The sequence below is a fragment of the Manis pentadactyla genome, chromosome 2 (genome assembly GCF_030020395.1).
Source record: "Manis pentadactyla isolate mManPen7 chromosome 2, mManPen7.hap1, whole genome shotgun sequence".
In the NCBI taxonomy this organism is placed as follows: Eukaryota; Metazoa; Chordata; class Mammalia; order Pholidota; family Manidae; genus Manis; species Manis pentadactyla.
Genome location: NC_080020.1, coordinates 6,045,397 through 7,198,829, shown reverse-complemented (window position 1 = coordinate 7,198,829; position 1,153,433 = coordinate 6,045,397). Strand labels below are relative to the sequence as shown.

Genomic DNA, 1,153,433 nt, shown 5'->3' with positions numbered 1-1,153,433 from the left:
ATCAAGTCGCCACCCATACCCCAATGCAGTCACTGTCCATCAGTGTAGTAAGATGCCACAGATTCACTATTTGCCTTCTCTGTGCTACTGTTTTCCCCGTGACCCCCCACACCATGTGTACTAAACATAATACCCAGCAATCCCCATCTCCCTCCCCACCCGCCCTCCCTCAGCCCTTCCCTTTGGTAACCACTAGTCCCTTCTTGGAGTCTGTGAGTCGCTGTCATTTTGTTCCTTCAGATTTGCTTCGTTGTTATACTCCACAAATGAGGGGAATCATTTGGCACTTGTCTTTCTCCGCCTGGCTTATTTCACTGAGCGTAATATCCTCCAGCTCCATCCATGTTGTTGAAAATGGTAGGATTTGTTTCTTTCTTATGGCTGAATAGTATTCCATTGTGTATATGTACCACTTCTTCTTTATCCTTTCATCTACTGATGGACACTTAGGTTGTTTCCATATCTTGGCTATTGTAAATAGTGCTGCAATAAACATAGGGGTGCATATGTCTTTTTGAGTCAGAGAAGTTGTATTCAATAATTCCTTTTTTTAAGCTAAATTTTGACAGAGACAAATGGGGAGGAAAATCTTAAATATGGCAGCTGTAAGTCCCAGCATTCTAATCTCCTATTAGCCAATCATGACTTTTCACTTGGAAAAAATAGTCACTTTTTCCATAACCCTCCAGAACAGTACATCAAACTACAGTAGAAACAAATTTCTGAGACAGTGCTTCACTATAATCAACGTCATGCTGATATGAAAATTTTAAAATTAAGGGTAAAATTATTCTTTTACTCTATCAGGTAAAAATATTTTGGGTGGCAAGTGAATAAGTAGGATGACAGAGATACCTTATGATTTATCACTGACAATAGCTTAATAATGAGAACATCCCTGGAATCTCCACTTTAAAAGATGCTGAAAGACCCTGGTTAGTTCTGAAGGCAAAGCCAGATTTAGAGCTCAAGTTTTGTTTTGTTATGTAAATGTAGTCTTTGACTTCCCTAGCATTGTAATGAAATATGAAAAGAGGAATATAAAATGAATTGAATGTTAAGGTAGAATCCAGAAAATCTGGAAGCCTATAGTAAGTATCAACTTTGTGTGAGATTTTGAGGTACTAACAATTTATTAGAAGAAAACACATATACATATGGGCAGCAGATAGTAATATGGGGGAGTAGATAATGAGAATCAAGAGATTAAGAGATATGTACTCCATAAGAGATCAGAAAAACGGGAAATCACTTCTGAGTTGTGATGGAAGATTACAAGGACTAATTGGGATATAATCCCGTCCCCTGATACTTTGTTTGGAATGAATTAAAAACAAAGGATAGAGAGTGTTCATCATTAACAAAGGCATAAATACTTTATAACTGGAAAATAAACTAGAGATGTGAATGAAATGTGTTGGTTTATTTCTGGGTGTTAGTTTAATCAGGGGAATTGAATACAGCCATTCTGGGTCCAAGGAATCTGTGAGCTCCATGAGCTCCCAAATGAGGGCCAGGCTGCTGTGCATTGGGCCCACAGGCAACTCCCTGGCCCTCATCCTGCCTGCGACACTCACTGACTTGCTGTAGCTTCATTTGTTTTCCTTATTTATAAAAATAGCCACTTACAGTATTGAAACCAAAGCATCCCTTCAAGTTCTCAAATTCTGTGATAATTCCTGGAACCACAGAACCATCTGTGATGTCACTCCCCAAGCATGCTAACCAGTTTGTCCTTTTGGTCATTGTTCTTTTTAAAAAATATACATTCCTCGAATGGCCAGTTCACACTGTGGACTGTTACATGGTGTGTCATTTTTGCTACTATTTCCAAAACTTGAGGGTAGATGTTATAGTCCTTAAGATTGACATGCAGGTGGTTCTCCACCGTGGCTGCTCATTGCAGTCTTCAGGGGACCTTCAGAACTGCTGGTGTCTCGCTCAGGGTTTCTGATTTAGCTGGTTTGGGTGAGGCAGGGCAGGAACATGGGATAAGGGTCATGCCATTGTAGAATCTGTTTAGCTGGCAAAAAAGGCCTAATTTATTCTTTAACTTAATCTATATGCTGTTCTACCTCTTCTTCCAGCCTCTTAATCAATTAAGTAACTTTGTAACTAGGACAGGAGATAGACCTGTGACGTGTAAATGACCCTATGTGGATAAAGAATGCCAGGATCCGGACCAACACACTCACCTAAATAACCCTATTCTTAAGTCAAAACTTCAAAGGACTTATGAGTCACCTGTATACATCATGCCTTATGCTGACCCTTACCCAAAAGGCCCTATAAAATCCCAAACCCTAAACCCGTAAGTGCACCTCCTCTTTGAATTCACCTGCACTCCTGAGTGTGTACTTTCTTATATCAGACAAACTTTCCTGTTGCATAAGCTGACTGCACCTGTCTCTGAACTCGTCTCTGTGATAAAGACAGGAACTCACTGACTTCCACCTCTGGAGGTAAATGTCTTTGTCACTCTGCTATTTCATTCAGCTTTCTAGTCTTAACACAGTGCTTTCTCTCTCCCTGTTTTATTTCAGACCAGTGGGGAAGAGGAAGTTCTTAGAATGTAATCTCACTCCAAGCAGTGCTCTGCAGCTCCCCCAAATCCTGGGGTGGTAGGGGCTTAGTTCCATGCCATGCACATTCAAGTGGACACTGGGTTCCAGTGACCCTGGCTTTAGGAGTTGGCAAGGGATTTGGCCTACACTGAGCAGGAGTTCAGTGAGCTTCCCTTTCCTCCCTCTGTTCTTCCTTGCACTGTGCTGCCTTTGCAGCTGCTGCCATTCACTACTACTCTTGCTTTAATGAATTCCTTCCTTACCTACACTTGTCTGACCTGTTTGAGAATTCTTTCCCACTCAGAGTCAAGAACTTCCCCTGTCCAGGTTGACGTTTCACCTAGTGTGCAGGGAGAGACGTCCCTGGATGCAGCTGCCCGAAAACATTGTGTGTAGCCTTGGGTATAAAGATCCTTAACATCCCCTCAAGCAGTTTTCCTGTGCAACTTGTGCTGCCAACTACTGCATTAAAGGCATTTTCAGATACTCATTAACAGTACTAATTTTACACATCATATCCTGCTGTCTCACAAGACTCAATTCAGTTTCCTATTTTGCCTGTGTTATTCTGAAGGAAGTGAAGCACCAGGTCAGTCCTGTGTGGCTGGCGAGAGGGCGCTCGTAACAAGCCTGTCCTTACTCCTAATCTTACCCTCCCCAACCAGAACTCATGTCAAGCCCTAGTAGAAATGTAGGGGTGGGAGTGAGCCTGCTCCTTCTTCTCCAGGCTTGTTCTGGAACACCTGTATGTGCATCACCAGCAAAACTTCCTACAAAAGCTGGGTATTCAGTATATGTGGGAAAAGCCTAGGAATCTATTCATATGTATTTAATGCTTTTAATGACAGATGAAACATAAAAATATAATAACAAAATTTCAAAGGAAAGCCACTATTCATAATTTGATGATAATATGTAAAGTTAAAGGCTTTAATAAACACCAGGAAGCCGATATTTAAATTGAGTTAAAGAGCTTCATGAGCCACTAAAGATACCTTCTGCAGTTTTTAGCATGTTGTCATTCAGGAAAGACTACTTAGGAAAAACAGGGAAAATAGAAATCTCAGAATTGATTACTACAAAATGAAAAGCGTATGGTGTGCAGGTGCACAAATTTGGCACATTTGTCCAAAGTAAATGCTTTCTAAATATTTCATGTCACACCCAGCAACAGTGATTCCATAGGAAAAAATGGCTTTGACCACAGGGCCAATTAAAACAGCCTTCTTTGGAGTGAAGTCACTCTTTTTATACAATGCATTCTTGTCTTTTAAATGTAAAACACTGTTTTACCATAATATGCCTTCAATCAAGCAGCCAAGTTAAATTCTTTAGCTTTTGGGATAAAAATAGTGTGGCAAGCATTGTAGAAGTTGGGAGAGAATATTGAATTCCAGGGATCCACCTAGGGTCTTCCTTCTGTGGTTTGTGCTTATTGCTGAAGGTATTAAATCATTCCCTGAGGAGAGAATTAAGAAGTCCAGATGGCAGAATCTCTTTCCTTGTGGGTCTGGGAGGGCCATAAAGTGGAAGTTAGTAAAAAAATAGAACAAATGCAAATCATTTGGGGTATCTATTGTTGCAACAAAAATCGCTCTCAAAACTACTGGCTTAAAACAATAACTTTTAGGCAGAAAACAGACATGAGAGGAGTGGAGAGAGAAGAAAGCCAGTAAAGCCCACTAAAAGGGACTCAAAGAGTTAACCAGATAAAACCAGAGAGCCAGAAAAGACTCACTGAGCTAATGAATTAATTAGTTGAAATTTCAAAGGCCAGGAGTGACTTGGAATGTCCGGATATTCCCCCAGATGAAAAACAATTCCCTACATAAAGAAAAACATCAAAGCACAGCCCATGTCTTCATTGTACCAGTTAGATTAGGCCTTCATGGCCAAAGATTGTCAATCAAGGACATCTTTGCCAGGGCATAGAAATGGGACAAGGGTCATGCCATTGTAAAATCTACTTAGTCTGTGAAAAAGGCCCAGTTCATTCTTTAACCTCCTCTATATGCTGTTCTAGCCCCTTAATTGATTAAGTAATTTTGTAACCAGGACAGGAGATAGACCCCTAAAGTATACATAAACCCAAGTGGATAAAGAATGCTGAGATCCAGACCAACACAGTCACCTGAACAACCCTATTCTTAAGACAAAACTTCAAAGGAATTATGAATCACCTGTATACATCATGCCTTATGCTGAACCCTACCTAACAGGCCTTATAAAACCCCAAACCCTAAACCCTTAAGCATACCTCCTCTCTGAGGTTGCCCACACTCCCCTTTCTTTGAGTGTGCACTTTTTGCCTTTAATAAAGACTTCTTATTGCTCAACTTACTATGTTTTGTTTCTGCACTCTTACAGTGGTAAGCTTCTTTGTCACTTTCATATTTCATTCTATTCTCCAAACTTAAGTAAAAGTCTTCACTCTGTCTCTTTTCTACTCCAGATAAGTAGGGAGGGGCTACTGAGAGCTCTGATTTGGGCTTGAAAGTTCCTGTCGCCTGGGTGACCCAGATAAGACTGCAGCTGTGCAGTCATGCTCTTTAAGTAACCTGCTTGAAAATCCCCTTTCCTTGCTTTTGGAAAGTTCTCAGAACATAATCTCACTCCATCCAGTGCTGTGCGTCTCCTCCAAATCCTGGGGTGCTAGGGACTTAGTTCCCATGCTGTGCAGATTCAAGCAGACACTGGACGCCTGGTGACCCTGACTTTAGGAGTTGGCAAGGGATTTTCCCTATGCTGAGCAGGAGTTCAGTGAGCTTCCCTTTCTTCCCTCTGTTCTTCCTTGCTCTCTGAAGCCTGCAAGGCAGCTGCCACTCCCTGCTATTCTCCGTTGAATGAATTCCTTCCTTACCTATCACACTGACTTCCCTGCATTTCCAAACCAAATGCTTTCCCAGTAGTTATAAAGGAGGAAGCAGGAGGTATGTAGCAATTGCTGACTCATGTCACTAGTTCCCTGATTAGGCTCTAGTCCTATTTCCTTGGAATAGTTATCCTCTATTCTTGTGTCATCAGTTATCTATTGGTAGGTAACAAATAATCCCAGACCTTAATGGTTTTGGACAAGCTGTTACTGTTGGTTAACTGGACCCAAAATGAGCAGTTCTCACTTACTGAGATGTGGTTACAGTTAGTCTTGACTGGGAACGCAGTCCTCTGAAGGATCATCTGGAGTTCTAGCTTGCGAGACTGGGATGATTAAATATCCGTGCACTCTGAGCTACACAGCCTCTCTGTGACCGTTGGGATTGGGACTCTGAAAAATTGTATTTCCCAAATGACCCTGTTAGCTGGCTTCCTAACAGGTGCCACTAAGAGGGACTTCGGGAAGCCTGGAAGGCAAGAAGAGAGGAAGTTTCCTTTCTATATTTTCCAGTTTCTGTCAGTTTCACTCCAGTCAAAACAGATACATGGTTCTATCCCCAGCTTTTTTTTTCTTTTCATTGGGATATAAATGATATAGCATTATGTTGGCTTCAGTTATATAATGTAATCAAATACTTTTATATATTGTAAAATGATCATGACAATAAATCCAGTTAATATTTGTCACCATAGGTAATTACAAATATTTTTTCTTGTGATGACTTTCAAGGCCTACATTCCTAGCTAGTTCCAAATATGCAATACAGTGTTATTAACTATATTCACCATTATATCCCCATGATGCTGATTTGTAATTGGAAGTTTGTACCTTTTGACCCCCGTTCACCCATTTTGCCCCCCTCCACCCCCAACCTCAGGGAGTTACCCATCTGTTCTCTATATCCGTGAGAACGCCAGTTTGGGCACCAGTCACAGAGGAGCCCTTCTCTCACTCTGAGTGATCTTAACCTTTTGTGCGAATGTTACCCCTGCAGGTCTGAGCAGTCCTGGAGAGCCCCATCTCGAACTCTAGGTCTGGGGACCCCAGCTCTTCTTTTGGGTTCCCTCAGCTAACATTGGAACTGACTTCTTCAGTTATTAATCTCTGAGTGGCCTCAGCATACCTTTTTGTTCTTCCAACCCCACAATATTTATACAACGAATTCCCTGCATTAGATCCCCTTTGTGTGATATGGTAGGGTTTCTATTTGTCTGACTAGACCTGGATGGATACAGAGAATAAACCAAGGTGCTTTCTCTCTTATGTCTCTTGCCTGTTTTTTTCCCCCAGTCTGTTTTGGGAAGGTTATTTCAGACTATGTTCTGAGCTCATTTCCTTGGCATGTTTAATATACTTTTCCTCTGCTTCAGAAAGGCTCAGCCCTTTCAGCAACTAGTTGACACAGGGATATGAAGAAACCTTTCTTAATCTGAGGAGCACATGCTACAAGTCTACCACCATCTTTCCTGTCTGAAACATAATTATTAAAAGTCATGTGGGGTCAAGCAGGCTTTGCCCTTAGATCCATGCCTAAGCCCCAAGCGATCTGTATAAATCCACCCATATGAAACAGCTCCCTAGAATGCTATTCCAGGTTCCCCTTTTATGTTCCTCGGCCAAATCTGGGGTCAAAGTTGTGCACCTCAGTGACAGCCGTATTTGTGCTGTTGAGCAACCTCCTCACCTTGGAAAGCTCCGTGGCCTCTGAAGCACATTTTATAGGCACCTTCTAACTTTGGAGAGAAATTCCATCTCACAGGCAAAAGCTAGTACCTTAGGATTTGACAAAGAGGTACCTGGTTTACTTGTTCTCAGAATCTCAATTCAGAGAGCTACACATTTCATATTCTATTCAAACTCCTCCATGACTAGGTACAGCCTCACTTTCCTAGGCAGGTGTTCTATCAGGAACAAGCATCAAATACTGTCTTGTTATATTATCTTTGGAAACTCCCAAATGGTAGTATTTCTGCCCTTCTTTTTATTCTTTACCATAGGGGAATACTGGAGATAGAGTTCCATAGCTGGGTTTAGATATGGAACCTGCTATTTAAGTGTTGTCCCTTGGGCCTTGTCTAAACTATCTATTCCAGAGACCTGCCGATCTTTCTATGCTATGTCTAGCATTGTTAGCCTGGGCCCATAGTCTATAGAATCTGAGATTATCCTCTGGTCTGTAGCTGATCGTATAACTATGACCCAACACTTCTGCTGTCACAGGGAAGGGGATATTTTTCTGGGAAGCATGTCTGTGACTCTCAGACTTGAGTTCAGGGGTTTATTAGAGAGTATTCTTGGAAACAAGACTGGTGGAGGAACACAGGAAAGGAAGGTGAGCAGCGGAATTTGAAGTGTAACAGTCGCAACAGCACCTTCAGACAGTACAAAACCAAGGCAGAGGGGTCTGGCCATTGGTCACTCCCCAGTCATTGGGTGTCACCTACCTCTAGGAACAGGGAATAATGTTGGATGAAGCAGCTACATTCATCCACGAAGAATTTCCAGGGAGTACTGCAGCTGGATCTGGGTGATGCATCAGAATACTTCCCACAGTCAACCTCCTGCACTGCTTGGATCCACTTCATATAAGTTCAGTGCATTTGGAAATGTTGTCCCATTTATAGGGCACAGGCAGAGTAGATTTAGTGTAATTCTTAAGGACCCAAGGATTTTCCTAATAGCAAAGAAACACTGGCTTCAATTAAAAGTTACCACTTGCATTAGCCCCTAGCAAGACAGTCTGCCTGTCCTTTGAAACTTTGAAGGCAGGTATTGACTTCTCCTTTCTAGTTATGAAAGTCTGTCTTTCAATAGAAGGCCGTTTTATCTACATTGAAAGTATGTTGTGTTGCGTAGCCATGTTCATGAACTATCTTAGCCAGATGTTCTGGATGAATTGCTGCAGCTTCTCCATCAGCACTTGCTTCACCTGTACTTTGATGAGAATGGAGATAGCTTCTTTCCTTCTATCTCAGGAACCAACCTTTGCTAGCTTCCAACTTTTATTCTGTTGCTTCTTCACCTTCTTAGCCTTCATAAAATTGGAGAGAGTTAGAGCCTTGATCCAGATTAGGCTTTGACTTAAGGGAATCGTAGTGGCTGGTCTGATCTTTCATCAAGACTGCTCAAACTTTCTCCATGGCAGCAATAAGGCTGTTTTGCTTTCTTATCATTTGTGTGTTCACTGGAGTAGCACTTTTAATTTCCAAGGCAGATTGATGACAATGTAATTCTAATAGTTTGGCTTCTGATTGATAAATTCTGAAAGTCCCTAAGTAGAGAAAATGTGAATAAATTCCCTGTTATTTGAAAAATGGATAGGTATTTCTCTTGTGTTAAGTAGACATAGAGTGAAGTATAGATTCCATGCCAGCACTAGTCTAAGCTATAAAATGTAATTGCTCCCAAATTGAGATACATGATCAATTACCAGTGTAATAGTGATTCAGAATTAAAAGTCATTAATCAGCATGTTTGGCACAAGCAGAAATATGGAGCAATAGTAACAGTTCTTTCAAAGTGGAGAATCTAAACATTGATTATCATTTTTAATTACCCACTGTGGGACAGGTCTTGTACGAGGCACTTTACTTACCTTTCCTTTATACAGTAGTCCTGCCAAGTAGATGTGGGCCCTAAAACATTAATAGAGAAAAGTTGTAGAAGGAAATAGGCACATGAGGAATAGAGACCCAGAAAATTTCCAGGGCTTTTCACTGCCTTGAACCGTAAGTGACACCTCATTTCTACTTCCTTGTCAATGAGTGGAACAAGTAACATGGCCCTACCTCACAGCAAGGTAGCTGGGAAATAAAGTCTGTTCTATGTGCAAGAAGTAAATAAGAACTAGGCTGAGTTGAGCTCTAGTAAGGCCCACCACGAATTGCTTCTTCTAAGTGCATGAGTATATATATATCCTTGGGGATACATTGTTAAGATGATTTGATTACATGTTATTAATGAGTAAGGGAAAATAGCCTTAATAATTACCCAGGCTCTTTTTATTGATCACCTTTAATGAGTGTTTATTTTTTGTATTAATATTATTATTACAGCCAACCTTTAGGTATTATGATAATATACTAAAATCTTGAGATAATAATAACAATAACATTTATAGGCACTTACTTTATCCAGGCATTGAGGCTTTAAATTGATTAAATAATCTCAATCTCACAACTCTGATGTATATGTATTTTTGTAATTCTCATTTCACAGCTTAAGAATAAAAATAACAAATATTAGGTTAACTAATTCAATATTTAATTAGTATATGGCAGAGTCAGATTTTAAATATGTCTGACCTCAAAGCTCATGTTCATAAACAAGTCATACTATGTTTTATTAAAAAGGAAACTTAGGTTCAGAGAAGCTTGTGTTCTGATTAGTGTCATTTATCCTGAAGGCTGTAAAGCTAGAACTCATGTAACTTTTGGGGTTGAAATATTTATTCATTTCTTCTATGCCTGAGTCACGTAAGATGAAATGGGATGATGCTGAGAGTAGCCTCTAAAGCAGAAGTCCATCTGTCACATCCACTTACTTCTGGCTGCTGACACCTTGGCCATGACTGTTGGATGTGAGAACTTTCCAAGATTTCTTTGGGTTTTTCTTTTACCGTGCCTGTTGTGTTAAAGCACACACAGAGTCCATTCAAGGGCACATTCTTTTGACTACAGCAAAGGCATTTTAGAGTACAAATCTGTTTTTAAAACTATAGAATCTGTTTGCTTGGTCAAGTTGTTTCTTCTTAAGGAGCAGCTGTATCACAAATCAGTAAATGTTGAGTTACATTAATTTGAATTATTAACTTAGAATTCAGTTGAATGCGTTAATAAAGAACTTCTTTTGTGTCAGATGTTAAAAAGTTAGTCTATGTATCTATTCTTCAATTATTCAAGAACAGGTGGAGTTGAGAGAGAGGGTGAGAGACTTAAATTGCTATTTATGAGACTATCATAGGACTGGTACTCTAATAAGAGGCATCCCTTTCCTTTCTGTCCTTCAGAACACCTTTTCTCTCAAGAAAAGTCTCAGGTTACCCTCTGTTTACCCCAGGAAACTAAAGCTATTCCTAGGATCTCTTGAATACAGTACCAGAGTAAGATTCATAAAAAAACTTAATTATATCCTAAAATAGCTTTATTTAGTATTCATAACAGCCCAAATCAGGAAATAATTAAAATGTCCATCAGCTGATGAATGAACAAAATATAGTTTATATCCATATAGTGGAATCTTTGCAGTAAAAAGGAATCAACTACCAGTGCTTGCTACAACATAAATTAACAAAAACATGGTAGTGAAAGACACCTGATGAAAAAGATTATGAATTGTACAATTCCATTATGTGAAATGTATATACGATGCAGATCTTTGAGACAGACTGTAGATTACTTGTGTGGGAATGAGGATGAAAGCAGGGCTTGACTAAAAACGGACACAAGGGATATATTTGGAGTGATGCAGTGTTCTAAAACTCAGTGGCGGTGGTTATATAACTCCATAAATTTGATCAAAATCACTGAATTTTATACTTAAACTGGGTAAATTTTTCCATATATAAATTGTACCCCAATAAGGTTGTTTAAAGGAAGAATATATCCCATTCATTCAACAAGAACAGGACACTATGAGATAGAAACAATAAGAACATGAAAGAACTCTTATAAACATAATTTTTAAAATAATTTGTTTAATATAATAGAAGTTTGAAATTAAAGTCAAGGCAATTTCGTAGAATATGATACTGAAAGATAGGAATAAAAGATAAAGTAACTTAATTCAGGAACCATAACATCTGACCAATAGGAGTTCCAGATGAAGAGAGGAAAAAAATAGGGTAAATTTTAAAATAAATAAGAGCAGAAGTTTTCCTATGACTAGAAAGAAGCATGAGTTCTGCAGAGACTCAAGAAGGAATGAAAAAGCAAACAACTCCCTAGACAAATTGCAATGAAATTTCAAAACACTAAGGGAAAGACCTTGACATTTTCACAATACAAAATGCAGGAAATGAGAATCATATAGGCATTGGCTATCTCATGACAATGGAGTAATGGCGTTTAGGTTCTGAGAGAAAATTATTTTGAACCTAGACTACTATGCCTACCTAAATTTTCAACAAGGTTAAGACAAACAAAAGCATTTTTTGCTATTAAAGAGCTCAGAACATTACCTCCCATATAGCCTTTCTGAGAAAAACAAGGGTAAAGAGACAGTCATATAGGCATTGGCTATCTCATGACAGTGGAGTAATGGCATTTAAGTTCTGACAGAAAATTATTTTAAACATTGCACCCATAGAGAATGAAATATAATCCAAGTGCTCTATTTTGCACACAGTTACACTTTTGTAAATATTTTTTCAATTTAAAGAGAGAATGTACTGAATCAAATGTAGTTACAAAACAGAATGGAAACATTATTTAACCTTAACTATATAAAAGGAAAGGAATTCAGAAAAGTAGGAAGAAAGTGGGTACTAATATCCTCATCTAACACAGTGGGAAATTGAGATATGGTATCTCAAGTCAGTGAAGCAAGAAATAGAAGTTTAAATATGGCATTTAAAGTTACAAAGGCATACAACAGAACTAAAATATTAACTATCAAAAATGGTATGTAAGAAATAATGAACCTTACTCAGGAGCTCAGTGAAAATGATAATAAGCAACTGGTTCCAGTTAGAGTAGGAAGCTAGTGGATTGTAAGAGGAAAGGGGAATAGGATGGATTCCAAGCAATATACGATGACTGCAGAACTCCTTTATATTAGCAAAAAATGGTAAAAATAAAAACAAACAAAAATGGTCTCTACTTTCAACAAGAGGGAGGTCAAGTAATTAAAACAGCTAAGACAGTTATAAAACCAAGAAAAAACATTCCCAAATACAATGCAAAGTTAAACTACGGCATGATTTTGAACAATAGAAGTACAAGGAAATCCACTTAGCTTGGATGCTTTGAATTGTCTCCTTCAAGTGACACAGCAGTCAGGACATTGCACCCATAGAGGATGAAATATAATCCAAGCGCTCTATTTTGCACACAGTTACACTTTTGTAAATCTTTTTTTCAACTTTAAGAGATAATTTACTGAATCAAATGTAGTTACAAAACAGAATAGAAACATCATTATTTAACCTTAACCATATAAAAGGAAAGGAATTCAGAAAAGTAGGAAGAAAGTGGGTACTATTATCCTCATCTAACGCAGTGGGAAATTGAGATATGGTATCTCAAGTAGGTGAAGCAAGAAATAGAAGTTTAAATATGGCATTTAAAGTTACAAAGGCATACAACAGAACTAAAATATTAACTATCAAAAATTAGGACAAGGAGATAGAAACTTAGACAACTTAGGAGGTAAATTCTCATCTTTTAACAATGAGGAGTTATGTGTTAAATGTAAAATTAAGAAATAGTAATATAAGCATATTATGTAGAAAATAGGGGGATAACAACCTTAACAAAAACTGTTAGTCTTGAAATTTTTATTTTTGTCTTGATTCAATGCAAAATGTGTTTGTCTTGATTTGGTGCAATCCCAATCATACCAGCAAGCAATTTTGTGGATATTGACAAACTATTTTTAAAGTTTATATGGAAAGGCAAAAGACCCAGGCTAGTCAACGCAATACAGAATAAGAACAAAATTGGAGAACTAACATCACCCAACACAAGACTTACTGTAAAGCGACAGTAATCAAGAGGGCATGATATTGGCAAAAGAATAGTCAAATAGATCAATGGTACACCATAGAGAGCCCAGAAATAAACTCCCGTAAGTATATTCAATTGATCTTTGACCTCACAGGCAACACAATGGAGCAAATAAATGTCAACAGGTAACACAATGGAGCAAATAAATGGTGCTGCAGCAACTGGACATCCAAACGCAAAAAGTAGATCTAGACATAGACCTTACACCCTTCACAACAGTCAACTCAAACTGGATCATAAACATAAATGCAGAACACAAAGCTGTAAGACCCATAGAGGATAATATAGGAGAAAACCTAGATGATTGTGAATATGGCAATGACTTTTTAGTTTTTATAACACCAAAGGCATGATCCATGAAGAAGTAACTGATTTCATGCAAATTTAAAACTTCTGCTCTGCAAAAGACATCAAGAGAATGAGAACAAGCCACAGACTGGCAGAAAATATTTGCAAAAGACATACCTGATAAAGAACTTATCCAAAAAAAATGCAAAGAAACTTAAACTCAACAATAAGAAAACAAGCAGCCTAATTTTAAAATGGGCCAAAAATCTTCAGATACTTTGCCAAAGTAGATATACCTATGGCAAGTAATCACATAAAAAGATGCTCCTCATCATATGTCATCAGGAAAACGCAAACCAAAACACCAGTGAGATATCACTATACATCTGTTAGAATGACCAAATCCAGAGCATTGACACCATCAAATGCTGGTGAGGATGTGGAGCAAGAGGAACTCTTCACTCATTGCCAGTGGGAAGACAGTTTGATGGTTTCCTGCAGAACTAATACTACTACCATAGAATCCAGCAGTCATGCTCCTTGGAATGTACCCAAAGGAGCTGTACACTATGTCTACACAAAGACCTGCACATGGATGTTTATAGCACCTTCATTCTTAATTGTCAAAACTTGGAAGCAACCAGGCTGTCCTTCAGAAAGTGAATGGATCCAGACAATTAAATATTAGCACTAAAAGAAATGAGCTACCAAGCTATGACAAGACATGAGAGAACCTTAAAGGCATATTACTAAGTGAAAGAAGCCAATCTGAAAAGGCTGCATACTATATGATTCCAACTATATGACAGTGTGGAAAAAGCAAAACTACAGAGACAGTAAAAGGATCAGTGGTTGCCAGGGTTTAGGATATGGAGAGTGGAAAGAGTGAGGGATGAATAGGCAGAACAGAGAGGGTTTTAGGGCAGTGAAAATATTCTGTATGATACCATTATAATGGACACATGTCATTATACATTTGTCCAAAGCCATAGAATGTACAACACCAAGAGGAAACTGTAATATAAATTGTGAATTTTGAGTGACTATGACATGTCAGTGTAGTTTTTTCAGTTGTAATAAATGTACCACTTTAATGGGGAGGCTATGCATGGGTGGGAGCAGGAGTATTATGAGAAATCTCTGTACCTTATCCATTTTGCTGTGAACCTAAAACTCCTCCTAAAATATTAAGTCTTATAAGTAGTGACCCTATAGCATCTTGCTATGCTGATGGACAGTGACTGTATGGGGTATGTGGTGGGGACTTGATAATAGGGGGAAATGTAGTAACCAAAATGTGGCTCATGTGAAACCTGAGCATAAGATTGTATATCAATGACACCTTAATTTAAAAAAATTAAGTCTTAAAAAAGAAAAATATATTTTTGCTAAGTGCTTGTTTTTGAGAACTGAAACTAGGGCCAGGGCTGAGGAAGGGCTTAAAATTCTTTAATCCAAACTAGGATTAAAGATGGCAGCTTGAGAGATGAGACAGAGAACTCCTCCCAAAACCACATATAATATGAAAATATAGTTAATACAACTAACCCTAAAAAAGCAACAGGAAAGAAGGCTGTGCCAGACTTGCATACACCTGGAGAACAGAGAAGACCTCATGAAAAAGGAGTGTATATCGATGATACCTTAATAAAAAAAAAATTCTTTAATCCATGCATTCCTTTAACAGAACCTTATTGAGTACCAACTATGTGCTAAACCTCATTTATTATTTTAACATTGTGCATATATTGCATTAGGAAACATAAAAAACTGGGTAAGCCAAATAAAAATGGGAACAAATGAGAAATATAATTTAGTATTTGCTATATGAAAACCTCTTGTATGATTGGAAATGTTTTAAAAATTCGTATTTATGTAGTTCCATAATGAATAACTTTGATTCTAGATGAAGTGCTACTTAAATTGCTTTTGTGCCTGACTGAACCAGAAAGATTCAAATTAAAGCATTCATTTTTACCCATACTCCTCGCTACTTCTCACTTTCATTTTTCATTTAGCACTAGCAACTATTGAAGTATGTCTGAAACTCAGAGCCAAAATCAAGAGTGAAAAGTCTTACGGCATAGACTGAATTGGATATTTATAGATTATTTATACAGTTACTTCCAAAAATAACTCAAAGAATTTTACAACTTTAAAATGAGATTGTTAAAAGAGAAAAAGAGGGAGCAGAAATCATTATCTAGAAGAGGCAGTTTTTTGAACACCAATAGAGTCGAGTCCTACCATGGCCTGCTTGTTATAGTGCAGATTCTGGTGGGCTGCAGGTCAAATTAAGCTTTTTGAGCGATTGCTACTTGCAGAATGCTTTAAGTATATGCCAGGAAATAAATGCACAGCCAAAAAAACATTTTCACTGGTCTGCAGTGAGAAAGAAGTTTGGGGAATCCCTTCCATAATGAAGAAGATGGGTCAGATACTCCCACAAGATCTTGTTGTGCCCCATCCTTCTCAATTCATTCCATTTTTATATAGAGAGGTTCCAAACGGGGCATAAGAGACCATGACAATAAACATTTCTGCACAACAGAATTCTTCCCCTGTAGCAGTTAATAAGATGAAATCTATCCCTGTATAATCTCTTCATGCCATTTTTCAGCTGTTCCCTGAACTGTGGCTTAGCCTTCCATAACTTTTGCTCTGCTGTAAAAATTATCTCTGACCCACACTCCTCTGTACCTCTACTCTGTAAACCACCATTCATTAAACACCAAACATTTGAGGAGGGATCGGAAAATGGCGGCGTGAGTAGAGCAGCGGAAATCTCCTCCCCAAACCACATATATCTATGAAAATATAACAAAGACGACCCTTCCTAGAATAAAGACCAGAGGACACAGGACAATATCCAGACCACATCCGCACCTGAGAGAACCCAGCGCCTCGCGAAGGGGGTAAGATACAAGCCCCGGCCCCGCGGGAGCCGAGCGCCCCTCCCCCCAGCTCCCAGCGGGAGAAGAGCAGGCAGAGCGGGAGGGAGACGGAGCCCAGGACTGCCGAACACCCAGCCCCAGCCATCCGGGCCAGAGTGCAGACACAGTGTGTGTGCAGGGGACCCTGGATACTAGGGAAACAGGGCAGCAAGAACAGTGAGCGGACACCAGAGGCCGGGTGCCGGAGGACACCAGAAAAGAGAGTGACCATTTTTTTTTTTTTTTTTTTTTTGGCCAGTGCTTTTTGGAAGTCTTAAAGGGATAGGGACCCCAATACTAGGGAAACAGGGCAGCAAGACCGGTGAGCAGATGCCTGAGGCTGGTGCCGGAGAATAAAGAAAAACGAGCGGCCACCTTTTTTTTTTTTTTTTTTTTTGTGGTCGTTATTTTGTTTTGGCGGGTGCTTTATGGAAGTATTAAAGGGGCAGGGCGGGTCACTTAATCCAGAGGTAGGGAATCCGGGGATCTCTGGGCACCCTAATCCCTGGGCTGCAGGGAGCAGGGAGGCCCCTTACGGAGATAAATCGCCTCCCAGCAGCTCCTGCTCCAACGCGACTCCACCACTTTGGAGTAGCTGCCCGAGCCAGGCCACGCCCACAGCAACAGCGGACATAAACTCCGTAGCAGCCGGGCAGGAAGCAGAAGCCCTGTCTGCGCGCAGCTGCCCAGCACAAGCCACTAGAGGCCGCTGTTCTCCCAGGAGAGGAGGGCCACAAACCAACAAGACAGGAAGTCCTTCCAGCCGTCACTCGTCCCAGTTCTGCAGACTATTCCTATCACCATGAAAAGGCAAAGCTACAGGCAGACAAAGATCACAGAGACCACACCAGAGAAGGAGACAGACCTAACCAGTCTTCCTGACAAAGAATTCAAAATAAGAATCATAAACATGCTGACAGAGATGCAGAGAAATACGCAAGAGAAATGGGATGAAGTCCGGAGGGAGAACACACATGCCAGAAAGGAGATCACAGAAATGAAACAAACTCTGGAAGGGTTTACAAGCAGAACGGATAGGATGCAAGAGGCCATTGATGGAAACCAGAGAACAGGAACGCATAGAAGCTGACATAGAGAGAGATAAAAGGATCTCCAGGAATGAAACAATATTAAAAGAAATGTGTGACCAATTCAAAAGGAACAATATCAGTATTATAGGGGTTCCAGAAGAAGAAGAGAGAGGAAAAGAGATGGAAAGTATCTTAGAAGAAATAATTGCTGAAAAAAAACTTCCCCAAACTGGGGGAGGAAATAATTGAACAGACCACGGAAATACACAGAACCCCCAACAGAAAGGATCCAAGGAGGACAACACCAAGACACATAATAATTAAAATGGCAAAGATCAAGGACAAGGAAAGAGTTTTAAAGGCAGCTAGAGAGAAAAAGGTCACCTATAAAGGAAAACCCATCAGGCTAACATCAGACTTCTCGACAGAAACCCTACAGGCCAGAAGAGAATGGCATGATATATTTAATACAATGAAACAGAAGGGCCTTGAACCAAGGATACTGTATCCAGCACGACTATCATTCAGATATGACAGTGGGATTAAACAATTCCCAGACAAACAAAAGCTGAGGGAATTTGCTTCCCACAAACCACCTCTACAGGACATCTTACAGGGACTGCTCTAGATGGGAGCACTCCTAGAAAGAGCACAGCACAAAACACCCAACATATGAAGAATCGAGGAGGAGGAATAACAAGGGAGAGAAGAAAAGAATCTCCAGACAGTGTATATAACAGCTCAATAAGCGAGCTAATTTAGGCAGTAAGATACTAAAGAGGCTAACCTTGAACCTTTGGTAACCACGAATTTAAAGCCTGCAATGGCAATAAGTACATATCTTTCAATAGTCCCCCTAAATGTTAATGGGCTGAATGCACCAATCAAAAGACACAGAGTAATAGAATGGATAAAAAGCAAGACCCATCTATATGCTGCTTACAAGAAACTCACCTCAAACCCAAAGACATGTACAGACTAAAAGTCAAGGGATGGAAAAACATATTTCAAGCCAACAACAGCGAGAAGAAAGCAGGGGTTGCAGTACTAATATCAGACAAAATAGACTTCAAAACAAAGAAAGTAACAAGAGATCAAGAAGGACACTACATAATGATAAAGGGCTCAGTCCAACAAGAGGATATAACCATTCTAAATATATATGCACTCAACACAGTAGCACCAGCATATGTGAAACAAATACTAACAGAACTAAAGGGGGAAATAGACTGCAATGCATTCATTCTAGGAGACTTCAACACACCACTCACCCCAAAGGATAGATCCACCGGGCAGTAAATAAGTAAGGACACGGAAGCACTGAACAACACAGTAGAGCAGATGGACCTAATAGACATCTATAGAACTCTACATCCAAAAGCAACAGGATATACATTCTTCTCAAGTGCACATGGAACATTCTCCAGAAGAGACCACATACTAGGCCACAAAAAGAGCCTCAGAAAATTCCAAAAGATTGAAATCCTACCAACCAACTTTTCAGACCACAAAGGCATAAAACTAGAAATAAACTGTACAAAGAAAGCAAAGAGGCTCACAAACACATGGAGGCTTAACAACACGCTCCTAAATAATCAGTGGATCAATGAGCAAATCAAAATGGAGATCCAGCAATGTATGGAAACAAATGACAACAACAACACTAAGCCCCAACTTCTGTGGGACACAGCAAAAGCAGTCTTAAGAGGAAAGTATATAGCAATCCAAGCATATTTAAAAAAGGAAGAACAATCCCAAATGAGTGGTCTAATGTCACAATTATCGAAATTGGAAAAAGAAGAACAGATGAGGCCTAAGGTCATCAGAAGGAGGGATATAATAAAGATCAGAGAAGAAATAAATAAAATTGAGAAGAATAAAACAATAGCAAAAATCAATGAAACCAAGAGCTGGTTCTTCGAGAAAATAAACAAAATAGACAAGCCTCTAGCCAGACTTATTAAGAGGAAAAGAGAGTCAACACAAATCAACAGTATCAGAAACGAGGAGGGAAAAATCACGACGGACCCCACAAAAATACAAAGAATTATTAGAGAATTCTATGAAAACCTATATGCTAACAAGCTGGGAAACCTAGGAGAAATGGACAACTTCCTAGAAAAATACAACCTTCCAAGACTGACCCAGGAAGAAACAGAAAATCTAAACAGACCAATTACCAGCAGCGAAATTGAATCGGTAATCAAAAAAACTACCAAAGAACAAAACCCCCGGGCCAGATGCATTTACCTCGGAATTTTCTCAGACATACAGGGAAGACATAATACCCATTCTCCTTAAAGTTTTCCAAAAAATAGAGGAGGAGGGGATACTCCCAAACTCATTCTATGAAGCTAACATCACCCTAATACCAAATCAGGCAAAGATCCCACCAAAAAAGAAAACTACAGACCAATATCCCTGAAGAACATAGATGCAAAAATACTCAACAAAATATTCGCAAACCGAATTCAAAAATACATCAAAACCATCGTACACCATGACCAAGTGGGATTCATCCCAGGGATGCAAGGATGGCACAACATTCGAAAGTCCATCAATATCATCCACCACATCAACAAAAAGAAAGACAAAAACCACATGATCATCTCCATAGATGCTGAAAAAGCATTTGACAAAGTTCAACATCTATTCATGATAAAAACTCTCAGCAAAATGGGAATAGAGGGCAAGTACCTCAACATAATAAAGGCCATCTATGACAAACCCACAGCCAACATTATATTGAACAGCGAGAAGCTGAAAGCATTTCCTCTGAGATCGGGAACTAGACAGGGATGCCCACTCTCCCCACTGTTATTCAACATAGTACTGGAGGTCCTAGCCACGGCAATCAGACAAAACAAAAAAATACAAGGAATCCAGATTGGTAAAGAAGAAGTTAAACTGTCACTATTTGCAGATGACATGATACTGTACATAAAAAACCCTAAAGACTCCACCCCAAAACTACTATAACTGATATCGGAATACAGCAAAGTTGCAGGATACAAAATCAATACACAGAAATCTTTGGCTTTCCTATACACTGACAATGTACCAACAGAAAGAGAAATCAGGAAAACAACTCCATTCACAATTGCATCAAAAAAAGTAAAATACCTAGGAATAAACCTAACCAAAGAAGTGAAAGACTTATACTCTGAAAACTACAAGTCACTCTTAAGAGAAATTACAGGGGACACTAACAGATGGAAACTCATCCCATGCTCGTGGCTAGGAAGAATTAATATCGTCAAAATGGCCATCCTGCCCAAAGCAATATACAGATTTGATGAAATCCCTATGAAACTACCAGCAACATTCTTCAGTGAACTGGAACAAATAATTCAAAAATTCATATGGAAACACCAAAGACCCCGAATAGCCAAAGCAATCCTGAGAAAGAAGAATAAAGTAGGGGGGATCTCACTCCCCAACGTCAAGCTCTACTATAAAGCTATAGTAATCAAGACAATTTGGTACTGGCACAAGAGCAGAGCCACAGACCAATGGAACAGACTAGAGAAACCAGACATTAATCCATACATATATGGTCAATTAATATTTGATAAAGGAGCCATGGACATACAATGGCGAAATGACAGTCTCTTCAGCAGATGGTGCTGGCAAAACTGGACAGCTACATGTAGGAGAATGAAACTGAACCATTGTCTAACCCCATATACAAAAGAAAACTCAAAATGGATCAAAGACCTGAATGTAAGTCATGAAACCATTAAACTCTTGGAAGAAAACATAGGCAAAAACCTCTTAGACATAAACATGAGTGACCTCTTCTTGAACATATCTCCCTGGGCAAGGAAAACAACAGCAAAAATGAATACGTAGGACTATATTAAGCTGAAAAGCTTCTGTACAGCAAAAGACACCATCAATAGAACAAAAAGGAACCCTACAGTATGGGAGAATATATTTGAAAATGACACATCCGATAAAGGCTTGACGTCCAGAATATATAAAGAGCTCACACGCCTCAACAAACAAAAAACAAATAACCCAGTTGAAAAATGGGCAGAGGAAATGAACAGACAGTTCTCCAAAAAAGAAATACAGATGGCCAACAGACACATGAAAAGATGCTCCACATCGCTAATTATCAGAGAAATGCAAATTAAAACTACAATGAGGTATCACCTCACACCAGTAAGGATGGCTGCCATCCAAAAGACAAACAACAACAAATGTTGGCGAGGCTGTGGAGAAAGGGGAACCCTCCTACACTGCTGGTGGGAATGTAAGTTAGTTCAACCATTGTGGAAAGCAGTATGGAGGTACATCAAAATGCTCAAAACAGACTTACCATTTGACCCAGGAATTGCACTCCTAGGAATTTACCCTAAGAATGCAGCAATCAAGTATGAGAAAGATCAGTGCACCCCTATGTTTATCGCAGCACTATTTACAATAGCCAAGAACTGGAAGCAACCTAAATGTCCATCGATAGATGAATGGATAAAGAAGATGTGGTACATGTACACAATGGAATACTACTCAGCCATAAGAAAAGGGCAAATCCTACCATTTGCAGCAACATGGATGGAGCTGGAGGGTATTATGCTCAGTGAAACAAGCCAAGCGGAAAAGAGAAATACCAAATGATTTCACTTATCTGTGGAATATAAGAACAAAGGAAAAAATGAAGGAACAAAACAGCAGCAGAATCACAGAACTCAAGAATGGACTCACAGGTACCAAAGGGAAAGGGACTGGGGAGGATGGGTGGGTAGGGAGGGATAAGGGTGGGGGAGAAGTAGGGGGGTATTAAGATTAGCATGCATGGGGGGTGGGAGAAAAGGGAGGGCTGTACAACACAGAGAAGGCAAGTAGGGATTCTACAACATTTTGCTATGCTGATGGACAGTGACTGTAAAGGGGTTTATAGGGGGGACCTGGTATAGGGGAGAGCCTAGTAAACATAATATTCGTCATGTAAGTGTAGATTAGTGATACAAAAAAAAAAATGGCAGTTCCTGTGTGGTAACCTCCAATGAGTTCTACACAAGGGTATAAAGGTCATAGAAAAGTGTAGGCAAAGGGTCTGTTTGTGTTTATACAGAGGATCAAAGTCTAATTGGGCTACCCCGAAAATGAACTAAGATACGATATGGAAAAGAACTTCCAACATCAGCACTCTCTGGAAGACTCATGCCAGAAGATGATCATCAAAAAACCCCAACAAAGATCCACGCACTGCTACAGCTGTAGATGCACTCATCCCACCAGTTCCTGTACCATGGGAATGAAGAAGGAGATATCTAAGCTGGCCTGTGCATACAGTAAAACAACAAATTTGACTGGATCTATACTGTTGGAACTCAACCAAGAATTAGGAGAAGTGCAAATTGTAGCGCTCCAAAATCTTACAACTACAGACTATTTACTGTTAAAAGAACATAAGGGATGTGAACATTCCCCAGGAATGGGTTGTTTTAATTTGTCTGATTTCTCTCAGACTGTTCAAGTTCAGTTGGACAATATCCACCATATCATCACAAATGCCTAAGGTGCCTAACTGGTTTTCTTGGTTTCACTGGAGATGGCTGGTAATTACAGGTATGCTTTGGTTATGTAACTATACTCCTATTATGTTAATGTGTGTGCGCAATTTAAGTAGTAGCTTAAAACCTATACATGCTGAAGTTACTCTACAAGAAGGTATGTCAAAGAAATAATCAATCTTCCCATGTTTTCTGCCGCCTGCTACTTCTATAGCTTTCCTTCTTCCTTCGTAATTACAACCCTTAAATAGAATTTGTGCCTCATATCAAATTTACCGAGTATCATAATTCTTCCAAGTGGTAAAGATACCTCAAGACAAATGTTGGGCATAGAAGCCACAGGGCATAAATATGCAAAGAAGTAAAAAGCCAACCATTTCAAACAATAAGGCTTCTCTCTCACTTACCAACTTTACATTTCCCTGTATGGCCCCGGAAGATGACTGGTTAGCCAGAGACGGGTTAAGATTCCTCAAGGGAGGAACAACGTAAGACAGGCACAGTCGCAGGGGGTTCATCAGGTGAGACATTGGGGATCAACAGAGGTGAGGCTTAGAACCTCACACCCCCTGTTCTGAGAGAAATCTTCTGCATCCGTGGATGTTTTATTGCCCTTGTCTAGCTTGGTTTAACACATAGTCTACAGGCACACACCTGATTATCTACATTTGCTCTTACAACACTAAACTATGTTTTCTACCTTTATCTTGTATCTACCTACCACTTCAGCATTTTATTAAAAATAATAATAATAAAGAGAGAAATGTGCTATCCACATATAAATCAAGTATAAAAATCAAAAGAGTATTCATATTTGAACTGACTGTTTATAGTTCATAATGCATGAGCAAAACCGAAAGTTTCTGTGATGACTGCCCTTGTACTGTTCACCATGTAACTTACTCACTAGGTAAGAATTTGTTCTCCATGTAAGAACTTGTTTGTTATGCCTCAGAAGATTGGAGACTGATGAAAATTAGGCTTGGGGTGGATTAATGATTGTGCATTGAGCATTGACTCCCCTATACAGAATTTTATTGTCGTTAACAACCATTTGATCAATAAATATGAGAGATGCCCTCACAAAAAAAAAAAAAAAAAAAGTACACACTTCCAATTGTAAAATAAATAAGTAACCGGGATGTAATGTACAGCATAAGGAATATAGTCAAAATATTGTGATAGCTGGTACCTAGAATTATCATGTATATAAATGTTGAATCACTATGTTGTACACCTGAAACTAATGTAATGTAATACTGTGTGTCAACTACCCTTCAATAAAAAATAATTATCTACAAAAAAAAAACACAAAAAAACCACAAAAAAACCAAACATTTCTCCCAAATCTCCACCATGATCCTCCTTCCCAATCTGCTGAGCACTTAATGTTTACTTTATTCTTCTCTTGATCTTGTTTTAGCTAAGGGAGAAAAAAATGTTAAGTTCTATATGTAGGAAATTCAGAATAATAGGAATACCAAAGGCCAAGTAAGGAAATTTTGTTTAGGACCAGAGACAGAGGCTTTCTAGGGTTAGTAAAGAGCAAAAAGAGTTCATCTTATGCAATAGGTTTATATCATATCATTTATTCCTACAGTTTTGGAGAAAACACTCTACCCTAATACACAGCCAGTGCAGGGGAATCTGCAATTAGCCATATGGAAAAAACAGTCTAAACTAAGATTAGATCATGAGGTTTCTGAGCCATTAATAGAAACCAAAGAGCTTCCTCTTTTAATTGGCAGAATTTTTTAAGAAGGCTTCCTGCTGTAAAGCTAAGGGTAGAAATGGAACATAACCACATAAATGCAACTAGCTATTCCCATTGGTAGAACAGGTTTAAGACACTGAAGAAACCAATTGATATCAGTGCTATGATGAAGGTAGTTCACAGGGAAATAAGAGCTACTAACCTTTGGTGGTAAAGAGCCCTGGCTGACACCAAGTTGTCTAGGATTGCATTCCCATTCTCTTCGCCTACAGTGCACTTGGACTTCAGTTTCCTGTTGTATGATTGACATGGGACATAAAAATTACTGCCCACACAAGGTGATGGTGAGGAATAGGTAGATTAATTAATACGCATGGAGTGCCTGGCACATCATAAACATTCATTAAACATCAGCTATAATAACTTGTACTTCTCTTTTCTGCATTTCACTTAGGATGCAAAATAATTAGCTAAGAAGAGATGGCTGCAGTCACTAAGTTCTAGTTGGGTGGCCAGAGTAAATCTTATTTTGTTGGCTCTTGCAACATAGAAAGATAAGCAAGTATTTTTTTTTAAAATCAATGTTTATTTTTATTGAAATATAACTGACGTACAATATCCTACAAGTTTCAGGTGTATATCACAGTGACTTGATGTTTTTATACATTACAAAATGATCCCTGTATGTCTAGTTACCATCTGTCACCATGCAAAGTTATTACAATGTTATTGATTATATCCCCTATGATATACATTACATCTCCCTGACTTGTTTATTTTATAACTGGAAGTTTGTACCATTTAATCACTGTCAACAACTCACCTTCACCTCAACCACCCCCGCTACTGGTGACTAGCAGTTTGTTTCCTGTATCTATAAGTCTGTTTCTATTTTGTTGTTGTTGCTTGTTCATTTCATTTGTTGTTTTTTAGATTCCATGTGAAAGTGAAATTATATGCTATTTGTCTTTCTCTGACTTACTTTACTTAGCGTAACACCCACAAGGTCCATCCATGTCATCACAAATGGCAAAGTTTCATTCTTTCTGTGGCTGAGTAGTACAGCATTTCTATCTATCTGTTTATATATAGATATATAGCACATCTTTTTCCACTTATCAGTGGACACTTAGGTTGCTTTCAAATCTTGGCTCTTGTCAATAATGCTGAAGTGAACATAGGGGTGCATATATCTCTTCAAATTAGTGTTTCATTTTCCTTGGATAAATACCCAGATGTGGAATTTCTGGATTATAGGGCAGTTCTATTTTTAATTTTTCAAGGAACCTCCGTACTGTTTTCCATAGAGTGGCTATACCAGTTTATGTTCCCACCAGCAGTGTACAGGGGTTCCCTTTCCTCCACATCCTCACCAAAACGTGTTATGTTTTGTCTTTCTGATAATAGCCAATCTGACTGCTTTAGGTGTTATCTCATTGTGGTTTTAACTTACATTTCTTTGATGATTAGTGATGATGAGCAGGTTTTCATGTGCCTATTGGCCATCAGTACGTCTCTTTTGGAAAAATGTTCAAGCCCCTCTACCCATTTTTAAATCAGGGTGTTTGTTTTTTTTTTTCATATTAAGTCATGTAAGTTCTTTATATATTTTGGATATTAGCCCCTTAGTGAGTGTAGGATTTACAAATATTTTCTCCCTCTCAGTATGTTGCCTTTTTGTTTTGTTGATAGTTTCCTTTGTTGTGTAGAGCTTTTTAGTTGGATATAACCCCATTTGTTTATTTTCGCTTTTGTTGCCCTTACCTGAGGTGACTGATACAAAAGTATTGCTAAGGCTGATGTGAAAGAGCTTGCTTCCTATCTTTTCTTCTAGGAGTTTTATGGTTTCAAGCCTTACAAGTCTTAAATCTATTCTGAATTTCTCTTTGTATATGGTGTAACACTGTGGTCCAATTGCCTTCCTTTGCATTTAGTATATACATTTCCCAACACTATATATTGAGTCTCACTTTTCCCCATGTATGTCCTTGCCTCCTTTGTCATAGATTAATTGACCTCATATAATTGGGTTTATTTCTGGGCTCTGTATTCTCTGCCCATTGATCTATGTGTCTGTTTTTGTGCCAGTGCCATGGTGTTTTGATTACTATAGCTCTGTAGTGTAGTTTTAAATCAGGTCTCAAACTTCCAGCTTTGTTCTTCTTAATATCACTTTGGCTATTCAGGGTATTTTGTAGTTCTATACAAATTTTAGGATTATTTGTTCTAATTCTGTGACAAATGCCATTGGTATTTTGATAGGTTTTGCATTTAATCTGTAGATTTCTTTGGGTAGTATGAAAATTTTAACAATACTAATTCTTCCAATCCAAGAGTGCAGTATGTCTTTCCCTTTATTTCTGTCTTCAGTTTCTTTCACCAACACAGTTCTTTCATCTCCTTAGTTAAATTTATTCTAAGCATCTTATTCTTTTTAATGCAATTATAAATGAAATTGTTTTCTAAATTCCTCTTTCTGATAGCTCGTTATTAGTGTGTAGAAATGCAACTGTTTTCTATATATTAATTTTGTAGCCTATGACTTACTAAATTTATTAGTTCTAATAGATTTTTTAAAATTTTTTATTAAGGTTTGATTGATATACACTCTTATGAAGGTTTCACATGAAAAAACAATGTGGTTACTACATTTACCCATATTATTAAGTCCCCACCCATACCCCAATGCAGTCACTGTCCATCAGTGCAGCAAGTTGCCAGAGATCCACTATGTCCCTTCTCTGTGATAGACTGTTCTCCCCGTGATCCCCCACACCATGTGTACTAAACATAATACCCCTCTGTCCCCTTCTCCCTCCCCACCCACCCTCACACACCCCTCCCCTGTAGTAACCACTAGTTCATTCTTGGAGTCTCTGAATCTGCTGCCATTTTGTTCCTTCAGTTTTGCTTCATTGTTATACTCCACAAATGAGGGAAATCATTTGGCATTTGTCTTTCTCCACCTGGCTTATTTCACTGAGCATAATGTCCTCCAGCTCCATCCATGTGGTTGGAAATGGTAGGATTTGTTTCTTTCTTATGGCCGAATAGTATTCCACTTCTTCATCCATTCATCTACTGATGGACACTTAGGTTGCTTCCATATCTTGGCTATTGTAAAAAGTGCTGTGATAAACATAGGGGTGCATATATGTCTTTTTGAATCTGAGAAGTTGCATTCTTTGGGTAAATTCCAAGGAATGGGATTCCTGGGTCAAATGGTATTTCTATTTTTAGTTTTTTGAGGAACCTCCATATTGCTTTCCTCAATGGTTGAACTAGCTTACATTCCCACCAGCAGTGTAGGAGGGTTCCCCTTTCTCCACATCCTCGCCAGCGTTTGTTGTTTTTAGTCTTTTTGATGCTGGCCATCTTTATTGGTGTGAGGTGATATCTCATTGTGGTTTTAATTTGCATTTCTCTGATGATTAGCGATGTGGAGCATCTTTTTATGTGCCTGTTGGCCATCTGAATTTCTTCTCTGGAGAAGTGTCTATTCATATCCTCTGCCCATTTTTTAATTGGCTTATTTGCTTTTTCTTTGTTGAGGTGCATGAGCTCTTTATATATTTTGGATGTCAATCCTTTATTGGACATGTCATTTATGAATATATTCTCCCATACTGTAGGGTGTCTTTTTGTTCTATTGATCATGTTCTTTGCTGTACAGAAACTTTTCAGCTTGATATAGTCCACTTGTTTATCTTTGCTTTTGTTTCCCTTTCCCGGGGAGATATGTTCATGAAGAAGTCGCTCATGTTTATGTCCAAGAGATTTTGCCTATGTTTTTTCCTAAGAGTTTTATGGTTTCATGACTTGCATTCAGGTCTTTGATCCATTTTGAATTTACTCTTGTGTATGGGGTTAGACAATGATCCAGTTTCATTCTCTTACATGTAGCTGTCCCGTTTTGCCAACACCAGCTGTTGAAGAGACTGTCATTTCGCCATTGTATGTCCATGGCTCCCTTATCGTATGTTAATTGACCATATATGTTTGGGTTAATGTTTGGAGTCTCTATTCTGTTCCACTGGTCTGTGGCTCTGTTCTTGTGCCAGTACCAAATTGTCTTGATTCCTGTGGCTTTGTAGTAGAGCTTGAAGTTGGGGAGCGAGATCCCCCCCACTTTATTCTTCCTTCTCAGGATTGCTTTGGCTATTCGGGGTCTTTGGTGTTTCCATATGAATTTTAGAACTATATGTTCCAGTTCATTGAAGAATGCTGTTGGTAATTTGGTAGGGATTGCATTCAGTCTGTAGATTGCTTTGGGCAGGATGGCCATTTTGACAATATTAATTCTGCCATTTTGACAATATTAATTCTTCCATTTTGACAATACTAATTCTTCCTAACCAAGAGCATGGGATGAGTTTCCATTTGTTAGTGTCCTCTTTAATTTCTCTTAAGGGTGTCTTGTAGTTTTCAGGGTATAGGATTTTTCACTTCCTTGGTTAGGTTTATTCTAGGTATTTTATTCTTTTTGATGCAATTGTGAATGGAATTATTTTCCTGATTTCTCTTTCTGCTAGTTCATCGTTAGTGTATAGTAATGCAACAGATTTCGGTGTATTTTGTATCCTGCAACTTTGCTGAATTCAGATTCTAGTAGTTTTGGAGTGGAGTCTTTAGGGTATTTTATGTATATTATCATGTCATCTGCAAATAGTGACAGTTTGACCTCTGCTTTACCTATCTGGAAGCCTTATATTTCTTTGTTTTGTGTGATTGCCGTGGTTAGGACCTACAGAACTATGTCGAATAACCTTGGGGAAGGTGGGAATCCCTGTCTTGTTCCGGGGGCTACTAGCCCCCGACTGACGGTCCACGCGGCCAATGAGCGCGGGGCGCTGCGGAGCAGACAGCTATTGGGCGCGCGCGCAGACACGTAAGACCGGCGGCTGCGTAGTAGCTGCAGGCGCTGCCGCCGCCGTATTCATCAGTCAGTAGCATCCCGAGCGCCGCCGAGAGAAGCAGTTCTCAGCGTCCCCTTCGTGCTTCGGTCCGCCGGCCCGGGGAAGAGCGGCCTGAGCCGTCCCGTCCGCGCAGTGGGCCCTCGGAGACCAGATGTCGATGGACGCGCTCCGTGCTCGGCGGCGCCATCCTCCCGCCTCGCATGCGCTGGCTGTACTGACCTCGCCCCCAGCCTCGGATCGCCTCGCGCCCGCTGGGCTCTCGGCGCGCCTCGGCTCTCCCGCGGTGTGCGGCGTGCGGCAGTCACTGTGGCCGAAGCGCCCCACGTGGTGGAGATCGACCCGGATTTCGAGCCGCTGTCCCAGCCGGACTTCAGCCAGTCCAGCTCTGCCTCCTCCAGCCTGGCGCCGTCGGGCGGCTCGACCAGGAACCGCGACGCCGCTGCGCGCCTGCCTTCGGAGCCGCTTGTCCCGCCGCAGCGCGTGGGGCAGCCTATCCCCTGCCGACCGCATCGCCAAGGCCATCGAGAGCTCGGCTGAGAAGCGGCTCCCGCTGCCGCGGAGCGTCCACAGTGGGCCACGCTTCAGGGGTGAAGCCGACGGCGACGGCTCGGCGGGCTGGAAGGTATGTGGCCTCGGGGCGCGTCGGGACCCGGATGGAGCGCAGGGACCCCTGCCTCCGCCTGAGGTCTCGGTGGAGCCCGTGAAGGGGCGGCCGTGCAAGTGGCTCGGCGGGCAGCGCGTGACCCTCGGGGCCGTGAAGCGGCCGGCGCGGGTGGGGGTCTCGCTGGGCCCCGCCGGGGTCCGCGAGTCGGCGCGCTCCGCCGGAGGGGCCGCCCGTGAAGGGAGGGAGCGGAGCGGGTCCGCCCGGGGCAGACGTCCGAGCGGCCGGCGGAGTTCACCGTGGCGAGGGGAGAGGGGCCCGCCACAGCCGCTGCTCCTCCCTCCGGGGCCGGGCGGTGAGGGCGGCTGCTCTCCGCCCCGTGGCGCGCGTCCGCCCGGCCCGGGGCCGCGCCGCCGACCTGCTCCCATCGCCCGGGCCGGGGCCGCAGGCGGAGGGGCCGGGCCGCGCCGACGGGGAGGCCGGTGGGCGTTGTGCCGTGTGTGGATTTTCTCGGCGGGGGCCTCGAGGGCGAGGGCCTGCCGAGCTGAAGTCCAAGTGTGACTCGCGGCGGGGCGGCGGGCGAGAGGCCGCCCGGAGGCAGCGCCTTTAGAATTAAAACGTTTTTCATGACGCACCTCCCGTATTTTTTATTTGGGAATGAAGTTTCTTTACTTTTGTCTGGGAGTGACAGTGCATTTTCTTGTATTTAGAAATTCATATCTTTCTGTCCTTTCGGTTTGTAATCTGCAGCTGAGTAATTTGTGACCAGCCACAGAGATTCTGAGACAGTGACCGTGGGTAGTCAGAGTAGGGTGGGGGCACCTGGAAAAAGACCCCCGCGGGAACTCCGTATTAAACAATTAAGCAAAGTCAGAGTCACTGCTGCCAAGTAGAATATTAAAGTGGGAGTATAAGCATTCTTCAGTGAAGATTAGTTAAAACTAAAAAGCCAGGAGTAACCTGACCTGGAATGTTTGAACGGATATCCCCCAGATAAGAAAATACCTCCGCACAGCCCATTGTCTTCATTGTGTCAATTAAAGGAGGCTATTGTGATATTTACTTTAGCCTGCTAAAAGGCCGGGTTTCTGTTTAACTTTGCCCAGATGCTGCTTTTCCTCCTCCAGCGCCTCATCAAGTAATGTACAACCTGGGCAATTAGTATGGCAAGTGAGCCCAGCCACGAACAATATAGTAAAAGGCAGGAAGGATCCCAACTTAAAGGTAAGATTGCATTTTAACACCCAGGTCGTTAACAAGTAAGATTCTTAACTTACTCTTAGCAAACAGACAAGACCTCAGCCCACCTTTGGAGAACTGTCCGGAGGGGTGGAGGAGGGGGAGAGGGGTGGGGTGGGGGCTGAGCAGCGTTCAGAGGGGTCGTGGGATCAGGGTTTGGAAGGCCCGGTGCTGTGTTTACAGGTGCCTCCTGCTAGGGCAAGCCGCGTGTGTGCCAGTCCCTCAGTCCCAGGACTGAGTCACCTCCTGTGTGCAAAACCATTGTTCATACTAGAGTCTTTATTTTGTAAAAGAATCCCCTCCAGGATCCCTGAGAATGGCGAGCTCCTCCCACCCCATTCCCCTCAGTAAGGGTAAAATAAGGTTGACAGGTTACACTTTCAAACACCCCGACTTAGAGCACCCACTGTGCGCCCGTGAGAAGCCCCAGGAGGGCGAAGTGTGCAGCTATGTAAGGCATTGGGGGCATGGGGGCAGTGTACGTGTGCGTGTCTGCCCTCACGTGTCTGAGCCCTGCTGGGTTCCTGACAGGCTGTGTGGCCTTCGCTCAGTCCCTTTTCTTTGGGCTAGTGACTAAGTTGGACTAGATGTTCTCTGCAGCCCCTGCCCGCCCCGACTCTTTCAGAAGTGTGTTTGATAGGAGTTTCACAGAAGTGGTGAGGGCTTGCAGAAATTGGAATTGACATGAGGAAAGAGTTCAGCATTCCTCGGGGACCGTGGTCTAGAAAAGGCCTAGACGTCTCAAAGGGCATGTGTCTGTAAAGAAATGGGAGGCAGAATCTAAGGCTGGAGATCAGCGCCCACCTCTGAGAGCCAGACAGATACCAGGTGTGAATGTACTTGTGAGTGGTTGAGTGCTGTGCCAACATTACTGAAACATTGTTGCTGTTGTGAAAGTCCCTCCCCGTCCCTACAATAATTTTACACCTTTCTTCCATCTGCCTCTCAGCTGTGCTGAGGCCCCCAGGAAGGAAACACGCACGGACTGGGGACGTGGAAGCTACAGGAGGGCTGGTGGCAGGGATGAGCACATGAGCAGGTTTTGGCATAAGCTCCCCTCACTCCTAGTACAGGCAAAGCCAGGCGGAAGGAGTTCTGTAGGGAACCCCTGGCTTCCAGTCCAATATGAAGGAGACAACGTCTCCACCCACCCCATCCCAACAAAACACTGCAGACACCTCCTCCTCTCAGGGCCTGGAAGGGCAGGCAGGAAATGGACAGGGCTTCTGGTTGGCTCCTCGGGCACTAAGACTGTGATCTGTAGAGCAGTTCTCACCTGTTAACTGACTCCTGGTCAAGTCTGCAAAGTGCATACACGCTCACTAGGGAAGAAAAACAGGAAGAGGAAGGAGGCACCTCTAATGCCCCTCAGGCCTACGTTCCCACCTCCCACATCATACATCTAAGGCAAAGAGCACTGCCCGCAAGTCCATCACCTCCCTGAAAGTTGCCAAATATCACCCTGTCTGGTCCCCAGTATAAAAATCCATACCTAGCCTTCCCAGACTTGTGGAAACAATGTCCTCCTTAGACAAACCAAGGGTGACAACTGAACTTTAAAAGCGTGGTAACTGACACCTCACTTCAGGAGGCTGCCTCCAGAGCATTCTTCTTAGGAATCTGGACTTCCCAGGAATCTGTTGGTATTCAGAATGTTCTAGGGCTCTTACCATCTCCCTTGCTGCTGCAGGCTTTTCTAGCATATTTCCTTCACAGCTCTTGTCATGATGTGCCATAACTCTTAACGGTTAGTTATTGGACTGTGTGTTTGGTGCCTACCTGCCTGCCTGCCTGCCTGCAAGCTTCTGGAAGGCTGGGAATGGATCTGTGTGGTAGCTCTGCTGGCCACATAGTAGAAGCTCACTAGCAGTGGTTGGTTCAGTTAGTTAATTAGTACTATGAAAGACACTTTATGGTGCGCCCCAAATTAATTAATTGCAATGTTTTTTTGAGAGGGCATCTCTCATACTTATTGATCAAATGGTTGTTAACAACAATAAAATTCTGTATAGGGGACTTAATGCACAATCACTAATCAACCCCAAGCCTAATTCTCAACAGTCTCCAATCTTCTGAAGCATAATGAACAAGTTCTTACATGGTGAACAAGTTCTTACATGGTGAACAGTGCAAGGGCAGTCATATCACAGAAACTTTCGGTTTTGATCACGCATCATGAACTATGAACAATCAAGTCAGATATGATTATCCATTTGATTTTTATACTTGATTTATATGTGAATCCCACATTTCTCCCGTATTTTTTTTTAATAAAATGCTAAAGTGGTAGGTAGATGTAAGATAAAGGTAGAAAACATAATTTAGTGCTGTAAGAGGGCAAATGTAGATCATCAGGCCTGTGCCTATAGACTAAGTATTAATCCAAGCTAGACAAGGGAAACAAAACATCCACGGATGCAGATTTCTCTCAGAACGGGGGGTGAGGTTCTAAGCCCCCAATTTCTCACCTGATGGCCCCCCTGCGACTGTGCCTGTCTTAGGTTGTTCCTCCCTTGAGGAATCTTACCCGTCTTTGGCTAACCAGCCATCTACCAGGGCCATACAGGGAAATGTAAAGTTGGTAAGTGAGAGAGAAGCAATATTGTTTGAAAAGGTTAGCTTTTTACTTCTTTGCAGATTTATGCCCTGTGGCTTCTATGCCCAGCATTTGTCTTGAGGTATCTTTACCACTTGAAAGAATTATGATACTCAGTAATTTTCGATATGAGGCACGATTCTACTAAAGGGTTGTAATTAGGAAGGAAGAAGAAAAGGTATAGAAGTAGCAGACGGAAGAAAACATGGGAAGATTGATTATTTCTTTGACATATCTTCTTGTAGAGTAACATAAGCATGTGTAGGTTTTAAACTACTAATTAAATTGTGTACACACATTAACATAATAGGAATACAGCTACATAACAAAAGCAGACCAACAATTACCAGCCATATCCAGTGAAACCAAGAAAACCAGTTAGGTACCCTAGGCATTTGTGAAAACTTATCAGTAATATGATGGATATTGTCTAACTGAATTTAAATAGTTTGAGAAAAATCCGACAAATTAAAACAACACATTCCTGGAAACTGTTCACATCCCATATGTTCTTTTAACAATAGATAGTCTACAGTCACACGATTTTGGAGCACTGCAACTTGCACTTCTCCTAATTCTTGGTTGAGTTCTGACAATACAGATCCAGTCAAATTTGTTGTTTTACTGTATGCACAGGCCAGCTTAGATATTTCCTTCTTCATTCCAATGGCAAGTCCAGGAACTGGTGGGATGAGTGCAGCTACAACTGCAACAGCGCCAGGATCTTTGCTGAAGTTTTTTGATGATCATCTGGAATGACTCTTCCAGAGGATGTTGATGTTGGTTGTTCTTCATGCAATGTTTGTTTCTTTTTTGACTTACATCAACACAAATTTATTATCTTACAGTTCTATAGGTCAGAAGTCCAACACAAGTCTTACTCAGAAAAAATTAAGGTGTCAACAGACTGTCCTTCTTTCTGGAAACTTTAAGAGAAAATCCATTTTCTTAGCTTTTCCAGCTTCTAGAGGCTGCCTGCATTCCCTAGCTTATGGCCCTTTCCCAACACCACTAAAGAAGGCTGCACAAGTTCTCCTCAAGTCACAGAGCTCCCTGACCTCCTCTTCTGCCTCCCTTTTACACTTTGTAAAAATTTTGTTGTCATTAATCTACAATTACATGAAAAAACATTATGTTTACCAGGCATCCCCCTTCACCAAGGCCCCCCTCCACCCCATTACAGTCACTGTCCATCAGCATAGTAAGATGGTGTAGAATCACTACTTGTTTTACATGTTTTGCACAGCCCTCCCCATGCCGCCCCCCCCCCACAGTATACATGCTAATCGTAATGCCCCCTTTCTTTTTCCCCACCCTTATCCCTCCCTTCCCACCCATCCTCCCCAGTCCCTTTCCCTTTGGTAACTGTTAGTCCATTCTTGGGTTCTGTGATTCTGCTACTGTTTTGTTCCTTCAGTTTTTCTTTGTTGTTATACTCCACATATGAGTGAAATCATTTGATACTTGTCTTTCTCCGCCTGGCTTATTTCACCGAGCATAATACCCTCTAGCTCCATCCATGTTTTTGCAAATGGTAGGATATGTTTTCTTACAGCTGAATGATTCTCCATTGTGTAGATGTACCACCTCTTCTTTATCCATTCATCTACTGATGGACACTTAGGTTGCTTCCATTTCTTGGCTATTGTAAATAGTGCAGCGATAAACATAGGGGTGCATCTGTCTTTTTCAAACTGGGCTCATGCATTCTTAGGGTAAATTCCTAGAAGTGGAATTCCTGGGTCAAATGGTGTTTCTATTTTGAGCTTGTTGAGGAACCTCCATACTGCTTTCCACAATGATTGAACTAATTTACATTCCCACCAGCAGTGTAGGAGGGTTCTCCTTTCTCCACATCCTTGCCAACATTGGTGGTTGTTTGTCTTTTGAATGGCTGCGATCCTTAGTGGTGTGAGGTGGTATCTCATTGTGGTTTTAATTTGCATTTCTCTGATGACTGGCGATGTGGAGCATCTTTTCATGTGTCCATTGGCCATCTGAATTTCTTCTTTGGAGAACTGTCTGTTCAGCTCCTCTGCCCATTTTTTAATTGGATTATTTGCTTTTTGTTTGTTGAGGTGTGTGAGCTCTTTATATACTTTGGATGTCAATCCTTTGTCAGATCTGTCATTTATGAATATATTCTCCCATACTGTAGGGTACCTTTTTGCTCTATTGATGGTGTCCTTTGCTGTACAGAAGCTTTTCAGCTTGATATAGTCCCACTTGTTCATTTTTGCTTTTGTTTCCCTTGTCTGGGGAGATATGTTCATGAAGAAGTAGCTCATGTTTATGTTGAAGAGATTTTTACCTATGTTTTCTTCTAAGAGTTCTCTGGTTTCATGACTTACGTTCAGGTCTTTGATCCATTTCAAATTTACTTTCGTGTATGGGGTTAGACAGTGATCCAGTTTCATTCTCTTACACGTAGCTGTCCAGTTTTGCCAGCACCATCTGTTGAAGAGACTGTCCTTTCCCCATTGTATGTCCATGGCTCCTTTATTATATATTAATTGACCATGTATGTTTGGGTTAATGTCATCTCTATTCTGTTCCACTGGTCTGTGGCTCTGTTCTTGTGCCAGTACCAAATTGTCTTGATTACTGTGGCTTTGTAGTAGAGCTTGAAGTTGGGGAGCGAGATTCCCCACCCCCACCCCTTATTCTTCCTTCTCAGGATTGCTTTGGCTATTTGGGGTCTTTGGTGTTTCCATATGAATTTTTGAACTAGTTGTTCCAGTTCGTTGAAGAATGTTGTTTGTAATTTGATAGGGATTGCATTAAATCTGTATATAGCTTTGGGCAGGATGGCCATTTTGATGATATTAATTCTTCCTAGCCAAGAGCATGGGATGAATTTCCATTTGTTAGTGTCCTCTTTAATTTCTCTTAAGAGTGTTCTGTAGTTTTTCAGGGTATAGGTCTTTCACTTCCTTGGTTAGGTTTATTCCTAGGTATTTTATTTTTTTTGATGCTAGTGTGAATGGAATTGTTTTCCTGATTTCTCTTTCTCTTAGTTTATTGTCAGTGTATAGGAAAGCTACAGATTTCTGTGTGTTAATTTTTTATCTTGCAACTTCGCTGAATTCCGATATTAGTTCTAATAGTTTTGCAGTGGCGTCTTTAGGGTTTTTTATGTACAATATCATGTCATCTGCAAATAGTGACAGTTTGACTTCTTTACCAATCTGGATTCCTTGCATTTCTTCTTGTTTTGTCTGATTGCTGTGGCTAAGACCTCCAGTACTATGTTCAATAACAGGGAGGTGAGTGGGCATCCGTCTTGTTCCCGATCTCGGAGGAAAAGCTATCAGCCTCTCGCTGTTCAGTATGATGTTAGGTGTGGGTTTATCATATATGGCCTTTATTATGTTGAGGTACTTGCCCTCTATGCCCATTTTGTTGAGAGTTTTTATCATGAATGGATGTTGAATTTCATCGAATGGTTTTTCAGCATCTATGGAGATGATCATGTGGCTTTTGCCCTTCTTTTTGTTGATGTGGTGCATGATGTTGATGGATTTTCAAATGTTGTACCATCCTTGCATCCCTGAGATGAATCCCACTTGGTCATGGTGTATGACCCTCTTGATGTATTTTTTAATTCGGTTTGCTAATATTTTGTTGAGTATTTTTGCATCTACGTTCATCAGGGATATTGGTCTGTAGTTTTCTTTTTCGGTGGGGTCTTTGCTATTAGGTTTTGCTATTAGGGTGATGTTGGCTTCATAGAATGAGCTTGGGAGTATTCTCTCCTCTTCTAGTTTTTGGAAAACTTTTAAGAACAATGGGTATTATGTCTTCTCTGTATGTCTGATAAAATTCTGAGGGAAATCCATCTGGCCCGGGGGTTTTGTTCTTGGGTAGTTTTTTGATTACCGATTCAATTTCGTTGCTGGTAATCGGTCTGTTTAGATTTTCTATTTCTTTCTGGGTCAGTCTTGGGAGGTTGTATTTTTCTAGGAAGTTGTCCATTTCTCCTAGGTTTTCCAGTTTGTTAGCATATAGATTTTCATAGTATTCTCTAATAATTCTTTGTATTTCTGTGGAGTCCGTCGTGATTTTTCCTTTCTGGTTTCTGATTCTGTTGATGTGTGTTGACTCTCTTTTTCTCTTAATAAGTCTGGCTAGAGGCTTATCTATTTTGTTTATTTTCTTGAAGAACCAGCTCTTGGTTTCATTGATTTTTTTCTCAATTTTATTTATTTCTTCTCTGATCTTTATTAGGTCCCTCCGTCTGCAGACCTTAGGCCTCATTTGTTCTTCTTTTTCCAATTTCGATAATTGTGATGTTAGATTATTCATTTGGGATTGTTCTTCCTTCTTTAAATATGCCTGGATTGCTATGTACTTTCCTCTTAAGACTGCCTTTGCTGCGTCCCACAGAAGTTGGGGCTTTGTCACTTAGCTACAGCAGAGAAAACATAGTGATGAATAATGAAATATGTATGAGAAGAAAAATTTTTTTAAGTTTTCTTAAGTGACTCTGAAATCACAATGTGTGAAAATACTTTTTCTTTCATGATTCTAAGTCTCAAATTCATGAGTGCAGAGGAGTGGATTTCTTGCTCAGCTCTGTCATGTGGCAGGACAATGGTAAATGGGAGTTGGCCATACCTTATCCTCCCCTTGTGCCAAGAACGAAGTCTGGTTTAGTGAAACACCTATTAAGGCCACACCTACTGGGCAGAAACTGCCCGATTCCACTGGACCCTAGAATGCCACTGCCACTCAGTGTGGGAATAAAGCCACGCATGCAATGCTGTTCTTTGAGATGGTGGGGGGTGTTTCCATTTAGGGTGCCAGGTGAAAACTCCATGACTTGTATTGTCAGACGATGCATATTTGCATATTACTCTAGTAACTGCCAGGAGAAGAGGATTTTGTTTTCTCTGAGGCCTGGGGTTAAGAAAGAATTTACTCATTCTAGGCAATTTACCAGATTAAGAAAGTTGCTTAATTTTTTTTTCCATTTGGTTACTTCTGTTTGTAATATTTATCTGTGGTACAAGATGCCTTTAAGCCTTTCTTTAAAGGATGACTTTGCTGACACATGATCAGCTGATTAGGGGGCAGGGATAGGCAATTGACCTCGGCCAACACAGATTCTTTGGTCTTTCCGGCTGTAGCTATTGGAAAAGACTGATTGTACTGAAGTTGCTAATCTGGTAGTATAAGATTTAGGTTATTGGCAGAATACTGCCACTTAAAGGAGCAATGCCCATTCAGAGAAAGGGGGAGAGATGAAGCCCTGAGGACGCTGGTGAAACTTCTGGATTCAGCCATGCCTGAAACCTCAGATTTTTAGTTCCATAAGGCTATATCTTTTTTTAAATTTTGCTGTAATTTGTAAGTGAGCTTAAGTTAAGGTCACTTGCTACTACAGAGTTCTAATTATCACTAGAGAGCCATCTGCATTGCAGAGATCCAGTCTCTTACAGTTTTAAGATTAACTAGGAGTATTGGGAGACTCTAACTTTGCTTAGCATCTATGACATTATTCTGAAAATGATCTTCTTTGTTGACTATTTCATACTATTTAGCTTATCCTGTAGCCGCTGAAATCTATTGACAGAGCTGTTTACTGGGCAAGGTTGATCTTGGAAAGACAACATGGGAGGAAAGGTAATCAGTAGGCAAACCTCAAGGGAAAAACTGGAGAAAACATCTTCCCTCTACAAGTTCCACCATCGCCTAGTGTACTCAGTCAAGTACCACTTGCCTTCTTTTCCCAAGGATGTTTTTTGGAAATTAGTGGGGCAACAAGTCCTCAGTCCGAAGTGTGAGAGATGCAGAGAGGAAGCTCCTTAGCCTCCACAGGGTGCTCCTGTTCAGTATCTTGGGTAGTATGTCGATTAGGAGATCTGGATTTATAAAGCTTATGTGGAAAAACAAGTAGCCCAGCAGTGTGATGAAAAATAGGGTGATGAAAAAGAGAACCTGAAAAATCCTGAAAAGAGAAAGCCAAGAAACTTTTAGCCAGATATTAGAAAACCAGGAACAAAATAGAAGTCATACCTAAATGCACACCTGGCTCCTTCTTGATATTCAAATGTCTCCCACTAAATCTTGTCTCCGCTCCCAGCAACCCCTTGTAAATGTGGTCCTTCCTTTGTGCTGGCTTGCTAGTTACTGTCTTCCATCGCTGTGTTTTATTTTCTTTTAGTATTTATCATTATCTGAAATTATCTTGTGATGTAGTCACACCAATTTATACCCCACTAGCAGAGTGTGCATTTCTATGGATCTACACCCTCTCCAACACTTACCGTCAGATTTTTAAAGTTTCACAAATCAAATGGGTGTAAAGTAATATCTCATTATGGTCTTGATTTGTATTTCCCAGATGAACAGTGATGCTGAATATCTGTGCATAGGTTTATTGGTCTGATGTGTTCCTTTTGCCCATTTATCTGCTGGGTTGAGCTTTTCTTACTAAATGGTAAAAGTTCTTTATATGTTCTTGATATGAATCCTTTTCCATGTGTACTTTGAATAACTTCCCTCTACTTTCTAACTTTCACTTGCTCTAAGTGTTGAAGAGCAAAAGTTAGTAATTTTGAATAAAGTCTAGTTTATCAACCTTTCCTTTAATTACAATCAATCCTTTTATGTCGTGTTAAAAATCCATGCCCATTACCACGGCCTGAGAGATACTTCTATCGTCATTGAGAGTTCGTAGCATTTTAGGAATATGTTCACAAATTCTTTGATGCTCCCCTCACTCTGAGATTTCCCTGCACTGGGGTGTGGACTGGGCGTAAGGGCTCGATTCTAAAGAGTGCAGCGTCGTGGACGTGCCCGGGTGTGACTTCCCGGACCGGGTGCTAAAGACACCGCAGCTTCTTCCTTCCTCCCAGGAGCAAACCTGCTGTCGTATTGGGAGGACACCCAGGCGGCCGTGTGGAGATGCGCACGTGCTGAGGGACTGAGACCTCCGGCCAAAATCCAGCAGAAAAGCGCGTGTGGAAATAGATCCTGTAGCCCCAGCCCAGCCTTCTCATGGCTGTAACTTTGGCCAGCATCTTGTCGGTAGCCTCATACCAGGCCTTGGGCTGGAACTACCAGGCTGAGGGACTCAAAGATTCCTGACTCACAGAAACTATGGCATGATAAGTGTTTATTATTTGAAACTAGTAAGTTTGGGGGTAATTTGTTCAGTGGTAATAGATTAACTCATGCTGCATTTTAAAGATCCCTTTCTTTCTTTTTGTGGACATTTACGTCTTTAACACCTTGGGCTTGCTTTTTATATATGCTGAATGTTAGTGATCTGATACCATTTTTTGTGTTATTTGGGTAACGTTTTTCCCTACCATATTTTTGAACAATTCTTCCTTTCCCCTAAGACATATAATTAGTGTTACATATCAAAGGTCTAAATGTGTGCACTGTTTCTAAGCTCTTTTTTTGTTCTGTTTCATTGTTCAGTTTTCCTAGTCTGGTCCCAATAGCACACTATCATAATTATTGCAGCTTCATAGTAAGTTCTGATGTCTGAAACGGCATGTTCCCCACCTCTTGCTTTTCTTTAGAATTTCCAGGTTATGTCTGACCCTTTACTCCTCCAAATATAGTATATTTTAGAATCATTTCATTCAATTCCCTGAAAAATCTTTTGGGGAGTTTGCTTGGAATTGAATTGACTATCAACTGGAGACAACTGATGTATTTCTGATATTAAGGCTTCCTATCCATGATCATGGTATTTCTCTTCTTTCATTCATGATACTTTTAATATTTCTTAATACATTTCTCTAAATTTCCCTATAGTGGTCTTGATTTCTTCTTTAAATGATGAATTTTTTTTCCCTTGCTCTTTTACTATGACTTGCATGGGCAAACTGCCACTGTTTCCTTCCTATGTTAACCTTATCCGGCTGTTCTGGGCTGCCTCCAGCCCCAGGACAAATTCATTACCACCTGCCCTCACTAGTCAGAGAGAACCCCTTCCCCACCAGTTCTCTGACGTCTCTCTCTAGAGTTGATCGATCTTAGAGCCAGGATCCAGGATCCCTTCTGGTGAAGTGTCTTAGAATTAGAATCAGAGGCCCTTTACAAACCTCCTTCCTCCTTCCTGCAAATCTCCTTGAAGCTGGATACAATATTCATAAGGAGGTTCTGGGTGACATTCCCAGGGAAAATCTTAGGAATAACCAACTTTCTAATCTCTTGAGTTAACGACCAGCACACCAGTGCCCCACAGAATGGTCGAGTAAAACAAGAGGGAAGGTATTTGTAGTTTACTGAACTAAACTTGTACATTCTCCTCCAGATTACCAACTCTCATTAACGCAGACAGTCCTGGGGAGTCACATGGGCGATTCCATGCTGGGCACGGGTGTTAGAAGTATAGGTGAAGGCAGTCCTAGGAGTTCTAGGAAGAATTCTACTAGTTGTTCCAGGAACACTGTATGTAGGAATATCAAAATATGTAGTACTTCATTTTCCTTGTATGAAGGGACATCCCCCTTAAGCCAATATTCTAGACATTTGGAAATTACCTTTAAACACCAATAATTTTATGTTAATCATTTTGATGGAACTCTTTCTAAATCATATTTTATACCACTTTGAATCTGTTTCTGTATGCCTTCTTAAACAGATTATATTGAACATAATTTGACCTTTTCTTGAAAATACAAGGGCTACATGAATAGAAGTTTTTGCTGTCCCAGTGATTCCTTCAGAACTAATATGCACTCTGTTGTTTGAATCTTGAGTTTTTATTCAGGTTAACAAATATTTTTGAGCAATTATGATGTGCTGGATACTGTTAGGTGCTTTACCTCTTTTTCACAATCATTTCCTCTTTTATCTGTTATTAGGCATCAGTATACTTGCATTTAGAAGTTCTCTCCCTATGTATGTATATATTTTTCATGTCAGGGGTAAAGAGCTAACATTGTAACAAGGTTTGAGGGAGACGTGTCTCATACAGTAGTGTGAAAACCCAATCACTATGCCTATGAACCCCATTTCTAATCTACAGACTCTACTGGGGATCCAGATACATCAAATTATTTCAGACTGTTAAGGGAAGAGGGAGTAAATATGAGATTTGCCACATCTCTTTTAGGTGATAAGATTCCCGTTTCTGATTACTACTGGGCTGTTGGCTGCTAATACTGGAAAATGAGATTAGTAATTGCCTTTCGGCAAGAAGTCATAGCATTAAAACTGAGAAATGTGGTCACTGATGACACTAGTTTGTTGACTCTGTGTGTGTGTGAGAGAGAGAGAGTGAGAGTGTGTGTGTGTGTGTGTGTGTGTCTGTGTATACAAGCTTCTCCTTGTCGTCTTCAGGATGGCTAGTAGATCTTCCAGTTTTCAGGAAGTCCGCTCAAAGATATTTACTTGCCTTTTACAGAGCCATATTCCTTTCTTTTGGAGAGACTTGTCCTGGGAGAAGAAGAAAGGACATTGATAAATAAGCAATTTTTCGAAGCTGTCATCACTGTCAAGTAATATTCAGTGAGCCATTAGTTATATGTTACAGTTAGATACCATACAAACTTTTTTCATAAGCATAAACAGATGAAAATTTCAAAGCCAATGCATATACATATATATGCATATATGTGTGTGTGCAGTATTTATATATACATATGCAGAGATATATATATATATACACACTTACATATTTATATATAATTTTGTTTCACCTTCTTATATACTGATGGGAGTAGAGGAAGGCACAGAAACGTACAGTATGTCGCCCCAGGTTATACAGCTAGTGAGTGGCAGGGCCAGGCGGGGCCTCTGGGAATCCCCATTCTGGGCCCTCATAACTCTCTGCTCACCTTCAGCTCAGCCAGCAACCCTTAGGGGAATGAACAAGCTATGGAAACCACGCAGATATATTCTGAGATAAGTTTTAAAAGTATAAAAATGTAAAGATGAAGATATATCCTGGATTTTTGTGGCATTTCTTTTACAAAATATTTTCTTTGTTATTTCATTTTCCTTTTAACTTCCTTGGGAGATAAAAAGAGGAATTAAGACTTTAAAATTGTGTAAATAAGGCTCATAGAACTGGAATCATGAGAAACTTTATGTTTTACAAATTTGGTTCTATAACTTGAGCCAGATGAGGTGAAGTGCCCTCTAATCGGTGCTCAGGGAGCGTCTCTGTAAAGACGGCTCAAACTCAGGGCACGGGACCGTCATGGGACTCTCATAATCTTGTATGAAGACACTCTGTTTTTCCTCTGATGGGTAGTCAGATGAATACTTTGATGAACCATTGGGGATAGATGTCGGGACATATCAGAAAGTATGCTAAGCCTCGTCCTAGAGAGGGGGAGTCCAGTTAATTTCAGGGTCCAGTTAATTTTTTTTGCTGAGTAGAATATGCAAGAGAGGGGCCAGAATAACTTGCTCAGGACAATCGGAGTCATGGTCACTGTGGGCATGTCTGACACATACCCAAACATCTGGATGACCCCAGGGACAATGGTGGATTATTGATGTTTGCTTTTTAGGAAAAGAAGACTTTTTTTTTCTGAGATTATCAAGACCATATATTTCATGCCAATAAATTTCTCGTGAATGTCAACCTTGCCTCTAAAACCAATATTCATTCCAAAAATAAAGTTAAATAAAAGTTTATCTTTTAGCCCTGTGAACTTGCTGCCACAAAATGCCAAACAGGCAAAGAGCCGTGATGCTCTGCATCCCATTCTATGTCCTTCTGACCTTTGCATATGTACTGGTGACATCACGATGTTAAACATGAACAGATTTGGAGCTGTGTCATAAAGAAGTGATGACTTACTATGTTAACTCATGGGGCGACTGTGATCAGATAGTGACAGATAACCCTGGTGGTGTGTGTCTTGAAAGATTCGGGACCATGCTGGGATCATCTGGAAAGAGTTCTGTGATTGCAGGAGGAGGGTGGTGTGGTGTATGTGTCATATATTAGCCTCTTCTCTATAGGGCATGCCCTCAGTTAATGTTCCTTCTTGCTTGCATTCTGAACCTTCTTAGGTCTTAGACTAGTTTCTACGAGGACATGTCTCGTATTTACATGGCTGTAAGAGAGGGAAGACAGTTGTCTTCTTTGTTTTAGGTTGGAATGCTTTAAAATTATATCTAGTACTGTTCTTGGAAAATGCACATGGGAAGCTTTGTGTATGTTTCCTGGCTTATAGTGTTTTGGAAACTCTGACAGGCAGTGGCCCTGAGAGGACACAGGGTGGAAGGCTCACCTTAGTATTTTGGCTGTTATGTTCTTTTCTTGCCGAGTTCATGCTCAAGACTTTTGATCTAGGGGGAAATGAACCAAGATAGGGATTGAATAAAGTACACTCAGATACTCATACTACATAGTGATTATTTAAAAAGTTTCATATTCTAAAGCTGTGCTGTCCACTATGGAAGCCAGTGGCTGCATGTAGCTATAAACAATAAGTTAATAAAAATAAAAATCAGTTCCTCAGTTACACTAACCATGTTTCAGGTACTCAGTAGGTGGCCCTTGGCTCCTTATTGGATGGCACAAGGTTTTACTGGGCAGCTCTGTTCTAGAAACTTATCTTTGCAGTGAAGCCATACTTAATGTTCAAGAAGGCTCTCGGGAAACTTGAAGGTATCCTTCAGAATTCCAAGTCCTGGTGCCCTGTGGCCCTCCCAGGCCACAATGCACACCAGGGCTATTTAGAGGTGGTATGAAGTTTGGGTCTCTTTACCTTGATCCCAAGATTCTAAAATATTTAATAAATGTAAGTACCTCTTGACTAAGTTAAGATTTAACTTCTAAAAAGGGGCCAAGAAATGGGAGTGAGATTTTTGACTTTGTTTTCTCAACATGTCAGGTCTAGACAAACTCAGAAAGGAGGGGCTTTTGTCTTGCCATGTCTAACCTTTAATGGTCCTAGTTTAGTAGTTAATATAGTGTACAGTTTGGGTTTGGTAATATGATAGCCTTCGTGTGTCTAGACGTTAGTTTCATGCCTATCTTACATGGCTGAGTCTCTGTGTTTTTGGGGAAATGAGGGTGGTATTAGTTTAAAGGGCTTTTCTGTGAAAGTAGGAATGTCCTACTCGTCAGAGGGCCTGACTACCAGCCCTTTGAAAATCAGATGTTCCTGCCCTTAATATAAACCTGAATAATTGAAAATGTGATAAAAGTATGAAGGAAGATGTGTTTCTGTGGTTTTTTAAGAAGGATGGAAGAAGGACCTGCATTTTAAAGTTGGTGCGGTTTAGTGGGAGTCAAGCAATCCCTAACAGAAGGGAGAGAGAGGTGGGGTTGGGGCTCACTCAGTCCCGAGTAGGAACTGGTCAGAGGAATGTTTGCTCTGACCCAGGCTGAGATGGAGTTAACGACTAAAACCAAGAAGTTCCTTTTTTGCCAGAACTCACACTTCTCTCTCAAGGAGCCGCGTCTCTACCTCTTCTTCAATGTTCTTTGAAGTTTCCTGGTACTTCTTCCCAGAGAAATAAAAGAAACCACAGTTACTAATTAATTAGGAGCCTTACACTTTTTCTAATCATAAGAAGCATGTATTATTACGTGGTAACATGAATGCTTGGTGTCCTTTTCCAGCCCCGACACCCCCCACCACTCCTGATCACTCGCTACACTTCCTCCCTTCCCAGGCAGGTCCCTGGGTAATTGGCGTCATGAAAGGAAAAGTGCTCGTTATGAATTTAAGAGCACAGAGGTCAGGAGACCAGGGCTGTAACAGAATGATATTGGTGGTGGGTTGTCAGGGACCCAAAGACCCTTTGTCATGCCACTTTGAAGAGTTAATATTGTTGTAGAAAGTGTTATTTGAAAAGCCTGGTTTCATATTATCCTGTACCTTACAAACCCTTCTCTGTCCCATTACCGAGAAACTGTACCTTAATGCAGAAGACCTGATCTTTGCAGAGCTGGGCCACCAATGCGTAGTCTTCCATTACCTGGGAACCCAAAATTCAGTCTTAAATTTCTTTCAGGAAATTTCTCTAAGAACCAGAGTATACTTGTTTCCTCCTAAATCCCAGACCCTAAATGTAGTTTTCTAATTGTTCTAAATGTGTTTTTGCTGTATGTATGAACTCATTTCTTTTCTGAGGCTAGATAAGCTTTATTTTGTGGGGAATTTTATTTTGGGACAGTTGAGAGAAGAATAGATACTAATTTGTTGAAGATTCAGATATGGAACATATCCTGTAAAAATTATTGAAGAGAAGGAAACCTAGGAGACTGCATTTACCTTCCTTTCCTTCATCCCCTCCTCAACCCCATAATGGTTCTGCATCTGGAACCTTATTATATATAAGTCAATCATTTGCAGAATGTATTGCATCGTCTAACTGAACATCAACTTTTCCTTCCTCTGGGAGAAGAAATACTGAAATTACTACCATCACCTTAGCCAGTTCCTTCTCTCGGTCAGCACAGGAAGCTTCCAGCTGTTGTAACTTAACCTATAGAAAGGGAAGGAGATGGGTAACTCAAGGTGCAAGCAGGCTTCCATTCTGAAATGCTGTCTCAAAGGTTATCTTCCAGTGGTTGGCATTCATCAGGTATGATGTCAGATGTCTTTTTAATGGAGGAGAGTCAAACCATGCAGCGTCCTTCTGGTGACCCTGCCCTTCTACACTCCCAAGCCCTTAGCATTCATCAGGGCTCCACTCACACTTAAACTACAATTCTTAGCTTCCTTCCTTCTTAGCTATTCCTCTTAGGAAAAACATCAATCTTGAAAAACCTCACTCTTTCTTTTCCTTTTATATACTTAACCGCTCACTCCTTTTTTGCTCCCCGTAGTCCTTCTTCCTTCTTTCCTTCCCTGTTTGATGGAAGCCTATTCTATATTGGTCGCTATGTTGTAGCGATGGGCAGAGGGCCATGAGAGCAGAAAGGATACAGTGGTGAACAGGATTGACAGGCAGAGTCTCTGCCTCACAGAGCTGACATTCTAGTTGGGGACATTAACAGATAAGTCAGCATGAGAATGATAAATGCTATGAAAGAAATACAAACAGAGAAATGTAGTGATAGCGATGACATGAGAGCTATCATGGGTGAAGTCCTGTCTGATGGGATGATACTGGGTTGAAATCTAAATGGTAAATAGTAGCCAAATGGAGGTCTGGAAGAAATATGCCCCATGCAGGGTTGCAGCAAGAGCTAAGACTGTGAAAGAGCACATATGTAGTGTGTATGTGGGAGTTATGTGGCTGGAGCGTGGGGAAACACCTGGTGAGGAGGAGATGAGGTGGGGAAAGGTTGACAAGGATGAGATTATGTGTAAGGCCTTGTAGCTTCTAGAGTTTGGTTCTTTATTTTAATTTCAGTGAGAATCCAGGTGTGAACTCGAAGTAGTAAGGACATAATCTGATTTGTGGGGTTTTTTTTTTTTTCATTAAATGAAACTGACATTTACTAACTTTCTTCCATGTTTATTCAATCAATTTTGTATGAAGTAAATAAAACATTAAGGACAAAGTTGAAGTTACTTTTACTCCCTATATACAGTTTTCATCCCCCTCCACACTCACTATATACAACCAATATTACACTTTTCATAAAGATTGTTCTAATCTATTTTAAGAATATTTTATACATCCACAAATATTCATATATATACAATAACATAATATTGTTTTATGTGATATTTTTATTAACATGATTTTTATATTCTCTGTATTTTTTTTCTTTGAATTAAACCTTTATCACTATTTTGAATATTTGATACAGAAACATTGATGTAGAGTCAATATCCACAGCATCACAAGAAATTTCAACATACCATTTGTCAAGGAAGAAAGCTGCTCAGTTCTGTACATATAATGCCAAATGTTAATTTTTTTTTTTTTTTGAGAGGGCATGTCTTACATTTATTGATCAAATGGTTGTTAACAACAATAAAATTCTGTATAGGGGACTCAATGCACAATCATTAATCAACCCCAAGTCTAATTCTCAACAGTCTCCAATCTTCTAAAGTATAATGAACAAGTTCTTACATGGTGAACAAATTCTTACATAGTGAATAAGTTCTTACATGGTAAACAGTGCAAGGGCAGTCATCACAGAAACTTTTGGTTTTGATCACGCATTATGAACCATAAACAATCAGGTCAAATATGAATATTCATTTGATTTTTATACTTGATTTATATGTGGATCCCACATTTCTCCCTTTATTATTATTATTATTATTATTATTATTATTTTTAATAAAATGCTGAAGTGGTAGGTAGATGTAAGATAGAGGTACAAAGCTTAGTTTAGTGTTGTAAGAGAGCAAATGTAGATGATCAGGTGTGTGCCTGTAGACTATGTGTTAATCCAAGCTAGACAAGGGCAATAAAACATCCACGGATGCAGAAGATTTCTCTCAAAACAGAGGGGGAGAGGTTCTAAGCCTCACCTCTGTTGATCCCCAATTTCTCACCTGATGGCCCCCCTGCGACTGTGCCTGTCTTAGGTTGTTCCTCCCTTGAGGAATCTTACCCGTCTCTGGCTAACCAGTCATCTTCCGGGGCCATACAGGGAGATGTAAAGTTGGTAAGTGAGAGAGAAGCCATATTGTTTGAAAAGGTTAGCTTTTTACTTCTTTGCAGATTTATGCCCTGTGGCTTCTATGCCCAGCATTCGTCTTGAGGTATCTTTAGCACTTGGAGGAATTATGATACTCGGTAAATTCGATATGAGGCATGAATTCTATTTAAGGGTTGTAATTAGGAAGGAAGAAGAAAAGCTATAGAGGTAGCAGATGGAAGAAAACATGGGAAGATTGATTATTTCTTTGACATATCTTCTTGTAATTTAGCATGTATAGGTTTTAAACTACTAATTAAATTGCACACACACATTAACATAATAGGAATACAGTTACATAACCAAAGCAGATCAGTAATTACCAGCCATCTCCAGTGAGGCCAAAAAAACCAGTTAGGCACCCTAGGTATTTGTGAAAATTTGTCTATGATATGATGGATATTGTCCAACTGTACTTGAACAGTCTGAGAGAAATCAGACAAATTAAGACAGCCCATTCCTGGGGACTGTCCTGGGTTCTCGCAGGTGTGGATGTGGTCTGGATGTTGTCCTGTGTCCTCTGGTCTTTATTCTAGGAAGAGTTGTCTTTGTTATATGTTCATAGATATATGTGGTTTTGGGAGGAGATTTCCGCTGCTCTACTCACGCCACCATCTTGGCTCCACCCTGATTTGTGTTTTTAAAGAATAAGTCTTTTCTATGTGTGAAAGGTAGATTAACGGTAAGAGCAGAAGCAGGAAGACTAAGGGGCTAATTTGGCGTCCAGGCAAGGGCTTATGGTGGCTCGCAGAGGGTAATAGTAGCAGAGGAATAGATGTGCTCGGGCTCTATTCCCTAGTTAGAGCAGACAAGCCTGCGTTCTTCCTTCCTTCCACCTTTAGCTCTACTGTTCCCACTTTGATCTAGGCACCATTGTTTCACGTCTGAAGACTTCAAACAGTTCCTTTCCTCTCCAGTCAATTCTATCCAGGGCCAGAGAGCCAAGTGTGCTAAGGGCTGTATTTTCAGGACGGTGGTCTGAGACCCAGAGAGGCGCAGCAGGCGTACCATTAAACTGATGAGCTGATTGCCAGGATGTAAGAACAACAGAAGCAAGAGATGCTATGGATTTCATAGAATTAGAGAAGTCACTTGAGAATTCTACAACACATGTAGGCACATGGGTGTAATTTAAAGGGTCAGTGATGCTTTAGAGTTCTTTGGAGGTGGGCTAATAGCTTCCAGGAAAATAATGGCCATTGTTCTGACAATACCTGGAACTACCTATAGTCTTTCGGCTCAGCTGAGGTGACACAGCATCACCAGACTTAAAGCCTCACCATGGTCTCTGGAGGGCTACTGTCAAGAAAAGTTGTTTTGAGCAGAAGGAAGCAAATGCAGTTATATGGCAAGGCTAGTCAAGGGGCTTCCTAAGCCTTTCTAACCTGAGCCCCAAGTTTATCCTGAAGCACATGCAGGCTCCACATTTCTTCCTTCCAGATACATTTCCTGGACAGGCGTGGCCAAGGAAGCTTTGGACTTCCTGTTTTGTTTTTTTTGTGTGTGTGTGTGGCCATCAGTACTAATTTGGCTGACAGGAAATAGGGAAGTAATTCTCTGTTTTTCACTTTCTATTTTCAGTGTGTCCATCTCTGCAGGGGCCCCACAGATGCAGTATGGGCTTAAGTGTGAGCTTAAGAAGCTAAAGAGAAATAAGGCAAGGGCAAGATGGAATTCTACAGAAAGTATCAAGTAAGAATTGTACCTGCTTTCTGAATAAAAGAATAAGTCCACCTTTTTTCATCTTTGATCAGATGGATTGTGCTTGTGCCCAGGTTTTTATGTTTGGAACACAATTAGAGAAATGCTAAGCAACGTATGATACACTCAGCAGGTAGAGGTCACTAAATATTTGAGTGATAAATTGAATGAATCCTTTTCTGGATGGGAGAAAGTGATAGAGTGTGTACATTACCTAGCACACCGTAGATTGACAAGTCCTAGCTCTGCTCTGTGAATGCATACATTTGCCTCAGCTAGACTTTTAAATAATCATGTTAAATACGTGACGTTTCATGGTTTTACTCTGAAGAGTATTTTAAAAATACACCATTTCATTCCGTTTTCATCCTGAGGCTGAAAGGGGCTGATTAAATTGCCCAACTTCATACACCTCACTAAGTGCTGGGACCAGGATAGGAACCGGGGACTTCAGTGGTATATATGCATTGTGCAGTTGTGTTCTGCTCTTCCTGAAGGAAGAGAAACAAAATGCATGGCTTCAGAGTGAAATTCCTTACCAAGGGCAGAAAAGAATTCAGTACTCAGTAGCCTAGGCTTAAGTCTGACATGGGCTAAAACTACAAAGAATTTATCCCAGTTTTGACAGTTGTTTCCACTTAAAAGCTTGCTTCCTGGTCACGTAACCCAAACCCACTCAAGATTGCTTTTCCATTTACCTTTGACCCTTCCAGTGCTCCCTATAGATGGCCTTGTTCACACTTGGTTGCCTTTTGCAATTTCGTTGTAAGCTGTGATTTTAAATAAATACGTATTTCAAATAAAAATACATCAAATAAAAAATTCTAGAAGACAAACACACTGTTTGGTGTGTAGAGCCAATAACATGGCCTTGATAAAGCTGCCAGGAGATTGTCCCTTAATGGATACTTGGTGCCGTTGGAAGCATCTTTATTCTACCTCCGACTTCTCACTAGTCTTGGCCAGCAGAGCTAGAGTGTGCCCAAGCAGGAGTACTTCCCTGAACCCTGTGCCATTCCGGGCTACAGAGGCCTGCAGGCGGGGGTCAGAAAGTAGGGCGATCATAGGAAACCCACTGTATTTTGAGCAGGAGTTGAGGTGGAGTAAATGCCTCGATAAGGAAAGGGGAAGACCGTGGGATTTAAGTATTTTTAAAAGTCTCTGTTGAAAATAAAATTAAACTTTCACCTTCCGACAAAGTGTTAGTGGATTCCATTTTCTTGCGATAGAATGAAAAAAAACCCACGGGATCACCAAATAGCCCAAATGTCGACCCCACTCCCTTCACCTCATGCCTGCAGGGGAAGTCCATGGCATTCAGGGACGAAGCTCACCCTCAGGAGAGGGGGGCAGGGGTGGAACCCACCCCCTGCACAGACTTTTCTGACATGTGGGATCCTCTATGATCATTTTCCCTCCCTTGTCCCTTTGACAACTGGAGCCGCTGCGGGGAACCTGGGGAAAACTAGAGCCTCATCCCACCTTTTTCTGAGGTTCTGTTGTATCGTGGACCAGAGCCTCACTTTTCCTTTCCTGTTGAGAGAAAGCAGCAGCGCATAGGTGCGGAGCTCCCTGCTACCACCCATCTTTATTCAGCTGCTTGTTCTCACTTTCACCGGGTGCTATTTCCCTGCAGTGACTCTACGTCACTGCGTATTGTCAGGTAAAGGACCTGTGGTTTGATTTCCACATACGTATCTGCACCAACTCACCAGGATAGACATGCCCACATGCAGGGCTTCCCAGTATGAAATATTACCAAAGAAACTGTGCCCTCAACACGTATTTTACCATGGCTTTTGACTATTCTTTGCATGTGAAAAAGAGGAGACTAGCTTATCTGATGACTGACGAGAGACAAGCTGAGGAGTAACACCTATCAGATGGCTCTTCCCAGCTTTTTGCCTACAAGTCTGGCTGTGTCTTCCTTGAGGTCATGCAGCGTTCTTTCCCTTCCCACGGTGGAGCTATTCTGCTGCTCCCACTCCTCATCATCTGTCAGGTCTTGGGGATGAGACCTCACTTTCCAGCCTGAATGTCACAAGCACATGGTGTGAGGAACAGACCGCTTCAGAACTGAGGAAAACACATCTGTCAGTTTTAAGGGTACTTCAGTGTCAATAAATATGGCTCTCAAGTCGGAAGCCCATCTTTCCTGGGTCCTTGTCATCATAATCCCTTCAAAGGCAGGAAGAAAAAACACTTCAAAATTTGACCTGATTCCCAAGTCAAACACCCTAGTGTTCTTTCAGCTCAGGTGAATTATCACCCAATCTTTTAAGAATCTCTTTGAATCTTGCTATAATTCAGGGTTTGAGCCACAGAAATTGCCAAAGAATGAAGAAGAAACTGTTACATAAGATAGAGGTCTCTAGAGCAGGTAGGAAAATTGAGGTTTGTCTCTCCTCCTCTATCCCATCGCTTGGATTGGGAACTTCCCTCAAGAAACCCCAGCACTCATCTCTGTATTTCATCTTCTTTCTCGTGGATTTGAGAAGAAGTTCCCGATTTGCTTCATCTATTCTTTGCAGATCTCCTTCAAGTTCTGTGTTCAAACTGTCAATGTTCCTGTTTGACTGGGCCAGTCTTAAGATCTCCACCTCCTCTGACCTACAGATTCAGCCCCCGAAAAGCCAGTTATCTCAGGGTCAGGGATCTTTGGGCCAGAAGGGGTATCTAGGAGACGTGTCATTCAGCAACCTGGCTGTCTCTGGGCGCACACCTTTCCTTTTTCATAGTCTGGTGTTGGTGGGTCTCTGAAAGACAACCTACTCTGTAGGTCAAGCCCTGAGAGGCTTGTGGAGACCATACGCGGAAGGACCCTGTGCCCTATTACCCACGGCAATCCAGACAATTGGCAATACTCCAAAACATAGATGCGTAAAGGGAGTGTCCAGAAATATGGAGCCTTAGATGGCCTCCAAAAACTTCCTTTATAGCTGCATATCTGAAGCTGGTTGGTTGTTCCACATTTGGGGCATGGTGTATCAGTGGAACCGGAAGGGGGCCAGAAAAGGGACTGCGGAACATCCCTGCAGCACCCTCTGTGTGGCCTGTTGTTCTCTTTGGGGCATGGTGTATCAGTGGAACCGGAAGGGGGCCAGAAATGGGACTGTGAAACATCCCTGAAGCACCCTCTGTGGGCCAACAGCTGTGGGTCCAATACAGTAGTGGACAGCAGAGAGGTGACAGAGAGGACTGGTGGCCCTTCTGATCCTTTTGTAAAGTGCCTGGAACTTAGCCACGATCCTGAGCCAAAAGCATGAGAATCCTTGATTTGACTGGGATGATTTTCAAATAGCCCAATCAGACTGACAGCTACAAAGACTTAATTCTGACGTGTGTAGCCATTTAGACACACACATCCTAAATGTATAGAAAGTAGTGTCTAACCATTGAGCCTGGGTTATCACTGCCGAAGACATCTCTTCAAGTGAAGGATTTGTAAGCCAGTAGAAAAGAAGTGAAGTTTGTTGAGGGTTGGTTATTCTGAGAGCTCATCCCACGTTGGTGTGGTTCTGCGCAGAGAGTGGAGAAGGGGGAGGAGCCACAGCAATTGCCAAGCTGCAGAACCTCACAGGGCACCCACCATGGGTTGCACAGAAAGTCAAGTAAACGCTCCCAGATCTTGGAGCAGATTTTGGCATTCTGAGAGGAAGAGTGGGCTAGAGGGGGCCTGAGGTCTGGAAGAGAAAGTTACAGAGGAAAATGGGTCAGGACTTTGGTCGTCAGCAGAGGCTGGAGACCCATGCCCGGATGGATCCCAGCCTCAGAACCTGATGCCCAGGTGAGGGTAAAATTTCAGTATTTGCACCTGGCCTTAACCATCTCCATATCAATAGGTGTTTACATGGGGTGGAGAAAAGTAGTCTGTCTCCATATCAATAGGTGCTTACAAGGGACTGGGGAAGAGGGGAGCAGACATTGCACCAGAGAGTTAGTTTTTGTTTCTTCCCAGCCAGGATGGGGAGAGACACAAGCAAGCGGGAGTAGACAAATGGAGCCAGGGTTCTTGTAAGCAATAAATGGCCTTCTCCCAATTTATTTTTCCCTCTGATTGGTTTCTGCTTCCCAGGTTTCCCTGGTTTATTTTCCCCGGGCTGGAGCACACATTCCCCCCAGAGTCACAGCAGGTCACTGAACCACGCTCAGCAGAATCCTGCAGGGACAGGCAGCCATGCCCACTGGAGATAAAATACCCCTTTCCAATGCCGGAAACTACTTTAACCGCCTTCCCTCAGGACCTTGATACTACCTCCAAAAAGAAGGCAGGTGAAGGTGGAGAGAAAAAAATCCTGGGTAACAGTACATTTACCCCACAGTGATCCAGTTTGAACTTGACAGTGATTGAGAAGATAACATTTGAGTGCAGCTGAAAAAAAATCCCTGGATTAGACTGAACATGCCAAAATGGGAATGAATGAGCTCTGTGTTCTCAAGAGCGAAGTTGAGTTCAGTATTCAAAATAGTGTCATGTTTGCTCGCATTCAAATTCATCGGGTCTGATGTGGACGTGCAAGGCATGCCAAGGGAAGTAGAAGAGAAGAATTACTAGAAGGGTACTCTTGCAAGTGGGAAAGCAGCAGGCGATTGTAGTCATGGGAGGATATGTGGTCATGCAGGCAAGGTTTATAGCAGGGAAACATTGCCCTTCACTAGAAAGCCACTTTTCACAGAAGCAGCATTAAAAATAGTGCAGAGCATGTGATATTAGAGGTAGGCATCCAGAAAGGAGGCTGACTTTTATCCAGCCCAGGAGGTTGAGAAGAAGGGATAGATTTCAGAGAGGTTTAGGGCGTAAAAGCAAAAGAACTCCCTGTTTCATACTTGACTAAGTAGAGGGCAAAGGAAGGTGAAGGATGCAGGGTAACTTGTAGCCAGCATCTACAGACAACTGAATGCATGGGAGTGACGTTCAGTAGTTTGAGCAGAAAAGGCAGGGGCTGAGGGGGCTGCCTTCTGGGTGATGAGAGGAAGCGAGATGCTGCATGGGAAGCGCCTGTGGAAGTGCCGTTGGGTGGTTCTGCGGCCCCGGGATTCAGAACAGAGATCTCGGAGGGAACAGATACTTGGGAGTTAACATAGAGATGGTAGCTGAAGTCATGCTCTGTGTGAGATTGTCCAGGAGCCAAGCATAGAGGGAAAAGAGGAAAAGGGCCTGGGGACAGAGACGTAGGGAGGATGGACGCTGTGCAGAGTACGGAGAGAGCCCATGTCGGTGAGAAGCAGCCAGAGGGGTGGAGAGGGACTAAAACATGACCGTTTCAGGTTCGGCAGAATGACAGAGGGTTTCAGGAGGGAGTGGGCAGTGGGACCAGGCTCTCAGAGGAGCCTGATAAGCCTACCGCTTCGGAGTCATAGGCCCTGCCTTACAACATGTCAGAATTTCTCCTCTTTTCCATGGTTGCTTGAGTCTAGATGGCCTCAAGGGTGCTGTGGACTGCCTGCCTGAACCACTGTATGTTTTTTCTTCCTCTGCTTCATTGAGTTTAGCTAATGACAGATAAATTAGCCTGATGGCGGCTGCAGAATGGCCAGAATGATGTGAGGGGCCCCAGCGCCCCTATCCCTGTGAGACTTTCACCTTGTCGTTGTCGCCCCTGAACTGCGGGTGCTGACTTCTCCAAGAGTCTGAGACACTCTAGGGGAATACGGGCAACACAGGGGCTCTCTGAGTGCCCTGGGAGTTATGCCCAGGCTGAGGGCCCTTTCCGTATGGTGTGCCCACCCCCACCCCCCGGACAGGGTACATCATGCTCTGAATTGTCTTCAAACACCTTCCGTGGCTGTTTGTCTCCTTAGGAGTCAGATAGCATTCAGTACTAACTTTATTTTGTTTTCTAAACTTGGGTAAATTTCTGTCCCCTTTCTTTCCCACTATACATTTCCCACTGAAAGGATGCCCAGTTGCTTAGTTTTCCAGTCACAAATGGAAACAAAATGAGTCAATCAAACTCTCCTTTGTGCAGTTTTCCTAGGGGATGTGTGTCTGGAGAGGCCTCCGAGACTCCTGTCCTCACTGCTGGTCTCCTCCAGCGCCCCAGATGCAAACACTGAAGGCCCCCAAGCTGTGAGCCCGGCTCCATGCCATTCCCGATCCCTCCATCCCCCTTAGCATGGTACTTGATGTCTGTTGGGCACTCTGAGATGCCCAGTGGCCCGCCGAATCTTTCTTTCATCTCTGCATGGTACTAGTCAGTGCTCCTTCGCCACACCAGGCTGGGGACTCTCATCAACCAGACTCATCCCCACCTTGTCCCACAGCCTTGCCCGCTCATGGCCTCCTCCTTTTTTGTTCTCAGGAGACCCGCTAGAGGCGCTGAACCCACATGGCTCTCCTACATGGAATCTAATGGTTTATCCATTCAACAAATATTTTCATGCCAGATACTGGGATCTAATTAGAGTCATAAAACACAGTCCTTGCCCCCTCGGGACTTGCACCCTTGCACGTACATATAACAGCGGGCTACAGTATAGCAGACAATGTGTATGACCTCGCCCTGGAAGTCAAGGAAGGATTCCTGAAGGACGTCTAAGTTGTATAGTGAAAAATAAGTGGTGGAAGGGAGTGAGGATTATCATGTGCATGACTACCTCTTGAAGTGTTTTTGAATCAAATAGGTTTTAATTATGCTAAGGATAATGAAAACTCATGTCTTTTGATATTTCTGGGAAACAAGTAATAACCCAAGAGCCAGGAATCTTCATAATCCCCAGATCTTGATGAGTGGTTGAGTTCATGGCTTATTTTTTCTTTGGAAAAACTTGTATTTCTCAGCAAACTGAACTTACCCTAACTAGGACAGTTTTTTTTTTTTTGTTTGTTTGTTTTGTCCTATCTTGAAAGATTGAGGAGTGCCAGGAAAGAACATGAGTAAAGGTTACTCCAGTACAATGTTGATGATTTTTTAGAATTTTGTGGCTTGGGATTAAAGGTTTTCTTCGGTCAAGAAAAGTACAGCATTCATTTCAATTTAAGGGCAAACACTACATGTTTATATTCTGATGTACACTACTACCTATATTATGTAAAAATTTATATGTTCTGGGAATAGTTGGTAAGAATGGCCTCAAATGCTATCAGTAGCTTCCTTAAATTGTTTAAAAATCACTGGGCTTTCAATTCTTCAATTACCCATTATCCTTCTCATCTCTTACTCCTGAGGGAAACCACGGGAGAGAAAACTCTAGATTTTTTTCAAGGAGGTAGGTGAACTAAGACTTCTAAGACATAGTTTGTCACTTAAAAGACATCCAGAAACAAAAAAGGTGAGTTTGAACTATGTCCTTTGTCAACCTTCTCAAAAACTACATTTTGAACTTTAAATAATATCATTTATCTGAAAGACTAACAACTAGACTAGAGTCTAAGTCTTGACTGCATTCTCTATAGGCATAGCTTCAGGCCACTCATGTTTTTCTTTTATGACATTGTAGTCTAACCTCTGTGGGACAGATTGTCATCCTGAAAACAGTGTTCAGGAGATCTTGCTCTCCTTAGTATATGCCTGGAAACCTGGCTTCATTTGTCTCTTGCCTACGAGTTGAACGTGCATCAGCCCGTTGACTTGTCCCTGAAGGCAGTGAAGGCAGTGGGAAAGTGCTTGGTCAAGAGATGAATGTGGCAGGTTTAGAATCTAAGAGTGGCACATCACCAAAGGGGTGGTTGGTATGTTTTATTTTCCTATATTTTACTTCAGCGTTTATTGAACAGCTACACGTTTGTACTGTATTGTACCAGCACCATGAGACGTATAAAAGAAATGTTAAGAACTGTCCCTATTGCCCTAAAACTTTGAGCAGTTGGGAAGATGAGACACATTTCAAAGTTAAATGAGAATGAACGGAGTAGGATTTGGGGAGCCTGGAGCAGGGAGGACAGGTGCCTTTCGAGGAGGAGAGAGGTCGGAGGGGTAACAAGGGAATGCTGCCAAACCTATGGTGGTGGTGTACTTTACAGGCAGAGGAGAGAGGGGGAATGGCGACGTTAGCAGAACCACTGAGGCATGGGAGTACCTAGCATGTTCAAGGACCTCTGAAGGAGCCCGGGAAACTAGGAGTGGGAGAGCGTGACAGAGATTATGCGGGAAAGCAGGGCTTGGGCCAGACTGCGAAGAGTTGGCAATTCCATGCCAAGGAGTTTACCGTGTTGAAAATGGGGCATCATCTCAGGTTTTAAGTGGGAGAGTGCCATTCAGCCTCTTAAAATATACACTTCTGAATTGAAAACACGTTTTCATTTAACAATAAAAATGACCAAGAGAGACATGTCAAAGTGAGGCCAGGCTGCTCTTGCCTCAGACTGGAATGCCTTCCCAACACCAGGGAAGACTTCTCCTTACTACTGTTGTAGTAAGTAGTGCTGGCGGACACGGCAGTAGAGGAAACGAATACGAAGAGGTGCCCTTCCCTCGGCAAAGCAAAGGAGGCCCGTCTTTAGGGATGCTGAGAGCACTGGAAGCAGGCAGCCTGATGAGCTACACACGTCAGAACATACAAGGAAAAGTCAGCGTCAAGAGCCTGCTCAGGCCGCACAAAGGCAGCAGGTATCGCGGGGCCGTGCACGGACCGGAGGCCCTCGGCCTGAGCCACCTCAGCACCGCCTGCTGGGCTCTCTAGCACCCACGCCCGCCCTGCCAGGGTCCCCAGACCCACAACATTCCCAGGGATTACCCTCCCCAGCTTTTCCCCATCCTCCCTCAAATCTGCATTAAAAAACCAAGGTGAGAGAGTCACTGACCTGCCCACATGCACCGAGCCATCTGGGAGAATGGGCACCAGAAGCTGGGTGCTTTCCTGACACCCCAGGACTTTTACCAGAGGAATGGGCTTCCCCCCTACCCTGCAGCGCCGGAAACCTGACTTTCCAAACTCTAGACGTGTCTATACAGACTTGGGGTGTCTACTTTTCCCTCTCAACTTCAACTGCCTTCTGGAGTTCTACATCGTGACCGCACCTTTTCAGAGGTGAAGTCACTTTTTCCTTTGAAGACCTTTTCCTGTGAAGACAGACTCCTTTTATCTGGGTGCTGCAGGCTCTGTGAGGGGGACCCCAGAGAAAGTCTAGACCGGGTAAGAAACCTGGTTAACGACAGGTCAGCTATCAGGGTTCTGGGTGGCAAGTTAAGAAACAGGAACAAAGTGACCGGAGATGGGCAACGACGTCTGAGGACCAGTTCTGTGAAGGTCTGCATTAGCCACGGGAGCAAAATTGGCAAAATGTACTTGCCCCGGCTACTCCGGCAAAGGGACGGCATGGAGGCTAGAGAGAGGCTTGCTGCCTATGGCTGCACAAAGAATGGATTGGTGCCCCTGTTTTGGACGCGTGCGGGAAACCGTACACCTCAAATTTCAAGCAGGAACTGAACTTGAATATTAAGATTTCAACCCCATCCGCATGTTTTATCCAACGGGGATCCTTGTGAGCTGATATTCAACTGCCGAGCTGGATTTCTGATTCTCATAACATGGATCAGAAGCTGGATCCAAAAGAGGATGAAATTGCCAAAAAGAACAAAGAAACAGGCTCAGCAGGCCTGGGCTGGAGAGGGTGGGCAGCCCCCTGCGGCCACCCTGAAGTGCACAGCACCGACTACAGGGAGGCGGGTCTGCCGTCCTAAGGGGGAACGGCACCCGACTTAGAGGCACTTCTGCAAGCAGCTGCCTAAACAAAGTCCAGGTCTCAGCGAGGTGCACCAAAAAGAACAGCAGTCAGTGAGAAGAACTCCAGATTCATACCATCACCCACATACACGCTTTCAGTCGGCAGCCAGTTCCATTTCCCACTGAGTACCGACTCTCCCCGTTTGTAGTGACCCTGCTGTTACCCCTGCTTTAGCTTCCCACTTTTTTTGGGAGGGCAGGTCTTTCTATTTTCCCCTCTTCACGGTGGCTCTTCCAAAATGTTCCTCAGGATTTCTAAGTGTGCTTTCATTGGTAATCTGAATATACCCTTACTTGTAGGAGGGTAGGTTCACCTCTCTCTTTTCCGAGTGCCTAAAAGGACACATGGGACGTACCCCATAAAAGCAGAGCCCACGTGCTCTACAACCCCTCCGCCCCGCATCCACGCCCTGCCCCCCTCGCACCCAGGCCACTCCCCGCCTGCCGCCTCTCTCCTCTGGATCACCACTCCGCTGGCTCTGAAGGGCTAAGGCAGGTCTCTTGGCCTGCACCCCCTCCTTTCCGGAGCACACTCATCACCTGGGGAAGGGGAGGATATAGGGGCAGGTGGGTAGAAAAGCCGGCCCAGGGAAACACAGGGCGTCTCTGCATTTTGTCAGAGTGCATCGTCCTGCTCCATTAGGTCCAACTGGCTAAACTTCTTCATTCATAGGATTTCCTCTCAGGGCTCCTATACTTCTTCCCTTTCAAGCCTAGTTGCCTTTGGGGACATAGTCTAGCAGAAATATGTACATATACGTTGATTTCAAATGTCCCTACAGAGTTTCTGCTCTGCCGGGTGCATCAAGAGTTATGCCTGGACACGGCTGTCAGTGACAGTTAAGAACGTTCCCAATGTTCTATGACAGTTGAGAGGCAGGTCTATCTGGGTGGGGCATTGCAACTGACCTCCAGGCCAGAGGTACTGAGGGTCCTTGCCTCTGGCCTGGATAAAAATGCCTTTTTACATGCAAATAACAGCCTTTGTATAGCTCTCATTTCAAAAGATATGTTCAGCCATATTTAGTATATCATTCTGCTATTTTCACATAAAATCCTAAGCTAAAGGATTCCACGTATTTTTCTATGCCCGTGCTTGAACTGGGTGGACGTCAAGGCTAGGCTCCCAGACTTTAGGAGCCCAAGTGGGCAGCACTCTTGGGTTAATGAGGCTCACTTCGGTCAGGGGATGAAGTGCTGGCCCAGGTCCAGGTGGGAAAGGTCATGAGCAAAGAGAGAAGTCGACTGTCAGGAAGCAGGGACCGAGGCAAAGACTTGGGTCATGAAATGGTCACAGTTCTCTCATAATCTGCTAACAGATAATGGACAAGAAAAGGATGTAATTAAGAAAACTAAAAGTTAACCATTTTCTTCACCATAGAAATGTTTTTTCTTAACCTTTTTTTTGGAGATACAATGTAGAAGGATCCAAAAACTTATAAAGCAAACACCAAAGGAACCTAAATAGGTGCTTTCTATACAGGCAGCATCTGGGCCTTGAGCTGGACTGTGGAGCTGGTAGGGCTCCAGCGGACAGTGGCAAAGGGTTTACAATAGGCAAATGTGCAGCGGTGAGGGTCCGGGGTTGGCAGGAGGAGGTGGGGACGAAGGCTTTGGGGCACATACCTTCCAAGGTCTGAAAGCCATTCAGCAGTGAGCCACGCAGCCAAGAGCAGCGGGTCTGTGCTCCTGTGCTGCCATCTTATGAGCAATGGGCCTGAGCAGGGCACTGAACCCACTGAGCGGCCCTTTCATCACCTGTAAGCCAGGGTAACCATACCGCCTCTTTCTGTTTCAGGATGGCTGTCAAAATAAATTACAGAATTTGCTTAAGCCCTCTGAAAACTGAAATAGTATTAAACTTAAATTCTATTGCCTATTCTTATTTTCTCCTTAAGTAATATATCCTGTTGTTTAACATTGTACAAGGATGACTTTTAGAATCTGATGATAGTTCTTAATTGTTTGGGGGAATTGGGATAGATTTGGGGGGATTTTGTCAACCTCTCAAAACATCTGGTGAGTATTAGCTGAGTAGCAGCCCTGGCGACAGTTTGAGAGAATCAGAACAGCTCTCAGGGTGGATGTCCGGCTTTGAAGTGTTCAACCGACTACAAACCCAGCTCTAGCCTAGCCTAGAAAGAGCCCTTCTTGCTCTTTGACATTACAGCGTTTTGATTGTTTTAAAAACACCATCATGGGACACTTCTGGTTGGTTTTTCCACTGAAGGGCTGTTTGCTCTTTTTCCATCAGGGGCACTGGATTTGAGTTCCCACAGTCTCTGATCCCAGCTCGCCACTTGGGCCGTCATTTTGTTAGATTTAACATGACCCTTAGTCACAGTCCCAATGTTACAATTAAATAGGGTGTATCCGTATAGGAAAAAGAAAGCACTGAGACTCAAACTTGTTTTAATATTCCAGGAATAAGTTAGTGAAACATGTACAGTTTTAGCATGGCTTTCTGGACTAAGATTTAGAGGAGTTTCCATGGGCTTCCATCCCAGTCTAGCTGAGAGCAGCCGTGTCAGACAGGTTTAGAGTCAAGCAGAACAGACTAGGGGTAAAATGTTGCTATATATCTTTTGATTATTTTTCAGAGTGCAAACCCGGAGGCAAAATAAGTACATTCTCTTCTTTTCAGAAAAGTGGGACCATATTTTATAATGTGCTTAGTAATCCACAGTTTTCACTCAACTTATAATGAATATTTCTATATTACTAAATATTAATCTGCACTTATAATGTCTGCATAGTATTTTATTGCCTACATGTAGCCAGACCCATTTATTTAGATTGTTTTAAACTATTTTCTTTTATAAATTCTGCAATTAATGAGCTTGTAGACACTGTTAGTGCTTATTTCTGAATATCTCCCTAGCATTACAGACATAGGAATGTTTACAAAAAATATGAATATTTTAAAAAGTTTTTCATAATACTGCAAAATAACTTCCAGAAAGATTGTCAAGGAAGGAGAGAGAACACTATTTTTGTACTGATGAAAGTGACCTAGGTGGGAGAAAACATGGTAGAGAATCTGGCAGAAAGGGAAGACTGTCCTTGAGGAGATGGGAGGGAACGGGATTTGGGCACAGATAGGTGGGGAGTGGGGAGGGTGGTGGGGTGAGTGTGACTTAAGTAGGAACAGGAAGAATTCATCTCTGGTAGGAAGCAAGAACGTACTCTGCTTGGATATTTAAAATGTTCTTTATTGAATCCTCAAAGCTTCTGAAATGAAACTCCAACAGTTAATTTCCATAGAATCCCCAGGCCGCAGTGTCCTCACATTAGAGACCATAAGAAACAGTAGGAGGAATATTGGCTCTAAAGCAAGACAGACTGGAGTGTGACTTAAGTAGGAACAGGAATAATTTATCTCTGGTCGGAAGGAAGAAGGTAGAGTATGTGGGAGAAGATGCTAGAAGGTTGACAATGTGGTGGTGGGAGCCAAGAATTTCTGATTGCTTCAAATTTCGTGGACAAGTAGGAAAAATGGTCATGAGTTTGAGGGTAGAGGAGGTATTGAAGGATCGAGATGAGAAGAGAAAGATGTAAAATACAGTTGATTCTCATTATTTGTGGATTTCATATCTGTAAATGCACCTATATGCTAAAATTAATTTGTAACTCCCAAACCAAATCAGTGCTTTCTTGGTCATTTGCAGACATGTACATGCTTACAGCTGCAAAAAATCTAACTCGCCGATGTGCATGTTCCCAGCTGAGACTGAGCAAGATGATACTCTGACTTTTTGTTTCCATTCTTAATGGAAACAAAGTCTTTTTCATGGTCTATTTAATGCCACATCTTTTTAGTATTTTTGTGCCTTTCATTGGTGATTTTGCATTTAAAATACGCCCCCCCCCCATCCAAGCATAGTGCTAAAGTGTGTTGTATGTTGTTCCTCAGTGCAAGAAGGCTGTGACATGCCCTATGGAGAAAATGTGTGTTAGAGAAGCTCCATTCAGGCATGAGTTGCAGTGTTGTTGCCTGGTGAGTTCAATGCTAATGAATCAATAATATATGTTAAATAAAATTTCTTTAAACAGAAACACACACATAAAACTAGACTGTATATTAATTTGTATTCAAAAATGTGGCCAGAAGCTCAAAGGAAACTAACTCTGTTTCCCCTAGAGCACTGGTTTAGTATTCACCAACTCACTGTGTGTGATCACTTCACAGAACACGACTGCAGCAAATAAGAATCAACTGTACTTGCCTAGAAGAACAGGAGAGTGAATGAACAAGGAAAATACAATGCAATTGTTGGGCAATCATAATAATGGTCCACCTGACTTTTAAGATCATAAATTTAAAGTAGAATTGACTAGTGTGATTGTGGGTTTTCCTCCAGCTACATTAGATGAGCAGATATCGGTATGAAGTACGTAAAAAGTTGGGTTTGTCTTGTTTAAGACAGATTCCCTTACTTCAATGTTGTAAAAATACTCTTATCTAGAAGTTTTAAGTTTTACTTCACATAGTTCAGTTTTTTAAACACCTAGAAACAACTTCATGTATGGTGTGAGACAGGGTCCATGATGGTCTGCCTTTGCCTACAGATGAGTAATGCCACCTCTATCACTTGAGTTTCTATACAGGTGTGAGTCTTTTCATGAGCTCTCCTTGGTCCCACTGAGCAATGTTTCTGTAGTTATATCCAACTAAAGAGTCTTTTAATTACTACAGACTTGTAATATTATAAGTTTTGAGATCTGGTAGGTCAAGTCATATTTCTTCTAGTTAGATATATTTCTGTTTTTTTGTTTTCCACATACATTTTGGAATAAATTATCAAATCCTTCTAAAAAAAATACCATCTTGGATTTTGACAAGCATTACAAATAATGTATAGGTAAATTGGTTGAGATTGATATGTTTAAAATATTTACAAATCTAAAATATAATAATACTGATATCTTTACAACACTATTATATGTTTCCATTTATTTAACTCATCTTTAATGTCTTTGACATTTTCAAATGCACTCTTGAGGTCTTGTAGTTTGTAAAATTATTACTTTTTTGAATTGACTTTAAATTGGTTTCATTTAAAAGTACAACTTCTACCTTGTGTTATAGAAATTACATTTAGAAATGAAATTGATTCTTGCATATTAATTTTGTATCTCAAACTTGGTAACGTGTATTGTTGACTATCTTACTTTAAAGAAAACCCAAAATAATCTATAAAGACAGTCTGGCACCACAGCTTTATAATCCCAATTCCAAACCCTGGAGTTCAAAGATTATCTGTGCTTTAACTTGAAAATTCTCCCTCTGCTCCCAGATGTAGACACCTTCGCAACTGACTAGAGGGAACCTTTTTGTCGTCTCCCTGTTAGTATCGCACTAAGTGCTCTCACCCTCCATGCGGCCCTTTGCTTGTCATTTTAATGGCTCACTGGGCAGCTGTTGTAAAGGGAGTCTTTCCAAAAACACCAAGATCAGAGCTTGAATTCAAGAAAAGCTCAAAGAAAAATGAATAATGTGAGGCTTTTAGCTCTTACTGAATGTCACCCTTTTTAAGGTTGAAAGTCAAAGCTTTGAAAAGTAGGCACCTTGTAAAAATGACAAAGTTCTATCAACTCTACTTTGGTTTCTTTGGAGGGGTAAAGGGTCCAGTTTCATTCGATCTGTTTATTAGAGGAACTGATAGCTAGATATGTAAAGCCACTAGGCTACTTTCAATCTTAAAAATCTATATCTAATGGTCTAAAATTAAAATGGCAGAAATATTTTTATGCACTTCCCTTTCTGCCATAGATTTTCATGGATGGCTCAGGCTGGCCAACCATGTACATGTGTCTCACATCTTCACTTTGAAGAGATCTGCCGCAGTGATAGGAGAGGAGATCCGAGCACTCGTAGAGGCTGTTATGCCACCAGGGGTCTCCGGGGTAGAAAGAACGAGAATGCCTTCCCGCGCCTCTGCACAGTGAGGGAGTAGAGAGAGGGAGAGTACCCGTGATTTGGAGACAGCAGTGCCTTTCTGGCCTCAAGCCTTTTCTGGACACAGTAGGGACTGACCCTTTTTTTGACTCTCTGATTTTCCACTGAGCTTTTCCGGATTTTCCCTTTTCTTCACACAGAGACCATCTCCTTTGATTCCTAGGAAGCGAGCTGTTTGGTGGAAGAAAACTGAGTAACGACCTCTTTAAAGTGCATTTTAAGTAAGTAATGTTTTTAGTGCTGTCATTTTATTCATTAAAAATGGACTTTGTCTAAGTCAATATTAGGAAAAAGAATTCTAATGATTTTCAAATATTCCCTTTAATTATCTGATAAATACATTATCTAATTTCCAGTAACTCATCCATTAGCATTAGGTGAGATTTCATAGATAGATAAACCAGTGCTCACAGAAGGCCAGGATCCTTTCTCTGAACTGCTAAAGCACTGGGTTGTCAGGTCCCTTTACCAGCCCTGATCCGACCTGCATCATTTCCAGACTCTCAACTGTGGTTCCTCTTTCCTGCATCATGATCTTGTAACTCTCTCAAGGAATTAAAAAGGGCAATTACAGGGCTTGCCTCTTTTGTGTCTGATCTCTCCATGGATTGCTGTCCTTCATGGCTTGATATCAGAGTCTTGAAAACCATTGCTGCATATAACTTGTCCCTTTATTTGGTTGCTTCAAAGGGATGGTGAAACTGGTCTCTGTTACTCCAACTTGACTGGAACTGTGTAAATCCTGCTTCCCGTAGGATTTTAACCAGACCCAGAAACTCCTAACAGTATATTCAAAATGTCTACGATGTAATTTAAACTTACCTAATATACAAAGAACAGGGAAAATCTGAACAACTCATAAGGAAAAAGATACTCAACAGCTTTCTCCCTTATTCTGAATATTGGTAATCTAAATCCAACAAAACTTTAGCAGCTATAATAACTATGTTCCATGAAGTGTAGGACTGAATGCGCTTGAAACAAATGGAAAGACAGTAGTTCTCAGAAAATAAAGAGAAGCTGTAAAAATTAACAAGTTGGACATTTTACAATGAAAAATAAAGTAACTAATGATGACAAAGGAAAGAATCTATGAACTTGAGCAAAGCAATGCAAATTAACCAATCTGAGCAACAGAGAAAAAAAATATCAAAACAGAGTCTCAGAGACCTGTAGAATAGAATAAAAAGGGAAAACATTAATGCCATTTGAGACCTAGGACAGGAGACTCTATGATTGGTGCAGAATAAATATTTGAAGAAATAATGGCTGAAAACTCCCCAAATTTGGTAAAAGACAAATTTACAGACTCAAGAAGCTCAGAGAACCCCTGACTGGATAAACTCAGAGAAAACCATGCTGAGATGTATCTTAATCAAACTACTGAAGACAAGTATTTTTTTTTTAATCTTGAAAGCTACCAGAGGAAAAAAAATGATATATAACGTTTGAATGACTGTGGACTTCTCATGAGGCCAGAAGGCAGTGGCACATTTTAAAAGTAGTATAAGAAAAAAAAATGTAAAAAAAATGTCAACCCAGAGTTACTCAGTAAGAATACCTTTGACGAATGAAGAAATAATAACAGTCTCAGATGAAAGAAAACTAAGAGAATTAGTCAGAAGCAGACCTTTTATAAAAGAAATGTTCAAGGAAGTAATGTAGGAAAGTAAGGAAAATACATCACAGGGAATTTGATAATTCAGTCATGAAGGAAGAGCAACATAAATGGTAAATAGGGAAATATGACATTATTTTCTCCTCTAAAGTTCTTTGAAATATAACGATAGCCAAAATTATAAAATTGGTAGAGTTTTTAATGTATGCAGATGTGTAATATATATGACAACTACTAATACAACATAAAAGGGGCAAGATGAAGATTCTACATTTCCCTTGAAGAGGTACAATAGTAATTTTAATAGATTAAAACATGACATATGTATTTGGTAATGCCTAGAACAACCATCAAATACTACACAAAGACCAAAAGCAAACAGAGACATTAAAATGGAATATGAATATATTTTTAAATATTTCAAAAGAATACGCAAAAGTGGAAAAGAGAAATACAAAATGGAGGGGACAAAAAGAAAACAAAATAATGACTGATGAAAATAACACCTCATCAATAATTATATTAAATATAAATGTTCTAAGCACACCAAGTAAAAGTCAGTGATCATTAAATTGGACAAAAAAAATAAGACCTAAATATATGCTGTCTAGAAACCCACTTCAAATATCCTGATATAGATAGGTTAAAAGTAAAAAGGAAGGAAAAATACACACCATGTGAACACTTGTCAAAGAAAGCTGACTGTCTCCATTAATATTAGACCAAGTAGACTTTAGAACAAGGAAAATTACCAAGGACAAAGAGGCTCATTATGTAATGATATGAGGGCCAATACACTAAGACATACAATGTTTAACGTATACATACACAGGAACAAAAAATAAAAGTGGTATTAGAATATAACTGGAGAACTGCAAGGAGAAATCAATCCACAATTATAGTTGGAGGTTTTCAGTTTCCTCTTTCAATAATAAAATGAGTAGACAAAAAAAATCAAGACCATAGTAGTCCTGAACAATACCTCTCCATCCGACAAAGAACAGAAGAACACATATTCCTTCTGAGGGCACGTAGATCACTTACCAAGACAGACCATATATACTGGTCATAAAAGAAACTTACCACATTTAAAAGTATTGAAATCATGTAAAGTATATCCTCTGACCATAATGAAATTAGAAATCAGTAACAGAAAAATATTCTTAGAAATTAGATTAAAAACTGCTAAATAATCCAAAGGCTAAAGAGCAAGTTTCAAACAGAATTAGAAAACATTTTGAACTGAGTGAAAATGAAAAAAATATGTATCAAAATTGGTGGGATAAATCTAAAGCAATGTTGAGATGGAAATATGTCATTAAATGGATGTATTAGAAGAGAGGCCTCAAATTAATACTATGATTCTACCTTAGGGAACTAGAAGAAAGAAGAGCAAAAGAAGCCAAAGGTATCAGAAGGAAGTAAATAATGAAGAGCAGAAATCCATAAAACTGAAAACAGAGAAACAATACAGAAGACAATAAAACAAGAAATTGGCTCTTTGAAAAGGTCAATAAAATTGATAAAACTCTATACAAACTGACCAAGAAAATAAGAAAGTAGAAACAAATTACAACATCAGGAATAAAAAAGACATGATTACAGACCCAACAGTGAAGAACTCTAGGCATATACATTTGATGACTTAGATGGAATGGAATAATTCCTCCTTATACCTAAACTACAAAAACTCCCTGAAGAAGAAATAGATAGAAATTGAATTTATAGTTAATTGAACAGGTCCATACGGACAGAGAAAAATAGGTAAGACTAACTTACTGATATAGGGCTCCTTACTTTGTGCCTCTGCTGAGGAATAGACTGGTCCCCAAAGCTGAGATCTTCATTTTATTTGATAAAGGGTGTTGAGTGGTGGGTTGAGAGCAAATGTCTTGAAGTAGGAGAATTAAATGATAAATGGTTCTTAAGGTCTTAATCTCTTCCAGTAAGGAGATTTCGGCAAATATGTTTTGGAAGAGATATCTACTTAACAACGGACAACCTCGCTAGACAGGAATACTAATACCTAGTAAGAGGTGGACTAAAATGTAGTGTTAAAGATTTCATCTAGGCAGGCAGTTTTCAAAAAATGAACATAAGGGATAAATCTAAGAGTTGGTATAGTTTACATAGAACCACGTGTTTATTATTTTTTCCAGGTAAGGCATTTTTCTACATAAGACACATAATATATAGCTATGCTTTTTACATAAAAAGCAATGCATATTACACATTGCTAAAACATTTTTAAAAAGCTGCCTAGTTCAATACCCTGTCCCCAATCTGTCCTGGACAAACATGCCTTTGACAAATTGCATTTTCCACGGTAGTTTTTTTGGACATTAAAATGAATGAATTATCTAAACAGAAAATGAAAACCCTGAACAAGTATTACTTCTGTTCAATCAAGTACAATATTTAAGTATACAATTGAGCTGATTCTCTTTATGTGCTTTGTTTTGACAGGCAAATGTTCTTGCCCCATACAATAATTCAAATTACCCCGAAGAAAATAACTAATTTGAGACTGAATAAAATGAGCCTGGTGGTATCAGAAACAAGCAGATTTGGTCAAGCAGTCTTGGTAAAATCCATCTCTATGTGTTATTTTGAGACTAAGCTGTTAGGTCAGCACTGAATTTATGCTTGTGCTGAGAGTTGAAACAGTTGGCCAATGAGGACAGTCCTGCCATGATCTCACTTTTCCTAACTGTAGCCCCATCTGTTTGAAAACTTCTGCAGAGGTGTCCAGAACAGCTTGTTGGTAACACTGAGGCAGTTTCAAGGGGCAACTTTTTCCAAGGACCAAATAATCTTCAAAATATTCAAAAGAAAAACAGAATGGTCTAAGCTCTTGCTATTCTGTGTGTGGTCTGCGGATCATTAGCACTGCCAGCTCCTCTGAGTGTGCTGGAAATGCAGAACCTCAGGCCGCCCCCCTGACCAACTCCATCCGAATTTCATGTCAGTTTATCAACACCTCCAGGGCATTGGTATTTAAATTTGAGACACTGTGTTTCAAGCTCTTTGAATAGGTTTTCATCAGAGGTGAGTCGTGGGATGAAAGGGTTACATATTTTCAGGGGTAAGTGTTGATTCTTTAGACAGAGATTTTGGCACTGCAGTTATATATAGAATTGAATATCACATGGGGAAAACACAGAAAAGAAAAGGCCTCTGAGAAGTCAGCCTCTGCCAGTAGTGTTGCTCAGAGAACTAACCTCTACTGTGGCACAGCAGAGTTCCTGGAGGCCTGTGCGATGCTTATCAAGTTCAAAGGCAAAGGTTTTGGTATTAGGCAGGTGGTGTTAATGCTTTCTTCATATACACAAATCCACCTGTTGTTAAAAGTAAGCATTTATGAATTAATAACCATCTTTAAGGGGACACTCTTCAGCACTTTATCAGACCAATATCTGTGAACACTGGCTTTTTAATCACACAAAAACATCTCCTTCGTACAGGAAGGACACAGAATGAAAAGGTTCACTTTGTAATCCATGACCTTAAGAGACTCTAGCTGAGTGGCACACCATGACCCAAATTCTGTCATTTTCCAAAGTCTAAAGTGCAATCTCGGTCCAAACCCCTGGACACACACAGAACCCTGCAGGGGTCACTCTGCAAGATGAGATCACCCTTCCCAAGGCAGGCTCTGGCAGTCAGAAAACCTCTAACTTCACTTCAAGATTAATTTTCCAGCTAAATCTTCCTACTTTTTGTTCTCAAAGATCTTTGTGGGGAGAACAGTCAGGTCTGGATGACCTAGATGAGGCTGGCCAAGGGGCTTCACATGCCGATGCAGCACCAGCCTGGCTTGGAGAGCGGAGGGAGCCCCTTCCCTCGCTTCTCCTCTGGGTCTCTGGGTCTCCTCTCTGGAACGGCTACTTGCATGACCTTTAGCTGATTCATCACTGTGATTCAACTTAGAAATGACTAAAGAGATATTCAAATGTCAAAACAATAATGGTGGTTCAACCATTTGCTTTTATTGATCACACACCCTGTCATTTTAGGACTCCTGTCACGCTCTGCTTGGATATTTAAAATGTTCTTTATTGAATCCTCAAAGCTTCTGAAATGAAACTCCAGCAATTAATTACCATAGAATCCCCAGACCCCTGTGTCCTCACATTAGAGACTGTAAGAAACAGTAGGAGGAATATTGGCTCTAAAGCAAGACAGACCGGAGTGACTCTTCACTGAGCCATCTGGGTAAGTTACTTGAGCCTCAGTTCCTCACTGCAAGAGGGGGAAAAGAGCACCAATTGTTTAGTTTTCTGGAGTTAACTCGAGATATCACGGACTTTTCCCAGTTAAAAATCTCTTATGGGTATTTTCTCAGTATTTTGGACAGATTCTCCCTCTCCAGAGTTCTCTTTTTTCCCAGAATAGTGGCAGCTGCAGGAAAAGCTACGTGTCCTCAAAGCATCAAAGGAGGAGCTTTGCATCCTCGTGCCCTCAGCTCCTCGTGCCCTCTGCTGGTGCCCTGGGTCCGCTGGCCCTTCGGAGCTCTGTTTCCTCTCTTCCGTTGCACAGCTCAATCCTTAAGCATTATTTCCAGCCCCCATCTTGCCACAGAAACCTTTGTGGTCAGGACAACAATCACAGACCTCCATGACCTTGCTTTCTTATTCCTTTTCTCCTGGACTGACTTCTAGGCACCATCTGACGCTGACGGTCACTGCCTTCAACTGAAAAATCTCTTCTTAGTTTCCTGATTTCTCTCTCAGTTCTCTTTCTGTTGCTAGAACTTTTTTTTTTCAGTGTCTTGCACTGTCTCTTGTTGCCGTTACAGGTACTGGCTGCTGGGGCCTCCTGCCGGCTCAGCGGGGCGACCATATTCAGCCTGTGGCTTAAGCACCATCTCTGTGCTGAGGCAGCAGGTACAGTGATGTGGTTGAGCATGGACTTTGATGTCATATGACAAGCCAACTCTGCACATCAGGCCTTCAAACTCGACCTTTCTCCCGAGCTTTAATCACAGGGGCACTAAAAATAAATTTGGACAGGTCATAACTGTTGTAAGCCAATTTTTTGTCCCTCCACATTCATAAACTGTTGAAAGCCCAGATCCTAGTCTTGTAATACCAGACCCAGTCGATGCATTTCTCAGATCTGCTTGGCCATGGTTTTCTGCCTAGTGCTACAGATGGTCCTCTAGGAAGATCACTTGGCACCAGTGGCATTTCTGTTGTTACAGAGAGGAGATGTCCATCTTTACTGGAAAGACACACACTGCGCTCTGACCCTTTCCTCATGAGGGAGGCTGATTTGTCTCTGCACCGGGCTGCTCAGCAGTTGGCCCTGCTGCAGGAAGCAGCTGGTAATAGCTCACCATGTGCTGGAAGGACCAAACCATGCCTCATCTCACACCTCTGACCTCTCACTGCAAGCCTCTCTCTTCCCACCCTTGTGCTTTCCTGTTTCTGCTAAAGTACAGGTGCCAGGCGCTTAAGCCCCCCATGCAACCCACTGACTTCCCAGAGTGAGTTTTCAAGGCTGCAGGTTGCAGGGAGGCCAGCATCAAATGTCACTGGCTTGTGCCCTTCACTAGCCCCATGCCTCTGCTCTTGGGGCAAAATAACCCAGTACCATGGGGGAGTTAGACCTCAGGGTGGGGAAGGAGGGAGATTGGCCAGTGAGCAACAGGGGACACAAAGGAGCCCCCAGATTATTTCCGTTCTTTTTCCCTGAGAGACTGTTCTTGGGCCCCATATTTGCATACGCCCTCTTGGGGTGTGTCCTCTGTGGCTGAGCAACCAGTGTGTTTCCTGGTGCCCCCAGGACAGCGTGGAATGCGCTCCTTTCTCTCTCCCCCTGCCCCTCCATCACTCACCTGGTTCTCTCCGTTTTGTTTCCCTGGATTGCACCCCTTCAGCAAAGCTTTAGCCACATAAGTTGTGACTTAGGCTCATTGTTCTAGGGAAACCATGCTAAAATACTCAACCACAAAAGGAAAAATAATCTTAATGATTCTCTACGTAGTGCTTATGTTTTTGCTGAGTGATTTGTAATCTCTTCTAATCTTCACAGAAAACTATACAGTAGATGCTCTTTCCCCCTCTTGCAGTGAGGAACTGAGGCTCAAGTAACGTACCCCGACGGCTCAGTGAAGAGTCACTCCGGTCTGTCTTGCTTTAGAGCCAATATTCCTCCTACTGTTTCTTATGGTCTCTAATGTGAGGACACTGCGGCCTGGGGATTCTATGGAAATTAACTGTTGGAGTTTCATTTCAGAAGCTTTGAGGATTCAATAAAGAACATTTTAAATATCCAAGCAGAGTACGTTCTTGCTTCCTACCAGAGATGAATTCTTCCTGTTCCTACTTAAGTCACACTCACCCCACCACCCTCCCCACTCCCCACCTATCTGTGCCCAAATCCCGTTCCCTCCCATCTCCTCAAGGACAGTCTTCCCTTTCTGCCAGATTCTCTACCATGTTTTCTCCCACCTAGGTCACTTTCATCAGTACAAAAATAGTGTTCTCTCTCCTTCCTTGACAATCTTTCTGGAAGTTATTTTGCAGTATTATGAAAAACTTTTTAAAATATTCATATTTTTTGTAAACATTCCTATGTCTGTAATGCTAGGGAGATATTCAGAAATAAGCACTAACAGTGTCTACAAGCTCATTAATTGCAGAATTTATAAAAGAAAATAGTTTAAAACAATCTAAATAAATGGGTCTGGCTACATGTAGGCAATAAAATACTATGCAGACATTATAAGTGCAGATTAATATTTAGTAATATAGAAATATTCATTATAAGTTGAGTGAAAACTGTGGATTACTAAGCACATTATAAAATATGGTCCCACTTTTCTGAAAAGAAGAGAATGTACTTATTTTGCCTCCGGGTTTGCACTCTGAAAAATAATCAAAAGATATATAGCAACATTTTACCCCTAGTCTGTTCTGCTTGACTCTAAACCTGTCTGACACGGCTGCTCTCAGCTAGACTGGGATGGAAGCCCATGGAAACTCCTCTAAATCTTAGTCCAGAAAGCCATGCTAAAACTGTACATGTTTCACTAACTTATTCCTGGAATATTAAAACAAGTTTGAGTCTCAGTGCTTTCTTTTTCCTATACGGATACACCCTATTTAATTGTAACATTGGGACTGTGACTAAGGGTCATGTTAAATCTAACAAAATGACGGCCCAAGTGGCGAGCTGGGATCAGAGACTGTGGGAACTCAAATCCAGTGCCCCTGATGGAAAAAGAGCAAACAGCCCTTCAGTGGAAAAACCAACCAGAAGTGTCCCATGATGGTGTTTTTAAAACAATCAAAACGCTGTAATGTCAAAGAGCAAGAAGGGCTCTTTCTAGGCTAGGCTAGAGCTGGGTTTGTAGTCGGTTGAACACTTCAAAGCCGGACATCCACCCTGAGAGCTGTTCTGATTCTCTCAAACTGTCGCCAGGGCTGCTACTCAGCTAATACTCACCAGATGTTTTGAGAGGTTGACAAAATCCCCCCAAATCTATCCCAATTCCCCCAAACAATTAAGAACTATCATCAGATTCTAAAAGTCATCCTTGTACAATGTTAAACAACAGGATATATTACTTAAGGAGAAAATAAGAATAGGCAATAGAATTTAAGTTTAATACTATTTCAGTTTTCAGAGGGCTTAAGCAAATTCTGTAATTTATTTTGACAGCCATCCTGAAACAGAAAGAGGCGGTATGGTTACCCTGGCTTACAGGTGATGAAAGGGCCGCTCAGTGGGTTCAGTGCCCTGCTCAGGCCCATTGCTCATAAGATGGCAGCACAGGAGCACAGACCCGCTGCTCTTGGCTGCGTGGCTCACTGCTGAATGGCTTTCAGACCTTGGAAGGTATGTGCCCCAAAGCCTTCGTCCCCACCTCCTCCTGCCAACCCCGGACCCTCACCGCTGCACATTTGCCTATTGTAAACCCTTTGCCACTGTCCGCTGGAGCCCTACCAGCTCCACAGTCCAGCTCAAGGCCCAGATGCTGCCTGTATAGAAAGCACCTATTTAGGTTCCTTTGGTGTTTGCTTTATAAGTTTTTGGATCCTTCTACATTGTATCTCCAAAAAAAAGGTTAAGAAAAAACATTTCTATGGTGAAGAAAATGGTTAACTTTTAGTTTTCTTAATTACATCCTTTTCTTGTCCATTATCTGTTAGCAGATTATGAGAGAACTGTGACCATTTCATGACCCAAGTCTTTGCCTCGGTCCCTGCTTCCTGACAGTCGACTTCTCTCTTTGCTCATGACCTTTCCCACCTGGACCTGGGCCAGCACTTCATCCCCTGACCGAAGTGAGCCTCATTAACCCAAGAGTGCTGCCCACTTGGGCTCCTAAAGTCTGGGAGCCTAGCCTTGACGTCCACCCAGTTCAAGCACGGGCATAGAAAAATACGTGGAATCCTTTAGCTTAGGATTTTATGTGAAAATAGCAGAATGATATACTAAATATGGCTGAACATATCTTTTGAAATGAGAGCTATACAAAGGCTGTTATTTGCATGTAAAAAGGCATTTTTATCCAGGCCAGAGGCAAGGACCCTCAGTACCTCTGGCCTGGAGGTCAGTTGCAATGCCCCACCCAGATAGACCTGCCTCTCAACTGTCATAGAACATTGGGAACGTTCTTAACTGTCACTGACAGCCGTGTCCAGGCATAACTCTTGATGCACCCGGCAGAGCAGAAACTCTGTAGGGACATTTGAAATCAACGTATATGTACATATTTCTGCTAGACTATGTCCCCAAAGGCAACTAGGCTTGAAAGGGAAGAAGTATAGGAGCCCTGAGAGGAAATCCTATGAATGAAGAAGTTTAGCCAGTTGGACCTAATGGAGCAGGACGATGCACTCTGACAAAATGCAGAGACGCCCTGTGTTTCCCTGGGCCGGCTTTTCTACCCACCTGCCCCTATATCCTCCCCTTCCCCAGGTGATGAGTGTGCTCCGGAAAGGAGGGGGTGCAGGCCAAGAGACCTGCCTTAGCCCTTCAGAGCCAGCGGAGTGGTGATCCAGAGGGGAGAGGCGGCAGGCGGGGAGTGGCCTGGGTGCGAGGGGGGCAGGGCGTGGATGCGGGGCGGAGGGGTTGTAGAGCACGTGGGCTCTGCTTTTATGGGGTACGTCCCATGTGTCCTTTTAGGCACTCGGAAAAGAGAGAGGTGAACCTACCCTCCTACAAGTAAGGGTATATTCAGATTACCAATGAAAGCACACTTAGAAATCCTGAGGAACATTTTGGAAGAGCCACCGTGAAGAGGGGAAAATAGAAAGACCTGCCCTCCCAAAAAAAGTGGGAAGCTAAAGCAGGGGTAACAGCAGGGTCACTACAAACGGGGAGAGTCGGTACTCAGTGGGAAATGGAACTGGCTGCCGACTGAAAGCGTGTATGTGGGTGATGGTATGAATCTGGAGTTCTTCCGCACTGAGGGATCGATGCCGACCCTTCTCCAGGCCAATGTGGATCTTCTTCCTCGTGTCGTGGGCGTCCATCTTGCACAGATGGGATCGTCACTGACTGCTGTTCTTTTTGGTGCACCTCGCTGAGACCTGGACTTTGTTTAGGCAGCTGCTTGCAGAAGTGCCTCTAAGTCGGGTGCCGTTCCCCCTTAGGACGGCAGACCCGCCTCCCTGTAGTCGGTGCTGTGCACTTCAGGGTGGCCGCAGGGGGCTGCCCACCCTCTCCAGCCCAGGCCTGCTGAGCCTGTTTCTTTGTTCTTTTTGGCAATTTCATCCTCTTTTGGATCCAGCTTCTGATCCATGTTATGAGAATCAGAAATCCAGCTCGGCAGTTGAATATCAGCTCACAAGGATCCCCGTTGGATAAAACATGCGGATGGGGTTGAAATCTTAATATTCAAGTTCAGTTCCTGCTTGAAATTTGAGGTGTACGGTTTCCCGCACGCGTCCAAAACAGGGGCACCAATCCATTCTTTGTGCAGCCATAGGCAGCAAGCCTCTCTCTAGCCTCCATGCCGTCCCTTTGCCGGAGTAGCCGGGGCAAGTACATTTTGCCAATTTTGCTCCCGTGGCTAATGCAGACCTTCACAGAACTGGTCCTCAGACGTCGTTGCCCATCTCCGGTCACTTTGTTCCTGTTTCTTAACTTGCCACCCAGAACCCTGATAGCTGACCTGTCGTTAACCAGGTTTCTTACCCGGTCTAGACTTTCTCTGGGGTCCCCCTCACAGAGCCTGCAGCACCCAGATAAAAGGAGTCTGTCTTCACAGGAAAAGGTCTTCAAAGGAAAAAGTGACTTCACCTCTGAAAAGGTGCGGTCACGATGTAGAACTCCAGAAGGCAGTTGAAGTTGAGAGGGAAAAGTAGACACCCCAAGTCTGTATAGACACGTCTAGAGTTTGGAAAGTCAGGTTTCCGGCGCTGCAGGGTAGGGGGGAAGCCCATTCCTCTGGTAAAAGTCCTGGGGTGTCAGGAAAGCACCCAGCTTCTGGTGCCCATTCTCCCAGATGGCTCGGTGCATGTGGGCAGGTCAGTGACTCTCTCACCTTGGTTTTTTAATGCAGATTTGAGGGAGGATGGGGAAAAGCTGGGGAGGGTAATCCCTGGGAATGTTGTGGGTCTGGGGACCCTGGCAGGGCGGGCGTGGGTGCTAGAGAGCCCAGCAGGCGGTGCTGAGGTGGCTCAGGCCGAGGGCCTCCGGTCCGTGCACGGCCCCGCGATACCTGCTGCCTTTGTGCGGCCTGAGCAGGCTCTTGACGCTGACTTTTCCTTGTATGTTCTGACGTGTGTAGCTCATCAGGCTGCCTGCTTCCAGTGCTCTCAGCATCCCTAAAGACGGGCCTCCTTTGCTTTGCCGAGGGAAGGGCACCTCTTCGTATTCGTTTCCTCTACTGCCGTGTCCGCCAGCACTACTTACTACAACAGTAGTAAGGAGAAGTCTTCCCTGGTGTTGGGAAGGCATTCCAGTCTGAGGCAAGAGCAGCCTGGCCTCACTTTGACATGTCTCTCTTGGTCATTTTTATTGTTAAATGAAAACGTGTTTTCAATTCAGAAGTGTATATTTTAAGAGGCTGAATGGCACTCTCCCACTTAAAACCTGAGATGATGCCCCATTTTCAACACGGTAAACTCCTTGGCATGGAATTGCCAACTCTTCGCAGTCTGGCCCAAGCCCTGCTTTCCCGCATAATCTCTGTCACGCTCTCCCACTCCTAGTTTCCCGGGCTCCTTCAGAGGTCCTTGAACATGCTAGGTACTCCCATGCCTCAGTGGTTCTGCTAACGTCGCCATTCCCCCTCTCTCCTCTGCCTGTAAAGTACACCACCACCATAGGTTTGGCAGCATTCCCTTGTTACCCCTCCGACCTCTCTCCTCCTCGAAAGGCACCTGTCCTCCCTGCTCCAGGCTCCCCAAATCCTACTCCGTTCATTCTCATTTAACTTTGAAATGTGTCTCATCTTCCCAACTGCTCAAAGTTTTAGGGCAATAGGGACAGTTCTTAACATTTCTTTTATACGTCTCATGGTGCTGGTACAATACAGTACAAACGTGTAGCTGTTCAATAAACGCTGAAGTAAAATATAGGAAAATAAAACATACCAACCACCCCTTTGGTGATGTGCCACTCTTAGATTCTAAACCTGCCACATTCATCTCTTGACCAAGCACTTTCCCACTGCCTTCACTGCCTTCAGGGACAAGTCAACGGGCTGATGCACGTTCAACTCGTAGGCAAGAGACAAATGAAGCCAGGTTTCCAGGCATATACTAAGGAGAGCAAGATCTCCTGAACACTGTTTTCAGGATGACAATCTGTCCCACAGAGGTTAGACTACAATGTCATAAAAGAAAAACATGAGTGGCCTGAAGCTATGCCTATAGAGAATGCAGTCAAGACTTAGACTCTAGTCTAGTTGTTAGTCTTTCAGATAAATGATATTATTTAAAGTTCAAAATGTAGTTTTTGAGAAGGTTGACAAAGGACATAGTTCAAACTCACCTTTTTTGTTTCTGGATGTCTTTTAAGTGACAAACTATGTCTTAGAAGTCTTAGTTCACCTACCTCCTTGAAAAAAATCTAGAGTTTTCTCTCCCGTGGTTTCCCTCAGGAGTAAGAGATGAGAAGGATAATGGGTAATTGAAGAATTGAAAGCCCAGTGATTTTTAAACAATTTAAGGAAGCTACTGATAGCATTTGAGGCCATTCTTACCAACTATTCCCAGAACATATAAATTTTTACATAATATAGGTAGTAGTGTACATCAGAATATAAACATGTAGTGTTTGCCCTTAAATTGAAATGAATGCTGTACTTTTCTTGACCGAAGAAAACCTTTAATCCCAAGCCACAAAATTCTAAAAAATCATCAACATTGTACTGGAGTAACCTTTACTCATGTTCTTTCCTGGCACTCCTCAATCTTTCAAGATAGGACAAAACAAACAAACAAAAAAAAAAAAACTGTCCTAGTTAGGGTAAGTTCAGTTTGCTGAGAAATACAAGTTTTTCCAAAGAAAAAATAAGCCATGAACTCAACCACTCATCAAGATCTGGGGATTATGAAGATTCCTGGCTCTTGGGTTATTACTTGTTTCCCAGAAATATCAAAAGACATGAGTTTTCATTATCCTTAGCATAATTAAAACCTATTTGATTCAAAAACACTTCAAGAGGTAGTCATGCACATGATAATCCTCACTCCCTTCCACCACTTATTTTTCACTATACAACTTAGACGTCCTTCAGGAATCCTTCCTTGACTTCCAGGGCGAGGTCATACACATTGTCTGCTATACTGTAGCCCGCTGTTATATGTACGTGCAAGGGTGCAAGTCCCGAGGGGGCAAGGACTGTGTTTTATGACTCTAATTAGATCCCAGTATCTGGCATGAAAATATTTGTTGAATGGATAAACCATTAGATTCCATGTAGGAGAGCCATGTGGGTTCAGCGCCTCTAGCGGGTCTCCTGAGAACAAAAAAGGAGGAGGCCATGAGCGGGCAAGGCTGTGGGACAAGGTGGGGATGAGTCTGGTTGATGAGAGTCCCCAGCCTGGTGTGGCGAAGGAGCACTGACTAGTACCATGCAGAGATGAAAGAAAGATTCGGCGGGCCACTGGGCATCTCAGAGTGCCCAACAGACATCAAGTACCATGCTAAGGGGGATGGAGGGATCGGGAATGGCATGGAGCCGGGCTCACAGCTTGGGGGCCTTCAGTGTTTGCATCTGGGGCGCTGGAGGAGACCAGCAGTGAGGACAGGAGTCTCGGAGGCCTCTCCAGACACACATCCCCTAGGAAAACTGCACAAAGGAGAGTTTGATTGACTCATTTTGTTTCCATTTGTGACTGGAAAACTAAGCAACTGGGCATCCTTTCAGTGGGAAATGTATAGTGGGAAAGAAAGGGGACAGAAATTTACCCAAGTTTAGAAAACAAAATAAAGTTAGTACTGAATGCTATCTGACTCCTAAGGAGACAAACAGCCACGGAAGGTGTTTGAAGACAATTCAGAGCATGATGTACCCTGTCCGGGGGGTGGGGGTGGGCACACCATACGGAAAGGGCCCTCAGCCTGGGCATAACTCCCAGGGCACTCAGAGAGCCCCTGTGTTGCCCGTATTCCCCTAGAGTGTCTCAGACTCTTGGAGAAGTCAGCACCCGCAGTTCAGGGGCGACAACGACAAGGTGAAAGTCTCACAGGGATAGGGGCGCTGGGGCCCCTCACATCATTCTGGCCATTCTGCAGCCGCCATCAGGCTAATTTATCTGTCATTAGCTAAACTCAATGAAGCAGAGGAAGAAAAAACATACAGTGGTTCAGGCAGGCAGTCCACAGCACCCTTGAGGCCATCTAGACTCAAGCAACCATGGAAAAGAGGAGAAATTCTGACATGTTGTAAGGCAGGGCCTATGACTCCGAAGCGGTAGGCTTATCAGGCTCCTCTGAGAGCCTGGTCCCACTGCCCACTCCCTCCTGAAACCCTCTGTCATTCTGCCGAACCTGAAACGGTCATGTTTTAGTCCCTCTCCACCCCTCTGGCTGCTTCTCACCGACATGGGCTCTCTCCGTACTCTGCACAGCGTCCATCCTCCCTACGTCTCTGTCCCCAGGCCCTTTTCCTCTTTTCCCTCTATGCTTGGCTCCTGGACAATCTCACACAGAGCATGACTTCAGCTACCATCTCTATGTTAACTCCCAAGTATCTGTTCCCTCCGAGATCTCTGTTCTGAATCCCGGGGCCGCAGAACCACCCAACGGCACTTCCACAGGCGCTTCCCATGCAGCATCTCGCTTCCTCTCATCACCCAGAAGGCAGCCCCCTCAGCCCCTGCCTTTTCTGCTCAAACTACTGAACGTCACTCCCATGCATTCAGTTGTCTGTAGATGCTGGCTACAAGTTACCCTGCATCCTTCACCTTCCTTTGCCCTCTACTTAGTCAAGTATGAAACAGGGAGTTCTTTTGCTTTTACGCCCTAAACCTCTCTGAAATCTATCCCTTCTTCTCAACCTCCTGGGCTGGATAAAAGTCAGCCTCCTTTCTGGATGCCTACCTCTAATATCACATGCTCTGCACTATTTTTAATGCTGCTTCTGTGAAAAGTGGCTTTCTAGTGAAGGGCAATGTTTCCCTGCTATAAACCTTGCCTGCATGACCACATATCCTCCCATGACTACAATCGCCTGCTGCTTTCCCACTTGCAAGAGTACCCTTCTAGTAATTCTTCTCTTCTACTTCCCTTGGCATGCCTTGCACGTCCACATCAGACCCGATGAATTTGAATGCGAGCAAACATGACACTATTTTGAATACTGAACTCAACTTCGCTCTTGAGAACACAGAGCTCATTCATTCCCATTTTGGCATGTTCAGTCTAATCCAGGGATTTTTTTTCAGCTGCACTCAAATGTTATCTTCTCAATCACTGTCAAGTTCAAACTGGATCACTGTGGGGTAAATGTACTGTTACCCAGGATTTTTTTCTCTCCACCTTCACCTGCCTTCTTTTTGGAGGTAGTATCAAGGTCCTGAGGGAAGGCGGTTAAAGTAGTTTCCGGCATTGGAAAGGGGTATTTTATCTCCAGTGGGCATGGCTGCCTGTCCCTGCAGGATTCTGCTGAGCGTGGTTCAGTGACCTGCTGTGACTCTGGGGGGAATGTGTGCTCCAGCCCGGGGAAAATAAACCAGGGAAACCTGGGAAGCAGAAACCAATCAGAGGGAAAAATAAATTGGGAGAAGGCCATTTATTGCTTACAAGAACCCTGGCTCCATTTGTCTACTCCCGCTTGCTTGTGTCTCTCCCCATCCTGGCTGGGAAGAAACAAAAACTAACTCTCTGGTGCAATGTCTGCTCCCCTCTTCCCCAGTCCCTTGTAAGCACCTATTGATATGGAGACAGACTACTTTTCTCCACCCCATGTAAACACCTATTGATATGGAGATGGTTAAGGCCAGGTGCAAATACTGAAATTTTACCCTCACCTGGGCATCAGGTTCTGAGGCTGGGATCCATCCGGGCATGGGTCTCCAGCCTCTGCTGACGACCAAAGTCCTGACCCATTTTCCTCTGTAACTTTCTCTTCCAGACCTCAGGCCCCCTCTAGCCCACTCTTCCTCTCAGAATGCCAAAATCTGCTCCAAGATCTGGGAGCGTTTACTTGACTTTCTGTGCAACCCATGGTGGGTGCCCTGTGAGGTTCTGCAGCTTGGCAATTGCTGTGGCTCCTCCCCCTTCTCCACTCTCTGCGCAGAACCACACCAACGTGGGATGAGCTCTCAGAATAACCAACCCTCAACAAACTTCACTTCTTTTCTACTGGCTTACAAATCCTTCACTTGAAGAGATGTCTTCGGCAGTGATAACCCAGGCTCAATGGTTAGACACTACTTTCTATACATTTAGGATGTGTGTGTCTAAATGGCTACACACGTCAGAATTAAGTCTTTGTAGCTGTCAGTCTGATTGGGCTATTTGAAAATCATCCCAGTCAAATCAAGGATTCTCATGCTTTTGGCTCAGGATCGTGGCTAAGTTCCAGGCACTTTACAAAAGGATCAGAAGGGCCACCAGTCCTCTCTGTCACCTCTCTGCTGTCCACTACTGTATTGGACCCACAGCTGTTGGCCCACAGAGGGTGCTTCAGGGATGTTTCACAGTCCCATTTCTGGCCCCCTTTCGGTTCCACTGATACACCATGCCCCAAGTGGAGAAGAAGTGATCACACAGAGGGTGCTGCAGGGATGTATCACAGTCCCATTTCTGGCCCCCTTCCGGTTCCACTGATACACCATGCCCCAAAGAGAACAACAGGCCACACAGAGGGTGCTGCAGGGATGTTCCGCAGTCCCTTTTCTGGCCCCCTTCCGGTTCCACTGATACACCATGCCCCAAATGTGGAACAACCAACCAGCTTCAGATATGCAGCTATAAAGGAAGTTTTTGGAGGCCATCTAAGGCTCCATATTTCTGGACACTCCCTTTACGCATCTATGTTTTGGAGTATTGCCAATTGTCTGGATTGCCGTGGGTAATAGGGCACAGGGTCCTTCCGCGTATGGTCTCCACAAGCCTCTCAGGGCTTGACCTACAGAGTAGGTTGTCTTTCAGAGACCCACCAACACCAGACTATGAAAAAGGAAAGGTGTGCGCCCAGAGACAGCCAGGTTGCTGAATGACACGTCTCCTAGATACCCCTTCTGGCCCAAAGATCCCTGACCCTGAGATAACTGGCTTTTCGGGGGCTGAATCTGTAGGTCAGAGGAGGTGGAGATCTTAAGACTGGCCCAGTCAAACAGGAACATTGACAGTTTGAACACAGAACTTGAAGGAGATCTGCAAAGAATAGATGAAGCAAATCGGGAACTTCTTCTCAAATCCACGAGAAAGAAGATGAAATACAGAGATGAGTGCTGGGGTTTCTTGAGGGAAGTTCCCAATCCAAGCGATGGGATAGAGGAGGAGAGACAAACCTCAATTTTCCTACCTGCTCTAGAGACCTCTATCTTATGTAACAGTTTCTTCTTCATTCTTTGGCAATTTCTGTGGCTCAAACCCTGAATTATAGCAAGATTCAAAGAGATTCTTAAAAGATTGGGTGATAATTCACCTGAGCTGAAAGAACACTAGGGTGTTTGACTTGGGAATCAGGTCAAATTTTGAAGTGTTTTTTCTTCCTGCCTTTGAAGGGATTATGATGACAAGGACCCAGGAAAGATGGGCTTCCGACTTGAGAGCCATATTTATTGACACTGAAGTACCCTTAAAACTGACAGATGTGTTTTCCTCAGTTCTGAAGCGGTCTGTTCCTCACACCATGTGCTTGTGACATTCAGGCTGGAAAGTGAGGTCTCATCCCCAAGACCTGACAGATGATGAGGAGTGGGAGCAGCAGAATAGCTCCACCGTGGGAAGGGAAAGAACGCTGCATGACCTCAAGGAAGACACAGCCAGACTTGTAGGCAAAAAGCTGGGAAGAGCCATCTGATAGGTGTTACTCCTCAGCTTGTCTCTCGTCAGTCATCAGATAAGCTAGTCTCCTCTTTTTCACATGCAAAGAATAGTCAAAAGCCATGGTAAAATACGTGTTGAGGGCACAGTTTCTTTGGTAATATTTCATACTGGGAAGCCCTGCATGTGGGCATGTCTATCCTGGTGAGTTGGTGCAGATACGTATGTGGAAATCAAACCACAGGTCCTTTACCTGACAATACGCAGTGACGTAGAGTCACTGCAGGGAAATAGCACCCGGTGAAAGTGAGAACAAGCAGCTGAATAAAGATGGGTGGTAGCAGGGAGCTCCGCACCTATGCGCTGCTGCTTTCTCTCAACAGGAAAGGAAAAGTGAGGCTCTGGTCCACGATACAACAGAACCTCAGAAAAAGGTGGGATGAGGCTCTAGTTTTCCCCAGGTTCCCCGCAGCGGCTCCAGTTGTCAAAGGGACAAGGGAGGGAAAATGATCATAGAGGATCCCACATGTCAGAAAAGTCTGTGCAGGGGGTGGGTTCCACCCCTGCCCCCCTCTCCTGAGGGTGAGCTTCGTCCCTGAATGCCATGGACTTCCCCTGCAGGCATGAGGTGAAGGGAGTGGGGTCGACATTTGGGCTATTTGGTGATCCCGTGGGTTTTTTTTCATTCTATCGCAAGAAAATGGAATCCACTAACACTTTGTCGGAAGGTGAAAGTTTAATTTTATTTTCAACAGAGACTTTTAAAAATACTTAAATCCCACGGTCTTCCCCTTTCCTTATCGAGGCATTTACTCCACCTCAACTCCTGCTCAAAATACAGTGGGTTTCCTATGATCGCCCTACTTTCTGACCCCCGCCTGCAGGCCTCTGTAGCCCGGAATGGCACAGGGTTCAGGGAAGTACTCCTGCTTGGGCACACTCTAGCTCTGCTGGCCAAGACTAGTGAGAAGTCGGAGGTAGAATAAAGATGCTTCCAACGGCACCAAGTATCCATTAAGGGACAATCTCCTGGCAGCTTTATCAAGGCCATGTTATTGGCTCTACACACCAAACAGTGTGTTTGTCTTCTAGAATTTTTTATTTGATGTATTTTTATTTGAAATACGTATTTATTTAAAATCACAGCTTACAACGAAATTGCAAAAGGCAACCAAGTGTGAACAAGGCCATCTATAGGGAGCACTGGAAGGGTCAAAGGTAAATGGAAAAGCAATCTTGAGTGGGTTTGGGTTACGTGACCAGGAAGCAAGCTTTTAAGTGGAAACAACTGTCAAAACTGGGATAAATTCTTTGTAGTTTTAGCCCATGTCAGACTTAAGCCTAGGCTACTGAGTACTGAATTCTTTTCTGCCCTTGGTAAGGAATTTCACTCTGAAGCCATGCATTTTGTTTCTCTTCCTTCAGGAAGAGCAGAACACAACTGCACAATGCATATATACCACTGAAGTCCCCGGTTCCTATCCTGGTCCCAGCACTTAGTGAGGTGTATGAAGTTGGGCAATTTAATCAGCCCCTTTCAGCCTCAGGATGAAAACGGAATGAAATGGTGTATTTTTAAAATACTCTTCAGAGTAAAACCATGAAACGTCACGTATTTAACATGATTATTTAAAAGTCTAGCTGAGGCAAATGTATGCATTCACAGAGCAGAGCTAGGACTTGTCAATCTACGGTGTGCTAGGTAATGTACACACTCTATCACTTTCTCCCATCCAGAAAAGGATTCATTCAATTTATCACTCAAATATTTAGTGACCTCTACCTGCTGAGTGTATCATACGTTGCTTAGCATTTCTCTAATTGTGTTCCAAACATAAAAACCTGGGCACAAGCACAATCCATCTGATCAAAGATGAAAAAAGGTGGACTTATTCTTTTATTCAGAAAGCAGGTACAATTCTTACTTGATACTTTCTGTAGAATTCCATCTTGCCCTTGCCTTATTTCTCTTTAGCTTCTTAAGCTCACACTTAAGCCCATACTGCATCTGTGGGGCCCCTGCAGAGATGGACACACTGAAAATAGAAAGTGAAAAACAGAGAATTACTTCCCTATTTCCTGTCAGCCAAATTAGTACTGATGGCCACACACACACACAAAAAAAACAAAACAGGAAGTCCAAAGCTTCCTTGGCCACGCCTGTCCAGGAAATGTATCTGGAAGGAAGAAATGTGGAGCCTGCATGTGCTTCAGGATAAACTTGGGGCTCAGGTTAGAAAGGCTTAGGAAGCCCCTTGACTAGCCTTGCCATATAACTGCATTTGCTTCCTTCTGCTCAAAACAACTTTTCTTGACAGTAGCCCTCCAGAGACCATGGTGAGGCTTTAAGTCTGGTGATGCTGTGTCACCTCAGCTGAGCCGAAAGACTATAGGTAGTTCCAGGTATTGTCAGAACAATGGCCATTATTTTCCTGGAAGCTATTAGCCCACCTCCAAAGAACTCTAAAGCATCACTGACCCTTTAAATTACACCCATGTGCCTACATGTGTTGTAGAATTCTCAAGTGACTTCTCTAATTCTATGAAATCCATAGCATCTCTTGCTTCTGTTGTTCTTACATCCTGGCAATCAGCTCATCAGTTTAATGGTACGCCTGCTGCGCCTCTCTGGGTCTCAGACCACCGTCCTGAAAATACAGCCCTTAGCACACTTGGCTCTCTGGCCCTGGATAGAATTGACTGGAGAGGAAAGGAACTGTTTGAAGTCTTCAGACGTGAAACAATGGTGCCTAGATCAAAGTGGGAACAGTAGAGCTAAAGGTGGAAGGAAGGAAGAACGCAGGCTTGTCTGCTCTAACTAGGGAATAGAGCCCGAGCACATCTATTCCTCTGCTACTATTACCCTCTGCGAGCCACCATAAGCCCTTGCCTGGACGCCAAATTAGCCCCTTAGTCTTCCTGCTTCTGCTCTTACCGTTAATCTACCTTTCACACATAGAAAAGACTTATTCTTTAAAAACACAAATCAGGGTGGAGCCAAGATGGTGGCGTGAGTAGAGCAGCGGAAATCTCCTCCCAAAACCACATATATCTATGAACATATAACAAAGACAACTCTTCCTAGAATAAAGACCAGAGGACACAGGACAACATCCAGACCACATCCACACCTGCGAGAACCCAGGACAGTCCCCAGGAATGGGCTGTCTTAATTTGTCTGATTTCTCTCAGACTGTTCAAGTACAGTTGGACAATATCCATCATATCATAGACAAATTTTCACAAATACCTAGGGTGCCTAACTGGTTTTTTTGGCCTCACTGGAGATGGCTGGTAATTACTGATCTGCTTTGGTTATGTAACTGTATTCCTATTATGTTAATGTGTGTGTGCAATTTAATTAGTAGTTTAAAACCTATACATGCTAAATTACAAGAAGATATGTCAAAGAAATAATCAATCTTCCCATGTTTTCTTCCATCTGCTACCTCTATAGCTTTTCTTCTTCCTTCCTAATTACAACCCTTAAATAGAATTCATGCCTCATATCGAATTTACCGAGTATCATAATTCCTCCAAGTGCTAAAGATACCTCAAGACGAATGCTGGGCATAGAAGCCACAGGGCATAAATCTGCAAAGAAGTAAAAAGCTAACCTTTTCAAACAATATGGCTTCTCTCTCACTTACCAACTTTACATCTCCCTGTATGGCCCCGGAAGATGACTGGTTAGCCAGAGACGGGTAAGATTCCTCAAGGGAGGAACAACCTAAGACAGGCACAGTCGCAGGGGGGCCATCAGGTGAGAAATTGGGGATCAACAGAGGTGAGGCTTAGAACCTCTCCCCCTCTGTTTTGAGAGAAATCTTCTGCATCCGTGGATGTTTTATTGCCCTTGTCTAGCTTGGATTAACACATAGTCTACAGGCACACACCTGATCATCTACATTTGCTCTCTTACAACACTAAACTAAGCTTTGTACCTCTATCTTACATCTACCTACCACTTCAGCATTTTATTAAAAATAATAATAATAATAATAATAATAATAATAAAGGGAGAAATGTGGGATCCACATATAAATCAAGTATAAAAATCAAATGAATATTCATATTTGACCTGATTGTTTATGGTTCATAATGCGTGATCAAAACCAAAAGTTTCTGTGATGACTGCCCTTGCACTGTTTACCATGTAAGAACTTATTCACTATGTAAGAATTTGTTCACCATGTAAGAACTTGTTCATTATACTTTAGAAGATTGGAGACTGTTGAGAATTAGACTTGGGGTTGATTAATGATTGTGCATTGAGTCCCCTATACAGAATTTTATTGTTGTTAACAACCATTTGATCAATAAATGTAAGACATGCCCTCTCAAAAAAAAAAAAAAATTAACATTTGGCATTATATGTACAGAACTGAGCAGCTTTCTTCCTTGACAAATGGTATGTTGAAATTTCTTGTGATGCTGTGGATATTGACTCTACATCAATGTTTCTGTATCAAATATTCAAAATAGTGATAAAGGTTTAATTCAAAGAAAAAAAATACAGAGAATATAAAAATCATGTTAATAAAAATATCACATAAAACAATATTATGTTATTGTATATATATGAATATTTGTGGATGTATAAAATATTCTTAAAATAGATTAGAACAATCTTTATGAAAAGTGTAATATTGGTTGTATATAGTGAGTGTGGAGGGGGATGAAAACTGTATATAGGGAGTAAAAGTAACTTCAACTTTGTCCTTAATGTTTTATTTACTTCATACAAAATTGATTGAATAAACATGGAAGAAAGTTAGTAAATGTCAGTTTCATTTAATGAAAAAAAAAAAAACCCCACAAATCAGATTATGTCCTTACTACTTCGAGTTCACACCTGGATTCTCACTGAAATTAAAATAAAGAACCAAACTCTAGAAGCTACAAGGCCTTACACATAATCTCATCCTTGTCAACCTTTCCCCACCTCATCTCCTCCTCACCAGGTGTTTCCCCACGCTCCAGCCACATAACTCCCACATACACACTACATATGTGCTCTTTCACAGTCTTAGCTCTTGCTGCAACCCTGCATGGGGCATATTTCTTCCAGACCTCCATTTGGCTACTATTTACCATTTAGATTTCAACCCAGTATCATCCCATCAGACAGGACTTCACCCATGATAGCTCTCATGTCATCGCTATCACTACATTTCTCTGTTTGTATTTCTTTCATAGCATTTATCATTCTCATGCTGACTTATCTGTTAATGTCCCCAACTAGAATGTCAGCTCTGTGAGGCAGAGACTCTGCCTGTCAATCCTGTTCACCACTGTATCCTTTCTGCTCTCATGGCCCTCTGCCCATCGCTACAACATAGCGACCAATATAGAATAGGCTTCCATCAAACAGGGAAGGAAAGAAGGAAGAAGGACTACGGGGAGCAAAAAAGGAGTGAGCGGTTAAGTATATAAAAGGAAAAGAAAGAGTGAGGTTTTTCAAGATTGATGTTTTTCCTAAGAGGAATAGCTAAGAAGGAAGGAAGCTAAGAATTGTAGTTTAAGTGTGAGTGGAGCCCTGATGAATGCTAAGGGCTTGGGAGTGTAGAAGGGCAGGGTCACCAGAAGGACGCTGCATGGTTTGACTCTCCTCCATTAAAAAGACATCTGACATCATACCTGATGAATGCCAACCACTGGAAGATAACCTTTGAGACAGCATTTCAGAATGGAAGCCTGCTTGCACCTTGAGTTACCCATCTCCTTCCCTTTCTATAGGTTAAGTTACAACAGCTGGAAGCTTCCTGTGCTGACCGAGAGAAGGAACTGGCTAAGGTGATGGTAGTAATTTCAGTATTTCTTCTCCCAGAGGAAGGAAAAGTTGATGTTCAGTTAGACGATGCAATACATTCTGCAAATGATTGACTTATATATAATAAGGTTCCAGATGCAGAACCATTATGGGGTTGAGGAGGGGATGAAGGAAAGGAAGGTAAATGCAGTCTCCTAGGTTTCCTTCTCTTCAATAATTTTTACAGGATATGTTCCATATCTGAATCTTCAACAAATTAGTATCTATTCTTCTCTCAACTGTCCCAAAATAAAATTCCCCACAAAATAAAGCTTATCTAGCCTCAGAAAAGAAATGAGTTCATACATACAGCAAAAACACATTTAGAACAATTAGAAAACTACATTTAGGGTCTGGGATTTAGGAGGAAACAAGTATACTCTGGTTCTTAGAGAAATTTCCTGAAAGAAATTTAAGACTGAATTTTGGGTTCCCAGGTAATGGAAGACTACGCATTGGTGGCCCAGCTCTGCAAAGATCAGGTCTTCTGCATTAAGGTACAGTTTCTCGGTAATGGGACAGAGAAGGGTTTGTAAGGTACAGGATAATATGAAACCAGGCTTTTCAAATAACACTTTCTACAACAATATTAACTCTTCAAAGTGGCATGACAAAGGGTCTTTGGGTCCCTGACAACCCACCACCAATATCATTCTGTTACAGCCCTGGTCTCCTGACCTCTGTGCTCTTAAATTCATAACGAGCACTTTTCCTTTCATGACGCCAATTACCCAGGGACCTGCCTGGGAAGGGAGGAAGTGTAGCGAGTGATCAGGAGTGGTGGGGGGTGTCGGGGCTGGAAAAGGACACCAAGCATTCATGTTACCACGTAATAATACATGCTTCTTATGATTAGAAAAAGTGTAAGGCTCCTAATTAATTAGTAACTGTGGTTTCTTTTATTTCTCTGGGAAGAAGTACCAGGAAACTTCAAAGAACATTGAAGAAGAGGTAGAGACGCGGCTCCTTGAGAGAGAAGTGTGAGTTCTGGCAAAAAAGGAACTTCTTGGTTTTAGTCGTTAACTCCATCTCAGCCTGGGTCAGAGCAAACATTCCTCTGACCAGTTCCTACTCGGGACTGAGTGAGCCCCAACCCCACCTCTCTCTCCCTTCTGTTAGGGATTGCTTGACTCCCACTAAACCGCACCAACTTTAAAATGCAGGTCCTTCTTCCATCCTTCTTAAAAAACCACAGAAACACATCTTCCTTCATACTTTTATCACATTTTCAATTATTCAGGTTTATATTAAGGGCAGGAACATCTGATTTTCAAAGGGCTGGTAGTCAGGCCCTCTGACGAGTAGGACATTCCTACTTTCACAGAAAAGCCCTTTAAACTAATACCACCCTCATTTCCCCAAAAACACAGAGACTCAGCCATGTAAGATAGGCATGAAACTAACGTCTAGACACACGAAGGCTATCATATTACCAAACCCAAACTGTACACTATATTAACTACTAAACTAGGACCATTAAAGGTTAGACATGGCAAGACAAAAGCCCCTCCTTTCTGAGTTTGTCTAGACCTGACATGTTGAGAAAACAAAGTCAAAAATCTCACTCCCATTTCTTGGCCCCTTTTTAGAAGTTAAATCTTAACTTAGTCAAGAGGTACTTACATTTATTAAATATTTTAGAATCTTGGGATCAAGGTAAAGAGACCCAAACTTCATACCACCTCTAAATAGCCCTGGTGTGCATTGTGGCCTGGGAGGGCCACAGGGCACCAGGACTTGGAATTCTGAAGGATACCTTCAAGTTTCCCGAGAGCCTTCTTGAACATTAAGTATGGCTTCACTGCAAAGATAAGTTTCTAGAACAGAGCTGCCCAGTAAAACCTTGTGCCATCCAATAAGGAGCCAAGGGCCACCTACTGAGTACCTGAAACATGGTTAGTGTAACTGAGGAACTGATTTTTATTTTTATTAACTTATTGTTTATAGCTACATGCAGCCACTGGCTTCCATAGTGGACAGCACAGCTTTAGAATATGAAACTTTTTAAATAATCACTATGTAGTATGAGTATCTGAGTGTACTTTATTCAATCCCTATCTTGGTTCATTTCCCCCTAGATCAAAAGTCTTGAGCATGAACTCGGCAAGAAAAGAACATAACAGCCAAAATACTAAGGTGAGCCTTCCACCCTGTGTCCTCTCAGGGCCACTGCCTGTCAGAGTTTCCAAAACACTATAAGCCAGGAAACATACACAAAGCTTCCCATGTGCATTTTCCAAGAACAGTACTAGATATAATTTTAAAGCATTCCAACCTAAAACAAAGAAGACAACTGTCTTCCCTCTCTTACAGCCATGTAAATACGAGACATGTCCTCGTAGAAACTAGTCTAAGACCTAAGAAGGTTCAGAATGCAAGCAAGAAGGAACATTAACTGAGGGCATGCCCTATAGAGAAGAGGCTAATATATGACACATACACCACACCACCCTCCTCCTGCAATCACAGAACTCTTTCCAGATGATCCCAGCATGGTCCCGAATCTTTCAAGACACACACCACCAGGGTTATCTGTCACTATCTGATCACAGTCGCCCCATGAGTTAACATAGTAAGTCATCACTTCTTTATGACACAGCTCCAAATCTGTTCATGTTTAACATCGTGATGTCACCAGTACATATGCAAAGGTCAGAAGGACATAGAATGGGATGCAGAGCATCACGGCTCTTTGCCTGTTTGGCATTTTGTGGCAGCAAGTTCACAGGGCTAAAAGATAAACTTTTATTTAACTTTATTTTTGGAATGAATATTGGTTTTAGAGGCAAGGTTGACATTCACGAGAAATTTATTGGCATGAAATATATGGTCTTGATAATCTCAGAAAAAAAAAGTCTTCTTTTCCTAAAAAGCAAACATCAATAATCCACCATTGTCCCTGGGGTCATCCAGATGTTTGGGTATGTGTCAGACATGCCCACAGTGACCATGACTCCGATTGTCCTGAGCAAGTTATTCTGGCCCCTCTCTTGCATATTCTACTCAGCAAAAAAAATTAACTGGACCCTGAAATTAACTGGACTCCCCCTCTCTAGGACGAGGCTTAGCATACTTTCTGATATGTCCCGACATCTATCCCCAATGGTTCATCAAAGTATTCATCTGACTACCCATCAGAGGAAAAACAGAGTGTCTTCATACAAGATTATGAGAGTCCCATGACGGTCCCGTGCCCTGAGTTTGAGCCGTCTTTACAGAGACGCTCCCTGAGCACCGATTAGAGGGCACTTCACCTCATCTGGCTCAAGTTATAGAACCAAATTTGTAAAACATAAAGTTTCTCATGATTCCAGTTCTATGAGCCTTATTTACACAATTTTAAAGTCTTAATTCCTCTTTTTATCTCCCAAGGAAGTTAAAAGGAAAATGAAATAACAAAGAAAATATTTTGTAAAAGAAATGCCACAAAAATCCAGGATATATCTTCATCTTTACATTTTTATACTTTTAAAACTTATCTCAGAATATATCTGCGTGGTTTCCATAGCTTGTTCATTCCCCTAAGGGTTGCTGGCTGAGCTGAAGGTGAGCAGAGAGTTATGAGGGCCCAGAATGGGGATTCCCAGAGGCCCCGCCTGGCCCTGCCACTCACTAGCTGTATAACCTGGGGCGACATACTGTACGTTTCTGTGCCTTCCTCTACTCCCATCAGTATATAAGAAGGTGAAACAAAATTATATATAAATATGTAAGTGTGTATATATATATATATCTCTGCATATGTATATATAAATACTGCACACACACATATATGCATATATATGTATATGCATTGGCTTTGAAATTTTCATCTGTTTATGCTTATGAAAAAAGTTTGTATGGTATCTAACTGTAACATATAACTAATGGCTCACTGAATATTACTTGACAGTGATGACAGCTTCGAAAAATTGCTTATTTATCAATGTCCTTTCTTCTTCTCCCAGGACAAGTCTCTCCAAAAGAAAGGAATATGGCTCTGTAAAAGGCAAGTAAATATCTTTGAGCGGACTTCCTGAAAACTGGAAGATCTACTAGCCATCCTGAAGACGACAAGGAGAAGCTTGTATACACAGACACACACACACACACACACACACTCTCACTCTCTCTCTCTCACACACACACAGAGTCAACAAACTAGTGTCATCAGTGACCACATTTCTCAGTTTTAATGCTATGACTTCTTGCCGAAAGGCAATTACTAATCTCATTTTCCAGTATTAGCAGCCAACAGCCCAGTAGTAATCAGAAACGGGAATCTTATCACCTAAAAGAGATGTGGCAAATCTCATATTTACTCCCTCTTCCCTTAACAGTCTGAAATAATTTGATGTATCTGGATCCCCAGTAGAGTCTGTAGATTAGAAATGGGGTTCATAGGCATAGTGATTGGGTTTTCACACTACTGTATGAGACACGTCTCCCTCAAACCTTGTTACAATGTTAGCTCTTTACCCCTGACATGAAAAATATATACATACATAGGGAGAGAACTTCTAAATGCAAGTATACTGATGCCTAATAACAGATAAAAGAGGAAATGATTGTGAAAAAGAGGTAAAGCACCTAACAGTATCCAGCACATCATAATTGCTCAAAAATATTTGTTAACCTGAATAAAAACTCAAGATTCAAACAACAGAGTGCATATTAGTTCTGAAGGAATCACTGGGACAGCAAAAACTTCTATTCATGTAGCCCTTGTATTTTCAAGAAAAGGTCAAATTATGTTCAATATAATCTGTTTAAGAAGGCATACAGAAACAGATTCAAAGTGGTATAAAATATGATTTAGAAAGAGTTCCATCAAAATGATTAACATAAAATTATTGGTGTTTAAAGGTAATTTCCAAATGTCTAGAATATTGGCTTAAGGGGGATGTCCCTTCATACAAGGAAAATGAAGTACTACATATTTTGATATTCCTACATACAGTGTTCCTGGAACAACTAGTAGAATTCTTCCTAGAACTCCTAGGACTGCCTTCACCTATACTTCTAACACCCGTGCCCAGCATGGAATCGCCCATGTGACTCCCCAGGACTGTCTGCGTTAATGAGAGTTGGTAATCTGGAGGAGAATGTACAAGTTTAGTTCAGTAAACTACAAATACCTTCCCTCTTGTTTTACTCGACCATTCTGTGGGGCACTGGTGTGCTGGTCGTTAACTCAAGAGATTAGAAAGTTGGTTATTCCTAAGATTTTCCCTGGGAATGTCACCCAGAACCTCCTTATGAATATTGTATCCAGCTTCAAGGAGATTTGCAGGAAGGAGGAAGGAGGTTTGTAAAGGGCCTCTGATTCTAATTCTAAGACACTTCACCAGAAGGGATCCTGGATCCTGGCTCTAAGATCGATCAACTCTAGAGAGAGACGTCAGAGAACTGGTGGGGAAGGGGTTCTCTCTGACTAGTGAGGGCAGGTGGTAATGAATTTGTCCTGGGGCTGGAGGCAGCCCAGAACAGCCGGATAAGGTTAACATAGGAAGGAAACAGTGGCAGTTTGCCCATGCAAGTCATAGTAAAAGAGCAAGGGAAAAAAAATTCATCATTTAAAGAAGAAATCAAGACCACTATAGGGAAATTTAGAGAAATGTATTAAGAAATATTAAAAGTATCATGAATGAAAGAAGAGAAATACCATGATCATGGATAGGAAGCCTTAATATCAGAAATACATCAGTTGTCTCCAGTTGATAGTCAATTCAATTCCAAGCAAACTCCCCAAAAGATTTTTCAGGGAATTGAATGAAATGATTCTAAAATATACTATATTTGGAGGAGTAAAGGGTCAGACATAACCTGGAAATTCTAAAGAAAAGCAAGAGGTGGGGAACATGCCGTTTCAGACATCAGAACTTACTATGAAGCTGCAATAATTATGATAGTGTGCTATTGGGACCAGACTAGGAAAACTGAACAATGAAACAGAACAAAAAAAGAGCTTAGAAACAGTGCACACATTTAGACCTTTGATATGTAACACTAATTATATGTCTTAGGGGAAAGGAAGAATTGTTCAAAAATATGGTAGGGAAAAACGTTACCCAAATAACACAAAAAATGGTATCAGATCACTAACATTCAGCATATATAAAAAGCAAGCCCAAGGTGTTAAAGACGTAAATGTCCACAAAAAGAAAGAAAGGGATCTTTAAAATGCAGCATGAGTTAATCTATTACCACTGAACAAATTACCCCCAAACTTACTAGTTTCAAATAATAAACACTTATCATGCCATAGTTTCTGTGAGTCAGGAATCTTTGAGTCCCTCAGCCTGGTAGTTCCAGCCCAAGGCCTGGTATGAGGCTACCGACAAGATGCTGGCCAAAGTTACAGCCATGAGAAGGCTGGGCTGGGGCTACAGGATCTATTTCCACACGCGCTTTTCTGCTGGATTTTGGCCGGAGGTCTCAGTCCCTCAGCACGTGCGCATCTCCACACGGCCGCCTGGGTGTCCTCCCAATACGACAGCAGGTTTGCTCCTGGGAGGAAGGAAGAAGCTGCGGTGTCTTTAGCACCCGGTCCGGGAAGTCACACCCGGGCACGTCCACGACGCTGCACTCTTTAGAATCGAGCCCTTACGCCCAGTCCACACCCCAGTGCAGGGAAATCTCAGAGTGAGGGGAGCATCAAAGAATTTGTGAACATATTCCTAAAATGCTACGAACTCTCAATGACGATAGAAGTATCTCTCAGGCCGTGGTAATGGGCATGGATTTTTAACACGACATAAAAGGATTGATTGTAATTAAAGGAAAGGTTGATAAACTAGACTTTATTCAAAATTACTAACTTTTGCTCTTCAACACTTAGAGCAAGTGAAAGTTAGAAAGTAGAGGGAAGTTATTCAAAGTACACATGGAAAAGGATTCATATCAAGAACATATAAAGAACTTTTACCATTTAGTAAGAAAAGCTCAACCCAGCAGATAAATGGGCAAAAGGAACACATCAGACCAATAAACCTATGCACAGATATTCAGCATCACTGTTCATCTGGGAAATACAAATCAAGACCATAATGAGATATTACTTTACACCCATTTGATTTGTGAAACTTTAAAAATCTGACGGTAAGTGTTGGAGAGGGTGTAGATCCATAGAAATGCACACTCTGCTAGTGGGGTATAAATTGGTGTGACTACATCACAAGATAATTTCAGATAATGATAAATACTAAAAGAAAATAAAACACAGCGATGGAAGACAGTAACTAGCAAGCCAGCACAAAGGAAGGACCACATTTACAAGGGGTTGCTGGGAGCGGAGACAAGATTTAGTGGGAGACATTTGAATATCAAGAAGGAGCCAGGTGTGCATTTAGGTATGACTTCTATTTTGTTCCTGGTTTTCTAATATCTGGCTAAAAGTTTCTTGGCTTTCTCTTTTCAGGATTTTTCAGGTTCTCTTTTTCATCACCCTATTTTTCATCACACTGCTGGGCTACTTGTTTTTCCACATAAGCTTTATAAATCCAGATCTCCTAATCGACATACTACCCAAGATACTGAACAGGAGCACCCTGTGGAGGCTAAGGAGCTTCCTCTCTGCATCTCTCACACTTCGGACTGAGGACTTGTTGCCCCACTAATTTCCAAAAAACATCCTTGGGAAAAGAAGGCAAGTGGTACTTGACTGAGTACACTAGGCGATGGTGGAACTTGTAGAGGGAAGATGTTTTCTCCAGTTTTTCCCTTGAGGTTTGCCTACTGATTACCTTTCCTCCCATGTTGTCTTTCCAAGATCAACCTTGCCCAGTAAACAGCTCTGTCAATAGATTTCAGCGGCTACAGGATAAGCTAAATAGTATGAAATAGTCAACAAAGAAGATCATTTTCAGAATAATGTCATAGATGCTAAGCAAAGTTAGAGTCTCCCAATACTCCTAGTTAATCTTAAAACTGTAAGAGACTGGATCTCTGCAATGCAGATGGCTCTCTAGTGATAATTAGAACTCTGTAGTAGCAAGTGACCTTAACTTAAGCTCACTTACAAATTACAGCAAAATTTAAAAAAAGATATAGCCTTATGGAACTAAAAATCTGAGGTTTCAGGCATGGCTGAATCCAGAAGTTTCACCAGCGTCCTCAGGGCTTCATCTCTCCCCCTTTCTCTGAATGGGCATTGCTCCTTTAAGTGGCAGTATTCTGCCAATAACCTAAATCTTATACTACCAGATTAGCAACTTCAGTACAATCAGTCTTTTCCAATAGCTACAGCCGGAAAGACCAAAGAATCTGTGTTGGCCGAGGTCAATTGCCTATCCCTGCCCCCTAATCAGCTGATCATGTGTCAGCAAAGTCATCCTTTAAAGAAAGGCTTAAAGGCATCTTGTACCACAGATAAATATTACAAACAGAAGTAACCAAATGGAAAAAAAAATTAAGCAACTTTCTTAATCTGGTAAATTGCCTAGAATGAGTAAATTCTTTCTTAACCCCAGGCCTCAGAGAAAACAAAATCCTCTTCTCCTGGCAGTTACTAGAGTAATATGCAAATATGCATCGTCTGACAATACAAGTCATGGAGTTTTCACCTGGCACCCTAAATGGAAACACCCCCCACCATCTCAAAGAACAGCATTGCATGCGTGGCTTTATTCCCACACTGAGTGGCAGTGGCATTCTAGGGTCCAGTGGAATCGGGCAGTTTCTGCCCAGTAGGTGTGGCCTTAATAGGTGTTTCACTAAACCAGACTTCGTTCTTGGCACAAGGGGAGGATAAGGTATGGCCAACTCCCATTTACCATTGTCCTGCCACATGACAGAGCTGAGCAAGAAATCCACTCCTCTGCACTCATGAATTTGAGACTTAGAATCATGAAAGAAAAAGTATTTTCACACATTGTGATTTCAGAGTCACTTAAGAAAACTTAAAAAAATTTTTCTTCTCATACATATTTCATTATTCATCACTATGTTTTCTCTGCTGTAGCTAAGTGACAAAGCCCCAACTTCTGTGGGACGCAGCAAAGGCAGTCTTAAGAGGAAAGTACATAGCAATCCAGGCATATTTAAAGAAGGAAGAACAATCCCAAATGAATAATCTAACATCACAATTATCGAAATTGGAAAAAGAAGAACAAATGAGGCCTAAGGTCTGCAGACGGAGGGACCTAATAAAGATCAGAGAAGAAATAAATAAAATTGAGAAAAAAATCAATGAAACCAAGAGCTGGTTCTTCAAGAAAATAAACAAAATAGATAAGCCTCTAGCCAGACTTATTAAGAGAAAAAGAGAGTCAACACACATCAACAGAATCAGAAACCAGAAAGGAAAAATCACGACGGACTCCACAGAAATACAAAGAATTATTAGAGAATACTATGAAAATCTATATGCTAACAAACTGGAAAACCTAGGAGAAATGGACAACTTCCTAGAAAAATACAACCTCCCAAGACTGACCCAGAAAGAAATAGAAAATCTAAACAGACCGATTACCAGCAACGAAATTGAATCGGTAATCAAAAAACTACCCAAGAACAAAACCCCCGGGCCAGATGGATTTCCCTCAGAATTTTATCAGACATACAGAGAAGACATAATACCCATTGTTCTTAAAAGTTTTCCAAAAACTAGAAGAGGAGAGAATACTCCCAAGCTCATTCTATGAAGCCAACATCACCCTAATAGCAAAACCTAATAGCAAAGACCCCACCGAAAAAGAAAACTACAGACCAATATCCCTGATGAACGTAGATGCAAAAATACTCAACAAAATATTAGCAAACCGAATTAAAAAATACATCAAGAGGGTCATACACCATGACCAAGTGGGATTCATCTCAGGGATGCAAGGATGGTACAACATTTGAAAATCCATCAACATCATGCACCACATCAACAAAAAGAAGGGCAAAAGCCACATGATCATCTCCATAGATGCTGAAAAACCATTCGATGAAATTCAACATCCATTCATGATAAAAACTCTCAACAAAATGGGCATAGAGGGCAAGTACCTCAACATAATAAAGGCCATATATGATAAACCCACACCTAACATCATACTGAACAGCGAGAGGCTGATAGCTTTTCCTCCGAGATCGGGAACAAGACGGATGCCCACTCACCTCCCTGTTATTGAACATAGTACTGGAGGTCTTAGCCACAGCAATCAGACAAAACAAGAAGAAATGCAAGGAATCCAGATTGGTAAAGAAGTCAAACTGTCACTATTTGCAGATGACATGATATTGTACATAAAAAACCCTAAAGACGCCACTGCAAAACTATTAGAACTAATATCGGAATTCAGCGAAGTTGCAAGATAAAAAATTAACACACAGAAATCTGTAGCTTTCCTATACACTGACAATAAACTAAGAGAAAGAGAAATCAGGAAAACAATTCCATTCACACTAGCATCAAAAAAAATAAAATACCTAGGAATAAACCTAACCAAGGAAGTGAAAGACCTATACCCTGAAAAACTACAGAACACTCTTAAGAGAAATTAAAGAGGACACTAACAAATGGAAATTCATCCCATGCTCTTGGCTAGGAAGAATTAATATCATCAAAATGGCCATCCTGCCCAAAGCTATATACAGATTTAATGCAATCCCTATCAAATTACAAACAACATTCTTCAACGAACTGGAACAACTAGTTCAAAAATTCATATGGAAACACCAAAGACCCCAAATAGCCAAAGCAATCCTGAGAAGGAAGAATAAGGGGTGGGGGTGGGGAATCTCGCTCCCCAACTTCAAGCTCTACTACAAAGCCACAGTAATCAAGACAATTTGGTACTGGCACAAGAACAGAGCCACAGACCAGTGGAACAGAATAGAGATGACATTAACCCAAACATACATGGTCAATTAATATATAATAAAGGAGCCATGGACATACAATGGGGAAAGGACAGTCTCTTCAACAGATGGTGCTGGCAAAACTGGACAGCTACGTGTAAGAGAATGAAACTGGATCACTGTCTAACCCCATACACGAAAGTAAATTTGAAATGGATCAAAGACCTGAACGTAAGTCATGAAACCAGAGAACTCTTAGAAGAAAACATAGGTAAAAATCTCTTCAACATAAACATGAGCTACTTCTTCATGAACATATCTCCCCAGACAAGGGAAACAAAAGCAAAAATGAACAAGTGGGACTATATCAAGCTGAAAAGCTTCTGTACAGCAAAGGACACCATCAATAGAGCAAAAAGGTACCCTACAGTATGGGAGAATATATTCATAAATGACAGATCTGACAAAGGATTGACATCCAAAGTATATAAAGAGCTCACACACCTCAACAAACAAAAAGCAAATAATCCAATTAAAAAATGGGCAGAGGAGCTGAACAGACAGTTCTCCAAAGAAGAAATTCAGATGGCCAATGGACACATGAAAAGATGCTCCACATCGCCAGTCATCAGAGAAATGCAAATTAAAACCACAATGAGATACCACCTCACACCACTAAGGATCGCAGCCATTCAAAAGACAAACAACCACCAATGTTGGCAAGGATGTGGAGAAAGGAGAACCCTCCTACACTGCTGGTGGGAATGTAAATTAGTTCAATCATTGTGGAAAGCAGTATGGAGGTTCCTCAACAAGCTCAAAATAGAAACACCATTTGACCCAGGAATTCCACTTCTAGGAATTTACCCTAAGAATGCATGAGCCCAGTTTGAAAAAGACAGATGCACCCCTATGTTTATCGCTGCACTATTTACAATAGCCAAGAAATGGAAGCAACCTAAGTGTCCATCAGTAGATGAATGGATAAAGAAGAGGTGGTACATCTACACAATGGAGAATCATTCAGCTGTAAGAAAACATATCCTACCATTTGCAAAAACATGGATGGAGCTAGAGGGTATTATGCTCGGTGAAATAAGCCAGGCGGAGAAAGACAAGTATCAAATGATTTCACTCATATGTGGAGTATAACAACAAAGAAAAACTGAAGGAACAAAACAGTAGCAGAATCACAGAACCCAAGAATGGACTAACAGTTACCAAAGGGAAAGGGACTGGGGAGGATGGGTGGGAAGGGAGGGATAAGGGTGGGGAAAAAGAAAGGGGGCATTACGATTAGCATGTATACTGTGGGGGGGGGGCGGCATGGGGAGGGCTGTGCAAAACATGTAAAACAAGTAGTGATTCTACACCATCTTACTATGCTGATGGACAGTGACTGTAATGGGGTGGAGGGGGGCCTTGGTGAAGGGGGATGCCTGGTAAACATAATGTTTTTTCATGTAATTGTAGATTAATGACAACAAAATTTTTACAAAGTGTAAAAGGGAGGCAGAAGAGGAGGTCAGGGAGCTCTGTGACTTGAGGAGAACTTGTGCAGCCTTCTTTAGTGGTGTTGGGAAAGGGCCATAAGCTAGGGAATGCAGGCAGCCTCTAGAAGCTGGAAAAGCTAAGAAAATGGATTTTCTCTTAAAGTTTCCAGAAAGAAGGACAGTCTGTTGACACCTTAATTTTTTCTGAGTAAGACTTGTGTTGGACTTCTGACCTATAGAACTGTAAGATAATAAATTTGTGTTGATGTAAGTCAAAAAAGAAACAAACATTGCATGAAGAACAACCAACATCAACATCCTCTGGAAGAGTCATTCCAGATGATCATCAAAAAACTTCAGCAAAGATCCTGGCGCTGTTGCAGTTGTAGCTGCACTCATCCCACCAGTTCCTGGACTTGCCATTGGAATGAAGAAGGAAATATCTAAGCTGGCCTGTGCATACAGTAAAACAACAAATTTGACTGGATCTGTATTGTCAGAACTCAACCAAGAATTAGGAGAAGTGCAAGTTGCAGTGCTCCAAAATCGTGTGACTGTAGACTATCTATTGTTAAAAGAACATATGGGATGTGAACAGTTTCCAGGAATGTGTTGTTTTAATTTGTCGGATTTTTCTCAAACTATTTAAATTCAGTTAGACAATATCCATCATATTACTGATAAGTTTTCACAAATGCCTAGGGTACCTAACTGGTTTTCTTGGTTTCACTGGATATGGCTGGTAATTGTTGGTCTGCTTTTGTTATGTAGCTGTATTCCTATTATGTTAATGTGTGTACACAATTTAATTAGTAGTTTAAAACCTACACATGCTTATGTTACTCTACAAGAAGATATGTCAAAGAAATAATCAATCTTCCCATGTTTTCTTCCGTCTGCTACTTCTATACCTTTTCTTCTTCCTTCCTAATTACAACCCTTTAGTAGAATCGTGCCTCATATCGAAAATTACTGAGTATCATAATTCTTTCAAGTGGTAAAGATACCTCAAGACAAATGCTGGGCATAGAAGCCACAGGGCATAAATCTGCAAAGAAGTAAAAAGCTAACCTTTTCAAACAATATTGCTTCTCTCTCACTTACCAACTTTACATTTCCCTGTATGGCCCTGGTAGATGGCTGGTTAGCCAAAGACGGGTAAGATTCCTCAAGGGAGGAACAACCTAAGACAGGCACAGTCGCAGGGGGGCCATCAGGTGAGAAATTGGGGGCTTAGAACCTCACCCCCCGTTCTGAGAGAAATCTGCATCCGTGGATGTTTTGTTTCCCTTGTCTAGCTTGGATTAATACTTAGTCTATAGGCACAGGCCTGATGATCTACATTTGCCCTCTTACAGCACTAAATTATGTTTTCTACCTTTATCTTACATCTACCTACCACTTTAGCATTTTATTAAAAAAAAATACGGGAGAAATGTGGGATTCACATATAAATCAAGTATAAAAATCAAATGGATAATCATATCTGACTTGATTGTTCATAGTTCATGATGCGTGATCAAAACCGAAAGTTTCTGTGATATGACTGCCCTTGCACTGTTCACCATGTAAGAACTTGTTCACCATGTAAGAACTTGTTCATTATGCTTCAGAAGATTGGAGACTGTTGAGAATTAGGCTTGGGGTTGATTAGTGATTGTGCATTAAGTCCCCTATACAGAATTTTATTGTTGTTAACAACCATTTGATCAATAAGTATGAGAGATGCCCTCTCAAAAAAACATTGCAATTAATTAATTTGGGGCGCACCATAAAGTGTCTTTCATAGTACTAATTAACTAACTGAACCAACCACTGCTAGTGAGCTTCTACTATGTGGCCAGCAGAGCTACCACACAGATCCATTCCCAGCCTTCCAGAAGCTTGCAGGCAGGCAGGCAGGCAGGTAGGCACCAAACACACAGTCCAATAACTAACCGTTAAGAGTTATGGCACATCATGACAAGAGCTGTGAAGGAAATATGCTAGAAAAGCCTGCAGCAGCAAGGGAGATGGTAAGAGCCCTAGAACATTCTGAATACCAACAGATTCCTGGGAAGTCCAGATTCCTAAGAAGAATGCTCTGGAGGCAGCCTCCTGAAGTGAGGTGTCAGTTACCACGCTTTTAAAGTTCAGTTGTCACCCTTGGTTTGTCTAAGGAGGACATTGTTTCCACAAGTCTGGGAAGGCTAGGTATGGATTTTTATACTGGGGACCAGACAGGGTGATATTTGGCAACTTTCAGGGAGGTGATGGACTTGCGGGCAGTGCTCTTTGCCTTAGATGTATGATGTGGGAGGTGGGAACGTAGGCCTGAGGGGCATTAGAGGTGCCTCCTTCCTCTTCCTGTTTTTCTTCCCTAGTGAGCGTGTATGCACTTTGCAGACTTGACCAGGAGTCAGTTAACAGGTGAGAACTGCTCTACAGATCACAGTCTTAGTGCCCGAGGAGCCAACCAGAAGCCCTGTCCATTTCCTGCCTGCCCTTCCAGGCCCTGAGAGGAGGAGGTGTCTGCAGTGTTTTGTTGGGATGGGGTGGGTGGAGACGTTGTCTCCTTCATATTGGACTGGAAGCCAGGGGTTCCCTACAGAACTCCTTCCGCCTGGCTTTGCCTGTACTAGGAGTGAGGGGAGCTTATGCCAAAACCTGCTCATGTGCTCATCCCTGCCACCAGCCCTCCTGTAGCTTCCACGTCCCCAGTCCGTGCGTGTTTCCTTCCTGGGGGCCTCAGCACAGCTGAGAGGCAGATGGAAGAAAGGTGTAAAATTATTGTAGGGACGGGGAGGGACTTTCACAACAGCAACAATGTTTCAGTAATGTTGGCACAGCACTCAACCACTCACAAGTACATTCACACCTGGTATCTGTCTGGCTCTCAGAGGTGGGCGCTGATCTCCAGCCTTAGATTCTGCCTCCCATTTCTTTACAGACACATGCCCTTTGAGACGTCTAGGCCTTTTCTAGACCACGGTCCCCGAGGAATGCTGAACTCTTTCCTCATGTCAATTCCAATTTCTGCAAGCCCTCACCACTTCTGTGAAACTCCTATCAAACACACTTCTGAAAGAGTCGGGGCGGGCAGGGGCTGCAGAGAACATCTAGTCCAACTTAGTCACTAGCCCAAAGAAAAGGGACTGAGCGAAGGCCACACAGCCTGTCAGGAACCCAGCAGGGCTCAGACACGTGAGGGCAGACACGCACACGTACACTGCCCCCATGCCCCCAATGCCTTACATAGCTGCACACTTCGCCCTCCTGGGGCTTCTCACGGGCGCACAGTGGGTGCTCTAAGTCGGGGTGTTTGAAAGTGTAACCTGTCAACCTTATTTTACCCTTACTGAGGGGAATGGGGTGGGAGGAGCTCGCCATTCTCAGGGATCCTGGAGGGGATTCTTTTACAAAATAAAGACTCTAGTATGAACAATGGTTTTGCACACAGGAGGTGACTCAGTCCTGGGACTGAGGGACTGGCACACACGCGGCTTGCCCTAGCAGGAGGCACCTGTAAACACAGCACCGGGCCTTCCAAACCCTGATCCCACGACCCCTCTGAACGCTGCTCAGCCCCCACCCCACCCCTCTCCCCCTCCTCCACCCCTCCGGACAGTTCTCCAAAGGTGGGCTGAGGTCTTGTCTGTTTGCTAAGAGTAAGTTAAGAATCTTACTTGTTAACGACCTGGGTGTTAAAATGCAATCTTACCTTTAAGTTGGGATCCTTCCTGCCTTTTACTATATTGTTCGTGGCTGGGCTCACTTGCCATACTAATTGCCCAGGTTGTACATTACTTGATGAGGCGCTGGAGGAGGAAAAGCAGCATCTGGGCAAAGTTAAACAGAAACCCGGCCTTTTAGCAGGCTAAAGTAAATATCACAATAGCCTCCTTTAATTGACACAATGAAGACAATGGGCTGTGCGGAGGTATTTTCTTATCTGGGGGATATCCGTTCAAACATTCCAGGTCAGGTTACTCCTGGCTTTTTAGTTTTAACTAATCTTCACTGAAGAATGCTTATACTCCCACTTTAATATTCTACTTGGCAGCAGTGACTCTGACTTTGCTTAATTGTTTAATACGGAGTTCCCGCGGGGGTCTTTTTCCAGGTGCCCCCACCCTACTCTGACTACCCACGGTCACTGTCTCAGAATCTCTGTGGCTGGTCACAAATTACTCAGCTGCAGATTACAAACCGAAAGGACAGAAAGATATGAATTTCTAAATACAAGAAAATGCACTGTCACTCCCAGACAAAAGTAAAGAAACTTCATTCCCAAATAAAAAATACGGGAGGTGCGTCATGAAAAACGTTTTAATTCTAAAGGCGCTGCCTCCGGGCGGCCTCTCGCCCGCCGCCCCGCCGCGAGTCACACTTGGACTTCAGCTCGGCAGGCCCTCGCCCTCGAGGCCCCCGCCGAGAAAATCCACACACGGCACAACGCCCACCGGCCTCCCCGTCGGCGCGGCCCGGCCCCTCCGCCTGCGGCCCCGGCCCGGGCGATGGGAGCAGGTCGGCGGCGCGGCCCCGGGCCGGGCGGACGCGCGCCACGGGGCGGAGAGCAGCCGCCCTCACCGCCCGGCCCCGGAGGGAGGAGCAGCGGCTGTGGCGGGCCCCTCTCCCCTCGCCACGGTGAACTCCGCCGGCCGCTCGGACGTCTGCCCCGGGCGGACCCGCTCCGCTCCCTCCCTTCACGGGCGGCCCCTCCGGCGGAGCGCGCCGACTCGCGGACCCCGGCGGGGCCCAGCGAGACCCCCACCCGCGCCGGCCGCTTCACGGCCCCGAGGGTCACGCGCTGCCCGCCGAGCCACTTGCACGGCCGCCCCTTCACGGGCTCCACCGAGACCTCAGGCGGAGGCAGGGGTCCCTGCGCTCCATCCGGGTCCCGACGCGCCCCGAGGCCACATACCTTCCAGCCCGCCGAGCCGTCGCCGTCGGCTTCACCCCTGAAGCGTGGCCCACTGTGGACGCTCCGCGGCAGCGGGAGCCGCTTCTCAGCCGAGCTCTCGATGGCCTTGGCGATGCGGTCGGCAGGGGATAGGCTGCCCCACGCGCTGCGGCGGGACAAGCGGCTCCGAAGGCAGGCGCGCAGCGGCGTCGCGGTTCCTGGTCGAGCCGCCCGACGGCGCCAGGCTGGAGGAGGCAGAGCTGGACTGGCTGAAGTCCGGCTGGGACAGCGGCTCGAAATCCGGGTCGATCTCCACCACGTGGGGCGCTTCGGCCACAGTGACTGCCGCACGCCGCACACCGCGGGAGAGCCGAGGCGCGCCGAGAGCCCAGCGGGCGCGAGGCGATCCGAGGCTGGGGGCGAGGTCAGTACAGCCAGCGCATGCGAGGCGGGAGGATGGCGCCGCCGAGCACGGAGCGCGTCCATCGACATCTGGTCTCCGAGGGCCCACTGCGCGGACGGGACGGCTCAGGCCGCTCTTCCCCGGGCCGGCGGACCGAAGCACGAAGGGGACGCTGAGAACTGCTTCTCTCGGCGGCGCTCGGGATGCTACTGACTGATGAATACGGTGGCGGCAGCGCCTGCAGCTACTACGCAGCCGCCGGTCTTACGTGTCTGCGCGCGCGCCCAATAGCTGTCTGCTCCGCAGCGCCCCGCGCTCATTGGCCGCGTGGACCGTCAGTCGGGGGCTAGTAGCCCCCGGAACAAGACAGGGATTCCCACCTTCCCCAAGGTTATTCGACATAGTTCTGTAGGTCCTAACCACGGCAATCACACAAAACAAAGAAATATAAGGCTTCCAGATAGGTAAAGCAGAGGTCAAACTGTCACTATTTGCAGATGACATGATAATATACATAAAATACCCTAAAGACTCCACTCCAAAACTACTAGAATCTGAATTCAGCAAAGTTGCAGGATACAAAATACACCGAAATCTGTTGCATTACTATACACTAACGATGAACTAGCAGAAAGAGAAATCAGGAAAATAATTCCATTCACAATTGCATCAAAAAGAATAAAATACCTAGAATAAACCTAACCAAGGAAGTGAAAAATCCTATACCCTGAAAACTACAAGACACCCTTAAGAGAAATTAAAGAGGACACTAACAAATGGAAACTCATCCCATGCTCTTGGTTAGGAAGAATTAGTATTGTCAAAATGGAAGAATTAATATTGTCAAAATGGCAGAATTAATATTGTCAAAATGGCCATCCTGCCCAAAGCAATCTACAGACTGAATGCAATCCCTACCAAATTACCAACAGCATTCTTCAATGAACTGGAACATATAGTTCTAAAATTCATATGGAAACACCAAAGACCCCGAATAGCCAAAGCAATCCTGAGAAGGAAGAATAAAGTGGGGGGGATCTCGCTCCCCAACTTCAAGCTCTACTACAAAGCCACAGGAATCAAGACAATTTGGTACTGGCACAAGAACAGAGCCACAGACCAGTGGAACAGAATAGAGACTCCAAACATTAACCCAAACATATATGGTCAATTAACATACGATAAGGGAGCCATGGACATACAATGGCGAAATGACAGTCTCTTCAACAGCTGGTGTTGGCAAAACGGGACAGCTACATGTAAGAGAATGAAACTGGATCATTGTCTAACCCCATACACAAGAGTAAATTCAAAATGGATCAAAGACCTGAATGCAAGTCATGAAACCATAAAACTCTTAGGAAAAAACATAGGCAAAATCTCTTGGACATAAACATGAGCGACTTCTTCATGAACATATCTCCCCGGGAAAGGGAAACAAAAGCAAAGATAAACAAGTGGACTATATCAAGCTGAAAAGTTTCTGTACAGCAAAGAACATGATCAATAGAACAAAAAGACACCCTACAGTATGGGAGAATATATTCATAAATGACATGTCCAATAAAGGATTGACATCCAAAATATATAAAGAGCTCATGCACCTCAACAAAGAAAAAGCAAATAAGCCAATTAAAAAATGGGCAGAGGATATGAATAGACACTTCTCCAGAGAAGAAATTCAGATGGCCAACAGGCACATAAAAAGATGCTCCACATCGCTAATCATCAGAGAAATGCAAATTAAAACCACAATGAGATATCACCTCACACCAATAAAGATGGCCAGCATCAAAAAGACTAAAAACAACAAACGCTGGCGAGGATGTGGAGAAAGGGGAACCCTCCTACACTGCTGGTGGGAATGTAAGCTAGTTCAACCATTGAGGAAAGCAATATGGAGGTTCCTCAAAAAACTAAAAATAGAAATACCATTTGACCCAGGAATCCCATTCCTTGGAATTTACCCAAAGAATGCAACTTCTCAGATTCAAAAAGACATATATGCACCCCTATGTTTATCACAGCACTTTTTACAATAGCCAAGATATGGAAGCAACCTAAGTGTCCATCAGTAGATGAATGGATGAAGAAGTGGAATACTATTCGGCCATAAGAAAGAAACAAATCCTACCATTTCCAACCACATGGATGGAGCTGGAGGACATTATGCTCAGTGAAATAAGCCAGGTGGAGAAAGACAAATGCCAAATGATTTCCCTCATTTGTGGAGTATAACAATGAAGCAAAACTGAAGGAACAAAATGGCAGCAGATTCAGAGACTCCAAGAATGAACTAGTGGTTACTACAGGGGAGGGGTGTGTGAGGGTGGGTGGGGAGGGAGAAGGGGACAGAGGGGTATTATGTTTAGTACACATGGTGTGGGGGATCACGGGGAGAACAGTCTATCACAGAGAAGGGACATAGTGGATCTCTGGCAACTTGCTGCACTGATGGACAGTGACTGCATTGGGGTATGGGTGGGGACTTAATAATATGGGTAAATGTAGTAACCACATTGTTTTTTCATGTGAAACCTTCATAAGAGTGTATATCAATCAAACCTTAATAAAAAATTTTAAAAAATCTATTAGAACTAATAAATTTAGTAAGTCATAGGCTACAAAATTAATATATAGAAAACAGTTGCATTTCTACACACTAATAACGAGCTATCAGAAAGAGGAATTTAGAAAACAATTTCATTTATAATTGCATTAAAAAGAATAAGATGCTTAGAATAAATTTAACTAAGGAGATGAAAGAACTGTGTTGGTGAAAGAAACTGAAGACAGAAATAAAGGGAAAGACATACTGCACTCTTGGATTGGAAGAATTAGTATTGTTAAAATTTTCATACTACCCAAAGAAATCTACAGATTAAATGCAAAACCTATCAAAATACCAATGGCATTTGTCACAGAATTAGAACAAATAATCCTAAAATTTGTATAGAACTACAAAATACCCTGAATAGCCAAAGTGATATTAAGAAGAACAAAGCTGGAAGTTTGAGACCTGATTTAAAACTACACTACAGAGCTATAGTAATCAAAACACCATGGCACTGGCACAAAAACAGACACATAGATCAATGGGCAGAGAATACAGAGCCCAGAAATAAACCCAATTATATGAGGTCAATTAATCTATGACAAAGGAGGCAAGGACATACATGGGGAAAAGTGAGACTCAATATATAGTGTTGGGAAATGTATATACTAAATGCAAAGGAAGGCAATTGGACCACAGTGTTACACCATATACAAAGAGAAATTCAGAATAGATTTAAGACTTGTAAGGCTTGAAACCATAAAACTCCTAGAAGAAAAGATAGGAAGCAAGCTCTTTCACATCAGCCTTAGCAATACTTTTGTATCAGTCACCTCAGGTAAGGGCAACAAAAGCGAAAATAAACAAATGGGGTTATATCCAACTAAAAAGCTCTACACAACAAAGGAAACTATCAACAAAACAAAAAGGCAACATACTGAGAGGGAGAAAATATTTGTAAATCCTACACTCACTAAGGGGCTAATATCCAAAATATATAAAGAACTTACATGACTTAATATGAAAAAAAAAACAAACACCCTGATTTAAAAATGGGTAGAGGGGCTTGAACATTTTTCCAAAAGAGACGTACTGATGGCCAATAGGCACATGAAAACCTGCTCATCATCACTAATCATCAAAGAAATGTAAGTTAAAACCACAATGAGATAACACCTAAAGCAGTCAGATTGGCTATTATCAGAAAGACAAAACATAACACGTTTTGGTGAGGATGTGGAGGAAAGGGAACCCCTGTACACTGCTGGTGGGAACATAAACTGGTATAGCCACTCTATGGAAAACAGTACGGAGGTTCCTTGAAAAATTAAAAATAGAACTGCCCTATAATCCAGAAATTCCACATCTGGGTATTTATCCAAGGAAAATGAAACACTAATTTGAAGAGATATATGCACCCCTATGTTCACTTCAGCATTATTGACAAGAGCCAAGATTTGAAAGCAACCTAAGTGTCCACTGATAAGTGGAAAAAGATGTGCTATATATCTATATATAAACAGATAGATAGAAATGCTGTACTACTCAGCCACAGAAAGAATGAAACTTTGCCATTTGTGATGACATGGATGGACCTTGTGGGTGTTACGCTAAGTAAAGTAAGTCAGAGAAAGACAAATAGCATATAATTTCACTTTCACATGGAATCTAAAAAACAACAAATGAAATGAACAAGCAACAACAACAAAATAGAAACAGACTTATAGATACAGGAAACAAACTGCTAGTCACCAGTAGCGGGGGTGGTTGAGGTGAAGGTGAGTTGTTGACAGTGATTAAATGGTACAAACTTCCAGTTATAAAATAAACAAGTCAGGGAGATGTAATGTATATCATAGGGGATATAATCAATAACATTGTAATAACTTTGCATGGTGACAGATGGTAACTAGACATACAGGGATCATTTTGTAATGTATAAAAACATCAAGTCACTGTGATATACACCTGAAACTTGTAGGATATTGTACGTCAGTTATATTTCAATAAAAATAAACATTGATTTTAAAAAAAAATACTTGCTTATCTTTCTATGTTGCAAGAGCCAACAAAATAAGATTTACTCTGGCCACCCAACTAGAACTTAGTGACTGCAGCCATCTCTTCTTAGCTAATTATTTTGCATCCTAAGTGAAATGCAGAAAAGAGAAGTACAAGTTATTATAGCTGATGTTTAATGAATGTTTATGATGTGCCAGGCACTCCATGCGTATTAATTAATCTACCTATTCCTCACCATCACCTTGTGTGGGCAGTAATTTTTATGTCCCATGTCAATCATACAACAGGAAACTGAAGTCCAAGTGCACTGTAGGCGAAGAGAATGGGAATGCAATCCTAGACAACTTGGTGTCAGCCAGGGCTCTTTACCACCAAAGGTTAGTAGCTCTTATTTCCCTGTGAACTACCTTCATCATAGCACTGATATCAATTGGTTTCTTCAGTGTCTTAAACCTGTTCTACCAATGGGAATAGCTAGTTGCATTTATGTGGTTATGTTCCATTTCTACCCTTAGCTTTACAGCAGGAAGCCTTCTTAAAAAATTCTGCCAATTAAAAGAGGAAGCTCTTTGGTTTCTATTAATGGCTCAGAAACCTCATGATCTAATCTTAGTTTAGACTGTTTTTTCCATATGGCTAATTGCAGATTCCCCTGCACTGGCTGTGTATTAGGGTAGAGTGTTTTCTCCAAAACTGTAGGAATAAATGATATGATATAAACCTATTGCATAAGATGAACTCTTTTTGCTCTTTACTAACCCTAGAAAGCCTCTGTCTCTGGTCCTAAACAAAATTTCCTTACTTGGCCTTTGGTATTCCTATTATTCTGAATTTCCTACATATAGAACTTAACATTTTTTTCTCCCTTAGCTAAAACAAGATCAAGAGAAGAATAAAGTAAACATTAAGTGCTCAGCAGATTGGGAAGGAGGATCATGGTGGAGATTTGGGAGAAATGTTTGGTTTTTTTGTGGTTTTTTTGTGTGTTTTTTTTGTAGATAATTATTTTTTATTGAAGGGTAGTTGACACACAGTATTACATTACATTAGTTTCAGGTGTACAACATAGTGATTCAACATTTATATACATGATAATTCTAGGTACCAGCTATCACAATATTTTGACTATATTCCTTATGCTGTACATTACATCCCGGTTACTTATTTATTTTACAATTGGAAGTGTGTACTTTTTTTTTTTTTTTTTTTGTGAGGGCATCTCTCATATTTATTGATCAAATGGTTGTTAACGACAATAAAATTCTGTATAGGGGAGTCAATGCTCAATGCACAATCATTAATCCACCCCAAGCCTAATTTTCATCAGTCTCCAATCTTCTGAGGCATAACAAACAAGTTCTTACATGGAGAACAAATTCTTACCTAGTGAGTAAGTTACATGGTGAACAGTACAAGGGCAGTCATCACAGAAACTTTCGGTTTTGCTCATGCATTATGAACTATAAACAGTCAGTTCAAATATGAATACTCTTTTGATTTTTATACTTGATTTATATGTGGATAGCACATTTCTCTCTTTATTATTATTATTTTTAATAAAATGCTGAAGTGGTAGGTAGATACAAGATAAAGGTAGAAAACATAGTTTAGTGTTGTAAGAGCAAATGTAGATAATCAGGTGTGTGCCTGTAGACTATGTGTTAAACCAAGCTAGACAAGGGCAATAAAACATCCACGGATGCAGAAGATTTCTCTCAGAACAGGGGGTGTGAGGTTCTAAGCCTCACCTCTGTTGATCCCCAATGTCTCACCTGATGAACCCCCTGCGACTGTGCCTGTCTTACGTTGTTCCTCCCTTGAGGAATCTTAACCCGTCTCTGGCTAACCAGTCATCTTCCGGGGCCATACAGGGAAATGTAAAGTTGGTAAGTGAGAGAGAAGCCTTATTGTTTGAAATGGTTGGCTTTTTACTTCTTTGCATATTTATGCCCTGTGGCTTCTATGCCCAACATTTGTCTTGAGGTATCTTTACCACTTGGAAGAATTATGATACTCGGTAAATTTGATATGAGGCACAAATTCTATTTAAGGGTTGTAATTACGAAGGAAGAAGGAAAGCTATAGAAGTAGCAGGCGGCAGAAAACATGGGAAGATTGATTATTTCTTTGACATACCTTCTTGTAGAGTAACTTCAGCATGTATAGGTTTTAAGCTACTACTTAAATTGCGCACACACATTAACATAATAGGAGTATAGTTACATAACCAAAGCATACCTGTAATTACCAGCCATCTCCAGTGAAACCAAGAAAACCAGTTAGGCACCTTAGGCATTTGTGATGATATGGTGGATATTGTCCAACTGAACTTGAACAGTCTGAGAGAAATCAGACAAATTAAAACAACCCATTCCTGGGGAATGTTCACATCCCTTATGTTCTTTTAACAGTAAATAGTCTGTAGTTGTAAGATTTTGGAGCGCTACAATTTGCACTTCTCCTAATTCTTGGTTGAGTTCCAACAGTATAGATCCAGTCAAATTTGTTGTTTTACTGTATGCACAGGCCAGCTTAGATATCTCCTTCTTCATTCCCATGGTACAGGAACTGGTGGGATGAGTGCATCTACAGCTGTAGCAGTGCGTGGATCTTTGTTGGGGTTTTTTGATGATCATCTTCTGGCATGAGTCTTCCAGAGAGTGCTGATGTTGGAAGTTCTTTTCCATATCGTATCTTAGTTCATTTTCGGGGTAGCCCAATTAGACTTTGATCCTCTGTATAAACACAAACAGACCCTTTGCCTACACTTTTCTATGACCTTTATACCCTTGTGTAGAACTCATTGGAGGTTACCACACAGGAACTGCCATTTTTTTTTTTGTATCACTAATCTACACTTACATGACGAATATTATGTTTACTAGGCTCTCCCCTATACCAGGTCCCCCCTATAAACCCCTTTACAGTCACTGTCCATCAGCATAGCAAAATGTTGTAGAATCCCTACTTGCCTTCTCTGTGTTGTACAGCCCTCCCTTTTCTCCCACCCCCCATGCATGCTAATCTTAATACCCCCCTACTTCTCCCCCACCCTTATCCCTCCCTACCCACCCATCCTCCCCAGTCCCTTTCCCTTTGGTACCTGTGAGTCCATTCTTGAGTTCTGTGATTCTGCTGCTGTTTTGTTCCTTCATTTTTTCCTTTGTTCTTATATTCCACAGATAAGTGAAATCATTTGGTATTTCTCTTTTCCGCTTGGCTTGTTTCACTGAGCATAATACCCTCCAGCTCCATCCATGTTGCTGCAAATGGTAGGATTTGCCCTTTTCTTATGGCTGAGTAGTATTCCATTGTGTACATGTACCACATCTTCTTTATCCATTCATCTATCGATGGACATTTAGGTTGCTTCCAGTTCTTGGCTATTGTAAATAGTGCTGCGATAAACATAGGGGTGCACTGATCTTTCTCATACTTGATTGCTGCATTCTTAGGGTAAATTCCTAGGAGTGCAATTCCTGGGTCAAATGGTAAGTCTGTTTTGAGCATTTTGATGTACCTCCATACTGCTTTCCACAATGGTTGAACTAACTTACATTCCCACCAGCAGTGTAGGAGGGTTCCCCTTTCTCCACAGCCTCGCCAACATTTGTTGTTGTTTGTCTTTTGGATGGCAGCCATCCTTACTGGTGTGAGGTGATACCTCATTGTAGTTTTAATTTGCATTTCTCTGATAATTAGCGATGTGGAGCATCTTTTCATGTGTCTGTTGGCCATCTGTATTTCTTTTTTGGAGAACTGTCTGTTCATTTCCTCTGCCCATTTTTCAACTGGGTTATTTGTTTTTTGTTTGTTGAGGCGTGTGAGCTCTTTATATATTCTGGACGTCAAGCCTTTATCGGATGTGTCATTTTCAAATATATTCTCCCATACTGTAGGGTTCCTTTTTGTTCTATTGATGGTGTCTTTTGCTGTACAGAAGCTTTTCAGCTTAATATAGTCCTACGTATTCATTTTTGCTGTTGTTTTCCTTGCCCAGGGAGATATGTTCAAGAAGAGGTCACTCATGTTTATGTCTAAGAGGTTTTTGCCTATGTTTTCTTCCAAGAGTTTAATGGTTTCATGACTTACATTCAGGTCTTTGATCCATTTTGAGTTTTCTTTTGTATATGGGGTTAGACAATGGTTCAGTTTCATTCTCCTACATGTAGCTGTCCAGTTTTGCCAGCACCATCTGCTGAAGAGACTGTCATTTCGCCATTGTATGTCCATGGCTCCTTTATCAAATATTAATTGACCATATATGTATGGATTAATGTCTGGTTTCTCTAGTCTGTTCCATTGGTCTGTGGCTCTGCTCTTGTGCCAGTACCAAATTGTCTTGATTACTATAGCTTTATAGTAGAGCTTGACGTTGGGGAGTGAGATCCCCCCTACTTTATTCTTCTTTCTCAGGATTGCTTTGGCTATTCGGGGTCTTTGGTGTTTCCATATGAATTTTTGAATTATTTGTTCCAGTTCACTGAAGAATGTTGCTGGTAGTTTCATAGGGATTTCATCAAATCTGTATATTGCTTTGGGCAGGATGGCCATTTTGACGATATTAATTCTTCCTAGCCACGAGCATGGGATGAGTTTCCATCTGTTAGTGTCCCCTGTAATTTCTCTTAAGAGTGACTTGTAGTTTTCAGAGTATAAGTCTTTCACTTCTTTGGTTAGGTTTATTCCTAGGTATTTTACTTTTTTTGATGCAATTGTGAATGGAGTTGTTTTCCTGATTTCTCTTTCTGTTGGTACATTGTCAGTGTATAGGAAAGCCAAAGATTTCTGTGTATTGATTTTGTATCCTGCAACTTTGCTGTATTCCGATATCAGTTATAGTAGTTTTGGGGTGGAGTCTTTAGGGTTTTTTATGTACAGTATCATGTCATCTGCAAATAGTGACAGTTTAACTTCTTCTTTACCAATCTGGATTCCTTGTATTTTTTTGTTTTGTCTGATTGCCGTGGCTAGGACCTCCAGTACTATGTTGAATAACAGTGGGGAGAGTGGGCATCCCTGTCTAGTTCCCGATCTCAGAGGAAATGCTTTCAGCTTCTCGCTGTTCAATATAATGTTGGCTGTGGGTTTGTCATAGATGGCCTTTATTATGTTGAGGTACTTGCCCTCTATTCCCATTTTGCTGAGAGTTTTTATCATGAATAGATGTTGAACTTTGTCAAATGCTTTTTCAGCATCTATGGAGATGATCATGTGGTTTTTGTCTTTCTTTTTGTTGATGTGGTGGATGATATTGATGGACTTTCGAATGTTGTGCCATCCTTGCATCCCTGGGATGAATCCCACTTGGTCATGGTGTACGATGGTTTTGATGTATTTTTGAATTCGGTTTGCGAATATTTTGTTGAGTATTTTTGCATCTATGTTCTTCAGGGATATTGGTCTGTAGTTTTCTTTTTTGGTGGGATCTTTGCCTGATTTGGTATTAGGGTGATGTTAGCTTCATAGAATGAGTTTGGGAGTATCCCCTCCTCCTCTATTTTTTGGAAAACTTTAAGGAGAATGGGTATTATGTCTTCCCTGTATGTCTGAGAAAATTCCGAGGTAAATGCATCTGGCCCGGGGGTTTTGTTCTTTGGTAGTTTTTTTGATTACCGATTCAATTTCGCTGCTGGTAATTGGTCTGTTTAGATTTTCTGTTTCTTCCTGGGTCAGTCTTGGAAGGTTGTATTTTTCTAGGAAGTTGTCCATTTCTCCTAGGTTTCCCAGCTTGTTAGCATATAGGTTTTCATAGAATTCTCTAATAATTCTTTGTATTTTTGTGGGGTCCGTCGTGATTTTTCCCTCCTCGTTTCTGATACTGTTGATTTGTGTTGACTCTCTTTTCCTCTTAATAAGTCTGGCTAGAGGCTTGTCTATTTTGTTTATTTTCTCGAAGAACCAGCTCTTGGTTTCATTGATTTTTGCTATTGTTTTATTCTTCTCAATTTTATTTATTTCTTCTCTGATCTTTATTATATCCCTCCTTCTGATGACCTTAGGCCTCATCTGTTCTTCTTTTTCCAATTTCGATAATTGTGACATTAGACCACTCATTTGGGATTGTTCTTCCTTTTTTAAATATGCTTGGATTGCTATATACTTTCCTCTTAAGACTGCTTTTGCTGTGTCCCACAGAAGTTGGGGCTTAGTGTTGTTGTTGTCATTTGTTTCCATACATTGCTGGATCTCCATTTTGATTTGCTCATTGATCCACTGATTATTTAGGAGCGTGTTGTTAAGCCTCCATGTGTTTGTGAGCCTCTTTGCTTTATTTGTACAGTTTATTTCTAGTTTTATGCCTTTGTGGTCTGAAAAGTTGGTTGGTAGGATTTCAATCTTTTGGAATTTTCTGAGGCTCTTTTTGTGGCCTAGTATGTGGTCTCTTCTGGAGAATGTTCCATGTGCACTTGAGAAGAATGTATATCCTGTTGCTTTTGGATGTAGAGTTCTATAGATGTCTATTAGGTCCATCTGCTCTACTGTGTTGTTCAGTGCTTCCGTGTCCTTACTTATTTACTGCCCGGTGGATCTATCCTTTGGGGTGAGTGGTGTGTTGAAGTCTCCTAGAATGAATGCATTGCAGTCTATTTCCCCCTTTAGTTCTGTTAGTATTTGTTTCACATATGCTGGTGCTACTGTGTTGAGTGCATATATATTTAGAATGGTTATATCCTCTTGTTGGACTGATCCCTTTATCATTATGTAGTGTCCTTCTTGATCTCTTGTTACTTTCTTTGTTTTGAAGTCTATTTTGTCTGATATTAGTACTGCAACCCCTGCTTTCTTCTCGCTGTTGTTGGCTTGAAATATGTTTTTCCATCCCTTGACTTTTAGTCTGTACATGTCTTTGGGTTTGAGGTGAGTTTCTTGTAAGCAGCATATAGATGGGTCTTGCTTTTTATCCATTCTATTACTCTGTGTCTTTTGATTGGTGCATTCAGCCCATTAACATTTAGGGGGACTATTGAAAGATATGTACTTATTGCCATTGCAGGCTTTAAATTCGTGGTTACCAAAGGTTCAAGGTTAGCCTCTTTAGTATCTTACTGCCTAAATTAGCTCGCTTATTGAGCTGTTATATACACTGTCTGGAGATTCTTTTCTTCTCTCCCTTGTTATTCCTCCTCCTCGATTCTTCATATGTTGGGTGTTTTGTGCTGTGCTCTTTCTAGGAGTGCTCCCATCTAGAGCAGTCCCTGTAAGATGTCCTGTAGAGGTGGTTTGTGGGAAGCAAATTCCCTCAGCTTTTGTTTGTCTGGGAATTGTTTAATCCCACTGTCATATCTGAATGATAGTCGTGCTGGATACAGTATCCTTGGTTCAAGGCCCTTCTGTTTCATTGTATTAAATATATCATGCCATTCTCTTCTGGCCTGTAGGGTTTCTGTCGAGAAGTCTGATGTTAGCCTGATGGGTTTTCCTTTATAGGTGACCTTTTTCTCTCTAGCTGCCTTTAAAACTCTTTCCTTGTCCTTGATCTTTGCCATTTTAATTATTATGTGTCTTGGTGTTGTCCTCCTTGGATCCTTTCTGTTGGGGGTTCTGTGTATTTCCGTGGTCTGTTCAATTATTTCCTCCCCCAGTTTGGGGAAGTTTTTTTTCAGCAATTATTTCTTCTAAGATACTTTCCATCTCTTTTCCTCTCTCTTCTTCTTCTGGAACCCCTATAATACTGATATTGTTCCTTTTGAATTGGTCACACATTTCTTTTAATATTGTTTCATTCCTGGAGATCCTTTTATCTCTCTCTATGTCAGCTTCTATGCGTTCCTGTTCTCTGGTTTCCATCAATGGCCTCTTGCATCCTATCCGTTCTGCTTGTAAACCCTTCCAGAGTTTGTTTCATTTCTGTGATCTCCTTTCTGGCATGTGTGTTCTCCCTCCGGACTTCATCCCATTTCTCTTGCGTATTTCTCTGCATCTCTGTCAGCATGTTTATGATTCTTATTTTGAATTCTTTGTCAGGAAGACTGGTTAGGTCTGTCTCCTTCTCTGGTGTGGTCTCTGTGATCTTTGTCTGCCTGTAGCTTTGCCTTTTCATGGTGATAGGAATAGTCTGCAGAACTGGGACGAGTGACGGCTGGAAGGACTTCCTGTCTTGTTGGTTTGTGGCCCTCCTCTCCTGGGAGAACAGCGGCCTCTAGTGGCTTGTGCTGGGCAGCTGCGCGCAGACAGGGCTTCTGCTTCCTGCCCGGCTGCTACGGAGTTTATGTCCGCTGTTGCTGTGGGCGTGGCCTGGCTCGGGCTGCTCCTCCAAAATGGTGGAGTCGCGTTGGAGGGGGGAGCGGCCTGGAGGCGATTTATCTCCGTAAGGGGCCTCCCTGCTCCCTGCAGCCCAGGGATTAGGGTGCCCAGAGATCCCCGGATTCCCTACCTCTGGATTAAGTGACCCGCCCTGCCCCTTTAATACTTCCATAAAGCACCCGCCAAAACAAAATAACGACCACAAAAAAAAAAAAAAAAAAAAAAGGTGGCCGCTCGTTTTTCTTTATTCTCCGGCACCAGCCTCAGGCATCTGCTCACCGGTCTTGCTGCCCTGTTTCCCTAGTATTGGGGTCCCTATCCCTTTAAGACTTCCAAAAAGCACTGGCCAAAAAAAAAAAAAAAAAAAAATGGTCACTCTCTTTTCTGGTGTCCTCCGGCACCCGGCCTCTGGTGTCCGCTCACTGTTCTTGCTGCCCTGTTTCCCTAGTATCCAGGGTCCCCTGCACACACACTGTGTCTGCACTCTGGCCCGGATGGCTGGGGCTGGGTGTTCGGCAGTCCTGGGCTCCGTCTCCCTCCCGCTCTGCCTGCTCTTCTCCCGCTGGGAGCTGGGGGGAGGGGCGCTCGGCTCCCGCGGGGCCGGGGCTTGTATCTTACCCCCTTCGCGAGGCGCTGGGTTCTCTCAGGTGCGGATGTGGTCTGGATATTGTCCTGTGTCCTCTGGTCTTTATTCTAGGAAGGGTCGTCTTTGTTATATTTTCATAGATATATGTGGTTTGGGGAGGAGATTTCCGCTGCTCTACTCACGCCGCCATTTTCCAATCCCTCCTCAAATGTTTGGTGTTTAATGAATGGTGGTTTACAGAGTAGAGGTACAGAGGAGTGTGGGTCAGAGATAATTTTTACAGCAGAGCAAAAGTTATGGAAGGCTAAGCCACAGTTCAGGGAACAGCTGAAAAATGGCATGAAGAGATTATACAGGGATAGATTTCATCTTATTAACTGCTACAGGGGAAGAATTCTGTTGTGCAGAAATGTTTATTGTCATGGTCTCTTATGCCCCGTTTGGAACCTCTCTATATAAAAATGGAATGAATTGAGAAGGATGGGGCACAACAAGATCTTGTGGGAGTATCTGACCCATCTTCTTCATTATGGAAGGGATTCCCCAAACTTCTTTCTCACTGCAGACCAGTGAAAATGTTTTTTTGGCTGTGCATTTATTTCCTGGCATATACTTAAAGCATTCTGCAAGTAGCAATCGCTCAAAAAGCTTAATTTGACCTGCAGCCCACCAGAATCTGCACTATAACAAGCAGGCCATGGTAGGACTCGACTCTATTGGTGTTCAAAAAACTGCCTCTTCTAGATAATGATTTCTGCTCCCTCTTTTTCTCTTTTAACAATCTCATTTTAAAGTTGTAAAATTCTTTGAGTTATTTTTGGAAGTAACTGTATAAATAATCTATAAATATCCAATTCAGTCTATGCCGTAAGACTTTTCACTCTTGATTTTGGCTCTGAGTTTCAGACATACTTCAATAGTTGCTAGTGCTAAATGAAAAATGAAAGTGAGAAGTAGCGAGGAGTATGGGTAAAAATGAATGCTTTAATTTGAATCTTTCTGGTTCAGTCAGGCACAAAAGCAATTTAAGTAGCACTTCATCTAGAATCAAAGTTATTCATTATGGAACTACATAAATACGAATTTTTAAAACATTTCCAATCATACAAGAGGTTTTCATATAGCAAATACTAAATTATATTTCTCATTTGTTCCCATTTTTATTTGGCTTACCCAGTTTTTTATGTTTCCTAATGCAATATATGCACAATGTTAAAATAATAAATGAGGTTTAGCACATAGTTGGTACTCAATAAGGTTCTGTTAAAGGAATGCATGGATTAAAGAATTTTTTTTTTATTAAGGTATCATCGATATACACTCCTTTTTCATGAGGTCTTCTCTGTTCTCCAGGTGTATGCAAGTCTGGCACAGCCTTCTTTCCTGTTGCTTTTTTAGGGTTAGTTGTATTAACTATATTTTCATATTATATGTGGTTTTGGGAGGAGTTCTCTGTCTCATCTCTCAAGCTGCCATCTTTAATCCTAGTTTGGATTAAAGAATTTTAAGCCCTTCCTCAGCCCTGGCCCTAGTTTCAGTTCTCAAAAACAAGCACTTAGCAAAAATATATTTTTCTTTTTTAAGACTTAATTTTTTTAAATTAAGGTGTCATTGATATACAATCTTATGCTCAGGTTTCACATGAGCCACATTTTGGTTACTACATTTCCCCCTATTATCAAGTCCCCACCACATACCCCATACAGTCACTGTCCATCAGCATAGCAAGATGCTATAGGGTCACTACTTATAAGACTTAATATTTTAGGAGGAGTTTTAGGTTCACAGCAAAATGGATAAGGTACAGAGATTTCTCATAATACTCCTGCTCCCACCCATGCATAGCCTCCCCATTAAAGTGGTACATTTATTACAACTGAAAAAACTACACTGACATGTCATAGTCACTCAAAATTCACAATTTATATTACAGTTTCCTCTTGGTGTTGTACATTCTATGGCTTTGGACAAATGTATAATGACATGTGTCCATTATAATGGTATCATACAGAATATTTTCACTGCCCTAAAACCCTCTCTGTTCTGCCTATTCATCCCTCACTCTTTCCACTCTCCATATCCTAAACCCTGGCAACCACTGATCCTTTTACTGTCTCTGTAGTTTTGCTTTTTCCACACTGTCATATAGTTGGAATCATATAGTATGCAGCCTTTTCAGATTGGCTTCTTTCACTTAGTAATATGCCTTTAAGGTTCTCTCATGTCTTGTCATAGCTTGGTAGCTCATTTCTTTTAGTGCTAATATTTAATTGTCTGGATCCATTCACTTTCTGAAGGACAGCCTGGTTGCTTCCAAGTTTTGACAATTAAGAATGAAGGTGCTATAAACATCCATGTGCAGGTCTTTGTGTAGACATAGTGTACAGCTCCTTTGGGTACATTCCAAGGAGCATGACTGCTGGATTCTATGGTAGTAGTATTAGTTCTGCAGGAAACCATCAAACTGTCTTCCCACTGGCAATGAGTGAAGAGTTCCTCTTGCTCCACATCCTCACCAGCATTTGATGGTGTCAATGCTCTGGATTTGGTCATTCTAACAGATGTATAGTGATATCTCACTGGTGTTTTGGTTTGCGTTTTCCTGATGACATATGATGAGGAGCATCTTTTTATGTGATTACTTGCCATAGGTATATCTACTTTGGCAAAGTATCTGAAGATTTTTGGCCCATTTTAAAATTAGGCTGCTTGTTTTCTTATTGTTGAGTTTAAGTTTCTTTGCATTTTTTTTGGATAAGTTCTTTATCAGGTATGTCTTTTGCAAATATTTTCTGCCAGTCTGTGGCTTGTTCTCATTCTCTTGATGTCTTTTGCAGAGCAGAAGTTTTAAATTTGCATGAAATCAGTTACTTCTTCATGGATCATGCCTTTGGTGTTATAAAAACTAAAAAGTCATTGCCATATTCACAATCATCTAGGTTTTCTCCTATATTATCCTCTATGGGTCTTACAGCTTTGTGTTCTGCATTTATGTTTATGATCCAGTTTGAGTTGACTGTTGTGAAGGGTGTAAGGTCTATGTCTAGATCTACTTTTTGCGTTTGGATGTCCAGTTGCTGCAGCACCATTTATTTGCTCCATTGTGTTACCTGTTGACATTTATTTGCTCCATTGTGTTGCCTGTGAGGTCAAAGATCAATTGAATATACTTACGGGAGTTTATTTCTGGGCTCTCTATGGTGTACCATTGATCTATTTGACTATTCTTTTGCCAATATCATGCCCTCTTGATTACTGTCGCTTTACAGTAAGTCTTGTGTTGGGTGATGTTAGTCCTCCAATTTTGTTCTTATTCTGTATTGCGTTGACTAGCCTGGGTCTTTTGCCTTTCCATATAAACTTTAAAAATAGTTTGTCAATATCCACAAAATTGCTTGCTGGTATGATTGGGATTGCACCAAATCAAGACAAACACATTTTGCATTGAATCAAGACAAAAATAAAAATTTCAAGACTAACAGTTTTTGTTAAGGTTGTTATCCCCCTATTTTCTACATAATATGCTTATATTACTATTTCTTAATTTTACATTTAACACATAACTCCTCATTGTTAAAAGATGAGAATTTACCTCCTAAGTTGTCTAAGTTTCTATCTCCTTGTCCTAATTTTTGATAGTTAATATTTTAGTTCTGTTGTATGCCTTTGTAACTTTAAATGCCATATTTAAACTTCTATTTCTTGCTTCACCTACTTGAGATACCATATCTCAATTTCCCACTGCGTTAGATGAGGATAATAGTACCCACTTTCTTCCTACTTTTCTGAATTCCTTTCCTTTTATATGGTTAAGGTTAAATAATGATGTTTCTATTCTGTTTTGTAACTACATTTGATTCAGTAAATTATCTCTTAAAGTTGAAAAAAAGATTTACAAAAGTGTAACTGTGTGCAAAATAGAGCGCTTGGATTATATTTCATCCTCTATGGGTGCAATGTCCTGACTGCTGTGTCACTTGAAGGAGACAATTCAAAGCATCCAAGCTAAGTGGATTTCCTTGTACTTCTATTGTTCAAAATCATGCCGTAGTTTAACTTTGCATTGTATTTGGGAATGTTTTTTCTTGGTTTTATAACTGTCTTAGCTGTTTTAATTACTTGACCTCCCTCTTGTTGAAAGTAGAGACCATTTTTGTTTGTTTTTATTTTTACCATTTTTTGCTAATATAAAGGAGTTCTGCAGTCATCGTATATTGCTTGGAATCCATCCTATTCCCCTTTCCTCTTACAATCCACTAGCTTCCTACTCTAACTGGAACCAGTTGCTTATTATCATTTTCACTGAGCTCCTGAGTAAGGTTCATTATTTCTTACATACCATTTTTGATAGTTAATATTTTAGTTCTGTTGTATGCCTTTGTAACTTTAAATGCCATATTTAAACTTCTATTTCTTGCTTCACTGACTTGAGATACCATATCTCAATTTCCCACTGTGTTAGATGAGGATATTAGTACCCACTTTCTTCCTACTTTTCTGAATTCCTTTCCTTTTATATAGTTAAGGTTAAATAATGTTTCCATTCTGTTTTGTAACTACATTTGATTCAGTACATTCTCTCTTTAAATTGAAAAAATATTTACAAAAGTGTAACTGTGTGCAAAATAGAGCACTTGGATTATATTTCATTCTCTATGGGTGCAATGTTTAAAATAATTTTCTGTCAGAACTTAAATGCCATTACTCCACTGTCATGAGATAGCCAATGCCTATATGACTGTCTCTTTACCCTTGTTTTTCTCAGAAAGGCTATATGGGAGGTAATGTTCTGAGCTCTTTAATAGCAAAAAATGCTTTTGTTTGTCTTAACCTTGTTGAAAATTTAGGTAGGCATAGTAGTCTAGGTTCAAAATAATTTTCTCTCAGAACCTAAACGCCATTACTCCATTGTCATGAGATAGCCAATGCCTATATGATTCTCATTTCCTGCATTTTGTATTGTGAAAATGTCAAGGTCTTTCCCTTAGTGTTTTGAAATTTCATTGCAATTTGTCTAGGGAGTTGTTTGCTTTTTCATTCCTTCTTGAGTCTCTGCAGAACTCATGCTTCTTTCTAGTCATAGGAAAACTTCTGCTCTTATTTATTTTAAAATTTACCCTATTTTTTTCCTCTCTTCATCTGGAACTCCTATTGGTCAGATGTTATGGTTCCTGAATTAAGTTACTTTATCTTTTATTCCTATCTTTCAGTATCATATTCTACGAAATTGCCTTGACTTTAATTTCAAACTTCTATTATATTAAACAAATTATTTTAAAAATTATGTTTATAAGAGTTCTTTCATGTTCTTATTGTTTCTATCTCATAGTGTCCTGTTCTTGTTGAATGAATGGGATATATTCTTCCTTTAAACAACCTTATTGGGGTACAATTTATATATGGAAAAATTTACCCAGTTTAAGTATAAAATTCAGTGATTTTGATCAAATTTATGGAGTTATATAACCACCGCCACTGAGTTTTAGAACACTGCATCACTCCAAATATATCCCTTGTGTCCGTTTTTAGTCAAGCCCTGCTTTCATCCTCATTCCCACACAAGTAATCTACAGTCTGTCTCAAAGATCTGCATCGTATATACATTTCACATAATGGAATTGTACAATTCATAATCTTTTTCATCAGGTGTCTTTCACTACCATGTTTTTGTTAATTTATGTTGTAGCAAGCACTGGTAGTTGATTCCTTTTTACTGCAAAGATTCCACTATATGGATATAAACTATATTTTGTTCATTCATCAGCTGATGGACATTTTAATTATTTCCTGATTTGGGCTGTTATGAATACTAAATAAAGCTATTTTAGGATATAATTAAGTTTTTTTATGAATCTTACTCTGGTACTGTATTCAAGAGATCCTAGGAATAGCTTTAGTTTCCTGGGGTAAACAGAGGGTAACCTGAGACTTTTCTTGAGAGAAAAGGTGTTCTGAAGGACAGAAAGGAAAGGGATGCCTCTTATTAGAGTACCAGTCCTATGATAGTCTCATAAATAGCAATTTAAGTCTCTCACCCTCTCTCTCAACTCCACCTGTTCTTGAATAATTGAAGAATAGATACATAGACTAACTTTTTAACATCTGACACAAAAGAAGTTCTTTATTAACGCATTCAACTGAATTCTAAGTTAATAATTCAAATTAATGTAACTCAACATTTACTGATTTGTGATACAGCTGCTCCTTAAGAAGAAACAACTTGACCAAGCAAACAGATTCTATAGTTTTAAAAACAGATTTGTACTCTAAAATGCCTTTGCTGTAGTCAAAAGAATGTGCCCTTGAATGGACTCTGTGTGTGCTTTAACACAACAGGCACGGTAAAAGAAAAACCCAAAGAAATCTTGGAAAGTTCTCACATCCAACAGTCATGGCCAAGGTGTCAGCAGCCAGAAGTAAGTGGATGTGACAGATGGACTTCTGCTTTAGAGGCTACTCTCAGCATCATCCCATTTCATCTTACGTGACTCAGGCATAGAAGAAATGAATAAATATTTCAACCCCAAAAGTTACATGAGTTCTAGCTTTACAGCCTTCAGGATAAATGACACTAATCAGAACACAAGCTTCTCTGAACCTAAGTTTCCTTTTTAATAAAACATAGTATGACTTGTTTATGAACATGAGCTTTGAGGTCAGACATATTTAAAATCTGACTCTGCCATATACTAATTAAATATTGAATTAGTTAACCTAATATTTGTTATTTTTATTCTTAAGCTGTGAAATGAGAATTACAAAAATACATATACATCAGAGTTGTGAGATTGAGATTATTTAATCAATTTAAAGCCTCAATGCCTGGATAAAGTAAGTGCCTATAAATGTTATTGTTATTATTATCTCAAGATTTTAGTATATTATCATAATACCTAAAGGTTGGCTGTAATAATAATATTAATACAAAAAATAAACACTCATTAAAGGTGATCAATAAAAAGAGCCTGGGTAATTATTAAGGCTATTTTCCCTTACTCATTAATAACATGTAATCAAATCATCTTAACAATGTATCCCCAAGGATATATATATACTCATGCACTTAGAAGAAGCAATTCGTGGTGGGCCTTACTAGAGCTCAACTCAGCCTAGTTCTTATTTACTTCTTGCACATAGAACAGACTTTATTTCCCAGCTACCTTGCTGTGAGGTAGGGCCATGTTACTTGTTCCACTCATTGACAAGGAAGTAGAAATGAGGTGTCACTTACGGTTCAAGGCAGTGAAAAGCCCTGGAAATTTTCTGGGTCTCTATTCCTCATGTGCCTATTTCCTTCTACAACTTTTCTCTATTAATGTTTTAGGGCCCACATCTACTTGGCAGGACTACTGTATAAAGGAAAGGTAAGTAAAGTGCCTCGTACAAGACCTGTCCCACAGTGGGTAATTAAAAATGATAATCAATGTTTAGATTCTCCACTTTGAAAGAACTGTTACTATTGCTCCATATTTCTGCTTGTGCCAAACATGCTGATTAATGACTTTTAATTCTGAATCACTATTACACTGGTAATTGATCATGTATCTCAATTTGGGAGCAATTACATTTTATAGCTTAGACTAGTGCTGGCATGGAATCTATACTTCACTCTATGTCTACTTAACACAAGAGAAATACCTATCCATTTTTCAAATAACAGGGAATTTATTCACATTTTCTCTACTTAGGGACTTTCAGAATTTATCAATCAGAAGCCAAACTATTAGAATTACATTGTCATCAATCTGCCTTGGAAATTAAAAGTGCTACTCCAGTGAACACACAAATGATAAGAAAGCAAAACAGCCTTATTGCTGCCATGGAGAAAGTTTGAGCAGTCTTGATGAAAGATCAGACCAGCCACTACGATTCCCTTAAGTCAAAGCCTAATCTGGATCAAGGCTCTAACTCTCTCCAATTTTATGAAGGCTAAGAAGGTGAAGAAGCAACAGAATAAAAGTTGGAAGCTAGCAAAGGTTGGTTCCTGAGATAGAAGGAAAGAAGCTATCTCCATTCTCATCAAAGTACAGGTGAAGCAAGTGCTGATGGAGAAGCTGCAGCAATTCATCCAGAACATCTGGCTAAGATAGTTCATGAACATGGCTACGCAACACAACATACTTTCAATGTAGATAAAACGGCCTTCTATTGAAAGACAGACTTTCATAACTAGAAAGGAGAAGTCAATACCTGCCTTCAAAGTTTCAAAGGACAGGCAGACTGTCTTGCTAGGGGCTAATGCAAGTGGTAACTTTTAATTGAAGCCAGTGTTTCTTTGCTATTAGGAAAATCCTTGGGTCCTTAAGAATTACACTAAATCTACTCTGCCTGTGCCCTATAAATGGGACAACATTTCCAAATGCACTGAACTTATATGAAGTGGATCCAAGCAGTGCAGGAGGTTGACTGTGGGAAGTATTCTGATGCATCACCCAGATCCAGCTGCAGTACTCCCTGGAAATTCTTCGTGGATGAATGTAGCGGCTTCATCCAACATTATTCCCTGTTCCTAGAGGTAGGTGACACCCAATGACTGGGGAGTGACCAATGGCCAGACCCCTCTGCCTTGGTTTTGTACTGTCTGAAGGTGCTGTTGCGACTGTTACACTTCAAATTCCGCTGCTCACCTTCCTTTCCTGTGTTCCTCCACCAGTCTTGTTTCCAAGAATACTCTCTAATAAACCCCTGAACTCAAGTCTGAGAGTCACAGACATGCTTCCCAGAAAAATATCCCCTTCCCTGTGACAGCAGAAGTGTTGGGTCATAGTTATACGATCAGCTACAGACCAGAGGATAATCTCAGATTCTATAGACTATGGGCCCAGGCTAACAATGCTAGACATAGCATAGAAAGATCGGCAGGTCTCTGGAATAGATAGTTTAGACAAGGCCCAAGGGACAACACTTAAATAGCAGGTTCCATATCTAAACCCAGCTATGGAACTCTATCTCCAGTATTCCCCTATGGTAAAGAATAAAAAGAAGGGCAGAAATACTACCATTTGGGAGTTTCCAAAGATAATATAACAAGACAGTATTTGATGCTTGTTCCTGATAGAACACCTGCCTAGGAAAGTGAGGCTGTACCTAGTCATGGAGGAGTTTGAATAGAATATGAAATGTGTAGCTCTCTGAATTGAGATTCTGAGAACAAGTAAACCAGGTACCTCTTTGTCAAATCCTAAGGTACTAGCTTTTGCCTGTGAGATGGAATTTCTCTCCAAAGTTAGAAGGTGCCTATAAAATGTGCTTCAGAGGCCACGGAGCTTTCCAAGGTGAGGAGGTTGCTCAACAGCACAAATACGGCTGTCACTGAGGTGCACAACTTTGACCCCAGATTTGGCCGAGGAACATAAAAGGGGAACCTGGAATAGCATTCTAGGGAGCTGTTTCATATGGGTGGATTTATACAGATCGCTTGGGGCTTAGGCATGGATCTAAGGGCAAAGCCTGCTTGACCCCACATGACTTTTAATAATTATGTTTCAGACAGGAAAGATGGTGGTAGACTTGTAGCATGTGCTCCTCAGATTAAGAAAGGTTTCTTCATATCCCTGTGTCAACTAGTTGCTGAAAGGGCTGAGCCTTTCTGAAGCAGAGGAAAAGTATATTAAACATGCCAAGGAAATGAGCTCAGAACATAGTCTGAAATAACCTTCCCAAAACAGACTGGGGGAAAAAAACAGGCAAGAGACATAAGAGAGAAAGCACCTTGGTTTATTCTCTGTATCCATCCAGGTCTAGTCAGACAAATAGAAACCCTACCATATCACACAAAGGGGATCTAATGCAGGGAATTCGTTGTATAAATATTGTGGGGTTGGAAGAACAAAAAGGTATGCTGAGGCCACTCAGAGATTAATAACTGAAGAAGTCAGTTCCAATGTTAGCTGAGGGAACCCAAAAGAAGAGCTGGGGTCCCCAGACCTAGAGTTCGAGATGGGGCTCTCCAGGACTGCTCAGACCTGCAGGGGTAACATTCGCACAAAAGGTTAAGATCACTCAGAGTGAGAGAAGGGCTCCTCTGTGACTGGTGCCCAAACTGGCGTTCTCACGGATATAGAGAACAGACGGGTAACTCCCTGAGGTTGGGGGTGGAGGGGGGCAAAATGGGTGAACGGGGGTCAAAAGGTACAAACTTCCAATTACAAATCAGCATCATGGGGATATAATGGTGAATATAGTTAATAACACTGTATTGCATATTTGGAACTAGCTAGGAATGTAGGCCTTGAAAGTCATCACAAGAAAAAATATTTGTAATTACCTATGGTGACAAATATTAACTGGATTTATTGTCATGATCATTTTACAATATATAAAAGTATTTGATTACATTATATAACTGAAGCCAACATAATGCTATATCATTTATATCCCAATGAAAAGAAAAAAAAAGCTGGGGATAGAACCATGTATCTGTTTTGACTGGAGTGAAGCTGACAGAAACTGGAAAATATAGAAAGGAAACTTCCTCTCTTCTTGCCTTCCAGGCTTCCCGAAGTCCCTCTTAGTGGCACCTGTTAGGAAGCCAGCTAACAGGGTCATTTGGGAAATACAATTTTTCAGAGTCCCAATCCCAACGGTCACAGAGAGGCTGTGTAGCTCAGAGTGCACGGATATTTAATCATCCCAGTCTCGCAAGCTAGAACTCCAGATGATCCTTCAGAGGACTGCGTTCCCAGTCAAGACTAACTGTAACCACATCTCAGTAAGTGAGAACTGCTCATTTTGGGTCCAGTTAACCAACAGTAACAGCTTGTCCAAAACCATTAAGGTCTGGGATTATTTGTTACCTACCAATAGATAACTGATGACACAAGAATAGAGGATAACTATTCCAAGGAAATAGGACTAGAGCCTAATCAGGGAACTAGTGACATGAGTCAGCAATTGCTACATACCTCCTGCTTCCTCCTTTATAACTACTGGGAAAGCATTTGGTTTGGAAATGCAGGGAAGTCAGTGTGATAGGTAAGGAAGGAATTCATTCAACGGAGAATAGCAGGGAGTGGCAGCTGCCTTGCAGGCTTCAGAGAGCAAGGAAGAACAGAGGGAAGAAAGGGAAGCTCACTGAACTCCTGCTCAGCATAGGGAAAATCCCTTGCCAACTCCTAAAGTCAGGGTCACCAGGCGTCCAGTGTCTGCTTGAATCTGCACAGCATGGGAACTAAGTCCCTAGCACCCCAGGATTTGGGGGAGACGCACAGCACTGGATGGAGTGAGATTATGTTCTGAGAACTTTCCAAAAGCAAGGAAAGGGGATTTTCAAGCAGGTTACTTAAAGAGCATGACTGCACAGCTGCAGTCTTATCTGGGTCACCCAGGCGACAGGAACTTTCAAGCCCAAATCAGAGCTCTCAGTAGCCCCTCCCTACTTATCTGGAGTAGAAAAGAGACAGAGTGAAGACTTTTACTTAAGTTTGGAGAATAGAATGAAATATGAAAGTGACAAAGAAGCTTACCACTGTAAGAGTGCAGAAACAAAACATAGTAAGTTGAGCAATAAGAAGTCTTTATTAAAGGCAAAAAGTGCACACTCAAAGAAAGGGGAGTGTGGGCAACCTCAGAGAGGAGGTATGCTTAAGGGTTTAGGGTTTGGGGTTTTATAAGGCCTGTTAGGTAGGGTTCAGCATAAGGCATGATGTATACAGGTGATTCATAATTCCTTTGAAGTTTTGTCTTAAGAATAGGGTTGTTCAGGTGACTGTGTTGGTCTGGATCTCAGCATTCTTTATCCACTTGGGTTTATGTATACTTTAGGGGTCTATCTCCTGTCCTGGTTACAAAATTACTTAATCAATTAAGGGGCTAGAACAGCATATAGAGGAGGTTAAAGAATGAACTGGGCCTTTTTCACAGACTAAGTAGATTTTACAATGGCATGACCCTTGTCCCATTTCTATGCCCTGGCAAAGATGTCCTTGATTGACAATCTTTGGCCATGAAGGCCTAATCTAACTGGTACAATGAAGACATGGGCTGTGCTTTGATGTTTTTCTTTATGTAGGGAATTGTTTTTCATCTGGGGGAATATCCGGACATTCCAAGTCACTCCTGGCCTTTGAAATTTCAACTAATTAATTCATTAGCTCAGTGAGTCTTTTCTGGCTCTCTGGTTTTATCTGGTTAACTCTTTGAGTCCCTTTTAGTGGGCTTTACTGGCTTTCTTCTCTCTCCACTCCTCTCATGTCTGTTTTCTGCCTAAAAGTTATTGTTTTAAGCCAGTAGTTTTGAGAGCGATTTTTGTTGCAACAATAGATACCCCAAATGATTTGCATTTGTTCTATTTTTTTACTAACTTCCACTTTATGGCCCTCCCAGACCCACAAGGAAAGAGATTCTGCCATCTGGACTTCTTAATTCTCTCCTCAGGGAATGATTTAATACCTTCAGCAATAAGCACAAACCACAGAAGGAAGACCCTAGGTGGATCCCTGGAATTCAATATTCTCTCCCAACTTCTACAATGCTTGCCACACTATTTTTATCCCAAAAGCTAAAGAATTTAACTTGGCTGCTTGATTGAAGGCATATTATGGTAAAACAGTGTTTTACATTTAAAAGACAAGAATGCATTGTATAAAAAGAGTGACTTCACTCCAAAGAAGGCTGTTTTAATTGGCCCTGTGGTCAAAGCCATTTTTTCCTATGGAATCACTGTTGCTGGGTGTGACATGAAATATTTAGAAAGCATTTACTTTGGACAAATGTGCCAAATTTGTGCACCTGCACACCATACGCTTTTCATTTTGTAGTAATCAATTCTGAGATTTCTATTTTCCCTGTTTTTCCTAAGTAGTCTTTCCTGAATGACAACATGCTAAAAACTGCAGAAGGTATCTTTAGTGGCTCATGAAGCTCTTTAACTCAATTTAAATATCGGCTTCCTGGTGTTTATTAAAGCCTTTAACTTTACATATTATCATCAAATTATGAATAGTGGCTTTCCTTTGAAATTTTGTTATTATATTTTTATGTTTCATCTGTCATTAAAAGCATTAAATACATATGAATAGATTCCTAGGCTTTTCCCACATATACTGAATACCCAGCTTTTGTAGGAAGTTTTGCTGGTGATGCACATACAGGTGTTCCAGAACAAGCCTGGAGAAGAAGGAGCAGGCTCACTCCCACCCCTACATTTCTACTAGGGCTTGACATGAGTTCTGGTTGGGGAGGGTAAGATTAGGAGTAAGGACAGGCTTGTTACGAGCGCCCTCTCGCCAGCCACACAGGACTGACCTGGTGCTTCACTTCCTTCAGAATAACACAGGCAAAATAGGAAACTGAATTGAGTCTTGTGAGACAGCAGGATATGATGTGTAAAATTAGTACTGTTAATGAGTATCTGAAAATGCCTTTAATGCAGTAGTTGGCAGCACAAGTTGCACAGGAAAACTGCTTGAGGGGATGTTAAGGATCTTTATACCCAAGGCTACACACAATGTTTTCGGGCAGCTGCATCCAGGGACGTCTCTCCCTGCACACTAGGTGAAACGTCAACCTGGACAGGGGAAGTTCTTGACTCTGAGTGGGAAAGAATTCTCAAACAGGTCAGACAAGTGTAGGTAAGGAAGGAATTCATTAAAGCAAGAGTAGTAGTGAATGGCAGCAGCTGCAAAGGCAGCACAGTGCAAGGAAGAACAGAGGGAGGAAAGGGAAGCTCACTGAACTCCTGCTCAGTGTAGGCCAAATCCCTTGCCAACTCCTAAAGCCAGGGTCACTGGAACCCAGTGTCCACTTGAATGTGCATGGCATGGAACTAAGCCCCTACCACCCCAGGATTTGGGGGAGCTGCAGAGCACTGCTTGGAGTGAGATTACATTCTAAGAACTTCCTCTTCCCCACTGGTCTGAAATAAAACAGGGAGAGAGAAAGCACTGTGTTAAGACTAGAAAGCTGAATGAAATAGCAGAGTGACAAAGACATTTACCTCCAGAGGTGGAAGTCAGTGAGTTCCTGTCTTTATCACAGAGACGAGTTCAGAGACAGGTGCAGTCAGCTTATGCAACAGGAAAGTTTGTCTGATATAAGAAAGTACACACTCAGGAGTGCAGGTGAATTCAAAGAGGAGGTGCACTTACGGGTTTAGGGTTTGGGATTTTATAGGGCCTTTTGGGTAAGGGTCAGCATAAGGCATGATGTATACAGGTGACTCATAAGTCCTTTGAAGTTTTGACTTAAGAATAGGGTTATTTAGGTGAGTGTGTTGGTCCGGATCCTGGCATTCTTTATCCACATAGGGTCATTTACACGTCACAGGTCTATCTCCTGTCCTAGTTACAAAGTTACTTAATTGATTAAGAGGCTGGAAGAAGAGGTAGAACAGCATATAGATTAAGTTAAAGAATAAATTAGGCCTTTTTTGCCAGCTAAACAGATTCTACAATGGCATGACCCTTATCCCATGTTCCTGCCCTGCCTCACCCAAACCAGCTAAATCAGAAACCCTGAGCGAGACACCAGCAGTTCTGAAGGTCCCCTGAAGACTGCAATGAGCAGCCACGGTGGAGAACCACCTGCATGTCAATCTTAAGGACTATAACATCTACCCTCAAGTTTTGGAAATAGTAGCAAAAATGACACACCATGTAACAGTCCACAGTGTGAACTGGCCATTCGAGGAATGTATATTTTTTAAAAAGAACAATGACCAAAAGGACAAACTGGTTAGCATGCTTGGGGAGTGACATCACAGATGGTTCTGTGGTTCCAGGAATTATCACAGAATTTGAGAACTTGAAGGGATGCTTTGGTTTCAATACTGTAAGTGGCTATTTTTATAAATAAGGAAAACAAATGAAGCTACAGCAAGTCAGTGAGTGTCGCAGGCAGGATGAGGGCCAGGGAGTTGCCTGTGGGCCCAATGCACAGCAGCCTGGCCCTCATTTGGGAGCTCATGGAGCTCACAGATTCCTTGGACCCAGAATGGCTGTATTCAATTCCCCTGATTAAACTAACACCCAGAAATAAACCAACACATTTCATTCACATCTCTAGTTTATTTTCCAGTTATAAAGTATTTATGCCTTTGTTAATGATGAACACTCTCTATCCTTTGTTTTTAATTCATTCCAAACAAAGTATCAGGGGACGGGATTATATCCCAATTAGTCCTTGTAATCTTCCATCACAACTCAGAAGTGATTTCCCGTTTTTCTGATCTCTTATGGAGTACATATCTCTTAATCTCTTGATTCTCATTATCTACTCCCCCATATTACTATCTGCTGCCCATATGTATATGTGTTTTCTTCTAATAAATTGTTAGTACCTCAAAATCTCACACAAAGTTGATACTTACTATAGGCTTCCAGATTTTCTGGATTCTACCTTAACATTCAATTCATTTTATATTCCTCTTTTCATATTTCATTACAATGCTAGGGAAGTCAAAGACTACATTTACATAACAAAACAAAACTTGAGCTCTAAATCTGGCTTTGCCTTCAGAACTAACCAGGGTCTTTCAGCATCTTTTAAAGTGGAGATTCCAGGGATGTTCTCATTATTAAGCTATTGTCAGTGATAAATCATAAGGTATCTCTGTCATCCTACTTATTCACTTGCCACCCAAAATATTTTTACCTGATAGAGTAAAAGAATAATTTTACCCTTAATTTTAAAATTTTCATATCAGCATGACGTTGATTATAGTGAAGCACTGTCTCAGAAATTTGTTTCTACTGTAGTTTGATGTACTGTTCTGGAGGGTTATGGAAAAAGTGACTATTTTTTCCAAGTGAAAAGTCATGATTGGCTAATAGGAGATTAGAATGCTGGGACTTACAGCTGCCATATTTAAGATTTTCCTCCCCATTTGTCTCTGTCAAAATTTAGCTTAAAAAAAGGAATTATTGAATACAACTTCTCTGACTCAAAAAGACATATGCACCCCTATGTTTATTGCAGCACTATTTACAATAGCCAAGATATGGAAACAACCTAAGTGTCCATCAGTAGATGAAAGGATAAAGAAGAAGTGGTACATATACACAATGGAATACTATTCAGCCATAAGAAAGAAACAAATCCTACCATTTTCAACAACATGGATGGAGCTGGAGGATATTACGCTCAGTGAAATAAGCCAGGCGGAGAAAGACAAGTGCCAAATGATTCCCCTCATTTGTGGAGTATAACAACGAAGCAAATCTGAAGGAACAAAATGACAGCGACTCACAGACTCCAAGAAGGGACTAGTGGTTACCAAAGGGAAGGGCTGAGGGAGGGCGGGTGGGGAGGGAGATGGGGATTGCTGGGTATTATGTTTAGTACACATGGTGTGGGGGGTCACGGGGAAAACAGTAGCACAGAGAAGGCAAATAGTGAATCTGTGGCATCTTACTACACTGATGGACAGTGACTGCATTGGGGTATGGGTGGCGACTTGATAATATGGGTAAATGCAGTAACCACATTGTTTTTCATGTGAAGCCTTCATAAGAGTGTATATCAATAATACCTTAATAAAAAATAAGAAAAAAGAATTACAGAGCTAAGAATAAATCAATAAATATCTGAAAATATTTTCTAAATAAAAAGGAATTATATCCTTAATTTTAGATTTCAAACATAATCCCAGTAAGTTTAGAGTTCTAATTAAATCTTCAATTTCATAACTCCAAATTATCTGAGTGGAAATGAGTTCTTTTGAAAAAATATTAAGTCATATTAATATATGTATTACATACTATTTTATGTATATACTAACTGTGAAAAGTAAAAATGAGCTACCATGTTCATTTACATGCAAGCAGTGGAGTGCTGTTAAAGCTTTAACAACTAGCTTTCCAAATGAAAGTCCTGATTTGTAGAATCTGCCAATTTCTGTGATATAAATAATCCTATTATGTCTTATTTCAAACTACCAAATGGCATCACTATACTTGAGTTGGGAAGAGATGTGCACAATTGTTTCATCTTCACTGTATCACAGCACATTTCCATCTAAAAAATTTCCCAGCACATTTCCACCTAAAAAATTTCCCCATATCTTACTTAGAAGAGACATTTTTCATTATGTGATTATCACATCACTAACATTTGAGAGATTCTTTTGGTTATCTGGGGTCATTTTTATTTTTATATGATTTTTGGAATTGCCTTTTCTGTTTACATAAAAAATGCCATTGGGATTTTGATAGGGATTGCAATGAATCTGCAGATTGCTTTTGGAAGAATTGACATTTTAACAATAGTAAGTCTTTCAATTCATGAACATGGATGTCTTTCCATTTGCATCTTTTTCCATTTCCTTCTTCAGTGTTTTGTAGCTTTCAGGGTATAAGTCTTTCACCTCATTAGTTAAGTTTATTCCTAGGTATTTTATTCTTTTTAATGCCATTATAAGTCGGATTTTTTCCTAATTTTCTTTTTAGACAATTTACTATTAGTGTACAGAAACATGACTAATATTTGTTGATTTCATATGCTGCAACTTTACTGAGGTTATTAGTTCTAACAGTTTTCTGAGTTTTCTACCGATGTCATCTGCAAACAAGGATAATTTTACTTCTTCATTCCAATTTTGATGACATTTCTTTATCTTAACTAATTACTCTGCTAGGATTTCCAGTACTGCTTGAATAAAAGTGGTGAGAGTGGGCATCCTTTCCTCATTCTTGATCTAAGAGGAAAATATTTCATGTGGAACCACAAAGGATTCCAAATAGCCATAACAATCTTAAGAAAGAACAAAGTTGGAGGCATCATATTTCCTGATTTCAAAACATATTACAAAGCTACAATAATTAAAACAGTATAATACTAACATAAACATAGACAGACCAAAAGAACAGAAAACACATCCAGAAATATATCCACATATATATGGTCAACAGATATTCAACAGGGGTGCCAAGAATACATAATGGGGAAGGGATAGTCTTTTCAAAAACTGGTACTGGGAAAACTGGATATCAACGTGCAAAAGAATGAAACTGGACCTTTATCTTACACCATCTACAACCAACTTGAACTGGATTAAAGATTTAAACATAAGACCTGAAATTATAAACCTTCTAGAAATAACCATAGATTAAAATCTTTGGTCTTGGCAATGATTTCATGGATTTGACAGCAAAAGCACAGGCAACAAAAACACAAATACACAAGTGGAACTACACCAAAGGAAACAATAGAGTAAAAAGGCAGCCTATGAAATGGGAAGAAATATTTGCAAGCCACGTATCTGATAAAGGGTTAATTTCCAAACTATATAAGAAACTCTTTCAACCCAGTAGCAAAAGGACCAATAACCCAATTAAAATGGGCTAAGGACTTGAGTAGATATTTCTCTAAAGGTGTACAAATGGCCAAAAGGTATATGCAAAGATGCTCCACATCACTAATCATCAGGGAAATGCACATGAAACCGCCATGAGTTATAACCTCATACCTCTTAGGATGACAATCAAGAAAACAAAAGACAACAAATGTCGGTAAGAATGTGGGAACTCCTCTATACTGTTGCGGGAATACAAAATGATGCAGTTGCTATGGAAAACAATACAGATATTCCTCAAAAAATGAAAAATAGAACTATCATATGATCCTGAAAACTCACTTCTGGGTGTTTATCCAAAAGAATTAAATTCAGAATCTCAAAGAACTATTAGCATTCTCATGTTCACTGCAGCACTATTCACAACAGCCAAGATACGGTAACAACCTACGTCCATTGACAGATGAATGATAAAGAATATGATACACACACACACACACACACACACACACACACACTCACAATGGAATATTATTCAGCCTCAAACAAAAAGGAAATACTTCAATATGCAACAACATGGATGAACCTTTAGGTGATTATGGTAGGTGAAATAAGCCACTCACAGAAGGACAAAATACTGCATGATTCCATTTACACACAGTGCATCTAAAATAGTCAAATTCATAGGAACAGAGACTAACACAGTGGTTGCCAGGCTGTAGGGGGAGGGGGAGAAAGGGAGTTGCTAATCAGTGGGTATAAAGTTTCAGTTATGCAAAATGAGGAAGTTCTAGAGATCTGCTGTACAACACTGTATCTGTTGTTAACAATACCGTATTACAAAATTTAGAAGTCTGTTAAGGGCGTAGATCTCATGTTAAATGTTCTGACCACACAGTAATAATCAAATAGAAAGAAAAGAGATTTTAAAGTCACATCTCCTTGGTCTGGCTCCATATTTAACAAATCATGGAAACTTATTTCTTAGTCTCTTAAAGACTGTCTTTCCCTTTCTTTCTAAGAGGATATTGTGAAGATTAAATAAAATTCATTCATCCTTTAAAAGTACTGTAAGCAATTGGTCAAGAATGATAACAGGCTCAGGAATGGACTGGTAGAAGTCCAAATCCGGTTAAAACAAATACTATTCTTTTAACCTCACTCGTAGGACTACAGATGGATATTTGGACTGGGGGACCCACCTAATTCTCCTCTGGTGACAAGAATGGAGCCCTTTAGGGAAATCAGACATCACAAAGGTTATTTCAAGTATTCCTTCTTTACTTCCCCTTGCCCAGTCACGTATTTAAAAACCCATTTCCTTAATTTGTTTAAAAAATGAAATATACGTAGAATGATATGGGTTTGAATATGATTTGATGCCCAAGAAATGAGGAAAATATTCCTCTTTTGCTCTGCCGAAAATACCAGTATCTCAGATTCAAAAGGACCATAACATTTTCTCTCTTGGGTACAACTTTCCTCATTGCCAAGAGACAGAAACAATCCAAAACAGCTTAAATCAAAAATAGTATTTACTGCCTCACACCACTGGGAAATACATTTTGTAACTTCAGGTACAGCTTGATGAAGGTGTTCGAAAGATGCCATCAAGTCCTTCTCTCCCTCTCTTTTAAACTCGTTCCTCTCTCCATTTCTCAGCTCAATTTGCCTCTGCTACTCTTCACCTAAGTGGAAGCAGGCTCTCTGACTGTAAAATGATGGTCAGGGCAGCCTGATAGCCCTTTTCCACAATAATCTCAGAAAAGGAGTCATCTTCTCTCCCCTTTTCCGCTCCCAGCATGTGAATCGGTCCCAGAATTAGCCCTGTTGGGTCAGACACCCCCCCACCCCCACTGTGGGAAATCACTGTATCCACAGTCTGAGTCATGTGTCCACACTGACCTGACAATAGGAGAGTAAGAACCTACTAGAGTCACACAGGATAGGGAAGAGGCAGCTTCCCCTATGAAACAAGAGCAAGGATAACAAAACAGCAAGGCCTGATGTGCAGCAGTCACCTAGCCCAGGTACCAAACAGCACCCCAGGGGGCCATCTAGTCCACTCCTAAACACAGCCAGAGCTAGGGAACTCTTGTTATGTGCCGCTGATACTACTACTATACTACTATCAATATCGGTCATTTATTGAGTCCGTGGGAGCTGACGGGCACTGGGTGAAAACAGCCCTATACCAGGAACTATGCCTGGCACCCTCAAGCTATCTTGCCCAAAGCCAGCAGCTCCCACTACCACATGCTTCAGCAAGATGGGACCTCTGGGCACAGCCTGTTTCTCACACAGCTTACTTCCAAAAGGAGTATCTACACAAAACAACGGGATGTCAGACCCAACTTCGATATTCACATCCTAGTGGCAAGGGAGGCTGAGATCCAGAATTTCAATTTGTGCATTAGTTAGGCAGACAGAATAAAGATGGACACCAGAAATGACAACCACTTGTCTTTCTAACATCTATATACAGTCTTCTTAAGCACTTAAACTTTCAAACATCAACACATAGTTCCTCTTAAAATAATGCAACTGAAGAAATCAAAACTCAGTCACCCTATTGCCAAAAGGAAATAATCCAAGAGTCTCTCGTCGCATCCAGCTCCAAATTCAGGAATACCGGGCCAAATCCATTTCTCACCCAGTTTTTTCATGATCCTATTTGGTATTCTGAAGTCTCTGGACTAAATTTGTAATGTTCACCACCTCGACACATCCTGTGTATATAAGAGGAATGGAACAAATAAAAGTAAATTGCAGATATTATCATTATCAAGATACAAGATCCGAGGAAATACATGATACAAGAAGGAAATATGCTATACACCGTCATCCTCATTTTGGCAACTGGTTGCTAACAACCAGGTGTATCACTCTTCTGTACTAACTCATTCCCGTTGCCTTTGCCACTAGCCAGGCCTCAACTTATCTGAGTTCTCTGCCTAGAAAATGGCTCCAAACTTTATTCTTGAGTCATCTACATCCTTGGCAGTTCTTTCTGTATGAGGTGCTGTAGTTTTCTTTGCAAAAAACTGGGGTTTTTCTCTATGTCTGTTACCTAACTAGATAAACCCATAATCCAAACTCCCTATAGATACGGAGTAACAAAGTGGAACAGAATCCAAATTATTCTACATCCAGTCTACATCATATAGAATGAGAACATCTGATTCAAGGCAAATGTTCAAGTCATGGAAGGAAGATATTCTACCAGTGGTTATCAGGGCCTGTTTCTGGTTTTGCATTCATCTGGTTTCTGTGAAGTTCTTCAGTCATCTCTCTACCTTGGGTAAGTTATGAACAAACTATTTATCTACTAAGGCATCTCTTTACCTATTGTGAGACAAAGAAGTCAGTTGTTTTTTTGTAGATTGCCTTTCTGATTATGTAAATTAGTGAAAAACCATGCATATCACAAAACAAAACAGAACACTCTTTTGGTCACTTTCCTACCCTTATTATGCACTTAAACTAAATTTTCCAAAAATCTGGGAAGGGACAAATTACTGTCTGGGAATTTCTTGAAGTCTGGGTCTATTCTACCTTTATCGGTGTTTAAAATGTCAATCAGGAACAATTTGGCCACAGTATACTTCCTTTCATCAATAAATTGATAAAAGTATCAATTATGTATCACCAAACATATCATTAAATGTCATCAAATATACATCAAAAATATAAATTATATATGTGCTGGGAGGGACCTTGGAATAAGAAGGAATGGAAATATAAGTGATACTTTAACCACACTTATTTCTTAATCATTAAAACTCTTTTACTAATTTTACTAAGCACAATGAATTTCAAGAGAACACAAAATAAGAGGAATATGGCACTAGTTCTAATTTAAAGTTTGACTCTATTTAGAACTCTATTATCAGGGAAGGCTGTATATCTCATCAATTATTTTTCAGAGAAGGGAATATTAGAAAGTAATATATTAGAAATGAAAATGGAAAGGAATGTAGGTTTAAAATCCCTCTTCGGAAACCCTTGGAGTCATAGGTGCTTCAGAATTCAGATTTTTCAGCAGTGTTCCAAGACAGCATCAGTAATTAACACATTAATATCTCTGCATAGAAATTTATGAATATTTACATAAATTGGGATGAATACAGACCAACAACAGCCTTACGTGAGGTAAGGTCAAGTTTTTTGGTCAAATGAGTTCAGGTCAGATCAGGTTTTGTAGCCAAATGAGTTACAAAAAGATTTTCAATTTTCAGGGCTTTTTTACATTCTGGCAATGCAGATAAGAGATTGAGGCTCTACAATGAAAGGAGGAACTTTGTTTAAAGAACTTTACATCGTTGTTGAGTGATTTTCTGTGGGGCTTTCATACAGAATCTAGAAGGATTATAAAGTGCTATAATTAACTTTCATTACCAAAAACAAAAACCAAAAAACTCTGTTTAAGACCATCTATCCTGTACAAATAATAATGTATAGAAAACTAGAAAATTATAAATTATGTCTATTTCCAGCATGTCAAAATCGGTAAAACACCAATGTGGTTTAAGATTTTGACCATTTACAAAGCCGAAGGGAGTTATGACTGCAAAAAAGTTTGAAGTTATGTGTGTTTTGGGAATTGGCAAGAGGGGACAGCTGTTAAGTAAATCTTTCCCTCTCTTTAATTCTATCGCACAAATTAAAAAAGAAATTTTTATCAGTTGCAGAAAAATCAAAAGATTCTAGCAATTCACTGCTTATATTTAAATTTCTTTTACTTATTTCCTTTGCTTCTCCCCCTACTCCAGAGGATTATATACTTACCACCTATTCATAGCCCCTTTTGTTTTGAAATAACTAAGTAAATCTCCTACCTTTTGCTCCAGTTTGAAGCAATAAGCATGACTATCAGAAAAGTTCCACACAGGAAGTTAAACATCAGTCAATTTCATAAATAACAACAAAAAAGATCTAGATAAAATCCCTCACTTAACAATGCTTTCCTTTCAGCATAACTCGATTCTTCCACTGGGGAACTTTATAAAATATAAAAGCAAAATTACACTGCTCAGCAGTGAAACTTTGGCAACTGATTCTAAGCTATCTTGTTGAAGTGATGTGGGGTCACTTTGGGCATTTTTCTGAACCTTCCATATGTTGCCAATGCTCAGCATGACACTAAGCTAGAAGTGGGGTCTAGGGAAGCTGTCTATTTTCTTTGAAAGAAAAATGTTTAAATCCCCAAATTGAAAATGTGGAACATGATTTTTGGAAAGCACATTTGTCAGTGTATGAGAACTTTAAAATATTTAAACCCCTCAGTGGAAATGAGAAGTGGAATAAAACAGACAAAGGTAAGGAGACAAACAGATGCTCCTCCTAGCATTATTTATAGTAGCAAATATGAGTAAATAGCTAAAGCACAAAAAATAAGGAGAGAGCTTCTAAAGTCTTTATATTCATCCCGTGGAATGTAATACAGCCATGAAAGCCATCTACAAAAATTAAAATAACATGAAAAAATGCTCATCATGTTAAGCCAGAAACAATGGGATCCAAATCTATAACAAAGTATTGTTTTAGTCAACAAGTTTTCCCTTAGTACTGGACCATTTCCATGAGCAAACACCTATTATTAACCAGCTTGAAAAAAATTCTGTTAACCCAAACATCCACCTCAAAGTCCTAAATCATTTCTGTTTCCCTTTATAAAATTTTCTTGAAAAATCTGTCTATACTTGCTTTCTCTCCTGAACCTTTTCTAGTCAGGATTGTGCCCTCACCATTCCACCAAAATCCATGACCTCAATGTTGTCAAAGCCACGAATCAATTTTCACTCCACATGTAATGCAACCCACCCACAGTAACTGAAACAAGGGATCCGAATATTATCTCCACCTGACCTGCCTTTTTTCTTGACTTCTAGAACACTTGTCTCAATCCTCCTATTTTACTGGCCAACCCATCTCACTCTCCTTTTGTGTATCCTCCACTTTCTTGCCATCTAAATATTACCCAGAAAGAAAAGCTCTGTATGCAGAAAGCTGTAAAATAAACTCAACAAATGAATTTTTTTTCAATAAACTCAGTAAGAGATTTTTTTCAAATGACCTAGAAATAGTTTCACTGGCAAAAAGGGCGATCTTTCAGCTTCAAAAAAAACTGTCAACATAAGTTTATTTTATAATTTTTCCATTAATATTGATTTGGCAATATCCCTTATGGACACAGATGCAAAAATTCTAAACAAAATGTTGGCAAACCAAATTCAACATATTTAAAGGATAACACATAACCAAGCAATGTTTATCCTAGGAATATAGGGTTGTATTTGAGGATAACAACTCCTTGAGAGAAATGATGAAGATTTAGGTCAGCCACGGAGGAGCGTAAGATAGAGAGATAGCTGATGTAGTAAAATGAGGGGTGGGCAGAATCAAGGGCCTGCGTGACCTGGGAACCCAGGTATTGTCGTGGCACTGATCTCCATGGCGTTGTGATAACCTCCAGAATGCGGGGCTGTTCATAACGTGGCAGGGTGAACGGCAGATTTTAAAGCCAGGCCTAGATCTTGTCCAGTGAATGCAGGAAAGGAAGGTGGCGAAGGGAACTGAGGACGCTCATGAGAAAGTAAATAGGACAAATGATGTACCTGAGAAAGAACCCTAGCGGATAAGAGAAAGGAGGACATGGGACTGATCGGCTGGAGGAAAAGGAGGGGAATCAAGGAATTGTCACCACCATGGAAGAGCAAGAGTGGTGGCAAAGAGAGAAATCCAAGAGATGGAAAGGGGAGGCTGTGCTTCCAGTGGGGCAGAAATTCCCTTGCCTGACAACATCTATCTCCTCTCCAGTGAGGACCCCATTTTTTAGCCTAACATACCATTAGTCACATGAAGTCTACATTTCCCAAACTCCAACTTAGGCCAAGTTCTGGCCAGTGAGGTAAAAGCAGAAGGATTGTGTGGAACTTCTGGAAAGTCTCCTGGATGAGGATGAAGTGATCCCTTCCCCTCTTCCACTGTTTACCTCCTTCCTTCCATATGCAATGCAAACATCGTGGCCACAGCACAAGAGCCCGTCTTGGATCATGAGATAGCTTGCTACACATGGATGAATAAGAAGACAGAAGGCCCTACCTTGTCTCCTGCTTCTGGAATTTTTTATTTTAATTTGGTTTTTATGTTACAGAGATAAAAAGCCCTATGTGGTTTAACTTACTGTTACTTTGGGATTTCTTATTACTCCCAGTTTAAACCTAATGCATACATACAATAAGGTTCCAAGTTTCAGTATTTCTGAAATGAATCACTGTAAAGATGTTCAGGCTATGGCTGTAAAAATTTCAACAAGTATTAAGTCTAAGTTTGACTATTGAAATGCTTTTTAAATTACATTAAAATCTATGCCCCTGAAGCTTTCATCAATTGTCTTAATCCTTCCCTAATAGAGCATGCCAAATAAAATTGGTTTAATTGTTTTCCCTCATGACATCTGAAGGCAGCAGTTGTGGCTCCAAGTCATCTTCTCTATAGGCTGCACATCCCCCGGGTCATCAAACTGTGCAACAAAGCTTTGCATTTCTGAACCGTTGTGGACACTTTCCTCTGAACATTATCCAATACTTCCATTTCTTTAAGTGTGAGGTCTGGACCGGAACATGGGGCACAGGTTTGGGTCGGACCAGGTTATCACCTTCACTCATACCTGCTTCTATTACTATGTTACCTTTTTCCGAGACATCACATTTTCCATGCATGTCAAACTGCTTTGATTAAAATGTGCTTTTCCACTCCAGTTGCTGTTAAAGCCACGTCTTCCCCAATCTCTACTTGTGTACTCTTGTTATTTTTCAAATGCAGGTATACAGCCTTACATAGCTAGCACTATTAAATTTCATCTTGTTAACACTTGACTCACTGCTTCAGCCCATGGAGACTTCTGGGAATCTAATTCTGGCCCCCCCCTGAATTCCCACTTTAAGCCTTGCGTTATTTACAGTTTGGTAAGCCTGCTCTCTGGTTCTTCATCTAAATCTCTGATCAAGAGGCTGAATGAGGTATCTTTTTCTAGGACAAGGGCATCCCCCAAGCTCCCACTCATCCATCTATTCATCAGGATTGGAGAGTGTAATGTGCAGTAAATTATTGTTCTCATAATTGTATTCAGGATTTCTTAGCCCAAGAAAAGGAAAGCTTGAGAAACATTCCTTAACTAAATACAATTTGGCCACTCGAGTCTATTTGGAGTTGGTAGGTATTATAAAATAAATGTTTGAGTCTCCCCAAAATTAGGGTTGAAGTCCTAACCCCCAATGTGATGGTACGAGGACAAAGGGCCTTCAGAAAGTAATCAAGTTTTGATGAGATCATGAGGGTCAAGCCTCCATGATGGCATTTAGTGTCTGTCTTTACAGAAGAGAAGTGACATCAGAGCTTCCTCTCTTCACCTTGTGAGAATATAGCAAGAAGGCAGCTGTCTGCAAGCCAGGAAGAGAGTCCTCACCAAGAATCAAATCTCCTGGCACCTTGATCGTGGACTTCCCAGCCTCCAGAACTGTGACAAATACATGTGTTATTTAAGCCATCCAGTCCCTGGTATTTTTTACAGCAGCCTGTGCTAACACTGGATTTCCAGCCAGTGTCCTTCTCAAGGTGATACAGTTCATTACTGTCAAAGCTATGATGTGTGAAGCTCAAGATGGGTCACTTTTCCCTATGGCAACGATGTGTATGTTAAATCAGGATACTGAATCACAAGGCTGAATGCTGACGGAAGTCACTGGAACATGCGCCTGTGTGGAGGAGGTAGTCACAAATGCCTACCCTATCTTAAGGCCTTACTTGGGAACTATGCTGGTGATCACATGAACGTGCCTGAAATTCTTGCCTCTTCATTTATGAGCCACATGGACTTGGATTCTAATTTCTACTTTGTGTTGCTGCCAAGCCAGAGAATCCAACTTAGCCATGTTTTGAAGGGTGTGGAGTTTCCGTTTCATTAAGCTCTGTGAGGAACATGTTTGACATTTACACAGATCACCATAAGCTTTCAGAAGACTTTTCCCTCTTTCTGGTTGGAGAGAGCAGATGTCCATTTGTTCCCCAACTGACATCTTCTTAAAGAAAAACAGTTGCCTTTTCAAAGGCAATTATTCTACCCAAGCCTTGTCTTTAACATGCTAAGAAGACAGACTTACTTACTTCCCACATTGGTACAGCAGGGAAAAAATTTACTTTCCTACACTGAGGGCTTGAACCCAAGTACATTCCAAGTCGGCATACGTGATACTGACGGCAGGGTCATGACCTGACCCTCTTCACTGCTCTTTCCGGCATTCAGGCAGAAGGATGAATGGACTGAAACCTAGAAGTCTGACAAGAACACATACTGGTTCTGTGCCCTCAAGTAGTTGAGGTCCTCAGGCAGCCAGAAACCCATCCTCTGGCTGTATCCCTATCCTGAGGCCCTTAGGACAGGTGGAAAAGTGGCTCAGGGAGAGAAAAGGTGGGCAGGAAATTCTCCATTATGGGACTTCCTATGGAGAGAAAATCTGGTACCAACTACGATCCATGCCCAAGGCTATGCCGAGAGACTGAACTATTAGTTGAGGGCTTTCCTTCATGTAACTCCCATGTAATATCATATCCAGATCTTGACTCATGTGCATCCTATGGCCTCCCAACGAAGACAGGGTATGGCTGTGCCTCACACTGTGCTTCCCAAATCAGTCACAGTCATGTTTACAGTTTTTTTTTTGGTATCATTAATCTACAATTACGTGACCAACATTATGGTTACTAGACTCCCCCCATCACCAAGTCCCCCCCATATACCCCTTTACAGTCACTGTCCATCAGCACAGTAAGATGCTGTAGAATCACTGTCTTCTCTGTGTTGTACAGCCCTCCCCGTGCTCCCCCCACATTAATGTTTCTGTTTTTAATTCTTGTTAAACTGTTAATTATGTGTCAGGCACACCCATTTACAAATATGATCGCATTTAACAAAATTCCTCTGAGGTACCTATGATAGATGCTTCAGAGACAGGATGTGAAGGGAAGATTGATTAACCAATTAAGCATTTATTTTTCATTGTTAAAATCCATTTTAAATACCAACCAAAGTAACTGTGGATTCTCACACAACTGGCAGCAGATGAGCCAGGATCTGGACCCAGGCTGCCTGACCCCAAATCTTAGCTTATCTCACTGCCTAGGCCGCTTCCACTTGCTCTGAGCAGCAGGATCCTTCCATTTCGATTTTGCTCATGGAACCTGAGGGGTCAGAGCAACCTTGAGAAAGAGACAGGCAGCCTAGAGTATCTGTCTGGTCCTGCCTAGCACTTCTCTCTGACTCATGTATGCTTGATTCTGAATCTGCTCACAGAATTCAACTACTTCAAGGTCTGTAATTTCTAAGCTCTGTCCCCAACCTGATCTAGGGACTGAGCCTGCTAATGTGGAGACCACGTGCTCCATCTCAAGGGAAATACTATCAAATTCTTTCTGGTCTGTATGCCATTTGTAATGTGTGGCCACTGACTTTTGATTACCAACATGCTGGCCACAGGTAAGTGGCCCTACTCCCTTAAGGAATGTCAAAATCAAGGAAATTGGGATCGGTGTACAACATGGGTTGAATGTCCAAATAAAGGCATTGTATTAATACACATATTTTTTATGGCCTATCTTTATCTTGTTCTGAAGAACAAGGAGTTCCTTGAAACTGAACTATAAAGACAGGCTTTAATTACTGCAATTGGACTCCAGGAATAAAAACAGCAAAACCAAATGGCAAAAAAGTAGTAGTTTCAAGGACTCAGCTGAGCCCAAGGGTTCTACCCACCACGGCGACACATTCCCATCCAGTCTAAAAGAAGTCGTCCTGCTTTTCAGTGATTTTGCTGTTCCTGTCAAATTTCCTTTGGCCTAGAATTGCATTTATTTTCCATTGTTAAAATCCATTTTAAATACCAACCAAAGTAACTGTGGATTCTCAAGAACCTCCCTAATAAACGAATACCAAAAGTTTCATGAAAAGAAATGTTGTTATGGGTTATATTCAAGTGGTTTCAAAATACTAAGTGGGGAATGTGAACAAAAAGTTCAGATGAGTTTGAATTAGAATCCTACAAAGCAGATCTTGCATAATAAATCAGGTATTACAAAATAATTAGCCCACCTTTTCCATGTACTGATGCAAAATATGAACAAAACCAAATTTAAGAGCTTTATTAGTTTGCCAGAGCCGCCAAAGTACCACAAACTTAGTGACTTAAACATAGAACTTTGTCTCACGAGTCTGGAAGTTGAAGTCTGAATGAAGGCGTGGGCAGTCTGGTTCCTGCACATGGCTGTGAGGGAGGGGTCTGCTTCAAGCCTTTCTCCGAGGCTTGTGGACACCCCACTTCTCCCTAATCCTTCATACTGTCATTTCTCTTTGCATATCTTTGTATCCAAATTTCCCCTTTTTTAAGGACACTTGTCATACTGAATTAGAGTCTATCCTATTGACTTCACTTTTTAATATTTTTAATATTTACATAATTATTCATTAATATTTACAGTAAAATATTTAAAATATTTAAATTTTTATTTAACATTATTTCTGACTCACCTAACATTAGAGACATAATTCCTTTGTGCTTTTAATTTGCTTTACTTCCCTTTTCCATGACTAGATTTATAAGAAATTCGTATTTTTTTCTAAGAATTTTTAGATTAATCAATTCTGCTGTTTTCAAGATTATTTCCACATTCATCTTATTACCAATTTCTATATTCATTTTATTATTGATTTCTTCATGATTTTATCAACTTTTACTACTTAAATAATAAAAACTTTCAAAACTATTGTATAAAATTGCAGTATTTCCACAATCTCTCACCTGGCCTTAGTACATCTCCTGATCAATAGGTTTTTCCAAGGGGTGGAGAGAAGTAGCCCATCTCCACATCAATAGGTAATGACAAGGGCAAGCGAGGGCATGCCTGGACTGGAGAGGTTGTGAGAGACACAGGTGAGCAGAAGTGGACAACTGCTTGTAGGTAATAAACAAGTCTCCCCACTTTTTCTCCCTTTGACTGATTTTGGTTTCAAAGGTATTTTGTCCTGAGCTGGGAAAATATTTTCCCCCCCGAGTTACAACTATGAATTTACCTCTGATTATAATTTAAGCTATAAGTACAGGATTGAAACATGAGCTCAGGAATCAGCCTTCCTGGATTCAAATTTTAACTCTGCCACTAATCTCAAAGGGCTATTGTTAAAATTAAATAAGATATCTGAGCAGTTTCTGGCTCATGCTCAATATTAAGTAATTAGTTTCCTGGGTGTAGGAGGAGTGACAGTGATAGTAGTACTAGCTATATAACCTGAGGCATATTATTTAGCCTTCCTAAAGGCTAAGTTTTTATATGTAAAAGTTTTCTCATATGTAAAATCTAGGTAGTAACAGTACTTCATCTTAGAGGGTGTTCGTGAAGATGAAGTGAAATAACTCACATGGATTCATCCCACACGTATTTACCAAGTACCTCCTAGGTGTCAAGCACTAATCTATGTACTTGGGATACATTAAGAAAATAGGCAAAGATTGCTTCTCGCATCAAGCTTACATTCTAGCAGGAAAAGACAGAAATGAACAATAAAGATGATGGATGAAGAAATCGTACGGCATGTTAAAAAGTGATGTAGTCTATGTAAAAAAAATAGAGTAGGATAAGTGGCCTCAGCAGTGATGGGTGGGGAGAGGGGGTGGTGGTGTTAAGTAGGGCGGGCAGAGAAGGCCTCACGGAAGAGACGATGAAAGAGCAATGCTGGCAGGGCTCAGGGGCTGAAGGTGTAAGTAGTGTGCAGGACAAAATGTTCTGTCGACAACCCTCCTCCACCCTTTTTCGTTCTTGACAACCTCACACCTCCTTGGCAGCTTTAAGAAACATGCCAAACGATCTGGTTAAACCGCAGAGATTGGCAACCTACAGCATGCAAGCCCGTGCCTGCTTCTGCATGGCCCACGTGCTGAGCATGGTTTTCACAGATAAACATTTCCAATCAATTTAATGATGGGGAGCACTAACTTTGTGTCCTAAGTTAAATAGTATTCCAAGAAGAATAATTTTATTCCCCTTAGTAGCTTGTATTACACTTGAATTTCATCAATAAAAATTTTTGTGGAAATGTGTTTTCCTTCTTGTTTTTGGAGGATCTATGTGATATCTTTTATTTTGCCTCTTGGCTCACAAAGCCTAACATATTTATGATGTGGTCTTTTACAGAAAAAAATCGTTTGACCCCTCAGTTAAAGCAGTCGGCTGCCCCAACTGCTATAGCCATAGTGCAATTCATAGCACTCCTTATCACTGCAAGAACAATCCCGTGCAGGGACAGGACCAAGAGATGACGTGTAAGGAACGTGCCAGCACTGACTGATTCACGCTCGGCAGCAAACAGGCCTCTGGGAAGAACAAGCAGCAGCACTGCCCCGGCCGCTCCCCGCAGCGGACTTAACATGCATCCTGACACTTAGATCCTTGCTTTGACTCCCCCTGCGATCTTGCACTCACCGCCTTCTGGGCGGTCCATCAGCGGTCCGCTCAGCAGGGTGGTTTACTTCCAGGCCTTCAGAAGGTTTGCTTGGGCCCCTACTTGCATGACCATACGTGTAATACAGTTACTCTGGCAGCTGGGCAGTCAGTCTTTCCTTGACAGGACTAATACTAGTAAGTTTACATTGATGTCTGCAAATCAGATTAACTTGCTAAGACCCAAATTATACAAAAAGCCACATTACTGAGCTTCCCTGACATCTTACATATCAATTAGCATTAAAATGACCTCATGATTTTCACTGTACTATTTTTCTGAGATACTAATATACCTCTAGTTAATTTCCTCCTCAGTGATATGCTCCAACACATCTATGCTCATCATGGCACCTTGCATTGAAGTCCATATAAAAAGAATTTTAATAGCTGAAGACTAGAGGAATACAACTATTCCATGCAGACAGCGTCACATGCACAAATGAACAGAACTATGAGACCACGTGCCATGTGCCTGGAGTACAAGTCTATCATTTTCGATTTGTGACTGAAGCATCAGCTATGAACTGACAATGGCCTTAAGATAAGGCTGAAGATAATGAAGCTTCAGTATTATCCTAAGGAGTTTGGGTTTTCTTGTGATTGCTAGGGGAAAACGCTGAAAGATTTAATTGGGTTTATCTTTAAAAAATCACTTGACAACTGAATGGAAAATTGATTGCACAAGGGAACAGAGGTTAGAGCAGAGGCAAAGACACCAGTTAAAGTCCACAGTGTATTGAAGTGGTCCTGACTAGAAATAGAAATGCTGTAACCTATAGATGCAGTAGGGAAGGAGATGGATTAAAGATAAAACTCTGTGTATCAAAGAACATTAGTAATAAAGTAAAAAGGCAACCTATAGAAAGAAACAAAGTATTTGGAAATTTTACATTCGACAAAGTTAGAATATCCAGAATATATAAGGAACTCCTACAACTCAACCACGAAAAGATAAACAACCCAATTAAAAAATGGACAAATCTAAGTAGACATTTCTCCAAAGAAAATGTACAAATGGCAAACAAGCACATGAAAAGATGCTCAGTATCATTAATCACTAGGGAAATGCAAATCAAAACCACAATGTGATACCACTGCACATGTACCAAAATGTATGTAATCCTTTCTTAAAAAATCAGAAAACAACAAATGTTGGTGAGGATATGGAGAAATCGGAACCCTTACACATTGCTGGTGGGAATGTAAAATGGTGCAGCCACTATAGAAAATGTAGAGGTTCCGCAAGAAATTAAAAATAGGATTACCATATAACCCAGCATTTCAACTTCTACGTATATACCCCAAAGAACTGAAAACAGGGACTTAAAGTGATACCTGTGCACCAGTGTTATTGCAGCATTATTTGTTGAACCTCACGCAGAAACATCAGCATTGGGTGACTGAAATTTTTTCTCAGTACGAACATATCCACTTATGAGCACAAAAGAGCCGCAGGTATTGGTTTGGGGGTTATCACAAAAAATTTTAACAAGTAAGCAAATTCACAAACACAGAATCCATGAATAACAAGGATCACCTGTACATTCAATGGAGTATCATCCAGCCACGAAAAGGAATAAACTTCTGATACATGCTACAATGAAGATGACGCTTGGAAATATGATACAAAGTAAAATAACCAGATACAAAAGGACACATACTGAATGATTTCATTTATCTGGAATTTCTGTAATGGGCAAATTTATAAAGATGGAAAGCAGAATATAAGTTACTAGGATGTGGGTTGTGGGGAGATGGAGAATTATTGTTTAATAGGTACAGAGTGTCTATTTGGGCTGATGAAAAAGTTTTAGAAATAGTGGTTGCACATTTTAAACCTAATGCCGCTGAATGGTATGCTTAAAATAGTTAAAATGGCAAATTTGGAGTATATACATATTACCAACAAAACTTTAAAAGATACATTAAGGAAGACACAGTAATCAGTTACCTGGGGGCGGGAGCAGGTCAAAGAGGGGAGGGAATGCAAACATATCTTTAGCTCTCAATGGAAGTAAGTAATGATATTCAAATGGTACTCTTTTAGGACCAACATTATAATTATTACTCTCTTATCTGACTTCAGAGCTCATCACTCTAAAAGACTATGACGCTACAAAAAAAAGGCCCTCCTGAATATCATCGTGAGAGGCCCCAGCCATGTCTGAATCATGGAAAAGATGCAACAGTTGACAGTGAATGCTTTACACAAGGGAAGAGGGACGCAGATTAAGGTGGAAAACCTGAGGTATTTTATGGCCTGCCGAGTGAATTGTTAATAAAGCTGAGTAAGCAACTCACCTCTATTAACTAGTCCTGTGAGCTCCTGCTTTTCCACACGATTACCTCCACAAAATTCTCCTCACTTTTATTATTGATTCAGTCCCCTGCATGGTTTCTAACTCATTTCTGTTATTTTCTCAAGAGGAAAAAGAAAATCAATACAGAGTGGCTGGAAGACATCCAACTTTATTTAAAATTTATCAATGGCAATAAATTTCATCTTTGTTATTCTCCTTGTTCCAAGAGACTGAGTTTCCAAAAGCTTTGCAGAAAAGAAACAGATGGCGAAGAGAAACATAAGGTAACAGTTCCCTCAGGGGGAGAAGCTCTAGAGCTTTGTGGACCATTCAAGGGCATGCTTAGAATTCAACCAGGTCAAATAATCTCTGTGCAAGTAAGGATAAAGATGAACAAATAAGCAGAGGCAAGTAGACTTTTGACTATTGTTCATGTAACATGCATATTTAAAAACAGACTCAGGCAGGAGTCCTCAAAGAAAACAATCGTGTTTGCTAACTGAATGGCCTGCTAACAGCCTTATAATCTCAGATGGGTGTGCTGATTATTAATTTTACATTCCCAAAGGTAGACAGCGGATATCCTGGGGGAGAAGATCAGAAACATGATGTGTTTTGCATCTCATTGTTTTTCCTTCTTTCATATATGCCAGGAAATAAATACTTTGCCATTAGCTGATGAACCCTTTTAATACTATATCATATGATGGGAAAAGTGATTATATTTAGGTATTGAAATAGAAATCCTTAGTTTTCAACCCAAAGGGTAAAAAAAAACAAACAATCTAAGGAAAGTTAAATTGAGGATTCCTCATTAGATATCAGGTGTCAACTCCCATAGACGAGTCTCTCATGACACGCCTTCTCTCACAGGCAGGTTCTAACGGTGCACTGAATATCAGCGTAACTCAGTGGCTAGAGGTGAGATGGGTAACTCGTGCCAGGTTTGAGACCTCCCAGGTTCTCCCAGAGGAATCTCCTGGTGTGATCTTGTGATCTCCAAATCCATTTCAGCTCTAGAATCATTGAAATGAAGCTCAGTATGTACAATGGATGAAGGCGCAGAGTTCTGGTTGAGGTGGACTTCCACCCAGTGGCCCCCTTTCCCCTACCAGCCCCCTTCTTCGTCCTGTACCACTTCAGCAGCATTCCACAGGAGCTTCAGAGAAGCCAGCTTGAAACCACCATTCTCAAGCTTTCTTAAGATGCAGGTCAGGGCGCCACGACTGCTCTTCCGGTCCACGGCAGTGACCGCCGGAGCTGAGGTGGGCATGCAGCGCAGAGCAGGTAGTCTGAGGCTTTTCCTAACCAACTTATATAAAATTGTTCCACCCATCCCCGTCCTTGCCTCATTCTGTTTTCTCAGCCCACCTTTGTCTCCAGCCATTACTGTGGCCATTAGCTTCATGCAAATATAACTCCCCAGCTCTGCTGCACAGCTCTTGCTGTCCGTCTCTGGTCTTCTCTCCTGTTCTTACCTATAAGAGCCCACTCAGTCATCCTGGCATATGTCCAAACCTGGAACCAAGTGGCAGAACCCTTGACCTATGCAGAAGAGGAGCTATGAGTAAATACTGCCATCTGTGATCTGGTGGACAATTCTAATGCACATTCAGTAACGTTCCTCAGAGATCCCCATAGGGATTGGGTTCCGATGCCTGCAGGAGTAACAAACCCTAAGAAGGGATTCTCCTCCTTTATTGTTTCATTCTTCCCTGTTGCCTCAATCTTGTACCTTGGGATCTACCCAAGATAAACTACCTACATTTAAGCCCTTGTCTCAGGATTCAACCATGTTAAGATGCCTCCTTAGCTGCTTTTACTTCTTAGCATTTATCATCCCTGATGTATTTTACATTTATTTTTTTGTGTCCCTCATCTAAAACATGAACTGGACAAGAATTGGGACTTTATTTCAATAGTGTATTACCAATACTTTTAATAATCTTTGGTACAAAGTAGGCACTAGTAAATGTTTTTACAGTTAATCTGTTAAGTCTTCAGCTGTATTTCTGATTACCTGGTTCCCTGGATGCCTGTGTTCATCATTAGACACATAGACCTTGGCAGGGATGAGAGTTCAGTGTGGAACCAAAACAAGGATAGATGGACTCCCACTTTGTCACCAGGATACATGGTCTTGTGTGGACCAAGAGGCTTTCCTGACAGGAGGCAGCAGCATACAAAGTAACCTTCCACACGTGAGTTCAGACAACCGCCCTACCTCACATTATGCCCATTCAGCTGGTATCAAAAGAGACTGGATACCTGGGGTCAGCTGCACTGAAGCAAACAAGTCCCAGTGGAAGGGATCCCTTACAGCAGTAAGAGGCATGGCAGGGGCAAGTTGGGCCTCCAGCCTCTTGTTGAAAGAGGAGCAGAGCAGGGCTCACTGTGCACGGCCATAATGGAGTTGGCTTCCACAGGCATGCGGTGGAAAAAGGGATTTACCTCCCAACAGTGGGTTATTTTAGAATAATTGAGATGTTAGATCTGACTGCCTAGAAGAAATAGGAACAAGCACCAAATCAGGAAGTCCAAAGAGATAAGAACTAAAAGAAGGAAACCAAGTGAAAACACATCAGAATCAAAGGGGTGCTGGTAGAGATGGTGCATCTGAGCATTTGCGCTAAATGCTGGCTAATGTTGAGTCTTTGCCTTTATCTACATCAGAAGGGTAAAGTAAGTAGGGTAGCCTCCAAGGACAGGTGTGGATCAACTACTATCAGACTGCTTAAATACACAGTGAAGAAAATGATCAGGCTCATGGCCTAAGAGGTAAAGCAGATTTGGGGATAAACAGGGCAAATTATTTTTAACTGGAGAATGTGTAGTTACTATAATTGCATTAGGTCACTCTTGGTAAAAATGCTTTGAGGGCGTATTTCTGCTAATTGTATCTTAAATCCTCTATGTAGAGAGACTGTGCACTCTAATCACAATGCTGACTCTTCATGATTAGGGGCCTTATCACTTAAAGGGGTGTGTCTCAAAATCGCCTGGAAAACTTACTGGAAATGCAAACCCCAGGACCTTATCCAATGAACTTCAGAGTGACTAGGGACTCTGATACAGGCCAATTAAGAGAACACTGACTTAAAACTAGGACTTCCTGGTACTTGAGATTTTGAAATTATTTGGCATTTATGAAGGCGTACACTGGTAAATAACTCTATATTCCCATATCCCCAACTCAACCATCTTTATCATGCAGCTAGAGTAGCATGGTTTTATATTACACTCTCTTTTTGTTCAAAAATCTTACTTTTATTGTGGAACACATCATAGAAGAGGGACTTAATTTCATATTCAGTTTTATCAACTGAGAATGAAATACATGACACTCCAGCTGCCTCAAATATCTCTAGAAAAGATATGGAGAGTATACACACACATAAACACACCCACACATAAGATAAAAATACATTAAAAGATCTTTCTAGGTTTTTATACTTTTAACCCAAGAAATTCCAAAAAGACAGGGATTATTTCTGAGTCAAATTCATTCAACACGGGCAACTAGATGCAAAGATGTCAGTAGAGAATGCAAAATTGAGGAACTCTTTGCAGAAACCTGTCCTTGGGTGTGAAAGGAAAAGGAGCTGGAGCTGAAAGGAGAAGAGAGGGCTACATCACCGTTACACTGAGCAAGACCTGAGGCTCTTGTGCCACTTACAGTCAGCATTTCAAGATGAGGAACACAGGCTGGTTGCTTGGCAACTGCATGTTCTTCCTTCTATACACCCCTCAGGTGGCACATGTTCTTCTGTGAGCTCCTTCCCTATCTTTTCTCTGTCTGTCTACCAGACCAACCATCTGGAAGTTGGTACTCTGCAACAATCCTAATTATAGTATAGTAAGCAAAAGTACCTTCTATAGTGCTCCTTTAGTCCAGCAGAATAGAAATCTAAGTTCACATTATGTGAGGACACCTATAATAGAATCCATTCTGTAAATGAATCCTGTGTTCAGTTCTCGTCACAATAGTTTAAGAGGAATAGTGGCAAACTGAAAGAGGAAGGTTAGAAGTGCTTAAAAATATTTTAAATATGAGATATGTCTAAGAAAGCAAAGTGTATATATACATATATATGCATATACACATATTTAATTTTTTTAAATTTTGAAACACAGTAATTCAAGAGTTCTAAAATGTGTATATTTCCATATTTTAATATCTGAGATCAAAACTGAACATAATTCAGATTAATTCAGAAGCCTCATTTCTGGTGTTTCATATTAAATCTTGATTATGATGGGGCAAAGTTCCCCCAATTTATTATTTGAGAGAGCCTTGACTATTTTTGGACTTTGCTTTTTCATATATTTTAGCATCAACTTAAACAAATCATCAAAGAAATTTCAGTGGAATTTTCATTTGAACTGTTTTGAATCTGTAGATGTATTTGAATGAAAACTGTCTTATGTATTGAATCCTCAACATGAACATAGTATTTTTCTTAATTTAGATTTTTGCTCTCTCTCAAAAAAGTTATCTAAATATCTGCACAATGGTCCTGCACACTTTCCATGGGATTTATTTTAGATGAATATTTTTGGCTGGATTAAATTATATCTTTTTAAGAATGGTATTTTTGTTTCTGCCATATAGAAATAATTTTTTGCATATGATATATCTAAAAACCTTGCTAAAATCTCTTCTTAAATCTATTAATTTATTTGAAAATTATTATGGATTTTCTTTGTAGACAATCATAACTTCCACAAATAATGAGATTTTTCTTTCTCTCTTTTCAACCCTGATAACCTTATTTCTTTTTTCATATTAATGCAGTGGTTGGGACTATAAATTCAAAAGCTAAAAGAAAACAAAGAGCATGTTTGACTTCTTCCTAATTATAAATGAAAAGGTTTTAAAAATCTCAGCAGTTAACAATCATGTTACGAAATATGTTGAATTTTACTCAATGTTTTTATGCTTTATTGAGATGACTATATGATTTTAATATGCTGAATTACAAGGGAAGATTTTCTACTTACAAGTCAGCACTGCAATTCCTGAGATGAACCTGAAATGATGTGCTATTTTACAAATGTAGCTAAACTGAATTTGATTTACCAATTCATTTAAGATAACGATTGTTTTTTATTTTAATCACTGTGAGTGAGATTTATCTCCTATTTTCCTCATGTGGAATTTGTAAAAACTTTTCAGCTTCATAAAATATATCATGAGGAAGAATTGGTGCAATTGGGAGGCTTATTCCTTGAATGTGTGGTGTAACTTCACTGTAAAGCCATGTGACTTTGTGACATACCCTGTATTCTGTGCTTTAGTGACCACTCTTTTGATCCTCACAACATGAGGAAACAGAGAACCAAAGAGTTAATAAGCAACTAACTGGCCCAAGATCCCCCAGCTATGAAGGGAAATGTGGCCTTAGACCATCTGACCCCTAAAGACAATGCCCCTAACCATTAAATACAGAAGCATTTAAAAATGACCACAGTGGTGGCAATGTACACAACTATGAAGAGGTGACCCAAACGGACTACTGATTGGAAGGCTCCCATGTTGAGTGACTCACACATAATACAGAATGAGAAACAGACTTTTTATTAGTTAAACCTGGACCCTGGTTACTGAACTAAAACCTGTCAAATGAAATTTGGCTTGCATCAACATACCTTCTGATTTATATTAACATCTGTAGAGCACGGCTTTAGATGTCATAGCCAACAGCTGCAAGCGCCTTCAAAGGCATGATAGGCAGGGCTGTGTGAGCCTAAGAGGCATGTTTCATGCTGCATACGCTTCCAAGACATGGGACCTCCCTTAAAAAATAAATTGCCCCTTAGAGTTAATTAGATTTCAAAGTGCAGCTGAAGTGGTTTCATTGAAGATTCCCTTCAATATAAAAAGCAAACGTAGCTTCTCAGACTTCTTGGAATAGTTCAGCTATGATTGCTGTTGTTTTGACTAGGCATATAAATATTCCACTAATGGGAAACCAAACTAGAACATGCATCAGTCACTTAAGAGACTACAACAGACAGAGTTGTGTTTAGCGAAGGTAAGGACAGATCCATCCAGACCACAATCAGGTAGTATGGCCAAAGTTGCTCACATGGGGTCTTAGAGGTTGGGTGTTTAGATTATCTATGTAGTTCAACCCCTTGCACTGCTTCTGGAGCAGTATTAAAGAGCACAACATCTTAGGAGTGAAGGACTTTAGGATCATCTTCCTATTCTCCTCTTACAGATGTGCAAAAGCAAAGGGCAAGGAGTAAACTCATTTCCATTGTTATGTATACTCTTTTTGCCCTTTTATATATATATTACATCTCTGGCTCAAATGCTGCATAAGTTTATACAAACAAGGCAGAAATCTATGATGAAAACTAAAGTATCCACTGACAAACAACACAGCTATGACAATTATTTTTAATCCATCTGAACTGGCCACCATATCTCATCATTGCTAAAAGATAATAAAACCTTCTCACCCAGGCACTTGAATAAATACATACAACAAAAAACAGTGAAGGCAAAAACAACTCTTACTCCACCTATTCTTAGAGATACAGCAGTAATAAGTTCAATGCTCATGATCTAGCTTGGGAGATTAGCTGAAAACATGTTCTATTAAGGACATTATGTGAGAAAAATAGAGCAAATTGAATGGGAACTATGCATTTAAATGTATCTGGGAATTTTTCTTGAAGATCAAATTACATGCACTTGCCTTTTTTCACTAAACATTTAACATTTGGCAAAGTTCCTTTATACACTTTCCTACTTAGCTAGAATTCACTAAATACAGATCCTTTATTCAACTCTGGTTCATGTATCTGTGTCATCATATTGCTAGTAAAGGGCACCCTACTGTTATGGCACTTTGCATACAGTATTTGTGTTTATCCAAACTGACTGACTGATTAAAGTGGGGTTAGGATCAGTTGCTAAGGGTCTCAGTGATGCTGAGTTGCATCACTGGAACCTGAAAAATCTAAGGTCTTGATTCAGTTTTAAAAGCTAAAATAACTCAGAGATATATAGTTAAAATAAACATAGAGGGAGAGACTTCTAGGATGGACATGGCAGGTTAAGTCAGCATCTTTTCTCTTCTCCTTCTGGAAGTCCCATGAAGGCCAACCAGGAGAAAATGGGAAAAACAGTTTTTCAGTAAAACTAGGATATAGTTATTACCCATATACTTCAAAATATGTGTGAGGATGGCAAAAGGAGCTCAATCTGGATAAAATAAAGTAGAAGTTCAGAGAAAACCATAAAAATGGCTAGATATCTCAGAGCCCAGTAAAATATACTTGATGAAGAAAACAGGACGAATTCGGATGTACAAACCAATATAGATCATCTTTATTAATGGGAGTAGGAACTAGGGTTAGCAGGAATGCTTGAAGAAGTCTCTCTGGACAGAGTTTGACTAAGAAAAGCAAATTATAATAGACCAAACAAAAAGTAAGTATTTTAGAATGTGAAGCCTGGAAGGCTACACTACCCTTACACACACACACACACACACACACACACACACACACACACACACACACACGTGTTTGCCAATCTTCAGCAAAGACTAGAGCAACAAAAATACATTTGAATGAGTTATCACAAAAAAATCACGGGCAAAGAACTGAATCAGAATATAAAATAAAAATAATGGGGAAAAACAAAACTTAGGATAAAGAATACTCTAAAAAATATTGGCATGGGGCCAATAAAAATCATGACCAAATATTTCACTATGAATTTAAAAGAACTAATAAAATAGTAACTTCAGTGAAGAAATACAGGAATTCAAAGAAGAAAGAAGACAACAGTGAACAGTGTAAAGTGGAAATAGAGAGATAAGATTATACATATACAATGACGCCTAAAGATGACAGACACAGGTGATCCAAATCATACTTAATTAGAGTCCCTAAGAAAGAACTAAACCAGTAACTACAGGTATATATCAACAAAAATTCTTGAAATAAAAGGAAACTAAAAAAATACATAAAGAGTCTATGTATCGGAAAAATTGCCTTTCAACGTTCAACACTGAGACACAAAAGAAAAAAAACAGACCGTACAGAACAAAAGGCTCTTAAAACAAACTCTAAAAAATAAAATACACTGACAGAACTAATACAAAATAAAACTCTAATAGCAATAACTGACAGAGTTTAACTATACACAAGATATGGCTCTGAAAGGTGGAAAATAAAAGGGATATAGGGAATAAAGGAAAACTGGCAAATGCAAACACATAACTTAAAAGCAGGGATTAAAATCTGAATAGCAAATAAAGTGGAGTCCAAGTTTTAAAAAAGAATTAAGGCAAAGGAAAGAACTCTATAATGTTAATGAAGACATAAAATTATGACTATCTAAGTATCAAATAACAAAAGGGAAATAAAGACCAAAGCAGAAACAAATTAGAGAATAAGAAAATAGAAAAATTTTAGTGAAACCAAGAGCTGATTCTTCGAGAATATAAATGTAACAAACCCTTAGCCAGACTTATCAAGAAAGTAAAAAATGACACAAATAAACAAAAACAGAAGCGAAAAAGGAGTCATTACAACTGATGCCTCAGATATTCAAAAAATTGTAAGAGAATTCTATGAAAAATTATATGCCAGTAAATTGGACAACCTAGAAGAAATGAACAAATTCTTAGAAATGTATAATCTTCCAAGACTAACCCAGCAAGAAACAGAAAATCTGAACAGAACACTTACCAGGAACAAAACTGAACTGGTAATAAAAAACTCCCAGCAAACAAAAGTCCAAGGACAAGATGATTTCACAGGTGAATTCTACCATGCATTTAAATAAGAGTTAATACACCCATCCTTCTTAAAGTATTCCAAAAAGCAGGAGAGGAGGGAGTACTTCCAAACTCATTCTATGAGGCCAGCATCACTCTAATACCAAAACCAGACAAAGACAATACAAAAAAAGAAAACTACACACCAATATCCCTGAAGAACATAGATGCAAAAATCCTCAACAAAATACTGCAAACCCAATTCAAAAACATATCAAGAGGATCATCCATCATGACCAAGTGGAATTGATTTCAAGGATGCAAGTATGGTATAATGTTCATAAATAAATAAATATGACACACCACATTAACAAAAGGAAGGATCAAAACCATATGATCATCTCAATAGATGCTAAAAAAGCATCTGACAAAATTCAACATCCATTCATGATAAAAACTCTCAACAAAATGGGTATAGAGGGAACATACTTCCACATAAACACAGGCCATATACTACAAGCCCACAGGTACCATCATACTCAACAGCAAAAAGCTGAAAGCTTTTCCTCTAAGATGAAGAACAAGGATACCCAATCTCTCTACTTTTATTTAACATAGTACTGGAAGTCCTAGCCATAGCAGTCAAACAAGAAAAAGAGATAAAAGCCATCCAAATTGGTAAGGAAGAAGTAAAACTATCACTATTTATAGATGAAATAATACTATATATAGAAAACCCAAAGACTACCAAAATACTATTAGAATAACAAGATTCAGAAAAGTCACAGGATAGAAAATCAACATACAGAAATCGAATTCATTCCTATGTACTAACAATGAATTAGCAGACAGATAAATCAAGAAAATAATTCTATTTACAACTGCATCAAAAAGAATAAAATATGTGGTAATAAACCTAACCAAGAAGATGACAGACTTGAATTCTGAAAACTGTAGGACACTGATTAAAAAAATTGAAGAAGACACAAATAAATGGAAATCTATTCCATGTTCATGGATGGGAAGAATTAATATTGTCAAAATGGCCATCCGCCCAAAGCAACTTACAGATTCAGTGCAATCCCTATCAAAATACCAATGGCATTTTTTGAGCAAGTAATCCTAAAATACATATGGAACCACAAAAGACCCCAAGTAGCCAAAGCAATATTGAGAAAGAAGTACAAATCTGGGCACATCACACTCTTTAACTTCAAGCTATACTACAAAGCCACAGTAAGCAAAATCGTATGACACCAGCACAAGGAAAGACCCATGGATCAATGGAACAGAATAGAGCCCAGAAATAAGCTCACATACTTATGGCCAGTTAATATAAGTGGTGTTGGGAAAACTAGGCAGGTACATGAAAAAGAATGAAACTGGATGGATTACTGTCTAAACACCATACACAAAAATAAACTCAAAATGGATTAAAGACCTAAATATTAGATATGAACCATAAAACTCTTAGAAAAAAACATAAGCAAAAACCTCATCAACATAAACATGAGTAATTTTTTCTGGACATGTCTCCCCAGGCAAAGGAAACAAAAGCAAAAATGAACAAGTGGGACTACATCAAACTAAAAAATTTTGGTACCGCAAAGGAAACCAACAATAAAACAAAAAGGTAACCTGAACTATGGGGTAATATATTAATAGACGATTTATCCAATAAGGGGTTAACATCCAAAATATTTAAATAATTCATATGACTCAACACCAAAAGAATAACACAATTAAAAATTGGGCAGAGGATCTGAATAGACATTTTTACAAAGAAGACATACAGATGGTAGACACATGAAAAGATGCTCCACACTGCTAATCACCCAGGAAATGCAAATCAAAACCACAGTGAAATATCACCTTACGCCAGGCAGAATGGCCACTAAGAGACAAGAAATAACAACGGTTGTGAGGATGTGGGAAAAGGAAACCCTCCTACACTGTTGGTGAGAATGTAAATTGGTGCAGCCACTATGGAAAGCAGTATGGAGGTTCCTCAAAAAACTAAAACTAGAAATTATGTTTGACCAAGTAATTCCAGTTAGGAATTAACCCAAAGAAAACAAAATGTCCAATTCAAAAAGACATATGCACCCCTCTGTTTATTATCACATTATCTACAATAGCCAAGATATGGAAGCAACCTAAGTGTCCATCAATAGTCGAATGGATAAAGAAGATATAATACATATACACAATGGAATATTATTCGTCCATAATAAAGAAACAAAGCTTGCCATTTGCAACGACATGGATGGACTTAAAGGGTATTATGCTAAGTGAAATAAGCCAGGCAGAGAAAGACAAATACCACATAATTTCACTTATATGTGGAATCTAAAAACAAGACAAAACAAAATGAACAAAACAGCAATAAATTCCTAGACACTGAGAAGTGACTGGTGGTTACCCAGGGGGACTGATTGGGGCTCTGAGGGTGAAATAGTTGAAGGGAATAAAGTGGCACAAACTCTCAATCATAATATGTTAGTCAGGGGGATGAAAGTACAGCATGGAGAATATAGTCAAGACTTCTGAACATCTTTCTACATTGACAGTAAACTACACTAGTTGGGGTGAGGATTTAATAATGCATATAACTGTAAAATCACTGTTTTATGCTTGAAACCAATATGATATTGTATATCAACTATATTTCAATAAAAAAATATATCAAAATAAAAAGCAAACAAACCTATTTGGGAAAAAAACTACCTTTGCATTTATTCTCAGACCTAGCAATTGAGAACTTCAGGGAACTTGTCCTATAGATAAACTTGCATGAGTGTTAAACGATAAATATGCCAGGCTATTCACTGTAGCATTGTGTATAGCTGCAGAAAGTTACAAACAGTTCTATATGCATTAGAAGACTGGTTAAATAAATTAGTTTATTCCTACTTTAAATTCTATGCTACTATTAAGAAAGGATGAAAGAAAATGCTTCAATGTGCTGATACAGAAAAAAAAAAAGAAAAAACCTCAGGGATAGTACATTTATGTGAAAAGAGCAAGGGGCAGAGCAGTAAATATTATCTTTTGTTTAAAAGAGTTAGAGGGGTAAAAATAAAAAACTGTTACAGACATACACACACACACACACATATATATATACATGCACATAAACTACAAAAGTACTAAGAAATCAGTAACAGTAGTAGGTGGGGTGCAAGGAAACCATTTCCTTTTTCCTTTTTTATTTAATTAACTATGTGAATTTGTTACTTGTGTACAAATAAACTAAACTTACAATATGATAAAAATGAGAGGGAGATTGTTATAGTCCTTTTTACATTTTTCCAAGTAATGGCATTTAAAAAAACCTCCTACCATCTATTATAACTATTACATCATAAAAGAAAAGATATCTTGAAACAAACAAAAAAACCATAAAAATTTATCATTTTTAAAAAAGCTTTTTAAATTGATACAATATTACTGTCTTTTTCATACTTCCTTGCAGAACAGCAAACACATCATCACCACCTGGCCAAGAAGACGCAGATGGAAACACTAGCAGAGGCGGCAGGGAGAGGGGCTGCACGATTCTGGAAGAGATACAAGACCTCTTCTGGAAACTAATCAAAAAAACCCTTTTGTAATAATATTCCATAATGCTTTATGCATTAGTATATATTATATATTATATATTACATATACAGTATATACTTATACATTTATGTCCAAAAACATTTTAAATGATCAAAAAAGACAAAATCATCACAACAAAGGTAAAAAGATAAAGTAGCTATTGAAGTCGAAAAGCTAATCCCCTCAAAGCAAGGCTAAGGTGGTGGGTGACTAGGAAAGTGGGTCTTCCTAGGATACTGATGATCTTGTCTAGGGTAAGCATTCCTGGCTTCTGTCCAGCTGCAGGGAACCTTGCGGGCTCCAGCTTCTAGATCACTGCACGGGTTCCAGGTAACGGCCAGTGAGTGGCACTTTCCTTGATCTGTGTGCTATATCTGGACTCTCCTATCCTGTCTCCATAAGTGGTTCAGAGAATGAGAGGCCAACAGGTGTGGATTCACCTTCCCTCTGACCTGCAGTCAGACAGAAATGATTAGGGAGGCTGTATTAACATCTAGTTGGAGGAAAGAATCTCTCTCTTAGTGTTTAAATGGAACATTTGCACATTACTGGGCAACAGCCTTGCCTAATTTGCCATAACAGAAGTAAACTCAGACAGAAAAAGTGGAGTGGTAGCCAGTGATGATAATAATGACTAATAAGAGTCTGCATTTTCTGAGCCCTAACCATGTGCCACTCATAGGTTAAGCTCTCTGTGCATGCATCACATTACTGAATCTGTGTATCTCTGTAAGATAGGTACTATTACCACCCCGTTTACGTTGAAACAACAGAACATAAACTTGAGGCCATTTGTATTAGGTCACACAGCTAATACAGAACCCACTGTGTTTTGCATTCCATGAAAAGAGATCACAGTGCAGTAAAAAGAACTCTGGATTGGAAGTCAAGAGATCCATGTTCTGGGATACTAGCTCCCAGGTAAATAAAATTTATTTCTCTGTGTCTGTCTGTTCACCTATAAAACTAGAGCACAGAATCTCTAACAGCTAAGCTTTTTCAATTTTAAAATTTGACAGATCTAGGACAATTCTACATAATTTGCTGAACTCGAAATGAATGTGAAAAAATGCCTCTTAGTCCATAACCCAAATGATTTAATTCAAGGAAATATTTTTCCTGTAGTACATGGCAATGTAGCAGGATATCGAGAGTTATTTTTCCTGTTGATTTAGTATTTTGGCTCATGAGGTCTGAATCAAGCCAGGGAAAAACCCCCCACACACACACTTCCTCATTCTAATGGGGCTGCAAGCAGCAAGGCAGCCAACTCCCTACAGGGTCTGCTGGATCAGCCCTCCTCCTCTGGACTGGGAGTGCCCAAGAAGAGGTGCGTACGGAGCGGCACTACCCGAAGGCCCACTCTGATGCCTCCACCAGAGCACAGAATGAAGAGAGCTCAAGCACTCTAGAGCATGCCAAGTGATGTTGTCAACTGTCAACATCCTTTTCCCAGGAAGGGAGAGGTGAGGATGATGCTCAGAAAAATATTCCCTGTGGTTAGGGATACACTTAAGCAAAGACTGGTATCTATTTCTGGTCCAAATATTTCTAAACGTATGTCCCAGTTCAACAGACAGTGAAGTAGTAACCCTAGAAAGAAGATGGCTTCTGGCCTGCTATGTTCTCCAAGGCCCTCAGATGATGCAGAAGGTCTCCAGTGGTTCCTGCGGCTCCGTGGAAGGAGCACAGGGTTAAAGAGGGACATGCACTATGAGGTTGCCAGGTAGCTGCAGGGGAGTGGAGCATGGCTGGTAGTGTCCCACAGACGGGCCGAAGGAAAACACAGCTGCCTCCCCGATGGGGACGTCATTAATTGGAGGAGTCCAGGTAAAAGTAAACATCACCTCACAGAAAGTGCACAAACCCCAGAGACCACTTCATCAGTCACCAGCATCAGGCAAAACCAGAGCAGGGCCTGGGACAACTCCCCATGAGCACCATGGGGCAAGTGCATGGGAAGATGTCTAAGAAAACATCTGCAATGCTCTCCTCCTCTTGCTCGCAGAGGCAGAGCCCCTCCTTCCCTGCTCCAAGCAAAAAATAGGCAAGTTTTGGTTCATACTTAGTATAGATTTCAAAGAAAAACAAGACACTCGGTGTTATTTAGCAGAATAAGCCAGACAAAAAAGTTAAGTAAACTATTATTAGGGGGCAGCTCAAGGAGACTTAACACAGTACAGTTGAAAGCAATGAAGACAAAAAAAATCCACTTTACATTCATATCCCCAAGAAGCTAAAATTTCTCAACTTGTTACAAACATACATGATACAACAGTTAGGAATATGGTATAAAAGGATGCTGTCATCAGCTCCCCAAATTGTTGTATCCTTTTCCTACTCTTTCATTCTTCTTTTCTAAGAACAGTTATCATGAAGACTATCTACTCAAAAATCAAGATAATTTGTTGCAGGGCTGTTTTAAGCATTAGATAGTGTCTTGCCTGAGGCTTTCAGCCCAGGGCAAGTTCACTATGAATTCCGTGAGACTGAGAAATGACAACAGAATGTTCTTGGAGTAAAAGAGTTTACACCTGGCTTTACTCTCATGACAGTAGGTCAAGCACTAGAATCACGTCTGCATCCAGCAGTCTGCAGGTCCCTATTCACGTCATCCATCTCTGCCTCCACCAAGAGCACTGGGCAGAGCTTTTTATACAGTGACTCAGTCAATAAAAGCTCATTGCCTATGGGAATGGAAGCATTAGTCTAGCAGTAGGCCAATTACATCATCAAGTAGTTTAGGGTCAGGTGAGGATCCTGGCCATAGGAACTTCCATTTACCTCACAGAATATAAATGTTCAATAATGGAAGGTGTTATCAGTATTATCATCACCTTCCCATTGAAAATCATGCTTTCTATAGTGCCTTAGCTTTTTTTTTTATCTGCAACCATTTTAGGAAAATGCATGTATAATTTAAATGTGGATAACTAAATTCATGTTACTAAGTACCCTAGGACAGCGGTTTTTAAAATTATTTTAGCCTTGGAATGATTTGCAAAGCAGAAGTCTTATGTGGAAATCCCATAATAAAACAGATGAAAAGCAAATCAGCTCTGGAAATGGAGAGAACAGGAACCTTCAATATTCTAGTCAGAGCTTAAGGTGAATACATCTGCACTCAGGGGAGCCAAGCAGAAATTGGGGGGAAAGGGTATCTACTAGTGAGGAACAAAAAATTGTCTAGCAAAATTTTCACTTTGTCTTCATTTCACAATTATTTTTGTAGATCTCTTTGAAAGTAATAAAGGACCTCATACATACTCAAATAACAGTTCAAATACATTTACAAAGTTTTAAAATTTTGTAGAGCACAAGAATTATTTTATCTTGCCATCAAAATGCTCCATGAACTTCATAGAAAAATTATTTTTATTATTATTCATCCCATATTAAATATTAGGCAATACAGCAACAGCTGAGTTAGATATTTTCAGAAACATTTGCAAATAATTATCCAAACAGTAAATTGTGGTCATATTTGATTTCATAAAACTCTCTTCTTGGAATTTATTCAATAATAAATTATTGAATTTAGATTTAAAACAATTGAATAGAAGAGGGAAAATTATGATATTACTTGGATTATAAAAGATTTTTATAACTATTCCCTTTACCTACCCCTCAGCTGACTCTGTTTTGCAAAATTATTTGCTTTGCATTCAGAGCTTGTCTTAGGAAACTTGCCTAATATACCCTCAGGAGCTATTTAGTTCCCCTCTTCTGCAACATGTTTGGTGTTTAATTTTACTTTTGAATCAGATAAAACCAAAATCACCCTTGGGGCTGGACTTCCTCTTTCTTTGTGCCCCACAGGAAGCTTAGCTAAAGGGATGTGAGTGTTGATTAAGAAGTGTTGGTTAAAAATAAGGAGCTAATTATTTCTATGCAAAGTACTTAAAGTGATCTTGGTTAATGAAGGAGGATCACGAGAAGCTGAGACTTTCAAAATCTAGAGAATTTAAGAAATGTATTGTGTACAATTAACAGGAAAATGGGAGGGAAGTCATTGACCTTAAAAAGTAGTGACTTTAAAATAACTTATCTAGGGATCCAATCCTGCACTGCACAATTTCAAATGAGGCAATTTCTGCAGAGGCCAAGTGATGGGCTCTGTGGACCCACTCCTCAGCAAAACCACCTGAGCTGATAAAAACTGTAGAAAATAACTACTTGAGTCTCAGAAAATTCTCCCAAGGTCATACAGCAAATGAGGATCATTTATTGAAGAAAATCTATCACATCTAGCTAAGAGTCTGTGGCACCTGAATCATTTCTGTTCCTCCCACCCAAACATCTCAGTAAGATGAGAATTCCACACAGAGTGGGTCTGGCCAAGAAGTCAAGGGTCCCTTTCCCCCAAACCCTGGTTAAGAGGCTGTTATATCCCCAGAAGGAGCAGGCCCCCAGTATATGTCCTCACTCACTGGTTTCATGTTGCAGAGGCTAACTTCCAAGTGAATGCAGCTGAAAGATCAAGAGCTCCTTTTCCCCACCCAGCCCCTACTTGCAGAGTGGTGGTGCAACCCCAGGTATGTTAGATTGAAGACACCGGGGCCCCAACTTCCCTGTTCTAGCCTCTTCATAGGGTTTAGGTTCTGTGCTAGGCAAGGAAAGCTGAGAAACCTGGAGGTATGGCCCCTGCCCAGCATCCTTCTCCCAAAACAGGATTGTCACTACAAGGGATGCAACACACTGCCTTTGAGCCCAGCTGTAGAGAAGTGGCTCAGAGATTTCCCAGGAGGAAAGGCAGACCATAAGAACAGAGCCCCAAAGCTCTCTATAAAGAACTGTCTTTATTTGGAAAAAGTGTGGGGAAGTGCGAGCCTGAGGGTGTTTTCAAAACCAGTGGAGATTCTGGTGATAGCACTTAAGAGGACTGGTAAATCTCTGAGCACTAGGAGCTAAAACCTAGAAGCCTGTTTGTCTACCAAAGAGAATCACAAACAGTGATAGCTAAGAAAATCCCTCCTGGGATCAGAACAAACTTCAAACACTAGACTCAAAAACTATAGCAAAGCAGGTCAAATTAAATTGGTAAGATGCTGGAACAACTTATGTTGTAGGGCACTCCTGGAAACAACAGAACAATTATCTGGCAATTAGTGAAGCCTATCACCTTGTTGTGGTAACAGCAGATGCAGGCAGCCTCTAAGAAAGCCGCAAAGAAAGAACCAGTAAGAGAACTGCTAGGATCATTGTCAACGCAGGGTGACAGCTACATGCCCAAGCTGTGCTTTCTGAGGAATGACATTAGAGGCTTCATAAAATATTACCAAAATCAATAAAATAGTCCAGCCAAATCATTAAATACATTAAAAAGCAAACGACAACAATAAACCTGTTGGAAACACCAAAATAGACAAATAGAGAAGTATGGCCTGTGCACAATAAAGTATGACCTATTGCACAGGCAATAGAAACTTTCAGAGGACACAGATGTCAAATTTAATGAAGATTTCAAAGTAGCCATTATAAATGTTAAAAGAAATAAAATAAACAATGCTTAAAAAGAAAGATATGGGCCACCAAGATGGTGACACAGGTTGTTTTAAAAAGAAAAGTATGGGTCAAGGTGACACAGGTCATTTCTAACTCTGCTCTCTCTGTAAGAACTAACAGCTGATCAGGGAGAAGACACCACTGAGCGAATCCTAGAACATGGGGCTGCGACTGAAGCAACCCCCAGCACCACACCAGAGACCCAGACAGACTGCAGTAGAGGGGGAAGGAGGGGCACATGCTGGCAGCACTGCACCGCCCCCTCCCCAGCTGGCACAGCATCACACCAGGAGGTCTTCCCTGAGTCCCTTCAGTGGGAAAAGAGAACCTAGGGTGGACATCAACTGCCCCCAGTGTTGTGGGTAACATCCTGGGAGCCCCCACTCCTGTCTTACTCCACAGGGACTGCAAGGGAATATACAAGGCTTGACCCCTTGGAATTTGATTGTAACAGAGAAGGGGGAAGAGCTTACAGCAACCAGCCTTTGGATATTAGCAGACTGAGTTCCCACCTGTAGCACCCAGACAGTAATCCTACCAGCAGCTTTGCTCATCTACACAGCCAAGATGGTGGTACCTCTGACCAGGGAACTTGGCAGGATGCAGGCCTGCCTGACTTGGGTCTCCAAATGGAGAACCTTACCAGACCTGAAGCCTGTCCTGTACCTGCCCAAGCAGGGGTGCTGAGCGCACTGCTGCGTATAGCTCCCAGTTGCATCTGACCGGAACACCTGGAGGCTGCAGAGCCAGCAACACTTGAGCAGAGAGTGATGCAGGCAGAGCTGACAATCTGTAGAGTAAACCAGTGACACAGGGAACTTGGGGAGGAGCACAGCTGAAGACCACAAACAAAGCATCTCCAGGCTCGGAGTCAGTTCCCCCACTCTGCTCAGGCAGGGAAGCTAATTCATTGCTCTGGTCATTACTGTATATAGCTCCTAACCCCACCTGGCCAGAAAGCCTAGCCAGAGCCTGGAAGCTCCACAGCCCAAACACAGAATCTGGCAGGCAGAGGTGACTGTCTACAGAGAAAGCAAGTAGCACTCTTCCTCCAGGGAACTTAGGAAATAGGTTTGCTTTGGTCAAGATCACAAAAAAAGATGCTTGCCTGTTTTAAAGATAGTTTTCCTGCTCCACCTGAGCAGGAAACCAAAACCAGGGAACCAAACTAGAGCACATAGGAAGCTATGTAGCCCATCCAACAGCCCTGCACACAGTGGCACTTTAACAGAAAAAACAGTTCACGGCTTCTCCCATATGCAGAGCAAAACTGGTGCCCCACCTAGCCAGGGAATTTAATGCATACTCTTGCCTGATTCAGGACCCTAAAAATGAGCTGTGCAAGCCCTGGGGACCATTCTGCTGGCCTCTGCCCCAGGGCAGGGAAGCTAAAACATAGTCCCATTTACTACTGAGTACAGTACCCAGTCCTGACCATCTAGTAAGCCTGATCAGAGAACCCGGGCAGCTGCAGAGCCCATCCTATAGTCTCTTGGACGGGGAATCCTGGTAAATACACTTTAATCACAAAAACTAGACTTTAATCAAAAAGAAAAAAGGAAAAAGATTATATAATGAGAAAGAAGTCACTCCATCAAGATGTAGCAACTGTAAATATTTATGCACCCAAAACTAGACCACCTAAATAGATAAAGTAAAACTAACAGAGCTAAAAGGAGAAATCGTGACCAATACAACAATAGTTAAGGACTTTAACAATGCATTATCAACAATGAAAAGATCACCAAGACAGAGAATCGATAGGAAACTGAAGGTCTGAACAACTCTATTAACCAAGTGGACCTAATTAAACACACATACAACATTTTATCAAACAAGAGCAGAATACACACTTTTCTCAAGTGTACATGGAATATTTTATAGAACAAACCATTTGTTAGGATATAAACCAAGTCTCAGCACATCAAGAACACTGAAGTTATACCAAGTATCTTCTTTAACCACAATGGAATGAAATTAGGAATGAATAACAGGGAAAATCGGAAAACTTACAATACATGGAAACCAAACAACACTCTGCTGAATAGCCAATGTATCAAAGAAGAAAGTAAAGGGGGGAGAAAGTATTTTGCGACAAACAAAAATGGAAAGAAAAAATGCCAAAACTTATGGGATACAGCAAAAGCAGTTCTAAGAGGGAAGTTCATGGCAATAAACACATTAATATATAAGATCTCAAATAAGCATCTTAACTCTGCATGTCAAGGAACTAGAAAGAGAACAACAAACTGAGGCCAAAGTTAGCAGAGGGAATGAAATAACAATGATCAGAACAGAAATAAATGAAATAGAAAAGAGGAAAACAACAGAAAATGTTAACAAAAGTAAAACTTGCTTCTTTAAAAGGATAAACAAAATTGACAAACCCTTAGCTAGACTAACCAAGTCAAAAAAAAAAGAGAAGACTCAAATCAACAAAATTATAAATGAAAGAGACATAACAACTGATGCCACAGAAATACAAAGGATCATAACAGACTATTATGAACTACACTCCAATAAACTGAACTTAGGAGAAATGGAAAAAATTAGAAATATACCATCTACCAAGACTGAATCAGAAAGAAACAGAAAATCTGAACAGACCAATTACGTAAGGAGACTGGATCCGTAATTTAAAATCTCCCAATGAAGAAAATGCCAAACCCAGGCGGTGCTTGGTAGATTTAAAAATGCACTAATGTCAATCCTTCTCAAAGTCTTCCAAAAACATCAAAGAGAACGGAACACTCTAAACTCATTCTTTGAGGCCAGCCTTACCCTGACATCGAAGCCAGAAAAGGACACTGCAAGAAAACTACAAGTCAGTATTCATAAAGACGACAGATGCAGAACTACGCAATAAAATACTAGCAAAGCAAATTCAGCAGCACACTAGAAATATCATTAACCGGGAACAAGTGGGATTTATCCCTGGACTGCAAGGTTGTCCCAATATATCAAATCAATATATGTGGCACATCACTTTAATAGAATGAAAGAAAAAAAATCACACGATCATATCAATAGATACATTAAAATATATTTGACAGAACTCAGCATCCATTTATGATAAAAAAAACTCTTTAAAAATTAGGTATAGAAATGTATCTCAACATAATAAAAGTCAAAAGTTATATATGACAAGCCCACAACTAACATCATACTCAATAAGTTTTCCTATTTTTCTAATTGTAAAATACATATAACATAAAATTTACCATCTTAACCATTTTTTAATGTACAGTTCAGTGGTATAAAATAGATTCATAATATTATACCATCATCCATCTCCAGAATTCTTATCTTCCAAAACTGAAATTCAATTACCTATTGAACAAAAATATTCTATTCCCCGTTCCCTCAGGCCTGGCAACCACCATTCTACTTTATGTCTGTATGAATTTGACAGCTGTAGGGACCTCAAATTAGTGGGATCATATGGCACTTGGCTTGCTGTGACAGGCTTATTTAACTTAGCATAAAGTCCTCAAAGTTCATTTGTGCTGAAGCATGGGTCAGAATTTCTTTTTTCTTTAAGACTGGGTAATATTCCATTATAATTATATACCACATTTGGCTTCTCCCTTCTTCTGTAGATTGACACTTGAGTTGTTTACTTTTAGCTATTGTGAATAATGTTTCTATGAACACAGGCATACAAATACCTGTTCAATACTCTGCTTTCAATTTTGGAGGGTATATACTCAAAAGTGGAATTGCTAGATTTGCCTGAGATTTAGAAATATGAAGTAACTGCCTGATATCAGCTATGTCACATAGATCCATAATCTCAACCTAGATAATAATCTTGACAGCTGATGTTTTCACATTTGCCTTCTGTATATTTCTTTTCCCAAGAGAATCTACTGTATGACAGGCATTTTACAGTTTTTATATTATTTCTTAGTCCAAAGCTATTATGGGAGCTACTGGCATTCCCATTACAGTACATGATGATCTTGAGCTAAGTTAAGTAATCTGCTTAAAGTTCCTCAGATATTAGGGGGTAGCTGAGAGTCAAACCCAAGTCTGTCTAACCCAGAGTCTGTGACCTATTCCCTAAATCATATTTCCCTCTAAACTAGGAAGTTTGAAGTCAATTGCTTTATGTCCAGATATTGATGTCCAAATTGATTAGGAACCATGGGTTTTAAATGAAATGCAACTGATCCGTCTCACTTTCAGACAGAGAGAATGAAACAGGTGATCAAATGCACTCTAAGTGCACTCTAACTTCATCCATGGTTCAATCAACAAGGCACCCCAGAAGTGGAATTTGCTAAGAACCATGGACACTAGGCTAGCAATCCAGACTCCCTTGATTTGGAAGAGCATATGGTCTGTCAATCATTCTACAATCCAAATATGTAGGTGGGGATTTGCTGCCACAGAGAGTTCCCTAAGAGAGCCAGAGGTCGATTTAGCCTTCAGATACTACAGCTGGAAGAGATTTGAGGGATGGTTCAGTCATAAGAGTTGTTTGGACAGGGCCAAGAGGGATTCTGGCCCCTTAATTCCAAAACACTCCCACTCTGAGCTGTTTTTAATATTTACTCCTATAGCTAACATGCAGTCCCCAAAGCCACAGTCTTTTGTAAAATGCACACTCTTCAGAGGGCATTCATTTCCTGGTGTCTAAGAGAAATATTTATGTTCCCAAGGAGGCAGAAATAAATATAACCTCTGGAAACACTTTCACAAGAAATCAAACACTGGAAAAGACACAAATATCCACGAATAGGACTGTTACATTAATTAGTATATAGCCATTCTATGGAATGTTATTAGTTTAAAATATGAGGTACAACTCTACAGTTACATGAAAAGATCTCCAAAATGTATCACTAGGTAAAAATGTTACAAAAAATAGATGTATCATATGATCCCCTCTACACAAAGCAACTCAAAAATGAAGCCCACCTATAGACACACCTTAGAGATATTGCAGGTCTGGTTCCAGACCACCCCCAATAAAGCAAATATCCCACTAAAGTGAGTCAAATTAGTTTTTTGGGTCTCCAGTGCATATAAAAGTTCTTTTACAGTATACTGTAGTCTCTTTAAAGTGTTCAATAACATTATGTCTAAAAAACAATGTACAGACCTTAATTAAAAAATACCTTATTGCTAAACGTGCTATGCATCATCTGAGCTCTCAGGGAGCCCTCAAGTTTTGGCGGAGGGTCCGGACTCAAAGCTGCTGGCTGCTGGCTGACCACGGTGGTCGCTGAAGGCTGGAGTGGCTGTGGCAATTTCTTAAAAAAGGACAATAACGATTCTGCCTCATCGACTTTTCCTTTCAAGAAAAGGAAAATTTACCCACAGTAGGACTTCAATTAATTAGAGTCAATTCTCTCAAACCCTGCTGCTGCTTTATCAACTAAGTTTATGTAAGATTCTAAATCCTTTGTTATTATTTTAACAATCTTCATAGCATCTTCACCAGGAATAGATTCCATCTCAAGAAGTCACTGTCTTTACTAATCCGTAAGAATAACTCCTCATCCATTCAAGTTTGGATCATGAGTTTGCTGCAGCTCAGTCACATCTTCAGGCTCCACTTGTAATTCTAGTTCTCTTGCTGTTTCCACATATGCAGTAATTTCTCCCACTTAAGACCTGACCACTCAATGTATCACCCATAAGGGCTGGAATCAACTGCTCCCAAACTCCTGTTCATGTTGACATTTTGAACTCTTCCTATGAATCATAAATGTTCTTGATGGTGTCTAGAATGGAGAATATTTGCCAGTAGGTGTTTCAACTGACTTTCCCCAAATCCACCAGAAGAGTCACTACCTATGGCAACTACAGCCTTAAAAAATGTATTTCCTGATTAACAAGACTTGCAAATTGAAATCGCTCCTTGACCCATGGGCTGCAGAATGGATACTGTGTTAGCAATCATGAAAACAATACGCATCTCGTTGTACATCTCCATCAGAGCTTTAGAGTGACCAGGTGCACTGTCAATGAGCAGGAATATTTTTAAAAGAATCTTTTTTTTCTGAGCAACTAAGTTTATGTAATATTCTAAATCCTTTGCTGTCATTTTAACAATCTCAAAGCATCCTCACCAGGAATACCTTACCAAAATATTAACTTGGTTCAAAGAAATATGGATTTGTTGCATCAGATTGTATATCTCCTGATCAGAAAGTCTCCATGTCAGCAGTAAGGCTTTGTCATTGCTGTTTCCACCACGACATGTGCAGGCCTAGCATGAATCCTGAATTCCCCTGGCACTGCATTAGCAGTGTCTGCGTTAGGGAGTCATCAGGGCCATGTGGTATTCACGCATTTGGGTTGTTACTGTTGGGGGTTAATTTATGATGAGATGGTACAAGATGGGAATGGAGAAGGAAGAAACAGAACCCATGTTACTGAGAGGGCTGAGTCAGGCAGGGGTCTTAGGTAAAAACTGCATCTTGGCAGAATAGCAGTTAGAGTCACTGAGAAGGCTGAAGAATGAAACTTAGAAAATGAGTAAGAGAAAGGGATGCTAAACCATAGCCAGACTACAAGTAAAACCCTGCTACACAGTGAATCTGGGGAGGACACTCCTGTAGCCATCACCAAACACTGGCTGACAAAATATCCTTTCCTGCTGCTGCTGCATCCCACCTGGTACCCTGGATGGTGTCACCACACTTCCCCCACTGACAAGCTCGTAATTCAAGGTCTGCAGGAGGAGTTTCTGATCAGTGGGTACCAGGGCCATATGCCCCCTACCAGCTTCAAGAGAATCAGCGACATAAAGTACAGCCATAGAGGGAAGCAGGCTCTTCATCCAGGGCACAGGGCACTCTGGGTATTTCCCAAATGTGGGAAGGAAGTACAGATGCTGGACATCCAAAAAAAGGTGGATTCTAAATACCCATGTAGTACTCCCTTTGGACACCCAACATAATATGGAGATACATATTGAGAGGAAACAGGGAGAAATGCTTTTGTTTCAATCATGTAACTATCTTCTGTAGCACTAAGAAGAGTTTATCCTTATCTTCAAAAATAGGGCAACTTAAAGGATAATTAGTTAATAAATTTAGCTCCAAATCATGGAATGCTAGATGGTGTTCTTTTTTTCACTACTACTCTCATATTATCATCTCAGTATTTTATAACTTACAAACTAAACCCTAAAATTAAAATCAACACACCCTTTATAAGATAGGAGAAGGGGGTGGAAACAAAAGATAAGTAATTCAAATATGTGAATATGTATGTGCTTCAGCAAGAAAATTTATGCAGATGTCACAATCCTCATTTCTGCACTAGTCACAGGCCATATTTGTTTTAATGACTTCTTTATTTTACCAAGTGGATTGATGTTTTCACTTTTCATCAGGACCCAGATGAAATGGTACAGGACGTGCACTGAATCTCTCACGGCATCCAACCCTACTCTCCTAGTTCCAAAGCGTCATGTTTTCCTGGTAGCTGGTTGGCTGAAAGTATTTTGGAAATTTCTCTGAATGATAAAAATTACCTGGGCTGCCAGTGAATTAGAATTTCCAGGAAATCTGGATATTTTTAACTAGCACTCAGTAACTATGAATAGCAAATCTTAATCCAATGGACTTAAATATCCCAGACTCAAATAACCAGTTTCTCAGAGAATATGAAATATATTTCATGCATTTTGCTATTGGTATTGAAGTAAGAGAGCCCTGCATACGTTGACTTTGCCTTTCAGGGTATCATTACTCTTCAAAAAAGGTAACACAGCTTTAATAGATGGGGAAACTGGATTCTTGACTGATAAGGGATGAACAGCAGAGGTTGAAGTCATTCAAGTCTCATAACTCCTCCCTTATTTTCTATTCTAGTTCCTGAATCCTCACTCGCAATACTTGAACTCTTTCATAAGAGACCAAGAAAGGCCAAGAATTCAACAGCTTTGTAATTTTGTAGTCTCGATCACCTTACTAAAGAACATTCTTTATTCAGAAAAAAAGACATCAACTTCCTTATTTCACGTCTCTGATATTTCTAGTTCTTACTTTAGTACCATTAGACTTGCTCTTGCAACTATCTGTGTACACATCTGATTTTCTCATTATATATATATTTACCTGCATTTATATAATGCTCCACATTATCACAATTTCACAGATAAAGAAGCAGACATCCAACAAGATTAGCTTTCCCTAAACCTTGCAGACAGCCTGTGGTGGAATCAAGACTCTAACGCAGGTGTGCCTACCCCACACCCTGTGCTTCAAAAATAGGACAACTTAAAGGATAATTAGTTAATAAATTTAGCTCCAAATCATGGAACACTGGATGATGTTCACTTTTCCATTACTTCTGTCATATTATCATATCAATATTTCATAACCTACGAACAGGTTGGATGCCATGAGACATTCAGTGCACATCCTGAATCATTTCATCTGGGTCCTGAAGAAAAGTGAAAACATCATTCCACTGGCAAGATGATCTTTTCCTACAAGAGTGATAGTACCTGTCTTTGATAATTTTTAAACACTTCATAAAACTGGATGCTTTTCCCCCCATTTCATCTGTGTATGTATTCTACAGACATGGCCTAACCCATACAAAACTATTATGCTTCTAACACTATACTATGCACATAGTAGGGGTTGTTACTAGCAATCCTTAGCCTGCTTAGATGGTGGCTATAGCACCCAAATCTATCTCTTTCTCCACATGGCCTTCTCCTATGTGTGTCCAAATATCCCTCTTCTTATAAGGACACCTTATCTTAATTTGATTACATCTGTAAAGACTCTATTTCCAAATGTAAACATTAGAAGGAATTGGAATTAAAGATGGCAGAATAGGAAGGCAAGACAGAAACCTCCTCCCAAAAACACATAAAAGAGAAAAATAGCGCAAATACAGCTAGACCTGAAAACAACCCGAAGACTGCAGAACAGACTCCTGCACCTGAGGAGGAAGGAGGACCACACAGACAGAGGGGAGGCGGCAACGGCGAGATCAAGCGGGACCCAAGCCCTCCCCCCACCCCAGCCTGCAGGCGGGAGGAAGGGACGGAGTGGGGAGCAGGTAGGAGCCCAGGAGCACTACACACGTGGCCCTGGAGATCTGCTCTGGGAGCACAAGCCCACAGGACACGGGGTTCCGGTGATTACAGGGGCTGGACCCCAGCCAGTGTGGAGGGCAGGCACGCCCCACCCGTCCTGAGACCCAAAGCAGAGGCAGCAGCTTGAAAGACTTGCCAGCAGTTGGAGGGGTGCCAGAGGGGACGAGGACTGGACGGAGCTCTCTCCTCGGGGGAAAGGGCAGGTAGAGGACACATCCCCAGCCCTTTCTCGGCCCAACAGATTGGGAACCCTCAGGAGCTCCAGATGCTCCATGGCCCTAGCTGACAACACAGCCCCGAGGCACCTCCCTGCACGCTGCCAGGAACCAACCCACTTGGCCCAGCGGCAGCATCACACTTGGCTGCCCGGCAGGTGGAAGGAGATCCGCCCAGCTTCCTTGGCTCCCTTTCAGCCCAACCTGAGAGGTGCCTGGAGGAGCCAGCCAAGAGCTCCTTCCTCCCTGCGGGGGCCCAAACCCAGCGCTTGCTGCCTCCCCACTGCTGCAGGCCTGGCAGAAGGTGGCCCTGCCCACAGTGAGCTCAACAGAGATTCCTGAGCTCATCACAAAGGCAGCAAGCAGCTCAAGCAAACTGCCCACCCACACTCAGAGCACTTTAGAAGCCAGGCGGAAAGGTGCCCCCCACACAGCATGCCAACCACTGGGGCCTCCATAAAATAGAACCAGGCACTAGAGAATAAAGAATCTGAGGTTCTGGGCACCACAGCACATCTTCTTCATAAAGCTATTACTCTTTAGACCAGAAAGCATAGCAGAGACATCTAATACAAAGCAAGAAACACAGAATCCCTGACAAAACAAGCAGGCAGAGGTATTTGATCCAGTCAAAACTGTAAGACAGAACCCTAGAAAGAGGGCTAAATGAAACAGAGATCACCTTGATGGAGATTTCAAAACAAAAGTCATAAACATGCCCACAGATTTACAAATAAGGTCACATTCACAGGACCGTCATAGACATGAATTTGGGAAGTGGGGACACTATTCAACCCAGCAAAGGAGTTAAGTAATACCGGTTCAGAAAAGGAATAAAATATTACAACCTTGTGTTGTGGTCTGTGCCTAGAAGGAGACACAGGAAATTACTTTTTTGAATAATCTCTCCCTTGATCTTTGACTTACAAAGTGACAACATTTCATTCCAGAGAACGTAAGCATCTCTTTGCACTTAATTCTTTCATTTTGGCTTCACAGCATTATTGCTTTTCTGATTAAGTATTTCTATGACCTAGTAAACTAGATGCACACTTGGAGTTTCGACAATTTTCCCTACCCCACTCTTCATATGTCTACATCCCTTTGGCAACAGTGCATTTTTCCACATAGACTAGCTTTCCAGAAATCCACTAGGTCTTCTCAATTGCCAAAGATTGGTAGTGAATACAATTCCTGGGGTGCCCCTAACCAGGGCCATTGCTAGAATTCAACTTACAGGATGAATCCTCCATTACCTCCTTCCCCTGAAATGTTATTTATATGAAATATTTATACAAAACCTGCTTCAAAAGAGCTCACAGGCATTGTGAGGAAGAAAGACACATAATTGTCTAAAGAGGGGTATGTTGCTGTTTAGTTGATGAGAAACTGAGAGTGTGAGTGTGAGTGTGAGTGTGTGTGTGTGTGTGTGTGTGTGTGTGTGTGTGTTTTGTGTGTGTGTGTTTTGTGTGTGTGTGTAGAACCAATCTGAGGCCAGGTCATATTCCACTCCTGAGATTCAGGCATGTCTGGGCTTACCTGACAGGACAGGTGCGGGGTCCTCCACAAATGCTGTCGTCAGAGTGAGTAAGGATCCTCCTGAGAAAGGGGGCCAAGCCTGGTAGGTCTGGCCTTTACTTTCAGAGACAAAGGTGATTCAGAGTGCAAGATCTGACCCCTGCCACTGGGCTGACCTCCTCTCTGAATCACGTGATAGAGGCAGAGGGTGGTAAGAGGACCAGATATGAAAACATAAAGAATTGATTCCCTGTGGCTCTGTTTGGGCCACCATAACAAAATACCAGAGACTGGTATTACCAACAGCAGACATGCATTCCTCACAGCTCTAGGAAGCCTGAGACCAGGATCACAGCATGGTCAGGTTCTGGGGTGGACCCTCTCCTGGGCTGCCCTTCTGCAGCTGTTTCCTCACATGCTAGAGTGTTAAGAGAGCTCTCTGGGGTATCTTTTATAAGGACACTAACTCCATCCATGAGGGCTGCACCCTCATAACCTAATCACCTCCTGAAGGCCTCACCCCCAGATGCCACTGAATTGGGATTAGGCTTCAACATGTGACGGTAGGAGGGACACATTCAGTCCACAGCACCCTGTAAGACAAAAGAGCACATGCAGCACTAACAAAGCGGAAATGGTAAAGAGAGAGGAGCATTTGTCCCACCTCTCAGGCTGTGGTTTATGAGCAGCTATGAAAGGCCACAGCACCTGGTGGGTCCCGGGGAAGTTGGGCAGACATGGGGGGATCCAGCACGCCCAGCAACAGCAAGAATATCCAACGGCACCACATCACACAGGCCAGCACATTTGGGCTGCAAGCTTACGTAAGACATTTCTAGCAACCCCCAAATTATGTGTGTATGTGTGTTTGTATCACTTATTCATGTATTTACTTGTCTGTTACGTTACCAGTTAGAAAAGCATCTCGTTACAAGTTAAAAAAAAACCTAATTACCTGAATGTCTAGTACATGGTAGCTCTACCTGGCCATCCTTAAAGAGCGCTGACTAGTGAGTACTACTCAAAATACAGTATGTCAACCAGTGCCAATCTGTGGACGGTCCATTGTAAGTCCATAATAAAATAAACACAAATCAAGAGTGCTTAGATGCTTTGATTGCTAGGTAACAGTGCCACAACATCAAAGCACATGATCGATGGATTTGTCTCACTGAGTAGTATGGAGATGCAAAGTATTACTCCTCAAAGAATTAGGAAAAAACTGGTCGTCCACCACTCATAATAAGGAGAAGCACTGCTATCAACCACAGAACATTAATTATAGGCAGGGAGACTCAGGGTTCATTTTGCAGTTCAGAGCTCTTTCTAGCCTTCTCTGCCCCCAGATGCTGACTTGTCCTCCTGCTTATAACCCCTTAGAGTCACAAACTGACTTTTGCAGCCTGAGGTATCACATCCTCATACCAAAATCCCCACAAAAGAAGGAAAGGACAAAAGGCGTCTACTCTCTAAGACCCTCTCTACTTAGGAAGAATAAATTCCAGACTTTACCTGGAAGCCCCTGGAAAAGAAGCTACAGAGACTGGAATACTGAGTTTTTAGCTGGGAGAAATGGGGTTATCATGACTATCTTAGACTGATTATAATATAAACCCTGATGTTGACAGAGGATCTGCCTTCCCTGAGATCAAAGGATTTCCTCATGCTATCTGAACGAATAATGGTTCTGTAGAGAGAAGGAGAAAATGGTTGCTGAGTAGACAAGAAACAATTTTGGGGGGACCCTTAAGATATGGGCTCCATGAGGGTAAACGTTGCTACTTCAACACTCAATATATGCCTGATAGATACTGGGTTCTCATGACAACTAAATATGATAAACTGACATATTCAGCCCATTATATAAATGATTAGTCTTCACAATAGGAAGTACCCAAGTATTTAGGAGCATTTCTCCCTCCAGCTCACTTCATCTCCCTCATTTCTTCCCATTAGTTTGTCCCAAATAATAACTAATGTAGGCAACATATTCTCTGTGTCCTAGTCAAGGTTCTCGAATGCAATGACTGTAGACTCTGAGTCATGCCCAGAAAGTGCCTCCACTTCACCTCATTAAAACCAGTTCTCCCCAAATTCTAAAACCCTAAAAATGACTTTGTTCCAATTAACACTCATAAAAGTCCTAAGTCTTAAAAACTTTCAATTTCAGCTCTAACATGTAAAGGGCTTAGAAGTCATCAGTCCTGCCCTTAGAAGAAAGAGCTAAACAGACTGAAAACGAGTGACTTACCTTGGACCTACCAGAGAACTGATGCCACAGGGCAATCCACCACCCTAAAATCTGGAGTCAGGTGAATCCAGGCAGTGAAAGCCAAGAACTCCTTACCTGGTGGAGTCACACTAGTGGGAACACTTACATGGAAATTTTGATGAACTGCTGGAGGCTAGGTTTGCACTAGCATGAGAATAAGAATTTCCTTGGGACTGTGGTCTTAGAAGGTGGCACACATACATGTTTTGGCTTTATGTCCATGAATCCCACCAGGTTCTCCTGAAGAAGAGGTGAAAATTCAGATACCCTCCCAACTCTAGCACAGAAAATAAGAGGTAAATAAAGCTTGTGAAAGATGCCCAGGCCTTCTCCATAACAAAGGCCTTCTTTCCAGGGGGAAGGACTACCAGAGACACGTCCTGGAGCTGCGGAAGTAGGTCATTCCTGATTCCTACCTGTCCTGCCTGAGGGTTTCAGACTTGGGCAAGTTCACTATATGGGTTCAGTGAGACCGAGAAATGACAATGGAATGTTCTTGGGGTAAAGGGCTTTATTCCCGCCTTTATTCTCCCGGTGATAGGTCGAGCTCTAAAATCACGTCTGCATCCAGCAGTCTGCAGGTCCATCATCCACCTCTGTCTCTGCCTCCATCCAGAGCACTGAGCAGAGCCCTTTATACAGTGACTCAGTCATAACAGCTCATTGCCAAGGGTGTGGAAGCAGTAGCCTAGCAGTAGGCCAGTTACATCTTCAAGTAGTTTAGGGTCAGGGGAGGATTCCGGCCATAAGAATTTGCATTTTCCTCACACCTTCCCCTTCCAACCTTCCTGTCTTACCTAATGGGCATGCAGAGGGAAACTGTATATACAAGAAACACCTGTGGTCACAGGCTACAGACACAGGCCCAGCAAAATACTGAGATTTAATTGGAAGATTGTAGAATGCTCCTTCTCCCACATGCTTTACCACCACACTAATAAAGCTCCAGTAAATATGAGTGAGTTACAGCTGAGAAAGCTGCAGGCAATGGATGCTCCTGGAGAAGTACAGAAAGGTCCCAGAGTCAAGAAGGGAGACAGAAACAAGCACACTAAAAGAATCTGAAGCCTCAGACACACCTACAGTTATGGCGTATATCAAACACAGCCCAGCTACTGACCAGATTAACATAGAACCTCACACTAAAGGCCTATCAACTCAGTTCCTATCACCAATTCATCGTGCCCAGATTTCAACCAAAAATTACAACTCATGCCAAGAGCAAGAAAAAAGTTTGAAGGGACAAACAAGTATGAGAACCAAACTCAGAAATGACACAGACATTACAATTATCAGATCTTTTAAAGTAAGTCCCATAGGTTAAGGTCTGCAATTGAAAATTTACACAATATGCAAGAAGAGATGGGTAAATAGACAAATTCTAAGAAAAAAAAATCAAAAGAAAATCCTAATCATCCAAAACACTGAAACAGAAAATAAAGATTAGATGAACACAGTAGAGTGGATACAGCTGAGAAAAAACTCAATTAGCTTGATTATAGGTCCGATAAACTTCCCAAACTGAAAATCAGAAAGAACGTAGTAACAGAACAATTATAAAAGGAGCAACATACGCATAATGGGGATATCAAACGGAGAATAAAAAGAAAATAGAGCAAATATATATATGTGTATATATATATATATATATATATACATATATATATATATATAATAAAAGCTGAGAACTTTTCAGATTTATGACGACTGCCGAAGCACCCACAGAGGAAGCTCGGAGTAATCTCAGACACACACATACAAAACCTAAAACACAAAAATGAGAGCCCTACACCTGGATGTATATTCAAAGTGCACAAAGACAAGGACAAAAGCAAACCTTGCAAGGGACCCGGGAGGGCCACTCACCTGCGGAGGAGGGAGGAAGAATCCAGACTTGGCTGCGGAGACCCGGCGGGCATTTCGGGATCTTTCCCACGACGATGCCGGCGGCGAGATGGGCCTGCGTCGCGGGCGTGGAGCGCAGGTTTCCCGGGCAAACCGGGCACAGGGAAGCCCGCGGGGTGCTCTCTGCGGCCTCGGGAGCGCGCGGAGCAAGAGCGACAGGGGCGGCGGGGCCTGGAGACGATGGGCCGGGAACCTGCGAGCCCCAGGCGGCTAAGGGACGTGGGAGGGGAACCTGGCCTGAGGCGCGGCTGCCTGAGGCGCTCGCTCCGGAGGATGCCCTCGAGGGCTCTCGTGGGGGTCTCACGGAGGTCTCGCGGAGATCTCGCGGGGTCTCGCGGGGTCTCACGGGGGTCTCGCGGGATCTCAGGGGTTCTACAGGGATGAAGGGAGGTCGTAGGAAGACAGCCGTCGGCCTGCCATGGATGACGAAGGTCTCCTGTCCCAGACTCCTCTGCAAGGATTGTACTGCCCACACCATCCATCAAGCAAAGCACAGTCCTCACCGTTGCCTCCTACCCGCCTCCCCTTGCCATGTCTCACCCCAGGGGGCCAGACACAGGGGAGCACAGAGCCCCAAAGGCTGTGCAGGGGCGCTGCCGCCCAGCCAGAACCACAGGGAAGCCGACTGGTAGGCACACACAGGCAGCAAATCCAGACACCCGGGAGACAGAAGCCTGAAAGCAGCCACACGGGGCCTCTGCTGAGAAACCCCAGGGCCCAGCCCAATGCCTGCCCAGGTCCAAGGTTGCGGCGACCCAAACGCAGTGGTCCATTGTCCATGCTCGGACCGGTTGTTCGTTCCAGCAGCTGCGAAGGCCCAGAATTCACACCAGGAGAGACCGACAGCCAGTGTATTATCCTTCAAAAGGGAACGAAAAGCCATCCAGCGAGGGAATTCATTACCAGCAAACCTTCCCTGAAAGAAATCTAACAGAATCGAAGGAAGAAATAGCTAGTTCTATAATAATACTTGGAGACTTTGATGCCCCAATTTAAATAATGAATAAAACAACTAGATAGAAGATAAGTAAGGAAATAGAAGGCTTCAACAACATTACAAAAACAAGGAGAACTAACAGACATATACGCAGAGCTCTCTACCTCAGAACAACACAATAACCATTCTTAGGTGGAAAAAAAAACTGGAAAATTAACAAATGTGTGGAAATTAAACAACACAAACAATGGGTTAAAGAAGAAATCACAAGGGAAATTAGAAATACTTGAAGATAAATGAAAATGAAAATACAACATACCAGAAGTTATAGGATACCACAAAGGGTAAAGGTGAGTGATTTACAGCTATAGACATTACCTTTAAAAAGTTCAAGAAGCCAATCTAAAACAGCTGTGTAGTGGATGAATTCACCTGAAAAGCACACATTAAATGATATGTATATTCACAATTCTATCTTCCTGATGCAAATTAAAATATTTAGACAACCTTCAAAACATGGAAATTAAACAATTTCAGACATCCAAAATGTTTGAGTACCGCCCACCTAAAGCTCTGTCTACACAGCACTGAACCAATATGAATTTCTGGACTGGGTAAATCAACTCAGAGAAATTAGTCACCAATTCTCAACAAAGAGATAACCATAATGTAGTTCCATGTCATAGTTGCATCTTCCTAAATGACTGCAACAAGTGGTCTCTCAGATAAAATGTAAAATATACATTTTCTTGATCTGATAATTGAAAATTTCCAAGTCTCCATTTTATATTCCCCGGCAGTGCCTGAGGTTGCAATCTTTCTCATTTCTTCAAGATCAAAACCATACACTCAAAAGCGCTTTCAGAGATAATCTGACAAACTGATATATACTCTTTTACCTTGATTCATTGCAAAGACATTTTCATTGTAATGACACTTCTTGGAAACATTCCAGAGGAATGAGTCTAATGGCAGGAAGTCCATGAGGATTGTCTGGGGAGATGTTTTGGAGTAGGCTAATCTTCTAGAACCTTTCAAAGCTTCCACCTGATCCTGTGTAGATTTAGGGTTGACTTATATGGATATATAATCTTACTATCTTTCTTTCTTATGCATATTTTCATTGTCTTTAACTTTAACTGAATAGAGAAGATTAGTTTTTGTGATTACAGAGCCAGGGACAAATGGTCTTGATCAGCTCTATCCAATATAAATACAATATCAGCTACGTAGGAAATTAAAAATTGTCTAGGAGTCACATTTAAAAAATATAAAACAAGAGAGGTGAAATTAATTTTAATAATATATTTTACTTAGTTCAATACATCCAAAACATTATCATTCCAACATATGATAAATATTTTTAAATTGTCATCAAGCTATTTTAATTCTGTTTACACTGTCTTTTAATTTGGTGTATGTTTTATACATGCAGCACATCCTGATTTGGACTAGCCACATTTCGAGTGCTCAGTGATAACATACGTCTAGTGCCGACCGTCTTGGATAGAGAAGGTATAGATACACTGGTGATTAAGAGGAGGGAGCTGGGCTTCAGACAGTTTAAGAGTTGGAGCCAGCATGATATCATGGGGAAAATGTGGGTTTGGGTTACCAGTATTCAAATTCTTGCTTCCCTAGTAATATGAGAACCTTCAGAAGATTGATATATCAATTGATACCTAAAATGCGATCAGTAGTACTTTTTTGCATGAAAATGCTATAGAATTTCAGAAGAGAAGGAAACCATGAGACTCAGGGAAGGTCTTAAAGATTTTATGGAGATGGTAGGTCTTGGGTTGGCTTCACAGATGGCTAGAACTTAAATATGTAATGGAAGGTACATTGGTATTTATAGGTGATAGAAGAGAAATTAATATATATATACAATACATATACTCCTGGATTACACATTATACATTTACTCTTGGATTTAACAACTTTGACATTATATTATTTAATTTCATCCATTTCTAGTTAATTAATGGCAAAACCTGTTCAAAATGCTTTGTAAATGTAGTTTTATCTTACACATATCTTTTATGCTTTTGCTGTAACTTTCAGCCTACATCATCAGAAATCACACTAAATTCATCATCATTATACGACATGGAAAAAATATCAGACAAAACAGCCTTAGGAATATTGTTCAGCTGCATTATAAGAAATGACCAACAATAATTTCACAGAGTACTGCATTTTATGACTGTTTATTTTTGTTAAGTGAGTCCAATTATGACTCTCTTTCTTCTAGTAGCTTAGGGTTTTTTCTTTATGGTCTCTAGGCAAAGCCTCTATGTCTCATCTGCCTGGAGTGAAACTCCTTCAACCATCAAAGAAAACAGCTGAGTTATTAGTACATTTTTCACTTATCATTTGCTACCAGCCCTAGCGTATTAGCGTATCTTGATTTCTTTGTTCTCCACATGTTTGCCATCGCGAAGGGGGCGCATTAAGCATATTGTGGTATAATTAACATGGAGTGTTGTTCAGAAAGTAAAGAGGGTGGGATTTTTTTCTCTTTTAAACTCTGTATTTACAGCCCTTCCCACACTGTGCCACAATATCCAAAGATGGAAAAGCAAAGGCAACCAGCTGACATTTATCTCGTGATCATCCAGTTGTATCTGACGCTCCAGATGACCAGCACCCCATCATGTGACATTCAGGCATCGCCTTGACCTCCTGCTCCTCTTTGCTGTTGTCATGGGTAAACTCCACCTCACTCCCTCTCATTCACTGATGAATTTGTGGACTGAGCACATTCTTCATTCCCACCGCTCCTGTCATCATTCTCAACAACTTAAACATCCACACAGACAACTGATTCAGCATCTTCAACTCTCAAATCCTTCGGCTCTTGGCTTCCAGCGACCTATTACTTCCTCTCAATTCAATAACATTTCTGGAATCTTTAAAAAGCTCTCTCCCTGAAAGCCACATCTTTCCCATCCAGCTCACCTACCCTGAGTGTGACTCCAGAAATTTTCAGCCCTACCAAAACATTGACCCAACCTTTTGCTGTCATCAATCTTATCTTCCCCCTGTGCTTGTGACTCTTCCTGCTCAGCATAGATTCTGTAGATCATGACTAGAAACTTAACCTCCACTCCTGCCTCCTTCACTTCGCTGGACTTGAAAAGTTGAAACCCCACCATCCACCTGTTCCCCACCTGCCCACAAGCAGTGCAACAATGGTGCAACATATACACAATCAAGAAGACTCACTTCTGTTTAAGTTCACAGTGACCAGCTCACATGAACACATCTCTAATACATGTGCTTGTTCACTCTCCAAAAAGACAATTTCTTATCTTCTCCTTTCTGCTCGACTCTGCTCATCACAGACACACACACACACACACTGTCACCCCTCTACAATCTCTGCTTTCACCAATAACTTTGTTTCATTTGTTACTAAAAGAAATAGAGACAGTCAAGAAGGCACAGAATTAGTTCACTTTACTGGACTAACCAGAATTAAGAACTTTGCTACTGGGGGCAGTGATAGATCAAGATACAGAATATGTCTAATAAAAACATGATTACATTTCTTGTCTACCTGAGTTTGTGATTTGAGAATATTATATCTTCAGTCAAAACAGACTTTGTGACAATGAAAATCTTCATTAAGAAATATTTTTAAAGTATTGCTACATAATCATGTAGTTAATTGTGTTTTTGTCTGGTTGGATTAAGAATCCTGCATTCTTTGAAAGATCAGTGACAACTAAAATGATCTGTAGGGCCACAAAGCTCTGTTCTTGGGCCTGTCATTTTGTTATTTTTATGGATGAAGGTACTCAGATGCTAGAAAGTTAGAGAAAAAAATATAATATGTTGGATGAAAAAGATTTAACATGCTAAAGCAATAGACAAACAAATAAGGTAAAATTTCATAGGGATAAATATAAAATCCTTCATTGGGGTCTAAAAACAAATTTGTGATACTGCACAGGATGGACAACACGGAATTAACAGAAATAAATGTACAGAGTAGTTCTGTATTCACATAAGATTTATGTTCATCGCAAAGAAAGTAGTGGGCCACCATCTGACACAGGCCGGACCTCAGCTGAAGAACTGGGTTTTAATTTTGGGGATTTTATTTCAAGAGAGAAATGTAACATCTACAGCTCATCAAATAGAAGGGAGGCAGGAGAGTGAAGAACAGAGGGCTTGTGTGTGCAGCAGCTCTCTGAGAAGCTCCGGCACATCCTGTGGGGACTGAAGGCACATCAGGGCTGTCAGCATAGTTGAGTCTGGTGTGTTCAACAGGGGATTGAAATCCCAGCTCTACCAGTGATACACCTCGTAAATGTGGGAAAGTTACTCACCTCTGCAAGCCCCAGTAGCTTCATTTAGATAAAAGTTTTGAGATAATCTTATAAACATGAAAATCAAATTAAATAATCCATTTGAAGCAATTAGTCCATTCCTGGCACATAAAAATGGTAACTAAATAAACGTTTGTGTTTGGGCCAGGCAGGACTGGCAAAGGTGTAGGAGAAAACCAGATTGTAGTTTCTATAGAGTCAGAAGCCGGTCCTTTCAAAGCTCAGTGCTTTTCATATTCAGAAAATATTTCTGTGTTTTACTCAGTTAAGGTGAGAGTTACTATTTTTTTTTATTTTTAATCCAGACAGATTTCATCCTGCTTAGGAGAAAAAACTATGTTTGTCCACATGTAAGCCAGAGAGACACTTCTCAGAGAGAGAAGGGTCTGAACACAGCAGGTGTCATGGTAACAGCCGTGAAGGAGTGACAGATGCTAGGACACTGTCAGGAACTGCTTGGATTCTGTCGCCAGGAGTCTCTATTTGAAACCTCCCTTGTGGCATGGGTTTTGTTTATCCAAGGGTGGTGTTTCCTTATTTGCTGCATTCAGGGAGACTGGATACCAGGCTTGGGGACAGAAAGTGATTTCCTGCGGGAGGGACTCAGGGTAGCCATTTAAATGGCTTGAAGCAGCGCCACTGTGCTGCTCACCCCAGGCAGACAGCTGGGATGCTTTCCTATAATCTCCCAGGAATTGTGTTTGAGTGCCTTTCCACTCCAATGAACAGGGAGCTCTAACCTGCATCCCTCCCTCTGGTGTTAATCATTCTCTTCCTAGAGCTGCCCACGTAGGATAAAGAGTAGGATAGCGCTGTCAGTCCTCTATCGGGAAGTTCACACCCTGCAAAATTAGCCGGATGCCTTGTTTTGCATCTGGGGGATCTCTGGTGGGCACTGACGTCTGCTGGCATGTTTACACTCACCCCTGTACCTCCAGTCTCCCAATCTGTCTTGGTGAAAAGAAGTGCCTTTCTTGCTTCCTTCTCCCTCTAGCCCACATCATTCACTATATTCCGTCCTTTAGAATCAAGCTTTCTGACAGAGTGGTCCTCAGGGCCAGGTAGAGGCAACAGCATTGGCCATAATCTGGTCTTCTGTTGGGTGGCAGGCAGTGGTGTTCATTTCATCACTATGTTGCACGACTTACATATATGTTACATATGTGCTTTTGTAAGCATCAAGTAAGGCAAAAGAAGAAAAAGAGTAGCCCCATGGGTTCCCGGCACTTCACCGCCTCTTCATTCCTGAACCCACTGCAGCCTGGACCCCTCCCCCAGCAAGCCATTGAAACTTCCCTGCTAATGTGACCAATGGCCTTTTCATCACTAGGTGGCTGTCTTTATTCCACTGGAATTCTCTGAGACGTTTGATGGAATTAAGACTCCAAGCCTTCCGGAACATTTTCCTCTCGTTCACTGCACAGCCTCCTTTCCTAGTTTGCCTCTTCCCTCAGTCTTTTTCCTCAGATTCCTTTTTTGCCCCTACTTATCCACCGGTGGTAGACACTACTGGTTAGCTAATCAACCTCCACCCCATTCTCTGTCTCTCTAGCCATCGTCCAACCAAGGTAGGTCACTGAGAAAGTTCTAATCAACGAGATACACACACAAGTCAGCTGTGGGGTTCCCAGCAAAGTTCTGTTTTCTTGATAATTGGCACCTTTCTCCCTTGTTCCTCCTAGAATGCAGATGACATGACTGGAATTGCTCCCAGCAAACGTGTGAGTAGGAGCTAAAGGAAAACACAAATTAGAGAGATTTCTGCACCAGCTAAGTGCTGACTCAAGACTTCTTGTTCTACGAGAATAAAACCCCATCTGTTTAAGCCACACTTGAGATTTTCGGTTGCAGCCAAATGCTGTTGATTCTCAGTTCCTTCTTTTTCCCTTGATATACTCTCCCTGGGTGACAGAGTCAAGTCCGCTGACGCCCATATGCTGCTGAGGTATGTACACATCTATAGCTGTACCACTAGCTCCTCGCTCTGCTCCCCATAGATATAGCCAAGTGCCTAAATTCCATACGTCCAAACCGTCCCTCACCAGCCTCCTCCTCCTCTGCTCGCCCACGATTAATCTACTCGGTCTCTGCAGCAGAGAGAAATAACCATAAAATCCTCCCACTCACCCACCACTTCCCCCAACAACCAAGCAGCCAATAAAGCCTCTTCAGCTTCATTCTGCCTGCCGAGTTTTCTTCTCCTTCACTTGGAAGGAGAATTCAATGGGCACAAGGTACTGTTAGAGTCTTTCCCTTCAACACTTTAAATATTTTACTCCACTCCCTGACTGCTTGCATATTTCTCTTGAGGTCAAATCTTGTAGAAAGCAGAATACTCTGGGCATATTTGGAACAGTTACTTGCCCCTCTCTTCCTGCCAGAGAATGAAGGGATTTTCCCTGACCTTCAGAAAACCTGGGAGGGCTCCTGCAGGTGAAACTCATGAAGTATGCACCCCGCCCCAAAACTGGGCCCTCCTGAAGCTTTTAACTCTCAACCTGCCCACACTGAGTTTCAGTTAAAAATGCTTTCCTAGGTCACTACTGATTCCTGCAGAGTTTTCCGCTCCTGGGCTTCTGCTCGGAGAATTTGTGATTTTCTGTGGCTGCTTGTCTGTCCCTACAGTTTTGGAGGCAGTGGTTTGTCCAAGACCTCAGTTCTCACGGATCTAAGCAGAGTTGTTGATTTCCTATTGCAAAGCGTTTCATTGTTATGTCAACAGGGAGAGATGATTTCCAAGCTCCTTACATGGGAGACCAGAAGCCAGAAGTCTCCAATTCCTTCCAAACTATTTCTTCACCTCAACCCAGCAGCCAACCTGTCTTTGTTCAGGCCATCATCCTCTCTTTTGAAGATGGCTGCAACCACCTTTATACTGCCTCCCCGTCTCCACGATCACACCTCTTAAATTCACTTATTTATTCAAATAAAGCAGTTACTGAACACTTGTTTCAATAACACAGGCAGAGAACCAATTTCTAGAATGAAATCAATCACCTCACTTCCTTTCTCACAAATTCCCCATTGGCTCCCCATGAGCAGAAGATTTAAGTCCAAAGTTCAAGAACAGACCTACCCTGTATGACCGGGTCGTCTGTTTGAAGCCCACCACTCATAACCCACTCTGCAATTCCTAAACACTAACCATCATGAGACCCCATCTTCTGTACCAATGCCATTTATTCCCTTGCCTGGAATGCTCTTTCCCTTTCTTGCATAACCCATTCTGATGCTTCAAAGTTCAGCTTAAAAATTAGTGAGCCCTTGCTCAGGGGCACTTAAAGGGACCCATTTATGGGAAGAACCACCTGAGGCTACAATTGTAGCTCTCTGAACAGCTCAGGTTTCTATTTTAAATGAATGCTTAAAGTTTTTATAAAATATATGTTCATTACAGAAAACTGAAAGTAGACAGGAAAAGTGCAGCAAAGAAAATAAAGCTACCTAGTGAAAAGCGCTGTTGGCATGGGCTGCGTATCTGCCATCATTGTGCTGACATTGATGATGTAGTTTCAATCATCAATGTTTCTCAGCATATTAAAGACTCCTGGGACTTATGGTTTTCAATGGCAGCATAATATTTCTTGCATGGATGTACTACAATTTGTTTAATCCTTCCCATGCTATTGACTGTTTTGATTGCTATCAATTTTTGCTACTATGAATTATGTGCACAAAGTTTTCTCTGCATTTCTGCTTATTTCCAAGTGAAACATTCTTAGAAGTTGATTGACAGAAAAGACGGAAAGGTTTTTAAGACTCCTGATAATATTACCAAATTGCTTTTCACAAATAGATCAATTCTCCCACCTGTAGTGTATTAGAGTTCATATTTCACTGGCACCCTAACCAGAATTATCTTTAAATTTTTTTTACTTATTCATTAATATTTGGTGTCTTGTTTTTATATTTTAACATCTTTGTTTATTAGTTTAGTTGAACGTACTTTCAAATTTTCTGGCTGTTGGTTTATTTTTCCATGAGCTACGCTAGAATCACCTAGCCTCAAGGTACTGAACTGAGCATTAATGATTACAGTAAGAGGATTCACTCATTTTACTCATTCCTCAATTTGAGCTATTGTTTAAACTGTTATATAAGACTATTTATCAAATTAAGTTCATTTTTTAGAAAGTATATAAAATCACATAAGGAGGAACTTAATTCACTCAACAGTAATTGAGAGGCTATTATGCACCACTACTGTTTTAGAAACTGCATACAAAGAAAAATCAGACATATATTTTGCCTTCAAAATGCTTATGAATTTCATCATAATAGTACAAAATGGAGTGATATCTGCTAGAGAGCTAGAAACTCAGATTTCATTGTACACTCAGAGGAAAGCATCTAACTCCGTATGAAGCAGAAAAGTCGGGAAGGCAGGACATTTTTTGAGAGGAATAGTAAAGATGAGAAGGAGTTTAGCAGGCAGAAAGGGAACAGGCCTGTCAGATACAGAGTTACACTGTCCAACGGATCCCAGTGCCTCGGGGATCTGTCTTTGGTGGGATTAGAGAACAAGGTGTATTAGGAAATTGTAAGATTCAGGAATGGTTATGGTTAGTGTGAGGCCAAGCTATCAAGAAGCTTCTAAGTATTAACAAGGAACTTGAACTACTCCTATTTTGGGCACGGAGTCAACATTTTTAAAGCCAGGTACTATCATCCTCATTTTGAAGATGAAGAATTGGAGGGGTAGACAAGGTAAATGACCTGCCAGATGATGCTGTTAGGAAGTGAACGAATGCAAACTCATCTCATCTGTCTCCAGACAGGGCTTTTTCGTTCAATGCCGTATGCTTCCCTTTATTCCCCTGAGCCTCACCATGTCCACGGGAAGTACCTGCCGGACACTGCAGGGAGGAACGGGGCCTGTCCTGTCTGCCCCTTTTGCACACCGTGCCTGAGGCACACACACACAGCCCCTGTGTTACACACTCACCAAGCGAAGAATAGCTACTCATCTACCTGGCAAAGGACAGAGCTGTGGGGGACAGTGCAGTGGGTGTGGGGATGTCAACATAATTTGTTTCAGGCTCAGAACCAAAGAACATACTCATTACCAGTAAGAATGCTAAACACACCTCTATTTATCTTCCCACAGGCTAGTACGACCTCAGGAAGCACGGGTTACAAAAGCATTTTTCTTCTTTCCACCCACATTGATAAAAGAACGTTCTTAATCAGATAATTAGCCTTTGTAAGTTTGAATGAGAGAAAGAAAAATGCTTTTTTCCCCTGGTGTTCAGGGAAAGCATTCTGCCCCTTATTAAAGACCCACTGGTAAAAAAGAAAAAAACTCACCATTTGGAAAGTTTGGTCCATGTTCTAGAAACCAAAGTCTCCTCCCTGACAGAATCCATGTAAGCAAGTTTTCTCTTTGATCTCATTGGTCTCCTCACTTTCCAGGTCCTGGTCTTCAAAGTGAAAGAAAACCTAAAAATACCATCTGTGTTCTTAAGACCTACTGTTTCCTTCCCTGTACTTCAAAGTTACTGGAGATATTTTGCTGGTTTATTTAGTTTCTATGAATTATTTTTATATGAATCAGTAGAAACATGGGGCTGAAAACGTGATAAGAAAGAAGTTTGCTGTATTTTGATGGCTTTGCTGGATAACAGCTCATAAACCACAAAGCCCGCCTATGAGCCCTCTGTTTAGACACATCATGACTGCATGAGGTCATCTCTCCAGAGTGCTCTGGAACCATTAACCATCCGGAGATAGTGTTAAGGTTGCTACCATGATTCTGTATGTGTGAAGCCTCCTTATTTTTCTGCAGCCTGCTTATCTCTCAGCAAATGCACATCAGCCCTTTGACAGAAACTTTACATCAGTCATAGAGATTTAGTGACATAGAATTTCTTTACTTTGACCTTCAAGATCTTGACATGACAGCCCTTTATTTTTATTTGATTTAGTTTATGTATTTTTTAAGTACACTTAAATACTTATATTTATTTATTTTATTTTTAAATTTTGATTACCCATTGATTCTTTACAATCTGTCTTTGTGTGTCATTCTTGAATCACTGTTTTCTTTGAAGAGCTTTACCCCTGTCATCAAATGGCCACTACTGCGTATATATTGGGAAGGATTTGAGAAATACTGGTAAAAGTTCTGGGCATTTATTATTAATTTGTACCTGCTATATGGCCGCTCAGATTTTTAAAGAAAAGATTTAAGTACCCACCCTTGAATTGCATATTCTAAAAATCTATCTCTTTTCATCTGAGATATAACAACAAACAAGATAAGGTAACTTCCTCAAACACACAGCTAAGCATTTGAGTTTGGTAGAATAAGTTTCTAGAAGTAGATGATGCTCAAACTATTCAGAATAGGATTCAAAATTAAACAACATGTGTGTAACATTCAAAGCAAAAATGTTCGTTTTGTCTAGTAGATCTCAGAAATTGACTATCTATGGTATTTTCTCTGTGTAAAAATGTGGTATTGATTAGTAAGATAAGTCTGAGACACAGTTTTATATTTATATATAAATATAAAATTATATATATAGAAAATGAGATTTGAGTTTCTGTTTTGCCGCCTGAAGCCATTTATATAATAATCTTTTGAAAGATGTATTGATCCTTCTAGGAGAAAGTCATTTTCCCCAGTCATGAAGAAATAGTAACTTCTGTTTATTGTGGAGGGAACATCTGTTAATGATGATTTTTCTCTTAATTCAGGAATCTTTAAATGAACCAAAAGAGGATATTCACCAAGATGAGAAACACTAAGACATCAATCAAGGAAAGGGCAAAGAACCTGAAAAGAGGAAATATGGTGAGAGGAAGGGGGAGGAATAAATAATGGCTTGAAGTTATTGACAGAATTATTCAGGAAGAAAACTACATGAAGTTTAGCAAAACCCTAACGGGCCATTTCCAGTTGTGAAGGTTTGCCCTTGGACCTGGCCGGTTGGATGTGGGAGCCGGACTGCAGGCCTCCGAGAAGCAAGGGAGAGGAGACCAGGACTGGGGGCAAGGGGGAGTTGGACAAGGTGTGGTCTGGAAGAGACGGGCTGGCAAGATGGGAGGCTGGGACCTTTCCACTGGGAGAAGCTCCTAGGAGCAGGAAGGGCTGTGTGCCCTTTTATAAATAGAGATGTGCCACCTGTAACTTGAAGGTGGTTTGACATCCTAAGATGTTTTAGGTCTACTTACTGTCCATGGTCTGGAATATCGGAGGGACGTGAAGAAAAGGGGACAGCGTGATGGGAGTCACATGAGGTAAGACACAGGAGAGACTGAGAATTCCGTTGATTCAAAAAATTGGAAGAAGAAGCAACTAGAGGAAAAATAAGCCCCTCAAATCTCCAGATGTGCCATCACGGACAGTGGGTTCCTACTGTGCAAAATAAATGAAGCTATTCTGATTTAAATACAATGGAACAAGGTGACACTGGCAAGCAGGAGCCCTAGGCTAACCTCCCTGCCCCTGATGTGAGGGTAACACGTTCTTCCTCAAAAGAGTAAAAGACACACAAATGAAAATAAGCAGGAAGTGCTATTTTAGCTTCCAAATTAGGGAGGAAATATGTGAGTGACGAGTTAGAGTCTTGCCATTTCATATCTTCATGCATCATAAATTGGATCCACCCTTTAGAAAAGCAATTTAGCAATTATACATCAAAAGAGGTACATATGTCAATATGAATGGGGCAATAGTTGCACTGTGGGTCTAGATCCTAAGAATATTATCCCAATGTGAAAATAGCATCATTGTTATTTAAACAACTGGATAATTGCCAAAGACATATTTTTTTTTTCCTCTTTAATAATAATTATTTTTTTTATTGAAGGGTAGTTGACGCACAGTATTACATTACATTAGTTTCAAGTGTACAACACAGTGGTAGAACATTTATATACATAATTCGAGGTTCCAGCTATCACCCTACCAAGCTGTTACATTATCTTGACTATATTCCTTATGCTATACATTACATCCCGGTTACTTATTTATTTTACCATTGGAAGTCTGTCCTTTTTTTTTTTTTTTTTGTGAGGGCATCTCTCATATTTATTGATCAAATGATTGTTAACGACAATAAAATTCTGTATAGGGGAGTCAATGCTCAATGCACAATCATTAATCCACCCCAAGCCTAATTTTCGTCAGTCTCCAATCTTCTGAGGCATAACAAACAAGTTCTTACATGGAGAACAAATTCTTACATAATGAATAAGTTACATAGTGAACAGTACAAGGGCAGTCATCACAGAAACTTTCAGTTTTGCTCATGCATTATGAACTCTAAACAGTCAGTTCAAATATGAATACTCATTTGGTTTTTATACTTGATTTATGTGTGGATACTACATTTCTCTCTTTATTATTATTATTTTTAATAAAATGCTGAAGTGGTAGGTAGATACAAGATAAAGGTAGAAAACATAGTTTAGTGTTGTAAGAGAGCAAGTGTAGATGATCAGGTGTGTGCCTGTAGACTATGTGTTAATCCAAGCTAGACCAGGGCAATAAAACGTCCACGTATGCAGAAGATTTCTCTCAGAACAGGGGGGGTGAGGTTCTAAGCCTCACCTCTGTTGATCCCCAATTTCTCACCTGATGGCCCCCCTGCGACTGTGCCTGTGTTAGGTTGTTCCTCCCTTTAGGAATCTTACCCGTCTCTGGCTAACCAGTCATCTTCCGGAGCCATACAGGGAAATGTGAAGTTGGTAAGTGAGAGAGAAGCCTTATTGTTTGAAAAGGTTAGCTTTTTACATCTTTGCATATTTATGCCCTGTGGCTTCTATGCCCAGCATTTGTCTTGAGGTATCTTTACCACTTGGAAGAATTATGATACTCGGTAAATTTGATACGAGGCACGAATTCTATTTAAGGGTTGTAATTAGGAAGGAAGAAGAAAAGCTGTAGAAGTAGCAGGCGGAAGAGAACATGGGAAGATTGATTATTTCTTTGGCATATCTTCTTGTAGAGTAACTTCAGCATGAATAGGTTTTAAGCTACTACTTAAATTGCGCACACACATTAACATAATAGGAGTATAGTTACATAACCAAAGCATATCTGTAATTACCAGCCATCTCCAGTGAAACCAAGAAAACCAGTTAGGCACCTTAGGCATTTGTGAAAACTTATCTATGATATTGTGGATATTGTCCAACTGAACTTGAACAGTCTGAGAGAAATCAGACAAATTAAAACAACCCATTCCTGGGGAATGTTCACATGCCATATGTTCTTTTAACAGTAAATAGTCTGTAGTTGTAAGACTTTGGAGCGCTACAATTTGCACTTCTCCAAATTCTTGGTTGAGTTCCAACAGTATAGATCCAGTCAAATTTGTTGTTTTACTGTATGCACAGGCCAGCTTAGATATCTCCTTCCTCATTCCCATGGCAAGTCCAGGAACGGGTGGGATGAGTGCATCTACAGCTGTAGCAGTGTGTGGATCTTTGTTGGGGTTTTTTGATGATCATCTTCTGGCATGAGTCTTCCAGAGAGTGCTGATGTTGGAAGTTCTTTTTCATATCGTATCTTAGTTCATTTTTGGGGTAGCCCAATTAGGCTTTGATCCTCTGTATAAACACAAACAGACCCTTTGCCTACACTTTTATATGCCCTTTATACCCTTGTGTAGAACTCGTTGGAGGTTACCACACAAAATGTTGTAGAATCACTACTTGCCTTCTCTGTGTTGTACAGCCCTCCCTTTTCTCCTACCCCCCTTGCATGTTAATCTTAATACCCCCCTACTTCTCCCCCCCTTATCCCTCCCTACCCACCCATCCTCCCCAGTCCCTTTCCCTTTGGTACCTGTTAGTCCATTCTTGAGTTCTGTGATTCTGCTGCTGTTTTGTTCCTTCAGTTTTTCCTTTGTTCTTATATTCCACAGATAAGTGAAATCATTTGGTATTTCTCTTTCTCCGCTTGGCTTGTTTCACTCAGCATAATACCCTCCAGCTCCATCCATGTTGCTGCAAATGATTGGATTTGCCCTTTTCTTATGGCTGAGTAGTATTCCATTGTGTATATGTACCACATCTTCTTTATCCATTCATCTATTGATGGACATTTAGGTTGCTTCCAATTCTTGGCTATTGTAAATAGTGCTGCAATAAACATAGGGGTGCATCTGTCTTTCTCAAACTTGATTGCTGCGTTCTTAGGGTAAATTCCTAGGAGTGCAATTCCTGGGTCAAATGGTAAGTCTGTTTTGAGCATTTTGATGTACCTCCATACTGCTTTCCACAATGGTTGAACTAACTTACATTCCCACCAGCAGTGTAGGAGGGTTCCCCTTTCTCCACAGCCTCGCCAACATTTGTTGTTGTTTGTCTTTTGGATGGCAGCCATCCTTACTGGTGTGAGGTGATACCTCATTGTAGTTTTAATTTGCATTTCTCTGATAATTAGCGATGTGGAGCATCTTTTCATGTGTCTGTTGGCCATCTGTATTTCTTTTTTGGAGAACTGTGTGTTCAGTTCCTCTGCCCATTTTTTAATTGGGTTATTTGTTTTTTGTTTGTTGAGGCGTGTGAGCTCCTTGTATATTCTGGACGTCAAGCCTTTATCGGATGTGTCATTTTCAAATATATTCTCCCATACTGTAGGGATCCTTCTTGTTCTATTGATGGTGTCTTTTGCTGTACAGAAGCTTTTCAGCTTAATATAGTCCCACTTACTCATTTTTGCTGTTGTTTTCCTTGCCCGGGGAGATATGTTCAAGAAGAGGTCACTCATGTTTATGTCTAAGAGGTTTTCGCCTATGTTTTCTTCCAAGAGTTTAATGGTTTCATGGCTTACATTCAGGTCTGTGATCCATTTTGAGTTTACTTTTGTATATGGGGTTAGACAATGGTCCAGTTTCATTCTCCTACATGTAGCTGTCCAGTTTTGCCAGCACCACCTGTTGAAGAGACTGTCATTTCGCCATTGTATGTCCATGGCTCCTTTATCAAATATTAATTGACCATATATGTCTGGGTTAATGTCTGGATTCTCTAGTCTGTTCCATTGGTCTGTGGCTCTGCTCCAAAGACATATTTTTAAAAAACTATTTGATCCCACTGGTTTGCCTTGCTTTACTCCCAAATCCCATTGAAATTGCCAAAGGGGCATTTTTTTTAAAAAAAGAGGAAATCTGGTATCAGCTCTGAAAAATTAGGAACATTAATATAAACAGGAAAAAATGCTGCAAATCTGCCAGACTATGTGGTGTTCACCAGAGCACATTGCTAACATTTAAAATGAGCAAAGGCGAACCCCACTAGGAAAGAAGTAGATGGGATTCCCCAGAGGGATCCCTGAAAGGGCCCTGGAAACCTCAGCCAGCAGAAAAGAGCTGGTGGGCCATACATCAGCCTGTAGTGGGCTGGGGGGGCATCCCAGCTGGGGGCCAGGGGTGACAGAGGAGGAAGCAGTGTAGACACACCTAAGTGAAGGTTTCCCTCACTAGGCTCTGCCCCCCAATGGTGCCTGGGAACAACCTGACTGTCCAGAATTACCCTTCAGCCAGTGGGTTATGCCTTGACACACACCTTCCTGACCTTTCCACCTCCAGGCCTCACAGCCCAAGGGAACTGGGCTGCGGTAACACAGGACCTCAGAAAACATACATTTTCCTCTTTCACTAGTTGGTGAAAGGTTTAACACACAATCTCAAACACAAACAAAACAAAATGATGAAAAACCCTCTCCAAATCCTGACCCTGAACAAACACACATTGCCCCTTCTGTGAAGGTGAATCAAAGATAATCGAAGATAAATAAGATAAACAACAATATTCTGTTAAAGGCTAAAGAATGATAGTCTGTTAAAGAATAACTTCTTTAGAAAAGGTGAGCCACGGACACCCAATCCAAATATAAACTCAACATGCATCGAACATTTCCTTTATCTCATTTCACAGTAAGAAGTAAAAATGTCAGGGAGGCAAGGAAGAGTTCAAAAAGCAGATGCAGACATTAACCATCTGGAAGGCTGAGGCAAATCTGCTTTCAGATGCAAACTTTGCCTCTTGGACAGAGAAGCAATCACCAGCACTTTCAGCCTGTGAAGGCGCATGGTTAGTATAATCATTAGCCCACTAGAGTTACCTTCTATTGCTAAGGAGTCACCAAATTGTCAAGCCAATGGAAGATACAGATCCCCACAAAATTCAATAGCCTATCAGAATCCTCTAGACCAGGGGTCCGAGGATGATTTTCTAAAATATTTCCAGAGGTACCTTAGGGGTTGTAAGGTCTCTGTCACAACTACTCCACTCTTCTCAGGGCCAGCTTCCTGGTCCTATGACCCGGGCAGTCTCAAGCAGGGACCTTGCTCAGAAGAGCCCCTGCTGGGGGTTTAATCCTCTGTGACTCCTGTCTCAAAAGTCTTAATAATTTCATCTTTGAATGTGTGCTTTATAAATGAAGTCTAATGAGACAATGGAGGCTGTGCTGAAGGCTTAGAGTTGAGTTGACTTGACTCACTTCAGATTTACTTCCTGCCATCTCCCCACCTCCCCACAAAGGGGAGAGAACCTGCCATCCCCTCCCCTCCCCATGAAGCCCCAGGTCTTCTGTGTCCCTGCATTCACGGCCACCCTCCACCTGGGCATCACCCTGGCAGGGGCAGGCCAGCTTTCCATCACTGCCCTGGACATGAGGGTGAGGAAGGTGAGGGGCTGAATATGTGCCCCCAGTTGTGCCGCTCCAGGCAGGCAGCATGGCGGCATGTTCAGTGCACAATCTGGGGACCACTCACCCACCCCTGATCCAGCTATAGATGTGTCCCAGTGTGGATGGCAATCCATCTAGAGTCACCCATCTGCCCCAGGTTGGGGCTATGGATCCCTACAAGGGAAGATAGTTTGATAGGGAAGGCTTAGCAGCTTGTTGTTTTAATCCCATCTGCTTTCCTGCCCCTCCACCCCACCCCAATCCCTTCAGCAAAATAAGCCAAGAGCAGCTGATACTGAACAAGAAATTGACTCCCAGCATTTCTAGCCTCTTTCCTCCATTCTTTTTGCACTTATTTTCCATTCCCAGCTGCAGGCTGTAATTCTGATCCTAACCCCACTCCAGCACCCTGCCATATTTGCTGCAGGTTTTCTTGAGTGTTTTAGCCTTGATTTGTATGTGTGCTGAGTGTATATGTGTTTGTAACAACATAGACTTAAACTTTTAGAGGGTTACTTTTACAGATGTTTCCTGTGTCTTAGTTCATCACTTTTAACTAAGGAAATGACCCTGAGCTTTCCAGTCTATTCTCTCGTCTATCTGCCTGTTCTTCCGTCAGCAGCGCCTGGGTTTCATGTCTATAGTAGAGGGCTGACAAGATAAGCCACGGAGTCAGGCAGATTCCCCCACTGCACGGCTGTTTAGGTCTTGGATCTTGAACAGGTGATTTAACCACTTGAATTTCCTCTGTAAAATATGGATAATAACAGTGCCTGGTTCATAGCATTATAGTGAAGATTAGATAAAGTAATGCACAGAGTGGTTAGCATAATGCCTAACACATCATAAGTGCTCACCAAATGTTAGTTTATCATCATCGTAGTTGTCATACCACCATTAGCTTTCTTTAAAATGGATTTTGAAACCTGGTGGTTCATAATCCATCTTTTTGAAGTAATTTTTGCCTGTTTATGTCTTTCAATACTATGCAAGTTATTTGTGAAGTTCCAAAAATCTACCGGGATTCTGTTTCAGTTATGCTAACCCTGTAAGATAACAGTCATTATCTTTTTAAAAATCAGTATTTACACCTAAAAACATTGGAGATATTTCCATATGTTCCACTCCCACATCCATCAGGTCAGTTTGGTGGTTTTCTTCCTATTGGCAACTAGATACTAATGCAGGAGGGACATTAGCCAAGGAGAAGCCCGTTACCCATGTGAGTGGCAAGATTTAGCACCACGCCAGGGGAGGAAAACAGATGTGGGCAGGAGGACCCATCTGGAGGGCCTGGGGCGTGCAGACTCTGGGGAAAGGTCATAGCATGGGACTGCACGTTGTGTACCACTGCTATGCGAGGATGCAAGGAGCAGACGGCCACCTGCCACCCAGCAGGCATTCCCCAGACTCCCTGACCGTGCATCGCCCAGCCTGCAGAAATAAATGCTGTTGTTTAACCACACAGTCTGCAGTATTCTGTCGCAGCAGCCCCTGCAGGCTCAGTCAGTCATCTCGTTTCCATTTGATATTGCATCATTCTCCAAGTGTTCAGGGAGTTCCCACCAAGTGTTACCTGGGTCCTCAGCCGTGCTGGAGGCCATGCGGGGGGCAGAGCAGCAGAGCACAGCCTGGAGCCTCCCGCAGAGGGTGACAGTGGAGGCATGAGGGGGCAGAGGGGAGCAGGCCCTGGAGACAGGCCATAGAGTGAGTGACCATCAGGACGGGTTTCTGGAAACATGCAAGCCTCAATTCCTTTACCCTCCTGTCCTGCCTGCAATTCAGTGTCCCACCTCACAAGACAGGAGGAGAGGCCTCGGACAGGAAAGGCGGAGAGAGCCCGACACTGACACTTCACCTTTTGGAAGTTTTATTGCCCTGTGTTCCCGCCTCCCCTTGCTTCTCTCCCTGTTCCGACTGACTGGGGCCATGGACGGTCTCCCACCGCTTTTGCTCTGGAGATCCGAGGGGTTCAGCAGCACCCACAAGAAAGGAAGGATGAAAGCTGGCCGTTTACCTGCTCTGGGCGCCAGCAGGGAGCAGAAGGAAGGAAGGCGTCTTCTGCTTCTGTCCTATATTGTGCAGGTTATCTGGAGAGAAGGGTGAGGATTCCAATACCAGCCCTCGACTGACTTTTTAGTAAATTCAGACAAACAGTCATGTCGTGGTGTGGAAATGGCTGACCCCAGCCTGCTTCTGGGAGGAGAAGTCTGCTGTTGGGAGGCCCTCCCCTCAGGCCAGGACCACACGTTTGTTTCTGCTTGGCACTGAAGGATGGCGGGTGGATTAAATGAGAATACGAATTTGAAAGTGATTTGGAAACCGTAGCTATAAAAAGCTCTATTCAGATAGAGTGAATTGGTTTCCCAAACAGGCTTCACTGCTAGGAGGAAAAGATGTGTTGACATTCCTCGTCAAAGTGATCCTGTCAGTCATTTTCCTCATTAAAAATGAGTAAGTCGGCTTTCTGCGCCAACCTCTATGGCCATGGGTATGGGCGTGTGGCCCTGTTTCCCAGGGTGTAATGGCTCCAGGTTCATTCAGCCATGATGGAAGCTTTAGGTTTCATTTCAGCCAAGCTGACAGACCAAACAGAAGTCACGAGTGCCTACCCATTACAGTTGGGGAACAACGTACCTGTGAATCTCTACGCTGCAGCAAGTGGTGCAGAAAAGGAGTGGAGACACATGGCGGAGTTGATGTGACCCGAGCAAGCTGCTTAACCTCTTTCAGCCTTAATTTTGCACTCTTAAAAAAAAGTGCAGTGAATAATACTATACTAACTCTGCCTATTTCAGAGTTGTTCTGAAGATTAAAAGAGGCCTATAAAAACACTTTGCACACTATCAAGTGACCTGTGGAAGCAAAATTTTATCAGTTATGAAATATATTATGACATAACTGTGTTACTATTTAGAAAAGGAGTCAAGTTAAAACCTAATTAAAAAGGCAGGAGATATTTTACCTCCTAAAAGCCAATATTTGGAAAGTCATAAAATAACAATAACAGCAGACACAACCTATGGTTTAAAGGTGTTGTCTCATTAACTGCTCATAAGAACAAAGTTCCCAACATTAGGGAAGACAGCAATTTTTATTCTCTAACTTTTATTCATTGAGCAGCTTAGAACTTAGAAGAGGTGTGAGAACGTATATACCTAGAGGAACAAATAAAGTCACAAAGCTGTATAGGCAGTAATGAATTCTGTATTATAGACTAAAATTTGCCTCCAGAATTGAGAGGAGGGAGAAATCTCTGTGAGCTGGAAATCTGGAAAAGGGTGATGAGAAGGCAGCGGAACTTTGACCAGATCTTGAAGGACTGGTCGCATGTATTCGGACACACATAGATTCCTAAGCAACCAATGCAGGCAGGGAGAACAGTACGTGAGCAAAAGGTCATAGGTGAGAAATCATGGCTGTATTTGAAAAATATTAAGGTCGTCTGTTTGGCTGGAGGCAAGGAACCAGGGAGGAGCCAATGTGAAACTGGGTGAGAGAGGAAGACTTTGAAAGGTGCAATAAAAGCATCTGATTTCATTATGAAGGCAGTGGGGAATGATGAAATATGCAAATACAGAGGGGTAATCTGGAAGTGACACAGAATGCGTCAGACATGATGCAACTGAGTCAGGGGCCTTTTTGGATAGTGTATCACTCCATTACTAAATGTATGACTCTGTTAGTAAATGGAGCCCCTGCCAGGTCTCCCTACTGCCCTTCCAAGTCTCCACAGCAACTGTCCATCATGTCTTCCAGATCTTGACCTCTAATACCATCTTCCACCAGAAAGAACCAGAACTCCTTGGAGGAGTGGCTGATTCCTGGGCCAGGGCAGAGCAGGAATGTCTTTGTATGCCACACAACGTGCATAAGTGATAAAAACAATATGATGGGGTGTATGTCCAGGGGCACAGGAACCTGAAGGGGCACCCACTGGTCAAATCTGGGACAGTACACACTTACAGAAATGAATTTTATGAACAGGAAAGGCAGATGCCTATGTACTGTAGAATGCCTGTTGCAGACTGGTAACGCTAGGAGTGCTGGAATTGGAAAGTCAGCATTTTGTCACCATCATAGAAAGACTGAATCAGGCAGCAATCATCAGTGGATACTACTTTATGAAGAAATTTATTGTAAGGAATAAGATATGTAAATATTTTAAAGCAGTTCCCTACAGATCACTTACTGGTTGCCAGGGGGGAAATAATGTACTTACATTATAGCAAAGTCAAAAATACCTTGACCAGGCCATCAAGTTGACATCGTGAATGAGAGGTCAATGGAATTTGTGTGCCCCTAGATGGGACACTCTGAGAAGAACACATCCACTGTGCTGTGTTCTGGCTTGTAAAGCACAGCCCAAATCTAATCATAAGGAAACATCAGGCACACCCAGAGTGAAAACTGTTCTATTTTGTAAAGTGAGGATCAGGGTATGTGTTCTTCAAAAACAGCAGTGTCATAAAAGACAACAAAAGGTTATAGAAATGCTCCAGGTTACAGGAGCATGAAAAAGCATGAAATCCAAATGCAATACCTAACCCTAACCTAGATCTTGTCTGAAGAAGAGAAATGCTAAAAATATCATCATTTCATCAATTAACAGAACTGAAACATGGATGGAGGTTAAAGTGTTGCATCAATGTTAAATTTACTGTTGTTGAAAGTACACTGTGGTTTTGTAATTATAAGGAATAAAACACAAGTTTTCTATCAAGAATTTGTAATAAACAGAAAATCAATCAAGGTTTAAAAATACTACAAAACAGTAAATTCATCCATTTACTCGTGGATCACATGACCCCTTCAATTCTTTTTAGTAAAGAAATCCTAATTTTTTAGCAAACTAAAATCATTGGCATCTAAATCTCTTTGAGTTCCATGTTGTATTAATTTCAATGAGGGAACAGCAACAAAGAAAGGTAGTAAGAGATGGAGAAAAACACACAGAGTGAAAAGAAAGATGGATGAAGAAAACAGTCACAGCTTTACTCCATCATCAAATGTTTATTGGGGGGCTCCTGTGTGCCCGGAACAATATGCTAACAAGGAGGAAGCGGGTAGAAGGAAGGAGTGACAGACGGGAGAAGGCCTGCGGTTTCTGAACTAGAGGAAGCCCAGGTTAACTGTTCCTAAGGCTGCGCCGGTGGCGATGGTACAGCCTGGAAGCTGAATCTGCCGCCCTTCAATGCGATGCTGCGTTAAGGTCTGCAGTTCACAGTTCTCCTCGGTGCATCATTAAATTCGCACCGACTCCTCCCCAAATGGAATAATCCCAATAATACAATCACACTGGGGGCTGCAGAAGCTCTTGGCAGGCCCACACTCACCTAGGGAATATTAGCCAAGATTCAGTGAACTAGGCCGAGGGCCAAGTTTGGCCCACAGGCTGGAAGTTTGCCAAATGCAAAGTAATCCAATGTTATCTTAACAAATATTCTGTAGTTTGTGGTCATGTCCCGAGTTCAGAGTTTCATGTAGTGAGATACTGATCCTAATGAGGGATTACATTTTTATGGAATGCCAACCTATTTATATTCCTAAAAGATACATTAAAGGAAATGCATTCAATTATAGGTGAAATATGTAATTTTTCCCTGTTGTAAATTTCAACAAAGACTTAGTTCACTAAAATTAGTAATTAAGTGGTTTTTAAACTACAGAAGTAGTTCAATTTATGCTAGTTAAAGACATAAAATTCTCAGTATTTGTTTCAGGAAATGAGGTTTTGCTGATTTATTCAATGACTACAACTTTCTGGACTGTTGACATGATTTCCCTCTCTCTCTCAATCTCTCTCTCTCTCTGTCTGTCTCCCACATTACCTCCTTTCTTTATTTTTCTGTTAGCAGTGGCTTCCAAAAAGGGCCAGAAAACATGAAAACGCAAAGCACTAAAAGATGAAATACTGTATTGTGATGATGGGTCCCCTTTCCTTCCCATCCTCCTAAATCATGTGTATGTTAAATTTGGCTAAAAGAAAGGGAGATCCCTATTATGTTAATCTGTGTGCACAATTAGTAGTTTAAAACCTATACATGCTGAAGTCACTCTACAAGAAGATATGTCAAAGAAATAATCAATCTTCCCAGGTTTTCTTCCGCCTGCTACTTCTATAGCTTTTCTTCTTCCTTCCTAATTACAACCCTTAAATAGAATTCGTGCCACATATCCAATTTACCGAGTATCATAATTCTTCCAAGTGGTAAAGATACCTCAAGACAAATGCTGGGCATAGAAGCCACAGGGCATAAATCTGCAAAGAAGTAAAAAGCTAACCTTTTCAAACAATAAGGCTTCTCTCTCACTTACCAACTTTACATTTCCCTGTATGGCCCCGGAAGATGACTGGTTAGCCAGAGACGGGTAAGATTCCTCAAGGGAGGAACAACCTAACACAGGCACAGTCGCAGGGGGGCCATCAGGTGAGAAAATGGGGATCAACAGAGGTGAGGCTTAGAACCTCGCCCCCCCTGTTCTGACAGAAATCTTCTGCATACGTGGATGTTTTATTGCCCTTGTCTAGCTTGGATTAACACATAGTCTACGGGCACACACCTGATCATCTACATTTGCTCTCTTACAACACTAAACTATGTTTTCTACCTTTATCTTGTATCTACCTACCACTTCAGCATTTTATTAAAAATAATAATAATAAAGAGAGAAATGTGGTATCCACATATAAATCAAGTACAAAAATCAAATGAATATTCATATTTGAACTGACTGTTTATAGTTCATAATGCATGAGCAAAACCGAAAGCTTCTGTGATGACTGCCCTTGTAATGTTCACCATGTAACTTATTCACTATGTAAGAATTTGTTCTCCATGTAAGAACTTGTTCATTATGCTTCAGAAGATTGGAGACTGACAAAAATTAGGCTTGGGGTGGATTAATGATTGTGCATTGAGCATTGACCTCCCTATACAGAATTTTATTGTTGTTAACAACCATTTGATCAATAAATATGAGAGATGCCCTCAAAAAAAAATAAATAAAAATAAATAAATAAATAAATAAATAAAAAAGAAAAGAAAAGGAGATGTCTGCGCTTGCAGAAGCATGAGGGAAGGGAGGGCAGTACAGATTCTAGGCAGCCAGCTATGCTGGATGATGTACATAAGAACTCAGGTCAGAGTCTGCACCAGCCAGTGAGATCCTTCCTGTCTCTCCGTACCTCAACCACCATCCCAGGTGCCTTTCTGAGTCTCTCTGAGCAGCCTTGACCATCACTGGACCTCAGGGGCCTCCTAAATAAAACAAAGACTTAGAGGAGTCATCCATCCTTACATGCATCTGCCTCAGGGATGACTGATTTAATAGCCTTTCCTGGACCCTGTGCTTGGCTGTAACTATTGGGCTCATCAGCTTGATTCTGAAGTTAGCTGCTATGTCATAGCCCATGAATATACAACTTTTCAATATTTTCACAAAGTTTATCTCCATTCATTTGTTTGCTTTGTGTGTTTTCAATATCCATCATGAAACCCAGTAGCATTTACTGGCAGGACCTAGCCAATTTTCTGCATACAGCCTTAGAATATGTACATGTACCTAGTTACCTATATGCACATATAATTAGTTACCTAGCCTCATCTACTACCTGTGGTATTACAGCGTTCCTTTTCTTAGTTCTTTTATTTTGGTTTGCCCAAATGCAGCCAGTATATGCCGGTCAAACAAAGAATGCGCACTAGGTAGTAATCTGAAATCAGCTGAATGTAGCCCTAGAACTGTGAGCGCCAGAGCATGTTAATGACTTTTCAATAAAGCTTCTAAAGACTATCTTCTTATCTATAGCAACGAAATGATTTAAAATTTTTGACTGTGGATTTTCAATCCCTTTATTTTAAAGTCATTTAGGTAATTATTATGACAAAAGAGTCTCATTATTTGCCCCACCACACCTCTTTCTTGAATTCTGACATCAACTTCCAACTGCTAGCAAGACACTGCTATCTGCATGTTCCTCAGGCCCCTCAAATTCAGCACATGGAAATATTCCCTCAGCATTGCCCCTGATTTAGAAAAGCAAACTCCTCCTCCTAGGTCTATTATCCAGTGGCTCAATCTTTCTCTCTTCGTTCATCATATCCCTTCAATTCTACTTCCTGAATGTATCTCACATTTGCTTCATCTTCTCCATTCCCTCCGCCACAGTCCTGCTTCACGCCTTCCTGGACTAGGGCAGCAGACCTAACGGTCCTCCTTCTTCAAGTTCGGCCCTCTGCAACACCCTCCGTGGTGGCCATGCCAAGCTATTTGTCCCTTCCATTTGATTAAAGCAACTCTCACTTTCCTGCCACAAAAAGTCTATGTTTCTTCCTTCATAAATTACGCTTGTCCTATTCTGTGAATGTCCCTGGCTTCTGCCCACAGACCCATGCACTTCAGCCCTCTGCACAGGCCACATTCCCTCGCTCTTCAGCTCACGTGCAGTGTCTGTTAAAGAATAGATCAACAAATGAAATAAAAGTAGCCATCGTGAGTTGCCACAGCATGGCCCACAGAGGAACAGAGTTGACTCTGCATCCAGAGGTGATCTGACTTACTGATTGTTTGGGGAATGGCTTTTGCTCATTCTCCCACCTAAAGCCAAGAGCTGGGGCACTGCTCTGATACCTCATCCAGCCATCAGGATGTGAAGGGATACAAGGAAGAAGGAGCGGACAGGCCGGTGCTCACATTCAAGCAAAAGGCAAGATAAGGGAGGAGGGAGAAAACAATGGCTGTTGTGAGTCTTTGGGCTTGTGTGAGGCCTTCTGTGGGCTTTGCCAAGTTTGTGTTTTTATGATCCTATAAAATATAGGGCTGCATAATGAATTCAAAAAGAATTTAGATTAAAAAATCATTTATGGCTTTTCACTTTAAATCAAACAACATTACCCAGTAATAGACATAACTGTGCTTCATAAATAAAGGTACACTCATTCAGGGTAAACTCAGCACACTGACTCAAACATTGAAATAGGCACCAAATAGTGTCCTAGTTTATTTCATGTAACCTGAAGCTATAAATGCAGGCACTTAGAGACCATGAAACATACACACTGGAAAATAGCATCTACTCACTTAAGCATATACTGAAGTTTAGTCACACAGAATTTCAGAAAAACCAAAGGTCTTGTAAATATCTAGGAAACATTTTGTGAATAATGAAGGGAATGCCACCTCTGGGAGTGACCCCTGTATAATTTACTTTAAGAAACCTGGGAATAGAATAGAATATTGAAGATATTCCAAAAAATGAAAATTTCTCCAAGGAAAACTGGAGTTAGGATATTCATTTATTCAACATACATGGCACATGCCTCTAGGTCAATATTCTCAGTTTTGGTCCTGAAAAACCAAGGATTGAGAATCACAGGTTCAGGGGCTGACAGCAGGAACACGTATGCCTCAGTCACAGGTCTGTGCGTCATCGGTGGCTCTTCTGGGCTTGGCTGGACTCAGGCTCAAGCATGCTGCCTCTGGCTAAGGAGTGGGGGACACAAAAGGTCAAGCCACAACCCACAAACACACTGAAAGCCTCAGCTGGAACGTGGCGTGTGTCACATCTAGTCACGGACAATTGGTCAAAACCAGTCCGTGGGCAAGGGAGAAGTCAGTGGAGCAGATAATATCCACGGCCCTTAAGAGGTCCTGCCAAGTCACATGGCAAAAAGTGAGGGTGCAGCATCCTTCTACAGCAAGCAGAATACTTGGGAACAATCATCTAATGTACTACGGCATCTCTGATATACTTCCCAAGTATCTGTTGTGGATTTGGTGCAGCCATGCCTGACCAGACACGGTATTCTGACAAGAATCTGCTTTATTTCCTTCTCCCTTTAGCCTTTCTTGAGTGAGCCTAATACCTGACGCCACTGTGAGGAGAGTTGCCCTGACTTCTAATCTCTTAGACTGTTAGGTTGTTCAAGATGGACAGAGCTCAAGTTTCACCTAATGGGCTTTGCAACTCAACTGAAATGTTCCCTTCCCTCAAATGCCTTAGAACTTCCTGTCTGCATGGTTCATTTTGGTTCTTACTTCTTAATATATCTCATACATGACTTTATCCTATACTCTCTTTAAAAATGGTTTCCTGGGTACACAATTTTTAGTTGCCATTTATTTTCTCTCAGAACTTGGGATGCTATCTCACTTTGTCTGACTTCCATTGTTCCTGTTGAGAAGTGTACTGACTTTCCAATTTTCCTTTCATAGGTGGTCGGCCTTTCCTCTCGTTTCTTTTAAATCCTGCCCTGTGTATTTGTGTTTTTTTGGTATCATTAATCTACAATTACATGAGCAATATTATGGTTACTAGACTCCCCCCATTATCAAGTCCCCCCCACATACCCCATTACAGTCACTGTCCATCAGTGTAGTAAGATGCTGTAGAATCACTACTTGTCTTCTCTGTGTTGTACAGCCCTCCCCGTGCCCCCCGCCCCCACATTATGTGTGCTAATTGTAGTGCCCCCTTTCCCCCCTTGTCCCTCCCTTCCCACCTATCCTCCCCAGTCCCTTTCCCTTTGGTACCTGTTAGTCCATTTTTTGGGTTCTGTGAGTCTGCTGCTGTTTTGTACCTTCAGTTTTTGCTTTGTTCTTATACTCCACAGATGAGTGAAATCATTTGGTACTTGTCTTTCTCCACCTGGCTTATTTCACTGAGCATAATACCCTCTAGCTCCATCCGTGTTGTTGCAAATGGCAGGGTTTGTTTTCTTCTTATGGCTGAAAAATATTCCATAGTGTATATGTACCACATCTTCTTTATCCATTCATCTACTGATGGACACCTATGTTGCTTCCATTTCTTGGCTATTATAAATAGTGCTGTGATATACATAGGGAAGCATTTGTTGCCCTGTGTATTTGATATTATGCAATTTCAATACCCAAATGTCCAGTTGTTGATTTATTTTTATTTGTACTGCCTACTAGAAATTACTCTTCCTATTTCTGTAAATTTTATTTTTTATCACTTCTAGAATATTCTCAGTCATTAGCACCTCAGATACTGTCTCTTCTTCATTCCCTCTATTTTCTCCTTCTGGGACTCCAGCCATATTTTGAAACTTTTCCTGTTTTCCTCCAAATCTTTTAACTTCTTCAACTTTTTAAAATCTCTGTTTATTTGTACTACCTTCTGGATAATTGTCTCAACAATGATTTTACCCACCCACTGACTCCTTAAATTCTGCAAACCTGTTGCTCATTTCTAGAAATTCTCTTTGGCTTTTTAGAGTGATTTCTTATTCTTTACTCACTTTTGTGATTCCATGTGTTTCTGTCTTTAAACAGTTTGTATTCCATAGTTGATAACTTCAATATTGGAAGTTTTGGGGGCTCTAAATTTATTGCTTTTGTTTCTGTTGACTTTCACCCAAGTGTTCATGGTTGATCTTTGCTAATGAGCCAATATTTCATTGATGTTAATCTGGGTAAAACCTAAGGATCTGAATTGAGGATCATGTTTCTGTTGCACGGTGCTAGTGGCCTCCTTTGACAGCGCTCAGCTGAAGCCCCTGAGGAGGCTGAGATGGAGCCTCAGACCTTGCCACAGACCCAAGGCTTGGTCCAGAAGCTGCAGCGCCAATATCCACATTTGTTTGCATAAGGCATCTTGCCTTCTACATTTGTTTACTGTTCTCCATTGCTGTTTCAGCAATTCGGTTTGGTTTTGTCTTGTGATCTCCCTTTAGATTTAGTTCCCTTCATTTTGAGACTTCAGAAATACAATAAAATTGTTTTATGCAGGGGCTATTATTTTCAAGCAAGAAGGCCCTGCAGAGTATCTAATCTACAGTACTGCCAGCAGTGGGTGTCTTCGGTGATATTTTTTACTTTGGGTTTATAGCTCTGCTTCTAAAAGCTGAGCTTGCCCAGAGTTGAAATTCCCAGGTAAATGGAGCATGACTTAAATTATTTTAAACATAGAGCAGCAGAGTTATAACAGTCAACTTTGACTTTCTTGCTCAAAATGCCCCCAATATCAGGACTGGTTTGCTTAAATGACTGACTCACTATGATAAGGAGATCACGTGAGTCAGGTTTGCTCTGCCCGCAGGGTGCATATAAATCTGTCACCACTGCTGAAAAGGTTACTCAAAATACTGCTGATTGAATGATGAGTTAATAATATAATCTCAGAAAGGAACCTAAAGTAATTATCATCACAAATAACTTAGCTGGTATGGCTGCAATTCCAAGGCTTCACTACAACTGCACTGATGGTCAGGAGACGACTGGTGCGGACACGGCCACTGCGGGCCTGCTCTCTATCACGAGCTTCGAATTCTGATATTTTTCAGTCTGTAATTTATCTTTCTGAGGAAAAATATTAGTCATTAATATAATTCATTCATTGACGAATGCTGTCCTTTTCTCTCAAAAAAAGAAAGTGATACTAAACAGCTAAGAATCAGGACTTATGAATAAAAGATTAGATCGTCTGTAGAAGTGAGACGTGTTTACAAGCCTATCATGGCATTAAGCACAGTGGGTGTTAAATAAATACCTTGATTGAAAATATTCATTTGACAAGAATGTGAGTTACAACCTATATGAAAAGCAATCATGCAATTCTGAAAATGTGCTAAAATCAGGATTTTCTGACCATATTTAAATAAATTGTGTTCTGGATTCAGAACTTTATATGTAACAATGGCTTCTAAGAAGTGAAGGAAAGTTACAGTAGAAATTAAGAAATTCCCCTACTCCCACGCCTTTACACATGGAATAGGATAATTAGTACTTTCAGTAAAAAAAACCCTCTCGAATGAGCCAGAATTATATTGAATTGTACTATTTTGTAAATACTGTTTTGACATGAGCTTTTATGCTATTACTGCCAAAAGTATGCGTGCGTGCTTTGCACAGGCGATCAGCATGAAGGAGTGAGTTGATCCAGACAACAGTCAACAAAGTGCACTTGCACAAATTTGAAGTTACTATCCAAGGATGAATCAATTTATACAAGTTTCCCTCATCTCTGCCTGAAGCGCTCTCTAGAGTTTCCCTACCAATGACGTCTCTAAGGAAAGAGGAAATTCATTCACTCTCATTTAAACCCATACACAGTATCTTTGTGAACATTTCACCTACTTCAGTTTAGTTCAGAAGGTTGGATATTCACACTAGAAAAATCAAAGTTAAAACGTACTGAGGGAAACACATTTCAGTGTTTGCACTTTCTGCCTTTGGAAAACCCTATAATGAGCCAAAGATGTTTGTAAATATCATTTATCCTAACTGAGTTCTGAGTACTTTTGTATTAATATTTCAAAGATTAACTTTAAAAGCCTAACACAAAGGGATGATGATTGAAATTTTTAGCAATTTAAATCTAATTCTAAGGTTAATATTCAAGAAAAAATCTTTGTTTGAAGTTCTTTGAAATCTTGACATCTTTTTCTTTCTCCAAAAGTTGTATTTTCACAGAATATATATTTAAACTTCAAATAGACTTGTGATAGGCAATTCATGGTGTTTAACTGCACTTAAACATTCAGGCTTAAAGTTTCAGTACCAGAAACTAGCGTCCATGATGTTATTTGCAGAATACAAAACGTAAGAAAACATGTTTTTAAAGTGAAGTAAGGCAATTTTTATCTGAAAAGACCTTGAGGTTAATGAAGAAAAAGGTGCTTGAAATGTAAGAAAAGATCTTGAAATATTTCTTCTCATCTTTAACGTTATTCTCGTTGCTGCTCTTTCTTTCTTTTTTTGAAAAACTAGGAGAACGCATCTCAGTGTGTCTGGAAAGAGCCTTGGGGAATTTAGCTCACTTGTTAAGAGAGAAAGGAACTAACCACATTATATGATAATTAAAGTATTTTCTACTTTAAATTCCTTCTGAATCTTAATTCTATCAAAGGCTGGAATGAAAGAAAGCACGAACGAAACCCGTCTCTCCTGATGCGTGGTGACGACAGCCTGTTAACATGACGGGATGTTTTCTTAAAACACTGTTGTTGCGGCACCATTAATAACATAAGAGAATCCATGTCCTTCACTAACACAATCCTCTCTCCATATCAGGACTACAAACGGCTTTGTATGTCTGCATAGAAATTTCCGATAGTAAAATATATATTACTCTGACAGTGAAAATACAAAGAACTTTTGTAGAAATCTTTATGACCACACAAGGGTCAATGAAACAGTGCAACCAAAAATTGCTTTCTGTACTTTTAACCGGCACAAACTGCTGTTCAGAGGCTGCTTTTGGGATAAAAGAACTAAATTTTCATTAATGTTTTCTAACAGGCATGCAACACAAAATTGAAAACAAGAATAAAATTATCCACTTTAAAAAAGAGATATGATTATAGAGGAAGTAAACGAAGTTGCAAATATTGTGTAAATGCATTAACAAGTAAAACACAAGGCCATATATTTTTGTTATTAGTATATTTGTGTATGTTGTGTAAAAACATTTAAATGCATTTGAATAGGTGTTCGTGTATTTGCTAGTAAGTAGCTTTTTGTCGCTTGCTTATTGCATTAAAAATATGCTTGTAGAAAGTTTCATCACCTATTCAGTGTAAATCTATATCCCTTCATATCTAACAACTTCATATATATTTGTGTTTTAAATATAAGAGCACATTGTACTACATGCTTTGAGGGGAAATTTTTTAAGTGATTAAAAAATATATTTCTTATCTAATAATACCAAAGTCTTATTTATATCTCTTTGTACATATATGATGAATTAATGACCAATAGTGCAACTGTAATTTTAAAATAAAATGAAATCAACAAACAAACAAAACAACAAAAAAGATAGGCTACGTAGTGTCAGAAGATGGTTTCCCCTCATGCCAGTAAAGCTCTAGCTGTGAGCATGCTCAGACGCATGGGAGGTACCGAAGTTACTATGTCAGAACTCCTTCTGAGGTGTAAGGAGGATACATCTGATAACTCAATCGCTGCAAACCTATTGTTATTTTGCTGGTAGTAAACATCTCTGCAGCCTCAGATTGATTGCAATGTTCCTTCTACTTCATTTCGTCATTCTGATAGATATCAAAGGTAAGGCTGCTGCTTTCTCACATAAATGAATGCAGTTTCCAAAAGAATATAATATTTCTCTTTAGTTCTGTCACATTTATCATAGACTCCTTTCAGCGTTTGCTAAACAGACATCCAATCTGCATTTTCATTATCATTATCAGTCATTGTTTCTAGTCCCATCCTAGCAATTTCTAGATGGAACAAATTTTTCATGGGAAACTGCCTTTATATGTCATTAAAATTCTAGATGAAATATATTTAAAAAAGAATGTGGAGTATATCAGTTATGGAGAAAATTTTAGTATTTGTAAAAAATAATGATAACAAATTAATTAGAATTTTACCTTACAACGTTTCAACCTGTTGAAATCTGTTCATCAAATGTATGCAATTGCTAGTCACTGTGTTTCATTAATGTAGTTAAACTAGTTAAGCTGGGAACCGCAAAGCCACAGACAAATCTGAAAACCAGTGTCTCTCCCTAAGAGGAAACCTATCTATTATCAAATTGTTAAAAATGTACAAAAGTGTACCTATTTTGATAATTCTCTTTTCTGTTTTTGATATTTAAACATTTTTATTTCAGTCAAACTGCTAATTTTCAAGTTAGTGGCATTTTTATTGTAAAGCTGAGAAAAAAGATTTAATCTTCACCTGGTTTTAAAGAAAAATATGGACTTGTTTTGATGTGAGCTTGTACATTTGTAAGTATATAAATAAGTATATAAATAATCTATTTGTAAGTATATAAATAAGTATATAAATAATCTATTCATCATATCCAAGGCATTTTGGGTTTATTACTATTATTAAATAATATACCTATTTAAGTTCATAGTCTTTCTTAAAGACTTTGTAAACTCTCTGAGAATAAGTACAGTTTGAAGTTATTTTAATTTTCTGAGAAATTCATTTTAGGCTTTTAAAATAGTCACTTTTATTAAATGATCAACTGAATATTTTAAATCTTGAATTAGAATGCAGTGTTTATAAGCAGTTGTTTAAGAACTAATAAGTAGAAGATTTTTTAAACATTTAAAGTTTAGTTTGAATTTGAAGTGGTACTAAAACTATGCTTCAAATTATTTAAAAATATTCTGATGCACTTAGCAAAATTGATATTTTATGTTTTAATCTCTTAATGAAAAACTGTTATCTTAAGTTATCACTGTGTTATATGAAGTATTTCTTAAGAAGAAACAACATATGAGCTCATTTTGCATGACATATAGATGTTTAACAATTTGATGTTCTTTGATTTAAGGTCTCTCAGAAGGTCATATCTTATGCACATTTGCAATATTCAATTTCATGTGATTTTTAGAAGGACAGTTAAAAGTAGGTTCTTGGGTTCAACATACTTTATAGAGGTCATCTATACTCTTAAAAATTCTTTAATATACAGGAATATAAGGTTAACCAATTTTACTATAGTATTACTTTTACTTATAGTAATGCATTTCATTGATTTTGCTTAGAAAAAATATGAGATGAAAAACAGCTATTGCTAAAATAATGTTTTAAGTTTTTTCATAATGTAATGGTGTTCTTTAAACCAGAAAAAGAAGGAAAGAAGTTTTAAACACATGATTACTATTTGTTTTTTATTTCTAAGTAAATGCTATATTTAAGACCCAACGTAACAACTTGATAAGTATTTATTAATTGTGATTCTCTGGAAATTTTATTTTCTAATCTTACATTACTTTGGATTGCTAATGTAACCTGTTATATTTTATATCATTTATTTTCAAAGTTGGACGTGCTAATCAATACTTTGATATCTTCCTTGTATTTATTCAAGTAGTAATCATTTGCTACATAAATAACAAAACTTTTTTCTTTTTCGCAATAAAATTATAGACAGTTAAAGCTATAAAGATATAAAAAGCAAAGAAAAGTAATTTCGAATTATGTAAGAGCAAAGACTGCTTTTTAAAGTTTAATCAATATCTGTATTAGATTCGTAGGATCAAATCTAAACCAAACAGGAAAGGGTAGAAATTATATTTTGTGTTTTTTCTTCTGGCCAAGACCAACTTGAGAGTTTGGGGAATAAATGATACTATCTGAAGCTACAGACATTAATTTATAAGTAAATATAACATCTTATTATCACTTTCTACTGTATTTTATCATCCGTTTAATCACTGGGTATCCTTATTAACCAGCTTCAAACCACCTCATACCCTGAAAAAATACAGATTTTGTGGACTAATCATGGACAGTATTACAAACCCAAACATGGGCTTACACGAGAAATTTAAATCATGAAGTGTCAAGCATCTTACTTAGAAACTACCAATTACTACTTATCAAATAATTTGCTAACCTTGGAAAAATGCCGTCATCAACAGCAGGGACCCAGCAGCATTTTGAAGTGAGCAGTGTTTGACTGCCCCCTAGTGGACAAGCTCAGAGCTCAATTCCGACCACCCTTTTTCTGAGTTCAAATCAGTCTATAACTTGAGAAAAGGTTTTCCAATTAAATTCTAATTTCACACAATTACATCCAGGCTTCTGATAGCTGCGAAAATCAATTATACTGCAGGCTAGTCATACGAGAGGCTACAGCAACACCACTAATGAAAAAGAAACGCATCCGCCTAGGGGCTGAATGGAGCCCCGCTGTGAGGGAGGAGGGAAAATGTCAGAAACTCCGAAGTTAAAACCACTCAGGATGTGGGAACTCTAACAGCACTGCTAAATACATGTGGCAACAGATGTCTGTCATTCGTTCATCTCACGGTGAGTAAATATGACCAGATGTGTTAAGAGTTTTGAGGACTCTCACTTGAAGTGGCAAAATTGGATAAATTCTAGAGATGAAATTGGGATGCTGCTTTTAAGAAAATTGATATTGAAAAATGTTGTGTTTTTATCCTAGGAAATTGTGCCCTGAATGAGACTCAAGAATAGTTTTTGTGTACATAGTTATATAATAATAAATGCACATTTTTAGGAGAGCACATATATATATATAATATCGCATTATATATATTATATATGCATATATCTCAATGTATAATAGTGAGAACCCAAACTGCCTGGTTTACTTGTTTGGTAAATATATAACCGCATGTTCACCAGGCAAAATGAATGTGCTTGTTTTACATGAGAAGTAACAGTGGATTTATCTGAAAATGAAAAATACACCTCTTTTCCGTGCTTTATTCACATATACCAATTTCTCATCCCTCTACTTCCAGTTGTTGAGGACTAGAGAAAAAAATAAGTTTGCAATGAATTTCCACATGGATAAATGCCTCAGAGAAGTGCTTCTAAATCAAAATGAAATGACTGATGTGATAATTTTGCGACAGAGTTCTGAACATTTTAAGATTAGAAAGGAATTTGGATTGAAAAGTCAACTTTAATACGAAGTCAAAAGCCTTCGATTTTGAACATTTCATTCACAGAAATGGAATCATACAGTAAAAAAAAGAGCAAAAGCCTTTGAAATAGGCTCAGCCTGACTGACCCCATCGTTGACCTCTCCTCCTGCGCGCCCTCCTCTCCACTGTTCTGGCTTCTGCCCTGCCACTGTCTCTGCGCCCTCCCCCCGCTGCTGCCCCCTTCTTGGTTCGGCTTCCCACCACCTGGGTCCCCTTCTCCCGCCCACCTCTGCACACTTCTGTCTGGGATCCGCTCCCTGACCCTCTTCCCACCATCTCTGCACCTCACCTGCTCACTCTCACCTCTGTCTCCCAGGTTTCCTGGCCTCTGAAACCCTCCTGTCTTGTCTTCCTGTCTCATTTTCAACCCTCTTGCCCTCTGAGCTCCTATCTTCTCCCGCTCAGGCTTCATCCTTCCCGCATCCCGGGCTCTCAGATTTCCGCATCTGCTCCTCCCTGATGATTAGCATCGCCTTTACATTTCCACCTTGGAATCCGCGATCCCTCAGGTTGCTCCTCCTCACGTATTCCTCACCCCTGGTCACCCCTGCTTTTGTTGAGCTTCCTCTCCGGAGTCTTCAGCTGCTTTTCTTGCCTCCCCTTTGACCCTGCCTCCTTCCTGTTCTTCGTGTCCAGCCCCAGTGCCTCCAGGCCTGGTCAGCAGTCACCCTTTCTGCTGCTCAGATTGCTGGAACATGTGCCCAAATGGAACCAAACAAGTATTACATCGAATTACATCTTCAACACCAGTTTGCTCTTGCTTTTTACATCCATTGTGATTTATCTACGATTCGGAAATCCAGAAAGCTCTGAAAATGGAAAGTTTGAACACTTTTGCCTACAAATCTGGTCAGAATTGGCCAATAGATCATCTACCCAGAGGCTATTTAGAGCCTTTATTTATAAACTTATTGCAAAACGTCATACACTGTGATGCAGATAAATGTTGATGTGTTTAATTATGGGGTTTTTCCCCCAGAACTAGCAAGGAATGTTATGGAATTTATAGTGTGTACATCATATTAACTTTCTAAAATAAAACAAATTATAAATTCTGAAACACATCTCTCCAAAGGGTTCCTATGAAGGTATTATAGATCTGCACAAGCCATCGCCCTGTTTAGCTCACCCACTGTCTGGTGTCATATTATTCTCACTAGTAATATCTGATTGTCTTCTTTGCCCATGAAAGTTGTGTGTTAATAGAATAAATGTTTGATGAAGAAGAGATCATTTTAACCTATTCTCCATTTCTCTGACTCTAGTTTATTTTTTATTCAATCAAATTCTTAGAAAAATGTTAGTGACTATATTTTTTTTCTTTCTAATAATTCTAACTATATTTAATCTGTTCTGGTTTTATAATGATATTATTATATCATACTATTATATCTGGTTTTGTTCATGATATTATTCCTTCCATTATTTCTATGAGAATTTTAAATTGCGCAGATTTTTGACAGCTCTTTGAAGCACCATCATTTAGTTCCCCAGGTATACATTCTCCCCTTGTCAGATCCCTGGACATTTTCATGAACTTGGAGGGATATTTTCCTGCACGGTCTCCCTATGAATGGTCCCATAACTGCTTCAATATAGCCATTGGAGTGTTCAGATCTGGGCTGTAGTTTGTATCAGTATCTCAGGGATTTCACCTCGTGGGTGATCCAAACCCAAATCTCACGCCTAGTTTGCAAAGGTGTGACTGCTGATTTTCCCTGCCGGTCATGGGCAATGGGCAATATGCAAATCACAGCCTGGAGTGGTCAGGCAGAGCTATTTCAATCCTCATTCCTTCCCAGGGTCTCAGTCCCAGCATGTGGCTCCTATAGGTCCTGGAGTCACCTGGGCGGGTGGCATTCAGCCCCTTCTCAAGCAGTCAAGAACCCAGCTCTCATTGCTCATCAGCCCCAGCTCCTGTTGACCAAGTGGGTCAGTTCCTCTCCTGACAGTGGCTTTTCCTCTAGTCCTATGCTGTGTGGAGTTGTCTCTTCCACGAGCTAAGGGTTTTAATGAAAAAACATAACGTCAATGTTTTCTGTGTCTGTGGAAAGAGTATGTCATGGGGAGCATATCCAAGACTTGCTCACAATAGGTCATCTGGACCCAGAAGCTAAGAAAAGAAGGCGGTTTTTATCCTTGAGATTTTGCCTTCTTAGAGATTGGACCCGGGTAGGCATACACACCAGAGATGTGTTAATGAAGTAAAGGGTTACACAAGCATAAGGGACGGGCTAGGAGAGGCGGCACAGTGACAGGATGATGGATTCAGGGCTAGCAGACCTGTGCTCGTCACAGCGCCTGATCCTTACCTGCCTTTGACCTTCAGTCTCATACTGAGAAACCTCTCAGCCTCAGCCATAACACTGGTAGAATTGTTTAGTTTCTAAGAACCACTTATAATGGTATTAAACAGATTCTAGGACTCCAGCCCCCATAGATTCAATAGGTAGGGTGGGATGTGGGAGTCTGCCCATTCTAGAAGGGCCCCAGGGATCTGATCAACTTGTCCCATGGATCACACCTCCGGAAAATAGTATTAACAGGTAACATATCAAAATAGAAGTAGGCTTTTTAAATAATAAGAGACAAATTCCTTGTTATACTCTTTGTGTGTACCGGGATTGCTAATTGGGTTCGCCTGGATTATTAACTTGCTAATTCTACCTGAAAAGGTATTTTTTTTATTTTTGGGATTATGAGGACAAATTAAATAGTTGGCAGGGGGACAGCTGAACATGTACTGTCTAATGACCAATACACAGCCTCTTAAGGGATGGCATAGTTTTTAGAAGTATAATTAATGTGAAAGTTTATAAAGCAGTCTTGATGTTAATTACCACTCCCTTCTTTCGAGGAATTAGTAAACCCCTGACATATGTGGCCAGGGAAGAGTCCTGATTTGCAGAGAGATTCTCTTTCTCAATCACTACCTGGATTTCATTATCCACTTTTTTGTTTATGATCCAGCCAGTGGACCCTGGAATTAGTCATTTGCTGGACGAGAGTGCTAATGCAGGGGCCTCTCCTCTCTCCCCACTCCCCCCTCCATTCTGTCCCCCCCCAGCCCCATCTCTTACTCACACTTTGAGTGAGACTTTCTGTCTCATCCGCACAGGCTAAAAATAGTGCATCTGTTGTTGCAGATAGTCCTACTCTTAATTTCCTCTTATGTAAATTCATGAAATGTAAAAAATGCAAAAGATATTAATTCGCTTTCATTCTGCCTTTGAGGGCCACTGAAGAAGCATTCCCTCAAAAGCCTCAAATCCTATCTGAGGATGAGGTGAAAGAGTTGTAGGTAAACTTACCTACAGGCAGGAAAAATAATCTGTGCTGAGCGGTGCTGAAAAACTCCATTCCTTTGCTTAGAAGCCATTCCTTCATGGTTGTTTCCTGCTTCCCACTAAAAAATGCCACTCTTAACTACGGTGGATAAAATGAAAGCTCCTGTGGCCAGGATTCCCACCTGGCCCTGGTTGGCTAGCTCACTGCACACGTGTGAGCAATACATCATTATTGACTCTATATGGAGAGCCCTGCCCAGTGCTCTGGGTGACATGGTGGCATGGCTGCAAGGCTGCAGGAGAGCAGAGCAGAGGCTGGAGTGGTGGCAGCATCGAGGACAGAGGCCTAGAGGACGGCCGTGCTGGCAGAGGGCCCCAGAGACAGAGTCTGACTTGCTGTGTGCAGACTCGCTCTGAGTGGATGGGATTTTAGTGATTGACCTGCCACCATGTAAATAAAGTTGGATATAACCCTTTCACCCCAAGAATGTTCTACTATCATTTCTTTGGCCTCATTGAATCCATAGTGAACTTGCTTGGGGCTGAAACCCATTGGCAAGACGCTACTTAAGCTGGAACTACTAAAGCTAAAATTATCTACTTTGAAAAGAGGTTGCCCTCAGTGAGAGCACAGGGTTTTGTAGTGCTGTGTTATTTTCGTTCATTGTATGTATGAGTTGCAGGGGTTTTGCAAGGAGTAAAAGCATGGGGCAATTCCTTGTCCTATGACCTGATTTCTAGGTGTAGAGCATAGAGTGTAATAAGCCAGTGTGGGCCATAGAATTCACCTGGAAATTGCCCACCTCTCCTGGTCTGCTGCCTCTGCTGTGTATGGGAGATTCCTTCAAGCAAAAAGGCTGAAGTAAAAAAAGAAGCATTGATATAAGACAAATGAGAAAAGGGAAAATGGGCATAGAATTGTGTATGCACCTAACCTACACTGGCATATATCCAACACAAACTTAGCCTGTTTCTGACATGATCACTGAAGGACCTGTATGCTCCCCACTTCCACATACAGGGATTTAGGCATGTGTAGGCCAATTACAAAAAAAATTTTATTATCCTTGAAAATGTTAACTAAATTTAGATAACAATTTGGAGGCATATGGTATGTGCTAAAAACTGAGAACTTTTCTAGGCATCAGGAGATTCAAAATTAATAAAGTAAGTTCCTTTCCATTGGTGGGGCACAGTAAATTACAGGAAGAATGAAAATATCTCTAATTATAATAAAGGCCATAAATACAACAATAGATGTATGTGCAAGATGCTCTGCAAAGAGAAGAAGTTCATCCTCTGGAGTGGTCGTGGAGGGATCAGTAAAGTTTGCACAGAAATGATTTTTGAGATAAATATCAAAGAACGATGAAGTGCAAAACGAGAAAAATTGCATTTCAGACATACAGAACAGGGCAAACTAATGTCTCAGTGTCTTATTACTGTAAAACACATATTTCCCTGATGGAACACACGACAATTATAAGCAGTACAGGAGAACTGTCCACTGGCTATGCTTGATCTGAAATCACTTTGAATGATTTAGTTTCTTCATTTTCAATACCATATGTTACGCATCGATGAATATATCCATTTCTTAGCCATTTTATTTTGCAAGGACAGTTGGACTGTTTCCACTTTTGTCCTTTTCTGAGAACTGTTTCTGTGATATCCTTGTCTGAGTCTCTTGGAGCACCTGGGTGTGCATTTCTACGGCGATCTGTATCTAGAGGTAAAACTGCTGGTTCATAAGACTCCCAGAGCCTCAAGTGTGGTAGGTCACAAATGACAAACTGTTTTCTAAAGCAGTTGCTCTAATTAAGAGTCCCACCTGTGTGTGAGAGTTTGCATAGCTCCATATCCTTTTCAAATAGTGCATGACTGTGTTTTTTTTAAATTATAGCTGTGCTGGTAACCTGTGTGCTATCTCCTTGTAGTTTAAATTTGCATTTCCCTGATCACTAATTAGATTTTATACTTTTTCAGATATTTTTGGCCATTTGGATATCCTCTTATATTTAGAGTCTATTCAAGCTCTTGCTACTTTTTCTATTTACTGTTCATCTTTTCTTTATTAATAAGTAGGACCACTCTCTCTCTAATATATATGTTTGTGTATATATATATATATATATATATATAATATATATAGGGTAGATAGATAATATAAATATGTGCATAAATATAAATATAAAATACATATGTATTAGAGAGTATTAGGATGTATTTTAATTATAGACTTTGAAAGTTTTTGAAACATCTACTCTGCAGCTTACTTTCATACTTTCTTAATAGTGACATTTTCTTATCTTTTAACAGTTCCTAAGTTTAGTCTAGTTTGTCTCTCTTTTCTCTTATGAGTGATGCTTTTGTTTGCTGTTTTTGTATTTTCTTAAAATTTCTACCCGAAAGTCATAAGGACTCTCTCCTATATTATCTTCTGGAAATTTCCTTCATTTACCTTTAATATGTAGCATAATCTACCTCTAAGTGACTATACTCAACACTGCTCTGCAGTACCACCAGGTCATAAATCAAGTGTCCATACGTGTGTGTCTGTTTCTGAGCTATCTATTCTGTTCCACTGATCTAGGTTTCAGTTGCCCTGATATCGTACTGCTTAAAGTATTGCACCACTGTGAGTCTTGATACACAGATGAGTTCTCTCAATTTGTTCTCTTTCTTCAAAGCTGACTTGGCTGTCTCTTTCTCTCCTGCATTACCATATGCCTTTCAGAAGCAACTTACCCATTCTGCACACATATACATGCACACTCCTGGATTTTTGTTGTTTTGAAGCTATAGATGAATTTGATATAAATGTTAACATCTTTAAAATAGTAAGTCTCCATTCATTTAAGTCTCTAATGTCTCTCAATAATTTTATATACTTTGCATAAATGTCTTGCAGATTTTTGTTAGTTTTATTCCTAAATATATGAAACAGCTGATGTGATAGTAAAGGGTATTTTTTTAAACATTTCATTTTCTAACTGTTCGTTGCTGATAAATAGAAATTAAATTGATTTTATGGACACCTTGCTAAACTCATTAACACTAATAGTTTATTATTCTGGATTTTTTATGTTCACAATCATACCAGTCATGAATAATGACAGATTTATTTCTTCTCTTCTAATAATTATACCACTGATTTACTTGCCTTATTGAATTTGCTAAGCCCTTCCACACAATGTTGAAGAAATGTAGTAATAGGGGATATTGCTGTGCTGTTCCCAGTCTCAAAGGGAAAGCCATAAAAAATTCATCATTGAGTATACTATGTTACAGGTTTTTATAAATATCCTTAATTGAATCAAGTAAGTTACCTTCTGTTTTCAGTTTGCGTAGTTATTTTAAAGTCAGGATCTGATAGTTCTCTCTGGAGCCCCTGTCATGAGCAGAGTTAAAGACAAGTGACAAACCGGGAGAAAATACCTGTGAGTTATAGAACAGAGAGCTAACCTCCCCAGAGAATTCCAGTAACATTGCCAGATTCCATTTTCTCACACATATTAGAACACTGTTCCAGGCCACTGCTGTCAGGAATGTAAGTTCTACCAGTCCATGAGCATAAATAAATTAGGTTTTCACATAGCTAAACGCCTTCCTTTCAAAGGATTGTCTTTTCTTCTGTGGGTATGTTCTCTCTCATTTTAACAATAAAATACTATTTTTCTAACAAACCATTATTATAAAACACAGTCACTCAGGGGTTTTTAATGTTCTTATTTGCAAAACTAAAATATTAGTGACTTTTTGCAGGTCCCTCTAACTTCTTCAGTCAATCCGATTGGGGTCAGAAACCTCGGACTTCATCTGTGTATCAGTGACCCTCAGGGAATTGGCAAAGAAAAGGAAGCCAGAGCATTACAGAGAAAAGGGGTGGTGATAAGGGAACCTTTGGAGATTATGGAGAAAGAGGAATTAAACCAAGGCTGTGCGACACCACGAAGCCAGGGCAGAGAAGGATTTCTACTTGGTGACTGCGGTTGGCTGCATTAGCGCTGCAGAGAACTCTGAAATGCTTACTGTATTTAGTAACAAAGAGGATATTAGTGCTTCTGGTGTGAAGAATGATAGCAGAGCAGCAGGGCCAAGAGAGAATGCTTTTCAGAAGAAAAAAGGGTGGTGAGAAAGTGGAGACACTGACTTGTATGATTTTTCTGGGAAATTTACTTTCAAAAGGAGAAATGTGTGCCTCTGTCCTCATGTGGACAGAGTAGAATTTGAGTGGATTGGCTGCTTGCTTGCTTGAGTGGTTGGCTGGTTTAGTTGGTTGACTGGAGGAGATTGAATAAGATTAATGTTAACAGAGAAACCCTTAAGGGGAAAGACAGGGGTATTGAAAATGTAAGAGATAAAGGAAATAATTAACAGAGAGAGATTCTGAGAAGAGGCGGTTAGATGGAATGCAGAACACAGAGGAGAGGCTACACTAAGGGCAGGAAGGGAGACCTCTGTCCTTGGCTCACCAGAAAAGATGCTTCCAGAACTCCAGCCAAGACTGTGCAGTGTCTACATGGCTCAGCACTAGTCTATCAGTGTGAAGGGGTCCCATGCCCGTGCCAGGTCCACCGATGTCTGGGATGCACATAAATCTGTAATCCAATGAGACTCGAATTGGGGAGAATGACCACCAAGAGGAATAATAGCCAGTGGAAGTCCCTTGGGACGGGGCAGCCAACGAATCCGAGAGGGATCAAGGGAGAGGCAAAGAGCACAAGCTGTCCCCTCCTTTCCTCTCCACGTTTCTCATCAGGCTGCACCCTGTCCCCTGCACAGACACCCTCCCCACGTCCACCTAACCTTCACACACCACAGCGTTCATTCTCCGAGTTCATTGTGCTCAGGCAGCTTGTAGGAAGAACGTAGTGTCTCAGACTCAAGCAGAACAAGACAGGTGTTTGAAGACTAAAAGGCAAGCTTTCAGCGAAAAGAAAGCATCTCTCCAGGTGAAGTGTATACAGTTTCCTGGTCAGTAAAAGAGATTGTTTGGGGAGACAATTGTTCCTTGTGCCCTTATACACCTTATAACCCCACAAAGGCCTCGACATCCTGTGTGTGATCCACATAAATGCACCAGCCTAGGGGAGACATGGGGCTGAAATCTACCCCTTGTGAGAATGATATTGACAATTTGAAATTCACCTGTTTTCAACTATCAGTCAACATGTATCCAGCCCATACTTTATTCCACATAGGTATGTATCATTACCGTAAATCAGTTTGTCCAAACATCAGACAATATATGAAGAGGGAGATGGGATGACAGTTTTCTGAGAAAATCTGTGAGTAGAAGCCTGAGGAAAATACACAGGCATTTTGTTTGTCCTGAAAAACATGTCAGAAATGGGGCTAGTGAACCTCCGCAAAGGCAGGCATCTTTGAAATGGGAAGGAGGTGGGGTAAAAGTGTGCATGAAATGGGGTCTGAATCCTGTACTTACTGACTGATGTGGCCACGCAGTCCTGTCAGGGCAAACGGTAGCATAAACGCGTAAGATTTCTAAGCTGAGGAAACAACATGCAAGAGGCCAATTCCTCTCCACTCACCGTCACATAAAAGGTATCTTAGCAAGACTTTACTGGTTTCCTTCACACAAACAGTGAATCGTGTGCCCCACTGAGGAGGGCTTTCAGTGAGGCTCAGAACCGTCCCCGAAGTGGGGGGCCTGCAGTGGATGGACTAGAATGAGCTGGATCATCTTCGCTTCTCATGGGGGCTGCGCTGAATGGTGTGGCTGCCCCTCGTAGAGATCCTGAGCCCCAGGTAGGAATGGATGCGGTCTGACCCTTGACGTAGCACCTAGAGGGCATTCGGTTAACATTTTCTTAATGCTAAATGAGTGGTTTCCGCTGGTGCTGCTCTTTCAAGAGTGGCTGGCTCTCTGGCGTCCATGGCAGAGGCTTCATCTGCGTCTGAACAGGACTGACCTCCGCTACGAGTGGTGCACTCTGGGAAATGGCCTCCCTGGCCTGGACCCTCTGTGGTCCCCGCATCCCTGGGGCCACGGGGTCGTCGTCTCTGGCCTCACTGAGGAGAGAGACTCAGCCAGAACAGCAGGCTGAGGGGGAAAGGCTTTGGCCAGCTTTAAGCAGGACTAGCCCTGGCAGAGAATCAGAGAAAGCAAAGAAGGACACGTACATCTCCTTGGATTCTTAAACTGAGAACCTAAAAGGTAGTTCTCACCTGTTGTTTCCCAATCACACAAGGAAGATGTTGGTGGGCAGGAAAAAAAATGTCCTTGGGCAGAAGTCCAACAGGCTTCAAAAAGCTATCGAAGAGTCATTTTAAGTCCCTTTGCAGAGACATGTCCAGAATATTGACCATAAGTCAGAAGAAGAGAGACTATTCCTGAGCGATTTCCTCCGGTGCTCACACCTCCCCTCGGCTGTGTGTTCAGTGGGGGCCCCACAGAAATTGCTGCGGAAGCTCTCAGCATAGTTTTAATGCAGGCATACTCCATTTTTATAACCCCGAACTTTCCATAAAAGCTCGCTTTTTCCATTCCCACAGATGGCAGGAAGAATAGACTGCAGAATATACCCTCCACAGATGTCTATTCATTCTTTTTCATTATGTGCCAAATACAGCAGGGATTCTTAATTATTTTTTAAATTGTATGACAGAACAGAATGATAAATGGAATAAACAGAAGACTAGACAATATTTCGTCATCACAATAAAAACGTGAGCCTGAAACTTTGGGAGGTTTAAATCTTATAAGGGCCTCTTCCTTCAATTCCTCTTTTATTCCTAAAGTTCCCATTAATTCATTCATTAATTTAAAAAGTTATTGAGCACCACGTACCAGGCCCTAAGTTACAGGATAGGAATTTAGGATGCAGAGGGCAAGGGGTAGGGGACAGATTTCATTTATTTATTTTCAATTCATATAAAATTTATACCTTAAGATGTCTTCAGGAAGATGCCATTCTGGGGTGAAAATGGGGAGTTATGAGAAACACAATGGACAAACTCTGTTTGCACATGGCCGGTCTTTCACCTCCCTTCCCTCACCCATCCTTTCTAGATGTGACCCAGTTTTTTCCACAGAAACTATCTTGATAGAAGTCACAAAACATGGTGCAATGCTAAGGCACAGCAAGCCTCCCTCTGCACCAGACCTTCCTGAAGTCCTCTTTTCTTAGTTGTGCTGAAATGGCCTGTATGACAAGGCTACCTGAATGCCAGGCAGTCTCCAGCACTTCACAGGCCTTAGTGTGGCCAGCTCCTGAAACACACCCATAGGAAGATATTATCATTACTGTATTTTAAATATGAGAAAACAAAGTTTAGAGATCAAGTATCTTGCTCAAAGTCACACCACTAGTGAGTGGCAGAGCGAATTCTACTCCAGGCAGGTCTGATAATCTCCAGAGAACTTCACTGAGGTACATTTTTGAATAGAGGGTCACAGATCAACATAGTGGCTTATGAGTCCTTTTCAACTAAGTCAGAAGAGCAATGATCAGAGTACATCCCACATAGTAAAAGGCAAGGAGTATTTGAAGAAATTGTTTTCAGTGGTGTGCATGTGCGAGCTTGCTTATTTGTGATACAAAACTTATTTTTTACTGTAACTCTCTTTAAAAAATTCCAAAACTGTTGCACTGAGATGTATTGACTCTCATTCATTCATGTCCCAAACATAGAAGGACTACTAGTTTTTATGACTCTGCCCTCTACAGAAATCTTTACACAGAAGAAATTAAGAGATTTAAAAATCTAAGACTCAGTATGCTTCTTGCTGGGTGACTAGGCTTCACAAGCCAAACCCCACAGGCGTGCAGCTGAGGGTCCCTAAAATGGTCACACCTGACTGGTCTCCAGTGCCTAGTTGCTGGTAGTAAATCATTCATCTGTCACTGCCTTAGAAGCAGAGAAAATGTTTTTTGCTTTCATAAGAACAAAAATCCAGTGGATAGAAAGCATAGGACACATCCCTACTCAGGAAAGGCCTAGCAGATGCATCTGCCTCTGGGGGACAGTGTCACTGTCACATTGACTGTCCCCAGGAGAGGGCCACACTCCCCTTATTTGCATTTATGGGATTTTGAGGGTCATTATGACTCAAGGTCTAAAGCTCAAGTAATGAGATCACTACTCTTCCTCTCTAATGAAATCACTAAAAGCTTAACATGCACGTGTAGCTCAGACATGTCTTTAGTGCCTATATCAAACTCCTGCCTTGTGATAAAGGGCATTATTTGCTAGACAACAAGGGCCAGCAGGCTCCACTATCTTTAGGGAAGCCTGGTGGCCTGCCTGGTGGGGGAGCAGACCTCTCCAAGTCAGCATTTTCTTGAAGGACCCAGACGTAACAAGGGCATTTCCCCAAGAACCAGAGTCAGAAGTGCCGTCATGTTCTCAGGCTTCGTTTTGTCATCTTTCCATGGAAGTAGTAACACCAACCGCACAAAATTGCTATTAAGATTAAGTGAGATGATTAGGATACACCCAGTGCAAAGTAGATGGTGCTCCACGAAGGTTTGTTCTCTATCTTTCAGCTAAATTAACAAACATCTCACCATTGACAAAAGGAAATTTCTGGCCATGACTCAGGGGCATGGTTAGGAACACTTTGCCAACAGCCCTCTCTTCCTTCAATTACTCATAATGACCTGTAGCCATGCCTGAGTCTACAGCCTCTTTAAATCAGCTTCTGTGACATTTCATCTTGTCCCCCTTTTTTGAAACTACATGACTTCCACAATTTTACTTTTTACAAAGAATATACCTCTTTATTTTCTGGAAAGTCCTGTTACAAAATTGAAAGACTATCTCTTACATCTAAATGGCATGTTTTGGTCATCCCATCCACAGAGCAGGACATTTTCTCAGTGCTAGTTATATTTCCTTACCACATTCCTTCATTCAACCCAGCAGTTGTTCAACTCTTGTCTTCTCTTACGTTCTCCGCACAGAGACTGTTCCCAGTTTGTACTCATAGAGGACATGTGCTCCTTGAAATGTAGGTTCCTGACTCAGTTGATGTCCTCAGAGCAGAGTGGTTAAGAGTGGGTCTCTGGGACTGGGGACAGGGGTGATTTAAACCAGCTGTATGTCACTTTCCAGATGGGTGACGGCATTCAACCTCCTTACTCCTGAAACATAAAGGACAGTGTCACCCAGACATGGATGAAGGAATAGCTGAGATAACCATTGTGCAAAGGCCTGGCACACAGTAAACTCAACGAGTGTCAGATGTTATTACTATTCTCTCTCCTTATTCAGATGTGGTTCTGCACTCCTGATTCACGCTTCAGCCATCCTTTTGCCTATGCATCTTTTATTATACGTCACCTCAAATCCTTGTAAAGGACTAATGAGTAAGCAAATCCCTCTGTTGGATTCTGCTAGCTTTGACTTCATACAAAAGTAGCGCAGTAGCTTGGGTTTTGTTTACTATTACCTTCATGAAGTGAAGTCAAAATGGGCCTTAATTCCATTGCTGGTACGGCTGGTGTTGGGTTCATGATGGTGATTGGGTAGAACGTTCTAATTAAGAATTTCAAATAAATTGTGCACTAACGGGAGACAGACTCAACACGGAGGGTTTCCTGGGGAAGCGAAATGAATGGGGCACCATGACAGGAGCTCGGCCATATTAGCACTTTCTTGCTATTACATGAGATTTTGGTCCCCTTTCACTTAGATAATTGCACTGACTGAAGGTACAGTCACTCCTTTGTGCCCAAAAGGATATTTTCCCTGTGGGAATCTGACCAAGTGCCTGCCCCGGGCTTTCCACTGCGACGGCGTGAACGACTGCGGGAACGGGGCTGACGAGGGCAACTGCGGTGAGTCCGCCTGATACCTGCACACGGAACAGTAATGGTCACCCGGCAGCGGGGCGGATCTGCTCTTCTATAGGGAACACGAGTAATTGATCCCTGATTGATTTGTCGTGATGACCTGAATTTTCATAGAGGTTGCTTAAATCAGAAATACAGCATTATAAAATATATTATAAAGTACAGAATGACAACATGTATGAAATACAGTATTATAAAATTAAAAATATTTTATAAAAATTGAAGTTGTATTTTGAAATCTCCTTGGATCCCCAGATTTTGATTTTAAATGGCTCCCTGTGGCTACCTCCTTAAGGATTACTAATATGGTTCAGTTGCAAGAATATCCTAATCCTGCCCTGAGAATGAATTCATTGACCAGGTGTCCCCTCCTCAAGGAGAGGCTGGCTTGCTTGGCCATGTGCCCTGACCCGGAAGCTCCCCATCAGTCTAGGATGAGCACCCGGTCTGTGGCCACAGCATCCTAGTGTATCTGCTGTGATGTACTAAGGACCTTCTTGTCTTTTCTCATACTTATCTCACTAGACATGGAGTCCTCGAGAAGAGTTTATTTGTGGCTTATTTGTTTTGCTGTCCCAGAGCCTAAAACAAAGAAGTCCGTCGCAGGTGCTCAATCGGTGATGGGGGGCAGCCCTCCCGATGCCCGTGGGCAAGTCACTCAAGCTCCTGGCCTTTCCTCCTCACTGCACGGGGATCAGAGATTCTGCAGGCTTATCTGCCTCATGAGGATATTCTGAATGCAAATTAGATAATTCCTACAAAGGCATCAAATTGAATCATTTAAAAAACCATTGAAAGTATTATAAGACAGAAATTAATTAAAGATCGCAGGGCTCAAAGGCACCTGTGGACAACATTTTAAACTTACTGTTCTGTCTGTGTGGACTTCGCTATCATACATATGATGTATACCTTTTTAAGAGCATATGCTAAAGTAATGATACTGCAAATGATGCCTCCTTTTTAAAACGAATATGATTTTATTGCAAAAAAAGAAAAAGAACCTTGGCAAATAAGCAAAATCATATCTTCTGACAAATTAAGAAAATATTATTTCTTTCAACAGGAATTTCATTTTTGCTTTATTAAAAAGATCAGGAGACATGACTTTTATCAGAGCTCATTACATCTATCAATGTAATATGTAATGCATATGCATTTGACAAAACAGAATTCAGATTATATTGTATTATTCTGAGGACCTCAAAATTAAGATCAAGAATTTAAAATGTCAGCATAGAAATAGGTGACAGTTTCCAAGATGGATACAGGTATGTAAAATAATTACTAATTTCCATTATATATTTCAAGATAAATACATTTGAAATATTTGTAACTTCAAAAAAGCGGAAAACGCCAAATGTTTACCTAGCTCTTTGTTGCTTACCATTGATGTTATTAATACTTAAACAAAATTTTAATTGATTTCATTATCAAATTTTTATACCTTTGCTTTGTAGTTTGATATTTGTTTTATAGAATAACTGACACATATTCATAACCATTTCACAGGAGACACGAGTGGATGGGCAACTATATTTGGCACAGTCCATGGAAATGCTAATAATGTGACATTGACACAGGAGTGCTGTAAGTGGTATTGGTTCAAAGACTCAGTATCAGCTTTGCAAGCAACACGGTTTGTGGCTTATGGATTTATATGGGTAGTGTGAGAAATTCCCTTTAGAATTTCAATTTCAGTTCAGCGTATTTCAAGGGTCAACTGATCTGTTGTTTGCCCATAGGCTGAAAAGAAAGAAGAAAAAGACATTCTCAATTCATGATCATTTTATGTATTACCCTATCATTGCAAGAATATATAGGCATTGAATGATTGTGACAAATAACAAAGATCTTATTCCCTCTAATTATTTTCTTCAATAAAGATATTGAGCACCAACTGCTTTCCAGCCCCTACATCAGACACTGAGACTACCGTAAGATGTGGTCCCAGCCCACAAATACATAGTTCACATTGCAGTAAGAAAGACAAATCCTTACAGAGGCAGGAAGGATACACTATTAATGCTAAATTGGAAGAATGATGTTTGCACAGGCAATGTGGATGCCCACTACTAGAAATGATGGCCCTGCTGGGAGTGGGGAAAGATCCACAGAAAAGATGACAGTGAGATGGACTTTGAAATCCCTGGATGGAGGGGAGGGTAGGAGGTAACAGGATGAGCAGGAAAGCAAGGCCAGGAAAGTGCTGGAATGGGAAGGTAAAGAGCACGGTTCCTGATGCCTTTGGCAATGGTTCTGAGTGTACAAGGTGAAGGACATGAACCCAGAGAGGGGCCAGCCCCTTAGGGGTTCTGGGTACACACTTTGGAGATTGGCCTCAATGCTGGACATAGAAATATGTCTATGAATATGCATGTATTATATATGTATGCTGTGAATATAGACACAGTTATGTAGGTGCATATATGATTATATATACACATTAGTAAGTACATATATGTACATCATGTATATATTATTAAATACTGCATTGACAATATCTTACATACTTTATAATACCAGTTTATAATTACCACTTCTTATAGACTTATTCACAAGTATATCATGTATAAATTTAGAAATTAAGAAGATTAAAAACAGACAGAACTGAAAGTTCTAATATTCTCTTCCTGACACCTTACACATGTCCCATGTGGCTATCACTGCTGTACACAATGGGCAGCCTCCCAAGTTGTGTGCTTATTTTCTTTCAATGAAGAGGAGAAGCACATGATAAGAAATATATGTGAAAATGATCCCTCCACCAGAATTGTAGAGAATGGGTTAGGATGGTGGTTTTCTCCCTGGGACAATTTTGCCCCTAGAGAACATCTATTTATCAGTAAATAGAAGTCTGCGACCCCAGGGTTTTAATCTAATAACACTATTTTCAATGCCAATATATGTTGAAGTAAACATTTTGAACTTATCTTTAGGAAGCCGAGCTACCTAGCATAAACCTATAAACAACATTGACTATTTCCCAAAACTTTGTATGCTAAAATGCATCTTTTGAATTGAGCAGGTACTCAAAATAAGTGTGTTGAATTTACTAAAATTCAGTGAAGTTAATTTTTAAAATAAAGTTTAAAAGTGATCTAGAAGAAGCAGAGCAACTCGATTCAACAGATTTCAACAAATTAAAAAATCAGATTTCAACAAATTAAAAAAGTTAATTTTTTAATTTATAATCAGATTTCAACAAATTAAAAAAGTTAATTTTTTAATTTATAATCAGATTTCAACAAATTAAAAAAGTTAAAATTTGAAAATAATTCTCATTTTTCTTAGTGCCATCAAAGCAAATACCAATAGAATCAGAGACAAAATCAAATGCTCCATTAGTATACCCTGGTCATTCTCTCTGCCAAACACACACACATGCACACACACACAAACACATACACACAAAGGGACTGTCCCACAGAGTGACTTGGCCTGGTTTCTCCACAGATTCTTCACACCTTTATATGCCATTATTTCTATAATTATGTAAGTTTCTTCAGAGTAAATTCTGAAATCTTCTTTCTTCTGAATGCTTCAGATAGCTGGATCTAGGGTTTTCTCAACTTTACAGCTTCTCTACAACTTGTATGACCTACTTTAACTTCCTAGCCAGGAAAAACAAGAACCCAAATGACAGGGTATCTGACTTTTTATTTTAATAAAGTGCAATGGTGTCTATGGTAAAACCTGCGACTTCTCACAGCTCTGAGAGGTTTGAAAATGGTAAAAGAACTGAACTGAATTTAAATCAACAGTATTTATTGAGCAACCTCTTTGTGCCATTCAATTAAATCAAATTGCCTCAATTATACCCATTCAAGTTTAAAGATTATACCATAGAGATACACGCAATTATAGTAACATTTTTCATTGAGGAAAACTTAATCTTACTTTACTAGATGCTTTTCTGATATTTAAATTTTTCTGTGGCTTCTTTCTAATCACTTATTATATGCCTGTGAAATGACCCCTGGAAGCTACAACTGAGATGAACACCACATCAGTCTATATTTGACTAGGAAAGGATTCTGACTTGTTTTTATCATAGGGCTGAATTATTAGTCCTTTTAACAAGACATAAATGTTATATACATTCAATGCAAAGAGAACAACATCAGTTCTTAGAGACAAAGTCATAATTAAAGCAAAGTATATTTTCCCTAGTGAAATCTCACTGTTTTTGCCGCTAGTTCTAGACCAGTTTCCACAGCGTTGTGACTGCAAAGAAACTGAGCTGGAATGCGTGGATGCTGGCTTAAAGTTTGTGCCCGTGACTTCCAGCAATGCCACCTTGCTGTGAGTAGATGTCAAATCCTCATGCTATTTACCCCTAAAGTCATATGAAAGCCTTGTAACCCGATGCAACGTGTCTTTGTTGTTTTATGCTACTTGTATATTGGCAAAATAACAGCGCCTGCTTTTAAGACCACCAGCCATTAGAGAATTCCAGTCCTTCTCCAGGGAAAAAACATTTTCAACACTGTATGTTGAATTAGCCAGGTTATGCTTTAGTTCACAGATGTCCGGAGTTCTAATTTTTAATTGCTTTCTGATGTATGTATTAGGAAAATGCCAGATCTGTACAACTAAAAATAAAACTCAAAAAGAATACTCACATATTTGATCTCACTTTTAATGGTGGCCAAGACTGCAGAGATAAAAGAGCTATGAAACTAGCTATGTCATCATCCTGTGAGTTTTTCCATGCTGTGAAAAAACCTTTTGAGAGCCTCAGGAATTTCAGTCACGTCATAATTTGGGCATGCGTGAGTTGGTTAGGATTTGTGGACTTTTTGGTTTTGTAAAGTAGAGTAAAAAAGTTAAATCACTGTAGACATTCCAGACTATTAACTAGCTGACTAGACTTGTCAAGTGTTTGCCAACTGCTTTAATTGTGCTTCCTAAGCTTTTTCTTCTGCCATGATAAAGTTTTAAGTTACTTTGTTTTTTTTCAAGTGTGTGCTAAGGAGCTTGGAATATCACCAGATATTTTCTTCTCAAGCACAGTTTCTAAGGAAGAGTTTGGTTGGTCATAACAACCATAATGAAGTCTGCTTTACATGTTATTTTAGGTCTCTTAAGAAAAACAAATTCACAGTCTTCCAGATAAAGTTTTATCAAATACACAGAACTTATAAAGATGTAAGTAGCTATTAATAGTGTTTTTTAGGGGGAAATCCTTGTGATGTTTTGTTTAAGATGTTTTTGATCCGAAAGTAAAATGAAATATAATGTTGATTACCTTTATCATTAAATTAATTTTTCTAAATATAGTGAAGATTAGAAAAGAAAGCATTGAAAAGTAGTATCTTTCCATTTCATAACATAGCTGAGCTAATTTTGATTTAAACTATTTTTACAGAGTTAAGAGTTGAGAACAGGCATTTTAATAAGAAAACACATAGTTGAATGCTTTTCTCCAAGATATTTAGAAACAGACATTGCAGATTCAGAGACATTAGATGCACTTTTTAACTTCAAAGAAAAATGTTAGCCTAGGCAAGAATGATCAGATCATTTAAAACACATGACAGGCTACAGGCTGTCTCCCAGTAGGAGCAAAAACACAATCTGAGTGAAATCAGGGATAAGAGAATATCTGAGGAAATAAAACGTTAATAAATCGGGTGCAGTCAGCAGTGAAAAAATGGTCATCAGTAACGAACAAAGTGTCAAAATGTTGCCAATATCATCCTAGAAAGCAAGCCAGGGTCGGGGGTATATGAACGAGAGACAGCCTCTGTGGGGGGACAGGATGGACTGGGAATTGTCACAACTTACATAACTGTCTCTTGATAGAGTCCTTGCTTTGATTGCCAGCTCACCAAGCATCTTTATGACAACTACATTCACTTTCCAAATTACTCATACTAACATATTTGGGAAACATTCTTATTTGTGGAATAAGATAGTTCCCATTTGAGTAAAGAAAATGAGATCATTCAAACTTTTATGAGTTTGACTACTGTGTGTCAGTCCCTCTATGCCCAGTCACTCTGGGATAAAGGAGAGATCAAGTTTCTATACTTGCCAAGATGGTCATTAGAGTACATTTAAAAATTAGCAAAGTTACGCTGTAAGGCCCCTTGGCAGGGCCATCAGCTTGTTATTTTATCCATCAACATTCGGCACAGAGGAGGAGTTTTTAGAAATGTGGAATATGTCAAAACCAGGAATGAAAAAATTCTGATCCTTTGCTGATACCGGACAAACATGTTTGGTTTCAGATCCCACCGACAGCTCTGTGCTGTTCATGAATCCAGGTCCAGAATCCCTCGTACAAGAAAGGAAGTCATTGGCGTGGGTCCATTAGTGGGGTAGAATTTTATGTGAAAGTAGATAACCATGCCTGGGTTTGATTATAGCCTGTGTGAATTCCATCTGCAGCCAGGACCTTCTTCTCCATCCTGGAAATGTGGTCACACTGTCATTGTCACACAGGAGTAGCTGTGCATTAGCTCCGGGTTTCCAGATTCCTCTAGAGGACACACTGCTTCTAATCTTACTGGTAATTCTTAGGATCACAACATACTCATTCTGTGAATCAATATTGTCCTTGCACTGCCTGACTTATGCTCAAGGGAGGACAAACAAAAGAGCACTAGCAGAAAAAAGGAAAAAGATTCACAGTTTAGAGCACCAGTTTAAATTCTATTGCCTGGAGTCATAGAAGATTTATGAATCTCTAATTAAATCTTTTCATTATTCATGAGGTAATTGAAGTCTGCAATGGTTAAATGAGTGACCTAAGATCTACAACTAGTTAGTGGAAAAGCTAGAATTAGAGCCTGTCTTCGGATGCCTAATGCAGTGTTTATTTCACAATAACCAGAAACATACAGATGGAAAGAAATTGTTCTAGCATCGAATTGAATCTTCTACCAACACATACTGCTCTGCAACACACAGACCACCCCCACTTCTATACATTTTATTCCCTCTAATTTGGGGAGAACAATCTTCTGCGGAGGGCAGAAGGATCAATTGAAGATCAAGCAAAGGAGCATTAAAATTAGACTTCTCAGGCCAAGTGCTTTCCCAGACCACTGACCCAAAGCCTTGTGCTATGTCTGTATTTATCTCTCACAGTATCTGCTGTTCCACTCAATGGAAGAATATGGAATCACTAATTTCGCTAATTCAGGCCCCAGTTTTTCCTAGTTAAAAAGAGTAGGGATTAACCTTAACTGCCTGAATCAGCTGGAAACTTCTCCAAATAAATGCTTAATTCTGCTTTGAGAGAACTTAGGTGCCACATCATAACCTGAGTATCATCCAGCAAGGGTTCTCCTGATGCAAGGAGCTATTTGATGCTTTCTAGGCAATTTGATTCTCCTAGAGACTCAGAGAAAAGAGACTAGGAGACCGTCATCAATGAATATGCACTAAGTGTCTATGCCATGCAAGGTGCAATGCCTTATATTCATATGTCACATTTCAAAGTTTACAAAGGGTTCCAAGATTTGGAATTCTTATCTGATCCTCAAAATCTGCAAGGTGAGGCAGAAATCATGAAGGTCCCTTTCAGGATGAGGAAACCTACTCGGGAAAGAGAGGTTGTTTGCCCAGAGTCAGCCAGCTGATGGATAGCAGAGCTCGGCCTCGAAGCCAGACCTCCGATCGTGACCCTTTGGAAGCCTACCCACATGGTCCAGTCTCAGAATATTGTTAACCGTCAAGGAAAATGTCCAGGGACCAAACTCTGCTTTGAGAATGACTCAAGTTCTTCACAAGTGTTACTAGAACCTCGTAGAGCAGCTCATAAGCTTGGCAACCCTCCCTCACGGCCGCTGCCCTCGCGCCTCCCAGCAGCTCCTGCCGCTCTTCTCCAATCCCCGGCCTCAGCCCAGCCCTGGTCTCTCCTGTCCTTCAACACTACCTTTTCTTCCAAAGTCTGCATTACAACAGCTCAAGTAACCAAGGTAGCAAAACTCCACCTACTCACTATCCTCCCAGCACTCTGTCATCTGAAAATAAGATGACCCATCTTTACCCAAGATCTGACGTAAAATACGAGAGAGGATGTGGCCAAGTCACCTTTCCAGGGCCTGTGATCATCATCCTTCAGACAATAAGTATTGTCTTTTGTTTCGTTCATAAACACATCATGGAAACACATGATCGGTGTCTGGTAGACATTATACCGAGTATTTCTGTTGACCAGTCTTTCGGAGAAGAAGGCCAGGAGGGTCTGACGTGCCTGTTCTCTCCCTCTTCGAGGCGCTCACAGAGCGGTGTCCTATGAGCCTGCTCTACGATCTCTCCCTAAACAAATGTCAAGCTCATCCAGCCAGAGCTTGTGAAATCTACTTTTTCCATTTTTGCAAAATGAGAACTATCCTTCCCATCTTTAATTTTCCAGCTGCTCTTCTCCTTTCTAGATTCCTCAGTAATTGGTCATGATTCAGTGTTTTCATTTTTGGTGTTTCTCAATTTCTAGGAGAAATTGCCCAAGCCAGAGGGCTTTAACTCATTTTGATGAATGTATTCTACCATCTGGGCTTGAACTGCCCCGACCCTGTATTCTCTCTGTTCATTGCTGTCCTGAGATTATCTCTTGGACTGAGAAGACAGGAATAATGCAGGAGTTGAGAATTTATATTTATATATTATCATCATATCATAAAACAGTTCCCATACACTAGGCTTGATCATTTCCTTAACCTTTTCTTGTTTATAAAATATAACTAGAAATACATTTCCATTGCCCACGGTATTCTTTAGTCTCTGAATTTTGAACATGACTTAGATCATTCTTTGGACTACGATTCCATTTTTATGAACCCTTCCCATTCATCCTTGAATTTTGAAAAACCCCCCACTGACCACTTCCTTCTGAGTTGGATGGTCCTAGTTTTCTCCCACTACCATGTACCACCACCCCTCAATGTTGCATATGTCAAAACACACATGAGGATCAATGATTATTTGTTGAAGGAATGATGTGTACAACTAACCCACAGGACTAAAGCAAAGGTGGGGAACATCTTCAGCAGGGAGAATGAAAAACATAATCAGAAACCCTCAAAGGATATTGTGACAAGAGAGAAAAGGGCACTTTTCTAAGAGCAAAGGGTTCCCATAGGAAACAAAGAAACATTGTTCATAATCATTGAATCATAATTGTAGAACATTTAAATTCCTGGCTAAAAAATTTCAGTTTTATTCTGTTTGACCAAAGAAAAGGCCTACCCAAAGGTGTGGTTGACATTGTATTGAGCCAATAAACTTAATATGCATTTTTAAGTTGTATTGGGATAGATCCTAGGAGATCACCAAATTTAATATTTAATTCTAAGTGACTTTCTGGCCTGGAATGCTGTAAATATTCACAGTGGAATAGAGATCATTTAAGCATCCAGAAAAACAAATTCCTAAATCAAAATGAAATTTTAGTTGCCAGATGGATAACTCTTGTTCAACTTATCGGAATGCTTTTACTATTGATCAGTTTATTCATTTTAATAATCTTTTAGAATATCCAGCCTTTCTAACATTGCATGGAGGGGAGCAATTTAAGATGACCTTTCAGAGAAATAAAATATAATTCAGGAGATTGACTATAATAGTTTATCACTGCTACCATGGAAACCAACAGCAATTTTCCTCCTCATTGTAATATAAACCTTATATAAACCAGGAATTCCTTCTTAAACTGGGTACTTATTCAATGCAATTATTGGCAGCAAAAAGTAATTCAAGTCTGCCTGACTCATGAATACAAAATGTTGGATTAAAAAATAGCCTATAAACACGCATGTCATTAAAGCATTTATTTGCTCTAGTTTCAGGTACATAAATTCCTGGTGTTTCTGCTTGAAAATCCCTGACAGCTGAAACAGCAGGAATTCATGAACTAGTAAGTTATTCTTAGAAAAGCCGTTCAATGTAAAGTATATTAAATGGGCTTCTATCTCAGCTCTGAATACAAAGAGGACACCAATGCCAAATTGCCATGTTTCCGAATTTCCCCTTATATTCACCTAGCTACTATTCCGCAAAGAAAGCAGGTACTAGGGGATCAAGTGAAAATGCAGCAGCCTAAGTCTGAGATAAGATATCTGGGGCTCCAGTTCTCAACAGGGTGCCAGAAAGCTGACTGAATAGAAGACTGGAGGCTTTATTATTGTAGGCATTGGAATCTTAACTCACGGTCATGGAAGGCAGTTAGGCTGTACACGTCAGATGAGTCATGCAGATCAAACGCACAAGGTCAGATTCAGAACTCACGATTGCATGCATCCCTTCAGTACTGACAACATGTGGGTAAAATGTGCATGGTGGTTTTGAATTACTTACCCTGAATAAAATGTAAACAGCACTAGTTAGGTAGTACATTTTATATTTAGGAGGAACTTCAATATACCTTTCTTATAATATATGCTTTTCCTTTTTTCATGTGCTGTTGTAACATAATTTATCATATTAACTTTCATTACATCACTGCAAGGGCTTTGAAAATGCTGAAACGGATACTGATCTACATGGGCTTATTTTATTCATAGTAGAACTTTAAACCAAAGGCAGAATTTATGTTGCAATGGGAAGCGTCTTCTCACAGACACGGTCCAGGGGCTGTGGGTTTGGAATGAATGGCACAAGGTCTTCTGGGCTTCCGGTCTACTTTGTAGGATAGAAACTGATGCTTTCTGAACTGCTGTGGATGTAATGCAGGTGCTCAGTAGTACCGATCTCTCCACGTGGCAGTACACAGATAAAATGACAGTAATTGTTCAACATTTGGGGTAAAAAAAAATGGGTTTGCTGGTAACTGGAGCCTCGTCTCTGCTTTACCTAGCTGTCTATGGGGCTGAGGGCTTCAATGTCCTGGCATACCTGGTACAACATTCATGACTCAAAGGCTGGGAAGTTTTGCTAGGAAATAACTGTGGCATAACAAGATTCACAGGTGGCTGAATGAGCATATGTTTCAGCAATAGATTTGCAGTGAAGTAACGTAACAAGAAAATGTTACATATTATATATAGCAAGAGCCAAACCAAATCAAAAAAAGAGAAAGGAAAGCCATTCAAAGGACTATGTGCCATTAGTTACTATTATTAGTGATATTATTTCCTGTCCTGAAAGGTCTTTAGAAAATATGAATTAAGGCCTAACCTCCCATAATGAGCACAGGAAATGGAAATTATTTACTTAGATTGCTTCCAACAGTGCTATTATTGAATCAATAGTATATTGCTAAATTGCTTCAGAGGTTAAACAAGGCATGACCCTGTGTGTAGTAGCACCAGTTCAACTACTGATGCTACTTGGGACCTCGCTAGCTGACTTTGTGCTTCTCACTCTGCATCTCAAAATAGAAACGATTAAGACTTGTCCTCTCCCTTTTGGGGAGTTAATGAGGAGTTCAGGTTGGAACTCTGAGCAGAAAGGGGAAGACAGCTCAGCAGTGAGAGGCTGGCCAGTCTCATGTGGTGCGAGACTCCAGCAAGTCAGAACAAGAAGGCCCCCAGAGTTCCGGTTTGTGGCAACACGTCGCACCGGAGTTCCGTGGTCCAAATCACGCATGCCCGAGTCTCACCGGAGGGGCGCTAGGGGGACAGCGTGCATTGGCTGGGTTCAACATGAGAATAGGGTTTGGGAGTTTATAAACCAGTTTCACACATTGTCTTTAGTTAAAGAAAGTGCAGAGCCCACCCAACAGCCTACCAAGTACAAAAACCGTAATCACCTGGCACTTCTGTCTTATTCCCACCAGATTCCTTCAGCATAACTGTATTAGACACGTATCCAGGAAAGCATTTTTTGGATTACATAATCTGCAAATATTGTGAGTAACTTCTTTATAATTATATTATGAGTACAATTTTCAGTATAGATTAAAGGGTAGAATGGTATATTTAAAAGGGATGATTTGACTATAAAGAAACAGGAGGAACAGGTTATCGCAAAGTACTTAGATTCATTATTACACTGAAAGAATTATTAAAAGATTCCCAGTTTTACCATAAGGTGGATGCAAAGGTTCTCCTTAACTTTATCTTCTCAAATGAGGATTAGTTACACAATTTTTGAGCATTTTATTTTTTCTAACCCTTGCTAACTTACCTATGTACCTTCTTAAACTACTAGTCTTTTAAGGATGTGACCCAAAAGGACAAAAGCAAAAATTGCCCCACATATTTATTCCAGTCATATACTCTAATGTACTATAACATTCCAACACACTATTCTGGGGCACTTTCCAAGACTGGCACCGGGATTGCAAACACTAGGCTTGTGGATATCTGTATTTCTTGGCTGTGTTTTGATTTTTCCTCTTCTGCTCAGACGGTAGAGTGCCTTCAGAAACAGATGTCCATACTTCATAATCATCACGAGAAGCTCATATTCTAATTAAATGTGGATGACAGACAGTATTGAGTTTGCCTAATTAACTCACCCATGCTGTCTGTAGATATCTCAGCCACAACTGCATTACAGCTCTCAGACCTGGAGTATTCAAAGACTTGCATCAGCTAACTTGGCTGTAAGTATGCTAGCTCTTTCTTCCTCCACAAACGATCCTGGTCTTAATTCCATTTGTGCATCTTGTTTTTCTGATTGTCATACGATCTGGAGCACTTTACCCAAGCAATTCAGACAATGGCATGCTGAACGGAAGTTGTGTGTGAGGAAACTGGCAGCACACTTTTCCAGGGGCCCTTCTGAGCCCAGCAGTAGGCTTGCTAGGCCCATCCATCCTGTGTTTACCCACAGCAGGTTTTCTCAATCTCAACTCTATTCGCATTTGGGGCCAGATAATTCTTTGACTGGAGGGTGGGGAAAATATGTCCTGTGTATTTTAGGGTGGTCAGCAGCATCTGTGGCCTCTCTACCCCACCAGATGCCAGCAGCTCTGGCATCCAGAGTTGTGACAACCCACAGTATCTCCAGACATTTCCAGTGCCCCTGGGGGAACACCATCTGTTGAAAACCACTCACCAGGAAAGTAAGCCAGTTCAGGACTTTTGTGATTTCTGGAGCATTCATAGAAAAGTCTGAAAATATGATAGTTCCTGGCGTTTCACCACTTTCCAGCCTGAGTCCCCAGCTCCAGCCCAGGTACCTGTGTTTGTTTCCATCAGTTCCATGGACAGTGGGCTTAATATGGATTTAACTTATTCTAGTTTCCCTATTTTCTTTGGGTTATTTCATATATATGAGTGTGTGTGTTTGTGATAAATGAGTTTTCCATAGCTCCTTAAACTCAGGGATCATCATGTCTAATGGCTGGAGTATAGGTAATTCTCAATAAATGTTTGCTGAATGAATAAGTGACTGACTAAAATAATATGAATTATAATGGAACAAAGGAATGAAGACACTTATTGCCTCTAGAGTAGATGAAAAAAATACAAATATCCAGCATGAAGAGTAGCAGTAGGTTCACTGAAAAATATTCAGAGAGCTTGGGCAATTTTTTTCTGTCCAAATATATGTTGGTAGATCTGAGCCTTGTAAAAAGCATCTGGCCTGCTATTAATTCATTGCTACCAATGCAATTATGTATCACTGGAAGTTAAAATTAAGTCTGTTACATTACAAATCATAGCAATTAGGGCAGAGAAATCCTTCTCCTGATCTAAATCGTAAAAATGGAAAATAATTTCTAAATTAATCTCTCCCCCATTCTGTATGCCTTGTACTGACCTCCAGAAAGGGCTGGGAAAAAAATAACTCGGTAAGAGTAATTTGAAAACTAATCCCCAAATAATTAAGATAACTCAATCTAATCAGTAAGTATCATAAGTCAAATCCACAAATATTTAGGAGTACCTACTATGTGCAAGACGATGCATTAGAATTGAAAATGTTATCATGCGATGGCAAAAAATTACAGACAGCTCCCTCAGAAGAGCTCACTCAGTCCTTGCAGGGACATTTGTGAGCAGACCTGGGAGGATGGACACTTGAATTCGGGTTACACGGGTGGAGGGATTTCAAGACACCCCTCCCAGAGAGCAATAGGCACACTTAGTTGAGGCCGCTAAAGTCTGTTCCCCACGAAAGACTGTCCTTGATTTTCAACTTGACTTTTCAATGGACACTTCAACGTTTTCTAGGTACACAGACCATCATCCTCTTGCTCTGTTGGCGCGCTCTCTCTACCTGCATACCTGTGGCTCTCCTTCTGCACATGACCCAGGTGTGCTCCTCACATCTGGAGCATCAGATCAGAATTCCCAGAATTCCCAGGATGTCTCCACTGGGATGTCAAAGCAGCACCTCAGAAGTAATTTGCACCTGACCCTTACCCCACTGCCAGCTTTCTTCCCCCGGACTTGCTGCCCTAGTGCTGTCGGCGTCCTTCCTAGCAGCTGGCTGGAAGGTGGCTCCATCTCCCTCTGCCCGTCTCTACTCCTCACACCCTAGCCGACCACAAGCCCTGCCTGTGCTCCGTTGAAGCCCCAGCAGCTCCCCACTGGGCCAGGGCCAGAGCCTCTGGCCTGGTCTCTCTCCTTTACCTCTATGACTTCTTAGGCTTCTGAAAGAATCATCATCCCACAGTCAGAACATGGGACGTATGCCACCGTGCTGTTTAATACCCTCGCTCCTTGGTGCCTGCTATTGAGCAAAGTCTTTGACACAGTTCTTGAATGTTAATGTTCAAAAGAACCACAGGGGATACGGGCTTCACATTGCAAGTTACCAGGCTCCCTTCCAGAGATTCTCACCTAATGCTTCTGGAGTGGGCACCGTGAATATGCTCTTTGTCAGCCCCCTCCCTGATCCTGATGCCTGGACATACTACGGGAAACCCTGCTTCAGAACGTACCCCTGGCCTTCCCATTTGTCTCCGTATGTTCCCGTACATTTGCCCCTCTACCCACGTTGGACCATTTGCTGACTCCTGCAGATGTCCTGAATTACCAACGTCTGTTTCTCTGACCCTGCTTCACCCTCACCTGAATGATCCTCTTCTTTTATTCCACCCACAAAAACCACCAAGCTTTGACCAAACACTTCCTAATTTCCCAGGCCCACTTTGACGACTTCTTCCTTGGTGTTTATCTGTACTTCTGTAATAGCGCTTGGTTCCATCCCAGCTTTATAATCTAGCTGCTTACCCTAGTTGGAAGCTCCCTTTGGGAAAGACCTAAGTCCTAGTTATTTGTAACTCCCACATATCTATCAGCAGCTCCAAAAAACAGGATTTTTGTTCGACTCTTAGGCAACTTCACATCTGTTTCACTTTTAATATCTTCTCTGACTCAGAGGGATATTTTGGACTCCTAAAGATCCCTGATTCCTTCTGGGTCTTAAGCCATCTCTTTTCCACACTCTGTAGAAATACTTCCCTATGATTCTTTCCAGATTGGACAGTCCTATTATATTCAGTTCTAAATTCTCAGTTTCCTGTGAATAATAGTACCATATTAAAATAAGTTAAAAATGTGTGAGTTTATTCAGTCAAGGTTATCCGGGCAGATACTGTGTGGCCAATACTACCTTAGTTGGAATGCAAAATAAGTTGAAGATGAAGGTCTTGACTTCAGAAAGCTTACAGTATAGTTGGATAAACAAGATATCATCATACATGAACCATGTAGAAATCACAGAAACAATGGAGAAATCAAAGTGTACATAGGGTACATAAAACAGAGGAAATAAATCAAAGTAAATGTTGAAGCCAGTTTAGGAATGTGCTGGAGAAGGGCTGAGGGTAAATTCCAGGCAGGAACTGGATGAGCAAAGTGTCACATCTGAGAATGATGGAGAAGCACACCCATTTGGCTAGTTGGGCAACCAGTTATCAGGTTGGTTAAAGTGGAGCATATTTTCTGTTACGTCAAATGGAATGATGATAATTATGAGGAGTAATAGGTATGTCATTTATTTCCAATGTAATTGCCTCTGACTTTCACTGTCACCCACAGGGACCTGTCTAGCAATATGATAATGGAGCTACCACTGCACATTTTTGAAAACCTGAGGCTTCTACAAAAATTGTAAGTTTTTCCTACTCTCATCAGATTGAAATGGCAACGTCTTGATTTTTGAAATAATAATGTTCTCATGCTTCTTTCTTCCTCCTTCTAATTCCAAAAGGAATCTGTCATCCAATCCTCTTTTGTGTCTCCATAAAAACCAGTTTGAAAACCTTGAACAACTCCAGTCTCTGTAAGTGAAATTTAACAGGATGTTGATTATCATTTGGGTGGATGTACTTAGACCCAAATTTATGTTTAAATGGGTATATTTAATATACATGAAGGCTTCTGACTTGAGCCTGCATCCTCAGACAGTTGCAAATACTACTGTTACCATAAAATATGTATTCAAAGACGTTACCATGGAGTATGTACTGAATCTTTTTTTTAACCATTCAAATTATGTGAAGACCCTTTCTGCATTTGAAGCTAGATATAATTCCTTCCTGAAAACTGGGTCATATGCAAGAGTCTCATGTTAAAATTGCCCAAAGAATTGAATTTTCAACAGTGTTGCTACCAAACAGTTGGTAAAGAACAAATTAAGATTTACCTGTGTTTTCCCTTTCCCTTTTGCTAAAACAGTCCACTTGATATTGATCTACAGAGTGTGCTTTTTACTCTTCTATCAGTAGAGAAAAAAATTATCCCCCAAATAGGAACATTCAGACAATTCATGTTGTGCAGTGTTTTAAAATTTCAAACATGTTTGGCTTCAGTGCCAGGAATTCTGCCCGTCATCATCCGAGCTCATGATTCCTTTCCCGCGAACAGCCCTTGTCAGCTGGGGCTTACCTGTGTGTTTCTGCACAGAGAGCAGCCTACACGACCCGACCTCAGCCTAATGTCTGTCTTCATTTCATTCCAAAGACCAATCTTTAATGCCATACTTTTATATTCTTGCTAAATCATTTTCTATTGGAAAATACTGCAAGATTTAGGTTCTCTCTCAAAGATATTAGGGAGCATCTGCTGATGGAAAAGACTTGGTTCCTGCTCTCAAGAAGTTAGAATACAAAAGAAGCAAAAAATATAAATGATACATTGTTTCTAAATATAAAAATAGACCTCAGGATGCAGGCTAAATGATTCTTCCCTTCACTCAGCACATACTGAATTCTGAAAGCCAAAATATCATGTCACCACATCATTGCCTTTCTAAACGTTGAAGTAGCAATGATTTACTCCGCACTTAAAAATTTTTTTCTCCTTTCTTTATTGTCTCATTTCTTTTTTCCTAAACACTCACACGTTTACTTCATAGACATTTATTGGCCACCAGCTTATTCACAGCACTCTTTAGCACCCAGGAGACAGTGGTCTCTGCACTTTTCGAAACTATGATCTTGTAATCACATAATCTCACCATCCATTGTAAAGCTAACAATGGTGACAAGTCTAGGAGAAAGCTGGGGAACAGAAGAGAGAAGGGGGGATCCTTTCAAAAGGACTGACCCTCTGATGATTCAGTGGTATAATTTCTCCCCTAAATTTCATCCCTGACTGCCAAAGAACAGGGCAGTTCCTCTCTGAAGGACACAGTAGGCAAAGGAAATCTCAGAACCATGCCAAGAAATCCTTACTTGGATTAGCCAAAAGAAAGTGATTGAGAATCAAACATCTTTCCAAATAAACCCTAAAGGGGAAAGGCTCTGCCTTTTTAGATTGTCCTCTCTCCACCTGTGTTTGCTGAGAACACGGCAGGCTCCCTTAATTCATGCCGTCCTAGGGTCTTCAAAGCATCCATATTGGAAGAAGCTTCTGGATAAGCGGGGAGCATAGGGTTCTCCTTACAGCCCTCTGAGAGCGACTGATGGGGCCTGCAGGAGTGAGAGGAATTACCCTTCCCACTGTTGTCTTCAGAACAATTCTCCTGAATTGAAGTTCCTCATACCGCTTCCCTGGTGTTCCCTCTAAAGACACACAGGCCTGTCATGAAATTATAATGTGATTAAATCCAGACTCTCACAAAACTTGCTTCAGTGATATTCTTAGGTTGGAAATATGAGCTCCTGTCTGAGACCCTAAATGCACACGGTTTATAAAATGAAACCACAGGACCAGTTTCATAATCACACAAATCACCTCTGCCATGTTTAAATTAAGTGAACCAGTCCGTTGTATTAGAATGTCATTCTGCACAGCAAGGGACACATCAGCTTCGACCTACAGGAGGCATAAAGAGAAATGGCAATTTTCTAAGAGACTACCTGTAAAATTTTTGAATCCCGATATGAATTGGTAACATGAGATTTTTAAGCATGGCATTTTGGATATGAGAAAGAATGTAATTGCTAAAAAGTTCAGCCCTAAAAACATGCAACCTATTGTGCATATTTTCCAGAGACCTGGAAAGGATAGAGATTCCAAATATAAATACACAAATGTTTCAGCCCATGAAGAATCTTTCTCACATGTATGTATGCATGAAAAAATGGAGAAGAAAGTATGATGCAATGTTACCTGTGTTTTAGTGTAAACTGTCTAATGTATCACTACAATGTGTTTTATGCAAGAAAAGTCTTTTTATTGAGAACTTTTAAATTTTGTCACCTTTAGACCCTGTTCAAATAGAGTTCAATATTATGATGTGCCGACACAAATGACACTTCTCTCTGGAAACACGCTTTTTATCCAATTGAGCCCCACTAAGAGATCAGGGTACCAGAGTGCCACATATTACACGAGATGAAGTCACTGGCTAAATGGTACTCAGGAGACCTGGAATCATTAATTCACCTCACATGAGTGAGCAGTCGGCTGCTCTATGGTTTGAGTCCCCAGGAAGAAAGGTGCTATAATAAATTCCAGGTGTTACTAAGTGCACTGCAAAATTGAGGTAATTAATCTTTATCGTAGTTTTTGATAAGTCACTTTACTAGATTTGGCTAAAGTGCACTATGGAAGTTGTGTTAATATATGTGCTTATGACATGATCATTTCTTTATCAACTGCGTAATCTATGTGTTCGTAATCTCAAAACTTAACCCTTGTTATCCACAACAATAGGGAGGATTCCGATCTAAGATTACAAGTTGGGTGCAGCCAGTGGATGAAATGGTTGGTGTGAAGGTGCTCTTTTGGGAGAACATTTTGTTTATATCTGTGCAGCAGGTGGATTGCTACAAGACAAGCATTTGATGTACACTACATGGTTTTCACCATATCTCTTTCTGTGGCACCAGCAGATAAATAGTTAATGAAGGTGTCATGTCCTTGTTGCACTCAGAATGTGAGGTCGTTTTAAAATAGAGAAATGCAGCCTCTTCAGAATTTGATGGAGAAGCTACTGCTTTAACATGTGAACTTGAGGCTGAGGTCAAGAAGGACCAATGATTGGCAGAAAATGTGTCAGTTGGTTACACCTGCCAACCAGCGCCATAGCCACAGTGGGAGGAGAGGTTGTGTCTCTGAGAGATGCTGGCTGGCTCTCTCTGAACATAGTGGACACAGTGGAACCCTGAAAGAACCAGGAGGCTCCAGGGAAGAGGAAAGCAAGAGAATTACATGTCAAATGCATTTAATTGCACAAATGATAACAGGACTCTAGACAGGAAGTTACTTAAGGTCAGGGATGTCTCCTGGTTCTCTACCTGACATGCCCAGAACCAAATTACCCATCATTCCTTTGTCCACCTAAGTATTTGCTGAGTACTAAGGACTTCCCAGGGGTCAGGCTCTCTGCTGGGTCTGAGAACACGGGGCTGAACAGGAGACACGAGTGGCTGCCCCACGGAGCTGCCATTCAGAGTAAAGAAGTCAGTGCTCAAAAAGTTCATAAATTCTGTGAGGAAAAGTAAAGCAAGATGAAGGGGTGTCAGAGAGACATGACATTGGAGCTGACCTGGAGGGAGGGAGGAGGCAGCCCTGCCCATATCTGGGGGAAAAACCTTCCAGGCAGAAGGAGCAGCCCAAGAGCTGCCCTGGGCAGGGGATGAGCCTGGCCTGCTTGAGAATTAGACGGTCAGCGTGTCTGGGTGGAGAGAGTGAGGAAGGGAGGCAGTGAGGCATCAGGGGCCAGTCCTGCCGGGGCCAGATAAAGCTTTGTCTAACTTGCTGGTCCAGAAACTGAATGGGGAGATGACAGAAAAAAAGGCTGAGAGAAATGAACTCGAAAACGTGGCGAAAACAAATTCATAGAATGAGTCTTATGGGAGAAAATCCTAAACACAGATATTTGGGGACTATCAATAAACCAAACGACCTCCCCAGTTCAGACACCTCGAGATTGCGCACACCTAGGTCATAAATACAGTGATCACACGTAAACCTGCCTTTCCTCTAGGCATTATTTTAAGTCCTTCCAGGCCCTGATCAGAAATCTGTGTTTAAGGCCGCTGCGTCTCCTCCCAGCTCCATGAGACTGAATTTTCCTAGTGGCAGAGACCCTCCCTTCCTGCCCATGTCAGGGAAAAGGAGGCCAGCTTAAGTGAGTCTATTTAAAACTAAGTGCAATGCAGGAATGCTCCTAATGAGTTACTCTGGGTCCCTTACACCCCAAACACAAGCGCCTGACTGTTGGTAAAGATCAATTTAGCAACGGCAATCTCCTTTTTATAAAACCCTAGAGAAGAGTCCAATATGATGTGGGGGAAAAAACAGGATCCCAGACACTTCCAATCTCATGTCCTCCCCTGACTCGTCTCCGACAAGACACAGAATTCATTTGTCTTTTTGGTTCTCCATCTTTAAAATGAGAACATTACCCAGGGTAGAGTAATATTGAATAAAGAGCTCTACAGTTACATTATCACTACTAAACAAACACAAACAGACCTAGTGAAGTCCTGGGATTGCAGCTGCTCATTGTGTCATTGCATGTAAAGTGACTCTTTTTTTTCCCTTTGACTTTAATTATTTTAAAAACTTTCAATACTGCTCCTATGCTCCCCATGTCCGAATATGTATGCCCTTGACTGACGGCATTTCTTCATTTGAAGACCTCTTGGCCAACAATATCCTCAGAATATTTGTCTGGGTTATAGCTTTCATAACCTGCCTCGGAAATCTTTTTGTCATTGGCATGAGATCTATCATTAAAGCCGAAAATACGACTCACGCTATGTCCATCAAAATCCTTTGCTGTAAGTATGTTTTCTATCTTCTGTGAGCTGTGACTAGACATATATTAGCCTTCAGCAATGGCATTTAATATGAATTACATATGCCGGGCCATTCATTTTTCTAAGTATGAAGGCACTGTTCCCTTTTGATCTGCTCTGTTCTAGATTGCATAGGTTTGCAGTGATCGAGCACGCACCCCTGGCAGTTATGTCTTAGAAATGGGGTCACGAGGAACTGAAGAGTCAAGGATAGATGTAGAGGACAGGTCGTGGGTCATAAAACTAAGCTTTGTTTAACCTTCAATTATAATAGCACCATGCTCCTCAAGCCCAGAAAATGTTTCCCTTGATTAACTGTGTAATACGTATTTAATTCTCCAGAGTCAAGTAGGTGAGCAAGAGCACGGAGACTTCGGTGGACAGCACGGCCAGGAACCCCATGAGGCGGCACTGAAAGCTCTCCTTTAAAAACTAACTCCCCTCACAAAATCACACCCCCGCCACCACCACTGTTCTTTTAAATGATCAAAGATCCGAGGTGGTACTTTAAAAACATTACAGCTTTTGGTACCTAGAATTATCATGTATATAAATGTTGAATCACTGTGTTGTACACCTGAAACTAATGTAATGTAATACTGTGTGTCAACTACCCTTCAATAAAAAATAATTATCTAAAAAAACAAAAACAAACAAAAAAAAACATTACAGCTTTTGAAGTCCGTTGCTTTCCAGGTAGTGTTGTAGGTGTTTATGTACGTCTATTTAATACAGGATGAAAGATGTAGATCTAGGTGGGAGCACCAGAGATGCGGAGCACCCACACACTCTGTACTGGTCCCCCAACAGGTGCGGACTGCCTGATGGGCGTCTATCTGTTCTTCATTGGCTTTTCCGATCTGAAATACCGCGGGCAGTATCAGAAGTACGCGCTGCTGTGGGTGGAGAGCTTGCAGTGCCGCCTCATGGGGTTCCTGGCCGTGCTGTCCACCGAAGTCTCCGTGCTCTTGCTCACCTACTTGACTCTGGAGAAGTTCCTGGCCGTTGTCTTTCCCTACAGTAACCTTCGTCCTGGAAAACGGCAGACCTCGGTCATCCTCTTGGGCATCTGGATCGTGGGGTTTTTAATAGCGGTGATTCCCTTTTGGAATGAGGATTATTTTGGAAAGTTTTATGGAAAAAATGGAGTCTGTTTCCCCCTTTATTATGACCAAACAGAAGACGTCGGAAGCAAAGGATATTCTCTGGGCATTTTCCTAGGTAAATTACATTTTTTCATTTCCTGGACAAATGTAACTGCGGTAGAAATGCCATCAAGTTCAGCAAAGGCGTGTTTGTCCATCTCAGGAAGTAAGTGAATATACCCAAGACTGTGTGCGTTCCTAAAGAAAAGTTCTTGCTGCATATCTATGGAAATGTTTATTAAACTTGCTATTATATAGATTCAGTAGGGGAAACAAAAACACTGTCAGGATCTCTGGCTGATCTTGCATTATCTCTAAGACCCTTTGCTTTTCACGTAGTGACTATGAGCTGAAGGAATTCTATTTCAGCGCCTTGTCCTATAACCCTACCAAGTTATTTGAACTCATATTTTGTTTTACAACCTAGAATGAATTAGATAAAAAATATAATAAAATTCTGGAAACTCATTAGCAGGGGATTATCTATATGAAATACCAAGGTTTATTATCTTGGTGAGTGTAGTTCTGAAATCAGCAATGTAAGGGTGACCAAGGTTCTTAATTTCTCCTAATTATTTAGAAAAGAAGCCCCCACCTTCTCTGTAACAGATGAATGAGAAGATCAAGCATTTAATGTTGAAAAAAAAACACATTTCTCATTTTCCAACAGGTATCTCTCCTGCTTCAAGTTAAGACCATTCTCATGTCCTCTGTTTCTTAGCATTTCAATTCCCCTCAGCTAAGTGGTCAATACGCTTTATAACCCTTTCTTTTTAATCAAATATTTTACATCAAAATATGCCTGTCTTCTATTTCTTCCAGTCTCTACCTACTGCTATTACCTTCCTTAAAAACCTGACTATCTCAGCCTGGAATTATTACATGAGCTCTTATTGGTCTTTTAGCCTCTGGGGGCCTTCTTTCTCTTTATCTGCTCACCACCTGGGTGCCAAAAAGACTGGGTGCCTCTGCTCAGAGACCTTCCATGACTCCCTGCTACTGCAAGATCAAGTTTAAACTAATCACAGAATGGTCCTAAGCACTGTCCCCATCTCTTCTCCGGTGATTCCTTCCCCTCCCTCTCTGAAAAATACACATTTTGGTGCCATTTTGATAATACTCTTCACATACCACCCCGTTTTGTAGTTATTTTTCAGAGATATGTTATGCCAGGATACGGTAAGCTGGTCCCAGCATTGGTGCACGCCAGACAGACATTCACAGACACACACGCACGCTCCTTTACATTCACTGATTCAACAAGGATTTAATGAGCACTTACTGTAGGCCAGGCACTCCCTTGAGGACTGGACATACAACAGATAGGCCCTCACAGACCTACAGCCGGAAAGGAGGATGAAGACAAGTCAACATCCTTCCGTCACAGGCTGACAAAGCCACGAAGGAGGAGAGTAGGACGTTCTAGGAGCCCCAGATCGCAGGGCCCGACAGGCTTCCCAAGAGAAATGAATCCCAAGTGAAGCCTGAAGGGTGAGGAGGCACTAGCCAAGTGACGTCCTTTCCAGGAAAAGGCACTGGATCTCAAGGCCCAAAGCCAAGGAGCAGGCCCAGATGAATGGCGAAGGAAGCTGGATGCAGCTGGATCTCAGGGGCAGGGAGGAGGCTAAGAGGTGATATGCTCCAGACAAAGAGCTACAGCACGCAAACACACACGTGCACACACACGTGCACACACGCGCCCATGCACCCCCGTGCACACACATCCTCATCTCTATACCCACGGCTCACCGGGATGATGACTCCTGGAGCCCTTTTTTCTGCTTGAAGAACATAAGAAAACACAGTTTTAAATTATTTGTTTGAGAATAGAATTAGATGTAGAGAAAAACTGCGAGGACAGTACAGTTTCCATACGCCCCACCCCCAGGCTCCTCGGCTGTTCCTACATTCCCGTGGGGTTTTCAGAACACACTTTTGAGCCTTTCTGTAAGTCTGTTTTCACAATTTGTCCCAGAGGGTTCTCGTTAACAGTTATTTTTATTTATTAATTAAAACTTCCTGACAAGAGGCCTAAGATACACCAATTTCATAAACTTCTATAGTGTGACTTTACTATGAGAGTCTGTGGAATATGAAGGTTTTGGATAAAAACAACAGACCACTGTGAATCTATAGAATTTTCCCTGAAATTTTGCTGGTCTTCCACAGAGTCTAGATTCAGATGAACATTTTTTTAAAACAACTTTGAAAGTATGTGCCAGTTCTATGCTCACAATGAAGAATTATATGACCCCTCCTGGGATTTTTTTATTATAGTAGGAATATAACAAAGAGACTAAGAGGTCAGCATAATAGGATAGTGATGTTAAGTGAGAGACTTCTGAACATATTTGACCCTGAAGAAGTCATATAGTTAAATTTAAAAGGTTTTTTTTCTTGTCTTTTTTTCTAAAACATGTCTAACAGGTTCTGATAGTTTAAGTTACAGTAAGCAATCTGAAGAAAAACAATAATGTATTTTTGTTTTATGTAGTACTTTTATTTAAGACCAAAAAACATAAATACTGTTTCTGGGCTATTATCTTCTTGATATTCCAAGATCATCTTATTCATATTTGTAAGATAAAGGAATGGGGTCATATTTATTATATATATATATATATATATATATATATATGATCACAGTAATCCCTTAAGGTTTGAATTTGCAGAGAGCTAAAAACATAAATAGCTTTTTCCTGTTTCAATAAAGTTAAAATTTACCTCATGATATACCTGGCTCTGAATCTCAGAGGTCTATATAATTCTTTGTAGAAGGTTTTTGTATTTGGGGTGTCTTTTTGATCCGGCAAGCTCAATTCCTTTTGCTTTCCCAGCACAGAGCCTTGGATTTAGGGTTTAAGCTGATTACCACTGGGCTTCTACAAAAGAATGCTCCTTGGAAATACAGCATAAGAGGCACCATATTGAACACCTAAGTAATACAGTGTTTTTCCTGTTGACTTATACACCTGAGATGTTAAAAGGTGTGAACTTTTCCCAACAGGTGTGAACTTGCTGGCTTTTCTCATCATCGTCTTTTCCTATACTATCATGTTCTGTTCCATTCAAAAAACTGCCTTGCAAACTTCGGAAGTGAAGAATCACATTGGAAGAGAGGTGGCCATTGCAAATCGCTTCTTTTTTATAGTGTTCTCTGATGCCATCTGCTGGATTCCGGTATTTGTCATTAAAGTTCTTTCCCTCTTCCGAGTGGAAATACCAGGTCAGTCCCTTCGGTTATTCCCCAGCACATTGTGCCTTCTTATGCTCTTTGTTTGGCAAGGTCAAAATACAATGACTTACCCATAGTAAATGCTCCATAAATACGTACAACTTCAGTACAAACAGTTATTTCCCTCAATGCTTTACAATCAGTATTCTAAGATACCAACTGGGTAGGGGTGCAATTCAGACAAGAATAACAAAAAACAGGAGCTAGAAAAAAACTAACTATTAGTGTCTTGCTCCTACCTGAGACATATAGTGGTTCTTGACCAACAGTACATGTAAAATATCAAAATAAACATGCGCAGGTTCTACCTGAGCTTCTTAGTTTAACCTCCAGGGACAAAGGGCTACACATGGGTGTTGCGGAAAACTTGCCTAGGTGACCCTGAGGCACACATACACCTCTGGGTAGGAACCACCAGTCTGCGTCTGGCCCTAGCCCTGTGGATGTCACACTGGGCTCCACTCTGTGGAGTGCTAGATGTTTGCAAACCCTCACACTAGTTAGAAATTTATCAGGTCCCCTTTTCTGGGAACTGGAAGTCATAGCCATCTAGGGGCCACCCAGAGCTCTTGGCTGCCTTCCTGTGAACCAGAGTTTGAGATCATCTTCAACTCATTGTTTCAGGCTATTGCAAATATCCTTGGAGAGTTCAACCAGAGCAGAAATTCTGTCTTATTTATCTCGCTACCCCAGCATCAAGCATGCAGTTGACATGTCGGAATCCCTTATAAAAGAATGGTGAACTTACAAGTAACAGCTGTGACAATTTATGCCCCTCTGGCTTGTACACAAAGTCATGAGAGGCCTTGTCAAACGCCTCACTGCAAAATGACACACAGCATCCCCTTAACCTATCAGCTCAGTCTCATAACAAGGCAGAGAAGGCCCTAGAGCCACGGACGACTTAGAAGTGGAGATCCAGCAGGTTGATCAGGGTCAGCTACCCCAAAGCCCTTGCTGGGTGGCGGGAGCAGAGGCCGTGAGAACGTGTGCGAGGTCCCTGATCCCTGAAGAGCAGAGCTAATTAAGTGTCCCTGTCGCAGATGGGGCACCTCGTGGACAGCCCCCAGTCTACTGCAGCTTCCCGGACACCTCAGCTTCTGCAGCCTACACTGCAAACTCAACAGGGCCAAGACGTCCTTTGGCCTCCATTCCTCATGCAGTGAAGTCCAAATGCTGGGATTGGCACTAAAATATTTCTCACCTCCCACCCCACCCTCGTATAGTCTATGATCCAGGCCCGTCAGAATGATTGGCCTTTTTCCATCTGCCTTTTCTTGATGTCCTGCCCTTGCTGAAGCTGTTGCCTCCAGCTGGATGGTACTTTCAACCAGTAAACAGCCTCCTAAACACCCCTTCTCACTCCTCAAGGTTCACCCCAAATACTCCCCCTTCCGGACCTCTCTCCACCCCTCTCCCATTCAGTCCTGTTGCTTAAATGTCAGCTGTATCCTGTTCGCATTTTACTTACTAGCTTCATTTGAACTGCCTCAGATCAGTAGCGCTTCCTAAGTGTATTCATTGCCCCCTTCAGACTATAAGCTTCGGGAGAGGAGGGACCACGTCTGGTTTGTCTTTCCACATAATGTTATTGAATATATGCTTTTTCAGGTAAAGATGCTGAGCTGGTCCGAGAGTGGTAGACAGGGGTAGTGGGGTGTCATCCTCCCTGGCTCCTCTTTCTACACCTTTCGGTGCCCTTCTCCACCCCAGAACTGGCTGTGGAGGAGGCAGCCCGTGTGGTGGGAGAAGGACCAGGGGAGGCAGGAGTCCTGGGTTCCTGTCCTGACCTTGCCACTGAGGGAAATTAGGGCCTCACCTCATCTCATCCAGGCTGTTCCCAGACGGTCTCTGAGATGCCTTCCAGTTTTAATGTTCTTTGAATCTGTTAACTCTGTAAAGGTTTTTCTCCCTGTGCTCATCTTCTGGGGCTGTCATAACAAACACCGTAGGCTTACATGGCAGAAATGCATTTCTCGCACCAGGATAAGGAGTCGGCAGATTCCTGTGGGGGCCTCTCTCCTTGGCTTCTCCTCAGTGTAGCTGCCTTCTCACGGGGTCCTCATGGGGTCCCCCCTCTGGTGCACATACTCATAGTGTCTCTGTGTGTATCCAAGACTTCCATTCTTATAGGGACACCCATCAGATTGGAGTGAGGCCCTTCCTAATGGACTCAACTTAAAATTTTGAAGGCCCAGCCTCCAAATATAATCACACTCTGAGGTGCTGGGAGGGTAGGATTTCAACTATGAACTTGGGGGAACGCTACTCAGCCCACAACATTCTCTGATTTAGAATCAGGAGATGACAGGTGATCAAGGGTATCTGATTGCAGCAAGAGCAGTCATCATCCTCAGGGAGACTAAGACATTTCAGATCATGGTGGGGAACTGGAATCAGAAAAAATGTCTTGTGAAAACATTATCGGACCACACTGCTGTTCCCTACGTTTATAGTGCGTACTTTGAGGTTTGTTTTGAACACCTCAGTGCACCTAGAAATCTTCATCACATCTGCCTGAGCCCCTTCTTCTTTGCCTGGCTTCCCACAGTGTTGCCAGAAATGCACCCACTGTCCTAAGCCCATCCTGGTCCCCACCAAGAACTCTGGTGGAGACTTCATGTCACTGACAGCAGTGTGGTCAGCCCAAAAAGATAAGCCAGCATTAACCCTGCCATCTCAGGGGAGTCCTGAGAGTGTCCCCCTGACACTGAGTGGGAAGTCTCTTTACGGAGCCAGCTCCTTGGAGTACCCAACAGGCAAATAGCAACTTACCCTGTTTTTTTTTCAGTCATGAACTGTGCCTAGTTTCTCCTTTTTTTAAATTAAAGTTAAATAATATAGTAATATGAAACTTTAATAAGTCTAAGATATGCCAAATGTAGATCTTTTTCTTCCCTATTTATTCCAGTTAAAAATAAATAAATAGGGACAATAAAGAGAAGATTGGTTGGGAAGAAAGGGGGGTAGACATAGAGAAAGAGACAGAGGACAGGTCAGGTGAACAGTCAGAGAAGAATCAGAAAAAAGGAGAAAACCAGAAAGGTTGGAAGGAAGGAAGAGGGCAAAGAGGAACAAGTCACAGTGTTTGCAGGGTAAGAAAATTACAGGGGGGCCGACAGAGAGTGAGAGGCATAGTACCTCTGGTCTCACCATCCAGCTTCTATCTGGAGCTCTTTGAAAAGGGGGAGGAGGCCTCCTACTGGGGGTGGGAGTGGAGACTCAGCCTCAGGCACTGATGCTGAAGAGGGACGTCAGCAGAGCTGACACTGGCCCAGGCCCCTGACATCCATCCAGTAAGTTACGGGGACCCCCTTTCACACAGAAGGCAGGGGAGGTCTAGGGAGCTGAGACACTTTGCCCACAGTGACATAGCTAAGAGGCGTCTTAGCTGCACGTAACAGGGAAATCCACTTCCTCCTAACCAAGCAAAGGATGTATTCGGAAGGTACGGCATCATCCCAGATTTTATCCTCACAAAGAACATTTTGTGGCATCTTTCCCTTAATATTCTTTTAGCATTTGTGAGGCTCTACACAAAAGGACTTCCTTGAGTTTGGAGATGTCTTCCTTTCTGCCCTTCAAACTGTCAGAGTCCTGTCTGCCCAGAACCCCTGGAATATGAGGGGGGCAAGAAGGCCTTCAGGGCTGCAGTTAAGATCAAGGTCAGATCTGACCTATCACAGCAGTTTCCTGAACACTGTTCCACTGGTAAAGAATGATTCCCTCATTTTCTTATTTTTTATAGGAAAGGCAATAAAAACAAAAATACCACTACATAAAAAATTAAAGTTTGTGAAATGCATTCACACACTTCCTTTCTGTTGGCCTCACAACACCCATGAAGTGGTTACTGACATTCAGAGATGTCAAATGGCAGGACCTTGAATTCATAGCTCCCATAAATATTCAACAAGGTGAGAGAAAACATAAAGGAACTGGGCAGCCTTCTGGAAAACACCCCTGACTACACAAGGTGGCGCGCACTTTGTGTCTCTTTAAAATGCCGCCTTCTGCTTTCCACGCTCTGCTTCCTTCTCCAGGCCCAGTCACTTCCTGGGTGGTGGTTTTCTTCCTGCCGGTCAGCAGTGCCTTGAACCCCATCCTCTACACACTCACAACCAGCTTCTTCCAGGACAAGTTTAAACAGCTGCTGCACAAACACCGAAGGGAATCGGTTTTCAAAACTAAAAACAAGAGTGTATCCACGTCCATTGTGTGGACAGATGATTCCTCTTCGCTTAAACTTGGGGTTCTGAACAAAATAGCCCTTGGCGATAGTATGGGGAAACCAATTTCCTAGTAACGGTTTTGGCTCCCTGGACATTGGGGGACCACCTATAAAGAAGTACAGCCCTTGGGCAGGGACATCTGCAAAGCCTTTCAGCTCTACCAACGGCCGAGCTTCCTGCAAGGAGGGCGCAACCGAATGCCCGCTGGCACTGCGTTCCCGCGGCAGCTTCACTACTTACAAGCTGTGCTAAGAACCGTGCCTGAGGGTTCTTCTCACCCTGCATCCTTGAAATGCACTAGCAAATCCACTAACAGGAGGCCGTTGTGCCGCTGGTCTCTAGCTAGTCAGCACTGCCAGCCTACCAGGGAATGCCCGCATGTGGGCACTGCTTGCTCTGCTTTTAAACTGAGGTGCACTGCCCATAAAATAAAGACATTCATGGCATGCAATTCCAGTGTGGCCGCAAGAACATGGCTTTCTTTTCTTTTTCCACAGCAAATTAAGTCAGCAGCTCCCTGCTGAAGAGCTAGCCCAGGATCTCTGAGATGTTCACCCACCGCAAGCCCAGCCCCACAGAGGCGGGGGAGCAGCCACTTTGAAAGCAGAACGTCATACGGGTGACCACACCTAGCATATGAGCAGAGAGGCACACGGACGGAGCCTAGTACCACGTGCCTTCTCGGCTTTTACTTAATGTCAGAAGAAGTGAGATCCCAAACAGGATATCGCTTTGCAGGCCCCAGAGGAAAAGTGGACAAAACTGTCAAGATTTGCATTTAAACGTTTTTATTAAAGTATTAATAAAATCTATATTCTTAAGTAATTTTAAGTGTAACTGTCATTGCTGGAAAGTTCTGCCTTCAGAGAACACACAGATAAGAGGTGTTAAAGAGGATTTAAGGATAGTGGTTTGATTGGGACCATTTGCTTACTCCGGTAAATTCCCATTGCTGTTAACAAAAAGCCTAGTAAGTTTGGATTCATTTTTTGAAAATGAGAAGTACTTGCGAAGGCCTCGCTATGGTTTATACTGAAAGTATATGTGAAAAAAAATCAGGTAAATAAAATTATATTTTGCATCTGTCCATATATTACTTTCAGTTTAACAGACCATGGATTTATTGACTGTTAGCCATGTTTCTCCTGACAGACAATATAGTAAGGAAACAACATCAGTTAGTAAGACACATCTTACCTTTATCTTTCTCTCCCCTTTTACCAAAGCAGGAGGCGGCAACCTCACTTCCTCACTGTGCACTCCATTCTGAGTTCCTTTAATGAAACAAAATGTAGGAAGCTGACTGAGAACACCAGGTTGTCTCGATTATTTGTTAATGGGACGACCTTTTATCCAGTAGCATCCAGGCAAGGAAGAATCTCAGTTTCTGCATCACAGCTGTTCTAGTAACTTACCTGTTGTTACTTAGTATTGACTAAAGCCATCACATATGGTCCTTCCTTTTAATCAAGTGAGATATTTCTTACATCAGTGAAATGTTTCCAGTAGGATTCTACAAATAATGTTCCTACACATCGCGTAGGCTGCCCTTTTTCCTTATGGTTTCGAACTTTTCTCCATCTTGTCTCTTCAGTATGATTAGTTGCTTCCCAGCTTTTAGCTTAGTTCCAAACAGTTGCTTTCTACATTCACTAACATTTTACTAAATGTCCTTTGCTAGTTCTTGATCACCATACAATTTATTTCCTAATACATTTCCCAACATCAGGAGCATAAGTAAGGAACAGACCCTGAGCCTAGGGTATTGCAATCTCAGCACGAATGTGTGTCTCCCCATCTTGAGAAATGTCAAGCATAGCCTATGAATCAAGCGTGGGGGAACCGAGTCTGCGAGGTCCGTGCTCCTACTGCTGAGCAGAGGACATGAGGAGAAGCAGAAGGTCAGGAGAGCCAAGGAAGGTCGGAGTATGTTGCACAGAGAAATGGAAGCAACGGACTGGTCAGCAGTATGCCAACAAACGGTATGGAATTGAATTCTGGTAACTGTGCGATTAACAATCTCATTCTGTACTGCTGTGTAAGAAGAAAGCCATCAGGAGTACGTTTGATTTTAGCAAATGATAGTCTTTTATCTGGATCGAGTGAGGTCTTTTGTATTAGGCCAGACTTGATTTTTAAACCCAGTTTTTCTGTGTGGTTATGAAAATACCACCTCTGAATCATTTTCCACAACAATATAAACATCAATTAAACATCACTCCAGAATTTAAGTGGCCATGGACTGTGCCATCTCTGAGTAAGAAATGATGAGGGTGAATTACCTGGTCTGTATTCTTTCTGTGTGTCTGTGTGTGACTGACATCTTGTCTTGACAAGAAAAAGATATTCGAAAAAATTGATGTAGCGCATCAGAGAAGTGTACAAAAAAAGGGTACATGGTTCATCTGTGTTACACATGGCTAAGCTTATTCACATCATTTTGTTTCATTCTTAATGTCTATCTCTAATTAAAATTAAAATAGTTGATGTCCACTGCAGTTGCTGAACTAGCTTCTTGACGGCCAGGGGCTTTAAACAAGACACACATATCTGAGCTTCTGTAGACAGGCAGCAGTATCAGAGTCCCCCATCCCTACCTTGCCCCACAATTTTGCATCTCCATCTACCTGTTCTCCATAGCATCATGGACTCTCATCGTGAGGCAAACCTACCCCCTCAACGTTTGTCTCTTCAGGCTGACTCGGGGGTCAGATCGAGTCAGTATTTGGTAATTTGTTACAAATCTGCTCATGTAACATTTTCCAGAATTTAATCTCACCCAAGGTGATCCTTCTCTGTGCTTTCCACCCTCAAGTTCATAAGCAATGCAGAGATCCAGAGAAGGCACAAGATAGAAATGAGAGATGGTAAAGTGTCACCAATGATATCCATGCTATTGCTTTATTAATGCTCCAAGGGCGTCTAAAGGAAATGCATCTTCCGATGTTTCTCTTTTAAGTTTTTGCAGGGTAGCATAAGTGGACATGTATTTGTATTAAATACATAGACTTAGACACCTTTACTCAAGAAACAAAGTATTGAAGATAAGCAATTGTGTTTTCTTATTCTCTTACTCTGGTGAATAAGAAAGAGTGATTCCAAAGATCTCTCTTTGTATATACCTATTTATAAATGTGGGTAAAATTGCAGTATTTCCAGACTCTCTCCCCTGGCCTTAGGGCATCTCCACATCAATAGGTGTTTCCAAAGCGTGGAGAGAAGAATCATCTACATATCAATAGGTGATTACAAGGGTGGGTGGAGCAATGGTGGATCTGGACTGGAGAGGGTTAGCAGGGCCCTTTTTGCAGCGGGATAGTGAGACAGGGGTGAGCAGAAGTGGATGACTGCCTCTAAGCAGTAAACAAGTTTCTCCCACTTTACTTCTCCCTTTGATGATTTTGGCTTCAAAGGTAATTTGCCCCAGGCTGGGAACATGTTTTCCACACAGTTACAGTATATTTATCTATTTTTATGTAAGCTGTCTGTTATACTGTTTATGAAAAATTGAAGATGAATATTTAATAATGTTTATTTCTGAACAAGGAAAATTAAGTTAGATCAGACTATTCTCCCTTTAAATATTTTTTCAGTAGGAGATCTCAGTCCTTGAGAAATTCTTCCTAAAGTCCTGATTGAAACCTATTCATTACTCGGTGCGCTTCATTAACATAGTCTTCAGGACATACCTTCACATGACATGTACAGGAGGGAGAAATTACAAAGGAAGAAATAGAAAGTAATAAGGCCAAGTGACAAAACTGCAGATCCAGAAACGGGGATCTGCTCTCTGAAAGCGCCCGGTCCCAGCCCTAGGTGACACCTCTTGCCTCTGGGACCTGAGCAAATTCCTAACTATTTTGAGTTATAGACTCCTAACTAGTTTAGATACAAGAAGAAATTATTTCTGGACTGTCTGGGAACCAATAAAACTGTCACCTGTGCACAGATTTTCTGAATTCATGGTGCTAGGGTGTTTGGTTCAGTAATGGTTTTGTAATGGAAGCTATCCACTTTCTTGCAACAGACAATATTCATTTAGGGCGAGGAAATGCAGGGTGAAATGTCAGTGGGCTGGGGTGATAGTTGCAGTTGTTCAGCCATCAACTGCTGTAAGACCTACCCAAACATCTTTCAATCTCCTCCATTCTCTGCACCCGAGTTCCTTAAGATCCTGACACATAAACCAATGTCTTGTCCCATTTCTGGGAAGATCTATAACTTGGATTAAACCACTTCCTGAAGGTCCGTGTGAAGTAAAAATCCAAAAGTTTACATGCAATTCAAGGATCATCCAATTCTCCGTTTCCCTGGGATGTCACACATTTCTCAGGCAGACTAAATGCACAGGAAATCCATGTCTCCAGGGAAGCCTTACAGGGCCCTGTTCTATTTGGGAAAGAAAACTGAGGCATAGCTTCAAACAATGAAGCTTTTCTAAGACACGGCAGATCACAACAGCAGGGCAGTCGGCACACCTTAAAAGTTAAGGGACTTATTGCCAGCAAAATCTGGGAATGCAGACAGCGTGGCAATCAACACGTGACCATTTTAACTGTAAACCTCAGACTCCTCTCTTCACGTGAGTGTATAAACAGGTCTCCTATCACCTACATTACCCTCTAAAACAGACACAGATGGACAAGGAAGTCCAGCGTGTATAACTGGGTATATTTCTGAGAAAAGTGTGATTCAGAGAAAGCAACAATGACATATCTAAATCCCTCATAGAACTAGGATAAAGCATGTATTTCTGGACCCGGGATTGATCTTTGTTTCATCCTTCGCACCATCAGCCGTGAGCTCTTGTAGCCTCCCCCGCTCCCTCTCTCTGTCAGCTCCTGCCCCTCAGCCCACAGTGCCCGGATGTCTCGCATCTAACAAGACAGCCGCACCAGCCTACACCCTCCTTTAGCATCTGTCTGATGCTCACCGTCTCTTTATAACTGAACATTTGAAAGCATCTCATCAGTGCTTTGACCTCTCAATCCCTGAAAGCCTCCACCCCCACCACGCCCCTGCGGCTGTCCCATTACTTGACCTCTCCGGAGGATTTATTCCTAATGACCACTTCCTCCTTTAAACTCTTTTCTTGGATTGGAGGGCGCCACTCTTTCCTGTTCTACACTCCCTCCCTGGCTTTTCTGACACCTTTATGAATTTCCTCTTCCTCCTCTTGTCCCCAAAAACTTATAGACCACTTCCTGACGTTTTCCTATTGGTTCCCTATTTCTGGCCCTCCCTATACCCCTCCCTGGCTTCAGTTTCTGGCTGTCATAGCTAAGTAAATCAATTTTTTAAAAACTCACTTTAAAAAATACAAATATGAGGAGCTATTTGCTGGTTCTCACTGAAGCTCAGCACTTATTTTTTAAACTCCTGCACCAATTATACTATAATTTTTATGGAAAGTTCTAACCTCCCTGAGGAGAATCAGCTATTCTCTCGAGGAGAATCAGCTGTTCTCTCAAAGTTACCCCAAAGTGATGTGTTTTTACACGTTTCACAATGGGCTCAAAACCCATCAGAATTATTTGTTGGGGAGTTTTTAAAATAGGATAGAAAACTCCATACACTTAAACTACATAAACAGCCCAGGCTAAAGAAGGGGAAATGAGGGTGCTGGGAACTCCGTATTTAAATTCTTCTCAGTTCCCTTATTTTTAGTCCAGGACCTAAGCTTACATAAACTTTATCTCTATTTTTGTTGGGCCGAATCAGAATGTGCAGACTTGACCACTGAAAGTATGAGATCCAGAAGGGATCTTAAGGAAATATTCCACACACATCCCTGGAGAGCCCCTGAATGGGGTGGGGTGGAAACCCCGGGTCACATGCTAGTTGCTTTAGAGGCTGAGACAGTGATTCTAATTGATTTATCTTTCCTGGTTCTGTGGGGCAGGCCTGGAGGTCAAGGGCTGAATTTTTCTGTTGCTTTTGAAACAGCAAACTAGTTTGTCTTAGTTTTCCACTTCCTCCGGTGACGGTTTTCCTTAAGAATGCTTGGTGCTTAAGTTGCTTTGAATTTTTCATTTGCTCTTTTATATTATTATCCAAACATCAAACCAAAAAGAACTTCAATGTTTTGTTCTCAGTAGGGGCTCACTCTACACCCGGCAGCACTGAGTTTGGTTTAGATTCACCACCGTCCATCCAGCAGGAGCCCAGCCCTTGGCCGCGCCCCCAGGGAACAAGGCTGTGCTTAGAGCTCGCCCTGCTGTTTGTCAGCCAACAAGAAAGCAGTTGGACATAAGGTATGACTCTAAAATAATAGTTAGTTAATTGATTGATTAATTAATTTATTTTTGTATCATTAATCTACAATTACCTGAGGAACATTATGTTTACTAGACTCCCCCCATCACCAAGTCCCCCCCACATACCCCATTACAGTCACTGTCCATCAGCGTAGTGAGATGCTGTAGGATCACTACTTGTCTTCTCTGTGTTGTTTAATAATAATTTATTTTTTAAAGAAAGTGAATCACTCCCAAAAGTATACATCTAACTTTCTGTCGCCATCCATTTATTCATTTATTCTGCCCACAAATAAGCCTTCCATAGCTTCCTGGAGCTGAATCCTGTGCTGTCTGACAAGTCACCGCAGGTCACGATCCAGTAAAACGGCCTCGGTAAGACAACCGGGGGCCTTGTTTAGAGTTGTCTTCAGAGATTAAGTCCCACATGTGTATCAGTCTTACTACTTTTATTCAAGAATATGTCTCTTAATTGCAATATCTTTTTCTTTCTACTTTTCTTCTTCCTATTTCAAACCTTCTGCTGACATTTCTTACCCCTTTTCTCTTGCTCTGTCACTACACACACACACACGCACACGCACGCACGCACGCACGCACGTACACGTACCTCTTTATCCCTCTTTAAATCTGCTTTTTACCTCTTCATTTCTGTCCTATCTCTATCCTTCTCTTCCTCTCTCTCTCTCTCTCTCTTTCCCTATGTAGGCAATATGTGGAGAGGGATGTAGGGCCAGAGTGAAACCAAAAGCAAGAAGCAGACTTCAGGAAGCAGACTGATTAAGTTCATTTTTATTGTCTCATCCAGTTGTAAGTGCCCCAAGTCTACGACACAGATCTGACCGACCATCATCATATAGCACAGAATAATAGTGGAAACATCTTCTCTCTGAACAGATAGATTGCCAAATGCTTTCACATAGCTTTTAATTTGATGGAGGTCAAACATTGTTTATTCTCAACTATACACGCTTGCAGACATGTACACACACATAAACAACTCACTATGTTGGAATTAATTTACTTAGCAATCTCACCTACGTGGGACATAACTAAGTCAAAAGAATAAACCTTTATGTTTTTAAAGACCTTGAAGGAACTACAGACAAAACGGTTGTTACAGATTCATCAATGAAAGCTCAGAACAGAATGTGCGCGGGAAAGAGCACAGAGCATTTCATTCATTCACAAGCATTCTGAGAGCCCATTATGCCAGGTCATATTCTAGGTGATGGAAATCAGTACTAAACACACTTCCTGCTTCCCTCACTGATCTAGGCTTGGCTTCCCAAAGTTTCAGCACCTAAGCCTCTGAATTTTTAGGGGAGCCAGGCTAAGACATCCTACACCCCAGCAGTTCAACTTGTAGATGTTCAGTCTAGAGAAATGCCTGCACATATGCACAAAGAGGTGGATACAAAGATGTTCAAGGCTGCACTGTTTGTAATAGCTCAGAAGTGGAAACAACCTAATTGTCCTACAATGAACGGCTGGGTTAAAAAACTGTGGCTTATTCAAGCAATCAATTATCATACAGCAGTTAAAATGATCTCATGTATCAAAAGAGAGAAATGTCAGAAACACAACATTGACTCAAAATTAAAGTTATGAAGAATTGTGTACTGTGTATCATTTATACAAAAATTTTAAAAGACACAAAATGATACATCCCATTCATATCCAACATGGGAATGATATTCTCCAATTTTACAAAAGGATTTACCTCTGGGAAAGTACAGAGAAAAAATGTTTAATGTCTCTTGAACAAATGTTACAAAAAACTAAAAAGACCTGAAGCAACTCTAACTAATGTGATTAATGTTTCCAGTGTGTGTATTTGATATATTAACTCACAAACTTTTCTGTGGTTCCACCATCTTTTAGACTTAAACTGTAAATGGCTCAAGCCTTCATTTTCATCCTACATTTCATAATGTAGACTGTCCAGAAGTCTCTTCATGGTTTGAATTTCTAGAGGTTTTCCAATTTGGCTAAGTCAGTTCCTGTTCTGCGAGTATCTTTCCTTCTCCATGATCCCCAGCTCTGGGCGTCCTCTGACCTTGACAGCCCACTCTGACCTCCTCTGACCTTGACGGCCAGGAGCACAGGCCTCATTCCTCCCTCAGTGTGTGCCACCATCACCATGTAGCACAGCAGAGGGATGCTGTGGGGGGATCTGCATTATCCCTCAACTCCCTGTATCATTACTAACACAATATAAGCATACAACTGTTTAGAGACTTGTACTGAGAGGTGAGGATAATGAGATAGATTATAGTTCAGTAAAAAATGTAAATAAGATTTGTTCTAGAAGCACATGCAGACACCTCCAACTCTACTTTTAAGCCTACATTATTTCCATCCTCTGGGGCTTTTCTCTTACACACACATGCACAGACACACACACACAGATTATCCTTAGTCTGCCAGCCTTCCTCCAAAATCCTGTTAACCCTTCTGCAGAATAGTGTCATTCTTCAGCTCTGCCCCAAACGAAGTTTCAAGTCTACCTTTGCTTGTCCAGAATATGAATCCACATTGCTAAACAAAGGGCCTTCTACTCAGGGTCTCTACCCTTTAGTTGCACAAAAGAAAAGGAAAAATTTTGCAATTCTAGTTTTTCCTTGAGCATCATCAAATTATATAAAAGATAGCTTCCCTCTACAAAGCTTCCCCCTGTAAGTCTTCCGGAAAACAGGGAAACCGTGTGAAAATTCATTTTACCTCTGTCCAGAATAACTCTGCAGGAGTGGTAAGACTGCCCAGGCCCACCCCCTCACCCTCACCACAATTTACCCAATTCTGCCCCCTACACATACATACGAATGCTAAGAGCCCAAAATCTGAGTCCATTTGGAATAGGGGCAAATAATTCTGTATACCTTAGTTGGTACTGAAGAAATGTCTGTATCATGACCCAATTATTAGAATAAATGTCCCTAAGGACGATGCCTTATGAGTATAGCCTTCCACAGTTTACAAGAAATTTTTACATAAAAAACAATGTGTAAAGAAGTAGTCAAGATCACACAAATTATTTTCAGCAGAACTGAAACTAAAATCCAGTTCTCTTGACTCCTAATGCAAGGCCTTTCCACTCTTCCAGGCTGTGTATAACCCTTTGTCACCAAGAAAAGATTAGACTAGTACCAGGGCACTGTAGAAAGGATAAAGTGAACAGAAATATCAACGGTTTTAGAAAGGGCCCGTTTTAAACTTTAGGCTTTGGTGGATAAATGGTTGTTTGGAACAGTGCCTAACACATGGTAGGTGATCAATAATTATATGTCGAATGAATGAAATATGTGTGGCCTTGGCTTCCTGAAATCACAGTCCAGTTATCCAGAAGGAGCCAGGGGTTTTAGATGGCTGAAGGGGTGTTACACAGGACGGAGGGCAATGTGTTTATGTGTGTGTGGATATATCTATCTTCAGAAATTCCCCACCCCCATCATTGTCTTCCTTGCCATGTAATTGGACACAGAGCCACTTAAGGAAGTAATGATTATCAATACATAAGAAAACCTACCCAGAGATAAGTCCTACCTAGAGGAAGACAGTGAGATTCATATAAGACTTTCCCAAAACTTTAATACCTACTAAGTAGAGCACCTTTCATGTAATAGTTGGTGAGACCAGACTGTCTTAAAAGGGAGGGCACATGTGACACCCTCCCTCCTGACGCTAGAGCGAACAAAGCCATACAGAGCACAGAGGTGGGGGAGGGGAAGTAAGACCCTTGACTTTGATTCCCAAGAGGGAGAAAATTTGCCCAGAGAGTGGGACACAGAGAACAGACCTCAGATCTAGGCTCCGGAGAGACTTTCTGGCGGCTGAGCAGAAAGCAGTTTTATTTGCAGAATTTGCTCAGGCAAAGAAGAGAAGGGATTCAAGAGAAAGAGTGTGGATCAAGCTCTAAACCCCTGAAACAAATACTGTTATCAGGTTGAAACACACTGGAGAATTCTGCACACTGGCCAAAACATATGCAATGTGTAGCAACGATGCTAGGCTCTTAGTAAGTCACCTGCAAAGCACATACAGGAGAGAAAAGGGTCTCTTTGCAGGGTCACAGCAGTCGTGAGGGGTTCTTGGTCTGTATCTGCCAACTACTGAATTAATATGATCTCATTGAATTTAAAACTGGCTGAAGGATTTAAACATTAACACCAAAGAAACAAAATTCCATTAACTCAATGTAGTTTTGAATTAGTAGATATTGAAGATTCGATGTAAGAGTTAAGGATTTTAGGATAGCCTTTAACAAAGGAGTCAACATCTTTCCTGGGGGTGGGCTGGGGAAGTAAAGGGTAAGTGTCCTGGGCATCCACACCGTTGGAAGCTCTCCGCTCCAGCTTCCCCGCCAACCCCAGTCACGTCTGGGGTACAGGAGGCTCACTCCTGCGCGGGTGTGGTGCAGAGAAAGCCACAAGTGGTGGTATGGTTCCTTTTTGTTTCAATGATGTAATTATTATTGCACAAACTAAATTATGGCAATATTAAAGTAAACATAAGTAAAAATAAAATTACCCATAACCCCACCATTTTAATGTAATGACTCTCTCATTTGTTTATTTTTTATCCTTTATATACGAATATATATGCTTTCTGTCATTGTAAACCCAGCATACATACCGTTGTGCTGTGCTGTTTTCCTTTTGCAAGACTGTAAAATATTTTCACGGTACACAATTTTCACAACTGTTATTTTTCTATATAGAGAGTGCATGATTTTCCATTGACTTAACTACTTCCCTGCTGTGAAATATTTTGGTTCTTTCCAACTTTGTTCATTCATTCAGGAAGCCCAAAGTGCTTTTTATGTGCACAGCACTCTACTAAACATTCGTTATCATTTCATTCATAAATGAAGGCAGCCTATGGTTCATTTACCAGACACAATGTTTTGGTTTGGTTTGCTTTCAGTGTTTTGGCCAGAATGAGAAAAATGAATAGTTGATTTTCTTCCTGACTCTAACATCAATATGCTGTAAAAAAACTCAACTTTTCCACCTACCAGTGGGGATGGCAAATACCCACAATTTATTGGATAATAACAGAGATAAAATATTGTGGAAAGAGGGCTATATGAGAGCTAGTAAATTAAACTTCGGTTCTTGCTTTCCCTCTAAATATTTGTATGACCTCTCGTGCCTTTCTGGAAATCAGGATGTTGGACTGCATGACATTCGAGGTTTCCCTACAGTTTTCCCTGCCTATGTTGTAAGATTATTATTGTAACAGAAGTGTGCTGAGCACTAGGAAAGAAAGGCACTATGCTGTTATGTATTACCAAATACACACTTTGGAAAGGCCCCCAAATCTTGGTTTGGGTTAGAATTTATACCTTAAGAAAACTGAAGAGTAACAATACAGAAGTCAGCTGCCAACTGTCTTCAGAGAGAGTTATTCTCTTTGAAAGATTCACCATAGTATAAAACTAATATAAAGAAAGAAAGCCTCCATAATTTTGCAAGCAATGGCTAAGTCACACAAAGTAAATGGAAGTGCTTGCCTAGCCGCATGTACAGGTTCTTTGTCATACCCATTCTACCTGACCACCGCAAAGGGCATGCCAACAGGAAAAACCACAGAGTGCAGTTAGCAAACATGGCAGATGCGAAGTGGTGGCGTGCAGGCAAATCACCCTCCATCAGCTTAGGTAAGGTAACCTTCCCTTGGTCTTTGAAGACAGGCTTGAAATTTCCACTCTGGACCTTGCTACCCAAAGTGTGGTCAGAGCACCAGTACCATTAGCAGAATCTGAGAATTAGTTAAAATTGCAGGATCTCGGACCCCACCTCAGACCTACTGAAGTGGAACCTGTATTTTCCAAGCTCCCCAGATGAGTAGCAAGTGCACGCACCCTGAGAAGTGCTGCTGAGGGCACGCCAATGGTGTGATAGGACTTGTGCTCCTGATGATGGACTGACATGGCACATATCAAGCCTTCTCTTTAACACTGGTGTAAGGCTTAGCTGAGATGATGATGTGAGATTTGCGGAATGTGGACTAGACTTTTCTATTACTATTTGGTCATAAGTAGCAAGCATTCCTTGAAGCTTCTAATTGCAGTTAAGGTCACCGGAGATTTTACTTTTTTGGAAGCTAAGCAGAATGAGTCATGACCCCACCTCCTGTTTGTTGTCCATGGTGGCTGCAGACAGATGTGCCTCCCACCCCATGGCCCACTAAGGAAGGACTTTTTGCCCCAGCTGCCGCCTTCAGCTATCAGCACCGTCAAGGGTCACTTCATCTCCAGAATCCCTTGTCCAATGTCACGCTCTCCATGCAGCTGCAACTGATGAGTGAGTGAGGTGGGGATCCAGCCATTGTGGCCCAGTGAGTTCAATGCATGACGGCTCTGCCGGGTCACATCCCATCCTCCCCAGGGTGTCAGCTGTGGCTGCTGGTCTGCAACCCCAGTCACTTCCTCTGCCTGATCTGCTTGCTCCTCTCCCTTCCACAGCGTTGATCCTGGGGTACTCCTTAATAAAGACCCCTGAGCACTATGTCTCAGAGTCTGCTTTTTAGAAATACCAGCCTGTGACACTCCATGAAGGACGTATGAGGTGGCCATGCTCTTGGGTTGAAATGATCTACACTGGGTATTAAAAGACGTAGTTCAAGTCCCAGCTAGCCACAGAGAGGCAGTGTGATCTTGAACAAGCTCTTAACTCTCTTTCAAAATGCAAACCGATGGCTCTTGATCTCAGGGCACCTGAAGCGTAAAAACCAGCATGAGCAAACTTTTTGTTTTGTTTTTAGGAACTGGCCAATAGAAGGTCCATACCACTGATGGTCCTGGAAAGTGCTGACTACCCAGAAAGACTGAAAACTGACGTGAGCAACAGTCATTCACTTATTCAGTGAAATGAATGAAGTGGAAAATGGGAGGATAGGGACTGAGACAGATTTCACCAACATCCACATATTCCAGAATGATCTTTATGTCTGCCTTCCACTTGAGTGTAGTTGGAAGAGATTTTTTTTTTCTTTCTCCTGTTTGTCTCTGCAGTTAGCTGTGCTCCACATGATTACTTTGTAGGCATGTGTTAAATCTGGCCAATTTTTGTTTTTTTCAAGTTTGTATCCTTTCACCAACCTTTCCCTATTTCTCCCATGCCCAGCCTTTGGCAACCACTTTTCTACTCTCTGTTTCTATGAGTTTGCCTTATTTTTTTTCTTTAGGTTTCATATATAAGTGATACCTACCATGCAGGATTTGTTTCTTTCTGGATTATTTCACTTAGCAAGGTCCCTCAAGGTCCATCCATGTTATAAATGGCAGGATTTTCTTCCTCTTCATGGTTGAATAATATTCCATTATATATATTTTTATATCACATCAACTTTATCCATTCATCTATTGATGGAAACCTAGGTTTCTAAGTCTTGACTATCATGAATAATGCTGCAGTGAACATGGATAGGTCACATCCCATCAGATATCTCTTTGATGTCCTGTTTTTATTTCCTTTGGATAAATACCCAAAAGTGGGATTGTTGGATCAAATGGTAATTCTATTTTTAACTTCTTGAGGAACCTACAAACCATTCTCCATAGAGGCTGAACCAATTTACATCCCACCACCAATGCACAGCGTTCCCTTTTCTCCAAATCCTTTCCAACACTTGTTATTTCTTGTCTTTTTGATAGCATCCATTCTAACAGGTGTAAGACAATAACTCCTTCTGGTCTTGACTTGAATTTCCTGATGATCAGTGATGTTCAGCACCTTTCCAAGTAACTACTGGCTATTTTCATGTCCTTTATTTTGTGTTCTGTCCAATCAGATTATTTTTTTTCTACTATTGAGTTGTATGAATTCTTTATGTATTTTGAATAATAACCCCTTACCAGATATGTGATTTGCAAATATTTTCTCCCATTCTGTAGATTGCCTTTTCATTTTGTTGATGGTTTCCTTGGCCATACAGAGATATTTTAGATTGACATGGCTCCCACTTGTTTAGATTTGCTTTTGGTTTCAAATCCAAAAGAGTCATTGCCAAGGAACTTACCTCCTGTTTTCTTCTAGGTCAATTTTGGTCAAATTTATTATCGTGAAACTTCACTCCTGAAGGACTTGTTCACTGAGTTGTTACTGTAGAAGGAAAACAACATTAAAATGCCAGACTTAGGAAAACAAAAGCTGTAACTTGAGTGTTTGCAAGAGCAGCATGCTACTCACTTTTGCTTAATATCAGATTGCCAAAATTAATAATCAACTCTAAAAAAGAAGTAATTCGATTTTTCATAGTCCTGAGTAAATACTCAATTTTAGAAAATAGAGAATAAATTATGTGATTTTTAATGATATTTTTACTTTTAGGGTCTAAGTATTCTTGTTCCAATTAAGAAGCAGCATTTTAAGGAAAAATTTGATTATATCAATGCACCTAATGGATATGATAAAATAAAGCCAGACTGCTGATTTGGTCTCTTTTTCTTAATAAATGACCCAGGAAAGAAAGGTTTCATTTCTTAGAATGTGAAGTAGAAATAGTTCCATGTATTTGTGTATTAATCAAATATCTTAAATCCAAATGTATAATATGCATATATATATATATATATATATATCTGATGTTGTTTTTAAAATGAAGTACATTATTTCTCTGATCCAACAGCTATTATTGAATACTACAGAGATGTCTGTTATTGTGTTTATAAACACAACTATAATGGTCTCTGAAATATGATTCAAGAATCAACATCTAAAAGTATTTTAAATGCATACTTGGGTATTGTTTATCCAGGAATCATGCACATCTCTAGAAAAATCAAAGGCATACTCTATCAAAATAAAAACTATATTTTCAATTCTGTCTGTATGATTTGACTATGCACTAATAATACTTAGATTTTACCTACTCTGAGGATGAACTAAATGCTGTCAGAATATTAAACTTGAGTAGCTTAGCCATTGATGTTCTATAGTAGATCACTAAGTCTAGGTAAATACATAACTACCAGAAATACTGACTAGCAAAGAAATAAATAAGGTAAAAGTTCACTCTAAGTTTCTTTTACCTTAAAGCTTATGAAAAAATAGAAAAAGGAGCAGTCATATTATTCATTAATTCAATATTATTATCCCCTAATTATATAAAACTTAATTCATTTTTCTAAGGTATGGTTGGAGCAATAGGTGGCTTAATATCATAAAGATTGAACCAATCAATAATAATCATTAAACAATAAAGCAGTATAATTTATAACATTATTTTTTGTTTTGTTTCAAAGTCCCTAAGCATTTTCAAATATGGTAGGGGTAAAGAGATACAAATACATTTTGCCTTAGATGAGATTTGCAAATTTTCTTTCCATGATTATTTTTAGGGAAATTAAGACTATTTTTTGGAAAAAAAATTAGTCTGTAATTATATATTATTTCAAGTTTTTAAAATTCATGCTCTGTGTCAAAAGATTATAATCACACTAATCAACATATTAGTCTTATTCATAACAAATCGGGCTACAGTTAATTTACCATTCATTATGGTCTTTAGTTTTTAGTTGAATTTGAAAATTGGTTTTCTGTCTGAACAAAGAGGTATTGATAATTTCATTTTACTTTTAATTGACAGTTCAACATTTCCAAATTTGTCAGGGTTATGTATTTTGTTGATTCTTTGGCACTTTAAAATATATACTTTAGGTATATTTTTCAGCACATGCCTGAAAATTATACATTTTTAACTTATGGTAGTTTTAGTAAACATTTCATTGTGACCTCAAATTGGAAACTTTCACTATAAAATACTTAGAGCCTCTTACAATGGAATGTGGTAGGTGTTGGTTTGAAAAAACAATTATAGAAACACATCACTTAGAAATACATAGCGTAGAGAAAAGAATTAATGAAATATGTAACTATATCACAAGAAATGCTCAAGGCTTCATCTCTACAGGCAAAACTGATGACACATTGCCAGACCACGCTGGGCAGGAAGGAGGGGCCTGGGCAAGAGAGAGGCTGAGAACAACTGCCAGGAGGTGCTGAGAATACCTGGGCTCACATACCTATAGACTTCCAACCCCTAAATCTCAACCCAGATGGGATTTCTCTTGCCCCTTGTCTAGTCACATCCCTCAGGCTGCATTTCACATTTTTGTCTTCAAGGCAGCTGTTGAGTTTATCCTGATTTCCCTTCAACAAATTGTTAAGGGAGAGAAGCGTGCCGTTGGCTCTTTTCTGACTGTGCACACAGTAGAAGCGGTGCTGCCCTGATTTTCGCCTCTCCAGGCCCTTGCTGCTGGTCAGTCTCACATGAGCACCCCTAGGCTGCACAGTCAACAAGTATCATCTGAGTTTATCAGCAGAGCTCCAGAGTTTGGTCTACCTACTTTTCAACATCCAGAGGATTCATTTCTGTCAGCTCTTGTAATTCAATGAGTCTAGTTCTGAATCAGGCAGAGGGTATGAAAACACAGGGCTTCAGGAACCTACCTAGAGCTGAAAAACCTGCAGCTGCTTTGCACAATATAACATATACATGGTTCTTGCAGGGGCCTCGTGTCTTTGAACCTGATAAAAGCAGAACAGCGCTAGATGGGAATGAGAACTGAATCTGCAAAACTAGCCAAGGTGATTCAGATCTGCCAGAAAAAAATGCTTCCTCTGACTCCAAACCCATCCTGGGACAGTACTGCCTGTCTTGCATTATTATTGTCAGAACTCCATTTCATATATATGTATGAGATTTGAGCCATGGCTTTTATATCCAGCAAAACTGGTTTTCAGGTAGGAAAAGCACAGAAAAACATTACCAATATTCAAGAGATCGAGGAACATAATTCTGTGAGCCCTTCTTAAAGAATCCTAGAGAATGAGGTTACGATAACCAAAATGACAAGAGAGACATTGCCATACAACTTACTGTGAATGTTAAATGTGTAGTAGTTTTTAAAAAAAATAGGACTAAAACTAATGGTGTCTAAAAAAAAAGAGACAGTATAGTATTTAGAGGTTATATACTCCATCAGTATAGACATACTACCTATAAACAATTAGCAGGAGAAAGATGGGGGAAAGCACATGGAAAACATTCTAGCTGTTACAGTAATCATGTTAGGGCAATGCTGTTAGTATTATTATTTTGTTGTGTGTTTATAAATAAAACAAATGAATAACTAAGGGATATTGTAATTGTACTATCCTCTGTATTGGTCCTGGAGAATCAGAATTTTCAGTATGTAAGAAAGAAGATGTAGTTGTAATACAGAAGAAGTTAAGTAAAAGTCCTGTAGTACTGTAGTCCAATTGTTAATACCAGTATGACACTCATAAGATGTTGATCTTTATTATGTATATAACATTCTATATATAATATGTAGAATATATATCCTGCTAACTCTGTCCACTGAAAATCCCTAGAAATAATAACCAACTCAATAGTGATGAGCATTCCTAGCATACAGACTTTGATCTTTTGTTCCAAAAGAAACTAGATGAGCCTGGAGCATGTTTTCATTGAAATTAGGAAGGAACCCATCCGAGATCACTGACTCTTCTCACTAGGACTCAGCAACCAAACTCAAAATGCTCTCTTTGGTCAAAGATGACACAATTTGAGCTTCAATAACAGTAATTACAATGGATTGAAACCTATTGTGTAGTAAAAAATTAACCTTACCTAAGAGAGACCTGGTCTTTGCCCTCATCTCCTGGAAAGTGATTTCTAGTCCCATGGAATGTCCTGCCTGATAAGAGTCTTTGTTTATTTGGGAGCCTTGGGCCACACAAGATAGACTAATAATGTGCCTTATGGTTGGGGCTTTGAGCCATGCAGTATCAGCTCAACCTCTGGGGGCCTGGAGGCTAAGGCTAGCTTTGCAAGTGGTCTGTGTGAACAAGTCCCAATAATAACTCCAGACACCAAAGCTCTGGTGCCCTTCCCTGATTGGCGTTACTTGGAGCAAATTACTGCTTATTTTTATTGAGAGAAGTTAGTGCTGTCCAGGACTCCACTGGGAGAGGACATACAGATCTACACGTGGAACTTTTCTGGATTCTGACCTATCTGATTCTTTCCTTGGCTGATTTAATCTGGATCCTTTCAAGGTAATACACCATAACTATGAGTATAACAACTTTCAGTGAGTTCAATTTAAATAAAGATATTCTTCCAGCTACAAATGCATATAATTGTCTTACATTTTTTTCTATTTGTGAAGAAGTACATTCTAAAAGACATAAGCAAATATCTTTTGAAGTTCATACACTGCATTAGTGAGAATACAACCTAAAATGCTATAATATGGACACTCAAAACAGTGGCTGAAACAAAATCAGAGTTTATTTCTCTTTAATGTACAATGTAGAGAGAGATGGGTGGCTTTTCTTCATGAGGCCACTGAAGGACTCACTATATTGTTCCACCTTCCCCTGAGTGTTGTTCTCACTATTTGGCTGAATTTCCTCCCCACTACCTGTCTGCAGAAAGGGAAGGAGGAAATAGCGGGAGGCCATCTAGAGGTGGCACACATTATTACTGCTCTGTATGCCGTTGCCCGGAACCTAGTCATTTGGCTACGTCCAGCCATGTGGAGTCTAACTAGGTCACTGTGCTTCCAACTATTACTCAGGGGTTATTTTAATGAAAATGAGATAAGGAGAATAGATATTGGAGATCAATTACCAGTCTCTGTCACCTGTACATTAACCTAATAATATCTGACCTATCTGTATAACCTGGGGGATCCCAGAGGGTTAATCTGACATGATTTATTCTTCAGTAATATCTGCTGGAATCTGGTGGTCATTACGTTCTCTTAGGTGCTCATACCAAGACTTTTAAAAACCTGGTCCAGACCCTTAGTCAGAATCCTGATCAAGTTCAGTCGTCTTACTTTGCGGAAATGACTTCTTTCTGTTTAGGAAAATTGGATTTGAATTGTTCCCTTTCCTGTCTTCCTGACATACTCTCACACCTTGGAGTTCTTCATAGATTAACACCTTGGTAACTTCCTTCTAAGCCACTCCCAGTGGTGTGAAATAAAATTCTTGCAAGGCAAGAGACAGAAAAAGAAAAAAAGGAAAGAGAAGTGGAACCATCTCAACAAGTCTAGAAAGCAGGCAAAAACAGAGTGAAGAAATAAAAAAGGAAAATTGAAGTTCATTTTTGAAAGAGGTTTAGCTACATCAAGAAAATGCTTCAAGTCATTTATTAAATGGATGGAAATGATGCTACTATCAGTGTCCTTTACTTATGCATCCTTGGGTTTTGCTTTCTTTTATTTTATTATCATTGAAGGTAACTAGAATTGCAAACATCAGCTTCTCTGAATAATCAGTACGAAGTCTCCCAGAAGAAAGGCAAGGGCTATAATCTTAAGTTTTTGGATGTTTTCCCAGTTAAATGCCAAAACAGTAGCTTCCCTTGTGATAAGTGTTCTTCTTCACTCTATTGAAAAGCCTCTTTAGTGCTTTATTCTGAATAATTATACATCATGCTTGACTTTCCTTTCACATAATATGAAAATTTTTGTTTTCTTTTCTCTATGGTAACAGCTGAGTTACTTCAAGTCTGTTCCTTTTCTCTCTTAAATATGCATCTATTTTCTGGACATGGGGGTAGGATATCTGCAAATACAAAAAGCCAAAGAAAGTATAAGCAGTTGAGATGAACAGAAACATGTATCCGCTCCATATTTCATCCACATCAAATCTGTTTGCCTTTTCCTGAAACCATATATATATTCACACCCTGGGACTTTCCAGGTGCGGTTCACCCCACACCTTGCTTCCCTCATTCTCAGGCTTCTGCTCCTCTTCCATCCTTCGCTGTCAGCCCAGTCCACCTCTATCTGCATGCGTTCTCTGATCAGCATCAGGTGTTCTGGTCTTTGCTAGGGGATGGTTCCCCACTATTAATTCTTTTAGAGTAGGCAATTATAGCCTTATCTTTGATTTTTTAAAAAAGTCCTTCATAATTTTCACATTGATGATACTTACAAAATTGTTCTTTTTCATCAGGTTACCTGCTTTTGTAGTCCTTATCTGCTGGGATCCTTCTTTTCCTGAAATTTCGCCATAAGGTAAGTTCATTTTCCTAGAAGAGCCAGGAACCCCAGGCCAGCTGATTGAAAACACAAGGGGCTGGTAGATAACTCAGCAGGGAAACATTTTGGTTGTTGCTCTAGTCCTATCTTTGGTTGCCTTTTTCCCCAAAAAGCAGGTCCCATAAGTACCCGAATGGGCAGTTGATCACTGTTCCAGTAACTCTCCACTGGAGAGTTACAGATTATTTTATTCTGAGTATATTTAGAAAACTGTCATGTTCATCTGCTTGGACTTTTTTTTTAAATTAAGGTATCCTTGATATACAGTCTTATGAAGATTTCACAGGAGCAACATTGTGGTTACTTCATTCCCCTCTATTATCAAGTCCCCCCCACATGCCCCATTGCAGTCACTGTCCATCAGTGGCGTAAGATGCTGTAGAGTCACTACTTGTCTTCTCTGTGCTGTACTCCCTTCCCCGTAGCCCTCCTGTATTATGTGTGCTAATCATTATCTGCTTTGACTTTTATCAGTAAAGAATACTTATTCAGGGATCTATGTGGCTGGTGTTGATGAGATTTGGTAACAGTCACAAAGTAGCTGGTTTATTTTCATTGTCTCATTTCTTCCAATCCGTAATAAGTCCTTGGGGAGGGACAACGTCTGTTCCAGCAAGAAGAACAGCCACAGGCTTCTTGTTGGTTTTCTCCAAGCTCCAGACTCCAGGGAGATCAGCAACCCCCCCCCCCCAATTTTTGGCTTCCCTAGATTTTTACACAAATTTTATGGAAAGGAGAATTGTAATGTTGAGGTGTTAATTAGGTATCAGAATACTGTGAAAAATAAATATGAGCCCCAAAGAAAGAACTGAAAAGGGAAAAGAAAAGAAATAAGGACAGTATAGAAAAGATTTCAAAGACCTTTAAAACCACTAGTAAATTATCTCCTCAGAGATTAAAAATTCTATAATTAATATCAAAATTATCCTGCTCTCAAGTACTGAGTTTATTTACTGTTAAAATATTCATATTCTGCCTTCCTAGGTTGAGAGTAACTTTTAAATTTCAGGCATTTAGATTTAGAGTTGAATTCACAGTTTATTAAAGTGTGGAATGTAATCCTCTAATGTTCTTGCGACTATTTCTCAAAGCTCTAGAGGGTACATACTATGTGGGTAAGCTAATATCCAAACTTTATAACGTATGTCAGCATTATAAACAATTAGCATGTAAAAAAATGATTCCCTTTTTGGTAATAAAACAACACTGAACATTTAACAAACATTCATTGAGGGGCTTGTGGGTCCCAGGTCTAAGGGTAGGAGGAGGGTGGGAAGGAGGTTAGGGTTAGGATGGATGGGAATGCAAGAAGGCTCTGGGGAGGTAAGGAAATCAACAAAGCACAGTACCTGCTTTCAAAAGGTGTTCACAGTCCCATGAGGGATGGCAGGGAAGGTGGAGGAAAATGAGAATGCCACTGGGGTGCTGGCAACTGTACTGGATACTGACAATGCAAATAGGGAGCCTCCAGTTTTCAAATTGCAGAGCCACTTTTATGTGTGTGTGTGTGTGTGTGTGTGTGTGTGTGTGTGTGGTGTGTGCATTCATATTCACCAAAAGGTAAGTTCATTTTCCTAGAACAGCCAGAATATATATATATATATATATATATATATATATATATATATATATATATATATATATATATATAAGCCAGATTCCAGGATTTTACTGCAATGACCCAATCTGAGCTGATCAGTGGCTATGTTTTTTTTTTTAACTTAGGGCCTATAATATCCCTACTTTCCAATCAAAAAGTAGTTCGATTCCACATATAAAAACATTTCATTTGCTGCTGCTTAGGAAGCTTTTTTAGCTCAAGAGTTCTTTGCAGTTCTGAGGAAGCTTCACAACTGGGAAGGCTGATAACGTCCAGAACATGCGACTCATAGCCAGGAAACGGAATTCCATTCCAGCTCCATCACTCAGCAACTAGGAGGCCTTGAGCACATTGCCTCCCTTCTCCAGCTTCAGAGGAGAGAATGCACAGAGCACTTTGTGTACTATAAGGGCAGAAACAAAGGTCCGTGCATGTCACCATTGTTCCCTTATGAAATGATGAAGGTGGGTTTATGTTAAGACTATTCACCAAAATCACGCACTCCACAGGGGTAGGAAAGACCCAGAGCAATTCAAGTTTTCACTTCCTGATTAGGCTGCCCATCCTGATTAGAACTGAACTCTAATCCAAGTGGTACTTTGCTGTGTGAGTAAACTGTCCAGCGTCCCTTCCCCGCACACCTCTCACACTCGGCCACATCAGCCTTCAGTAAGATACGACGCACTCTAGGTCTTCCTTGACTGTGCAAAGCTCCTTCCCTGCTCTGGACCCGAAATCTGGCACATTGCTAACCTCCGTAGAGTTAACACCTAACGTATCGCACTATAATGACTGCCCCCTCAATAGTCTGGGAACTCCTTGAAGATGGAGATCATACATTATTAATCTCTGTACCCCGGTCAGAGTACCTGGTAGAGATGGACGTGGTTTATTGCATGCATGGATGGGCGCGCGCATATAAGCCATCATTCCTGCCCACAAAGAATAGAACTGTGACGTACACCAACTGTGTGCTTTTGTGAGTTTCCCCAAAGTGCTATCAACATATTTAATAACAGCTTTATTGAGATACAGCTCACATTCTCTCACTTAAATTGTACAATTCAGAGGTTTTTAGTAGATTCAGAATTGTGCATCCGTCACCACTATCCAATTGCAGTGCATTCTCATTACCCTAAAATGCAGCCCCTACCCGTTAACAGCCACTCCCCATTTCCCTCTACCCCCTGGCAGCCACTGATTTTTCTGTCTCTACGGATTTTTAATTCATTTCTTCTTAGGCAATAGACATAGCATCAAATATTAGAACGCATCTCTTCGCATGATTGAAAAGAAAGAAAATCTGAAGCAGCTTTGACTTAGTAGAGTCAATCTCCTTCCTCTGTGACCTTGGGCTAGTTGAACTGGTTTTCGTTTCTTCCTACTACGAAGTTTAGACGGGGAATGAGGGCACCTTCAGGTTACAAAACAAACCAGCAAAAACACACAAGAAACCCCTCTGGCTGTAATTGCAACAGTTCACCCTAGGTAGCCTTTGCCGGGCTTCCTTAATCGATATCTTTAAATAATTAAGGTTTCTCAGCACCCTGCTGCAGCCTCTGCCCTCCCAGGGAGAGAAGGGCCCGAGAGAGGCTTCCATGTTCTGTTTTCCTCTGGGTCGTCTATTTATTTCTGGGCGGGCAAAGGAGAGAAACTGCAGAACCCAGGAACGCGCCGTGCCCCGCAGGAAGCCTCGCCCAGCCAGGAACCCCACCCTCCCGCCGCCCCGCGCGTCCCCGGCGCGGGAGGGCGGGGCTGGGGCGGGGCCAGCCGCTCCGGCAGCCAATCCCGGCGGCGGCGCGTCCCAGGGGTCCGCGGCTCGCCGGGCGCGCAGGGGGCGGGGCTGCGCTTGACAGTGGCGGTCGCCGGGCAGCGGAGCCCGGGCGCGGCGAGCTGAGGCGCAGCGCTGGGAGCGCGCGGTCCCCGCCGGATCCGGTCCTCGGCGCGGCGCGGTAGCTTCCCGCGGCGGCGGCGGCGACGGCGGAGTCCGGGCGATGCTGCGGCTCTCCGAGGGCGCCGGCGTCCCGGCCTCTTCCTGAAGGTACCCAGCCCCGCTCGTCCCCTCTCCCCGGGGCTCCGCGTACGGGGCTCGAGGCTCCTGGAGCGAGTGGCGGGCTGGTGAGCGGGGCGGGTGGGGCTGGGCGGGGCCGCGCCGTCGGGCCGGCGGTCCCGCGAGGCGAAGGGTGGCGGCGGAGGAAAGCGGGTGCGGGAGGAGGGCGGTCTCCGGGCGGCAGCGGGCGGCATCCCCATCCTCCATCCTCCTCCTGCTTCCCGTGGTTTGCAAGAGGCTTTGCTCCAGGAGAAAGTTTGATACTGAGACTCGAGGAGCCAGACTCGAGGGTCCCCGCGGCCCGCACATCCGCTGCCGGGGACGCCCGGGTCCCGAGGATGGGCATGCAGGAATCCTTAACCGCTTTGAGACCCGAGCAGCCTTCTTGCCACGAGCGCTTCCTTGAGGAAATGCCTCTGTGGGAATCCCCTTTGGGGAGGTGGCTTTCCGGAGACAGAGCCTCCAGAGCCCCCACTCTGTGGCTTTTGCTTGAAAACAGTGCAGCGGGTCTGTCCCATGTCCTCGCCCCCTAGAATGGGAGCTGCAATCCGTGCTCTAAGAGCTTCACATATTTCAGACGACCTTCTGATGAAAGATCCGGAAACACCAGTGTGTCCAAGGCGCCCGGGATTAATTCTGTCAAATCTTGGCTATTTTCTTACTGCCATGTGCTTCCAGTTTTCCCTGAGTGCTGGGCGGGTGCTGTGGGGTACAGGAAAGGGAGGAGAAGTTACGGCCCAGTTCTAAGGGGGAGAGGTGGGAACAATGAATACAGAGCACATGTACCCACTTGAAGATAGGAGAAAGTTTGAACCCTCAAAAACAAGATGGATTAGGTGGGACTTACTTGCTTTACAAAACTTACTCTAATGCAGAGAAATACAGTCAGAATTGAGCTTTACACAAGATTGTAGGACCACATCATCAGTTAGTAGCTCACAATAGAGGTAGTAACAAGTAGACATCACATGGGATTGAAATTAACAAATATATATTGATCCTGTTAATTCCAATGGATCTGATACTTTTCAGATCACACATATGGATTCTGACATTTGCTTTGTTCATTTCTTATCAAGACACATTCATACCATAAGAGAACTTTATACCAGCTTTTGTGCCTAGAAACACCCTCAGCTAAGGACGTGGGCATTTGGTTCTGGTTCCTGTTATATACGCTATAGCAGGTGGTAATGCCACATCTGTAGGAACATTTGCATCATAAAGAGAAGGAAATTTCCTTAGTAGTGACACACGTGGTACCGAGCACATACTGTGTGCCAGATACAATGATGGGGTGGGATTTTGACCTGGATCTCCTTGATCTGCTGATACTCTTTACCGCTGTCCTATGCTGTCTCTCATCCCCTCTTGAGAGAGCATTCCCTGTGTTACAGTAGGTAATCCAGATATGGCAATTTATACTATCTCTACTGGCTTCCTGGATCAGACCCCATTCTACAATATTCTCTCCCTCTGAGAACCTGACACTGCATGCCTGTGCCCAACAGATACTCTGTTCACCAAAGAGTGACGTCAGGATCTCCCCAGACTCCAGCATGTGAAATCAGATGGAAACATAAACTTGTCCTTTCAGATAAGTTGGTTCTGGAAGACAGGTAGCCAAGTGTTTCCTTCCTTGTCACTTCAGGAGCAGTCTCTACCCTCTCAGTCACCCAAGCCTGTTTTAGCTCTGTACACACAACACACACCACCAGTTGGCAGCAACGCAACCTGGCAGTGTTCACATTGTCACACTCATCTTCCTGTACCAACTGTCAGAGAATTCCTGACACAGGCCAGCCTACTTTAAAAGGAAAACCTGAAACAAAGTTGCTGGGGAAGGCAGTATTAAGTTCAGGGAATCCCTGGATTCTCCACTGGGGACCGAAAAGGAAATTACCAGAGGACCCTAGGAGCAGGAAGCAGACCTTTTCCATAGTGTGAAATGCCATGCATTTGATACAGTCTGTTGTCAATACTATTGAAGATATGTGTCCACCATATAGACACCCTTTTACCTCCTGTCCTGGTGATGCATGTGGCCACACACCTGTTTCTGATTTGATTACTTCCTTTTGCAGCCTTGCGGTTGTCACTTGGCTGAAGTATCAAGAACTGATGTCAGAGTTGTGACACAGTATGTTTTGAAGCTGGGCCTAAAAAAACCATGTCTGTACAATCTGCAGAGAAATCATATCATTTCTCCTCCTTAGGGGTGTGTGTTGTTCTCTCCCCCTGATATAGTTTTCAACTCTCTCTGGTTCCAAAATGATTTACAGTACCATGCCTAAAAAGAAATAGATGCATTTTTGAGCTGTGGCCATATGCTGCCTGGAAACATATCCCAGTAGCTGGCATTTTACTCATGTTACCCTAGTGCAGAGTCTCAAAGTCCTGTATGCATGCTTTGGGATTTCAAATGGACTTCCCTATCTAATGATTTCACTCCATGCCCTGTGGCAGTTGTCAGGTTTGAGTTTAGAATACAGCCCTGACACCTTCCCTCTAATATCTCTAAACTGCCAGAAACTGTAACAGCACTAATTAAAGCTGGGAAAAGAGAACATGAGATTTGCTCATAGTCACACTCTTGCACCAGAATGGAAGATGTACCAGAAACACTGTTGGGGATGAAGAGTGAAGCAGATGTCTTTAAAATGACTAGTTACCCAGAGAATTATACCAAACTATTGACATCACACAGTCTGCCTAAAGTTGGGTTCATGCAAATACCTCATTAACTTAAAATGGTCCAGTGTCAACAGATTTCCAGTCTGCATTCTATTCTGTTTATAAAACTTGTCATTAACTAACATGCCATCTTTATTTCCATATTTCCTCAAATCTAAAATACCATCAGTTGTAAGACACATTCCTTTTTTTGGTCACACAAAAAGAAAGAGAAGATACTGCCCGTTATATTATGACATGCCACTTTAACAATGGTTCTCCATGACACTGTGTGAGTTGGTCACACTTATCTTTTATTGCTTTCATATTTCCTTCATTGCTTCCTGGGGTTTTGATACTTTTTCCTGCTGGTCCTTTCAGTTTCCTTGCTAAGAGTGTGATTGGCAGTGGGTTTGCATATATCTTATTAACAGACCATAGCTCAGATTCATCTGTGTGTCTTTCTTTCTTCAGTCTGGTAAAGCACTTGAATCTGTCTTTGCAAGGTAACAGGAAAATGCCAAAAAATAGACAGATGTGTTGTTTAGTAATATAACACATGTACCCCACTGCTTTATTTCTGTGCCTTGGTGCATACAAAGTGACATCTTTCAGTTAAAATCACAGCCTAATCTTTTTGAAAACCATTTAAATGGCAATTAAACAGAATGTGTGCAGTGCCAACAATGCCCATAATTTAGCAGAAGTGGCAACAAAATAAATAGCTGTGACCAAGTTTGTTCATGTGGCAGAGCAATGACAATTGTGCTGTGACTACTGTCATTTTGTCAGCAGTTTTAAGATACTGCCAATATTAAGACTCACCCTGATTTCAGAGAAGTTAAAATGTGAAGAAAAAAGCCTTAGCTATGAGATCTGCTAGTCTGTGTCCTTAGTTTCCTGAACCCTAACCTGCCTACCTTCTTTCATGTGATCATTCATTCATTCATTCATTCATGTAGTCATTCATTTGGTTAGACTTCAAGCTCCTGGAGGGCAAGGACTTCTTCTCTTGTTCTCTACTATAGGCCAACCACTAGAAGAGTCTAGAACACATAGTTAATCTGCTCAGTGAATGTCCATAGAAAGTGAATGGAAGTCATTCTTCCATGGAGTGTCATAGGGACGCATCAAGGAGTCGACTGTTCTCCTGCTGGTCGGAAAACATTCTTATAATTATGAGATTGACAGAAATGCCAAACAGAAAAAGAGTGAGGCCAGCATTTAAGTCTTTGATTTTATTTACAGATCCCTATTCAAAGTATTTCATGCTGTTACAAAACTAGTGCAGGGTAGAAGAAATTCCATTGTAACTTTTATTAATCTTTGATTACTGAAGGAATCTGTAACAACTTTCATCTTGGCCCCTTTGTATGATCCAAAATAAAAAATTGCTCAAATTTTATGCTTAGTTCAATTGTTCAATTTCGCGTACTTGTCCCACTGTGTACTTAAACATAGCTGAGAATTCATAGGTACATACTGTTCCGCCGTAGGCTGTTCTGACACAGACACTCAGTGCTGGTGACTTTGGATGCGCATCTCCAAGAAGACTTATGTGTATATGTATTTCAAGGCCTTGCCTATTGTCCACTTTTTAACCCCAAAAAGGGCATCTTGACATTTTGACAAAGAAAAAGACAAGGGAAAAGCTTGAGAGGCGGTACAGACCTCCATCTATCAGTGCCTCTGCCTCCTTACTGCCCCCTAGTCAAGCCGGCTGTACTTCCAGGCCAAGGACAGGAAGCTGGATGAAGACGCAGCAGAAGGAACGGCAGGGAGGCTCAGCTTAGCAGAAGCTCTGCTGCAGTCCCGAGGAGCCGAGGTAATTAGCACGGCCCAGATAACCTCCAAGTCCGTGACTGTAAGACTGGATCTGCAAAGACACCCAGACTCCAGTCCAGTGACATGTGTGACCTCTGAAACAAGTGCATAACCAATGAAGGTCACTCGCGAGTTCCTAAGATACATTCAGTCCGCCCGCTCAGGGTGAGAACATGATGTGGGCAGAGGGTCACCACGGCCTCTCCCCATGTGCCAAGGTAGCAAGTGTCATGACCGGACCCAGCAGACAGACCAGAGTTGATTCTTTCATACAGTATAAAATAATCATTAATTAAGTCCTTTTGGTTATATGCCAAACAAACTTACATGTAATTACTTTTATGAAGAGGCAAGACAAGCAGGCTTAGGATTGGCTGGTTTGAATAATTTCAAAAGGCTTTGGGGCATAGGGCTGCCCTCGTTGTCTGACCCCTGACTCCAGAATGATTACAGCAGGTGGCTAGTGCCCTACATGTGAGGGCCAATAGAGGAGGTGGTTGGGAGCATGGACTCTGGATTGATTGGCTTGCTTAGGGAAGGCACTTTGGAAGACCAGTGGTTTGTCTGTAGGAATGGGCTCACCCTGGGAGAGGCAGCCCTGCCAGCATCATCAAGGTGCCGAGATGTCAAAACATCACAGTACAGAAAATAAAAGACAGCGAATACATGGAGATGAATGAATTCAGTCCATGTCCACATGGAGGATTCAGCCAAATGTGCCAAAATGCCTGGTGGTGGGCCTGACACATGGCCCTCTCATCCAGTAAACATTAATTAAATCTGATCGTGGTGCCAGATGGTCCAGCCATGCTCACAGTCAGTGTTTGCTGGGTACTGGGGTCAGGGGCTCAGAGTTCACCTCGAGAGAAAGAAAGCATGAGAAACTGCCCAGTACGTAAAGGATCCCCAGGTAAAAGATGAACCACCCAGGTGAAGAGGAGGCAAGCACTTAAATCTTTAACACATAAGTGAGCCTTAAGCAAATACATCTTTAGCTGTAAGATCTTAAAACCTGTAAGGTAATTATGTTCAGGGTAAATCCTCATTCACTGGGTTTGGAGTGTCAAGAAAGGCAGGAGGCATGAACATTAACAGGCAACTTTTAAAAAGGTCGTCTCTCAGAGTAACACTGGAGTTGCAAAATGAATTGTGTGCTGCAGATGTACTCTGGAGTAGACTTCTACATGTAAACTACTCAAAATAGCATGAAACATACTTTTTTTCTTGACTGCCTGTCAGTACGATCAGATGATCAGATGGTGCACATACACATAAAGGCCTGGTGCTGGAGGGAATCGTATGGATGCCATTGGCAGAATGCGGTGGTGCCAAGCCTAGGCACAGAATGTTTAAAATGTACCTTTATTTTCAGGATGCTGGTGGAGGGCGGCGATGTGTGGAGCGGACATGGGGTTAGACTCAAGACATTACTTTTAATGATGAATAGAAGGAATGAGTGATTGGAGAAGTGTTAGGACGGATGGCTAAGTAAGTTAAATGTGTTGCTGCTTTCGTGACTTTTCTGTATGTGGCTGGTTAATGATTACAATGTCTTTAAAGTTCTATGACTTTTTCTTGGAATCTTGACCATGCATGTGAAGAAGTAGTCATGAAAACATAAGCAGGAGGTCAGTCTCAAAAATCTCAGGAGGGTAATTTCTCCAGCGAGAAGTGAGATTGCTCTCTGCCTGTCATTCGTTTCACTGTGTGACTTTGCACACATCTCCTTTGCATTGCGTAGGAGCCTGTCTGTGTTGATGGAAATGGTAGGAATGTTTTCACTGGAGCACAGCTGCTCCCCCATCGTGTTTCCAAACTGACATCGTAACTCCCTAATTAAAGTAGCAATATTAGCTTAAACTGGCCAGTGAAAGCTTTTCTGCCTGGCTTATGTTGCTGACCTAGATTTGATGTTGGTCAGGACAGTCCTTGGGTTTATCCACACCACTGAAGTGTGTCTGCCTTAACCCAATATATTTTATAGTCCAGGATTTGTGGCCTTTTAACCTCTGGCTCCATACATCAATTAAACCCATATAAAAATGGAGTAGTTAGTCAAATGCAGTAATGTGCAGAAACATTTGAATTGTCCTAAAACTGTATTGAATAGTTGAATCTACATGAGTGCTGCATCTTGCTTTCAGATATTTCTCAAAATCATTGGCACTCAGGAGTCCTTTGCTTCTTGGAGCCCCTCCTTAGCTTTGATACTTGCACATGAGATCCAAAAATGGGAGGAAGAGCCTTCCTGGAGCTGTTCTAGGTATTTGCATTCTATTTTAGCTTTAACCTTTATGAATTTGGGAACGGAGGGGTAAGAGGCATACCTTTGCAAACCTTTTGAGCCCTAGAGACTAGGAAAGGGTCTGCAAATGGTAGGAGTTTAATAAATATGTACTGAATTAGAATATATTGTTTGCCTGATTGACACAGGAATTTCCATCCTTTTTGGCTCAAAGATTCTTATTAATTATGAATAAAAGTCTTTATATAATGCTTTATAATTTGATAGTTAAATCACCTAGAATGAAAAATCAAGAACATCAAAACTGAAATTTTAACAAAAAGAAGTCATGAAGATAAACATGCCTTCACAAATTTTTTTAAAAATCTGTTACAAATGACCATTATTAAAATTCTATGATACTGAATTTAAAATTAGAGTAAGAATAATAGTATATTCTAGATTTTGGTATAGATTATCTAATGAACTTAATTTGATACAAATAAGCAGTATAGCTTTGAGGAAATATCAGTTACTTAATGAAGCTTACTAAAGTATAGAATTAACAGTTTGAAGAAAAGAAAATAGAAAAACAGAAAAAGTAACACATTTTAGTCATAAACAAATACAGGTTTTCCTCACTGTGCAAAAGTACAGCATTTCTATGAAACCTTTTGTAAACAAGTATGGCATAAAGCAAAGAATAATTACCATTTTGTAAAAGCAAAAATCCCCTTCAGATTTCTGTCAGCTAGTGACAATAGGTACTAATGTAGGTCTTTTGTAAAATCAATTAATTTCAGATAAGCCATAATGTTACATGTTGGAAAGAAGATAAAGAAATATGATAATAATGGATACATGTCATTATACATTTGTCCAAATCCACAGAATGTACAATAAAATCCAGAGTGAACCATGAGGTAAAATGTGTACATCACAGGTGATGATATGTCACTAGTTCATCATTGTAACAAAGGCACCGCTGTAGTGGGGGAGGCTGATGATACGGGAGGCTGCGCATGTGTGGGGCAGGAGGCATATGGGAAATGTCTGTGCCTTCTCATCAATTTTGCTGTGAACCTTAAACTGCTTTTAAAAAAAAAAGTCTTAATAAAAAAGGAAAAGGAAGGGAGGGAGAAAGGGATGGGAAACAGGCAAAGTAATGCATGTATCCCAGGTCTGCAGGCAAAGAAGATTTTTCTGTATGTTTCTGTCATCGTACAAAAGACAGATGCACTCATATACAGAAAATGGAAAGCACTTAAGTAGTGAAATATACTGAAACAATTCTAAAAGGCAAAATGACAGAATGAGAAAGAACATGGCTAAGGAAAACCTATAGAAAATATGTAAGAAGTTGATATGGATATGAGGTTGATGGCAGGAGTAGTCAGATTCTAGTCTGTGGGGTTGAGGGAGATGAGCAGACATTTGGACACTGAAATAGAAATGTCAGATCATTACGTGATAGGTCCAGAACATAAAACATACACATTAATTGCCACCACTTCAAGGGGCAGTTTATGCTTTTTGTACAAATCAAAGCTGATCTGGAAAGTTGGAGTTCTGTGTCCAGTGACTTCTTTTTCATTTGTTGAACTAGTAAAACAAAAATAATGACAATAATCCTTCAATTGCCACTAGAGATGATAAATCCTTAGAGACTTTTTTCAGAAACCACTTGAGACACAATAGCATATCAGGATTCTCTTCCTTTACTTAGATGTTTTTCCAAGCAGTAGACACAAATTTGATAAGAGACCTCGGTTCAGACATTCACAGACCCTAGTAGCACTTGAGACCGGGTTTCCGCCTTAGTTGTATCTCTTAAAAACACACTTATCCAAAATACTGCTTATGGCTTTGAAATTTGGTCTCAATACAATCTTCCCTTCAGCATTATCCTCTTATTTCTGAGGGAACTGGAGTAGAGGTTCTGTGAGTATGGCATGGGAGTGGAGAGTGACTTTCCTGCCCGTGGAAATGACCAGGGCAGAGGTTGGGAGACCCCTTGAGCAGTGGCTACATTATATCAGGCGTGTTTTTGGGTGTGGAAAGAGCTCAGACTCAGGAAGTCTTGGACCCACCGCCCCCTCATCCACAGGATAAATGGACCAGTGCCCTTTGAAGGCTGTGCGGCTAGGGCTAAGCTACAAGCTTTACGTCCTCCCCTTATTTAATCCCCACAGCAGCCCCCTGCACAGGAGATCTGTTATTATCTCTATTTTACAGATTAGGAAACTGAAGAAAGAGGTTAGATGTTTTGCCCAATGTCACTTCGGTGGCAGGTGAAGAAGTTGAAGGAAGACACCTGCCTCAGTGTGGGACCCAGAACCATGCCTTTAAACCCCTGCATTGTACCCAATGGGGTTCACCTGACACCCCTGTCCTAGCTCCCTTGTTTGTAAAAGGGGTCCCTTCATTCTTCCGGGCAGTTTGCTGTGCATTTGCAGGAGAGCATTTGTAAAATATCTCATGTGCTGATGGCCTGGTGCGGAGCAGTTGCCTGTTGCTACTGTGGCTTTTGTTTTTTGGGAATGAGTGTGAGGTACTCATCTGGTGAAAGTCCCAGGTATTTTTTGCCTCTCGGGGTTAGCCCTGTCCTGTCCACTGCTATGGCAACCACTCTGTCAAGCTGTCCACCATTGCACATCTACAGGAACTTCCCTACTGGGCTCTGGAAGCCCAGCCTAGAGCCCTCTCTTCTCGCCGGAGCTGTCTGTCTTGCCCTACACAGAGTGTCAGCTGAATGGGAAGCAGCTCAAGTAGAAACAGAAGCACTTTCAAAGGGCGTGGAGGGCGCAGAGCAGCATTATTCTGTGCAGGAGTCTGCACCACTCAGCCAAGCAGTGGGACCAAACCCACCCACACCTAACACGCCGGTGCCGAGAACTGGGGAACTGTCATCTTCATTTGCTATCCTTTGAGTCCTAGATATGCTGTCTTCTTGAATAAGAATAAAACCATAGGCAACCTGTAGTTTACTCCAGAAGCAATAACTAGATAGAAAGAAGGCTTTTAATTAGAGGTTCCATAAGGTCTTAAGTAGTTCGCAGACCTGAAACATTCATGTCAATACATTGTAGCTAGTGAAACCTACATTGTATTCCCCCAATTCTTTGACAAGATCCTCAGGCATCCACTTAGGAGTTTTTAGAAATCGATTACAAAAGTGCTCTTATAATTTCACAGGTCCAGCACCATGGGCATGTGACACCTGATTAATACATTTTATAATATATTTAATGTACCTTAAATACATTATCATGCAAGTAATGTATTCAATATTGAAAAAATTTTAATTTAGTTGAGCCAGTAGAAGAAAATACAAACTATCCATGATTCTACGTCCTAAATATAATCACCGTTTGCATTTTGCATGTTTCCTCCCAGATTTTTTTCACATATAGATACCATGTTTGTAACAATTGAATCATTTACTCTGCTATTTTATAAGCTGCTTGTTCATATAGCACAATTTATCCCGAATGTCTTTCCATGAGAGCAAATCATTACATAGATTTTTAGACAAATTGAAAGTCATCAGACCTTGGTCCTTGTGTTTGGAGACACTAGGAGAGCCTCCACCCAGCCCTGGGCTGAGGACTTTTGTCCATCTGTTCAGGACACGCCCCTACCTGGTGGAGTTTCCAAGTAGCCTGAGCTTGAGTTGGTCTCACTTGTGAAGTAAGAGCTGTGCGCCTGACCTCCTACCTCTTCCCGGTACTGGGACTCGGCATCATGACCTTCCCAGTGTTGTCATGGTCTTCCCAGAGGTCTCAGAGTCATCCAGGGCTCTGACATGGAAGAGCAAGTGAGCTTTTCTGCCTTCATCCTCTGATAGAGGAACGTCAGGGGACACACAACCCTGCCAACTGGCCTCTTGAAACCAAGCCCGCCTGCTGTTCAAAAGCTGCCACTCGGCATGCGGACGCCGTCCCCGTCTTATAATTCTCATTTCTGCAGCTGGTTCTCAATCACGGCTCCCCGTGGGAGCCAGCACACCAGAGATAATGGAATCCCACAGATAATAACCAAACTATGATAGGGCAAATCTCCTCCCCCTCCATCTTGCAACTGAGCTGCTCATAAATGGACTGATTTGAGTTTCTCCTTCTTTTATTTCCCCTGATTAGCCCCTGATTCAAAGCCTAATGAGCAGTGAAGCAGCCAAAATTTGGTTGCCAGAGAGATAAGCAGAACCAGACTATCTTTAAGATCCTGCCATTTCATAGATCAGTCTCTGAAACCTCCTGCGACTTCACTGTGAAGAGTGCTAAGCAGTGTGTTTCATTCTAGTAGAATCAGACACTAGTCCTTGGTTCTTTATCCAAATGTTTTACCCAGGCACGTATAGATTGCTTTTGGCTACCTAGGTTCTCCAAAAGCCCATCAGAGCTCTTCAGACAAGTTCCCACTCATTTATGTTACTTTTTTAAACACTACCTTAATCTCTTCTTTATAGTCTTTTGCCTCCTGAAAAAAAAATATATGTGTGTATATGCATATTTAGAATACGCAGACACACATTTTAAAGAATGAATCAACAGTCCCCACTTTCTAGCCTCAAATACGCTTGTTCTTTCACCTTCCCACTGAAGAGCCTAAGCCTCCACCTTGCCAGCCGCCCAGGGTGCCCGCATACACGCCGCCCTTCCTCCCTGGCCCGTGTGGGCAGCTGTGCCCCCCGTTACCCTCTCTCCCCCACGTAAAGCCCTCGCTCAGCATTCCCATTTCTCTTCTCCCCTTTCTTTCCTTTTAGGCAATGCCTTTTTCTATTTCCCTGGCATTTTTGTCCTCTCAGCAAGGACATATGGTGTATTGGAAAGAACAGACTTTAAGACCGTGGTATTTTCTGTGACCACGGCAGCTGTTCAAGTTTCTGGAAACAGTACTACCTATTTTAGAATTCTTTTCTTCCTTAAGGGAAGCCACTCGGCACTTCGGCTTTCAAGACGCTCTTGCAGCAGTTGTGTTGCATAACTGCAAGGAAGGGCTACTGCCCTCTGATGACATAGTAATGCTGCAAAGGGCCATTTTGATTGCGGCATGCTAGAGCACTTATTTCTGAGCACATTTACCCCATCTTTACTTTGTAAGTGGCTTATTGCATAGCAGTGGTAGTGACTCAGGCCCTGTGGGATCACTCCAGCCTATTTGAATAAGCTATCAATAACATTAAAAGCTCTCCCAGACACTGATGTTTGCCAGCACTTACCGGCTAGTGCAAATTGGACGAGTGCCTTTGGGTGTTTTCACATTCTCCTCAGTGTTTGTTGAACAGTTGAGGTATTTGTCAGAAATGTCAGTTGGACACAAATGCATTGTAGTATGTGCTTTCAATCGTATCTTTACTAAAACCGTAGAACTTGATATCTTGTTGGGTCATGTCCTTAGCACTGAAAAGGAGTCGCTGCAAGTGTTGAAAAGGAATATGTGAATTACCCCCATTTAGAAGAAGACAGTCAAAGCTGGCAGAGCCGCGCCAGCCTTCCGCCAGGACCGGGTGTGAGGACTGTTGATTAGGAGGCAGAGAGCAGCCTGTGTTCCTGCTCTCAGCTCCCGCTCAGTACAGGGCCCCAGACCCACCGGTCCCGCAGACGGCCAGTGCCAGTGGAGGGCCACTAGATTAGAAAGCGCGAGGCACAGTTCAGAGCTAACAAAGCCCAGGGAAAATGGCTGCAGAGCTCCCGATTTCACCGGGATCCCGGGTGACATGCAGGACAGCAGTGATTTTTTTACTCCCTTGAAGTTTATGTGAAACACAGACAACATGTATGTATTCTTCCTCCCTCCCTCCCTTTTCTTTTCCTTTCAGAAGAGAATCTATAATAAACCTTTTAAAAGAAACCATGGCTGAAAAAGTGTTTCAGAGCCACAGTTCTAGTTTTTCTCCCCACTCTAAAATAGCCTCTGCTTTGCTGGCTGGACATTTTGTTCAAATTACCCTGAAAGGGAAGAAGTTTGAGGTGTCCTTAACCTCCAAGTTCAGCTACCAGGGTGTGGGGGTCCTTAACCCAAACCCTTACCTTCCTGAGTACCCAGTGAATCCAAGAAATCACAAAGTTGGAGGGAGTCTTCTCTGGGGAGGCTGAATGGTGTGGAGGGTGACACCGTCCATCCCCAACCTGGTCTGAAGGCTGCAAGAAGGTGCTGGACTGGGCAGCACAATGGCCAGACGAGGCCCTGTGAATGGCCCTTTATTATTTTGGCTCCAGTGGGCATAAATTCCCACAATTTTGGCTACAGCCCTGAACATTTAAAGGTCCAAATATGCCTTCAGAGTTCTAAATTCTAAAATGCACCCTACTAATTAAAAAATATATGATCTTTTGGATCATAAGCATACTAAGAATTGATTATATTTATCCTGTTTGTTACTCAGGATATTAGTTCTTTGACAGTATTGATATTGGTCTGTGGAAAGAACGGGTCCATGAGTGGTTTGAAGTAATATGAATCAAAATGAAATCAAGTCATAATCAAGGCCTTTTTGACAAGCAGGTAGGTTTGGAAAGCTTAAGAACTGTCCTTTACTGTGTCCCACACTGTGATGAAATGACCAAATATACACAAAGGGAAAGGAAACAAATGATGAAATTTTCATTTTTGGAAGTTTTCCATTAATATTTTGATATCGGTATTACTATCAATATTGTAGAGAACTGCCACCTTATTTTAAAAGGGAAATTCTAATTAACATTTATTTTGCACTAATTGGCTTAATTCCCTGTTGCAAACCTTTTGAACTATCAAGTCTGCTCATGAGTTTTATCTGTGAACTGGATTTTTGTGGATGAATTTTCTTTGCAACATCTTCCTAGGTGGTCTCTGTTTTACTTGAACACCCCTCCCATAAGAGGATATGCTTTACTGAAAGGAGCTCTTCATTGAGGATTAACTGACTAAAGTGGGAGAACAGTGATGACTGACCGATGTTAATCTCATTATCCCATAGTTGATCCTAAACCATTATTGCTTAAGTGCCAAAGAGATCCCTCTGTTTACGAATAGAGCGTTCCCTTTGGCGTCAGCAGCAGCTGAGTCTACTGTTTGGAAGCTTACGCGAAGTCTGTCACTTACCACTTCACAAGTACAATAAAACCACCTTTATATACTATTATAGGGGAACGTTCCAGGTGTGTTAGCGTTTCAGATGACATAAGTTCACTCTGTTGGGAGTCTTTCTAACATAGAGACATGCTCCTCTCTCTTCTGAAACGGAATCCTGAAGTTAGCTTTCCCTTTTCTGGATGGCCTGAGCCATCTGTGGGAGCATAGGGCTGGGCCTTCTGGGGCTGTAAACCTACAAACGTGGGACCATTTGTCCATTAAGCAAAGTGACTCAGACGTTACACTTAACTTGCTCTGGCTTTTATGGACCTTTTTTCTCCACAGATTGTCATGGTAACTTCCCATAGCTGCAGGAGTATTTAATATACACCCATTTCCTACAGTTTCCTGGATGGCCCGCATCTTGCTTATGCGATAAAGAGTGCTTTAAAAATGCTATTCTTTTAAGATTAGCACAGAGTTAGGATTGACAATGCTTCAGGTGATGATGCTTTTTGCTTTTAACCTCAGAATGGGATTATGTTAGGCAATAACTTCTAGTTCATTATAATAACATGGGCAAAAATTCTAAAATACATCTTACAGTTTTAAAATTTTGAAGTCAGTCTACTAATTGTACCTTGACCAACAATTTTGGTTTAATTTATGTTGTATATGGTATATTGTAAATAACACAACTAATTAAATAATATAAATAATAAGGGCCTAAAGGGAAATAAAATGGGAGTTTTGAAGATCTCACATCACTCTGCATGTAAACATAACTTTGCATTAAGTACAGAGAGATTTAATATGTTTAGAGTTGTGTGTCTCCCAGATTTAAGGTACTGGCCACCTGCTAAATAGCTTAATGACTTGGTTTCTATACATATATTCCTACAAAAATAATCTTTCCTAATACATGCTTAACAATCAAAAAATAATTTTTATTTATCTTCAATAATTAATTCTTTCATGGAATGAAGACAGTATCTCTGTATTTCATTACACCTCTTCCAATATTTATTTATTTTATAATACTTTTTTCATTAGAAGTAGATATATTTTAGCCTGTAAGAAATTAAACATCTGTGGGTTCCTTGCTTAAAACTTCTCTATAGTTGTATAGGCAGTGCCTGTGAATAGCATAATTAGATGCTATTTAATTAGATGCAAACATATTTCAATTATATAGAAAAGTCTGGCTACTACAGCAGCCTCTCCTTTGTCCTAGAGCAGCATTTGATATTATTTTCCTTTTCGTTTCCAGACTAGAGTTGTGAATAGTCTTTTTTCTTTACAAATTCCAGTCACCTGGAGATATGGCAGTTGATCGATAAAACCGATTATTCTGGAGGTGTAAACCAGATAATTTAAGTCCCCAAACCGTTCTGGACCAGAAATATTTAGTCACTTTTCTCCATTAGTGAAGTTCACGGGATGGTCATAAAATCATCCCTTTACATACTAGGTTTGTTTATGCAACACGATTTTTGTTTCCCTGTTAAACCAGCAGTCTTATTTTATTCCAACAGGAAAATGTATAGTCATCAGCAGTTTGTAAGCTCAGTTTCCCTGCTTTTAACCAAAATAATACTTTTACCATCCCCCTCCTTTCACCATGAAGCTACTGTGGGTTTACCATATGAAATCTGTGTCCCGGGGGTGAGGAGAGGCAGACCCTCCTGGAGTCAGCAGCACAAGCATTTGATTTTGGGGGGGGCGACTTTGAAGGCAGTTGAGCCATGTGGGTGTAGCACAGCAGACAAATCTAGATTTCTTCCTCATTGTCACCTTTCTCTAGAGTTTGGCCTTTGCATTTATAAAGTGTGGTGAACAGCAAAGAAGAGGTGGGAAATCATACTGCTATTCGGAGCCCTTCTACTGGGCAGTATAACCTGGTCAGAAGACTCCAGGCCGTTGCTCCTGCGCACGCTAACTAATCTCAGCGCCCCCGCCTAGACCAGACCTGGCACGTAGCAGGTGCTTAGTTTTCCCATCTGTAAAATGGAGATTATAATGCCTACTTCACAGGTGTGTTGTGAGGGGTTGGCAGGGGAGTATGTACAGGACTCAGAGCCGTGCTGAGCACGTAGTAAGCTGTTGTTATACAAAGGAAGTCAGAGCTCCTGATTTAGCTGTGTCTTATCTTACGAAGTTGGTCTCTCAGCCTGGGGTGGGGATGAAAAGTGGATAGTGGAAACCCTAGTTTTCATATTTTTTAATTGTCTCTGAACTATCATGAATGGTTTTAGTGTCTTGGATCTGAGAATTTTTAAAACAAATGTCATTCAGGAAAAGTTGGAAGCAATAACATGGATTCGAGTGTTGCAGGCAGCCTGTAGGAGAAGCTCCATCTACAAACCACCCCCACATCCAGGAAAGGTCATGTGAACATCGGGGTGACATCTCTCTAACATGTGGGAGCAGCTGACTGACCTTGTAGACCCACAGCCAGGCCACGGCTTCCCCTGGGAGGGCAGCCTGTCTTCCATTAGGGGGCTGAATGTAAAACCACGAGGCGCTAGGTCTGAAAAAGAGCCTCATCACAGTGCCATTCGGCTGGTCCAGGTGGGAGCGTGGGTAATCCAGGCAAGCCGCTTAGAGGAAGTGACAAATCAATAGGTCAGAGCAGGAACATGAGTGACGTGACTCCTCTCGTGTGGGTATTCCTGGACAGGGAGCGACACTGGGTCACCCAAGTCCACTTGATCTGCTCTGCTGTTGGTAGACAGTGGTTTCATCACATACGACCTGATTATAATGTCTTAATGAGATCTGCAGTAAGGAGGAAATGAATCTCAGAGCAAGATCTGGGGTCTGCGTATGTGTGCTTAAGTAGTACCCTAAATGATTCTGTAAATCATCTAACATAGGTGCTGTAACCAGGTATACCGTGCTGGCTTATCAACATCAGCCACATTTCTGCATTTCTAATTACCTGGAAACTTGTGTCATTAAACTGAAAAGCATCCACCTTTTATGTCTTGATAGAAAAAGAAGGATTAATGATACTTGAAGAAAGGGTCTGACTCTACCCAGGAAATAATCTCTTTTCACTAATTTTGCATTCCAGCCTAAAGCAGCCCTGTCCATGGCGCTAAAATTAGACATGTAATAGTCAAATCCAGGCACCAGGAAAAATGTCAGATTCATTTTCTCCACCTCCACATGTACTATATTTGTTTGGTTTATTATCTTCTGGTTCAGTGAAGAAAATGTATTTAAATATGTGTCAGAAAATATAAGAAAATGATTCACCAGATTTACCATTTGGGGTATGTTCTATTTTTATGCTAGCTACTCATGTTTTGGGACATAAGGCACAGGAAGGGCTTCCTTGTAATATTTACGTAGTAACGTTTCAGCCCGCAGAAGTGTGTCACATTTCGAATGCTTATGACAAACACTTCTACCCGAAGTTTCTGAATGGAAGATAACCAGTGAGATTTCCTGTGCATGAAAATTGTCTCAAGACATAAACATGAGGATTACAAGGCCTTAAACTGCTATAAAGTTGGTTTTCTTTTAGACCTACATCAAATCCTAAGGTATTTAGAAGTTAACTGGTGCAAAATAACATACTGTTCACTAGAAATAATTGAAAAGGCCTATAAGTTTTTAATCTTTTTCAAATAATCTTTATTAGGCACTTTCCCACAAGCATACTATGGCCTAGTACATGAACTTGATATTACAGTATTGCAGACAACTGCTTTTCTAGATTTTAGAATGAATCAGTGACAACTTTTATGCTGATATATTATTCTAGAATTGGATGAATTTCCCTGGAACTCAAGGGCCATACTCTCAGAACCAGTTCCCACCCCTGATTCCACTCAATTCTCCACTAGCACATACCCGGTAGGCCCAGAAATTGGCTGGGCAGACCATAGGTGACAGGTAGTGTCATTGCATAAGGGAGGCAGGAGATGCAACAAACAAAAAAATAAGACAAGACTCCAACCTTTGAATAGCTCAAAGGCCACTGCCAAGAGGAGATGCACATACGAGAAACAATGAACAGACTATATAAAATTAAGCACTCGATTGTGTGAGGTTCAAAGTTGTGTTGATGTTCTTAGAGAAACAACCAAGAGGAAATGGACGTAAGTGGGGCTGATTTTGTTAGACGTAAGGACTGTCAAGCTTCCCTGGTGGGTTAGATGCATTTTGATATGATGACAAGGCCAGAGCTTAGTACGTCTTAGTACTGGCTCATGGTTTTAATGGTTGCAGCACCTAATCCTAGTGTAGATGTCCCTGAACCACCCTAAATCATGTACTTGACCCTGTACGAGATAGAAAAGGCTGCTGGTGTTAGCCAAGAAGCTGTACATCATCTGAGGTGAAGCTGCATAACCTATTTCTGATGGGTGATCTCAGTACAAAAAGTTACGTGATAAGCAACAAGTTTGGTCTAATTCTGTTAGGGTGGTGTGAAGAAGAAGAGAGAGAGAGACGATCTCATTTGCATGTCACCTTTCCCAGAGAAAAAATTTTGCTAATAGCAGCTTTATTTTTTTTAATTATGTTGAGAGCACTTAACATGAGAACTACACTTGGAACAAAAGTTAAACTACGAAACACAGTATTGTTGACTATGGGCACAACATTGTACAAAGATCTCTAGAATTTATTTCTAGAATTTATTTATCTTTCTTAACTGAAACTTTATCCTGGTTGATTAGTAACGCCCCATTTCCTCCTCCCCCAGCCCCTTGCATCCACTCTTCCACTCTCTGATTCTATGAATTTGACGTTTTAGATACCTCAGATGAGAGGGATCGTGCAGTCGTGGTCCTTCTGTGACTGGAGTATTTCATTTAGCATAATGTCCTCAAGGTTCATCCATGTTGTCACATATTGCAGAATTTCCTTCTTTTCTAAAGATGAATAGTATTCCATTTAAAAAAATCTTTCAAAGGACGCTTGGAACATTTCCACATTTGTTATTGTTAAAGGAACACTACAGTGAACATGAGCTTGCTAATATCTCTTTAAGACCCTGAATTCAGTTCTTTTGTATAAATACACAGAAATGGAATTTCTGGATCTTATTATAGTTTTAATTTTGGGGGGAGGCCTCCATACTGTTTTCCATAACAGTTGCACCATTTTCCCTTCCCAGCAACAGAATGCAAAGGTTCCAGTTTACAGAAATTGTATATCCCTATCAACACTTGTTATCTCTTATTTTTTTGATAATAGCCATCCATCCTGACAGACTGTGGTTTTGATTTGCATTTCCCTGATTATTAGTGACATTGAATATTTTTTCATGTACTTATTGGCCATATGTATGTGTCCTTCCGAGAAATGTCTATTCCAGCACTTAGCCCATTTTCAAGAGTCATAGGAGTTCCTTATATATTTTGGAGATTAACCCTTTATCACAAGTATGACTTGTAAATATTTTCTTTCATTTTATAGATTGCCTTTTTATTCTGTTGTTTTATTTGCCATGAAGAAGCCTTTTAGTTTGATGTAGTCCCTGTTGTTTAGCTCTGTTCTTGTTGCCTGTGCTTTTGGTATAGTATTCGTAAAATCATTGCCAAGACAATTGTCATAATTTTCTCTTATGTGTTCTTGTAGGAGTTTTATAGTTTCAGGTTACATTGAAGGCTTTAGTCCATTGTGAATTGGTTTTTAAGTATGGGGTAAAGTAAGGGCCCAATTCCTTTCTTTTGCATGTGGCTAACCAGTTTTTCCAACACCTTTTGTTGAAGTGAGACTCCTTCCCCATTGTGTATTCCTGAAGTCCTTGTCAAAGATCAGTCAACTACATATGCATGCATTTATTCCTGGGATTTCTATTGTGTTCCATTGGTTTATATGTCTGTCTTTATGTCAGTACCATAGTGTTTTGATTATGGTGCCTTTGTAACATATTTCGAAATCAGAAAGTGTGGTGCCTCCAGCTTTGTTCTTCTTTCTCAAGATTGAGTTGGCTATTCTTGGCCTTTTGTAGTTCCATAGACTTTTAGAATTTTTTTCTAGTTCTGTAAAAAAAATGCCTTTGGGATTTTGATAAGGATTGCATTGAATCTGTAGGTCACTTTCAGTATAGTATGGACATTTTTAACATTATTAAGTCTTCCAATACATAAAGATGGGATGTATTTCCATTGATTTATGTCTTTTTTATTATCTTTCATCAATGTTTATAGTTTTCAAGTTTATTCCTAAGTGTTTTATTCCTTTTTGTAATATTTTAAATAGGGTTTTTCTCCTAATTGCCTTTTTAAATGTTTTGTTGTAAATACACAGAAATGCAACTGATTTTGGTATCCTACAACTTCATTAAATCTGGTTGTTAGTTTTAAGTTTGTTTTTGTTTTTATGGAGTCCTTAGGGTTTTCTGTCACGGTTTTAAGATCACGTCATCTACAAACACGGACAGTTTTACTTGTTCTTTTCTGATTTGGATGCCATTAAAATTTTTTCTTGTCTAATTCCTCTGGCTAGGATGTCCAGTACTTTGTTGATCTTAAAGGAAGGAAAAGCATTCAGTTTTTTCACCATTAATTATGATGTTAGCTATGGGCTTTTCATATATGATCTTTATTATGTTGAAATACTTTCCTTCTATTCCTGGTTTGTTGACAATTTTTATCTTGAAATAGTGTTGAATTTTGTCAGAAGCTTTTTCTACATTTATTGAGATCATGTAATTTTTATCTTTATTCTGTGAATGTGATGTATCATATTAATTTATCTTTTATGTTGAACCATCCTCACATCCCATGGATAAATCTTACTTGGTTGTGGTGTATGATCCTTCTAATGTGGTGTTGACTTCACTTTGCTAGTATCTTGTTGACGATTTTTACAATGATACTCATTGGGGATATTGGCTATAGTTTTCTTTTTCTGTGGTGTCTGTCTGGCTTTGGCATCATGGTTAATGCTGGCCTCATGAGATGATTTTGGAAATGTTCTCTCCTATTCTATTTTTTGGAAGAGTTTGAGAAAGATTGGCATTAATTCTTCCTTAAATGTTTGGTACAATTAACCAGGGAAGCCATCTGGTACTGGCATTTTCTTTCTTGGGAGATTTTGTTTACTGATTCAATCTCTAAACTAATTATAAGTCTTTTCAGACTTTCTATTTCTTCATGATTTAGTCTTGGTAGGTTGTATACTTCTAGGAATTTATTCATTTCTTTTAGTTACCCAGTTGGGTGGTGTGTATTTTTTCATAGTAATCTCTTATTATCCTTTTTATTTCTGGGTCACCTATTATAGTGACTCCTTTCATTTCTAGTTTTGAATCTTCTTTTTATCTTAGTGTAACTAAGAGTCTGTCAGTTTTTCCTATCTTTTCAAAAAGCTAACTGGAAAACTCACAAAATGTGAAAAGTAAACAACATACTCTTGAACAACCATTGGGTCAAAGAAGAAATCAAAAAGGACACTAGAAAATGCCTCACGACAAAGGAAAATGAAAACACAAAATACCAAAATACCAATACTTACGGGATGTGGTAAAAACAGAACTAAGAGGGAAGTTTATTGGGATAAATGCTTACATTAAAGAAAGATGAAAGATCTCAAAAAATTACCTAACTTTACAACTTAAGGAGCTAGAAAAAGGACGACAAACTACTCAAAAATAGCAGAAGGAAGGAAATAGTCAGATGGCTTCACCTTTTCTTAACTCTTAAATTAACAAAACAAATGTGCCTCTAGTAGCCAATTCAATTGAAGTAGGTTTCTTATATACACATGATTTGGGGCAGAAATATGAGTTACACAGTGTTATCAGTGTACTCACAAAAATGCTTTACCTCAACTCTTAGCTCAGGAATATGGAAAATGTTCACCTTGAAACTTCTGTAAAATATATCTCAAGTAACCAGTGGGCTGTTCTCTCAAGGACTGCCAGGAGAAAGCAGTACATACTAATCACACTCTGTTAAGCCTTTTGAACCATTTACTATGATTATTTGGTCAGTTAGCATCTGCAGCAGGCTCCTAGATTTCATCAACAGTCATATGGTGTTCATTAATTCTTTCCCAGAGTGCACCATGAAATGATGCTAGGAATATGGCTTCCCGCTTTGAATCACCTTTTTTTCTTGTCTGAAGTACTTTTCAGTGGGGACAATAATCTAACACACAGAGTTCAGTGTAAACAGGAAATCTGGCAGCAATAACTGGACCAAGGGCTAACTTTGCAAAGCCAAGTTTTAATGAGTTCTTTGCAGAGTATTTAATCAGGAGGCCACTGTCCCGAGAAAATGGGATAAGTGTACGCCACACAACTACATGCCTTTCTTAACTGCCTAAGGCAACAGGTTTTTGTGGGCCTACCCTCCTTATGACCAGGAAGCTTCTCTAAAGAACTTGCCATGACCAGAATCCAAAGGAGAAAGTGTGAACTCCAGAGCCTACTTTTTTAGTCATGAAAAACGGCAGATCATGAACCATTAATGACCCATTAGTGGATCAGAAAATCAATTTAGTGATTCATAACCACTTATTTTTTAAAATATTAAATAGAATAAACTGGAACTACCAAAGTGAGTCATGTATTATAAGGTTAAATGTTTTTCAAAAATTTTTATACACATTTAATTCAGTATGTGTATATCTACATTGGTACTGGATTGCAGATAATATGTATTTCTTACATGGATCTTAGAGAAGCTCAAGAGCCATTACTTTATTTAATACTTTTTGAAATATAGAAATACTGTATTTTCAATTACATTTTAGTTATAGTGATACAAAGGATAGTTTATTTCTTCATGCTTAGGAAAAATATCTTCTCTAGGGAACTAAAGAATCAATTTAAAGTTGCTGAATTCAGACAAAAGTAATGAATATGCTTATATGATCCTCCAAAAAATAGGACAGTAAATATAAACTGTTTATTTTATGAAATTTAAGCATATTGAAATATTTCAAGGCTACATTTATAACTCTATTTTTGTAGATACTGTTAAGGTGTATGCAAGTCAGTTTTGATAATGCAAAGAATTTAAATATTTAAACACTTTAAATAGCATTTCAAAGTTTAGAGTCCTGACAGTACGTAGAAAAAAACAAAATCTAATAAAAAAAAGCAGAAACAGAACAAGTCTACAGGTTCTTCCAAGTAATATAGAAAACACAGTTGGTCTATTTCAAGGCTGTTAACAATTTTTTCTTTGCATTATATTGTCATAGAAATGTTATAAAACTCTGTGACTTTTAGTATTTGAGTAGTTTTCTTCACTATCCACAATGGCACATTTATTTCCTTTTTTGGGGGGAGAATCATTTTGTTTTAAAGAATTATTATATTTCTTAAAAAATACACAAAATAGAGAAGCAACATAGGATACCAGACTCCTTGGGTTATATGACCTAGAGCTAGTTCTTTAACTTGTCTATGCTTCAGTTTCCTCATCCATGAAATGAAGGAAATAGCAGTTTCTGTGTTAAGGAGGATTAAATGAGTTCATGTTTGTAAATGTGGCAAGTTAGGAAGTGCTTGTCTGTGTCTGCTGTTATTTTGCCCTTCTCAACTTTCATTCATTCAACAAGCACTCACTGAGCACCTAGAAGATCAGATCCTGAACTAGGGATAAAAAAGGCAACCTCCAGTATCTAAAGAGTATGACTGGACTGAGTAAATTCCTAGAAAGGTGAATAGATGACAGTGATGGAGAAAAGCTAAGTGCCAGTTTGGTGATGGGACGCATTTGAGCTGGGGTGGGTGGTAATCATTTGCAATATAGACATACACCAAACCATTATGCTGTACACCTGAAACTTATACAATGTTTATATATCAATTGTATCTCAATAAAACTGGGGAAAATCAAGTTGCCTTGCATGTAGAATGTTGCTTGGTACTTTCAGCCATATCTATAAATATTGAATGAAAAGTATAAGGCACAAATTGTCTCATTTCCATTACAAGGTCATGTGCTTTTTTCCTTATTTAATGAAATTGGGCAGTAACACGCACAATAAGTCAAAGAAGAGACAAATCATTCCAGGGGCCAATTAACCATGGCATTGCACTGACTTTGTATCACTAGGGTGCTAATGCTACCCTAAGGAATCTGGGGTCCCTCTCTGTGTACATGTCCTGAAAGAATGGCAAGTTTTTAAAGAACGTTGTCAAGCCTTCCCCTGAAAATCCAACTTTGTTAAAGTCAAACAAGGAGCTCTGGGGCCAGAAGTGGCAAATCAGTGAGAGCGGAGTTAGAGAAAAATGCTAGAAGGCGAGTCAGACGACAAGGCTGAGCGGCACTGGGGGAAGGTCCTGCTAAGTTTGAGATGACAATCTTGGTCAAGTTACATTTGAATTGCCAATGAACTGTCACACAGAAGATGCTGCAGAGATAAGGGACAGTTAAGATGCCACAGCATGAAGAGATCTGGTTGGAGAGTCGGATTGGGGGCTGAAAAACATACGGCAGTTGGTAGAATTTGAGTGGAGGTAATCAATAAAAGGGTGGGCCGTCAAGTAATGGTGAAATCTGCTTTTTAAAATTTAACGTACACAAGAAGCCGCAGTCTTTAAGGCTATGTCTACACTAAACTTGCAAGTGAACCTGAAGGACCCACCACGTCTGCTAGTGTCTGTTGCCCTCCTGCAACCTGGAGTTCCCCAAGAAGTTTCTGGAACGGATAATCCTTCTGCATTCTAGGTAGGATGTTCTGTGGTGTATTTTAATTCCCTTAAAGGATGTCCACCGGAGTGAATTCTGGTTTTCCATTTCACCCTTAGACCATGGAGTTCCGTTGGGATCTGAAATACGAGCTTTCTAAGGAGTTTAAGCTTATACGTGACTATCTTGAAAATGCATTTGGGAAGATGATTGGGCAGTCCTGGGAAGGGCAGTGTGATTAAGAAAGTTACAGGAATGAGACTCAAGTTTGGGGAAGATCTTAGCTAGAAAAATCCACCCCTAGTTGGATAAGGATTAAGGTGAAACAGAGGGAGCATTATTTGTAAGAACCTAAATACTGGCTTTACTTAATATCAAAAATGATAAATTAAAGAAAAAAAATTATTTAAAATTCAGTAAAGTGCCAGGGAAGAAAATAATGATTATCACAGGGTTTGTCAAAGGCTTCTGTTAAAGAGGAGGGAAAATATCAGCATTAGGCAGGAATTACTTTTGTAAAAGGAGGGTCAAAGGAGGCTTTTATAAAAATTAGCTTGAGAAACTGACATTCATAGTTGACATGAAAGATAGTAAACCATTTCCTGCATATTCTTGTCCTTCTATTTAAGTACTCTGTGTCCTCTGAAATATGTCAGGGCATCAGTGATTTTGCAACGTTAATTATTTGCCCAACTTGAATATTATAGATGTACAAATATATGTGGTTCATTACATAACAGAGCAAGAATGTGGGTCTGTAAGAATCTCAAAACCGAACTAGATTCTTAGCCTGAGTTGCTTCTCGTTAGTAGAATTCATGATACATTAAATGACAAGCAACTGATTATGTTCTAATCTTTGGGACTCAATTGAGAATATGTTTTCTTTTTTTTCTCTAACTCCACAAATAAACTGTGTGTGAGTTTAAAAATTTTCTACTTTAATGGCATACTGGAAGAGTCCAGCATGTTGGCAGAATGAAGGCCCAGTTGAAATTTTGACTTTGAAACAGGCTCATTTTTCCCTTGCCAGTGTAGGGAATCTACAGGGACCTTTTGTTGCCAAACAAATGGAAAATTTCTATTTTGGGAATCCACTCTGCCTATTTTTAAATAGTTTTCAGTCATTTCTTAATCTAAGGCATAGCTTTTGATCCACTGCTCAAAGGATTAAACAAAACTCTGGGTTTCAAGTGAAAGGTCAACAAATGCCACATATGCCAATGTTGGAAAGACCAAGTCATGTGGCTTATATTGGTGCATATGAGAAGCATTTGTGTGGGACTAGCTATTTATTTCAAGTTTCTGTGTAAATGTTTTCTTTTTACCACCATGTTTTAGGAGTTGCTTGGTTTATTAAGATATTGTACGGGGTAGCCAAATTCAGTTTCATGGCTTGTCTTCATTGAGGTCTCTGTCTATGCTGAATAAAGTGGGTATTGCCAAGACACAGTTTTCCAAGCATAACATGTCAAATCATGACCAAGATTGATGCCTGGACTTATTTCCAAATACATCCATACCTTTCACCTAAGTGTAATTTAACTGACTGCAGACTGAATAACAAATGGAACTGAGACACAGTGGAAACTTGAAGCTAAGTCAGATAAGGAGCGACTCTCATTACCCTTGAATGTGGATCAGAATGGAAGAGGAATCTGGGATCCTGATGTTGTGATAGTTACCCCCGAAACCTGATGTTTTTCAGCCTATGAAAAGACCTCTTCATGTGCATGAATGATATTTAAATATATCTATTCAGAAAGGACTGTCTGTGGTCTATGTATGGATGTTATGCATATGTACACATTCATATATATCATAGATCATAAGTATCTCTACACAGACTTTTCGAATATATGTATATATAATATAGAGAGAGTAAGTGTGTGAGTGCATGTGTGTGTGTGTATTCTGTAGATGGATGTGCACATGCACATACATGAATGTATATTTATATGTAGCTATATCCCAGGTGGCTGGAAATCATTCTCAAATTGTTTCCCTGCTTTTCAAGTACATTCCTGAATAACATGGACATTGTAAATTGTTGCAAATGCCCCTATGTCCACGTAGCATATAGATAAGAGCCATAGAAAATGCCTCAGCTTATTGATCAAAAAGTGTTTTTGCTTTATCTATAACAGTTTTTCTTTTAAAAAAAAATAAAGGCAGTGGAGAGATTTTCTAGTTTTTTTTTTTTTGTATGTAAAACTAACTGTGGGCCTCAAGTCTAAGATTCTTATGGGATAGACATCATCCTAGAATCCCAGGACCAAACTGCTATCTGAATATTAGTTCTAACATTGAAATATAATTTCTGTAGGAGCCCATGGTTCAAATATGAGGTGTTCTGAATTAAATCTGGGATTTTTCAGGTTGTTGCAGAGTTGAAATTTATTTGGTGAGAAAAACCCCTGTGCTGAGTGGGAATATAAGCTCTGAGACTGATATTCAGGTAACATCAGTATTTATCTTTGTTACTTTGATGGCTATGTCTGATTCTGTACCTGTTCAGCAAGAAAGCCTAAAGATTGGCTTCCTAATTCAAGATACATATGGTATAATATCTGTAATATCTATTATATCATGGTAGGAGAGTAAAGATACATAGTTTGGATGGAATGAGTTATTTCCATATATTACCTTAAAACATGACTGTACATATACTAGAAGATAAAATACTAAACTTAAATATAGATATAATTAGCTTTTGGGTTATTACTATTATCAAGGCAGTGACAGGGACATCTCATTAATTAACACACAATCTGAAGTTGATTATTTTGGTGAAACCTTGGCATAAGTCTCCAATTTCTATGTTTATAATAAAAGTAGAAATAATAGTTGAACAAGATAGGCCTTTGAGGGGAGCACCATGAGCGCACTTAGTGCTAAGCACTGCATATGTGTTCCCTAACTTAACGTCACAGGTAGCCTCTGAAGTAGATAGTAGCATCTATATTTTCACCAGTGAGAAACCTGAGGCTTAGGGTTTTAATGATGAATGAAAGTTGTGTATCTGAAGAAGTGGACTGAGGGTTTGAACTAGGGTCCTGTGCTATTTCAAGTACCAAGCCTCTTTCTAAGTTCCTTAGAAACGTTCATTTGTTCATTCAGCAAATATTTCCTGAGCAACAGCTGGGGCTTTACAGCGTGTTAAGCATCATCCTTGAAAGGCAGTTTGCTTCATATGCCATTTACCAGTCATTCTTACCTGGGCACTGGAGTGGTTCTAGGACTTCAGTGTGCTGGCACTCTCCGAGGCTGGCAGAGACCCTGTGTGTACCTTTGAAATATGCATGTCCTGGTCATTTATCCTCTTCCAGACCTCGCACATAGCCCCAGCGAGTCTAATGAGGGCTCTTTTGCTCCACTTAATCGTGTGTGTCATGGAACTTCGTACTACTTAAAGTCAGGATTTGCTACAGGTAGAGATTTTTAAATAAAGTCCAGCCTTACTCAATAGTAACCATTTCCTGGGAGCATGATTGGTAAAGGCTCCAGACTTTGAGGACGTTGAGCTGACTTTGCCATAAATGAAACCAGCTAGAACTTGATAGTGGAAAACCTTAGACTCTTTTCTGAGTGTCAGGTAGAGGAGGAAAGCAGCCGGGAATATGTCTTATTTTAAAAACCAAGAGCAAAGGTTTTCTCGTGTTTGTGCAACCAGCTTCGGGTGTCAGAAAAGAGTTGGCTCTCCTCATAAAGAAATGTAATCCCTTCTCAGCTCCAAATTGAGTGGGCTTTAGGTTCTTAGAGGACTCTACAATATTTTTCTCTCCTATTTAGCAAGACATAAACATTACTCCCACTGAGATGCACAGGAAGGCCCATCATAGTCCCACGTAAGCACGGCAGTCTTGCTGTTTTCAGCAGTACTGTTACGTTAACTGTGATTTCTTGAAAGCCTCTCTTTAATCCATGAGATACACTGAATTCTAAGTTACCTGTAAAATGTCCGTGAATGGAATTAGGCAGGCAGTTAAGCAGAGACAGAAGGTGCACTGGCATGACCACACTTATAGCGAATGTATTTTAGAAAGAAAAAAAACAAACTCAAGAAGTGGAAAAGTTGAAGTATTTTTAAAGGTGTCCTGGGACTTGTTAAGGAAAAAAAAAACCACCAAACAACAACTTGAATGCCCTACCATTATTATTATAATACACTTTTATCTTGGAAGGAAGGTAGAGGTTTATGATCATGAAGATATCCCCAAGCTTATGATGGGCTAATGAGTGGTGTTTTGTCTTTCACCCCTGGCTGAGACTTCTAACCGTAGGCTCCATGGCTCTGTGCCATAATTTCATCTGTCCTCTTACCCAATTTATAAAGCACATCCTTTCCTGTCCTGAATGGAAACCACATCCCGAGGGCAGCGACGCGCTGGTGTACGCACTGAGGACCCACTATTTTGTCATGTACGTGTTTGAAAGTCAGACCTGTAAAGAGTGATCATTCAGTAGAAATAATTTATGGAGAGAAAGAAGGGAGAACAAAAAAGGAGACAAAAAAGATGGACTTCTATCGTGCTCCGTTGAAGGTGGGTACCACTCCCAGAAATTCCTTGAGTACTTGGTAGAGAAGAGTAGAATGGGGGCCAATGACCAGACAAGTTACATCAGCGTAATGTGCAAACCGGAAGGCGTGGTGCAAAACACAGTTTTACTTTGGAATTGTGTTTTCCTTTTTCAGTTGTCCCAGAATTGCTCCATAATTTCCTAATCCTTCACTTTCCTCTGTGTGCTGAGTGAATGTCACCTAGAAACATGTTTTTGGCTTAAATATCTGTATCCTACACATCTAAAATCGGAATCTTGCTCCATTTTAATACATCTTATTGTTAAGAAAAGAGTAGTGATTTAACTGGTTGTCTTTGCCAAAAAAAAAAGACCAATTAGAATGACTCTTTTGGTTTTGGCTGAGAGTCCCTTGTCCCACACCTGAGAAATTAATTTTAAGTCAGTCACTTATTTAATTGAACAAGAAGACTTTTAAAAAGTCATTTATCTAATAAAATCATAAACTAAAAAGCCTATGAAATACTAAGTATACTGGCAGTCTTTAATTCTTCTGCAAAAAGAATTGTACAAAGGGCTTCCATGAGTGGATTGGATTTCATTTTAAAGTGTTTTAAGTGACATAAACAAATATGAATAACTCACCTTGTACTTACTAAGTACCTTAGGTAAGTGAAAATAGTTAAATTTTGGAGTCATATTGAAGTCCCAGAGCAACAGTGAGGTATGTTATTTTAGCGCACACACTGGAGAAGAATAAATGTGTTTTTAAGTGATACAAGGCCCGTGATTTCTGATTTTTTACATGAGCTGCAATTGCTATAAATGATTAATTGCTTCCCCCTTGGGATTGTTTTCTTTCTTAATAAATGGAATACATGATTATGCATTATAAGAAGGAGTTGCTATGACACAATTCAAATGGTAATTTCCTATAGGGAGAAAAGTTCCAGAGATCCTCTATCCTGGAAGAGACCCTAGGACAGCACCGTCCTATAGAAATATAATGTGTGTTATATATTTCACTTTAAATTTCCAGTAGACACATTAGAACTAGTAAAAAGCAGGTGAATTAATTTTAATGAAACAATTTCTTTAACCCATACATCCAAAATAAGTGTCATTTCAAAATGTAATAATATAAAAGTATTAATGGGATATTTTCCATCTTTTTTCCCTACTGCGGTTGAAATCTGGTGGGTATTTCATGTTTGCCCACTTCTCAGTTCAGACTAGCTACATTTCTCAAGCTCAGTAGCCACATGTGGGCAGTGGCTACAGTACTGAATGGCCCAGCTCCAGACCAAAGGCTTCCAGAGGCCAAACAGTCAAGGTGGAGAAAGAGGCCACTCGGGGCCTGTGGCAGGCGGCGGCTTCTCTACAACGGGCAGAGCTGCTCTCGGCTCATTCAGTTCCTACCGTAGCCCTGTGCTATCAGGTTTGTGATTTTTCCAAGGAAGCCAGAAATTCAGAATCATGTGGGAAATTTCTTGATTCTAATTAATTCTAATTCTAATTCTGATTTTATTTCAAGCTTTTAAAACAGCATAGGGGCCTGGCCCTCAGGTGGCTAGTTTGTGACCTCTGTTTCTGGTGTTTCAAATTTTAAACAACGTGTGGCTCATGCAACATGCTGTATTAAATTTGGTTAAGGATAATAAAGGATCCCCATTTTTCATGAATACAAATGTGTTGAACACTTTTTTAAATGTATGGACTGTACCCCTGTTAGAATCTATTCAGGGGTCGCCCTTGCCACCTGAGGTAGTACCTTCAGGAAAGAAACTTTCATGTGTTCACAGAACTTAGAGCTGTGAAGTCTTTGGGATAAAGCGCTTCATTGCTGCAGCTGCCTGCACTCCTCTTTTGTTTTAATATTCATCCCGCCTGTCATTTGCTCAGAGTCCCTATTCCGTGGCAGATTGCAGGCTTCTCAAGGGCAGGCAGAATCCACCTTGTTCCTCACTGTATCCCCTGCCTCTGGTGTACGGTAAGCTTTGTATAGGTATTTACTGAAGGACTGAGTAAGTGAATAACTTAAAGCCCCAGGAGGACGTGTTGGGTAGGATGTGGAAGAGTTGGAATCCTTGTATGCTGCTGGTGGGGATGTGCAATGGTACGGCCACGTGGGAAAACAGTATTTGGGTTCTTCCAAAATTAAAAATAAAATTATGTGATCCAGCAATTTCATTTCTGGGTATGTACCCCAAACCACTGGAAGCAGGGACATGAAGAGATATTTGCACCCATGTTCATAGCAGCCTTATTCATGCTAGTGAAAAGGTGGAAGCAACCCAGTTATTCAGCAACTGATAAACACATAAGGAAAATGTGATACATACATACAGTGGACTACTATTCCGCCTTAAAAAGGAAGGACATTCTGGAATATCCTACAGCATGGATGAACTTAGAAGACATTATGTTAAGTGAAATAAACCAGACACAGAAAGGCAAATTCTATATGATTCCACTCACATAAGGTCTCCAGAGAAGTCAGACTCATAGAGACAGAAAGTAGGGTGATGGTCACCAGGGGCTGGGAGGAGAGGGAGTGGGCAGTTAGGGTTAAATGGGCAGAGTTACAGGTTTGCAGGATAGAAAGAGTTCTGTGGATGGATAGTGTGATGGTTGGGCAAAAATTAATCACCCATTGATATGGAGATGGACCGCTTCTCTCCACCCCTTGGAACACCTACTGATATGGAGATGCACTAAGGCCAGGTGAGAGATTCTGGAAATACTGTAATGCCACTGAACTGTACACTCAAAAGTGGGTAAAGTGGTAAATTTTATGTATATTTTAACACAATTAAAAATGCATCCTTTTGAAACACTCAAGAAGGTCTAATGACTTACCTAAAGTCATGATATTCTGCTCTGGAGCTTTTTAAACTATCCCAGACTAATGGTAGTATTTTGTGAAGGACTTAAAGCTTGGAACCAGTAGACCTAGATCTTAATAAGTCACTTGCTATCTTAGGATCTCACTTGCCACGCATGTGTAGTCCTGTCTCCCTCAAAAGAAGTTGCTGGTAAGAATTACTGACTGTGGTCCCTATGCTGTACTTTCATCCCTGTGACTTACTGATTTTATAACTGCCGGTTAGTACCTCTTAATCTCCTTCACTATTTCACTCATCTCAGCATCTGACTCTGGGACTTCAAGAGGAATCAAGGGCCACAAATCTTAACTTTAGTCAAGATAATATCAAGATGTGTGTTGAATTTAATACTGTATCAATAAGCCATAAGAATGAGAGTTTGCATATATCCCAAAGACCCTTCAGCATCTGCAGATTTATGGTCCTTCTTTGAGTATTTTTGAATTCCACGTCATGTGTCCTCGAGATATATTGGCTGAATTCGCACTCTGTAGTGTCCGCCTTGCAGAGTCAGGGTCGCTTCAAGTTGGGAGCTATCGTGGCAGTTGCCTTGCACTCTTTTGAACCTGTCACCTGGCTGAAGGCTCTAAGAACGTGATTCCAGGATGTGACAGGCTTTAGATTTTGAAACCCACTTGTTTGAAGCCTGTAGCTTTTTGGAGGGAGAGAGAGTGAGCCCTGCCGGGTCAGATTCCAGTGTAGTAAAGTCATCATGTCTAAGTGTAAAGGGGGTGCTGTGCAGGTGAGCACTTGTTTCCCATTTGAGCCCCAAGATCGAGCAGAGCATGTATCACAAATCTTACATTTTACATTATGAGAACTGGTTGACCCACCTATGTAGCCTCAGTGGGAATGTTCCTGAAGACTTGCATGCCTGTGTGCACAGAGGGTGGAATATGTTAAGGCTTTTCTGTTCACCCCCGCCCTCACCCTCACTCACACATGCGGGAGGAGCAAGCTACCATGAGGTCATGTGAGGTCATGCAGCACATCCATTCCAACCTTAACACCGCTTTGCATTAACAGAGCAGGAGAGGAGGGTGAGGGGAGGAAGGGGGAAGGGCAGTATCACCCCCTCAGCCTGTCCTGCCATGCTTCGTCCTAGCTTTCCCAGGCACAGCCCTGCCCCCATCCCCACAAATCAAAATCACCCTTAGCCTTTGAGGCCAAGCTCAACAAAGGCCTCTTTATTAACGGTAAAGCAGCTAACATTAATTGAGCAGCTTACCAGGTACAAGACACTGTTTTGTTGGGAAATCAGTGCATGCAGCTTTGGAGTGATACATTCATTGTTCTTTCTGCATTACCAACTGCAGAAACTGAGGTTCAGGGAAGTTGAGTGAATGGCCAGAGGTGGGGGAGCCGAGACTGAGATCCAAGCGATGTTACTCCAAAGCCCAGGCTTTTGGCCCTTGTGCTATACTTTCTTGGTGGCAAACTTGTGGCCTCCAAATTCTCCCTGCTTCCGCCTCCAGCTAGATACCATTTATGCTTCAAACAGACTCTCCCAGCGCTTTATCTGTGTTTCTTTTATGGGTCTGAAGAGTTTTAACATCCTATTATCGGTATTTACATAAAGTGTTCACTTTTCCTATTAAACTGTGGGCATGGAGGCAGAGTCCATTTCTTATTTCTTGACCTATTTTTCACAGCACCCAATGTACTATGTAGCGCCCACAGGCAAGAATGAGCAAGATTGTTTCTGGTCAGATCTGCCCCTTCTGGGCATCTGCCCCTTGATAGAACTTGGGAATCTATATAATCTACCTGTAGGAATTCTTCAGCTCAGATGTCCTCAAGAAAAGTGAAGATCTACCTGAGAAAGGTTGAATCATGGTTTTCTCAACAAAACACAGGCGAATGGTACACCACAGTCCACTGTACAGTGCCTCACCGGTACTCCCCCGCCCCTGCTGGCCTAGTGCTGTGCAGAAACCGTGAGCGGCCCAGGCTGCTCTCACCACTTCTCATTCATGGGCCCAATTCACTGGTCTTGCCCTGCACATCTCACTGGCTCAGTGGCAGACTCCAAGCTGCTCAGATCCAGAGACACCTCCGGTCTCACATTGTTTCAGCTTCACCCTGTAAAGGATCCAGTTGTCATTAACTGGGCTTTGAAGTTCTTCCATTACATAAACTTATCTACTTGGGTTTCAAAATATTCTGGGAAATTCCTGCTGCCGCTGTTTATTATGCCAGGAATGCCCACTCATCTCTCTTTCTCTCTCTGTCTCCCTTTCTCTCTGCAAAGCTGCCTCTTTCTAATCTTGCTTCTTGGGCTGTGACAAATGAGAAGGAGTTTAAGTTCATATCCTGAACCAGTTTTTCAGTAGAAGAGAGCTGTTTTGAGGATGAACCCCAGTCTGGAATACCTCCCAAGTTCCACCGTTAAGCACCTTTGTGGAGGCATTACTCAAGATTTTTATGTTTTCCTCTTTGACCATTTCATAATCACTAGTTTCTAAGCTATATCAGCACAGTCATTTGTTCATAATTATGCACACATATTTATCAATAAATGAATTGTTGGGAAAAAAAAGAAGGAAAGTAGTGTGTCCAGGTCACTAGTATAAACAATGCCTCCCTTTCTCCTCAAAGTACAGCCCCAGATAGGACATCCGGTCGTAATGCCACCACCATCACCTGTCCTTGGTGTTTTCAAGAAATCTCAGAGGTGCTTACGCATATCCTGAGGTCAGTCTTGATGTCTGTGCAAAATCCACAGCTGGCCCAGATATTGCGGTCATCCCCTACTCCCTGCATCAGCGCAGCGAAGGTTCCATCTAGCAAATCTGTGATGCTGTCCCCATGGCAGAGCCACCCGCCATTCCCCCCCAAGGGAAAAGGGCATGGTTCCCTCTGTGTTATACTTGTTGAAAATGCTGGAGAAAATCTCCAAAGCCAGGCTGCTTGAGCCCCTTGAGTGACAAATTCTTGTCCTTGCCACCATGACCCAAGGGAACTGAGAATCAGGCGCCATGGGGCTGAGTTTCTGGCAGAGCTAATCAACCCTGCCTGTCCTGGTGCTCCATTCACTGAAGACAGAAGTACAGTCTTCCTCTGGCTGAAGCTCAAGAAGACACAGAAAAGTGGCCCAATAGAGCCGGAGCTGACTTGCAGTGGCAGCTGACTGGCGTAGCCACCGGCCTGGGTCCTGCTGACGCACCCAAGCCACAGTGATCCTCAGGGGCAAGGGCAGATGCCCCTTCCCTCAGCGCTGCCCTGAACGCTCCAGTGGCTTGGCCCTTATTTGACCAACACAGCCTGAATGCATCATCCTGGTGGAGCCGCCTGCCACCGCCTCGCCTGCCCTGGGACAGGTTCTAGAATAAGTCACCTCGTGGATGTAGACCAGGGTCCCTTCAGTGTGCAACACTTGGTGTAGAGGCACTGGCTCCATCTCTGCTTCCCTCTGGAGGCCTCCTCCCTTGGGCGCCTCTGCCCTTCCATCTAGTTTGGTCGAGGTACCATCGTCAGGCAAATGTTGACAACTTTGCATCTGAAGGGGAAGGAGGCTGGGGTTCAGATCACTTTACTCCAAAAAGACCTCTCTGTTTCCAAGGAAACTAGTGCAGTGTGTACAACTAGATACATGGGAGGAAGTCTCCACTGGGCTCCAGCCAGGATGCCGAGCTCCACATCTAGGCAGGTTTTGGGGGGACTGAAGCACCTCCCAGACTTGAGGCCACCCAGAGTACAGTCCCGTGAAAGTTCTCGCATTGCCTGGCAACAGAGGGGGAAATCTCACAGTAATCAAGTAAACAGGTTTCCTCCAAGTAGGTTTCTTTTATTTCTATTCATTTCTTTTAATTTAGAAATGTACTTATTATTGATACAAATTTCATAAGTATTTGCAGAGAAATTTTGTTTTGATTTTCTGCCTATGGAGAAGGCTTCTAATGTGTAAAATTCTCTCTCTGAAGAATGAGCAATGCCATCATCTAACACTTAGCACCTGGAGTTAAATGAATAGAAATTTAGATGCCACTGAACACTTCTTTCTTCTCGGTGGATGTAACTCACAGGCAGGACCTCGACAGCATTTTTCATAACATAGGTATAATGGAGGAGAACAGAACAGACTAGAAAATGTGGGTGTCTTACACTCAGTAAGGCTAAGAACTGTTGCATGAAACTTCTGTTCAGCTATAAGTTTGCAGAAGTCTGTGTGTGTGTGTACAGATGCCCATCCGCATGTGTCCCAGGGCTGCAGGGGAAAAGCACATCTCATCCTGAGCGGCAGGCGGGCAGGGGTTGGCTGCCCCGGCTCGGGGGGCCCCTCACAGCCCCCAGGGGCCACCTCTGTCACCTGTCACTGCAGCTACAGCACTTTCTCCAGCTTCCAGGCGCTTTTTCTTTCCTCGAAGCCAAACCATACATTCTTGACTGGTTGAGCCATGTTTGAACGTTTTTTTAATTCTTGCAAGATGACTGAGAGGAAAGTCAGGAATAGTGATAAGCAGACTGTAGATAAGTGATATTTCATTGTTCCCACTTGAATAATCCCTGTTGCTATTTTAAAGCGTTGCGCAGTTTGGTGTAGTATTTTTGCCTTTCGAATTGCACGCCTGTGCCAGTGCATCGTGCACGCTTGTGCTTCGGTGCGTGGGCCCTCCCTGAGTGGGAGGTGCAGGGCCAATCTTGTACAGATAGCCATCTGCCTACATATTCATGGAGACAACTCAATAGGGAGAGCACTTGAAAATGCTTCAAAATGTCGCACAATGGCAGTTTTAGCTACTGAATTCCCTGCTTTCTGGACTCCCTCGTCTGTAGCGGTTTGGTGGCACCAGTGGACAGATCATCAAATGTTTGTAAAATGAGCAAGCAATTAAGCTCCCTCTAAGTGCCAGACACCCAGGCATCTGACTCTGCTGTCAGCTGCGGCCGAAGTGTGCAAATGACAGGCTGCTGAGGCCTCCTTAGAGGCCAGCTCTTGTTTCAGTGCCCAGAGCATTTGGAAGGCGCCACTCTCAGACACGGCAATTCGTGTCCTTAAGATGGAACTCCGGGTGGAAAGCAAGTTAATGAAAAGGAACACGGTGCATGTTTCCAGACCTTCCTGTTGTGCATGGATATTAACAGATACTTGGTGTGCAAGTTACATAGCTTTGTAGTCCCTCACGAGAGTGGCAGGGCTCCTGGTTGGATGCATGTTGTATTTCTCCACTCGCCTGTCTTTGGTTACTCTGCATATATCCCATCTTGGGTTGATGGCAGGACAAACCACCACAGTCCAACAGGTAGAACAGAGGTTAAGGTGAATCTCCTTGTGACCTGGATTTCTTGTCAAGTCTCCTGATCTGCTTAAAATATGAATGGAAGACAATACATTTTGTAAGACAATTTCCATACCTCTGCTCATAGAAGAGGACAGAACTCTATTTAGCTGGGGATGGGAGAAGGTGCAGGCTTTATGTCTTGAATGCATCAAAAAAGTACTGTTTGCTTATCTAACACCAAGGGTTGACCCGAAAACACCCCCCAGAGCATATTAGTGTAAGAGGGGCTTCTTTTACAGGGCAAGGTGAGGCAGAAGCCTGGGAGCTTGTGCTCTGGACCAGCCAAGGGACCTTAGCCCAGTCACTGACCTCTCAGAGACACACCTCTGCGTGTGTGAAGTGTGTATCACAAAGCAGCTGTGAGTACACAATGAGATACACACAGGAAAATGCTCTGAACCCAGAGCACCACTCTTTTTATTGCCTAGTTAATATATAAGCACATAATTTAACATAAAGCTATTCTGCTTTTTCACTCCCTGTAACATGCTTCTCTGTGATTAACAGTGTAGAACTGTGCGTGTGAAACGGCTGGTGTGTTGTCAGTTCCATCGCTGCTCATCAGAGACTTCTAGAACCTGTCACATAGGAACAGCCTGTAAATTAGCTTTTCTAATCTTAGGCACCTATCAATTATTTACCAGCCTGGCTCCTCTTGTACATTATCTTACAGAATTCACCATGGCAACGTTGCACCTCATTTCTAAATCTTACTCTGAAATTGATACATTAATATTGGGTTTCGGTGGCATTAGATGATTCTATATGTCAGCTGATTTTGAATATTCTTTTCCCTTTTTCTCCTTCCCTTACATATGAGAAACTTTATGTGAAGGTTAGGAAACTGAGAACTGGCTGTTATTTTCTATTTTTCCATATCAATTGTGAGGTCATACTTCTGATATATCAGTCATTAGCTTCTGAGAGGAAATATATAAGAATTTATGCTTATATTTTATGTACTATGTTGTTTGCAAATGAAATACTATGAAATGTGTTTACTGCTCTTTTCAAATGAGTATATTCAAAACTGTACACATTACAGTTATTACTTTTTGCATAAGGAGAGAATTGTGTATGATACCAAGTTTTAGAAAGTTTTATATGTAAAGTGTTAGCTATAATACTGTGTCCATAGTGGTCAGAAAAAAATGATATGGGCATAAAGAAATTCATCCTTTTTATCATGTGCTTATTTTCTTTTTTTAGCAGGGGTGCAAGCCAAGGAAACAGAACCATGTTCAGGCAGAGGACACATAATGCCATTAACTGAGTGTCTTGACAGGATAATTGCCCTCTTGGGCAGCTCAATAAAAGAACCGATGGCGCCTGGAGAGAGTCTAGCCAGCTCAGAAAAGATACAGATTACAATTATAATGTTAATAGCCTTAATAAGCATGTGTGCATTATCTTTGGGGTGGAATAGTGCCCCTTGGTTCACACTCAGCCGTCACTGTGTGCCGAATGACTTCCTCTTTGTAGTCATGAAAATTAGATGGTGGATGATTTCTCATGAGGAAAGTAACATTCTCAAAGAAATGTCAGAACAACACAATTAGACACGCTCCATATTTTTCGGTGTGTCTGAATGAGGCCTGAAAGTGCTGCCTGTCAGTAATATTGCTGCCAAGTCACAAAACAGGAGCGGGGAACTGAGGCAGCCCACTTTGGGGGACAGTGAATGAGCTGTAGTAAAGAGCTTTCACAGTCTGAATAATCAGGTATTAAAATTAGTGACATTTTAAGAAACACGTTAAAGTACAAGTGAATCAAGGAATCAAGGAAGCAATTTAGTAACACTGCAGTTAAATGTTGTGGAACATTTTGCCCATATTCTGACCTCTTGAGAATAGCACCTATATTCTAAAGCATATTCAGCACCCTGTTATGATATTCCAGGATATTTTCACTCCATTAAACTCATGAAAGATTAGGTTACATTAAGTAAAATAGTCTGAAACATTTCTACTTAATTTTATTAAGATTTCATTTTATAGGACAGTTGTAGGTTCACAGGAAAACTGAGAAAAAGGTCCAGAAATTTCCCATTTACCCCTCACCGCCCCCCTCACATAGCCTCCTCCATTATCAACATTCCCATTTTCTACTTATTTTCATGAATGACTGGATGTTATTTTTGACAGTATTAAGCTATCCAGATCTTTCCAATTTGGGGTAAGCTTTTCAGGTTAAGAAATGTTCATTGTCCAATAATTTTTTTAGCATCTTTTGTAAGCTAAGCACTGTGTTAAGGCTAAGGATATTGAGATCAGTATTCAGCATAGTGCTTGTTACATAGAAGACTCGTAAAACCTAGTGAACGATTGCATGTAAGATGAATAAAATGCATCCTTGAGAAGCTGCAGTAACTCATAATCTAATAGCTGTCTTAGGAGATGGAGGAGAAAGATGTAAGAATTTAAAAATCACAGTGAAGTGGAGTTAATAGTTATAATACACAGCGAAATACTATAAAAGTGAGTAGCAAATGAAAACATCTCCAGAAGATACTGAAGTTAAGAGATACCACATTTTATTTACATCTACAAAAGTTTGCCTCAAGGGGCACTCAAAGTTATAGCAAATATATTTGTAGGAAAACTTTAATGATTTAACCCCTAAGCTTGTATAACCTTTACATGTACAAAGTAAGCTTCTTACCATATGAAATTACATTTAATAGGACATGGTATTGTGCTTAAGTTCTCATCTTTATCATTCTTGTCATATTTTACTACAGCTATTCAAAAGGTCAGATAACTCATGGGGTGGTCGATTTGAGATTAAGTCATGATAGGCATCTTTAGGGGGTTTTTGGAAATTCTTAGGATCTCATGATGGCTTGTTTGAGAAATTCTCTGATACAGGTTGTATTTTTTGCCCTCATTCTCATTTCTAATTGCTCTGAAGCAGGCATACAGATTAGCACTTGAGTATTGGGGGAAGACACATACATTCCACACAAGGCATCTCATTACAGCAACTCTTTTACCTTGAGCTCCAACCAATGTGACTTCACGTGCCAATTTTATTCTTTGTGCTTTATTTGCAACAGCTTTACTTCATAGTGTTTTGCTGGTTTCGTTGCAAATATCCAGTATAGTAATTTAAACAGGCCTAGATTTGAGTTGGATCTCAGCTTACTGACCACGTAACTTTGCATAGTTTACCTCTCAAAACCCCAATGTCCTCATTTGTAAAATGAAAATAATAAGGCCTTTGTAAGGAATAAAGGAACAAGTTGATCCTCATGGTATGCATAGCACAGTGTCATGCACATGGCACACACTTAACAAGTGGTAGTGGCAGCACAGAGCCACTGCCCTGATATGGCCCAGAGCCAGCCTGCACTGCTGTCTGGAGGCCCTGCCAGGTGGGGTGGTTGTGCTTGTGGGAAAAAGTGGCCTGAGTTCAAAACACTAGACTTTACCTATGGACTTATATTATGACCTTGCTTAAAGTTGGAACTTTAAGTTAATGGAAAATTGGGAAGACAAATGTTAGAGATGTGCAGGGGTGGGAGAGATCTCTGTGAGCTGGAGCAGTCAGAAATGTTCGCAAAGATTGGGTGCTTGAAGAATGGGCAGGAGGAAGGGGTTTTCAGGTTAGGGAGTGTTCTATGCTGAGTAAATGTTTAAACGGGGTTCAGTGCCAGCTTGAAGAAGTACTTTCATCTAATTTTGACTGGAAGAAAATTGAAAGATAGCCTCTCACAATGACAAGTTACAGGCTTGTCACAAGGGAAGCCTGGGGGCCTTTGCTTCTGAAGGTTTTTTTATTGAGAGGGGACACATCTGAAATGACACTGTCAACTGAGGGACGTCCTCCCCGACACCTGCAGCCCCTAGTCCTCAACTGCAGCCCCCCAATGTCTGTAGAGCTCCCTTGGGTGACTCTGACAATAGTGGGTAGGAGCAGTGCCCCCGGCACCGGGGGAGGCCAGCTGTCTGGTGGTCCACCGAGTAGCCCGGAAGTAAGCTGCTGTCTCACCCTCAAAACAGGACTCCACCCTCAGAATACAGCCCACTTCAGAGCTGCCTAACTAAGTAGCCCCATGGGGTTTCTGGGAGCCAGAAACCACAGCAGAGCTTTTCCCTCACTGGGCATGACTCTTAAGACAAGGAAAAGAGGTAATTTTAGACCACAAACTTTGACCTCGTGAATAGAAGGAGAATGGTATAAATAAAGCGGAGGAAGCTCATAACAACCAGAAACATGATTGGATTCAAACCACTGGATCCTGAGTTCAGACATCATTTTTTAAAAACCCAAAAAACGAATACTTAAGAGTTTAAATCTTAGCCCAGCTATCAGTACTTGTATTTATTTTGTGTGGAATATAAATGATTAGGGGCTGCTTCCTATTATATACTATTTGACATCTTTTGTTTGCGTGTATCTTGCTTAGATCAGGCAGCACAGAATGCCCTGCCTGCCCTGCTCTGAATGGACCAGTTTCCTAGGCTGCTGCAACAAATCACCACAAATTCAGGGGCTTGAAGCCACACAGCTCCGGGCTCCTGCATTTCCGGAGATCAGAAGTTTGAAATGGGTCAGCACGGTTGCATTCCTGCCGGAGATGCTCATTCCTTGCCTTCCGGCTCCTGGCAGCAGCCACACATCTTGGTTCACTTCTTGGCTGCTGGTCCTGCCCGCTGTGACCGTGCCTCCTTTGTCATATCCCCCTTGCTGGCTCAGACATTCCTGTCTCCCTTTTGTTAAGGACCCCTGTGATTGTACTTAGGGCCCACCCAGATGACCCAAGATAATCTCCCCAAATCAGGATCTGTAACTTAATCTCATCTGCAAAGCCCATTTTTTGCTGTGCAAGATAACATATTTCCAGGTTCCTGGGATAAGGATGTGGACATCTTTGGGGGGGACAATTATTCAGCCTGCCACCCTGAGGCTCTGGAATGTGGTGGTGGTCAGCAGCCTAGACTGAAATCAATCAATAGAAAAAATGCTGAAATGTTAGAAGTGAAAGGTCATGCAAGTCCAATCAGTTCCTGTACAGAATTCTATAGTCGAATGCATTTTATATGTGCAAAATGACAATGTGTTCAAGTATTATGTTCAGGAAGAGAGAGTTTCTCCCTTAACATTCTATAAATATTTTAATACGTGGCCCAGAGCATCTTTATTGCTGATTCTGCAGCATTTGCTCTATTATCCAGGGTAACAGAGCCCACTACACACTGGGTGCTGCCATAAACTCCAGGCAAACCACATTCTCTTCAGCTCATTTCCTCCAGGCTTCAGTGTGTCTTTGCCATATATTTAGCATATAAATTGGTTGTCATCCCTGTCCCAGAGCAGAAATATGAACTTGCAGTTTAGCACAGCACATCCTTTAAAGTACAGCAACATTTTTCTGGCTTCCTCTTGTGGCCCGTGGTAGCAAGATGGTATAGAGAGCAGCAGGAAGGGAGTGCCTGGTAGACAGCGCGCTGGGGTTGCGCCCGAGTGAGCAGGTGGTGCTCTTCTGCGGAGAAGGTCACTGGGGAGTTGACGGTGACAGTACTGCATGCTGACAGGGCCTGAGGGAGCTGCCTGCAGAGAGGAGACGGGGATTCGATTGCCAAGGCAGGGTCCCTGCGTGGAGGCAGATGGACGAACTCAGTGTAGAAGCTTTGCACTGGGGGTGTGGAGGGGAGCCGAGGGCTTCAAGTCGGGAAAACTGCAAGGCCTGGAAGCTGGAAGGCTGGGAATTGCTTAATGCCGCTCAGCACAGATCTTATCCACCAGAGCTCAGCGGCTGCTTGGGCCTTGCATTCCCCTCACACTGGAAGTGTGTGCCACGCCAGGCCCGCAGTGACTTCTTTCCGTCCCTCCCTCTGCGCAACCACGCAAGCAGTGGACGGAGCGGAGCTGCCGTGGCCTCCTCCCTAGTGGACGTGGGAAAGCCGCCCCAGTGTGCCATATACTCCCTAATGCTGTCCTGTGCTTGTGGCCCCTTCCTTTATCTTTAGGACCAAGCCAAGGCCTTCTTACTCTCATCTCTCTGACTCTCTTTCATAATCACATCTTCCTCTTCATTTCTCTTTTCATATCTGGATTCTGAAGTCTTGGGATTATGCCATCCTTTTCCGAAGTTACAAGGACGAGGAGGGAGAGTTGACAAGCCCATAGGCAGGGGATAGACAGGTAGGCAGGTGTGAACAGGATGGAAAGGAGAAGGCCGCAGGATGGCACACCACCAAGTGTGTCCCAGGCAGTCTGCGTTTTTTATGCTCGTGAAAATTGTGCTTCTCAAATAAATGAAGTTCCTTCGCTTGTAGAAAACATACTTCCTCAGAGGAAGGAATTCTTGACAACAATTACAAAGAAGTCGAACAGATATTTATTAACCTAGATAATGTTGACATAGTAGTGTTGCAAGGACTTTGCAGAAAAATATGAATTCTGCTTGACTTGTAGAAATTATAATCCCCCTATTTACTCAATATACTACACTCCACGTTACAACTCTGTGAAAGTGTTAAAACCTACCTGTACCAAACAACAACATGATTCCGGCAGCAGTGCAGGAGTCCATAAAAACCAAGCAAACTGGATGAAAAGAAAAGGTAGGGAGATTTTATTACATTTATTTTTGTCCATTTCCTCAGTTTTTCCTGATTTATTTTAAAACCCTGGTCACAGGGGTCCAGAATTTATATTTATTGTTAAATAAACAATAGGATTTAGCCCTAAATCCATGTAAGGAATATCATCTTGGTTCCAGTACTATTTTAAAATCTTAATACTCTGGATTGGTTTAGTAGCCTGAGGCTGTTTGGGTTTTTTCCCCCAGGGTTTGCACTCAGATATGATCTTTAGCTCTTCTTCATTTTTCTCACTTGGTATGTCTTGTTGAAGCTTGAAAGAGAGCATTGCCTTCCCAGACACCATGCTTTTCTTGCACTAAGTCCCTTCTTGCCTTTCTGCCATGGCCATATGTGAGTCTCATACTTCCTTGAAAGAGTAACTCCTTTCAGCTCAATGGATAAGAGAAGACAAGCAAAACTTCACCTTCGAAGGAAATTCCTGGCCTTATTTGTACACCAAGTCTTTTTAAATTCTGTAATTCCTTTTCAATCAAGCACATCATTTAAATTCTAAATATCAGCAAGTGGTGTCAAGACTCCCATGAGATGCTTTTCAAAATAAAGTATTGCTGTTGCCTGTAGTTTTGCACATTCTGGTAAAGAGTATTAGTATTTCCATTGTTTCTGCCTCAATCATAAAGTGGTATAATGTTAAAAAAATCATAGGCAGATGACTGGGACTTGGTTAGTAGTTAAAGAAGACCTGTCTGCTCAAGACCTCAAAGACCAACACAGTGGATGTTTGAGCTGTGCTTGTGTCTGGTAGGTTTCCACTCATGGACCAGTCTGGTGTGACCTGAGTACTGTGTGAGAATTCTAGGTCTGTGGCCAATTAATGTCTGCGTGTGCAGAATTTCAGAGTAGAAATAGATATGCCACCTTTTCCATCCTTGCTAAATCTAGATAAAGTCCATGTTACAGCTTTTCCCATTTCCTCTTTCTTTTTCTTAAGGCAGCATGACGTAGAAAGAACTGGAGCTCTGAAATCAGATGTATCTGAGTCCAGATCGCACTCTCCCTTTATCCAGCTGCGTGACCCTGGGGAGCTAGTTAACACTACTGTACTCTGTGAAGCAGGTGTAGTAACAGCGGCCTTACCCGGCTCGTGGAACTGAGCAGCTGGCGGCAGGGTCTCCATCAACAGGAGCTGGGGGTGTTTCCGGTGTTGTCTTTGCACACGCTCACCCACCCTTCTTCCCGGACAGGCATCGGTGGGTCACGTGCCCCTAGTGGGGGGGACGGGCATATCAGGCTGAACCTACTACCACATCTTACCCCGAGCCGCAGTCATTGGATTGATACTCCAGTCGGACCGAACCAGTCCTTCCTTGGGGAATCAGTGATCTTAGCTGGAAAGAGAGGTGCTTCCTCTCTGCGGGCCTGTGCTCTCCGAGCCGCAGGTTCTCCTGCATGTGGCAAAGCCTGTCTGCACCGGAGAGCATTCAGTCACCGTGCAGCACCTGAGGGTCTGGTTCTGGTGACTGCGGCCCTGGAGCAGCCCCCAAGCCGTCCTCCCTAAGCCCGGGGCCTTGGGCATCTCTTCCTTGACTCTTAAGCCCCATTCCCACCACACCCCATGCGTGCTCTGTAGGCCACAGACCTCCAACCCCCTTACACTTCAAACTAGATCACGACTCAAAGAGTTCTGCCTAATATAGTAATCATCATTATGCCAGTTTTTGAAGAAGTTTTATTTCTACAGTTCCATCACTTAATTCCATCATTGCTCTTCTTGATATGTTTCCTGTTTTCATAGTATTAGGAAGAGTCAAGACCCAAACAGAGTGCTTTCAAGGGCCTTTTTTATAAGCATGTCATATAAAATAGCTGCACTGCAAATTTTACTGATGATACCATATTGGGAAAATGTATTTGCCTGCAGTGGCCTAAGTAGGCAAATGTATTTCCTAAAATGGGCATTATGAGCGGTCTATTGGGGAAGTTTGATACTGCAGAGGGCAAATAAAGCCATAATCATTATTGTGGACCTGTTTGGGCAAGTTAGCACTTCCACAAAGAGAGCTGCACCCCAGCTTGCAGACCTCACCCGCCCTGCTCTGGTCCCCAGGGGGCTGGGTAACCGTGGGGGCCCCTCAACCCAGCATGCAGAATGCCTGCCATGCAAAGGCCGGGGTATTTTCTCTCTGCCACCCTCACCCCCAACCCCTAAGTCTGGTGTCTAGCCTTGCTTGGGCCTCCATAAATGTTTATCTGATTGATAAAAATCACAAATAAAGAGAAAACAGCACATTAAATGAATACCTCTTTTCTCTGAATCTCACCCCAAGAACTGTCCCTCTCCACCTTCAGGCTGTTTCTGTCTGAAAACACATTCCTTTCCACAAAAATGCTCTTCTAAGAACACACCTTACCTTGGTTATCGTTCTAAATTAAGGAGGATGATTTTTCCATAAGTTATATAAAGAAATCAGATCTGTAGCTTTCAACTTATTACACGCACACAAATGACCCTTGCCTTTAAGAGACTATGTATTATTTTAGAAACCGATACACATGAAATGGTTGGAAAGTCACAAATTCACAGACTTTCATAGTTAGGAAACTTGAAAAAGAGGCAGCCAAGGGGAGTCCTTTTTGTTTCCATTTTACCTCATCGTAGTGCTAAGCATGCATGGAACAAAACGTTTGTTCAGTCATTTGCATTCTTAGGTGTCTATATAGTCCTTCCGGTCTGTTCCACTGATTCAGCTTTTCACTGATTTCTAGTTGTTTCACCTTGGCTCTTCTTTTATATCTTATTCTTTATAAACTCTTCATGAACCAAATGTAAATTATGTTTTTATAATTGTCTGTTCCCTGGTGTACGTTATATACTTAGTTGATACTTGATAACTGAATAGGAAATAACAGAGAAAACAATGTCTTTCAGAAGCTGGTACTCTAGTGGGAAACAGGATAAACTCAAAGAGGTCTGTAATTTCTCGATGAGCATTTAGGTGAATAATTTAACAGGCTGTCACTGTAAAGCTGAACTAGACCGCATTCCCCAGTGTAATGAAAATGCTGTGCCCTGAACTGCGTGGAGAAATACCATGGGTAGCAAGCCGAGCAGGCAAATAGAGTATTCTGGTCAGTCACATGTTCTAGTTGATACAGTTTCAGAATGTGGGGAGCTGTAAGGGTCTTTAAGTCCTTCCTTTTGCAGTTGAGAGAACTGATGTACAGAGAGAAGTGGCCTTCCCGGGATCACACAGTTAACTAGCAGAGAGCTGAATCTGGAATCCTCAAACCCAACTGCTACTTCTTCGAACAAGCAGGATAAAATAAACCAATCACAAAACCTTTTGCAGAGTTTGTTTTCCTGATGCCGCAGAGCTAAGCCGTGGGGGAGAAAAATGGTGTCAGAGCGAAGAACTCTGGCATGGAGTCCCAGCTCTGTCTTAATGATTGTGGAAGTTCCCTGGGTCTCCACCTCTCTGAACCTCAGTTCTCTCTTCTGTGGGCTGAGGGGCAGCCGCCTCACCAAGTGGGCTTGAGTACCAGATGAGACAATGTGCATGAAAATAGTCTGTAAGTACAGCTCCGTGTAAATGGGAGGTATTATTATTTTGTGGTTGGAATCTTGCATCACCTCAAGGCCTTTGTTAGAAACATAGTTATGTGGACTTTCTGCTACTAGAGAATGGCAGTTGAGGAAGTGCAGATTCATCCTAACTTTACACGTACTATTTACCTGATGATGTGACCTGACAATATCATAAAAAGTAAAGGCTGATTTTAGAGTAAGCTTTCCAAAGGAATGTGCTTTAAGAAAAAAGAAGATTAGATAGCTCTCTCTCCACAGCAATAAAGAAAAACTTGGGAAAATGTTCTGATGTCTTAGCCAGGAGTCACATCTTTTATTATTTCTTCTAAGAACAGGTCTGTTAACTAACCTTCATTTTTCCCTCTCAAACTGAATTTTCATCTCATATTATGTTCCTGCTCAAATTGGGTGACTCTGCCTCAATGTCAATTAAGGTAAAAAGAAATTTTGTGCCCCTCTGTCCCCACTGAAAAATGTGAATAGCTGTATTAACTACTGTTCGCAGAGTACCAGCTTAGGCACTTGGAAATGTTGCTGCAGCGGGAAATTTAATTGCTGCACAAACAATAACTTTTCATGACTGAGATCAGACAAAAGCATGCTGGGTGGCCTGCATGTCTACTTTATTTTTCCCGCCTAAACGCTTTTTAGAATTGAGATATAATTTACATAGAATGAATTTCAAGCATACAATATGATTCCGTAGATGTATAGATTGTGAAATGATCACCACAGTAAGTCTAGTTCACATCCGTCACTACATCTCTTTTCAGATTTTCTCCCTTAGTAACTTTGCAATAGATTATACAGTGTTGCTAACTATAGCCACCACATGTACCTTCATCCCCAGGACTTAGTTATTTTATAACTGCAAGTTTGCACCTTTCGGCTCTCTTTACCCATTTCCCCAGAGGGTATTCTTGTGTTCAGAGAATGGAATGAGAGCCCCCACTAGCAAGTCAACTCAGTTTTTCCACGAATCCAATCCTTTCGCTTGGGTTGTGGGGATTGTTCAATGTCTAAATAAAAATTGGAAAGCGTGAGAATTGTTGGGTAGGACACACAAGTCTCCTTTGCATCACTAAGATTGAGTTGCAGTCTACATAAGGTAGACCTTGTTTTTCTGTAATAAAATGGGGATCATGTCTCATTTGAATCATTGAAACCCAGAGATAGTCACTAAGTTTTATTTTAGCCAATCATTTCAAATTTCTTTTCAGAAAAAAAAAGTTCTCTACTAAGGGTAGTCGTTAACTGATTTTAATTTTACCTCTTTTTTTGGCATTGAATACCCTTGATGTTGAACAAAGTAAGGTCAATTAGGAGAGAAAAAGAAAGGCAACAAATATTGATGAAGCCAGTTCTCAATGTATATATTACAACAGGTGTTTATAAGGCTAGAAATATTTAAGTACATATTTAGGTAGTTTGGTTATAGAAATAAGAAGTATGAGCTATAAGTAGTGAAAAGGTGCAAAATTTAGAAAAGAGAGATATTAAGCTTGTGGTAGGATATGCAAGGTGTGCGACTGTGATCTCCGCTGCTGTGTTCTCGGGGAGACACCCTCATCCACTCAGTCTTAGCGATGCTGCCAATCCCATCGGTCACCCTTCTCATCATATCTCAATAAGATACTTGGGAATCAAAAAGATTCTGCTGACCTCCCCACTTGCTTTCTCTGGACACCGTATTCTCCTGATTTTCTCGGGCTTCACTGTCTGCTGTCCTTCCATCTTCGTTGGGGGCTCCTCCTCCCTTCTTCAGCCACTAACGCTGGGGGTCCCAGGACACTGGGGGCCAAGCAGCCCCCTCTTCACTGCCCACACACGCTCTGAGGCCTCCTCCTCCAGTCCCCTCTGCTGAAAGTTCCCAGACTCTATCTCTGCTCCCGACATCTCCTCAGAATAGTCAGCTCGTATTTTAAACGCTTCCTCTTGGGGCTGTCGGAGGCATTTCAGACCTAACATGGCCAGAATAAAAATGGGTTTTCTACCGTATACCTGTTTCTCCCCCACTTCAACTATTTCAGTAGATTCACTATCATCTAACATCAAGACAAACATCCCAGGGCTCATCCTTGGTTATCTTCTCGCCTTCACCCTCCACGGTCCGACCTGCCAACCCCGTCCCCAAAACAGATCCCAGCCCATCGACATCCATGTTATCCACATGCCGGTGCTAATCGCCGTTGCCTCTGACCCTCACCTAGTGGAGCAGCCTCCCCTTGTCTCCCGTTCATGGCTCCCTGGAGTCCCTTCCCTGCCCAGCAGCCACGGTGATCTTTTAAAATCAGACATACTATTTATCACACCCGCCCTCCCCCGTGTATAACTCCCCGGCGGGAATCTGGCTGACCTGCAGTAAGATCCAGTCTCGGCCCTCGTTTCCGAAGCCCCTACCTCGTCTGGCCCTGCCTAGTTCTCCCGCATCATTTCGTGGTGCCCTTCCCTGTCTGCTCCGCCAGCTGTGCTGGTTGCCTTTTTGTTCTCTAGCCCACCAAATACGTTCCTCCCTTAGAGCATTTGCAGGTGCTGTTTCTGGGCCGGAAGCCCTTACGCTTTATCTCGGAGTGGCTGGACGCTTCTTTCCATCCTCACCAGCCTCGTTCACCTCCTCAGAGCTGCCTCGCGTGACTCTCAATCCACGGCGGCCGCTCTCTAGCATGTCACCGTGCCTTCATTCTCTCCCATTTATTTGTTACTATCTGACATTTTCTCCTTTATCTATATATTAGTTTGAGTCTGCAAGCGGACACACACCCACCTATCCTGCAAGCTCTGAGAGCAGGGCCCTTGATGGTTCCAGTTCCCCACGGTAACCTCAGTGCGTGGAATGGTGCACGTGGTAGATGCTCAAAAAACACGCTGAGCAAAGGAATGTAGAAATGTAAAGCAACAGGACAGTCACATTAAGTGGAAACTGACATTTTCTGTTTTATTTCATAGCAAGGTCCTGGCAGGTCTAGCTAAATTCCCAAGAATAAATCAATAAAGTAAAATAAAAACTGTCATCTGGCCAGGTCAGTTCACCGAAACCTCTTTCTTCTGCATTGGTGACCAAGGCTGCCATCAGCAAGGCCATGCTGACACTGTAAATATGACATACTTCTGATTTGATGCATGGAAGAATTTAACGTGACTTGGAGACAAAATCCTATGACCTATGACCTCTGGACTCATTCATTTGATGAAATTGTAGCCGTAAATTTCAAGGACTGTGGCAGAAATGGAAAGGTTGCAGTGCTGAGACCTACTCTAGTGGCCGTCTCGATTATTCCCCCATTCTTCCCTCCTTTTTGCTCACGCAAGGTGAAATGAAAAGCACACCAGACACGGCGCTGGGATGTTCGTGCAGAGTTAGCCATGTCACAGGCTCCCACCTGCGCAGCCAGAGCTCCCGTCTGAGCAGGTTTTCTGACTCTCAGCTAAGCCACACGCTTTTCCTAAGAGACTTCTAAGGTAAAGCCCACTGACCCATTTAGGGATTCAGGGGTAAGGAACTTTGTATTCACTTGTCATTTGGAGCACTGTTGAAGGCATTCCTATCACATGGTGCCCTTAAGACTGTAATTACAGAGGTCTCTATGAGGAGAATATGGGACCCTTCCTGTCTGAGCGATCCTTTGGGGATTTAGTATTGGAAATAGTTTCAAATCATATTGAAAATAATTTTCTCTGGCCTGTAGCCAGTTCCCCATTCTTCCTTCTCATTTCACAGTGGCAGAATGCTGGTCGGGCAGTGTCCCTCTGTTTTGAGCCCCACCCTTCCTGTTGCTAAGCAGATGACTGGGATCGCATAAACTGTCAGTCAGTTAGTTACTCAGCTGTGACAAGGACCAAGACAGGCCAGCAGTAGCCAGAAATGAGGGCAGCTCCTTCTAGCACTTGGGATTCAAGATTAGAGGGTGAAGGAAGAGTCAAAAGGCCATAGGGGAAGTTATCGTAAATAAAAGTTTGATTTATAGTTACAAACTGGGGGAATTTGGAAAGGGGACAAAATACCCCCTGTCTTTGCCCTAATTTCCTGTACATGTATTTTCAGAAAACCCTGAGCAAACACATTTCCTTCAAGAATTTTCCTTTATTGAGTGAGTTTTTTCACCACTATAAAAGTAATTTCCTACTATGACCGAAAGAAAAAAAAAAAAGAGGAAATTACAGAAGGGGAAAATGACTCCTACCCGTGCAATGCTGCTTCTTGCTCCCCAGAGAGAGATAAACAGGTGGATGGGCATGATTAGCACAGCATACGGTTGTAAGATCCAGGTACTTGGTTTTCTTTGCTGAGGCAGCCCCTCCAGAGACGTCAGTGATTATGCCCCCAAGAGCTCTTTTGCAAAAGGCCATAGAAATAGCAAATAATGAACTCAAGATGGCGTGCTGCGAATAGGACACCAGGGGGTGCTAGAGTGACACTGTAAGGTGCCCCTGCTCTTAGCTCTGCTGGTAAAAAATAAGTAAAGCTTGTAAGATAATGCACTGCCTTGTCTTGAACACGTTTTTTGGAAATTACACAACACAGCTTTATGATCTGAGTCAAACATTTGTTGGTCACTGTTTTTCCCAAGAGCGGTTCTCTTCTTCCCATGCTGAATATAAGGAAAGACTTTTTAGCAGTCTCTTCTTAGGTAGCCTTTTTAAAAAGGAAAGCACGTTCTTATCTTCCAAGACTGGCTTTGCCCTCAACCGAAAGACAGTCATGTGTGCTTAAGTGTACAGTAGTTCTAATCTGCTATATATTTAGGAAATGAATGAGTATTTTATGAGTAGTGTCTACTGTTGAATTTAAAATAAAACTTAGGAATGCATCGGGATAAAGTAGAAGTGTGGGAACAATTTAAGTATGGATAGTTAGAAAATTACACTGGTATTTATTCTTAAACAATCATTTTCATTTAACCAGAAGGTTTTATCTTTCAATGTTAAACTGTCTTAAAAACCTAAATATTTTTGTTTAAACAAATTTTTTAGAAGTATATATTTCGTGCCTAGTATTTACATGTCTCTCTCTGTGCCTAGAATTGTCTTTTAAACCTTCCCTGCCCCCAGTGACCTGACAGTCTATTTGAAGAAACAAAAGATTTTCTCTTCAAGAAGTTATCACATGACAAAAAGAATCCAAGGGATAAATAATACATACCAAACATACAAGATTTGCCAATGTGTATCAGATAAAATACTGTGTGTTTAAAGGGTGGAGGTACTCAGGATGGGAGGGGTTGGGGAGGCTTGTAGGATGCGAGGAACTAGTTGGGCGTAAAGGACAGTTAGGACTTGCTTAGGCAGAGGACAGGGGAGAGCAGACTCCTAGCCTGGCCAGGAGGGAGGGCAGGCAAAAATTGCATTTGCAGCAATATACCAAACACAGCTTCATCCTTCCACGGGGGGATCCCAACCCTAAATTATAAATGCCATTTTTTCATGCTAATTCCTTGTTCTGAAGGTTGTGGGTTGGTGTTTTGTTGTTTTTGTTTGTTCCGGTATGTTTATTGTCATGGTGGTTCTTTAATGGAAAAAAAACCCGAAGTGTCTTTAAGATAGCAAATGCTTCTCCATTCCCAGGAGCGCTGGTATTTTGCATGGCACTTACAGCTCTGACGCAGCCAGCTCAGTGCGTCCTGCTGCACGCCGGTCCTGCATTCCAGCTGGGCTGCCTGGGGGCAGGGAGCTGCTGAGTCCTGGGTGCTTTCGCAGAACTCCTTCCAAGTGGCACCGCATTGTCCTCTTGTCCTCGTACACTTGGGAACGCCCCGTGTCCCCTGAGGGACCAGAAGCCACAGGGGGAACCGTGGCCTGATTTCATCTTTGGTAGTCCTAACGCTCAGTGCATATTAGGAACTCAGTAGATATTTATTTTACAATTAAAAACATCCTTTTGTTAGTATAAGAGCAGTATACATGCATTGTGGAAAATTAGAAAATACAGAGAGCAAAAATATTTTTTGACAAACACTCTATTCTGACCCAGTTTGCTGTTAACACTGTGGTATCGATCCTTCCAGGCTTTCTCTGTACATACCTATTAGTCTTTCTCTCTGTCTACCTAGGTAGTTTTTAATGAAGTTATATTATAATACACATTACTTTATAGCCTTTGATTTTCATTTAGTTACTTCCACATAAATACGTGTTGATCTCTGTATGATGGTTCCTATCAACAAACTCACTGCATAAAAACCTGCCTGGGAAGGTTTGTTAGAGAGCAGAGTCCAAGGCCCGAGCTGGGGTCTGCGGATGCAGGATCTCCAGGGCCCTGGCTTGGAATCTGTATTTTAACAAGTGTCTAAATGCCCATCTTCCCAGTCACTGATCTATAGCATCATTCGGGGTGAGGGTGGGGGTGGCACATGATAGATTCCTGCTCTATAGATACGCTGCAACTGAGCCAAGGGTTCAATTTTTCGTTATCATGAGTCAAGTGATAAACATCAGTAAGTGTCATGAAATGGTGAGTCTGACAAGTTGAGATGATAAACATTCTAAATTTCTATAAATGTCAATGCAGGCATACTTATTAAGTGCTAGTATAAAAGAATTGAAACCTGTGCTCAATACTGATAGAAGGGAATCTTTGGTGTGATCCCCAAGTCACAGGACAAATCACCGTAAAGTGGACCTAATTAAAGGGACTGCAGGAGCCTTTCTTCCCTCCCTCTCTCCTCCCTCCCTCCCTCTGTCCCTCCCTCCCTCTGTCCCTCCCTGCCTCCCCACTGCCTTCCTTGCTTTTTTTCATGGGCCACCAGGACACAAATCTATGTGTGGCTGTTGGTGGCCGTGGGAGTAGCCAGACGCCTCGGGTCCCGTATTTAGTGTTCCCTCCACTGGGTTGTGTGGGCACGTGGACCAGTTTTGCGTCTCTAAATCTGTTTGATATCTGCTGACAGATTCTTTTTTAAAACCACTGATTAATTATAATGAAACAGCTCTGCCCAAACCATGTTATTTCATCCTAGTATGTGTTGATATAGTTGGTTCGATTCTCCAAGTTCTTGGCTGTCCCAGGGGAAGAAGTCTGCCCAGGATTTTTTCATATCTATTTTGTTTCCTATCAATTATTTTTTTGTGGTTCCCCTGGTTTCATGATGTAACATCGGTGGAATTAAACTTGACTATGAAGTAGTTAATTGCATGAAGCTTCAATTATAATTACAGATTGATCCCCACCTACCTGGGTGACACCTGGTAGCAGTGAGTGTCACAGTGCTCTGAAGGACAGATGGCCTGTCATGTATGAGATCCAGGTAGTTGAGTTAAAAAAATGTTTTTCGTTAGATGGGCCACCTTTGTTCAAAAGGCTGTGTTTGGGCACCTAGACACCATGAGGTTGATATTTTCTAATCTATTAGGCATAATATTCCTGATTCTGTTTCGACTTGATAAGCCTTATAAATACATTCATTTGTTCATTAAATATTTATTGAGCTCTTACTAAGTGACAGCATCAAGCTAGGCACTGAGATTCAGTGCTAAACAGACATAGTTCCTGCCTTCATGGAGTTTACAATCTGAGGTCAAAGACAAAAACAAAAAACAAACAAAAAAAAACCCAGGCAATTTCACCAAACACAGTAGGAGTAATTAACCCAGACTTGGAGTGACAGGAAACGCTTCTCCCACAAGTGATGTCCAAACAAATCAAAAGGATAAACTGCAGCTGATGCAGGAGGGGGCAGCAGATGTCTAGCAAAAGGACCAGCATCTACAAAAGTCCTTGAGACGCCACAGCACAGTCAAGGCATTGAAGGTCCACTGGCTGGAGCACAGAGCTGGGGTAGAGCTGGAGCCAGATAGGTAAGCCAGGCCTGTTCCCCAGGTCCTCGGAAGCCCTGCCTGGTACGGAGTCCGGACTTGCAAGAACAATGGGGAATCACTCAAGAAGAGGGTTGTGATCGGATTTGTGTTTCAAAGACATCCTTCTTGTGGAAGCAGGAGGCATGGGTTGAACAAGAGCAAGACCAGAGGCAAGGAGGCCTGAGCCTGGACAGTACCCTCCTGCTGTCACCCAGCCGAGAATGCTGCCCACCCGTGAAAGAAGGGAGTTAGTGATTTATATTCTTCAAGTATGAGTACTGAGTTATAATGTTACACTTTGCTGAAAACGTTGCACTCGGCTTACACTCTTCCTGCCAGAGGCCAGGCACTGTTCTATTTAAACAGCCTCTGCCTTTCTGGAGCTTCCATTCAAGGGAGGAGAGACAGACAATAAAGACATTCTAAAAAGTAACACAATAGCAACATTATTCACAAAGGCCAAAAGGAGAAAACAGCCCAAACCTCCAGTGAGAGATGAATGAATAAACCAAATGTATATACATATAATAAATTTTATTCAGACTTAAAAAGGAAGGAAATTCAAATACTTGCTACAACATGCATGAACCTTGAAAACATGCTAAGTGAAACAAGCCAAACATAAAAGGAGAAACATAGTATCATTGCACTTAGATGAGGTAACCTTAGAGACGTCAAATTTGTAGGACAAAAAGAGAGAGGTTACCGGGGGCTGGGTGGGGGCACATGAGTTACTGAGTTTAAGGGGTACAGAGTTTTTTAAAAGATGAAAAAAGAACAATTCTTAATACACATGATGGTGATGGTTGGACAACATTGTGAATGTTATTAATACCACAGGATCATACACTTATAAATGATTAGAGTGGTTTAATTTATGTTAGGAATGTTTCGTCACAATTAAAAACAAAACAAAAAAACTCCCTCCCCCTACAGACAAACATTCTGTGAGGTTGTGACATAAAGAAATATAAAACCAAAAGTAACCAAAATCTATGTTTCTGGAAGATGGTTTCTTTTCTGGGCAGGTGGTGGTAAATTCTGTGAAACAAGAAACCAGGTGATTCAGCGGAGGGCAACTTGAAGGGGCAGGCTGGGGGGCTGGGCTCTGTCTTGGGGTGAGGAGGTAAAGAAGGACTCTGAAGATGTGGCATTTGGGCTGAAACCTGAGAGACTCCACCATACACATATCTGGTGTAGGAACATTCTAGATGGGGAGAGGGGCAGGGCCAAAGGCCCTGAGGTTGTGATGAGCAGGGAAAGGCAGAATACAGAGCAGTGAGGCTGGAGGGAGACGCGTAGAGGAGGAGTAGGAAATAAAGACAGAACAGACGGGAGCCAGATTCCAAGGAATAAGGTCACAGAAAGGAGGTTTGTTTTATTCTAATTGCTGTGGGAAGCACTGCATTTTAAACACAACAGAGATATGATCAGGTTTTTGTGGCAAAACAGTGGCCTTGTTGTGAGAGAGACAGTAAGAGGCCGTGGTGGAAACGGGGCCACAGAGAGGCTGCAGCAATAATGGGGGTGCAGTGATGGCCGAGGGAGAGAGGGGGGCGTGGGTGTGAGAGCTCCGGACAGGCGGAGTCCGCAGGACCTGTGCTTCGGTGATGTTGCAGGGAAGCCGCCATCCCCAGGGTCTAGCCTGGGCCTCTGCACACACCTGGGCGGTCCAGTTGCTCAAGTCCAGTGTTTGCTCTGTGGAGGCCCGGGCTCAGCTCCTCACCAGAGAGGCAGAGTTTGGAAGGAATTGCGTAGTAAAGGGTAAGAGCCCTGACTTTGGGGTTGGGGAGGCTTGGACTTGAACGAGCACCACTTACTAACTTTGGGAAAGATGCTTAATCTCTGTAAGCCTCTGGAAATGAGAATAGTAATATGAAATCTGGGTGCAGTGGGACCCCTAAAATGATTGATGCCCTTCCCTTCTGGGAGCCCCACCTTCCCAGCCTCACCAGAGGAAAACTCTAGGCTCAGAGGTCAATAGTACAAGGCCTGGCCTGAAGGATCAGTGGGGCAGATCTCAGGAAACCCCCTGATTCCAGCACTTCCCTAAAGAAGCTGGAAAAGAACGTATTAACCTGCTGCCTGCAGCAAAGCCTAGGGGGAGCCGGGGCCCCAGACAAATGGGGTCGGCTGCAAACACCTGAAGCTTTCTGGCTTTAACAGCAAAGCATCATTTAGTAATTTTGGGGGGCAGGTGGTCGGGGGGAGGGGCTCTTGTTTACAATAACAGAAGCTAAAAGGTATTTAGGAATAAATCTAAAAGATATTCAAGTCCTTATGGAGACAATTTAAAACCATCACTGAAGAATGTAAAATAAGATGCAAATCAAAAGACAGGCCACATTTTTAGATGGTAAGATTCAGTATCAATGTCAGCATTGGCCAAACTGATTTTAAAACTCAGTAATATTCCAGACAAACTCCAGTAAGTTTTGTGTGAGTGTGTGGAATTTTACAAGCCGATCCTAAAATTCATATGAGAAGCACAAAAAAACAGAAATACCTGGAGTGTGTGTGAGAAAGACCTAATGTGTAGAAACTTGAACAATTGGATACCAAAACTTACTTTAAAACCATACTGATTTAGTCAAAGTGATGTTGGTGCAGGGATAGAAACATAGACAAAGCGGAGATCCCAGAAACAAATGTGTGCATATGTAGAAGCCTCGCATATGGCACTAGACTTTGGCATCACATAGGGAAAATGGTAGACATTTACCTCATAACATACAAAAATAAATTCCAGATGCATGAAAGACCCGAGTGTGAACAAAAATGTAAGAACAATAGCTTCAAAGTCTGATATTACAGAAGGATTTCTTAGGATACAGAAAACACCATCCCAATTGATAAATTAAATATATTAAAATTAATGTGGTCTGTTGAACAGAAAATACTGTAAACAAAATAGAATGGTGAGTTACATAACGGGAGAAGATACGTGCATGGGTATATCTCAGAAATCTGTAAGTGAAGTATTATGGAGTATTATAACTACTGTTTATTCAGATTGTTCAATTTTCAAAAGAATAAAAAAAAGATCAGATGAAGAAAAAAATTAGTATCCAGAATATGTTTTAAAACTGTAAATCAATAAGATAGAGAAGCACAGCCTGATATAAAATTGGGCAAAGGAAATGAACATAAAATACACAGAAGAAAATTAACTGGGCCTGAGAAGGAATTCAGCCTCCCTAATTCTTAGGATGTAATACGCAGGCCTTGCAGATACCCATGCAAGTGTTCAGAACCCTTGTGACATTTGGGGAAGGTCAAAGACCCACAAAGTTCACAGGGTGACACTGATTTGGAGCTAGATGCCAAGCTGATGCCTAATTCTTCCAACTTTGCCAAAGCTCAGAGAATCAATAGGGGAGGATGCGAAATTTGGATGAAGACTTGGTGAGACAGGGAGGCCCCATATAGGCATGAATAGCCTAGCAAATGGCCCAGCTGGTGGCGAGCAAGCATCACAGGAATCCACATCAGGAGCTGAAGTTTATGCCAGGCCAGTCCTCAAGCCCGCTGAGTTTTGGTTAGGTGAAGTCTGGCGCTCAAGTCAAGCTGAGCCCTAATGAGGAAGGCGGTGCCTCTGAAAATGATCTAGAACAAACCTCTGGCCATGGGGTCACCTCTAGCCACCTGGCTGCCTCTGTCCCTGTTGCAGACCTTTCTTAGTTTTAAGAAATCAGCCATATCTCTTGAGCAAGACTAATCACTCCAAGTCAGAATTGGTGTCCCCACCCACTTAGTGTGGGGTTTATGGGTAATGCCACTCTGCCATTCAACACACACGGATCCAGTGTGTTCCAGACACTGTTCTAGGTGTGCTCGCGACACATCAGTGAAGAAAATAAACAAAAGATTCCTGTCCTCCTGGGGTTTACATTCTAGTGGGAAGGGGAACATTATAGGTAATCAAAATAAATAAGTATTTATCTCAGGCTCCACCCCAGACCTACTGACAAAGGAAGCATCTGTGTTTTAACTGGTTCCTCTAGTGATTTACTTGCACATGAAGGCTGAGAAGTTCTGTGAGTTTAGGAATCCCTGACTTTTCCACTTGCAACTCCACAACCAATTAACCATGGTGTAACTAGCTTTCTGCCAGATTGCTGCTTAACAGGTTCTTAGCAACAGTTGTGACATTTCTTGGTGGGGCAGATGGGAAATGGTACTTGTGAGCAGATATTATAGGCAACCAAGTTGTTCTGAATTTGGGACTGCTTCCTTTGCTGTAAGTGTGTGTATTTCTTATACTGAGCAACTAGTGGGTATAATTAAGGCAACTTTAATGGCAGCAAGTGGTTTTGCTATTTTATGCACCTTGCTATTCTAGACAAACTTATTTTAGTTCTGGTACACCCAGTTATACCAAAAAAATATTGACTCCTTTGCTAAATAAAGACATTCTCACTAGTTTCTTCGTTTTAACCCAAAGAGGTCAGCAGGTAGAAAGAGTGGAAGGCAAGCAGTTGGAATTACCTGAAGTATTCTATGACCCTCACACCTCAGCTTCCACCATAGCCGCTTCTAGAAGGTTCTCTTTATGTCTCTTGGCCAACACAGAATATCCATTCTTTGATCTACAGATCCTAGTTAGTCTTTTCAATGAATATTTTCCTGCTCATCCCAACATGAAGAAACTGTCTTTTGCTTTTAACTCATATAGTATCTACTAATTCATTTTGAAGTGAATCCTGTACTGACTTATGACAATTTCTTTTAACTGTCATTTACATCCTGTGAACTGTCATTGAAATCTTGGATTATTGTTTGTATTCCCATTCTTTCTTATCACATTTTTCAGGATAGATTTCAGATTCCCTAAGGACAGGAGCTATGTCTTTGTGTATCTTGATGCACTTAATGCATTACCTGTACGAAACAGTCACTCAATAAATATGTGTTGGTTTTAGTATGTATTTGCTCTATGGGAAAATATTTTTCTTTTGAAAGGTTAAGAATTAGTACATAATTTATCAAATCTGGGGCTGAATCACATGGACATCTCCATTTGCTACTGGAGTACAGCATTTACGTAATATTTTAAGGGTTGGAGCTGAATCATATTTAGCTTGGAGTGCTGTTTCTCAGGCTGCTAAGTAGAAGTCTTTGCGTGCTTACTGGCTCGCTCCCAGCAAGTGAGATGACAGGAGCTGGGTATCTATTTGGGGAGGAAGGTAAGTGGCCTCTGACATTAGAAAACAAGCAGAAAAAAAATTTAGAATTCAGATCGAATGTCATTAATTTTTAGAATTATGTTCCTTGTATGTCACACCAACATTTGAAAGAAAGCTGTAATCCAAGTCTAAACAACATTGTCGTAAAAACAGAATATGAAAAGCATCTAGAGAATTGTTTTCTCATAGCATTGTGGAAAAGCAGTTCTATGCTGAAAATACTCAGTTCCCAAAGAAATGGTGTAGATCACTGCACTACCATGTTTAATCAGTTTTTCTTTTACCAAAAAGGGGAGATTAACAAGAACTCAGAAACTGAGAGATTATACTAGAGCTAAAATAAGATTATTTTCCCCATGCATTCTTTTTTCCTTCAAGATGCACATTCTCACTGTATACTTTTTCTTTTTCCAAAGACCTTTCCTATATATTGATGTAAAGGAAAAATGGGCTACTCCATTCTTCAATGCACTTTTAACAGTTTTAGAACATAATTCTATGCTATGTTCTGAGCCAAGTGGAATCTCAATAGAAACTGAACTGTCAACCTTCTAAGTGGGATGAGCTGAAGTTGCCTACAGAATTGAAATTTTGGAAGATGGGAAAAGCAAAACTGCAATTCTAAACACTGAAAGCTTACTTTGGAAAACACACAGCTTCCTTCTAGTCCATGTCTTTTTCTGGATTTTTGCAATCAAAGTTGATGTTTGCATATATTTGCTTATATTTGCATGTAACGTTTCATAGTCCGAAAAGAATATCCCCTGCTCATCAAACTCAGAGTAAACAGCAATGAGGGTTTTTGTGAATTTGAACTGTAGAAAGGGAGCCCCCATACTCAGATATTCAGAAATCTGGTTGATTCTATTTCTCAGACTCAGGTACATCTAAAGACAGAGAATAGGCCAGGAGCAAATGGCGAGTGTCCACAGGGGATGCTGTCACACCCAGACCAGGCTTGTGGTCTTACAGTTCCTTCTCAGAATCATTTTGTTCATCCTTTCATTTGTCTGTTTGGTTCTTCACACTGTAGGTGTCTGTACCCACATGTAAGTACTGGATGACAGGTAGAAAAGATGACTCTTGGCCCTTTCTTTGACCTTAACTCACTTTGACCTTAACGTGAGTAGAAACATTAATGGCCATATTAAAAATGGTTGAATATGGCTAGCATGAACTCTTATATGAGCCAACTTCTACAAAAAATCGAAATCCCTGCTTAGTTAACTTAGGCATTTAACTTAGTATCAGTTCTGTCTGAAATATCAAATCCATGGCTCACAGATTATTTGAGGGAGTTTTGCAAAAACAGAACTGAATTTAGATAAAATTGTCATTCAGCCACAACATATTCAGGCCCCTCGTTATATGGCAGAAGGTTTAAAAACAAACTTCCTGACAGAGGCCTCACAGTCTGCTTAGAAGAAAGAGGAACTTTAAAATACCTTCAGGGTTAATAATTTTTCCACATTAAATTAAATTTTTTTTTCCATTGTACTCCCAGCCCCCTGGGATTTAAAGCATCAGAGATTTTTACTTTCTTAGCAATGTGAGCAAATACTAACTGGCTGCTTTGAATCCCAGCCATTTGGGTAGAAGAACATCATTCCTCTGGACATAAATAACGTAGTAAAGCAGGATGAAAACGCAAGATGAGCAGGCATTATTAGAAAGACCACTTGAAACAGCAAGAATCAGTCTTCTCTCCACGATTATCTATTCCTAACTGCAGGGACCAAAGAAGGCAATCTTATTTCAGGCGTTTGACGTGAATTTCAGTCCAGGTTCGGGCATTATTCCAGGCCAGCTCACAGCACTGTCTTCGTTCACTAAACACTCCCTCAGGGCCTCTACAGTTCAGTGCTGTGCTGTCCCACACAGGGTAGGCAGACACGGTGCTGCTCCATGCCGCTGACGGCTGAGGGGAATGTCTCCCTGGTTGCCCTCTTAGTTCAAAGGTCAGGGTCACCCCGATGCACAGGGACTGAACATAGTATCTTACTTTACTTTTCTGACGCCTTGAAATCCCTGACCTTAAAAAGTTCCCTCTTGAATTCCCAGGTATCGTCTTCAGGCTTCTCTGATTTTAGTTACTGCTCCTTCTTTTACTTTGTAATATTGCTGTTATGTTTACGTTAGCCTCGCTGCCTATTGTATATGCTCCTCTCTTTTCTGTGGATTCAACTGTCGCGGGTTCCATACACTCCTAACCTCTAAGTCACCCCCAGTGCTGACTCTCCTGAGCTCCAAACTCCATTTTAGCAGTTCCTGAATATTTCTGTGTCCTTCCTCTCCGGTACCTCAAAGTCAGCATAGCCCAACTGAACTCACCCTGTATTTCCCAAAGTACTGCGTCCTCCTGTCGTTAACATACCTTAGTAGCATTACCACCTCTCAAGCCAGAGATCTTGGGGTCATCTTTGATCCCTCCCTTTCTCACAGTGAGGCTTCCCCCAAGCCTGCCGTTTAGTTCTAAGTACCTGAATTGTAAAATCCCTTTTTGTCTGCTCAGTTCTCTACACCTCTGTTGTCCTTGTCCCAGTCTCGGGTTAATGTCGCCTTGCACCTGGCCTCCTGCACCCGGTTTTTCTCTGATGTCCCCCCATTACCCCCGTGGTGTGATGGGAGGGCTGCAGGTGTGGAAGCGAGGGGGCGCTGAATTACAGCAGGATTCTAAGAACTCAATCCACAGCACAATGCCTGGCCCGGAAGCAGTTTTTCCTTCTCCTACCACTTATGTTTCTGAAATAATGATATAATAATTTCATTCTATTTTTGAAATTCTCCATTATCTTATGTCTTACACACTAATACGTATTGCATGCCCATGCACACATACTCACACACATCTTTTTTTTTAACTAAAACAGGATTATATAAAATGAAATATTATAGAAGCTATGTTTTAACAGATATTCTTGCACCCCTGCCTTGAGCTAGGATTGCTGAAATATCTCAGTACAGCACTCCTTGGGCCCCGCCCCACACCCGCATCAGCCCACCTCTGCGGACGGTCTGCGCACCGTGCACCGTAATGTCTCCAGCACGCACCAAGGGGTATCTCCACGTCCAACCTCAGGCTTTTCCTGATGCCCCAGAAGCTCACTTTGCTCATACTTCAGCACATCCCGGAAGCAAACCTTAGTGCCTGGAGACGGGAGCTGATGGAGGGAGCAGGTAAATGTCCCAGCCCTGTCAGCAGGACCGAGCAGCTGCCCCAGACAACTGCTCCACTGTCACCCTTTACTGGTTTTTCCTCCTTCTTGTCTCATGGCTCCCCTGTCTTTAGAACGTCTCCCAAATAAACCTCCTGCACCCAAGTCTTTGTCTCATGCTTTTAGAGGAACCCCAAATGGGACGCCAACAGTTACCATTATAATTAAATTGTGATGAGTGAGTGGGATGAATGCTAAATGGTGTAAGAGTATATAACCAAGGAAAGAGTTGGGGGAAAGGATATTTACGTTGAGAACTAATAGATAATTGTGAGTTGGCCAAGGGAATGAGGGAACATCTTTCCTATCAGTAAATACATATCTTTGTCATTATTAATGGGCGTAGTCTTCTACTGTATGTGTGCTTATTTTTGGCACCCTTCCCAACAATGAAAAATACCATTCTTTTTATTGGTAATTCAGTCAGTGAAAAATCTCATGGTTGTCTAATTTGCATTTATTTGATCATTATTAAGGTAGGATATTTTTCCATATATTTATTAGCTATTATTCATTCATGTCTGAAGAACTGTTTGTTGATGACCTTAGCTTACTTTTCTATGTGAGTTTATGCATATTTTTTTCAAGGTACAGTCAAAACTACCAATCTTTTTCTTTACAGTTCCTGTCCTTGTAGCCATACTTTGAAAAAATTTCTCTACACTAAGACTGACTTTCCCTACTAATTTGAGATTTCAACTTTATCATATTCTGAATTCTTACTAATACTTCCATCTGCTTCTGGACTTTCTAGTCTGTTTTATTACTCCATCTGAATACTTACACTACCACAATGTTTTAAAATATGTTTTCATTTCTAAGAGGATAAGCCACTCAATATATAATATACATATATATTATATGTAACATACATATATAGCAATATATGTAGTTGTAACTTTTTGTAATTATATGATTACAGTCTTACAGAAAAGTTGCAAGAACGTTAATAAGGAACTTTCCTATACCCTTTACCCAGAGTTACTCATTATCTACATTTTGTCTATTTGCCTTGTTATTCATATTATCCTTATCTGTTTCTTGCCTTCCCTCTGTTTCCCTGTGTACATACACCACGCACACACACACACACACACACACACACACACACACACACACACACAATTTTTTTTACCGTCAGTTGCAGATACAACTGCTGTGCAGATACCCTAAATACTTCAACGTATATTTCCTAAGGTCAAGGACATGCTTTTACATTTTTACAGCTCATTTATCTGAATTAGGAAAAACTGGGAATGTGACCTGTTTGCCATTACCACTTGGGAAACCCCTCTCAGATGGCCAGGACTCCAGTAGCTGGCTAAGGGCTTCAGAGCACCGTTCTCTCTGTCTCTGGGACAGAGGTTAGTTTGTGTTGACACAAGCTGAATAAATAAACCCTCAGTTGACTCAGGTAGGACGCAGAGCCTGTCAGGAGCGGCTTTGGAGTTAGAGTTTCAGACCAGCCAGTGGAGCTGTTCCTTCCTCTCACTGCCCAGCTCCATACTAGACCCCGGAGGCCAGAGCAGCACCTCCTTCCCACTGTGGCATGTGACCCACGCATCTCCACCAGTGCGCCATTGTGCTACTGTGACCTGATGGCACTTTCACCGCAGAGCCACGCTGGCGAAGGATCGCTGTCCCCTTGCCTTGGGTTGTGGGAGCAGAGCCAGTAAACTTAACTGGGGGTGGGGAGTGGAGAAGAACAAGCACAGTGAAAGCAGCTCTGTGAATGAACAGCCCAGCCGGCGTGCACTATGCCTTTCGCCTTTCTTGCCCTGACTTGTGTTAGTGAAACGGGGGGTGGAGGGTGGGATGGGGCAGAAAACAAAGGTGTAGACAGAGTCCAAAATGTGCTCTCCTTCCTTTGTACTGACAAAGGGTTATGAAACTTGAATATTTTCATTTAACACTGGATATTGATCTGTTGAGAATGAAGATATAAAAAGATGGATTTTCATGTTTGTACCTACCTGGGTACATATATGTATACATGTGCCTACGTTTACATGCACAGGAGAGTCTGAAACCCAAGGAATCTTGTAGTGGAGCATCTTTATGTAAACTGATGAAATGTTTTTATCATGAGAACGATTTTACCCCTCTAAGTGTTTGTTTTGTCTGGGTGTTTACATTTTATACAGAATAATGCTCAGTATATGCTTTATTTCTATTTCTTGCACTGAGTGAAGATAAGGGGAGTTTTCCTTATCTTGTTATCTGACCTCTCAAAGAATGCTTATGTAATGCTTCGATAAAAACAAAAATCAATGAAGTAAGCTGCAAACTCCAGTTTACCTGTAAAATTTAATGAGGCTCACAGAGATTTCAAAGCAACCCAGGTTTATTACCATCCAATTCCGTGCCAAGCCCTTTACCCAGAGGCTTTCACAGGAATTACCTTGTTTGCTCTCCTACAGCCTCTTCCTGTATAGTTGATGCTATTATTCTTGCTTCGGAGATCAACACACAGACGCTCAGAGAGATTAACTGATCTACCTTAGATCACACAGCGCAGAATAACAGAATCGAAAATCAAACCCACATCTTCTGATTTCAACTGTAATATTCTTTCATCTGCTTGCCAGACCAGCAATTTCTTACTACAGGACAAACACCTTACAGTCTAGAAGAAGGTCATGTTTACCTTCATACAATGCATTGTCTCCCCACAGATTAAGTGGTTTGCAGCCTATTATCTTTTATTGATTTTTTTTATTATCAAAGCATTACACAAGCTTTAAGAGGTCAGATAACAACACTGTAAGACCTTTAAAAACTAGCCATCCCCTGCCCTGCCTTACATAATGAGTTTTTTGTCCCAGAATTACTCCATTCAGTTTGATAGAGAATTCAGAAGGGGAGGAAATAAGAAATTGCTTTTCCTTAGTGAATACTATATCCCAGGCCGTGTGAGCTGTACTTCCCATAGCGTATCCTTTTTGATTCTCAGAAGGCCTCTAACATACCTGGTGCCATTTCTACCTCATCCAGCTACATCTCAGGGTCATAACAAATGCATTTATAATCAGTGTCAAGGACATGAACAAGATGTTTCATATCCCAGGTAAAATTGAAGCTGGTTTTCAGAAGTTCATTCTCTATCATAAACTGGTTACTAATAAATAAAAAATGAAACTCAAGCTATTTGTACCAGCAATTTTTTTGCACCAAATCTAGGTGATTTGGCTTTTTTAACCAAGTGATTTTTTTAACCAAATCATTCCTACTCTTCCTTCTGAAAACTGATGTATATCTTACAACTTTATTTGAATTTTTGTAGTTTTTTCAAAGCTCCACACATCAGCAGTAGTATGTAATTTTAAGTAAATGTTCCTAATTTGACCTCTGAAATATTGCATTGTTACTCTGCCCTAGAATGGCACATAGATGACCCTTTGAACTTGGGCACAGACAGCATGGTCTTCTGCACTTGTGAAATTCAGCACAAACACTGTGCTGTTGGTTGGCATAAGTTACTTACAAATTTTTTGCTTATAATCATTTTTCTCTCAATTCATACACATGTTGCACACTTCATCTCTCCTTCCTCCCCCACCCTTCTTATTCACGGGATACTCTGGCCTTTCTTTACACTCGCCAGGTAATCTGATCAAGTAGCATCATTCTCCATGGTTCGTTAGATTATAAATTCTCCCAGCGCAGGGACTCTGCCCAATTCTTATATTCCCCCCTCCCACCCCTGGACTTTTATTCTGATACATAAGAAAACTCAAAAAACATGTGTTCTATGGAATGGAATGGGATTGCAGCAACGGTTGGCCCGTGACGCATCCTGTCTGTACCTCCAGAAACCCCGCCGTGTGTTCAGAGGTAAGTGCTTCCAGAAGAGGATTAAGGTTCAGGAGACACACAATACTGTTCCCTGCTTCAGGCAGTGGGGCCATAGGTTCCGCAGTCCAATCCGCCTGCCCCTGCCTCTTCCCTCGGGGGCCTCCCTGATGGGCTGTCAGCAGTGCCCAAATCCACTGCGTATCATTTAGAATCAAGAAATGTCATTAACAGGGACAGCACTAGAATTCTCTTCTCTTCACCGTCTCTTTTTATATAACTAAAACAAAGTGGCTTTCTCGTTACTATTTTTTGCACTCACTAATCCTGAACTTAACCAAAGCAGCTGAGAGTCATGTCTGAGCCAAACGTGGGAATCAGGAAAATCCACCTTCTAAGGTTAGAGTCATGTGTTCAGGCTTTCTCCTTCCATATCAGCCTCTTACCTAAATATTTGTTTGTCTCGAACTCTTCTTATTTTTCTTTTTCTAACTTCCTTTCTCCTGCTGACGTCACTTAGCTAGGTGTTTGTGTTCTTCTAAGTGTTAAAAATGCCACTCTCACAGCCCCAAGTTGCCTTTAGAAGTTGCAAGTTCTCAGAAGACACACTTCTGGTGTCCACCTGGCTTCCCTGCCCCCAGCCCCAGAGCCCGGCCGGGTGTAGAGATGCATGTGTCCAGGACAAGGCAGAGGCGGCCCAGTAAGTCAGGAGGATGGGCGCCCAGTACACAGCCCAGCAAACATTTCCTGAGCACTTACTGTATGCCAGGCGCTGGGGATATAAAAGATGAGTAAGAAGTGAGATATATTCCAGCAAGGGAGACTGATAATAAGCAGATAATATTAAAACTATAGCAAAGGCAGTGGTAGATGGTTGTGCAGGGTCAGGTAGGAGCACAAAGGGGCAACTGACTCAGCTGTTGCAAGCCAGAAATGGTGTCCTCATGGAGCCTGGGGAATTGGGGCAGGGCTGGGGGCAGGGCCATGCAGAGAAGGAGGGGAGGGAGTCTTGGGGGAGGGGCGTGGGGAGGAGAGGGTGAAGGGCTCCAAGAGGAGGTGGCAACCTGGGCTCAGGCACAACCGAGAAATGGCTGCAGAGGGGCATGTTGAGTGTTGCTAAGCAGGCAGTGCAAAGAAGGTAATTGTGAGACGTGAGAGTGAAGATGCAAACCGGCACAGGCCACGGAGGAAACACTCGGTCTTGCTAAGGCGCTGAAGTGGAGCTGTCATTGCCTTTCTACCTGCAGGCTGTAGGGGGGCATGAAAACAATTTAAACTGAACGACGACCTCACAAGTGGCCCTTTAGACGGAGCCACTCGGCACCCCCACTTAGGATATGTTTGCGGAGCAGAGCAATAGTCAGAGAAAAAGCTACTGCGGAATCGAGGCAAGAGTTAATGGAGACCTGTGTTAGGACAAGGGTGGCAAGAATAGAGGAAGGGATGAGTTCAAGGGGAGCAAAAATTAGCAGCCCTTGGGGAGCAGTGCATGTTGTGGTGGTGAGAAGAGAGAATGCCTTCGTTCATTGATGCCCAAGTTAGAATCTGGAGCTGTCAGGAAAACGCAGGCTGGGTAGTGATTTAGAGATCATGGTGATTTGGGTTCTGGATGGGGTGAGTTTGGGTGTTCCTAATATCCAGGTGGAAATAGCCATCAGGTAGGTGGATATGTGAACCCAAATCTGAGGCGGTCACATAGATCTGAGAATTAAATGTATCTGAAGAACACACAGCCAATATTTGAAATGAGAATACAAAGCATGGCTTAAAGTTTTATCCCTCAATTAAAAGCACCTGTCCCCAAAACCCAGACATACCTTCAGACATACAAAAACATATGCACATGTGTGTACATCCTGTTCCCTTCCCTGGGAACAGATTAGTGAAATAATAATATTCAGTGAAACCCTGCATCAGAAGAGTAGTTTGCTAGGAATGTAGACAAAACAACATTATCCAAAAACCACACACCTCATCCAAAAAAAGAGCAGTGCATGAGAAAATGACAGCTTCGAATCCATGTCCAGGAAGAGTGTTTGACAGCTACAGGATATGGGAAGAAGATTCAAATAACTAACTTGTTTGGTTTGGGGAGAAAGAATGTTCACCAGAGCTTACAAGAGAACCTCTCACATCCTCAGCATTGAATAAAGTCACCATTAACACATTCTCACCCCACTCCCCCAAACAATACGTGTTTTAATGTGTTTGCTCAGCGCTTCTTTTCCCCCTAGTAAGTATGAAACTGTACAGAACACTGCTTATTTTTAGATCTGGGCATTCACTAAAGTCATTTTGATGTTTCAAAGTGGAAGTTGGATTGTAGATGTTTTCTAGGGAAAAGAAGCTTCAGATGTTTATCTGTATATGATACATATTACTTTCCAAAATGACAAATACAGGGAACTCTTCTATCAAGTGATTTAAATAATTTTATTTCTTACAATTCCTCTCCTGGAGTGGCAGGAGAGTACATATTTGTAACAATTGGTAAATATTTTATATTTTCAAGTCTGAATTACACTGAGAGTTCCATGCTAGGTTTTCCAAAATTCTAAGATTTTCTAGATTTCTTAAAGGTTTCTTTACTGTTAACTCCCTAAGAGATATCTCTCACTGTTGAAAAGTGGGATTAGAAAAACCCCAGTAAATACCTGGCCTTTCAGATCAATAGTAAGTAAAAAAATAAAGGCCTGACAAAAATAAGACATAGGAAGGCTCAAGCTGAGGTAATGGTCATCTTTTGAGGATTTCAGAAGAATTATTGTGGCAAAATGGAAAAACCACAAAATAACTTTTTTATGAAACGATACATCAAATTTCTACATCTCTGTGATGACCAAAACGAAAGCACAAGCAGTCATAGATGGGAAAAAATGGAGCTCCCTAATAGGATAGCATTTCATAAAGGTGGGGTGATAGCTGAGCCCTTGTGGAGAAACTTGTTCAGCAACCAGAAAAATACAGGTTTGCATATAACAGAGTAATTACCAATTTAATGAGCCCATGGTTGACTTTGTCAGTTTCTTTCCACTTTGAAGACCATCTGTAAGAAAATATAGGTTGTATTTTGACTTCACACCACAGTTGGTATGTGATAGAAGAGTCAAAACTCATTTCTTTAGTTGCCTGTATAACTTTTATAAAGACAATTCATTTGGTTTGTGTTGGAGTCTTGAACCTGATGCAAATTATTTGCATGTACTTTTTTTTGCAATTTTTTGCAGTCAATTGCAGGTAATTTGCAATTACTCTAGTCTGTCCTCTTCAGCACAGGTAAAAAGTAGTTGACTTTGTATTGATCACAAAGCACTGAAGCCTGTCCTGCTTGTGGAACTGGGAAGGCCACGTGCAGGACTTTAAGGCACATCATAAGCTTGGTCTGGGTTCCCCTATGGTGCATGCCCTGTCACAACACCCGAAGTTGCCATCAACAGGTGGCTTTGTGTTAATAAGCACTTCCAAAACTTTGTTCTGCAGAACATCAGGGCTCAAGGATCCTAATAGTTGTTACACAGAATAAAGGGGAGAGAAAGTTCTGTATTCAACTAAATTTGGAAAATATCGGTTAAGCAAAGTTAGGTAGGACTGGTTTGTTGCTGCAAGATTCAAGAGCCTTCAACAGGGTCCCTTGGGTGGTTAATCTCCAAGAGCGGGCAACTGTTTGCAGAATTTCCCGAAGTTTCTCACCTGGGCACACCCTTGTCACTAGGACTTTCACAGATCTGCTGTTTGAAAACGACGGGTTAACTGACACGAGTTCTGTGAAAACCCGACCCTGTGGCTCCGGAAAGAGAGTTAAACCAGAGGCCTCACAACTGGTGCATGATTTTGGCTTCTTTGTCCTATATGGTGTTTTTAAAAACCTGAAGCCAACATTTACTAATCAGGGTATTTCTGCATCAATATCGGGTTTCAAGCTTCTCTTGAAAAATGAGAGGATGAGGCACCCCTGGTTGTCCTCCACAAGCCATGCACTGCGTCTTGGGAAGTCACCACCTTTAGAAGAGAGATGTCTGCCCCGGATTTTCATAGGGTCCACCGCCACCCACTTTCTTACACCAGGAGAGCCTCACTCATTGATCTCCCTTAATGAAGCGGCTCCAGAAATACTCCACCAGCCCCCTCCCAGCCATATGGTACGTTCACTGGAGGAATTCATTCAGTGGGCTGGGGGAGGCTCTGAAAGGGAGCCTGGCTGGCTGGCTGGTAAACGGCAGGACAAAGCCTGGAACCTGCTCCAAATGTGCCCAGATGTTGCCAGTGGTTTCTTGATTGGTGAGGTTATTACATGTGTTCCGCTTCCTTTTGTTTATTTTTTGTGCTTTCCAAATATTCTGCAACAAACATGTATTTCCTTTGTAATCAAAAGAGAGAATTTTAAAAACAGTGAAAATAATCTATAAGGGAATTCTTTTTGTGATCTAACTACTATGAAAATAGCTGCCTCCCTTTAAATTATAATTACTAATAGGATTAATAAAACCAATAAGAACCATGAATTTGGTGCAACAAATCAAAAATCGATCTGCTTCTTAAGATCCTGTCTTTAAAATATCAATTTATGATGAATAAATTTATGGATTAACTTATGATGAATGATATTAATATGGATTTATAGTTATATTTTGAGGGGTAGAAGGATGTTGGCTTCATGTATATGAAGTTTAGTGTCTCGATACTTGGACTTTTCCCAGCTTCTAGAATATGATAAAAAATAAATCATCTTTTTACCTGAAAAATGACAAAAATAAAGAATAGATAGATCTTTCTGAGATAATAGGGGAACCCAGGAGAATTGAAAATTAAGTGGAATGTTAAGAACCGCCCCTTATAGGTGAAGATAGTTCCAAGCTTTGATAAAGTTCCCTTGAAGCTCACTAGGAGTCAACGGTGAATAAGCAAACATGGTGCATTCTAAAATTTGTTTAAAACATAGGCATTCAGAATCCTGAGCTAGAATTTAATTCCTGGGCGAAGGAAGGAAAATGATGGCTGCTTTCAACACCTGAGCATGGAAGTATTGGAAGGACTCCTTTTGAAATTCCTTATCTGACTCAGTTGCTTTTTACAGGTCATGGAAAATGGGCCAGCAATGAGAGTGGGCAGAGGAGATGGTGCATAGACAAGGATAAGGAACCAGGGAGACGGGAGGCAGAAACAAAAACAGCCTGGAAGTGTTTGGGAAGCCTGTATTTTATAGATTTGGGTGTTAAAGGAAGAACAGGCTTGATCATAATCAGTTCCTTGATGCGGTTTCTTGGCCCCCCTTAATGTGGCCTCCTCTGTACAATGGAGATAATGACAGGACCACAGTCATGAGGGGAACGAGACACTGCACAAGAAAAGCGCGCCAAGCGGGGAGATTCACAGCACATAAACTATGGTCGCATTAGATCAGGAGGAAGTGTTTTTGCTGTTATTTTATATTGATTTCCAGGGTTATTGGGTAGTGATAAGAGAATGTCTCAGCAATATGACAACAGGAGACAAATTCGTATTTTGAGATTCATTTCATGGCCTAGAACATGGCACATATTTTTAGATGTTCTAAATGAATTTCAGCAGACATTACTTTGGTGTACAGAACCCTCTGTTCATTAAATCAGTCTTTCAATGGTCATATTTAAATCTGTACTCTTATAGGTATTTTGTTTGCTAATATCACTTTCTGAGGAACTTTATTTTTACCCTCGTGCCCATTAGTAAGATATAAAAAAATGCTGATCACGTAAAGCTAGGTTGTAAAGTTTTTCCATTGACTACCCCTGCATCTGCACAGCACAGAGCCGGCTCAGTGTATAAAATGGCTAGAATATTTCAGATACTTGTCCTTAGATGTGTGCTGTCACCCCACATCAGTGCAGCATTAGATCCAGCTTCAAAGCCACTGAAGATATTCATGCTGCCACTCACATCTGGAAGGTTCAAAAAGGATAGTCTGAAGAACGGCGGTGTCAGAAACTGTAGGAAGAATCTTCAGACTCGCTGCATCTTGTCCAGTCCTTTGCTGTCAAGCAAGGCTGCACGTGCCCCACCCAAGGTCACCGATGTTTATCCTGACCTTGAGGTTCTTTGGCCTAAAAGATTTCACAATTTTTCTGAGTAGCTTGTGAGGAAACCTGCTCTTAAGAAATGCCTTCTTTATTTCATTGCAGCTTTTTACTAATTTACTCCCTCATTCATTCTGCAGTATTTCTCGCCCACTTTCCCTGGACATCTCACTGTGACAGTGAATGTGTTACCTGGGCATGTCAATGTAGACATTCTTGGAATTTTATAAGTTAAAAACTAAAGACAAAAATCAGAAGAAGGAAAGTCTTGTCTTAAGTGAAAAAGACTACCATAATCTTTGGGTGTATTTTTCACTCACTCTTGATGCAGACAGAATCAGAAGAATTGTTGTCCCTTGTATTTATTAATTTTATTAGCTAAAGTCCAGAACATTTCTGAATCCTGATCCGATGCAATGAAGAAAGGTGTAACATTGTCTTAAAAAAAAAGTTTTATTGAGTTTCAATTAACATATAATAAATTAGTCATATTTATTGTAAATGATTTGATTCATTTTGACATGTATATACCCGTGAATCCATCAACATGCACCATTTCATTGTGTTCCTTGGTAACTGCCCCATCCCTCCAACCCTATTACCAGGCAACCACCAATCTGCTCTCTGTCACTGTAGATTAGTTTAGATTTTCTAGAATTTTATATAAATGAAGTCATACAGTGTGCATGCTTTCTCATCTGGCTTCTTTCACTTGGCATAATTAGTTTGAGATTCACCCATGGTGTAGCATGCATCAATGATCATCTTCTAATTGATAAATAGTATTCTGTTGTATAGATGTACTACAGTTTATCCATCTACTTGTTGATCAACATTTTGTTTCTGGCATTTGCCTATGGTAAGTAAAACTGCTATGATCATGAATGTACACCTTCTTCTAGGAACATATGTCTTCACTGCTCATGGGTGAGGACCTAGGAGTGGAGTGGCTGGATCATATGACATGTTTATGTGTAGGTTTTTCATAAATTGCCAAACTTTTCCCAAAAGGATTTTACGATTTTACATTCCTACCAATGGTGTATGGAAATTCTTTCCAATACTTGGTATGGTGAATCTTTTCAAATGTTAGCCATTTTCATAGGTGGGCATTATTTCTTAATGTGTGTGTGTCAAACCATCAGACAGTAAGGACATATGGCTGCAATAAAAACTACAGTAATCTTGTGTTGCATTAATAGAAGTTGGTGTTTGTATCAAGGTCAGAACTCACCATATGAATCCCTGGTCAGGTCAGCATGACACAGTTTTTTAAATCCAATTCTCAATAGCATTTTGAAGAGGGAAATAGGCTAACCAGAGGTAATTTGCTAAGATATGAAGGGTCAGGATGCCATGTCAAAGGTGGAATGCTTGAGGAACCAAGACCAGAGGTGGCCAGACCTGTTGGGAGTCTAATGCAGTAGCTCCGGAGAGAGATAATGAATGTTACCAAGTGAAGCAGAGATGCAGAAGAGCACATGTGGAAAGATGTTAAGGGCACACACAACATCATCTGGACACAGTAAATCCAGGGTTGATTAGCTCGAGTCACTGGGTAAGTGGCGCTGCCATTTCAGTTGGATAAGAAATTCAGAAGCTCAGGAGCTGCAGGTTTGGAGGGGTGAGTTTTGTACATGCTGAGTTCTCACTAGGAAGTATTTGATATGCCCTTGAATAAACAGATCTAGAATCTACGGAGTAGTTTGGGGTGGGATTTGGGCTTCCATGTCATTGGCACGTTGATAAAAGTTGCAATCATGGGTGAGAATGACCGAACTGTGCCCCTCCCGCTCCTGCCAGCTCAGAGCAGTCATGTGCCAACCTGGTTTTAGCAACCACATTTCTGAGGTTACAGTGTCTAGCACTCAGACAACACATTTCAAAAGCTTCAGTTCTTTTATGAAAGTGAGTTTCAGTTCAATCCCTTAACCAGAAGAGGGAAGACTGTCAGCCCTTCCTCCCACAGACCATGCGGTTGTGTCCGGCAGTAGCACAGAGAGGGAAATCTGTTTTTGTTGTACCCTCTCACCATAGAGCTCCACAGCAAGCCCAGAAAAATGTGCCCCTAAGCCCTACCTTCATTTGAGAAGAGGCCAGGCAGTTACAAGGGCATTTTGCTGAGACTTGCAAAATTGAACTAAGAGGAATGCAAGTGTAAATGAAGTTGGATTTCAAGCCCGTAAGAACTGGTTCTAAAGCTTTTTTAAAAAAAGGTACAGTCTGCATGACCTTAAAAACTTGTGTAAGAGCCTGCTTCCGCAAATCCCTGTATCACAGATTCTGGAATAAATTAAGATGATTCAGAAGAAGGGTTACTTACTGGAGCCTAATTTCTCAAAATTTTGTTAGGAATTACCAAGTCGTCTGAAAAGGTTGGAGCCAGTTTTTAAGCCCAGATTTTTTTAAGTGGGTGGCTTTCATATGTCTCTTTTGAGGTGGTGTTTAAAAAATATTTGATGATGCCAACTTTCGGTTTTCCCTTCAGTCCCCTATTTTCTAGGATTGCCTGATCTTGTTTTCCAATGCATGTACTTCGTGTGCTGTGATGCCCTGCTGTGGGGATGGGACTGCGGTCCTTGCCCATTGGTGGGCATTTGGTGTTGCATCACATCTAGGTGCATCTGCTCAGGTTCCCCCCATCTGCCGTGCAAACTCACTGCTTCTCTGAGAGCCCTTCCCTCCGTGTCCCCCGTCCACTGAGAAGAGTTGCCCCAGTGGCTTCTTTGTGTTACGTCTGCACAGAGTGGTCACTCTGCGTTGCAGTGACTATTTTGTTACAGGTCTGCTCCCTTCCTAGGATAAGAGGTTCTCAAGAGCAGAAACCTTGGACTGCGCGTGGTCCCAGACACATGGCAGATACTCAATAGATGGGCCTGCCAAAGGGAAGGAGCGAGGGAAGGAGAGAGGAAAATAGATTTTTATTGATCCCCTGAGGAATCTGAGCAGAAAGGAGCTGAGACATAGGAGGAAAAACAAGAGCTCACAGTGTCATGGAAGGCAGGGGAACAGAGAATTTTAAGAGGGAGAGGCTGGTCATTAGCGGTAATTGCCATTGCGAGCCAACGAGGTAAGTACTGAACATCTTCACTGTATTTTTAGGAACCGAGAAAAGATGTCCTCGCCGTAATCACACCGTACCGATCACAGTGGCTGCCAACACCGCGCAAACACGTGTTGACAGTAGCGGTGGCTGGTGACCTCCTGGAGAGATGCCTCAATGGAGCTGTTTGCCTTCGTGATGTCCCTCATTCTGACATTCTGCACAGTTATTTTTTCTTGGGGTCAGACCTGCTAAATAATGCGTTCTTTCAGTTTAAACACTGAGTAAAGAGTTCGAAAGTAAAAATATTTGCGGGATATTAACAGTGCAGCAGATCCAGTTGAGATGTGAAACCTAATTTGGTGAATCCGAGAGGCCTTCAATCTTCGGGTTGGAACATTTCTTAGAAGGTAATAATGAGAAGGATGGTGACAGCTATAAAATTGTACAGTTCTAAACTTGCAGCTTTCTCACAAAAAGCAAAATAATTCCGTAATGTAATTTAAAAACTACTAAAATTCACAAGGAACCATGCCTTCCAAGTGAGGAAATGTCTTTCACGGAACATTTTAAAAGAATGAAAATAATGCTTTATTACCAGACAGAATAAATGTTCATGAGATGGTAACATCATTTAATATAAAATATACAAGTTCTTGAAGGATAAGAAATTAGAATAATTCAAAAGAGATGAATATATTGGATTTTTAGGAGAAGGGAGTCCTTTAAAATATAATGGTTATTAAAAAGTAGAGGAATAGAAAATGTCCAATTATATATTTAAAACTACCTAGTTATGCTCTAAGTTTTGAGATTCCTTTTAGCTCAAAGCCCAATATCATCATTCTTTTCACCACCTGGAAAGAAATGAAATTCCATTTTCAGCCAATACTATGAGGAGAGAAGGGTAGACTTAACATTATAATCTATGAATAGTCTCATTTAGACCAAACCAAGGTAAATTTTCTGTGGTGAATAATCATTCATGTGGTCAGCCAATTTAAATATTTTGAAAGGAAGGTTTAATTTTTTTCATGTTCACAGATTAATACTACTGCTTTTAAATAAATATTGCCCTTTGCTTTCATTGCCCTAAAACTTTAACAATATCAAATCAAGTCGTCCCCACTTTTCTCTATAAGGAAACACATTAAGTGAGCTAGATTCACATCTGTTTATATTCTTTATGAGGCGTGAATGATTTGGGCAGGAGAGGGATTGATTTGAGCATATCAGGAATATTTGAGTATCTTTATGTCATTTAATTGTTTGAGGATCAGGATATTAGGGGTATCTTTACAATAAGGTAGGTTTTTTTTTTCTAATTATAATTTAAACCTCAGGAAAACATTACCGTAAGTGCATTTTAATAGGAAAAGCTCCAACATGGATACTTTATTATTACCTGCTTTTCCTCACTTTCATTCCATGAACCTTAGAGATCTCCAGACACTCAGTTACATGCTGCAGGCCTGGTTATGTCCGCTGGGCCATTCCTCAGTCATACGGTTGATACAGTAGGAATCTGCATAAACCCAAGAATTGTTTTAGGCAAATAGAGTAAGACTTCTCAGTTCCTTTTAGATTTCATATAACCTTTAATAATGTAGCATGGTGGTGTAGTTTTCAGTTCAGTCACGAACTGAAACAGGAGATTTGAAGTCAGGTAAAACCTATGTTCAAATCTTCTCTCCCCCAATTCCTAGACATTTGACTCTGGGCTTCGGTGCACTCATGTGTCGGTGATTATGGTGATTAGGAAGAATCCATGAGACAATGCATGTCAAAGGCGTGGTTAGCAAAGAATCGGGCTGGGTATTAAGCATGAAATAAATGATGGCTATTATTGTAGTGCACTTTAGATTCATATGGACTTTGTGCTTCTAGCCAGCCTCTTAAAAGACAAGGGCAAAATTTATGTGCACGCTGTGTGTGATAATAACAGCTTTGCTCAGAGATTCCCATTTTATCTTAATACATTCTTATTTAGGCCCATGCTGACACTGTGAATTAGGAAATGGTCACTAAACAGCTTGATATTCTGCTTGTCTACAGCTGTATTTCTCCTTGTTAGCATTCAATATTTTGTGCCCTAGGGTTCTACCCTTCTATGATAGGAAACTTAAATATTATTCTAGTGATTTGGGTTATGGATTTTTTTTTTCTATTAGTAAATCATTATCCCAAACTTTAAAAAATTCTTGACTTTTTATTTCTTTACAAGACCAAAAAAAAAATGTATTTTCACTAAGCTAAGGGACATGCAAGCAGTCTCATGGGGCTTTAAACATAGTTTTGTACAAGCCACTCATTGTTTTGAAGTTTATGGCCCATTTCAACTTGACAAAGTAGTTCTAAGTCCTGTGAGGGGAATGCTGTAGGTGTTTCTCATAATTAGCAAAATAATACCTAAAATGTAAATAGGATTGCTTGAAAATAATCATATTTGCTTGACTACAAGAGCACCCCTGATCTGGATATACTTATTAAAAAAACGCTTTTCTCTTTAGAAAATCTGTTGTTGTTTGAAGACCTGTTGCTGAAAAGGCAAGAGGAGACTAAAAATGAAACTTTTGTTAGCGTGTAACTGTGTCCTTTGTTACACTTGAGTTCACTAAGGAGATGCAACTCCTGAATTTTCACAAATGATAAAACTTGCCTGGCTTCCAGGTAACTAAAATAAACAGGGATTTCTGCAATGACCCCAAATACTTTATGTTAGGTATCTACTGATTCCAGGCATTGGGAAGAAAAAAGGCAGGTCTGTTCTGATCTTCTGACCCATGCAGCACCCAGACAGAACAGAAGAGGGGCGTGAGTGTTTGTGGGTGGGGGCCCAGGGACCTCAGCGCTGGGCCATGCCTGGAGGGGATGAATGAGGGTTTTGATTTCTGCCAAGACGGTTAAAGAGCACAGAACATTTCCCCACAAACAGAGCAAGGGCGAAGGGGGCAAGGACACAAAAACGCAAACTCCGGAAGAGATAGAAAGAAAATATGTGGCAGGTCAGGCCGGATCCTAGTAAATGCCAGTGTTTCTCAGACCCCAAAAGCAGCTGCCCGTTTCAGGGGAAAGCAGGCGGACTCCCACGAGGATGACATTTACTCTGTATTTGTTGAGTGGAGGCCGTCATCCCTTGTGTAGCCAAAGCTTGTTTGCTAGACCTCTGACTTGGCCTCCAGGCAGCCGACCTGGCAGGCGAGCCATCTGCCAGGTAGAGCGCAGGAGGGAAGGGGTCGGCGGGGAGCAGGGCTGCATTCCCGGCGCTCCTGCCGACACGCCCCACCCCGGCTTCCTTCCTGATCACCACCAGCCGTCTCTCATCTCCTTCCAGCCAACTTCCAGCTGGCCGCCTGCCAAGTAAGGAATCTAATAAAGACGGATGTTTGTTCTATTATGTCGTTTGAAACCAAAGGGTATGAGGGAACATAAAAATGTTGCCCCAAAACTTTCTGAACTCTGTGAGAGTTGGGGAAATAGCAAGAAAAATTAGACTTGTAATTTGCACAGGTATTCGTTCTTAAGTATTAAGTTGTGTGTGCTAATTGGCATTGCACCGATGAACAGAAATGCACGCAGCAAGCATTGCACAGCTTTTATTACCGTCTGCACGAGCAGGGGGAGCTCCGGCCGCAGCTGCTCAGAGTCCCTGGCCTCGCGCACCTAATGATTTCTTGGGATCTCTCCTCCCCTGGTGCTATTAACTGTTGAAAGGAGGGGCTACTTAGTAATTCTACACCTGTTCGAGTCCACGCCTATCAACTCGCTAAGCTTCCCAAACAAGTGCAGGGTAAAGCATGAGAACATCTGAAGTGGGGTTGATAAGGCGGCGGCTGCCGCTGGGTTTGGCTTTTCAGATTTTTGTTTAATAAGAGTCTCTCATGTATCTCCTGCAATGGCAGTTGATGACAGCAATTTATATTCCAGAACGAAGAACAAACTAAATTCATCCCAAAATGACTATAAATCATCCAGACGGAGTAGTCTGCCGCCTGAACTACTCATAGGAAATGACATTAGAAGAAGACTTCAAAGAAACATTAAAAATCTGGAACCTATTCACCTGCGGCGCCCGAAAAAGAGACCATCCATATTTCCAGGTAGGAATGGTTTAAACTTGACGCCTGCCAGTTATAAAGCAGAAACAGGGACTGTATTTCATTTATGATCAGATGTGTTAGATTTAAAGTTAACTTTGGACATGTCTGGGAGTTTAAAGTCGTCAAATATACATGTTTGAATGTAAAAAATAGTGAGTGTTTGATCTGAAAGCACCCCCCCTTCCATCTTATTTCTTTTCTTTATTTATTGTAACATTTTTAAGGTCTGTAAATAGGCAGCTAGCTATTTTATTACTTGTCAGGAGCAGCAGGATCATGGAACTGCTTTGCTTGCAATCTGGAAGAATTCCATGCTGCCTTTCATTCTCTGGCATATTTTCTTTACTTTGCAAGATTATTGGCTTGTTGAGTGAAGCTGATGTTTGTGTGCACCAGAAATTAACACCCTTGAATTCTCCAATGCATGCTTCAAATTCCTGTCTTGCATCAGAGCCTAAAACCATTTGTAGTAAAGGGCTCAATTCAACAATGCGGACGGTGAAGTATCTGAGAGCATAGAAGGTTCATGGATTTCAGTCCTGATAAGGGGACTCTGATGGCTGCTTTAGATGTCCATGCCTGGATATTACAGCTGTGGAGATCGTATAAGATGCCTGTGGCCGTGGGCCCTACCTGAGGTCTCCTGGGGAGTAATCACTGGAAAGCATCAATTTAGTCAACTTGATTTCAATACTATTTGCATGGACCCAGTGCCACCCTCATCTGGAGAAACTAGGAGTGGCCTTTTTGGTTTGATTGATTGATTGATTGGAGCTTTTATGGAGGATAGATTAGACCCCACTGCTGAGGGCTAACTGCAATGATAGAAACAAAAGTTAATTCAGTCGATTTTACTTCGTAAAAGTAAACAGCTGAGTCTTTATACTGCTTCAGTAAATAGCCAGGAGATGATTTACAAATAAGGGACTCAAGGCCACAAGCTGAAAATGACATTCCTTAAGGAAGCTGTTGAGTTCCTGATTTTCTTCTTGGTTCACGGCTGCTGCCGGGTTGGCAAACTTCTCTGCAGAAGAAAAGCAAAGCCCGGACTAGAATGGTCAGAGGTGTAAGCATGTGTGCATGGGCTGGGTGAGAAGGAGGGGGTGGTATGGATGATGATCAAAGGAGGAGCATTTAAGTGTCTAAAGTACCTTTAAAAAAGCCACACATGCGCAGTCGCTGTCTGACTATTCCTCTTTGGCCTGAAGGTGCCGAGGAGCCCAGGCCCGCCTGTTTTCCTGAAGCTGCCCGGCACGCTGCTCTTTCTGCTGAGTGGGTTCCCTAGCCCCTCCCCCCAGACCTGTTCACCTCGTGCCCCTTCTTGTCTTCCTTTCTTGTCCGGTTTAGCGTGTTGGGATCCATGCATCCTGCTTTTCTCTACCATCACGGACCCAGTACCACCCCCCTCTGTCACGAAGGCTTCTCTTCCTCTCTTCCAAACAACCAGATCCCAGTACACCTCACCTCCTCCAGCCACGAGTCCCATTTTGCCCTCTCTTTCCATAAGGTCACCTTGTGCTGGGCTGTCAGCACAGCCACAGTTGTGAGAAGACCTGTTAGCTTGGACCCCACACAAGTTGTCCTTTCTAAGGTCTTGAATTGTCATCATTATTTTGGCCTAGCAGAGCTTTACAGAGAGCGATGAACTTAGGGGAGCTGAGGTCTCACGTAGACTGTGTCCCTAAATGGCTGTGTGTGTTCTCCAAACCACCTCACAGACCCCTGCGGCCTTCAAGTGTATTTGCTTCTGTCTATTTCTGTCCCCATCCCCCTTCCTGGGGACAGCAGCAGATGAGGGGTTCTTCCCATCCTCATTCCAACCCTTCTGCAGGTGCCCAACTGACACGTTAGAGAGTTACCTGCCCAAAGTTTGAACAGTACTGGCTACTGAGTTTCTCAATTTCCTCTCCCCTGAGGAACAAAAGGGTAATATGTCGTTACCCTTGGTTGTTTTGTTGTTGCACTAGCTTCTTTTTACAGTGGATGACTCAGAAGCACCACTGGGCAGCGTGTCCCACCACAGCTCCTAAACAGCATCTGCAAACAGACATGTACATAGATGGTGCTGGCCATTGCCATTTTATACTGCCGTGTGGGTGCACATAAAGAGCAGGTGTAATATAGGGTGAGCTGAGGGTCAGAGAAATTGAGGTGCATCTCCAAAGTGGAGATAACTGGCAAAACTAGGGCTCAGACCTGGGTATTTTGACCCCAGCATTGGAGCTGTTTCCACTCTGTCACACCGCCCTCCATTGTCAGCTATTATCATTTGTCTGGTGGGATTCAAGAGTTGTAGACAAGTCTCTGTTCCAATACACATTCACTCTGACCCTCACATGCACACAGACAACTTTATCCTCCACCTCAAGTCTCCTGTTTTTGATTCTGTGCTGACTGAGTGACTGACTGGTTAATCAATTCATTCATTCATTCATTCATGAAATATTCATTTAAATTGTTCACAATGTTAAGGGTAGACCTTTAGGAATCTAGCTACATATTACCCTTTTGTTCTTACTGCCCATTTCTCCTTAAGGGCTATCTCACACTGCAGACAGACACTATATGCAACATGCAGATTCGTTTATTTCGTTTCCTTGCTTAAAGTTCTTCATTGGTTACCACTGCTCTCAGGATAAAGCCCGAACTCCTTAATATGAAGTACAAGAGACAGCATAAACTGGCCACCACTTCCATCCCCAGCCTCCTCCCTGAACACACTTCCCTTGCCTTCCAGCAAACTCAGCCGACCCTACACCCCTGTGGCCCATCTCGCGTGCTCTTCCAGGGTAGGTGCGGCATACTCTGCCTGCAGAGTTTCACTTAACTAACTCCTACTTTGGCTTCAACTGTCAGCTTGACGTCCCTTCCTGACCCCGCATCTAGGTTGGGTCAGTTCTCTGTCCTTCTCCTAACACCTGGACTTCTCCCTATCACAGCTCCTATCACATTGTATTGTAATTGTCTGTTTACCTGCCTGTATCTCCCACTAGCCAGTGAGCCGGGGACCATATCAGTCTTGTTAGCTGTTGTATCCCTAGTACCTATCACAATGCCTGGCACATAGTATACACTCAATACATATTTATTCAATCAACTCAGGTTGTTCTGAACTGAATTAACTGTTAGTATACCTTCCCTTCTTCAAGACTTTATTCATACCATCCTCTCTCACCTCCCAGCACACACACACACACACACACACACACACACACACACACACAAACACATGCACGTGTGCACACATGCCCACATTCCTATCATGCCCATTCTGCCATTCTCCAACTGGCTCCAACATCTAACTCAAGGCTTCTATCTTCTGCAATCACCTAGTCTTCCCCCTCTGGCTTCTGAGATCTCCTTTATGCCTACCACCTCCTTGGCTCAGCACTGCATAAAGCTGTAAGAAAGAATATTTTCTGGGATTATGTTCTATTGTCTGAGGTTGTGAATTAGTTTAGTGATTACTTTGTCACTTTGTGGTGGATGTTAAGTTTTTGTTTGTATAGAAAATGTGAAAATAGGGATCTTATCTTATATATCCATGAGTGGCCAATTGTCTAGAGGAGGGAATTGTGCATAGTAGGTGTTCAGTCAACATCTGGTGGTTAATTAACTAATTTGCTGGGAAGCTGTGTCCATTGGATTCTAGTTCTAGGAAAGAACACGGATAGAGACTGTCGCAGGGAAGGCCTTGCCTTATACTGACTTTCAACTCTGTAAGAACTGTTAGAGCGAGAATGCAGGTATCCCTTGTCTCAGTGTGTAATTCCTTCTTTGAAAAACACATTCAATGCGTTGGGATTCTACTATATACCAGGAACTCTTCTAGACCCTCGGAAGGAAGCCGAAAATAAGTTTCTGACCTAGATGGATGAGAAATAATTTTCTTACCAGGTGCCTTGTGTATTGAGGAACTCCATAAATACTCGTGAATAAAGGAATGAGGGAGCGCCATACTCAGTATAGTGAATCTTTACAAAGCAAACCAATACATTTGAAAATCATATTTATACAAAAACTTTGATAACTAACCATTTTCTTCCCTTATGACAGTAGCCTCAACAATAGAAGACTAGTTTGGGTTCTTGGGATGAAGTTCTACGACTTCACAAGGCCCTTCCAGGCCAGGCACTAAGTGTGGATCCCTAGCAAGCAACCAGGCTGGCTTCCTCCTCTTCCAGAAGGAATCCAGGAGCGCGGTAGTCCTGGGCTCAGTGCAGTTAAAGACAGCGAAGGCCAGAGAGGGCAGGGGTCCTAACACACACCCGGAAGGCATGTCGGATTAAAGTGAGCACCTGGAGGGAAGTGGGGCTCAGGTGCCAGGTGTAATGGGCTGCTCATTCAGCACTCTGAAGCAAACCAGCTGGTCTGTTTAATCAGCTCGTTCTTAAAATACCTTCCTGGTTTACAGTCACCTGTTGTGAAAAGCAGGGATCCATCTGCTTGGAGGAAAAAGGCAGTTAGTTCCGCGGACTTCCTTGTTGCTTAGTCAGAGGACCTGCGGGGCGTGTACGGCTCACGGCAGACAGGGTGGGGAGCTCCTGGCAGGGCCCCTGTGGTAGATACCCCAGCACGTAGACTCACCTTGATTCGTTTTTTAACTCAGTTCAGTTTGAAAGGCATTTTCTTTTTCAAATCCACAATCTAAAAATCATTATTTAAAATCATGTTATTTTTGTATTCAAACAGAGTTTGAACATTTCTAGAGTAAAACTTTTTCCTTCTGGCCTCCTTAGGGCGGCCAGGAGGTCAGTGAGGGTAGCGAGGGGCAGGTGTGTGTTCTCTCCTGAGAGCCCACATGTCACAGGCGCAGGGAACAACGCTGTCACTACACATGCCTCCTCAAGGACCATGTTCTGTCATTCTGGAATCCTGCTGACTGGTGCCTTTGATGACGGGTCAGCAGGGCCCTCCAGGGACGCAGAGAACCTAGTCAAGGCCTTCTTAAAGACGTGCTGTAAAGACAGTGCTCCCTGGGGTTGCGGTCGGTTGCCATAGGTTGAGAGTGGGGTCAGTGGTTCCCTTTGTGATGACAGGACCCGTATTTCATACACCCTGGTATTCCCACCACCTACCACAGGCTTTGCATACAGAGGTGCTGAAGAGGTGCTGAAACGCTCAGACAAGGTGCAAGACGTGTGAGAAATGTGTCGTGCACGTTCATGGGCCACACCCTTGCCCATCTGGTCCTGGAACTTCCTTCAGTCTCTCCTTCTGGTGCAGACTGCACCCAGGGGCCAAAGCAAAGGGATCCTCAGTGGCAGGAGTTCGAACCTCTCCTCCCACGAAAGGGTTTCACCAAAAAAATTTCACAAAGTAAATATCTACCTCGCAACTGGGTTCAAGTCTGGTCCCTCGTCTTACTAGTTGAGTAATCTGGGACAAGTCACTTGATCTCTTAGAATCCACGTCTTCATCTGTGAAATGGGGTTGAAAACACCAGTTTCATGAGTTGCGTTAAGCTCAGATGAGATACTGCATGGCTATAAAATGATGTCACCTGGGATTGACTGTTCTCTTTTTCTTTGGTGGCACTGAAGCTTTTGTTTCTCAGAATTAGTACTTTTTCTTTTAATGCAGGTAGCGTAATTGTAACACTTCGGCAAATTGTAGTGTTTGGAGAGACATCCAAGCTGCTAATCAGACCCTCCACTAATGTAAATTCTGTATAATGAGATACCATTAAAAGACCCATTAATTTTAAGTTTCTCATAAAAGTGGTTGACATGGAAACTTTGTAATATAAATATCCACGTATTTTCTCAACACGAATCATTACCCCTGAGAGGACTGTCATGAGAAACCTCTGCACATTGTTCGATACTAAAACGTGAACTTGGAATAGGAAAGCCATTGATTTGTGATTATAAAAAACTTGTGATTATAAAAAACAGCTTATATAGAAGATAGTAAATGAATTCACTGCTTGAAATTAACCTTTTAGAATATTTGTAGTGTTTAGACTTCAAAAATGTTAGAAAGTCAGCATGTACCATTTTGTTTTAAAATATTTAAAATATTTGTTATTTCTTACTCAAAAATACAGATGCAACAAAAACTGAGATAGCCCGTTTACTTAAATAATCAAATTTATTTATTGGACAAGTTTATTCAAGGGGATGAAGTTTCGTTCTTGTTTTGCTTTGTTTTGTCTTCTAAGAAGAAAAAAAACTTAATGAGGATGTTAGTGGTACCCCTTTCCTGTTAAGGAAAACAAAAATGCTGATACTCTGGTATTTATATGCAATATTTATAAGCAAGGAGAAATACGTTTTACCTTTATGCAGGGATTGAACCCAGCATAAGCAGGAGGCATTAGATTTGTAGCTTGACTTCAGGCTTTTCTCCTTGTTATAAAAAAATAAAAATTAAAATATAGGCTGCTGAATTCAGGACTTACTATATAAGTATATTGAGAAGTGTGTTAAACATTTCTAGAAGCAGCTCATTTCCATTTGTTGATCTAGACAAATGTATAACTTTATAGGCTGAGAACTCTCATACACTTTTTTCTCATTTTTAAAGGCTCTAAATATGTGTTCACATTTAGACTATGGAAAGATTATATATGTTTCCATCTACATAACTTGATACTCAATACACTTCAGTGATGATTCTTAAGCATTTTTAATTGTTTGCCCAAATAACATACTCTAGACCAATACTTGGAGTGAGATGACCATCCAGTTACTCAGTTATCTAAGAAACAACCATATCCCAACGTTCTTTTGCTTCAAATACTTTGGAACTATCTAAAGAGAGTTTGCCTTCAAAATTTAATTAGAGGACCTCCAGCTTTTCTTTTAAAATAGAGAAAACTATAGCTTTGGGAGTAGAGGTGCACCAAATGAGATTAAGCAGGTAGTTGTTTTTCTGTGACATGGATGTAAAAACTCTCATCACAAGATGGTCAGAGTATTTTTCAGTCACAGCTTAAAATCTTTCCATCCTAGTGGGATGTGAGTTAATTATTTTGTCAGATGTACCTTGAACAACATGGGAATCAAGAGCATAGAGCTGGAAGAACCAAGGACAGTGTGTATTTTTGTCCTTAGATCAGATTTTCCGATGGAGCTCCGTCAGATGAAGGCACTTCTCTCCCATCAAGGTACATAAGAAAGGCTAAAGTCATCTCACTGGACGATCTATACCAGATGGCGTTTTCGAGGTTTTATGACCAAGAAAAATACAATTTAAAGAGACCTTCCTTGTTTTTAAGTATCGAGATAGGTGTCCAAGGGTAAATGGAAGATACACATGAGAAAGACTACAACATCTTATCCTACAGAGATCTAAACTATCTTGCTGATTGTCTATTAGGTCCACTGTGCAAGGACTGAACAATGGTTAAGACCACTGCTACATGGTGATTTACTCTCATATCTAAATTTTTACTAGGAGAGCAGGGTGCATTAATATGGGCATTCAAGCTTCTCTGGCAAGCAGTGCTGAAGTCTGTCTGTTGCATCAGCTCATGGCTATAGTCCCACTGTGTCGTGTGGCACAGAAGCCTTAATCTGGCCACGAAGCATCTCTTTACAGGAAAGTCCCTGGGGACCTTAATTATCCTCCTTATCAGGGTTTCATTGCTGGTGGCTTGCTACTTTTTATAATTTGTGCCTCTTTTTTGCACCTTCTGAAAAAGAGCTCAGTGGGAGTCATAAATCGAAGACCCTCCCCAACGCCCAGCTCAGGAAGAATTTCCAGTCTTTTGAGATTTTTGAACTCCTGTGTTAACTAGGGGAATATTAACTTACCAACTGAGGGCATTAGTTTTCAATCACCTGTGCAAATGTGAGTTATGGGAGGAAATTTTTCAGAATCTGCAGGCACTGACCCTGGAGATTTGATTTAGGCTGGAGGCAGGCTTTTAACTGCAATGTGAAATTTTTCACCACATACAGGTGACAAATATTTGTCCTATCCCCTGGTCAAGAACCACTGACTTTAAGGAAGTGGGAAAGATCCTCAAAGATCAAAGTTATTCTTAAACTATTCGACGTTTCACATGTAGGAAGCAGGAGGCGGCTATTCATGGCACGTCCCCATCCCTGCTCTTTGTCATCTGGTCCCCCCACCACATTCAAAAAAGCCACCACTACCCTCAAAGATCAGTATGTTCTCAGGCCAGGGTAGAACCTGTTTTGTCTCCTAATAGTTCCCAGCTTTGAGTTCTATTCTATACAGACTTTCTCCATGCTCCTGTTTATAATGTCACAAGGCAGAGTGCAGAGGTCCAGACTACCCATCTTGAGGTCTTTGTTCAACCCCTGCTCAGAGCCATAGGATGAAATACTAGGACTCTCTCTGTCACCCCTTGACCAATTTTTTAAATGGCAACAATGTATTAAGGACTGAATGTTTGCATCCCTCATAAATTCATAAGTTGAATCCCCAGTGGATGGTATTTGGAGATGACGGCCTTTTGAAAGGCTAGTATGCCATGAGGGTGGAGCCCTCATTAGTGGGATTAGTGCCCTTTTAAGAAGAGACATAAAAGAGATGATCTCTCTCTGCCATGAGAGGACACAACAAGAAGGGGATCCTCACCAGATATTGCATTTGCATCTGCCGACACCTGGAAGACTTCCCAGCCTCCAGAACTCTGAGAAATAAATGTTTATTGTCTAAGCAACCCAACCTATGGTAATTTGTTATAGCAGCCTGAACAGATGACACCAGTAAGCCTTGTTAGAGGCAACCAATGTTAGAGGTGAAGCCACAAGCCTTATTAGAGATGAATGAGAAACATTTTAGGCTCTGAAAAATAAAAGCTGTCAAACACTACAAGTAATGTTAAAAAATATAGAAATGGCCTGTCAATGGAGTTAGTGAGTATCATACATGATACTTAGTGCTGCACAGAATTTGCATTATTCAGAAATGAGCTAAACTATAACTACTTATTTTCTTTTGTTATTGAATCACATGCATCCAAAATAAATAGCAGTCGAGCAACCTCTCAAAAGAAATATTGCCAAAATTTAAATGCTTTTAATAAAGATACCACACACCAGTACATAATTCTTTAAACGTAAGGTAATGCAGTTTCAGAAGTTTGTAAATACCCCAGAGCTATGGCTTTGCCCTTTGTCTTCATTTCTGCTAAATTAGAAAGGGCTTTGCTCTTTCAGATACACCCTTGCTGTTCAGTCCTTCTTTCACAAAAAGCAGGGGACTAAAATCAGTGTGCTTAAGTAATACATATAATGATAGAAGCCGTTTTATTGCCTTTGTATAATGAATCAGCTTCTGATTTCCACACCAAACCCTCCCATATGCACAAACACATATGTGCAGGAAGAAAGGAAGTGGTCGAGATTGATATCCTTCATAGGCAACCTAAAATTAAAACAAAATCTGTATCAATGGGTTAATGACAGTGAGGTGACTGGGACACAGAAGAAACCCATCAGGAATTTGGCTAGCATGCTCAGCAGAGGAAACTTAAAAAAAAAAAAAAGAGTAAAAAGAAAGTAATGTGACACCCACATTCATAGTCACCTCCCATAGCAGGGGATAAGTGAGGTGGTTTTTATTTTAAATATTTTACTGCCATGGACAGGGTAAGACGATTTGCAGATATGAAACTGGGATTGGTGCTTGCATGGGGGGCGGGGGGCGGGGAAGGTCCCTAAATGTTATCTAGATGGCTAAGAGGGAGTGCAGCAGGAGTGCAGTCGTGTCTGGAATCTTTATCAAATCTTACAATTAAAGAAGCAATGGTTCCCCCTTTAAAAAAAGTTCTTTTAAAATTTCCAAACATTGAAAATAATGATGCATTAATACAAGATTGAATAAGGTGATATAGGAAGAGTGGACTTCCTCTGTTCATTTTCTCCCCAAACAACAACCACAGATTACATATCTCTATCCAGCCGTTGCCCCTGGGGGACTTACAGGAAAGCAGAGCAGAGGCAAGGGGACAAAAGGGGCGGGGACAGAGAAAGAAACCTCTGAGAGTCCACCTGCTTCTCCTCATTGTCACATTCCTCCTTGGAAGGCACCCTAGCTCAGTCTGCACGTTATTGCTTTAAACAGTATTAGGATCTAGCTCAATTGTATTTAGGCAGCGGAAGTAGAAATCACCGATACATGAAATGTGAGTGTTAAGACAGAAGTCCAGCTTTGCAGGTTGCTTTCACTGCATTTGAAAATACAGTGTGTAGAAGTATATGGAGGAGGTACTCAAAAATCCACTACACTCCCAGGAGCTGTAGCAGAGTGGTGTATTTGTGGTTTTGCTTCCTTAGAGTGTAGACATTTGAGATTAACAAACACTATAAAATAGGTTGGTGTGCAAAAGTTGTGCACAAAATACAGGTTGATCAGCCCTGGAGGGGAATTCTCCCATCCAGGAGTGTTTATAAGTCCCTAATCTCCATACTCCACAGTTAAGATCTTAAGGTACCACATGCTGCATGCTACTCATTGCTGAACACAGGGCACATAACACCTGTTTAAACGTGGCGTAATAAAGCATTGAATATTTTAGGACTTAAAATAAGGTATGTAAGTTGATGTGCCATGAATTTCATCTGAAATGGCAACATTTCTCCAACCAACTTTTATGGAATGTGATTAAGTGAGAAGTATTCCTCACTTTCAAAACATTTTCATTTCATTACTGGGTATACAGGGAGCAGTACGCACATGTGTAAGCCGCACAGACTCGCCGAGCGTGGCTCATGCCGATTCTGGGCATCAGTGAGCGACTGCAGCCGTCGTTATCGTTGCTGTGATAATGTGGCCTCAGAAAGCCTATGGCCTTCCCTCCGAGGTGTGATTCTCCCTCTGTCTTCACTAGCAGTCCTGCGGACGTGCCTCTGAGTCCTGGGGATTTGCTATTTTTTCAGAGCTCAGACAGCAGAAAGTGCTTGGCTGTTGCACTGTTCTAGAACCTAGACAAGAAAATAACTTGCTTGGCAGTGAGCACAGCGGAGAATGAGAGCATCATTGACTTACAGAGGTTTTGAAGCATTGAGATGTCAGCGGGTTTTATTTTTCCTTCTGCCCTTAAGACATTAAAAAGTCTGTTTCTTTGACGAAAGCAACTGAGAGAGGGAATTTCAGTGTAAGGTAACTTTAGTTCAAGGAAACACGATTTCTCCTTGGAGATACAATCCAGGGGAAAACCTGGACCCTGTACAAACATTTCCTTGTGGGCACAGAGGTCAAGGGATATGTTCCTTTTGAAAGGGAAAGGTCTACTAAATTTTCATTGTCCTCACAGATTGAGATTTGTTACTCTTTCCCTATCACAGTGAGGAAACTGAGGCATATGGGAAGTTCGTTCAATGTTAAGAGAGCAAATTTCAGACAAGATTTCATAGCTTATCAATTTCAAGTTCTCCATCACCAAATTCGTTCTCACGTTCAAAAACTTAAAGCCTGAAAAAGCTTTACAACCACATGTTTTACTAATTGTCCAAAGAAGTATATCTTTTCTTCCACATAGGTTATAACCAAATCCCTAATTAAAAATCAGTTAATAAGTCTCCTGATGAAAGGGGCAATGAGTGTAGATAGTAGATTTGGCCCAAATATGCTTGTGGAGCAGCTGTGTGCCTGCATCCGTCATTGAAAAGTGAATAATTTTCTCATTTTGGGGAAGTACATTCCTTTTTAAGGTTGTCAGGGCTCAATTTAGTCCCTGAAAAAATAGGTCACCCTGTTGGTTCATATGGTCCTCCGTTTGAAAAGTTGTCTGATGGGAAGTTCTATACCCCTAAAAGTATATGTGATAATCATTGCTTTGGGGAAAGGATTCTAGAAGAGCTCAAAATAAAGCAAAATTTTTTCAAAGAGCTAGGCACAAGAGTTTGAAAATATGGAAAGGGTTTTTGTTTTATTTTGTTTTAAAGTAGTAGAAGGAAAAGAAGGTGGCAGGACCTCATATAACCCAAGTGTCAGCTAGGAGCACTTTGCTCTTAAAATTTAAATAAAGGTTGAGCAAGCTTCCCTGCCAGTACCTGTAGAAAGTCCCTAGATTCCTACAGCTTTTCAGGAATCCATGTCCTTAAGTTCCTGCTTCTGCTACTGTTCTGTTTGGTTTGTTCCTTTTCTGTGGATTTTCTCATCATCTTCCTCTGTCTCTGCTCTATGCTGTGTGGGTGCAGAAGTGAAGTTCAGCCTTTTTTCCTTGGTTTTCACAAAACAAACTCAACCATACACGCCTTTGTGTGTCGAGCAGATTTTACTACTGGATGTTTGGACAGACAAGGCGAATCTAGGATTTAGATACTTGTTCAGCACAAACAATTTCGATTTAATATTACATGATCCTGTTCTTTAAAAGCCCATGTGAGCCACCCTATCGTTGGAGATGTTTCAGGGCTCACTCTGTCAGTATGCCAACCTCTAGGCTTCTTGGCTTACTTCTTCTCTTCTCCCCTCAATCCTTTCAAATTCCTTTCTACCACAACATTCCCAGAATTTCATTTTCTTCTCCCTCTATTGTGTAGAGCAAGTCTGATCTCCCCAACTCCCATTTCCTGTCAGGCCTGTCAATGCACATCCAAAACCAATCAAGATGCTCATCGAAATCCAAGGGCCGCCCACGACTACTTCCTTTAAGGCTATAGTCATCCCAAGGGTGCATGAGGACCATCGGCAAATCTTAATAAAATTGAAGTCAGATGCTGGTTCATCAGGTTTGGGATTGGCCTAAAAATATTTACTTTAAATAGTCATGATTTGATTCAGTTAGAGGGATCCTCAGCCATTGTTTGAGAATCTCTGTGGTCCCATAAGGTTCATCTTCTACAGGAGCAGTTGAGTCTAGAGAGAAGGATTTTTCCTCCTTTGCATAGAGAATATCCCTTATTTTATACAAAGTCCTGGAAAGTCCTCACTGATTGGAGTGACACATCCCTCCATCATCCCAGTGCTCAGATCATCTTGTGGTATAAGCCAGACGCTTCTCAGAAGCTCTGTCAGCTAAAACTTTGGTAGACACAAGTAGGGGATAAGACTCATATTTTCTATCTTAAGAAGATTTCTCTTGTAAAAACATGTTTGTATTCACTTGAACAGGCTCAGTGACCTGTGTAGCCAAATCACATAGAGGACGAAGCTTGTTCTGGGACAACCCAGGGAACTTTGCTTACCGTTTCCAGTGGTATATAACAGAAGGCTATGCATGGTGTACAAAGGACTGGGAAGTAAGACCATCTTGGGTTAGTGGAGTTCTACATTATTTTATATTTTTAAGACTCAGAGTAGTTTGTGATAAGTTCGCATTAATTTGGGATTAATTCAGCATTATCCAATGTATCTGTGTTTTCAGCTCAGTTTACAGTATAGTTATGTCCCTTTTAAAAGATAATTATAAAAATCAGAAACTGATCAGAGGGTCATTATAAAGTACATAAATTATTCATTTATAAATTATGAATTTATAAATTCTCTTACTCCATACATTGTAAATGATTTGTTTGACAAAAATGTGGCACTACCTTTTCAGGAAGGTATCAACTCCATTGTGTAAAGAAATATGTGACTGTATTATTCTTAAAAAGTTTCCTATCTTCCGCCACACTCAGTCATCTATCTACTTAATTCTTAGCTCTTTGAATAGAAGGCCTACATTTTCAGTTTTTTAAAATCTCCCTGAAGCATGTATCCACTGATCTCTGCCCACAGAGGGTTCTCAGGGCCCAGAGCCGGGTCCTACTCTCCCTTCTTCCGTTCGCACTGCGTGAATCTAGCCAAGTCACTGGCCACCCTGCATAGCGAAGAATATTCCCTGTAAAGCAGGATAAAAAGAGTAGCTGATGCCAAGCATCTGCGCTATCTTGAGGGCCTCTCAGGAGTCTAGAGCAGCATCTCTGACATAGTTGTCTCATCCACGGGTAGATATGCTTCTGTTAAACCCTGAGATATTCTGCAACACCCTGCGTTTTATTTGACAGCGTCTCACTCATGTTTAAGCCCCTTTTCGGAGTCAAGCCTACACTCTTGAGCACAGCGCTGAAGACCCAGGAGCCCCCCAAGTCTGGCAGTGGAAGGCCTCATTCCTGCCCTGGCCCTTCCCTGTGCTGCTGTACCCACACGAGCCCCTGCCTACTCGGTCCCCTGCTGCCCTGTCATTGCTGTGGGTCCTCACACAGGCTTCCTCATCTGCCCTCCGGGCTCTTCTCTGTCATATTCTGGTTCAAAGCCGAGCTTTTATGTCCCCTTATCTCTCAAACTTTCTCTTACACGCCCACCCCAAGTAACTTAGTTGTAGCCCACCTTTTTTTTTTGTAGGTCTCTGTACTTTGTTCTATTATGGAATGTAATTCTGCACATACCTCTTGTTACCATCACCGTCTCTGCCCACGCTCCCAGACTTTTGAAGGCAGAAATTGTATATCTCATGAGTTAATGAATGCTTTGCCTGTCTGTCATCTGTCTGTCTGAACTGCCCGGTCTGCTTAACCATCAGTAACATGCACAAAACTAAAGTATTTCCTAAGAAGCAGCAGTCTTCCTTAGTATTAGTTTTCTGATGAAAGTAGTTCCCTCTTCTCTCTCCTTTTTCCAAATCTATATTACCTGGAGTCCTGTTATTTTACTTTTGCCTTCATACTATATATCCCAGGATTCTTTTCCTTATATTATTAGCTACTTTAAATCTTTTTCAGACTTAATTAAGTGGTAAATAAGATGTCTTCTAAGCATCATCTGAGTTACATAAGATCTTTTTTATCAAAGGAGGCATCACTTTCTCCACTTACTGTGTCCCAGATAAAACTGATGTCAGCTCTTCATGTGTCCACCAGATTGTGCAGTGCTTTTGAATCAGTAGTCTTTATTAATGTATTTTGTTTCTGCATGCATGATTGGCTACCATTATTTGACAGATTGTTTTTGGCTAACATAGATTTACAAAGGCAAAACTTTCTAATGCAGTTCACTTTTGCTGGGATCGTTACCAGCAGGAAATATACTTGACTTTGTGCAACAATAGAGAAGAGTTAAGTAGAAAGAATGAAAAGAGTCTTAACCAAAAGAGATAACCATAAACTTGTCAGAGAGTAAAAGTGAATTCCCTAATGTTATTAACGTGTGGCAACTATCTGCAACCTTTGCATTAAATTATCAAGTGTAAAGTCTTATTCCTAAGAAAGCTCATTGAAAGGACAGTCCTTTCACGTATGGAATGGGATTGTTTACTTGGTGAAGCAACATAACAAAAGTCGCAGGAATAACCAGCTTTACAACTGGCAGCAAACTCCCTAGGGTGAGGACTTTATATGTTTGGCACAATTATACTTACTGTACATCAGCACTATATAAATATTTAATAACAGTTCCTCCCACACCTATTCCTGGCAGGTCTAGCCTTCCTGATTCGCCATGTCCATAATCAAATATGTATTTCCACATTAATCATCTGAGGTGTGGCGCCACTTTTAGGCTGGTTTCTATGAGAAGCTACCGTCTTCTCTAGGGTTGGGGTGTGCTTTGGGCGACTGGAATATAATTCACTCTGAATTTCAAACAGTACTCTATGTTTTTTTCTTTCGTTTAAAAATCACTTCAGTTTTGGAGATAGATGACTTACAGAGTGAGCTACATTCCCTCCCAAAGGTAAAGCAATCACTTCTTAAAAAATGTGCCCTAAGACCTGGGCTTCGTCCTCCGGGCTCTGTACCTAACAACTTGACTGTGGGCAGCTCTCTCTGTCTCTCTGGAGGTCAGTTTGTTTCTCTGAAAAAGATCCTTCTGGGTGAAGGACAAATGTTGTTTCTGGCCCCAAAGTTCTAGTGCACTGCCTATTTCCAGATACAGTCTTTAGGCTTTCTTACTCAGAAGAAATAAATCAATTTGTTTTTATGTTTTTCTAGTGAATGAGAAAAAGGTGCTACTATCTAAATACTTAATTTGTTGCCTAATTATTTTCTTTTTGAGGAATTTACCCCATATCCATTATATACAAGAAGAGAGTTGTGGCATCTGATTGGAATTCCAAAGTACATACACACAGAATAGTGAAACTACGTAATTCTGTGAATTTTAACAGAACACCAACAATTAAAGTAATTGGAAAGAACAAGATCTACTATCTCTAGCCGACAAAAGCCTACTAACTGTATGATTGTGTGAACTCTGTCCCTTGGTTTCTTTATCAGTAAAATGTTGGGAACCTTATCTTTCTGTTTACCAAAGAACAAGACAGGAGATAAAGACATAGAGATCCATTGCAGTTATGGGCGTTTCAGGTGGAAACTTCCTTGCATAAAGATACTGCTGCAGTCCGGTGCTCCAAGTGTTCTGGCAGTGGTGGTGCCTTTTCTTCTTCCATTCATTTTCTCTCCCAAGGACTCTCATGACTTTTGCCACAACATCCCTATGTCTGGCCACCTTGGCTACCATCTTTGCTCATGCAAAATATTTGTTGTTCTTGCAGCAACACTCATCAGCCCACAGAAGTAGTTAACCTGCTCTACATCTCCATCAATAGCTTCTTCCAAAGACCCAAATTTATCTGCCAAAAGGAAAGTAGTTAAGGACCCATAAAATCGCTGTGCAGATCTTTCAGTTGTACTCACCACATCGTCCTCGCCTATCTGGGAAGTCCCCGTCTGCCAAGGTTTGGTTTGAGCACACTGAGGTTTCCATGGGTGACTCAGGTAAACTGAGAGAAGTTCTTTATCCCAGGCCAACAGCAGGATCCCTTCTACCTGTAGTCTTTTACGCTTATATGAAATTAAGCAGTCATTCAGGGAAGTGAACCCCAGTTAGATTTTTCTGCTGGAATGCAGAGGGTTCTGGTTCCACTAAGTCTTCACAGGTAACCTTCAACACCTTACAGTAGCTATTGTGCTTCTCATTGTAATGATTTACACCTGTATTACTCTCATGTTTAAATAATCAATATTACATATTAATGCATGGATATACCCAGAAGCACATGTCATTGATAGTGTTTTTAAGTGCAATTATTTATCCCTCCGAACACCTTTAAAAATGTATATTCTAGTAACGAGTTCCCAGGTACTAATTTGGCCTTTCCATCATTGACTAGGATCGCCTTGCCTAATCCAGTCTTCATTTCTATATTAGTAAATCTTGAGATTTTTATTGTTATCATTTTTCTGCATTGATCTTTTCCCACCATGGCTATGATTCATAGAAAGATCATACACCAGGTCAGTCATTCATTCATTCTGCAAACACTCTTTGAGTACCTACTACCAGCCAAGTACTGGACTAGAACTTGCTAATAAGTATTAAAGTCTCCTACTATTATTTTAGAGCTATTTCTCCCTTCGATTCTGTCAATATTTGATTCACATTTTTGGGGGTGTTTTGATGTTTGGTGCATATGTAATTGTTATATTTTCTTGGTGAATTGACCTTTTTATCATTGTATAGTGCCCCCTTTGTCTCTCATACTAGTTTTTGACTTAAAGTTTATTTTGTTTAACGTTCCCCGTGGTCTCTTTTGGTTACTGTTTGGATGAAATAGCTTTTTTCATCCTTTCACTCTCAACCTGTTTATATTCTTAGATCTGAAGTAAGTCCCTTGTAGACAGCATACACTTGGATCCTGGGTTTTTTTTTTAATCTGTTATGCCAGTCTACATCTTCTGATTGTGGAGTTTAATCCATTTACAGTTAAAGCAATTACTGATAGAGGAGACTTACTATTGATATTTTGATATTCCTCCTTTGTAAGTTACGACTTTTTGTCCTTGCTTCCTTCCTTGTAGCCTTCCTTTGTGTTTACTTGATTTTTTTTAAAAATGTTTTGATTTCCTTCTCATTACCTCTTGAGTATATTCTATATTTTCTTTGTTGTTACTATGGGGATTACATAAAATATCCTAAAATTGTAACAACCTATTTTAAACTGATAACTTCAGTTGCATACAAAAGCCCTACCTGTTTCCATCTCTGCCTTACACCCCAGTTTACATTACTGATGTCACAAATTATATCTTTACATATTATGTACCTGCTAACATAGATGTATCATTATTTTTTATGTTTTTGTCTTTTAAATCCTGTAAAAGAATGAATGGTAGAATTACAAATTAGCAATAATTCAAGTTTTTATATTTGTCCATTTATTGAACTTTACCAGAGGACTTACATATTCATATGGTTTCAGATTACTGCCTAGTATCCTTTTGCTTCAACTTTAAGGACTTTAGAATTTCTTGTCAGGCAGGTCTAGTGTTAACTCCCTCAGCTTTTGGTTTTCTGGGAATGTCTTAATTTCTCTTTCATTTTTGAAAAACAGTTTTGCTGGACATCGTATTCTCAGTTGACAGTTTTTTCTTTCATATGCTTTACATATATCATCCCATTGCCTTCTAGCCTGCAAGATTTCTGCTGAGAAATTCACTTATAATGTTATTGAAGATCCCTTTACATAATGAGTCACTGTTCACTTGCTGCTTTCAACATCCTCTCTTTGTCCTTGATGTCCTATTTGGTTATACTATGTCTGATTTTGGGTCTCATTGGGTTTATTCTGCTTAGACTTTGTTAAGATTCTTGTATGTGTGTATCCATGTCTTTCCTGAAATTTGGGACATTTTCACCATTTTTTCTTCAGATAAATTCTCTGACCCTTCCTCTCTTCTCCTTCTGGGACTCCCTTTATACGTATATTGCTCTGTTTCTGGGGTATTTCATAAGTCCTGTAGGCTCCTTCACTTTTCTTCATTCATTTTTCTTTTTATTTCTCAGACTCAACAATTTCAAAGGATCCGTCTTCAAGTTCCCTGATTCTCTTTTCTGCCTGTTTGAATAGGTTGTTGAACTCCTCTAGTGAATTTTTCAATTCAGTTATTGTTGTATTCAGCTCCATACTGCTTGGTTCTTTTTTTATAATTTTGATCTCTTTATTGATAGTGTTGTTTTGTTCATGCATGGTTTTCCTGAATTTGTTTAGTTGTCTATACCTATTCTCCTTTATCTCACTGAGCATACTTAAGAAAATTGTTTTAAAGTCTTTACTAAGTAATTCTAAGGCCAGTGTTTTCTTAGGCTCAGTTTCTGGAGATTTATTTTGTTCCTTTGAATGGGCCGTGTTTACCGCTTTCACTGAAAGCCTTGTGATCTTTTGGTGAAAATTATGCATTTGAAAAAAACATATTTTCTCATTTAGTTTTTGTAGACTGGCTGTGCACAGAGAAAGACCTTCATTAATTAACCTGGCATGAAGACTCAAGTCCTCTCAGACTTTTCTAGGGTATGTCTTTCCTGGGCCTTTGCATATGCTTTTTCCCCTGTCCAATTCTCCTATATGTACAACTGCTTTTAAATCTCTTAGTTTTCTAAAGAGTCTCATTCTTGCTTATTTTCAGGATGTTAACTGTTCTGTAGTATTCCTCTGCCTGAAATCTCTTGTCCTCAGGTGCCCATGGGTCTGCAGTTCCCTGACGCTCTCACAGGCCGCTTCATCTATGGCTGCTTTGAGCCACCTCCAGCCTGATATCTCAAATATGCCACCATTCCCATCAGCGCTCTGAGTCAGGCCAGACACAAACCAGTTCTCAGACAAGCCAGAATGTTGCAAGCAAATTCCACTCTTTCCTCTGTCCTGAGGGAGGGACCAGGAATTGGGTGGCATCCTCCTGGCCACAGTGTGCTGCCCTGGGGAGCAAATAGGGTAAGGGCAAGCAAAAATGCCATGAAATGTCCTATTGTTTTGAGCGTGGCTTTTTTTTGGTTAGACATTAACTTGCTACAGTTTCTTAACTGGTTTCTAGAATTCTCACAAAGCCACTTTGGTGCATATATTGTTGTTCACTTGGTATTTCCGTGGGAGAACAAGGGCCTGGAGTCTGTCATCTTGCTGACATCACCCTTGCTCATAAGTAACTCATAATCTGGGGAGGAAGAGAGAGAGATAGCAAGAATGACACAAACAGTTTTGTGCTTTAGAAAAAATAACTCTTAAAAGTACATATCATTATACAAGAGAAAATAAGCTTCGGAGTGAGAGAAACAATTAGAAACCTGTTCATTGGACTAACTGAGAATGGTAAGGGTCTGAACTAAGACAGATGCATACATTTAAGAGAGATTTAGGAAGTACAATTCTAAGGCTTAGTAACCTATTGGAAGCATGGGCCAGGGATATGAAGGTGGAGGATATAGAGAATCAAGGAAGAGATGCAATAAAATTAAAGTAGATAACAATAACTGTGATTTCAGGTAATTTTCGTAGCCATTCTGAACTTCATTTTCTCATCTATAAAATAGGATGGTTGTGAAGATAAAAAGAGATAATACTTGTAAGTGGCTAGTATATAGTAGGCAACTAGTAAGACCTAGTTTTTTTTTCTCCCCCCTCTCCTTAATTCTAACTGACATTACTAGATTATGCAGCTTAGTGGAAGGTGATGCTAGTCACTGAAATACGGACTAGGAAGAATATAAGCCAATCTTTAAAATCTCTGAGTTAGTTTTCTTTTTAACTCCTACTCTTCAGTAATAACACGAATTATTCAGGTTCTATATAAAGAACTGTTTGCATTTATGCTTTTCTTTCTCAATCAAGCCGTCCTAAGTGTCCTAAAATTATCATCTGATTCCCAGAATATTCCCCTAAAATTAAGCAGGAAGCAAGGTCACTTTTAGCACACGGGTTGGTTCCAGGTTATTCAGTAAGTTTGGAGCAAAGTGGTAAAAATAATTTCTGTCTCCTGACTCTTGAGCCAACACTTTGTTATCAACTCTGAGGCTTTAGAAAAATTCTGTGAGAATTTTCTCCACATGGCTCTAATTTGACAGATTTATAGCCATGTAAATACATGTGTGCATTCATGATGACAGTTTCAATATTATGTTTAGAGATTATAAAAGGAAAATAGAAAAAGGAATTTCAGCTAGCCCTGTTTTCTCCTTAAGGCACAGATCTTTTTATAAAATTATGTTTCTATAGGCCAAGATTCAAATTGCTATCAATACTAGGGAATGTAGGTTTCCACATACTAGTATTTCATATGGACTATATCTAGCTTAACAAAACATAATGTAGTAGCTTGTGAAGGATGACAAAAAAAACAATTTGAAAACTATTCTTGAGAGATTTTAGAATAACCAGGATGCTGTATTTAACTCTTGATAAATAACACTATAGTTACGGTCTATGCATCAAATTTTAAATGATGATAATTATGTATCTAGATATTCTATTCTGATCAGAGAAAAATCTATTGGCTTGTAAAAGATGAAAGCTAAGCAGTTGGAAACATCCAGGCTTCTAGCTGGGGAGTGAAGGAAGCAGTTAGTGCAAAGGTAGCTATGTCCTTCCCTCCAAGTCACACCCGCCTTCCCACACCACCAAGCAATGGGGTTTTCCAGAGTCCTGAATTTGATTAATCGTATTATGTTTTGAATTATTTTCAAGAAAAACAAAATCTATAAAAATACCAAGTGGCGGCATCTAATTCTCTTCACATCCTGTTGCTGTGATACATTTCCTGCATCTCATTTCTTACCTCATGAAGTAGCCAGATAGGTCAGCAAAATGTTACTTCCAAAAGAGAGCGTAAAAACCACACATTTTTTTTGGTATTGAAAATGATGAAACACTGATGGAATTGTTAGTGTAATTCATTGTTAGACACATAGAGATGTTTTTGTTTAGCAAAGTCCTGTTAGCTAGAAAGACACAATTGTTCAGCAGGTGATGTCTGTATCTATTTTAATGTGTGATACTGTGTCATTCGAAGACTTGATTTAAGCAGATGATAGGGCTGCATTTCTCAGAGATGACACATGGATGGGCACAGGCACAAGTAATAGTTTTATCTCTGGAAAAGGTTGGCTCAGATGATAAAGTGGCCTCATAAAGCCCTGATGTAATTGGTGCAGGTTTCCATCTAGGTAACTGCTGGCTTTCTAGACTCATCTCTGTACTTCAGGAACACTGAATTGTAAGCAATTACTGTAACCAGCACACCATTTCTTCACTATCTGGTCCCCTTACTCCAGCATTCATGCACTTTCCCTACCTGCATGCTGTGCCCACCGGCTGGAATAGACTTCTCCCTCCCAGCTCCACCAGGGCCCTTCTTGCCCTGTCATTTCCAGCCTCCTTCAGAACTTGGCTGACACACGAGCCATGCTGGGAAGCTGCCTTGATGTTCATGCTGAGTGGGGTCCCTTTCTCAGCTCTCCCCAGAGCCTTCTGCAAAACTTGGTTGTCCTGTTCTAGTCACTCGCTTGTCTCCCCCACTGGCTAGTGAGCAGCTTGAGGATAAAAACTGCCTAATTTGTATTTTTCTTAAAAATACCTAGACACTGCCTGACACCTTGGCAGGAGTCAATAACATTATGGAATGAATTAGTGGACAAATGAATGAATGATTTCATCCTGGTCTGCAAATGGAACATTGACACATGCACACAAGAATGATAGCTGATTCTCACCAAGTTCCCCCCATGTGCCAGGGACAATGTCAAGCTCTTGAGAAGCATTCGCTCACCTAATCTTCTTAACAGCTCCTTGAGGTGGGTATCTTCATTTTCTCCATCCTGTGGGTGAGAAAATTGAGACACAGCAAGTTCAGATGACCAAGAGTGCCCCATGCAGACAGATTTCAATCTTAGGTTAGTTAAGCCCTTTGCACTCAGCCTACAGTTGAAGTTATATGGCTGCTCATCACCATAATGTGTCAGAATTGTCGGTGCTGAAGGAACAGGTACAAATCTGTCATTTACTGTACCGTAAAGGAAAGGAAACTCACCTGAAATCCTTCACACAAATTTGTAAGCATTTTGGTTCATTTTCTTCAATCTTTTTTTTTCATTTGAAATATATTGTGATCTCCTGGTATATGCAGGCGGACTTTGAACAACATGGGTTGAATATGGGTTCCGCTTGTACACAGACTTTTTCCATAATTCATTAGAAAATTTGGGAGGGATTTGTGTCAATTTGGAAGAACCTTTTCATTAGCTTACTTTATTGTAAGATTATAGTATAGAATGCATATAACATACCAAATATGTGTTAACTGACTGTTTATGTTATGGGTAAGGCTTTGGGTCAAGTTTTCAGGGAGTCAAAAGTTATATGTAGATTTTTGACTGTGCTGGGGTGTCAGCACCCATAACTTCCATGTTGCTTAGGGGTCAGCTGTGTGTGTGTGTGTGTACTTTTTATCCTAACACTATACTATATTTGCATGTGTTGGTTCCTTGTCTTCACAACCATAATAGTTAGTGATGTGGTAGTGCTCTACGTGAACTGATATGTTAGCCAGTCACCTGTTATTGTATATTTGTTTCTCTGTAACAATAGTATGATAAAAATATTTGTTTGTATTGGGAATTTACTTCTCCTTAGCTTTTCAGAAAGGGAATTTCAGCTTGGAAGCCACAGCAATTATTTAGCAGTAAAAGAATCAGGGGGCCCAGGCATTCAGCACTGTATTCGTGGTTTTGAGAGGCCCTGAATGCAGGAGAAAAGACAGGTTGTGATGGAGCCTTGGGTTTACCTCATTAACTGGGTCATCTGCCCTGTGGGGAGACGCCTCAGACCCAACTGCTCAGAGCACAGTCGGAGGCAGGACCTGTGGTCCGCACCGTATTACCATACAGAGCAAAACCTGTCACCCATCATGGCTGCAAATGAAGGTCAGAGGGAAATTGTCCAAAATGGGACATGGACATCACAAGAGGTCCGCAGAGGAGAGGGAGTAGCCTGCATTCTGGGTGGTCCTGGGGGCACGTAATGCTGAAAATCTCAGGAATTAAACAAATAAAACTGCCAGCTAGTGTCACTGATACCTGCTTCCTGACACAAGTGGCTCCAGAGCCATTTTAGGTCTAGACTTCTTGAAACATGTCGGAGACAAGACTGTTGCCTGTATGAGGATAAGGATCATTTCCACCTTTGTGCTTTACGTGTGGCACCTTATGTCAAGCACTTAGCATAGTATTTGGCACTTAACGACGTGCTGACTAAATATTTGACAAATGAAGGCATAGGTTGGGTAGAGAGCGTGTGCTTTAGAATCAGGAACATTTGGGCTTGACACTTGTACCTGTCACTTACTAATTATCTGGCATTGGACAAGTGACTTCACCTCTCAGAGCTTCAGTTTCCTTGTAAAATGAGGCCAGTAGGATTTACCTTGCCTGGTGATTTATACACTGCTTGGGTGTGTAATGATTCATAGGAGGTAATCATGTGGGAGAAAAATCCAAAGATTGCCTGTGGCAGAATAGTGTCTTGGGTAAGAGAAGTTAAATAGGTAAGAAGTATGGAGGAAACATAACTTTATCCAGGACTAAGAGAGCTGCAGGAAAATAGGAATAAGGCCGGCCGGAACTCGCCAGACACGTAATAGAAAGTGAAAGAACCAGCATTCTGAGTCCTTATAAAACTGAGTATTATTTCCCACTTGACATCCTAGTCCTTTCTATGGGTAATCTCATTTGTAATATTGGTTTCTTTTTTTACCTCTAGATATGTTATACTTACAACTCACATAAGTAAGAAACATATTTTAAAATGAAGGGCTTTTGAAATATTGTCTCTAAGCATATCCTGACATTTTTTTAGAGCATGTGAAATTTCTTTTGAAGCTCTCATTTGGCCTCCAAAGTGCTTCCTAAAAATCTCTGTAGGTTAGTTTGGCATTAAATAGAAATCACAATTTGGTAGGAATCCTAGAATCCTAATCTATCCCTTGTTGCAGGCTAGTTTATGCTCCATTTAGGCAGCTGTGTAGGCGTGCTTCAGTAAAATAGTGTCAATAGTGCACATGCTGGATGAGCACCCTTATAAAGTAAAAACAAAAAATGACAGTAACAATATTCAGCTCTTCCTGTACTGTTCTGCTTGAAGTCTCCTACTTGTTCTCTTGTTGTTCGTAGTCAAGGACTGCGGACAGCGCCAAGCCTCCTGTTGAGCATTTCTTTCTGATTTTCCAAGCACTATTCCGTCACTGAAACAGCTCCTCCAATCTTGTAAAGCCTGAACACCGATTAGGAAAACACCTGTCAACTTCCACCTAGACCCTCAAGCTCTTCCTCACCAGAGGAAGATGGAGTATCTCTCTTGATATTCCCAAGAGCGGGTCTGTCTTCCTCTTTAACCCAATGCATGTCTCCCCTTCGTTTCCTTTGTGGATTATATAGCTTTTGGGTTTTCTTCCTTTAAACTAAAAAAATGATTATGAAGCTCTTCTTTTAAACTAAAAAAATGATTATGAAGCTCTTCAGAAAGCAAAGAATAAAAATGCAATCACAGACGCCTCTGCGGCCACCCTCAACATCAAACAGACGCTAATAATCTAGGCAAGTGCCCTTCGCATACACGGTGGGATCTCAGTTTTCGTCCTTTCCTCTTCCTCCCAAAAGATAATCACTGAGTCCTGACATGGGTGTATGTACCTTCCTAGGAAATGTTTTAGTGGTTTTACTGCATGTCTGTATTCACAAAAATGTACCTGATTTCATGTCCCCCACATTGGCCTTAGAGTTCAAGCCCCTCAGATCCCAAGACCAGCCACTGCACCCCGACCTTTCTCCCAGGGCCACCATCATGTCCCCTCCTGTTCTCACAGGTGTTCAGTTTTGGGGAATTTTCAGGAACCCTGTGATTTCCCCTTCTTTCTTATAACCTTCTTATGCATATTGAAGGTTATGTGCTGTGTTTTCGCCAGCATATCTGAGTGTGTCTAACACAAATGTTTTTAGGTCATGTTCTCCACAACACTGCAGAAAACAGAAGTTCTAAATTCATTTTCATAGCCCGTTTTCCTGTGGTAAACCTTTTATGCCTTGTGTTCATGTTTTAATGGGACTATTCAGAATTCCGCGATTTGTGTCGGTGTCTGGAAAAGGGGGTCTTCCAGTTTCCTGAGTTACCTTCTAAGAATCTGTGATTGTTGATATCAAGTATTTAGGACCTGACAAAAGGTTTTACAATAATATTAACTAAATGTTAGCATGAAATATTTTAGAGCATTTTTATTATAAAACAACTTTCTTTTGTTAGAAATACTCCCCCAAAGTGACCATATTTTCTAAAATAGACACATATAATCATGAATAAAAGTTATTTGTTTAGGAAGTAAATATGGTGGTTTTAGCAAATCACCTCAGAAGTTTGCATTTTTTATTACTATTATTAATGATATAATATGAGTATTGTGCATTTCTTTTTTTTAATTAAAGTATCATTGATATACACTCTTATGAAGGTTTCACATGAAAAACAATGTGGTTACTACATTCCCCCATATTATCGAGTCCCCCCCACCCCATTGCAGTCACTGTCCATCAGTGTAGTAAGATGCCTCAGAGTCACTACTTGTCTTCTCTGTGCTGCACTGTCTTCCCCATGATCCCCGCCACACCATGTGTGCCAGTCATAATGCCCCTCAGTCCCCCTCTCCCTCCCCTTTCATAACCGCTAGTCCCTCCTTGGAGGCTGTGAGTCTGCTGCTGTTTTGTTCCTTCAGTTTTGCTTCATCGTTGAGTATTGTTTATTTCTTTCTTAACAAAGCCTCTGTTGCTGTTCCCACATCTTAGTCAAGAGCACTGCTGCTAAAATTTTAATTATAAGTAACTTACTTCATGGGTTGAGGGAGGCGAAATCCTGACTGATTATTGGATGGATAAAACTAGATTCCTATTAAATAACGTTTCATCCAAAACATTCTGTTCCCACAGTCATTTTTCCCTTTAGCGGATTTGGCATGAGACCCACCCCCTGGGCCAGGTCACACCTGTGTTTTCCAGTGTCTCTGGTGCTTTGCAGCCATCTAGATGGTGCTCATTCAAAGGCCAGTCAACTTCAGGTTTACAGTGGGCTTTTAGCCAAAATGAGGGATAACAATGTATAATTAAAAATTTTGCCTGGCTGTACATGGGTGGGGAAGAGGAGTGCTAAAAAGTAAATAAAAATTTTCCCAGGTTTAATGCAATTTGCAGAGACACACATCCACTGACCTCCCTGCCCAACACCTCACACCGATGCCCAGTGACACAAGAGTCTGGGTAAGTTTCCCCCTAGTAGCTGCATTAACGGACAGTTTACAAGGAGGGGGCCCAGACCCCGTGGCAGTTGGCAATGCCTCTCTCAGAAACTATCACTACCACGAAGGTTTGTACCCAGTTCCAAACCATGGCTCAAGCTTTTTTTAAATTAAAAATAAAATTTAACTGAATATTTACATTTCCCCATTATAAAATGCTTTGAAATACATTTTATATCATTGGGTGGGGGTGGGGGAATGATAAACATAAGCTTAGGACACTGCTAATGGTAGAAAATAAAGGGCCTGTTGAAAGGGCAGATGGTGGGGGTCCCCCTGGCAGATTCTGGAAGTTTCAAGGAAACCTTGATGAAAGTCTGTCAGTCTTGAGAGCGTGGGAGAGGGTGAGTCTTTAAGGTCCCCTGCCGAGCAGGAGTTTAATTGGGGTTCTTTTCTGGAGTCTGGGTAAAGCACTGAGGTGACATCCAGACCACAGAACAGGAAACCTGGACTCTAAACATGTTCTGCCTAAAAATGCCCCCCTGTGACAGGGCAAGGCCCAGACCCCATGATCACAGTTTTCTCGTCTAGAGGTCTGTGGACGTTGGCTCTGGTGACCAGTGAATTCTTTAATATCTCTGAAGAATAAGTTCACACAGACGCCTTCCCAAACAGAGCCCATTTCAACTCCATTTCCTTAGTATAGGGACCAAGGCTAGGGAAGCATAGGTACAAATATACTGGCACATATTTGCCTCCTTGATTTTTATAGACACACTGTTCCTGCCTCATTAACCTACACTGGGGATTGACTAACTGGCTCCTCTGTCCACTGGAAGCTGTTCCGTTTCCTTGAGCTTTGATTCTTCATGTCTTTGCGTTAGTTCAATGCTAACATTAACTTTTTAACCCCTCTGATCTAGTTTAACTACCAGGAGCATCTATTGCTGATGTTTCAAACATCCCATCATGCCATTGACCTGCTTCTAGGTCCATTTATTCATTCACTTATTCATTAAACAAACATTGAGACCCCCAAGGTTCTAAGCCCTAAGCAAGGCTGGGACAAGCCTGCAAAGTGGACAAGAGCCCAGTCCCCGTCCCACGTGAGCACCACACCAGGAGAGGTCCACAAGGCATCACGGGACCACGTGGGAGGCAGCTCTGTGCTGTCATATTCCCAAAACAGAAGGTCTCAAATCTCCTGACCCTTCAATCCACCATTAGCCAATGAGTCATATTCTGATCATAACTCTTTACTTATTTCCATGTTATTGAATAATTTCATCCTGCCTCAGATTCTAGTCAGGCACTGAAATAATAGTCACTTCCTTCTCTAGCCTCCATCTAGTTTCTTAAGAAAATGTTACTTATATTTATTTCTCTTTTCTCAAGTGGATATCATAAGGAAGATGTCAAGAAGTCAGCTACATTTGGGAACTATTCCACAAAGAAAAGTTGCTCTCTGAGGCATTGAACTTACTAGTAAGGACATAACAAAAATTACAAATAAAAATATAGTGGTCAACCAATTACATGCAGAGTTGGTTTACTCAAATATGTTTCTGTTCTTAATGGCCTATGGTAGAGCTGTTTGAATGCCTGGTTGTTGAGGGTAATCTGGAAATCTGAGATTTGTTTAGAGTGTAGATAGAAGTCAACAATGTGTGTTTATGAAGAGGAAAAGCAGAAAAAAAGATTTTATGGGTGTAATGTGCATGGTGGCAATAAATTACCATATTTTTCTGAAAAGAAGATAATCTCTTTACCTATACAGTTAAACTGTAAAATAGGGGAGAACTTAAATTTGAACAAACCAGCATCTATTAATGAAAGGGATGGTTAGACACAGCTTAGAATTAGTTAGATTCAAAGTATAAGAGGAAGAATTTTAATTTGGAAAACACATTGCCTGTAATGGAAATTATATGGAAATGAGAAGTATATAAACTGAAGACAATGACAGGATCATGCCTTAGAAGGGATAATGCAATAGAAAACATGCCTTAGAAGGAAGGTAGGTGGTGGCCTCAGCTGCTTTTAATTCCAACCGTAGAATGCCGTCCATAATAAGCCTGACGCATCTGCTGGATTGCTAAGTGGTTCTTTGACTTCTTCTGAAATTCTCAGTTGACAAGGAGCTTCCTGCTTTGCATATCGGTCCATTTTGTTAGTGGGCAACTCTAGTTGCTAGAACACTTTCCTCTGACTACAACCAAGTTCACCCACTGGTGCTACCTACCTAGTTCTAAGTTCTGACTACAAACAAACTAAGCCTAAACTTTCTGCGTTGTGACACCCCTTTGCAAATGCTCGAAGAAACTGGCTGTGGCCCTTCTGAGCTTCTCTTCTCAACCTAAATATCTGCCGATTTCAAATAATTTTTCATAGGAGTTTGTTTCTATGGTTTTCAATATCCTGGACCTCAGTTTGTCAAAATCAACCATATTCCAATTAAAAAAAAACGTGGGCCAACGTGTCCAGCTGTGGCCTGAGCACTGCCAGAATGACATATGGACTCTGTTCATCCAGCTGTTTGTATTTCCTTTTGAAGGGTAGTTCTATCACGTTAGTGTTTATAAAGGCAGTTTAGTACTTTCATTCCCAAAGTTCCTGAGCCTTGGATATACCTCTTCTGGGTTTGTTTGTTTTTTAATTCAGAAACATTTATGAACACGATGCTATTTCAGGCACAGTGTTGGGCCCTGGGGACAAAAGACGAATAGACTCTTGGCTGGAAAATTTTATGATATTCTGGTGGTAGTGACAAACACATAAAAAATAATTACAGTCTGATGTGTAATACATATGTGAACTCAGTGCTCTAAGAACAAAAGAAAGGGAGTGAGCTGTCTGAGGAAACTGGTAAAGGCTAATCATTCATCCATTCATCCAATAAATAAACATTTACCGAAAACCTTCTATGTGCAAGGCACATAAATAGACATTCATTTGCTTGATTTCGAATCCCCTTTAGTACCAGGTCTGTACTTTTTCCAGATTACCTGTGAGAGTTTAATGAACACTTCGTGAACTCCCTTGCTGCATTTCCTGACCTTTTAATCTTTCAGCGAGAAGAGGCTGATACAGCAAATACCTGTTGGTTCCTCATGACTACTGACTTCTTTTCAAAGCACTTAAAACCACTTGTTTGAATTTACTCTGGAATTCAGGACATAAAATAAAATCCACGATATAGTTTTGCATTTTCTAGAATATGCTCTTCCTCTTTCTTTGGAATTTGGCGCTTCTTGCCTTTGTTGTAATTTCTCTAAGACTAATACCAGCAGCTTTGCACCCCCATCTGTAGTTTTCTCAGGGTGCTAGGTCATTATTCATCTGGGTTTGAAGATTTGATCTCAGAGTGGCTGGGTTATTGTCTTTTACTTATACTAGACTTTTATTCCCTTGCACTCACGTTTGTCATAATTTAAAAATAAGACTCACTGAGAAGACAGAAAATACTCACGAGGAATTCAGTACTCTGACTGCTGTCATGAATCAGGCCTTCCCCCATTCCGGGAATATTTATGAGGACGAACCGCATTCCAGAGGCTGGCTAAGGGTGGATCTTAAACGGTTCCTCTGTAGCTCAGCAAACAGATTGTGCCTCTGTGCCCCTGACTTGGGTTCGTTCTGGGCTTCTGGCCTTCCTGACACAGTGCACAGATTTGTGCCACTTGGTGTTATTTCTTCAATCAGCTTTTGTATATCTGCTTCTGAAATTCTCCAGAGAGGCCACTTTGTGGCCGTATGAGTATCTTTCTACGTTTCTGTTTTTATTTCCCATTAGCATGATTTGGGACATGGGTTTAGAGTATTTTATTTTTAAGCTATATGCCCTTTAAACTTTCTGGGAAAAGAAATGGTGTTCATCTTTTCTTTAAAATAGTCGTGAAGGATAAGAAAGGAATTTAGAGACACATTAGGAAAACTTTTGAGGAAAAGCAACACAAGGCTAATGTGAAAAGATTAGGCAGTGGTCTGGGAACAACACTCGCTGAAGCCAGTCTACACATGACAAGGAGTTGTGAGGGACCTCACACCTGGGCGACTCCCTGTCTTCAATATGGCTTGATTGTTTCTCCCTTTAGTGCTTAACTTATTTTTTGGGATGTAAATTATGAATGTGAGGCATATCAGATGATATACAACACAAAACACACAAAAACTATGCAGTGAAAAGTCTCCCTCCCTTCTCTATATCCCATCCACCCAGTTCCCACCTCCTTTACCCCCTTGGGTCAGCACAGTTATTGCTTTACTCTTACATATACAAGTAAATAACAAATACAGATGATTAGTCCTCCCTTTACACAAATGGTCGCATATTCTTAAAATGGTTTTGCAATTCACCTTTTATACTTCATAGATCTTGGAGACTTTTCCACATCACTGTATAGAGAGGGCCTTTGCTACTCTTGAAGATATATGTATTCCACTGAGAAATGTACTGGTATTTACTTACCTACTACCCCACTGATGGACATTTACAGTCATACCTTGGAAGTATTGCAGGTTTGCCCCCAGATCACTGCAATAAAGCAAATAGCACGATAAAGCAAGTCAAATGAATTTTTTGGCTTCCCAGGGCAAATACAAATTATGTTTACACTATACTATTATTTGTTAAGTGTGCAATAGCACTATGTCTAAAAAGCAAAGTATGTGCCTTAACTAAAAATTACTTTATTGCTAAAAAATGGTAACATTATCTGAACTGTCTGCAAATCATAATCACTGATCACATATCATTGTAACAAAAATCATAAGAAAGTTTGAAATATTGTGAGAATTGCCAAAGCGTGACCCAGAGACTGAAACTGAGCGCATGCTGTTGGAATCATGGTGCCGACAGACTTGCCCGGTGCACGGTTGCCACAAGCCTGCAACTTGTAAAAAACAGTGTCTGCAAAGTGCAATAAAGCAAGGTCGGCCTCTGTGTTGTTGACATGTTGTTATGACAAACAGTGCTGCAGTGAATAACCTGGCATAGATATCATTCCAAATAGAGCCAGTATATCTGTAAAACTATCTAGAAGTGTAATTGTAATTTGGATAGAAGTTGCCATATTTAACCTCCATTTGTATCTGTATCAATATATACTTCTGCCGGTAACACACGAGAGTACACATTTTCCCATAATCTCACCACCAGAATGTACTGTCAACTTCATTAATTATAGCTTATTATAAACACTTTTTACAAAGCACCTCCCCCCCACCTTAAATTTCTCTGATGCTTAATGCTATGACATTTGTTCATATGCTTTGTGGGAAACGCACCACTGCTTACCTTATTTTCCCTAATTTCAGAGCACCCACTCCCCTCCCCGTGTCCTGGGTCCCCACCTCACCCCCAGAACTATCAGGGCTTTGCTCCCCAATCATTGTCTCACTCTTCTGAGCCTTCTGCATGTCACTTTCTAATCCCTCCTTTGTGCCCGTGAGAATATTCCCACTCCCGTTATTAAAAATAAATAAATGAGAAAACCTTCTGTGACCACAAGTGGCCCTGGCGCAGTGGTTTTCAGGGTGTGGTCTGTAGGGGACCCTGAGGGCTTTCTGGTGTGAAGGGATGTGATCCCAAGTGTCTGGAGAGAATTGTTTTCTGATATACAATAAGGTATGTGAAGTCTTACTCCTTTCTTATAAATAGTAAGCAAGTCCCATGTGATCCTGTCCTGTTGTTTGTTGTGAATGAACCTCAGCCTAGATCCCCAGCTCAGATGTCTTCACAATTCCATCCTGTTTTTCCAGTTACCTGCAAGATGCATGTTCCCTTGGTCCTGAGGTCTCAGAGCCAACACGCTCCAAAGTGCACGCTGCTTCCTGCCTACACAGTGTATCTCCTGACATGGTCTCTCAGCTGGCGCCATCTGTAGTCACCTAACACCCAAACTCAGAATCAGGTAGTCCTTGACCCATGTCTCTCCTTACCCCCAAATCTGATCACTGACTTTCAGTTACCCCCTAACTATGCACTGACTCTGTACCCCTACTATTAGTGACCCAGTCCAGGCCCTCATCATTTCTTACCTGAGATCCCTGACTCTGGCTTTGTCCCCCTTCATTCATCATTCCCCGCTGTGCTCCCTGGTGGGAAGATCTCACCTTCCTAGAGCCCTCACAGATCGCTGCCAGAGAGTGCAAAAAACCTCAGCTGACAGCTGCTGGTGAAGGGCTGCGAAGGGTCTGCCCTCCACCTCTCCATTTCCTCTTTTGCCATTTTTTACCTTGATTTTTATTCCACCGACTCCAGTTGCTTTCAGTGCCCTCCATTCTCCATGCCTTGTGTCCTTGCTGTGTCTGTGAGAGTCTTCACTCACTTAACCCAGAATGACATGCCAAGCCCTGAGCTGCGGGCGCAGCATGCGTTACCCCAGCGGGCATGCCTCCTCTGCCCTTGCTCCCTCCACAGGCTGGCGCCTGGTCACCCCTCTGGGGGAAGCTCATGTGTCACCCTCGCCAGGGAGGGCTTATTAAATCCAGCACAGAGGCTGAGATGGAATTCCTCCCTCTGCTCCCTACAGCTCCCTGTGACTTCCTCTGTCCCTGCACTTGCCATAGCACACAGGCCACGTATGTAATTTATGAATTTTAATAGCCACCATAGAAAAGAGAAACAGGCAAATTGATTTTAATGATATTTTCTGTCTACTCCCCTATGTCCAGTATATTGCCATTTTAACATGGAATCAATATAAAAATTTTTATTGAGATATTTTACATTCTTTTTTGTGCTCAGTCTTTGAAATCTGATGCATGTTTCACACAGCACATCTCAGGTGCTCAGTGGCCTCATGGGGCTAGCAGCTGCCATACTGGATAGCACAGGTCTAGTGTGTGACCCGGTGAGGACAGCAACCATGTCTTGTGTCCCTGACACAATGCCCAGTACCTGCCCTGCAGGAGGTGTGCAGTAAATGTGGAAGCAGAAGAGTGGAAAGGTGCAATGTGCACATCACCGTGCATGTAACAAGGATCGCCTTTATTAAGGTGTTTTTCTCTCCCGCGTTTCCGTATGTCCATCCTTTCCCTATCCTGCAAGGGGTGTGTTAATTTCTAGAGGGACAGTTTGTGGCAGTAGAAATGCAAAGTTGGAAGAAGGAATTGATACTTAGCTTTCTGATGTCCAAAGCTAGGCTTGCTTGTTCTTTTTTTTTTTTTAAGGAAGAAAAGGCAATTTTGAGATTGTTTTCAGTTCCCATTGACATATCAAAACTTAGACCTGACAGACTATCAGATACTAAAGTCTGTGCATAATTCAACATATCCAAGAAAGCCCTTACTACCTACCTATCCCCAGTGAAAATCAAAGGAATTTTGTACATAGCATACATAACTCTTCATATAATTTAGAATATAATAAGAAATTACCAAAAAAATATCATTGTGCAAGGTGAGCAAATGATTTTAATGAAACAGACCTGGTTATGTAGTGTTTAGATAAAAGATATGGTGCTGCAGAATAAAGAACACAGATCATAATTTTAAAAAATAATAAACTTAGGAGTAAAGGAATGCGTGAATCATATTCTGGGTTTTTGTCCATCTACACAAGAGGTTCTTTACCATGTGTATTCTTTCTCCACCTTTGACCTCATTCAAAACGTCCTAACACTCTGAAAAAATGTCCTAAGAGAACAAACACAGGAGAATGCTAGGGCGGAAGAGCAGGGTTCAGCAGGTACTGAGTGGAGACAAAGAACTGATTTGTTGGTCTTTAGTTACTAGAAAAGGTCACGGAGGCCAGGTGGGATGCACGTGGTCAGAGAGGGTACCTGAACAAACAGGTGTTGAATGCAGAGAACGCCTACAAATCTGGTCTAGGCTATGTTCCCAAGGCTGACTCAGAAGTTACCTGCCCTGCCAGGGACCCCCTAATCTATCTCCTTTGGAAGGGAACAGTTTCTCCACAACTGTATAAGGTGTCTTTGAAACCTCCAAGTCTGACTTTTTTTTTACATGCTTAATTGGTACAGTGCTAAGTTTTGAATATTCTACCAAGCAAGTAATTTGGTTTTTTACTGTTTTCAAACTTCATGGAAAGGACCCTATCAGGTGTTGTTAACCACAAACACTGCAGTAAAACTCCAGGGACTCAACCCTTGAATCACTGTCTGCCAGTTACAAAGTTATTATAATTGATGAGTCTAATATAATGTTGTATGTAAACTATATTTCAATAAAAAGGTTTTAAATCTCTGCAGATGTTTCAGCTGTACAGAAACATCCCATTTATTCATGTAAAACTATACCTTGCAGTAATTAAACCATTATTCCTTCAAATATAAAGCAGTTAAGTTTTAGAAGTGATTTACTTGCAGTGTTCTAATAAATAGAACAAATAATTCAAACAGTGATTATAACAAAAACAACAAAAGTTATTGTACAATAAAGCAGTTAAGTTTTAGAAGTGATTTACTTGCAGTGTTCTAATAAATAGAACAAATAATTCAAACAGTGATTATAACAAAAACAACAAAAGTTATTGTACAATAAAGCAGTTAAGTTTTAGAAGTGATTTACTTGCAGTGTTCTAATAAATAGAACAAATAGTTCAAACAGTGATTATAACAAAAACAACAAAAGTTATTGTACATCTACCTCCTGGACTTCTGTGTCAACCAGAGATCTAAAACTGAGAATCCCTTGGATTGTTCCAGAAGATGACATCATGAAGGTGACAGCTTTTCAAGGTCTTTGGACCAAGCAGCAGGCTGCTAGATTAAATGAGTAATTTTTTAGGGTAGAATAAATTTGGTATTCCCCCAAACTGTCCTAATGGTCCCCAGAAAGAGAGACCTCACAGGCATTTCGGTATACCTGCAACTAAGAAACTGATGACAGCTTTTAGATTCAGGCTGATGGTTCCTGGGGGAAAATGCAAACTCAAGGTGAATTAGATATAATATGAGATGCCATCTGTGAAAGAAGAAACTGAACTCCTTATTTAAATTCTTCGTTTTCTCTAAAGCTTCTTATCAGAAATGTATAAAGGGAGATGGCATGGCATTCTGGAATAAACTTCTGAGGCGCCTTTGCCTTTCCCTATAATCTTATTATTTTGGATTTATGGAATGTGCAAAATATGCTGAGTTCTACATCGTTCACTTTCCACCCCAGGCCCTTAACAGTACTTCAGCTGCTGATGTGCACAGACCTGCCCTTTGCACACGCTCAGTACCTACTGTGTGTTAAGTGGGGGACACCGTCTTCCCCGCCATGTACTCTTTCCTCTTATGAAGCTTCCATTATCTCACTTAAATGCTGATGTTCTTCATATTCTCTCCTGATCAAATGCACTCAATAAATGACCTGAAACTCTTACATAAAACTTGTAGAGCAAAACTTCATCAAAGGCTTGAACAGTTGAGGCTTCCATCCATGTATGTGTGTCTGTTTCTAATCCGACGATGAGTCTTGCTGTCTGTCCTTTTCATGGGATGAGGAGGATGAATTAACTCAGGAGGAAAGGTCAAGGATTATCAAGAACAATCGGCTTCTGTTTCTAAGAACTAAAAAGAGGGTGTTTTAGGAGGGGTGGGGGTCCTGAAGGCTGGACCATCTTCCTGATGAGTTGTCAAAAAGGAATAGAACTAATTCGGGGTTTGAGTAGAGGGTGGGGTGAGGATAAATGGAAAGTGGGCAGGAAAGGGACAAAGCTGCAGGTTCTGGGAAGGGTGGGTGCCCAGGTGTGCCTGAGTCCATCCGCTGAGGCAGGGCCCAGAGGGAATCGGGCCCCTGAGGGACAGGCTCTGGAGCTTTGACCTTGGGGGTCCGGACAAGGTGAATCCGATCAGGCAAAGGGGGTGGAGCTCCTGAAGGAACGTCTCTTCAGAGTCCCCACCATTCAAGGCAGACCTCACTTCTACGTGGAGGAGCCACGTCAGACAGCGAGGTGCCTCTGAGCCCCACAGTGGCGGGTCCGGCCGTGCTGGGAACGGAAGTGGGAATCGCTCGCTCCTAAAGGTTTATTTTATGTGTGCGAATTTCACTTCACTTAAAAAAAAAGAGTTCGTGGTGAGGACTTAATCTTTCCCAGGAACCGGAAGTCTGGCAAACCTCTTGCTGGGGCTGCCAAAGCCCCTGGAGTTTCTCGAATGTTCCAGGGGAAGAGGAGGGAACACCAGGGACCAGTAGGTGACAGTGGGAGCGAGAGCTGGGGCTGATTCCGGTTTAATTGGAGAAGATAAAGAAGTGTGACATTACCTGACCCTCAGGTGTTGTGGAACAATGCCGACCTGTTATCCCATAAACAGTATTGATGTCTGTCTACCACCCATAGAAATAAAAACTCTAAAACTGTTTTAGTGGCATCCTGGGCTCTCTGCATGAAGCTCCAGATCCCTCCTTGAGGTCTCATTTTTGCCATCTTCCAGCCACCCCCTGGTTCCGTTGGCATTCCCTGACCGGATTTCTGCTCGGATGTCTCTCTGCCTTTATTCCTGTGGTGCTAATGGGCAGATGCCAGTTTGGGATTTCTAATGGATTCCGCGAGTGGGGAAGAGCCCTTGAACAGCAGACCTATTGTCCACCTCCTTCCTATCTCCTCACCTCTCCTTTTCCCTCTACCTCCTGACCTAGTGTCTTCCTGCACCACATAAATATTTGATAGCTCAGTAAAAAAAAAAAAAATCTCATTTTGAATCTTACCAAACAACCACTTTGACGTTACTTGGCCTAATATGTTCATTTTCATTCATTAAACAAATATTCAATACATACACCAGGCCCTGTGCTTGGTCCTAGGAATCCAAAGTGATTATGTCACAGACCCAAAAAAGCTGTGCAATTTCCAAAGAAACTCAGAGCACCAGTGTCCCAAGGAGGAGCCTTCAACTGTAGAAGTGATTTGACTTTGTGTTTGTGTCTATACACCTGTTCCGAAGGGTTCCAAAGTACAAGTCACTTAAAGATGTGGAGGCTTATTTTTGTTTATCTCATTGACCCAATGTTTATTTGCTTAAAATGTTGAATAATTCAGAGTAATTCCTTGTCAGCCATTATGCCTTTTTAATAAATACAATAGCTGAAAGGCCACACATACTCTCAAGGAGTAATCACTCAAAGTCCCCTTTTCTAGTCCATTGCATCTTTGATCATGATGCCTGCAAAGCTTAAAAGAGTATGTCATGGGAGAGATGATTTGGCTAAAGAAGCACATTAACAGTATGTGGCTCAAAACTTGAGGAAAGCTGGACATAGGCATGTGAACATGATATGTTTTTTCCTCTTCCAACATAGGTGCCAAAGGAGGGAAAACAATACATTGGACTGTATTTCCCCCAAGAGATTAAGACTGAAAGGGCGAGGTAAGGGCATCCCAAGGACAGAGACATCACCTGAAGAGATGCTGAACATGTCTCAGTATCTCCTGTTATATATAAGTATTCTCTCTTGGCTGGAGTATTTCAGTACAATTTATTTTGAAAAACAGAGACATAGTGAAATGCATCAATTTAAATTCTATAATTTCTGTGATGTGTTCTTAATTCATTCCCACGGGTTTGCTCTTTTCTATAGCAATGTTTAATATGCTGGTCACAAGAAGGAAATACTTTCCTTTAGGTTCATTACCTGGACAATGGTAAACAGAGGATGTGGAAACTTACCTGACATGATAAAGTACATTCTGGAATGTAAATTACTCTCTCTCCATGGCATTCTGTTTGTGACCTAACTTTTGCCTATTTATACTGATTTTCCCAGCCTTTAGGGTCTATGGGGAAGAGTGTTTTAATTTCAGATTTAGCTCTTACAAAACAAAAAATTATACGTACTATAGTCTTTGGCTAAAAGTTTTTACCTTGACTTTTCTGCATCTGGGTTGCTTTATGCACTAATGGTTCTGCCATTACTTTTGGGATATGTGGAACATTATTGGTTATAATAAATAGGTCCATGCCTGTACTGGAACCTGCCTTACTTATAGACTATAACAGTCGGAATAACATCTTCTCTTTGCACAGCACACAGCTCATTCATATGTGTTGCCTTATTTAATTATCAGACTAAGCCTAGGAGTGAGATAATACTACTATTCCCCACTGACAAAGGAAAAAATGGAGACTCTTAGAGGTGATTAATTCACTAAGAAACATAAATGGCAGAGCTGAGTTCAAACCAAATTCTTTTGACTCCAAATGTAGCATTGATTGTTTTTCATTAAAAATTATTAGTTTTTCTGGTTTTGTGAAGCAGTATAGCTCTAGAGTCAGAAGACCTAAGCTTGAATACCAGCCCTACTACTTACTAAACATGTGGCCTGGATGAAGTACTTGGCCTCTCAAACCCTCCTGTCCTGAGGCTATAACATCCAGATGAGGACTGACCTACCTCCTGGGACTGTGAAGATTAAATCGGTTCCTGCTGGGATAGCTCAGGCATGCAGTCAGCATGCAGTAAATGTTAGTTATTTCTATTATTCTTCTCAGAATAATTCTTCAGGAAACTTTAAGAGTTGAGAGGATATTTCCACTTCTTTTACCTTTCTGTTTGCCCTATCTTCAACCTCTTTTCTTGTTTCTCTCACCACTAGTTCCTTTGGTAAAGGTGTCTAACTTTGTGTGGGCCCCCAAAATGCAGTATTTCCATTCGGTCTTTCTCTTACCACACCTAGAAATGATCTTTTAATTCCATTTATGCCACACAGAGAGTCAGTCCTCTTTTTCCATTTCTTTCACAGCATGAATTTCTCCTGCTTATAATTCAAGTTAATTGACACACACAGCTGTGGAAATTCTCAAGCAGTAAGTCAGAAATGTCAGTCCTATTCTTCTGGAACTGTAATTAAATGCATGTTAGAATTCCTTCTTCTAGTCCTCTTGTCCCTTCATCTCTTTCACATTTCCTGTCTCTTCTTCTCTCTGTGCTATATTCTGGAATATTTCTTCGGATACCCCTTCCAGTTTACCAATTCTTTCTTCCAACTATGTAAAATTTGTTGTTAAATCTGTCCAGGTCTAACTTCAATTACTCTATTCTTTATTTCTAGGAGTTTGTTTCTTTGCCTAATCTATTATTTGGATATCCTTTACTATTTCTGGTTCCCTGCACATATTTTCAAACTTGTCTTTTGTTTATTTAATCATAGTAAATATAGCTATTTATATTTATATTTTGGAGTTAGTATGTCCTAATTTCATCATCTGAAATCCTTGGTGGTCTATTTCTGCTGTCTGTTGTTTCTGCTAATTGTGCCTTACAAAGCCTTGTTTCCTTGTGTATTAAAGTTAGCTATTTTTTTACTGTGAACTACTTATTTTCTTTGGAATTTTATGTGTAGCAGTTCTTTGAACCCAAAACAAAGATGCTTTCCTTCAGAGAGGTGTGGCATTGTTTCTACCAGAACACTTCCTGGGGGCACTACCAGTCATTCAAAATCAAATGTTTGGCCTAAAGTACCACTTAGGTACTGTGAGTCTGAGCTCCAAACTAACATGCTTACCAAGTTGTGAGTCCAGATTTTCAGCAATGATTCTTTTCTTCTCTGCTTAGTACCTAGATTTGAAATTACACTTTCTTTTTTGGCATTCGCCTGTGAGTACGAGGAGCAGGTGTCATTTTCCATTCTCATACACTGAGCATGTAGCCCTCTGCAGTCCCCACTTTATGTCAGAGAGGAGCTCATATAAGACTACTCCATGTACGGAATGGCCTCTAGGCTCCTTACCTGAGCCCTGCATGGTCATGAAAATCAGAGCTGAAGTTCATGCACTTGAGCAAGTTCCCCCAGAGAGAAAGTTAGCTGTGGTGCTCCAGTGAACCCCAAGTTCCTCCACTTAGGTGTTAGGTCCAAGAATTTAACATTTTATCCAGAATGTTTACACTGTTTCCAGCAGGATGGTCAGTACCTATTCTCCATATTACCCAAAACAGAAGTCCTTCCCCATATTTTTACCAATTCCATTTTTTGTTTCAAATTTGATACAAATTTGATAAAATTGGAAACTTGTAGAAAAAAAGTTGATCCATAAAAATTAGGAAGATACAGTTAAATAATAAACCAAACTACCCCTTTTGAAGGATAAGGTGCCTGAACCGACCCTGAACTAACCCTGCCCTTGAACTAACCCTGCAATGACTGTACCATAACTGCCTGCCAGGGTGGCAGCCACACTGGCCCTCACCCCAAGGGCAGCCCCAGACTGATTCCAGGAAAGCCCACATTGTTCAAGCCCCTGTCGCCCCATTCGGTAGGTAGGGCTCTCGTCTCTGGCTTGGTAGCGTCCACAACTGCTGAGTGTCAGACTGAATGAACGTGTCTACACCAGAAAGGCAGGCAGACAGTGGGTAGGGGTGGTGGGGGAAGAGCGGTGTTGGGGTGGGTTACGCAGACTCTGGGATGCCAAGGAGCAGTATTTCAGAGAAGTTCAAAGATCAAAGGGTTAAATCTGCCAGCAGGTGTTCTCCTGAGACAGCAACAAGAAAGATAGATCCAGGTTAATTGAAAGCTTCTCTTCAACAGCCTGGGCTCTTCACCCCAACCTTACTGCCTCTAACCACAGCTGACCCCCTTCTGGATGCACGTTAGCCCCTCAGCCCTCTGCTCCTCCTCTGCCCTCCTTCTCTGGCCTGATACCATTTATCAAACAGAAAAATCTCTATAACCAGTCTTCCAAGACTTTCTCTGTGGAGCAGTTTTCAGTCTTTTGAGCTAAACTGAGACATTTGGAGCTGTAGGTGAAGCCAGTGATGCCAAGTTTTTCTCTAATTTCCTGGGCCAGTTAAATATTGAGATAGTAAAAAGTACTTATAAAAAGTTTATTCACATTTTAGTTTTGTAAGTGAGGATATATTTTTTTAAGTGGCTTCAAACTAGTTTCTGCTCTTGTATCAGTTTGCTGTGTACGTAACCCTCTCGGAGGAGGCGTTGCAAGGTCACATCTCAAAGGGTGGAACAAACAAGGAAGAATGGCCATTCAGGCTGCCCTCTACTCACAAGTATCATTTCACAGGAGAAGAGCATCTGACCAAAAATGTTAGGATAAAGGGTCCTCAAATATGAAATATTTAGGCTTATGAAAAAAACCCTCACCCCATCGTCCTTTTTTATCATTATTGTTGGTAGTACCAGGGACTGGTGAGAACTTCATTCCTATTAGCATTATTCTAGGGGGCAGTGTTTGGAACTATGATATTAGGAATCTGAATCGGGCAGCCTTACCCAGGATTAGAGAAAAGGGTGGAGAGACGAGAGGTGGAGAAGCCAGAGAAGAATCCAGATAAAGGACAATGAGAGAACTCGAAGGAGGTGAGTGGCCACTGAATAATGAAGCAGGACAAGTGGTGATAGCTCAGAGTAGGATTCAGCACCAGGATCGGATGGCGTGTGACTGTGTGTGAGAGAGAGAGAGAGAGAGAGAGAGAGAAAGGATGGAGTTCTAATTCTGAGGCTCCCACTTAAGGATAATCCAAAAATCTGATAAGCATCCATATTAGCCTTCTATTATTATGTGACAAATTGCTACTAACTTAGCAGTTTCAAGCATCACCCACTTGCTCTCTCAGTTTCTTTGGGTGTGGAGTCAAAGCTGGGTCTCTGCCCAAGGTCTTATAGGCCGAAATCAAGGTTTTGGCTGAGCTCTTACCTGGAGGCTGTAGGAAGCATCCATTTTCAGGCTCGTTCAGGTCGTGGGCAGAATCAGGTCCTCGCAGTTCCCCTTCCTGGTGGCAGTGAGCTGGGGCCGTCCTCGGCTCCGCATAGCTGCCGGCGTTCCTTCCCGGGTAGTTCCTTCCACCCTCAAACCGGCGGTGGCCCCCTGGAGCCCCCTGTGCTGCCGATGATCCGCTCTCTTCTACCACCAGCCTCGGAACCCTCTCTGCCCTACGGGGCTCTGGGACCAGCTCAGGCCCACCTGGATAATCTCTGTGTGTTAAGGGGACCTTCGCCCTATTGCATGACATTACGTATCATGATCCTGGGAGTAAGGTCCCATCGGATGGATGGGTTCCGAGGATTACAGCAGGACGCCTTTGGGGCTTGAGTTTAGGAAGTTTGCCTCCCACATCCTCTCCGACATAAGAAAGTGGCATAACTAAGGAGGTCTTCCATGAAAATATGATTTCATTGTGAAATCATCATGTCACAGGATTATTGCTAGACACATACCTGTGAAAATGCGCTGTAACTGTGAAGAGCTGGAGTGAGCGCAGGTTCACAGATTCAGCCTGTTAAATTCCTCCAGCCTCCCCAGCTGGGAGAGCTTCAGCCGCACCCTCCTCCGCGGGGTTTTATCCCCTGCTGCCACTAGGTGGCGCTCACACAGCTGGGGAGAAGATAAGCTCCCTGGGGCTGTTCTGGGTCCCCAGGGGCTGATTTGCGTGGAGCCCTGTGCAAGCCCTGTGCCCTGGGTTCTAGAATGCGGAGCTCCTCATCCCCTGGGGGATTCGCAAGCCTGGTGAGATCTGGAGGGATCCAGGTTTTCCACAAGGTGGGCCGCACATTTGCTTTGCGAAGGAGCTTAGCATGGGTGCAGCTGGGGGTCGGGGGCCGGGGGAGGAGAGGGGTCTGGAAGACCTTTGTCATGCTTGGCACCTCCCTCACCAAGATCCCGTGGCCCAGTTCACTGGGCAGGACAGTGAAGTGTTTTCTTGCCGGGCCAGCCTCGGCAGTGTGGTTTGGCACCATTGATACAGGAGCGGGGTTAAGGGCCAAAGGGAAAATCAAAATGCTGCCATTCAGGGCGCAGGTGTAATGGTGGACTTCCTTGTTGCAAAGGCCCATGTGAATTTGACTCTCAGGACCCAGACCACGTCCGCTGGGTCAAATAGATGAACTTCAGACACCTTGCAGCCCCCAGATTTCCGTCCAGACCTGGCACAAGGGGTCAGAGCCACTGCAGGAGATTTGAGTCCAGGCTAGTTGTAGGTGGCTGATAGACTATACCTGACCTGCTCTGAAGAGCTGTTTCCTGCAGGCTGTAGGATGCTGGCTTGGAAAGAGACGTATCTCTAAATGGATGCTTCTTATCTGTCATGGTGAAATGAGCTACACTGTGGGGGACTGTGTGTTCACATGGGCTTTTTTAGCACTAGACCCTAATTAGCAAACTTCTGTAGAAGTAACTACATATATCTTTATAAACCAAGGCCGCTAAGGAAAGTGCAGACTTCACAATTTAAAAAGTATATATTATTAATTCATATAATCTCTGTATAGAGATCACTGATGTTTGAAAAAAATTAATGATATATGGAATGTTTAGTGATTTTTTTAAAATACAGAAAAACATAAAAGGTGAATTATAAGTGAGGTGATTTCTGGTTTTCGTACCATTTATTATGAGAAAGTTAGTCTTGAGAATTATTCCCAGAAGCTGGACTGTACAACCTTTTATCAATTTCTCAAAAAGACTTCAGAATATGAAGAAATAACAGGAAAACCAATTCGTTTTGTGTTTTTAAAAACATTTACCCAAGCAGATAACGCAATAACTAAATCAAATAGTCAAGGGCTGCCAGAGATGTAAAGACGGTACAGGCTGGCCCCAGCCATCTAAAGGGGGGCCAGGACCCGGGGCCACCTCGTGGGCCCGAGGCCCTTCCCTTGGCTGACTCGTTCTCTGGTGGGGACCTGTTTCTCAGGCAAGGACCTATTTTTCTTTGCCCATGAGTCTCAGCTTCTGTCTGGAAGATAAAGTCATGAAGTGTATAAGACCCTGTGATCTGTACAGATGCCCAGACCTTTTTAAACATCATTTATAATCCTGTTACCTGTGTCAGCCTTGCTGTGACAGTCCTGATGTTTATTTTTTATATTGGAAGTACATTTGGTGATATGAGAGCTTTCCAGTGCGGGTTCCCCAACTCCGTGAAAGCAGAGTGTGCCTGTGAAACCTCCCGTGAGCTGAAATGGTGTAAAGTGAGGAAGCAATCACCGTTAGTTTACACGGAAATTGTTTTATGCTTTCTCAGACCCCGAAAATAACCCTTCTTGGCTTTTCTGGTACTTCAGGACACATCTTGGTAACAGATGCACAAAATAAATTGAGATAAAGCAGAGATGCTCACAGACACAGTGAAGAGCTCTGGGGGCCTAACACTGAGATGTTGACGGTGGTTCCCAGGGAGGGAGCTCGGTGTGGTCACTGTCCCTCCAGGAGGGTGGGGTGCATGCTGCCTCTGTACCAGCTGGCTGGAAAACAAGCACTGAATGTTATTTTTGCTTTAGCCACTTTTGGTAAAAGTGAAAATCCTTTTTGGATTTCTTTCAGTTGGCAAAAACAGGTACTAATGTAGGTCTTCTGGAAAAGTGAAGTGGGGTAACGCAAACTTTTGAAAAGTGGGGCATACCTGTATGTGCAAAAGGATAAATAGCGACATGTGGCATTTTGAGTTTGGACAGTGCATTAATTCAATCCTTGTAGTACCTCTTGGAGAAGATGCTCTTATTAGTATCTCACTATATAGAAAAACTGAGGCAACGGAGGACTTAGTAATTTTCCCAGTCACTTGGCTAGGATGTGACAAAGCACGATTCAAAACCATGCCTAGGTCTCCAGACCCTGTGCTCTGGGGCATCACACCACCGCCGTCAGGAAGCGTGTGCTCGTCTGAGACTGTGCCGGGAGCTTGTCATATCCCCATGGACAGTACGATGGGAGTATGTCACAGGCCAGCAGTGCTAAAGGGAAGGCGCCAGCCCTTCAAATATATGAAATGGCCCTTTCACCTTTGCATCTCTTTCTGCCCATTTCAGAGGGGGAGCTGGTTTTTCCAAGCCCGTTTCCTAATTTGCAGATGGATTTCATTTTTCTCTGCTTAAAACCTCTAGGGATATGAATCTCGAACATGATACTGTATAGTCATGTACTCATTAAACAGTAATGCAATATCTCATACCAGGTGTTATGGTAATTACCTCTTATAATTCAGCTTTAATAAATAGATGAGGCCTAAATTATATTTTTCCTTGAAATTTTCATGCCGTTTTCTGGTAATTACTTTTAGATTCTTCTGGACATGTCTAGATTGTATTTTGCTTCCTGACAGATATTTTGTGAGTGTTGCATCTCTCTGAAGGGACGGGGCAGTACTACATTGAAAAGCAATCCTAGAGACCTTCCTTGCTTGCCTCTAAGATAGCATTTAATTGAGAATTTCTACTCCCAAGACTGTGTTGACATCCTCATTCAAATATGGGAGTATTTTAAGATAAATTCTTTATCATGTAGAATACATTCTTTTAAGAGCAGAGGCCAAGGGAAAGTATGCTTCCTGGCCTTAATAATTACCTTATTTGTACATGACAAAAGCCCTCCCCTGTCTGTTGCTTTTGCTCCCAGAATATTCTAGAATGTGAGTTACATGGTTGAGTTGTAAGAACCCTGTAAGAACACAGTAAATTCAATCTCATGGCCTGAGCATGAACCAGTGTCACAGCAGGGCCAAGACGGAGTGGCCTAGTTGCATAGATTGAACTCGCTGAGTGACTCTGTCTGGCAGCAGCAGGAGGAGCCAAGTGTCACTTCAAAAATGGATGACACACACCAGGATGCCCTCAACCTTAGAAGAAGACCAGATCGTGCAGTAAAAAAGATTTTTAAAAAAGAAAGTCACCTTTCTTAAATGCAGTCAAGCCTTAAAAAATTTTTTTCTTAAAGGAAAAATAACAATTATTTATCTCTCAAAAAGAAGATATCTTCTACTCCAGAAATAGTCAGGATTAGACTTGTGTACAAACTGCATGTTTAGGTGGCAATGCACTAAAGAACCACTGTTGTGAATTAGCATTTTCCTTTTCTCCCAGTAAAGTGAACTTTTGAGCTGTGACTTTTGTCCAAATTCTTAATTTGTCAGATGTTGTAGCCTAACTTATACAATTTTATTTAGCCCTATTAGAAGTGCCATGAACTTCAGTGTGTTCCAATTCCTCTCAAACTTTCCTATGTTAATATCACATATTAACCTAAAATTTTAAAATCATGGACCTCAAAATAATCAACATGCCAGTTGCTTATTTAAAACAAAGAATTCCCTTCCTCAAGCACTTCGGATCTTATTTGTACTTACTATGAAACGACTTGTAAACTGCGGAACTGCCCAATATAAATTACATTATAGTTTTAACTGAATACATATAAATTGTGGAGGGCTGGGTGTGAGATTAGCGGAAGTGACAATACTGGAACCGGAAGTGAGAACACCGGATATAAGATCAACCAGAAGTGACTTCATTATGAGCCTGTGTATATAAGCTGTGCTCAGAAATAAAATTGTGTCACTGCTCGGTCACCAGCAGTCAGTGAACCTCCTGATCCCAACTTTGCTTTCTGTGTCTTTCTTGTATCTATCTCTGTGTTTTTCTTTATCTCCCACCCACTCCTCTCAGGTTCAGCTGGATTTTTGCGGAGCTGGTTTCCACAATAAATAAGACTTTAAGAGCCTTCATGTGAATATTCCCCATGTCGCCTTTCCTTCTCAATGAGTCAGTCCTTTTACTGTTGACTGCCTTGTTCTTTCTCTGTCCCCGTGTTTCAGTCTGCGTCACCTTTCTAGTCGAACCATCTGCCTGGTGGCCCACCAGCAGGTGTAGCCCTGGAAATCACATGAAACTTCTCTATCAGATTCAGTGTATCTGATGTCAGACTATTCCTAGTGTGCAAGAGACTGCATACAGTATTTGCATGCTTGATCATGCTGAAAGTATTTGAGGGCAAGCGTTTATTCTATACCACTTTGGGTTCCTATTTTTAAAATGTCCGGGTGGTGTAAATTATTATGTGTTCTTACTTTCTGATTCCTCTCTTGATTGAGCTTTTTCATTCCTCTCAGGCTGACTGCACCGTTTCCTAAGTTTTCTCTCTTCCCATGTCTGCCTTTCTTTGCTCTTCCCAAACCCAGATGTTTGTGCTTTCCAGTCACCTGAGCACTGTGATGCTCAGTATTTCTGTGCTGATGTGAAAGGCCTAAAATCGTGACGTGAGGACTCAGATTCTTCAGTGGAACAGAGGTAGCAGGTTACCCTGCCCCCCTTGCCCCCTTACTCTTTGGTATTCAAGGACAGGCTATCTTTTAAAACATCTGTAAGGTCTCTGGTGAGTTTTAAAAAATGGAATTGCTGTGATTGAAAGCATCAGGCTCATCTGCCTGAGCAGCCCCTGTGCCAGAAGAACCTTCAGAACAACAGGAAAACTTCATACGATTCTTGTGAGTTTCACTCTGTTCTTTGAATGTTGGCTTCTTGGAAAATCTCTGGGCGCCCACAGGCACAGCCAGAATTCACCATCTGCCACTGCTCCTGGGGGAATAAGAAGATGATAATTTTTAGTATTATTAATTATTCATCATTAAACACTTATTAAGATGACACAGTCTTCTGTTAAAGTTCATGCTTTCAGTTAAACAGATAAAAGAAATAGGAATGTCTATCTCCTTAAAAAAAATGAAAAGAGCTGGCTTTAAGAAAACAATGTATAGTAAACTATTTCTTCTCTTGCCTTAGGAGGTATATTGGGTAGGTAGTATATTCAGGTGAAAGAAATGCCAAATATAAGTGTACAGTCCTGAAACTTTGACTAGAATCTGTATATGAGGATAGATGTTTAAATGTGGACCTTTGCTATGATGAGCACCTGTATTTCAGTCAATAGTACAGATTAATAAACTCAGACTGAAAAAGGCCCCTGAAGTAGCCTACCCATGGGCCCTCTGCAAGAAGTTTCTCACTAATATTCTCATGGAGGGGGGGTCTGGCTTCTGCTCAGGTACTTCCAGGGACAGGAAACTCATTTCCAAAGGAAATGCATTGACTCAACATGTTTATTGGGCACCTGTTATGTGTCAGTCTTCGTGGAGCTTACCTCTAGCCAAAGGACTCAGCCAGTAAACAATACATTCACTAACTAAGTAAATCATATATTAAAGGACTCATTCATTCCATTGTCAGGTGTCTTTTTGTCAGAAAGTTTTCCTTCTATTTTCTTCTATATAATGATTGTTTGGTATCTGAAGAAAGTGCTCATTGCCCTCTCGGTTTCCCACTGCCTAATTACACATTTAGTTGGTTAAGCCATTACCTGTGTGTATTAGTTTGCTGGGCCGCCATAACAGAATGCCTCAGACTGGGCAAGGCAACAGCAGAAGTTAGCTCAGAGTTCTGGAGGGGGGAGTCCAAGAGGAAGGTGTCGGCCTTTAAGGCCTCTTTTCTGGGCTTGCATGTGGCTGTCTTCTCCCTGGGTCTTCACTTGACCTTTTTCTCTGTGTGTGTCTATACCTTAATCTCCTCTTCTTTTAAGAACACCAGTCGTATTTGATAGGGTGCTAGTGACCTCATTTTGCCTTAATTACCTCCTTAAAGACCTTACTTCCAATGCAGAGACATTCTGAGGTTTTGGGAGTTAGGACTTCAGCATAAGAATGGGGGTGCTGGGAGATATAAGTCAGCCCATTACAATGTCGTTCTCAAATTGGAACATTCAGAAGCAGGCAGGTTACTCCCCAGGAAGAATCAGGCAGGAGGGACACATCCCACGTTCTAGACATTCGGAACCTCTAGTTACCTTTGCGAGCTCCAGCATTACCGGCTGATGGGGACCTTGCAGTCCAGGACAAAAGCATTCGGGCTTAAGTTCACATCTGCCTCCATCCTTTGCATGGATTATCCACTCGTTCGGTTATTCATTCAGTAAACGTGTCCCAAGTACTCGCCAAACTGCAGGCACTGCACAGACACGGGCTGTGCGGCAGGGAACCACACGGACATTGTCATGGTCTTTGGAGTTCAAACTACATCAGTGAAGGCTTTCAACAAGTGAACAAAGAAATATAAAATTATAAATTTCTATGTCCTATGAAATGAGAGAGGCGCCTTACTTTTATTAATACATTTTATTAATACATTAATATTCTGGACTTGGACCGCTGCTGCTGGAGTTTGGCATTTATCCTGAAAGAAAATAGTATATTTTGGATTTGGTGCAAAATCCACCCTGCTCCAGTCATTGATAAGAGAGATCTTGGCTGTCATTTATTATGTACCGTGCAGGCTCCCTGCTCCCCAACCTTCATTTCTTTAATATGATACTTCTGGCTTCATCCAAATCATTCATCAAAACATCAACAGCCATTGGCTACACGCAGCTGAAGGTCTAGCCGTCACACATAAAGCAGGAATCTAATTAGAAATGTTAACAAGAATCACGCTGCCCACTGTTCAGTTTTCTGTATCACTGGTCTGAGCCTTAAATTTCCCTCTGGTTGTGCCACATTTGTCACAAAAGGCCTTTCAAGTTGTCTGTCTGGTGATTCTTTAAAGGTCAAGTCCATTTAAAGTGTTTCATTCACAATGAGAGGAAATGAAAGTTGTTTTCAGTCTAACCAGAAAGAACCCCTTTCCAAAACAAAGTGTTTTATAGTGCCAAAGCTCAGAGGTGATCGGCGGCAACTGCCTTTAAATGGGTCTGACCTGCCGGGCAGGCCCGCTCCAGAAGCCCGAGGCAGCAGGGGTCCAAGTCCAGAACTTGCCCTGTCCAGCCCGCTGGTGCTCTGTCTTCTTACCTTGGGCATCCTTGGCTTTCATAACCAGTTTTGCACTTGTTACCTGGGTTCAACCTGGTTTTCCCCACAGACAGTCCCTGTGTTTGTCCTTGGCTATCACACCCAATATTTGGGTATAAGGTACCCCAGATCTCTCAGGCAGTCCACTGAACTGACTCTCTTTCTGGTCAGGGTAGATAGAGTTCAAAATTCAGAGGACTGGGAACTGAGTAATTCATCCGGCAGGCGTATCAACCTAGACCTCCAAGCCGATGTCACCCCCATGTCCTCGGCAGCAGACTGGGAACAAGGAGAAAAGGAATTGCTTTCAGAAATACAACCTGGCCTTTACTTTAGCACAGACCATAACCTGTCAGGGTTCGTGAGCACAGAAGTACTGTTACAAGCGTTTGCTAATATCGGTATTTCTTGACCTTGGCTTGCTCGCTAGTTTTACACAGTATATTCATTCACTCATTCATTCATTCATTCATGGAGCACCTGTCTTGCACCAGCATTGTTCTGGGTGATAGAATTACAGCAGGATATAAAACAGACATAACCCCTGCCCCCACAGGTCTTATGTTCTAGTGGGGGTAGGAGACAGACTAGGAATACGTAAAAATGTATCACTCAGAAAATGAAACATGCTTTGAATAAAATTGAGCAAGGACAGGAGGACACAGTGACATGAGGGTGAATCTTACCTTATATGTGATGGTCAGGGCAGAGCTTGCTGATAGGAGGTGAGACCTGAAGAAAGAGGAGCAGCAAACCTTGTGAATGTCAGGCAAGCGGTGGTCAGGCCAAGGGGAGAGCCAGTGCAAAGGCCCTGGGCTTGCTCTGTTTGAGGAAAAGACAGGAGGCTCTGCGGGTAGAGTGGGGCTAGTGCTTATTCTTCATTGCTGGTGCTCCAGGAAGTACAGCAGGAAGTTGGGTTAATTCTCCACTAGGCTTGTCTTGTTTTGTGCTGTTGTTTTAGTTCTGAGCTAAAGTGCATGAGAGAAGAGGACTTTTGTTCTACTAAATCTGGGTTCTTAACTGGCTGAGGAGTTAACCCTAGGCCATGTGTGTGCATACATGTGTATGTGTGTATGGATGGATGTACACATGTATGGATGTTTAATGAAATTAGGAGAGCTGTAGGGGCACATTTATTAAGTGTGAGATGGTGAGAGCTGGTCATCTACCTGACTGAGAAAGCTTTTGTGGTCTATTGTGAACCTGTTATTAGCAATGGATCCTGCAGGTGCTATTATTTTCATCCTCCAGATAAAGCACAGGAGTTGGCTAAGGGCCAGAGTAGCCGGAAATTTGAGTAAGAAGCTCTGATCCTTTACTGGTTGCCCTGCACCTGTGTTTAAGTACCACAGGAGTGGTCCGCCGGTGGCAGACAGATAAGCAGAACCTGGGGTGAGGTTACTTCCTGAGGCCTGCCTTCTTGTCCAGCACTGCCGGCCTTCCCTGACCTCCTGGCGACCCACCTCGGGGCACTATGCATCCTGAGAAATTTTTTTGGTTACCAAGCAAACATGCTTCCAAGACTTTCCGTGAACCAGGTTCCAAGAGGTGATGTGTGTCGGGAGCAGAGTGTGTGAGTGATGCTGTGTGGCCGACCATGCTCAGTTCTCCAGCTAGAGGGGTTCCCATATCCCAGCGGGTCATGGCTGCCCACTGACACACCAGTGACCTCTGGGGCCCAGGAAGTGCAGATGAATAAACCTGAGACTTCTTCAAAAATTAGACTCTAAAGTGCCACCGACATAACTTCATTTGGTCCTGAGAGGAAAGTTAGCAAATCATAAGAACGGTGTTTGGACTCTCTTTGGTCATAACCGTGTTACTGAAATGCCTCAATTTCTCCATATGTGAAGTTCAGAGACATGGTGGACCTTCGCCGTGACATCAGGTATGTGAATTAACTGGTTGTGTCATGGTGGTTGTGCTGGTGGGGCTGCTTGTCTGGTGTCCCGGCACAGTGGAGTCTCATCACTGACAAGTGTAGGCTGGGTTTTGGAAGATTTCCTGGATCACATCCTGCATCCGCCTCATTGTTTTTAAGGGTTGAACATGTGACATTTAAGGAACTTTGCTGGTAATAGTAGAAGATTTCAAAACTCACCTCTAGAGTTTGTATCTGATGATTTTAACGAAAACAGGCTCTTCCATACTGTCATACGATTTTTAGGCTTTGGTTTTGTATGAAGCAAGTAATTATGTTCCTTTCTATTGTTTCTGTAGACATCTACAGAAAATTGTTTACCAGAAGCACAGAAAGAGAATACACTGAATGTACTGAGACTGTTATGATAATGCTGTCATATCCACTGCTCGTGGGTCACCCACAAAAAGAAGCGTCAACTGGCACCTTTTAGAATCTGTTACATTCCACATACCATGTGGATGTGGAATGTTAGATGCTGGTGATTCAGGGATGAAGAGCATGACCTTCTGCCTCTTTCAAGGAGCTCACAGTTCAGTGGGGAGGCAGACAATTAATAATTACAAGGCCAGGTAACTAGTGCTGCCGGAGCCCAGGTGAGGAACATTTCACCTGCCTGGGGAAGTCAGTCCGGGCTTCTCAGAAGAACGGGGCAGGGCTTGAGCTGGGAAACAGGGAAGAAAAGGCAGAATGAATGGCGCAGAGCCTCACAGTGAGTGGCAGCTGGGTGGTTCGGGGACTTGCAGGCAGTTTCCTGCTGCTGAAGCACAGGTTTGCGTGACATTAGTGGAGCGGGGAAGGGTCTAGAATGCCACCCAAAGGTTGAGTTTTATCCCCAAAGTGATAAGGGAACCATTAAATAATCTGGCAGTGGAATGCAGGACGGCAAGGCCATTAAGACGACTGTGGCGTTGGGCCAGGCAGGGAATGATGAGTACCTGCATTAAGACAATGGCGGTGGGAATGAGAAGACAGATGCAAGAAACATTCAAGAGATGGAAGGACAGGGCTTTGGATGAGGGGTTGACAAAGAAGGGGAGTCCTGGCTTTCTAGTTTGAATGACTTAGTAAATGGTGGAGCCAATCACACTGAAGGAAGTGGGGGACGTGGGGGAAGGGACATGGTGGGTTCAGATGGAGATGTGCTGAGTTTCAGGTACCTGAGGGTGTGTATCCAGGTGGACATGAACGATGGGATGTAAAGGTACATCCGGATGCAAACCTCCGCAGAAAGATCTCAGGTTCAGAAGTCAGGAAACATCACGCGGTAGTTGAAGCTGGTTTAGATGGAGAATCTTAGGCAGTATTTATATATGAGAAGAAAAGGGGCTCAATATGGAGCTCTGAGTTAGTCTTACGGCTTACAGGAGGCATCGGGGAGGGGCCCCAAGGCAGTAAGACCAAACAGTCATGCAGGTGGGAGAACAGGAGACCGACGTCACAGATGCCCAGTCAAAGAGTCCATAAAAGACCAACAGCACCAAAGTTGCCAAGAGGCAAGGTGAGGTCTGGAAAGTTCCATGGGTGTGGCCCAGTGGTCCCAGCACACTCGTTCCCAGCCAGCTGCAACGGCAGTAACCTGGAGAGTGAGTGGGATTAGGAAGGGGAGGTAGGAAGTGTGCTTGGCTTGTTTTTTCAGAAGAAACTTGCCTCTGATGAGGAGAGGGGCCTGTGTGTTATTTCCTCAGATGCGGCTGAATCCGTACCATTGACGTGACGTCTTCCTTCCAAACTGGGCACGTGCAGGAGGGACCTCTCTGTCCCTCTGTCATCATTCAAATCAGCAGGCTCTTCACAAAATTGTTTTAAAGGATAAGGGTCAAAATTTTTACATCAGACGTCAATCCCATTTAGACACTTGCTTGGAACTTTCTAAGACGTCCCATTACTCCTAAGAAGTCAAAGAGTTTGAGAGTCTAATTACAGCCTTGATGCGAGCAGTCTTCAGCGCAGGTAAAATCGTGCTTCAAATAGGACGGATGTGAAATAGCTCCGAGGAGAAATCGCTCCCTTCCCCTGCAGGAAGTAACAGGATCGGGGTCCTGGCCTCTACCTCAGTGGGCACTTGGTGTTATGCAAAAGGGTGCGGGACGTCAGTCCTTCCGGTTATCCAGTGGAGGACTTGGCTATGTCCCTTGGAGCTTAGCCTTGAGTTTCTTACCCACACAATGCGTGGGGTTGATTCAGTGACTTGTAAGATCCACCCTGGACTTGGATCCTGTGTTCAGAGCCTCATTTTGTGTTTCCTTCCCCACACCTGCCACGCTGGGCCTGGCCTGCCCATCCGGCTTCTGCAGCTCCAGGTCCGTGCCTGCCCCTGACGTGCCCGGGGATGGTTAGGGAAACAAGCAATCAGACACCGTGGAAACCGGGGCTATTTTCTTCCAGCTTCCTTTCCCCCTGGCTTCTCGCCTTCCTGTGCTGCCAGCGAACTCTCGCTCAGGCTTCTGTCAGCCTGAGAAAGCTGGGAGCTTGTTCAGACAGATATCCGAGAGCCTGAAAAATGATGAACAGCTTCTGTGTGGCGAAGGTGAAAGGCCTGAAGCAGCCAGGGTAGAGTCACTGACGGGCTCTGACTCGCTGCCATTGATTGGAATATTTGCTCATTCATTCATTTACCTGAATAGCGGTCCATTCAGCGATTATTTGGTGCCAACTGTGAGCTATGTGTGTTGTGCTCACCATGGTTCCTAGGGCACAAGGAATAAAACAGTGAACACAATAAACTAGGAATCTCCCCTGGGGAATCAATAGTCTGAAGAGGCAGAAATGCATATTGGAAAAATATACAAGAAATGCGTAACTACATGTGATGGGGTTCTTAAAGAGAAGTGAAAGTAGCCATGAGGATTTTTAACAGATTTAGACCAGATGTTGAGGGAAGGCTTCTCTGAGGATGTACAACCTGGACTGATGGAAGGACAAGCAGGATTTAGCCAAGGGAAGAGAGGCAAGAAGAGCCCACCAGGGGAGGGAGGGCCAGGGGAGCCCAGACAGGTAGGCAGGGCCAGCCGGGCCGGACCTGGCGCTCCAGGAAGCTACGAGGTCCCGGAAGCCGAGGGTTTCCAGAAGGGCCAGGCTCAGCAGCGGTGAAGGTGCCGAGATGCCCTTTGGGTTAAGGACTGAGAAGCACCTGCTGGCTCACTGGAGGCTGTTGTCACCTTGGTAGGAGTGTGGCCGCGGGGGCCAGACTGTAGTGGAGAGAAGGGAACTGCAGGATAGCAGGGCACAAGCTCTGCTGGGAAGTCAGGAAGGTTTTTGTTTTGTTTATTGTTTGCTTTTCAGATGAGAGGCACTGAATATGTTCTAACAAAGACAGGGGAGCTCTCCCAGGAGGAAAAAGGCTAAAATACAAGAGACCAAGGGAGGGTGGTCCCAGCAAGGAGGTGGGGAAGAGGGGGTTCCTCCATCCTAACAGGAGAGAGCAGGGAGGTGCCTTGGGGGACTTGGTGGTAGGAAGATGGGAGCATTCACACACCCTGCCATCTATGAGGCAGTCATATTATGACTGAGGAAGGGCTGGGTGTGGAGAGGAAGGGAAGCTGGGGGTGGGGGGCTGTGGAGAGAAAATGACTGCGGAAGGCCAAGCACGCTTGTCTGCAGACAACGGGTGGGGACCCGGCTGCCTATACTTGCTGGCAGGGTTTTCTTTTCTGCTCACCAGCTCCACTAGCGACCCTGTCAGCATTCTTAGAAGTTTATAAGAAGAATATGTTGATTTTGTTTCCTGTGGTTTTCTAACACCAAACTGCACCACTTTATACGATTTCCTACAGGTCCCAAACATTCTGACCTGGAAGCTGTGCATTTTGTTCTGATCATTTTTCCTCCCTATTTTATTTGTAATTAATTTGATGATCCTTCCCTCTGGGTTCTCGATTTCACCCTTTGAATTACGTGTACGCTTTGGCCCCATAATTTGGAAAGCACGTGATTATGTGTCTGCCTTTTCTGGTGGTTTTTGGGGCTACATCTCGCAGTTCAGTCTGCCTTCCCTCCCACTGTTTACAGAGCACAGTATGAAGTTGGAATCTTGTGCAAGCCCACTAGCAAAAAAAAAAAATATCCAGATACTTTCCCTTATGTGTTTTCTGGCCTGTCTCTGTCTCTCTGTTTCTTTCTCTCTCTCTGGAACCTTCTGCCAACATTTGTGGCCCTACTTAGAGCGTCTGATAGAACCTTCCTTTCCTTCTCTCTCCCCATTCCTGTCATGCCGCTGAGACTCACCAGGCCCATGGTGCTTTCACCTCTGGGCTTTGCATTATGTTTAGCTTCTGCTCTGGCCCCATACTTTTCCTCTCCAGGTCCCACCTCTGCCTCTTCCTCCCAATGACAGTCGGAAGCAGGGAGTCCCCTTCGAGGTGCATGTCATCTGGTCTGGGGTTTCTAAGTCCATCCTAAGTATCTTTAGGAATAAGGAAGGACGAGGACAGGAACTAACATTTGGTGAGCATCTCCCTGGGTTAGGTCGGGCTAGGCTATGCCTTATGTCATTTTGTTAACCCTGGCAGTAATCTTGCTGTAGGGAATGTGGGTCCCGGTTTGTAGACACAAACACCGATCCCAGGGAAATTGAGTGACTTCTTGAGAAATAGTTCAGGGTCAGGACTGGAAACCATTCTTCTTCCCTGCCTAGGTCTCAGGGGGGCTGAAAGTTTCACTGTGCATCATGTGGGCCCTCATGAAGTAGACAGCCCAGTGGGTGGGAGCCTCGACTTGCTGCAGATACCACACCACCTCTGATGTGACGGTGGCTCCCCTGGCAATCAGGCGTCCTTCGTCCCTGAGTCCAGACGGAAGGCTCCTCACCACTAGGTGGAGATGTAGCAGCATGCAGGCGACTGGATACACGTGGAGACGCAGCTGTGACCAGCTTCCAGGGCCAGGGCATTCAAACTTTGTTTCTCTTTAAATAATCTTGAGGTGGAATTCACGTAACATAAGCTAACCACTTTAAAGTGACAATTCAGTGGCACTTAGTACATCCAATTGTTGTGTAGCCACCACCTCTATCTAGTTCCAAAATCTTTCCATCACTCCTAAGTAAAACACTTAAGCCATTAAGCAGGTTCTCCTCATTCCCCTTCCCAGCACCCTCTGCCAATAGCCAGTCTGCATGCTGTCCCTATGGGTTTACCTATTCTGGATATTTCTTATAAATGGAATCATACAATATGTGACCTTTTATGTATGGCATCTTTCTCTTAGCGTAATGTTTTCAAGGTTCACCCATGTAGCATGTGTCAATTCTTTCTTCCCTTTTTATGGCTGCATAATATTCCATTGTGTGACTGTATCACAGTTTGTTTATCCATTCATCCATAGGTGGACATTGGGCTGTTTCAGCCTTTTGGCTATTGGAAGTAGTATGTCGATGGTCATGTCTGTACATGTATTTGTTTGAGTTCCTGTTTTCAGTTCTTTGGGGTGTATACCAAGAGTGGAATTATGGGGTTGTATGGTAATTCTATGCCTTTTTTGAGGACCCACCAAACATTTCCACAGTGGCTGAACCATTTTGCAATCCCACCAGTAATATATAAGATTTCCAAACTTTTTTGGTCCTGACTCATAATAAGATGTATTTTACATTGCCACCAAGCAGTGTAAATTCACATGTGTGTATATATTTATATTATATACATATATATACATCATACATATATAGGTATGTATAATGCAGAAGTTTCACAAAACACTATTCACCCTTCTTACTATATGACACACTCTAGTGTGTTCCTTCCTGTTCCATTTGATTAGAAAAATGTGCTGGTTTTGATCTACCAAATTAGTTCCACAACTCAAAGCAAAATGAAATCTTAAAATCAGATTAGCTGTGAAGATGGGAGCACTATTCTCAGTGTATAAAAAAATGTAACGTATCTCCTTTCCATTTGAACAAAGAGGTCAGGATATCATTTATCGATACATACAAGTTTTGGGGAAGCTTATTTAACTTGTAAGGATGACATTTTATATATTCTCAAATATGGACAATTTCGACCATACACAAATGTGAGTTGTCTTGCACGTGCTTGACGGAGTGTGAGGACTGCAATCACCTTCTCTTCTATAGTCAGGCAGCACGGTTTTTGGTGGCCATCGTCCCTGTGGTTTCTGGGAAAAGCTTTGCGATACATGTTACGGTCATTTATTGAACGGCTCCGTTCAGCAGGGTAAAATGCTGAAAACGACGGTGACAATGACAAACCGAGAAAGCAGTAGACGAGGGGCAAGAAGTAGAATCAAGAGAACTGGGGCCAGAGCATGAGAAGCTGCGATATGCATGAGATATGCAGCGATTATCTATGACCATCGTCAGAAACTACCTGAAACTGCGCCTTCCTGGAGGGAGGAAGGGAGTGGTGTGTGGGAGCAGTGGAGACCAGGCGGGTCCATGGGTGGGACTAGGGGGGTCCAGAGCTTGGGTGGGAAACAAATCACATTTCACTTCTTATTCACCTCTAGCTGAAATTCAGTATTTCCTTCAGTTATGAACAGAGACCCCCGAACACGGTATTAGTTGTACCTGTGACTCAACTACCTACTGAAACCACACACACTTGCATCATGTCACAGTTGTTTGAGGTAGATGTCAATATGTTAATGTTCATTATTTTATTTAAAAATAATTATTAGGCTCGTCTCTGGGTGATGTTAATTAATGTGTCGTTAAAGAATGTGTGTATATATATATAATACCATGATTTTGTGGTTTCTGAAATAATATGATGATTGTCTTTCAAAATAACTGGCTTCCTTTGTAAGCCCGTATATTTTGTCTTATTCATAGAAACTCATTCGGAAAAGAAGCCCATTCCTTGGCTCTGTCAGTTGGCCAAATGGGCTCATGGCACAGAAATAGTTAAGAAAGTCCTAAAGCCGCTCTGTCTGATACGGGAGCCACTGGCCACCAGCCTGCTGTTGAGCATGTGGAGTGTAGCTAGTCCAAACTGAAATGTGCGGTAAAATACGCACCAGATTTCGAATGTTTAGTGCAAAAAAACAATATTAAATGTCCCACTAATAATTTTATATTTATTACATGTTGAAATGATACTATCTGGAGTATATTGAGTTAAATCTGTTAAATTTAATTTCACCTGTTGATTTTTAGTCTATATCATCTATAAATGGAGGTATTAGAACTTTTTAAATTGCACCTGTGGCTTGCATTGCACTCCTGTTGGACATCACTGACCTAGAGACAAACCTGAGCTCCAATCTAAGTTCTCTCATATAACCAGCAATTATCTTAATTATTGGTATTATTGTTAATGTCCTAGCTGTTGGATCCCCATAAATTTCAGCTCCCTCAACTGTAAGAAAGCCAAGGGAGAGTATATTGCTCTATTCATTCCAGATTCAGCCTTCTGCCTAATACATTTCTTGCTATCAGAAGTGCCACCTTATCTTATCCCAAAGTGCCACGGAAGTCGCACATCCATGTCCCTTTTCCCTACTCTGCAGTTACCTGCTGTTTTGATGAACAGAAAATTTAAATGATACAAGTGAAAGTGATAGAAAAAGGGGGAAATTCACTTGGAGAGTAAAGAGAATGGAAATGAGCCTTGAGGTAGGGTGGAGTGGCAGTTGCCACCCATCCTGTATTTATCCAGAGAGGCCTGAGTGGCATTTGAATAAGACCCAAGCAAACTGCCAGCACATTCCCGGAGTCTGGAAATGGCCACTTAAATAGCAGGACAACCTTCATGTGATTCTAATCCAAAAACTGAAGTCCAGCGGGCTACATGCAATAGCTGGAAGGTGCTAGTGTGTTTAAGAGGGAAGAGCTGGGGAACCTTCTGTCCTTTTTTGGTCTGATCCTTATACTGCTGGAGCCCTGAGCATGCTAACACTAGCACCCTGGGAACACAAAGCCCATGCAGCTATAGGATCTCCTTTGAGATCATGAACAGCTTTCTGCAGACAGCAGAGTGTAGTATCACTAGCACCTTAAAAAGAGAAGGAAATAGCTCAAATGCAGAAGTAGATCACTGTGACCAGGACTGGCGGGGCTTGGGGTTCTCCATAGTGCCCCGTGAGGGGCAGAATCATGACCCTCCACCTTGGTTTCCCTGGGCTGGTCGGGGCCCCTCAGCCACCCTGACCGTCTGCAAAGATCATCACTGCTAAGCTGAGCCGCCCATTTGGAACCGCTCTGCCCACTAGCCTGCTACGCCACGCCCTCCCACCTTCAGTTCCTAACAGCCCTGCCCACCTACACAAAGCCTGCCTGTCTGGTCAAAATAGGGTGGTGATTTCCCTGCCCTTTCTAAAAATATGCCTTGCAAGACTTTATTCTCCAAAATACACTTGCCTTTGCAGTTACATTTTCTACTACGTTTCTGCTCTGCCTGTGGGTGAAGCAGGTGATGTACGTGTTTCTCTGCTTCACTGTTGTGGGCTCAGGCCACAACATTTTCTAAAGGCAGGAAACAGAGGGTCCGAACCATACAGCACCACAAACAGCTGGTCATTTTGAAGGTTTAATCAGTGCTGCTCAGGGAAGTAGACAGTCCTTCTTAAGGCATTAGTTGCAAATGAAGGGATGTTCTGTACATCTGTAATTCCTTAGTTCAACTCTTCCTGATCTCAGTGGCTAGACAGCAACCTGATTTTTGGCTCTGGTTTACCGCTGGTTATAGGACTTGGCCAGCCGTATGTTCCTATCAGGTTTCCTCTAAGCAGAACGACACGCTTTAATATCATCTTATCAATTTCGTAGGAGACAACTTGATCATTTTCATATTGATTTATCTCTAATTCCCGATTATTTTTTGGTCCTGTGTCAGCCCCTCCTGCTGGTCAGCCAGTGTGTGCTTTTATACTGGATACTTTTGATACTGGCTGTATCAAAACATAATTGAAAAGGTGGATCTGTTGCCAAAAAATTCAACTAATTGATGGCAAAGACTTAGAGCAAATAGTTTATTACACGGTGTTGTGCTTTCACCATGGCACAGTCCCTCCCAATGGTATGGAAAGTTGAAAGCTGGTTTTTGCCCTAAGAGGTGAGGCAGCCTGGTGATGAGAAGCAGCATTCTGCATTCGGTGGAGAAGTAATTTGTCCAAGGTCGTGGTATTGGGGTCCAAATAAGGATAAAGAATAAAGAGTTGCCTGATTCCCAACACTTCACCCTCCATTGGTATATAACTGTGGACATGTGATTATACCTAAAAGAAGAAATTTTTAGTATGTGTAGTATGTAATTTAAGAAGTGAGTGTATAAAAAAATTAATCAAGATTTCTAGTTGTTTCCCAGTTTCACTGACTTTTTTTAAATGATGGATTTAGACTTTAAAATTATATTTATGTAGTTCATCATATCTATATAGTTCAAAGGAAGGGACATTCTATACATATTTAATTCCTTAGTTCAACTTCTAACTCCTTAGTTCAATTCTCATGTGTATGTATGTATGCATACGTGTAGATGGTACCTTTGAGGAAAAGTTGATGTGCCCCTATGACTTAAAAAAATATAATGTTTATTTTTGTGTATGAAATTGGGAACATTAGTGAGAATATTAGTTCTAGTCCTTAAAGGTACTTAATTTTAATCACAAAATAATGGAAACATTGTCGTTCTCAAATTTTAATGCAGCTATGCGAATGTTCCTCTTTTGTGTTATATTATCATTCATATGGGGAAGAACCAACATTTTATCAGTTCTCCTTTAGATGGCAAATAGTATTTGGAGAAAAGTGATGATTAATATAAATATAATTTTTTTTATCCCAAGTGTTATCTCTCTGTCCACTTTTGGGAAATAATGATATGCAAAGCAAATGCCATTTGCCATGTTTAAGTTCTTCAGAAAGGAGTTAATATTTTATAATCATATATTGTTGGCTACTATTGTAGCCAGTTATATTGGGCCTGTTTGTATCGCAGTGTAAATAATTTCTCAGACTGCTGGTGGTGTTTGAACATAGGGCAGTGACGTTATCGGTTTTATCACACTGTTGTGTGCTTTCACGATAAAGGTCGGTGAAAGAAACCCTTCCATATTTTCTCTTTACATACATGTCTAGAAATACAATATTAAACATTACTTGTGCCTTGCATTTACTCTACAGAAATTGAGGTCAAATCTCTGTTTATCCATGCAGAATATGTACAAACCACAGCTCTTGGTTTGGCTCTCAGTTACTACCCAAATATGCAGGCCCTACCCTGACACGTTGAGGAGTAAATTAGGTAAATATTGAGCTGATGCTAATCTAATCAGAACCTCTACTCAGCTTTACCCTGTCACCAACAGTTAGAAGCACTCAAATATTAAATAATACTTTTCTGTATGTGCACATGGTTAGGCTTTCTTTACCTTTGCAAAACTTCAGCCTGGTAGCCAGCAGAGGTGGCTGGAGGTGGGGTGGGTGGGGGGAAGTCTCTGTGATGAGCAGCATCCCTCTCCTCCTTTCCTGAGACTGCAGTTAAGAGGGCATTTTGGAATGGGTATTCTGGGCTCATTGCTACCTATAGATCTGCCCCTTAACAGCTGTCATCTGCCTTCGTACTCATTTAATCTGCGTGATAGACTTGGGTGAGAAGCACTGTTTTACAGATGAGGAAACTGAAGTCTGAGATGTGCAGCAATGTGGCTTCAGCACGATAGAGCAGGGACTCGACTCAGTTATACTCCATTGCGTCCCTTCACATTTGACATCCTTGGAACCTTTGCATTGGAAGTCGCCATGCAGTTGTCCTGAGTAGTGTTGGCAAGAGGCCCGATTTATTTCCCCAGTTATGGAGAGGCTGGGGGTGGAGACATGAGCTTAGTGATACCCCAGTGCCTTCTAAGGGTGTCCCATTTGGAGAGAGGTGCCTAGCAGAGGTGCCCCTTTTATTCAGCTTTGTCCATGCAAGTCCTGTGAAGCACAGCCTTGCGCTATGTCTCCGCTTCCGGTGCTGAAGGTGAGGCCTCCTATGGACTCTAAACATTTACCACGCCTTGGGTGACAGTGGGCTTACGAAGGGGGCCTTCCCTCTACAGAGCAGGGAGAATGGATTTCAGGCTTTTCCTTGCTGCCTGCTGCCGCTTCTCACTGTCATCCACCGTCTCTTGCCCAGATCCTTCAAGGGCTTCCCAGTGCACTAGACTAACCGCTGGGTCCTTTGTCATGTCCCAGCATTCCTCATAAAACTCCTCTGTAGGGGAGGTGAGTGGGGAAGAAAATTGGGTTCTGCTGCTGATTTTTTTAATGAAAACAATTTTAGGAGACATGAGTTTCCTTGTTTATATCTGAATCTGGGCAACAAACAAGCTGTGCTTGAATGAAATTCTATTGCTTGAATATATTTCAATCCATTTGAAAAAACACGGTACTAGATAGTCATGGAGTAAATGTTTGCAGAACTTGCAGAATCTGTTTTCGTGAGGCTTTGTAAATATGGGTTGGAATTTTTTTAAAGGAATGATTATTGTGTTTTATGTTTATGAAATGAACATTGGTATCACTTCATATTTGTCGACAATATTTCTTCGTACAGGATCAGTTTAAATTATGGATCTCAAATGTATCAAAAGAGAAGTTTTTGATTTATCTCAACAGTGTTTTTTAGTTTATCTTTAAAAGGCCTCTTACTCTACTGATTAAAGACAAGCAAAACCCTTTCTCCATAATTGCCACATTGATCTCAGCTCCTGCCTTTCTAGCACAATCCAAGCGAAGCTTAATTTGACTTGGGAACAGTGCTTATTAAGAAACAATGTATAATCGTAGGAATATAATCTAGTTAATGCTTTTTTGGAATTTGAAATTGCTGATCCAAAATTGATAAAGCAGTTTTTTTCTTAAATAAATGATGTTCCTTTGTTTCCTCAGAATGCTAGTAAAACATTTCTCTTCCGCCTAATACATTGTGTGTGTGAATGTCCATGTCAGTCTGTGACAGTCATTCCACATGTGCACCCACGTGCAGCCGTCCACAGGGAAAGGGGGTGGATTCCAATCCTAACCCTATCAACTCAGTCAGACTTCTTAAAATCATTAGGTAATGGCTCTGGATGTTGGCAAGCATCCAGATGGCTTGCCTAGCTTTGCTCTCATTTTTTTTTTTTTAACACCACACATTTTAGTCTCAAAAAAAAAGTTGAAAATGCCAGGAAAGGAAAAATTAAATATGAATTAAGAGACAAACCGACTGTACTTGTGTTGCACATTTTTTTTCCCCAGGCAACAGCACCAGATCCACATGACACATCTATTCGTTCACTGACTCGCTTGATTGGTGTTTTTTTGCATGAGGACTCACTGTATGCTGCAAACCAAGGGGGATTCACAACTGAGTGACACGCAGCTCTTCTGCGGGGATATAGGACAGGCGGTCACACTAGGAATCCAGGCAGGACACGGCCAACGCCATAGATTATAAGATGTGATCCTTGCACTGTTTCCCACCCTTACCCCACTCGGCCACTCAGCAGCCTGGGACATAGGTGACCAGTTGTCCTCTGCCTTCTTGAAGCGATGTTTTTACCTGTACCAACACAGCTACTGCCAGCCCGTTAGATATCATGATCACAAATAGACACCCCTTCTTGTGGATTGAGTATTGGGCAGATGTGTCCCCGTGCTAAGGAGAACACAGCCCGTTAGCACCCCTTTACAGCTTGGAGAGTGGAGTTCAGACTAGATTGCCCCCTCACTCGCACCCCGCACCCGCCCCTGCCCACTCCAGCCCAGGCATCCTTGCGCAGACCACAGCCTGCATGAAGAATCAGATTAAAGTGAAAACCAATGGCATTCTTCTCTAGATTCCTTTGGAGTGGGGCTGTGGCCCCCAGGGCACAATTTCCCCCTCAGGCAAATGCTGGAATGCAAAGCGGTGAGTCCTCTGCCCAGCCAGTGAGGCCTGAAGCTCTCTCTCCATTAGTGATTTAGAGGGTCTTAGCATCTCTTCCTGAATTTTTGCTAAGGAAGTTAATAACCATGATTCTTGTCTTAAAAAAAAAGTTTGCTAGACCAAAATTTTACCAGTTATATAACTTTGGCCTTATTTTATGCCCCTTTAAGCCTCCATTGTCTCATCTATAAAATGGGCTGTTAGTCCATCAGTTTGGGATGTGGTTTGAATAGGTATTTTTAGCACAGTAAATGTAGACGGTGTCCTTAATCGTTATCACTTGTGTCAGGTCACTTTCTGGCTTTTTTCCACTCTGATACCGTTTCCTGAGGCCTCCCCCTTTTCCTGTACTACCGCTACTTTTCTCTGGGCTTCCAAAGTCTATGCCTAACCCTATTCTTAAAGATTCATTGTATGTTTTCCTAAGATTTTTAAAGGAAGAGTCAGTTGGTTTTTACAGATATGGAAAGTGAAATCGTTCTAGGTCATCTTAAATGACAACTTGAAGGCTCATGTAACAAGCCAGGGATAAATTCAGATTTTGGTTTGCATTTTAGGCACCTCTGTCCCAGTGCCTTTCTAACTACATTTTTTGTAAGCACCGTGCCCCACGCCCCCTGAGGGAGAGGGGACATGGAAGGGTAAATGTTTTATCTCAGCTTGTAGCAGGTGTCTCTCTATTTGATTTGCAGGCCTTTCAACAAAACAAAAGGCCTTTTCTGTTCTTTTACAATATATCCTCTCTTTAAAGGTACTCAAATGAGGAAAAAAAGCATACATTGGACAAGATTTCAGGTTCTAATGGACAGAACTGGGCCCTTAGTTGCTGAATCACTCTACACAGGGAAAATTAGATGCCAAGACATTCTTTTCTAAATAGTATTTAAAATTTTATGATATTTTCCTTTTGAAATATATATGAGTGGCATTCTCAGCAAATAATATGTTTATAATAGGGACTGAAAAACCTTCAAAAGCCAGTTAAGATCTCTTTTATAAAGTCAGCGGAGAATCTCTGTATGCTTGAGTAACAATATGTAGTACCAAGTTCACTTATGCAGCTGTTCTAAATGTCCCCAACTTGCTGTCCCCAAATACTTACCGTTTGTGTTCAAACATGACATACCTTCTGTGGCATACAAATTGCACAAAAACATATTTAACCTAAATTTAAAAGTTCTATTCTCGAGTCCCTAAGGTTTGTAATAAATATCAATACAGCTAAAACTGAATGACGTTTCCACCATGTGTAAAAAGGCACTGTGCTAAGCCCTTTCATTCATAATGTCATTTACAATGTCCAACAACAGAATGAGGTTGGTGCCACCACTATTATCCCCATTTTATAGATGAAGAAACTAAGGCTTAGTGAGGTTAATAGCTGGCCCGGGGCCTCTTAACTAGTAGCGTGTGGTGCCAGGTGGGAATCTGGGGCCTGTCCTAGGGCTTTGTGCTCAGTAACTCCAAGGCATGGGGCAGCCTCTCTGCTCACCCCACTGCCATCTGCCATGGGGGAGGCATCAGGAAGGTGGGTGTGGAGATTGGCTTTTGATTTCAGATAGAACAGCTGTGTTAAGATAGAACCTTTGGGCCCTGTTTCACCTGGAATGCATGTGTTCAAAATACAGGTGATCAAAGTAGCTCATGAACCCTAGTACGTGTGTCAGGGAAAAAGTCAGTCTGATGAGAGACTCTGTGAGAATAAAGTGCTGAGTGGAGGTGGCATTCTTGGGTGAGTGCTGGCCTTCTGCGTGAGGGTAAGGAGTTTGGAGAGCTCATCATATGGAGAGTGACTTGGGGCATTTCGGGGCACAGTCCTCAAAGTTCTCTTTAGTGTTGAATTTGAAAAATTCTTAGTCTTTAAAAATACCTGCATTGTACTCTTTCTCTTGCGTTTCTCCAGTGGACTGTTAGTCTAGGAAATCCTTGTGGAGTGGAGGGGAAGAGTGCCCAACATGTTTTATGTTAAATAATCATTAATATGGCTTATTCATTCCTATGGCAAACATAATCATAACTCTACTGGGAACGGGGAGGGATTCCGTGGTTTATGAGATGGCTGGCCAAGCCCCACCTATGCAAACATAGCCAGTCAAAATTAAAATACTCATTTAATCCCCTAGTCGAGCTAAATGATAAAATGAAACAAAGCTATCTGAAATCAGGACAGGTGAGAGCAAGATTTCGTGAAGTAAAAAGCCATTGTATGGCAAGAAATCTAATGCTGTTGCCTCTTATCCTTTGGGTGCAAATAAAATAAGCTTTATTAAGCTTCGTGATTCTTAGAAATGAAAGCTTTGAGAAACAGATTCATTGTGGAGCCCACGTTCGGTAAACAAGCGGTTAGTTTGTAGGTCCTCCTGGAAGCTCGCGTTAGGGCTGGGGCGCCACCCCTCCCCCAACCCCCGCCTCCCAAAAGAATGGCATTTCAGGACGGGAGCCGGGCAGGTGCAGCTGCCACTGTGCTGCTGAATATCCTGTTGTTATCTAGCTCTCCTACTGCAGCGAGGCTGACAGATGGGGCTTTTGAAAAACGTCACTGCAGCCAGATCCAGGGGTGCAGCTCTGCTTGTTGCAGCGCGGTGCAGTTGTGTGTGTTTCAGGGACAGACGCGAGGGGACGTGGCAGCCGGTGCACGCCCGGGGCCGCTCGCTGGAAGCCTTTCTGAGACGCGAGGCTGCAGAGAAGCCGGGCTGCTCCTCCTCCCGCTGAGCCGGGGCTGCGGGGCGGCGCAGGTTGAGGCTGTGCGCAGGGGCAGGGCGGCGCTCCCAGCCCATCCTCAGCCTGCGGCCGCCGTGGGAGCAACCGGGGGGGCCGGAGCCGCCTGCGCTGTCGGGGCGGCGGGCCCAGAAGCCCTCCCCCCACCCGGGGGAAAACGACCGCCGTTCAGGTGGGGACCTCCTCGGTCCCGTCCCGGGCTGCAGCAGGCGCTTCTGGGTTCGGCAGCGCAGCATGAAAGCAGCGGCCGCCGCCGCCTCCAGGGCTGCAGGCAGATCAGCCCCCAGCGAATAAGCAGCGAGTCCTGGACCCGGAGGAGGAGGAGCAGCGGCCGAGCATCTCTCTCGCCCGCCGCTCGGTGTCCTTTAAATGAAGACTCCCCGCGGGCGCCGGGGGTAGATCCGCAGAGCCTCGCCCCGCGCCGCCGACCCCGCTCCCATCACTCACCTGTGACCGGCACCGCTCAGCCCGCCCGGTCCCCGCTCCTCCAGCGGCCCTGGTCCGGGCGCCCCTTTGTATGCCGCCGACATGGCCAGCCAGCAGGATTCCGGCTTCTTTGAGATCAGTATCAAATATTTACTGAAATCCTGGAGTAATAGTGAGTAACAGAAAATAATCTTTTTTGTGTGTTTGTTCGCTGGCTGTAGCCTAAGGTTCGAGAAATAAAATCTCAACTGGGTGCATATATGATTGGGGGGCAAGGAAGTTTTCTTTGCTTCCATCTGCTATGGAAATCAAAATGTCAGAGACTGAACTGCTTTTCTTAAGTGCAAAGGCTGCAGTGGAATTACAGCAGATTTCGTTTGATGAATTTTTTTTTTTTCGTTTGATGAAATTTAAAAGTGAGATAGCCCTTCAGACTCGGCAGAGCACAGGCTGGGGGGCATTCCGGGCTGCACTTCCTGCCTCGATGTTTATTTGATCTGTTTAGGCTTAATCTTAATATTTTGTGAAGTGTGCTGTAGTCAGAGGGGTGTGGCAAGGTTTCAGAGGACTTCGTAATTTTTGTTGTAGCATTGTCTAAAGAAAAAAGTACTCAATAGTCCAAAACCTAAGACTCATCTTTTTTTTGAATAAATTTGCTTTTGTACATTTACTTGATCTCTCCCTTGTCTGTGTGGATGATGTTAGGAATGTTGTTTAAAATTTGAATTTTTACAAACCTCGATGTTGGTCATAGTCCAAATAGCATGCTTTTCTGAAATGTAAACAAGTGAGGTTCTGGCCCTAATCGTGTATTAGGATATCAGAATGTTACATAGCTTCTGAAGTTCCATTTCTGACCTACTTAAAGATTTTAGCCATAAGATATGAAAAGACAACCTCTAAGGCATTGTGGACCTGGAATCAAATTAAAATGAGGCCTTCAGGTGATCAGTGACGCCTTGTGTTTTTGGAACAGCTTAAAAACAAAAGTCTTCTCTAGCTCACCAACAGCCTTTATACTTTGGATAAAAGACCAGCAGGTACTACAGACAGAGACTTAATTGTTGGAAATTGAAAAAAATTTCCCAAGAAAGATTCTGTTGTATTACGTGCATGCTAATTAACCTACCTGTGCTCACAGAGCTGGCAATCAGTTATCTCCTACACGAATGACCTGTGGCCAAGATTGTTCGTATGTAAACAAAACCTGGGCCAGGGAACCTGGGCTGTAACTGCTTTGAGAAAAGAGACAAGTACCTTCAGCCTTAAGGTATTCGGGGATAGGTATCTCTACATGATATCCAGAGAAACCATTTTTTCCTTGTCATTTTGCACCACTGTATACACTATGGGGCTTGTCCGAAGCCGTCTTCCTACAAGTGGGAAGCCATTTAGGAGAAATACTGAAGCCCGAACAGCATTCCTTCATTTGCTGTAGTCATAATTCATTTATCCTGGACTCGTTATTTGTGCAGTACTTCACACTCGAGGATGAATCTTCCTTTGTCTATCCACCCTTTGATTAATGAAAAGAATTTGACACACGGGTTCTTTATGGAGCAGGTTTCCAATAACTGGAACTTACTGTGAGTTTGACATAAGTAGGTGGTTTTGAATCATCCTTTTGAGCCCCCCAAGGCCAGGTTATTTTCTTCCATCAATTTTGTCATTGCCTCATTAGACAGAAAATTATGTTATGACAATAGCGAGGTCAGTGGGATTTCTTTTAAAGTCTCTCACCCCTTGTCAGCTTTCAATGACTCTAGACAACGTAGATATTCTCTCCACTCTTCCTGAACCCTCCCCACTCCCCCATACTCACATCAGGAAATGGTCCAAAGGACTGTTCATTTCTACTTTGAGAGTATGTGGGAAACAATTTGGAATTCTTTCCCTTCATTCAGGAAATAGTCATTCAGTACCTACTATGGGCCAGGCTGTGGGGCTCTAAGGGTGAACAAGACACAGTACCTGCCCTCTATCTTAATTTCTTCATTGCCAAAGAGTGAACTTGGCAATTCTTTAGCATTCCTTTTGGGGTCAGAATGTATTTCAGTCCTTTCTTGAAAGAGGAAGAGGAAATACACTTATGCATAGTCCTCTTTGAGCTAACTGCAATACTAACCTGCTTACAACCTAGCATAGCTCTCAGCTTTACATATTTTCAGTAGGAAAGAGAAAGGAGTGTATCTGTGTGGAAGACAAAGTAGAAAATTAGAAGCCTCAGGGGTTTCAGCCTCTTCATTGTGACCTGCCTGAAGGATGCCCTGGGGCGAGCAGCTGATCGCCGGGTATAGGGTTTGAGAAGGGAGGGTGCCTGCCCAGTACCTGAATGGAGAACAAGCCCCTAGTTGTATAGTGGTGCTGATTTATAAAACTACAATTAAAAAGCTGTGAAACAAACTTTGTAACTGTGGCTGATTGCTTTGCAAAGTGGTAGTTAGAGGAAAGGTGATTCCATGAGCATTTCCAGGTGTTTTTTTTTTTTTTTAATGGCCCATTGTGGGGAAAATATAACTTTATAATGTATTTGTCTCCTCTGAAGAATGAACAAGTTGGTTAAATCAGTCCTTGCCTGGTGAGATGTATTAGCTTTTTATTCATGTTTATTTTGACACCCTTTCCTCCGTTGATGGGCCTCTCTGTCAGGCTGCCCTTTCTTTTTCATGGAGTTAGGAATTGAAATGGCCTTGGTGTCCAGAAGTGAAATGTCGTGAGTAGACATCACTGCTGAGGCCATCCTTATCTCCTGGGACCCCTGTCCTGTTTCTCCTTCCCTGACTCCTACCCAGACTTTCCCCGAACGATCCACGGTTCTCACAGCTGCCGCCCCCTAGTTTTACGGCCACCACGGGTCTTTCTCATTTCACCTGGAATACGCCTGTGGGTTCTGAATGGTCCACCTGACTTAGAGAAGCACGGAGCATTTCAAAGACTGCCAGCATTTCAAAGACGATGCCCCCGCTTCCTGTGGCCCCATGAGTCTATAACTGCCATTCAGGACCGTCTTGGAATTCCTCATTCATCCTCTCTCCTGTTTTTCTGTTCCAGCTTTAATGAATCTGCTCCCCTTCCTCTGCATTTTACTGACTTGTTCTCTAGTCCAAGCCTGCACACGTGTCAGCCCCCCAATCTGGCGTACACATGAGTTGCAGGACAGATAGACATGGTTTGGATCTCTAGCTCCTGCACTTGTGTGGCCTTGACAGTTAATTACTCTCTGCCTCAACGTTCTCATCTGTAAAATGGAGGCAAAAATAATGGGTCCTTTGAAGGAGTAAATTAGGTATAAAAAAATCAAGTCTTAGAAAAATATCTGGCCCATTGTAATGCTCAGTGAATGTTAATATATTTCAATGTTCCCCTCTCTTCTAAATCCACATAAAATCAGACTTAGACCATTTTTCCCCTTAGCATTGACACCCTCAGTGGATTAGTCTACGAATACTCAGTATTTGCTGCTCCCCTAGAGAAGGGAACTGTGAGAGTGTATGCCAAAATAAGTTGCTCGCTTTGAGCCATGTTTTTTTCTAGATTTACTTTTTGACTTTACCCTCTATTCCTCCTCAGCTACTAAGAACATTCCTACCTCCCCTGGGTACATACCTTCCAGCAGTGTGGGGGCGCCTTGAGAATATTCTCAGGGGCCGGAAGTCACCTTGTCCTTTCAGGTTTGCTGCGGAAGAAGTTTAGAGTAGATAGTTCCGAGCTCTTTCACAAGAAAGGAGGGCCTGCCTTACACTGGTATATGGAGCTGGGGTGCAGGCACTCCCCCAGTCTGAAGCCTCTGTCTGGCATTCCTTGTGTTTCCATCTACCCCGTGAATGAAGGTACATTCAAAATCCATTCCACATCTTGATCTTGCCAGGGCAGTTTTCATCTTTCTTACAACATTTGGCAGATCTTGCAACCCCAGAGAAGGAAACTTTTGAAGGCCAAGTAACTCTTCCAGGTAGTGAGACTTCCATTGACAAACTGCTCTGGGGGAGCCAGCAGGCTCTTTGCCTGTTTGGAAGTGGCCGGTCTGCACTGTACAATGTCTAAAGGTGCCATAGAAAAACTTGCTTCAATTGGGAGGACTGGATGGGGCATTTTTCAGATTTGTTGTAGTGAGTGGTGGTTGTAAGGACAACATTTCTGTCACACATGGAGATGCTGCTTAGGATAAGGTTAGCTCTGGGGACAAAGAGAAATGGTGCAAATGATGATTGAAAACACCTCTGATTCACTGCAGAGCAGAACTTACTAATCCCTACTTATATCAGCAATGATCCTCAAAGACATTATGAGGAAAGCTTGAGAGAAATCTCAAGGTGTTCATTTTAGCCTCTTTGTAGAGTTGATTTAAAGAAGTCAAAGAGTAGAGAGGTTATTCAAGCTCCTAAATCCAGCAGAGCGGGCCAGCTGGAGGGCAGGCGCACTTACCCAGTCCTCTCAGCAGGGGGAAGCCCCCAGCCCTGTGCAGGCACTTGGAAGGTCCAGCCCCCAGGGTGCCCGCAGCCCATTAAATGCTGGGCGGCCCACGGGCTGTGTCAGGCCCTGGTCACTTCTGCTAGAGTATCTATAGTAGTTTATAGTCCTAATGAGAAATCAAACTCCAAATCAACATCCACGCTGTCTCTGGGTTTAGGACGGAGACAAAGAAGGTTTTCTGGTTTGGTTTGGTTTGATTAAAAATGCATGAACAATAATCCTAGAATAACAATAGCTGCCACACTGACTAAGAGCTGACCCCATGGCACATGTTCTGCTTGGTGATTTATATGTAGGACAACGACATCATTTTTTGTCCAAACTGGGACGCTTTTGAGAGTAAAAGTTAATAATTATGCTGGGACACTAGGCATAAACTGGACCGTCCAGGGCAAAGGAGACGACGGTATGACCACTCTGTTTATCTTTGCCCTTTGCAATAACTCTGCAGCGTTATGTATTATCCGCATTTTATAGATGAAAATAATAAAAATGAGAATTTAGAAAGTGATTTGCTCACAGCCAGGAAGCTAGTAAGTGCCGCAAACTCTTTCCCCAATGCAGTTAATCACATTTTTTTTTGACCACCCATAGGATGATCAAAGGGTCAAGAAGACTTTGGGGAACTTAGTGCTTTAGAAGTATTTCGTTCTTGGCTGATGCCACCGCCAGTTCTTAGTCTTCTCCCTTCCTGTGCACCTCTGAAGCCTCTCTTGTTCTTTCTCTCTCAAGAACCAGGGCTGAAGAGAGCCAGCCGTAGCACAGGCCTGCTTTAAAGACCTAAGTATTGTCAAATCTTCCCCATCGTTATTACAAATACTATATAGGTAGTTCTAGGCTCTCTAGTCATTTGATTAAGCACACACACAGAAAAAGATTGCAATAAAGAGGTACATTTCTTCTGCTAGGAGTGTTTTATGTTGATTTTATCCTCTTTAATAAGTATATGTAATTATTAAATTTAAATGGCTCCAGTAAATAAAAATGTATTAATGGTCTTTGCTTCCTGTAGAAGGGTCATTTGCTTACATTGCTGAGGTTTCTCTGATATCTTGTATTTCTGTTTAGGAGCCAGTAGTGAAGTCCTAATTATCTTTAGCAATGAACACAAAGAGCATATTTCCAGGTATAATGGAAATCTGTCTATGATTCAAGTATCTCATTTTACCTGATACTCCAGTCTCAGCCTCCATAAAACCCTCTCTGAAAGACTAGCAGCATGAAATGATTCGATTTTAACTTTGTTACCTCCTTTTGCATGCTGCTTTGCAAAGTTGCCAGGAAGAACTGAAATAGACCAGCAAACAGCATTAGGCAAGGAGAGATGATCTGCATACTTTTACAATCTGGGAACAGCCCAAGATATTTGAGAAAGTTGCCAATATTTAGGTTTTTCGACTGATAACAGCATACAAATATTCTCTTTATTTAAAAGATATCTGTTTCAAAAAGTTTTAATGCCTATGACTCATTAGTTAATTTGGGGGTACAGTTCAAGGAATTGAATGGGTTGCATATGTCCTGGTCATCTTGTTAGTAACTTCTATATTTTTTGGCGTTACGTGATAACTCAGAATAAGCTGAGCTCAGATATGAATTCAGGCTACTGAGAAATGGCATTTTATGGTGTTAGGGCTGCAGATTGACAGCCTCTTATATAAGCTTTTTGTACAGGTTCTTTACTGGCACTACACCTTAAATTTATTTAGTGCCTTGTAGTTATCTCAACACATTCAAACACATGACTTCATTTGATGAATGACATGCATTGATTATGAGTAAATTAGCTTCTTTTCCTGGTTTGGGATGATAATTCTCCCAGAGTTCAGCTGCTGTGGTATAAGACACCCATATGGCATCATGTAAGTATGTTTGGTGATGTTTCACATCATATTTAAATCAACAAATAATGATCTTGGTCCATGGTCTTGACCTTCAAATGGGACTTGTGTGTGTGTGTGCGTGTGTGTGGAGTATAGCTTGGCATTTATCACTTAGTATACACAGAAGAGAGTTCACGAAAAAACATGTTAAGATTTTTCTGGATTTTTTTATACCTTAACATTTTTCTTAGTTCTCTTTTTTAAATGCTTAAACATTTCTGATTTTCTACAATGTGTTTCCTTCTGCGAATCACCCATTATTTGCACACCACCCCAATGCAGAAGGCGCTTCCTGCAAAGATGATGGCATTTGTGGAAAAGATAGTACACAGCTTTATCTCACTTCCTTCTCACTAATCTGTCTCATTCGATCCAGCCCATTCATCATATGCATTTCAGTATCGTACCTTTATTGAACTGTTGGCTACATGAATATAAGAGAATGTTCTCTCTTTGAGCTGAAAAGCTGTATCTCCCAGGCTTGGGGGAGCAATAGGAATAACCTTGTTCATAAAAACATCATTACTTATTCTTCAATGTTAGGTTCTACTAAAAATACTTAGTATTGTAGCATTGGATTTTCTTGGTTATGGCTCCAAAATGCTGTGCTACGCAACAGTGTCAGAGAAGCCAGGCCAAGATTATTCAGCACATACTTATTGAGCATCAACTGTGCACCAGACACACTGCTCTGAGAGCGTCATAGCTGAGTCAGACCTGGGTCCCACCATCAAGGATCTCAGAGCTTAGATCCTCCCCTGGGTTAGATTCAGAAGTCAGGACTGTTAATACAGAAGCTCCAGGACTTAGAGAATTCTAGGGAGAGGATCTGGTGATATTTCAAGAGACATTATATGTCCTAGTGAATTTTATTTGGGAGGATATGTTTGATAGATTCTGTTGATTTTAACTTTATGAATTTATAACTTACACTGCATCGGAGAACTATTGGAAGCCTGTTGTTTGCAGGTTAAGTCCCATAAGAACATTTTCAAATATTCCTTCTAGCTGAGTGGCTGCAGGGGAGGAGGAAAGTTGAGTTATTTGCACTGGGACATTTGAGTAGGTGTTAGTATTTGGGGCAGCTGGTCCAGATGGGCATTCTTCACATTAGAAAACTGGAGAAGCACTGCCCCGTTTATCAGAATTTTGACCTGGGACTAAGTTAGAGCCAGTTATCATCCTTCACTTCCAGTGGTTCTCTCACTCTTTGGATATTTGGGCGATTAAAGACAAGGGGTGTGTGTGTGTGTGTGTGTGTGTGTGAAGTATATATTTCTATGTTACATTTAATGATCATGCATTTCACCTATATTCTCACAAATACTTTACTTCTTTTTCAAAGAACATAAAAGCACACGTTTAAATATTGGGTCCCCAAAAGTCCAGATGCTAAGCAGTGGAAATTTATATTCTGCCAGCACATCAGACTCTCTAATGAGTCTGATTTTGCTTTAATTCCTTTCTCCTGTTTAGTCATCTGCTGAGCAGCAGATGGAAATTTAAGCCAAAGCCGTAACATTTCAGCTAATACTTTTTATGCTGCTGTAAGAATTTGTTGTCATGTCAATTTACGGGAGTTGAAATCTTTTTCGAGAAGGCATTCAAATCTACATTAAGTGCTTTTATCAACCCTAATTTGATATACAACTCTGACTGCCTCTGCTTTTCTTAATCAGTCGCGAAGTGCAAAGTAGTGTAGCAATGGAAGACAGCTTTGAAATTTCCAGGATTTCTCAGCTAATGCCAGAAGCACAGTATGACAGAAATATGCAATTAAATTAACATTAAAATTTTTTTTCCCAAGCCTAAGAAGAAACACTAGGCTGTCTTCTTTGAGTTAAAACTTAAACAGGTAAATATGTATTTTGGCAGCCGTGAAAAGGATAAGGTAGTAGATTAACTAGGGCAATACTTTGGTGAAATTCCATTTGAATGTTATATTTATGTAGGAGAGATGCAGCAAATCAATAAAATGGTTTATTACCTAAAAGTCAAATCAATAAAATGCTTCCATTGTGCAAATACAATGTTAGGTTCAGTGCCTCCTTCCCTCACTTCCTTATGGGAAGGGAACATACCTGACACTTTCTCTGGCTGTTTGATGTGTGGGAGTTTGAATACCTCCACCGAAAAATGAGGTTTATGTAAACATCATAACGTTGGTCCATTACTTCTCCTACACCATTAAAGCCAGGCTGAAGGAGTGGAGCTGTGCATTAGTGAACCTGACTGAGAAGTGGAGACTGGATCTCTGACTTTCTAATCTTGATCGGTTTCTTGGACTAGCTTTCTTTTAAGTACTCGGAATAAGACAAAGTTGTCACACTCCACAGCCCATTGGGTTCTTCCTACTGTTACTTTTTACAGTAAAGTGGCTGTGTGTCTAGCAGTGAGTTTGAACACTGTTGTCTCCCCTCTGAAGTGCTGGCATTGTTGATCTGGAGATGGCATTTCTGTCTGCAAGTGAGATACGGTGCTTATGGAAATTGCTAGCCTTCTGGAGGTTTTATAACCTATGAGAAGCCAGCCAAAGGATACTCTCCCAGATTTTGGTCGATACCATGTTTCACTTACGCCCTGTTAAAATAAAGAACTTCATAAGGATACAAGATGCTATTTAAAAAATCTGTTGAAATCTCGACTGGTTTATTACACCAATCACCTTTACTTAATGCCTGCAGGCAGGTAGAAAGCTCTGTGAATTTTAAAATTTAAAAAAAAAAAAGCCCTACATGAACAGATTGCCTGTGACTTAGCCAACTATAAGCAGTTAGTTTAAAATGTACAAGTTAAAGCACCAGGTAGAAAACAATTTGTTTTTCTTCAAAAAGAGAAAAAACTCTGCTTTTCAACTTTTTGTATTTCACATTTTTTAAATCACCCGCCCCTAAAAATGAGGCCTTGCAATTGAATGACAACATGGGCTTAACTGTAGTATCACTTGCATTATTTCAACACCCCCAAAATTAATCTTCTACTTTACTAGTGAGAATTGTAGCTTCCTATGGGAATTTAAAGAAAAGCTAACCTGGGTGTCGGACCACACCTGCTGTCTTGTTTCATTTCCCTTATGATATGTTGATGGACAATTTGATGTTCTAGTCTTTTCTTCTAGGTTGAGAGTACAAGACAACCTGTCCTTTCTATTTAACTTGACTGAACACAATTGCAAGAAAATAAGAGACATTTTACCCTTGCCTTCTGAATTTTCATTCCATTTACCAACAAACCCCCAGTCCTTATGGTTAGGGGAAAGTTAATCCCCCTTTATGCCAACTGCAGTATCAGTTTTGAAGGTGTTTGAAAACCGGACCCATTTTCAACTGAAAGAAACTCTTAGTTTTTAACTAACAATTTCAAATGCTTGAACTTAGCAAAGGTCAAAATTATAAATGAGAATGAATATTTCTCTACATTTGAAATATTCAAAAATCTGTAGCTTCTTCCTCTTGTTAATCATTTTCTTAGCCATTTCAGTGCTTATTACCGTTTTTGGGGCAAAGACCTTCAAATTATCTTTTGCAATTTGTCAACTGCTTAAAAAAGAAAAAGTAAATATAAATTAGAAGTGATTGAGTAGGATTTTGAAGATCAGTGACTTTTTCAAAATCCTAAATCCCTCTTGTCACTAATCGCAACACAGTAGCATACTTGTTGTTCACGGGTATAATGGTACAGTTAACTTATAGTACTAATCTTTGCTATCCATAATTTGAAACATGCATTTTAGGATGTTTTTCCTAAAATAATAACTTAGTAATTGCTGAAAAGTAAGGACTTTTAATTAGCTTGTTTTACCCACAGTCTGGATATAGGAGGTTCCAGGTGGGTTTAGAAGTTTGGGGACCCAGACCATCTAGTCCTTAGACCTTTCACTGCGTGATCACAAGATGGCACCTCGGTTCCAAACATTTGTGGTTCACTAACGAGTTGGGAAGGAAGGAAGCCCAGGTTAGGTCTTTCTTCTGGGAAGAAGGAGGAGTTTTTGCCAAAGACCCTAATAGACTTCCTCTTGTGTCCCTCTGATTGGAATTGGGCCCCAGGCCACTCCCTGGCAGAGTTGAATGAAATTTCCATGTTAGGTTAGATGAATCACAGTGGCACTGCAGAGGGTCCACCTTCTGTAAGACAAAAGATTTCTAACTGCTACCTAAATAAAATAGAGATTCTTTTACCAAAGCAGAAGCATAGGCAACCAATAGTAACTGCCGTAAAATGTAAACTGTACATGGTAGGTGACTATTAATAACTTACCACCTGTTGTACAATATTACGTTAAAAACAATAATAGTAGCTCATAGTGTGAGTCCTTATGAAGTGTCACGTACTATATTAAATGCTTTACCTGCATCATTTCCTCTCCTTTTCCCCATGACCCTCTTTTATACATACCATTTATAAGTGACGGAGCCAGGGATCAAACCTAGACTGTAGGATAAACACTAACTATGGCAGCCTCTTATCTTTATCCTCAAGATGAAGATATTTGTTAACAGTAAAGAAAATTGATGAGCCAGAGGTAGGAGCAGAAGTACATTGCATGTATCCCCTAGCAAGTTACCACAGTGGAATTTGTCAAAAGGCAGTGGCAAAGAGATTTGTAAGTACTCAAATAAAAATTCTGTGTCTCCTGATGGACAGTGACTGCAATGGGGTATGAGGGGGGAGGGACTCGATAATATGGGGGAATGTAGTAACCACATTGTTTTTCATGTGAAACCTTCATAAGAGTGTACATCAATAATACCTTAATAAACAAAATTCTGTATCTCTTTGCCTTCAGTTTTAGAGAAATGAGTATTTCCTGAAGGCTTCTTTCTTATGCCCATTCAATAAGAAATTGAGTCTGTTTTTTAATAAGCAATTTATAAGGAAGAATATGACTGGATCAGAAACTTGAGCCCATTAAGATTGTACCCAGTAAATGTAGTAACCACATTTTTTTCATGTGAATCCTTCATAAGAGTGTATATCAATAATACCTTAATAAAAAATATAAATAAATAAAAATAAAAAGATTGTACCCAGTTCTCAGTTGAAATAGAAAAAACACCAAGGAATACCAAAGGAAAAAATACCAAGGAAAAAAAAAACACCAAGAAAAAAATAAAGAAATTAGGTTTCTTTAAATCTGTTGTTAGATTTCAATGAGCAAATACAGCATCTACTCATTTGAATCCCACCTAACAGTGGTAGATGAAATGTCCTTGACTTTGTCATTACCCCAAAATGACAAAATGTGTTCTTCGAATCTTTCCATTTATAGGCAGACTTCATTTCATTGCATTTTGCTTTATTGAGCTTCACAGACACTGCATTTTTTTTTTTTAATAAGTTGAGGGTTTGTGGCAACCCTGCATCGAGCAAGTCTACTGGCCCATGTTTTCAACAGCATTTGCTTACTTTGTGCCTCTGTGTCACATTTTGGTAATGCCTGCGATATTCCAAACTTTTTCACTGTTGTATTTGCTATGGTGGTCAGTGATCTTTGGTGCTGTTGTGTTTGTTTTGGGGCGCCATGAATCATGCCCATGTAGGTGGGGAACTTAATTGATTAGTGTTTCATGTGTCTCAGTGCTCCATCGACCAGCCCTCTCCCCATCCTTCTCCCTTTCCTTGGGCCTCCCTATTCCCTGAGACACAACAATGGCCTCTAAATATTTAAGTAAAAGGAGGTCACATGTCTCTCACTTTAAATCAAAAGCTAGAAGTGGTTACGCTTCGTGTGAAAGGTATGGTGAGAGCTCAGAAAGACGGAAAGCCAGGCCTCTTGCACCAGTTCACCATGTTGTGAGTGCAAAGGAGAAGAAGTTCTTGAAGGAAATCCAAAGTGCTACTCAGTGAACACAGGAATGATACGAAAGCGGAACAGCCTTATTGTTGACATGGAGAAAGTCTTAGTGGCCTAGATAGAAGATCAAACCAGCCATAACATTCTCGAAGCCAAAGCCTAATCCGGAGCAAGACCCTAACTCTTCTCAATTTTATGAAGGCTGAGAGGGGTGAGAAAGCTGCAGAAAAATAGTCTGAAGCTAGCAGTGGTTTAAGGAAAGAAGCCATTTCTATAACAATACAAGGTGGAGCAGCAAGTTACCCCAATCCAGCTAAGGTCATTCATGAAGGGGGCTACACCAAACAACAGATTTGCAGTGTAAACATAAAAGCTTATTTTGGAAGAAGATGCCATCTGAGACTTTCATAGCTAAAGAGAAGTTCAAGCCCACTGTTGCATCCTACTGCTCAGAAAGAAAAAAAATGTCCTTTCAAAAAATTCCTGCTCCTTGGCAATGCACCTGGTCACCCAAGAGCTCTGATGGGGATGTCCAGTGAGATGGATGTTGTTTTCATACCTGCTAACACAACATTCATTCTCTAGCTCAGGGATCAAGGAGTAAGTTTGACTTTCAAGTCTTATTATTGAAGAAATACTTTTCCTAACGCTATAGCTGCCATAGATAGTGATTCCTCTGATGGATCTGGGCGATGTCAGTTAAAAACCGTCTGGTAAGGATTCATGGTTCCAGATGCCATTAAGAACATTTGTGATTCATGGGAAGATGTCAAAATGTCAACAACATGAACAGGAGTTTGGAAGAAGTTGATGCTAATCCTCACGATGACTGTGAGGGGTTCGAGACTTCGGTAGAGGAAGTACCTGCAGATGTGGTGGAAATGGCAAGAGAGTTGGAATCAGAAGTGAAGCCTGAAGATGTGGCTGAATGGCTGCATCTCATGATCAGACTTGCACAGATGAGTTGCTTCTTGCGGATGAGCAAAGAAAGTGGTCCCTTGAGATGGAAACTACTCCTGGTAATGATGCAGTGGATAGTGTTGGAATGACAACACAGGATTTAGACTATGACATAAACTTTGTGAAAACTTTGTGGATAAAGCAGTGGCAGGTTTGAGAGGACTGACTCCCAATTTTGAAAGAAGTTCTGTAGGTTATCAAACAGCATGACATGCCACAGAGAAATCATTTGCGAAAGGAAGAGTCCAATCAGTGCAGCAAATTTCATTATTGTCCCATTTTAAGAAATGGCCACAGCCACCCCAACCTTCAGCACCCACCACCCTGATCAGTGGGTCCACCCTGATCAGCAGACATACACTTCGAGGCAAGACCCTCCAGCAGCAAAAAGGTTACAACTTGCTGAAGGTTCAGAGGATTTTTTAGTTGTAAAGTATTTTTCAGTTACAGTATGTACATTGTCTTTTTAGACATACTGCTATTTATTGTACAGTTAATCAACTACAGTATCATGTAAACATAACTTTTATATGCACTAGGAAACCAAAAAGTTTGACTCACTTTATTGTGACATTTGCTTGATTGAGGTGGTCTGGAACCCAGCCTGCAGTATTTCTGAGGTGTGTCTGTGTGTAGAAATACCAGTATTTACCAATGAGGTGTAGATTTCAGTCTTGTTCAGAAACCTGATAACTCAGATTTAGTTATTAATCTGCAGGGTCTTTATCAATGACTCACTTTACCTCTACTCATAAGCCCCTTTAGCTAGGTCTTGCAATGGTCTAAGACGAAGAGTAGGTAGAATTTATGAAGGACTAGAATGTCGTGCTCAGCACGGTCTCATTTAAATGTCATCAAATCCTATTAATGCAAATACTACTGCATGGATGATAAACCTAAAATCATTGAACAAGTAGGGGGCTTCCCCACGGGGAGCGCATCAGTAAGTTCTGGTGCCCAGATTCAAATCCACCTCTGGCTCCAGAGCCCCTGTCCTGCTGGCGGCCCAGCAGGAGCCACTCCCTGTCCCCTGCCCCTGTGCTCTTTCCCACCAGGACCCTGAGAGAGGCCGGTCCTCGCTTTTCTCAGCCTCCAGTGCAGCCTTGCAACTGTGACTCAGTTGCCTGGAGATCTTCTGATTTTTCTTCCTGAAAATAGGAGAAATGCATCTTTTGCCACTTGGATTGACCTGCCACTTCCCGCCTTTGGACTCTGTGTGTGTGGACAGCAGAAAAGAATTCTCAATCCTAACACCTCAAGTTGACTTTACGCTAAGCATGAGCCAGGTTTCTGCTCTTAGGAGAGGATAGTCTAGTGGAAGAGAGCCATGTAAGTCAATAATTATAATAAAATATGACCAGAAATCAGCCCCATGAAAGATGAACTGTGTATGTGAGTAAGGGTGAGTATTGTTTGTACATAAATATCACTCACTGACCCTGAAGGCCAGATTTTGCCCATTATTTCCCTGTGTTCCTGATGGTCATTATCAAAGCTGCATCTTTTGTTACCAGCCTGGTGGAGCTGTGAGTTTATCTCTCTCCTCCGGGCCCCTTATTGTGCTCAGCTCCTCATCCTAAATGCTGAATTTCACTTCACCATCAGTCCGTCCCAGGCAAGAAAAATTGAAGTCCTTTTCAACAATGCTTTGTTCATTCAAAACATTGCTAAAACTTGTCATGCTTTCCTTCCCAAATCACGTCTCCCACATCTGGATCTCTGCCGCCTCTGCCAGGGCCCACTTCCAGGTCGTCATCACCTCCTATCTGGAGCATTCAGAACTCCCTCCTTGCTGGCCTTTCTGCCGCCAACACGTTCCCAGGACATCAGGCCCCTTGCCCCGGCTGTGAGCATTGATCTTTACCTCCTCTCTGCAGTCGGCAGTAAGAGTGATGTCTCCATACATGACAGGGATGACACGGCAAGTGCTTTTGATGCCAGTGGTCTCGAACACACTAATTAAAATGTCGTTATGGACTGAAAGTGACCCTCTGCATTCACTTTATGGGCCACATGTATCTAAAGCCTTTGTTTCGGTAGGTTTGCGAGTTCTGTGGTCTGCTGAGATGGACCCAGTCCCTGACCCACGGTCTGTAATCAGGGTCATGGGCCAGCGGTGTGGAGGGAGTATTGGTGTAGCACCAGAAACATACTCGCAGGGTAAAAGGAGTAACACATATGACTCATTTTTATGTTGGTGCAATTGAAAGAGTGTGGAATTGATGGGCATGATGCAGAAATTAAAGAGCTTGCCTCAAGTTATATAAAAGGAGGCTGAGGATGACAATCTGGCTACTATACTAAAAGAGCTCAGGCAGAGGATCTAACTACTCGTGAAGTACACACACTCCGTGACGGAGGCCCACTCAACAATTGTCAAGTGTCCCTTATACACAGACCAACAGCCATCGAATGGCCCCAGTGAGCTCATTAAATATCACATTGTTCTGCCAGACAAGGCCCTTGTTCTAGGGAGTGACTAGGAGACTGTCACTTCTTGGGCCAAGAGAATGAAAATGCTCTTCAGGCTCTGGGAAAAGGGTAGAGAGAATTTGTTGATCCTGTTGCTAGGACGTCCCTCCCTGTTTCAGTCTGCATCTGACTGGCATATACTTTACATTGAAAGATGACTGCTGAGCTAATTTTTTCAGCCCAGGGTTTTTATGAAGTTCCGGCTGTTGACCCACACAAGGGAGAGAAGGTTAGAATGTTCTTTATGGACAGTCTTAAACTGATGTGCAGGACCTAGCCATGCCGGCTGGGGCTGGGGCTTTCAGAGGCATGCGAGCTCAGAGCTTCAGTCCAAGTCTCCATCAACTCCACTTAAAGTGGAAAATTAACCAAGTCCAGAAGTGTCAGCCAGGAGTATCATCCCATTTATTTTTTCTTGTTGAAAACAGAAGTGAATCACACTCTTCACGGAGCCCGGCTGCAGAGAGAAATGAGGCAACACTGGTCACGGGGCCCGAAGAAGAAAGGTCCGTTATGCAAACCTAGTTCTTCATTGTGTTCCCGTGTGAGGGGAGGTCCGATACCCACCCAGGGAAGCGACACAGAGCCGTGGCTCTTAAACGTGGATCCTTCTCTGCGTGGAGGAGCCACGATGTTTTACTTTGTTTCTTGTCTCTTTTTGATTCCTCTTTTTGACCACTGGATTGATTCACTCCGATTATGGTGCAAAAATGGAGAGGCTGAATCTAATCCTGCTTGACAAACTTTGTGTGATTTGGGATAGTTGTGAACAAGTGCTTGGCCTCAGCTACTTACTTGCCATATGACCTTGGGCAAGTTGCTTCAACTCTGATTCTATAAGAACGTATTAGTATCTATTGTATGTCGTCATAAACACTATGTATATGTATATACACCTGCCCATAGAACTGTAACAATTAAATGGGTTCATGGGTTCATGGTTTCATGAACTGTTTAGGATATAGTCTCACTACGATGATTTCTCATAAGTGGTAGCCATTACTAATATTAATTTGCCTAATCCTTACTTATATAAATTCCTCTGAGTTAATGATTTTATCTCGTTTGCTCATTGCCAAGACAGTATGACCAGGAATTGAGTCCTAGAGTCTCTTGGCAACATCTTCTTGGCTTAGCAATCTGAACTTTACCACTTCTTATAGTGGACATTTTGGTAAAGAGGTACGTTTCTGGAACTTCAGAAAATATGCCATCTGAAGATGTCCAGACAAAATACCTTCCTTTCAAATTCTGAGTTGCGTAGAGACTGGTAACATAGCCAGGTATTAGTATATACTGTCACTGAAGCACTTTCTGCAAGTGTCATACAAACGGAACCTGAAGCATGTGTTTTTAGACCTGAGCCAAACCCCTGTCACAAGTATGAGTTCAAGTGTCAGCTTCAGGGTGAGGTCTGCTCTGACTACCCCCTTTCCATCCCCTTTCAGCATACTTCCATTGCAGCAATGGTAGCATTGTTGTGTAACCGTGCGTTGCCTGGCTAGGTCCCTCTTGGGCTAAGAATCAGCCATCTTCTTACTGTTACACTCTCTGGCACATTTCAGGACACTTGGACTGGCTTTTGTCAATAAGCTGTTAAATGCTGATGGAGTGAATAAAATTAGCTGAGTGGGTGGGAGAGGTCTATGACCAAGCTTAGCTAGCATTTAGTTCATCTATGGATCAATACCCCCCAACAAACACACAGAAATAACAACAAATTTTGGGGGTCCTTCTTTTATTCCAGACAGTAAATGCAACATCTCATCTTGGCTATAAAGTCCCTTTCCTTTTGCGATCCTTACCTGTTTTCTTTGAATGGATTCAACAAGTTAAATTGTCCCATTATGTTCACAGAACCCTGGGCAGATGTGTCCATGAAACTCAAAATGAAATAATTTTTTATTTATGTACTGATCAGCCAACTTGACCAAATGTTTCTGTAATGGATTTTCTGTATTTGTTTTCAATCAGTCAACATTATGAAAGATGGCTCTCTGTTAAAATATTAACTTATTCCTGTACTCATGTAGATGTCATTTGTTTGGAAGTTATAAGTGGACTTTTTATCCTTCCAGCCACTTCTGCCAAATTGTAAGGAAACCATCCTCAATGAAATCTGAGCTGATTTAATTCTTCACTGATAAAGGTCTTTTTCCATGTGAAGGATGCTGCTCTTTCATATTTATTTGGAGAAATGGATTGCCTTACTAGAAAAAAAAGTTCTGAACCCAAATATTTTCTCATGACAATTAATGGGGATGTTCTGAAAGTGTCAGCTCAAATTGAGCATGCCTGAGTGAGCTTCAGGAAGTCCCTGAGAGTGAATCAGCAGAGCCCCCCACTTCCCTTCTTGTATATTGTTAAATGCCTACTTGTGCAAGGCACTGTGGTAGATGGAGTACATAATAGTTCAGCATCCCCAGCTCCTGCCTTCTGTGGGCTTATAATCAAAGACAGCCTGCTTTGCTGAAAGGGGAGATGTAAGGAGGTTGCAGAGAAGAAAAATTCTGATTAAATAAATGTTCTACCTGTGCCAGGCACTGTGCCTGGGCTCAGGGATACTGACATAAAGAATAATCAAAAGGAGGAAGTGATCCATCATTTTAAGTGGGAGGAAACAGGCTGAGAAATAGCTCGAAGGGACTGTGACATTTGAACTTGAAGAGGGCTACAGAGAAGAGAGAAGAGGGCAGGGGAAGAGCACAAGTGCAGAGCGGTGTGAAAGTATCCAGTTCCCGGGAGCTGGGTCCCAGGGTCCCTGAAGGACAGCGCCAGAGGATACCTCTAGGCAAGGGCGGTCAGATCATAAGGAGCATTGGAGGACCTACTGGAGGGTCAGGGCTCCATCCTGAAATCACTGGGCAGCCCCCACAGATGTTTCAGCAGGGAGCAACATGGTTAGATCCCAGCTGATTCTGGGAGTCTTGGCTGAACATGGATGTCGGGAGAGTTACTGTAATGATAGCCCAGAAAGAGATGACAAGGACTCAGAGTAATGTAGTAATGGAGGTGTTGGAGAGGAGGGGACAGTTTTAAGTAATTTTTCTGAGGTTGAATTGCCAGGATCTCTGCAGATCCAGCCTGTGCTTTATTTTAATGCATGGCAAAAACACGTATGATTATGTAGCTCATGCAAGATGCCTTATAAAGAGATGGAAGCAGTTACCGGTCGAACAGTGTTTTGAAATTTTATGTTGAGTAGAAACTGTGTTCTTTAAATAGAATATTTATGTTGTGTTGCAGCTGAAAGGTGATGGTCGAGTTTTCTCTTGACAATACCCATTTGCTTTACTGCACCAAAATAATGCCGAGCCCTTTTGCAGCTGCTATATATAGTTCCTGTTGAGTTCATTTCACAGTTATTCCCAGATTATAGATTGAGAGAAGTTTTTTTTTATTATTATTTTTTAAGAAAATATAAAATTTAGATGACCAATTGACCTTGAGTCAGTTTCATGTACAAATAAGCTTCCAAAGAATGCTGCATAGCACCCTGCTCTACTTTGGGGTGGTTTGGAGACAGTTCATCTAAGTTGTCCAACCAATTTTTGTATATGGAAGTCTCCCAGGAAAACGTAGTATAATTTTCATAGGACCAGTGCATCGTGAAGAGTCCCAGAGGTGGCCCTTCTTAAGAAACAGAGTTCAAGATGGTCTCTGTTAGGTGCCTCTTACTGTTCTCCCAGCCATCCCTGCTTTGGTCCTGCTGTGGCCGATAGGAATTTCCAGTTGTTCACTCTCTAGGGAGAGCGGTGTGCTTTCTGGGGCCACGAATACTTGCATAAGTGCCTCTAGGAGATTTCTCCTAGCTTAGGCAACTTGATGGTGACTTACTTTTCTGGTTTTTTTTCCAATTCGAACTCCATCCCATGAGGCTAGTTGAATCAGATTCTCCCTGTGTCTCCTCCCTGCCCTTCCATGAGGAAACTTCTGGAAGTTGTATTAACTTTTATGGGCTGCCAGTGATGGCAGTGACTACTTGAGAATGCCAGAGAGTGCTCTGGTGATGATTAATAAGCAGTGGCACGTGACATGTCATCACACTGGAAAGTAAGGCAGTCATGCATTGAATGTGTCATAATGAAATCACAGGTTGTAAACCTTACATCTATACTGTCTTGTAAAGTTTTGATTCTGAGTGAGCATTGCAAAATAAAGGAACTTAAAATGAATGTACATATGCTGCATAGTGTGCTTCAGGAAGACAGGTCAGCATATCAAACATACTTAATGAGGATTATTGAAGTAGGTGAATTTACAGCAATACAGTCAAGAGCACAGATAAAAATTCAAGCTGTGAGGTTCTACAGTAATAAAATTCCATTCGTGTAGATAATGTATTTAAGTATTTCCATCCCTTTCCTATTTGAGAACTCAGAATTATTGCATCCCAGGATGTAGTTGGTTATGGTTTCCCTTTTTTTTGGTTAATGGAGGTTTTGTGGTACAAGTGGGATTTTTAAAACGTCTTTGAAAGAGAAGATGAGTTAGCAGGCTTCAGGGCAAAAGGCATGTCTAACAAAAAGTGGAGTTGGGAGAGGAAGAATCAAAGAAAGGGAGTGGACAGTTGGCCAGCAAGAGCACATGGAAGGAAATTCGAGAGCTTACTGGTTGGAATGCAAAAGAAGCCTAGCAAAAATTCACATGCACCTTGACCAGTTTAGCTTTCTGCTTAAATACTGAGCCTGTTTTCCTGGGCACTTAAATTACTCCTGAGTTTTCAGGTGGGTACTAACTCTCTGAGACCACTAGACTGTGTGTGCACAAGGAAAATCATTCTACAGTGGTAACGGCATGTTCGGAATAGTGGTGCACCTGTTTCACTAATGTAAGTCTGCATTGAGAATTGTTTCATAGTTTTACCAGCTTTTCTTTCCACATAAATGTGGGTTTCAAAAAAACTAAAGATATAAACAAATCTACAAATATTCATTGAGAACTCTCTGTGTTCAAACACTGCTGTAGAAACCAGGGTGAACTGCAAAGAATTATGACATACTCACCCCAAAGAGGAAATTGATGACATATTTAGTAAAAATGACAATGGCAATACAGGACCTGTCACACATCAATGGGTAACCAATTGTAATGTGGATGATATAGTTAGTGCGAAAGGTGTACTAAGGTGTTTAAAAATCTGTTCCCTAGCCAATTTTTGTATTTTTATGGATTTAGGTGCTATGTGGAAGCATTCAGTATCAGAGATATCTTTTATGGTGCTTTTGCTTCATAGCTCCTAGGAGGCAATCTGGTATAGCAGAAACAGTACAAACTTCTAAGCCAGAAAAGCTGTGTGAGTCCTTTTTTCTGGCATTTATTGGGTGTGTGATCTTAAATTTTCATTTTAATTGGACAAGTTTAATTTTCTCAGTTGTTGAGTAGGGACAACGGTAACCACCTCTTAGTCTCATCTAGCCTGGTACTTTATGAAGTGATTAGTAGATGTTTGCTTATTGAGTCAATAAATCAATATTTTTATCCCTTATTTGTGAATATGTATGTATGACTGCAGTTATTTACTAACTCATGACTATGCAACATTGTGGCTTTTCTTAATAGCTTTCTGTATTTATTTACAAGAAGTATTGCCTATATTTCTAAGTTCTATAAAGCAGTAATTGGTCTAGGGAACAACATACACAACAGAAACTAATGCAAGAGACTTATACAGTTTTGAATTTTCTAGTAGCTACATTAAACAGTTTCAAAACATCTGAAATTCATTTTAATATTTTATTTAATCTAGTATATCTAAAATATTTTCACAGATAATCAACATACAAATTATTAATGACATATTTTACATTCTGTTTTGGGGGAATAATTCTTCAAAATCCAGTTTGTATTTTACAACACCAGCACATCTAAATTTGGATATCAAATCGGTCCAAAATACTTGATCTCTATTTAGATTTCATAATATTTGCAATTAAGAAAGTAGTTTCCATCTGCAGATTGTTCCAAAGGTCCGTGAAATATTTTCCAGTAGTGAATCAAGCATCTGGTTTTCAATTTTAATTTAATTCAAGTTCAAATTCACTGACACAGTTGCCTAGTCACATTTTAAGTGCCACATGTGGCTAGCATTGAATGACAGAGGTTAAATTATCTTGATTCATTTTTCAGTAGATCCCCAGATTTTTAAGCAGAAGAAATATCTCTTAATATAAAATAACAAGCACCCTAAACCTCATTTTGAGAGTTGCCTTATACTGACTTTGCTTAGTCGTGACCCCTGACACTCTGCTGGTCGTTCTACCTGCCCGTGTGAGATCTCCTTTGAATGAAGCTGTTTAGATTCGCCTAAGGAGTGCTTAGTTACTGCTAAACTCCTGCAGAAGGACTACTGTTTTTTCACAGCATGCATCTGAATTGATCATCTTTGCAGGTGAACAGTCTGCATCTTAGGCTGCAGGGCTTGTCCAAGGCGCCCCGGCTAGTTGTGTGATAGAGACAGTCCTTAAGCATGGACGCATGGGTCCACATTCTGCCTCACATAGGACGTATGGGTCCCTGGTGCCCTGCTTTGTGTCCTTAATGTCACAGTTGAAGGGGGACCCTTTCTTAGGCCGTATTTTTTGATTATCACAAATATCATCAATCCATAATACAAGGTGGAATTGTAGCCTGGGTTGTCTTAAAGAATCCTTTCTGGGCAGAGCAGTAGAGATGAAGGTAGTGGGGTAAGAGATTTCCTGATTACCTGTGTGGCTCCTTCTGCTCCTTCACTGCACTGGTAAAAGGGCAAAATTTAACCTGACAGGACAGCAACGTGATGACCCTCACAATAGTGTGCTCTTCCTACCTACATCTCTATGTACAAATTTCTCTTTTGGAAATTCCTCTTTTGCTTCTAAATAAAACCAGTAAAGATGATTCATAAGCACTGGGTGGAAACGGATATGGGCTTTTAGCTGAACAGCTCCCTAACATTTAGTATAAACTGCTTCTTAGACACTGTGAGTTCTTATATGCTTTCTTAGTGAACCGTCAAAAAGGATATGAACTAATTCCTGAGCTCCTGGCATTAACCATTTCATCAGAATGTATACACTTCATAGGAAAGGTTAACTTCTGCAGTCAAAACTATGGAAATCTCGGCTTGAATGATGCTTGCTTGGGTGCAAATAGTTTACTCTCATTCTCAATTTACCCACCCGAACTCCAGTGAACAAGTCAGTCAGCACTGCACGCCCACTGTCGGCTTTGTTTCATTAAGTATTTAGATGTTGTGGGTGAAAATATGAAAGTCCTTCAGAAGTTTTCTGCCTTTACTGTTGATGGACTGTCCTCTCGGACACACCTCTTCTTTTATTCTGGGCAGCTACTCAAAAATGTCCTTAAGGACTGTTGAGGAGTTGCAGGAGGTTTACTCTGAACTGCATAGCATTGCCCTGCCTTTGCTGGCCTTGTCATTAATTGTGTGAAAGCTTTTTAGAATTTTTCATCTTGCCTTTTGGTTTTCTGCACCCAATTTGCTCAGGGTTTAAAAATGAAACAAGCCTGCTTGAATTGTATGTAAATAAAAGACTTGGAATGAGAACTTGCATTAGTCTAGGTATAAAGCGCTCGGATTTTGTGACCCCTATTGGGACAGAGAAGGGAACGTGTGTGGCTCTTTTAAGGTGAGCAGATTAAGGACACAATGAGCAAACCCCAAGAGTGTTTGGCTTACTTCCTGATTCTTCCTTATGTTTTGAGGTGTTAGGTGTGAGGTCACCAGCGTGATAGTTCTGCTCAGGATGGTACTATTTAAACCCTCCTATGCATTCTCCTGTCTGGGGAGACAGTTTACAGGATACTCAATTATCGTGTATTATTAAATATTCCCAGAGGCCATCAGGAGCTTTCAGACCTGGCTGCACATTAGAATCACTTACGGAGCCTTTAAGAAAGACTGACGCTGGCCTCACCATAGGCTCAGATTCTGTGGGTGTCCTGGAGGCCCTAGAATCTGTACTTGTTAGAAAGCTCCCCAGCTTTGAGTATTCTTCCGGCTTTTGTCGGGCGCTCCTCCCCCAAAATAAATGGGTTAATCTCAAGAAACAAGATCAATGCAATCGTCCTCCAAAATAGTGTAATTACAAGACTATAGGCAATGGAACAGTTCAGGTAGGATTTACAGGTAGGATTACTTAGAGTTGTAGAACTGGGGGAATATTTATAAGCTGATTAATGGAAATGGTCAGAGAAAACTTACTGGAGAAAAAGCATTTCGAGTATTTCTAACACATGTCAGTTCTTTCACTTCTTATTAATATGGAATCTCTTCTGATTGTCCTCTCCAAGGTCGAGTTTAATGCACCTGGTAATTTATAAGAGCCAGGGTGATACTTCGAGAGACTCCATGTCAGTTCAGACAGGGTGCACCTAGTAAGTGTCACACACCTGCTGGTAGAACACTGTTTTAACAGTGGCTTGCTTCCAGAGGCACCCTCCTGCCAAAACAAACCAGGACTTTCCTAGAGTTTTTCCTGGTAAACACTTTCAGGTTGCCTCTTTTGCACATGTCTTTAGGTAATGACACGCTTGTGCAACGAGAAGCCTGTCTGATGGCCGTGACTTTCAAGCACAATGACACATTGTCTTTTCTGGGTTCTGTGGTATGGTTTCCATAGGCAAGAGGCAAGGCTGCAGGTGGTGTATGTTGCACCTAATTTGGTTCCTACCTTAAGACAGCCTCAGAGGCTCTTTGTCTCTGAAAGATGGGTTAGTACAAGTGACTAAATATATCCTGTACTATGTTATGTCATGGAAATGTAATGACAAGGTAGGGTCCCTTTGGTACTGGCATCTATGTTAACTGCCATATTTCTGTGATAATATTTTAATACTTGCATTTACTACATTTCTGAAAAGACTAATATGTATGTGATTTGCAAATAAAATGTAGCCACTGTATCACTGAAATATTTCATTAAATATTATCCCAAACTAGTTTCTAAAGCCTCAGTGAGAAATGTTGGATTTATAAGACCAACAATGAAAAAAATAAGGATCATTAACTACTTCAGTTGCTTATCACTTTAGGGTTTGAATGATATAAGCCATGTTAAATATGATCATTATAAATGCTGACTTTTTCTTCAAGCAGAACAAACTTCTTGAGTTGGTGTCTAAAGGATATGTCTCACTTCTCATAGTAGAGTGGATTGACTGACTGTACAGTAAGGAAGGTGGATAGAATCCAGCAGGCTGTGTTTAATGAGAGTGCTCATATGATCTAGCCTGCACACTAATAGAGTAATTATCAATTGGCCGGGAACCTAAGAATAATCTTTTCTGAATCAGTAAGGTAACTAAACACAGGAACTTCTTTGCAACTTTTAAGCTCAGAAAGGTGGAAACATTGGGTTTAGACTTTTTGTTTGCCCTTAAAAATATTTGTAGTCATGCTACCAGGCCATACAGAAGCAGAATGAAAATTTTTATGAATACTGGTAATATTTTTATGAATTTTATCTCTTAGAGCAATAAAAAGCATCAACTTTAAAGCCATCATTCAGTTGATATTTGAGGATATTATGGAACTATCGATGAAACGTACCAACAATCCAGTTTATTTTATTAAATTTAAATTACACTAATAGAGTTTAAAATGTATGACATTTATTTAGTATCATCAGGGAACAAATGGTCTCTGAATTAGTTTCTCCCAATCATGAAGCTTAACCCTTAAAGTATCAAAACATACCGATTGAATTATTTCAAATAGAAATCTTTCTAAACTGTACTTTATTATTTGCTGTATTATATCTGTAGTGTAGGATGTTATCATAATTTAACTATGTCAAAATGAATTCAGATCATCAGCAAATATATGAATTATTAGGTTCTGTAATACAGGGCTACCTTCAGAGCTCTTGAGCTGTGAAGAGTTCTCTTTTTATACAAAAATATCTTTAGGCTGCTCTCCTTCAAGTCTTATGTCTGCTTTTTGTTGTTTCTTCTGATTTTTCTATCAATACCTGTCATCAGCAGACAGCTGTCAGTATGCCTGACTTTGGGAGCCTTTACCCACCCATGATTTCTTGCTTTGAATCTTTTAATCTAACAGGAATTGAGGGGATGTCGAGATTGCTAGAATGATGTCTGTTCTAGGAGAAATCATCTCTGAGTGGAGATGGGTGACAGGAGGAGGGAACTCTTCGTAACAGACTCCGAGCTGTCATAGAAGGACTCTGTGCCATCAGTTTTGACTATAACATCGCCTTCTATTGCTCATTAATTCAACTTTGACTCTGGCCTGGGCTCCAGAGGTGGGAACAATGTGGTTCATGTCCTTAGGGCGCTCCCCAAACCAGTAAGGGCCAGGCCTCCCAGAAGGATGAATAGGCCCAGGGGAGAATCAAAGGAGATGATACTCACTGGAATTCATATGCTGGGCTTGGGACATGTGACATGTCTGGGTGAAAAAATCGGTTATTGGGGAGCTGCTTTTAAATGCTCACAAAGACAAATACCCTCAGGTTACCCTTGTTCGGAAGTCCCAGTTCGTATGAAGGAAAAGTACTAGAATGAAAATTAATGAATGTAGTGACTCCAGAGTCTGACAAACCTGTATCTGACTGACCTTGAGCAATCTTATATTTATTCTTTTTTCTCTGATTCTAAAATGGGGATATGCAACCACCATATAAGGTTGCAGTGAGGGCTGAATGAAATGGCGCGTGAAAAGACCCCACCAGGACACCTGAATCCAGGTCAAGGCCCGTTAATGAGTCTCTTTTCTGCATTTTTGTTGGCACTTCCCTTAAATGTTGTTTGGTGATTGGTATCCATACAAAGTGTAAAAAAATAAAACAATAAGTACTTTTGTTCATATTTCTATGAGGCTGTTTGAAGTAATGTTCTTTGAAATGGAATGACAGTCACATGGCTTGAAAGGTTGGTCTAATAATAGCATCAGAGACCAAGCTGACCACGGGCAAGTTTTCTGGGGAGTGTTGATTCCAGGTTAGATATGGAAAAGAGGAGAATTGGAGAAGACTCCTTATTGCTTAAAGCACAGACACCTCCCTAGGCACACTTTTATAATTGTTTTGACCCCTTTTAGTAAAACATAAGCAAATACCACCTATGCACCTCAGTCAACTCTTTTAAAAAGGCGTGATCATCTCTGGGTCAGACACATCTTTGCTGGCATTTCGCTTACCTGAATCTCTTTAAGTGTTCATTTTGGTAATTTGTACATTTTTCTCCTTTCGGTGAAATGTCTCAGCTCATCAGTCAATTCTCCATACCGTGCTGTTTTGTAATTCCAACCTAGATTGCTAAAGAAAACCTTCAATTACCTTGAGTAAAGCAAGAATAGAAAATTGGTTGGGTTGTGCGCTCTTCACAGCTGTGTTAGTGAAGAAATAGATTTTCCTTGAGCCTCATACAGTTCTTCTGTCAAAAATAATGCCCGTTAAAAGATCCATTAGCTACACTTCTGTTTTAAGTAACTTTACATTCTCCTTCTTCAGCTCCTCCCCAGCCTAACCCTGCTTTCCTTTGAAGGTGGAGCCATTTAACATGCACCAGTATTAATTAACTCCTTCTTGACCTTGTAAATTAAGTTTTTTCACAAGTCAATTTTAGGCCACATTTTTGAAAATGATGTAAGTATACATTTAAACCCAATCTCTGTTCTTGACAAGTTTTATCAACAGATGTTCAGTGTCTCATTTTCCTTAAGGGTGTACGGTTGCTCACTGACTCTTGGCTTCAGATGGGGATTCTCTGCTGTTGGTTTCGTCTGGAGGAATTTAAGCTGTTTAAAGCTGTTTGTACTTGTGGCCAAGAGCTCCTAGTTCCCAGAGAAACAGTTTATCACCCACCCTGTGTTGTCTGTGCTCTCACATGTCATCAGTCCCAGGCACACAGTGGCGCGGGCAGCTTAGGTCCTGGTGTGGTGCAAACATCCAGGCCTGCATGGGCTGTTTACGACAAGCCGTGTGGGTCGGGCTCATGTTCCTGGAGTGCTTCGAGCCACTTTGCTAATCTGTCAGCATAGTATGTTCTCGGGGATAAATATAGACATACGGGCACTCTCCGAGTTGTAGGTCACTGTCTTGCTGTACAGCTAAAAATTGTCCCACTGGTATGAACAGTCAGCCCTGGTGGAAGGCCTGTTTTAGTCTGTCTTCTACTGTAGGTCTTTAGCACCTGACTAAAAATACACCTTGGACCCAAAATCTACCTTGTGGCTGAGACGCCTATGGTGCCAGTAAGCAATGGGATCATGCCGTCCATCATGTTCTCTTGCTTCGGAACATAGTCTGTGTAGCAGCTGAGACTGTGAGCTCAGGTTCCTTTTCAGTCTCATGGAGATTACAGCAGCCTGTTGGAGACGATCCTGTGTGATCAGCTTCATAAAAGGGCTCGGTAGGTGTGTGTGTGTGGAGTGGGTGATCGGTTTTGAAATGCCGAGTGTAGGGAGTATTCTCAGGAAGGTTTCAGTGGGTGTGGGGCGGGGGAGCAGCAGTTGCATCGACATGCAGGGATTTCTTACAGTGCCACTGTTGAGGCACTGACAATGCCTTTTTGATTTTCTGTTTGGCATTGCAATACTTCAGAGACAAGAGTTGGAAATTTTTGTACATAAGCCTGTGAACAAGCCGTGACGTAATGGAATTTTTCTGTGCACTGAAGTTTCACTAAAAGGTTCCATATGATTATCTGCTGTAAAATTGCTAATCTGTAAAAATAGCTAGTATGTATTTGGAAAAGAGTTAATACCATCACACTTAATAGTACAGCAGAGGTAAGATCTATCCTTGATTTCTTCGAAATAGTCATGTAAATTCTCTCATTTGTTTTGTTTTAAACATTAAAATGGGCCTAAAGCAGTTTTTCCTTTGCTTTTGGCATAGCCTTCTCCAACACTTACAAAAATGAAATGTTTTTCTTTTTTTGTTTATGAACTGAAAAACAGGATGCCATGTGTTAAGCATTAAATGGGTCCAAATTGCAGGCTACTACTTTTCCATTATCAGAGTAATAGCCTGATTACATTAGTTCTAGCGTAACCTCGTAAGCAATATTGTACAAGAGTTCAGAAAAATTAATGAGAGGAAACTTCCATGGCATAGAGTTAATTGCATGCATCTTGGATATTGACTGTTTAACTTTCTATTTAATGAAGGTAGGAAAAGTTAAATTGTAAGTGGTAAAGGCACAACATATTGCTCTAACAGAACAGAAGCATTTTGTTTATTAGTGATTTGGGAGATTTAATTGCTTGCTAATTATTCTGCACTATCTGTAATGACACTGTGAGATATTTACGTGATATCACTCTGTTTTGAGGAATAAAATATCTATTAGTCATTAATTTGCCCCTTACTTTGTGGTTTATACTGGGTGTGTTAGGGAATATTTTTTTCTTTCAAGAAAAGAGTTTTAATTAAATGATAAAACTTACAGTTTCATGGATTTGAAAAAATGCTGCATCATAATAGGACTTAATGTGGAATACTTAATATTTTTATTCTTTGCTATCTCTTGGAAATGTTATGTGACCCTAGTTGTGTTTCAACTGAATGGACCACGCCCTTCGTCTGGTAACCGCCTTGATTCCATTTTAATTCATTGCCTTTCTTATTTCCTGTATGTAAACTTATCAAAAGATAAGGAACCAATAACAGCATGTTTTTGTGAAGTGGTAGATTAATCACTGTCTTATATTACAAACTTCCAGTAGGCATGTATCAAGGGAATTTTACATGGTTATTGTACATTCCCATCATTATTAAAGAATTTAATAAAACCTAAAATGTTTTTTTATTAAATGAGCAGGGAGCTAAATACATGTCTGTGAACCAGGAAATTATATAAATAAATATATTGATGTGGACACAATCAAAAGCTAACTAGATGATAAAGGATTACATTTATTCAGTTAATTCATTTAATAGATGTTTACTGAGCTCCTACTGTATACCTGCACTGGAAGCCTTCCCTCATTATAGGTGTTGGAACTGTATCTTGTGTTATCATATGTATTATATAATATGTATGAGTGACATCTCTGTATACATATGTACATTATTGTATACACATGTATGAGTATACACATCATAGAAGGCATGTTGTATGTTGTGCCTGTGTTTATGTATATTCTTTCATAATCTAGTCTGTGTTACATTAGCAAAGGCATCTGTAGGACTCTACAGCATGTGAGCTCTGCAGGGATCCTCGAAGGCAATAGCTAAAACTTAAGTTTGTGACCCTTATTTGTGAAAATACAACAGCTTCTGGCACTGCTCTCTGGCGGCAGTCCCCACACATCCGCTCTGCCCTGTCCTCATCGTCCCTCGATTGGGTCCCTGTGTAATGTGCCCACTGATGTGGCTGCAAAACCTTCTGTTCAAAAACTGCTCTTCTCTGGCCACTGATGTCTGGCTTAAATATGGTCCTAATAAAATAGCTCAAGAAGCTGGAGTTGTTGTTTTTGTTAGACCAGAATCAAACATCCAGGTAATGGTCCACAAAAAAACAGCTGTTCCCACAGCCTTTTAGAGCCTCTTTGACCACAACCCTCAGGAAGAAACACATTTTGCATTATGAGCCACAGTGGACACACATCTGCAGACACAGGGACTGAAAACAAAAGTTTTGTGAAACAGAGCTCACCCTCACTAGGCAGGGTGCCACCACTCTGTTCTTCTCTTCTATGGTTTTCTCTGATATTGCACTGAAATCATGCTGCTTAGCGCCCACTAAATTGGTTTCAGGATCAAGTAATGGGTCACAACCTGCACTTTGACAAATTCTGCTGTAGAGATTTCATCAGCCGGGCATTCTCAACACACCTCTAGTCAAGTTCTCTTCTGAAGTGACGTGCTGCTGTTGTCCTTGATGTCATATTCTGCTCCTAGGCATAATGGTGCTTCATTTGTCAGTGTCCTGCTTGGCTGCAGAAATAGCTCTCTCAATAGACTTCATGTGAATCTTGAGTTGAATGTAGGGTTTCTAAGCTGGAGACATTTCATAACTTTTTTTTTTATGTCATTACTGTACAATTACTTGAACAACATTATGGTTACTAGACTCCCCCTATTATCAAGTCACCCCAACATACACCATTATAGTCACTGCCCATCAGCATAGTAAGATGCTGTAGAATCATTACTTCTCTTTGTATATACTGCCTTCCCATGCCCCCCACCCCCTACATTATGTGTGCTAATCGTAATGCCCCATTTTCCCCCTTATCCCTCCCTACCCACCCATTCCTCCCCTGTCTCTTTCCCTTTGGTAACTGTTAGTCCATTCTTGGGTTCTGTGATTCTACTGCTGTTTTGTTCCTTCAGTTTTCTTCTTTGTTCTTATGCTCCACAGATGAGTGAAGTCATTTGGTACTTGTCTTTCTCCGCCTGGCTTATTTCACTGAGTATAATACCCTCTAGCTCCATCCGTGTTGTTGCAAATAGTAGGATTTGTTTTCTTCTTATGGCTGAATAATATTCCATTGTGTGTATGTACCACATCTTCTTTATCCATTCATCTACTGATGGACACTTAGGTTGCTTCCATTTCTTGGCTATTGTAAACAGTGCAGCGATAAACACAGGGGTGCATTTGTCTTTTTCAAACTGGGCTGCTACATTGTTAGGCTAAATTCCTAGAAGTGGAATTCCTGGGTCAAATAGTATTTCTATTTGAGTTTTTTGAGGAACCTCCATACTACTTTCCACAATGGTTGAACTAGTTTATATTCCCACCAGCAGTGTAGGAGGGTTCCCCTTTCTCCACATCCTCGCCAACATTTGTTGTTGTTTGTCTTTTGGATGTTGGCCATCCTAACTTGTGTGAGGTGATATCTCATTGTGGTTTTAATTTGCATTTCCCTGATGATTAATGATGTGGAGCATCTTTTCATGTTCCTGTTGGCCATCTGAATTTCTTCTTTGGAGAGCTGTCTGTTCAGTTCCTCTGCCCATTTTTTAATTTGCTTATTTGCTTTTTGTTTGTTGAGGTGTGTAAGCTCTTTATATTATTTAGATGTCAACCCCTTATCAGATATGTCATTTATGAATATATTCTCCCATACTGTAGGATGTTTTTTTGTTCTACTGATGGTATCCTTTGCTGTACAGAAGGTTTTTAGTTTGTATAGTCCCACTTGTTCATTTTTGCTTTTGTTTCCCTTGCCTGGGTAGATATGTTCATGAAGAAGTTGCTCATGTTTATGTCCAAGAGATTTTGCCTATATTTTTTTCTAAGAGTTTTATGGTTTCATGACTTACATTCAGGTCTTTGATCCATTTTGAGTTTACTTTTATGTATGGGGTTAGACAATAATCCAGTTTCATTCTCTTACATGTAGCTGTCCAGTTTTGCCAACACCAGCTGTTGAAGAGGCTGTCATTTCCCCATTGTATATCCATGGCTCCTTTATCATATATTAATTGACCTTATATGCTTGGGTTTATATCTGGACTCTCTATTCTGTTCCACTGGTCTATGGGTCTGTTCTTGTGCCAGTACCAAATTGTCTTGATTACTGTGGCTTTGTAGTAGAGCTTGAAGTCAGGGAGCATAAATCTCTGTGCCTTATTCTTCCTTCTCAGGATTGCTTTGGCTATTCGGGGTCTTTTGTGGTTCCACGTGAATTTTAGAACTATTTGCTCTAGTTCTTTGAAGAATGCTGTAGGTATTTTGATAGGGATTGCATTGAATCTGTAGATTGCATTAGGCAGGATGGCCATTTTGACAATGTTAATTCTTCCTAGCCAACAGCATGGGATGAATTTCCATTTATTAGTGTCCTCTTTAATTTCTCTTAAGAGTGTCCTGTAGTTTTCAGGGTAAAGGTCTTTCACTTCCTTGGTTAGGTTTATTCCTAGGTATTTTATTCTTTTTGATGTAATTGTGAATGGAATTGTTTTCCTGATTTCTCTTTCTGCTAGTTCATCGTTATTGTATAGGAATGCAACAGATTTCTGTGTATTAATTTTGTATCCCACAACTTTGCTGAATTCAAATAGCAGATCTAGTTGTTTTGGAGTGGATTCTTTAGGGTTTTTTAATCTACAATATCATGTCATCTGCAAACAGGGACAGTTTGACTTCTTCTTTGCCAATCTGGATGCCTTTTATTTCTTTGTGTTGTCTGATTGCCGTGGCTCGGACCTCCAGTACTATGTGGAGTAAAAGTGGGTAGAGTGGATATCCTTGTTTTTTCCCGATCTTAAAGGAAAAGCTTTCAGCTTCTCGCTGTTCAATATAATGTTGACTGTGGGTTTATCATAGATGGCCTTTATTATGTTGAGGTACTTTCCCTCTATACCCATTTTGTTGAGAGTTTTTATGATGAATGGATGTTGAATTTTGTCAAATGCTTTTTCAGCATCTATGGAAATGATCATGTGGTTTTTGTTCTTCTTTTTGTTGATGTAGTGGATGATGTTGATGGATTTTCGAATGTTGTACCATCCTTGCATCCCTGGGATGAATCCCACTTGGTCATAATGGATGATCTTTTTGATGTATTTTTTAATTCGGTTTGCTAATGTTTTGTTGAGTATTTTTGCATCTATGTTCATCAGGCATATTTTCTTTGTTTGTGGTGTGTTTGCCTTGTTTTGGTATTAGAGTGATCCTGGCCTCATAGATTGAGTTTGGAAGTATTCCCTCCTCATCTACTTTTTGGAAAATTTTAAGGAGGATGAGTATTAGGTCTTCACTAAATGTTTGATTAAATTCAGCAGTGAAACCATCTGACCAGGGGTTTTGTTCTTAGGTAGTTTTTTGATTACCAGTTCAATTTCTTTGCTGGTTATTGGTCTATTCAGATTTTCTGTTTCTTCCTGGGTCAGCTTTGGAAGGTTGTATTTTTCTAGAAAGTTGTGCATTTCTTCTAGGTTATCCGGTTTGTCGCCATATAATTTTTCATAGTATTCTCTCATAATTCTTTGAATTTCTGTGGTGTCCATAGTGATTTTTCCTTTCTCATTTCTGATTCTGTTTATGTGTGTAGATTCTCTTTTTTTCTTGATAAGTCTGGCTAGGGGTTTATCTATTTTGTTTATTTTCTCAAAGAATCAGCTCCGGCTTTCATTGATTCTTTCTATTGTTTTATTCTTCTCAATTTTATTTATTTCTGCTTTAATTTTTATTATGTCTCTCCTTCTATTGCCTTTGGGCCTCATTTGTTCTTCCTTTTCTAGTTTTCATAACCTTTTATATCTTAATGCTTCCTTACTGCCTAATGCAACAAATATTTATTGAGTATTGGGTACTAAGCCAGAAGGTGAGGATGCAAGAGAAACAAAACAAATTCCTTATCCTAGTTGCCCTTAAAAGTAGTGGGGAAGACAGAAAACAAATATATAATATGTCATCATATATCAAGAGGCAGGCAGTACTCTTCAGGAGTAAACCTGGGTAAAAGGGATAGAAGTTACCAGCTGAGAGAGGTGCCAAGGAGTGGCTGGCCAGAAGAGCATCTGATAAAACTAGAAGGAAGTGAGCAAGTGAGCCGCGATCGAGCGTCCTTCCCCTCACCTTATGTACTTTCTACGGCCCCTGAGCTCCCATTCTCTTCTGCCTTGAAGTCTTCTCTGACTGTATCGATCATCAGTTACTTCTAGGTCTTCACTTCAGTGTCAATCACAGGGAATCCGGCCTGACCCCACAATTAAGGATATGTCTCCCCTGTTTCTCTTGGGGGCAGCTGTCCGAGCACTCCCCACCTTGTAATTATATTTCTGGGTGTATTTATTATATAATATCTGCTCCTGGCATACCATCAGCCATGTGAAGACAAGAGTGATGCCTGGCTTGTTTCCACAGTGGCTAGCATGGTGCTTGGCATAGAACGGGCCTTCGGTAAATATTTGATGACTGAGGAAGTGAGCAAATAAAATAAAGAAATAGATGAGATGAATGAACACTCTCCTAAATCTATTGCTCTTCCATTGGCTTTTCAACCTGACACTGCCTTGTGGACTCTTGTGGCTAAAAGTACTCAATTTTAAAAAGCTTTGAAATAAAAAGAAATTTTTAAAAAAACTTTGAAATTGTTTTTTTAGAATTTATCTTTGTATTCTCCACAGAACTTTGCAGAATACCTTATCTAAAGGCTTCCATGAAAATTTGTTATTTTGATGAATTGACTGACTGATCATATTCAAACTCTATTGTAATATAGTGAATGACACCCTTCCTGCCTTCATCCTTGCTGTGTATTGTAAGTGTAGTTGCTCTAAGAACCACACCATCCCATCCAACACATTTAGTTGAAGGGAAAGGATATGGTTGGCTTTGAAATTTTAATGAACATTCAAATGCATGTTATCAAACCTGCATTACAGATGGTGTTCAATTTTTTAATTCAATTTATTTTTTAATTGGGGTTCTAAGAGAGCATTCATCTACTACTGCCATTATGAGATGTTGGGGACTCGTTACAAGTGAGCCTTATCTTTTAAGAAAATGTTTTATTATGAAAATTTTCAAACACAAAAGGAGAAAGAATAGTGCCATATACAGTGTATTGCTGTCAGATTTGACAGTTACCAAGATTTAGTCATGTTTGCTTGACTTACACCTTTTTTGTCTCTGTTAAAGTATTTTGAATCAAATATAGGCACCACTCCATATAATCAGCATGTATTCTAGAAAACAGTGACATTTTCTTACCTGCAATGCTATTATCATACCTTACAAAACTGACCATTGTTCTTTGATATCACCTATTATGCAGTCCATATTCAAGTTGCTTTGATTGCCATTTCTGAAAATGTCTTAAAGCTGGCTCGCCCAAATCAAGATTCAAACAAGATCCACATGTTGCATTTGGTGGTTCAGTCTCCAAAGTCTCCCTTAATCATCCATTGATTTTTATCTCTTCCACTGACTTGCAGAAATTAGTGCAGTTTTCTTATAAAATGAACCTAATTCTGGAGTATTTCTTTTGCTTCCTTAGGATGACATTTAACTTGTTTGTATCCCCATTGTTTCTTGCCACTGAGCATTAGCTCTGATGCTTTGATAACTTGATGAACATGGACATAGGGCGCATTCCAATTCTCTCTCTGCCACGCTGTCGGAGTCATTTGTATCCTAGTGGTAGGAGACCGAGAACCACTCTGTGGTTCCCAGGAATACATAGCCAACAGTTCTCAGAGTTCGGGGTTTGGTATAGGAACTCTGACCAATATCTTCTCACAGGTTGGGAATTTTGAGGAAGCATATGTAGTCAGTGTTCTAAAAAAATCTTCTTAAAAACTGTAATCATTATAATGTCTCACCAAAAATATATCCTGCATGTTATCTTACTAAGGTTGACATGAGAGGATCGCAGGCCCATCTGTATAAGCTGTGGTTCCTTTCTGCTCCAGTAGGCCCCATCCAGTTCCCATCTTCATTCTTTTTCTAGGTACGGGCTGTCATCTTTAATTTGCATTGTCCCTCAAATAGCCCCATTTTATCCCATCATACACAAGATTATCAGCTCAACACTCTTTCCTGCCAGCTTGCAATTACCCTCCAAATAAAGTCCAAACTGAGTGGCTTGCCATTCAAGACCTTAATTCTAATAACAATTAAAAACCTACATTTTTATAGGACTTGAGTTTAAGTTTTTCATATGTATACTTGATTATTTCATTTAAACAAAGACTGTTTTGTGGAATCAGATGGGTTCAGTTCAACAAATATTAAGTAAGACAATTGTCTAATTATGCCAGGCACTGTGCTAAAAGGTGGGAATAAAGACAAGATGTGTTCCTGTTCTTGAGACCTTCCTAGTTCCTTGGTGAAGACAAAGTTGGAACCTCTGTGTGTGCTGATAGGGATGCGTAGTGAGAGGGAGAGACAAGGAGGGGGCAAGGAGAGACTTCGCAGATGCCTGTGTGCACCTGCCATGCTGGGCCCCCTGCCTGGGCTGCCCCTTTCTCACCTGTACCAATCAGAATCCTACCTGTCCTTTAAGAAGTGGGCCAAATGCCATCTATTCCACAAAATCTGACTAATCGATGGCCCAAAACAGAGAGGATGCCTCTGTCCGTCACTAGGCCTAGTCCAGGGTTTTGTGCTGGGCAAGCTGTCAGTACCTAATTTTTCTTTTTTTAATGTTAGCATGAGTCTTGAGTTTACAGCTAAGAAAAAAGACAGGCTTTCTCAGGTGTCCACCTTCTTCCTGTGTCATCTTCTCAGGAAGCAACACAAGAGAAGAAGTGGAGTCATAACTGGAAGGGTCAGGATTATTTGCAAAGCCTTCTTCTATGGCGAGGATAGACGATAGGATCTCACTAATTCATATTAATTCAATGGAAGGCAAATGTTACTTATTAAGTGTTGAATTGTGAAACTCTTAAAGAAGTGATGCTTTCATGCATTTTCAGTGTATATTAGAGCTAGAAAGGACAAGCTGGCTACCCTCTTTAAGAATAACAGGTAAGGAAACCGAAGCCCAGTTGGTAAAGTTTCTCCCCCGTGGGGCACATAGAGCCACACTAGGACTCAGACCTTTGACTCCCCATTTTCTGTTTTGCCTCCAGAGGATTTACTTGTTTAGAGTTACTGAGGCATACCAGTTTTTCTATAGGCAATGGAATTTTAAACATTTCATTCACTGGATGGATTGGTCCCCTTTGCTTTCCTGTTTATTCATGTCAGAGATGTCAGTGTGGTCCCCAGGCCAGCCACACTGTCCTAACCTGGTAGCTGGTTGGTTGGAAATGCAAATTACCAAGTTCTACTCCGGGCCCACCCAGCTCTCCAAGGGCATCTAATGTGCAGATTCTCAGCACCACTAATCACTCTGTAGTCAGCAATTCGTCTTCACAGTTAACATTTAAAAAAAAAACACAAACTAATTTATCACAAATTTTGAATTAATGGATTTCAAATGAATGAGGTGTTGTGGCATAAAATGATTCAGAAGAGGAAGAAATGGAAAGGGGCAGAAAATGAGAGGAGGAGCAAAGGACAGTCAGCAAGGGACACGTGAATAGGAGCAGGCTGCCAGTTCTGCGGAGGAGAAGGAAGTTGAAATTCAGGATTATCCAGCCTCTGGCAGTCATTCAATCTCCTTTTGGTGAGAAAGAACCTTGAGATGTCAATGTAACCCCATCTTCCTTTGCTCAAGATCTTGGCATGCATTCCCTCAGGCTGTGGTGAGGGGACCTACTTCGAAAATGGGGGGAAAGTCCATGTAATTGCATCTTAGCAGATGACCGACATTTATAAAGGAAATCACTGAAGTGTTACTGTCATTTCTCTAAGGTGAAATACTGGAAGGCAAAGAAGAGAGAAAAGAAAACAGGGCAGTGGCTTGATGCTTACTTTCCCATTACTGAACTCCTTCAGTCCTTCTCAGGTAATCAGGCTTTGAGAGACCAGACAAAAACGGTTTTGAGAGGCCACAGATGGAAGGAAACCCAGCGAACTGTGTCTGCAAGTTCACTCACTCCTCGGTGGAATAACAACTAGTGAGAGTTCATCTCATCGCCATGTCTAGGAAAGATTAGTCTCCAGACCCTTTTAAACTGTGTCAGTAGATAGACTTCATATTTTTAGTGGGTTCTTGGTTTTTGACTCTTTTTTGTACTCCTAGCCTTTCTCAAAGCCCCTCAAATGATTAAAAGATGCATTCGAGTTCAAAGGACAGAGAACCCGGCAGGAGGCACCTTATTAGTCTTTCTAGAAAATAACCATCTATACAAATCTATAGGAAGGCTCATTTTCCAAATCATAATATTTGTATTTTATTTTGTCATCCCCTGACATCTCAAAACTAGCTTATGCCAGGGTAAAACCTGTGGGTAAAGGGGCTCATTTTATTCAGGCTTCATCATAAGCAACTGGTTTGTTTTAAATGGCAGGGTCATATGGGAAGCTCGCAAGATATGTTATCAGATGGACATCGGTTAAGGTCCTGTTCTTGGACAAGTCAGTTAGCCTCTCCGGACCTACATGGTCTTACCTGTAAAAGGGAGATTGCTTAGCTTCTAGGATGTTTTGATAATTAAAGATATTAATTATCCTGGAGGTGTCTTGTGGAACCGGAAACTTGAAGAAACACAATTTGAAACTTGTCAGATTAAGAGAACTAATTAGTATAAGAGAAAGGAGGAATGTATTAGTCAAAAATAGGAGGAATATTTCACATCATCAGAATTTTGTAGAAATTAATTAAACTGAGCTTAACATGTTGAATACCTTTTTCTTCCAAGACAAAAAATTTCTGAGTATTTTTTACCAGGTACTCTCTTCTTGACCTACTTTGGAAATGTATAAAATTATTTAGGCTCCACATCGCTAATCATCAGGGAAATGCAAATTAAAACCACAATGAGGTATCACCTCACACCAGTTAGGAGGGCCAGCATCGAAAAGACTAAGAACAACAAATGCTGGTGAGGATGTGGAGAAAGGGGAACCCTCCTACACTGCTGGTGGGAAAGTAAGCTAGTTCAACCATTGAGGAAAGCAATATGGAGGTTCCTCAAGAAAGTAAAAACAGAAATACCATTTGACCTGGGAATCCCACCCCTTGGAATTTACCCAAAGAATGCAACTTCTCAGATTCAAAAAGACAGATGTACCCCTATGTTTATTGCAGCACTATTTACAATAGCCAAGATATGGAAGCAACCTAAGTGTCCATCAGTAGATGAATGGATAAAGAAGATGTGGTTCATATACACAATGGAATACTATTCAGCCATAAGAAAGAAACAAATCCTACCATTTACAACAACATGGATGGAGCTGGAGGATATTATGCTCAGTGAAATAAGCCAGATGGGGAAAGACAAGTTACCAAAGGGGAGGGGAGGGAGGGAGAAGGGGATTGAGGGGTATTATGTTTAGTACACATGGTGTGGGGGGTCATGGGGTGAACAGTGTAGCACAGAGAAGGCACATAGTGGATCTGTGGCATCTTCTACTCTGATGGACAGTGACTGCATTGGGGTATGGGTGGGGACTTGATAATATGGGTAAATGTAGTAACCACATAGTTTTTTTATGTTAAACCTTCATAAGAGTGTATATCAATCATACCTTAATGAAAAATTTTAAAAAATTATTTAGGAATCATCCATCTTTTAAGAAATGTTTTTTCTGCTGCTCAAATGAACTGTTTCTTCTTATCCCAACATTGTTCATTTCCTAATACTACTCTGTGGAAGAAAATAATTCTTCTTATCAAAGTTGGAGGCTCTCTTTCTTTTTATCCTAATTTATTTTGCTTGACTTTCAGGGTTTCTGGTCATTTTGAGTATTTGCAGTACCTTTCGAAATGCCATTTCTAAAGCACCCTCATAAATGCATTAGTGGCCTATTTATTATTGTTCTATACACAGGATGACATGTTCTCACAGTAGCTGCGTCATCCTTGGTTTGTTATGTTCTATGGAATGCTCCTATAATGCCAGCAATCAAAGTAAGTCTTACGGGAAAAGACGGATTGTGGGGGAAAAGCATCGTCCTAATGTAGGTTCCCAGCTCTCGGTCACTAACGGGGTTTGCCGTCAGAACGTACAAAATGAATGAGGCCCTGAGAACTGGCAGAAAGAATAACATGTCCATCTGTGAACAGAGAAGCATAATAAATTTACTCTTCTGTTGAACGATAAGGTTACATTGATCTCTAAAAAGTAAAGTAGTTTAAATGGACCTTTATTTCTAAGAGGAGTCCTAACTTCAAACAGTTACCACATGTAATCTCAGGGGTACTTCAACTAAAAGGAAACCACTTTTTATTTCAAATGCTCAGTCTGATTCCAGTAATGGGAACATCAGAAAAAAAAAAAAGGGAATTGAGTGTTTTGAGAAACGGGGTCTGTGCTTTTGTGTCTTTATAAGCCGGTGAAAAGCAGGCAAAGATGTTCCTTTTTCTGAGTCACGTATTTTGTGAGGGGAGGTGGAGAAGCTGTGTGTCTGCTGGGCATTTGGGTGCATGCCCTTCACAGGCCAGGTACATTCGCATTTCCACCAGCACCGACTGCTACGGCAGGCGCAAGGGATGGATGGGAAAGCAGATCCTGCTCAAGCCAAGTGTGTCTGGCTCTTCTCAGACACCAGGAAGGCATGCCGCTTTCAGTCCTCTCCACGGCACCTGGGCGCCTTTGGGCAGGTAAAGAAGAGCAGGTTCCTCTAGCCACTCACTCTGCTTAACTTCCCCTTTTTCTTTTAGAACCTATTGCAATCTGACATAGTGTGTGTGTGTGTGTGTGTGTGTGTGTGTGTGTGAGTGTGTGTGTACACACACAAAATTGCTGATTATGTGACCCTGCCTGGGTAAACTGTAAGCTCTTTGAGGGCAGGAACTATCTGTTCTGTTCACTGCTATCTTCCCAGTGCCTAGAACAGTGACTGAAACCCGGACACTGATTAAATAAATACTGGCTGAAATGAATGAGTGAACTGACAAATGATAGCCTGTAATGAGCAACGGTATAAACCCTCTAAAGATCCAACGGAGAAAACCACCTGCCTTCCTGTAACCACACGGCCACCTGCAGCCTCCGTGGCGCTTCCGAGACACGAGGAGACTCAGCCTAGCATTTCCTTTCCTTTCGGTCCCACGGTCACAGAGCTGAACTATGAGCTGTGGGGGTGTTTGCATTGGTGTTGCAGTTTGGAGGTAGGTCATTCCTGGAAATGTTGGTAACTTTGGGAAATTGTACCAAAGACCTTAGCCAGCCAAGAGCAGCCAGCCTAAAAATTAAAGTATTAGGCACTGAAATTGGGGGGAAAAATAGCCACGTTCAAAAGATCATCGCTTGCCGTCAGAAATCGATCTAATCAGGGGGTAATGAATCGGCTGCAAAAGCCTCTAACAGACTTCATGCAGATTAAGGACTGGGCTCTGCTTGGTTTAAGAAATAGAGACCCAGGAAAAGAGGGCAGAGCCGTCCAGAGGCCCCTACAGAACTGACCAGAAACAGAATTTAGAATAAACATAATAAAATAACACTCGCAAAATCCACTTAAGACAAAGAAGCTAATGGAGAAAAATGAGAACATGTTTAATCAAAGATTAAAATGTACATGGGAAGATATAAAGAGAAAGCCAATTTCAAAAAGACTTGATGATTAGAGGCCTAATTACCATGTGAAAGTGATGCCCTTCGTCCGCCCTACGCTCTCCACCCGCCCCAGAGCTGTCAGTTTGAGTGACTTTCTAGGGACATTGAGCTGTGGAATGGAAACACAAAGGTGAAGGAGAAAAGAAGACAGGATAAAGGCAGATGGAGCTGAAGCTTAAAAATGTTATCACATGCAAGAAATTTTAATCCAACGAATTAAATTGTTCCTTCAATATGAATTGAGGTGGGGAAAACAAGAAAGGAAAAACAATGACCTGTCCGGACCCTTTTGTCCTCGGGATCCATGTGTTCAGAGGTCAGACCACAAGAAGCATGAGGTGGGGAGAACAGGGCCCAGACCTGGCCAGGAGGAAGAGGAAATGTTGGCCTGGGCCCCCAGGGGGCGGGTGGACTTGCTTGCCCAGCTGGGTAGAGAGCTGGGGAGTAATGGAGAGACGTAGATTCACTGTAACTGCCTGTTTTTCAGAGCTGAACGATGTGGCCTGAGCATGGCTCTTCCTGAACTGCTGGCTTGTTTGTCTGTTTCAATCAAAAATAGCTGTCAGTTAAAAATCAGACCTAAGAAGAAACAGATTTAATTCCTGAGAGCCAAATTCTTAGGGACCATGTTGATCCCTTTATACACCAAAACCTTTCTTTAGTTTGATCCTTTTGAAATAGAAACCTTTTGGAAATTTATATCATTGTGTTCTCTGCCTTCTCAAATCCAGGACTAAATATCAAACTTATTTCAACCTTCCCATGGGATTCAGGGTCATCGTCATGAACAGTAAAATGGTGACAGCCTGCTGGAAGGAGGTATCGATCCCCAAGTGTGTGAGGATGTCAGATTCTGTGGCCCTGTCCTAAATGGCTTCAGGAAACTGCATTTTTAAGTTCTGGTGGCTTTTTAGAGTAATGCTATTTTTTTCCCCTTCTTTTTGCGGTTGGTGTTTCTATCTGTAGATGTTGCACCTTTCCCTTGTGATTTTCTGCATTCAGACTATTGTGAACTTGGAAACTAGAAAATCAGTTTTAATTATGTGTAGATTAAGAACAAGCAAGCGCTGAAGGAGAAGCAGCAACTTTTTTTCCAATTGGTAATGTTCTGATGTTTAGACAAGTGTAGACTCTGACTCAATTTTGATTACAAGGGGATATATGTTTCCTGGTTCTTAACTGTATATATTATCACTAAATAACCAAGTTACTGAAAGGTGCCATGTCCTATGTTTACTTTTGAAAACTATCCTGGCAAAAGAATAGTTTGAATTAGTTGTGAATTGTTATGTATTAGTCATGATAGTGTTTTGGGGCAGTCCGGAGAGACCCTCCCTGGGCGCATGGTGAGACCTCAGCCCGGGAGAGGGTTCTTAACTCTGATCGACAAAGAATTCACAAGCAGGTCAAGCAGGGACAAGCAAAGGATAGTTCAGTAAAGGAAAGTACACACTCAAGGACGGAGGGTGGGCGTGCCTCAGACGTGAGCAGCACGGTAGGGTTTGGGTTGGATGGAGCTTAAGCAGGGATGGAATATTCACTGGCTTAGGTGGGGGTTTCTGGGAATAGGGACGGGATTTCTGGGAAAGTAGATGACGCCCTCTTTTTGTCTTCAGATGATATTCCTCGGAACTGTCGTGGTACCAAGGGTGTGATCTTAATATGCCAATGAGCATATAATGTACTTTGAGATAAAGTGAGGGTCAACTTCTCCATGTTGGAGCTCGTCAGTTTTGGCAAGTTGTGTGTCTGTATCCTCCCTTCTTACATCCCTGAGAACAGTTTACATGGAATGTTTAGAATATAAACACTCATTTAACCAAATGTAAACACCAGCCAAAGTCCCCAGTCCCCTCCCCGCTCATGTCTGGCTATCCACCTACTCTAAGACTAGAATGAAGAGGGGTTATGAAAACATGGATTTAGTTCAAGGGCACTTAGCCCGTGAACCCCAACTGCATCTCCATCGGCCTAGCTGGTCTGCTTGAAACCAGAATGATGAGCGCCATCCCCCTGAATCACTTTCAGCCCTGGTCCAGGGCTCTGCTGGACTGGGATAGTTCCAGCCCACTAAAGCCATACACAGGACATCTGGCTTTGGGGTGCAGGTGGGTAATACTTTTTATGACAGCTGTGAATCAGCATTTTGGCCTTTCAAATAGAAGGTTTGTCTGAGAACATTCTGGCCTCTGGGCTTCAGCTGTCTGGTTCACACTGCACCTTTGCAAGGGGCCTGCCTGGGGTCACTCTTCGGAAAATTCTCTCACTATAGTTATGACATTTAGGCCCCAGAGTCTTGTAATTATAGATCTGATTTTGTAATTATGGGCTTCATCAACCCAATTGTCGCTGTCTTCTAGAAATGGATAAAATAATGTGGAAAACTAAAGATAATAAAAAGTTGTCCTACACTCAGACTCTTGGTTTATATTCCAGTCTCCAGTCCTATGGCACACGCCCTTGATACATTAGGAAGGTACTTCATGGAGATCTATAAGTTGGACTTGAGAGACTTGAGAAAGTAGGAGGTAAAGCAGAGGAAGGGCCAGGACTTGATTCGCATCATCTGAATTTGAATATGCCCCTTCAGAATCCATTGCACCTTTTAGTGAGCTGCTTGAAGTGCTATTTAACTGATGACTCTCCATTGCAAATTCAGCACCTTATTCCTTTAAAGACCCTACTGGCCTTCTCATAGTGCTCGCTTCCTAGGGACCACTTCAAGACGTACAGAAATAAAGTAAGGTGAGTTTAGTTAGTTATTTAAGGAGATTGATTATTATCTGTGTGAAGAACTCAGTATTAGATCTGGGAGGCTGCAGTCTTGTTGGGGACCTTGTAGAAGAATATGTATAGTTCCATTACAGGGCCAACCCTAGGCAAAACTGCGTGGCCAGTTGATCATTGCCTCACTAATCAACTATCTACCAAGCCTTTCTTAGGTGATGTAGGGTGTACAGTGCCAAAGAGCATAAGCTAAATGCTTTATCTTGTAATACAAACTCATCCGTGAGGACTGACTGGGAGGACGTAGGCTTTAGGGACATGGACATGAGACCGGAAGTGGTTCTGAAAGGACAGGAGGATTAGGTGAGCAGGGAAGAATGAGAAGGAGCATCAGGAGAGAGAAAGAAATGCTCACGGGCCAGCCAGCACAGCATCGAGGTAAACCATTAAAGGCTGTCAAAACCAGGCCATGTGTTTGAGGCTTAATGATGATAATTGAGAGCCACTGAAAATTCTGAGCAGAAAAATGTTATAATTAAAGCTTTGCTGAAGAAGATTAGTTTGGTGTTGTAAAATGAATGAAATAAAGTCAGCAGAGGGATGGTATAGTATAGTCAAGCCGTAAGTTTCCAGGGGCCTAGACTAGGATGGAGCTGATGAGAATGGAGAGGAAATGAAAAAATACATAGCATATTTTATTTCTATAACTTGAGAGCCTGCATTCTTTTTTTTTTTTTTTTTTTTTTTTTATTTTCTTTTAATAATTATTTTTTATTGAAGGGTAGTTGACACACAGTATTACATTACATGAGTTTCAAGTGTACAACACAGTGGTAGAACATTTATATACATAATTCTAGGTTCCAGCTATCACCCTACCAGGCTGTTACAATATCTTGACTATATTCCTTATGCTATACATTACATCCCGGTTACTAATTTATTTTACCATTGGAAGTCTGTCCTTTTTTTTTTTTTTTTTTGTGAGGGCATCTCTCATATTTATTGATCAAACGGTTGTTAACAACAATAAAATTCTGTATAGGGGAGTCAATGCTCAATGCACAATCATTAATCCACCCCAAGCCTAATTTTTGTCAGTCTCCAATCTTCTGAGGCATAACAAACAAGTTTTTACATGTAGAACAAATTCTTACATAGTGAATAAGTTACATAGTGAACAGTACAAGGGCAGTCATCACAGAAACTTTCGGTTTTGCTCATGCATTATGAACTATAAACAGTCAGTTCAAATATGAATACTCATTTGGTTTTTATACTTGATTTATATGTGGATACCACATTTCTCTCTTTATTATTATTATTTTTAATAAAATGCTGAAGTGGTAGGTAGATACAAGATAAAGGTAGAAAACATAGTTTAGTGTTGTAAGAGAGCACATGTAGATGATCAGGTGTGTGCCTGTAGACTATGTGTTAATCCAAGCTAGACCAGGGCAATAAAACATCCACGTATGCAGAAGATTTCTCTCAGAACGGGGGGGTGAGGTTCTAAGCCTCACCTCTGTTGATCCCCAATTTCTCACCTGATGGCCCCCCTGCGACTGTGCCTGTCTTAGGTTGTTCCTCCCTTGAGGAATCTTACCCGTCTCTGGCTAACCAGTCATCTTCCGGGGCCATACAGGGAAATGTGAAGTTGGTAAGTGAGAGAGAAGCCTTATTGTTTGAAAAAGTTAGCTTTTTACTTCTTTGCATATTTATGCCCTGTGGCTTCTATGCCCAGCATTTGTCTTGAGGTATCTTTACCACTTGGAAGAATTATGATACTCGGTAAATTTGATATGAGGCACGAATTCTATTTAAGGGTTGTAATTAGGAAGGAAGAAGAAAAGCTATAGAAGTAGCAGGCGGAAGAAAACATGGGAAGATTGATTATTTCTTTGACATATCTTCTTGTAGAGTAACTTCAGCATGTATAGGTTTTAAGCTACTACTTAAATTGCACACACACATTAACATAATAGGAGTATAGTTACATAACCAAAGCATATCTGTAATTACCAGCCATCTGCAGTGAAACCAAGAAAACCAGTTAGGCACCTTAGGCATTTGTGAAAACTTATCTATGATATGGTGGATATTGTCCAAATGAACTTGAACAGTCTGAGAGAAATCAGACAAATTAAAACAACCCATTCCTGGGGACTGTTCACATGCCATATGTTCTTTTAACAGTAAATAGTTTGTAGTTGTAAGACTTTGGAGCGCTACAATTTGCACTTCTCCAAATTCTTGGTTGAGTTCCAACAGTATAGATCCAGTCCAATTTTGTTGTTTTACTGTATGCACAGGCCAGCTTAGATATCTCCTTCCTCATTCCCATGGCAAGTCCAGGAACTGGTGGGATGAGTGCATCTACAGCTGTAGCAGTGCGTGGATCTTTGTTGGGGTTTTTTGATGATCATCTTCTGGCATGAGTCTTCCAGAGAGTGCTGATGTTGGAAGTTCTTTTTCATATCGAATTTTAGTTCATTTTCGGGGTAGCCCAACTAGGCTTTGATCTTCTGTATAAACGCATACAGACCCTTTGCCTACACTTTTATATGCCCTTTATACCCTTGTGAGGAACTCGTTGGAGGTTACCACACAGGAACTGCCCTTTTTTTTTTTTTTTTTTTTGTTTTTGGTATCACTAATCTACACTTACATGATGAATATTATGTTTACTAGGCTCTCCCCTATACCAGGTCTCCCCTATAAACCCCTTTACTGTCACTGTCCATCAGCGTAGCAAAATGTTGTAGAATCACTACTTGCCTTCTCTGTGTTGTACAGCCCTCCCTTTTCTCCTACCCCTCCATGCATGCTAATCTTAATACCCCCTACTTCTCCCCCCCTTATCCCTCCCTACCCACCCATCCTGCCCAGTCCCTTTCCCTTTGGTACCGGTTAGTCCATTCTTGAGTTCTGTGATTCTGCTGCTGTTTTGTTCCTTCAGTTTTTCCTTTGTTCTTATATTCCACAGATAAGTGAAATCATTTGGTATTTCTCTTTCTCCGCTTGGCTTGTTTCACTGAGCATAATACCCTCCAGCTCCATCCATGTTGCTGCAAATGATTGGATTTGCCCTTTTCTTATGGCTGAGTAGTATTCCATTGTGTATATGTACCACATCTTCTTTATCCATTCATCTATTGATGGACATTTAGGTTGCTTCCAATTCTTGGCTATTGTAAATAGTGCTGCAATAAACATAGGGGTGCATCTGTCTTTCTCAAACTTGATTGCTGCGTTCTTAGGGTAAATTCCTAGGAGTGGAATTCCTGGGTCAAATGGTAAGTCTGTTTTGAGCATTTTGATGTACCTCCATACTGCTTTCCACAATGGTTGAACAAGTTTACATTCCCACCAGCAGTGTAGGAGGGTTCCCCTTTCTCCACAGCCTCGCCAACATTTGTTGTTGTTTGTCTTTTGGATGGCAGCCATCCTTACTGGTGTGAGGTGATACCTCATTGTAGTTTTAATTTGCATTTCTCTGATAATTAGCGATGTGGAGCATCTTTTCATGTGTCTGTTGGCCATCTGTATTTCTTTTTTGGAGAACTGTCTGTTCAGTTCCTCTGCCCATTTTTTAATTGGGTTATTTGTTTTTTGTTTGTTGAGGCATGAGAGCTCCTTATATATTCTGGACGTCAAGCCTTTATCGGATGTGTCATTTTCAAATATATTCTCCCATACTGTAGGGATCCTTCTTGTTCTATTGATGGTGTCTTTTGCTGTACAGAAGCTTTTCAGCTTAATATAGTCCCACTTACTCATTTTTGCTGTTGTTTTCCTTGCCCGGGGAGATATGTTCAAGAAGAGGTCACTCATGTTTATGTCTAAGAGGTTTTTGCCTATGTTTTCTTCCAAGAGTTTGATGGTTTCATGGCTTACATTCAGGTCTTTGATCCATTTTGAGTTTACTTTTGTATATGGGGTTAGACAATGGTCCAGTTTCATTCTCCTACATGTAGCTGTCCAGTTTTTCCAGCACCACCTGTTGAAGAGACTGTCATTTCGCCATTGTATGTCCATGGCTCCTTTATCAAATATTAATTGACCATATATGTCTGGGTTAATGTCTGGATTCTCTAGTCTGTTCCATTGGTCTGTGGCTCTGCTCTTGTGCCAGTACCAAATTGTCTTGATTACTATGGCTTTATAGTAGAGCTTGAAGTTGGGGAGTGAGATCCCCCCTACTTTATTCTTCTTTCTCAGGATTGCTTTGGCTATTCGGGGTCTTTGGTGTTTCCATATGAATTTTTGAATTATTTGTTCCAGTTCATTGAAGAATGTTGCTGGTAGTTTCATAGGGATTGCATCAAATCTGTATATTGCTTTGGGCAGGATGGCCATTTTGACGATATTAATTCTTCCTAGCCACGAGCATGGGATGAGTTTCCATCTGTTAGTGTCCCCTTTAATTTCTCTTAAGAGTGACTTGTAGTTTTCAGAGTATAAGTCTTTCACTTCTTTGGTTAGGTTTATTCCTAGGTATTTTATTTTTTTTGATGCAATTGTGAATGGAGTTGTTTTCCTGATTTCTCTTTCTGTTGGTTCATTGTTAGTATATAGGAAAGCCACAGATTTCTGTGTGTTGATTTTGTATCCTGCAACTTTGCTGTATTCCGATATCAGTTCTAGTAGTTTTGGGGTGGAGTCTTTAGGGTTTTTTATGTACAGTATCATGTCATCTGCAAATAGTGACAGTTTAACTTCTTCTTTACCAATCTGGATTCCTTGTATTTCTTTGTTTTGTCTGATTGCCGTGGCTAGGACCTCCAGTACTATGTTAAATAACAGTGGCGAGAGTGGGCATCCCTGTCTAGTTCCCGATCTCAGAGGAAATGCTTTCAGCTTCTCGCTGTTCAATATAATGTTGGCTGTGGGTTTATCATAGATGGCCTTTATTATGTTGAGGTACTTGCCCTCTATTCCCATTTTGCTGAGAGTTTTTAACATGAATGGATGTTGAACTTTGTCAAATGCTTTTTCAGCATCTATGGAGATGATCATGTGGTTTTTGCTTTTCTTTTTGTTGATGTGGTGGATGATGTTGATGGACTTTCGAGTGTTGTACCATCCTTGCATCCCTGGAATGAATCCCACTTGGTCATAGTGTATGATCCTTTTGATGTATTTTTGAATTCGGTTTGCTAATATTTTGTTGAGTATTTTTGCATCTACGTTCATCAGGGATATTGGTCTGTAGTTTTCTTTTTTGGTGGTGTCTTTGCCTGGTTTTGGTATTAGGGTGATGTTAGCTTCATAGAATGAGTTTGGGAGTATCCCCTCCTCCTCTATTTTTTGGAAAACTTTAAAGAGAATGGGTATTATGTCTTCCCTGTATGTCTGATAAAATTCCGAGGTAAATCCATCTGGCCCGGGGGTTTTGTTCTTTGGTAGTTTTTTGATTACCTCTTCAATTTCGTTGCTGGTAATTGGTCTGTTTAGATTTTCTGTTTCTTCCTGGGTCAATCTTGGAAGGTTATATTTTTCTAGGAAGTTGTCCATTTCTCCTAGGTTTCCCAGCTTGTTAGCATATAGGTTTTCATAGTATTCTCCAATAATTCTTTGCATTTCCGTGGGGTCCGTCGTGATTTTTCCTTTCTCGTTTCTGATACTGTTGATTTGTGTTGACTCTCTTTTCTTCTTAATAAGTCTGGCTAGAGGCTTATCTATTTTGTTTATTTTCTCGAAGAACCAGCTCTTGGTTTCATTGATTTTTGCTATTGTTTTATTCTTCTCAATTTTATTTATTTCTTCTCTGATCTTTATTATGTCCCTCCTTCTGCTGACCTTAGGCCTCATCTGTTCTTCTTTTTCCAATTTCGATAATTGTGACATTAGACCATTCATTTGGGATTGCTCTTCCTTTTTTAAATATGCTTGGATTGCTATATACTTTCCTCTTAAGACTGCTTTTGCTGTGTCCCACAGAAGTTGGGGCTTAGTGTTGTTGTTGTCATTTGTTTCCATATATTGCTGGATCTCCATTTTGATTTGGTCATTGATCCATTGATTATTTAGGAGCGTGTTGTTAAGCCTCCATGTGTTTGTGAGCCTCTTTGCTTTCTTTGTACAGTTTATTTCTAGTTTTATGCCTTTGTGGTCTGAAAAGTTGGTTGGTAGGATTTCAATCTTTTGGAATTTTCTGAGGCTCTTTTTGTGGCCTAGTATGTGGTCTATTCTGGAGAATGTTCCATGTGCACTTGAGAAGAATGTATATTCTGTTGCTTTTGGATGTAAAGTTCTATAGATGTCTATTAGGTCCATCTGCTCTACTGTGTTGTTCAGTGCTTCCGTGTCCTTACTTAATTTCTGCCCAGTGGATCTATCCTTTGGGGTGAGTGGTGTGTTGAAGTCTCCTAGAATGAATGCATTGCAGTCTATATCCCCCTTTAGTTCTGTTAGTATTTGTTTCACATATGCTGGTGCTCCTGTGTTGGGTGCATATATATTTAGAATGGTTATATCCTCTTGTTTGACTGAGCCCTTTATCATTATGTAGTGTCCTTCTTTATCTCTTGTTACTTTCTTTGTTTTGAAGTCTATTTTGTCTGATATTAGTACTGCAACCCCTGCTTTCTTCTCACTGTTGTTTGCTTGAAATATGTTTTTCCATCCCTTGACTTTTAGTCTGTACATGTCTTTGGGTTTGAGGTGAGTTTCTTGTAAGCAGCATATAGATGGGTCTTGCTTTTTTATCCATTCTGTTACTCTGTGTCTTTTGATTGGTGCATTCAACCCATTAACATTTAGGGTGACTATTGAAAGATATGTACTTATTGCCATTGCAGGCTTTAAATTCGTGGTTACCAAAGGTTCAAGGTTAGCCTCTTTAGTATCTTACTGCCTAACTTACCTCGCTTATTGAGCTGTTATATACAGTGTCTGGAGATTCTTTTCTTCTCTCCCTTCTTGTTCCTCCTCCTCGATTCTTCATATGTTGGGTGTTTTGTGCTGTGCTCCTTCTAGGAGTGCTCCCATCTAGAGCAGTCCCTGTAAGATGTTCTGTAGAGGTGGTTTGTGGAAAGCAAATTCCCTCAGCTTTTGTTTGTCTGGGAATTGTTTAATCCCACCGTCATATTTGAATGATAGTCGTGCTGGATACAGTATCCTTGGTTCAAGGCCCTTCTGTTTCATTGTATTAAATATATCATGCCATTCTCTTCTGGCCTGTAGGGTTTCTGTTGAGAAATCTGACGTTAGCCTGATGGGTTTCCCTTTATAGGTGACCTTTTTCTCTCTAGCTGCCTTTAACACTCTTTCCTTGTCCTTGATCTTTGCCATTTTAATTATTATGTGTCTTGGTGTTGCCCTTCTTGGATCCTTTCTGTTGGGGGTTCTGTGTATTTCCGTGGTCTGTTTGATTACTTCCTCCCCCAGTGTGGGGAAGTTTTCAGCAATTATTTCTTTTAAGATACTTTCCATCTCTTTGCCTCTCTCTTCTTCTTCTGGGACCCCTATAATACGGATATTGTTCCTTCTGGATTGGTCACACAGTTCTCTTAATATTGTTTCATTCCTGGAGATCCTTTTGTCTCTCTCTATGTCAGCTTCTATGCGTTCCTGTTCTCTGATTTCAATTCCATCAATGGCCTCTTGCATTCTATCCATTCTGCTTATAAACCCTTCCAGAGTTTGTTTCATTTCTGTGATCTCCTTTCTGGCATCTGTGATCTCTTTCCGGACTTCATCCCATTTCTCTTGCGTATTTCTCTGCATCTCTGTCAGCATGTTTATGATTCTTATTTTGAATTCTTTGTCAGGAAGACTGGTTAGGTCTGTCTCCTTCTCTGGTGTTGTCTCTGTGATCTTTGTCTGCCTGTAGCTTTGCCTTTTCATGGTGATAGGAATAGTCTGCAGAACTGGGACGAGTGACGGCTGGAAGAACTTCCCTTCTTGTTGTTTGTGGCCCTCCTCTCCTGGGAGAACAGCGGCCTCTAGTGGCTTGTGCTGCGCAGCTGCGCGCAGACAGGGCTTCTGCTTCCTGCCCGGCTGCTGTGGAGTTTATCTCCGCTGTTGCTGTGGGCGTGGCCTGGCTCGGGCCGCTGCTCCAAAATGGTGGAGTCACGTTGGAGCAGGAGCTGCTGGGAGGCTATTTATCTCCGTAAGGGGCCTCCCTGCTCCCTGCAGCCCAGGGGTTAGGGTGCCCAGAGATCCCAGATTCCCTACCTCTGGATTAAGTGACCCGCCCTGCCCCTTTAAGACTTCCAAAAAGCACCCGCCAAAACAAAACAACGAGCACAAAAAAAAAAAAGAAAAAAAAAAATTTTTTTAATTAAAAAAAAAAAATTTTTTTTAATTAAAAAAAAAAGGTGGTCGTTCGTTTTTCTTTATTCTCCGGTGCCAGCCTCAGGCCTCTGCTCACCAGTCTTTCTGCCCTGTTTCCCTAGTATTGGGGTCCCTGTCCCTTTAAGACTTCCAAAAAGCGCTCGCCAAAACAAAGCAGCAAAAAAGCAAAAAAAAAAAAAAAAAATGGTCGCACGCTTTTCTTATGTCCTCTGTCGCCCAGCCTCCAGTGCCTGCTCACTGTTCTTGCTGCCCTGTTTTCCCAGTATCGAGGGCCCTGCGCTCTGGCCCGGATGGCGGGGGCTGGGTGTTTGGCAGCCCTGGGCTCCGTCTCCCTCCCGCTCTGCCTGCTCTTCTCCCACCGGGAGCTGGGGGGAGGGGCGCTCGGCTCCCGCGGGGCCGGGGCTTGTATCTTACCCCCTTCGCGAGGCGCTGGGTTCTCTCAGGTGCGGATGTGGTCTGGATATTGTCCTGTGTCCTCTGGTCTTTATTCTAGGAAGGGTTGTCTTTGTTATATTTTCATAGATATATGTTGTTTTGGGAGGAGATTTCCGCTGCTCTACTCACGCCGCCATCTTCCGCCCCTCCCTGCATTCTTTTTTAATTAGTGTTTTTTTAGGTACATAAAATGCACACATTTTAGTGTGTAGATTGAGGAATTTTGACATGTGTATGCATTCATATAACTATCACCCAGATAAGATAACAAACATTTTCCCCCTTCACCGGTTTCACCCCATCCCCAGCAACCACCAGTCTGTTCGCTGTGTTGATGAGACTATTTCACTTTTGTTTGTTTGTTCATTTGTTTTGTTTTTTAGATTCCAAAAATAAGAGAAATCATATGGCATTTGTCTTTCTCTGCCTGGCTTGTTTCACTTAGTGTAATACTTCTAGATCCACCCTGTTGCAATTAGCAAAATTTCATTCTTTTATGGCTGAGTAATATACCATTGTATGTATGTACCACATCTTCACCCATTCATCTATCAGTGGACACTCAGATTGCTTCCATATCTTAGAGGCCATATTTTTAAAGTTCACTGATAGTTGAGATATGAGAAGATCCTCCAGATGTAAGGAACTCCTTAACTGGCAGAGTAAGTGAGTTGGAGAGGAAAGGGCATTAGAAATCATCAGAAAAATGAGGGAGAATCTACAGCCTAACATGAGGGCATGTTTGTAATTCAATAAAATATAATGTTTGCATGGCTTCCTCAGAATTAGGCTTGGGATGGAAAGAAGGCAAGGGAAACCTTGAATTTATTTGTTATTTTGAAGAGTGTCCAGTTTATTTCTTTTGTTGTCTGTGACACACCACCATTCTCTTGATATCCACACCCGTGTCCACACTGGAAATCCACTTTCTTCTGCACTCGTTTCCTTACTCTCTGTATCTAGTCACCCCCAACTGCATACTTCTCCTTTTCCAAGTCTCCCTTCCCGTTATCCTGGCCTCAGCATCACTAGTGCCTGATCCTTCCTCTCACATTTCTTTGGTTGGATGTGGAGAGCTGACCGTCTGACAAATACTTAGGTGAGAGTGAGGACAGTGCATGTCAGAGTTTGACATATCCAAGTAGAGTAAAAAGTAGAGAGACATGAAATTTTCATTAATCAATAAACTTTTTTTTTTCCTGTAACTATCTGAAAAGAGGCCCCTCACCAGGGACTCTTAATAGCTGTCTCTGTTCAAGATCTAAGCCAAGTAGGAAATCCGCATGTTTTACAAATGATGAGGAGGCGTGTCCTGACACGACTAAAGTGGGGTGAGCGTGAAGAGTCCAACCCACGCCTTGAACGGCATAGACGGGGCACTGCCTGAGCTTTTTATCTTTCAAGGTGGGCGGGGGATCCCATCTCTTACAGGAGCAAGAGTCAGTTGGACTTTCTAAAACGTGACTCTTGGAAACTTCTGGAAGGGATGACCTCTGAGTTTTTTCCATAAATAAAAGGAAGCACAGAAGACAGAGAGCTTCTGGCCATTAGGAAAATCCAGGACAAGAAATCACTTTTCTCGTAACTGTCTTCTTAGTCCATTTTCCTGTAACATGAAAACAAAGCCAGAAACATTGTAAATATTGTAGGATTTATCAGTTGTGTCATGTACATGCAACATAATCTATCTAAAGCAATGTGTTAACCAGAAGTATTTGGGGATTATATATATGACATAACATAATCTTAATGTAATAAAAATAATAAAATCCTGATCCCTTAATGTAATAAAAATAATAAAATTCTGAAGCATAAGGCCAGGTTATGATACTAGGTATAGTATACTTAGTATGGTTCCTAGCCTCATACTAGGGTTTAGCACAGCCAAACTGGATACTTATGATGATGTTTCCAGACCCTAAGAACATCCATTATTTTTTTTCAGCTTCTCCAGTTGGCAACGGTTATATCAAGCCTCCAGTTCCACCTGTATCTGGCACACAAAGGGAGAAAGGCCCCCCAACCATGTTACCCATCAGTGTGGACCCAGACAGCAAACCAGGAGAATATGTTCTCAAGAGTTTATTTGTCAACTTCACCACCCAGGCTGAGCGCAAGATTCGCATCATCATGGCAGAACCCCTGGTGAGTAAGTGCCCTGAAACCGACTCCTTCGGGAATTCATCTCTACGCTGAATGTAACAGATGCTACAGCTTTAAGACAGGACAGATTGCTTTTCCCTTTTCTCTTAATTTCCCAAGGTTTTTTTTTTTTGATACCATAAATAATTTTTTTAAGATTATAAGAAAAAGGATTGAGGGTTGAGGACTCGAAAACAATCCTTAGCAAATAAACTTCAGTAACACGCTTCACTACTGCATTTAGGACCAACAAGCATAATTTAAAAAGAAGTGTGAATCTTAGAAAAAGTGTGTTCAGCATCTCTACTATATATGTATACTTCAATCAAAATCTTTTGTCCTATGTTTAAAGTAAATGACAAGAAATAAAAAATAAAAATTATCGTTCTCCAAGAGTCTGCCTGGAACTCCCAGTTTGAGAACATGTGGTGCAGGGATGTTGTCCCAGGAAGGTTTCGGTGAGCCATTCAGAAACATCACTTTGTTTTCTCAAAAGAGGACAGAAGATTCTTGACTCACCTTTAGGTCCCTTATTAGACAGATAATGTGGGTGGACGTCAGTATCTCTTTGCAGATGATTCGGCTACAAAATAAGGCAGGTGTTTGAGCCTCATGTTCATTGCTGTAACAAGGGCTCTGAAGACGGTGCTGAATCTCAAAAGGACAGGCAGGCAGGCAGGAAGTCCAATTGGTAGATCAGATTACTTTTTTTCTGACCGTGGTGGGCCACGCATAATAAGAGAAAAGGAAAGGACTTCAGAGTGACTGAGCTTTTTCTATGAAGCTTGGCTTTGTCCCTCCTGTGAGGATACTGGGGCTAGAGAAGGCAGTCTGAGGTTTGCCTTAATGGCATCATAGCTTAAAATAATTAAATGTGAATATTGTTGAGCCACAACACAAGCCTCTAAAAATACCTAACAGATGATGCTCAACATCACTTATTAAAAAATGACACAATTCAAGGTTTGGGAATCAAAATGAAAAAATATTTGTTAAGTGTGTGGTTACCTGATAACTACAAATGTAGAATTTTGAAGTTTTTATTAGATCACTGGAATGTATCTTTGTGAATTCTAACTTCTTATTGTGGAAAATGTTCTTTGGTTTTGCAGCTTAAGTTATTTAAATTGAACCTTAGTACAGTACCTTTTACCCATTCACTCATGTTTCCATGTTTCTACTAGTCTTACGACTACTACTAGCTAATATTTCTGCAGTACTTACTACGTGCCAGGCACTGTGTTTACCTTATCATTCCTTTAATTTTCACAGTGGCCTTCGGTACGTAGTATGTGTACATCCCCATTTACAGGTGGGAGAAGTTGGCGCAGAGTGGGTGAAGTAACTGCCCAAGGTCACACAGTGTTGATTTGAATTCCAGCTGGGGGAATTCAGAGCCCACCTCTGAGTCATTAAACGCTCAATTGCTAGTCTTTGCATGGTCCTCTTCATGTAAAGACATCTTCAACTTATTAAACCAACACAGGGCTGTCCTATAACTTCCGTCAGACAAAGATCACCCACGCAAATTCCCATCGCCCAAAACAGTGCAAGCTGAGGGATGTCGGGGCAGCCCAGACACCCTCCCCTGGTGGAGAGTGGAAGCTGCCTCAGCTCCAGAGGGTATGAGGGAGTTTAAGGCACAAAGAAGAGTCATTTCTCTCCCTAACAGAAGGGCAGTGCCAAAGGTGGGAGGTCACGGCTCTCTGACATTGTGTGTCATCGTGAATCTTCCAGAGGAACTGGGAAGTTGCATAAAAAATTGAAAAAGATGTTTAGAAGTCTAGGTCCTAACACCCTTTGAGCTAATCCTTGTTTCCAAAATGATAGTTTTAACACTGTTATTTAAGAATTTATGAAATAAATAGCCCAGGTTGAATGTCTTCATCTTAGCCACTACTCAGCTTGAAATTTGTTTGCATGGCATTTTTCTTCTTGGAGTAAATATTATGTCTGAAAAACAAATGTGTGCCACAGCATTTTTTAATTAGAGATAGGCAGTTTTGTTCCTTTCTATGAGGCAACTTGAGTGTCCCCAAACGAGAATAATGGAAAAGGAAAAGCATCAAGTCCTCTACATCAGCAATCGTCATTGTGTGCTTAGGGTAAGAGAGTTGACTAGATGCTGACAAGTAGATGGACATTATGGGTTTAGCTGAGGAAGTATATTCAATCAATTTTTAGTATTGTTGCTTTTTATAAAGAGAGGCTATTTATTCCCCTTAGAGTTTTTGGCAGAGATGTAATGTCATGCCATATCTTGTCTGCTGAAAAATGCTTAGTAATTTTTGTCTTTGTATTTGCTGTACCTATAGGACAATAAATGTGAGTAGATTCGGTGGTTTGTTACCTGATTCTAAAAATGTAAATGTCATTTGGCATTTTGTTCTGTAGCCACAGCAAGAGGTTTTATTTTTGATGAATATATGGTATATTTAAAGTGAGTTCCAATAAATGGCCCCTCCTATTTCTCTTGCTGATTAGCTTTATTTAGAAAGACATTAAATCCTTTTAAAGGCCTGGACTTACATGGATTATTTCAAATCACAAAATTATATTCTATTATCTTTAATACAACTAAAACTTGCATGGGAATGGTAAGGGTAATTTTCAAAAAAGTTAGAAATACAGATTTATTACTTATGGGGCTACTCAGCAATCTGTATTTTTTAGTTTTATTTTTAAAAGACTGAATCCTTCAGAATTTCACAACAGCTAGACTGTGTGGGACCAATTATACACAGATTAAATTAAATTTTTATTTATGAATTTCCAATATCCAAATAGGTAACTTTGATGAGATAAAAAAAAGATAGGAAACAAAAATGTTCTACCAAAATCAAATTTTAGATATTCTTTTTTTTTGTAAACATCTTATGTTGGTTCAGCAATATTGTTCTTTGTACCCAAAAGATGCTCAGGTCATATTCATTAATATTCATGGATATGTCAATAGTTTTTTTCTATTTTTGTTGCTTCATAGGGTCATTTGATAGCATTTGCTTTTGTTCAGTCTTATTATTTTACCTTTCCCAAGCAAATGTCTTAAGCAAGCTGAGTTGAATCATTTGTCTTTTTTATATTGTTATTTGAAAACAAAAATACAGAAAATAATATAACACATGCTTTTCCCTCTTGCCTCCTACTTCTTCCCTCTGGTTTAAATTTTCTTCTTTCCAAAGTACGTCTATCACTCAGTCTTGTTTATTTAATATGCCTTAATTTCTTCCTCAATCATCAGTGATAGTTCAGCTGGGAATAGAATTCTAGTTTGACATTTATTCTCCTTCTAAACTTTTGATGATATATTTCACTATGTCGCCTCTGTCATTGCTATTGAAGAGCCTGTGGTTGATTTGTTATTTGTTTGTGGATTATTTACATTTTTTCCCTGTTTGCTTTTATGGTTTTTTCCCTTTGTAGTGTTTTGCAGTTTCACTAACACTGTGTTTGGATGTGAATTTATTTTTTCTTAAACCCTCATTCTTCTTTGTATTGACGGTTTATATCTTTCATCAGTTCTGGAAAATTCTTAGCCATTAATTATTTGAGTATTACCATTTCTCCACTTTACATCTGCTGTTTAAGGACCTTCTTGGCTATATTCCGTATCTTTTTACTATTCTTTTACTAGCTCTTTGTCTCTTGCTACTGCATTCTAAGTAATGTTCTGAGATCTGTCTTCAATTCATTAATGCTCTCTTAGGCTATGTCTAATCTGTTGTTTACTTTCCCACTGAGAATTATAATTTTGGTGACTGTAGTTTTCACATCTAGAAGTGCTATTTGGTTCTGTTTTAAAGTCTGTTGAGGTGAGGATTGTTAGGTGCATTTTGTTCCTTTCTTCAGTTTACAATTTTTATTTTATATCTTTGATCACCTTAAGCATACATTTTGTTGTATGTCCTCTTTTAGATTAGCCCCAGAGTTATCACTGACTGGAGCCAAATATTGTGTTAATTTCTAGGAGTTCCTGTACCTAGAAGGTGATATAAATGTAAACTCCAAACTCATGTAAGACTTGAGACTGTGGTTTCAAATTCTCAGGGACGATTTTGTTGTTACTGTTATTTTTACCTGGAACTGAAGTAGGGATCATGGGAATATCTTTTCATCTTCCTGTGCCTGTGGATAGATTTTTCCCTAGTTCATTGTTTTATTGTTTAGGACCAGACTTTATGTAGGTGTCTTTATTTCCAAAATCCCATCTCTCAAAATCACAACTTTGTTTTCTGTCCCCAAGTAGACAAAAAAAAGAGCCTCCAGGATAATGAGACCAATAGTCTTATCCCTGTGCAGCCACTATGTCACCTCATATCTTCCTGCTTTTCACTTCCTTTTTCCTTTCCTGTGAACTATTTCTGCATTTAAAGAAAGTCTTATATTACATTCAATATTTCCAAGTGTTTATAACATACGAGATTTGGGGTCATCGTAGTCCATTATCCTGCCAACGTCGTCTGTGGAATTCTTGGTTTGCTTTTCGTGCAGATAAGGCCTCATGGGAACTTTTGCCCTGTGAACCTCATGTGCAGGCAGAAGGTCCCACGGCGAGGTGGAGTGTCCCCAGAATGAATAAAAGGAAGAGTGAGGGAACTGTCACCGATTTTCTCTCTTTTAATCCTCTGATGAATTGTCCATAAACACAACCCTGTCCCTTCCATCCCCTTATTCAAAACCTTCATTTCACACCCTTTGACTCCTCGATTTGGCTACAACCTATCCCACTCCCCCCGTGCACCTTTATGAATCCATGTTTCAAGTCTATGCTTGCCTCCCACCATACACCTATGCATGCTGCTCCCTCTTCCTGGAATGCCACTCATCTCTTCATCCTGCCTATCTTCCAGTGCCCAACTAGAGTAGCTCAACATCTGAAAAGCTTTACTTCATTTCTTCCCCGCTGACTCCACACAGTTATGCAAATGTGAATATACACACCTGTAAATCTCTGCATTATCTGAACTACCATGTCATTCTCCCAAGCAAACTATAGGTGCCTCATTTTATTGCACCCCACCTTATTGCTCCTCACAGATAATGTGTTATTTAAAAATTGAGAGTCTGTGGCAACCCCCGTATCTAGCAAATCTGTCAGTGCCATTTTTCCAACAGCATTTGTTCACTTCATGTCTCTGTGTCGCATCTTGGTAATCGTCACAATATTTCAAAATTCTCATTATTATATTTGTACTGGTGATCTATGATGATTGGCGGTTAACAACTTGCTGAAAACTTAGGTGGTGGTTAGCACACTGAATAGTATAGTATTTCTTCAACTTTAAAAGAATCTGTGCCTTATATCAGTCTGTAAATACTTACAGGTAATAATTGTGTCTGATTCATCACACACACACACACCATATCCCCCTGTCAAGGACTCTGCTTTATATACTGTAGACAGTAAACATTTTTTGAATAGGTGAGTATATGAATGAATGAATGAATACATGGATGACTGGATGAAAAAATATTAATCTAATAGCTTAAAAGGAACATCCTTGTATGAATCTGTGTGCTTCTGAGGGTCATCTTCCAACCTCTAAACTGATAATAAAGGATTTTCTTCTGTTCTTTTTACTCCTCAGCAGATGAATGAATGCCCCACAGTCTGCTGAGTGCAAAAATACTCTCAGCCTTCTGCCTTGGGGCACCTAAGATACCTCATTATTCATCGGTGTTACCACCTGCTCCCCACTTCACCCTAGCAATATGGGAAGAGGAGAGTCAGGCTGATCTTAGTAGTTGGACTAATAGATTATCTCTGAGTCTCTCCATTTATATAGCATCCGTCACTGTAGTCACAGACAGTTACCTTCTCAATAAACTATTTCAAAAACAAGACTCTGCAGCTTTTCAAAATGCAAGAGCTCCCATAATCTTGATTTTGTAGATTTAATGGACAAGGCAAGATAAAGCTAAAGACAAAACAAATTCTAATTCATCCTGATCTGCATTTGAATCCTGATTGATTACCTCTTTAGTGCTGTATGACTTTGGGTCAGTCATCTCCCTTTTTCTCATTTGCAAAATCAGAGTAACAGAACCTAGCTCTGAGAGTGGCTGAGAAGACGAGAGGTAGTATGTGGAGCTCCTGATGGAACCTCAGCCCCTCCCAAGGGCTCAGTCATCATCATTCCCATCACCACTGAGGAACTGGTACCAACCAGCCAAATCCTCCGGTGGACTTCTTGGGAAGGCAGCCTGGAGCTTCCTCTCTTTGTGTTTGTTAAAAAGGAGTGGCGGCTTCAGCAGGGTGGTTGGGTGCCTGTCGTGGCCAGTCACTGTTACTGTCAGATGGTGCCCTGCACCCTGACATGGCAATGAGAGAGGCACAGCCAAAGCTGGTTTAAGCAGGCCCGGTCTGGATCTTTTAGGGACTTGTGCCCTGGGCGGTAACAGAGGCAAACAAAGACACGTGAGAAGATAGCACCCCTCTATCTCACTGTTCCTCCAGCAAAGTACTTGAGGCTTACCTGGGTATGAATTGTGAGGACCTAAGAATGAAACCGGACATTTGAAGTGAGTCTACATAGAAAAGTTTTCATACGTTTCTAAGAGGAAATTTCAAAGATTCTTAAAGGCAGATGTATCAGAGACGAGGAGGAACATGGTCATGTCAGGTCACGCTGGGAAGCCAGTGGCTTCCAGAATGTGAAAGACTGGATTATTCAACTAAGTAAAGCAAGTCCAGAAAATTTCAAGAATTTTTTTTCCACTCGTATGTTTACATTTATTGAAAACCTCAGAGGGAGAAATATCTAAGCTTCTTAGTTAGTCATCAAATCAAAACTGATTTTTCCCCTGTTTTATTGAAATATAATTGATGTATAACATTCTCTTAGTTTTAGATGTACAACATCATGATTTGATATATGTATATGTGGCAAAATGATCACTACAGTAAGTCTAATTAAAATCCATCACCTCACATAGTTACCTATTTTTTTCTGGCAATGAGAACTTTTAAGATTTACTCTTAGCCACTTAAAAATACACAATACAATATTGCCATATTGTACATAGTCACCACACTGTACACCCCCAGGACTTATATTTGTTTTGTAACTGGAAATTTATACCTTAAAGAATGTTCAGCCACACCTCTCAAGCGGCCTCTTTTGTCCACTGTCCTTCCTGTAGTTTGACCAATACTCAAAAAACTTGGTTTTCCATCATAACCCAGCCACTAGCCTGTGCTCCTAATAGTCACTTAAATGTGATCCATCACTGTTTCTCTCCTATGAAATGATATGATAACAAGCCCAGTTTTAGCTCTATCATATATAACAAATGAAATATAAGCACGAACTCCCTGCATGTCTGGGTGTATAAGTCATGCCAGGGGGAATCCACCCTGGTTGAAGCCCCCATTGCCCTTCCAGAAGCTTCGGTAGAAGCTAAATGAGATATTGGGCCAAGGGTTTCTTCCGGATCTACAGTCTATCAGCATAAAATGTCCACAGGAAGAAGAAATTCTAACTTGCCTGACTAAGGCTTACTCAGAAAGCCAGTCATTTATTTTCCACTTTGGTTGAAATGTGAAAAAAAGGAAAAGATCTGTATAACTTGAAAAGGAGGGAGGGAGCACACCCAGCTCTCATCTTACCCTTTAGCAGAGCCAACACTGAGTAACAGAGCAGGCTTGCCTTCCTGCAGTGCTCTGGTAATTTAAAACACTTTTATGACGAAAGGAGATGTGAAAACGGGAAGGTTTTATTATTGGCGTTGCTTGAGCCTTGAAAACCTCTGCTTACAAAATAGTTCATAGACAAGATACAGGCAGAATCTTTCAGATATTACCCCTGTGTTGAGCTCAGAGCATAAGCATGATAAACACTTATTCATAATATTCATAAAGATGCTAACTGCGTTACGCCAGGATAGGGACTTAACAGTAACATAACGTGATCTAGCTGGTTTGCTAATATAAAAGAAACAGTTAAAGGAATTTCTGTTTCAATAGAAGACTGAAAATAAACCGTAGGTAACACAAAACATTTTCTTGGTGTGCAAGCCTTTGAAGAGCTGAGGCTCCCAGCCTTGCCCTGCACCATGAATCTGTAATGAAACAGGCCATGCCTTAAGACCAAGCCTATGTGCACATCAGTCGTGGCCAGCTAGTGCAAACACTGAGAAGGCCAGGCAATCAGCTAGTGACAGCATTCCTGCACACTAATGTTGTCGTAGGTTCAGGCAGTGATGTCTGTTGACAAACCCTTGTTCCTTGGCCCCGTGTCACAGACTTCCAGCTGCTCGTGGGTGCTGAGGCCAGTTAACCCAGGGATGGCAGTTAACCCAGAAGCTGAGCAGGGCACGGCGCTATGAAAATGACACCGTGCCCCCCCCCAACCCCAAACTATATCTGATGATTTGTTCTAGTACTTTGAATGGATTCGGTTGTGGCTGTAAGGAAGCAAGGCCTTTAGCAAGTGAAGTACAAACCCCAGCTGCCTCTTACGGTTTTTATTTTAGACCGGATGTAGTGAGAGGGAACAGATCAGGGTTAGGATACCGTCTATATGTGGTTTGTTTGTGGTGGGTTTTTGCTTTTTTGCCTCTGGTCCATCCAGAGATTGAACTTTCAATCATAGTTCCGTGTTTCACTTTTTTAGATATCCTGAATTGTCTACAGACTTCTAGGTATCAGAAACATCAGGTCCTCTAATCAGGAAACTTTTTAGTAGTTAGGGATTTTGTAAGTTAGGAAATCCTGCTCTTCTAAACAAGGGACAGAATTATTGTCTCTCATTAAATTTGGATCTTCCTGTAGTGGATCTTCATAAAACCTTTCCTAATTAGTCAAGCTTGTAGCCTAATAGCCATTCACTAACCTCAGCCATGCGGTGTTTCATAATAATAGTTGACGTGCCCATATTTGCCAGTTGGTGATTTTTCTGCACTGTTCTATATTCTGGTTTTCCTACACTAAATGCTAACTGAATATTACATGTCTGTTGAGTAAATGAATAGCAGAAACACCAGCTTTAATGTCTGTCTGCTCTGTGGGTTCAAGTCAGCTTCCCAGGACAACCAGCTAGGTGTTCTTAGGCAAACTCCTGTTTAAATGGAGGCTCTTCTTGGTTCAATCAACAAACCTAGTAAGGAAAATATAAAGAGAATAAAAATAACTTCTAGATTTAGCTCCCTATGAGTGTAGTGATAGATTTAAAGTAATGCTGTCCTGAAAAGAGAGTAAGAAAAAGTTCTGGTCAGATGGGGAATATTTATATGATACTTGACAAAATACTGGCTTATTTTCCAAACTATAAATAGATAAATAACTTTTAAAATAGCTATTCCTTAGCAAGGCAGCTCAGCTTGGCACCCCTTACTCAGTCTATAAAGGCATTCACCAGAAATCTGAAAACTCACCCTAACCCAAAAACAAAATAGAATTAATAGCTAAAACCGGAGATAATTGTTAAAAGGTTTCATTTAGCTGCAGAATGAGGTGGCCTTCCAGATGAGCTTACAGACTTACTTTTTTCTGTATACTTCAACTTGAAGGTTCTTTCCCTTATTTTAAATAGTCCTGGAATCATATAGATGAAAAGAATTTTCTTTGTGGCTGTTAAATGGGAATTTTTCAGCTCTAAAATGAAATTTAATGCACCATGATAGAAAAAGTTCAATTGAACCTTCTAGTAAATAACCATATGAAAAGTATCATGAAGTAATAAAAATAATTGAGGGGCTTTTTACTTCAAATTAATAGTATCCAATTCATCCATGGGTATGGCCATCATTTTTACGTCCAGTGACTTTAAGAGAAGATTATCGCAGTTTCTTCCTCTTGAGAATGTAAACCCAGAGCAGATTATTCCTCAAGTTATTTCTGTCTAGTTCTTTCTGATTAGATGTTTATTTTTACTATTTATAGAGGCATCATGTTTAACACAAATAAAAGATTGTTTGAAAACATATCATATTTTAAAGTGACAGAAAATGCAGTAACAGTAAGTTCAGTAATATGACATGGTAATAAGCATGGAAAGTCTATTCCTATGATCACTAGGATATAATATTGCTATGTTTCCACACACAGCATTTTGCATTTTCACATTCCTGAAAGTCACTGATGCAATTTTAGGCAGCAGCAGTCTACTGTAGCATCATAGTAAGTTTAACAGATTATGTTAACAATGATATGTTTTATTAAGTATTTTTGTTTATCATTTATACCTATAGCTATATGTATAGATATATAGATATCTGTTCTCTCTGACTTAAGTGTGTTTTTGAAAATACAGTATTCCACTTGATGGCATTTCCTAATGCCCTTGGGGATTTCTACTCAATTCATAAGTTGTAATCATGTAAGTTGGGGGGAGGTGGGGCTAGAATGTTCTAGAAGGATTTTCTAAGATGATTCAGTAACTATGTCCAAGAATCAAAGGCAACAAAAAGAAAGTTAGGTACTATAATCTACAAATATTTTTGATTGCCCTCAAGTGCATTGCTTTTTTATTGTGATACATTCACACACCATAAAATTCATCCTTATAAAGTGTGCAGTTTAAAGGGAATTCACAAAGTTGTGCAACTGTCACTGCGGTCTAATTCCAGAACATTGCCTTTTAACAACTCTTTAAAAGATAGAGTAGGTAAGTAAATTTGGATATACTTATTTTTCTGTTCTTTACCCCCTACAGTTTTCCTTTTATCTAGCTAGAAAAGCCAAACCTTTTTTTCTTAATTAAAATAATTGGATCATTTAAGTTTTAACTTAGAAGCTTTATTTGGCTGCGTGGATCTGGTATGTAATGAATGCTGCCTAATGGTGATTATGAAGAAGATGCTGCCTATGGAATTGTCTCTTCTATGTCATGTAGAAAACAAAAATTCAAGATATTTATGGACTGTAGAACTTCAGCAGAATAAAAATGTGTGCTAGCCAAATCCCAACTCAGGAATGGCAGCCTCCATCCCCTTCACCTGGGATTCTAGCTGCTGGTTCAGAGGATGGCGCCATGTGACCGAATCTCTCCTGCAAGGAGACCTCCCTGCAGCACTGAGTCACGTGGTCTTTACTCTCCAGAGTTAGCTTCTGACCTTCAGTAACCCCTGAGAAGCATTCGGCTGGAAGGGCTTGTAGAAAGTGTGTACCACCCATTCCTTCCCACCTAACTAATGCTCCATACACATCCAATTAGCCAGTACAGAAATTCCAATTCCAGAGATTCCTAGCAAGTCCGTTGGGATCAGTGTCTGACTCCACAGATTATCAGCTCTATGGCTTCATCCCTACCCACTTGCCCAAGAGCTTCTGGGATTCCCAGTGGAAGACAACATGCTGTGAGCTTCTCAAAGGCAAAAGCTGCCATGCTTATGCTCAGGATGGCCTGCCTGGGGCAATAGAGAATAGGAAGTAGGCAGCGACTCCCTGTCCCTAAAACTGGTCATTACTATCAGAATTGTCTCCCTTCCTCCCTGCGGTCTCCAAGAAAATAAAATGCCTTTCGAATAGATCAAGGAGTCTTCTCAGTCATTCAGTGAAAAGTTTTATCTTAAATCACATTATTAAAGGATAATTTATATTCAATGAACTGCAGGAATTTTAAATCTACATTTTGGTGAATTTTGACAAATTTGTACACGTGTGTCAGTACCACCACAGTCCATGAACAGAACATTGCCATCATCTCCAGGAGCCCCAGTGGCCCTGTGCAGATAGCCCTGCACCGCACACCCCCACAAGCATTGATCTATGTGTAGATTAATTCCCATGTTCTGGAATTTCATGTAAATGGAAGCCATACAATATGTGCTCTTTTGCATCTATAGTTGACACTTCAGCAATGCTGGTTTGAACTGTGTGTCCACTTACACAGATTTTTTTCAGTAAATATATTATTGAATATATTTTTGGAGACTTGTGACAATTTGAAAAAGCATTTTTTCTTTAGTGTACTTTAAGAATACATTTCTTTAAGAATACAGTGTATAATACATGTAACATACAAAATATATGTTAATCAACTATGTTATCAGTAAGGATTCTGGTCAGTGGTAGGCTATTAGTAGCTACATTCTGGGGTTGTCAGAAGTTACACATGGGTTTTCAACTATAAGGGGGTCAGTGTGCCTAATCCCCAGATTGTCGAAGAGTCAATTGTAGTTTGTTATTCATCAAAATGTATTTGAGGTATATCCATTTTTTATTGTTTGTCAGTAATTGATTCATCTTTATTGCTGAGTAGAATTCCATTCATGTATGTATGTACCACATTGTGTTTACTTAGTCACCTTTTGATGGACATTTGGGTTAATAAGTAGTTTTTGAGTATAGTTTTAACCAAAACAAGTCTGATTTCCACAGATCATACTAACAATTATAATAATGTACATTTTACAAGATATTTCTGACAGTAGCTTATAGATAGATAGGAGGTAGACAGAATTTTCCAACTTCCCAATGCAAGTAATTATACAGGAGGCTATGGCTTTATACAAAGAGGAATAAGACAGACTTGAACAGTAACTTTTTTTTTTGTTTACCTGTCACACACTAATTTTCACCTTAACCCAAGATGGTCGGTATAATAATAAAAGTTCAGTTTATATAGTGCCTACTGAGGGGCAGGCGCTCTTCTGAATAACTTGAGTAATATTAATTCACCTAATCTTCACATCAACATCCTGAGGTAGGTACTGTCACTACCCCCACTTCACGTCCAAGCAAACTAAGATGTAGAGGCTAAACAACTGAAAAGTCACACAGGAAGTGGTGAGCTGGCATTCAGGGTGGACCCTCTATCTCTGGGCTCTTTGCTCTGAACCCTAACCCTGTGGCCTCCTTAACTTTCAGTCAGAGAAGCTAAACGTGAGAGATTCAGTAAAATTTACAAAGGTGATACAATGCCCCCATGCAAATCCTGGTTTGACTGATTCCAAAGTCCAAGCTCCTGTCTACTTGGGAAATGATGTGTACCTGAAAAGCTAGGATGACAATGGTTAGGTACACAAGAACTAGAGAATACTGAAAGAACTAGAGAGGAGTGAACTAGCTGTCATTTTCTGTAGGCGTGATCAGAGAAAGCGTGATGGAGTAAATGACCCTGGAAGGACAAAGAAGATTTTTTGATGAAAGGTGGTTTGACTGCGTCTGAGAAGGGTGGAGTGTGTGTGCGTCTGTGTCTGTGTTATGCCAGAAAAATCAGAACATGATTAATTTCAAGTCCCCAGGGACAGTCCTGGGGAATATAAACATTTATATTATATACATATATAAAACGCCAGCATATATGTATGCTGTGAGGGTGTCAGGAGGAGAAAAGCTGGGGGAATGGGATGATTCCAGTGAGGATGCGAGTCATCAAGAGTGTCTTACTGCAGCTGGAAGATCCACAAAGAAGCATACTAAAAAATGGCCACCAGATCTGTCATTTGCAAAGTGTCTGGGGCTTTTATAACTTCTGTAACAGAAAAGGCCGATTTCAGGTGGTTGAAAGAATGGGGAGAAAGGGAAGACAGGGACTATAGTGTAGACCAATCTCTGAAGAACTGAAGATGAGAAGGAGGTAGGAAGACAACTAGCCCGAGGTGGGTGTGTGGGCCGGCAGGCACGGAGACGGAAAGGTCCAAGCGTATTGACAGCTGAGAGGAAGAGCCGGTGTGGGGCGGGACCTGAGGTTTGGGGCAGTGAGGAGCTGGTTGGAGGAGCGAGTTCCCTCGGGGTGGAGGGAACGGTCCCCCCACAAGTCCTGAGTGTCTGTGTGACGGGTGTGCACACACAGTTAGTGGAGTACACTGGGACGAAAAAAATCGAAAATACCAACAAAATAGAATGTAACCCAGAAACAGAGGAATGAATGCGGTTATCTTACATTTCTTGGTAACTGCTATCATTTCAAGAAAAAATGCCTGTGGGAGCTGCTCTTTTTGTTCAGTGAAAATGAAGATTAACTTGGTAGCTGAATTTAATTGAAGTTTCCCCTGCACTGTTCACATAATGGATTTGTCCTTAGGACTGTAGGGTTTAGCAGAGAAATGTGCAAAGCCAGCTACAAATAAGGACAGATTCTCCCAAGGGTGTTTAGATTTTGTTTTAAGAGTGCCAAAGCGTTCTTCCAGGTTTGAACCCGTCTTCGTATTTCAGGTCACAGGGTGCTGCATCACATCTTGCTTGCTTGCACCTTTCAGTGATTCGAGGTCTTCTCTGAATCATTCCCTGAATCTGGGAATTCTTTTTTCCCAGTGTTTTGGGGGAATATCAGCAAGTATTGTTTTGTCTAAATACGTTTATTTTAGTAACTGAATAGAACTAAAGGAAAACGCTTTCTGGCCGCTTCTGCAAGCACCGTCTCCCACAGGTGCCCAAGGGTGTCAGCCTGTGGTCCTTAGTCGTTACCAGAATCCACGTCAGGTGCCTGTCCTTGCCCCATGTGCGCGCAGCTCTGGGTGAGGGGCCGTGGTGGCATCTCAGGCAGGCCTGCAGCTCTGTGCCCTGAAGTGTGCTGTCCTCACGCGAGGGCGGCCGCTGCTCAGCCTCCTGGGGTCCTGGTGAAGGACACACCCCTGCTGTGGCCGCTCAGTTCTGACATTTTTCTGCTGGCTACTCGGACCACACAGGAGTATTATAAAATTTCACTGCTGATGGGATCAAAGCCCTGAATCATAAGCATGTCCTTATAATAAAAAACACACCGTGGTTTCAACTTCAGAAGTTTTGTGGTTTTTTTATTTTAAAGCTTGGTTGTTTTTATAGCATCCCACCATTAAATTAAAAGGTTTCCTCTAAATTACGTATTAAGAATTAAAGTCATTGTTTTTCTTTTTACAAGAGAAGCGTAATTACTCTTTATAATGTTTTTTTTTTTTTTTTTGCTATTTTCTGTAATACTGCTTTCTAGTCACATTTAACAGCCGAAATTAAAGCTTTAATTATTGTTAGGAGTGTGCCTTGCTTGCCTCAGGAAAATGGGTGGAACTTAGTTTTAGGTCTTGAACATTATGAAAGAGGTTACACATTTTAATCTTCCCTAATTCCAAAAATACTGGTGTTAAAAGGAATTTTAATAATAGCAATGACTATCAGTTATTGAGTATGCTATGCCATTCATCTTTCAGTTCTCTGAGGTAGGTTGGTATTATTTATCCTTTACCTTAGAGTTAACTGAAGCTTAGAGAGATTAAGTAAGATTCATTGTAAATAAGGGACCTAGGATTCAAACTCGAGTCTCTCAATTTCCAAAGCTCATGCACTGAACAACTATATCCAACTGTCATAATTGAAAGACAATAAAATAGCATCTTAAGCAAGGTTAGTGACATATTTAAGAGATTAAATCTCATATGAACTCTAGTGCCATTGCTGTGCATTGAAATATCACCGAGGGCAATAGTAATTTGGATCTTTCCAGATTAGTGGTGTCCTGCCTATGTGGGGCACACTGGGAATTCCTTGAGGCCACTAAAAGTTCAGAAGCAGACAATGATTTACTAAATAGGCCCCTTGTCATCTTGCTATGCTGATGGACAGTGACTGTGGTGGGGTGTGTATGGGGTGGACTCAATAATATGGGTGAAACCTTCATAAGATTGTATGTCAATGATACCTTAATAAAAAGAAATGAATAAATAGGTCCCTTGCATCACACAGATAAAACACCTTCAAGCCATAAGCCTCTCTAGGCTTGTCCAACTGCCTATGTCCTGGCGTGTGGGGCCATTTTTGCTTTTACAGGCTACAGAGAAGTCCAGTGTGAAATCAAGACTCTCAAGTGAAAATGTAGCTGGTATGTGCTGAGATTTATTTGAAAATTGAGGTAGAAGTCGGTGGCCTTCCTTTGCCCTCTTTAAGTATGGACAAAGAGCTTCTAGAGTTTATGTTTTCTTAAGGGAGGGTGGGAGAGGGCGGAAGCAGTGGGAAGGCACAAAGGGGGAGCTTTCTCTTTTGCCCTGGAAGTAGTTGGAAGCCCTGGGGGAGTCTTCCCTCAAGAAGCACCGTCTCGGATGGGTCGGGACAGCAGTGCTCTTGATTCAAGGGGGAGCAAACTCCGAGAGAAGCCCACAGCACAGACAGAGGCGGCTTCTCGCTCCCCATGCAGCGGGGGAGATGTTGGCTACCCACATCCTCTCTGTAATGGGCACACGTGGAGAGCGGGTCCCTGCCGCAGCTCCTCTAGGAGAAGACAGGAAGATGCCTGGGTGCTGCTAAAGTACGTTGTAAGTGGCTTGTACCATCTTGAAAGGTAGGACATTGGAAAAAGTATTTTAAATGATGACAGAATAATGCATCCTGTTCCCCTGTTTTTAGTTTTTGTGTTTGTGGAAAATTCCAAACATCTAGTGAAGTAGACAGATGGTAAAATGAACCCTATTTTCAACAGTTATCAACTTGTGGCAAACTTATTACCCACTCTCTGCATCTCTTCCCAGTGTTATTAGAAGCAAATTCTAGAAACATTTCATCTCGAAGCATGTCAGCGTGTATCTCTGAAAGGCAGATTCTCTTTTAAACAAAGCTGCAATACCATTACCACACCAAAAATCAACAGTAATCCTAGGACGTCATCAAATATCCAGTAAATGTTCAAATTGCCAATTGTCTCACGAAGGAACGACGTTTCTTTTAACAGATTGAGTCCATATCAGGAGAAGATCCCAACATTGTAACAATGGTTTTAAAAAATCAGTAGGATGCCCCTGCATTTCTCCCCCACGCCCCCTGCAGCTCATTCTTTGAAGAAACGTCTTCTTTCCTTCTAAGTCTCCTGTCTCGACTTGGCTGATTGCATCCCTGTGACACAGTGTAATTTATTTCTCTGACTCCTTTTGAACCCTGCATTCCCTAAGAATTAGGTATTACATCTAAAGGCTTGGTCAGATTCAGGATTTGATTTTTTTTTTCTCCTTTTGTCAAGACAACTTCATAGAGTGTGCTTTTATTGGAAGGGTTTTGATATCTTTATTGTGCTGTCAGCAGCCATTGATGTTCAAGGCCAAGGCCCCAGTGTTTTTAACTTCCATCTCTGCTCACTGACGCCCAGTGGGCGGGGCCTTCTGGAGGGCGCCAAGTCACAGACCACGAAGAATTTTCAGGGATCCATGACCTCAAAGTGATTTTTTTTTCATTTTTCATATGATTTTTAAAGAGGAAACATCATTCAACTCAGTTAATGGACCTTCAATAAATTAGTCTAATTGTATTGAGATAGAGAATAAGGACACATTTTCTTAAAAATAGAAAAGTGCACTGTTCTTACTGGTGAATGAGCCCATTATTTTCACCCTCCTCTGTTATTTCTATTTCTCCTTGGTCTTTAAATAACAATGGGCATTTGTTATTTGATGTATTGTTCATCAAACAATAGGTATTAATTTCACTTTACTACTTGTTTAATGTTCTTGGAGAGCCGGGAAGTCTTGAGTGTGCAGACCTTGGACTCACAGACATGGGGTTCCACACAGCTGGTCTCTTCCAGGAGCACCTCAAGCCGAGCCACACCTCTGCTGTCCTCTCTTCTCCAGCGGGGTGTGGGGGGCCTGACTGGTCTCTGCCCTGTGTTCAGCGGGCTCTCTTCCCGGCTGGAGCAAATGCACCTTCCTCCCCTCCTGCCCTCTCTCTCCTTCCTTCCAGCCTTCAGTCTTTTGTTTCATCTCTATTTTTCTGTTTTTCTCTTTGCTTTTTAGCCAGTGGGATAAAAAAGTAGATCTTCCCAGGTCTACTTTTAAACCATAGATAAAATCTATGTTGCTACAAAGACTATCTTGGCAGTGGTAAAATGTGAACTTGATTCTCTGTGCCCAAAGCTGCCTTTCCAAATGCATGGGGATCTAGTCAGGCATTTAACAAACCCTGGTAAGAAGTTCCGACTATGCGCTAGGGGTGTGGGGCGGCAGACACGTCACCACACAGTGGACATGCTGACAAGAATAGGTGCAGAGGTGTCTCTGCCAGGGAAAACTGGGGGAAGGCTTAGTCTTGCAAGTGACAATTAAACTAGGTCTTCAAAGAATAGGAAGTAAGACAGCATATTTGTAAAAATAGTTAAGAAAGGGTATGTAATTTTATCGAAGCACTGAATCCAAATTCTTGGCTGATAGTTGACGTTTGTGTATAGCGACAACTTGCCACATCAACTTCACCTGCTAAAGAATGGAAGACTTGTGACCCATTATTCCCTTCACATGTATACAAATATGTGTAAGCACAAAATATGTGTACCAGCATTCCCACCCACTTACTAGTGGGAAAATATAACTTTCAGGCATGGAAAGTTTCAGGGTATGGCTGGGGGAAGAGGTCACCTTCCTTCCTGCACCATAGCAGGATCCTGCCTTCTGGATGGTAGTCAAAGAAGGTTCCCCAAATCCTGAGTTATTTGAAAGGTCTACAGATTCATATGTGTGCCAAGTAGTATCTTTTTTGGATTAGCTTATTGTTTTTATTGAAGTACAGTTGATATATAATATTATATTGGTTTCAAGTATACAACATAATGTTGACACTTATCTACATTATTAAATGCTTGCCCAACCAGTGTAGTTACTACATGGAAAGGTGTTACAGTACTGTTAACTATATTCTCTGTGCTGTACTTTCATCCCCATAAGTAATTTAAATAATTGGAGTTTTTGTGCCCCTTTATCCCCTTCACCTATTTTACCCACCCTTCTCACCCCCTTCCTCATGGTAACCCCAGTCACTTCTCTGTCTGTGAGTCTACTGATGTTTTGTTCATTTTGTTTTGTTTTTAGATAACACATGTAAGTGAAACCATATGGTATTTGTCTTTCTCTGCCTGGCTTATTTCACTTAGCATAATACCTCTAGGTCTAACCATGTTTTCACAAATGGCAGGATTTCTTTTCTTTTTTTATGGCTGCTTAATATTCCATTATACCACATTTTCTTAATCTATTCATCTGTTGATGGACAACTTTGGTCACTTCCATATCTTGGCTATTGCAAATAATGCAGTGATAAAGATAGGGGTGCATGTATCTTCTTGGTGGGAATGTAAACCTCAGTATGGAGGTTTCTCAAAAAACTAAAAACAGAAATACCATACAACCCAGTAATTCCACTTCTAGGAATTTACCCAAAAAAAACAAAATCTCTGATTCAAAAAGATATATGCAAGCATTATCTTTTGGCTGAGTAAATTATGGTGACCCATATAGATGTACTCCTTTTCTTCTAATGTATATAAAATAAATATTGTTGCTGTCATAGTACAAAGCCATTTAAAGTATCATTGAAGTCACAGTATTAGCTCTCTGTCATTATGTATGTTTTAAACAACAGATACTAAAGTAGAGTTGCTGTCTTGAGTGGATGGGACAGGCAGTGTGTTTTGCAGTTGGGAATTCCTTGAAAACTTTTGACATTAAAAGGGGACTTCATAAAACAGGTAGTGGTGATGGTTAATCACCATTATGAATGTACCTAATACCACTGATTGTACACTTAAAAATGCCTAACATGTTTACAAAAATGGCTAACATTATGTATATTTTGCCACAAGTAAAAAAGAAATGTATTTAAAAATTTTTAACTTACAACAGAACACATAAACACATGGGCAAATAAGGGGCTTTCATTTTTGAAGAAACATGACATCGTTGGCCTAGAGCTTTTATTCGTTTGGCCAGTTTTTAGCCATTGCCAAGCAGTCTTCTGTGCTGTAACTGTGTGCTGGGAGGAACAGACATAGGGGCCTGCATTTCCGGAGCCTGGAGTCCGGGATGGGGAGAGGCCCTCAGCTCCTCGCTCATGAATGGCTAACTGTGTGGCCTGACGCTGCCCTGTGGGGGGACTTCACACTAGGGTTGGTGCTGTGAAAGCAAGAGCAGGGGGTGGACAGACCTGGTGTGGAGAGGACTCAGAGAAGGGGTCCCCTGGGGAAGTGACAGGGGGGCTGAAAGCTGAATGATGAGTGAGTATAAACGACACTCTTAAGAGGTCGCTGGTGACTTCTGCCATCTCAGAACCTTTAAGGGAAGAACCACGCATTCTCCAGCATTCCACCCATAGGTGGCATGTGACACGTTGTGAGCCCTCAGTGACTGCTGAGCGATGAGTAAATAAAACATGGGGCAGAGATGTTTATACTGGGTTTGTTCCAAGGATGTTTTGGGACCTGGCACCACCTGGTCTCACTTCTTCAGAGCTCATATTTATATTTTAATTGGATTTACAAAGAACCTTCACATATACAGGAAATGCTTTCCAATTTGAAGGCTGAATTTGTCGTCTTGTATAATCAACCGAATCTGTTGTTTGTTCCCACCCACATTTTTGTATCTACTCTCCCACCAGTATGTTCTAGATAGTATACTTTGAAGAGAAAATGTCTGTTAGCTCTTAAGAATGCAGTATTCTCTTTATTTTAGATAAATACACACTTTGAAGTGGTATCTTTTGCAAATGAGACAGAGCAAGTGATTCATATGGCTCTTGGTAAAACATCAGATACCCAAAATGAGTGCTGACCCCATCACCCCCCACCATGTGCATATCTTTAAGAACAAAGGTTATATGTGGTGGGGTGGGGCTCACATCCATCTTTTGAGTCTTTTGAAGTGGAGGAGAAGAATGGAGAAATGAGGCAGAGAAAGGCTCTATATGATTGGCAAATGTAAATGGAGTCTTTCTAGGACATCTACATTGGCTAAAGTAAAACTTACTGTCATTTGATATATAACTTACTTGATTTCTATTCCTAAACCAAATGTTGGATCAGTATTAGCTTCCATGCCAAAAAATAAAGAAAAAGGTACAGATAAGGATAATTGTAAAATGTCCTGTTGGAAAGTCAGTTAAGGCTTCCTAACGTAAACAAAGATGTGATGATCAGGAAATATTAGAACAGTAGTAGACCTTCGTCACCACCTGGATTATTTTTGCAGCGATTTGGATGTTTGAAATTCTCCAGTTCCACATAAGTAAAAGCATCATAGATTGTCCCTCAACACCAGTCTAATAATTAGACCTTATTTTGATTCTAAACCTAGGGACTTAGGATAGTGTATCCCTTTCAACTAAAATTTTCAAATGATTTCCGTAGTTTTCATTATAGGGTTTCCATTGAAAAGATAGAGCTACTTACATCATCAGAACTTTAATGTTTCGGTCAAAGAGGTATATGTTAAGATGGATAAGAAGAATCGTGGTGGTAACCTTCAAACACCATATGCTATGGTCAGAATAGCTAAGGAGGAGCTTCTCACTTATTTAAGAACTGGCACCTATTCATCCCATAAAGGGGGAAATAGATGAGAAAAATTCTAATGATAATGGCATAACTTGTATAATATTTAAGGATTTTCAATAATTATTTTTGTATATATTCTTTTTCTTTGTAGGAAAAGCCATTGACAAAATCTCTACAACGTGGAGAAGACCCCCAGTTCGATCAAGTATGTGATATGTTATATATGTTATATACTGGTTTTTATTTATTCCCAAATGTGCAAAAGGCAAGGGCTGGATACTCACTATTGCTGTGTTGGTGAACTTCCTTAAAGAAGATACAAGGATGTGATCTTAGAACTGAGTCTTGCAGCTTTCAGAGGTATGGTTTGAAGTAGCTGTTGATTTGGATTGGAAACAACTAGGAAGTGTGGGAATAATAGGAGTAGGCCCTTGATTATTTCCTAAATCTCTGTATACCAGAAATAAAGAAACTAAGAAAAGGTTACTTTCCATTTCCATTAAAAAATGTATTAAGATTCTTTGGATGACCATCACTATGTACACTAGAGTTTATTCATGTTTTCATCTTACATTTTTTTGAGTACCTACTACTTGCTTGACACATTGCTGCAAAATACAAAATCTAGGACAGGTTTTAGCCCTTCAAGAATCAACAATCCTATGAGAAAAACCCACCTAAGTCATAACTCTAAAGCAGTAACGTAGATTCTAACAGAAGATGTACTGCAGGAGCAAAACAATTTAAGACAGAATATATACAAAGAAAGTCCTTTGAAAATATATCAAGACTAGTAAAAGGACACCCAACTCCAAACAGCTGGTATTAAATGTAGGTCATCAGGGTCTGGTGGACCCTGGCTCAGGAATTTCAGGAAGGCCTTAAGTATGTTTAAGGATGATGGATAACAGGACATCAGGGGGAAGTCAGAAACAGGTTTGTGTTGTTTCCTTAACTTCTGCAGTTAATGACAAAGAGGACAGCCTGTTCTTTAAAAAAGTCTCTTGGTGCCACTGGCAGAGACAAAGTACTCTTGGATGCACCATGGCCTGACCTGTGTGGTGGGGTGTTTATGGACTTACGTAGAACGCACGGTGTATACACTTTCTGAGGGGCTTTGAAATCGCCTAATGTGGGATCAAGAGGAAAATTCTCTGGCTATTGAAGTCCAGACTTGCTCGATCCAAAAATGCAAGGACCTACTATAGGGACAACATCCTCATTTTCTGTCAGAAGCTGAGAAAGACCTCACAATTTCCTGCTCACGGCAGCTCGGGAGGCTGCTGGGGCTCTGGGTTCACACTCGGCTGCTGGAGAGCCGGCCGTGTTCTGGAATTCTCTTCCTCCTTCTGTGTCCTGAGCTGGCTTCTCCAGTCATACCATCCCTAGTTGTTGTCACCCAGTGGGTGCTTGGGTGGTCAGAGACCCTGGGATGAATGTTTGGAGTCATTATTTTGGAAATGTGGCAAGTTGTGGCTCCTTCTGTTCTCTTTAAGAATGTACATAGTTATCTGTCTTCCACAATTTTTTACTCTTATGTTATATTCTTTGTCTCTGTCCTATTAGATTGGTCACTGCCCTTTCCTCAAAGAAAAAACAGTGTTATTTTTCTCCGGTTTACTGTACCTCTTTCTTTGTTCTCTGGGAAGTACTTCAGAACTGTAACATTGCTGATAATAGTCACCTCCAATAATTTGGCTTGAACACAATTTCTTATGTTTTATTCAGCCCTCTATTTCTGCATTTCAGCACTCTGGAAAAGAGATAGCCTTTGGAATTAGACAGACCTGGTTTTAAATCCCAACTTTGCCACTTAATTAGCTATAATACTTTTAACTTTACTATTCAGTATGTTGAAATGCAGAATCTCTGACCTGCCCCAGATCTACTGAATCGGATTTTGCCACTTAACAAGATCCCCGTGTGACCTATAAAGCTTGAGGAGCGTGGCTCAGTGACACATCTCTATGTTTTAAAGACACTTTAGGAATGAATCATTAGTGAGATGGTCACTGAGAGCTTTCAAATAAGACACATAAGGTTATTCTCTGATCATTAAATCATAAATTTGCACATGAACCATGAGAGAAGACAGCCTACAAAATCTAACTCATTTTAAAGAGATAGTGAGACTCCCAGGCCATATGGAAACTTGAGTGAACTTGGTCCCCCTGGGCTCAATGAAAAAGTCAGCAGAGTCACCTTTGAAAGTGCCTGTCTACTGTTTCGACAGCAAATCATAGGAATTGTGGTTCCCTTGTCACTGTTACGAATGTATCAGGCTCTCTTAGTCCTTTGATATTAAATGTTCAAATCATGTAATTCCCCTTGTTCTGGTTCCAAGCAGTAGGATTCATGCAGAGGTCTGTCTGTGGGAAAAGAACACACTAGTGGTTTTCCCGTGAGCGATGTAAACTCCATTGCTGTACTCGTGGGAGCAGTAATAGCAGAAGTAACTTTTATTTGATACTTACAGTAGGAGAGGTGCTATGCTAAATACATCCTTGGAATAGCAAACAACTGGTCTCTGTTTAAAGAATATTTTTTTAATCAATTTCTTCCTTCTAAATGTGCCTGGAATGAATGATAGGCTGTAGGGAGCTTGCCTTCTACACTTTCAGTGCCTGATCCTGGGTGGCCTTGTTTATTTGTCCACTTAACAAGCCCTGGATTCATTTTTCTCCTGCTAGAAATAGAAGCAAAAAAAAAAAAAAATGTAATACTTCATAATTTACCAAGCCCCTTCTCACATATTGTATCAGCTGACATCACTCAATCCTCCCACCAATCCCAAGAAATGATCATCACCATCATCTCTACATTACATTTCATGGAAATGGGTCTCAGAGAGGTTGTCCAGCATTACATGACTAGATCCTGAAGGGGCCAAGCTTGAGACGCACATGTTCTGAGTATCCGGCTTATGCTCTTTTCTTTGTAACATGCTTATATTTCTAAAAACTAAGTTGGTAAGAATTCAGAGGGGATTTTTTAACCGGTAAAGGATCTAAGATCCCATATCAGTTAAGAATGGATTTGGCTGTAGATGACACATAAAAACAGTGGCTTGGGCAAGGTAGAACTTTATTTTGTGTGCACGTTCAGGACATATAAAGAAAATCAGTCCAGTATCTGTATATTATTTTTGTTTTCCTGTGATGGCTTACATTCCAAAGGTTATCTCATGATCTAGTTTGGCTTCAAGAGCTCAGCCATTCAATCTGTCTTCCAGGCAGCAGAAAGGAGAAATGGAGAAAGAATTATAGAAAAAAAACAAAAAACAAAAACCCCAGAGTGTCCCAACATTGCACATACCACTTATACTTATATCTGGTTAGCCAGATCTTCATCACACAGCCACATATAGCTGTAAGAAAGACTGGGAAATTTTATTTTGGGCAACCATGTGTCCATCTTAAACTGATATTTTTTTGTAACTAAGGAAGAAGAGTAGACATCGGGTATTACCTGTCTGTATTAGATATATAGCCTGTTTTGTTTTGTTCTGTTTTGTTTTTGCCAAAATGCCCAGTAAAGAATACTACTTAGAGTTCTCTGCCTCTCTTTTTCCATCATGGAATTCTTGTAGAATTTGTCAATTTTCCAGTTTGAATTTAAATATATATGTACATTATTTAAAGGTTGAAGCTTTGTGTTTCCTTCAATTTTCTTTTATATTTCTTTCATATTTAATTGACTATTAGTTGAATATCTCTTAATTTAACCTAATTATAATCTAACCCTGTATAGAATAGACCTGGAAAAGAAGCCCTATTATTTCGTAAATGACAGGATGTCTAAACAGGATTCATAACTTGAGCTCAGTATTACTTGGAGAAATATCATATTAGTAACTGCTTTACACCCTGGAGAGTTAGGAATTTGTGCCCTCATTCCCACTTGCTACCAATTTCATGAATATGAACCTGACCCATTTCTACATAGCACCTACTATGTGATAATCGTGTGCCAAGCATTATATACAGCTTGTGGAAATAACCAGGCCAGAAGCATGATGTATGCCCTGGGGTGGCCGGTGTGGGGGGGCCTTCAGTCCAGTGGGTGAGACAAAGAAGAAACATGTCTTCAGATGAATTATAACCTCAGGCTAGTAAGTAAGCTCGCAGTGGAAGGACTAAGCCTGGTGCAAGCCCCGGAGACCACGCTTTGCCAGTACTCGTGAGTCAAGGAGGGCTGCCGGTTCCTGCTAGTGAGAAAGTCATACCAGTCATGAGAATTAACACATGTAGAAAAGATTTCCAACATCATTTTGAAAATATACACTGCTGCTAATTTATTTTAAATGCCTTACTTTACCGTCAGTGCTTAGAAAATAAAAGGAATGAAAAATTATCCTGTAATAAAGTTCTTTATTTTGGCAAACATTTAGTGTGTGTGTATATACATTCTGTATGGGACAAAAAGATGTAAAGGATGCGGTCCCTGCATTCCAGAAGCTTCAGATGCAGAAAAGGATGATAAGGCAGAGCAGAGACAGCTGTGACATGTGCCCATGTGTGTAAGAAATGCTACGTGGTTCAGACAGTAACTGCTGTGAGACTTCAGGGAACTGAAGGCATGCACTTCAGGGCCAAGTGACTAAAAAAACCTTTCCAGGAGAGGACATAGTTTATCAAGTGCCTAAAACAATAGAAGCAATAGGACTTTGCTGCATGTTGATGGTGAGAAGGATAGGAAATTTCAGAAAAGGAATATTTTGTGCAAAGGACAGAAAACTGACAATAAAATATTATTTTGGGGGACTGATGAGTGGATCAATTTAGTTGGGGCAGAGGTAAATATCGTTAAAGAAAGATCTTAAAAAGAGGCAACATCGTGACTCTCATAAAAATATAAAGTGAACATGTGTTCAAGGCTTTATTCAAGTCATTATTAATGGGGTGGTACAACCAGTTCAGAAGAGAAACCAAACACACACCCACTTGTAAATCAGGAACGTGGAGATCGGTGCGCGATCAGAGGCAAAACTGGCTTCTGCCACAGTGGCGGGGGTCGGGGGGAAGGCAATCGGACTTCACTGGGTGGAGCTTTTCCTGTAGATAGACAAGAGTCATTTTGCATTGCTATCAGTTATCTACCACACAAATAGCTCAAAGGCATCAAAAGGTGCAGAGCCCCCATACTCTGAGAATCAGATAACCCCTAGAGAAGTGTGCTCTAAACAACTCAAAGTTTTGTACTGAAACACAAAGTTTTCCTGCAGTCTTGGAGTGTTAAGGAAGAGGTCAGAATATGGAAGATCTGAAGGGCAGTGGGTAGGGCCTTATCCTACACAGGCCAGAATGCAAGTGATCCAGGTGGTGACGGGTGTTAACCCCGAGAAAGCCATGTTCATGAATGGAGAGAAACTCCAGTGTTTTTTTCCCCCAAGAAGGGTCTCACCTCTGGATTTGGGGAGGGGTGGGTGAATCACAGGAACCTTAATTATGTACAACTGTGTTGGGTGCTTGCAGAACTGTCTGACATCAGGTTTGCCTACAGACCTTTGGTATATATGTTGTTTCAGTTTTTTGGGAGGGATGGGAAAGTATTTGGTTGGAGAAGGGTTGTTTGGGAATGTGAATGCCTGTTGTGCTCTAACAGTCAAAACTGAAGAGATGCTTGAAGTCTGGGGGCATTTGTGGAGTTTGGGTATTGATGAAGGTCTGAGGCTAAAAGGGTTCAAACTAAAACAAGAGACCGTGGGACTGGAGAGAAGGAATCATTGTCAGGCAGCTGCATCTGGAGAGGGCTTGCCTTGCACCCTCGGTGAGACCTCAGCCCAGATCGGGGAGGGTTCTTGACCCTGGTGGAGAAAGAATTCTGGACCAGGTCAGATGAGTGCAGGTACGGAAGGAATCCATTAAAGCGACAGCAGAAGCGAATGTCAGCAGGCGTCCAGGCAGTAGAAAGCAAGGAAGAACAAAGGGAGGAAAGGGAAGTTCATTGAACTCCTGCTCTGCACAGTCGAGTGTCCACTTGAATCTGCACAGCATGGGAACTGAGTCGCCACCAGCCCAGGAGCTGGGGGAGCCGCGGAGCACTGGATGGAGTGAGATTACGTTCTGAGAACTTCCCAAAGACAAAGAAAGGATATTTTCATGCAGGCTACTAAAGAGCGTGATCGTATAGCTGCAGCCCTGGCCGGGTCCCCCAGGTGATGGGAACTTGCAAGCCCAAATCAGAGCTCTCCGTAGCCCTTCCCTACTTGTCTGAAGTAGAACAGAGAGAGTGAAGACTTGTGCTTAAGTCTAGAAAATAGAATGAAACAGTGAAGTCGCAAAGATGCTTACCACTGGAAGAGCGCAGAGACAAAAAATGCGGTAAGTTGAGCAGTGAGAAGTCTTTATTTAAAGCAAAATGTGCACACTCAAAGGGGAGTGTGGGCACCCTCAAAGAGGAGGTGCGCTTAAGGGTTTAGGTTTTGGGGTTTTATAGGGCCTTTTGGGTAAGGGTCAACCTAAGGCATGATATGAACAGGTAATTCGTAATTCCTTTGAAGTTTTGTCTTATGAATAGGGTTATTTAGGGGATTGCATGGGTCCAGATTTCAGCATTCTTTATCCACACAGGTTCATTTATACTTCAGAGGTCTGTCTCCTGCCCTGGTTACAAAGTTATTTAATTGATTAAGGGGCTGGAAGAAAAGGAAAAACAGTACATAGATTAAGTTGAAGAATAAACTGGGCCTTTTTCGCAGAGTAATAAATACATTTTACAATGGCATGACCCTTGTCCCATGTTCCTGCCTCAGAATAATTATAAGCAAAGTTATGTAAGAAGAATCAATATGGGTTGAGAGAAGGAGAAATCAAATGTAACTATAATTTTCAACTGTGATTTGGAACCATTTCCATTCAGTGCAGCAAACATTGAGTGCCTGAAGCATACTAGGATTTGTGCAAGGTTGGTGGGGGGGAGGGGTACACCAACTGAAAGATAGAATTCCTGCCCTCAAGGATTTCTCAAATCCTAGGAGGAAGATGGATATCTAAACAAATAGTCTGCAGTATAAATAATCTGCAAGGTAAGCTACAATTGAGATATATTTCAAGTGCTGTGGGAGCCCAGGTAAGGGGGCAGTTAATGATGCTAGGACGGCAGGCAGGTGCATCACAGACAGCAATCAAGGGGGGTGGGCAGTGACATTTTAAAGATACCCGTTATCCAGATGAACAAGGCGGGCTCAGTCACGGCAGAGAGAAGGACAAAGACGTTGCAGACGAGGACAGCAGAGTTCTGGGGAGCAGCCTGGGAAGGAGCTGGAGGGGGGCCTGGAACCCATTTGCTCCAACGGCTACTGAAGTACACTCAGGAGTCTGCGGACTGTTTTCTGCGGGTAAGGAGTTCTCCAAGCAGAGGAACGCTGTGCCTGGGGAGAAGGTACAAAGCAGTTTTACACGCTCCGCATTCCGGTGAGGGTAGAACATCTCAGGAGAAATGCCTGGGCCTCATTCATTATGTTTCTGTTAAAGAAAAGACAAGAGCTTGGTTGTATCCATTCTTCACTTACATGTGGGCTCAACACTTTTTCCAGGATGGTTGAGGTTCCTGAGAGTCTGGCATGTAGAGAAGTTGGACTTAGAATAACTGGTTTCGTTCAGCTGATTGATTCTGGTTCCGGAATAGTTACTGTCTCGGGGTCCTTCCCGTTTGCTTTGGAGGGAGCTGCTGCCGGCAGCACACTCGGGGAGCCCCGCGTTCGCTACCTTCTCTTGCGGAGCTAATGTAGGGCACGCACTGCCCAGCAGCCCCTGCAAGAAGGTGTTTGTCGGGCATTGTGCTTACAACTGCTGGGGCCAGAAAAGCGTGGGAACACAAGCTAAGAAGAGGTCCTCATGGAGGCCCTGGTAGCTTATGCCTGGATAGGAGGGAGGGTGCTTTTTCTTTTCCACATTATACCTAAAAGCAACATTTATCAGCTCTGATAAATAAACTTCTGCCATTCATTCTAACTAAGTCATTAACTTAGCTGATGAGCTTTATCAAAGTCAACACTTTTTGTCGGTGCTTCCGTTTCAGTATTTGGACCTGGGAGAGTGAACAAAGAAGCAGACATTTCTGAAGGTCATTGTGTGCCCCACATTTTGTGATATCTCATTTAGTCCTCGTAAAACCCAGCAGGGTGAGTGTTCCCAAGTCCGGTCGTACCGCTGAAGACCCAGAGCGCCCGAGGAATGGCAGCACGTCCACGCTGATACCGCCAATAAAGGGCGGAGCTGGGCCTGGACGCAGGACTGTCTGATTCTCCCAGTTCACTGATGAAATTGTGAAAACCTGGTCTGGGAAGGCTGTGTCACCACACCAGGTGTTCTGACATGACTTAACACTGGCGCTGTTGGCAGTTCCATGTGACAGATTCTTTACTGGTTTCATTCCCGATAATCTGCTCCAGCATTCAAGTAACTCCTGTTGGGGTTTTCTTCTAGATGTTACATGTTTATGTACTTCTGTGGAACCTTAGTTTTTTCACTTGCTAAAAAGGCCATGTATAACCAGGAAACACGTTGTAAAATAAATCTATGTATCTGTAATAGAGCTAAGGTAGCTTTTTGCCATCTTGGGTGGTAATAATTTTCCTGGAAAAGAAGCAGATGAAATTCCAGTGTTTTAACGTTGATTCTAATACTGTAATTCATTGCAAATCTATTTAAAATGTATAAATGAAAAATACAAGCAATTAAGAGTAAAAACAAGTCAACTGGCATCGAATTCCTATCAACGTTTTCAGTCTTTCTGAAATTATTCCCTAATGGACAAATATATTAAAATCAAATATGAACATCTTTTCCTAATTTGCAGGAAAAAATATATTTTAACATATAGATTTTTGTCATTTAAAATTTTTATCATAAGTTCTTAACGCTTCTGTGTTTGTCATCACTTATCATAGCAACAGAATGTTATATAATGGAGTAAAAAAACTTACATCTGAATTACTTAAATAAGTCAGTGTTTTGTGCTATTCTGTGGGGAGTACCCTGACCCCCCAGTGCTCAGCCATCTGAACTAGTTGGAGAAATTAAACCATCAATGAAATTACTTGAAAATTGTTCATTAAATGTACTCCTCGCGACAAGTCAGCCTTATTACTGTAAAAGTGGAATGACTCCTGCAAATAATTATTCAAATATTTTTGTGTGAGGTTTCCTTCTTTGCATTCAGCAAGTATAATAAAACGCTTATGAAAAATTAATGTCTTAGCTACAGCATAAGGGACTGTCTCTTTTAGCCTATTTATACATAAAATGCCAAAATAAACATTAAGAAAACATTTGCAAAGTACATTTAGTATTCCTCTCTTTCCCCCTTGCAACGTAAAAGAAAACACCGGTATGAAATAGCTCTGTGATCCTGTGCACTTCTCCTCAAGCTGCAGAGCGCCCAACTCATGTAGGATGGAAGAATATGATCATTTAAATGCAACAAGAACATCTTTGTAAATGGGCCCGCCCCCTTCCAACAGCAGCACAGAGCTGGAATTCATGTCACCATCGGCTCTGCTTCCCATAAACGAAGGAGTTGAGGAACCAAGAAGCCAGCTAGGCCTTCTTCCCTTCCTCAGCTTTGAGAGCCAGGCTTTCGCAGAATCCACCCTTCCTTCCTGAAAGCCAGGACTCAAAGGGCAGGAACAGAGTGATGGAAAAAACACACAGACATTCCCATGCCGACCTTTCATCTCTTCTAAGACATGCTCAGGGTATTTGCCGTGGAAAGTATGCCCAGTAGATATAATACCGGGAATGGCTTCAGGATGACTTTACAATGGGTAGAAAAACATGATCATAGCTGAGGTTTGCAGAACACTTTTGGAGTTCTCTACAGAGAATGTGGGTGACCCCTGAGTGAGGTGGCTGAGCACCGTGTGCTCTGCCCAGAGATGGTTAGCAGTCAGACAGAGGTTTATATCACCTTTGAGGGTCTGTAGTAAATAATGCAGCACGTTAATGTCCCACATGAATATTTTTAAGGAATCTTTTTATTTTAGAATAGTGTGGGATTTTTAAAAATTTGCAAAGATGGCACAGACCGCTGTTTTCCCTGTTGACACATTACTGTGCTGTACTGGTCACAATTAAGAAGCCAACAGTGGCACCTTCTTATTAACTAAACTGTGTTTCATTTTACTTTCTCTAATATCTCTTCTCCATTCCAGGATACTGCCTAGGATCCCACATTACAGTCACTCATCCTGTCTCCTTAAGCCTTGTCCAGACTTACACAAGTATTTTTCAATGATTGAAATATAATAGTAAATGCGTTGAGATTTTATGACATATGCAATAGTTAAGACAGAATTAACCCATGGTTAGGGACTTTGAATTCTGATTCCTTTTTCCCCCGTGGAAGGAACCCCCTTCACTTCCCAATTCAAGATGGGTTAGATGGTGGTGGCTTAAGGAAATATCCTTTCTTGTGCCATGGTACCTTTAGAGAGAACTAGTAACTTACCCCCTGGACACATCATAATTCGCTTTCCTTCAAGAGTGCTGCTGTTATATCCACAGGAACAACAGGAAAATGTGTTGTGGCTGTGGATATTACAGTGTGGTGGGTGAAGCCCCTTAAAAAAATAGGTATTTTTCAATTTAAAAAACCTAATGGTAACTAGGTTCACAGGACAGGAGAATGCAATAGCTTATTTATTTTGAACTTATTAACCCATAACTAAAGATAATGTACAATTTTGTATATGTATGGACAACCATAATTATTAGGAGACAGAGCCTGAAATAAGGCTATCGAGAAATAGAATCTGAGGAAAAAGCAATAATTGTTATGCATAATCTTAGAGCTTCTTTTAAAGGTGAAGGTGGAAGGTACTATTGACGTGAAGCGCATCAGTTCTATTGTTCTCATTTCCTGCTTTCTGAAAAGGAGTTAAGGCTTGCCTGTTTAACTGCAGAAGTATTTCAAGTTGACTAAGGTTTTCCATTCTTATGCCACCACCCCAGCTCAGGCCGCGATCACTGCCTGCCCGCCTGGGGCTGTGGAAGGAACCTCACTTGAGTCAAGCTTATATGAGTACATTCTCAACATCACCTCTATGAGCAACCCCTGTGGTCCAGCCTTCGTGTACTGCTAGATTTCATCTCCCCAAACACCATTTCTGTGGGCTTGCTTTCCTATTCAGAAATTGGGGGGGACTTCCCATGTTTCTAGAGAAGAAAATTGGTGTGTTTTAGAACAAGTATTAAAAAGTACCTTCTATGATTTAGTTCCAACTTAAAATTTTCAGCATCGTTTCCTTCCACTCTCGTATACCGCAGTCCCTACACCAACTGGACATTTCTTCTTCAGTTCACTCAAAACCTTTGTTAAATTTATCATTATAATCATCATGGACAATCAACTATTTTGCACCTTTAATACTGAAGGCTTTCTTGTACCTTGGGTCTTTACTGTTTCTTTCTTGACTCTCATCTTAAATTTCTACCCTTCCTTAAAAAGGCCCAGGTAAAAATCTACCTTCATTTCTCTCTCCCTCTTAGTGACCTGTCTTTCCCAAGAACTCCTGGTTTCAATATGCATTCTTAATATGTTGGTATTAAGTCCTCCTGGTCTTATTTTCTGTATATGCATACTTTTATCGTGTCTATACCAAATTGGGAGCCTACCAATTAATTAGATGATTTTTCATTCTTTTTCCACCTAACATAGCATGAACATTTTCATGTCATGAGGTATTTTTGAAGTGTGATTTTTAATGGTTTCGTAGATAATCTCCATCAAATTCCACATTGCATTAAGGCATTTACATATAGTTGGACTCTAGGTTGTTTCTATTTTTCCTATAGTAAGTAATGCTGTCCTGAATATTGTTACTCTTCTCTAATTATGTATTTGAGATGAATTCCTAAGAGCAGGCTTATTGAGAATGGTTTTTATTAGGTTCTTGATAAGTGTTTCCAAATTACTATCCAGATATATTATGCCCCTTTTTTTCTTCTGTCAGCATTGTAGAAACGTGTCAGGTTTATCACTGTCTCATCAGCACTGGGTGTTCCAGTTTGCTTATACTGTTTGTGAACTGGGTAATTAAAACCTATCTTATTATAGTTTCACATATTCTAGTTATAAGGTCTTTATATCGGGTCTTTCTTTTACAAATAATGTTTCCCAGCCTGCGACCTGTCTTTTCATCACTTTCTTAACAGTACCTTTCTAAAGGCAACTTTTATTTTTGATGACTTTCATTGTATCCAGTGGCCATGGACTTTGCTTTTGATGTGATACCTAAAATCCTTGCCTAATCCAAAGTCACAGAGATTTTCCTCTTTGTTTTTTCAGAAGTTACAGCTTTAGGTTTTGGGCTTGGGCCTATGATCCATTTTGAGTTCATCTTTGCATTTGGTACAACATATGGAGGTCCATTTTTTGGTGACAGTTAATAAAAGATCACAAAACCTTTCCAGATTAAGGAAATTAGGGTAACTCATCTATCGAAGGCACATTTGTTGTTTAAAGAAGAGGGGAGAAGTTTGCCTTTAATGTAATAGAGAGTAAATCATTGCTGATTCGTATCTTGATCTAAGTTGTAGCATACCTCTGATTCGTGGATGAATGGTCATTGGCAGGAAACCATATAGTACCACTTAGCTTATTTGTTTGGGGGCTAGATTTGCTTATTTCACCTAACAATATAATTGTGATAATATATTTATTTATACAAGAAGCATTTTTTGAGGATATAAGAAGTATGAGGCACTGTACTTAGAAGGTGTGGGAAAATAATTTCCTTATGGTCCATGAATAAACTGTATGCAATTAACATCTGATTTCTAGAATGGAAAGGAGTCACGGTAATTGACTTCCCTGCACCAAAAAATTATTATTGTATGAGGCACATCTGTCAACATTAAAAGACTTGGGTTCTTGAGAGTATACTAATAGAAATTTTTAAAGGAAAGGCTATGATAAATAAGAAAAAAATTGTAATGACTACAGCCTGGTGTTTTTTGTGCAGTGAAAAGTTTCTCAGTAATTGGAAATGCCACCACGGTCTTTTAATCGCCTGTTGTTCTCTGTAGGTCATCAGCTCGATGAGCTCCCTTTCTGAATACTGCCTGCCTTCCATTCTGCGTACACTGTTTGACTGGTATAAAAGGCAAAATGGCATTGAGGATGAATCACATGAATACAGGCCAAGAACGAGCAATAAATCAAAAAGGTACATCTGTTTTCTGTAGGAATTATGAGGATTATGGTGCCTGCCTTCCATCTCTTCGTCCTTCCCTCCCTCCCTCCCTTCTTTCCTTCTTCCCTTTTAGATACGTAAATCAAAAAGGGAGTCAGGAGGCATCTAAGTCTAACCACCGATACCGAGTAGGGGCCGCAGGGGCGCCTTATCTAGCAGGGGGAGTGCTGGTCACTGCCGGCCACTGCCAGATTGAAGTCGTGCAGGCCTGGTTTCGACATGGGTGGGGGTGGGATGTATGGGGCTCCAGGTTACCCCCTTGCCTGCTTCTCTCCTGCTCCTCTCTTCTCCGGGCTACACCGAAAGGCAGAAGAGCTGCAGGCCCCACACGATGCTGCCCAGACCTGTTAGCCCTCCTCAGTAGCCTTGAGAAGCCAGTGCACTATAGGGCGGCTCTGGACGTCAGTGGTGGTCCTGGGGCTGTCGCCAAGTAGCTCTGTGACTTTAGGCAACCCACCAGCTTTCTGTAGCTCAGTCTCATGAGTGAAGCAGGGAAGTCAGATTACACCATCTCTAACTTCCCTTGCAGCTGAGGATTTTTGTTGTTGTTCTGTGGTCCTTTTCCTTTGTGGACTTGAAAAGTGCAACTTGCTGCTTACGTGAGCTTGTCAGCAGCCATGGAACTTAAGATTCTCATGCTGTTGCATGATTGTGGGTGCCCCCAAATCGAGGTAAATATGTGTAATTCATGCATTTGAAATCAACCTACTACAGCAAGGTAGTGAATATAAGAACATTTCATTCGTTTACCATTTTTTTAAGAAAAAGAGATTATTTTAAAAGCAGTTAGATTTCTCCACAGGAATTGATTACGTGTTTTTGTAGAGAGTAAACTGAAATGAATCACTCAAAAAATCTGATACAATCTGCTTTTTGTGAGTGACTTATCCTTCTCATTTTTCTTGACACTCCTAATATTTAAAAATAAAAAAAATCAACTTCTCTTGAAATTGAAGACCTGCAATTTTACTAGGTTACCTCTTGTTCAAACTTGTAATATGCTTGAATTTATACAAGATTCAGTCACATATTTATCATTTTGTTAGGGGGAGAAATGAATAACTTTTTCATATTGAATAACCTTTTTGGTTGAAGAAGGAATTTTTTTATTGAGCTATAACTCACATATGGTAAAATTCATCCTCTTAAAGTGTGTAATTCTGTGTTTTTAGTATATTCACAAGGTTGTGTAGCCATCACCACTAATTTCAGAGCATTTTCGTCAGCCCAAAAAGAAACCCCATACCAACTAGCAGCCTCTCATCATAAATACTTTTTTAATGTATCAAATTTTAAAGGTAGAATTTCAATCCTGTGTCTGAAAATGGCTCAGACTGTGTGATTAATGAATTGCAGGGTTATTTTATTATTCTTACCATATTGCATGTTAGCTGATGAGCAGATATTAACATTATCCTGGAGGTGGGGAGCAGAGAAGTTTTAATGAGTGGACTTAAATGAGTTTTATTTTTGTCTCTCTGTTTTGTTAGGATTTAGTTAGTAATATAAGATTTTTCATGAATTGATTTGTTTATGGATTGAAAATAACAGGTTTTTAAAAATCGTGATCCTGATTATTTTTGGGAGATGAAGTAATTGCCAAAACCAGTACAGAATCAGGACAGAGAAATCAACTCGGTAGCGTTTCAGTTAGCATGTGAAAGTTTAAAGTAAGAGAGAGAGAATGTGTTTTGGGAGAAAGCCATAAGAATGAGGGTCTCTAGAGCATGCTATAGGTAATAATGTCAGTTTTTGTTAATAGGAAAAAGAAAAGAGGAACTTTAAGGGGAAGCATATGCAACTAAAAACAGTCAAATGTGATGGATGCGTATTTGGGTTATGATTTCTAAGATTGGTATAATATCAACATCTTGACTGCCAAACAGATTTGTCAAATGCCTCTGGCCTCTGGCAGTTAGACCTCAAACCAGCAATAAAGTTGAGTTGTTACTGGAAAAGTATATGTCTTACTTTTATTTGAAAGCATAAGTTGGCTTATTAAATTAAATAGAATTAGAGTTTAAATGGGGTTTTTTGACCAAGAACTGCTACTTTCTCAAAGCTCCTGGCCCCTTTTGAAGAGCCTTATTCGTCATTAAACATAAGAATTTTCTCTCTTCCGCTGCTGACCATCTTTGAGAGTTCTCCTTCCTTTTGGTCTTCAAACTTTTTATTCTTTACTTTTGCAAGTTGAAGTACAGTTGATATACAATATTGGCTTCGTATGTACAACATAGTGATTCAACAATTACGCATATTACCAAATGTGCCTTCATAAGTGTAGTGGCCATCTGTCAACATAGAAACTCATTACAATACTATTGACTATATTCCCTGTGTTGTACTTCCATCCCCCCCATTCACTTATTTTATTTATTTATTTATTTATTTATTTTTAGATAATTATTTTTTATTGAACGGTAGTTGACGCACAGTATTACATTACATTAGTTTCAAGTGTACAACACAGTGGTAGAACATTTATATACATAATTCTAGGTTCCAGCTATCACCCTACCAAGCTGTTACAATATCTTGACTATATTCCTTATGCTATACATTACATCCCGGTTACTTATTTATTTTACCATTGGAAGTCTGTCCTTTTTTTTTTTTGTGAGGGCATCTCTCATATTTATTGATCAAATGGTTGTTAACAACCATAAAATTCTGTATAGGGGAGTCAATGCTCAATGCACAATCATTATTCCACCCCAAGCCTAATTTTCGTCAGTCTCCAATCTTCTGAGGCATAACAAACAAGTTCTTACATGGAGAACAAATTCTTACATAATGAATAAGTTACATAGTGAACAGTACAAGGGCAGTCATCACAGAAACTTTCAGTTTTGCTCATGCATTATGAACTATACACAGTCAGTTCAAATATGAATACTCATTTGATTTTTACACTTGATTTACATGTGGATACCACATTTCTCTCTTTATTATTATTATTTGTAATAAAATGCTGAAGTGGTAGGTATATACAAGATAAAGGTAGAAAACATAGTTTAGTGTTGTAAGAGAGCAAATGTAGATGATCAGGTGTGTGCCTGTAGACTATGTGTTAATCCAAGCTAGACAAGGGCAATAAAACATCCACGTATGCAGAAGATTTCTCTCAGAACAGGGGGGGTGAGGTTCTAAGCCTCACCTCTGTTGATCCCCAATTTCTCACCTGATGACCCCCCTGCGACTGTGCCTGTCTTAGGTTGTTCCTCCCTTGAGGAATCTTACCCGTCTCTGGCTATTCACTTATTTTATAATTGGAAGTTTTTACCTCTTTATCTCCTTCACCTATTTCGCCCATCCCCTCACCTCTCTCCCCTATGGTACCCACCCGTCTTTTCTCTGTGTTTATGAATCTATTTCTGTTTTATTCATTTGTTAATTTGTTTTGGTTTTCAGATTCTACATATAAGTGAAACCATATGGTATTTGCCCATCTTTTTTACTTATTTCACTTAGCATGATACTCTCTCAGTTTACCCTTGTCACAAGTGGCAAGATTTTATCCTTTTTTTATGGTTGATATTCCATTGTATGTTTGTACCACATCCTCTTTATCCATTCATCTGTCAGTGGACACTTAGGCTGCTACTATATCTTGGGTTTTGTAAATAATACTGCAGGGAACACAGGCGTGCATATCTTTTCAGATTGGTGATTTTGTTTGCAAACGTCTTGTTTTCTTATTCCATGATAAGATCTCTAGGTCGGTCTTGTGAACACCCTCTTTTTTAAGGTCGTTCCCTTTGTTTTCCTCTTCTCCGCTCGCAGTAGTGCTTTCTAGTTCTCGTGGGTCTTGAAGTACTTCAAATAGATGGTCCGGTCTCTACTGCTCTTCATTCCAGCAGGACTATTCACAGTGGTCCTGAATGAATGGCTTCCTACCCTGTCCATGCGTTTCTCTTTGAACATTAAAGCTGCAACTTCCTTTGCTAACCTATCCCTCATCCACCAGCCTGACTTCGACTTGCTCAAGGTTAGAGAGCTCCTCCAGAAGTTTTTTACTTTTTTTAAATCTTAAATGTCACCTTCCTTTCTTCTCGTTCCCTCTTAACTGAAGAGAAAAACATTTAAAATATCCTTGATGTATTTTGAAAATATCTCCTGGCAAGTCCAAATCCTGTTATCCTTTCTCATTGGTTTTATTTCGTGTCCAAGTATTGAGCAGTTATGTGTTTGGGAAAATATGTGGAATACTTTACAGGCTTTATCTTACTTAATACTCAAGCAAACCTTTCTGGAATTAAGATTATTATCCCCATTTTGTAATAGAGTAATGACTGGCATAATTTTAACCCAAACTGTTCCCCACCAAAGCCTAAGATTTAGCCACTATTCTGTGCTAAGGAATTTGGCAATCATTACATTTGTCTTTATTTGCTCAATTCCCAGTTAGCCTTCAGCCAGCATGTTAGATTTGCAGAAAATGGGGGATAGGGTGGCCTCACGTTTCTGTCCTGTCCATGCTAATTCTGTTTCCTCACTTTTGAATGAGTTCAAATGACGTCACTTCAACTTTGACCTCCTCTTCCTTCTGCTTTTCAATCTTTCTCTCTCCCACTACCCCTTCATGTCTTCCTCCTTGCATAACTCAAGTGGCAAAGGTCAAGAGGAAAGGGGCAGGGAAACCAAAGAAAAGCAATTCTGATCCTTCCTCCTCCCCCCGTAGTCCTGCTGCAGTTGACAATCACATTATTTCTTTGCTATTCCCTTTGAGCTCCTTTCACAAGATCCTTTCAGTGTGTACCTCCAGTACAGTAGTTCTGTCTCATGTTTGTGTCCATTTACAGATGATAGAATTCCTGGGTCGAAAGGTACCTTAGAAAAGTCCACAGATGGAGTGATAGACTCACAAGTAGCTCCTCAAGTTGACAGGGTTGAAAATCTTTAATTGGAAGTCAAATACTCTGTTTGTCCATGACGCCACACTGATAATAGGTATGGCTTTTGCACCTATTTACCACTGGATCTTGTAATAACAAAGTGGGTTTGCAGTCCTTTGGGAATGAGTCCTAAATCAATGGATTATATCACTTTGAGAATATCTTCAGTCCCATTTAATGTGACTATTTTTTAAACTTTACAGTGATGAACAGCAGCGAGATTACTTAATGGAAAGACGGGACCTCGCCATTGATTTTATTTTTTCTTTGGTTTTAATAGAAGTTTTAAAACAGGTAGGTCATTAATTTAATGTTACTTTCAGTTAAGACTTGTTTGTCTAAAAACTAAAGCTTTTGAAGTCTAAGTTAACTAAAATGTTCATGAATTCAAATACTGAGTCATATGGATTATGTTTATTAACTGCCAAAGTCTATATATAGGTACCAAAGTGTGGTTACTCATTTTATCTATAATATTCCCTCCCAAGTTAAGAGCTATTTTTTTTCTTTTTTTCAGATTCCACTTCATCCTGTGATAGACAGTTTAATACATGATGTTATTAACTTGGCTTTTAAGCACTTTAAATACAAAGAAGGGTAAAGTAATTTCTCGTCTTAGAATTTTGAAGTAGTTGCTTAAGAGTTAATCAAGTTCACTCTTTTCAGATGACCAGGGACCCCCTAACTTGGCTAATTATATCTTCTTTAGGTACCTCGGTCCTAACACTGGCAATATGCACATTGTGGCAGACCTGTATGCAGAAGTCACTGGAGTGCTCGCGCAAGCTAAGTAAGTGACCGTCAGAGCCCTTTACCAGGGAACACGAGGTCCTCCTCCATCCTGCCCCAGCCCAACCCTCAGGAAGCTGGTGAGAGCTTCTTAGGGGGCTGGGGTTCTTTCTTCCTGTGCGTCCTGTCCCTGAAACTGGCTAAAAGCTTCCCCAGGGAAGTACCCATGTCTTCCTCCAGTTTGTTTTCTCCATTATCTTCTTCATCTGGCAGGGTAGCCAGATCCTACCAAGAGTCTATGACTTTCAGACTATGGCCTCAAAGAAAGAAATGGACTTAACGAAACAACTTGTCTCTCTGCCCAGATATTCCAAAGAAGGTTATCCGTTTCAGCAATTTGGTTTCCTATATTCATGAGTGGGTGGTTACGATATACCCTCTGTGAGCGGGAAGATTCCGTTCTCCAGCGTCCCTTTGCTGTAGACCTTACTTAATTCAGCTGAGCTAAAAATGTCCCGGACTCTGTCATGGAAACAAGTCAGGGGAAAATTCTCATTGCTAAATTTATCTGGCCCCATAACACTTCTCAGCAGGCTAGAATAAAGTGGGGTTAGACTATTAGCAATAACATGCTTCTTCCAAAAGTGATGCTGCACCCTGTTCATGGGTCTGCATCCTAGTCACCCTGCGGCAGATCAGGCGAGGCCCTGAATGCCCAGGTTAGGCCCAAGGAGCCAGGCACACAATGCGAACCCAAGCCGAGAGGCCAACTTAAAGCAAAAGGGATGCCCTGGGATGGACAGTGACTGCATTGGGGTATGGGTGGGGATGTAGTAACCACATTGTTTTTTCATGTGAAACCTTTATAACAGTGTATATCAGTCATACCTTAATAAAAAATTTTTTAAAAAAGTGATGTCCTGATCCTTGTGAAATGTAATCCTCTCAAAGAGATTTTCATCATCAGGAGATGGCATTTCCTCACTTAATAGCATGGCAATGGACAGTTTATCAAAAAACAAAATTTTATAAAGTATCTACCCAGCACCTTTTCCGAGCCAAAACATAGGCAAGAACTCAGAAAACAGATGCAAAAATCCTCCTTGATGTAATTTATTTAACTCAGTTTATTCATCATGACTACCTATTTTTATTAAATAAAACATGAGTGTTAGAGGGAGGAGTGGTAGATACAGAGACACCAGTGAGAAACACCAGGCTCAAAGACCGACGGCACTAGAGAGGAAAGAAAACTGGCCAAAACATATGTAATTACGTAAGAGTAAAGTTATCTGGGCCCTTTTGCGTGAGACTGTCTGTACTGTACTTTCATTATAGCCCATTGTAATAATTACAGTTCATGATTCATGAAGAAAAAAATGCATAATGCATCTTAAAGAGATTTTCATTGCAAATGAATAATAAAAGTATTGGCGTTTTGAAAGAATAAGGTGCAATTATCTGGAAAATTAATTCACGTGTATCCACCTGATTTCTAGAAAAGATCACAAAAACGAGTCATTAATACATATTTTGGCCTATCTGTCAAGTCCTGAAAAATCTAACATATTCCTTTGTAACTATCCCAGCATAATTCTTTTTTTTTTTTTTTTTAAATAATTATTTTTTATTGAAGGGTAGTTGACGCACAGTATTACATTACATGAGTTTCAAGTGTACAACACAGTGGTAGAACATTTATATACATAATTCTAGGTTCCAGCTATCACCCTACCAGGCTGTTACAATATCTTGACTATATTCCTTATGCTATACATTACATCCCGGTTACTTATTTATTTTACCATTGGAAATCTGTCCTTTTTTTTTTTTTTTTTTTTTTTGTGAGGGCATCTCTCATATTTATTGATCAAATGGTTGTTAACGACAATAAAATTCTGTATAGGGGAGTCAATGCTCAATGCACAATCATTAATCCACCCCAAGCCTAATTTTCGTCAGTCTCCAATCTTCTGAGGCATAACAAACAAGTTCTTACATGTAGAACAAATTCTTACATAATGAATAAGTTACATAGTGAACAGTACAAGGGCAGTCATCACAGAAACTTTCAGTTTTGCTCATGCATTATGAACTATAAACAGTCAGTTCAAATATGAATACTCATTTGGTTTTAATACTTGATTTATATGTGGATACCACATTTCTCTCTTTATTATTATTATTTGTAATAAAATGCTGAAGTGGTAGGTATATACAAGATAAAGGTAGAAAACATAGTTTAGTGTTGTAAGAGAGCAAATGTAGATGATCAGGTGTGTGCCTGTAGACTAAGTGTTAATCCAAGCTAGACAAGGGCAATAAAACATCCACGGATGCAGAAGATTTCTCTCAGAACAGGGGGGGTGAGGTTCTAAGCCTCACTTCTGTTGATCCCCAATTTCTCACCTGATGGCCCCCCTGCGACTGTGCCTGTCTTAGGTTGTTCCTCCCTTGAGGAATCTTACCCGTCTCTGGCTAACCAGTCATCTTCCGGGGCCATACAGGGAAATGTGAAGTTGGTAAGTGAGAGGGAAGCCTTATTGTTTGAAAAGGGTTGCTTTTTACTTCTTTGCATATTTATGCCCTGTGGCTTCTATGCCCAGCATTTGTCTTGAGGTATCTTTACCACTTGGAAGAATTATGATAGTCGGTAAATTTGATATGAGGCACGAATTCTATTTAAGGGTTGTAATTAGGAAGGAAGAAGAAAAGCTATAGAAGTAGCAGGCGGAAGAAAACATGGGAAGATTGATTATTTCTTTGACATATCTTCTTGTAGAGTAACTTCAGCATGTATAGGTTTTAAACGACTAATTAAATTGTGCACACACATTAACATAATAGGAGTATAGTTACATAACCAAAGCATACCTGTAATTACCAGCCATCTCCAGTGAAACCAAGAAAACCAGTTAGGCACCTTAGGCATTTGTGAAAACTTATCTATGAGCATAATTCTTTTATAATCTCATTTAGAAAGGTCAATACACTGAAAATGACTTCTTGTGTTTTTGAGTTTTTGTGAATTATGCATAACAATATTGGTTACTTCCTTAGCTCTATCAGTTTTGAGTTGGTTGGGAATGAATTGAGAAACAGTATCATAAGCAGCATTCTACAGTTGTAGGAATTTCCGTATTAGGTCAGATTTATACTCCACCAAGCCAGTGTTTTCTTGCCAACAGTGACTTTTAAAAAATTTTCATGACGTCAGTATTTGTTCCAATTCTGCGATAGTAGAGCATAAGAAATGCCTCAACTTGGACAAGGTTCCGTTCCTTCCCAGTCACAAGAAAACCCTCAACCGGTGGTTTTAGCAGTAATCACTGTAGTAATATATACTAATTGTAATGATATGACTCAACCATCAATGTTTACTTCACCTTTATTGTAGATCCTACAATCTGAAACTGGTATCATACTATGAACGAACACATCCTTTTCTTCTTATAAGTATACTGAGACCATTATTTTATCACTGCCTTAGAAAAATAGTGCTTCTCTTGTCCTCAGAGGGAGGAGAAAAAAGAATGTATGCTTATATGGTACAGGGTGGTTATCTTTTATTTTTAAGTAAACTCGAGTAATGTAACAAATTCTACTATTAGATTTTATATCTACTTCACATGGTTTAGTCTTTAAGTTTTAACAAAATCACTGTTTTTAATCTCACTGATGTTAATATGATTAATTTCTGTCATTAAGTGGAAATATTTTTGTTCTTAAATTATATTCACACACAGTGTGTTGACTTTTTCAAAGTCAAATTAAAATGAGATTTTTTTAAGGAAAGATTTTTAAATTAAAATCTCATACTCATTTAAATAGTGATGATTGTCTCTAAGATTCATAAATTTCAAAACTTCTTTCTGTTTCTGTGATATAATCATAATGTATATTTTCTTATACTCTCACTATTATATACGTATATAATATGTCTATAAGATATCTAAAGCAGAAGTATTTTTATGGGAGTGTTATAGTACACCAAACATGAACTTGTCACTTGGTTTCTATATTTACTAAAAACAGCACTAAACAGTAAAGGGAAGGTCATTGAAAATAAATTGATTTTTCCCTAAAATTATTTTAAGTACAAATAGAATTTTGGATTATTTTTGTGCTAAAAAAAACATGTTTATGTCATTTGGGACTTTTTAAAGTAAAAGATAGCTATATTTATTTTTGAAGGAGGAATAAATAAACTTTTAGCCACCAACTCACGAGAATATAGAAATTGGGGGTTACACAAATAACCTGTCTTTCCCCTACCTTATTTTAGTCATGGATTAGAAATGCAAAACAAACTTTAAGTATCATGTGGTTTTTCAAACAATATAACTCTAACCTATAAGATTACTTTTCTCTTTTAAAATCCTCACATTTCAAATTAAAACCATAGTTGTTTTTTTTTTTTAGTGTTTGGAAATAACTTGAATTAAAATACAGTTTTAAAGAATTCAGTGTAGAATGACTGAATTTTTATAATCTTTGAAAGTGTTACTCCATTGCTTTACTATGCCATTTCTGCTTCCTACCTTTATCCATCTCTGCCTAAAGACCTCTGCTCCCCCTTCAGAACAACTCAAACCCCCTCTGAAGTCTCCTCCTCTTATCCAGGTGGAAGGAGCCTCTTCCTTCTCCATTGCCTGTAGCCCCTTTAAGTATATTATTCACATAAAAGACAATGTAAAGTATGAGAATGTTACCTGGTCTGGGCATTCAACAGGCATGAAGGATCAGAGATCCAGGCCAAGTGCCACGCCCGTGCTGACACACTTCATCACCACTACCGCTGTCATCATCATCATTATATTCCTGTGGCTCCTGGTCAATGCTGCATTGTTTATCTTCCCAGTTAAACTGTACCCTGTTCTAGATAGGGCAGGGACTACATCTCTTCATTTTTGATTGTCTAAGTCAGCTGGAGTATAGTGTCAATTCCTGGAATTTGTATCAGAGGATGTGGATTTCAGTCTCTTCTTTGCCACTGCGATCTTCCAAGCCTGCAACACATTCACTGCCATCACTGACTCAATGGATGGTTGTGAAGATAAAAATGTAAAAGATATAATGTGCATACTTACCTGGCTGGGGAATTACCATAATTATGAAGGTGGTTTTCCTAGAATGAGGCTCATCTGTTGCACTCTATTTTCGCCGACCCCTGCAATTTCCCCAAATGTGGGAAACCCAATTGCATAAATTGTGGTAGCAAGGGCCTGCATTTGGGCTATCCTCTGGGGAAAAAAAAAGATATAGTGTGCATAAAATATAAAACATCTTACAAATGTATCTTACTCCTAGTCTAGACCAGTGCTTCATAAACGTTAGCACATCAGAACCACCTACAGGATTTGTTAAGCAAAATTACTGGAACTCATCCCCACAGTTTCTTACTGCGTAGGTGTGGGGTGGGCCAGAAAATGTGTATTTCTCCCAAGTTCCCAAGTGATGCTGATGTTTCTGGTCTTGGGACTACACTTTGAGAACCACTGGTGTAGACATAACATAGCATGGAGGTTAAGAGGAGAGACTTGAGCCAGACACTTGGCTGAGAATTCTGGCCCCACCACTTACCAGCTGTGTGACCATATCACATTACAAAATCTTTGCCTAAAGTTCCTCTTCTGTAAAAGGGGTATAATGCTAGTACCCTACTTGAGCTGTTGGGAGGATTAAATGAGTCGCCATATGTAAAGTTCACTGAATTTTGCCTGGCATATTGTAAGTTCTGGATGTCTGCCTTGATTGATGTCATCACTTTTTTCTGTAAGAAGTAGGAAATAGTCTTGACATTGGAATTTGGAATTTATATTTTCTGCTTCATTGCCTTCTTAAAGCCTTTTTTATAGTGGAATACATGTAGTAAATATAAAGAAAAATCCGTGATTTGGTTTAGAAAAATAAAAACAATTTTACCAATTGCTACCAAATGAACACCATGCAACCTCTTCCACCCAAAAATGTAAAAGCTTCCAGCTGCCACAAAACTCCTTCCACCCAACTTGTCCATCATAAACCCCTTAGGCTGCCATTTGGTGAAATAGTATCTGCATGCTGACTGCTTACTTTTTTGTCCGAAAATTTCTACTTTGAGATATCAGTAGTTGTTGTTTCAAACTTCTGGGATTCTATGAGTTGGCCTTTAACTTTACAATCAGAATTATCCTCTCAAATCATGCCTTTCTCCTAAGTGAACCTTTTCACTTATGCAGAACCCCAGGCTGATAGTTTCTGGAAATGAAATGCAGTAAGTCTTAGTGTGCTTTCCATGTTTTTTATAATAGTCAAACCAGCCCTTTCAGAAATAGTATGAAGAACTTTTATGTGTATCTTCCTCTGCCTTCAGGTACTTTAAAGATCTATTATTCTTTTTCAATACTATATGATAATGTTGTTGTAATTAACATTATTAATACAATCTTACTTTGAAACAGTACAAATATCTGAAGTTCCGTGGGGACTGTGTTTTTAGTTGTAAAATCCCATATATGTAGTAGAGAGCTTATTCATCTTTAAGGCATGATTTGAATTTTCCCATTACTAGGTTTTCCTCCAACCTAAAAATATTTTTTTTCATGATCATGAACCTGAAACTATAAAAGAAATAACAACAGAAAACTTTGGAAATGGATGGAGGACTATTTCTTGGCATTATTTGCTGTCATTGTCAGAAACAGCTGGCCTAGGCTGTTGCTGCTCATAGGCCCACAACGGATGCCTGAGGTCCTTGGCGTCTACGAGTATGTTGAAAATTGCTAAGCCTGAGGAAATGGAGCTTTTCCATCATGCTCAATTTAAGAGCTAGACCATTTTGAGAAGGTCAGAGAACCTGGATCGTCACCCTAGCCCGCAAGAGATGTTGAGTATCTTATAGAATAAGAGAAGAAAGGAAAAGGTTGTGCTCTTGACCCAATCCCCAATATCAAGTCCTTGCAAAAAGACAGCCTTGGTGATTTAGCTGATTCAAAGGACCCTCATCTCTGTGCCCCGTCACGCCTGGACGCTGCACGCCTCCATCACAGTCACTATCCTACTGATTATTTGTTAAACCACTTGTGTTCTCTTCTTAGATTCCCTGCTGTAAAGAAGAAATTCATGGCAGAGCTGAAGGAATTACGGCACAAAGAACAGAGCCCATATGTTGTTCAGAGCGTTATCAGTTTGATAATGGGAATGAAATTCTTTCGAATTAAGATGTATCCGGTGGAAGACTTTGAGGCCTCTCTTCAGTTCATGCAGGTAATGTTTTGGGGGGAGAACTACAGGGCTATCAGCTTGGGCAACTCCCGGCATCAGAAAGGCTGACCTGAAATGTGAAAACTCACCCACTTGTCAATACGGAAATAATACTTTTCCCTCAGTAGTTCATGAAGTGTTTTGTAGCCAGATAATAGGGTTACAGGCACATAATTTCATTTTTAAACTTTCATATCATCTTTGGAGTAAGGTGTACAGTAGAATGTCCTATTTGTTGACTTTTCTGTCTTTTGTTTACCTATTGGCTACATATTGTTCTATGAACATGAGATTGGGTCGGAGCACAATCTTTTCCTTTCTTCAGAATTCTGGACAGGCACATTTTTCTAATACATGATTCCCGGGGCGAGCAAAAATGCCCTTCACTGGCAAAGATATCCTTGCTTGAAGTACTTGTCTGAGGTGGGAAAGCGAAACACTCCAGACATGCTTAGGAAACTATCCGGATAGGAAACACACCTCAGTGGTCAGGGCTCACAAGTAAACAGCTCTGTGCCCAGGGCCGTCAAGGCCTAAAATAAGCTTGATGTCTTCTGCTTCTCTTCCCATGTTTTCATTCTCTGGGAAATCTGTGAGTTCATCAAGGACTCAGGGTCCCCCCGCACAATAGGTAGTCAGTAGAAATTTGTTGGAAACGAGTGACTGAATGAATCAACCATTAAGTCAGTGGGTGACTGCTTGCTGGTGATAGATGCTTGGGCCTTTCAGCCGAGGGATGCGAGCTAGAGGTAGGAGAGAGAGAAAACCAGCCTTGCACAATGTCATTGGGTCCATTGTAAACTTAAATATAAATCCTTGAATCCAGTGATTTTTTTAATGATTATGATTATGGAATATGCAATGTTAGAATGTATGATTGAATGAAGAGCTATTTCCTTAAATTTTCTTAAATGCATTTTATGTGCACATTTCAATCTCTTCTTTCTCCTTTTACCCATTTACTCCTTCATAGGAATGTGCACATTATTTCCTCGAAGTCAAGGACAAAGATATCAAGCATGCCTTGGCTGGGCTTTTTGTTGAAATTCTTGTCCCTGTTGCTGCAGTGAGTTACGTTTCCATTCTTAAGACCTTCTTCAAGTTGGATTATAGAAACAGCAATTCCATTAATATAATATCAACATATTTCTCTATTTCAGGCTGTTAAAAATGAAGTAAATGTTCCCTGCCTTAGAAACTTTGTTGAAAGCCTGTATGATACTACGCTGGAACTCTCTTCTCGAAAGAAGCATTCCCTGGTTAGTAACTCTGAGAAAACCCAACACAAAACTGCAGAGACTAAAATTCCTAGGCTGAAATCTGAGAGTCGTAAGTTTCTACAGATGCAAGAATGACCTACAGCTCCCTCAAAAAGAGGCAGCATTTCAGAATTTGGAGCTTGTACTTAACGTTCACCATGACTGAAGCACGGTCATGGAGGGGGTTGGAGCATGTCACCTCGGATGACCTTCTAGTCCTAAGGGTTCCGTTGTTTATTTTCAAGATTGCCTTAGCTTGATTTTTGTCTTCATTTCTGGGTATTTTTTCCAATCTGAAGGCTAAAGTTCATAATAACAGTTTCTCTTCCTAATCCCCAGGAGTCCTCCCTGGCTAATTCCTGTCCTGATATTCAGAATCTGAATGGAAGCAGGCAGGAAAGGGAGCTGGGAGGCAGAGAGCTGCCCGTAGGAAAGATGATCTGAAGGCGGGGAAAGCAGTGTTTGGGGAAACTTTTGTACTGAAGAGCAGCATAGAAAAGTCTTACAGATTACCACCACCTTTTGCCCTCTGGATTCCGAATCACCATGTGGTGCACCAGCTGTGACTGTGATAGTGTGGAGGAGGCAAGTTGCTTAGGTAGGCAGTTGCTGGCACGGTTCATGCTCGTCTTCAAAGTGTGAACACCATCACCATTCACTGAGCAGGTGCTCTGGGGTGCTTTGCTGGCAATGGTGACGAATCGCTCACCTGTCTACATCCTGTTGTCACTGGGGCTACTGGTAAAGATTTTTTGTTTTTTGAATTACTGGCTGGAAATTAGAGTTGCACTCCATGGTAGCAGTAGTTCAGAGTCAGCTTAAAATTAAATTAATTCTTTTAAGCAAGTTAACGGATCGTTAAGCACTGAATCTCATTATGGCGATCATTTTTTGCTAATTCAAGTTCATGGATGAGCCAGTTATATTGTTGTTTAAATCTTCACTGGCCTTAATTTTGGGGGAGCCATCAAGGTGTATGCTATCTGGTTCAGCAAAACAGTGATGGGTTCTGCATAGGCGAATTTTGGGTGGCTGCCCATTAGCTCTCCTGTCTTCTCTGTTGCCGCAGGAAACCAGCCCAGTTAGGCAGGAAAAGGACAGTAGCACCTCTGTTTATTCAGTCGTAAGCAAATTCCTCCTGTGGCTAAATGTCCTGGTGGAGTTTACCAATGCAAGAACATTGCATTCAGCAATCTTCCTTAATTACAGTAAGATTGCGTGCAAAAGTAAATGTATACAGTTACCTCTAAGACAGGAACAAACTAGCCAATGTTTATGAGCAAAAAAGCCAGTAATGTTTTCAAAGTTAGTACGCCTCCCTGCATTTTTTTCTGAGGATTGAGAGTGATCTAAGTGAGTTCGTTTTTAAAATTCACAGCGGAAGTCTAAATCAGTGGATCCTCTTTCCTCTTGTTATACTCGAAAGTTACTATACACCACACATAACTAGATGATTCCTTCCCCATCGCTGTCAGAAAGCACTTGTGAAACGCCCACTTCTGCATGTGCCGGCTGGGCTTTGTTGTGTTGTAAAGCGTCCTGTTTATTCTGGGCCCACACAGCCCACAGGGGGAACTGGATGGGTAGTGATTCCAGAGGGCATGTGTTCCCTGGTTTGTTGAAATAGAAATCATCCAGTGACCTCCTCTGCTTTCTCTTCAGGCCTTGTACCCCCTGGTGACGTGTCTGCTCTGTGTCAGTCAGAAGCAGCTGTTCCTGAACAGGTGGCACATTTTCCTCAACAACTGCCTATCCAACCTTAAAGTTAGTATTTGTCAGCTCACAACGTCTTCTGTAAAAATACGTATGAGTCTTTAGCTGGTGTATGTGCTTCTGAGATTGATACTGATGTTTGCAGGGAATTATCCTGTACTATTGAGATGACAACAAAAATGGGAATTCACATTGTCCTTATTAAATACAGTCAATTTTAGAAGGTGACTAGGGAACAAGAAATCACTTCAAAGTTGGGGAAAAGATACTTTCTAATAAGAATCACTTTAAAGGTACAATTAAATGCCCCTATGTATGCATCTGTTGTCATATTTTATTTAAAGGATTTTTTTAAAGGGAGAACATACTCCCCTGCAAAAGCATGTGAATTGATTTAGAAGCTCACCTATACCTCTTCCATCCGTCCTCTACCTGCCCCCACCCCAATCTAGGATAACATTTGGGGGGAAAAGTTCCATTCTGTGGGAAGACTGAACTACTAATAGAGAACACTTATTTCCTGTCACTGTTTTCTGTGGTTGATCATTTGAAGGTATTCTAGTCAAGCCACATGACAGTTAATCTGTGAACAACCAGGTAGGCAGCATGAGTGCTGGGGGGTGTGAAGAAGAAAGTCATGGTCCCTGTAAACCGAGGAACATACAGTTTAACAGCTGTAATGATTAGCTTTAAAACTGGCTCTCTAATTTCAAAGTGGCAAACATATTTTAAGTTTTAGTGACCTATTAATAAAAGATAAATGAAAACCCTCTTTAACAGAAGTGCAAAAAGCATATTATTTTTCAGTTATTCTCGGTTGTGTCCAAAGATGTTTATTTCTTTTACAAATCTGATAGTTGCTTCTTTACAACTTCCAAAGTATACTTGGTCATAAAATCCTGTATGTGCTTATACACGTTGCCTGGTCTTTTTTGTTCTAAGATGCTTTAATTTGGTGAAGTGGTTAAGATTAATTATATTATGTTGGCATTCATCATAATTACACAGTAATCTGCATTAGAGCTGTCTTAAGCACCAACTGTGTGTCCTGGCTCTGAAAGCTGACTGCGAAATCCAAGATTAGAATCATTTATTTCCTTCAAATTGGCAGGGAAATATAATAGCAGTGGATATAGCATTAATCTTTTAAGTATTCTGAAAAAAAAAAATGCTTTTCAGGGTTGCCAAACTATTATGGCCACTTTCAGGTATTTTGTTTAAGGTTTTATCCATCTGTCACAAACCTCTAACACACACAGCCCAATGTCAGTTTCTTACTGTTAGTTGGTCCATTTTTATGTTATCTAGTTCTTAGTGCCAGTTAAACGTGCTTTTTTTTCTTTTACATCTTCACAGATAGAAAATGTTCATTTTGTTCAAAACAACAAAAAAGACTAACAAGGTTCACAGTGCGTCTTTCTGCATATGTAATGCTAACTGTGATGCCTTTTAGTTAGAATTAAAATAATATTTTGCATGGCAATTGATTGTTGTGGCCAAAAAGACCAAAATTTTTTGTCCAGCTTTGTTTTTGAAGTAGGGCAGCATAATCTTACTTCAGAACTGAATTGCTTCAGAAGTTAGATTATTGTTTGAAGCTCTAGTCAAAGCCCACAAAACAAGACTTAATAACGGCCTTCCATAGAAGCGGGGCTGCAATCTGGTGTTTTCCCAAGCAAACATTTCAAGCATTAGGATTTCTTAAAGAGAAAGCCAATAGGATCAGAAAGAGTAAATAGTAAATAATATGGAGAGTCTGCACCACACTCAGAATGCAATTCAGTTCACCATGTAGTTGTGAAATGCCTGCTGTGCATGGTCTACAGAAAGTGCTGGAAGTGCAGAGATAGGGGAAGTCAGCTATATAAAGACTAAATGTAGAATAGAGTCCCTGTCCTTGAGGAACTTAGGATTTCATTGGGGGGTTTGTAATGAAATTTCAAATGTGCGATACAGACAGTGAGGGACGTAGAAGTTGGAAGTAGGGAGAGATCTGTGCCATTTCGTAGGCCTGCTGCCCCATGAAGCCTGAAAGGAGGGAGTTAGGAGGCAGAGTAAAGGCAATGGTATTTTACGTTATGGGTAATAAATTGTGGGAATTCACCAGCCCCCAGGCTAAAAGATATAAAATGATCCTTGATGAGTTACAGTCTGAATAAAATTATATCACATCTATTTAGAACTAAACCCAGCAGGGATTAAATGACATCATTTAAAAATGTCATAAATATACAGGAAACATTCCAAACCTTCTTATGAGTCCTCAGTAAGGAAAGAACCCAAGGGAAAACTAACACAGCTTCAGAAGGTTACTTTGTCTTGAATAGCTACAGTATCCTGTGGGATTTAGAGCCAACCATGTATTTCCTAAAGGACCACCAAACCGACTCTTCCCCTATTTACCTTCCCCCCTTTTCCCCTCAGCACCCCTTGCTCCCCATCTCCTACACATGCTTAAGTATAATGAACCTAGTGTTTGAACGCTCCATGTTGGCCTGGGTGGCCATCTTTGATGTGTTCTGCAGAGGCGAGTCATCCAGGGGGCAGCATGATATCTGGCGGAATAGAAGTGTGTGGAGGCATGAAAAAATCAGCTTTCAAAGTACACAAGCTTTTGGATTCAGCCTTCATTTAATGCAGCGCCCTGGCTTATCATCAGCATCAATCTGTCAGAAGCAGGCTGCTTTGGTCACACAAACTTGAAATCTGTACTTACCCTTAGTTAACTCAGTCAACCACATGTTAGCAATATACCCATGAAAAGTGATGAGAAATTTATGGCATCTTTTCACCATGATGCTGACATCCTTCAGGAATTCTTGGTCAGTGGTGACCAATACTCTTTTCTTGTGTATATTTTATGTCAGAATCTGAACATATTGGGCTACAAAAAAATGATGCGTTTTTCCCTTCATGTCTGGTACAATAGACCTAACTCTGAAAAAAAGAAAATATGTTTTGAAAATTTGATTTAATAGCACTTCTATTTTGTGGTGTAAATCTCATTTATTAATAGTTCTTTTAAAATGTAGTCTTTTATTAAGTGTTCATAATAACTATGTACCAGTTTCTTATCCTTCAAAATGGATGTAATTGGGAGAATTTTTATATTTCTTTTCTTTTGAAAGTAATTAATATACCAGTGACATGTGGATTTTTAAAACAAAACCAAAGCAAGAAAGAGACCTCAAAAGTTAATAAATGTATTTACTGTATATTTAATAACAGTAGCTATTATGACGCAAGCCAGTGGTAGGACTTCATGTATATTGTCGTGGATCATAGTACTGATGATGTCATAGCCTCCAGTGACCTCTCCCTCTGCTTTCATGGATACTTTTTATGTTTCTTAAAATTTTTTCTCTGATAGCAAAACTTCATCTGAAGGTTAGATATTAGTCAGCTGAGTTTCATAGTCCTAGAACCCAAAATACAGTTAAAAATGTTTCTCCTTTCAACTCAGTCACTGCTGTGCTAGGACTTGACTGCATTCATTCAGCCAGTCAACTGGTCAACAATTCTTTATAAGACGTGTACCAGGCACTGTTCTAGGTGCTGGGAAGAAGTGACAGATAAGACAGTAACCCTCTCTGGTCTCTTAGACCTTGTAATTTAGTGGAGGAAGCAGACAGTAAATAAGTAAACAAATGCATGAGAAAAATAAGCCTTAGATAATGATAACTGCTATAAGAAGATCAAATAGGATATTGTGACAGAGAAGGATGCATCCAAGAGTGAAGGAAGGAGGTACAAGGAAGGCCTTTTGATTTCCATTAAGAATCTCAAAAAAAGTGTGGTTGCTATAAATGTATTTGATGAAACTTGTCTTCAGAACTTCATATATATTTTTGTAATAATCACAGTGAGGTTTAAGAAGTGCTTTTTAAAAACTCTTCATATAATAGTAAAGGTGTTAACGATAGTCTTTATTTTACAAGTGGAGACATTAATATATTAAGGATTCCACCGTCATTGCTGGAATGCATTAAAATGCATGGCACCATTTATTTTAAGACCACTACTGTTCTCTTTGTAAATATCAAATTTAAATGGCACAGTATTAGCTGTTTTAAATATTAATTTTAAAGAAGTCATTCTGCTTTAATATTAACCTCATTTCTATAAACGTGAGCAAGTCTCTTATCTATGGTTCGGATCTGTCAAAGGCACCATTCGAAGTGGCACTGACAAATGCTAATGGTGAACATACACTGTTCTAAAAGTTAGTGACCATGTGACAAGTCTTCTACGTTCTGTGAATGCCTCAGTCATTCAGCCATGGAATGAAAAAACAATCTCCATACATTGTTGGGATGGTAATGTTAGAGGTCATCCTAAACCATAGCACATATGTTATTCGGGCAATACAGTCATCAAAAAGAGTGAATGATGATCAAAGTAAATGATTCAGGTATCAAAAGGAAATGCCAAAAATAAGAAAGGTGTTGATTATGATGTGCAAGGAAATAAAACAAAAATAAATTTATTTACTTTAGTGTCTTTAATTAAAATGGAAGAGAAAACTAGAAGGTCTTTGATAAGATCAAAAGGTAATGCAAATTATTTAACAGTTGATGCCAATAGATCTTTACCTTAGCAAGCGTGAGAATCTTCAAGGAACCCATTACAAATGCAGTTTCTTGAAACCTACCTCCAGAGATTCTGGTTTGGAATGTCTGAAGTACAGCCAAGAATCTGCAGATTTGTAAGAAGCCCAGTGATTTGTTCCAAATGGTCAGCTGATGGAACTTGAAAAACATTGGTCTGTCCAATGACCCTATCATTAGCCAAGTTCTCAGTGAATTCAATTCTCCCAACTTGAATTGTTTCAACTAGATCTAAAGCAATATTTAAAGAAGGTGGGCATGGCGTTGGGCAGACTGATAAATCACATGAAGTGTGACCAGCACTGAGATGAGACACAGGGATCCAGGGAATATCCACCCTGAAGCCTATTATTTTCTTGAACAATTTTATCAATGTAACCTCAGACCCACAATAAATAAATAAATTGTCAGTTAATTAATTAATGCAGAAACAGATTCTAATGGAAGAATAGTTTTCTAATCTTGAAGTTCGAGATCTTTGACACAGAAATCAGTGGTTTGAGATACTAAGTTCCTCAGTGAAACTTACATGACGCTTGTCCTAGCCCATCATGACTCACACTGTAAGTCACGTGAGAGAATTTTAAACGATATGCCGTGCAAATATAAAATACATATACTAGTAAAGGGAAATTCATAAAGGGGGAGACATTTCCGTTAGAATGGAAGCTCCCCAAAGTCAGAGACTACATCTTTGCTGCTGCCTGATCCTGCCTGCTGCCTTGTGCACAGTAGTTACTCCGAGCAGGAACTGCGCTAAATACCCTAAATGCGTTAAGTCATTTAATTCTTGTAACACTCCTATAAGGGAGACAGGATTATCATCTGCCCTTCATAGACAAGGGAAATCAGGCCCCGAGAGGTTAAGGACCTTCCTTGAGATTGGCCATACCGCTAATAAATTGCAGAGCAAGAATGGATTCAAACCCAGGGAGTGTGTGTCTAGAGCCTGCTTGTAACCGCCATGTAAGCACATCACAGACCGTTGCTAATTTGGAGTGACTGTAGGAAGGATAGTTAGAATTTCCAAAATTTTTTAATGATGGAATATTTTAAATGCAACTTTACTGGTTTAGTCGTTTACCTAGAGTTCCTTTATGTAACAAGACATTTAATAAATTATAAGGTGTATCATACCTATTTTACTAACAGGCAAAAAAAGAAAATCTTTATAAATGTATGCTTCTAAAAAGTTGGGAACTTTTTCCTGGAGATAGAAAAGTAGTTACAAATTTTGTTTGGAAGAACAAACATGAAAAAAAAAATATCTGTAAAAATCCTAAAGGAAAAAGAACCCTGAATGGTAGAAGGTAGAACATACCAGACAGTAAAACACATTATAAAGCCTCAGAAATAAATAGACATAGGATTAGCACATGAATAGAGAGACGAATGGGACAAAACTGTAATCCAGAAACAGATCAAAATGCATATAGAAATGTAGAATTACTAATAAATATCATACTAAAAATTATTTTAAGACCACATAGATATAAGAAACCTAAATCTAAAAGACTACTCCTTATAGTCTTTTTCACAGAATTTATTTATAGGACTCAGCTTTATTTGGCAAATAATTTAAAGGTAAACTTTTCCTAGATAATCTCTAAACAGCTAAGAATTCTGCAAAAATCAGTACCCAAATTATCTACACTCAGAAAAAAACAGCTGAAATAGTTAAGTAAAAAAGTGAGTAAGGGAAGAGAAGTAACATAAAAGCAAAAGACCTGTACAAATGTTATGTGCATTTAAAGACTGTTTAGCAAACATTTGTCAGTCGTTGAGGAATGGCAGGAATTCTAATAACAAATTATGAGTGAATAATGCCCTTCCTTTCAGATGTCTAAACAAGACCATATGTAAGAAGTGGAAGGGGTGTGACACAGGTCTGTGTGACGGTCAGGGGACACTCAGGAGGGAATAGTTTTAATGGGATGGGATTCAGGACACTGGGGAGGCACAGAGAAGCCTCATGAAGGAGGGGACTTCCAAGTAAACTGTTCAGGATAGTTCACACTGCAGAGTCTTCTTATGCAGTGACCTTGATCTTAGTGGCTTTCTGTCACCGTTGTGAGAACCCCAGTCCCCTTAACACAGCCTGTAGGATCCCTTGTGTAACCCCTTTCTTCCTCTCAAGCCTCATCAGCTGCTGCTCCGGGTGGCCCTGTGCCCTGGCAGACAAACTTCCCAGGTTCCAAAGCACAAGCCCTCTTCACCAGCTCTCTTAGTTCCGGGTGCTGTTGCCCGTGCCTAAAGGGCTCTCCATCCTCATTCATTTTTTTATACCATCCACAGTTTCGAGTGCCAAACATGCTACCTGGCCCAGTGTAGCCATTCAAATTGTTGCATGAACAGATGAGTAAATGGGTGGGTTAAAGTTCATCTGAGTCTTCATCCGCCCGTGAGAACCTTCCCTGACCTCTTTCCTTGAGTTGGCCGTAGTTTGCCCTTCTTTCTGTCCTCTAGCTCCTGTCTCTACCCGTTTTTCATACCCTTAGAGTTGATTGTGTCTTATCAGCCTCCCATCTCCCATGGATTGTGAACATTTTAGGGAAAAGGGTACCTTGTACCTCTATATCCCAGGGTCTAGCACAGTGCCTACTACACATTAGTCTCAATAAATATTGGAGGATAAATAGGTGGAAGGTGGGGCCAGGAGTTTGGGGAATCGAACCCGTAGCAGTGTTTACAAGGGCATCAGCAGCAATAGAAGAGGTTGATTCCCCTCTTGGTGCTCAGGAGTATGGATGCCCTACAGCTGGAGAAAGCAGGCGATATCCAGTGCTCACCCTGGCGAAGGAGAGAGTGACGTGACCTCTCCCAGGACGACTCGGTCGCGCCCTCATGGCTGTTTGGATCCCTTTACCCAAGGGACCCCAGGTGGCAAATACCCCCTAAGTCCCCAATGCCGTGGTGTACCTCACAGGCACCCTGCTGTCCCCCTGGGACCCTCCATTTCACAACATGCAGAAAAGAATAAGCTCCATACGTCACCACTGAATCTGCAATCTCACGTCTTGGTTTCTGTTGTAGAATAAAGACCCCAAGATGGCTCGAGTTGCCCTGGAATCTCTGTACAGATTACTTTGGGTTTACATGATTCGAATTAAATGTGAGAGCAACACAGCCACTCAGAGGTAAGCAGCTGGCTTGGGTTACTGGTGATCGTATGATTGAGTCAATGCAACCACATCAAGTCAGCCAATGAAGAGGGTGTTTTGATTGCTACCTACACTAGTCAAACTAGAAGCTGTTGCAAGCTGACAGCCTCTAAAAGATTTAAGACCCAAGGACGTTTTCAGGCCGCCCTTCGGTGCTACCTCGGCGCTACCTCGGCAGCCACTGCAGAAACTCCAGCCTCTACTGGGGCTGCCCAGTTCCATGTCCAGGGCTGCATTTGCCACTTGAACGAAGGAAATGCCTATCATTTCCCAACTGCCCTTCGTTTTCCAGAAAAACTTTTCATAGGGTAATTATGCTAATGGAAAAGGGATGAAGAGGTTTGTTTTCTTTTCCTGAATTCTTGCTGATACTTAGATAAGCTGAAACTGCTGCCATTCCCCCCCCCCCACCTCAGGGAACTGGAGCTCGGCCAATCTTGCTTGTCTCTTCTTCCTCCTTATGTCTTTCAGCCGCCTTATAACCATCATCACCACACTTTTCCCCAAAGGGTCCCGTGGTGTGGTGCCGAGAGATATGCCTCTGAACATCTTTGTGAAAATCATCCAGTTCATTGCCCAGGTAATGGAGAAGGTTCTGGCCGCGGGCGTCTTCTAATTGCCCTTAGGTAGCCAGCCTCCTTCCTATGAAATACAACAGACGAGAATCTAAAATAGTATCTTACGTGTAAAGACTTTTCAGAAAGGTTGGGCAAGTATTTTCACACATAGCTTTTTTTTTTTTTTTTTTCTGCAAAACATATTGAGACGTGGGGATGTCAAGTATTTCCAGCATTTAACAAAGGAAGGCGCTAAGAGACTGGGTTTAAGTGACTCACCCAAGGCCACAGAGCCTGTTAGTGAAAAGGGTCTCTTGACTCTCGGTCCCTGTTTTTGATGCTCTGCTCTGGATTCAACAAGTCAGGGTGAAGCAGAAAGTCCGATGTTTGGAGAAAATCGAGAGCAGACAATTTCGTGAAATTTGAAGAGGAAATAATAGAAGAAAGTAACAGGGATATGAGTATTTATCAAGCATGTAACTCTTTGCCAAGAACTGTTCTAAGCACTTCCCACATACTGATTTACTTTAAAAATGGGTCCAGTAATATTAAGCATGGTTTTTAGTGCTTAGTTTTGTATTTATACCCAAGATATTTACTTTTTAAAATACTTTGTGAATAAATGGTTTTACCCTGACTTTGATGTACTCATAATTTACAGAGGAACATACATATAAAGATGATTAGTCCAGTTCAACCTCTGGCACAAGCCAGCGCTATACCCTTAAGTCAGAAAACATCTTTTTTTTTTTCCAGTTTCTTTACCTGTAAAATATGGGTGAAAATGCTTGCTCACTATACCTCAGAATGCTGTGTGTGGATAAAGGGAAATAAGAGGCATGAAAATACCTTTGACATACATTTGATATTGACATAAAGACATAGGCTCAATTGTTATGTCACAGACTATTGAATACATAACATCTCTCTCTGTGTTTGGTATAATGAAATGCCTCTATAATATTTGTACTGAGGTAAAGGAGCTTGTTTTACAGGCAGATGAATTAATGTAACTCTTTAATATATAGTTATTGCATAACTGAGAACATGCTTTGATGATTCTGGAATAAGTTCTATAAAGTGATCACGTCACATCTTTGTAGCCACTGTCTCAAATTATTAGAATCTAACTTAAACTTTCTCATTTAAATAAATGAATATGTCTTACATGTTGATTGTTCATTTCACTTACAGAATTGTCTACTATAATATGAATCAAAGGATTGGAAATGTTAGAGAACAGGACAAAATAGACATTTTAGAATAGCATTTTAAAAAATGCATTTTAAACTGAGTTTTAAGAAGCTATCAATATTTGCAGTACAAGCAGAAAGACTTGGGACTGTGTATAAGCCCAGACACTCCAAGCATTTTGGTTTTTCATTTTTAGTTTTTTTTTGTCATTAGTCATCCTGAGGGTTAGAGACTAATTACATATTATATAATGAAAGCATCTCTGCCCACCACCTGGAAACAGGAGCAGCTCCCCCAAGGTTCAGGGAGGGACTCTCTGTGACCCATGAAATTTAGCAGTGCCTCCCTTCTCTTAGCAGCCACCTGTTTGATGCAAACATTTGTTCAGGAAAATAGACATTTCGTGTGGAATTTATATTTTAACACTTTTGTTTTGCTTCCATTTTCTCACTACAGGAACGTTTAGATTTTGCAATGAAAGAAATCATTTTTGATTTTCTTTGTGTGGGAAAACCAGCGAAAGCATTCAGTCTCAATCCAGAGGTATGGATGACCCTTTTATGACCTCTAACAGAGTGTGTATTGAAAGAGCTGTACCTTTGCTTTGCGTCTTTGGGGAGGATGGGAAGGGCATCTTCTTTAAAAAGTCTTCTGTTTGTTCCTGTCCTTGTTATCTGACTAGAGAGTGGAGACGCTGGAATTTGCAATGTAGGATTTTGGATGAATCGACTTAGACTGATGAAAGATTGATGTGCTGTCATGTTCTGCTCTTGTCTAAGAGAGTACATCTTGCTCCAAAAATAACCTGTCACACCCAGTCAGGTTGTTTTATTTTAGAAAAGTCAGTACTTTTATTTATGACCATTTTGATGCAGATTAGCGAACTGAATATCGGGAAGTGATGAAACAGAGAAGAATAAATTCAGGTAATAATAAAACACTAGAATCTGGTGAAATTAGGTAAGTAATGGGTGGATATATGTTTCTGTGTCACATCACAACTCCAGGGCCAGATCGTGGAAATGAGCAAACCATGGGTATGATATGCAATGTGGAGTGGCAGGGCGATTGCCAAGGAAAAGGATGTTCGATTTTAAACTTAATGGCCTCCGCAGTATGGCTGACAAGCTGTCTCTTTGCCCTTTCCCTCTGGGATTGTGGAAAGAGCACCGAGCCAGAGGTCAGCAGAGCTGGATTTGCTGCTAGCCACAGGCTCTACCCCTTTCGGTAGCTATGTGCCATTTACCTCTCTGAACTTCAGCTTTTTCACCAGTACAATGGACAAAATACTTTTCTAGATCACCTTGCAGAATAACTGTGGTACTGTGATACTACGACCTCTTAAGCCAAAAAGAAAGAAATTGCACACCATACAATGACTTTTAAAAGATTGTTCCCATCGTCGCCATGGTACTGCGTGGCCACTTCATCCGTCAGCGAGGAAGGAGGCACAGAGCCCAGAGGTTCAGAATAAGCAGCCGGCTGTGAGCCAAGGGCGCCCGGGGCCCCCCGGGATGCTCACGCTTCGCTGCACCCCGCCCTGCATTCTCTTCTTGGTGCTAAGGTTGCCCCATGTCTAGGGACCTGGGAAAAGCCCCAGATGGGAGTTTCTGTCTGGTGTCTGATGACATCACAGTCTTCAGGAACAGCTACAGCCAAGACCACTGGGCCAGACGGAGGGGAGCAAAGCCAGTAAAAATTCAAGGCATTTTGGTTGGATGGAGGCCCAAGGCCCTACTCGTTAAAAGTCTTCGCTTGCTGGGAAGGTTCTCAAAATTTTTTGCATTTCTCAAGCGTCATGGCTTTACTATCTTTAACAATCATTCTCAGAATTACTGGGTTACTTGTCTAAAAAGAATATGTTGAAAGCTATTTACCATCATTATCACCATCTATAACATTTATCCTTGAGTACCATCTTCCATTTCTCTTGATATTCTAGGATTATGGAAGACTATATTCATCAGTAGCTGGTAATTAGAAGCTCAAAGGCATATCTATGACCCCACTCAACAGCACATACAAGGATGAGAATATGAAACATATGTCATATACTTGATGAAATATGTTATACGGCACAGTTTCTCAGGAAACAAATCCAGATTGTGTCTTAAATAATCTTCTAGAAGTAGCTTATGGAATAAGGCCCAGGAATATAAAGGGTTATTTTACTACAAAGTCTGTGTTGCAACACCACTCAACAGTTAGGTAATCTCTCACTTATTGCCTTCTTTTAGTTCAGACCTAGATGGCTTCCCATTTGCCCCCTTCATATCACAAGAACTCACTCATTGATGATAAGAGTTCCTAGGTCACCCATTTCTCTCATTTTTGTCTTGGCCTAAAATAATGTGGAACCAGAGGTCCTGATGAGAGGCAGAGGCAAGAAGAAATAAAAGGCATACAGATTAGAAAGGAAGAAGAAAACTGTATGTATTTACAGACCACAATTGCCTATATAGAAAATACCAAGGAATCTAAAGAAAACCTACTAAAACTAATAAATGATTTTAGAAAGTTTGCATCATACAAGATTAAAAATGTAAAAGTCAATGCATTTTTATATTCTAGTGATGAACAGTTAGAAATCAAACATTTTACAATAATAATGAAAGCAAAACACTTAACCGTAAAGCTAATAAAATATGTGCAAGGCCTGAAAGCTAAACACTGAGAAAAATTTTTTAAAGAAGAACAAATAAATGGCGATAAATACTGTCTGTGGATTAAAAGATTTAAAATTATAAATGTCAGTTGTCCCTAAATTGAGCCAATGGATTAAACTATAATCCCAATTAAAATCCCTAAAGCTTTTTCTATAGAAATCAACAGATTCTGAAATTTATATGGAAAGTATAAGGAACTAGAGTAATCACCATAGTTTTGAAAAAGAATAAAATTGGAGGACTAGCATGTCCTGATTTCAAAACTTACTATAAAGCTACAGTAACCTAGTACTGGCAGAAGGATGAATATAAAAGCCAATGCAACAGAGTAGGGAACCCAGAAATAGCCCCATATATATATGGTCAGTTGATTTTCAACAACAGTTTCAAGTTATTTCAATGCATAAAGGAGTCTTTCAAATAAATGGTGCTAAACAGTTGGACATCCACTTGAAAAATGATTACCCTTGACCCATAGTTTGCAGTGTATGCAAAAAATTAACTCAAAATGAATCATAAGCCTAAATGTGAAATCCAACATTATGAACCCTCCCGAAGAAAACATTGAGATAAAATCTTTGTGAGTTTCTTTGTGGGTAAACATTTCTTAGAACACAAAAAACATAAATTACAAAAGAAAAAGTTGTTAAATTGAACATCACCAAATTAAGAAAGTGTGTATTTTAAGAGACACTGTTAGTAAAATGTAGAGCCACAGACTGGGAGAAATATTTGCAGAACACATATTGATTAAGCCACTTCTATTCAGACTATGTAAAGAACTCTAGCAATTCAATAACAAAATTAACAACCCAGTTTTTTAAATAGGCAAAATGAATAGCCTCTTTACTGAAGAAGAGATACAAATGACTAATAAACCCAAGAAAAGATGTTTAGCATCTTTAGTCATTAGGGAAATACAAGTTAAAACCACATTGAGATGTACAAGAAGGATACAGAGCAAACGGAACTTGATGCTCTTTTAGTAAGAATACGAAAAGCTACAACTTCCCCAAGGTAGTTTCCAAAAGAAATTAAAATTTTTATCTACAAAGGCTTGTATGAATATTTACAGCAGCTTTATTCATAATCACTGAAATTAGGAAAACCACTTGTGTTCAACAGTGGACAAATTGCTAAACAAATTATGAGTCATCAATACATCAGGATAGTAGTCAGCAGTAAAAAGAAACAAAGTACTGATATTGCAACCTCTTAAAAACATTATGCGGAGTGAAAGAAGCCAGACACACAGGGCTGTGTCTGTTTGATTCATTTATGTCATGTTCTGGAAAAGGCAAAACTGTCAGGTTCTGGGCTTCGGGGAGAAGACTCAGTATAAAGAGGCATGATGGAACTTTTTGGGACGACGGAAATATTTTAAAACTTAACTATGATGGTGGTTATCTGACTATATTACAAAGACCTGTACAACTAAAAGGAGTGTATTATACTACATAGTATTATCTCTGTAAACTTGACCTAATTTTTTATTTAATTAACTGGAGATTCTAGCCTACAATACATATTTGCCAGCGGGAACTTTCCTCATAACATGACATAAATCCTCATCATAGTCCTCCTGTGATCAAAAGGCATTATTATCCTCATTTATAGTAAGGAAGCTGAAAGTTGGGCTTGGAAAAGCTCAGTAATTTCTCAAGACCAGACAGATAATAGAAGGGAGAAGTATGATGCAGAACTATATAAAATACAAAAAGAATTATTTTTGAAATTGAGTTGAAAATATGGGTCCCAAATGATCTCATCTTGTGCCCTTAGTATTATCCAGAGGGAAGAAAAACCAGGAGACCTAGCAAGGATGGTCTGCAAATTGCATAATATTTACAAATATTTGAGGCTTGACCATTTATGTCATTCCACAGTTATCCTCAGCATGATATTTCTTTGCTGAAAACATTGTCGTGTCTTGAGAAAAATACAGGAGACTAGAAACATTTCATTAAAGAACTACTAAAATAAATGAGGGAGTGAATAGACTTTAATATACAGTTAAAAATTTTTAATATTAATACTCTTTCTTCTAGAAAATGGAAAAAGAACACTTTTGAAGACCATAAAAGCATACATGTGCATTGAATTGGATATAAATGAACCAGACAAATGTTCACCAAATCCTGGTTGAAATATCATTACTAAAGCTTGAATAAGTACAGTTGACCCTTGAACAACATGGGTTTGAACTGCACAGGTCCACTTATATGCAGAATTTTTCAATAAATATATTGGAAAACTGGAGATTTACAACTATTTGAAAAAATGCAAAGCATATGTTAATCAACTGTTTATGTTATTGGTAAAGCTTCTAGTCAACAGTAGGCTATTGGTAGTTGTTTTGAGGGAATCAGAAGTTACATGGGGGATTTTAACTGTATGGGGTCAGCACCCTGTTTGTTGTTCAAGGGTCAGCTGTAGTTTTAAAATGAATAGAAGTCAATATTAATGTTATAAAATGTAGTCAAGTACCACAAGATAGGTGATTTAGACAAACCTGACAGGAAGAGCTTCCCACCTACTAGTTATGTGGCTTCGGTTTCCTCACCTGAAAGATGGGAATATCATAACTTCCTTGCATGGCTATTTTAAAGATGAGAGTTAATGAGCAGTTCTAGACACATTTTAGGGACTCAATAAATTATACCTAGATTATCATTGTCAATACTAGTAATATTATTTTCCACTGTAGATATTAACCTATTATGGGAACTTATTACTTCATGTGGTTTGAAAATATTAGTGTGCTTTACACTATAATGTAAATGGCTTTACACATGGCTGTTTAAGGACTTACAGGTGTCCAAGTACCTTCTGACCTTGTAAGACCGTCGCTACTGGGAGTAGCCGTCTTTCAGAGCCAGTGTTACGCCTTACCTGAGCCTGACGAAGATAACTGGCTCCAAATAGCGTTTCTTCTTACAAGCTTATATGTTTTTACCAATAACAGGTTCTCTGGCACCGAATTTTTTTAAATTTATTTTCAAACTTCCTAGCCTTTTTAAATAAAAAGTCAACAACCTGCAGTTCAGAGCAGACAATTTTTATTTTGTGATTTGCAACTCCTGTTTGTGTTCCTTCAGTCTTTGTGAATTAACACGTGGCATATCTCTTCCTCCAGGAGACCTAAGAGCCTTTTGTTTACCTCAGTTTACCTTAGTTGCAGCTGCTCCAGAGGATGACTGCCTGTCCTTTAGAGGTACACCCAGGATCCCCCAAACAGAATGTGTATGACCGTCTCAAACATACCCTCCAAGTTTGGTGAAAATCTTGCCAGTTGTTTTCTTGTGATGCAGCAATGAATAGTGACAAAGACTTAATTTTATTTTCATAGGTTTGGCCTAAACTCTTGTACATTTTAAATTACTTTCCCCTTGCTAATCTAGATGGCAGACCATGCTTAAAATGGTTTAATTCGACTACAAATAGCAGGCCTTTCTTTTCATCACAAACATACTGTTTCTTACAGAGAATGAACATTGGTTTGCGGGCCTTCTTGGTAATAGCCGATAGCTTGCAGCAGAAAGATGGTGAGCCTCCCATGCCGGTCACAGGAGCTGTTCTCCCGTCAGGAAACACATTGAGAGTGAAGAAAACATACTTGAGTAAAACACTAACGGAAGAGGAAGCCAAAATGATAGGTGGGTTTCAAAGATGCCTCGTTAAGCCTTTAAAATGACCGATACTTACCCTTAGTGAGAAACGCTTTTTAGAAATTTATAAAAGTTGCTGATGAGACATTCCAACATTAATTGTTTTGATTGATTCATGCTGGGCTTTGTTTTACTGCCCTTTAAACTTTTTGGAACTTCCTGGTAAACATTTTGCCATTTAAATGCTAGACTTTTATCTATGATCTTTTCAGACTTCTAGTATTGATTATCTACAGTTAACAGTAAGTGAAGTAAGACATCTGTGTCCTTTGGTAGGTAATCCTGTTTATAAGGCAACCATATATATAGTCATTCATTCATTGGTTCATTCATTTTTATATTTCTTTCCTTTTTTTTCAGTAAAATTAGTTAATCTGTGTTTTAAATATGCCAAGTCCCATACACACCAGGTTATATTGTGTATTTAGTCCACATGAGACTATTTTCTCTTTAATTTAGCTATTTGACTCCGAAGAGGTGATTTTTTTATTCTATTGTTTCTTTTTTATGGAATCTTGAAACCTGCTGCAAACTTTAAGATAGCTTGTGGATTCCAAAGACCTGAAGGAATTACACGAGCAACTTTTTGCTTTAAAATGCTTAGCTTTAGTTATGCAAAACTTGAATGAGTTCAGAAAGATTCAATGCATAAATAACCATTAATAATTATTCATTAAGGTACAAATTTTAAATGCAAAGCAATTTACTTTTCATTTGGATTATATACATAAATATATAAAGGTCATGTACATATATGAGGTATATATGCTATACATATTTGTATTCCACTGTAAGATATTGACACTGTACTTAATGAAAACAGTAAAAACAATATAGCTAAGGTAACTTTTCCTTCACTTAAAAATGTATGATGTGAGGTCACTTTATTTTACTAAAAAAAACCCCACGCATATATTTTCAGAGAATAATACAAAGTTGTTAAAATCCTAGCCCCAAATGAGAATTGTCCCTTATGACACTAATGATTATGATTTTTCTTGTACTAACCAGAAACATAAAAATTCTAAGGTTGAACTTTTTATTTCCTTGTTTACTTTATTCCTTTTGAAATATTAGAATTCCTCTCTATTGAATTTAAATGAATTTTAGTGAACATCCTCTAAGTGCATCCTCTAATCTAGAAAGAAATGCTAGACTTTAAGTATCAAAAAAAGAAATACTTGATTTTAAGAAAGCATTTTTAACCTAAGACCTGGATTTGTTTCAGATCCAGCAGGAGAAACTCATACACCTTGAATCTGCTAATTTTGACTAATTATGATAGGAACAAGGATTAGTTGAACGTCCTGCAGATCAAAGATTGAATTAGACTCTGTTCGAAGAAGTCAATGACCCATAGAAAGTCTTCAGTAAAAGCACAGCATAGAGGATGGATAAACTAGGATTTCATTCTTTGATAGATTTAATCAAAGATGTAACTCTAGCACATGTTTTTCAGGCATGTCATTATATTACTCTCAAGTACGAAAAGCCGTGGACAATATTTTAAGGCACCTTGATAAGGAAGTAGGAAGGTGTATGATGCTAACGAACGTCCAGATGTTAAACAAAGAACCCGAAGACATGATCACGTGAGTACAGTGAAGACTGTTTGCAGTGAAGAATTCATTAGCCGAAGGAGAACAGCAGAGATTCTTCCCATTTATTCTATATTTTCTCATCTTCTTAAAGTCAAAGATAGTGAAAACATACTTTGATAATATTTGACTAACTGAAGAACAGATCAAACTGAGATTGACCTACTTTGGTTATATCCCATGTATCATTAGGCCAGTAAGTTAACCAATAGGGCTTAGATACTTACTGGCCTGCATTTAGAAGCAGTAATGTTTTGCTCCCAAGCTCTGTCACAGCCCATGGGCTATATATAGTGATGTCACCAGTTTGCAGACCCTTCATCTTTGTAAATCTCACATTCACGGGTTTCTAGTGACTGTTCCTGAAATGTAAGAGTTGAACCTACTTAATAGTCTCCATACAACTGAGTCTCTATGAAATACTGGCTTTTAGAAAAAAATACTCGATTTTAAGTATCAAAAAAAGAAATACTGGATTTTAAGAAAGCATTTGTAACCTAAGACCTGGATTTGTAATTAGAGCTCAGCAGGAGAAACTCATACACCTTGAATTTGCTAATTTTGACTAATTACGGCAGAAACAAGGATTAGGTTATAACTTTACATTTTAAGAAAGTTTGGACTTTATTGTTGGACTGTGAGCTAAATTATATCTGGCACCTATAGCATAAATTTCCAAAAATATAATTAGAAAGATTTTCCTTGTCACTCTGCATATCCAGTTCCAAATACTACAATTAGTTGGAAGGTTGTTACCTGTCTAGGGAAGTTCATATTGTGGGTGTGTATTTTTATCACAATGGTAGCATGTCAAAAACACAGTGTGACAAAATGAAACAAGGTAAAGCCAAGCGAGAACTACAGATTTATTTTGAATACATACTTAACAGTATATGAAGTTAAAGTGAAAGCCTCCTTCTGAGCGTCTCCCTTGAAATCTGCAACCATTCCTTGGCCCAGTGTGATTCCTCCCGGACCTTCCCCTGCGTCAACACAAATACATGTATATACATTTTCTTTACAAAAATAGGATTATACAATGTGTATTATCCTGCAGAGTGTGGACTATTTGGTTTAAATGATTTGAAGATCATGATGTGTTGCTTTAGACTTTTCAATCAAAATGACAGCAGAACTGAAGTTGACCAAGGTTAATAAACATTAAATATATTTGTCTACAGCTCTAATCCTTACCTCACAGATTATCCAACTGTCAGTGAACCTTTAACGTCATTATTACATACTCTTTGAATATATTAAAGCATCTTTCAATTTATAATGTAGAAAATGTAAGAAATGCTTTTAAAACTTCTGCCCTATAGTGTTTCCTCGTAAAGAAATGAAAGACCTAGAAAGAAAAACTATATGTATAATCAAGAAATCGTAAGTTGGGTTCGGGACCAAAACAATATATTCAAAGTCATAAAAAGAAACAGGTTTAAACATAATGTAAACATTTCATTAGTATTTTAACCAATGCCTTAAACTTTTTCTAAGGCAGTTCTTTACTTTTTCCTCTTCAGCCATCTTCAGACCCCCACTCCCCCCATAGGGATAGGAATATTTTACATGCAAGGCTTTTAGACAGATCCCTGAGTGGAAAATAACTCATTGCTACATTTCTCAAAAACCAGGGAGAAACATTAGGGAATCATACAAACATTTAGGAGAGGAGAATTGAGGTCCACACCACAGCAAAGGAAGCGGTCAATGGAGTTGACAGACCAGATTGGCGCACCACTTCCCCAGGCCTTGCTCAGGGTATGAACTTGAACACGAGGCATTCTGTATTGCTTCATTTCCATTCATCATCTCTTTGGTGGTTCTTGCTGGCAAGGTTTAATAGTAATATCTGTTAGTAAAAGTTAGGTTATTTGGGGGTCTCACATGCTTCCTGTAACAGTCTGGAGAGTAAAAGGAAATCGCATCCCAACTAGAGTTCCTCATCTAGGCTTTATCAGCCTTCAGGTCCTGCAGAATTCACCTCACGCTTCAGGCCAGGAAGGTCATCTGTTCTGACAGATAGGAAAATAATCCCAGCTGTTTAAAACATCTGGTGAGCATGCTAGAACTGTTTGAATGGCTCACTGGGTTGCAGAGGAACAGATCACCTGGCTCTAACTCGGTTCAGCTACTGAGAATGTCACTTCAAGACTCCCCTTTCCTTGGGCTGATTGAAAACCACGCATAATGGCTTCTTCTCTGGAGTCCTTATACATCCCATGCAAAAGGATTATAGAAAAGGAGAAGAAATCATGTTACAGCTTTCCATGAAAGCACAGTATTACAGAAGTCAACATATATGTGTTTTATCTTTCACATCAAAAACTTTGTATTCATGCCTAACAAATTTACAAAAGCATGCTAAAATGTAATGTCACAGGGCAAACTTGCTGTCAGACAGGAAGGTGTCTGACCATCTTTAGATTCTAGAGGGAATGGATTCTTTTCATTGCATTTCAAATCTCCACAGTTACGGTTCCAAAAAGGAATTACTTCTGTGCTACTTTGCATTTTCATTATTGTGTTAGTGTCCTAGGATTGCATTAACTAGTGCCAATTTTATATTCTTAGAAAATTAAATCATCAGAATGGCAACATACTGTTATATTTGATCTCTTAGGTTATTTGAAAAATGATGGGTAGTTTAGTTTTTTCATAAAGGTTATTGATAAAATATGTGGTTATAATCAGTTACATAATCAAACAACTAAAAACTGAAATAATTTATCACAAAATGTATACTTTTCCTTCATATTATACAGTAGAATATAGGAGGCATTCATTACCTTTAAACACTCATATTCTCAAGAAAGTAAAAAGAGAGGCAGAACCTCCATAGAAGTCAGGCCCATCAGTATAGTTCTACAAAACCAGGAATGGGTGCACAAATAAATCATTTCAGGATTTTACTTGACATTATGAAAGACTTATTTTTGGAAGCACTTAATGTTTTTAAAAAAGGGTGGGAGCTCTAGAGAAGCATAACTCATCAGGGAGAGAAGCTTCCAGATACTGTGCTGTGAGAGGAAACCTTTGCTTATATACACTAAAATCCCATTTTTAAGTGCTAAATGTAGGAATGACTGCAGTGCATTCCTTACATGCTGATTCCTTTAGATGTTTCAGTGAATTCAGTGTTTTTCAGTGTTTTAAATGCAGGCCGCAGGGAACAAACCCCAAAGAATCCAACTGAATGGCAAGCAATCTGGTACAATGCTGTCGATATCAGCGTTTTTCTTTATAGATATATCCCTCGGTCTAACATTAAATCTTTACAAGTTCTCTTAGAAATGGCCAAACTAGAAAGGGTAGAAACATTTGAGAATAAAATGGAGCAAACACCAGGCAGTGATTCAAGAGGCACAGATTCTAGTCTTTGTTCACATATGTGATTGATTTTTTTGTTAAATTTTTATAACCTTTGACCTGTGTTTTATTGAAAAACTTTGTTTTCAAATTCTAGGGGTGAGAGAAAGCCAAAAATAGATCTTTTCAGGACTTGTGTTGCTGCTATTCCTCGACTGCTTCCTGATGGGATGTCCAAACTTGAACTTATTGACCTGCTGGCTAGGTAGGTGAGAATGACAGTGGGCATTATTTGATCAAAATTGATATTAATCCTTCAGTATGACTTTGAAAAAAATAGATGGATTATTAAAAACTGACCAATATTTACTAAATGAGGCATTATTCTAGGTAGTATGTGGATATTTTTTTGGTGTGTTTTCTCCATGTTGAGAGGGTTTAAAATCCATTATAGAAGTAAATACATAAGCACATAAGGTAACTCACAGTTTAAAGCCTGGAACTGCAAATTAATAGCACAAAAAGTGTGATATGTGAGTTCAGTGGGTAGAGGGATTGCTGTGGACTGTGGAAGTCAGCAAGGAACTCCTGGGAGATGGTGAAACTTCAGCGCCCTTTGAAGGAAAGATAGAATTCAGAAAGGTGAAGGGAGAGATGTGAGCAGAAAGGGGGAGGTGAGTCTGTCCTTAAGAGTTTATTCGGGGTCTGATTCCTAAGCTGAGGCCCCCAGACCCCAGGGGGCCAAGAAGGTGGGTAATGGGAATCCTCAGCTAATTTTACTTCTTCAGAAAGCTGCCAACCACCGTAGGTTTCTCAGCCTTCCCATCCTCCCTGAGAATGCACAACCCAACTGGAATCTAAAGTTAATTTGCCTGGAGTGAAATTATATCATTACAGTTAAGCAAGCATAATTTTTCTCATGCTAATCTGAAGTTCCGTGACAGTTACGCATGTCTTTCATTCAAAAATCAAATGTGACTTATTACCTAAATGCAATGTGGGATGCAGAATCATGGGAAGCACAGAGGACACGAATGAGGAAGAGCAACGTCACCCTTGATTTGAGAAAAAATAAAAGGAGTTTAGAAACCCAATGATAAACAGAAAAAAGACGAGAGGTGGATTTTCAGCTGATGTTTACTATAGCTGAGGCATTTGGACTAATGGAGTTTTTAAGCCGGAGGATTACATGATTAAAAAAGAAAAGTCATTTTAGGCTAGTTAATTTGATAATGATGGAATAGAGGAAAGCCCAGAGAAGAATAACAAATATTAGTGCCGACTGAATGAAAGATGCGTCATGTGTAACCTGGCTTACCTACGATCGCTGGCCCTTGGAGAGCGCCCTTCCCAGCAATATCCAAATGAAATAACCCCAAGCCCCGGCCCAGGTGGCTGCATGTCCCCACGGAGAACCGCGGGGATTGTGGCCGTGGGGCTCTCTGCTCCGGGCAGCCAGTTTGGACTCCAACGCTGATCCCTTCCTGCTGGCAACTGATAGCTTTCACAGCCTCCGGTCCTCGCCGGTTCCTCCTCAGTCCTGGTGCCGACACAGGCAGGCCTTGGCTGCCTCAGTCACCACCAGCATGAGGATGAGGCTGGATTGTGAGGTTGCCCGAGGGCACGTTTCTCTGGAAACCTCTGTGTCAAGCCTTGGTGCTCTCTGACCAAAGGCTGGGCCCTTCTGGCTGGCTTCAGTCGCCTGCTGTCACCTGCTCTGTGCTAAATCGGCAAAGTCTAGGTCACAGGTCCTTCCTTCCATTCCATGTTTAGGACATACTTTAAGGGGAATATAAAGTTTAAAAAAATGACAACCTAGGCTTTTGCTGAGCCCTAGCAACTGAACGTGAGCAGAGCACATTCATTGGAAGTAGGGAAACAGCGGGAAAAAGGAAAAAATAAGCCTGGGTTAGAAAGGAGCTTTCAGTTCTGGGTGAGACGATCTAAGGGATTCCCAGATAATGATGAGGTGGTTTGGGGGTGAGGGAAGCTGAGCAGTGAAGGAACCAAGATACTATGCAGGGTCACCCACACTAATACTGCGCCTCCCAGAATGACGGCACAGATTGAGAATAAAGAAAAGGCGCCATGATACTTATATTGATAACTTGTTATCATAGATCTCATTACACAAAATAAAAGGCAACCATAAAAAAAAAGTTACCATGTGCTGAATTACCCAGAGCAGCCCGTCCGTGTGCCATGGACGGAGGTTCGAGTAGCAGACAAGTATTTCCACATAGGTGCGGGATTGCCGAGTGACAAGGCTGGGTGTGATGGTGGGAACTGGGGAGCAGAAGACCCTTCTCCGTGGCCTGGGAGCCACCAGAGAAAGCGAAGCCACGTCTGAGAGATTTGGAGAAGGTACAAAAACCGCAAAGAAAACTGAATGGTTTGGAAATCCTGAATTTTGCATCCCTGCGTTGCCACTTTCCTAGCCCTGTGACCTGGACACATTATTTAACCCACTGCCTATCTGTTTCGCTTGGTAAAATGGAATAATAGCGCCTATCTTGTAAGACGGCTAGGCACTAAATGGTAAGGCATGCACTTCGGTTCTTCCAAGGGAAAATGTGCCAGCAGGTGAAAGACAGTTACTTTCCTTAAGGTGGAAAGATAGGTCCAATTATTTCAGTCAAGTTCTAACTGGTGATGGTTATGTACACTAAGGCCTTTGAAGTAGTAAGTTTTTTTTAAATGTCATGCAGTGTTCTGATAAAGTCTCTAAGGCTGCTTTGCTCCCAATCTGTGTGGGAGACTCTTACCTCTGGAATCACCTCGATGGCCTAATCCGGTGGCGCCTGAGTCTGCAGACCACGGGGCAGGCATGTCAGAGGGAATTCCACTAGACGTGGCTGGAATGTCACTGCTATTTATAGTGCATCGTGTTTATTATTATGTACATTCTTCAAAGCTCAAAGCAGTGGGTACTGTTTTTATGAGGGAAAAGAGCAAATAAATATTCTTGAGAGTTCAAGTCCTAGGGCAAAGTCAAGAAAATGTGACTGGACTTATATGGGAACCTGTGAAGAGGTTTGGAGAAGGTACAAAAACTGCAAAGAAAACTGAATCGTTTGGAAATGCTGAATTTTGCATCCCTGCATTGCCGTTTTCCTAGCCCTGTGCCTCCCAACTCTGTTCCCCGGAGAAGGCATTTCAAGGATCTGTCCCCCCTACTGCGCCAGACCCCTTCCCCAGCACCTCGGGTAACGGCTACATCACCGCATCTCAGACTGACACCAGTGCGCTCAGCACGACGGTGGTGGATGGAGGGAAACTGGCTCACCCCTTTCTCCAGCGACTGCGCTTCTGGTTTTAGGTGTATTGCTCAGCCCACTCATAATGGCTGAGTGTGAGGAATCTTTCCACCTAGGCCCCGTGGAAGCTTCTCAGGCCTTCCTGACATGATGGTAAGATCCCTGTGGGGCACTTCCTTCCCGCCCTCAGCAGAGCCTGCCTTCCCGGCTGCCTGGGTCCCCCAGGGATTCTCCATGGAGGAATGGCGCTGACTTCTCTCCTCGGCAGCCACCACGGTTTTTCTCTCGCTGCCATCCAGGTGTTTCCTGTCCTACCCCTCAAACATAGGAAGGACCTTTTCCCCAACGGTCTACCGACTCCTGTCCTCTGCTGCTTCCTGCAGCACTGTAAATGCACTGAAGGTTCAATATGCACCCTCCCCTTTCAACAGTTTGTCACAGGGTTGCAAGCATTAAATAGTGCATATTAAATCACTTAGCACAGTGCCTAGAACACAGTAAGCTTTCGGCAAATGTTAGTTATTATTTTTAGGCATCTTTACATTTGAATGCCATATTGTGCCTCGGTGTACAATGCATTTTCATACGCACTATGTGACGAAAGCTGGGCACATATTCATTCCTATTTTCAGACAAGGAGATTGAACTTAAGAAGAGTAAAGTCAGTTGCCCGAATTTATCAAACTTTCCTGAAGCCAAGTGGAAGTGACAGATGCCATTGGTTCTATGCAAAATGACAGACGAACACCTTTTACCTAGTGTTTCCTTAAAATTTGTGGACGTTTACCGGGTAATGCAGACACAACACCACAGCCTCCCCACGTGCTTCCCATCCCATGCCCGCCATCTCTGGCTCCCTGCAGACGGGGGCTTCCAGGACCGTTTGCACCAGCCGGTCCAGCCCGGGCAAGAGTCACGGTGGTCAGGCCGGCCGATCCGCGCTCCCCGTCAGCTGCCTCGGAGGGACAGCTGCACTGACGCTGGCAATACTGGTTTCTTTTGGCATGTTTTATTGTGGTTTGGTTTGTGTGTAACCATGCCTCTGACCCACTTTAGGCTCCTGGAAACCAGATGAGCTTCTTAGAAGTTTCACCTTGTTCCTGCAGCTAGTCAGACTGCGTTCTCTTCAAGTCTCTATTCCTTTCAACTAACTGCCACCAAGCACTCCCATAGAGAAGTTTTTTATTTAATTGCAGTTGGGTATTTCACAGGCAAGAACCTGTCCTTCCTTTCTCAGTCAGGCTTCTCTGTCTGATGGCCCGGCAGGGGCCTGGGGTCCCCTCACCTCCACCCTGTGCTCTCTAGGCAAGGACCTGCATATATGTTGGCCAGCACCACGCTGTTTTCCTGTACATACGCAGGTGGCTGGGTATCTTTCTCATTTAACTCCATCTTCTCTTCCTTTTTAGTAGCTACACTTTTTTCCTGTTTCTTATTTTATAATACCAAGTCTCGTGTGTTTCATAAGAAAATCTGTGAATATCTGGTTAAAATCTAATAGCAAAAATGAGAAAGATCTGGGTGGAAGAAATGGCAGCTATATCTGAGAGCTCCCCAGTCACATTCCTCAAGCAGCAAACATGGGGACAGACCCCTGCCTTTCCCCTGGCCTGGCCCCCTCCCCGGCTGCCGCACAGACCCACCTGGGCACCCTGTGCCTGCTCTCTCATTTCCCTGATGGTCTGGACCTCTTTCTTCCACAGACATTCCACCCCTACTGTCAGCTGGGCCTTCTAGTCCCAAAGCCCCTTCCCCTCTCTTTGTGCTGAGGTCCCAGGAATATTTTTGAGCCTTTTCACTGGCTAAACGTGATCACCACCATTTTCAGAGGAGGGGCCACCCGAAATGGCAAGCTCTGTGCCACCTGTGGACTCTTGGTGTCTTGACATGACCCTGTGTTGTGGGTTTAAAGTTAAAACAGTTTCTGGATCTCATATTGTGAAGGATAGCTATGTTCACTGAAGGGTAGAATTAATCTGACTTGGAAATCTACAAATATTGGCCCTTAAAAGTTTCATCTAAATGCATGAAACTCTTATTTTGACGTGGCTTTTATTTTGACTCTAAAAATAGGTGTTTGCCTCATTTTATGACTGTATTAACCTCCTAGGGCCACCAGAATAAACTGCCACAAACTGGGTGACTTCATAGAAATGTATTATCGCACAGTTCTGGCGGCTAGAAGTCCAAGATCAAAGTGTGAGCAAGGTTACTTCCTTCCGAGGGCCGTGAGCCTATCCCATGCCACTCTCCCAGCTTCTGGTGCTTTCTGGCAGTCTTTGATCTTATTTGGCTTGCAGAAACATGACCCTAATCTCTATCTCCATCTCCATGTGGGTTCTCCCTGTGTGCATGTCTCTCTCCAACTTTCTCCTTATAAGGACACCAGTCATATTGGATTTAGGGTCCACTCTTCTGGACCATGACCTCATGCTGACTTAGCTGATTACATCTGCAATGACCCTATTTCCAAATAATGTCACATTCTGAGGCCCTGGGCTTTGGATTTCAGTGTATGAATTTGGGGTGGACACAGTTCAGCCTGTAACAATGACCAGCATTGTTACCCTCGGTTAATGTTTATTGAGTGCCTGTCATTCCTGTCCTAGGAAGGTGGGTTGTCGTCTGCAGAAGCTCCCTCTCTGTGACATCCAGGACCATACACTGTTACCAATGTAGTAAATAGGAATAATACACTCAAGGCGGGAAAATGACTTCAAGAGCTTGTCGTAAACTAGCATTCTCACACTGGGCTGCATTCTCAAACCCCAAGCTGCTCGGAATGTAGGAATGTTTCTTCCCGAATAGGCAGACTTCAGGCCCTTGCCCCCAGCTTCACCCAGAGCCACTCAGGTTTTCTGTATCATCTATGAGGGCTCAACATAAATTTTTTTGAAAAAAAGGAGCTACTGATTGAAAGACAAAGAGAGTTTGTAAATTCCTGCCTCAGTCGTTAACCGGAAGCCCAGGTTAAAGGCCTCTACGTTTTCCTTCAGCAGCTGTGATTTTAAGAACTGTAAACTTAAGGAGGTCTCTTCCCTGAAGAATTAGCTTCAGTCTTACTTTTCAGCATCTTTGGAGAACTGTATTTGCTTTTAGAACAGGAAATACATCTTCCCTGACTTGGTATATGTCTACTTATTAATGAGCTTTTGCCTGGTTTATATAGTCAAATTTGGACCAGTTAGTGTACTTTATGCTTTAAAGAATAAGAAAGGCATTTGCTTATCAACTTCTTGAAATACAATCTATTCAAAACGTCTAATTATACCAGACTTGTTTTGTGGAGGAAACTTTGGCTTAAGGACCAGAAGTCCTGGGTTGGAATCCTGGACTTTGAAGTTCCTCAGCCATTCTGGGCCACAGTTTTTTCTTCTCTGAGTTGGAGATCATATCTGCCCTGTGTGGGGAGGCCCACATTGGCTCAGCCCCCTTACTTTGATCCTGAACACCGCCAGGCTGCTGAGTCCTGGGAGTTTTATCTCCTAAATGACTCTCCCTCCCATACTGGGTCAGGCCCCCATCTCTTGTCACCTGAGTCATTGCAGGCACCTCCTAGCTGGTCTCTGCCCTCAATCTTGATGCTCCTTCAAGGCATCTTCCGCTTCTTTGCCCTTTTTTTTCTTCTCAGATGTGAAAGTACTCATGTTACTTCCTCTATAACTTCCAGGATACAGCTCATTTTCCCTGATAACAATTGCTAACATTTACTGACTGCCTCCTGTGTGCCTGGTGCTAACACCATACAAGATCACCTCCATGAACCTCACGACGGGTTTATGAGATGCAGGGACAGTTATTACCCGCATTTTCCAAATGAGGCACTAAGGCTCAGAGATTAAGTAACTAGCACGAGGTCACACAGCTAGTAAGTGACAGAGGCAAGACCCGGAGGCAGGCATTCTGCCTCCCGAGCACACACCCCTCACCCCTTCCCTGCTGTGTCATCCCCTGGGTGGCCCACAGTCCTTACGGCTCCCACTCTGCCTCCAGCACCGTCTCCCCACTTGCTCTTGAAGCCTCCTGCCTGAGAGTCACAGCCACACTGAGCTCCGAATGCTCAGGGCTCTGTGCAGTGCGTGCAGCCACTGAGTCCTAGGAGGGTCTCAAAAATATTCGTTTATGAAATAAATGAAAGAATATAGAAAGTATTATGTTAAGCAACGCGCCATACCAGTGTCGAGATTTAATATCACTATGCTCATTCTGGGCTAAGCCACTAATACACTGATACTCTTCAGTTGGCTGACTGAATTTCTCAACCGAGGTACTACCGACATCAGGTGCCAGATAATTCTTTGTGGTCAGGAGTTGCCCTGTGCATTATGGGGTGGTGCTCAGCAGCCTCTTGGCCTCTGTCTGTGAGATAGATGCCACCGGTCTCCAAGTTGTGACAGTCAATAACATGTCTCTCTAGACCATACCGAGTATCTCCTGGTGGTGGTTGTAAAACCGATTGTGGACCACTGACCTAACTAATTGCTCATTTTCCTTGAACTTCTGGATGAGTCCCTTGGTTTCTCCAGGACTCAGGTTTCTCATCCTTAAAAGTGGTAGGGTTTGGTACTAATTTATTCTGTAGCCAATAATGTATTAAGAAGTATGCATGTACAACTAAATCCCATGAAACAGAAAAAAACACATTAGTGGAAAACTGGTGAAATCTGAATAAAATCTGCAGTTTAGTTAATAGCATTGTACCGACATTAATTTCTGTTTTGGTGAATGTATCATGGTTACATAAGATGTTAACATTAGGGAAGCTGAGTGGAGAATCTACAGGAGGATGGCCCACTTTTCAAACAGCAGCAAAAGCAGAGACCAAATATGTTCCTTGATGCATCTGGAAGAGTTCATGTAGTAAATGATCTTATTGTCTTTTATTCCTTTCACAGGCTCTCCATTCATATGGATGATGAACTGCGACATATTGCACAAAATTCTCTGCAGGGTTTGCTTGTCGACTTCTCGGACTGGAGGGAAGACGTGCTGTTTGGCTTCACCAACTTCCTACTCCGGGAAGTGAATGACATGCATCACACGCTCCTCGATTCATCCCTTAAGTTACTGCTCCAGCTCCTCACCCAGTGGAAACTGGTCATACAAACTCAAGGAAAAGTCTATGAACAAGTCAACAAAATCAGGAATTCAGAGGTGATTTCCTCACTCTTCCCACCAATTTATTTTCTTTCACATAGTACGTGTGTATGTAAGTCGCAGCCCGGGGAACCCCTGGAGTTCTTGCTTCCAGCCGTTGAGGAACTATCTCCCCAGGGGTGGCCCTTAATTCTTCCATCACATAAATTGTGACTAAGAAGCTCAGGGCATGGTATGCCACATCAGCTTAGATTTGTTAATATTTACAAGACCTTTGAGGGAGCAGAAATTGTTTTTTTCAGAGAATTATGATTATAAATCTGAAAGCACATGATTAAAGGCCAGAATGTGAATATAGATATACAAAAGTCAGCTGTCCACCAGTTTATTTCCCTAGTCAGCAACCTTGGTTGCTTTGTCCCCTATTCACAGAGAAGAATATACAGCCTCATGGTCCCTGTATTCTTTCATGCCCCAGGCCTGAATGGTAAAAACCAACGGTAACGGTTTTTGAAGAGCCAGTTGAGGCGGAGTGTTGTCAGAGGAGAACCAGGGGCTGTGGTGACTTGACATTGGCAGTGAGCAGGTGGAGGAAGGGGTCTGGCTAGAGAAGAGCGTAAGGGGGAGTCTGAGGAACGCGGAGGGTCAAGGGCAGGATGGCAGCACTTAGGCACAGCGCAGGTCCACGATGGGCTGATCTCAGCGATGAGGTTCAGGTCACGCCTCCTTCCCTGTGTTCTGTACATGTGGAAAGGTGAAAGCCAGGGAACCAGGGATTCCAGAAGCTTCTGAAAGGACAAGGGGCGTGCAGGTGGAATCCGCCCTCCCTGTCCTCTGGCTTCCTTTTGTTTTAGGCTCAGTGGTCGTGGTTTGGGAACTTTCAGAATGCAGCTCATGCAGAACCGACCTTAGATACGCAAAATCTAGATTAGAATCGAACACAAAAGCAAGTAAGCAAATGTGATCAGAAAGTAAATATTTGAAAATTCAATTTAGCAGTATCCAAAAGTCAACAGAGAATTCAAGTAGAAAACAATTAGGCCACTCTGAATATATAGCATACTCCCAAGTCTCTCAAATGGTATGGATGATTAATATTAATAGCCTTTGAAAAGCTATTGCTTATCAGAGGTAACAGATGTTGGATGGAAGTCCAAAGTAAGAACTGATCTGAAAACAGAAAGGGGATCTGTGATATTGCATGAATAATAGTGAATTCATAGACGCATCTCCATCTAAGCCATTGTGATTTATTTGAATATCACAAGGTCAAATATGCCGAAAGATGTGTGCATAGGAGTAGTCTCTTCTTCCACTGTTATTTTTCTGAATATAGAATGTTCTTATTGCACGACAGCTCATTCCAAATGGCTCCAGCCACAGAACTCCGTCGGAGCGAGGTCCCCACTGCAGTGTACTCCACGCCGTGGAAGGCTTTGCACTGGTGCTGCTGTGCAGTTTCCAGGTGGCTACACGCAAACTGTCTGTTTTAATTCTGAAGGAAATTCGAGCTTTATTTGTTGCCCTGGGTCAGCCTGAGGTACGGATTGCCCTCGGAATTTTCCCACTTCTTTCTATCAACGGTTTCGAAGTTTGGATTTAAAACTATAAATAATTCATTACTATTTTATGTGGTTTCACATCACACGTGATGTCAACAAATAATTTTTGATTCGTGATGAGTTTTTAATTATGAAATAGTACTCTTGACCCACAAGATATGTTATATATTCCAAGAACAATAGAAAAGACCATTTCTGATTCTCTAAGAGATGGTGCTTTGTTAAGAAGTGAAAGATTTTAAGACTAGGTTACAGATGATTTTCCTTCATAATGTTTGGCATACACTGAATTAAGAAGACATCACTACATTTATATTAGGGAATGAACTTGAGAAAATAATGCATCCCATTTCAAATGACAAGGTACCAAAGAGTCTGGCTAACTGAAAGTTGTTTAATTTTGATAATGGTGGAAAAATGGCATCACAAGAAAACCTATCCCCTTGAGACAGACGTGAGCCACGTGGAGCATTATTAAGCCAACTGACTCCAGCTAACCTCCCACACTTGGTCACGTGCTGCACACCCTTGTTCAAATGTTAAGACTCATTGCCTGCTGGGGGCCAAGCCCTGCGTGTGAATCGATGAAAGGCCAGCTTTTTATGTCACATACTTCTTCGGGAAAATACTACTTTTGATTTCTTGTTTTAAATCACTGATCTTGGTTTCATGATTCTCAAAATGGTCATTGTCTTTGCAAAGTACTGTCAAAGTCATCCCAGTCCTCTCTGTTCACATTTCTTCAGATAGCTCTCTGATGTATTTTAGGATATCCCTAGAATCTGTTAAATGGATCTCAAAGGCCTGCTCTATTTTGGTAAACCTCCATTAAGTCTCTGTGACTTACCATGGATTGTACCGGGCACTGTACTGTGCTCTATGCATATTATCTCATTGAACCCTCACAATAACCTAAGAATTAATGCTGTTATTACCCTCAGCATACAGATACTTAAATGGAGGCTTAAGGAGGTTAAATACCTCAGCCCAAATCAACAGCTAGGATGTGACAGAGCCAGAACTGAAAGCCAGATGTACATGCTCCTAAAGCTCCACAGGTTCCTCATGCTGTCCCAGCAGGCTGTGCTAAGGACATTTGCCATGTTGCTTTCTTTTGCAGCCACAATTTTTTTGGGTGGGTGGAGGTATATTTTCTATTAAGGCATAGTTGATGTACAACATCATATTAGTTTCAGGTGTACAATGTAATGACTAGATATTTGTATATTGCAAAATGATCGCCTCAATAAGTTAACATCTGTCACCGTGCGTAGTTAGATATTTTTTTCCTTGTAATGAGAACTTTTAAGATCTTATACTCTCTTAGCAACTTTCAAATAGGCCGCACGGTATTATTAATTATAGTCACCATGATGTTCATTACATCCCCAGGACTTATTTATTTTATAACTGGAGGCTTATACCTTGACTCCCTTCACCTATTTCACCTGCTCCCCACTTCTGTAGCCACCAGTCTGTTCTCTGTGTCTGTGAGCTACATGTTTTGTTTCCAGCCACAACGTTTTAAAAACCATTCTCATTCATCCATAAATAAAGACATTCTGAAGCTTCCCTGTAAGGTTTCTAAGTAAATAATTTCATATTTCTGAGCTTCTCTATAATAAAGGATGGCAAATATACACAGAATCATATATAAGCTCTATTCATGTAAAAAGAAGAATTCCCAATAAGATACTCTCTCACACTCTCCCCAGTTTGCTTTTACCAAACAGCTGTGTACAACATAGATACCACATTGGCCATTTAGAGTGAAGTTTCTTTGGGCCTAAAATTCAGTCACAGTCAACAATTTATCAGTTATTTTAGCAGATCAGTGACTTAAGTAAGTAGCAGCATAGTGGTCTGGCAAAGCATGTTCTTGGAGGGTTTCCGTTCTCTAAAATTCATGACAACACGAACACTTGAGTGAATCATGTTTGGTCCTGGTGTTTAGATTCTTGTGTATGTGTGTGAGTTTTTGAAATTCAGGTACATGTCTTTCCAGTTTTTGAAACTCAGATGCATGTGAAATTGGAATCTAATTATCTCCCACTGACCCTTGAAAGACTAAACCCGGAATGAGAGGAGTTTAGCCACTACCTCTCACCGTCTTGGCACTCACGTTCCTGTGAGAAAACCCTTATCTCAGTCTTGCAAGCTGTTCGACCTTGCGTGCTAGACAAAGGAGGTGACACGGGTGGGGAGGATTCATTTTCCCATGGAGAGTAATCGCCTCTCTTCATACAGGACGACGACAGGCCTATGATTGATGTCATGGATCAGCTAAGTTCTTCCATTCTCGAAAGTTTTATTCATGTAGCAGTTTCGGATTCAGTAAGTACACGTTTGATCCTGGTACTCATAGTTCTTAAGTGTAAGCTGTGGACCTATCTGAAAAGGGAGAGACAAAGAAAAATGATGTGGAAGAATTCTGGGGTTTTATGTCAGATTAATAAACTGACACGAAAGTACTTATGAAAACAAGACAAGCTTTTCCAAAATAGCTTAGACATTCAGATAAATTTCAAACAAAATTTGAGCCTTAGAATATACATATTTTGCATACTGCAATTTCAAGAATTGCTCAGGATTTTTTAAGAATATTATTTTGCCTTATTATACTTGACACTATATGTTACTTGTATTTACATGGTGCTTTACAGTTTATAAGGTGCTTTCACATTTACTATCTTTTTTGACCCTCATAGGTAGCCAAGCAAAAACATTAAGGGGCAAAGCCGTGGCCACGGAGAAGTGTTAGGGTCCAGACTTGATCCTATTTGGCTTCTGAATATAGAAGAACTTTACCTGCTGCACAAATACATCTTCTTTTTAAAAAGCACATTGGCAACTTTGAATTTTCTGAACAAGGGGAAATTGAAACTGATTTTAATTATCTGATTTTTTAAAAATCAGTAAGGACAATAAGGGGACCTGTATTAATTTCAGCTAAATAGCGGCAGAGAGGCAGGGCAGATTGGAGCTGCTCACAGAATCCTGCTGATGATGGCCCTTGTGTATTCTTGTCCAATAACCATGAATGACTGCAAACATATTAGACAAATAACTATAAATAAATACAAAATCTAAAGCATCTGTGAGCCTTTCGTGGCCTTTCTAACTAAGGTTGAACAGAGATCCCTATTTTAAGTAGCCTTGTTCTTATGGTTGTAATAATAATGATAATTACTATAACTATTAGCCAGGCCATGAAGACCTAAACAGTGATCCTAAATAGTCCTAGTTCTTCTTTCAGAAATTGAAATGGTTTTAACATGAGAAGAAAGAGCCGAGTGTAATTGTTTTATGTACGTATCTTATTTCCCTATACATTAGATTTTGTTCATGTGATTTTGTTGTGTGTTTATCAGAATGAAAACCTTGAGCCATAGTAACTAAGTCAGCCTTACTGCACTTAGGAAAATGCACAGAAAGGGGAGGAAATGCATGGGGAAAGCGGTGCCCACTCTGTGCCAGGTGTCTTTACATTCCTTGTCTCATGTACTTCACGTGGAGATTAGGTGAGGTCAGCATCATAATTCCCAAGTCATCAATTCAGCAGGCAGAGACTCTGGGATGCGCAGTCATTTTCCCAGGTCACAGTGTGCGCTCGTCTCACCGGCTCCGAAGCTCAAGCTGCGTCCTTATAGCCCATCGACTGTGGAGGCCCCTTGCTTAGCCCTCCTGCCCACAGGAACCCATAGACCCAACACATCACCTTGAATGCCTGACAAACATAAAAGTGATTTTCTCTCCTGGCACCACAGCTAGAGTATTTGAAACTTTGTCTTCCCTCAACTTTGATATTCTAGACTTAAAAGAAAATGAAATATAAGAACATATGAGTTACCTATCTATATTTATCTTTCAAAAGGTTTTAGAGTGTTTATTTGGTTTGATATCATAGGACAAAACTAAGTATTATCTCAGAAATCTTCAATAAAATGCTCTTCATGAAAAGGATTGCACTTAGCTATCTCTCTAAGTCAGAGGGAAGGTATTTCAGTCTAAGTAAAGGAGACAAGATCATGGCTTAAAAAAAATGTTTTTAAGACAAACCAAAAAAAAAAACCTAATTGCAAGGATGATAAAAACACATTTACGAATCTCAGACAGCAGTAACTTTTCAGAATTTAAAAATGGCAAGTCCACGGTCAAGTTCAAATTAACATGAGTTTAACATTACCTATAATGTCATGTATTTGCTCAACGAATTGAACAGGCAGCTCCTGTGTGCTAACGCACAGTGTGACGTGACATTCAATCTGTACGAAATACCACGCTTGCCCTTCAGCTCAGCGCTGGCGCTGCTGGTGGTCCAGCAGAAGAAGCGGCGGTTTCTAGAACCCCAGGTCCTATGTGACCGATGTCGGAGGGGGGCTCCAGATTCGGAGCCTGGCCCGTGGCAGAGACGGTCAGGAAGAGCACTGCAGAAGGAGGGACACGTAGGCTGAGCCAGAACGAGGGCAGGCAGCTTCCAGCTCAGTGCTGATCCGGTGCCTGCTTCTCGCACCGCAGACGACGCTACCGCTGAGCCACAGCGTGGACCTGCAGTGGTTGGTGGAGTGGAACGCAGTCCTGGTCAACAGCCATTACGATGTGAAGAGCCCCTCCCACGTCTGGATATTCGCTCAGTCCGTCAAGGACCCCTGGGTCCTCTGCCTCTTCAGCTTCCTGCGGCAGGAGCACCTGCCCAAGCACTGCCCCACGGCCCTCGGCTACGCCTGGCCCTACGCCTTCACTCGCCTCCAGTCGGTGATGCCCCTGGTGGACCCCAAGTAAGGACTCGGGCTTCCCTCCTGCTGAGCTGCTCGCACCGTTTGCCCTCTTGCACGAGCATTTCAGATTAGAGAGTGGAACATGGTAGCCCTCCCTCGTTTCTGAACTTCCTAATACAGAATTCTTAGCATTCCCTGAAAACGGGTCAAAGGTTCTCCTCTAGGGCTAGTTGGTTTGGATTTTTTTCCCTAATAATGAATACAGCTGAGTATAGAATCTGAGACCCTTACTGGTGAAAAGGACCTTAAACTTCTATCCATCTTCCCATCCAGTAGAGCCATTCCCTGTCCAGACAGTTCCTGACAGTGAAGACAAGCCTTGACCGATGGTTGTTCAACTCTATTTGAGCACTTCTAGGGCCTTTATGTAATAAGCGATCTTTAAAATCCGAAACTCGGTTTCACTCTTGTTTTTGACCTCGTGTTCCTAGTAGTCCAATTAATGCCAAGAAAACCAGCAGTGCCGGCAGTGGAGACAACTACGTTACCTTGTGGAGAAATTACCTTATTCTTTGTTTCGGGGTGGCGAAACCCAGTATTATGAGCCCGGGACACTTAAGAGCTTCCACTCCAGAGATAATGGCGACCACCCCTGATGGTACAGTGAGCTACGATAACAAGGTGACATGACATGCTTCAGAAGACTTATTCTGTAAGGTTTTTTTTTAGCTTGTTTGTCTAGAGTCCACAGTGCAAATTGCACTGTGCCTGCCATCTGGAGTATATGGGACCAGATTTTCATCCTACACATTTCTAAATTCCACTGAACGTTTGTGTGAATAATTTATTATTCCCCCCTGACAAGTGGGGAACTGCAGAAAAAGGGAAGTTAACCTTGCTTAAGACCACAGAGTGACTTGTATTTATTAGTATCCTGACCTTTGGTTCTTCCCCACATACCACATTTCTCTCACTCGTCACTAAGTATTTACCTTTAAAACCATACCTTGGTTAAATTAGCTTGTTAAAGATGGTTTTGTAGATTTAATTATGGTTTTTTTCCCAAAAAAAAAAATATATATATATACTATTATAATAGTAATGTTCTTTAGAATTTGTGTCCCATTTGAAAAATGTATTCATTGTGCTGTATTAAAATTTATGGGTTTTGTTTTCTTTTTCCTGAAGTGATGGCAGTGCATTGGGATGTGGTTCAGTATTTTGAAACTGTCATAAGGGATCATGATGTGATTAAAGGAAGCATAAGCTATCATGTTACCTCTTTTTCACTTTTAATCAACTTGTTTCAGGCCATAGGCACCCCATCCGTGGGAGTTCTGTTAAAGCAGTTGGTGCCTTTGATGAGACTAGAGAGCATTGAGATCACAGAGTCCTTAGTTTTAGGATTTGGAAGAACAAATTCCCTTGTTTTCAGGTACAGTAGTCTTCATGAGTTCTCAATTCATACGTGCTGCTGCTATCGTAGTTCCTGTTTTTAACTCGAGTTTGAGTTTGTGTTTTGGCGTGTTCCCCCAGTGTTTACAGGCTTTGCATGATTTCCTTTATGTCCACGTTGGTTGTCATGCATGTGACAAACGTTCCTTGCAACTGCCTCGCATCTCCCTTTTAGTCCCTGCAGCTTTGATTTTACCTCTGAGGTTTTATCTTTATTGCAAGCCCTGTTTTAGAGAACTATACGCAAAGAGAATTCAGTCTCAGTCCCTGGTTAGCCAGACTCTTCAGAGGCTTTAACACCAAAATGCGTGTTGATTCCTCAGCCATTTATGCAACAGGCTCTCCATGGTTAAGTCCTGACAGGACGCTTTCAGGGGTGTTCTGATAACACTCGCTGATCTTTCTATCAGGTGCTTTAGTGCCTTAATAGAACCATCATAACTCACTTTCTGAACTCATTTCACACCTTTAATCAAATAACCGTTCCATTTGGGGCAGTATCCAAGCCTTTTGAAAGAGTCGTCATAAAATGCTAGATGGGCAGCCTCTGATAACTTGAGCTGAAGCACTGAAAGTCTGTAAGAACAAATAAAATCTTAAAGTTTTCTGTGTAGATAGAAAATGGAAAGCTCCAAGTATCTGTGAGAAACCCTATTTGAAAAATAAAGATTAATGAGATGTTTTAGAGGCAACTAGAAAAGATCTGTTACATATTCATGTGTAGAGTCAGACTTTATCCTTAAAAATGTTGAGTTCTGACTACTTGAGTGCCAGTTAACCAGTGTCTTATTAGTTACTTAGTTGAGACAAAGCATAGGAATCTTGAAAGAAGATAATAGAAATAATTCCTAGAGTTACCTAATATTTATTTCCAAGGAGCCTAGGGCTCTTTTGCATACATACCTTATGCGTTCAGTACTCCGAGGGGTGGGTAGCATTACGCATTTACTTGTCATGTAGGTCTGGAGAACTTAATGTCTCTAGGCTCAACTCCCTCACCTGTAAAACTGTTATGATAAATAAAATAAAGAGTATCTCTCCAATAAAAAAAGGGAATTTGGCATCATTGTAAAATCTATCTCAGAGATTTATTGTGAGAATTAAATGTAAACATACACATAGTAAATATTCAGCACCTGATTGTTTCTTAGATGGAGGAAACCATTAATACTAGTTCCGTTTCCTTGGTAAAAAGTTCCAGCATCTGTACTGAAGGAATCTGGCCTGGAATGCAGGCTTTCGGTGTCTCAGCGCTGGATGCCGTAAAGTGTGCCTTCCGGTCCTTGCATCTCCCGGTAGGGTGATGTCTAATAGCACAAAACACCCTACCAGAATACACAAGGTTTCAGACATGAAGCGGACTATACGCAAAATACCTAGCAACAGGCTACATCTCATAACTTTGTCTGTTTTGACATAGCAGTTCAGAAGTTATTTCCTAAAAAAGACACCTAATTAGATTAGCAGATACCCAGCTGAGAACTGGATATAATGGAGACAAGTGAAGTACAGACATGTAATATGATATAAATATGATTGAACTTACTTTTACTACACAAGAGAAAAGGTTTTAACCAGAACCTCATCATTATAGTATTTACCCTAATTTTTAAAAATCGACTATTAGTGAGTCCTCTGAGCACAGACCCCAAAATTAGTACCATAGTAATTGCACCTGTCTCTCTGGCTCTAATCAGACTGAAATTTTCTTCTGTACAGGAATTTGAGTTTATTTTTCTTCAGCGCCACTGCCTATAGTAAAGCGCTGCGAAGTTAGTAAGCACTTGCAGAATATTGTTTCATTGTTCAGATAGGACTTTTTGCCACATTGGACTCCAGAACATTAAATCAAAATTGTGTCAACAAATATGTAAGGAGCTGGGATTAAGACCAATAATACAAAATATAGGCCAACACCTATTTGCAGTTCACCATAAGACTGGGAAATGGGAAGGCTGGGGGAGATTGTGGTGTCACAAATCCAGTGAAAAAAGCAGCTGATTTAGGATTGACTGAATATATTTGGTGACAAGCTTGGTGTCCATAAAGATGAATCCCAACTGATCTTTCTCCTCCCCAGAGAACTGGTAGAGGAACTTCATCCGTTAATGAAAGAAGCTCTAGAACGAAGACCAGAGGTAAGATTTTGAGTTTATATAAAGCCTTGATTCATTTGGACAGTGTGGTGAATTTCAGTCACACCCAGTGATTTTCCCTAAAGAATGCAAACACCCCAACATGCTTTTAACAATGAATCTTAATATTTTAATCTTTCTTATTTATTTGTCAGTATTTTGAGTATTTACTATACTATAGTTCCTACTTACAGAGATTTTATGTACTAAACTTAATGAAAGCAAAACAGACTAAATATTTAGCCACCTTTATATTAAGACATTACATTCTTCTGCAGGAGGTTTGAATGGACTGAGTTGTGGGTCTTAGTCTGTTTCCTTGATTTTTCACAAGGAAGTTGGATGGTCAAGAATAGTATTTGTTTCATCTGGCATGTGAAGCATTTTATCTTCCCCGAAGTGAACTCTGAGGTGGATAAACTTACAATGTAGCAGGATAAAAAAAATAAGATAAAAAAAGATTAAGACTAAAAAAAGAAGCTTCCTATATAGTAGCTCAGATACAAGAAGTAGCAGAAATTTAGCAGTGTAAGAACAGCGTTACCTCTGTGACCAGAGTCGGTGGGATTAGGAGTGTCCCCTCACCTTTCCACTTGTTTCAGACCCTGAAATCTTTCAGCAGATGCTGGGAGCATCTAGGATATGAGACACGTGGGATCCCAACATTTCTGCCTCAGAAGTATTTATTGACCCACTTACGATCTGTTCCTTTCCTAGCCTGTAACAGCAAGCATTTTCTCTAAGGATTAGGAAAAAAGAAAATTACATTTTGTCTCTTCTGTTTAGAAAATTGAAAGTAACTCCATTATGCTTTTCTTGAATAGAGTTGCCTAAAGCAAACTTAATAGTGTTTTGCCCATGTCTGTAAGTAGTGTTACCTCTTTCTACACAGAACAAAAAACGCCGAGAACGGCGAGACTTGTTAAGGCTACAACTCCTTCGGATATTTGAACTTCTGGCTGATGCTGGTGTCATAAGTGACAGGTAGGGGGACACTACTGAGGTGATCTCTCCTCACCAAACTATTTTTGTTGTCTGTTTTTTTATTTTTTAAAAATATAGATTACCTTTAACTTTTACTCAGAAATATCCAAAAAAGCTTATCAGTGTTTTTTGTCATAGTCTATTTACACTGCAGATTGGTTGGAACAGATTCAGCGTGTGAGTTCTGACAGTGACTCTTACTGTGCATGAGGCATAGACTTCTTTGACATAAAGACTAACCACCTAAATGTTCATTTTAATTTGTATCTTTTATTCTAGCACAAATGGAGCCTTGGAACGGGATACGTTAGCTCTTGGGGCTTTGTTCTTAGAATACGTGGACCTGACCCGCATGCTCCTAGAAGCCGAAAATGATAAAGAAGTTGAAATTCTTAAAGATATCCGGGCACATTTCAGTGCGATGGTCGCCAACTTGATTCAGTGCGTGCCAGGTACACTGACGCCCCGCTGCAGATTACCTGGGGAAACCATTTGCGTTCCCCAGTACTGGGCTTTCCTCGCCCAGCCTGCTCGCCTGTGTGCAGGTCTAGGATGGGATCATTTATTCGGAAATACCCATAAGAGCAGATTGTGGTAATGCAGCACAGAGTTGGAAAGGGAACGATAGGAATTACGTGTTTCTTTGTGCTTGTCATTATCTCTATTCTTTGTTTCCATTCCCACCTCAAAATGAACCTATGTGATTTCCATAGGAAGGAAGTAATTGAGAGGGAACATTGACAGAGGCTTTATTTTTTCATTCTTATTGTGCTAATCCTTGAGCACAAAAATCCCAGAAATATTCCTGCTCTTGAAGCTATCCAGTCAGTACATTATATAGAATTCTGTACAGCTTAATAAACTCTATTGTGAAGAGGGTATTTTTTTTTTACAAAGTAACTGCATATGAAACATTTTCATCCAGCAGCATAGAGAATAAAAATAGCTGGTCAGTGTAGTATAAAAATTAATTACTATAATTAAAGCTTTTTGACATAATTACAAAAAGCCACTACTCAGTTTTTCTACTTTTTATGTCGCATAACCTTCTTCTTACCAGTCCTCTTCATCTTTGATGACCCTAAATTAAGATTTGAGTTGAAATTTTTGGTCAAAATATGTTTGCTTAAAATAGACAGTCTATGCATACTATTTCATAGTTCTTCCTAAAGACAGGCAGCAGCAATGAGAAGAATATTTTATATGTAAGCAACAGCTTAGTGGAAGGTGTTGCAGTTTTTCTAGATATTGATTAGAAAACAATGTCTGTGAGTCCATTTTTTTATCTCATAACTTCCTGCTCTGAGACAAGGTGCTATTTGACTGCAACATGAGAAAGAATAACACTTGGAAAGAAAATTTAGCCTGGACTTTTTAAATACATGTTTCCTTACCTAAGGCAAATCAGAGCTAGGAAATGACATTACTCCCTTCCCCAAAACTTAAGCCGCACGTGTAATAGTGACCTAACCTGTCACTGTGTTCGCTAGGAGACGCTTAACTCTGTGTTTTTCTTCTAGTTCATCACCGAAGATTCCTTTTTCCCCAGCAAAGCCTGAGGCACCATCTTTTCATCCTGTTTAGCCAGTGGGCAGGACCTTTCAGCGTCATGTTCACGCCTCTGGATCGTTACAGTGATAGAAATCATCAAATTACCAGATACCAGTATTGTGCATTAAAGGTAGGTCACCTTTGCCTCAGTGACTGCCTAGTCACACCAGGAAAGGTCTCTTTCCTCAAACTACAGCCTGGCCTTAGATAAGATTAAAATAATTATGATACTCGAGAATAAAATGCAAGTGCACGTGCCAAAAAAAAAAAAAAGAAAGAAAGAAATTAAATAAACACACACACAAACATACATACATAAGCTGACTTTAAAAATTCCAAAAGGTACACACATAAACATAGGTAGCTATGTATAAACATATAAATATCCCAGTTGGGTTCACAATTCCCAAATGCAAAACTTTTCCAAGCTCCCACTTTTATGCAGTGTTTCTCCTCTGTGAGAACCACATATTTTTGCTTAGATACCCTGTAAGGGGCTGCCTTGCCAATTAACTGTACCTCAAGTTCAAAACCTACCAAGAGCCACATTCCCTTTTTAGTCCCCTCCTCTTCTAGAAGACTCCCGGAAATAAGTTTCCACACTAGTAGGAATGTTCAAAATTTTTAGAAGCATGATTCCTACAGCCTGATTTCCTTTAGAAAATCAGCTGTATAATCAGTTCTGTCATATATACCAGAGGTTGCTGGCTGTCAGGTTGACTTCTGCCTCAGTGGAGCTGATTTAAACCATAGTCATTTAGACCCACAGATTACAAAGCTAATCAAGATCTCCACTCCTCTTGCCTTCCCTTGCTGCTTCCCCACTCCCTTCAAAGGAACTGAAGTTCATATTCTTCCTTTTCTTTGTCTTTGATTAAGACACCATTACTTATTTCCATCTGTTTCACAGTCTGTCAGTTTAGCACCTTAGTTAGACATCTGTTGGCCTTATCAGTTCAGTACATGACTCAAACATTTTTCATCAAAGCAAAATTTGAAGAGCTGTATTTACCTTATAGGCTGAAGTCATTCCCTTGAAATCACTGAAAGTGTGTTTATTTTAAATATTCTAAATTGGGCATTTTGTTTTGAATATCTTACTTTTTCATCATAAAGATTTATTATAATCTTAAAATGACATGTCCACAAAGTTAAGCCTATGGATTTTAACTCTTATAAAAAAAGATTCAAAATTGGGAATCTGGTATTCTTATTGAATCGATTAAGGAATACTTTAAAATCTTGTGGAAATAATTGCTTTAAAAGACCCTCATCGTTTATAAATCTGGTAGCTGTGTTTTATAAGGTCAATTGGGTAACGTTAGATCATTCCATGTTTCATTCCCATGTTTTGTTGTCAGGCAATGTCAGCAGTGTTGTGCTGTGGCCCGGTGTTTGATAATGTGGGCCTTTCCCCAGATGGCTACCTGTATAAGTGGCTTGACAACATTCTGGCTTGTCAAGATTTACGAGTAAGTACTAGCCAAAAATATGTTATTTTAAATGTCTTGAGTTGCTGCCTCAGTTGGGTTACTGAGGTGGGTAAGCATCAGTCACAGCAGAGTAATCACACATCACCCACGGAAGTGTAGGTTTATGTGGCGTTCACATCGCACTATGAAGTGTCAGGATAAAAAACACAGTAACCACCGAAGCTGACCATAAACTGGACCGTAAAGCCAGTGTTCACGGTTCAGATGATTGAAATGGCATGAACTGTGTTCTCTAGTCACAGTGGCATTAAGCTAGTAATCAATAATAAAAGATAATTAAGAATTGTTTTTCCAGATAACCAGTGAGTCAAAGAATAAATGACAATAGAAATGGAGAAAATTTTTTTAAATTTTTTATTAAGGTATTATTGATATACACTCCTATGAAGGTTTCACACAAAAAAACACTGTGGTTACCACATTCACCCACATCATCAAGTCCCCACCCACACCCCAATGCAATCACCGTCCCTCAGGGCAGCAAGATGCCACAGATACACCACTTGCCTTCTCTGTGCTACACTGTTTGGGGAAAAAATATTTTGAACTGAAAAATAATGAAAATACTACATGCTAAACTTGTGGGCTTGCTTAAATAAAGCCTTGCTTGGAATGAAATGTATGGTCCAAAATGCATATATTAGAAAGAAAAAAGCTCAGTGACCTAAGCATCCATCTCAAGAAGACAGAAAAAGGTAACATACTAAACTCAAAAAAGTACAATGGAGGAAACAATAAAGATAAGAGCAGAAATTAGTGAAAGGAAAAAATTAACAGAAATGATCATTTAAGCCAAAAGTTTGGCTTCGTTAAAAGACTAATAAAATTAAGAAATCCATGGCAAGTTTGATCAAGAAAGAGAGAGAGAAGGTACATGTCACCAACATCAGAAATATAAAGGGACATCACTACAGATGCTACAGATATTAAAAATAGAATATATGAAAATGTTTTTGCCAAAAACTCTAAAATTTAGATAAAACAGACAAATTCCTCAAAAAACACAAGAAAAGAAAATGTGAGTAGTCACATAAGTAATAAAGAAATTTAATATGTAATTGAAAGTCTTCCCACAAAAAAACTTTAGGACCAGAATAAGGATTTAACAAGAAGGAAAATTAAATGACAATTTCATTCATGAGCATATTAAATAAAACTAAGGAAATATTAGAAAACTGTACTCAGTGATATATTAAAAAAATGATTCCTCATGATCAAGTTGAGAGTATTCAAGAACTACAAGATGGGTTTAATAGTTCAATTCATTAGTGTGTTGTTTAAAGAGTGTCAAGGAGGAAATATCACATGATCATCTCAATAGATACAGAAAAAGGACTTAATAAAATTCTACATTCATTCAAGAAAGAAGCTCCTAATAAAACTAAGAAAAAGGAACTTCCTTAGTTTGATAAAGAAGTCTTACAAAAACAAACCTATAGTAAATATATTTAATAGTGAATATTGAAAGTGTTCCCTGAGGTTAGGATGACCAAGAAAGCTCACTTTCACCACTTCTATCAACATACTAAAGATCCTTGCCAATGCATTAGGAAAGAAAAAAAAAGGTCCAGGAATGAAAAAGAAGAAATCAGACTATAGATGTAAATGTGAAAGTGAAAAGACAAGTTTCAGGAAATTATACAGGAGACTATCTTAATCCCCAGGATTAGGGAAAGATCTCTTACACAAAAATTACCATAAAGAAAGACTAATTAAAACACTTGATGAAAAGAGACCATTAAGAGTGTGAACAGGCTAGCCATAGAGTACAAGAAGATGTTTGCAACATAAAAATCAACAGAGTTCTTATCTAGAATATATAAAAGATCCCTAAAGATAAATAAGATAAAGACACTTTCAGAAAAATGAGCAGGAGACTTAAACAAGCAATGTATAAAAGAGGTTATCTAAATGGCTAATATACATAAGAAAAGTCTCAAGCTGATTAGTAATCAGAGAGATGCAAACTAAATCCACAGGTCATACTTCCTCAAAACCACCAGAATGGCTGAAATTAAAAAGATTGACATCATCAAACATTGATGAAGAAATGGAGCAACAGAAACTTTAATGCAATGCTATAAAAATTGGAATAACCACTTGGGAAAACTGATTGACATTATCTGCTAAAGTTGAACATATCATACCCTACAGCCCAGCAGTTTCACTCCAATGTGTACATCCAGTGTGTGCCACATAAGACACATACAAAAATATTGAAAGCAGTATTATGAAGTCAAAAGCTGGAAACAACCCAGATGTTCATCAACAGTAGAAAGTGATCTAAATTGGAATATTATACAACAATGAAAATGAATGTAAATGACTCTCAAAAATACATGAGTGAACGGAAACAGACACAAAATTATATACTATATAATCCCATTTACTATTATATATTACATAATACATCCAAAACAGCCCAAAGCAATCAATAGTGTTAGAAGTCAGGAGAGTAGTTTCTTCTTAAGAGGGAAGGAAGTCTGATAATTAGGAGAATGCACCAGGCATGCCTCAGTGGTGCTAGTCTGGTTTTATACTTTATGGTGTTCACATTAGTGTGTTCAGTTAAGATAACTTATCATTTAGTTGTGAATTATATACCATCTATCTATTTTATACTTCAGTATAAAGTCTCTAAAGTGTGATACAAATTAGCTGATTTTCTTTCAAGTTGAACTAACTTTTTAATGTTCTCTTTAAGTCCTTTGCAATAGTCTCATCAGCTTTTGTCTGCTGCTAATTCCTTAAGCCCACGGGGAACTAGGTTGATGAAGTTTGACTATCCAGTTAGAATATCACCCCCATCTTGGCCCACACTTCATAGTTAAGAAAACAAAACAAAACAAAAAAAACTGTCCAGATCAACAGAGGTGAGGCTTAGAACCTCACCCCCCCCCCTGTTCTGAGAGAAATCTTCTGCATACGTGGATGTTTTATTGCCCTTGTCTAGCTTGGATTAACACATAGTCTACAGGCACACACCTGATCATCTACATTTGCTCTCTTACAACACTAAACTATGTTTTCTACCTTTATCTTGTATCTACCTACCACTTCAGCATTTTATTAAAAATAATAATAATAATGAGAGAAATGTGGTATCCACATATAAATCAAGTATAAAAATCAAATGAGTATTCATATTTGAAGTGACTGTTTATAGTTCATAATGCATGAGCAAAACCGAAGGTTTCTGTGATGGCTGCCCTTGTACTGTTCACCATGTAACTTATTCATTATGTAAGAATTTGTTCTCCATGTAAGAACTTGTTTGTTATGCCTCAGAAGATTGGAGACTGACGAAAATTAGGCTTGGGGTGGATTAGTGATTGTGCATTGAGCATTGACTCCCCTATACAGAGTTTTATTGTTGTTAGCAACCATTTGATCGATAAATATGAGAGATGCCCTCACAAAAAAAAAAAAAAAAAAAAAGTATACACTTCCAATGGTAAAATAATAAGTAACCGGGATGTAATGAATATAGTCAAGATATTGTAACAGCTTGGTATGGTGATAGCTGGTACCTAGAATTGTCATGTACATAAATGTTGAATCACTATGTTGTACACCTGAAACTAATGTAATGTAATACTGTGTGTCAACTACCCTTCAATAAAAAATAATTATCTACCAAAAAAAAAAAAAAAAAAAAACTGTCCAGAATCTTTCCTTCTGCAACTCCTGCAACTGTCAAAGAGAGTGGACAACTTTGGGAGAGGGCTGGAAAATGTTACTTTCTGAGAGGCCTGTAACCTCCAGGGACCTGGCTTCTCCTGGACAAATGGGTGTTGACAGTGGCTTCAGGAATCATCAATTAAGGATCCTGTTAATTCTATCTAATATGAAGATCTTTTCATGTGAAAGTACTGTAGTTTTTGACACTGTATTTCTTTTTAGAAGATTTCCAGCCAGGTTTTATATATATGTATGTGTAGGTGTGTATTTATTTATATGTATATATAAATAAATATATTAAGCCAACTAAGTATATTTAGTAATCAAGCCTCATAAACATATTCCCTCTGATTTTTTTCCTTCAAACACTTTGCATGCATAAAGAAGTATCTTTTGAATATTTAGTTATTTTTAACCAAATACATCTATTTTTCAAAAGTATTTTAAGTGCAAAAAAGGAACACTGCCAATAAAGCCTTCACCACCTTTTCAGAGTTAAAAACCAAGAATGAGTGGATCCTATTTGACAGATTTACACAGAGTCAAATTTAGTTTTTACGTTTCAGTTTTTGGTTGCAGTATCGCATCCTCTTAAAGACGAATACTACATGGAATAAAAATTTATCAAGATGGTTGCTCAGTCTTTACTTTCATTATACATAGTTTATATTGACTAAGCTTGTGTCTTTTGTGTCTTTCCCTAGAATAATCTTTCATTAAACTTAAATAATTACTTTTCTCCATGTATTCAGGTTCATCAGCTCGGCTGTGAGGTGGTTGTCTTGCTGTTGGAACTTAATCCTGACCAAATAAATCTTTTTAATTGGGCAATCGACCGATGCTACACAGGGTCCTACCAACTGGCATCGGGCTGCTTCAAAGCCATAGCGACCGTGTGCGGCAGCAGGTGAGAATCCTTTTAAGTGGAAAGTATTGGTCAGCGGCAAGTACAATTAAGGTTGCCTGCCCTTCATGGTATCAGTAATTGAGAGCTGACTGTTTTGCAATGATTTGAGCAGAGTAAATTCTAAGGGAATACAAAATGGCCTGTATTTCCCCAGCTGATAGACGGCCTCTGTAAATTTGCAGCCAGCTTGATCGTCCTTATTCTGCCAGGAGAGTGCTTTGTAAGGACAGCCCCCTTCTTTTTAATTGCCTGGAAATTCATAGTGAAATAGTAGAGCAGGATTATAAAAATACACTATGTATCATCCAAGATACATTAGAGGATTAAAGGAATTTCTAGAAATGTTTCTGGCAGGGGTGAACTGTAAGCCCTTCAGCCATCTTAAGACCAAATAAATCCAGGAAGCAACATAAAAATGTTGAATCCCTTTTGTCTAAAACCTCAGAAAGGAAGAAAACAAAATGTAACACCGTGAGTCCCATAGATACACTTTTATAACCAATGCCCTGGTTATATCAGTTGGTCATTTAGTGAAGCCATTCTGCACTGTATAATTTATTGAGTGAAATAATTTCCTTACCAAGATGAAACAGTTAATAAAGACTCCTCAGATTGCATAAGCTATTCTCAAAAAAGAGTTTATGGATTAGCGATTGAGAGAAGGCAGCTCAAGTTTATTTTTGAAATAACTCTTATAGACTTAATTTTCCTTTTTAATTAAATGTTGCATTTTAAATAGCTACCATGAACTACCAGAGGAAGAAAATAAAAGTGAATTCATTTTAAATTGCAACCTATTACAGTTCTAAATTAACAAGGGCAGAATTTTAGAAGACATTTACTTTTCAATAAACCCAAAATGAACGTGTTGTTTAAAAAGATAAGCTTCTCTTTAATATTTTTATTTTTCTTTTATAAAGATAGTGGATAATATTTTATGTCCATGACTTTCCTTTCTCCATAATCTTAGTAGAATTCTCATTATATGCTTTAAAAGTTATAGCAGATGAACGGAGAAGACAAGTAATGACTCTATGGCAACTTACTATGCTGACGGACAGTGACTGCAATGGGGTGTGGGGGGTACTTGGTAATGGGTAAATGGTGTGACCACAATGTTGCTCATGTTAAACCTTCATAAGATTGTATATCAATGATACCTTACTAAAAAAAGTTATAGCAGATGAATATAATCTAAACTGCCTGATTTTCCATCACTTTATTTCTTGATTTTAACCTTACAAAATAATTTTTATACCTATAAGATATTACCAAAATAACATTTTTTACAAAAAAATCTCTTTCTCTGGAGTGTTCTTTTTTAGATATTTTGGCATTCTAAAAACAAATTTCTGCCACATGCTCTGATTTTTTTTAAATGTGTTTAGAATTTAATATTTGGACCCTGGATTCATTTGACAAAAAAAGAATAATCAAAGTTTTCTCTCTTTGCTGCCCTTCTCCCAGTGAACTTGGTTTGCACTATCCTAGTAATATTTATTTCACCACATGACCATCTCATCAAATATCACACTGCATCCCTCTGAATGAATCTAGGTATTTTTCCTTAGGGAGCATGAATAAGTGCTTTATGAATTTAGCAATATAGTTTCAACTGCAGTAATACCTCCAGCCGCAAAAAATATTGGGTCATAAAACCCTCTATGTTTAGAGTTCGGTTTTAAGATATCATCTTAAACTATTCTGGTTTCTTAGACAAATATTCCGTATCAATTTACATTCACAACACTCATCTATTCTGAAGGAAGCTCAGAGTACCAAGCCATGGCAGGGCTGCCGCCTGTCTGCCAAGACAGTAGCCAACATTTCTGTCATTTCTTAACCAGAGAGCATGTTGACAATTCACAGGTTTAGCTGTGGCCTGAATGGGCTCTCTTTTCCCATAACTTTTCCGTGAGTCTAGATGAGCCTGCAGGCTTGTCTGAGCCATCTTTGCACTGAGGTTTTCAGTAGTATTTTCAAAAGCAGGTCTGGTGTCTTCACTTCTGCTTTATTTGTTTTCTGCAAGATTTCTTCTAAGGAACACCTAAATATCTAATCTTATGAAATAATAAACAAACTGGATCATATCAAATTTTGAAACAAGTTACTGGCATAGCAACTCCTACAAGCACAGTGTCTTTCTTGTAAAGTAAATTATTCCCTCCTCCTTTGCAAATAGGAATGAACAAATGCTGGTTTTATTTGTATAGGAATATGACAGTTTATAAGCAGACTCATTTATTACGGAACCACTTAAAACTGACTCTAAAATTTTGAACATTTTTTAATGCTGTTGATTAAAATTTTCTGCCTTTAGCGTTAGAAAGGGCATTAGCCATTTTTGCATACTTAATACATCAATCCCTATATTCATTAGCTGGGATAATGGGGGGAAAATGATTCTCTACAATCTTTTGTTTGGTTTCTTTTTTTCTGTGAAGGACTCTGTGTGTGTGTGTGTGTGTGTGTGTGGTGAACTTGCTAATCTCCAATAAATCTAAGACTTATAACTATGATATGACTCTGGTGGTATTGAGAGATTTGGAGGTCAGAGTGGAACTTAAATAGGACCTGACAAAATGAGGATAAAACAAAGTAACAGTGGGTAACATTCATTTAAAGAATTTTTCATACAATGTTTTATAGTTGATTGAAAGCTAGTAAATGCAACTCACTACTATAATTTCACATGAAAGAACCTACCTCACCTGTCAAGCAGCACTAGTTCAAATAACTATGTGGCTTCTGGATATGTTCTTATTAACGTTCCCCTCAACTCCAAATTATGCCAGTACAGAGCAGATAAGAAAATTAAGAAAGAGATTAAGTGGCTTTCCAAGGTTATAAACCAAGGTAAATAGTATGCTGCATATTAAATATACAGTCCATTTCCAATCGCTAGCTTTACTAATCAGAATTATTTTCACACTTAAACACTTCAGAATTCCATTGTTTTCACTCTTACCCTCCACCCTACTACTAGTAGATGTTTGAGAATTCACATAAGATCAAATTTATCATTTTTAAAAAATTTTGTCGGGGGTGGTTTTTTATCGTCATGTTGTTTGTATGCCTCTATTGCTTCAAGTTAACTTCCTGAAAATCTTTCCTAATTTAAATCAGACCCAGCAAACTTGAATCCTTAAAAGCAAATGCCCCACATTTCTTAAGGGAACAGCATTGCTCCAGGGAGTCCAGGGGAAGCCCAGGATGCGTGAGTGCCAGTCACAGCCCCTAATGGTGACGAGGGCCCTCGTTTGGCTGCGTCAGCAGAGGTGTTGCAGGAGAGCACAGAGTGTAGGGATTCGGGCTCTGGAAATGTGCTCTCTTGAGTTTGAATTAATTCTAGCTCTGCCTCTAATGAAGCTGTGTGCTCCTGCGCAAATCACTTGCAAAATTTATTGCAAAGTTCCTGCAAATGCTTACGTACTATAAAAAGGGAGCAGTAATAGGGCTGGGGTGAGGGGTACATAAGACCAATCTCTCGACCTCAGACCTTGTACACAGCACCCTGTAAACACTATTATTATCCATTAGTATTTGGAGGCAAAGAGCTTTGATGTCATCCCTTCTACTAGTAAGATTCATCTCTTTTCAGAATACCTCAGTTATCCTGAGCGGTGTCATTTAGTTCTACATAAGCCAGTGCTAGTATTCCCCAAGTTCTTCAAAATCTCCTCTCTTCTTGATTGAAAAAAAAGAGTTTTATTGCTTGTTTACTTGCTGAATCATATGTGCCATTCATATTTACTTTGCCATCTGATTGTTATTCTTTATGATCACAGCTGTATTTATCTTTTACCCTCCCACCGCCTATGTCAAAAAATTAAATACTAGAAAGTGTCAGATTCAGTCCTAAGCCTATTTTAAACATCTAAGTACAGATGTTTTATTTGTACCATTTCACTCATTGGCGAACCTCCTGATTTTTTTCCTTCTCTGGGTTTTCTTTCATTTTCTGTATTTGTGTTACTTCTTTCAATGTTCCCATGAATTCCAAAGCAGCTAATTGCATGTCCTAATTACATGGCCAAGTGCATGGCCCCGCATGAGAGGGAGGCCTTGTCTATGCTTTTCCTGCCTTTAACCCCCCCAGTCAACCAGCAATATTTCCCAGTGTTCTTTAATATGTGTGCATTAAATCCAGTGTCAGAGACAGCAAGGTAGGTAAGACATCTCTGCCCCTGTGGGGCCCGGAAGAGTTTCATTTCTACTTTCATAGTCAGAGAGGTCTACTTCCAGATACTGTAGTTTGTAAGAATTCCAAGTTAGATGGGCTGTGAGAGGCGCTGCTGTGGGCTGTCCAGGAAGCTGACAGCACTGCAGGTAAGGCCTGGGAGGCTTTGGAGTCAGACATACTGAGCATGGAGTCTAGGTTCCCCAACTTCCACATGACCTTGGGCAAACATTTAACTTCTCTAAGTCTCAAAGATTAAATAGCAGATCTAGGTAAAGCCTCGGCTCAGTACCTAGCACAGAGTAAGCACGTCGTAACCCAAATGTTACCAGCGTTCATCACCATCCTCACCACGGGCACCTGGGGGGCTTTCCCCAATTTCCCATCTGACACATTAACCTCATGCTTTTTTGTTCATTCAAAAATAAAAACTCTAGAAAGGTAATGATTTTTTAGTGCAAATTTAAATTAATAAAACCATTTGGAGGGCACATATTTTATATATGTACACAGACACACACACTTAGAAGAGGGTGGTTGCCACAGTGTGGCAGAGGGAGATGGGGGCTTCTACTCTTCGCCCGCCTGCTCAGCCAGCACCAACTTGGCAGCCACGTGCGTGGACCATCTCAGAAGTGATCCTCCGGCCCTACGTGTTCCTTGAATCTGTTGAAAGAAAACTATACTCATGTATTACTAGTATCATAAAACATTCAATGTGATTAATAGTAAAAAGAAGTGACAAACCATTCTTTGTCATGTATTTAACCAGTTCTCTCTATCATCTCTCACTGAAGTTGCTGTACGATGGGCATGTATTCATAGTAGTCCCTTGCCTTTCTAGGAGGATAAAATGTTTCTAAAATAGGTCTTCATAGACAATATAATTATACAGAGTCAAAAAAGGGATGCATAAGTAAAATAATTAGTAAGTTTTTCATACTGCAAGCTATCTTCTGCTTTCTGAAAGTTTCCTCAAAATAAATATCAGTCACTTACCTTTTACATTTAGATCATCCACTATTTGTATCACCAGTTGTCTATTTATGACCTCTTTTACATTAGAGACTAAGAGAATACATACAGTGAAAGTCATCTTAAATAGTACTACATACCAAGAAAAAAGTCATTATCTCCATTTTCCATTTGATTACACCACTAATCTCCACACTGCCTATTCCCTGTGTTCCTACTCTCTCCAGCAACCATTCCACACATGCAGTTTTGAAATCCTGCTCATTTATCTCCTTAGCGTTTTTCAGATCTAACCCCTCCTTGCTGCCTCCACCATTCCTGCCCTAACTCAACCCCCTGCAATTACTGAAACAGCTTCCAACACGGACCCCTCCGCAAGCCGTCCTCCACACAGAGTGTTTCATCAACGACTGATGTCATTGCCTCCCTCCCCAGCTGCAAACCCCATAGGATCCCCATAATTTTTAGGCTGAGGTCCACAGGCTGGTCATCTCCTGAACCCCACTCCCATGCTAGCCCAATCTCCCTGTGCCCCTCTCCTATGCCTTTCGCACAGTCTAGTACACAGATGCGTTCATTGTACAGAGGTTATCTTGCTGTTTCATTCTTAACCTTTCAAAATGCTGTTCTGCCTGGTAAGTGCCCCATACTGCTCTTGGCTTGCTTGGCTGATGTCTCCTGGTGCCTCAAGGCCCAGTACACTTGTTTCTGCCTTGGGAAAACCTTCCCTAGCCAACGCCTGATGTAGGTGTCCCTCATCAGGATTCTGCAGCATGCCTCAGGGACTCCTGTCATAGCTGTCACCTAACAGTATACTTTGTCTCCCTGACTAACCTGATTTACTTAGTATCATCAGTTCTTTGGAGTTGTTCCTGGTATGTGTTCAGTGCATAATAAACGTAGATGGATTGAATGAAAATATTAAGTGAGTGAGCTACTAAGAAACTTAGACGTATCATCTTTGGCCCCTTCCACTTACATTTGGTTTTCATTAAGATCTCTTTCATCAAAATGCATAAAATCCACTTGCGTTCAGCTTCTTGTGTTTGTTTATCCTGGTGCAAACAATATTCAGTTTTAAACAAAGACAGAGCTATTTCCCTTCATCTACTAATAAACAGCAAAAGTGGGGGGGAAACAATGGTTAAATGGGCATGGGAAACTCATAAGTAAGTGATTGAGGTCAGTGTGCCATCTAGAACTTTGAGGGTAATGATTTAGCAAGATTACTAGCCAAGCTATCTTGTAAACTCTGCTGTGTTTTTTTTTAGGAACTATCCCTTCGATATAGTGACATTGTTAAACCTTGTTCTATTCAAGGCCTCTGACACCAACAGAGAGATTTATGAAATCTCCATGCAGCTCATGCAGGCACGTATCACTTACTTACATGGAAACTTCCATTCTTGAGCACGAAAATCAGAATGGTGGTTGGTCACTGGATTGCTGTTTATTGCTATGCATTTATGTGTATCTGCAGATCACTGGTGGATATGAAGAGTGAGAAAACAATTGCATAATCCTCTATAAACATAGAAACTAACTGATTCCTTACCTTTAATATATATTAAAATATGCATCCATTGGTTTTGTTACTATGAAACTTTATTAGATATAAATACTCCTGGGATAGCCAAGCAATCTTTATTCATACTGTTTTCTTACTTTCCTACCTCTTTGTAGATCCTTGAAGCAAAGCTTTTTGTATACTCGAAGAAAGTAACTGAACAAAGACCTGGCAGTATTCTCTGTGGGACCCACGGCCCATTGCCACCTCTCTACAGTGTGTCATTAGGCCTCTTATCATGTGAACTGGCCAGGATGTACCCTGAGCTCACTCTCCCACTCTTCTCAGGTACCACGCAATAGCTAATGATGACGTGTGTGTGATCATTGCTGCTCCAAGCAATCTTCCTTTTTAAATTCTAGTATAATTTTAGAGTCAAAATTATGGCTGCTAAATTTGCAGATCAAAATTGCTTTGGGCTAAATCCCATTACCTCTAAAAGAAATTCTAGGATATCTTTAAATATTCTTTTCAAAAGTGCTTATCTTGTGCTCGCTCCGGCAGCACATATACTAAAATTGGAAAGATACAAAGAAGATTAGCATGGCCCCTGTGCAAGGATGACATGCAAATTCATGAAGCGTTCCATATAAAAAAAAAGAGTGCTTATCTAAAACAGTAGAAGTACAAATAAATGTAAGACAAATGCTGGGATGCTTCGATTAATTATACATTTCTACATTCATTATATTTGTAAAATTTCCCAAAGAAATTAAGCATGGGTGGTTTTAATTTAATACATCTAATTGTTGCAAGTTGCTCTGGGTAGTGCTGATGACAGTGGTGTTTTGTGACTTGTGTATTGCTACACACCACAGAGGTTGTTGAGAGTGATTTGGAGCTAATCTTTCCAAGTAATCTGTGAGAGTAATTTTTGTGAAAATCCATTCTTAAAGAATTGCATATGTCAACTAACTTCCTGTCTCAGTGCACGTGGCACCTTGCTGAGTGACCGACCCCAATCTCTTAATTCATCCTCTTCCATCTACATCACCAGCACCTCAGTGCAGATGCCCATCAGTTCCCCCACCTCTCCCTGCTCTCATAAAACCAAATATGTACAGCACTTCTCGACTCAGACTTCTCTGCCCAGTTGTCCAAAAAATAATTGCTGGTAGAAACAGCTTTCATCTGCTGAGTGGTTATTATATTCCAGGCTCTATGCAGGCACTTTAGATACATTGCACTTATTTAATCTTTGCAGTTTGAAATGGGGTTCTGGAGCCAGACAACCTGGCCTCATCGCTCGCCTGCCATTCACTAGCTGTTTGACCTTGGGCAAGTCACCCAACCTCTAAACTCCATTTCTTTGTCTGCGATAATAACTACCTCATAGGGTGTGAGGATTAAAATGAGCTAATGAAAATCAAGCAGGTAGCCCGGTCTTGGCATGGACTTGCTACTGCTACTACCATAATCAGCATTCCTGTTTTACAGATGAGGAACTAAGGCTTAGAGATGTTAAATGATTTTTTTCAAGACCAAATAGCTAGGAAGCAGCCCAGTCAATATTCAATCTAGGTCTTTTCCTCCAAAGCCAGTGCTGTACATGTGGAACTCCTTTGCCTATTACAAAAAACCCCTCCATCTCTAGATTTGCTTTCCCCCTTTCCACCCAAGAGCCCCTTACTCCGGTCTCACTTAATCCTTTATCAGCATGCCCGGACCTTTTGTAAACCCTTGCTTCGTTCATGCTGTTTCCTCTGCTGGGAACGGCCCTTCATCCCATCTCCCTAACTCCCTATCTCCCTTAAGATCTGATTTTAAAATCTACTTCTACTGTGAAAACCTCTCCATCTCTCTGAGACAGAGTTAGTCACATCCTTGCATGTGCCTAAAACAGTGGAGGAACTCAAGAAAAGCCTTTTGAATGAATTAATTCTCTTCTTGGAAAACTAAGCTTTATCTTTATTCACTTCAAGGAAGATTTGAGTGCCACCTGTATTGCCAGGCACTGTGCTCAGGTCCTACAAATACGAAGGGGAATAAAACAATCTCTCCCATCAAAGGCTCATAGTCTAGTGATAACGAAAAACCTGCAATCCTGTGGTTATGGCAACGCAGCAAATTCTGCTGGGAAAGCACGTGCTGTGTATGAGATGGAAGATGAGGGTGTGTTCAGTTAGTGGGCCAGAAGCACTAGTAAGGACTTCCTAGAGAAGACGGCTGAGCTGCAGTTTTGAAAAAAAAAAAAAAGTAGGAATTTACAAAGCAGACAAGTAGTTGACGTTACAGTCGGTAAACAGGCAGGCATTACAGGCCAAGGAAGTGACATGTGAGATGGCTTGCCTTCCACCTGTGAAAGAGCAGGACGCACTTGAGAGATTTCAGCAGGCTGATTAGCTGAGAGGGAGAAGCCAGTGGAAGGGACAGGCTGACAGCTGGGAGGAGGAGATAAATAGCACGTTTAACAAGAAAAGAAGCTCACAGAATGAGTTGCAAGCATTTTCCACCTAGATTTTCTTCAACCTTTGAGCTGTTTTGATTTATGAGGAATAACTTTTTTTAAAAATAATATGGAAAACTAAGGAAAACATCATAGATTCCTAGTCCTTACTTTTACTGCCTTTACTATTAAGAATCTCAGGGTGAGATTTTTATCGCCTGTAATTTCAGATGACTTAATTCTTGGTAAGTAGCCAGGGAACTGGTTCAGGGCCTCCCAGAGGAGTGGGAAATGTATGCGGAATTCCACTGACATTGTCTCACACTTCATTTAATTTGTTTCTGGAGACATGAATTGGGGTTTGTTTGCATGTCTGTGGCATTATTTTTTTCTCTTTTCCCCTCAAAAACATCTCTACAATCCAGGCTGTGATCTAGATGCCTGGGGCATCTTGGACAGACATCCCTACCCTCTCAGACCTTATGTCTGACAGACAAGATGCAATAAGCATCAAAAATAAGCAAATGATGCAATATATTAGAAGGCAATCATTACTACAGAAAGTCTGTAGATTTTTACACCACTATTGAAAGACAGGTAGTTTTAATAGTGGTTATCCCTCTGATTGGGAAGGTTTATTCCTCTCCAAAGTTCCCATCCTTCCTAGCAGAGTTTAGATAATTCTTTTGCCGTAGAAGTACCCCAAGTCTTTGTAACCAGAAGTCCTTTTCCTCTACCAAACCCCCAGAAAACCTTGTGCCTCTCTTCTGTCATCTGTCACTTTCTGCTCTTCCCAGAGTCACCTGTCAACATCAATTGTCTCAGAACCTCCTTCTCGGGGAAAGGAATCAAATCTTTAGTCGGTATGCCTGGCACAGTGCTTGTACCTAGAAAATGCCCAGAATGCTGGAATAAATGAATGTCCTGATTTTATAAGGATCTGAATATGTGTCACAAAAGTCCATAATATCATCCGTCCTTTTTATAAAGTTTAGAAATTAAGTGAATTTTGAAATTGTGACCTCTGTGAACCAGGACAGCTCAACACTGACAATCATGGCACAGCATTAAATATATTCTTATTCTTCAAAATAAAAAATTACAATTGTAATTTTAGGAAAAGGGCCAAATCAATTAAAGTGGCCATTTTGGGGATTATCTTGGTGTAATTCCTGCATCTGTGTTGTTCTACCGTTTAGCAGCCAGGAGCTCTCTGAATGAGATGACATGCCATGCTGGCTAAGGAGTGCCTCAGATCCTGCTTTCTAATTTCCCTTAACGATAAAACACTTCCTTCTCTAGATAGTAGAGAAATTACTTCTGAGTTTGCAGCATATATGTAAAGCTATGCTTTTATTTCTATAGAAAGCTTATTCAGATTATAAAATTAAATGCTGCTGGCAATGAAACACAGCAGAAACACTAGTAGAGAACGGAATGTTGAAATGACAGGGCTGGACATACAGTTTTACCCTTTCGGTGCATTTCTTTCATAAAGTGCAGCATTGAGCACACACCATCCACCTAGTTGGTGGTTGTCAAGACTCTAAGGAGACCGTGCACTGGGTTTGTTCTTCCTGGAGGTCCACCTCTCACTTTTTAACAGCTAATTGTTCATGGAAGACACTCTGTAAAATGTTGGTTTAGTCATTGTAATAATCCTAACCACCATCAGTTAAGTCTGTTGGTTGACAAGCCCTGGGCTGAGCATATTATGTCCGTCCTCATTATATCTTTTAGTCCTCACAATAGCCCAGTGTGGGTCCCTATTGGCCCCGATTGACACGTGAGAAAACTGAGGAACAGAGAGATTAAAGAGCTAGCCCAGAGGTTCATGCAGGTGCTGTGTGGAAGAACTGGGGTCTGATCACATGTCCTGATTCCAAGTCCTCTGTGTGTCCCCACCGAATGCTCCTCTTTGCTAGCAGAGGATTTGAAGTCATGAGGCCTTCCGCCTCCTTCCTCTGTTACCGAGCCGATGCTTTCCCGCTGTGCCGTCTCCTCTCCCGAGCACAGATGCGAAGGGAGGTGTGAGAACAAGCCTTGGCTTTAAGATGTTGTGGCCTTGGGGTGCTGCTGTGTGAGAAGACGCTCTGCAAACTGAAGGCACTGTTCAGTCTGTCACTTGGCATTAATAGGTTAGTTTATTTGGGCGAACTAACACATAGCTCTCCGTCACTGCCGTTCTGCTCAGAGGTAAGCCAGCGATTCCCCACGACCCACCCGAACGGGCGGCAGACCATGCTCACCTATCTGCTGCCCTGGCTGCACAACATCGAGCTGGTGGACAGCAGGCTCCTCCTCCCGGGGTCAAGCCCCAACAGCCCGGAGGACGACATCAAGGACCGGGAAGGGGAAGTGAATGCCTCCCACGGGCTGAAAGGGAACGGCTGGGGCTCCCCCGAAGCCACGTCGCTCGTCCTGAACAACCTCATGTACATGACGGCCAAGGTAAACTCAGAGGAAGCGTGCCTCAGTGGCACACTCCAGCACCTGAGAGCCGGGGTTAATCAAACTCCGTGCTGCAGACCTAGGGAAAATGGCATTTATCATTAAAAATCACATGCAGAGGGCTTGGGCCGTGGGGACAGCTGTGCCACAATGTGAACGTACTTCATGCCACTCAACTGTACACTCAGAAATGGCTAAGATGATAAACTTTTGTGTGTATATTTTGCCACCATTTTTTAAATAACAAAAATAAAAAGAAACCTACCATTTTAAAAACCATGTGAATAAGTATGTAACTTACTGATTTATGCATTATAAATTGCTGAAAAATGACCTCTTTCTGATGAATGGCCATGTTAACCCCCTTTTTAAGATTTTGAGATGGCCATGACCCTTAAAACAACTTTACTTCAAACATTTAGCATCCTTACATTTTCCTGCGTGTCTCCTGGGCCATTTTTTTATGTTGTTTGTTACAGTATGGAGATGAAGTTCCTGGACCAGAAATGGAAAATGCTTGGAATGCGTTAGCCAACAATGAAAAATGGAGCAACAACCTCAGGATCGCCTTGCAGTTCCTGATCAGCCTGTGTGGGGTCAGCAGTGACACGCTTCTCCTGCCCTACGTAAGTAGGTCTGGGACTTCCGGGAATCATTCCTTATGCCTCCTGGTGGTTCCAGTTGCAGTCTGGAACTCAGAGCGTGCCCTTGGCACCAAGCAAAATAGAGAAATCCCATTTTGTCTGTCATGTTAACCTCCTATGAGCTTGTCTAGATACTACAGGAAAATTTCGTTCTGTTGCCTGAGAATCAGACTGCAATCTCTTAGTGACACCTCTCTGTCAATTCCTTTCTAAGCCTTGACCCAGAAACCTATCAATTAAGGAGGGGACTAATAGTTGGGAACTAACTCTACGGTTCCTAAAAGCTGCCTTCTGTAAACATTAGACGGGCGATGCCAGAGAAACTAGGTCAAACGCTCTGTTACCCCTAATAAGAATGCTTTAGGTTTATGTCTGGATGCAGAGCACCCCGGTTTTTCTCTTCAAAGACTTAGATGGTAGAAGAGAGAAATAAGCAGGGAGAAATCCTTCTGAGTTTAGTGTTTGTATTTAAAGATGATATGATCAGACAAATGGCAGCAGTTTTAAAACCCCACCTCAACTGGCATTTGTGTGCTGGTGGTTTTTCTGAGAGATTGCGCGCCTGCCTGCTGGTAGGAGCCACATAAGCCTTAAAGCAGCGACCATGCCTCAGGTTTGACTATGAGGGTTACAGTAATGTGGAGCTTTAATCCAGAGGGTTTTTTTTTTATTTAAAAGCATACAAACAGCTAGAACGCATTTGTCTGTAGGGGAGAAGAGAACAGCAGGGGACTAGATTCCTTTTTAAACAAAAACAGCTAGCAGCTTTTCCCCATGGTTTGTAAAAATAAAATCCTTGCTCAAGATTAAGACTATAGATGGCAAGTTTTTAGGTTAGATAGAATTTCATGTGCCCCAAAAGTCACTTCCATGAACTCAGCTGTTCAGAAAGGCGAGGCCTTCCTTTGATAACACACCCTCCTACCAGACCTGCACACGAAGAGAAAGAATCACAATCCCACTGCTCGGTCCGTCCGAGGAGAGCATAAAGGTGAGCGAGCAGGGTCACAGGCGGTGCGTTCACTGAATCGCGTGGGCCACCATCTTTGCTGTTGGCAGCCCCGCATTCTTGCAGATGGGGTTCTGGAAAACATCCCTTGCGCCCTGTTTTTCTTCTCAGATTAAAAAGGTGGCTATATATTTGTGCCGCAACAACACCATTCAGACCATGGAGGAGCTGCTCTTTGAGCTGCAGCAGACGGAGCCGGTGAACCCGATCGTGCAGCACTGCGACAACCCGCCCTTCTACCGCTTCGCCGCCAGCAGCAAGGCGTCCGCAGCGGCCTCGGGTAGGGGCCTCTCCATGCCTCTCCTGTAGAGCGCTGAGAGGCTAGGAGTATGTGTTGGGTACTTTTTCTTTCTCCTGCGTATAACTTCATTTTAAAAATGGCTTAAGAACAGCCGAGACTCTTAAAGGCATTGTCGGTTTAGTGGAGTGATTTTGCAGGGATGACCACCAGCCCGTGGCCCACTACTCGTATGCCACAGAGCTTTTTACTTTAGGCTGATCCCGGGCAGGACACCGCAGTCACCTGGGAGCCTCATTTCTGGACCCTCCTGTATCTCTGGGATGCCCTTGGCTAATATTCTCCTAAGGCTGACCAAATTACCCTCCTCCCCTGTCACTGTATTATCACTTCCACCAAATTGGCCTGTCAGCATCATTTGATGAAATGTATAGCATCCCCCTTAAATTCCTGAAAGCCTTTTATTTAGCTGCCCTTAGTATTGTAACTGCCTCCAGCTTTCTCTGCTCCCCGAGTCTCTGATGCCTTCCGTTTGCCCCCATCCTGCTACCACAGAAGTGCTCTTGCAGAGAAGCCATAGACCAGGCCTCAGAGACCCTAGGTACCCGGACTGCGTCACTAACCTTGGTTTAGTAACTCCCGGACCCAGGAATGTTGAAGCAGCTAAGAGCAGGGCCGGCCACTATAAATAAGGTCATTACCAAAGTGGCCAGGAAGAAAAGGTTTCAGGAATGTAGCCTCACATTGCAAGAGAGTTAAGGAATTCATTTTGACTCTAACAAATATCTGGGATTCTCCCATTTTGGCGATGTGGGCTTGGCAGGTGGTTTAGAATGTCTGAGATCGTGCAGAAAATGTATGAATCTTTCAAACATGAGATTTTACGGGAAACCCTTTCCTGGAAATACTTGAGACTTGGGCTTGACCCCTCCTCACACATCTTATTCTAAGCATCTTCTCATCCACCTGCAGGTACCACCTCCAGCAGTAACACGGTGGTTGCCGGCCAGGACAGTTTTCCAGACGCTGAGGACAAGATATTGAAAGAATCTGATGAGAGGTGGGTGCACAGATGTGGCCTAACTTTCGGCAATAGTCTAACAAAGGCACCAGTAAAGGTTTGTGGGGTTTCATACGTTACACACACACACACACATATTCTTCTTTGTTTTTCAAAATACAAATTGACTTTCCGACTCTGTCCCTGTACATCCCTAAAGATAATGATTTCTTCCTGAGCAGAGCCAGAGAAGAAAAAGATTGAAAGGGATATCACTCTGGTGACTAGATCCCACCTACCCCAGGAGTTAATAAAAGCCACTATTTGTTTTGCTAGTGGGAGTTAGAGGGCATTTCCATGTGCCATTTTCAAATCTGATTGCTGAGTCATTTCTTAGAGGTAGAGTAGTTGTGTTGAGGTGTTTCTATGAAACATCATCTTTATTTCTTCCTGACAAAGGAAGTCTCTGTGGCCTTCATATTAGCTCTTTAATGATAACATTTCTCTTGCTCACCCCTCTGCCTTCACATTGCTTAGGAACTACTCATCAGTAAATGAAATCTGGATTTTATTTCCCACAGTCAATTGTGAAGAGCAGAGACACACACACACAAAGAGATAGCAGGACTCAAATTTTAAAATAAAAATGAGGATGATTCTCCTGGTGTTGAAGACACCTAGGCTGAGCATTTCCTGGTGAAAGTAATGGGGAGCCCTTGAGAAATTCATAACAAGGATGAGATACAAATTCTTCTTGGAGAAAATTCAATGCATCAAATAAAGAAAATAATTCTTAGACCAGAATGCCCCCCAGTGCTTCATGACCATCCTTGGGATTTCATCCTGTGCCCAAGAATGCAGCCAGGGCTGTGGGTGGAAAATTATCAGACACAGGGCTGACTGCCTCTGTGGTGCTGGAGGCTCATTCTCTGCCTCAGACACCTACCGAATTCCTCAATACATCCTTCAGGCAGATGCGCATCCATATGTGCCGTCCTCAAGACCAAACCCCCAAGCCCAGCAGATCGTGAATTATAGACTTTGTCCTTTATAGTTCTCCTATAAAGGCCTTTCTTTCTCAGAAATGAAAGAATGTTTGCATACCCCATACATAGTTGATAGTACAAGATTATTAATTAACATGTTATTTTTTAATCTATATTTGCTAGTACCATCTTTGGAAAACTCCCTCATAATAAATAATCACATTATTTCTAAAGATAATTCTACTTTCCAGCTAGAGTGTAATATTCTTTATCGTTTATTGTCTGTCTGACTTTTCCATCTTAATTTTATTTAGGTTAGAAAGGTGATACATATCTATATACTATAAAGGTTCCTTTAGGACCGGACTTCTGAGCATCCTGCCTGTGTTTCTGGTGGTAACCCATGAAATTCAGAAGCTGGTCCTCTCTATAGTGTCAAGAGCAGAGAACATCCCTAGGAGAGGCTTTCTCACGTAGCAATTACATTCCTCTTCTGTCACTGTGCCTCTGTTGGCCATTAGAAACTCTGATGGGTTATCTACCTGCCTGTTTTATGCCTATTATACACGTCTGACTCTCTCATACTAACTATATCTATTTATCTATAAATTGATCATATGTATATAACCCTACATCCATGAATATTCTATCCCAAAGGATACCACTACACTCCATGGATTCCTATAGTCCACCTACACCATTTCTCTAATATATTCTCTCTTTTCTGTGAAAGTAGACTGTGCCCTCAACCTAAAATACCTTTTTTCTCTTCAGTCTTCTTACCACCCTTTGTTCCCAGTTGGCTATCATATTGGTTATAGGTACTGCACACATGCTTGCCTCAACCACTAGATTCCGATTCTTGGAAAACAGAGACCAAAAATCTTTTAGGCATAGTTCTGTCCTCAACGATTAGCCTACTGTGCTGCACAGAGTAGGCATCTTTAAACATTTACTCAGTACATGAGTGAAAACTAGAGACGCATCATAACCCCAGAGGTAGATAAGCTTTTCAAACACCATTCAGTGCCACTCCCACCTCCCTTGGTCTTGCTGACTCCGTTACGGAAGACGGGCATTTACTCTGTTCTTTACGACCCTTGTAGACAAAGAGTCAATGGGGTCATTGGTCAGAAATACTGACTGGGCTGTTCCGTGGCGCAAGGGGTGCCAGTCACTCGAGCACATTCTTGGGCTCCGGGGGGCACCGTGGAGTCATGCAAATGCCGGATCTTTTACAACTAGATTATGGTTTTCTGATATAATTCAGAAATACTTAATAATACTGTACATACTGACGAAAAGCTCATAGCACTTATAGTAACAGAACAATTAAAACAAAGGTCAAAGAATAGGAGCCAAGTTAGGAAGAGAGTAAGATAGTTGCCTCAAAAGTCCTGCTAAGAAGTACTTAAAGTTAAATATTAGTCTAACCTTAAGTTCCTCAATAGCCAAAGTAAAAAAGAAAAACATAGCGAATATTACAAACTGTCAGTGTGTTGAAAAAATAAAGCACATACACACAATTCACTGGAAGCTACTGACAGAAAGCACCCTAACTGCTCTTACTTATCATGCAGTTTGTTTTATTAAACAACAAAGCAAATGCATATTTTTATTAAGTAACCATTTAGAGGAGTTTGTAAAATATGCAGAAACAAACTCTATAAGTATTTTCAATATATCAACCCTTAATAAATATCTATTTTATAAATTTGTAGTTCCATGGAAGTATTTTTTCGTAGGGAGCTGAAGCAGTAAACTTCAGCTGTATACACTGCTGGCGACCTGTGCTGATACAAGGATAGAGATTAGTTGTCTACAGCAAGTTGCCTAAGTATTAATTTGAGCTAAATAATCAAGAGGAAACTTAGAAAAACATTTCATCCCTTTCGTTTTCCTCTTATCAGGCCATTTTCATGATTTATTTCTTAAGACATGTACCTTTGATATTAGAAGACTATTCAGTCTACTTAATCCTTGAAGTTCCACAATTATTTCCTTCAATTCAGGAAAGCAAAGGGAAATAACAGATTTTACTCTTAGGAGGCAGTTTTTACCTTTTTCTTTGCCAAGTGTACACTTCAGTGCACTATGGTTTTGATCTTCTCCGGAATCAGAACAGTCCGGAAGGGGCTTGCTGCCGCCCTTCATCTTGGCCTCATAACTACATCCAGCACTCCTTCAGGTCTGCCTCAGAAAGGCACAGAGGAGCACTGCCATCCTTTCTGTAACTCTTCCCTGCCTGGGCCGTCCAGAGCATGATGGTAAACCCAGTGTGCATCGCGGTGCATGAGTAGCCAGGTGTGCGATGGGGCGTTCTCTCCCCTGGAAGTCTCCAGATGTGGAATCCTTCCATCAGCCTGCTTTTATTGCTCACTGAGTGATGTCTAGGCTGTGCATATGCTGTGTATTACTTTGCATTTATCAGCATAAATATGATTAAAGAACATCTTCAGAAGGTAATAGGTTCGTCTCTTTTCTAATTTTCTAAGTCCTGGTCTGACTGAGACAGACTAAGCAGATTCCCTAGAAATTCTGTTTTATGGACTCACAAAGCAATAGCCCAAAAGATATGACAGTGAAGAATGTTTGAAATGAAGAGTTGCTGGGAAGAAGATTGCTGGGTCAGGAAAAAAAAAGCTGCTGTAAATGTCTAAGAAGTGAATAAAACCAAAGTCATTATAGTCTGTTATGTTTTCTGCTATAGTCAGCAATTCTAAATCATGGATACAGCGTCTTGAGGTTTTACACCTGGGACCAGGTAGGCATCTTGATGGCACAACCTGTACTTTTTCCTGAAACATTACTCTTTCTCCATACACTGTAGCCCTGAATTTTCCAGTGTTGTAGAGGGAAGGAGAGTATAGATCTGTTGTCAATTAAGGCAGAAGAGCCAGTCATTAATTTAGGGGAGACATCTACTTTGAGTTATCCAGATATTTCTAGATAGCCTTAGTTCTTTGCTTTGGCTGCACATATGTCAAGTAGATAAAACCTTTGTATCATTTTATATAAAATATAGATGTACCATTTTATTCACACGTCCCCTTGACCACACCCTTACCCTACATTATAGGTCTTTGGATGATAAAAATGCTATTGGTTTGAAAGCTTTGGTGCCCCAAAGGGTAAAAACTTTCTAGAAATCCAAGCTAGAAGTACAGTTGACCTTGAACAACATGGGTTTGAACTGTGTGGGTCCACTTAACATGCAGATTTGTTTCAGTAAACATATTGGAAAATTTTTTGGAGATGTGCGGCAATTTGAAAAGAATACTTTCTTTTCTCTAGCTTACTTTATTGTAAGAATACAGTATATTATACATACAACATACAAAATATACATTAACCAACTGTTTTTGTTATCAGTAAGGCTTCCAGTCAACAGCAGGCCATTAGTAGTTAATTTTGGGGGGAGTCCAAAGTTATTCATGTATTTTCAGGTACACGGGCTGCCCCCTGTGTTGTTCAAGAGTCAACTGTATAATAATTAATACTTATGGATGGATGATTTCTCACATCATTTCTTATGATTCCCACAACAATCTCAGCAAAATAAATGAAGTATTATTATTATTCCTGTTTGGCAGGTGTGGAAACAGGGTCCCCAAAGAGGGAGAGGACTTGCCCAGGATCACAGAGCTAGTGCATGAGAGCTCGTGTGTTTGACCTGCTCAGAGGCAGCGTGACACCAAAAACATTCCTGCCCCTCCCTCTGGTTGACACTGGACAAGTCACTTGACCTCACTCAGCCTGTTGCCTCATTTGTAAAGTAAATAATGCTTATTCCAAAGACGGGCGAGTGGGATTACATGAGATAATGTGTGTGAAGTTACTAAACCTAAACTTGTTTTGTATGGTTACTTGTTAACCCATAAGAACCCAGACAGAAAGAGCCCCTCTGGTTATATTACACCTCAATTAGTACCTTTTCCTGAATACCTTCAGATCATTTTAAGGGAAACTTCAAAGCTGATAAAGCCGGAGATTTGTCATGAAACCGTTTTTGTATTTTTTGTATATTTCCAGTTCTATGCACTTGTTCAATCATTCAGCAAGTATTTATCAACCACCTACCATATGCAGCCTACATGTGGATAAAGGATTCATGTTATTTGCTATCATGCCCATTTTTCTTTCCAAACTAATGTTACCATTTTCTAGTTCAATTCAAATATTAGCCTTAAAATACAACTTTCCAAGGTTTGACCGTGTGCTTATGAATAAGAGTGACCACTGGTGAATTCCTATGGGAACAGTCTCATTGGAACTAGCTGCCAAAATCAACCGCTAAATAATAGCGTATTTTTTGAGTAAACAGCGCATACACACATGCGCGCGCGCCAGTATTTCTGATGGTTGTTCTTGTATTTGAAGGTTTAGTAACGTCATCAGAGCCCATACTCGCCTAGAGTCCAGATACAGCAACAGCTCTGGAGGGTCGTATGATGAGGATAAAAGTAAGTACCAGCAGGCTGTGGAGCTGCAGATGCAGTGTGAGTGGCCAGAGAATGGAAAATGAGTATTTTGATTATTTTTGGTCTAATTACTAAAAAAGCGTCCATAAATGTTCAGTAACCATTTAATCCAACTGTGCAGATGAGCACAGAGCTGGCATCTTAAAAGCAAGAGAAAGCCTAGCAGTGGACAATTCAACTTCAAACCGCATCCCAAATCCGTATTTCCATATTCCTGGCATTTTCCCCTTGGTGATAGAGTTGGGGAAAGGCTAGTAAGCTATTGTTCCTTAGAAAACAAATGTTGCAGTTCCATTTTCCAACCTATTTTGGGAGTGGATTTAACCTTTAAGCTTTGTGAGTCAGCTCGTCCAGGAGAGGATGTTTTCACATTGAATCTCTCCATGGCAGACTCTCAGAAGCCAGGTAAAAACCTTGCTAAATTGGGAGGTGTAATTGTGATAGGAATTTCTTTGTACCTTGGGAGGTTGGGAAAACCAAAGAGGGCAATGCATACATTTATTTTGTTTAAGCCCTGAACAGCTTCTGCAGACACTGAGCAGGTAAAGGTTATTACTTGCCTACAAGTTAGGGAAATTGTGGAACCACAGAATACATGGCCCCAGGGACAATGGGTATGCTAGGAAATCAGTACGCTGTTTGGTGGACTTTGTCTGTTTTGGTGGGGATTGTAAGTATGATGATATTGCACAAGTCAGGTTCATTTTGTATGCCCTGCTTCAGGCCTTTGTAGCCGTCATCTTGTCTTTATGGGAGACGTGCAGAGTGGGTAAGAGCTGAGCGGTTCTGCCGACACCACCTATCGGCTGCCCTTACTCGGTCTCTTGATGTACAGGCAGGAAGTTCTCCACTGTTCAAAACACCAAAGGAAGGAATGTCTGCAGTGCATATATAATTGCCTTCCTCTACCTTAGGTTCAGTTCAGTTATGTCCCTATAACGCTTTACTAGTACTGTCAGGACGAGGTGAAATAAAGCTGTTGGTACTTTCTGTCCTTTCTGTGCCCAGTCAGGGGACCGTACCATCCAAACACGAAATAGTTGAGAATCAGGAGCACAGACCGTTAGTTCTAGGTGGGACCAGATTTTACAGATGAGGACAGTAGTCCCCGAGAAGTGGAGAGCTGTTCAGTCAAGAAAAATCTGGTTCCTGTGCAATATTTGGTAACTCAAAATTTGAGGACAGGAAAATTGAATCATGAGAAAGGTAAGCAGTCAAATTCCGACTCTCCCAGAACATGGCAAGCATAACATAACACTTTATGACCGTGGATTTTACAGCAGGAATATTTCTGACCTTTGCCAGTTGATTCCTTTAAAATACATCTCTTTGTTTTGGGTGCAAGACATAGAATTTGGTAGAAACACAGAGGAAGAAAAGCAATAATTATTTTGAAAATATATCCTTAAAGCCCTATCATATTAAGACCTCAAATCCCTTGTTTATTTCTAAATAGTGAATTTCAGAGGGTAATTATAATTAAATGAGATAATAATTACGTCATTATTATTACTCAGATCACTGACATTATAGACAGAGAAAAAGTAATGTATTTGTAAAAGAGAAAAAAAGCTATTGTGAATGCAGATAGGCATAAAGAGAAGCCTAATGTCATCATTGTAGCCTCTCTTTTACCTAGAAATGTTTGTAAATTTGTTGTATTCCAGCATAAACAACATTTTCATGGGCAAATCCTGGTACAGAATTTGAATTGAGTTGTGAGTCATACGTCAATAATCTTTACATGATTACCGTTACTGACTAGAGAAGTTAGGGTCTAGCATGTTGCTTGGGCACTGAGAGCTTCTATTTTAAACTACATTATAAGGGAAAATGAAATCAAGCTTCTCAAACTACCTCGTCACAGAAGGTCCATAAAATATATACAGAGATCCTTTTCCAGGTGTTCAAGTCACAGGACTTGACTTCGGCTGTGTTGGGGGCAGCGGCATGTCTAACAGGGCATGAATTCCCTCAGGTCATTGGTGACCGGTTCCTCCTTGGCCTGTTTTTGGTGCCCGCTGCACAATGGGGGATACACCCTATGCCACAAGAAGACAGGTTAGTAGGCCAGTTTCAAAAGCTGATGGCCAGGCGTCCAGTATGTTCAGGGTGATTATTTTCTCCCTGACTTCCTGAGGGGATCAGCAGAGAGGAAGGTTAAGAAGCGATGAGGAGAGACCCAGCAGCCCAGTGCTTCATAGCCTGGATTTATCCAAAAGGAGGGACTGTACTCAGCCTCTGAAGTATATTTTCTATGAAAGAACCATACATTCATACTCCAGACACATTATGAAGGTAGAGCTCACTGAATATGTTGATCATGGCTAGTTACCCAAACTCAGTTTCCCCTCATAAAATAGGGAAAATAGGTACTTACTGTTGGGCTATTAATGTGTGAAATGCACACAGCAGTTCCTGGAATAAAGTAAGGACTGTCCATGGCAGCTCCTGATGCCATTATTTTTATTATTACTGTTACTAGCATCATGACTGGATGCGAGACATGAGAGAGAAGTCGGGGATGACCCCAGAGAGTCCCAAGAAAACTGGGAATAAGGGATTGCATTTTACAGTGATGGGAAAGATTGAAGAAAGAGCAAGTGTTCACTTGTAATAGGAATTCAGATGACTTGATGTTTTTCTTTATGTGTGTGCATATTTCCCATTGTGTGGTAATAAATAACTATAAATTTGGTATCAAAAAACAATGGGGCAAGAAAACCTAATCAAGTAATTCTAACCCATTTGATCATGTAATTCATACTAAATTGAATGGTTAGAAAGTTATTTTTCCAAGCATGAATGGGTAAGATCTTGTTGACAAACACCAAGTGTGGAAAACAATATCTTTCCCTTAAAATAAAGCGCACTTGTCTTTCTCACCCGACAGATGACCCCATTTCTCCCTACACGGGCTGGCTGTTGACTGTTACAGAGGCCAAGCAGCCGCAGCCCTTACCCATGCCTTGTACTGGAGGATGCTGGGCCCCCCTGGTTGACTACCTCCCAGAGACCATCACTCCCCGGGGGCCACTCCACAGGTGAGTAGCATGTACCGGTAGACGGAAACAACCATTTAGATTTGACTGGACTTCCCGTGCCTTAAGAAGAAGATAAGTTTTTCCAGGTCCCATCAGATGAAATGACCTTTGACGTCAGAGGAAGCGTGCATGACTCGAATCGCAGCTCTCAACCCATTGGTAGTTTGGTCAAAGATTAACCAATGTGCAAAGCTGCCTTGTAGCCCTTTGAATTTTTCCTTGATGTGTGTATTCAGCCTGTTATGCTTTCGGGATTGTGAGCAACTTGAAGAGAGGGCCCTGGTCTTCTGTTCCTCTCCATCCCTCAGCTCTTATTGCCTAGTTCCCAGGAGTCGACTCCCCATCATGTGATGAGCTCCATCCACGTTGCCGCTTCTTGTGGGGTGTTGTGTTAGGTCAGAGGTTAAACTCCTTTCCCTGGAATAAGGGTCTTACATAATTCTTCACCAATTCTTAGGAGTCGTGTTTAATTGTGACTTAATGATTTCTCAGTGTATTTCCAACCTCTTCAGAAGTTGCACTGATTTCATCCTTTCATTGATTAGGTGCAATATTGCTGTGATTTTCATGACTGAGATGGTGGTGGATCACAGTGTAAGAGAAGACTGGGCCCTGCATCTACCATTATTACTTCATGCTGTCTTCTTAGGTAAGATGGACTCTAGAGGGCTCTTGGCCAGTAGGGCCAGACACCTCTAGGCATAGTCCACAGAGCTTTCCTTGTGCATTAGCATCCTGCCTTCCTCATTTCTGACTCAGTCTCTTCCGTTTCTCATCGCCCTTCTGTGACTTCTGCTCTAAAATATCCATTGATCAGTTGTTGTTTACATTCTTCCTGTTATTCCTAATCTAACCAGAGTGGTACCTCATTAACATTCCTATAAAGATAGCAAAACAAGTTGGACCTCTTGGAGGGTCTTTGGCTACGTGCGGTAAACTTAAAGCCATGAGATGCGGTCAGGAAACAGAAAGAAAGAATACGGAGCACCGCCAGCCAAGCACGGAGATTTTAAAATATTCAAGTTGTAAAGGAAAAATAGGAAGAAGAACCAGCCAAGGAGACTCAGAAGTTCAGTTGGAGAGAAGAACAAAATTAGAATCCTCAGTAACCAGGAAATACAGGAAGGAGAAATGTTGACCACATCAAATGCTACAGCGAGGTCAAGAGAATTCCATCTATCAGCGTTTTATGAGAACATTGGATCTAAGGAATAGAACATTTTGTTTTTCCTAAGCCCGACATCTTTATGTTGGTAACATAAACAATAACAAAGAAAACTCAACATTCTTTCAACGTGTCCCTCCAGAGCATCTTGGAATCTTTACTATCCCTGGAATCTAAACGAGCCTAAAATGTGTTTATGCTAAGAGATTCCACTGTTTTATTCCAGGTTTGGACCATTACCGGCCTGAAGTCTTCGAACACAGCAAAAAACTGCTTCTTCACCTCCTGATCGCCCTCTCTTGCAACAGCAATTTTCATGCCATTGCTTCTGTGCTCCTGCAGACTCGAGAACTGGGGGAAGCTAAGACTCTAACAGTCCAACCCGCTTATCAACCTGAATATCTCTACACAGGTAACAAAAGGAGGAGCCTCGGGGGAGACTAAGAGTCATAGATAGATAACCATACGTGCCACGGAGCCAAGTCGACTTCTCAAGTGGCTGTTACCCCCTGACTTTCCAAATGATAAAATAGCATAATAAATATGCACCCTTTCACTGGATGTTCACTTGCCACTCAAAATTCCTCATTATTAAATATTTTCAAGTATACTTTTCTTATTATTATGACTACTGCTCTCATCCAATATGTTCCTACTGATGCATCGAAAATTAAAATATCCATTGGCCGAGGGCATCGGTTAGAACCCTGAAGGATGAGCAGAAAACAGTGACCATCGCCTTGAGCACAGGTCATTGCCAAGGTGCCAGATATATCCCTTGTGTACCTTCTAGTCCCTCCAGAAGAATTGTCACTTTATTAAATGACTGACTTTTCTGGAAGGCATCATTAGTGGATGTCTATTAAAAATCATTGCTGTTTTGAAGCCAAAAATTTCTCCTTAAAAATGAGAACAGAAAGCATTAGCTGAGTCCAATAAGTTACTCTGCTGTGTCCAGCTACTCATGAGAACGTACGCCAGAGGGTTGCTCGGTCATTCTCATTTAGAACCAGAGCATTTAAAATATCTTAAAATAATGATGAACCAGCAGTCGTGGGCCTACTTCCTTACCTTATTATTTTGTGTATGATAATTGGCATTGGATATGATATGGCATTTCGTATGTGTCCATGTACTTTCTTCCTAACCTTGAAAAATATATGCCCCTTATTCATCCCTGGCTGTTAGCACTGTCTTGTCCTCTGACAGCTATTAACATATCTCTTTGGAAAACAAATATGAAGTCATTAACTCTGAGATGTAAGGTCTACTGACCTCAGTTGAAGCTCTTTATTTTGAACCATGCTACACTTGATTGAAAATAATCCACCAATAGCTTCTCAGAGACACAAAACTCTCTTTACTATATAGATGCTTAATTAAAAGAATCTGAAGACTTCTGACTATTCTAATTCTAATCCAGGATAAGGATATATTCCACTAAGCAAATGGCCTTAGACTGAGAATTTGTAATGTCTGTTAAGTTCTGCATCTCTGAGTACATCAGTTTTACATTCGCTATGCTACTGATGTGACATAAAATGATAGAGTGGGGATTTTCCAAACAGAACACAATATACCATAGGCAAGACAAAGAACAGATAGCCAAAGAGAAGTCTATCACACACGTGGAATAGGTGTACAGAAGGTTTCGGAAGGGTCTCCCTTTCATAAGCATTTATCAAATATTTTCTGACTACCTTGTTTCAGCCATAGTTGCTTTCAAATCCACACTAAAAACCTGTATTATAGAAATGATTGTTTTCATCTTATAATTACATATACTACTATATAGAGAAGTTAAATAAACTCCCTGACATTACACAATAAACAGCAGAGATGATATTCAGACCCAGGGCTTTTTGCTCCTAGTTCAATATATCTGCCAGGCACAAGAGAACTATGTACTTTTTATAGTTGTTAATAGGAGAAAAAGGATCGTTACATACATATGTTTTCAAGCCCACAACACACCCTGAGATATACAATGATAACCAAATATGTAGTTGGAAAAAAACATAGTATTTGCTTACCCCATATTTCTTTGACTAGCATGGGACATATTTTATTAAAATATATTAATGTACTCACATTCACAAATCTGGACACAGTTACTCAAAATTGTTATATATAATTTGCTCATCAGCCATTAGATCCTTGTATCCTCAAAAATGGTGTCATCTCATATGTTTAAGTAGTCTGATGCCCAGGAATAATTTGTGAACAACACAATTAGGTCCAAATGTATAAGAGAATTGCTCATCAGCCTGTACACGTGTGCATGCACACACACACACACCTTTTCTTTTGCACAAAGATCAATTAAAATACCAGAGTAGAACATAGCAAATCGCAGTCCTATTACCAAACCACACTCTGGTTTACATGGCAGTGCAATTATTCCATAAGCACAGAGAGACTGTCAGTCTTGTTTAATCGTAGCCATAGCCAAGGTCAAGTGTTTTTCTTCAAAAAATGTACGTAAGTACACACTTCCATATGCTCACCTCCTGACCTCATTAAGCACCCCGCCCGACACACTCCACCTTGACCTTCTTCTCTCACCAGGCGGCTTTGACTTCCTGCGGGAGGACCAGCCGTCCCCAGTGCCAGACTCAGGCCTGAGCTCCAGCTCCACCTCGTCCAGCATCAGCCTGGGGGGCAGCAGCGGGAACCTCCCGCAGATGACCCAGGAGGCAGAGGACGTGGGCACAGCTGCCGACGCGGACGGGAAGGCAAACAAACTCATCGAGTTTCTGACGACCAGGTAATGAGGGGTCCAGAGCCAGGCTCCGTGTCTTTTGGGAAAATGCCTTCACTTTAAAAGCACACAGATGGAAAAGGAAGCCCAGAATTCTAGAAAAGTCTTATTTTCTCCTCTGAGTGCTTCTGCTGGAGTCTGTGTGCCAGGCAGACACTGGCAGAACTTAAGATCCCTCCGATGTCACAGTGACTGGCAGGGACACTGCATAGCGACAATGCCACAGATGGGGGCAGGAGGTGGTAGCACCCCATGGTGAGCATGACTTTCACCATCTATCAATACTGCCAGGATCTGGGAGTTCTGAGACTTGGCAATGAACGTGGCTCTGGAAGCCAAAGATATTAGCCATCGTCAACCCAGGAGCAGCCGCACAGCGGACCATTGTCTGCTCATCTAGTCCAAAGAGTCGTTTGCAAACAGAAGTCAGAAACCAGAAACAATAGAAAGCAAGATAGGAAAGAAACTCAAACTAATAAGAAATCAAAATCAAGAAAAATTGTGAGTAATTCTGTTTTTTTCAAGTCATCTGTGTTTCCTACTGAACAATTTGGCTTATATGGCTTCAGAATGTCTTAACACCCCGAGCTCCCATATTTATTTAAAAGTATGCTTACCTGGGACCCAGGGAAGCTATCCCCTCTCGGTGAGTTAAGTCCTGGAAGTCTGGCCTGTATTTGTGTATCTGGCAACTCACCTGATTTTTCTTCCTTCAACTAGTGTATTGATTAATGCAGAAAATGGGCCAGACCATTTTCTTTCCTCTATTAATAAAAACAATGTTCTATGCATTTCTCAGCTCAAACAGGATTTAATGAGCAGGAAGTTTAGGCAGGGGGCTGATGGGGTCTACATTCAGGGTACCTGAGTGGTTTGTGGAAAAGAAAGGTGTGGTCACCCCTCACCACTGTGAAGACCACATGTTGGGGAGGCTGTTCTGTGAAATTCTCACAAATGGCTCCATCCCAGTCTTATGCTGAAATCCAAGTAGGCCACAAAGGGCGTATCTTCAATTTGGGTCCACTTTATCTGGCAACCTAATGATGTGAGACTGATAAAAGCATTATTTTTGCAAATCCTAAAATGTGCAATTGAATTTGTGTCTCAATCTATATTTTATTTATTTTACATCATTTTTTTTTTTCACAAACACTTAAATAGCACCTATTTTGTGCTAAACACTGTTCTGGTGAATTGAGGGGTTTTAATTGTATTAGTCAAATATAAGAAAAATCATGTCTCTGTAAATTAACTCGATCTGTTTTGAGTGTGCTCTTAAGCTTTATAAGACTGAAACCCTCGAATTCATTAATAAAATTCGAAAACATGTGTTGCCTTTTGGAGGTGTACCTAGGGATATGGTTCTAAAATGCAAAATGATAGTTATATTTTTGACATTTTGTATGTTTTGTTTAAGGGCATTTGGTCCACTCTGGTGCCATGAAGACATCACACCCAAAAATCAAAATTCAAAGAGTGCTGAACAGCTCACTCATTTTCTACGTCATGTTGTATCTGTATTTAAAGATTCCAAATCAGGTACTTTCTCCTATTTCTTCAAACCCCACTTCCAGCGTTTTTTTCTATAATGGAACTCATTTTTCCCAAATACCTACACTCTGTGCACAGAGATACATTCATTCCTGCATTTGGCATCCACAGCAAAAGAATATTCACACAGAGCTTTGAAGCTTCCTTCAGATGTGCCTGACTGCGTGAGAGTTGCTGTCATGTATATTTGCGTTATGCTCTCTCAAATAATTCCCCCAAGGTCACTGTTCTTGCTTCATTTATGTCACTAGAATTAAACTATGCCTTTCATATTAATTTTATTTGAAGCAGGCCATGAGCAATAAATCTTATTAATGGACTGTATTCAGACTCAACCATGAGAAATTACCAGCCTTGCAAACTGGTTTAAAAAAGAATCTTCTAATAAAATGCGTTTGATTTTAAAAGTCTTTGCTAACATTTATTTCCTCTGCCTCTAAGCATTCAGTATTCTGAACATAGTGTAACTCTTACACAGACTCTAGGAGCATCGTAATATTGAAGCCCTTAGCTGAATTCCAATCAGATTAAGTTTAGCCTGAGCTGATTTGCGTTTGAATTCGGTTCCTCAGCGTGATGCAAGAACTGTCCCTACCTTTTTTTCACACGCCAGGCTGCTCATATTAAATGAGGCTCACCGGCTTTCCCAGCTGCTCTGATAATTAGCGCATCGCACAGTTTGAAACATTCCAGATTTGCCACATCTCTTTTCATTTTTAGAGGATGCTTTCTAAAAAAAACAAAAAATATCGATAAGCTAAAATGAGAAGTCATTCCAGGAATAGAATTGCTATTTCTTATTTGGATTTTCCTCTTCGGAGTTTCTTTGAAACATTAAGACCTCTTACATTGGTATTTCCCTCACTTAAAAGTCTCTTAATCATTGAACATAGTCCAAAGGAAGAAATGTACTGTGTGTAAACCATTAATTTCTCTAAAACTCTCTATTGAATGGAGATAACAAAAATGAGAAATGACACAAATGCGTTATACTGTGTTCCTGGGGGTGCTTCGGGCTGCTTAGAGCCTGAGTTTTCTCACATGTTGCCCAAGATATTTTACCCACTAATTTCCTTGTATATTCTTGCTTTCTGCCTGTTTCCACTATAGCACAATCAAGTGTGTTCCTGGAAACACTTTTATTAAGGGTCAAGGTAGCATAAACCGCTATAACAAACAACTCCCAAAGCTCAGCGGGTTAACAAAATAAAAGGTTATTTCTGGATCATGTGACAGTTCTGTGTGGGTGATTGGCAGATGGCCTTCCACCTGCTGCTTCAAAGATCCACCATCCTATGGCGCTGTTAGCTCTTATGCTCAGAGACCCCTACTAGACCCAGTGCCTCAGCCAGCAGGTGGGGAGGAAGTGAGCAGAGGATTTCTCAAGAGGAGTTTACATGCCGGCGTTGAACATGGCATTCAGTGCTTCTCCCCACATACCACTGGCCAAGACTCAAGCACAGGGTCATACCTAACTACAGGGAAGGCTGGGGAATGTAGGTACACCATGTGACTCTCCTTTTCTCTCTCACACATTAAATAGCTTTTCTCAAAGGACGCTGTCATAGTGGTAGCAGGGTTCTGCGATCCTATTAGCATAGTTCTAGCATCATGATTTAAATAAACTTTTCATTGCCTGGGGACCTAATCCCCCACATGTAAAATGGCTTAATTAGGAATATCTTTCGAAAAACTACATAAAGACATAAGACTGGTTTTAAATCATGATCCATTCATAAGTTGTGAACTGCTTATATGGTTTAATCATGTGTTGACCACCCTGAATATGTCTGAGTCCATTTTCCAGGCACCTTTGTTTGCCCAGCAAAAACATTTTGTTATACAGTCTGTGTGTCCCTAGACTCCAACAGTCAGGTGGCAGCTAAGAACAACGACACTGAAATCTCTCTCCTCGTCTACTTGCACGGGTCAGTGCAACCTGCCACTGAGCCCTCTATATCACGGAGACAGTCAGAATCGCAGCCTTCGTCATGTCCTCTGACTCCCGCAGCCAGGTTTTCTCCCTGCATAGAGGCACAACAGGATAGAGTTAGTTTAATGGCCCAGAATTCAGTCATGGGCTTTACCTTACATCTGCACTTCCATCTGGTCAAGGGGTTTTCTGATGACTGAGAGTCACTTCATGCTATTGGAAGAACAGATATTAAGGAAAAAGTGTCACTGGTGACTGCCCGCTTTGCAATGTCCCCGTTTCACTGTCTGCATGTTTATAGACTATTCTGAAGAGCAGAGACTTTGGTACAGACCTGGTCGTGTTTAGAGCTGACTAGATCCACAGGTATTCTAAAAATCTGTTCCTAGCCAATTCTCTTATGAAAAAAACGAGTAAAAGTATTCTTTGTAAAAAGTAGTCAAGAGCAATGTAGAAAAACAGCAGGATAATAAATAATGATATATTATTAGCACATACTGTGCGCCAGACACTGTACTAAGCTTTTTTTTACTGTTTAATTTTCACAACTGTCTGAGATAGATGGCTGTTATTCACAAGTTAGAGATAAGAAAACAGGCTCATAGAAAATAAGTTTCTTTCCCAGAGTCTCAAAAACCCCTAATGCAAAATCAAGGCTTAGCTTGCTCCAAAGCTCCTAACTTTTTCTGCTTTACTATGCCTCCTTAAGATTCATTTAAATTCGCTTTTTTTATTTTAAAGAGGTAAATGAGTACCACCGGCACATAGCCCTGTGCTGTTAGCCCATTTTGAACTTACAGATAACTGACAGCCCAGTTGCAGAGTAGTGGCTGACCTAACTCTCTCTCTGCATCCTAGGTTTTCACCTGGAGCAGCATTTGAGTGAAGTCGCATTGCAGACAGCGCTTGCAAGCTCTTCAAGGCATTATGCCGGTCGGTCCTTCCAGATATTCCGGGCGCTCAAACAGCCTCTGTCTGCCCATGCCTTGTCTGACCTTCTCTCAAGACTGGTAGAGGTGATTGGAGAACACGGAGATGAGATTCAGGTAAGGAAGAAAAGACCACTGAACCCATCCTTCTCCCATTTCAAAGATGAGAAATTAACAACTTTCTCTGAGGCTTCTTTTGCAAATTACCAGCCACTCGGACAAGTACAACTTATTTAAAAAATTTCAGAGGTTGACATTCATGTTTACAAAAATCACTCACTCCAGGGAGCCTTGCCCTCGAAATGCAATGGATACTGTGTTACTGAGCCAGCAACTGAAATCCTTTGGTCATGTCGGGTTTTTTTGGCAGTGAATGGAGGAGTTATTTGGCACTGTTCTGTCTTTCTGCTACCAACCTGGGATGCAGTTGTACTATCTCCCCACAAGAGAAGGGACCTCCATTGTATCTGTGCAAAGCACCATCCTCTGTGTATGGTTAGCCTTCAGTTAACTGAGAAGAGCTGAAGAAATAATGGAGAGAGGAGATGCCACACCTGTAGGCTGGGGACCCCAGATCCTCGGGAGCTGGGTGGGTTGAGAACCAAGGACATTGCAAGTTCGGTAGCTTGGGCCAAGCCCTTCTTTTCCATCAGAAATGTCCCTGCATCTCAGGAGGCTGCACACCTATAGACTCTAGCTTCTTTTCCTCCTTCTGGCACTGGAAGTGCTATTTAAACTGCCACAGAGGCACTGCCCTCTCACACCTTGTCTCTTAAACTCTGGCTTGCAGACATTGTCACTCTGCATGTCAAATGCCCATCATCCCCTCAGTAGGGGCCCATGCTTGTCCCCTTTAGCCTTGCCCCTCCCTGTTGGGTTTCAAATGAGATTGATCTGTTGAGGACCTCAGACCTAGGGAAGGAAACCTTCATGACTGTCTGCTGACTCCTAAGCCATCGAATTTCCTAAGGGGCCCTTACAGTTTGCTTTTAGACTTTGGAAATCAAGGTATCAGTGACTGTCTAGCTTTCAACGATATTAACATTCTTTGAATAAAGTTTGCATTCATTAAATATGTCTTCAGGAAGTTCACAGGAGTTATAAGCAGTACAAAATGTCCTCTTTGCACGCTTGGCAGGGCTATGTAATGGAAGCGCTTCTTACCTTGGAAGCCGCTGTGGATAACTTGTCGGACTGCCTGAAGAGCAGCGACCTCCTAACGGTGTTATCTCGGTGAGTGCCAGCTTACGGCCGTTTCAAAATGAGATGTACTGTATTCAGTACTTGGGAGGTGCCTGGGCTTGGGGCAAAGTCTAAAGAAGAAATCTAGTTTTTAAAGTCTACTTATGACTCGAGAAAGTATATATGACATTTTCTTAAGTTAAAAAGAAAAGGAAGCTGCAACACACACACATTATGTAAGTATTTTAAAACGTAAGTACAACAGACAACAAATGCTGTCTCTAAGTAGGACAAGTATTAATGATACTGCATTTTCATTTGTAGGTATTTTTTCAAATGTTATAGTATTTTGTGTATTACACTGTAAACAGAAGCTGAAGCTAAATATTATTTTTAAATTATATAAAACTCATCTGAACCATCACTATAAAAACAATTGGAATAAATGTTGATTTTACGTAAAGAAATTCTGACTGTAGGATCTTTCTTTTTTATTTTTTAATTCCTTTTGCACCTGCCATGTTCAATCACCCATTTCAAATCATTCACGATTCCATATTCTGTTTGTGTAATTGAGCTCATCTTGCTTGATTTTGAGTCAGTAATATTATATCACATTAAGCCTTGTTTCATTTTTAAATTGAACATTTTTTTATGGCTAGGTAATTTTAGTGTGATAATCAACATGATACATATTTATGTAAACCTACAGATTTATTATCTAAATCAGTGAACATTCATTATATGTACTTCAATTTTTAAAATCAGTAAAAATTTAGCAAGAATGTTGATAAATTTTTATCTTTTCAGCTTGAGAGAGAAATCCTTTTTCATAAATTTCTGAGGTACAAAAATGTTACTCTGAGAAATATTTGCTACTTTTTCATTTCTAGATATCTTTTCCATTTCTGTTCTCCCTATCAGTCAGTTGGTAGACTATTAAAGTTTATACCTATCAGGTGCATTTTACTTCATAATTACTCTTACCAAATGCAAACAAAAAGTAAATAAAAGATTAGTAAACTTTATAGCCAACTGCTTATTTTTTTAACCTGTTAATAAGTGGAAGTCAGTGTTAGGTTTTATTGTTGTTAGTTGGTGAGGGTTGTTCTGATTAAGCTGTGTTTTATATGGCTTTAAGTTTAAAAACAGGGAAACTTTTTCTGTTAAGTTTAAGAATATGGGTGGCTGGGGGAAGGACTGGCTTTCCACTGAAGCATGTTGGCTTTCTGTTGAACTTTTTTATTTTTATACCCAGCTCTTCATCACCAGATTTAAGCTCTAACACTAAACTAACAGCGAGCAGAAAGAGCACAGGACAACTGAACGTAAACCCCGGGACAGCCAGTGGCAGTGCAGCAACTGGAGAGCGAAGCCGGCACCAACGAAGCTTCTCTGTGCCCAAGAAATTCGGTGTTGTCGACCGATCCTCAGACCCGCCTCGGAGTGCCACCCTGGACAGAATTCAGGCCTGTACCCAGCAAGCCCTCTCCTCCAAAACCAGAAGCTCATCCTCCTTGAAGGACAGCCTCACAGACCCGTCGCACATAAACCATCCAGCCACTCTGTTGGCCACCATCTTTTGGGTCACAGTGGCCCTGATGGAATCTGATTTTGAGTTCGAATACCTAATGGCCTTAAGGCTGTTGAATAGACTGCTGGCTCACATGCCACTCGATAAAGCTGAGAACCGGGAAAAACTGGAGAAGCTCCAGGCGCAGCTCAAGTGGGCCGACTTCTCCGGGTTGCAGCAGCTGCTGCTGAAAGGATTCACCTCCCTCACCACCACCGACCTCACCCTGCAGCTCTTCAGCCTGCTGACACCAGTGTCCAAAGTATCCATGGTGGATTCATCCCAAGCTATTGGTAAAGCCGGCGTCGCTTGAACAGTTCCGCTCGTTGTTGGGTTCATGTTTAGCACAATAAGATGGTGTGGTTTCCATGCTTTTAACAATTCTGCTTAGAAATGGTTCCTTGGAATAGTTTGTTTCTTCTTTTCAAATTATCCATAAGTCTTAAAAATCATTTATATTATAGAAGATGTTTTTAAGGCAATAACATAAAAGGGACAGAGGTAATATATAAGATATTTATCATTTCTTTATGCTTTCCATATCGAATTGCAGATAATGTTTATTCTGTTGCTCTTGGATGGACTTTTTTTTTACCTTCTCTCAATTCCTAAATCTTTTTTTCTTAGTCTTTTTTTTTCCTCTTGAAAATTCGCTTGGATCCATATTGTTTTGAATTAAACCAAATTAACAAACTATGATTTTAATACCGTGGCCTGCAGCCCAGAATTCTTATCATGAAGCTAGAACTTCACACAGTGGTACTAAAGCCATTTCTCATCATTCTAAAGGGTCTTTTTTTATTACATGAGTATGACTTAAATTAGTTGTCCTATATCCTCTCATAGAAACTTTTCTTTTTTTATCATTTGTATTGAAATACCATTTAGATATTTTATTGATTTTAGATGGACAACTTAGTGATTCATCAATTATATACGCTTTTAAGGTGAGAAATGTAGTTGCTGTCACCATACAAAGATATTACATTATGGAAGCTTTTCTTAAAATACGTTTTTTGATAAAAATTTCAAACTAGTGCTTCAGGTCATTTGAATCAGCTTTTTAAAACCTGTGTCAGTCATCCGTGTTCACAAACAGTCCATAGCAAGGCAATCGCTGTATCTTAAAATTACAAATCTATTGCATTGCCTCCTTCATAACTGGTGTCATTATTGATTGTCTATCTTTGGTGGATTTTCCGCTGGATTATATTAAAGCTGACTCACCAGACTGCTTTTGCATCACCTCAGAATAAAATATATAATATTCCTTCCCACTGTTAACAGCTAAAATGTACCCTATTCAGCTCTCTCCATTCTTTCTTCTCTAACCCAGGGTTTCCACTGAACGTGTTATGTCTCCTGCCCCAGCTGATTCAGCATTTTGAAAATCCCAATCCGTTCTGTAAGGATGTAGCCGAAAGGATTGCTCAGGTATGATTTATGGTCCCACGCTCAGGCAGAGCCATACTTCAGGAAGGCCCAGTGTTGGACCGAGATTACCAGGCCCAGAGCAGGCAATGAGTTTCACAAAACCTGAAAAGAACAACTGATATTGCTAGTAATTTGCATCTCTGAATGGCTGATGCACACTGTCTTTTATGGTTTCCTTCTTGAGGAGACAGGTAAAGAATTTGTGAAAATTATTCATGATATCATAGCTCATTACTATGAGAGGCACTTCTGTGGCCTACTGAAAAATGTTATCAATCTGATTTCCAGGCCAGAACTTAGAGCAAAGTCACTAACCTACCTTCCTATTCATCAGGAATGTTTTATCCCTAATTGGTTTTCTTCTCCTAAAAGGTTTGTTTGGAAGAGAAGAACCCCAAACTTTCCAATCTTGCACATGTCATGACTCTTTATAAAACACACAGCTACACAAGGGACTGTGCGACGTGGGTCAACGTGGTCTGCCGATACCTTCACGAAGCATATGCTGATATTACCTTGAATATGGTTACCTACCTGGCGGAGGTAAGCTCTTCAATTGCAGGTAAAACCTATTAGAGTTCCCATGGATGAAATATCTATATGGAACTGGTAGTAATGCTCTTAACTTCATTTACTGAGTGCCTGTTATCAGTTATCTTAGATGCTCTATGGGATCACTTTAAATCCTCCCAACAACCCAGTGAAATAGGTACTACTGAGAAGAATCTGAGGTTACCTGAGCTGCCTTAGTTTAAGGAAGCAGAGCCAGCCTTTGAACCAAGGTAGAGCTGCCTCCGAAGCTCAAGCTATACCTTCTTTTTACCACAATACCTGTCACCACTTGGCAGAGACAAGAATATTTTATCCTAGTTACTCTGAGTGTTCAAACCTTATTTAAGGAATTACTATGTGGCTTGATAGGTTTAGTGGTCGTTGCTCTAACCTGATTAACAAAGTGTTTATTTTGAACTAAACTTTTTGTTTTCATCTTATATATTTGTTTGTAAAACTGGAATGGGATTTTTGTCCTCATGCAAATGTATTTCTAGCAAATCGTTACAAGTATATCGGGCAAGTGAGAACCGCACCCCCTCCTCTAGCTTCATACACGAGGTCACAAAATCAGTGGGGCAAATGGCTGATGGAGGCTACCTTGCTTTGGCTTTTCAGGGTTGTTTTTCCTTTGGGGCTACACCTTCATACCTCTGGCTGGGCCTTTTCAGAAGTGCTGAGGATGGTACATTCTAATTTTTCTTTCAGTTGGGTCACCAATCCAGGATGCAAATAAGTTAGTCAAGTCTCCACCAGACTGAAAGCCTCTGCCTTGGACAGGGCTGGTTATCTCCACAGCTGATCATCAACTATCAATCTTTAGAGATGATTGTCAACATTTATAGTTGATCTGCAGGATTCTGATTTGCGATACAGATCGGCAATACCTGCGCCGTATTCACACTGGCAACAGCCAATGATTCGTTTGCTCCTTCCACACCCCCATCCCTGGCATTTTTAAAGAACCTCTCCTAAGTGCCACCCTGCTGCTCATTTTCATGATCACCTCGGTCGCATCTATCCCTGCAAGAGTTACTAAGACAGCCCACGCAGACCTCGGCAGCGAGGTGCGCTGGGATAACCCTTGCCAACGCCCTGCTTTCAAAGGCAGACGATGCCTGTTTTAAAACAAGGTGACGAGTGAGAGAGCAAAGGAGGAAAAACTTGTCTGGATCACTAGACATAAAAGTTTCAGAAACACAAGTGGGATGTGGTATTTACGTAAGATGGAATATTATTCAGAGTTAAAGAGGAATGAAGTACCACTCATGTACTCTACAATATATATGAATCTTGGAAACATTATGCTAAGTGAACTAAGGTAGACACATTCGGGCAAATATTAGATGATTCCACTTCTATCAGGTACCTAGAATAGGCAAATTTACAGAGACAGAAAATAGAATAGTGGTTGCCAGGGGCCAGAGGCCAGAGTAATGGAGAGTTCTTGTTTTATGTTACAGATTTTTCAGTTTGGGATAATGAACAAGTTCTTGACACAGTGGTGATGGTTGCACAACAGTGTCAATGTACTTAATGTGACTGAACTGTCCCCTAAAAATAGTTAAACTGATAAATCTTTTGTTATATATTTTACCACAAGAAGAAGAAGAAGAAAAATGGATGACCTAATTTGTTCTATTCAGCCTTTATCACAAATTATCACCAAAAATGTTATTATCAACTTAAACTTCCCAGCATATATAATATATATCAGCTCCTATTTCAATTGCATGTTCTTTCAGGTATTGGCCAGGCATATACATATGATTTTAGGTGGTCATGGCAATACTCCCATTGAGCCTTCTCACGTAGCACTAACATTGTACGTATTTTTCAGTATGTTGACACACTCATGTAGTGTCATTTTCAGTAACTCTGGAATTCTCTCAGGTTAATGTAACACTGTTTGCTTAACCATGTCCATTTTGTTGCTTATATTCATAACTCTTTTCTACTACAAATGGTCCTTTTATGTAGACTTTAAGGTTATATTTAAGTCATTTCTTTTGGTGGCATTTCCTGAAGTAACTATCCTGGTTAAGGGTAGAAATAGGTGGGTGTTATTTTTTTAGTTCTCCTATGCACTTGAGAAATCGGTCTACACCCTTTCCCAATTCACTATAACTGTGGTGTATAAGTGTTCAAGTTTCCCATATCCCCACTAAATTTTATCATCCCATTTATTCATTTTGTCAGTTTAATATTTTTATTAGTATTTTCAAATTCTTCTCTTTACATATTTCCTTTCTGGTGAAGATGTTCGTTTTTCCACATAATAGGTTTGTATAATTATTTATGTCCTCATATGTTAAGTGCTCAGTTTATTTCGTTTGACCAGTTTTGATGTGGAATTTCAGCATTTATTTGAATCATTTCTGTAATTTTTTACTTTGAACAGTAATCTCTTATCATGTCTGTCACATAAATTTTCTCATTGTTTTGCTTTCCTTTTTGAAAAGATCTTTGATATTTTTTAGGAGTAAATGCTCATAACTGAAAAATTTCGAAAGTAAAGAGAACTTAAAAAAAAAGAAAAAGAAAAAGAAAAAATCACCCAAAATGACTATATTATCTAGAGAGAAGCACTATTAGCATGCTGATGGATTTTTTTCCAATGTTATTTCTATAAACACATACTTATTCACATCAATAATGGCATCATCTATTATGTAGAAATTGTATGTCCTTCCTCTTTTACTAAATATTAAATATACTTTACTATCATTAAAAACTGTCATTCTGTTGACTACATACTTCATACAATTTACCATAACTTATGTACCCATTTCCCTAGTGTTTAACATTTAAACTGCTTACAAAGCTTTCTTGTTTTGTGGGGGCAGTTTTACTATTACAAATTATGCCTTGGTGAAATCTTATTTATAAACTTTCATGTCTTTCTCTAGGTTTGGAAAGTTCCTAAAAGTGTAATTACAATTTCAAAAGTAACTGTGAACCAGTCCAGTACTCTTGATCTCAACTGCCATATTATCCAATTTGTATTTCCACCCATGTGTAAGATTACCCATCTTACGTCTGCACCAATATTGACCATTATCAATGTCTAATCTTTGCCAGTTTGATAACTGGTAAATTATACCTTTGGTTGTAACTTGTGACCTTCAGTAATAAGTGGCATTTGATGCTTTCCTTTTGAAATGTATTTTTTTGTCTTCCACTGTGTGAATATTATGTTTGGTATATTCAGACCTACCGGCACTGCCTTGGATATCTCCATTTCTTCTGCAGTCAGGTTTTCCTTTCCCTCCTAAGGAAATACGTGATCATAGAGGTGCGGGGAAACATCGGGGCTTCTGAGAGGAAATCTGGTGTCAGACTCACTCACACTGTACTGTGCCTTGCCTCCCACAGCTGCTGGAGAAGGGCCTCCCTAGTATGCAGCAGCCCCTGCTGCAGGTGATCTACAGTCTGCTCAGCTACATGGATCTTTCTGTTGTTCCTGTAAAGCAGTTTAATGTGGAAGTTCTGAAGACGATTGAAAAATATGTGCAAGTGAGTTTTTTAATAACTTCACTTATGAACCAGAGTGTTTCCAGAGTCATTCCAGAAAAACAGTAGGAAAATATGTAGCTTGAATGTGGCTACAAAGCTATGTGGGCGCCAGGCCATGCGTTTACCCATTGATGCCTGAAACACGCTGAGAGCCATCAAAAGAGATGGTTGACCAGCACCCTGAGTGATATACTGAGGAGAAAGGACCAGATCCTGTGCTTTCCTGAGCCTTCAGAGGACACGTTTCTGCCTCTTCAGACTAACAGACTGGGTATTGTACGTACACACCCGGCTGGGCGGGCATGGACAGGGTCTTATGTGTGGTATTCTATTTCAGAGAAGTCAGAGAGAAAAGGAACTTGCATGTACCAGGTTCTAGGAAAGATGTTTCAACATGTGAAATGTTAATTCAGAAGTTAAAATTGTCACTTTAGAGTTGAGGTAACTAAGGTTAGGAAACTTACATAAATGTGCTTGAAAATACTCTAGCCAACAAATAGTGTATTTGGCAAGCTGCAGAGTTCAAAGGCAAGTGTTAAGTTTTTTCTGCTTAAATTCATTGACAAAGACACATAATGCAAATTTTACACGTCCTTTCCCATCTTAACTTCACCAGTCACATTACTTGCAGAAATTATTTAATGCTAAAAATGATTCCTGAGCTTTTTTTCTGTTTTCAAGTCACTGTGAGCCAGTAGTAGTTCGGCCATATGGAAGGCATTTAGTAATACTCTACACTCACAGGAGGCTGAGGGTCAACTCACATCTTTCTACTAATTGTGTGCCCTGCCTAATTAAAAAAATCATTGTATTATTAGATTGCCTGTTCTATCTTAGACCTCTGGGCTGTCTCGGGTGCTCTGAATCTTATCTTGAATGGCAGCTCATTTCACACACCATGACCTCCCTTATGCGGAATTGAACAGTGAAGGAAAGGTGTTTTATTCCATGTGTTTTTAATCCAAAGCCTGGGCAAATAATAATAGCAATATTTTATCAAGTTGGTTCATTTATGTTCAATAGTTTTGTGGAAGAAGCACCTCAGTCTGCCTGGGGGTCATGAGGGAGACACAGATGGCGAAACCAAGTGAGCCTTCCGGGAGTAGTGGGCTCCTGAGAGGCTGATACAGAGAGCAGGGGCTCTTACCTCCTTCCAGGATGAGGTAGTAACATGAGCAGAGGCACCGAGGCTGAGAGACCTCGCCTGGTTGGGGGACCTCCAGCTCTAGCCTGGGGGAGATAACCTCCGTGGGCCGCGCTCAGAGAGTGTGGGCTCCCCCCTGTCCACCAGAGGGAGCTGTTCAAGGAGGCAGGGAAGTAGTACGGTCTGAAGAGTTCTACAAAGGTCACTGAGGCTGGAGTGGGGATGATGGACTTCAGTAGCGGCTGCACCAGGAAGTCCGGTTAAGAGGCTTTGAAAGAGGCCAGGCAGAGACTGGAGAGGACCCAGCTGAGCCAGTGCCAGCAAGAAAGGAGAGAGAGAGCAACTTATCAGGAGGTAAGGAAAAAGGAGTTAAGCATGGCCCCCGGATTCCTGGGTTGGGTCATGAGGAGCACATGGGGTGAGAAGAGAAGAGGGCTGAGGGCAACGATCAGGCGCCCAAGACGGAAATGGGCAGGAAGGGCCAGAGATGTAGGAGAAGGACTAAGGAACGCTGGAAGCTGGAGGTGCGGAGAATTTGGAGAAGGAGTGAGTGGTCAGCAGCATAAAGGCATTGAGGATTATTTTTATTCAAATTGAGGAGGGGCCTCACTAGCAAAAATGGTACCTTGTTATCATAAACATTTATTTGAATATAAACTAAAATTGATCTTTTATTTGCTTGTTTTCTAAATGTAGCTCATCTTATACATAGATTGTCTTGTTACATCTTTTATCTTTCATGTGTCATGGAATTTCCTTCACTGTTGGAAATCTGTGAATTCTGACTGGTCAGAAGGAGTTTGAGTAGCTGGTGGTATATTTTTTAAAATGAAATTATTTCTTACCACTGAATGTGTCATTTCCTTCAGAGTGTTCACTGGAGAGAAGCTTTGAATATCTTGAAGCTGGTAGTTTCTCGATCTGCCAGCCTAGTTTTGCCTTCCTACCAGCACAGCGACCTCTCAAAGATAGAAATACATCGAGTATGGACTAGTGCTTCGAAGGAATTACCTGGAAAAACCCTGGACTTTCACTTTGATATTTCAGAGGTATGTTACCTATTTCTGTAAGCTCTAGCAAGAATATTTAGTGGCAGAGGTCAAAACCAGTTGCCTGGCTAAAGGGAGACTTATTTTCCATTTATTTCTAATGAGGGCTTCTAAGGCTTCAATTAGGTTCTGTTTTTTAAGAACACATTGAGTGTCATATTCACCTGAGCTCTCAATTGGCAGCTTCTAAAAATAGAAGCTAGCCTCAGTTCTATAAAAACAAGTTCTAAAAAAAGCAAGATAACTTTCATAATATATACAATTGTCAAATCAATAAGTTACACTCCTGGAACTAATATAATGTTGTATGTCAATTATACTTCCATTGGGAAAAAAAAAAAATCTTTGTAAAATGGAATGATCTTAAGCATTTTAAACCATGACCTTCACTCATTGTTTACCTGACATGTGTCACATCCTCTTTGTATCCACAACCTTGTTCTCTGAACTGCAGCCAGACCAGCAAATGACAGAGATTGACAGGAATACAGAATCCATCTTTACAGCTGCTCCCCAGAACCGCACTGCTTTTTAAACCAGGAAAATTATCTAAATTCTTGCCAAGGGAGGAGGGACCAGCGAACCAAGCTAGGATCTGGAAGTTAAGAAAGGGCAGAAAGGGCCCAGATTTACCTGCTGATCCGTTAATGAACATGTGGGAAGCCTGTACATAACTGTTTTAGTCTAAGATGTAGAAACGCTTTGCTTTCCTATGTCTCCTATCCCATGATCCGTAAGACCCCCAAAGCAGAAACTACGATCTGTCCATTTTGTAACCAAGCTCTGGTATGGTATCTGGTGCGTGTTAGGTACTTAATACTCTTCGACATTGCTGAATTGAATAAATCACTAAAGGAATAAACCAGGTCTGCTCATACGGGAATTACTCAGTCTGTTAGGCAGGGTACAGCCAGGTTGGGTTTTCTCGTGCAGTGGACTCATGAACCTCTTACTATGTCATTGTTCAGGATGAGATATTATTTTGCTGCCATTGCAATAACCTGCATCTATAGTTAGTATGTATATTAAAGTATCAGATCAATACTTTTCCATTTTTAGCATTTTTTTGCATTGCTACCAGTGGGGGAAAGTCACTTTTACTCTGACTTAAGTTTATTCTGTTCTAAAGAAGAACAGAAAACGCACATCCAGTCAGCTGCACACCTCAGAGACCCAGCTCTTCAGGACTGATGGGCCTCGCAGAGCCAGGTAGAAAGTTACCAGCTGGTTTCTGCCATGTGCAAGTGTAGGCCCGTGAACAGGTTCCTGCAGAGGCGACCTGTTTGGGAGGAACATCCTATCCAGCCACCACACGCCAGCATGTGAAATAAACTCTCAGGGAGTGAAATTCCTAAAGTGTGGGGCCCAAGTACCTCACTCTGGCTTCTTTCATTTACATAATTGAAAAGATATAAATAATTTAAATTTTCAAATAATTGAGAGCATATAAAGATTGCTGAGTGAAGTCTGGGAAGAGGGGAAGGAATTTTAGTCTGTTATAACTATAAAAAATCCCATCAAGCTTACACATCTGAAAACTGACTCTGCTTTCCTGAATGTTTTGCTTCTAGTCTTTACCAGGGGTTTCTGAAATATGTTTAGGAATAAGCAACTGGGCTGTCTTCAGGTGCTAAAGAGGGTGGGAAAATGCTGAAGATGCAAAATGATTTAGAGCATCAGGAAAATTAGCCTACTTGCAACACTGAACTTCTGTAGTCTGATATTTAATCAAATAAGTAGTTCTTGGCTGCTGCTGGGTAGAGCAATCCCATATTCTACAGTTATTAATGAGTAGAAGAACATGTGCTTTTGTGTTCTTTATTTTTGTCAAGACACCCATCATCGGGAGGCCGTACGATGACTTGCAGAACTCCGGGCGTGAGGGGAAGCCCAGGGCCGTGGCCGTCACCAGGAGCACGTCGTCTGCCTCATCGGGCTCCAACTCCAATGTCCTCGTGCCTGTAAGCTGGAAAAGGCCCCAGTATTCTCAGGTATAGACCCCAGACTCCCAGGATTGGAAGGGAGTGTAGGGGACCTATTGAGGCCAGCTGCCCGTGTGATACAGGACTCCTGCAGTCACCGTCCCAGGGTGCCCTTCCAGGAATCGGCCCTTCAGGGAGCTCGTGGCATTCCCAGGGACCACTTCCATCCTTGAGGAGCTCCTTACGTTGACTTGAAGTCTGATACTTTGTCGCCTGTACCTGTTGGTCTACGTTCTCCTAAGGCTTAGAAAATGAAACCCCATCTTTCACGTGGCAGCCCTCCAAATATTTAAAGAAACCCTACCGACTCTGCCACTTACCCAAATGAGTCCTCTCTTCTCCAAATAATAAATCCTTATTTCTCCCAGCCAGTTCTTTGTGATTGGCCTGCACAGCCAATGGCCGTTCTGGCTGCTGTCCTCTGAGCATGTCGTCTGGCCAGGGTTTCCACGCACAGAAACCCGGGGGGCTGCCAGGTTTCTCTGCAGCTCTGGCACCACAGCCAAAGACTCTTCACTCCATGGGGGGCGGCGTCACAGTATGGATGTCATGGGGCTTTTTGTTAAGTAAAAGCCTTCATTATTCAAGGTTCTTTTGGTGACAAGGGACGGAAGCCCAGTGAGAAATTACCTTCAGTAGAAAGGGAAATTATTAACTCATATATCTTGGCTGCAAGCACAGCTGGACTTCAGTACCAAAAGTTAGGAACTGGATCCTTAGACTCTGTCCCTCCCTCTCTCTGTCCCCACTTCTCTCCCCATCCTGGCCCTGTGTCCTCTTCCTAGATGTCATTGTTGGGCAAGCCCTTCCCACATGAGGCACCGATGACTTCTGGTGGCTGCACACTGACATGGTCTTTGGCTCCGATGGTTTCAGGACAGGCCTTCCCCCCGGTGGCCGTAGTAATTCTAGAAAAAGGACTTTTGCAGCATGTGCTAAGGAGGCAAAGCCCCACTTAGTGGGAGAGGAGCTGTTGCCGGGATAGAGGGCCTGGGTTACTGACTGGGAGGAGGTGAAGTGGGTGCTGAGCAGGGAAAGCACTTGACTACATGCCCAGCTGTAGGCACGTAGGCCAGGGAAGTGGCACATGGAGCGTAATGCCTGCTGGGATATGGCGAGCTTTCCCTGGACTGTTGGTAAGGGACTTTCTGTACTTTCTTGGGGATTTGGAAAGAAGAAAAATGTGCAGCCCAATTCTGTGTTCCTCTCTGTTGATTCCTCCCCAGAAGTCAAATGCCCACTAAACCTTAGGGAAATAGTTTAGCGAACCTGTAGCCATACTTCAGCACCAAGGACCTCCTGTCTTTGACCTTGAAAAGACACCATATTGAGTGTTCCTGCTATAACTTGGAAAGAAGGATGCAGTGAACCCAGTTCTATTAAGAAGGAAAATCTTTGAGTGGTGTGGCCTCCTAGCCGTCTCCACACTAACCTAAATCAGATGAAAAGGGGAAAATCATTTTAAAGAGATTATTTAAAGAACGTTGCTTTAAGAGCAGTTCTGAAGGACATTCACGTTTTTTAGGCTTTGACCATCACTCCCTCTCATTCCCAACTCACCAATCCTTCTGAGACCTAGTCTCTCTATGTCACTGGAAAATGTAACGGTTTACAGAAGATCAGAAGGCCGTCCAGAAGATCTCCGTGCTTAAGTGGCTGGGAAATAAGGTTCATGAAGAAAAGCAAAAGGAATTGAATCCGTCCAACTTTAGGAAGACTGAGCTGAGAAAGATGGCTTGCCAATCGAATTTCTTACTTCTGCAGCAAGTAAAGTCATTCTGCCATGGGAGGAAAAGGGGTTTGTGTTGTGATATAACAGATTTAACTTTGGTGTAAGGAGCATCTTGCTCATGCTGAAACATGACATGCAAGAACAGAGTACTAAGTTGAGTAGGAATACCCGCTGCAGAACCTAGGGATTGATTTCCACTTGGGAGAACTTAGATCAGCACCGTCCAGTAGAAACACAATGCGAGCTTCATTGTAAGTGTTCTAAGAGTCGCCTTAAAAAAAAAAAGTAAAAAGAAACAGGCAAAAGTAATTTAAATAGCGTATGTTAGTTAGCCTAATATAATATAGCTAAAATATCATTTCACTATGTAATCAGTTTTTTACAATTATTAATGAAATATTTCACTTTCCTGTTTCATTCCAAGTTTCGTGCGCTTCACATCTCAGTCCTCACTGGCCACCGTTCAAGTGCAGGAGTCCTGTGTGGCTAACAGCTCCTGTAGTAGAGGTGACTGGCTCTCAGGACCTCATGTTTAAACCTGCCTGTGTGTTTCTTTTCCAGAAGAGAACGAAAGAGAAGCTGGTGCATGTCCTTTCTCTGTGTGGCCAAGAAGTGGGACTGAGCAAAAATCCATCAGTAAGTTCCATCAAGTGTCACTTGGTGTACCAACATCTTTTTTGCCTTTGACTTGTTTTTACCTTGGGTCATATAGTTTAGAGTCAGCTATGAAGTACAAGTGTGACAGCCACCATCTAGGTCAAACCCTAGGTCATTTCTCTCTACACCATGAGTTTTAATTTAGCCTAGTTCAGAAAGAATGAAAGATTTTTTTTATTTGCTCCTGTTTGCGGATGAGTACATGTTTTCATTTTTAAACATTTCTTGGATTTCTTTATAAATATTCCAGACTTCCTTAAATTATTTATGTGTGACTGTGTCCTACACCACTGTATGTAAGTCCTTTTGGGGTATAATTTTACTCTCTGTACACACACCAATTACTGTGATATCATTATTTTACTCATGTATAGTAAAGGTGAAAAGAATGATATATCATCATTTTTCTCTCACATAAACTTCCAATGATGTTAGTTTTAAAAAAAAACATGCCATTGGGCTTTGAAATAAATGAATAATTGAAGTAGTAGAAATTAGCTTCTGAAATTTTTAGAAAACTTAGGAAATTCAAATTGTTATGTGTGTGAGTGTATGTATGGTAGGAGAAGCAATACAAATCTCAGGGTCTGGCTTCACCAGATGTTTCTATTTCATGTATATCACCAAATCTGTGTTATTGACAAAAAAGAAATGGCAAACCAAATAATTTCCCAAATAGGGTATCTGTGTGTATCTCTTTTTAAAAATCCCAAAATGTATCTAATCATATAGTTCGTGAGAGGGTAAAATACTAGAGGATCAGAAATACTTGCTAACGTGCAAACTGGTATTGCTTATCGTCTCAGAATGTGCCCCAGCCAGCCATGAGCTAAGGTCAGCTGAAGTCAGCTTTTCAGGGTTATTGATCAGCGCGTTTGTTACTGCTCCTGGGACGTTATTTAGGGTAGAGGGGACGAGATAGTGGCAGAGGCAGAAGGAGCCATGGGGAGAGAAACAAGAGCCCTTTGTCACTACAGTGTTGTACTGGGAGCAAGGGCCATTTCTTACTGCCATTGTGGCTGGCACTTTCTCCTTCAGATCTAACCCTCCTTCTTCTGGGCTGATGCCTTTCTAGCAAGAAATGTTTACCTGGACTATGTTAGAAATAACAGAAGCAGCACAAGACAGGGAGCTCTCAACTGAGAAAACCAGAATTCTAGTCTCATCTCTCCCTAACTAGTTGGCCCTCAATTCTGTTTATCTTGCAAACCCATCTGCAGTCCCCAGTGCCATGCATGACACTGTGTGTCGTGCATCATTTTATGAGAAGATAGTGTAAACCATCTGACTGTTCTTAAACCCTGATAAAAAAAATTATATTTAAAATCCATTCACTTTTTACTTTTGAGAGACATCTGTTATGTTTAAATTCTTATAATTTGCCTACATTTCAAGGAAGGCTAGATTATAATGGTTAATTAAAGAATATTGTTCACTTTATATATTAGTCTATGTTCAGGAGAGGCTAGAGAGTAAAATGTTTAGTTTCATTTGCACTTTATTATTTCTACAAAGTTCTGTAGAAATGACCCAGTGAAAAGAACCTAAATGTAGAAGTTAATTTTAAAATGTGAATATTCTGATGATCTTAATTTTTAGAAGTGTCTTTGTTTTGTTAAATCAACAGGACAGGAATTTTGAGTATAAATTATGAGCACGGCTGGTCATCTAATCTCCTGTAATTTAAATGAGCAAGTACTATACTTCATGGCTTCTGATTCTTTTTTCTTACCAGTTCCTGGTTTATCTCTAAAAGGGTTAAATCCTTTGTGCTTTTAGTTCATGCTACAATGACATATCTATCTGGGTATTAAAATAGTATGTGATAATATATATGTGATGTGTATGTGTGTGAATGTGTTTCTAACAATTTCTAACCTCAGTCAATTCAGACACAGTGGAAAGTTTCTTGACCGCGCGAATTTATCTGTGAACACATGTTCAGTTCACACACACACACACACACACACACACACACACACAGTCAGCTAGGATCCAGTCTTCATCCATTAAGAGGCAGCAATTTCACTCTTGAACATTTTCCTAGTGCATGAACTTATGTCTTTGCAACAAGTTTAATCAGAAGGCACCTGTCCAACATAAATAGTCAGAGAACATTCTAAAAATACCCACTTAAGGAATTAGGTGTGTACTGGAAATCCAGTGCTGTGAAGAGCCAGTTCCAGTTTTCTGCAGCACAAACAACCGAGCCGATCGCGGTTTCTCAGCAGAGCTCTCCTTGATGCCTAGGTGATTTTTTCATCGTGCGGGGATCTTGATCTGCTTGAGCACCAGACAAGCTTGGTGTCTTCTGAGGACGGCGCCCGGGAACAGGACAACATGGATGACACAAACAGTGAGCAGCAGTTTCGCGTCTTTAGAGACTTCGATTTCCTAGACGTGGAGCTGGAGGATGGAGAGGTACAGCATTTCCTCTGTAATCCCAGTGCACCCCGCCTTTACCCCGACTAACAGAACACTTTCTTTTTCCTGCTAATAGTGAGTTTTTATAACACAGTCTTTAATTGGAAAGCTGTAGACTTTATTTTGAATCAACTTATTCAAAGCAGAGCGGCTCAACTTTGGCAAAAGTCACCACACCCTTCCTGTCTGAGCCACGGCAGAAGCTGCCAAGTTATTTCTAAATGGCAAAGATCTGCCTTTTAGTGACCACACAAAGTCTGCGTGTGTGTAGTCCAGAGGTGAACTTTTAAAAGAAAAATCACAAAAACGTTCAAGTTCTGAGTGTGTTCACGGGTACCTGGATAAAACATGCTAAGCATTTAATTACTTCAAAGGTGAAACCGCTCTAATTTGATCACTTCAAAGCTGGCCTGCTCCAACATGAGGGGGAGGCCTCAGGCTCCGGTAGCTCTGTGCTGTTCGTACTGGAATCACTAGAACCTGAAACAAGATAGAAGGCAAAAGACAGCTCCCTGCTTTAGGTCGGGAGCTCGCGCTCCCAACGCCTGGAGCTGCTGGAGTCAAGTCTCAACGGGCAAATGCCTTTGCGTGTATTTGAACGATGATTATGGTCATAAGATGCTTCAGTTATGAATCATGCAGTTGACAACCGCGAGTGGAAGGAGGAGCATCACCCTGTCTCATCTCAGGAGCTCAGGGGCACATTCTGGCTGAGAGGCAGTCTTCTGCTTCCTAGATGACAACTCAGGTCGCTGAAGTGAACCGGCCTGTGTAAAAATGCCTTGTATCGAGATGGCTCATGGTGCCCAGCATACTCGGCTCACATCTAACTAAGCACACTGTATTTCCCGGATGCAGAAAAGGCTAGTTCTGATCATCTTACAGTTAAATCGGAGGTCCCAGTTCAAAGTTTATCATATCCTCTGGCAGGTAGGCACCTTCCAGCTTCATTGTAAACTTGTGGGAAACGATGCTCCAGGGAGCTCCTTACCTTCCCTAAAAGGACAGGCTTGCTGCCCCATCTGCTTATGTTGAGGTGAAGCCAAGGAGCCGTCTGCTTTTGTCCCTCCCTGGCCCACTGATGACCCCGGGGGCCTGTGCCAGCAAAGGAGAATCAGGCCCTCAGAATGAAGGATGTTTTCTTCACTGGTTCTCTCCCTGGAAAGCGAGCTCAGCAGACACAGTCCTTACAGAGGACAGACGCACCCACGGCAAGGCATCTCTAAGATCAGTGTCAGCTTTTCACCCTGCATTGTTCTAGAACCAGTGAAAGCACTGCAGAGTTTTCTAGCTATTAAACCGTCATCAGTGATGAAGACACCGATCACCAAATGCAATGAGGATTGTTTAAAAAGCCCTAAAGCAAAATGCAGGTATTTTTAATACTTTAAAAATGTCTCTGAGCCAGAGAAAGTTAAAAGATGATCTCCCTGATCCAGGCAACTGACCTAATCTTCACTCTTAGGCTGGAATTCAAGCTTAGGTTCTCTCTTCTCTCGAGAAGTTAAACTGAGCAGGGGGAAAATGATGAAGTAAGAGACATCATTTTCCAGTCTCAGCCAAAGAAAAATGTGTTATGTGAAGTGACCTGGCAGGAATAATGTAAAGTGGAGGAATCAGGCACAATTTCAGGACAACTAACAAATTTAGCTTCTATCAAAATAAAGGAAGAAAAAAAATCTGAGGTGTCCATCACTTGAAAATAAATATTATACAAATATTTTTCGGGGACAGTAAATAATGAATACTGCACCTTGCTTCTAGAGTTCTCTCTACTGTCCTAGCCAACAGGAACTAAAAAGTCATCATGACTGTGTTATCTTAAGATTTTATAAGAAACTCAAGAGTGTGAAAGTATATACTTTATCCAAATAAAATAAACCATTTGAGAATGGTTTGCTCTTTGTCAGTAAGAGTATAATAAGGGATTCTGGCGTGCTTATAAGAGTGGCTTTGGAGGCAGGCCGGTCTAACTTTGAATTTCACCTCTGCCACTGACCTACCTACATGATCTCAAGCACGGATGCAGTTTCTCCTGGCTTCCTAATTTATTACATGGGTGTGATAATACCTGCCTGTAGAGTTGATGTGAGGAGTTAGGTATGATAACCTATGTGACGCTTCCAGCCTGGTGTTAGTCACCCAGTAGGCATCCAAAATGTCTCTGCTTTTGTCCTGCTGCTGGTGAATAATTTCAGTATATCTTCAGCTGAGCAAGTTAGGCATTTTTGGCCTCTAGATCAAAGCACAATTATCAAAAAAAAAGACAAGCTTTTTTGTCAGGTTTATTCCTTTTCATTAAAAAGTCTCAGAATTTACTGACTGATACCCATAAGAGTTTGCCTTTGAACTTTCCAGAATCTTTAAAAGGTGCTGTGTCTTTGCTGTTAATCTCACATCAGCAGCAAACAGGTTAAGATCCAAACACTTTTAGCTTTGCGAGCAAGATCAGGTGATGCCCTCTTTTTTTTTCCCAGCTGATGACCCTTATTTGTTTTCCCATGACATTTAACAGTTTTCTCACAAATAGAAACTTAGACACTTCCCCCCAAAAAAGCACTGAGGAGGCCAAAGTTGTCACTGAAGTGGAAAGCCACCTCAGAAGTTGTGTTGATGATTTGTTACCCAAGCTGCATCATCCTCCACTGAGGTTTAGAATTCCTGGTGTTTGATCCCAACTTTTCTCTTTAGGGTTTGTGTATCTGCCTTTTTTTAAAGTTGCACCTACTGAAGTATATATTGTTAGCACTGTTAGTGGCTGTTGTGTTAAAACGAAGACAAATGCACTTGAGTATCTTTAATATAACATTGTAAATAGACCTCTTTATTTGTTTTTCTGTCCATTCATCTGCTACCCAGGAACTTCAGGTAAGATGATGCTGTTTTTAATTCAGATATGCTAGTAGACATTTTGCATCATTGCAGATCTGTAACAACATAATTGCTTTTTTCCTCCCTTCTATCATATGTATGCCTATTTGTGCGCACATTTACACTGATATGCGTGTGGTTTACGAAGTATTTTCTATGGTTACTCTACTATGGAAATATTTCCTAAAGTATAAAATACAAGAGAGGTTTACTTTATACGCCTAGTTCTGGAAGTTGCATGATTACATCTCTTGAGAGAAAGTGAGTTTTAAAATATGATCCATGGAAATCCTGTAATATTGGTTAGGCAGTTGTACAACTGGATTGGTTTCATTGTTAAATTATTTTATTAAAGGTGAAGTGAACAAGCAATATCTAACAATATACCACAGACACTTCCAGTGAACCTTTCTATTTTCCAGGAATTAGGAGCTATCTTTCTATGGTGACTATGTAACATTTCATCCAAATAAGGATGCTTTTGCAAGTAAAAAAAAAAAAAAAAGGTGCTAATAATAATTAGTCCAGACAACAGGCACACGCCAGCACCATCCAGGGCAGATTGACCTATGAACATTCTATATCTATGTCATATCAGATTTACTTTAAGTAGGTATGGTGGGGAAACATATTTTTACCTCAATACACCTAATTTCCTTCCACAATAACTCTTATTTGACAAAGCTCTGATATGAAAAATGTTACTCAAAGAATATTATTTCCAGCACTTCTAGAATGTCCAATAATTACTACTTTCTCATCGCAGTATAAATCCTGAGTGGTTAATTTAAGTTTAATAACTGACATATGCAAATTGCCCATGAGGCCTAATTAGCCATCTTCTAACTTTTCTCACACACAGGAAATCTGGCATAATCAGTAAAACACTGTTCTGATTCTTTACCTTGTCTGTAACATTAAAATGGAAATCTGATATTTGGGTGTGGGGACGATGGAGGATGGCTCTCCTAACAGATATTCCTGTGCCATGCTGAGAAGGCCTGGTTGACTTTCAATCACCACGGACTTTAACTTAAGCTAGACTCTGGCACTATTCCGTCTCCGCTCCTCAGCCACCACTGGGGAAACAGTTTCAGCACCTTGGGCTCTAATGGATCTGCTGCACCTTCTAGCCAGACATCCAGATGTTATTGCTATAAGAATAGTTTTCCCTGACTACAGTCCTCACGCCTGATCAGGTCAGGTCTTCACCAGAGGTGCCATCCTATCAACAGGAACAGCAACTCTATGGCTGGTGCAGCATTCTCTGACCCTAAACATCTGGGTTTCTCTGCAAGCTCCTGGTTCCGTCTCAGGTTCAGTGTGGGAGGCTTCCAGAATTGTTGCCTAAGATAGTTCATCCAACCCACCCAGTGATTTGGTGCAAGAGAACTGGTTTTGTGAATTTGATGCTTTATATTTACATTTGTATATTTCTCCAGTAATTTTCACACTTTTTTTTCTCTGCATATTCACTTTATCTTTTTAATTTCTTCACACATTGCATTTTCTTTTCCTTGTAGAATGCTCACCTTTTCCACGTTTCTTTATTTTTTCACTGAAATAGCTATTTTAAAGTCTCAATAGTTAGCCTTTTCCACCAGGAACAAGAATTATTTGGTGGCAACTTATCACAGCAAATAGAGCTACAGAATATGAAAATCGTATTCTGAGTCTTTCTCTTTAAAATGAAACAGTTCTAAGAACAATCATAAACATCATAAATGGGGATGAATAATGATAACCATTTCTAAATCATATCCAGAATGTGTTTAGATTCTTCTCTGTTGCCCTCTACCGTGTATAGCCAAAATGAACTTTGGACATGTTAAGCATCTATTATATGAGAGATCTGGGAGAATGGCAAGCTTTGTTTCAGTAGAATCCAGAAGAGACAGACCCTGAAACCAAAGGGAAAGTAATAAATTTAATGTCACTACTTTTAACAGTGGCTTGCCTCTCTCATGTCAGTATACTAACTCACTGAGCTCTCATCAAAAAAAGTTAATTCAGTGAAACATGAGATAGTGTTTCAAATGCCTACTAAGTGAAAGAATTCTGTGCTAGATTTTTTCAGATTACCTATTTGCTTAGGTAAAAACCTGCCTATCATTGGGCTAGGTAATATTTCTCTTCTTGTATTTCTGTCTGCAGAGAGAAAACTAAAACCCAAATTACTTTCTAGAAAAAACTTCTGTGTTGGTTAAATAAACTTGTTTCATATCAGATGGTCTGTAAAGAAAGTCTGAGATACAAACAAAAGCTTTCTTTAACACATGCTCCCTGAGCCCAGTTCTTGGTAAATGAAAATGGACAAGTCAGCCAGAATGCTTGGTACCAAGTCCATCATTTCAGGCCCAGGAAAGTAACCGTTTCCTATAACGGGCCAAGCACCTAAAGGTGAACCTGATGTAAAAGTGAAGTTGTGCTGCTCTGGCCTCTGCATTGTGCATGATCCGTCAGACTCGGCCCAGCTGCTCTCTGATCGTCTTTAACTCTGCATTTTATCTGTGAAAACTGCTGCAGCAGAAACAGGCTGGAATGTTAACCTAATGCTCTTCTACTTAATGCCCAGAAGACGTGAAATGTGCTCCAAGCATAGCTCCAACTTTGCCTCCTTCTGAAACAGTACTAAACCCGTGTGGGGGGAGGAGGGGTTATACCTCTTCTGAAGTTGTTTGAATACTGGTCTCTTTCTTACAGATTTTTGAAACATAGATTATTTATAGAATTTGCCAAAGTTACCTCTTCAAAAGCATAATATTACCTGCCATGCCTAAGAAAAGTGTGTGATCACTTTACCGATGATTTAATACACATTTAGGTGAAAAGAGTATGGTTTATTCCTCTTCACGTCATGTTAACAAAATGTTCGGTACCAAAGTGGATGAGGGTTTGAGCGTTCATAATGAAAGGACTTACTTCTAAGCTAGGACTAACTGAATATGTGAAGGGGTGAGTGCAGGACGATTCTGGCACGAAAAACCAGCTGACGGTGTGATTTCAGGGCGAGAGTATGGACAATTTCAACTGGGGAGTGCGCAGGCGTTCTCTGGAGAGTCTGGACAAGTGTGATATGCAGCTTCTCGGGGAGCTCCAACTTGCAGGAAGTTCTCCCAGCCTAAATAAAATGAACCACGAGGATTCCGACGAGTCCTCCGAGGACGAAGACCTCGCGCCCAGCCAGATCCTGCAGCACTCTCACCTAGTAAGTCGGAACTTCCCCACCGTGGGAATTGGAGACTGACTTTTGTAATTAACACATTAGTACCGTTTCCACGTAGAGTGAAAGAAACTTTCCAGAGCTGCTAAACTGAAATCTGCAATGTCAGATGGTGTCTGACCAGTTCGAACTGGCTGCTTCTCTGTAGGTTGCAAATGGAAACAAATGCTGGGGTGTTTGTTCTAAGGCCTGCAGGTCATCAAGGCCTAGATTTTTTTCCCCAAAAATAGCTTTCATTATGCTGGCATCTTTTGTAAAAATGCCTCAGACATCTGACGTTTTAGGCAGTATCACAGGCAGGCATGTTGAGGTGGTTATGTGAAAATGTGGGGGTTTGGGTTTCGGAGTGCTGGGCCGTGGTACATGGCCAGCTGCTATGGTTAGGTTCTGTTAACAGGGAAATACGTACGTTCAACAAAACCCATCAGCCCACAAGTAGCTCGTACAGTGGTTTGTACTCTTATGTAAAGAGCAGTTAGAACTGTTAAAGAGACTTCAGACTGTGTTTCTTTTCTTTACTTTGTCCACAGATCATGTCTCTCTCCCCTTCGGAAACCAATCCCGTGGAGTCTCTTACCACGGCCTGTGACATGCCCCCTGCCGACCCTCATGCCTTCCACACCAGAATGGCCAGCTTTGATGCTTCTTTGCCTGAGATGAATAATCTTCAGATTTCTGAGGGTTCAAAGGTGAAGACTTTTGGCAATTAAGTTTGTAGTTTTCTTCAAGAAAAAGTATTTCCAATTTTCTGAGAAGTCTTAGAGGATTATAAGTGAGGGATTATCTTTATATTAATCCTTCTTACTTTTTTGGAAATAATTGAGTTTGTGCACCTGACCTGTTTCCGAGTTGTTTGAACCACAAACAAGAGCAGCCATCTTCTTGTTGGTTGAGGGAGATTGGATCTGAGTTCTTTGTAGAAAAGTATCTTACCTTTTCCATATCGCATGAACACTGCTGATTAACGGCCAGCAAATTGGCGTCTGCCTGAGATCGCTGTGACAGGAAACTGCCGTTCTTTGCCACGACTTTTATAAAACAATATGCTAAGTGAGGTGTGGGTGTATGCATGTACTTGGGGAAATTTTTTCTTAAGTAGGAACCAGTTATACAATTTTTACATTGATTCGACTCTTGCCTTTTGGCTTACTACTGGAATTTTTAATGTCAATCACAGTATTATGCCAGATTTGCAGAAAACTATCCTACTAGACTGCAGAGAAAAGTTAAGTAAAGGATGCAGTTTTCTTATTTCAAAGGTCAGCTTAAAAAAATGTAACAATGTATATTTCATTTAAAGTTTATTTTATCAAAATTGCCGTAAAGTATCCTATCTGTAAAATAATCCACTCCCACACTGTGTTAAGTGCCTATATATATATATATATATATATATATATATGCCCATTGGTATAGAATTTTGCTTTCTTTTATTAGAAATGCCCAAATAGCCTATCGTGGTCAGGATAAAGTTTTCTTTGTCATTGAGTTTGATTATGGTACTGTAAGTTTGAAAGAGAAAATAAAATAGAAAAACAATGTATGAAAATACCTTCTTTTTGTTACTTTTACTGGAAAATAGGGTCCTGGCTATTCTGTATTCTTTTATAGTGCACTAGAAACAGATCCAAGATCTAGGGAAATCTATGCATTTTAAACCAAGAGCAACCAGCCAAATTGCAATCACCTAAAAGTACTGAAGCTTAAAGAATAATTATTTCTAAGATGTTTTCATTGCAAAGGGACTGATCAAGATTTAGCAGAGTCTTTCTTAGCCAAAAAAAGGACCAGAAAGGAAATGTGTATGAGATTGAAATGCCAGAATCCTAAGATTAAGAAAGATTTTATGGAGAGGACAAAAAAAGATTTTATGGAGAGGACATCATAAAATAACTGTGTCATTATTAGCATCTGATATTTCTCAGTCTTAGAATAGTCATTTTCTCAATGTTCCTATTTTGAATGCTAAGTTATGTGGATTTCTTTTAGAAAGCACTACCTTAGTGGTAATATTTTTAGGGACTCACACAGAAATCATCTAAATCTGTCAAAGCAAGGTTGAGTCTAATTTCTGAAAACCTGTCAGTGTTGTTCACAAGACCTGGGTTTCTGCAATGTTTGATATCTCTGTGATGGCCAAAAGAGAAAATAAAAGTGATTTTCCTAAGAATTCAGCCCTCCCACTAAAAGATTAAGGTCATGTATCCTAACAACCCAGTCATGGGTGGCCAGTCTTGCTGGCACCACTGTAGTTTTAAAAAGCAGGAAGAAGCACATATGGATAAGCATCTGAAACTCAGTATTTACGAGCAGTTCCTTCAAAGACATGAGAGATCCTGTTTCCCTAACATATCTTTAAACATTTCTGTTAATTTCCCCATTAATCCTAGATTCAAAATAACTAAATGGGCGGCCAGATGGCAACGCATGATTAATGCTCTAATTCATATATATTTCTATGTCGCCTTGATTGTGTTTTTGTTTTAAGAAAATGACTCATTGAAACAAGTACGCGCTGTGGTTTCTCCCTCTCCTCCTCTGGTCTGTAACCCCATTACCTTCCTTCCGCTCAAAAAGAACAATCAGTTCTCCAGCTGACTCCCCCTGGCCCGAGTTCAAACCCAGCCTCTTTTTCCATTTTACTTGCTATGACTCTTTCCTGCCCCTCTCTGATCCCAGTTCTGCTCACCCTAGAGCCCTTTCATTTTACCACTCATTCTACGTTTCATAGCAACGTGAAAGCAGCCTCTCGTCTTTTATCTTCAAGGAGCAAGTGTTCCCAAGAGTAAAGCATATGTGGAAATGGGTCTTGGAGGATTTTCAGTAGGGAAAGGCCTACCAGTGTGGCAGGCTCCGTGAGTAACTGTGGAGCACTCATGCGCACCGCAGACACCAATGCTTCTAAGTTCTAGTTCTCATACTTACAGGAATTCTATACTGGAGACAGGCTTGCTTTAGAACACTGGGGTTGGACAGTCAAGAGTCCCACATCCAAAGGCAGTGTTTCTAGGCCCAGCCTGCCTCTGATAATCTACCTGACGGCAGCCAAGTCTCTCTCCCATTTCATCTATAGAATGTGGACATCAGACAGGGGTTCTCTGTGGTCTTTTCCAAGTTTAGCATTTAGACCCCATAATCATGGGTCACATACGGTGATCTGCTAAGAGCCTCTTGGGGAACTATTGAGGAAAAGACTGAAAATAAGATGAATGTCCAGGGCTTTAGGGAACCCCTGAGTCCAGGTACAGAGACAGAATTTATTGTAGCCAGAAAACAAATGCCCCCAATTTCTATCACTCATAATTGTAGCCTTTCTTATATTTATTTCCTTTAGTTGAACTGATTTTCATATATGTATTCTTACATACTTGGAGGGATTCTTCTCTCTTTTTATTCTCCCAGGCTGAAGCTGTCCAGGAGGAGGAGGACACCACGGTGCATGAGGATGATCTTTCTAGTTCCATCAATGAACTCCCAGCAACCTTTGAATGCAGTGATAGCTTTAGCCTGGATATGACCGAGGCGGAAGGAAAAGGCACTCAGGCGCTGGACCAGTTTACTCTTGCAAGGTAACGAGGCCCCTGGCGGAAATGAATGGTGTGAGTGTCCGTGGCACGTTGTATTACGGTCATTCAAACTCAAGTGTCACACTTGCAGTGCTGGGACTTGCTAATGAAGGAGTCCAAGTTGGCATGTAACTGGGAGGGTTCTTAGCTGGTTGGGCCCTTATGTGGAACTGAAAAGAAAGCCGTGTAGCAACTCACAGTGCCATAGAATAACATAAAAAGACAAATAGAGGCCTGGGGACATGGCCTTAGAAGCTTTGAAAACAAGCAAGAATGGCAACCTTGAAAATGAGCAATTCTTTCCACTTTGAGTTAAAAGTCCAGAACAAGAGGCTCTTTGTAAGCTAAATACTTTTTTTTTTTTAAGTGGGTGGCTTTCAGCCTACTAGCTGATTATTTCTGAGGCCAGGGCAATACAGTCTGAGAAAATGAATAGGAAATCATATAAAGAGGGGCAGATAAAAGCACTAATGCAGCATCTAGAGTAAATCAAAAAGAAAACGGTTCCACAGCTTTGCTTCTGGAGAAGAAGAGCCAAAATCCTAAAACCGCTCCTCTGAAGGCTGAAAGTGAGAACCAAGTAAAAGCTGCGGATACAGCCAGGCAGCAGCCTTCCCCAAGGCGGGCGGAAGCTGCCCGTCAGAGTCAAGGCTTAAGCGACGCCCGCGGAGAACCGGCCTTTCCTCCCTGCTCTCTGCCTCTCGCACCCTGCGGGCCTCGTCTTTCAGTTCCTTCCCCCCCTCCACCCTTCTCTTCTGGGCGTCTATGTAATGCATTCATTAGCGCTCTCCGTCCACAAAGCAGAAGTCGAAAGATTCAAAGTCTTTGTTCTAATTTTCCAAGAGAAGGGCTGCAAAGGCCAAAGCACAGGAACCCTCCCCGGAGCCTGGGGAGTGGCCCGCGGGGCGGGTGAGAGGCAGTGGCTGGGGCCGAGCGGCCCAGAGGCGGTGGGAAGGGGATCCGAAACGGAGGCACCCCCGAGATCCCAGAGGTGAGAACTCGGTGCCCTGGACTCAGCAAAGCACCAGGAGGCCTGTGAGCGACAGCCGGGTTCCCAAAGCAGCTCAGAGGGAGGTGGGCAGGTGGGGGTCCCTCCGGAGGCCAGCCCGGGGTGCGAATTCATGCAACCCAGTCAAGGGTGACAAGGCCGTCCCTCAGTGCGGCCGTGTCTGGGTTTCTTCGCAGCTATGGAGACGCCGAGAGGGGGGCGTCGCCGCCGCCCTCCCCCTTCTTCTCGGCCATCCTGGCCGCGTTTCAGCCGGCGGCCTGCGACGACGCGGAGGAGGCCTGGCGCAGCCACCTGCACCAGCTCATGGGCGACGCGGACGGCTCCTGCGCCGTGTACACGTTCCACGTGTTCTCCTCCTTGTTCAAGGTACAGCCCCTGGCGGAGCACGAGGCCCTCGGGGCGTCGGCCGGCTTCCCCTCCAAGGAGGGTGTGCTGTTTTATTCTGGGTCTGTCCCCTTTCTCCTCCAGACACCCCCCCGTTTCCTCTGACTTTATCCTTTCTGCTCACCCTTAATCTTGAGCCTCTCAAACCGAGGGGGTGAGCACTTTGCCCTCACGGGAGCACTGCTGCCAGCCCAGCCCTTTATTGACATCACCCAACCTGGGCAGCCGTGACCCCAAGGCCAGTAAGTGGGATGCCTGCCAAGTCTACCATCTCCTCTTTCCTCCTAGACCCTTCCTGTCTCTTTTTTCTTCAGTATTTATGTTTTCTCTTTTCTTGTCTTATCTTTTATCTTTTCCACTGTGAATTCCTTAACCATGCCAGCCAGATAGGAGCACTTGTTTACTGCCCTCCGATGCTTTGGAACAGATGAACAGCTGTTCTTTGCCTCTCCTGAGGGAACCACAGCCTGGCCAGTCCATTCAGTGTCCTTGTGCAAACAGGAAACAGATCCCTTCCTCCAGAGGGTCGCAGCACCGTCCGTGGCCGGCAGGGCGCAGGCGGGACTTCAGCCCCGCAGCCAGGCGCCCGAGGCACCTGGCCCACCTCTCAGTGGGCACACCTCCAGATTTCACTTTTGATCCCCAAACAAGTAACAACAACTACTGAATGAAAGAGGTGGAGGGAACTTGACTGCTGCTTGGTGGCCGACGGTTTAATTTATACCTGCCTACCCTTTGGTCGTGTAAATGCCTATCAGTTCTTCTTTCAGCATTTTTTTAAAACTTTAATAACTCACAAAATAGAACTGCCACTCATAATACAAGGGAAGAAATGGAAAGGACTATGCAGTTCCGACTTTGAATAGACTTGAATGGTGTATGAATGACGGGACAGACAAGTCACGACCCTGTTAAATGTCGGTAGAGGTTGAGTTCTGTTGACTATATTGTGAGAGAGGGCCACACATTTGGTGGCACTGAGGGACGGAGCCCTCTAATCACCTTCAGGAGAAGCCAGGCCGAAGGGAAAGGCAGGAAATGAGGCACGGAAGAGCACTAAATGAAAAAAAACTGGGATCATTTGCCTTAAATAATTTCGATCTGAAAGAGCCATAATTTAGTTAATATAAAAGTAAACTCTTGTTTTTAAGCCTGGAGCTACTTCTTATGGCCCATTTTTTGAGGTTTATATACCAAAAGTACAAATAGCTACAATTTCTCATTTGTGTTTTTTGTGCTGCCCTCAGGTTTCTCAATTTACTTTTAGTGAGACCATCTAGAAAGTTGAATGGACAAACTAAGGGCGTGTCTGGGATTAACTGGGGCCTGGAGGAGCCGTTAGGCTTAAAACAGAAAACAATTGGCTGCTGAAAGATAAGAATTCCAGAGACACTCTAAGATTAAGCCAGATTGGAGTTTAAAAACCAACTATGAGACAGCTACCATTTGAGGCACATTTAATTGTGAAGGATTCAGAAGCAAAGTAATTTGTTATTTATATTGTTCTAAAGTCTGTTTTAAAATAATGATTGATAATACATATTTAAGTTTGTCTGTGAAAGTTATTTTTTCTTACTACAGTTACTAGACTATTCCTGCTCAGTTTCATACTCCTGAGCAGTACTTTTCTCTGCCCAGAATGATCACCTCAGGTCCCTCGACTGTCTCCCAGTTACACGCAGTTCCCTGATTGGATGTTGCCTCAGTGAATGAAGCTTCCTTTTCTTCTTCCTCCCTCCCCCCGTCACCAGGACCCCCAGCACATTGTACCTGGTCACACTCTGTTAGAATTACTTGTTCAGGTGAGGTGTCTGTCTCCCCTGAAGAGGCAAGGGACGGCGTCTTACTCTAGAGTCCCCTGCAGCCAACACAGGTGCTCACACCCAATAGGTGCTCAGTAAATGTAGAAAAAACAAAATGGAAATATTTTTCTTTTTTTTTTATATACAGCTTCTGATTTAATGCCAATAGGCCAGCATGTTGTAACAGAGCTGAGAGGTAGGACTGGATCCTGGGAAGGTACATTCTGGGTTGAATTTTTCTTCTTTATCAGTGTATTACATCGATCCCTGTGAAGCTTATCTGCAATAATAGTTACACAAATGTGCACCTCTTATCAGTTTTCAAGATGACTTCAAAACTTTCTCAACTACCATCAAATGCTTTGTGCTTAACAGCAATACTAGTGGCACCGCTGGTATTATAAAATACGCTGGAAATGAAATGCATTCCAGACACGCAGCCTGTGAGTCCTCGTCATGTCCTCACCTTGTCTATTTGCTCTTTTCCAACATTTTCCTGTGAGTTTGAACACCATGTTTTCTTGTATTTGGTTGGATTTTGGAAGGGGCAGAAAAGAGGTATTGTAAAAATAATTTGGTTTTAAGAAAATGGTTTCTAATGGTCCAGTATGAACATCTTTCCAAAAGTTGTAACAGAGCTGAGAGGTGGGGCTGGGCTCTGGGAAGGCACATTTGGGATTGAATTTTTCTTTTTCATCAGTGTTTTACATCGATCCCTATGAAGCTTATCTGCAATAATAGTTACCCAAATGTGTGTTAGAATATCATCACTGTATCTCGCAGTGCCACCAAATCCTATGCTGTGCTTATATGTAAGTCAGGAGAGGGCAAAGCTGACTAATATCATGCCCCGTTATATTGTGGCACTCCCACAGACGGTCCAGGAAGAGCAGTAACTTTCAGGAAGCATTATAGATCTAGGGAAGGAATGTGAGCTTTGGGGTCAGGCTCACCCGTACTCTCTCTCTTACTGGTTGCATGACCTTAAGCAAGTCATTTGACTTCAGTGTTTGCACCTGGTTGTGAGCACACTCATGAGCTGAGGAGTGCAAAGCTATAGGACAGAGTTAGACACCTGACAGCACACGTGCCCAGATGGAGATATTACTCTAGGTCCCCTGTGGTGTCTGCCCTTCCATTCTCCGGCTCAAGGGGCAGTGTTTTCACACTCTGTCTCAGGGAGCTGTGATGCTGGGAAACAGGAAAGAGTCACATCTCAGGACCTATTTTGTCTCGCCGACATTGAAGTGTTCTCAGTAACTCCACAGATCTGATGGATGGGCTGGGATGACCCCCGCTGCCTACTGACCCTGACCATCAGCAAAAAGAAAAGCAGTATTTATTTTAAAGACTGCGTGAGCATCTACACATTGGGAAATGACATTTTAGGAAGAAACTTTGTCCACACTGGGTGCTTTTTACTTGATTTTAAGACCAGTGTTTGCTCTGCTCTCTGTACTGCCCCCACACTGAGGACCTATGCTCACTTGATGTTTTTATAAAGATTAAAAACTAGTTTTTTCCCAATAGACACATGAAAAGATGTTCCACATCACTTGTCATCAGAGAAATGCAAATTAAAACCACAATGAGGTATCACCTCACACCAGTAAGGATGGCTACCATCCAAAAGATAAACAACAAATGTTGGCGAGGTTGTGGAGAAAGGGGAACCCTCCTACACTGCTGGTAGGAATGTAAACTAGTTCAACCATTGTGGAAAGCAGTATGGAGGTTCCTCAAAATGCTCAAAATAGAAATACCATTTGACCCAGGAATTCCACTCCTAGGAATTTACCCTAAGAATGCAGCACTCCAGTTTGAAAAAGACAGATGCACCCCTATGTTTATCGCTGCACTATTTACAATAGCCAAGATATGGAAGCAACCTAAGTGTCCATCAGTAGATGAATGGATAAAGAAGAGGTGGTACATATACACAATGGAATATTACACAGCCATAAGAAAAAAACAAATCCTACCATTCACAACAACATGGATGGAGCTAGAGGGTATGATGCTCAGTGAAATAAGCCAGGCGGAGAAAGACAAGTACCAAATGATTTCACTCATCTGTGGAGTATAAGAACAAAAGAAAACTGAAGGAACAAAACAGCAGCAGAAGCACAGAACCCAAGAATGAACTAACAGTTACCAAAGGGAAAGGGACTGGGGAGGATGGGTGGGAAGGGAAGGATAAGGGTGGGGAAAAAGAAAGAGAACCATACGATTAGCATGTATAGTGTGGGGGGGCACGGGGAGGGCTATGCAGCACAGAGAAGACAAGTAGTGATTTTATAGCATCTTACAATGTTGATGGGCAGTGACTGTGAAGGGGTATGTGGGGGGGACTTGGTGAAGGGGGGAACCTAGTAAACATAATGTCCTTCATGTAATTGTAGATTAATGATACCAAAATAAAATAAAATAAAATAAAAATAAAAAAACTAGTTTTTTCTAGTACCTCAGCAAAAACTTGGCCTTTACAAATGGCAATTATGTTGCCTTTCAGAATATTCAGAAAAGGTTCTGCTTCCTAACCTGTGATGCCGCCAGTTACCTCGGAGACAACCTGCGGGGAATCGGGTCCAAGTTTCTCAGCTCCTCTCAGATGCTCACCTCCTGCTCCGAGTGCCCCACGCTCTTCGTGGATGCGGAGACCGTGAGTAGCCCAGTCCTGCTCTGGCGAGCGGCCTGCCCAGTGGAGGGTGCGGAACTTCAGGGAAGCATGTATGTGCCGTGGTTCGCTGGGCTGACACTTTCCGTGTCTGCGGACAGCGCTGTTCTGTCCGCTGTTGTGTAATGACTCCGAAAGGCCTGTACATGGTCAGCCCAGGCCAAGGCAAAGTCATTTCAGAGGGTCGGGAGGAAAAATCCTCCTCTGGGCTCCCTCTCTGTCCTCGGTGCTTCCCTCTGCTGGCGCCGGCAGCTGTGAATATGGTGAGCTCACAGCCCAGCGCTGACCTAGCCAGTCCCCACGGTGCCAGGTTGGCCTGCCAGGTGGGTCTCCAGGGGCGCCTTGTCATCACTTTCCCACCCCCGAGTCTCAGGTGGAGACTGATTGCCCTCTGGGTGCATGTGTCCAGCCCAAACTGCACATGATGAGTTTAAAGGATGACTAGAACAGGCTCTGGCTGACTGCTGAATTGTGACACTATGAGTATCATTCTAACCCTGCAAGACTGGTGAGCTCTTTGAGGGCATGGAGTGTCTGCCAGCTTTGGTCACATCCCCTGTGCATATCACAGAACTGTCTCACGTGCTGAGCAGGCACTGAGCTTTAGAATCAGTGCTTTGATTTTAGAAGTCTCTGAAGAGTCAGTCTTTCCCAACTTGATGGGTGGTTGGCTCTCTTACAGTAAGGAATACAGTATGAGAAATCTTTCTATCTTAAATGATTTAAAACACAGATTAAATACAAGATCAGTTTGAAAGTGTATTTGGAGGTCTGTCTTCATACTGCTTGCAGTATTCTTACTAGATGAAGATACTAGAGTATGCATAAAATGGAAATCGTATCTTAATGTGGGCTCGTATGGAATATTTGTTAACATTTGTCTGTTTTGATATTGGAAAAATGGGTAGTGTTCTAGGAGATTTGGATTAGCAAGCTAGTGGTCAATTATAACTGCAGCTGACAATACAGCAAAATCACAGAATGCACAGCTTATTAAAAATGGATGCCCCTTTAGGATTAGCACACATAGCTTGGGAGAGCACGGGGAAGGCAGTGTAGCACAGAGCAGACAAGTAGTGACTCGATAGCATCTTACTATGCTGATGGACAGTGACTGCAATGGGGTATGTGGTGGGGACTTGATAATGGGGGGAATCTAGTAACCACAATGTTGCTCATGTGATTGTATATTAATGAGACCAAAAAAAACCCAAAAACAATGTACACTAAAAGAAATAATAAAAATGGATGCCCCTGCTCCCTACTTTATATTCCTCTGAATATACTTCTCTTTTCTATCTGGGGCCTTGTTTTTGTGTAGGTATCTGTAGCTGTTTTAATACAATTTTTTTTTCTGTCTTTAGCTTCTTTCCTGTGGACTTCTAGACAAGCTCAAATTCAGTGTTTTGGAGCTGCAAGAATATCTGGATACTTACAACAACAGAAAAGAGGCCACTCTCTCAGTAAGTGTCTGTGTTTCTGTGCATATGATTCAATTAAAATCAAATGAACCCAACCTCTTTGAGCTCCTGGGAGGTGTTGTGATTAACCTAAGAGAGGCTCTTTTGGGAGAAGACAGACTTTATCTAGTCCTCTGTTAGGTATTATAATTCCAATCTCATGGTGGTAGACCTGTCAATAGTGTGAACCATTCAAAAAACAATAGTTATAAAAGAGAAAATTTCCAGCTTTTATTTTTAGACCCATAATTTCTCTACCAAGAAATTGGGAAAAGTGAGTATCTGCTTAAGATGTCATTTTATCAGTGTTAAAACTTTCCCCAGAGATTTGAAATTGTTCATTACTTCCTTCCAGTGTTAGCCTCACCCAAAACTAGTTGAGATGGAGCCCATCTCTCTCTCTTCCTCTTAACTACTCTTGGTTGCTGTTTCTCCCTGTTTCTATCGCCTCTCTTGGCCTTAGCACCTGCTCTTTACCCTTTTCTTCCCTCATAGATCTAGACTATAAAATGTTAGAAGTGATCCAGAAACCATCTGTACAAACCCCTGATTTCCAACAAATCAGTGTGTAATATCTATGAAGCACTTCCTGTAATATACCAGGCACTGTAGAAAGAGCATGGATTTTGAAGTCACATGGACTTGGGTTCAAATTACAGCTCAGCCTCTTAAGGGTTAGTGACCTTGGAAAAGTTACTTACCTTCTCTCATCTCAGACTCATCATCCATGAGACGATGATAATAATTTGCAGAATTGTTGTAAGGATATAACGATTACAAACAGTCATAACAGCTTTCATTTCCTGAGCCCTTGAATGTGTCCAACAACCTGTTGAGTTAAATCTCTTAAATTAAATCACTGGACACCCACGGCTACCCTGGGAGTTAGCTCTTACCATCCTCATTAGCCAGAAGGTAGAAGAAGGATATTAAAACCCAGGTGTGTGGGATTCAGTGGTCCATGCTGTCAACCACAACACAGTATTGCCTGTAAAGTAGGCACAGCGCCTCGTACATAGGACACATTCAGTGTAAAGTAACTGGGTTTTTGTTTATTACTACTTTTGTTATTGACATTCTCATGACCTATCCAAGGGCAGGAATTCCAACATTGTAACAATTCTCATTGTCTTCTGTTTCTGTGGCTCTTTACCTGTCATTGCTTTCCACCTCTCAATCATTGGTTAATAAAAGTAATTCTTCATTCTGGTTAGTGACAAACCAATCTTTCCATATCAAGGGTGAATTTCAATTATTCAGTGTTTATTGTTTTCTGACCAAAGGTTCCTTTTCACATCTGTATTAGTCACTATCCCAAATGCTTATGACATGTAGAATCTCTAAATAGCTGAGTTATTATTTTAATAGCCTTTCTTTCTTACATTAAAGTAGACGTACCCCCATGGAAGCCACCTCCGTGTAACAGAGAGCTAGGGGTGCCATGAGTCAGGTTGCATTGTTCAGAATCACCCAGCCTGTGGGGAAATTTGGTCCTGTCTCTTAACCTCAGTCATATGAAAGGTTTTTAACCATATATGAATTTCTTTTAAATTATACATAAATTAGGAATGATCTGGTGTAACTATTCTCCAGGGTGATATTATCATTATGTTGAAATTACATTTTTAAATGAATATCCCTGTACCCACATAAACTGATATTTTATTTCAAATAGTTCATCTTCAGTCCAAAAAAATGACTGTCAGAAAGTTATGGCAAATTTTTATTTTACTGCGATTAGAGGCTTAATCGATTTTCCCTGACAAAATGGATGATAAAAATGTTCTCAGGATCTCACTGAATTCACTTACGTCTACACCCCTTTCTGACCACAGTGGCTTGCAAACTGTAAGGCGACATTTTCAGGAGGATCAAGAGATGGCGTGATTACCTGTCAACCAGGGGACTCAGAAGAAAAGGTAATGTAAGTCTGTTGGAATTTATCTTGACTCTGTTCTGACATTGCGTGCTGGTTTTGATCCACCTGAGAAGCGTGGCACTTGAGACAAGAAGAGGAGGAATGAGCCATCCCACAGTTCACATGAAAGCCACAGAGTAAGACAGAATGACATTCATGCCAAGCATGACTGTGTGTTGATGGGTTTGGAGTGGATTTCTTTTCTTTTCTTTTCTTTTCTTTTTTTGAAAAATAGAGGTATAAAGTAACCTTTTTGCTGGACATTGTCTAACTATACTAATCATTTCCCAATAAATCTGTTCTTCAGAATATAAAGCCAAATTTTATTAATTCTTCAGCAAGTCACTAGTTCCTTCAATGAATAAAGTCTTGGTTGACCTTTCAGCAGGCGCTCTAGAAACAGATTTTTCATTCTCATTTAGAATCGCTTTAAGTACAGAAATTAAAGTGTGGTCTGCATTTCCACATCACTGCCCTTCCTGAGGACATGTATATTTCACATTGTGTCTTACAGAGAACGTTCACATTCCTGAAGTGATTTGATTCTCCCTGGGTGCAGGGTAGGCAGCCTTAGCCCCACTCTACAGATGAGGAAACTAAGCTTGACTTATCCGAGGCTCCATGGCCGATAAGTGACAGGCATAAACAGCTTGGCCACAACATCTGGAAACAGACAAATATACATAAGTGGTTTATTTATACAACTGACCCTTGAACAACATAGGGGTTAGGGGTGCCAGCACCCCCACACAGTTGAAAATCCAGTGTAACTTTGACTCCCCAGAACTTAACTTCGAATAGCCTACTGTTGGCCAGAAGCCCTACCAGTTATACAAACAGCTGATTAACATGAATTTTGTATGTTATATATACAACTGTATTCTTACATTAAAGCAAGCTAGAGAAAAGAAAATGTATTCCAAGTTTTCACAAATCTCAAAAAAATTTCCAATATATTTATTGGAAAAACTCCTCATATAAGTGGACCTGCGTAGTTCAAACCCATGTTGTTCAAGGGTCAGCTGCATTACATTTTTTAAGTTATGTTTAACGACTTTACATAAGATGTCTCTCATAAGCAATGCATAGTTGAATGTGCAGTTCAAAATATAACTCCAGCATTTCCATTAGTTCCTGCTTATATGTCTATGACGTGCCCTAATTTTTCACTGGATATCCTGCATGATCAGCATACCCCAGAAGAAGTAATATGTTAAAAAATATATATATATATATACATACATATATATATATAACCTATGTTTCAGGTTTATGGCCACCTAATAGCACCCACACTTTCTGATTCCAGGCCCAGTTCTTCCCCCAAGTATACTCTGCTCTTAAAACAAATTTGATCAGAGAAAAGTTACCACATTATGACTGACAATTTGCACAAATGTAATCCAGTTCATGATATAGCTTGTATAGTGGAATATAAAAAGTTATCTAAATATTTACCTTCAATCATCAAATTCTCTTATATTCCCTATAATCAAATCTCAGTCAGGTAAATGCATTAATACATTGCAGATTTTTAAGAACAAGGGTTAAAACCAAATTTATTATTTGTTCTTTGCTTACAGCTTCCTGGCTAATTCTAAGATACCCAGAAACTCCAATTAAATCATTCTATTTCCCAAACATCCAAATTTTCAAATGAGTGTTTCTGTTCTGCTTGTAGTTTCTGTTGTTTCACTTTGTTTAGATGCTCTTTCCCATCCCCCAACCCCCACCCAGTTCTCCGTCTCCCTCAAAGAAAGACTGCATAATCTTATGTCTGGTCCATGAATTCTTATTTGCTCCTCGCCCACCTCTATCTTTCTTTACTTCTGTGTCATAGGCCTGTTTCTTCCCATCTGTTTTCTTGTTTTTAGAGTTCACTTATTCATTCACTTACTTATATGTGGCAGCTTTGTTAGCATTATACTAAATAAAGGCTTGAGAAGACAAAAGTAGAAAGAAGAAATTAATATTTTTCAAGCACTGTACATGTATCTCCTTGGATATTTTCATAAATTGAAATATAATTTACATTATATTTTCATATTTTTATATTTCATATAGTTCATATATATTACATAGACACATACATTTTAGATGTACATTACAGTGATTCATTACATGCATTACAAAATGCACACCATGGTGAGTGCGGTTACCTCTGTCACCCCACAAACCTATTACAGTATCATCGACTGTATTCTCCATGCTGTACTTTGCACCCCCGTGACTAATTTAAATATTTTACAATTGGCAGTTTTTACCTCTTAAATTTATTGAGACTTGTGTTCGGCCTATTATGGGGAATGCTCCAGGTGTTCTTGAAAAGACAGTCCATTATTCTGTTTTGAATGGACTGTTCTGTATTTATCGGTCAAGTCCATCTGTTCTAATGTGTCAGTCAAAGCCAGGGTTTCCTTATTGATTCTCTGTCTGGATGATCTATCCATTAGATGTCAGAGATGTAAGTGGAATGTTCTTCCTTTCTCCCTCCCTTTCTCTCTCTCTCTCTTTCTAATACCCAGAAATGGAATTACTGGATCATATAGTATTTCTATTTTTAATGTTTTGAGGAATCTCCATACTATTTTCCATACTGGCTGCACCAGTTTACAATCCTACCAATGGTGCACAAGGATTCCCTTTCTCCACATCCTTGCCAATGCTTAGTATTTCTTGTCTCTTTGATACCACCCATTCTGACTGGTGTGAGGTAATATCCCATTTTGGCTTTGACTTGCATTTCTCTGATGATCAGTGATGCTGAGCATCTTTTTTATGTGTCTGTTGGCCATCTCTATGTCTTTGGAAAAATGTCCATTCATGTCCTCTGCCCATTTTTTAATAAGACTATTTGGTTTTGGGGTTATTGACTTGAATGAGTTCTTTATATATTTTGGATTAACTTCTTAACAGATATATCATTTGCAAATATCTTCTTTCATTCAGTAGGTTACCCTTTTGTTTTGTTGGCGATTTCCTTTGCTATGCAAAAGTTTGATGTGGTCCCATAGCTTATTTTGGCTGTTTCCCTTCCCTAAGGAAACCTGATGGGCTATGTCAATCATAAGCATAAAATTTGTTTTAGAGTAGAATACAGAAAAATAAGAATGGCTGTGCCACTGTTAATGAATAAAATTAGATTATTCTGGGCTTTTTAACCTCCCCTGTCTATGATAAATTCCTAACATCTTAGTTTCTTGATAATTTTTTCTCATTTTGAGAAAACCTACCTCTTAATCCAGTTTATAAATCAAGCCATATCAGGAGTACAGGAACAGAGCTTGGAGAAAATCCTTGTGATCCAATAAAACAATGACATGCCTGCAACATTTTCAAAAGAACCTAAGTCACCAGAACAGATACATTTATAAAGGAATTATTTTTACAACCTGGATGCAGGAGAACATTAGCATGGGGGCGGTATTTAACATTTTCCATAAATGCCTTCTTTAGAAGGCATTTTTCTCTAACCTTTTGGAGCTCAAAATGCAAACTAGGTCCCAGCCTGCAGCCTAGGAAAGGATTCTGAGACAATAAATATCCAGGCAGCTTGGACTAGCCTATTTAAAAAGGAGAATTTAAGAAGGATGCTGAGAACTGTGCATCAAATTGTCCATCTCCCAAGAAACACAAGTTGGTGCCCTTAAGGCTGAGTAGGAGGAATTCACTGACAATGAAATTGCTTGGCACCAAGCGGGAGTCAAAAAGTCATTTGCTTTTATTGAACAAGGAAGATTTTGCTTTAACTCATTTGATGACCTTTTGGATTACAACCTTGCTTTGGAAACCTGTAAAAAAAATACCAGTTTTCTTGACACAAGACCATGTAATGTACTCAGCACTTGCTTCATTCCACACTTCTAAAAATTAAATTCCATAGTAAAAGCTGCTGCCTGCTAAGATGGATACTAAACTGTTCAATCAGATCTGATGTTTTCCAAAAGGTCTTCATGGGTGGAAATTCTGTATATATAGAGTTAAAACTCTGTGTACTCTTTTTTAATGTGACAACTGTATTTCAATATCCCAAACCCACATGATATTAGTAACAGGTGAGGCGGGAAGAAATCTGTGAATAGTTGGGGCCAGGGTGGTAATGGTAATGCTTTGTTCTTGAAGATACTGATAAATAATTTGGGTTTTATTTTTTTAGCAGGCTATACCTTATGGTAAATACAAATACAGTAACTGATGATAACCCAGAGATTTGGGGAAGAGCTTTAAAATAAGGGTTTTTTGTTGTTAAGGACTAGAAAGTGAGTTAAGTAGATTCTTAAATATTTTGAAAACCCAGAACCACATATATGGACCAATAATTAGGAATGGCATTTCTGTCAAGTTGTGTTTATCTCTTCCCATATCCCCAAACTTTCCTTAAACCAACTCTATGGTTATGATATGGTGACACCAAAAAGTTTTGGTAGCCATAGTTGAATATGACCAAGTTATAAATTAATATTATTCTAAACTAACCATCAGTTTTAGATTACTTTTAGAAATTATCTACTGGGAAAAAAAATTTTATGAAAACTAAAATACAAGAAAATTACTTGTCATATCTCACACTTGTTTGGGAGTACACAATGTTTAGTCCTTTGAAATGACAATATCTAGCAATCCTAAAAAATGTTCTCAATGTGGAGAGCAAAATGACTTCCAAAGAAAATGCCACTTAGATTGTTAATTATAGTCTCTGTTAATTGGATGATCATAGTTTAGTAGATAAGAAGCCAAACATACTAAAGACTCTGACTTAACTAACATTTAGCAGCAGTATAATTTTGGGGGGCTATACTTCTTTCAAATTACTGAATTGGTCTCCTCACAGTTTTACTACATTCACATATTTTTCATATTTAAACATTAAAATTTGCAAGCGATAGAAGTTTTGATTTCTGGTCTCTAAGACTGATGAAATCTAAACCAACTAATCAGAGAATCTAAAAGATTACAAGTTACATTTTTCAACATGTTTCCGGTTAGAGCTTGTTTTTAACTGGGCTGCTGTGCATGTCGAATGGGTACAACATTTGCAACTGTTTATCAAGTCTGGGCAAGCAGTGCTAATACTGCTGAGGGCTCTGCTCTTGGAAGAGGGCCGTGCTTTCTGTTGCATGCACACACTGACCCTGTACTTTCTTTCCTTTCCTTCGTTTCCTGTGCCATGCTTGCTGTGTAGCAAATGGAATCTCTTGCAGTAAGTTAACTTTCTTTCATACTCTTTGTCCACTTTAGGCACGGACCCATAACAAATCTTATTTTTACTGTTACTATTTTATCTCTTTCCCCTTTGCATTTAATTTTATTTGGTGGACTGAGACATGGAGTTTATTAGTAGCATTCTGGGCTGCTTTAGCCCCACAGTAGAAACCTTTATGTCTATAAACTCTCAAAGTATCTGTGGAATATTCGGAGTAATAACTACCATTATCTGACACTTAGGAGAGTCAGAATTTTCACAGCTAGGTTTCACCCAAAATTATGAAGGTAACATTATGTCTTTAAGTAGTACTTTATCTGTGAATCTCTGGCAGTTATCTTTTATACCAGATTTTAAAAGATTTCCATAAAGAAAGGTTTAAAGGATCACAAAATATTTTACTAAACCAACTAACAATCTAGTCTGGGTTAACTACTGAGTGTAGCTACTTCTTTACACTTAGGCTGCATTAGGAAATCAAATGAATCCAAGTAGAATTGTTTCCCCCCACCCAAGGCCAAGGAAAGCGTGAGAGGAGCAAGAAAACCTTGTTACTCCTTCAGTGTAGTCTTAGCATCAATTGTAGTAACTTTTAAAAATTAAGATCAAAAGTCTACTAGTAATACTATTAATAGAATTATCTTCCTAAAACTCAAGTTTAAGTGCTTGTAATTTTTTTCTTTAAATTGATGGGGAAACAATTTTGAGTCACCTCAGAAGCTCTCAATTCCAAGCTGGGTTCTTTATAGTCCATTAGCAAAAGAAAGACCCTATTTATCCTTACTTAACCACAATTAAAAACTGCACAAGGAAGTGTTTAGTTTAAGCCACATGTTTAACCCACTTCCGCTGGTGACGGCAGAGCCATGAAATTCTCTCTAGTGAAGGTGCTCTTTTCCTTTCACAGAATTCCCTTCCACTACCCAGAGCTAACCCATTCTTGGGAAAAAACAAGGTTTAGAGGCCATTAATAAGCAGATACAACTGAAAGATCGTTGGTATTGGAATTTCTCATGATTTCTTTTCCCTCATAGTAGACACAAGCCATATAATGAAAACATTTTAAATTCCAGAGGTATCTATAGGGCTCGAGGGCCATTTTGTATGACTAGCTCCTAATGTTCTTTACACAATTTTTTAAATATTTCATTTCCTTAAGCACTTTTGGCCCTTTTTCTAACTAATTCAAATATTTATTGACTGCTAAGTAGGAGCATCATCAGTAAAACTGATACAGCACCTTAGAGGATCATGTGACTATTGTACTTATACAGACTTTAGGATGAGTATCTGCACCCTGAATCACAGCCAGAATTGTCACAAGAAGTAATCTCCCAGATGTCTGCTGATTTTATAAATTTAACACCGGAAATACCTTGACGTTTTGCCTTTCAAATATATTTTAATTTTTAAAAAGTTATTTGTTTCTAAAAACCATTTCAGCTTACAAAATTTAAGGCTACTACAGCTATCATTTGTAGGTATGTAAGTGGCAATTACAATGGAAACTTGGCCATTCACTCCGTCCCTGTATAGCTTGCTACTTCTAATTTATCATCTTCCAGGAGCTATTCTGTATTCATGCATCTTTCACTGATATTTATTGGATGGATTTTGTTGTTCTATTTTGATAGCTAGTTGCATTTCCTTGATGAAAAGAAAAATGTGTTTGTCCCCACCCAGATTTCACTTGTTATACAAGAGTGATCCTTAACTATTTCTTCCCGTGCAAATTCTCTTTAGCAATTGGAACTGTGCCAGAGACTCTATAAGCTACATTTCCAGCTGCTGCTGCTTTTTCAGTCCTACTGTAAGCTCATCGGCCAGGTGCACGAGGTCAGCTCCATGCCAGAGGTGAGCCACACACTTCCCAACCCCGAGACCCGCCATGAAAATCATTCTTTTCCTTTGGTTCCTGCAGCTCGCCTGCTTATTACTGTCCAAGAGGTTTTATTCCCACATAATTATTTTGCTCAAGCACAGGTCTTAAATGTGCCTTCTATCTCTTCCTATTCTCATTTGGCAGTGCCAGGGCTAGGGTGAGGCAAGTGGCAAGCCTAGGCACAAAATTTAAGGATGGCCCTCAAGAGTGAGCACCTCTCTAAATGCTATGCTGAGACACCTCAGTTGGCCCACTCCGATCCTGGCCCCGAAAAATGATTTGAGAAATATTATTAGAAAAATTTCCTTGTGTTACAATTTTTCTACTTTACATTCACCTTTTCATAGCTTTTACATTGAGATAAGAAGGAAATACATGACGTGGGATTCTCTTTGGCTTCTCTGCCCTGCTTAGCATCAGGATGCTTTAACGTTTTTAAGGGTAAAAAGGTAAAATAATTTAAACATACTACTTCCGAGCCAAAATTTTCCTAGAAGTGAAAAAACACTGCAGTACAGTAAGTGAAATAATGGTGGCGTACACTGGATGTATCATGGGCATGCAGAGGGTGAGCGCTTCACCTGGAGGCAAGGAGGTTGACACAGGAAAGCTTTACGGAGGTCACACTTAAGCTGACTCTTAAGGGATGAGTCGGAGTTAGAGAGGGGGAGTCGGGGCTAAGGAGGAGCCTTCCAACAAGAAGAAACAGCACGGACACGAACGCGGTGCAGAGTAAGAGAAGGGAACTACAGGTCCAAGCACTTAGTGTCACTAGAATACAACATGCAGACCAAAAGGGGGTGATGGGAGAAGGCAGGAGGGACAGGTAAGGCTGAGGTCACGGAAGATGTTGGGAGACCTCTGTAGCAGGGATGTGGAGGGTGGATTTGATGGCAGCTAGACGGGAGACAACGAGATCAATCACGAGTCTGCTAAGCTTGCACAGGTGGGAGATGAGAGCCTGAACTAGGACAGAAGTCAGTCTCTGGAGAGGAGGAGTACGAAAGGGGAGAGAGGTCATCAGATGAACCGGGGCCCCGGCGGTGCTACAGCTGAGACAGGATTGCAAAAGCAGACTGCGGCAATGGTGCGTCCAGTCGAGCCTTCTGCCGGCCAGTCAGTGACTGGGTCCGCCTACCAGACCGCGCCCAGGTTTAGGCCTCTTGCGGGAGGTTAAGTATGAGGATCTGAGATCAGAGGAGAGATCTGGGCTAGAGGTGCAGAAGTGGTGGCTGTCCGTGAAACATCCTGCCCTGAGGAGTGGGGTGATGATGGAGCTCGGGCTGCCACATGGAGGAGGAGGGGACAGGGTGACAACCATGTCACTGTGTTTATGGCTCAGTTTGGGAAAAGGTGAATGTGTAGTTTTTATACTTTCAAATGCCAATTTCAGGGGAGGCATGAGTCACACATCTGTATGAAGAGCTTCACAAACCAGTTCTCCATAGATTTAGAAATTAACAGATAAAAGACAGTTGTTACCTGTTATTTACCATGTTGTCAAGATAAAAGTTACTTTTATTCTTCTAGCAACTATTAGCAGGATCCTTAGAGTCCATTTGTGCTAAAAAAAAACAGGATATGCAAATGTAACCTCACAAGTGATTTTCCATATTAAAAAAGCAATTCAAGTTTCACTTTAGTACATTGTGTTAAATATCATGTGTATATATACATATTATATGTAATACGTATTATTGTATGGTATGTATGATTCCTATGATACATATCATATATCATGATAATAACATTATCAAGTAAATTTGAAATGAATTTCTCCTTATTTTAAATCTACTTAAGTTTTAAATACTAGACATACACATGGTATTTAAAACTTACCTAGATTTAAAATAATGAGAAATTCGCTTTCAATCAAAAGTTATATATATAAGATACTCTAGTATCTTATTTAAAAGGATTACCTCAGTAAATTTCAAGCCTAGTACCTGAATAGGTAGTTGTATTAAACAGGCATCTGAGTGAAGACCAACAGCCCTTGAGCGCTCCTGCTCTGTAAGTTGTACAGTGAGCAAACCTGGGAACAAAGAAATGTGAAGATGATGGGAAAATCAGCTTTCAAAGAAAATGAGCACCATCAGCTTACATCACAAAGGAAAACCCCTTTAAATGTTTTTAAAATGCTCTTGAAATCAAATTGCAACACAGTTGACTTCCATAGTACATCCCGGGGCACTAAAAAGGGACACAGATTTTTTTCTTATGATTTACTTTGTAACACACCCTGGCACTTTGGGTTCCAGTAATTCTGGGGGGAAAGGTCTCTTATCATGAACACGCCTATTACACTTAAAGAAGAGGTTTTTCCTCTTCTTTAAAATTATGTCTTTAACCTTTTCCCATGGCATAGAAACAGTGAGAAAAATTTATTTTTCAACAGGGTCCATGTTCATGATTATATTTTGAGCATTTATGTGCCAAGCTGTACTAAGCATTTTATGTACTTTATCTCATTTCATCTTTAAAACAACCTGTGAGGTAGGGAAGATCTTTAGCCTCAGATGAGAAAAGCGAGGCCCATGAAAGTGTATTTGCTTGACTGTAGTCCCTAGGACACTGCAGAATCGGCATGTGTAACGCAGCTCTACGCAGCTCCCAAGCCTGTTCTCTTGCGCATTTTACCTGTGATGCCCTTCTACTTAAATAGAAAACATTTTAAAGGAAGTCTTAATCTTTTATACAAGAGCATCCCAGCTGTTGATACATAAAGTTATTCAGTACACACAGCCCCCTACACATACCATGTAGCACAGTTTCAGTTGTCTCAATTGACCTGTTAAGCTCATGCTTAACCAGACCTCATCGAATCAAATTGTTTTCCTTTGGACATGTATAATCCAGCCTGCAACTAAATATGGCAAAAATAAAATTTTCTTAACAGCTGCTAAATATGTCCAGGGAGCTGAGTGACTTAAAGAAAAACCTGAAGGAGGCCACGGCGGCCATTGCAGCTGACCCTCTGTATATAGAGGGCGCGTGGTCTGAGCCAACCTTCACGTCCACTGAAGCGGCCATCCAGTCCATGCTGGAGTGCTTGAAGAACAACGAACTTGGCAAGGCTTTACGGCAAATCAGGGAATGCAGGTGACTCTACTATTTCTTTTAGAGATGGTTAAAGGAGATGCATGCCTAATTTTTACTTTGCATGTGGTTGGGGACTAACTCACTATAGCATGAACAGCTAGACATTTTATATACGTCTGCCTCAGATATTTACCATTCTCATGACAGAAACATTGGATTTTTGAACTTAAATGTTAAAGTATTTGTACTGGTTCTAGTCATTTGTCATCCCTAAAGTACTGAGACACTTCAAAATATACCCCAACATAAATTGAAAACTAATATCCTTTTGGGGTTTTTCCCCCTATGTGTTGATGGTGTATTCACAGTCACTGGAACCAGAGAGCTATAGCTAATAATATCAATGTTCTAAGATTATCATATTCCATCTGATATTTTTATACTTTAGATATTTCCATCACCATCATCAATTTTAGGATATTGAGTATTATTGATTTTGATGTTTGTTCGCTGAATATTAAATTGTATACTTTAGATGTCTGGATTATATAGAATGTGAATTATATATCTCAAAGATTTTTTTTTTTTAAAGAGTAATCTTATACTAACAGACTCATAATCTCTAACGTATGCCATTATTTTTTGACTGCAGAAGTTTGTGGCCCAATGATATCTTTGGAAGCAGTTCTGATGATGAGGTCCAGACACTACTGAATATTTATTTCCGTCATCAAACTCTAGGGCAAACAGGCACTTACGCACTGGTGGGGTCTAATCAGAGCCTGACCGAAATCTGCACGAGGCTGATGGAGCTGAACATGGAGATCCGGGACATGATTCGCAGGGCCCAGAGCTACCGGGTCCTCACTGCTTATCTTCCAGACTCCAGCGTCTCTGGCACTAGTCTCTGACAGGAGCCTCCCATCCCCCGTGGGTCCCAAGCTGGGGGTGCTGTCATGCTGGAGTGACATCATTCAGTGTCTTCTCAGCCTTCAGAAGACTTGGTCAAACTGTCCTCCCTCTCGTTACCTGTAGGACTTTTTCTAAAGAAGATGGCAGAACTTCCCATGTGTAGCAATATTCTAAGAACCAAGGTAGCCGAGAATATTCTGGGACAGACTCCACCACCCATCACGCTGTGTGGCACAAATGTGTTATCATTTTACTGAGCAAATGCAACTCACTACTGAAGAAGTGACTTCCATTGCATACCAAAGCTGACTACACTGAACAATACCTTCCTTTCTAGAAATAATTTTAGATTGGCAAAAGTGCAATGTTTCTTCACTAAAAAAATTTTATATTCTAGAACTTGTACATTCTTTCCCTTTTTTTTTTTTTTCCCTCTTTTTGGTGGGCTAAGGAAGGAGCAGGCAGCATGACGCTGGCCACTGAAAATTATAAGATGGTCAAAAGCTGACAGCCTGTAAACATGAAAAGGGAATTATAAATGGACAATTTAATGTACACTGTAATTTGAATATGATTACTGTACCTAAAATGAGCTGCTATGAAGTACCTTCCTTATGTTGCTAGGCTACTGTTTCCGAAAGCCCTGGACCTCTTTGCAGGGGTCTGTGATTAGGACTCTAGCACCAAAAATGGTCCAGAGACTTTTTTTTTAAGGATCTTGGCTGCTTTTTACTAGAAGGTTCCTTTTATGAGCATATTTATACTACAGAAGGATAAGTGTTAATTTTAACCAACTTTGCCATTTTGTAGAAAAAAGTTAAAAGACATTCACATTATAAATCAAGTCTTGTCACCTGTCACACATGAATATTTTAATACCCATTTGGATAGCCAGAAGTAGAATCATCAAGGTAAAATATGAGTTGTCACTTTTTTCCTTAAGAAATGTCGTATTTTATTTGTAATATATATGTAAATGGCCATTCTTAAGTTTTCTCCATAAACTTAAGGCTGTCAAGTGTTGGATGTGTGCATGTAAACCTGTTGCACATCAGAAAAACATATTCAGAGTTTATCTATGTAACTTATTCACTCTGTAAATACATTTAAAGTTTTTGTGATGTAATCTTGGTTGATACTCTGTTCAGAACTTCCCTTAGACTAAAAAAAAAGACAAAACACATATTGACCATGGATTTTCTTTCTGGTTAATGAAGCTTTTGCCTTTGACACACATTTTTTTTGTGTCATGTGGGTTGCCACAGTGACAACCCCTAGGGGCACCATTCATGTCTGTTCCATGAATGGTACCTGTTAGGGCTCTGCACCAAGCACCTGACCCTGTGAAGCAGGAGGGATCTTCAACCTCTCTGGAAGTGGACAACAAAAAAAGAACGTCAATTTCAACCAAAGAGAGAAGCCAGAAGACTGAAAGCTCTACCTCTCCACAGCCTATAAGTAAGTTGTCATCCTTAAAATTGTGAAACAGACTACAATGAGCAGGAAAAAGGGGTTTTAATTCTGTCACTACCACCCATCTACCTTCCACCCCACTCGAGAAACAGACACACAATCTAACTTCTGCTGTCTTCCTACTCATATTTATTTAGACTGACAAATATAGCTTGCTTTCCCAACATACAACAGCTACATCATAAGTAGTCATTTTCTAGAAGTATCCAGACACAGGCAGTCTGACCCAGGATTTATTTGTTGCCACAGATAACAACGATTAACTTACTTTAAAAACTTTCTGGATATTGCTGTCAACATATTCCTCTTATGATTTTTTCAACTTACACGAAAGATGATTTGTAGGAGACACCTGAACCGTAGTCTGTCTGAAAATATCATAAGATGTAGGTGTCTGTGGTTAACATCAAACAACTGTCAGAGTTCTGCTGGGACCCACAGTGGAAAGGGCTGACTAGTCAAGGTTGAATTTTTCTGCCATGCACTGGAACCCAGCAAAGAAGCACCATGATGGATTACTTATTCTTTAAAAAGGAGGATTTCATGGGAGATTCTGGGAAGATGGCAGAAAAGAGGTTCCAGAAGCAACCACCTCCTACATACACACCAAGGCAGCAGCTACTCACTCAGAAAACTACTTGAAGACAGAGCAGAACTTCCAGAACTAAAGACGAAGAAAAGACTGCATTGAGAAGGGTGGGGGGGCAGAGCCACAGTTAGGAGCCAAGCCCTTCCCCACCTCCAGCCCACAAGGGGGAAGGAGCAAGGTGCAGAGGGGCAAAGCCTCTGCTTTTGGATGGCTAGCGTGCTGTGTCAACCAGTCTGAGACCTAACACAGAAGCAGCGGTTTGGGAAGCACCTGGGTTATAAGTAAAGGAGATTTATCAACTAATTTTGGGATGTATACCAGAGGGAGGCGATTTGCAGGAGCTTTCTCTGGGGGAGGAGAAGCTGACAGGCACCACTTTTCTTGGCCTCCTTCAGCCTAGCTGGCCAGACACTTGTGGGAACCAGTTCTGACACTTTCTAACCTGCCAGCACCATTCACCTTGCCCTGGCATTCCCCTGTGGACTCATCCTACCAACCTGCCTGACCCATCAGGCACCCATTCAAGGTGCCTACTGAACCATCCCACTGTGCAGACAGCCTCAGTCAGGATGCTACCCCTCCAGATTAACTCCTACCTTGAGAAGATGAGGAGCTATCCTCACCCAGCAGCGTATACAGGCAGTAGACACAGCTGAGCCTCTAAGGTAGCCATGCCATGAATAAGCCCTCTCCACCAGTGTGCCCACAATAGTTTAGCCACTCCTGACAACCAGGCAGAGGGCAGGCCCCACCCACCAGCACAACTGCAGGGGCTGAAGCCAAGTATTCCAGCCAACCACACTGTGAGAGAGCCTTGCAAACTAATGTAATAGTGATGCTGGTCACTGCTGACAGCCTAGTGGATAGCCAGCCTCTCCCACCAGCCCTCTCCCAACAATTGTGGTCCAGATGCAAAAGGAGAGTATACAGGGGACACCCCCAGAAACACCTGATTCTGGTGACCAAGAGGTATTGCATTACTGGGCACCATGGGATGTCTACTACGTAAGGCCACTGCTTTCAAGAGACATAGCTGATCTACCTAGTACACAGAACCAGACAAAATGAGCAGGCAGAGAAATATGTCCCAAACATACACACACCAAAAGACAAAAAATGGCTAAACAAAATGGAGATGAGACATCTACCTGAAAAAGAATTCAAAGTAATGGCCATAAAGATACTCACCAGACCCCAGGCAGAAGAGTGGATGAACTCAGAACATCAACAAAATGATAGAAAATATAAAGAACCAGTCAGAGCTGAAGAGTACAGTAACTGAAATGAAAAATACACTAAAGGGAGTCAATAGATTAAAGAATGTAAAAAAACTTATTAGCAATCTGAAAGACAGGATAATGGAAAGCAACCAAACTAAACAGTAAAAAGAAAGAAGAATATTTAAAAAGGAAAGGTTAAGAGGTGCAGTATTCATAATGTAAGTCCAAAGAGAAAGAAAAAGGAGCAGAAACCTTATTTGAAAAAATAACAGCTGAAAACCACCCTAACCTGGAGAAGGACACAGACATCCAGGCCCAGGATACACAGAGAATGCCAAACAAGATGAACCCAAGAAAGTCGACCTTGACACACAAAGTACGAAAATGTCAAAGATTAAAGATAAAGAAAAATCTTCAAAGCAGCAAGAGGAAAATAACTAGTTGCATACAAGGGAAACCCCATAAGGCTCTCAGCTTTTTCAGCAGAAACTTTACAGGCCAGAAGGGAGTGGCATGATATATTCAAAGTAAGGAAAAGAAAAATTTACAACCAAGAATATTCTACCCATCGAGGTTATCAGTAAGAATTGAAGGAGAGATAAAGAGCTTCCCAGATAAAAAGTTAAAGGACTTTATCAGCACTAAACTTGCCTTACAAGAAATGTTAAAGGAGTTTCATTAAATGGAAAAGAAGATGCACAATTCAAAGAAAATTATGAAAGAAAAATGTTTCATTGGTAATAGCAAACACAATAAAAGTAGTATGTCAATCACTTTTGAAGCTGGTATGATATCTAAAGACAAAAGTAGTGAAATCAATTTTATACATAAAAATTAGTCAAGGAATACACAAAATAAAAATATATACACAAAACATGGAGAGGGGAATAAGAGACTGACATATACATAGAATGCTCTATATGAGCCTCATGGTAAGCACAAATCAAAAACCTTTAATAGAGATAGAAAAAATAAAGATAAATAATCTAATCATGACACTAAAGAAAGTCATCAAATCATAAGTGAAGAGAGCAAAAGAAAGGAAAAGTTCTAGAGAAGAATTGCAAAAAACAACCAGAAACAATTAACAAAATGGCCATAATTACCTACCTATTAATAATTCCTCTAAGTGTAAATGGATGTGGGGGCGGTCCAAGATGGTGGTGTAAAAAGAGCCTATACTCACTTCCTCCCATGTATACACCAAATCTAGCCAACATACAGAGCAATTCCTCCTGAAGTAGAACTGAATGCTGGGTGACATTCAAAAGATAGACCACATTTTAAAAAGGGAGAAGAGATAGAGTCCTGGTGATGACAGGAACCCTACCACCAATGCAGAGAGAAACCTGCAGCAAGGCAGGATATCACGAAGGGACCTGCACCCAGACTCACCCTGGAGCACAGGGAAAAAAGAATGGTTTAAAGAGCAACTAGACTATAAGTGAAGGAAGCTGATTTACTAATTTAGAGTGCCACCCAAATGGCAGGGAAACTGCAGAGCTCTCTCTGAGACCAGAGGTACTAGTGAGTGCCATTGCTTATGTTCCAGGCCCACACTAATAGTGCATGCAAGAGCAGGGTCCAGACACCACTTCAGAAGGCCCAGTGTGTAGCCGACACCAGCTCAAGAAGTTCCCTGTGTACACACAGGGTGCACACAACCCACACAGGAGACACCCCTGGAGCTCTGGTGACCAGAGGATTTTGTGCTTCTGGCCACCAAAGGACACCTGCTACATAAAGCTACCGCTTTCAAAACCAGCCAGCATAGTTGATTTATCTAACAAAAACAGAGAACCTGACAAAATGAGGAGACAGATGAATATGTTCCAAACAAAAGAACAAAGCACCACGAAAAATGCCAAGTGAAACAGAGATCATCTACCTGATAAAGAATTCAAAGTCCTGGTCATACACATGCTCACTGTACTGGACAGAATAATAGACGAACTCTGGGAGGACTTCCACAAAGAGGCAGAAAAAATGAACTAGTCAAAGCTGAAGAATAAAATAACTGAAATGAAAAATACAAGAGAAGGGATCAATAGCAAATCAGAGGCTACAGAAGAACATATCAGTGATCTGGAAGACAGGGTAGTGGAAAGTAACCAAAATGAACAAACAGAAAGGTTTTTTTTTAATGAGAAGATGCTAAAAGATCTCTGTGACAACTTCAAATGAAACAATATTTGCATAAAAGGGGCTCAGAAGGAGATGAGATAAAGGATCAGAGAGCCTATTTGAAGTAATAGTAGTTGGAAATTTCCCCAACCTGGGGAAAGAAATGAACACCCCGGTCCTGGAAGCACTAGAGAGCCACTAAGAAATGAAGCCAAGGAGGTCCACACCAAGTCATATAGTAATTAAAATGGGAAAGACAATAGAGAACCTTAAAAACAGTAAGAGAAAGGCAGACCATTACCTACAAGAGAAACCCTATAAGGCTATCAGCAGATTTTTCAGCAGAAACTTGACAGAAGGAAGTGGCACGAATTTTCAAAGTGCTGTAAGGTCAAAAATCCATAACCAAGAATATGCTACCCAGCCAGGTTATCATTCAGAGTTGAAGAGGTTAAAAAATGTGGAGCTCAAAAGACACAGTAGTAAAATCAATTATACACAAAAATTAGTGAAGAAAGACAAAAATATGTAAATTATGATGTCATATGCATAAAAAGTGGAGGAGAAAATAAAAAAGTAGTACTTTAAGAATATGTTTGAACTTAAGTGCCCATCAAGCTAATATAGACTACTGTATATACAGAATGCTACATATGACCTAAGGTTAACCACAAACTTATAACATACACAAAAAAGTAGAGAAAGGAATCAGCATAGCACGAAAAAGTCATTAACTCACAAAGGAAGAGCAAGAGAAGGCACAGAACTGTAAAAACTACCAGAAAACAACAAAATGGCAATAAAATATCTACCTATCTATAATTACTTCAGATGTAAATAGACTAAATGCTCCAATCAGAAGACACAGTGTGGCTGAATGAGTAAAGAAACAACACTCATCTATATACTGCCTACAAGACACTTACTGCAGACCTAACGACATCACAGAATGAAACTGAAGGGATTGAAAAAGATATTCCATAAATAAAAGCAAAAAAAAAAAAGAAAATAGGAGCAGCAACACTTACATCAGACAAAACAGACTTTGAGACAAAGAAAAGGCATTATTAATGATAAAGGGATCAGCCCAACAAGAAGAAAGAACAGTTATAAATATCTATGCACCCAAAATAGGGGCACCTACAGAGCAAATACTAACAGATACAAAGGGAGAAGTTGACAGTAATAGAATAATAGTAGGAGCCTTTAAGACCCCACTTACATCAATGGACAGATCATCCAGACTGAAAATTAATAAGGAAACACTAGCTTTGAATGACACATTAGACCAGATACAATCAGCAAATATATAAAAAAAAATTTCATCCCAAAACAGGAGAATATAAATTCTTCTCAAGTACACAGGGAACATACTCCAGGATAGATCACATATTATTAGGTCACAAAACAAATCTCAAATTAAAAACATTGAAATCATATCAAGCATATGCTTGTGACTCCCACCACAACTATATAAAAGTAGAAATCAATTTTTAAAAATGGAAAACACAAAACATGTGGAAGCTAAACAACATGCTACTAAATCATCAATGGGTCAAAAAAGATATCAATGAGGAAATCAAAACTACATGGAGACTAATGAAAATAGAAATACAACAGTTCAAAATCTGTGAGAAGCAGCAAAAGAAATTCTCAGAGGGAAGTTTATAGCAATACAGGTGTACTTCAACAAACAAAAAGGTTTTAAACTAAAAATTTTTTAATTAAATTAATTACAAAAATTTAAAAAATCCAACCTTACACCAAAAGGAACTAGAAAACAAGAACAAAGTCTAAAGTTAGTAGAAGGAAGGAAATAATAAAGATCAGAGCAGAAAGAAATTAAATAAACTAAAAGAAAAATCAAAGAAACTAAGAACTGGTTCTTTGAAAAATTAAAATAAAATTGATGAATCTTTAGCCAGACTCACTGAGGGGAAAAAAAAAGAAAACTCAAAGTCAGAAATGAAAGAAGAGAAGTTTCAATGAACACAATTTAATAAAAAGGAATGTAAGAGATTACTATAAAAAATGATATGCCACCAAGTTGACAACCTAAATAAAATGCATAAATTCACAGAAACACAATCTTCCACGAGTGAAGCAGGAAAATACTAAAGTCTCCACCAAACAACTATTAAAACAAATAAGTGAGTCAATACAGTCACAGATAAAAATTAACTTACAGAAATTGGTTGCATTTTCATACACTAACAATGAGCAGACAGAAAAATTTAAACAATCCCATTTACAACTGCATCAAAGACAATAAAATACCTAGGAATAAACTTATCCAAAGAGGTAAAAGACCTGTACTCTGAAAACTATGACATTGATGAAAGAAACTGAAGATGATGCAAATAAGTAGACAAAGTATGCTGATGGATTAAAAGAATATTGTTAAAATAGCCATACTATCCAGAGCAATCTACAGGTACAATGCAATTCCTATCAAAATACCAATGCCATTGTTCACAGATTTAGGACTAATAATCCTAAAATTTGTTTGGAACTGTAAAAGAGCCCAAAGAACCAAAGCAATCTTAAGAAAAACAAAGCTGGAGACACCATACTCCCTGACTTAAGACTATACTACAAAGCCACAGTATTCAAAACAAAATGGTACCAGCGCAAAAATAGATACATTGATCAAATAAATAGAATAGAAAGCCCAGAAATAAACCAATGCTTATATGGTCAATTAATATATGACAAAGGAGGCAAGACTATACAGTGGGGAAAAGACAGTCTTTTCAATAAATGGTGTTGGGAAAACTGGACAGCTACATGCAAGAGAATGTAACTGAACCACTGTCTTAAACCATATTTTTTGAAAAACTCAAATAGGATTAAATAGCTAAATTAAATATCAACCTTAGCAATTTTTTCTGGATATGTCTCACTCACCAGGTGAAGGAAACAAAAACAAAAATAAACAAGTGGGCCTACATCAAACTATAAACAGCTTCTGCACAGCAAAGGAAACCATCAACAAAATTAAAAGGTAACCTATTGTGAAGGAGAACATATTTGCAAATGATATATCTGATAAAGGGCCAATATCCAAAATATATAAAGAACTCATTCAAGTCAACACCAGAAAAACATATTGTTGATTAAGAAATAGTCAAAGGACCTAACTAGACATTGTTTCATAGAGGGCAAACATGGCCAAGAGACACATGAAAAGATGCCCCAAGTCACTGATCACCAGGGAAATGCAAATCAAAACCACAATGAGGTATCACCTCACACCAGTCAGAATGGCTAGTATCAACAAGACATGAAATAATACATGTTGATGAGGATGTGGAGAAAAGGGAACGCTTGTGTACTGTTGGTCAGAATGCAAACTGGTACAGCCAGTATGGAAATTCCTCAAAAAGTTAAAAATAGACATACCATAGAACCCAGTAATTCCACTTCTGGGTGTTTACCAAAAGAAAAAACACTAATTTGAAAATATATACATACACATCTATGTTCATTACAGCACTATTTACAATAACCAGGATATGGAAGCCACCTAAGTGTCCATTGCTAGATGACTGGATTAAGAAGATGTGGTGCATATATACAATGGACTATTACTCAACCATGAAAAATGAAATCTTGCCATTTGCCACAACATGGATGAACAGAGAGTTTTTATGGTAAGTGAAATAAGTCACATGGAGAAAGACAAATGTCACAGAATTTCATTTGTATGTGGGGTCTAAAAAACAAAACAGATGAACAAGAAGCAAGCAAAACAAAAACATACTCATAAAGAAAACAAACTGGTGGTTGCCGGAGAAGAGTAGGAGGATGGGCAAAATAGGTGAAGGGGATAAAGAGGTACAAACTTCCAATTATAAAATAAGTCATATGAGGATGAAAGTACAGCATAGGGTGTATAGTCAATAATATCATAAGAACTTTATATGGTGACAGTAACTACACTTACTGTGGTGAACAGTTTGTAATGTACATAATTTTCAAATCACTATTGTATACCTGAAGCTAATATTATATGTCAACTACATTTCAATAAAAAGAAAAATTTTTAATGAATACCCAAAAAAAAACAAAGCCTTCAGTTGGAGGAAGTAACCACAGATGTAATGGAAAGAACAAGAGAACTAGAATTAGAAGTGGGGCCTGAAGATGGGACTGAATCGCTGCATCTCATGATCATAGTTGTAAGCATGAGGAGTTGCTTCTTATAGATAAACAAAGAGGTTGAGATGGAATCTATTCCTGATAAAAACTGTTTAAATGATGACAGAGGATTTAGAATATTATATAAATTTAGTGCATGGAGCAGCAGCAGGGTTGGAGAGGACTGACTCCAATTTGAAAAGAGTTCTGTGGGTAAAATGCTATCAAACAGCATCACATGCTACAGAGCAATTGCTCATGAAAGGGACAATCACTGCGGCAAACTTCACTGTTATCTTTTTTTTTTTTTAATATACTTCTTTTATTTTTAATTTTTATTTTTTTGATATCATTAATCTACAATTACAGAAAGAACATTATGTTTACTAGGTTCCCCCCTTCACCAAGTCCCCCCCACATACCCCTTCACAGTCACTGTCCATCTGCATTGTAAGATGCTGTAACATCACTACTTGTCTTCTCTGTGTTGCGCAGCCCTCCCCGTGCCCCACACACACTATACATGCTAATCATAATGCCCCCTTTCTTTTTCCCCCTTATCCCTCCCTTCCCACCCATCCTCCCCAGTCCCTTTCCCTTTGGTAACTATTAGTCCATTCTTGGGTTCTGTGATTCTGCTGCTGTTTTGTTCCTTCAGTTTTCCTTTATTCTTATACTCCACATATGAGTGAAATCATTTGGTACTTGTCCTTCTCCACTTGGCTTATTTCACTGAGCATAATACCCTCCAGCTCCATCCGTGTTGTTGCGAATGGTAGGATCTGGTTTTTTCTTATGGCTGAGTAATATTCCATTGTGTATATGTACCACATCTTCTTTATCCATTCATCTACTGATGGACATTTAGGTTGCTTCCATATCTTGGCTATTGTAAATAGTGCAGCGATAAACATAGGGGTGCATCTGTCTTTTTCAAACTGGAGAACTTCACTGTTATCTTAAAGAAATCACCATTGCCACCCCAACTTCCAGGAACTACCACCCTGCTCCGTCAGCAGCCAGTAACGCCAAGGCAAGCCCCTCTACCAGCAAAAAGATCTCACTGAAAGCTCAGATGATGGCTAGCATTGTTTTAAGCAATGTTGTTTTTAAATTAAGGTATGTACCCTGTTTTTTAGACATAATGCTATTGCATAGACTGTAGTATGTGTGTGTGTGTGTATGTGTACATATACTACATGTAAACTTAATTTTTATATGTACTGGGAAACAAAACAGTTCATTTGACTTGTTTTATTGCAATATTCACTTTATTGTGGCAGTCTGGAATCCAACCTGCAATATCCCTCAGGTATGCCTGTAACTTGCCCATAATTAAACAACTAGGTACCACACCGAGATTTTGAAGTTAGGTAATCTGACTCCAGAGCATGCTCCTCATGGTCATACCGCTCAGTTCCATGTGGCCCGTAGCTCACAGCAGAAATCTAAAAGTCATTTTCTCTCTCCATCATCACTTCCAATCTTGTACGGTACATTCCCAAACATTATCTTGAATTGATGTAATTCTCCCCACATCCATGGCCACCACCCTTGTCCAAGCCGTCATTCTGCTCATGTGTTCTCGAACCTTCTAAATAGTCTCCCTCCTTCCATTTTACCTGGTCTTCTCTCACAGTGGTGAGTTTTTTAAAGTAAGAATCTGATGTCATGCCATCACTGCCTTGTTGAAACCCCTTCATGGGTGTGGCTTGAACCCTGTCTTCTCCAGTCTGTGCCCCACATCAGCTTCAGGGGCTACTATTCATGGGACATGCCAAGTACATGTCCCACTCCTCAGGGCCTTTGCTCTTGCTGTCTCCTTGAATCAAAATCATCTTTTCTTCCAATTCCCTCAGACTGAAGGTCTCAATTCTCATGTCCCCTCTTCCCAGCCACCCAATCTAAAAGGGTCACTCTCTCATAGCCTACTGTTTCCATCACAGCACTTACTATATCTGAATCTGAGAAAAAATAGCAATGTAGTAAAGCCATGGAGCAAGTCCTAGTCTACCTGGGTTCAAATCTGACTATATCTATGACCTCTCTGTGGCTTCCTCTCCTCATCTATTAAGAAGGGGTATTAAGGGTTCTTACTTAATGTTGCTGCTGTGATAAACTAAAACAATACCAGGCATCTACTAAGTGTGCTGTTTAGGCATCTGCTATAATTATTGCGTTTACTTGAAGGCAAGAACCTTGCCCCTTGATCATCTCTATTCCCAGTGCTTAGAACAGCCAGCTTATAAAAGTGTGTCAAATGAATGACTGCTGTCCCTCTTCACTTCTACCTTCATAGAAGTGACAGTGTCTACCATCTCCCAATACTATATTGACATTTTTACCTCAGGATTACCAATTAATGTGACTTCATGGGCTATTCTACATGCATTTACTTTATTCTATTCACATTGTACAACTGTAATACAACCTACAAAAAGTACAAAAGCTTAATCCATTTTCAATACCAGGTCAGAGCTAAATGGCAAAAGAGGAACAGTACAGTAAGTCACAAGAAGAGTTTGGGTGTCCTGTACAAGTCATACTGCTTGTCACACAATGTATTTAAAGCTATAAATACTGCCACAGGAGAATCTCTTGTCTTTGCAGCGACCACACAGTTCCTGTCGATGAGGCCTCCTTAGATCAATGTGTCTTTTCTTTTGAGGACAGGAACAACGAGACTTTGAACAGGTCTTTAGAAAATAAGGAACAGTTTCAACACTAAGTGATCAAATTCATGTTTCAAATGTAATCCTCAAAATACTTCTTCCTACCACCCCATCCCTGATATCTTCATCTTCCTTTCAGTCTCATGATTAGTTATACAAAAGTTATACAAAGTTATACAAAAGTTATACCAAGTTATACAAAACGACTCATTTGGGTTTTTACATTTGGAGCCAGGTGGGGGTGAGGGACAGTGGATGAGTACTAAGGGGTTTAATGATTTGATTATCCAGACTGGCACATCTAAACACACTACACCAGTGATTCTCCATCTGCAGTATCTTATCCACCACCAGACATCTGGCATTGTCTGGAGATATTTTTGGTTGTCACAACTAGGGGCTGGAGGGTGGCAGGGGTGGGGTTCTAGAGGAAGCTAAGTTTTCTTTCTGGACATGCCTAATTTTCACTGATTTTTTTAATCCATTATCTCATTCTGTCTTCTGATAAATAAAAATCACACCCCATGGAGACTGGAATACTGCCTGGGTCCATCCTCCCAATCTTGCTAATCTCTGAAATTGATCATCACTGCTCTCTTTTCTGTATATGACCACAGCCAAACAGAAGGAGTCAAGCTTTACCTTTTATATGGTGGAAATAGGCATTTCATTTTCCAAATGAGTCTTAAATAGGATCTATCAAATATTGAGTATGTGTGATCTTAATACTAATAGCTAATACTCACATGATATTTACTATATTCACTTTTCTAAATACTTTATACAGATTAATTCATTTAATCTTCACAATACACTTATAAAGAAGAAAAGGCTCACTTTTAAGAAATTTAAAATTTTAAAAAAATCAAGATTTAATCGCAAGATGGGTTTCTGTTTCTGGCAATGGTGGATGAGGTAGTTTTGACCAAGCCTCCTGCTTAGGCCAACTAGAAAAGAATAATTTTTAAAAAAGAACTATCTAAAGGCATTGGAGAATTATCTAAGCACTGAGAAGGAAATTCATGAACAGAGTTAAGCCTGATATTTGGGACTATTTTCTCTTTAAAGGTATCCGCCAGTTCTCGGTGGGGTTAAACTAGGAAGCTGAAAATGAGTTTGACAAGTTGATAAGGCTGAGGGATAATCTTAAATATGCCAAAATGGAAGAGCCCTGATAAACAATTCAGGTTTTGTGTTGGGGCCCTGAAAGGCTACACACTAAGAATAATGATGAACTAAAAATTGACCAGCCTTCACAAATGCTATATTTCAGCTTCAAAACATCTTAACCCTGATTGGAAAGTGGTGATCTGAAATTGTTAGCACCTGTATCTGCCCACCAGAGGCAAACAAATCTTCTGTGGAAGAAGATAATATCTCAGGCCTCAAATTATCAGTGTAATTTTCCTATACACTATCTAGGACTCAGTCAAAAGTAAATAACAAGGTGTATAAGGAGACAGAACAAAAGACTTGAAAACCAAGGAAGATGAAGAGGATAGCAACAGGACCACACGGGATTAAGCTAATGTGTTATCTGATACAGATTTTATAATAATTATGCTTCATATGTTCAAAGAAATAAGAATGATATTTCCAACAGATAAATGAAAGTCATTTTTTTTTAAAGCACATAATCCTAGCACTGAAAAATGCAATATCTGAAATCAATGGATGGGTTTAACAGCCAATTAGAAAGAGCTAAGGCAAGAATTAGAAAAATGGAAGATGGTTTTGTAGATAATATCTAAACCGAAGCAAAGAGAAACATAGCACAGGAGATATAGGAAAGAGCAGAAAAACATAAGGGATATGGTGAAAGGTCTAAGATGTGTAATTGGAAGAAAGAATGAGGGCAGAAGCAATACTTCAAAAGATATTGCCTTTAATTTTCCAAAAGTGATAAAAATCTTCAAGCTTCAGATGAAAGGAACACTACGAATCCTGAACAGGATAAATCAAAGAACCTGCAACTAGGCATATAATATAAAACAGCTGAAAATCAATTAGAGATAAATATCATTAAAGCAAGCAGATTTAAAAGGGAACACCAGAGATTAAGAGATATTACTTCAAAGGAGCTGCAATAAGACTCATAGCCAACTCACAGAACTTCCATAAAGGTCAGATCCTTAAAGTGCATAAAGAAAAATACTGCCAACCTAAAATTTCTATACCTAACAAAAATATCCTTTAAAAAGCTGTCCAGACAAAATATGTACCTTGAGACGTGCACCAGGACATATTACAATGTGTTCTTCAGGTAAAAGGGAAGTGGTCCAGATACAAAAAGGACTTAAGAGCAACAGAAAGGATAAATACGTAGCTAAAGCTAGATGAATAATAATAATATAAAATAATGTATTGCAAAGTTTAAAATTAAAATACACAACCACAGCAGCATAGAAGTTAGGATAAAGTGATGAGGAGTTAGAATGTTCTATGGTCATTGCATTGTCAAGGAGAGGTAAGATTACTACTTTATATAGACTTCGGTAAGTCAAAGAATCGTGCTGTAATCCCTACGGTAGAAGAACACTAAAGAATGAATAAACTGCCCAGATAGCAGTTTGGAGGAGGGCAAATCATTTTTTTAACTCAATTCAAGTGAACACAAGAAAAAAGAAAAGGAGTATAAGAAAATATATTTAAACCCAATTTAATAAGTGATTATATTAAACATAAACACCAAATGAGAATGTCAGGCTAGAAAACCTAAGATTAACCATTTATAAACTATCAGACTAGTTTTTAAAATGTCATTTATTTCAAAAGAATATAAAAGAGATGAAATATGTTTAAGTGAGGGATTTAGGTTTTCAACGTTTTGATTGTGAAAAATCAACTATGTCACATTTTTCTGAAAAACTTAAAGAGAAGCTTCCTACAAGGTGTTTTAGATAAGATCTCATCTAATTCTGTGACTTTGCAGACATTAGAGACACTGTAGAATCTGATCACTTCTCTAATACTATCTGAGTAAGCTTGCTTGTTATTTTCTTGTTGAACTTCGGTTTTCTAGTCTGTAACTTGGGGATAACATGTACTTACTTCAAAGGTTAAATTATAGAAAATGCATACAGAACACCTATCCCAAAGTTTGTCACATAGTAAAAGCTTGATAAAGGTTACCTATTGAATTATTACACCCAAACTATATACAGTGTTCAAGAAAAAAAAAAACACAAACCCCAAACATAAACACACCACAGAAGGCAACTTAACAGTAAATCTTTCTCCCCTCCCACTCCCCTCCTGAAAAAATAGAATGTTGCTTCTAAAATGTTATAAAAATTGAAACATTTAGAAAACCTAACACTCTGATACAAATATCCAATTCTACCAAATCCTAACATTTGCCACAGAAGCTTCATATATAAGAATGGAAACAGTATGGAGACAACATAAGTGTTCAGTGTGCTTACCTGACATTGGATTGCTTCTACTCGATAAGGGTTAAAACTCTTGTGGCATTTGCAGCAGAGTTGTTTGAAATAAACCTAAGGAGAAATTTGTCTTTTTTAATACAAGTTTATATGTACCCTAGGCTCCCAGTTGTTAATTTAAGTAGTCCCTCCCCTCACCTTGGACCTTGCTTTCACCCAACCTCTACCCTGAGGTCTCAAGCTCTGCTAGTGTCGTCAGTCACTTTTTCTCACTCTTTGAAACCCACCTTCCTTACTTGTAAAACCAAGATACCACGACTCTGTTTTCTATAATTCTAACAACTATCTAATAATGTACATAAAGTACCACAGTAAAGGTCTTCAGTGGGAAGCACCTGTTATAATTTTACTCACTGTGTGGCCCTGAACTCTGGATCTTCTCCTTTGTCCTAGTCTCTTAGCCCCTACTTTTCCCACTGTTTCCATATTTCCCCACTTGAAGTTCAAATTACTTGTAGTTTCCCACCAATACACTAGGCCTTTCTTGTGCATTTTCTCTCTGCCTCACTCAGTGAACTCCCCTGTTTGTCCTGTTTTAAAATCCTGCTTGCACATCATGATCCCTTCCTTCCAAAGGAGCCAATCATCTCCCTCCTGTGTTACTTCTGTACCATCCGTACAAGGGGTGCCACTGCATATACCACCAAATTCACTTTATCTGCATCACTCCTACTAGAATTAATTTATTGAGGATGAGTTTTATGTCCTGTTCTTTGTATCCTACTGTCTTAGAGTATTTGAAATAAGCCCGTTGTTTTTCTTCTGGCAAAAGAAGGAAAGCAACTTTAGTTTAGTTGAAAGATCTATTTGATTCCAGGGTCTAGTAAATGGCTTGTGTAAAAAGCCAAGTTTTCATTCAAGTCTTTGCATTTTTCCTTGCCCTCTCCTTCCACAGTTCTTTGGCCAGAAAAGCAGTACCTAAAATGTGACAGCACAGGGAATTCAGATTCAAATGCTGTAGAAGTTATTGAAATAGGCCAGATGTAGATGGTTGCAAAATGAAGTGCGTATGCCTAGTGAGAGGAGACAGAAGTCGCCCAGCCGCAGCCGCAGCCTAAGGTTCTCGTACGGAAATGAGAGTCTGTAAACACAGTCTGATCAGCAAAATCTGGAATGCAGATTGTGAAATCTTCCCCAATCTTAGTATGTTGGCAATTAATTCAAATTAAGGGGGAAAAGCCCTCTAAGCCTCAGCAAGTCCCTCCAAGCTAACCTTTACAATAAATTATTTCTCCTATTGCTCCACCTTGTGGACAGACTGACAATTTCCTAGAGCTAAGACTTAAAAATGTTTCAAATAAACCTAAAAAAAAAAAAAAAAAAAGATTATAGACAGTCCCAGCATACACAAGAATAAGAGTTCATCTAAATAAATAACCCAACAGAACTACCAAACCAAATCCAACACCAGAATATGATGCAGGAGCCGCAGGAGCTGGTTCAGTTCAAATCAAGTATTTCCTAAGTGCCCAGCAGAGAAGGCCAAGATGAGCCAGGCAGCATGATGCTCACGCTCCATTCCAAAGCAAATTCTTCCTCCACGTAACGTCTGTGCCAGCCCCATCCTCCTCCCCAGTCCCTCTCACTTTTACTTACCTTATTAGTTCCAGAAATGCACCACACATAAGCACTCTCCCATCTGGTCTTACAATCTTTACAGTGAAAATAACCATATTTTGGTTCCAAAAACTGCAGATAAAGGGAAAAAGTCCTTTACTATCTTGGGAGGGGAAAGATATTTCTTGTGACTTTGTACAAGAAAGAAAAAAAAAACCTCTTTAACCTCGTTCTTAGCTATTTTTGAGGTTACGACAGTAATTTAGTGTCTTATCTCTCAAGCATTACTCTGGGGTTCTTTTTGCTATTGTCCTGTTTTTCCAATCGGTTTTCCACCATGCCACCAACACAATTTCCCCCAAACAAAAACCCAATCACATATGTGACAGACTTGAAACCCTTCTTTGTCTCCTGATTCCCAATGGTTGCCAGACTTTTGGCTTGACCAAGTTTAAAGCTAGCACCGATTTTACCAAAAAGTTGCAAAATATAGAGACCATGTGAAATACATGTTTTCAGAACTTCCTCTTCTTCATCAAATAAAGGGAAAATTTTGTTTTTTATTGCCCCAGAAATGGAAAAGAGGAAAGAGAGGTTAGCAGAGGGCTGAGGGGAGGGGCTCACCTGGAAGCAGGGTTTCCTGAGCGGATCGGCGGCGTCTGCCCGGGCCTGCTTGCTCTTCCTTTCCTGAGGACTCGAGCCATCTTCCTCCGCCAGCTCCTCATGCTGCGTGAGTTCCTCCTGGCTGTCCCCTTCCGACTTGGCAGGTGGTGATGGTGGCTGCTGCGGGCTGGCCTCTGCAGGACCCGAGAGCATCTTCCTCTCCTCGTCTTCCCCATCCTTCCGAAGACTGATCAAGCCCCTGCGGCCTATCACTGGCGAGTAGACTCCCCAGGCTGGCAGGGGTGCCCTGTGGCCTGCACGGCCCCAAGGGGAGCGGCTGCGCAAGGTGCGAGGCCCCAGCGAGCACTGCACGGACTTGTCCACCCGCGGGCTCACCTGCACACCCACCTCCTTGGTGTTAGCCTTGCAAAGCCGCAGGCTCAGGCTGGGGTTCATCTGGGAGAGAATGGCCTTAAGCTGTGCCCTCTTGTAAGGGTCCATGCAGTAGTCGGAGGCATTTGCAGGCACCAACAGCCCAGGCCTGGCCAGGAAAGTGGGGGGACCGGTGTTTTGCCTCCAGTCTGGCTGTTTGTGCTCATTGAGTCCAGGCTGGCCCAAGGGCATTGTGTTTCCATAGCCCTGGTAGAAGCCGTAGGGAACATGGACAAGGCGCTCCATCCACTCCCCGACACCCAGGCGCAGAGCAACAGCCTGGTGCAGTTTGTTTTGTCTTCCACCTTCACTCGCCCCTTCTTCCTCCTGGTCAGGCTGGTTCAAGTTCATCCCCAGCTTCTCCATTTATTTCAGATTCTGATGGGGGTTGCTGCCTATTATACTAATTGAAGAGGGAAGATCTACCTACCTACAGAGGTCTAATTGCCACCTGATTCCTAATTACTGTTTCCTATCTCTTCAATTCACTTCTCTGAATCTTTTTTTCAAAGCTGTTTTTCATTTCTGACTTATTCGCATACATGCTTTAATTAGCGATTACTTCTAGAGTGACTTGCCATTTTAGAAATTGTTTTGAAGCATAATTTGAATACACCAACAAATTGAGCAACTGCATTACAAGAGTGTGAGAAAGAAAGTATATTATGGCAGATTTAATGAATCTTAAGCTCCTAGTGCCACAGCATCAAGGAGCCTCAAGTTATTGGAGGGGAGATAGTGTATATGGTGAGAGAAAATGTATTCCAGAGGGTTGTGTGACATGCTAGTAGCTCTCATTAGTCCACTCCTAGCGAGGACTGCTCTCAAAAGGAGAGTAAAAGTAAATTGTTTCAATTTAGAGGGTAAATTCAGACTTAATGAACTGAAACCTGGGCCTTGTTACTGGGAGGGTTTCTTAACTAGGTCATTCAGTTTCCCCACCTGAAAATACTAACCAATTTCAGTTATTATAAGATTAAATGTAATATTGCTTGTAAAGCACAAAGCAGATTCCATAAATGGTAGCTATGTTAGGTAAGGATCGCAAGTCTGTTCCTTGCGGTTTAGACCTGGACTATCATAAACTCTGGTAGCCAGCTGTAGTGGTAAGGCTCCCAGCTACCCTAAGTTAGGATCAAACTAAAATGACACCTAAGAAACCAAGTAGAGCCTTTCCTTTTTCTAATGTAAGGTTGCTTCCTCTGTTTACTGCTTACATGCTTTCCAGAAACAGCAAGGCCCAGTAGCAGCCTGCACCTCCAGAATTCGGTCGAAACCTGCAAAAGGCAGTACCTAACATTGCAGGAGAGAGGTAAGGTGGTTTCACAAATTTTCAAGAGGATAAACAGGCTCAGGGTTCTTGAAAACAAGCCACCAAAGAGCAACGGAGGACTAAAACTAAAAAGTTTTCTGATTTCAAATCTCAGCCCCTTCTACTCCACATAGAGAGCAGCGGCGTGCAAGGGAGTCGTGCACAACCACGGAACACTCGGGTTTTCTGAAGTGGGGCCCAGTTTGGAGCACTTACGCCCTAAGGACAGAAGAAAGGCCTTTCCAAGACCCAGGCCGGGTGGGAAGGTGGCCACCCAAAGTGAGCGGGAGCAGAGAGAACGGCAAGGAGCCGGGGTATATTCTTCGGACGCTGCCCCCCACAAGCAGCGCGCTGTGAGCGCAAGGCTCAGGGAGAAGAGGGCGAGCGACCCAGCTCCCTCTTTCCGCGGTTCCTGACCGACTGTAACTCAGCACAATTGAAGGCTTGGCTTTCCCACCCGCAGAGGCGGAGACGGCCGGGCCGAAGCGCGACTTCCGGGTGCTGCAGCGTCACCGCGTGACGTGCCGCGAGAGCGGACTTTTGGCGCGAGAGTCTGAAACCGGTCCGCGGAGGCGGAGCAGTCGGGGCTCCTCGCCTTGGGTGCAGCTGGGCTTGTGGGGCGCCGCCCGAAGGAGCCTGAGGGGTCAGATTTCTGATTCAAGTACCGGCGCGGGTTTGGTCAGGTTACTCCGGCCGGAAAGAGCTGCTGCTCTGGAGGCGGTTAGTGTCGGCTGGGTGGAGACGGGTCTCTTCCGCGGCCTCAAGCCGCGGCAACACCTCCCTTGGCCCGGGTAGCAGCTCCCGCGCCCGGCCCTCCACGGTCTCCGTAGGCCCCTCGCTGTGGGGAGGGAGGACAGGCTCCTCGGGGCGAAGGCTCAACCCTCCCCAAGGCAAACCGGAGCCGGCCCCGCCCTGCGTCTCCCTGTCCCAGTCTTGGGCCGCGCAGGCCGCTCAGGTTTGCTCCCAGCCGCCCCAGATCGCCCCATATGAAATGTCCTTGATTGGAAGTACGATAGGTAAAAGTTACTTTTAACGGAATATTGCTATTTTGGAAAATGTTTTACAGTTTCTGGCACACTGTATCTGCCGTAACCTCCAGGTAATTGCTGTGTTATGAGGATTTACTGATTTGCATTTGTCAAGTGTTTATTTCCAGTAGGAGCCCGAACTGCGGCTCCACTAGCCACATGACTAGTTAATTAAGACTAAATAATATTAAAAATTCTGTTCTTGAGTCGCGTTTGGCACATTTCAAATGCTTAATGTGGCTAGTGGCTACCATGTTGGACAGCACATACAGAGAATGCTTCCATCCTCTCGGTGACTGATTTTTGTCCCCAAAGATGGGATCCAGGCAAATAAGCGTAACTTTAAGCAGGCGTACCTGCTTCTGATTTTACTTCAGTGTCACTTAGCAAGGACTGCATCCCTGTGGAGAGTGTTTCGGTGTTCTCTTTTGCAGACTTATTTACCGAGCGTTGGAGAAATATTGTAAATGAAAATGCCTGTTGGATGCAAAGAGAGGCCAACTTTCTTTGAAATCTTTAAGACGCGATGCAACCAACCAGGTATTGACAGATTTTTATATAAATTGATGCAGTTAATTGAGAAAATGTTTTCAGAAAAATGCGCAAGTATTTGTGCTTACCGAAAAGAACACAGTGCTTCAGGTTTTTTATTACACTACAAACTGTTGTTTATGGAGTCATAAATCCATTTAAGAAAATGATCATTTACAGTTAACCAGATGATAAGTATAGAATCCCTGGCAGATTAAGAGGAGACTAGCCCGTTGGTTAGCAGTAGGAAAATGTTTTAAGGCACAGAATTTCCAGCAAATCAGAAGCATGGTAATGTTACTTTATAGCAGAAGTTGTCAAACTTTTTGTTCTCAGTACTTCTTACACTCTTAAAAATGAGGATGTCAAAAGAGCTTTTGTTTACGTAGATTACCATATTAGAAATTAAAACAAAGAACTTTAAAAAAATGTATTCACTTAAAAATAAACTCATTGATATTAACATGAATGACATTTTTATGAAAACTTCAAAAAAATAGAAGAGTGGCAGTATTTTATAATTTTTCATTTCTCTCATATCTGGCTTAATAGAAGATAGCTGGATTCACATCTGTTCTGCATTTAATCTGTTGCAATATGTTGTTTCGGTAGACGTACATGAAAAAAATCGAGCTTCACACAGCAATGTAGTTGAAAAAAGACTATTTTAGTGATCTTCAGTTAATTGTGGGTATATTTCTTTGAATCTACACCAACACTTAAGAGGAATGTTTCTGAAGATTTGCAGTGTGAAATCTGAAACCATGCTCTTGTTACAGTAAATTCTGTTAGTCTTTCTTGCACATATATTGGCACATTGCATTAAACAATATGAAAAATCGCATTTGTCAATTCACTGATCTCACCAGGAAAGTCTCAAGATTGGAAGATGTCAAGCTCACCAAGGCTGATTAAAATTTAACAAAATTGTAATTCTCATTTGAAAGCTTAACGTTTTATCATTGGTATTTTTCATCGACTTAGTGAGTTCTTTCTAGTAAAAATGTCTTCCCATGAAAAAGTGCTAATTCAGCTCAACTCATGAATGCTTTTCTAGACCACTGTTGTACTTAAATATGCAGAAATGTTTATGCATACTTTCTTTTTCGTCACGATATTAAAAAGATGTGGTCAAGGGTTTGGCTTTAATAAGACTAGTTTTTACTGCTTCATTAAGGACGTTTTAAATTGAACTGGCTTTTTCTTTTGGTTTTTTTTTTTAACAAGTGCACAATGAAGAATACTGACTAGTACAGTTTGTTGCCACTGCCCGATTCGTGCAAAGTTGTCGTCAGTTTTACCCACCAGTTGTGCAGATGTCAACATTGTAAAAAGAGGAAATAATGCCTTAGTCTTAATATGAAAATAGTTTTGACTTTATGGACCTCCTGAAAGGGTCTTGGGGACCTTCTGCCCAAATGGTCCAACAGACCATACTTTGAGAACCACTATATGGGTGGATAGATCATGGTAGAAATTTTGTCTTTTCTCTTTAACAGAAAATCTTTTTATTTCATTTTCTTTGTGAATCTACATGTCCTTGTACCTATAGATTTATAACATCCACTTAGGTAGTCTTATAATTACCTGAATTGTATCTGTGAAATGCATTCTTACTATGAATGCCTTTGTTTCTGAATCATGACTGTAAGAGAAAGGAGATTTTAGAAGAGCTAATAGAACGAAGAACCGTCTCTTGTAACTCCTGTAAACCTGTTATACCTTACTACAAATTGCTAATAGAGCAGATTAATGATCTATAATTAACATGCTTTAACAAAAGTAACCCACCACCAAAATCCCAAGCATCCTTTTCTTCATTATGATCTTTACTAGCTCATGAATTTTTCTGTCACTGATTAAAACCAAGATGGGATTTTTATTTTCTTACAGATTTAGGGCCAGTAAGCCTTAACTGGTTTGAAGAACTTTCTTCAGAAGCTCCACCCTATAATTCTGAACCTGCAGAAGAATCTGAATATAAAGTCAGCAGTTATGAACCAAACCTATTTAAAACACCACAAAGGAAACCTTATCATCAGTTGGCATCAACACCGGTAACATTCGAAGAGCAAGGTCTAAGCCTGCCACTGTACCAATCTCCTTTAAAAGAATTAGATAAATGCAAATTATGTTTGGGTAAGTAACGTAATGTGATAGACTAGGGGAAAACATGAACTAGCAGTTAAGGTGAACTAGGAATTCAGACAAACCTGTGTTAAAAATTCCAGCTCTGTCATTAACTGTGTCATGTTGATCAAATCAACCTCTTAGGCCTTTCCCCATCTGAAAAAAATGGAGGTGATGGAAATAATACCTGATACCTAATAAGTTTGGATTAAGTAAAATAATGTAGGTACTTCATAAATGTTCCTTTTCTTCCCTCCTTTGAATAATACATCCTGCCTGTTGAGATTTGCCATATTATATATGTATTTTGCTGTACACAAAAACCTAGGATTTATTTGGGTATTAGTTCAACTAAACTATATTTCTGCAGGCTATGACAGAGAATAGAGAAGATTATTTTTATCAGTTTGCTACAGTGTCTCTTGATTTAGTAGCAGTTTCCCTGGCCTGCATTCTAGATGTGTCCAGTCTCATGTAATAAAATATATTCAGTCATTTAAATGTGAATTACCTGCTTGATTAAGTAACATACTCTCCCTTTCTTTGGAGTAGTACTTTCTGGTAAGGGGAGTTAACAGTACACAGATAAGGTAGTCTAAGATTGATATGGTACATGCCAAAAGAAAAGTACAAAAAATACAATGAGAGTTGGGCAAAAAGCACAAATAATACTGGGGGAAATTAGGGAGCGGTTCATTTGAATTAAACCTTGGTAGATGATGAGATTCAGAAATGTGAACATGTAGTAGAGTGATAGTGTTCTGGGCAGAAGGAAAACATGAGGAAGAATAGGTAGTTTGTTAAAAAGAAATAGAAGTATGAGATTAACTGGTGTGTTGCATGTCTGAAAGGGACCAATGAACAACATATGACTAAAAAGAGTAGAATAGAGACAAGCATTGAATGCCAGGCTAAAGAAATTGAATTTTTTTGAGAGGTTTTTGGGCAGAGAAATCCCATGCAAATTGTTCATGCTTTTTCCTGCTTCAAACTTTTGATTACCTCCCCCTTGCCTTCATGATATAAGCCAGAATCCTTAACGATAAACAAGGTCCTTTATAATCTGGTCTCTCATTAATTCTTGCCTCATCTTGCCGTAATCCCTCTGTCACCCATCCTGAATTTACCATTCATTCATATAGAATTTCTTTTCAAAACTACCATGCTGTGTGGCCCTTTGTACGTTGTTGCCTCTGCCCAAAATGTACTACCTTTTTGTCTAGCTAATTTACAGTCATCTTTCAGACCTTATCTGCTTCTGGAAGTAGTCCCTGTCTCACTCAGCTTCTAGTGAAGGGGACTTACATAAGCAATTATAGTGTGATAAATACTATGAGAGAGGAAATTCATGGTACCAGAAAATGCACACACAAAGTGGATATAGATAATGTACAAAGATTTTCTTGTATGTTACTAGATACCAAGTGGCATACAGAATATTCAGTAAATATTTGTAGAGTAAGTGAATATTTGTTTTGCTTTAGAAAGCCTAATAATCTGGAAGCAATCTTTGGAGCATGTTTTTTAAAATGTGATGCCTGGACCATCAGAATCTCCTGAAGTGCTGATTGACAGGGAAGACTCCAGGCCCAACTCAGAATCTCTTAAATTATAATCTCTGGAAATAAAGCCCATGAATGTATATTTAAAACTAATTGCATGATTCTTATGGAAAGGGAAGTCTGCAGGCAGGACATGAGTTAGTAGACATGTAATGGTCCAGGGGCAGGAAGGACCTTAATTAGAGTGATGGTAGTGAAAGCCAGTACACAGGGCAGAAACTACAGGGCCCTGCAGCAGCCCGGATACGGAGACTCCCAAAGAAAAGGTCAAGTTACAGGTCTAGAACATGACTATGTTAGAACATAGACATTGGAAGCTCTGAAGAAAAGCAAGTATGAGAAGGAAAAACCTTGAAAGGATATAAAAATTAGGCTGAGTTTTGGACCGCAATTTGAGACTAATGGGATTTTAAGGTGGAGATGTCCTGAAGGCTTTGGGACATGCAAGACTGAAACTAAAGAAATAACACAGGCAGGAGAGAAAGATACAGAAATCATCTATCTGTGTGGAAAGTGATCACATAACGATGAGAAAATTGATGATGATGACCCTTGAATAGAATCTTCAGGAATAGTTAGCGGATGAAATGCCAAAGGGAACACAGGAGAGAGACTAATCCATTCAACAAATACTCCACTCTTGCAGGTGTGGTACCCGATGCCCTGTTGGGTGTTCAGGATACAAACATGAATAAGATGACCTTTCACCTCTAGTAACTCAGTCTTACACAGGAGAAAATATGGATATGTATGTTACAGTAGGTGCATGTACTGAGCGCTGTGCTGTGGGCATAGTAAAAGGGGCAGCCGTCTCTCAGTGTGGTCAGGAAAAGTTCTGTGAACCAGTTTATGCGAATCTACTCCGTTTGGAAAGACGCCTGGAGCTGGTGGTTTATTCTCTAATTGTAACCTGATGGAGTGATCTGTCCATAACCAGGGAAAAATAGGAATGAATTTATGCGGCCACTCTGGACTTGCTGCAGAAGTTAACTTTTTTATGGTGGTGGTTGTACATAAGTTGGCTGTAGTCTCTTGAGACCTTCTGCCTTTTTTTTTTGCTTTATGTTCAGTGTTGAAGTGTAAGAGTTAGACTTAAGCTGGTTTTCTACCTACTTTGTTCAGTTTTAACATCTAATACATTAGTTTAAAAAAAATCTCCCTTAAAGTTCTTTGAGGAAATGTGTTATTTCTGCTTTTCAGCAGTCCTTCCTTTTGTATGTAATCATATCAGTTTATCTCACCATTACTCAGCTTATTTATGAGATTCTGAAGTTATGTAAGAAATGTTCATTTCTATATGAACTTGCTTTTGCTTGTTTCATTTTTTTACATTCTTTTAATAGTTGGGTTTCTTTTCATTGCTGAGCCATTGTTGATACTTTATTATTAACTGAAGTTCTTTGTTTACATTAGAGTTCTTTGTACAGGTTTGTGCATTTTGACAAATGTATAATGACATGTATCCACCATTACAGTATCATACAGAATAGTTTCACTCCTCTAAAAATCCCTAATGCTCCACCTACTCACCCCTCCCTATCCCTGAAACCCTGGCAACCACTGATCTTTTTACTGTCTATAGTTTTGTCTTTTCCAGAATGTGGTGTCTTTGGAATCATGCGGTATGTAGCCTTTCCATACTGGCTTCTTTCACTTAGCAATATAAGGTTCCTCCACATCTTTTCATGGCTTGATTGCTCATTTCTTTTTTATCACTGAATAGTACTCTGTTGTATGGATGTATGAGTTTGTTTATTGAGTCACCTACTGAAGGACAGTGATTGCTTCCAAGTTTTGGCAGTTACAAATAAAGCCACCATATCATATGCAGGTTTTCGGGTAAATCTGTTTTCAACTAATTTAGGTAAATAACAAGGAGCAAGATTGCTGAATATGTCGTAGGAGTATGTTTAGTTTGGGAAGAAACTGCAAACTGTCTTCCAAAGTGACTGTACCATTTGGCATTCCTACCCGCACTGAATGAGAGTTCCTCTTGCCCCACATCCTCACCAACTTTTGGGGGTGTCTATGTTTCGGATTTGAGTCATTCTAATAAGTGTGTAGTATCTCATCTTTTTTAAGTCTTTTTTTCTTCTTTATTAGGATCTTTGCTTAAGTCAACAGAGAAAAAGGTGAAATTTCAAAAAATACATTTTGCTACTTTTTACTGTCTTTAAAGTCTCTAGAGGAAGAGGTTAGATATTTTATTGAAGTGGAGTTTTTAAGTCACATGTACATTTGGTTTATTAGTGATTATTTCTATTCCCTGTTACTTGAGAAATGAAAATATAACACAATTGTTTCTGTCTGTGCTGCTACAAATAGTTTTCAGTTTGGTCTTAGCTTTACTTTATTACACTGATAACAGTTTATTTTTCCCAAAGGTTCTCCAGGTTAGACATTATTGGATCAATTAAAACAACTATTTTTAAAAGCAATTTTTATTTGTTTTTTATTAAGGTATCATTGATATTAAAAGCAATTTTTAAGAGTAATAATGAGTGTCTTGAGTGCCACTTTTGTGATACAGAAAATAGGAATGTTGAAAAACTGTAATAGAATTTAATAGAACTACATGTAGCTTTAGAAACCCTGTTTGAGCATTATTGCTTAGAAAGCATGTATTCAACAACGGAAGTATTAGGTGTCACAATCTACAACCGAGTGTTCTAATCATTGCTAATTCAGTTAGCCAATATTTGTAGAGTGACTGAAACATGTCAGGCAATTATTGCAGTTACTGAGGATACAGTGATAAATCAGATCTCTACCTCAAGGAGCTCACAGTCTAATAGGGAAACAGGAGCTATGTACGGTAAATCTGCAGGGAACACATCAGAAGGGTAGTCACTTAATCTCACCTTAGGGACCTTAAAGTTTTCTGGAAGAGGTAGTTTCAAAATGGAAGCCTGGAAGAGGATGTTCCAGGTCAAGATAAATAAAAAGAGTAAGAAATAGTTTATACAAAGGCCTAGAGAGAAAGAAAGCATTCTTGCAGGATATGCAAGTGGTTGGATATGGCTAAAGTAGTGTGTGAAAGAGTGTTATCATAGAAATTAAGAGGTCAGACAGAAAGGCCTTGTTAGTAGGGAGTTTTGTTTTGGAGTTAGAGCTTGACCTTGAGAACAAGATCTTGAAAAGTTTTCCGCAGAAGAATGATATGGTCAGATTTGGTACCTTGGTGGGTTTTCAGTAAATGTCTTTTCCTTTGTTCTTTATCTTCCATGATACCATTGTAATATGTATAAATTAATAGGACATACCACATTCTACTTTGTATTTCATTTGTATGCATTTCAGAAAATTTTCCCTACCAAATGTATTATGAATTCCTTGAGATTAAAGCTCTGTCTTGAATTATGTTACCCAGAATGTCTTATGCATATTCTATATTTAATTAGTTGTTGAATAGGGCAGATATCCTTTGAGCCATCCCTTTTTGGGAGGAATCAGCAAACTGAGAAAGCAGTTCAGACTGAATCACCCCTACCTCTGTATAGTGTCCTTCCCAGTATAGATGAGACCTTTTTTTTGGTATTTACAGAGAGTGAAAATTCACAGTCCAGAACATATACATCCTCACTAAATTATTGTACTGTTTTAGGAACAGATACTACCAGTAGTAAACATAAAAGCTGTTGTACAATGAAGGCTAAAATGGATCAAGCAAATGATGTTACCAGCCCACCTCTAAACTCTTGTCTTTGTGAAAGGTATGATGAAGCTATTACATTAAAATATTTAGTGAGACCTTTTCCCGTATATGATATTTGTTTTACAGAAATGCATGTAATTTTCCTGCTATTATTTTGACTGAGAGCCTGGTGGAGAATCTTTTATTTTTAACTCATCTAGTTGTAGGTTGAGCCATTTAATACAATAGTTTTTACATCAGAAATGTTTACTTTGCTTTTCTTATAATGTTGAATTCACTGGTTTTTGTGTATGTCCTGTAAAATTTTAAATAACAAAAATATTGGTGAAAAGCAATACCCTTGAAATACCAGTTTAAAATAAATTGTGTACTTTGAATCTTTAAAAAGAATATGATGTTACTTTAGATTCACTTCACATAACTTTCAAATTCAAAATATACAGTTCTAGCAGCTGAAATTTGTGAGTACTTTATACATTACTTTCAGTGGACATTTTAAACATGATTTGGTGGTTACTTGATTTTTCAGGAAATATTTATTTTTTAAAAAGCAAAGATACTAAAGGTATAAGTCTAATAATTGATATGACTTAGAGTTCTTTTTTTTTAACAATAAAATTAGTATTTTGTTTCTTTTTGCCATTTGTTGTCTTTCAAATAATCTGAGGGATTTGTTTTGTTTTGTTACAGTCCTGTTCTACGATGTGCACATGTAACACCACAAAGAGGAAAGTCAGGTATGATTAAAAACAAGGATTTTATTTTTAAAATATCTGGATTTTAATAAAAAATAAAGCTTAGTAATTTTTCCCTTGTTTTACCCCCAGTGGCATGTGCAAGTTTATTTCATACACCAAAGCTTATAAAGGTAAATATTCTGCCTAGTTTATTTTTATTGTGCAGTAATTGAGAATTTGACACATGTCATACCTATGCCCTGAGATTTATAGATGTGTACATGTGGTCTCACGTGAACACTCAGTAAATGATAACTGAAAAAATTCTTAATTAGCAGTGCATCTCTCTGAAACAAACTGTTTTCTTTATTTCCAGGGTCAGACACCAAAACGAATTTCTGAAAGTCTAGGAGCTGAGGTGGATCCGGAAATGTCTTGGTCAAGTTCTTTAGCCACACCACCAACCCGTAGTTCTACTGTGCTCATAGGTAATATTGGTAAATGTGTAATATACGGGGACAAAGACAATCTTGATAAATTGCCATCTCTAATGCATCTGTTAAAAAGAAAATATGAAAAGATTGATGATAATTAGATTATAGTATCTGATAAGTGTGTTAGTAGTTCAGAATGATTTTAGTGTCGATTGGAATAAATCACAAGTATGTTAAGTGGTATTCTATGAGTCAAATTAATTTATGCAAACCAGGATTTTTTTATTCCAGCAAAAATACATTCCATTTTCCTTCTTTGTTATTTGCGAATTTAACTTTCTTTTGTTGCTCAAATGAAATAATATAGGTAAAAGTATGTTGAAAAGTAAGAAGTGTTTAACAAATGATATGCGTCCAGAAAATAAATGATAAAGTGTACAGACTTCACCTTTTAAGTCATGACTTCACAGCTTCATCTGATTTTCCAAGTCTTTGTGGACAGTATTACCTTATAGTCGGGATCACCAAACCTGACTACAAGGTAATATATATATATATATAGTTTTTTTCACCTTATGAGCAGTACTAAGGAAGTAAATGTAGCTTATTCACTATGTTGATTGGCCTTTCTAATTACTCTGCTTGGGTCAATTTATTTTGTTTCAAATGTGTTATTTAATCCAGTAGTGTATGTGTCTTTCGATGTCCTATCAAAAAAATACATACGTTTTTGCATTAACTTTAGTGGGCGATGGGTAATACAGTGCAGGTCAGCTGAATTCTGTTTGTTTTACAGTCAGAGATGAGGAAGCTTCTGCCACTGTATTTCCTGATGACACTGCTGCTGTAAGTAAATATGGCAAGTTGTTGGGTACACTGTCGGAACTGCTTGTCATTTTAGAATGCCTTGGAAACTTACTTGCATTCATTCGCTAATTCATGATTTATCTAAGCTTTTGAGAAAGTCACTAAACCTGTTCCTATATATGATTTTCTTTGACTTCCTATGAAACTCTGCCGTCTCTCTAAGAATAAGTTAAGTATGTATGCATAGTAAGAATTTTTTCTACTCATAATTTTTAAATATAACTTTTGCAGACTTGGAAAAGCTATTTTTCTAACAATGATGAAAGTCTGAAGACAATTGATAGGTTGATTCCTTCTGTACCAGATAATGAAAACAAAAATCAGGGAGAAGCTAAAAGCCATGGTAAGTCCTTATGTTTAATTGAACTACTGCTTTTAACTGACATCATTGAAGTATTGCTTCTCTTAAGCAGAAAACGCATTGGTTCTCCTTTATTGATTACTAAAGGTATTAACGGTAGAAACTAACTTGACTTAGATGAAAATGTTTAAACATCATGCTAAGACAATACTATACAAGATGATATTGTGACACAAAAACAAAATCCACTACTCAAAACTTAGAGATCAAGATAAGACTTACAATTAACAAAATATAAAGGCCTTATTTTATGTTTTCTAATTAGAAAGTAAATATATATACTGAAATTTACCTCATAAGGTCACCAGAGCATTGTTCTTAGTTTGTGCATGTGTTTGTATAGATGGATTGGATATCTGTGTATGGGTATATATGTATGCATAAAATCAGATTTTACCCTCAGTTACTGTAAGGCCACAAAACTAAACCATCTGTTTTGATCTTACAATATTCAGTTGTGTATATAAAGTAAGACTGGGTGTAGAACTGGAAAAGAAAGGTTATTAGGGATTGGAGTATGGATAAAAGGCTTTGGGTACATTGAAATCAATCTAGTAGAACAGGACAAGGGTCTCACCAAAATAAAATTAAATAAAAAAATAGCTAGCATTCTGGATAACCTTTTAAATGCTAAGTTATGTGTTATTTAGTGTATTTATTTCTGATACAGGTTGAGAGAATAGTATAAATTATATGGTTGTCTTTAAAATGTTACTAACATGCTTCTGTTTTAAATTTTAACAGGATTGGGGAACACGTTAGGGAGTTCATGTGGTAAAGTACATAGCTGCAAGGACCATTTTGGAAATTGTATGCCAAATGTCATGGAAGATGAAGTGCATGAAACAGTTGGAGATGTTTCTGAAGGAGATAGTGTTTCATTATGTGTTTCTAAATATAAAACAAGAAATCAAAAAACAAGAATTGGCAATACCAGGAAAAATATTTTCAGTGAAACAAAAACCAGTGACTATGAAGAAGCTAAAAAACAAATGAAAGTAAATGAACATTCATTTGCATCTGAAATGGAACGAAATGACAGTGATGCATTAGATTCAAATGTAACGAATCAGAAGCCGTTTGGGAATGGAAATGACGGGATCTCCAAGGAAGCTCTGCCCTCCTCGGCCTCCGAATGGTCTCAGCTAACCCACTCAGTTCTAAATGGAACCCACATGGAGAAAACACCCCTACGGCGTATTTCTTCTTGTGACCAAAATAATGCAGAAAAAGACCTCATAGACACAGAGAAAGAATATACCAACTTTATTACATCGGAAAATTCTTTGCCACATATTTCAAGTGTACCAAACACAGAGAAGATACTAAACGAGGAAACAGTGGTAAATAAGAGAGCTGAAGGGCAGTGTGTTGCATCTCATGAAGATTCCATTCTTGTAAAGCAAATGTCTGAAACTTCTCTAACACCTTCTCCACCTCAGGGTATCAAAAAATCTATATTGAGGATAAAAGAAGAACCTGAAAAGACATTCAGTCCAGTTTTCTCAAATAATATGACTGATCCAAACTTCAAAGAGTCTGAAGCTCCTGAAGGTAGATTGGAAATACATACTCTTTGCTCACAGAAAGACGATTCTTTATGTACAAGTTCACCTGGTATTAGAAGCTGGCCGGCCACTATCAGACCTACTTCTGTGACTTTGAAGAAAGAGGGTTTAATATCCACTTTGAAAAAGAAAACAAAAAAGTTTATTTATGCTATAAGTGATAAGACATCTTATCAAGGACTAAAAATACAAAAAGACCAAGAAACAGGACTAATTAACTGTTCAGCCCAATCTGAGGCAAACGGTGTTGAAGGACCACTTAAATTTGCAGGTACCGTGTGTGTGTGTGTGTGTGTAGTGCATATATTTTGTGGGTGGTGACAAGTTCTTTTATTTTTGTAGGTAAAATCTCTGTTATCTTTTTAAAAAACGTACAGCCTGCTTTTCTTGTAGTTTTTCTGATTTTCTTTCTATAGTTTCTTTTTTTTTGGCTTTTTATATTCTCTAATATCTTATATTCAGTACCAGGCAATGTCTGCATTATTGTTTTGGCCTCTTGATTACCAGTGATCAAAATCATTTCCTTCAAACTTATTGGATCAGTTTGCATTGTATATGTAAAACCATCACTCTTGAGACAGAGCAAGTAGTTTATAAGCATCAAGAGCTTAACTACTTAATTCCTGCTTTAATTTTCAGGTTTACTATATCCAAATTTAACAACTCTGGAAATATGCTATTTACGATGTATTTTCTCTAAAGCATGTTAAAAAAAAAAAAATTCTGTTGCTAGCTGACTTTAATGTAAGCCAGTCGTAAAATCTGTTTGTTGTTAGATAGTTTGCCTAAATATTTAGAGATTGCTTGGAGTAATAACTGTCTCTTGATATTGAGAGTGTGCACAGTGAAACTCAGTTTTATATTTGAGCAACAACTAAAAATTTTATTGGTAGATAGACTGTATGTTAAAAAGGTGTTCTATCTTCCAAGAGAAGATCTTGGTGAGTGGACTATCTCAGTGAGTAAGTTTAGTGGAACTGGAAGACAGAGGGACTGTTTTAAGATTTGGGTTAATTTCTAGAGAAAAATGTTTGATGCTGTATATATCAGAGTTAAAACCACTGAAACATCTAATATGTAGAAATGGCTACTGATTAAATGAGATTAATAATTTTGATTTGTTAATAGGAAATTCAGAAGATAGTTAAAATTAACAGAGCAGTTTAACTCATTTGCCTTTATAATTGAGATTAGATTCTCTTTCAGTCCTTTCATATGTAAAAACTTTTTAAAGGTTGGTTTTTTGTGTTTTTGTTGTTCTGTTTTTTCAGTAAGAAAGACTGAGTTAACCAAAGGAAATGGTTACTTTTGTTACAAGTTGAGTTTATTCTCCTGGGTTCTTGTCCCTGCCAGCAACAAAAAAATTGAAAGACAGAGACACAGTAGCAAAATAGAATGAAAGTTTTATTTAAATACACTCCAAGGGAGGAGCTGGACAAAGTCAAGGTAGACAAAGGCAGGAAATGGATGCTCATTGAACTCCTGCTGGGCATTGGGCAAAATCCCTTGCCAACTCCTAAAGCCAGGGTCACCTGGTGTCCAGTGTCTACTTGAATCTACATGGTGTGGGAACTAAGTCCCTACCACCCCAGGATTTGGGGGTGCCAAAAAGCACTGGATGGAGTGGGGTAATATTCTGGGAACTACCGAAAGGCAAAGAAAGGAGATTTTCAGGCAGGCTACTAAAGAGCACACTCGTGTAGCTGCAGTGCTGTCTGGGTCACCCAGGCGATAAGAACTTGCAAGCCCCAGAGTTCTCAGTAGTCCCTCCCTGCTTACCTGGAGTAGAACAGAGAGAATGACACACTTGAAGAAAGGGGAGTGTGGGCAACCTCAGAGAAGGAGGCATACTTAAGGGTTTAGGGTTTCACAGTGCCTTTTGGGTAAGGGTCAGCATAAGGCATGATGTATACAGGTGATTCATAATTCCTATGAAGTTTTGTCTTAAGAATAGTGTTATTTAAGTAACTGTGTTGGTCTAGATCTCGGCATTCTTGATCCACATAGATTCGTTTATACTTCGGAGGTCTATCACCTGCCCTGGTTATAGTTTCTTGATTAAGGGGCTGGAAGAAGAGGAACAGCATGTAGATTAAAGAAGAAGCTGGGCCTTTTTCTCAGGCCTGCTAGACTTTATAATGGCACGATCTCATTGACACAGTAAAGATATGGGCTGCACTCTGATACTTTTCTTTATCTGGGGAATATCTGGACATTGCAAGTTACTCGTGGCCTTTGAAACTTCAACTAATTAACTCATTAACTGTGAGTCTTTTCTGGCTTTCTAGTTTTATCTGGTTAACTCTTTTAGTTGCTTTTAGTGGGCTCCACTGGCCTTATTCTCCCACCATCCGCTCATGTTTGTTTTTCTACCTAACACTTTTCTAATTCCTTTGTCTTGCTATTCTGTCTTCTATTACACCAATATTATGAGTTTTTTCCAGTTTTATTTTCCCGTAAAATTACTTTGAATTTTACTTATGGTAGCTAGCTGCTTTCTGGAACTGTATACTGTTGATTGCGTCGATACATACAAAAAAAAATGTGAGGTCCTATTTATCTTTAGTTGGAAAATATAACTTCAAAATATGGATTATTTAGAATTCTTTCTGTTTTAAACCTAATTGTCACCTCTTGCTTTTCATGTAATTCTTGTTTTAGACGCTATCTTTTTAACTTAGTGGAAAATCTTTAGTGAATGTAACTCATGGTACTTTAACTTTATCACTTTATGTCTTTATGCTTAGGTTTATTGCATTCTTCTGCAAAAAAAAACAGTTTACAGAATGACTGTGAAGAACCAACTTTGTCTTTAACCAGCTCTTTTGGGACAATTCTGAGAAAATGTTCCAATAATGAAAGTAGTTCTTGTAATAATAAAATGATATCTCAGGATCTTAATTATGAAGAAGCAAAAATTAAGGAAAAACTGCAGTCATTTATAACAACAGAAACGAACCGTCTGTCATGCTTAAAGGAAAAGGATTGTGAAGATGATCCAAATAGCCAGAAAGTTTCAGATATAAAAGAAAAGGTCCTGCCTACAGTAGATCAGCCTGCAGTGCCACATTCAGAAGTGGAATGGAGTAATGTTCACCTGCAGCCCCAGAAAAGCTTTTCATATGACTGTGAGAATTCCAGCATTTTAACTCCTGGCTCCAAGGACCCTCCATCAAACCCAGTTGTGATTTCTGGCAGAAAAGAATCATATAAAATGTCAGAGAAACTAAAATGTAAGAATTTTAAAGCTGATTTTGAATTAACTAAAAATATTCCCATGGAAAAGAATCAAGATATATGTGTTTTAAATGAAAATTCTATAAAAGCTGAGCTGTTATCACCTGGAAAATACACAAGAGTAGCCTCACCTTCTTCAAAGGCACAATTCAACCAAAATACAAATCCCATTGTAATCCAAAAAGACCAAGAAGAAACTACTTTAATTTCAAAAATAACTGTCTGTCCAAACTTTGAAGAACTTTTACCAGACCATGAGAGTAATTTTGTCTTTCAAACAACTAATGAAAGGAATATTCCTGTCTTTGAGAATGGGAAGGAACTTAACAAGGCAGACCTCAGTTGCGTAAGAGAACCTATAATCAAGAACTCTACCAAAGTACTAGGTACAGACATAGATGGCAAACAAACCAAGGTGCCCATTACAAAAAATTTTGATTCCTCAACTACAGTCCATGATCCTACAGAGAAGAACAGAAATAGTGTAGAACAGCAACTACGAATGACACTAGGTCAGGATTCAAAATCACAAATCACTTTGGATATAGATACGAAATCAAATAGAAACGACGACTACATGGACAAATGGGCAGGACTCTCAGATCCAATTTCAAATCACAGCTTTGGAAATGGCTTCAGAACAGCTTCTAACAAAGAGATAAAACTCTCTGAACACAACATGAAGAAAAGTAAAATGCTCTTCAAAGATATTGAAGAACATTATCCTACTAACATAGCTAGTGTTGAAATTGTAAATACCATACCATCAGGAAGTCCAAAGAAACTAAGCAAACCTCATGCATTTGATTCCCAGTCAAGTAATATTGTATCTGGGTATGTGCAGAGTAGTACGTTTGTTTCTGAGAGTGAAAACAGTCACACAACTCCTCTAAATTTAAAGCAAGATTTTAATCCAAACCATAATTTAACACCTAGCCAAAAGGCAGAAATTACAGAACTTTCTACTATATTGGAAGAATCAGGAAGTCAGTTTGAATTTACTCAGTTTAGAAAACCAATCCACATAATACAAAGCAATCCATTTGAAATGCCTGAAAAGCAGATGACAGTCTTGAATACCATGTCTGAGGACTGGAAGGATGTTGGTCATCTTACAGTGAGTGCCCCATCTGTCAGTCAGGTAGATGGCAAGGAATTTGAAGGTATAGTTGGAGGTAAGCAAAAGGTGGCTTGCTTGTTGAAAACCAACTGTAACAAAAGTGCTTCTTGTAGTTTAACAGATAAAAAGGAAGAGTTTGGAGGCTTTTATTCTGCTCGTGGCACAAAACTGAATGTTTCTAGTGAAGCACTGCAAAAAGCTGTGAAACTTTTCAGTGACTTTGAGAATATTAGTGAGGAAACTTCTGAAGAAGTAGATCCAAGAAGTTTCTCTTCCAGTAAATGTAATGATTCTGTTGTTGCAATGTGTACGAGAGAAAATTACAGTAAAAACTTAAATGAGAAAAGTAATAAATGCCAACTCATACTACAAAATAATATTGAAATGACTACTGGCATTGTTGAAGAAAATACTGAAGATTACAAAAGAAATAGAGAAAATGGAGATAAATATACAGGTGCCAACAGAAATATTTGTAACTTAGAAGAATCTGATGGCAATGATTCAGGTAAAAGTGAGACAGTTTGTATTCATAAAGATGAAAATGGCTTGCCATGTATTGATCAGCACAACATATATCTAAAATTACCAAGCCAGTCTACAAAGGAGGGAAACATTCAAAATAAAGAAGATTTGTCAGATTTAACTTGTTTGGAAGTTGTGAAAGCTGAAGAAACGTTTTGTGTTAATATATCAAAAAAAGAACAGTTAACTGCTTGTAAGATGAAGCAAAGTATGAAAGATTTTGACATCTTTGATATATCCTTTCAGACTGCAAGTGGGAAAAATATCACAGTCTCCAAAGAGTCATTTAATAAAGTTGTAAGTTTCTTTGATCAAAAATGTACAGAAGAAGAATTGAATAGCTTTTCAGACGTCTTCGATTCTGAATTACTTCCTGGCATAAATAGCAATAAAGTAGACATTTTAAGTCATGAGGAGACAGATATGGTTAAAGACAAAATATTGAAAGAAAGCGACCCAGATAATATTGATAATCAATTACTGATTCTGCAGCAAAGACCAGAATGTGATATTGAAAAGATCAAAGAACCTACCACGTTGGGTTTTCATACAGCTAGTGGGAAAAAAATTAAAATTGCGAAGGAATCTTTGGACAAAGTGAAAAGTCTTTTTGATGAACAAAAGCAAGATTATAGTGAAATCACTAATTTCAGCTACAAAGCAGCAAAGACACTAAAGGACAGAGAAGAATGTAAAGCAGGGCTTGAATTAGCCTGGGAAGCAGTTGAAATAACAACTGCCCCGAAGAATAAAGAAATACAGAATGCTCTAGAGGAGAAAAAACTTATTTCTAATGAGATTGCCTTGCCACCTGAGCTCTTAAGTGATAATTCATGCAGACAAACTGAAAATCTCAATCTATCAAATATTATCTCTCTGGAAGTTAAAGTACATGAAAATAGAGACAAAGAAACATCAAAAAGTCCAACAACTTGTTATACAAGTCAGTCCACTAGCTCAGCCATTGAAAATTCAGCTTTAGCGTTTTACACAGGACATGGTAGGAAAATTTCTGTGAGTCAGGCTTCACTATTTGAAGCAAAGAAATGGCTTAGAGAAGAAAAATTGGACGATCAGTCAGGAAAAATAAATGCTGCCCAGGTCATATGTTTAAAAGAGTATCCTGAGGATTATGTAGGAAGTCCTCCATGTGGGTATAGTTCAAATAGTATCATACCTGAAAAGAACAGAAATCATCTCTCTGAAAAACAAGATTTAACATATTTAAGTAAGAGCATGTCTAACCGTTCTGATTTTTACCATTCTAGTCAAGTATATACTAAATCAGAATATCTCTCAAAAAATAAAACTGCTAATTCTGGTCTTGAGCCAATTGTGAGAGAAAAAGACACTGGTTTTTCTGAAGTAATGTCCGCTGTAAGAGAAGCAAACACACACCCACAAACTCTAAATGAAGATACTTGTGGTCAGAAAACTGTGACTAACTCTTCATCACACAAGAATAGAAACACAGCTACTAAAGTACCCATATCTGAATCAAGCAATTTTGAGATAGAGCCACCTACATTGAGTAAAGCAAGTGGTAGAAGAGTCTTTTTTTCACATGAAACAACAGTGAGAGAAAGATTTACAGACACCTGCAGTGAAGAGATTGAGCAAAGCACTGAAAGTAAGTCAGGCACGCACCAAACAGCAACTGTGGCAGGTTATCATAACACTTCGGAAGATTCCGAGGATATTATTTTTCCTAACTCTCTGGATAGTAAAGAACATAGTATGCATTCACATAAGGTTTTTGCTGACATGCAAAGTGAACAAATTGTACAACACAACCGAAGTACGTCTGGTTTAGAGACTGTTCCTGAAATGTCACCTTGTCAGATTAATTTTAAAACAGCCCCCTCTGACATATGTAAATATAATATGGGGAAGCTTCCCGAGTCAGTCTCTTCTATGAATGCCTGTGGGATTTTTAGCACAGCAAGTGGAAAGTCTGTACAAGTATCAGATGCTTCATTACAAAAGGCAAGACAGGTATTTTCTAAGATAGAAGAAAGTGCCAAGCAACTCTCTTCCAAAGTACCATTTAAAAGTAATGAAGAACATTCAGGCAAGTTCGCAAGAGAAGAAAATACTATAACACATACTCCCCCAAATTTGCTGTCTTCTGCTTTCTCTGGATTTAGTACAGCAAGTGGAAAACAGGTTCCAGTTTCTGAACGTGCCTTACACAAAGTTAAGGGAATGTTGCAGGAATCTGATTTAGTCAGAACTGAATATAGTCTTCAGCATTCATCTACATCTACAGAAGATTTATCAAAAATACTTCTTCTATCTTGTATTGATGTGAGAACCCCAGACCACTCTGTAAACTCCAAAGTGGAAAAAGCCTACAGTAAGGAATGTAAATTATCAAATAACTATGACATCGAAAGTGATTCTTCAGAAGGTAATTGCTCAGTTAAAGTTTCTCCATCTCTCTCTCAGTTAAAGCAAGACAAACAACAGTTGGTATTAGGAACCAAAGTATCACGTGTTCAGAACATTCATCTGGGAAAAGAACAAGCATTGCCTAAAAATATAAAAATGGAAATTGGGAAAACTAAAACTTTGCCTGATTTTCCTGTGAACACAAATACAGAAATTTGTTCTGCTTACTCCAAAGACCCAGGAAACTATTTGGAAACAGAAGCAGTAGAGATTGCCAAAGCTTTTATGGAAGATGGAGAGCTGACAGATTCTGAATTGCTAAGTCATGCCAAACACACACTCTTTACATGCCAAAACAACAAGGAAACAGTTCTGTTGAATTCAAGAATTGGAAAAAGAAGAGGAGAATCACTTGTCTCAACTGGTAAGTGTCTACTTTTTCCTTTTAGTTTGCCAATCACTTTTTAAATTAAGTCCCTAATACCCTTAGAATGCTAGTTTATAGCAATTAGGGTATATTTTAAAAACTAAGTATCTTTTTTCAGGCTTTAAATATAATTTGGGGGAATGTGATTATTTTAATATCGCTCTTGATATCTCTGAGGCTTTGTACCAAGAAGTCATGTTTCTCTTAATGTATTTTTAGAGACTATTAATATAGTTTTAATTGAGAAATTGTGTTAAAGGTTTGCATTTCTCTAGAAAAGCTGAAACTCTATCTTCATGTTACAACAGCCTGTATAAGACAACCTATTAACTGTTGTCATATGTATATGAATATGTGTATTGAGAGAGCAGGCATGTGGATGTTCAGACCCTGCCTCCTGTGAACTTTAAATGTCAGTTTCCAGTTACAGGTGTTGGCTTGCTTCCTCTTTCTTCATCTAGAAAGTATTCTAAAATCAATTACCCTTAGCAAATAGTATTCTGGCCTTACTGCCATTTGGACTATATTCTAACTTCTCTTTTAAATGTGTATCTGACAACTTAGTTCAACTATTACATAAAGATGTGTGATCTTTCCATTGCCCTTCCTTAGTATCTCTGACTAGGGATAATCTTAAATAATTGAATCTGTTCATCAGTTACAGTTAAAGTAAATGCCGCAACTAACTACCTTTTAAATGGATGATCTTAAATAACTAGCTCCTTTAAAAAAGCTGTAGGCTAATAGAAGAGTTGAGTTATCACAAGTCTTCTTGTTCACTCTCTTTGTATTACAGAAAAAGACACTACTGCCAGTCAGTTTATTCTTACACTTGGTGCCTTTTGCCCATAAGCGATACTGGTTGATACAGATTTGCTTAATCAAGTGTCATCCAAATCACAGTTTATACCAAGTTTATGTAATGAGCAAAGTAGTAAGTTTATAATACTAACTTCAACTATTGCTGTTTTCTAGTTAAAATGCTGAAGTGCAGATGTTGAAAGATATTCACAATTATTTTATGGAAAATTACAGGAACTCATTTTGTTCATGTGTATACTGAAGTGGGTTGGTCTTTGCTTAGGAAAAAAACTCAAACTTCTAATAAATGTTCTCAATAGCATCACTATTTCATTTCCCTCACTTCTGTTTTATATAAATATAGAGCTTAATTAGCTTCTGGTTACTTGAATAGTACAGGTTCTTGTGAAACAGTTAAATCACTCTATAATCTAATACTTGATAAAGCCTTGCATGGACATTCTTATTAAATCCTACAAATTCATTCTCTTTAATAAAGCATCCAAAAGCAAAGTACCTGTTGTTATTTACTATCTCAGTATGACCTGGAAATGCATAACTTGAGTCATGGTTTAATTTTGCTCTCAGCCTTTGTAGACTTTTTAGATAAGTACTTGTACTAACATTTTAATGTAATTTTGGTTGTTTAAGAAGTCTTTCCTCTTATTCTAATTCAAGGATCTATATAATAAATTCCTTCTTGAGTTTAGTGCCAGAAATAGTTTATTTGAAGAAATTTGTTCTTTGTAAGTAAACTTAGTTACATTTGTTACCAGTTTATTAAAAATTAGCTCATCTGTTGTTATCAGGTAACATCTCTTCATCCCTAGAGCCTGTTAAATAGTGGCATTTTCAAATGGTCAAAAATTAATAGAAATTAGTGAAAAATGGATTTTTCTCTTTCAAAATAAAATGGTTGCTATTAAGATTATAATTATTTTTTGCTTAGCATATGATAAGAGTCTGTACTTTAGTTTTTTTAAATGGACTGTAGGCTTTTCAATATGATTGATATTATGTGCTTTAAAAACATGTATGGCAACTTCTTTTTAGGAGAAGCCCCGATCAAAAGAAACTTAATAAATGAATTTGACAGGACAAAAGAAAACCAAGAAAAACCCTTAAAGCCTTCAAAAAGCACTCCAGATGGTAAAATTTGCTTTTTATCTGTATCTTTTTCCCCTCTATAGGTTTTATACATAAAATCCAGAAGTTATTTTTCTCAGCTTATTTGGTTATGTAGATAATTGGACAAGACTTAGCAGTGTGATTTGTTAAACTTGTATCTTACCTTGTTATGTGAACTTTTCCTTCTTAGTACCTAGTATAGTGAAGAGGTTCTCTGTGCTTAGGAAGCATGCAATGATGATAAAATAATGGCTTTTTTAACAACAACAAAAACTATAAGAATTTAGCAAGAACATAGTATAATAATTTAAAGCTTAGGTTCTGGAATCCAGTCAAGCTCTTGACCTTCACCATTCCACCAAAATCACTCTTTCCTAAGTCACCTGGTGATTTCCGTGTTGGCAAATTCAGCAGGCTGAGTTTCTGCCACGTTTGACGTAGTTGATCACTCCTCTGACACCACCACCACGCATTCTCGGTTCTCCTGCTCACACTTACTCTCAGTTGTCTCAGTTCTTCTTACTCTTCCCTTGCTCTAAATCTATGAATGCCCCAGAGCTCTGTCCTTAGATCTCCTCTGTGCTTAAACTTCAGTGCTGACCAAAATTATATATGGGGTCTTAGTCTGCCCAGAACTCCAGATTTACTTCCCCGTTGGCTGACTTGGTACTTGTGTCTGTGTATTGCTGACAGGCATCTCAAGATCATACGGCCTGTGCTGAACTGATTCTTTCCCTCCCCCACCCCTGCTCTTTCTGTTGTCTCTCCTTTCTCACTGCCATCCTGCCAATTGATCACATCAAGACCTTAATGTCACCTTTTACTCTTTCGTTTCCTCTTACGCCACACCCAAGCCATCAACAAGTCCTTTAGGTTCTACCTTCAAAATATAAGAAGAATGTGATCATTTTTTCTCACCTCTACCCCTACCACCTTCATCCAAGCCACTGAGTAGCCTCTAACTGATTCTTGCCTTTGCCCCTTCTCCAGGCTGTTCTCAGCACAGCAATCATCTTCTAGCCCAAAGGTCAGATCATGTCACTTGACTGCTTAAGCCTCTCTGTGGCTTCCTGTCACATTTAGATTGAAATCCAAAGCTCTTACAGTGGAGTACCTGAAAGTAAATAAAACATGCGTAACTACTGCTCACTATGTATTTGGTTCCTGGGTTTGGACAGAAGGAATTCAGATGGTGAAGGATAAATGTATTAAACTCTACAGCCTTAGTTCTGAAACACATGGGATAAACCCCAAAGAGTCACGAACATGCGGAGTTTTCTAACTCTTGTCTCATTTAGTGATAGAGATTTGTCATTTATCTTACAAACAGGATGGTTTGAGTATCCAGAAAACTGCATTTATTTCTGTTCTTTTCTTTCTCCTGACAAACCTTAGTATGCACAAGAATTCTGAACAGAGTTGAAAACTAAAACCATGATTACTCTTCTTTATGAGCAGATTTTTAGGGTAATTTTTACCATACTCAATTGTTAATTGCTAAATTGTCTTTAGAACCTGTATAAGATGTAGCTTCTCTCTCGGTATTGAAAGAATGGTGTCAGACAGTAGGCTACAGGCAAATCTTGTCCTTGTAAAACAACTGGTTTGACATAGTTCTAGGGAAAAGTAAATAGAAGAACATGTATGCAGTTCTAACAGAGTTGCTGTTGCATAAAAATAATCATAATTCTCTCTTTGCAGCAATCTTGAGACAGTAGATATTCAGTATTTATTTGATCATCACATCTCATTTTTTAGAATGATTTTTTTCAGCTTGATCATGATACCCTTTGCCAGTGAATGATTCTTTCTCTATAATTTTTTATTATGAACATTTTCACACATGGAAAAGTTGAGAGAATATAACTAATGCCCATATAACTGCCACTTGAATTCAAGTTATTACTACTTTGATGTGTTTGTTTTATCTAATTACATATAATATGTGGATATACATAGTAATATATCTGTGGTTGTAGTTTTTTAATTTTTTTTTGCTAAAACATTCAAGTATTAGTTTCAGACATAAGGATAATTCATAATGGTATCCAGAGCCATAGTATCACAGAGCCAAGATCACCAAAGAAAATAGCCTAATAATCTAATCCACAGCAGTAATCTTACCTTTTTTCAATTTTTATATTGTTTTTTATGATATTAACACTTTAAGCCAATTGTTTGTAGACTGTCACACACTCTGGATTTATTTATTTCCTCATAGTATCATTAACTTGTCGCTCTATTCCCTATTTGGATCAGACTTAATTAGCACTAGTTTATACATTTTTGGCGAGAATACCTCAGAAAATCTGTGTACATGTATGGCATAACATTGAGGGTACATTATTCCAAGTGATATGATCCCTTGGTTAAGACGCTACCGCATCACTTCATTTAAAAGGTATATTTTTCTGTTTGCAATTAGCAAGTAATTTGTGGGATGATTCTTTGTACTTGTGAGTATATCCAGTTTCCCAGACAGTCTCACTCACAATTTTAACATCCATTGATAATATTTACCTGAATCAGTTATTTAATTAGAGGTTTAAACATACTGATTTTCAAAATTCTGTTACTCCTTATGTACATTTATTAGCTGGGATACTTTAACGACAAAGAGCTTTCCCTTAACAGGTGGGGATGAATTATAGTTTTTGAAAAGACAGAGTAAACGTTGAGTCTTTCCCTTAATTACCAGCTTTTCAGAATAAGGTGTAATGATCACTGTCAATGGAAACAAATGAATTTGGTTTTTTCTCTTTTGAGTAAAATTGATTTCTTAGAATTTTATTTTTAACATGTATATTAAGTTTAAAAGTTAAATACATTATAAATAATGTATTTCTTTGCAAAAAGATAATGTTATTTTTTTATTTCAAATCATCCCAAACTTGAAAGTGAAAACCCCTTCAAAGTTCCGAAGGGTCGGTTTGTTGGTTTAATTTTTTAACATGTCTCAAGTAACTTTTGAGCACTTTCTTGCTATTTTACTATCATAACAAAGATATCCTATGATGTCCTGGTAACCCCAGTGCTAGAAGCACCATTTCTCCAAAGTTCCTTTCAGTGGTTAATAGTTTTAAAAAACGAGATTTGGGTGCTGCGTATGCTGATTGCTGATGGTGCTTTTACTGTTTTTTTAATGCTGAAATTCTTGATTCCTAATAACATTAACGTATTTACTTGTTTGTTTTATCCTACAACAGTGGTTCTCACACTTTTTGGTCTCAAGACCTCTTTGTGTGCTGAAAAATTATTGAGGCAAAGAACATTTGTTAACGTGGATTACATCTATTTGCATCTACCATACTCAAGATTAAAATTGAGAAATTTTAATATTTGTAACATTGTACATTGGTCATTTTGAAAACAGTTCACCGAGTTATGCAGCTCTCCTAAACATTGGCACATTTTATTATACAGTCACATTTGTTCATGATAGCACTAATCTAATCTGAAAAGTTTAAGTATTCGAGACGCTTGGAAGCCAACAGCCAGATACAAGCTTTCCAAAATTCTCCTTTTTGTTTAAAAGCTTGGGGTTTACCACTACCAACAAATACTGGCAATTGTTTTCCTTATAGTGACAAGCTCATTTCATTCATTTTTGAGAAAATATCTGCCAAATCCCTAAGTATGAATAATCGATTTACTGGTTTTTCCTTCACATGAAAATGGAATTTGTGGGAAAAAATGAGTAGCACAGTTCATGTAAGTGCATTTCCTTGCAACAGTCATCACACTAAAGTGTGCAGCAGGATACACCAGCAGTACAAATGTCAGCACAGTGAAGAAGACATATATAATGTATTTTTTTTCTTACCATTATTATTGATTGTTTTGACAGCTTGGATCCTCTAAAAGGTCTGGGTACCCTTCCCCCACGGTTCCATGGATCACGCTTTGAGAATCATTGTCTTATAATACATACATAATAGTTTCAGATTTATAATACTGATTTTACTACTAACAGTAAAACTAAGGGAAGTTGAAGAATTCTTTGTGGTTTTTGTCCTAAGAATATATATTATCAAAAATGTATAGTCAAAATACTATGTTCAAATATTACTCAAAATAATTCTTTTGTGTGTGGTTACCAATTTGATAATTAGGTTGGATTCATTTGTTTCAGTCTGTTTTCAGTTTTAGGATTTGCTTTTTTTTAATTTTATGTTTGAATAAATAAAACCCTTACATAGCTCATAGCTTATATAGCTACTTACATAGTTATAATAAAGGTATCCTTGGAAAGTCCTGTCCCTTCCATGCTATTCATCACCTTTCCACTTTTTGCTCATCATATCACTAATCATTTTTAATGGTTTTTTTGTTCATCCTTTTAGGGTTTATTCTTGTAAAACTAACTAAGTAAATATATGTGTATATATTCTCATTTCCCTCCTTTCTTACTTAGAGGGTATTATTGTATACACCCTCTGTACCTTCTGTTGTTGTTTACTTTAGAATTTATCTGGACATCCCTCCTTAATGGTATGTAGAGATGTTCTTCATTCTTTTTAATGTTGCGTAGTGCCGAATCATGTAGCTCTCTCAATATATCCTAGTTTATTCAACCAATCCCCTACTAATGGATAAGTTGAAGGCTTAAGAAGTATAGGTTGCATACTGAGAATGAATAATCTAAAGTATAGCTTGTAAACCTTCATAAGACTAACTTTTAAACTTGGTATTTACATTGACAGTTTGCTAACAACTTGGAGTTATGATTAACATCAGCTGACTAAATTTATACTGGTTTACATGTTTGCACTGTGAATTATTTGGTAGATAGTCACTATCAGTTTGTGAGTCAAATATTTCTTTTGATAGTTATTTACTGAGCATCCATTATAAATGCATTGAAAATTTTAAAGTCTATAATTATCTCAAATTTTTTATATAAATATTTACATAATGTGATAAACACATAGAAAATAAAATCTCCCATTAGATTTTCATTAATACATAATGAAAATAATATTTTTCTAGGCACAATCAAAGATAGAAGATTATTTATGCATCACATTTCTTTAGAGCCAATTACCTGTGGACCCCTCCGGTAAGACATGTTTAAATTTTTTTAAATTTTAATATAGAGTAAGAAATGTATGGGTTTTTAAATAAATATTTCTAAAAATAATGGCACTAATATACAATAAAAAAGTTCACCCTTCCCTTTTTTAAAAGCCTGCATCAGGACTAAATCGATACTTTGGTAGGACTTCATGTAGCTGTTTGTATTATTATCTCATTTTTTAGTTACATAGAACTTTGTAAAGTAGAAAAAACAAATTTTATTCCAATTTTCAGATAAGGTACTAAGCTTGAGAGAGAGTAAGGAAAATGCTCAAAATCAGTTAACAAAAAGATGGCATATATTGAATATTGAAAATATCCTTTTATTTCTCTTCCCTCTCAAAACTCTACTAATTGCTAAGAAAATTTTTTTTAATGCAGACATCCACACATACAATGATCAGAAGAAACAAAATTTTGGAAGCCAAAAAGCATGAATGACTTAGAAAGCCATAGAAAGCTTAAATCTGATATTAGGGCAAGCAGAGAAGCCACCCAGTTTCCCCCACAGAACCTGAGGAAAAAATCCATTTGCCAGCAACGTGTACTTCTGAAAATGAGGCAGAAAATAAAAAATAACTTGTGGCATTGTTGAAAAAAGTCTTTGAACTGTATTTCTGGAATATATTTTCAGCAGACTACTAATATACATGTTTTGAATATAGAAGGCTAGGTGATTTTTCTTTTTTCATTTTCCAAAACATGTAATACTAAAAGTAACTGCTTAGTTATTTATCTGCATGTTACCTTAATTTACACATATGATGGGAAAATAGTTTTATGCATTTCACAAACATGTATTAAGTACCCTTTCTAAGTATCTAATTTATACTGTCCTGACAGATGAAAAGATATGTAAGTTCACTTAAGATTGCTGGTCTTGGAGCCAGGCATGAAAAGAATCATTGTGATATATAAACACTAAAATAGGTAGGACAGAGTGATGTGAGAGCATAGAGACTTGGCAGCTGGGACAAAAGCTTTGCAGGAAAAGTACTTCAGGCAGAATGTAAGGAATGCTTGTGGAAGAGGGTGTTCCAGATGCTGGGAAATAGTAAGAAGGTGTGTGACTTTAATCATGGGACTTGGCAGGCAGGGGGCGGGTGGGGAATGGGAGGGAAAAAAACAAAAAACAGGTTAGAACTAAATAGGAAGCTGCCTCGATGTCACTTCCAACAAGTCGGACCCTGGGTAGGTGCACGTTTGTCTTGGCCAGATAGTGACTAACTGAAAGGGCCAGAAGAGCTCCACTTAGATGCTACAAATAGACACCTGGATCATAACCTACAAAGCAAACTCCCCCTTTTCACAATACTCTTAATATTTAAAAACAAGGAGTAAAAAAGATGGATGAAAATACATTTTGGAGCAGAAGGTTTATTCATTCGTGCACACTAAATCTCATTTAAATCATCCATCTGTTGGAGGACATCAGTCCAGCAATTGTCCCCTCTCTCTCCTGCATGAGTAATTTTTTCCTTTCTGCTAGACTGGTCCCATCCGTGTGGTGGCTGCTGCGAGTCTCCCATCTTAAAAAGAAAAGCCTTTCTTGACTCCTCCGCTTCCACACATCCATTTTCTTGCCCACCCCGCCTTAGAGCACAATTCACCGGAATTGTCTGTACTGAGTTTTTCAACTTCATCTCTTCCCTTCTCTCCTGAACTCACCTTTTATCACTATATCCTACCCCTTGTCAGAACTGCCAGTTCACCTCCACATCGCGGACCCTTGTCAGTCTCCATCCTCGCGTTAACCTCTCAGTTAACCGCTCCTGCTGTCTTAACACTTTCTCTGCTCTGGCTTCGGGGCTTTTCTCTCACTTCTCCACCTGTCCCACTGGCTGTTCTAGATTACTGGATATATTTTTTATCAGGCTAATCTTCCTTCAAATTTGAAATAAAAATAATTATCCTTTACAAGCTGAAACTTGTATTATCCCTGAAGATTGAAAGCAAATTGATAGGTATGGATTTATAAGACTTTTTCAATTTTATGTTCAATGTGCTGTATTATACGCTTTTTAAGTTTTATGTTCAATTTTATTTTTTGCTAATTGTCTTCAATAGATTTAATTATAAATCTTAAGAATGCCAGAGATATACAGGTTATGCGAATTAAAAAGAAACAAAGGCAGCATGTTTTTCCACAGCCAGACAGTCTGTATCTTGCAAAAATGTCCTCTCCGCCTCGTCTCTTTTGCTCGTTCTTCCCCCAGCCACTGAATGTTAAATTCACCTGTGATTCAGCCGCAGATGGCTGCTTCCTGCCTTCTTCCCTAGTAATCTTGTCCAGTCATGACTTTCTATACCATCTCTTTGCTGATGGCTCCAAAATTGTTATCTTTAGTCCTTGTTTCTGGCCTGAGCAACATAGTCATCCAGCTAATCACTTGACATTTTCATTTGAGAGACTAATAGACATTTTAAACTTAACTCCAAAACTGATGTCCCTTACCCTAATCTGTTTTCCTATAAAAGTTAAAAGTCTAACACCTCTACTTTCAAAGTATATACCCAAAATTCAGTCACATTCTCACTGCTTCCGCCCATAAAACTGCATGGATTGTTTCAGTAGAACTGGTCTCCCCGCTTCTGACTTCGCCCTGCCATCCCTGCCGGCACCGCGAGTTCCCAGCAGAGAAGCCCATCGGACGGACAATGTCCCTTGTGTACTCCCAAGTTATTCCGTGACTTCCCATCTCAGAGACAAGCCCAGGTCCTCACGGTGCTGAACAGACCCCCAGGATCTGCCCTTTCTTCCATCTTGCCAGTCGCATCTGCTCGCCCTGCTCCGGGCACCCTCCTACTAACCCAGCACCTGAGGTGTGCCCCGCCTGCAGCAGCCTCCCAGGCGCCTGTAGGGCTTTCCTCCTCGCTTCCTTCGGGTCTCTGAACACATGGCCTGTTATCAGTGATGTCTGCCTCCCTACCCTGGATCAAATACCGTTTATTTAATTCTGATGATCACTTCCTGGGCCCCTTGCCGTGCTTTTACTTTTCTCCATAACATTTAATATCAGTTGACATCCAGTGGCCTACCTCTCGGGGGAAGAGGGGTAATCCTGACAAGGAGTCCTGGGGTAGCCCTGGAGGAGACAAGCACAGAAGATCCGTGGCTCACAGACTCTTCTTTATGTGCGGTAGGTGGGAAAGCCACAGGCCGGGAGTCAGTGCGAGAAACACGTACACACGTGAAAAACACGGCATTGTTTTGGATGGCAACCACCATGATAAGCCAAAGTTACCAGAATAGGATTGCCATGTATAGTAGTTGGGGGGGTCTACAAAAAAAAGCATATTCTAAAACTCTATATGTGTACATTTACTGGCAAATAACCAAACATTTTCTCCCCACTGCAGCACAACTAAGGAGTGGCAAGAAATACAGAGGCCAAATTTTACTGCTCCTGATCAAGAATTTCTCTCTCAATCTCACTTTTATGAACACCTGACTTTTGAAAAATCCTCAAGCAATTCTTCAGTTGCCAGGCAGCCATTTTGTAAGGTTCCTGCCACAAGAAATGAAAAACGGAGACACTCGATTGCTACAGGCAAACCGATGAAAGTCTTCATCCCCCCTTTTAAAACGAAATCACATTTTCACAGAGATGAGCAGTGTGTTAGCAGGAATGCTGATTTGGAGGAAAACAAGCAAAAACGAAAAACCGTAGGTGAACATGGCTCTGGTGAGAGAGAAAGCAGTATTAATGACAGTGAAATTCATCAGCTGAACAAAAATAACTCCAATCAAGCAGCAACTCTGATTTCCACAAAGCGTAAAGAGGAACCTTTAGGTATTGTGTGAAAATTTGTGTTGACACATTTTTGCCTTTCAGTTAGACATTTCTCATGTCAAAGAAATGCCTTGAGGGTTTTCTCTTTTTGTGCTTTTTGTGATGATTAATAATTTCAAAACCTTTTTTAATGCTTTAGATTTTACTAAGTCCAAAGGTTTAAAGTATTCTAATCGTTTCTTTTAAAGGTAACATAGACTTTCTTCTTTAAAAAAAACCAGACATGCAACCTAGAACTGCTATTACTGGAATATATATTTTTTTATCAGGCCACTAATTCTCCTCCAAATTGAAATAAACACAATAGATCTATTCTTTACAAGTTGAAACTTTTCTCATCCCTGAAGATTCAAAATTAAAGCAAATTGATACATATGGATTAATAAAACCTTTTTAAATTTTATGTTCAATGTGCTGTATTATGCTCTTTTTAAGCTTTATGTTCAATTTTATTTTTTGCTAATTATTCTTCAATAGATTTAATTACAAATCTTCAGAATGCCAGAGATACACAGGATATGCGAATTAAAAAGAAACAAAGACAACGTGTTTTTCCACAGCCAGGCAGTCTGTATCTTGCAAAAACATCTGCTATGCCTAGAATCTCTCTGAAAGTAGCAGTAGAAGGCCGAGTTCCCTCAGCATGTTCTCACAAACAGGTACACTTTTGTCTACAATACTAAAAGCTTTTATAGAAAGTTAAATTTTATTAATTAGTAAGTCCAAGTTCTGTTTGAAGAAAGAACAAATTAATGCAGGAATGGATGAATGAAATCACCATGTTTCCTAGTGAACCTACAGTGGCTGCTACCTCTGCTGCTGCCTTACCCTCCCCAAGGGATCTGTGCTTCAAAGTTACTCTTTCTCTTCCCCTTCAAAACATACTCATTTTGTTACTCCAAGTGCTGTCAGCGAGATGTTAGAGGAAAGTAGTCTCGTTGAATGTAAAGTGTGAATAACTCATTGCCCTGAACCCACTAAATGCTATTTACATTTTTAAAAGAAGGTTCTTATTAACCCAGTACTAGTCTAATTAGAATTTTAGGCAATGGGGAAGTGAAAATAATATTGGTCATATTAATAGGTGACATTTATTGAGTATTTCCTGCTTGCTAGGCACTCTTGCAAGCACTGTTCCTGCATTGGTTCTATCTTGCTTAATCCTTCCAAGTACCTTAAAGAAAGGCATTGTTATTTTGTCCATCATTTCACAGATGAGCACTGAAGCACAGAGAGGGTTAAGTAACTGCCCCAAAGTCACTTAACTAATAAGTGGAAGACCCACAATTCCAAAGCAAGGAGTCTGACCCCAGAGTCAAGTGGGAACAAAGGAAAGGATAATTTGGGGTTAGGGGTGCCGGGTGAAAGGAAGCGCCTCTCCGGGCCTGGGTGACAGTCTGACCTCCTCCAGTGGTCAGAGTCCCTAACATACTACCCTTTCCCATCTAAATTTTTAAACTTAAGAAGTTTTGTAAAACATTAAATTACTTGTTTATCCTCACAGTGACTTCTGATGGCAGGTATAGCAGGAGGCATATACACAAGGGGAATGTAAAAGTTGAGACTCTTGAATGTATGGGTGGTTTATATTACATTAAAATGTTTAGCTTCTAATAAACAAGTTAAAGCTTTTTATAGTGAATATTTTAATATTTAAATGAAAACATTTGGCTAAATTCAGTTTTCATTTGTTATAATTGTTTTTATGAAACATACTCTTGTTTGACTTTAGTTTTCATTATCAAATTTTTCTGTCATTTGTGCAGCTATATATGTTTGGCGTTTCTAAACATTGCATAAAAATTAACAGCAAAAATGCAGAGTCTTTTCAGTTTCACAGTCAGGATTATTTTGGTAAGGAAGGTTTATGGGCTGGAAGAGGAATGCAGTTGGCTGACGGTGGATGGCTCATACCCGCCAGTGACGGAAAGGCTGGAAAAGAAGAATTTTATAGGTACTCGGTGCAAAAAGATTCTGTGTTCATTTTTTGTACCCTGTCATCTCCCTCTCTTTTCACAAGTTTCTCTTTCCTTATATATATTTTATTCATTGAATCATTGTAAAGGGCATTGTGGTTTGGTTGCCATTCTGTTGAGATCTTTTGAAAAGTGAATTATGGTTTGTCTTAGGATTTAATTAATTGTTTTTTTTTAGTTGGGACTTTTTCTTGCATTTACAAAACAAAGAGTGATTAAGAAAAGTTAAATTTGAGTTGACCTTATTGTAGACCTATACACACACATATATTATGTCATGTTCTCATCCATTGTGTATTTCAACACATATATAAATACTAAAATTAAACAGAAATATCAGTAATAGCAAGTAAATAGTAAAGTCCAGTGCCCTAAAACATCAAAAATTTAGAAACTATATAACCTGTTATGATTCTACTATTTTTACAAACATAATTTAAATTTTTTGTTATCAGGGATTTGTTACCTTATGTCAATGGTAAGAGATGGGAAACCTTTCTTTAATGCTCTTTTTTTAATTTCTGTACATCTTTCCAAAATTTATAGTTTTGGGAAAGTGATAAATTTTCCTTAAATTTTTTAATGTTTTTGGAGTATTTTAAAATAGGAATATTACTTATATCTTGTACTTGTCTCAAAACAAATACCTGCTATTAATTCTAGTTGAAAAAGCATGGTAACAATTGTATTATTTTCTTTTCTTAAGTAGACTGCGTGCTGGGGAGGCTAAGAGTGATTACCCTTTAATCACATGGGCATGGTTCACAGTGTTTGAGTGTTGAAGCTCAAGGTGTTTTTTTGATTGCTCAACAAATATGTATTGAGCACCTACTATGTGCCAGATGCTATTCTGGGTACTAGTGATAACAAAGCAAAAAATTTTCTTAGTAAGTGATACATCCTAGTGGAAGAGTCTGTGGTGGAGAAAGAAATTTTTAGAAAGAAAGCAACTTGTATAGTGTATTAGAAGGTGATAAATACTATGAAGGTAAAGCTGGGAAGGGAGTAGTAAGAAGTAGGAGAGGAGAGGTGCAGGTTTTTAAAAGAGTAAGTCAGGAGGCTTCACTGGGTTGTGGCTGATCAGTTCCCTGAAGGTGGTCAAGGGAGTGAGCTAGGCCCGTTCAGGGAGGGCATCCCAGGCTCTGAGTGTGGGGCATGTTCATCTGAGGAGCAAGAGGGAAGTTACTGTAGTTGGGATAGATGCAGAGAGGTAGAGCCTTAAGAGGCCTTTGTAAGAGCGCTGGCTTTTACTAGGGGAAACCATTGTTATTCTGAGTAAATGACTAGATTGTTTAAAGGAGAGAGTGACATGACCTGACTCTGGCTGCTTACTGCGGTCAGGTTGCAGAGAGGGGCAAGGAGAGAGGCAGAGCTCTCAGGAAGCTACTGCAGTGATCCGGGTGAGAGGTGGGTGCCTGGGCCAGGGGCGGTGGCGGTGGAGTCGGTGAAAAGCACTTGGGTTCTGGGCATATTTTGAATGCGGAACCATCAGGATTTGCTCAAGGATTGATGAGTATGAGAGAAAGAGGAGAATAAGAGTGGCTCCAAAGATTTTGTTATTAGCAGCTGGAAGGATAGAGTTACCTTATCCTGAGAACTGAGACTAAAGATGGAAGGGAAATCAAGTATTCAGTTTAGGACATTTAAGGTTTGAGGTGTTAATTGACATCCAAATGGGGATACTGAATAAGTAAGATACTTGGTGGGAGATACTGGATCTGCAAGTCTGGAGTTCATAGGTGAAGTATAGGCCAAAGAAATCAATCTGAGAGTTGTCAACATATAGGTTGAATTTAAAGCCATGAAAAGAGACTAAGAAAGAGTACCCCAAAAGTTAGAAATAAATGTCGAAGACTGTGGTGTGTTGCAAGCCAAATAAAGATAGAGCTTCAGGGACTAGAGAATGACCAGTTGCTGCTGACAGGTAAGCAAGATGAGAACTGAGAATTGACCCCTGGAGTTGGCTCTGTAGAGATCGTTATTAATGTTAATAAAAATAATTCAGTAGATTGGTGGGGCAAAAGTGCTCAGAATGCGGTTAAACAACAGTGGAAGAAGAGGAGTTGGGGAGAGAGAATGCGGTCATTCCGGAAATGCCAAAAAGTGCGGCAGAGAGAAAGGCACAGTGTCTGGAGAAGGAAGTAGGACCAGAGGGTGTTGGTTTTGTTGTGTCTATAACAACCTGTTTTTAGGCTAATGGTTGGTCAGTGGCAGGGCAAGAAATCAGTGACACAGGAGAAGAGGAGGCATTCCCGACATCGGCGTCCTTGACTAGGCAAGGAGGGCGGGAGCTAGTGTACAAACGGCAGGAGAAGGCACAGCGCAAGGGTCCGGAGCTGGCGGGTTGGTAGGTGTGAGTGTGGAAGCTTATGAAGGTTCTCTTTTGATGACTTCTGTTCTCCTGGGACTAAGAGTGTGGATGGGAAAGAAGGCGGGGGTTGAAGATGTGAGAGAGGGGAAGATACAAAGAAGAGCACCAGGACTAGAGAAGGAAGTTCTGAAGTGATTCCAAAAGCAATCTCATAATAAGAGAAATAATCTAAAATAATTATTTTAAATTAAGGATCTCATTTTCCAGTTAAAATAACTATTGACTAGTAAGTGGAATTTTTATTAGTGTATCTTGATACATGTCAAATCACCCTCTACAATTATATTACTTACTGATTATATGTTAACTCATAAGAAGTTACTGAATAATCTTGTACAATGTAGTTTTTGTGCAAAGAATAGTGGTTATTGAATTCAATATCTTATGTTTTTATTATATTTTTATTTTATTATAAAAACCACATTTTCATTCCATTACTCCACCATTGTTTGCTCAGGGCTCTGTGCGACACCCCAGGTGTGGATCCCAAGCTTATTTCTGGAGTTTGGGTTTCTAATCACTATAGATGGATTATATGGAAACTGGCAGCTATGGAATTCGCCTTTCCTAAGGAATTTGCTAATAGATGCCTAAGCCCAGAAAGGGTACTTCTTCAACTAAAATACAGGCAAGTTTAAATCGTGAATTATGTGATTAGATACAGCCGTATGGTTCAGACGTCTGTGTAGTCTGTAACTCCCACATCGTAGAGGCACGTGAGCGGCGGTGACCATCACCGTCCCACGCTGCTGTTCCGTTGTACAGTCATTCTCTTGTCATCCCTCAGCCCCCACTTAAGAGAAATCACATATTCATACAACTTTGGTTTCCTCTTCCACCACCTCCTTTTTAACCTCTGGGCATATGAGAAAAGAGTATGAATTACTAACTTCCATCTATTCAAGGATTGCTAACAAAGCGTTTTTGCATTTTGGGGTGTTTTAATATTTAATTCTTACTTTAGCAGTATAACACTTAATGCATTGCTAGCTACCAAATTTCAGATTCTTTTCTTAGTATTTTATTTCTTCAATAAAGGAATTAATTTTTATTCTCAATTATTCAAGGATTTTCTTGACAGTGTAATTCTAGACATGGTTCCTAAAATATGCATTTTTCTCTTTTAGATACGATCTGGAAATTGATAGATGCAGAAGATCAGCTATAAAAAAGATAATGGAAAGGGATGACACAGCTGCAAAAACGCTTGTTCTCTGTATTTCTGGGATAATCTCCCCAAGCACAGATACATCTGAAACCTCTAACAGTAAAACAAGTAGTGTGGATACCAAAAAAGTGGGTGCCATCGAACTTACAGATGGGTGGTACGCAATTAAGGCCCAGCTAGACCCTCCCCTCCTAGCTCTCTTAAAGAACGGCAGGCTGACTGTGGGTCAGAAGATCATCATTCAAGGAGCAGAACTGGTGGGTTCTCCTGAGGCTTGTACACCTCTTGAAGCCCCAGAATCTCTTATGTTAAAGGTAAATTAATTTAATGCACAATCTTGGTAAAATCAATCATTGATTCAGTTAAATTCTAGAGAAGATTTACACTGAGAATTTTAAACTTATGCCTATTAAGGATGATTCATTTCTTGAAAACATATTGATAACCTTAGTGTAAGTGGAAGATTCCTCAGACTGTTAAATTTTGGGGGCTGTTTTTGGGATATTTACTGAGCTAAAGTAATGCAGTTACAATTAAAGAATAATAAATTTGTAGCAAATGTGCAACTTTGGTACCCGCGGCCCCGCCACTATCTTGTTCTCATAGTAAATTGACTCCACCCTGAATACTTGATCACATCTCTATTCCAGTGTGATTAGAGAATTAAATTCCAGTGATTCTTGAATACATAATAATAAAATATGCCTTTTACCTCTATGTAGATTTAGAACTACATACTAGGACTTCATCATGTTCAGCAGTGTACATGTTGCTGTCAGAAATTACTGACAATAGCACATTCAGATTCACATAAAAGACCTTGTAAAAAGTTTACTTCTTTGTATTCTGGGTCACTCTAATTCAGGAAAGCATTTTATAAAATTAAATACTTTTAAGGTGAAGAGATACTTTCTCATTAACTCCACACTGAGTTGCTTTTAGTCAAGCTGAAACAGCCTTTTGTTTTATGTTGCTTAGAATATCAAACTTGGCAGTGGCTTTCAGTGTTTTGTTTTATCAAATCAATACATGTACATATTTCAAAACTCAAATAATAAAAGGTTTATGACCCCAAAAAAAAGAAAGCAGTCAACCTGTAGCCCTGCCTAACTCCCATTCATGCTTCCTGGCCAACTTTGAACCCCTTTGGGTGTTTGTTTTGCTTGTACTGTTGTGTCTTCTTCAGTTTAGACATGAACTTTTAATTTGCTTTCTACTGTGAAAGGTGGAAGTAAGCTCAGCATTCAATGTTCATGTTATAGTGACTGAAAAATATTTTCTGCAACTCAGCATATACAGGTGGTCCTTAAACTCGGGGTGAGGGGCACTGACCCCCATGTAGTCAAAGATCTACATACAACTTTTGACTCTCCAAAAACTTAAGTACTAATGGCCTACTGTATGTAAAATGGGTCGGTTAACTTCAGATGCAAAAAAGGATGGAAGAGTAGAGAAGAAATAGGAAGGTCATAGAGTCCAAGAGAGAAAAGAGCGCAAGCAGAGGGTGAATCAGCTGCTGCCCTGGTCCCTGCCCCAGCTGACACCTGCCCGCAGGTGGGTCAGGCCTAGGCAGGAGGGACACACTTCGAAGGGTCAGCGCTTCCCACTTCCTTCCTCTCAGTTGCCTGACCTGGGCCTCAGCTCCTCGGCTCCTCTCCTGTCTCAGCATTTCTCTCTGGTCCATATAGCAGCTGGTTAGCTCAGCTGGTTAGGATGTGGTACTAAGAACACCAAGGTGGGAGGTTTGATTTCCTGTAAGGGCCCCTACATATAACATTCTTCCGTTTCCATTGACCACTTCTCAACCCCTTTGTGTAATCTGCAGCCTCACCTCCAGTCACCAATACTGTATATTGAACAAGAAAGCATGTAAGTGGGCCCGTGCAGTCCGAACCCATGTTGCTCAAGGGTCAACTGCGCTATGAATACATTTCTCTCCTTTACAGCTGAACTGCTTTTCCAGAAGTTTGCAACTGTCTTGCTTTTTTTGGTTTTTCTTTATTTTCTGTATCCTTTATCTCCAATTCATCCCCACACAGGGGCTATATAAAAGTCACCTCAGTATGTTAAAATACCTTTATCAGTTCCATTTCTTTTTCTTGGAGATCCTGGGACCTGTCCATATTCTTGCTCCTTTCTGAAGTAGTTATTTTCTATGTATGCTGCACAATTACCATTCTGGAAATTATTTTCACCTATTTCTGTGTTAGAAGCCCTATTTCCTGGATTTCGTATTTTTCTAGATTTATTCCCTAGCTTTGAGGGCAGACCAACCCCAGAGGCTTGTCAAGAAAGGGGGCATGCACCTTTCTCTAATTCTACTGTAAATTTGGCTGAGTCTAGAATTTAAGATTGAAATAAATCCTTCAGAATTTTAAAAACATTGACTCTATCATCTTCTTTCTTCTAGTATAGCTTCGGTTAAGTTTAGTGCTATTTTTATTCCCAGTCTTTCACTGTGTGCTCTCCTTATAAGAAGTGGTTAAGATCATTTGTCTCTGCTATTCTGAATTTTCATAATAATGTACATTGGTATCAACATTTTTAAAAATCATTGTCCTGGGTACACAGTGGCAATCAATCTTTAAACATATATCCTCCATCTAAGTTCTGGGAAATTTTGTTGAAGTAATTCTTTGATTATTTCTTCCCTTCCATTTTTTTCTCTTCATTTTTCTTGAACTCCTAATATTTGGGCCCTAGGCCTGTTGGATTGGTCCTCTAATTTCTTGTTTTCTTCTGTTTTCTATTTTTGTTGTCTTTTTCCTGCTGTTTTCTATTTATCTTCTTATTGCTAAAGTGAATTTATGCCTCTTGGCATAATTTCAATTTTCAAGAGGCCTTTAATATTCCCAAAATGTTTCTTTTTTTATTACATCTGATTTCATAGATATAATATCTTCTCATCTTCCTGAAGCTGTTGTTAATATTTTGCTTTATTTTAGTTTTTTCTGCTCCTGGTAGTGTTTTTTCTCCCCCCTTTGAACCTATTTGTTTGGGTGTCTCAGGTTGGAAATTTTCCTCGATTGGTGATGGCTAGCTATTCTTTCTCCTTTGAGAGTAGGACACTACTGAGCTGACTGGAACTCAGTGAGATGGGGCTTGTCAGCTGGTAGGATAATAAAACGGATTTGATTTTTTACATTAGGAGACCTATAAATATCGGTGAATGTTCTGAGAGCTGAGCAGAGCACGAAAACTAATAGGGAGACTCATTTTTAACTTAAGGATTTTCATTTTTGTTTTCAGTGTAGCATCTCACCCTCCAGCCCTGGCTGCCTCTGCCTGGTATTCCAGATGCCAGGATGTGTGGTTCAGCCTCTCCAGAGAGCACAGTCGCCTGGGCTTTTTTTGATGTAAGGGAAGGACAGTCCCCTGGCTGCTTGGGATACGAGAGGAAATCTAAGACCTTAATTATCTTTTTTTTTTTTTCCGGATAATTATTTTTTATTGAAGGGTAGTTGACACACAGTATTACATTAGTTTCAGGTGTACAACACAGTGATTCAACATTTATATACATGATAATTCTAGGTACCAGCTATCACCATACCAAGTTGTTACAATATTTTGACTATATTCCTTATGCTATACATTACATCCTGGTTACTTATTTATTTTACAATTGGAAGTGTGTTTATATATATATATATATATATATATATATATATATATATATATATATATATATTTGTGTGTGTGTGTGTGTGAGGGCATCTCTCATATTTATTGATCAAATGGTTGTTAACAACAATAAAATTCTGTATAGGGGGGGTCAATGCTCAATGCACAATCATTAATCCACCCCAAGCCTAATTTTCATCAGTCTCCAATCTTCTGATGCATAACGAACAAGTTCTTACATGGAGTACAAATTCTTACATAGTGAATAAGTTACATGGTGAACAGTACAAGGGCAGTCATCACAGAAGCTTTCGGTTTTGCTCATGCATTATGAACTATAAACAGTCAGTTCAAATATGAATATTCATTTGATTTTTGTACTTGATTTATATGTGGATACCACATTTCTCTCTTTATTATTATTATTTTTAATAAAATGCTGAAGTGGTAGGTAGATACAAGATAAAGGTAGAAAACATAGTTTAGTGTTGTAAGAGAGCAAATGTAGATGATCAGGTGTGTGCCCGTAGACTATGTGTTAATCCAAGCTAGACAAGGGCAATAAAACATCCACGTATGCAGAAGATTTCTGTCAGAACAGGGGGGGCGAGGTTCTAAGCCTCACCTCTGTTGATCCCCATTTTCTCACCTGATGGCCCCCCTGCGACTGTGCCTGTCTTAGGTTGTTCCTCCCTTGAGGAATCTTACCCGTCTCTGGCTAACCAGTCATCTTCCGGGGCCATACAGGGAAATGTGAAGTTGGTAAGTGAGAGAGAAGCCTTATTGTTTGAAAAGGTTAGCTTTTTACTTCTTTGCATATTTATGCCCTGTGGCTTCTATGCCCAGCATTTGTCTTGAGGTGTCTTTACCACTTGGAAGAATTATGATACTCGGTAAATTCGACATGTGGCACGAATTCTATTTAAGGGTTATAATTAGGTAGGAAGAAGAAAAGCTATAGAAGTAGCAGGTGGAAGAAAACATGGGAAGATTGATTATTTCTTTGACATATCTTCTTGTAGAGTAACTTCAGCATGTATAGGTCTTAAACTACTAATTAAATTCTGCACACTCATTAACATAATAGGAGTACAGTTATGTAACCAAAGCATACCTGTAATTACCAGCCATCTCCAGTGAAACCAAGAAAACCAGTTAGGCACCTTAGGCATTTGTGAAAACTTATCTATGACATGGTGGATATTGTCCAACTGAGCTTGAACAGTCTGAGAGAAATCAGACAAATTAAAACAACCCATTCCTGGGGACTGTTCACATGCCATATGTTCTTTAAACAGTAAATAGTCTGTAGTTGTAAGATTTTGGAGCGCTACAATTTGCACTTCTCCTAATTCTTGTTTGAGTTCCAACAGTATAGATCCAGTCAAATTTGTTGTTTTACTGTATGCACAGGCCAGCTTAGATATCTCCTTCCTCATTCCCATGGCAAGTCCAGGAACGGGTGGGATGAGTGCATCTACAGCTGTAGCAGTGCGTGGATCTTTGTTGGGGTTTTTTGATGATCATCTTCTGGCATGAGTCTTCCCGAGAGTGCTGATGTTGGAAGTTCTTTTTCATATCGTATCTTAGTTCATTTTCGGGGCTTAATTATCTTTATACAAAATCTCAACCATTCTTCCTATTTTCTGCCACACCTCAAGCTCCTGCCTTCAGAGGTACCTGTTGTCTCCAGTTTCTGAGCAATTTCCTTAAATTACTTTGTATCACATTGGCTCCATACAAGTTTGTTAGCTGAGTAACCTTGAGCAGGTTATGTAATTTCCCTTATACTTAAGTCTCATCGTCTGTAAATAGAAATAAGCCTTAGGGTTGTTGTGAAGATTAATGTTAATATATGTTATAGGAAGTACCGTGTGAATGTTTACTGTTTTTATTAACTGTAATCATTCTCAGGCTGCTTTGTTACCACTCCTCCAACAGATCTTTAGCTACCGACATCTACTGTCCTCTTCACTCCAGTTCTCTTTGTTCTCATAGATTTTTTGAGGGAGCCTAGGTAAAAAAGTATATTTTAATCCATCATGTTTAAGTTAAAGCCTCTTTTATTAATTTTCTAATAGTAATGTTAACATAACATTAAAACTTGATAGCAGTATAAAAATTTTTTGAAATAACTATTTTGAAGTAATTAAAATACTATATGAGTTTATACTTGTGAAAGTATTTTCACTTACTGCATACAATTTCTCTACCTATAATTCTTAAGACCTTTTTAAATGAGTATTTTTAAAGCAGTCCTAAAAGAATGAAAAATGTTATGAAATCTGAAATAGAATTAAATATGTGTTTAACTTAGAAATCAATGTATTCATGAATTTGTCCAGATTTCTGCCAACAGCACTCGGCCTGCTTGCTGGTATGCCAAACTGGGCTTCTCTCCTGATCCTAGACCTTTTCCTCTCCCCTTGTCATCCCTCTTCAGTGATGGAGGAAACGTCGGTTGTGTTGATGTAGTTGTTCAGAGAGCATACCCTGTCCAGGTATGGTGCATTCTTCAACCTACTGTGTATTTCTGGTGAGACAGTTAACTTGGATGACCCCTTCCTACCATGTATTTTTGTTTGACACATCATTACAGTGGATGGAGAAGACATCATCTGGATTGTATGTATTTCGCAGTGAGAAAGAAGAAGAAAAGGAAGCAACAAAATACGCAGAGGCCCAACAAAAGAAACTGGAAGCCTTATTCACTAAAATTCAAGTGGAATTTGAAGAGCAGGAAGGTAAAATTAGTTATATATCACAAGATTTTCTTTTTTTGAGAATAAGTTTTTTTGTTTTTTGTTTTCACTCAATAAATGTTGCCATTTATTTCATCTGTAAGGAATTAGAATTTACCAAGTTGCACAGAAATAGAAAGCTTGGAGCAGATACATTAAAAAGGATGAAAAACAATCACTACAGAATACAGAACTTGGATATCAGTCTGAGGAGAATAAGTTTTTTTTTAATTAGAAGTTTTAGAGGCTTCTAATTTAATTTTTGTACTTGTGTGAATTGTCTTTGAGTAACATCTTTTTTCTAATTCTGAATCTGAATTCTTAAAAATTAAAAAAATATATTTTTACATGGATATTCAGATAAGCATTGAACTATCTCCATATTATCACATCTTTTTTCAATACACTGAGCTTTGAGATTACTTGTGATTGGTTTAGGCAATACAATATTAAATGCCCACAGGACTTTTCACAAGTGTTACTTAAGTAAATCCCTTCTTAAGCTTAAGTACTAAAGTGCTTATAGTATCCTTTTTGGGGATAAGAGAAAGAATAGCAGCAAGGGAAAGAACTACCAAATTATTTTCCCCTTGACAAGCACTGGTTGATATTACATGTGGATATGAAAAAGTCAAACTTATAAAAACAAAATGAAATGGTGATTACCAGGGGATGGGGGTGGAGACAAAATTGATGTTATTTAAGGGTACAAATATTCAAGGAGCTGTAAGCCATAGTAATCTAATGCACAATGTAATGAATGTAGACAACAATACCACAACGGCAGTCATATTACAGTACAGAAATGTATCAGAGTAACCCATTATACACCTTAAATACATACAGTTTCCATGCCAAATATATTCAATTTAAAAAAAGAAAAATAAACTCAAAAAATAGACTCAAAAAAATGCTATTTCCCCTGAGCTGTTTGTCATCTCTTTCTTCAGCGTCCATTACCTACATTATGTGACTAATGCGTTTTTGTTGTTATTCCTTTTGGTTTTTACGTCATTCTAACCTGGAGCTAGAACTTTTTTTCCCTGTGGCATCAATTTTAATAAAAATAATAATTTTGTTTCGCTGAAAGGATACAAAATGCCCTTTTTTATCTACCTTTTTAATATATTTTTTATTGATGAAAATTTTTTCTTGCATTTCTTCATGATTTTCTGTATTAATTTCATGTTCTGTATAAATCTGCAGAATAATTGGACTCTTAGTATTTGATTTGCTTAAGGTTATCCCTAGCTCATGCATGCTGTTTTCATGATTAAGTAAATCATGAAATAATTTACTTAATTTATAAATTAAGTAAATAAACACTCTATGACTGATGGTTTTTAAACCACGAGTACACTTTCAAATTTTCCTAGAAAAATTTAGCAGACAAATATTTCTTATTTTTTAACCTCACTTCTTTGGGTGTTTTTTTGCTTGGTTCCCTGGCTTAAATTTGTGGCCCAGCTAATTAGTGATGCTTTTTTTTCCTAGAAAATATAACAAAGCAATGTGGACTGTCACGTGCACTAACAAGACAACAAATCCATGCGCTGCAGGACGGTGCCGAGCTTTACGAAGCAGTGAAGAGTGCCCCAGACCCAAGTTACCTTGAGGTGAGAGAGGAAGAGGGCAAAGAATGGGTCTTAATCCTCATGCTTAGGGTGCAAACTGGAGTCACTCTTCCGGCCATTACAGGAAGTGGTGTGTTGAAATGCTGTGTTTCTCAAAGGGCATGTGTGCATTTCTGGGGTAAGTGATGTGCCAAACCAGTGTCAGACATTTTCGATTTTAAACCAAATAAAGGTAGGGGGGTTAAATGATTTTATATGTTAAATAAATGTGGTTTAAAATGCAGGCAAAAGTTGTTTACTTATAAGGTAAGACAGACATCTCCCAAGCAGTGTCTCAGTTTCCCTGTTCTCGGCTCATGATCCTCCACCCTAAGGGTACTGTGGTGGAGAAGTTTCAGAAGCACTCAGTGGTTAGAAATAGTAGGAGCTGTAGAATCATGGCTCTGCCGTTTATTAGCCAAACGAATTGGGCATAAAGTAGCTATAAAATGGACACAAGATAACTTGTTTTAGGATCAAATTAGATACTGTATATAAAAATGTAGTTATAAAATTCCATATAAATGTTGTTATTATATTAGAACATCATTTCCTGTATTAAGGCAATAAATTTTTAGGTACCCGGCTATCTAATTAATGTAAGTTCTAGGCTTAGTTTGCTAGATAGGGAGGAGAGTGGAAATTTTAGGAAAACTATTGTCAGTTCATTGATTAATCTCATTTATTTGATGAAAATAAATCTTGTATACAGACTTTCTGCAGTAGCAGTACTAACTACAAAATAAACAATACTCTAGGAGAGTTAGCAGTGCTATTAGGAATAGAACTTCCTCATTCTTAAATGTTACAGCTCGGATTCTCCCTATGAGAAGTGAGTCCACTCTTTAGCCTGTGAGTATACTTGGTGCAAGTCTGTAGGTTTAAGACATTATTATGCTTTCCTGAAAAATGACTTGCCTCTATGTCTTACATTATTACATGTGCTAAAGCTTATGCTTCCTGTGAGCAGTCATGAATATAGTTTTAATATCATCCACAGAATTTAACAAAATATTTATTAATCTGGTTTCCTTTTGCAGAATTTATTTATTAAGAAATTAAGAATTGGAGGACTAAGGTGTAGACCTGATCCTGCCACTTTTGTATCTGGACAAGTGATTTCTCTCTTAGGGCTCCTTCCCACCTTCTGTCAAGGGAAAGCCAGAGAGTAGTTTAGTTACCTCTGAAGTTCTGAGATTATGTGGTTCTAGGAGATCTCCCTTAAATAAAGTTAGCATTGTAATTCTTGGAGGGAAAAATAGCCATCAGTTTCTAAAATGCCCTGTCAAAAGGAGCTGTTTTCAGTGACAATGTTAAATGTTGTAGGACTTTGATAATCACAGATTTTTTTTAAATTCATGTTTAAATCAAACACACATATTTAGAAAGACCTTTTCAGGATACAGAGATACCATAGTCTCCCCTCCAAATACAGATTAGGATATTAAGATGTGTAAGGCAGCAGTCTACTTTGTTATATGTCTGGATTCCATTCTATTTTACTTGATTTAATTTTTTTCATTCATACGTTCATTCACTTTTGTTACACTGGGTGAGATTCCCAAGAGTTATAGATAGCAATTTGCTGACATGATTGGGAGATGGGTATGGGGGCAAAGATTAGCACTTGTAGAACATGTCTGTTTTAAATTGTATCTTCTGTTCCAGAGAGTTGATAAAACTTTACTAAGAGTGAGGGTTCTTGAGCTAATCCCTACCTATATGGCTCTGCAAGTTATTTATTTTCTGTGTGCCTCAGTTTCATCATCTATAACATGGAAAAACAATAGTGCCTACCTCACAGGGTTATTGTAAGGATTGAATGAATTAATACATTCAGTGCACATAGATCCATTTTTCAAATACAATGAGCATTCAGATGTTAGCCATTTATAATGTTGATACTGATAACTGATTATTAGAGTATATGTATAAGCAGGGGGTTATTTTGGCCCTAGGGAAATTTGTCATGAAGATTAGTAAACAGTTTAAGGCACCTGAAAATATTTGTGATAAACTGAGTACATTAATCTCTATTTTTATATTGTCACGCCCTTAAAGTGAACTCAATTCTGTTGCATTTAATCCTTATCGCCATATAAGAGATTCATTTACAGTGGGTGAGGCGTTCTGTTTCTGTTTGGTTTGCTTTTTATTCCAATATCATCTGCCTTAATATGTTAAATGAACACAGGGTTATTTTAGTGAAGAGCAGCTAAGAACGTTGAATAATCACAGACAGATGTTGAATGATAAGAAGCAAGCACAGATGCAGTTGGAATTCACGAAGGCTGTGGGATCTGCTGAGCAAGGGGAACAGAGTTTATCAAGGAATGTTACAAGTGTATGGAAGTTACGTATCATAAGCTATGAGAAAAAAGAGAAAGATTCAGGTTAGTATGAAGCTTTTTTGTTTTTATCAGTTTTAAGTTAAAGTATAGTGTAAAGTTAGTCTGTATCAGTGGAGCAAAGATGGGCTGTCAGTGCCCAGTAAACGATGATAGAATCCTTAGATCTTTGTTGTTACCAGTATTTATTCTAAAACAAGAATTTTAATGATTATCAATTCTTACATTATGTCTTTTTTCTATCTAAATAGTTATACTGAGTATCTGGCGTCCATCATCAGATTTATATTCCCTGTTAACAGAGGGAAAGAGATACAGAATCTATCATCTTGCAACATCAAAATCTAAAAGTAAATCTGAAAGAACTAGCATACAGTTAACAGCAACAAAAAAAACTCAGTACCAACAACTGCCGGTACAAACTTTCCATAATTTTTCAATTTTGATAAATGCATATTAGGTTATAAAATCTACATATATTGATTGTTTTATTTTCTTACAGGCTTCAGATGAAATCCTATTCCAAGTTTATCAGCCGAGAGAGCCCCTTCACTTCAACAAATTACTGGATCCCGACTTCCAGCCACCTTGTTCGGAGGTGGACGTGATAGGATTTGTAGTTTCTATTGTGAAGAAAATAGGTAATGCAGGATATATTTAATTGTAGCATTTTATTGATGCTTTTGAAAAACATTATCTTTTAAAATTTGTCTTCCTTGTGATTAACTGAAGCTACAAATTGGCAAATTTGAATAGTGATTTGAAAGTAGGCCCATTTGAACCTTGATTCTTAGTGAAAAGAAATTCTACATTATTACAAGGGAAGATCTTACATCCCATTCTGATTCTGTGCTACTTAATTTTAAAGAAATTGCTGGAAAATGTTTTGCAGCATTTTAGTGATTGCTAGAGAATTATATTCTCCCTGTGTAGTTAACTGAAAATTCAAGCCTCCACTTCTAGCTTTTGTTTTTTCTTTGCAATATCCCTCATCTCTTATAGTATCCCTTGTTCTAAAACTTACTTGGTTTACTGTAGCTACTCCAGCTTTTTTATGGCTCATGTTTGCTTGATACAGTCTTTTTTTTTTTCCATTCTTTTATCTTTGATCTCTCGACATCTTTATATTTAAAGTGGGTTTCTGGCAGACAGTATCTTGCTTTTTTATCCAGTCTGACAATTTCTATCTTTTAACTGGTTTGTGTACTCCAATTGCCTTTAATGTGGTTATTAATGTGGTTGGATTAAAATCTACCGCCTTGCTAGCTGTTTTCTATTTGTTCCAGTAGTTCCTTGTGTTGGAAGGCAATTCTGTATGATGGTTCGTTCCACACACTGTGGTAGCTATTGTCTCAGACTATCTTTTCAAGAATGTTTATATAGCAAAAAAGCCTGGAAGGACAGAGAGTGTCTGCCTCCAAGACAGAGAGAGGGCAGATTTGTTTCCTGATCAGGAAATCTGATTTCTTTGGGTGTTGTTTTGTTGTTAGACTCCACATATAAGTGAGATCGTACAGTATTTGTCCTTCTCTGTCTGACTTACTTCACTGAGCATCATGCCCTCAAGGTCCATCTGTGCTGTCTCAACTGCCAGGATTTCTTTCTTACGGCTGAGTAATATTCCACCATGTGTATGTACCACATCGCCTTTACCCATTCATCTGTTGCTGGACACTTAGGTTGTTTCCATGTCTTAGCTATTGTGAATGATGCTTCAGTGAACATGGGGGTGCAGATATCTGTCAATACAGTGTCTTTGTTTCACTTGGATATATACCCAGAAATGGAATTGCTGGGTCACATGGTAGTTCTATTTAAACTTTTCGAGGAATAAATATTTTTAAATAGCAGAAACTCCATTTCTGTCCAGTCCCTTCACCCTGATCTGCCCAAGAAAAAAAGTATTTAATTGGTGACCTTGGGAAATGGGTCATCATCCGTGTTTGCCCTCAGCTGTCTCTGACTCCCTCCCTTGGCACTCGTGAGCCCAAAGGACGTGTTCCACCCCCTCTGCTCTTTCCTCCTCCGGCTTGCAAGCGAGCCCTCCAGGAGAGTCCTGCACCTTGAGAAGAAGGGGAAGAAGGCATTTTGTTGTTCAATATTAGGTCAAAGCCACAATCTCCAATCCTGCTTTACCAACAAAGAAAGCGGCTCTTTGACCCTCTAGCTGATATCTGTGTCTTCTTCTCCTTTGGTTCATGATTACCATTCCTCAAAACCCAAAGAGTAGTGGAGGGAGAAGAATGTGGTGGGATGAGGTGACAGGTGAACTGGGAGGCCGAACGGGGAAGTCACAGAAACCTAGGCTGAAAGCGGGGGAGGAGATGATACCTGCTGCCTCGGCCGAGTGCGGCTGCCGCGTTGGCCTCCGTCCTTAGTACTCCCAGCACCTCAGCCAGACCCTCCGTACTTCGTGCCTTACGGTGACAGTGCACAGCCTCCGTCCTTCTCTCTTTGCACACATCTTACCTACAAAGCCCCGCGCTGTTGTCTGCCTAAGTGCGGTGAAGTAGCAAGGCTCAGCTGTGCTCCCAGTTTAAGCACAGGGGTCTCCGTCTGTTGGTTATTTGGTGCCAGGCACCTCAGTCTCATCTCCCAGCACCCCGCCCCCCATCCAGTCCAGCCGCCTTTGCACCTTCCTTGCCCTCCTTGAGCCCACAGGGCTCGCTTTGATCGCAGAGCCTCCCCACTCCCTGCTGCTCCCCCAGAACCCCTTCCTGCCGGCCCTGCCGACTCCCCTGGCCACCCCCAGGCTCGGCAGTGCTGCCTGGAGCAGGCCTTTCCCCGGCTCCCTTTGTCAAGGAGCAGCCCTCCCTCCGCCCGCCTAGCCCTTGTTACCCCCCTTCCTCTGCCTTCCCTCTCTCCTAGCGCTCACCAGCCCCTGGCAGTGCACACTGACCTGTGGTTTTGTCTCCCTCCTCCAGAATATGAGCTCTGAGGACAGAGGCTTTGTCACTGCTGTTCCCTCCCTCTTACAGGTGCACAGGGTCGGGTCTCAGATGTTTGGCACCCTTGTTTATCAGCTGCCCTGTCGTGGTCTCTTCCCTCTCAGTTCCTCAGCTCAGGTTCATTGTCAGTTTTTATTTTCAAGATGGCTTCAAGTGTGCTGAGTTCCTCGTAGGTTTGAAATGTATGCCTTGATTCTGAGATAATACTGTGGGACCATGCTTTCTTTCCTTGCCTCAGAACTTTGTCAAAATTGCTCTTTTGGTGTGGGACAGTCGGGGACTGGCCTAATTTATCCCCCGTTGAGGTGATTTTCCTTTTATGTCTCAATGACTGAAGAATATTTATGCTTTGTAGTCCACAGCCTTAACTAAGCTGCGTGTTGGCGTAAGCATTCTGTGTGCAATCCTCCTGGGACACGGGGCTGAATCCGCAGATTCGGTGCTCTCTCTATTGCAGGGAGATTCACTCGCAGCTTTGAGTACATCTGCTATTTTATTTATTGGGATCTCTGCTTGAAGGGTACCACTTAGTCTGATACTGGATTACTTTAATTTTTGTTTTTTCTCTTCTCTCATTGCTTTTGTTCCTTTGTCTTTTCCATCTTCACTCACCATGATCATATGTAGCCTTTATGTTAGTAATTGTATTTTGTGCAAAGCCTTTTATTCCTTACCATTTCCAATGCTTGTATCTACTCCATTGTGATCCTTTATTGGTGTCCTCGATTTATTTCTTCTGTTCTGCAGTCGCCTCGTCATTTTTCAGGGCTTTTATCATCCCATATTCAAGCTTCTGTTTTTTTGAACGTATGTTCTTACTAAGTTCAATAGCATGAATCAATTTTGAAGACTTTAGAATTTTTTTCTTTTAATTTTGTTTCCTTATGGGTTGTGCTCTTTGTCTTTTGCGATGCACTTTTCTTCTTGTTTTAATGTGTTGTATTTGGTTGTGTTTAGCACTTTTGGGTTTTCCTCTTTTGATGTGTATATTATTAAGTTGCCACACTGCTATAACAAAGCACCACAGACTGGTGGCTTCAACAACAGAAATGTATTGTCCATGCATCACCCTGGCCTCTACTTTCTTCACCACATGACATTCTCCCTGCATTTCTGGGTCCAAATGTCCCCTTTCTATAAGGACACTGGATCGGGAATAGGGTTCAGCGTAATGATCACATCTTCACTTGTTCACATCTGCAACAACCTCATTTCCGAATCAGGTCACAGTCACAGGTGCTGGGAGTTAGGACTTCACTGTCAATTTGGGGACACAGTTCAACTCCTTACACCCTGAAACATTCACTTCTGTCAGTCAGTCCTGGTCGCCTGCTTTCCCCCTGCAGCTGTTCTCATTATTTCTGATCGAAAGAAGAGAAAGGTAAGGGTGCTCATTCTGTTTGATCTCTTCAGGTTAGGGATCATGGCCTGGGCAGAGGCTGTGTCCCTTTGCCATCTGGGGGCAAGGGTTAGAAGCTGGGCCTTCCTGTGTTTGGCTCTCTCCACAGCCTTCTGTTTCTCTTCTTCATCATTTCCTTCATCAATGTTTAAATTTTCCATCAGAATATTCTTCATTTGTATATTTTGATGAACTTTTTAAATTTAGTTTGCTATTATTAGAGAAAGAAAATTGTGCTAGAAAATTTCAAAGTGCCACCTTAAGCTTGAAGTATTAGTGGTCTAGCACCCAAATCTCATCACGTTTCCTAGCTTAGACTCTTCAGTGCTCCCTGTGTATGAGTAAATGAGACCCAGACTCCCTCATGTGCCTGAAAAACCCTTCAACTTCCTGCCTTAAACCACCACCCACACACCTCACCTCACCTGCAGTTTCATACTCCTGACACTCTCTGACATTTAACACTTCCTGCCTTTAAAAAATGCACTCATTTTGCTTAGAATGCACTTTGTCCTCCCAGTCTTGATGAGTTTTTCCCATTCATTGTTCAGTTTGCTTGTTGTCTTCCTAGCCAGGTGTCTGCAGTCTGAGACGGAGCCTCCGTCCTCACCTTTGGTAGCTGTTTGTGTGCAGTGGTTTGAACAGCCATCCCAAGGCCTGAGGTCCTCTCTGCATTTCCAGACCTCTTCCCCAGGCCCCACCAACAGTGTGATCTCCTCAAGGAAGGGACCCTGTCTTAGTGTCTATCCCACTTCTAACAGAACGGGTGGGGAGATGATGATGGAAAACTTAAGGTATATACAGTTTCATAAATCCTCCTGGCAACACCATTCATTTGCTGTTACCATCCACCTTACAGATGGGGAGGCTGGAGCTCAGAGAAGGTAAATAACCTGCCCAACGTCACAGTTACATAGAGAGATTTGAACCCAGACTTTAACGCTTATGTATGCTTTCTTATACTTCAAGCTGAGAAAACAAAAACAAAACCAACATTTGAGAACTGGGCTTAAAACAGGGAATTCTGTATTTTCAGCCTGTCTTATTGCTGTATTACAAAATTCTGATATAAAAGGAACTAGTTGAGATACAACTTCCTGGGCTGGGTTCCCTGGAAAACAGACTCAAGAGATTTTCATGCAGTTGTACCGGAAAAGGCCCTCGGGAGCAGCCTCTGTGAGGGGCAGGGTCAGCAGGGGGATAGCCACGCACCAGTTCCTTGGGGACCTCTGGGACTGGGTGGCTCTACAGGGTCGCCAGTCTGAGGCAAGGTGCCAGTCACTGGACACTTGCCCCCTCCAGACAGCAGGCAGAGAGCCTCGGGTAAGTCAGCACCTTTCAGGTGAGGGCAAGACCAGGGAGAAACCCAGGCGTGAGCTGTCGACAGCCACCCCTCCCCACAAACAGGAGGACCACAGCGTCAGCTCTGAAGGAGGGATTCGCACCCACACCACAGCGGTCACTGGAGGACTACAGGTAGAGTTGGCGAAGGTGGTTTTGCAAACTGCGACACGCTTTACCATTTCTATGAAAATTTTTATAAGGAATTAAAAAGGCACAAAGACTTCTGTGAAAGTTCAGGGTAGACCCCCTACTGCAAAGCTGCGAAATAATTTTTCTTCCCATCCTTTTATTTGCGTGACTATTTGTTTAGTACGAACATTCCAAAAGCATTACTTTAAAAAATTCTTCCAATTGTTACCATTTGTACAAGATACATGGTAATTACAGAAATCAGTTTCTGTTCATTTCAATGCATGCAGTTTGATCCAGATAAGAAGCCTCCACTTATGAAAAGTGAAATGAGGAAACTACACTCTAAGTTTAATAGTTTTCATTTTCTAAATATTTCTAATTTACATGTATTACTTTTCTAATTGTGGGAAAGGTCACTTGGTAGAAGGGCAAGACCGTAATCGAGTTTTGAATATAATTAGAGGCAAATTCCAAAATTAGAAAATAGAACATGCTTGGGAAACTTATAAGTTCTCCAACAGCAGTATTTAAGATGAAAATCCATTAAATAAATAATTTTTCATTTATAGCTTTGAAAAGCGAGAGGAATAACCATCATTTGCAACAAAGTAAACAAATCATTATCTGAGAAAGGCAGTTCTTTCCTATCACTTATAAGGGAAACAAAACAAGAAGCTATAAATAGTAGAATTGATATTTATTGTCTAGTTCAAGTAGATCTTCATCACCTCTGCCTTATCCTGGCTTTTTCCAGTTTGGGGATTGATTTTTTTTGACTTTGTATTTTCAACTAATTTTAGACCTTCAGAAAAGTTGCGGAAATAATAGTTTCCAAATACCCCTCATGCAGCTTCCCATATGCTGACCTTTTGCATGACCACAGTATGATTATTAGAATCAGGAATTTAACAGTGGCACAGAATTATTACCTACACTGTAGATTCACTTGAAGTTTTTTATAGTTTTCCTTTCTCTTTTCCAGGATCCCATTTTCATTTAGTCCTTCTTAGTTTCCTGTGACCTTTAACAATCCCTCAGTCTTCCCTTGTTTTTCAAGGGAAAGTCTTGACACTTTTGAATATACTGGTCCGTTATTTTGTAGCATTTCCCTCCATTCGGTTTGGTTTCTCCTGATTGGAAGCAGGTTGTTCATTTTTGTCAAAATTACCACAGAAACAGTGTCCTTTTCTGCACCTCTTATGGACAGGTTAGTGATGTTGGTATGTCTTGCTCGGGTAATGGCAACCTTGATCATTTGGTTCAGGTGGAGTCGGCCAGGTTTTCCACCTGTGAGATGACTGTCTTTCCCTTTGTAGTTAATAGATATCTTGGAGGAGTTTCAAGATGATGCAAACCCTGTTTCACCCCAGACTCCTGCCCACTAATTGCAGCATCCATCAGCTGGTTTCGTTTGCAACCTAAGACTGTGGTATTTACCGAAGGGTGATTGTCTTTTTCTTTCCTTCTACGTTTATTGGAATTCTGTTGTAAAGAAGAGCCATCTCTTTTCCCAAATTTACTTACTTATTATGAATATTTATTTTATTCTAAGGGTTAAAATTAAGCACCTTCATTATTTTACTGCTCCAGTTGTTTCCGTTTGGGCCATTAGGAGCTTTTCGAGTTGATTCCTGTGTTTTCCTGGGCACTTCCTTGCTTTCTGGCATCACAGGATGTTCCAGGTTCATTTTACGTGTGCCCCTGTCCCGGTCCTAGAATTACCTACTTCTCCAAGGAATTTTTCCTTGAAAATGATCCTTTTTTTGTTTTTGTTTTTTAAAGAGAAAATGATGTTTAGAACCAAGATCTGATTGCTAGATGTGCTCATATCTATAGGGGTGTTAACTGCTTCTAGACCCTTTCAAGCAAGAAGAACTAGGTCCTGTTTGTATTCCGTTTAGGGTTTTGGATTTCCTCCTGGCTCATTTGGCCTTGTTTGTTGGTCGTTTTGCCTGGATAGTGTGTGTCGGGGGTGTGAAAGAGTCAGAGAAGCGTCACTCCCTCGTTAGGCCACCACCGCAGTGCTGTCCCTCCCTTTTTCCACTCCTACCTTGCCCTGTGGTTTCTGATTTATCCATCCTGTATTTGTTTTCCTCTAGTGGGCAGATACATGTATATTTTCTTACATCCCCTTCTTTCTTATATGAAGGGTAACAAACTCTAGTCTTTATTTTGTGCTTTTCTTTTTTCACTTAACAGTATGTTTGGAAATCAGGTCATAGAGATCTTCTATTCCTTTGTGCAGCTGCATAGTACACCACTGTGTGGCTATACCGCTGGCCATCCAGCTACTCCCCTGGAATGTTGGTTGTTCTCATCAGTTTGTAATTGCAGGCGTTCCTCAGAGATATTGTGAGTCTGGTTCCAGGCCACCGCAATAAAGCAAATACCACAATAAAGTGAGTCAAATCAGTCGCTGGTTTCCCAGTACATAGAAAAGTTATGTTTACACTATACTGTAGTCTGGTAAGTGTGCAATAGCATTATGTCCAAACAATAATGTACATAATTTAAAAATAACTTAATAGCTAAAGTATACTAACCATCATCTGAGCTCTCATCACTAATCACAGATCACCATAAATAATAGTGAAAAAGTTTGAAATATTGTGAGAATCACCAAAACATGACCCAGACATGAAGCAAGCAAACGCTGCTGGAAAAATGGTGCCCGTGTACTCAATGGAAGCAGGGGTGCCACACACCTCCAACTCACAGAACATGCAGTATCTTCAAAGTGCAGTAAAGCGAGGTGTGCCTGTGCAGTGTTTCGTTGAATAACCTCGTTCACAGGTGTTTCCTGAACCTTGTTCATATGCATCTTACTCCTACTGGAAGCATATCTTCAGAGTAGAGTACTGCAAGTGGGATTGCTGGCTAGAAAGGGAAGCGCATGTGCTGCTTGCTACATATGACCACATTTTTCTTCAGAAGGCTGCACAGATTTGTACGTCCAGCACAACGTATGCATGTGCCGCTTGCTACATATGACCACATTTTTCTTCAGAAGGCTGCACAGATTTGTATGTCCAGCACAACGTATGCATGTGCTGCCCCCACAGCCTCAGTAACCAAGAGTGTGGTCTTATTGGAGGTTTAGCACCAGAAGCAACAGGTCATTTTGGGAAATCACGTGCTCTGTCTAAATTTAGTTATTTTGATTTGTTTTTACCATCAGCATACCAAGACAAACGGGCATGTTTGAGGTCCCTTGCATTTTTAAATGTATCTTAACACTTATATGATGAAATGGGGGTTTTGTTTTCTTTCATTTTAGGTCTTCCTCCTTTGGTCTATTTGTCAGACGAATGTCATAATTTACTGGCAATAAAGTTCTGGACAGATGTTAACAAAGACATTGTTAAACCTCACATGTTAATTGCTGTGAGCAACCTCCAGTGGCGACCAGAATCCAAATCAAGAATTCCTACTTTATTGGCTGGAGATTTTTCCATGTTTTCTGCCAGTCCAAAGGAGAGCCATTTTCAGGAGACATTCTACAAAATGAAAGATACTGTTCAGGTAAAATAAGTTTTGAGCATTACCATGCATTTGGTATTTTCCTATTTTGACAAATGTCAAGGAGTGGCAACTTTCATGAAAATTGGATAGTTGAAATAAAATGTAAGACAAGGTTTCATCATATATTAATTGCTAATGAATATAATAGCAGTTACCCATGGGGTAGCAGCTCACAGTGTAATTAGTTAATACTGCGCAGACTCCAAATTTATATTTTAAGCTCCATACTAGGTTTTTATATAGTTTATACCTGTCTTTGATTTGAAATAGTCCCAAATAGGGAAACACTAAAATTATTTTCCCTGGGTAACATATGCATTTTATGCTCAAATCTATATATACATTATATATGCCAGGCCTTGTTCTAAGCCAACTCATTTAATTCTTTCACCAACCGTATGAGGTAGGGAACTGTTTTTCCATTTTATTGGTGAGAAACAAGCTAAGTTACAAGGTCAAGTTGGTAGAACGAGGACTCCTACTTAAGCCGTCTAAATATAGAGCCCGAGGTACTCCGCAGTGCTGCCTCCCGACAATGCTAGATTTCACCAATGGCCAACGAGTAAGAATGTATGAAAGGTAAGTGTCTTAGTTCTATAAGTTAATAGTTGAAATGTAATTCAAAATCTATATAAATAGAAGTGTATCCTAACAGCATTAATTAGCTGTTTAAAGGAAGTATGTGAGGAATAACACCCTGATTACCTGGTTTCTAAACTGGGCATGGAGTGGGGTTATAGGCATTACTTGGGTCCCATACAGAGAACATTCCAGGTTTTCTCAGACTGTTCAGCAGCAGTTCAGAGACAGCTGTCATTTTATAGCATTTTAAGGCTTTATAAAATACTCTCATGAAATAGATTAAAATATGTGAGGTTGATGGTATTTGGCCATTTTGGCCTCTGAAACAATAGTTTCATGTGGTTTAACCTATACATTATTTCCGTTAACTCATGGGGCAGACGTGAGCCAGTGCTCATTTGTCCTGCTAACCTAGGGAGCGCTCCAGAGATGTTAGGTGATCAGGTAGCAAATAGAGCTGCAACGTGAGCTCCACCTCCTAATCCAGCATCATGTGGTACTTGCCAGTTAAATTAGATGGTTGACAAGACCTCCTCCATCTCTTTCTTTCCCTAACATACACACACACACACTCCCTCTTTCTCTCCCAACAACTGTTTCCCTAAATCACTGATGTTGGTTTTGAATGTTTCCATCAGCACATTGTTTGACAGTGGCCATCAAATTTTGGGTGTCTCATTCCTTTTTTCTGGTCTGAATTTTTTATTTCTGGTTTTAAAAGTAACACTTTCTGAAAACATAAATGTGTGGATCTGCATTTTGAAAAACAGCTTTTCTGATTTATTTCTTAGAATATTACTGTATTTTGCACCGATGCAGAAAATAAGCTTATGCATATACTTAACACAAATGATCCCAAGTGGTCTACCCCAGCCAGAGACTGTACCCCAGGGCCGCACACAGCTCAGACGGTCCCGGGTACCGGAGATATGCTACTGGTAAGTTAATGGAAACTTAATTCTATAAATATTACATAGGGAGGCAAAAATACATTCTGGTAGATACTTAGTAAACATGGTAGAACGTAATGAAACTTAATTAGAAAGTGAGGCTGATGGTCACTTGGCTCCTGTAAGTTGGCTGGAAATTATGTCTTGTTTACTGATGACAAAATGGAATACTCTGGGAGCAGATTCTACAAACGGGGCTTTCATTTTTACCATTCCAATACATGTGAGTGAAAAGACTTTTTTGCCTGTGTCTGCTAGGAGGACTACTCTCTACAATTAGGGCTGTTTGTGAAGTCAGTTTAACTCTTTAAATCACAAAAAATGTGAATCAAGGTAAAGTGTCTAATATTGGCTACTGACTAATTCTTAAGTAGCTAACATTGCTAAGTATATTCATACTAACTCATTTAATCTTCACAATTACCCTGTGAGATAAAAATTAGTCCATGTTACAGATAAGAAATCTATCATAGAAAAGTCAAGTAATTGCCTAAAGTCAGTTAGAAAAGTATGTATTAGAAACCAGGCAGTCTATGTTCTTAAAATGGTTTTAAAAAAGCTATCTTCCTTTAACCTGTTAATAATAGAAAAGATTAAAGCAAAAGTTACATCTCTTACCTCCTTTTTTGTCTTTTACTATGATTAGTCTTCATATTTCTTGCTTTTCATGTCATTTTTATATGTAAAATTATTTCCTTCTGGACTAAGAATAATATATGAATGTTTCTTGAAATCATCTGACTGATTAGCCACTAGGGGAGTAAGAATATGTGTGGTATTTGTGTGTATAAATATTTTTAATGAAAAGCTAATTTGATTTTGTTTTGTGTGTTAATATATAATTATATAAGCTACATTTTAATTTGTCTTTTATTAGATGTCTTCACCCAATAGTGATAAAAATTATCAAAGTCCTTTACCACTTTGTAAGCAAAAAAGAAAGCCTGCTCCCACGTGTGTAGCAGCCCCAGTGAGTTCAGAGCCGTCTTGTAAAGGGGAGAAAGAGACCGATGACCCAAGGAACTGCAGGAAGAGAAAAGCCCTGGATTTCTTGAGTAGACTGCCTGTACCTCCGCCTGTTAGTCCCATTTGTACATTTGTGTCTCCAGCTGCCCAGAAGGCATTTCAGCCACCACGGCGTTGTGGCACCAAATATAAAACACCTATAAAGGAAAAAGAGTTGAATTCTCCTCAGATGACGCCACTTAAAAAATGTAATGACATGTCTCTTTTGGAAAGCGATTCAATAGCTGATGAAGAACTTGCCCTGATAAATACCCAAACCCTTTTATCTGCTTCAAGAGGAGACAGTCAACTTAGACCTGCCATGGACTCCACTAAGACTGCTCCCGCTAGATCAGAAGACCGTCTCCAACTGCAAGGGCTTGACACTGCGTCTGTGGTCAGAGAGCAAGACGCTCCCCGAACCAGCACCGAAGAACAGGAGACTGATGTGCCCGACACAAGCACAAAGCAGGGTGTATCGCAGAGACTGCAAAGGCGACCAAAAAGGAAGTGACCACAGATTAGTTACTGGCTCCTGACCTCTCCAGTCTGTACAGCATATACCGTTTCACACTGTACGTCAATGTTTGCGTGAGAGAAGAAACAGGTGCAGATTGCCTAAGTGTTGTATATCCTAGGAGTGCTCTTTGCCCGCTTCTGTACTGGTGTACTTTATTTCAGTTCCGTGTCATAAAGCCGAATGTAATTTATTAACTAATCAAGAAAACAATCTCCTTTAAGTCTTTATGACTGGATTTGATCACTACAACTATTAGTTTACAAATGAAGTAAACATACCTTTTTCTTTTAGATTATGTCCTTAATTAAATTAATCTAGGTTTCCAATACAGTTATTTGGACTCACATAATTCCTTTTAGTTTAGTTTCTGTTTTAGGTTTTGTGGGGGTTTTTAGGGGTAACCCGCTGTGAACTAGTTTCCCTTCCTTCATGTGTTGATTCTGCTGTGGTTCCATCCTGGCCAGACGTCAGGATGAGTAAGATACTACAGTGGTGCTGTCTTCTGACCAATTCTTCCAACCCTGAATGATCTTTATGATTCCAGTGGGACCTCTGCAATTTAAAAAAAGGGCGGAATCGCCTTTTTTATGATTCCAGTGTGATCTCTGAAATTAAATTATTTCAGTTAAAAATTCAAATACTTTAAACAAAAAGCACATTGCATAGTGTTTTGCTTTTTATCAAAATGATCATCTGGACTGCAGCTTAGGAGCAAATCTTTTCTTTCAAACTCACAGTAATCTCCCTTTATTTTTAGCCCTATCACAGGACCCAGCAAGCGCTCCCTTTTAAATCTAGTTGTCTCTAACTACCAAGGCAAAAGATAACAGTTCAATGTAAGATGATACCCTCACTTATTACTTACATAAATAGAGAAAAAGAGAAAGCATTTCTAACTAAGAGCTAACTGCATAGAGAAGCTCTTAATCAGGTCTTTTAATGCCTTAAATTTATATATGTTTTCACATCTAATTATAAGCACATTTCAAAGCCAAGAGTAAACCTTTTAAAAAGCAGTTTGTTTTCTTCCATCCTGTAATCCATGATTCTTTCCTCTAAAAACCTCTAATAGCCCATTCTGCTATTCTTTTTAACTTGCGTTCTGCCAGTCTTATTAATGTGATGTGAGTTTTGTTCAGTTTGGTCCTCACATCATCTTCCCAGTGGTCCACTCTAGAACAGGGAGTAAGACCTGAATGGCAGGTGGACAGAAAGGATTATAAGAATTTCACCTTTTTTTTCTCCCTGGAAAAATGTAATTGCTATTACCTCCTCCACTCTTCACTACCATTCAGAGTACCGACTGTAGAGAGAGTCCGTACACATACTACTGTTTATAAATTGTAAATAATATAGCCAAGGTATTGAGGCTAAGTATGAAGCTTGAATATACGTGAATATTAACCCCAAAAGTGACAATTTAATGATTACAGAGTCAACAATGTACATACAGTGCATGAGACCAGGCAAGTGGCAAAAGGGATTCTCATCACTCAACGATCAGCGAGAGCCTGTCGTGCTTATACTGTGCCAGCTGAGGAAGAATGCAAGACAGTGCAAGTCAGTATTGGCTGTTCAGACACTATACAAATCAGGAGCCATGCAAATAAAGAGAAAAAAGAACACTTCTAGCTGGGATAAAGTTGGTGGCATTTCATCAATTATTTTTTATGCTTTCAAACCAAGTGTTTCAGGAGTCAGATAGGAAAACACGGGGAAACTGTTCTGAGCCCTTTAAAAGCCTGGATCTATTACCTTGGGCCACTTCTGTGTGGTGCTCACTCACTGAGCCCGGCTGAACCAAAGACCTACGCCGGGAGCCAGACCCAAACCAGGAGCGCTTGGATTCTGACCCTTCCGCCTGCTGCGGCGGAGTCAAAAGCAGGCAGTCCCCGTGTGGGCTCTGACCCTCCCCTCTACCCCAGATGCAGCAAGCCGCGCAGACTGAGCTAGTGCTGCAACCACCACGCTGACTGGGATCCCCAGGACTTCCTGGGCCTTAAAGACCTAAGTATTGTTCTGCGGATTTTATTATTAGATTGTGATGTGCTGTCCTTAGGTGCATAGAATTTAGCAAAACTCTAGTACCTTAGATTCAAAGTCACTAAATTTTAGTTTTGTCAAACTTTGTTAGAGGAGATAACTTTTAGAATGTTAATGAAAACATCACAGATGCATTGCTGGTATTCTCAGCTACAAGATGTTGAGTAGATTTCAATAATGCCAGGTAATAAAATGTCAAAGTAATATAGTCTTTCTAATGTGCACAGCTAAACCAACTTATATAAGCAAGGAAAATATGTTGCTTTTGTCTTTACCTGAATGTCTCCTATTTATTAAAGAAGACTGGTAAGTAAGTTTATGATATAGGAAAACCAGTTCTTAAAATGGTAGAATTCTGTGGGATTTGGGTAAATTTTTTACATTGTAGAACCAAAAAAAAAAAAAGATTAGATTCAATGACAAATCCATGTAAAGCAATACCATACATAATTTTTAATAACCATAAAAGCACCATTATATAGGACACTTAAAATAATACTTCACAAAACGTTAGAAAGAAGCTGTTGGTCAACAAGAAATAAAGCATACATCCTACAAGGTCAGCTATCGTGATCTCACACCAAATGAATCTTACTCCAACCTGCTGAGATTTAATTTGGGTTCATGAATTATTTATATAAGAGGGCCTTTCCAGAGTTGTGGTTGAACTTTCGTGTCTTAAATAATGCCACATAAAACACCAAGACTGCCCATCTCACAATGAGCATGACTTTTACACATTCCTATATAATTTATATCCTGGGATTAATCCTTTGCATTCCCAAATATTTGGGCTGCCAATTGATCCCATATTTTTTATAGGCATGATTTTTTAAATCGCTTAAGTATTCATCTTAAAAATTGATATTTTATAAAGGCAGGCTTGTTTTATTTATGCTGTTAGCACAGCAGCCAAAAGTCATTCAGGTTTAATCCTGTTCAGTAAAGTGGTAGTTAAAACACACGATATGACTTTAAATAATGACACTACTTGTATACTTAAGAAGAATCCAATAGACATTTTTAACAATACATCGCTAGAATAAAGGAATAATTTCCCAAAGTATCCACTTCGAAGGACAATATTCACTTAGGTGTTTCTTTCTAGCATATTCATTGTAAAGAAAAATCCATATTCCCCGTGACAGCCACCCAGCTCACGTTGTTGAACACGAGGATTATCAAAGTAGCATTGGCACTAAAATGTTTCCTGCCTCCCACCTCACCTTCCCCACCTTTCCCAGTTTCCTGATAGAGATGAATTTCCTGAAAAAATAGATTACTTCAGAGAAAGTGGTCCTGAAGCTTATTAAGATATATTATAAACACTTTATTTCATTTATGAACCTGGAGGGCTGGTCGTGTTCTTCGGTTTTCAGGTTTCAGTTTCAAATAAGTTCTTTCCCTAGAGACTTTGTTCACTCGGCTCTGCAGAATTCCGCACATCAGACTCTGCACGTAGCGTCGCTCCGCCAGACAGACACCTGCTGGCGAGGGACATAACCACTTGTGCACTGGAATTAGAGCTCTAAAACGGAGCAAAGAATAAATACCAAAAAATTGAAGTAAAAACTGATTTAGGAAAGTGGATTCCCGCAGGCGCGGCCTCTAGTACCCGTGGTGGCAGCCGCCCCTCCTGCGGAAGGCGCTGGGGTGCGGGCAGCCCCCGGGGGCCGCGCGGCGCGGGACGCGGGCGCAGGCGCCCCAGAGCCCCGCGGCGGCGGGCGGTGAGGCGGCCGTCCTGTCCTGCGCCCTGCCCGCTCGGCTCGGCTTCTCCGCGTGCAGCACGCCGGAGAAGGTGACGTCGTGCTCATACCGCTCTTTCATGCGGTGTATCTTTTCTCTTGAGACGCCGTGAATGTTTCTTCTACATGGAAAAAAAGGCAGGTGGTTACGGCCGCACATCGGACCGAGGTCCTGGCATTTACACGCCCCGTGTTTGCCGAGAGCAGGCCCTCCCGAGGCGCGGGGTGCGGCTGACCAACGCACCGCAGCCTGCTGGGCCGCTATCTGCCAGGCCCCACGCCTGCCTTCCTGCTCGCTGTGCACCCCACACTCCCGCGAGGCTAGACAAGAGCTAAGGCTTCAGAAATGCTTTGTTTCTGGAAGTCTCAGTTCTGCGGTTCAAGGCATAAAAGAACACCATGAGATCTTTCTTATTACATATTTGCCTATTAATCATGCATGTATGTCTATCATCGGTTTATGCCAGCCAGGCTTAGATACTTCTAGATACTTATTAAAACATTCATAAATCCCAGTGGGCATGAGAAGCAACTCAGGATGCAGTTCGAAATCTAATTACCAGCGATTCCATATGAAATGGGGTCCAGGAAGTAGGACTTTAATAACCACCTCAAACAATTCTGATGGGTGGTCCACAGACCCACTTTGGAAACACTATTGCGTGTAACCATAAGATGAACTAGCCTTATTCCTTAAAAGTAAATTCTGATCTCACTGGTTACTGTAAATCATTGACATTATCAAATAACACAGATAGTAAATATCAGAACCATGCATTCAGTCAACAAGTTAGTATTACTGGGATGCTTATCACTTTATAAATTAGAAGAAGCATCTAGTCCATGAATGAACCACAGTGTTCAACATCTACCCATCTTTATTTAGCCTAAATGCAGAAACACCACTGGCGTGTGCAACCCCATGCAGAAAAAAGTACTTTAATGTTCAGTAACGAGGAAGCATTTTAGCAGAAAGTTAAATGTGTCCTTTTAAAGGACCAAGTCCAAGCCAAGATTTAGCATTTAGCATTCTATTAGAAAACTGATGCAAAACTAAAGTCTTATTAATAATTCCAAAGTTATCAATTTCCAAGCATTACCATTTCTGGCCTGAAAACTACCATGTCCATTTCCAGCCTGAAAAGATTCTTTTGTTCGGTCTGAAATACCTGAAAATAGCAGGATACATAATGAGGAGCTAGAAAAAGCAAAGTAGTACCTTGCTAACTCTTGAACGTTGAATTTCCAGCGAGTGTCAGGTTCTCGGAATATAACTTCATAGTTATTTTCAAGCGCCTGATTTTTCAAAAGTACATAAAACATTGAAGACATGGTATGTATGTTTGGGAATGTATATGCTGCCATTTAACATTTACTACAAATCTTTCCAAAATTCCTTTTGTTTTACCGGTAATTCAATGCCTTAGTTTATCTTAATAAGTAGACTTGGTCCATTTCCATACGTAGCCTCTCTCAGATTGTATTATGATTCCCAATTATAAATTATGGCCAATTTATCTATTATGGAGACACATTATAAGAGTTCTTTGGTTTGGACATTTTTGAAAACAGCTGAACTAGTTTTAAATGTCCACAGGTATGAGCAATGAAACTGATGGCTTCCCAAAGCCCCTCACATGGTTATCATAGATTTTCTCCTGTCAAATGTTGTGTCCTATTCCTCATGCGTTGGTTTAGAAAGTGAGTGCCGCGGGATCGGAGCTTATGAAATAGAAGTGATCCACACACACTCTCCCCTCCCAAAGGCGCCCTCCCTGCTGTGCAATACGGTTTAGCTCAATGCACTCAGCCCCGTTTCCTTGAATCTAGAAAAGAATTAGTTTCCATATAAACAACCAAAATATTCTTTGCATTCATAAATTGACTACTACTTATCTCAAACTGAATTATATTATCACTATGATTTATTGTGTTATAAAATACAGAATGAAAAGAGCTAAGTAAAAACACTTTCTTTTTATTCTTTAGATGGGCACTCCTGATTGGGGAAGGAGTCAAGTACCATATACGGAAAATAGCTAATTTCTGGGTCTTATTAATAACTGTGGATGGCTGGAAAAATTGTACATATCCAGAAAATAAAAAGTAAAATTTCTTCCCTTAGGCCACTCCTCAGTTAACCGCTAACTCTTGGTTTTGAGTTGTGCCTTAATTAAGTGGACTCCTCATAGCGCTGTTTATTTCTCCCCCAAGTGGACTCTTGGTCCATGAACTGAAATGACCACAAAGTTGTAGAATTCTTTCCTACACTCACCACAGTCTAGGCCTAAGTAAACTGATGAAAATACAGAGAAAAGTACACTGATACATATGTAAACTATTTTGCCCAAAATGTTAAAATAAGCCTAAAAATAGACTGCCGTGGGCCCAGTTTGGGCAATATTCACTTCAGAACTAGCCAAGTGGGGATTAAGGGAAACAAAAGTGGGTCCTCAGCTGTCTTCTTGCCCCATTATGTTCCTGGACCTTTTCTCCTTTCTGTACCCAGTAGGAAATGAAAACTTATTAGCCGAAGAGATAAAATATGTCTTAAACAAAGATGAGACATATTTCAAAACTTAAAACGTGCAAATTGTTTTATTCATCTTACTGTTCTTTTCCAACTATGGGAGCTGGGTTGTTATCTTTATATGTGCATTTATATTTGTATTCTAGTATCTTAACAGGGTTACAGTGTTAATCCTTAATCTCTTTTTAAACTAAAAATTCTGTTGTCCTGGAACTAACTGCCTTGCAGCAAAACTACATAGTACCAAAGTCCCAGCTTGCCCAACACAGACCCATCCTGTCACTCTCATCTCTGGCTCTGCTAGGCCCATCATCAAGCCCAGCCCTTCTCTGCGGGTTTCAGTGGGTGCCCCTCTGCCTGCCTCCCCTTTGGGGAACAACCAAGACCAAAAGCTATCAAGAAATCAGACCCAGGACTGTTAAAAAATTGTACCCCGATATTAGCATCTCAGCAAATGTCGGCCATTGAACAGAAAAGAAACACTAAAATAAAACCTCTCGCTCCCTGAGAGGATTACTATTAATAAACATGATCACACAGATCGGAAAAAAAGAACAAATGTTTCAACTTTCTCACAAAATGCCCATAACTGAAAATTCAGAATGATACGTCTTCCTACCATGACGGCATAGGGCTTCATTTCCCAGGCGTGGAGGTTGGTATTATCAATAATTATGGGGGATATGCCATTCCTCATTGCTTTTCTTGCTGCAACACAATGTTATAGAACAGTGAGCAACAGGCGACAGCAGAGGGAAGGGTGAGCGCGCTCCACATTTTGTTATCGTCATTACAGCATGTCCTCATCGCCCAACTTCAGTGCCACCTATTTTCAGAACCCATTATCGGTAGTTTTCCTTTGCCTGGAATCTAGGGAGGTTAGGCACTGGCATTCTGTTTGGGGAAAACAAACGGCAGAACTTTGGATTAAATCCTTCCATGAAACATTCGCTCTGCAGCAGCTACATTCCACGTCACACCAGGATTTCCCTATAGGAGTTTGGGAAGGGATTGGTCACCTCTTTTCTGGTTCCATTCATGAGCTTCCTCCAGGAAGTCAGGATCGAACTCATAGGCACCATCTTCCCTGAAGAAAAAATCATCCGTGCTGAAGATCAGGGCCCTGGGGAAGTCGAGTTTCAGTTGTCTGGAAAGCGGGGAAATAAGAGATTATTTGGTGACTGTGCACAGTCGTAATAGAAATGTTTTCCTGCCATCTCTAACATTTAGCAGTTTATAATTCTGAGTCCACCGGGTTTGACTTGCTGAAATTCGGTTTAGAAAGAGAGAGAGATGCCCATTCCCCTTGAATGGTACCGTTCCTTCACAGGGGGCGGGAGGGGCAACCGGGACTGACCCCGGGCAGACGTCTGGAGGCCAAGCTGAGGGCGGCACGTTGGCCTCTCCTCGTGGCCCCAGCGCTCCTCCCCTGCGCCGACCCGTGGGCGCCGCCCGCCCCGACCCCCAGCCTCACACCTGCCCCGGCTCCCATCTGCCTGGGGCCCTGTTCTCTGCAGGGTCCCGTCCAAGAAACTAGTTTTGCTGAGCTATATGACATGTTGATGGAAGCGATGTGCGCGCCGCCCCAAGGAGGTGACAGGCGACCTAAGCCAAACGGAAAGAAAGCACAACTAGGAAAGAAAGAGGTGCACCCAACGTGCCCCGTGCCTCCCTGAACCTCCGTCACGCCAAATACGGGAACAGCAGGCCAAAGAGGAGCCCCGGCGGAGTCCGGCTTCACAGCAAAACAGAGACAAAGCGTGTTACGTTCTGCACAAAATGACTTCAAAGAGAAGATGTTTCCACCCACAATCTTTACTCAGACTACCCGAGGGAAGAAGATGGGTGTTACGGTGGGTCGTAAATGGGGCAACCCCCGAGCCTCCTCTCTTCATCCCTGAAAGCTGGGGGTTCAGCCCCACGGCGCTCGGCCGCAGAATCCTGCTGCCAACACAGCGGCAAAAGGCAAGTGGGATAAGGGACCAGACGGCCATGCTCAGAACAAGAGGATGCTTCAGAGCTGGAGGAAAAATGCTGCCAAAGGACAAGGAAGAGAAATGCAGAGAAAGCAGAGCTGCTCAGCCCTGTTCTCTGGCCAGGAAAGCCCCTGGCGAGCAACAGGCGCCGGGGCCGCGGAAAGAGCGGCCCGGATCCTTCTCAGAGACTCGGGCTCAGCTCCGACTCTTCCTCCATCCAGGCCTGCGGCCTGTCTCCTAAGCTCCTGTTTCCTTAGCCAAGAAACAGACAATCACTTCCCATGAGGTCAAGTGATACGGGGCAGGCGCACGGGAGGGGCTGTTCTTTACTAACAGGGGTAACAACGGAGGCCAGACTACCAGGCGGACTGGTTCAGGCCGCAGCGTAAAGGACACCGGAGCGTGGACGTCGCCGTGCAATTACTGCGGGTAACTTAGATACGGCAGTGAACGAGAGCCGTGAGGAATGAAAATGAAGCGAATGCCTCAAATCTCAAGAATGACTAAACACAGTCCAGGAAAAGTAATCAAATAAACGTCTCAGTCAAAATTCCTTGGAAGGCTTGATAGTATTTAAAAAGAAACATAGGATCACTGAAAAAGTAATGCCAAACAAAACACAACTTTTTTTCATGGGTTGTGGTGGTAAACAGGGAAATTCATTGGCCATGATCTTAAACCTTGGTTTAAACAGGAATCTGATGCCTCTCCTCATAGACTTGTGGGGAAATGTGGGCCGGAAGATAATGGATCTTAATACCCAAAGAATGTTAGATAATCATCCAACTCATTAAACTTCTTTTGAGCACCTAACATGTGCCAAGTGAAGTCTTAAGTTCTGTTCTGTTGAAGTCTTACAGTACAACGACCAAGCAGCTGCTCCCAAGAATGCACAGCCCAGCCAAGGAGCCGGGCCCTGCGCAGCTGCCCCCCTCGGGAAGCGCTGTAGGAGTGAGGTGCAAGGGGCCTGGGGCCGGGAGCCGGTTCTGGCAGGTGCGGCACGTCGAGGAGACCGCCTCTGGCGTGGCCCCTAGGGACGGGAAAGTGCTGCCTCGGGGAAGCACGGGAGGCAGGGGAAGGCAGCTCACGCTTGGGGCCCGTGAGCTCGAGGCTGAGGGCAGAACAGGCGCAGGGCCGCTGAGAACCACAAGGGGCGGCTCAGGTCGGAGGCACGTCCCCATCCTGAGTGCTGCATGGCTTGAAGAGAGACCGGGCACACTGCCGGGTGTCCAGAGCAGGGTGACCAGGTAAAGGTGACACCAGGTCAGAGGAGCAAAGGTCAGCAGAGCAATGCGGGGCACGCAAGCTGGGAACAGGATGGAGGCAGCACGTGACAGCTGTCCCCAGACGCTGGGAAGCCTCTCGCGTGCAAGGGGAGGAGCTGGTTCCGCGGGCCAGCAGCGTGGCGGGCTCAGCAAGGCCGCTCCCTGGTGTCCGGGGCCCGCTCCGCAGCCGCGGTCATCAGGAGGCGAGGGGCCGGCCGCTCTGCGCCCGCCCATCGGTGTCCGGTGGCGCTGGCTGGCGCTGGCTCCCATCCGCACGGTCCCCAGGCCTCTTCACAAACTGGCATTTCAACAGAGCACAAGCGGAAAGTCCTAGGCTTGCGCCACATTCTACCGGTCAGAGCAAGTCACTGCGCTGGCCCACGGAAAGGGCGGGAAAACAAGGACGGGGGTACGGGGAGAGGCGGCACAGGAAATGTGGCCGTCCTTAACCTGCCACAGGAGACCCAAAAAGTGACATGAAAGAGGATACAAAGATTTGATGACATGAATTCCCATTGTTTCCATATAAATGTCTTTTATTTGACTTTAAAGATCCTCAAACTGAAACGGCCCATCGTAAGCCCAAACTTTAACCTCTGATGCGAACAATTATTGTAAAGGCACCTGAAGAACCATGTGAGGGCGGCGCTCAATGCACGCCCAGGTATGTGTATTTTATATTTGTATACTCTCTACAGCGTTTGAATTATTTACATAAGTTATTTTCCTCATCTTTTGTGTACTAAGTTATGCAACTGTGCATATTGTTTCCAAGATTTTTTTTCTCTTTGGTCCCAGATGGGATATCCCTTCTAAATCGGGTTTCATTTGTTTTCCTATGAAGTCTGCGCCTCATAGGTTTTGTTTTGAGGGGCGTTTTTTACTATTTTCAGAGCTGAGTTTTTCTTTTCAGATATACAGCCTTTCTCTTTATGGTTTATTTTATCTATTAATAATATGAACTATTAATGCTTCCTGATGTTTAAACGCTCTTGCATTTCCTTTAAAAATGTTTGAAGGCACGAGTGTCCAATTAACATTTTATTTGAATCCTAGTCGCTTCTAGAAAACAAAGACAAAAACACAACAAGGAAACTACTGCCCCCCTTGACTGCCAAATTTCACCGTAGAATAAATTCAATTGTTCTGGACTGCTACGGGGCTCGACCATCCGCTGCTCATTTCCTGAGAGACACCTGCCTGTAGGCTACCTGGGCCTCCTAACAAACAGGTGGGCAAAAACACGCGTGTCGTTCACCTCTGCGGCTCTGGGGGCATCTGGGGAGGTGGGGGCAGGTGGTCTGAATGATCGTTCCTTCAGAAACTTTCATCCACGCCTGAATGTAGCACTGGCAGCCGCAGCAGCATCCTGAATGTGCAGGAAAATAAAAGTTCTCCCGGCAAAACCCAGAGCTGATTACACAGACAACCTGGAGATTCTTAAACGTAAGTGGAAGCAATAAATACCATTCCATCAGCTGCAGAAGTGGTGAGGATAGTGCCCCCAGCTCTAGCTTTCTTTATGGTGGTCAGGAGCCTCATGCATTAAGGAAATTGAGAGAATAAAAAGAAAAGAAAAGGAAAAAAATAGAAAGACAATTACTTCCACATGACCTTGACCTCCCCCAGCTCCCTGCCAAATTCTCTTACAATCACTGTGGCAGAAACCCCGGCACCCGTCTGGCTTTCACCTCTCATCATTCTTCTGTGCCATTCTATATTTAATAACAGAGAACCATATTTAGAAATATATTGGAAATATATTTGGATATCTAATATTCACTCACTGGCTCACTGACAAAAGGCAACACAGCTGCGTAATCTTGAGTTGTACCCCCGACTCTGTTCTTACGGAAATTTCCAAACACGCCAAAGTAGACAGAATGATCCAGTCATTCCCCCGTGTGACGCGGCGGCCCAGCTCCACCAGCTGCCGTCATGGGGCCAGTCTTGTTTCACCTGCTTCGTATTTCATTTCACTCAATATCCCAGCGGTGCCCAAATTTCCCTAACGGTTGGTTCGTTTCACTCAAGAGCCAGACAAGCTCCACACGCCGTGTTCGGCCACCACATCCCTTCAGTCTCGCTTACTCTTCAGTGTTTCTGTCTCATTTTTATTTCCACCTGAACTTTTCTCCCACAACCTTTTACATCCAGAAAATACAGAAGGGAGTTGAAAGTGTGCACAGTAAACGGTGCTCGCCCTTCCCCTACAGCCGTCAGTTGTCACCATTTGCTACATTTATTTTATGTCACATATGAATTTCTGATGAACCACCTGAAAAGTAAGTTGCAGGCACCACGATCCTTGTTCCTAATTCCTATGATCGAGAACATTCTCCTGCAAACTGCAGTAACATCAACGCATGCACGACACTCGGTGTTAACTTCTAATAGCTAATGTTAATGGATTTTTAAAGTTTGAATGTCTCCAGTGGTGCTAATCATATCTTTCGTTGTTCAGGTACTGCATTTGGTTATTGTAGCTCTGTAGTGTCTTTATCCAGAACAGTCCTCACGCCCTCTTGGCTTCCCTTTCTGAAGAGCCCAGGGCAGTGGGCTTGAGAGTGCCCCACATTGTGGGGCTGTCTGATTGTTTCCTCCTATTACATCTGGGTTAAACATTTTTGGAAGGAAAAGTACAGAGGTGATGTTTGTGTACTTTTGATTGCACACAGTGACAGTTTGTACCCTCATGCTAAGTTTGATCACTTCGCTAAAAGGTGGTGTCTGCCAGCTCTCTTCCCTGGAAAGGTACGTGGCTTCCCTTGTAATACGAGGTCATGTTGGGGGGCAGGTGGAACTCTGAGACCCCATAGCAATGATCTTTACATTCATCGCTGATCGCTGCCTGAATTTGTTATTACACTGGGAAATGCAGGATACGAATTTTTCTCGTTATGTAATTTCCCCTCCCCTTCTGATACTCTCTACTATTGTTACTTTTTATGATACTCAAATTGCCCCGAATTTGGACAGTAAATACCTATTCAAGATGGTTCCTGTGTCTTTGTCTACACAAACCTTAAAAATATTTTGTTCCTTTCCAATTGGCAAAGAAATACATATTCACTGCACAATATTTTGAGACAGAAAGCTGCAGAAGGGGGAGGTTCTATATTCCCCCATCTAAAACTTGTTATTAACATTTTGATCTTTTTTCCAGGACATAAATAGAATGATAGGTAGGTAAGAAGTAGGTAGATAGACAGGTAGATAGAAAATTTCTACTTTTTATCTGATGTTCTCTTACATAAAAGCAGAAACATACAGCATATTGGGTTTTCACCAAAGTTATTTCCACAGCAATTATTTCCCATCTTATGAAATAGTCTAAATGATTTTTAACAATTATGATGTAGTTATTCATTTGGATATACCACAATTTAACTAACGCTCTATGGTTAGGTATTTGGTGGTCCACAACTTCTTTGATTTACAGCAAGGTTAATATTTTTTTCTTATGTGTACTGGTTATTTAGAGGTACTCTTTGTGAATTGCATTTTCGTATTGTTTGATCATTAATAAAATCCTTTATTGGGACACTTATCTCACGTTGACTATGTAGATTTCTTATTGAGTATATCAATTACATTTTAATTTATTTAAAATAAACTCTATCAATGAAACCAAGAGCTGGTTCTTCGAGAAAATAAACAAAATAGATAAGCCTCTAGCCAGACTTATTAAGAGGAAAAGAGAGTCAACACAAATCAACAGTATCAGAAATGAGAAAGGAAAAATCACGACGGACCCTGCAGAAATACAAAGAATTATTAGAGAATTCTATGAAAACCTATATGCTAACAAGCTGGGAAACCTAGGAGAAATGGACAACTTCCTAGAAAAATACAACCTTCCAAGACTGACCCAAAAAGAAACAGAAAATCTAAACAGACCAATTACCAGCAATGAAATTGAAGTGGTAATCAAAAAACTACCAAAGAACAAAACCCCCGGGCCAGATGGATTTACCTCGGAATTTTATCAGACATACAGGGAAGACATAATACCCATTCTCCTTAAAGTTTTCCAAGAAATAGAAGAGGAGGGGATACTCCCAAACTCATTCTATGAAGCTAACATCACCCTAATACCAAAACCAGGCAAAGACACCACCAAAAAAGAAAACTACAGACCAATATCCCTGATGAACGTAGACGCAAAAATACTCAACAAAATTTTAGCAAACCGAATTCAAAAATACATCAAAAGGATCATACACCATGACCAAGTGGGATTCATCCCAGGGATGCAAGGATGGCACAACATTCGAAAGTCCATCAACTTCATCCACCACATCAACAAAAAGAAAGACAAAAACCACATGATCATCTCCATAGATGCTGAAAAAGCATTTGACAAAGTTCAACATCCATTCATGATAAAAACTCTCAGCAAAATGGGAATAGAGGGCAAGTACCTCAACATAATAAAGGCCATCTATGATAAACCCACAGCCAACATTATATTGAACAGCGAGAAGCTGAAAGCATTTCCGCTGAGATCGGGAACTAGACAGGGATGCCCACTCTCCCCACTGTTATTTAACATAGTACTGGAGGTCCTAGCCACGGCAGTCAGACAAAACAAAGAAATGCAAGGAATCCAGATTGGTAAAGAAGAAGTTAAACTGTCACTATTTGCAGATGACATGATACTGTACATAAAAAACCCTAAAGACTCCACCCCAGAACTACTAGAACTGATATCAGAATACAGCAAAGTTGCAGGATACAAAATCAACACACAGAAATCTGTGGCTTTCCTATATACCAACAATGAACCAACAGAAAGAGAAATCAGGAAAACAACTCCATTCACAATTGCATCAAAAAAATAAAATACCTAGGAATAAACCTAACCAAAGAAGTGAAAGACTTATATTCTGAAAACTACAAGTCACTCTTAAAAGAAATTAAAGGGGACACTAACAGATGGAAACTCATCCCATGCTCGTGGCTAGGAAGAATTAATATCGTCAAAATGGCCATCCTGCCCAAGGCAATATACAGATTTGATGCAATCCCTATGAAACTACCAGCAACATTCTTCAATGAACTGGAACAAATAATTCAAAAATTCATATGGAACCACCAAAGACCCCGAATAGCCAAAGCAATCCTGAGAAAGAAGAATAAAGTAGGGGGGATCTCACGCCCCAACTTCAAGCTCTATTATAAAGCCATAGTAATCAAGACAATTTGGTACTGGCACAAGAGCAGAGCCACAGACCAATGGAACAGACTAGACAATCCAGACATTAACCCAGACATATATGGTCAATTAATATTTGATAAAGGAGCCATGGACATACAATGGCGAAATGACAGTCTCTTCAACAGATGGTGCTGGCAAAACTGGACAGCTACATGTAGGAGAATGAAACTGGACCATCGTCTAACCCCATATACAAAAGTAAACTCAAAATGGATCAAAGACCTGAATGTAAGTCACGAAACCATTAAACTCTTGGAAGAAAACATAGGCACGAACCTCTTAGACATAAACATGAGTGACCTCTTCTTGAACATATCTCCCCGGGCAAGGAAAACAACAGCAAAAATGAACAAGTGGGACTATATTAAGCTGAAAAGCTTCTGTACAGCAAAAGACACCTTCAATAGAACAAGAAGGATCCCTACAGTATGGGAGAATATCTTTGAAAATGACACATCCGATAAAGGCTTGACGTCCAGAATATATAAAGAGCTCACACGCCTCAACAAACAAAAAACAAATAACCCAATTAAAAAAATGGGCAAAGGAACTGAACAGACGGTTCTCCAAAAAAGAAATACAGATGGCCAACAGACACATGAAAAGATGCTCCACATTGCTAATTATCAGAGAAATGCAAATTAAAACTACAATGAGGTATCACCTCACACCAGTAAGGATGGCTGCCATCCAAAAGACAAACAACAACAAATGTTGGCGAGGCTGTGGAGAAAGGGGAACCCTCCTACACTGCTGGTGGGAATGTAAACTTGTTCAACCATTGTGGAAAGCAGTATGGAGGTACATCAAAATGCTCAAAACAGACATACCATTTGACCCAGGAATTGCACTCCTAGGAATTTACCCTAAGAATGCAGCAATCAAGTATGAGAAAGACCAGTGTACCCCTCTGTTTATCGCAGCACTATTTACAATAGCCAAGAATTGGAGGCAACCTAAATGTCCATCGATAGATGAATGGATAAAGAAGATGTGGTACATATACACAATGGAATACTACTCAGCCATAAGAAAAGGGCAAATACAACCATTTGCAGCAACATGGATGGAGCTGGAGGGTATTATGCTCAGTGAAATAAGCCAAGCAGAGATAGAGAAATACCAAATGATTTCACTCATCTGTGGAATATAAGAACAAAGGAAAAACTGAAGGAACAAAACAGCAGCAGAATCACAGAACTCAAGAATGGACTAACAGGTACCGAAGGGAAAGGGACTGGGGAGGATGGGTGGGTAGGGAGGGATAGGGGGGGGCAGAAAAAGAGGGGTATTAAGATTAGCATCCATAGCGGGGTGGGAGAAAGGGGAGGGCTGTACAACACAGAGAAGACAAGTAGTGATTCTACAACAGGTTGCTACGCTGATGGACAGTGACTGTAAAGGAGTATATAGGGGGGACCTGGTATAGGGGAGAGCCTAGTAAACAAAGTATTCGTCATGTAAGTGTAGATTAATGATTTAAAAAAAAAATGCAGTTCCTATGTGGTGACCTCTAATGAGTTCTACACAATGATATAAAGGACATATAAAAGTGTAGGCAAAGGGTCTGTTTGTGTTTATACAGAGGATCAAAGCCTAATTTGGCTACTCCGAAAATGAACTAAGATACGATATGAAAAAGAACTTCCAACATCAGCACTCTCGGGAAGACTCATGACAGAAGATGATCAGAAAAAAAAAAAACTTCAACAAAGATCCACGCACTGTCACAGCTGTAGATGCACTCATCCCACCAGTTCCTGGACTTGCCATGGGAATGAGGAAGGAGATATCTAAGCTGGCCTGTGCATACAGTAAAACAAAAATTGGACTGGATCTATACTGTTGGAACTCAACCAAGAATTAGGAGAAGTGCAAATTGTAGTGCTCCAAAATCTTACAACCACAGACTATTTATCGTTAAAAGAACATGTGGGATATGAACAGTCCCCAGGAATGGGGTGTTCTAGTTTATCTGAATTCTCTCAGACTGTTTAAGTTCAGTCGGACAATATCCACCATATCATAGATAAGTTTTCACAAATGCCTAAGGTGCCTAACTGGTTTTCTTGGTTTCACTGGAGATGGCTGGTAATTACAGGTATGCTTTGGTTACATAACTGTACTCCTATTATGTTAATGTGTGTGCACAATTTAATTAGTCGTTTAAAACCTATACATGCTGAAGTTACTCTACAAGAAGATATGTCAAAGAAATAATCAATCTTCCCAGGTTTTCTTCTGCCTGCTACTTCTATAGCTTTTCTTCTTCCTACCTAATCACAACCTTTAAATAGAACTCGTGCCACATGTCGAATTTACCGAGTATCATAATTCTTCCAAGTGGTAAAGATACCTCAAGACAAATGCTGGGCATAGAAGCCACAGGGCATAAATATGCAAAGAAGTAAAAAGCTAACCTTTTCAAACAATAAGGCTTCTCTCTCACTTACCAACTTTACATTTCCCTGTATGGCCCCGGAAGATGACTGGTTAGCCAGAGACGGGTAAGATTCCTCAAGGGAGGAACAACCTAAGACAGGCACAGTCGCAGGGGGGCCATCAGGTGAGAAATTGGGGATCAACAGAAGTGAGGCTTAGAACCTCACCCCCCTGTTCTGAGAGAAATCTTCTGCATACGTGGATGTTTTATTGCCCTGGTCTAGCTTGGATTAACACATAGTCTACAGGCACACACCTGATCATCTACATTTGCTCTCTTACAACACTAAACTCTGTTTTCTACCTTTATCTTGTATCTACCTATCACTTCAGCATTTTATTAAAAATAATAATAATAGAGAAATGTGGTATCCACATATAAATCAAGTTTAAAAATCAAATGAATATTCATATTTGAACTGACTGTGTATAGTTCATAATGCATGAGCAAAACCGAAAGTTTCTGTGATGACTGCCCTTGTGCTGTTCACCATGTAACTTATTCACTATGTAAGAATTTGTACTCCATGTAAGAATTTGTTCGTTATGCATCAGAAGATTGGAGACTGACGAAAATTAGGCTTGGGGTGGATTAATGATTGTGCATTGAGTATTGACCCCCCTATACAGAAATTTATTGTGGTTAACAACCATTTGATCAATAAATACGAGAGATGCCCTCACAAAAAATATATATACATATATATATATATAAACACACTTCCAATTGTAAAATAAATAAGTAACCGGGATGTAATGTATAGCATAAGGAATATAGTCAAAATATTGTAACAACTTGGTATGGTGATAGCTGGAACCTAGAATTATCATGTATATAAATGTTGAATCACTGTGTTGTACACCTGAAACTAATGTAATGCAATGCTGTTGTCAACTACCCTTCAATAAAAAAAAAATAAAAATAAAACAAAATAAAATAAACTCTAGCACATGTAGTTACATGAGCCGTCTTTTACTTTCTATTTTCTTCCAATCAATGCCTTGTCAAGATACATCTACAACAGGCTTTTCCACCCCAAGGTAATGTAAATATTCATCTATCTTCTATTACATGCTACTCCCCCACCCACTGAAAAATTGTAGTTAGGTATCTGGCACTGGTTAAGGATCTAACTGGATTTTTTCTTCCACCTGGGAACCTGGTTATCCCAACCCCACTGACTGAATAATTCATCAATGCCCCATTATTTTTAATTAACTTTTACTATGTACTAAATGATAACAAATTATCAGACCTGTTACTGGACATTCTATTTTGTTCTGCTAAGCTTGATGTGTACGTTCTTCTTACCTTGTTTCCCATATTTTCTCAGTTATGTTCAGTAGATGTGAATCTTTCCTTTATAAGATTTATAGTCTTATTTTGGTAAAGAGACATTTCTGAACACCACAAAATAAAAGGATATCCCCTTCTTGATGTTTTGGATTCTTCTCAGGTGGGCTAAAATTTGATTGTTCCAATTAATTTTTTTTTTCCCAAGAGTGCTAAGCACCGAAGAGCTGGGTATATATTCTCTCTTTAAATTTTATAACAATTTTATGAATATTTTCTCTAGTTTTTAGATAAAGAAACTAAGGCTGGAGGAGGGGAACAGATGGTGGCGTGAGTAGGGTGGCAGAAATCTCATCCCAAAACCATATATATTTTGAAAATACAGCAAATACAACCATTCCTAAAAGAATGACCAGAAGTTACCGTACACCAGCCAGGCAGGCTACAGCTGGAAGAACCCAGAAAAGGGTAAGATACAAGCCGCGCCGGCGGGACCCCAGCACTCCCCCCACCCCAGCTCAGCGGTGGGAGGAGAAGAATCAGAGCAGGGAGGCGGCGGAAGCCCAGGACTGCTAAACACCCAGCCCTAGGGACCCGCCCTGGGACACAGACACACCGCGTGGGGCTCTGGGTACTAGAGGAGCAGAAGAGCAGCATCCCAGACTAAGACTGCGAGCGAGTTCCCGCAGCCGGCTGCCCTGGGACGAAGGAAAAGCAGGCGTTTTCAAAGTCTTAACGGGACAAGGGTTTAGCAGGTGGACAAAGACTGTCCTGGCACACTCAGCCCAGCAGGCTGGGGACTTAAGGAGCTTCAGGCGCCCTGTCCCCCTGGTGGGCAGTGCAGCTCCCAGGCCCCTCACCGTGATAAGCAGCCTGCCGTTCCTTCCTCCCTACCGGCTCCTGTGAGCAAACCAGCTGTCCCCGCTGCTGCTGCAGACGAGTCAGAGAGCAGCCCCGCCTACAGCAACCACACAGCTTAACACAGAGGCTGCTCCCTGCACACGGCTAAGCCGCCCAGACCCAGAGGCTGCTCCAGGCGCACGGTTGACGGGCACAGACGGTGGACAAGGGCGCAGAGACTGGGAGGCAGGAAGGGGCTTTGTTCTCGCGGCAGAACATGCACTGCTCACTTGCAACCCCCGCCGGTGCCCTAGGCCATCCCAAAGGCTGACCCACCACAGCAGCTTAGGTGATTAACCCAGAGGCTGCTCCCTGTGCGCAGCTGACCAGAACAGACAGCGGAGACGGGCAAGGAGGTTGGGAGACATGAAGGGACATTGTTCTCACAGCAGAACACACGCTGCTCGACTGCGACACCCCCCAGTGCCCTAGGCCATCCTGAGGGCCGCCCCACCCACGGCAGCTTAGGAGATAAACCCAGAGGCTGCTCGCTGCCCATGGTTCACCAGCACAGACAGCAGAGACTGGGAGGCACAAAGGGGCTTTGCTCTTATGGCAGAACACACGCTGCTGGCCCGTGACCCCTGCCATTGCCCTAGGACATCCGGAGGGCCTCCCTGCCCACGGCAGCTTAGGGGATTAACCCAGAGGCTGCTTCCTGTGCGCAGTTAACCAGTACAGACAGCGGAGACAGGCAAGGTGACCAGCAAGCAGAAAGGGACTTTGTTATCCCAGCTGACACACGTGCCAAGAGCTGGTTCTTTGAGAAAATAAATGAAATAGATAAACCCCTAGCCAGGCTTATCAAGAAAAAAAGAGAATCTACACACATAAACAGAATCAGAAATGAGAAAGGAAAAATCACTACAAACACCACAGAAATATAAAGAATTATGAGAGAATACTATGAAAAAGTATATGCTAACAAATTAGATAAACCTAGAAGAAATGGACAACTTTCTAGAAAAATACAACCTTCCAAGACTGACCCAGGAAGAAACAGAAAATCTAAACATACCAATTACCAGCAATTAAATTGAATCAGTAATCAAAAAACTACCCAAGAACAAAATGCCTGGACCAGATGGATTCACTGCTGAATTTTATCAGACATTTAGAGAAGATATAATACCCATTCTCCTTAAAGTTTTCCAAAAAATAGAAGAGGAGGGAATACTTCCAAACTCATTCTATGAAGCCAGCATCACTCTAATACAAAAATCAGGCAAAGACACCACAAAAAAAGAAAATTACAGACCAATATCTCTGATGAAAATACATGCAAAAATACTCAACAAAATATTAGCAAACTGAAATAAAAAATACATCAAGAGGATCATACATGATGATCAAGTGGGATTCATCCCAGGGATGCAAGGATGGTACAACATTCGAAAATCCATCAATATAATCCAATATATCAACAAAAAGAAGGACAAAAATCACATGATCATCTCCATAGATGCTGAAAAGGCTTTGACAAAATGCAACACCCATTCATGATAAAAACTCTCAACAAAATGGGTATAGAGGACAAGTACCTCAACATAACAAAGGCCATATATGATAAACCCACAGCCAACATCATACTTAACAGTGAAAATCTGAAAGCTTTTCCTCTAAGATCAGGAACAAGACAAGGATGCCCACTCTCCCCACTTTTATTCAACATAGTACTGGAGGTCCTAGCCACGGCAATCAGACAACACAAAGAAATAAAAGGCATCCAGATTGTTAAGGAAGAAGTCAAGCTGTCTCTTGTTTGCAAATGACATGATATTGAACATAAAAAAACCCTAAATAATCCACTCCAAAACTACTAGAACTAATATCTAAATTCAGCAAAGTTGCAGGATACAAAATTAATACACAGAAATCTGTTTCATTCCTATACACTAATGATGAACTAGCAGAAAGAGAAATCAGGAAAACAATTCCATACTCAATTGCATCAAAAAGAATAAAATACCTAGGAATAAACCTAACCAAGGAAGTGAAAGACCTATACCCTGAAAACTACAGGACACTCTTAAGAGAAATTAAAGAGGACACTAACAAATGGAAACTCATCCCATGCTCTTGGCTAGGAAGAATTAGTATTCTCAAAATGGCCATCCTGCCTAAATCAATTTACAGATTCAATGCAATCCCTATCAAATTACCAACAGCATTCTTCAACAAACTATAACAAATAGTTCTAAAATTCATATGGAACCACAAAAGACCCTGAATAGCCAAAGCAATCCTGAGAAGGAAGAATAAAGTGGGGGGGATCTCGCTCCCCAACTTCAAGCTCTACTACAAAGCCACAGGAATCAAGACAATTTGGTTCTGGCACAAGAACAGAGCCACAGACCATTGGAACAGACTAGAGACTCCAGATATTAACCGAAGCATATATGATCAATTAGTATATAATAAAGGAGCCACGGATATACAATGGGGAAATGATAGCCTCTTCAACAGCTGCTGTTGACAAAACTGGACAGCTACATGTAAGAGAATGAAACTGGATTACTGTGTAACTCCATATACAAAAGTAAACTCAAAATGGATCAAAGACCTGAATGTAAGTAATGAAACCATAAAACTCTTCAAAGAAAACATAGGCAAAACTCTCTTGAATATAAACATGAGCAACTTTTTCATGAACATATCTCCCCGGGCAAGGGAAACAAAAGTAAAAATGGACAAGTGGGACTATATCAAGCTGAAAAGCTTCTATACAGCAAAGGACACCATCAATAGAACAAAAAGGCATCATACAGTATGGGAGAATATATTCATAAATGACAGATCCAACAAGGGGTTGACATCCAAAATATATAAAGCTACATATTAACTCCATTATTAGCATAATAATAAACATAGCTAACACTTATTAAGTGCTTACTGTGTTCCAAGCACCATTCTGATGGTTTTACATTGTCATATAATGCTCAACTAGACCTGTGAGATATGTACTTTTAGTAACCCCCATACTACAAATGAAAAAACTAAGATACAAAATCAACATACAGAAATGAGTGGCATTTCTATATACTGAAAATAAAGTGTATGAAAAAGAAGTGAAACAATCCCATTTATAATTGTATCAAAAACAATAAAATACTTAGGAAAAAACTTAAACAAGGAGGTAAAATCTCCATGTACTGAAAACTACAAAACTTCAAGGAAAGAAATCGAAGACAAACAAATGGAAATATATTTCATGGCCATGAACTGTAAAGTTATTATTGTTAAAACTCCATACTACTCAAAGTCATCTGTAGATTGAATGCAATCTCTACCATTCATCCATTGAAGGACAGTCATGTTGTTTCCATCCTGTGGAATATTATTCAGCCATGAAAAAGAAGGAAATCCTGCCATTTGCAAAAACATGGATGAACCTTGAAGGCATTATGCTAAGAGAAATAAATCCAACAAAGACAAATACTGTATGATCTCACTTCCATGAAGTTTCCATTTGTCTCTTTTGTTCACTGCTCTATTCTAAGCTTCCAGAAGAATGTCAAGCACATGAGAAATACTCGATAAACATCTGGTGAATGTATGAATGGTTCTTGAATGTTGAGCTCCTTTGCCTTAATTATGCAAGCTCTTTTTATAGAGCCCCAAACTGCAGAAGGAGAATTTCTATGGACTCATCCTGTGTATTGATAATCTACCTCAAACCTTGGGTTTATCCCCCAAAGGGAACTGGGAGGGAGGATTCTTCTTGCATCTCAGAACTTCCTCTGGATGCTATTAAAATTGTCCTTGTGGACTTTAAACTGGCAGATAGGGAACCGGTTCTGTGACCCAACAGCCTGAGAATGGGGAGGGTGCCACAGCTGTCAACACCTTGGGACAGTCTTGCGTGACCTTACTGCTGCCATCCACCACGCCAGTGCTGAGCCCTGAGCTTGCAGGGATGGACCTCAGCCATCGCCAATCCCTTGGCTACCACCACTCCTCCATGGTGGCTACGGAAACTCCAGGGAGGCGTCCCCAATCTGTCCCTAAGGGCTCACGCTTGCCCTTATGCTCTACACCTCCAAAGAAGAGCATGTTCGTGAGATCCAAAACCAGAATCCCTCATGGCCAATGTGGTCTTACTTCATTCTAGTAGAAGAAATTCCTTTTGCTGTCTTGCTTATGAACAGCACCCTTCCACGGAATCTAGCAGCGGTACCGGGTCACCCTGTGCCTGTGTCATCAGTCAGTGCAGCCATGCTCAGAATAGCAGAAGGAATCAGAAGTACACCTGTCAAGTTGACAAGAACTTCCTTGTTTTTAGCTGTGTTTTCCCAGAAGGTCCTAAATCAGTTACGGACAATAGAACAGTGGCTGTCCAGGGAAACTGTCACTTTCGGCTCTTTTTTGACGGCTGCTTAACTAGGAAGCAGCTGCATCTTTGATCCTGATTCTTAAATCCTTTTTCAGTGTAACTACTGGGTGGAGGCGAGGGCACCTCAAACACGCTCACGGGCAAACCACAGGAATTGTTCCCTCGTGCCCTGAATTGAGAGGGCTCTGGGGTAAAGGGGCCCTGTCCCTTCCTTCCCCCTCTTTCATCTTCTCTCCACAGCTCATTCATTCTTCTACATTGCTCCTCACAGCAATTACCTCCTTTTTGGTTTTGTTCATCCCTCAAGACCCGTGCTGACATCTGAACTGTCAACTCTAGGAAGCCTCTGGCATTGAAAAATCCACCAAATATTCAGTGATTTAGGCCTAATATGTGTCAAGCCTTTTTCAGAAGCTGAGAAGAATAAAGTTTCTGACCTCATGGAGCTTATATCACATCTCTTGATGTTTACCTTCTAGTAAAAAAATAGAACACAGGAAAATAAGTGAATGTCAGGGGGTAAGTCAAGGAAGAAAAGAGAACCAAACGCAGGGCCGAGAAGGTTGGCGGTGCTATTATAGCAGCGAAAGCTTCGCTCAGACCTTTTCCTTGGTCATATGACCTTAAAAAGTGTGGTAAAAGAATGCTGGCATGCTCCAGCTACGTAATCACGCTTGAACAGGATTCCCCAGTAACTGAAAAGCAGATGAACGTGTGTTTGCCCATCAACACCCTGGTCCGGCGAGACCACTCTGTGTATTAGGAAGCCCAGAATCAAATGCGTGTTCTCTGATCCTAATGTCCTCGTTTATAAAGTAAAAACCAACGTATCTTAGGGTCACTGTAAAGACCCACCAACCAGCATATATAAGGTGTCAGAAACACAGTCAGCACTCAGTGAGTATGAGCTCTGTGCTTTCCCTGGTTCCCCCTTCCCCTGCCCCAGGCTCTCACCCTGATAAAAACAGTTGCCTTCTTCCCAGGCCGCTATACATGATATGACAGAGGTCCTTGTGGAGGAATTATTAGAGATTAGACTGGTTTTTCTTTATCATACTGTTTCTATAGAACCTAAATATCTTTAGAAAACTTGGAGTGAAAATAATTTCTCACTGGGTTCCTCTAGAGTCTCAGTGGGCCAGAGTCTCAATGGGCCTAGTAGTCACTCCCACTAGCCTCTCCCTTTGTGGAAAAGGTGCCCAGACAGAGAAGAGCTCATTGGAATGCCGAGAGCGAACGAAGGCACTGAGTTCAAGTCTCCCATCACGCGGTAGTGCTGCACGCAGAGGATCAGCCAATGGTTGTGTAACATCTGTGTTGACAGCAAGTGCAGTGGTGGGACTGAGGATTTAATACTGTGGGTACCTGTTGAGCCACTGTGTTGTATGTCTGAAACCAATATAATATTGTATATTAACTATACTTCAATCAAAACAAATGTCCTGCATGTGAGCAGGCGAGTAGGTGGCTCCACACACCCGTGGGATTTTGGTATTGACTACGGCGTCTCTCCACCACGTCACAGTCAGGATAAATATGAATAATTATTCAAAATTCTAAGTCCCACTTCCTTCCACTGCCCCCCACGGTACCACATTAACAAAGAAAATTCCCTGCTATTTTTTTTTATAGCAGAAGAAACCTATCAATACTGACACACAGTAAAATGTGGCTTCCTTACCCTGATGGTTGAAATTCAGGTAATTCTAAATGCTTTTAGGCCTTCAGATGTTTTTTCATCACCCATCAAAACCAACCTCATTAGTCTATCACCCGGCCACTCCCACTAGCTGCTGCCTTTGGTGGAGAAGAGAAAGCTCTGAACTAGAAGTAAGGAGACTTGATCCCTGCGACCTGGATGGGGACGTTTAACTTCAGAGTTCAGGGTCCTGGGCTCGCGCAGGGTGAGCTCTGGGGGGCTGCCTGGGTATCTCCTGAGGTTTTCCCAAGAAAACGTCTTCCTCTCCAATTCTTCCTCCAGTTACAGGGCTTCCCCAGGCCTGGGCCCCACCTGCAGCACTGCTTTGGCCCGAGCCTGCAGGACCTTCCTCCCCTACGCCGGTGCTTCCGAGACGGCGCCGAGTCTCCTGTCCGGCTGGGCATCCCGTCCAGCGATCATCACGTGATGACAGACACCAGCTGCGCTGCCCCGTCTTCCTCCCTTAAACACACACAGCATCTCCTCAGTCGTCCCGCCCTCCGGAGGGAGGCACTGCAAAGACTCTCAGCAGTGTTAGGAGATTTGGGACCCCCCCCTTAGGAAAATCACTAAAAATATAAAAAGCTAGTACTTTTTTCTTAGCTTTTTCTCCAAGCAGACCTAAGTGAATGAAGATCAGAGATGTCACATGCCTGATACTCTATTTTATATACACAACAGATCAACTACTGCAAACTTTCGATCTTGCTTTTATTTACGTGCGCCCTGGCCACGGTCCAGGCCCTGCAGGAGCAGCACGGGGCAGAGCATGCTTTGGGACCTAGCTTCTCCCTGCTCAGCCAACCCACCTGATTCCCCTCTTCTCACTACTGACTATATGAATAAGTATTTTTAAATAATTATTCACATTTATTTCACTCTGTTTGGTTGTAAAGCCCACCTTTGTCCCCATCTCCGCCTTATTAGGAAAGCTCTAGTGCCAGAAATAACTAACGAAAGGGCTATTTCGTATGATGGAAAATCCCATGCTATCCAGTAATATGAATGAAGAAAAAAGTCAGCTGCCAGCAAGCATCCCTCCAGCGTAACTGAACCTGTTACAAACCACCTATGACGGTACCAAAAAGAACCAGAGCTCTCAAGGATGCAGCACGTGCTACCGTGTGCTTCCCACACTTGGCCTTGATGAGTAAAGATCTTTCAAAAACTCCAGGAAACTAGCCTAAGGTGGACAACTTGTGATTTTTCAGAAAGGCCATTAAAAAGAAAGGAGACACTACCCTCTACTACTGCCATTTCATCTCATTGCAAAAGGGAAATTTGCTGGTATATCCAAGCAGTGGAATATTATTTGGCCATAAAAAGGAATGAGGTCCTGACACATGTTACAACATGGATGAACCTAGAAACATTAAGCGAAGGGAAATAAACCAGACACAGCAGGACAAACACAGTATGATTCCACTCACATGAGATATCTAGGGGACTCAAATACACAGAGATAGAAAGTAGATCGGAGGTTTGCAGGGACCAAGGGGCCCTTAATTGGAACAGAGCTTCTCTTCGGGGTAATAATCAAATTGGAAATAAATAGTTGTGATTGTTGCACACCTCATGTAATTAATGCCACTGAACTGTACTTTAATAAATGGTTAAAACGGCCCCAAAGGGGGACATTTTCACACACACACACACACACACGAAAGCATAGAGGTAAACATCACCCACGGATGCTTTCGTTGAGGTAGGAGGGAAGGACAGGCGCAGATCCAGGTGAGTGTGCCAGCCCAGCAGCAGAAACAGAGCTCTGGGCCGACTACTGAGAATGAAGGCTCTTGGGATTGGAATCTTATCTCTTCTATCCGCTCTGTACTCTCTTGTACAGCTTTTAATATATTCTCCAGGATCTGGCCTGCGTTTACCTACCCGACACACTCACGGATGTGAACTGTCCCTTCCGTCGGGCAGCTCTCCCCAGCCCGCAACACCCTGCGCCTTCCCACCCCCGTCTCCTTATTCATGTTGCCAAAGGTCCTTTGTCCCGCCACATCCTCCCCATCTTCACGGCCAGCTCACCGACCACCTCCACCCAGAGGAGGCTCTCTCCCCTCACTATCCTATCTTCCTAATCATCCTGGTGCCTCCCCTGGCCTTGAGCACCAACAGCAAATAAGATGCCATTTCCCACTGGACTTGACTTACCCACAGTAATGGGCTGACTAGCGTTCTCCATCTGTTAGTCTCGTGTGGGCTGCTTCTCCATCTTACTTGGGGTGAACCTTATTAAGCAAGTACTAGCAGTCTTGTAAGTACTCAGTGAGTACTACTGCTGTCGACTAGTGAATAATAAACAATAGTCGGCATTTATGTAGCTCACGTGCTGCTCAGTACTGCCCCGTCGTCATGGCATCATTGTTACCACAGTATCCTAAATCCTCACAATAAAGTGACGAATGGAATATCAGCTCCGTTTTAATGGAAAAGAACTTGAGGTGTTGAAGAACTGAGTGACCTACGCTAGTCCATGCTAGTTAATAAAAATTAATAATTAATAACATTTAATAATAACACTAAGTAATGAAAATCAATCACCTCGTGGATTAAAAATCTTTCCTAGCATAGGTCCAACTAGGAAAGTCTTCTTAGGTAGAAAATGTCATATTTATTTAGTGCTTTAATAGATACTTTGTCACACAACCTGGATCTACCTTGCAAAGTTATGTCACAAAACTATTTTCATCTTGAAGAGTTATTTTTTCACCTTTAAATAGTTCACAAGGAATGCGTTATTTGTTGTAGAAAAGTAACAAGACAAGTCGGGGCAAGTCTATAATCCTACTACCTAAAGCCATCAACGACCAACTGCTATTTATCTCTTCACACACTTGTCTGAGTGTATTGTAGACCCCACCCTTCTTTGATTAGAAAACGTAGTGTTTGGGTGTATAAATATAGATAGCTTTGTTAACAGGCTTTTTAACTTAGTGGGGAGTGAATATATTTGGGGGCCAGACATACATCCATGTCCCCAGGAACGTCTGCATGGCTGTAAGTCAATCGTCCGCCCACGTGTGCTCAAGTCGGCTGGCTTTTCTCTTTCACATTAAAAAGCTGTGATAAGCATCTTCTATCTCCACTTGCACTTGTCTAATTACTGCCCCGGGACAAATTCCGGGAAGTAGGACTTACAGGTCAATGTAAGGACCTATTTTTTTGAAAAAATTTTTTAATAAAATAGAGGCCATAAACAGATTTAGGGGGTATGCTAAATTCTTAGTATTCTGATGTGCTTAAAAAAATTTTGAACCAGGTAGAACTCCAACTATCTTTTCAGTATGTCCGAAGAGTTTAAATAGTATGACCACATTTCAACCTCTTCAAACTATGAAAACATATAAGCGAAAAGCACAGAAACTTAACACGGATTTGGGAGACAAGACATATCCGAATTTCAAAAACATGTTTATTATTTCTTTAATCAAAGGAGAAAAAAGATGAGCCCGCATTTATAAAAATGGATAGCCTCCAATTTTTAAAGAAAAGAAATTTTATTTTTCTGATTCAAGAAATACACGTTCATTATAGAAAAGTTGGAAAACACATAGCATAAAGAAAATACGAATTTCCCAGAACCCAACAATACATAAGATGACCATACAGTTTTACTATTTTCTAACGTGTGTTTCTTAACAATTTGCTCCTTCCCTCCCCCACCAGACCCCCCAAAGAAGGCAGCTCGTTTCATCCTCACCGCGGGCCTCCCTCCTTGCTGAGCGGTGGCGTGTCCCCTTGCTTCCCCCCAAGATTTCCATATAGACGCACAACCCCCCCCCCCCCCCGCAGTGCCCAGGCGCCCCTGCTCCCCGGACAGCCGAGGCCCAGCCTGACGGGGGAACTCGGCTTCCAGCTGCTGCCTCGCCTCGGGGCCAGGCTTCTCCCCAGGGGCACCTTTTAGGTTTATCACAGCGCAGCATCTTCAGCAGGAACTAGTACATAGCACTGCAGAGCTTAGCAAGGTGTCCACACGCATGGAGCTTCACGCGAGCCCTCCGCAGGAGACAGAACAGATGCCCCCATTTAACAGGAGAGGAGAGCGAGGCGCAGATGGGGTACAGGCTGCAGCTAGGGAGCGGCAGAGCCTGCATCTGCAGCCACACTGGACCTCACCGTCCCAGCTGTTTGCCCAGCCATCGTTAACAGACCATTTTTACGTCTGACAACAGAGCCGGAAGGGTCTTTAATAGATCACCAACCTAATCCCTTCTTAGTGTTCACAGATACGGAACACAAGTCCCAGAGAAGCTAGGTGATCGCCCCGAGTCACAGGCTATTTTGCGACGAAGAGGCTCTAAAGGCACCATCTTCAGACTCCAGGCCACTTTTCACGCCAGTCGTCCCTACCGAGAGGTTCTTTCATAAGCTGCTCTCTCACCCGCTGTCTTCTGCTTAGCCAAAGGTCAATCAGGAATAAAATCCTGAAAGTGTAGAATGTCAGAGCCAGGAGCGACCGTCCAGACCACCCCAGGCCAGCCCGCTGACTGGGCCGACAAGGCGCGCGGGGGCCCAACCCCGCGCTTGCGACGTTCACGTCTGAGCCCCTTCCACTCCTGGGGTCACTTCCTAAGTCGTTATAAACAAAATCTGGCCAAGAATGCTGACTTCCTTCTTTGACACTCAGTGTGTGACAGGTCACAGATCTGCAAAGCCAAAGTGAAACTAAAATGGGGTTTGAATGCAGGAGCTGACGGACCCACCACGCCTGAGTAACAAAATAACCAGGTTTTGCTGCGTTCTAAGCACGGCCCCCCGCTCTCCACGCCCCACCCGGAGAGAAGGTCCTACTGAAGTGCGTGCGTGTAGGACAGGGTACCGGTGGCTCTCTGGAAGTCACCCATCCCTTCATTTTCAATCTGAAAATGTAGCGATACTGATATTGATTCTCCACAAATCAGGCAGGACTCCTGATCAACACTGGCACCCGTCGCCAGCCAGGGCTGTCACAGTTGCTGACCCCCCGGGGGCCAGACCCTCGTCCCGTGGCGTTTGTGTACCGTCCACAGCAGCGCCTGCGTATACGCCCCGCGCACCTCGGGGCTGTGTGGCCGGCCGCCTCTCCCACGGGATGGGGAACTGCGGTGACGGCCCACTTTCTACTGAACACACACTTCAGGCCGGTAAGACAGGGCCCCTACCTTCAAGAACTTACAGAAGGATAAACAAAACCATGTGCAAAACCAAGCGCAGGCCCAGAGCCCCGCAGCTGCTGGCAGGTGGGGTGGCTGCCGGGGAGGTGACCCACCGCAGTCCAAAAGGGCTAATGGCCTCGGTCGGGCAAAGGGAGGCGGGGGGCAGGCCGGGCCGGCGGGCCAGCGTCGGTAAGGCGGGGAGAGACACAGGTCAGCGGTGCCGGCACGTCAGGTGCGAGGCAGGGGCGGTGGGGCCGAGGCAGGGGCGCCCACCGGGCACAGGGGCCGCTGACGCGATCCGCGAGTAAGCGAGTCGGGGCGCCCCCAGCGCGGCTGCCGCCGACGGCCCCCTCCCCGCGCACCTGCGCCTTCGCGGCGGCGGGACCGACGCGGCGCTGCCTCGCCCGGAGCTTCCCCACGCGGGCCGCACGCCCCGGCCCCGGCTCCCGCCCCCGGCCCGGGCCCCGGGCCCCTCCGCCCGGCTCTACACCGGCTGGCAAACGCCTGTTGCCGCGCCGTGGCGGGTGCCTGCGCGCTGGCCGGCGGCCCGGCGTCCTCTCCGCAGTCGCCACCGGTTTTCAGAAGGATCCCTGCGGGCCTCCCGACCCCAGGCTCGGGGGCTGGGGCGTCGGGGGCCCCCGGGCCCGGCTGGCACTGGGCCTGGCCCGGCGCCGGTGCCACCTGGGGCTGGCGCAGGGCGCAGTGCCGAGCTCCGTCCTCCCGGGGGAGCGCAGCCTGGACGCCAGCAGGACCGGCCGCCGCCTCCGCGGGCCCGCGCGCGCCCCGCGGCCGGGCTCGGCGGGCCCCGGGCCCCGGGGCGGGGAGGGGCGGGCGCCGGGGCCGCTGTCATTACCTGGCCAGCGTGGTCTTCCCCGAGCCCGGGAGGCCGCGCAGGAGGTAGAGGTGCTTCCTAAAGCTGTGGCGGCGCGGGGGCGTCCCGCGCGGGGGCGGCGGGACCGGCCGCCGCGGATGCGGCCGGAGGCTCAGCCTCCCGAAGGACTCGAGGAAACTGTCCTCCATGGGCGGGGGCTGGCCGCGGGGGCCCGGGTTCCCTCTCCCGGAGTCGCGGTCGCGGCCAAAGCTGTTGTTTTTGTGGCTCTCCGGCCATGTGATAGATGGAGGGGCGGGCGCTCGGAGCCCAGCCCCTCCTTCCCACCCGCCCGGCCGCGCCGCGTGGGGGGGGGCGTCCCCACCTGGAGGGCGGGGGGCTCTGGGAGACCGGCAGCCGGGAAAAGGACGGCCCCCCACCCCAACCCTCCGCCTACCCCTCCAACCTTGCCTCCCGGTGCCCTTCGCCCGGAGGGAAAAGGGTCCGCTGAGGGACACCTCCGGGGCCGCAGGCCGGGCCCCCGGCAGTACCCTCCCTCCAGCCCACCCCCGACTGGCTTAAACCTCGAAAGTGAAATAACTTTAGTTGACGATCAAGGAACAACAGCATTTTGCATAGTAACAGTAAAGGCCGTTGTCCCCCAGGTTTGTGAGCACCAACATGTGGCTGCGCTCCCAAGGTTAACACCACTCTTCCAGGGCCTGGGTTTTATTTATTTATTTATTTAATCCTTCTTTATCAGCCTGCCAGAATATTCTTAGAAAGCTTCGTTGCCTCCACATAACTTTAAATCTCTTCTTCCTCAAAAAAAAGTACCCTTAAAACTCAGATTGGTCTCTGAAGAGCCGCATAAACTAGGTCTCCTGAGCAGGAAGGACCGCGGCCCAGGTCTCCCACTGCTGCCACCTTTAGACGGGGTCCCCCGGGAACTGTGTCAGCCCCCCAGGGAAAGGAGCAGTCTACCAGAACCATTTATAAACAAGTATCCAGAATTAAGTTCTAAGTTCCATGTACTGGTGACAGCCAGTTGGTTGATCTCAGTATTTTACATTCAGAGTGTGATAGAGTGATCCTACTTTTTTGAACCAAAATTCAAGGTGCATGGACTGAAAGACACAATATTAAAAATACCATTCTGTAGATGGAACTAGAGGGTATTATTATGCTCAGTGAAATAAGCCAGGCGGAGAAAGACAAGTACCAAATGATTTCACTCATCTGTGGAGTATAAGAACGAAGAAAAAACTGAAGGAACAAAACAGCAGCAGACTCACAGAACCGAAGGATGGACTAATAGTGAACAAAGGGAAAGGGACTGGGAAGGATGGGTGGGAAGGGAGGGATAAGGGTGGGGAAAAAGAAAGGGGCATTAGGATTAGCATGTATAATGTGTGTGGGGGGCACGGGGAGGGCTGTGCAACAGAGAGAGGACTAGTGATTCTACAGCGTCTTACTACGCTGATGGACTGACTGTAATGGGGATTGTTGGGGGGACTTGGTGAAGGGGGGAGCCTAGTAATGTTCCTCATGTAATTGTAGATTAATGATACCAAAAAAAAAATTACACAACCATATGATTCCAGTTTAATAAAAACATTTCTAAAAACATTAAAAAAAAAAACCATCCTAGAAAAATCCAGGATATATGGTAACTTTGGTTGCAACGATTATTGTAAGGTAAATACATTTTGTTTCTGGCAGCTAAGGTATGAAAATTTTGAAAAGGAGTTGTGAGGAAAAGCAATTTTCTTCTGAAACAGATTTCACAATAAGCTTTGGAAGGGACTCTCCGGGAAGGGAGGGGCTCTGTGGGAACAATTTCCCCTTCCCTTGTGATGGCCCCGGGCTGGGGGCAGGGAGCCGCGCTGGAAATCCCTTCCCCGCACTGGAGGAAAGTTACTTCACGGTTTCCCTTAGCACTGCTGTGAAACACTGCAATTTCAGAAACTTCTCTAAAGATGAGAGAAAAACTGTAAGGACAGAGAATATACATGAATCATGAAAATAGTGTTGCTTATAATAAATGTACACAACAGTTTTGCCAGCCTCAAATACTACCTTTTTCATTCTAGACTTTCACTGTCCCATACAGAAGCTACTGAGCACTTGACATGTGGCTAGTATAAACTGAGATTAAAATACACACTGAATTTCAAAGGTTCAGTATGCAAACAGAACGTAAAATATCTCAGTAATTTTGCAGTGATTACCTATTGAATTATAATATTGAGTTAATATGTTATTAAAATTAATTTCACCTGTTCCTTTTTGCTTTGTTAATGTGGCTATTAGAAAAGTAGCCGGCATGTTTCTATCAGACCGTGCTGCATGAGCCTTCCGTCCCTTGCTTCCTTCTGCGGAGACGTCCCAGGCAGTGAGGGTCAGGGCAGCGGGAAGAGCACAGCTCTGGGGGCTGGAGGTTTGGCCCAGAGAGTCTGCCGGGCCTGCGGCAGGTGGAGCAGCCTAGTCGACGCTGGGAAATAGGGTGTGCTGCTCAGATGCGAGGTCTGAGCTGGAGGCAGAGCTTTGGACCCCTTGCCCAGTGAGAAGGAGATGAGAACAGAGTAGACAGCTGAAGAGGGGGCCCCGGGGCCACTGGTATGTAAGAAATGAATGTTTGTAAGTGGATCTGTTGAAGGAGAATACATGAGAATGATCAGCAAAGCAGACAGACTACAACAGAGAGGGGTGGGGAGGCCCAGGCAAGGAAAGTTTCAGGGAGAAAACGGTTGGCAGTACCTGGACATGACTACAGACGCTTCGCCTGTCTCTCAACCCCCACATTCACCTAGTCAGTAAGCGCTGGCTGTTTTCACAATTTGTTCCTCAAAACCACACTATTTAAGTTATGCTTGTGTATCTGTCTCCTCCCAACAGACTGAAGTTTCAAGGTGGGGACGGTGTCATCTAACACAGTGCCTGACATTCAGGCGGTGCTCAGTAATTGTATGTGGACCTGAACTACGTCCTCAGTTAAATGAGTCTGAGCTTGGGATCTACTGAAGATTAAGACTGAGCAAAGATAGTGATAATGTCAGCGAAGAGTAATGTAAACAGAGTCAGTGACCGTTTGGACAGTCTGCGAGCCAGCCTGCCGTCAGCTGTATTCAGAGCCTTACCGACCCCACCTCGGTGGCAGCCTGCAGGGAGCTGGGCTGCCCGGAGTCAGAGGATCCACCCCTGAGATGAACCACTTGGTGCCCGCGGCCCATCAGCCGCCTTCCCAGCTCTCGGGCCCTGTTCCATCTCCCGGTTACACGGTGGCCAGCACGCCCCACCTTGCTGCTCTGGGAACGCTTACCGTGCTGAGCGTAAAGAAAATGATCCTATAAGTCGTTTTTGGCAAACAAGGAAACATCCAAATGTTTCTCTAATTATAACTGTTTAACAAGATGTGGAAAAACAAGGAGGGCACGAGAAGTGCTAGTGGAAACCAGGAATTTAACCCTCCAGCCGACAGCTCCACATAACCCAGAATTTAGAATGCTTAATTATAAATAAGCCCCAGGTTCCTCGCCAAGAGATGCCAAGACGGCAGGAAGTCTGGAATGATGACGAAGCTCCCAAAGCAGTCTGACCAGAAACCGTCACCTCGGTAACCACGTCAAATTTATAGGCGGCGGCTTTCACAATTCTCTCTAATCCTATGTCCTTTCATTCCCTGCCAGAAACTTCACTCATCTTTTTTACCCAAAAATGTAAATTAGTTTTAGAACATACGCAGGCACCTTGTTACGTACATAAGGGATACGCGCGGAGAGGATGGGAAAGAGCGTCCGCCTGCTCGGCTGCTTCCGCTGCGTGCGCCTTCTGCCACTGTCGGCACAGCTTGGCCAGAGGCACGACCTTGTCCTAGTCTCTGCCAGACGCTGCCGCCCCCTGGCTCTTCCCTCACCCTTCCCCTAGAAGCTGGACAGAGGCCACAGGAAGCTGAAGGAGGTTAGGAAGGGGCCACCGGAAGAGAGGGAATGCCGAGTATGTCCATGTGGATGGACAAGGGAAGTGCCCAGGACTCTGGCGGCCCTAGAGAAGGCTGCCGGTGCGGAAATGTCCTCTGGACAAGCCTGGTTTTGCTCACTCGGCCCCACCTGCCTCTGCCGCCTCCACTCCAGCCCTTAGTCTTTTTGGTGTTGCTCTTCTTCCCCAAGGCAAAGACCGTATCTTCTATTTCCACAGCACCTAGTATTTGCCTTGGAAGCCTGAGAAATGGGGAGAGTAGCTTCATTCTCGAAATCAGTGCAAGATAATAAAGACGGGCTGAGAACGCTGGGGATATCTGGAACCCAAGTACAAGCCTGGGTGGTCGGCTGGTACCCATCAGTACAGCATAGAGGTACTGCGGAGCTGGTCCCTATGCACGCTCTAGTCGTTGTTCAATGTTTACAATACTACCCTTGGTTATATCCACTGCAGCGTGCCTATAGAGACCCCTAAGCATTGCTCCCCAAGGCCCCTAAGGCAGCAGCATCTGCCCTACGCCAGAGTCCCCTCTGCAGGGGCTGCGCTCCCACCCCAGTACTGGGCGGCTCCTCCCTCAGCTCGTCCATGCGAGGCCACAGACGAGCCCCCTTTCGCACCTGCCCGAGGAGCTCGCAGAGAGGGCTTGGCCCCTGGGAGTTCAGCCAGACACTGGGGACCCTGCTCTGTCTGCAAGAGGCCTACAGTATAGTAGGAAGGCAGACTCTACAAGGGGACCATAAGGAAGACACTGAGCTATTTTAAATAAAGCACTCAGTTCCCAATAACGATGGCAGACAGCACACAAATAGTGAACTTCCACTCCCTCCTTGAAACCCCACTAAAATGTAAAGGGGCTTTTTTTGGACGGGGGGTGTTTTGTTATTATTTTTAAGCAAGAAACCATAAGAAAAGAGAGAATTTTGAAAACTGGAGAGCAAAGGCCAAGTGTTAATTTGGCAAAACAAACAAATAAGAAAAAACACCTGATAATGAAAAGCCAAAGAGCAACGCCATTTACCCGGCACAACCCCGACACCCTTCCGGAGCCGGAAGACCCGGGGCTGGAGGCGGGGGTCTAAGCAGGAAGGTCAGCCGGAAGTCTGAGGAGGAAACAAGCCTCCAGGCAGCCAGGCAGCTGCGCACCAGAGCGACCCCCGGGGGTTTCCTCCCCAGGGGCCGAGTCCGGGTGGGGACGTAAGGGAAGGCGGGCAGGCGTCCTTGCTGAAAACAGAGGGGTTCAACAAATGCCTACTTGTTGAAGAGGGAGTAATGACCCCTTTATTTATATTTCTCAAATATGAATTTTCGTGTTGGACGTTTGTTCAGTAAAACTAAACTAAGGTAAAGATTTTTAAAATAATAGTTATCTGTAGTATAGTGCAAATCTCACAATCCCGAACCAAAATCCTTAAGGTCAGATATGTTTCAGAATTCAGAAAATGTATGTTTGCTTATTTGTTGTTTAGTTTTTTTGCTGAAGGTATAGTGTGTGCGTGTGTATATATATATATATATATATATATATATAAAACCTTACATTCTAAGGGGAGTCTAGGGGAGCCCCAGAAATTAAATACATTAATATTTCTGCAGTGAAATGTGTGAATAGTCACATTAAATGGGATAAATAGGGAGTAAAATTACCCTATTTGGGTCAAGCTTTCCTGCCAACTTAGCTTTAATGCCAAACATTTAAAGAAACAAAACAACTTGTGGTTTTTCAGAGTTTTTTGGGTTTCAGAATCTAGAAATGGAATCAGGACCCATACTTGGAGATAGGCGTACCCTTCTCACCTGATGCAATTTTTAAAATAAGCAACACAAATTTTCTGTGCCTCATTTTCTTCTATAAAACAAAGTATGGCAATATCTTCAAAACTAGGTAATGAAATGTGCAAGCTTTTACCTCTTCTGTCGAGTGTTTTATTATTCAGATAGATAATCAATAGTAGGAGAGGTCATCCAAATCGATTGTTATCCAATGATTATATCGCTGGAAATAATCCTTTGGATCAGTGCTGAGAACTCTTTCTCCATGACTAGCATCTTCAACAGCACCAGGAAGACCAGAGGATCCAACTACAAACACACACAAGAGGTGCCGTAGAATGGTGACGAGAAGGGAGCCCATGCCTCTCCCCTGGTATCTAGGACCCCGCACCGTCCCCACAATCCCCACGCCCTGCCTCTTTCAAGAGTCCGTCCCCTGCAATCACCCAGCTTCCTGTATCCAAATCAAAACCTGCTCTATGTCCCATTCCCTGAGGACCCAGCTATTAAGATTAGAAAGTTAATAACAAATTCTAATTCATGCAAATGTGCAACAAGTCCATTGAGTCAATATGTTGCTCTCCTGGATAACACAATTTCTATTTTGCCAGGGGTGTTTCAAAGACATGCTTTTACCCAAAGCAGGCATTTAGGGAAAGGGAATTACCCTTCCTAAGAGCCTGTTATTTTTCAGGTACTATGCTATTTCACACAAGTTATTTCATTTAATCTTCATTTGCTATCCACATAACAGGTTGGTAGTATAAACCTATTTTTACAGGTGAAGAAATCAAGGATCTGAGAGCGTAATTTGTTTAAGGCCACAGAGCCAGTCAGCAGTGACTTCAGGAGGGGACCCATCCTCTTTCCAACACTCTCCCCCACCTACTTAAAGGAGTGACAAAATATACACACCTTGGGGGCCGGCAGGAAAACAGGCGGGAATACAAACAGGACTGGAGGCTCCCAGAGTTTCCATTTACCCCTGAGGCCCCCTGAGCAGTACTTACGCCAACCACAGAACAGGGAGGCCCGTTCTTACAGTTGTAAAAAATCTGTGCATAGCCGCAGCACTCATACAATTCCTCAGTAAGAATCGTTTGATCAGCAATTGCGGGTGACTGCTCTTTGAGAAGACCGGGTTCACAGAGCACAGTTTAGCATGAAAGTGGAAGATGGACATAAAAAACAACACTTTGGTCCAGAAAGTGTTCTTGACACAAAACATCCAAATTTAACAGGTAGGAGAGACTCCCGAATTGGCCACAACCAAATACATCCATGCTCGTCGCCTGCTGCTTACACTGGTGTCACAGTGGAGCCGCCTCCCTGGGGAGGGAAAAGCACCCCCCCACTCCCGTCCCAACGTCAGCTCCGTGGGGCAGGACTGCTCTCGCCACTGTCCCCCCAGTGTGCAGAACAACGTCAGGGTGGAAGCAACTCAATACATTTTGGTGAACAAATGAATTTCCTCACCTCCTTTCTCTCACTCCTCATAGCCTCTCACCTCTCCTCACACTGTATCTGTATTACATTTTCTAGTGGTTTCTCCAAATCTCTCAACTTTTTGCAGCAGACTCTCTCCTTTTTGCAGCAGAACCAGGTTTAAAACAAAAATGTTTTCACTGGTATATGTGTCTATCGAGCTGAGAAATGGGAACACAGCATAGTCTTAGAAATAAGAGTTAAAATGAGAGAAAACATATGGTAAAATGTGCAGTGCATTCAGTTCTTACCAAATGCGGACACATATACACTGAAATAGGAGCAGCTGTGTTTATTTCATAATTCAGGCATTTGAAAAAAAGTGCGATGTGTTTTAGTGTCAACTTGATGTCAGATTGAAAACATAACATGAGTCTGTCTACATGTTTTACCTCTTATCCTAGAGGGTCTTTAAATATTTAAATATAACCTATATCCCTCATTCCCAGCTCTCATCCCGTATCATTTAGGGTGGGAATCCCTCCTAAACTGTGTGTTGACGGATGTCTAAAGTATGTTTTAACCAATAAAGTTGGAAAATAAATTTGGTAGCAACAATCTAAGCTTTGTTGTATTTCACTAAAAGATCTACATTTAATAGAAATAAAAACATCACATGTACAAGAGCACCCAGAGTTGCTATGGTAACAGACTTCATTTTTTATATTTACTCTTCAGTTGCAGTGCATATGAGCAAATAATGTCAGCATCCACTTCCTTCTTTCCATACCGAGGTCTCTGGAATAGGTTGTACTTTACAGTTCAAGGAATTCTTATTTTTTAACCAATCTTCTTCTGTCTTTTCTAGGGATCATAATAAAAAAATATAATAAATTAATATCTGGCACAAGGAATTCTCATTTTTTTAACCAATCTTCTGTCTTTTCTAGAAACTATAATCAAAATACATAAATAATATTTGGCATTCAGGTTACATGTGTACTATCATTTAACTTATGTGGGCACCCCCCCAAATGACAAAAGAAACATAAAAACCACAAATGTCAATTTAAACATTGAAAGTATTTGGATATGTGTGTGTCTGTGTGTGTGTGTTTAGGTAGCAATAATGTCACCAGGAGAAATGAAAATAAATAAGAAGAAAAGGTATTTGGTTTTACTAACTGTAAAATGAATCTATTTTTCCCACAGCTGTGCTTATATGAACAGTTAAGAAACACCTACTATCCTGAATTATATAATTCTATGTTTCACTAAACCTTGATTTTACTCTCTGCTTCAAAATGTACCCCTAGCATTGCCTCCAGGAACATTTAAACCACTATCAACTAGTGTCAGCAGAATGCCGGCTACCCTCTCCCTGCTACATTATATATAGAGTGTTGGCTTTTCCAGAATTTCTATTGCTTTTCTAACCTTCCCAGCCAGGCCTCCCCTAGCCACCTGGAAAACAAACAACCTGTCAGAGCAGTCATATCCTTCACTGTGGACCAGAAGGACACACCAAGTCAAGTAAATATGAACCTTATTTGTAGCTGTTACTCTATCATAACAGAATCAGATTGAAGGCTGGACAGGAGAACAGATGTAATGAACAATAAAGAACTCTCCTAAATTGGGCACCTCGGTAATGCACAGGGGGCCCTTAGACCAGCCTACACCACAACCACGTTAGAGAATTAGATGCAACTTTCTCTTTGGGACAGATTGAAAGAAGAATGCATATATTATCTACCCATCCACCATATGCTCTATTGTACAATAAGAGACGTAAGCCCTTCATATGATATTCGATGAACAGGTTTTCTCCCATTTTTTTTAGAAAACAGTTACAGAAGTTCTCCTTAGAAAGTCACAAAAATATACCTCTACTGAGGTCTTCCATTGCAAATAAATCATCTTCAGCGTCTTCCAGATGAGGGGAACCACACAGTCACCAGGCAATAAAGATTCTGTGAAAATCAAGGGAACAAATTTCATCTTTCATGTCATACAGATTTTTACCCTAAATGTGAAGATATGCAATATGACATTTAGACTGACATAACGGCAAGTCTGGTTTGGAGTGTATTTCCGTGGTGACTAAAGCAGGAGTTTGTCCATCTCTGTTAGTAAATACTTTTCATACATACAATGAAATTCTTATGTCGACATATAAAATAATTGTATCATAGTTCATATTCTCACGTAAGTATAAGTATACACATATACACATATATAAGAGCTTCCAATGATACTGTCACAGGGCATAAAGTTCAGATAGTCATCCCTTCCTGTGACATGTATAAAACATTGCAACTACAGCAAGTTAATGTTCTTGCAAATCACTCTTTCCACATAAGAGCGTCTGGGGGGGAAGTCCTCACAAATAATTCAGGTGCTTATAAACAAGTCCAAACATTGATATATACATATCAGCCATACAAAACACAAACACACAAAACATTTTTCCTACACTCGCACATCCTAACAACATAGGTAGTTCAGTTTCTTCAGGCCTACAGATGTCTCTACTGTAACCCCACTGTGTTGGCAGAGCTCCTGATACTGGGACTCACTGCGTTCCCTGTCTCACTTACCAGGCCACTGACTATACACAGACCCGAGCTTCCCTTGTCCAGCCACACAAATCGGTTGACAGCTTCCACTTAGTTTTCTCCTCTCCTTTTTTAAGCACACGCCATCTCCAAATGTGAAATTCTTCCCCTGTTTTTCTTTAAAGCCACATTTGTATAAACACTCCTTATAATTCATTCATTTCCACACGGAAGCCATTCCACACAAAACTGTAACTCCACATTCTCTTCAACAATCCGTTTAGCAACTGCTGACCTCACTCATAAAATATTCATAAGCTTGTCATTTATATTTTCTATGTGCAATAATTTTGTTTGTTAGTCTGGTCTCCCCACTTGGAAGGTAAGCTATTTGATGAATGACGTCTATTTTCTCTGAAAAGCTTTCCAAAGCTTAATTAATGGATGCCCGATCATCACTGCTGATTACGGCGGTAGTGCGCGTTCTAGAGAGGAGGCGGAGAGTCTCTTCTCACCGGTGCCTGCCCGTTTTCTGGCGCAGAGCTAAGGCAGTGATGGCTAACCTTTTTGGACCTTGGTTGCACACCCAGCCCCTAACCCACACCCTCCATCCCCTGCTGAGAAGTTGATGAAAATCTATGGACTTTCTCCCAGAAAAATGGCACAAAAAATTTCACATACAATTTCAGAATATGGATCTCAGACTAAGATCCCTGACCTACAATGACTTCAATTATCTTTTAAAATTCCCCAAAGCAAATGCATTTTAATTTTAAAAACTGGTATGTTTCTTTAGGGCATCTAGGAGGATAGAAAATTGCAGCAAGCAGTTTAGATGTGATTATTTATGAAAGTTTACAAAAAATGATAAACATGATGCCAGAGTCCCAAGGGCAGGTTGATAATTGTGGCCTCCCTGACCCTGAAACTTAGCCAACCTTGGGCCTGAGCTGTGGGGACTGAGTTCGCCCAGAACAGCAGAAGTTTAAAAGCAAAGTAAAAAAATCTCTGGAAGACAAGCTGTGGAACAGGAGCCGGGCCCAGTCACCCCGGGAGGTATAGGGGAGAAGGAGTACCCGGAGGAGAAGGGGAACTGCAGCGATCAGAGCTCTGCCCTCTCCGCTGTGCAGCTTCTGTGCCCCAGGGGATACATGCGACTGCACGGACCCACTAACACACGCAGCTGCCTTACAGATAAGGAGAAGCTGGGAAATGTGCTCCATTTCCTCTTTAGACATTTAGCATATTAAATATGCTTGTTATTTTGAAGAAATTTACTTAGAACATTAAAAACGTATTTTCACTTGTTTTATTCACAAGTGGATTTTTCGTTTTCCAAGAAAACAATCTTAAGAGCCTCCAAGAACCTTTTAGTTGAACCAGACTCCTTCGTAAGCTTCTTTCCAGTAACCCTCTCAGTTTTTAAAAATTCAGTTCAACTTTTTTAGATATTTTCTTATCATTGAATCTTCAGGGTCCCCACCCCTGCCCTTTGCTCTTCCTGCATCTGTGAGCTGTACTGTGAATGAGAAAGGACAGGACCACGTGCCAAACAAGGGCAATGTAGAAAAGAGATTTTTTTTTAAAGCAGTCCATTTCTATTTGTTACATAATCACTGTCCGCCTACCTCACCCTTCATTGTTCCCCGTGTCTATTTAAATTGAGAGTCCAAGTATTCTAAATGCTCAAAGACGCTGTGACCCTTGTCGGACGTGGGCCTGGGGGGCGGGACTCTGCAGCCACAGCACCAGTTGCCCTGGGGCTTCCACTTGCACAGCTGACAGCGTCACAAGGTCAGTCAGCTGCGTGAAATCACTCACACGAGGAAGCAACACCTAAAAACTTCCTCACATCTGTTAAACTGCACTTTTGATTTGCAGCAAATGAGCACAATTTACCCAGTGGAACTCCAGGAGATCCGAAAAGCTTCACTAGTTGAGAAGCAAACCCTTGTGACAACGGTTGCTCAGAGGAATCCGAGTCAGCGCCCGTCAAAGCTTGGTTATCCTCAATTTGCAAGAACGGTAATGGCTTGGTTTCATCCCTTGTGTTCTGCTTTTCATCAGAATTTTCATTTAAAAAGAGAAGATCAGAACCGATCCTAAAAGAGTATAAAGTATCAGGTTGGGTACTTAAAATTTCTGAAGAAATAAACCCTACGTCATTTGGTTTATTATCTACTCTTGTCTGAGATCTGAAAGTCAAAAATGAATCCTTGCTTGGAAAAGATACCTTCCAAAAGCGAGATGTATATTGCAGCATAAGAGGAGAAATAGGGTTTTTGTAAAAATACACGGGGTGCCTTTGTCTATTAAATGGCAGGAAATGAGAATAAAATTGTCCACCAACATTTAGAGGAGAATCTTGGATAATATCAAAGTAAAACCATGAAGGGTAATGATTGAAGATGGTAAGTTTTTGCTTACTCTCCTCTTCATTATTTATTTCTGAAATTCCATCTTGTTCCTCTTCCAAAACAATTTTGAGTCTATGGCTTTCTGGTAACAAGCCACATTTCCCCCTTACTTTTACGCTGATATGACTCTGTCCCAGTAAGTTAAGGTCAGGTGTCAAATTGAACATCCTTTTCTGCCTCCTTCGCCTATTCTTTGCTGAGTGTGAGGCAGTCTTTGGGATATCCAGTTGAAGTGAGCAGTTTCCCAAGATATTTATTTCTGTTCCTCGGACTGAATCTGTATTCTCACTTGGAGGTGACACATCTTCATTTTCTATCAATAGCTTCTCCTCTGTCCATGTTTCTGGACCGCTCCTGGGGCCTGATGCTCCTTCAGACGTGGAGAGCAGTTTGATCAATGGCCCCTTGCTGTCAGGACTGGCCCGTCTCTGCCATCTCTCTTTCTTCGGTCTCTGTTCACATACAAACTGATGAGGTCCCACAGGCCAGCTATCAAAACAGGACTGTTTGTCAGGGCTCAGCTGTGATGCTTCAGCAGATAAACTATTTGAGCAAAGAGCCCAATAATTATGTTTAGTTGTATTTACTCCTTGCTCCTTTCTTAACACTTTATCTGGAGTTCTGGATCCGTACTGATGGCACAAAACCGTTTCATTCGGGAGACTTCTGTCTGCCGTCTCTCTCCCCTGCCTAAACGAGCATGGGGCATCAGAAAGTCGGCCCTGGATGTCCATGACATACCCCTTGCCAACATGCTTTTCCACCTTTAGGCTAGAGCAGTCACCACGCGCTACACAGGAAAGATTTTGAGTCACTGTCGGAAAAGTAACAGAGCTTTCATTCGGCATCGATGACAGATTTGGAAATAAATCATCATCTTCCTTAGGGAGGAAATTCTTTGGTGTTTTGTCCAGCTCGACTGCAGACAAAACATGTGGAAAACTGTCTTCGGCTTTTGTGTTTTCCCGCCTTCCATCTTTACGGCCATCCGCTAAACCTCCTAGTTCATTCCCGGGACCGCCAGCAAAGGCACAGCCCGATTCTCCTCTGGCCGAGTCTAGACCTTCCTCCTCCCTCTGAGGCGGCTCCCGATCTCCCGGCAAAGTGCAGCTTACGGTTGCAAATGGATTTTCCTCCAGGGTTTTGCTATAACTGTTCTGCTTTTTCTTTCTTTTTCTGTTTCTCTTCTGTTTGGTTGTGATGAGCCTGTGTCCAGTTTTCTTCACAGCTCTTTCTCTGAAACAGAAGAAAATTTGTAACCTAATTATTTGTAAACATTAGAAAACCAAAACATTATACTCTTAATGTGCGGATTTACAAATCATTCATACAAGAGACTCTAAGGGCTGTGTGTGTGTGTACTTTGTACTGTATTTTAAAATCACTTTAAAAAAGAGAAACACTTTAATCCTCTAAATTAAAAATAAGGAAGTACACTTTGAGAAATTTACAATTCATTTTTATATCATTTCATAAACCAATACTTCATGAAAACAATATTTTCCCTAAGAAAATATTGTTTATATATATATGAAATATTATTCTTTACTTATATATAACCTACCAATAAATATCTTGGGTTTTTGTAACACCTTGAATTTTGATAAGCGAACAGTGGCTGGTATAGTCTCAGAATGGCCTGACTTTAGTTGCTTTAATAGCTAGATTTTCTCTAGACATAAAAATGGTGGCAGTTAAGTTGCTTCATCAAATTATAAAGAACAGTTGATGATGAATGGCAAAATCCAGTAATTGGGTGAGCAGCTTCTGACTGCCTAGCTGGCCGTGGCTCTAACCCAGAGGCTCTACCACCACTTAGTGGGGTATCTGATGTGAGGGCATTTCTGGTGGTCACAGTAACTGGTAATGTGTCACAGGCACCTGGTACTGAGACCAGGGATGTTCCCATTATACAATGCTGGGGACAATTTCACAGGGAAAACTCATCCCCCACCAAAGAGTGACAGTGCTTTCATTGAGCACCCTGAAGTTCAAGCTCCCATTCATTGAAGACAGTCTTCGATCCTAAGAGAAAAAGGAGGATTTAGAAAATTTTTTAATTCAAAATATAAAGGTCTAGTTGTCTTCTCTTCTATAGGGTACAGAAAGAGAAATAGTAAAATGCCGTGAGGAAGGACAGCAGACACTGAGGCAAAAATCCAGGACACAGGAACAGAAAAACAAACAAGCAATTAAACATGTAAACAAACATGGAAGCCAAAAGCGATGCTGAGAAGAGAAGTCAGTTGATTGGATGGGCATTAGACAAAGAAACTTAGTAAACCTACCCCAGGTCTCTGCCTGGCTTATTCTGACCCACACTGCTGCACAAGTCACACAGGCAGGAGCCCTGAATACCCTGTTCTTCATCACCTAACTGCTGCGGCCTTTTTCACACATTCCTGGACGTTGGTTTATAAAGAACATTAAGGAACACTCAGTTACTGAGAAGCAGTAATACCAAGAAAAGAATGCCAGCTTCGGTAGTAACCCTCCGGCATGATCAGTTCCGATACTGATGAACGTTCTAGTTGAAGTCCAAGGTGCAACAGCACTTAGGAAATTCACACTGCAGACTAGTAGGCCATTCTAAAAACAAACTCTCCTGTCTTCTCCCAAAAATAAACCATCCTGGGGCAGAGAAAGGAGGGAAAGAATGGGTAGAGTTTGTTGTTTTATCACTGGACTAAATGACAATATAATAAGGACTTAAGACTCACTCGAGGACTGGTGAGTCTGTGGAGCTGAAACAATGTGTAGTTACTGTCCCTTTAAAAAGCTCCCTGCTGTCCAGGGAAGAGAGCCCTAATCCATGGCAATGGGACTACTAGATATGGTTCATCACAAAAATGCCATCAGGAATTCTAAGGGCCACAATGCTATTTTTTTTTAATTGGCTTTAAAAAAAACGCTGTTTGTTACACATTATGTATTAAGGCTGTTTAATTGCTTTACATGTACTAATTCAACTAATCTTCACAACAGCCCTATGTAGTTAGGCAAATGCTAGTTCTATCCTCTTCTCAAAAAGGCAACGGAACCAAGGAGATGCTGCAAGATTTCTCCAGCTACTGCCTCTGTGTAAAATAATATGGAGGTTCCTCAAAAAATTAAATATAGAACTACCATATGACCCAGCAATCCCACTCCTGGGAATATATCCAAAGGAAATCAAAACACTAACTTGAAATAAAATCTGCATCCTCATGTTCATAGCAGCATTATTTACAAGAGCCAGGACATGGAAACAACCTAACCACTGATGGATGAATGAATAAAGAAGTTATGGAGTACACACACACACACACACACACACACACACACACACACACGGAATACTATTCAGCCATAAAAAAACACAAGAAAGTCCTATCATTTGTGACATCACCAATGGGCCTTAAAGGCATTGTGCTAAGTGAAATAAGTCAGACAGAGAAAGATAAATACCGTACGATCTCACTTACATGCGGAATCTAAAAACAAAACAAAACTCATAAAGAGATCAGATTTGTGGTTATCAGAGGCAGGGGCTGGGGAGGGGATGTGGAGGAAGGTGGTAAAAAAGCACAAGCTTTCAATCATAAGATAAATAAGTACTACAGATGTACTGTACAACACAGTGGCTATTTTAACACTGCTGTGTGTTACACAGGAAAGTTAAGAAGGTACATCCTGAAAGTTCTCAGCACAAGGAGAAACGTTTTTTTTTTTTCTTTCCTTTGTATTGTATCTATGAGAGGTAATGGATATTAACTAAACCTATTGTAATCATTTCACAATATATGTAAATCAAACCATCATGCTATACACCTTAAACTTATACAGTGATGTATGTCAATTTTTTTTCAATAAAACTGGAAAGAGAAAAAAACTTTGCCCAAGGTCACAGGGTGACTGGCAGGATTCAGACCAAGGCTGATGGGCTCGAGTCCACACTTTTAATGTTATGCAAAACTGCCTCTCAATTTTAAAAAAGAATTTTACAAAAGCATTTCCTCTCTCACTTCCTTCTCTTCTTCTTCCTCTCATCTTCAAATTCTTACACGTGCATAAACATAGAGATACTAAGCTGGCAAGAGTCCAGTCCTTTTCATGAGTAGCACTTGGGCCTTGACTTGTACCATCACTAACCTAACGGAGTCCTGAGGCTTTTTGCTTGTCCTCTCTTACTCTGGGTCACACTAAATAAACAACAACAGAAAGAGAGAGGAGGTCGCGTGGAACAGGATCCATCTCCCCATTTGGACTTTATGTCAAACTCCATATGAACAATGAGAAGACAGGGTAGGTGTCCTGTAATTTGGATCTGCCTATGGGCACAAGGTCTCTTCCTGGAGTTAATTCATTCAGCACACGACGGAGCTAGTGAGAAGTGATCAGGTTTTGGATATATATTGAAGGAAAAACAAGCAGGACTTGAAAACAAATTGAATACAGAGTATGAGAAAAGGATAAGAATCAATTATGAGGGCAAGGACTATGGCCTGAACAATTGGAGGGATGAAATGGCCATTCACTGAGACAAAGACGCCTATGGAAGGTTTGGAAAGAGGGTTGCTAGATCAGTTGCCTCAAAGTTCAGCTCACAGTCTGAACCAATAAACTAATCTGTCCTTCTAGCAGAGGTTGGAAAATAAAAAAGATGAGGGCTTCTCTAATATTCCTCAAGGGTTCCTTTGTGTTTCAACTGGATTACAGTCTGATAGCTCTTTAGAGGAAATATAGTAGAAACCTGCTGATGATCAAAATTCATGATGCCCGCAGAAAAGTTAACACGGTTCATGAAAGAATAATATGGCTTGAAAAATAAGCTACCAGAGTCTGGGAGATCACGCAATTTATTAAAGCAGTTTGCTTAAAGAGTTAGTCAAAGGAGTCCCTAAGGATTGGATTCCAACTCAAAATACAACACAATGCCAAGAAATATAAAAATCAGAGGACGTGACTCTACAAGGAGGCGTGCCAGAGACTTGTGCCGAGTTCTGCACCACTGCAGCTCTATATAACTACCATATTTGTCTCAGTACTTGGACCAGGCCTTCTGGAAAGGTCACACAAATCAATAGCAGGACTTGTGAAGCACCCGGGAGGAAAGGAAAGTGATGGGGGTGGTGATGATGGTGATGACTTCTGTAAGAACATGTGTACGTTGGATGTGACTGGTCAGTAGAAGTCTTCATCTATCTATAAAGTATGACAAGCTCATCAAACCTGTGTCAAGGCTCACTAAACTCGATCTCACTTCTGCTGATTCATTTAGGGATGACTGGCACCATGAAAAGAAAAGAATCATCACTAAATAAAAGTGAGTCATGGAGAGGAAGTGAGGAGTCAGAGGCACAGGCTGTAGCTTTAGAAAAGAAAAGAAGGAATAAGAAATGAACAGAAGGTAACACATCTCTGGTGACTAACATGCTGCTTTCTAGATGATGGCTTGGCATCCAAGCTTCTGGGCAGGGATGGAGGCTGCTTCTTGAGAATCAGAGTGAGTGTGTTTGCTCAGAGACAAGTTAACTTGACCAAGTGAACAGTGACCTGAAGAGAGGGCAAGAGACTATCCAGATAAAGCCAAGACTGACTACTATGGAGAAAAAGAAAAGAAAAGAAAAAGTATGGTAAGTGCCTAGGAATCTTCACGAAAAAAAAAAAAAAACTAAGGGGGGCAGAGATAGTATTTCCAATTGTAGAGGCCTATATACTAATTTATGAAGCATGAGCAAGAAATGAAGTAATACTCATCAATTACAACCTACGCAGATTATAACAGTGGTCTCACGGCTTGTGGCATGACTGGTTGGGATTCCAGGCCTAGGTCCCAGTCCTGTCTCAGAAATACGCTCATGATGGCATCTTGCGTAAATCCAGTCTCCCTTCCCTAACATTACCTCCTTGCAGAGCTGCAAACACCATTAATATAAATGGTCTTCAGTGACCTCTACTTAACTAACATGACAGATTAAAATAATTCTCTGCCCTGCTTCTACATCATGTAATGACACACAGGCTCCCAAGACGACTGCTCTCTAGCCCAACCACGGGCCTCAGCTCCCATCAGGGCTGTGCATTTACAGGGAGTCAGATGGGTTTTTTCCGAAGTCTGCTCAGACTAATCATAATTGTTACCATGATTATGTTGTTTGGTTAAACACCATGTAAACATTATTTCAACCAGTAGAATATGAAAAGATTTCTATAAAAAATTTAATTGAAGTGAGTGAATTGAAGGAAAAAGTTTCTATACAAAATTAAATTGAAGTGAGTGAACCAATAAAGATGAAACACTAAAGAATTGTTTTCAAATTAGGTGTGGAGAGGAAAATTATAAAGTTTGCCTAAAAATAATATGAAACCTATAATTCTGTACTCCTCTTGTTTTGAAAATTTCATTGGGTTCTCCAATTTACATCAATAGAAACTAGAAATTCTTGACAAGGCATTACAGGTGTGGTTTATACATGAAAAATGCTAAACTTCACCAAACAGAATCATACATAAATATTGGTGAATGAATGTACATGTAAGCACACATTTTAAGTTCAAATGAAATGTTTAAACTATGTTTCATTTCTTAATGATTGCTTATTTTAATCAACATTTTTAATGAACTAAACTAACCAGCCACCTGTCCCAATTATGTTAGATAAAAGGACTTTTATCATAAATGAAGCTTCTAGCACAATGGTGGATATTTCATAAATGGCAACTCTTATTTTTACATATATTAACAACAACAATAACAATTTTATATATTTCAGTGAGACTCCTAGGATGCGATTCATGATTAGAATGTTGCAATGGCTAATATGATTTATGCAAAAAGAACATCTGAGATAGAAGACCTGCAAAATTCCTCAAAATGTGATTTATTTAATATAATTGCAAATGATTAGAAGTAGAGAAATATTTTCTTTTAAAAGTGGCCATACACAGACAAACTGAAAAATCCACCATCTTTATCAGAGATTAAAACAACTTTCTCAGTAACTGATAGAACAAGCAGACAAAAAAGAGAGAGAGAGAGCGAGCAAGCAAGGATATAGAATCTATAAATAGCAAGTTAGTAGTGCTCGATGTAATGGACAAATACAGAACACTCCATCCAAAAACTGGAGAAAACACATTCCTTTAAAGTCCAGCTGGAATATTTACAGAAACTAGGCCATAAGACTAGCCTCCACAAATTTTAAAGAATTATTAATGTGCATTCTCTGAACATAATGCAATTAACTTTGATATTAGCAACAAAAATTTATTTGAATTTTTTAATATTAAAAAATTCATAGAACAATATTGGAATGGAAATATAGAACCAGATGACAATTTTTAAAAATTACATATAAAAATGAGCTTAAAGGGATATTTGCCATAAATGTTCACATTTAAAAAAGGGGTTTACCATAAAATTAAATTAAAGAGTTTACCACACAACTGAAGAAGATAGAAAAAGAAGAGCAGAAGACCAAAAAGGTAGAAGGGAGGGAATAATAAAAGATAAAAAGATAACAAAGGAACAGAAAATAAACATACTATAGGCAGGATCTACAAATCCAGAAATTGGTTATTTGAAAAGATCAATATAAAATATAAACCCCCAGTGAGATAAATCAAGGCAGAGAAAAAATAAAATTAGTCTTAGAGATGAAAAAGGAGTCACAAATGCAGATCCAGAAGATTTTAAAACATAAAAAGGCTGCAACATTATTTACAGTAGCCAGATATGGAAGCAATGTAAATGTCCACCAACAGATGAACAGATAAAGAAAATGTACACACACACACACACACGCACACACACACTGCATTACTATTGAACCATAAAAAGTGAAGGAAATCTTTCCATTTGCTCCAACACGGATGAACCCTGAGGGCATTTTAATAGGTGAAATAAGTCAGACAGAGCAAGACAAATATTATAGATCTCACTTGTATGTGGAATCTAAAAACAAAAACAAAATGAGCTCATAGAACAGAAAACATATTGGTGGTTGCCAGAAGCATGGAGTAGGGGTGGGCAAAAAGGGGTGAAAGTGGTCAAAAGTACTAACTTCCAACTATAAAATAAGTCATGGAATGTAATGCACAGCATAGTGACTATAATTAATAATACTGTATTGTATATTTGAAAGTTGCTAAGAGAGTAAATCTTAGAAGTTCTTATCACAGGAAAAAATGTGTAACTCTGTATGGTGATCAATGTTAACTAGACTTGTTGTAATTATCATTTTGCAATATATACAAATATCAAATCATTATGTGATATACCTAAAACTAACATGAAGTTATATTCAATTACATCTCAATTTAAAGAAAATAAAAATACCATGAATAACTTTATGCCAATAAATTTGAAAATCAAATTAAATGTATAAATAGCTTGAACATACAACTTATTAAAGGTTACTAAAAAAGAAACAGAAAGCCTGAGTAGTCCTCTAATGGCTAAAATAATAAAAGTTAAGTTTTTCTCCCAAAAAGAAAACTCCAAGTTCAGGTGATTTTTCTGAAAAATTCTATAAATACTGAAGGAACTGTTCACTATAAATATTATGCAAACTTTTCCAGAAAAGAGGAAAAGACAGAATACCTACAATTCTTTGCATGACACTGACATGGCTTAACAGGAAGTATATAAAAATGGATAATTACCAGGCTAGTTTCATTCTAAATACAAAAATCATAAACAAAACATTAGCAAACTACCTCTAGTAATGATTAAACTAATAATACATAGGATGTAGCTGGATATATCTTGGGATTTGCAAGGCTGGTTTACTCTAGAATATCAGTAAACATTATTCATCATATTTAAAAAACATAAGATGTTTAACCTATGTTAAAATATATATATAAAAGCATTTCAATACATGCAGAAATTTTGTTTTATTCATTTTCCACTAACAACTTTAAAACTCTCAACAGCCAATCATATTTTAATAACGCACAACTCTTCGAAAACTAGGAATAGATAGTAACTTCCTTTTCCTTGTTGTTTGTGTAGTTTCTTTTCTGCCACAAAAAGTATCACCATTTTCATTCAACACTGTACTAGAGCTCCTAAGCAAAATAGTTAAACAAGGAAAATAATGAAGAGATGTAAATATTTAAAGGAAGAAACAAAAATTTTATCTTTAGAGATGACACAATTATGTAGACTTGTGTAAATAATTTTTAAAACTATATAGATAAATCAATACCATAAATAAGAAAGTTTAACAGGGTTGCACGATATAAAATTAATTTTTAGACTTCAAATGCATGAATGATGTCAGCAAAAACGGTGGAGTAACAAACTTCAAAAGCCTATCCCTCCATGAAAGCAATGAATAAACTGGTAAGGACTGGCAAAATCAAAGCTATTGGAAATCTGGAAACTAATCAGGATTCACAGCTACCAGGCAAATGCTTAATAAACAAACAAAAAAATAGTTGAATCTCAGTAAGAGAATTTTTTGGATGTTTTAAACTTACTCTGGTACTGTCTACTGTTCCCCAGATCAGCATAAATCCTGAAGACAACAGTCTGCAACCTAAAGACAACTGCAGGTTGCTAGTACCAGAACAGAGCTGAACTCATTCTCAAAGAAATGTGATTGTTTAGTGGCATCCCTAGCTCAAAGGGCTTGCCTTTATTTTGACTAACTCAGAATTCTCTTAGGAATAAGGTGACTGCCCAGAGGGCATCTGTTGAGTACATTTAAAGGCAAATGCATTAGCCACTGCCACCTAGGGCAAGGAATAACAGTAAATATAAACAAAAGACAAACCAAAAAGTTTGAGAGGAAAGGCTGAGGACTGAGTCATTTTAGAGAATAAGAGCTTTAAAAAGTTCTCAGACATTCCCGGGAATCTGGATGACCATGTCATGCCAGGGCTAGATGTGTGCTCAGAAAAGCACTGAGAAAGCCCTAAGGTCTCACTTCTGGCTGACCTTCAGGAAATGAAGACAAGGCAGAGTTGTAAATGGCCTTAGTGGGAAGGTGTGCGCAACACATACACAGAGCCTATCAGCAAAGATGGAAATTTTTTTTGGTTCTAGATGTTTAAAGAAACCTTTGTTGAATCATCTGATCACTAAGCTAATGGAACAAAGACTTCAGGTTACACAAAACAAAGAATATAGACTTTATAAAATTAGTGCAGAAAAGAAACTACACAAACAACAATTACAAAAAACAGTAACAATAATCCCTGGGAAGAAGGAGAAACTGATTACAGGTAGGCCAATGTCTAATTTTCAATTAAAAGTTAGTATGCAAAGAAACAAGAAATTGTGGCCCATACATTGGAAAAAAGTAACTGAGAGAAACTATTCCTGAGAAAGCTTGGATATTGGTCTTACTCAACAAAAACTAAATCAATTATTTTAAATATTCTCAAAGAACTAAAAGAAACTATGGACAAAAAAACCCTAAAGAAAATCATAAGACCAGTGTCTAATCAAATAGTGAAAATCAATTATCAGGTGGAAATTATAAAACCACAGAAATTTTGGAGTTGAAGAATACAACTATCAAAATGAAAAATTCACTAGAGAAGTACAACATGACAAACAGGCAAAAGACAGACAGTGAACTTGAAGACAGTTCGGTTGAAATTACCAGTCTAAGCGGCACAAAGGAAAAAGAATGAATTAAAATAGAAAAAGCTTCAGAGATCTCTAGGATCCCATCAATCATGCCAACATACATATAATGGAAGTCAGCAGGAGAAGACAGAGAGGGGCAGAGAGACTATCTGAAGAAATAATAGCTGATAATGCTCCAAATTTGATGAAAGACATTTATCTACACATCCAAGAATGTCAACAAAGTCCAAGCAAAAAATCAAAGAGATCTATACTGAGACACATTGTTAGAAGATAAAGAAACTTGAAAGCAACAAGACAGAAATGACATCAAATACAGAGGATCACCAATGAGATCCAGACCAGACTTCCCATCTGAAACTATGAAGGCAAGAAGGCAGTGGGATTATATATTCAAAGTGCTGAAGAAAAAGACTACTAATGATGCATTTTCTATCCAGTAAAACTATCCTTCAAAAATGAAGAAATTCCCAGATAAACAAAAAATGAAAGCATTCATTACTAGAGGACCTGTCCTATAAAAATGCCAAAAGGAGTCCTTTGGACTAAAATGAAGAACACACTAGACAGTAATTAAAATCCATATGAAGAAAAAAGAACAATGGTAAAGGAAACATAGGAAAGTATAAGAGTCAATATTAATGTATTTTTGGTTTATAACTTATTTTCCACATTTAAAAAATAATTACATAAAAAATTATAAATCTAGGTTGATGGGCACAATGTTTATAGATGTAATCTGTGACAATAACCATGAAAAGGTTGGAGGGGACAAAGCCCTAGAGTAGCAAAGGTTTTATATATAATTGAAACTCAGTTGGCATTAATTCAAACTAGACTGTGATAAATTAAGATGTTAATTATAACCCCAGGGCAACCACTAAGAAAATAACTTAAAAATGTAGAGTAAAAGAAATTGGAAGGAAATAAAATTGGCATGCATAAATAATCTAACATAAAAGAATGCAGTAAAAGTAATGAACAAAAAAGTATGTATTATATGGGAAATAGAAGTCAACTACATACACCAACAATAATGTTAGAAAATGTACTTTAATATATGCATATACAAACATACATATATGTATATATACATATATTAGCATATAATATACACATATGCCATATAAGTATTTACCATACCAACAAAAAGATAGAGTACCTAGTATCTTGGTGCCATGGATCAGCCTAAGGTGTAAACCTAAAGTCTTTTTCCAGGTCTTTTCAGAGCTTGCATACTTTCCTCAGCATGTACAGTCACTTTCTAATTTTCTCTCTCTATACAGTTGCTTTTGAATGTCCTAATCCTTGGTGTCTGGCTCCCAAAAAGCAGGGGACAGGGAGAAAAATGAGGAGGAGGAAAAAAGTGTTAGCTCTCTTAAGTCTCCTGGAAGCCAATTCAGCCAAAGAGGGGCTTGCAAAAATGAAGGGACATGCAACAAAAATGGCCACATCCCTCCTTGTCTGCACTTTTGTGCTTAGAAGCAGCAATTAGTCATGAGAGCACAAATTCCCTACGTTTGGAGGGCAGTCCTTTTTGCCTGTCTTGGCTTCTGCAAACTGCACGTGCTGCTTCTGAAACCTGTGCCCAGCTGCCTGCCTGGCTGGGGATGGGAGGTGGGCAGCTACTACTGTACTAAGAACTGATATTGACTGAAATAACTGCAATTTACTGTCCGAGCCTGCCCCCTGGAAGTTGCAAGCCTTCAGTAGACTCTATTGCTATAGTGACATAGTTATCCAAGTGGGGAGGCAGATTGCTGTTGCTTCCTGTTCTTTTCAACAAACAGTGCTGAGAAAATTGGATATCCACATGTGAAAGAACGAAGTTGGAACCTTACTGAACACCATATACAAAATTAACTCAAAGTGCCTCAAAGACCTAAATGTAAGATCTACAACTATAAAACTTTTAGAAGAAAACATTGGGCAAAAGCTTCACAACATTGGATTTGGCAGTGATTTCTTGGATATGACACCAAAGACACAGGCAACAAAAGAAAAAATTGACAATTGGACTTCATGAAAATTAAAACATTTGGGAAATCAAAAGACAATATGAAATAAGTAAAAATGAACCCACCGAATAGAAAATACCTACCAATCATACATCTGATAAAGGATTATATAGAGAACTGTTAAAACTCACAAGACAAAAACAACTTGATTTGAAAATGAACAAGGACATGAACAGACATTTCTCCAAAGAAGATACACAAATGATCAATGAATACATGAAAAGGTGCTCAGTCTCACTCATCATCAGAGAAATACAAATCAAAATTACAATGAGCTACTATCTCACACCTGTTAGGATGATGATTATTAAAAAAAAAAAAAAGAAAAAGAAAAAGTTGGTGAAGATGTGAAGAAATTGGAACCCTGTGCTGTTTCTGGGAATGTAAAAAATGGTGCAACCTCTATGGAAAACAGTATGGCATTTCTTCAAAAAATTAAAAATTGGATTACCGTTATGATCCAGCAGTGCCACTTCTGGGTATATACCCAAAAGAACTGAAAGCAGGGTCTGAAGAGATATTTGTACACAAATATCCTTACAAGGAGTAGAAGTCATCGACTAGTCAATATCTTAAATAGATTCCAAAGATTATAAGGACGTAGAAGTAGAAGCCGTTCTCGAAGCTTGTGGCCAAAGCCGCACTTACCCAGCCTCCCACTACCTGCCTGCAGCAGTGACTAAACTTTCTTTTTTCCAGCTTTTTTGAGGTGTGATGAACAAATAAAACCTAGAGTTTTCTGTAGACTAATTTGAAGCCCAACTGCTTGAGACTATCTTCCTCTTCTTACTTTATGAAGAGGCCTCCGATTCATTCACATGCTAACCCAAATCACTTCATTTTGCACCCTTATCTACCCCAAATAAATGCCAATATTCATTGACTTATGCCAATATTCAGTATCCATGGCTTTCAGAGGATCTGTAAACTCCCTGAAATTGGAATGAAGTGTAAATATGTACATGTGTGCAAATTTTACAAGGAGGGCCTTTAGCTTTCAATGGATTCTGAAAGTGGTTATATTACAGAAAAGGGGTTAGTTAAGCCCATTTCTGGCTCATCATAGCATAGCTTTAATTTGTAGCTCAAATCTTATGCCTTTTTTTTTCTTTCCTCCTTAACCATTATTCAAATTCTTCTATCAATACCTTACAGTCAGTCTACCCCAGTCTATGGAATAGTATATCTCAATGCAGATGGTGACTGTGAGAGTGTGTTTTGCTACATATAACAGTAACAATAACAGTATTAGGCACAGCAGTAATAGTAGTTTAACTCTGATCAGTTTCTCGGACCCAATTCCAATGTGTATAAGCATGTGGGAGGGGGTCACATAACACCAAGCAATTCTTGAACACCAGCAGGGTGTTGGTGACCTAACTCAATTCTGATGCTATCTGCTGGGAGACAGCCCCAGATTCCCCAGGTTAAGGGCCCCACCCTAAAGACTGCCCTCCACACCCCACTGCAGATGCCTGCCACAAGCCCCAGGCAGTTAACCTGTACTTTTGACCAACCAGTTACAGAGTGGAGCTTCCAACAACCTCGCCCTTAGTTCAATTAATTTTCTAGAGTTGCTCACAGAACTCAGGAAAACACTTATGCTTACCAGTTTAATATAGGTTACAAGTTAACAGCCAGATGAAGTGAGATACAGGACAAAGCTTCCAAATAAGGAAGCTTCTATCCTCGTGGAGCTTGGGGCCTGGATGGCTGGCACGTGGAGGCGTTCTGGTTCCCCAAGCCTAGGCGCGCTCCCCCATGAGGAGCAGGATGAGCCAGGCACAGAGCAGAAACTCTCCTCAGGGGGTTTGTGAGGGCTTCATCACTAGTCATGATTGACTAAATTATTGGCCATTGGCTGATTCAGCCTCCAGCCCCGCCCTTGGGGGAGGGTCCAAAAGTCTCTCATTAACATAACAAAACACCCATTTCACCTTTTAAAAGTCTGCAGTGTTTTCAGGAACTGTGGATGAAGACCAATATACCTAGGGAATATATATTTGGTCAAATGAATGACCAAATATGTATTTCTTATGACTCATTATACCACAGTGACTCAGCCCTCTTCCAGCCTCAGCTGCTAGACCCAAACAAGGCCCTTTTGTTTTGTCTAATGAACTTTATGGTGTATCACAGTACAAAACTTAGATGTGTTTATGTATGTGTGTATCCATGTAAACGTATATAATTTAAACCTTCATGGCTGTTGCCTGTATGTTCCAGGGTAAAGGGCATATAGGGGGCTTCAACCATATTTGTTGCTGGCCTGTGAATGGACACTGTTGGCTTACTCTTATCTTTTTGTATATCTTAAGTAATGAATTAAAGTATCAATAAAAGTCATACAAAATTTAACCAAACAATGCCCCAATATCTTAGAATATATCCAATGCCTGATTCATAATGGATAATCAGAACTTATTTAGTAAGTGACCCCTTAATTCATAGTGGGTTTAGTCATTATATCAATTATCACTCTGATTAATGACAAAAAGTACAGTGATCTTCAGTATAGCTGAATGTATACAATAAATTGTGTTACAGTGGGGCTTTATATATCTAGTATATAATTATAAAGTAATTAAATAAATTGCCTATAATTAGACTCTTCAGTCATATTTCATATAGTTTTTCTATCAATAGGTAGGAGATAAAAAGATTGCTTCTACCCTAAATCCTGGAGAATGAAAGTACAGATTGGCCGTTGACTGATCTAAACTAAACATAGTTTTATATAAATGTTCATATTATTATACCTAAGAGCAATGAAATGTTTTTGATACAAAACATAAATTCCTCTTTTACTGATTTCATGTAACAATATTATCCTTTGTATCAAATATCGGTATTTGGTTCTATACAATGCTACTTTGTTTTTCACTTATTCAGACTCTTATATCAGTGTACTCTGCATTCAATTAATTTTTCAACTTCTATAAATTTTCTTTTAATTATTTCACTAATGTGATAAGCTTAACCACTGATGTCTGAAGTACTAGCCCTTATCTTAGGTTTATTGGCTCACATATATTCCAGCACTAATGTTTCAAGTTGGGAAACCCTTGTCTTACACAAGGCCAAAGGCTCTATTTCACAACCAGTATTTTCACAAACGTGTACCAGAAGAGAAGTCCTGTGGGAGAATGCAATGGGCAAAGCAAATTCATCAAGGCTACTAGAAAAATAAGTCAAATTCACATGCTGTGTATTGATAAGGGAAAGAAAGTCAGACAGCATTTGATAACTATACTGTTTCTCTTCAGGTTATTTTAATTCAGATAATCTATATTCTTTTTAAAATTTTATTAAAGCTATCTTTCTTGATGGTAATAACTACTTAGCAAGAATAGTTAGTAGATAAAAAGATGATCAATTTTTGTAGGCCTATCACTAAATTTCAAACACATCTTTACATCCAGACTGACAAGCTGGTGGAAGACAGGAACACGCCAGGTGGCCTTTATTTATAGTTACCTTATTGGGGTGGAGCAGGAATGGGTAGTGACACTGCATGATTACTTTTTAAAACTTAATTTCTAAAACAATAGTCTAGTAATTTTATGTCACAGCTTTTCTTTCCAATATTCCTCACCATTTACATAATACATTTATAGGATGGGATTGATACTATGATGCTCACCATCAGGAGTTGTATAAGTCCTAGTCTAAGTAAAAGCAATCTGAAATGCTATAAATGGATTTAACTTCATCTACATCGCTTGAAAACATCTAACCACAGGTTTTTCATCCTTAGTAAAATCATTTTCTTTTAAAAATGTTATTTTTGATGATTATGATCTAGGGTAGTAATTACTAAAAAACAGCTAGGAAATCTAGTATTACCTTATTGTTAAGTATATGAAATCTATTAGAGAATGCTGGATCATTTCTACTTTTATAACCTCATAATAAATTATTGCCATAATACAAAACACCCTTTAACTATAAAATCCAAAGCATAAGACACAAACATATACAAACTATAAAGAATATTCAAAATGTAGGGAATTTTTAATATATAAAATGACCATTTTCTAAAATCTGTGTTTTTTACTTTGAAGCAAAACGACCTATTGACACAATGGGACTTATTGTATCAACACCTATTGACATTATTTTATTCACAGGCCAACCTCAAAAACATTTCCTTAAAAATAAGTGTTTTGCCCTCCAACACCTGGAGGGTGTAAACAAATCTCACTTCCTAGGGGGAGGTTCCTTTTCGTTCTTTTTTTTTTTTAGGACAGCAAGGCAGAGGCTTTTATCTAGAGAGAAAGCAAGAGGACCGAGCTCCTGACTGAGGCCAGGAGGGAACAAGAGAGCCCCCTCCTTCTAGTTCTTTAAAAGAAATCAACAGTTGTTATTTAAAAAAAAAAAAAAGTTGTTTGCTTTCTTCACTTCCTCTGTTCCTTTCTTTTAATTTTGTTTTTGTTATGCTTGTTTCTTTTTGAAAGTGGTATATAATTATTATCCTTGTCAAATAAGAGTAAGGTCATTTTTTTTTTTTTTTAGCCACACAAAAAGAAATGAAAAAAGAATCCCTGAAGTAAAGGAACAACAGCTAGAAAGGAAAGCCAACTAGATAAAAGATGTTCAAAACTTCCCAGAAAGGAAAATCCCAGGACCAGATGGCATCGCTGATGAATTCTATCAAATATTAGAAAAAGAAGAATACCAATTCTTTACAAATGCTTCCAAAAAACATAGAGGAACAGACCCACTTAATTCTTTGAGGCCAGTACTACCCTTATACCAAAATCACAGACAACACATGAAAATTACAGACTAATACCTCTTATAGATATAGATGCAAACACCTAAAAACAAAAACAAAACTAGCAGACTCAATCCAGAGAATCCAGCAACACATAAAAGGGATTACACAACATGACCAAGTTGTATGTATTCCAGGAACGGAAGATTAGTTTTAACACCCAAAAATCAGTTTGTGTAATATACTATATCATCAAAATAAAGTATGAAAACCCGCGTGATCATCTCAAATATGCAGATAAATCATTTGACAAAATCCAACATTATTTCATGACAGAAGCACTTCACGAACTAGGAACAGTAAGAAACATCCTGAACTAGAGAACACACATCTATGACAAACCACAGCTAACATCATACTTATTGGCAAAAGACTGAATGTTTTCTCCCTTTAATCAGAGAAAAGATAAGAATGTCTGTTCTCACCATTCCTAGTCAGTACTGTACTGGAGGCTCTAGCCAGGGCAGTTAGGCAAGAAAAATAAATAAAAAAGCATCCATATTGGAAAGAAAGAAGTAAAACTATCTCTATTCACAGATGACACAATCTTATATATAGAAAATCCTAAGGAAGATACTAACAAACTATTACAACTAATAAATTAGCTCAGCAAAGTTTCAGGGTATGAGATCAATACATAAAAAACAATTGTATTTCTACATGTCACCAATGTACAAATCTGTAAACTAACACAATTCCATTTACGATATCATCAAAAAGATGAAAATATTTAGGCATATATTTTACAAAAGCAGAAGACTTGTACTCTGAAAAATACACTGTTGAAAGAAATTAATGATCTGAAAAATTGAAAAGGCTTCCATGTTGATAGATCAGAAGATACAGTATTGTTAAGACAGCAATACTCCCCAAACTGTTCTACAGTTTTGATGCAATTCCTATCAAAATCCCATTTGCCTTTTTTGTAGAAATTGGCAAACTGATCCTTAAGTTCATATGGAAATTCAAGGGACCCAGGAAGGTCATACCAATCTTGGAACCAAACAAAATTGGAGGACTCACCCTTCCTAATTTCAAAATCTGCTATAAAGCTATGGTAATCAAAGACTCTGGTGCTGGCATAAGAATAGACACAGAAATCTGTGCAACAGAGTTGAGGGTTAGAAATAAACCCTTGTACTTATGGTCAGCTGATTTTTGATGAATAATTCAATGGGGAAGGGACAGTCTTTTCAACAAATGATGGGCAACTGGATACCCATATGCAAAAGAATCAAATTAGACCCTACCTTGCACCAGATATAAAATCTACCTCAAAACAGATCAAAGACTTAAATATAAGAGTTAAAACCATAGAATTCCATTTAGAAAACATAGATGTAAAATCTATCTCACCTTGAATTAGGCAGTGGCTTTTCAGATGACACCAAAAACACAAGCAACAAAATAAAAAGCAAAATAAGAAAAAATGGATTTCATCAAAATTAAAAACTTTTATTCTTTGAAGGGTATCATCAAAAAAGTGAAAAGACAATGCACAGAATGGGAGAAAATATTTGCATAGTATGTATCTGATAAGGAATTTGCATCCGGAGTATCTAAAAAACACCTGCAACTCAGTAATAAAAAGACAAACCCACACTAGAAATAACAAAGGAGCAAGCACAATAAATCTTTCTCCAAAGGAGATAAGCAAATGGCCAATAAGCACATGAAAAGATGCTCAACCTCATCAGCCATCAAGGAAATGCAAATCAAAACCAGGATTAAACACCATTTCACACCTACAGGTCTGGCTATAATAAAAAAGACGAGGCAATGACAAGTATGGTTGAGGAAGTTCCTGTTTCCTATATACTTGCTACAGGGGCAGAGGTTTGTTTTTTATATGTATAATTTCATTTAGTCCTACCTATGAACAACCTGTGGGGAAAGTGCTATGATCATCATCTTCCCCATTTAACAAGAAATTGACACTCAGAAACTTGCCCAGCTCACATAATTAAGAAGCATAATTAAACTCAAGTTATCTCTGATTCCAATGTTTATGTCCTCAACTGTTATGCTAGATAACTGTTCAAATTATAAATCTCACAATTATAATAAAGGTATATGTATTTATACATTTACACATAGTAAAATAATATTCATATTTGTGTTTTAAAACACAGAAATATGTAAAATGTTAACGGTGGTGAATTATGGGGGTTGATTTCTTGGTGACTTTCTGTGTCCAGAATTTCGTACACTGAGTGTGACAGAATCCAGACAGGAGTACCGTCTTTTTGAATAAGCCCACCCACCATCTCAGAGGAGCTCTAGGTTTCATCTTACGTAGGCTACAGGCATACTCCAGAGGACACATACTAGCAAGCCACCAGCCCACCTTTCCCAACCCCTCCCCTCAAAGAGCCCACCAAAAACCCTGGCCATAAAAGCCTCTTGGCCTGTTAGAGACCCCTTTCCTTTGTTCTGCTCACCAGAACAGGGGGGTCCCTCTCAGGTTCAACAATAAACTTGCTTGAACTGTAGAGTTTGCATCCCCTTTTCCTTTTATCAATCCCCTCTTCTCTTTCAGTGTGTTCTACTTTTGTAATAGAAAAATAAATATGTCCCTAAGACTTTCTTCAGTAAATAAATTAGGCAAAACAAAGAAAAAATACATATAAATGTGTTTTAAAATGTCTCAACATTTAAGCTTCACTCTAGAATAATAAATCAATCCACTTACAGATTTGATGAACATAAACTTTGATTAATGAACATAAACTTATCACACATACACACACACACAAAACCCAGCCTGTGTGCAAATTTAGTTCTAGCTAATAAGATTCAGCAACTATTGTTAACATCCATCATCTTTAAAAACTCTTTATTATTTGGTGACTTCTCTATATCCTCATTAGTCATGAACAAAGGCAAGTCCAACTCATAGTTTGGTGTATTGAATCAATTTTTTTGTTTCTATCATGTGAGATCTCAAGATTTCACATTGCTTTAGATTTAATTATTGCATAATTAACTGCAAGTCCAAAGTTAACATGTAGTTTGCTCTTAAATATATTGATTTCATTATGTTCAGTTAGTCAATTAAAAAAATATATATATATAAAGAGATAAAGCAGTATATATTTTTAAATATATTAGATAAAAATCACCATTTTTCTGAAAGTTAAATTCCCCAAGGGAACTAGTTAATTTCCAAATCTAACACCTTTTCAAGTAAATTCTCATTGCTACAATGGGATTACTTCAAATACAAAAGACTATTTTCCCTTGACAAGTTCACACTGCTGCTAGCATAAAATCCCTGATTAACAAAGTAAATGAATTCAATAGCCTAATATATTAACTTCAATTCTATTAATTATATTACCCATCTTCTATTACAAATCTATTTTAATTGCCAAGATTCAGGAAATTCTAATACAAAAAAAACCACTTGCAGTTCATTTTCTCTGCTAAGAAATAACATTTACACTGACAGTTTGACAGTATTGCTTCACAGATGCCCACTGTTTATTAAGAAAAAGCCACAGCTAAATAAAATTTGTTATGTGGTTGTATAAAAAACACTAAAATATTTGGGCTTGGATTTTATGTTGTTCAAAAATTCCCTTAACAACTGTTTAAACCAAAATTAGGACAACTAAGGCGTGTAAATGTCACCTTCTCAGGTAAAGCCCACCTGACCCCAGGTTTAAAACTGTAGCCACTGCCTTCCTGCCAGCCCCATCCACAACACGAATTCCCCTGCCCCGCGCCGGCAGCCCTTCTCCTCCTCTCCTGATCTCCTGTTCTCCTTGGCTCTACCCGACTTCAGCCACCAGGCGATGGTTTGTCTTTGACTTGGGTTTCATCTCTTTTGCTCCCAGCTGTTCCCTAGTACCTTCTGCCTGTGACACAGAAGGTGCTGTTGAATGACAATTTTACCAAAAGCTTAACAGTGGAAGCTATTGTTTTTGCCTGAGCTTAATTTGGTGACTTTATTATACAAATATGTGAGAAATGAAATGTTTAATTTTATAATTAAAAGTAAATCCTTAATTTTCACTCTGCTTAGAGCAGGACAACTTTTCCCAGTAGTCTCAACTGAGCCACACTAATGCCTCCACGGCTGAAGAGAGGCTTATATATATATCTAGGATAGTGGCTCAGAACCTGAAAATACAAAACAAAGCCAGGCAGAGAAAACGAAAAGATCTTAGATTTTACAGGGAAAAGGGACAGGGCGCTTTTTCCTTTCCTATATTCTTTGGGTCTTATATGACTCTTCTTATTCAGTTATTAATTATATCAATATTCTTCCTCATTGTGCTTACTAAGCATGCTTTACATCTATTATCTTATTTAGTTTTCACAACAACCATATGATTGGGATATTATTAACAATGTCGCTTTACAAATAGAAGATATTGAGATTTAGGTAACTTTCTAAAATATGCCAGGTGATAAGAGGTCTCTGGCATTTAAAGTTTGCATTCTTAAATACTACACAATATTGTTCCCTGATCTATCACGACAAATTACATAGTCGTGATGAATTATGAGAATTCATAGATTCCAACATCGGGATTATTACTGGCTAGCCCTGCTCATGTTATATGAAGCAGAGACCAAATACAAAAAGGTGAGACAATTTCTGTAAATTTTTCTAGTAATAAGTCCTAGTTATCTAAAATTATTAACAGTATCTTTTGATAGACTAGCCATACCAAAGAAACTTAAGGCTACAAAGTAGCTAAGCCAGTAACAGGGAAAAATCCGTAAGTTCACAACAACAAAAAGCTGCAAAAAATGTTATTTACTTATCAGAAGTTCTTCCTAATTGTAATAGTCATTTATTATGGAATTTGCATATATGGAAAAAAATACTGCTTTGTAAAAGAAAGTCTTTTCACATACCCCCTAAAAAGGTATACAACTCTGACAATTTGATAAGCAATGAATAAAATAGAAATGGCTTTCTGAAAACTGTAGGAAAAGAAAAATGTATCATGTTTATTTAATTTTACTTCTTGTCCTAAACCTGAAATGATATGTAATATCTAATGCATGATCTCATATGCACATCACCCCTACTGCCTTAGGATTTAGCACTTTCAAAAGATATCCCAATAGCCAAGATAAATATTTAAAAATCATGCAATCTTTTTCTACATGCATTTTGTAAATATCATTAGGATCAACATCTGTTTTCATCAGAAATTAATGATTAAAGTGAGAATTCTCTATGCCTGAAAAGGATATACATACTCTTTCAAATCAGACTTGTATATGCTAGATAAGTCCCATTAGTATAAGGCACTATTAAGACAGCCCTGATTTACTACAACTTTTCAAGTTCTTACCATGTTTGACACATTTAAGAGTCACAGCTGTTTTAAAAAAGAATTAACTACATTTCTAAATCTTTTCAAGCAAGACATTAAGAAGAAAGTATCATGTCCTCTAAGAATAAAAACTTCCAAAACTAGATGATCCCATAAGAACAAATTAAAAATTTCAGACACATAAAATTGGGGATTTTAAGCCCATCATTTATGCAAATAGAAAGCACTGACAGAAAGCAACAAAATGTGTGGATTTTTCTAGCCCTTACTTTCAGCACACAAAATAATCATGTATTAGACATTTGACAGACATCAATTTCATTCACTGGAAAACGGTTGATGTGCCTCTTAGATGTTTTTAACAAATGTGTATGTCAATTTCTGCCCTCCAATGTACAGTGAATAAGTTAATATTAACTCTTCTGAGCTATAAATTATATCAAATGTATGGTAGCTACTTACGGCTTTTTTTTTCAAACAGCCCCACATAGATAAACTTTTTGAGTTCTTTTATCTGCATTTTATAGTTTTTGTATCCTCAAATGTTTTTAGGCTAATTTCTGATTCGATCTAATTTATTATTCTCTCTGGGACTGCCCAAGTTTAACTACCACCACCTGCTACTGCTAAAAATATTTGTGGAAGGAAAACCATTAAAACAGCCTTATTGGAATTTTGTATAAAAAATGTAAATTGCCTCAGATAGCCTTTGAAAGGTACTGAATTGGGACATGAGTGTAGAGGGCACATGACATTTGCTTTAGCAAATTAGCAAATTCTTGCTTTGGGGACTTTAGTAATGTTCTAAAGTTCATGAGGAAATGACTACTGAACAAGTGAACTCTTCTGTATTTGTATTTGGAGTGAGAGCACCTGGCACAGGATCTAGAACCCAGTAGGTCCTTAATTAATGCATATGAATATTATCTGTATGCATGTGTGTGTGAGTATACATACTGTGTGTGTTTCACACAGTCACTCAAAGAACCTGAAGGATGCACATGGAACTGTTGATCCTGTCTAGGAAGTAGAGTATGAAGGGGATGAGGAATAAAAAGGACTATTATTTTTGTTTCACCTCTCTTCTGTATGAATTTTTTTAGGTCATGCTTGAATTATTTATATGTATAATTTTTATCTTGTTTTGTGTATCCAGAGACAACGTAAGCATGACAGATGATTTCCATTTCCACACTGTGTACTTGGGATGACTGTGTACCTGTCACTCACTCACTTGCCACAAGAAATGCTCAAAGGGAGCCGCTGCTCCTGGTGAAAGCTGCACAGAATACTACCTACCACTTTTTTCTGCCCTCATGTCATAGCCAAATAACATGGTTTTAAGTCATGCTTCAAAGTACTTACTCCATAGATTTCTTGACTGCTGGCAGTTGGTCACTTTTTGATTCATGGCACTACTTCTTAAGAGGACCCTAGCACATACAGTACCAGTGGAGCTGTGATCCAGGCTACATAACCTTTGTGCTAGGCTGGCTGCATTCCTGGACCTTGCCGGTGACTTTATTTTCTGCTTTAATAATGCATTCCAAAGGAGCAGCTGTCTAAAAAGCTTTATTTATGGTGGGTCCAAGTTTACGGCCTTGAAGGTCAGATAATGCCGCCCTTCTGTGGACCTTTGGCTTTTTTTTTTTTAAGTGATGGTTCACAACATATTTCTGGTTGTCTTGCAGGCAGCATACAGCTTGACTTCTCTGATTCAGTTTTCACTTCTCTATTCCATGTATCACTGTGTTGTACAAGTAGAATTATGTTAACCTTAAGTTGTGTAAAAATGACAAAACCTTACCTATGTACTGCACATTCATGTTTTAAATTGGTACATGACCCAGCAGCTAATATCCCTACAGTCATTCAACAAAATAATTTACAAAGTATCATATAACGTCCTGTTTCTTCCTATCTAAAGAACTCAGCACTGCTGATTTGGGTAAATATCCCACCCTTACCCCCAAAGTAGGGTGAAGTCTCTTGTCAATGTTTCTCATTAAAATGTTAAACGTAGTTACACAGGTGACTAAAACTGAGCCTATGTTTAATCATGCTTTATGCTGTTTTAAATATGTAACTAAGAAGGAAATCAACTTTTATATAACTGCCTTAAAATCATGAATTTCTCTGGGTAGCCAACTTGTAAACTGCCAAGAATTCAGACTTACTATTGAACTATTAAAACAACGCAAAAGCTAGTATTACTCACCACAAATATTTACTGGAAAGATTTTTGGTATAGGAAAGAAATGACTGACAACCAAGAGTCCTAAATCCTAGTCCTAGTTACTTCACTGAATTTAGGTAGTAAGTTATTTCACCTCTGGAGACCTCAATTTCCTCTTCTATAAAATGTGAGATTGGAGCTAGATGTCCTATAAATCTTTTAGCCCTAAAACCCTATTTTTAACATGTTAAGTACTCTGCTAAATAGAAGCCAGTAATACATTTTGTATTTTTTTGCAGAATCCAGAGTATACCATCAATAGTACCTAATTAATATTCACAGTATTCATGAGAAAACAAAAAGGTATTATGATGTGATATTTGAGTCAGGAACTGGGCAGCAACTTGTAGTCACAAAACTGTAGCATAATGAGGACAGTGATTCTAATGTCCTGTTTGTGATTTTAGTATTCTATTCACTATACTACTTTGTTGCTGTTTTATTATACTTAGAAAGCAATGTGTTTTAACCCTTCTCACCCTCAACCAGCCAATTTGCTAATGTACTCAAACCTATTCTGCTCAATTTCTTACTGCTTCAAGTCTTCACAGCATTCTCTTTCCCTTTCAGTTCTATCATTAGAATATTTGTAATGATACTTTTTCACCAATTTTCTAGGACCTGTCTTAAGAGATCTGTATGCAATGTTGGTCTCATTTACTACATAATTTCCATTAATTCTCTACATAAATTTCAACCACATACAGAAATGTCTGTCATTATCATCTCTACACTCATCAATATCTCCTTGGAGCTTGTATCTTTACACATATCCAATACATCCAAGTCATCAAGTAGTTGAAAAGGACATTAGAGATTCTCTGTACTATTTGCGATGATGGTTTTGAACCTTCCTCTCTCTGTGGCCTTTCTTGCATTCCCCTTTAGGACTGGCAAGCTCTTGGCACTTGAAATCAATGAATGAAATTGGCTTTCAAAGTTCTCCAGGATGTTGGTTTGAATGACCCTCCTGCATTTTTCCACTCTCAGCTTTGCTCAGCAGAATATCCACCTCTCGCTGTGTCTCCTACCTAAACTGTCTCATCAGAACAAAGTCCATCTGCTCCCACCTCCCTGCACAAATCTTCAGACTTGTCCCTAAAACTGGCAGACAGTGACACACATCTACTGTTAATTCAACACGCACAAGTGAGAAGCCACATGCTACTCCCTGTATCCAGCAGAGGATAACTGCCAGTCGATCCAGCCAGTAGCAGAGATGAGGGAGGCACTTTTTACCTAATACCAGTCACTCTCATCTCACAGTCTCTACGGGACTCTACCTCTACCAGAATATAATTAGGAGAAAACTGAAGACACTGAGCAATTTCCTTGTGCATGTAAAAAGCGCCATGAATACCCACGAGTTCGTGAGTCCTAAACCTCACAGAGCTAAAACAGTCAGTACACTTTTGGGGCAACACACTTTGTTAAAATAAATTCTGTACCATTTAGTATATAGTATCCTGAGCTTCCTTGTAGTGCACAGCCAGACCCTTCTCTCGAACCCCTATTGACCCATCAATTAATAAGTTCATGACTGGACCCCAAACGGTCCATAAGTTTCCTCTCCAGCACAGTAACCAGTCTCAATTACAACCAATTGGTGTCCAAAATCATGCCTCCTGCTGCCCTTTCATCCCTGTGACCAATTCATATTATAATTGAGATCTCTGCACCTCTTCATGTCTCTCGCCCATCCCACCCACCCCAACCCCTCTCCTAGACCTCCTGGGCATTGCCAGTGCCCCCTTTAGGAGCCAACAAGAGCCAGGGTATGCTTCTCTTGCCTTTCCCTCCTGTTCGTGGCAAACTCAAGGACCAGCCTTGGAATGCGCAGTCTCAGCAGCCAGCCAGCCAGCTCCTGTTCCTCCCTGTGCCCTAGACCGGAACTGGCCTGGAACACAGTGGGAGGAGATACCAGTGGCGACACTGGCAGGCCAGTATCCGAAGGCTGTGGCCACTCACCGGATTTCCCGGAGTTGCCTTCATGTGGTTACTTGTGGGAACTGCAGCTTCCCGAGGACTGCCTGAGACACCCAGAGAGCAGATGGGCCAGCTGGCTGACGGTTCACCACACCAACTATTACGTAATCTGAGTATTACCTCTGCAAAAAAGCATATGTAACCAAGCTACCTCTGGTTTTTGGCCACTCTTCTGACTCAGCCCTGGTACAGAGTAGACACTGTTGACCATGCCAAGGGGTGGGTCAGGTAGCCAACATGCCACCAAACTCCAAATTCCCACTGCATATTCAAGAGCCATTTTGCAGTGACTCCTCACTCAGAGTGTATTGCAACAGTAAGAACTTTTGAATCTACTATGTGCTTTAACAATGTGGGTTCTGACCTGGTAACGCCTTCTCACTATTTTTGTCCAAGACTTAACAGGTCAGCCCAACTTAGGGTGGGTGCAGTTTGGTAGAGGTGAAGAGCCCATACAAATGGAAGTGGACTCATGCTTATAGCAGAGAAACAAGACCTTTTTAATAAAAAACAGAGGGGGGCGGACCTTTACTAATAACATACTTGGTGACCTCATATCTCTGGCAAATGGAAATATTCACTTCCAGAGTGCAGTTCAGGTCCTGTGAACAGAGAGAGAAACATAACATGATTTCAGAAGAACCTCATCGTCCCCTGATAAATGCTGGTACATTTAGTAGGGGAACAAAAACAGAAAAACAAGCAACAGTGGTTCTCCCAGGGCAGGGCAGCCTTGTGCGCTGTGTAAAAGGGCAAACATTCCACTCATCTTTAATTCCCAGAGGCCCCCTTGATCCAAAGTTTTTGGTTTCTTATGACCTATAGATTGGACAGCTCAAACGACCCAGCTGATCCTGCCACATGATCTGGGAGACCAGGGAACAAAAGTCACTCTACCCTGAGAGATGTTCGACCCCAAATCCTCTGTAGCCCTCTGGTCACCAGTGAAACCAAAACCATCACATTTATTGACCAGGAGATGGTTAAATGTAAGCTACACGTGACCAAGGTCAGGGCCGCCTTGGAACAGCTCCCCTAGGGCAGTGAGCTGGGGGAGAAAAGGAGACCAACTATCAGAACTACCAGCTGAGTAAGCCCCCAAACAAGTCTGCTGCTGCTGCTCAGCCATGGCTGCTCAAGGCATTCAACAGGCCCAACAAGACGTTTGGTGACCTTTCAACTAACTGACAAGACGCCCACACATGCTTCCTTCTTTCTATTACTACTCCCACTGTTGGGTAGGCTCCCCTCTAAACAGTGCTACCCCAAAGTGTTATCCAAATTGATGCCAGTCCTCGAGCCATGGGCCACTCGTCCTCCCAAGAGGACAGAAATTGAGAGTTAAGTTTAAAAAAAACTTTCACAGCAATCTGAGAATAATTTTCATTTTTATAATATAATTTATATTCATGTATGTTGAAATAAAATCTTTGACTTGTATTCTTAAAAAATTTTCCATAAACTCACTTTTATTATACTTCACTAATGTATCAGACTGTAATAGATTGGAAATTTTTTAAAACTTATCTTTCATCACAAAAGTGATGAGAAGTCTGAAAAGCGCCTATCTAAAATGAACACAACTATGTCAGATTTCTGTGGGATCTCTTCGGTGATCCCCATTATCTGCAAGACAAAGTCTTCGTTCATTAACATTGTATTTGCAGGTTCTCCTTGATCTGGCCCCCGACTACTTCTCTACAGCAGAACTTTCCAACCGGTGCACCTGCCACTGGACAATGTAAAAATGCCTCGGCAAGGTGACAGATAGGGACCGCTGAGTGGAGTCCATGACAGATGGAGCTAGCCTTGGGAAGAGTGGCCTGGTCCATTTACTCTAGCAAACTCTAAAAATTTTGCTTTCTGTGTGTGTCATGATGTGGAAAAGAGAAGTACTGATGTCTGTCTAGAGTTATCTCCCACTACATTATACATGAAATTTTATGCTCCAACGATGGAAGAAAGCCTGCTTTCCCACCCATTCTCAAATCTGTATTTCCAGCTCAGATGTCTCCCTAAACTCTACACACACTATGTAGTCTACATCTCCATTCAGATGTCTAGAATGCATCTCAAACTTAACATGTCCCCAAACCCAACGCTTTTTTTCAAATGCGTGCGTCCAATAATACGTTTTCTCTTAAACTGCACCTTCATCTTTCTCTCACACCCATTATTTGATCTGTTCAGCAAGTTCTATCAGCTCTACCTCTAACCACGTCCCACCACTCCCACCTTTATCCCCTCACTGAAGGCCCAATCATCACTGGGCATATCACGAGAGCCACCTCACTAGTCCGTTTCCATTCTTGCCTCTCTAAAACTGGTTCTCAGGACAGCAGCCAGAACTTAAACACATGTCAGATCAGGTCACCCCTCACTCAGAACTCTCCAATTCCTTCCCATCTCAAGGAGTAAAGGCCTCCGTGGCTTCAGGAATTTACAAGGCCCATGTTACCTGGTTCCTTCTTTCCTCTTTTACTTTCTTCTACTGCTCCTGCCCTTTGCTCACAGGGCTCCGGCAAATGGACCTCCTGCTATTCCTTAACCCCTCCAAGCACAGCCTCACCTCCACAAAGCCCTCACGTGCAGAATCCTCTCTCTGGAATGCTCTTCCCTCACTGCTCTCTCTTTGCAATTCACTCACTCACTTTCTTCAGGTCTCTGTTCCAATGTTACCTTATCGGTTAGGCCTTTACTAATCACTCCAGGTGAGGTGGTGACCGTTCCTCTGAGCCCCACCCTCCCTGTCCCATTGATGCAGCTGTAGCCTTCTCCACAGCACTTATCACCTGACTTACTATAGACTTGTTTACTGGCTTAGGGTCAGCTTCCCTATGCTGACCATGGGAGGGCAGAGGCTTTCTCTATTTTGGTCACTGCGGTATCTCTACCACCTAGAACAATGCCTGACACATAGTAGTCATTCAAGAAATACTGCTGAATGAATAAATATATGCATGGATGAAATGCATTACTGTTTCCTGCCTCTGGGCCTCTGACCACTCAGTTGCTATTGCTTACAGGCCCTTTATCCTTATTTGTTTCCTTGCTAAAAACCCCACTTTTAGACTAGGCTTAGGCAACAGTTGTTCCGGGAAGCTTTCCCTGAACCTAATCCCCCACACCTCACTCAGTGACTACCAATCCATTAACTGAACAGTGGGAAACAAATCTAACGTTACAGTTCAGGCCGAAAACATTTTACTGCTTCCTTTCCCTGCTGCTTCATAGTTCTCAGTCACATTCCTCCAATCAGAAAACGCCATTCCATCCCTAATAACTAGAGATTCACCTGCTATTTTCCTTCCACACTGAGCACTTCTACTATGTAGCTGCACAGATTGTCCTAGGAGACAAAGCACATCTGACATACTTGGTAAAAACATAAAGCACTCTGATATGCACCAGGCAAGACAACTTAAGGAGGAAGCCTTGGTTGTCTTCCATACTTGACAGGTTTGCATGACTGCCCAACGCTGGCAATCTTCTTCCTGGACCTAATCAAAGTCAATCCTATCAAGTTCTCATTCCAACTTAAACCCATCAGGCATTTTACAATACTCTTAACTTCTGAGAACTCCAATTCTCTATACACCAGCCAAGCCCTGACAACCTGAAATAGAGTCACAGTGAACTGTGGCAAATGTCCCAAGCTTACACTGTCCTCTACCATCCCCCCCCCAATCAACTTTCACATCTTTTCAAAGACAAACAAAAGAAAACCTTTCTTCAAGGTAGGGAAGCCAGGAAGTTTCTAGTCCAATTCTGTACATAAAATCAGTCCATCCTACACAAAGAAACAATAGCTACAAGTAAAGCAAGCCTCCAGTGTTTGAGCACCATTCATGGCAATGGCCTAGTATCATCCTGGAATTCACCCTACTGTACTCAGTTCCATTTCAGATTCTGGCTCCCTTTGTTTCTGAATTTCCCACACCTTTGTTTCATATTTGTTGACTGAACTTATGTTTCCTCAGAATAATCTCTGGTGCTTTCTGAGACTTTTAGTTAAAATCCACTCTCTTTTTACGGCCGTGGGGCAGATGCTTACCTGAGCATCCTGGAGACCTACGATAGGATCTGAGCCTGCAGCAGGTTTAACACTAGAGCATCTATAAGGAGAGAAGTCATAGGACCAAACAGATTTCTTGAACATTCCACACAGTTTCCATACCACAGCAATTTATCATCTTGCTTAGAGTCTCAATGGCCAATTATTTAACTCATTAAAAATTGCTTTTTCCTCTGATTTCCCTTCTCCAAAGAATGCTACTTAATCTGCCTGCAGATAACCTCATTTTTCTATAAGTAAATTATTTCTAAATACAGTATTTCTTCTACTTTACTGTAAGAGTAGAAAATAAGAGTGGTGTTAAAAATTTAGAATACTATGATTTACAAAAACAAATGAGGTTCTATAACTGTATCTTAAGATATTACCAACTCTCTTGATCCTCCAACAGACGCCTTCTTCCCTTTTGTCTACTGAATCTTGTGACGACTCTGGCGCTCCCTATCATAGAAATAGGAAGTTGACATCCACTCAAACTCATGTTCCCATCTTGAAAAACTCATTTCACAGGAGCCTAGGCTGCAATTTACTAACAGTGTCACAAAATTACAGCTCAGCTGAGATCACACTGTCACATGACTATGACATTGAACATTATGTATGAAAAACAAGGGGAAAATTGTCTCCATGAAAACCAAAGGCAGCAGAGGAGGGCTCACTACTTTCATTATGCTTGACATTAAAACACAGTAAAAATGCTTTTTTTTTTTTCTTGTAAAGGAATGGTTTGTGTGGTCCGGCTAAGGCACCGCTCTTTGAAACTAATCATGTGAAATCTGCCAGTAAAAATGGGAACACCAGATCCATTGAACCTTCCCAACAGGCCATACAGCACAGGTGAAAAAACAGTGCCAACAGTTATGAAAGAAAGGCACCTGCATCATCACAAATTGTTTTGAGCTGTTCTACAACTTAACTCCTGAGTGCCTATGCTAATGGAGAATATGAATATAGTTGACAAATTTAATAATCAAAATATCAAACTTTATCCTTCTAGATCTCCCTTGGTATTTCTAAATGGTATAAAAATTAACTGGTCTGTTTCCTTCCTTCTCTGCATCTATATCCATAAGAGGTGAAATCATCAAAATGCAAAAAAAAAGTCACAGAATTTAGAGGTTAACACAAGAGCTATTTAAGCTGAAACATAGTTGTCTCATTTAACCCATCCAATAACCTTAATGGTATAGGATGAGAAGGTATTGTCTTCATTTAATTATGAGGAAAAGTTTCAGAAAATTAAGTGGCTTGCCCAAGCTGTAGTCAGCACTGCAACTTACCTTTAAATTACACAATTTCAAATTCTGTATTCTACCAGAAGTGTTTGGGGTGGGGGGGGTTTCTGTGCTTCACAATAATTCCTGGGTACCTTGAAGGATCAGTCTGGAACACAAACCTCAACTGTACTGTGAACTTCTCCAGTGTTAGGCAACCCACTAGATACTTCTTAATGAGACACATTTCATTTTCAGAAAATTTTGAATTAAATTAAAAATTAAGAACTACGAATCCAGTCAAATGCCGTCACCTTACACACAAAGGAACTGTAGGACAGAGAAGGAAATGCCTCACAAGTGTCTCTCAACTAGCTAGTGTAACAGTGCATTAGTTTGCTATGGCTGTGACAAAGTACCACAGACTGGGTGGCTTAAACAACAGACATTTATTTTCTCACAGCTGTGGAGGTTAGAGGTCTGAGATCAAGGTGTCGGCGGGGTTGGTTTCTTCCCAGGCCTCTCCCCTTGGCTGGTCATGGCCTTGCTCCGCCAGTGTCGTCACAGGGTCTTCCCTTTGTGTGTGTCTATGTCCTCATCTCCTCTTCTTATAAAGACACCGGGCATATTGGATTAGAGCCCATCCACATGACCTCATTTTATCTTAATACCTGTTTCAACGCCTATCTGCAAATAACATTCTGAGATACTGATGGGTAGGACCTCAAACACCTGAAATTTGAGGGGAATTCAGTCCATAACACTCCACTCTCTTGCCCCACAATTCATGTCCTTCTCATACACAACACAGGTTCACCCCATTCGAACAGCCTCCAAAATCTTCACTCATTCCAGCATCAACTTTAAGTCCAAAATCTTATCTAAATGTAATTTAAATCAGGTATGGGCGGAGTCAAAATACGATTAATCCTTAGACAAAATTCTTTTCCAGCTGTGAACCTGTGATCTAGACAAGTTATCTGCTTTCAAAACACCATTGGGACAGGCAAAGCACAGACGTTCCTGTTTGGAGACGGAACCATGCGAAAGAAGAGAGGGGTGATGGGTCCTGAGCAAGTTCTAAACCTTAACAAGGCAAATGCCATTGAATTGCAAGGCTGAAGAATAACCTTCCCGTGGCTCTGTGCTCCATCCTTCAGACCCACTGGGGAGGGACCTTGCCTTCCAGGCCCCCCAGTGGAGGAGCCCCACCCACTCGGGCTTGGGGCTCTGATCCCCTGGCGGCCAACCTCAGGGCCATTCTTCTTTCTTGGAAGACAACGTATGACCCCAGACAGACAGCTCTACTGACTTGCAGAATCCCAGGAGTCTGACAGCCTCCCTTCATTTCACTTTGTCTCCATCGCTTTCAGTCCAAGCTGGTTGTTTCTACTGGCATAACGCCATCTCTATTCCTGCTGAGACAACTTAACAGATCCATATATCACAGGCCCATAATCTCTTTAGAAAACGGATGCCTAGCAACAACTTTGATGTTGTCTCCATAACACACTTCCTAATTTTTCACAATATGTACAATCTGAGAATTTTCCAGATCTGCAAGTTTTGGTTCCTTTTTGCTTAACAATTCCTTCTTCAATTTATCTCTCTCCTCTTGCATTTCACTATGAGGAAAAATCAGGCCATGCCTTAACATTTTGCTTAGAAATTTCAGCTAAATATACAAGTCCATCAGTTTAAACTCTCTTTTTCCACAAAACACTGGAACACAATTTAGTGAAGTTCTCTGCCACTTTATCACAAGATCTCCTTTCTTCCAGTTTCCAATAACATGTTTTTCATTTCCACCTGAGACTTCACCAGAAGTACCTTTCGCATTTCTACAAACATTCTGTTCTGACCATACATGTGTATCTTGAGAACAGAAGCCTTCTTGACAGCTCTCTTCTTCTTCAGAGCCCTCACCACAATTACCTTTCACGTCTGCTTTTCTACCTGCAATCTCTCAAGGCAACCTTGGTGTTCTCTAACATGCACCTCAAAACTCTCCCAACTCCTGCCATACCCAGTTCTCAAGCTGTTCGACATGCAGGTATTGGTTAGAGAAGCATCCCACTTCCCCATTACCAAATCAGTGTTTGTTTGTCAAAGATACCGAGCACCACAGTTCAGGTGGCTTAAACAAGAGAAATTAATTTCTCACAATTATGAAGGTTGGAAGTCCAAGATCAAGGAGTCACAGGGTTGGTTTCTTCAAAGGTCTCTCTCCTTGGCTTGTAGATGGCTGTCTTCCGCCAGTGTCTTCACAAGGTCTTCCCTCTGTGTGTGTCTGTGTCCTCATCTCTTCTTCATATAAGGACACCACTCATATTGGATTAGGACCCAGCCATATGACCTTATTTTATCTTAATATCCTATATCCAAAAACAGTCACATTCTAGGTACTGGTGGTTAGAACTTTCAACACATGAATTTTGAGGAGATACAATTAAGCCCATAAATAGCTGGGACTACTCATATTCACTTACTGTATCCATTCTGAATATCACTCCTTCCAGCCACTGTGCTAGCTGATGACCAGGTAATGGTGGGCAAAACAGGTACAATCTCCAACTCAATATCTATGACTTAAAAACAATGGGAGGAAATAATCATATACTCTATAAAATAAAGTATATGAAAGCATGTATCATGTATTTGGGATCTCACTAAACCCTGTCACATCCAAAAAGGCTTCCTTGAAAGCTCTAATCTGAAGGATGAGTACAGAAGGGGTGTGTACACATGGAACTTTGCATGAAGAGGGAATCGAACAGCACATTCCAGGAACTGAGACAGTGGCCAGTAGGGCTGAAATACAGGAAGAAGAGTGATAAGACGTTAAGGTTGGATTAGAAGGGAAGGGCCACATCAGCCAGGGTCTTAAAAATCATAGTATGGTTTTTGTCTTTATTCTAACATTAAGAGGAAGCATCTGAAAGGTCACACATAATCATATTTTCATTTTACAAAGATCTCTCTGGCAAGGAGGGGGCACTTAAGGGCTCCTAAGGTGCTGGTAATATTTTGTTTCTTGAGCAGGGTTCTGGTTACATATGTTCCTTTTGTGAAAATATGTCCAACTACACACTTACAATGTAAGCACTTTCCTTAATGTAAATTATTCTTCCATCTGGTTAGATTGAGGAGAGAAAGGGTTAGAACAGAGCAAGTGTTGATGTGGGGAACCCGGTCTCAATTAAGAGGTGATAATTCAAACTAGAAAGATGGCAGTCAAAAATGGAGAGACTGCAGTTGATAGACTGACTATGAAGGGGGAAAAGAGGCACCCCAGGAGACCCCCAAGTTTCTGGCTTGCAGAAATAGTTGGATGGTAGATTCATTCACTGTGCAGGGAAATCCTGGAGATCCAGAGATGGGACAGAAGATCACAGGCTCAATTTTTCAGGCTTAAAAAAATTAGAAATGTCAGGTAGGCAGTTAAGGATGCAGGTGGGAACGCAGAGGTCAAGCCTAAGAAAATACAATTGGGGGTCAGTACTGTTACTAAGAGAAGCAGCGGATATAAAATACTTCAGCCAGTATTTAATGAGCACCGACAGTATTACAGGCAGTGGTGTAGACTCTGTGGCTGTAGCTATGAACACTAAGTTCTGAGAACTTGTACTCTCAGTCAGGAAGACTGCCCCCCCCCACCCAACAAATCTGTATTAAATAAGGTAACTTCAACTACTAAGTCCTTTGATGAAAACGCAACAGGACGACGTAAGAGTGACAGGGTAGGGTCACTTTAGATCGGAACAGGCAGGGAAGGCCTCCCTACAGGGGTGACGTTTGGTGGCAAGACCTGAATATTGAGAAAATCTCAGGCAGAGGAGGAATGGAAGAGAACAGCACTCCAGGAAGAGAAGAGCTAGAGTGTAAAGCAAGATCAAGGCCAGCATGTCTGAAGCAGGCGGAAAGGCCAATCCAGACGGACTAGAGCAAATGAGGGGTAGAGTGAGACAAGACTGAGAACCCAAGGACCAAATTATGCAGGCTTTAAGTGAGGAATTACGTAATTCACAGTGATTTTTAAAAATTTTAATTACTCTAGTTGCTCGGTAGATATAATTAAGAGTGGTAAAGATAAGAGTGAGGTGATGACCATGTTCAAGTGAGAAATGATGAACTCTAATGGGGAAAACTAATAGTTAGAAGATGATCTATCTAGAGCTGAAACTTAGGAATTCTAAAAAGCAAAGACCAAGAGGAAAACAAAGCAGCAAATGAAACAGAGAAACAAACAACACCATGACGTCAAGGAAAAGTATTTTAAGGAAAAAAGTGATCAAGAGTCCAATGTTTTTTTAATCATGTAAGATAAGAACTGAAAAATGCTCATTAATACAGAGGAACATTCTGGAGTCCTCAAAGTCTGTTTAGAATATTAGGGGCAGAAGCTAGAGTGGAATGGGTTGAATAATACAGTGAGAGTTGAGAGAAAAAAGGCAATGTGGTACACAGTTCTTTAGAGAAGTTTGGCTGTAAATAAGCTGTGTCAAAAAAAGGGACTTTTAGAGATAAGAGACTTGATCGTGTTTAAATGTGGATAGACTTAAGGATAGAGGCAAGACTGAAGTTACAGAGAGAAGGAATAACTGACAACAAAGAAAGATTTCTGGGATGGTACGAGATGCAACCCAGAGTACAGGTGAAGGCATTAACCTTGGATCAGAGGAGGCTACACTGCTGAAATGGAAGGGAGAGGAGAGGATGGATACAAATGGGGGTAGAATCCAGATCGCTGGACTCTCACGTGTTCTTTCCACTAAAATCATGCTATGGACATTTTGAAAAGTGTTCTAAGTGGTATGAAAAACTAATTAAAGAAAAGTTAAATTGAGATTAGTCAATACATATTATTTTTCAAGTAAAGTATAAATTATATGAAGATAATGCATCAATACCAGCTACTCTTTATTGCTAAATAAAGACATGTTCAAACTAAAAAGAGATCCAAGCATTTGACTTTTTAAAAAGTTACCCTGAAGATAACAGTTCTTTGGAAAACAGGTTTTGAAAAACAATTAAGAACTTCTTGTTGAATCACTTCAAGATTAGGATAAATACCTGAAGTACTTTTCTCAACCTGGGGATTGTTCCACCAAGTGTAGCAACAGGAAACAAGAGAATAATCTCTAAGTGATCAAAAAGAAATAATCAAAAGCCTCAAGGTATCTGTATTCTGTTTTCTAATTTTCTGTATTCCGGAATATAATTTCTTGATCATAAATCAAAAATCTAAACACTACTAGTGAGGTTCAAAATCTGGAACAAAGACCCCAATGGTGTTAGACACACCAAGCTGAATGGGTGAGCCTCCTTCTCTGCTGGTTTGGACATTCTCCACTAGCAAGTATTAAACACAACTAATTCACACCCCACCTCCATGTTTCCTAAATTACAAACTGCCCTGTAAAATTGCTGTGCTTAGAGCAATGTGTCCTTAACATCAAAAGGTTTTTGATCATTTTAGGGAGAAGATTAGGTCTAATACTCAACAAATATTTATTGATTCTTATTAAAGGACAAAGCTCCAAAGACAGAGTTGTGACTGAGGCAGACAAAGAAGACCCTGCTTTCGTGGCACGCACGGGTACAAAACAGTATTTCTTAACACAACACCCTGGACTCTAAAGTCTTTGAACAGCACAGGGAAGCTGGGGAGGAGAAATACCACTTTTGACCACTATTCCTATAGCTATTACAATTTTTCCCCAGAACTGAAAAAATTTTTTTCCTATTTAACTAATCAAAATGTCTAGCCCAGGCCTTCTATTACATTTCCTGTAAATACTTCAACTGACTTACATTTGAGACAAAACGTTTTAACCACATCTTTGCCCATGTTACATTGTATTATATTCCAGTAATCTCAATCCATCAAGTACTGCTTTCCAGTTTCCTGGACCAAAAACCATCTTAAACTATTCATGAAACCGTTGTTACTTCTTTCGTTTAGGCTTCTCCAGTCTAACTAAAATTCCACCTGTGATTTCACATTTAGAAACAAACAAAAAAACTACAAACTACTCTTAAAGAATTAAGAAAAACCAAACAAGATCCAGTTCTTCTATTTTTAAGCTAACTAAAACAAAGTAAGGCAAATAACAGTAAAAGTTCTTCTTTCTGTTCTTTAAGTTGTTTTCCTTGTAAAATCTAGTTAATTAATTCAATATATTATTTACATAGTAAACTTAAGCAACTAGCTTTTTTATTGTCCTTTAATTTTGAAAAATTGAACAACATAAAAGACACAGGATGCTAATTAGAAAGGAAAGAAACAATTCTTGAGAAAATCAGAAAACGTATGTCTTCCCATCACATCTACTGCCACCACTTTCCTCTTAGGTGGATCTTAGGAGGAAAATAAATCAAGACCCCTTACAAATTGTTGATCGTTTTAGGAAATACTGCCTCAAAATTAATCAGCAAAACAGAAGCAGCTTATGTAATTTAACAATCCATTTATTGAATACTACTCAAATGCTAAGCAAAACCAGAAAATATTAAAATAAATTTTAAACATTAAAGCACAAGAGCAAATGTAAAAATGCAACTGAAAAGATGTTGCTGAAACATGACTATTCATTATATCAATTTATATTTTGTAGAAAACCAACATTAAATGGTATATCTAACTCTCAATCTTGACTTTCAAAAACAGCATTCTAAATAAATGGCTACTTAACAGATTTTTTTCATTCAAAGGAACTTCGTTGATAAATCAACATACTTTCTCACCCTACAAATTCAGAAGTACTATAAAGATACACTTAACTCTTCCCTTTCTTTCCTACCTTGAAAAAAAACTAAATAATTTTTTAGATTAGTAACTCTGTGGTTCAAAAGATAAAATGGATATAGTGAGAAATCATGTCTGACCTAGATTTGAATCCCAGTTACCTATCTCCCTAGAGAAATTATGTCGTATATGTTGCTTAATGTCTGTTCCTCTTTATAAAACCCTTGTAGAATGGCTGTGAATTAGAGACTGTAACAATCCCATCTAGAATAGGGCCTGGCACTGACTGCCATAAATGGCAGCTACTTAAATGAACATTAAATTAAGGCTTGTCCCTATGAAACTCATTGCTCATTGTAGCAGCATTGCAGAATATGAAGAATCACTTGTAGAAGTTTAATTCAAAATAGCTATCAGCTCTCCTTTAAAATCATTCAGTTCTTTAATATAGGCAGATTGGAGAATCATGACCTAATAGTAAATTCCATAAAAGTGAATACCCAATTGCTACTTATCAACTAGTCTATCATCATGATGCCTAAGTACTGCAAAACAATTTTTTCCCTCAAATCCATACATGCAAGTATTACGCCATGTTTACGCCATGGGACTCGAACCAATGAGTAACATATTGACAGATCTTCAAAAATCTTTCCAAGTAACTTCATATCAAAGTTCTACCTAAACAACAAGTCAGGAAACCAACTGCAAAGCCATGGTCTATAAAACTTAACATGGTTAAATAAGGCTTATAGGAACAATGAGCTCAGTGGCACACGGAATGGTAAAAAGTTTACCTCCATTTTGTCAGTCACTTACCATCTCATCATCTTCATTAAAAATATTATGAAGTTACACGAGGATAGGTGAGCAGAAAATGGACAGAAGAAAAAGAAAACATGTACAGGAAAAAACTACAAAGGAAACAAGAAACATGATTTCTAGTATCACTAAGACAGTAGAAAACCAAAAAAGAAAAGGAGAAGGAAGAGGAAGAACCCACAACCCCTTCCCAAATCACATTTCCTTTCGTTTTGTTACACTAAAAAAATTAGAGTTCAGAATTACAACTGAAGAGACAGTAACAAAGTTATACACAATTATTATAATTACTGGTTGTAGATGAACTAACTCCAAGGGTAAAAACTTTAATTCTGTCTGTCCAATTTAAGAATGCAGTTAAAACAGCAGAACAAGAAAATAATCCAAATAAAGTGTATTTCAGTGGACTCTGCTGAACTTGAATACAATCTTAACCATAAATGAACAGATTATTCTTACTTTTCTTCTTTAGATAACTAATAAAGTTGAGAGGCAAAAAGTTCAATAGGTCATTTCAAAACAATCTTCCCATTAATTTACAAAAACAAGTTCAATTAAACGAAAAACAACCATGTGGAAATACTAACCACTGGACAATCCTCCAGACAAAGTCTTCAGTTACTCACCAAAGTAGGTATAATGCTTGTCAGTGTGATTGTGTCTAGTTCTAAGCTTAAGGGTCAAAACTATGGCAGACTATAAAGTAATCTATTCTATTAGAACTTAAATTTAAAACAGCCTATTAAGTTAATGGATTCTGTAGTAGGAAGTATTACATGTGATTATTGCAATTATCACACCTGAAATGTGACAGGATTATTATTCAGAGAACAGAAGCTGTTAGGAGGAAAGAGAAGAAAAAGACAATATTTCTAATCTAAATGACTAAACTTCTAGTAAATGTACCAAAAGTCAAAACTTTCCAACAGACACAGCCATTGCTTCAAAATGAACTATTTACTCTTGAGGCTCTTTTCGGAGTTACTTGTGCTACTCTTTCACCTTGTTTCTCTGCATAATTTGACAGTGACAATTTATTAAGAATTTCCATTGGAGATATATTCAAAATGAAGCTTACATATGCATATTCTATTATAAAAATTATACCACTGAGTGTCATCTAAAGATATAAAGATAGTAAGTGTAAATTATAACTATTCTAATACAAGTTTTCTGAACCGAGTTGCAAAAATCATAATCAGAAACGTTTTAAGTTTTGCTCTGAAATTTAAAAACTACGGAAAAGTGCAAATTTTTTAGACTTCAGACACTGGCAGTGTGAATCAACTGAAACTGAATTAATTTAAACACTCTTTTGCAAAGTAAAAAAAAGGAACCAGAAAGACATGTGAGAAAATAAGTCATCATTCCTCTTTCAGAATCTACTTCAACATACAACACTATTTCTTACCACGGTAAGGACATTTTAAGGAGGGAATCTGGTATACCTACAGGGAGGCTAATTGTTTTAACAGTATCTTAATCTTAAAAATAAAATAAGAATTGGTGTGCCAACTTATTTAACTGGTAAAAAGAAAGTAAACTATCACTAAAGAAGATATGTGTTAATTCATTAATACACTCTCCTTTCCTTGTAAATTCACAAGAAGTACAGCTAACAATTTTAATGGGAAAAAGTTTTTACTTATGAATTGTAACATATAAAACTTAACTCTAAAAACCACTAATTCAATCTGCTGCCACCAAATATTCTGAATGGTCATTGTAACAAAACAAGTAATACTTTATTATAATTCCAAACTAAGAGGCATTTCTGTACTTAATATAGGTTGTAGATGTAAAAACAAAACAAAAACACACACCAGAAACTTCAACACTAGTAACTGAATTCTCAGTTAAGACATTCATTACTGTTATATACTACATGAAACTACAATAAATGCTAGCAAACCTATCTGGTCAAGGCACTAATACATTAAGAACCACATTTCTTCAACATTTTCTAAAGAAAATCCCACCAATTTTCTTTATAAATACTTTGAAAGCCAGTCCCAGAAAATCATACACTTCTGCAATAACAAACACTTGAATATGGTCAAAATAATTATTTTATATCCTTTGAAATTATGAACTCTTTCAAAACCTATCTATACATAAAACTGGAAAATTCCATAAATTTTATTAATAAGACAAGAGACAATCTTCAAATACTTAAATCTATGCTATCACTCCAACAATACAGCCTAATCTTTTGTAAGTAATCTTACTTTAAAAGACATAAAATACGAAAGAGCTAACATTTTCTTTTAGAAAGGTAATACTGAAAATAAAGATTATCTATTTAAAAATCACTACAAAAAGTTCAACTTCATTACCACACAAGTATTTTTGATAGGATTATGACACAGAGAAAACTATAAATTTACTTATAAAAAAGGGACAGTGATTTTTATACCAAACCTACGAAAAGACAACTTAGTCTTTCTGAACCCAAACTAGGAGCTGTATTCTGTTAACTAGACTGTCCTTCATCTTCATCTTCACCTGATGACTACTGACTGGTTTATTCTTTGTCATGGAGACCAACTCAGAAGGGGGTTAGCAGCTGGGGGCTATTCCACTGAGAATATATCTGAACATAAGAAAAAAATTTTGATAAAAAAACTTTAATTGGTAAAGTTCCTATTTTTAGAGGTCTTTAACATCAAGCAATGACTTGTAAGAGAGACTTGGTATCTTTTATTGCATATGCATTCCTCCATTCTGTAATTACTCAAAAATAAAAAGTAGTCAGAATGCTTGGGGAAGCTATTACTTTAATTTTGTCTAAAAAAAATAACTTTAGCCTTTCAGAATGTTAATTCCCTGGATCAATAAGCATTTATAACTTTTAAAAAGAATCGGCAAAAATTAATGATCTCTTGCATTACTATTTAGTACTGAGAAGTACTAGGAGATGGAAGTTGAATTTGTAATAATATCTGGAAATTTTAGACAAACATGAACATATTTCATCAGAGTCTGTACCTTCCAAAGGCAATTCTCTACTTCCTCTTTGGCTAATTAAGAGTCTACTGTTCAAAAACTACAGATTTATGGTACTATTCAGTCCTAAATGAAGTTTCATAAAGACACACAGTGTATCTCTAACATGTGTTTCATCTGTCTCAAAAGTAAATCCTGGTGTACTATTTTCAAAATGTGCTAATATACATATAAAATACTGGGAAACACAGCCCAAATACCAAGAAGTATTACTCGGAAACAAGAGGATACATGAAAATAGATGAAGGAAATGTGTGTATGTATAAATACATATACATTTACACACACAAAACATGAGTTAGCATATTCCTGTATCATATCTAGTCAAGATGAACAACTGAACAAATACAAACATACATACATGTTAAACAAAATAAAGGTAATACCAATTCATTCAAATGTAGATAGCACTGAAAAGTACAAATAAATGAAATCATATTCTTATCCCAGTAATTAATATCCCACTATATTAAGAAGTAATATAAAGATGTGGGAGAATAGTTAAAATAAAGCTGAAAAGAAGATTTTAAAACCACAAAGAAAAATTATGGGATTCAGAATGGGCTGTTTTAAGAGAAAGTTTAAAGGCTATGAACTATCATGTAAAACACATGAAGGATCATAATGATTTTTAAAATAGCAAGCAATTAGCTGATTTTTTTTCTAAAAAAGAGTAAATTAAGGCAAAGATTAGGATGAATTACAAGATCTCTGAAATAAATTCTATCTCAGTTTTTAAATTTTAAGTGAAGGAACACAACCTATCAAAGAACACTATCCAGTGAGATATATAGTTTATCTACAGAAAAATTAAACCCAGGAGAAATAAAATATCCTATAGGACAAATCTTATGCTTAATGTTAAGGAACTGTCCCAATATTTTTTCTATTAGAATTTTATCAGGTTGCATAGAGAAAAGTGGTTATCAGAATAGCCCTGAGTTTTTTCTAACTATATAATGATTTCCCTATTTATCCATTCTAGAATTGGAAAGAATGGGGGCATAGGAGGATGGCTTGAGAAGGGTGATGAATATGTATATGTTGTATTATGAATTTGTATATTATGTATATTATGGAAAAAGCTCCCCAGGTGATCGATATACCTACTGTATGGCATTTGCTGGAGAATTTTATTTTAACTAAGTGACACAATTATAGCTTAGAAATATTTTTGTCACACAAATTTGCAGAAAATTTTACTTGTATAACAAATAGCAGAATCAATTAAAGTGCCTATAGCAAGTTAGTATTTCTGTATATTTAAGGCAGCCAAGAAAAAAATACTAAAGTTTCATGAAAAGTTGTATTTAGGTATGAACTGTTCAGTATTATCTACAAAACAGATAAAATTGGTTTAGAATTCAATTATAGAAAAGCATCCTAATTCCTACCCATTCTACTCAGGTATTTTCATAGTAATCAGAAGTACTACAACAAAAGATTATAAAAACATTTAAAATACAATTCTATATAATTTTTATTTACACTTTAGAAATTTAAACAACTTGCTGGGAACATCCTTTGTGAGGCAATGTAGTCTTTTTTTTTTCAATTATTAGAAACTATTTAAACTTCAAGACAGGCTCACTAATTTTTTTTCAAGGGCAAGCAACAAATGTGGTTAGCTGAAAAATAGCCAACTTAATCCTGATTTGTAACACAAACTTGATTAGGTGTGCCTGGCGAGCCTCCCCACCTCTGTGTCCCCTGTGGAGGAGGAGATCTTTGTGTGCTTTTGTGTGGTGGTTCCACTGAATTCATTACAACAGAGATGGACATTTGATATTCGTAACGATCCAACATCTGAGCAATCTTCTTTCGAGACACACCATGTTTATTCCTCCTACCAAAAAAGAAAAGGATTTTAATTCATTTTTTAGAATGTATAGCTTCAAAGGTTAAACTGTTTTAGAGTAACTGTACAGATTCTAAATTATATTTTGCAAATAAATGCTAGAAGATACACCTCATTTACCCAAATTTTATACAAAAAAATATATACATATATGTGTGTGTGTAGGCTCTCAAAATTTTTAACAGACTTTTTTAAAGATTTAAAGATACCATAAATCAGCAAAATGTTAACTGATTATACCTCTTCACATAGGATTAACTACTGGTTAACTGGACCACTGAGTTAATCTCTCCTTTTCAAATAATACAATCAAACATTATGAGATACTGTTTTGAGAATTATAGAAGAACTGAGTGGACTTCTGGGACATACAAAAATCAATATAAAATATTTATCACTTTTTAGAAGTTACTTTAGGAAACTTCCTTTGCACTTTAAAAATTTATTTTCAATACCAAATTAGAGGTACAACAACTTGGACATATCTCACGAACATGATGTTGAGTGAAAGAAACTAGACCCAGTGAATATGTGCTGTATAATTTTTTTTCTATAAAGTTTGAAAGAAACAAAAACTACGGTATTAAGGCAAAAGATGTTTTAGGAAAAAAAATGTTTTAAGGAAAAGCAAGGAAGTAATCACTAGGGAATTGTTACTGGGAAAAGGAATTTGAAGAACTTCTGTTGGTTAATTCTCTCATAACATGGGTAATGGTTAAATGAATACCTGCCTTACAAGAAATTTGTTACACTGTATATTTACATTTAATGTACTTTTCTGTGTTTATGATTAAAAAATGGTTTAAAAATCATTCTTGATCCTCAAATAACTTTTTACAATTTATTTTACCCTTGTAGTTTTCTGTAACTTGACTTGCACATGGCAAAAGACATAGGAACATAATTTACATTCAATGTTATAGTTCTACATTTAGTAATGCTAATTAATTTTTCACAGAAAAGGACACAGAAGAAATATTTACTCTTCAAATCTATTGATGGTTACATCTGAAAAGACAAGGCAAGACAGAAAATAGAAAAACAAAAAGAGATCTGAGGTTGAAAAATTGGCAAAGTATGACTAAATCCACAAGATATAAAAACTGATGATCTAATTACTTACAAAAAATCTGTCAGTCATGCTAGATATCAGTTAAGCTGACTTTATTTTGCAGTCAATTTATATTAATTCTAATTAATTTCAAGTCTCTCAGATGTAAATGTAAATATAAATGAAAAAGTTCCATAACTGTATTTTGTCAATATGGTTGGTCCAGCATAACCCAAGTAGCTTTAGTTTTTAAACTTCTGTCTCTTCTGACACGTGCAATACACACAGAAGTTGGCAAACACCACCAAGCATTAATGAATCTATCAGTTTATTCACATATTAACACATGGCACGCTAATCAGAGAGGGAAAGAAGGATAACCAAAGGAATGAAAGGCAAGGGGGAAAGAATCAAACTAGTCACCACCACACTTGGAATAACAGCCTGAAGCTGTAAGAGAGCAAACTGATGTGGGAGGAAAACACTGCTTTTAAAAAAAGGGAGGTGATGGTTATACAACTCTGTGAATACAGTAAAACTAATGAATTATATATTTTTAATCGTTAGATTATAAATTATGTGAATTATATGTCAAAGTTGTTATCAAGAAGTGAGGGTTAGAAAGTGAAAGTAAAGAAAGCAAAGAGTCATCGGCAGGAAACCAAGGGATGGGGGGGGGAAGGGATAAAGGTAAACAAACAGAAGAGCTGCAAATAATACCAGTCCACAATGCTTCCCCACAGGTTTTGAAGTCTAAACTGCTCTCTGAAAACTCAGTTTTCTGTTGACTCATATGGCAGCAAAATCTATTCGGACCTGTACTCAGTAGCACAAATTTCTCAGAATATTAGATTATGTAAAATCTTATCTACTTAAGACTAACTAGTCATGATTTACTACAGAAATATTAAGATGTTTGATCATGACACACTGTCCCAAAGTCTGCTGGGGTGTTACAATTAGATATATGCATTACATTACCTCTCTAAAAAAAAAAAAGTGAATTCCAAAAACACATGGATTCCAAGAGCCTTGATTATAGGATTATGGATCTGCAGTAAAGATGAAAAAGAGGGAGCAAGACAAAAAGCGCCATATAAAAAGGTATGGGACTGAAAATGGAAAGGAGATGAACGTGGAAGGACAACAGAGAGATGTGGCCTATCTAAAAACCAGAGGAAAGCTCTAAATTTTCCCTCAAAGTTTTCTGGATCTCCATTAATATTCAATAAACCGTGAACAATGTAGGAATTCATGTAAGAAAAAGTAACAAACACACTCGACAAGGAAAACTTGATAAACCCTAACATGGCAAGGTGCCTCAGGAACCTCCAATTTCAGACCCTGTTTCTGTGAACAGGGAAGGGGTGTAGTGGTCCCATTCACAAGAAGCAAAGACACGATGGGCAAAAGCTAACAAAGAAATTAACCAGGTAAAGAAGAAAGAAAAAAGGTAAGGATTCAAAAAAAATTTGAGTGCCTTACTTTTCTAATTCTTCAGGATCAAATTTCCACCAAGTTTCAGGTTCATGAAACTCTACTCTGTATCCTTTTCCTATGGCCTACACAAAGGAAAGGAAGAAAAAACCCACAGAATACTTCTTAAAGTAAAAAGATGACAGACAGATAATAAATTTCATTTAGACAATACTTCTAAATTTGCTCAACCAAGAAAAATTTCACTTTTAAAATAACAGAGTTCATGAAAATGTTAAGACTACTTAGCTGGAAAAATTCCAATTATTATCCTCAAGTCCAAACAAAACTAACAAGACGAGCATATTCCTTAAAAAGCACCACTCCCAATTTTTTGAAAACTTAAACGATTATGCCTCTTTAGAAAACAAGGACAAATATTTAAATAATAAAGATCAAAGGAACCAAAATTTCAGAATATGAAAAAACTGACATGAATAAAATGTAAAAACTCTCTCATATCTCATATTTACCATTTCCACATACGGTTTCATTTCCCAAGCTTGTGTATTAGTGTTGTCTATTATTACTGGAGATCTCCCCTGATTGATAGCTTGTTTTGCTGAAATAAAAAATAAATTTAAAAGACAAAAACAAAAACCAGACAACTGTTAGGTTAAAATACAGAAAATAAAATTTACACATTCATTATTAAGAATTTTTCTCCATCTCGGTACTTAAAAACAAAACTGTGCAATCTCTTAAGTCAGTGACATGGGGCAAAAAAGGGCTCTGCGAGATTAAAAGGGAATTAAGAAACATAACCACATGCAATGTGTATTCTCCAAACCAGATGCTGGTTTTGATAAACTAGGTGTAAAGGACATTTTGGGGAAAACATTTTGTTGAATTTACAGTAAGGAAGGCTTCAGTCAAAAGCTAACTTTCATTTACAGGAAATACAGGAACAAGTTACATTTGAGCATGGTCTAGATATGGAAAGAGAACATTTACTGACCTGGAAAGATGTAGATGGTTAAGTGAAAATGACAAGTTATGAGACAGTATGTAAGTACGACCTTATTTGGGTCAAAATATAAAGATCTGGGATGAGTTACTAAGTGGCTATGAAAAATGAAAAGTGGTCATCTGAAGGTGGTGGGAATATCTGCATTCTATACTTATCTGTATTTTCCCATGTTATACAATTACAAATAATGCTTTTGAAATAAGGACTTCGGTTAAAAAAAAAGTGCTATGGATTTACCATTATTTGTCAGCAAAACTTTATATACCAAGTAGCTAAATACCACAGTTCAACAGATTTTGTGGATATTTCTTAGGACTGTGATTTCCAAATTGGGAGTTAAGACAAAATGAAACTTTTCTAAACTGTACCTCCCTATCCTGTGCCATCCCTTCCCCCATGAGGTGGAAACCACACCACAGTGAGCCACTGTTGCTGGCAGGAGTGTGTACGTACACTCCTAAGAGTAAAGAGACAGGAAATCTAATTAAGAACCCACAATAAAAAAAAGGTGGAGGCAAAATGCAATGATATGGAAATTTTGTTGGGATATAGAATTCAAACCACTAAGCTCTACATAATGAAAACAGTTATTCACAAGTCTAAGGGCAGACAGAATTCTAAATGTTAGTTTAATAATGACTATGGTGAAATACATGTTTGGAAGATGATGTGTCTAAACACCAAAAGAAATTTAGAATTTGGTCAAAAATTGGGCATCAAGCTGCTATCATCTCCCACTGCTCCCTTCTCAATCATAAACAGTAATCAAATCTTTCATTTAAAAAAAGCTTACTAAAGTAATTCTCCTAATGGCTGATAGGCTTATACCTCCAGGAGTTATGTTCTAGAAGAGGAACTTATGACCAAATAAATATCTGATCTGCAGGGATGGGGAGATTATCCTCTTTCCATGAACAACCATCATCCAATACCACATTCCAGTACACTCCATGGAAACAGAGCTTCTAAGTAAACAGTGTTTGAATACCCAAATTAATAAAAGTCATTTTCTTAAATAAATTAACCATACTCTAAAAAAAAAGAGAATAATGGCACCTTGGAGATGTTTTCAATTTATAAGTGGTCTAAGATGAATTCAGATTCTTGTAGTAATTAATCTGAGGCAGATCTTTATTTCTATAATGGTGCCTGACATTTAAAAGTATTCAATAATTGTTGAAAAGAGAAAGTTTGCCCTAATAAAATAAGTGATTTTATAATTTTCAAAATGTCTAATGTCTACCAGCTATCACTACCTCGGAAAAGGTAAAAATTACCATGAAAAAGTCCATATTGTACTAATAATAAAACCAACAGTTTACCTAGACTCCAGATTCTGTTCAGCAAGTCTAACTCACATGGCATAAACATTTTAATGAAATATTCTAGACGAGTACTGTAAAGAGAGTGTCCCACACAAACTAACTTCACAGTCCACCAAAGATATATTGGCTCTGTCCAGTGTCTTTACTCATTCCACTTATCACCTAATCCTGTTCCCCTTAACTTGAGGCCAATAACTCAAAACAATTTGGAATTACAATACCATCACTGGGCAGTAATGCTGTGTGGCATTTTTAAATAATCAAGAGAATTAATTTTTTTTGAGATTTTTATGCCACTCACTGTTATGTTTGGAGAAATCCTAGAATGTCATAGAACCAATATTAGGAAATAGCCTTACAATCAAACTTAATTGATATTAAAATTTTTTTACTCAAAAATATCCTCACTGAAATTTCTTACTCTGAAAATTGACAATTGAAAATATTATTGTGTTTTTTCCTGTACATACTGTACTTTAGGGTAACCCTACTGGCTAGTTCTAAGTGAGTGGAAGTTTTTCATTTTAGAATAATTCTAGTTACTAAACCCGGAAGGAATGACAGACCTAGAAAATCACCATTTTGCAACCCTTAATGAACTGATTCAGGAAACAATTCACTCAACAGATAGAAGGTTGATGGGGGACTTGACAATGGAGGGAGTAGGCTGTCCCTTCGGAGCTAAGGTCAATCTCTGTAACACTAAAAATGGGACCACTACACATATGCTTACCAAAAAAAAAGTCTAGAGCTAACTTCCATTTAAGAAAATAGAAAGAAGAACAAGTTAAATAGTGACCACAAGGAAGCAAACAGACAACTACAGGATATGGGACATTCTATAGGGCAAACCACCAACTTTCTGCAACAAGTTTATGGTATGAGGGCAACGAGAGGGAAAATTGCTATAGTGATGTAATTAAAAGAAACATAAAACCAAATGTACTGTGAGGACTTTAGATCCTGATTCAAACAAAACAACTGTAAAGAAATATTTAAGACAATAAGGGAAATGTTATTACAGACCGGGTAGTACATGTCAAGGAATTTTTTTTTTATATGTGATGAAGCATTGAAATTAAATATGATAAAGAAGGTTAATTTGAAAGGCATGAAGTATGATGTCTAGAATTCACTTAAAAATACTTCAGTAAATTAAAAAGGTGGGGAGTGAAAACAAAAAGGATAAAACCAGTAAGCAAAAGCTTGATAGCTGATGATAATTCTGAGCAGTGGTTGCATGGGGTTCACTATAATCTCTCCACTCTAGGTCTAAAATTTTTCATCATTAAAACAATCTGCATTATTCATCTTTTTAAACTGCAGCATAAGCATTTACTCACATAGTTCTAGAACAACCGTTTCCAATCCTGACTGTAACATTAGAATATCCGGCTAACTCTAAAAAAAAACACTAATACTAGTATTAGTACTTTACTAACATTACTGCCCAAATTGAATAATGATGGTATTGTAATTCCAAATCCTTTTATTTCCCACAGGCTTTTTCATGAGTGCAGTTTTTTAAAATCTGTATGATGTTTTTCCCCTCTTTATTTTGTTCTGCTGTGAATTGCTTTGCTTCAGTGAACTGTCCTGGTATGCTCGTCTCATAGACATTTTAGCCATTGTGAATTTTCTTCATCTCTATAAATAGTTCATCTGTGCTTCTCTCTAATGACTTTTTATTTTTGCCCCCCCCATAAGCAAGTAAGGTAGAAAAATTAATTGTTTACCATGGAAAAAATAAATAAATAAATACTAATACTTGGATAAACTAAACCAGAATTTCTGGGGGGGTGAAGCCTCAGGCATACATTTTTTTAAAAAAAGTATCCAAGTGATTCAAATGTGCTGGCAAGGTTAAGAACTACTACTGCAAAATGAAAAGAAACTGACCCACGTGCCTCTAAAAATATATTAAGTAGATTTTGTAGAGTAGTATCAGTGAGAAAAATTTGTAGTATTCATAGGCATTATAAGCCTTAGAAAACATTACCATTACTCTGAGAGAAATAACTTTTGAGAACACATAAGGTATAACAGAGTTCTCTGAATTTAATATAAGCCTATCAAAATACTCCACACGTCTATTTTACCAGCTTATATTGAGGCACTATTTACAGTTTGCAAAATACTCTAAATTCCCTCATTTTCACAACAACCTTGATCAGGTAAGGCAAGTATAATTATCACCACTTCTAACAGATGAAAAAATTAGGTCTCAAAGCTGTTTAAATGGCTTGCCAAAGTCGTTCAGCTGGTAAATGTCATGTCAAGAATAAAAACTCAGGTCTTCTGACTCCTAGTCAAATATTCTATCCCAGGAGACTTGGCCAACAACAAACCTCTGCTCTGATTCCAGTCATGGGCATCACCAAGTTGATCAACATTATACCTGTACCCATCTTGATGGTGAAAATAGTCATCAGTGCTGAACACAATGCCATCACGACTCTGACCAAGCAGAATTCTGTTAATAAAAGAAATCATAAAGGTGCTATTTGTAAAATCTGTAACCATCAAAATAAGCCACACAGGGAAGGTTTCATTAAATGAATTTCTGGTACTTACTTGTAAATATCCTGTGAACAGAACAGTATAGGAGCTGAACCTTAAAAAACTTTCAGATTTCAAATATCACTTCACAGTTAAATGTACATTATCATAGCCGGTAACAAAAACTTTTAAAGCAGCATCTGTACTGCAACTTTTGAAAACACTCTTCAACAGATCCCAAAATCATGTCAACTGTCATCCAGGTTTTAATTTTAGTGAATTTGTATTTGGTGTCTAAAATTGCCTAAATTTAGTGCAACAGGTAACCAAAAAGGCAACTCAACTTAAGCCAGCAATTCATCTGGGGAGAACTCTATTTGACTCAAGATAGCTTTGACGAAGTCATTTCCATGAAGCACAAAACATATGACCTAGAAGTGGGAGTCAGAAATAGCCTGAGGCTTAAGGTTGTGAAATAACCTGTAATCCTCTAAAGTACAATCAAACTTTAAAATTTTTAAGAGATTAAATTACTAAATGAAGTAAATTATTAAACTCTAAGAACACAATCTCAGAACAAGCCAATGATTACCAAGCTTTGTTCTCACAATGTCATACTACCCTAAATTTCTAAGTACAGTAAGATTAATAAGCATTTAGTGTCACAGAATTCCCTAACTAATGACCCATGAAAGACTGGGAGGTGTGGTGAGAAAAAAGAAAAAACACAGTAAGAGGATGATTTGGGGCCACAGAATGGATGTTGTGTTAGCAGGCATGAAGACAGCATCCATTTCATTGTACATCTTCACTGGAGCTCTTAGGTGACCCAGTGCACTGTCATCGAACAGTAGTAAAAGGAATCTTTTTTTCTGAGCCATATGTCTCAACAGTGGGCTTAAGTGTACAGTAACCCATGTTGTAAACAGATGTGCTGCCATCCAGGCTCCGTTGTTCCATTTATACAACACAGGCAGAGTAGATAATTCATAAGGGCCCAGGATTTTTCAAATGGTCAATGAACATTGGCTTCATTAGGCCCTTTAAAGAGAGTTAGCCTGTCTTTTGAAGCCAGGTATTGACTTCTCCTCTCTAGCTATGAAAGTCTTGGATGGCATATTCTTCCAACAGAAGGCTGTTCTGCCAACATTGAATATCTGTTGTTTAGTGCAGTCATTTTTGTGAATTCTTAGCTACACTTTGTGGATAACTTGATGCAGCTTCTCCACCAGCACTTGCTGCCTACCTTGTACTTCTTTGTTATGAGAACAACATCTTTCCTTAAACCTCATGAGCCAACAATCTCTGCTAGCTTCTAACTTTTCTTCTGCAGTATCCTCACCGCTCTCAGCCTTTGCAGAACTGAAGAGTTAGGGCCTTTCACTATTACAGTTGGACTGAAGGGAATGTTGTGGCTACTTTGATCTTCTATCCTGACTGCTAAAACTTGCTCCATATCAGCAACAAGGCTTATTTCAGTTTCTTGTAATTCATGTACTGGAGTAGCACTCTTAATTTCCTTCAAGAACTTTTCCTTTACACTCACAACTTGGCTGTTTGGTGCAAGAGGTTTAGCTTTGGCCTATCTGGGCTTCAACATTCCTTGTTAACTAAGTTTAATATTTTCTAGCTTTTGATTTGGAGTGAGAGATGTGTGGTTATTCCTCTTACCTGGACACTTCAGAGGCCACTATTAACTAGCCTAATTTCAATATTGGTAAGTCTCGGTGAATATCATGGCCCCAGGAGAGGGGAGGGGAAGCGGCCGGTTGGGTGGAACAGTCAGAATACACTCAAGGTTTAACAATTAAGTTCACCATCTCATACAGGTATGGTTCATGGCATCCCAAAACAATTACATTAGTAACATCAAAGATCACTGATCACAGATTGTAACAGGTAAAAATGAGAAAGTTTGAAATATTGCAAGAATTACCAAAACATGACAGAGATACAAAGTGAGTAAATGCTTTTGGAAAAATGGCATGGAGACTTGGCTTGACACAGGGTTGCACAAACCATCAATCTGTTAAAAACACATTATCTGTGAAGTGCAACAAAATGATGCACAATAAAGCAAAGTATGTCTCTGTATTTTACAAATAAAAATAAAATCACATATATCAAAACAGAAATCTTACATATTTAAAATATGCATTTCTACTTACAGAATTATAGTTCAAATTACAATAAACAAACCAAGTGAAAATAGAAGATTTAAGTTGTTTATTTTCTGTTTGGAGGGGTGGGGTTAGATTTATTTTTTAAGCTGCCATAATTTTTCCAAAATATACTATCTAACATTATTTGGCACCTTATTTGCTCATACAGATAATGCAGAATATAAAAATGCCCCAATATTAGCTTTCCAAACCAAAGCTCAGTCAAGATTTTGATCCTAATAAACTACATGATATGTAATTATATTCAACAGTACCAGAAAACTGACACCATCTTTCCTAGATACCCCATGTTACATTTTTCCCTATTACTTTATCAGCAGGTGAATTTTCGTATGTTAATACCATGCTACAGAGTACAGTAGGTTTTATATCCAATAAATGTTTTAAACACTTCCAAATAAGAAAAAGGGGGGAGAGGAGACAGTAAATCCATTCATATCATTAAACCAAGTCAGTCTCAAACATGAATAAACTTCTATGAAGAATATTTAAATATGTAAATCATAATTATAGCAAATAATTTTAGCTTGGAGAGACTTTTTCCTCCCAGACTGCTCATACATCTTTTTTAAATTCCCTGAATTATCTCAAACTGTGAATCTTTATTTCTGGGACTTACATTAAAATATCTACATTAATGTGGACATATCCCATGTTACACCAACCATTTGAACCAAAACTAATTATTTAAAAATATTAGTATTTTCTATTGTAACAACTTTGTATGGTGATAGCTGGTAGCTAGAATTATCATGTACATAAATGTTGAATCACTGTGTTGTACACCTGAAACTAATGTAATACTGTGTGTCAACTACCCTTCGATAAAAAATAATTATCTACAAATATATATATATATATATATATTAGTATTTTCAAAATTTTTATAGTCAGATTATATTAATAAGTTAAAAGTCAGGTACTAAAATGGATTCTCAGAGTGTCCAAATTTACAACTCTGAAAAATCAAGGATCTAATTTATAAAAAAATCAGATGTGGGGTCACTAGCCATTTGATCTGTATTTTTTCAAGGCAGCTATCTTTCTGAGAATCTATTACATGCCAAGCATTTTATATATATGTATGACCTCACTTAATTCTCACAACAACCTTGAAAATTTGATATTAAACAAAACCAGAAAATAATTTCAGAAATCAGGCTACCAGAGTTACGGAAATATTGACAGGAAAGCCCAAGCTAATGGCCTTCAATGATGCATGAATAATCCCCAACCCTTGAGTGTAGGCTGGAGTCAGTAACTAGCTTCTAAACTAACAATATGGCAGAGGTGATGGAATGCCACTTCCAAGATTAGATTACAGGAAAATAGTGGCTTCTGTCTTGGGCTCAGGGCTGGCTCATTTTCTCTCATCATGCTGTGAATGGAGAGAAGCCCAGGCAGCAGACAACTGAGAGAGCTCCCCAGTCTACAGCCACAAGGAACTGAGGCCCTCAGTCAAATAGCTTAAAGAAACTGAGTCTTGTCAATAATCTCATGAGAACTCTTCCAAGCAGATCCTCCCCAAGCCAAGCCAACATCTTGATCACAGGCACCCAGATAGCTGCACCTTGATTTCTGTCCTTTCGAAACTGTCAGACAATAATTATTTGTTGCTCTACCAACTCAGTTTTAGTATAATCTGTCACACAGCCTTCTATAATTAATGTTCTCTGTGTTTATAACTTTCCACCGAAGAAAGGAACAAATGAATCCTTTTCTTTAAACCCTGCTTTCAGAACCCTAGTCTCCAAAACAGCCTACAATGACAGAGTTAACTTTCACAGTTTGTTTCTTACATTTCTAAGAACTGTACATTATTTTAATTCATCCATTTGTGTTCAAAATAGAAGTGATTTTTCCAAAAAAAGCTGCATGAAACCTTTACTTCATGACCTTTACTTCCTTATTGACTGAGTGACCTTGCACACCCTTAGCCCAAGACCACTTTACTAGGGCACTTCACTCTCTACACACTCCGTGAATAAAGAACAGGGACCTATATAAGAAAAGGTTAATCATCCCTCAGGAGTTTAAACTGAGATCTCCTCCAAAAGCAGGAAGAAGGGAAAAAAAATTTTCTCACTTCTTTTCAAACTGTATTTTCCTATGGCCGCTCTAACAAATCACAACAAACTTGGTGGCTTAAAAGACACAGAACAGTTCTGAAGTTCAGAAAGCAGAAATCAGTTTCGCTGCTCTGACACCTCACTGTGGGCAGGCTGGCGTTCCTCCCGGAGGCTCTAACCGGGAATGTTTCCTTGCCTTTTTCCTTTCCTAAAGGCCACCTGCTTACCTTCGCTGTCCCTTTCTCCATCTTCCAAGCCAGCAGTGTAGCATCTTCTTTCCACACTGACAAGTGCTTCAACTATCTTTTATTTCTGATCAACTCCAGACATTTTGATAATAGAATAAATTAGTGGCTTATTTCTGAAAACACACTCTCTCTCATCAGTGAAATCAGCACAGTATAAGAAATGTGGATTAGCTAAGATATTTTAGATTCACCCCTCCTCCTTGCATGAACAGGGTAGAACAATCTAGCAAAATCTACAGTTCACACCCCTGGGAATGACACCCAAGGCTTGATCCCTAAGTGGTCCTGTGTCCAGCTATTGAGTCAGAGGATTCTGTCTGGCTGATTCAGAGTACAACAATAACAAAATTCTACTCCAGAATACTCCTGAATTCTGCCTCAAATGAACCTTTTATCAAAGTGCTGTCAGTTTGTCTAAAAGGACGAAGACGTGGCACTTTATCATACCTGCAAAGTTTTGTACAAGCTTACTCATAAATATTTAAAGTCTGTACTTGTGTTAGCATTTAATCTAAGGCTCATTTCATTAAAATTTGTTAGTCCAGTTAAGGGTAAACAACCAAGTCTCCCTCACTTATAACAAAATTGGCTTAGATCAGTTACCAATAAATAAAAAGATAATGCTGTCTTGTGTAGTAGCTTATGCTAAATGCAAAGAGGGGTAAGGGCAGACATTACATGAGTTCTGAAGGACTACTGAGGACTGAGATGATAAGCCAAAACCTCAAAAGTAGAGGCAGTTAAGAGAACCTTTGAACAAGTAAAGTCCTGAGAACAATGAAAGGATATATTTTAGGGGTGGAAGGATATAAAAACGTAGAGGTGTGGAAGGACAAAATTAAGGAAAAGGAGGACTTGAATACTACCTTAAAAGAATTTGAACTTTACCTAACTCCCTGTACTCATTACCCATAACAATACTGAACAGTGCTTTTAATTTAGTGCCCCAAATCAGCTCAACTCTGATCTACCAAATCTTTACAACTTTCTTTTCAAAGCTCATTTAGAAAGCTAACTTTTATATGAAGCCATTCCTCACCAGGGAATATGTAGTTTTATATCCAATACCAAGCCACCAATTTTAATTCATTCAAAAAGTGTCGACCCAAAGAGAGATTACTGCTTCTTTAAACAAGTTCCTGGACATCACCAGTCAGGTATAAGGCCACCAGAGCAACAGATTTTAAAGTGAAGGAGCAGGGAAGAAACACAGTATCATTTATACCCCAAGTCTGATCCATTACCAATTTTTGTACCTTCCTGTAACTTCTCCCACGTCCCTTACTTAACCTGAACTTACTCTCTTCAGCCTCTGCTCATTTTGTAAAATGGAAATAATACAACCCATCTTATAAGATTTTCACATACGAAGTACTTTATAAACAGTAAATCATGACCCAAATGGTAGTTGCTACTCTTTCACTCTTATATCATACACTTAATTCCCCAAATAAATACACATATATATAATCACCTGTCATCTCCCACTAAAATTACGTCTCCTTGAAATTTTACTGAATTACCACTACTTTATTCACCTTCAGTTTCAGCATACTCCAATATGTTGTCCCAAACCTAATCTTTCCTGTTTATTCTATACCCACTCTTAGTCAGGTGGCCCTGGCTAGAAGACCCCTTCATCCAATTTCCAAATTTCAGCTATTTCTTTTCTCTGGTATTATATCCTAAATCTATAAGACTGCCCATATTCGTGCGACTGCACTCTTAATTTCTATTCTTTCTAAAGAGTTGAAATTTCATCTTCTCTATAAAATCTTCATTACAGTAAGAGGAATCAAAATGCAAAGAACTAAATTTAAATTCATTACAAAGATCACAGCTTACAATCTAGCTTGAAATGTCAAAATCATACATTTAATATTCCTCTAATTTCTTACTTCTGAAGAAACTTTAGTTTAGCTTGTCTTTCAAGTAAATATAAAACATTTACAAAATGGTTCCATGCACTTTTTTGTCTTTATCCCTTAAAGATATAACATTCCTTTTCCCTATATAAACTGCAAAGAATTTGTGTTATTTTCTTTTCACTATTTTTCACAACTATGCAAATGTATTCAAGTGTATCAATACTTTTTTTGTTGTTTTTTTACTTTGGTATCATGAATATACAATTACATGAGCAACATTATGGTTACTAGACTCCCTTCATTATCAAGTCCCCACCACATGCCCTGGGGTGGTGATTCTATAGCATCTTACTATGGTGATGGTCAGTGTGCTTTTTTAAAAAACATTTTTTCATATGATTAAACATTACCTGCTCTAACTCCATTAACTCAGATGCTGGTCACTTTAAACTCCTTAAACACCAAAAAAGGGTTCCTTCTGCCAATCAATGGTATGAACACAGCACAGGGCTTAAAACACACTCAAAATTCCTTTTCCTGTGTTATCTCATTTACTCCTCACAATAATTCTAGAAAAACAAGTATTAACAGACAGCAAAAATGTCCAAGCTCATAAACTGAAATAACTGAGTCAAAGCCCAAATCTTCTAACCTTGAGTCCAACTCTTCTTGAATTGCTTAGAAGGGAAGGCCAGCACAGTTCTCAAATAGCATTTACTTTCACTGGCAGTCTAATTATACATGGTTTATCTATTTTTAACGACCCCCCCCACCAGCAGAATCTTAATATGAACATGTAAGTCAATTCTTCATGTCAGATGTCATTCGCAAGTGTAATAAAAGATTTTCTACTAGAAATATGAACGCGTTTGTTCTTGACTACAACTATTATTTATGATTTGTAAGTAATGAGTACCAAGTATTTACTTGGTATCCTTTACTTACCGAGACAACGTTGTTTTCCCAGAACCAGGCAAGCCTCTTAAAAGAATAAGTAACTTCTGCAATTTATTGAAATTTTCTTCTTGAAATTGCTGGTTCATAGATCTGTCTGTTACATTATGCTTGTACATAGAAGGATCTTCCCAGCATCCTTCTCTGGTTTCACAGAAACCATTACTGGCATATCCACCTTGCACTCCGTAGCCATTTCTTAAGGAATGATCGCTACTGGTATTCTCACCACAGACAATATATTCATTGTGCTGATCAAAAGTCAGACAATTCCAGTTAACATGACAACTATCTGCAAAAAATCCATTTCGTATCAGAGAGCCATCTTGGGCATGGCAAATATTTAATGATGTAGTTGGTGGAACATTGAATCTTTGAGTATTTAAAAGATAGTTAAAACTTGGAAGAGGAGGACCTTGGGGCACTATAAAAGAATGCACTGACTGCCATTCAGGCCTGAAGGAAGTAAATGAATCATCATAAAATGTAGGTAGTACTTGTCCATTACAAGAATATTTGCCTAGCTCATTCCCTTCATACTGCTGATAATGACAATGTGACTGAAGAACATTACTAAGATCTCTGTTTTCTTCTTCAGATCTTAACGGATCATTATTATGGCCTTGATAGTATGTAGTAAGTTGTTCCTCAAAGGGCTTGGGTTCCCTACAGCTGCCTTCCAAATCATCTTTTTCATTTTCAAGCTCTTCGATTTCTTTGTAAAACTGGGATAATTCATTGTCAAGCTCTAATTTTTTGGAGTTTAATTTCTGTTTCTTTTCTTGTCCTCCTTTGCCATCTATACCATTGGCAGTCTTTACCTGACTCCTACGTTCACATTTCTTTTTCTCAGGGGGTTTATAAATGGGTCCTATAAATGCTTTACTTGTGCTATATATCTCATCATCGGTGGATACCAATGGAGGACGTGCACCCTGTAAAACTTGTGAATCAATGGATTTAATAGCATCTGGTCTATTACCAGGCATCTCATTATGCATGGGTTTCAGCAAATCTGTAGTTTTGGTTTTGTCCTCCTGAGGATACCTCTGTCCTCTGACACCAAGGGTGGTCACAGGGACCCAGTCATTTCCAGTTTTCTCTTGGATTCTGTGGAAATTAGCACCTCGATGATGGGGAAAAACATAAGCTTCTTCAGTTGACTTCAATTTTTTACAGCATGGTTCATGTGCTAGTTCTTCACCACGATCCAAGGATCTGGCTTCAATTTCATCATAAGGCATCTGAAGAGCAAATAAATCATACAATTAATAGCTACTATTTTAAAACTCTAGACAAAAGTTTCCCCAGAAACCAGAAAATCAAAAAAGACATTTAAATTTGTGACATAAGCCCTTAATGGTAACATTTCCCCAAAATAAAAAAATTATAAAATGGTAATTTTATAACCACTACTATTTAAATATTGTTATAATAATTTAAGGGAGGGATCTCATTGGAGGTAAGTAAATATCCTTTTTATATACATATATAATATCACCTTTAATGCATTTCTGAATTTAGAGTACTTACAGAATTTAAGTAAGTTTGGAAAACTTAATCAGTACTATAACACAGTTGTGTACCAAGGAGAGTAAATCGGCCAAACTGACACATACCCAAACTGCTTGTGACAAACTGCATCACAAACGTCTTCATTTTTAAAACCACAATGTTTTTAGGAATAAACAGATCCAGGTCCCAAACCTCAGACAACCACATCTCCTTAGCAAACGTTCGATTCGCTAAAATGCCAGTCATTATGAGCCCTATTCCTGAAACTAGTGTAAAAGTGGTTTCCAAAGGGGTGTACTACATCCATTTAAAAGAAAAAAGAAAAAAAGGGTAACCTTAGTTGCACTGAGAATGACACAAACTGTCATTTTCTGCTCAGATGATAAATCTGGCAACTCCCAAAATCAACGGGCTCCTCTTTTCCAGACGGCTGGCCTATCTCAAAGATAAATGTGCTTCCCTTGAAATTTCCGAGGGACCCTCTCGGAGTACAATCCAAAAGCCTGCCTTACTCTCTGTTTCTTTATTCTGCCCTGTTCCGCGAACACGAGAGCAAAAGGAAAGGGCAGAGGAGATGAATTAGAGAAAATGTTACGGCTGGGCCCAGAGAGGCTGTGCAGAAGGCCGTCTCCTCGGCCGCAGCCCCCGTCTCCGACCACCGCTCGGCTTCTCGTTTCCCCATTCGAAATACCAGAAAAGTCCCACGGCGGAGCGAGGGGGCTCGTTAACCGCGTGGACTAGACTCGACCTGGGCCCCGTGGCCGCCTGACCTCCAAGGAGGGCAGCCGGGGCCCAAGTGCGTCACCCAGTTCTCTCCGCCCCACCAACGGCACGTTCGGTCCGTCCAGGAATCTAAGCGATCTCAGGGCCTGCAAAGGCTCACTCCGCGCGTCTACACTCACGGCGAAACGGGCCAGCCGGGCGCCGGCGAGGACCCGAGTCACTAATGCAAGAAGGAAGAGGCCGAAGCACGTCACCAGCGGACCCCACCCTCCCTTGGAACGGGGCTTTACTCACCTTCCACCACAGCTCTGCATTGAACTTTACCTCCCGACAAAACTTGCTCCCAGAGAGACACGAACCCCTGGGAAAGAGAAAGACGCGCAGATCCGCGGACCCAGAGCGGAGACCCGAGGAGCCGAGACACCAGCCCTCAGGACCCGGGTAACAAGCCCCGCCTCCGTACGCAAGATGGCGGCCGCCTCGCGGTTCCGCCGCAGCATTGTGGGTATTGAAGTCGTTCGTTCCGGGCCCGGAGACCGCGGTGTTCGGTGACTTGATCTCCCAGAATCCATTGCGTGATATACTCACTCGGACAACGAACGCGGACCGGAACTACTTAGATCTGCAGCGTTGAGTTTAATTACAACTGCCAACTTAGGCTGAAAATTGCAGCGAGCTCTTCTGGGGTTCACCCCTAAAGGAAAAGAGAATTTGAGAGTCTGGCATCCAAACAAATACGTAAACTGCTCTCAAGTGCATACTTTTAAGGCTTTCCAGGAGACAAGAAGCCAGGCTTTTCAAAGGGGACTCAACAGGGGGTGTCGCCAGGTAGGGGGTTGCCCACCTTTCGACGCAAAACCGCTAATTGTAGGCTAATGTTCTTCTACTGAAGGAGAGAATCACGCAGCAGAGGCTTGATAACAGATAAAAATACTGTGAGAAAACCGTTTCGTGTCATATCTGCGTTTTGTTTTGTTTTGGGAAATAAAGACGTTATGAGCTTTTACATTTAAAAAGTCAGTTTGTGAAAATCACTTAAAACAGCGCCTGGTAAAAATAAGTGCTATGTGTTTGTTAGATTAGAAATAAATACAAACCGAACAACTGGCAATCCTCAGCCTCAGTCTCTTCTCTCTTCCTGTCATTTCCCCACTCTTTCTAGACCCTCTCCCTCTCTTGAATTCTTTCCTGTCACGCAAGGGAAACTGCTAATCTCTTAATATCTAAATAAATATTTCTTTATAAATAAGTATAATAGTTAAAGTTGCAGTCTGGAATATTTGCATTTAACATTCTTATGACCAAAAAAAAAAAAAGGGCTCACCAAAGCAATCCATCCCCTTACAAAGAATCTCCCTCAAAAGAAATTCTCACATCGACATTTGTCTAATGTTTCCTCCTGATTAGATTCAATTTATGCACCGTCGGTTAAAACAAGCACATAAATGAAAGTGAGTCCTTCTCAGGATATTACGTCCGAAGACACAGAATGTCTATCTGTTCATTATAAGGTAATATTAATCTTTATCACCCTATCAAGATGATTAGATAAAGACTTAGTCTTTATCTAATGTCCTTTCTGTTCCAGGATCCCATCCAGGATACCGTATTACATGTAGTTGTTGTTTCTCCTCTGGCATTTCTTGCCTGTGAACAGTTTCTAAGATTCTACTTGTTTTTGATGACCTTAACAATTTTGAGGAATACTGATCAGGTATCTTGTAGGATGCCCTTCTATTGAAATGTATCTGATGTTTTTGTCCTGAGGGGTTATGGATGTTTGAGCAGAAAACCACAGAAGTGAAGTGTCATTTTCATCATCATAGCAAGGCTGCATACTACCCACTTGCTTTATGTTAAACTTGATCACCTGGCTAAGCAGTTGTCAGGTTTCTCCATTGTGAAGTTAGTCTTTTTTTCCCCACTTTTTTTTATACTGTACTCCTTGGAAGGAAGGCACTGTGTGCAGCACACATTTCTGGAGTGGGTTGCTATGCTCCCTTCTCCATTAGACTATTTACATAATTTATTTGGAATTCTTCTGCAGGGGAGATTTGCCTCTTCTCCCCCATCCTTATTGATTTTAATATTGAAATAATCATATTTGACTTCTTTTGACCCTCACAGTGAGCACTTCCTTACCTTGTGGCACAGTAAGATTTTCCAGGCTCATCTTGTACATTCATTACTCCTGCCCTGGAATCAACAATTTCTCTAAATGCCTTGGTTTCTTTTTTTTTGATGATTGGAAAATGGTAATTAGAAGCTAAGACCTTAGCACTAAGTGTGCTTCTTGACACTGTGGTATTATTGCTTTTAGGCCTTTTCAGTAGACAGAGGGGAGGGGAATAGATTTTTTTCATTTAAGAAATCATGAATATTGATACTTATAATCCAATTCCACAGTGTTCTTTGTTGCTTTCCTCATTTCCTATTTGTACCCGTCTTCTTCAGCACTTAGACCTTGTTTCCTAATAGCAACAACATTTACTTATTTGTCTAATCCTTCCTTGCACATAAAATAGTTTCAGAATTGCTACAGTCGTATAATTACAAAAGGAAACCTACCAAAAAGGTTTAAGCCTTGTTTGTAGTCCTTCCCTAGGTTGAAGGTTGAAAGTCAAAATACTATATGCAAAAATTACTTGGACTAGTTCTTACCCCATCCTATCCCACTTCAGAGGGTTTTATGTTAGTCATTTGAAATACACTTGAGTTCATTTGCTTCTATTTTTAGTTTTAGTTTATTTTTTCTTCCATTGATTGTTTTACTGGTGATTTCATTTTACTTTTGAAATAAAAAAATCTGCTTCCAAAAGTCTAAGCCATACAAAAGGTACAATTAGAGAAACATCACTCTTTCCCCTATACTTTGAACCCTTTTTCTTACTACCATTAAATGTATATGATTTTATTATTTCCGATATATCCTTCCTGTGTTTTTTTTGCAAAAATGAGTATAAATGTGTTTTCTTATTTTGTCTTTTTTTATTACTCCAAGTTGAACATGCCACACATACTGCTTTGTGTTTTGTGTTTCTCAGTTAACAATACCTTCTATTTACAGAGATCTTTATTCTTCTTTACATCAGCATAGTACTCCATCATGTGGATATACCATGGTTGATTCATTTAAAATCAGATGCTTGGGTGTTTAGGTAGCAGCCAGTATTTTCCAACTATAAATAATGCTACAATAAGTAACCTTGCGATTTTATATTTCAGGAGGTCTCTTTTTAGAGTAAATTCCCAAAAGTAGGATTACTAAATCAAAGGGCAAATCCATGTTTACTACCTATTGCCAAATTCTCTTCCATAGAGGTTATATCATTTTGCATTCCCACCAATATATGAAAGTACCAGTTTGCCTGGACTTTTGCCAACATCCTGAGTACAGCTCATTATTTCATTGGATTAAAAAAATTTTTTTTACTGAATTAAAAAATGTATTTATATATTTGGGATATTAGCAATTGATTTGAAATATTTCTTGTAATACTTTCTCCTAACTTATGTGGTTTTTTTATTATGCATGGGTTTTTTTCCCATGTAAATGTTTTTTATTTTCAATTTTTTTTGGTAAAGCTCATCATTCCTTTATTTCCTCTGAACTTTAAATCATAGCCAGAAAATCTTCACCTACATGCAGGTTAAGAGGAATTCATTCATGTTTTCTGTTAGGTCTCCAATCTATTTGAAGTTTATACTTACATATCACATAAGAAATGAATATCTAATTTGTCTCCAACCTAATTTTTTAATCAGTTCATCTTTGCCCTAGTGACTTGAGATATCTATTTTATGGTATATCAAACATCCTCATAAGCCTGGATTTTCTATTTTATTCAATTGATCTTTCTGTCTATTCATGTACCCGCACTACACTATTTCAACTGTATATCTTACAGGGCTTATTTGGTCCTTCCCCAACCCCTCATAGGCTTTACTTCCTAGCCATTCTTAAGTGTTTATTTTTCCATATAAATTCTAGTGTCAACTTACCTATTTCTAAGAAAAAGCTTTTAGGTATTTTTAAATTGAGGTTATACTATATTTGCAAATTACTTTCAGGAGAATTGATACAAGAGTAATATTGATATATCCTAACTGAAAATGGATATTTTTTCCATTTGCTCGCATCAATTTTTGTGTCAGGAATATTTTATGGTTTTCAGTCACATAGGTTTTGAGCATTTATTAAGTTTATTCCTAAATATTTGGTCTTTTTGTACTATTGTCAATGAACTTTTTTCTTCCCTGAGATCTTCTAACTGGTTATTTGTGTAAGTTAAGTTGTTTTTCATATTAATTTCATATCCTACTATCTTAGTGAATTATTTTATTGTTTGAGTTAGTTTTAGCATTGATTCTCTAGGGATTAACAGGCATGCTGTCATATCATCTGTACACACAGGCTGTGGTTTCTTTTTCTTTTTCAATTCTTATACCTCTGATTGATCTCTCTTGCCCAGTTGCATTGGCTAATACTTCTAGCATAATATAGTAATGGCACTAATGTCATCCTTACCTTGTTCCTGGCTTTAGAGGAAATGTTGTTAGTGTTTCTCCATTAAATCAGATTCTGGCCTTAAGATAATACTATAAATTATCATATTAGAAAGTATCTATCCATTCTTACTTTCTCAGGAATTTTTATTAAGGATAAGTATTGAATTTTGTTAAAGTGTTTTTCATGAACTGGACACCTTAATATGGTGAACTGTATTAGTACTAGCATTTCCTAATACTGAACCATACTTTCATACTCGATGTAAATTCCATTTGTTCATAATACATTATTTTCATAATGTAATGGAGATTGTTCACTATATTGTATTTAGGACTTTTGCATTGGTGTTTGTAAGTATATTGGTTTGTAACTTTTTTTGTCATGTTTTAATCAGGTTTAAGTGTCAAAGATTAGTCTTTGATGGAGATAACAGAAACAAAATAATTAAGGAGCTATATTTTCTGTCTCCTTAGATCTTTCCCTGAACATCCTTTAATTAGCCATATTTTGTTGTCCTTATATTTTTTGTCCATGTGGGACTTTAATTTTCAAATTAATATTTTAATGAATCTGGACTACCCTTGGTGTGCATCATCTTTGAACTTTTGTATACAGCAATATAAAAATACTTAGCTCACTAGAATGTTTTCTATGGCATGCATTGGTTTCTTTGGGGCCCTCTTATTTTCTTTTGCCTTGAAATTATTCATGCTTGCAAAAAAAGAGTTCACCAACTCTTTGGAGCCATCTTTCTTTATATCACATATACAGTGCTTATTAGGTTTAGCCTTTCCATCCCTGGCTATTAAAAACTCAAAATTGATAGGATTATTTTCTCCTGGTTTCTCCTCACTTTCTGTGGTCTCTTCACTGGTTAACTTGGCTGTACCTTTACAGTTAGGACCACGACTAGGCCCTATAGGGCTTCTTGCCACAGCTTTGCTACCAGGTTATATAAAGAAAGCAAATCTCAGACTAACTTCTGCTGCACATACGAACAATTATTAGCAAACTGCCACAAAACAAAGTCACAACAATTATAAACCTATTTTGTAAACTCAGTGAAATCCCAAATTTGTCCTTTAACTGTGCTAACCAGAGTTTGTGGAAACTGACAATAGAGGCAAATTCAGTTACTTTTTTACAGACATCAGGAATCTTCCAAATTGGTGACTGTACACAAACATTTTCAGAGTAAAACTTTGCATCACTCCAGAAGATACCCTGTTAATCAAGGGTGAGAACTGTTTCTGTATTTCCATATTTCATCATATCTATCTTTCTATACATCAAACACACACATCTTAATCACCACTAATTTCATCAACAAAAATCCATGGCTAGCACCAGGTATGCTAATTAACAAATCTCTGGTGTTGATCAGAAGTAAACAGAGCTAAAGTGAGTATAGTAGTCATCTCTGGAATGTGGCCTTTTTATTATTAAATGTTAACTAACCATCTCTGAAAATATATTCCTGATTAGGGTACAAACCACCATTAAGATGTAGATTTGAACTAACACACACACTTTAACATCACATTGTTTATACTGAAGATGAACTACAGACAACTTACAATAGGTCATGAGCTTAGTCGCCATTCATCTGTCCCGCCTGTCTGACTTGTATTGCACTGCTCCCAAAGTGACAATAGGAGGCACTGTGTAAATAAGAATCAAACATTTATTTCCTTTTTTTGTGCTTAAGGGCACTTGTCCCTGAAAGTGCCAGTGTGAATAAATCCTAAACAGAGAAGCAAGGGAGAGAGGTTTCCCCTAGCATGGGTGGCACTTAGGCAGTGAGTGTTAATGACACAGGTGTAATTAGGCCAAAGCAGGGCCCAGCGAGTATATCAAGTTTGTCCACCATTTGATCTTGTAAAAGTACACGCTCCGGTGATAGGCATTATTACCCCCACTCATCTTTCAGTCAGTCTTCTACAGAAAAAACAAAACTTTACAAAGGATATGGCATAGCAGACTTCACACAAATAAAACAATACCGAGAGATGGAAGAATAAATAAACAGTTCTTTTCACTGAACCCCAAGGAAGCTCTTCTGAAAGAAAAACTGGATTGCTGTAAAGCCACCTGTTTTTTATCCTATTCATAAAGAAAATCTGCATTTGGTAATTTCTATATCTAGAACGGGAAATTTCAGGGGCTTGTGCAAAAAAAAAGTAAGTGTGTGAGGTAAAATATGTTCCAGTTTTATTTCATGGAATGCAATTAATTCCCACAAATGTTTATTGATCTGTACACAAAGCCATTTACGCTCCTAATCAGAAATTGCAGAAAAAAACATCTTTCTTGGCTCTTTAATGCCAAGGTCATTGGAAATCATACCTTGTAGGCAATCTTTCAGAAGGAGTGGTCAATACATTTGCTTTTTAAAAAATATACAGCTTCAATAACAGCTCATATATGACTTTTATGGTTTCCCTAATTTTCCATCAGTAATGTGATCTATTGATTTTTCTGTTAGAAATATTTGTAGTTATCATGTGGTAGAGTTTATTCTAAAAAATAATGGCATTTCATTACATGAAGTGACCTTTTTTTTTTTTAGAAACTAGAAATAAAGAAGCAGAATTTATTTTTCACTCAGTCATTGTCTAAGACTGTTGAGAAGACAGTGTGCGTGGAGCAGAAGGGGGTGTTAATGTTTTCCCTATTTAACTTTTTTCCCTCTGCTTTATTAAAGTGATGCATTGTTATCACAGAAAATGTAAAAATATAGAAGGGATAAAGAAGTTATATAACTTGGAGCTAGCCCTAGACACCAATTCTGACTAGATTAAGCAGAAGGGAATCTATGGGAAGGCTAGCAGATGATGCAGAACCGGGGTTCAGCTGGGGACCAGTGTGAAAATGAATGAACTGATAGAGGGTTGTTCAGGAATGGTTCACTGGAAGAAGCATGGGAACAGGAAGTAGTACATCAGCAGGAAAGTCTTGTTAGCAGTGAAGTGAATTTGCTTACAGTGAATCTTTGACACTCTCCAGAGCATTGTGACATTACATCAAGATTCAGAATCCTGGGAGAAACATTTGATTGCCCAAATCCAAGACCATGTGCCCATACACTGACTGTCCCGAACAGGGAAAGTGGTAAACCCAATCCCTCCAGCTTTCCGTGCTGTTCTTCCTCCCACCAAGACTGCATGCAATGTGCTATTCTCCACATTTGATGGCTATACTATTGGAAAGTCTGGGATTGGATCCTAGACAGCCAAAAAGAATGGCAAAAATTGCCTAGGGAGATGTTACAAATATTATATATAAGCCTACCACCCAAAGAAACATTTTGCTGTCTTTCTTTTCAGGTTTTTCTATATATTTTTCTTCTCTTTACATAGCTGGATCACAGAATGAGGACACAATTTTAAAAAATCTTACTTCTTTCAATTACCAATGTAGCATAAACATTTCCCCATATGATTAAAATGTTTACTGTCATTGCTAATGGTCAAATACTTATCCATACCATAACATAATTGCATGCTTGAGTATTTCCCTACTGTTGGAAATTTAGATAGTTTCTAAGGAAAAAATACTTCTATAACGTAAGAATTGCAGACCTCTGCTAAAGGATGTGTATCTAGAATATAAAGAACCCTCTAAGCTCAGTAATAATAGAACATAATTTTTTTAATGGGCAAAAATTTGAACAGAGACTTCACAAAAGAAGAGATGTGGATGGCAAATAAGCACACGAAAAGATGCTCAACATCACTAGTCATGAGAAAAGTGAAAATTAAAGCACAATTATATACATTACTACACATCTATTAAAATATTTAAAATGTGAAAGACTGACCATAACAAGTATTGGTGAGGATGTGGAGCCACTGGAATCCTCAGTGTTTCGCTCAGTAAGATGCTGCGGTGCCTCTGCTGCAGTTCCTTCTAGGGTTCTTGCACTCATTTGCTTTCATGTAACTTTCCAGTGCTGGGCCCACCACAGGTGTCACGCCTTAGACCTGAAGACAGGGAGGTTCCCTCCTGCCATTCTCACTGAGGTTGGTGCTACCCTACAGTAACAGGCTGTTTCAGTTTCTGAAACCTCACCCTTATTAACAGTTGATTTTGATTCCTTTCAGATTGGCCAGGTATCAAAAACTGAGGGAGGTTAAAGAGGAACTGATCCCCATGGAATTATAAGAACCCTCTCTGAAGGCTCTCACTGATGAGATGGGGGATAGCTCGAGTAGCATTTCAGGATTGGGTACTCGCACATTCAACCTGGTGGTCTCTTGGACGTCTCCATCTAACCGCACAACCATACAACCGTACAATGCTGGTTTTACTGTTTCTAGGACTGTAGTTGGTGTGGACTGGATAATAGAGCATCACAAGCACGCAACAGCAGTGTGGATGTGCATAGATACATGAGGGAAATTGTGAATAAATGCTATGCATCCCAGGTAAAATTAACACAGGCAGGACAGAAGGATGATTTTCTATTTCAGATATGATTAGTTTGAGGGAGTGGATTCTTCTAAAGGAGATTTTTAATAGGCAGTTGGGAATGTGCATCTTTCTGAGGAGAGAAAACAGAGCAGGAGATACTTGGTTGTCAGCTGCCTAGTGCATAATGAACAGTAAAGTTATAAGAATGAGATGCTCCATGGGCAAATATGAGATGAGACAAACAGGAAACTGAGAACTAGGTCTTGATGTAAAGGAGAAAAGATTAGAAGAGACTTAATGTCCATCAACAGTGGATTTATTCAACAATCATGGTACATTCACATAGCAGAATACTATGTAGCAGAAAAAAAGAATGAAGATGTTCCTTCTGTGTTTATATAGAATGATCTTTGAGTTCTGTGTTATTTGAGAAAAGCAAGATGCTTAAAAGCAGTACTCTATATTATGTGTGAAAAAGAGGGAAAGTATGCATATTATACATGTGAATGTGTGTATATACAGACACATGCAATGCAATTACCCTTGAACAACATGGTTTTGAACTGTGAGGGTCCACTTATACACAGACTTTTTTCAGTAAACATGTTGGAAATTTTTTTTGGAGATTTGTGACAATTTGAAAAAATACTTTCTTTAGCTTACATTGTTGTAAGAATGCAGTATATCATACATATACAAAATATGTGTTAGTTGACTTTTATGCTGTTGGTGAGACTTCTAGTCAAGAGTAGTCTATTAGTACCTAAGTTTTTTTTTTTTTTTAAATAATTATTTTTTATTGAAGGGTAGTTGACGCACAGTATTACATTACATTAGTTTCAAGTGTACAACACAGTGGTAGAACATTTATATACATAATTCGAGGTTCCAGCTATCACCCTACCAAGCTGTTACAATATCTTGACTATATTCCTTATGCTATATATTACATCCCGGTTACTTGTTTATTTTACCATTGGAAGTCTGTGCTTTTTTTTTTTTTTTTTTTTTGTGAGGGCATCTCTCATATTTATTGATCAAATGGTTGTTAACGACAATAAAATTCTGTATAGGGGAGTCAATGCTCGATGCACAATCATTAATCCACCCCAAGCCTAATTTTCGTCAGTCTCCAATCTTCTGAGGCATAACAAACAAGTTCTTACATGTAGAACAAATTCTTACATAATGAATAAGTTACATAGTGAACAGTACAAGGGGAGTCATCACAGAAACTTTCGGTTTTGCTCATGCATTATGAACTATAAACAGTCAGTTCAAATATGAATACTCATTTGGTTTTTATACTTGATTTATATGTGGATACCACATTTCTCTCTTTATTATTATTATTTTAATAAAATGCTGAAGTGGTAGGTAGATACAAGATAAAGGTAGAAAACATAGTTTAGTGTTGTAAGAGAGCAAATGTAGATGATCAGGTGTGTGCCTGTAGACTATGTGTTAATCCAAGCTAGACCAGGGCAATAAAACATCCACGTATGCAGAAGATTTCTCTCAGAACGGGGGGGTGAGGTTCTAAGCCTCACCTCTGTTGATCCCCAATTTCTCACCTGATGGCCCCCCTGCGACTGTGCCTGTCTTAGGTTGTTCCTCCCTTGAGGAATCTTACCCGTCTCTGGCTAACCAGTCATCTTCCGGGGCCATACAGGGAAATGTGAAGTTGGTAAGTGAGAGGGAGGCCTTATTGTTTAAAAAGGTTAGCTTTTTACTTCTTTGCATATTTATGCCCTGTGGCTTCTATGCCCAGCATTTGTCTTGACGTATCTTTACCACTTGGAGGAGTTATGATACTCGGTAAATTTGATATGAGGCACGAATTCTATTTAAGGGTTGTAATTAGGAAGGAAGAAGAAAAGCTATAGAAGTAGCAGGCGGAAGAAAACATGGGAAGATTGATTATTTCTTTGACATATCTTCTTGTAGAGTAACTTCAGCATATATAGGTTTTAAGCTACTACTTAAATTGCGCACACACATTAACATAATAGGAGTATAGTTACATAACCAAAGCATATCTGTAATTACCAGCCATCTCCAGTGAAACCAAGAAAACCAGTTAGGCACCTTAGGCATTTGTGAAAACTTATCTATGATATGGTGGATATTGTCCAACTGAACTTGAACAGTCTGAGAGAAATCAGACAAATTAAAACAACCCATTCCTGGGGACTGTTCACATGCCATATGTTCTTTTAACAGTAAATAGTCTGTAGTTGTAAGAGTTTGGAGCGCTACAATTTGCACTTCTCCAAATTCTTGGTTGAGTTCCAACAGTATAGATCCAGTCAAATTTGTTGTTTTACTGTATGCACAGGCCAGCTTAGATATCTCCTTCCTCATTCCCATGGCAAGTCCAGGAACTGGTGGGATGAGTGCATCTACAGCTGTAGCAGTGCGTGGATCTTTGTTGGGGTTTTTTGATGATCATCTTCTGGCATGAGTCTTCCAGAGAGTGCAGATGTTGGAAGTTCTTTTTCATATCGTATCTTAGTTCATTTTCGGGGTAGCCCAATTAGGCTTTGATCCTCTGTATAAACACAAACAGACCCTTTGCCTACACTTTTATATGCCCTTTATACCCTTGTGTAGAACTCGTTGGAGGTTACCACACAGGAACTGCCCTTTTTTTTTTTTTTTTTTTTGCTATCACTAATCTACACTTACATGACGAATATTATGTTTACTAGGCTCTCCCCTATACCAGGTCTCCCCTATAAACCCCTTTACAGTCACTGTCCATCAGCATAGCAAAATGTTGTAGAATCACTACTTGCCTTCTCTGTGTTGTACAGCCCTCCCTTTTCTCCCACCCCCCATGCATGCTAATCTTAATACCCCCCTACTTCTCCCCCACCCTTATCCCTCCCTACCCACCCATCCTCCCCAGTCCCTTTCCCTTTGGTACCTGTTAGTCCATTCTTGAGTTCTGTGATTCTGCTGCTGTTTTGTTCCTTCAGTTTTTCCTTTGTTCTTATATTCCACAGATAAGTGAAATCATTTGGTATTTCTCTTTCTCCGCTTGGCTTGTTTCACTGAGCATAATACCCTCCAGCTCCATCCATGTTGCTGCAAATGATTGGATTTGCCCTTTTCTTATGGCTGAGTAGTATTCCATTGTGTATATGTACCACCTCTTCTTTATCCATTCATCTATTGATGGACATTTAGGTTGCTTCCAATTCTTGGCTATTGTAAATAGTGCTGCAATAAACATAGGGGTGCATCTGTCTTTCTCAAACTTGATTGCTGCGTTCTTAGGGTAAATTCCTAGGAGTGGAATTCCTGGGTCAAATGGTAAGTCTGTTTTGAGCATTTTGATGTACCTCCATACTGCTTTCCACAATGGTTGAACTAACTTACATTCCCACCAGCAGTGTAGGAGGGTTCCCCTTTCTCCACAGCCTCGCCAACATTTGTTGTTGTTTGTCTTTTGGATGGCAGCCATCCTTACTGGTGTGAGGTGATACCTCATTGTAGTTTTAATTTGCATTTCTCTGATAATTAGCGATGTGGAGCATCTTTTCATGTGTCTGTTGGCCATCTGTATTTCTTTTTTGGAGAACTGTCTGTTCAGTTCCTCTGCCCATTTTTTAATTGGGTTATTTGTTCTTTGTTTGTTGAGGCGTGAGAGCTCCTTATATATTCTGGACGTCAAGCCTTTATCGGATGTGTCATTTTCAAATATATTCTCCCATACTGTAGGGATCCTTCTTGTTCTATTGATGGTGTCTTTTGCTGTACAGAAGCTTTTCAGCTTAATATAGTCCCACTTACTCATTTTTGCTGTTGTTTTCCTTGCCCGGGGAGATATGTTCAAGAAGAGGTCACTCATGTTTATGTCTAAGAGGTTTGTGCCTATGTTTTCTTCCAAGAGTTTAATGGTTTCATGGCTTACATTCAGGTCTTTGATCCATTTTGAGTTTACTTTTGTATATGGGGTTAGACAATGGTCCAGTTTCATTCTCCTACATGTAGCTGTCCAGTTTTGCCAGCACCACCTGTTGAAGAGACTGTCATTTCGCCATTGTATGTCCATGGCTCCTTTATCAAATATTAATTGACCATATATGTCTGGGTTAATGTCTGGATTCTCTAGTCTGTTCCATTGGTCTGTGGCTCTGCTCTTGTGCCAGTACCAAATTGTCTTGATTACTATGGCTTTATAGTAGAGCTTGAAGTTGGGGAGTGAGATCCCCCCTACTTTATTCTTCTTTCTCAGGATTGCTTTGGCTATTCGGGGTCTTTGGTGTTTCCATATGAATTTTTGAATTATTTGTTCCAGTTCATTGAAGAATGTTGCTGGTAGTTTCATAGGGATTGCATCAAATCTGTATATTGCTTTGGGCAGGATGGCCATTTTGACGATATTAATTCTTCCTAGCCACGAGCATGGGATGAGTTTCCATCTGTTAGTGTCCCCTTTAATTTCTCTTAAGAGTGACTTGTAGTTTTCAGAGTATAAGTCTTTCACTTCTTTGGTTAGGTTTATTCCTAGGTATTTTATTTTTTTTGATGCAATTGTGAATGGAGTTGTTTTCCTGATTTCTCTTTCTGTTGGTTCATTGTTAGTATATAGGAAAGCCACAGATTTCTGTGTGTTGATTTTGTATCCTGCAACTTTGCTGTATTCCGATACCAGTTCTAGTAGTTTTGGGGTGGAGTCTTTAGGGTTTTTTATGTACAGTATCATGTCATCTGCAAATAGTGACAGTTTAACTTCTTCTTTACCAATCTGGATTCCTTGTATTTCTTTATTTTGTCTGATTGCCGTGGCTAGGACCTCCAGTACTATGTTAAATAACAGTGGAGAGAGTGGGCATCCCTGTCTAGTTCCCGATCTCAGAGGAAATGCTTTCAGCTTCTCGCTGTTCAATATAATGTTGGCTGTGGGTTTATCATAGATGGCCTTTATTATGTTGAGGTACTTGCCCTCTATTCCCATTTTGCTGAGAGTTTTTAACATGAATGGATGTTGAACTTTGTCAAATGCTTTTTCAGCATCTATGGAGATGATCATGTGGTTTTTGTCTTTCTTTTTGTTGATGTGGTGGATGATGTTGATGGACTTTCGAATGTTGTACCATCCTTGCATCCCTGGGATGAATCCCACTTGGTCATGGTGTATGATCCTTTTGATGTATTTTTGAATTCGGTTTGCTAATATTTTGTTGAGTATTTTTGCATCTACGTTCTTCAGGGATATTGGTCTGTAGTTTTCTTTTTGGTGGGGTCTTTGCCTGGTTTTGGTATTAGGGTGATGTTAGCTTCATAGAATGAGTTTGGGAGTATCCCCTCCTCCTCTATTTTTTGGAAAACTTTAAAGAGAATGGGTATTATGTCTTCCCTGTATGTCTGATAAAATTCCGAGGTAAATCCATCTGGCCCAGGGGTTTTGTTCTTTGGTAGTTTTTTGATTACCGCTTCAATTTCGTTGCTGGTAATTGGTCTGTTTAGATTTTCTGTTTCTTCCTGGGTCAATCTTGGAAGGTTATATTTTTCTAGGAAGTTGTCCATTTCTCCTAGGTTTCCCAGCTTGTTAGCATATAGGTTTTCATAGTATTCTCTAATAATTCTTTGTATTTCTGTGGGGTCCGTCGTGATTTTTCCTTTCTCGTTTCTGATACTGTTGATTTGTGTTGACTCTCTTTTCTTCTTAATAAGTCTGGCTAGAGGCTTATCTATTTTGTTTATTTTCTCGAAGAACCAGCTCTTGGTTTCATTGATTTTTGCTATTGTTTTATTCTTCTCAATTTTATTTATTTGTTCTCTGATCTTTATTATGTCCCTCCTTCTGCTGACCTTAGGCCTCATCTGTTCTTCTTTTTCCAATTTCGATAATTGTGACATTAGACCATTCATTTGGGATTGCTCTTCCTTTTTTAAATATGCTTGGATTGCTATATACTTTCCTCTTAAGACTGCTTTTGCTGTGTCCCACAGAAGTTGGGGCTTAGTGTTGTTGTTGTCATTTGTTTCCATATATTGCTGGATCTCCATTTTGATTTGGTCATTGATCCATTGATTATTTAGGAGCGTGTTGTTAAGCCTCCATGTGTTTGTGAGCCTCTTTGCTTTCTTTGTACAGTTTATTTCTAGTTTTATGCCTTTGTGGTCTGAAAAGTTGGTTGGTAGGATTTCAATCTTTTGGAATTTTCTGAGGCTCTTTTTGTGGCCTAGTATGTGGTCTATTCTGGAGAATGTTCCATGTGCACTTGAGAAGAATGTATATCCCGCTGCTTTTGGATGTAGAGTTCTATAGATGTCTATTAGGTCCATCTGCTCTACTGTGTTGTTCAGTGCTTCCGTGTCCTTACTTATTTTCTGCCCAGTGGATCTATCCTTTGGGGTGAGTGGTGTGTTGAAGTGTCCTAGAATGAATGCATTGCAGTCTATATCCCCCTTTAGTTCTGTTAGTATTTGTTTCACATATGCTGGTGCTCCTGTGTTGGGTGCATATATATTTAGAATGGTTATATCCTCTTGTTTGACTGAGCCCTTTATCATTATGTAGTGTCCTTCTTTATCTCTTGTTACTTTCTTTGTTTTGAAGTCTATTTTGTCTGATATTAGTACTGCAACCCCTGCTTTCTTCTCACTGTTGTTTGCTTGAAATATGTTTTTCCATCCCTTGACTTTTAGTCTGTACATGTCTTTGGGTTTGAGGTGAGTTTCTTGTAAGCAGCATATAGATGGGTCTTGCTTTTTTATCCATTCTGTTACTCTGTGTCTTTTGATTGGTGCATTCAACCCATTAACATTTAGGGTGACTATTGAAAGATATGTACTTATTGCCATTGCAGGCTTTAAATTCGTGGTTACCAAAGGTTCAAGGTTAGCCTCTTTAGTATCTTACTGCCTAACTTAGCTCGCTTATTGAGCTGTTATATACACTATCTGGAGATTCTTTTCTTCTCTCCCTTCTTGTTCTTCCTCCTCGATTCTTCATATGTTGGGTATTTTGTGCTGTGCTCTTTCTAGGAGTGCTCCCATCTAGAGCAGTCCCTGTAAGATGTTCTGTAGAGGTGGTTTGTGGGAAGCAAATTCCCTCAGCTTTTGTTTGTCTGGGAATTGTTTAATCCCACCGTCATATTTGAATGATAGTCGTGCTGGATACAGTATCCTTGGTTCAAGGCCCTTCTGTTTCATTGTATTAAAGATATCATGCCATTCTCTTCTGGCCTGTAGGGTTTCTGTTGAGAAATCTGACGTTAGCCTGATGGGTTTCCCTTTATAGGTGACCTTTTTCTCTCTAGCTGCCTTTAACACTCTTTCCTTGTCCTTGATCTTTGCCATTTTAATTATTATGTGTCTTGGTGTTGCCCTTCTTGGATCCTTTCTGTTGGGGGTTCTGTGTATTTCCGTGGTCTGTTTGATTACTTCCTCCCCCAGTGTGGGGAAGTTTTCAGCAATTATTTCTTCTAAGATACTTTCCATCTCTTTTCCTCTCTCTTCTTCTTCTGGGGCCCCTATAATACGGATATTGTTCCTTTTGGATTGGTCACACAGTTCTCTTAATATTGTTTCATTCCTGGAGATCCTTTTGTCTCTCTCTATGTCAGCTTCCATGCGTTCCTGTTCTCTGATTTCAATTCCATCAATGGCCTCTTGCATTCTATCCATTCTGCTTATAAACCCTTCCAGAGTTTGTTTCATTTCTGCGATCTCCTTTCTGGCATCTGTGATCTCCTTCCGGACTTCATCTCATTTCTCTTGCGTATTTCTCTGTATCTCCGTCAGCATGTTTATGATTCTTATTTTGAATTCTTTTTCAGGAAGACTGGTTAGGTCTGTCTCCTTCTCTGGTGTTGTCTCTGTGATCTTTGTCTGCCTGTAGCTTTGCCTTTTCATGGTGATAGGAATAGTCTGCAGAACTGGGACGAGTGACGGCTGGAAGGACTTCCCTTCTTGTTGGTTTGTGGCCCTCCTCTCCTGGGAGAACAGCGGCCTCTAGTGGCTTGTGCTGCGCAGCTGCGCGCAGACAGGGCTTCTGCTTCCTGCCCGGCTGCTATGGAGTTAATCTCCGCTGTTGCTGTGGGTGTGGCCTGGCTCGGGCAGCTACTCCAAAATGGTGGAGTCGCGTTGGAGCAGGAGCTGCTGGGAGGCTATTTATCTCCGTAAGGGGCCTCCCTGCTCCCTGCAGCCCAGGGGTTAGGGTGCCCAGAGATCCCGGATTCCCTACCTCTGGATTAAGTGACCCGCCCTGCCCCTTTAAGACTTCCAAAAAGCACCCGCCAAAACAAAACAACGCCCACCAAAAAAAAAAGAAAAAAAAATTTTTTTAATTAAAAAAGAAAAAAAAAAGTTTTTAATTTAAAAAAAAAAAAAAAAAGGTGGTCGTTCGTTTTTCTTTATTCTGCGGTGCCAGCCTCAGGCCTCTGCTCACCGGTCTTTCTGCCCTGTTTCCCTAGTATTGGGGTCCCTATCCCTTTAAGACTTCCAAAAAGCGCTCGCCAAAACAAAACAGCAAAAAAGCAAAAAAAAAAATGGTCGCGCGCTTTTCTTATGTCCTCTGTCGCCCAGCCTCCAGTGCCTGCTCACTGTTCTTGCTGCCCTGTTTTCCCAGTATCGAGGGCCCTGCACTCTGGCCCGGATGGCTGGGGCTGGGTGCTCGGCAGTCCTGGGCTCCGTCTCCCTCCCGCTCTGCCTGCTCTTCTCCCGCCGGGAGCTGGGGGGAGGGGCGCTCGGCTCCCGCGGGGCCGGGGCTTGTATCTCACCCCCTTCGCGAGGCGCTGGGTTCTCTCGGGTGCGGATGTGGTCTGGATATTGTCCTGTGTCCTCTGGTCTTTATTCTAGGAAGGGTTGTCTTTGTTCTATTTTCATAGATATATGTGGTTTTGGGAGGAGATTTCCGCTGCTCTACTCACGCCGCCATCTTCTGCTGCCTCTACCAGTACTTAAGTTTTTTGAAAGTAAAAAGTTATGCATAGATTTTCAACTGTGTCCCTAACCCCCACATTGCTCAAGCTTTGATTGTTCACAGACACACACATTTATGTGTATAAAATGTCTCTGGAAGTAACACGTGAAACACATTGGTCGCTCTTGGGGAGGGGCTGGGAGTGAGAAGGGAGACTTCACAGAATGCCTATTTGAACCTTTGAATTTTAGTGATGTGAATGAATATGTATATATATATATATCTTATATATACATATTATATATATATATATGAAAATATATCAGAATTTTAAAAAGATTAAGCTTGTGTGTGCCTCTGTTTAGAGATGAGGGATAAAAAAAACCTACTGCACAGTATCAGGAAAAGCAGACAAGTGTAGGGAAATAACCCAGAAGGGAGCATTAGGGAGGGGGACAGGGGCATTTGAGAATGATGCATGCCCTGGAATGATCAGGCACAGGGCAGATGGGAAAAGCTCATGGCGAAGAGGTGAAAGGTGAGGAAGAGAAAAGGCATGTTCCTTAGGACATTATCTAAAAAGGATAAGATGTATTTACTTATGGAGGAAAAACAGTCTATGGGCAATGTATTTTGCCTGGTTGTGCTCTGGGCCTCCCTTCTGGTTGTAAAGAATCTGGTAAAGTGTTTCAGAAGGCAGCACCAAGCCTCCCTACTATTGCCTCCTCAGCACACCCACATCTCTGCACCCACCGGGGGCACTACACACAATGCCTTAGTGCCAGACCGTTGACAATCTTAAACACCCATTGATGTCTTCTTGTGACAGATTTGATTTTTCATGTAAAGGTGTTCTTGCTGCCTCCCTTACTCCATGTTTATTATACATGCACTATAACCTGAGAACCTCCTTTTATTATAAATTATCAAGCTTTTAGTACAATTGTTATAGATAGCATATTACCTAAAATTCATAATGCATAACAGTTTTGTGTGCATTTGCATAACTATATTACTGCAGAGATTTCTAGTACTGTGGTAATCGAAAATACTTTATTTCAAAAGCCTCAACTTCTATAACCTACCTTCATAAATGATTGATTCTCAACCCAAAGAGCTTAAGAGTAACCAACATACAATGCTTACTCTGGGCCAAACACTATTGCCAATGCATTACGTATTTGATTTATTGAATTTCCTGAACAGGCCTGTGAAGTAAGTACTATTATTATCCCTATCTTACAACCCAAGAAGCTGAGACTCAGAAGGAGTTCATAACCGTAACTTGCTTAAGGTCATAGAGCTAGAAATCAAAACGACGCAATCTGCCTTCAGGGTCCCCGCTCTTCACCAGCTATGTTGGTGTGTCCATACTCTGAGTCAGCTATGTTTACTCTAAACTCAATGGAGACGTATGCCTTGTAGAAAATACGTGAATGAACTTTAGGAAGATTCGGGTGTATTCATGCTAAAGTTATTACAAAAATTTAAGTTTGATCACTATAAAACAATGTTATAAAATGTAATTGAACTTGTAAAAAATGTATGTAAAATATATGTGTATATATATATATATATATATATATATATATATATATATATATATAAAACAAGTTGAAAACAGAGGTGTATAAAGGAAAAGTTAAACCTCCCCACCGGTCCTCTCTCTGCCCAACTCCTCTGAGGTAACCAATGGCAACCTTGTGGAATGGCTCCTTTCACATCATTCTCCATGTTTATACAAATATATACACACATAGAGGGGGTTTTCTTTCTGCTCCTTCTTTTCACAAAATGGAATCATCCCCTGCCCACGCTCTTGCAGGCTGCTTTTTTCAGTCCTTTGCTGGAAATATTTCACTTTGGTAATATGCACATTTACTCCTTGGAATTTCCTCTTCTGGTACCTGTGTTGGGCAGAAGGGCCTTTGGGAAGAAATAAGTCCTGCCCACCGAAGAGCGTGGATCTTCAGGAGGAAATCTGACAGGGCAAAGATAACCCCGTGGCCATTGCAGAAGGGACGGTGTAACTACACACAGCAAGGGACCTCACTGTGACGCTAACTGTGAAGCCTCTGGAACTGTCCCTTTGACAATTCTGTTTTCCTTATAATTGTTAACAGGGAAATCCATAAAACAAAAGGCACTTGTGTATTTGTCTGGGAGGAAAGGGTGGCTGCGGAGTCCCCCATTCTGAAGCCAAGGGATAGACTGGGTTGGTTGGCACTGGCTGACACTCCAGTCCTTGGCAGGGACCCAAGGGAACCTCGGACAGCCAAGAGGCAGCCAAGTAGTCAGAGATTGAACACTGTGGGGTCCCATACAGAATGAACTCCTGGGGCCCCTTGTTAAAGAATTATTAAGAATTTCGAGATGGTGACAGCAGAGCATTAAACCAAGTGCTGGCCCTTCTGAATGGGGTTTCCTATTCTGCTGCTCAGGTCCCATGTCCATGAAGCTGGCCCTGCTTGGAAAACTTCCATTCACTTGCCTTTTGGCCAAATGATAAGATTTTTTTCATTTTTTCTGAAGATTGGTAGTTTTTTCTTGCTTGTAAAATTCTCATTCTAATGATATTTAAGGAAAAGTGTGTGAACTTTTTGTTATTAAAGGTGATTTAGAACACATGCATTGGGGCAAAGCCCCTCTGAAAATATTATGTCTTCTTTATTGCCAAAGGTTGGGGGAGACCACACTCGGTGAATATCATGTGCAGTAAGTTATCAGAAGAGAGACTTGGTGATTGCCTTAGTTACGGTGAAATCCCAGAACTTCCTGGGTTGGGCGGCCGCTTGGATTCCCTTATTCAGGAAAGTTACTGGGGAAGCAGGACACACTAGGAGCAGAAAAATGTTTTCTGTCATTGTTCCGCAATATTTTTCTGGCTCTTTTCGAATGAAAATATTTTAAAGTTTAATCCCTTTCTTTTTTCCATTTAATTTTTTTCAAAGACTCTTCTTTCTATCCAAGAACCTGAAAGTGTTGATTTCTTCTATTAACAGATCTCCCTGTTACTATTGCTGTTTTTTTGTGTGTGTGGTAAAATAAAATGATAATATTTCTCATTTAAATTGTTTGTAAGTGTACAATTCAGCAAAGACTATCATTTTTTAACTCTTGGGATCTCTTCCTTTGGGGACCAAGGCATGGAATTTTGATTCTGTCATCTAAGCCATTATAAAATCAATCATCTATCTCGTGTGGAACAGGTTATACATTTGAGAATGTTAAGTCCATGACAGTTGGGGTGAGGCGAACCAGCTGATACCATAGAGAGGGAGGTGTCTCACAGTCCTAAAATCCCTCCTGCTGGGACCCCTGTATTTCTTTTTTATTTCTGATGTGAGCTGACCTACACAAACTTAGCAAGACCCAACTCTATTTTTTTGAGAGGTAACAGTTGCCTTCAATGGTTAGCATCGAGTAAGGGTTGCCTTCTGCCCTGTAACCTTGAAACAAGTTTCTGTCTCACTTACAGACATTTACAAATGGACATTTTTGTTCAGACAGCCAACCCAGAAGAGTTCAAGACTCCTGTAAGCTTGTTCTTCAACCACCGCCTTAAATGAGATTTTCTTTTGAAGCAGATGCAACTGTATTTCAGAGACACAATTCTGTTACTCTTCACAGTTGGCACTGGACCACCAGGTATCCCTCTGACCTGTTTGACTGGCATCCCAAAGGGGGAGGCTTACAGGGTTTAATGTATTCTTAGCATTGTTCCTGTAAAAGTGGGGAGTATCTCCAAAATATTTTAGTTTGAATACTTTTAATCTCACTAGTTAGAATCCATTTCTAACATCTTTCATGATTTATGAGCCATTAACTGTAAAAAACTCTGGTAGTTAGCAAAGTGGTGTTGCTGGAGATTCTCTGAGCCCAAGGAGTGGTGGCAGCTGCCAGATGCAGCCTTTCTGCTCCAAGGCGAGTCACTCTGTCCCCCAACACGAATGGCTGATGAGGATGCTAGCTGCACCTAGAAAGTTGTTGGAGTGCACATTTCTATCACATTGTCTGTGGGAAATATTTTAAATAAGTTACAGGCGTCATGGCAATTTCATAGCCATACTTTAAGAAAACATCCTCACTTCTTACAGTTTTAAGTCCTACTTGAATCTGGCTTCTACCTCTCACTGTGCAATGAAAACTGTTGTCACCAATATCTCCTATGAACGCCTAATCTCTAGATCCCGGGGTTCCTTTCTGTCCTCCCTGTGGCCTTTGACCTTGTTGACCATGACCTTCTTTTTTTAGTACTTCCTCCTCCCACCAATCTGTTCCTTTTTTGCAGGCTCCTTCTCCTTGCTTCTCCAGTATCTGTGATCTTGAAGATTTTTGACCTCAGCCTTTTGCTTTTGCTTGTCTCTGTATTCTCTTCAAGTGAGTTCATCCAAGTCTAATGCTTCAAGTAGCTCTTCCTTATTGAAAACTCTCAATATCTTCAACTCTAACCGCTCTCCTGATCCAGTCAAACGTACCTATTCAAAGCCATTTGGAGATCTCCCAGGCAAATCAAATACACCATGCACAAATCATCATTCCCTATCTCCCACCGTATACAAGGCCAATTCCTTCTGCTGGTTTTTCCATTCTATTTCAATGATAGGGCCTTGCACCCAGTTCCCCAAGCCACACACCTGAATGTCTTGACATTTTCCTTTCTCTCACTTCTTCCATCTAATCTGTCACCTTCTAATAGCTCTCCGTTCTGTTCCTTCTTCTCTGCTGTTCTGGCCAAATGCCTTCATCATTTCTCTCCCGGATTATTAGAATCGCTTCCTGAACAGACCATCTGGTGCCATTCTTTTCTTCTCTGGCCCCTTTTCTACAGTGACAAGTTATTTCCTAAAAAGTAAGGCTGACCATAAATGTATTCAGTAAATACTTATTGAGTGCCTACTCTATTTCAGGTAATGTGCAAAATGTAGTGTTCATAATTTTGTAAAATAGACACAGACCCTGGTCTCAGAAAATTATAACCTAGGGTGTGGCTTAGACTAGCACACAGGCAGTAATAATGGAGGGTGATACGCTGTGGTGGTTACTTTTCTGTGCCAACTTGGCTGGACAATAGCACCCAGAACATTTTCTGGATGTTTCTGGGAGGGGTGTTTTTGCATGAGATTAACGTTTAAATTGGTGGACTCTGAGTAAAGTAGATCGCCCAACATAATGCGGGGGAGGATCATCCATTCAGTTAAAGGCCTGAACAGAACAGAAGACTGACACTCCCCCGCACTCCCACCTGAAGCAAGGGGGAATTCTATCAGTAGACAGACCTTGGACTTGAGCTGCGACCTCGGCTCTTCCCTGGGTCTCCAGCCCGACAGCCCACCCTGCATATTTTGTTCTTTGCCTCCTCCTTAGTTGTGTGAGTCAATTCCTTAAGGTAAATCTCTCTCTCCCTTTCCAAAAGCCACAGAGTCACTTGGTCAGATTTCCATTTTTGAATTTTCTCCTTGCAGAGAGAAATGATAGAGGACTATAGTGAAGGGTAATTAAATATTCTACAAATGAGGAAACACGAGGCTCCAAAAAGTTAAGTATATCTCCCAAGATTGTATAGCTATTAAGTCTGGAGTCCAGTTTCTGACCCAGTTTTGTCTAGCCTATAATTGCTCTTCTAGTCCACAACCATCACCACAGTCATCTTTAACATTCCGTAGTCATTCACATTCCTTCACTTGTGCGATCTACAGGACCTTCTCTTTAGGCTAACAGTTGAGAATACAAGCATAAATCGTGGTTATCTTCAAGGAACTCATGGTCCAGGAGGGGATATAGGCATATGAACAAATAGAACACAAATAAAGGGTAATTAGAGTGAAAATAAAGTTTGTAGGAATTGCGGTAAGCATACTTAAAGGGCTGCCTAACACTACATGTGCATAACGATGGGCTTCTCAGTTGAGTTAAGTCTTGAGGACGGCTAGTTTTTCTGGAGGAGAAAGGCACAAAACATTCAAAATCAGGAAGGCAAAAGAGAGAACCTTGCATAGAATCCTACATGGCCAGAGTATAGGGCATATTGTATTAGAAAGGTAAACTGGGGTAAGGGTCACAAAGAGCTCTGTAAAATATCCCCTGTAAGGAAGGATGCTGGGAAATAACAAGATAACTGTTTTTTAGAACTTTGTGAGGGTTTGGTAATAAAGGGCTGGGGCTGGAAAGAACAGGCTGCTGCATTAATGAGGGTAGGCGGCAAAGCTGTAAAAAAAGGGGATCTTGGAAAAGTAAACTGTATATTTAACTCTCCCTCTGGTGCTTAGCCTTGGGCTCACTCTTGACTGCTTTCCATTGGTATTGTTTCATCCCTCTTTTTTCAGTAACTGAAAATTAAGCTGTTTGCTGACTTAAATTTAGACTTCTTATCCCCAGCATCTCAACTGCAAGCTTTGCATTTTCAAAGGAAATACCTTTGAAATGCTAGTAGAACCTTCTACAGCTGAGGATGCTCCCAAGTCATAAACAAGAACCACAGCGTCCCTGTCAAGGAACTGAATGAATGAAGACTTGCCATACCATCTTGAAAGGTTACCAACTCTGGTTCTTTGAGATATTTATAAAATATAGAAAATAATGATAACGATATACCAATCTTAGTTTAAGAGGATTCTTACAGAATATAAAATTACTTACTTAGAGTGTTGAAAAATAATTTCCATTTATTAAGTGACTATAATATTTCAAGAATTGTATTTGGGTTTCACGTACAATATTTTGAATGATCACATCTCTGAAAGGTGGCAAACATTTCTGTTAAGATTTTTCAGGTGATTAAATCGAGCCCTTGAAAGGTTAAGTAACATGCCCAAGGGTCAGAACATGGAGTTGGGATGTGATTTAGGTTCATAGACTATCAAAATCCACTCTCTTTATACAACACTGTGGTGTCTTGGTGTTGTGTGTGTACTCATGTACTTTAGGTAGATCTGTTCACTTTGAAGTGCTAATACACATTTTTAATTAGGCTTCTTTCTAATTTATTTCAAGTTGTCTCTAGATACTAGATTTATTTTATTAATCTTTCTTTAATGAAAAAAATCATATGATCATTTAAAATGGTTTTTGTACTTTATAATATTGTGCCAAGAAAAAACTCAAACTAATTGGTATATAAATTAAAATACCCACTGATGTCATTATCTCTAATTTTGTTTCTATAAAATTACATCAATACCAGTATGTGTGGGTATTGATTTACACTGCTAGTAAAATAAATATTGGAACAATTTTTCAGGAGAGCAGCTTAGCAATAGGTACTGAAACTTTAAAATCTGTGTGCTTAAAAAAACTTACTCAGTGTATACAAAACTGTACAGATGATTACAATCAGCTATCATGTGTCCACCATGCAACTTGAGCAATGATCAACTTGAGGTCAATCTTGTTCCATGTATATTCTATCTGCCTTTTCCTTCATCTATATTATGCTGAAACAAATTCAAGATATATTGTTTCTTTTTTCTAAAAAAATTATTTTATATCACTGTTTTTATTTGCATTTCTGTTTTTAACTTACACGGACACTTTACATACAGAAATATGCTGCTCATCAAATTTATATAGATATTTTATTTTTTAGAGACATTTTATGTTCACAGCAAAACTGAGAAGATGGTATGGAGATTTCCCATACACTCCTGCCCCCATAAATGCATAGCTTCTCCTATTATCACCATTCCCCTCCACAGTGGTGTATTCATTAAAATTGATGACTACCACAAATTGATGAATATCACAATCACCCAAAGTCTATAGTTTACAGCAGGGTTCATTCTTGGTGTTGTACCCTGTATGGGTTTGGACAATGGAGAATGATGTATATCCATCCTCACAGTATCATATAGAGTATTTTCATTGCCCTAAAAAGCCTCTGTGCTCTGCCTATTCCTCCTTACTACCTACCCCAACCACTGACAATCACTGATATTTTTATTGTCTCCATAATTTACCTTTTCCAGAGTGTCATAGAGTTGGACTTACACAGTACGTAGCCTTTTCAGACTGGCTTCTTTCACTTAGTTGATTTGCATTCACATTTCCTTCATGTCTTTTCTTGACTTGATAGATGATTTATTTTTAGTGCTGAATCATATTCCATTGTCTGGTTGTACCACAGTTTATTTATCCATTCACTTACCAAAGAACATCTTGGTTGCTTCCCCATTTTGGCAGTTTTGAATAAAGCTTTTGAAAAAAAGTTTTTATATGGACGTAAGTTTTCATATGCCAATCTTAGTTTAAGAGGATTCTTTTAGAACATAAAATTACTTACTTATGGGGTCTAATAACAATTTCTAACTCATTTGGATAAATACCATGGGACATGATTGCTGGCCCGTATGGTAAAATATGTTTGTTTTTGTAAGAAATTGCCAAACTGTCTCCCACAGTGGCTGTGCCATTTGCATTCCTACCAGTGATGAATGAAAGTTCCTGTTGCTCTATATCCTTGTCAGCATTTGGTGGTGTCAGTGGTCTGGAACATGACATTGAACAAAGGTTCTGTCTCTCCCACAACCTGCAGCAGCAGAGTTGGTAGGAAGGAAACATGGAATATTAAAGCAGCAGATTAAATGACTAACTGGTAAAACCACCTTGGCTGAGTGGACTAAAGTATTGCCCCAGGTTTTCATACTTTGGATGATAAACCAGGAGGGCCTGGGGTGTGGGTGAAGGCATTGTGACAGACATAGAATGAAACAGTACCTCTAGGATTTTGGTCTCAGCTCTGGAAGGGACAGGTGTAATTGACATACAATATTGTATTAGTTTCATGTGTACAACATAATGATTTGATATTTGTATATATTGCAAAATGATCACTGTGGTAAGTCCAGATAACATCTGTCACCATAAATAAATAATTCTTTTTTCTTGTGATGAGGACTTTTAAGATTTACTCTTTTAGCAACTTTCAAATATGCAATATAGTATTATAAACTATAGTCGCCATGCTGTACATTACACCCCATGACTTACTGATTCTATAACTGGAAGTTTATACCTTTGGACTCCGTTTACCTATCTTACCCACCTCCTACACCCCACCTCTGACAACCACCAATCTGTCTCTGTATCTATGAGACTGGTTTTTTTTCTTGGCTTCTGTTTGTTTTAGAATCCATGTGTAAGTGAAGTCATGTGGTATTTGTCATTCTCTGACTTTTTCACTTAGCATAATGCCCTCAAAGTCCCCCATGTTGGTGCAAATGTAAAAATTTCATTATTTTATATGTTAGAATAATACTCCACTCCATTGTGTGTGTGTGTGTGTGTGTGTGTACCACATTTTCTTTATCCATTCATCTGTCAAAGGACACCTTAGTTGTTTTCAACTTAAGCCCTTATGTTGCAATGAATTTGGGGGTGCACATATATTTTTGAGTTAGTATTTTCATTTTCTTCAGATAAATACCCAAAAGTAGAATTGCTGGATCCTACGGTAGTTCTGTTTTTAATTTTTTAAGGAACCTTCATACTATTGTCCATTGTGGCTGCACCAATTTACATTCCCACCAACAGTGTACCAGGGTTCTCTTTTCTCCATGTCCTTGCCAACATGTTATTTCTTGTCTTTTTGATAACATCTATTCTAACAGGTGTGAGGTGAAATCTCATGGTGGTTTTGATTTGGATTTCCCTGATGAATGGACATTGAGCATCTTCATGTACCTGTTGGCCATCTGCATGGAAAAATGGTCTATTCAGATCCTCTGCCCACTTTAAAGTCATATTGTTTGTATGTCTGCTATTGCATTGTATGAGTTCTTTATATATTTTGGATATTAACTCCATATAGGCTGTATGATTTGCAAATATTTTCTCCCATTTGGTAGGGTGCTTTTTCATTTTGTTTATGGTTTCCTTTGCTGTACACAGGTTTTTAATTTGATGTTCTCCCACTTGTTTACTTCTGCTTTTGTTTCCTTTGCTTTTGATGGCAACCCTTGGAATTTATTTAGGAAACCAGGACATGTCCCTCTGTAGTTCTTATGAATTGGTACTTGCATCTAGAGGCTTGATAAGATTCAGATTAGATTATTATGGCAACGTTACTGAAGAGTTCTCTATGCTCTTCCAACAGGAAGCATGCAATACTCCATTGTTCCTATGTGTAGTATCAACAGATATTTATGTTTCATGTCTGGATCTGTTACTTTCTTTAGGGTTTTAAAAATGGTGATATTCTAATTCTATCATTCCTTTTTTGTTTAATAGCTGGGCTACTTTTAGTCAAAGAAAAGTATTTGATTATACACTGGTACAGTTCATAGAACAGGTAGGATAAATGATGGATTTTTTTACTTTATCTGCCAGGTTTCAAAATGATGAGTTTCCAAATAGTGACTAAGAGTTTTTATTTTTAAAACATATGAACTCATGGGTTTAATATGTTATAATTCATTATTGAACTGTTCATTAATAGAGGTTCATGAAATAAATGATGGTATATCAACACAATGGAATAATGGTAGGACATAGTCGCTAAACAATGGACGATATCAGTATTTATTTATCTGAAAGTTATTCATGATATTCTATTTAAAATCATTTTTAATGTTAAGTACATAATCACGGTACCAAAGTGAATATAGTGAAAAACTTCTCTTCCACCATTGTTTCCCAAGCCACCCCAATCCCCTCCTAGGAGTCCACTAATTTTATGTATCCTGACATATTATTATTCCAGATATCTTAGAGCTGATAGTTCAGGCTTGTGCATTGGTGTGGCTGTATGTTAATGAAATACTTGTGTCAGTTTGTTACATAATTGCCTTCCTGACCCCTGAGTACTCGACTTCCTCCCTGGGCACTCTAGTCCCTTTCTGTCACCCTTTAGACCTTACCCACCAGTCATCAAATAATGGCACAGTAGGGAGCATACAGAGTCCTGTTCAAGCTACAGCCAATACTCATTCTGATTCAGCCTTGCTTGTCCTGCCTAGTTGCAAATATTTTAAATATTATCCCTGGAGATGTCTATACAAGTGAATCTTATAAGGAGAGAAGGTAAATTGTAAGACATTATAAATACATATTTAATATTTATTAAATTTGTACTATAAAACATATAAAACATGACATTTTTATGAAACGGAAATGTCATATATGAACAGAATATATTGTGGATTGATATTCACCAAAGTATTAAAAGTAGTTTTCTCTGGTGGCATGATTGTGATTGATTGTTTCTTTTTAATCTTAACTGCATTTCCAAATTTATGTACAATAAACACATTGTTTGTGCATTAAAAAAAATTAAGAATATGCCTAAACTGGGTTTATTTCAGCAAACTAAAAAAATTTGTTTTAAAAGTAACATCAACATTTTTCAACAGCTCCATCTGCTGGCTGCTGAATAAAGTTAATTTTCAAATATTGCCATATTTTTTTTTACTATAGCCAGGAAAAGAAATAGAATTCCTGTATTAAAACAAAAGATGCTTCTTATCTATGAACAATAAGTGTAAGGACAAGTAATGATTCTGTGGCATTTTACTACACCGATGGACAGTGACTGCAATGGGGCATGGGCGGGGCGACTGGATAATAACGGTCACATTGTTTTTCTTGTGAAACCTTTGTAAGAGTGTATATAGGTGACACCTTAATAAAAAAAACAAAATTATGAAAAAAAAAAAGAAAGGTAAGTGTCAGGAGTCAAGTTAATTTACCTGGGATCAAAAGTGATACAAACTTGGATGGATAGAGAGCGGGTTGCTACATCATATACAAAAAAATAGACCGTCTAAGAACAGAAACATGACGTTGAGAACTTGGTTTGATGTTTTTGGTTCTCTTACACTGGAATGCTGATTTTTTTGATGGTGCAAAATGAACACATTGACTAGTGATTTAATATGGATGTATATGAAATATGTCATACTGTATGACTTCATATGCCTTTGTGTAAATATTCAGAGCTGCAGCCTAAACTCTATCTCATTCTCATTACTTTTCAAATAAAATTGTTCTTGTGCTGACATACCCACTAAAACATTCTGCAAAGTTCTAATAGCCCCCAGGTAGGTAGGGAGGATAGTTGAGACCATTACCTTCTAGCTTCAGGTGTAGAATAACAGATTTCAGAAACTTTGCTCTGATGTAGTGAGGCTGTATTCAAAATGTAGTGGGGGCAATGTAGGTGTTTTTAGGGTTGTTCATATTAATTATGAACATTCCTGATGTCTTCCAACTTCCTAATCCCCTTAACCTCAGCTTTATACCCTACCAAGAAAACAAATGAGTCTAGGTAACCCGAATATGAGTGATGTGGTAGGCAGAATAAGATATTCTGCTCCCAAAGATATCTATCTACGTCCTATTCCCCAGAACCTATGAATATGTTAGGTTACATGGCAAAGGGAAATTAAGGTTGCAGATCAAATTAAATTTGCTAGTCATCTGACTTTAAATTAGGCAGATTATCCTGGATAACTCAGGGAAGCCCAATATAATCACAAAGGTCCTTAAAAGTGAATGAACAAGGCAGAAGGGAGTCAAACTAAGAGATGAGACAATGGAAACAGGGTCGGAAAGATGCTCCTGAGCCAAAGGTAACACTGGAGGAGGGAGACAAGACTTAAGGAATATGGTCATCCTCCAGTAGACAAAAAAGGCAAGAAAATGGATTTTCTCCCAGGCCCTCCAGAAAGGAATGCCGCTGTGCCAGCATCTTGATATTAGCTCAGTGAAACCCATGCCAATCCTTTGAACTACAGAACTGTAAGGTAATAAACTGGTATTGTTTTAAGCCACTACCTTTGTGATAGTTTGTTACAGCAGCAATAGAATAGCTGGTGACTGGATTTGTGGTTCTTTATCATCCAAGATCATTCTCCTAACCACAGACATCTGTATAAAAGTGAGCATTTTGAAAACATCATTCGCACACAATTTATCTCTCAGGGTAGGCAGCATTCACCACTGATTTCTGAGAGGTTCATGTTCATAATTGTCTTAAATTATGCCACATCCAATTATACTGGTCCGAATGAATTGCAGCTTGGTTATTTTTTGGACTTTACGTCAATTAGATCAGTTTTAAGTTCACAGCAAAATTGAGGGGAAGATACAGATATTTCCCATATGCACCTTGCTTGCGCACTTGGTTTTTAAAGCCCTAAACACAGCGGTTTATTTTTGCTTTAATACTAATTTCAGAGTCCAGTTTTCCTAAACAGTGTTGCTTTAAATGAAGGCTTATGTTATTAATTTTTGTAAATCCATTTGCTGTTGCATAAAACATAGTTTCTCTTGTTAGAAACTATGCTTCAATGACGTCTTAAAGATTTCTTTCTTGTTTCTGCCCTTAAGAGGAGCTGCCGGATCAACTCTCAGAGCCGCAGGAGGGAGGAGGGGCACCTCCTGGAGGTGAGGGGCGCTGGAAGCCCACCTCCTGGAAGGCAGGCCTCTCTGTGGTCTTCAGATTACTTCTCCCCCCAATAGGGACAATTGTGATAACAAACTAATGAATGGATTGCTTGTTACAGGTTGAATTACTGTGTTCCAACCCCCACCTGTCACCTAAGCAATTCCTCAAAATAGGAAATCGATGGGATTCAGACGTAACGCACAAGTGCAGAAAAACCTATTTTACAGCGTTTTGACATGACTAAGGTCATATTACCACGTAAGGAGCAAAGCAGTTAATAATACCAATTTTCTTTACATAGCACAACACCAGTACTCAATTTCAGTGATATTAAAAAAAAGCCCAACTTTTATCCAAAAAGTTAGAGATATCTAACAGCCGATGCGGCTTTCGGGAAAAGTCCGGGAAGCCTCGGAGGCGGAGAAAGCCCTGACAGCTGCGGGTCTCGGCCACCGCGGCCCCGGCGGCGGCGCACCCGCGCGGCTGCGTGCGCGCGCGACGGGGGGCGGAGCCAGGCGCGCGCGCGCGGGCCGGGGCGGAACAGAGCCCGGCGGGCGGGCGCGCGCGCGGGGCGTCCGGTCGGCAGGGGGCGCTGCGTACCCGCGCCGCGCTCTGCCTGCCTTCGGTCGCCGTCCGCGGCGGTTCGATTGGAGCAGCCGCCGAAGAGCGCTTGGCGCCATTTTGAAGCGGAGAGGAGGAGGCACGGCGGGGCCGGCTGCGGAAGGGGAGGGGGGAGGAGGCGATTGGATGCGGCGGCGGCGGCGGATCCTGGAGAGCCGCGGAGCGAGAGGAGGCTCGAGGCGGACGCCCGGAGGTAGGGAACAATTCAGTTAACGGAAAGAAAATGTCTCTCTCCTCTGCTTGCCGCGCTCCATTTTTCAGCGCCCGCCACCGCGGCTGTGCCCGCGGCGGGGCTCAGGCGCCGCCGCCCGCCCGCCGGGACTCGCCCGGGGGCCGGGCGCTGCAGCCGCCGGCCGCCGGGGCGGCGCGGGGCCGGGGAGCGGGCGCGGGCCGGGCGGCGCGGTGGGGGCGGGGAGGGCCCCGCGGGCGGCGCGCGCCGCGGGCTCGGGCGCAGCCCCGGGAAGTCAAACTTGCCGCCCTGGCCCGGGCCGGGGCGGCGGCGGGGGCGAGGGCGGCGGGCGGAGACCCCGCGCGCGGCCGGGGTCCGCGCCCCGCAGCCCCTCCCCCCGCGGCGTCCCGCGGCCGGCGGCCGTTTCCCGGGCGGCGGGCGGGCGGGCGGCGCGGGGCTCCTGTTGAATCCGCGCGGCGGGCTTCCCCCTTCCGGGCCCGGGGCGGGGAGCGCGGGGCCGTGCCGGGGCGGCGTGCGGGCCGCGGGCGCCCTCGCCCCCTGCGCGCGGCGCCCTGCCTGCGCTGCGGCCGCGGAAAACGGGCCGCCCGGCTGACATTTTTACACTGTTCCTTGCCCGTCGCCCGACATAAAGCGCGCTGCCCGCGCCTCTCGGAGCCGGTGCCGGGGACCTCCTGCATGGGCTGGAGCGACTCCTCCCAAGCGACAACTGGGTTCTGGCTTTCCTTTCGGCAGCCTCCGAGTTGGAAAGACAATGAAAAGGGTGTGCAATGGTGACTAGTTAACGTTGGGCGCTGTTATTTCAGGGACACGAAAAGTTTTGGAAAAACCTCGTATGTGGCTTGTGCTGGTGGTATATGTGTTGCAGCCGCGCTCCGCAGCGGTACAGTTATTCGAGGGAATGGCTGTAAACCCTGAAATGCAGCGCGTCGTCTTCGGAATTACGTGTTACCTACCGCACTCCTTCCCGCGGACCGTGTGCACGCGGGGAAGGGTTTGTAAGAGCAGGTCCCTGCCCACTCCACTCACGTTCTAGGCGTCTTGACGGACCCAATAAAGGGAATCCTTTATTTTATTTTGAAGAAAGTACTATGAACGCTCTTTTCATACTTATGTGATGAAACGATACATGGGCGGTGCTGTCCCGAACGATCCCACCCTGTTTAATAGTTCGGAAACTTTGGATAAAGCTTTAATTTCGAAGGTCGGTCTGCAGGCTTGAGTGAGTTGGGAGTCTACCACTGTCTTCCTCGTAAACTTGAAAGATTCAAGTATATAGGAGGCCAGCTATAAATAAACCGTAATTATTTAAAGCCTGATTGGCAATATAATCATTGTTCTCAACTAACACATGTAGATAAAGTTCCAAGATGGAGCATTTTCTGTGTTAACTCATGGAGTAGTCAGGTAAAATCGTTGAAATCACAGAAATGGTGGTATTAAGCAAAATAAGGGTTAGAAAGGACACTTCTTATCTATGTAGTACAGGTGTCAGGGGTGTTAGCAGTTTTAGGGGCAGTAAGATGAGCATTTCTGTGGTGGTATGCAGGTCAGTTTGTAGAACAGCTAATCTTGTATCACCTAGTGATAGCAGAAAACCTAATTAAAATTTGTAGTGGTGAATATGTAGGTGAAACATGGGACTTAGGTTCAGCTAGTTATTCTCTAAGAACAACTATAAAAACATCTTAAGTCAGAACATTCATTATTCGAAGTAAATTTACAAATATGTATAGAAATGGTGCACTTAATTCTTTTGATTATGGATGTAGCTGAGTAGTAATTTCTTTGTGGCCTTTTTTTTTGATTATTTAAAATGTTATCCTCTTAACTGGGTTTTAAGGTGGATTTTAAAGGACATGGTAGTGTTTGGATTGGCTTTTTCTTTGGGGTGGGGGGAGCGCTTTGTGCCCTTTCTTATTTTCTCCTTTTTTTGTTGAAGTTGATACTCTTTGTATTGACTTTGTTTTCACAGCAGCTTTTGTACTCTTCCTGTGTTGTTCTTTCTTTTGCCTCACTTTTCCCAATAATTAGAGGAGGTAATGTGACGATAATGATTCTTGTTCCCGTGAGTTGTTTTGTACTCAGTGTATTTGACAAGTAGTTCTACAGAGGTGGCTGTTGGATAAAAGTTGTTTTAATTTTTAACTTTATTTTAAAATTGTTCTGCAGGTTTAACAGTCCCAAAGAGTAGTATTCTGAGGTCTAGGCTCTATCAATAATTGGTTAAGCCCAAAACAAGTGATACCCTATATTAGCGCTTGCCCTTGGTTAAGAGTGAGTGAAATGTTAGACTGTATCCAAAAGTTTGTGAGGAGGGGACTGTTTTGAGAGGAGGTAGAGTTCTTTCTGCTTTTCCCTCCTTGGGGAATTGGGATTGTCCTTTGGCTTCCTCAGTGCTACTTTTTTTTTTGACCCTGTGTACCTAAAACTAACAGCAGAACTTACTGTGATTTGACTGGGATGGCAAGTACTATATGTAATTTGCATTAGAAAAGAGTAAATTTGTGTTTCCTTTGTCAGTGTTAGTGACGGGAAAACTTAGAGATGATCTCCAACTTGCTTATATGAATGAGAAATAAGTTCAGATTGTAATTTCACTCATTTATTCATAGTCACAGTCACATTCATTTGGTGGAATTGGGCAGTCCTTAGATGTCCTGGAAGCTTAAAAGCTTCTGCATGGTCTGTATTGTTTTATTCAGGACTCAGGCAATATTTAAAATTATTGCCAGGTAGTGTATTATTCTCCTTTTCTTTTCATTCATTTAGCCCAGAAATAAAAAGTTTCAAGGTTAACCATCTGTTTCAGAGTCTGGTTTTAATCATTTCTATCCAGGATTCAGTCCACTTAAGTTGTCTCAGAATGTAACGGCTTGCATGTCTCTTGTCTCCTGGAACTGTTTGGTCTTTCACTGTGTAACATTACTTGACATGACATTTATTTATTCTTCCTGAAACTTGTAAGCCAGAGTAATTTAGAAGTTAGTATTGAACTTTATTTGGTTATAAGAGGTATTTGTGTATGAGTGTGTATTTTTTTTTAACTTTTAAACTCAATTTGCTACACAAGTCATTTGTCACTTTCAATTACAATAGGTATTTGGAGAAAATTGTATTTGAGTATTCCTATTTGGGAATGTTAAAAATTCCAAAAATACTTAGTTTAAAAATAAACCCAGTAATTTCTCTAAGTATGTATTTACTTTTTAAGCTTATTTAAGATGTCAAGTGGTTTGCAGTTCTGACTCCTTGGAGTGTGGAGGTCAGCTCTTCCCCACGCTATACTGTTAGGAACCACCTGATTATAACCATTTTCCCCAATACTGGGAAGAGGTTTATAACCCTTTCTCAGTAATTAGTTCAAAATTAAGGGTAGGTTTTCTGCTTTGAGACTGTAATTGCTCAACTTGAGAGGGGTGATCATGCACAGTGAGGAAATCATGAAGTTAAACTCAGATGTGTAAAATTTAGTTTCAATCTTAAAGCCATTAATTTGAGGTATTTAAAAATACCGATAATAGTTATTGTGTTCTCGTGATTAAACGTTAATAGTAAGCAGTAATTAAAAATACTTGGTTTAGCCAGGCAAAACTTAACAAGTCAGCTAAGGGGAGTGGGGGAAAGACTGATTAAAGCAGGAAACTATTTTGGGGCGTCTTTAAAGGGCTATGACCTAGAAGTACTCCACTAACCTGCCTCTTCCTTTGACAGAGAATGCTCTGACCTGATTCAGTGAAAATGAACAAATATTAAGCTTCCTTATACATACAGTACCAGGGATGATGCGATAAATAGGACTGAGACCCTGCCCTACAGAAGTTCAGAGTAGTGGCTGGCCACCTGCACCAAGGTGCTGAGAGCTGAGAAAAACCAGAGTAGGGCCCTGCTGTTAGGGGGTTCTGCAAGGAAGGGGCAGGCTTTTCTACCTCTTTCCAACCTCCTGAGTGGCAGTTGAGGTTGCTCTTTGTGTGGGAGAGTGAAATTAGCCAAGACTAGATATAAAACTGATAGGAGAAGGAGATACTTGACCCATAACCATTGACTCTCTCAGAGAACATGGTTAGGGACCTAAAGGAAACTAGAGTGTATGGCTCCCTGGGTAGTGTAGGGGTTCTTTCTCTCTTTTTTCATTTCCAACATTGTTTTAGAGAAGTGAAGAGGTTTTAAAGAAAAGCCCTAGATATATATCTGAAATATATCTCCAAAATATATCACTTACTAGCTGAATTTCTGTTAGGCAGTTTTAGTTAGCTTTCAGATATTGGGACGGAGGAGGGTGTGTGTGTGTGTGTGTGTTTGGAGGTTGGTGGTGGTGAGAGTGTGGTTAAGACTGGGGGCAGTAGAGTACTTCAGAGAACGGTATATGTTAAGTTAAAAGTTAAACATGTATACATAATTAAAAAAAATTATAATTGTACAGAAAAATAAAAATGAAAGCTGCTTGTCCTCTTCTTTCCCTTGAAAAGGCAACCTGCTGTTAAGTTTCCAGAAAGTTTACTTTTCAAAAAAAATACAAATAGTATTTTACTGTACTGCTGTTTACTTTTTTTAAACAGCAATTTACTTTTTTCTCTAATGTTACAGAGCTGTGTTCATGCTGGCATATTTAGATCAACACAATTAAAAATATTTAGAATATTTTGTTATATGGATGTATCATAATTCTGACTCCTTTTGAGTCATTTAGGTTCTAACAGTGTATACTAATCAGCAGTATATAAACATGCCTGTTACATGTTCACCAACTTTGGACTTTATTTTGCCAGTTTGATATGTGAAATTTTTATCTTGTTTTGGGTTTACATTTGTTTGATTATGAGTGTGGGTGAACAGTTTTTTCAATATACCTATTGAGTGGAGGTTACTTGGAGCATATACTTTTGATTTAGTAGCATAATTCACTGCGACTGTCCCCTCCCCACCTACCCCTTACAGACTAATAGACTGAGGGAGGTGGGACTTTTAGAGAGGAATAAGATTTTAGAGCCTGTGGCACCTTGAGGAGGAGCAGCCCTAGGCTTTGAAAAGCCAAGGGTTAATATGAGGGTATTGAGAGCCCTTAACTTGGTGTTAACAGAAGATATATAAAGGCAGGAAGGGAGATTTAAGAGTCAGGGCAAATAAATTTTTATAGGATCAGCTCTGTCTCCTACTGTCTGCTTCTCTGGTCTCACCATTCCCCTTCCCACCCACCCCCAACTGTCATTTCGTTTTTATTTATACTGTCATTGGTTTGCTTTATTATTTCAGTTCCTCCAGAGATGAAGGACTTACAGGTTTTCTTATGAGGGAAACGGATTTTCCTTCAAACCAGTCACGGGGAGCATTCTCATTTCTAACATCCTTTAGATCTGTTTCCTGGTCTTCAATAGTGCCTCTCTATCGGTGATATTCTGCTAGAGTGTAAGAGGCCTTACATGCTGATCTGTACAGAAATGGGGATGGAAGCATGACTACATGTGTTTTGTTCTTATTTAATTCCTACGTATTGCCCCTACCTGCAGCTTTATATTTTTTTATGAAATGGGTTTTTTCATAGTTGGCTTGGGAAGTGATTGGTTTAAAATGCTCTTCTGTCACCACCCCCTCCCCGACCTACACATGGTAACTATGTAGTGGTGATGCTAATTAGCTTGATTGTGGTGATCTTTTTGCAATGCATAAAACATCAAAACATCGAGTTGTATACCGTAAATATGTAATTTTATATGTCAAAGATTTCTCAGTAAAGCTGTTAAAAAGTTCTTGTCTGTTTCCAGTTGTTAGATATTCTAGTTAACGTCAGATAGCTGGCTCCTCCTCCTCATTACCTCTAGTCTAGGCCAGTGGTTCTCACCTGGGTGTGATTTTACACACCTCCTCCCTCCCTAACTTCTCCCCCAAAGACATTTGGCAAGACATTTTGGTTGTCACAGCTGGGGTGGCAGTGGGCAGAGTGGTGATACTGGCATCTGGTGGTCTGAGGTCGTCAGGGATGTTGCTAAATACCCTATAGTACAGAGGGCAGCCCTCCACCACAAAAAATTATCTGGCCCCAAATTTCAGTAGTGCCAAGGTTGAGAAACCCCAGTCTCTGTCAGACTAGTCCAGGAAGCCTGCAGTTAACCCCAGCTCAGCTGCATTAGGCCTCCCACCAACTTTGATGGTAGTGATCAAGCAGTAGCAATAATGTTTCATGTAGTCTTATGCTCAAAATGGCAAGCTTTAAAATACAGCCCTTGAGCTCTTTGTTTTCTCCTCTGTCTCTTTGGTGCCTTTCCTTTCAGCTTTTGACTTGCCTTCTCCCCTACCTTTATGGTGTTAACATTGTTAGGTGGAGGCTTTGTTACCCTAGTTGGAGTTCAGAAGGTCACTGGCATTTAAGACTTGAATAGCAGTCAGAGCATATTAAGGCATTTGAAGGGACGCTTGATGAGTGAAGCCCTGTTTTAAGGAAGGCAGAAGACCATGGTGGTTAAGCACAGACTTTGAGTCAAGAGTGCTTGAGTTTTTATCCTGTCTTCATAACTAGCTAGCTGTGTCACTGGGGCAAAATTACCTAATCCTGCCTGGCTTCAGTTTCTTAATCTATAAAGTGGGGATAGTAGCAGATATCTCATTTTTAAAAATAGCTTGAGATATAATTCACATACAATACAATTCACCCACTGACAGCATACAGTCATTGTTTTCTAGTACATTCACACGTTTGTGCACCAGTAACCACAGCCTACTTTTAGAACATTTTGTCTACATAAAATAAACCTTCTCACCCCTTAACTCATCTGTTTTTGGGATAAGCCAGGCCGAATGCTTACCTGGTGCAAAGTGCATGGACACTCGATTTGTGGCAAAAACCATTCATGTCATTTAGGAGAAGGCAAAGTGCTTTTAGGGAGGTGTAAACAAAGTATTTGAAATTGGAAATTTGATAAAAGGACATAATTAATCAGGTTAGGCTGAGTGCAGGAACCATGAAAAACTTGTTGAAGGAGGGACCATTTTGTCCAAGTTTTAGATGATAAGTTACAGAGTTTTAATTTACTTTTCTCAGTTTCTCAAACTAGTGAAACTGAGCATCTTTTCCTAAGTTCAAGAGCAATTTTTTTTCTTTGAACTGTCTGATCTTAATTTTTACCCATTTTCCTGTCCACTTTGGAGATTCTTAAATTTCTCCTCAGTGCATTTGCCATTGGTTGGTTTACTGAAAGTAAACATGACTTGCTTGTTTGCCTCTAGTTGCCTTCTGACAGGGCTCTGCTTCCAATTTCACTTCTTGCAGGCTATCTTCCACACTGTTAATGGAGTGGTCTTTCTAATCTCAAATTTGAATGTATCGTTTCCTTGCTTAAAACTATTCCATGGCTCTTCACTGCCTCTATAATCCAAGTATTTTAGCATTAACCTGGTACCTAGTTACCTTGCCAGCATTTCTTTTTACTTCCTTATGGGTTTTCTAACATCCAAAAGTACTGAACTACTCATGGATGCCTATCGTGTTAAACCCTTTGTCTCATTTTTGCGTGTGGTAATTTCTCTGCTAATAATTGTCCATTCCTGCTTGACCACATGTCCACAGTAGTGCTCCACGTAATGGAAAGGCGTTGCTGATACCTCCTTTTTCTCAGGCAAAGGGCAGTGCTCTTTTTCTCCCAAGACCCTGTGTATGCCTCTATAGTGGAAACCCTCACCTGCCTGTGTTTCCTTGCCCCAGAATGTTACCCTTTTGAGGGCATGGACTTTGTTACTTTGGAATCTAGCATAGTGTTTGGCACATAGGTGGTAATAAGTGCTGAATACACAAGTATATGCACTGTAAGTAGACATATGGGCAACTCAGGACTAAAGGAAAATAGGAAGCTAATATAGTGCACTCATACATTGACTTTTAAAATGTATTTTTATTTATATTGAGATGTGAATTAAATACAGTAAAAATGTACAGATCTTAGGTGTTCACTTTGATGAAGTGCAACACTTACATCCATGCAGCCGAAAGATGATGTAGAGCATTTTCATCACCCTAGATTGTTCCCTGGTTGCCCTTTCTATTCACTTTCCCTCTTCATCAAGCACTCTGATTTCTAACAACATAGTTTTCTTCTGTCTTCATACCTCTGTGCTTTTTTTGCATCTAGCTTCTTTTGCTTAACATGTATTTCCAGATTCATCCATGAGGTTGGATGTATCACAGTTTTTCTTTTATGGCTGAATCATACTTCATTGGATGCATATGCCAGAGTTTATCTTTTCTTCTGTTGATGGACATTTGGGTTTCCAGTTTTTTACTGGTAAGAATAAGACCTACGTGGATTTTCTTGTGAACAGTTGATTTCATTTCTTTTGAGTAACTAGCTAGAAATAGAATTGTTGGTTCATAGGCATGTGTATGTTTAAGTATATAAAAAAACTGACATAGCTTTTTGAAGTTGTTTTCCATTTTATACTACCGTGAATATATGATAGTACTATTTGCTATTTGTAACCAAATATCAGCATTGTTGCCCAGTTCCTTGAGTTCCAGTTCACACCAGGTAACACGAAGAGGGCCTGGGGACACATGACATGTGCCTATGCAATGGCTTGTGGTCTAGGAGAGGAGCTCTGAACATAGAGAACCTGCATGTTTTTTAATGCTCTGTAACCATGCCTGCCTGCTCTTTGCTGCGGAGGAGACTTTGTCTTCCAAGTGTGTTCAATTAAAGAAATTGTTGAAAAGGTAGTCTGGAACAAAAGGCAGTCAGAGCCTCAGGTGCAAGAGACTTGTGCAGTATTGTCTCCTAACATGCACATGACAGAGACTGAGGCCTTCTGCCAGTACCCTTGAGTGAGCTTGGAAGCACATCCTCCAGTCTTTAGCTGACCACAGAACTGACCGCATGTGGACTGCAGCCTCATGAGAGACCCTTGAGCCAGAAGCACCAGCTAGGGTATTCTGGATTCCTGACCCCTGGAAACTGAACTACCAAATGTTCTCAATTGCTAAGTTTGGGGTAGTTTTATTTATACAGCTGTGCACTCCTCCTTTTATTTAGATCCTTATTTTAACATGTACTATAAACATACATATATGTATATATACATATGTATATAAATGCAAGTTCTTTACATCAGCCTACCAAAGTAGGTTTTTAATATTTTAAAATATATAATAAATATTAAAATAGTTAATATTAAAAGTTTATTATGGCTTAATATTAGTTACGTTAATATAAATTATGTTAATACATTAACTTACATATGATAAAAAGTAGCATATTAATTTTCTCTTTAGAGATCTTGTGTTAAATTTATTCCTAAAGATTTTTTGATGCTAATACAAATGAAATTTTATTTTATGAAATTTTATAAACTTTATTAACTTCATTTTTCAGTTTTTTCATGCTAGCATATAGAAATGCAAAGTTTAAAAAATTATTGTCTTTGTATCCTTTGACCTTATTTCAATTCATTTAGTAGATTCTTTAGGATTTTCTTTATAAAAACAATCATACTATCTGTGGCTTAAGACAGTTTTATTCCTTCCTTTCCCATAAGCTTTTAACTTCTTTGTCTTCCCTTACTGCACCATCTAGCGTCTTTAATGTCGAAGATAAATGGTGAGAATGGGCATCCATCCTTGTCTTGTTCCTAATCTTAAGGGGAAAGCATTCATTGTTTTTCGCCATTATAGAATGTCAACAGTGGGTTTTTGTAGATAAAAGGAAATCAGATGCAGGATGTTCTCGTATATTCCCAGTTTACAAGATTTTAATTTGTAAATTTAGGAATGGGTGTTGAATTTTGTCAAATGCATCCCCCTTCCTGTTTTACTTTTATTGAGATGATTGCATTTGTGTTTTACCATTTATTCTGTTATAATGTGAATTATATTGATTTTTAAAAGTCAAACCAATCTTGCATTCCTGGGAAATCTCACTTGTCTATGATGTCCTTTTATCTGTTTCTGGATTTGGTCTTCTAGTAAGGATTTTAGGGTCTGTGTTCATGAGGAATTTATCATTTCTTGTGATGCCTTTTGGTAGCATGGTTATACTACCCATTTAAAACTAATCAGCAAGTGTTTCCTCTTTTGTTTCCAGAAATAGTTTGTGTGTAAGATTGGTATTATTTTTTTAGTGTTTGATGACCATCTAAGCATGGAGGTGTATGTGTCTGGGTGAGGGCTAAGATTTTTGATAACAGGTTTTGTTTTGTTAGTAAATATATGGTGATGCAGATTTTCTCTTTTATCTCGGTTTTTCAAGCAGCTTGTCTGTTTCATTTGTTATCTATATCTAAACTCTTGGCATAAAGTTCATGATTTTCCTTAAGATCCTTGTAATGTCTGTAAGACCTGTAGTGATCCGTCTTTTATTCTGGATGTTATTTATGCTAGTTTGTATTTTATACTCTTCTTGGCCGTTTTTGCTCTGGGTTTAGCAGTTTATTTTCTTCCCAAAGCTTTTGGTTTCAGTGGTTTCTTTTATTTTGACTTGTGCTCTTATCTTGATAATTTCCTTCACTTTATTTTCTGAATTTGTTTTTTTCCCTAGCTGCTTAATGTGGGAATTTAGGTATTTCTATTTAAGGCTTTCTTATTAGATATAAGGATGTACAGCTGTAAGTTCTCCTCTAAGCATTGCTTAACTACATCCCAGAAATTTTTGTATGTTGTTTTTTCATTACCAGTCAGTCCAAGATATTTTCTAATTTCTCTTGTAATTATTTCTTTGACTCATGAGTTATTTAGACGTATATTGCTTAATTTCCAAATATTTTGGTTTTTCCTAGATAGCTTGTTATAATTGATTCCTAATATAATTCTGTTCTGGTCTTAAGATTTCTCTCTTTTGAAATTTGAGAGTTACGTTGTGGTGTAGTGTATAGTCTGTCATTCAGTTAAGTCAAGTTGGTTAATAGTAGTGTTCAAGTCATCAGTACTAGGATCAGAAAACTTTGTGTAAAGGGCTATATAGAAAATATTTTAGGTTTTGTGGATTATGCAGTCTCTGTTGCAGCTCCTCTGCCCTTGCAGTATAAAAGCAGCAATGGCAATATGTAAGTGAATGGACATAGTGTTCTAATAAAACTTTATTTGCAAAAATGGGTAGAGAGCAATGGATCTGCCCTGCAGTTTGTTGACCCTTGATTTATACACATGACAGATTTTTTTTTACCGAGAGAGGAAGGTTACAATTTCCAGCTGTAACTGGATTTGTTTATTCCTCTAACTTTGTCTGCTTTTGCCTCATACATTTCCTTCATGCAGTTTTGCCTTAAGCTTTCTGAGACTAGATGCATTCACATTTAGGATTTTTATGCCTTTGGGATGAATTGACCTATTATCTCTTTATCTTTGATAACTTTTATTCATGTTGTTTTCTTCTAATGTAATATAACCATACCAGTTGTTTTATGTTCACTATTTATATTCATGGGATACAATTCTTATATCATTATACTTTTAACCTTTGCCTTTGTTTTTAATGTGCATTTCTTATAGACAGCATATATTTAATGGGCTTTTTCTTTTCTTTTTAATATTAAACTTATTTAGCAATCTCTGCCTTTGAATGGAGGGTTTGGTAACTTTACATTTAATGCTATTTATATGGTTGAGTTTGAGTCTGCCATTTTACGGTGTGTTTTATATTTATGTTTTTTCTTTTCTCCCTTCCTTTACTGCCTTCATTTATGTTAGCCAAAAATTTTTAATATTCCATTTTAAGTCTTCTGTTGGCTTTTTAATAAGCTATGCTGCTTTGTATTTCCTTAGTGTTGCTGCAGGGATTATAGCATTCATAATTAACTTTTATAGTTTATTTAGCATTAACATTATGCCACTTCATGTAAAATGAAAGAGCAAAGCACTGTTTGCACAGCATAATTACTTTTAACTTTTGTGCTGTTGATGTGTTATCTTTTGCTTCAACACAGTGCTGATTTTAAGAGAGAAGAATACGAGCCTTTTGTATACACCTACATATTTATTATTTCAGGTTTTAAGTTATTTCTTTGTGTAAATCTAAGTTTTACCTGATGTCATTTCCCCTCAGCTTGAAGAATGTCCTTTAATATTCATTAACATAATAGGTCTAGTGATAAAACTTTCAGCCTCTATTTAGTTTAATACATATATATTTTACTGTTATTTTTCAAGAATATTTTTGCTGGATACAGTTCTGGACTGACAGTCTTGTTTTAAAACCACTTTAAAGATTTTTAAAAATTGTTTTCTGATCTTCAGTGTGTCTTTAATTTTCAATTTGATATGTATTTTTCTTTTATTTAGTAATCATTTGGTATTCTGCTTAGAGTTTGGTGAGCCTGTTTGGTTTGTAAGTTGATAGTTTTTACCAAATTTGGGACATTTTAACCACTATTTAAGAATACCTTTCCTGTATCCAAGATATGAAAGCCGCCTAAGTGTCCATCAATATAATAGATGAATGGATAAAGAAGAGGTGGTACGTATACACAATGGAGTATTATTCAGCCATAAAAAGAAGAAATCCTACCATTGGCAACAACACAGATGGATCTAGAGGGTATTAACACTCAGTGAAATAGGGCAGATGGAGAAAGATAAATACCAAGTGACTCCACTCATTTGTGGAATGTAAAAACAAAGCAAAACTGAAGGAACAAAATAGCAGCAGACTCACAGACACTGAGAAGGGACTAGAGGTTAACAAAGGGGAGGGGTTGGGGAAGGTGGATGGGGAGGGAGAAGAGGATTAGGGCACTATAATTCTCAGTCACAATATAGGTAGGTCATTGGGAAGGCAGTACAACACGGAGAAGACAAGTAATGACTTCGTAGCATCTTACTATGCTGATAGACAGTGACTGCAATAGAGGGGGTGATGACTTGGTAATATGGGTGAATGTTGAAACCACAGTGTTGTTCGTGTGAAACCATCGTAAGATTGTATATCAATGATACTTTAATTAAAAAAAGACAAAATGCTTTTCCTTCCCCATTCACTCTTCTCTTTCTAAGATTCTTGTTATTCTGCTTAATATTGTACTGCAGGTCTTTGAGTCTGTTTTTTTTTTTTTTTCAGTCTTTTTCTCTCAGTTCTTCAGGTTGAACAATTTCTTTTGATTTGTTTTCAAGGTCATTAACCCTTTTGTAATGTTTCTAATATGCTCTTATGCCCATTCCCCCTTTATTTACTTATTTTTCCAGCTTTATTGAGATATAATTGACAAATAACATTATGTAAATTTAAGATGTGTAGTGCCACGATTTAATATATGTATATTTATGAAATTATTTCCACAATAATGTTAGTTAACACATCTGTCACCTAACATAGTTAACCTTATTGTGTGTGTATGTGTGTGGTAAGAACACTTAAGATTTATTCTTTTAATAACTTTCAAGATCAAAACAGTGTTGTTAACTATAATCACCATGCTACACAGTAGATCTCCAAAGTTTAGTCTTCTTATGATTGAAAGTTTGTATTCTTTGATAAAAGCTCCCCAAGCCCCTGGCAACCACCAGTTTACTGTTTATATGAATTTGGTTTTTTTAGATTCCATGTATAAGTGAGGTCATATAGTATTTTTCTTTGTCTGATTTACTTCACTTAGCATAATGCCCACAAAGGTTCATCCATGTCAAAATGGCAGGGTTTCCTTCTTTCTCATGGTTGAATAATATTCCATCATAAGTGTATGATATATAAAAAGATAAATAGCATCTTTTTTTATCTGTTCATCTTTTGATGGACATTTGGGTTCTGTGTGTCTTGATTATTGTGAATAATGCAGTGAATATGGGGGTGAAGATATTTCTAAGCCCATTTGCAAATGTATGCTTCAGTTATAGTACTTCATTTAGTTCTTTTTTTTTTAATGACTTATATTTACCTCCTGAGATTCCCCATTGTGACCATGTTTTCTGTTAAGTCTTTGAACATATTTACAGTAAAGTCCTTACTTGTGAATTCCCACCTCTGAATTCATGGTCATTTCAGTTGACTGATTTTTTTTTCCCCACCTTTGATAATAGATCACAGTTTCCTGTTTCTTTTCATGTCTACAAGGTTTTAGTTGTAGATGGAATTGTGGACAATACGTCATCTCTAAATTCTCTTCATCTTCCTCTGATGAGTATAGTTAAATTACTGGCTGATCATCTTGAACTGGGGAGGCTTAGTCTTAGACTTATTTAAGAGGGTCTGTATAGAAAGCCTGAGGTGTGTTCACAGCCCTTGTAACTTGGTCAGATTCAAACTCCAGGCTCATGTCTTCCCTGCACTGGGCAGCAGCTGAAATTGCTGCTGAGTACTTTCCAGTTTATAGTTGTTATTTTCCACTAGGCTCTTTGGAATCTTCCGTGAGCATAAGCAGCTCAGGGGTAGGTGAATTTGAAGGAGCTTCTATTAGTTTTTGAGGCTTCTGCTGTGGCTCATTCCTTTCCTCAATTTCCCTTCTGAATGTCCATGAACTTCAATATAATTGCAGCCTACTGCTTCAGTTCTAGTGGCCTTATGCTGTTGCAGACTATTAGTGTCCCCATCAATAAAACTATAAATTTGAATCTCTTTGAGTGTACTTCCCTTCTTTCAGTGGTCAAATCTCCAGTTGCTACCTGTCCTTGGTCATTTTCTTATACCTTCATATCATTCTTAAAAGTATTTTATTTAGAATTTACAATTATTTTCTGTGGACTGGTTAGTTTAATGAGTTGATAAAAGCTCTGCACTGTTGTTAGATTTTAGCATTATTATTATTATGCTCCCCTTTTTTAGCAGCAACTTCTGATAGACAACAGTGGGACATATGGGACCAGATAATGTTGGAAGAAAATGTCATTTTTCAACTGTCTTCAACCTTTATTTTTCTTGGTATTTCTACTCTGTGGAAAAGTACTAATATGTTAATGTTTGTCTTAACTATTTGTCTCATAATTCATGTTCATTAATAGGATTGTTGGACATTCATTTATCTTTAAATGGTTAGTGAGGAGCAGCTCAGTCCAGAGGACCCTTTAGGTCAATTCTACAATTGTCTGGCTTTAACTAAACAGACTTTAAAAAAAAAGTGTGTTCAAGAGGGAATTGGGTGAGTTGGTTGTAGAGACAGCACACACATCTAATAGATTTGTTTTGCACTTCTAGCACAATTCTAAGGTTAATATTAGTGTAGTCTAAATATTAAGGTGTTGATTGTTAATTGTTTTCTTGAATTCAGATGGTGCTTATTTTGATGTTTTAATGTAAATGTCTTTGTGAGAAGGTAGACTTTAAAATTTGAACTTGCTATTTGAGAAAGTAAATGCATCGAAAACTTAATATTCTTCATTTAAACACTTAAGTATTTTCGCTGATGGGAGGAAAATGAGGTATATGATAACCCCAACATACGATATTTACCTTTTTCTCTTCAGTTGGGTGTTACAAGGTAGAGAAGAGACAGGTGGATGCATTCAGTCCATTCTACAGTATTGTAACCCTAAATAACACTTCCATATCCTTCATTTAGGGTTTGATTAAAGAAGTAAAATTATTGTAATGATGGATTTTTACCAATTGTAGGAACTGGTTGTACACTCCTACTCCTGAGTCTGGTGTTAGACTTGAAGTCAGGAGGGGTGGCAGTTGTGAAGGGAAGATAGCCATTAAGTTGGAGAGGAGGAAGATTAAATAAGAACCTGCAAAGATCTGGAATTTAGGGAAATGAGCTGGAACCTATCAGTCCAAACTTGAACCTTTGTCTCTTTCTCATTGATTCCAAACTGGCAACTTCTATGAGTAAATAACCTGTCGAAGGTGTGGCACACCTCACCCTGGAGCTACACACAAACCTGCTCCAGTATTTTTTGGAAAAGCAAAGGAGATTTGACGGGAGCTGGGGTTGCTATGGGCCCATTTGCTGCCCCACACCAGTTGTGGTGAGCCTGAAGATCTATGACAGCCTGTGAGAACTGCAGTAATACCTCACCTTATGCTGATGTTCTGATCGTGGCTGCTGCCTCACTTTTGTGAATTTCATGGGAATTTGTTTTGAGGCCAACCCTCACCCACACCCATACAGGGAACAGAATTTGGAGAAATGTGGTTGCAAGCTCACTGATGATAAAAACCCATCACAGTCCATCCCTTGCCATCATGGCACCTACACACACCTCTTTTAATCCTATTTAACTTTGAAAAACAATTTAAAAATTACGTTTTTGCAGAACATAACACGACTGTGCTTTGTTCAACGAATAACATGCAAATCCTCTCCTTTAGAGAGTTTACAGAGTCTTTGGTCATTTGGGAGGTTGGCTTGTGGTTGGCTGGCCTAGGGTGGCTTCTCACATTTTGGGCTGTTGGCTGGCTCTCTGCTGGGTGTTAGAGGGTGACTGGGGTACCTGTCTCTCACCAGTCATCAGGCAAACCTGGGCTTGTTAACATGATGGTGGCAGGAGTCTAAGGGAAGTAGTGGAAATGTGCAAAGTCCTTGAGGCCTACACTTGAAACTGGCACAGTGTCACTGCTGCCACATTGAGCTGGCCAAGGCAAGTCATGTGGCCAAGCAAGAATCAGAATGTGGGGAGATGAGCTCTGCTTCTTGGCGGGAGGAGCTTTAGTGTCCATTGCAGGGGGTTTGGGTTCTCGGAGGTGTGGAGAATTGGGGCCGGTGTTTAAATTGTTCTACCATACAGTGTGATCTTGCATGAATCTCTTCATCTCCCTAAGTCTGTTTCATAACCTATAAAAAAGGTTAGGAGAGTAATGATACTTTCTGAGATGATTCCAAAGATCAGATAAAGTAACCAGTGTTAATGCTTTGATTAGTGCCAGTATATGCTTGTTAAATGTTAACTGTTGTTATTACTTGGTAATAATACTCAGATGTTTTATATTCATGACTAAATATTCATAATTTCCTGTGATACTGCCATTATTTCCTTCTTGCAGCTGAGGAGACAGACCGAATTGCTAAAGTTACCAATATGCCAATGGTGGTGGTAGACTCAACATTTAACCAGTTTAAAAAATTTTTGCTCTGAAAATCCAATTTGCCTTTTAGAGCCATACAGGGGTTAAAAATGTGGGCTCTGGAACTAACTGTGTTGGAGTCCTTGCTCCACCCCTTACCAACTATTCAGCTTTGGGCAAATTACTTAACCTCTTTGTGCCTCATTCTCTAGGAAAGGAGATTGTTTAACCTTTCTGTAGTTGGCGAGGATTAAATGAATTATTGTGTATTAAGTGTTTAGGGCTCTGAGCACAGCTAGGTACATATTCAATATGTTTTTCCTTCTCTTGTTACTACTACATATTGTCTTAACCCAAACCTTTTAAAACATTATCTTATTTAAAAGTTTAGATGAGGCTGAAATTATCATTCTTTCCATGTTAAAGCCATCTATTTCTTCATGGAGTGGTGTTAATCTTTATGATGGGTTTCCTAATATAATAATTATTGATTTTCCTGATATGAATTGATTACATAGGGACACTTCAATTTGGAGAAAAACTTCCCTGCGTTACTTTTTTTTCTTCTTCTCCTTTCTAAGCTTTACCTGTATAATGTCATTCATTTCAATGGCTTCTATTTTATGTTGGTTACCTCCAAATCAACAGATGGAGTTGTGACCTCAGTCCTGATTTTCATTCATTAATTGATTTTTATATCTTCTCCCAATTAGTCATTAAATTTACTTTTTTATGATCTCACACCCTTCTCTTCCCCTTAATGCTTGTTGCTTCTGGTTTAGTCCAAGTCTTTATAATTTTATTTTTAGTTTAGTAGCTTACTAACCAATTTCTCAACTCCATTCTTACCTCCTTTCACTCCCTCCCTCCAGAACACTTTCAAAATACTTTATGTAAAAGACATTTGATCATTCAGTTCCCTTGGTTAAAACTTTTTTTTTTTTTAGCTTCCCATTGCCTGCAAGAAAAAAAATAAAATTTGAGCTTTCAGGGTTTTTGATGAATCTGCCTGTTTCCCTCTCCAATAGAATCTTTACTTACTTTGCAGCAGAATTTGAGTTCTTGCTATATGAAATTATTGAGGACTGTCATTCTCTTGAACTTCTATTCATTTGCATGTGTTTTTAATTTCATCTCAATCCTCTGCCTAGGTTTGTTCTCTGCAGACTTTCAGACTGCATCCTTTTAAAGATTAGGTCAAGTGTGAGGTTTCCTTATCCCCACAACACATTTCTGACTTTTTGCTGCCTCTGGTATATACCTTTGTTACAGCATTTATCACATTGGTGTTTTTAAAATCTTTGTTTAGATGTTACTCAAATACCATGCAATTCACTAATTGCAGGTGTATATTCATTGGTTTAGTGTATTCAAAAAACTATTCAGATCCTTTGTTCATCTTAGAATTGGGTTATCTTTTCTTATTGAGTTGTAATAGTTCTTTATATTCCAGACATAAGTCTCTTATCAGATATGATTTGCATAAGTCCTCTCCCATTCTGTTGGTTGTCTTTTTACTTTCTTGCTGTTACCCTTTGAAGCATGAAAGTTTTTTTGTTTTGTTTTTTTGGTTTGTTACAAATCCCCACTTGTCCTTGTTGTATTTGGAGTTGAGCTCGGTCTCTCTATTGTGATAATCTTGACAATTCAAGGGAGGGGTCCAGAATAAGCTGCTGTGGCCTAAAAAAATTTTTGACAAGGTGTTTGAGTACCTGAAATCTCTTATCTCCCTAAAAACAGAGCTTCCCTAAATAACTGAGTTATCATAAATTCTCTTCCTGGGAGCAGACATGGAAAATTGACTCATCACCAGAATTGAGAAGTTTCCAAACCACACCTAAACAGAGACCTCACACAACTACCATATCTCCCACTTGTTCTCCTAAGGGCCTCTTGATCTTTCCAAAAAGTCATTTGTGTTCCTATAAGTGTCCTTCTCTTTTACCCCTTCTATTAAGATCCAGACACCTCCTTGAGTTAACATTTTTCTGTGAAGTGTACCTGTATACATGAATAAAAATTGATTTTGTCTCTTGTTAATCTGCTGTAGGGAAAAAAATCTCTTTCCTCTACCCATCCCAAATTTCTTGGCTGGGGCCCTGCAAATTAGACTGACAGAAGACACATTAACAAGAAAAAATAGAAGTTTATTAACTTGTGCATTGTGTATATACATGGGAATACTCATTGATGACTAACTCAAAAGGGTTGTTTAGAATATGGGCTTATACAGCATCTTAAAAGAAAAATCATTTTTAGAGAAGTAACAAGACAAAGGAAAAGGACTGAGTTTCTAAGGGTGGCAAATTATGGGACATTAAATATATGGGGGAGCTAATAGAAGATAAGGGCTAGTTAATACAGTTAAAATATTTTTTAAATTGAGATATAATTGACATATAATACTAGTTTCATGTGTATTGCATAGTGATTTGATATTTGTACATGTTATAAAATAATCACCACCGTAAGTCTAATTAATAGTTAACATCCCATATATAGTCACAAATTTTTTTTCTTGTGGTGAGAACTTGTAATATTCTCTTAGCAACTTGAGAATGTAAAATGCAGTATTATTAACTACAGTCACCATACTGTACATTACATCCCCATGACAGATTACTTTGTTTTTGGAAGTTTGTGCCATTGACCACCTTACCCCATTTTGCCCACCCTCCATTCTCTACCTCTGGCAACCATCAGTCTGTTCCTTATACCTGTGAATTCAGGTTGATTGGTTGGTTTCTCTCCTCTCTTTCTTTGATTCTACATGTAAATGAGATCATGCAGCATTTATCTTTCTCTGCTGACTTATTTCACTTAGTGTAATGTCCTCAAGGTCCATCCATGTTGTTGCAAATGTCAAGGTTTCCTTTTTATGGCTGTATAACCATTGTATATATACAGCACAATTTCCTTATCTATTCTTCCCTCGATGGCACTTATGTAGCTTCTGTGTTTTGGCTGTTGTAAATAATGCTTCAGTGACCATGAGGCTGCCTGTGTTTTTTTGAGTTAATGTTTGCTGCTTTGGATAAATACCCAGAAATGGAGAGTATAGCGTGGAATTTTGTATGGGAGCAGAAAAGTTTTTAATTTCGATCATGTCAGTTTATTTTTGCAGTTATAGTCTGTGCCTTTGGTGTCATCTGAAGAACCACCACCTAATGTAAGGTTGCAAAAATTTAAACCTATGTTTCTGTCTAACAACTTTATAGGTTTAGCTCTTATATTTAGGTCTTTAAATCATTTTGAGTTAATTTTTAACAAAATTTTAACTTTTGTGTGAGGCAAATACACAGTTCATTCTTCTGCATGTTGATAACCTTTCTAGCACCATTTGTGAAGGCCATTCTTTTCCCATTTAATTTCCTAGGCATCCTTGTCAAAACCAGTTGATTGTAAATGTGAGGGTTTATTCTGGACTCTCAGTTTTGTTCCATTGATATATATAGCCTTGTGTGAATACCACACTGTCTTAATTACTATTATTTTGTAGTAGGCTAGTATGATATAAAATTGGAAAGTGTGAAACCTCCATCTTTGTTATTCTTTTCGTGATTGTTTTATCTGTGTTGTTTGAATTTCCATGTGAATTTTAGGGTGACCTTGTATATTTTAGGAAAGAAGTTAGTTGGGACTCAAATTGGATTTTAATAGCTTAGTCATTTGTCTTTCAAATATTTAGGTGGTTATTAGCCCCAAATTCCAAACGCCTCTTTGAGTCAACATTTTAACGATTAATTTTTTTTTTTTTTTTTTTTGTGTGTACTTTTTTTTGGTTGTTGTTGTTAGGGCATCTCTCATATTTATTGATCAAATGGTTGTTAACAACAATAAAATTCTGTATAGGGGAGTCAATGCTCAATGCACAATCATTAATCCACCGCAAGCCTAATTTTCGTCAGTCTCCAATCTTCTGAAGCATAACGAACAAGTTCTTACATGGAGAACAAATTCTTACATAGTGAATAAGTTACATGGTGAACAGTACAAGGGCAGTCATCACAGAAACTTTTGGTTTTGCTCATGCATTATGAACTATAAACAGTCAGTTCAAATATGAATACACATTTGATTTTTATACTTGATTTATATGTGGATACCACATTTCTCTCTTTATTATTTTTAATAAAATGCTGAAGTGGTAGGTATATACAAGATAAAGGTAGAAAACATAGTTTAGTGTTGTAAGAGAGCAAATGTAGATGATCAGGTGTGTGCCTGTAGACTATGTGTTAATCCAAGCTAGACAAGGGCAATAAAACATCCACATATGCAGAAGATTTCTCTCAGAACAGGGAGGGTGAGGTTCTAAGCCTCACCTCTGTTGATCCCCAATTTCTCACCTGATGACCCCCCTGCGACTGTGCCTGTCTTAGGTTGTTCCTCCCTTGAGGAATCTTACCCGTCTCTGGCTAACCAGTCATCTTCCGGGGCCATACAGGGAAATGTAAAGTTGGTAAGTGAGAGAGAAGCCTTATTGTTTGAAAAAGTTAGCTTTTTACTTCTTTGCATATTTATGCCCTGTGGCTTCTATGCCCAGCATTTGTCTTGAGGTATCTTTACCCCTTGGAGGAGTTATGATACTCGGTAAATTTGATATGAGGCACGAATTCTATTTAAGAATTCGTTGTAATTAGGAAGGAAGAAGAAAAGCTATAGAAGTAGCAGGCGGGAGAAAACATGGGAAGATTGATTATTTCTTTGACATATCTTCTTGTAGAGTAACTTCAGCATGTATAGGTTTTAAGCTACTACTTAAATTGCGCACACACATTAACATAATAGGAGTATAGTTACATAACCAAAGCATACCTGTAATTACCAGCCATCTCCAGTGAAACCAAGAAAACCAGTTAGGCACCCTAGGCATTTGTGAAAACTTATCAATGATATGATGGTTATTATCTAACTGAATTTGAATAGTTTGAGAAAAATCAGACAAATTAAAACAACCCATTCCTGGGCACTGTTCACATCCCATATGTTCTTTTAACAGTAAATAGTCTGTAGTTGTAAGATTTTGGAGCGCTACAATTTGCACTTCTCCTAATTCTTGGTTGAGTTCCAACAGTATAGATCCAGTCAAATTTGTTGTTTTACTGTATGCACAGGCCAGCTTAGATATCTCCTTCCTCATTCCCATGGCAAGTCCAGGAGCTGGTGGGATGAGTGCATCTACAGCTGTAGCAGTGCGTGGATCTTTGTTGGGGTTTTTTGATGATCATCTTCTGGCATGAGTCTTCCCGAGAGTGCTGATGTTGGAAGTTCTCTTTCATATCGTATCTTAGTTCATTTTCGGGGTAGCCCAATTAGGCTTTGATCCTCTGTATAAACACAAACAGACCCTTTGCCTACACTTTTATATGTCCTTTATATCATTGTGTAGAACTCATTAGAGGTCACCACATAGGAACTGCATTTTTTTTTTTTTTAATCATTAATCTACACTTACATGACGAATACTTTGTTTACTAGGCTCTCCCCTATACCAGGTCCCCCCTATATACTCCTTTACAGTCACTGTCCATCAGCGTAGCAACCTGTTGTAGAATCACTACTTGTCTTCTCTGTGTTGTACACGATTAATTTTTTAGTCTGTAAAACAGGCAAAGTAGATATTACATATTTCCATGTGTCTTTACTTCTGCAGAAGTAGAAACATTCAGAATGGTTAAGTGTGTTGTCTGAGTGGTGCGAGCCAAACCTTGATCTTAATGCCAAATGTCAGCTTCTTTTCACTCTCCCTTCCTACATAACTCGTTTTCTTTTGTCTTTTAAAAATCTTGGTAGAGGTCTTGTGTTTCTCTAAGATGATTACTATTTAATGTTCTCCAGAAGAGATTGATTTGCATGAATGAGTTTGTCCCTTTTACTGTCTTTTACAAGTTGTAAGTGGACAGGTGCATGAATTTTCACAAACTAAATGTTCCGTTGTAACCAGCATCCAGATCGAGAAAGAGACATTCCCCACAGGCCTGGGACACCTCCCTCATGCCTCCTCTCAGTTACTGCACCCCAGGGGTAACCATTACCTTGACTTGGAACGTCATACTTTAGTTTTACCTAGTTTCAAACTTTAAATAATTTGACTCATTCTGTATGTAATCTTTTTGTTTGTTTGTTAATCTTAATACACAATCACATGAGCAACATTGTGGTTACTAGATTCCCCCCATTATCAAGTGCCCACCACATACCCCATTTCAGTCACTGTCCATCATGTATGTAATCTTTTGTCTGATTTATTTTGCTCAACATGATGTTTATGAGATTGTTCTGCATTATGTATGAGTCTAGCTTGTTACATGTAGTAGAATAAGCAGAGGTACTTCTGTTACTTTTATTATTAAATTATTTTATGCTGTTTTTATTTGTTCATCAGTTAATCACATAACTATACTGTCCAAAGCTGTGAATTGAGATCTGTGGGAACTAGAAATTTTGATAGGGTGAATAGTGGGATACCTGCTATATACAAAAGTGGGCTGCCATGATGATTTATTACAGAAAGCTTGTGTATTGAAGCTCTGAGGAGACAGTTGCTGTTAGGATTGATTGCAGTTTATTACTTGGCACCTTTTTTAGTTTTTTTTAGTAATTTTCAGTTCTTGGTGACATTTTTATGGTGTATGGTGTGAAAGGTTATATGTCCTTTGAGAACATTCACTGACCTTTTCTCGTCATCACGGTGTAATGGAGACATTCCAGCTTTGTCAAGCTCAGGTATTAGGACTCGGCTGTGGATGCGTTGCTTCTCTCAGCCTCCAAGCGTGGACATCATATACCAGGGCTGCTTGAAGGAGGAGTAGCACAAAGTACATGAAAGTAACGTATAGTTCCTGGCAAACAGGTTCTCAGCTAATGCTAGTTTTATTCTTTCATTTCTTATGTGATAAATACAATAATTTGCTAGTGGAGAGGTAGACTTCTGTTTTCAGAGCAGCCAAAGACTTCTTTAAATACTGTGAAATATAGTTACATCTTGGGTTCTAGAAGTATGTCAGGGTGCTAAGCTAGAAGTGGCGATTACTTTTTCTCCTCTTTTAAAAACTTTTGTTTTTAAAACTCATCTTGGGTGTCATGCTATATCTACAGTCTTGTCTTTTCAGTTTAATTTTAGACTTTGGTCTGGGTCAGTGCATAAATTGCCTCATCCATTTTAGTTTTGTATGGTTACACCAAAAGTTAGTTTTTCTGTTGCAGGACACATAAGTAATTTTCAATATTTTGCTGTTACACCCACCTCTACATGTAAATACAAAAAAAAATGTAGCCGGGTTTGCCATTGCTTTGTATGTTGGGATTGAAACTGGCATGTGGAGAAGGGAAGAATCAAGGGAATGGGACAAACATAGAGCCAAGAGCAGAAATGGAACCATGCTAAAAGCCTTTCCTGCTTTGGGATTATTTATTTTCCTGAGGTAATATACCTTTTTTTGTTGTTGAAGGTAGTTGGACTGGACACTTTTGTTTCGTAATACTTTAAGAATCTGGACGAATATTGTGAGCACCCTTACTTTGCACTTGTCTAAGTGGAAATGTTCAAGTGTTTTGTATTATTTACTCTGAAAACTACTGTTTATCTTATTAAACATTTTCCTGATTGGCTTTAAGAGATTTATATAAATCAGGAATAGTTAGCAGTTTATTGTAGATGATTTTATACTCTTTTCTTCTTTGACTTACTAATACAGTTCATTAATAAATTTTCTGATGTTGAGAGTCTGCAGAGAGAACTCCTTTGCAAGAAAGAGAGATCATGTGCATGTTACTTGTCTAATCTAAAACAAATTCCTGAGCTATGACCTGACACCTCTGAATCTGGCTAGGAGAATCACAGTATCTCATCAGCTACCCTTTTTGGCTTGAAGTCTGTTCTGTATGCTAAAACTACAGCTATGCCCACCTTTTAGGTTTCGGTTTGCTTGAAATTTTATTTTCTGTCCTTTCACTTTGAGCCTGTGTGTAAATGTAGAGCTGAAATGAGTCTTCTGTAGGCAACATATAAAGTTCAGTCCAGTTTTTTTTATTTTAAATCTATGCCACCACTGTGTACCTTTTGGCTGGTGAGTTCAATCCATTTAAATTTAGGCTGGTGATTGGTATGTAAGGGTTTTGTACTGGCATTTTATCTTTTGCTTCTGGTTATTTAGTCTCTCCATTGTTTTTTCCTTCTTTCTCTGCCAAATGTTGGTTTTGATGGTGATTTACTCAGTCTCCCTGTTCTAAATTTTGTGTCTCTGCTCTAGGTTTTTACTCAGCAATTTCCATGACGTTCACATAAAATAAGGATAAAATAGTCTTTTTCTGCTGATAGCAATTTATTTCCATTCACCTATAACATTTCCATCCTTTTGCTCTTCCCTTTTTATATTTTTTATGCTTTTTTCCTTTGACCTTTATGCTATAATGAAGAGTTTAGTATATTCTTCTAAAAGTGAGTTACAGTTCTCTAATTCTGACCATGTTAATCAGTATTTTGTGTAATTTTGCCTTTACGTTGCAGATTGAAGAGATCCTTTCAACTTTTCTTCTAAGGCAGGTCTAGTAGTGGTGAACTCCCTCAGCTTCTATTTTGGTGGGTATAAACCTCTGTATATGTCATATCTGAAGGATAATTTTGCCAGATGGAATATTGACTGGCAGCCTTTTTTCTTTTTTCTTTTGATAGTTTGAGTATGTCATTCTGCTTTCCACTGACCTGTAGAGTTTCTGCTGAGAAATCTGCCAGTAGCCTGTTGGGGTTTCCTTTGTAAGCTACTGTCTTTTTTTTTTCCCCATGGCTGCCTTTAATTCTTTGTCATTGACTTTTGACAGTCTTAATATAATGTGTCTTGGAGATGATGGTCTTTTTTTATTGAGGTACATACAAAAATGCACAAATCTTAGTTACATCTTGATAACTTTTTGTCACTTGTATGCACTCATGTAACCATCACCCAGATCAAGACATCAAACATTCAATTTTTTTTTCACCTTCACCTATTTCACCAATCACCCCAAGCCCCACCTCCTGTGGCAACCACTGGTCTGTTCTCTGTGTTTGAGTCTATTTCTGTTTTGTTTGTTTATTTATTTTGTTTTTTTTAGATTCATATTTGTTTTTTATATGGTGGGATTCATTCTTTTTTTATGGCTGAGTAATATTCCAATGTATATATACCACATCTTTATCCATTCATCTTTCAGTGGACACTTAGGTTGCTTCCACATCTTAGCTATTGTGAATAATGCTGTGATAAACATAGGAGTACATATATCTTTTCAAATTAGTGATTTTGTTTTCTTTGGGTAAATTCTCAGACTGAATCATATGGTATTTCCATTTTTAATTTTTTAAGAAACCTCCACACTGCTTTCCTTAGTGGCTGCACCAATTCACATTCCCACCAACAGTGTACAGTTCCTTTTTCTGTACATCCTTGTCAACACTTGGTATGTCTTGTTGATGTTAGCCCTTACTGGTGTGAGATGATACCTCGTTGTGGTTTTGAGTTGCATTTCCTTGATGATTAATGATGTTGAGCATCCTTTCATGTGACTGTTGGCCATCTGTATGTCATCTTTGGAAAAATATCTATTCAGGTCCTCGTCCCATCTTTTTGGTTTTTTTTTTGCTACTGCATTGCATGAGATTTTTCTGTATTTGGATATTAGCCACTTATCAGATTTATCATTTGCAAATAAATTCTCCCATTCAGTAGGTTCCTTTTTGTTTTTGTTGGTAACTTCCTTTGCTGTGAAAAAGATTTTTAGTTTGATATAGTTCCGCTTGTTTATTTTTGCTTTTGTTTCCCTTGCCTGGGGAGACATACACAGAAAAAAATTACTAATGCTATGTCCAAGAATTTACTGTCCATGTTTTCTTTCAGGAGCTTTATGGTTTCAGGTCTTGTATTTAGACCTTCAATCCATTTCAAGTTGATTTTTGTGTATGGTGTCAGACAGTGATCCATTCTCATTCTTTGGATGTAGCTGTCCAGTTTTCCCAGCACCATTTATTGAAGAGACTTTTTTTTCCCACTGTGTATTCTGGCCTCCTTTGTCATAGATTGACCATATAAATGTGGCTGTATTTCTGGGTTCTCTATTCTGTTCCACTGATCTGTGTGTTCAATTTTGTGCCAGCACTATACTGTTTTGTTACTGTAGCTTTGAAGTGTAGTTTGAAATCAGGAAGTGTGATACCTCCAGCTTTGTTGTTCTTTCTCAAGATTTCTCTGGCTATTTGAGGTCTTTTTTGTTTCCATACAATTTTAAGATTATTTGTTCCAGTTCTGTGAAAAATGTCATTGATATTTTGATAGAATTGCATAGAATCTATAGATTGTTTTGGGGAATATGGCTATTATATTAATGCTTCCTATACTAGAGTATGGAATATCTTTCCATTTATTTGTGTTGTCTTCAATTTCATTATTATCTCATAGTATTTCAGAGTACAAAATTTTCACCTCCTTGGTAAGATTTATTTCTAGATATTTTATTGTTTTTAATGCAATTGCAAATATGATCGTTTTCTTTATTTCTTTTTCTGCTAATTTGTTATTTGCATGTAGAAGTGCAACAGATTTCTGTATGTTAATTTTGTATCCTGCAACTTTAGGGAGTACATTTTTTAGGTCAAATAGTTTTTTGGGGGTGTCTTTGGGTTTTCTGTGTTTACTATCATGTCAGCTGCAAATAGTGACAATTTTAAGTTTTCTTTGCCTATATGGATGCCTTATATTTCTTTTTCTTGCCTAATTGCTGTGGCTAGGACTTACAGTGCTGTATTGAATAAAGGTGTTGATAGTGGACATCCTTGTCTGGTTCCTGACTAAAGGAAAAACTTTCAGCTTTTTGTATTCGAGTATTATATAAGTTGTGGGTTTGTCATATATGGCCTTTCTGGTATTCAGGTATTTTCCTCTTTTTTCATTTTGCTAAGAGTTATCATGAATGGATGTTGAATTTTGTGAAATGCTTTTTCAACATCTGCTGAGATGATCATATGGTTCTTTTCTTCCTTTTGTTAATGTGACTCGCATTGACTGTGGAACCATCCTTGCATCCCTGAAATATATTCTTCTTGATTGTGGTGAAGGATCCTTTTAATGTATTTTTCAATTTGATTGGTTAATTTTATTGATTATTTTTGCATCTGTGTTTATCAGGGATATTGATCTGTAATTTTCTTTTTTTTGTAGTGTCTTTGCCTGGTTTTGGTATTATGATGAAGCTGGCCTGACAGAATGAATTTCGAAGCATTACTTTCTCTTCAGTTTCTTTGGTATAGTTTGGGAAGGATGGGTATTAACATTTCTTTAAATGTTTGGTAGATTTCTCCTGTGAAGTTATCTGGTCCTGGAATTTTTTTTGTGTTTAGTTTTTTTGATTACTGATTCTGTTTTGTTAAAAGAATAATTGATTTGTTCAGGTTTTCTATTTCTTCCTGGTTCACTCTTGGAAATTGCATGTTTCTAGCAGTTTAGTAATTTCTTCTAGATTGTCCAGTTTGTTGGCATTATGATTTTTTTGTACTAATCTCTCATTATCATTTGTATATCTTGTATATCTATGATGTCAGTTCTAATTTCTCTTTCATTTCTGATTTTGAGTCATTTTTTTTATTGATGAATCTAGCTAGCCAAAGGCTTTTCAGTTTTATATTTTCAGAGAACCAGCTGCTAGTTTCATTGCTCTTGTATTGTTTTTTAGTCTTGTATTTATTTCTTCTCTGATCTTTATTATTTCTTTCCTTCTGTTAACTTTGGGCTTTGTTCCTCTTTTTCTAGTTCCTTTAAGTGTAGGGTTAGATTGGGATTTTTCTTGTTTCTTGAGGTAGGTCTGTATCTTTATAAACTTCCCACTGCTTTTGCTGCATCACAAATATTTTGAATCATTGTTTTCATTTTTATTCTTTTCCAAGTATTTTTAAATTTCCTCTTTGATTTCTTTGTTGACCCATTGTTTAGTAGAATGCTTCCATGTTTGTTTGTTTTTCAGTTATTTTCTTGTAATTGGTTTTTAGTTTCATACTGTTGTGTTTTGAAAAGATGCTTGTTATTATTTCAGTTTTCTTAAATTTATTGAGACTTGTTTTGTGACCTAACATGATCTAAACTGGAGTGTTCCATGTGCAGTTGAAAAGAATATGTATTCTACTGTTTTAGGATGCAGTGTTCTGCCTAAACCTTTTAAGTCCATTTGGACTCTTGCGTCGTTCAAAGTTACTGTTGGCTTATTTATTTTCTGTTTAGATGACCTATCCATTGATGGAAGTGGCTGTTAAAGCCCCCTACTGTTCTTGTATTATTGTCAATTTCTCCCTTTATGTCTGTTAACACTTGATTTATATATTAAGTGCTCCTGTGCTGGGCGTGTTGATATTTATGATTGTTACATGTTCTTGTGGGATTGAGCATATTAGTCATTATATGATGTCCTCATTTGTCTCCTGTTACAGTCTTTGTTTTGAAGTCTGTTTTGTCTAAGTCCTGCTACTCCAGCTTTTAAAAAAATTTCTGTTTGCATGAAATATCTTTTTCTATCCCTTCAATTTTGTTCTGTTTGTGTCTTTGGGTCTGAAGTGAGTCTCTTGGAGGGAACATATAGATGGGTTTTGTTTATCCTTTTAGTCACCCTTTGTCTTTTGATTGGAGCATTTAGTCCATTTACATTTAGAGTAATGTACTTGTTGCTATTTTGTTAAATTTTTCTGTTGTTTTTGTTCTTCTCTGATCCTTTCTTCTCTGCAGTCTTCCTTTATGTATGATCAGTTTCTTCAGTGTTATGTGTGGTTAGATTCCTTTCTTTTGTGTGTGTATGTTTTATTATAGGTGTTTAGTTTGTGGTTACCATGGGGTTTGTATTTGATGTCTTACATATATAGTGGTCTTAGGTGATGGTCACTTGTTTGGATACATTCTAACAGCACTCTATTCTTTATTTCCCTCTTCCGTGTTTTATATATATGATGTCTTCTTTCACACTTTTTCAAAGTGATTCCTTTAACTGAAATTTAGAATTGATTTTTACTACTTTTGCCTCTTAACTTTCATACTGGTTCTCAATGTAAATCACTACCTTTGCTGTAAGTTTCCTTTCATCAGTGAAATTTTTCTTCATAATTATTTTTGTTTCTAGTTACAGGCTTCTGTCTCCCTCTTAAAGTCCTTTTAACACTCCTTGTAAGGCTAATTTAGTGGTGGTGAACTCCTTTAAACTGTTTATCTGGACGCCTCTTTACTCTTAGAGAATGTCGTTTTGCACTGAGATAATAAGGTCTTCTATTAACTTTGTGGACTGTATGTCAGGTTCCTTCCCCAGGTTTGGGAAGTTCTCAGCTATTATTTAAATATGCTTTTTGCCCCCTTTTCCCTCTCTTTTCTTTCTGGTACCTATTATTTTTATGTTGGCTTTCCTAAATGAGTCTGATAGTTCTTGTAGGGTTTCTTCACTTTTTACAAATCTTAGTTTTCAGTCCTCTACCTGAATCATTTCTGTTTTTTATCTTTGAGTTTGCTTATTGCATTTTCCATCTTTCTGCTCTTTTTCCAGTGCTTTTTAATGCATTCTTCATCTCACTGAGTTTTTTCACTCCAGAATATTTGTTTCTTTTTTAGAATTTCAGTGTGTTTAGTAAAGTATTTCTTCTGCTCATTAATTTTATTCCTGAGATCATTGTATTGTCATTTTGATTTTTCTTGTAGCTCATCGAATTTCTTTATCAGAGCTATTTTGAATTCTTTATCACTTAGATTGCAGTATTACATGTCTTTGGTTTCAGTTGCAGGAAAACTCTTTTGGTGATACTGTATTACCATGGCTTTTCATGGTATTTGATGAAAAGTGCCTCTTCCACTGTATTTGAAGAACCAAACACCTTTTTTATGTTCAGGTTTGTTAACTTTTATTCTAAAAGTTCAATAGGTTGGTAATTAAGATCTTTCCTTTTGCTTTTGAGTGGGTGGTGCCATATCACAACTTTTAGTTTCTCTTACCAGAGCTGACTGGCCACTAAGGTTGGGAGTACTGGCAGAAAAATAGCTGGTAGAAAAAAAGGGGTGGCAGCAGAGTGGGGGGAGGTGTGTGATTAGCACTTTGGGCCTTGGTGTAGCCACAGCCCAGTAGGGGGATCCTTCAGTGGGGATATTCCACAGGTCCATGGTGGTCTGTCTTATCAGAATCTTGGGGCAGACAGCAGGAATGCTTTCCTTCAGTTCCTTTTGTCTGTCTTTTGTCTTCCCTTCTCTCCTCCAGTCATTGTAGCCTTTACTCAGAGAGCTTAATGGGTTCTTAAAGCTGTATCCTATGTGGCTGGGCAAAAACCCACTTGTTGCCTACTCTCTCCACCTCCTCTGCCAGAAGGGTTTTGTTGGTCCACTGCTGGACCTGACGCCATTGCTTTCACTCTGCAGCCTCCTCCGAGGTCCTGTCCACCCACTTCCATTGCACAGATGGTGGCTCTCTTGGGTGTCCTGGGCAGAGGTAGGTTTTTTTCCTTATGCATGTGTGATTAGATGTAAACTGAAAGGGAGAGAAAAAAAAACGATTTGATATGCCATGGTGCTGATGTCATCCCCATTCCATGTTTTCTTTTTGGTATGGAATTTATAGTTTGTTTCTTTCTTGAAAGAAAACTGTTATTCTGTACCTTTGACATTCTACCTTTCATTTTAAAAGTTAATCTGGAGGTTAATATCTTACCCTTTTCAAAATTGACACTAAAGCTCTTTTACTCTGATCAGCACTGTCCTCCCAGCTTCCATGATGATGTCCATCATTTTAGTTCTTTATTAATCTGCTAAATTAGTGTTGTTATTATATATGGTGCTTGTTCATATTGTTTCCATGTTTATAGTTTCTTTTCCTTTATTTTCTTCTCAATTGCAAAGTTCTCTGTCATCCAGTATCTTTTAATTCCTTTTTAAATTTTTCAACTCTTTGCCTCTTGGCCCTTTGTTTTAGTTTCTTAAAATTACTAATTTTTATGACTCTCCACCCATCTCTAATCTTTTTAACTAGTCCACTGAGATTTTGAAATCAACAATTGTCTGTCAAAACCATAGAAAAGCCTTTGTGGTTTTTCCATGGATTAAGCAGTTTTGGAGTTGGGATAATGCAGCTGCAGAATATCCCCAAGTAGGCAAGAAATTATTGAACCTGATTCAGTTAAGAATAACTGAAAAGCAGTAATATTAATCAAGGAGACTAGATTCAAATACCTCTGCATAGCTTCAAAATCAATATATTCAGGAATATCTTCACATATTTATGTACTATGCTGGTTTTGGTATGTTCTCATTATAGGAAAATCTACCAAAAGATTTATTAAACTTTTGTGTGGATTTGGCATCCAGATTTATCTTCCAACTCCTGCACCCCCAGTTCATTAATTCAGTTCCATCTACAAGGTACATAATTTTTATTTTATTTTATTGTAGTAAAACAGGTAATATAATAAAAACTAGAGAAGTGTGTCTTAGTGGGATAGAAAGGTTAGGACAGCAGTAGGCAAGCTTTACCCATGAATGGAAAATATCCTGACCATTTCTCAGAGCATGACCTGTATGGTCATTTTATCTCCTTGGAATCCCTGCTAGTTCCCCTAATTCCTCCCTCTCCTTGGGAATTCAGAATGAAAACTGTTTACAAAGAGTTTTTGTGCTCAGTAATATGGTACACAGTATAACTAACTTAATGTATAAGTAACTTAAACAGTGCCAACTCAGGGAAACCCAGACTTCAAATTCAAAGTCCAGTGCATCTTGCATAATACTACTCTGTGTCTCTTTTAGACTACAGTAAAATGGGCATAAGTGTACTGTCTGTATTGATACCTAAGGACCATACTAAGCCACGTGCAGAGTGAATTCAAGTAGGTAGAAGTAATATGGTATCCATGTCAACAGATTTGCTTTGGAATTATATATTTATTGTATTGTACACTTAAAATTCAGAAGTTTCCAGGGCCTGAGCTCTGGTTGGGGGACAATGGGGAAAGGTTGGAAAAGGTTACAAATTTTTGTTTCATTTCATTTCAGTTATAAAATGGATAAGGTCTGATGATCCAGTGAATAGTATCGTGACTGTATTTGATAAAACTGTACTGCATAATTGAAATTTGCTAAGAGTAATGTTAAACATTCTCATCAAAATAAATAAATAATAAAAGGGTGACTGTGAGGTGATGGATAACTTGATTGTGGAAATCCTTTCACAATGTATGTGTCTTTCAAATCATGTTGAATGCTTTAAATATATTACAACTTTTGTCAATTATACCTTAATAAAGCTGAAAAAAAATAAAAAAGTTTTCTCCACAGAAAATTTGTAACTTGTTGATGAGGCTCATTGTGATCACTTCACAATATATACATATATATTGAATCATCATATTGTATACCTTTAATGAATATGTTATATGTCAATTATATCAATAAAAATTTTTTAAATCTTTTATGTGGGACCGTATGTTATATTTGAAATTATATTGGACCTACATAGTTGACAAAGAGATTTAGATTTATTGTACTGTGAAAGAAAATCCATAGTTGTAATACAAAATTTAAAAACCTGAAAAATCCTCAAGCAGAAGTACCTTTGCTTATTACAAGCAGAAGTTTTAATAGTGTCAAGAAAAATCTGTTAAGCTGTCTGGTACAGCTGCAAGTGCAGATGAAACATTTGTGAGGCTGTTTTCCCCACTTTCAACAAAAAATTGAAGGCTGTCCCTGGACTAAAATTTTTAATTTTGCTAAAATTTTTCCTATTACAAGTAAGTACAGGCATATCTTGGAGGTATTGTGGGTGCAGTTCCAGCCACTGACATAAAGTGAGCCAAATGAAATTTTTGGTTTCCCAGCACATGGATTTTTTGGTTTCCCAGTATGTTTGCACTGTATTGTAGTCCATTAAATATTCAGTAGCATTCTTTCTAAGAAAACAGTGTACATGCTTAATTAAAAAATACTTTATTGCTGAAAAATGGTAATCATCTGAGCTTTCAGTGAGTCATAATCTTTTTGCTGGTGGAGGGTCTTGCTTTACTGAGGCTGCTGACAGATCAGGGTGGTGGCTGCTGATGCTTGGGGTGGCTGTGGCCATTTCTTAAATTAAGACAACAGCAGTTACGCCGCTTTGACTCTTCCTTTCAGGAGCAGTTTCTCGGTAGCATGTGTTGCTGTTTGGTAACATTTTATCTACAGTAGAATTTTTTTCAAAATTGGAGTAAATTCTCTCAAACCCTCCACTAAGTTTATGCAATATTCTAAGTCCTTTATTGTCTTTTCTACAAGCTTCTCAGCATCTTCATCAAGCTTCCATCTCAAGAAACCACTTTCTTTGCCCATTCATAAGAAGCAAGTGTCATCTGCTCAGGTCTGATGGTGAGATGCAGCAGTACCAGGGCTCTTGCTGTTTCCACCACATCTGCAGTTACCTCCTTCACTGAAGCCTTGATTCCTGGGAAGTCGTCCATGAAGGCTCGAAGTCTTCCAAACCCCTGTTAATGTTGATATTTGATCTCTTCCCATGAATCGCAAGCGTTCTTAGTGACATCTAGAACGGTGAATCTTTTCCAGAAGGTTTTCAGTTGACTTTGTCCAGATCCATCAGAAGAATCACTATCTGTGGCAGTCAAATGAAATTTATGAAGGTCAAAATTACTTTTTGATCCATGGGCTACAGAATGGATGTGTAATTCAGGCATGAAAGCAACATTCATCTCATTGTACATCTCCATCAGAGCTTTTGGGTGACAGGTGCATTGTCAAGCAGTATTTTGAAAGGACTCTATTTTCTGAGCAGTAGGTCTCAACAGTGGGTTTAAACTATTCTCTAACCCATGTTGTAAACAGATGTGCTGTCACCCAGGCTTTAGTCCTCCATTTATAGAACACTGACAAGTAGATTGAGCACAATTTTTCTGGGCCCTGGGATTTTCAGAATGGCCGATGAGCGTTGGCTTCAATTTAAAATCCCCAGTTGCATTCAGCCCTAACAAAGAGAGCCAGCCTGTCCTTGGAAGCTTTGAAGACAGGCATTGACCCTTCCTCTCTGGCTGTGAAAGTCCTTGATAGCATCTTCAGATAGAAGGCTGTTTGGTCTACATCAAAAATCCATTGTTCAGTGTAGCCACCTTTGTTAATTATCTTAGCTAAACATTCTGGATAATTTGTTGGTGTAACTTCTACATCAGCACTTGCTGCTTCACCCTGTATTTTGCTGTTTTGAAGACAGATTCTTTCCTTAACCTCATGAACCAACCTCTGCTAGCTTCCAACTTCTCCTCTGCAGCTTCCTCATCTCTGTCAACCTTCATAGAACTGAGGAGAGTTTAGGGCCTTACTCTGGATGAGGCTCTGACTTAAAGGGATGTTGTGGCTCGCTTCATCTTCATCCAGACCACTAAAACTTACTGCATACCAGCAGTGAGGTGCTTTTGCTTTCTGACCATACATTTGCTCACTGGAGTAGCACTTTTAATTAACTTGAAGAAGTTCTCCTTTGCATTCACAACTTGGATAACAGTGTGGTGCCTAATAGAAGAGGCCTAGCTTTCAGCCTATCTCAGCTTTTAACATGCCTTCTTCACTGAACTTAACCATTTCTAGCTTTTGATTTAAAGTGAAAGACACAGACTCTTCCTTTCACTTGAACACCTAGAGGCCTTTGTAGTGTTATTAATATGCCTAATTTCAGTATTAGTGTGTCTCAGGGAATAGGGAGGCCCGAGGAGAGGGAGGGAGATGGTGGAATGGTTGGTTGGTGGGGCGGTCAGAACACACACAAGGTTTATCTGTTAAGTTCCCTGTCTTACATGGGTGTGGTTGTGGTGCCCCAAAATAATTACAGGAGTCACAGCAAAGATCACTGATCACAGATCACCATAAAAAAATATAATAATAATGAACAAGCTTGAAATATTGCAATAATTAACCAAAATGTGACAGAAAAATGGAAAATGGCACTGATAGACTTGCTTATTAATTCAGGGTTGCCACAAACCTTTGCTTTGTAAAAAATGCATTATCTTCGAAGCACAATGAAGTGCAATAAAACAGATCTGCCTGCACCTACTAGGACCTACTTTTTGAACGGGAAAGTCTGAGCCCCCAAATTTAAGGCTGAAAATTTGATTCTGATATTAGAAACAAATGCTAGTTGAGACTGACTAGTTTTTTTATGTGGACCGTTGTTCTCTAATGTTATTTTGAAAGTGTGATTTTGCAGAATGTGAGGTTTTTCTTGAAATGCACACATAACATACCTTTACTTGTTTTATCGTCAGATCTAGCATATCTCTGTGCTTTTGCTTATAACTCAGTATTTCCTCTGCCCAGAATCCTCACCTAGCCACCTATTGTCTTTCACAGCTTATATTTAATTCCAACTCTCTGTGATGAGCTGCTGACAGCTTTTTCTACCATCTTTGACAGAATGAATTGTTCCCTCTTTTGTGTTTTCTTTAAAGTGCTCTTTTCATGTGTACAGATCAGTGACTTAATAAATTTAGAGTGTGTAACACTGTCCTCCGAAGATGGCTGGTATCCATTTGTAGTCACTTTTCTCACCCCCCAGTCCCTGGTGACGACTGATCTATTTTCTGTTTCTATAGACTTATCTTATGTGGATGTTTCATGTAAATGTAATCATACAATATGTGGTGTTTTGTATCTGGCTTCTTTTACTTGGATAATGTTTTTGAGGTTCATCCATGTTACGTATCAGGGCTTTGTTCCTTTTTTTTTTTCCTGAATAGTATTCCATTGTGTGGGCACACCATTTTTGTTTATCCATTCACTGGTTAATAGATACTTGCATTTTTACACTTTTTGGCTACTAGAATGCCATGTTACTCAACTTTGTAGAAGTCCCTGTGAAACTTTTTTCAAGTGCAGGTGTTTGGGTCTGAGTGTTAGGGATTCAAGTGTGTCCCAAAGCTTAGAAACTATTAGATTACGGGAATAGGCTGTCAAAGTCAACTAGATTATTTCCAGTTTAGTTGCTGTATAACTTCAGCGTAGTTAATATCTGATGCTCAGTTTTCTCATTTGTAAAATGGGCATGATTATATGACTCATCTCTTTATTAATACTGTGTGTTGAGCTCTTCTTGCTTGTCACGTGTTATGCATTAGGTATACAGCAGTGAACAAACTATAGAGTTCTTGTTCTCATATAGTTTTTTTTTTTTTTTTTTTTTTTTTTTATTTTTTTTTTTTTATTTTACCATTGGAAGTCTGTCCTTTTTTTTTTTTTTTTTTTTTTTTTTTTTTTTGTGAGGGCATCTCTCATATTTATTGATCAAATGGTTGTTAACAACAATAAAATTCTGTATAGGGGAGTCAATGCTCAATGCACAATCATTATTCCACCCCAAGCCTAATTTTTGTCAGTCTCCAATCTTCTGAGGCATAACAAACAAGTTTTTACATGTAGAACAAATTCTTACATAATGAATAAGTTACATAGTGAACAGTACAAGGGCAGTCATCACAGAAACTTTCGGTTTTGCTCATGCATTATGAACTATAAACAGTCAGTTCAAATATGAATACTCATTTGGTTTTTATACTTGATTTATATGTGGATACCACATTTCTCTCTTTATTATTATTATTTTTAATAAAATGCTGAAGTGGTAGGTAGATACAAGATAAAGGTAGAAAACATAGTTTAGTGTTGTAAGAGAGCACATGTAGATGATCAGGTGTGTGCCTGTAGACTATGTGTTAATCCAAGCTAGACCAGGGCAATAAAACATCCACGTATGCAGAAGATTTCTCTCAGAACGGGGGGGTGAGGTTCTAAGCCTCACCTCTGTTGATCCCCAATTTCTCACCTGATGGCCCCCCTGCGACTGTGCCTGTCTTAGGTTGTTCCTCCCTTGAGGAATCTTACCCGTCTCTGGCTAACCAGTCATCTTCCGGGGCCATACAGGGAAATGTGAAGTTGGTGAGTGAGAGAGAAGCCTTATTGTTTGAAAAAGTTAGCTTTTTACTTCTTTGCATATTTATGCCCTGTGGCTTCTGTGCCCAGCATTTGTCTTGAGGTATCTTTACCACTTGGAAGAATTATGATACTCGGTAAATTTGATATGAGGCACGAATTCTATTTAAGGGTTGTAATTAGGAAGGAAGAAGAAAAGCTATAGAAGTAGCAGGCGGAAGAAAACATGGGAAGATTGATTATTTCTTTGATATATCTTCTTGTAGAGTAACTTCTGCATGTATAGGTTTTAAGCTACTACTTAAATTGCACACACACATTAACATAATAGGAGTATAGTTACATAACCAAAGCATATCTGTAATTACCAGCCATCTGCAGTGAAACCAAGAAAACCAGTTAGGCACCTTAGGCATTTGTGAAAACTTATCTATGATATGGTGGATATTGTCCAAATGAACTTGAACAGTCTGAGAGAAATCAGACAAATTAAAACAACCCATTCCTGGGGACTGTTCACATGCCATATGTTCTTTTAACAATAAATAGTTTGTAGTTGTAAGACTTTGGAGCGCTACAATTTGCACTTCTCCAAATTCTTGGTTGAGGTCCAACAGTATAGATCCAGTCCAATTTTGTTGTTTTACTGTATGCACAGGCCAGCTTAGATATCTCCTTCCTCATTCCCATGGCAGGTCCAGGAACTGGTGGGATGAGTGCATCTACAGCTGTAGCAGTGCGTGGATCTTTGTTGGGGTTTTTTGATGATCATCTTCTGGCATGAGTCTTCCAGAGGGTGCAGATGTTGGAAGTTCTTTTTCATATCGTATCTTAGTTCATTTTCGGGGTAGCCCTATTAGGCTTTGATCCTCTGTATAAACACAAACAGACCCTTTGCCTACACTTTTATATGCCCTTTATACCCTTGTGTAGAACTCGTTGGAGGTTACCACACAGGAACTGCCCTTTTTTTTTTTTTTTTTTTGCTATCACTAATCTACACTTACATGACGAATATTATGTTTACTAGGCTCTCCCCTATACCAGGTCTCCCCTATAAACCCCTTTACAGTCACTGTCCATCAGCATAGCAATATGTTGTAGAATCACTACTTGCCTTCTCTGTGTTGTACAGCCCTCCCTTTTCTCCTACCCCCCCATGCATGTTAATCTTAATACCCCCCTACTTCTCCCCCCCTTATCCCTCCCTACCCACCCATCCTCCCCAGTCCCTTTCCCTTTGGTACCTGTTAGTCCATTCTTGAGTTCTGTGATTCTGCTGCTGTTTTGTTCCTTCAGTTTTTCCTTTGTTCTTATATTCCACAGATAAGTGAAATCATTTGGTATTTCTCTTTCTCCGCTTGGCTTGTTTCACTGAGCATAATACCCTCCAGCTCCATCCATGTTGCTGCAAATGATTGGATTTGCCCTTTTCTTATAGCTGAGTAGTATTCCATTGTGTATATGTACCACATCTTCTTTATCCATTCATCTATTGATGGACATTTAGGTTGCTTCCAATTCTTGGCTATTGTAAATAGTGCTGCAATAAACATAGGGGTGCATCTGTCTTTCTCAAACTTGATTGCTGCATTCTTAGGGTAAATTCCTAGGAGTGGAATTCCTGGGTCAAATGGTAAGTCTGTTTTGAGCATTTTGATGTACCTCCATACTGCTTTCCACAATGGTTGAACTAACTTACATTCCCACCAGCAGTGTAGGAGGGTTCCCCTTTCTCCACAGCCTCGCCAACATTTGTTGTTGTTTGTCTTTTGGATGGCAGCCATCCTTACTGGTGTGAGGTGATACCTCATTGTAGTTTTAATTTGCATTTCTCTGATAATTAGCGATGTGGAGCATCTTTTCATGTGTCTGTTGGCCATCTGTATTTCTTTTTTGGAGAACTGTCTGTTCAGTTCCTCTGCCCATTTTTTAATTGGGTTATTTGTTTTTTGTTTGTTGAGGCGTGAGAGCTCCTTATATATTCTGGATGTCAAGCCTTTATCGGATGTGTCATTTTCAAATATATTCTCCCATACTGTAGGGATCCTTCTTGTTCTATTGATGGTGTCTTTTGCTGTACAGAAGCTTTTCAGCTTAATATAGTCCCACTTATTCATTTTTGCTGTTGTTTTCCTTGCCCGAGGAGATATGTTCAAGAAGAGGTCACTCATGTTTATGTCTAAGAGGTTTTCGCCTATGTTTTCTTCCAGGAGTTTAATGGTTTCATGGCTTACATTCAGGTCTTTGATCCATTTTGAGTTTACTTTTGTATATGGGGTTAGACAATGGTCCAGTTTCATTCTCCTACATGTAGCTGTCCAGTTTTGCCAGCACCACCTGTTGAAGAGACTGTCATTTCGCCATTGTATGTCCATGGCTCCTTTATCAAATATTAATTGACCATATATGTCTGGGTTAATGTCTGGATTCTCTAGTCTGTTCCATTGGTCTGTGGCTCTGCTCTTGTGCCAGTACCAAATTGTCTTGATTACTATGGCTTTATAGTAGAGCTTGAAGTTGGGGAGTGAGATCCCCCCTACTTTATTCTTCTTTCTCAGGATTGCTTTGGCTATTCGGGGTCTTTGGTGTTTCCATATGAATTTTTGAATTATTTGTTCCAGTTCATTGAAGAATGTTGCTGGTAGTTTCATAGGGATTGCATCAAATCTGTATATTGCTTTGGGCAGGATGGCCATTTTAACGATATTAATTCTTCCTAGCCACGAGCATGGGATGAGTTTCCATCTGTTAGTGTCCCCTTTAATTTCTCTTAAGAGTGATTTGTAGTTTTCAGAGTATAAGTCTTTCACTTCTTTGGTTAGGTTTATTCCTAGGTATTTTATTTTTTTTGATGCAATTGTGAATGGAGTTGTTTTCCTGATTTCTCTCTCTGTTGGTTCATTATTAGTATATAGGAAAGCCACAGATTTCTGTGTGTTGATTTTGTATCCTGCAACTTTGCTGTATTCCGATATCAGTTCTAGTAGTTTTGGGGTGGAGTCTTTAGGGTTTTTTATGTACAGTATCATGTCATCTGCAAATAGTGACAGTTTAACTTCTTCTTTACCAATCTGGATTCCTTGTATTTCTTTATTTTGTCTGATTGCCGTGGCTAGGACCTCCAGTACTATGTTAAATAACAGTGGAGAGAGTGGGCATCCCTGTCTAGTTCCCGATCTCAGAGGAAATGCTTTCAGCTTCTCGCTGTTCAATATAATGTTGGCTGTGGGTTTATCATATATGGCCTTTATTATGTTGAGGTACTTGCCCTCTATTCCCATTTTGCTGAGAGTTTTTAACATGAATGGATGTTGAACTTTGTCAAATGCTTTTTCAGCATCTATGGAGATGATCATGTGGTTTTTGTCTTTCTTTTTGTTGATGTGGTGGATGATGTTGATGGACTTTCGAATGTTGTACCATCCTTGCATCCCTGGAATGAATCCCACTTGGTCATGGTGTATGATCCTTTTGATGTATTTTTGAATTCGGTTTGCTAATATTTTGTTGAGTATTTTTGCATCTACGTTCATCAGGGATATTGGTCTGTAGTTTTCTTTTTTGGTGGGGTCTTTGCCTGGTTTTGGTATTAGGGTGATGTTAGCTTCATAGAATGAGTTTGGGAGTATCCCCTCCTCCTCTATTTTTTGGAAAACTTTAAGGAGAATGGGTATTATGTCTTCCCTGTATGTCTGATAAAATTCCGAGGTAAATCCATCTGGCCCGGGGGTTTTGTTCTTTGGTAGTTTTTTGATTACCTCTTCAATTTCGTTGCTGGTAATTGGTCTGTTTAGATTTTCTGTTTCTTCCTGGGTCAATCTTGGAAGGTTATATTTTTCTAGGAAGTTGTCCATTTCTCCTAGGTTTCCCAGCTTGTTAGCATATAGGTTTTCATAGTATTCTCCAATAATTCTTTGCATTTCCGTGGGGTCTGTCGTGATTTTTCCTTTCTCGTTTCTGATACTGTTGATTTGTGGTGACTCTCTTTTCTTCTTAATAAGTCTGGCTAGAGGCTTATCTATTTTGTTTATTTTCTCAAAGAACCAGCTCTTGGTTTCATTGATTTTTGCTATTGTTTTATTCTTCTCAATTTTATTTATTTCTTCTCTGATCTTTATTATGTCCCTCCTTCTGCTGACCTTAGGCCTCATCTGTTCTTCTTTTTCCAATTTCGATAATTGTGACATTAGACCATTCATTTGGGATTGCTCTTCCTTTTTTAAATATGCTTGGATTGCTATATACTTTCCTCTTAAGACTGCTTTTGCTGTGTCCCACAGAAGTTGGGGCTTAGTGTTGTTGTTGTCATTTGTTTCCATATATTGCTGGATCTCCATTTTGATTTGGTCATTGATCCATTGATTATTTAGGAGCGTGTTGTTAAGCCTCCATGTGTTCGTGAGCCTCTTTGCTTTCTTTGTACAGTTTATTTCTAGTTTTATGCCTTTGTGGTCTGAAAAGTTGGTTGGTAGGATTTCAATCTTTTGGAATTTTCTGAGGCTCTTTTTGTGGCCTAGTATGTGGTCTATTCTGGAGAATGTTCCATGTGCACTTGAGAAGAATGTATATCCCGCTGCTTTTGGATGTAGAGTTCTATAGATGTCTATTAGGTCCATCTGCTCTACTGTGTTGTTCAGTGCTTCCGTGTCCTTACTTATTTTCTGCCCAGTGGATCTATCCTTTGGGGTGAGTGGTGTGTTGAAGTCTCCTAGAATGAATGCATTGCAGTCTATATCCCCCTTTAGTTCTGTTAGTATTTGTTTCACATATGCTGGTGCTCCTGTGTTGGGTGCATATATATTTAGAATGGTTATATCCTCTTGTTTGACTGAGCCCTTTATCATTATGTAGTGTCCTTCTTTATCTCTTGTTACTTTCTTTGTTTTGAAGTCTATTTTGTCTGATATTAGTACTGCAACCCCTGCTTTCTTCTCACTGTTGTTTGCTTGAAATATGTTTTTCCATCCCTTGACTTTTAGTCTGTACATGTCTTTGGGTTTGAGGTGAGTTTCTTGTAAGCAGCATATAGATGGGTCTTGCTTTTTTATCCATTCTGTTACTCTGTGTCTTTTGATTGGTGCATTCAACCCATTAACATTTAGGGTGACTATTGAAAGATATGTACTTATTGCCATTGCAGGCTTTAAATTCGTGGTTACCAAAGGTTCAAGGTTAGCCTCTTTACTATCTTACTGCCTAACTTAGCTCGCTTATTGAGCTGTTATATACACTGTCTGGAGATTCTTTTCTTCTCTCCCTTCTTGTTCCTCCTCCTCGATTCTTCATATGTTGGGTGTTTTGTGCTGTGCTCTTTCTAGGAGTGCTCCCATCTAGAGCAGTCCCTGTAAGATGTTCTGTAGAGGGGGTTTGTGGAAAGCAAATTCCCTCAGCTTTTGTTTGTCTGGGAATTGTTTAATCCCACCGTCATATTTGAATGATAGTCGTGCTGGATACAGTATCCTTGGTTCAAGGCCCTTCTGTTTCATTGTATTAAATATATCATGCCATTCTCTTCTGGCCTGTAGGGTTTCTGTTGAGAAATCTGACGTTAGCCTGATGGGTTTCCCTTTATAGGTGACCTTTTTCTCTCTAGCTGCCTTTAACACTCTTTCCTTGTCCTTGATCTTTGCCATTTTAATTATTATGTGTCTTGGTGTTGCCCTTCTTGGATCCTTTCTGTTGGGGGTTCTGTGTATTTCCGTGGTCTGTTTGATTACTTCCTCCCCCAGTGTGGGGAAGTTTTCAGCAATTATTTCTTCTAAGATACTTTCCATCTCTTTGCCTCTCTCCTCTTCTTCTGGGACCCCTATAATACGGATATTGCTCCTTTTAGATTGGTCACACAGTTCTCTTAATATTGTTTCATTCCTGGAGATCCTTTTGTCTCTCTCTATGTCAGCTTCCATGCGTTCCTGTTCTCTGATTTCAATTCCATCAATGGCCTCTTGCATTCTATCCATTCTGCTTATAAACCCTTCCAGAGTTTGTTTCATTTCTGCGATCTCCTTTCTGGCATCTGTGATCTCCTTCCGGACTTCATCCCATTTCTCTTGCGTATTTCTCTGCATCTCTGTCAGCATGTTTATGATTCTTATTTTGAATTCTTTGTCAGGAAGACTGGTTAGGTCTGTCTCCTTCTCTGGTGTTGTCTCTGTGATCTTTGTCTGCCTGTAGCTTTGCCTTTTCATGGTGATAGGAATAGTCTGCAGAACTGGGACGAGTGACGGCTGGAAGGACTTCCTTTCTTGTTGGTTTGTGGCCCTCCTCTCCTGGGAGAACAGCGGCCTCTAGTGGCTTGTGCTGCGCAGCTGCGCGCAGACAGGGCTTCTGCTTCCTGCCCGGCTGCTATGGAGTTAATCTCCGCTGTTGCTGTGGGCGTGGCCTGGCTCGGGCAGCTGCTCCAAAATGGTGGAGTCGCGTTGGAGCAGGAGCTGCTGGGAGGCTATTTATCTCCGTAAGGGGCCTCCCTGCTCCCTGCAGCCCAGGGGTTAGGGTGCCCAGAGATCCCGGATTCCCTACCTCTGGATTAAGTGACCCGCCCTGCCCCTTTAAGACTTCCAAAAGGCACCCGCCAAAACAAAACAACGACCACAAAAAAAAACAAAAAAACAAAAAAAATAAATTTTTTTTAATTAAAAAAAAAAAAAATTTAATTAAATTAAAAAAAAAAAAAGGTGGTCGTTCGTTTTTCTTTATTCTCCGGTGCCAGCCTCAGGCCTCTGCTCACCGGTCTTTCTGCCCTGTTTCCCTAATATTGGGGTCCCTGTCCCTTTAAGACTTCCAAAAAGCGCTCGCCAAAACAAAGCAGCAAAAAAGCAAAAAAAAAAAATGGTCGCGCGCTTTTCTTATGTCCTCTGTCGCCCAGCCTCCAGTGCCTGCTCACTGTTCTTGCTGTCCTGTTTTCCCAGTATCGAGGGCCCTGCACTCTGGCCCGGATGGCTGGGGCTGGGTGTTCGGCAGCCCTGGGCTCCGTCTCCCTCCCGCTCTGCCTGCTCTTCTCCCGCCGGGAGCTGGGGGGAGGGGCGCTCGGCTCCCGCGGGGCCGGGGCTTGTATCTTACCCCCTTCGCGAGGCGCTGGGTTCTCTCAGGTGTGGATGTGGTCTGGATATTGTCCTGTGTCCTCTGGTCTTTATTTCTAGGAAGGGTTGTCTTTGTTATATTTTCATAGATATATGTTGTTTTGGGAGGAGATTTCCGCTGCTCTACTCACGCCGCCATCTTCCACCCCGCCCCTCATATAGTTTTTAAAAGTTTAGAATGGAAAACATACATTAGAGGGTAAATATTTACAGTTACAAATTTTTTGAAGGAAAATACAGAGCTGGTATTGAGAGCATGCAGTAGCAATGTAAATTTAGCTTGGTTGGATTTGGGAAAGCATTTCCGAGGAATTGATGTATGAGACTTGAAAAAGCCAGTATTAGCCAGGAATAAGGGGTGACAGGGAGGAGTGACAGAGGGAAAAAGGTTATGAAGCAGAAAAAAACTGCACTCTGGGACAAGGATCTTGGTTAGGTGCCTTTAAGGAATAGAGGAGTGACTGGATTGTACTGAGAAAGTGGTCAGATTAGGATATTTAGAATTTACTCTAGGGTAATGGGAAGCTAAGAATTTTAAGTAAGGAGTGATAGAAGAGATGAGCTTATATTAAGATCATTCTGGCTGCTTTTTGAAGACAAGGAATTGGAGGTGGCTTAGATTAGATTGTGGTGAACTGATAGCCAAATGAAGGGTGGATTTTATTTGTTTTGCAGGTAGCATTTACAGGACTTGAGAATTACATTTAAGTGTTAAAAGAGAATTGTCAATGGTTACTCCCAGTTTTCTGGTAGGAAAAGATTGGGTATACCAAGGCACTGTCCTGTGGATAAAAGGACGGTTCCTCTGGCCAGGATTCTCAGCCGGCCCTTGTTGGCTAGCTTACTACACACGTGTGGGCAATGTATCGTTACTGACTCTATATAAAAAGCCCTGCCCAGTGCTCTGGGTGACACGGTGGCACGGCTGCAAGGCTGCAGGAGAGCAGAGTAGAGGCTGGAGTGGTGGCAGCATCGAGGACAGAGACGTAGAGGATGGCTTTGCGGGCAGAGGGGCCAAGAGGCAGAGACCAGCTTGCTGCATGCAGACTCACTCTGAGTAGGTGAGATTTTAGTGATTTACCTGCCACCATGGAAATAAAGTTGGGTATAACCCTTTCAGCCCAAGAACGATCTACTGTCTTTTCTTTGGTCACATTGAATCCATAGTGAACTTGCCTGGGGCTAAAAGCCATTGGCAAGACAGTACACAGAGAAGGGATTGAAGAAAGGAATTTTTTTGGTGGGGGAAGAAATTGGGCGATTGTTTGTTTTTAGGTCTGGCATTTTAAGTCCAAGATGCCTTTCACTTGACATACGCAAGTGGAGATGTTAAGTAGACAATTGTATGTGTGGACTGGAGTTCGTAAGAGAGCTCTCAGTGGGGTATGTGTTTTAAAGTCTTCAGAGTAGCTTTAATCTTAGTGCAAAATTCTTGGGAGAAAATGTAATAAAAATCAGATAAAGGGACCAGAATTGATCTCTGATGAATTACTCATGTTTAGAGGCTGTGTAGAGGAGAAGGAAACAAAGCTAACAAGAGTGACCAGTGAGCTAAAAGTCAGGAAAAAAAAGTGTAATTGAAACCAAAAGAAAAGAATGTTTCAGGGAGGCCACTGCAGTCAACTGTGTGTCATACTTCTAAGATCATTAAAATAAGGATTAGATAAGTGTTTATTTCATTTGGCAACATGGAGGTCATTGATGACTTTTGATTAGCTTTTACTGTATAACACACCACCCCAAACTTAATGGCTTTAAACAGCCACCATTTATTTAGATCCCAATTCTGCAGGCTGGCAACCTGATTTTGGCTCTGCTGTGCAGGTCAGATGACCCAGGTCACCTTAGCTGGGCTTGCTCGTGCATCTGTAGGCATGTGTTTATGGTCACCTGGTAGTTTGGCTGGGGCTGGCTTGTTTATGATGATTATGGGTGGGATAACTGGGGCCTCTCTCCATATGATATTTCATTTTCCAGTGGGATAACTAATGGGCTTGCCACACATGAGGAGCAGAGTTACAAGAGCAGCAGGTCTGTACACCCAAAGACGCAAGCCGTTACTGAGCTTGCCGACGTCTAGTTGGTCAAAGCAAGTCATAAGGCCATCTCAGAGTCACAGGCTGTAAAAACACTGTTACTTCTTTTTTTCTTAAATGGAAGTTTGTACCTCTAAACACTCTTGCTTCTTGATGGGAGGAGCAACCAAGTCACACGGCAAGGATGTAGATAGGCGATAATCTGTTGCCCTTTTGGAAGTTGGCTACAGTGATTATGGTAAAAGCATTGCTGGTGATGGGGGATATTGGAAACAATCTTGTTTCCAATTCAATCTTAGATTAGTATGAAAAGTGAAGTGGGAACTAAAGATTCTGAAGGTAGAAAATGCAGATTATTTATTTATTCATTCATTCATTCATTCATTTAGGTATCATTAATCTATAATTACATGAGTGACAGTATGGTTACTAGATTCCCCCCATCATCAAGTCCCCCTCAAAACCCCCATTCCAGTGACTGTCCATCAGTGTAGTAAGATGCTGTAGAATCACTACTTGTCTTCTGTGTTGCACAGCCCTCCCCATGCCCCCCACCCCCTATATTATGTCTGCTAATCATAATGCCCCTTTTCCCCCCCTTGTCCCTCCCTTCCCACCCATCCTCCCCAGTCCCTGTGGTAACTGGTAGTCCATTCTTGGGTTCTGTGATTCTGCTGCTGTTTTGTTCCTTCAATTTTTTTCTTTGTTCTTATACTCCACATATGCGTGAAATCATTTGATACTTGTCTTTTTCCGCATGGCTTATTTCACTGAGCATAATACCCTCTAGCTCCATCCGTGTTGTTGCAAATGGTAGGATTTGTTTTCTTCTTATGGCTGAATAATATTCCATTGTGTATATGTACCACATCTTTATCCATTCATCTACTGATGGACACTTAGGTTGCTTCCATTTCGTGGCTATTGTAAATAGTGCTGTGATAAACATAGGGGTGCATCTGTCTTTTTCAAACTGGAGTGCTGCGTTCTTAGGGTAAATTCCTACAAGTGGAATTCCTGGGTCAAATGGTAAGTTTTTTTGAGCATTTTGAGGAACCTCCATATTGCTTTCCACAATGGTTGAACCAATTTACATTCCCACCAGCAGTGTAGGAGGGTTCCCCTTTCTCTGCAACCTCGCCAACATTTGTTGTTGTTTGTCTTTTGGATGGTGGCCATCCTTACTGGTTTGAGAAGCTGATATCTCATTGTGGTTTTAAGTGTAGATTACTTTTTAAGAAGCTCAGCTGTGAAGAAAATTTGGGAGAGAAAATAGTAGCTGGAGGGGATTTTGTAGTCTAAGCATGTGTGTTGTGTTTTCTTTCTCTTCCTGATTGCCTTCCTTCCATTCATGAACAGAATACATTGATTATTGAGAGAAAGGATCTAGTAGACACACAGGATGCTGATGCAGAGGCAAGAGTAGATAGCTGATGAAGTGACAATCTCTGAGAAACCTTTACAGGATGGGATTTTGTGCAGCTGTGAAGGGGTTTGTTTTTGATATGAGCTGGGCTACATATTTTGTGTAGCATAAGGAAGGAGAGAATGAATACACATGTAGTAGGTAGGCAGGTAGATTTGATGATGGAAACTGACAGAAGGAAGTTCCTGTTTGACAGAGCTTCTGTTTTTTTCTCAGTGACATAGAGACAGTCTACTGAGAGTAGGGGATTGTGCAAGAATGTGTGCTTGAGGTTTGATATGAATAGAGAAGTCTTTCATTAACATGGGACATTGAGCTGAATGAATACTTGACCAGAGAAATACCATTAAAGATATTTAACAGAACACTTCCTGCTGCTAGTTAGATATTGATACTAGTTTAGATGTTCCAGGGTCTGGGACTCTTTCTCTGAACCAGTTAGTGTAACTTTACTCCCTTCTGTAACATTGATGGTCCTTCAAAAGGATGTAGGCAAGAGAGTAACCATATGTTTAACTTTTTATAAATAAACTATACCAAAAAATATGAAGGGAATGCTTTCTTAAAGAACGTCCTAAAGCATTTAAAATTGTTTAGTTTTTCCAGAATCCATAGGAATAACTATTAAATACACTTAATTTGAATTAATAAAGATTAATTCAAGCTGAATGGTAGATAGTTGTAACATTGTATATGGAAAAAACAGCTCTTTGTTTGAATAGGTGGAAAATATGTAAACGTGGTCTTAAGATTATATACTTAGGGGAGAATAGCATCATTTATTTTACACTCCTTAGAAAACACTCCTATTAGCTTTTCAGTGGTCCCTGGCAAAGAATAAGGCTAACTTCTTACTCTGTGTAATGACTGTGTACAGAAAGGGTTGTCTTTATGGAGGGCACCACCTGCCGGTTGTAAGAGGTACCGGTTGGGGGAAGACTGCCTTTTGCAGTTACAGGGCTTGTCACAAAGTCCTGATTTCCTTCTAATTCCACCTCAACCCTGGAATAAAATCCCAGAAGGGAAAAACAGCTTTTAATAAACATGACCAAGTAGGGATTCTAGTAATGGTTTGATTTGATTTCTGTAACTCTGAACTGTTGTCACAGGATTTTTAAGAATCATCATGAAAATGGCAGATGCCTGCCTGTCTTTATTTCTTCCCAGATCAATGGGAAAATAATGGTTATTGCTGTTGTTCTTACCCTTGCTCTTCAATCAGCCAGTGCTTTGTTGTTCTTCCCATTATTGAATCCTAAGTATTTTTACTGCAGTCTCTTAGTTTCATCTTAAGAACATTTGTTTACATCTAATATCAGAAAAAAGAATGATGATTACATTAATTTTTCTTCCTAGGACTGTTAATATAATTTAGAAATATATTGGTATGTGTCTCCTTTAATTCATGACCATTTTATTTGAACTTATCCAAGGGTTGTATGAACTCTTTAGTATTAGAATTTTTGTTTTACTTATTGTTCATACTTGATATTTAGTATAAATGCTTGTTAATAACATGCATACAATAAATTTTGAAATTAACTGCTTCCTGAAAGTATTTGTTTCATATTACTCTTTGAAAGCAGGAAAATTCTAGATTATCATAGTTTTTTTTATAAATTGGTGGTAATTTAAAAGCATGTGTTTTTTTTAAATGGAGACAAATTAATTGACATTCTTTAGTATATATAGAATATAAAATGGATTCTGACACAGGTCACTATTGTATAATTATTTTTTAAGTACAGTTATTTTCTCATTTTCAGTGTATCCTCCCTACCTTATATGTGAATAATTGAGATTCCACAAAGATGAAAGAAATTATGTCAAATAATTTCTTTGACACTCTGTTTAACCTCAGAGGGGCAGTTATGTATTAACTTTTCCAGTTGATTTCTGATAACAATTAACGGTAGTATTTCTTTTCTGTACTCTTTCTTTCTTCCTCTGCCTTGTTTCTTTCCTTCTCCCTCTTTTTCCTTTTCACCTTTTTCTCTTACCTTCTGATTTGGTGTCATTCCTATTCTCTGGAAACTTCTTAAGAGATTGCCTTACCAAGGCAATCCTTACCAGGATATTTGCTGAGGTTATTTTGTATGTTTTAGTGATGTGTATTTCTGAAGTAATTAATTAGCACTGTATACCATCACTCCATCTTCAAACATTTTTTCTAGTTTTTTTTTTTTAAACAATTAGTATTTTTTGCCTTTCTATGCTCTCTTCTGTTTTCCTTCTTGACTCTCCCCCACCCCCAGCCAATATCAATAGAGATATCTCCTCAGGTTCAGTCTAGATATCTCAGCTTACCCTACACATTTTCTTTATTGATCTTGTGAACTCAGAAAGCATGGGCTGTATACATGGTCCTAAAATATTTTCTGGTGTTAACTTTTCTCCACAACTTCAGATCTGTGTCTCTAGTTGCCTTCTGGACCAAGCTGTAATTTTCCCAAGACTTGATCTCTCTGCTTTTTTCCCCTATCTCTATTACAGTGAGAGTAGAGATTGTTATAGTTTCCTTATCATTGCATTCTTAATGCCGAGCATAGTATAGTATATTGTGCCATGTAAATTCTTAGGGGATAGTTATTTGGCTTTTCAGGAACAAAAGTTTTGAATCTTTGATTCATTTGCTGCTTCCCTCTTATAATCATTCTTTGAGTGAGTTTTCTTGTTTTCCAGTCATTGCTTACAGTCAGCTTCTCATTACTTCTTACCTGGAATTTTGTAGTGGTTTTTTAACGGTTTTACTTTATCTGATTTCTCTGCTGTCTAGTCTGTGCGGCCTGTTATAGCCATTATTTCTTAGCATAGTTCTAGTCATTCATTCACTAAATATTTCCTGAGTACCTACTTTATGCTAGTCTCTGTAATAGATGCTATCGTAAAATGGCATAATCTGCTTGTCTTAAGGAGCTTTATAGTCTCGTAAGAGAAACAGACACACAACTGAGTTCATTAATATGTTGTGATCGATGTTAATTATGATACGTTTAGAGTTTGCCTAGCTGTAGGGGGAGGAGCCTAGCCTGGTGAGATCAGGGAGAGCTTAAGTATAGACTTGAGACTTTAAGGTACGTAGAGGTTGCTTGGTAGGCAGGAGCCAATAAGTATGTCTTACTCTGAGGAAAGAAACAGCCTGTGTATATTCAGAGTCATTTCAGACCTCTGCTCACAATACCGCTGCTTGTAAATCTGAAGCACAGACGAGTGACCTGCCCCTTTGTCGGTTCTTGCCATTTCCTTCTGAGCTCTCTTCATTCCTTACATCTTCTTCTTCACTCACACTTCTAGCTTAGTAACAAATTCTGACCTTTCTCTGAGATTTGAATTATTCAAATTGTTTTCTCTGTGCTTTTGTTCTATATATTGTTGCCACTTCATCCCCATCCACTTAGAGAAGTGGACTTTCAATCTCATTTTTCCAAGTTTGTTATTTGTTATTTCTGTTAGGATAATCTTAGAATTTACTAGGATATATTTACTAGGATATATTGAGACCCATCTTACTCATTCTGCCCTATAGTTACTGCTAAAGAATTCTGTAAGTAAGGGGTATTTGATAAATTTTTGACTCTATGGATGAGTGTATTCTATAAAGATACCATGTCTGCATTATTAATTTGTAGTCTGTAGTCATGATCACAGATTTTGCTTCTGTTGAAGCAAGGCAGAGAGAATTTCTTCCACTCTAGGTTCTTTAGAGAACTGGGAATCCTGTCACTTTTTTTTTTTAAACCTTCTCTGGGAATGATTTGTCCTAGGCCTTGGCTGAGTACCTTCTTTGGTTGAATAAACACAGCCATGAGCTTGGTTCTTGCTCAGTCGTTCATGCTTTTCCTCACCTGAGGTCATGAAGTTGTTATATTCTTAAAGCTTTTACATTTGCTTATATATTTAGGTCATTAATCTATGTGGAATTCTTTTTGTACATGGTATGAGGTATGGGTGCAATGTCACTTTTTCCATATAGGTATGAAAGTATCTCAGAAATTTAAAAAAATTTTTTTAAATTTAAAAAATTTTGAGATGTAATTTACATACCACAAAATTAATAAAATTCACCCATTTCAAGTGTACAACTCAATGATTTTCACTAAGTTTTCTGAGATGTGCAACCATCTCAGAAAATTCAATTTTAGAACATTTCATCAGCCCAATAAGATACCCATGCCAATTTACATTTAATCCCTCAATGGATTCTTTTTAGATTTTCTTCTTGGGCTGTCTGCAGCAGCCAGTATTATTGGCCACCTCTTGAAACTTCGTACACCCCTTGTTTTCCCCCTACCTCTTTGGTCATTCTCAGAGTCCTTTGCAAGCTCTTTTTCCTCTGTCCATTCCTTAAAGACAGGTCTTTGCTCATCTGCTCCTTGGCCCTGCACTCTTCTCACCTAACCAGCCTTCCTGAATGCTCTCACCTGTGCCCCAGATTTTCTCTGTCACTGAGGATTCTCAAATCTCTCTCTCATTGAGACATCTCTCTGGAGATCTAACTGCCTGGTGGCCATTTTTTCTTCTTTTTTTCAGCACATGGGGGAAAGCATTTATTTCCTAAAGGGTGCCTGAAAATCTCTTTGTTTAAAGAATCATCTTCATTGAAGTATATTGGTACACACACAAAAAACTGCACATATTTAATATATATAATTTGATGATTTTGGACATATGCATATACCTGTGATTCCACTGCCACAGTCACAGTAATAAACATACCATCACTTCCAAGTTTCCTTGTGTCCATTTACCTCTTTTTTTGGTAAGAACATTTAACATGACATCTACTCTCAAGATTTTTAAGTGCGCAACACTGTATTGTTAACTGTGTACTCTGTGTTGTACAACAAGCACATCTAGAACATCCTCTTGTATAACTGCAACTTTATAATGCTCACTGAATAACAACTCCCCATTTCTCCCTCCTCCCATCCTCTGACAACCATTATTCTGTTTTCTGCTTTTGTAAGTTTGACTGTTTTAGATACCATATGTAAATGGAACCATGCAGTATTTGTCCTTCTTTGATCCACTGACTCGACTCATCATAGGGTCCTCCAGGTCAATCCATGTTGTTGCAAATGGTAGGATTTCCTTGCTTTTTTAAGCCTGAATAATATTCCATTGTATGTATATACCACTTTCTCTTTATCCACTCATCTATTGACAAACATTTGGGTTGTTTCCATATGTTGGTCATTGTGAATAGTGCTGCAGAGAACATGGGTATATAGGTATCTCTTAGGGATCTTGATTTCCATTCTTTTGGACAAGTACCCAGAATTAGGATTGCTGGATCATAACGATAGTTTTATTTTTAATTTCTTGAGGCTGTTTTCCATTATGCCTGCATTATTTTTCATTCCTGCCAACAGTGTACAAAGATTCTCATTTTTCCACATCTTTGCCAACACTTGTTTTCTTTTTGGGGGGTGGGGGGCAGGTAATGGCCATCCTAACAGGTGTGAAGTGAAGTGATAATTCATTGTGGCTTTCATTTGCATTTCTCAATGGTAAAGGATTGAGAGCTCTTCTTCTAAGATCAGGAGCAGAACAAGAATGCCCACTTTTGCCCCTACTCTTCCACACAGTACTGGAAGTTCTAGCCATGTCAATAGGCAAGAAAAAGAAATAAAAGGCATCCAGATTGGAAAGGAAGAAGTAAAATTAGCTATTTGCAGATGACATGGTCTTCCATGTAGAAACCCTAAAGGCCCTACGGAAAAATCTCTTGGAACTAATAAATAGATTCAGTAAAGTTGCAGGATATAAAATCAACATGCAGAAATCAGTTACAATTCTGTATTTTAACAGTGAGCTATCTGAAAAGGAAATTAACAAAACAGCCCCTTTACAAGAGCATCACAAAGAAAACATTACTTAGAAATGAACTTATTCCAGTAGGTGAAAAACTTGTATACTAAAACTACAATACATTTGATGAAAGAAAGAAATAAACACAAATAAAGGAAAGACATCCAGTGTTTATGGATTTTACTTAATGTTAAAATATTAAATGATATTCAGAACTTCTAATTTTGTACTCTGTCCTTTTCTTACCGATGTGCCCTGCCACTGTTGTCATGTATTTTTTCATGTTGTGTGGATCTGTTGCGTAGTATCTCCCGTTGATCCTCTGCACCATCTCCCCGCCACCTGAGCCACCCCAGCCTCACAGCCAGCTATCTCCTCGCTGCGCTTTGCTTCTTCATGTGTCTGCTGCTATTGGCCTTCTGGATTTATGCACAGATTCTAAAACTTAATGTGTTGATCAGAGCCTGGGGTTGACTGGAATTGTATTGACTCCATAATCAGTGTTAGGAGATACATTATCTTTATAGCATTTGGGACCTCCAATCCATGAACATACTATCTCTTCATTTTATTTAGGTTTTCTTTAATTTTCATCAATAAAACTTTCTGATTTTCTGTGTAAGTACATCTTTTGTCAGGTTTATTCCTGGGTAGTTTATACTTTTTGATATAAATTGATTTTCCAACTTTTTGGTTGCTTATTCATATAAATACAATCGATCTGCTTTTTAAAGCCTTTTTATTTTGAAATGCTTAGAAATGTAAAGTTGCAAAAATACTGTGTGAATCCTTTATCCCTCTTTTGTCAATGGTGACATCTTATGTAACTGTAGTGTGTTGTCAAATCAGAAAATTGACATTGGTATATTTTTGATTAGATTACAAACCTTATTTGAAATTCTTGAGATTTTGCATGACATTTTCTGTGTGTGTGTGTGTGTGTGTGTGTGTGTGTGTGTGTGTGTGTGTGTGTGTGTGCAGTTTGATCCCATATATAGATTTATGTCACAGTTAAGATAGAAAGCTAAAAAGGTATTCCCTCATGCTACCTCTCACTCTCATCTGTGCCCCTGGCAACCATTAAGCTGTTCTCCATGTCCATAGTATTGTCATTTTGAGAATGTTAAATAAATAGAACCCTACAGTATGTAACCTTTGAGACTGGCTCTTTCAGTAAACATAGTGACCGTAAATTATTGCATATTATCAGGAAATCAGTTCTTTTTATTGCTGAGGAGTATTTCATTGTATGGATCTATCAGAGTTTGTTTAACCATTCACCCATTGAAAGGCATTTTGGATTGCTTCCAGTTTTGGGGTATATAAATAAATCTGTTATAAAAACATTCTTACACAGATTTGTGTGAACACAAGCTTTCATTTCTCTGGGGTAAAAAAATGCCCAAGAGTACAATTGCTGGTTTGTATGGTAAGTGCATGTTAAGTTTTATGAGAAACTGCCAGACTGTTTTCAACTATGGCTATACTAATTTATGTTTCTATCAGTAATGTGTGATAGATCCAGTTTTTTTGCATCCTTGCCTACCTTTGATGCTATGACTAATTTTTATTTTGATCATTCTAATAGTATATAGTGATATGTCATTGTGGTTTTAATTTACATTTCCCTAATGATTAATGATTAATGATGTTGAACATCTTTTCATGTGCTTATTTCCCATCTGTGTATACTCTTCAAATGTCTGCTCATGTCTTCCACCCGTTTTGTAATTGGATTTTTTTTAGTGTCCCTTTGAGAGTTCTTTATATGTTATTAGGTACAAGTCCTTTGCCGGATGTGTATTTGCAAATATTTTCTCCCAGTCCTTAGCTTCTCTTTTCATCATTCTCTTATCAGAATTTTTCACAGAGCAAAAGTCTTTAATTTTTGAAGTACAATTTATCAATTTTTTCCTCTTATGGATCTTGCTTTTGGTGTCATTTCTAAAAATTCTTTATCTAGCCCCAGTAGTGAAGACTTCCTTCAAAAAGCTTTTTTTTGTCTCACGTTATATTTGAATCCATCTATTTTAAACTAATTTGTGTATAAAGTATGAGGTTTTGAGGTCATAGCTTTTTTTTCTTGTCTATGTACATCTAATTGCCCCACCATTACATGTTGAAAAGACTTATTGCTCCATTCAGTTGCTTTTATACCTGTGTAAAAAGTTAATTGGGCAAAAAAAAAAAATGAATTGGTCATACTTGTATGGATCTCTTTTTGGATTGTGTATTCTGTTCATTGTTCTATGTATCTGTCCCTCTGCCAACTTCACATCATTTTGTTTATTGTAGCTAGACAGAAAGTTTTAAAGTTACATAGAAGGATTTCCTCCCAGTTCATTCTTTCTTAAAATTGTTTCATCTATTCTAATTCCTTTGCCTTTCTATATAAATTTTAGAATAAGCTTGTCTGCATCTGTTGAAAGTCTTGCTGGTTTATTAGAATCCCTAAACCTATAGATAAGTTTGGGGGAGAATTGCCATCTTTTACTATGGTGAGTCTTCCAATTCATGAATGTGGTATATCTCTCCATTTATTTAGCTCTTCTGTGGCTTCTTTCATCAGTGTTTTGTAATTTTCAGCATTCCAGTCCTTTTTATGTCTTGTTAGGTTTATACTGAAGTATTTCATTAATGGGGGGCCAGTGATTAAAAATAGTATTGTTTGTTTAACTTTGGTTTCTGTCTGTTCCTTGCTAGTCTATAGAAATACAATTGATTTTTGAATGTTGATCTTTATATCCTGCAACCTTGATGAGCTATGTTTTTTTTTTATCTTCTGTACAGTGTTTTATTTTGGATAATAGAGGGTTAGGTCAGCCTAAAGAAAGCAGTTGAAGGATGGAACACCAGGTTGACTACTTTATGTAAGATCTGAGCTAGCACTATGTTTGTTTTTAAGATTCCTTTGAAGTCTTCTTTCTTGCCTTACTGTGCTTGCTAGGGCTTCCAGTATTATGTTAAGTAAGAGTGGTGAGACCAAACGCCATTCATTGTCTTGTCTGACCATAAAAGGAATTACTCAGTTTTTACCACCAACTATTGTGTTATCTGTAGGTAATTGATGCTTGAATATAAATTTTTCTACTTTAAAACCTTGCCAAACTCAGTTTATTAATTCTCATGTTTTATCTGTAAATTCTTTTGGAGTTTCTGTGTGTACAATCATATAATATGCAAATAATGACTATTTTGTTCCTTTTTATGTTTATACTGTATTTCTTTTTCTTCCTTTTTTGACTAACATCTCTATTACAGTGTCAAGTAGAAGGGATAAAAGTAGGTATGTTTGTGTATGTCCTGATCACAAGTAAAAATCTTGCAGTGGATCATTAGTAAGTATGATTTATCCTTACCATCCTCAGATAAAGGAAACTCATCTAATTCTTAATTTGTTAAGCTTTTTTTTTTTATGTCTTGAACTGGTGTTGAGTGTTATCAAAACTTCTTTCTGCACTTGAGATTATCACATGAATTCAACCTTGCATTCCTAGGATTAAACCCATTTTTTGTGTGTGTGTTTTGCTACGTTTGGTTTCCTAATAATTTGATTAGGAATTTTGTATCTATGTTTGTGAACAAGATTGGTCTGTAATATTTTTTCCTTTCTCTTTTTCTCATTGAATTTTGCTATCATGGTTATTTATGCTAGTTAGTAGCATAAAATTAATTGGAAAGGTTTCCTGTGTTTTCTAGACCTCAGACCTATTAATGTAACATTTGAATTATTTTCTCATCAATATTTTGGCAGAACTCACTAGTAAAGCCATCTACACTTGCTGTTTGTCTTGTGGAAAGATATACTGATTATTGATTTAGTTTCTTTAATAGTTATTTCTTTTTCTTGAGTCAACTTTGGTAAGGTACAGGTTTTTTCCATTTTATCTAAATTTTCAAATGTTATATCAGAACTTTGTAAGATTATCCTGTCATTTTTTTTACTTTGTTGAGTCTCTGCTTGTTTTGTTTTGGTTCATTGATTATTAGGAAATATTTGAAAATTTTTAAATTTTGAAGACTTTATTTTTTGTGATTCAAGTATAATTCAGAAATGTAAAAATTGTAAGTGTCTAACTTTATGACTTTACACAAGGTGAAAACAATTGTGTGACCAGCGTCCAGTTAAAGAAGTAGAACATTGCCTGTATCTAAAAAATCCCCTTTTACCTCCTTTTCAGTTACATCTCCCACCAAAGATATTAACTGTTGTAACTTTCAACCTTAGATGGGGTTCCTTTTTTATTTGTTTTTTGCTCAGTAATGCAGTCATATACTGTGTGTAGTATTTTACATTTGGCTTCCTTCACATAATTTTGTAGTGTTTCTCCATATTGTGTGAATCAGTAGTTTAATCACTGTCATAACTGTTGTACTCCATTATATGAATATACTACAATATACCTATTCATTATGTTGCTGATAGACATTTGTCTTTTCTGTGTTGAGTCCTATGAATGGAATTGCTGCAAACATTTTTATGTATGTCCTGTGGTACACACATGTATGTGTTCTGTTGAATAAATACCAAGGAGTGGATCCTGGGGCCTACTTTTTAATGTATGTTTTAAAATTTATATTTAGCTCAAGTGCTTTCTTTTGTTTAGTGTTTATGTGGTATATTTTCCCATCCTTTTACTTTTAATATTTCATATCCATATTTTTTTCAAATTTTTCTTTTGGTAAGCTCTCTATTATTGAAGTTTTAAAATCTGTCTTGGTTGTTTAACCTGATCATATATTATTAAATCCTCCCCCCACTAGTGCAGCTACTATCTGTTAACATAGGAAGATGTTAACAGAATCATTGACTGTATTCTCCATGCTGTACTACTGTCCCTGTGACCAGCCTACATTATGATTGAGAATTTTTGTGCCTCTTTATCCCCTTCAAATTCTCCACCCATCTACCCCAGCTCCTCCCCCATGGTAACCACCAGTCCCTTTTCAGGGCCTGTGAGTACTGCTGTTTTATTCCTTCTGTTTTGCTTTGTATTTATATTCCACAAATAAGTGAAATCATATGGTATTTGTCTTTCTCCACCTGGCTTATTTTACTGAGTATAATACACTCTAAATCCATCCATGTTGTTGCAAATGGCAGGATTTCTTTTTTGTTTAATGGCTGAATAATAATCCATTGTGTATATGTACCACGTCTATATCCATTAGTGGATACTTTGGTTGCTCCCATGTCTTGGGTGTTGTAAATAGTTCAGCGATAAGCATAGGGATGCATATATCTTTTTGAATCAGAGATTTTGTTTTCTTTGGGTAAATTCCTAAAAGTGGAATTACTGGGTGGAATGGTATTTTTTTTTTTTTTTTGAAGAACCTCCATACTGTTTTCCACAGTGACTGTACCAATTGACCTTCCCGCCAACAGTGTAGGAAGGTTCCCATTTCTCCACATCCTCCCCAAAACTTGTTATCTTGTCTTTTGGTAGCCATTCTGATCAATGTGAGGTGATTTCTCATTGTGCTTTTGATTACCATTTCCCTAATGATTAGTGATGTGGAACATCTTTTCATGTTCCTGTTGGCCATCTGTATTTTTTCTTTGTGAAGAAATGTCTGTTAGGTCCTCTGCCCATTTTTAAAATCAGGTTTATTTTGGTGTTGAGGTGCATGAGCTATTTATATGTTTTAGATCTTAACCCCTTAGCACATGAGTCGTTCACAAATATATTCTCCCATACGGTTTTTGTTCTGCCGATGGTGTCCTTTGCTGTACAGAAGCTTTTTAGTTTGATGTAGACCCACTTGTTCATTTTTTATTTTGTTTCCCTTGCCTGAGGAGATAGGTCCAGGAAAAAATTGCTTGTACTTATTTTCAAGAAATTTTTGCCTATGTTTTCTTGTAAGAGTTTTATGGTTTCATGTCTTACATTCAGGTGTTTGATCTATTTAGTTTACATTTGTGTATGGAGTTAGGCAGTAATCCAGTTTCATTCTCTTGTATGTAGCTGTCCAGTGCTCCCAGCACCAATTATTGAAGAGGCTGTCTTTTCCTCATTGTATATTCATGGCTCCTTTATTGTCTATTGATGGACAATATATGCGTGGATTTATATCTGGGCTCTTTATGCTGTTCCATTGATCTGTGGGTCTGTTCTTGTGCCAGTACCATATTGTTTTGATTTCTGTGGCTTTGTAGTATAGCTTGAAGTCAGGGAGCATAATCCCCCCGGCTTTGTTCTTCTTTCTCAGGATTGCTCTGGTTATTCGGGGTCTTTTGTGGTTTCATATGAATTTTAGAACTATTTGTTCTAGGTCATTGAATAATGTTTTTGGAATTTTGATAAGGATTACATAGAATCTGTAAATTGTTTTGGGCAAGATGGTCATTCTGACTATTAATTCTTCCTGTCCATGTGCATAGGATAGATTTCCATTTACTTGTGTCTTCTTTAATTTCTCTCATGAGTGTCTTGCAGTTTTCAGAGTACAGGTCATTTCACCTCCTTGGTTAGGTTTATTCCTAGGTATTTTATTCTTTTTGATACAGTTTTAAATGGAATTGTTTCCCTATTTCTCTTTCTGCTAGTTTGTTGTTAGTATATAGGAGCAAAACAGATTTCTGTGTATTTTTGTATCCCACAACTTTCCTGAATCCAGTTATTAGTTCTAATAGTTTTTTGGTGGAGTTCTTTAGGGTTTTCTATATATAATATCATGTCATCTGCAAATAGTGGCAATTTAACTACTTCCTTCCAATTTGGATGCCTTTTATATCTTTGTGTTGTCTGATTGCCATGACTAGGACTTCCAGAACTATGTTGAATAAAAGTGGTGAGCATGGACATCCTTATCTTGTTCCTGATCTTAGAGGAAAAGCTTTCAGCTTTTCGCCATTAAGTATAATAGCTGTGGGCTTGTCATATATGGCCTTTATTATGTTGAGGTGTGTACCCTCTGTGTCCATTTTCTTGAGAGTTTTTATCATGAATGGAGATTGAATTTTGTGAAATGTTTTTTTGGCATCGGTTGAGATGACCACGTGGTTTTTGTCCTTTTTGTTGATGTGGTATATGATATTGCTTGATTTACAAATATTGTACCATCCTTGCATCCCTGGAATAAATCCCATTTGGTCATGATGAGTGATTCTTTTGATGTATTTTTGAATTTGGTTTTGTTGCGGATTTTTGCATCTGTGTTCATCAGGGATATTGGTCTGTAATTTTCTTTTTTTTTTTTTTGTAGTGTCTTTGCCTGATTTTGAGGTGGCCTCATACAATGAGTTTGTAAATATTGCCTCCTCTTCTACTTTTTGGGATACTTTAAGAAGGATGGGTATTAGCTCCTCTTTAAATGTTTGGTAGAATTCAGCTGTGAAGCCATCTGGACCTGGCTTTTAGTTTTTTGGGAGTTTTGTCATTACCAATTCAGTTTCATTGCTGGTGATTGGTTTGTTCAGATTTTCTGTTTCTTCTTGGGTCAATCTCGGGAGGTTTGTATTTTTCTAGGAATTTGTCCATTTCTTCTAGGTTGTCCACTTTATTGGCATATGATTTTTCATAGTGCTCTCTAATAATTCTTTTTATTTCTGTGGTATCCATTGTGACTATTCCTTCTTCATTTCTGATTGTGTTTATTTTTGTACTGTCTCTCTTTTTCTTGGTAAAGACTCTAGCTAGGGTTTTATCTATTTTGTTTATTTTCTCAAAGAACCAGCTCTTAGTTTGATTAATTTTTTTTTGTTTTATTCTTTGTATTATTTATTTCTGCTCTAATCTTTATTAGGTCCCTCCTTCTACTAACTTTGGGTTTCATTTGTTCTTTTTCTAGTTTAATTATGAGTTTAGACTGTCTATTTGGGGTTTATCTTGAGGTATGCCTGTATTGCCATGTACTTTCCTCTTAGAATGGCCTTTTCATTAGCCCACAAATTTTTTTGTATTTTTGTTTTCATTTATCTCCATGTATTGCTTGATTTCTGTTTTAATTTGGTCATTGATCCATTGATTATTTAGAAGCATATTGTTTAACCTCCATGTGTTTGTGGGCTTTTTTGTTTTCTTTGTGTCATTTACTTGTAGTTTCGTACCGTTGTGGTCTGAGAAGTTGCTTGATACAATTTCAATCTTTTTAAATTTGTTGAGTTTCTTTTTGTGGCCTTGTATGTGATTTATTGTGGAGAATGTACCATGTACACTTGAGAAGAATGTGTATCCTGCTTCTTTTGGGTGTTTGTAGATATCTGTAAAGTCCATCTGATCTAATGTATTGTTGAGTGCCTTTGTTTCCTTATTTATTATTTTCTGTCTGTTGGTGTGAGTCTTGTGTTAAAGTCTCCGGCAGTGAATCCTGTATTCTCTCATATTTTGGCCTGAATAATTTTTGGTGCTTTTAAAAATAATATGCTTATTTTGGATATTTTTTGTATTATTATTTAGTTTCTGTAGTTGGAGGGTTAGTGCAAATAACCTTGCTTGCGACTATTTGAAATGAAAGTAAAAACAAAATATAAAAAAAATTGAGGTATGTTTAATAAAGTGATTTTCATTAATTAAGTAAGTAATTACTATAAATTATAAAGTTAAAAGTTATTTGGGTGGCAGGTTACTTTTCATGTTCATTATGAATAAATGTTATTTATACTTATTTTTCAGTTGTATCTAATAATTTTCTTGTTCTAGGGGTAAAAATATTTTCGTCATGGCTCATTCAAAGACAAGGACCAATGATGGAAAAATTACTTACCCTCCTGGTGTCAAGGAAATCTCAGATAAAATATCTAAAGAGGAGATGGTGAGACGGTTAAAGGTGAGTAAAAATGGGTTATGTTTTTTTGGATATCTGTTTTGGAGTTTGTGTGTGGGAGGGTCACCTGTCGAAATCACATAGGATTATATCTTGTAAGGCAACTTAAAAAAGCAAGTCCCATTAGAAAGTGGCAGGAAAAGTATGAGAATGGAGTAGGTAAAGAACTGTAGGGTTTTCTTAGCTGTTGTCAGTGGGAGAGCACCCAGAAGAAGGAATCTTAGGTTTATAGGGCCTCCTGTACTTGGGGATAAAGAACAAATCCACAGTGCTCATCATTTTTGTCTGTAGAATGTTGTCTCCTTTCTCCTGTTGCTCATTTATTATTAAAACAACGATTTTAATCCGAGAAAGGAAGTTTTAAGTATTTGTACTGAGTACTTAGACTGTGTTTTACTTTCTTGTAAATTATTTTGAGAGTAGGTTAAAGAGCTTTTACTTTTAGCTTCTCTGCTTATGACATGCGGCAGTCAATCAAGATTGCTGGTGAGCTTCCATAGATAAGGCAGTCATTGTGTGGCTAGAGTCTCCTTATAGGTGTGTTTGAATAATATTTCCCCTTTCCCTTCAGGGCAGTGATGGTCCCTGTAATAATTAAAATGGCTGATGGAACAGAGTGGCCAAGGAGATTGTTAGGTTGATTTTACCAGCTAGTTAATTCAGACATTCTTTACATGTGAGCATTTTTTCCCTTCTAGATTGTATATACCTAGACATCTATGTTGCTTGATATGTTATTATTTACCTGTATTTCAAGACCAGAAAACTTCCCTTAATTAATCATTGAAGACCCAGGAGCCTTAAAGCAAAGTACTATTTTGTAGCTATTGCTGCATCATGGTTTATTTTATTAGAGAAAAAGGATCCTAATACTATTATAAATTTCACATAAAGTCTTAGTATTGTCCTCTTATGCATAAAGTATTAGAAAATCAGCTATCAGATGTTTATTATTAGAGGGAAAAGACATCTTTGAGCAGATTGATTCACCAATGTGTGGATATTTTATCTAGTTGAGATTTTGCATATATATTATTAAAAATAGTCAAGCTACAAACCCTTTCTGAGATGACATTTTCCATTTTCTGTGCATTTGCATTCTCTTGACCTGTTGAAGTTTTAGAGAAATATATTTATTTCCTCAGGTTTTTTTGTATTTCAGTAGTAATAGTTAAACATCCCTAGTGTTTGCTAAGAAACTAAAGTTAAACACAGACCACTTATAACGTGATTAGCACTTAGTGTCTTCTAGAACTGTTATTTTCTCAGACATCTTCAATTTAGAGGACTCATATATGAGTTATTAGTGAGTTTTATAACATCATTTGAGTTAAAGAGAGTTGCGAGGAGTTCCCATTATCTAGTGTCTGAGTAAACTTTGTTGTTAGTCTTGGTGAAATGATTTTCACAGTGCTAATAACATTTAGTGTTTGTAGTATGCTTTCATTATTTTGTGGGCATTTATGTTGAGCAGTAATCTGGTTAATGTACCTTTTTTTTTTTCATTTACTTTCCTAATTTATACTTCCCATTATTTTTATCAACTTTCTTAGAGAAACAAAAAGGATTTAATGTGTGATAGTAATTTTTGATATATGTAAGTACAGGTGTGTATTTTATAAATTATAATTTGTTGATCTGTGAGGTGTCATTGTTTATGTATTTCTAAAGTTCTTACAACATTTTATTCAAAATATACTTAATCTGTCAGTCTTTCGCAAAGAGCTTCTAGAGAAAATAACAGTTCCTTGTATGTAGCTTTCTTTATCTTCATTTCTTTTCATAAATACACCTAGCCATCAAAGCATATGTCTTGAAAGTAATAAAATTAAAAAGTTTGGAGAGTAATCCTAGACATTGTACCCTTTAAAGGTAGTGCCAGACTGGAAGGATTAGTGTCCTGTTGGTTCTGGCATCTGGAAAAATAGAAATGAGGGTCTGCTCCTCATAGTTACTCTTCAATATTCATTAAGACATTGGAGAATTTATTACTCAAAGTCTAGTTCTGCAGCAGAGTGGAAATCCTTGCCTTATCTCAAGGATCAAGCCATAGGCCTTCATTCTTGTTGGCCGGCCCTACTTGTTGATTACTTAGTATTTGCAGCACCACCTAGTGGATGCCAGATGCTCACCTTTCCATTAGAGTTGTATTTAAATGTTGTCAAGTTAGGCAATTTTGTTTGGTCTCATTCAGGTAGGAATAGTACAGGCTGAGGGTTCATTGTGACTACTAATACTCAAGTGAGAGTAAGTTCTTTCCAGAATTCAAACTATACTATTCTTCACCATTCTTGTTTCCATTCCACTTCTTTTATGTTTTTGAAAAAGGAAACGTTTCCTGTAGCTTCCTTCTGCATGCTCAGTACATGCCATTGAATCCTACTAATGAATCATCAATATCATACTCTCTTTTACTATGACGCAGGAAGTACTCCACTGGTTGGTATGGTATGGTAGATCCTTCATGGTAGTTTCCTAACATCTATGGATGCGTCCTCACCATCTTTTCTTAAATACATAATTTTTTTAGCTGAATACACAAGCCAATATACCTGGAGTGGTTTATGGCTCACATGGCCACAATTTTTCAATCAATTGTCATTCTAGGTTTTTCTTTATAGTATCCTTTTTCTCCTAATAAAAGATTAGAAATATTATAAAAGGGAATGCTAATTTTAAGAAGGACATGCTTCTTCTAGCCCGGTTGTAAAAGTGACCAGAAACACTCTGTAAGTCTAGTTTTAAGCTTTAAAAATTGGTTAACAGGCATGAAGGGTAAATGAAATGTATTTTAGTCTTTTAAAGAAAAGTTATTTGCCCTTTGCTATTAGAGTGATCTTTTTCTTTCATTTAGACACTATCAGGGGAAAATCTATTTATTGGAAGTTAACCTTTGTAATTAATCTGGCTTTTATTTCAAATGACTGTTTTTACATGGAGGATTTCATTATTTGATTATTTCGTTTTTGTATAGATGGTTGTGAAAACTTTCATGGATATGGACCAGGACTCTGAAGAAGAAAAGGAGCTTTATTTAAACCTAGCTTTACATCTTGCTTCAGATTTTTTCCTCAAGCATCCTGATAAAGATGTTCGCTTACTGGTAGCCTGCTGCCTTGCTGATATTTTCAGGATTTATGCTCCTGAAGCTCCTTACACATCCCCTGATAAACTAAAGGCAAGTACTGATTTGAACAGCTGCCAAAATTGACTGGCATTTTCATTTATCTTTCTAACTAAAATGGGAATTATTTAGATTATTTCTTTGCATTTCTTTGACATTGGCTGCAGCAATCTTTACTACTTCTGTTTTCTTTAGAACTTACTGCCGTGCCTCTTTACTACTAACTTTTGTAAAACAATTTCTCATCTACAGGATAAGAAGTAGATAAGTACAGTATAGATCCTGTACTTTCTATATTATGTCATCATTAGCTTTGATTCATTATCACTTGGGGTCACGTCCTTTCCCCTTTTGAAAATCAGTATTGAAGACCATGTTTGTTATTTAAAAGATAGTATGTAGTATAAACCTGATTGTAATCTATAAATCTTATTTCATTTAATGCAAGTGTAGTGTGAATTGTTTTGAAGAAAATACAGTGAGCAAAATTTTAATGGAAAGATAGAAAAGATACCTAGTACTTGGTCACAGTAGTTGTAAGTAAAACCAAATGAATGGAAAATCTTTCAAAAGATGAGAAAAAGAAGGGAAGTAGCATGATTAATCCAGCTTGTGGAGAAAGCATTAAATTATTAGAACTATGTAAAAAGAATTTAATAAGACAGAAAATTAGAAAACTAACATTAAGATAACTGGAAACTGTGGGGTAGAGAATTAGTCCATAGGAAGATCATTAATACTCCGTATGGAAAAGATGGCAGGTGTTTAGGTTTATTTCATTTTAATAAATACTGATGTTAATTATGCATCAGGAACTGTTTTACAGTGATGAAAAACAACCCCAACGTGGTTCTTACCATGAAGTTGCTTCTGATAATCGGAGTGAACTTGCTCTTTTGATCAAGTTGGCCAAAATTCCAATATGGAATATCCAGATTGTTTTGGGCATGCTTGTTTTTTGTTTTGATGGGTTAAAAGAGTCTCTGAGGGGGAATTTAGGGGCAATATTTGTCATTTAAAAGTGGAATTGAATTTTAAGATTTGAGAATCATCGGAGACTTAAAGTAGGTAACATAGCTGATTGTGTGTACCCAGGTGTATATCTTGATATCTAATTGTGAACCTCTAATTTGGGCTACTTAATTGGTTTAAATACTGATTGTATTTGGTTGACTGTGGGCTGTGGCTGTTCCTCACTAATTGTTGGCATTCCCATAAAGAGGGAAGTCTAAACTTAAAGAGTGCTGCTACACGATTTCTTCTACCTCTCTCGTGGATTTTTCGCTTTGCGTAATCAGTGATGTATTCAAGACTTTGGGGTAACTGAAAGTCCTCCCAAAACAATAGCCACAGATCTTTTCCATTTGTAACAGGACAGTTTATGAGAAGAATATTGAAAAACTGAGATTAGAGTCTTTTTGGATTATTCCATAGCTGAAAAGTTTTGTCTTTATTTTTTCTGCCCAGTTTTCTTGGCCTTACTTTAAATGCCTTTTTTTTTCTTTTATTGGGGGTAGTGCTTAAAAATTATTCATTTTGAGAATGCTTTCTGAATGTGGTGGAATAGTGTCCATTCTATTTTGATTAGCATCAAGTTTGTATTTTTCTTTGTCTGTATTAAGTAATAGAAAACTGTGTAGTAGTAATAATAGAAAAGGTGATCCTAACCTTTCCAATTGTTATTTTGTTGTCATCAGAAAACTCTTGTTATAGCTTCATATTCAGGTCAATGATTGCTGAGATTATAAATGAGTGGCTGTTGTCTTTCCATCTCTAGACAGACACTTAGTTCTCTTTCAGTCAAACGAGGAAGAATTCATTCATGGAGGACATACTTCATATAATACTACTATCAAAGTAACCATTTTTGAAGGATGTGCTTTTGATAGTATTTATCTTAAAAAGCTACTCAGTCATCTGAATATTTCTTCCCTTTTAAAAATAGTGGTTGTTTTTTATTTTACTTGTATGGGAAACATTTTTTTTGATTGATTAGCACGCTTCCTATGCAGAAGTAGCTTTTGCAGTTTTAACCTTTCTCAAACTTCTCAAAATCATCATCTTAAAAATTCGACTCAAAGTCACATTGAACGTCTCTCTATCCAGGTACAAAGGGGGGATTAGTAAAAAGTCAAAAGCAAGAGACTGGGATACATTGAGAAATGGTGGGGAACCAACAGGTCATAATGATTAGGTAGGGAGCGTGACAGGTTAGCTTGCAGTAATGGAAGGGTCTTGTTAACTTTTCTAAGCTTTTGTGATCCATTGTCTTTTCACTTGGTAATTTTATTGTGAAATTTTAAGTTTCCTAACCTGTGTGCTTGCTGTGTAATTACCGTATATGGTGCTGCTCCCACAAACCTGATCAGCTCTCAGTCATTGCAACCTTTTTTGTTCTAATAGCATAAATTTTAGTTCACTCAGCTTTCAGATCTACCTTTTTAACTTGCTGTAAAACGAAGCTTTTCTTTCTCTACTTCAAGTTCATAGTAAATTGTTTACTGTTTTCCTATGAATGGCAATAAGGCATTTTGTGTTTTTATATGATAAAGCACTTTAAAAAAGTTCTAGCCACATTCAATTTTTGTTTTGGTTCTTTACTATTCATCATAATAGATACTACATGTGAGTGCTGAATTAGCTTTAGGAGTTTAGTGGGTATTTTCATTTAGCAGTTGTAATCTAAACAATACTTTGTCTTTTTTTTTTTTTTTAAGGATATATTTATGTTTATAACAAGGCAGTTGAAGGGGCTGGAGGATACAAAGAGCCCACAATTCAATAGGTATTTTTATTTACTTGAGGTAAGCAATATATTGTATCTTGAAGTGACATTTTAAATTGGTTTCTCTATTTATTTTTACTGATTAAGTGTTTATGTTTCACCTTTTTTACTTCTTATTTTTAGAACATTGCTTGGGTCAAGTCATATAACATATGCTTTGAATTGGAAGATAGCAATGAAATTTTTACGCAATTATACAGAACATTATTTTCAGTTATAAAGTAAGTTTCTTTTAATAGGAATATAACTTTTTAAATACAAAGAGTTTTTAACTTACAGATGAATCTGCTAAACCATTTGTTACGATGAATATAGGAAGGTTGTGAGTTGTAACTTAATTCAACGTTATTTTATTGATTTTAGAAATGAATAAAATTTAAATTTAAATGAAATTATCAAATTAATTTAAATTAATTAAATTTTAATTAAATAGAATTCATTTTAAAATGCACAGAATTTAACTTTGTAATGTAAGGAATAATACAGGAATGGCATAAACCAATATGTAGCCAATGTAAAATCAATTTTCAGATTATATTTTTATTTAAGCTACATATTACTTACTTCTTAACTCGGTAAATAATTGAGGTTTTTATATATTCTTTAAAATTACCTTCTAGAATTAACTACAGAAAAACAATTTGATTTCTGAATTTAAGGTAAAACTGAAACTTACATTTGAATTACTCCTGATTGTGAGACTGGCTAAAATTAGAGAAAAGTGATCCAGAAATAAAATTTAAAAATGTATTTTGGATATTACTCTAAGATGTGAGAGAGAGATACAAGCTTTAAGTGAATATATAGAATTTGATTTAATTAATATTTAGTATCTTTTTTAATAAAGTATAATGACTGTTCGTTCTGTGTTTTGATTAAATTCTGTACATTTCAGTTACTCCTTACATAAAATAATCTATTTTGAATTTCAGCAATGGCCACAATCAGAAAGTTCATATGCACATGGTAGACCTCATGAGTTCTATTATTTGTGAAGGTGATACTGTATCTCAGGAGCTTTTAGATACAGTTTTAGTAAACCTGGTACCTGCCCATAAGGTAAGTAGCAATATATGTAACTGGAATAATGTCTAATTGTGTTTAATGTTTAGTAACACATAATACACTTATTAGTCACTAATTAAATAGGTTTGCATGATAAAATACTGTAATAACTCAGTTTTTTATAGGTTATGTTTCAAGAAGTGAGATAGTAGCTACTGAGATGACATGTAATTTGGTATGTTGGGACATGTTGCACCCAATTAGGCCACTAAGTAAAAGGACTGTGTTAGTGGTAATGTAGATGGAGAAGAAGGGTGAAATTTAAAAAGGAAATCTCATCTTAATTGTAGACAGAGGATATGTTGATAACAGTGTTTCTTCCTTGGGTGATGTTAATTAACGTGTGTGTGTGTGTGCCTATATATGTAAGATGTACTGTGGAAATGACTAACCCTCCAGTAAGCAGTTGGAAATACGGTTTTGTAATTTACAAGAGGTCTAGGTTAAAGAGAAGGGCACAAGAATCACCAGTATAAAAGTCTGTGCCAATCTAACACCTTTCTACCAAGATACAATTTAAGTTTATTGTTACAAAGCAGTCACATAAATAATGCTGCAGCAAAAATGAACTCATAATCCAAACTCTTAAAATAGTCCCTTAATGCTAAAACACTACAAATAGCAAGATTAAACCTAAAAATTCAGATAGCATATTCATTAGCTAAAAATAAATACTCTTAAAAAGATTAAATATAACATGCTGAAGGGATTAAAGATGTAAGTTAAAAAAACATGATAGGTAGACATATGAAAAGAAGAAGGTTAAGGAAAAAAGTAGAAATGCGAAACAATCATTGAAATTAAAATCTTTCCTGGATTATAAAAGGTACTTAAGAGAACTGAAAGATAGTTCTGAAGAAATAATACAGACACAGTGAGATAAAGAAAACATAAAAGATACGTGACATGGAAAGGTAGAATGAAAAGGTCTGATAGGTTTAATAACAATTTCAGTATACCAGGTAGAGAGTGCAGAAGAGGTGATATCCAATAGAAATTTCCTTAAGATGTTCCAAAATTTATGAAAATCATGAATTTATGGGTTAGGTAACAATAGTGTCATGAGTAGAATAAATAAAAGCAAATCCAAGTCTAGGCACATCCTAAAGAAATTGTAGAACTCTAAAACAGAAATAATCTGTAAAGCACCCAGAGGGAAAAGGCATAGTCCTTACTAAGGAATAAAGAGTGTGCTGATTACTGACTTCTCAGTAACAAGGATAGATGCCAGAAGATAATGGGACTCTGTTTCCATAGTGCTAAGATAAAATAATTGTGTGTGTATGTGTGTGTGTGTGTAATTGCAGTCCAGTTTGAGTGAAATTAAGACATTAATACTTACTTGTCAGTACATCCTTCCTGAGAGACTAGGCCAGTGCTTTAACATGATGGAAATTGAATTTAAAGGTGAGATATGAGAAATGTCTGAACAACCACAAAATGCTCTAAATAAAAAACACATAAAATAAAAACAGTAGCAGTAAGAATTATAATGATAAAAGTGTATTAACAAAATAGTCCTAAACAACTGGATACTATTAACATATAAGATTGAATGTCTTAATGGAGTTAATGAGGGATCTGATTCTGGAGATAATCAGGGGTATAGAGCTATTGATAAACTTAACTTTATGCAAAGTACTTATGTTAAAATTTTAAGGATCACAGTGGAAGGAAGAAATACAATAAATGTAAAGGGCCAAAATTTACTACTTAAAACAAATGGTCAGATTGGATTGAAAATAATCTAGCTGGTCATTGTTAATAATAAATAACAAAAACATTTTCACAAAAAGGTTAAAAGTTAAAAGGCTGGAAAAAAGGCTTGCCAGGCACACAATAACTGAAAGAAAACTGAAGTAGCTTTTATTAATATTAGATGTTATAGCCCTTACCAAGGGATTCATAGATTCATACAGTGATAAAAGGTTTAGTTCTTAGGAGTGTATCTAAGCTTGTATGTATATAAGCTCAAAATATATAAAGCATCAACTGAAAGAATTATAAGGAGAAAAACAAACTCAAAATTTGGTAGGCCATTTTAACACATTTCCCAGGGACTGTAAATCAGTAGACCAGTAGTTTGTCAAATATTGAGGATTTAAAACACAAGAGTAACAAGCTTAGAGCAGTCATGAATGCTGTGAATGAGATATGAAGAGAATATATGGAATATGGAAATTGTGTGTGTATCCATGTAATTTGACAAACTTATTCGGAAATTCACATTGAAGAGCATATGTCTAGTAGCCAAACAGTTTTGAAGAAGAATAAAGTGGGGACTTACCCTACCTTGTGTTGAGGGATTGTTTCCATATCCCTTTGATTATAATCAGGCAGTAAAAGACAAAGAGACGTAGGTAGTAATGGAGAGTAGTTGTGATGCATGGTTACATAGAAATTAGAGAGCATGGGTATTGTAGGTCATTGGAGGGGATAATGGACTATTTAATGAATGGTTTTAGAACACTTGAATGTCCATACAGAAAATAATACTAGATTCTTATTTCACACCATACATAAAAATAAATTGCAGGTAGAATAAAGATCTAAATCAAAAAACCAAATCTTTAAAATTTTACTTGAAAATATAAAACATCCTAGCCTCAACTTGGAAAATAATTCCTTAAGAAAGATACAGTGAGCACAAGCCAAACAGGAAAAGACTGATGAATCTGTTCACATTAAAACTAGAACTTCTCTGTGCTCTGAGACACCAGAAGCATTGTGAAAAGACAGATGCAGACTGAGATATGTTATATGTATAATTGTCAGAGGTTTAGTGTATAGAATTTATAGAGAAGCTACAACTAAGAACAAGACAAAACAGTCCATTTGAAAAAAAGGTAAAGATAGCATTTACCTAAAATTATTTCTTTTAGCACAAGCAGGCGTGCACAAGACATAATTTAATGTCTGAGTAGTAGAGTGAGTGCATAAGCTGTAGCGTGTTATACAGTGAAATACTAAATAGCAGTTAGATATGAATGAAATAATGCAATAGAAGCATGAATACAGGTAAATCTAAAAATATTCTGACTGGGAAGTTGAGGATATATACAATATTCCTGTATTCTGTAATATGTTTAAACTGGAATAGTGGTTCCATTTTAGATCACTGGTCTTGATTCCTTCTATCATCATCAGAATCTCTTAGAAAACACATTTTCTTAAAATAATTTTTCTTGTACCTTTTTTCTTTTCCCACTTTACTATTTGTTATGTTGCCTGTTGTATCCTTGGGCTTACCTGTGCCCTGAGAGGTGCTTGAGTATATCTGCCTTCCCATAGCTGCCCCACACTCTTTAACTTCTCCACCTGTGGGTCCCTTATTCTTATCCACAGTAAAAAGAACCCAGTTCATCTTCTAATGATGTTTTGGTTCTTCTGGACCTGGAGTGAAACAGATGGCATTTGTACTCACTGGAACTGATCTGAGTTTCGGACTAGATTTAGAATGACTTAAGTATCTTCTATTTAATAACTATTTATTGACCTTTGTGTTTAACCATTTGCTGTGAATGAGATATGAAGAGAATATAATCTTTTTTGCTGGGAAAGAATATTATGATCTAGTAGCCCACTTAATCTTAAGAGAAGAAAAGTTCTTGCTTTCTCTCTTTTATTTTATGTGAGTCTTGGGCAGTTTTCTCATGGACTTACTAGAGTAGCCTTTCCCCCCAAGCCCCCCCATCTTAATCTTTTATTTATTTATTTTCTTTTGGTATCATTAATCTACAATTACCTGAGGAACATTACGTTTACTAGACTCCCCCCATCACCAAGTCCCCCCCACATACCCCATTACAGTCACTGTCCATCAGCGTAGTAAGATGCTGTAGGATCACTACTTGTCTTCTCTGTGTTGTAAAGCCCTCCCCGTGCCCCCCCCATTATGTCTGCTAATAGTAATGCCCCCACTTTTTTCCCCCTTATCTCTCCCTTCCCACCCATTCTCCCCAGTCCCTTTCCCTTTGGTAACTTAGTCCATTCTTGGGTTCTGTGAGTCTACTGCTGTTTTGTTCCTTCAGTTTTTTTCTTTGTTCTTATACTCCACAAATGAGTGAAATCATTTGGTACTTGTCTTTCTCCACCTGGCTTATTTCACCGAGCCAGTACCCTCTAGCTGCATCCATGTTGTTGCAAATGGTAGGATTTGTTTTCTTCTTATGGCTGAGTAATATTCCATTGTGTATATGTACCACATCTTCTTTATCCATTCATCTACTGATGGACACTTAGGTTGCTTCCATTTCGTGGCTATTGTAAACAGTGCAGCGATAAACATAGGAGTGCATCTGTCTTTTTCAAACTGGACTGCTGCATTCTTAGGGTAAATTCCTAGGAGTGGAAATCCTGGGTCAAATGGTATTTCTATTTTGAGTTTTTTGAGGAACTTCCATGCTGCTTTCCACAATGGTTGAACTAGTTTACATTCCCACCAGCAGTGTAGGAGGGTTCCCCTTTCTCCACAACCTCACCAACATTTGTTGTTGTCTGTCTTTTGGATGGTGACAATTCTTACTGGTGTGAGGTGATATTTCATTGTGGTTTTAATTTGCATTTCTCTGATGATTAGCAATGTGGAGCATCTTTTCATGTGCCTGTTGGCCATCTGAATTTCTTCTTTGGAGAAGTGTCTGTTCAGATCCTGTGCCCAATTTTTAATTGGATTATTTGCTTTTTGTTTTTTGAGGTGCGTGAGCTCTTTATATATTTTGGATGTCAACCCTTTATCGGATCTGTCATTTATGAATATATTCTCCCATACTGTAGGGTACCTTTTTGTTCTGTTGGTGGTGTCCTTTGCTCTACAGAAGTGTTTCAGCTTGATATAGTCCCACTTGTTCATTTTTGCTTTTGTTTCCCTTGCCCGGGGAGATATGTTCATGAAAAAGTTGCTCATGTTTATATCCAAGAGATTTTTGCCTATGGTTTTTTCTAAGAGTTTTATGGTTTCATGACTTAAATTCAGGTCTTTGATTCATTTTGAATTTACTTTTGTGTATGGGGTTAGACAGTGATCTAGTTTCATTCTCTTGTAAGTAGCTGTCCAGTTTTGCCAACACCAGCTGTTGAAACTGCTGTCATTTCCCCATGGTATGTCCATGGCTCCTTTATCGTATATTACTTGACCATATATGTTTGGGTTAATATCTGGAGTCTCAGTTCTGTTCTGTGGTCTGTGGGTCTGTTCTTGTGCCAGTACCAAATTGTCTTGATAACTGTGGCTTTGTAGTAGAGCTTGAAGTTGGGAAGTGAGATCCCCCTGCTGTATTGTTCCTTCTCAGGATTGCTTTGGCTATTTGAGGTCTTTTGTGGTTCCATATGAATTTTAAAACTATTTTTTCTAGTTTGTTGAAGAATGCTGTTGGTATTTTGATAGGGATTGCACTGAATCTGTAGATTGCTTCAGGCAGGATGGCCATTTGACAATGAGAATAGCTTTTTTGATATAGGTGATACTCTGTTTTTCATAGAGATATTGTTTATGTTTTTCAGAATTTAAACAAGCAAGCATATGATTTGGCAAAGGCCTTACTGAAGAGGACAGCTCAAGCTATTGAACCATATATCACCAATGTAAGTCTTACTTGTAATTGGTTGTCAGAAGGATAGAGCCAAAATTTTAAAGACTGTCAGAAGCAAAATTTCAGAAAATAGTATGTACTTTAAAATTTTATGTTTTAATCATAATGTATTTTCTTTCTCCTTATTTAAAATTATTGTTGGTTAATGTTTTCTGGAAGGTTAGCTCATCTCATTTGTTCACTGATTTACTTCTTTCAAATTACCTAGAACTAAAACAACTTTCATTTTGGTCAGTAAGATTTCTAATGTTAATAGTAGAGTTAAATGTTAGATAAAACATAGGAAACTTTTCATTATTCAGAAAAGTCGCTTATAGTTTTTTGGAGATTACATTGATTTATACAAGAAGATATGAACTAATACCAAGATCTAAAAATTGAAGGCAAATATTAATGACAGTGATTTGATGAAAGTTGCCTATCTTGCTCTCCCTGGAGTAGGTTCCATCTACATCTACCTTTCAGATGAAATGAGTCTTTTCAGTATCATTCCAAATCTACTTAATTATGATAGACCATCTTTTGTTTTCAGAAGAAATATATTTTAGCTGATAGTTTCACTAGGAGCTTATTTCAAGTTTTATTTTCTCTCCACCGTTCTGTGGAGTTGCACAACTCTAGATGGCCCCATTCACATTGTATTCCATGTGAATGGTGCCTGCTGGAACAAATCTAGAACACAGTGCTCATGTTGGCCTCTGGAATTGTGTAGCAGTTTTGTCTCTCCACCTACTTTCTACTTTCACCACTTCCAAACACATAAAGGATGTAAATCTGTCTTGAGAAAAGTGAGAAAGAAAACCTTTTATAATTATTTATTTACTTAATTTTCACGGTTTATTGAAGGAGGATTTTACTTGTAGTATACAAAAATTTAAGTCAATATATATAAATACATCATGAAAAGTAGCATACTTTATAAAACAGTGCCTTGGTAAATCTCAGGTTTTGTTTCTGGCTTACAGCCTTAAAAATCTAAGCACATGATGATTTGGAAAAATGTATTTAATATGTAAATAAATTGTTTTGGAGGGAGAACTTTCAGTAGTAGAAAATAGTGTAATCTGTCTTAATAACTCCAAGATTGGCAGAGAATTCTCTTTGAGTATTGATTTCTGTGAGTTTTGTGCATCTTGGCTGTTGGCTGGAGTAAATTGGTTAGATTCAGTGGATTCAGTTTTTTTCTTTACTGACCTAATGGCAGTTGAAGTGTGCAGACCAGACTTAAGCATTTTATGATTAATTACCCCTTCCCTTTTCCTTTGCTTCAAGTGCCTCTGAATGACTTCTCTCCATGGCCCATTAGATATACTAGGTGAGCGCCTCCTGGTGGTCGTTTATTTAAATTGATATTGTCAAGCCAGGTATTTTTTAGAGGAACATTTACCTCTTTTTGATGCCTTTCTCTGGCATAAAAATAAGAAATTAATACTATACCATGATGATATCTTGCAGCAATTGTGGAAATAAATATTTGGTTGGGTAATAAAAGAAAAAATGTTCAGAATAGAATGGTGTTATCTATTGGAGCTAGGTGATTAAGTTCATTATATATTTTCTCAACATTTGTTTATGTTTAAAAAGATTTGTAAGAAAAGTTAAAGGGAAGATAAAGGACCAAGGAATTACTTTAAATCAAGGTAAAAGCATTTCCCTATCACCTCATGTTAGTGTCTTGGTTTTAGTTCTTGCCTACAGAAATAGAACCTCCCCACCCCATACTTTCCTGTAAAGTCTATCAGAAGCTGGTGGCAGGAAGCACAAGATTAGGAGAATGGTCTGAGTTTATTTTCAATAATATATATATATATTCCCATTACTCTGTCCATTATTTTCCTATTTCTCCCTGTTTTCTTGTCTCTTACCTTGAGGGTTATTAACAAGTCATTAAAATATTTTTTTCCTCCTTTATTCCCTTATAATTGGTCTTACTTTGCTATCTCAAACTTATACAGTTACATGTAAAATTACTTTACAGTGAATTTGTAATTGTCTTGTGGTAGGATAAAGTGAATATAATGTTAAAACTCATTCTCAGCCTTTTTGGGCTTGTAAAAGCCATTATTCATTTACCTTCCTAGTAGAGAACTTGCAAGCAAAAATAAAGGTAGCATACTGAGATAACAACAACCCCACTTCTGTTTTTTAATTGTATCTTTTTCATTCATGAATATATAGACGTATTCAAGTTGCTCTTTATAGATAATGATTGTTATATATATGGGACATAAGAAATCACTGTGTGTTCTAGATTATTTTTTAAAATGTGATTTGTTCTAACTTGACAACTCAGGATAATTAAATAGATTTTTTAAAAAGGTAAAACAGTATTAAAAACAAAAAAGTACATAGTGACAGTTGAAAAAGTTTCCTACATTGATCACTTCTTGGTAATATTACTGTTTTTCACCAGATGTTTTTAATCACAAGTTTTAAGAGATAGCACAAAATTATGTTGTTGGGCTGAGAAATTGTATCGAGTCCATCTTGATATAGGTAAAATTTGGTTAAGTTCCTTAATCTTGCTTCTGTTCAGTTTTTGCATCTGTATATTGGGATTAATAATGCTTGGGGCAGTGGTAGAGAATGTGTTACTTAATGTGAAAACACTTGTAACTAAAACTGACTGTTTAAGGTACAATTCATTACTGACTTTTAACTTATAGTCCTTTTATTAGGAGGCAATTGTTAAAATAAAATAATTTAATTTGTAGTGTGAAAATTACCCACTTATAAATGAAAGACTAATGTTTTTTTGGAAGAAAATACTTTAATCAAATCTGTATCTGCCTCTATTAAACTGCAGAGCATCATGGAGGGTGTAGGTTATTTTACTTTTATTTGTTTCACGATACCTCATTCATTTACTGAGTAAGTCTCCAGTACCTACTCTGTATCAGGCACTGTGCTAGGCTCTGGCTATAAAACAGAGAATACTGACTTGATCCTTGTCTTTTTGAAGATTACAAGTGTTAAATTTTTTTGATGGAATTTGTAAGAAGTTAAACCAGGGAATTATTATTATTATTTTTTTTACTTTCAAATGAGTTTTCCTTAGAGCGATAGAAGGGCAATTTGATCACCAAGGTGACTAGATTGGAAAGGATTATTGTTTTTTGTTAAGGAAAGGTAGATTTACTGTTTTCAAACATGAGAAAGTTTGTGAAAGAAAACAACAAAGCCACCTCATTTTCAACCTGAATAAGACTTTAATCTTTATTGTTATGAAATACATTTTACATAAAATGGATAAGTAAGGAGGACAAACTTATTTTTAAAACCGATAAAAAAGAATTTCTTTTCTCCCCTATATGGATAGGTAATTTATACAGGTTTATAGACCTAAAAAGCTTCATTTGAAAATAATCCAAGAAATAAAAGCAAGCAGGAAAGAGAAATGTGAAGTCGTTGGCTTTGTACTTTGCATGTAAAAAATCTATTCAAGCCAAGTTGTGTGTTAACTGTCATAGAAGAGGTCAGGGCAGTTGATGTAGTGTAAACAATTCTTAACTTCTTCAAGGAGACAGAAGATGTGTTGAGAATATGTGGCATATGCTCTGTGTTAATTTTTAACATACTTGGAAGACTTTATAGAGAAAGGAGCTATTATGCTGTGTACCTTTACCAGTTTCAGCAGTAAATGATGAATGATCTGAGTACGGGGACTATTTAGAGCTGGCTCCTCCAAAAAATTCAAATTTGAATTTTCCTTGTGTTTGTGTATTAGATTTTACTGCTGTAAATCTTGTACATATGTACACATTGATCATCAGAATGTAAAAGAAGACAAAAAGGATTAGAAAGAGGTTGTTTTGCGTTGTAAGTATAAAACTAAGTATTTAAAAAATGGAATTGGCCCCTTCTATGAAGGTGTAAGTCTCTGTCCTCGATGCTGGCACCTCCCATACTTGCTAAGGTGACAAGATGTGGCCCCTTGCTCTTAAAATGTTTTATCTAGTAAAGAAACTAAGTCGTGTACACAAATAACTATAATACAGGATAAAATGCAGCAAATATAATGGGGAGAAGGCATTTGGTGTGTAGGGTGTTTATTGATATGTTAATTGATAATTCAATACAAATTGTCTGTCTTTTATTGTGTGCAAAGTGAATTCCATGTTTTAACTTTCCATGTAGCCTGCGGTGGTTTGCTACCTGTTAGAAAAGAAATTGTTTTGATATGCCTATTTTGATATTTGTATAAAATAATAATGAATTTAATTGAATAATAATTAAGATTTTAGACAATTGATTTTATCTATGGTGTTTCTATTAATGATAAATTTTCTTTCTCAAAGTTTTTTAATCAGGTTCTGATGCTTGGGAAAACATCTATCAGCGATTTATCAGAGCATGTCTTTGACTTAATTTTGGAGCTCTACAATATTGATAGTCATTTGCTGCTCTCAGTTTTACCCCAGCTTGAATTTAAATTAAAGGTAATCATTATAAAAATAATATGGTCTGTCAATCAAATAAACAAAGAGCATTATTTATGGCTTTTTAGTTCTTACAGTGGTTTTAACTGAGTGTTACAATTGTGGTGGTATATTACTGTTACTTATTTACATGTTTGTGCTTTCCTCTTTGTGTGTCTCTAGTGCCTGGCATGGTGCCTAGCAGGTAGTGGCTCCCTAATCCAATGATTTGCATTATAGTATTTTCTTCCAGTATTTTCCAATGGATTCTAGGTTGTGACTAACTTTTGAGGTCATAGCTATACATCAAGCTTATGTTTTCAAGGCACAGTTTGTAGTGGTTCTCAAGACCTCTTGATTGGACCGTAAGATGAGTGTCTGTTATCCACGTAGTGTGTAATATTTTCTCTTTGTGCTTATTATATTTGCCTAAGTTGAAAACTCCTTTGGTTTTCACATAGTTCTCTGGAATCTTTTGATGGCATGTCCCTATGCTTTGACATTAAAGTATGTCATAAAATTGAGTTTTGTTTGCAGATACCAAAGGTATTTTTCAAAGAACTATAGCACATAATCTTAAAGTTTGTGTGAATTACAGAAGACCCTAAATAGCCAAAGCAATCTTGAGAAAGACAAGCAAAAGTTGGATGTATCACATGCCTTGATTTCAAACTCTACTACGAAGCTGTGGTATTCAAAATAGTATGGTGCTGGCACAAAAATGAATGTAGAGATAGATCAATGGAACAGAATAGAGAGCCCAGAAATAAACCAATGGTTATATGATCAATTAATTGATGACAAAGGAGGCGAGAATATACACTGGGGAAAAAGACAGTCTCTTCAATAACTGGTGTTGGGAAAACTGGACAGCTACATGCAAAAGAATAAAAGTGGACTGCTGTCTTACACCATACACAAAAATAAACTCAAAATGGATTAAAGGCCTAAATGTAAGAGCTGAAACCATAAAACTCCTAGAAGAAAGCATAGGCAGTAACTCTTGAGCCATCAACATTAGTAATTCTTTTCTGGATACGTCTCTTAGGCAAGGGAAACAAAAGCAAAAATAAACAAGTGAAAACTACTACATCAAACTAAAAAGCTTCTGCACTGCTTTTTTAAGGAAACCTGTGAAATGAAAAAGCAGCCTGAATGGGAGGATGTATTTGAAATGTTATATCCAGTAAGGGGCTAATATCCAAGATATATGAAGAACTCATACAATGCAGTAGCAAAAAAAAAAAAATCTGATTAAAAAAAAGATCTGAATAGACATTTTCCCAAAGAAGACATACAGTTGGCCAAGAGACACATGAGAAGATGCTTGATGTCACTAATCAGGGAAATGCTAATCAAAACCACAATGAGCTATCAACCTACAGCAGTCAGAATAACTCTTGTCAAAGAGGCAAGAAATACCAAGTATTGCTGAGGATGTGGAGAAAAGAAAATCCTGTACATTGTTGGGAATATAAATTGGTGTAGCTACTATGGAAAACAATATGGAGGTTCCTCAAACAATTAAAAGTAGGAATATGATACTAGCCTGGAATTGCATGTCTAGATATTTACCTGAAGAAAACAGAATCACCAATTAAAAAGACATGTGTCCTCATATGTTTATCACAGCATTATTTACAGGTGCCAAGATGTGGAAGGTACTTAAGTGACCATTGAAAGGTAAATGGATAAAGAAGGTGTGATGCATACACAGTGGAATATTAACTGTAAAAAAAGAATGAAATCCTGCCATTTGCAGGAATGAGGATGAACCTAGAGGGTATTAGTAAAATAAGTCAGACTGTGGAAGATAAATACCATATGATCTCACTAATATGTAGAATCTAAAATCAAATGAACAAATAAACCAGAAATATTCTCATAAATACATAGAACAAACTGGTGGTTGCAATAGGGGAGGGAGTTGGGAAAGTGATGAAACAGGATAAAGTGATGAAACAGGATAATTTCCAATTAAAGTTAAGCAAGTCATGGGGGTGAAAAGTATAGCACAGGGAATAAAGTCAATAAAAAAATTACACCATTAAATTGAGTTTAATTTGTACATTTAGGGAATACTCTTTTCTCTTTCAAATTATTATAGGAAGGGTAAGTAAAGCTGGTTATAATTAATCTTTGATGAACCCCAGTGTACCACCAGAAAAGTTCTTGAAGTGTTGTATTTCTTGTTTCTAAAAATTTTGTCTTAAAAAAACAACAAAATAAACAGTTCATGTTGGTAGTGTGTTGGTAGGTACCCCCAAGAACCAGCAAATAATTATTTTTGTTTCATTCTGGAGTGTATTGGTATATTTTTCAAGCGAGCCACTTGTTTCATTGGCCTCCCTGCCCCCTTTTTTCATTTACTTAGCAATTTTGATGAGGCAGGAGGCAGTCTTCTTTTGAATTATTTTTTGGTCTGATTTTCTCTGATAAAAATACTGGATAAAAATACAAAAATGAGGAATGATCACCAGCAGATTTGACATCTAGTAGGGAAAGCAAGGAAAAAAATCTGAATCTAATAAAAGGCCAGGCATTGTTAAGTGTCATAAAAGATACAGTATACAAATGAAGTAAAGGAAACAACATGCAAAAGCATATAGAGGTAAGAAGGGGCTGGTTAAATTTGTGGAACACAAAGAATTACAGTTGGACAGTAGCATTAAGTTTAAGTCATCCCTGGCTGCCTATTAGAATCTTCACCTGTGGAGCCTTAAACAAGCAGATGTCAAGGCATTAAACCAGATCAGTTGACCAGAATTTCTGACAGTAGAGTCCTGGCCTCATTTGGGGTTTTTTGTGTGTTGTCTTTTTTTTTTTTTTAAAAGCTTTGTAGGACATTCTGATGTGCAGCCAGGGTTGAAAAGTACTTAGAGGAATGATGAGAAAAATAATAGAGATAGGTTAGGTCATATTACTGAGATACCCCCAAGAACCAGCACTGGCTGAGGTGCTGATTTTTAAAAACAAGTTGTACAGTTCTGTCCTTAGCTCCTTGAACATCAGTCCTCTTTGATATTCCTGATTGTTAGATTTTATGCTTGTCTAGTATTCTGGCTGGCTCATTCATTTGATCATTGTGTCACTAGTTGGAGGCACCAACATCAGTAATAAAATTGAGTTCTTATTCACAGGGTACCTACAACATTAATACATAAAGCACAAATTTTAGTTTTTCTGTGTGCAGGCTTCACATTGTTGAACTCTGTTATGAATCTGGTATATGTAGATGAACTGACTCTCATAGTGGGAGACTTTAGCATGTGTTTATTTCTGCAAAGAGCTTAACCAGTACAGTCATGCAGAATTCTCTGATTACGGTAGGCCTGGTCTCTATCAGTGTTTGTTCTTAAAAATCACAAATAGTTTTTCAAGGAGTCTGATGTGAGTTAGTTTTTGAATTTGACTCTGAATAGAAATAAGCCTGTAGGAGGGACCTTTAACATTTAATCAAACTTTGGATAGTTTTCTACATATTTTCACTTAGGAGTACTGATTAATGTAATTTGTTCTGATCAGAGCATGTAAGATAACATTTAATTTTGTGAAAAGTATATTGAGTATTTGTATAATTTTTCAGGTGGAGTTCATGGAAGGTTTTCTGTTGAACTGGAGGATAAGGGAAATCATGGGAAAATTAATTGTGAATATATGTACCTCATGGTTTTAAAGCTGTGGTTGTGTTTTGTTTTAGAGCAATGATAATGAGGAACGCCTGCAAGTTGTTAAACTACTGGCAAAAATGTTTGGGGCAAAGGACTCAGAATTGGCTTCTCAAAACAAACCACTTTGGCAATGTTACTTGGGCAGGTATATGATTTTGGTCTCCTGTTTAGAAGTAATATATATGTATATCTATTTATATTATTTTAAAACACCATTCACATATAAGATTGTTCTCTGGAATCATAAAATTGAACGGTTTTGTATTTTAGATTTTTGAATGCTAATAGAGATTAAGCCATATTTACAATTGCCCTTTTTCTTTTCACCTTATTTTATCCTCAGTAATTTTTAAAAGATGATACACTTAAAGAGGTAGCCCACAAAGTATTACAATCATGAAATTAAAATCTAATATTACATTGCAGTGATTTATTCTGACTGAAAATACATCATTGTGAGATACAGCGCCTCCACAAAAAATTATATTTAATTAGATTATTCAGAGGTAAGGATAAGGGTGTCCACAGAATGAATAAATGAATGATTTTGTATATTCCTCCTCCTAACCTCCTTCTGGGTTCCCTATTTGCTTTTAATGATCCACAAACCCTCTGAAATTGGTAGGAGAAATTTTAGTGTGTTTGTGTATTTCTCTTTTCTGTGAGAGGGTTTCATTTCATTACATTTCTAAAGGTATCCCTGACCTGTAATACATTAAAACCACTTAAAGTGCCTTGGCTGAAACCTACTTTGACCTTGATAAAGGAGGCCCCCCCCATATTGTTCTTGTAACAAATAATAATTAAATAGGATTTAAAGACTCTTCTGTTTTCTTTATATTGAAATATTTGCATTGTTATCACTAACTACTTTGCTTTCCATTTCAGTATCAGAACTGTCAATGATGATGATAAATTCAGTATCTCTTGTTCTTTTCTAATTTATTAAGTGAGGATATAAGTTTTATAAGTGCTTGTTTAAGTGCTAAGTTCTGATTTATGTAGCTCAGTAATAATATTTAACAAGGTACATTAAACTAACAAATATTAGCCCATTGTCATGTTGAGTTTAATACAGTGGAAAGCTCTTGGGCAGTAGGGCAAAATATTTTGTTTAATTAAATTGTACAACTTAAAAATATGTTAATGTAAAGCCAATTTTATTAACTGTGTTAAAACAAAAATACAATTTTTACAGAGAATCATTTAATATGTCTTTAAGTCAGGTTTTGGACTATGCAGACTACAGCTTTTTAGGAGGAAAAATCCTAATTTAAATGTATGTCAACTTTCTATTACATTGTAGTTCCTCTTAATATTAATGACATAAAACTCACATATTATTACCAATTTCAAAGAGATAAGAGTTTTTTTTTAAGATGCCTTACATTTACTTATAATGGTTATATGGTACATACTTAGCTGAGAAATGGTGGAGTATACTGGGATTGAGTATATGGATTCAAAACACTCAGGAAACTTCCGAGACCATAGGCTAGGTTTTATAACTTTTTTTTGTATACTTGATGGAGCCATTTTCTTTTCTGATGATATGCTTTTATAAATAATTTGATGCTCATTTTGAAGACTTTTTTTCTCCTGTAAGGTGCTAAATTTTGTTTCTTAGGGCATTGGGTGATGCAAGATTTGGAATTAAGACATGAAAATATTGAATGGAAAACTCTTGCTTCACTTTAATGTTCTTGTTCTTACTTTAAAAGTTTTTTTCTTTTTAAATAAGTTTTGTAGTCCATGATGAGTTAATGTGTATAGGTTTTTGAACATCAGTGGTTTAGAGACAACCAGACATGTGCTTCCTGACTGAGGAACACAATCTGTGAAGTAGTCTTGCTAAAAAAATTGAACCTTAAATAAGATCACGTTTTAGATCTAATGGTAAACTTGTAAGATTTAGGAGAAAGGACAGCATGTTAATTGACATCAGAACAATACTAATTAGCAAAATCTAAACTGTGGAGAAACTACGTACACAAACACAAAACAGTTGCTTCACCAAGTAATTTACAAGGAAAATAGAAGAGAGATGGAGGGGAAATACAAGATTAAAATATACTTAAATAACATGTTAACCAAAGAGTTTTAATTTTTTAGTGATATGTTCTGAGACATTTCCATTTCCATGTAACTATCACCTTTGATATTAGTAGAAATGTGATATTGTGATGGTTATCTGGACAGGAGTAATGGGAGCATGATTTTAGAGTCATACAAAATAATACAGGGTTTGGTGCAAGATCTAACAAACATTTGTGAATACCCTTTATCTAAAAAGAATTCTTGGAAGAAAGGTTTTCTTTTCAAACAGAATGGAATTTATATAATGTATCTATGGACTGTGTTAACACACTTGCGTAAACAGATATATTTGAAAGTATAATATTTTTAGGAAAAACATTGTCATTCCAATAGTTGTATAGAGCCAAACGTGTATTGTTTAAACATGTTTCTTAAAAGTACATATACTTCTCATAGGAACTAGTTATGCCCTAGTTTAAAATAGAGCTTTCAGAGCATTCATATATAAAAATAGTAGTACATCAAAACTTTGTTAAAATAGTCTGGCTCTACTTTGAATTATCCTACAGGCATTGTTTTTCTTTTAATTAGAGAAATAATTATAAATTGAGTGTAGATTAAACACATACCTATTTCTCTTACTTAAAGATTATGCATTTTATATTTTACTAGGTTTAATGATATCCATGTACCAATCCGCCTGGAATGTGTGAAATTTGCCAGCCATTGTCTCATGAACCATCCTGATTTAGCAAAGGACTTAACAGGTACTATATCCCTTAACAATAAATATTCTTAGATGCTCTTGGTAAAAAAAAAAAAATTGGTTTTTTGTGTAGGAAAAAAACTTTTTTCTTTGTTCTTGTAGTAGGTGAAATCTTGTTTCAGTTCATCACTGAATTTGCTCTCTGAAGCTAGAATTTTTACTTCCTATTGCCTACTTAGGCTAGAGGCACCTTCAAAAAGTTGGTGTTACCAGATATTATTAGTTTCTTAGTTTAAAGACAATTCTAAAATTATTTCAGGCATTTGGATTTGAACAAGTTTTGATTTGAATAGCTTACAAGATTTTAATGCTAATATTTTGAGAACTGAGGTGAGTCATTAATTTGTGACCTAATTTAACCATTCTAAATAAAGGTAACTTTTCTGAAATCGGTATGATTATAAGGCAGTTCAGAACTTTGAATTTTTATACTAAGGAGAATATCCTGTATCTGACTATTGCTGTTTTTTAAAATTGTTAGAAAAATTTTTAATTTTTCTGAACAAAATAGTTCAGAAAATACAGATGAATATAACAGCCCTGTGTCTTCCTCAGAAATGTTAACATTTTGCTGTATTTATTTGCTTAAGAGATTAAAAAAAAAGACAATTGTGGATATAGTTGAAATGCCCCTTCTAAACTATTCTCCTTCCTATTTCTCCAGAGGGTAACCACTCTGCTAAATTTGTTCCGCATCCTATTCATGTTTTTTTAATCTAGGCCACATGTGTATCTGTACATAAAATACATAGTGTTGTAATATATTTTTAAAATTTTATTGGAATGATAAAATTCATATTTGACATAATTGAACTTGTTCTTTTCATGTTATTCTGGTGTTTTCTATTTGCCATGCATCTTCTTTGTTTCTCTTTTTCTATTTTCCTCTTGTCTGCTCAATTGATTAATTTTCTTTGTCTTTTTCTTTTTTTCCTCCCGGCCATGGGCTTGGAAGGTAACATCCTCTTTTGAGCTTTCACTGCATAATTGATTAATGAAGTCTGAAGTTAATCAGAATTCTCTAGTTTCTTCCTGAGCAATCACGGACCCTTGACAGCTTTAACTGTGAACACTCTCTTTCTACCTTTCACATTATTTTTGTTGTTATTTAGTTATTTAATCTTTTTAAAACTTTGCCAACTTGCAGTAATTTTTAACTGCTCTTTTTTTTACAGTCTTTGCTTACAGTTTCTTCTTAAATCTTATCACTTCCTTCTGAGTTCCTTCTGATAAAATCATAAAGCATATCCTTTTGTAATATAATAGTTTGTTATAGCAGTGCTTTCAGGTTTTGTTGAATTCCTGTCAGTCAGATTTAAATAGATATTTATTATTGTCATCCTTTTTTGGGGGAGCTATCATGCTTGGAACCCTCTATCTGCCTATTCGCATCTGAACTTGGGGTGTGTGGATGTGTTTGTGTCTGTGTGTTTGTGTGTCTGTCAGGTTCTCCCCTTTCTTTTCCTCCTCTTTTCCCCTGGATGTTCCTTTCTTTGTGGCATCCATTTCTTGTTATTGGTGTAATTCTCTGAGAAAATAAGTGATAGTATTTTGAGGGAAGTTTTCTTTTTCTTACAAAATGTTTGTTTAAGCTAACTTGTTTTGCTATCTTTTATTTGCTTTTGTTGCTTTTGTCTCTATTTTCAATGTTGGAAGCTTTCCTCAAACGCTTGGCAGTCTGTGCTGTCTTCTCATTGTTAAGAGTGGGGGAGTAAATAAAAAGCTCTTTAGATAGTTCTGAGTAGTTGGATGGGATTATTGACTGAACTGTAATGTAGGGTGATCAGGGTGGGTTGTTCATTGGAAAATCTTTAGTTTTGTGCTTCCTCTTCAGCTAGTCAAATTCACCGGAGAAGAGTTATCCTACGAGTTTAAAAGTCTAGGTGCTAGTGGTTTCGGCATGCCTATATTATTATTTTATTCTCTCTTATTTTTGAATAGTATTCCATTGTATGAATACACAGTAGCTGTTGATCCATTTTTTCTTTTGGTGGATATTTAGGTGATTTTCAGTTTGGGACTATAATGATTAAGATTACTGTGCCTATTTTTGTACAAGTGTTTCTGTGGGTTTATGTTTCTGTTTCTCTTTGGACCTACTTAGGAATAAAATTGCTGGTAATAGGGTAAAAACATGTTTAACTTTATAATAACGACTAACTTTCTGTATTAGTTGTTTTGTTTTCCCCTTGTATCAGAAAACATTTGAGAATTTCTGTTGTTCAGCATCCTTCCCAATGTTTTGTGTTGTTAATCTTTGTGATTTTAGCCATTTTCACAGGTCTTACTGTTCTGTTGTGGTTTTAATTTGCATTCTTCTAATGAAATTGAGTATCTTTTTATGTGCATATTGATAACATATTTTCTTTTAAAATTTTAAGCCCATCATTTTTTAATTGGCTTGTTTGAATTTTTTTCTTGTGTAGTAATTCTATGCATATTCTGAATCTATTTTAAAGTGTGAAAAAATTTAAGTATTTTTTTCCATAGCACAGAACCTTAATATAAAATTTACTATTAACAAAATAATAAATAGATGTTTTGATTTTTTAAATAGCTATCTAAAATATACTTTAGATGTGAATAACCTTTTTAGTCCTTACAGTTGTTTTGAATGTTTTGCTTTACCAAAAGATGAAATGTAGTTTCATTTTTTAATAAAACATTTATGTTGTTATGTTGTATGATTTCCTAGTCCTAAGCCTCTGGGCACATTTTTATTTTTGTAGTTGGCTAAAAGACAGCTCTGAAAAATCTAGGGGTCTAACTGCTCTTTATGCAAATTTTCAACCACTTCTCATGTTTTCAGCTGCAGTCTTCATCTCTGCTTTTCTCATTGTTTGGTGCCTTGAATTCATAAATGCTTTCAGCGTTTTTCTAACCCTGGAAATGAGCTTGTTTCTTGTTCCCTTCCCCTTTTATTTCATCCTTTTCCTTTGTCGTCTGTTATTTACTAGTCATCCATGTGCTAAAATTTTGTTGAAAAATCTCTTTTCCTGTGATCTCATCTGTTGTTACTTGTGCCTTTTAAAACACATTTTATTAGGGTTTCAGGAGTTTATCTTACTTAACAGTGTGTTTGTGAGATTCATCCTTGTGCCTTCAGCCAAGCTTTGAGGGACATAGTAACCTTGTGAAGGGTGTTACTAGATGCTTTGCCAGGCTAACCGTCAAGAATTTCGTCTCTCTTCTCTGTTTTCCTCTGCACAGTTGGAATCTCTAAGTTAATAGCTCTTGTATATACCTGTTTAATATGAATGATTTGTTTTAGGGAAATTGGGATGCATCTTAAGATTGATAGTGTGTCATTGTCTTTTTCTTAGTGGCACCTAAAATGATATGTATTGCATTTCAAACAAGTGCAGTGAAAAGTACAACTCTTTCATTTATCTTGGTGGGAGGAAATTAACTTAATGTTTAACATGCTCCATTTGAAATTAATACTAAAAGTAACTTTCTTTACTGAGTTAGGTAAATTTCCATTTTTCCCCTAAGTTCTTTAGCAACATAAGCTCTTTCTCATTTTTGAAATAGTTCCTATTAGTGGAGATTGCTCACAGTGCAGGGGCTTAAGACCTGGGCAGTGGTTTTATGGGTGTTTGTATTATAATTATTTGTTAAAGGGTTAATTTAGAGAGAAGTAAATCCATTCATAATCATAAGCATTCTTTGTTGAGTTATAGGCATGGCTATATTTATTACTCTGAATCCAAGCAATGAAAACTTAGCTTACTGCTCTTATAGTAAAAAAGCTGAGTAATATTTTGTTCATTAAATTTATGTTCAATTGTGGTACCTCTTCCTTAAGCCTAATATTTCATTACTGAAGATGTTAGTTTTTCTTTCTGCTTTCACAGTGCCAGATCTGAACTCCCATGTTTTTTACTTTAAGATCCTCCTCTTGTCAATCATAATTGTTTAATGTTTCATTTCTTCTATTTTCTCTTTGGCTGATCTTAGTTCATTTAAATGAATCATCTTATTGTCTCCCCAATAATTTTGTTTATTAGTAGTCAGTATCTCAATTTTATTCTTTCAATAATCTCACTCAGTTTCCCTAGTTAAGGGATAGAAACTTGAACACTCTGGCTTTTTTCCTATAGAACCACTTGTCTTGAGTATTTTAACCATTTAAATAAAAAACAAAAGTGAAATATTTAATGTTGATATACTTCTTGGTTAATTATATGGTTTGTTTAATTAATGAGGTAAAAAACTCCTTAACTACCCTATCCCACTAAATGGGGAGGGGATTTAATACTCAGTTGCTTGTAGAATACTATATTTTGATTGAAGGACTGACCTTCCTTTTCCCTATCCTCCCCTCTTACCTCCCCTGCTCCTAATTTTCCTAAAACATTGAACCTTCTACTCAGGTTTTATTTCTATTTTAATCAAATAAAATTTTATCTTTCAGAATATCTTAAAGTGAGGTCACATGACCCTGAGGAAGCTATTAGACATGATGTTATTGTGTCTATAGTTACAGCTGCTAAAAAGGATATTCTTCTGGTCAATGATCACTTACTGAATTTTGTGAGAGAGAGAACGTTAGACAAACGGGTAAGTAGGAATAATTAGTAGTAGGTTGAATCTGGAAGTTTAATAGTATTTCATTTGAAAATATTGAGATATAGATGTCATTAGTCCTTTATTTGGCAGTGGGAAGCATTTAAATATTAAAAAGAAAATTTTTGAGAAAAATTTTGTGGTGGATGGATGAGGTAAGGACTAATCTGTAATTGAAAGAAAAATGGAAGAATATTGCTATGAATGATGGACTGCAAATTTGAGTAATCTGCAGATTCATGAAATTCTAAACATTACTGATATTCTACTGATGACAGTGTTCTGTTTATGTGAAATTAAAGAACAAACTCATTCTACGATAATAAAGCAATGTTGATATATTACAGCAAACATGTATTTATTTCAAATAGTTGAACACATTCCTCTTATATTTGAGCTTGATTTCCAGATACACAAATACCTTTAGCACAAGTATGCTTAATATCAACCACAATTTGGAAAAAATTTACAGTTGACCCTTGAATAATGTGGAGGTGAAGGGTGCCAACCCCCTAAATAGTTAAAAATCCATGTATAACTTTTGAGTCTCCCAAAAATCCTGCTGTTGACCAAAAGCCTTACCAATAACCAAAATAGTCAATTGACAAATAATTTTGTTTATGTATTATATACTGTGTTTTTTAAATAAGTTAAAGAAAAGAAAATGCTTTTTCAAATTATTGTGAATCTCCCCCCAATTTTCCCAGTTTGCTTATTGCAAAAAATTTGCACTTATTCTAGACCCATGCAGTTTAAACCTGTATTGTTCAAGGGTCAACTGTATAAAGGTATGTCACAGTTTATCCACTTAATTCTGTCTTTGCCTTTTAAAATTTGGTAGCATTCTTTCCCTTACCAGTTCCAAGTGACTGTAGGTAGATTGTGATTGACTTCTGTTTTTAGGGGTAGGTGATAGGTTTAGGATATTAAAGCATTATTCTTTATACATGTTGATATATCTGTACTTTGCATAGTAGATACATTGAAATGATAGTTGTGCTTTTTTCCATGCAGTCATTATTAATTGATATCCAGTAACTAAAGCTTGATGAGAATATATTGTGTAAAGTAAATTAAAAACTAGAATACTAGTATTTTCTGAATACAACTGGAAGCATTTTTAATTTAAAAGGAAACATACTGTTTTTATTTTCAGTGGAGAGTGCGCAAAGAAGCCATGATGGGACTTGCCCAAATTTATAAGAAATATGCGTTACAGTCAGCAGCTGGAAAAGATGCTGCAAAACAGATTTCATGGATCAAAGACAAATTGCTACATATATATTATCAAAATAGTATTGATGATCGGTAGGTTAAGGATACTATGTATAAAATAGTTGGTGCTATTGTCAACACTCATTAGCCATGCTGTCTCTTAACTATCATTTGTGTGACAACAGAGATCTCAGAAAAAAAGGCAAGATCTGGAATTTTAAATGTTCCATATACATAATTCACACAGAGGATGAAATTTAGGAATATATATTTTTCTTGTTGCATTTTTTCATGTATTTAATGGAAGTTAAATAAGTAACAAATGTGTCAAAAAAAATACTTGGTGCTTTTGGTGTTATGGGACTTTCGTTGATCTGTTGTTTTAGGCAAACTATAACTTTAAACTCCTTCAGTTTTTACTGCAAGTTGAAGGTAGTGAGTGACTAGTTTCCTTCCCACCTAAGCTATAAATGAAGCAGTAATTTGCATATAACTTTAGGGATGTATATAGCTTTTATGTAAACAGAGTAATTAAAATAGGAATCTGTGTAATTATAATTTAAATTTTGTTTCCTAGGTGATTTTGTTATCAGGGTCTGCATTTTTCCCAAATAAAATTCAAATGAAAATAAACCTTTAGATCATAGACATTTTAAATAAAAACAATTCCTACTCAATGCTAAAAAAACTGTTTATACATTTATATAAAACACAGTATCTGAATATAATTTTTGTATTTTCTATTCCAGTGTGAGGTAAGATCTTGTATGGATCCTTACCATTTAGTTGTTAGTAGACCAGTAAATCCTGTTTGCAATCTGAATTAATTTGACACACTGTTAGTAGGATCCAAATGATCTTGCCTATAACAGATCAGAATGAGAAAAACATGAACCAGTTGGCCCTCTTACCTTTTAAGAGGCATAGGAACTAGAAACTGAGTACCTTAGGTTAACGTTTTCTAAGAAACTTCATAGTTACTACATTTATAAAATTGAAGTTTTTAGACTTTTTGAGTATGTGGCATCAAAGCCCAGAGATTTGCATTGAGTTGATACCACTTTTATTTTTTTTTGCACTTTGAGCCAGGTCTTTTTTCATGATGATCACTATAAAAACTCAGAAGAATCTTAAAAATTTCTTTAGTTTTAGCTTAATGACATTTAGAATTTGTCAGTTGGAAGGAGCTGGTATAGTTTTTTAACCCTTTGTTATTTAGGTAGGAAATTGAGATCCTGATGTATAACTTAACCAAAGTCATACAGAGTTGGGAGTATAGGGTTGTTTCCAGTACATTTAGCTAAATAATTTTTTTGGCTCCTCTTTTTACAGAAAGTGGTCTTTGATTTTGAAATCTCATCTCCACTCAGAAAGCAGAAACTTTTGTTATAAGTTTTTTTTGTGTGTTTTGGAATTTTATAATCAAATGTAGTGCTTCCCTTTTTAAAAAAATCAATGCCTTCTCTATATTCTTTTGTAGATTGCTTGTTGAACGGATCTTCGCTCAGTACATGGTTCCCCACAATTTGGAAACTACAGAACGGATGAAGTGTTTATATTACTTATATGCCACACTGGATTTAAATGCTGTGAAGTATGTTTTTTCAAATGTCAGACTGTGTTCTTTCCATTTTTCACAGTATATTGGACTTTATGGGGCAAAAGACAGTTCTTTTAAATGTTAATGATTTATGTAAACATTGTTCGAATGATCAATAAAACAAACTGTTTATTTTTTTCAGATAGCACTGCTGTCAACATCAGATGAACAAAGATTTTTGTAAACAGTTAAAAAATAGAGCTGATTGACATGAAATTTTTCAGGATTTGATTTTTCTTTCTCCAGATTTTCATATTGTTGCCTCAAGAAATACAAAAAAATTTTGTTCTGTTTGTTTTTTGCTTAAGACATCCATTAGAAAGGTCCATATTGTGAAAATGCTACCTTCTTTTTACCTGATACAGTTTTGAATTTGGGTATAGGGCAGTATGTATTTTTGTGCTGCATAGCCTCAATGTAGTGTTATAGCTTGGCGTAAGGGTAAACACAAATATATTTTTATGACTTATTGTTTCATGCAAAAAATGCTTTTGGGTACCTTTGCAGGGAACTGGCCTTTTAGACATGGAAGAGACATTGTTGATGGGATCATACTGAGAGAGAAGAAACTGAGGCGTGGAGATTGATTTGTGTTAGGTTTTTGAAAATGCATATTATTAGTATTCCTGCAACTATAGTTACAGCTGTTGGGGATTATAATGTTCAGGAATTGGAAGCTGAAGGAGTAGTATATAATTTTCATTCCTCCCCATGCTTAAAGGTTCTTCTGACTTCACTTCCCTCATGGAAATCATTACAAGTACTATATATTTTGTGTGGAAACATTGAGGGAAAGGTTGTAGAAGGGAGAAATGTATGTACATGCTATTATTCCAGGCACAGGAATTATCTCGGGCTGCTTTTGCACTACAACAGCAGAGTTGAATGGTTTCAACGAAGACCATATGGCCCACAAATTTTAAAATATTTACTAACTGGCCTTTTATAGAAAAAGCTTGCCAACCCTTAGTATAAACAATGTATTTCCTGTTTTACACATGATGAATCTCACAGAGGCCAAGTAACTTGCACAAAGTCACACAGGTAGTAAGAGACAAAGCCAGGATTTGAACTCAGTTGTACCTGGTTCTGAAGCTCAGTCTTTTTCCACTGCATAGAGTAAAATATGTTACTACCATATTTGATTGATTTTAAGATGTACAGTTTTCATATGCTAATATCTCTGGAATTAGAATGCATCCTTTTCTTCATTGTGCAATTGATGTTTTCTTAGAATAGATGAAATATTTTATATATATGTATCTATGTATATATCTATTTGACATAACAATTTTGACTACTTGACTCAGCTCAACAGTCATTTAGGAGTAAAAATGTAATACAGACACTTTCAGCAAAAAATGAGAGTTTGCTACTCAAGAGATTCTATTTGAAAGAATAATAATTTCTATTGGTAAAAAAAGAAATTAAATCCAGAAGAAAGGAATAGGATGCAAAAAGCAACAAAACTTTCAGGTTTGCAGATCTAAGTAATGCCTGTAAAAACAATAATAATAAATTTGCTTTAAAAGGAGCAAGTTGTGAATTAAAAAGTAGGTTAGCCTCAAGGCTGATACTTAACACACACCACTGCAGCAGTATGTAAGCTCTCTTGTCAAGAGTCCCTTGATCCTGGCCAACCCCCTTCTCCACCCAGTGTCTGACGCAGCAGTAGGGAAACTAGGGCCTTGTTCTGCTTCCAGTTCTTATTTGTTAGTGCTTGTACCTTTGAAATATTTCGAGTACTAGGTGGAACCTATGAGATACCAGCGTGTAAGATAAGTAAAGTGTGTAAAGGTTCTTTTGTCTTATAAGAGTGAGCACAGCCATGTTGATTAATTAGGCCACAAATCAAGTGTGCATATTAAAAATTTGAGTTACCCCTAAAAGAATAGAATTAGAATGTACAGCTCTCCAAACCCATAGAGCAAAAAAGAATTGATGAAAACTTTAGTACCAGAAATGGAGAGAAAAATAAAAATAATCATAAGTTGAAAACACTAAATAGCAGTTATGAAACTATGTCAGATATCATTCATCTTAAATGGCAAGTAAATTTGACTGAATTAGTAAGATGCTGTTTTTTCAAAAGTCTTTACATTTATTATTATGCAATACTTAATACACACAAAGAAATTACATATGAATTCAAAGCACACAAAATAAAAAAAACTATGAATCCACTACCCAACTTTTGAACTCTTCTCCCTTTTATCCTCCTGTCTTCCTCCCAGAGGAAACCAGTAGCCTTAATTATGTGTTCATCATTCCCTTTTAAAAATAGTTTTGTCATGTAAATGTGTATATGTATGTATGGCATCCCTCAACAATATTTTTGCTTGTTTTTGAACTTATGAAACTGGAATAATTGTGGGTGTATTCTGCTGTGACTCCCCCCGCTCCCCGACTCTATTATGTTCTTAAGACTCATCCATAGAGATTGTAGGTCATTCATTTTCACTGTGGTATTGAATTATGTTATGTCATTATGCCACAGTTTATTCCATTACCCTGAACACTGGAAATTTGAAAGGAAGAAAACGGACATTTGTGTTGTTTGTTTTTTTACTAATACCATTACCGAAAGAACTGTAAAAATCTAACAGCTACATGAGAATTCATTGACTTTGGAGTTCAGAAGTAATTTCATAGATGACTTCTCTGTTTCTTTGAAAAGTGTAATTTTAATTTCATAACTCATGTAGCTGTTAGATTTTTACAGTTCTTTGGGTAATGGTCATTCTTTTTATCTTTACATTCTTAAAGTGTGCCAGTTGAACTTCTTGTGGAAATTTAGGTACATGTTTCTGGAGATTCTGATGTGCAACCAGGGTTGGGAGTCGCTGGTATATAGCTGCAAGTGGGATTGCTGAGCATGCGCATTTTCAGCCTTATAAACTAGTGTCAAATTTGTTTCCAATATGATTATATGAATTTTACTCCTACCAGTGGTTTATAAGTTTCTACGTTCGCCTGAACATTATGAGACATTTTTTGTGAATCTTTTGGGTACCAAATTTTATGTCACCTTTTTTTATATTCCTGAACACTAATAATATTGATGTTCTAATGTTTCTCATTTCACCATAGTCCTCACAATTCTGTATTGTAACACTTGTCCTACTTCATTCATTTACATTACCTTTCTAGCCCAGAAGTCATTTGAATTTTTGATCTCTAATTAGGTTGAAAGGGGCTTAAAAATAGCTGTTTGGCAGGCAGGTTTCTGGTGAGCATGAGTGTGGTAAGTATTCTTACAGAGGCAGGCTTGAGTACCCTGACCATGGTGTGTATTTCTGCCTCCTTCGAGTTTCCCAGGCAGGTATTAGTGACGAGTAAGTAGTAGTGTCAGTTGTTCTGATTGTGATCTTCTCTTTTATTGGGCAGTCTCTCATCTAGGCAGGTTTGTACTGTTGAGTCTAATGGGTAGTTTGCCAACTGGGGCCAGAAGGTAGGAGGAGAGGTTCTCTTCAACATTTGCACAGGCTTCTTGATTGCAGCCCGGTGGCAGCTGTCCTTTCCTTTGAGTTGGCACCTACTTGTGGTATATTCACATGAACAAGAAGCCCGAGGGAGGGAAAGTTGTCCACTTAAGATGTCCGATAATAAATGTAAGAATATCAAGGCTCTAACCAGATTTTTCATGTTTATCTAGTAATAGAACTGGAATTCAGGCTAATATAAAATAAATGGATATTTTTCTTTTCACTTTAGTAACATTGCTTCTAGGATAAATTTTTTTTTCTTGACTACTTAGAAAATAAAACACAAGGACAACTTGTCTTTGCTGCCTAATAAAATCCTATTAAAATACTCGATGGTTTCCCTAAATGTTACAGTACAAATCCTTTGTCAGTGATGTTCACTTTTTAATTTAAGCTATAGTCATAATAAAGTGGGCTTTAGAATTGCTTGAGATTGAATTTTTAAAGTAATAAATTACTATAATAGGTAAAATAATTTGTTTTATTTTAAGTGAAGGCAAGTTTCAAAATCCAGCCCCTTAAGAAGTTGTAGGTAGTGGTAAAGTATATAGGAAGGGAGAGAGAATTCATTGACTCCAGATGACTTCTCTGTTTCTTTGAAAAGTACACTTTTAATTATATAACTCTCATGGAGCTGTTGTGTAATGGTCATTTTTCTTTTAATGTTTACGTTCTTAAGGTGTGCCAGTTGAACTTCTTATGGAAATTTAGTGGCTTGAAAACAATGTGTTAATAGCTATTCTAAATTTTAAGGCAAAATGCCCTAATACTGTTACTTTGCCAACACCACCTAAAGGAATTTAAAGATCCAAATTTAAACTAATTTAAGTCCTTAAAAAATATCCAAAGGTATATTTAAAACATACTCTTAAGGAGGAGAATGAAAATATTAAATCAGTTAATAGTCATATCTGTCAAAAGAAAGAGTGGTTTTATATGCTTCTGTATTATATACTGTTCTAAGGCAATACCTAATATATGTGATAGTGGAGGTTATTAGAGGTATAGATAATTGAAAACAAAATAATGAAAAGTATTACTTGCTTTTGGAAAATTTCCTTTTTAAATTTTAAAATATGTGTGGTCCTGATATTCTATAACTTAATATTTCAATAACATTACCTGCTGTCTGTGATTTATGTGTATTTTCTTGAGTACAAAATCTTTGCCATATAAAAGGAGTAGTTACTTATATATATAATATATATATATCTGTATATGATATATACAAGTATATAATATAACATAAATTTATAAATATAATATTTCTGTTTTAGGGAAAAGTATCCTCATTTTCTCTGGGGAAACTTTTTTCTGTTTGTGTTTGATTCTTTTTTAGCTTGTCTACTATAGGACCCTTACTCCATCAAAATTCCTTTACTTCCCAAGTTTATAATCTCTGCAGTTAATTCCAAAGCCCTAGACTGCAAACATGTTTCACATAATGATAGCTTTTCCCTATTTTTATACGAAAGAAAAACAATCACCATTAATCCCTTTCATCCAATATAGCTATCTCCTCACATTATTACCTGTTAGATTTGACTCTTCTCTTTCCCTCTATACAGGTCCTTAGTCATCAGTTGCTTAGTCCTGTGAATTTAACCTCAACTCTATCATCACCTTTGTAATTTGAATACTTCTTGGAAAAAAGTAATATAGTCGGAATATTTTTATTCTTTGTCATTTAAATTTGCATGTTTGTGTTTTTCAGAGCATTGAATGAAATGTGGAAATGTCAAAATCTGCTCCGACATCAAGTAAAGGATTTGCTTGATTTAATTAAGCAACCCAAAGTAAGTTAAATTTAATGAAAATTTTCATTCAGGTTTTTTTATAGTTTTAAAAGAAAGAAAAATCAAAATAATTTAGCAGAAGTGAAAGCATAGAAATAGGGTAAGCTTGCCCTTCATCTTGCTCAACTAAAATGTTCCCATCACCTTTTATAATCTTGTGGTTTTAGGAAGTTTTAATATCATGTGATTATAGTTAAGTATTTTGATAATTTTTACTTACAATTAATATCATGTACTATTAATTTTAATGTATTACTTTGTCTTCATAATTATAACTTATGTGGTATTCATCCTGTTCTTACATATTTTATTTTTTGGACATTTAGAATGATTCTAGGTATTTTTTTTTTTTCTTAGAATATTGTTTGAGAAGTTTGTATGTAGGCCTATGAAAGGCATAAGTCATCTAAAAAGCAGTGAGCCTGGTCATTTTAAAGTGAATCCAGGGAAAACATAATGTTATTTTTTATTTCTTTTTCACTCCATAGCAGACTTCCCCTTTTCCCCCCCACCTCCCACCCTGTGCCCTCCCAAAGAAAACCATACACCTCATGTTAATAGGGCAGAGGTCAGTATCTGCTTTTTCTAGGTGTAAATTTGGCCATTTGTCTTAAAAATCAATGAGCTAACAGTGGTTGTTGAGTGATTTACAGTGATTTACACTATTCTTTTTTACATCCAAATCACAAGTAATGAGGCATTTCATACTTGTTTGCTTGATTGGAGTTTACAACTGAGCAGTGTTTTTTAGTTTTATAGGCTAACAATAATCACTTTATGATTTATTGAACATAATTTGACCTTCTATGATTGCGTATAGTGAACCTGGTAGGATGTTTTCCATTATAATAAATGACTCAAAACTGACTTCAGTGATTCTGCTTTTTGAATTCTTTCTCTGCCAAGGAGGTAGATGGAACACCCCAATCAAGTTACTGTGTACTGGCCAGTAAATATGTGTTTTGGTCAGTTTTGTAATGCAACAAGTTAGTGTGTTAACAGTTAATAAGCTCTGGATAAAGTGCCCCTGTTTGACCTAGAGCCTTATTAATTTACTTCCTTTGGCCAAAGTTGCAAAAGTGTTAATTAAAAATGTGAGGTAGTCTGATATGCATGTATATAAAATTTATTCCTGATTTTGGGCATTATTGAAGTCATAATAGCAGTCAAGTAATGTAAGTATATAGATCATATTTTAAATAGCATGGTATGTGAGATTGTAATACAAAATAACTTTGTTTTTAACTCTCACTGGCCCTTAAAAATTTGTTTAGGGTGTTCTTCTTCCCCTTGCTTGCTGATAAAAACTTAGGAGAGTTTCGATTCATTTTTACTTTCCTGTTCAGTCTTACATGAAATAACAAAATACAGTCTTAATTCAGTTAGAATGTTTAATTCCCTTCTACTTCGTCAAATTTTCCTTTAAATTGTTTTAAAATAATTGCTGAGTTAACCAAATTAAAGAGGGAATTTGCATTTATGTGTAGTGCAGTTGAAGATGAAACAGGATGGAGGAGAATAGTATGTAAAGTGGAATTCTAGTGAGGAGAATTAAGTCTATTAATAGTCACTTTATACCAAGAATTACTTACAATTATATTGTAAGTAATAGAGTCAAAGTTAGAAAAGATACAAAACTATTTAACTTTTAGGTGTTTATATTTCTTTTTATTTTACCAGGAAGACTCTTAGGTACTTAATAATCAGTGTAAATTTTTTTGCCTTCTTCATTATTCAGTCTGACTTAAGGTAGTTTTTATTCTTAGCTCAGCAGCATAATCCTTTGTCTTCATTTACACGTCACTTCTTAGTTTCCAGTGTTGTACTTTTGTTGGTGCTGAATCTTTCTCATGTGGATTAATTTCTTGAAAGCCCACTAACACCTCTTTCCCCCAAAGTTACACAAGGGAAATCTTTTCTGTTTCTAGACAGATCTATTCAAATACTTTAAATTCCAGATATTGGGAATTAAATCCTACACTCTATTAAGCTTTGTCTCTCACTTCCTCTTAGCAAGCTCCTCCTCAATAGGAATGGCTTATTTGTTCATTAATGTGATTTGTTGCCTTTACCCCTTTACCCCAATGTTTTTCTAGCTCAGTCTGTTACACAGAGTTGCTCAATATCTTTTTTTTTTTTTTTTAAGTAATCTAACCTAATGCAATGGATAAGTAGTACTTTTAGAAACATCTTTTATGCATGTGACTCTACAGGGTGTATTACATGTAACAAAATGTGGTAAACACATTGACTTGCTGAAATATACTAACCTCATGCAGCAAATAACTAGCACTCTTAGAAAACTCTGTTGTACATGTCAGTGGCAATCTTTTTAACTGTTTTTATCCAGTGTTTTCCCCATAAGCTTCATGACTATTCCTTATAATCCTCGGGAACACCTCAAGTCAACTAGACTTTTCGTTTGAGATAAGACTAAAAACTTGAAAACCAACATTTTCACGTTTTCTTCTTCTTCTACACTTACTTGCCCTGTTCTTTCAGTACTAAAGAAAAACAAAATGCAGCCGTCTGTTGTTTTTGTTTGAAGGCTGACAAAACAGGGAAGGGCAGTGCTGATGGCTCTGAATACTTGAACGTTTCACTCAGTTGAGCTGGAGCTCAAATACAGCTAGAGATGGAGTATGTGCTGATGGCCATGGTGTGGGCTGGAGCCGTAGTTGGTTATGCTTACTGAATTTTCTGAAAACCATAATGGAGATTATTGTTAAGAAATGTTAATTTTGCACTTTTTGTGTGTGATTTACAGACAGATGCCAGTGTCAAGGCCATATTTTCAAAAGTGATGGTTATTACAAGTAAGTTATTTCAAATATTATATGTAAAATTTAAGGTTTAATTGAGACACTTCTTTCTGACAATTTTAAGTGTTTCATAGAGTTCCAGTTTAGGCTGTGATAATACAGAAAAATTATTCAAGTGTGTTTGATTGATTTTTCAACAGACAACTCAGCCTCAGCTTTCCTTGTTTTGATTTTCATTTACTTCACATGCTACATAGAATTTTTATTTGTGTGTGTGTGTTGATATGAGCAAAAACTGGAGAAAGGATTTATTACATAAATTTATTTTTTGAGAATTCAATTATTACATAAATTCACTGTTAAAACTGAATTTGTGCTTGCTCTGATGTAAATCTCTCTGAAGCTGATTTCATTCTGAGCCAAAATTTAGAGGGAAAAAAATACTAATTTGCCTTTTTGCTTTCAGTGATTTTGAATAAAATGGTTCTTACTTACCTTTAACAGTAAGTGTGAAAGGCTTGTGCAGCATATCTCCTTTGTATGGTGCAGGAATAAGGTAAAGTAGCTGTTTTTGCAGGGCATTTGCTTTTCTTCCCATCTCAGAGATCACTCTGTATGGACAGCCTGTGGGCAGAGGGAAATCAGGAGCACCTCCAGGAGTGCTGGTCCTGAGCTCCCCCTTGATAGTATTGAAGAGACTGGATTTCGAAGATGTTAACAAATATTCCAGGATGTGTATGCTGGATGCTGAAGACAGCAGTGCCCTAATTCACTGCGTTTTAGACTAAGTGATAGGAGTTTTAGCATGAGTAGGACTTTTAAGACCAAACATCTTTTAATCTTGGGCAGTTAAATATAAACTAGTTTTCAGTCCTTTTGGATAACTTAAAGCAAGTAATTTTGTGCTATTGCTTATTTATAACTGTCGCCTAAGTATTTGGTTGTGGACACTGTCTCCTATATTCTTTCTATAAACCCCCCATCCCACATCCCCATCCATTTTCTTCCAGCCAGTATAGTAGTTGGCAAATTCTGTTTTGAGGAATACTAGTGCACTGCAAGTGTTAATGGTATTGTTAGAAAAAAAGGGTTTTTTTGTTCCCTTCCTCCTCTTTCTGTTCTTCCTCCCCTCTGCCCTTTCCTCTTACCCCATTCCCTCTTTGTTTTGTTTCTTAAATGGTAGGCCTTATTGTAGCTATTAATATGATTCCTCTTCATTATGGAGGGGCTGTAAAGTGACATTTTCCAAAATTATTTGAAAATAGTACAGTCAATCTTTTTATATTACTGAAATGTGAAAAGGTCATACAGTCAAGTATTTGGGGAAATCTTTGTTCTCACTATATTAAGTGATCTGGCCAAGGCTTTAAATTGAATTTCAAAGTTGTGTATGAACTTGAAGGCTGCATTTACTGTATTTATATTTTAATATTTAGTTCAATTTCTGCAACTTTTGTTATAGTTCGTAATGCTATATTATAATTTCTGTTTACTAGAAGTGTCCTAGTCTAATAAGTTCTTAATAAAAATTGTGAGTAGCCAGGAAAAAAGTGGAATCAACATTTTATTAGCTTTCATACGTGTTTTTCTACATGGGCATGTTAGGAGAGTAGTATAAACACCACAGGGACTCATCCTTTCCAGCAGTAATAACCTGGAACATGTTGCTTAGCATGTGTCAGTGCCAGGTAGCATGCATGTGTATATGAATTATCTCTGGATGGAATAATAATAAAAAGTGCAATGCAAGAAGATAGTTTCTTAAAGGTGAACCTTAGTAATTCATCTCTTGCTGTGAATGAGAAGAAAATAATGTGTGCAACAAACTTAAGGAGAAAGTAATAAAATAGGTATTATTCAAGTTGACATTTAATGCCCTTAAATATTATAAGGAGTTACTTAGAAATAGCAAGTTTATTCTTTCCTTACACATATGTTCCTTCACAGTGACCTTCTTTTATATTTCTAGAAAGCAGATTTTTATTTGTGGAAATCGACTATTGAAGATGTTCTGTAATTTCTTTCTTTAAACTGAATTTGTAAGTTAGGATTATTAATCAAAGTTAAAAAGAGTGAAAATGTGGATCTTTTACTATATTTGAGAAATTTCTAAAATTTTTATTTCATTTGAATTTTAATTTAAGGAAATTTGCCCGATCCTGGTAAGGCTCAGGATTTCATGAAGAAGTTCACACAGGTGTTAGAAGATGATGAGAAAATAAGAAAACAGTTAGAAGTACTTGTCAGTCCAACATGCTCCTGCAAGCAGGCTGAAGGTTGTGTGGTAAGGAGAGAAACCTAATAGCTAATGTTTGAAGAACCTCCCAAGTCTTTTTGTCCCCTTTTATAAAATAATATATATTCATTATGTAAAATTTAGAAAATATCACAAACATTAACAATACAGATAAACTTAATTCCTCTATAGAGACACTTGCTTTTAATACTATGGTGTATATCCTTCCAGAATAAGGTCATATTATATATATATAAGCTTTGTACATTTTGCTTTTCATTAATGAGTCTTTTATAGTGTTAATAGCAACACAGAATCCCATTAAGTATATGTACCATAGTTCATTGAGCATTCCACTTGTGTTACACATTTAGATTTTTTCCCCAGTTTGTGATTAATATAACAAACACTTTAATGTATTTGTAGCTAAGTAATTTTACATAGTCTTGATTATTTCCTTAAGGTAATAAATTCAGTGTTGGCCAGTATCATTATTGGAAAGAAGCAAAATAAGAAGTGTAGCTATTTTGATAGGGTTTGTATTTCTTGGTTGCTAGTCATCTGCCATTTTTTCTTCCTGGGTGTATTTCTTTTGTAAATTGTGTGTCCTTAATCTTTGCCTATTTTTCTGAAATATTTGTCTTTATCTTTTGATTTATGAGTTTGTCGTGGCCTTGTATATTAATTAGGCTGATATAATTGTCAGCTGTAGTTTGCCCTTTCCTTTTGTTAATGATGCCCTTTACATACCACAGTTTTATTTTTATCTAGCATCTGAGTCTTATCAGCAGTTTATTCAAGGGTTTTGCCTTTGGTGTCCTGCTTAAGAAATCCCAGTATTTTATTGCAAATTCAATGAAAATATTTACTAATGTTAGTATTTCTTAGTCTGTTGCTCATATATCTTCCAAGAGATTTTTCTTAAAAAAAGATGATTCTTGGCACCAACCCAGATTGATTAAATTAGAATCTTTACAATGAGGTCCACGAATCTGTATTTTTTAGCAAGCTCCCCTGATAATTTTGCTCAATGAAGTTGTGTAGCCACTGACTCTTGGTTTTATTCTTTTATATTTGTTTTTATCTTTTAGAATATTTTCGGTTTAAGGTATAAGATGGAGATCTGACTTTTTGCTCTAAATGTCAGTTATTTCAGTACAGTATATTGAGTAATCTATTTTTGTCCTGTTTTCTTGAAATGTTACCTTATATGATAAACTCTTCAACTAGTCTGTTTTTTGGACTTACTCAATTCCTGTTCATTTCTTTATTCTAGCACCAATACTACATGGTTTTAGTTATTTTAAATTCTTAATATTTTAATGTAATATGATTATTTAAACATACTTTTGTAATATTAAAAATAATCTACATTACAGCGTGAAATAACTAAGAAGTTGGGCAACCCCAAACAGCCTACAAATCCTTTCCTGGAAATGATCAAGTTTCTCTTGGAGAGGATAGCACCTGTGCACATAGATACCGAATCTATCAGGTATTTGCATATAAAAACATTGCTTTTTCATTACAGTTCATTCATTTATGTTTTAGTCACTCATTGAGTACCTGCTATTCAGTGGTTATATGCACATTGTATGTTTCTGTATCTATGTCTAACCATATATATTTCTGTGTACACACACACATGCTTATCTGTATATATGTGGTTTTTCTTGTTACTTATTTTAAGTATTGTTTAACTTGCTAATTGTGAGAAATTGTCAATCCAAGCCTGGTGTTTATCTGTTACCAGTATAACAGGAATTCCTCTTTTTAGTTAACTTGCATAGGTTAGGTGGTACAAACAATTTGTAGTTAAACTCTCAGGAAAAGAAAACTAGGTGGATAGGTTATAAGACAGCATGTGATGCATTTTCACAGATGTTTGAGAACTGAAACTTATTTTTAAAACAACCCTCATTTAAAAAGATTCAGTTTTGATATCACTGTCTCAACTGGTTGTAAAAATAAGTACATATAAAATACATATAATGTACTGATTTACTAGTCATCAGTATAACTTGCAGAGGCATAGTAGAATCTAAAAATAAATTATATGAATGATACAACCTGTACCCAGTAAAACACCTTTGGGGCTTTTTTGTTTGGGAGAGCATAGAGTGTAGCTTTTGGCCCATGGCTCCCCACACGATAGGTATACACCACTTTGTGTGGAGCCTCTATTTGTATAACCACTAGGCCCTCAGGGTGCTTCTTATATCAGTTTTCACTTGAAAAAGGTGTTCTGTGGTTTGAAAAACAAAAGAAAATAAAACACTAGAACCCTCTATATTATTGTGATGAAGACTATGAATCAGAATGAAATTCATTAATTAAATAATTACATCCCTTCTCTATTCAAGGCAATGCTGGTTAGGTATATGTGCTTTGCATCACCTTTTGTTTATTAATGTAATAAAGAGTTTTAATCAGGAGATTATATTATAGTTCTATAGAATTAGTACAAATAACATTCAGAGGACTGAAAGAGGATTTTTCTAAGGGGGTAATATTTGACATAAGAGGAAGAATGGGTAAGATTTTCTTACTACAGAGTTGGGGAAAGGAGTGAGTATTCTACACATTGAGATTAATATAAGCCAAGCTAACTGGATAGGAAGGAATCAAGGCTGTTTAGAAAATGATTGCCATCTATTAATTTAAACTGCATTATGGAGAGGTATAAAAGTGTTCTGAGATGATCCTAAAAAAGTACTTGGGATCAGATGTGGAAAGCCTTTAAGATCTAACATTAGAGGTTTTACTTTATTCTTTGGTCTGTTGAAAACAACAGATGATTGGTGATAGGAGGAGGGAAGTAGAAGAATTAGAAGCTAAGCTGTTGTTATAATTGTCTGTGGGTGGTGGTAGTGGGATGGAAAGCAAGAACATAACTTGGGAAACCGTTTAAAGAACAGCCTGAAAAATGGGTCATCTTCCTGGAAATGGACAATAAAGGTGAGAAGGAGGAGTAAGAAGTACGAGTTTAAGTCCAAATGATGAAGAGAATAGTAATACTTTGAAAGAATGAAGGGACCTTCATTTGAAGAAGGTAAGAAAGGATGTGCTGCTTATTTGGACACAACAAAAAAATTTTAAAAAAATCAAGGCAAATTGAGTTTAGTGTGAAACTGTGAGAATGGATTAGTTCCCTGAGCAAGAGATTGTGAAGAAAGAAAAAGATCAAAAGATCTTTGGAATTTTTTTTTAACAGTAGAAAAATTACAGAAATATAAAAATACCAGGTTACTGAAATGCTTTGAAAGTTAGGTAGAGAAAGTTTTCAGAAATACTGCATACTCAAATAACATGCTTGGTAATGAACAGTCTAAAACAAGTCTTTGGTTTTACCAGTCAGTACATCATAGCGATCTAGAAGATATGTCAGAATTAAATATCGGTAACAGGCAGTAGCCATTATAATGTGCCTGGAATGGTTCTGAATGTTTTACGTCTTAACTCATTTACTTCTTAACTTAATGAGACAAGAAATACTATTATTCCCATTTTACAGGTGAGGAACAGTGAACAGATGTTGAGTAACTTTCCTACTACAGGGAAGTGGCAAATGGCATTCAAACCCAGGAAGTCTGTCTCCTGAGCTCTTGCGTAACTGCCACGCTGTGTAGGAAGCCTCCAGAAAGCTTGCCGTTCTTAGTCCTCACCAATAGTCACTGAGTAGCTCGCCTGACTCTTCCTGATAGTGGATACTAACCTTTTCTGTCTAAACCACTTCCTAGGTGAATTATGGTACTTAAAAAAAAAAAAATTGTATTACTAATTAAGTTGAACATTTTTTCCCCATCTATTTCTTAGCTAATTGCGTTTCTTTTTATTTTTTTCTAGAGGGGTTTGGAGGAATTGTCTTTTTTCAATTAATTTTAATAATGCTTTATAAAATAAGGCTATTAACTCAGTTTATTGCCTTTTAAAATTTGTGCTTGACATAACATTAAATTATATAATTAAGTCTGTCTTTTCCATTATGATTTCTTTTAACGTTTGGTGTCATATTACATGGCTATATATTTTTTTACAGTTAAATCTTTAATTGGTTTGGAATTCATTTTAGTGTAAGGTGGAGGTAGAGATACAACCTTCTTTTAAAAATTATAGTTATATCAAGTTCATTTATTGAAAAATTGATTCCTTCCCATCTGATTGGAAATGATGCCTTTTTATAGTATAAATTCTTATATGATTTGGACTCCTACTGGATTTCTCTTTGGGTCCTTTGTCTTTTGAGGGTTTTATGATATGTTTCTGTTTCACTGATTTATTATTTAGTTAGTTTATTTCTTTCATCCCTCCACCCCTAAAACTTACCAGCTGTTCCCAAATGTTAATGAATTTTTCCAGGTGAGCCATATGTAGAATGCATCTGTTAAATCTTGTCCTAACCCACCTTGTATTCTCTTGAGACATTGATCGATTTAGTGAAAAATGCCATTTGTGTAATATTGTGTTTCCAACTTACGAAAATGTCTCGAGTTATTTAAATCTCTATGCCCTCTCCATATAATTTTGGAATTTACATGTAGGTTCTGGGCATTTAAAACTTTTTATTCTTAGTTATTTCCAATATTTTGACTTGTCATTATGACTGTATGTTTTTTAGGTGGCTTTGGCTGAAAAGCACTTTTGATTTTCCAGTGTTCTGTTGCTGTCACCTCACTGAACTCTCAGTGTGTTTTAATAGTTTTTCAGTTGTTGCTTTTGGTTTTACCAGGTTGATGCTTTTTCTCACAGATTAATTTTTTATATGACTGGCTCTTGTTCTTTGGTTGTTAGCTCGGTTGTATCTCTTCAGAAATGCCTTTCCTGACTACCCTCACTAAAGAACTTCACTTCTTGTCTTCACTTTCTAGTTCTTACTGTTCCCTGAATTTCTTTTGTAATTAATTTATCTATTGGCCTTCCCTCACTGGACTGAGATCTTCATGCTCTTATTATGGAAAAAAATAATGAGTTTCATTTTCAGTCTGTGGTATTTTCCATCCCTGTGGTATATCTAGGTAAGAAACCTTGGGGCTGCTGAAAATAGGGGAAGAGGATTCAGGCTAAAGATTTTTATTTGGGATAGTTAGAGCTGTGCGAATCAGTTAATCAGGGAAAATGGTCAGAATAGGAGAGAAACATTCTCAAGGATATCAGTTGTTTAGGGAATGATAAATTGAGGAGGACCCTGCAAGGAAGACAAATACATTTGACCTCCTGGGTTGACCTTAAATTCCTGTATGTAATATTTTTGTAGAAACACAGACCTGCTAAACATTTAAAGAACATTGAATAACTGAATGTTCTTGTGTTTTGATACATATTATGTCTCTAACCTGGTGGCGTTTTTTAATAAAATGATCAAGTATCTATCAGTGTGAATGATTATTTTAGATAATAGAGAGGACATTACAGTGCTTATTTTTAAATAACATGGGCAAGCTTGTTTTTAGAAGAAAATTTCAAAACATTATGTTTTCTTTTTGATCTCGTTGTTCTAGTAAGGTTTTATTGGTCACCTAAGTATTTTTGTACCATTCAGGAGCAGGCTTGTGTATTTCTGGCTCTTACAGCATTGCTTGACGCACAGTAATACTTGTAAATGTAAATGGTTTGAAAGTGTTTAATGTTGCCATTTATCCTTTACTTCATTGTACATTGTTCCACTTACTAAAGCAATAAGGAATTTTAGGTAATGGAAAATATGTATCATTTGTATGTTTGGGCATAGGCCTTCCAGGGAAAATACAAGAATAAAAATACAGATAGCATTAAGAAACAGCAAATCAAGTAATGATTTGATGACAAGAGAAAATACTATTTTTGAAAAATAAAAGTATCTCAATAGTTTAAAACCTATACATGCTTATGTTACTCTACAAGAAGATATGTCAAAGAAATAATCAACCTTCCCATGTTTTCTTCCGTCTGCTACTTCTATAGCTTTTCTTCTTCCTTCCTAATTATAACCCTTAAGTAGAATTCGTGCCTCATATTGAAATTACCGAGTATCATAATTCTTCCAAGTGGTAAAGATACCTCAAGACAAATGCTGGGCATAGAAGCCACAGGGCATAAATCTGCAAAGAATTAAAAAGCTAACCTTTTCAAACAATATTGCTTCCCTCTCACTTACCAACTTTACATTTCCCTGTATGGCCCCGGAAGATGAGGTTAGCCAGAGACGGGTAAGATTCCTCAAGGGAGGAACAACCTAAGACAGGCACAGTCGCAGGGGGGCCATCAGGTGAGAAATTGGGGATCAACAGAGGTGAGGCTTAGAACCTCACCCCCCCTGTTTTGAGAGAAATCATCTGCATCCATGGATGTTTTGTTGCCCTTGTCTAGCTTGGATTAACACTTAGTCTATAGGCACAGACCTGATCATCTACATTTGCCCTCTTACAGCACTAAACTATGTTTTCTACATTTATCTTGCATCTACCTACCACTTCAGCACTTTATTAAAAAAAATAATAATAATAATAATAAGGGAGAAATGTGGGATTCACATATACATCAAGTATAAAAATCAAACAAATATTCATATTTGACCAGATTGTTTATAGTTCATAATGCATGATCAAAACCGAAAGTTTCTGTGATGACTGCCCTTGTACTGTTCACCATGTAAGAACTTACTCACTATGTAAGAGTTTGTTCACCATGTAAGAACTTGTTCGTTATGCTTCAGAAGATTGGAGACTGTTGAGAATTAGGCTTGGGGTTGATGAGTGATTGTGCATTGAGCCCCCTATACAGAATTTTATTGTTGTTAACAACCATTTGACCAATAAATATGAGAGATGCTCTCTCAAAAAAAAAAAAAAGTCTCTCAAAAAGTTTATTATAGTTTTTTGTTTTGCAACATTGTTTAGGAAATAACTACCTCGAATTTGGATATGGTTTAGACATGGTCTATATAGAAAATATTCTGGATTGTTTTTCTTAGACATTCCTAATAATTTTTTTTTTGTCATACTATAGTGCTCTTATTAAGCAAGTTAACAAATCAATAGATGGAACAGCAGATGATGAAGATGAGGGTGTTCCAACTGATCAAGCCATCAGGGCAGGTCTTGAACTGCTTAAGGTAAATACACTTAAGGTGAAATTCAGTGCCTGATTAGATAACTGTTGAACATATGTAATTTATACCTTTTATTCTTGAGATTTACATGATAAATTTATAGAACTTAAAGTAAAAATTTCTCAGTCATTTTAGATAATGTAGAAATTGCACATTCTAATATTTGTAAGCTAAATATTTTCAGGTTTAAATTATATATTATAGACTATTAAAATAGTGGATTATAATTTGAAGGAGTCATTAGTAAGCAAAGAAGGTGCTAGCCCTACCACAGGAGCTAAATTCTTCTTAAAACTCCATTTTATATTTTATTTTATTAGCTAAAGTGCCTTTTTTACTGATTATAAAAATATCAGTTAATTGTAGACAGCTTAGGAAATAAAAAATTATAAAGAAAACACTCCTAAGCCTACCTACATAAACCATTAGTTTGCTTCCTTTTAGTCCTTTAAAAATATGCAAACTTTTCTATATTTGAGATCAGACTGAATATTCAGTATATATCTTCACTATTTTCCCTTGTTAAATTATGAGCATTTTCTTAGTGCTTTAAAGTGCTTTCTTGGTGCTTTGACACTTTTTAAGAGTGTCAGAAGCAGATCTGATTTTTGGCTATTATGTACTAGATGTCTGCTTGTTGCCTCTACTTTATCTGAAATGGAGGTACACAGCACTTATCTCACAGAAGGCTAAATTAAATCATGTACATACATTTTTTAGCAGTGTCTGGCCCAGTAAAAATAATAAACATTTTTTGTAACCGTACAGTATCTTTTAGTATCTGGTGTTTTATCCCCTTCCACAGATTACTCTTTTTCAGAAATGTTATTAGCTAGTTTCTTCTAATAATCTTTGTTTAGAAGAATAGAGAAATTTTGTTAAATTCGCTCCTTGTCCCATTTTCTCTTACCCTCTTCTCCCTCCAAAAAAAAACCCCAAACAGTAAGCAAAATCCAAATTATTTTCAGTAAAATTATATAAACATGTAATTAATTTTGAAAGAAGTGACTATTAGATCATACAGTTTTCCTACACAACATTTCTGTTACATATTTGAGTAAGTTTTTAACTTTATGGTGCTCTCATTTACTTGTTATCTAATTATTTTTCTATTTACTTTGATTTGTAGCATTTCCAATTATGAGTTATTTTGGATGGATATTGATAAGATGAAAAATGTTCACAGATCATTTTTATGACTTCTTTTTTAGGTACTTTCATTTACGCATCCCATCTCGTTTCATTCTGCTGAAACATTTGAATCTCTCCTGGCTTGTCTGAAAATGGACGATGAAAAAGTAGCAGAAGCTGCACTCCAAATTTTTAAAAACACAGGAAGCAAAATTGAAGAGGATTTCCCACATATCAGATCGTGAGTTGAGTTTATTCTGATAAATATTGGGAAAATAGAAAAATAATGTACTATTTCTTGATTTATGTAATAGTTGGAATCTTTTAAGTTTTTGAGGAAATAATTAATGGTGAGGTTACCTTATGTCTATACTGCTCAATGTAGATTCTCATTTCTTGGGAGTAAGCACTGATTGGTATTTCAGAAGATCCATGCAGATGTGCAATGAACGTGGCACTTCTTTCTGAAGCGTCAGTTTTGTTTAAAGATGTCAATGCAAACAATTTTATAATAAAACCACCTCTTAGTGTATGATAGCCATAGAATCAATAGTTCATGTGAATTTAAGGCCCCACTGGAAATCCCTGGACTTTCAGAAAGTCCGTCCCTGTCACTCTTCACTGTCCTCCGTGATCAAGAGTATGGGATTGGACATTTTCAGAGACTCTGCTCTGCTCGACAAAGGGGAGCAGGGAAGCAGGGAATGATCGGTCATCTTAACAGCAGTGTACTTCTCCGTGTTTTCAGTATTTCCAAGAACTCGGAATTGCGCTGTTGTCCTGGGGATCACTGATAGTGGTTGATTATTGTTCAAGATTCTGTAATAGCTCAAAAGAGTAAATCTTCATTCTTTCTGGAGCCCTGCTTACTCCTCTTACGCACCTCTCCTCCCTGTGCCAGAAGAATATTCCCTTTGGCTGGTCCTGACAGTGCCGTGGCCGCTGGTGCTTGGGTTTACCTCTGCCTCTTTACTTCTCTCTGCCTTAGCCTCTGGTCTGGTTAGTTGTGGTTGGGTAACGTGCTTCTTCATGCTTAAGAATTGCCTATGGCTCTTTTCCTCAGAGACCGTGGACAAAACCAGATCTTAAAAATCTCTGGTGTACTTTTTGCTACTCCTTTCTGTTCACCTGAACCTAATCAGTTCTAGAAACTATTGATAAATAGGACACAGGCATTATTTAAATGGTAATTGAAACATGTCAGAATTTTGTTGTAGTATTCTCTTTGGCAAGAGTAAGAAACTTCATTTAGAATTGACTTAGTAATTTTTAAGGGAGCCTAAGACATGACTTTCCCTTAGGAATGGTGCTGTAACTCTACTGTTCAGATCAGAGATCAAGAGTTTAGAGATTATTATCTATCTGTCCATCTGTCCACATACATACACACACTGTAAAGAACTCTATACCATGTACTGAATGCCTGAGTATTGTATTATCTCATTTAAACCTTGTAACAGTTCAGTAAAGTATAAGAATTACCTTGGTCTACTAGATGAGAAATCTAATGTTCAATTGAGATAAAATGGAAACAGGTCATATAAAGCAAGTAGAGAGTGAAGATTTGAATTTAGGTCTGTTTGGTCAATGCCTATGGTACCATATCCATTATGGCATAGTTTCTTTCTTAATTAAAGCTTTGAACAAGTTACTTTGATTTATTCACTGGAGGTTTTTATTTTCATTCTAGACTGTGTTTCCTCGTACCTTTATATTTTAAAGAAACATTGTTTGATATATTGTAGGAGAACTACGAGAGCAAGGTCGAAAGGTGGACACTTAGAACACTCAAGGGCATTTTAAAACATATGCTGCTTTAATACGGAACTGAAGTACTTAAAATCATTTGATTTATATGCTGAATATATTTAAAATTCTCTCATGAGGAGAATTAACTCATCTGATATTGAATACCTGCTGTGTGCACACACTGTTCTCGATGAAGTAACTCATAGTATATGTCTTCCAAGAGATAAAATATGTATGCAGATTTTATGTTTTAAATTATTAAATTGGGTGAGTTGATTTTGAGGAAAAATGGTAGAGTTAAATGAATGTTTATTAAATTATCTTCCATTGAAACCAACAAAATAAATTAAAAGAATCAAAAGAAAAATGTATCTAAGTAGAAGCTGCATCAAACTGGGCATAATTGGTGCTAGGTAAGCCATTTAGACTGAATTAAAGGTGAGAATATTGGCAATTGATACACATATCCCTGAATCAGGTGTATAAAGACATGTATAGTAATTTTTCTATCATTTATTAATTTTGCGGGAGGAGACTGAGGTATGGGCAGGCTTTGAGAGAAATAGGGGAAGCCTAATTTCAGCTGTGGTAAAACTAAAGGAAAGACATTGTGTCATATCATTTTTCTTTGGGTTGATCTATTTTCCTTCACAGGAGGAGCAAAGCTTAGAGGTGAGATAAGGCTTAGATAGAATTGTGAAGCAAATACCTTACTATCAACTTTACAAGAACAGAAAAAATCATGTGCTCATCCAATCAGCAGAAATGATAGTGAGCTGTGTGCTCCATCCTGACTCATCCTGTCTCTCAGGACTTCAGCTCACTCTAAAGTAGGCACATGTGCCCAAACATCTTCAAGCATATGAGAGAGTCATAGTCGAGGTGGGACTGGTTGTCATCATTGGAAAAGGTTTAGTAGACTTGTAGAGAAATTTAGTCCCAACTCCCTCTGCTGTGCTGATTATAATGAAAGCAAGTATAGCCTGAGTTGGGAGCTTTGAGGTTAATTATTTAAAAGAAGTGTCCAACATTCAGTCGTCAGGGAAACACTATCTGCATTTTTGTTTAAATGATGGAGCCATTAAAAATTTCTCTAATTAAAAAATAAATTAACAAACATGAAACCTATGCAAATATTTTAGTATTCAAAAGATAGCTGATGAGCACTCTGTGGAAGAATTGAATTTTTCTAGGAAAACAGGAAACTTAAGACAGTTCTAAATTGCTAAAAAGGTTAAACAGTAAATGACATCTGAAAAAGAAAAAATAACGATATATAAACAGGGATATGGCAGAGCTAAGGATATAAAGGAGAGTAGAAACATTTGTATTACAGAATATAATTTATTACAAGCTACAAGGAGCTAAACAATATAGAAAATGCAATCAGTAAGGTAGAGATTGAACTTGAAGAAATTGCAGAGAATGCAGAGTTAATAGGCAAAGAAATGAAGGCAGTTGAAGAGATTCAATTGCAGATAGTAAAAAGCTATAATTGGATTCTGTGGAGAAGACAATAGAATAATGGGAGTGGAAAATATTTAAAAAAATAATAGTAAACTTTAGATGAATGAAATGAAAACGTGAATCTGGAGATCAGGAGGACTTATGTTTTAGGAAAGTATCCTGATGGAATTCACTGAATTTTCAGGGATTACAGAAATGATTTCATGAACATGAAGGGGGAAAAAAATAAAGGAAGTAGGTTGTGTACAACAGAAAAGTAAGGAGGCCGACTTACTTTTCAACCATGTAAGATTTTCGAAGTTTATGATTCAACAGCTAGAGAGTTCTGATAGATAAAAAGGATGTAACAAGAATTTCCTAACCAGCCAAGTTGTGTGTAAGGGCTAGTGAAGGATAGTCTTTACATAAAGGATTTAGGAAATGTATTATCCCTTGTTTATTATGAAGTCACTTTATCTACCAAGTTGTATGCTTTTTCCCTTTGCATTTGGTTTTTATTTATGCTCCTAAATTCAACTTTATTTTCTTGTTGTTTGCATGTCACTGGTTTGTCTTTTCTTACCATTTTATTCTCAGTATTTAAGTTTTAGATGGTACTATATCTGTGTTCTACATATTTGAAAACCTGGGTTTTTTTTTTAAAAGATGATAAAAATAAGCAAAATTGGCTCAAGAAGGAAGAAAAAAAAACCTAATAGGCTATAAATTATATAAAAGAAGTTGAGAAAATGACCCTTTAATGAAGTAAAAGTTACGTGTTAAAGGAAATACTTCAAATCTACAAAAATCCAGGAATTCTAATTCTTTTTAATTGTTCTGAGTATAGGAGGAAAAAAAGCATCCAGTTTACTTGTAAAACCAAGATAGCTACCAGGAACGCTAAAACCTGATAAAAGATCCCCTCCAGAGAAAATGAGGACAAATTTTATTAATACTGATGCAAAAATTATAAATAAAATATTAGCAAAGAGAGTTTAGTACAGTAAAACAGTAATATACTGTCACCAAATATAGTTAATTTCAGGGCTACGAAGAAGGGTTAATTAGTAAGCCTAATGTTTGGTTTACAATTCATTACATGAGTGAGTAAAAGGGAAAGGACACACAATAGATCATTTTGATAGATGCTAAAAGTGCTTCTGAAAAAAAAAAATCAGTGTATGTGTAATTAAGCCCATTAAAATAGGATTAAATGACTTCATAACATAATAAATATCTCTCAAGCCAATAGGCACCATCATGTAGTAAAATACTAGAAGAATTCCCAGGAAAATCTGGACCCAGAGGAGAAAATATACTTCCTCTGCCAGGATTTAACATTATTTTGGAAGCATGAGCCAATACAATTACAAAAATAAAAGGTACATGTGCTGGAAAGGAGGAAGCAAAGTTGTGTGAACTGGAAAATCCAAGAGATTCAACTTAAAAACTACTAAAATCAAGATAGACCAAAATAAGTGTGTAAAAATTCAAAGCTTTCCTTACATACCATTAATAATCATTTAGAAAAAATTGTAGGAGTAAAAACCAGGAGACCCAGAAGTAGACAAGGAATTTGTAACCCTGTAATTGCAAATGGAGGAGTATAATAATATTTAACAAAGTAAATTAATCAGGAAAGTTAGATTATCCAGTGAATAACTAGCAAGCTGTTTTGAAAAGAAAAATTAACAGACTGCTTATCTCAGTTTTTACATATATTCCAGATGAGCTAAATATAAGTTCTCTATCTAAAATTTTAAATATTTAAAAGGAATTAATGAAAGAATTAGTAACTAGTACATTTCTTTAACTTCTTTTTTTGTGGGGGAAGGGACACTAGTGCCAAGTCATAAATGAAATATTGATGGCAGGGATTTAAAAAATCCATTTGTTGAAAAAATATTTATAGAGCTGTACTGTATGTAAGATACTGAGGATGTTGAAATGAACAAGACAAGTCTCTGTCCTTACATTTTAGTGAGGGGAAATAGTGTTTAGACAAAAGCAAAAATCATGAAGTTGGAAACAAAAATGTTATGCTGGGAGACTATTCTCAATAAATATGATTTCAGTATTCATTTGATATTAATATATATAAAAAATCTGTAACAATGGACCCTGGAATACTAGCAAAAGGATTGAACAGAATATTCACAAACAGCCCCCCAAATCAAGAAAAGACATGGATGCCTGTTGATAGTACTCTAGGAAAATACAAATAAAAATATTCATGTGCCATGAGCAGTGGGAGCTAGCATTCCAAAGGTCCTCTCCTGGAGTACGAATCGATGCAGCTTTGCTGGGATAGTAATATGATAATACAGTTTAAAATGTGGATCGTCTTCAGCACTGCAGTTTCTCACTCACAGAAACTTAACCTGGAGATAATTAGAAAAGATGTCTAACAACTATATGGTTCAGGGATCAAGCAGAGAAACAGAAACCATACTAGATATTCTAAACATAAATTAATCAATCCAGGTGTTTGAAGGATGAAAGGGCAACAAAGGTGCTTTGGTAACCCGGAGATTATGAATTACTGGAAACAGCTATAACCCTTTGGGCTGGTGGAACAACTGGGAAGATGTGCTAAGAACTGCTCAACCTGGGAAAGAGGCCCGTCTGCCTCAGCCACCTGTCGAAGAGGGGGTGGGCTGGCTGTTGGCGCGAGGCGGTGAAGCTCGGGAATAGAGTACCTGGAGCCACTCTACTGTCACTTACAAAAAGAACCTCACAGGAAGCCAGGTCTTGAGGGAGTCCAGAAAATGTAATTTGAGATTTACAGCTCCAGCATCTCGGAGCAGGTTATAGAATAGATTTAAAGCTCAGAGACAGTAGGTGAATAACTAGCAGAGGAATGTTCATGGTTTTGTTGTTAAGGTCTAAAAAAATAAAAATAAAAAGACCGTCTAAACACTCATGTAGAATGGTTAGATTAGTTGTGGTATAAGCTACCTACTGAAGTGCTCTTTAAAAGTGACCATTAAAAAGACTAGTGTTTAGCAATACTTGACGTAGGAGATTGTCATCCACATTGTTGAGCGAAGAAGTGTTTCTAAATATTATGTTATACCCTCATCTGTTTGAGATACACACACACAAATACGCATGTATAGACGAATCTTAGAAGTATGTTCACCATAATGTTAATTGTTTCAGAGTAGTGGAATTTTGAGTTTTTTCTTGAGTGTTTTTAATAAATATATTTTTTCAGCTTTGTATTTTCTGCATGTGTATGGTTATTACAGGGGAAAAAACGAATATGAAAGAAAATCAAGTTAATGAGGGAATAAATGATTCTTCTTAATAGAAACTTACTTAAACAAAAAGTCAGTAGCTGCTTCATTTACATCTCACTAATATCTGAGACTGCTTTCTACCTCAAATTCTTGAAATTGTTATTTTTTCTTCTTTGTTTATTGTTTTTGGCTTATATCCATTTTCTGTCTAAATGAATATGTAAAAAGCATTTGGATGAGCTTAAAATTTCTCATGCTATTTTAAGAAATTCCAACCAAAGTTGCTTTTTACTTGTGTATAACCTGTAATTTTTTCTCTTGTGTACTAAAAAAAGATACTATGGATATTTGTAGTGTAAAGTCTGATTTATGAGAGGATAGATCTTATCTGGGGAGGTTAGTTATGTAAGTAACCAGAAATAATTTTTCATTTCACAAAGAAGCCACAAACCATAGGCTGAAAGGATAGCATTTTGGTGAGACTCTTAATTGCTATTTTTATACATTTTATTATTGAAAATGTCAAACATGTATAGAAGTGCATAGGATATTATAATGAACTCCCATGTGTCCACCAACCAGCTTATATATGAATAACTTATAGTTAGTTGTGTTTACAGTTCTACCTATTCCTCCTTTTGCCCTTGTATTTGAAAGCAAATCTCAGACTCTTATATCATTTCATCTATACATCTAAATATCTCTACAAGATAAGAACTCTTAAAAAATAATCATAACACCTTTATCATAGACACAGTTAACAATAATTGATTAATGTTAATAATATCCACTAAATTTTCTCAAAAATGTAGTAATTTTTTTGGAACACCTTTTTTTTTTTTTTTTTTTTGGAGTCAGGATCCAAGTAAGTTTTCCACATTATTACTGGTTTGTGTATCTGGGTCCCGTGTCTCTTTTAGGCTCCTCCTCCAGTTCTCTTTCTCTCATTGTGTTTGAAAAGAAACCAGGTTGTTTCTCCTGCAGAGTTTAATGTAGACTGTTTTGCTAATTGTATGCCTTCGGCATATTTCAGTGGGTTCCTGTGAAGTGATAGTGAATCCAGAAGCCTGATTGGATTCTGTTTCAACTTTGTTGTTAGAGGGTCACTTTATAGCTGATGGTACGCTCCTCTATCAGGAGGCACATATTGTTTCTCTTTTTATGATCTTAGCAGCTGATGACCTAATCAGTGGTGATGTTGTTTTTCTTTCATCACTTGTTAGCTGAATATAAAGAGGGACTTTACATCTTTTCTTTGATTCCCCAGTATTCCATTTATTCAGGAAAGGGAGGTTAAATGTTCATGTTATTGAAGAGTGTTCAGAATAAAGAGTGAGTTTACTAGTATCTTACAGTTGCGATCAATTAACTGTTGTTGTCTTTCTAAAATACACTTATCAACTTGTGGATTTACAGGGATTTGTGTTTCTGTCAGTCGGCAGTGATCACTCTCATTGGTGTACAGATTGTCCCTTCTGTACCGGGAGCAGATTCCAGTTGACCGCTCAGTCCTTTTGAACAAGTCTGCTAATCTTTGTTAATTTCTTTGCATCTGGCTTGAAAAAGTGTTCCAGGCCCATCTTGTACATGTCCTGCCCCAGACTTGGAATCAGCCATTTCTTTAAGGAGCCCCTCTTCCTTTTAATGGGAATGGTTTTAGGAAATCAGAATGTGAGTCCTGTGAGTACTAATTGTCAATGTGTGGGTCATTTTTCTAGGGTAATTGAGTAGACACAGCTGAAAAAAAAGAAAGGGCTTTTGGAAGATAAAATGTATTGTGTGTTTATACTGATTATTCCAGTTCAGATTCAGGACTACAGGGTTTTTATTGAACCTCTTCAATTTTATATTTGTATCTCATTTTTCCCCCATGGTGAGATAACAGGATGATAAAACTGATAGTACATAATTCATTTGAATTGTCCCATAATAAATACATAGGAGTCTAAGAGTAGCAGTAGCACCACCAATATGATTCCTAAAGACAGTTGTTTACTTGTTTAGATAGTTCTCTTTGTATTGAGAATATGTCATAATAGAGATTTACAGTCAAATTCCTCTTCTAAATTTACTTGGAATGATTCTTTTGTGTAACTTTGCCACCAAGTGGATACACATTTTTGTTCATTTGTTGCATTTTATTTTTTAAGAGGTGGTTTTCTTTAAGTTTAGTTTTGTTTCTTTTATTATATGAAATACTGGCTTTAAAGACAAGTTAAAAAGGAAGATACATTCTAAGGAGTCTAGCTTCTATTCCTCAACTTTCTACCCTATTCTTTCTTACCTACAGATAAACTTAAAAAAAAAAAAAAAAGTCCTTCCACGCATTTATTGGGTGTATTTAAGTGTTTGTATGGCTATGTAGTCATGTGACCCCTTTCATAGGTAAATGGCAAAGTATGCTATAAACATTTTTCTTCACCTTCTTTACATATACTGACAGTTATTCCATTTGGATATGTCGTAGAATAAATGCATATTTGTTTTATTATTTTGCTAGATTTTGGCTCCATTCCATCCAAAGTGGTATGCCATTCTGCATTCCCGCTGGAGTGTATGAATGAACCTAATTCCCCACAGCCTTGTCAGCAGACTGTGTTGTCACGAAACACGCCTCTTCGTCCCTGGTCATGTTCTGTGTTCTGCAGTTTTTGTCTGAGAGTGACATAACTGCTTTTTCCTTTTATATTAGTGTCTGTGGGGCGTATCTCTCACCACCCCCTTTTTTTTTCACTTTAAGTCTCCCTGAGACTAATCCTTAAAATGAGTTTTTTATAAATATCGTATAGCTTGGTCTTTGTTTTGTTTTTGGTTATTTTAATCCAGTTTGACAAACTTCTGTCTTTCATTTAGAATGCTTAGACCATTTACATTTAATGTTCTTACTGATAGAGTTGGGTTTAAAGCTACCATCTGGATACTTACTTTTGTTTCATCTTTTCTGTGTTCACCTTTCCCTCTATTTCTGCCCTCCTTTGATTATTTTTAATAATTTTGTTTTATTATCTCCACTATTGCCTTTTCTGTGTTCAAATAAAATTATATCATTAATGTATACTGTAAAAACCTTGCAACCATCTTTTTCTATTTTTAAGAGTTTACTCTTTATCACTTTTTTAAACCAAATTGATAATGATATACCTTAGAATGGTTTGCTTTCTTTTTCTTCTGCTTGAGGTTTATCAAGATTCTTTGGACTATAGTTATTTCCATCAGATGTGGACAAATTTTGGCTGTTACTCCTTCAAATATTTTTTTCTGTTCTCCCTTCCCCACTTCTTTGTCTTCTGAGACCCTAATTGAATGTATTTTAACTACTTGATGTGGTCTTACAGTCATTGATGTTCTGTTCATATTTTTTTTCCTGGCTTTTTCCTCTTGTTTTATTTTGTATAGTTTCTGTTGCTATGTCTTCCAGTCTTCCAGCTCACTTATCTTTCTCTTGTAATATATAAGCTGCTTTTAATCCTATATTTTCATTTCAGGTATTGTATTTTTCATATTTAGTAGCTCCATTTGGGTCTTCTTACATATATTTAATTTCTTCCCTCATCATATTCATGTTTTCTTCTTACCTTAGACCTGTTTCTATTGATTAATTTTCTCCTGGTTATGTATTGCATAGTCTTTCTACCGTGGTTAGTGGGAACATGAATTATTACCAGCCCTGTGTGTGTTAAGAAATGTTTTAGCTTAATGCTTTCCGGCATTCTTTTCCTTGTCTCAGTGTTTTCTCATGTGTACTGATCATTATTCAGCCGAAGACTTGGGATCCCTCTTTGGATTTCTGGAATCCAAGCTCTGTTTCCCCCTTTGTACCTCCCTCCTCTGGGGTACTCTGCCCTAGAAACTGTAGCTGCCTTGGCCTGCTGGAACTCCCGTCTGTTTCTCAACTCTGTGTGACCACAAGGCTCTATTTGGGTTACATCTCCTGACACTACAGTCTGGAAACTACCTTCTTGGCCATGAGCACAGGCCGATGTAGGGCTCCTCTTTTTTTTTTTATTTTATTTAATTTCTTATTAAGGTATGATTGATATACACTCTTATGAAGGTTTCACATGAAAAAACAATGTGGTTACTACATTTACCCATATTATCAAGTCCCCACCCACACCCCAATGCAGTCACTGTCCATCAGTATAATAAGATGCCACAGATCCACTATGTGCCTTCTCTGTGCTACACTGTTCTCCCCGTGACCCCCCACACCATGTGTACTAAACATAATACCCCTCAGTCCCCTTCTCCCTCCCTCCCCACCCGCCCCCCACACCCCTCCCCTTTGGTAACCACTAGTCCATTCTTGGACTCTCTGAGTCTGCTGCCATTTTGTTCCTTCAGTTTTGCTTTGTTGTTACACTCCACAAATGAGGGAAATCATTTGGCACTTGTCTTTCTCCGCCTGGCTTATTTCACTGAGCGTAATGTCCTCCAGCTCCATCCATGTTGTTGCAAATGGTAGGATTTGTTTCTTTCTTATGGCTGAATAGTATTCCACTTCTTTATCCATTCATCTATTGATGGACACTTACGTTGCTTCCATATCTTGGCTATTGTAAAAAGTGCTGCAATAAACATAAGGATGCATTTGTCTTTTTGAATCTGAGAAGTTGTATTCTTTGGGTAAATTCCAAGGAGTGGGATTCCCAGGTCAAATGGTATTTCTATTTTTAGTTTTTTGAGGAACCTCCATATTGCTTTCCACAGAGGTTGAACTAGCTTACATTCCCACCAGCAGTGTAGGAGGGTTCCCCTTTCTCCGCATCCTCACCAGCATTTGTTGTTCTTAGTCTTTTCGATGTTGGCCATCCTTACCCCGGTGTGAGGTGATATCTCATTGTGGTTTTAATTTGCATTTCCCTGATGATTAGTGATGTGGAGCATCTTTTCATGTGTCTGTTGGCCATCTGAATTTCTTCTTTGGAGAATTGTCTCTTCATATCCTCTGCCTATTTGTTAATTGGGTTATTTGCTTTTTGGGTGTTGAGGCATGTGAGTTCCTTATATATTTTGGATGTTAACCCCTTGTCGGATATGTCTTTTACAAATATATTCTCCCATACTGTAGGATGCCTTTTTGTTCTTTTGATGGTGTCCTTTGCCATACAGAAGCTTTTTAGTTTGATGTAGTCCCATCAGTTCATTTTTGCTTTTGTTTCCCTTGCTTGAGGAGATGCGTTCAGGAAGAAGTTGTTCATGCTTATATTCAGGAGATTTTTGCCTACGTTGTCTTCTAAGAGTTTTATGGTTTCATGACTTCTATTCAGGTCTTTGATCCATTTCAAGTTTACTTTTGTGTATGGGGTTAAACAGTAATCCAGTTTCATTCTCTTGCATGTAGCTGTCCAGTTTTGCCAACACCAGCTGTTGCAGAGGCTTTCATTTCTCCATTGTATTTCTGGCTCCTTTATCATATATTAATTGACCATATATGGTTGGGTTTATATCAGGGCTTTCTACTCTGTTCCATTGGTCTATGGGTCTGATCTTGTGGCAGTACCAAGTTGTCTTGATTACTGTGGCTTTATAGTAGAGCTTGAAGTTGGGGAACATAATTCCCCCAGCTTTATTCTTCCTTCTCAGGATTACTTTGGCTATTCAGGGTCTTTTATGGTTCCATATGAATTTTAGAATGATTTTCTCTAGTTTGTTGAAGAGTGCTGCTCCGTTTCTCTTCCTCCTGCCGGTGAGCTGGGTTGGGGGAGGGGCTTAAGTCCCGCTGGGCCACAACTTTCTTGTTAGGAATTGCATTGAATCTATAGATTACTTTAGGCAGGATGGCCATTTTGACAGTATTAATTCTTCCTATCCATGAGCATGGGATGTGTTTCCATTTATTAGTATCTTCTTTAATTTCTCTCATGAGTGTCTTGTAGTTTTCAGGGTATAGGTCTTTCACTTCCTTGGTTAGGTTTATTCCTAGGTATTTTATTCTTTTTGATGCAACTGTGAATGGAATGGTTTTCCTGATTTCTCTTTTTGCTAGTTCATTGTTCTTGTATAGGAATGCCACAGATTTCTGCGTATTAATTTTGTATCCCACAACTTTGCTGATTTCAGATATAAGATCTAGTAGTGTTGGAGTGGATTCTTTAGTTTTTTTTAATGTACAATATCATGTCATCTGTAAACAGGGACAGTTTAACTTCTTCTTTGCCAATCTGGATGCCTTTCATTTCTTTGTGTTGTCTGATTGCCTTGGCTAGGACCTCCAGTACTATGTTGAATAGAAGTGGGAAGAGTGGGCATCTTGTCTTGTTCCCGATCTTAAAGGAAAAGCTTTCAGCTTCTTTCTGTTAAGTATAATGTTGGCGGTAGGTTTGTCATATATGGCCTTTATTATGTTGAGGTACTTGTTACCCTCTGTACCCATTTTGTTGAGAGTTTTTATCATGAATGGTTGTTGAATTTTGTCAAATGCTCTTTCAGCATCTATGGAGATGATCATGTGGTTTTTGTCCTTCTTTTTGTTGATGTGGTGGATGATGTTGATCGATTTTTGAATGTTGTACCGTCCTTGTATCCCTGGAATAAATCCTACTTGATCATGATGTGATCTTTTTGATGTATTTTTGGATTCAGTTTGCTAATATTTTTTGAGTATTTTTGCATCTATGTTCATCTGGGGTATTGGTCTGTAATTTGCTTTTTTTGTGGTGTCTTTGCCTGGTTTTGGTATTAGAGTGATACTGGCCTCATAGAGTAAGATTGGAAGGTATTACCTCTTCTACTCTTTCGAAAGCTTTAAGGAGGATGGGTATTAGCTCTTCACTAAATGTTTGGTAAAATTCAGTGGTGAAGCCATCTGGTCCAGGAGTTTTGTTCTTAGGTAGTTTTTGATTACCAGTTTGATTTCATGGTTGGTAATTGGTCTGTTCAGATTTTCTGTTTCTTTCTAGGTCAGCCTTGGAAGGTTGTATTTTTCTAGAAAGTTGTCCATTTCTTCTAGGTTATCCAGTTTGTTAGCATATAATTTTTCATAGTATTCTCTAATAACCCTTTGTATTTCTGTGGTGTCTGTAGTGATTTTTCCTTTCTCATTTCTGATTCTGTTTATGTGAGTATTCTCTTTTTATTCTCTTTTTTTCTTGATAAGTCTGGCTAGGGGTTTATCTATTTTATTTTCTTGAAGAACCAGCTCTTGCTTTCATTGATTCTTTCTGTTGTTTTATTCTTCTCAATTTTATTTATTTCTGCTCTGATCTTTATTATGTCTCTCCTTCTACTGACTTTGGGCCTCCTTTGTTCTTCTTTTTTCTAGTTTCATTAATTGTGAGTTTAGACTGCTCATATGGGATTGAGCAATCCTGAGGTAGGCCTGTATTGCAATATGCTTTCCTCTTAGCACGGCCTTTGTTGCGTCCCACAGGTTTTGCGGTGTTGAATCATTTTTGTCATTTGTCTCCATATATTGCTTGATCTCTGTTTTTATTTGGTCATTGATCCATTGGTTATTTAGGAGCATGTTGTGAAGCCTCCATGTGTTTGTGGGGTTTTTAATTTTCTTTGCATAATTTATTTCTAGTTCCATCCCTTTGTGGTCTGAGAAACTGGTTGGTACAATTTCAATCTTTTTTGAATTTACTGAGGCTCTTTGTATGGCCTAGTATATGATCTATTTTTGAAAACATTCTGTCTGCACTTGAGAAGGAAGAATGTGTATCCTGCTGCCTTTGGGTGTAGAGTTCTATAGATGTCTGTTAGGTCCATCTGTTCTAATGCGTTGTTCAGTGCCTCTGTGTCCTTACTTATTTTCTGTCTGGTTGTTCTGTCCTTCAGAGTTAGTGGAGTGTTGAAGTCCCCTAGAATGAATTCATTGCATTCTATTTCCCCTTTTAATTCTGTTAGTATTTGTTTCACATATGTAGGTGCTCCTGTGTTGGGCACATGGCTATTTATAACAGTTATTTCTTCTTGTTGGATTGACCCTTTTATCATTATGTAATGCCCTTCTTTGTCTCTTATGACTTTCTTGTTTTGAAGTCTATTTTGTCTGATACAAGTACTGCAACTCCTGCTTTTTTCTCCTATCAGTTGCATGAAATATCTTTTTCCATCCCTTCACTTTTAGTCTGTGTATGTCTTCAGGTTTAAATTGAGTCTCCTGTAGGCAGCATATAGATGGGTCTTGTTTTTTTATCCATTCAGTGATTCTATGTCTTTTGATTGGTGCATTCAGCCCATTTCCATTTAGGGTAATTATCGATAGTTATGTACTTATCGCCGTTGCAGGCTTTGGATTCATGGTTATCAAAGGTTCAAGGTTAATTTCCTGACTATCTAAGAGTCTAACTTAACTCAGTTAATATGCTATTACAAACACAATCTAAAGGTTCTTTTTTTTTTTCCCTCCTTTTTCTTCCTCCTCCATTCCTTATATATTAGGTATCATATTCTGTGCTCTTTGTATATCTCTTCTTTGACTTTGGGGATAGTTAATTTAATTTTGCATTTGCTTAGTAATTAGCTGTTCTACTTTCTTTACTGTGGTTTTATTACCTCTAATGACAGCTATTAAACCTTAGGAACACTTCCATCTGTAGCAGTCTCACCAAAATAGACTGTAGAGATGATTTGTGGGAGGTAAATTCTCTCAGTTTTTGCTTATCTGGAAATTGTTTAGTCTCTCCTTCAAATTTAAATGATAATCTTGCCCGATAAAGTAATCTTGGTTCCAGGCTCTTGTGCTTCATTGCATTAAATACATCATGCCACTCCCTTTTGGCCTGTAAGGTTTCTGCTGAGAAGTCTGATGATAGCCTGAGGGGCTTTCCTTTATATGTGATCTAATTTTTCTCTCTGGCTGCTTTTAATAGTCTGTCCTTATCCTTGATCTTTGCTGTTTTAATTACTGTATGTCTTGGTGTTGTCTTCCTTGGGTCCCTTGTGTTGGGAGATATGTGCATCTCCATGGCCTGAGAGACTATCTCCTTCCCCAAATTGGGGAAGTTTTCAACAATTACCTCCTCAAATCCCTTTTTCTCTCTGTTCTTCTTCTGGTACCCCTATAATGTGAATATTGTTCCATTTGGATTGATCACACAGTTCTCTCAGTTTTCTTTCTTTCTTAGAGATCATTTTTTCTCTTTGTGCCTCAGCTTCTTTGTATTCTCTTCTCTAGAAATGAAGTTTCTATTTCATTTATCATCTCCTCCACCGTATTTAATCTGCTTTTAATACCCTCCATTGTGCTCTTCAACGATTGGATCTTCGACAGGAATTCACTCCTGAGTTCTTGAATATCTTTTCGTACGTCTATGAGCATGTTAATGATTTTTATTTTGAACTCCCTTTCAGGAAGATTCATGAGGTTCATATCATTTAAATCTTTCTCAGGGGTTGCATTAATAATTTTACTTTGAACCAGGTTCCTTTGACATTTCATATTTGTATATGGCGCCCTCTAGTGCCCAGAAGCTCTACTCTGGAGCTGCTCAGCCCCGGAACCAATGTTGGGGGTCACAGGGGAGTGGTATTGGTGCCTGGGGGGGTGGGGAAGGAGCTGTTTCCTGCTTCCCGGCTGCTATGCCTGTCTCCACTGCCTGAACTGGTGGGCCGAGCACACAGGGATAAGCCTCTATGCCTTGTGTTTGTGGTTGCTGTAGACAGGTCTTCCCTCTGGCTGGCCTATTGCCAGGGTAGGGTTTGCCGGTTTGTGAGCCAGGTGGGGCTGGCCGGGAGAAAGGCACAGTAGGCTGTGTGTCATGGAGGGGGTCCTTGGAGCTGTGTAGCCAGCCAGGGAGCTGGAGCACCTGAAGATCGTGAAAGCTCCCAACTTGCTGGGCAGAGTGCACCCAGACAATTTTGTCTACCTGTCCTTTCTTCTGAGGAGTAAGCTCTGTGCAATCCTTGCCCCTTTAGCAGCCCTCTTGCTAAGGGCTTCCTTGTTAGGAAGTCTCTCACACTGCCCGCCTTTCTTTTGTCCCAGAGCAGCTGAGGGTATGGATCCCTGCTTTCCACAAGCGGCTGGAATTTCAGTCTCTCCAGAAATACAGCCTATCTTAGCTTTCCAACCCCTGTTCACAAGAGTACCATGCAAGCACCATGAAATGTAGGTTTGTGCTCCCAGAGCAGATCTCCGGATTTAGGTATTCAGCAGTCCCAGGCCTCCACCCCCTCCCCGCTCCATTTCTCTTCCTCCTGCCGGTGAGCTGGGGTGGGGGAGGGGCTTAAGTCCCGCTGGGCCACAGCTTTCTTACGTGACCCTGTTCCATGAGGTCTGCTCTTTTCCCCAGGTGTATGCAGTCTGGTGCAGTTCTCTTTCTCTTGCTCTTTCAGGATTAGTTGTATTAATTATGTTTTCGTATTATATGCGGTTTTAGGAGGAAGCCTCTGTCTCACCTCTCACGCCGCCATCTTTAATCCTCTCTCAGGGCTCTTCTTTTTTGCTTACCATCTTTTAAGGGTTATAGTTACATGCTCCTATTGTCCAATGTCTGAAGCCATTAACATACATTTATCGTGTGGGAGAGTTTATGGTAGGAGAGTAAATCCAATCTCAGATACACTGTCATAATCTGAAACAGAAGTTCTCTCAGGGTAGTTTTAATTGAAGGTAAACATCTTTTTACACATCACAGAGTAATTTGTATATCTTCTTTTGAAGAGCTTTCTACTCTTTTTATGTCTAACCCATTTTTCCATGATATTGTTGATCTTTTCATTCTCCATTTGTAGAAGGTCTTTACATGTTAGAGATAATAACCCTGTCTCTGTAATATGAAATGTAAAATTTCTCATTTTGTCACTTGCTGTTGGTATCTTTTGTGAGACAATTATTGTAATAAATTATTGTATCTAAATTCCTGGTCCTGGAACACACAGTCAATATTGGGCAAGGGGGAGGATTCAGAAGTTGCTTTTTACTGTTAAATGTTTGAATAATAGTCCTGCTTTTTCAGTATTCACCTTAAGTGTAATATAATAATATGTTATAGAAATGTTCTTACTTTTAGCTACATTACTTACTCCCTATGTCTCTCAAGATTCTGCTCAAATTTTACATTATCAGAGAGGTCTTCTGTGACTACCTTACTTAAAATTATAACACTCTCACAACCTTCCCACTTCCTATCCCTACCCTCTTTTTCTTTTTCTCTCCCCCTGCCCCCCACCCCCTGCAGCAGTTATCACAGTTTGACATAATACATATTTTGCTAATTTATGTATTATAATTTGGTGCCTCATATGCTGGTAGCTTAAAGGCATGAATGTGGGACTTTTAATAGTGCCTAGTATATAGTTAGCACTCAGTTTGTGTTGGTTAAATAATCAGATTTCCCTTTATGTAGGTGGTTTTGGCACAAATTGAAAGAGGAAGAAGATACTTGAGAAAGAAGCAATGACTTAGGTCCCACTGTGGTCTGTGTGTGCACAGTGGCTGAAGCTTAGCTGGAGTGATGGCAGTGAAAATACAAGAAAAGTCTGATGAGAACCACATTAAAAAGAGGGAATGGGTCACCATTCTTCTTTATATTCACAATTCTAAGTAAAAGTGAGGACAAAAATACTTGTATTTGGATTACATTTGTGTTATAGGTATTCATAAAGTAGAATTATACACAATTGAAAATGAGTCTAAATAGATGTGACATCTTTTCATTTTTATAAAACATTACTTAAAAAATACAAACATGAAAATATCTGTTGGAAGTTGTGTTGATTTTTCTGGATGATTGTTTTTCTTCCATTTTTTTTAAAGAGCTTTGCTTCCTGTTTTACATCACAAATCCAAAAAAGGACCCCCCCGTCAAGCCAAATACGCCATTCATTGTATCCATGCTATATTTTCTAGTAAAGAGACCCAGTTTGCACAGATATTTGAGGTAAAGTAAAAAGAAATTTATGTTTTCATATGTTACAGTTAAAAACATACAAATGATTTTGCAGAATATTTACATTTGGAAATGCATAATTTTATAGTATATTTTCAGAATTTGAATCTGTATAATCATTGATGAGTGCTTAAAATATGGAAATACATGAATATTCAGATGTTTAATACTCAGATTTAGAAGTCAAACAATTGTATATTTTTTGTCATACATTTAGTATTAGAAAACTGCTTTTCATTAATATGTCATTACATATAAAATAATACTTATTAATAGTGGTAATAGATTATTCTGTCAGTTTACAGGTTTAAAAGTTAGATTTCTGTTTATGATATACTACTGAAGTGTGGGGCTTTGGAAATCAATAATAATTGGCAGTATAAATAAATGGATATTTTAGTGGTTGACCTAATTTTATGTTGGATTAAAGTGTCTTTTCAATATATTTCGTAGTACTTCTTCTACACTTTAAATTACCATTACCTTTCTAACTAAGCATTGCAATTTTATTATGATCTGGGGCTGTCTTTAACATTCTTACTCTGTATTTAGTATTCTTATATGAAATTCCAGTTTGTAATTTTAGTTCAGGATACCTGAATGTAGTCAAATAATTGGAAATTATGCCAAAGCCACCTGCCTTAAATCCTTGGACTTGTTATCGCCGTTTTAAACACATTGGTGCTAACCCTGTCACATTTCCATGTGTTAGGGTAAAGACCTGAGGAGGAGGAAGAGTTGTTTTCTTGGTCAGACAGCGTCTTTGCTGTAGATAGTAAATGATTTACTTCATATTTTGGGGAGAGGTATTTTTTGTACTCTGTTTTTGTATATGAGAATAATTTCTATGCATTCACGTTAACTTATACAAAACTTTTGTTTTTCTTGATTAATCTCCTTTTTGTTCCTTTCAATGATGTGTGGTGGAAAATGATCATAACTTGAATTTCTTAGGGTTCTTTTATTTTCATTTTGATAATGTATAACATTTTATTTCATCTTTACAAGAACCTAAGCAGTAATCCTCCTCCTATAGCCTATAAGGTTGGGTGGCTTTCTGAGAAAAGGTTTCATAAGGATACCTGGCCTTCATGAGACTACTATGCATCTAAGATCTGACCATTAATTTTGCTTTTTCAGAAATGATTTGATAGTATTATTATGGAAGATTGTCATACCAATTATAAATCTAATTAAAAACTACACTATGATTTTTGTTTATAATATAAGAAACAAGCTGACACTTAGGTGTGCAATGAGAAGTATGGAGGGAAGTCATCAAGAATAGCAAGAAGTGAACTTAATTTAAATACACTTCTGACTAAATGAGACCTCATATTGCCCTAATATTTGAGAAAGAATAGTTTTTCAAGCCTAGAATTCTGGGTATTCAGTATGGGAGGATAGTGTATCAATTTGTCATTAAAATGTGTCATTAAAATTTCTAATATATATATTCTCACTTCAGTATCAAAAAATACTAAACAAATATCCAAATAGTAAGTAGTAAAGTAGTAAAAAGTTTTCTCTTATGCCTCATGTACCTTTTCTTGCTGTATCCCCAGTCACCAGTTCTGTTCCCAGAGACAACCAATGTTACCTGTTTCTAATATGTTTCTAGAGAGAGTTTATTCATTTACAGGTAGTATAAACACACACACACACACACACACACACACTCTTTGTCCCCTTCCCCATCATCTTACACCAGTGAGAGCATACCATAGTCACTCTTCTGATGTCTTTGCTTTAAGAGCTTAACAATACATTTTAGATACTATTCTATGTGAGTATATGAGGAGCCTCATTCTTCTGTTACAGCAAATTATGTATTGATATTTGGGTTTCCTATCAGAATAATAAAAATAATTTTGTTACTATTTCATGTTATAAAATGATATGTAATATTTCATGCTGTAAAAATCCACAAAAGTACATGTGACTATACAAAAGTCCACTTGCATGTTTAGATTGCATTTTAAAGAGAGACGTAGGCACAAAGCCTGTTTTTGACTAGGGGCTTCTCTTTTTAGTCCCACTGGATCCTTGGTTTTAAGCTGACCAGTGAGTTCAGAAAGAGGACGTGGAGAAGACACACCGCTCATACCTCCCTCAGTGCAGGCGTGGCGCGCCTCACTTGCATTCTTTAAGCAGAGCTTAGTCATTCACATATCCTCACCTAACTGCAGAGGAAGCTGCCCTTAATCATTATCCTTATGCCCAGGAAGTAGAGCAGAAGTAGCTGTTGGTGAGCCCTGGCCGCCTCTGCCATATTCATACATGTGATCATAAAACGTGGTGCGTGATAAGATTGTCCGTGCTGACGTGTTTCTTACCTACTTTTAAAATATGACCTTGACAAACTGAAAATATTTAAACATGATGCCTTCTAAATATAAATAAGCTATGGAAGGTTAAATGTGAGACTGAGCCACCATTTATACCATGTATGTGTATTGAAACTTCTGTGGCTTATTTAGTTTGAAGATGAAATATGTGAATAGCTTACTTGTGTATTTATGGAACTGAATATATTTTCCTTTCCTCATTTTTCAGCCTCTGCATAAGAGCCTAGATCCAAGCAACCTGGAACATCTCATAACACCGCTGGTTACCATCGGTCATATTGCTCTCCTTGCACCTGATCAGTTTGCTGCTCCTTTGAAGTCTTTGGTAGCTACTTTCATTGTGAAAGATCTTCTCATGAATGATCGGGTAATTTATATTATTTAGACGTTTGTTTTTCATAATGTTATTTTGTAAAATGTTATGCAACAAAGAGAAAAGTAAGACTATGTTATTTAGGTTTTCCTATCTTTAAAGGTGCTGTTATCTCCATTAAAAGTAAAATAGCATTGAACCATTTCTTTCGTGCAGCATAGACATGTGACCTGAAATGCATTCCTTGGTAAACACAGGATATCCCAATTCTGTCTATTTCACCTTTACAGGGGTTTAACTTTGTAATGACATCTATTTTTAATAATGTGAAGCCTGTCAAGCTAGTTCACAGTAAGGTTGTCATGACAATAATTCCTTTCCCTACACGTGATAGAGAATTACAAGAGCCTTGGGAGAAAACATTGGCAAAGAAGTAATGATTTTGTCTATTTCTAGTTTGTGATTATTTGGGGCAGGACGTGTTTGGCTTTGGTCACATGGAGTGTGTGTGTGTGTGTGTGTGTGTGTGTGTGTGTGTGTATACATTGAGAGACATATGTAACCATATGAGCTGTGTGCTCAGCACTGTTCGGTTCTTTGCAGAATTAAGAAATATGAGGTAAAGTTTCTCCTCTTAACATATATTTACAGTCTTGAAATGTGTACTTGTATTTATTACCATGTTTCATGATCATTATTCTTTCAGCCCAATAATATACTTTAATACTATAAACACATTTTATTTGATTATGGAAAAAAAGTTTGTGGGGATAATTGCCAAGATAATTGTATATATTAGATCTCTAATGGTTTGTGGCTGTTTAAGCTCAGTTGATTAGATCCCTGAGATCTGGAGACCCAGAGCCTGTGTTAATTACCATTGTCAACCAGTTCCTCTGGCTGTGTTCTTCGGTTGTGTCTCTCACTTTTTCTTCCCCTAAGTACACTATTTTTCATATATATTCTTTAGTCATATATGCTAATCATGTTTCAAATTTTCTGTAGCCTTACTGGTTTTTTATGAAAAAATTTTGAGATAAAACATACCAGAAAAGTACATGTTTTGTAGAGTGCAGTTCATTAAGTTAACACAAAATTAGCATTTTTGACTAACCAATAGAATATTACCTACACCCTAAAAGCCCCCTGTGTTTATTCCTATTATTACACCCTCTGTATTCCCTAAAGATAACCATTATTATGACTTCTAATACCAGAGATTGGTTTCACCTGTTTTTGAGCTTTTATAAATGGAATCTTGAAGAGTAAATTCTATATGTCTCACTTCTTTTACTCAATATAACATTTGTGAGGTGAATCCATCTTGCTGCCTACAGCAGTAGTTCATGCATTTTCATTGCTGTAGAGTATTCTGTTTGTATACGCTATAATCATCTGTTCTATTGCTAGACATTTAGGTTATTTCAGTGTTAAATGAATACTGCTGTTATGAATATTTTTTTACATATCATTTAGTGGGCATTATATATCACTTTTGTGTTACAGTGCAATTTCTGTGTCTTATTTCAGTTTTAGTAGATTTTGCCAAATAGCTTTTCAAAGTGATTGTACCAATTAACATTCCTATGAGTGCTGAATGAGAATTCTAGTTGTACCATTTCCTTGTCTGTAGTAGATCTGCCTGTCTTTAACATTATAACTTACGTGAATGTGTAACAAATGTATGCTCCTGGGTACTTTCTCTTATATGTATTGACATTGTTTTCTTTTGCGAACTGTTTGTTCAAGTCTCTTCCACATTTTTCTATTAAGTAGTCAGTTACTCTGTTATTCACTTGTAAGATTTCCTTATTTATTCTGTTGGCAATATGTTTTGTAGATTTCTTTTCCTGCTTTGTAACTTGCCTGTTCACTTTCCTAATGGTGTTTTTTGATGAAGGAAAGTTCTTAGTTTTAACAAAACCCATTTATCAATCATTTTCTTTTTGGTTAGAACTTACCCTGTGTAAGTCTTTTCTGCCTGTCCCAAGGTTGTGAGTGTATTCCATATAGTATTTTCTAGAATTGTGCTAGACTCTGGCCACATAAAACTAAGTAAATTTGTTTAAACTAAGTATAATTATAAACCTGTTCACCCATTTTCATGTGCTCATTAGCCACATATGACTCGTATTGGGCAGCACAAAACATTTCCACCATCACAGGAAGTTGTGTTGGACAGTGTTGCTGTAGGAATTTTATTGTTCTAGCTTCACATTTAGCTGTACAATCTACTTGGAATTGTTTTATTTATGTGTTATGAGATAGATGGCAAGATTCATTTTTTATTTCCCTTTGACTCAGTACTATTTATTGAAAACATTGTTTTTCCTGCTCTTTAAAAAATTGAGGTAAAATTCACATAACATAAAATTAGCTATTTTAATGTGTACAATTCAGTAGCACTTAGTACATTCACAGTGTTCTGCAACCACCACTTCTATCCAGTTTCAGATCATTTTTATTAAGTAGTCACTCCCCATTTCATCCAGCACTTGGCAACCTCAATCTCCTTTCCATCTCAGTGGATTTAACTATTCTGAATATTTCCTGTAAGTGGAATCATATAATATGTGACCTTTTGTGTCTGTCTTCTTCCTTTCACTTAGCATAGTGTTTTTGAGGTTCAAACTCATTGTAGCATATATCAGCATTTCATTCCATTTTATGGCTGAATAATATTCTGTTGTATGCATGTATCATGGTTTGCTTATCCATTCATTCATTGATGGACATTGGGTTGTTTCCACTTTTTGAATATTGTGAATAGTGCTGCTATGAATTTTGTACCAGAGGACTTTTTTGAGTATCTGTTTTTAGTTTTTTTGGGTATATACCTCGGAGTAGATTTGGTGAATGTATGGTAATTCTATCTTTAACTTTTCGAGGAACAACCAAACTGTGTTCCATAGTGGCTGCACCATTTTACTCTCCCACCAACAAGTATGAAAGTTCAAATTTCTCCACATCTTTGCCAACTTGTTATTTTCTGTTTATTTGATTATAGCCATCCTAGTGAGTGTGAAGTGGTATCTTATTGTGGGTTTGATTTGCATTTCTCTAATGACTAATTATGTTGAACATCTTTTAATATGCTACTTAGTCATTTCTACACCTTTGTTGTAACAGTGACTATTCAGGTCCTTTGCCCATTTTTTTTAGGGTAGTTGGTCTTTTGTTGAATTTTAATAATTTTGTATATTCTAGAAATAAGTCTCTTACTAGATTTGTGCTTTGTAAATATTTTCTCCCATTCTGTAGGTTGTCTTTTCACTTCTTTTTGAAGTTGTTCTTTAATTCTTTATGGGGTTTTTTGAGGTATAATTGACATATGACATTATATAAGTTTCAGGTGCACAACTTGCATATTGATATTTGTATATTAAATTGTAAAATGATTACCACAATAAATCTAGTTAATATCCAGCCACACACATTAAATTTTTTTCCCTGTGGTGAGAACTTTCAAGATATATTCTTTTAGCAACTTTCAGGTGTATAGTACAATTTACTAACTACAATCAGCATGCTATATGCACATTTCATTCCATGACTTACTTATTTTATAACTGGATGTTTGTACCTTTGACCCCCTTTGACATTCTGCCCATCCTCAACCCCTTGTTTTGGCAACCAGTCTATTCTCAGTATCTGTGAGTTATGGCTCATTGTTGTGTTATTTAGGTCTTTAAAAAATTTTTTATTCCACATGCAAGAGGGTATTTGTCTTTCTCTGTCTGACTTATTTCACTTAGCATAATACATTCAAACGCCACCTGTGTTGTTGCCAATGGCAAGATTTTTCTCTTTTTTAGGGCTGAATAATGTTCCATTTTATGCAGACACGCACACGTGTACACACACACAAATTTCTCTATCAGTTCATCCATTGATGGACACCTAGGCTGTTTCCATGTCTTGGCTATTATATGTAATGCTGCAGTCAGCATAGGGATGCAGATATTCTTTTGAGCTTATGTTTGTATTTCCTTCAGATAAATGCCCAAAAGATGGAATTGCTGAATTATGTGGTAGTTCTTCTTTTAATTTTTTGAGGAGCCTCCACTGATTTCCCTCGTGGCTATACCAATTTCCATTCCCACCAACAGTGAAAAAGGATTGCTTTTTCTCCACATTGTTGCCAGTGCTTATCTTTTTGATAATATTTTTCACTCTCAGTGAGGTGGTACGTCATTGTGGTTTTGATTTACATGCTCTGGTGATTAGTGATGGTTTTTTTTTTTTGGTCAAGTCTTGTCTTACACATGTTAGTTTTGATTGAATGGTAGACTTTGTGTACAAAAAATTTTAGAGATAATGTGAGGTTCTGGGTGATTTTATAATTCTTCCATGGAGGATGTATTTTTGCTTTTGACAGGCAGTTGAGCTATTGCCAGATCACTTTTGTCCAATCAAGAATGCAATGATTGGAAGTTGGACTTTAATTTTTAAGAGGCTGATGTTTTTGGTTTTTTTTTTGGTCACCTTTATGTCTAGGATGTATTTCTTTGGGATCCACCCAAAAAATCTAGGGTGTTTAACAAGGACTTTATTCTTTACTGGGCCCGTAATTCCAGTTTTTTTTCTCTTTTGAGCTCTGTGACAGTGATGAAAGCATTGTTCGGCCTCTCGGCCTTTCACTTTCAAAATCAGCTCTCATTTGTATGAAAAAGCAATCCTAGTGCCAGACTCAAATCTCTTGATCTTTCTCCTCTTTTAAAACTTGCTTGTGAATTATCACTGCTTTTGTAGCTCTGATAGCAATCCTAGTGCCAGACTCAAATCTCTTGATTTTTCTCCTCTTTTAAAAGTTCCTTGTGAATTATCACTGCTTTTGTAGCTCTGATACTTTCAAACTGTTTTTTTCTTAAAGTTTTGTTAATATATAATCTTATATTGGTTTCAAATGTACATCACAGTGGTTCAACAGTCCTGTAATCAGTTTATATTGTGATTGTGAATTATTGTGCCCCTTTATCCCTCTCCCCTCCAACGCCTACCCTTTGGTATCCACTAGTCACTTCTCAGTGTCTTTGAGTCTACTGCTGTGTTCTTCCTTTTGTTTTGCTTTTGTTTCTGTATTCCTCAGATAAGTGTAATCATGATATGTGTCTTTCTCTTCCTGGCTTATTTCACTGAGCATAATAACTCTAGATCCATCCATGTTTTCACAAATGGCAGGATTTCTTTTCTTTTTATGGCTGAATAATATTCCATTGTGTATATGTACCACATTTTCTTTATCCATTCATCTATTGATGGACACTTAGGTTGCTTCCATATCATGGCTATTGCAGATAGTGCGGTGATGAACATAGGGGTGCATATATGTCTTTCTGAATCAGGGATTTTGTTTTCTTTGGGTAAATTCCTAGGAGTGGAATTACTGGGCCAAATGGTATTTCTATTTTTAGTTTTTTGAGGAAACTCCATACTGCTTTCCATAGCAGTTGTACCAATTTACATTCCAAAACTGGTTTTTAATAAATATTTTGTCCAGCCCTTTCATTTTGTTCCCGTGCAAGATAGGTTCAAAACAACCTACTCAGGTCTTGTCAAAAAAAGAACTTTTAACTCTTTTAATTCATTAATTTGTATTATTTTATGTTATATTTGATAAGTACAGAGGAATATATATGTAATATTTGTGTGATTGTTTTGTAATGATACAGTGAACACCCGTTTACTGTTAGCTCCTGGTTTTATTATCCTCCAAACCTTTCTTTTTGTTTCTTTTCTCCTTCAGGTAACCACTGTATTGAGTTTTGGTTTATTGAATTTAGGTTGAATTTAGGTTCATTGTCCTCTAACTAAAACAGAACACCACTTCACCACATATAAACTCTAAACAATGTATTTAGTTTTGTTTATTCTTGAAGTTTATGAATTACACCATTTATATTCTCAGGGACTTTTTTGTTTGTTATATTTGTTTCTTAGAATAACCCTTGTTAATAAATCTAGGTGTAGTTCATTTGTTACTCTGTATTATGTTGTTGTGCCAAATATCCAATAATTTATTCTCTTAGTAGATATTTGGGGTACTTTCATTTCTTTCCTCTTTACAACAGTGTTCATATGAATGTTACAGAGGCCTTCTGATGTATATGAGCAAGAATTTTTATAGGTTGCATTCATATGAGTGAAATTAATGAATCAGTGTATACAAATATTTAACTTTTTATTGCTGGGTTATTTTTCAAAGTGGTTGTTAAAACTTATTTTCTTAGCCATTTATAGCACTCATTTTTGTCGTATTTCTTAACTTTTACCCACCTAACAGGTGTAAAATACTACACATTATAGTCTTAATTTGCATTTCCCGGGTTACTAATTTTTTATTTTTATATCTAGTCACCATTTGTGTGCCTCCTTTCTGAAGTTCCTTTTTATGTTTTTTGCCTTTTTTTCCATTGTTTGTCTTTCTCATAGGTAATCTTTACACACAATACTTCATTAGGTACATGTTACAATATCTTTATAAAATGCATAAAATCTCATTTACAGTCTATCTCCTTACTCCCTTTATGGTGTCTTGTGAACAAAAGTTACTAATTTTAACATAGCCAACTTCATCCTTCCTTTCTTTTGTAGTTAATGCTTTTTACATCTTGTTTAAGAAATCCTTCCCTACTCCAGTGTCATAAAAATAGTCTTCCATATGTTCTTCAAAAAGTTCTAAGGTTTACTTTTCACACGTAAAAAATGTAATCCATCTGGTATTAATTTGTTTGCTTTGTATGCTGTCACTTCAGGATTCCATTTCTTCTTACTCCCCGTTGGGGTGACCGGGTGCCCCGTGCGGTGTGTAGATGGCCTCTCCTCCGGTCACGTGCAGCACTCCACTCAGATCGCCTGCTTGACCACGGCTTTGTTTGCTCATCTACAAGAGGGCTTTCGTTACATTTAATTTTCTCTGTAAAGAAAAGATTGTAAAATTTCTCTTGTGCAACTTCAAGTATTTCGGTTTTAAAAGTAATGTTTTATTGTTTGTAGTTGATTTGGGTATTATTTTGTAGTTTTTATCTACTATCCATCTTTTCCTGCTAAATTCTTTTCTCTTTATTTTTAATCAACTTACGAAGAATGCCAGTTTTGATTATTTTCTAATCCTTGGATGTCTCTATTTCTTTATACTTTTACATGTATTTCCTGTACTTAACCATTATTTTTATCTCAACTTTATCAGTTTTTCAAAGAGGTATATTCAGGTCTTCTGCTATGATGAAGTTTTCAGTGTTTCCTCTTTTTTCTTTTAATTTTTGACCCATCTGACCATCCATTGGTCTTATTTATGATAACTTTTGTTTGTTTTTCTATTGTAATTATGCCGGTTTTTTTCCTTGTGAATTAAGTATTTTAGTGGAGTGTATCTTTGAGTACTTTCAAAATGGCTTGTAATTTGGAAACTTCCTCTGTTTCTTGGATTTCTGAAAATTATTTCCCTCTCATTCTTGAATACAAGAATTCTGTGTTCCAAGTCACTTGGTTGCAGAATATTTGGAACATTACTTTTTGATGCTTAGTCTTGCAGCTGAGAAATCTGAATTTGATCTGATTTGTGATCCTTTTTTGGTAGGTTCTCCCAAGGAAGTTTTTGTGATCTTTCTGATATCCTTAGTTGAGAAGTTTCATCAGAGTGTTTCCAGTGTGATTTCTTTTTCATTATTTCCACTTCCTACTTTGAAGGCATTTCTTAATTGAAGAATTTTAAGAAGCTATTATGTAAATCTTCAGCTTTGTGTATTTGGGGAGTGTGCCTTCCGAATGCTGGGACTAACCATCCTGTTGCCAGAGGGCTATCTGAGGTGCTATTTGATTTCTGTTTCTTAGGCTGCCTCTGAAAATGTCAGCGGTGGATAAAAATGGGATTCCAGTGTTCCAACGCTGGGGAGCTCTTTTTGTCACCTTCCTTTAATTTCCTGGCTGCCACTGTAAATTCATGTGTCTTAAAACCTGCAGTTCATTATCTCAGGATTAATTCTGTGATTGTGCTGAAAAAAGAAAAAAACAAACAAACCTTTTTTCTAGAGTTTTCCGTGCTTTTAGGGAGATAGATGTAAGCCCTGTAGCACTGTTAATTTCTTTACTGTATATTTTGTACTTTTCAGATTTTTTCTATGATTCTGGCCTTTAGGCCTCTGTTTGTTTTTCAGCACTGCTAACTTGAGGTGTGTGTTTTTTTGTGTTGCCATTTTTGTGGGATTTAAGTAGGAAGAAATTAATGCATGTTTTCTTTTATCTTCAGTTACAAACCTTTCTGATTTTTCCCCTTCTGAAGATTTTTTTTATATACCTTTCCCCTTGTTTTAAGAACTACACTTTTTGGCTCCATTTTTATCCTAGCCCTTGCCAGCTGTCTTAAATAATTGAATATTAGTCTCAAAAGGGGCCAAGTAAGGGAGTATACGTAAGAGGTCACAGTCAGTCCTACCTCATACCTAGAGAGAACCACCTGGAGGTGGATGTGTAAGTGTTATTTATACGTGGGTGCTAGTGAAGGGATCTTTCAACCTTTTAGTGTGATAGGGTTAGATGAGGTATTTTAGTCATGTTAATGATTATCAGTTGCAGAAGATAAAGATACTCATTCAGTTAAACATAAGAATTTGTATTTGTTTTAAAGTCCTTAATTTTTGTTTAGCTTCCAGGAAAAAAAACAACTAAGCTTTGGGTTCCAGATGAAGAAGTTTCTCCTGAGACAATGGTCAAAGTGAGTAATATGCTTACATCTGTTGATTTTAATGTATTTAATACATTATTATTAGAGGTGTTAAAATTTCCATCCTTATTATATGGCAATTAAAATAATTCAAGTTTTTATATTTAGTGTATGACATTATCCTTTGTGCTGTGAGAGTATAGAGCAATAGTGAGAAACAGGAGGCACTGTGGGCTGCTGTACATAATCTAATTTGAGAAAAAAGAGTTTGAAACACTTCCAGGTTGCTGCTGCTTAGAAATCAACCTAGTGGCTTAAGGCAATGCTGGGTTTCTTATATACGCAGTATAGGTGGTCATCCAGGGATTTAAGACTATTTATCTTTTCTATGGGACTTCATAAAACTTACTTGATTAAAAAAATTTCATCCTGTAATTCCTTGAATAGGAGTTAAACATAAAAGATCAGATATCACTAGTGAAGAGAGGGTTGATCTCTAAAACCTTCAGTAGTCTAATACAGACCTCATCTCAATCCACTACCCAAGGCGTGAAAGTCAGGAACAAATAAATACTGTTTTTTTACTTATAATTTCTTATGTAAATCAGTTCTTTGTGTGTGTGTATGTGTGTGTTTATATTTCACATTATGAGCCTGGTCACATTGTTCTAGCTTCAGATTGTGATACTGTTTTTTCAGAGCTGGAGAGCAGCCCTTCTTTTCTAGCATCATGATGATGCTTGATACTTTTAAGATTTGTCCAAACTTGTTTTCTCATCATTGGCCTCAAGCAGCAGTTTTGTTGTAGTTTGAACAACACTGGACTAGAAGCGGGTCACCTACACTTGAATTTGTGCTTATAAAAAAATGGCCCAGGGAAAAGGGTCATGAAAGAGTGTCTGCCACATGCCACTGTTCAAAACCCACTTAGCCTCTGAACCTTCAATCTGTAAAAAGCTCATATGTGAACAAGATATTCACCCCTTTAAAAAGTGTTGTTGCAAGTATTAAAGACAGCCACAGGTTTTGAAGTACTTAAGTACTTCATAACTATAATATGTAGTACCAATGTGAGGTGGTATCTCTTAGGCGCAAAAGACTGAATAGAATTTGCAGTTGGGAACTTAACTTTTCTGACTCTGAAAGTTAGCCCGATTTTACTGTGTGTTCTAAAGGGTAGAGTGTATTTTGGAAAAACATTTAAAATAAAAGAAACAGTCTTTTAGTTAAATCATTCATTCGTCAGTTGCCTGGGGTGAGAGGTAAGACATCTTTATTTAAAGCATTCATAGTTACCATACATGCAAAAGAGAATCTTTTTTTTCCTTTTCCTAAAAAGCATCCATTTAAAAAGTTCATTTTTGGTTTTGTGGTTGATACAGAATTCTTTACGTTTTTGTGGTTGATACAGAATTCTTTAAATGTAGCAATATTTTATTTGTCAATTTTTCTTTCAAATAGATTCAGGCTATTAAAATGATGGTTCGATGGCTACTTGGAATGAAAAATAATCACAGTAAATCAGGAACTTCTACCTTAAGATTGTTAACAACAATATTGCATAGTGATGGGGATTTGACAGAACAGGGGAAGATTAGGTATGTAATTACTATTTCAAAGTTCTTTGGACTGCATAGTATTTCAATATCTGGTATAATTGTTAAGTGGTGCAGTTTATTTTTTAAAAGAGAATTAGTATTCCTTTGTATGTTTGCATATACTTGTATCGTAATATGCTGTTGACAGTTATTTCAAAGTGGCAGTCACAGGTCTGGTACCAGGGTACTGCTATACATGGTAAGTATTTTAAACAATAGATGCTTACTTTTTGAATATCTAATGTGAAAATGATAGTGTACCAATCAGTAACTGATCTAAAGGGAAAAGAACAGACTGGGTAAAAGGCAACTTAAACTTACTTTGTTTCCAGAAGTATAAATATATGAAAAATTTAAAAAATGCACTTGATGTGAATTATTTAAAATACCCACACTTTGTTTCTATTTTGCTTTGTTTTATTTGAAAGTTGTAGTATGGTATAGTAATTGAAAAAATGGCCTCTGGAGCCTGGATTCAAATCTTGGCACCACCACTCAACTAGCTCCATGACGTTTAGCAAGCTGCTTTACCCTCTCTGTACCTGAGTGTCCTTATAAATAAAGTAGAGATAATGATTATCCTTGTCTCATGTAGCTATTATGATAGTAATACTAGTATATTTAAGGTATTTAAAACACTGCCTAGTGCAGAGTAATTAGAAGTATTAGTGGTTGGTAGTGGTTATTATATCCAAGTTGGCTAAAGTTACGAGGTTTGTCCTCTCTGAAAATACAAATGCCATTGATTGCCTTTTATTGGTTAAAAAAAATGTGAGAAAACCCTTTTTTCCCCTTAATATATCTAGCTTTAAGACTTCAGGGACAAAATATAAAGAGGAAGCTGGCAGCCTCTTTCTTCCTGTCCATCCTCATTTCTTCGTGTGTGTTCTGCTCATGCTGTGCTTTCCCATGAAATGTTAACAGCATGTCTTTCTCAAACAAATTAAGTCAAATAAAACTAGGTAAACCATTCCACATGCTGTAACTTACCTACCTACCTTCTCTGTCTAATCACTTGACTTCACCTCTCTACTCTCATAATTTGTATATGCCAGTGTCCAGGATTTATGTAATAATTGGAGAAAAAATTTTCCCTAATATTAATACATTTTATGTCTTAAAGTTGTTGTTATATTATTTATGTGCATGTTTAGACACATTTCAGCTGTTTTTGTTCATGGTGTTCTTTAACAAAATCAAATGTGTACTTGAGTTCTGAAAATATATGTGAATTAATTGGTTCTACAGTTTTAAACAAGGCTTTATATTAAAACCTAATCTTCAAAAACATAGTTGTAAAGTATTTAATTATAATTACTTTTTTTTTATTTCTACAAACTCCCAACAAGAAAAACAGACTTTCTATTAGTAATGGTTAAGTGAGTTACCTCATAATAGCTATTTGGGATTTTGCCTTTCATGAACCGAAAGCACCTCTGGGCCATTTAACTTCAGAACCTTACTGATTCATGCATTCAGGTATTTTACATAATCCTTGGAAAGATAAAGGAACAGTCTTAAGCCAACTAGATCAGTAGTTTCTGGAAGACTGTCTTTTAAATCCTTCTCAGTGCTTTAAATATGATAGATGCATATTTCTTACATGAATATTGAATAATAATCTTTTACTTTAGAACTATAGAATGGGTCTTAATTAAGGAATTATAACTTTCCCTCTTAACATTAGTTCAAAATGCCCATAATTCATCTATGTTACTATATTATGTTATTATACTATGTTTTGATGTATTTACTACTCAAGAATTTACTTACCTTTAAAATGTGTTCCATTTACTAGATATTTTCTTTCCTTAAAAGGAGCCTCCTGGTAATATTTGAAAAGTTGAATTCTAGTTAAAAGTTATAATGTTTTATCCACTACACCTGCCTTCATTCCACTTTTTATGTACCTAGCACAGTAATTTTAGTTGACTGATTAGCAAATCAGGACTTTTTAATGCCTAATCTATAAGTAAACATATATTTAAAAAAAATCCACACTGAAAGACTTAAGACACCTAAACATACAAATAGATTTTTTTCTAAGCTTATCTAAAAGGTATTTCATGTAAAGATGAGAGAATTAAATGCCTTTAGGCATGGACTTACGTTCAAGAGAAGAAATTAGTGTTATTAGGCATCATCTTCCAAAGTTAAGTAAACATAATAGAGTATTCAGTATCAGTAAATTGTTTTTTTACCCTTTTTTTGGGCCAAAGGAATTTTTATAAAATAAGCTCTAGGAATGTTTCTGTGCAGGCACTTAGAAATCTAATTTATATTCTTTCTTGCTTATTTTTCAGCAAACCAGACATGTCACGTCTGAGACTTGCTGCTGGGAGTGCTATTGTGAAGCTGGCACAAGAACCCTGTTATCATGAAATCATCACTTTAGAACAATATCAGCTGTGTGCACTAGCCATCAATGTAAGGAGAATGGCTAAATAGAACATGACTTTATGTGGTCTCTGACTTTTAGGAAGGAAAAAAGTCCACCATGATATAGAGATAAAAATCTTGAGTTATTTCCTTTTGGCAAATTTATGCATGAATTTTGGGTACAGCTGATTCTTGTTATTTGTAGGGGAAGTAATGGGTGGTTCCTACAAGCCTCTAGTCACAACATTTTTGTCAGCTGATCAATACATAACCTTGTTTTATGGGTGTGTCTATTTAAAGACACCTTATTTAATATACAGTTACTTCATTAACATTGAACTCATAGCCAGCAGTGCCTGAATGAAGCTTCTCTGACACATACATTTTCTCCATAAGGCACGTCAGTCTTCTTACTTTTGGGAACACTAGACAGCAGTTCACCATTATACTTGGCAGGCATTATAAACAAAACCAACAAAAAGCACAGAAATGCAAAAAATGTGGCACTAAACAGACCGCCAAAAAGACACTGGTTTATAATAAGAGAGCTGAAGCGAGAAGGCAGAGCGTTGCCTTGTTTGAACTCAGCTGGTATGGTGACCAGCGACTAAAATATTTTTTTGTTCTACTCATTTACTTGAAAATGAAAGTACTGCAAGCCTTGATTTGGGGGTTACAAATAAAGCTTAGTGAGTAGGTGAATTCACAAATTTGGAATGTGAAAATAATGAGGATGGAATGTATTTAGTTCTTAAAAGGAAAAAAACCCAGAAATTTACAGTTTTGTAAAGACGTGGCATAGATAAATTTCAGGTCAAAAACATTCTTACCATTTGGAGTTGAATTCTCAAATTATTAACAGTGATACTAATGGATTCATATTTCAGCCTTCCAGCTTTTGTACCAGAGTAACATAATATTTGAACTGTATCACTTTAGAAGTTTTTGTCATCACTGAGAAAGTTAAAGCTTTCATAATAGTGTGATATTCTGATACGAGTTTTCATTCATAATTTGGTTATTTTACACTTAGTTTTCCTATTCTTTTCTAAGCAGTCTCATATACAAGAATTTGGCACTTATTTCATGAATTTTTATACTTTTTCTCTGCATTCCCCCTTTTCATTGTTTATTTTTAAATTGCTGCTTATTTATAACTGCTGAATATAAGCAATCACCTGTTAATTGTCATCATTTTGTCACTTTCTGGTACTTAAGTTAAAGCACTACTCCAAATACTGTTTTTGATTTGTTTTAGTTTTGATGTTATAATTTAGACACCAATTTGAAAACAAGATTTTGGGGAACACGTTATTTCCTGGGATAGTTTTTCCATTTAATTTCGGAGATAATCTTACTTTGCAAGAAAATGAAAATTGTTTGAAAAGTATATATTAAATTTCTTAGAGGGAAACACCTACCTAGGTATTTTTGAAATTGGTAATACATGCAGTCTGTTGATTTATCAGGTTCTTGGTCTGATATTTCTTTGGGTATTGGAGCTTATCAGTATTGAAATGGAAAGTAAAAAAAAACAAACAAAAGAGGAAATAATGGAAATACGGTAAGAGAGATGGTCTTTGAAATGTACTGTGTGTAATGTGTGCAAACCATTAGTTAAATGTCCACTGTGTGTAAAAAGTATCCACATGTTTTAACTTCTAGAGACTTTATTTTCTAGCACAATACTTATTATATGTTACCATCTCAGTCACTATATTCCCAAGGTAAAAATTCAGATGGCGTAAGTCTTAAGATTGCTTTGGAATTCTGTTGACTGTGGAACATGTGTTAATTGTTAAACGCTAATTACTAGCATATTTCTTACAACTTACAAATTTATGAGGTTATTCTATTCTAAACAAAACTTTTCCCTAATTCTGTTCCTTTAAACCACATGCCCCTCTCTTCTTAAACCCCCAAGAAACAGTAATCTCTCACTCCATATTTGGCATTTGCCTTCACTGTTTTCCTTAAATGCTCTATTAAGCCCCCATATCCAATGGCTTAGTCTTGCACATGTCCTTTGTGCATCATTTGACACAGTTCATTGCACCTTTAATGAAACTCTCTTCTTTGTTTCTGTCTCTTGATTTTTGTCAAACTTCTCTGACTACATTTTCTAGCTCATCTTTTTCCTTTAAATGTGTTCTGTGAGGATGTGTCCATGACCACCTCTTCTAGTTACACAGTTTTCTTTGGCCATCTCATTGTCTGTAGGTGTGACTCTTGTACTAGCAACATTAACTTTGGTCAAGTTTCTGTTCCCACCTCCAGTGCTGAACCGAAATTTCAAATGGTTTCTGTTCTGCAAATGTAAGACTGAATTCATACTCTTTCCCAAATCTATTCTTTCCTGACATTTAGAGCTTCAAAAAGTGTTAAATAAATCTGAGTGGCATTTCTTAGACCTAAAAGCACAAGTTTGTATTTGACTATTTGCTTGTTCTTGTACCTCATTGCAAAAGTACAGATAACCCTGCCCTATGATATCTATTATTCCTTTTATTGATAACTTTCTATGATAAATGATTCTTTTTTTATTAAAGTATCATTTATATACAATCTTATATTGGTTTCAGATGTACAGCACAGTGCTTCAACAGTTAACCTATGTTATTAAATCCTCATCCACCTCTAGTGTGGTTACTATCTGTCAGCATAGAAAGATGTGTTACAGAATCATTGACTATATTCCCCATGCTCTACTACCATCCCCATGATCACGTTATACTGTGCTTGTGAATTATTGTGCCTTTCTCCCCCACCCACCTAAACCCTTCCCCCCAACAAGCTTCTCCCCCTTGGTAACCACTAGTCACTTCTCAGTGTCTGTGAGTCTACTGTTGCTTTATTCTTTATGTTTTGCTTTGTTTTTATATTCCACAGATAAGTGAAATCATATGTACTTGTCTTTTTCCACCTGGCTTATTTTGCTGAGCATAATACCCTCCAGATCCATCATATTCTTGCAAATAGCAAGATTTCATTTCTTTTTATGGCTGAATAATATTCCATTGTGTATATGTACCACATTTTCTTTATCCATTCATCTATTGATGGACACTTAGGTTGCTTCATATCTTGGCTATTGCAATTAGTATGGTGATAAACATAGGGGTGCACATATTTTTTTGAATCAGGGATTTGTTTTCTTTGGGTAAATTCCTAGAAGTAGAATTACTGGATCAAATGATATTTCTATTTTTAGTTTTTTGAGGAACCTCCATACTGCTTTCCACAGCAATTTACACTCTCACCAACAGTGTAGGAGGGTTCCCGTTTCTCTGTATTCTCGCCAACATTTGTTACATTTCTTGTCTTTTGGATGGTGGCTGTTCTGACTGGTGTGAGGTGATACCTCATTGTGGTTTTGATTTGCATTCCCTGATGATTAGCGATGTGGAGCGTCTTATCATGTGACTGTTGACCATTTGTATTTCTTCTTTGGAGAAATGTCTGTTCAGTTCCTCTGCCCATTTTTTAATTGGGTTATTTGTTTTCTTGGTATGGTGGCATATGAGTCCTTTATATATTTTGGATGATAACCCCTTATCAGATAAATTGTTTATGAATATATTCTCTATACTGTAGGATGTCTTTTGTTCTGCTGATGGTGTCCTTTTCTGTACTGAAGCTTTTTAGTTTGGTGTAGCCCCATTTGTTCATTTTTTATTTTGTACCCTTACCTGAGGAGATGTGTCCAGGAAAAAATGGCTCGTGCTTATGTTCAAGAGTTTTTGCCTATTTTTCTTTTAAGAGTTTTATGGTTTCATCACTTACATTCAGGTGTTTGATCTATTTCGAGTTTACTTTTGTGTATGGGGTTAGACAGTAGTCCAGTTTCATTTTCTTGCATGTAGCTGTCCAGTTTTCCAAACTCAGGCTGTTGAAGATGGTTTCTTTTCCCTATTTTATATTCATGGCTTCTTTATTGTCTGTTAATTGGCCATATTTGTGTGGGTTTGTATCTGGGCTCTCTATTCTGTTCCATTGTTCTTTGGGTTTGTTCTTATGTCAGTACCCAGTTGTTTTGGTTCTTGTAGCTTTGTAGTAGAGCTTGAAGCTGGGGAGCATAAGCCCCTCAGCTTTGTTCTTCTTTCTCAGGATTGCTTTGGCTATGGGGATCTTTTGTGGTTCTATATGAATTTTAGAACTATTTGTTCTAGTTAGTTGAAAAATGCCATTGATATTTTGATAGGGATTGCAGTGTATCTATAAATTGCTTTGTTCTCAGGAGCATATCTTTTAAATCTTTATTCAGATGGTTGATTCCCTTTGATATTCCTGTTGTGTCATCATTTTGTCAGTGTTCTCATCCTTCACTGTTAACTGTGTCAGCTGCTTTTCGTAAGATTGGACAGCTCTTCTCTAATGTCACTTTAATGACTTTTTGGAGTCCTACTACTTTTGCCATGATTCACAATTCGATTTTTAGTTAGTTTGCACTGTATTGTTGGATCCTGAATGATTAGTGAGAGTGACAAAAATACCATCTTTTTTGTGAATGTCTAAGTAGGGAGGGGGGTATTAGAGTGGAGATTAATTTTTTAAATAAATGGTCTGTTTGTGAATTTATTGTGTATGTTGTGTATGTTGACTTTTACTTATACAGTTTGTAATTGGGTATTTTCACAGTAAATAATTGGATAATGAAGATTCTTCTCCCCCACAGGAGTAATACTGAGGAAGGAGTATGTTAGCTGTGACTTTGTTTTGTTGAGTATAAGGGTAGGTCATAGACAGCATTTCTGTGAAAGCTAGACTACTGTTTTTAAAGAAGGTATTTGGTATTATAATAAACTGAAATGTAAGTTAATGAAAAAAAATACACTAAGTATTTAAAGGTAAGGGTAAAATGTTATGACCCAGGTTTTGAAGAAAAACAAATGACAAAAACAAAAGACTATTCTAGCCAGATGAAAGAGCATACACAAATTTGTAGCAATATGAAACCCACCACCCCTTGTGTTAATTAGTAGAGGGCAAAGGTATGATTATGGTCTTTGTATGTCATATAGAAAGAAGGTCTTTAAATGTCTCATATATGACTCAAAAGTCATACTGAGCTCTTCCCTATAGTTTATTTTAAAATTCCGATAGTCTCTGTAGCAGATACCGTGTTAGGTTTAGAGGCATAAATGTGAATATGAATATCTTCGAGGAATGAGCACCGATGATTAAGACGAACGTGTAAACCAGTCATTTTAATACTGTGTGTGGGTGCCGTGCTGGGGATAAGCAGAGCGCTGAGGGAGCACAGAGGTGGTGCAGGGTAAAGAGCACGCAGTGACTTCTGGGAAATACGGGAGCTGCCTTAAAGACAGGCGGGCTTCGCTGAGGGAGTGGAGGAGGCTGGGTTCGGAGATGGAGCAGGAGGGAAACAGACACCGCTGTGATGAACAGGTCGGTTTGTTTATGGAACCAGAAGTAATCTGGTGTTTCTGAAATTGATCAATAGCTCAGAGTTGTGAATTTTAATTGGAATAGCTTTTTAAATGATAGAACTAAAGTATATAAATTGGATAGAGTTTCATCTTGCTCAGTAAATGAAAAGGCTAAATATGAGAAAAATAGATGCTTAAACTTTTTTTTATATCTTGTTAAAGTTAATATGGCTGTATGTTTGCTAGTTTTATCTGTTTTAAAAGTACATTCAGTATTTTGTAACTCATACAACTGGTAGTTATTAAGGTCCGGGTGACCACTCCAGTCCTGAAATCAACTTGTTACAACATCTCCTCTTGTGAACAAAAGCAGTGGTTGCAGATGAACTCGCTGCCATTTACCATTCTGGTTACTTGATATAGCAGCACACTTTGTGTCTGAAGTTTTTACCTATTTTTTGCTGCCATGTGGATAATACGGAAAATAATTATGTCTTCACAGGATGAATGCTATCAAGTAAGACAAGTATTTGCTCAGAAACTCCACAAAGGCCTTTCCCGATTACGACTTCCCCTTGAGTATATGGCAATCTGTGCACTTTGTGCGAAAGATCCTGTGAAAGAGAGAAGAGCTCATGCCAGGCAGTGTCTGGTAAAAAATATAAATGTGAGACGGGAGTATCTGAAGCAGCATGCAGCTGTTAGTGGTAAGCACATATGAAAGTCAAAGTATACTTCAACAGCCTACCGGCTTCACTTTTATAGAACGCAAAACGGTGTTGCTATCATTTGTTATATTTTGATTGGCACTCATTAAGAAGTTGTTACTATTTTTCAATAACAGCTTTCCTTTAAAAAGGTCGTTTTAAAAATATAAATGCATGGGTATTTAAATATCAACCCATATCTTTATGTAACTGACTAAATGAACAAAGGAAATGAGCAGTGACATTTTAATAGAACAGTAATATGGGCACATTTATGTAGATTTTCTAAGTACTCTCTTTCAGTTTTAAAAAGTACAGGTTTTTGATCTCTTGACTATTACCACCAGTAGCTGACGTGAGTAGCAGGTACTTGTGTGCCTGATTTTAATCTGCTCACTTTATCCCATTCATGTTGTTAGTTTCTGTACCTCTCTGACTTCTACAACTTATTTAACAGCATTGTAATCCATCCAGTTATCAAAGTCAGAAATCGGGGACATTCTTTAAACCTTCTTCTTCCTTCTTCAGTTACCGAGGCATCGCCCGTCTCCCTCTGGCTCTCTTGAACATCTCAACTCTCCTCCTCTACTGTGTTGCACTTGGATTATTGTGTACGCTCCTAACCATCTCCCTGTTGTAAATGTTCCCCTGCCTGTGACTGCCTCCAGCTGTGCCACACCACGATCAAAATTCCCTTTTCTAAAACAGATCAGATCACATCACTTCCTTACTTGTAATCCATGTAGATTCTTCATTGTCCAGGAGATCATGTTGGAACTCCTTGGCATGTTCCTTTGTTGTTTTACTCTCAGCCTGAGTTTCAAGCTTTCTGTCTAGCCACTCCTTGCTATCAGTTTTGTTCTCCTTGGATTATTTGAAATCTGTGCAGCCATTTTTCCCTGTTTTACACTCTGTCTGGAGATTGCCTCCCCCTTCAAGACAAAAAAATAAACCAAGAAAACCAAAGAGTGTGGTTTGCACCTTTTGAATCTTTTAAAACACAGTCTTGGTATTATGGCATCTCTGGAACCACTCCTCTTACTTTCTCTTCCTTCCTCACCTTGGAAGAAATGAGGACTCTGCAGCTGAATCCTATTGCTGCCATTTACCGGTTGTGTTTGGACAGCTTTCTTTAGCAACCTGAGCCTTCGTTTACTGTAAAGTTGGTGTAATTACACTCATTTCTCATGGCTATTATGAGGATTAAAAAGTTATGCTTATAAAGCACCTGACTTAATGTCATGGTCCAAAGAAGTACTCGGTAGTTGTTAGGCTTTCTTATTTTAAGGCACCTTCCACACTGAAGTACAGCTTTTGTTTCTGTTTATGCCTTAGTGTGAGGTCTTTTGTCTAGTTTCATTCATCTTTATGTCTAAAATACGAAGTCCTCCAAAAATTAGTAAGCATAGCACTCAGTAAATATTTGATGAACTTTAATTTGAATTTCTCTGAATTTTGAGCCTTCTTACCTTTTTTCATCTATACCTGCCTTGAAATGGATTATATTAAGCACAAACTATTCACTCTGAATTCAGCAGTGAAGAACTTGGTTCCTATTGACACATATGTTATTAAATACTCCAGGTTGAACTTCTAATTAAAAAATTTTTTTTGAAAGTAGGAAACATAAAAGGTAACATTCAGAATATAAATCCTGGTCTTTTTGAGTAATATTTATTAAAGCTAGTTAGGATTACCATTTTGACCTCTAATATGCTCATCTAAGTCAAAATACAAAAATATTTGAATTTAAACCAAAAAGATTTTTCTTTGTTACTTAAAATGTCATAGAAATTTTGAAGTCTATTCTTTTATATCTGTTCTTCTGTTATAAATATTAAATTACTATATTTAAATATTAAATATTAAACCTTTACTTCTATTTTTGTACCATACTAAGGCTGAGAGATTTACTGGATTTTCATTTTGCTCAGTTTATAAGAGAGTGTTGAATATAGTTACTCGTAATAATAAGAAAAATGGATCATATGTTTCTTAGTCTTAGATATTTTTTTTATCTAAGAAAGGGAAAAAGTATTTGGGGCACTCTTTCCCATGTGCATTTGAAGATAAATACTTGTCTTTGTAGCTTCTGCATATGGTGCGTTTAGTAGGTGTTTCCATACTGGACTTGATGGATGGATAGGTAAAACTCTTTGTGATGTATTTCAACACTGGATATTTCAATATATTTTTCTTCTGGCCATATTGTGGTAAAATACAGTATTAGAAAGAGAATGAGTGAAAGAGTGAGTAACATTTGGTTTTCTAATGTGGATGTTTTTGTTTTTCTTTTCTTTTTCAGAAAAATTATTATCTCTCCTACCAGAGTATGTTGTTCCATATACAATTCACCTTTTGGCACATGACCCAGATTATGTCAAAGTACAGGATATTGAACAACTTAAAGATGTTAAAGAGTAAGATTTTTTCCATGCCATTTCCATATTTTCTGAAACTTTTTTCTGCTTCCTGCTAATAATGGAATCTGTTATAATTAACTTATTAGATTTGTTTCATTTCATAGGAGTTTAAGGTTCGTTCTTTCCCTTACTCTAATTTTTTTCACACTGTCTCTTCAAACTTCATTTCTTATATAAGTTGGCAAAACTTAATTTAGATAATTACTGTACTACTGTTCTATCTCTCCACCAGTCTGGCATTTCTTTTTGATTTAACCAATCCTTTAAATTGTTTTCATTCCAGTTCTTATCTTTTCCTACTTTCTTCTGAAACTGCATAGATTTCCATGTGAGGTGAATCAATGCTCGGCTCTATTCACATAGTGAGCATATTTTCTTTGCAGTAACTGTCTTCCTCCATAAGGAAGAGGATGGGCCGACTCAGTGCTGGGCAGGTCGGAGCTGCTCCTGCTCACTGTCTCAGTGGTGACGCTCTAAATGACACGTATGGCAGTTGTGATTCTTTCAAAGGTTATTGGTTATTGTTGAGAGGCCAAAAGACTATATATGCCTGGGTGTATAATAAGGGAATATAACAGCATTAGAGAAGCCTGTAAGACTAGCGTAGTTCTTTAAATAAGCTAGAGACCCTGGTCCCTGGTCCTCTTTCTGTTATAGTAAAGGATGGCCTTTGTGGTTTTGAATAAATTAATTTATTATACTTTTTGCTTTCTATCAAAGGAAAATGACTCTTGGTTTTTTCAATTCATAGAATTATTTTATAGTTAAATATTTGAGATGTCTCAAGAGAATAAAATCAAATTATTGATAACTTTCTCATGGCAAGGGAAAAACTATTACTCTCTTTTTGCCTGTTTCCATTTTTTAAAATAAGCAGTTCTCCCAAAATTAGTTCTGTGTTAGAATGATTATAACTAATGAAACTTCTAGCCACCCCTTTTCCTCAGAAAACATTGGTTTTTGAAATAGATAAAATATTCTTTGGGATTTAGTAAACATTTTTGGCTGTATTTCCAGGTTATGCCAGTATAGCCATGAGTAATCTCCATTCTATCGGAGAATCACTCCAGACGACTCAACCTATGCCTGAGATTCAGAGTTACTTTTTAAACCCTTCTGGAATGATTCTGCACTTCACATTTCTCTCTTCTCCTATTACTTTTCTCCTCTGTGCTCTGTCCCATTTTTCACAAATGCAAAGCACTTTTGATTTTTTTTGTGATAGAATTTTATGTAATTAAAACTGAACTACTGAAGCTTTCTTTTAATTTTTCCCTCTTTAAGCAAAGACAGTATGTATAGCTGTCAGCCATGACTTTTTCTTCTCTCATTTATCAGTGAAGATTCTTAACTGTTGAATACAATAAAACAGTTAGATTTTGCTGAAGACGTCCCATCAGGACTACAGTCAGTACTGAGTATATCCCGCTTCACCTTATTGATGGTCCAGTTAACTGTGTTAGGAAGTCTTCCCTACCTGTCCTAGCTAGTAGGGCTTAGGATCACTTCATGCTTTTCACCATTTATATCCTTTGTAAACCTGTCTTCCTGGGAAAATTAGTGAGAATTTGAGAAGGGGGTGGATCTTACGAACTCATAACTACATTGCTGATATGTTGTAATACGTATCTTTTTTCCTCTGTTGATACATAGCTGTTTCTTTTAATTTTTCTGCTTTTGGAGTTCATGATATTTCTATTTAGAATTATGTACTTGAATTTAACAACCAACTTTTTCTTCTGTATTTCTTCTTCTTGTTTTTAGATGTCTTTGGTTTGTTCTAGAAATATTAATGGCCAAAAATGAAAATAACAGTCATGCATTTATAAGAAAGATGGTAGAAAATATTAAACAAACAAAAGATGCCCAAGGACCAGATGATGCAAAAATGAATGAAGTATGTAATTCTTTATAATAATTGTGATTCTATGTTCATTTAAACATTTGACTATATGGTATGAAACTTCTATAGTATTTGTAAACAGTGTAAGACTTATCTATAGTAAATAGTATTTCTATTAGTAGTAACTGACTTACTCATATAATTAGTAGTAATGTTGTTACAAGTAAACTAATGAAAACAATAGTCGGGGTAAGCATTTTAACTTAAACTGCTGTACTGAAAACTACATGCAGGCAGACCTCATCTTGTGTTACACTTACTGTGCTTCACAGGTAATGTAGTTTTTACAGATTAAAGGTTTGTGGTAACCTTTCATCTAGCAAGTCTCCTCGTACCATTTTTCTAACATCATTTGCTCACCTTATGTCTCTGTGTCACATTTTGCCAGTTCTCACAATATTTCAAACCTCTTCACTATTATTACACTGTTAACAGTGATCAGTGATGATCTTTGATGGTACTCTTGTAATTGTCTCGGGGCTCTGTGACCTGCATGCGTTTAAGGTAGTGACCTTAATGGATGAATACTGTGTGTGTGGTCTGGTTGCTCCTCCACCTGGCTGTTACATCGCTCCCTCCTCTCCCTGGGCCTCTCTGTAACTGAGACACGACAGTACTGAAACCAGGCCAACCAGTAATCCTGCTGTGGCCTCTGAGTGCCCAGCTGAAAGGACGAGTCCCCCGTCTCTCACTCCTGGAAATGATTCAGCTTAGTGAGGAAGGCGTTCCAAAAGCCAAGACAGACCAAAAGCTAGGCCTCTTGTACCAATTAGTCAAGTTGTGAGTGCAATGGAAGGAAATTAAAAGTGCTACTCCAGTAAACACATAACGATAAAACAGCAAAACAGCCTTATTGCTGATACAGAGAAAGTTATATGGCCTGGATAGAAGATCCAACCAGCTATAACATTCCCTTAAGCCAACCCTAATCCAGAGCAAGGCCCAACTCTTTATTTCTGTGAAGACTGAGAGGTGAGGAAGCTGCAGAAGAAAAGTTTGAAGCTAGCAGAGGTTGGTTCATGTGGTTTAATAAGAGTGCAAAGTGAAGCAGCAAGTGCTGATGGAGAAGCTGCAGCAAATTATCCAAGGATCTAGCTAAGGTCATTCATGAAAGTGGCTATAGTAAACAACAGCTTTTTGATATGGATGAAACAGCCTTCTATTGGAAGAAGGTGCCATCTAGGACTTTCACAGCTAGAAAGGAGAAATCAGTCCCTGGCTTTAAAGCTTCAAAGGACAGGCTGACCTTTCTTAGGGCCTAATTCAGCTGGGGACTTTAAGGTGAGGTCATTGCTCATTGGACATTCTGAAAATCCCAGGGCCCTTAAGAATGATGTTCAGTCTACTCTGCCTGTGCTCGGTAAATGAAACAACAAAGCCTGGGTGACAGCACATGGGTGTACAACATGGGTTACTGAATAGTTTAAGTACACTGTTAAGAAAAAAAAGATTCCTTTTGAAATGTTACTGCTCCTTGACAATGCACCTGGTCACCCAAGAGCTCTGATGGAGATGTGCAGTGAGATGAATGTTTTTGTGCCTGCTAACACAATATCCATTCTGCAACCCATGGATCAAGGAGTTGCTTCGACTTTGAAGGCTTAATCGTTAAGAAATACATTTTGTAAAGGCCATACTGCCATAGATGGTATGCTATGCTGCTGATGAATCTGGGCAAAGTCAGGTGAAAACCTTCTGGAAAGGATTCACCATTCTAGATGCCATTAAGAACATTTGTGATTAATGGGAAGAGGTCAAAGTATCAACATAGACAGGAGTTTGGAAGAAGTATTCCAGCCCTTGTTTGGTGACAGGGAGGGGAGCACCTCCAGATGTGCTAGAAATAGCAGTAGAGCTAGAATTAGAGGTGGAACCTGTACATGTGACTGATGTGTTGCAATTTAATGATAAAACTTTCATGAATGAAGGGTGGCTGGCTTCTCATGGGTGAGCAATGACATTTGTTTCATGAGATGGAATCTACTCTTGGTGAAGATTCTGTGAAGCTTATTGAAACGACAACAAAGGATTTAGGGTATTAAATACATTTAGTTGAAAAAGCATTGGCAGGGTTTAAGAGGATTGACTCCAATTTTGAAAGAAGTTCTGGTGAGGGTAAAATGTTTCCAAACAGCCTTACATGCTGTAGAGAACTCAGTGGGGAAAGGAAGAGTCAGTTGATGTGGCAGACTTCACTGCTGTCCTACTTTAAGAAATGGCCACAGCCACCCCAGCCTTCAGCACCCACTACCTGATCGGTCAGCAGCCGTCCACATCGAGGAAAGGCCCTCTTCCAGCAAAAAGGTTACAGCTTGCTGGAAGCTGAGATGAAGGTTAGCATTTTTTAGCAGTACAGTATTTTTAATTGAAATATAGTTTATTCACAGCATTTTTAATTGAAATATAGTTGATACACAACATTATGTTGGTTTCAGATATAAGATATAATGATTGGACAATCATATACATTACTAAATGCACACCATAAATGTAGTTACTTTCTGTCAACATAGATATTACTATATTATTGACCAAATTCCCTGTGTTGTACTTTCTTCTCTGTGACTGTTTTATAACTGGAAGTTTTTTTGATTAGGCTATATACATTTTTTTTTAGACCTCATGCTACTGCATACTTAATAGGCTACAGTGTAGTGTTAACATAACTTTTATATGCACTGGGAAATAAAAAAATTCATTTGACTCGCTTCATTGCAATATTCGTTTTATTGTGGTGACCCTGGAACCGCACCCGCCATATCTCCGGGGTGTGCCAGTACTGAGTGAATGTTCGAGAATTACTCCTGATTCAGAGTTTAGGATGCCAGCTCAAGTACTTGGTTTTTTTTTTAATACCATTGTAGAAACTGTACACTGTATGTGACGTCGCCATGAATATCATCATGTCAAAGAGCACCACGTACAGTTTGGAATCTCCTAAAGACCCAGTGCTGCCAGCTCGTTTTTTCACCCAACCTGACAAGGTAGTTATTTTAGATTTTTGTGTGTGTGTTAATTGAAATAAAACATATTCTCAGTACTAGGTTGCAGGAAGATCAGGAATAAACAGTGTCAAGAGCTAGCCCATTCCTAACATCATGGGAAGGTCACCACGAGTCTTAATAATGTGACTTAAGACCAGGATTTGGACCAAAAATAAATAAGGTTCAGAGATTAGGTGGGATGGTCTCCAGTGTGTGTTCAGAGTTTTATACCAGGTTAAGAGCAGAGGCAGAAATGTTACCAAAGCATATAGATCTGTCAGTTAATTGCCATTGACCCACAATGGGGAGGTGAAAGCTGATAGAGATCTAGTCTGAAGTTGTAAGCCCTTGATTGAGATCGTAATTGGTATGAGGAAACAGGCAGAGGACAGACACTGGCACAGGCTCAGACCCTGGGGACACTGCAGGAATGTTCCCAAACCACTCTCATAAAACTCAGGTATTATATGAGATGTAAATGGTGTTTTCCAGAATCTCTCTTAGGTACATGGTTCGCCATGCACCTAAGCCTGTCGAGTACGTGAGAGTATGGAAACTACCACGAAATTCTTATGTTTAGAAAGGAAAGTGTCAGTCAAGGTCTCCCTGGAGTATAGAGATTCAGAACAGCCTTGTGGGCTCACTGGTAACTCAAAGAGGCTGTCTGCTTTCAAGCACCCGCCTTGGTGTGATGAAGATAACAGGAGTATATGTGGTCTCTTCTCTGGAGAGTGTTACCGCAGAAGCATGTGTGTTCTGATGCTCTGTTAGAGTTCTGACATGTTAGAGCTCAAATGTGGTTTGTTAATATTGGAGTTGGTAGATTAGTCTAAGCTTATTATGGTATTTAAATCAGTGACTGAAATTTCGTATTTCAACTGATTAAATATGTGTTTAATTGTGTACTTTAAAACCTCATAAAGTGTTTTAATATTCACTGACTGCATCTTTTCCCTTTGCTTATAGAACTTTAGTAACACCAAAAATTATCTGCCTCCAGAAATGAAATCATTTTTCACTCCTGGAAAAGTAGGTTTCGAGAATCATTCTAATTTTTATGGGGTAGTTTAGTGTGATTATGGCATAATTGTGTTATTTTGTATTTCTTTAAAAATTGGTGTATCTTAAGGTAGAAGATATAATTAATTAGGTATCTTCCATTTACTACTAAGAAATAGTTTTATGTTTCCTGTATTCTGATGCAAGCTGAAATACATAAACTTAATTTTAGCTTATACTAAATCCCCGGAGATCTTGATCCTTAAATATCTAATTCTCTAATATCAAAATAAAAATCCAGTTAAAAAGTATCTTCTATGTGCTTCCATAACAGAGTCTGATTATCTGTCTTCATTGTCGACTATACATTTCATTGGTTCTTACTTTTACGTAACCTTTTCCTCCAAATAACTAAGAAACTTAACTGTTATGCCGACTATATAGTTTTTCATTGTTCAGGTGATAATTGAATTTTTATTCCTTATTTTGCTTAGGGATAGGCACATTTTTCATGATTTATATATACTTTGACAAAGATTTCTTTTATGGTTCTTTACATGTAATTTCTTTTGGCTTATTTAAAATAGAGTTTTATGCATTTTTCATTTCAGCCTAAAACAACCAATGTTCTAGGAGCTGTTAATAAGCCACTTTCATCAGCAGGCAAACAATCTCAGACAAAATCATCACGAATGGAAACTGTAAGCAATGCAAGCAGCAGTTCAAATCCAAGTTCTCCTGGAAGAATAAAAGGGAGGTGAGTATATGAGAAATATTAGATATTATGTCTAAGGATCCCAACAAGGTTATCAGATCTAACTTAATGTAACCCAAAACATTTAATGTCAGTGAATGGAAATAAGTGCATACATGAACATTCCCATTTAACATTCATAGCCATTTATAAGTTCATATTGATTTGCTTGTTCATTTTACATGGATAACTCCATCATAAAGTCTTTCATATTTTAACTGTGTTGGTAGACATAAGCTAGTTTCCAACCTGAAATTTTAACAGTTGTAAAACCTCAATTTTGATATATCCATACAGTGAAATACATAATAATTCTCAAGAATGATGAGGTATGAGCTGATATGAAGAGCTCCCACAGTACATTACTGAGTTACAAAGGCAAAGAATAGAAGAGTGTTACAGTATTTTTGAGTTTTTAAAGCAGATTTGCATTCGTACTTCTTTATGCATGAAAAAAGGTTTTGGAAGAATACACAATATCTTAATTGTGTTTAGGGTAATCTGTGGTAGGAAGATGATTATCTATTTTTTGGTATAGTTTGAATTGCTTTTTACCACATGCCAGTATGAATTTTCTCTTCTTTAAAAAAGTAGTTTAAAAAATGTACTTTCAAATCATGCTCTACAGATTTATATTATTTTTTTTAGAAAATAAAAATTCACATTTCACTGGTTTTAGCATAGTAATCAGAACACCATTTCATAGCAGGGCCTTGTACAGGGTGAAAGTGCTATTTATTGATTTTGCTAAATTATTATGAGAGACTGTGCTGTCTTTTCAATTATTTGTAACCAGTCAAGTTGGCAAAGAAAGGAGATACTCTAAAATATCTATCAATTTCTTTATAGTGAATAAATCGTTAAATGACATATAGTATAATAGAAATAGAACAAAAATTACATTTACTGCTCTTGTTTGTTTTAGATTCCTGTATTAATGCATATTAGTGGCTGATAGCTAAGTGACCCTTCACCTATATCATTTGGACATTTTTTGGTAGATGGCTTCATACTTAACATGACCAAAAACATTTCCAGCAACTCATTTCCTATATTACTGGTTTTTCTCCTTGAATTCTTGGTTATAATAAAAAATGATGTAATTCACGCAGTCATCTAGGCTGAGTCTAAAAATCGTCTTTGACTCTTCCCCCATGCTAAGATGTGGTTTTGGAGTCTAGTAATCTAATTTGTGTTTTTAAAATATTGCCCCAATTATTTGTGGAGAAGAAGGGAGCTGGAATTGAGGTAGAAAAACCAGTTAGCATGTCGGCCAGTAGTAATCTGGGAAAGGAATGGACAGGGAGGAAGATGGTAAATAGTCAAATTCAGAATTTATTTTGATTGTAAATCCATCAAATTAGATGCAAACAGTTACAGAAAGGAAGGACTTATGGATGTATCCTGGCCTTTTTCCTGATGAGAAGCCTTGAGGAGCAACAGGGTTGTTGTTGTTGTTGTTGTGTGTGTGTGTGTGTTGAACAGGTGGGAAATAAAGAGAGTGTCCAAATAACTATTTGGACTATGTTAAAAGTTGAGACACCTATTAGAAATTCAATTGAGTGGGCAATTGGATATGTGAGTCTAGAGCTCAGCATAGCTTCTGGACTAGAAATTGAAATTTTGGGTTCAACAAGGTAAGGATGAGCTCACCCAGGGCAGAAAACAGCTTTCATACCAGTACCGATGCTATTATTTCATTTACAAAGTATGTATTGATTGCCTACTTGATCTCAGGCACTGATCCAAGTGCTTAGTATAAATTGGTAAGTGAAATTCACAAAAGATCCATGCTTACCTTCTAGCAGAGAGGTAGCAGACAATAAATATAATAACTTTAGTATGTATTAGAGGGTGTTGAGTATGCATAGAGAAGGAAAAGAGGAATGGGGATAAGGGCGAGGCAGGGGGCAGGGCAGATTGTAACATAGGCCAATCCAACTTGCTGAAGTTCCTACTCCAAAATAGAACTAATGTTTTAAAAAGAGGGAGAAAACTATGTGATTTTTAAAATTTCCCTGTTAATAGAGTTGATGTTTTAAAAAGAGGGAGAAAACTATCTGATTTTCTAAATTTCCCTGTTAACTTAGATGTGCTTCATTGCCTCTTGATTTGGTGCTAAATATGATAGAATAAAAGTGATACCTTTTGAAAAGAATGAAACTTCTCATAAAGCTATAAAGCTACACTAGGGAAAAGAAAAAGCTTTTAAGGTTATTTGATTGTAATAACAATTACAAATGTCTATATTAAAAGGCTTGATAGCTCTGAAATGGATCACAGTGAAAATGAAGATTATACAATGTCTTCACCTTTGCCAGGAAAAAAAAGTGACAAGAGAGACGACTCTGATCTTGTAAGGGTGAGATACTTGGTTTGATTTTATAATAATTATAATAAAAATAATTTTACTGTATAAGTAATAATTCCTACTCTGAAACCAGTTAACATTACTCTCAAATTTGACATCTGATTTTCTTTAATGGTTTTAATCATAAATCTGAGTTTATAATTATCCTCTACCATGTAATTTAAGTATATTGAATCTCTTTTGTTTCTTGTCATTCTAATAAGTAATCTTTATTCTTTAGGTCTTTAGAATCAAACATGCCAGTTCCATACCTAGAACTGCTTAGTTTTTGTTTCTTTTGTTTTTTAACCACGTAAGCTTAGATTTAGCCTGAGAGAAGGGGAAGCAGAATGAGAATTCTTAAAGCTCCTCCATTTTAATTGATTCTTTGAGCCTTTAATTACTAAATAAGCATCTAGTAAGGGTAGGAAATGCTATATTTTTCATAAAGTGCTTGCTTAGTTTTTGAAACTTAATAGCTATGATAACTTGTAAGACAGACACAATTTGTAAATGTTCCTTGAAGTTTTAGTGCAGAAATAGAATTCAGTTATGTATTGCAACACAACCTTATGTCCATAATTATTTGGCACATTTTGACTTTCTGGTTAGTGTTAAACATTCCTTGAATAACTGATGAGGCTTAGCTGGTGAGGTTATCAGGATAAATGAATTAGTTCAAATGAATTGCTGTTGCTTCATTGTTATAAATAGTTAACAGTTTTGATTAATGATTACCATAATAATGAAAGTTAATCTGTCTGAATCTACTTGATTAATAGAGGAGGAAGGTTATTAATAAACTAATAACTTTTGAAATATATTACTGCCCTTCTTGTTTTCCATTGGCCCAGCATTACATATCCCAGGAAATTTAAATTATTTTCAGTTGTTTTCAAGTTTCTCCAGTAATTAATTTTGCCAGATTGTTTCTTTTCCACTTGAAAAATTGTAATTCTTAAATTCTTATTAAATCCTTACTATTTATACTGTAAATTCTGATTTTTATTGGCTGTTTAAAAATTTCACCCAAGCAGAATTAAAAATTGATCGCTTAGCCAGAAAGGAATCCTGTTATCTGGATTTATAGAAGAGAATCCTTGAATTGGAAAAGGTATTTATGTCTTCTAGTCCTACTTCTCATTTAATGCAGAAATTCCTTCACTAGCAGTTATGAGAGTTAGTTACCATGTGCTTGAAAATGCTTTCACTGGAGAGCTTATAATTTCTCTCATGTTGGAAACATCAACTAGGCCACCCGCACCCTCATCCCCCACTCCCCTTTTACCTCCTCCCATTTTCCAAAAATATTTGGGAAACATGGTTTTGATTAATTCGTAATATTTTGTTATCCTATGCATTCCACATCTCCTCTACCTTTTGGAGCAATGCAGAACAAAGTCTATTTTTCATAGGGGAATTTTGGGTTTCTGAGCTTTTGAGATTTGTTTAATTATAATGGAAGCCTTTGGTTGTCTTTTGTGTAACATTGCGGTCATTTTCAGAAGTACAAGAAGATCTTATAAATAAGCTAGTTTCAACTGAAATACCCTCAAAGAGTTGAGCATTATGAGACAGAACGTTTAAAGACAGATAGATTACTGTGAAAGAGTACTGTAATCTTTGCATACGATCAGCTTCACTTAGAAATTTGACTGCAAAGGAGTCATTGTCTGTATACATTTATATTCATCTATTTAGTTCTACAAGTAACATGTCTTCCCTATTTCCTGTTCCTAACCTCAGTTTTATATTCCCTCTGTTCTTAAAGCAATGCAGTGCAAAATGAAAAATGTTTTAGGAAACTAGATTATTTTATGGTATTCTCCAGAAAGCAGGCATTGGATTTCCTTCTTACCACCAACCTTTTCCAGAGCATAAAGGAATTCAGCCACCTTTTCAGATCGTTGGACACCAAAATGATTGTAGCATTTAAAATTGAAGGTGACCCTTTAAATTTAGTTTTAACTTAATATTTCTCTTCCCATCTCTTATATATAGCAAGTTAACTTTTAATTTATATACAAAACACTAAGTACTGACAAAACCAATCATTTACAGGTCTTTTTTTCCTGAAATGTAGGGATAATTTAATGCTAGAAAATCTTTGAGTATAATATAGCAAATACCAAATAAGAAAAATACAAGGTGATCTCAGATCATCCCAAGAAGACATAAATAAAATTCTAAACCCATTCTTGACAAATATGAATTCTTAATAAATGAATACCAGAAGAATACTTCCTTAGCAGTCAATGTTTTAGTCAAGTTGTTCTTCTAAAGGCCAAAATACTTGAAGCATTCTTATTAAAAATCAAAAACAAAACAAGCCACCTGCTTTCACCACTGTTATTTAAAATGATGCTAGAATGTTTGACTAATTCAGGAAGACATGAAATAGGACTCAAAGGTATGACAATGAAAAAGAAGAAATAAATTCATTTTTACTTTTGCACTCTTAGAAAAATAAGAGAAGCAACTGAAAAACTTAAGAAGTCAGCATCATAGCCATTTATATGTATGTATTTATGTAATGTTACTCTGGTAATTTTACTATATATCAGGTATACACAGGGGGAAAGGGTTTTACTTCACCACAATAACCACTACAACAAAATTAGATAGATCTAAACAGAACCTTAAAAAGAAGTAGGGGGAACCTGTATGGAAGAAAGGAACAAAACTGAGAAACATAGAAGACTTGAAGAAAGACCGTGTTCCTTCATGGGGAAAACTAATTTTAAAAAATGACAGGTCTTTCTAAATGTATAATTGCAAAATTATAGTGAGTTTAAGCCCATGTGGAAGAATAAATGGATACAAAAAGAAATAATAATGATAAGATAAGCCCAGCCAGATAGAAACATACTTAGTTATAATTGGTAAAATATTGTGCTGCTGTTATAATAGCCCAGAAACATTATTGTATTTTAAAACACAATGCAAAATAAAGGAAGCATTACAAATCAGTGATTTTTGAAATGATTGGATGGATGTCTCTTTAGGGGTGGGAGTAGGAAAAACAAATTTAGAATGTCATCTTACATCCTGTTCTAGAATAAGACACAATAATGACTTAGTCTGCACAGGCTGCCATAACAAAATACCATAGACTGAGTGGCTTAAACAACAGAAATTAATTTTCTTACATCTTTGTAGATTAGGAAGTCCCAAGATCAAAGTGCTGGGCCATTCCCTTCCTGATTTGTAGATAGCCGCGTTCTTGCTGCATCCACATATCGTGGAGAGAGAAAAAGATCACTCCTCAGAAGTACATTAATCCCATCAGGAGGGTCCCAGTGTCAGGACCTCATCTCAGGTATCTCCATAAGGGATTATGGCTTCAACACAGAAATTTTGTGGGGACACAACAGTCCATAACAAATGGGAAATGAAGTTTAAACATACCCAACAGTGAAGAGCACAACAGTCCATAACAAATGGGAAATAAAGTTTAAACATACCCAAAAATGTAGAAGACTGTAGGTAGAACCAGTGAGCATATGTACTGAGGGAATAATTAAGCAGTTCACAGACAGGAAACACAAATGACAGACATACTTAAAAATCACAGGTAGCCATATAATATTTGTTTTCTCATTGATTTTTAAGACTAAACTGGTACAAACTTTTTGGAAATTAATTTAGTATTGCAGCATATATTTATGTGTTTTATGTACATGTGTAAGGAGACCATTATAGGTGTACATATACATTATTCTTATTCTTGGTTTCTTTGGAGAATTTCCTCAGTCTCCATCTGCTGTTGGTCAGTGCATAAATTCTCCAAATGTAGACTAGGATTTTATTTTAAATGTGAAAGTCATACTGATTTATAAATTGTTTTTCTTGTTAATTAGCTGGACCTGGGAGGAAGCAGTGTCTTTGATTCAGAAGTGTTTTCAGATTTTTAACAAATGATGTATATGTTTAGCTTTTATATCTTGTAGCTCCCTAAAAAAATAAATACAGTTCTTTCATGATGTATAATAAGCATGATGTATAATATAGTTTATATTTTGTCTTTTTACACACTGTAATAAAATTAGAATTACTTAAATTAACTATCAAAACAGATCCACTGTACTTCAGAATAGTCAGACATTAAGCATTGAATTTAGAGTGTTCTGTTTTTGACATAGCTCTTCACTAAAATTCATAATTTAATAAAATACTGATTTTGAGAGGTCTCCATTTGAGGCTGTCAAGCTTAAGTAAGAATAAGAATTTATTCTTCTACTCCAGATAATTTTTTAAATTAAAAAAACTAATAAAAGCAAGTAACTAGTTATGGTTCTGATGTAGTTAAGCATTCTATACTTCATGTAGGTATATTGTTATGACAAAAGTAGATAACCATTTTTTTTTGTTTTATTCTCAAAATGTGCATACTAACAATTTGATACTTGATATTGTAATTTTTATTCCTAGTCTGAATTGGACAAACCTAGAAGCCGGAAAAAAACACCTGTCACAGATTCAGAGGAGAAACTGGGTATGGATGACCTGACTAAGTTGGTACAGGAACAGAAGCCTAAAGGCGGCCAGCGCGGGCGGAAGAGAGGCCACACAGTATCAGAGTCAGATGAACAGCAGTGGCCTGAGGAAAAGAGGCTCAAAGAAGATATGTTAGAAAATGAGGATGAACAGAATAGTCCACCAAAAAAAGGTAAAAGAGGCCGACCACCAAAGCCTCTTGGGGCAGGTGCACCCAAGGAAGAGCCAACGATGAAGACTTCTAAAAAAGGCAGTAAAAAAAAATCTGGACCTTCAGCAGTAGAAGAAGAGGAAGAAGAAGAAAGACAGAGTGGAGACACTGAGCTGAAGTCCAAGAGCAAACAGCACCGGCCATCGAGGCGCGCGCAGCAGAGGTGAGCATGTGCGACTCTGAGCTGCATGCATTCAGTGCCTGTGTTACAAATCATAATTTGATGCTATCCACATTTGGGTCTTCCCCAAAGCAGAGCAGAATCTCCTGAAACTAGTGCAGTTGAATCCACACAATCCACACCACAGAAAGGACGAGGAAGACCATCAAAAACGCCATCACCATCACAACCAAAAAAAAATGTGTAAGTTGTAAATAATATTAAATGTCAAGCCAATTTCAAATTATTTTGCAAGAGTTCATAAATTTTAAAATATACATAGAGCTGTCTTTAAATCCCAAATATTTAGCCCCATACACTAGGTAAGACTTACTTAGGTGATTGATAACTAATATACCCTCTGGTAACATTTGTGTTTGTTTGTAGATTTCAGGCAGGTCTTTATAAATGAATACCAGATAGTTTATTATTTCCAATACAGACTTGATGATACCTAAACAGATGAGATATTTTGAAATAATCAGTCATTGACGAGGTTGCCATGTTGTTCCACTCTAGTTTTTTGTCAGGTATCTCCTCAGCAACTTTAAAAAAATTACTTTTATATGTTTGAAATTATTCTCTGAACTATATAGGAAAGGTATAGGCATCATTTTTCTTAAATTATGTCTATAGATATTATCACATATTGATCTCAAGTTTTTTATGTCAAACAGAATCATTGGTTTCTAATCAAATTAACGCATTAGTGTCTACATAACTTCTGGATGTTCACACAAACATGTTATCAAAGAGGCACAATAACATCTGTATTCAAAATTATTGAAGGGACGAGGAGCATCAGTGCTGTGGTTTGTGAGTTTGGCCCTTCCTGCTCCTCAGTTAAGTAGAAATAGGACAGCAAGCCTTCTTTGAGTCAGATCCTCTGCAGTTTTTCTGGGAGTGATCCCATTACGTGATCATGTTAGTGGCGTGACTTTGCAGAGTTGCCAGCACACCCTGACTAAGTACTCAATTACTGTAGAGGTTTTTCCTATTCCTGTGTGTTCCACAGGAAGAGGAATGCCACCCAAGGCTCTAGCCAGTACCTCATGCCTTCTTCCATTTAATTTTTCCCTCAGGTAAAAAGTAAAGGTAAGTACATTTTTGTGGCTGTTTCTTAAATGTGTTTAGACTCAACTGTGGGAAATGACTGTTTTTAAAAAAGAATTCCTAAGGAATATTAAATTCCCATGGTTAATTTTATAATAAAATTAAGGGCTTTAGTGGTTTATTATACTCTCTCTTAGAATTGCACAAGTCCTCACGAATGCTGTAAACCAAACAAGTATTTCTTTAAAAAGATGAATACAGAAAAAGATTCTATATTCTTATTAACAGCCACTTCTCCCTTCACTGGGAAGTTCTTTTTTAGAACTAGTATAGTAATGGATTATGATTTTTCTGTTTTACTTGTTCTGACCTCAGTGAAATTGAGAAAAAGTGTATTATTTTCCATGTAATTACTGTATTTTCTTCTGTTAATTCTGAAAAACTGAATAAAAAAGTTATTTGGTTTGAGCATGGATAAACAATATATATTTTGGATTGCTTAGAGAAGTGATAACCTATATTCCTAAGTTTAAAAAAAGACTGAGGAAGGACACATTTGATTAAATGGTAGTATCTCTTACCTATTTTTGATTGCCTCCTATGTGTCAGAGAATGCTAGTGCTAGGAAATATAATGGCACAAAACAGACATGGTTATTGTCCTCATGGGACTCACCATCTGAGTGGGCATGTAGTCATTAGTCACACATAAACATGGAATTATGAATTTTAATGTATGCCCTGAAGGAAAAAATTAGGGTGTGTACAGTTTAGGGAGGGCTGTGGTATTGGGCAGTTTTCTCTTCGGAAATTGATAAGTTGATTCCTTGAGAATAGTAGGCCTTATATACTGTGTTAAGGAGGTTTACAGAATTAGTCTCTGTTTGTAGAGAGATGTCTAGGGGGAGTGAAATCAGCTGTTTTTGTACTTTTAAAAGATTACTCTGTAAATAGAAGAGGGCAAGAAATGAGAATGTTTTGGAAATACGTGGTAGCAATAGAGGTGGAGAGAAATGAATAGATTGGAGATTCCTTCTTCAGTAGAATGAATGTATAGGGCCAGATAAAGAGTGGTACACTGTTAAGAAAATACTCCAAATTTTCTGCTTTGAGTAGCTCAATCGATAGAGATGCTTTTTACTGAGTTGGGAAAGATAAAAGGAAGAGTAGACTTTGGATTTTGTTTTAAAATCCTTTATGGAATTGGTCTCAGTTACACTTAGTTTTGTTACTTGATAGATATTTGTATGTAAAATTCTAGGATTAAACACTAATTTAGGCTTCCAAATATAAAAATACTATTTGTCTTACAAGGTAATTGAGGATAAAAATGATAATAAATGAGAATTCATGAAATATTTAAAGCATTTTCTAAAATGAGGTAATCTACTAAAGATCAGAATGTTCATTTTATTTTACATGTGTTTTACTCTAGCCGTGTAGGACGCTCCAAACAAGCAGCTACTAAAGAAAATGATTCAAGTGAAGAAGTAGATGTGTTTCAGGGTAGCTCTCCCGTCAATGATGATATTCCCCAGGAAGAAACAGAGGAAGAGGAAGTTTCTACAGTAAATGTATGTGTTTTAAAGTACCATGAGTGATACTGTGAAATTTAGAAATAAGAGTAATGAATCTTTGGTCAGATCCATTGAGCACTTGCTGTTGCTTACAATGCTAAGAATTTATATAATTTCCTTGTTAGTTTGTAGTGCTGTTCCATCTACGAACTTAGGTAATGGAGAAAACATCCTTTATGGAAACTTGAAACTAAGTGAGAATAATAGATTTGGCCTAGTGAAAGTATAAATGTCAAGTTTAAAACTGAATGTGGAGAAGAACAAGGAGCAGTTTGATATTGGCGTTTTAAGCATTTAAGTTGTAGCTTGGTTTTAGAGTGTTGGTATCCATTAAATATACTGTTGTTTATGTTTCATAGCTTTTTGTTTGAATTCCACAATAGAAACTAGGAATATAGAATAAAATCATGTCTTTAACTAAAATCAGCCATTGAAATTCATAAAATTGGTAATAGACACTTCTTTTTAAAAAAAGTAAGAATGTGATCCTGCCTGAGATACTTTTATTTTTTTAAAGTAACGAATGTCTTTACCAGGTAATGCATCTCAGGTATTTCTCTTTGGAAGAAATATAGTTAACATTTACATAAGAGCTGTTCTCTTGATAATACTTACGCTGAATCTTTGGATCAGCTCAGCCAGCCATCTTTGTTTGAGAAACTTGTGTTCTGTGACCAAGTCCCAGAGTTGATCCCTGCCCCTTTATCCTGAATATAGTCAGTACTTCCATCTGCACCAGGATTCGTTCACCTGAATAGGTTAAGACCACCGAAGAATATGCTGAATTGTGGTCTCAAACTAGTTGGACTTGTTTCTTAGAGGGTTTGGGATAAAAGTGATGAAGAGTCCACAATGATCGATGTCTTCATTAAGAAAAACTATGCCATATATTAAATTAAATTAAAATCCTGTTCTGTTTATATTCCTCTTGTTAATACTGGTCTTTTTTGCACTAAAGTTACATGCTTTCATTAGTGCTTGCCAGTAAATAGTAACATGTCTGAATTTCAGATTATTTGTATTAGGACCCAAACTCCATAACTGTTTTCCCACCAGTATGAAATGTGTTCTGTGCACTACGTTGACTTCTGCTGATTTCCCTTTAAAATATAAATAGTTTTCTCTTTTTCTATTCTGGGAAAGGCTGTTTATGAGCATCCCAATGGTATAGAGGTCTAGGAATGTGAGTCAAGGCCGAGGTTAAAGCTGGAGGAAGGTCTCAAGGAAAGAAAAGCAAAGAAAATCAGAAACAAGAAAGAATAATGATTGGTTAAAACTTTATCTGGCCTTTCATGGCAATGAAAATTTTAAGAGAGAGATTTTAAATATTTTGTTTAAAAAAGTAGTAATTACTGCTCTGTGTAATATTTTAATTAAGCATCTGTGATTTTTCTTTTAAGGTACGGCGGCGAAGTTCTAAAAGAGAAAGGCGGTGAACACATGTAATTAGTACCTATCTATGTGAAAGCTTTGAAAAAAAATTTTTTTTTTGTTAAGCTTGAGGCCGAGTAAAAGCCCCTGATGCACAGATGGGACTGCCGAAGAGTGGACACTTGGACCTTACTTTTGATGGCCTCGTGTATTTGCTGTCACACGCTTTAGCCATTCACGTGGTCATAGATCGACTATGGAGTCTTGTGAAAGTGTAATGTGTGATGGCTATGTAGACATAAACTAAGGAAGAAAGTTGTAAATATTTTTTTTCTTTTTTTTTTTTAAATGTTTCTGACTTCAGAAGTGCTTGTATAGCTTTTATCTGCGGCTTTAAACTGACAGTTGCCCAACTGTTTATTGGATCTATTAATTTGAAAAGAGTTTGTTAGGATAGATCTTAAGCAGTAATCTGTCAGTGTTTGTATTTGTATTCTCTGCAATTTTACTGTGAAAAAAAAAATTTCAACAAATGGTGTCATTTTCTTGATGTCACTCTTTGTTGGAGAGTTAAATGGTCTCTTTCCCTTGTGTATGTTACCTAGTATTTACTCCTAGGCACCCTAATCTTCAGAGGTGCTAAATTGTCTGCCATTATACCTGAATGATGCCTCTCATGGGAGGACACCCTGCAAATTGTGAAATAGTCCTGAAGTTGTTTGATTATTTTACACCTCAGTATTGGTCCCAGAGGTTTTTGGCCTTTCATGGCAATGAAAATTTTAAGAGAGAGATTTAAAATATTTTAATTTTAAAGAGTGTGTTATAAAATAATGTACTGAATTCTTTATCCCATTTTATCATCCTTTTTCAGTTCTTACTAATCTACTGTATCAATAAAATTCTGTAATTTGAACTAGTTTTTAATAGTCTAGAATGTTATTGTGTATAGATACTTCCTCTTGAACATTATGTTCAGAAAACAAAAATTATTACACTATAATATAAAACCTGATATATACACATTAGAAAAGTTCCAGTTCTCCATAACAATGTAAAGTTAATCAGAAAGAAAAAAATTTTATTGATGCAGTGTGTCTTTATAAATCTGTTCTTGAAAGCAAGTGTTTTGTACTTTATAGTGAGTTGCATGTTTATGAAAAAAAAGTGCTGAAAGTGGGATGTGCTCTTTTCTGTAAATTCACATTTAGCCATAGTGTATGATAGATTGCCCCATGACATAGTTTCTCATCAAGAGTTTATTGTACTTTATTTTGGAGCCAAAAATTGTTTTAGGGGACAGCCAGGGTAGGGGTGCCCTATCCAGCTATATGAGCTACTGTAGGTATCACAGTCTTATATGAACTTTGAGTGAAATTCCGCTTTGTCCAGATTGGGAAAGGTGGAAATTTATTTGGCTTTAGAGCAGATCTTTTCTTTTTTTTCATGTAATCTGCAAAATACAGAAACAAATTACTTAAGGCAGTATCATTTATACAGTTTTATAAACTGTTATTTTGAACCAAAACATATAGATTACTACTTAATGCTTCCTTGAATTCATTTTAGTATTTCAGGTGCTGTTCTTTCATCTTTTCATGGTTAACATCAGAAAAGAAAATCATATTCTAACTTATTAAACTTACCACATTGAATAATGGAGCATTTTCATATAATACACCAGTATGTTTAAGGTATATTTCCAAGATTGGTTATAATAGATGGGTGGGATATAATAAACTACTATTTTGGAAAATGACATTTTACTGTTGTCCAGTATGTATCACAATTGATGTGATTATTTTTCTTTTAAAATTTTCTTCATGTTTATGAAATGGCCTTTTATGCTTTAAAAAATATTCTGAATTGTGTCTTAATCTCTCAATATTTAACTATTCATTCACAACAGTACTGACATCAGTTGATTATAGGAGGCTGCTGTATATAAAAGCAGCTAATGTTGGACCAAGATACATTGGTTTTTAAATGTTTATTAGCTCACTTCTCTCAAACACGCTGTTTCTATGTCAGCAGTACAAAGGCATGTTTTTAAATCTATAAAATAAAGAATAAGGGATAGCTTTGTATTTTTCTTGTTGACTAAATTGCACCAGAAATGTTTATGGAAGTATATCTTTAAGACCACTTTATATAACATAACAGAAAAATGATTGTGGAGGATTTTTTTTGCATGATCGTAGTTAATCAAATTTCATTTCACCTTAATTCTGTACATCGGTTCACAAAAAATGTCCATTGTAGATTTTGTTCAATGCCAATGAGTTTGTGATTTTACAGCTTGACCCCTTTTTGGGAGGATGTAAATTTTCCATTTTTTTGTAGAAAAATAGATGCAATAATGATAAAGTTTTGATGTCCTGAGTCTTCAGATCTTAGGGGATTTTCTTACTATTATGTTTTAAGTTAACATTTCATGTACTAACTAACATTCAGAGCCACATACTATAATAAAGTAAAAGTAAGTATGTATAAAACATTAATTGCTAACAATTGTTAGCAACATCTTCAGTGATAATGTTCATTTTGAAAATATGTACTGTATAAAATTAGAAAAATATTTAACTCACTGTAACAAGTTCCATTATGAAAATCTTCAGATTCGTCTTCAGTGAGGTTATCTTGCCGCACTCGGTAGCAAAGCCGTTTAGCCGACATTATAATAAAATTTCTTGCTGCAGTGCAACAGGAAGCTTTTTCAGTGATCTCCACTGTATATGTAAATTACCAATGTGGCTGTAAAACTTGTTCCAGGTATTAAAGGTTAAATTACTTTCTGTATCTTCTTACAGTTTGCAAGTTTGATTTCTAAGATTTGTTTTTGCCCACTTGAAGAATGTCAGGAATTTAAGAATCTGTTTAACTTAGACATATCTTCCCTACCACAAAGTATTATGTCACCATAAATGAACAATGGGTATTTTAGATAGGTAACCAATTTTCAGACACCTTTTGGATTTTCTGTGAAGTTGAATAAACATGAAAGCTAATGTATAATTGTATTATTTTATTTATGTGAGTCAATATATACTTAAATATGCTTACTAAATGGAGAAAGGCACATTTAGATGACTTTTAACTTTGGAGGTTCTGTTTCATGGAGAGGAAACATATTTCCCAGTAACATTTTTGAAGCTTTTTGTTTAAACTTCTCATGCAAAATCTTGGCTAACAGAAATTTACTAGTACTACTTAAAGGATTCCATCCATAACTGAAGAAAATAAATGTGTAATACAAACTTGGAGACTAAGAAAATAAGTTGCTAGTGGTAATTTTATTAATTTGTTCAGCAAATGTTTATTGACCGCCTACTGTGTGCTAGGCTAGTTACGGAGGATAAAGTGTGGTCAGGATGGACTGAGTGTCCCTGCCCTTGTGAAGCTCTTACCTTCTCCACGTGGGGCTGCAGGGGAGAGAGGTAAGGAAACAGTCATGAAATGTATAATCTAAGATTGTGGGAAGTGTGGTGACTAGACAAGGAAAAGTGGGACTGGAGAGTAGAAATGATTGCACAAGCTGTTTCATGTACTTTGAAGATAAAGTTTAGGATTGTTATATCTTTATGATGAAGTGACACCTTTATAATTAGAAAATCTCACTTGGTATCTATATGATTACTTCATGCCTACTTTGGTATTAATAGAGGTATACCAGTTGTAGCTATACTGTGTGCGAAAACTTTTTCTTCCCCTCTATTTTCAACTGATTTGTATCCTTATATTTAAAACATATATTATGTAAACATTGTATAATTTGGTCCTGTTCTTTTACCCAGTCTTAGAGTCCTTGTTTTTAATTAGAGTGTTTAGACTATTTGCTTTTGGTGCAGTTATGATAGAGTAGGTTTTAAGCCTACTATCATGATGTTTGTTTTCTTTTTTGCCTATCTTTTCTTTATTTATTTACTTCCTCCTTTTTCTACCTTCTCTTGACTCAGTAAATTACTTCTTACTGTTTTATCTCTATTAGCTTTTTAGTTATGCCTGATTGTATTATTCTTCTAATGGTTACCCTACAGATTACAATATCTGTTCAGCTTATCGTCTGTATTATACTAATGCTCTTACCATCTTCTGAACAATGCAAGAGGTTCAAAACACTTCAAGTCCCATTTTTTGCCTGTCTTTCTTTGTGCTACAGTTGTTATATATTGTATGGTTATAAATACGACATTGTTGCTTTAAATAGTATCCTTGTTTACCCATACATCATCTCTTTTATTTGCTTTTTTTTTTGTGCTTCCATCTTAATTCATTTTCCTTCAGCGTAAAGAACTTCTTACAGTATTGCTTATAGTGCAGGTCTGGTGGCAGTTAACTCAGCATTTGTTTGAAAGGTTTTATCATACCTTCATTTTTAAAGGGTATTTTCTTGGGATACAGGATTCTAGATTGGGTAGATTCATTTATTTGGCAGTTTAAAATTAGGTATGCCACCTTTCTGGTTTTGATATTTTCTGTTGCAGAGTAGCTGAAAACCTTGGTAATATGTTCTTTTTTTTTTTTTTTTTTTTCTGGTTGCTTTTTGGACTTTATCTTTGTTTTCAGTAGCTTGACTATGATGAGCCTACTGTGTTTTTTTCATTTTATTTATCCTGCTTGGAGTTTACTGAGCTCTTCAATCTGTGGGCTGATGTATCCGATCAGTTTTGGAAAATTCTTGGCCATTTTCCTTTCCCCAATTACTTACACTCAGTTATCACTCTTCTCTGACACTCTCATTGTAAGCATATTGGTTGTTTTTTATTTTCTTCTTTGTTCTTACTACTACTTTTTTCTGTCCCAGGTGTTTTTTATTTTCTTCTTTGTTCTTACTACTTTTTTCTCATTCTGCCTCAGTTTGAATATTTTGTATTGACTCATCTTCACATGTACCAATCCTTTCTTCTGCCATGTCATTTTCCATGTAACCCATCCAACTAGTTAATTTCATGTACTATATTTTTGGTTTTAGGATGGCCAGTTATAGATATCATTTTATAGATTTTCATTTCACCGTTGAAAGTCTCTTTGTTTTTACTCTGCCTTTTTTTTTTTTTAACATAGCTGGCAAAGATTTGAGTCACATGACTAACTCCAACACCTGAATCATCATGAATCTGATTCTGTTGTGTGATATTTTTTTTCTTGATTATTAGTCACATTTCCCTCCTCTTATTTCTTTCTCCTTCTTTATAGGGCATATGATTTTTTTTTTCTTTTATGCAGGATAGTGTGTATAGTATAAAAAAACCAAAGGGTTGGAGTTGATGGGATTTTTTTTCCCCAGTAGAGGATTTGCCTTATTTTCTGGGAGGCCTGTAGGGACTGATCGGCTCCATTCATGGAGCTGGGCTTGAGCTGTCGCTGTAGTTAGCCTCGGTCCACTTGTTCCAAAAGTGAGGGCAGGACTTGGATCATGTACAAGCCTTTTCCCTGTAGCCTAGCAAGATGACAAGGTTTATTCAGCCTTCCCAGCCCGGCCTCTCAGTGGAAAAGTTATTTTCTATAGCATAGTCAGAGAATGTTCTCTGAGGTAGTGACACCTGAGTATGGACTTCATTAAGTGAAGGATCAAGCCTTATGAATACCTGAGGGAAAAAGTATTATAGGCAGAAGGGAGAGTAAGTACAGGAATCCTTAGGGAAGAAGAAACTTCAAGGACATCAGGGATTTCAAGAAGGCTGTTTCTGGGGTGAAAGTGACCAAGGGATGAAGGGTTAGGCGGTAAAGTCAGAAAACTGCAAAGAGCCCAGTCACACACAACTCAACAGGTTTGGCTCAGTGTTTGATGGAAACCCATTGTAGGGCTTGGAGTAGAAGACTGTCAAGATCTAACCTTTTTGTCTTTTTTAAACAAAAAAAATAGCTTTGGACTCCACATGTTCAAAAAGGGTCGTGTTTGGGAAAGGAAATTAACCTTCCTTCCCAAATCTGGCCCTTTGTGTATATCTAGAAATAGGGGTAGCATTCAACCAATAATGCAAATCAGAAAGCTAGAAATTGCCCCTGTGCTCAGTCTGTCATCAAGTCCTGTTGAGTATCCCTGGAATTGCTCTACTTTTTTCCCCAGCGTAATCTTTTTATTCTAATTTCTTATCTTTTTTTTTTTGCCTCCCAGCTAGGCCTCTTACATTTATTCTTGCCTGACCTCAGATTCATTTTCACAGTGTTCCCAGACTGCTGTGAAGGGCAGTGATTCCCATCTGTCCTCAGCGGCAACTGCAGCAACAATACAAACCCCATGACCCCTTGCCCCGCACCGCTGCCCTTAGGGTAATGGGCCCGACAACACTCTGCATCTTTGGTGCAGCCTGTCCAGCCAGTCTCTTCTTCATGGTCTGTGCCAGCTACACTGCCGTACCTGGTGTCAGAGGCACAAGCTATCGGTGAGTGTAAAGGTATATAGACATTCAAAAGAGCGCCTATTCCTTTCTCTCTGCCTGTGTGCTCTTCCTTCTTCCACTGTCCAGTTGTTTCCTGTTCACACTGCAAGTGAATATTTTCCTTAGGGAAGCCTCTCTTGATTTCTGTGGTCAGGGCAAACGCCACTGTTCTGTACCCTCTTCGCGTACCTCTCCGTAGCACTTCATACAGCTGACGTGGAACATTTGAGTAATGCCTGCCCCCTGCCTCCAGCATGGAAAGCTGCATGAACACCGAGATGGTGTAGGTGTGTGTTTCCTAGTTGGTTCCTCTCTAGCCATCTGCACAGTGCCTAGTGCCCACAGTACTCCAGACCGTTAGCTGCATAAATCTAGATCAGCTTTCATTATAGTCCTCACTGTAGCTCTGTGTCGTAATTGATAGTATGCCCTGGAACCAGTGAGGGCCTGACAACAGATTGTGATTTACTCAAGATTCTTCATCTCTGAAGTGGTGACTGAAGTTTTGGTCACAGCTGTTGTCCTTCAAAGCCATGCTTTTTCTGTACAACCTCAAGTATTAGTCATCAACACTGAATACATACTGATGCATTTCAGACAAGTAGTGATAATAAACTTCTCAGGCTGTGTTCAGATTTCCCAGTCAAGAGGATGAACATAAAAATGGCCATTTTATTGATACTGTGCTCCAGCGTTTGCTGTGTTATCTCCCATTGTGAGAAGCATATGTTACCAACATTTGACAAATGGAGAAGCCTAGTAGACTTGCCCAAAGGTAGAGTAGAACCAATTAGAGTTGGTGGCCTTATGCACTACTGATTTGGACTAGAATTGAAATAACTTATTTAAACCAAAACTTTGTATTTATTGAAAGCATATAAAATGCTTCAGGCTGAGATCTTAGCAAGTGGTGGATAAAAATGTAAATTTCATCTATCTTACATTATTCACATTCTAGAGTGAATGACTTTAGCTGGCCTTAATATATAGTGTGCTGCATTATAGTTCCTATAGAAATCACAGGACAGGTGGTAATACTGTTAGCACTCAATAGAAGGTGTGTAAATGTTTGGGGCTTGGGTGCATACCAGGTAGGATCATTTAGGAGCTGAGAGACCAGCTCATCTGAAGTGAAGAACTTCTTTTGAGTTGAGGTTGGGTAGTGGAGAGAGATCCTTGGAAAATTAATTTGTGAGAACATTTTATAGGCTTTGAATTCCAAAGCCAGCTAAGAGAACTTTAGAGCAAAAGAATGAAGATATGAAATATGGAACTATTATGACATTTGACTCAATGGCTTTAGAAGGGTGTGTAATAATACAGTTAGAGACTATACAGGCAGTTTTCTGTAAGATTTCATTTAGTAGTTTGAAGAAATAATTTGTCTAGAGGTCTCAAACTGTTCATAACTAGACATTGCTAGAACTGAGTTCTATAGTTCCATTATTCAAAAAAGCAGACAACATTCACAATAAGTAACAGCCAGTGAAACACTTTTTTTATTTAAAATTTTACGCAGGTGCTTCCTAAATACTTGCCCATAGAAAGGAGGGAGAAACAACATGGACATGCAGAGCAATGAGTCTCTCTTCAGTTCACTAGATGAGGATTCCTGTCTGCCCCACCTTCTCACTCATATACCTACATACTTTTTTTTTTATGTAAGCAGGATCAACTATACCTTCCACAGCCTTTTCCTCTACTTTGTGTTATTATAAAGCTATCAGCACCCTTTTAACAAGCGCATATTACCCACTGTACAGCTATGCCTGATTAATCACTTCTATTGATGGGCATTTCAGTGTTTTACATTTTTCGCTGTTAAACAGTATAGTCAGTGATCTCTGTACATGTCTTTGTGCTGAAGTACCACATTTCCTGTAAGACCGATTCCTATGCAGAGAATTTGTGGAGCTCCTTTAAATCATTGTCTGCCAAATTGCTTTTCAAAAAGTCCTCCAGTTAATAATGGTTTTTAATTTTTGTCCAGCAATTACACAAAATTTGTTTTCATTTCTGTTTCAATTACAAATGAACAGCATTGTTACATTTTTCATTTTGATTGGCTCTTTAAAGTCTGTGAATTAATAGTTCATATTCTTTGCCCATTTTTCTATTTAGTTACTTGTCTTTAAAACCTAGTTATCTCTGGGTAAAAAGGGAGGAGGTAGGGGTGTTGGGTTATGGACTTCAGCTACACTGTGATGTATTTTATTTCTTAAAAAAAGGTAGTGGCTTTTGGCTATAGTATTGCCCCTTTACCCTCCATTTTGCTTTCCACAGTTTGAGTTACCTGTGGTCAGTCATAGTCCAGAGACAGATGATCCTCTTGACATATTGTCAGGTCAGTAGTAGCCTAATGCTCCATCCCAATGCATACATCATTCACCTTACTTCATATCACCACGTGAGCATTTTATCTCACATTGTCACAAGGAGGGCGAGTGTAGTACGGTAAGATATTTAGAGAGAGATGACATTCACATAAGTTATTACAATATATCATTGTTCTGTTATTGTGGTTAGTCTCTTAGCATACCTGGTTTATAAATTAAATGTTACAGGTATGTATGCATCAGAAAAAAACAGTATGTATAGGGTTCAGTACTACCCCAGTTTCAGGCATCCACTTGGGGGTGTTGGAACATCCCCTGTGGATACGGGGGAACTGCTCTATGTGCTGAAAGTGAGCTCACCGCCTTTCTGTGAGCTCTTTACATATTCTCATATTCTCTTATTAAATATGTGGAAGATATCTTTTAGTGAGTCACTAAGTTTTTAAAAAATATCTTCTGTCACAAAAAAGTGTTCCTTTTTGTGAGCTCAAAAATCTCAGTATTTTTCATTATGGCTTCTGGATTTTGTGCTTATCACAAGAGTTTGAAGATACTGTTTTCTTCTAATACACATTTTTAAATCATGTAATTCATCTGGGGACAATTTTTGTATGTTGTATGTGATTTGGTCTAATGTAATTTTCTCCTATGTGTATAGTTACTTTCCTTTACATGGTTTATTGTATAGTTTCTCTTTCCTCCACTGGTTTGGATGCCATAGGTATCATGAACTTAAATATCTTTATCTACCTGGTTATCTTCTTGGACTCACATTTCACTGATCTCTTTGTTCCTGTATCATCTAGTGTGACTACTATTACCTATGTATGTTTTTAAATTTCATCTGAAAAATTTACCCTTAATTTTAATTTTAATAGTATCTTACTATTCTAGGCCTTTCTTGTTATTTTCTCTTACTCAAATTATCTACATCTTTATAGTATTGAGCCTGCCCACTGAGAGATGTTTTAAAAGGCCTTTCCTTCAATATAGTTTTATTATTTGCTTCATAAGAATAGGCTTTGCATCTTTTAAAAAGTATTTTGTGGATTATGTTATTGCTAACGTTATTGCTACTCCATTATTTTCTGCTTGGTCATGCCTGCTATATTTTATCTTCAGTCACATTGCTGACTTATATTGGTTGTAATACCTTTTTTTAGTTAATTCTCTTGGATCTGTTAAATAAATAACACTCTCTACAAATTGTTCTGATACTTACATATCGTGTGTTTCGGTTCTGATCATGTTGATACCACCCCAGCATTGTTAAATAGAAAGCTTGCTGTCTTTTTCCAGTTTAAGTATCTGTTTCTGTCTAGTCAGGGTGGTTAAAAAATAAAATCTGGAATGTATATTGAATTCCGTGTTTGCATAACAGTTTGTGTTTTTTAAAAAGTAATTGTTAATATAATAAATTATATTTAATAGGTTTCATCATAGAATCGTCCATGCTTTGGTAGGACTAAGCCAGCTTGGTCATGCTACTAGTTTCAGTGTGCTGACATTTTACTCAGTATCCTTATATTCATGTTGAATAGTGAGATTGGCTTATAATTTTCTTTGTTGTGTTATCTTCATTCCAGTGTTATCTTTATGGATATGAGAGGTTTTGCTAGCCGTCTAGAATGAGTTCAAAAGCTGTCCATATTTTTCTAGAAAATTGTTCATATAATATTGGAGTTATTTACTTCCTGAAATCTTGGTAGAGCTCACATTTTAAATTGTACGTGGTGTCTGTAAAATTTTTATTTTTAAAAATTTTTAAATAAAAAGTATTTCAGATATCTAGGGAATAATACAGACGACCATCGTGATCTCATTCTCCAAGCATAAGAGATGTCAACACTTCACCATATTTGTCTCAGTTCTCACTAACGCGCCCCACCACCCATCATGTACATGTTTTTTCTCTCCTTTCTGTGTGTGTGACAGTGAGATCTCTCAGGAATGTTTAGAAAGCAATGTTTCTTTATTGTGTTCTAAGAGTAAACATTCCACAATCATGTCACAGATGCTATTGAGTGACTGAGTTTGTACCTGGCCCTTCATGGGGAGGGTAAGCTCACGTTCACTATTTATGCTTTGCAAAACCTACTTCCTTTTTTGTTTTTAATAAGTAAAATGTTAAAAGGTGTAACTAAAGCCTATAATTTTTTCCCCATTCCTCCCCCTTTTTCTTAGGAGATAACTATCCTGACATTACTGTGTATCAGTGCTCTGCACATTTCCGTCATGTTACATGTATGTATTCTAAAAAATACATTGGACTATTTTGTGCATTTTAAATTTTTATGAAAAGAAATCCACATCAGATCCTTTTATAGTTCATAAGCATGACGATGGGGTGTTCGTGCTTTTGTGTGACATGCACCTCCCTCAAACCTTGTTAAAACTTCAGGCGTGACCCATCTGACTTCCTTCCCTATAATTTTGCAGCCTGCTGTTTCTCACCCAGGACTGTCTTTGTGATACAGCCATGTTGATACATGTTGATCTTCCCATTTTTCACGATATAACATCTCTGAAATTGGAATTAAATCAATGATAGCTTGAAACTGGCAGCGTTTTCTTTGTTAATGACAAAATGGTGCATCTTCTAGTCGGTACCATCTTAGATTGTATTAGATTCTGTAGTTAATACCTCTTAATTGCTTTTGTAAAGCATTCTATTGTTTGAATATACCGCATTTAATCCATGTTTATAAAACAGTTAATCATTTTTCTTACCGATGGATAATCAGATATTTTGTACTTGTAATATTAACAAATTGGTGCCGAAGTGAATATCTTTCCTGTCTCAAAACAGTTACTCTGAATAGAAATGTTGAATGTAGTGAACATGGTATTCTACTTTCTGGCTGTTGCCAAATTGCATTCCAAAGTCGTTTTTATTACTTTATACTCCCACCAGCAACATATAAGAGCTTTTGTTTACTTCTCATTTTTATACCTGTATCCACTTGAAATTAACTTTGTGTGTGCTGTGGGTTAGGGGTCTTTTTTTTTTTATCTTTTTCAAATGCCTAGCCATTCACCTCAGCACTCCTATTTTTTTACTTTGATTTGGGTTCCATATCTGTCATATACCAAGTGCCTTTATATACTGAGAATATATTAAGAATAATATACTTATTTTGATCATATTCATAATGTTTCTAGGCTCTCTTGTGTTCCATTAGTTTGTGTGTGTTACATAACTCCTGTATATTGTCATTACTACAGTTTTATAGTAAGGCATCTATCTCCTTTATGAATACTCTTCAAAATTATCTTGACTATTCTTGTCTTTTTATCACCTCCACATGATTTAAAATCAGGTTGCCAAATCCTGGGGAAAGTCCTTAGGATTTTTATTGAAATTGCATTGAAATAAAAACTTTTTTTTTGAGAAAATAATCATCCTTATGGCACTGAACCTTCCCATCCATGAATGTGATTGGTCAGTTGGTGTTTAACTACCTTTTATATCCATCAGTAAAGTTTACAACTTCCTCCCTAATGGTCTTGCAAATTGTCTTTCTTTAAAATTACTTCTTTAAAATTGTGATGGTTGCTGGTGGATAGGAATTCTGACTCAGTCTGCTTTTACCCCTATACGCTTACTCCTCTAAAAGCTTTCTTAGGAGATGAAATTTTATCTTTTTAGCTTTATTTATACTTAGTTAAACAAAGTTTTTTACTTCTTCCTGAAGTGAAATTTCGGTAACTCATGTTTTCCTTGGAAATCATGCATGTCTAGATTGTAAAATTTGTTGGTAGAAGGTTTACATAGGCAATTCTATAAATCTCTGCAGCATCTTTATATATTTATTTTTCTTGATTCAAAAATTTTTTGTCTGTTCTTCTTTTCCTTATGATTAGATTTCACTGAAATTTTCTAAGAACCAGATTTTGGTTTTATTGATTGAGCATTTTCACTGTTGTTATTTCTGCAATGATCTTCATTTCTTTCAACCTATTTGAATTTATTCTTGTTTTAGTCTCTTGGATTGTATACCTAGTTCATTTCCCTTTAGTCTTTCTTATTTTCTAATATATGTATTTCTCTTCCAAGTACTGCTTGTTGCTTTCCAAAGGTTTGGTTTTGTAGTATTCCCCTTATTATTCTTTCCTAAATAGCTTATAATTTTAGTTTTGATTATTAAGGTTGGTGTTTTTCTCTCCCACCAGAGTTTTTAAAAAAATTCTGATTAGATAGGTTTGAGGCAGGGAAGTGATTTTCTTCTTTTACTTTTTTGTGATTGATTAATTTCTAATTTAACTAAATGTGTGTCAAGAATAGCACTTGTGTAATTTTGCTTCTTGGTTTGTATCGAGGGTTTTTTTAGTGTGTTTCCCTCTGTGTCTGAAAAAAAGGTTTATTCATAGTATTTCGGGTACCAAGTTATGTATGTGTATGTGTGTTTAGATTGAGCTTGTTTGTTGGGTGATTTAAACTTTTATATCTTGTTTTTTTGTCTATCGAACCTATTGGTTTAGGAGATAGCTCTGTCAGCACCCCCTATAAAGATTATTAATACGTTCATCTTTCCTTGTATCAGTTTTTACTTTATATATTTCAAAGTTGTGATGTTAGAAATTCTGACTGGTATATATTCTTGATAGATTTGTACCATTTCACAGCATAAAATGTTTTCCCCCTTTATTGCTTTTGCTTGAATTCTATTTGATCTTAACCTCGCAACACTCTTTATCAGCATTTGATACCCTCTTTTTTTCCTACTTCCTTGTGTCCTTTAGTTTTATATCTGATTTTAAGAGAGCATATAGCTAGTCTTTATTATTTCTTTCTTTTCCCCTCTTCTGTTCCTGGGATTCTTTTCAGATTTTTAGAGCTTTTTGAGTTGTCTTCTACATGTCAACTTCACCCTTATGACACTTTTCTCCAATGTGTGTTTGGGCTGTGGTTCCTCCTAAAAATTTGTCTGTCTTTCCAGAATTTGTCAAAATTTATACATTTCTTTTCCTTATCTTATTGTGGGTTTGTCAGGAGTGTGCGTGTGCACTTCTATTGTCTGCTTTTATTTTCTGAGGAAAGGTAATGCTGGTACTCAGCATTCTGTCTGGACCTAGTAGAATATCGTCTTGCCTCCAGCTTATATTGCATTCCAGCTCATTTTTCTTTTTGTCTGTGTGGAGGGGGACTGTGAGGGGTGAAAGCGTCATATGCTTGTGCTTCATCCATCAGCACTGAGCCTTCCTGAGCTGCTTTAAGAAAAAGAAGCCCAGTTACCTTTTGCCTGACTAGTGATGCTATTAGTGCTCATCCCTGTTAGTTGAAGTCGCTACAATTCCTCAGAGCCTCCACTGTCCAGCCCAGTACAGAGCAACAGCTTTTACAGAGATGACCAGAGGCCAAAGCCAGTCCTTTCCTCTCCGTGCTTTCTGACTCCACACGCCACTTGCTTTTTGCCTGGCTCTCCTGACACTGTTAGAATCGCATTTCCTTCCTGCCTTCCTGAACGTTATTTCCACTGGTAGTTTTTCGTCCTTCACCCACCTCAAACTGGCATCGTAACTTAATCCCAGAGTTGTCAACGTGTCCTCTTTCTAAAGGCAAAAAACAACTTTCTGACTTCTGCACAGTAGAGATTGTACTCTTAGTACCCATAGATTGCGGAAATATATTTTTATACATAGATAATTCTCAAGTATAGCTACATCATAAATATATTTATGCACTATTTAAAGACCTTCCTTTGAAAGATAGGACTCCACTATCTCCTTTGATCCCCACATGTAGTGTAGTAAGATTGAACAACTACATAAGAGGCAAAATATTTTTTAAAAATGAAGTAAATCGTACAAGAAGCAATATCTACCTATTCTCCACTCACCAGTGTTTTCAAAGTTACCTTAAAGGCAGAGTTGTTTGAATACCCTCACATCTCTTCTGTGCTTTTCATAGGTTTAGGGCATTGATTCTCAAATTCTGATGAGCATAGAAATCATGACTGTGGGTTCTGTATATAAGACCATGGGAAATGTAAAGGATTTTCAAAGGTACTTTTGAATATATATGGCAACTTTAGATTTACCACACTTGGTAATGTGGCCTTTTTTCAACTGGCTGTGCACATGTAACAGCTGTATGATTTTAGGCAAGTCACTTTACATGTCTGTGCTACAGTTTGCTCATCAGTAAAATGGAAGTTAATAGCTTTAAAATAAAAACTCCAAGTGTAGTCAATCAAATAAAATACACTATGTAAAAAAATGGAGAATAGAGTTACATATACATACGTGCATATAGGATTTGTATTATATATACATATATACACATGTATGTGTATACCACATATATTGTGATGTATTTACTGTTTGGGAGCAAAGGTAGGAAATATCCACCACTGGACATTCAAATCATTGACCTTTGCCCTTTGTCCAAATTATAGTTTACCTTGCCCACTGATTCTGTTGTTTCCAATTTTTTTTATTTTACCATGTACATCAAATTTATCATCTTAGCCATTTTTAAGTACACAGCTTAGTAGTAGTAAATACATCTGTAATGTTATGCATCCATCGCCAACATGCATCTCCCTTACTGCAAAACAGTCTCTACCCATTCAATAGTAATTTCCCATTCCCCTCTCCTCCCAGCCCCTGACAGCCACCATTCTACTTTGTTTCTACAATTCCACTACTCTTAAGTACCTTGTATGAGTGACATCACGGTGACTGGCTTACTTTACTTAGCATAATGTCCTTAAGATCGATCCACATTGTAACCATTGTCAGAGCTTCCATCTTTTTCAAGGCTGAATGATATTCCACCGTGTGTGGCTGTGTATAAATCGAAGCTGCCGGCTGCTTCAGATAGCTGGCTTCTCTTACGGCGTCCTGGCCTTTGTCGATAGTGGGCCTGGATAGAACGGCCATCCTCGGAAGGTGGGTGATAGGCAGGAGCCAGCAGAGGGACCAGATAGTCACCCAGGCCCAACGGTGCCTTCCCGACCCCATATTCCCACTCTGCAAAAGGAACACAGTGAGTGAAAGGTGGTGAAGATTATATACCAAAAGAATATCCCCAGACATTCTCCATACCCTCAAAGAAATGAGAGAACTCGAACTTAAAGATCTCAAAGTGACGAGATTGAGGAGATGAAAACTAGCCTGTAAATAGTTACAGATCAAAGTGTATCAGGGCTCAAAGTAAGGTAGATCTAATCGATATATGTTAAACCCTGTCCTTGGAATAGAATATACCTACCTGGAATTTTTATTTTTAATACATTCGGGCCAAAGGAACAAAGATGACTAGAAAATAAGTATAATGAAAATGCCAAGAATCAAAGGCAATAGCGCTGTACTGTGTGGGTGAGGACGTGGGCCTTCCTGCGGCCAGACCCTGATTGGCTTTGCTCCCCGTTTTGCTGCTTCTCGGGTGTTCACTCTTGAGCGAGTTGAACAGCCTCTCAAGGTCTCATTTTCACTGAATTAAATGAATATAAAGAAGTACCTGACATAGTGACCGAGAAATATTAGCGACTGTTACCGTTTCCAGGATGACCGGTGCGGCCAGACGGAGCAGACGGGAGAGCTGTGCACGCAGCGGGCACGGGAACGGCAGGAGCGCAGGTGGGGGGCCTCGTGGCCGCCTTACTCTGGGGTGAGCCGGGAAGCCAGTGGAGGCTGTGGACAGAGGTGTCGAATGCTCTGACGTGCATTTGCAAAGGACCCTCTGGCCGAAGTGACAAAGACAGACGGAGGGAGGGCAGCCGAGGCGGGGAGACTGGGTGAGGCCATTGCGGTAATCTGGGGGCGCGCGGCTGGGCCGGTTGGCGGCGATGGCCGAGGTGAAGGGTGGTGTCTGGATGTCCGTGCAGGGTGCGGGGTCCGTGCAATGTGCTGGCGTGTTGGAAACGAAGGCACCCAAACCCGGGGGAGGGGATGGCCGCCAACCGAGGGATGGCATCACTACCGAGCAGCAAGGTTCACCAGCAGTAAGAGAGAAATGCCCTCTTCTAAATACGGGATTGGACTCTGAATTTTCCGAGGAATTATGAGCTGGCCTTGACGGGAACGAGCCTGCCCCCGGACCCCAGCGTGGGGGGCCTGAGCTGGCACCTGGGGACCTGTCGTTACCGTGTCCGTGGCACCAGAGCCCCTCACCCTCTGGAGCCTGCAACGAAGGGACAGAGGCCGGAGGAGACCCAGCTGTGGCCCGCTCACCTGCGCCAGGAGCGCGGCGCGAGAAGCGCCTCTCGCCAGTGCGGAGGGCGCTGGGCCTCCGGACCCCGGGAGTCAGCAGGCCCCGTGCTCCAAACGGGCCGGGGTCTCTCCCTGGTGAGTGCGGAGGGGAGCAAGCTGGGGGAAGGAAAAGTGGGTGCGGGGGCAATTTATCGAGTGAAATGATGAGTTCTCAGCGCCTCACCGTGTCAGCTCACTGAGCTCCACGTGCCTGGGCGCTCTGGGGAAGGGGCCGGATTCCCCGCAGCTCCTGGCGCAAGGCAGAATCAGAGGCGCCGGGGTTTCTGGTTTGGGGTTTGGCAGCTTGGGGAGCCCCCTGTGCCTTTTCCCGGGGCGGTGTCGGCACCGTCGGGTGGGGGGAATGGAGCCCGAAGCCAGACGGGGTTGAGTGGACGGCCCGTCGGGAAGGGGTGGCCGGGGAGTCTGGTTGGAGAAGTTTGGATGAGCAGGAAAGAGGAGAGGGCTGTTTTTTGTTTTAAGGGTAAATTAAAGGAGCCTTTTTTTCTCATTAGACATTCATACTTTGGGATACCTTCCCATGCAGGTCTTTTAAGGACTCTGCCCTGGCCCACAGCCCCTGCCGAACTGTATGATCTTGCCGCGCCTCTCACTCCACCTGACTGGGAGGGGGGTGGCCTGTCTCGGAAGAACAGCCAAGCCCGTCTGAATTTGCCCCTAATTGGTTAAAGACGCTGACAACACTCGAGTGAGCCGTGGATATAAATGTACGACCCACAGGCCACTCTGGGCCAAGTGCCAGAGGAAGCGAAGCCCTTAGAGACGAGGAAGAGGGAGACGTGGGTCTCTGGCACCCAGTCGGCCCCTGCACTTTTTGAGCTCCCCAGCCTTCAAGTAAGCCCTGTCCGTTTCCCGTTAACCAGTTTGGTTGAAGGGACTCCAGTTTCTCCCAGACGGAAGGACCCTGCGTGGAGCGACCATCCCTGGGCCTCCCCCTCCATCGGCCGCGCCTGCTCTGATGTGCTGTACAGGTAACAGCAGGGTGAGGATCTGAAAGTCCTGCTATGTGTCCTTCCTACACACTGAAGTGTCAACGCAGTGAGCCCTCCACAGCCTGCCAGGGGATGTCCTTATCCTGTCTTCTCAAACGTTTCCCTACAGTTTTCTAATGGGAACTTTACTGCAGCCACACTGATCAGGACCATCACCTCGATACCCTGAGCCCCAGGACTCCTGTGCCTGCTTCGCACCATTCTACTCGCCTGTGATTTGTGTCTTTCTGTTCCAAGTCTGGCCTTCACTGAAGCATGGACATCACCCTGGAACTTGTTAGAAATGCTGGATCTCAGGCCCCACTCCAGACCCGCTGAGTCGCTCTGTGTTTTAATAAGCTCTCTGGGTTACTGGAATCCTCATTAAAATTTGAGAAGCATTGGTCTGTGAAATCTTCCTGCGTTGAATCCCAGTCTCCAAGCTGCTGTCCCACTGTACCTTTCCTGACCCTAGAGTGATAGCTCGCCTCAACCTGAATTCCTGAGGCGCCATCAGACACCAGTAAGAGCTTCATTGAGTGCTTGCTATGAACTGATTGCCAGAATAAGCACTCTACATAGTCATCTAATTCATTCCTCACAGTATTTCTATGAGGTATTATTATCCCCATTTTACAGATAAAGGAACCAAGACTCAGAATAACTTGCCATGTTCAAACAGCTTGTGTCAGAGCCAGAATTTGAATGTAGATCTTTACAGTCGTGAGACTAAGGAAAGCGAGATACGCTAGAGCATATGCGTATGAGATGCAGTGACTTGTCATCATTATCTTGTGAACTACAACTAGGAAATTATCTGTAGAGGAAATTAACAACCCAGCAAAGACATCCTGATCACTTCACAGACAAACCGTGCACAGCCTGGGCCACTTTTCCACACTTGATGTCTTTAAATTTTTAAGATTATTTTACCCATGTGGTTTGTAGTATATAAGCTTCTATGAAACAGTGACTTAAAAAATCTACTACTTACAAATGCCTCAGTGTTTTGCACACAGTAAACAAGATAAACGTGTATGGAACTTACTGGATTCTCACAATAATTGGGTCGTAGTCCTCCCTAATTAGATCTCTGATAATATATCCCAAACAGTTCCTGATCTTTCCACCCACATCCACTTCTGAACTTCTTTCAGCCCAGCTCTCCCCATATCAGTCTGTGGTAATTTCATCCTTTTAGTTTATTCAGACCCAAAGCCTAAGCAACTTTTGTTCCGATTTCCAGCTTGTGTCCCTTCTAGTCTGTCAGGAAATACTGTTGAATCAAAATAAATCCTAAATCTAACCACTTCCATGGCTACTTCTGTGTCCAGTCCACTATGGCATCTTACCTGGAGTATTAGTTTCTGGGGGCTGCTGTAACCAAGTGCCACAGGCTAGGGGCTCAACCACAGAAGCTGATGGTCTCACAGGTCTGGAGGCTGGAAGTCCAAAGTCAAGGTGTTGGCAGGATTGGTTCCCTCTAAGGCTGTGAGGGAGGGATTCTACCGGCCTCTCTCCCAGGCTTGCAGGAGGCTGTCATCAAGACGTCCCTTCACATCGTCTTCCTGCCCAGCGTATCTGTCTAAATTTCCCATTTTTGTTCAGACCCCAGTCATACTGGATTAGAGCCCACTATAATGCCCTCACCTTGATTTCATTATGTCTGTAAAGACCCTATCTCAAAGCCACCTGAGGTGCTGGTGGGTGGGATTTCAACATACGAATTTTGGGGGCACACAATCAACCCAGGACATCTGGATTGCAGAAGCTTCTTACTTGGTCTCTCTACTTCTCCCCTTGTTGCTAAAGCCCATTTTCCACAAAGCAGCCAGAGTTATTTTTTTTAAATGGAAGTGAGATCATTTCTCTCTCCGCTTAAGACTTGTATCATAGCCCGGCTGTGATCTGGCTACTGCCATGCCTCTGACTTCACCTCCCTCTGTTCACACACACCTTCAGCCCCAGGGGCTTGCTCACCATTCCGTTCTCTGAACATGCTAGGCAAGTCTCCATAGCATACTACTTCACATAGGATTCCCTCTGCCTGGAATATTCTCCCAGGTATTGCCCAGTCCTGTCATCTCCTTCAAGCTGTTGAAATGTTTCTGATTCATTGAGACCTTCCCTGACTTCCTTATAAAAAATTGTGTCCCCCACTCCCACCCCCTGTGCCGTACCCCCAGTCCCCCAGCACTCCTTTTTTCCCTTTTATGCTTTATTTTTCTCCATAGCACACATCACTTTCTGGTGTACTGTATCATACACTTTTAATTTTATTTATTGTCAGTCCCCCTCATTAAAATGTGGCTGGCTGTCATTTCCCCAGGGTCTAGAACAGGGTCTGTGTTCTGGCAGTCAATACATATGCATAGTATGAATAAAAGAATTCCCGTTTGATAAATGTCAAAACTAAAGAACAGAGAAGTTATGCATTTTTCCAAGCATATGTAGTGAGTCAATAGATCTTGGATTAGAACCCAGCCAGCCTCCTGATTCAAAGCTCTTTGTATCATAATCAGACCATAAATATTTTCTTTGTTAAAATGACATCAACATATATGCTAATTGAAGCTGAAACTACAGATTCAGTTTTCCTTTTAAAGCCTGTCTTCTGCTCAGTAAGGTTATTTCTGTCTTAATAGCCAATTTAGCTCACTGCATTGTCAGTCTGATAGGTCCAACCCAGACCTGTAGAGCAGGTGCCGCCAGCAGGGCCCATAAACACACCCCTTTCTCCAAGACTCAGTGGCTGCGTCTGGACCATTAATGACACCAATATCATTTTATACCAAGATAATTTTTAATTTTTATGAAGTAGTATATAGACATGGTTGGGAGCATCAGAAATTGTGGACAGGCCTGCAATAAAATGCCCCCAATTCTCAGGCTACTGTACCCCACCCCCATGCCTTCCCCCAAGCCCCTCTCTGGAGCCCCTCTTCTGGGGGCTTCTCATTCTGTGCCTTTCGATCTCACGTCTTCCTCTTAGATTCTTTCCTTATTTTGCTGGAACTCATCTTAACGAAATTCTTGAGAAAGGGTTATGGGAGGTAAACTTTGTACTTGGGTCTCTGAAAATATATTTATCCTGCTTCCACACTGGACTGTCATTCAGCCAGGACACAGCCCCCACCTCTCAGGGGAGGAGGGTCAGTGGCATTTTAAGACATGCACGGGGGAAAGGGGCGTGTCTTGGTGTGGCTTTCTGGAAAGTTTGCCTTGCCTTGGGAGTGACCCAGCAGCACGTGGACTGGCCTCTCTTGGTGTCTGGCTCCTCCTTCCTGGTCTAGTGCCTGATCTCTAGCTCCATTTTTCCTGAGAAAAAGCCTTTGGAAGCATTGACCTTTCTGGCTCCTGACCCTTGGCCCCTCACCCACGCCAGCACGAGCTGTCTTCCCCTTGGCTTTGTTTTCTGAACGTCCCTGCCCCCGTCATTCGTGTGCCATCTTCACTTGGATCAGAACATCTGCAGACCTTATGAAGGAGAAACGGTGCCATCACAGTAACCTGACCCCAAAGCCAAGGGCAACGGAAGTGATTGCACCTGCTCTGCTTGTGAAGGTTTATATGTCCCCTTCCCCTCCTTCGGTCTGCAGCTTTTCCTGCTACCAACTAGCCTAAACCTAGAGCATTCAAACCCGGAAAGCAACTAATCTAAAGAAGAGGTCTATTGTCTGGGCAGAAGGATTGCTTCAAATGCGGAGCTTCCTTTGTAGGGTGATTGCCCGAAGATCAGGGGTAGGCGGCCCAGCTCTGAGAGCCCCTGGGGCCCGGGATGTGGAGCCGCAGCTGCTAAAAGACTAAATGAAAGGCCACCCAGATCTGGCACCGAGAGCGGGAAAGTGTGGTATGAGAATTCACTAGAAAACATACAAGGCGCCTTCTGTAGAAGGGAAGATATGAAATAGCTGAATGTGTGGACAGAGGATTTCTTGGCCAAAAAGCTGTGCTGTGAGCTCCGCCCCCGCCCCCACACACCGCTAGTGAGGGGCTTTGCCAGGCGCCCTGGTGCTGGTGTCTGGCCGAGGCTGGGGGAGCTGCAGGGGCAGGCAGGGGAGGGAAGGCTCGCGCTCCGCTCGGGTGGCCTGGCTGGGCCATAGCGCGGAGTCCGCACCAGGTGTGGAACCCGTTCCATGCAATGGCTTGGGGTCCTTTAAGGGGTCTTGTCCCAGAAAGTGGCCGACCAGGGTAAGGACCGCTCAGCAGTAAGAGCTGCGGGGGACCCCAGGGGCTGAACTGGAGGAGGAGAGGAGCGGATGGGGGACAGGCACCCCTCTGGGGGTCACGCGCTGGGGCCTTCTCTCCGGGCCCTCACCCCGCCCTCGGGGATTCACCGCGGAGCAGTCGGCAGGTAGTGGAGGCGGTGGACAGCAAAGGAGTAGAAACTGAGCACGTCCCCTCCCCAAAGCAGGGTCCCCACTGTGACAGGCCTGAGCTTGGTGGGAGACAGAGAGGGCTGGGGGGTGACGGAAGCGTTAGTTCATACGTTGGCCCGAGCCTTCCAAGTATGACACGTATGACTTAAAGGAACCGCAGGGCTGCCTGTTGAAGAGAGGTCACAAAGGCCACGGGCCGGCCCGCCACCGCATCCAGAGGCAAGGGCGGACTCTCCCCGGTGTCTGACTTATAAGGTAGATGGGAGACAGAACAGTAACACAAGGGTACATCCTGAGGGCTGCTCACCAGCACCAGCTTGGTGTACTGGTAAGAAGTGCTTCGGGAAGGTTACCCTATGCCTATACCCAGAGCGCCTGACTTTGCCCCCAACCGTGGTTCTTAAAGACATAATGAAGCTGGAAAGAAGCAGACAGAAAGACCATCCCCCTGATGTGTGCAGTGGTCAGACATCAGGCTGGGCTAGAGGCCAGACAGGGGCTTCCCAGGCGGTGCGCTGATCAGAGGCCAGAGAAACGGTCACAAAGAGGAGGGCCATTCATAATTTGTGGGAAAGTGGTGATGCATAAACTGTTATCACAATATGTTATCTTAATCTCACGAATAGATTTTTAAATGGCGTATATTCAAGTTAGAAACCAATAAAAAATAATGAAGAATTTTGAAACAGTCTAAATATATTAGTATAGGGAGTAGAACTGAGTAATCGGAGTTTATTCATATGCAGAATAATATACAGTCATCCAAAATCATGTTTTCAAAGAGTATTTGAATATGGAAAGGATACATTTTTATGTATTTATGAAGATAACTAAATACACACGAGTAATTTTTGTCTATTAGTGCAAAGCAGCATCTCCCAGGCCCCTTTGCTAAGAAAACTAGTTCTAAGAGGTGGTAATAGATCTACCATGATATCAAGATTTTTAAGCCAATAAGTTTGGAAGCATTTCCTTTTGGGTAACCTTCTTAAAAAATATTTTATGAACATTCTTATAACAAAGCTCATGCTATTATATTAAGCATCTTCTTTCTTGAACCCATAGTTTTCTAAACCTCTTTGACAAAGATTTTTGAAAAATACCCACAAGCATTTTGTAGAACTAATGTTAACAAAACATTTTTGGAAAATACTATTGTTTAAAGAACAACAGGACTAAAATTTTTATTCTGCCTTGGAGCCTTAGAGAAAACTCCAGGACAACTAGAGCATTGAATGTTGAGAAAGCATTTAAGAGGAGAGAAGCTTTAACAATCCGTTAATCTCAGAAAGACCACCAGAAAATAGCAAGGTCAGATCTACATTTAGGTCTGCCTGGCTCCATAATCAAAACCACAATGAGATCCCAGTTCACACCCACTAGGATGGCTATAATCATAAAGACAGATGGTAGTAAGTGCTGGCAAGAATGTGGGAAAATTGGAACCCTCGAACATTGTTGGTGGGAATGCAAAATAGTGCAGTCACTTTGGAAAACAGCCTGGGAATTTCTCAAATGGTTAAACATAGAGTTACCATATGATGCCTGCCACAATGCCACTAGTGGGTATAAATCCAAGAAGGATGAAAACGTATGTCTACCCAAAAATGTGTACGTGAATGATCATAGCAGCGTTATTCAAAATATCCAAAAAAGTAGAAACAAGTCAAATGTCCATCAGCTGATAAGTGGATAAAATTTGGTGTACCTGTATAATGGAATATTAATCAGCAAATAAAAAGGAATGACTGATACCTGCTACAACATGGATGATCCTTGAAAAAAATTATGCTACATGAAAATAAGAGTCATGTATCATAAGCTTCCCTTTCTATGAGATGTCCAGAAAAAAGACATCTAAAAGATATGTAAGAAATAAGCCCTATTAATTGGTAGGAAGAACCAATATAATAAAAATGTCATTTGTCCCCAGATTCAAAACAATCCTAATATTGTTCTTTCAGGGAACTTGACCAATGAATTCTAACACTGAAGTAGAAGAACAAAGATATAACAAAAAAGTTACTTTTGAGGAATAAGATGGGAAAATTTGCTCTAGATACCAAGATTGATTATGCAGCTAGGACAATGAAAGTCCCGGATGTTAAGGGCTTAAAAACTTTAGAAGAAAATGTAGGACAATGACTTTATGACCTTGAGATAGATAAGGGTTTCTTAACGAGACATATTATACTCTAACCATTAAAGAAAAGATTGTTTGACTACATTCATGTTAAGAACTTCTGTTCATTGAAGGACTTCATAAAGTGAAGATCAAGCCACAGCTTGGGACATGATAACTGCCACATATATAACCAGGAAAAGATGAACATCTGGAACACAGAACTGTTTCTCAGTAAGGAAAAGACAGCCCAATAGAAGAATGGGCACAAAACCCAACGGAAGAATAGGCATTCCGCACAAGAGGAAACACAAATGGTGAAAAACATGCTTGACTCATCTGTAGTAAAGGCAGTGCAAATGAAGAACTCAACCAAAAGTTATTTTACACCCAGTAGACTGGAGACCTGTAGAAGTTTGCGAATACTGAGTTTTGGAAAGGATGCGTGTCAGAGACATTGGCATATGCAGTGCCATTATGAATGCAAATGTAATGTTTTGCATATTCTATGACACAGCAGTTCCACTCCCAAGACAGACCCTGGAGAAACTCTTGCATATGGGCATTATGAAATGTAGTAGAAAAATAGAACGAACCCAACTATGTTCACAAACAGTGAAAATAATGCACATGGACGATTTTAGTACCAGAATGTTGGGTGAGAAAAGCCAGTCTCAGTAGACTACATATGTGATAAGCCATTTTCATGAAACTTGACAAGCGAAACTAAGCCGTATGTTAATGATATATACATATGTGATGGAACTATAGCTGTATATGTAAACAAGCAAGGAAATGATAACGCAGGCATTCAAGGAAGAGGTTACACCTGCCGAGGCACAAGCTTGGGATATGGAAAGGAACACAGGTGTGTTGGTAGTGTTCTGGTTCTGTTTCTTAGTTTCATTTATTATGTATTTCATTCATTGTGCTGTGTGACAACATTACATGTATTCTTGTTTATGCATAAAGGCATTTAAATAAGATGCAGAGGAGAAACGCACAGCAGCTGCCTGCGCTAATTCTGGGCACAGATGTACCTGTTGATATCTGGGGGCTTTGTACCTGTGTTGTAGGGGGCAGCATGCAAGAGTCCAGTGCATTAGGACCAGAGGCTCTTCAACCCGAAGAAGAAGGTGGCAGACCCCCCCCCACCTGCCCCCTTCCTGACAGCCTTGGTTTCCAGGAAGAAAGAGGCGTTCTGAGGCCTGGCCCTTCTGGCGCTCGTCTGTGCTAAACAGAGCGAGGCCTGTAAGTGAAGGGTAACAGCTCCGTTACCCAAACCCTGCGAGTGACACGGAGGAAAGCTGTGCCGATTTGGAGCACCTCCAGACTGAGCACTGTCTGAAAGGGGAAGGGAGCCATTCCCCCTTCCTTCCAGAGCTCTGAGTGCAGCGTGAGGGCTTCCGGGAGGAGGCAATGGCGGAGGGAGCGCAGGTCCTGGGAGGCGGCAGGGCTTCCTGGGTGGAGGCTGGAAACCAGGGAGGGAAGAGGCCCTCGGCAACGCCTTGCCACACCTGGTGACACTTACTGCTCTGACCTCATCTGTATCCACGACCCGGACGGTACTTCTGTTGAAGAGAATGAGATTTATAAAACGCGGTGCTGTTTCCTGGAACACGGTGTCAGCCTTAGTCATGACTTCTCTGTCTCTCTCCCTCTCTCTGGTCTCTGCTTCCCTCCTTCCCATCTCCCTCCATCCTTGCAGTAGGAATACTGTGCCAGCTGTAAGCACAAGTGTCTAGTTGATATTATTTGCTGATACAGGGGCTCCTAAATATTTTTCCTGAAATCAAGGGTACTGTTTCCCAGGAGACGTGCAATGTGCATGGCCCGGGTGTCAGCGTGACCCCTCCGTGGTGGCCGTGCCTCGCTCTCCCCGGGTCCCACGGGGCAGGTTTCGCTGCTGTGGGGGTGGGGGTGGGGGCTCGGCTCTCATGCTTTTGTTTCTAGATGTGAATAAGCCGACGTCAGTGTTTTAATTTTGCCCTTTCTCTGCCATTGTGCCTCTTGACTCAAAACATTCTAAACAAATCTCTTAAGAATCTTTACATAATGATCGATGTTTTCTGTGTAAATGCCAAGGTTGACAAACTGCTCCGAGAAATTTAATTAAAAACTGAATAAGCCTATTTGGAAGTGGAGAAGTGACATTTTATTTGTTCCTAAATATATTTACACATAAAGAGAATATAATATGATCCCAGACCCCAAGAGATACTAAGCACATATTAATTGATTCTTACAGCAAAAACTGAAGTGTCTCGTTCCATTCTGGTTATGCCGATCCGACCTAATTCAACAAGCAAATCTCTGCATAGCCAGCACTTGTCAGGCCCTAACAACAGCCACTCATGTCCGGCAATAGTCTGAATATGAAGCTTTTGAAACATTTCTTAGAGATTGTTGCAGTTGGGTGGTGCCATCATGGAGATTCACTACTGTCTCCAATAGGCAACATAACTTTTCTGTTCATTTTTCTTACCTTAAGGTTAGCCTGAAATAAGATTGCCGGCATGAATGCATTGAAACATCAAAATGGCAGTCTCACCCTCAAAACAATTAGAGCTGAGGGAACTTACACAAAACTTCATTTTGTAAGGTGAGGGTTTGTCATCGGAAGTCTGCAGACAGCCTTAGATTTTAGCAGAAAGCAACAGCTTCATTAATTACTTGAGTTCCGTTGGGCTGCTTATCAGAATGTGATGAGGTCTATGTCAACTTTATATAAACATTGATTGCTGTCTAATCTCTGTGGATCTAGAGAATTAATGCCCTAATCATAAATAATACATGTATGGTAAGAACAACTGTGATGTTAATAAGCATAATTGCTGGGAATAGTCCTACTACTGAAAATTTTTTAAACCTTCTAAAATCTGTTTGGAAGACCTTGACACTGTGAGAGGTTAACAAGGAGAAGACACATTTCATTATGACTGTAGCTTTTGTTAGGTTTAGCTTCTCTGTGGCTATTTGTCTGGGTTTTTATTCTTTGCTCCATCATTGAACCACAAAAAGAAACTTCCCAAAAAACCCAAAAAACAAAAAACTAGAAACCAGGTCGGTTCCCAGTGGCTTGGAAGAACAGTTGTTAGCATCTGAGAATATAAGATTCAAATTGAATTGTGTGCAGAATGAGTAAAATTATGTTTATTGGGAATGAGAATATTTGGGGTGAGTAAAAAGACCTAGGTTCTCATGCTGGCTTGAGATCTTGTAAAAGTTACAAGATCTTTCTTGGCTTTGGTTTCCTTGTGTGTGAAATGGTTGATGAGACCCAGTAATTGTTAATGTATCTTCCCAGTAAGAAACATTATTTCTCACACAGAAATGAGAAAGGGTTCGTTATATACAAATTCGGAACAATTGCTGGTTGTGTGTAATGATGGTACATAAAATGGTCACGTCATATAGAACGAGATTGCGTGTTGAGATGTAAGCCCTGAGGGCAGCTCTCTTAACCAGATGTCCACTCCTGTCTCTCTGTACCGCTCACGGCCCTTCAACCCAGTGGATGAAAAATGACATGTGCGGACATCTCCCAGCCAAGCTGTGCACTTCTAGACTCCACATCCTTGCCACTGGGCGTCTGCTGTGCAGGCACCCACCTTACAGGAGGAGTACAGCTATTTTTACTCTACAGAGGAACCTCAGGCTTTGGGCTTTACCGTGCTGTGCTGGGTTACAGAGAAGCAGTTTCATGTCACACAGGACCTCGGCCCAGGTTAAAGCACCCTCTGTTTTTGAAGATGCCTCTCTCAGTCATGACTTTTCTTGTCCCAAGAACTTTTCCTCTAATCATAACTCGTGGAATCATTTGTTAGTTCATCTCACCTCTATCCTTTTCCTTGGAGATGTTGGGACGTTGAGATCTTTTCTATCTGGATCATGGGGTTACCTTGTGGCCCCCATATTTTAATACCATATAGTGCTCTACAACATTCTCTCCTATTTAGATACACATCTCCTATTGTAAAATCTCCAAAAGCAAGTATAATGTCCAGGACACTACATCTTTAGTACTGTTTACCCTGGTATCATTACTCTGAGCACCAGAATCTTGAATGTAATAGGAGAGAGTCAGTAGGCATCTTTAATAGTAAGTCTGGTCTGGGCTGCAAGAAAAAGAAAATCCTCAACTCAATTGACGTAAACAAGAAAATAAAATGTATCACATATACCAAGAAGTTTGATTTAAGAACCCAAGTGGGGGTAAAGTAAGGACCCAAATTCATACTGATCGGCATCCTGGCTTCTCCTCATGGTTGCAAAATGGCTGCAGTGGTTCAGTCATCACATCCAGCTGTGATAATGTCACTAGAAGAAGGGGGATTTTCTATGTGTTTCTTTTTGTTAGCAAAAATATCTTTTGCATACTGCCTGCCAGGTTTCTGCCAGTATCTCAGTGACTGGAATGTGTCAATGCTCATGCCTTCACCAATTATGTGGTAAGAGGAATAAAATTATCATGACTCTTATTTAATTGCTATCTTATTTTATTTGACCTGTTTATTTGTATAGGCATAATAAGAAATACTGAATAATACACAAATATCTTATTTTTGTATATAACAAAGCTAGAGCCACATGATATTAAAGCTTTAGAATTAATTTCTATCTGGAGGCTTTGTAAAGCCTCTAGAATTATAAATTACTTTTTTGACTGAGAGGATTTGTACCACTGTTATCAGTATTACTTTCTCTAAGATTAATTTTTCACTATCTTTGAGGCTGGAATGTCTAAATCATAGAGCAGATGGGTTTTTCTAGGAAGATTTTGTAGATGTTATTCCCACATGTAAAATGTAGTTTTTGTTTCTTGATAGTGGGCTTATCACAGCTAATTAAGTAGAATTTTTGGCATAGGCAACATTCCAGTATATTCTGAACATGGTCATAAGTAGTAAATCCCTGTAGAGGTGGATAAACTATATCAATTTACTTAGTTAAATTTTTTTTCTAATTTGTAAGGTAGGAAATTTGATCACAAAAAATAAGGAACTTAGTAAAGGTACTTTCTATATTATTTAAACCTTGTTATTATTGCTTTGTAGACAAGGCCAATCCATACATGTCATTATAATAAAAAATTGTTATTGATGATATATTAGCTTATAATTTATATCTCATGGGACAAGAGGTCTCACAGGATTTTTTTCTTTTTTTCTTTGGAACTTTGGCAGTTCATTTGGGACAAATTGCCACACTCAGAGTGCTTCGTCCAGGGTAAGAGCAGGTGTGACCTTTTAAACGGAGGGTGAAAGAGCGTAAGTTAAATGCTTTTTTCTCATGTAGATTTAACTAAAATACTAATTATCATGAAATCAGTATTCACAAACCTTTTGGGAACACATATCCACCTTCCTTATAACTCATCTTTCCATTTATTGAAAATATTCCAATATTTTCAATATTGAATTTATTATTCAACTCATTTTTAAAATAAAAGTTCTTTGCAACGTGTGCGTGCGTGAATGTGTGCGCACACTGAGGCCGTTGACGCTGTATATAATGGTACCTTCAGTATCCAGACCACATTTCCTGCTACTGGTCTTGATTTACTTTCATACTTCTAGATACACTCCCAGCAGGATTTAATGTAGTGAAATTAGCTTATGATGGCAAATCGGAGAAAATGGCCCCCTAAATAGCACATTATAATGCCCCTTCTAAGAAAAGAATCACAGCAAAATTTGGACCTAATTGTAAAAACATTAAACTTATAAAAGCATGAAATTGCATCTTAGGGTGTACATGAAGCGAGATCTTCTTCCTCCTGGAGGTTTTCCATATATATCACTCCGGCTTAACAACACCAAATTATGCTTTTGCAGCGCCGAGGATAAAATGGTTATCTTCTGCAGGAAAAAAAAAGATACGCCCAGGGGATAGGCTGGGCTGGTCCAGGAGCGAAGGGTACTTTAACGATTGCTTTTCTCCCAGGCTCTACCTGTGTTCTTCTCTGAATGGAATCAACCATTTCTTGCGGACGGATGACCTCTGAGAATCCACGGGGCTCGCCTATCTCAGTCAGCCAGAGGACCAGGTCCAGGCCCAGGCCCGGGGGCCCGACACCACGCAGGCAACCACCTCATGGCCACTGACCCGGTCGGTAACCACGTGAATGCCCAGAAAGCGCCTCTGCGAACTGTGGCTTCTGAGCACCCTGCAGCCGGAAAGAGAAACAGCCCCCGCCTAGGCAGCAGTTTTTTGTTCTTTTGACTTTAACTAGAAGGAACATTTTTTTTAGCCCCTACTTTGAAAATGGCCCTCTCTAGAATGTGGTTCCCTAGCATGCCTACAAATGGACGGTAACGTGCTTACTTAGGGATGACCCGCCAGGGGCCCCTTCATCCAAAGCAGGTGGAATCAGAAAGAACAGCTTTCTAATCTCAGCTCTAGGAACCTGAGAAATTCCGTTTTTCACGGTAGTTCTGTTATATAAAGTCGCTGTGCACACTGAATTAGCAAATACTAAATGTAATACATGACTCCTGGGGCCGATGTATTAACGCTCACAGGGCTAGGTTGCTGTGAGCATTGTCATCAGCTGGTCGGTGTAGACCCTTGTTTTACGTGTGTTTCTGTCTACAGACACCTGATTTAGTGCGTACAGTGGATTCACGAGCGTCTGAACTCCCAGCCGACGCCACAGCGGAGCCCATCCAACAGGTGTTTTCTCCGACAGCGCCTTCCAGCCTTCCTGCGCCTGGGACCCCGGACAGCATCTCAGCACTCCCTTTGGGGACCTTTTAAAGTGGTGAGGTCACCCCAAGAGCACGACAGTGCGCCAGCTAGGCCGCGGGAGGCGCAGTCAGCGCCACGCAAACCGGGAAGGCAGGGCCCCTGCGGGTTCGCGCGGCTGCAAGGTGCGCGTCGGGCCCCTCGAGGGCGCCCCCTGCTCCGTGCCCTTCCGCAAAGGGCTGTGCGGGCGCTGCGAGTTTGGAGTTGGGGGTTCAGATAAATTTTAGTGAGCAGATGAATTCCTAACCGTGGAATCCGGGAAGAATGAGGGTCAACGGCCCTGGGCAGTAACCGTGTGAACGCCCAGAAAGCGCCTCTGCAAACTGGCTTCTGCGCACCCTGCTCTGATGAAGTGGTTCTCCCCAGCCCTGTCTGAGGTTCCATCCTGCTCCCCCCTGCCTCCGCCCTGCCCTCAGCAGTCCCCCTGCCGACCCCAGGGCTCTCTCCTGCTGGTCTGTTAATCCACATCTGCCCCTTCCTTTGAGGCTGACTTAAGATTCAACTTTACCAAGATTTCCAGGTACCCTTGCTCCCATGCGATTTGTGCCCCACCTGTTTAGGCAGTAAGTCTTTGCTTGACTCTGATTTTGGGGTCTCGTTGTCTCTTACCTCATAAACAGTCACCTTGAGACTGACTTCGGCACTTGATCTGCAGCAGTGCAGTGTGGCTGGAGGGCCAGATAGTGTTGCGCTTCACCGGGCCGGTTCTCGGGGGTAGAGACACATCTTCGGGGGGGGCTGGCAAAGACGCAGAAGCTGCCACGCGGGTGATTCAACACTGCCCTGCCTCTCGTCCCCAAGAGATGCACGATGAAGCCTGACAGATATCCTACACTCTGGTCCAGCTCTCCGTCTGGCTGATTTATCTTCTCTCTGCTTCACGTACCTGTGTAGATAGACCTTGTTTGATATGACCCTAGTGGTATTTGATAGCGTTCTGGCTACCAGACCTGGAATCAGCCATTTCCTCAAGAAGCCCTGGCTTCTTTTAGAGAGAGAGGGTAATTTCAGGAGCACAATAGGGATGGCAATTTTGTGTCTAGACCTTTGGGCTTAAGGACAAAAAATATATATATACACACACACATACACACACACACATAATATATAAATGCATATTGTATATATTATATGTAAAAATCATATTTTATCTAACACAAATATATATAATATATATAATTTTAGTATATATTACACAATATGTAAGATAATTTTAATATGTAATGTATATGACAAATGTATATATATTTTGTATATATATATAGTAAAATACCTCATGATTTCATATTGATAATTCCAACTAAAAATTGAGTAAAACCACAATGTTTTACTTCACCTGTTCTCTATTATGTCACTGTCTCCTTTCTTCCCTCCCAAGATACTGGTTCTCAAGGACACAAAGAATGATAGACTTAGAATCAACCACAATTATTTATTTTTTAAATCCCACAACCACATGCCACAATCTCAAAATAACAACACTAAAACCAATAGGATCCCTGAAAATGAAAAAATGTTTGCATTTCTCCCTCCATTAAAAAATATTTATCCCAACTCTGTACTGTCAGAGCACGTGGCCCTTACATTCTGTGGCTGGCCCGTGAGCACCTTGAGCCTGAACTGGATAGGTCCACTTACACGTGGAGTTTTTTTTTTTCAAGAAATACATTAGAACATGTTTTGGAGATATGTGACAATTTGAAAACCCTTGCAGAGAAACCATATAGCCTAGCAATATCAAAAAAAATAAGCAAAAGTTAGGGATATCATGAATGCATAAAATATATAGAGATACTAGTCTGATTATTTACTCCTATAAAATATAAAAACTTTTATTTTAAAAAGTTACAATTTATAAAAACTTGCACATACAAACACAGACTACACATGGCACCATTTGCTGCTGAGAGAAATGTAAATAGTATAAACAACACACAAAATAATGTGTTCATGACTGTTATTAGTAAGGCTCCCTGTCAATAGTAGGCTATTCATAGTTAAGTTTTTGAGGAGTCAAGCATTGCATGTGGATTTTTTACTGCACGGGGTTCAGTGCCCAATTCCTGCATTGTTCAAGGGTCAACTCTGTATATATGTTCTTCCTCTCTGACCCTCACTTAGTCTCAGCTGTACAGGGTATGATGTATTTCTTGCTCACCATATACCTTAGGTCTCCAGCTATTTTGCTTATCTGAAATGAAGCTCATTCTATAGTAGATGTCAGGAAGGGCTCATGAAACAACATTCCTGGAGTTCCTGCACATTGTTAATGGTGTGTCTGTGTCTTTAAGGCTGGAAAGTCCATTTTACTTGATATAAAAACCGATTACTTACACTTTCTTTCCTTAGGCATCATAATACAGTATTCCGTTTTCTTTGGCATAGATGTGCCTTTGGGAAGTTCCATGATCATCTAACTTTCTTTCCTTATGAGTCACATGCTCCCTTTTCTAGATGCCAGACATCTTCCCTGTTTCTTTTTTTTATTCTTCCCTGTTTCTTATTTCCCTCCTCCCTCCCTCTTTTTTATCTCTGTCTCTCTCTCTTGGACTCTGCCCGCCTCTCTCAGTCTTTCTTTTCCTCCAGGAATTTTATTAGACTATCTTGTGGTTCTTCTAGGTTAATATTCTCATGTACAAACTGTGCTCTTTCGATATGTGGTCTCAACTCTTTTTTTTCTAATTTCAGGAACGCCTTCCTGAATTATAATTTTTAGTATTCATTCTGTTCTCCTGCTCTGCTTTTCCTCTCCAGGGACTTGTATTACCTGCATTTTTAATCTTCAATATTTGTTTCTTTGTCTCAAATCCTTTTTATCTTCTTTATTTCTTTTTTACTTCTTTTATCTTTCTGAAGGCAATATTTCTTTCTTTTTTTTTTAACAGATGTCTGGGAGATGGAGCTTTTTTTTTTTTTTGAGAGGGCATCTCTCATATTTATTGATCAAATGGTTGTTTACAACAATAAAATTCTGTATAGGGGACTCAATGCACAATCATTAATCAACCCCAAGCCTATATCTCAACAGTCTCCAATCTTCTGAGGCATAACAAACAAGTTCTTACATGGTGAACAGTGCAAGGGCAGTCATCACAGAAACTTTCGGTTTTGATCACGCATCATGAACTATGAACAATCAAGTCAGATATGATTATTCGTTATTTTTATACTTGATTTATATGTGAATCCCACATTTCTCCCTTATTATTATTATTATTATTTTTAAATAAAATGCTGAAGTGGTAGGTAGATGCAAGATAAAGGTAGTAAACATAATTTAGTGCTGTAAGAGGGCAAATGTAGATGATCAGGTGTGTGCCTGTAGACTATGTGTTAATCCAAGCTAGACAAGGGCAACAAAACATCCATGGATGCAGAAGATTTCTCTCAGAATGGGGGGGTGAGGTTCTAAGCCTCACCTCTGTTGATCCCCAATTTCTCACCTGATGACCCCCCTGCGACTGTGCCTGTCTTAGGTTGTTCCTCCCTTGAGGAATCTTACCCGTCTCTGGCTAACCAGTCATCTTCCGGGGCCATACAGGGAAATGTGAAGTTGGTAAGTGAGAGAGAAGCAATATTGTTTGAAAAGGTTAGCTTTTACTTCTTTGCAGATTTATGCCCTGTGGCTTCTATGCCCAGCATTTGTCTTGAGGTATCTTTAGCACTTGGAGGAATTATGATACTCGGTAATTTTTGATATGAGGCACGACTTCTACTAAAGGGTTGTAATTAGGAAGGAAGAAGAAAAGGTATAGAAATAGCAGGAGACAGAAAACATGGGAAGATTGATGATTTCTTTGACATATCTTCTTGTAGAGTAACATAAGCATGTATAGGTTTTAACAAACTCTAATTAAATTGCATACACACATTAACATAATAGGAATACAGCTACATAACAAAAGCAGACCTACAATTACCAGCCATATCCAGTGAAACCAAGAAAACCAGTTAGGCACCCTAGGCATTTGTGAAAACTTATCAATGATATGATGGATATTGTCTAACTGAATTTGAATAGTTTGAGAAAAATCAGACAAATTAAAACAACACATTCCTGGGAACTGTTCACATCCCATATGTTCTTTTAACAGTAGATAGTCTATAGTTGCACGATTTTGGAGCACTGCAACTAAGGCAATATTTCTTTTATGTATTCATTCTTGTGTTTCTTCTAGTTTAATCTTTCTGAGATAATTTTTAATGATTCTTTTCAAGTTCTGCAGCCTCATTTCTGACTTTTCCTAATTCTGATTTGTGTTTTCTTTCACGTCTTATATAATTTTCTTAACGTCTTTACCATTTCGAAATAGTAAATCATAGTTTTGGCTGGCTTTGTAGGTGTTCCTTTCTCTTGGGCTTTACTGTTTGGCGAGATGCCGTTCTGCCCTTATTCCTTTTGTTTTCTTCTGATCAATCTGTATAGGGTTTAACCTGGATTTTCTGCTGTCAGCTTTTATGTGAACTGAGTTTTCCTGAAATCTTAGAATGAGATAGGGTTCAAAAAGGGTTTTCTAACTCAAAGAGGGCCCACTTCTGCCATTTTTGTGTAGTTTAAAAAAATTTGGTGACTTGCTTTCTGAGACTTCCCGGATGCATTGCCTCCCCATTTTGCAGGAACCTTTTCTCTAAAAGTCTGAAATTATTTACCAAGTTGCCTGTCATTTTTGCACAGGGACCACACAAATCTCTGCATTGTTCCAGCGTTAGCTTACGTGCTGCCCAGAGAGACACAACCATAGCCATTTGGCAGTTTCGCTGCTCTAACTGACAATCAGTCCTTCCCACAGGAACTAGTATTTTTAAAATGCAACTCCAACGGCATCACCGCCACCAGCCTGATTCCTCAGTGGCGTCCCAGTGCACTTGGGGTGAGACCCGAACTCCTTGCCATTGCCTAAGGCTCTGCATGACACCCTGGGTCGGCCTCCCAGATCCCACTTTGCACCTCTTCCCTTCCCCGGTGCCCCCCAACCCCCAGCTTCAGGCAGCTTCTCTCCATTCCCAGAACAACCAAGCTTGTTCTGCCACAGGACCTTTTCTCTTGCCAATCCCTGTTCTTGGAACCGTCTTCCCCTAGAGCCTCAGCTCTTCAGGCGTCAGGTCTGATGTAACCTTTGCAGAGGTGACTCCTGACAGCCCTGTTTCAAGGGGCTCTACACCCCAGTCCCAGTCCCAGCCCCAGAATATCACTTGCCCCTTTTATTTCCACCTTCGCTCTTGTTACAGGCAGAGCCCTTAGGTCCTTGTGCACTTACTTGTCTGCTGTACGCCCAGCCAGGTTCAGGACCTTTTCTGCTCGTTGTCAGCTGTGTCTCCAGCATCTTGTATGGTCCTGACACAGACAGAGTCAGTGCTCAATATATATTTCCTGAAAGAATAAATAAATTCGCTTCAGCTACTGTCTTTCTTCTTTTTAAAATCTTCACTGGCTTTCCTGCCCCCATCTACCTGTTTGCACAACTGGTCACCTCCTGGCACCTGCTGATGCCTTTTTAGAACTCTCATCCATTCACTCATCCGCTCACAATTGCATCTGCTGATTTCTCTCTTCTGGAGGCTCCTTGAGGATAGAGAGTCAATGTTATTCATCTTGTTCCTGGTGCATAGTGGGGATACAGTAAATCTTTCTTGAATGAACGAATAACTGTTTCCTCTAGAGTGTAAAGGCAAGAGGATAGTTGGTAAGATACCCTGTGAGTAAACTGGGAGACAAGGAGAGAATAATATTTTAAAAGTCTAATATGCTCTGTGGCATTGCATGTGCTTTCTCCTATAGTTCCTCGTTTGAGCTTCACAAAATCCTACAAACTGAATCAGGTACATTACTATTCCCAATTAGAAAAGAAGACACAGAAACCCTGTGAGCTTAGGTCTGAATTTACAGAGTTGGCAGGTAGTGAATCCAGGACAAAAGGCCAGGGTGTTGGATTCTAAGCCCGGGGCTTTTTGCATTAAACTGGGGTTAGTGTGTCTCTAATACAGCACAATGACCCAAGTGTTCTTCCGGGGCTGATGGCTGTTTGCAGGTGAGTCCATGCAGGGGCGCTGACATTGCTTTAGGCCAGTGACGTGTCCTTGGAATAAGAGCACAGACTTGAAAGGGCTCAGTGGGTATGACCCATCTGGGTGCACCCAGCCTGCTGTGGCTTTTTAAAAACTGAGAGTCTTGCTATTGTTCTTGTCTGGAACAGGAGCTGAGAAATAAGTGAAAGTGGGCATATGGGTGGCTCAGGAAGAGGTGGGAGTACTGGCACGGGGGCCATGCTGGATCAGGGGAGGGCGGGAGCGGTGTGGCGACCTGGGATTACGAGGGCAGGGAGCCGGGGGCTATCCGAAGGGCTAGTGGACAGCTGGTGGCTGGGCGTGCCTTCTGGTGGGGTGGAGAACAAAGCAAATGCCCCCAGCCAATACCAGGCCTTGTCAAAGTCCTTTTGCTGTCTCTGAAGGGAGGCTTCAAAGCAGGGCTTGTGTGTATTTCCCATGGGCTCCTAATTTTCTCTGTATTCCAATCTTCCTCACTGAACACGCTGGCATGGTGTCTAAATTGGGAGAAAAATGCCCTAAGCAGCCAACTTCATTCTTACTCATTCTCCTTTCAGCAGGGCCCCTGCTCTCTTCTTGGCGGGTCTGCAGGGATGAGGGCTTCAGGTCACTGGGAGGCTGAGAATGAGTCTCCCTGGGGCCCCCGAGGGTACTTCGGCCAGAGACAGGCCGTCTGCCCACCTGCAAGCCTCTCTGCCTTCACCTCGGGTGCCGGACCGCGGAGGGACATCGGCGCTTCTGACACCTTCTGAGCCCTGGCCGCTGCTCTGGATGGAAAAGGCACTGTGGAAGTTGGGCTGAGCTTCCAGCATCCCCCACCCCTGCCCAGCGTCACTGTCTCTCCCTAGTGCCACCTGTCCCCCCAGCCTCTCTGTCCCCTGTCAGGCGGGCCAGGTCAAGGCACGGATGTTCTCTGGTGAAGGAACCCGGCTTTGGGACATCAGACCGCTCCACATACTTGCCCCATTTATTGCTAAATTTCCACTCACTTCAAGCGCTTCCCCAAGGGACCACATTTCATAGTCTCAGGGTCAGTCCCAACTCCTCCTCCTCTTTTCCTTCCCTTCGCATCACAAAATACCCACGGGAATTACGCCACTAATATCCATGACCATGCCTCGAAGCAGTGGTTCTCGAACCTGTTTGGAAAATGATGACATTTTATTTATTTAATGTATAAGATCTAAATACCAAATTTTGCACTAAAGCAGATACTGTCTCACACTATTGTCTGGTGGGTGGACTAGAGGTGGGAAGATACCAGTGACACAGGAAAAATGGACTGAGGAATTTTAAATTAAGACAATTCTATTCATGAACATAGTTCCCCCTCCTCCAAATGAAGGCTGGGGGGTTATCAAATGCTGGCAGTGTGCTGTTGGGGGCAGGCAGCAATTAAAGGAGGGATTGGGCAGGGGAGGGAATCAGATGCATTGAACATCTGCTGTGGATCAGCGCTGGGAGCTTTGCGGTTGAATTTTGGGGTTATTGCAGGTAGGCTCAGAGGTCTGGGGAAAGCTAAAAATGGCCAAGGTGTCCCTGGGAAGCCCCATGACAGCTTTTTCCCTCAGGCTGGGGGAAAGCTGTGAAGAGGCCGGGAAGGATAATAATAGCTAACAGTTATAATAAGGCCTACATTATGCCAGGGCTGTGTTTTTTTTCTTTAAATGCTCTATTGAGGTATAATTGATAACGTGAGCTGTACATATTTGACAGATACAACTTGATGATACACCCATGAAACCGTCACCATATCCATGTCATAAACATCCACAACCTCCAAATGTTTTCTCCTTCCCTGTGTGTTTGTTCATTCATTCATTCATCCAGCTGCTCATTCATTCCAGCACTGTTTTACGTGCTTTATGTATATTAACTCATGGAATCCTTACAACACCCTTATGAGGTAGGTACGCTTGTATTACCTCCATTTTACAGATGGGAAAACTAAGGCACAGAAAGTTACCTGCTCAGAGAGCTAGTCACCCAAGGTGTTGGTAGAAGTGGGATTCGCAAAGGATTCACTCTGCCAGTGCGATGCCTCCCTAAGCGCTATGGAGGCGTCGCAGACGTGCACGTGTGTGTGCGGGAGCCCAGAGGTCATCGCTATACTCTGGCACTGCTGACACTCAGTTCTGCTCACTCTAGTGTCCTTGGCACCCAACACAGCACTCAGGATATGTGTGTGGACTCAGTGAAGGAATAAACGTAGGTCTTCCTGAGTACACAGCTCGTGTAGGCCCTTTGTTTGTGTGACTGTGGCTCTGAAGATGACCCTGTTTTCTGAATTCATTTAGGTGAAAAATGATTGTGGCATTTAAACAGCATGACTTCTGTCTTCTTTTCTTCAGCCCTCACCCTCAAATTCCCCTTTTGCTATTTTCTTCACTCCTGATATATTAAGAAACGTCCGTCTTTATTGTCTTTCTCTTCTTTCTTTTGAAGCTATGATGCATTTTAACAAGGAGTATTCTGTATATGCAAAATAGTTGTATTTTTATTTTAGTTTATCTCCTTTGCTCCCTCAAAGAGGTTAAGAATATACCCTTTTGATAACAAAGAACTTTCTTTTTTCTTTACTATCTTCAGTTGACTGAATAGGCAAAGAAAACACCGTAATTGTGTGAAATGGTCTGATTTAGAAACCAATTATAAGGAACATAATTATCTACTAATGAAATATGCATGTAAGTCCTTGGTTTGCTACTCCTAATGCGACTGTAGAGACAGTGTGTAGCCAGCAGGAACTTGCATAGAGTAAACTAAAAGCCACCCATTTCTAGATTATGTCAGAAAATTTGATGGCAGCTAGTATCTCAGAATCAAAAATAATATCTATTTTTCTCTTGCAAATGTCTTCCCCTCTCACTGTGTGTGCATGTGCATGTGGGGCGGGGGGGAGTGACAGTGTTGCCTCAGAAGGGCTGTTTTCTGATCCAGAATTAAGGTGCACAGCTCCCCCTTTCTATCTGCTGATGTTAACAAAAATCCAATCCATAGGTTTCTCTGGGCTTCCACGCCAGAATTTGAAGGTTCTTTTTTTTATTACAAGGATGCAAATGGGTATAAAGCTCCTTGCTTCTCTTAGGAAACACATCATTAGGAAGCATCCCGTCAGCTCCCTCTGTTTCCACGAGCTGTGGACGGTGGAAGAAGGGAGCCCAACACGCTGGGCTCTCTCGGCCTTTCCACGGGCCTGGGCTGTCTGCCGGGGAGAAGTCGCTGAGGCTTCTGGGCTTCCCTCTCCCTCCTCTGCAGTGGCCTTGGTTGGAAACTTGCTGTAGGTGGGCCAGGGAGGCAGGGCCGGGATCAAGGGCCCAGCAGGAGCTGGCAGCCCCCGGGGCTCTAAATGCTTGAGGGCAGGGTCCTGGATTCTGCGGGCACTGCAGGGCCATCGATCCCAAACAGGTGCCTCCTCACTGGCGTCTAACCTCAGAGGAAATTCTCCTCGTCCTCAGGCCTGGGTCACTGAAATCACCCTTTGTGCTTCCTTCCCTACTGCACTGCTTCAATGTCCTCATGTACTGTGTGATCAGCTCTAAGATGTATTTGGGGGGGCGGGGATATATTTTTCCATCTTTGAAACTGGGGTGCATCTAAGAGTCCAGTGTTGTTGGTTTGACTGGCAGCACTGGGATGTAAAGCAGCGCTGTGCTTCGCAGTCTATGCTGTCTTAGGTTTGAAGAAATGTCGGACTAGCAAGTCTGTGGACTTTGCAGAACCGTCTCTCTGTCCAGCCTCGTCACCTGCCACCATTTCACATGCTCTGTCGTGAAGGATGCACTGTGCACAACACATGCCCCCAAAACACTGCCGCCCCGTTTGGCCAGGCCGTCTTTGCTCCCAGCTTTTACTCTGGCGTGGATGTTTCTCCATCCCTGTCTGTGCAAATCTGGCTCCTTCAGGGTCCAGCCAGAAGGCTCAGGCCTACGCGGGGTCTTCCCTGAGTATTCCCACCCAGCAATCACCCCCTTCCCGGAAAATCCATATAGAGATTTAGAGATTTGTTCCTGTTTTCTCATGGTACTTAGAGCATTAAAAAAAAAGGACAGCCCAATGATTTCTCTTCCTTAATACATTATTTTTCTTGGCATATGTAAGCAAAGATACATTTAAATCCTCAAACACTGGCTTTTCATGGGCAGTTTGTTAAGGAATGCTTGGCAAAACTCTAATTCAGACGTAGTTTTTGCTATAATTTTATGTGAAATCTCTAAAGAACAATTAGAAGATATAAGTATATGAATAATTAAAAATTTTTTACTCTAAATACTTTATTATTTATTCTAAAGAGTTCATGCCTGTATTTTTCAAATCTAAGAAATTCAAGGAAAATGGAAAAATAGAAATGTTTAAAAATGTTACTGTTCTGAAATTTCCACCTCCCCTCTCCCACCTCCGGGCCTTTCACTTACAGGATTACTGGGGAGAAAGTAGGATAGTGAGTGGGCAGCAGTTTGTCTTAAATGCCAGGGTGCAAATAGGGATTTTACTCTGCTTAGTTGTGGGAAGCTCTTTCAGAAAGCTCTGAAATGAGGGAAGTGGTAAAGAATATTTGCGGCGCCAGCTTACAGAGGACCTGCACACTGTGGTTACCTAAGGCGGCCAGAGGCACGGCCTGAAGGCCCTAACAGCGGCTCATCACACAGGGCTTTACCGGGCTGCACTGTGCGTGGGGACCAGGAGCGCCGGTGGCTGGGGAAACGTGTGCTTGGCACCGGGCTGTCCATAATGTGCCCCAAACCAGAGGGCATTCTTCGTGTCCTTAAAGGAGCAAGAAGCGACAAAGGCTTGAGTTTGCAGGAGCAGAAGCAAAGGACTACAACACAGGTAGATGCATAAGATAGGTGAGTTCCCTGAGGTCCCCAAAGAAATCTGCACCACGTGCCGTCATTAGTTGAAGAAAATCTATAAGCTATTATCATTATGTCTGCCTAAGGGTGAGTGGGTCTGGGGTTGCCCCATGGAGCAGGCTCTGAAAGGGTGACTGTGGGGTGCTGAGCTCCTGTGGTCTGTACTGGAGAATATTCCATGTGCACATGAGAAGAATATATATTCTTGTTGGATAGAGTGTTATATAGATGTCTGTTAAATCTAATTGGTTTATGGTGTTCAAGTTTCCATTTCCTTCTTGATTTTCTGCCTATTTTTGTTGTTTTGTCTTTTTCTGGCTGTGGGGTGCTGCAGCCTCCAACTGTTGTTAAATTGTTTAGTTCTCCCTTCATTTCTATCAGTTTTTTGTTTCATTTATTTTGGTGCTCTGTTATTAGGTACATATGTCTTTATAATTGTTATGTCTCCCTGATGGACCGAACCTTCTAACACAAAATATCCCTCTGTCTTTAGTTACAATTTTTGTTTTTAAGTCTATTTTGTCTTGTATTAATACAGCCAACTCAGCTTTTTTGATGTTGCTGTTTGTATGATCTCTTTCCATCTTTTAACTGGCAATCTATTTATATCTTCTAATCTAAAGTGTGTCTCTGATAACCAGTATGTAGATGTTTTTTAATCCAGTCAGACAATTTCTGCCTTTTGATTGTATTGTTTAATCCATACACATTTTATATCATTATTGATACGGTTGGGTTTACATCTGTCATTGTACTTTTCATTTTTTATGCATCTCTCATGTCTTTTTTACTCTTCAGCTCTTCTTTTACTGATTTCTTTTGCATTACAAGTATTTTCTAATGAAGTATTTAGATTTATTTAATAACTTTTTCAATATACTTTTTTGAAAATTTTTTAGTGGCTGCTCTGAGGCTTACCATACATATCCTAATTTGTCAGACTTAGTTTTAGATTTTTACTAGCTTAATTCTAGTGAGGTATAGAAACATTACTCCAGTATAAATCTGTTTTCTTTCCCTCTTTTTTGTAACATTATTATACATATTATATCTATTAATGTCACAAAGCCAACAATATTTTTCTATAATTACTATTTTGCCATCTGTAGTCATTTCCTTAGCTCAGTACAAGCCTACTGCCATCTACCTCCTCTGTGCTTTTTTTCCCAAATATATTACACAAAAGTTACATTTCTACATGTTATAGGTCTTACAATGTATATAAGGTTTTACAAAATACATACAATACATTATACATATTTTACTTTATATGGTTGCTTTTAAAATCCGTTGAGAGAAGAAAGGAGAAAAAATGTGTTTATGCTGTTTATTTAATTACATAATTACCTTTATTGTTACTCTTTTTCTTGTGGGTTCAAATCACTGTCTGGGGTCACCTGAAACTCTTAACTCTTTTTCAGTATCTTTCGTTGGCTTACTCTCCCCCACCCACCTAGAGTTCATGTTCTCTGGCATTCAGTCTTTGGTTTTCTTCACTACTCTTAAGCAAAACCTTGCTTTCCCCTGGCTGAAGTGTCCACAGAGTTGACAAGGGCCAAATTTGGGTGTTGATCTGCAATCCTGATTTCTCTTCTGATTCATATCTCCATGGACTCACCACACATCTCTCCCTCTATGTCCACCCCCATGTGGTACTTAAAACTCAAAATGTCAAAATAAATTTGTCACCTTTCTTAAATCTTTTCTTTCTGTGAATGGCATCCTCCATTCCTCCTTTGCCCAGGCTATGTATCTATACCTGTTCATTTGTTGCTTTTCTTGTCATTGCCCGTACCCAGTGGTTACTATGTCTTCTGCAACATCTGTCTTCTTCCAGAATCCCTGTCCACCCTTTTTTTCAACCTGTGATTTCTCATGAATCTTTAATTTTTTCCAACTTTATTGAGATATAACTGACATGTAATACTGTGTAAGTTTAAGGTGAACAAGGTGATGACTTCACATACATATATATTGTGACATGACTAACATAATAAGGTTAGTTCACATCCCTATCACCTCACCTAGTTACCATTTTTTTTTTTTGGTGAGAACATTTAAGATCCACTCTCATAGCAGCTTTCAATTATACAAAACAACTTTATTAACTATAATCGCCACGCTGTAGATCTCCAAAACTTATTCATCTTATAACTGAAAATTTGTACCCTTTGACAATGTCTCCCCATTTTCTCCATCCTGCAGTGCCTGGTAACCACCACTCTACTTGCTGTTTTTATGAGTTTAGCTTTTTAAAATTCCACATATAAGTGAGATTAGTTGTCTTTCTTTGTCTTATTCACTTAGCCTAATGCCCTCGAGGTCTGACCCTGTCGCAAATGCAGAACTTCCTTGTGAATAATGTGAATAATGAACGAGAGGGCCCAGATTTCTCTTAGAGAGAGTGATTTCATTTCCTATGGATATATATCCAGAAATGGAATAGCTGGATCACATGGTAGTTCTATTTTTAGGTTTTTGAGGAATTTCCATAGTAGCTACACCAATTTACATTCCCACCAACAGTGTACAAGGGTTTCCTTTCCTTCACCTCCTCATCAACACTTGTTATCTTTTATCTTTTTGATAATAGCCTCTCTGACTGGGGCGAGGTGATATCTCACAGTGGTTTTGATTTGCATTTCCTGACGATTTGTGATGTTGAGCACCTTGCTGTGTACCTGTTGGCCACTTCTTTGGAAAACTATCCATTCATATCCTTTGCCCACTTTTTAATTGGATTATTTGGGGTTTTTTTTGGTTATTGAGTTGTATGAGCTCTTTTTATATTTTGGATATTAACTCCTTATAAGATACATGTTTTGTAAATATTTTCTCTCATCTTGCAGGTTACCTTTTCGTTTTTGACTGTTTCTTTTGTCATGCACACCTGTTCATCCTTTAATGCCCACCCTTCCATCCTGATTCTCTCTCCTGGGCTTTCATAGCCATTTGTGCAAATTTTAATACTGTGATCCTCAACAGGGGACGTTTGGCAATGTCCAGAGATGTTGATTGTCACAGCTGGGGAGGGAATGGGGACATGCAATTGGCACCTAGTGGGTAGAGGTCAGGGATGCTACTAAACAGCCCCTAGGATACACAGGACAACCCCTATGATGAAGACGTATCCAGACCCAAATGACAATAGTGCCAAGATTGAGATGCTCTGTTTTAACACAAAAAGGGGCAAATCTAGGTTTTGTAGCGTCTGAGACGAATACAATTTTAGGGACCCTCTTTAAGAAAAAAATTGCAAGTAATTTAGCTAGGAATGCATATATCTATGTAGCATGAGGAATCACAGCAAGTTATTGGAGTTGTACAGTTTCAGGTCTCTTTCTTTAGAGATGTTTTTAGACACATTTCCAGGAATGTTTCCTGCTGGTAACCTGACTCCCACTCTCCACCTCGACCTTCCAGGAACTCTGGGGCTGGTGTAAGTAAGGAGCCCTGATACTTAAGCTTCATTAGCTTTATGATAAATCTGCCTCTGACTGTATCACTTACCATATTCACATTGTAATTGTCTGCAGCAGGAAGAAAAACTGAACTCAATTTCCTTCCTTCTAGAAAGTGTGCATGTGCACGTATGCAACTGTGTGTGTGTATGCGCATGAGTGTGTGAGCTTGCATTAGTGTGTACGTATGTGCACATGTGTATGTGTAGGAGTGTGTGAGGGTGCATGGTGCATGTGAATGCATGTGAAAGTGTATACACACATGTGGGTGAATGGTGTATGTGAGCGTGCTGCATGTGTGCAGGTGTGCATCATAAGTTAAAGCATGGATAAGTAAGGCTCCACTGCATCCTGATTAAAGGAGTTAGTGGGGAAAGGAGCTGCCTGAGAATCTGATGCTCTTAGGGACTATACCCTGTGCCACCCAAACCCGGAGTCCTCTACTGGGTGGCTCCTGGTTAGCACTCAACTGAATGAGATTTCAGATTTATGGGGGAGGATCTGGAGACAGACAGAGGCAGAGAAAGGACTCTTTGTGGTAAAATGGGACAGAATCAACTTTTTCTGCGAGAGACAAAGGGGAAGCCAGGCAGAGGTCCTCTGGGGAGTGACACAGGCAGGGTGGCATCAGAGTGGGGCACAGGATGCAGACCGGGGCCAGCTCATAAAGGAAGCAGGACCTGGTGGAGTGTTGGAGGTGGAGAATTCAGCGGGTGCTGAGACTTCGAGCTGCAATGAATAGATGGCAACAGGGAAGGTTTGAGGAGGGAAGGACCAAGCTGGGAAAGTCCATTTTTATTTAAATATTACAAAGTGAATGTGACGTCCCAGTACTGGTGACATCATGGACACCTAGGTGGGCTGCCTTTGTTCATGACTCTGCCCACATGGGAAGTGAGCACCTTGGCGTTTTTGAGGATATGACAGCCAGTGTGATCTGGGCTCGGTTGTTGAATGAATCAGTGAGTGAGACATGAATAACGAGTGGAGACCCTGGAGACAGAATGAAGATACTGGAATGCTAGTTTTGAGTGGCCAAGGAGGGGCATTAGAAAGGAAACCTGCAAGATGGTCTTCAGCTGGACTCCGAATGGCCACAGGCATCCTTCCCCGAGGGGGCAGGCAGGGCTCCGTGGCAGGGCCCCTCCAGGTGCCAGCGCTGCAGGGGCACCGGCTGGGCCGTGGCTGTGATGCAGACAGGGGGCCGTTTCTCTGCTGGGGACCGTATGGTCACGTGCTTTCCCTTTAAAGGCAGCCGCTGACAATTTACTTATTATACGAAATGTTGCTTGAATGACTTTGCCAAGTTGGGATAATACTAAATGTGGAGAAAATCAAAGTTCCTACGGCCAGGACTCTCCTCTGGCCCCGGTTGGCTGGCTCACTGCACACGTGTGGCCGGTATGTTATCACTGACTCCATATAAGGGCTCCGCCCAGTGCCCCCGGGCTGCACCCCTGCAGTGAGGCTGGAGCGGTGGCAGCGCGGGGGGACAGGGACTGAGGCGGCCGTGGGGGTGGAGAGGCCCAGGGCCCAGGGCCCAGACCGGCTTGCTGCACGCAGACTGGCTCTGGGGGGACGGGATTCCTGTGCTTGACCTGCCACCGTGGGAATAAAGTTGGCTATAAACCCTTTCACCCCAAGAACGTTCCGTTGTCATTTTTGGGTCCCACCGAATCAAGAATGAACTTGTGCGGGGCCGAAACCCACTGGCAAGATGCAAAGTGAGGCAATGATTTCTGGGCAAATCGTGAGAGCAGCTGAAACCCCAGTCCTGGGCTGGGCGAGAGAATATTGCTATCTTTTCTGTAACACTCCCTCTCCAGAATTTATTGAGTTTATTACCGTTATTGTGGTGGTTTGAATAAAGTCACGTTTGCTTAAACTGAACCTGTTTATCTGTCTTTCAGGAAAAAAAAGGGATATGGTGATGCAAACCCACCCAGCCCTTTGGAAAGTACGCTGATGAGGCCGCGTGCAGCTGAGATTGGGTGGAGCGTGCACTGGGGGATGGGAACACTGGGGGCTCGGGGGGCGGGGGCGGAGTGTAAGCGAACAGTCACGTTCCTCCGGCACGAGCCCTGGCCGTGGATCTCAGTCATTTCACAACGTCAGTGTGTCCCAGCAGTGCAGACCCTTCTGCGTTTGCTTATTTGTTTAGCAGAGGGACGTGTCCCCAGCCCAGCAGCCTTCAGAAAACTGTTTGCCTGGAATAAATCACAATAATTGAGTCAACCTGGGGGCAGGAAATTGGGCTTGACCAGCAGGCTACTTTTTTAAAGTGTATTTAAAAATGGCTGTGGAATGTTCCATCTGAAAAAAAGAACCGTCTTTTTAGGACTTTGTCTTGTCGCTCCTATTTCCTGTGCAGTACGTAGTAGTTGCTCAGTAAGTCCTGCCTGGATACGGTTGGCTTGTTTCCAGTTTCTGTCTTTAGAAGGGATGGCACCGTGAGGGCACCTCATCTTTTCCTCAGGATAAATCCTTATGAATGAAATTGCTGGCTTAGAGCAGTGCTGCTTCTTGAGGTGCGTACGAACCATCTGGGAGCGGGGGTCTTGTTAAAATGCAGGATCTGGTCCTACAGGTCTGGGTTGGGGCATTTTACTAAGCTTCTGGTCATGCTACGTGCTAGTCCCGGGAGTGTACTTCGGACATGGGGCCCTAGATAAGCAGGTGGGGCAGGGCCAGCCGGCGTGGTGGCTCACCGCTGGGAGGCAGGCCCCTGTGTATAAGAAGGACAGAGAAAACACACACCTGTTTTCCAGGGTCTGTCTCCAGACTGACCAGGGTGGGTTTCTGCTGCCCTCTCTGAAATGTCAGAAAAGGCAAAGAAATCTCAGTGGTGATTTTTGTGATTTATCTGGAGTCCAATAGGCACACCGGGAGCTCAGAGAAATGATTGATCAGCCGATGAATGGGATGCTGGCACTTGCCGATCCTTGTTAGCATCCCTCGGCCGCATGCACGCAGCACTTCCTTAGAGGGGTCAGCTCAGGGGCTGGGGACAGTCACACTGCTGGCTGCCCTGCCTCGCCTGGGGCTGAGAGCAAACTTCTCCCTGCCCCTGCCTCTGCTGCAGAGTCTTGAGGGATGCTCACCTCACCTCTGCCCTGAGTCAGCAGGAGTGCTTTTCTTGGGAGAAATTTGACCCTGGACGCCTGTTTTCCTGTTGTCACATTGGTCCTTCATATATGTATTTCCAGGAATTGTTCTCTTCCAAGTAGCACCCGGGGGCCGGGCGGAGAAAGGCAGAAGAACGGGGATGGGGTGTGTCCCCAGGAACTTCCGTAGCAGGGATTTACAAATGGCATTTGAGCTCAGGCCTGTGATGTGGTTGACCTCTGGGGAGAGTTTGAAAAGCTGCTGTGGTTTATCTGGTCTTATTAATGTTTTCATTTGGAGAGATTTGCCCCTGAGGTGATTTTGCAAAACACAATGTAAAAACCAAATCAAGAAATGATTCACCAATCATAAATCATAAAAAGCACCACTTACATTGCTGGGGGAGAAATCATTCCTTCCACAGAAACCTTCGTCTGCTAATAACTGAACAACCTGGAAATCCTGAGAGCATATTTCAAGTACTGCAGTTATTCTAAGGCGATCTGCCGTGTCCTGGGCTTGCTAATTCGACCACACCAGAGGAATTTTGTCTTCAGAAGGCAGTTCCAGAGAAGCGACCAGTGCGGGACACCAGGTAGGCCCTGAAGGAGTGCAGGAAATGTCCAGAAGATGTGGGCTCTGCTTGCACTCAGCCAGAGAGACAAATCAGAGGCCCACAGGATGTCCTAGACCTAAGCCCTAAAGATGCACATGGACAGGGATGAACACATGCAGACTAGCTTGAGACACACAGAAGTGCAACTTCCCCGGGAGAAGTGGACGTCCCTCTACGCAGTCCTGTGCTTCTCATCTGTTTGTACCACCCTCATGCGACTCTTACTTTTTTTTACTTATGAATTTGTCTTAACTCCCTAACTTGTAAGCTCCTTGAAGACTGTTAGATCTCACTCACCTTGGTAGCCTTCAAGCATAATAGACTCCTGGTCTCTTATGAGCAAACAACTAGGGAAGGACCAGGTAGAGGTGAGTCAATCTAAGAGGGCTTCCTGGAGGAGATGATTTTCTTTCTAGATTTTGAAGAAGGTAATGATCTTGGATTTGGTGAAATCATCTTCTCAGTTTCCTTTTCTCCATTTTGTAGGTGTCTCTACCTCCCTGTTTTTATTTTTAAATGTGACTGATTCTCCAGGCCCTGCCATATCTATATAATACTCTTTTCTTTGGTCATCTTAACCCTTATCTACATTTAGATGATCCCTCTCTTGTTCCCAAACTTCAATTCCACATTGCCAAATACAACCCGTGGCAAGCAGCCTCGGAGACCCTGTGGAATGACCTCCACCTCCTGGTATTCACACCCTGTCTGATGTTCTCCCCTTGAGTAACTTGCTTCCAACTCACGATGAGGTCACGAAAGGGCGTGACTTCCGCCTCATTAACAGACTCCATTTCCTTTCTGGCGTTCATGCTTTAATGAAGATGCCACTGTGGAGAGGCCCCGAAGGCAAGGAAGGAATGGGGAGTGGCTTCTAGCTAACGGCCAGCAAGGAACTGAGGCTGTCAATCCTATGGCCCGGGAGGAATTGAATTGAATCCCGACCCTGACCACACCAGCGAGCTTGGAAGTGAGCCCATCCCCGGCCGAGCCTTCCAGTGAGTGCCCAGCACCAGCTGAAACCCTGCACAGCGTAGTGAGAGACCCTGCGGAGAGGGACTCAGCTAGGCTGTGCCCCTCTCCTGCCCCACAGCCATCGTGAGATAATTGCTGCATGTGTTTAAGCCACTAAGTTTTGGGGTGACTTGTCACATAGCAGTAGATCACTAATATGTACCCAGTGATTTCTGTCACTAGGAGGTCAAGAGTGAACTCACCCAGCCCCTAGTTGCCAGTCCAACTCCCCCTGCCTCAGATATTGTCCTCTCAGACCCAGTCCCCCAGCCTCTAGCCTCGGGGGCCCCCCTTCATCCTTCATGCCCCTTTAGCTGTCATTTCTAAGCCTCAGGTTCTGCTTTGTTTTCCTTTGTGATGCATCCTACTTCCTGCCTGAGCAGAGGGTCTGGCACACAGGGCTTTCTAATGGGTGAGGCTTCCCGCCTCTCTCAGGCCAGGCCCACATCACCTGCTCCTCTGCTTCCAGAGCCTTCCTCCTCCAGCAAGATGCAAAGCTGATCTCTCACATTCACTTTCCCTAGGAAGTTCTTTTTATCAAAAACCTTCTGTGGTTCTCTATTTTCTTCTTCTCCATCAGCAGTCACATGCTGGCTGCCCCTAGAGGCGTTCCAGATCCCGTGCCCCTCTGCCAGGCGGGTCTCCCCACCACTCACACGTGGCCCTGTTGATGTCCACGCTGTGGTCTCTGCTCACATTGGAGCCTCCGCTGGGGATCCTGCTGTCCTCACCTCTCCATCCAATCCCAGCTCAGGCCCCACTGCATTCGCTCAGTGACCAATCTCACGTGTGCACCTACTAGGTGCCAGACCCTGTGCTCAGGGTCTGAAGTTCAATGAACCAACAGGTGCATCCTGTTCTCAGGGGGTTTCCAGCCCGGTGGGAGGGGACAGCAAACAGATGCCATGAAGCAGATCAGTACCACAAATCGAGCTGACGTTGATGGAAGGAAAACTCCCTGCGGGACCAGAGACGGCTGCTCGAGGACCTGGACATTTAAGGCGAGCCCTGCTGTGGAGCAGGCATCAGCCAGGAGAGGTGGCAAACGCGGCCCGGCCGAGGGACGGAAGCAGATGCGCAGGGGACGGTGTTCCTCGGTTCTCACCCACCTCATCTTCCAGTTCCTTGTAGGTCAGTGAATTTGGTGCCACGAAACTTGGCAACCAAGCAGTCATTGCCTATGCCCTCTCTTCTTGGGCTAACCCTGTCTTCTCCGTTTCACCGGGAGCAAGTCCCACATCTCATAATCACGTTTTCTCTAGAGCACCACGGCCCAATGCTGAAGACACGGTGGACTGAAGTGTGCTGGTCCGAGGGCACATGTGCCAGGGAGCCCTGCAGAGTGGGTCTTAATAAGGTGCCATGACTGGAGGCCACTGCGTGGGGACACGGGGCTGGCTGCACGTGGAGATGCAGACACACAGGATGGTGCGAGAGGAGCCACCCCCCGGGGTGAGGTGGGGGCCCCCTCATGGTCCCCGTGATTCCGATGGACCGGCCCAGCCCCAGTAACTCTGCTCGTCAGCAAACATGGCTGCAGAGTCTTCCATTTTCCTTTATGACCTTGATCAGGATCAGGGTATAATCTTACTGACAGTCTCTGTTGGCAATTCCTTTGCTAAACGGTTGACTCGGTTTCTTCCCAGCCTTTTGCTGCGTGTGACTCTGTGACTGGGCGGCAATGACAGGAAGCTCACGGCTCAGGGGGAAACGTGCTGTGGCATCTCGCCTTGTTCGTGAGATCATTTCAGATCCAAGTTCAAGGGCTCTTGCCTTTGCCCGAGGCTGACTCACGCACGAATCGGTCACATTTGCTGCTGATGGAGGCCGAGCTACAGGAACAGCCTGATCTGTTCACTCAAGAGTCTTTGGGACCCGACCAGGTGTCGAGCAAGGGGTCCGCTCCCAAATCAGCAGCCCGAGCTGAAATATTCATTGAGCACATACCACAGACCTAGGACGATGAGGGCTAAGACTTACGGGAGGGAAAAGGGCCTCCTGTGGTCCTTAAACTTACTCTCCAAGCCTGAGAGGCAGGTGTGTGGGGAGGAGACGCCAGTTAACCTCTGATGCCTGTATGAGGGACAGGTGGGCTCTGCTCCCTCCAGGCTTTGGCTGCCCCTGGGCAGGTGAGAGCTCAGAGGAGGCCCTGGGGGCAGAGCCAGAGGCAGGAGCTCAATCAGGAGCCCTCTGGGGAATCCTGCTGTAGTGGGGGCAGCAGGGAGAGAGGAGAACGTCTGGTTTTGGAGTTGTGTTTGGGGCACACTTGCCCCTGCAGATGGGAGTGTGAGCATCAGGGGAGGGCAGCGGCAAAGGAGAGCGCGGCGCTGGGCGCTGCCCAGCGGTACCCAGAGGGGGCCGTTCACTCTGCAAGGAGCGCTCAGGGCCCCACACTCCCGGCCCCACAGCCCGCCTGGACGGGGCACAGCCGTCCTCCTTCCAGCCTCCCGGCCTCTTCTCGCCACCGCGTCGCCTTCCTCCCGGCCGGTGCTCGTGGGAGCTGGGACAGCGGCTTGGGGGTGTCCTCGTGTAATGTGAGCGTCTTGTGATCACTGCCCGACTGAAGGGCTCACCTGGCATATGATTCGCTTCTCAGCAGTTCCTCTTACACCTACTCATTTTTTAAAAAGCTTCTGGAAATACAAATAAGAGCAGAGACCTTAAAATTAATTCCCATGTCATTCCCCTCTTCCAGGTAAAAGACCAGTCGTGTGTATGCGTGCATGTGACACCTCAGGGAGATGAACACTGAATTGGTCTTTTTGAAATGTTTATGCCTGGATTATCACCAAAATTAAGTCAATCACACATCACAAAAGTGGCCTCTTTCCTTTGCAAACCAAAACAGGAGCAAGGATTTGTAACGGTTCCCCGCCCTGCCTCGCCCTTTCTCAGCGGGGCCTGACCACGATGGCTCTGCACACAGGAGGCGGACCGGCCGGAATCTGAACCCCAGGGCCTCGAGCTCAGAGCTAATTTTGTGATCAAGGATTAAAACATCAAGTGAAATGGGGGGACCCTCCTCTCTTCCCATCTTTGAACATTTCTTCTAGTACCTGGTTTCTGATTCCTGTGCTCTTTAAAACCTGCCAGAGAACTGCAGGATTTTGCTGTTGGGGGGATTCTGCTAACGACCAGTCTCTGAAGAGTAAGGAGCAGCTGGGATGGGAAGCACACGGAAAGTTGGTTTTCAGATGCAAACTGAGCCTGGCTGGGATTCCGACGTCTACAGCCAACAGCTGCGGCTGTGCCTTGACGTTCGGGGAGAAATGACAAGTTAGGAAGGTAAGTCTACGGTGTCATTCAAATTCACATCAGCCCAGATATTAACATTCGTAGGGGGTGTGCGGCAGAAAAACCAGTGGCGATTTCTTCCTGCCCGTTCTTCTAATAAACGAAGCAGATAAATCTAAGTTGTCTGAATATGCATTTCCTACCAAGCGAGAAAAACCCAGCCCTATATACTTTTGTTTTCCCTGCATTGGCTGTTATGCGGAACAGTTGCTCCCTTCTGCTGTGAAAGCCTGCTCACCCCAGAGCTGGCCCCCTGGCTCTGGTCCCAGGACTCTTAGATTGGAATTCCAAAGAGATTTCTGCAGGGTCCAGAACTGTATCTCTAAGTCTGGAAACATCAGAACAGGATAAAGCATGAGGATGACTATTTTTCTCATCATCTGTACAAATTTCTTTTTTCCAGCTTTATTGAAGTACAATTGACAAATAAGAATTGTGTATATTTAGTGTATACCATGTGATGTTTTGACATGCCTACACATCATGGTATGTTTACCACAATGAAGCTGAGTAACGCACCCATCAGCTCACATAGTTACCATTGTGTGTGTGTGTGTGTGTGTGTGTGGTTACCCCAGAAGAGCACTGTGGTTGTGAAGCTCCTGTAGGCAGAGGCTAGGGAGGGAGTCGTGGGGCGAGGGAGGGAGAGGGGGAGGCAGTGACTCACGCATTCACCTACGCCTTCATCATCAGACCTTTTATCAGTGAGCAGCCTGGATGTACGGGTGACGTGCAGGGCCCCACGGGGTATAACGGTGCAGTGAGTGACTCAGTCCCTCCTGCCTGGATCTCAGCGTTGGGCTGGGGAATGGCGTGAGGACGCCGACTCTATGAACGCATGCTGCATGATACTAGAAGTTTCATAAAGTCCTCTGGGAAGGCAGAGGAGGAGAGAGGGCTGGTATCTGGGCCAGGGGAGAGCTTCATGGAGGAACAGAAGCGGAGCAGGTGGAAGGCGAGTTCTTGCCGAACGCCGCCACCCAAGCCTGCTCTCTCCTGTGAGGGGGCAAAGCTGGCGGGGAGACCAAGAGGAATATGACTTTTTGGAATGTGCCAGAGGCCTGAACTCAATTCAGGATGCAGTGGGTATTTGGAGACTGTCATGAACTATAAATAGAGTAGAGAAGGTATTCAGAATACTTTCTGTATGTAGAGGAGATCCGTAAACTTTCCCGGCATTGAGACATGTTCCCTTAGAGTTAAGGCTGCTGAGGTAGGAGGCTCATGAACGGTGGCTTTCCTTTCGCCGGGAGGCTGATGAGCTCGAGAGTGCTGGGTGCTCAGTGCCCAGTTATTGGTGCTTGGAGCTCAGTGCTCACAGCTCCACCCTCACATGGCTGTACGGTGAGCAGAGGCTACACTGAGGACAGAAGCCATTCCGGAATGTCAATCACTCGGTGGCGTTCACTGGCTTCGCAATAGCTTAACAGTATGTGACAAAGCTTCATTATGACATGCTCCTTGCATAGGAAAACCCAAAGAAAATAGTTCTTCGGGCTATCAGTGCTTTGCGTATTTTCCAGGAAAAGAAATCTTAACAGTGAAAGAAGCAAAGGAGGTTTCTGACCCTACTTTCTCACTGGCCTCAGTTTCTCCATCTGTAGCAGGAGGAGGTGGGGCTCCTTCCCGCCGGGCGATTCTCTTCCTCTGAGCTTTGTGCAGAGCAGCAGCTGTTTGCAATTACTTAGCCAGGCAGCCAGAGGATGTTCTCTTCCCCACCAGGTTTTTGCATCTGCCAAACTGAATTCTTTTTTGGGCAACATCTGGTTTCCCATGCGCTGTTGTCTCAGTTGACCACGAAAATAATTACGTACTTATTCTGAAGTAATCAGTTCATCTAAATCCTTTCCAACAGGAGAGCAGATTTCACTGGTAAAAGTGACATCCAAGCGTAGAGTTCCTCCAGGGCACCACAAACCCGGGAGCTCCCCATTAGGGGAGCCCTCCTCTCGGGGGTGGGCGGTGGGGGTGGATGGAGGGGCAGGAACGACTCTGCCTTTGGAGCCGCCCTAGACCCGAAGCGTCAGCTTCTTACCCTCGCTGCTCTTCCCTCCTTGGGAGCCGAGCTATGGGAGCGGCCCGGGGCAGGGGCTGTGCGCAGGCTCAAGTCCAGCCCTAATAAAAAGCTCCTGGAGATGCAGGCAGAGGAGCAGAGGGTTTTCTTACAGCCAAAGTAACCCAATTAAATGCACTCTTTGTTTCCTTCCATATATACCTAAGTGATATAAAGTAATCCAGGAGCAAAAACCAAAAACAGATAATGTGCTCTCGGCAAAATCACCTCCTTTTTGAGCCCTTATATGCAGAATGATAAAGGGGTTTGGGGTCAAGGGGTGATGATACGATAGTATGAGATTCATAATCACTTTGAGGGAAAGAGTGAAGGTCTTTAGAGCAGAAAATAACACAGGAAAGGCAGAGTAGGTGTTAGATCTTGTCTGACCTTGAATGACAGTGAGGCTTTGTACTACATTTTCTGGCAAGTGATTGGAGGGATCTGAACACTTGGTCTAATTGGATTTGACATTTTTCTTAGGAAACAAACAAACAAACCTGGAAGTTTCCCAGGGTCTGGGGGACTGCTAAACCTTTTAAAGGCAATAACTAAGGAACTGGTCTGTGTTCATCTATTCAGTTAACTAATGTATTAACTACCTACTGTGTGTCAAATGCTATGCTGGATTCTGGGGATATAATGCATAAAGCATAGTCCTGGACTTCAAGGATCTTAAACTGGGGAGGCAGACACTTAAAGATACATTCATTATAATGTAGTGAGTGAGATAGAAATAAACCCCGTGATCTGGGGGATTATAGAGGTTCAAAGGGAAGCCCTCTCAGAGATGAAATATGCCCTGTGACATAACGGATGGTTGAGAGTTAAGTAGCCACGTGCATGTTAAAACCCAAGTTCCTAGGCTGCAGAGACTGACAGCCTGCTTCGTGCTCTCCCCTCCCCCAAAGAATAGATAAGAACGTACCATTCTGATTTTTAGTTCTTTCTCTTTCTAGAAGCGAGGAATTTCCTCTCTTTCTCTCAAAGCTACATGTATTACTAATCAGGCCAAGAGGCGTACAGGAGTATTTCAGGGAGAGGGATCAGTTTGGTGTTACTAGAATGGAGTGCTCCAGAGAGCGGGAACAGAGGCCAGGCTTACAGCTGGGGACTAGAGGGAACTGGGGAAGGGGACGCAGGAAGGGGAGTACGCCTGTTTCAGCAGCCATGCTGGTTCTAGAAGTGCATGGATCTGGGTAGTCGCAAATCCTTCTGCAAATACCCAGAAGTTTTGGACAAAATATGTCAAAGATTCTTTGGAATACCTATGTAGCTCTGAGAGAAAGAGGAAATCCCCCTGTTCTAGAAGGAGAGGAAACCGAAAACAAGAACGGTAAGTTATTGTTCATTCTTTGCTTTAGAGGGGAGCCCAGGGAGGCGCCAGTCTCGGGAGCCTGGGACCTCGGATTTTAATGCACACATGGCAACAGGCCATGAGGCCATGAGCTGGTGAAAAAGCTGGGACGGACCCAAACCCCGCCTCCACTCCACGTGCTCACATGGCCACACCCTCGGTGGAAGGGTGGCCTAGCAGTCTGTGCGCTGGCCAGAAAGAGAACTGGAAGCCAGTCTGTCTTTGGGTGGGAAAGAAGAGGCCCCTTCCTCTTCTCTCCCCAAATTAATAACCGAAGGGCTGTGCTTCATCTGAGTTTTGGATGCTGAATTTATCCTACTCATGGGGCCCAGTAGCAGCAAAACCAAAAGTTTTTCATAGAAATTGTTCCCAGATTGGGGATACAGCATGGACCCTTTGCAGGAATGAATGCAAAAATGTTCTGAAGGGGAGATGTACTCCCACACGGGACATACCCGATTTGTACACCAGAGACAATAAAAATCAGGTCCGGCCTCTAAGAACCTTAGGTAACTGAATGATAATATACAAAAATAATATAAAATAAATATAGTTAAGTGGTTAAATACACAAAAAAACGATTTAACACCGTAAGAACAAGACAACATGAAAAAGTAATTGGCAGATTGGAAAGAATCCCAGAGGACACTCTGTTTGCCGAAGAGATAAGGAATGAATGGTGGGGGGCCCACCAGCCAGGGCTGATGGAAAGTGATTCTGTTGAAGGACTGGGACCTCTGCTAGCAAGGGGGATGGTACCATTCTGAGTACCAGAGTCCCGGTGGCACAGGGCTCTTTGAGCAGCACAGTTAGAGCGTCTGCCTAGAGGGCACGGCATGCAGAGAGCCATGGAGATGGGGAATGGAGCATGGCGTCCTAGGCGCAGCTTAGATGGGCTGCCAGTAAGAATATTGTTCATTTAGAGCGAGTAAGAGAAATCAAGGATAGATTACCAGGAGGCTGAGGGCACCTGCCTCCATTAAAAAGCCAGAAGTCTTCTCTATTTTCTCACCTGAACCAGTGTTCAGGCCCAGAGGCCAATGACTAAAGGAGTGGCAGGTCCCCAGGAGAAAGAATCGTACAACACTACAGCACGTGCATGTGGTGATGAGCCTCCCAGCCTTCCCCAAAGGCACCTCTGGCGATTTACCTGGGGAAGGGGAATAGCTAGCATTTCAATGGCTGCTGGACACAGGGTTCCAGTAACTGTTGCAACTGAGGCATGATCATAGCCACCCTGTTAGAAGGAGGGGCGTGTAGAGGCCACATAACAAATGGTTTGCTTCACAGCGGCTTCGCTAGGCCTGAGGACCTACGGGCGGCCATGTCCCTAGGTCCCGAATACGTATTTGAATTGTACACACTTGGTTGTTGGAGGAATGCCCACATCTGAGCTTAGGAGTGAACAGTAAGAGCTGATTGGGTGGGGGAGGCCCAGTGGAGGCCTCGGTATCTGCACCCTCCCCACAGAAGGTACGAAAACAAAACTTCTATTGTATCTTGGGGAAAATGGTGGCGATTAGCTCCACTCCTAAAGATTTAACGGATGCATGGTGGCCGTCCCCCTCATACACACCTGTAGTTCACTAGCTTGCCTCCTCTAAAACCAGATGGATCCCAGGAGTGGATTCCCACCACTTCAACTAAGTACAAGTCCTAATTACAGCTTCTAAAATGGTATCATTACCAGAGTAGATCGACATGGCCTCTGGCCTGTGGTATATGGCCACTGATCAGGCAAATGTGTTATTTTCTATTCTTGTCAGGAAAGCACCAGAAGCAGTTTGCATTCATGTGGGATAAATAGCAGTTTACATTTACAGTCATTGTCTAGGTTTTTTTTAAGATAATTATTTTTTATTGAAGGGTAGTTGACGCACAGTATTACATTACATTAGTTTCAAGTGTACAACACAGTGATAAAACATTTATATACATAATTCTAGGTTCCAGCTATCACCCTACCAAGCTGTTACAATATCTTGACTATATTCCTTATGCTATACATTACATCCCGGTTACTTATTTATTTTACCATTGGAAGTCTGTCCTTTTTTTTCTTTTTCTTTTTTTTTTTTTGTGAGGGACTCTCTCATATTTATTGATCAAATGGTTGTTAACAACAATAAAATTCTGTATAGGAGAGTCAATGCTCAATGCACAATCATTACTCCACCCCAAGCCTAATTTTCGTCAGTCTCCAATCTTCTGAGGCATAACAAACAAGTTCTTACGTGGAGAACAAATTCTTACATAATGAATAAGTTCTTACATGGTGAACAGTACAAGGGCAGTCATCACAGAAACTTTCGGTTTTGCTCATGCATTATGAACTATAAACAGTCAGTTCAAATATGAATACTCATTTGATTTTTATACTTGATTTATATGTGGATACCACATTTCTCTCTTTATTATTATTATTTTTAATAAAATGCTGAAGTGGTAGGTAGATACGAGATAAAGGTAGAAAACTTAGTTTAGTGTTGTAAGAGAGCAAATGTAGATGATCAGGTGTGTGCCTGTAGACTATGTGTTAATCCAAGCTAGACAAGGGCAATAAAACATCCACGTATGCAGAAGATTTCTCTCAGAACAGGTGGGGTGAGGTTCTAAGCCTCACCTCTGTTGATCCACAATTTCTCACCTGATGACCCCCTGCGACTGTGCCTGTCTTAGGTTGTTCCTCCCTTGAGGAATCTTACCCGTCTCTGGCTAACCAGTCATCTTCCAGGGCCATACAGGGAAATGTAAAGTTGGTAAGTGAGAGAGAAGCCTTATTGTTTGAAATGGTTAGCTTTTTACTTCTTTGCATATTTATGCCCTGTGGCTTCTATGCCCAGCCATTGTCTAGGTTTTAATTCATGCCTGCTGTCATAGTGTAGTCCCAAAGGGTTCAGACCATCTGGAAATTCTGTAAAACATTAGACTGGTCTCCTGTACTGATGACATTATGTTACCTGAACCGATGAACAACAGGTGGCAAGAGTGCTGGAGGCCTTGACAGCACACATTCACTCCAGAGGGCGAGAGATAAACCCAGTCACAGGGCCGCCTTGTCAGTGAAGCTTCAGAGTCCCAGGGGTCTGAGGCATGCTGGGATATCTCTCCAAAATAAAGGGCGTTATTTCCTGTGTACCCTCCACCAGTAAGAAGGCAGCACAATGCCTAACTGGCCTTTTAGGTTTATGGAGAGAGCGTATTTCCATAGTTGGATATGTCTCTGATCTATTTATTGAAGGACGTGGAAAGCTTCCAGCTCTGGGTGGGGTCCAGAGCCGGGAAGGCTTGGCAGCGGCTCTAGGCTGGCCCACAGCCTTGGCATACGCTGTCCAATTTTGATAGTAAGTGAATAATGCAACTGTTATTACCTGAGAAGGGATGGTGACCAGGGACTTGGACCCCCCTCCTTATGGATGAAGTTCTGGTTCACACTAGCAGGCAAGTCACTAGAACAGCAGAAGGAAATAGCATAGGTGGCAGAGACAGGAGATGATGAATATCGTCTGTGGCTTGAGAGCAGTTGCAGCTGCTGGGGCCGTAGCCTCTCCTAATACCAGTCAGAATCCTGAGGGAACTATTCCTAAAGGGGTAAAATTAACATGCACACCAAGAGGATCCAGGTGTGCAAGGGCCGGACCACAGTGGTTGCTGTAGTGTGTGGCCCAGATGCTACCACCAGGAGGAAAGGACTCGTATTCCTCGCTGCTAGCATGCCGGCTGCGATGGCTGGGGGCTGAGCCCGCCCTGGGAGAGGCCCCACTAATGACTGGCCAAGGTGCTGGGTCCAGGGCTAGGCTGCCTGGCCTCCGTCTGTCACATCTACGAACGCCGATCCCAGCTTCAGAGCTCCCTGTGGCAGCTGAGGCCTTTCTTGCAACTGCATCACACTTCGACTTCTTCCTCTTCCCAAGTCTGCATCCTTGCCCCCTCAAGGACGTTATTTCCAGAATTTCCCCCAATATCCCTCTCAGATCCTGTTTTCAGAGAAAATAACTCACAATACCAGGTATCCAATATGCCCTCATACTAGATGTTCGATTTGAGGCAATTGGAGATGACGAGACCTGGTCAAGTGCATGTCCCCGTTGGTCCACCATCCACTACCCTACCTGTGGTCATTTTCCTGGTCCCTGGGGTGTATAATCTAAATGGATATAATAGCAAACAGAACCTTCAGATGGATTCTCTTATCTGTGGTTCTCTGACCCACAGGGAAGGCCACGTGGAGGCATTGGAGATTGTCACCCTTTTCTAATTCCCCTGTCTTCAGCCAAGGCAATGAATCAAAACAAAATCTCATCCTGGTAGGACAGCAGAAATTAGTGCCACCCTAATGAGATTAGTAGGGATGGTTGTCTAGACCACGTTTAACTCATCTGTCTGACAGTGGACTGCTGTAAATTTAATCAAGTGTTAGCCCCAATTACAGCTCTTGTGTTTGTTGTATCTTTACATGACCAAATCAAAGCAGCCTCTGCTGCTTAGTATGTAGCTATTGATCTGGCAAATGCATGCTTTCCAGTTCATTTCAAGAGGGAGGATCTGAAGCACTTCGTATTTTCTTGGAATAGACAGCAGTGTACATTCATGGGCATGTCCTAGATCCAAATTACTTATTATGTTATTTGAAGATATTCCAAAGGTGCCTCGATTATCTAGACATTTTTCAGAACAACATCCCTGCCCACTATTTTGATATCTTTGTGTTGATTTTGACCTAGAAGAGCAGACGGCAACCACTGTGGATGCTGTGTTGAGAAACATGTTCATCAGAAGATGGGAAATACACCTCAAAAAAAATCCAAAAGATCCTGTCACCCTGGTGAAATTTTTAGAGATCCAGTTGTCTGGAGACACACTGATGCTCCATCGTACAGCTGTTGTAGATCAGAATGTTCCATGGTGTGTCTGGCAAGCTCTCAGAGGAGGGTCGCAGAGCCGAATCTCAGGGTTCTAGAGCAAGGCCATACCATTGGCAGCAGAGAGCTGCTCACCATTTGAAAAGCAGCTCTTAGCCTGCTGCTGGGCCTTGTAGAAACTGAGCGCTGGACCTTGGCCTCACAAGTGACTGGAGTTGTCCTTCATGCCCTGGGTATTTTCAAACTCACCAAATCTGGTAGGCACGGCAGCAACCCCTTATACCATGGAAATACTGCATTTGAGGCCTGCATGGGAAAATACAAGTAAATTATAAGATAGATAGTCCAGATCCTTGTGCACCTATCTCTCTCGCGTGCCAGGGCCTCCTCTAGAGCTCAGTGATGTTTCTGTATGACCGGCTGACCAAGGAAGAACAGTCTTGGGCCTTGTTCAGGGATGGGTCAGCCGGGCAGGTTGGTGCGCTCGGTATGCTTCTGCACTGCAGCTCCACTCAGGGAAGCCTCTGGAAGACAGTGGGGGTGGAAATCCTCCCAGTGGGTAGAGCTTAAAACAGCATTCCTGGCAATCAGCTGTGTGTGCAGGGTGAGGTCATCTGAGGTAAGGATGTACAGTAATGAGCAGTGGTGGATGACTTAACTGTTTGGCCAGGTGCTTAGGATGAGAATGACTAGAAGCTCAGAGACAAAGAGGTCTAGAGCGGCGTGGGTGCATCTGGGGGAGTGTGAGGATCTTTGTGTTCCCCTCAATGCCCTGTAAGAATTTCCTCTATCCGGGAAGCACATAACAACCGGGTGGGTAGGATGATTCATCCACGGGAAGTAAGCCAGCCCCTCTCCTTGGTCACTTCGCTTCTTGCATTCTGAGCCTAGGGACATAGTCATGGAGGTGGGGACCAAGGGTATATGCCCAAGCCCAAGAACACAGACAGCACAAGGTTGATTTAGCCTATTGTCGTTGCTGAACGTCAACTGTTAGCAGCCAAAATTGATGGTAAACCTTGTTATAAAATCACCTTTGAGAGGCCGACCAGCCACCTGGTTGCAGGTGGTCACATTAGACTTTTCTATCTTGAAAAGATATTGTATCATCCCTACTGGGATTAATACATGTTCCAGGTATGTGTTTTCCTCTTCTGTCCTTAGTGCCTCTGTCAGCACCACTCTCAGAAGGTTCTCAGTCTTTCTGATTTGATGTCATGGGATCACATATTACATCACCCAAAAGGGCCAGTTTACAGTGAAGAAAGGCAAAAACAGGTGCATAACCTTGAGCTCCACAGGTTCTATTGTGGTCCAGGTCATTCAGGAGTGGCTGGACTAAGAAGCCACTGGGATGATTTCTTAAAGGTACAGATCAGTCGCTAGCTTGGAGATGATATCCAGAGATGTTGAGAAACCATCCTTCAAGACAGAGTAAATAACTTAAAACCAATGATTATTATATAGGGCTGTTTCTCCTCGATATACTACATGGATCTGAGAATAAAGGGTACGCCATTACTTCCAGTAACCCATTTGGGGGTAATTTGAGCTTTCAGCTCCTGTAAATTTAGGTTCAGCTAGACTCGATGTCCTGGTCTCGGGAGGGATGCTCTGCCCAGGGATGCAATAAGGGTTCTACTTCATGTCACCATAGCTGCTACCGGGTCCCTTGGGTTCCTCATGTGAACAGACCAGCAGGTGAAGAAAGGAATTGTCTTACTGAAAGGGGTAACTGGTTGTCTTGAGGAGATAAGGGCGCTGCTCCATATTGGGGCAGAGAAGGTATGTCTGGAAGTCATTGATGTTTCTTGGTATTCCTATCACCCAAAATAACTATAATCGGGCCATTGAAACATCTGTTGCCTAACAAGGGCATGATGACCTGGAACTTGGACACATTAGAGATGAAGGTGTGGGTTACCTTAGTAGGTAAGCAACCGGCTGGGCACGCTGGGCAAGTCACCTAGACCAGTAGAGTTGCCCGAGGGTGAGGAGAATCTAGAATGGATTCTAGACCTGTAGATGGTACAGATCAGTCGCAGCCTTGGGACCAGCTGCAGCCGTAGGGGCTATGGATTCCTGTTGTAAGCTTCTTCTTTAAGAAGTTGGGACCAGTCGCCACCTTGAGGAAGCATGAATCAAACAGAGTGACCTTTAAAAGCGTTGTGAGAGGATCTGGTTGGTACAAGGGCAAGGGGTGCCATGGAGTCTGTGAGTGCCCACTCCTAAGCCTGGCAGACTACCATTACCGGGTGTTCTGGGTGACTTCCAACTCCCAGTATCTTGTTGGCATTGGGGAACTTTTTTTTTTTTGCAAGTGCAGAAGAAGCCTGCCTGCTTGCCCAGCAAACCAGAAGAACTGGAGAAGGAGCAGCCCTCTGACAGCTACCCTCAGCCAGTGATGGACAGAAGTTGGTGTATAAATACCGCAGCTCCCTGTCTGTTGCGTAAGATAGCCTTGAGGCATGTATTTTGCACAGTTTCTTAGAGTGTTCCTGTGGGATAAGCTCAACTGCTGAAGCTTCAGTGTGTTTAATATGCGCACTTTACTAACAGCCTTCCTTTCTCTGTGTCACTTCCTTCTTCTCTGCACTTGTTGCTTGTGACTTCCAAATAAACTACTGATACTCCAATTATACGTCAGGGTCTGTCTATGCGAGAACCCCGTCTAGGGCAGCTTCCTTGAATATTTCCACATTTCTTTTCCTTTTGCATGGATTTCTTGTACTTCACATTCGGTCTCATATGTCTCTGCTTAGACCGTGTTTCTAAGGGCGACAGACTCCTGCAATTCCTTCTCCATCACAGAAGGCGATCCAGCACCTGTCACCTGAAGACTCCAGAGCAAGTGACAAGCACCATCTGGGGATAACTAAAAAAAAAAATTCAAGTAACTAAGGCAGCTAAACAAAAGCCACCTATGGCATTAATAGTAGAACTGGGAATAGAACAGTTTCTCAATAGATGGTGCCTTTCCAAAGACAACCGTGTCGGTGTAAGTCTCACCAGCAGGAGTACACATGGTGACCTTAGCCATTCGTATTGCCGGCAGGAACTTAACATCCCTGAAGACTGTACCGATTATTTCTGAGTGGCTCCAAGATGGCCTTACACAATTTGTTCAGAAATCATCTCTCAAGTTCTTCTCTCTTTCTGGCCCCTGCAGTCAGTAATCTATAGCCCTGGAACCCACCTGGGTATTCTTGAGGAGAATGACAATTGCCCTGGGGGTTATCTCCCCAAATTCTGGCTCCCCTGGTCAATTATACAGCCCAGGGATCTTCCGCGACTCACAATCAGTCATCACAATGATGTCCCTGGCGAGAACGCCCATGCCCTCAGCAAAGGGACCGTCTCCGAGGCTCTCTGAGCTGCCACTCCCAGGGCCACAGGAGCAGTGCCACCAGAAATGCAAACTGTGGACCCTCTTCCAGATCTCTAAAGCTGCCCTGCTGGTGCTCCAGTTTCACTTTATTTCTCCTGAGAGCATCTCCTTCAGCTTATGACCCTCATGCTCAAATTCCCTGACAGCCCTCATCAAACAAAAACATACACATATACATCTTCCCCAAAACAGTTTTCCTACACAAAGATGTCTGAAGCCATTCTTAAAACATAAAATGAAATAAAATCCCAAAGGCAACTAAATGTACAGAGAGTGTACTTTACATGGACACAATATTTTTTTGTTAGCACACAGAACATTTCAGTCCCAAGAACCACATCATTGTCCCAGATGCCTCTTTCTTCTCCAATTATGGCCTCACCTTTATATTTATGTACCCAAATGGCCCATTTGAGTGGTTTTCCTGGAACAAAGAGTCTTCTGAAGAAATATGCAAGTCTTCATTTCTTTGTAACCCAAATTGGTCTGAAATGACAGTGCTTTTCCTGCAGCCAGCCCACCCCACACAGACTTCTTTCCTTCCTATCGTTTTCTCAGAGATCTTGGGACCACATTTCAAAGGATCAGTGGTGTTGGCAAGAGAACATCTCTCAGGCAAGTGGCCTAAGATTGAACATCTCCTTTGTGGTGTCAAAAGTGGGAAGTCCTGTAGTCTTCCAGGACGTCCACCAACACAAATGTTGACCAACTCAGAGCCAGAGGTCTGATCTCTTCTTTATCACATTCATACCGACTCATAACCAGCTTTCAAGTTCAGTCTCATGCTGGTGTCTGGGCTCAAGATGTAATGACATGCAATCTTTCTGACTGTAAGTGCAAGACTGTTCCCTGATGCCCGTAAGAGGGGTTGGGATTTTGAGGATTTCAGGGTGACTTCTAACTGGGACCCTGTGGAGGCAAACCCCACGTGGTCCTTGCCAACCACCCCAAAAAGGGAAGTGACCAACACAAACTCTTTTTTTGACAGGCTTGCTGATCCCTAGAAAGTAGCCGGACCATGTGAGGAGAACTAGGTAAAAGTTCTCATTTTCAGCATGAGTTTTAAAGCCTTCCCAGCATCCCTCTCCCTCTCCAGACTAATAGAAGGGAGTCTTGGGAGAGCTGACTCATCCCGCTAAACTCAATTTTGCTGTGCCTCCTACTCAGTCATAAATTGCTGCACAGACTGTGCTGGATACATTGACTTTAAGAGTTATTAAAGGAATGAGTGGACCGTTTAGAAAATGTGCATTCACGGCAGGCGTCACCAGTCCTCTGGAAGCGCTGGGGCCGGGCAGGGTGACGTGGCGAGTCACAGATCCAGGCCTCACAGCTCCAGAAGTTGGAAGAAACCCCCGTGTTCACGGAGGCCCAGTGTTTCCCCTTAAGAAAATAGCCATGCAGGGACCCTGTGGTGACCCTGTGCAGCTGTGTCTGTGCTTCCGGGTTTACAGGCTGTGGGTTGATGTAATTATTTGGGTTTGACACAAAGATCTGCGTATTGTGTCTTCCTTCAGATGCAGTGTTTTTCGTTTTGGCAGCCTAGTGGTAATTAACCTCGGTGGAGGGTAGGGTCCCTCCCGTCTGTGGGCAGCCGTACGCCCTGTCTGCGGTGGGCCCGGGGGTTCTCCTGCACACACCCAGAAGAGGCATGTGCTGATCTGCATTACTTGGTTAAACGGATCACACCCTGCCCGGTGCTTCTCCTGCACTCACTTCTTTAACCCTTGTGCTGCCATCCAAGTGTTTGCGTGTGGCTTGTTTCCCTGCCAGATTGTGACCTCCTGGTGTCAGCAAATGTATCTGGCCTCCCCACCATGCTGTGGAGAGAGCAGGGACTCCGTAAAAATAGTTTGCGTGAGCGACTGTGGAGCTGCGTCAGGGGCTGGAATCTGGAGGAAGACATTTATTTTCCTGTGACTTACAATTTGTTGCACAGGGGGAGCAGAGATATACCTGTAAGAATTTAGTGTGAAGTCATTTGAGACTCGCCTATGACCTAAGGGGCCAGGTTGTAGCGCCAGCTTCTGTAGAAGACTTGCCCGGGCGTTTTTCCAGATAACTGTGGTTGCTGGATGAGTGACCTCTGGATAGTATCAGTTCATGTTTAATTACATGTATGCTGTATGCCAGAGAATATTCTGCAGGCTGTATGTGCATTAACTTATTTAATCCTCACAACAAGAGTGTGAGCTAAATTCTCTTATTACATTTATTTTACAGATGAGGAAACTGAGGCACATAACAGACATTAAGTATATTGCCCAGGATCACACAGCTAGCAAGTTATGGACAAGTTAAATTTAGACATTCTCAGCTCCAGACACTGTGCAGGGCAGTATAGTGCCTCTCAGAAGATTTTAAACACCCCCGTCTATTCACCCACCCACTCACCCAACCATCAAAAATTTAAGTCCCCTTTGAAATAAACAGCTTCTAGATTATGACTATGTCTTTCAGAAACCCATTAGCTCTAGTCCACCCCTCTTCCCAAGCCTCTTTTTGGCTATCACACCTGGCGGACGGCATCCACAGTGAACAGACCTCTGTCTGGCACGTTGATAGCAATAACAAACACTAGAAATGATGACAGGAATTTGGAGTCTACTGAGTTTATTCTGGAGAAATCAAGATAGGGACCGACTGGAAATGACATGATTTGTAATATACAGGAAAAGTTCTAGGAATCATTTTGTTTTACAGTGTTCATATTGAGTAATGTTCATGGTGAACCTTTGCATGTTTTCTTCATTTTGTTCCCAATGTTGATTCCTAGTTTTGTATTCTGTTCCCTCCAAAGCTCTGAAGATGTTTATTGTCCGGTGGGGTTCAGGAGGGTCTCTGCCTCTCCTCCTGGGAAGCTGGGCTGGTGTTTGACGACATACCTTTAGTCTAACTGGCTGTGTGACTTGTAACTGTCCTGGACCATTGCTGGCTGCTTAAAGTGAGGAAAGGGACTGCCTAGGTCTACATCTGGCAACACTGGATAACTGCTGACCCCTTGGGACTCAGTTTCTCCATCTGTAAGTGAAGACATGAGTGAGAGGACCTCCAGGTCTGATGTTCTAATCGTCCATGATTCTCAGTACTTTCATCCACATTTCTGGAAGGCTAGCCTTTCCACACATTTTTCTTACATGGGTATCAAAACTTTTCATCCTTAGCACTGAGTTTTTGGCAAAACGATATCCTCAGGCAAGCCTTCCTGTCATGGAAAATAACATTCAGAAAGAAGTAGTTTAAGTTTTCACGTTAGACCAGTGAAAAACAAAATGCCTTCTCCTCTGATTTAACAAGTCATCTCATTTTTTTGTAATGCCTTTTCCGAGCTGTTGAGTGGGCAGGGATGTTCAGTAGTCAGATAAGCTTTGAACACAGGGGACCAACCTATAGCTACTTCCAGAGGCTGCTCACAGGAGTCACTTTGCAGATTAGCAGGTCTTCTAATAGAGATAAAATGCTGGTGCTTCTGTTGGCTTATGTCCTGGAGTTCGCTAACGTTGCATTCATATTGTGGATTTCGATCTTTTGTCTCGCATTACCTCAGCGCCGATTTGCTATTGAAAAAAATCAATGTCAGTGAAAGACAAAAACCACTTGGTGTTAAAACAGTAACCGAGTAGTGACTTGAGTAATAATACATTACCGTCTGTTGAAAATTTACTGTTTGTCAGGCACTGTTGTAAATGCTTTATATGTGTTACTCAGTTGGGTTTTTTTGAGGTGCATATTATTATTTTACCATTTCTCAACCGGGGCATAGAGAAGATCACACAACTAGAAGGAGTTTTCTGAACTTTGGCTTTCAGCACAGGGTATGGAGTTGGGGCAGGATTCTGCCCAAGAATAAAATGCCCCTTGATATGTTGGGAAGACTTTATTTGGAGGGATATTTGCCAACTGGATTGTAATAGCTATAAGTAAACATTTGCTGGGGAGAAATATATGGAAAATGTGTCTAATCCTGGATGCTTTAGAATGGAAGGTGATATTTTCATTCATTCGTTTATTATCAAAACATTCACCCAGTATTACTGTGTACCAGGAAGTGGCTGGGTGCTTTAGAAGGAAGAAGCCTCAAGATAGACGAGATGTGTGTGCTTCTAGATGTAGAAAAAGGAGCCAAGCGATTAGAAATGACATTCCTGGCCCTCCGCTGACAAAGGCGTGGAGTATGAAAAATAATACAACCTTGCATATTTGGAAACAACTAGAGAAGTATCATCGTATCTACACGGCCAAGATGGGTGGCTGCAGGACTGACACATGGAATGATAAGATCCAAAGAAACAGATCTAGTAGGAGGCAAGTGATGTTACCAGAATATTAGGAGAAGTGACCTTGAGAGAAGAAAGCTGGTTATGTTGGTTATGCTAGTTAGCTGTTAGGAAACCACCTTCTAGACATGGGAAAAGAATCACAGAATACGTAACAGGATCCCATGGCTGGAACAGACCGCAGGGAGAGCTGTCCTGTGCAGATGGGGGGAAGCCTCTAAATACGTGGCAGTCAGACCCCCTAACCCATGAAGGAGGTAGGTTAGGAAACCATGGGGCTGCCCAGGGTGGGGATCCGTGTATTTTCAATGATCTTGGCTGGGTTTTATAACAGATGAAATGGATGATATGAACTAATCAGAATATCAAAAAGCTAAAGCCCAGAATGACCTGAAAATAAGAAAAATACATTGTAATTGTGGTAAGAAGAAAAGGAAGGACGTGGCCTCCACAGCTCCAGCAGGGGACAGACTAGAAACACGGCAGAGGGTTAGGGGAGTCCTTGCCCTTTGGAGTGAGCCCCCCCCACCCACCAGGCAGCTCCGATGAGCAGACGGAGAAACAGCCAAAGGGCTTGAAACGGATCCCACCTCCTGGGGCTCCTTTCTTGGCCCTGCCTAATTTAATTTTAAATTAACATTTAAATGCAAAGTGTATGATATACATAAGACAGGAAAGAACACCCACATTCTAGACCTACCGTGGTTGTGCCACTCTGGTATTGTCTGCCCTGTCCTGTTTCCTCTGCGGAGGTGCTTGACCGCGAATTTCCGAGGGTGTGTTATTTCATCACTATGGAATTCTGTGGGAATTTCTAAAAACGGAACATTTTCTTTCCTAACCCAATAACACTATCACACCAAAGGTAACAGCAACTCCTTATTTCTTTTTTCTTCTTCTTTTTTAGGCTAGTTCCTTGTTGACGAGACCTGTAGAATGCCCATATTCTAGATTTGTTTTTCTTCCTTGTGGTGTTGTTTAACTCATTCATTTCCTGGGCCTACCAGTTAGCTTGATTGGGTGGAGGTTAATTTTTTACTGTCAGCAAGAATACTTCATAGACAGGAGAGCACACTTCATATTGCATCACCCAGTGGGCACCTATGTCTGCCTGCCCTACTTTCAGTGCTCCTGATGTTGCTAGAACTGTCTGCTGGTGAGAGCCAGTCACTGCAACATAAGGTCCCTCATTGGTAGGATGGCGACAGCAGTTTGCCTAAACCAGTTCCTGTGTATGCCTGTTCTGCTGGTATCCTGACTGGTTTATCATTCATTCTTGATTTTTCATATTTCATCTATTGTTATTAATAATTATATTACAAAAATCCAAAATGGGTTTGGTAGACCTCCATTTTGTACTTCTACTGTACGGTCATTGAGAAGTCTGTGACTCACATGTCGTGAACACAGTTCTCACCTCAACGTGTGGTTAATCTGAGAGGTGACTAGCAATAGTGCATTTCCTGATGCGATCTAACCAGCAGTTCTCTTTCAAGGACTGCATGCAGGGTGTTTGCCGATAAAACAAAGTTTGCTCAGATACCACTGGCCAGGGACAGATAACCGTCCAATTTCAGATGGTGGTAGGAGATTTATTCAATGTTGCTGTCCTCACTGGACACTGGGTGTGCTGGCCAGTTGTGCAGCAGCCTGTGCTATGGCCTGCAAAATGTATAAAGCTCCCAGGCTGTCATTCAGTGTGGTCATTGGGGAATGTAGAAAATCATGGGGTAGGTATACATAAATGTGTGTGGGGGGCAGATGGTGGATGAGTCTACCATGGAGAATGCAGGAAGTGTTTGGAATACGCTTGCATTATCATTTATTGTATGGTTAAGTGGCTGCAACTATTTATTTGTTGTTAATAAACTCTCCTGCTAGCAAAAATCTAAAAAAAAATGCAGTCTATGTTTAATAGAAAATTAAGTAATAAAATTCTACTTCAAGAAAATTGAGGATGAACATACAACTTGCCTGAGAATGTTTGCAATATTTTCTACCCACCACGGGGCCCATAGTGATACTGCTGAACACGTGAAAACCAGAAGGTACAAATCTCAGGAAGAAGCATCCGTATCTCCTTCAAAAATCAGTAGCTATTTTAAGACCATGCCTAAGGATGCTTTTTGCTGCAGAAGGTGTTTTCACACACCACACTGTCAATCATGACTTTTCATTTAGATCAAATAACTATTCTTCTAAGTTCATTTTGCTCATTTGCAGTCCCCAAATTTTCCTTGTTTTTTTATGAAAAGTGAAACAATAGCTACTAATATCTTCAAGCCAGCATCTGAAGAACTTTGTAAACAGCAAAATGAAGATGGATCCATGTCAATGTCATCAGAGCTTCAAATAGAAGTCACGTAATACCAATGTTTGTGTTTTCTCATCTGCTTTATGGAACTGAAATGAAGCTTTTAGAAGTTCATTTTGTTGAAGAGAACAGTATTGTTAGTGTTATTATGAACTCTGATGTAACTTCAACATTAGAGATAAAAGTATTTATTATTATGGTAATGATGACAGATACAAATTTCGGTGGGGCCCAGCATTGTAAAACCAATGTGTTTTCCTAAATTAAGAAACTTATGGAGCATAATGTACTCTTGATTGATTATGAGACACACATGGTTTGTAATTTCATCTAAACAAGCTACAATATTTTAATCAAAACAAGCTGTGGTTGTCAGAATTTACAAATATTTATACATTATCACACTTGTGTTTAAGTGACAAAATTTTTGTGATGAACTATTTTTTGTATTCATCAAAAAATAATGAATTTGATGAATACAAATATTTTAGTTGGCAGAATGTGTTTTCTTGCTTTGCTGCCAACTACGAGCCAGAGTTTAGATACGCTTGCAACTCTGAAGAGTGGCTTTAAATCAATCTACATGTCCTACAATGGAATTGAACTTTCTTTAAAAGATTCTGATAAATTTTGGTTGTATTTTGTTCACAATCATTTGGAAGTTTTCAGTTAGTGTATTCACAGGATGAAACACAAAATGTCAGCTTTTGAAGCCCTTGGTGAATTTTAATTATTGAGGTAAAAGCTTCTGAATAGGAAGGCATTAAAAATTGTCTCTAGAAAAAGCAAGGGAAAACAACAGATTTAACAATGAGAACTCAAACTATATTTAAAATCTACTTTTGAATTGTTATAACTGCACCTTGGAGTATATTGAATTCTTGTGGGAAGAATTCTTGATGGAACTTTTACTTTACATAAAAATTTATATTTTGTATTGAAATGGAATGAGTTTAGAAGGTTTTGATTTTGCAACATCTTCTTTTGGTGAAACCTTGAAAATAATCATAAATAGAGACGACACATTTGAGTTTTGTCTTGCAAAAGTATTTGTTAAAAAACAGAGGCAAAGACAATTCTTTTAAAAATACTTGGGCTAAAATATTTATACATTTCAAGATACAGAATATTGGAGAATGGATGAAACAATCTGTGTGCCAAAGAATGGGGCGCTAGGAGAAAAGGAGGCAGATCAGTACCTTTAATTTGTGTCTTTTCATGAGAGGACTTGTCCTCTTTCATGAAGGACATGTCATCCTTCCATGGCACTGAAGGTTACTCTGGAGGATGGTGTCACACTGGGGGCTCAGCGCCAGCCCCTAGTTTTTGGCAGGCTGGCTACTCAGGAAAACTATGTTGTACAATCTCTATGGAGCAAGCCCCGGCGTGTGGGTGCTGACTGACCTGCAAAGGGTGGGTTATCTTTTCCACCTGCTTATTAAGAATTTCCTCTGCCATGAATGCCTCTGGCAGACATGGACCATAAACATCTTTATGCTCTATAATCATTCTGAAAGACCGAAGACCCACCCACCTACCTCTACCTCTGACTTGCTTGTCCCCACTTTTCCCAGCAATCAAACTATTGCCGTTGCTTATTAATCATGATAGCTTCATATCCCAGGACATTTCTCCTTCTGCAGGAAGCAGATGACCAGAGGTACCACCTGCAGTTCTGCCTAGAGATGAACTCCTTCATTTCTGCCTTTTGGGTTCATCCCTGAGTGGGAGGGGGTGTGCAGGCATCTGCCTCTGGCTGGTGCCAGCATGTCATGCTGATTCTGTAGACAAGGCCTGCACTTTACGTCCTTCTGATAAGTGGACATAAGGGACTCACCCTGAGACTGTAGGTGTGGGGTAAGGGGGCGGTGGTGAAGCAGGAACAGCAACAGCCATGAGGAGCACAGCCAGCTGTTGGTGCAGGTCGCCTGAACTTCCCTGACTGCTTGGTCCCGGCCTCATCTGTACCACTTCCAACTCATAATGGCCTGTTGCTGCATGTGTCCAATTTGATGGTTTGATGGATATAATTTGTGATGGACGCTTAGTACATGATGGGCAGTTGGCTTGCACTGTCAACTTGGTATCTTGTGTAAAGCCTCTGCCAGGGCCAGTAGCCAGCCTTGAGCTGCTTTAGAGTGGGGAATGCTTGTCAGCGGGGAGGGCACTGGGGCCTGCCAGCCATTCTAGCAGGGCTCCACTGACAGTCTCCGCACCTATGTATATATGGCAGATGTTACTTCCAAAACCAGAAGAGGACTACCGAACATCTTTTTTCTTTGTGGTAGGGGCACACGGTGCAGTGACTTCGTTCTTACTTGAGAGGGAAGTCCCCACACACTCCACTCCACTGAGGCCCTGGAAATTCAATATTGCAGGCCCATGTACACTTTCATGGGATTCTCTCCTGACCGTGGCACCTGGAGTGCCTGATACTCACACTGGGCACTGCTGTGACCTGTTCACGAGACCAGTTAGCACACTGTCACCAATATAACGGACGAGTATGAGGTTCTGTGCAATACAAGAAGATCACAATCCCAACAAGCTCTATATAGATTTTAGATACATAGATATAGAGAGAGGCGATAGGTAGGTAGGTAGATAGACAGATGATAGATGACGGATGGATGCAGTCCTGGGGGTAAGGGATAGGGTGGAGGGAAGTATTGGCTCTGCCGGCACTAGAGCCATAACTGTCATTACATCGTCTGATTATCTCTGTGACAACGCACAGTGATTCGTGACCCATCCGACCTTTGCTCTAGCCGGGAGTGTGAGCAGTTAGGGGTGTGGAAGGAATCACCATCCCTTCATCTCTCGAGTCTTTGATGGCGGCCCTGGCCTTTGCACACCCTTTAGAGGTAGTTCGCTTTGCTTTCCTCTCTTGACTGAGAATGGGTTTTGGGGAGGGGAGGATGTTTCCTGGGGCTTCCATTTGGCTCTTTCAACCAAAAGAGCCTTCACTTCACAGATTAGGAAGCGAGTGGAGAGCTTTTGCTAGCTGCTCTGTGTGCCTATGTCCACTGCACAGTACATCTGCATCTAGGGATATAGCTACCAGATGGGTGCACAGTCCCATCGGCCCTGCTGTTAGGTGGGACTCTGGCCACAGGTCCTTCTAGCCCTGACCTCTGTGGGGCCCTGCTCTAAGTGGTGGCCCCAGTGGGGTCTCGGGCACCTGTGGGCCAGTGACTGTGTAACTGGTGGCCTCTCAATGAGGTCTATGGATTGTGCCGATACCAGTTTCTTGACTTCGATACTGTGAGATGTTAACATGGGGTGAGTGGGAGGGTGTGTGGAACTGCCCTATACATTTCTCTGTAACCTCCTGGGACTCTATAATCATTTCAAAATAGAAATAAAACAAAAGCAGTTGTAAAACTGCTTGCTTTGCTAATCTGTTGAGAAGATTGGGCAAAAATGCATCTAGTGCAACATCCAGCACAGAGTAGATTTTCAATTATATTAACACAAACACATCATGTACAGACCTGCATTTATGACATTCCTAGCCTCCTCCCAGTGAGACTTGGCCTTGGAGTTGTTTGGACGGAGGAGCTGGGGACGAGGATGCTGCTGGGAGGATGGAGGAGCCCGGTACCAGGATGCTGGGAGGATGGAGGAGCCCGGGACGGGGACGCTGGGAAGAAGGCTAACGGGGGTGTTTGCAGGCCTCGCCTTGGGTCACACATCAAAGGGCTGCAGCTCTGGTCCACCCCTGGACAGATCTGCCACGAAAGACGAGGCTAATGTTCATCTTGCTACTAATGTTTAAGAACTTGGGCATGATGTTTAAATGCATAACTAAAGCTAATCTTGTTGCCATTATCTTATCCATTATAATGATTTTCTCGTTGCTTTTATGTCTGGTTGTGAAGCTAGTTTTGAATGAAATATGTACCTTCACTTCTTCCATCTTTATTTTTAAAAGTATTTATATTCTTCAGTTGCTAAGTAACACGCCTATAATGTGTCATCACAGCAGTTCTGAATAGTTTCTGTAATCACTCAGGAGATTATTTTAATAGTATATCATCTTAAATGGTAAGAAATTACTGATTCTAGGCTATCTGGAGAAAAATGACTAAAGTATTTCCTCAAAGGCAGAAGGTCCATCAGCCAAGGGACGGACAGACAGAGCACGTGACAGATGCTTAGCGCGCTGCAGCCCTCCTTCACAGCTTTATCACCGCCTTTGGTATCTCCAGATGGGACCTACGCTCACCAGGAACTTTCCAAAATTTCAAAGAGCCAGGGGATCCAGAAGGGAAGATCTTTAAAAAGGAATCTTTTGCTCTGGGGACTTGAAAAATTGCAGTTATCCTGACCATAAATGAAGCACTGATACAGAAGTAAGACCGTGTTGCTCTGTTTCGAGCAGGGCAGAAACATGAGCAGAGCTGAAATATGGAAATACCGTAACTGTCCTAATTGAGGGGGACACCTGATCAGAGACCCATCAGGATGGTTGCAGACGACCCTCTCTGATGTCAAGTCTTCTGCCTCCTATGGAAGGATCCCGGAATGGGTGGCCAGGAACTCAGAAAGATTTTCATCTGAGCTGGAGAACAACAGGATGAAGTCTGTGAATCTGAGGCCCCCAAACATAGGCCGGGTCTGTGAAGCTCCATGGGCAGACCCTTCCCCAGCCCTGACCATCTTCTAGAAGCCACGTCCGGTTGGTGTGTATAAGTGGCACTTGACACATTCAGGTCTCACCTACAAGAAATGTCTCCTTTAGATTTTCCTTCCCTTCTGTTGACTGACTGATTTCCGTAATCACCAGACCTTTAGTAAGACTGATGCTACCCTTACTGTCTACACTGTCCGGCCTTCGTTCTCTCTGAATCTCATTACGTTCCGGATCCCCACCTCTCCCCTACTAATCACTAATCTGCTCTTCCTGAGGTCAATGCCAGCTCCCCTGTCCTATTCTCAGCCCTCAGTCTGAGGCTGTCCCTGCTGTGATTGATATGGGCCACCGTGTCCAAAGGCTTTGGCCCCTGGTTCCTCTCTCTTGGGCAGTCCGTCCGCCCATCTCCTAATTCTCCTGTTTCCCTTAGTGTTTCTTCTTGGTCTCCTTTGCTGGCTCTTCTTTCCATTTGGGTGGTGATGTGGAGGATTCATTCCTTAGCCCTCCCTCCTTCACCTCTGTCCTGGCTCCCTATCCTCTCCGCCTGAACCCAGAGCATCTGACCCATCCTACTGTGTGCCAGGCACTATGCTAGTGCTGGAAATACAGACACAAAGAAGTCACAATCCGTGACCTCGCTGAACACACTGGAGTTTAGAGGGAGCAACAGATGAGGAAATGTTAGTGCATCAGGGTACACGTTTGGACGGGGAGTGGTGGGCAAAGTCATTTCTGCGTGATGGGGAGGAGCAGGTGGGCAATGCCCCACTGAGGTGCTTACCATGTTGCTTATCATGCGACGTGAAGGATTGTCAGGCTTGAGCCATGGTTTTCCAGAAGAAAACATGTATGTGTGTGAGTGTGTTACATGCACGTGGGCCCAGAAGCCTTGAGCAGTAGAGGGGCTGTGAGGAGAGAACCTGAATTCACTCTAAGAGGGACCTTGTCTTATTCCAGCAGTGCTTCAAATGCAAGCTACCAGAAGACTAGGTGGGGGAAGCAGGCTTTGGCCCAGCTTGCAGATGAGTCACTAATTCTTCTTCGTATTCCTTTTTTGAACAGGGTGCTCAGAGTTCTGAATTAGTTTTCTGTCTCCAAGGGTGATTTTAAAAATATTTAACAAAGACATCATCACAGAACAATCAGAATCAATTATTGGGTGTGATTCCAGAGGTCGCTTTATGTGCCATAAGGCAAATCCTTCCAATCCTAGGGTGTGTGTGTGTGCACGCGTGTGCCCCTGAGCAGGGGCTGGGCAGGTCAAGCAGAAAGAAGGAAACATTTGGGGGCCTTGGGACAGTACAATGTCCCAACTGGATGAAAGTATTTCAATATTTTAGCATCCTGTATGGCCTTCATTCTGAGACCAAAAATTCTTTGAGGATCGATCACCTCTTAGCCATTTCTGTGATCCTAGCTCTTAGTGTAGTACTTTGCTTATAGAGAGTGATTGATACATGCTGGCTGACTAGATAGAGTTTAATTAATTGTTTATGAAACCCTTTATGTCTCTTCAGAAAAACAACTCAAAAGACTATATTGGTGAGTAAGTCCTACAGACTAGGTTTTGCTGTGATAACAAACAACTCCCACATCTTAGTGGCTTATTACACAAAGTTTAGTTTCTTATGTATATGGCTTGTCCATTGCTGGTCATCTGGAGGCCCTGATCTATGTCTTCTTCCTCTGGGGTCCAGGCTTATGGGTCAGAAATGGGTGGTCACTGTGGCAGAGGGAAAAACGAGATAGTGACAAATGTTGTACTCATTCTTAAAGCTTATGCCAGAAAATGACATGTCACTTCTACTTACATTTCAGTGGCCAAAGCAAGCCTTATTTGATATCAACTTTTTGTTTTAATGAAAGACAGTCTTCATAGGTATGACACAATGGCTAGTTATGGGCCCCACGATGTGCTATGATGTGTCAGGGCAGCAAAGAGAGATAGGATGGTGTTCCTGCTCTGGAGGGGATCACACTCGAGCAGGAAAATAGGTGTGTAAACAGAGGTTCCCCAGTAGGTTTTGAAAGAGGAGTGGGCCTTTAATGGATGTAGAAGAGGGGCTTCTTCTATAAACCCCATCAGGAGTTTTAGTTCATTGCCAGCCTCTCCTATTGACAGAACACAGGCTCAAGGCCTGTGAACCTCTGCATCCAATTCTGTATTTTCACATTCGCACTTATCAAGCTTTGCTGGGATTATTTTTTATGCTTCCAAGTCTCCTGCCCTCCAGCTAGAGAGCAAGGTCTTCAAGACAGACCCAAGTCTGCTAGGCAGGAATAAGTCCCATTGGTCTTTGTCTGCTCAGTGCTAGGCACCTGCTTGGCGCAAAAGGAATGAATGAGAGAATGAATGAATGAATGAATGAATGGCCAACCTAATACTAAGTGCCACTCTTGTTAGCTTCTCCTGTCTGGTCTTACTCAGAGTCTTGCCCTCCTCCTTCAGCGCCAGGGCACCCTTGTGTGGTGCCGGGTGTGCTGCGGTTCTCGGCGCTGCGGCCTGTCTGCGTTCCAGGGCTACGCCTCCTCCCGGGGCCTTGCTGCCTCTACGTGAGGCCTGGTTGGCGCTGCGGGGTTGATTTTAAGGACCTTGAGGCAGCAGGGAGATCTAGGCAGTTTCGTTGTTGTTGATAATGAGTTTTTTGTATCCCGCCCAAATTCATGTCCACCCACAACCTCAGAACGTGACCCTATTTGCAGGTAGGGTCTTGGCAGATGTAATTAGTCAAATTAAGCTGAGGTCATACCGGATTAGCGTGGGCCCTAACCCAGTGAATGGTGTATAAGAAGGGAAAACGACTCGTGCGCGCGCGCGCACACACACACACACACACACACACACACACACACACACACACGCACACTCGGGGAGAAGGCCATGTACGGCAGAGGCAGAGGCTGGAGGGGTGCACGTGCCAGCCAGGGAGTGACGCGTCCATTGCCTGAGACCCGCAGGAGCCAGGAAGAGGCCAGGACGGACCCTCCTGCGGAGCTGTCGGGGAAGCGTGGCCCTGCGGACACCTGCATTGGGGACTTCCGTCCTCTAGAGCCCTGAGAGAGGACATGCCTGTCGTTTGAAGCCCCCGGTTTGTGGGGACTTGTTCAGTCCTCGGAAGCGAACGCAGTGTAGCCCTCGTTTGGTTTTCCCCCCATGAGTGATGAAGGCGCTCTCGCCCCCACGGTCCTCCGCAGTCCTGCACGGAGCAGGGGCGCCGGCCTCGTTTCCTGTGAAGCGAACTCACCCCCCACCCCAGCCCCCAGGCCCCCTCCCTGCCGGTGGGCTTGCCCTCACGATGGCTAGGTCGTCTTGGTCGTGCTCAGGGTGTCCAGGTCAGGCCAGAGCTGAGGAGAGATGACAAAGAAGTCTCCTCGGCAGGGGTGGGGCCGGGGGCTTGGAGGTCAACTGGGAAGTCTCCCTTCCAACCCCGGGGTCAGCGACTCGGTCAAGGCCGCCGTGAGCGGCCTTCCCCAAGTGCTGTCATTCTCAGAGCTCACCTTTCCTCCCCTGCCCCCCAGCACGTCTACCCTGTCTCCAGCTATTGCGACTCCCCAGATGGAGAACTGGATCATTCCCACCTCAATGCCAGCAGCTGACACTTATTAGGAAGCACTCACTGTGTGCCATGCCGTGTACTTAATGATTTACATGTAACTCCTTCAGTCCTCACAACAACCCCATGAGGCGGGTGATACTATCATCCCCATTTTACAGAGGAAGAAATCAAGACCCAGAGAGGGTAATTAACTTGCCCAAGATCACACAGCTGGCAAGTAGCAGAGGTAGGAATGTGAACCTAGGTGGTGAAACTCCAAGTGTGTGCTTTTAAGTACCACTTACATCCTAACGAGCACCATTCAATCCAATTCAGTGCTCATTCTATTGAGTTCCCATAAAAAATTTCCAATGTCTTGACTATTTTTGACCTCAAATGGCAACCTTCTATAGTTCCAAACTAACATATGCCAAGCACTTGGGCTCAGCCATGTGTATAATAAGTGCAAGATGCCTAGGACCCTGTGATCCATTTGCTTTTTTTCCTCAGTCACCATGCATAGCACCTTCAAACATTAGGTGTCACCCAAGGAGAGTTGGTTTTGGAATAAGGCAGACTTTGATACAAATCTGGGCTCTGACAGATATGTCTCTTCTTTGAAACTTCACTTAAACTTCAGTTCCCTTATCTACGCAATGGGGGATAGTAAATGCTTATATTGCCAGGCTGGTTGTAAGGATAAAATGAAATAATGTATTCGAAGCATCTGGAACATGAATAAATATTATTGGTAGGAAAAGAGGACACTCTGTACCCAACAGGCAGCGATTCACAGTCTAGAGGAGGGGACAGGGCCATTCATGCACAATTCTCACACGGTGCAGACTGACGGGTGCATAAATAGCTGTGGCCGATGGGCTGGCCACGGGGTAGCCTTGCAGAAATTAGATCTGGGTTCTTGTCTTACTTGAACAGAGTCTCCAGCTTGCTTTCGGCATGTGCCCTGGAACGGGTGTCCTGAGAAACTCAGCTAGTACGGGGTGGGGCCCCTTAGCCAGAAGCGTGTGTGTATCGCAAGCCTTTGCTTTCTGAGTGGTTGAGCCGAAGCCACATCACCTCTTCGGATGACCAGTAGCCTAAGGAGCCCAGGGTGTTCTGGGAGGGAAAGAAATGATCCTCCAATTAGAGACATGGTGGTAAAACTGGGAGCTCCCCTGGAATTCATACAGTGGACAGGCAGGCTGGGTGGGCAGCTCTGGCCCTGAGGCAAGAGGGAAGGATCAGGGAGGGTGGTCGGGTGGGCACGGAGCCTTGATCGCCCTCCCGTTCCCTCCCCACCCACCCACCCCCACCCCTCCCCTTTGGTAACCGCTGGTCCCTTCTTGGAGTCTGCGAGTCTGCAGCTGTTTTGTTCCTTCAGTTTTGCTTCGTTGTTATACTCCACAAATGAGGGAAATCATCTGGTACTTGTCTTTCTCCACCTGGCTTGTTTCACTGCACCAACTCCTTCTCGTCTTTCAGAGAGCAGCTCACAACTTCTTCCTCAGTGAAGCCCCCCTGTACCTTCTGTCACAATACTGTTTGTGTTCACCAGTTTGGATGGCCATAACAAAACCATGGGCTGGGTGACTTAATAGGAATTTATTTTCTCTTTTTATAAAGGCACAAATCCCATTCATGAGAGCTCCACGCTCATGGGCTAATAATGTCCCAAAGGCCCCACCTCCACGTATCATGACATGTAGATCAGGTTCCACGCATGAGTCTGGCGGGGGTACAAACATTCAGTCTAGTAGAGGGATAGGGAAGGATGTGTAAGGGAAGCACATGATGGGTGTTGGGAGCGTGGCTCAGGAGTGAATGCAAAGGGGTCTGGCACACAGTATGCGCTGTGTATGGAGCTAGCTTGTACAATTGGCCCCGGTTCTTCACTTTCCCTGTTCCCATGTGACTTTGCAGCTCCCCCCACTAGTGTGTTTTATCTTTTCTGACTTTGGGTTTGCTGGTATGACTAGCTTCGGACAACAGGACAAGACAGAAGAGACTGTCTGCAGCCTAAGCCTAGACCTTTGGAGGCCTTGCATGACACTGCATTCTTGTGCCTCCGCCATTGTCATAAAGAGAATTTTCCTCAGTGGCTGGCCAGCTCCAGGAGGAGAGGCATGCAGAACAGAGCCTAGGTCAGTCTAGACGTCCCAGTGATCCACACTTCTGCAAACGGATCCAACTGAGGTCATCACAACTGAGGCCGGCTGGATTAGCTCCAGACACGGGGGAAATAACAAAGGATTGCATGCTAAACCACCGAGTTTTACAAGCAGTTTGTTACACATCATAGTTCACTGATCTACCAACCCAACAGCCTCAGTCCCTTTCTTGCTTGTTACAGAATCGTGATTTTGTTAATGACATCAATGCACCATCATTGGTTTGAGCCAATCATGTCACTTCTGTTGCCACAGATACTTTCTTTCCCAGACTGTTTGCTGCTAGTAGTGACCATGTGACCATCTCACCAAGGAGACATAACAGAAGTCTTAATTTCTGCAGGAGATTTTCCTCTATGATAAATGCAAAGCCCTTTTCTGAGCATTCCTTTCTTTCCTGCTTGGGCCCTGGTGTGACTATGCGATGCCTGGAACTGTAGAAGCCATCTTGTCACCATGAGGTCACATGTTCAAGGATGAGGGTTCCACATACTGTGGCTGCCCAAACAGAATGATGAGAAAAGTCTGGATTTCTTGACCACATTGCTGAGCTTCAGAATAAACTCTGGGACCACCTCTCTTCAACCTCTCATCCAGTAAACAGTGGTTGTCTTTACGGTTTACCAGCAGTCAGATTTTTCTGTGACATAGCCTAATGCATTCCTGAGTGGTGAGGGATACAGTGAAGGTGGAGGGGAGGAATGTGGGTGATAATGAGGGAGGTATGTGTCATAATGCAGTGAGAAGAATATTGTACTAAGAGCTGAAGACCTTTCTCTAATTAGCTGTGTAGCCTGGAGCAATTCACTCACCTCTGGGGGCTGTAATTTCCTCTCCCGAGAGAGGTAGGCATTTAACTAGATGATCTCTAAGGTTTTTGCAGTTTGCACATTGACTCTGGACATACAGTCAAATCTCCTGGTGCCGCAGCTGGGCAAATATTCACAGAGGATTTTGGAGAACTATTAATTATGCTCAAGGAAAAGATTGAGGATAGTCGTTCTGTAGCAAATGCTCTGAGCTTGTAAATAATGAGTTTCTGCTTCATTTCTGAGTTTGGGTCTAATAGAAGTCTTACCTGCTCTAGGGAACTTTTATCGAATGCTCATGAGATGCCTTGTTTATAAAAAATGATTTGCATGTAAGGAACAAATGGTTCCTTTTCAGGAGCAGGTGTTTTGGGATGGAGAGAAACCTGCTGGCTAATGCCTTGTCATCTAAATTCACAGAAATTTCTGGTATCCTGGGCAGGTTTGACACCATTCTTGGGAGAGAACTAAGGGGACATGTCTCCTGAATAAATTAGTCTATTTATGCACTTCTGGTACTGCAGCACAGAGCTCTGGCAGGATCCCAGAAGAGCATCAGCAGGAGGGAGAAAAAAAATCACTGTATTTTCTGCTTTAGCCGACAGCATTTTCCTGCCCAGGCTCTGCAAAGCGGACTTGCTTAGCTCTGCAGGCTCCCCCAGCTGCCAGTGCTTCTGGCCTTCTGGTTACGCTTGCCTCGGGCCCAGGCAGATTTCCTCAGTTCTATTGTTTTCCCCCCAAACCATTGCTCTTCCCCACAGTGATACCCATTCCGTTTCTTCCATTTCTTCCCTTTCCTCCCACCTGTTATCTCTCTCTAACACCTTCTGCTCCTTTCTCCAGCTACAGATTGGTTCTGAAAGGCTTCTTGGACTTTTCAGTGATGATATTCCTAAAATCTAATGAAAACCCTGGGAATCATAATTGTTCGATGGAATCATGCAAAAGCATCTTACCGGTTCCTTCGTATGTGCTGTTCAAAGAGAATTCCACAGTCAGGTCCTGCTCTGTTGTCTTTATAGTATCTTGTAGCATACTTTTTTTTTTAACTCTGTGAACATGTTGGATAAGAAGTGGGATCGGGAAGAAGGTTAAATTCTTGAGCATAACGGGGGGCAGAGCAGCAGAAGCCACCTGGGCACGTGAATGTCATTCATTCATACACACATTTCTCAGAGATGACTGTGACATTGTAAACACTGAGCTAAGGACCGTGGGGGGAGCAAACTGCCTTCTGCACAGACCTGTCGTATGTGGGGCTTCCACAGAGGAGGACCAGGCGGAAAGGATAAATGGAAGAATTCCCCCTTACAGCCCCACGTGCCCAGGGAGATAGCAAGATTAAATGTTGTGTTTCATCCTTCCTGATTCTAACCAGCTGAAGTGGACCTAACACCAAACCTCTACTGGTCCCTCCTCAAAGACTCTTTCCTGGGCGATGGACAGTTGGATTTGTTTGAACCAACCAGGCACAGACCTTCAGATTAATTTCCGGAGGGCTGGTGTGCAAGTCTGAATCCCTGAGAACCCCTCCTTCATGATGAAACATTGCTCTCTTCCCCCTCTGCTAACTATTCAGTATATTTCTTTCCTCTTCGCCTGGCAAGTCAATAAACTTGGCTGTGTGGATCTTATTTATTTTACAGCTCTGGTAGTCTTCTTTTTATTATTTTTCAAAATGTAGGCTGTAGGGGAGCCAACTAATGTTTACCGTCTGGCAGTAGCACATAAACAATTCTGGGCATTGAGAACAATTACAAGACAAACAACCAAACAAAACAGCCACAGGAACAGAACAGCGGATCTCACTGGGTGCACGGGACCTTGCTAGGAAATGAGACCCATGGTAACTTCCCAGCTCAGGCCGTTGGTAACCAGGTTCCAACTGGCCGAAACCAATTTCCCAGTGGTCTCACCTAGATCTGAATATCGCTTCTAGATGCTTGGGGGACTTAGTCTGGTTTAACACTTGAAGGTTAGTGCAGTGATATGGAAACAGAGGCTATAATTATACTAAACATTTCTGGCTTGCTGCTTTTTCATTGTTCACCAGATACGGCTGCAAAATTTGGTGCATTTAGGTAGCAGTCGTGCATTTTGGGCCAGGGGAATGCGATATCTGTGTTTTCTCAGGAGAGTCCCCCCAGAAGTTGAGTTCCTTTTGTTTTGTGGTCTTATTAAGGAAACTCAAGAGACTTTTATTTCCGAGGGGTGCTTCAGCAGAACAACTTTGCAGCTCTGGGAACTCCTGGAGTCCTGTCTCTCATTCCTCACTGAAGGAACCATCCCGCCCTTTCCCCGTAAGTGCACTTTTCTCCTATCTCAGGATGCTCTGCTGATTTTTTCTCCCCCTTACGGCAGCTTCCTAACGTGCCCTCCTATGTGTGAAGGGAATTTATTGAACATGTAGAGGAATCTATGGGACGTATTTTTTGCTATAGCCGTAAAGTCTTATAAAGCAATCATGTTTCTCCTCTGGCTGGCCCCATCTTGCAGAGATTTGGCGCCCAATATAAAGCACATAATGCATTATTTGTCCTAAATAAGATTGGGACCCAATGTCTTTAATGGTGACCTTCCCTGCCCCTCCCTTATTGTCATTTTTAAGTAAATGTTTATTCAGAGTCTGCCACCAGAGCTTTATCTTGGGCATATACAAAACAGCGTTTGAATACAGTCTCTCTGCCTTCTGGGAGCTCAAGTTAAGCCACCTTCCTCCCTGCCTCCTTCAAACCTTTGTTAGACAGAAGAGAAACATAAGAGGAGTCCTTTGATAACTCAGGAGACAGGCGAGAGCAAAGGCCCCACTCAGGAGTGAATAGTTAATGGCCTGTTTCCAGAATGGAAGGGCAATGTAAGTCAGGGATGGGACTGAATCAAAGGAAGGAGGGGAAATAATGTTTATTTCTTTTCCTTTTGTAGAAATCTTCCTATAAGACAGGGTTTCTTAGAGGATGTATCAGTTATCAATTGCTGCATAACAAACCATCCCAAAACTTAGCTTAAGACGGCAATGTTTTATTATCACTCATGACGTTTCAGGGCTGGAAATCTGAGCAGTTAAGTTGCTTGCCTTACAAGACAGTTGGAGAGTGTGGCTCTGGGGGGTGTGAGGTGGCCTCTCTCACTGTCAAAAGTTGAAGCTGGCTGTGGCTCTATTCTCTTTCCCATGACCTCTGATCCACCGATAGATGAGAAGGGGTTTTTTCTCAGCAGAGTGGTCTCAGAGTCTTAAGACTGAGGCTCTGAAACTTGTACAAGGTTGTTTTTGCCACATTATATCGGTCCAAGCCGAGCCCAAGGACATTCCAGATTCAAGGGGTGGAGAAGCAGACTCCATGTTTCAATGGCAGGACCAAAAGGATATAGGCCTAGGAAGATGTGACTCACTGGGACCATTATTATAACCATCTATCAGAACAGAAGTGGGCTCAGGAGAAGGGGGTGAGAGCAAGACTGGGGGGCAGGAGGAAGCTAGTTTAGGGACTGAAGGTGGCTTCCCATGGAATCTTTATTCTTTTCCTCAATTTTAGAATTCTACATCAGCCAGGGATAGGTTGTCCCCAGTTATTTTTTTCCTGGGGATACAGATTCAAGGGAATGTATTAGAGAAGGAAAAATTATGGATGCCTGCAAGTTGATTAAAGTTTGGCATTTAGGGGACACTATATAAATTGGAAAAGCAGAAAAAATAGTGAAAATACCAAAGAGATGAGGGAAAGCAGAAGATTTATCAGGAAATTGTACACACGTTCCAGATTATATAGACATATTTGACCATAGAGATATATATGCTTTCTGCTGTAAGATAGCTAATTTTATGGTTGGAGCTTTTACAGATTGTTTCCTGTCTGTAACCCCGAAATTCAGGTAGTCTTCCACCAAATGATGGGTGCACACTTTAACTGAGAGCCACACGGGTCCTTCTGTTCAAGTCTTTTAGAGTCATCATCACAACTTTCCTCTTATATAATCAGGAATCATGTAATTCTTTATTAAAGGAATAGAACCATAAAAAACCATTGTAAGTGATCTTTTGAACGTTGAGTTAAAAATAAATGTCATAGCACAGGTTTGTGCCTTTCTCATCCATCTTTAGCTTTCCCTTTATTCATTTCCTCTGCATCTAAAATCAGTAGTTTTCCCAAGTAGTTCCTCTCTTAGCAGGTGCAGCCATCTTTCCGTTATGGGCACAGGAGCCCTGAAGAGGTTGCTGGCCTTAATTAAAGAGGTGGCTTTAGGTTACCTTCCAGCACCGTGTCTCTGCATTCTTCATCTACATGCAGAAGGGACAAAATGCAAAATGAAGCATAGAGGTAAGAGGCACAGAGATTATAATTTATAATTGTGTTTTTATTCACTGCCCGTTTAGTCCTGAGTTTTAATATTTTTCAGAACTTCCCATCTTTCTCTTCTCTTAATTAACTTCTTTACTAGGAACTAGCATGGCCTGAATGAACATAGTAAGCTTACATTCTCTCCTTTATTTTAATCAATAACCGCTTCTTATAAGCCGCCATAACTCCAGTCTTCTATAGAACATTTCCCTGTAGATCCTGTAACAGTTTGAAAGCTAAGCTTTAAAAGTTTGGAATAGTGACTTAAACCACTTTTATGCTGTAAATCCCATCTTTATTTCTTGAGCCAGGACAACTCGGGTAAGGAAGCAAATACACATCACTCACTTGGAGAGGACCACTCTTGATTCTGTCCCAAGCTGAGCCATCTTTGTGAAAAGTATTCTAATGCTGGTTGTAAATGAGCCTACGTACTGCTCTTCCTCAGACAGTCCCTCCCCATCACACAACAGCTGCCCTTTTCCCCAGCACCCAAAGGTGACAGCGCACACCCACCTGCGGGCAGGTGCTGAAGAGGCTTCCAGGTCCCCGTGTCCTCCAGAGGAAGGTTGAATCTCAGCCTGAGAGTATGAAATCAAACCCTGAGATCTGCTCCACCTTGAGTTACTGAAATTGGGTGAAAGTGAGGTCATTACTGGGTGTAATGCACGGTCTTCCCGTCCCGAGGCCATGCGCGGAATGTTGCCGTCTCGGAAGTTAATGATTTCAGCATTTTACGTAGCAGCTTGAGTTTTTCACAGCCTGAACTCAACTAAGTTCCACAGCCCACTGGGGAGGTGAAGATGGACCTGTCACAGATTTCTGCAGTGGGTGCAATATCCTGTCACTGATTGATTGTTTGCATAAACATCAAAACTTTGCAGTTCCAGGGGACACAGGGCCATCCATTTAATGCCTCTGTCTGCAGATCAGATACACAGATCCCCTGTTCTAGATTATCAATTGTTTCAGCCAGTCATTTGGAAGACATTGCAGGGCAAACCATACCCAATTGAGGCCAATGGCACGTGCCCGCACAGCAGACCTGTCTACTGACGGGCAGAAAAGCACAGCTCCAGACCCCAGGCATGTAGAAGACACCCCCTGGTGTTAGTGACGATAGAGCGACGGGCACACACTTTAACTGCTGCTGGGGTGGTAAAGAAGAGCAAATCTCAGGCAATACAGTACCAATGTGCTTGTGCAGATTAATGTGATTTGGCTGTTCAGGATTTCTTTGTAAATAAATGATATACTATAATTAATTCAACCAACTTTAAGTTGTTTCCGACTTTTCACTGTTAAAAACAGTGCTTTGTGAACATCCTTATTTCTCTGTGAACTTGACCTGTTACGTCCTTGGGATAAGGTCTCATGAAGTGGAATTGCTGGATCAATCCTTAAAATGTTGTACTACAGTGTCAGGTGACCATCTTAAACTTTGCATACCAAGATTACGAATCAATTCCCTATGTTAATGTTTTCTTTTAGTATTTTAACTAAAATGTATATTTTACATTTAGATATTTGCTTCATCTGAACTTTATTTTGGTAGGAAAGATTTGTCATTTCTATATTTTCAAATGACTAAGTCAATTTTCCCAAGTTATTTTGCTGAATGGCCCACCTTTACCGTGTATCAAATTCTCATTTGCACGTGAGCTTGTTTCTGGATTCTGTACTACTGAGCATTTCAAAATTATTATAGAATGCTTTAATTTTTATACTTGAATAATGTGTTTTAATACCTGGTAGGACAAATACTCCCTCATTATTCTGCCCAACTATTTATTCATTTTTATTCTTTCAGAAGAACTTTGAGAGCAATTCTTTTTTTTTTTTTGCAGTTTGATGAGTTTTAATTGGTTTACACAGCTGTATGCACATAACAGTTTTAGAACACTAGAAACACCACAAAAAGTTCCCTCATGCTGGTTTGTAGTCAGTCAACTGTTGCTCTCATTCTTCACCTAAGGCAAGGCAATTAGTGATCTACTTTCTGTTTCTATTGGTTTGCCTTTTCTAAAATTTCATATGAATGAAATCATGTAATAAGGAGTCTTTGTGTCTGGCTTCATTAACTTAATAAAATGACTTCAAGGTTTATCTTGGTTGTTGGATATTATCTGTATTCTGTCCCATTAACTGTGCAGTAGTATTGAGCATAGCACTGTATCCCAATATGTTTATCCACTCTATAGTTCATGGACATATGGATGGTTTCCAGTTTTAACTATTATGAATTTTGCATGCTTTCATTTTTTCTTGGGTGGACAGCTGAGAGTGGAATATGTAGGTCATGTGTAAGTGCACATTTAAGTTTTCAAGAAGCTGACAGATTCTTTTCCAAAGTAGGTGTACAATTTTATACTCTTACCAGCTATGTGAGTTCCAGTTTCTTGACATCTACACTAATACTTGGTATTGTGTTTCTGTAATTATATCCTTTCCAGTGGATACATAGTGATATCTCATGTTCAAATTTATATTTTCCTAATGGCTTATTATATGAAGCATCCTTTTATGTTCTTAGTGGCCATTAATATACATTCTTTGTTAAAGTATCTGTTCAAATAGTCTCGTGAGGGGGTAATTTGGGTTGTTCACTTCTTCTTGGGTTCTGAGAGTATTAGATAAGGCAAGGAGAGACCCCCCCAAAAAAGGAAAGCCACTCCAGATTGGTAGGTGGCCTTAATAAGCAAGGAAACTTATGTATGAAGTTTGTCTTTGGGGATTGCAGAGGATGAGTACATCTCCATACCCTCCCTCCAGAATCTTGTAAGTTTATGGTCTAGATAGTCTCAAAAACACATTGCTCTCTCAAGGCCGCATCTCTGAAGATGGCTCCCACTCTGGGAACGGTGGGTAGAATTCACATTGCAAGACAAGGCAGTGGGTGAGGAGCCTCTGATTGCACAGGTCCAGCTCCTGGGTCAATCGGTAGTGATGTCCTCTCAACGTCTTCCTCCAGCAATGATTTAGAAGTATTTTCTACCAATCTTCGGCTGTTTTTTTTTTTCCTTAGTGGGATCTTGGTGGTGGCGGTGCTGGAGGAGGGAATTCTCTGGGCCGCCCGCCGGCCCAGCCTGCCCGTGGCCGGCGCAGCGCAGGCGGCCCGCGGCTGCCACCCTTGCGGTGCCCGCCGGGCCGAGAGCAATTCTTTTTATGTGCAAAGAAGAAGACACACAATTTTTTTGATTGAGATTTGCATTGATTTTATAGTTTGATTTCAGGAGAGTTGTTATTTTTTTACGATGTGGAGGACGTGTTCAAAAATTGAATTTATTTTTCCATTTATTCAAATATCCTGTGTCTTTCAGGAGAATTGTATTGTTTTCTTCACATAGATTCTGCGCATCTCTTGTTAAACTTTACCCCTAGGACTTTTATATTTCTTTGGTCACCACTGTTAAAGGGATAACCATCCCTCCACCCATTCCAATCATCCCGGACAACCACGTCCCCATCCATTCTAGCCTGTTCCACTGACGTAGACTGATCCACTTGGCTCCTAGCTGTACAATTGCCTGGACGCTCCAGGTCCCACCTGTGCACTGATACCTACAAGGAGCAGCAGAAGGGAGGCTGAGCCAGGCCCTCACCTTCGCCTCCTGCCCCCATTAGTTCCCCAGCCCCCATCAGCCAAGAGTGTGGGTGTGGGGCCAGTTGAAAAAGGGAGAATCAACCAACCTCTCAAAACTGTGCAGAAATGACCAGCAATCAAAGTCGGAGCCTATTTGTAAGTGCCCAGGACCCTGTACCTGGGGCCAGCTCCCCCAGGCAGGGCCAGATGTCCTGTGGCTGAGGGGTCAGGAGGCGGGGCTGGGGTGAGAGCAGAAACCGCTTCTTACCCTGGCCATGGCCTTGCGGCCCAGAGCCTGGCAGTCAGGGCCCAGGCCCGCCCGGGGAACATGCTTCTGCGTGGGGCATGCCCAGGGAAAGCTCCTGGGAAGTGAGGGGCAGCCCCAGCTTCTCAGAGGAGCTAGGAACCCCCCCCACCCCCAGGCTCTGGCCTGCAGGAAGGACAAATTTGAGATAAGGAGAAGTTCAGTGTTGTTTTAGTTCTGACTTCTAACTCGGTCATTAAAAATAAGACCCTATCCATTATGTTTTAATAACCATCAATGTCTCACAGTGTGCTCCGCCCCTGGGGTCTGGGCTCATGACAGAGGTGACCCTTGAGAGGTGGCACCTGCAATCAGAGGGGACTTCCGTCCACACCATGGCCCTGGAAGCGTGGACTTCACAAAAGCCTATTGTATTTTTAGCCAATGGATTTGTTGGAGAGGAATTTGTCATCAGTTGCTTCCTGCCTTTGATGCCACATGACTACTCGCAGGCTCAGAAAGCCAAGTCCCTTATCTTAATAATAATAGGTACTGCCTGGCCCTGAGCTGACACTTCCCATGCGCTCTTCTGTGTAAAGTTTATAAATACCCTCAGGGGTATGTAATATTATTCCTGTTTTAAATATGAGGATGTGGAAGTTTAGAAATGTCAAGTGACTTTCCAAGCTTGTAAGTCGTTGAAGTAAGATTTGGAATCAATTCTTATCTGATTCCAAATAACATGCTTTTTCCATTACCCTATCTGACCTCACTAAATAATATTTAAATCACTGGTGCCACTTTCCTGAGACATGACTGACCCTCTCCTAGACCCAGACTGGCCATTGTTCTTTTTCGGGTGACTGGTGTGTCAGAATGATTTCAGACTGTGAACAGCCAGGGATTGTGGCATAAGTATAATAGAAAACACTTATATTGGGCTTTTCTATGTGCCAGGCAC

At 40.0% G+C, this 1,153,433-nt stretch overlaps 9 protein-coding genes, 1 long non-coding RNA gene, 4 other non-coding genes and 2 pseudogenes across 42 annotated transcripts; 9 read left to right on the top strand and 7 right to left on the bottom strand.

Moving 5' to 3' along the window:
- Positions 1 to 30,078: 30,078 nt before the first annotated feature.
- LOC130680014 (transmembrane and coiled-coil domain-containing protein 5A-like) lies at positions 30,079 to 100,688 on the top strand. 2 transcript variants are annotated; one of them, XM_057489818.1, is made up of 8 exons: positions 30,079 to 30,189; positions 51,129 to 51,239; positions 91,637 to 91,693; positions 92,147 to 92,206; positions 92,625 to 92,689; positions 93,788 to 93,845; positions 95,657 to 95,697; positions 99,109 to 100,688. In XM_057489818.1, the coding sequence occupies exons 2-8, from the start codon at positions 51,216 to 51,218 to the stop codon at positions 99,305 to 99,307; spliced, it is 504 nt and encodes a 167-aa protein (XP_057345801.1). In that variant the 5' UTR covers positions 30,079 to 30,189; positions 51,129 to 51,215; the 3' UTR covers positions 99,308 to 100,688. The 2 variants fall into 2 exon arrangements, with proteins under 2 accessions (XP_057345801.1, XP_057345806.1); XM_057489823.1 differs by lacking the exons at positions 30,079 to 30,189; positions 51,129 to 51,239 and adding an exon at positions 86,689 to 87,115 and having other exon boundaries at positions 99,109 to 100,648.
- On the bottom strand, positions 38,374 to 108,983 carry LOC118928331 (transmembrane and coiled-coil domain-containing protein 5A-like). 2 transcript variants are annotated; one of them, XM_057489824.1, is made up of 8 exons: positions 108,873 to 108,983; positions 87,823 to 87,933; positions 47,369 to 47,425; positions 46,856 to 46,915; positions 46,373 to 46,437; positions 45,217 to 45,274; positions 43,365 to 43,405; positions 38,374 to 39,953 (listed from the first exon to the last, which is right to left on the bottom strand). In XM_057489824.1, the coding sequence occupies exons 2-8, from the start codon at positions 87,844 to 87,846 to the stop codon at positions 39,755 to 39,757; spliced, it is 504 nt and encodes a 167-aa protein (XP_057345807.1). In that variant the 5' UTR covers positions 87,847 to 87,933; positions 108,873 to 108,983; the 3' UTR covers positions 38,374 to 39,754. The 2 variants fall into 2 exon arrangements, with proteins under 2 accessions (XP_057345807.1, XP_057345809.1); XM_057489826.1 differs by lacking the exons at positions 87,823 to 87,933; positions 108,873 to 108,983 and adding an exon at positions 51,947 to 52,373 and having other exon boundaries at positions 38,414 to 39,953.
- Positions 42,887 to 42,982, bottom strand: LOC130682751 (small nucleolar RNA U13; annotated as a pseudogene).
- LOC130682750 (small nucleolar RNA U13) lies at positions 96,080 to 96,175 on the top strand (annotated as a pseudogene).
- Positions 108,984 to 234,916: 125,933 nt separating the features above from the next.
- Positions 234,917 to 268,748, top strand: LOC130680612 (relaxin receptor 2-like). Its single transcript, XM_057491499.1, is given in 16 exon segments — positions 234,917 to 234,970; positions 238,860 to 239,004; positions 240,532 to 240,609; positions 243,219 to 243,324; positions 244,101 to 244,139; positions 244,141 to 244,170; positions 250,748 to 250,819; positions 251,447 to 251,518; positions 251,838 to 251,980; positions 254,891 to 254,981; positions 255,082 to 255,153; positions 257,308 to 257,379; positions 259,818 to 260,047; positions 260,876 to 261,286; positions 264,218 to 264,436; positions 268,489 to 268,748. Coding segments are annotated over 16 exon segments (2,094 nt in total).
- A 23,701-nt stretch (positions 268,749 to 292,449) lies between these two features.
- On the top strand, positions 292,450 to 679,816 carry FRY (FRY microtubule binding protein). 7 transcript variants are annotated; one of them, XM_057489806.1, is made up of 63 exons: positions 292,450 to 292,646; positions 372,874 to 373,046; positions 496,445 to 496,644; positions 517,957 to 518,010; positions 530,837 to 530,976; positions 536,102 to 536,192; positions 536,416 to 536,495; positions 536,608 to 536,688; positions 543,707 to 543,875; positions 544,846 to 544,938; positions 545,033 to 545,131; positions 546,794 to 546,895; positions 554,485 to 554,588; positions 555,084 to 555,192; positions 556,820 to 556,906; positions 562,514 to 562,685; positions 564,157 to 564,289; positions 567,762 to 567,869; positions 575,757 to 576,015; positions 577,316 to 577,498; positions 579,768 to 579,854; positions 582,039 to 582,298; positions 582,730 to 582,919; positions 583,549 to 583,673; positions 585,774 to 585,831; positions 586,721 to 586,812; positions 587,092 to 587,264; positions 588,333 to 588,493; positions 589,725 to 589,835; positions 594,290 to 594,444; positions 600,871 to 600,970; positions 601,283 to 601,454; positions 605,747 to 606,003; positions 606,483 to 606,629; positions 607,768 to 607,936; positions 608,867 to 608,954; positions 614,261 to 614,343; positions 617,255 to 617,405; positions 617,951 to 618,054; positions 618,797 to 618,982; positions 621,139 to 621,337; positions 622,749 to 622,870; positions 625,674 to 625,861; positions 626,883 to 626,977; positions 628,185 to 628,792; positions 629,836 to 629,933; positions 630,306 to 630,476; positions 633,861 to 634,001; positions 636,015 to 636,194; positions 638,027 to 638,185; positions 640,470 to 640,544; positions 642,816 to 642,986; positions 648,868 to 649,068; positions 649,614 to 649,772; positions 652,486 to 652,652; positions 653,835 to 654,024; positions 658,357 to 658,506; positions 659,886 to 659,984; positions 661,817 to 661,900; positions 667,082 to 667,099; positions 668,846 to 668,956; positions 671,884 to 672,086; positions 672,679 to 679,816. In XM_057489806.1, the coding sequence occupies exons 3-63, from the start codon at positions 496,525 to 496,527 to the stop codon at positions 672,935 to 672,937; spliced, it is 8,901 nt and encodes a 2,966-aa protein (XP_057345789.1). In that variant the 5' UTR covers positions 292,450 to 292,646; positions 372,874 to 373,046; positions 496,445 to 496,524; the 3' UTR covers positions 672,938 to 679,816. The 7 variants fall into 7 exon arrangements, with proteins under 7 accessions (XP_057345789.1, XP_036760917.2, XP_057345791.1 ...); XM_036905022.2 differs by lacking the exon at positions 292,450 to 292,646 and having other exon boundaries at positions 372,714 to 373,046; XM_057489783.1 differs by lacking the exons at positions 292,450 to 292,646; positions 372,874 to 373,046 and adding an exon at positions 441,075 to 441,590.
- On the bottom strand, positions 303,493 to 327,965 carry LOC118922357 (uncharacterized). Its single transcript, XR_008993010.1, has 2 exons — positions 326,436 to 327,965; positions 303,493 to 304,792 (listed from the first exon to the last, which is right to left on the bottom strand). It is a non-coding gene; the product is annotated as an uncharacterized LOC118922357 (long non-coding RNA).
- Positions 541,710 to 541,873, top strand: LOC118922363 (U1 spliceosomal RNA). The gene has a single exon (XR_005028746.2). It is a non-coding gene; the product is annotated as a U1 spliceosomal RNA (small nuclear RNA).
- Positions 601,655 to 601,761, top strand: LOC118922365 (U6 spliceosomal RNA). Its single transcript, XR_005028748.2, has one exon. It is a non-coding gene; the product is annotated as a U6 spliceosomal RNA (small nuclear RNA).
- Positions 662,438 to 692,984, bottom strand: ZAR1L (zygote arrest 1 like). Of its 3 annotated transcripts, XR_008993009.1 has the most exons (7): positions 690,784 to 692,984; positions 690,199 to 690,291; positions 688,582 to 688,656; positions 670,931 to 671,019; positions 670,467 to 670,548; positions 665,133 to 665,223; positions 662,438 to 662,562 (listed from the first exon to the last, which is right to left on the bottom strand). XR_008993009.1 is itself a non-coding variant. In XM_036905031.2 (5 exons), exons 1-4 carry the CDS (start codon positions 691,558 to 691,560, stop codon positions 670,948 to 670,950), a joined length of 1,017 nt encoding a protein of 338 aa, XP_036760926.1. In that variant the 5' UTR covers positions 691,561 to 692,984; the 3' UTR covers positions 670,328 to 670,548; positions 670,931 to 670,947. The 3 variants fall into 3 exon arrangements, 2 of the variants coding, with proteins under 2 accessions (XP_036760926.1, XP_036760925.1); XM_036905031.2 differs by lacking the exons at positions 662,438 to 662,562; positions 665,133 to 665,223 and having other exon boundaries at positions 670,328 to 670,548; XM_036905030.2 differs by lacking the exons at positions 662,438 to 662,562; positions 665,133 to 665,223; positions 670,467 to 670,548; positions 670,931 to 671,019 and adding an exon at positions 685,037 to 685,180.
- A 52-nt stretch (positions 692,985 to 693,036) lies between these two features.
- Positions 693,037 to 752,395, top strand: BRCA2 (BRCA2 DNA repair associated). 2 transcript variants are annotated; one of them, XM_036905020.2, is made up of 27 exons: positions 693,037 to 693,226; positions 693,969 to 694,074; positions 695,959 to 696,204; positions 701,362 to 701,470; positions 702,103 to 702,149; positions 702,240 to 702,280; positions 702,466 to 702,577; positions 703,320 to 703,369; positions 703,622 to 703,733; positions 704,496 to 705,590; positions 708,067 to 713,016; positions 714,874 to 714,969; positions 719,938 to 720,007; positions 723,385 to 723,818; positions 724,296 to 724,477; positions 725,585 to 725,772; positions 728,623 to 728,793; positions 729,293 to 729,647; positions 735,303 to 735,458; positions 735,557 to 735,701; positions 737,193 to 737,314; positions 739,506 to 739,704; positions 739,911 to 740,074; positions 740,162 to 740,300; positions 748,760 to 749,004; positions 750,378 to 750,524; positions 751,414 to 752,395. In XM_036905020.2, the coding sequence occupies exons 2-27, from the start codon at positions 694,002 to 694,004 to the stop codon at positions 752,053 to 752,055; spliced, it is 10,290 nt and encodes a 3,429-aa protein (XP_036760915.2). In that variant the 5' UTR covers positions 693,037 to 693,226; positions 693,969 to 694,001; the 3' UTR covers positions 752,056 to 752,395. The 2 variants fall into 2 exon arrangements, with proteins under 2 accessions (XP_036760915.2, XP_057345664.1); XM_057489681.1 differs by lacking the exons at positions 693,037 to 693,226; positions 693,969 to 694,074; positions 695,959 to 696,204; ... (5 more) ...; positions 703,622 to 703,733; positions 704,496 to 705,590 and having other exon boundaries at positions 707,888 to 713,016; positions 735,557 to 735,710.
- Positions 752,396 to 755,419: 3,024 nt separating this feature from the next.
- Positions 755,420 to 783,918, bottom strand: N4BP2L1 (NEDD4 binding protein 2 like 1). Of its 4 annotated transcripts, none has more exons than XM_057489737.1 (5): positions 783,510 to 783,918; positions 759,399 to 759,526; positions 758,999 to 759,087; positions 757,069 to 757,145; positions 755,420 to 755,971 (listed from the first exon to the last, which is right to left on the bottom strand). In XM_057489737.1, the coding sequence occupies exons 1-5, from the start codon at positions 783,674 to 783,676 to the stop codon at positions 755,713 to 755,715; spliced, it is 720 nt and encodes a 239-aa protein (XP_057345720.1). In that variant the 5' UTR covers positions 783,677 to 783,918; the 3' UTR covers positions 755,420 to 755,712. The 4 variants fall into 4 exon arrangements, with proteins under 4 accessions (XP_057345720.1, XP_036760911.2, XP_036760913.2 ...); XM_036905016.2 differs by lacking the exon at positions 757,069 to 757,145 and adding an exon at positions 756,950 to 757,018 and having other exon boundaries at positions 755,783 to 755,971; XM_036905018.2 differs by lacking the exons at positions 757,069 to 757,145; positions 758,999 to 759,087 and adding an exon at positions 756,950 to 757,018 and having other exon boundaries at positions 755,783 to 755,971.
- N4BP2L2 (NEDD4 binding protein 2 like 2) lies at positions 756,950 to 857,597 on the bottom strand. 9 transcript variants are annotated; one of them, XM_036905009.2, is made up of 13 exons: positions 857,413 to 857,546; positions 854,872 to 856,124; positions 847,408 to 847,532; positions 843,238 to 843,326; positions 842,774 to 842,850; positions 840,079 to 840,225; positions 795,098 to 796,851; positions 792,528 to 792,613; positions 790,226 to 791,504; positions 789,352 to 789,524; positions 759,399 to 759,526; positions 758,999 to 759,273; positions 757,069 to 757,145 (listed from the first exon to the last, which is right to left on the bottom strand). In XM_036905009.2, exons 2-9 carry the CDS (start codon positions 856,122 to 856,124, stop codon positions 791,481 to 791,483), a joined length of 3,555 nt encoding a protein of 1,184 aa, XP_036760904.2. In that variant the 5' UTR covers positions 857,413 to 857,546; the 3' UTR covers positions 757,069 to 757,145; positions 758,999 to 759,273; positions 759,399 to 759,526; positions 789,352 to 789,524; positions 790,226 to 791,480. The 9 variants fall into 9 exon arrangements, with proteins under 9 accessions (XP_057345694.1, XP_036760904.2, XP_057345706.1 ...); XM_057489711.1 differs by lacking the exon at positions 757,069 to 757,145 and adding an exon at positions 756,950 to 757,018 and having other exon boundaries at positions 789,352 to 791,504; XM_057489723.1 differs by having other exon boundaries at positions 789,352 to 791,504; positions 857,413 to 857,597.
- On the bottom strand, positions 775,758 to 775,888 carry LOC118922361 (small nucleolar RNA SNORA16B/SNORA16A family). Its single transcript, XR_005028744.1, has one exon. It is a non-coding gene; the product is annotated as a small nucleolar RNA SNORA16B/SNORA16A family (small nucleolar RNA).
- Positions 857,598 to 888,962: 31,365 nt separating the features above from the next.
- Positions 888,963 to 1,064,167, top strand: PDS5B (PDS5 cohesin associated factor B). Of its 7 annotated transcripts, none has more exons than XM_036905006.2 (35): positions 888,963 to 889,117; positions 951,958 to 952,084; positions 955,056 to 955,259; positions 957,923 to 958,009; positions 958,114 to 958,211; positions 958,923 to 959,049; positions 964,558 to 964,638; positions 968,945 to 969,085; positions 972,765 to 972,880; positions 975,445 to 975,539; positions 979,956 to 980,101; positions 981,264 to 981,415; positions 982,803 to 982,916; positions 988,122 to 988,203; positions 990,971 to 991,019; positions 993,110 to 993,249; positions 994,581 to 994,696; positions 1,000,186 to 1,000,291; positions 1,001,500 to 1,001,660; positions 1,019,561 to 1,019,684; positions 1,022,250 to 1,022,408; positions 1,030,999 to 1,031,067; positions 1,032,478 to 1,032,614; positions 1,034,918 to 1,035,041; positions 1,040,883 to 1,041,087; positions 1,043,393 to 1,043,507; positions 1,045,275 to 1,045,407; positions 1,048,278 to 1,048,397; positions 1,049,364 to 1,049,426; positions 1,050,008 to 1,050,153; positions 1,052,407 to 1,052,506; positions 1,056,932 to 1,057,371; positions 1,057,465 to 1,057,572; positions 1,059,856 to 1,059,994; positions 1,061,398 to 1,064,167. In XM_036905006.2, the coding sequence occupies exons 2-35, from the start codon at positions 951,977 to 951,979 to the stop codon at positions 1,061,431 to 1,061,433; spliced, it is 4,341 nt and encodes a 1,446-aa protein (XP_036760901.1). In that variant the 5' UTR covers positions 888,963 to 889,117; positions 951,958 to 951,976; the 3' UTR covers positions 1,061,434 to 1,064,167. The 7 variants fall into 7 exon arrangements, with proteins under 7 accessions (XP_036760901.1, XP_036760900.1, XP_036760899.1 ...); XM_036905005.2 differs by having other exon boundaries at positions 1,057,462 to 1,057,572; XM_036905004.2 differs by having other exon boundaries at positions 1,052,407 to 1,052,512.
- Positions 1,064,168 to 1,072,402: 8,235 nt separating this feature from the next.
- Positions 1,072,403 to 1,072,505, top strand: LOC118922362 (small nucleolar RNA U13). The gene has a single exon (XR_005028745.2). It is a non-coding gene; the product is annotated as a small nucleolar RNA U13 (small nucleolar RNA).
- Positions 1,072,506 to 1,153,433: the final 80,928 nt, after the last annotated feature.

Excerpts from the sequence above, each read along its gene's own strand:
- LOC130680014 (XM_057489818.1), top strand. The coding sequence starts at position 51,216 with ATGGAATTCTACAGAAAGTATCAA. Across the intron at positions 92,690-93,787 it reads CGGCTCCTTGAGAGAGAAGT|ATCAAAAGTCTTGAGCATGA; the intron begins GTGAGTTCTGGC and ends ATTTCCCCCTAG. Across the intron at positions 95,698-99,108 it reads GGAATATGGCTCTGTAAAAG|GATTTTTCAGGTTCTCTTTT; the intron begins GCAAGTAAATAT and ends TTCTCTTTTCAG.
- LOC118928331 (XM_057489824.1), bottom strand. The coding sequence starts at position 87,846 with ATGGAATTCTACAGAAAGTATCAA. Across the intron at positions 46,916-47,368 it reads GAGAGAAGGAACTGGCTAAG|GTAATGGAAGACTACGCATT; the intron begins GTGATGGTAGTA and ends TTGGGTTCCCAG. Across the intron at positions 46,438-46,855 it reads ATCAGGTCTTCTGCATTAAG|AAGTACCAGGAAACTTCAAA; the intron begins GTACAGTTTCTC and ends TTCTCTGGGAAG.
- FRY (XM_036905022.2), top strand. The coding sequence starts at position 372,842 with ATGGCAGTTGATGACAGCAATTTATATTCCAGAACGAAGAACAAACTA. Across the intron at positions 582,299-582,729 it reads ATGCCCCTGGTGGACCCCAA|TAGTCCAATTAATGCCAAGA; the intron begins GTAAGGACTCGG and ends TCGTGTTCCTAG. Across the intron at positions 607,937-608,866 it reads GGCGTCCGCAGCGGCCTCGG|GTACCACCTCCAGCAGTAAC; the intron begins GTAGGGGCCTCT and ends ATCCACCTGCAG.
- ZAR1L (XM_036905030.2), bottom strand. The coding sequence starts at position 691,560 with ATGGAGAAGCTGGGGATGAACTTGAACCAGCCTGACCAGGAGGAAGAA. Across the intron at positions 688,657-690,198 it reads GCATTTCTGGAACTAATAAG|GTTTATTTCAAACAACTCTG; the intron begins GTAAGTAAAAGT and ends ATTTCTCCTTAG. Across the intron at positions 685,181-688,581 it reads TAGAAGCAATCCAATGTCAG|ACCTGTTCAAAGTCTCGTTG; the intron begins GTAAGCACACTG and ends TATTTTCTAAAG.
- BRCA2 (XM_036905020.2), top strand. The coding sequence starts at position 694,002 with ATGAAAATGCCTGTTGGATGCAAAGAGAGGCCAACTTTCTTTGAAATC. Across the intron at positions 702,578-703,319 it reads TAGTTCTACTGTGCTCATAG|TCAGAGATGAGGAAGCTTCT; the intron begins GTAATATTGGTA and ends TTTGTTTTACAG. Across the intron at positions 740,301-748,759 it reads TTCTATTGTGAAGAAAATAG|GTCTTCCTCCTTTGGTCTAT; the intron begins GTAATGCAGGAT and ends CTTTCATTTTAG.
- N4BP2L1 (XM_057489737.1), bottom strand. The coding sequence starts at position 783,676 with ATGGAGGACAGTTTCCTCGAGTCCTTCGGGAGGCTGAGCCTCCGGCCG. Across the intron at positions 757,146-758,998 it reads TGAAGCCCTATGCCGTCATG|GCGCTTGAAAATAACTATGA; the intron begins GTAGGAAGACGT and ends TTGAAAAATCAG. Across the intron at positions 755,972-757,068 it reads AACGTTCAAGAGTTAGCAAG|AAGAAACATTCACGGCGTCT; the intron begins GTACTACTTTGC and ends TTTTCCATGTAG.
- N4BP2L2 (XM_057489723.1), bottom strand. The coding sequence starts at position 856,124 with ATGCCTTATGATGAAATTGAAGCCAGATCCTTGGATCGTGGTGAAGAA. Across the intron at positions 840,226-842,773 it reads GATCCTGAAGAATTAGAAAA|GAGGAATAAACATGGTGTGT; the intron begins GTAAGGCACTCA and ends CTTTTTTGGTAG. Across the intron at positions 791,505-792,527 it reads AATGGAAGACCTCAGTAGAG|AAAAGACAGAAGAAGATTGG; the intron begins GTATATTTTTGT and ends TATGATCCCTAG.
- PDS5B (XM_036905003.2), top strand. The coding sequence starts at position 951,977 with ATGGCTCATTCAAAGACAAGGACCAATGATGGAAAAATTACTTACCCT. Across the intron at positions 972,881-975,444 it reads TGGCAATGTTACTTGGGCAG|GTTTAATGATATCCATGTAC; the intron begins GTATATGATTTT and ends ATATTTTACTAG. Across the intron at positions 1,052,513-1,056,931 it reads ACGACTCTGATCTTGTAAGG|TCTGAATTGGACAAACCTAG; the intron begins GTGAGATACTTG and ends TTTTATTCCTAG.